A 1,102,239-nucleotide genomic window follows, 5' to 3' on the forward strand; every position below is an offset into this window, starting at 1 on the left:
TACTAGGCCACTCAGCTGTTGCCCATGGTTCACAAACTTGGACGTGACTACAGTAACCCACAAACCACTATAATAAAAAAAATTGAAATTTATTAAAATCAAAAGGAATAGATTGGATGACGTCAGTTTGCCTTGCTCCTTGGCTGACAAGGCCACTCCAGTGGCGTAAGTTCATATGACGCCAGATTTGATTCCTGGCCAGGTTGGCGATTGTAGTTGCATTTGGTTCTTTCCTCCAGCTTGAGGACTGGGCGATACGAATCTTAATTTTCATGTAACACATCATGCTCGTGATGGGCAATGCTCTCGCTCAAGACTGACCTCGCAGATCTTGAAATGAAAACCTGCAACCTGTTTTCCAGTCATTGACCGGGTCAGGGATGTAATGAATGAAGCAGATATAGGCTGTTAGTACGATGGGGTCGCCACTCCCAAAGTGATTTATTAATGACTGATAGATGCTATGAAATGAGAATGGAGAGTGTTGCTGGAATGAAAGATGACAGGGAAAACCGTAGTACCCGGAGAGAAACCTGTCCTGCCTCCGCTTTGCCCAGCACAAATCTCACATGGAGTTACCGGGATTTGAACCACGGTATCCAGCGGTGAGAGGCCGACACGCTGCCGTCTGAGCCACGGAGCCTCGCAGATCTTGTGAGAATTAAAACTACTGGGCGAGTTGGCCGTGCGGTTAGAGTCGTGCAGCTGTGAGCTTGCATCGGGAGATAGTGGGGTTCGAATCCCACTGTCAGCAGCCCTGAAGATGGTTTTCCGTGATTTCCCATTTTCACACCAGGAAAAAGCTGGGGCTGTACCTTAATTAGCCATGGCCACTTCCTTCCCATTCCTAGGCCTTTCCTATCCCATTGTTGCCATAAAACCTATCTGTGTCGGTGCGATGTAAAACAAATAACAAAAAAGAGACATCTGATGTGATGCTAGTGTTATTTTTGTCATAGTTCTTAATCTGAAATAAGGATTGCCAGTCCCGCTTGCCTTCTGGTCACTCCCTTCCTGTCCGGGTCCATGGCTAAAGGGTTAGTGTGCTGGCCTTTGGTCACAGGGGTCCCAGGTTTGATTTCCGGCAGGGTCAGGAATTTTAACCATCATTGGTTAATTTCGCTGGCACGGGGGCTGGGTGTATGTGTCGTCTTCATCTTCCTTCCATCCTCATCATGACGCTCAGGTTACCTACGGGCGTCAAATCAAAAGACCTGCACCTGGTGAGCCGAACATGTCCTCGGACACTCCTGGCACTAAAAGCCATATGCCATTTCATTTTACTCCCTTCCTCCATGGCTTTGTAAGTTAGTAAGTGTTTTGTGTTGAGTGCAAGGGTATCTAGTTGGAGGCATTACAAACTATCTCTGATAGAGCATGGCCAACTTGATGCATTGCTCTAGCTATCTCCCAGGAGCGCAGCGACGGATCGAGTCGGCCGTGGACAGAGACATTCATGCACAACATATATATTTCAAAGTATAAGATCTTCAAAGGCTTATGAAGACATTCAGAACAATTCTCTTCACTACATAGTATCTTACTTTATGTAAGTTGTACTTGACTATGGAACGGCATATGTTTATTTAACTTTACAAAGGAAAAATTAAATGTAATAGAAGGCGCAATGGCCTTAACTATGCCAATAAAGACTATCTATCTATCTATCTATCTATCTATCTATCTATCTATCTATCTATCTATTAATTCAACACAAAACATAATTCCATTATTAGATGTAGCAATAACATTCAAACATGTTTTGACTCGTTTGAGCCGTCTTCAGTGAAAATATAGGGGGGGTGGGGGGTGGGGTTAAAGTAATCTACATAATACAAGCTAAAAATTGCTGAAATTATGATGAAGGAACAAAAGAAAAAACAAAAGAGACATGATGGAAATAAAAAAATATCAATATACAATATTTCTATCGCTAGATGGAGCAATAGATAACGCTCTGAGACAAATTCAGTGAAGACACATAATTGATCCAAAAAGTGTGCTAAAACTAAGAAGAAAAGAAAATCAATGATACAGAAGGAAAAGATTCAATAAGTCTAATGGTGAGTTTGCAGACCTCTTAGTCTAAAAATTTTAGTTTGATAAACAATTAAAAAACAAGATGAAATCACTGTTGAAAATTGAGGTTGACAGTCTGTCTTTGCAGAAACACCATCACCACAAATGGCTAGAGGGGAGCAAAATAAGCTTGAGAAACCAAGTTTGAGAGTGGAAACCTTGCCAGGTAAAATGTATGTGATAAGGGATGGAAAAACGCCGATGAATTTAAAGTTTTAAAATAGCAGCATTCTCAGTTTCTTCTCAATTTAGCGGTCCTGTTCTCGAAGATTGTTTCCATTGATCGCTAAGAGTATTTGCCTTATTTTAAATGATTGGGAAGGCAGTGACAACATTGAGAAGCTGTGTTAGAGAAGAAACAGGTGAATGGTAAAATGTGTTTAATTCAGCACTGATAGCTTTGCGCTTTGTTTTTGTGCTGTTATCTATGTAATGTGCCTGATGAAAAACAATGAGGGACATAGATGTCCTTCCGACACATATTTGCATTCAAAGTAAGACATTTTGTGACCAACTATAATAACATATCAATCCCTTTGAAGTACACAGGAATCTCGTTTATCCAGATTAAGTGGGACCGGAACTGATCTGTATTATTGAAAATCCAGATAAACCGGAAAACTAAAAAACAAATACAGTACACGTTATATATTAACATAAGTTTTACAGTAATATCTTTATTCAGTTGTACAAAAAAATATAAGAATACTTTTCTTACATCTACGACTCTGTTTATGCACTAAAATAATGTGTGAGCTTTTCAAGTTTTACAATTATATAGCATTTGCGTGCAGCACGATCACAAAATGTTTTACTAACATCAGTTCTCCCAGTGTGCTTCAGTCTGGGATTCTAAATATGCCATCAGTTTATCGAGCTGCATTTTTGCATCTCCATGAGTCACTTTTTCTTCTGATGGAGTGCCGGTTGCATCTTCGAATTCATCATCACTCTCGTCATTACGTACCGAGGAACAAGAGGCAATAATTTATTCATCTGTCATTATGCCATAGAATGAATTACAGTAATTTTTCAACCAGTCATTTACGTTGTTCACATCTACATCCAAGCATTCAGGAATGCGTACAAATGTGTCAAGGAACTCGGAAAAGTCCACGGTTTCCAATTCTCAATTCCAGGCGAATGCCGGGACGGTACCTTTGATAGACCATGGCCGACTTACTTCCATTTGTTGTCCTTGGCGGAAAAGACATTCAAGAAGAATCGACCATGTAAAAGAAATAGTCTACTGTACAAGTAAAAATAAATTTTTATAATTTTTGATCTGAATAAACTGGAGATCTGGACTAATGAGGGCCGGATAAATGATGTTCTTGCGTAATATATCATTTTTTATGCAATTGTGTGACTAATCAAAGTATTTTCTGATCCATACTGGACTGAAGACAGTAAAACATAATTACACTCATAGTTACCTAGGAATTAAGTTAATTGAAATCCGTACACAAACAGGTGCCTCGTACTATGGTCTCCCTTCAAATGACACAAATCTTTTGCCTTTTACTAAAGATTTCCGTGGAGGGGGACAATATATTGATGGGTCTTAAACTAATTATTGTGATGTTTTAACCATAGTGTTAAGCCACCATACTTAAGACAAAGACAAAGTCACCGCTGTACAGGCCATGAAGGCCCTTGGAGGAGTGGAAGGTAAAGGCCTCCACCATTGTTAACCGCGGCACGTGATGGGGTAGAGTGGTTAGCTCTATGCCCGGCTGCCTTTGCCTGCAGGATTTAACCTGGTACTCATTTTTGGTGTAGGCTGAGTGAACCTCAGGACCATATGCACCTCAAGAAGTGGAAATTTCGTTTCTTAAATTTACGACTTCCTGACGGGGATTCGAACCCACGTCCTTCCGGGCGAACCGAGCATGCCTTTACCGCCTCGGCCAGGCAGCCCCTAAGCCACCATACTAATAGAAACAAAGATATGCAGACTTTTACATAGACAACGTTGCAAGTCCTTGTACTGGAAAATCTGTCCTATCTATTATAAGAGTTTCAACATCGGATAAAGTCACGCTCACAGGTTTTCATCTCAGCATCCGTCCGTTCAATGCATGTGCAATCTGCATTGCTCCAGTTACAGGTACATCTTAACTTATGAATTTTATTATGGTCCGTATTGACAATTGATCACTATCAAAGGGTAGAGAAGGGTCCACTTATTCAATACCATTAGCTTGTATAGTGTCCTATATAACTGGGACTAATTTCGACCCCACATACATTGGGTCATCTTCAACCACGATCCAGTTGGAAAACATATGCTCACATACAACCAGTAATAAAGAAAACAATCTGGTATGTCTCAATTTAAAATTCAAATTTAAAACATTGATGAAATTGGACACACATCCAAAATTGAAACCAAATGACATATCAAAACTGCTGCAGTTGGTGCTGAACTTTGTTGTCACTCATACAGTATCCAGTCATTCCTGAGTTGATCTGGTAGTTGGCATTCCCCATCTGTATGGACGAGCCACTTGATTTATAAATTATGTTTTGGTCAGTAGTAATACGGGTAATGGTTTGTTTGTAGCATAATTTGCCAACAGTTTATATTTGGCCAACATTTTGCTAATTCTTATATTTATCTTTAAATTACTGATAATACTATAGAAGTTTTGAAGTCTCCGTGGCTTAGATGGCAGCACGTCGGCCTCTTACTGCTGGATACCATGGTTCAAATCCCGGGTCATTCCATGTGAGATTTGTGCTGGACAAAGCAGAGGCAGGATAGGTTTTTCTGCGGGTACTCCAGTTTTCTCCGTCATCTTTCATTCCAGCAACACACTCCATTCTCATTTCGTAGCATCTATCAGTCATTTGGTCATTAATATATCACTTTGGGAGTGGCGACCCCATCATACTAATAGCCTACATATGGTTCATTCATTACATCCCTGACCCGGTCAAAGACTGGAAAACAGGCTGCAGGTTTTCATTATTTCATTTTTCACTATAGAAGTTTTATGGAACAGGACATACAATCTAGTGTTGAATGAGCACTGCCGAATTACTATTATTCCACCTCTATGGTGTAGTGGTTAGTGTGATTAGCTGCCACCCCCGGAGGTCCGGGTTCAATTCCCGGCTCTGCCACAAAGTTTGAGAAGTGGTACGAGGGCTGGAATGGGGTCCATTCAGCCTCAGAAGTTCAACAACTGAGTAGAGGGGGTTCGATTCCCACCTGAGTCATCTTTCCATGGTTTTCCATTTCTCCTCCAGGTAAATGCTGGGATGGTACCTAACTTGAGGCCACTTAAGGAGCGCTGCGACGTAAAGCAAATTGTAAAAACTCAGTGCAAAAAAGGGGAAGGCCCCGGACAATATCAAAATTTAACCTCATGAAAATGCAGGTTGAGGTATTTTAGAATGATTAATACTTGATGGAAAGCAAACTATTGTTTTATTAGGTGCTTTTTCAACAATAATGAATGAGTACAAAGTCCATATAAATCCACACACAATCAAAATAAAATCCATATAAAATGTAAAGGTGTGCTTTAATACTGACAAGTAAGAGATTTTAATTTTAAATACATGTGAATTTAAAGGACGGAAGCTAAAGAAATACAGTCTGCGTCTCTCAAATCTTAAGGTAAAAACATGATAGTCTAGTTTTCTTGTAGTAGAATGAAAGCAAACTGAGTTTTATAAAAAAGCAAATTTTCTGAGATTTGGCATTTATTATTATTATCATAATAAAACAGAAAATGAAAATAATGGGGACGGGGTTTCTAAACCTCCGTACGGCCGTTGGCTACGTCCCTGACCGGGGTTAGAACTTAGAACCCCATTCCATGGGATTTTTACAGAAGAAAAAAAAAAAAAAAGAGAAACTGTATTTGCTAAAACCCCTACCCCATTGGTCGATCCTGGTTACGCTACTGTGCCTTGCCTAAGGTGCAGCATGTAATTATCTGTAATGAACTCTTGATTTATTGCGAAATATTTACCTTCCTTTGAGAACTTATTTATTTCTATTTGTGTGTGTGTGTGTGTGGTATTAGTAAACTCGTTATAATTCATGTGTGCATTTTCCGGGCTTGGAGACATGAATTGTAAAAACAATACACGACACTTACGGATTTCGCCTTGCTAAAATGGGAGACAATTCGACGGTGGCGCTCCTAGTGACTTGACCTGAACAAATTGCGCTAAATTCAAATATCAATGGAAATGTATATACGGAAATGGATAAATAAATTACGTCTAGAAAGAAAGTGGTATTGAGATATTAACTTCGAAGTTGCTAAAGCAATTCTGGATAAATGAGTGAAGAATTATTTAAAAGGTTATTATTCAAAGACTGAAATTAGACATATAAACAAGGTGTGAAATTGACTGCTGTGAAATGGCTTGATCTTTCATTTATGCATTACTTTTTTAGCTTTAGCATACCTGCCTGAAATCTTACGGTTGGATTTGTCTTTTTCCTCATTTAAAAACATTGTATCATCACATTAAGACATTTGTCAATAAAAATATCGGCACATTCCTTACACATATGATGCAATGAATTAACATTTAATAGCTGGACAATTTTCCTCTTAACATGAAGCCTACTAACAGAAAGAAAATCTATAAAATCCCGGCTTTAATCTGAGAAGAGGGATAAAAGAAAGAAAAGTTTGAAAATGTTGTGGATAGTGATGCTTTGAGGAATATTTACGTACAATTAGAGTAAAAATGTAACATACCCTTGGCTGTATAGTCGAGGATTTTTAATGTCGCTGGGCTGGAAATGATCTGAACAGATCTTATAATTCTTATACAAGCGTAACGTCCCTTCTTTCTTGTACACTTTATCCAAATCGCTTCTGTGACATTTCAAAATCCACAGATCACACCTACAACACCACATCGGTATTGAATGTTAACTGCTGCACTATACAATAAAATATGCATATTATATTTTAAGCCCGTTAAAACATGGGTCGAGCAGGTCAGAAGATTATGAAGTACTACATAAATCTCTGTCACTGGAAGAATATATATGCAAACACAATATTACTTGCATGTTCTTGTCACGAGGGAACCTGAAGAACGACCGCGCATTTTTCTCTACTTCGTAATTACTGCAGCCAAACACAGCACATACCTTTCCCCTCATGTTGAGAGGAGATATCAAGGAATGACACACGCTACTATTTAATTATGTCAACTCACTGAAAACGCATAAATAACACCAAAAACTTCACACAAAATACACGTGCTCTTATGACAGAATCAGTACCGTTCAGGTCTATCCGCTAGTGAGATCCCTCGATATCTCGCTCAGTGTCGTGTATTGTATTTGTTGTAACGCCGGGCGTGAAAGCCTCAATTTTTACATAAACTCATTATACTTTAGTGATTTTCTAGGGATATTTGAGCTAGTATTTAGGGACTTTCAAATATGATAAGTTGGCGAGTGTGGTTCAACTATTTGTTTGTTTTTTGGATTGTGTTTTGTTTCCTGATGTGTGTTAGCTCCGTATGTATCTAATCAAATACAGTTGTATCTAATCTAATGCAATGAATCCTTTTGGTCGTATTTGGGATATAAGTCTTAAGAAGCTACTTTTGACTCGAACGTGTGATACTTTGCGTCACGTTACAGGTATAAGATATTCTCAAAAGACAGAGCCTTACGATCCCGCAGAGGTTAGTGTTGATGATGCCGATGTTGAATATTATGAGGACGATTTTGAGGTTGATGAAGAAGCTGTTGAAGAGAAACGGAATAAATCTCGCTTGAATGTTGAACACAGAAACATATTGTATGATTGTGTACCTTACCCTGAGCCAGTGGCCTGGTTCCATCACACTGTCAAGTACAAACAAAAGATGTATGGACTGTATGGTGAAGCAAGTGGTGTTAACCCTGGTATCATGTGGCCGACTCGTGAACAGCTGGCGGATATTCGTGAATATGAGTCTGTGGCCTATCCAGATACCCTACAAGAAATGATTAGCAAGTCTGTACAAGCAAAGCTGGAAAAGGAACAGATAATCAAAAACAGGTATTTAAGTTTATAACCTTAAATATATCAACCTTGAAAGCATTCATTATGTATTAAAACTATATTCCGCGCACCTCAACATTAGTTTACCTTTCAGGCCACTGTTGAGTATCTGCGGTTTTTTTGGTTAGAAATACACATTGCACTGCACAAGGATTATTTCATAATATTGTAACGAGTTGGCGGGGTAGTATGATCAATTAACACTAGACAGGTAGCTTCAATACTAAGATTTATTAGCTACGCACTAAACTACACAAGACTACACACAACTTTTGCTCATAACACAAACTTACACAGTTCGCGCGCTCTCTCTCTCTTCGTTTCTCACTTGTTCTCACACTACACAGTTTTACACTCACACACAAGGTCCCGCGTCGCACAGCTACACGTTCTCTCCTTCGCCGACAATCTGCACTGTAGCACACTAGTCCAATAATCACGGCAGTTCACATACTTCACTACACTGACAGTCGCTCACGACTGAACCACACCAACTTCTAACTCAGTCTAACTCTCACTCCCCCCAGGCCGGTCGTTCCTCTCTTATATACCTGCGCTGGCTCTTCTAGAATCGTCCGGATGCTGGATGGATCCAGGAACATCGCGAGATGGAACACTCCAGATTAATCGTGGAGTCATTTCCATACTCCTCTGCTACAGGACCGCGAGCGGAAGCGAGTGGGGCTTGGCTAGCCTTAAGCGCTTCTAGTGATTGGTGCAGTTGAAGCATAAGGGGTGGGTCTATATGGTGCCGGGCCGGGCCCATTGCCAGTTGACATGGCGGACACTATGACCATTACAATATGTTTGTTTTGGTAGAAATTCAGTTAGAGTTGCATTACTTTCATAGCATGATAAGGATGTAATATGTTGGAAATCTTAAGTGGAATACCTTGTAGAGGAGAGATGTATTCACTGCGACAGTTCACAACCCTCCGCCGACCCCCAGAAGTAATTTTGCCTTTATAACCTAATACAATTTATCATTCACCATAGTCCATCGCCTAACTATGTACCAGCATTTCCACTGGATGAGACAATTGGATATGACATCACTCCCAGCAATGATGTAAAATGAATGCCGTTACCAACCCGCCCACAAGAAATACACAACCGCACAATAAAACACAAGTGAATGCAATCTGTAAAGAAAAAACTCTATTTAATTCACCTTAATGTAGGGGAGGGTACAGCATGCCTGCAGCTTTAAAAAACTCTTGCACCTTCGTGTCAGCAGGAAACTTCGTCTTAAACAGGAACTCTGCCAAGTAGCCGACCAATGGCCTAACCAGTTCAGACCAATGGCTTTCTCACTAACCTACCCTAAACAATCCAGACTGATGGAGGTGTCACATGGGATACTAGAAGCCTAGGGCCGCTTCGCGGCTTCTAACCTGGGGACTTACGCCCCCAGACCCCCTTTGCTTCATCCAGACTAATGGTCTAACCAATCCAGACCAATGGCTTTGTCACTAACCTACCCTAACCAATCCAGACCAGTTGAGGTGTCACGCGGAATACTAGAGGCCTAGGGCCACTTCACCGCTTCTAACCGGGGGGCTTATTCCCCCAGATCCCCTTTCCTTGATCCAGACCAATGGTCTAACCTATCCAGACCAATGGAGGTGTCACGTGGGTACCCCCTGTGGGTGGGGGCGGTAGAATAACACCCACGGTATCCCCTGCCCGTCATAAGAGGCGACTAAAAGGGGCCCCAGGGGCTCTGAACTTTGGAGAGTGGGTTGGCAACCATGGGGCCCTTAGCTGAGTCCTGGCATTTCTTCCACTTACTTGTGCCAGGCTCCTCACTTTCATCTATCCTGTCAGACCCCTCTTGGTCAACTCTTATTCTTTTCCGACCCCGACAGTATTAGGTTTGCGAGGGCTAGGGAGTCTTTCATGTTCACGCCCTTCGTCGCCCTTGTCTTTCTTTGACTGATATTTTCATTTTTCGAAGTGTCGGATCCCTTCCATTTTTCCCTCTGATTAGTGTTAGAGGATGGTTGCCTAGTTGTACTTCCTCTTAAAACAATAATCACCACCACCACCTGTCACGCGGGATACTAGAGGTCTAGGGCTACTTCGCGGGTTCTAACCTTTGCTTGATCCAGACCAATGGCTTTGTCATGAGATTCATAAATTCAAAAGTAGTGCCGCTGCACTAGGACTAGTTCTTTATATGAACAGTTGGCAGCTCTGTCCACCGCACAATCAAGCCCTTCGTGAGACGCAAGCGAGAAAGAAACAAATAGTGCAGTCGCGCCTAGATGCGTGCGCTGGAAAATGTAAGTTGTTCTGAATTTTTGCCTTCGTTTCAGTGCTGCTATTCTTACCTGTAAATGATTCCGGAGGAGAGATATGTTCATTACACTTGCCAGAGTCCAACCCACCCGCCCCTAGAAGTGTATTTACTTTTGTAATCTAAAGTAGTGGTCCAGGCGCCATTATCCATTGCTTCTGCCAAGCATCAAGGGCATTGGCCGATTTTACCAACCACTGCAAAAGAAAAAAGACTAAAGAAGCCCGCAAAATTTGTAAGTGTCATGGCGTTGGACGGTAACCTTACATAATTCCCCCTTTAATCTCGGGGCTTAAGGCAAGAAGTAAAGGTCCTTTATATCTTTAGGCCTAATGTATTTTTGCACATCCAGACCAATCTCTGTCATGAAAACACACTCCCTACGAGAGACTCTTTTCTATTGCTGCAGCGCATACTGTCCACACGGCAAGAAAAAAGGTAATTTAGTAGTTGTAACCTAACTTTGTACATCCAGGCCAATCTCTGGTAGAATCCTAGTGTACTCACTCTAGCTTATAACATACTTCTTCACAAAGAATTATATATGAATTATACCTTAAAATCCTTGTAGAGGAGAAATGTGTTCATTACCAATGCCAGGGACCCACCCAGCCTGCCCAAAAAGGTACATTTACTTCTATAACCTAATAAAAGATTTCACGCACCATATACCATTAGTCGGCTAGCTAAGAGCACAGCCATTGGCCGATGACATCATTTCCAGAATTCCTAACTCGCTGCTTCCATTACCAACCCATGCAAAATAAAAAAAGAAATGGGCTCGGAAAAAAAAATTAAAAGGAAAAAAGCTGTAATCTGTCTTTTGGGGCCACACATCCTTTGAGAGGTTCTTAACTATTGCTGCGGCGCACACTGCCCGCACGGCAAAAAAAAAAAAAAAAAAAAAAGAGTAATTTTGTAGGTGTAACCTATCTCTGCAGATCGAGGCCAAGCTCTGTCATGAGAAACAGTGACCCTCATTGGGGGCCACACTCCCTTCGCATACTGTCCACATGGCAAGAAAAAAAATAGCATAGCCATATCAAACCAGCAACTAACAGTTGGCAGTAGTGCTGTTCTACTCACCTCTACTTACCTTGGCACTACTAGTGGAAACCTAAGTATTAAACAAAGAACAGTTACTTTGCGTGCGCCACATAGTGTTGACCCGTGTTACTAAATTTGCGGAGTGCACTATGTAGCTTTGCCTTTTTTTTGGGTGGGAGGAACACAGTGCATGAATAATTAAACACATTGTTCAGAAGTAACTCTTATTGCTAGAGCACTTATATTTCCACTTGCTGGCATCTTCTAAACACTCCCCTGTGATTTCTTTTTTTTGACGAGGGTTGAATTCCGTCTTCATCATAACCGTCAAGTTTTCCGTGGTTTCCCATTTTCACACCAGGCAAATGCTGGGGCTGTACCTTAATTAAGGCCACGGCCGCTTCCTTCCCACTCCTAGCCCTTTCCTATCCCATCGTCGCCATAAGACCTATCTGTGTCAGTGCGACGTAAAACAACTAGCAAAAAAAAATAAAAAAAAAAAATAACCGTCAAATCCTGTAACTTCTGTCTCGAGCATAGGGTATCAGTTAATAATCACCATTGAATTCTGTTGTGTGCTGTTGCCCTGATCTGCTGGAGAAAAATTTTACTTTGCGCTTCTCAACAGTAATACCAGCAGGCACCACTTGAAGCACAGGTATCTAGGCACCGTATTTGTGTCTTTTGTGTATTTCTTTTGGACGAAACCATTGGGCTGGGGAGTAAGCAAAAGGGCATAGGCTTGTAGCATTATGTAGGGCAACAGCAGTGCATTGAATGTTTATATGTTCAATAATAGGAAGAAGGTAAAATAATTAAATATGTCGGTTAATGACAAAGCCAAGGTCTGGATTGGTTAGGTCCGGCTTGTGACAAAACCATTGGTCTGGGTGATTGAGGCCCCCAGGTTTGGCCTCTAGCATTCCCTACAGCGACAACAGTGTGGAACGCCAATGCCATGCAGTGCTGTGGGAAGCATTGGGTGTGCATGCCATGCCCTATAGAACGGTGGCGAGGTGGGTGGAGACGTTCAAACGATACCGCGACAGTTCACACAGCAGCCATCGTTCAGCGTCGCTTACAACAGTGGGGATGAGAGGTTCTTCCGCACCCATCTTATTCGCCTGATCTGAGCCCATGCGACTATGATCTAATCCCCAAAGTCAAGAAGCCATTACGTGGACAACGGTTTGCTAACAAAGAGGACACCGTAACAGCATTTCGGAGAGCATGTCACATGTTAGCGATACACATTGCAGCGAATGGTATTCAGCGCCTCCCCCACTGCTGGCAACGCACAATGGAAACCTTGGGTGATTATATTTTGAAGGTCTGTAACCAGTGGAGACCTGTCCTTTGTATGTAGTCTTGTGTATCTGCTGTGTATACCATAATAAAACAATGTTTACCAATGGCCTGTGTTCTGTCACTTTCCTACGAGAATCTCCTGCAGTCAGAATTTGTCTTCAGGCACTATGCATAAGTACATGCCCTAAATTTCCAAATGCATATCTTAGATTTTCTGTGTTGTCTCCTGTTCACGAGGAAAAAAATAGTTGCCATGACTTATGACTCGACCTTCGTACTTAAAAAAAGAATGATCTCTTATTTAGGACTAGTTTCAGCCCTTTTCATTGGGCCATCTTCATCTTTATACATAAACTTAAAATACAAATTAGCACACATTCAAAAATTTACTACCTCCTTTTATTTTTCCTACTTGTTTAACGTTGCACTAACACAATAAATGTTTGGCAACGGAGGGATGGAAAGTGGATAGGTGGGAAGGTAGCAGCTGTGACCTGAAGGGACAGCTAAGTCCTTGCTAGGACAGAATTTTCCTATCAACTACTTAAGCTTAATAACATTACAGAATGAAGTTTAAATGATGCAAATCTTATCTGGAACTGCTTTTACAGGAGAGATGTGTTAATAGTTAGGGACCCACCAGCCCACCCCTAGAAGTATGTTTACTTTTAAAACCTAATGAAATGTTGCATACACCATTGTCCATTACTTCAGCAGCTATTAGCACTGTAAAATGATGTAATTCACACAAATCAACACACACAAATTCCGTTACCAACCTGTGCGGTAGTCAATAGATGCACACATATGTAAATAAAATGTTTAAAGAAAACAGTGTGGAATATATTTTCCTTTGAAATGTACCTTAATGAACCCTTGCATCTGACGGAAATGTTGACAGTGAAAATTGAAAAGATTGCTCCTTCTAATCAACACAAATATATTTAAAAGAATTATCTTTTATTCGGGACTATTTTTGGTCCCTTTTATTGAATCAGCTTTATAGATAAACTTAAAGTACAAATTAGCACACATTCAGAAACATTAAAAAAATGTAGAATAAAAGGGTACATCATATTTAATAAACACTGAATTTCAGTATGTAGACCGTTGAATTTTGTAATGGTTTATATGAATCTAGAAGTCCTTTATCAGTACTGATATGACTGTAAGAAAACCAGGCGAGTTGGCCGTGCGGTTAGGGGTGCGAAATTGTGAGCTTGCATCCGGGAGATGGTGAGTTTGAACCCCACTGTAGGTAGCCCTGAGGATGCTTTTCCTTGGTTTACCATTTTTACACCAGACAAAGGCTGGGGCTGTACCTTAATTAAGGCCACGGCCGCTTCCTTCCTACTCCTAGGCCTTTCATATTCCATCATAGCCATCAGACCTATCTGTGTTGGTGCGACGTAAAGCCAATTGTAAGAAGGAAAAAAGGTGATAAGAATGTGTATGCCATTTGCCATCAGCGCACTGGGCAGAAAGCAACAGAGTTAGGAGAGAGTGAGAGGGAAAATGGTGTGATATCACTGTTGTTATAACGACAAGTACCCATTATCATCACATTAAGATATCTGATTTTATATCTGCATATGCACAGAGATGTTTGGAAGATTTAAAAATATTTATTTGCTAATATTATATTGCAAATACACAGTAAATACAAGATATTTAACAGCTACTTATATTAACCCACGGTGTAGGGTTAGCATGCTTGCCTCTTACCCGGAGGCCCTGGATTTTATTCCTGGCAACGTCAGGTATTTTTACCTATATCTGAGAGCTGGTCAAGTCCACTCAGCCTACGCAATTACAACTTAGAGCTATCTGACGGTGAGATAGTGATCCCGGTCTAAAGAGCCAAAAATAACGACTTGAGGGGATTCATCGTGCTGACCACATGACACCTCGTAATCTGTAGGCCTTCGGGCTGAACAGCAGTCGCTTGGTAGGCCATGGCCCTTCTGAGCTGTTGTGCCATGGGGGAGCTTGGGGGAATGTTAACCGAAGCATGTTTGTGTTTGTTCATTGAGTACCCAGCCAGAAGGCTGGTTGGATCCTCAACAGATCCATCATCATTTGTCATACATTGCCTAGGCATCACTGAAGAGTCATTGCTTTCCTCCCATATAAACCATTAGTAACTGTTAATTTTAAACTGTTGTTCCTTAGTCAGATAATTATAGGACAATATGTAGTAATAAATTTGAGATGAAACAAGAAATATAATATGTTGTAAAAATCTAATCTCTAATAATGACAATTATTTACAGGGAAGAAGAAATCTTGAAGAAAATGGAAAAATTGGAACAGTGGAAACGTGAAGTAAATGACAGAATAAGGAAGAAGGAAGCAGAGGCTCGAGCAGCTAAGGTAAAAGTCTAATTTTTCCAAAACATTGTCACATTTAAATGATACTGCTGCAAGAAAATTAGAGGGACTTGATTTTCAGCAATTGTAACATTTAACTAACTATTGTTTAAGATAAAAATGTTGTTAAATCTTGTTCTGACATGTTTTACAAAGGGAGGTGGTCTGTAAAATTAACCGTCATAGCTATTCCCTCAGTGAAATAGTAAAATGTACAATGAGTGTCTCTCATCGGTTGGCCTGCAGGTGTTGTAACCAAGGTTGAAGTTTACAAAACACAACTTTTATTGCTTCACTTTATGATATTTACATAAATAACAGAAATTTATTTTGAAGCAAAAAGGAATATTGAATCTTGAGAAAAGTCTGTCTTTATACAATATGTACAGGTTTACAGTCTTTATATACACTCCTATCTTGAAAAGATAGTCTTTGTGAATTGACACGTTGATAGTCGAAAACTATCTGGCACACTAACATGAATGTCTTTGAGAGTCCTTGTTTGTTGAAGTGCCTGAATTCCTAAAAAGCAAGTTCAATTGATTGAAGAAATTCCACCTAGCGAAACTAAGGGAGCTTGCGTAAATTAGGGAATGAAAATGGCTTGTGAAAGAATGACGGTACATAGGCAGCGGAAACAGGTTAGGGAGCGGTGACCAGAGGTGAAACCTCGTACTGCCAGAAATTCAGTCCACCTGGTCGAAGCACATTTTCAAGAGGAGTAGCCTCCGTGCTCGACGTAGGGTGTATTCTGGAGCTGGACACCGGGCAAGTGGGCAAGTGAGCAGGCAGGGAGCTCCTATTTATAGTACACTCGATGGTCAGGCACGCGCACTGAGGGCTGCGCGTCGAAGCTAGCAGAATGATACACAGGCGCGCGTGCAGCTGGCTGGCGGGGCGAGAAAGGGAGCGCCGGACATACAACACCCTCCCCTCCTAAATACGCCGGTACGGCGTGAAACGGCGGCGGCGCTGGCGGCGACTGCGATGCTGGGGCGGAGCTGCTGGTGTCTCTGTTGTATTGTCCGGAGCTGGAACTGGGCGGAGTGGCGCTGTCTCGTCCTGAAAGGAACCCATTGTTATTAAATGATCTAAAGCTCGTGCAGCAATAGATTTATCTGGTTTAGCAATAGCATCAATAGCTGGACAGGGGCGGTAGCGCAGACGTATCTGATCTTGATGGCGGCAGATACGTTTCTCTGTAGTCTGTATCTCGTATAGACGATGACCCAAAGATCTGCAGATGACTCCAGGTATCCAGAGTGGGTTGGATTTGAATGTCCTGGTGTAGACCTTGTCGTTGAGGGAGAACTTCGTTGGTGAGGTCTTATGCTGGGTCGGAAGAGGCTGTAACAGAGAAAGTAAAGTTCTGTGAGGTCGTCCGTGGAGCTTCTGTGCAGGAGTGATATTATCAGCGCCGGGTAGAGTTCTGTAGTTGTTTAAGAGTTGGAGCAAGGCTTGGTCTTTAGTTAAGCCTGAAGAGACAGCTTTCTTCATACTTCTTTTAAATGTTTGAACGAAGCGTTCAGCTTCACCATTAGATTGAGGGTGAAAAGGTGGTGCTAGGATATGACGAATGCCATTATGTGTACAAAAGTTCTGAAAAGCAGTAGCTGTAAATTGAGGTCCGTTGTCTGAAATGAGTACTTGCGGTAAACCTTCTGTAGTAAAGATTTTCTGGAGAGCACGAATGGTAGCTTCTGTTGTAGTAGTCGAATGCATATCCACTACATATGGAAAGTTTGACAGTGAATCGATGACTATTAACCACATGGAATTGAGGAAAGGACCTGCGAAATCGATGTGAACTCGTTCCCATGGAGTAGTAGCAGGAGGCCATGAAGCAAGATCAGAAGACGGGGCGTTCTGATTCGTTTGACATTGCTCACAATGACGTATTAGCTTTTCGATGGCGGCATCAATACCGGGCCAGTAGCAGTGTCGACGGGCGAGTTGCTTTGTTCTGGAGATACCCCAATGGCTTTGGTGTAATAATCCGAGAACTTGTTTCTGTAGGCTAAGTGGGATAACCACTCGGAAGATGGTGCCTGCTTCTAGTAATACAACTCCGGCACGAGTCGTGAGACGATGCTGCATACGATGATAGGGTGCCAGGTGGGCAGGAAGGGTGTTCTGAAGAGGCCAACCGTTGCGGATGTAAGTACGTACAGTAGCAAGTGTACTGTCCTTATCCGTAGCTTTAGCTATGCAGGTAGCATCAATAGGAAAACTGGATACAGTATCTTCAAGTTCTATGTCCAACTGAAGACATTCAGATTCTTGAGAATCGAAGGCAGTATCAGGACCAACGGGTAAGCGGGAGAGGGCATCAGCATTACAATGCTGGGATGTGGCTCGATATACAATCTGATAGGAATAATCAGAAAGGAACATGGACCATCTTTGAAGCTTTCTGAGGGAATTCTCTGGGATCTTATTACCAGGATGGAATAAGTGTACGAGAGGCTTATGATCGGTAATGATCAGGAAATGGTTGCCATAGAGATATTCATTGAAACGGCGAATACCAAAGATGATGGCTAAAGCTTCTTTCTCTATCTGTGAGTATCGACGTTGATGGTCATTAAGTGTTTTCGAAGCGAAGGCGATGGGGCGTTCTTGTCCATAACGATCCTTCTGGGAGAGAACGGCACCGACACCGTAGTCTGAAGCGTCAGTAGCTAGCGTGATGATCTTGTCGGGCTGAAAATGAGTGAGTTGTATAGCTTGAATTAAGGCGTTGTTGATTGTTTTCCATGCCTGTTGGCATTGCGGAGTCCACTGAAATTTAACACCTTTTTTACGTAGAGCGTTTAATGGAGCTGCCACTGTAGCGAAGCGTGGAATGAACTTATTATAATAGTTCGCTTTGCCTATGAAGGACTGAAGCTGCTTGAGGTTCTGAGGTGCTGGCATGTTTACTATCGCTGAGACATTCTGTGTACTAGGACGAATTCCATTCTTATCAAGTATATGTCCTAGGTAGTGAACTTGAGGCTGAAAGAAGGTACATTTAGCGAGATTCGCTCGTAGGCCATTGTCTTTCAATTTCTGGAGAAGGAGGCGTAGATTGGTTAGATGTTCCTGATGATCCTTTCCAGTAACAATAATATCATCCAGGTAGTTAGCACAACCGGGAATGGAGGCGGTGAGTTGAGCCAAATAGCGCTGAAAAATAGCCGCTGAGGATGAAACACCGAATGGGAGCCGCTGGAGCTGGAGCAGTCCGAGAGGAGTGTTGAGTGTGAGAAATTTCTTAGATTCTTCGTCTAAAAGTAGCTGGAGATATGCTTCTTTAAGATCAACTCGAGAGAAGAATTGTCCACCAGAGAGACGACGGAATAAGTCTTCTGGACGTGGAATAGGAAAGATATCTGTGTCGAGTTGTGCGTTGACTGTAGATCGAAAATCGCCACAAAGTCGAACATTACCATCAGGTTTCTTGATCACCACAAGTGGAGTAGCCCATTGACTAGAAGTAACTGGTACAACAATTCCAGTTTGTATCCATCTTTCTAATTCTTTCGTGACCTGGTCTTGAAGTGCTAGGGGTACTGGACGAGCTTTGAAGAAGCGAGGCTTAGCTCCGGATTTCAGCTGTATGTGAGCTGTATAGTCTTTGGCTGTTCCGAGCTGAGAGTCGAAGACTTCAGGAAACTGCGCTAGGAGAGCGGTAACGTCAGAAGTAGGATGCAATGTAGATACGACGTTAATGTTGTCATGTATCTGGAAACCAAATAAGTTAAATAGATCCATGCCCATAATGTTTGATGCAGTGTAGTTGTTAACTACGAGAAGAGGAATGGCCTTCTGAATTCCTTTATAACTAGCCTGAAGCTTGATTTGACCTTTGATGTCAATTTTCTTCTTGTTAAATGTCACGAGCTGGATGTCAGCTGGAGAGCATGAAGGTGAACCTAAGTCGTGGTAGGTAGTCAGGTTAATAATAGAGACAGGTGATCCAGTATCTAATTGAAAATCGACAGATCGATCAGAGAATGAGAGAGGAATGATGATTTTGTGAGACTCCTTTGTGGGAAGAATAAGATTGATCTGATCAACTTCCATGTCTTGGCGGGGCTGTATATGCTTCCGGCGTGCTGCAGTAGTCTTAGCAGGGCGGAGCGAACTTTGACAGACAGTCTGAATGTGTCCAAGTTTATTACATCGTTCACAAGTAGCTTTGAAAAAACGACAGTCACGACGTTCATGATGCTTGAAACAACCTCGGCAGGAAGGCAGGAGTTTCGAGGTGCTTTTAGAAGTGGGCTTCCGTGTAGCATTACGAGAGGGAACCTGGCGAGAATGCTTGGTGGAGAGCGCCTTATCCGTACGGTTCACTGTAGCAGAGGACTTGCGGGCCTGAGGCGAGACTTGTGCAACTTCGTGTGGAGAAGCTATGGCTGCGGCAGTCTTGGTAGTAAGCTCATAAACCGTAGCAATACGCTGGACGTCTTCTAAAGAAGGGTTACTCTGCTTGACAGCGTCAAAACGTATTTTGTCTTCAGGAGTATGTAAAATTATCATGTCCCGAATGAGAGAATCAGCGTAGGATGAACCACAACCGTCCTTGGAGCAGATGAACTGGCAGGGTTTAGCTAGACCACGCAATTCAGTTATCCATTCAGTATGTGTCTGATGGGGTTGCTTTCTGCTCTGAAAAAATTTATAGCGAGCAGCCACTATGTGAGGAGCTTTGGCATAGTGTTCCGTGAGACGGGCTAAGAGCTGCGTGAAGGGTACCTCAGATAAGTGTTCTTCTGGACTTAATTTACGTAGTAATTCACACGTAGCATTGCCAACCGAACTAAGAAATAGTGCACGGCGGCGTTGATCATCTGTGACAGAATGGCAGATGAAATGCTGTTGCAAGCGGGCTAAATAAACTGACCATTCTTCCTTAGCCGGGTCAAAAGCAGAGAACGGAGGAATAGCTGATGGCTGTGTAGAGACAGAAATAGCTTGAATAGCCTGAATTAATGCTGCCTGTTGTTGTTGCATAAACTGTTGTTGTTGCTGCTGTAAGGCTTGGAAGACCGTAGCGAGTTGTTCCGCAGTAGCCATTGCGAGATGCGTGCAAGAAAGAGTAAGGTAAGCTGTGTGTCAGAACTGGTTGGAGTGTCGTTGTTGCTGTGTAGCACGTCACCGTAGAGTTGACAACTGGGCCCGTTGAATTGTAGTGTTGGTTTCGTGTGTACCTCGTCACTATAGAGTTGGCAACTGGGACCGAAGAATTGTAGTTTGGTGCTTTTTACCTCGTCGCTATAGAGTTGGCGACTGGGGCCGATGAATTGGAGTGTCGCCTTTTTACCTCGTCGCCATAGAGTTGTGTTGTAACCAAGGTTGAAGTTTACAAAACACAACTTTTATTGCTTCACTTTATGATATTTACATAAATAACAGAAATTTATTTTGAAGCAAAAAGGAATATTGAATCTTGAGAAAAGTCTGTCTTTATACAATATGTACAGGTTTACAGTCTTTATATACACTCCTATCTTGAAAAGATAGTCTTTGTGAATTGACACGTTGATAGTCGAAAACTATCTGGCACACTAACATGAATGTCTTTGAGAGTCCTTGTTTGTTGAAGTGCCTGAATTCCTAAAAAGCAAGTTCAATTGATTGAAGAAATTCCACCTAGCGAAACTAAGGGAGCTTGCGTAAATTAGGGAATGAAAATGGCTTGTGAAAGAATGACGGTACATAGGCAGCGGAAACAGGTTAGGGAGCGGTGACCAGAGGTGAAACCTCGTACTGCCAGAAATTCAGTCCACCTGGTCGAAGCACATTTTCAAGAGGAGTAGCCTCCGTGCTCGACGTAGGGTGTATTCTGGAGCTGGACACCGGGCAAGTGGGCAAGTGAGCAGGCAGGGAGCTCCTATTTATAGTACACTCGATGGTCAGGCACGCGCACTGAGGGCTGCGCGTCGAAGCTAGCAGAATGATACACAGGCGCGCGTGCAGCTGGCTGGCGGGGCGAGAAAGGGAGCGCCGGACATACAACAGCAGGCATGCCCAACTTATCTGTCTCCTGGTGACTCATCACTCCCCACTCTGCAGCGTAGCAACAAGGACATCACTTCGCTCACTTTATCCATGAATGACATGAGATAACAATTAAAATTAAGAAAATCAGTAATAAATTCGTAAGCTTGTACCTTATGATGCTCCCCTCCTGCATCCATACATTTCTGGCATCGTCTTAGGAAACTCCAATTCAATTTTAACATTTTTGTCACCTGCTGTGCAAAGCCCTACAAGCTTCTTGTCCAAGTCATCTTAGGGATCTTTTTGTGATTTAATTTACTTTTACCTTGTTAAGTACACTTTTTTAACACTTCGCTTCTTATTGAGTAAAGAACCAGTTCCTCTCAATTTGTTTACGAGTTTCCACAGGGTCTCTCTGTGTGGAGGGCATACATCTGAAAATGTGTTACAAATCACCTAACGACTTCCCTGCAAGACTCTGTTTTCACATAATTATCGTACATAAATACCCTTTCCTCTACTGTGTACACATGTGGAAGCATTATGAGAATTATACACGGAAGTAACACTTCACAACTGGAGAACAGTTGGAGCAACAGATCACATTCTAAGCACGAACCTGAACTGCGAAGTGCAGGCATTTCTGTGCTGTCGCTGCGCTGTGTAACGGGAAGTGATGAGTTACGAGAGGTGGGTGTGCCTGCTGGCCAGCCGATGAGATGAAGTCACTATATTATCTTCTATTGACTACTAAAGTGGGTGATCAGTGAGGTACGTTGTTTAAAACTGATATCTAGTGTCAAGAGGTGGCAAGCTTGTTTACATTCGTTCAGTCAAAATGAGCTTCTTATGGAGGTGGAAACTGTTTGTACAGTCACACTGTTCCAGGAAGGCAGTACTATTCATGCAGTGGCTGCAGGTCTTAATGTGGCTAAATCTTTTTCTGGTAGGGCCTGGAAATGATTCAGGAAAACAGAATTATCCACTAGGAGACCAGGCTAGGATAGAAAGGAGAAAATTTTGGGCGAAGAGGACCAACAAAATGATCTGAGGGCGGTAACTGATGCAAATGTCACTGACCAGACAGTTTGATACAGACTTACAGTAGATTAGCAGGCTTAAAGTCACAAAAGCCTCGTAAAGGCCTGTGATTAACATTTCAACTGAGATTTGCGCAGAAAATTGGCAGCTCTGACAGTGGCACAGTGTGCACTTCGTAGATGACTTACGCTTTCGCCTAACTCAAAGATTTAAATTTTTTTTAAAACTGGATGCTAAATCAGCATTTTGTAATATTTAAAGGACCTGACAAAGCTTTAACTTTAGTCAAAAATTGTATAGAAGTAATAAGTCATAATATGTTGCATATAATATGCTACCAATTTTAATCTTAAGTTTTAAGGACTACACCAAAAATATTTTAATAGTAATGTAAGAATATGGTCAATTTTTATATAATATTCATGTTGTATGATTATGTTAATATTGTACTTAATCCTTGTCACAAAGTTTCCTATGGCTGATGATGGCATACAAATAATGCCGAAACCGGTCCCAATTTTTTGAAAGGTAATAAATTTGTGATGTGTTAATGACGTCACATTGTATTTGTATTGAAAAGGTAGACATAATTATCCTCAATTTATAGTGTAACTCAAAATGGTTGACGTCTGTGGATGTATCATTGCCATGACGAATGGTATACAGGTGCAGCAGTCTGAGAAGTGGGCGGGTTTGGCTCTGGGTCCACCGATGGCCGAACGGACCTTGTGGTGATTAGACATGGACTTACAGCTGCCAGGTACATAGAAGAAATTGTTCTCATTGCAGTAGGGATGGGGCCCTAGTTTTATGCTGCAACAAGACGGTACAAATAACTGCCGCCAGGGTTGCCCTGCTGGAACTCCAGATTCAAACTATGGATTGGCCTACTATATAAGTCTTAACATCATGTGCTCATGCTGGGCGTTCCGTCCCGCGGGCACCCAGCGCTGTAAGTGGGCAGGCAGGCAGGCAGGCAGGCAAGCAATGAGCGTATGCTATTCAGCTTCAGTGACGTGGCTACGTCACAGGCTGTGAAGGTTGGGCGAAGTTCTCCCAGTCACTCTCAAACACTGTGGCAATACAATACGCGAGTTTGAAATGGAGGTAGAAAATAATGAAAGAAAGAGGGCAAAAATCCACGATGAAGAAAGACAAAGTAAAAATAGGACAAAGGTATTGGGTGCAACTCCCTGAAGAGGAGAACGTATCTTCCATTATCGTTCCTTATTTGAAATATATGCCAGTGACTTCATGTGAACTGAAAGATCTTTTTCTATATATATAAGAACATCCTAATAGACAGAAGGCATTCGATGACTGCAGAAAATTTGAAAAAAGTTATTAATTGCACCCCAAATGAAAATTAGAGATTGAATAATGTCTACACTTTTAACCTTTTTCAGGTTTGTTTCCTTTTCTGTGTACAAGAATGCACCAAAAAATCTTAGATATTAAGTTACATATTTTTTAAGTATTACATATTTAACCCATTCCGCTCTGGGCCTGAATATCCCTAAGAAACGTTCTGGACTGGGCATTTCTAAGGATTTGAAAAAGATTATTATCTCTGTACCTATAGGAGATATTTGCATGATTCTTTTTTCTTTGTGCTTGTTTGAGCATCTAGTTTAAAATGCTGTTTGTTTCACGTCACCTATCACTGAAGATTTTAAAACTGTTTATATATTATACCAAATTTTGCGAATGAAAAAAGTCTGACGGATTATTAAGTAAGTACAGTTTCCTGAAATACTGTTATATTTTTCCTAGATTGATCATGTGAAATGCGCATTGCAATTACAAAACAACAATAAGAATGAAAATGATATAAAATAATAACTGTTCAATAATAGTAATAAGAACAACGAAAATGGGAGCTCTTATGAAATTTTATTTATATATATTTATGTGACGATACTGGCTCGGAGGATGATGTTAGCGAAGATGATACTGAAGGCATGTAATTGTAATTTTATTCACAAATGGAAATATTGTTATCCAAATAGGAATTCCAAACAACATTTTGCATTTCATTTTGATTGGAAAGCATTTTACAGTTTATCGTATGTTCTCGGGCTTTTCACAAGTGCGCGAATACGTAAGATAATCTACATATTAGTAAAGTTTTCTGTTTTTTGGATGCGAGGGATTACAAGTACATAAAATATAAAAAATATAACTTCTATCAAGCACTTGCTTGCCGCAAAACTCCATATTTTAGTGAACATTGAGTGGCAACACCTAGTAATGCACACTCATCATTTATATCGTAAATTCTCTGACATAGATAATACTGCCATCTGTTGAAATACTATCGTAACATGTAGAAACACGATGCAGTCGGCAGAATGTGTACATGGCCCGTTCTTGATTTTTAGCGAATTGTCAAACCTTACTACAGGCTATGCTCGCAGTTAGACCGGAAAGAGTTAACTACGTATGTTCTCAATTTTAGCTACATATTTATGTCATATTTTTATTCTACATATAATCCAGGCTCTAGTCATCACCTAATTTGCTTCATTTTTAATTGTCTGAAGATGGCCACTAGGAGGCTGAAGCTAGTCCCAACACTGATGTAATATTAATGTACTGCCGGGCTGAGTGGCTCAGACGGTTGAGGCGCTAGCCTTCTGACCCCAACTTGGCAGGTTCGATCCTGGCTCAGTCCAGTGGTATTTGAAGGTGCTCAAATACGTCAGCTTCGTGTCGGTAGATTTACTGGCACGTAAAAGAACTCCTGCGGAACTAAATTCCGGAACCTCGGCGTCCCCGAAAACCATAAAAGAGTAGTTAGTGGGACGTAAAGCAAATAACATTATTATAAAAAATATTATGTACTTGATATATTGTATTGAGAATATTGTCTATTTATTTCTTATAATTGCACTTCAGTATGGAACAAAAATGAAATTTATACCTTATAATAAGGGAAAAGAGTGTCATGGACAGCAAAACTCACAAATGAAGATGTTCTTCGACGAATAGATGAAAAAAAGATCATTTTTAGCAACAATAAGAAAGAGAAGAGACCAATTAATTGGCCATCTCTATAGGCACAATGATTTCATAGTTACTGTCATGGAAGGAATGATTCAAGGTAAAAGAGGGAGAGGAAGACCTAGACTGCAGTATGCAAGACAGATCAGAGATGACGTAGGAGCAGGCTGATATGTGGAAATGAAGAGATTAGCGGATTACAGAGAAGAGTGAAGAAGACGAATTGCTGCCAACCAATCTTAGGATTGAGAATTAAGAAGAAGAATAAGTGTCAAATCAAGTCGTATAGAAAGAGATTACAAGAAAAAGGATACACAATGGAACAAACACAATGACAGGTCAAGTCTCAGAAAGGAACAGAGTGACGCCAGTGTGGAAAGATGGAGGAATTGAAAGAAAACCTATAAGGATTAGGACATTCTCCACATCTTCAAACTCTGCCATCTTCAAATAGATTGTCTCTTTCCTCATCAGTTTCAGTTCTTCTGCATCTACTTCTTCCCAGCTGCTGACAAGCTCATTTCTATTTTCCAGCTTCATCAGGAGAGCAGGCATCAAGATTCAGTGAGAGGCCATCCAGACAAATCTTCATTTTTTATGAGAAGAGAGTCAATCTGTTTGAAGATGTGCAGAATTTCCTTATGTTTTTATGTTTTCATGTCTGTCTTTGTCTCCTTTTTTTCTCTCTCTCCCTTTTCCCATTCTGACCTGATGTTTTGTTTATTCTACTATGAGGCTCTTTACATTTTCTTATCAATGAAGGGTGTGGTACGTCTGTTTTAACAAACCTTTTGTCGGGCTGAGTGGCTCAGACGGTTAAGGTGCTTGCCTTTTAACCCCTACTTAGCACGTTCGATCCTGGCTCAGTCCGGTGGTATTTGCAGGTGCTCAAATACGACAGCCTCATGCCAGTAGATTTACTGGCACGTAAAAGAACTCCTGCGGGACTAAATTCGGGCACCTCGGCGTCTCCGAAGATCGTAAAAGTAGTTAGTGTGACGTAAAGCAAATAACATTATTATTATTAACAAACCTTTTCTTCTGTTGCAGGAAAAGAAGGACAGGCTAGTGGAAGAAGTACGGCAACACTTCGGCTACAAGGTAGATCCAAGAGATGAACGATTCAAGGAGTTGTTAGAGAAGAAAGAAAAAGAGGAGAAGAAGTTGGCGAAAGAGGCTAAACGTAAAGACAAGGAAGCCAAAGCATTAGCCAAATTGATGGAACTTGGTACTAAACCTACCTCTGCAACGACTCCGCAGGAATAAGTTAGTCTTCTTTTTGTACATAGTAATGAAATCCTTTTTAAAAGTTGACTGTGCTTTTTTATTTTATCGAACTCACCTGAATTTCATCCCTGTTCCAATTCCGCTCTCTCTGTACGATATTTGTGGATAACTTAAAGCACAACCCAAACTTCTGGGTGGTGCTTGCCTCACTTGGAAGAGTTCACAAACAGTGAATTATGGGATTGGCAGAAAGTTGGAAACACATTTTGACAGTTGTTACCTATGTCGTAGTCATGGAAAAGTAATCTTGATCAGTGGGCTCTGGTGAATCAGAGAGTTTTGAACCCAATCACTCATTTAATTGACATGTGTGGTAAAATAAATAGTTTTGTATCATTATAAAGTGTATTGACAAGGCTGACTCAAGTAAAACTATTTTAAATAGTTCTGTAATAGATTTAAATATATGATTCGTATCATAATGGTACATAAAGATTTTGAGGAAAGATTCGTGCTTTTCTTTTCATATTGTCTAGATAAGTCTGTGATCTCTTGGTCTATCACAAAATTGTGATGACTGAAGTGTTTTATTAATTTCTTTTAGAAGATTTCAGACATCTGTAGAATATATTAACTTGTTTTGTAGCAACCAAGGAATGCCTCTCCACAATCATACGTCTTCTGTTCTCCCCTGGTTTTCTTTGCATACAGATCTAATCATATTTTTTTAGATCTTGAGAAGACATATAACTCAGTTACTAGGTCAGTCATCTGGAAGAGTCTAGAAATGCTAGGAGTACCTGAATACCTCATTGGCAAGGTTCAAATGCTTTACACTAAATGCAGAAGTTGATTGGTGGTGGCTATTTGGGGAGGTTTGAGACAACATGAGGTGTTCAACAGGGGAGTTCTCCTTCACCTCTCTTATTTCTGACAGTCATTGGATATTATTCTGAACGACCTTGAGGAAGAACTTTGTAGGGATCTACATGCCTTGGTATTTGCTGATGATGTGGCTATCTAAGGCGAGACAGAAGAGGAGGTACAAGCAAGTAAGTGGGTAGATAAATTACTAATACAAGATGAAAGTAAGCAAATAAAATGAAATGGCGTATGGCTTTTAGTGCCGAGAGTGTCCGAGGACATGTTCGGCTCGCCAAATGCAGGTAGCCATGGAGCTGGACAGCAAATCAAAACCTGTTGCATTGAAACTAAGTAGAGATGACATTAGCTGTCACATTACACAAGAAGACCATGATCTCCAGCTTGTTCAAGAATTCCAATACCTAAGTAGCATAATAATCAGTAAATGAAGAGCAGAACAAAATTTAAATAACAGGGTGTCCAACAGCTCCAACTTCTAAAGCCTTGTTTGTCTGCTAATGTAGGACACCAAGGTACCAAAGAGAACCATGGAGCCACTCTGGAACTATACCTCATCCCCATCCTAATCTGATATCTTCATTACTCGGATGATCACACCATGTTTTCTACAAAGCACTTCTGAGAAAACCGGGCGAGTTGGCCGTGCGTGTAGAGGCGCGCGGCTGTGAGCTTGCATCCGGGAGATAGTAGGTTCGAATCCCACTATCGGCAGCCCTGAAAATGGTTTTCCATGGTTTCCCATTTTCACACCAGGCAAATGCTGGGGCTGTACCTTAATTAAGGCCACGGCCGCTTCCTTCCAATTCCTAGGCCTTTCCTATCCCATCGTCGCCATAAGACCTATCTGTGTCGGTGCGACGTAAAGCCCCTAGCAAAAGAAAAAAAAAAAACTTCTGAGAAATTCATTTTACAGGCCTGCAGTTTATTAATGTCTTTCTTTGTTAGTGTGCATATTTCCAAGCTATAGTGCCAGTTTCCTTCCTACTTACTTAATTCCTATTTTTCCTTTTGAGTAGTTTGATTCATAGTTCTAATGAATCTCATTTCTGTTGCCTGAATTCTACTGTAGTCATTGTTTAGTAGAGTACATGCCTCTAAACCATATGTGAGAATTGGTATGTAGTAGGTGTTATACATAGTCTTAAGAACTATGAATCAGACTACTTGAAACAACAAAATCAGGAATAAAGTACTGTATTGACTTGCATATCGGCCACACATTTTATGCCAATTTTCAGGTCCAAAAATAGGGAAATGGGCCGATGACCTTCGATGTTAGGCCCCTTAAAACAACAAGCAAAAATAGGGAAATGCGAAAAATGTTCAGACAAAACTTTAAAAAGACCTGAGGACATGTCGTAGCCATTGAAACTATTATTAAATTATTATTAGAAAAGCACACGAATGTGCATTACAAAGATTATTGACCGTTTTAGTCTTTGCTATAATCGCATAGAGATTTGTTGTTGTTTTTACATCTTATGATGTTATATATGTCACAGAATGATCACACAGCGAACACTCACATTTTTCATTTGGGTCGTGATAAGACATATTTTTACATATTTTCTGGTGGTACCTGTGCACTGCTAGTTTTATTATCACATGTCTTAGCTTCTGGTTGGCGTTCGTCCAATTTCGTTCCAACATGGCATCTGTGGTATAGAACTCTAGTGGAATTTCTTCTCTCTTCTTCTGCCTCTCCGCTAGGTGTGCTTTACATTCTTTGTGGATGGCAATGGTAGTTTTATCCTCAGTTCTTCAATAAGGAAGGGTTCCCGTGCTAGTTCGTATGTTAGGCGGGAACACGTGTATTTTGAGATGCCCATTATGGTCTTTAGGAATTTTGCCTTAACTCCTTCTATGGTGGCCAGGTCTCTCTTTGTTAGTCTTTCCCATATCAAGTGGATTCCATAAGTGAGTATTGGTAGGATCTTTGTGTCAAATAGGCGCATAGCAGTTTTTAGGGATAACTGCTGTAGATTGTTGATGTCGTACATGGCTTTCATGGCTGCAACTGCTTTGTCTTTTATGTGTAGTCTGAATGTTCCAGTAGTCTGCAAGGTTATTCCCAGGTATATGAATGAATTTACTATTTCCACTTTGCCGCCTTTGTATTCTACGTTGTCGTTTGCTGCATTTCGTCTGCCTTTCCGAAAGACCATCTGTTGAGTTTTTGTCCAGTTTATTTTCAGACTGTTATTTCCTGCCCATTCAGCCAGCGCTGAGAAGGCGTGTTGGAGCTCTTCCTTCTTTGTTGACCCTAGGACCATGTCATCTGCATATATGTAGATCACTGCATCCTCGTTAGGACGTTTCTGCAGGGGGCAGCAAAAAAGCATCTGTTAAGCAAGAAAATGCACTACTGAATATACAAATAAAAACTATCCAACTGGGATATGGAAAAACTAAATACAATTTTTTCCGACTTCAGGGCATTTTACGTCTTGTATCCATGGGTACAGTGTAAACTATATCTACCATTTCTAAAGATGAGAGGAAAGTATTAACCCTTCAAGCCAGTATTAGAATTTGGCCAAGTTTTACCCTACAGCAGTAATAAATGTGAGAAAAATATCACAATTGTTCATGCTGTCACAAACATTGCTATAACTTCTAAACCACTTGTGTGATATTATTTAAAATCAGACTTTTCATATCATGCAGATGTTGTATCTACATACAAAAAGATGGCATGCAGAGTAAAAAAAAAAACAAAAAAAAAACAAAAAAAAAAAAAAACCTAATTACCTTCTTGTTGGAATAAAATTTGAATCAACAGGTGTCCATGACCACTCGGGTGAGCATTCACTTATATAACTATCATTATATACATCATATGTAATTTCCTGTCGTGCAAAATCATCATCACTAACACTTTCATTATCACTTGGATTCATCATCGTCATCATTTCCCTTCATCCAGCTGTAGCCGGGTAGGGTAAAATATGGTACCTCTCCACTTTCTTCGGTAGGGGACGCCCTAACATTTTCCGAGGCACCATATCTGCTAATCCATATAGTCTATTGTCACTATGGGCTCGCCACACCCAAAGGCATTTTATACCTTCTGCCAGGTTCAAAATTAGGCTGCCCCTAATATGGAGTCAGGCGCCTTTCGTAGCCGCTCCTCTGGAGTACAGATGCTACAGGTTTGCCCCTTCCGCCATCTCTACCGAAGTCCACCTTCTCCACCATAGATGCCGTTGAGGTCTTCACTCGTAACCCTGAGCTGGGACCCATACCAGATGTTACATGCCGGGTCAGAGTGCTCTGAGACTCACGTAGGCAGGGGCACCACTCCCTGCGTAGGGCTGCCTCCGAAGAGGATCCCTACCTGCTACCTGTTATCGCTCGGATTATTCTCATCGATACTTTCACCTAATATGCGTTTGGGAGCTGCATGAGATAAATACAGACCATGTAGATGTTGATTCCCATAGGGAATCAGAAATAATTGTTCCGAATGAGTAAATTTATAATACCAATATAAATGGTCCGTTATTGGACATTATAAATTTTCCAGCGAACTCATTCCTGGTTGCCAGCGTTTCGCCCCCGTGTGCTAGGCTGGGCTCATCAGTTGGTACCTAGCACACCTAGCAAGACGCTGGATAGTGCATACCGTGGAGGCCACTGCGTAGGCTAATTGTAGCCACCGGCAGTGCCAATGCACTATGAGAGACATTGTCTCATTATCAAAAATTGATGCCTGCTTGGCCATCAGATGATGTAGATGTGGATTCCCATAGGGAATCGGAAATAATTGTTCCGAATGAGTAAATTTATAATACCAATATAAATGGTCCGTTATTGGACATTATAAATTTTCCAACTAACTAATTCCTGGTTGCCAGCGTTTCGCCCCCGTGTGCTAGGCTGGGCTCATCAGTTGGTACCTAGCACACCTACCAAGACGCTGGATAGTGCATACCGTGGAGGCCACTGCGTAGGCTAATTGTAGCCACCGGCAGTGGTCTCATTATCAAAAATTGATGCCTGCTTGGCCATCAGATGATGTAGATTTTGATTCCCATAGGGAATCAGAAATAATTGTTCTGAATGAGTAAATTTATAATACCAATATAAATGGTCCGTTATTGGACATTATAAATTTTCCAGCTAACTCATTCCTGGTTGCCAGCGTTTCGCCCCCGTGTGCTAGGCTGGGCTCATCAGTTGGTACGTAGCACACCTATTAAGACGTAGATGTATATTGGTATTATAAATTTACTCATTCGGAACAATTATTTCTGATTCCCTATGGGAATCAACATCTACATCATCTGATGGCCAAGCAGGCATCAATTTTTGATAATGAGACAATGTCTCTCATAGTGCATTGGCACTGCTGGTGGCTACAATTAGCCTGCGCAGTGGCCTCCATGGTATGCACTATCCAGCGTCTTGGTAGGTGTGCTAGGTACCAACTGATGAGCCCAGCCTAGCACACGGGGGCAAAACGCTGGCAACCAGGAATGAGTTAGCTGGATTATTTCTGATTCCCTATGGGAATCAACATGTACATCATCTGATGGCCAAGCAGGCATCAATTTTTGATAATGAGACCACTGCCGGTGGCTACAATTAGCCTATGCAGTGGCCTCCACGGTATGCACTATCCAGCGTCTTGGTAGGTGTGCTAGGTACCAACTGATGAGCCTAGCCTAGCACACGGGGGCGAAACGCTGGCAACCAGGAATGAGTTAGCTGGAAAATTTATAATGTCCAATAACGGACCATTTATATTGGTATTATAAATACAGACCATGCGAGGACGCCGCCATGTTGTTTACAACGATCGACGTTGATGAAACAAATTCTTTTTATGCCAACACAATGCCGCCTTAGGTAGAAAATACTCCCTTGCATAGAATGATACCCTATGCTGCGAGCCATGCTAAAAGTTAACGTTGAGAACCAACGGATGGCATGCAGATGTACATCTAAAACATTTCCAGCCTAGTCCGTACAGGTATACGTCAGACTGCTCCTGTCTTATGTTTTATAGATCTGTACACTGCAAACTGGCTTGAGCGGTTAAAAGGTGGGAAAAAAACACGAGAGAACAAATATGAAAACCTCTTCCTTAGGGGGTTATGAAATAACAAGTGCACTGAAAGTTGTGAAAAACACCAAACAACAAATATGAAAACATGCACACGGGGGCCAATAAAAGTATCAGAGTATTATTACAGATCACAGTCTTTCTAAAACAAATGTTTTATTTTTTTTTTGCTAGGGGCTTTACGTCGCACCGACACAGATAGGTCTTACGGCGACGATGGGATGGGAAAGGCCTAGGAGTTGGAAGGAAGCGGCCGTAGCCTTAATTAAGGTACAGCCCCAGCATTTGCCTGGTGTGAAAATGGGAAACCACGGAAAACCATTTTCAGGGCTGCCGATAGTGGGATTCGAACCTACTATCTCCCGGATGCAAGCTCACAGCCGCGCGCCTCTACGCGCACGGCCAACTCGCCCGGTAAAACAAATGTTAGTAGAAGCCTTTTGTTTCGGAGCAGTGGGTTATTAAATGTTATTTTCTGGTCACATTCTTCGACAATGAATTGGAGGTCACACTCGACCACGTGCGACTGGCAGGAATTACTTTTGGTCACCATTTTGAATAAACTTTGACCATCTCTTATGATCGAGTTGAAACTCGAAGGTGCGAGTTCAACATTTGTGACCTCTGTGTGCTTTAAGATGTGGACGCCAATCCACTTCCTGACACATTTTAATTTTTTCTTCATTAGTGGACGACCACGATTAGCCCGCCTGGTGGCCATGATCGTTAAGGCGCTGAAGTCTAAAACGGTCTAACACCGAGGTTAGCCGGTTCGAGTCCCGTTGGTCGAAAAAAATTTTCACCATCAGAATGTTGGCCGGCAGGGTAGGGGAGGTGGTGGTATACAATTTCTAATCACTAGATTGCGTGCCAAAAGCCTGGATTAAATTCCAAACCTCTCCGCAGTGCTCATATGGAGTGAGGGCATATGACGCTGTTGATGGTGATTCGTCCGTCGGATGGAGACGTTAAGCCTTGAGCAGACCCCTTGGTGCTATTCGACAGGAGTAGGCTATGTGCTGGCACCGGGTTTCACCCTCTCCCTACTATCAAATATCACGTCATTCATTTCATCTCCCATTAACTCCTCTGATGAGGTTGACGTCAGGAAGGGCATCCGGTCATAAAAAACCGCCACGACAAATTCATCTCACCTCATACCCGACCCCGTAGGGAAACGGGACAAGGGTTGGACAAACAACAGTGGACGACCACGATTGAGATGGAAAGATACAATCCAACACAGTATTATAGAAAGAAATCTGGACTGGGATACAGTTTTGGAGGAGGAGTGGTGGAAAGACCGAAGAAAGAGGAGAGGAACCATATTTGCCCCTACCCAGCTACAGCTGGATATAGGGAAATGATGATGATTAAGGAATTTCACGGCTTTACCTGTATCCATAACTAGGCTATCACAAGACAAATATGTACCACGCTAGTCAATTTCATACGATTATGTTCCTGTAAGTAAGGTTAGGTTGAAGGAAGTATCCCACATTCCAATACTTTGTTTTTTACTGCTAGTCTATGTAATTATAAAATATCTAGTTATATTATTTAAAAAAAGTACATGTTTCTTTCGTAATGTGGAACATCTTAAGCTAAAAATCGGCACAAAAGAAATAAAAACACTTATGATGATGAGATAAAATGTTCCTTCATGTTGAGCCAAGACACCCAACAAGTCAATGTTCAAGTTTGAGATAAAATCCATGTAAGAGATCTTGTTTCTTGAAAATGCTGGTGAAATATGAACTTTAAATATCTTGAGGATGGACCTTCTTGTCAATTTATTTCTTGTAATTCCATTCAGAAGTTTATATTGTTATCTCTCTCTATATAAAATAACATGTCCTGATTGACTGATTCATCATCGCCGAACCAAAACTACTGGACATAAAGGAATGAAATTTTGGGGATACATTTATATCAGAGTGTAGGTGCTCACTAAGGGAGGATTTTTGGATATTCCATCAATAAGGGGGTGAAAATGGGGGTGAATTGTTTAAATGAGTATATCTATATCTCAAAATCTTAGAAGTTTACAGATGTAAAAATTGGTATTTGGAATCTCCTTTAAAAATAAAGAAACACATTTTTTTTCTTCAGAAAATCCCATTAAGGGGAGCAAAAAAGGGGTAAAATACCTTTCATATCGATACTTATATCTCAAAAACTGAAGACGTTACAGATATGAAAATTGGTATTCAGAATCTCTTTTAAATATAAAGAAAGACTTATTTATTGTTTTGGGAAATTCCAGTTAATGGGGGTGACTTTTTCAAAAGACCAAATCTACAGTAGGGGTATCTCAGAAACGTAACATGTTTAGACGTGGAAATTGCTATTTGGAATCTCTTTCAAAAATAAAGAAACATCCATTTTTTGTTTTTAGAAAAACCATTTAAGGGGAGTAAAAAGGACTGAAAAGGGGGGTTGGGGGGGGTATGAATTATTTTTATTAGGATACTGATACCTCAAAAACGGAAGATTTTACAGACATGAAAATTGGTATTTGGAGTCTCGTTTAAAAATAAAGATATATGTACTTTTTGTTTTTGGAAAATCCACTTACGGGGGGTGAAAGAATTGACAAATTAGTTGAATTCTTTGTATGAAAACCTACAATCTGTTTTTCAGTCAGTGACCAGGTCAGAGATGGAATGAATGAAGCCCCATCTTGCGGCGAGGATAGGAATTGTGCCGGCTGCCGAAGCCTGTCTCACTCCTCTGGGGCAATGATTAATGACTGACAGATGAAATGAAATGATAGTGGAGAGTGTTGCTGGAATGAAAGTTGACAGGGAAAACCGGAGTACCCGGAGAAAAATCTGTCCCGCCTCCGCTTTCCAGCACAAATCTCACATGGAGTGACCGGGATTTGAACCACGGAACCCAGCGGTGAGAGGCCGACGCGCTGCCGTCTGAGCCACGGAGGGTCAGTTGAATTCTTTGTATGAGGATGCTTATATATATAAAAAACCAAAGATGTTAAAGACATGAAAATTGGTATTTGGAATCTCCTTTAAAAATAAAGAAATACGTACCTTTTTGTTTTAGGAAAATCGACTTAAGGTGGTGGGGGTGAAAATAAGTAAGTAAGGAGTTGATGTTGAATTCTGTTTATGAGGATACTTATATCTCAAAAACTGAAGATGTTACAGATGTGAAAGTTGATATTTTGAATCTCCTTTAAAAAGAAACACGTACCTTATGTTTTCGGAAAGTCCATGTGGGGGGGTTGGAAAGACGTGAAGAAGAAGAAGACGAATTCTCTTGACGAGGATACTTATATCTCAAAAGCTGAAGATGTTACAGATGTGAAAATTGGTATTTGGAATCTCTTTTAAAAATAAATAACATGTATTTTTTTGTTTTCAGAAAATCCATGTAGGTGGGGGAAGGACTGATAAAGGGGTTGAATTGTTTTTATGGGGATCCCAAAAACTGAAGATGTTACAGACATGGAAATAGGTATTTGGAATCTCCTTTAAAAATAAAGAAAATGTTATTTTTTTCGCCTTGAGTAAATACTGTTTCTCACATGTACAGTTCTATGTCGCATGGTCTTCTTAGTCCCAAAAGGCAATACCACAAATGTGGTTTACAAAGAGTTTCTGGGGTAAATAAAGCTCAATTTTTAGGTGAGTTTTATACTTTATGGAGTTTTAGATAATGTCTTAGTATAGTACCGAGGAACGATCACATTTATCCAATTACGAAATCCACGTGAGTGAAGCCGCGGGTAACTGCTTGTATTGTATATGTATATATATATTGTATTGAAAAGGTGGATCCTCTTGTCAATTTATTTCTTATAATTGCACTTCAATGCGAAATAAAAATGAAATTTATAGCTTATAATTCTGAATGGATGCAAAATACAACCACAAATAGGCTCACCGTGTTATTCAGCAATCTCGCTGCTAACCGGCAAGCAAAATTGAACATTCCTGAAGCTATACGCTTGCTCCCCGAAGGTGCAACTTATCTTGTGAAGTTCAGGAATTCAAGGCCTTTTCACGTAATCATGCAACTGTGGCGATGGCAAATTACCCGGGTTGGAAATCGTGTTTCTTCCATAAGAGATGACAAATAACATTTTCATTTCTCTGAAAAATGTGATCGTACTAAGCAGTAATAGCAAAAATTTGTGACGTGATAAGTGAGGTATTTTCATAAAGATTTAATACAATTGTGCCGGCCCCGCGGTGTAGGGTTACCATGCCTGCCTCTTAACCGGAGGCCCCAGGTTTGATTCCCGGCCATGTCAGGGATTTTTACCTGGACCTTAGGGCTGGTTCGAGGTCCACTCAGCCTACGTGATTACAATTGATGAACCATCTGACGGTAAGATGGCGACCCCGGTTTAGAGTGTCAAGAATAACGGCTGGAGGATTTGTCGTGTTGACCATACGACACCTTGTAATCAGCAGGCCTTCGGGCTGAACAGCGGTCGCTTGGTACGCCAAGGCCCTTCGGGGCTGATGCGCCCTGGGTTTTTTTTAATACAATGAGAATTGGGACTTTGTATTTGCGATGTGTTAAGCAGGAAAATGTTAAAATGAAGAACGCAATAACGAGGTTTCACTGTATTTATGTAACCAATAGCGTAGGGGAGGATTATAGTTACAAAATTACAACAGATCATAATGAATTTCTATCAAAAGGGTAGAGAATACAAATTGTTTTTTTTTTTTTTTTTTGCTATTTGCTTTACGTCGCACCGACACAGATATGTCTTATGGCGACGATAGAATACCATTAGCTTGTATATTGTCCTATATAACCGGAACTAGGTTTGGCCCCATATATATTGGGTCATCTTCAGCCATGCTCCATTTGGAAGATATATGCTCACATATAACCAATAATAAATAATAATCCTTGGATTCCCGGGTTTGATTCCCAGTACTGCCAGAAATTAAAGAATGGCAGGAGGGCTGGTATGTGGTTGAAATGATACATGCAGCTCACTTCCATTGGGGATGGGCCTGACAAGAGCTGCACCTCTGTGGGATTGAGGTCACAAGTTTACATTTTACTCCTCATGCTTAAGCTATCCTGTCTAGAACACAATAATTAAAACATCTAAGTCAATAAAACCTAACATTACAACTTCTTGCTTGTAACAGTTCTTATAAGAGTACATTTATTTTTAGAAAACACTTGTAAAAGGAATCTTGACTTGATCTTGATTTGAATAGAATAAAAATCTTGTAGAGTTCTATGGATGGCTGGTTGTCAAGTATTGTAAAATTGGGGCTTAAAGAGTTGTTAATAAAACTACACCGGGCGCAAGGCGGCAGGCAGCAAGGTAGGTGATGGCACTTGAGTCAGCTGCAGGAAGGAAATAATGTAGGGGACTTAAAAGAACTACATGTACTGTATGTTCCACAGAGGACATTCGTAAGAATATACATGGTCCCTTTTATTAAGAAATGTATTACCGGTACTTGTAATAATTATATCCTCTCCAGTTTAGACCTTCTGTTCTCCCTTTCCTGGTCCAGCCATCTCTTGCTGGGTCTGCCAATTGGCCTCCTACCTGATACTTGCAATTTCATGTAAGCAAGTGGAATTCTTGTATGTGATTCGGTGGTGGTGGTGATTATTGTTTTAAGAGGAAGTACAACTAGCTAACCATTCTCATGTATCTGGTTCATTGAGCTTACTGCAGATCTTTGAATTGCGGGGATGTATCACAGAATGTTAAAGATCTCTTGGGTAAACCACATCGCTAACGAGGAAGTTCTCCATCGAGCTGGAGAATCCTGTGAACACTCACAGGAAAGCAGTCAGTTTTGGTCACATCTTCAGGAATGACAAATACAGCCTGATACAACTGATCATAAAAGGGAAACGTGGACTTGAGTGGAGCAGATCTTCCTGGACACAGATTCTTTGACAGTGGTTCGACATCCACGATACGGGAAGCACAAAATAGGAAAACTTACTCCATGATGGATGCCATCCTTCTGTGAGAGATGGCACTGGAAGAAGATTACAAGTTGCTTTACGTCACACTGACACAGACAGGTTTTATGGCGATGATGGGATAGGAAAGAGGTAGGAGTGGGGAAAAAGCGTCCATGGTCTTAATTAAGGTACAGCCCCAGCATTTTCCTGGTGTGAAAATAGGAAACCATGGTAAACCATCTTCAGGGCTGCCGACAGTGGGGTTCTAACCCCCTATCTCCCGGATGCAAGCTCACAGCTGTGCGCCCCTAACCGCATGGTCAACTCACCAGGTCACCGGAAGTGGAAGGAGATTTATGCAGGAATGTAAGGTTTGTTTTTATTCATAGGTATTGTTGTCCTACAAGGACACCTTTAACACATTGAATACTGGCATATTTATAACGTGTTAACCGCTGTATACTGAATAATTTAGCCATACTTTGAGGCTTTATAATTTCAACATTTTTTGTTGTACCCGAAACTAAAATTATCTGTCTCAGCACTGAACTCATCTTGTTGTTTGCTTTTTTACACTGAAATATGAAAGGCGGCCAATATATTTATCATGATTTTGAGCTTTTTAACATTTTTAAAAACTTATTTCAAATCATGAAAATGAAAATCTACAACCTGTTTTCCAAGCAATGACTGGGTCAGGGATGGAATGAATGAAGCCGCATATTGCGGTGCTGGCTGCCAAAGTCTGTCACACTCCTCTGGGGCAATGATTAATGACTGACAGATGAAATGATAGAGGAGAGTGTTGCTGGAATGAAAGATGACAGGGAAAACTGGAGAACCCGGAGAAAAACCTGTCCCGCCTCCACTTTTTCCAGCACTATTCTCACATGGAGTGACCAGGATTTGAACCACAGAACCCAACGGTGAGAGGCCGGCACACTGCCACCTGAGTCACGGAGGCATTATTTCAAATCATGTTTGTATCCTTTTTCATATTTACATCTAACTTTTTTACATTAATATTACTATGCTTATACTGGGGAAAATTCTGAATTTCAGTCTATCAGGTTTTCTATCGCCGAGTGATTCAAGACACAGTGACTCCATTGTTGGAAGGAGTGGGGAAACAAAGCGTGCGGAACACATCCTACTCTGGAAAACAAGAGTTCGTATTCTATCCAGCAAGGCTCAGTGCTTCCATCTAGCAGCAGTATGCGGAAATGCAACCCTGTCATTCATGTTGACCAGAAGAAAGGCGAACGTTTTTCCAGAATGTGATGATTTATTAGTTAAGAAAATCAAGTGCTGTTCAGGCACCGTATATTGCAGCAACGCTCATGTACAACGATCAAAGTGTTAAAAGCCTTATCATAAAAAATTAAGATCTAATCAATATAAGCATGTTAATTAAACCTAATTTGCACGTAACCAAATGTACTATAAACAATACTGGACACTTCGGTATTCTCCCGTACTAAACTGAGAGACATGTTAACAGTGGTGCACCTGGCGGCCCGACCTTAAACATCAAGCGGCAAGAAAGAAACTACAAAAGTTGCATGTTAAAATTGATAGAAATAATGAAACTCAACAATGATTTTGTTTTGTCCGAATCCTTGGCTGAATGGTCAGTTGGGGCCTTCGGTTCAGAAGGTCCTGGATTCGATTCCCGGTCAGATCGGGGATTTTAATCATGTCTAATTAATTCTTCTGGCTCGGGGACTAGGTACTTGTGTTTGTTCCACAAAATTTCTCTTCATATTCAGACAACACACTACATTTCCAACCAACACAGAAACATGCAATAGTGGTTACTAGAGTTCGAATTTTTAGGTGCTTATTATTTTAGCTGCCTAAAATAGACTCTCAATAGGTTCTAAAATATTTTTAAGCAGCCTCAATTTTACGTATTTTAATTGGCATTTTATCTTGCTAAATTGATAATAACTCATTGGAGGGAATATAAAACAAGTTCCACGCACCTCTTTGCTATAAATGTCACAGAATATAATTTATTCATCTGATATGAAATGAGAAAAATCCTCTAACCTCTTGTTAATTAAAGACAACTTGGAACCTGACACTTTTGGCATAATTCATAGTGTATAGTGCCCCTACACTCAGTTTTAAGGCTGTCTGGCTAGGGGCACTGGCAATCAACGTCTTGCGATGTCTCGCAAAGTGGAATGTATTCTCTATAATTTGACGAAACCCGTTTATATAGGACACTATACAAGCTAATGGTATTGAATAGGTGGATCCTTCTCTACTCTGTGATATTAATAGGAACCTGTTTATACGTAATTTGGTGTTAAAAATATTAATTTTCTTTATATCTGTTAAGTTCTTCAGCCTTCCAAAACTAATTTTGAATAAATAAATTGATAAGCTATCTGAATTATACTATGCTAGGAAAATGAAGGGGCTTGTGCTGTGGAAAGCAGAATGGGAGGCACCACTTCAACATCTTAACATCTGCCACTTACTAGAGAAGGCTGGTAATGAGTTTGTTACATCATTGCACAATCTGGTAGAAGAGAGGAAACTGCACGTTCAGAGACTTGACCTAAGAAACGCAGATAACATCCAACTCGAAGAACTTAGTGCAAGGAAGTTAGAGAAAGGCTAAGTAAAAAAGAGTATAGCAAATGGTGTGCATTAAGAATTCACGGTAAGGGAGCCATCCTCTATCAGGAATACACACCAGCTAACTGATGGATTGACACCCTAAATGACTCTCCAGATCAGAGTGGAAAAACGCGCTGAAAATGCAATACAACGCTGTTCCTGTATGGGGCCTCCCTGGACGTAGCCGGGATTGAGTCCACTGCAGTCACGGCAGTGAGCCTGAAACCCTGGCTCATCTTCCTGATTCATGTCCATGGGGGGACTTGCTTAGGAATGTTAGGCACAACAGAATAAGATCTAGAATTGCAGCAGTATTCTCCCAGAAAGGTAACAAGGTACATGAAGAGGTGCCATGTATTGCTGATGGTGGAAGCAACTGGAAAATAGATATAATCAGAATTGACCGAGAAAAAGACGTTGCATATATTCTGGACTCCACCATTAGATGTGAGGTCGACTCATGTCACCCAGCAGAGATAGATGCGGAGAAGCAAGCCATCTATGAACCAATCATCAGCAGAATCATACAACATCTCCTGTATAAGGGTTGTAGGACTTTTCATCGGAGCAAGAGGAACCATATCAAAATTCTTAGTTGAGTTCTTCAAAAGTGTTGATATTCCCAAGAATCTGTACTGTGATTTAGCCGTCTTGGCCATTGAAGGCTCCATCTAAATTGTTAGAAATCATCTCTATAGTAATGTATATGAGAAGGATTAACTCCAGAAAACTCTTCATGGTTACACATACATTCAATATCCAAATGTTATGGTATACTTTGTCAGATTTAGGCCGTCTATCATTGTGTGGAGCATTTTGTTGTATGGTTGTGAAACATGGGTCTTAGTAAAACAGGATATAAAATGCCTGGAAGTAATGGAAATGTGGATATGGAGGAGGATGCTGAAAATTAGTTGGACAGTGAAAAGGTCAAACAATAGGGTCCTTAAGGAAATATATGAAACAAGGGAATTGATCAGCACTATAGAAAAGAGAAAACCAAATTCCTTGGCCACACACTTCAACATAACACATTCCTCACAACTCTGCTGGAAGGAAAAGTTCTGGGTAAGAAGGGAAGAGGAAGGCCGAGGAGGAAGTATCTGGATTCCATGATGGACAGGCTGAATTTGAAAAAATATGTTGACCTGAAATGCTCAGCAGAGGAGAGACAAATGTGGTTGAAGTGACAAGGCCTTGCCTTTAGGTTATGAATGAAATGAAAATGAATGAATCATTGTAGGCATTGCATTGTTTGGTCAGTTTTGCTTCATGGAGTTGAAGCTTGGACCTTAAAAATGACCACCATAAAAAGGCTGGAAGCTCTAGAAATGTGGTTTTATAGACGAATGCTAAGAGACTCCTGGATAGAGCACATCTCTAACGAACAAATATTACAGAAAGCAAACTCTAAAAGGGAACTACTGATCAACTTCAAATGCAGGAAAATTGCGCACTTGGGGCATGTGTTTCGTGGTGAAAGATATGCAGTATTACACCTCATTTGAAAGGGCAAAATCGAAGGATAGTGAGGAGTAGGCAGAAAAAAGAACGTCATGTCTCAAGAACGTTCAAGACTGGACTGGAATACGAACTGTCGCACAACTCTACCTTGTTGCTGAAGATCGAAGAACACTGTTCATACTGATCACCAATGTCCAGTAGACTGGGTAAGGCATAGAGAAGAAGAATCATTGTAGGAAGTAAAAATAAATAATAACAGAATTATACCTGAAAAAAAAAAACACCCTTAATTCTTATACCTGAAAAAAAAAACTTAATTATTTTTCAGGTATAATTCTGTTACCATGTGTTTTCTTTTTTCAGATACCTTCTAAATTTATTTATTCAAAATTAGTTTCAGCAGACTGAAGAAGCTAACTGTTATAAATTAACTGAGTCAAAACTGAAAAGAAAAGGCCTCAGATATATATATAAATTGTTAAATGCAGTTTATTTGTATGTAACAAAGTTAAAATAATGTTGCCAATGTATGCAAGAAATGAAATGGCGTATGGCTTTTAGTGCCGAGAGTGTCCGAGGACATGTTCGGCTCGCCAGGTGCAAATCGTTCGATTTGACTCCTGTAGGCGACCTACACATCATGATGAGGATGAAATGATGTAGATGATGCATACACACAGCCCTTGTGCCAGCGAAATTAACCAAGGGTGGTTAAAATTTCTGATCCTGCCAGGAATCGAACCCGGGACCCCTGTGACCAAAGGCCAGCACGCTAACCATTTAGCCTTGGAGCCAGAAGGTAAGTCAGAAATGTGATGAATTAGAGCTGGCTTTAAGTTGGTGGTGGGATTTAAGCTGCAGATGTCAGAGGGATATGGTACGGTGGTATAACGTAGGTCATGGGAAGTGACCGCGTGGCTTTTAACTAAAAGAGAAAGATTGCAAACCTGCTCATAGAATACAGTTGATTTGCATGTAACAGAGTTCAAATAATGCCATATACATATGAATTTCCGCTGAAATACAGGTGAGTAAAAAATGCAACCATTAGAGTCAGCATTGTTGGCAGCAGGACTTCAGCTGTAGATATTGGAGGGGTGTGATGCGGTGGTATAGAGAAGGTCATGGTAAGTGACCACATGGCTTAAAGCTACAGTAGAGAGATTGCAGGACATAGGGCGCTTCTGTTTTAATTGTACACAGGTTATTTAAACGAGACACATTAAAGTGATGTTGACAGCTCATATTTATTATATTGAGTAAATACTGCTCATATGTCGACAGAAATTGTACATTGCTGTCAGTCAGCCGTGGAGGACAGAAAAAGGGAAAATTACATGCTGAACGTTGAAATAAAATTTATACGAAAAGTGGACAATAATACACATGAAACTAATAATGAAATAGCTGGAGATTTAGGAATTGCTAACACTGAACTTTGCACAGTCATTAGTAAAATAAACACTATTTTTTGAATACTGGGGGCAAAATCGACAATGGTTATTAAAAATGCTGCAAATCTGATCTATTGTAGGAACATCAAGGTTCTCTGGTATCGTATCTTAAGTTTCTAGGGTGCTTGGAAAGTTCTTTTCTATTTCCAAACCACCTTTATACACTTTGACTTCAAATATATCTTCATACACGTGCCTGTTTATGCTGTTTTGCTTCTGAGCTTCAATTTAAAACTCTACCCCCATTCTCCTCCCTCTTTGAATTTTAGGAATTTGCTTCAGCTTTTATGTTGAGAAGATTTTCAAAATGCCTATTCCTTCCACCTGTCCAGTGATACCCTGGGAGGTACTATGAGCTCACCTGATTTACCCAAAACATTATTATTATTATTATTATTATTATTATTTTTTTTTTTTTTCCCCTCTCTTTTTAAGATTCTTTATTACTATCCAGAAAGGTTTCCCTGCTTCTTGACCTAGGCTTTCCAGGTTATTACCAACATTTTTTCAAGACTTTGTCTTTGATTCAACCATTATTTGTTTGGTTCGGTTTCGTTTATGTATATACAACTCCCTGTCTGCATCAATCCTTGTTTGGAACCATTTCTCATACACCTTCCTTTTGCATTTACAAGATACCCTCACTTCATTGTTCTACCAAGATGTTCATTTCTTCCCCTTCTTTATAAACAGTTGTTCCTAGGCATTCTCATGCTGTTTCTGCTACAGCATTCCTGTATGCCAACCATTCTCTTTCTACAAAACCAAACCAAACCAAACCAAACCCCATGGCACTACAGCCCTTGGAGGGCCGTGGCCGAAGGGCTGCAGATTACGAGGTGTCGTGTGGTCAGCACGACGCTTCCTCTCGGCCGTTATTCTTGGCTTTCTAGACCAGGGCCGCCATCTCACCGTCAGATAGCTCCTCAATTCTAATCACGTAGGCTGAGTGGACCTCGAACCAGCCCTCAGGTCCAGGTAAAAATCCCTGACCTGGCCGGGAATCGAACCCGGGGCCTCCGGGTGAGAGGCAGGCACGCTACCCCTACACTGCGGGGCCGGCACTGCCTGACAAAAAAGTTAAGCACCCAGAAGGAGTGGTCCAATATTATCCCATTTTGGTATACATGCATACCATTGATGTTTGAGTCAATGATTAGATTTACAAGGATCTGTAATATGTAGAACGCCCACCAGAGTGCATTCGTGATGGCACTGTCCTGTTGTTGATAAGTTGTTATCAGTCAACTGCAGTGAGTCAGACAAGACGTGCAGAGAGAGGACTACGTACAATACGAAGCACCCGAGATGCCTCGCAGATGCGTTAGACAACCTATTCACCAATTTACAGCATTTGACAAGGGCCGCATTGTGGAACTGCATGAGGCTGGTTGGTCATATCGTGCAATTGCCAGGCATGTGGGCCATTCAGATGTCAAAGCGGCCCGATGCTGGACTCAGTGGGTATATGAGGGCGCCCAATCGTGTTGTGCAGGTTCGGGTCAACCAAGAAACACCACCCCAAGGGAGGACCGTCGTATGGTGCGCCAAGCATTGCGGGATACCATAACTTCAGCACCCGCCACCCGCGAACATGTACTGGAGACTCTACAACATCCTGTGAGTTCCCGCACAGTGTCTTGGTTTCTTGATTTATGAGTTTCATTTCCATATTGACAGATTACACATGTATAGATAAGAAAGGGTTTACACCTGATCAATACTGTTTATTGTAAGAATTAGCTTACAGTACCGGTTTCGATCCTGATTGGTCATCATCAGCTGAACATAAATACATATATATCAATCAATAGTTGACATTACCCTATCTAAAGGGAGATGCCGTGAGGAAACACCATATTTGAGTGTGTCCAAATTGGGCAATGTTAAGTGTGAATTGGTTATGTGTTATGATTTTGACTTTCAAGTACGTGGGTATAAAGCTATCTTCTTCAGGACTAGAAATTTGACTGTAAAATCTATCCTAAGCTTAAATCTAAGTTGTATGTACAAATATAATAAACACATTAAAATACACAGAACATATTAAAATACATTAAAGTAATGAGTATAAAACACTTCATGGATTTGAATGTGTGTGTTTTGCATATATCTTCATTCTCGTTTTAGAGTCCATGGTTGTACAAAATTTGGTGCTTGCGATTGTAGGCAATGCTGTAGGTCTCTTAAGAAGTCTTATTATTTACTTAAATGATGTCTTCACTTGTATATATGATAAAATGCTTTCGTTGTTAACAAAATCAGATTATATAGACAGAGGTAAGTATGTGCAGCTGTGAGTGGAGTCTTATTCCTTAAGTTTGGAAGCAGATGATATGGTCTTGGTCATTCGTGTATTTTTCTTGATGTTAGGCTGTTGTGTTAGCTCCTTCCTCATCTATATCTGTGTGCTGGTGTTATAGTTGTCTGTGAAAGATAAAATAAAGTATAAGTAGAAAGTTATAAGCTGATGGAAAGCCTGTAAGTGTGTGCTGATGTGAATGTGTACTTACTGTTGTTGTCGTGGCTGGGTTGCCCTCGATCTGGGAGTTTGCTGTGTACTAATTTGTGTTCGCCTTGGGTTTGTGTCCGCTGCTGCGAGGGGAGTGAACAGAGGGGTCGGGAGAGTTGCTGTTGTGGGGGGTAGGGGTAGAGCTGGCCGTGTCATTTGATGGTTCTATGGCACGTGCTAGGTTCTGTTTATTGATTATTTTGAGGTAGTCCTTTTTCAGGGCGGGGATGTCTTTATTGAAAATAATATTAGTTTTATCTGTGATTTTATTTATATTGTAATTAGGATTGGCATACTGATTTAAAGATATATAAAACTCTTCTGTTATATTGAGCAAGGGGCCCTTGGGATTTATATTTAATATTTTCATGTCATTTGCGATGTTCGTGAAACTGTGTTTATATTCTTCGATGTGTTGTTCATTATATCGGATTGTAAAGTTTCTACCGGTGCGTCCAATATAGCTCATCTCACAATTGTTACACTTGATGCGCTATACTCCTGATTGATTGTACTTGTTATTACTATTGATTGTCTTGGTATTGTGTAAGATGTTAGTGCTGTTGTGTGTGATTTAGAATGCTTTTTTAAGTTATGTTTTTTGAAAACATTAGTTATGGGATATATGTGTGCGTTGTTGAAAGTAAATAATACGTAATCCTTAGGTTTGTCTGTTTTTGTCAATCTGGTTTTGGGTTGAGATTTGATTTTGTGAATAATTGTATTGACCATTTCTTTCTTGTATCCATTATTTTTAGCTATTTCGTGATTAGTTGTATTTCCTTTTTTAGATCTTCTTTTGTTAACGGTATATTAAAGGCTCTATAAATCATACTGTAATAAGCTGCTTTCTTATTGTATTGTGATGGATGGATTTGATTTTAATCGTGTTCGAAGTACGTATAGGTTTTCAGTATATTTTATAGGATAAGTGGTTTTCATGCCTGGTTATTGTTATGTCCAAATAGTTTATGGTGCCATTGTTTTCAGTTTCTTTAGTAAATTTTATGTAGGGGTCTATTGTATTAAGTTTGTCCAATATGATGTTTTCATCAATAGATCTATTATCAATGATGATGAAGATATCGTCAACAAATCTGCACCAAAAGAATATATTATCTATTTTGCTGATTGATGTGTATTCTAAATAGTCTATGTAAATTTCGGCCGGTATGCCAAAAGCAGGAAACCCCATTGGTAGGCACTGTTGTTGGTAGATTGTATCGTGGAATTTAAAATAGTTATTATTAGTGGTGAATTCAAGTAACTTTGTAAATTCTTCAATTTCTAAAGTGCTCAGATTACTGTGGTTCCTTATATTGGATTCAATTATTTCTATAGTTTTCTTGGTGAGAATATTGGGATACATGTTTGTTATATCGAATGATGCGATGGTATGGTACTGCTCTATCTATAGTTCTTTGGTTTTGTTGCAAAAATCTATTGAATTCTGTATAGTTTTGTTTGCTAGGTATAAGCAATGCTTCTTAAGGAATTTTTGAATGAATTGTGAGAGTTTATATGTTGGGCTTGCTCTGTAATTTATGATAGGTCTCATTGGTATATTTTCTCTGTGTATTTTGGGGTAGGCTTTAGCAGTAGGTAGTTGGGGATTCATTGCTATAAGTTTTGTAGATTCTGTTTCAGTGAGCAGAAAATGTGTGTTCTTTAGTAAGGTTTTGAGATTTCTTTGTATGTTTTTGGTTGGGTCTTTACTTATGATTTGAAAAGTGTTGTCTTGGAAACATTCTTTAGTCTTATCCTTGTCGATGATAACAGTGGTGTTACCTTTGTCGGCTTTCGTTATGAGTAGATTATTCTGTTTTATCTTGTTTTTGTTTATATGTGATTTATTAACGATGTTATTGTTTAGATTATTGTTTTGAATTTTGTTAATGTATTGGGGAAGCCTATTTATGATTTTGTGTCTGACTTCTTCGCGTAAATCGTGTGGGAATTTTTGTATGGTGTTTTCAGTTTCTGTGATGGTGGTTTTAATGTTCTGGAAGGCTGACATGTTGCTCCAGTTATGTTTGGGTCCCCTGCTCAACATTCCAGTTTCTGTTTGGAAAGTGTTTGTGGAGGTAAGGGTACCAGGGTAGAGTGCTATCCAGGAACTAGGTTAAGGCAGATATTGAGGAATGTAGAAGAGAAGGAGGTGGGAAAGGAGAAGGCGGTAGTGTTTCACGTTGGTACTAAGAACGTAAGACAAGCAGGTATAAGTACCAACTTATTTGGGGATGTGTGGGACCTGGTAAATGCAGCATGGGTGAAGTTTAAGGAAGCAGAGAATGTTATCAGTGGGAGGGATACTGACTGGAAGATGACTGGGGATTTAAATGAGACTATGGAGTGGGTATGCAGGAAACTGTGAGTGAGATTTCTAGATCCTAATGGGTGGGTAGGAAATAGGGATCTGTGCTCAGGTGGCCTTCGCTTAAACTGCAGTGGTACATATAAGTTAGGAAATTTGTTTAGAAGGGTTATAGGGAGGTACATTTAGGGAAATGGGGTGGCCTAGGGAGCGGTGATAAGGGAACTGAAAATCAAGTAGGGTTGACATAAAAATGTTAGTGCTCAACTGTAGAAGTATCAGATATTGTTATAGGAGTTGAATCATGGCTGAGAAATGATATAATGGATGCAGAAATTTTCTCACAGAACTGGAGTGTGTATCGTAGAGATAGGAATGGTAGGAGAGGGAGTATTCATTCTGGTGAAAAAGGAATTTGTAAGCTACGAAAAAGTTAAAGATGACAAACATGAAATTCTAGGTGTAAGGCTCATCTCTAAAGATTATAGGCAACTTGATGTCTTTGGAGTGTACAGACTGTGAAAGGTTAGCGCAGATGCTGATTCAGAATTATTTGATAAGATAATCAGCTATGTGAGAAACGATAAGGAAAGAAACGTGATTGTAGCGGATGATCTCAATTTACCAAATGTCAATCGGTAAGGTAATGCAAATGACAGGAAGCATGACCAACAAATGACAAATAAGTTAATATGGGAAGGGTATCCTGATCCAGAAAGTGATGGAACCAACTAGAGGGAAGAATATTCTGGATGTGTTGCTGGTAAAACCAGATGAGCTCTATGGAGAAACCAAAGTAATAGATGGTATTAGTGATCACGAAGCTTTTTTTTTTGGTAGTTAAAAATAAATGTGAAAGAAAGGAAGATATTAAAATTAGGACTATATGGCTAATAAAACAGGCATGAGGGAGTTTTTTAAAAGTAACTATGATTGGTGGAGAACGATAAAATAAAAATGTAAACATACTCTGGGATGGGTTTAAAGCAATTGTTGAGGATGTGAAAATAGGTTTGTACCTACAAAAGTGGTAAGGAATGGTAAAGATCCAATATATTATAACAGAGAAGTAAAGAGACTAAGAATGAGGTGCAGGTTGGGAAGACCGAGCTCGATAGCTGCAGTCGCTTAAGTGCGGCCAGTATCCAGTATTCGGGAGATAGTAGGTTCGAATCTCACTGTCGGCAGCCCTGAAGATGGTTTTCCGTGGTTTCCCATTTTCACACCAGGCAAATGCTGGGGCTGTACCTTAATTAAGGCCACGGCTGCTTCCTTCCCATTCCTAGGCCTTTCCTATCCTATCGTCGCCATAAGACCTATCTGTGTTGGTACGACGTAAAGCAAAATAGCAGTTTGGAAAGAAATAGTGTTAAAAATGGCTGTGGAAGTAAGGAGAAAATGAAGGAACTTACTAGGAAATTGAATCTAGCAAATAAGTCAGTTATGATAGCATGATGACAAGCATAATTGGGGGTCATACAAATTTTAGTGAAAAATGGAAGAGTATGTAGGTATAGGTACTATAAGGCAGAAACAGATTCCAAGAAGGATATTCCAGGAATCATTAATGAACAAGGGGAGTGTGTATGCGAGGTTCTTCAAAAGGCAGAAGTATTCAGTCAGCAGTATGTAAATATTGTTGGTTACAAGGATAATGTCCAGATAGAGAAGGTGACTAATGCTAAAGAAGTATTAAAATTTACCTACGACAACAAAGACATTTACAGTAAGCTATAAAAATTGAAAACTAGAAAAGCAGCTGGAATTGATAAGGTTTCAGGGGATATACTAAAGACAATGGATTGGGATATAGTACCATATCTGAAGTACCAGTACTTATTTGATTATGTGCATGAAGGAGCTATACCAAATGAATGGAGAGTTGCTATAGTAGCCCCTGTGTATATAGGAAAGGGTGATAGACATAAAGCTGAAAATTACAGGCCAGTCAGTTTGACATGCATTACATGTAAGCTTTGGGAAGGCATTCTTTCCGATTATATTAGACTGGTTTGATAGAAGTTTGGGTTTAGGAAAGGTTATTCCACCAAAGCTCAACTAGTAGGATTCCAGCAAGATATAGCAGCTATCCTGAATTTAGGAGGTCAAATGGACTGTATCGCGATTGATCTATCTGAGGCATTTGATAGGGTAGATCATGGGTTGATACCACATCTGGGAAACTGGAGATGGTTTAGGATGATGATGATGATGACGATGAGATCATGGGTGACTACAGCCAAAAATGAGTGCAATTGGACTGGACAAAAGAGTGACTGAATGGGTGGCTACATATCTAGAAAATAGATCTCAGAGAAATAAAGTAGGCAAAGCTTTATCTGTCCCTGTAATAATTAAGAGAGGAATTCCTCAAGGCAGTATTATTGGACCTTTATGTTTTCTTATATGTATCAATGATATGTGTAAAGAAGTGCAATCAGAGATAAGGCTTTTTGCAGATGATGTTATTCTGTACAGAGTAATAAAAGTTTCAAGGTTGTGAGCAACTGCAAAATGACCTCGATAATGTTGTGAGATGGACAGTAGGCAATGGTATGATGATAAATGGGGTTAAAAGTCACATTGTGAGTTTCACATATAGGTAAAGTTCTCTCAGTTTTAATTACTTCGTTGATGGGGTGAAAGTTTCCTTTGGGGATCATTGTAAGTACCTAGGTCTTAATATAAGGAAAGATCTTCATTGGGGTAATTACATAAATATGATTGTAAATAAAGGGTACAGATCTCTGCACATGGTTATGAAGGTATTTAGTGGTTGTAGTAAGGATGTAAAGGAGAGGGCATATGTCTCTGGTAAGACCCCAACTTGAGTACGGTTCAAGTGTATGGGACCCTCACCAGGATTACTTGATTCAAGAACTGAAAAAGAATTCAAAGAAAAGCAGCTTTATTTGTTCTGGGTTATTTCCGACAAAAGAGTAGTGTTACAAAAATATTGCAAAGTTTGGGCAAGGAGTACTTGGGAGAAAGGAGAAGAGCTGCTCGACTAAGTGGTATGTTCCAAGCTGTCAGTGGAGAGATGGTGTGGAATGACATCAGTAGACGAACAAGTTTGAGTGGTGTCTTTAAAAGTAGGAAAGATCACAATATGAAGGTAAAGTTGGAATTCAAGAGGACAAGTTGGGGCAAATATTTGTTTATAGGAAAGGGAGTTAGGGATTGGAATAACCAAGGGAGATGTTCAATAAATTTCCAATTTCTTTGAAATCATTTAAGAAAAGGCTAGGAAAACAACAGATAGGGAATCTGCCACCTGGGCGAACTGCCCTAAATGCAGATCAGTAGTGATTTATTTATTTATTTATTTATTTATTTATTTATTGATTGATTGATTGATTGAATCTCTCCTCTAATGGGTTAGAGACCATCAGTTGACTGTAAATATAGTCTAGCCACTTGAGAACGAGGAGGGTCATGACTCAGAATGTGTCCGAAATGCCCACTCATATTCCATAGCAACTGGTATTCTGACTCTTTGGACAACTTACTTGGCCACTCAGCTGTTTTGCATGGTTCTACCTGTTTTGCATGGTTCTACAAACTACTGTAACCCACACCAAGGACCACTCAATCTTGATATGACTGATAATTTTTTTTTTTAAATTGTTAAATTTAAGTACGGTACTACTTATAAAGACTTGAATGGTATATTTAGTCATAATGGTAACCCTCTAGCATCAACCGGAATTCTGCTGAAATGTGACAAAACATATGGTTATGGGCTCACGCCATAACGATTTTAAAGCGTGCGGTTTTCTTGTGGGCACACATGATGCTAGGTTTATCAGAGACAATAGAAAACATGCCTTCATGATAGCTGACCCGAGTCAGCTAAGAGCAACACAGAAAATGGTCGCAAATCTCACATTTACATAGTCTCCGTTTCTATTCTTCTGTATAAGTAAGAATACTTTTAGGGCGCTTTGGCTGATCCCTGGCAAGCATAGAGGAAGAACCTCTCCCCTATGCCACTCCAGGTATCGTTGTTCCACGACATTTTTATATCACTTTTTACCCGCGAAGTGTCAACGAAAAACCAACGAAATTTCTCTCTGTGAAGGGAAACAGTGCTAAAAATTTACAGTGGAGAAAAAAGGAAAGTTTTCTTTACATTTACAGTAAGAGTAATTGTATTACAAGTCATAGTATGTACATGTTTTGCGTAGGAAACTTTCTTCGAGGAAAGAGAAGTTCTCCTGTAAGAGGGGAAAATAATGTTGGACGTGGTAAATATGATGTTACCACGGAGGCAGTTAGCTGTTTATATAAACAAGTCATGGTGAAATAAGGAATGATGTGACTTTTATCAAATACAGTAGAGACAATACGCGACACTCAGTGAAATATCGAGGGACAGCTATTAGAGCTCTCTCTAGCGGGTAGACCTGAGAACTACTGATTCTGCCATAAGAGCACGTGTATTTTTGTGTGAAGTTTTTGGTGTTATTTACGCGTTTTCAGTGAGTTGACATAATTAAATAGTAGCGTGTGTCATTCCTTGATATCTCCTCTCAACATGAGGGGAAAGGTATGTGCTGTGTTTGGCTACAGTAACTATGAAGTAGAGAAGAATGCACGGTCTTTCTTTCGCTACCATCGTGACAAGAAAATGTAAGTAATATTGTGTTTGCATACATATTCTTCCAGTGACAAAGAGATTTTTACAGTACTTCATAATCTTCTGACCTGCTGGACCCATATTTTAACTGGCTTAAAATATAATACGCATATTTTATTGTATAGTGCAGCAGTTAACCTTCAATACCGATGTGTTGTTGTAGGTGTGATCTGTGGGTTTTGAAATGTCACAGAAGTGATTTCGATAAGGTGTACAAGAAAGAAGGGACATTACGCTTATATAAGAATAATTATAAGATCTGTTCAGATCATTTCAGGCCAGCGACTTTAAAAATCCTCGACTATACAGCCAAGGGTATGTTACATTTTTACTCTAATTGTACGTAAATATTCCTCAAAGCATCACTATCGATAACATTTTCATACTTTTCTTTCTTTTATCTCTCTTCTCAGATTAAAGCCTGGATTTTATAGATTTTCTTTCTGTTAGTACGCTTCATGTTAAGAGGAAAATTATCCAGCTTTTAAATGTTAATTCATTGCATCATGTGTGTAAGGAATGTGCCGATATTTTTATTGACAAGTGTCTTAATGTGATGATACAATGTTTTTTAAATGAGAAAAATAGACAAATCTAACCGTAGAAGTTCAGGCAGGAATGCTAAAGCAAAAAAAAAGTAATGCATAAATGAAAGATCAACCCATTTCACAGCAGTCTATTTCATAACTTGTTTATATGTCTAATTTCAGTCTTTAAATGATAACCTTTTAAGGTAATGGGACCAGTAGATGACACTTTAAGGGAAATTTCAGACACAAATATTCATATTGAATTTCATGTAGGGTGAACTATTAAATTTATTATTGATTTGTTTACTTCAGTAATCCCTTTACATAAAAATGTAATGAAAGTAATAAATGGATTCTTTCCCAACTATAAAATCGAACAAGAAAAACAGGTATGACAAGTCACCAGTAGATGGCATCTGTCTTTAGCCATTGCGCCAGTAGTTGACACATCATGACACCAGTTGTTGACAGTTTGTTTATAAAAAGTTACTAACCCACAAACTTTTCATTATTCATATATAGAAAACTTTAAATAAAGGGAATACAAAGCAATACTGAAACAAGGTTATATCATTGAACCAGATATCTTAAAATGTGCGATATTTATTAATTTCTGATATTCGATAGTGTCCTCTGTTAGTGTACAATGTGGGGCTTGAAATCACTTCCTTTATATCTTCCTTATCATACCAACACACATCGTCAGATTTTGGCCACTTCCATGCATTAATTCCTGCCACGGCCATTACTTTGATATATGCCCGATTTGTATCTAACTTCTAAATAATTCCAGAATAATATTCACCCTCATAATCACATATCACGTAAGCTCCCTTACGTAAATTCGTTGGGGCACTTGTCAAAACACGTTCTTCTGATTCACTGTCATTTTCTGGAATTTCAGTCAACTTAAGCCCCTGCTTGGCTTTTTTCATTTCTAATTCAGCACATTTTTTTCTTTATAGTTGCCCTTTCTCCTTTCAATCTCTCTGCTTCATCTTTTGCTTTTTGCTTCCTTTCATGGAATAACTGCCAATCTTTTGATACCACAACACTTGGAATTTTTTTCTTTCTTTCTTTTTGGTGTTGTTGAAGGTAGTTCTTTAGGGTAAAATAACGCTCGTTTGAAGGGAGAAGGGACATTGCTTGTGGAACATTCTGCACCAGTAGCATTGGTATGATGATACCTATTGTCCTCAAGTGAAGGTTGCAGTGTTGGAGTGATTGAAATATTTTCAGTTGGATATAGATTCTGTGTTGATGTTGAGGGGATGGGCTGAAGATCTGATGATGATCCTTGAGTTGGTGACTGAGTTGTGGAAGGAGAAACCTCTGACAATGACAGTTCATTTTGAGGTATATGTGCTGTGTTTTCCTTTGCAACTGCCAGAATTGTAACTTGATTCATGACAGTAGGTGTGGGATCAAGCACTGGTATGTCCTTATAGATTACTAATGGGCTGTTCATCATGGGAGATGAGTGGACTTCAACAATTTCCACCAACTTCCTCCACAATAAAAATAAGTTTCTGTCCTGTTCTTTAATGACTTCTATCCAGCTGCCACAGTTTTTTTCTGCTTGAAGTATTCAATTTTACTTCCACCAATTTGTTTTTCCATTACTTCTATGGCTACTTGGTATTCATGCCACATGCTGCTGGGTTGCTGAAACACTCAGACTTCTTCCTTCCCTTCAGTGGAAGAAATCTTAGAAAAATCAATAGCGTTTGGATGCTTTGGATGCGTATGCTTAATTCCTGGTGCCTCTTCATGAATGATGTGTACCAGGATTTGCTAGGTTTACCATCAGTAAATGGATTGTCATGCTTTAATTCGTGCACTAATCGTTGCACGCTCACTAAGCGTTCGGTTTTTTGTTATTAGGAAACCAGCTTTTCCCATTTTCACTATCCAGTCATTCTTCATTTAGAACACTTGGTGGGTCCATTTTTCTTCTGAAAGGCGTTTGTTCACTCTTGCATTTTTTTGCAAATGTTCATCAATGTTACACGTGGAACACAAAATCAAGTAGCTGCAGTGGTATATGGTGTGTCCTCCTTAACTGCTTCGATGGCATTTTGCATTGACTCCAAGGAGTATTTAAAAAGTGATCCTTTCCCCCTGGCAGGCATGATAAGATAGATACAGGACTCTGAAATTAATAACAAAAGCAATGTTTAGCTCAGAGCATGACCTGCAAATTGAACATACCTTCAACAAACTGTAGCAACTGAGCTATAACATTACTTTATCAGAAATGTATATATGGAATGCACTTAAACACACATGTACCTAAATTTGATAACGTACATAGACTGCTACTTATCACTAATGTAATATTCCATCACCTTTAAGTTTTCCTTTCCTTCCTACAATATAATTTACCAATTAGAGATTTATATGAACTACTGTATTCACCAGAATTTGCTATCACATTGAAGTATACACATTCAGGCTGTCATGTCAACTACTAGACCCATGAGGTCTTGTGGACGGGTTGAGAAGATGGCATACCCTGCCAACTACTAGTCCACTAGCTATATTAGGGACCAATAGATGACACTAACAATATATTTCTTCAGTCGTAGTTATAACTTCCGAATATGCTAATATTACACTCCCCAAAGAATGTATTTGGTAAAAATGAATCAAATGACCAAGGTACAACAAAACCCTGCCCAGCAACATATCTGTATTGTTACTTCCTCGTTAACACTAACTTTAAGCAGACGCCATTTTTACATCTAATGCTCATACGGCTCTTTATAAAACCTCCTTGGAAATATGGAGAAGGTACTAATATATTTCACTTTATTTCATATGCTGCACTCTGGAATCATAGAAGGGAACTATTGATTGAAAACGATTATAACTTCCCTTACAAGCTTAAGAATTGGTTTAACATCTGCAAGTGCCATCTACTGGTCCACTGTCATCTACTGGTCCTTTTACCTTAAATAATTCTTCATTCAATTATCCAGAATTGCTTTAGCAACTTCGAAGTTAATATCTCAATAATACTTTCTTTCTAGACGTAATTTATTTATCCATTTTCGCATATGCATTTCCATTGATATTTGAATTTAGCGGGACTTTTCAGGTCAAGTCACTAGGAGCGCCACCGTCGAATTGTCTCCCATTTTTAACAAGGCTAAATCCGTAAGTGTCGCGTATTGTCTCTACTGTATTTGCTTTTATAAACAGTGTATATAATTTTTAGTACTTGGGACCGCTAATTTTGTTTTGTTACATGGTTGGGTAGTATAGTTCGGTGCGATACTTGTAAAAACTTGCGGCATTTGTTCAATTTACTTATTAAAGGGAAATTGTTGAAACAGTTTTTAAGCATTGTAGGTTAATTAGTTTCATTTTCAGTATATATTTAGTTGCGCAGCTTGAAGAAGATTTTTATAATGCCAGGTTGTGCTGTGGCTACGTGTGGACATCACAACCGAAAAACAAAGGGTATGAACATCGTCTACCACATATTTCCGAAAGACCCAACAGTTCGCAAACGGTGGATTGATGCTTGTAAACGAAGCGATAACATAAACCTTAAATATGCAACCGTGTGTAGTGCCCATTTTACGGATGAAGATTATGTGCGTGATTTGAAATCAGAACTTTTAGGGTTACAGCCAAGCAAGGTACTCAAATCTGGTGCAGTGCCTACTTTAAACTTGTCGGGAACGGCACCCACTAGTGGCAAAGCGTGGCGATTTCCTGTGGGTAAGTAGAATGGAACTCCTTTAATTAAATAATAATAATAATAATAATAATAATAATAATAATAATAATAATAATAATAATAATAATAATAATAATATAAAACTTTCGCACCTGGTTCGTGAAGAATAGGTTATAGCTCTAGCATGGCTGTGGCTCTGACGAGCTAACAGGCTTGCCAAGTTCAGCATTATACATAGCTACTGAATAACATGAAAGATGACTAAAGATAGTTTACAGCTACAAAACACTGATCTGGACAAGACCATTGGTCTGTATAGGTTAGGTTTGGCAAGTGACAGGACTGTTGGACTGGATTGGTTAGATCTGGCTCGTGATAAGACTACTGGGCTGGGGGCCCCTAGGTTTTATTTTGACTAAAGGTAAGGTTACGGGTGTATGCCATGACAATTTGAAACTGCCCAGTTTTTATCAGTACTTCCTCCTGCATTACCAAACTTTCACTACGTACATGTGGAATGACTGTCCTTTGTTTATATCTCACGGCCTTCTCGCGATGGATGTAGTTGAGCAGTGCACAAGGCTTCCAATCTCTCTACTTAGGAGCTAAGACCATGATTGGAGCTGGGAAGCCAGTTGTATGGGGACAAGCAGAGGGGGTTCTGTTATTAGGCCTCTAGCTTCCTGCGGAAACTCCATTGGTCTGTACTGGTTAGAGTACGACCTGGACAAGACCATTGGTCTGTAGGCTACTGATTAGGGTAGGACCTAGACAAGGCCATTGGATGGGGAAAAGCAAACAGGCTGGGGGCTCCCGGGTTAGAAGCTGCAAAGCGGCATTAGGCCTGTAGCTTCATGCGGAAACACCATTGATCTGTACTGGTTAGGGTAGGACCTGAACAGGCCATTGGATGTGGACAAGCAAAGGGGGTCTGGGGGCATAATGAAATGGCGTAGGGCTTTTAGTGCTTGGAGTGTCTGAGGATATGTTCGTCTTGCCATGTGCAGGTCTTTTGATTTGATGCCTGTAAGCAACCTGCACATCGTGATGAGGATGAAATTATGATGAAGACAACACATACATCCAGCCCCTGTGCCAGCGAAATTAACCAATAATGGTTAAAATTCCCAACACTGCGGGAATCGAATCTGGGACTTCTGTGACCAAAGGCCAGGACGCAAAAATTTTAGTTGTGGAGCCGGACAAAAGGGAATTGAGCCAACGACATGTGGTGTTCCCAAGTGTTCACCCATCCAATTACTGACCATGCCCAGTGTTGCTTAACTGTGGTGAACGGTTTAGATCGGATGAGAACCAGTGTAAAGCATGGTATGGTTGTTGGTAAGGGGTCATTAGCCCCCAGGTTAGAAATCGCAGAGCGGCGTTTGGCCTCTAGCTTTCTGTGGAAACACCATTGATCTGTACTGGTTAGGATAGGGCCTGGACAAGACCATTGTACTCGTATTGTGCCTGAGTTGGTAATAGCATCTAGTTATTATGATAACGGGAATGGCTCCACATGCGACTTTATGTTGGCCAATAGGAATGGAAGTTGCTACTTCAGGGAAGGAAAATGGCGTGGATTGCTCTTCTTTATGTTATAAATGTAAATATATTTCTGGGAGTGTGATGGTGGGTTCCTGGAGATTGCAAAGAACACATCTCTCTTCTGACACTCCTTCCAAGTAAGATTTCATTAACTTCTACTTCCTTACAATGTTACAAACATAAGGTAGTGCGGGAAAAAATTATACCAAATCTTATGTGGAATTCCTTTCAGAGGAGAGATGTGTTAATTGCAGTGTCCTTGAACCCACCATCCCACCCCAAAAAATACATTTACTTTTACAACCTAAGGAAGAGGAGCACTTGCCATTGACCATTGCTAAACCCCAAACTTGCATTCCTATTGGCTAACGTAAAGTTGCGTGTGACGTAATTCACGTCAATCATAATAACTAGTGTACCTATAGTGTAGAGAATAAAAACACAAGAAACAAGACATATAAAGGAAACAATGTTGAATACAGGATAGGAGTGACTTTATATCAAACTTACTGTAATGTAGAAGAGGGAACAGCAGTGCAGCAATAGTAAGGAATTCGTGCAATCTCTGTTCTAGGGGAAAGGAGCTCTTGAACAGGGAATTAGAGGCCTAACACCACTTTGCAGTGGCTCTAACCTGGGGACTTATGCTGATCTTGTCCACTCCTACCTTAACCTATCCAGACCAATGGCTTTGTCCATCCCTACCCTAACCAACCCAGACCAATTATCTTGTCCAGTCCAGTGGTGTGTTCTCTAACCTGGGGTCTTATGCCCCCAAATCCACTTTGGTTTAGTTCTTAACTAGAGAGGTTGGCAGCCTTGTTGACCACCCCGACCACGTCCTCCGCGAGAAAGCAGTCCCGCATGGAACCAAATCACTAATATTGGTGAGCACGGATGGTAGTATTGATTTCTTATTTTCAGTGGAGGTAGCAATCTTATGGAAACACATGATGTGAGTTCTATTGAAGACAATGGACATCTTGTCTTCATGACAGCTGACTCAAGCCAGGCAATAGTAACATAGAAAATGGTCTCAAATATCAGATGTACAGTCTCCGTGTTAATTCTGCTATGTAAGAAAAACTAGTCCTACGGTTGGGATGGTGGGTCCCTGGCAAGCATCAAGGAAGAATCTCTCCTCTCTGCTACTTCAGGTACTGTAAACCATCATTTTTCTATGATTCCAATATCGGAACTGGATATCAAAGTACCATCAGTGATGATGGGTAATACAACAAAGGTTTACCTTGTTATTAAGGAACATTAGTACCATGAGTCACCATTTGCAGTGCAGTCATCTCGCAAAATGACTGCTGCTTCTTTGTTTCTCATGGCTGACGTGATTGCACAGTTTACAAGGCTGCCAGCATGTCAACTTTGGAACTAGGGAGAAGATGATTGCTGTACATTGTTAGGTGTGGCAATTGACATCACCAGTGGAATGGTGTGAAGCAAATGGGTCTGGAGTTCAGTAGCAGCACATTCTATGTGGTATAGTGCTGGAAAGCTGGATTAAGTAGCGGTTTGACGCATACCTGTATGGACTAGGCTAGCGATGTTTTAGATGTACATCTGTGTGTCATCTATTGTGTAAGGGTGTGTGGTAGTTTTTCTTTAGAGCGAGAAAGTATTTGCTGTACCAATGTTTTGAACATTGAATTAAAATTGTCACTTTTGTTTTCTGTACGTTGAGCTTCTTTTAACTATCATATGTTTTCTATTATTTTTTAGCTCCCCAAGAAAGTATGGTTGAGACACACTTCATCAAATGTGAGCCAGAGTCCTGTAATCTTGTAAGTAGACGTCCATCCTCATTGTGGTAAAGGCAAGCCAATTTCCTAATTTAAAATAATGTTTTCATTTGTCTTGACCTCAGTAACAGTCTGCTTCAAATAAGGAATATTAAATCCTTGTGATAAGAAGTCATTTGTGAATGTGATACTCTTTGCCTTTCAATTTCATAGTAGTTCAAACTACTTTCTAAAACCATATTTATTAGTATTTATTATTGAACAAAACAGGCATTCAGCCCAAATACATGTTCACAATGCAATAATAATAATAATATAATAAAGTAAAAATCTATTTACTAATTGGATACCTTCAATAAAACTAATCTAGTCCTTCTCTGGCCTTACATTCTACACATATCAGTTACATATCAGACTTCGCGTTTCAACATATTCAGAATGTGTCCTTGTTTACTCAGCTACTTGCTTCGCATTCCTTGTTCACTGACCTACTCTCTCTGGATTCTAGTACACTGATCGTCAACATTTACACACTATCCTGCCATATCACGATCAATAAGGCCTCTACAGTGGCAAAATACCACATAATTCACATACACCTCTAACTCACCAACTCAATACTCTTCGATATAACTTGGTCATACTTAACCTCCAGGCTAAAATTCCGCCTTCTCACAACTCCAGAACTCCACTTACCATTAAATTTACCATACAAACTCCGTCCACTGAATATCATCAAACTATTAAACAAGCCTCCCATAAACACACATGACCATTCCAAACACATACTCCCATATCCCTCTAAGCTATACTTAATCATCTTTGAATTTACTGCTCATATCTCCATAACACATATCACCATCATTTCATCATACGAACACTCGCCACAATGCATCTCCGAACTCATAACCACCTTCCTTCTTACCAAAAGGGCTCCAACTCCACGCTCCAATTCCGCCTCCTTATACACATCTCTCACTTTACATCCTTTACACATATTCATCCTATGACTCTTCCTCTTTCATCTTTCTCTTACAGGATTTTTTTTATCACACATAGGTACCTGTTCAACTCTCCTCCATCTTCCCATTGCTTGATAATCCACCTTATAATCATCTGCTCATCCCCTTTTCCTAATATTTTCCAATGTTTGGCACTCGGTAAACTATTTCTTATCTTACTTGTTTCTTTACAGTTATCTATTAAGTGAAAATCGTCGTTCACTGCCCCACATAGTACGCATACTGTTTTATCTCTACCTTTTAACCAACCTTTATTCTTGTGTAGTCCCATCAACCACCATACCAACCCACCCCTGTTTAACGTATCAACATATCTAATAATTATCCCTATTACTTCCTCTACTTTATTAAAAACACTACGGGAACTTCTTAGCCTACTTTCTTCCAATAATTTCTGACTATGCATATCTCTAATCCTCCTCGAAAGCACCTTCAGCCCTTTGGCTTCTGTCTTCATCCACACCTCCCCTCACATATACCCCAAGTCTATCATCTCCAAGAATCCTTTAATTTTTTCTAGCCAGCATCCCTTATACATGCTCTTCAATTGTTGTTCGTACGCGGGTTGTAACACCCTCCCGCCTTCTTGTCTTTTCAAAATCATCCATTATTTAACTATTCTTTTCACACACTCAAATTCCAAATCTTCCCCACATATGAATTTAACCTCTGCATTCTCTGTGCACTGTGGGAGCCGCATCACCAACTTACCAAAATTACTAATAATTCGTCTTAATTCCACTCTTTTCTCATCCAACCCCCATACTTCTGCCCCATACATCACCCTACCAAAAACCACTGATCTTAAAACTAACCTCAAGGTTTTATAAGTGATACCCGGAAATTTAGCCAGCAAGTTTTTGACTGAGGCTAGGGCAGCCATACCCTTGCTTCTCCCTCAGTTAGATGTTTTATTTTCTATCCTTCAGGATATTCTATTTTTCCAAAATCTTAAATGGTTTAATATTATGGAGCAGTAGTGTAAATTATTTGTAGTTTTTAGTTTTATTCTTTTTTTGCAGTTTAGATTTGTGTAATGAATTAAATGTCATTTGTCTTTAATTTTGATTTAAAATATTATAATTGTTTTAACTTAAAGTTTTCTATTTGTTTCTAAATATATGATGGTTCTCTTAAAACCGTTACTTCTTATTTGGGATCTCAAACCATAAAAGTTTACGTTCCACCTCTCCACCTTCCTTCATTGGTTTTTATGGTTTGAACTTTGATTTCACTACTAAGCAGTATTCTCTATTTAAATTTATGTATTTGTATACTGTCAAGGTTACAATTTTAATAGTCGAAATTATGCCAGTTTTGTAGAACTAGGAGATAGACTGTGAACAGGTTCTTTATTCCTGGTAAAAGTGCCAGGCAAAGTAAATGGCAGTATAGTTTGGTTTTAGTGTACTGTCACCACCAGCATTTGTAGAATGGTGATTCACAGCATCTATACCCAATCATGTAAATGATCATTCACTCTTAAGTCACAAAGAAAATCACTCCCAAGTGAGCCATCTGAATGAATAAAATTGCTTTTATACAATTCCACTTGAGTGTTGGCATCTGAAGGAGCAGACATGTTTACAATTAATAGAATTAATCACATTCATAGGACACTTTTATTATTTCCCCCTTTGCTACAATCATAGGCCTTCTAAATCTTGTCTTATGCTTACCTGACATTATTAGCAAGAGTTTACAGGTTATAGCAGTGGCATAGATAAGGTGGGTATGACCCCCTCCCTCAGGCGCTTGTACCTGTACTCATTATCATAAATAGATACATTTATAATTTTAACGAAAGTAAAAATAATATAATAAAACTTCCATTTAAATTGTGTTTTATTATCTGTATTATTATTATTTAATTATAATTATAATTTTTTTGTATCCCCCCCAAAGAAAAGTCATATCTACGCCACTGTTTAGTAGTAATTACTTAACCGTCTGAGAGATGGCATAAGTTAGCTGGAAAGTACATGTGCCCTTACGGGTGATAAGGCAAGGACCATAAATTCCACTATGAGTACTAAAAGGGTTGAAAAGAAAGAGGTATTCCCTTTAAAATTCAGTTCCTGGTCATAACAGAAGAACACACTCCTACTGTCCATAGCTGACATGTTTGCCAGGCTAAGGAATGTGCCCACCAGGCACATGGTATCTGTCCGTCAGCAGCATAGAGATATCTCTCTTCCTGAAAATATAGTCTCAAAACATCCGAAGCACATGCCAGTTAACGCTAGCATTGAAGTCGAGTAAATTGAATGATCATTGTTGTAAAATATCTTACTGTGTTAGCTAACAGTAGTGTTTTTATTGAGAAACTTAACCGAACACAGATTTCATTTACTTTCATTAATTGAGATAGTGTAAACTCCTGGACTGCTGAAGTTTGGTGTCCCAGGTGGTTCCAGACATATTTGGTGATTGGGCAGGCCACACAAATGTGGCAATGTTGTGAAGACATTCCTGTGATACCCTTCCTCCGAGAAGATAAGCATTATCTGCTAGGAATGCATCTCGGACGACTGTGTCTGCAGTTTGTCTTGCACAAATCACTGTGCCGTCAATATCCATCATGTGATTGCTAGGGGTTGTTGTATGTGATGTTACTCACTATTTTACAAATTTTAATTTATTCTTCCAGCTAATCAATACATATAGTTAGGTGGAAGAATTAATTAAAAATTGTAAAAAAAGTAAGTCTTGTCTATCAAAACAGGTCCAGCAATGAAATTTATTGCATAGGCCTACATGTTGTATGTGATGGACCAGCGCACCCACAGTGGGGGTAGAGAGTTATGCCACAGCAAAGGCAAGATGAAGTCACTCACCATGATGCCTCCAGGCTGTTGTCAGTGTACAAAGGGAACCTGGATTCATAACGGAGACAGCCCGGTTTCAGTCCAGGTTTGTTGTTTACGACACCACTGTAGGCTGAGACGACAGTGGGTTGGTGTCAACAGCAGGACCAGGAATGGGTGGCATGAGACTGAATTTCCTGTAACCAAACATCTGAAAATGGTTCAAGCAGTCAAGGGGCCTTAACAATGGTGATACATATGGCCGACTGAGAAACACTGTAACAGTTGATCCATTTGTGCTGGATGAAGGATCTGATGATCCTCCCTCCTGGTGGTCAGTCGAGGGCATCCTGAGTCCAGCTGTCGTGTGCATGCCCTCACATATCCACTGGTCCCAACATGCCCTAACAGTCTGACCAGAATGGCCTAGGTGACAGGCAATTCATCGATATAATCATCCAGCCTTGTGCGGTCCAGTAATGCTCTCCCTCTCAAACTCTGATAACTGGGCAAAATCTGGAGGTATGTTGAGTGGTTGATGGGCTTTCCATAACTTGAAGTAGCATTTCACTGTGCTTGAGTAGCCTCTGCAAGCCTTTTTATAGACCTTGAGTGGCAGGAGTTTCACACAGCCTCTGATGGCAGGACTCTTCAGCTAATCACATTTGACTATCTGCTTGAAATGTAACTGCATGATAAATTTTTCATTAAAATGACTACTCCTTCATGGTGTGAAAACTTTTTTCTTTGCAAAAATGAGTGTATTAAAAAATCCATCACTGTATTCTGAAAGAATGAGGGTTGTAGATGATGTAGAAAGTAAGAATGAGTTGTCAGTATCAATATTTATATTTTCTAAATTTATTCATTTAAACTTCAAATTGTGATAAGAGAAAAATGAGAATAATTGGAATTATTAATCCTTTTTTCCATGGCATCCATGGTGTCCTTTTTCAGTTCAGAGCATTCGTGACAAATAACATGGTATCGCCTGGAAAAACAATTTCTTCAACTACTTTCTTATTATAAATGGCATTAGATTATAATCTTGCTTTGCAGTATCACATTTCTTGTATTTGCTAAGTAGTTGGCAGATGGTGAAAACATCAATAGCATCAAAGGGAAGAGACCATTGAAAATATTTCTCGTAAACCTAACCCAAATTTTGGCCATACACACTAACTTACAACACAGGAGATGTTGATATAGATGTTGATTCCCGTAGGGAACCTGAAATATTTGTCATGAATGAGTAAATTTATAATACCTATATAGTTGGTCCATTATTGGACATTATATATTTCCCAGCTAACTCATTCCTGGTTGCCAGCATTTCGCCCCAGTGTGCTAATTACTAATTACATGTAGAGAACTAATACTAAGAAAAATTCTCACGTGCATTTCATGTTCCACTTTGACTATTTCTTTACTGACCCCATCGTCAGTATCATTTGACCTTCTTCATCCTTAACCTGAATCCGCCCAGCGTGCCATATATGGCACGGCAAACTACACAGTCTTCTTGGACTCTTATTATTGAAACCGCGCGCACTGTATCCAACGCTAAACGTTACAACTTTATTCTCAAAAAATTCAATCTTGGGCGGATCCAGGTAATGCACTCTGGGGCAAAACACTGGCTACCACGAATTGAGTTAGGTGGAAAATTTATAATGTCCAATAACAGACCAACTATATTGGTACAGGAGATGTCCTCTATCTATGTTTAGTCATGCGATGTGAGAACTTTTCATGCAACCTGAGTACAGGACTGATGAGGGCTTCAATGGGATAAAGGAGCTTATTCCTAAAACATACGATAATATCGATGAAAAAAAAAAATCCATAATTTTGAAGATTCGGAACAATAAATTTTTATTCGAAGGTAGGCAACACTTTTTGGTACACCTAAAAAGAGACCAAGAATGGGACAAATATGAAAGGAGGAAAGGAACCCAGTGGGTTTAATACAGGTCATGGAATATGAATACATTTGCTAATATTATGTCAAGAATTATATCTACAAACCTAGATAGGAATGTAGGACAATACACAAGGATGTGTTAGTGTAGGCAGAGGGAACAACAGAAAGAAAAGGCCAAAAAAAAAACACAAACAAGAACAACCTTTACTTCTTCACACACAAGAGTGTCTTTAATAATTCCTTCTTTTTTCCAGGAATTAAATCAACAGTTCTCTGCTGCTGACAGTCTGACCAACATAAAGGTTGAAGAAGGTGAAACTGTTTCTGATGATGGGGTCAGTAAAGAAATAGTCAAAGTGGAACATGAAATGCAGGTGAGAATTTTTCTTAGTATTAGTTCCCTTCATGTATTGGGAACTTATAGGGAACTGGGTCCACTTTACATCAATATTGTTTTGTAATACAACATTGTTTTAATTATGCAAAGACCTAATAATGATATTGTTGAGCATTTCTGGACAAATAAAATGTTTTAATTTTATGGAATGGGATTTCAGCAGGACATATCAGATCAGTTGGATTCAGGAGGCCAGTTAGATTGCATAGCCATAGATCTTTCCAAAGCCTTTGATAGTGTGGAACATGGAATATTATTAAAGAAATTGGAGGGAATAGGATTGGACATGAGGGTTATACGTTGGATAAGAACATTTCTAAATTCAAGGGTCAGAAAGTCAAAGTAAGAAATAATATATCACAGGAAGGGAAAGTTTGAAAGGGAATTGCACAGGGTAGTATAATCGGTCTGTTACTTTTCTTAATATATGCAAATGATTTAGGGAACAATATAACATCAAAAATAAGATTGTATGCAGATGACATAATTGTTTATGGGGAAATAAATAACATTGAGGATTGTTCAGAATTACAAAGGGACCTTGAGAGTATCCAACAATGGGTTGAAGAAAATAATATGAAGGTTAATGGAGGCAAATCAACTGTTACAACATTTACAAACAGGAGCTTTAAAACTGAATTTGAAAATACTTTGGATGAGGCAGTTATTCCAAAAGATGGCAAGTGCATATACTTAGGTGTGAGATTTGAAAGTAATTTACACTGGAAGGGTCATGTTGATGGCATTGTTGGGAAAGCATACACATTGTTACATGTCATAATGAGGCTACTTAAAGGATGCAGCAAAGAATTAAAAGAAAAAAGTTTCTTAAGTATGGTTCGTCCATTATTGAAATATGCAAACAGTGTTTGGGATCCTCACCAAGAATACCTAATAAAAGAAATAGATAGTGTGCAGAGGAAAGCAGCAAGACTTATAACAAGGGATTTCAGGAGAAAAAGTAGTGTATCAGAAATGTTAGAGGAACTTGGGTGGGAAACTTTAGGTAAGAGAAGGGAGAAAACTAGACTTATAGGATTATATAGAGCCTATACAGGAGAAGAAGCATGGGGAGAAATCTGTGAGAGGCTTCAGTTGGAAAATAATTATATCAGCAGAACTGACCCCAAGTATAAAATTAGAAGGAATTTTAGCAGAAGCGATTGGGGTAAATTTTCATTCATTGGGAAGGGTGTGAAGTAGTGGAACAGTTTACCAGGGGTAGTGTTTCATCCTTTTCCAAAATCTGTACAGATATTTAAGAAGAGAATAAACAGCAACAGAGACAATAAATGAAATGTTAGAGGGCATTCGACCAGTGCACGTTATTGTAAATAAAAAATGTGTGTGAATAAATTAATTCCATCCCCTGGTCTATGGAGTTCGGACAGCCGAAGTAGGGGACTGCCTGTAGGGGTGAAGTACAGTGGGGACTTTGAGGGCCCTCGGACCGCTACGGTAGCTGTGAAGGCCCTTCAGGAACTCTGAAAAGTTGTGGCAAAAGGGGCTTTGGTTAAGACGCAGCAGGTCATTATGCTGCTTAGGTTCCAAAATGGGTAAAAAAAATAAATAAATAAATGCAGTGTAAATTTTAATCCTATACCAGTTGTATAGTATTATTTGAAGTAATTCCACATACTGTATATGTATTATAAGTAGAATTTTGTAAACAATATAAATTTATTAAGGATGAGCTGTGTGTTTAATAGAAAACATTGTTAGCGTAAATTGTATAATATTGTATTCTAGGAAAATTTTCTTCTTCTCTTGTTAATTTAAAATTTAGTGCTTGACAATAATGTATTTTAGTGTACCATTTGCCACCAAGGTAGACACCTCATTTGCAAATAAAGAGATTTTGATTTGTTTTGAAGACTTCTGTGGGATGAATACATACTTGCCAACATCTAGTAACTATGGAATATCCATGGTTACTAAAATTGTGCAACATTTCTTATGTATGTATGTATGTATGTATGTATGTATGTATGTATGTTCAATCCTCAGCTCTAAGGCTGGTTGGATCCTCCACAGCTCCGCCATCAGCTGTCATAGATGGCCTAGGCATCACTGAAGAGGCACACTCTGAAAATGAGGAGCAAGGTAGCTTCCTGTTGTTTTCCTCACCTAGCCAGAAGTTGCTATTACATATCAGTCTGCCAAGCCCACTGAAATACGTGCACCAACCATTTCTCTGAGCAATATTTCACGCCATTCAGAGCGGGGACTGGCTGCATAAGGAATGGCGTTACTAGCATCGCTCACACCTCAGTCACTTTCATATTGTCAAAGCCAAGGATAAGACAGAGACAGATCAATGAAAGTAACAAAATTGCTCTAGCCCATACCAGAAAAGGCATACATTTCTTATATAACTGTTAAAAGCAAGGAACAAAATCCCTTAGTGATGAGTCGTTTTCCTTTAAGCATATTTCTGTCCTCCTCAAAAGTTCAGTCACCACTCTTCATTGATACCTATTTTTTCCTTTGAAGTATAATCACTCTTTTGTTGTAGCATTCCTTACAACACAAGAACCCTTAACTGTGTGATTAAATAAAGAAAATTTAAAAAATGTTTTTATTTTATTTTAAGACAGAGATAAAATGAAATCCATCCATTTATTGCCCTTGTGGTTAATGCTGTGATCCTTAGCTTAATAAAACTTCTTTGCTGGACCTATTGAGAGTTAAACCTGTATATTTTTTCACCATCTCCAAAGTAGATATTTTTTAGAAAAATCGTTTTACATATATCGTACTTCTAACCTCCTTAATCAAACTTTACACAAATTCAGCTAATTAACTCTTTCATCATCACCTTTGATACAACATGATGATTGTTGTCACTGTTATTTTCTTCTGAACTATCAGTTGGCACATCATCACTCTCCATTGTCCACATTTACGGACAATTCTGAACCAAAATGTGTCACTAAAAGCTGATAGATTTCTTCAGTGTGATGACTTACATTATTCCGTGCACTCATGGCTGCTTACTAGTGCAGTACTGCTGGCCAGAGATCAGCTGGGTGGCCCTATTCTTGTAGCTTTGACTTCAATAGTATTGTCAGTACCAATATATGCCCAATAGCCATAAACATGTATACATTCTTAACTGCTGCTGTTCTAACAATACTGGTGTGAACAATAGCAGGAAAATGCCAAATCGACTGAAATTGGTTGCTGAAATGAACACTACAAGAAACTGAGTCAACAAAAGTAGACTTCCGCAGTAATGAAATAGATAATCAGTAGTAAAGATTCTAGATACCGTACAATAGCACAGGGCATTTCAAGTGAACCCCGAAGGAGGGAGATAGTGAATGAGTGGGAAAGAGAATGAGGTATATAGATGGCACATTTTATGAGACATTTTATGGTTGTGGCCATTTCTGAGTATTGATAACTCTGTGTTTGAATTTTATACAAATTACTTCCATTAAAATATAAACAATAAATATTTATTTTTCGTTGAAAATACAAGGGATGTAACACATCAATTGCATGTATGGCAAATTTGCCACTGGAGGATAGGCATCCTTCACTTCAGAAGGCTGGTATGATTGGATGGCTAAATTCCGGCAGGGACTCACTAGAGTTGGAGAATGATGATGAGATGATGATGACCTTATCTAAAACAACTTTAGATTACTTGTCCTCTTGGAATCTGGATAAATATTGCATGCTAGGGGTGGGTTTCTGTTCTCATTTTTAATTGTCTTGATCCCTTTTATCACTATTTGTTATTATTGGATGGCAATTTTCCTACACCATGTATATGAGATCTCTTTTAGCACACTCTGTCCACATGGATCTCTTTCTTACGGTATAATACAGGGCAATACATACGTAGGTCAAGTTATAAGTCATGGCAACTATTTTTTTTCTTGCGAACAGGAGACAACACAGAAAATTTAAGATATGCATTTGGAAATGTACAGTATGTACTTGTGTATGATGCCACTAGATGGTGTATGTAAACAACAGTGTGGGTCTAAGCATGCCCCCAAGTTCAGTGTGTGAGTGAGAGCATCACAAAATGGAAGTCAACAAGCAGGAGCAATGATCGTATATTAAAATAGCAGTTCTCTGTGGCAGAAATGCACGCCAATGCAATGCAGAGCTGCGGGAAGCATTAGGTGGATAACGGTTTGCTTACAAAGAGGACATTGTAACAGCATTTCACAGAGAGGTGTCACATGTTAGTGATACACATGCCCCACCACTGGCAACGCACAGTGGAAACCTTGGGTGATTATTTCGAAGGTCTGTAACCAGTGGAGACCCATCCTTTGTATGTAGTCTTGTGTATACCATAATAAAACAATGTTTACCAATGGCCTGTGTTCTGTCACTTTCCTACGAGAATCTCCTGAAGTCAGAATTTGTCTCAGGCACTGTGCATATTTACATACCCTATATTTCCAAACGCATATCTTAGATTTTCCGTGTTGTCTCCTACTCGCGAGAAAAGGATAGTTGCCATGACTTATGACTCGACCCTCGTATAAACGTTTACAATTTTAATCGCTTAGAACTTTTAAACCAATAACAGCAAACGTTTACAATCTGTTCTGCATTACAGATTATCTGTGGGAGATCCTCAAAGTCAATGATAAAAATGTGTTCAACCTGTATCTGTAAACAGGGGTACTTGTTGCACCATATTCTGTTGATGTTCTTCAAAGTGTATGCTTGTCAATGTTTCTGATTTTATTCTTAATGGCCTCATAGAGTTAAGCAAGTGACTGTACAATCTTTCCTCATGGTAGCCCCATGAAAAGAAGTCCAGAGAGATTATGGCAGGTGATCTGTGGGACCACAGATTTTTAGAGATTGGGCAATCATGGAAGAATGGGTTGCAAGTTTGATGTATGACATCTTGTGCCATCTGTTCATATGATGTCATCCAGTTGTTCCATGAATTCATTACAGGTATGCCTATAAACCTCATTGTGTATACCGTTATGTTGTAACAAATGGGGAGAACAATTCTGGTAGTTTACACCATGCACCAGAATCTAATATTTTCAGAATGCAGTGGTGTTTCGTGGCTGATCTTTAGATCTTCACTAGCCCAATATGTGGTGTTTTGCACATTGATGTGGTCCAGTAGGTGAACCATACCTCATCTGTAAACCAAGTTATAGAGAGAATGTTGGGGCTTGCATTAAGAACAACCTAAAATCATTGACAGTAACACATTCAGTTTTCTTTGTCTGGTTCTTTCAATTTCTTTGCACCTCTCTATGTGCCGTATGACTTACCTGTCTCCTGGCTCAGTTGGTGTAGTTATTTCTTTGGCAAGTTCTGAGAGCATCCTCGAACAGCATCAACACAATCTTGATTCATTCCAGGCCTGAGTTTTTTGCTCATGCTGAGTCGTGAGCCAGTTGTCCCCAGCTTTCTTAACATTGATAACATTGTTGGCCTGGTTGGAGCATTGCACACGCCTGAGCACTGAGATCATTAAACTCAATTTCAAGTTTACACTAGCTTTCACAGGGAAATATAACTCATGATAATTGTGAAAGTTCATATAGATTGCCCTGCATATTGCTTCATCATAATCTTATTAGTTTAGGTAATTATTAGTTATTTTTAAACAAAAAAGTATACATTTTAATGTTTTTGCAGGATGTGATGGAAGAAGCTTACAGTGAAGAGCAGGACATCGCTGGAGACCCATTGAATGAGTAAGTGAACAGGACAATATTAAAGGAATACCTGCATGATGAGGTGGTGTACTCCTAGGTATGGGGGTGGTAGAATACATCTACGGTATCCCCTCTTTGTCATAAGATGTGTCTGACAGGGGAGCCTAGTTTTTTGTTGATCATGGGTCCCTTAGCTGAGTCTCACTTTGCTTCCATTTAGTTGTGCAATGCTCGTCACTTTTGTCCAAAAATCTCTTGGTCAGCACTTTTTTCTGGAGATGCAGAATTTCAACACCTCTACATCAAAAAATAATTTCAAATATCTGTGCAGGAGACATACCCCACAGAGTTAAACAGTTGGGTTCAGGGAATAATCCATGATTATCCTGGAAGTCGGCATATGTCCAAGAAATATTTCCTGTTATCAATTTTTTTTTGTCCCTAACGGCTCAACTAAAGGCTCAGGAATATCCTCTTCTTCTCCTAATTGTTCATTCTCACTAGTACTAAAATTAATCTTGGCATCGCCGGGAAGTTGGCAGACAGTCAACAAGTACCGTACTGTCACCTTGAATGGAGTCTGCTTCAGGATGAATTTTATTTCTAGAGGTTCTATGAAGATACCCTCTGCATGATCAATTATATCATCTGATTCAATGATATTCAGAGCCTCCTGAAGAGTGATATAACTGTCAGGAGGAAATGATACGATATAATTCACTAATGAAATAAAAATCTGTTAAGGCATGAAAACTTTCAAATATACTAACAATTTACAGAAGAAAATAGTTTCTGTGGTACACTATATATTCAGATTGTTATTCGTGAAATGTTACAGCATAAAATAATGCAATATTCGGATTTAAAAAAATTGGAAACTTGCTTTAATTGCAAAAATCCATTAATGAAAGAAAATAATTATTTATTAACAGTCAAGCTGTGCGTGATCATTTGATGATCATGTGGTATTTTAACCTTACATATTTGCTCCAGGAATTATAAGTTTGATATAATAGTCTTATATTTGAAAGTGTACGAGAAAAGAGAGCGAGAAGAGAGGTGGAAGGACAATTACAAGAAGAGCAACATGGTTTTTCAAAATAAAGATGAACACTAGACCCCATCTACAGTATGAGGCAGTTAATTGGAATTCATTGGGAATACGGAAGAGAAATGGTTAAGACATTCCTTGATATAGGAAAGGCTGGTAATAGTGTTCCCAAAACAAAAGTATCTAAAGTAATGCAACAGAAAGGATTTTGAAAACAAATGATAGAATATGAGCAAACAGCGCACAAGAATTGTTGCAGCAACATCCAGATGTGGGGAGAACAGAGCGGTTTTGGAATGGAATCGTTCTACGACAAGGAATTGTGCTGTCACCACTGTTATTCATAATGGACAAACTTCTAAAGGAGACATAGGTAAAATGTGGGGACAGGGACCCGAAGGTAATGTTGTTTGTATATGATGAGGGGTGTGAGGAGCAAACGGAAAGGAAGTATCAGAGTTATAATGTTATTGGTCTTATGTCTCACTAATTACTTTTATGGTTTTTGGAGGAAATACAAGAGAAACTCAACATGTTGAATGAGATTTTTCTTTTTTTGCTAGTGGCTTTATGTTGCACCGACACAGGTCTTATGGCAATGATGGGATAGGAAAGGGCTAGGAGTGGGAAGGAAGCAGCCAAGGCCTTAATTAAGGTACAGCCTGGTGTAAAAATGGGAAACCACGGAAAACCATCTTCAGGGCTGCCAGCAGTGGGATTCGAACCCATCATCTCCTGGATGCAAGCCCACAGCTGTGCGCCCGCCAACCGCACGGCCAACTCGCCCAGTTTGAATGAGATTATGGAATGATAATCGGCATAGAGTAAGATAATGGTGTTGACTAGAGGCGGAAAGGAGGGAATAGAATTATAAAAATAAAGGGACAGAACCTTGAAATTGTGGTGGGCTTCTAGTCCTTGGGAGGTGAGCTGATGCAGGACGCAGGGTTGGACATGGAGATCAGTAAAAGGATTCAACAGCGAAATGCATTCTATCTTAAGTGTGAAAATCCTGGTGTGGAGGAAGGAAGTACCAATGGAATGTAAAGAGGTGATTTATAATATGTACTACTGCCCAATACTGACATATGCGGCAGAGACCTGGGCACTGAGAAAAAGTCAGTTGAATAAAATCCAGGCCACTGAAATTAAATTTTTAAGAAATATAAAATAGGTACAACAAGAAAGGACAGAGTAAGAAATGAGGACATCAGGAAGGAAATACGGAGTGTAAAAGCTTTATGATAGAATGGAGAAGGATAAACTTGAATGGTTTGGACATTTTAATAGGATGTAAGAGGGAAGAATGCCGGAGCAGATGGTGGAGATCCAGATAGGAGGAAGGGTGAAAACAATTAAGAATAGTATAATTACAAAAAACCTGAATTGGAACACAGTTAAGGAGAGACAGTAGTTGTTGGAGAGAGAAGATGGAAAGGTGCCTAAATATCCCAACCCAATGGGAACTGAATGAGGAAAATGGATGATGATGATGATGATGCTGAGTCTTACAACATCAGTAATAGTTACTGAAGAGGACTGGCTTGAAGTTTCACTGTAAAAGTTAAAAGGAAATTGCAGCCATTTATTTGAGATGCAGTTTAATTTCTCTGGCTTTCGAAATAATGTCACCTTTTGCACTTCTCTGTAATCCTAACAAATCATTTCACACAGTATAGCTTGTATTCAGAATGATTCACTTTGTCTTGATAATTGGCACAAACTGTCAGACACTACGATGATAATAAATTTTTGCATTCTTAGACAGTTTCACAACTCGATTTATCATGTGGTTATATGATCGTGCATGGCAGTAATGGGTTGATTAAGGCCATGGTTGCTTCATTTGCAATCCTAGCCCAGTCATGAACCATCATTGCCATAAGACATGTGTGATATAAAACCCACTAGCAAAACAACTAATTTTCCTCTGAATGGTATAAAATGAAGATGTTTGCCCAGTTGTACTTCCTCTTAAAATAATAATCACTACTACCACAATTTCAAGGACTGGATTAATGTCTTAATGTCTATAAACATCTCTTCATATACACCCAGCACACCACATTCCCAATTACACAGGAGGACACAATTGTGAACGCTTCTGTCCACATGGCATTGATGTTGTGAAGGGCCTTGAGGGTATTATGGTTACATAGTGCACTTCAAGCCAATCAGGACACCAGAAGGTAGAAACCGCCATTAACACAGCAGCAGGTTTTGTAAGCCCGTCTTACAGAAGTGTAGCCAGTACTCCACTCTCTCTGCGAGAGCTCTGGCATCAACTGATCAAAGCTTGGGTACTTTACTTGGCTTGGCGCTGTGTTTTATATCTCTCTTAACATTAACTCATGCAATGTAAGTTTTTACATAGTACATTCATTAAGTCGTGAGACTGACTGCATGATGGCACTGTGGTGCACTATAATGCATAGGTGGCGCTGTGGTATGGTACCATGTCAGTCTCTTGTCCCTGCAAGAGACATTTGAGTGTATGTACTGGAAGCATACGTATGGTCGTTGTTGTGACGGTGATTTGAATGCGCCTGTCGGACCTTGACATGTCACAGTTTGAGCAACGGGCAAACATCAAGTTTTGCCAGAAATTAGGCAAAACCGCTGCTGAAACATTTGAAATGATGCAGCAGGTTTACTGTGAGGACGCATTGAGTCGCAGTGTTGTGTTTAGGTGGCACCGACATTTTGTGCAAGGACGGGACAGTTTGGAAGATGATGTGTGTACTGGTCAGCCACAAACAGTTTGAATGGAACGCAAGATCCAAGGAGTTGCAACGTTGGTGCGTGCTAACCACTCCCAATCGGTAGACGATCTCGCAGCGGCAATGGGGGTCAGCCATGGTACTTGCCACAAAATTCTGATGGATGACCTCAACATGTGTCATGTTACCCAGCACAGTGTGCCACGAATCCTGTTGCAAGACCAACGTGATGATCGCATGACGATTTGTGGTGACCTCATCAATAATGCTGACGATGATCCAACTTTTCTCAACCGGATAATAACTGGAGATGAAACAAGGTGTTTCCTTTACGATCCACAACTGAAACAACAATCTGTCACCTGAAAAACGCCATCATCACCACGACAGAATAAACCCCGACAAGACAGGTCAAACGGCAAGGTGATGTTGGAACTGTTTTTTGATTGAAATGGAATCGTTCACATGGAATTCCTCCCAGATGGTGCAACGGTAAACAAAACCTGCTTCAAGGAGATCCTTGACTGTTTACGCGATGCAGTTAGCCATAAGCGACCTGGGCTTTGGTGTACAAAGAATTGGCTGTTGCTACGTGACAACGCCCCTGGCCATCACTCTGTCCTTGCCCAAGAGGAACTTGCAAGGCACCAGGTGACAGTTTTGCCACACCCTCCATACTCACCTGATCTCAGACCATGCAGTTTTTCTCTTTCCTTGCTTGAAAACACTCCTACGTGGGCGCAGATTTCAGTTGTCCAAAGAGGTCATGACGGCCTCAAGAGAAGCCATACGGGACCTTCCTGCCAACTGCTTTCAGCGGTGCTTCCAACAGCTATACTAATGTTGGCAGACGTGCATAACGGCCAACGGCGACTATTTTGAGGATGGATGTGGTTCTATGTAGGTGTACGCTGTGTAATGCGGCATCGTGTGCTACATACAGAGTCGTGTGGGTGCCTATCCTCCAGGTGTCAAATCTCAGAACTTAATGACTGTACTACGTAAAACATTGTTTAACACCTTTAAATGATCAGTGATCCATGTTGTATATAAGACAGATAGGTTACACGATTTTTGTTAGTTTACTGTTCAGCTGTTGAGCAATCCACATTGTGGTAAGATCTCTCGTCCGTAAGCTAGTATAGGCTACTGTTCTACTATACACAGCTTTGTATTACAGTATATAAGCAGAGGCCAGTAGGTGCCTAGTAGATTTAGTTTGTATTAAACAGTTGAGGCGAGCATACATCATTCTGTTTCTCTCTCTTCCTCAGGTGTGATCTGTTTCTAAAAGAGAATCTGTTAAAAGAAGATAACGCCTATCATGGAGCAAACAATTCCAACCTATGTTTCCTAGGAGTGTGGAAAACCTTTCTCCGAGAATACCACAGGAAACATCATGAACTGTCGTGCTGACAGTTCCATCAGTGTAAAATGTGCGGAAACGTATTCAACAATGTCTACAACAGATGACGTCATGAAGAAGTTTGCTGTTTATGATCGTCTGCAAAGAAGGTAAAAGCTGAACCCAGTAAACATCGCCTGCTGTCAGTGATTCCTGATAATTAATAACGTTGCTGAATATGAAACTTCTTTTGAGGGAAGATTAAAGCCCTACTTTATCTGATGTAATATGTGCAAAAACCTATATGCATACCTCTAGGAAGCAAAAGATCTAGTAGTTAAGGCCATAGTAAAAGAACTTTGCGTCCATAAGTCCGTAAATGTTAATTTCGTGGCTGAATGTCAATTCATTATCATACATGGGGGTACAATAGATTGTGCTTTCAAAACTAAAAGTGACGTCGTATTTCTTGAAACAGATCTAGAAAAATTTATTCAAGAGAAATTCAAAAAGTTAACCACTGAAATGGAAGAGTCCCAGCTTAGGGGTAGTAACTGGTCCTTGCTAGCTGTTGATGGGCTAAGAGTAAAAATGAACAAGTATACCCTGCTACGTGGGAGTACCTATATACCGCCACCAGCAAACATCGTTGCGGTAAAGGCATGTATAAATACTGAAAACCGTGGAGATAAAATGTGTTTCTTATATTCGGTATTAGCGAAATTTGTTAAAAAGTATCCGCAACGTGTTAGCAAGTACACAGGTTTGAAAGATAAATACGACTTCTCGAGTGTTGCATTTCCTACACCTCTCATGGATATTCGTAAATTTGAAATGAATAATATTTCTATACACATTTTCGGACTGGATAAAAGTAATAAAATTTATCTTCTGAAAGTCGTTGATATAGAGTTGTCAGACCATCGTGATCTTCTTCTACTAAGCAATGATTCTAGTGTAAGTCACTATGTGTTTATAAAAGATTTTGAGAAGCTTGTAAGGTGTCGGCTTACTAAACACAATGGAAAAATCTACACCTCTAAGCGCTGCTTTATGCATATCGATAACCAGTATGGACAAACCAGGGTAGAAATGCTAGAAGAGCATAGAAGATTCTTTCTCCAGCAACAAATTGCATGAGTAGAAATGCCCACAGGTAAAAACTCTGTTTTAGAATCTATGTAGACTTCGAGAGTATTCTAACTCTGGTTCAAACGTGCGCACCTGGCGATATCTGTTATACAATGCCATACCAAAGTCATACTCCTATGAGCTTTGCTGTGTACGTTAAGCCTGCTACATCTGTTGAAAACGTAGCAACTAACTTGCCTAAAGGGCCGTACGTATTTTGTGGACCTAATGCTGCTGAGAAGTTTGTGGAATATCTAACACCTATAGCTACTGAAATAAGTCAAATGTACATCAGAAACACCCCTAAAGCCTTGATAGAGGAACAAGAACAGGCGTTCCAGGCATCTCCAAACTGGTAGCTATGTTGCAGAAAATTTACCGAGGATAACTGGAAAGTGCGATAGCATTGTCATACTACTGAAGAGTGCTGTTGAAGCTCTCCCAACACTGGCAATTTTAAGTGTAGACGGGCTAGTTACATCCCGGTGTTTATACACAGTCTTAGTGGGTATGATGCTCACTTTATAGTACGGCAGCTGGGATGCACTACTGATCGACTAGAAGTTATTCCTAGCTCTGAAGAGAAGTACATCTCCTTACCAAACATGTTGGCAATATAAAGCTTAGATTTGTGGATACATATCGGTTCATGGCTAGCAGCTTGGATACACTAGTAAAAAATCTAATGTTATGTACTGTACTGGACTAGAAAATTCGGCTTTAATGCCATGAAAAGGCATCTTTCCATATAATTATCTCCACTCCTGGGAAAGTGAAGAATGTCTACCCCCTAAAGAAGCCTTCTTCAGCAAATTGAAACGACGATATCGGTGATGAAGATTATGAACATGCAAACAACGTGTGGACTCATTTCAACATTAAAACTCTGGGAGAATACAGCGATCTCTACCTGACATCTGACGTACTTCTCTTAGCTGATGTTTTCGAAATGTTTCGTGCTAGTACCATGGAAACGCATAGAGTCGATCTGGCTCACTACTTCCTTCACTGCGCCTTGACTTACGTGGGATGCTATGTTGCTTTATACTGGTATTAAACTCGAGTTCCTAAGGGGTTACGATTGGCTATTTATGGTACAGCCTGGTACATGAGGTGGGATATGTTAAGTATCACATCGCTATTGAGAGGCTAATAATAAGTATATGACGGATTTTGATCCCGAGAAACCATCCCAGTTTATTACATATGGTGATGCTAACAATCAGTATAGTTGGGCTATATGCCATCCCTTTCCTTACAGAGAATTTCATTGGGTCTCTCCAGACACTATTGATCTAGATACGCTAAATGAAGATGATCCATATGGCTACTATTTAGGAGTAGACATTGCGTATCCTAAACTACATGCGCTTCATAATGACTTACTGTTTCTTCCAGAAAGTATGAAACCGGCTGAGTCGTCTGTAAAGAAAAAAATAATAACTCATCTTGGAAAATGAGAACATTACGTGGTACATTACATGACCCTGAAACGAGGTTTGAACCACGGACTGCAACTAAAGAATGTGCGTTGAGTGTTAGGAAACTTAAAAATGAAGCTAGTAGCAAGATTATTAGAAAGGTTGTTGGAATTAGAGCTCAAATGTATGCCCTGGACATAGATGGTGAGGGATTAAACAATTTTAAGGAATCAGTTGAGGTGTTGTTAAACTGTCTATCGATGTTCAGGACTATGTAACGTGTCCCATAAGAAAGAAATAAGAAGAACGCCGATGGATATCATTACTTCCAAATTACATAATGTATTGACGGTGTGTTTAAATAAGACTGCCTTGTTCCCTGATGATGAAAAGAGAATTTAATAACGATCTCGGTAAACAAGGTAAGAATGACTTCGAGAAGGACCTCTATAAACTGTTTAGAAATGCAATGTTCAGAAAAACCATGGAAAACATTTCATAGATGGATAGACATACGTTTTGTGACAGATAGCAAGGTAGTAGAAAAACTTGTAGCAAAACCTACATTTATTGACAGAACTACAGTATCTTCGGACCCAACCTGGTGGCTATTCATATGGCAATGTGGAAATTAATCTTCAACAAACCTATCTATATTGGCATGAGCATACTAGACATCTCCAAAACGCTTATGTGTTCCCATTACTACGAAGTTCTACTTCTCTATTATAAGACTAAAAATCGAAAACTTATGTACATGGACACTGATTCTTTTATACATTTAGTACAGACTGAAGACCTCTACAAGGACAAATTAAACTTTATAGAGCATCTAGATACATCTGATTACCCACCGGAGCACATGTGTTACTAAGGTAAGAAGAAGATGTTAGGAAACTTAAAAATGAAGCTAGTAGCAAGATTATTAGAAAGGTTGTTGGAATTAGAGCTCAAATGTATGCCCTGGACATAGATGGTGAGGGATTAAACAATTTTAAGGAATCAGTTGAGGTGTTGTTAAACTGTCTATCGATGTTCAGGACTATGTAACGTGTCCCATAAGAAAGAAATAAGAAGAACGCCGATGGATATCATTACTTCCAAATTACATCATGTATTGACGGTGTGTTTAAACAAGACTGCCTTGTTCCCTGATGATGAAAAGAGAGTAATCACAGATGATGAGATACCTACTTATGCCCATAGCCACTATGCTGTCTCTACGCTATTATTATGCTGTCAAATTAAACACCTTTCAAAGGAAGTCATCTTTTTCTACAGTGCAGCATAACACCCTAAATCCTTTACCTAATACCTACCCAACTTCAAACCCTTATTTTCTGTAATATATGGTAGACCAAATAGCTATAATGTTGCAGATTCCTTCATATCTTCCTTCTCTAAGGGTGTTGACTCTGCCCTAGGGTAAGCCCTAGTGTGCCGTCTCAAGCCCGGATAAAGGAGAGGCGTCCGCAAAGCATTTAGCATTTATAATTAGAGATTTAGATTCATGGTATACCCAAGCTTTGATCGGTTGATGCTAGAACCGTCGCAGAGGGAGTAGAGTACTGGCTACACTTCTGTAAGACGGGCTTACAAAACCAGCTGCTATGTTAATGGCGGTTTCTACCTTCTTGCGTCCTGATTGGCTTGCCGTGCTCTATGTAACCATAATACCATGAGGAGGAGCTCGTTTAAGCTATTGATCTTCATCTTGCCCATTAGCCCCTGCGCCAGGGTTACCAAAACTCACCTCAGAGCTCATGGTCAATCACTGCATTAGCTCAAAGATGTTACCAGGACTCAGCTAAGAGCCTCATGGTTATCTAGCACCGCATTAGCCCCTAGGCCATTTCCTAGAGCCCCATTAGAGTCCAACAACCATCCTGCCCATTAGCTCCTAGACGAGCTCTCGGGAGTTAGTGTCATAAGAGACCATGTTAAACCGATCGACCACCCTACGCCATGCTCATTAGGCCCTCTCCCAGCTCTCGGAGGTTAGTCCCACAAGAGCCCATGTATAGCAGCCATCTTGCCCATTAGCCCCTGCACCAGCTCTCTCTTATTATCCCTACTGGTATAGGAAAGAGTGATAGAGAAAGAACAAAATATGACCAATAAAATAGGTCTCAGAGACTGAAACTGTTTTATGTAAGAAATTAAATTCCCAGAAGGAAACCATAATTGAATGTCATCGATCACAAAAGTTAAAAACGTTGAAGGTCTTTAGGCCTTTTCAGTCACGGTGCAGTAGTGTCTAGACAGTGTGCTAACCACCAGTGTCTTCAAAAGCAGTAGCAATCCAACTCGGGGTGAAATGGTAGTAATTTCATGATTAAAAAGGCTAAAAAGCTAGAATAGTTTGGAAGCTGTTTCTTTTACTTCTTCAGATAAAGAGAAAAGTTACACATTCACATTTATTGTTTGCATACATAAACTGTATTATCATAGAAGGTGAATTTTTTTCATGCCATTTTGTTCCTACAATAAACCAAAACTGCAACGGCCCAAGGACGCGCAAAAACAATCAGGGTCCAAACAACTAAATAAAAGAACAAGAAACAAATGCTACTTACCTTGGGCACAGTAAATTACATAAATAAAATTTGGAAGGGACCTATAAATTAAATAGAGGTGAAAGTCCAGGACTCAAAATGAAAATTTACACTTGACATATTACTCTCGATAGTCAGTATACCACATGATAAGACAAGACCTTAAGGCAGAAAAAAAAAATTTAATAAGTAAATAAATTAAACATACAGTAAATTATAACTGAAAGAAGTTTCAGAATCTCATAGTGTTTACCAAAAATGAAAGAAAATAATAATTGATGGATAACAGAAAACAATTCTCTAATTTCAAATACTGGCCAGTAACGATAGTTTCCTTTTGATAGTTAAATTTATGTTAATTGGATCCAATATAATAAAAAATTAGCCTACTTAATGAAAGTTGAAAATTGTTTCAACCTAGTTAACCTTCACATTAAAATGTAAATAATAATCATGGAAACAAGTTCACATTAATTATGCATCTCAAAATGCGATCTGAATTGAAGTTGAAATTAATATCAGATCAATTAAGTCTTCAAATTAAATGATTAAATATATAATCACATTAAAATATTCCCAGATGCAATCACATAATGTTTAAGAAAATATGAGTTTCCCAGCAAAACTGCAGAATAAATCACACAAGAAAAAGAATGATGCTCCCCAAGCCAAGCTACTGCTAACAACAGGCAAGGACTGCGTAACTAAAGCGTACTCAAAAAAGAAAATTTACGCAAGTAATAATGGAAAGGAAGGAAACAAGAAATGTATGTGGAGCAGACTATTGAGCGGTTAGGAAAGGAAAAATGAAGGATTAGGAGAATCAAATTTCAACTCTGTACTAACTGTGGTTAGTTCAACGTACAGTGCTCAACGATTTCCCACATAGTCAACACAGGCCTGTTCTCTTGGAGGTTGGGATGTCTTTACCTGTTGTTCGATCACATTATAAACCGAGGTGGAACTTCAAGAAAGCCAACTTGACTGAATTTGCAAAGCAAACAGACTCCAATATAAGATGGATAATTACGTTGGATTGTATGATTCAAATTTCATTGCACATAAACATTAAATTTAACAGAGGATAGAATTGTGGTTTTTAAATTTAATGTAAGGTGGTCTTGGAAACAGCATGATGTACTTATGAGGTAGAACTTAAACACCCAACACCAGAAGAAGAAGATGAAGAAAAAAGAGACGAACGATCCTATTACGAGAAAACACAAAAAACAGGCCAAACCCTCAATTAAATAATGTTACAAATAGAGTTTACAAGCATACGTAAAATTTAGGTAGAATAAAATACACCATAATAAGAATAAGAAGATACCCCAAAAGGAAATCGGGAGAAAATATTAAACACAAGCAAGAATTCGTAAATAAATTTAAAAAATAGGATAACCTTTACACTCATATGCCCATATACTGCGATTCTAAATCACTTCAGTTACCCCATTTATAATATTACTACTTTCACATAAAATGGTTTCAAAATATTTTTGACAAGCTATGAATATACCCATATTAAACAATTCTTCAGTCAGTAAAGGATATTGAAATAAAATCAAGTGCAGAAAACCGTTGTCGAAAAGTCGTTTTAGGTAGTTACATGTGAACAATATTTCTTTCTTCCCATTGCATCATTAATAACTTGAATAGACTCCATAATGGTTTTCTTTGTTGAGTCAGTTTAAGGTAATATCGTCTTTAATAAATCAACGGGCAGTAGAGTTCCAATTCCAAATATGTATTAATTTGAGATTACTTACATCAGCTGAGACAAAATTAAGGGAACATTTTTCACACCTTCACAACATTCACTTCAAGATCGGCACACAGCTGTTTGCAAATTTTAACACATATTACTTCTATCCACTCCCAAAGAAGAGAAAAGAAAAAAAAATCAGAACTACATGTAGAAATTAAGATGATACTTAAGTTTAAATTAGTTTATCTTGGAGTATCAAACTCCATTTTGCTGACTACAGGACGTGTTCCCATGGACACACACACATGCACATCCATCTTGAATCCCAGACAGACACCGAGTGCATTTGGTGAAGCACGTTCGAGGAAGAGGAAGCGTTCCGCTCATGCGTGCCAGTATTGATTTTTCAGAGAGGTCAATAGCCTTCATCTCAGCCACAACGCAACTATTACATATCACACTTTTAAATAATAAGAAACAGTAGAATTATACTGATTAAATGGGCGTACTAAACAATGAATAATTAAACAGAAATAACACCCCAATCCACAGGTTAAATTTGCTCCAAGAAATAAAGTTTCACGTATCCACATCACCCACCAACCTGGGCCCAATGTTTGTGAAGCAACACTCTGCCTGTCATAAGTCAGGACAAAGGGCGAATGATAGAGGAGTAACACCTCTTTGAAAAACCATGGTCCAGCTGACCCGGCTGGTAGTCCCATGTAAGGATCCCTTGCCAGGGTTACGGTGATGACCTCAACGGCAGTGAAGGCGAAGAAGAGGGACTTTGGAATGGTGGAACTGGTGGAAGGGGCAACCCTCCTATTCTGGGTAAATAGAACAGGAACTGCTGCCTTGCAGTAGACGTGGGAACTTCAAAGACTAAGGGAAGAAACTCCAACAGAAAATCAGCTTGGTGCCTCAGGCTTAAGATGGAAGCCCCGTCAAGGCACTTGGAAGCAGTGCAAATATTACCACGTATCACTTCTGTCCACACCCAAAGAAGAGAAGAGAAAAGAAAAAGAAAAAAAAATCAGAATTACATGTGGAAATTAAGATGATACTTTAAATTAGTTTATCCTGGAGTATCAACTCCATTTTGCTGACTACAGGATGTGTTCCCATGAACTCGCTCTTCTTAAATAATCTGATTATAGAAACTGAAGCGAAATTACAAAACAGAATGGATAACCTGATGACGACCTTTGGCATGAAGATGATAACGAAAATAGGTTTATGGAATGTGAGGACCTTGAGGGAGAAAAGCAGACTGATACAAGTGACACGGGAAATGAACTATGAGTTGGACATTCTGGGATTGAGTGAGGTGAGGAGGCCAGGTTTTGGCAAGATATAGACAACAGATGGAATTACTTTTCTGTATTCTGGTGTTGAGGGCGAAGGGCACAGGGATGGAGTGGGGCTGCTGCTCAATAGAAACGCAATGAGAAGTCTTACGGAATGGAAGCCAATTTCTAGTAGGCTACTGACTGCTAGGTTCAAGACCAAGATCAGGAATGTGACCGTTATCCAATGCTATGCACCTACAGAACAATCGGAGCTGGAAAAAAGGAAGAATTCTACCGAATGTTATAAGATGCCATATTGCAAAAAGGTAAGAAGGATATTCTCATAGTTATGGGAGACTGCAGTGCGAAGTTTGGCTCAAAAAATGAAGGATTGGAGCACGGTCTTGGCGAGATGAATGAAAATGGGGAAAGTTTTTTTTCAAGTCGCTTTACGTCACACTGACACAGATAGGTCTTATGGCGATGATGCAACAGGAAAGGACTAGGAGCGGGAAGGAAGCTTCCGTGGCCTTAAGGTACAGCCGCAGCATTTTCTTGATGTGAAAATGGTAAACCACAGAAAACCATTTTCAGGGCTGCTGACAGTGGGGTTTACAGTTTACAGAAGTTTACAGAATACTGCGCCTTGGTGATAAGTGGCACAGTGTTCCCGCATAGGCAATGTCACAAGGTCACGTGGGTGTCTGCAGATCAAGTTACGGAAAACCAAATTGATCACATTGGGGTGAGCAGGAGGTTCAGAAGTTTGGAAGATGTGAGGAACAAGAGAGGTGTGGACATTGGCAGTGACCATCATCTGGTTGTCACCAACTTCGTATAAAGATCGTGGCAGTCCACCAAAAGTTCAACACTCGACACAAGAAGTTTGATGTCGGTAAGCTAAAGAATCAGCAGACGTTGGAACAATTTCAACTGGAACTTAGCAACAGATTCTAGGTGTTGCATTCTGATAGAGAAGGATGTGGAAACTGTATGGAGTAAGGCAAAGAACATTTTTGTGGAAACAAGTGAGGAACAGCTCGGGTACAAAAACTACCTGCAGAAAGAATGGATAACTGATTAGACCTGGGACAAGATAAATTACAGGAAGGAGATAAAGGCCAAGCTAAATATATGCAAGTCTAGACAGAAGAAGGCTCAAACACAAGCTGAGTATTCAATAGCAGATGGGGAAGTAAAGAGGAACTGGATTGATGAGAGGCTGAGAAAGCAGAACAAGCTGCAAAAAGGGGGATATAAAGGAGCTTTATGGCATCAAAAAGATGCTTTTGAAGAAAGGTTTTAATAAAACTAGGCCTGTAAAGAGCAAGACAGGCGAGATCCTCACTATGTGCGAACAACAGCTGAGTAGATGGAGGGAACACTTTGCGGAGGTTTTGAATTGGTTCGATTTGATTTGATTTATTTATCATCAACAGAGTTATTAATTCTCCAATTATAGATGATATAATACATTCAAATAATAACATTATTAACAGCACTTACTACTACTACTAATTACAACTAAGCAGTATATAATATATACATATTTACAAAACACATAAGGAAGAAATGAAAACAAAAAAGTGTTTATATATTTGAAATGACCGAAGGAAGTATAACTTTCAGTTACCACATGCACAGAACAAGATACAAGGAACACACTGTCTATGAAGCGTCCATAAGATGTCTGTGAATTTTGCTAGCTGACGAGTGAAATATATCCACCATCCTGCTGATTTTGTTCAGGGATATTAGGGCCTGCATAAACCAAGAGTTCCTGTGTGATTCCGTTCTGCACCTGGGCAAGTGAATGGTGACAGCCTGTCGGGTGTTGCGGGAAGGAACATGAATTGGTAGCAACTGGAGTAAATTGGGACAGTCAAGGAAATTATCAATATATTTGTGTATGAAACGTGCATTGACATACCTGCGCCTAGTTCTAAGAGACTCGATACATATGTTTGTACAAAACAAATCATAATCTATCGATGACAGCTTGATACCCAAACACTTTTTACTGATCCATTTTGAGAATCTGATCTGTGCTCGCTCTAAGACATTAACTAAGTATTGCTGTGAGGGGATCCACACTTCAGAGGAGTATTCCAGACTAGATCGTATAAGCAAGAAATACAGGGTTTTCAATGGGACAACAGATTTAAAACTCTTGCAATTTCTTTTGAGGAAGCCTAACATTTTAAATGCCTTGTTAACGATATTTAACACATGCTCATTGAAAGATAGACAATTTTGATGGCTAAAATGTGGGACTGGAAAATGAGCAGCAAGTAGAAGATGAAGAAGAATCAGAATGTGATCCAGGCATCGGCCTTGACTCTCCAACCCAGGGGGAGATACGGACAGCATTGAAGCAGATGAAAAATGGGAAGTCACCAGGTCTGGACAGCATTCCGGCGGATGTACTGAAAGCAGACCTTGATACTATAATCAGATTGCTGCACCCACTGCTGGAGAAGATATGGATAGAGGAGAAAAATACAAACCGATTGGAAGAAGTGGCTGATAATTAAGTTACTGAAAAAAGTGGGTACAACAAAATGCAACAACTGAAGGCATGTCACCTTACTCTCCATTCCAAGCAAAGTGCTGTCGTGAGTCATCCTGAATTGCAGCTGTGTGGAATGGCAGAATACCCTTTAACTCGCATTCGTGGACTTCGAGAAAGCTTTTGATTCTGTAAATCAGAGAGTCATGTTGAAGGCCCTCGAGGAATACCAGAATTCCATCAAAGATTATCAAGATCATGAAAGAGATGTACGAGGGGTACGAGTGTCAGGTTCTTCATGAAGGGAAGCTAAAACAGAAAGGATAAACGTCAAGTCTGGAGTGAAACAGGGGTGTGTTCTTTCTCCCACTCTGTTCCTGCTGGTCCTAGATAGTGTGATGAAGAAGGTAATAGGAGGACTGAAGAAGGGTGTTCAATGGGGGATGAGAGACAGGCTTGAAGATCTTGATTTCACAGACGATGTTTGCCTTATGGCACAACAGTACAAGGACATAGAAGACAAATTGAGTAGCTTGCAGAAGGAAGCGGAACATGCAGGTCTCATGATCAACACAAACAAGACTGAAGAAATGAGGATTAATCGGATGTCATAACCAGTTTGACAGTAAAGGAAATTGAGCAAGTTATGTCCTTCCTCTTCCTTGGGAATATAGTTATAATAGATGGGGGAGCAGAAGAAGATGTTTGAAGCTGTATCTGGAAGACAAATGGTGCATTTATCCAGCTCTACCCTGTGTGGAAGAATAGAAACAACTTGAGGAAGATTAAGCTTTGCCTCTTCAACAGCAGTGTAAAGTTGATTCTTCTATACTGCCGTGGAACATGGAAAGTTACAAAATGGATCAATAACCAGCTGCAGGTGTTCTTCATTAATAGATGTCTGCATCACATAACAAATGTGAGGTGGCCGGACATAATCTCAAATGAAGATCTTTGGACCATGACCAATCAGCAGCCGATTGACATCCAGATTAAGGAGAGGAAACGGTGTTGGATTGGGCACACATTAAGGAAGCCGGATGGAGCTGTTGAGAGGGCGGCGCTGGACTGGAACCCCCAAGGCACCAGAAAGCAAGGTCGGCCCAAGAATACCTGGAAAAGGACAATTGAAAAGGGAATCACAGAGGTTGACAAGACCTGAAATGAAGGTAAGAAAATGGCCAGGAACCGTACTGTGTGGAGAAATTTCGCCAATGCCCTATGCTCCAGAGGGAACAACAGGAAATAAGTATCCATGTTACAAAACCTAATGTCCAACAGGGCAACAAGCCAAAACATAATTGATAGATCTATTCTGTACTATGAAGACAAATATGTATAGTTAGGTCAGCTAATCACACTAACACATAATAAAGGAGAGTACAAATGATCCACCTTATATCAATACAAAATATGTCACAACATTTTTATTAGGGACTGGTTTCGATGTCCTTGGACACCATCATCAGCCACAATAGGTTAAATGAACAAATATATATATATCAATACAAAATATAGACCATTAGTAATGAAATAACTTAAAATGGGAGAAATATACAATGTGCATTAGTAATGAAATAACATAAAATGGGAGAAATATACAACGTGATGGTGCTTAAAAATCATTCTTACAAAATTTACAAGTTAGAGACTTGATAGTCCAATAATAAAATAAGAGTGAAAAAATTAACAAATGGTTTTAAAAGTCTTTGCCACTGTGTAATGCCTAAAAGTTTTTAGCATGGCGTAAATAAACACAGATTGAATGTTGACATCTAAAATCTGACGTAAATCATTGTTCCTCTGTTGATAATATGTAACTTGGTAGTGGCCTGCATCATCAGTTTTCATAAGGTAAACATTACTTTATAAGGTAGTTAAGCAAATGGATCGTGCTTACAGCATTGACAGAAGTATTGTTGTGAAACCAGAAAGTTCTCAATCCAATGCAGGACCTGAAATGTAAGAAAGAAAATTTTTGAATTAAAATAAGTTGATGGAAAAGATGGCATTATGTACCTTAAAATTCTTTTAATTCCTTTCAATAGGATCAAATATGAAGTTTTTAATATTAGATAATCACACTAATACACAAAACATACAAAGAAATAAAAAGGAGAATAGTTCAAGCTTGGAAGGTCTTTTCGGCACTAAAATTTGTACTGTTGAAGAAATCATGAAGCGGGAAACTTAGAGATCAATAGAGGTTTGCCAAAGGAAAGTACTAGATATATCTCTAAGGGACAGAATTTCACACAAGAGACTCCAAGAAATTGCATCCTCAGACAACACCATACAGCAGGCAACAAGAGCCAAATAGAAGTGTGCAGGACACGTAGTAGGGCTACATCAGAACAGTTGAGCCCAGAGGTTCAACTATATGTGATACCTACGTAGGCAAGAGAAACGGGCAGACCAAGGATGAAATGGGCAGATAACTTTAGACATCTATTAGGGTCTTATTGGATGCAAAGCTGCTTGAAAAGTTTGTTCTTAGTGAAAAGTTTTGAATGAAAAGTATGAAGTGAGAAGTGTGTTAAAATAACTTCATGGTTAATGAATTAAAGATTACTGCAAGAGACATAAACAGCTTACGTGGAATAGCTCATCACATGAGACCAATTGTAAATAGCTTCCTCGTATGGCAAGCCTTTGCCCTTCATAGAATATTACAGGGACATTCATTCATTAATTCATTCATTTATTCTTCCTCTTTATTTTTAGTTAAATTACTGGGCAAGTTGGCCATGTGGTTAGGGGCGTACAGCTGTGATCTTGCATCTGGGAGATAATGGGTTCGAAGCCCACTGTTGGCAGCCCTGAAGATGGTTTTCCATGGTTTCCCATTTTCACACCAGGCAAATGGTACTGGCAAATGGCTGTACCTTAATTAAGTCCATGGCTGCTTCTTTCCCACTCCAAGGCCTTTCCTATCTCATTGTAGCCATGTTTTGGTGTTCACAACTAAGTATCAATGCTTTAGAGGAAGTGTCCTTAAAATTAACATAAGAAGATTGACAATATATATTGATACTTCGTCATTATATGAATTTTTCATCTAAACAGTATTATTTGGCTGAAGATGTTTATAATATAAAAACGTACAATTTTTAACCGATAAGTTGCCTTAAGCAATTTACGTATCGACAAGGTGGAAAATAAAAAATAGTTAGTTGTGAATCTGTGTAAGTGTGATATGGACCATGAAGCTGATTTTATGTCTTGTTTTGGTGTGACGTAAAATAAATTCTCAACAAGAACTCCAGTTAAATTCTCTTGTTTTTTCAGTTATCTTAAAATTTGATGTGTGAGAAGTTTATGGTTTATACACATTTCAGGACCTTAATTTATTCTGTCTGTCTAATTACCATATTTTCACCATCTTGTGGTCTGATGTTTAGGTTATCAGTACATAGACTGGCTTGATGCAGCCCTCAATGTCACCCTGTTATGTGTTCACCTTTTATTTGTTTGTGACTACTCTATCTTAAGTCTTTTGCTATGTCTTGATGGATGCATTCTTTTTTTTTTACATCTGTCTTCAGGTACAGTCCACACTGAAATGTAACTTCCACCAAAGTTTCAGTCTGACTTATGGCTGGGATTGAGGTATAGATGAGGTTGAATAACGGCATTTGGAGGTTAACTAGTACATCTGGAATGTTGTGAATTGTGCTACCCATAATGCTGCAGTGGTGCTTTCTGGCCCAGTGAAGAAAGCAATGGCAAAGTACCTCACTCCTCATCGTGCCTTGTAGGCCTCAGTGCAAATATAATTTTTTTTTTGAGTTTCTCTAAAATTGCATAATGTCTGGGCTGAAGATTTAAAGGGCATTATATCCTACATCTACTCTGATGTGTTTGCCAAATTTATGCGTGGGTTGATCCCTACTGTTCTTTACCCCTACACTTCTCTGGAAAGATATAAGTGAACAAGTTTTGAGTGTCTCAAGATATATCATACCAATCTCTCTCCTTTTTTTAGTCACATTTTGCCCATTTGTTCTCCTCTTATCAACTCGGTTCAGTATCGCTTCATTTACGATCCTATGTTCCATTTTTAGGCGTACTAGATGACAGAGTGAACCAAATCTCTGTTCGGCCCAACAAATAGGTGTCATGATGTGGGGTGCCATTTCTTCTTCTTATTATTTCTCCTCACTGTTGGTGATTGAATGAACCCTAATGGTGGTGCAGTGACATGTCCAGGAAATTGTGCAAATGTGAGCTTTCCTCCATAGTGCAGCTTGAGAATACCCATTTTCCAGCAGGGTGTCAGTTGCATTAGTTTGGCAGGATCTTTCTCAGGGGAACATCTAATATCTGTTTACCTCCATTCCTAACTGCACTGCCGCCTGTCGCTGTGCTGCAGATTGTCCAGTTCTCTACTAAGTGTATCCTAGAAGTGTTTGTTACCTTGCACTAAATGCTTGACTTGGTATAATGGTACAGTATTTTGATATTTTCTTTATTCTACCTTGTCCCGTGTCTGTACCCACTTATGTGTCTTGGTGGTGGCTCTTTCATTGCACAGATTTTTTTTTTTTGCTAACAAGTGTGTAAACACTGTGTGGAAAGTTTAATTATTGCTCTTTCAGTTTGCTCTTAAATATACTATTCTGGCTGTTGTATGCACTTGGAGTGGAGAGTAGTTAAGAGTCCCTCTGTTTCCAAGGTTGAATGCAGTATCTTGCTAAACTTGTGGTGTAGAGACACATGCATACCTGGCAGCTGTCCCAATTTAACCCTGGACAGGTGGCACTCGTTGGTGTAACGTGAGAGGTGGCGTGGGGTACTTTGTGACTAGCTTTAATAACAAAATTACTCATTTTTTATTAATGATATATTGATGTATTAAGCAGCCTCTGTGGCTCAGGTGACAGCGCGCCGGCCTCTCACCGCTGGTTTCCGTGGTTCAAATCCCAGTCGCTCCATGTGAGATTTGTGCTGGACAAAGCAGAGGCGGGACAGATTTATCTCCACGCACTCTAGTTTTCCCTGTCTCTTTCATTCCAGCAACACTCTCCATTATCATTTTATCTGTCGGTCATTAATCATTGCCCCGGAGGAGTGCGACAGACCTTGGCAGCTGGCACAATTCCTACCCTTGCCGCAAGATGGGGGTTTCATTCCTTTCATCCCTTACCCGGTTAATGACTGGAAAACAGGTTGAAGGTTTCCTTTCATGTATTAGATTTATTAACTCAATAGCATGATATTTTATCAAAAATAAATGTATATATCCAATAATTAGCTTCACAGCATTTAAAGTAAAATCTCGTCATTCTTAGGAATATTTTTTATTAAATACATTATCATGCATAATTCATCTGACATGCTTATATCCTGTTAATTACGTAATGCTAATCCTGCAGTATATCCCTGGGTGGTGGGAGGGTTCCTTCCAAAATAATTACGCTACTGGAAATAATTATCCTCTTCATGACAATCAATATCTTGATAAGTTATTCATTTCTGAACATAATTTCCCGACTCAATTTCCAGGTTCGTACAGTGAGAAAGGTGCTCAAATATTCTTCAGGCAATGATGCACTTCTTGCTACGAGTTAAACTCACAGTAAATGAGTGACAATGTGTGCTTTTTAGCAGGAGGTACTTTTGTCCAGTTTGTAACATCATCCTTTCCTGTTGTGGTCCAAAACTGTTGAGAAAGAGGTAAATAATTATCACTAGGGGGCGGATTTCTATGACCAGTCATATTTTTCCCCTTAACATTATATCTTATAGTCTTGCATTTTCAACACGTTTCCAAGCATGATAATCAAAATTAAACATGTTTTATTGGGCATATAAATGCATATTTAGGCTTTCTTAAGTTTCATGGCATATTTTCAACAAAATATCATTATAACGGCATATTTTGATAATTTTCATTTTAATTTCGTATTATAAAAATGAGAATAAGCTCTAGAAATTATTTTTCAGGATAGACTGGAATATACTACTGAAGAACTATTATAAAGTAGTGTATATGGAATGTTTCTAACAGCTAGGAGCTATTGTTTGCTAGCTGGGTCAATTCCTGGAAACCGGGCAATCGTTTACACGGAAGCAGAGGTAATTCTGCAGTTATTTGTCATTGTTCTTATCCCTCCCCTTCCCCTTCCCCTTCCCCTTCCCCTTCTCCTTCCCCTTCTCCTTCCCCTTCCCCTTCCCTCTTCCACCTTCAACACACTGAATGACCTTGGTCATTAGGGAGCTTCAGTCGTTCATTTGCTTTCAATATGCCTAAAACGAAAGTCTCAATTTGTGGAAAGTTGCGAAGTTTTGTTTGCAAGTTCGGTGAAAACATATTCAGTACGGATGGAGTGATATTATTCTGTAAATTGTGTGAGGTAAAAGTTACTGCCGAAAAACGCTTCTCTGTGCAACAACACTGTAATACTGTAAAACATAAGAATTGTGTAACTAGATATTCTGCACTCGAAAATAGGCAACGTCTGCTATTCGAAACCCCGACATCAAGTTCTCAGAGTTCACAATTTTCACAAGATCTCTGCAAGATGATGGTTTCTTCTAATATCCCTTTAAAGAAACTTAACAGCCGAAGCTTCAGACAGTTTCTTGAAAAATATACAAAGCATCCTGTTCCCAACGAATCTACTCTCAGGAAGGACTATCTGACCCCTTGTTATGAAGAGATGTTGGATATAATAAGGCGTGGCATGGGAGACAGTAAGATATGGGTTTCAATAAACGAGACCACAGATGTGGATGGAAGATATGTAGCAAATGTGATCGTTGGCACGCTGAAGGAAGACCGGCCTGGAGATACATTCCTCCTGACATGTGAAGTGCTAGAGAAGACAAACCATTCCACCATTGCAGTTCTCTTCGACAATTCAATGAATCTGTTGTGGCCAAACAGGGCAAAGAGAGAGCACGTTTTTCTATTTGTAACTGACGCTGCTCCGTATATGGTGAAGGCAGCCAAGGGACTTAAAATGCTATACCCGAAAATGATACATGTGACATGTCTTGCACATGCCTTGCATAGGGCAGCTGAAGAAGTTAGAAGTATCTACCCTGAAGTTGGTAAATTAATATCGAACTGTAAGAAAGTGTTTGTCAAAGCTCCGCTTCGCGTTCAGAAATTTCAAGAAGAAGCACCTTCACTACCCCTACCTCCCAAGCCAGTTATAACGTGATGGGGGACTTGGCTTGATGCTGCAGTGTACTATTGCAACAACTTAGATGTCGTGGAGAAGATCGTGAAGTCTTTTGATCCTGCAGAATCGTCCTCCATAAAAACCACTCAAGATTTATTTTCAAGCACTACATTAAAAGCGGACCTGGCTTACATAAAGTCCAATTTTAATTCTTTATCTGGAGCAATCACGCAACTGGAAGTTTCAGGTGCAGAACTAAGCGATGCACTGGATGTTCTAAAGTGCATTGAACAGGAATTAAAGCATGCGAAAGGAACAATAGCAGCTAGGGTGTGTAGAAAATTAGAAAATGTACTGGAAAAAAATAGCGGACTTGTGTACCTGCGTGGAATAAGTGACATTCTTTGTGGAAACCCTTCATCTGCAGATTTCCAGGAATTTTCTCCAAGTGATTTAACTCTATTCAAGTACGCTCCCATTACATCATGTGATGTCGAAAGAAGTTTTTCTCGCTGCAAGACTATACTCAGCGACAACAGGAGGGGATTCTCATTCAACAATCTTAAGATGCATGTGGTCATAAATTGCAACAATTCTGATAATGGAGACTAGATCAGGTATGAATGTTTCATTCAAATAACATATGTTTTGTGTATAAATTAAAACTGATTGAATATTGAACAGTGAAATTAACTGTAGTGTTTATGTCTTCCACAGAATCCGTCCTTGCCTAGGAGTATGCAGTGTAACCTTAACGAGTTCATGAAATATTCATCATTTTAGTTGATTTTGGGTTAAAGATTTTGACGAATTAAACATTTTTTAAGCTCTAAATTAATTGCAGCCTGTAGCAATCGTAATAAAAGTGCTTCTATGTAACGTAGATGCTATTCATTAAGTCATATTTTGAATTTTATAGGTCATATTTTTATGTTATAAGTGCATACATATTTCATACATTTTTAGGTCATAGAAATCCGCCCCCTAATTATCACTAATATTTCATTCTTCATTAGCACTCTGTCACCGTTAAAGTCGACTACTTCTAATAAATTCATCCTCACTCACAAAAACTTCATCATCCTCCACAGACTGTAAAAGACATAACACCCTTGTCTCACACTCTTGATAAATCATTTCATTGATATGGGATTGACTGAATTCCTAACATTGTTACAAAATAAGTCACTGGGTACTCTCAACTCTGCTGCTGGTGTAGCCTACTTCCGACAAATGGGACTGGTGGAGGGGGGGTCTAACGAGACACTATATTGCACTGCTAGATAACAATCCCTCTTTCTAAGATTAAACAGCCTTCACTGCAATGCCACTGACCTGATACAAAAGGCAAGGAATGTGGGGAGGGGTATGTGGCAACCAAGGTCTGTAAGTTTCAAAATAAGTGCAATCGAACAAAATAAATTTGCGCCAGGTCACAAAATACCCCACGCTACCACTCCTGGGTTAAGTGAAGTATTACTGATGTTTTTAATGTTGCTTTCCAACTTCAAATCAAATCAAAATCTCTTTATTTGCAAATGAGGTGTCTACCTCGGTGGCAAATGGTACACTAAAATACATTATTGTCAAGCACTAAATTTTAAATTAACAAGAGACGAAGAAAATCTTCCTAGAATACAATATTATACAATTTACGCTAATAATTTGTTCTATTAAACACATACATCATCCTTAATAAATTTATATTGTTTATAAAATTCTACTTATAATATCTTACAAACATAGTCAACTCATATACAGTATGTGAAATTACTTCTGATAATAATATACAACTGGTATAAGATTAAAATTAACATTGAATTTATTTACATATTTATATTTTACCCATTTTGGAACATAAGTAGCATAATGACCTGCTGCGTCTTAACCAGAGCCCCTTTTGCCACCACTTTTCAGAGTTCCTGAAGGGCCTTCACAGCTACCGTAGCGGTCCCAGGGCCCTCGAAGTCCCCACTGTACTTCACCCCTACAGGCAGTCCCCTACTTGGGCTGTCCAAACTCCATAGACCAGGGGATGGAATTAATTTAATCACACACATTTTTTATTTACAATATCCTGCACTGGTCGAATGCCCTGTAACATTTCATTTATTTTCTCTGTTGTTGTTTATTCTCTTCTTGAATATCTGTACAGATTTTGGAAAAGGATCAAACACTACCCCTGGTAAACTGTTCCACTACTTCACGCCCTTCCCAATGAATGAAAATTTACCCCAATCGCTTCTGCTAAAATTCCTTCTAATTTTGTACTTGTGGTCAGTTCTACCAATATAATTATTTTCCAACTGAAGCCTCTCACGGATATCTCTCCATGCTTCTTCTCCTGTATAGGCTCTATATAATCCTATAAGTCTAGTTTTCTCCCTTCTCTTACTTAAAGGTTCCCAACCAAGTTCCTTTAGCATTTCTGATACACTACTCTTTCTCCTGAAATCCCAATTTGAAGCCAATGACTGGAGAACTTAAAACATATGGCTTGACAAGTACTCTGTTAAACCAAGGAAGTTGACTATGTGCCTTGGGTCACGTATATAGCTGTTAGGTTGTGTTCGGGAGATAGTGCGTGCAAACCCCTCTATTGGCAAGACTAAAAGTGGTTTTCCACGGCTTCCCATTTTCACACCAGGCAAATGCTTGGGTGATACCTTACTTAAGACTGGTTCCTCTTCCAGTTCTAGCTCCTTCCTGTACCATCATCACTGTAAGACCTGTCTGTGTGATGATGCATTGTAAGACACATTGTAAACAAAAAGTAGAAACAATGGTTAACTATAAAAATCAAGACTTGAAGGCAACTTTAGGGTGAATATTTGCAATATTTTTCTAAAGAAGATAAAATTGACATAACTACTTCTTTGTAGCAATAGAAACATGTTGTGAAGCAGTTACAGTCAAGCGTAGAGAAATTTAATTTGGTTAAAACAGTGTCTTCTACATGTTGTGTTACATATAACTTTTTTATTTTAAATGTTTTCTGTTAATATATTTGTGTAGTCGTAGCAGGCAGAGAGGTGATACCGATGTGACGCATCCCAGGTGGCAGATAGGAGGGTCCTCATCCCTTGCCGGCAGACTTGAGCGAAATAAAATAGCTCTCGCGGACCAAACACATAACAACATCAAGAAATCCACTGGTGTCTGTTCTGGTATCCAGCGACCAGTGAACTGCGTCAGTTCTCCTAGTTGGTGCGGCAGTGAAATACGGCTTGATCTCAACAATCAAGTCTGTAATTACCGTGATCTTTATTAAAGATCACCAGAACCAACTTGAAATAATCATGATGGAACAAAAGTAAAGAAATTTGCTACCCCCGGCCCCAGTCAACACACTGGACTTTCCTGGTCATTGGATTCTGGGGGACCAGGAACATCATGAAGAGAAGAGTCGGAGCTTCTCAAAATCTCTTCGCAAACACTCTTCAAACTTGGAAAACTAAAACAACTCACAGACATGCTTGAAAAATTTCACATCAAAATTCCTGCCATTTAAGAGACACGCTTCATAGATGAAAACCATTTCAACACAGAAAATTACAGGATTTACAAAGGTAAACCTGCTGTCAGAAGAGGCACACCATTATTGTTTGGTATAGGATTTGCATTACACAAATCAGTCGTGGATAACCGTATACTTCAATTTCATGTCAGAATGTATCTCCACACTCTCCTTCAAATCAGGTAATAAAGCATACACGATTATCAATGCACATGCACCTACAATTGACCTTAACAGAAAAAAGCCACAAGAAATTGAAGACTTCTGGGAAGACATGAAAGAGGTAACCAACCACATACCAGAAGGACATGTGAAAATTTTAATGGGAGACTTCAATGTGGAAGTAGGTAAGGAGAGAAAATACAGACAAATAACAGGCCCATACTCGGCACACATTCGCATCAATAAAAACTGGGAACACCTCATTAAATATTGTCAAAATTTTAACCTCGAAATTTTGTCAACGCGATTTCAAAAGCCAAGGCCATTTCCAAGAAAAATGCATGGGCAATTTTAAATGTCAGAACGCATAAAGGATTCTTCAGGTCTGATCATTATTTACTACAAGTTAAGATTAGGCCAATCCCAGGACAGAAAAAGACAGCGCAAAACAAAAGTCAAACCTGATCCGGAATACTTAAAGATAAATAGGGATGAAATCGTTGGAGAAATTCATAGGCATTCAACAGACACTTGAACAGATCTTGTGAAGGCAGTTCAGAAGGCAATGCGCTGGGGACAACCTCCTAGAAAACGAAAACATAGATGGTGAACATACGGTAATTTGTGATCAAGCCATTGAGAGAAGAAAACAAGCATGGGAGAAGTTCAGCAGTAACAGAACATCAGAAACATGGAAGGAATTTCTCTTAGTTCAGAAACAATCATTGGAGGAAATCAGAAGAGAAAAATGAGCATATGGCAATAACAGGCTAAAAGAAATTGAGGAAGATTTCATGAGAAATAATACAAGAAATTTTTACAGGACTCTCAAAGAAAATATTAAGGGCTATCAACCTCCTAGCCTCTGCTTCAGAGGAACAGATGGATCCCTGGAAACAAACACGAAAGAAAATTGTAAAATTCTCAAACATTACTTTGATAAACTTCTTAATTGTAAGAAACCCACAGAAAAACTAACATTCCAAAGAACTACATCCATCCCCGATTCTAATCCACCCACAATAGAAGAAATAGAGGAAATCATAAAACAAATGAAACATAACAGAGCAGCAGGAGAGGATGGTATTATCACTGAGATCTGGAAGCTCCAAGACAAAAACATCACAAAAAAAATCCATAAGATTATCACAGAAATTTGGGTCACAGAGAAAGTGCCAGAGGAATGGAAATGTGCATTAATCCATCAATTACATACAAATGGTGATAAAGGCAGATCCAAATAATTAGAGTTTTTTCGCTAGTACCATTTGCGTTCAGAATTTTCTCTAAGGTGCTATTAAACAGGCTAGAACCACAAGCAGATCCACAAATAGGGGAATACCAGGCAGGCTTCAGAAAAGGGAGGTCATGCATCAAACAGATCTGGAACTTGAGAACACTTTTGAAAGTCAAACAAACAAGAAACACTGTAGTTACCTTTGGGGACTTTAAAAAAGCATACGACTCTATAGACAGACAGACAGACAGACAGACAGATGCTCTTTGACATCCTGGAAAAATATGGCATTGAACCAGATTACTTATACAACAGACGCTTACAGACACCACCTCCAAGATCAAGTTCAAGGGAGAAATTTCGGAACCCTTCTAGATACACACAGGTGTCTGACAAGGAGACGGGCTCTCACCAATCTTGTTCAACAAGGTGTTAGACAAAATGATCAAGCAGTGGGAGGAACAAGTTAAAGGAATACAGCTGGGAAGAACACGTGAAGCAAAAACCTTCATGAAATGTCTGGCATTTGCAGATGACATAGTCACACTCAGCAATAATATACAGGAGGCAAAGGAAGCACTGGAATGCTTGCATGAAATAGCTGCCAAAACAGGACTACAGATATCTTATGAGAAGACCCAATACATGGAATGACAGAACAACAATGTGAACACCATGCATACTGTATATGGATCCATAAAAAGAGTCAAAAATTTAAATATTTAGAGGAATGCATTCAAATAGGAGGATCAAACAAGGCGCCTAACATACAATGAACGGAAAAACTCCAGAAAGCATACAAACTCACATAGTCGCATTATAATAAGAAAAACATATCAAGACAGGCCAAATTTAGACACAACAACACAGGCGTATTACTGGAAGCATTTTGTATGCATCAGAAATGACCACAATTGGAGCATCAGGCATCATAGAGACAGAAAAAGTAGAATGTAAAATTCTCAGAAAAATATTTGGACCAATACACAGAGATGGCATATGGATGAAACAACCTACCAAAGAGCTGTACCAGCACACTGACAGACTCACAGACATGATCAGAAAATGCAGACTAACATTCTATGGGCACATACAGAGAATGGACAACAAGAGACTTACAAAGAAAATCTTTGATGTAGTAAGCAGTTCAAGCAAGAAAACAAATTGTTATCATGAAATAGAGGAAGACTTAAGGCAGGTGGGGATCAACAGGCAAATGATAGGAGATAGAAAAGAATTCAGATACAAAATTTATAGTAAATGAGAAGAAGACAAGAACATTGTGGACAGAAGAAAGGAAACAGGAGCACAGCCAAAGGATGAAGAGATTTTGGGAAGAGAAGAGGAAGAAGGGAAAGAAGTGAAAATTGTGTCATCATGAGGTATTTGAGTTCAAACACTGTCCATAAGGGCAAAAATGATATGAATGAATGAAATAGGATGGTTAAGTACAGGTGATGTATACATAGAACTATTCTCTGATGATTTAATGTGTGTCCTGTTTACTGCAAGAAGATCAGCAGTTTAGTGCTACTTGTAAGGATTCTTTTTTAAATAAGAGAGAATATATGTATTCATATAAACATTGTATCATTCTGTTTAAGATGTAAATGAATTCAGATTCCAAAATTTGTTCTGGGTTTTCTGTATCTCTTGATATATTTTTCTTGAATGACTCATTTTCCATGTTTGCTCACTTTGATTTATTTCGAAGCAGCAGGAAAGTAGGCTTATGTACTTTTCTTAATATATTGATGTTATTAACAAAAGTGTTATTCCTAAATTTTGTACACATACTCCTGAGTTTTGTTTTTTGAAGGTTGGCTGGTATGCATTTGTAATTATCACAAGGTTCCATGAGCCCAGCATTGCTTCTATTTGTGTAAGGCCTCTCATGTCATTTTTTCCCATGCAGTCATTGCTCCTGTCATTTTCCATCCAGGCTTCCTCTGTCAGTATACTTGCCAGACTTAAAACCTACTCTGATTTCAATATATTAATTGTGTATTTTGGGGTATTTTGCTGCATTAATATCTTTTTTCTTTCACAGGACTCATTCTTCATCTGCCATTTCAAAAATTACTTTCAAGAATAATTTTAAAACTGAAGCGAATGGGATCAACAGATCCGAGAACTGTTGTAACCATCAATTGAAAATACAAACTTTGTTGGAAAAATGTGAACCAGAATGTGATCAGAAATGGCAATATTTTGATTCACCTACCCAAAATGAAGATCGGTGTGCAATCATAAATGTAGATCTGTATTCTTGTAATCAGTGCAGCAAAGTCTTTCATAGTCAAATGCGTCTGAAAGAGCATTCTATAGTACACTCCAGAGAAAAGTCTTATTCTTGCGACATCTGTCAAAGATCATTTGCAAGCAAAATGTGTCTTACACAGCATGCGCAAGTTCATTCATGGGAGAGGCCTTATTCTTGTAATATATGTCTCAAGTCATTTAAAAGACGTGGTTACTTGAAGGTACATATATTAAGGCATGCTAGGCTGAAACGACACCTTTGTTCGATCTGTGGCAGAGCATTTACCAAGAGGCATGCACTTCAGCGACATCTAGCTATTCATAATGCTGACAGGCCGCATTTATGTTCAAAGTGTTCCAGAAGGTTTAAATTTAAAAGCTCCCTAGACAGACATCTCCTTTTACACACTGCGGGAAACTATTCGTGTTCAGAGTGCTCTAGGAAGTTTATTGACGAGCTTTCATTCAGTAGACATCTCCGTACACACAGCGGTGTACGGCCTAGCCATGTTAAAGCGAGGTATTCCCTGAGATCCTCTAAGATATGAAGGATTTTTTGGGCTATTAAAAAGGCACATTGACTTAACAAAATGATTTTATCACTAAAAGTTTAGTAGTTGCATACTTATTTTTCCACAAAATCGCCAATACAGTTTAGGCATGTGTCGTATTGTGACACCAGGTTTTCGATGCCCTCTGCTAATAAGTCTACCGCCTGTGAGGTAATGTGCGTCTGGACAGCCTCTGGAAGTTCTTTGTTTGTCTGCCACAAATGGAAGTTTATGATCAGTGAACATTCTACAGCATTCCCAGACATTTAAGGTCTTTTCTGAACACAATTGTGGCTCTACTTTGTTCATATTGGGTCCCAACAGTTTTGACTGACGATCACTAAACTCAGTGAATGACATCAACCGTAATGTTTCTCACATGTTACCATAGTGATGGGAAAGAGTTTTTAAAGTCTATCATTACTGGCGATGAAACTTGAGTCCTGTATGACACTCCAGAAACCGAGAGCAGTTTAAGCAGTAGATGCATCCTCCTCCTCCTCCAAACACTGAGCAACGGGAATTCATTAGCCACTGCTTTATTTTGGACCATAAAGGTGTCTTGTTGGTGGACTTTATGGAGCAGGAGGCTGTCCAGACAAACATAACCTCACTGGTGGCAGACTTCTCTGCAGGGGGCATTGGAAAGCTGGTGTCACCATATGACAAATCCGTGAATTGTTTTGGCAATCATGTTGAGAAGTATGAAACCACTGAATGTTTGGTTATAAAATAATTTTGTTATGTCAATGCTCATCGGATGTTGAAAGAGAAACAGCCGTTGGAAATAACATTGGATGTGGTCAAAACTTCAAACTTTGGCTATAGGCGGCATGGAGCAGAACTCGCCAACCCACTGCAAGTAAATTCCAGGAGTGACCCCTGGCCTAGCAGGGGCAATGACTAGGTTGCCAATGTCCAGCTTTGAGAACACACTATGTTATTTTTATGCACAGTGACAAATTGTTTGCAAGCAGTACAACATTGCTACCAATGGGAAAGTAAAGGATTTTTTTTACTTGTGGTACGGGATCCAAGGCGGATCCTGCATCATTCTTTAACCACTCAATCCATACTTAATCCAGGTTCTAATTAATTTTGTTTGCAATAGTTGCAAAGTTTCTTGAAGGTATTGGACAGAACTTTAGGTATAGGATAGGTCACAAGAAATAACCAAAATGCTGTGTAACATTCTGAACACAATGATTTTGTGTTATGCACCTGTATTCTATATGTTTACCACCATTTCATACATGTTCCACATGGCTTATCATCCTAGTGACCATGGCATCACACTGCTCTCTGGTTATACTGTGCAAAACTCTTGCGATTGTTTCAAGAAGTTATGTAGATATTAAGAAATTGATATGAAGCACTATTCTTATGGTATGCTGACAAAAATCATATAACAACAGTTCAAGACTTCATAATGAATGCGAAAAATTGGAATTTCTAGAAATCAGCCAATCTCGAAATAGCTGTTGGGAGTAGTTACCCATACACATGATCAGTATTGGAATTCACCCCATCTTTTGTGTTGTTTGTCCTTATGAAGATTGTACAGTGCACAAAATTGTTTCCAATCCCCCTGAAAATGTTTAATAATATGAACCCTGTACACTTCTGATGTGGAGTTCATTCTTTTTCATGTGGATCCTCAATGGAGTGTGCAACAGTGAGATGGCGAGAAGACACAGTGGCCCACACTGTTACTTTCTCTGAAATGGTCTCCATAATATTCATCCAGTTTCTGTGAACCAACAAAATGAGCATATTGCTCATTGACATGGTGACAAAGTAGGACATCTCATTCCTCAGACCAGGACCAATTTTGAAGGTATTCAGGATCTTGATGCACAATGAACATAAGATATGCATATGAACTTGTGTTCTGATGCCTGGCTTTAGTGGCATATGGAATACCTGAATTTGATATGAGTACGCCCCTATATTTCCAATCTTCTGTTGATTACTACTGCATGCTGTACCAAGTTCTCTTGATATCTGACACACACTTTGTATGTGAGGATGTAAGCGGTGCTTGTCACCTATCATCATTTTTCCCTTGTGGTTCTCTGCAGAGATGCCAACTATTACGATTCAATCGTAATAATTACGAATTACCCATCGTAAGTACGCCTTTATGAATCACACACCAAAAATTACGATTTTTTGTTGTTTTTTTAAATCTAACTATGTATGAAGTGTTCAAAAGGATACACAAGGAATGCCATTACAGTTTGACTTCTCAGAATATATTTTCGGATTTCTCAGTAATCATTTATACTCCTTGTCCCTCGTTTAAGAATATTTCGAGTTTTCACGCACTGAACGCAGTGTGTGCTTCCAGTACCAGTAAAATAGGCACCTGAGAAGTGGTATACCTTGCGGAGATGTTGTCTTTGTTTCTCACATGATCAGACTTCCATGCAAGTTTGCGCGTTCTTTTGTCTTTATTTTGGCGGCAAAGTGGTGACGAACTCCTTTTCATAGTGAATACTGTGTGCATGACTGTTGAAGAAGTATTTATTGCGGTTTTGGTTTCCAAATTAACATGTATTGCTCTTCTAGGATATATGCTATTCGTGTGTAATGAAATGCAAAAGGTTTGAAATAATGAAGTGATTTCTTGTGCAGGAAAATAGGTGTGATGATACCGTAACTAGTGACGCTGGTAATAAACCAAAGTAGTTTAAAAATTTAGCGAGGAATACTCAAATGAATGGCCCTGTTTTTCTGCGTTCCTAAAAATCTCATTCACACGTGTTTTGTAGTATGTGTATCTGCGATTTTTCAGGTGCGCCATATGATAAGAAAGAACAAGACTGAATTCCTTGCTAATATGAACTTTGAACTGTTAAGTGCTCTGTTAGTGCAGAGGATGCTCATGATATCAAAAGAAAAAGCATGTCACCAGTGTATGTTTACGAAACAGGAATACAAGCTGCTAAGGGAGCAACTACAGTACTCAGCAAAAGAAACGATCCTTCAACCTCCACTCAGATATGTACTGCAGATCACCTGTTACTTTAGCAGGTAAGAATCATACACTCTTTATATACCAATCTTTGGATATGTTAGATCTGGTTGAACTGAATGTTGTTCATTGATTCTTAAATGATATGTAAGTTAATAAGATCTTGGAAAAAAATAGTTCTATGGTCGCTACAACTCCCTCCCCCCGCCGTGTCCTAACGGCTGCATTATGAATTGCCTTTCTTGAAAGTTGACATCTCAGTCTCTGCCTTCCAGACTTCCCTTTGTTTTGAGTTTTCTGCTGAATTTGTCCTGTACATGTCCACTCATTGGCGAATTGGTGTTTTCCCTGGTAGTTGTTTTTGAAAATTTTCTCTATCACAATTTTCAAGGATCGTCTAGCATTCTTCCAACACCCTGGCAGAGAAAGGAGCATTCAGTAGATGAGTTATGCTTTACAGTACTATGGCATAGTATGACATAGTTAACGTGGTTGCTTATTAATCTGTCACAAAAGGAAATGTTTTTAATGTTTCATGAAATATGATTTTTAGTTCCCCTTTTTTTGCTATGGCAAAACCAGTGTTTCAAAGCAGGAAAAATTTATTGTTGAATAAGCACATAGGAATTGAAATGAGGAAGAAATTTGTTAAAACCTTTGTTTGAAGTGTGCTAACTTACAGTTGTGAGATGTGGACTTTGGAAAAACAAGCACAATCACTACTAGAAGCTGCAGAAATGTGGTTCTGGAGAAGACTGGCAGAGACGAGTTGGACAGAAAAGAAGACTAATATCAAAATCTTGAATGACGTTAATGAGAAACGGACCTTAATTTATGCAATAGAGCAGAGAAAAGCTCAATTTCTTGGACATGTCCTGTGACATGACACCTTTCTCCAGAATTTCTTTGATGGCAAGGTCCCAGGGAAGAAGTCAAGAGTAAGACCACGTCTCTCATACCTTAGGAACATAATCACTCAGCTGGGTTTTGCTTCCTATGTCACGATGAAAAGGACTTCTGAAGACTGTGAGATGTGGCTGCAGCAACAAGCCTTAGCCTTTAGATAATGGATGGATGAACTGTGTGTGTTAGCTTCATGTTAATTAAGTAATGAATTTCCATATTTTTTCAACATTTGTTTGAAATAACATATTTTGTACCATTAATGATTGAAAGTACTTCTTCTTCTTTTTCTTCACCATCTTATCCCGCTTCAAGCAATGTTGATGTTTCTGGCAAGTCTTTTCCACTTTATCCTATCCAACTCATCACCTTTCCCTAATTTCTTCTCCTTCAGATCTTCTGGTACATTGTCTGTCCACCTCCTTCTTGGTCTCCTCCTATTTCTAGTCCCATCCACATATCCACTCCTCTCCTCCCTAGATAGCTTTCATCTCTTCACATAATGTGTCCATACCATAGCAGTCTTCTCTCCTGTATTTTCTAAGATACTTCTGTCACTTTAACTATTCCTCTGATTTTCTCATTTTTGATGTGGTCCATTCTAGTGACACCACTCATCCATCTTAGCATCCTCATCTTGCAACATCTAATTTATTGCATTATGTCTTTGTTGTTGCCCAAGTCTCTGCACCATACAATATGACTGGCCTTACTGCTGTCTTGTAGGCTTTTCCTTCAACCCTTGTGCCTAGTCTTTTGTCACACAGGATGCCAGACATTATTTTCCAATTCATCCAGGCATACTGCACTCTGTGGTTAATCTGCGTGTTTAGGTTGCCATCCTTAGACATAAAAGATCCTAAATATTTGAAACCATCCACTGTTTTTAATCATGTACCATCCATCTCTAACAATTCATTCCCCTCACCTCCAAGGCACAGGTATCCGGTTTTCTTTCTATTAATTTTTAAGGCTCTGTCTTTCAAGGATTTTCTCAAGCCTTTCAGCCCCTCTTCCAATTCTATCCTACTGGTGCTACAAAAAACAATATCATCAACAAACATCATGCACCACAGTGCTTTACTTCATACACCATCAGGTAAGACATCCATCACAAGGTTAAATATGTATGGACTCGGTGAGGACCCCTCATGCAACCCAACTTGAACTGGTATCCATCCAGTCAACCCTATACTGCTTCTTTCATTCTAGCTCCTTCGTACATATCCTGGATAAATCTTACAAACTTTTTCAGTACTGCCCTGGTCCTAAAACATCTCGACTTCCTGATGTGGGACTCTATCATTGGCCTTCTCTAAGTCTATAAAGTCTATAAAGACCATGTGTAACCTTTTACTTTTCGCCTTGTGCCTCCCTATGATTTGTCGGAGAGCAAAAATTGCGTCAGTGGTACTTCTCCCAGGCATGAAACCAAACTGCTCATCCCCGATTACAGTTCCTTCTTGAAGTCTTTTCTCAACAATCTTCTCCCAGATTTTCATCATATGAGACATTAGTTTTATCCCCCTGTAGTTAGAACAGTCCTGGAGATCTCCATTCTCTTTGTAAATAGGTACTATTGTTGTATGTCATATTTAGCAATAAAAAGCAATAAAAGTGGTTGATGTTCTGATCTGTATGGCATTTAAAATTATTAGGTATCCTTGTGGATCCTTACAGCCAGCCTAAAGAAATTAACCAGTGAAGGTTGAAATTCCTGGCTTGTCCAGGAATCGTGTATTCTTGATAGCAAGGACCTTATACTAGAACAAGATAGGAGAGTACTATGTTAAGTGGACACTGATGGTGCTGTCATCTAGCAGATGTGGAGTGATGTCAGTTTCTGAAGGTTTTCTATGATAATTTATGGATGTTAATAACAAAATGTTTCAGTGTAAGGGGATCTGATGGCATTGCAGTTATATTTTAGCAGGTTCTGGGCCTCTCTTTCATCCAGAGGCCACAGGTTCTATTCCCAACCAGGTAAGGGATTTCTACCTGGAACTGAGGGTTAGTTTGAAATCCACTCAACCTACACAATTACAATTGAGTTATATGATCGTGTGTTAACAACCCCGGTATAAAAAAAGCCAAGAATAACAGTCAAGAGGATTTGTCACCTTGTAATCTTCAAGCCTTCAAACCAAGCAGTGGTCACTTGGCAGGCCAAGACCTATGAAGACTCTAGGATCATGGGGCTTGATTTTTTTTTTTATTCACTGTAATTTCAGATGATAATCACAAAAGAATGTGATGGGAATAAATATTCATTTCTGCAGTGGCAAAACCAATATATTATGTGCTTTTTCCTGGACTTGTGCTCTTTCATAGAATAGGGAGTAGTTCGCCGAACGGTCGGTTTAAGTGGCCTTTGATTCAGAGGTTCCATTCCAGGCTGATTTGGAATTTTAACTGGTTGATTTCTCTAGCTCAGGGGCTAGGAATTTGTGTTCATCTTAACACATATTTTTCTCTTTACATGTATCATGTAAAATAAAAGTTAAAGGTTTACACCTAATCAATACTATTTATCGTAACCTTTAAAAAGTTACGTATATTTGATGAAACTAGTTTTGGTCTTGCTAAAGACCATTATCAGTCTATTCTATTTCTTTGCTTTTGCTCTTTCGACTTTTTCAATGATCCATATTGGAAACAAATGAACATCTCAACACTTTGCCATCAACATTATTCCGTTCATAGGTACTTGTTTCAGCTGAATGAATTCAAGAAGATTCTTCAATTGTTAGTATTATAAGTATTTCACCTGGTCTTCTGTGAAGTGCATTCTTCAAATTGTAAGAAAACTGAGAACTTACACAAGACATGTGATCATGATGAGTGTTGAACATCCAAATCTTTACTTATCTTGCACTTGCTTGCTTCATGCATCTGTAATTAATGTCTTGCTTTAACTTTATTGATTTTGACTAATGATATGAAATTTATTACGTATGAATATAATATATCATATGACAAACCTCCATAGAGATGCACAGTAATGAATATAAATACAGGCTGAATGAGCAAAGAGAGGAAGTAAATAAACAAACAAACAAAAAACCCCATTATGCAACAGCCCTGATGTGCCTACCAAGTAGTCACTGCTCTGCTCGAAGGCCTGCATTTTACGAGGTGATACATGGTTTGCCTGGTGCCATTTCTTGATGGATACAGTACTTTTGTATCCATCTCCTGGCACAGGCCAGAGTAAAGTGTAGCTTCCACCGAAGTCCCAGTCTCATCCATGGCTGTGACAATATGGAAGCTGCTGGGGCATGGGTGGTGCTGAGTAATGACATTCAGAGCACGACTAATGCATCTAAGTGTTATGAAAAGTGTTGCTCATAGGGTCAGTCGTGCTGCAATAGCACTTTCTGACCCAGTGAGGAAAGCAATGGCAAACTACCTCACTCCTCGTCTTGCCTAGTACGCCTCATTTTGGTGCTGCCATTGGTTTTTGCGGTTTCGTTATAACCGCATAACCTTTGGTGGTGCTATTTGAGGATCCAACCAGCCTCTGGGCTGATGACCTGACAGACAGACATGGTTGTTGTGCCGTATTCTCTCAGCTGTTATTCTTGGCGATCTAGACTGGGGCTGCCAACTCACCACCAGATAGCTCCTCAAATGAAATCACATAGGCTGAGTGGTACTCGAACCAACCTTGGGTCCAAGCAAAAATTCTTGACCTGGCTGGGAATAGGACTTGAGACTTTTGGATGAACGGCAAGCACAGTACTCCTAGACTATGGGGCCAGCAGAAGAAACACAGAAGTACATAAAATGTAATTAAATGCAGCCCAATTTCAGTCAGTCAGGAATAAGAAAATGTGCATATGTAAAGTATGCATATCCGTTCAAGTGTCTTGGAAAATGAAAATAAGATTTAATTGATTTTTGATCCATTGAATGTCCATACATTGCACATACAAGGCTAACCGTGCTGAGGTAATTTCATATTAAACTGAAGCTTGAAAAATATTCTGATAAGAGTGACTTTAATTATAGTTACAACCTGTAGCAAACTGCAGTCTGTCTGATACTGGCAGTCCACTGCTGCTGTGGATGCTGAATGCAGTTTTCACATGTGTTTGTCAAAGCAGTCCTGTCTTGTTCTGTAGGAAGGTCTTTGTTTAAAGTTGGAATGCTATTTCCTTGCTGTGCAATGGGATGGAATGAAAACAGGTAACATTGTTTGAGTTATCAAATCCCTAATAGTGCTATAAAGTGGCGTTCAAACAGATGTTGAATCTTTTCCTGCCATGAAATTATATCAAAATGGTCCTCAGCAGCAAAATCGATCTTAGGAACGTAAAACTTTCTGATGCTAATTTTACACTCAGCTCTAGCTTTCAAAATTCTGTGGAAACCTCAATTATTGCCTCTCATCAGATATGAAACTCAAGATGATATTTTCAATATGAGCAAAATAAGCACTTCTTTGAATTATCATTATTATTATTTAGCGCATGACATTAAAAATAAAAACCCACAATCACAAATTAAATATACAGTACACTATGTAGGTTACAATTTCACCATCAAGCTCTGCAAATAGTCTATACAGAAGGACTTGGGTCAAGAAAGTCTTCTGGGCTACCCTGATAAGCACTCAGGGGGCACTGTTCCACTATATGATGAACTGTTTGCTTAGGGGCGCCGCAGCTACATTCCGGGTAGGGAAGTTTGCCCCATTTATAGAGGAAGTCAGCGCACTTTCCATGGCCTGTCCTGATACGATTGAGGGTTGTCCAGGTTTTGTGAGGTAGGTCAAATCCTTTTGGTATACTTGTTATACAGGGAAAGTTCTGATACTCAGCTGGAGCCATAGAAGTCCATTCTTGAAACCAATCCTGCTGCAGGCTGGATTTGTCAACCAGGATTTTGGCAGTCCTTATTGGTGGATGTCTGGACCGAAGTCTGTTGTTCAAGGCGTAGGGTATATCTCCATGAATTGGCAGATTGGAATTCCTCGACAGCTTCTGGTACTCGTGCAACAAGGCACGTAGGTGAGGTGGAGGAATATGGCTCAGAACTGGTAGCCAAGAAGTGAGGGTAGATTTTATGGTTCCTGAAATAATGCGCAAAGTATGATTTAGCTGTGTATCAACCAGTTTTGTGTAACAGCTATTCAGCCAGACTGGAGAGCAATATTCTGCAGTTGAGAAGACAAGGGCAAGGGCTGAAGTTCGTAAGGTTGCAGCAGAAGAACCCCAGGTGGTGCCACACAGTTTGTGGATGATATTGTTCTGTGACTGGAGTTTAGCTTTTGTCATCTTCAGATGTTCCTTGAAGGACAGTGTTCTGTCAAGGGTTACTCCGAGGTATTTTAGAAGGACAGTGTTCTGTCAAGGGTTACTCCGAGGTATTTTGGGTGTTTGTTGTGAGGAAGTCTCTCGTTCTGGAATTTGACATTAAGTTCACAGTGGGCCAGTTTGTTGTTGAAATGGAAACATGAGACTTCAGTTTTACTCAAACTTGGCCTAAGTCTCCACTTACGAAAGTACTGATCTAAAGTGGCGAGATCAGCTGTCAGCGTATCTTCGGTGTTCTCCATAGATTTGCCCTGCGTTGCAAATGCCCAGTCATCCGCATAACCAAATGCTTTAGAGGCTGTTTTCGGTAAGTCTGATATAAGTTAAACAGCAGAGGTGCTAGTACTGATCCTTGAGGAAGACTGTTATTACGGATCCTTTCCTTGTCTTGTTTCCCCAAATTACACGAAATCTCCTGTCTATAAGCATGTTTTCGATGAGCTTGGCAATTTTCTTGCAAGGTATTACTCGAAGCAGTTTGTAGATGAGTCCTTGTCTCCATACTGTATCGTATGCTGCAGTAAGGTCCATGAACACAACTGAGGTTTTTAGTTGATTTTGAAAACCAGCTTCAATATGTGTAGTCAGAGAGAGAACCTGGTCTGTGCAACTTCGATTTGGGCGAAAGCCCGCTTGTTCAATGGGTAGATTGTCAAGAACTACTGAGCCAATTCTATTGTAAAGAAGTCTCTCCAGTAATTTGTAAACCACACTGAGAAGTGCAATTGGGCGGTAGCTTTGAGGATTTTTACAAGATGTACCTGGTTTGAGAATGGCGATGATCTTTGTCTGTTTCAGAAGTCGAGGGATGGACCCTGTTTCTAAGATATTGGAGTAGAACTTGGCTAACCAGATCATTGCATATTTCCCAACATGCTCTAAAAATTCTGAGTGAATGCCATCGAAACCAGGGGCTCTTCCTGATTTCACATCTTTTAAAGCCATAGCAACTTCCTCTCGAGAGAATGGACAAAAAAATCTGCTGCCCTCAAGACTGTCTGTTTTCAAGGCTCTGATTTCCCTTCTGATTGCAGTGGTATGGTCGCGATCTTTAGGAGCATTTGAACTTGATACGATATGAGATGCAACTTTGTTGGGGTTTATAGGAATAATGTCTCGAGCTACTCGGCTCCCATCTCCTAATTTCCTTAACAAGGACCATGCCTTCCTGCTTGAATGTTTGAAGTCGAGGTTTTCAACTGTTTCTGTCCATTTCTGTCGGCGAGCAGTGTCCATGCTGTGTAATAGATGTTCAGCTGTGTTCTTGTCTTCAGTTGGTTGGAATTCTTGATACAGTTCTTCGCTAGCTTCGCTCCATCCAGGAATATATTCCTTTCAGTAACCCCTAGGTATAAACTTCTTTGCTGTGCTTATTACAGCACCTGTGAATCTCTCATAGTTGTCACTTGTTGGGGGAATCCATCCCAATACCTTATCAAGCTGTTCAGTAAAAGCAGGCCAGTTTACCTTTCGGAAGTTCCAGCATGGATGAGGAGTAGTTGAAATAATAGGGACTTTTATTCCGATCTCTATTACAACTGGCCGGTGCTGGCTATGAGGAAAGCTGGAGAGAACTTTCCACGTAACTGGTAGAGGGGTGCAGTTGTTAGCAGACACAAAACACAAGTCAGGATTAGACTCTAGACCTATGTTTCACGAAGGCTTAGCGAAAGTGTAATACTGTTCACTAGAGCCTACACTAAGCGCTGGCAGAATTTACTCACAATTTTTAAAACTTACATATCAGTTGTAGTCCGCTTCTGTGGTGTAGTAGTTACCATGATTAGCCGCCACCCACGGAGGCCCGGGTTTGAATCCCGGCTCTGTCACAGAATTTGAAAAGTGACACGAGGGCTGGAACTAGGTCCACTCAGCCTTGAGAGGTCAACTGAGTAGAGGTGGGTTCGATTCCCACCTCAGCCATCCTTGAAGTGGTTTTCCATGGTTTCCCACTTCTCCAGGAAAATGGTGGGATGGTATATAACTTAAGGATGCGGCCACTTCCTTCCCTCTTCTTTGCCTGTCTCTTCTAATCTTCCCATGCCTTCAGAAGGTCCCTGTTCAGCATAGGTGAGGCTGTCTGGGCAAGGTACAAGTCCTCCTCCCCAGTTGTATCCCGTCCCAAAGTCTCACGCTCCAGGACACTGCCCTTGAGATGGTAGAGGTGGGATCCTTTGCTGAGTCCGAGGGAAAAAATACCCTGGAGGGTAAACAGATGAAGAATGAATGAATGAATGAAAGAAAATATTTCAGTTGCAAATCCATATTTTCACAGGAAATGAATCAGAGTTCAAAATACCGATTTTTAATTTTCATTCACTCTCTGACAAGTGACCACCGGCATTCTAACTCCTTGTTCAGTAATTAAATGATTACTTACATTTTAGCAATATAAATTATTGAAAGTTCACGACTAATACAGCATTGCAACAAAACAACAGACCACTAGAGTCTAAGGTGAGTTTAAAGAAAGGGTGTAAATTTTTGCCAACATTGTTTATTTTATTTATTAATGATATCCTGGATGGACATGGGAGAAACAATTGGGCCGTGCCGGTGATTAATGGGTTGGAGAAACCGGGATTGATTTTTACTGATGATGTGACATTGACAAGAGGGATGCAAAGGAGCTTAAGTGCAGTGTCGGATTTTGCAAAGAAATGGGCCTTGAAAATTAACAGGAATCAATCGAAAGTGCTAGAAGTCCAGGTACACAAAGGAAGGAAGGAAGGAGGATGGGAAGTGGGTCGTGCAGGGAGAAGGTTTGGAACAAGTAAGTAAGATGGAATATTTAGGAATCATTATGATCAGAAAAGAAACTTGGGACGATCAAATAAGATGAGCAAGAAGCAAAGGTATGGTCGCCCTAGCCTCAGTCAAAAACTTCCTGGCTAAATTTCTGGGTATCAGTTATAAAACTTTGAGGTTAGTTTTAAGATTGGTGGCTGTAGTATGGTGGTTGGATGAGAAAAGAGTGGAATTAAGACAAATCATTAGTAATTTCGGTGAGTCAGTGATGCGGCTCCGGTAGTGCACAGCTAATGTAGGGGTGGAATTACTATGTAGGGGAGATTTGGAATTTGAGTGTGTGAAAAGAATAGTTAAATATTGGATGATTTTGAAGAGACAAGAAGGCAGGAGTACGCTACAAGCCGTGTACGAACAGCAACTAAAGAGTATGTATAATGGATGCTGGCTAGTTAAAATTAAAAGATATTTGGAGATGATAGGATTAGGGTACATGTGGGGGGAGGTCTGGACAAAAGACAGAAGCCAGACGGCTGAAGGTGCTTTCGAGGAGGATTACAGATATGCGTAGACAGAAATTATTAGAGGAAAGTAGACTAAAAGGTTTGCTTAATGTTTTTAATAAAGTAGAGGAAGTAATGGGGATAAATATTAGATACGTTGATAGGCTAAATAGGGGTGGGTTGGTTTGGTGGCTGATGGAACTACATAAAAATAAAGATTGGTTAAAAGGGAGAGACAAGACAGTTTGTATATTATGTGGGGCAGTGAACGACAATTTTAACTTTTTAGGTGGTTGTGAAAAAACAAGTAATATAAGAAATAGTTTATTGAGTGCCAAACATCAGAAACTGTTAGGAAAAGGGGATGAGCAGACTATTATAAGGTGGATTATCAAGCAGTGGGAAGACTGGGGAGAGATGAACAGGTATCTGTGCAGTAAAAAAGTCCTATGAGAGCAAGATGGAAGAGAGAGAGTCAAAGGGTGGATATGGTAGGTGTAAAGGATGTGAATGCATTGTAGTTTGTTTTGGTATGATGAAATGATTGGTGATAAGTGTAATGGAGGCACGTGCAGTGAATTGAAAGATGATGAAGTGTAGCCTTGAGGGGATATGGGGGTATGTGTTTGGAACGGTGAGTGTTTATGGGAAGTTTGTTTAATAGTTTGGTGATATTCAGTGGATGGAGTTTGTATGGTAAATTTAATGGTGAGTGGAGTACTGGTGATGGGTACATAGTTGAGTTGGTGAGTTAGTGGAGTTGGGTAAATGATGTGGTAGTTTGCAACTTTAGATGCCTTATTGTTTGTGATATGGCAGGTTGGTATGTAATTGCTGACTATCTGTGTTCTCTAATTCAGCGGGAGTAGTTCAGTGAACAAGGAATGTGACTCAAGTAGCTGAGTGCACAAGGACACATGATGAGTGTGCTGAAATGCAAAGTCTGTGGCTCTTGCAGCAACAATGGCGTGTATCTGATATATCTAGAATGTAAGGAAGGAGAAGGGCTAGATTAGTCTTATTTAAGGTAGTTAATTGGTATTTAGTTAAGGTATTCAATTAGTATGTAGATTTTTAGTTTATTATTATTATTATTATTATTATTATTATTATTATTATTATTATTATTATTATTATTATTATTATACTTTTATACTTGGACAGGTGCAGTTTTCTCACGATTTATGTACAGTAAGAGATAGTAAGGAGTAGTAGGTAAGGGAGAGCAGGACATACCTGTAAGAGGATGGGGTAGGACGGGCCTACCCCATATAAGTAAAAGAGAGATATATGCTGAACGAGGAGGAGAGAGGTTTCAGCCTCACAAGGTCGGCCGCAAATGGAATGGTGAGAAAGCTGTGCTGTCATCTGGTAAGGGTTGTTCCCACAGATAGAGCCGGTCGTGTCATCAATGGGAGGGTGGGCTTTTTCTAACCAGGGATGATGACATGGCCGGACAGCAGTAGTAGTAGGTTGGTAGTTTATTTTAAATTTTTTTGTTATTTTAAAAAAATTTATTTTAATATCCAGCAGGATCGGTGGACGTGGTATGTAGGGACTGAGGATAACTGCTGTGGTGATCCTCCGTAGGGGAAGGGCTATCTGATGGACCTCATGGCATGCCCAAGGAGTCTCATGTTTTTCCTTTTTCCTTTTCTTGTAAGTTGTTTTTATTGTGAACATGTATTTGGGCTGAACGCCTGTTATTTTCAATAATAAATACAAATACAACAAAACTACTTTCCACAATACATAAATTAATAGGCCTATAAATGTTACAATGAAATGCGATCGTCGTTCAGTCACAAAAAAAAGATAAAAGGAACAAACGAACTTACCCTCTTACAGCAAGCTTGGCAGAAGACTACCCTTCCATCCGGAGGGAAATTGGGATCCCCTGTGATCCACCGCTTCAGCCAGTAGGACTTTGACAATTTTTCTTTGCAATTACAATTTTTTTGTGTCACGCCGACACAGATAGGTCTTATGGTGACGATGGGATGGGGAAGGCCTAGGAGTGGGAAGGAAGCGACCGTGGCCTTAATTAAGGTACAGCTCCAGCATTTGCCTGGTTTAAAAATGTAAAACCATGGAAAACCACCTTCAGGGCTGCCCACAGTGGGGCTCGAACCCACTATCTGCTGGATGCAAGCTCACAGCTGCACATCCCTAAGCGCACAGCCAACTCGCCCAGTGATTTTTCTTTGGGCATTGTTACAGGTACACACTTCTTCTTGACAATAAATCACAAAACATTCTGAAGATAAAGCATACGCTTACAACAGTTCACATCGAGAAGGAGGTATAAGGGATATGGCTTGTGAAACGTAGTTCGATGTTGATTGGTTCTCGCATATATCTTAGAAGGCTGGAGGAGTGTAAGGCTTCAAGGTCAAATTGTTCCTTGTTTCTCCTGACAGAAATTTCCCAAGAACTATTTCTGGTGACTTCCGAAAATTTCCTTTTTTGTTCATGGGGTAAACAGATCTTGAGAAATGAGAATATAATTCTGTCGAGTGCATCAGTTACAATATTATGCACTGGGGAAAATTGGCTTCTTTAAAATAGATTCAAAAGGCATCAAATAGGCAATTATACTCCAAATAGGCACAAACCCCTAAAATAAGCATTTATAGGCACAATAAAACCAACAAAATCTAGCTTAAAAGACCCTAAAATGGATTTGTATCTCAAAAGCCTACATTTATGAACACAGGAATAAAATAGGCAAATTCCCATCTCTACACATTGTGATATCGAAGAGTGCAGCCTTTTAAGAAGGAACTTCAAGATCGTAAGGGTTTTCAAGAAAAGCCAAAGCTGAAAACAGGGAAGGTGTGGACTGAAGCAAGAAAGGAACAATACCAGCAATGATTGCGGGAGTACTGGGCTATGGTCAAATCTAATAGAATGACTGGGCAAATGTTAATGCCCAGGGATGGAGACAGTTGAAATGGCGTACTTCTTAGTTGGCCGAAACAACATTAATAACAACAACAACAACAACAATCACCCTCAGCAAGCATCGTTGTTTGTTTGATCGATGTGATTCCTATCGCGCAATTGCCTTGGCAGTCCCAGTACCTTCAAGATACTTGGTTAACTTCACGCAACTATTGTGATATCATTGGAATGTACTCTGTTCTACTAACTACATAACTCGCGTGATGCTATTTATGTAATTTTTTTATTCTGGTGTGACTTTCTTTATTGTTGTATGAAAACCGGCTAGAACTGGAACATCATATATGCGTATTGGCAGTAGAGGATTCTGATGATGATGCTGATTACATACAAAGTAACCACAGCTCAAGTTCAGATTTACAGGTGATCTTCAAATTAAATATTTTAGCTTTCGATTGAGATGGATGGGGAAAGAACAGATGCACACATTTCATCTTGGTGTTATCCAAACCAACCCAACCCCATGGTAAAACAGCCCTGAAGAGCCCTATCATACCAAGTGACAGCTGCTCAGTCTGAAGGCCTGCAGATAATGAGGTGTCATGTGGTCAGCATGTCCATTTTTCTCAGCTGTTATTCTTGGCTTTCTAGACTGGGCCTGCTATCTCATCTTCAGATAGCTTCTCAACTGTAGTTATGTAGGCTGAGTAGTGGACCTCGAGCCAGCCCTCAAATCCAGATAAAAATCCCTGACCTGGCTGGGAACTGAAGCTAGGGCCTTTGGATAAAAGGCAGGCACACTACCACTACACTGCAGGACCGGCTTCTTGGTGTTATGGGTAGGATATATTTTAATTTTTCATGTGTTTGCATGAAAGACTGAAGTAGGTTTTGGCAATACCCAAAATGTAAGATAGGCTAGGTTCCATATTACTTTCTTTTTAATAAATCATTTCATAATTTCATTGTTGGGACCTTATTGATATTGCAATTACACAATTAGAAATATTTTGTATATCTTTAAGCAGTTCATTAGAGTATTTTTTAACATTTACATGAACATTAGTTCCATGCTATTTCAAAAAACTTATTAATAATTGCCTTATGGAGTTATTTCCTAGTGAAAAGTGAAAGTGAACTCGTGTCCTCATCCCGAGGTGGTGCAGCTCTCTTCAGGCACACCCCTATTGGAGGTGAGCTGCATGTACCATTTCAACCACATACCAGCCCTCCTGCCATTCTTAAATTTCTGGCAGTACCGGGAATCGAACCCGGACCCCCGAGGACGGCAGCTAATAACACTAACCGTTATGCTACGGAGTGAAATTAGGACAAATGATTAGAATTAGTAATAGTTAAACCCAACATTTTTGATCTAATGACATTTTTCAGAAATGTAAAAACTTATTCAGCCTTACTCATGTAAGTCCCTCACAACACCGGTTATGTTCCACAAGTGTCATGACGCTTGATGAGGAATAATAATAATAATAATAATAATAATAATAATAATAATAATAATAATAATAATAATAATAATAATAATAATAATAATAATCATCATCATCACTTTCCTCCAAGAGAAAAAGACAAAGGGGGCATGGTTCATTGAGGTACAGAAAGACCTTACTCATGTAACTCCCTCACAACACCGGTTATGTTCCACAAGTGTCATGACGCTTGATGAGGAATAATAATAATAATAATAATAATAATAATAATAATAATAATAATAATAATAATAATAATAATAATAATAGGCTGTACAATACAGTTCTTTGTATATACTGGTATTTATTTATTCATATGGTGTTATATCCGTTCTAATTAGAACAAAATCCGAGGTTTTTTGTAATTACTGTATGCCGGTATATTTTAAAAGAAAAAGTACAAAATATCTCATTAAGTATGACCGACTTTAAAATACGCACGCTTTAAAATGAAATGCATATTGTTATATTCCGAAGGTGCAATGTAGTGGTACATTGCTTGGAAAAATTAAGAACGTGTTTCTTCGTTATGAAATGCATTTGAGACTCTTTCGTTTCTCATTACGGAAGTAGGCCCAGTTATTCGTTCATTTTTCCCAATGCAATTTACTGCAGTACCGCCCCTATCGCAGAGGGCTTGTAGTAATTGGCTCACTTGGTGCACCCACGGGACGGCTCTGGTCGGAACCTGTGCTTCCAACTCCTTACTAAAGGTAAATACAAGATTAATTTTCGTTTCTAACTAGGCGGTTTGTCAAATGATTGTCAGATTGTCTGGCAGATGCCAATTGTCTGTTGTCAATGCTGAGAGGAGTAAAAACAAAGGATTGTATTGAAGACGACATCACGGTTAGGAATGAAAGTAGATCTAAATGTTGAACTGTACTAGTTTGTAGCTTGTAGTTCTATTTCCCGGGCTTACAAATTTCGTACGGCATTGAGCAAGATTTAAGTGAGAAAAGGTATATTGTATGAAGATCATGTGCATAACTCGACCTCATTTCCCCTTTCTAAATTCTGTCGTATGTTGATGGAGAAGAAAGTACTAGACAGAATGGAGATGTGAATGTGATTCCTAGTCATTTACAAAGTGATAATTTTAAACTCTAATGATGGTTGGTACAAGGGAGTAAAGAATACAGGGATATGCCTTGGAGCTCTGAGAGTGAAGCCTAATGACAGTAATTTGCATAGGGGGCGTGGTCGTATGTAGGCGCGAGAACGCATGATGTTTTTTAACAGTCAAACTCATCACAGCTCATTGAAGTGAATACGGTGAACGCAAATTGTAATTGAGGGAATTTTCAGACATGGACACTGTAAGACACAGTAAAACGTAAAACAAGGTAACAGGTATTAAGTTGGTATTGTAGCTTTATATTGTCGTGTTGTGCGTACGGTTGCACGAATCGGAAAACCAAAAATATTCCTGGAATAGCATTTCACAGCTAAAGTGTGGTTTATAATATATAGTATATTATATTACCTCCAATGTTATTGTGCTAGTATTTCAGAGTCCCAAAAGCATCGTCCACATTTCGTAAGAATGTTGTGGGTAGCGGCGGTAGAAAAACCCATGGTATCACCTGCCTGGCGTAAAAGGCGACTAAATGGGGCCCAATGGTCTCTTAACTTGGGAGTGTGGGGTGGCGACCACAGCGGCCCTTAGCTGAGTCCTGCATTGCTTCCATTTGTGTCAGTCTCCTCACTTTCATCTATTGTATCCAACCACCCTTGGGCAACTCTTGCTCTTTTCTGACCACGGCGGTATTACGTGTGCAGGCCTAGGGGGTCCCATTTTCACGCCCTTTGTGGCCCTAGTCTTCCTTTGGCAAATACCTTCATTTTTTGAAGTGTTGGACCCCTTCCATTTTTTCCCTCTGATTAGTGTTGATAGAGGATGGCTTACTTGATGGTTGTGCTTCCTATTAAAACAATAATCACTACCACCACCACCACTCTAAAATATGTAGAGGCGCGCGGCTGTGAGCTTGCATCCGGGAGATAGTAGGTTCGAATCCCACTATCGGCAGCCCTGAAGATGGTTTTCCGTGGTTTCCCATTTTCACACCAGGCAAATGCTGGGGCTGTACCTTAATTAAGGCCACGGCCGCTTCCTTCCAACTCCTAGGCCTTTCCTATCGCATCGTCGCCATAAGACCTATCTGTGTCGGTGCGACGTAAAGCCCCTAGCAAAAAAAAAATAAATATGTAGTACGGTACCATAAAACAGTGTTGCTAAGCCCAGTTTGGTGATATATTGCACGTGCCCCTCAAGCATACAGATTGTGGTACGCTGTTATTAATAGCCTACTCTTTGTCTTTACCGATATCTGGTGAAGATTTACATCTCCTATTTTCAAGATATTCAATTTATTGCACCGATAGTCAGCTAGAGAGAGAGTGACTTTAAGCCTGCGAATCATGAGAAACTCACCTGTAGAGGTTAGTAGTAAATCATTAATAGGTCTGTTAGCCAGAGAATGTTACAGTTAATCGCCATGTTATTTTGAAAACGATCATATATAATTGTCTGATATGAAGTTTCCCTACCCCTGAGAAAATGCGTTGGATTTTATATATCCATGACATAAGAACTGCCATGTTTTGCTCTACATGGGGGGGTGGGGTGGAGGTGGTGGCCATTGGCTTCAAGCGATAGCTACAGCGAGTTGTGCAGCGGGTAGCTCTCGTTATTCTTTACTCCCTGGTTGGTACGATATTGATTCAACGGGTAGAACTTCATTAACAGGGGTGCAAAAGGGAGGTTAGGATTCCAACATGGCGCGGCTCTCATGTCTTAATTTGCTACATGAGACTGCCAATTTAGGTGTGGCTAGTGACAAGATCATTGGTCTGGTTTGGTTAGATTATTGATTAGTGACAAGACCATTGGTCTGGATTGGTCTTGTTTAAAATTGGTGAATTTCACTCCTGTACTTGGAATGGCATGCTTTAGTGGCGGGAGTGTCCGAGGACAAGTTCGGCTTGCCAGGTGCAGGTCTTTTGAATTGACACCCGTAGGCGACCTGTGTGTCATGATGAGGATGAATTGATGATGAAGACAACACATACACCCAGCCCCCTTGCCAATGAAATTAACCAATTATGGTTAAAATTCCCGACCTTGCCGGGAATCGAACCCGGGACCCCTGTGATCAAATGTCAGCACACTAACCATTTAGCCATGGAGCCGGACACTCCTGTACTTAAATTCATGTTGTGGATATATCTAGTACACTATGACACTTTAAAACTTCACGGTTCTGTTATTTTCAAAGAAAATAGCAAATTGCTCCAGCCAATAGGAATACAGAAAATGGTTACATTTACCAGACTGATGTAGTTTCCACTTTCATTTTTTATATAAGTAAGAATACTTCTAGGGATATTTCCTCTCTAACTACTTCAGGTATCACATCAATTTTGCATGATTTTCTCATCCATAAACATGCAATACTCCATGTTGTATGATGTTGGCTTGTAACAGATCTCTGATGACATATTTGGTGTTTAACTGACAAAATTCAGTATAACTTGGTCATAGACACCCAAGATGTAGTAGGCCTAGAATGAAACGGAACGTTGAAATTGACAAGCAGGCAGCCAGATGGTGTCAAATTAAAATGCTAGCATATGATAGCTGAGGCTATATAAGTTATTATATATATATATTTTTTTTGTTCGTTTGGGCCACCTGAGAACCATGGTGCTTGTGCTTTAGCTGTGTTGTTGTTGTTTTTGATGGTTGCTGCTTGTGGTGTTCTTAATGGTAGGTCCGGCTGCTAATTTCTTCTTGGTACCTTGACCTTTTCTGTTGGCCCAGTAATTCTTTATTCTCTGGCTGAACTCTATTTTGCATCGCTCGGACCATTTCCTGGTCTCATTGTGGTTAGTTTCTGTAAGGGATGCTAGAAAGGGTCTGGTTTTGATAGTTAAATGGTAGTTGCTTTTGTTAACTATGATGGCATTATTAATATTAAGTTCTGCCCCATCCTTCTCTACCGGCTGGATCCACGGCGATCCAGTGGCTTTACCCTTGCTGGCTACTTTGAAGATCTTATAGGGTAGCATGTGGGAATCCATTCTATATAGGTGTCCGTAGTAAGCAAGCCATTTTCTTCTTCTTCTTCTTCTTCTTCGTAATAATAATCTCTGAACCAACAGTTATGAGTTTTTAGTAAGGTTATTCTCACTAAAGTGGTAGCCTACTGTACAATTAGGCAAAATTTCTTATAAAGTAATCACAAAAAACTCGTCCACCTATTCAATACAATATATATGACATTCACAATATTTTGAACATAATTGGGCCTTCTTCAGATGAATAATTAAACAAAGTTAACAGCTAAAATGAACATGTTAAAAACAGACAGAATTAATAATTTATCACCAACATCTAAATATTGGTCAGCAAGTCCGAATACATTAGGATCCTAAAATGACATAATTTAACTATATGTGATAAAATGGGACATGAGCATTTTTATATCTAGTATAAAACCTCGATTATAAATCTTCAGAACATGTCAACTTATACAATTTTTATTAGAATACGGGACACATCACATAAACAGAATGTATATAAAATAATAGTCGCAGATGATGTCCATGGAGATCTAATGTCATTAGATTATAATCCTGAGTTACATCAGATTAAAAATTCTTGTATATAATCTTCTGTGAAGCCTTCCTGGTGGCCATGATAGTTAAGGTATCAAGTCTATTTGGTCTGACGCCATGGTTAGCTGATTTGAGTCCTGTTGGTTGAAAAATATTTCACCATCATAGTGTTGGCTGGCAAGGTAGGAGAGGTGGTGATATACAATTTCTAATCACTAGATTGCGTGCCAAAAGTCTGGATTCAATTCCAAACCTGTCCACAGTGTTCATATGGAATTCTGAGACATTAAGACTTGATGAGACCCCCTGGTGCTATTTGAGAGGAGTAGGCTGTTTCACTCTCTCCCTTCCTACTATTATATATCACATCACTCATTTCATTAACTCCTCTGATGAGGTTGACGTCAGAAAGGGCATCTGGTTATAAAAACTTGCTACGAAGGTTAATCTCAGTTTATACACGATCCCGTAGAGAAACAAGACATACAACCAAGAGAAGCAAAATGTCTCCACTCAAAAACATATACATGTTACCTATCTTGCTCAATACAGAATCAGGGGAATAATGGTGTGCAATTTACAATTCATTCATCTGTTTAATGATGGTGACTTAACACGTATACAGTACAAAGTTGACGGTTATCACATGTAACATGGTATTCTCAAAGAAGATATTTGTTTGCAATGAACCAAATGCATGAAAAAATTGTGGGGATTCTATGCTTAACTTATTAGCTATAGCAAGCACACCATTAAATTTTCCTATTGAATGTAGTCTTATTGTTAGTCTTTTAACAAATAGAAACATGATATAGATGTTGATTCCCATAGGGAATCTGAAATATTTGTCATTACTCATTCCAGACAAATATTTCAGGTTCCCTATGGGAATCAACACCTATATCATCTGATGGCCAAGCAGGCATCAATTTTTGGTAATGAGACAAAGTCTCTCATAGTGCATTGGCACTCAAGTAGCCTACACAGTGGCCTCCACGGTATGCACTAGCCAGGTGTCTTGGTGGGTATGCTATGTACCAACTGATGAGACCAACATAGCACACGGGGTGAAACGCTGGCAACCAGGAATGAGTTAGCTGGAAAATTTATAATGTCCAATAATGGACCATTTATATTGGTATTATAAATAGAAACATGTCAAATGGCGTTTGAGTAATCAGTCTCCAGGCTGACTGCACTACAATATCAAAGAGTGCTCTTCCACGTATGCTTAGTTTCTTGCATTGTAATTTCACTTAACCCGAGTTGCAACATTAAAAACATCAGCCATGTTCTTGGACCATATGTTGGGTATGAATTTCCTTTCTTCATGCTGGCTGGCTGGGAGAAGCTCCACCCTGCTGCCTTTGGATAGAGGGCTGTTTTGCCACAAAATAATAAAATGAAATGGTCTGGAAATCTTTTCCACATTACATCCTGGAGAGTTTTTGAAGTCCCACTGATGTAGTGTAAAGGTACATCTTCCGCAATTAGCGTCAGACCTGTTTACGGGTACCCTTCTTGGAGGCTCAGAACCAGCAAGAACATGATTTCGATAAAAGAGGCCCTGGAGCTGCATACATTTATTGCTTTCTCCATTCTGATGTTATATCGAACCCAGTATACATCAGCATCTTTGCCCTTTCCATGAGTGGATGGCGGTGTTTAAGCCCACGTCTCCAAAGATTCGTGATGTATCTGTGGAGGGGAAGTGCTAGGTTTGACATAATCCTACCAAACTCTTAGATAAGAGCATTTGAATGGCACAAGTTTGGTGAGACAATGTGCGACGAAACTGGCAGCAAGTAAGTTGACCTGATAGTGCCAAAGGTGACATGGATGGTGTTGTTGAGTTAGGTGTCTACTTTCTTGATATGACAAATGTTGGATCATGTTAAAGAGCAGTACATGCTGCTAAGTAGATGAAACAAAGAGCAAAATGTTGGAGCTTGTCTGCTGAGGCACCCCATGAACTGCCACACAGTTTAAGTAGGATATTGGTATGTTCCCAGCTTTGATACTAGATTTTCAAGAATTTCTTTTGTACAACAGTGTGCAGTCAATAGTCGTACCAAGATTCTTTGGATGAGGATTATGTTGATGTAATTTACAATTGAGATACACTCAGAGTTTTGTATTTGCCAAAATGATTATAATGACTGACCATAGGTATTTATTTATTTCTAAAACTATCATGCTGGGTCTCACTCCAGATGTTCAGCTTATCTCCATTTCTTGAGACTGGAGAATCACTTTCTACTTCCATATTAACCTCACCCACAAGAGTAGTTGATTCAAGTTCTTTTGCTGTTAGATTTCAATTTTGACAAACACCCTTGAGTTAGTCACTGTTGCTTCTTAACCTTTGAAGATTCGTTTACAGCCAAACTGAAAATAATGTGAAATACTTGATTGCTGCTTCATTGCCTTTGATGATAAAATCTTTCTCTTCATCCAGTGAGCCAAGCATGGCTGTAGGTCATCCTAGGAAACAGCTTTTTTCCAGGCAGTTTCTTTCAGTGTAGTGATCTTGTCAGTATTTCCTTTGATACCATCTAACCAATGTCATTCTGGCCTCGCAGTCCCTCTTCTGATTTCGAGCATGACATCCTTTTCAGGAAGCTACTTTTCTTCTCACTGTGTCGCTCCTGTATTCTTTTCTGAGTAGTTTTTTGGCTTGACGTGATCCAAGGTTTTCTTATTACTAATTCTGCCTCTCCATGGTATTCTCAGGAGTTGCCCTGCCAATACCAAAACTTAAAAAAAGCATCAATCCTTCTTTCTGTCAGCTCTTTTCATGGTCTAAGTTTTACAGCCATAAGAGCCTACAGGAATAACTATGGTGCTTATCAGTCTTCCTTTGTTTCTCTCACTGAATTCTTTGTCTTTGGAGATTTTTCAAGCTTATCGCAGTGTTTCTTTCAAGTACCGGTACCAGCTGCCGCTTAACCTCAGGGGTGCAGTCACCTTCATGATTCATTTTAGAACTGCCTCTATTTCTTCAGTGTCCATTCTATCGCAAATGATAAAATTCAAAGTGGTATCCACAGTAAACACCGCAGGGGAATAGTTTAGTATTCTACCAATGCCAAAGTAGTCAAGTTACATCCTCAACAAGCAATATTTCATAAAAACCAATGTTTCCAACAAACTACTACAGACAATTTTTAAGTTTCAGCAGGGTTTATCTAATACAACACTATTTTCTTTTACAGCCGAAACTCTCACATGATTATTGGTCTCCATTAATGTCTAATTTTTTGAAATTTTAACAGTTTAATGGCTGGTTCAACCAAATCTTCAGAATCTCACTGCTGGACAAGAGTATGTCCTTTTTTAAATTTGATTGAATGACTATGTTTTTTATTTCTTATTTCATTAAACACCCAATCACATCTTAGTTTCTTTTCAGGTGGTACAGAGTTTATTTCAAGATGAGCATTGGTGCCGATATGTTGCCAGTTGATGTACTGGTGAAGATTTTCTCATACTGTTCCTTTAATGATCTAGTGAAGTCATTTCAGTTTGTATGTAGTTGGTGGCAGCAAGTTTCACAGGAGAAACGCTTGTGGAAAGATGTGGTGTATGAACCTTGCGAGACATCCAGTAAGGAAGTTGTGGAGATATTGAGAATATCTCCCCAGTTACAAGCTCTTGACTTAATGGATGCCCTTGTCGACAGCAAGATCATTGAGGAACTGACTCATGGTTGTCCTCAGTTGCAACGTCTTTTAATTAATTGGGATCACATTCTTTACGCTAATACTGCTACGAAATTAACAAAGATCAAATCATTAACCCTCGGCTATGAGGAGATTCCATATGTTGACTTCAAACGTGTGGATGATATTTTTCCTAATGTGGAGCATCTACAGTTTGATGCCCTCCACTGCACGAAAAATGACCTCGCTACTTATTTGGAGAAGAAGAACAGTTTATTATGTACACTGCGTCTTCGGTGTTGTACTATGGATGGATATTGTATTCTACCAAGTTTATCAGTGTGTGAAAATCTGAAGAATTTGACATTACGTTTTTTGTGCAGTGATGTAGAAAATCTTTATGTAGAAGGTATGACTCATCTAAGGGGTATTTCTTCCCTCACGCTTCAACAGTCAGAAGTGAGTGGTGCAAATGATAGCATGACAATCTTCATGTTTTTTTCAGGTATAACCGAGTTACAATTATATCTGTGTACTGACTCCAGTGAGGATTTCTTGCGTACAGTTGCACTTCATTGCCCAGGGCTCCAAAAATTAATTGTTCGCTGTTGTTTTGATTGGCATGATGATTGTTTTAAGTATGTTCATCATTTTCAGAAACTCTCATATTTGAGCATATGTGGTAGTGATGTCTTTACTGACGAAGGTGTGTTACACCTGCAAAAGATCTCTGAACTGACATATCTTGAACTTCATGAATGTAAGCTTGTGACAGTTCAGTGCTTAAAAGTGATATGTGGTTTTGAGAAGCTGCAAATTGTGAAATTTGATCTTGGTTACTGTGGACCTCCAGCTGATCTCAAAGCTATTCATGTCAAGAATAGACATTTACAGCTGATGTTTTATCATTGTAAAGATGTAACATCTTTGGAGAATCTCAGAAACCAGCACTGCAGTGTGACTTTGTTGGGAAATTGATGGCAGAAAATCTTTAGCTTACTAGCTATTATCCTTTTCGTAATAATGTCATTGCGATTCACTAACTGGCGAGTATTACAATTGTCTTCCAAGTGCATTAGGTTTGCCAATTAGATGGCTACAGAGACCAATCCTAGAGTGGTAGTGGTGGTGATTATTGTTTTAAGAGAAAGTACAACTAGGCAACCATCCTCTATATAACCATTAATCAGAAAGAAATGTAGAAGGGACATGACACTTTGAAAAATGAAGGTATCGGTTAAAGGAAGGCAAGGGCCATGAAGGGCATGAAAATGAGAGTCCCTAGACCTTGAGTGCTCTAATACCATCAGGGTCAGAACAGAACAAGAGTTGACCAAGAGAGGTCACATAGGATAGATGAAAGTGAGGACATGGCACAACTAAGTTGAAGCAATGCCAGGACTCAGCTAAAGGCCCCTTGCTTGCCAACCAACGCTCCAATGTTTAGAGCCCCTGGGGTCCCTATTAATCACCTCTTATGACAGGCAGGGGATACTGTGGATGTTATTCTACTGCCCCCACCCATAGGGGGAACCAATCCTAGAACCGCAAACTCTGCCAAAGTTACTTCTTATTGGTTGAATCTGGTGGTCAGTTCTCCTCTGATTTTCTCATTCTTTCTACGTACACTTTTATTGGACTAGTGTGTCCATCATTGATCTTCAGAATGATTGGGGCCCACATGAACTATTCGTCACCACATCAGTAAATCAGATGTGACATTCTCCTAGTCAGTCATATTAGACTTTAGAACATCCTTGTATCACTTTTGTAGCTACATTGAAAGGCACGTTTTTGGAATGCAGGCATCAAAGTCTATCAAAATTGATGTTTGGTAATCATAGTTTCAATGAACCTGGAACTGGCCTCTTTCAGGATACTGATATTTATTTGATAGTCCTTCCATTTTACTCTTAAGTATTTTTCCAGACATTTTAAACACACATTAAAGTTATTCTCTATTAGGAGTCTGATCAATTCAAATCTTTTCCTCGGTCAACTTAGTATCCAAGAGTTACAGCTTCCCAGTATCAGTTTGGCACCTCTTTATATTAAACTTAATGTCCTTTTGTCACTCTTGCTGATCTTTCTCATTGCATTGTCAATTCTTCAATTGTGAATACATCACTTTAGGTATGCAGATGATGTGGCTGGCTCATTGAAGTTGATATATATTTGATAACACTAGCCTGCAAAAAACCTTTTTTGTGTGGTAAAAAGGAAAATAGGTGGGTTTTATGAATTTCTTAACGCAGAATTCGAGAAAAAAATTAGTTTTGGCATATCACATCTGGTTTAGTGGCAATTTTACAAAATGTTACTTTGTTCTTATGTAAAATTGTTGATACTTAGTATTGTTAAATTTGATATATTAATGTAAATTTCATCTTGCAAAATGTAATCATATTTTGCATGCATTAAATATACATAAACGCTGCTTTGTATGCAAGTAGATGTTTTGTATTATATTTTTAATGTGTATTGAAATTCGTGAAACTGAAGCATAAAGTGCCTATTTAGTTTCGGCTGTACAGTTGCTTTTAAATTAATATAAATTTACCTTGAATAAAAATTACATGATTAAACATACATAGTTTTTTTACTTATATTATGTGCAGGTTAGATTCACACCTCTGTCTTTTTCCATTTTCCGTGGAATTTCTGGGTTTTTGAAGTTCTTGGATGATCTCTAGAAGGGTTGTCTCGTGCAAGCGACCAACAGTAATCGGCCATCATATTCACATCCCAACGTCCCTGATAGCGTTATTCTGCATCTTTGAGATCCTGGTGAAACACTTCACCTTTTTCTTCACTGACATCTCCTAAATTTGGAGGGAAGTAATCCTAATGCAAAGCTAAGAAATGAAGCTTCAGGCTCATATTACAACTGAGTTCCTTAAACTTTACCAACATTTTCCTTACAATTTCTTTGTATTGAGGGTCCTTAATGTTGCCAAGGAATTTAGTCACTGAATTTGTTCCATGCCTCTTTCTCAATTTTGGTCATCGTGTCTATGAAATTTTTATCCTTTCTTCTAGTAAACATAGGCACAATCAATAGCTTCATAGTGCACCAAGAGACTACTGGTAAAACATGGAGATGGTATGATTCCATAAAGAGTTTGGCGTGAAGCTTCTGTGCCGACTTCATTAAGTTTCGAGTAAGACCTCAAGACGAGAATACACAACATGTTCAGAAGCAGAGGAGACTCACCAGAGCAGCTAGCGAAGCACTTTGATGAGGTTATCCTTCATCAGTTTGATGAATCTGTGGTCTATCAAATACGCCTTCTTTGATTTTTGCATCTGATAATGAGGGAAATTTAGGGGATAAATATTGGAAGCATAGGCTACTTTTATCTAATGCCTTGACATACTGTTTCATCAATCCTAATTTGATGTGCAAGGGTGGAAGTAGAATTTCAATGGTTAGCATTTCATGGTGGTTGTGTTTCTGTGATTCCCAGAAGAATCAAAAGACAAGAACACATGACACAAATGTTCTGGCACCCGTACCACTTGCACACTCCACAAAAATGTCTGAAACATATGAGACCTTAAAGTTGGTGCTTGAAAAAATTAAATATCACGAGCATGGGTGGCAAATTTGCAGCGATTTGAAGATCATTGGATTGTTGCTGGACAACAAAAAGGCTACACAGAATTTCCCTGTTTCCTATGCGAATGGGATAGCAGGGCACGGGATAAACATTGGGATGCACGAATTCATGCAGATACTAAAAGAGCGAATGGCGTCAAAACTAGACGTGATAGGAAAAATAACTTTCCATTCTGCATTCTGATGTCTTCTATGAAGAAAGTTTCTTTTAGTAAGATATAGGTCAGTCTTGATGGTGCTGTCTTCTTGATACTGAGGATTCGTTTCATATAATGAGTTTTAACTTTCTCTAGCATTGTGCAAGACATCAAAGTCAAGAACCAAAAAAAGATGATGATGATGATGAATGAGAATGTTTGAAAGTGTAGACATGTGTATAAGTTTCAATAGTGTGCTTCATTTAAGTTCTTTTTGTTCATTTAATTGTTTTTAGTCTTAGTTATAATTGTAGCAAGTAATTTAAATCTAGCCTACATTTTCTAACATGCCAATTATATATATTTTTAAAACAATAATGCACAATTGTAAACTCAAAATTATGCTATAAATTACCGGTAGCATTTTAATTATTGGAAACATAAAATATTTCTGAAAACCGTCGTTTTAATTTTTGACTATTCATGCCTCATTATGCTAGAGTGACAAGAGATGCTCTTTTTATGCTATTGGCTTTACATCGCACTGACATAGATATGTCTTATGGCGACAATTGAACAGGAAAGGGCTAGGACTGGGAAGGAAGCAGCCGTGGCCTTAATTATCAGGTCATTAATTTTAAATTTATCCCATATTATATGAATCCCATAAGTTGCTATTGGTGCTATAGCTGTTTTAAATAGTATCATTGCTGTTTTTGTTGAATGTTTTTGTGGTTGTTGAATGTTGTAAATTGCTTTTATTGCTGATGTTGTTCTTTCTTTGATATGATTGTTAAAAAACGCCAATGCTGTTTGAAGAGTAACTCCGAGATATTTGAATTTTGGTACTACTTGTAGAGGTTTGTTTTGAAGGGTCATTGTATCTTTCAGAGAGAGTTTATCACCTCTTCTGAAAGTCATTTGTTTAGTTCTGTCATCTCATAAAGTGCTATAACAGTAAAACAAGTTTACTGAGGAAGTGGCTGCAGGTTTGGGCCACATGGCTATCAGCTATGTAGTAGTAGGTTTGAACCCAACTGTCGGCAGCCCTGAAGATGGTTTTCCATGGTTTCCCATTTTCAAACCAGGCAAACGCTGGGGCTATACCGTAATTAAGGCCCTGACCACTCCCTTCCTACTCCTAGCTCTTTCCTATCCCATCGTCACCGTAAGACCTATCTGTGTCGGAGTGACATAAAGCAAATTGTAAAAGAAAAAGTAACACAAGTTCCATAATTGTCTCAGTCTATTCTGGAAGGTAAATACAAATTCCCTCTTACTTCCCAAGTTGATGTAACAATGACCTTTATTTTCCTTACTTCAGGGTGTCTACTGATACTGGAAATACTGGAAGTACTGGAAATATACTGGAATTTTGACAAGTGCAACACCAATGTTAGTAAATAAATAACAATGGATTAATTATATTATATGCATAATATAAGCTACTTGAAGTATAGCATATAATATAGTTAATATACTTGAAGTATTATTAACATTATAAAATATACCAGAACAAATATCATTCTTTACAATCTACCCTGGATATTTGCACTCCAGAAGTCCAGGTAATAAGAATAATTGTTTAGGTTGGCATTAAAACTTAAAGTGATTTTATTGAAAAGTAATGTAGTACAGTACAGTTACTGGAATAATAACTTATGATTTTCTCTAATAACCCGGCATCGCGATGTGACGCCCTCATCACCCAGCATCTCTCTTAGTGTTGTAGACAGTCGCTAACTTCCCCTTTCCTAATATTGTTTTCAGTTTCTCCCTTTTCCTTCATTCTTCTTTCTTGCAATACTTCAAGTATATTAACTATATTATATGCTATACTTCAAGTAGCTTATATTATGCATATAATATAATTAATCCATTGTTATTTATTTACTAACATTGGTGTTGCACTAATTTTTCAGAGACAGTGAGTAAAATAAGAGGAAATACTTCTTTCAAAAATGACTGGTCAGACAGAACAATAAATTTAGATTTGAATTGGCTTCAGAGAGTGGAAAGTGATAACTATAAAGGTTATTGCTCTTTGTGTAGGATTAGTTTTGATATTAGCAACATAGGGGCATCTTCAGTTTGATTTCATGCCAAAGGCAAAAGGCACATTGAAAGAATAAATGCTTCAAGTTCCATCAAAAAACTGTTTCACATGATACCTGCCAAGGAAGCAACTACAGACTCTGTTCCTGTGAATGCTGCTCCATCAACTACAAACTCTTTTCCAGTGTCCGGCTTCATGGCTAAATGGTTAGCGTGCTGGCCTTTGGTCACAGGGGTCTCAGGTTCGATTCCTGGCAGGGTCGGGAATTTTAACCTTAATTGGTTAATTTCGCTGGTACAGGGGCTGGGTGTACGTGTCGTCTTCATCATCATTTCATCCTCATCACGACGCGCAGGTCACCTACGGGCGTCACATTGAAAGACCTGCATCTGGTGAGCCAAACTTGTCCTCGGACACTCCCGGCACTAAAAGCCATACGCCATTTCATTTCATTTTTTTCTTTTCCAGTGAAAGCTGAACTTTGTGAAGTACTAACCAGTTGTTAATGATAAGTGTACTTGTATTGTGCCTAGAACACTCTTAACAAATTTATCATCAAGGATGAAGTTATTACTGAAGAAATATTGTGGGCTATTACTCAAGTTGTGACCCATTCTTCTGCTAGATGTTTTGGCATTTTTAGTGATCTTTTTAAAATCATGTTTCCTGGCAGAAAAATTGCAAAGAAGTTCAAGTTGTACAAGGATAAACTTGGATACTTATTTACATATGGAGTGGGTCCATACTTCCAAAAAGAATTGACAAACTTGGTTAAAGATTGTCCTTGCTTTTGTATTTCTTTTGATAAAAGTTTAAATTCTGTTGCTCATAAAGGTCAAATGGATGTGGCTGTTAGATTTTGGGATGGAAACTTGTTCAAACAAGATACCTTACATCTGCATTTTTAGGAAACTTGAAAGACACTGGTTTGAATGTGAAAAATGTGCTGCATGTATCAATGGACGGGCCAAATGTAAAACTGAAGTTTTTGAAAGATCTAAAGAAGTACTTAGGTGATTCACCTTCAGATCCGGAGCTGTTGGATTTTGGTACCTGCTCCTTGCACACTATTCATGTTGCATATAAATAGGCACACAATGACTCTGATTGGAACATTCACAGATTTTTGCACACACTATATTTCTTCTTCAAGGACTTTCCAAGTAGAAGTTCTGCTCTATCAGATGGGTCGAAAACTCAAAAGTTATTTAAGAGCTGTGGAAATGCTGCCACATATTAAGAAGTATGTTGATGTGTTTGAGGAAAAACCTTCTGCATCAGAAAACTTTGGAATTATAAAAAAGGTTTGTGAAAAATGATCTGTTCCCAGCACAGTTGGGATTCATGCGTTCTGTTTCCCTTGAATTAGAACAGTATCTCTCCAATTATTAGAGTAATGATCCTCTTTTGCCTTTTATGTTCTCTGATCTGAGTACTATACTTGAACATCTGTTGGGAAGAATTGTAAAGAACCAGGTTTTAAGGTTAACAAATACTAGTAAGAAACTTCTCTCGATTGATTTGAAGAAAACAAAACACCTCAAGCTCTTCCATGCTGTTGATATTGGATTTTCAGCCTTAGCAGCTTTAAAAGGTAAGGGAATAAAAGATGTGAAAGTTCTTCAGTTCTATGGAGATTCAAAAATTTTTTTGTTGATACTTGTACGAAGATTTTTGTCAAAAGCCCTCTTGCTTTCAAGTTTGTTAGAGGTGCCAGCTGGGTTCGAACCCCACTGTCGGCAGCCCTGAAGATTGTTTTCAGTGGTTTCCGATTTTCACACCAGGCAAATGCTGGGGCTCTACCTTAATTAAGGCCACGGCTGCTTCCTTCCCATTCGCAGGTCTTTACTATCCCATTGTCACCATAAGACCTATTTTGTGTCGGCGCGATGTAAAACAAATAGAAAAAAAAAAAGAGAAGTGAAAGAGGTGACAGCTGCTTCAAACCTGCAATTATGACCAATTTTTCTCTTAGGACCTGTAGGGTAACTGCTGCATTGGAAGTTCTTGTTGAGACAAAACAATTATCCCCTATGGAAGCAGATATTGGTAAACGAGACTACTTAGATTTCTCAGCAAAGGAAGAAGTAGTGAAGTATCTCAAGAAGTTTGATCCCAAAACCAATCGATTGGACAATTTTCTTAGCACCTCGTATTTTCAACACAATGGTTCAAAAGAACTGATCCACTTCACACAAAAATTACTTGTTTTGTTTCATGGCAACGCTACTGTAGAAAGAGGTTTTTCAGTGATCAAGGAATGCCTGGTAGAGAATCTTCATGAAAATAGCTTGATTGCACAGCATCTGATGTATGATGCAGTATCTGCAGCTGGTGGAGTACCGGGCGAGTTGGCTGTGCGCGTAGAGGCGCGGGACTGTGAGCTTGTATGCGGGAGATAGTAGGTTTGCATCTCACTATCAGCAGCCCTGAAGATGGTTTTCCTTGGTTTCCCATTTTCACACCAGGCAAATGCTGGGACTGTACCTTAATTAAGGCCACGGCCGCTTCCTTCCAACTCCTAGGCCTTTCCTATCCCATCGTTGCCATAAGACCTATCTGTGTCGGTGTGACGTAAAGCCCCTAGCTGGTGGAGTATTAGCTGTCATTGTTTTGAAAAAGATGATCCATGCAGCCAAAAGAAAGGTAGCAGCAGAAGAAATAAAACTTGTAGAATTGAAGAAACAATGTATTATGCAGAGTGCTAATGAAGAGACAGAAGAACTGGAGAAAGAGGTGAAGAGACTGATAAAAATACTGCCGTAAGTATGTAGTGTGTGTACCTTTTGAGTATAAGCTACAGTCATTGTGAATTTATAGTTAAATACATATGATGATAATTCATAAATTTGTTATAAAATGTATAAACTATATAGCGTAGCACATAACTTTTTGTACATTACATATAAGGCATAAAACTACTGTATATAGAATAACATATTTTATATTTTTTTCTGTAATATATATAAAAGTGATTGAACTATCATACAACTCTTAAAACTAAATCCTTTGTAACATCCCTCACAGAAGTTACCCACAGACCAAAAGACGAGACCAGGAAATGGTCTGAGGAACGTAAGATTGAATTTAGCCGGAAAATGAAGGACTACTGGGCCATCAGGAAAACTCGAGGTACCAACAAGAAAACAGCTGCCAAACCAGCCGCTAAGAACACCAATTGTGGCAAACAACGACGATGACTTCAAGAAACAGCTAAAACACAAGCACCGTGGTCCATAGATGGCCCTAACGAATTAAAAAAAAAAGTGATTGATTTCACATATATGTCTTTCTTGTGACGTATTATCTAGAACAAGTTTTTACTTTGAATAAACCTGGTACAGAATCTATTCAAGAACGGTTTACTTCCACAGTGTGTGTTATGTGATACTCTTTCTTTGGCTGTGCTTTTTGGATGTAAGTGTTAACGCAGTGATCCAAATAGCCAAAAGTACATTGTCACTTAGAAGTAGTGATGTTAGATAAGACTTTTCAAGTATATTTTGTGTATGTGTGTGTGTGTGTGTGCAATATAGCATTGTAAATTGAAAACGAACAGTTTTATAGCATGAAGCTATAAATACGACTTTTTTCTTTTATATAAAACTGGCAATTTGTCAACTTTTTGTCTTGTAATTGTTTTAATAGTCTTACATTTTTTTTTGTATTCATAAGGATTGTACTTTTTTCCCAAAGCAAGAGTTTTATAAATTTTCTAATTAAAGAGATTTAAAAGCAATGGGTGCAGAGGAGGGCTGTGAGGGGAGTTGGGAGCCTTGTAAAAAAATGTTAAATTGTTTATTTTATTTTAAAAATCAAGGCCAACTGAAAAGAAGAAAAGATGATCTGCAACCTGTTTTCCAGTCAGTGATCGCGTCAGGGATGGAATGAATGAATCCCCCATCTTGCGGCGAGGATAGGAATTGTGCCAGCTGCCGAAGCCTGACGCACCCCTCTAGGGCAATGATTAATGACTGACAGATGAAATGAAATGAATGCTATTGAAGTGTTGCTGGAATGAAAGATGACAGGGAAAACTGGACTGCCCGGAGGAAAACCTGTCCCGCCTTTGCTTTGTCCAGCACAAATCTCATATGGAGTGACCGGGATTTGAACAGTGGAAGCCAGTGGTGAGAGGCCGATGCACTGCCGCATGAGCCATGGAGGCCAACTGAATTTATTAAAAACAAAGTATGCATTTGTTGGCAGAAAGTTATAAACCTGAAATCATCAAGGGTGTAATGCTTCCTAAAGAAGTTTAAAAAAAAAATTCATAGCATTAGGTACTGGAAGGTTGCTGATAGTTATACTGAATATACTGGAATTTTAAAAATGGAACTCAGTAGACACCCTGTACTGCCAAGAGTTGTTCACCTTGACCATTTGAGGCACAAACTCAGGTGTGGGGTCTGAGAGTAAGACTGAGTCTAGTATTTGGAAGGTCGTTTCAGTCTTTGCTTTGGTGTTTATGTGCTAGTTTGTTACTTTATCACCGTGTTTTGGCTTATAGTATATCCAAACAATCCTAGTAAGTTTGTTGCATTTTCTCGCAGATAGATTTTTTAATGTTATTTTATTACCATGGGTGTACCCTGTTATCTGCTGTAGACCGTACAAAATGAGTGACTTGGCTGGGTGTTGTGGGTCATATACTGCAGCTGTGAGCTTAATTTTTGTAGCAGGTGGGTTTGAAATCCACGATTGCTGCACTGAAGATGGTTTTCTGCTTTTTCCCATTTTCACACCTTAATTAAGGGCCCTTTCATGTCCTACCCCTTCCTTATTCCACTGTAGCTGTAAGACCAGTCCAAGTTAGGGCAACATAAAGACAATAGGAAAGAATGAGCAGACAAAATATTGGTGCATGTTCCAGTGCAACCTACCACCATATTTTCTAAACATATGTTATTTGATGTTACAGTATATTATTAGTAGAAAATGTGTATAAGTGAATAGAATTCGGTGCTGAGAATTAATTAAATTATTTATATATTTAACGATTTATTATTTATTTAATACAGTCCGAGGGGGCTATTTTACACCAATATGCAAGAATGAAATAATACTTTCACTGTTGTCATTGTAATTGCATTTGTTTTCTCTTATAGATTATGGAAGAACCTTGTTTCATTAAATGTGAGCCAGATTGGCAGCTAGATTCAGAAGAGACCTCTAATCTCGTAAGTAAACTTTAAACATTTTGTATTTTTCATTTTTGTACAGAGAATGCTATGTCACTTCTTAAATGCTCATATGTTAACACAATCAAATCACCCTTATCACTTAATCCTAGCCCTTGGCCCATAACAGGAGCTATTGGAGCTATAGCAACAACCATAGGAATAATCAAATGATTACACCAATACGATAACTCCCTTCTGTTTTTCAGACTAACTGTAATCACCTTAACTATTGTTCAGTGATGACAAGACATTATATATGAAGGAAATCATCAAGGCCTTCACACCCTTCCAATCAGTAAGAGACTACGATGAGGAATTTATTTTCTCAGAAGTATTCTTCTTTATCTCCTTCTTCTAAGCCTTCTTCCACATCAGCCTCTTACCTAGAATTGAATTAGGTGGTTTGCAAATCAAAATTAAATCTCTCTGGGTGCTAATCCAGTCAAGTTGCCATTACTCCAATTGAGTCCATGTTGAAAAGAATGCCAGTATCTCTAATGTTATTTCTTTGTTAGTCACTTATGATTTAAGTCTTTGCACTTTGGTCCACTACTCTTCAGTTGATCTACAAGAGTATGATTTATGTATTTAATTTCTGAATAAGTACTGTACATTATCAAGAGTTGAAATATTGACTAGTACAGTAGACCTGAGCTAACAAGACTTGTTTAATGATAGTATTCTGTAGGATTAGAAGAGCCAAATAAGGGGTGGGTAATTATGAAGTATGGGGAGTGTTTGATTTCAAAGGACAGACAACGTAGTGCAGGTCAGCTGTTTCAGGACTAACTCAACATGTCAATGGCTTTGTATTTCTAATACCTGAATTTTCATTACAAAGGGAGGATGCAGGTTCCACAATGTGCTTTTCTGTATGTGCCTTTATAAGATAGGGGTAGCAAAGGCATTTAACGTAAGTTGTAAAGCAGTGTGTTGTTGCTGCTTCAAATGTCTGTGGTGTCAGACAACTACCATGAATGTAATCTCTTAGCCCTATGGAGAGCGTTTGTGACTTTTGATTGTAAATTTGAGCTACAGCTTCTTTCTCAGATCGGTATTGACTCTACTTTTCCAAATTGTGTTCAGACTAGCCTATTTTCGTAATGTATAAATGTATGAGACCTACGAGTTGGAAATCTCTGTGTGACTTTTTCGAGATGGGATTTCTCCTCTTCAATATTGTAAATTTTCTGAGCCTACAAGCTCCTTTGCTGTGAATTTTTGAGATTCTAAGCTCTTTTGGTGAAATGTTCCTTTTGTTATGGGAAAAATCAAGTCATAATGAAAAAGAAACTAACATTTTTCATTGATTTTGTTAGGCAATATTTGAACTTTGGTCTATGCTTTGTCTAGCTATTTAGCCTTCAAGCTTCTTTCCCTTTCTGGACCACAGAAAATTTTGTAACACTTTACATAGAAACTGACCACCAGTATGCCCTCTTTGATGAAAACACTTGGATGTTAAATAGGAGTTTTAATGTTTTAATTACTATGCTTTTACAAACAGTATTAACTGTAGAACTATTGACTGTCTCCATGGAAAACAGTGTAGAATTTCATCAACTGGCATCATCTCTTAGTCACATTGTCTAATTCAAACATTGTTATGTAGGCTGTCATCAAATGGCACAGATTTCAAATTATGGTTGCTGCTAAGTGATTGATCTGGCAGGCAATTATTGCAGCTATTTGTAATAGCTAGAGAAGTGGAAGTATCTTCATTACTTCTGAGGATTGAGAAACAACATAGCTGCTAACTTTGTTGCTGAATCTGAAGCTGAATGTTTGATATTCGAGTATCTGTGTGACAATATCAACTGTGATAGGGATTATTGCATTAACATTGAATGAAAATGCAATTTTTGTTGACTGTTATCAGGACCATGTTCAGAATGCAGAAAGAAAAGGAAGACTGTGTCCCAAATTTGTGAACAAAAATGTCAGAAGTTTCAGGCTTGATAAATAATTATTTTGGAAGATCTAACTCGAAATATTGAAAACTGTTGCATTTTATTTATTTATTTCGTATGGCATGAGGATTGGTTATTAACTATATTTATACATTTGAGCTCATCAATATCTGCATTGCTGCTAAAGCTGAATGTCCAGTTTTGTTAGCCAACTCACAGCTTCATCACTGGCCTCGTGGATATCCTTTATTGTCCCACTGAATCTTCGGAGTGGGCACTCTGTGACGATATGTTGAACGGTCTGAGGCACATCAGAGCAGTCGCAATAAGGATCGCTGGTAATCTTCCACTTGTGTTTCCAGAAGTTGCATCTGCCATGTTGAGTTCTGATCCGATTAAGTGATGACCAGATTTTTCTGGGTAAGTTGAAACCAGGAGGTTGCATAACTGGATCCGAAATTAGACCTAATCTGTCAGGGTTTGAAGCTGCCCACCCACAGCGCCAGGCAGTGTTAGTATGAAATTCATCTTGGACTAGCCTCTTTCCTAGTAACCAAGAAGGTTTCCTAGATTTCAGCCTGAGATCTTCACTTAGGCAGTCTTGATGTATTGGTAGAAGAGGATTGTCACAGCATTTAACCCATTCTTTCTTCAGTGCCATTTGTCTTCGGAGATGAGGAGGTGGAATATTTGAAAGAACTGGTAACCACTCCAAAGGTGTGGATTGGATGGTTCCTGTTGCATGAGTGAGTAAGACAATACATCTGAATGCAAAGAAATTAGTATTTTCTTTAATTCAGTGAATTTTATCATAATTTCATATGTTATACACTCTTTGTTACTTCTGCTATAATTATATAGAACAGTGTTTCAGTATTCTATTGGTATATAATATGAGTGTTAGGATTAAGGTATATGCACAGACAGGGTTTTATGTTTTTAAGTACACAGAGAAGAAATAACTGTAGCAATTGACAGTTAAATCTAAAAGTAAATATTGCTGAGATTTTAAAAGAGAAAGGGTACCTCATAACCCATACCCTTCCCCTCCAACTATGTTCTGAGAGCTAATTTGTGACTGGTTTATATGAAATTTCTTTTTACTCCTAATTAATATGGCTATCATATTTTTCAGGAATCCAATGAAAGTTTAATACCCAGTCAGTTGGTAGTGACAACGATGAAGGTTGAGGAAAGGGAACCATGTATCAAAGAAGAATGTGCAGATGAATACAAAGAGGTACATGGCACTCAAAAAGAATTTTAGTAAAATGGTTTTCTAATTTTTTTATCCAACTCCATTTTAGCAAAATTATCCTTTAACCCTTTGACCTACCAGTTTTTTTTGGAAAAAAATTGTGCCCTTACATACTATTTATTTTTTCAGTTATTTTAAGGAAATGCAGACGAATATAGACATGGATGTTAATTTTACTTTTTCTGAAATCCACCCTACATTTGTGGCTCAGAGAAGTCTTCTCATGTACGAAAAAACACTAAAACTGCAGGTGTCCACATGCTAAGCAGCCTCTCATTTGAGGTACTTTAATGAGGTATCCTTGCAGAGTCCCCTTGCTGTACCACTCTGCATTGCCTGGATAGATCTACTGTAATTTCTTCTGAGTTGGAGACATTTTCGATTGGTAGTAGCCAGCAAATTGACTCTGAGGCGTCAAGGGAATATTATCATTGTGAGGGGTTTGGCAAAGATGCAAGATATTTACAGACATAAGCATTAGTTTCTTTCTTCTTTTTTTTTTTTTTTACATGATCCGAGAACTGGTGGGGTTGGAAATTCATAGACCATTTACAATTCTGTTGGAATTGAATGTGACATCAGTAAGTTTATTAACTTCAAGTTCCCAAATCCAGTCATTACTGACGTTCCTAACTGTTGATGTTGCACCGTGTGTAAATCTTGAATTATCCATTGGCACTGAATTATTGGAAATAGAATCAGATTCACCTTCACCAATATCATTTGTATTTTCACTTTGCACACTTTCATTGGGAATCTCAATATCCATTCCAGGTCACTGCCATATTTGTTTACAAATAACACACAGTTGGGTGCGTTATATTTTTCTTATTTCAGGAGCAAGTTAAGCCCCATTCACAATGCAAACGTAACGTAATGTAACGTAAACTTAAAATTAACGTTAACTTAGAAGTTAGCGGCCATCTTATCTAATGGATCCATTCACAATGCGCCGACGTAAAATTAAGGGATTGCAAACTCCAAGCTCTTGCGGTTAATTTTACGTTAACTTTAAGAACCAGCCAATCAGAGCAGAGGTAAACATTGTGTGTTGTGCACGATATAATAACTTCTTTCGACGAAACACGTGTTTCTCTTTCAAAATAATCTTTGTGTATAGGCTATGTATGATAGAAGGAAAAAGAATTACAAATACGCTGTACCGAAAAATAATTGGTGGAAATTAATATCCTGTAGTAATGAAATCTGACAATAAATGGCGGGAGACAAGCTCGCAGCGCTGGCAAACGGACGAGAGACAATCCCTGTCATAAATAAAAGTGTCCCTGTATATTTCTTAACATTATGACGGACTACTAGTTTACGAAAACGATATCATCCAAACAAATAGATCCAAACATCTCATCAGGGTGTGGTAGATAGGGTCATAGATGTCGGTGAAGGAGATCTTACATTTCTTTTTATTACAAAAGGGGAAGCAAATCGTAAGAAAGGCAAACAGTTCAGGCTTCATCCGCATGTCCAAAACGAACTGATGAGGGTCATTTCTTACAGTAGATTACCAAAATCGCCCTGAGATAACCTTCTTTGATTCAAGGGATGAACCCCATTTTCTGCACCGTTGTTTAGATCGCCTTTTCAGGTACCGTAGGCCTACACAGCTCCCAGGAGCAAAGCAATAGATGTTTGAAGTAATATGAATTCCGCTACCATGTTGTTTGATTCCATCGAGGTATTGAAATATAAAACTACGAGATAGCCCAAAACCTGACTTCCGTACTAAATAACATGGCAGTGTTTTGATTGGCTGCTGTGTACTCTTTACGTTGATGTTACGTTCCTCCATTGTGAATACCACAAATTTTACGTTAATTTTACGGTTACGTTACGTCGTTAAGTTTACGGTTACGTTTGCATTGTGAATGGGGCCTTACTGTTTATGAAATAAAAAATGTTCAGGCAGTTCCTGACATCTGTTGGTTATATTTTAAAACTTACAAACAAACTTCGCTAGCTTGGTAACCGTAAATATGCATCTTTAGGTAGTCCATCCGCACGGACGGAAGTGTTCATCAAAGTATGTTTGCATCTTTCGCTCACTGGACAGAACATTCCATCAAGGTATGGCTTGGGGTTAGGTACCTAACATTCCTTTTTTAGGTAAACATTAATTTGCAATAAATATAATTTAAGAGGAGTCAAAACTTTCAAATAAAAATATATGTACATACCTAGTGCCAGTTGCTGGGATCTTTGGCCACATAGAAAGGTAAACAGCTGGTAACGAGCATGCCACTATGCTGTAGTGTCAGGATGGTACTGCCCAAATGGAAAATATAGCCTGAGAGTCTTCACAAGTGGTACACCGTATGCCTGACCACTCTCAAATATGATGCCTTCCAAATTGGGTGTAGTCATGCTGAAGTAAGTCTCTTGAAGACCCCATACAAGTGCAGACTTCTGGGATACTTACCTGCACAGACTTGCCTCCGGGAGATAAGTCGGAAGAATGTGGTTGCCCACACACGCTTTTGCACACATATTTTGCATTCATTTCGTAGCAAGGTAATGCCAGTACATTGTTGGATGATCCTTAGTTTTGATTATACCATCATATATGAAGGGCATAGAGTCCAGGATATGCAGAGATTTCATGTAGATAACTAAGAAACGTTGATGAGAATAGCTTCAAGTACATGAATTTTGTTGCTGAGATTACTTTTAGACTCTTAATTTTTCAGCTTTGATCACAAACTTTCAGTTTGATTAAATTCTTGGGTAGGCCTGTTATCAAGGCACTTTATTTATAAGGTGATCAGTCCTTTCATATAGACTTTTCAAGGATATTTTAACTAAAATTAACTGATGAAACAGTAAAAATAGTATGTGGATGTAAGCTTTATTAAGTGACAAAATAAATACTCAGTACTGCTGAAATATTGTTGCCTGCAGTCAACATTGTACTAAATATACTCAAAAATACAATGATAAACTTAAGCAGTGAGGTAGGGATGTTCAGTACATGAAGAACCAGGAGTGATGTCCATGTGAGTGGGTAGTAAATATACTGAAATAATTTAATTTTTCACTTTTTCTATATTATTATTTGTAAAGACTGCAGTCCTGAGGACAAAAAATTATCTTTATTACAGATCAAAATTAGATTTTCACTTACTACCCGATTTTTAGATTTTATACACCTGTTTATAAGTTCATAATTATTCTGATATTATTGCACAAATGCAGAAAAATTACAGAATTATGACAATCAATGTTCTGTTAACTGGGAACCTGCAGAATGCTGCAAATCAATTTGACATTCTAGGTATATCCTGGGGATCTGAGCCTGGCACAAAAGGGGAGAAGCGGTTAGTACTTAAGTAACAATTGGCTATTAATTATTATTTGACCTTGGCACTGAGAAAATATTTAATAACATAAAATAAAGAAAGAAATGAAATGGCTGGATTTCACACAGTATTTACATCTAGTATGGTAAAATAATATATGTGTTGGGTGATATTTAAATGAAACCATATTTGAAATTTATTTCCATTTTTAATTTTTCATTATATGATGGAAGGTAATTAAATGTTTTTCTCCATAGGTTGTGGAGACGGAAGTCTGTGATGATGTGTGTGATATTAAAGAAAATCCTTTAGATGAGTAAGTAACACCTATATAAATAACATAAAATCCTTTAGATGAGTAAGTAGCAACTATATAAATAACATAATTTTGTCTGTACACTTAAATTTTTTTTGCACCATACCATATAAGAACTAATATTGGTTTAATGATCTACCCAATCAATATACTTCATTTTACACTTTACAAGTGAGAATACACTTAATCTTGAAGTATTTTATGCATACTTTGGTACACGTTTCCTCTTTTATTTGAGACTTCTTCGGCTGTAGTGTCTCAAAAATTATTTTATCCAAGTAAAATACAGAAATATTACTGTCCATTGATTTAAAATTGATGAACCCCATGTCCTTTCTAGAATGATGTTAAAAAACCCACTAAAATAATTACACTCTGTTTTCCTATAATACTGTCCACCACTTTCTTAGAAAACATCTTTTTCATGTTCAAATTTGATTTCCTCTGATTAATGTTGCTTGAGATTTGATATAGCTTCAGTGTACTGAATAAGGTAGGCATTAATCTGTGACCTCGGAAGTGAGAGAATAGAACACTGTCATTTCTTAATTCGTCAACTAGAGAATACTGAAGCTTTCAATATAAAATTCAAGAGACAAGGTCTTCAGTTAATGTTCCTACGGCTGGTTACCATCCGATCCTAGCTCTAGCCTGTTCCTCACCAAACTACTGCACTTGTTATGAAATTTGTAAATTGCAACCCTACCATATATATGCAATTAATCTCCGCCCTCAATAATCCCTGCGTCCTAATTTCAGTAAGGGAAATTTTTAATTTTAAAAAAATATTTGTATAGCTTTGCTAAATATTTATATTGAAAACGCTACAATCTTCTATCTATATATACAAAGCAGAAAATTTGTCTTTCTCTTCCTTATACAATTCTATACTATTTCACTAATGAGAACTAAATTTTGTATTTGGACAGTGCTCTCCATTCTCTAGATTTAGGCTCTTTGCCACATTAGCATAGGCTAACATTTTAATTATTTTCATATGAGCCTGTGACATATCATATTGAAGTCTCTACAATATAATTTGACAAGATATGTGTGCTATTTTATAAAGCAAAGGAATTAGAATCTTTGGAGCCTTTGTAATCGCTATATTGGGCAAAGCCAGGTATCACTGCTAATAGCTCAAAGGCAATAATTATATGGAAGCCGTCATCTTTTAATGTCACGCAACAATTCGCTAAAGATAGGAGCCAGATACCTGAAATAAATTAAAACGCTGTATTAGGGTCAAATCTGTAAAACTGTTTATGCTAATATGTATTTCACTTTAAAGAAATAGACTTACAATATCATTCATCGTTGCTTTCTTCTGAAGTCATCTGCAATGAATCACTTCCATTCTCTTCCATCTCCCAGATGCAGTCATCTTCAGTTCAGTCTAGTTCATTGGAAAAGCCAGTTTTCTTGAAACATATTAATTCTAGTGATGGCCTCTTGATCTTCCCGATAGGCTTCATAGTATGAGAACCTCCGGCCATCCATTCAGAATATACTTGCTGCACATTGTCTTTGAATGGCTTGTTGACACTTACATCAAGAGGCTGCAAGGCTGACATCATGCCACCAGGAATTATTGCAGCATCAGTCTTCTGTTTGACCATTTCTTGGTGAACATCATCAACAAGATGGCTGCAGAAACTGTCCAAAACTAGGAGAGACCTGTAGTTTGAGAGATGGCCAGGCCATCTTCCCCACACAATGCACAACCAATCCTTCATGAGATCCACCACCATCCATCCTTTCTCCTGCACACGAATGTGAACACCAAAAGGAAATTTCCCTTTAGGAATTGTTTTTCGCTTGAAAATTACATAGGGAGGAAGTGTTTGCCCGTCTGCAGTAACAGCCGGCATAACTGTGCAGTGAAACTTCTCTGCCCCAGTAGTCCTTATGACTATGCTGGATGCTCCCTTTTTGATAATTGTAGTGTTTCTCGGCATATCAAAGAAAATCAGAGTTTGATCTGCATTTCCGATTTGCGATAGCAGGTAATTATACTCGTGCCTCTTCCTAATTACAAATCTATGATACTGCACAATTTTTTTCACTGTAGTCCTTGTTAAGTCACTGGCATAGAGATGTCCTCCTTCAAAGAGAAAGATTGTTCCTTTTCATGAACCGACAAACCCACCTTCTGTTTGCTTTAAAATCAGGAATTTTCATGATGTTTGCTACTTCTACAGTCTTTAACTGGAGCATCTCATGAGGAACTGAAAAGCCGTTATTTCTCAATTGATTTACTTAAGAAACAACTTCCTTTTCAATTTCTGGATGCTTCCCGGTTTTTGGTCCCCGAAATGATAAAGTTGTTTTCTTGGTACACTGTAATTCTTTCTGCTTCCACCAGTATTTCATGTGTGATGGTGCTACAGAAAATTCATGAGATGCAGCACAATTCCTTTATTTTTGGCAAATTCTATTACGGACAATTTAAATTGTGCATCATAACTATTGTTTTTCTTTCCCATCACATCATTAACAAACACTTCACACAACAATTCACACGGAAGAACATTGTTGAAAGTGATTACTATACGCATGCGAGCCACAGCTGATAACAAGGGCAAGTTATGGCTTGCAGTCACAGATGTGTTCTGGCCCTGGGTGTTGGAATGTTGAGTAATCAATCACTTCCTCCTCTCCTAGCATAGGAAACATAAACTGGAATGTCTAAACTAGTTCTCAACTAGTCCTTGATTCATAATTAGTGGAATCCATAGATAAAACAAGGTGGGAGGGGGGATATGCACACTGCCGAATTAAGTATTCCCGATTTATGGAGAGAGTCGGCACATCTGCCATGACCAGTGTGAATCCTGTTGATGGTTGTCCAGGCCTTCCATTGAAAATCAAAACTGTATGGTTTGTTTTTCAGCCATGGTAGATTGTGATATTCTGATGGCGCTCTGGATATCCATACTTGCTTCCAGGCCTGAGGCAGATTAAAGTTAGTGTCTGCTAGGTTTCTGGCTGTTCTAACGGGTGGTTGTCTAGATTTTAGCCTGTTGGTAAGAGCATCATTTATGTCACAATGGATTGGCAACTGACTGGTGTTTGTTATTTTCTTATAATCTCATAGGAGAGCATTTTCCCAGTGGGGGTGAGGTGGTGGAATATGGGATAGAACAGGTAGCCAGAAAGTGGGAGTAGATCTAATTGTCCCTGATATGATTTGTACAGTGTGATTGAGCTGAGTGTCAATTAATTTGGCGTGACTGCTGTTCATCCATATCAGTGAGCAGTATTCTGTAGCAGAGTACACAAGACCAATAGCTGAAGACCGTAGGGTAGATGCTAATGATGCCCAGGTGATTCCACACAGTTTCTGAGTAAATACATGATCTTCTATTCTTAACCTCTTGAGATGCCAACCTCCATACATTATATTGACCTCCTTTTCCTTCACATCCCACCAACGTCCATGAGTGGTATTGACCCCTGTAGATCTAACCACTTTTTTTCTAGCTTGTAAAGTTTTAAAGTTGTCGAGACAGAAATGGTGTATCTTTGAAGGTGATGGATGATCTCTGCCTTCCTTGTATGTATTAATTGGCCCAAATCAGAAAGAAAAAAGAAACAGTTTTGATAACAGCACTAAACCAAACTGAACTAAGGTAAGTGACAGTGGACGCATAACATAATGAATGGGAATGCATGGTGTACGCGACCAACTAACGGACGGCAAAATATACTAAAGTACCTGCCCTCTTTCTCATGAATCATCCCATTAACCTGGGAGTTATACTAAATAAATCTTTGAAATATTGTTCTCGGTTCGTCTGCTCAAAGTTTTCGAGGAAACAATTATCCTAGTTTTCATTGCATTGTTAAACAACCCATGCAAATACAAGAATGTCACTTTCACTCTGTATAAGATGTGGAAGGTCTCTTCTCCATTAGTAGATTATAAGATAAATATATAGCCAATGAATGTATTTACATTCTTTTGAGTCTCTACTGTAAAAGTTTGAAAATAATCTGGCTAAACTGTTGTAATAGTGAATTTTTAAAGAGATTACTTCATTTTCACAGTGCTCACCCCTGAATCGCCTCCATCCCCTGGGTAAAGTGGCACTGAAATGTTTCCCATCACTGAGGGGTTTTCGTACGAAAGTTATGATTTGCATGTTCAAAAACACATCTGAACCACCCATGGCTAGCCTTACAACTTGTAATTTTTCTCTCCATTGCTATTGTTGTTGCTTTCAACAGATACGTTCTACCTGTGACTATAACATCCAAACTGTCTCTTTTCAGTCATATATTCGCATATTCTGTTTTCAGTTTCTGGAAACTTTACTTTATGTCCATAAAATCCCCGGTCGTTAGTGTTCGTCTGTTCAAGATAAGTTTTGTTTATCCTCCAATCATGTACCATATCTCTTGTCCACGTCATGCTTTCTTTTGGCAGTGACAATCTCACTACATTGATAAACAGGAGATAATGTGAGTCCACCTTGTCAATACAATACAAAAAATGAATTAATATACATTTTATAATTGTACGTGTTTCGAGGAAACATCATTCTTTTCCTCAGTGAAATATTATTTCATGGAATGACTTGATTAAAATGACAAATTAATTAGATGTTCAACTATTATCAAAATACTACTTAAAATAAACAATTGAAATGCAGCTATTACATAATGTCTGTTTTTCTTGTCTTCAGGGAATTTAAATTAATTAAATGATCCACTCAGATAACACTGTATATACTTGTTCTTCAGTATGTTGTTGTTAACTAAAATAATGCTTCTTGTTGCCCCAGTGTTCTTCTAGGACTCTTAATATAAATCAGCTGTGGCTAACAATGTATTGCAGATAACAGGGAAGGGTTGTGGACTCTCTATTATTGGAAGAGTGTTCTAAATCTTGACAGGGAGAAAGGTTGTAGATTCATTATTAATTAATTTTCCTTTTTTTAAACATATTAGTTTGCCAGTTTAAACAATGAGTTTTCTTCTGCTGAAATTTAATTAAAATTTAAGTTGCTATTACCTTTTTGTGACAAGTAGATTAACAGTTTCTCCAAGATATTTATGTAATTCTCTTTCTGAACTGTGTATAGTCATTTCTTGTCCCTTTCTACATTCATAAAACTATGATTATTGTTATGCGTATGTTCTCTCATAGCTGAATATCTTCTGTGTTTCATTGCATTCATATGTTCTTTATATCAAACTTCTAAACTTGTCTTTATAAACAATATAGATTAATATTTAGAACACTATCAAATTGGTAACAGGAGAATGATTTGGCAGAATCTCATAGGATGTATAGGAATTGTTCAGTTACTGTTTGAGGCAAGCATAGGCGATAAGAATGGTAGGGGTTGACCAAGGCATGAATATGGCAAACAGATAAGGGTGGATGTCGGATGTAATAATTACTCAGAAATGAAAAGGTTAGGATTAAAAATAAAAAAAAAGAATTTGCTTTACATTGCACCAACATAAGTAGGTCTTATGGCCATGATGTTATAGGAAAGACCTAGGAGTGGGAAGGAAGCAGCTGTGGCCTTAATTAAGGTTCATCCCCAGCATTTGCCTGGTGTAGAAATGGGAAACCTCGGAAAACCATTTTCAGGGCTGGCGACAGTAGGGTTCGAATGAGAGCTGAATCAAACTAGTCGAGGTGCTGATAACCCAAACAATGCAGTGCATTTTTATTGTATTATTAACTGTATGCAAATGTGATTTCTGTTTCATATTAATTGTATCAGTAGACACTACCATTGTTTATCAGAATTAAATCATATTCTATGTTTTCTAAAAAAATACTAGGTGAATCAAACATAAACCAGAATTTTTCCAATTTTATTGAATTAACCAACAAATGCACAAGCACCTCAGTTTTCTACATAGTCTCCCAAATTTGACACATTTTTGCTGCCAAATTGGCAACTTTCTGATGCTGTCCTCAAAAAGAAGAAGGAGTTTGCAGCCAGTTGTGCACATGCTCCTCTACCACTGCATCGTCATGAAATTGCTTTCCTCTTGCTTTTTCTTGCAGTGGTCCATACAAGTAGTAGTCACAAGGTGACAAATCTGGACTGTAAGGAGGGTGTTCCAGAGGTGTCCAATGCATTTCTTCCAGTTTTCCCCTTGTTACAACAGATGTGTGTGGCCTTGCACTGTCGTACAGATGAAGCACATCTCAGATCAGTTGATGGCCACATTAGTTGCATTATGCATCTTTTGTCTCGACCAAAATATGGCAGTAATAGGCTGAATTCACTGTCCTTCATCATGGTGGAAATCCACAAGCAAAATGCCCACATGGTTCCAAAAAAAAAAAAAAAAAAAAAAAACAACCCAGTTGAAAGCACCTTTCCAGCAGAAAGGCGTCTTTTGGCATTAACTGGCCTGGCTCCATCTCATTCCTGCCACATCATGCTTGCTTGTTCTGACTCCGGGGTGTTATGATGAACCCAAGTTTCATCAGAAGTCACAGTGCGATGCAAAAAAATCATATCCTTCCTCCTCTTAGGAATTCAGATGCCTCCGACATAAATCTTGGCGAAATATTTTTCTTCTTTGGAGGGAGTACGAGGAACTCACAAGGCAAGCAATTTCCGAAGGTTGAGATCATCATTGATGATGGCTTGAATACTTCCAAAGTTTATTCCTATGAGCATAGTAATTTTAGAAATTTTTATGTGCCGATATTCTTCAATAAAGTCATGTACCGCAAAATGTTTGCAGTGATGCTTGTCCGCGGTCGTCTGGTGGGGCTCATTTTCCTCTTTTTCCCATGCTGCCAAAAATTGTTTGTTCCTGGTTTTTTGAAAGGGTTGCTTCCCCAAATAGTGCATGGAGCCTTCTCAAAATTTCCAAATATTTGGTGCCTTTTTCCACCAGAAACTTGATGATGATGAGCTGCACAACGGAACGGACATGTGTACCTCTTGCTCGCTCTTGGTGTCCTGAAGCGAGTGGTCACTGTGGTGTGTGACGCATGAAGGCCCCTACTCATCCCCACCAACGTTCTATTATAGCCCCACCCATTCCCGTTCACTGCCGGAGACTCTAATTTTAAATTCTGGTTTATATTTGATGCACTTGTTATAAAATATTAAATTACAGATTACAGTAATTAAAAAAATCTAAATTGCTGAATTCAAAACAAAAAATCAACACATTTGGTAATAACGTGATATATTTTGCAGCGTCGAGTCCTTGTCTACGTCAAGCAGTGCTGAATTCGCAGAGTCTTTTGGTAATGAGAAGAAGAAAGGATATGAAGAGAACTTCGTTAAAAATGAAGAGACTCCCACCTGTAGTATATGTGGGAAAAATTTCAAACAACGAAAGAATCTATCCGGTCACATGAAAGTTCACTGTGACATTAAATGTTTTACGTGTCCTTTATGTGGAAAGTCATTCAGACACCAATCTAGCCTGACTACACATCTAATTGTCCATTCTGATGAAAGGCAATTCATTTGCAGTACCTGTGGGATGTCGTTTAACTTCAAGGTTCATCTGACAAGACATCAGTTAGTTCATACTAAAGTCAGGGAATTTTTATGTTCCATATGTGGCAAGGAGTTTAGTCAGCGATCCTCTCTTAAGCGACATGCATATGTCCATGAAGGGAATGGTCCTGAAGCCTGTACTATGTGCGAGAGATCGTTTCCAGTTAGGTCTGCACTAATACGGCATATGAAAATGCACTCAAAAGAACGACCTCATTCTTGTGAAACATGCGGGAAGACGTACTCTCAGAAGTCACATCTGAAGCGACACCTGAAAAAGTCATCCACTTGTGTTTCCAGTTAACATATGTCCTTGGCCTCAATTGCTCAGCTTTTATGTCAATCAAAATAAGTACTGTATTTAACACATCTATTACCGGTATACTGTATAGTTAAGTGTGAACTCGTGGAATTATACCTCAGTGGTTTATTTAACTCCACAGCAATGGGGAGCATTAGAGTGCCGTTTCACCCGGCGGACGGAGGTGTTCAAACGTGAGCACTATGCGAATGGAGCAATCTCTTAAAAATTAAGTGTTACAACAGTTCAGCTCAGATTATTTGAAATGTTTACAGTATAGACGCAAAAGAATGTGGTATGTTTGGTGTATCTGTGTTGGGCAGATTTAGCCAGATGGTCTGCAAGAGTAAAATAACAACATAGCAGTGTAGTTTTCTGTCTTTTATTCATCGTACACAACACAGTGTGAAATGAGATATATAAATAGGAGGGACCACACAGAATTATTTCCAGAAACTATGTTACTGTAAGCCTAAATAATATCTGTAACAAGTCTACATGTAACAGCAGGAGTGTCAGAACTGTCTCTAAGCTGTTAAAAAATTATCACTCACACCTGCGCAGGAGTGCACACTTAAAGTGAACTGCTATGCTTCCTTTTGAAGCCTAACAACTATTACCTAACTCTGATATGTATTTCAAAATTTTATTTCTGCTATTTCTATACCTGTGTCCAGATTTTCTGTATCATGTCAGTTTCTTTTTGTAATTTTGAAAATAAAGTTAAAAACATCATAATTTGCAAAGTTCATCATAAAAAACATACAATTTAATAAGACAGTATACCTGAAATGATGGCTTAGGTATTGAGGGATGTAGAATGGTGTCGTCCCATTTGTGATCAGTCTCATTTACGATCAGTCCCATTTGCGATCACTCTTATCAGTGACATACAGTCAGGTTGCTGTGAGGGAATTCCCTACTGAAGAACTGGTACAGGAAGACATCCCTCAAGTAACTGGCGAAACTACATACTAGGATTCTTACGAATCGTATGTTGAAACTCATTAAACTACTTATATGTACCGTTTGAGACTGATGCGTTAATATCGAGACTGACAGAGAATAAACTGGACTTACCAGAGTTTTAAGAAGTAGGACAAAAATGGGCATATTAAAACCATTGAATTATACACTTTCCAATTTCAAAACAAAGGATTTTGCTGTAACACTTTGCTTCTGCGATAATGCTACCCTTTTTGAAGCAATTGTAGCTCATCTCAAACTTAACAGTTAACTTGCACTTTATTATACAATAGGAAACACTATTACTGCTTAAATAATGATCAAACTGTTCAAAAATTCAACTGACACGTTAAGTAAATCAGCTGCTCAAAATATAATTAGCCTGCTTTCATCTATCTGTATGTATGTCTACCCCTTAGTCTCGTTTCTTGATACTGGGTCAGGATGAGATGAGATTAATTTATACGGGATGTTACTATGGCCAGATGCCCTTCCTGGCACCAACCTCAGTTGAGGAGCTAATGAAAACGAAAACCTACAACCTGTCTTCCAGTCTTTGACTGGGTCAGGGATGTAATGAATGAACCATGTAGGCTATTATTACAATGGGGTCGCCACTCCCAAGGTGATATTAATGACTGATCAATGCTACGAAAAGATAATGTAGAGTGTTGCTGGAATGAAAGATGACAGGGAAAACCGGAGTACCCGGAGAAAAACCTGCCCCGCCTCCGCTTTGTCCAGCACAAATCTCACATGGAGTGACCGGGATTTGAACCACGGTATCAGCGGTGAGAGGCCGGCGCGCTGCCGTCTGAGCCACGGAAGCTTGAGGAGCTAATGAAGATGAAATATGTTATAGTGAATGAAATTGGGTAAGGGGTGGGAGGACTCAGATCTGGCCTATCGATAGGAATTGTACCATCATTTGCCTGGAAGTGAAAATATTAAACCACAGAAAACCATTCTGAGAACAGCCGACGGTGAGGTTCGAGCCCACGCATTTCCCGAATGCAGAGCTTGGCTCCACAGTCGTAGCGCGTTAACATGTGTGGCCATTCAGGCTACTTTCACCTGTATTAATAAAATTATAATTTTTGTCAGTACGCACGGATTAGATTTACACGATTTCAGAACTTAATGTTAAGAACCGGACGAGTTGGCCATACGGTTAGAAGCGCGCGGCTGTGACCTTGCATCCGGGAGATACTGGTTCAAATTCCACTGTCGGCAGCCCTGAAGATGGTTTTCTGTTGTTCCCCATTTTCACACCTGGCAAATGCTGGGGCTGTACTTTAATTAAGGCCATGGCCGCTTCCTTCCAACTCCTAAACCTTTCCTATCCCATCGTCGCGATAAGACCTATGTGTGTTGGTGCGACGTAAAGCCACTAGCAAAAAAAATTAATGTTAAGAAAATGTGTAGATTAAAATAAGTTAAAGAAATGATAATTCTATAATGAGAGCGCAAAATGATAAGATTGCATTAGGGAAATAGTGGGTTTGAATCCAATTATCGGTAGCCCTGAACATGGTTTTCCGTGGTTTCCTATTTTCACAACAAGAAAATGCCTTAATTAAGGCCACGGCCGCTTCCTTCCCACTCCTAACCCTTTCCTATCCCATTGTCGCCATAAGACCTATCCATCTCGGTACAACGTAAAGCCAGCGATAAAAAAGTAAAAATCCATGTCACCAAACATCTCTGTCTTTTCCGTAAATTTCTGTAAGAGTATCCAATATATAAGGCACAAGGCTTGCCTTGCTTCGTCTCAATGACCTGTATGTCATAAGTAAGCATACAGATAACAACCAAAGCTACATCAGTGATGGATGTCTATAGCTGGAATAATTACAGTATGTTAAAAAACTGTAGACCAAAATTACCTCAAAAAACCAAGAGAGATCTTGTGCGGAGTACGCCCTAATTGGCAGTCCCCGTGCTGCATGGACTTTGGAAAACCCTGATAGGCTGCTGATAATTTTACAGTGGTCGCAAAAGGGACACGAACTGGTCTTTCTTCACATTCTTGTTTTCCACTGTAATAGGAGTGATCGCAAATGGGACAACTTTTGCTATGATCTATTCAGTTTTTCTCTATTGTTCCCTGTTTTGTGTAATTTCTAGAAATAAAAATGGAAAAATTCAAAATTTAAACAAGAATTTCAGTGATGTCATATTAGGTATATTATTTACAGAAATATGCTTCAACACTGCAATATAAAATTCAAGTGTATAAAATTAACTATAAAACATTGAATTATATTAATAAAAAGTACTTACAGCCATTCAGATGTTCAACTTGTCGGTCAAAATGTTGCACCATTTTGATGCCCTACTGTGACTTTGAGGTGCACTCCTCTTTAAGCACCAGAATAATCCATTAACACTGCTTCATTCCACTTGCCCTGGTATCTTATTTCTATTGTTTTAGTACCTTGATGAAATCTTTCACCCTTTCTTTCTTTTAAGGAATGGCATGCATACAAATATGGAAATGAATCAAAGTATTTTTACAAGTGGATTTACAATATTTAGCAAGAAAAAAAAATAATTATAGGATACTTTTACTTAATTTTTAATTTCAGTTGTTTATAACACTTGAGTGATTCCGTTTATTCTAAATCACCAGCTTTAATTCAATAACAATACCGTGGTGTAATTGATGTAAGGATATATATAAAATTCAGTATTTAGACATTTTCATGAATTTCAACAAAGTTGTTTTTTAAAAAAATGGACATGATGAAACAGTACAGCATATGGGCTTTGTAACTACCCATAGGGGGGATCTGAAAAATATAAACAGTTTCTCTGTAGCAAAATGATTACATATCAGTGTAATCAGAAACGCCCTTGGTTTTGCTGTGAGATTTATATTTGTACTCTGATGGAGTACAATATTTTAGGAACAGCTTATTATGATTGAAAAGAATACATAATCATGTTATGATATGTAACTCCCATTTCTGTCAGTAAGCCGAGTGCTTTGAGCACAAATTTAGGTGCTGCATTCATGAGGTGGCCTTACCATTGGAGATATCTCTCACACATTTTTCTCATCTATTGGGGCGATGCCAATCTTCCACCGAATAGTGTCGTTTGTGATGTGGTCAGGGCGAGAAATTTCATTCGACCAATGCAACATACACACATCCATAAGGTGAAGTTACTGCTCTACATGTCTTGTAACCGGCCATTAGTCAGCTCCATAGATTGTGACTGGCAAACAACTGTACGGTATACACTGGTGGAAAATGAAATCCCAACGCCAAGTAGACTTAGAGGAGTGCAATTTAGGTTAAGCAGGTTTCTAGGTAACATTTATTTGATTTAAGTTTCCAGGTCACATGTTCAAATATGTGCAAGAAAACGTGACATGGTGGTACCTTAATAACCGCTATGGTTGCCACTTAAGGTGTAAGTCCATTGTGTCGTACTGGTGCTGTGTGTCATTTTGTGGGATGGAGCTCCATGCTGATCTCTTGGTCTGTTGAATCAGCAATGGTTAATGCTGGTATTGAATAACACTAGATTTGTTCTCCAATAATGTCCCATGCATGCTCAATGGGTGAAAGGTCTGGTGAACTCGCAGACCAAGGCAAGTGGTGGGCACTCTGGAGAGAACACTGGGTGACAACAGTGTTATAAGGACGAGCGTTATCTTGTTGGAAAATACTCCCATGAATACTGCGAATGAATGGCAGCACAACCAGTTCATTTACTAGTTTTATGTACAAATCTGCTTTCAAAGTTCTTGAGATAATGGCGAGAGTGCTCCTGCTGCCATAGGAAGTTGCTCCCAAGACCATAACTTATGGTGTAAGACCAGTTTGTTGATGCTGCAGGTAGGTTGGTTCTAAGAGTTCACCTGGCCTCTTCCTTACCAAACTACTGCCATCACTGGCACCAAGACCGAAACGGCTGTCATCTGAGAATACAACAGATATCCATTCCATCCTCCAATAACCTCTAGCTTGACACCCCTGAAGTCCCAGATGGCATATGACATAATGCTACTGGACATCTGACTCGGAGCTATCCCTCAAGTAATCGAGAATTGTTACAGTTTGCTTGTGTCATTTTCAAAAACTGATGCCTGCCTGACCATCAGATGACAAAGATGGCTCCAAGTAGCCTACACAGTGGCCTCCACGGTATGCACCAGCCATGTGTCTTGGTAGGTGTGCTATTTACCAACTGATGAGCCCAACTTAACACACCGGAGCAGAAATTCATAGAAGACTTTCAGCACAATATGGGGACAATGATTTGCCACAGTGAAGTGTTTACCAGTGGATTGAACAGTTCAAAAGGGGTCACACGAGTGTGAAGGATGAGGAAAGATCTGGGCATCCATCTACAGCCGTAACAGATGCCTATAGTGAACAAGTGCGTCATATGATCCTGAATAACAGATGAGTGGCTATTCTATGAATTTGCACTCCTGGTACACCCTCATACCACAAAAAATGGATTATGGAATGCTGTTCTTCCTTGTTGCAAACAGAGAGTGGTGCGGCCATTTTTATGTTGCAATAGTGCAAGCTGTACTGATCTGATAACGCTGAAACCTGCCACAGACATAGACAACGGTGCCATTTAGTGGCTGATGAGCACACAATGGTTTATTGCCAACCTACAGACAATTATAGCAAAATTGCAGATACTTATTGACTTTCCCTTGTAAGTGTATGTGTATTTATATGAGGCAGTGGACACTGAGGATCTGTAATTATGCACAGCAGTGTGAGAATGTGTTAATTTTGATCGTGTTGTCAGCCGGGTTTAAGTCGTACTAAGGCAATGCTTCTCATACAACTATTCTTAAGTTTTCTAAGGAAGAAAACATTAAGAGGGAAGAGAATTAGAAATAAGGCACAGGAGAAAAAAGATCAGGCTCCACCAAAAGTGGAAAAATGAGATATTATTGCCAGGAGGCAACTAGTATGCGAGTCTATCATCACATTAAATATGACCAAATAAACTATAGATAATGCGTGCCACTTTGTGCGAGATATCGCAAGACATTGATTGCCAGCGCACCTAGCGTGACTGCCTTGAAGTTGAGTGCAGTAGTACACCATACTCTATGACTATGAATTATGCCAAAACTGTCAGGTTCCATGTCATCTTTAATTAAAAAGTGGTTACAGGAGTTTTCCCATTTCACTTCAGATGGAAAAATTATATTCAGTGACGTTTGCAGCAAAGAGGTGAGTGAAACTTGTTTTATATTTCCCTCTAATGAATTATTATCAATTAAGGAGAATAAACATGGGATTTTAATTGATGTCTATTAAAATACATAAAATTGAAGCTGTCTAAAAATGTTTAAGAACCTATTTGAGAGTCTATTTTAGGCAGATAAAAAACATTTAAGCACCTAAAAGTCTCAGATCTAATAATCAATACTCCATGTTTATTTGGTGCTTGGAAGTGTAGTGTGTTGTCTCAATATGAAGAAAAACGTGTTGGAACAAACACAAACACCCAGCCCCACAACTAGAAGAATTTATTACCGTAATTAATTAGATGCCATTAAAATCCCCGATCCTGCTGGGAATCGATTGCGGGACCTTCTGAACCGAAGGCCTCAATGCTGACCATTCATCCAAGTATTTAAAAAAAACCCGAAATCATTATTGAGTTTCATTATTTCTATCAGTATTAACATTCAACGTTCGTAGTATAACAAAGCAAAAATCGTTATTTAGTTTCAGTATTTCTATCAATATTAACATGTAACTTTTGTAGTTTCAATCTTGCCTCCTGATGTTTAAGGTCGGGCTGTCAACATGTTTCTCAGTTTAGTACGGGAGAATGTGGAAATGTCCAGTATTGTCTATAGCATATTTGATATGACAAAGCATAACCGATTAGCGTCCGAGAAACACAGAGTTGAAATTTGTGTTGTGTGAATGAACGATCAGAATCTCACTGAAACCACGAAAGAGCGATCATAGTCAATAGGCAGCACTAGAGCACAGATGCTGTTTCCCGCCGAGTTCCGTGTCTTTGCTTGTTGTTTGTCCACTGTGACCATGCAGGCATACTCGTAATTTTTTCTTGTTGCTTCAAGTGTATTACAGGGTCGATGCATAATTCGTGCGGTATTCTTTTGCGTTGGCAGCAATGCTGCATGAAGGGATTACTTATTGTCATTCCGTTGTTTTAACTGAGTTTGGAGTTTGTGTGTTGTGAAACACAGGTTTTTTTGATTGTGAACATATTATTTGTGTATATTTTTCAGACAAACAGATATGGAATATCAAGTTGAGAAAAGTAAGCATTTCCGGCACATTTTACTTTTTGATTTTAACCGAGGATCCAGTGCAGCAGGAGCTGCGAGGACAATTTGTGAAGTGTACGGGAATGAAGCAATTGCTTGTATGTCAACATGAAGAAGAGGAAAGAGTGGTTCAGCCCATCAAAAAAAAAGCAACTTCCCATGCCAAGGATAGTGCTCATAGTGTGTTTGGCGGAACAAAGGTGCCGTTCTTCACCATGACCTTCTTCCGAAAAATGTAACGATTACCTCTGCTGTGTATAGTGACCTGCTAAGACAGCTTGCCGTTGCTATTGATAACAAAAGACAAAGACAACAACCAATCTTATTGCTTCATGATAACACTCATCCGCATACAGCCCAATTGACCAAAGATGTGATTGCTGAACTTGGCTGGGAACCTCTTCCTCATCCTCCGTATTACCCTGACCCCTGACCTTGCCCCCTCAGATATCCATCTTTTCCGCTCTCTTTCTAACCACATTTGGGGGCAAGTGTTTCCTGACGAAGCTTCTCTTGATCAATGGCTAACAGATTTCTTCCAGTCAAAATCAAAAGAGTTCTACAGGCGAGATATTCAACTGCTACCTGAACGTTGGCAGAAGGTCATAGAGAGCGGAAGTGAATACATGACTGAGTTGTGAGTTACAGCGTAAAATATCTAATTCATGACAGTATGCGTGACAGTGACAGTAAAATAAAATAAAAAATATATGAACCACACTAACTTATGTATCGACGCAATAAAACGAATACAAGTACGTGTCGTTATTATGAAGGTACATGTCAGATGTGAATTATCTACTAAAAAGAGACCCGTAAGTGGACGTGTGAAAGATGTAGCAAAGAAGCTGAAAACAAGAGGTAACATTTTTGGTGATGACTATGTACGAGACTGCAGTGATTTCAGAATGTGTATCTTGATCAAAGAAATGATATTGTGAAACAGTTTAATGAAAATGAGACATGGGATGAACAAAGTACTAATTTGGCTGGATTGATTACAGTTAATGGAAAATTCTAAATTCCCATAAAAGGAATTAGATATTTTTCACCAATAGAGCATGTCAAAAACATATCAGATGTAAGGCTTTTTAGGCATTTGCTCTATTAACCAGCGTTTCATCTTAGGTCTGACACTAGACTCGTCAGAGTGGGATGTGTTAGACCCTACCCACTGACGCTGGGTGTATGCAGGTGAGCTTATCAGAAGCCTTATATGAGGCACAGTCTGATAACTGCATACGGGAGATATATCCCCACAACGGAATTATTGCCCGCCTAGCAATTCTGAATGGAAAATTCTAAATTCCCATAAAGGGAATTAGATATTTTTCACCAATAGAGCATATCAAAAACATATCAGATGTAAGGCTTTTCAGGCGTTTGCTCTGACGAGTCTAGTGTCAGACCTAAGACGAAACGCTGGTTAATGGTACGTGTTATTCCAGACAGATTTTGAGGGATTGGAGCCTAGAACATGTTAGTCTATTATGATCCAGATTATAATCTGGCATGTCGTAACTGTATTACAAACCATCACTCTCATTTTTGTTCCGTATTGAAAACAGCGATCTCACTTAGTTTACAAAAGGAGTATATATATTACCCCACCTATTCAATACAATTAATACCACGTTATGTGGTTAAATAAACGTAGTATTTCTACATTTTTTGGGCATCATCAGCTTATTTAATCTTAAAACATGCATTGTTTAGAGGACATTGACATTTATAATATAAAAACTGAACTGTGATTTCTTAAGGTAATAACACTAAGGGATGGTACTTATAAAATATGATGTTGAGACATAACATATGCAACACATGTTAAAATCAGTGTAAAAAATTTAAAAAATAAAATTTTTGTCATATAAAATTCTAAAAACAGCACCTGTCTGACACTGAAGTGGATCCTCTTTTTAAGAAAATTTGAGCATATACTTGCTTGGTTCCACATGAAGTTAAATTTTCTTGTAGGGTTTAGCTTCATTTCCCACTTCTAAAGCCTTCCTTCTAAGTGATCTTCCTGTATGTGATTGTGTTTGTTTGTGTCCAGGAAAGTCTCGAAATACGGATGGAATGACGTTCGAAAGTAGGATTTTTAGTGCTGTGCTTACAGTATAATCTGAGTCCTTAAAATGCCTACTACAAACAGGGGAATGTACAGTAGGTTTCCACAGAGATCCCAGTATTTCCCTGATGACAAATTGCCAAACACCATTTACTTTTAAGTTCCTCGTCTTTTGGAAATCCATGAAATGAAATACCACACCCTTTTGAGATCTTTGATTTGCAATAAGGAACACTACAGTACACCATGTTTTTTTAAGTTTATCCGATTTTCACATTATGTAAATACAGTCATTAATTTCATTCACTCAATTATAATCACCTGCACTAGCACAAGAAAGCTCATAAAATACAAAAATACACCTTGACATGCTTGCGAATGTTTGAATGAGTACCTCACCCGAGCAAATTTATGTCTAAGAAGTGCGCACCTAGCGGCAAAACGATGCGTTTGGCAAGCCCGAGCTGAAACCATTTTCACGACCAGCGAGACCTTTCAATTCCCAGCCTTGTATAATAGCGTAAGCAACGATTCTGATACACTACTTTTTCTCCTGAAATCCCCTGTTACAAATCTTGCTGCATTCTTCTGCACGACATCTATTTCTTTTATCAGGAATTCCTGGTGAGGATCCCAAACACTGTTTGTATATTCCAATAATGGATGAACCATACTTAAAGTAACTTTTCTCTTTCAGTTCTTTGTCGCATCCTTTAAGTAGCCACATTATGGCATGTAATGATCTGTATGCTTTCTGAAAAATGTTATCAACATGACCCTTCCAGTGCAAATTACTTTCAAATCTCACCCCTTTATTATTTGCACTTGCCATCTTTTGGGATCATTACCTCATCCAAAGTATTATTATTTTCAGTTTTTAACCTCCCGTTTGTAAATGTTGTAACGGTTGAATTGCCTCATTTAACCTTCACATTATTCTCTTCAACCCATTGTTGGATATATTAAAGTTTTATTTGTAATTCTGAACAGTCCTCAATGTTATTCATTTCCCTATAAACAATTATGTCATCTGCATTCAATCTTATTTTGGATGTTATATTGTTCCCTAAATCATTTCCGTATGTTAAGAAAAGTAATGGACCGATTTATACTACCCTAAGCACTTCTCTTCCAAACTTCCTCTTCCTGTGATACACAGTTTTCTAGGTACATTGACTTTCTGAACCTCAAATTTAGAAATGTTCTTATCCAACGTATAACCCTTATGTCCACTCCTATTCCCTCCAGTTTCTTTAATAATATTCAGATGTTCCACCCTGTCAAATGCATTGGAAAGGTCTATGTCTATGCAATCCAACTTGCCTTCTGAATCCAACAGATCTGACAAGTCCAGTTTTTATCTTCACTCACCTTGCTTGTTTTCCCTGGTAGGGACCGATAAATTATTATGAACCCTTGTTGAAAATTTAATTCGTTAAAATATATGTGACCAGCTGGCTCACCTCAACACTCATAGGCATTATATGAAGAGACCTAATTGAAGAAAATGGTGAGTTTGTATTGCTTCGGTGATAATTGTCAGAAAGATCTTTCATTTCTAATTGGAACAACCACCTGCGATGACCCTTTTTTTTATGAGTTTTAACCCTTTCATTCCTGAATTTCTTCTCCTTATTGATCTTTCATTGCACCTAAAGATTATATCAACTCTTCATACATTATGGATTACATTCTGGACTTTGCATATGGTTAGTATTGCCAGAGTATGGGAAATAATTTTACCCTATTAAAGTACTTTTTCTTTTCAGGTGTCGGTGATTTGCCAATTGTCGCCCTCGACGAGTGATGATCTGCTGCCGGGTGAAAGAGATGTTTTGGTATTTGGCGACTCGATTGATCTGTACGTTATGTAACATTTGTAACTTTCCAGTGTACACATTTGCCTAACAGGAACTGTTAACTTCAGTTTTGAATAAATGTATGGGTACTTTAAAAACATAAAGTGTGTGCTTTGTTTCGTTTTTAACTTTTCCATGTTCCATTATCATTAGTGTCATGGGGAGAGGGTGAACCAGGAAAATCGGTCTGTAAAATGGGTATCCTTGGTAAGTATTTTGGTAATTATAGGTAAACTGACCAGGCGTCACAGACTACACACAACAATCCTTCTTAACAGATACAAATCTCTTCTCTCCTTCCCAAATGATTCCTTTAAAGTTTGCCAAAGTGTGTCCACATTACTCCCTTCACTTATCCAACAACTGAATTGTGATTTAAGGTAAGTCCCGAATTCATCAACTCTATTTTTTCTGTACACTTTTTAATAGGCATTGAGAAAGCAAATCAATTTAGTAGGGAATTCCTTGATTCAGTAGAAAATTGTCATAAGTTGGAAACCAAAAACAGAAGATAGAGAGAGAGAGAGACACATAAGGAAAACGGAAGCTTCTTATTGACAAATGAGGATATTTTCAGAGAAATCCACCTGCCTCAGCAAGGAAAAGCAGCAGGGACCGATTGAGGCCAATGACCTATATGTTAGGGCCCCTTTAAACAATGAACATCATCACCACCTCCCATCATTGTGGGAATTTGGAATCCTTGTCCATTTTGATTCCCGATATATGAATACAGCTTTTTCAATTTCCCTTTGTGGTCATTACCCTCCTACCCTGAGTGCAACTCTGTTATGTGTTATGGGGAGGTATTAAAGACAATGAGGTGGTACATAGTGCCTTATTTAAAATTTCTCTTTGACTATGTCATACATAATAGTATAATACCAGCGGAATGTACAATAACACCAATTTATAAAGGAAAGGGTGATAAAAGGAAACCTGAGAACTTTAGACCAGTCAGCCTGTCCATTGTAGTTTGTAAAATACTGGAGAGTTTAATAACACAGTATATTACAGAAACCGGGTCGGTTACACCACAGTACGTGATATCTGTCACATGGCCATCTGCATAGTTCAGTCAATTCCGAAGTTAGAACCATGTCATCCACATACATATAGATAGCGATGTCGTTCATGCTAACTACTTGTACTACATCCAGAACAGCTATGTTAAACAGTAGGGGACTTAGTGGGTCATCCTGCAATATACCGTTGGTTTATTCTAAAGCAGTGGATATCGATCTGTTGTCGTCGATCTGCACCATGTTGTTCACAAGAATACTCCTTGTAAGCATTGCTGTGTAGTTTTGAGGTCCAGTTAGGGATTCTACTTTATTATAAGCTTCCTGCTCAGCAGATCAAAAGCCTTGCAGTATTCAATAAATATGGCATGTAATTTGCCACATTTTAGTCTCAATGTCCTCTCCCGTTTTCCTGAATGTACCTGTCTATAACCCTTCCAAACAAGTTTCCTATTGCTTGTATGTACCACTACGGTTTAAGTGAAGGGCATCTGAGCGCAGATCCCTGTCTCTTACCCACCCATTAGGGGAGTTAGGGATTGGAATAACTTACCAAGGAAAAAGTTCAATAAATTTCCAATTTCTTTGCGATCATTTAAGAAAAGGCGAGGAAAACAACAGATAGGAAATCTGCCACCTGGGCGACTGCCCTAAATGCAGATCAGTAGTGACTGAAGACATTGAAGATAACCGTTAAATAAATGGCTATGGGATCCATTTGAAATCTTGAATACCATTCCACTGTGGACATTTTATGCAAATAGCATGCAATGAATACCAAGGAATACATTAATTTACATTGGTGTAAGAAGCAGTTTCAATTTTCGTTCTTCTCTCATTAGTACACAGTGCTGCATACTAGAATAAATTTTCAGGGAAGTACTCCAGGAAGTATATTGCTGGGATTTTAGGCCCTTACAACTGTATATCATTGTTCCCTTCACAAATTGTCAAATATTAATTCAAATGAACTGACATTGTTGGGTGCTCTTCTTCAAAATTCAATTGTTCGTGCATAATAGTGTTTGTTTTTAATTTCATTCTTTTATGCAATTGGTAAACAGTTTTTTAAGGCATAAAAATGATTAAATCTTCATTTCAATTGAACTATGAATATTATTTCATACTAATACTTCTGTTATATTTGTGGAATTTTACGAAAATGATGTGGGGCCCGTGATCGTGTCTAAGGTTTACAATGTGGCCCTCGAGCCCTTAACAATCCGGGAAGACCCTGTTCTAGCCAATGGAAGTTTTTTTAATATATTCTCAAAAGAATGTGAAAAAGAGTTCTTTCATCACCTTTTATTTGAATGACATGTATTGCCTGCTGTTCAGAACTCTTGGTTTAGGTAACAGATAATATATTGTGACTTCCAATATATTTCGTTGATATATAACCAAACTTTTCCACATCTTTGGAATATTGTTGTTGTTGTTCTTCTTTCAAATAACCCATTTGAAGTGTATGATGAAACAACTTTGGTTACTTTTAATTGTGTTCGATTTCCTTTGCTTCCAAGTTTCCTTCATCCTTCAAGAGTGTCGTTCCTTCTTTTCTTGAGTCCACTTTCTTCTAGTTGTTGGTTTCTTCCGCTCCTGAAAGGCAGCCTTTTGAACTGCTTCTCTAAAAAGTGTTCTGTTTTTGATTGTACCGTATCTGTTTTAATTCCAGCATTTTTCATGTCTTTCTTAATTTCAATGAACCATGTGGGTTTAGATTTGTAACTATTCAGAAGGTTGAAAATGCGCTTGGTTAGTCTGTTGTCATCCATTTTGTAAACGTGTCCAATAAAATTGTAGTCTTCTTTTCCTCATTATGTCAGTTAGTTTTCAATTTTCAAGTATAACTCTCTGTTTGGTCTTAACTTGTATTCTGCATTATTATTTCGTTAGCTCCCAGTATTTATCTCAAAATTCTTCTTTCAACCTTCCCTAGTTTTTCGAGATCTCCATTTCTTGTCTCAATTTTGTGTTCCAGGATAAGGATTTTTTGTTATATACATTTTTTGTCAGGGTGAAACATCCATCCCATTTTGTGCACTCTAGTTTCTGTAGCTGTTTTTTCTTGTGCGTCATTCTTATCCACTCTCCTAAGTATTTTCTTTTTTGTTATTTGCTTTACGTCGCACCGACACAGATAGGTCTTATGGCGACGATAGGATGGGAAATGCCTAGGAAGTGGAAGGATGCGGCCGTGGCCTTAATTAAGGTACAGCCCCGTCATTTGCCTGGTGTGAAAATGGGAAACCACGAAAAACCATATTCAGGGCTGCCGACAGTGGGGCTCGAACCCACGATCTCCCGATTACTGGATACTGGCCGCACTTAAGCGACTGCAGCTATCGAGCTCGGTCCTAAGTATTTAAAGCAATTTGGTTTACATATTGTGTTGTCATGAACTGTCATATTTTGCGGGGCATCACTGATGTTTGTCATACGAAATATGCAATATTTTATGTGCAATGAATTATTTTCGGTATCCATGACAGGTGTACTAACCTGTAAAAGTTTCCAATAAATATTTGTAGAAACATCACAGTGAAATAACACTATCTACAGTGGAGACTCCATTTAATTCGAACTCCAAGAGAAATCAGAAAACAATCAAATTATCTAAAATTGGAATTAACCAAGAAAATGTTAATGAAAATAGCACTGTATAAATAGATAAAATTTAATAAATTCATTGTAATTAATAATTATTGAAGTAGTAAGTATTCTGCAGTAGCTTAACAGCTGCCATGGTTTGAACAACTGTGGATGAAAGTATCCACACGAAAATATACTGTATGTACGTACAATTTAGCACAGTGGTTTTCAAAGTGTTGTGTGTGTACCACTATGAGTGTCCGGGGTTGTCTCAAGGGTTGCGCAAATTTATCGTAGCTTCTGCCTGTTTTCAGTGCTCAGTTCAGAAAAGAGTTGAATCTGCTCGTTTTCAATAAAATCTTGCTTTGATGTAGTGTTTTTGTCTACCACTATACAATGTTTCCTTTCCGAACTGTTCAATCTAAAATATGTGTTAGTTTGTACCTCCCATTGACTTTTCACGAGAGTTTCATCCTGATGTAAACAAATAAGCGGAGCACCTTTCCTATGCACGTGGATATAGACGGAGTTGATTGGAAAAGCAACCGTCTCACTCACTCGACTGTATGCGAGCTCGAAGAAAAGTACACAAGAACCTCGTTTATCCGGCCCTCATGAATGCGGATCTCCGGTTTATCCGGATCGAAAATAATAAAAAAAATTATTTGTACAGTATTTCTTTTACGGCGTCGACTCTTCTTGAATTTCTTTTCCGCCAAAGAGAGTTAAGGACAGGAATTGGAAGTAATCCGGCCACGGTCTATGAAAGGTGCCGTCGCAATGCTCTCCATTGAGAAGAAGATGGTCTCCAGCTTGGAGGGGTTCAACGCCAGGGTGATCGACAAATTCTGTAGCAAGAAGGAGCAACGTATGGGCTTCATTTATCGTCACTGAGTGAGTTTTTCTATGGAATGGAAAACCGTGGAAAATCATTCCCAGGACGGCCGCGGTGGGATTCGAACCCATGCTGTTCTCAATACAACGCACTGTTAATTCACTGATGGTGAATTCGAAAACGAAACCGACGCACCATGAGAAGAAACAGTTACTCATGGAGAGGCAACAATGCAGCTGGACAAACTGATGGCCTATTTAGAATCCTTGACGGAAACCACACCGGCAGAACTGTTGTTAGTAAAACGCAGTGGCGGCTGGTGCATAAAATCGGTTGTGTGCTGTAACCTATTTTCACTTTCCACCCCCGTCCAAAATAAAAATATTTAGAAACATATAGAAAAACTCACTCAGTGACGATAAATGAAGTTCATACGTTGCTCCTTCTTGCTACAGAATTTGTCGATCACCCTGGCATTGAACCCCTTCAAGCTGGAGACCATCTTCTCAATGGAGAGCATTGCGAGGGCACTTAATCTTTCTTGTAACATGGTGTTCCACAGGCAGGTCTTGATCCTCTTCAGTGATGAGAAACATCTCTCAGGCTCTGAAGTAGTCATGGGTGTTGGTACTAATATCTTCAGAAGCTTAGTTATTTGGCAGAATGTACCTTGCAGATTACTTGAAATTATGAACTGCAAAGTGGAATTCCCCCTTCAATATTCTTCAAATCTGGCCTACAACACAGAACTGACAGCTCTGTTCTTAGCCTTTTCTTTTCCACCATGCTACAGGCCTGGAAAGTCACACCAAGTTCTTTATCTGGAAACGTTTTAGAAAACCGTTCCAAGTTGGTGGACTCTAACTACTTTGTTGCTTCCAGGTGATCCAAGGTTTGGAAGTGATCACAGGCCTCACGTGTTATTCTATCACACACTTCCTTGGCATCAATACGCCGACATGATGGTTTTCTTCGCTTGTTTTCTGAAGCACACGTTCCTTCAGAAGTACTGGCAATGGTTTCTACCGATTCTCTTATGTTGTTTATCACTCGAATGAAGTGTGACACAGCATATTTTATTTTTACAGCATCAGCTCTTTCTTGACTGCAAATGGTTATACAAAATGTCCACATGTGGCATCAATTTATGAAACAATGATAGCCGAAAGATGAATTCCTCGTCTTATAAGCTGCGACGAAGCCCATTTGCTTCAAGGCAAGTTTTATAGGATGAGGTTTTCTCCAACATTAATAAACACTCTTTTATGGAATCACTTTGTTCGTACACCACATTTATGGTGCGCGACCTGAAATTCCATCTAGTCGCTGGTACTGTTGGAATTATTCGAACTGCCACTGCTTCTAAAGCAGACATCCATTGAAAAGGAAACAGGGAACACTGAAAGCCTGAAAGGTGAGCGAAGAACACCCTAGCCGACTGATTCTGCGAAGCAGCATGTTTCAATGTCAGATTCAGCTGGTGTGCATAGCAGTGGATATAATGTGCGTTGGGATAGCAGGCTTTTATCTTTGCTTGCACTCCACCTTTACCATCACTCATTACTGATGCCCCGTCGTATATCTGCGCAATAACTTTGTGCGGTGTACTTTTAAACATGTTGTTTATTTCACTTAAAATGCATGATGCAAGAGCGTCCGCATCCTGACCTTCTGGTTTAAAGAAGGTCCAAAAACATTCGCATGGAATTCCATATTTTTCATACCGAAATATCAACACTAACTGCGTCTGCTCTGAAATATAGGTAGTTTCATCGTCAATTACACTAACAAAATCTGCTTGCTGTATTTCTTCTGCTATCACTTCTCTGCAGGTCTCAAGCATGCAGTCCAACAGCTCATTCTGGGTGGTTTTTGAGGTCCATTTGAAAACTCTATTAGATTCAATGTGCTCCTTTACTGCACTGTCAATGCTAGAAATTAAATCTACTAGGCCCAAGAAAACACCAGGATTTCGGAACTATCACTTGCATCGTGTCCCCTTAAAGCTAATTCAAACGCACCGCAAAACTTAATGCAGTCTACAATTCTTGATAGCACATACCTGTTCGTTTCCACTTGTTGATTGTGCACGGCTTAAAATGTTGCAATATTAACCCTTCCTAAAGCACTTAAGTTTAAAGAATTATCACTGTCATTATGCTTCTTAATCAAAGCGTTTACATGTCCAAGATCTTTAACACCCACTGTTCCCCAAGAATCACTATTGCCAAAACACAAGCACGGAAAACAGAAAAGGGCATTTCTAATCTCGCATCCGCACGCGCAATCGTTTTTGTACACTTTTCTATTCAATTTTCTAGTGTATGGAGTTTTATTAGAGATGCCTTTCTGAGCAATATCTAAATCTGGGGTAGATCTACCTAACTTCGTTACCTTAATTCTTTTCTTCCAGAGTTCTGCTTGAAAATCCTCTTTTCAAGAGGCTCTCCACTGAGTTTTCCATTCTGAACTAACACTCAAATAACCTCAACATGTATACACATTCCTCATACAAAACTAATTAAGCACACAATAACACCTGCAATGACAAAACATTCATGAACTCAGAAACACTTTGTGTGAGCGCGCAAAAACAAAAGCATTGAAATAAAACCATCAATGCAGTAATGCAAAATACATGTTATGTTGCTATAGTGACACTTGTGAACTAGGCATTTTGTAATTAAAGAAAATCAAAACATCGTGTCCTTATTTTGACAACATAAAAAGTACAATTTTTATCGTTCATCAATTTACAAAAATTCCAACTTTGAATAGGCAAGTTGGGAGTATTAAAAGATCTGGCGGGAATGGCTGATGTCTTCCTCTACAGTATTTTGTTTTCCCGTTTGTTTTGAGCGATTCCCTCTTAATACCACCACTGAATCCAGAGGGTGCTCTCATTTCGGTCGAAATTAATATAAAAATGAGTGAACTACAGTAAGTGGTTCAAGTGCAATTAGAGAAGCATTGGAGGAGATTGGGAGTGATGAAAGTGAAGACGACATTGGTAATGTAGAAGATTTTCCTGATGATTCATCATTAGACAACTTTTCTTCTGGAAGTAGGGAAGAATGTGATCCTAATTTAGATACCCATGACTATAGTGATGCGTCAAGTAGTGATGTAAACAATCCAAACTTGCTAACCCTATCAGGCACATCTAGAACTAATGACCCACTACAACAGACTCTCTCCGAGTCTTTTTACTTGTGACTTTTTAATTATTAATTGTTGGTTCTATTAATATATATTATTGTGCACATTTTGTATATCTTGGAATTTAATTTCAGAAGATGTAGTGCTTGTGACCAACCAAAAAATTTGGAATATCTTTGATATTTTTTAAATATGACTAATCATCCATTATACTTTTACTGGATACTTGTAAGTAAAACATCCTCATTTTCTAATTCTTCCGGAACAATTTGATATATAATATGCCATATGTAGTAACAGATTTGTATTTATTATAAATTATTAACAATGTATCTCTACGCTGCCTAAAGAATGCTCAGCACTTAAGAGTGAAACGATCAGCATTTGGAGGGTTAAATCTCTGGCCACAACTCTTTCATGCCTGTGCAGAGACTCTGAGCAAACGGGATAAGCTGCAGATGATGATGATGATGATGATGATGATGATGATGATGATGATGATGACAGGTAATATTATTTGGCATCCAGCAAGAAGCATTTGCTATTTCTGTAATAATCGTAATATACTCATACTTCGGGGATACAAAGGTAAAAACATGGGAATAGAACCAGCTTTTGGCCGGTTCGGCCATATGCATTTGCAGAATTTCGCCCGGACGTGCTATTTGTGCTCATCAGTTGGATTGGCACGCCCTTCCAAGACTCTGCTTAGCAGTGGCTGACCAACTGCGTGGTCCCGCCGTGTTAGCAAGTAGGGATTACCAACCTTCTAAAGGAGAAGTGAATTCTCCGTTTTCAAAAGTATGTGCTCCCTATGGAGGTGCAATCTGCAACCGTGAAATCCATTTTTGAAAAAGATAAAACAATTGGATTTTGGGGGTATGCCAATCGAAAAGTTCGAATACCACTGATTTACCACATGTAACAATACACTAATTTCATTGCTCACTTAAAAATGTTAGTGATTTTTGTTTGTTTGGGTTTGTTTAGTTTTACATGATAGACAAAATCTTCAATTTAATTTAAAGCTTGAACCGCCTCATCATGAACATTTGACTGAGCTTTAACAAATCTTCTTAAACTTCATCCTATTTTGAAAGCTTCAGACGCAGTCGGTAGAGGCTCCTTTATGACGTCATGACTGCTCTCCTCTTCATCATCATTGGAGGATTGGAATTTTGTAGCACTTCCTGCAGAATCTCATCTCCCGTAAGATCTACACATTCTGCCAGTGTTGCCAACTTAGGGGAAAGGTGGGTGGATACAAGAATCAGGAGGAATTTTAGGGAGTAATTATTTTTTGAGGAATTTTGAGGAGCTATGGGGATGACATAATAATTATTTATTTATTTATTTGCTATAGCATGATAGTGTGTCGATTTTATGTTGAGGTTCAATTTTTCGCTCTTGGCCAGCCCGTCTCATATACTCCAGTTAATCATGCAACATAATAATATTTCTCTTCTAGCAGCTCTTAATGGACGAACCCTTCAGGTGCCTTAGGATTCCCTCTTCTAGTCACTTTTACGAACGCACCAGCCTCCTTACACTTTTTTATTGACTACCAGCAGGTACAACACTGAAGCTTTTAATTAATAAGAATTACGAACTAACAATACGTCAAAACACTAGAGACATGCATGTATCTCATCTTCTATTTCTGTCTCTCCTTCTCCTCGGTAACTGCAGCAGCATTTATTCCTTTTGATAGATGTTGAGAGGAATCATATTCTTCGGGTCTTGCACATAGTTCCTTGGTCCGTTGGTAGAGTAAACGTCACTGGTTGTCAACGTCATGTAGAAGGGAAATCCCTGCAATACGTGAATGTAGCAGTCTGATAATGTAACTCGGAGCAGTTTTCACTGTGACTGTACAGTTCAAGCAGTTGTAAGGGCATTTGCATGATGTTTTAACAATATAAGGCAATATCTGTGATGTATGAATAATTCTGTGGAGTGATATACCGTATTCCTTTTGTGAACACCGGGTTATTATTATTATTATACCGGGACGTACACCTCAACGCCGTGCATTCAAAACTAGCGCCTAAATGAACTCCTCTATTGGTAAAACAGTGAAACTGAAACTACACCAACTTGGAACTTTAATCAGAAGATGTCACAACTAAAATATTGAGTAATTTTATTACTGTGAAGTTTCCTAAACTGACTGAATTTCTCCTAGTTTTGTTTGCTATACATCAAGATTGTTGGACATTTCTCCACAGATGACACTACCAAAAAACTATGATCATGCACCCTGGTGCAAATTGAAAGAACTTATAATTTAAAGAAGTTTTGTATTTCTAGGCTTTTTAAGTGATTGATGTTCATTTATTTTTGGGTTGGCATTATTTCCTTTTCCTTTCCGCCAGTTTTGAATCTGGCCAATGAAAAATTTCTGTAATTAATTTTCAACCTATCACAGGCTTCTTGTTTGATTCTGAGTGTAACTTTGAAATTGACCAATTAAATTGAGAGGGTGGGCTGGTTTAGTCTTGAACGATCTTGCACCTTCCCTGAGGGTTTATAAACTGCGGCTTTTCACGTTTCTTGGCCTATTGATCGACGTCTATCTGTGTGTGTGTGTGTTGAGCAGGAGGCGGGCGGCCTCTGCAGTCGGCAACCAGAACATCTATAAGGTAATGGCCACATAACTTTATTCTTTCTTGCTACCTCCGCAGTTTAACCCGAGGGAAAGGTCCGACTCTTTAGTATGTAACAACATTTCTAAAATGTATTTTTCTTCCGGCTAATGTAAAAACTTCACAAAATCTTTAACTGTAAACCGGGGATAGGGAGTGAAGTACCCTCTCGAGCTCCCCTTCATCTTGGTTTGGGGTGGCTACGTTTTTCTCTAACTGTTTTTCCTACTGTAATGCGTTAATGTAATTTCTATCCGAGTCACCTCAGTAGTTTGGGAATAGCCCCTGTTTCATTGGCCTAGAGCCCTTTAGGTTTCTCAAGTGTTTATTATCTTGGAGTGCAGTACGCCTCCATTCGGTTTGTGTTTCGGGCCATTTACCTAACCTAATCTTTTCCGCAAAGGCCCTATAGGTTGGGTACGAGATACCCCTGTTTCAAATTGTAAGTTGGGCCATGGAAGGCCAGAGAGTGTAAGATTTTTGAGGTTGCCTCGCGGAGGCTGAAAGAAATGGAGAGCCTGTTAGCTCTTTTTTAAGTTTTGTAATTGTAAAGGGTGCCTCTAGAAGGCTAGAAATTGTATTTCGGGAGCAAGTGCTCAATGAATTAGGGGATTTCTGCCCTTGAATAAATTTGTGCTCTTTGTAAATTTGAGCTGGGAGCTCAAAAATTGTAAAGCGAGGGGCTTGAAGCCCAGGTTTTGTAAAAATCACTAAATTTTGGATTCTTGTCTTGTTTCAAGTTTGTCATTGTACCTGACGTTTCATTGTTATGAAAAATTGTTAAGTTTGAAGTTCTAAAAGAAATATAACCTTCGTTAAAGTTTTAAATCAATTCTTGATATTGTAGATAGACCCATTCATCCCGGCACCTTCTTTAACCACTTTCTGCTCCACTGGTATCCCCATAACAATTATTATTATTATTATCTGGGGGTTATTGTCTCATTTAGAAGGATTTTAGAAGTGATCTGTGGGAAATTTGGACTTAAATGTTGGCAACACTGCATACTGCAACTTCAATATCAAGAGCTGAATACACGTCATAACTGACATCATTCACTACTTCTTGCCATCACTTATCGTGCATTTCTATTTCTTGTGGAACAATTTCTGCATTGGTTTCTTCATTTTTTAAATCTGATTTATGGAAACAGTTTGCAGTTGTTTGCTCACATCCCAAGGTTGACGACTTTGAGATGGGGAAGATTTCCAGTTGCTAAGTGCAGATGCCCATGGACAAGCGGTTGGCAAGACCATACCGATCCTACACCCACTGACATTCGCAGAGATAAAGGTTAAATATGTTAACAATAGCGACTACGCTACCCGATCATAACTAAGAAGCTACAATAAAAACAGATAATTCTTGGGATTTATTTAAAGGCTTCAGTTTGTGCAACCGTTACAAAAGGAACTTGCGATAAGATCGTGACTTCGAAATATCCACATTTAAGCTTTGAAAATTCAAATTAAATAATTTTTTTGCATTGTTTCGAATAGGAATTTCATGGGGAATAAACTCTTATTTGAATTATCCAATGTCGAATTAACAAAAGTTTGCCATAATTCAATGGGTAATTAATCACTTCAATTCAGAGAATGTTAAACTTGACATATTTGTCTACATAATGAGGTACGGTACAGTAGATTGCTACAAGCCAATATTTAATTTTAACAGCAAATATCCTACATTCTACGGATTTGACCTACTATTTATTTCATACCTGTGAATAAATTCCCTTTTGTTACAGTATTCCTTTAAAGACAAACCTGAGACAATCAGAGCGAGGAATTAGGCTCAGATATCTGAACTATGACACCATAATCCATACCCCAAAGTAGCCCAGATCTGAGCAAGGACTTATAATCTGAATGATGCTGCAAGTATCACCAAGCAGTTCATAAAACAAAATTGAAATTTCATTATACATAATCTTTATTGCAAATAATTTTACACGTCTCGATAGTCTTCTGGCACCCAATCATCCGTTACACATATTATTCCCCCCACGGACATATGTCCAGGGATGCCAATTAATTCAGGATTAGATGGTATTTCTGGTACTGATGGCATTCCAGGAATGCCAGGTATTGATGGTATTCCAGGTGTGTCAGGTATTGATGGAATTCCCGGTATTGAAGGTGTTCCAGGTGTTGAGGGTATTCCAGGCCATGAAAGTAATCCGGGTGATGAGGGTATTTCAGGCCCTGAAAATGTTCCAGGTGTTGAAGGTATTTCAGATCCTGAAGGTGTTTCAGGTGTTGAAGGTATTCTCGGCCATGAAGGTGTTCCATGTTTTGAAGGTATTCCGGCCCATGAAGGTATTCCATGTGTTGAAGGTGTTGAAGGTGTCCCATGTGTTGAAGGTGTTCCAGGCCATGAGGATGTTCCAGGTGTTGAAGGTATTCCAGGCCATGAATGTCTTCCAGGTGTTGAGGGTATTCCGGGCCATGAATGTGTTCCAGGTGCTGAAGGCATTCCGGGCCATGAAGGTAATCCGGGTGATGAGGGTATTTCATGCCCTGGAAATGTTCCAGGTGTTGAGGGTATTTCAGGTCCTGAAGGTGTTCCATGTGTTGAAGGTATTCCAGGCCATGAAGATGTTCCAGGTGTTGACGGTATTTCAGGTCCTGAAGGTGTTCCAGGTGTTGAAGGTATTCCCGGCCATGAAGGTGTTCCATGTTTTGAAGGTATTCCGGCCCATGAAGGTGTTCCATGTGTTGAAGGTGTTCCAGGCCATGAAGATGTTCCAGGTGTTGACGGTATTCCGGGCCATGAATGTGTTCCAGGTGCTGAAGGCATTCCGGGCCATGAAGGTGTTCCAGGTGTTGAAGGTATTCCAGGCCATGAAGAAGGTATTCCAGGTGAAGTGGGTATCGAAGGTCTTCCAGGTCCTGAAGGTGTTCCAGGTAATCCGGGTGTTGAAGGTCTTCCTGGTCCTGAAGGTGTACCAGGCAATCTGGGTGTTGAGGGTCTTCCAGGTCCTGAAGGTGTTCCAGGCAATCCGGGTGTCAAGGGTCTTCCAGGTCCTGAAGGTGTTCCAGGCAATCTGGGTGTTGAGGGTCTTCCAGGTCCTGAAGGTGTTCCAGGTAATCTGGGTGGTGAGGGTCTCACAGGCCTTGAAGGTGTTCCAGGTAACCCAGGTGTTGAGGGTCTTCCAGGCCATGAAGGTTTTCCAGGTATGCCAGGTATTGATGGAATTGCAGAAAAGCCAGGTACTGATGGAATTGCAGGAATGCCAGGTATTGATGGAAATCCTGGTATTGAAGGTGTTCCAGGAATACCAGGTATTGATGGAATTCCTGGTATTGAAGTTGTTCCAGGAATACCAGGTATTGATGGAATTCCTGGTATTGAAGGTGTTCCAGGAATACCAGGCATTGATGGAATTGCAGGAATGCCAGGTAATGATGGAATTGCAGGAACTCCAGGTAATGATGGAATTCCTGGTATTGAAGGTGTTCCGGGTGTTCCTGGTGTTGAAGGTATTGCAGGCCATGAAGGTGCTCCAGGTATTCCAGGTGTTGAAGGTATTCCAGGTCCTGAAAGTGTTCCAGGTGTTGAGGGTCTTCCAGGTCTTGAAGGATTTCCAAATAATCCGGGTGTTGAGGGTCTTCCAGGTCCTAAAGGTGTTCCAGGTAATCCGGGTGTTGAAGGTATTCCAGGTCTTGAAGGTCTTCCAGGTAATGCGTGTGTTGAAGGTATTCCAGGTCCTGAAGGTCTTCCAGGTAATCTGGGTGTTGAAGGTATTCCAGGCCGTGAAGGTGATCCAGGTGCTGAAGGTATTCCAGGCCATGAAGGTGTTCCAGGTGAACTGGGTGTCGAAGGTCTTCCACGTCCTAAAGGTGTTTCAGGCAATCCGGGTGTTGAGGGTCTTTCTGGTCCTGAAAGTGTTCCAGGTAATCCGGGTGTTGAAGGTCTTCCAGGTCCTGAAGGTGTTCCAGGCAATCTGGGTGTTGAGGGTCTTCCTGGTCCTAAAGGTGTTCCAGGCAGTCCGGGTGTTGAGGGTCTTCCAGGACCTGAAGGTGTTCCAGGTATGCCAGGTATTGATGGAATTGCAGAAATGCCAGGTACTGATGGAATTGCAGAAATGCCAGGTATTGATGGAATTCCTGGTATTGAATTTGTTCCCGTAATACCAGGTATTGATGGAATTCCTGGTATTGAAGGTATTCCAGGAACACCAGGCATTGATGGAATTTCAGGAACGCCCGGTAATGATGGAATTGCAGGAACGCCAGGTAATGATGGAATTCCTGTTATTGAAGTTCCAGGTGATCCGGGTGTTGAAGGTATTCCAGGCCATGAAGGTGCTCCAGGTAATCCAGGTGTTGAAGGTATTCCAGGTCCTGAAGGTGATCCAGGTGTTGAAGGTATTCCAGGTCCTGAAAGTGTTCCAGGTGTTGAGGGTCTTCCAGGTCCTGAAGGTTTTCCAGGTAATCCAAGTGTTGAGGGTGTTCCAGGTCCTGGAGGTGTTCCAGGTAATTTGGGTGTTGAAGGTATTCCAGGTCTTGAAGGTCTACCAGGTAATGCGTGTGTTGAAGGTATTCCAGGTCCTGAAGGTCTTCCAGGTAATGCATGTGTTGAAGGTATTCCAGGCCATGAAGATGTTCCAGGTAATCCGGGTGTTGAAGGTATTCCAGGCATTGAAGGTGTTTCAGGTGTTTTAAGTATTCCAGGTCCTGAAAGTGTTCCAGGTATTGAGGGGCTTCCAGGTCCTGAAGGTTTTCCAGGTAATCCTGGTGTCGAAGGTAATCCAGGTCTTGAAAGTGTTCCAGGAATACCAGGTATTGATGGAATTTCTGGAACGCCAGGTATTGGTGGTATTCCAGCTATGACAGGTATTGATGGAATTCCTGATATTGAAGGTCTTCCAGGAATACCAGGTATTGATGGAATTTCAGGAACACCAGGTATTGATGGAATTGCAGGAATACCAGGTATTGATGCCATTCCAGGTATACCAGGAATGGATGGCATTCCTGGGATTGATGCTGTTCCAGGAACACCAGTTATGGATGGCACTCCTGGGATTGGTGGCATTTCAGGTATACCAGGTAGTGATGGCTTTCCTGATATTGATGGTAATCCAGGTATACCAGGTATGGATGGCATTCCTGGGACTGATTCTATTCCAGGCATGTCAGGTATGGATGGCTTTTCTGGGATTGATTCTATTCCAGGTATACCAGGTATGGATGGCATTCCTGGTATTGATTCTATTCCAGGTATACCAGGTACAGATGGCATTCCTGGGATTGATTCTATTCCAGGTATGCCAGGTATGGATGGAATTCCTGGGATTGATGGTATTCCAGGTATACCAGGTATAGGTGGCATTCCTGGGATTGATGATTTTTCAGGTACACCAGGCAGTGATGGCAAACCAGGTATACCAGGTATGGATGGCATTCCTGGGATTGATTCTATTCCAGGTATACCAGTTATGGATGGCATTCCCGGGATTGATGGAATTCCAGGTATACCAGGTATGAACGGCTTTCCTGATATTGATGGTAATCCGGGTATACCTGGTATGGATGGCATTCCTGGTATTGATGGTATTCCAGGTGATGCAATTTTTGAGGGTATTCCATGTCCTGAAGGCATTCCAAGTGATCCGGGTGCTGAGGGCATTCCAGGTCCTGATAGCATTCCAGATGTTCCTGGTGGTGAGAGCGTTTCAGCTCCTGAAGGCAATCCAGGTGGTGAGGTTATTCGAGGCCTATGTAGCATTCCAAGCTTGCTAGGCATTGATGGATTTCCCGGTATTGACGGCATTGCCGGTAATTGAGGCATTCCAGGTATGCGAGGTGTTCCAGGTGATTTGGGCTTTGAAGGTATGCTAGGAATGGAAGGCATGTCAGGAGTTGATGGTACACCTGGCATTTCCGGTATAAAGGATATGCCAGGAACTGAAGGTTTATTAGGTTTTGATGGTACGGAGGGTAACTTTGGACTTTGAGGTTTCCGTGGTAGTGTGTACGTATACGCGCGTGACCCTTTATTTGTCGGTTTATTTTTGGGTCCTGATGGTACTATAACATATCTCTCAATAAACGGCAGATATCTGTTAATGAGTGCGAAATACCCCAAGAAGATGTTGTCCAGCAAATCGTTGTTGGTCATAACACCGACACCAAATTCTTCGCATATGAGGGGCCCTCCACTGCTAACCTGGAACAGGAAACGTCATAAAGTCAGTTGATACCTGTCATTGTTTAGCTGGCGATTAACGTTAGTGACATCACGTGAGGAAATTTGGTATGACGTAGACTACACCCCTCCAAACACAAATATAACTTTTAAAAAATACTTTCAGTTCTTGGCATGTTATTTGCTGCAACATTTATAGCAAACCTATATATATAAAATAAGAGTGTCCACAGTAACAAGGAAATGCACTTTTAAATTTTCCATAGGGGTCTAATTTCTGTATGTATGTATGTATGTACGCACATCACGAGAAAACGGCTGAAGAGAATTGAATGAAAATCAGTATGCAAAGTCGGGGAGTAAGTCGCTACAATCTAGGCCAAAGATAATTTTATACACGCTGAGTGAAATGGTAGTTTAGGGGAAGGCCTAAAATTTATTTCTCAGATATTTATGTTATTAGTGGTCTAATCGAAAAATACTCTATAACTTAAGTTTTTAAATTTCCGATCATTCATGTCTTGTACATTTTTACCGTACTGGCTATGACAACGGAGATGTTCATGAATTTGGATTTTTGTTGCTAAGTCCATATCAGCGCCGAGTCACGAGAAAATGGATAAACAGATTTCTAATTAAAATCGGTAGGCCTATATGTAAAGTCGGAGAATAAGGAACTACAGTCTACGCTATAAATTATTTTAAAAGATACCCTATAGCTCATTCCATGTTAAGAAAACAGTACTGTTCTTATGGACCAACAAGGAGTGAACACACCCCCTCTTAGACACTTATAATTCCTCGTAAATTAAGGAATATTATGATGTACTTTATATTGTATTATGAAAGAAAGAAAATGGATGAGTCATGTTTTTTTCCCCGTGAGTTATCAAAATAACTTCTGACACTTTTTTTACTTAATAAATACATTCGCAGGGAGGAAGCACAGTGCCGGGAACAGCCATCACGTTGTTGCCTTGCTTTATTTTCCTTCTGAGTTGCTTTGGCACATGTAACGCGTGTAATCCTTTACGCTGTGAATCGCCGGCAGCTTATCACTGTTGTAGAGAAGTCATCTATTTATTTGTGTATGTGTTATAATATTCTTGTACTGTGCAGCAGTTGTTACTGAAGATTTTGATGCTGTGATGTGCAGCGATACATCACTGCATGACTTGAACTGTACAGAAATTCGCTACGATTTTTATCTGTGCTTGGTTTTGTTATTTAGCTTTTGTTTCTTAGGCGCATTTTATTTGTGCCTCATTTACACGTCTTTTTCACAAGCGCATTTAATTGTTACCATTATTTTCGTGGGGCGATATGACGGCACAGTAGTACCTCGCATTGCCTGGGCATATTCATTAAATGCAATTAACTGTACCCCCCACCCCGAACCTATAAATGTTATCTCTTGTCTATTTTCTCCCAGTTTGCCTTAAACTTAAGTACTGAGGTTTTGTATGTGCAGTAGTTTACCCATGTTAGTGTAAAAACATAAATAAGCCGCCTCCCCCCCACCCCGTTTACAACCCCTGTACCTTAGAATTTTTAAACTGCAGCTTAGTTTCTTCCTTCTTTAATTTTGAACTTAACTACTGAGTTTCACCAATATATATACCACGGTTTATCCGTGTTGCTGTTGAGCAGAGCCGTTCGATATGGCAACCTTGTTTTCATAAGAGCAAAACTGTTTTTATAACATGGAATGAGCAATAATATCACTGAGTCGGAAGAAAACAGAATGTGAAGGCCTACAATATAGAAAGCAAATAAAACTGATGAAAAATAACATTACATTGATCATTGTTTGTTGTGAAGTGCTTTGTGTCTTCTGCTGCCACTCCTCTCAGATAGATGGGATTGCTGCTGCGTACCGAGTTTATCAGCATGCCTGAATATTGGCGGGAAATAGCTGGAGAGTTAGATAACTTTCTCCTTTTGCATGCCAATCCTCTGGTTCATAAATTTTCTGGCTTGAATATTGGCGGGAAATAGCTGGAGAGTTAGATAACTTTTTTCTTTTGCATGCCATTCCACTGGTTCATAAATTTTCTGGCCTGAATATTGGCGGGAAATAGCTGGAGAGTTAGATAACTTTCTCCTTTTGCATGCCATTCCACTGGTTCATAAATTTTCTGGCCTGAATATTGGCGGGAAATAGCTGGAGAGTTAGATAACTTTCTTCTTTTACATAACATTCCTCTGGTTCATAAATTTCCTGATACTGCTGGTACGCAACACACTGGTTTATCATAGCATTCCAGCTATTTAATCCCTCCTCCAATGTCACTGATTAGAATGAGCAATGTGCACAGGTAATGGTATAATGGCAGAGAAGTGTTCGTGGCTGTCTGCGGCCTGGCCATTCCAGCACTGGAACTTTGGACTGTTAGATCCGCAACGTAGTACTGTTCATTGTAAGTGATAAAATATGCGGTTTTTCATTCGATTGAGTATTTTATATATAATATTGCTTTTTATCGCTACATTCCTACTCAGATCATTGTAGTGATCTATGTTGATTTCAGTTTGGGAAAACAACAAAGACAGTCTTTCTGAGAATTCTGTAGTGAAGCACAGGTACATCAGCTAGTTACATTCTATTTATGCGAGGTATATCTATTGGGTGGGCAAAAAGAGTGGCCCAGAAAATATTTATGACAGGACTGACGCGGGATTGACCCTGTTATTGAACGTCACAGAAGATGCTGAAGATCTGAAGAAATGAAAAACTGAGGATTTAAAATTCCTGACTCCACTTGACTCAGAAACCACCAGCAGAACTCAACACGCGAAGGTTTAATGCATGCACGGCAGTAAATTTGTAAGGATGCAGATGCAGGTCCTTTTTGATAACGTTTCGACACCACAATCTCTTAATTCCCGCTTGCACAGATAAACGGCGTTGAGATTTCATCAAGACTTCATTCCAGGCTTTCCTTCACTCGAGCAATATTTTTTGGTGTTCGAACTTTTTTTCCGGATAGTTACAGTTTTTATTCGCTACAGAGCCCGTTTTTCGCCATTTTGCTACTAAGTTTTGCATTGCAGACTTTGCTGGAGGATTTACAGTACCAAAACACTTGTTGTTTTAAACTCTTGCGCAAACAGTTCCGCGCAGGTTTTCCACAAATCGTGCTTCGCATAACACACGACACTGAACACGCCCTGTCTTGTCGTGAACACCATTTTGTGTTGCATTCAGCTGGTCACTAAACACGTATGCTCCACCATGGCCGACTGGATCCCTCGCTCCACTCCTTATACCGGCCTTGACAATCGCTTGTAAAGCCCAGCATAAAGCTGTAATTGGAAAGTTTCAGCATAATGCCGCTGGAGCGCTGGCCTCCTAAGTCAGTGACAGGATGCTCTATACCGCAAATTACCGCATTTCCAGTTTCATTTATATTGTTTTGCTGTTTTAAATGTTGGTGATGCGTTTGCAATGAGGTGTTTGTTGACTTGTTATTGAGAGTTGATAGTTATGCACTAATTAGTTCATTTTTTATTATGTAGTGTGATTTGATTTAAAAAAAAATGTGTTCACAAATCTGGGAATATGTGATATTCTTGTGCGACTTTTTGTACTTCGAACAGAAATTTTCTGCAAACAAGAAAATAATGTAATGAGTGGTTCAAAGTGATTTCTCGCCTTAACTTGTTCTAAATAAGAATTCTAATGTATGCGCTAATTCTTTTTTATTTGTTATTGTCTAGTATAGTGATTTGTTTTTCTTTAACTGTATTTGGAAATAGTCGAACATGTTTTGCTGTGTGTCTTTTTGTACTCCTTGTACTAGACCAGGACAAAAGTAAGGAGTGGCTCAAAGCAATTTCTCGCCATAACTTTGTCCCTAACACTAATTCTGCTTCTTCTGTTGTCTGTAGTCTTCATTTCAGGAAATCACTTCACAGTTTTTGCGTTTTTCAGAAATCACTTATTGCCTCCCACTACAACTAACTAGATGACGCAAAGCTGAGAACACTACGTTGAAATCTATGAAAATATAATCTGATGATTTGTAATATTGTTGAGATTTACTTACAAATTAATTTTCAAAAATAAGTTTTACTCTAGGAAAACTCGCATGAAGCGGAGATATGGCTGAATCAGAAATGACATTACAAGCTGAAGGATGACTGAAACATCTTTGTATTATAGCTCCCTACATCCACCCTTGAATTAGCACTTTCATCATAGTTTTTCGTTTCTACTTTCGGGTACTTATTACCCATAAATTTTCTTTCATTGAATAATCCTTTAGGTGGAGTCATATTTGCCACCTGACAGCAACACAGCATACTTTTTCCGAGATAATCTGAACTTTAATAACACACTCGTATAAATTCATAAATATTTGTTGTTCTATTTCTCACGTATAACAGTTCGTTTCTGTGAGTACAGGCTAACACTTTGAGACAAATACTTGCAATTTCTGTCCAGTTTCTAATTAACTCGAACATTCACATCATACACACTGATAGAAAACAAGCAACCAATTACCAATGCAACATACTATACTACAAATGTAAATTATTTGTGTACCACCAATTTAGTACCTACAAGAAAGATTATGAGTAAGCTAACCTCCAACAATAACAAAACAGTCACTCTCATGAAATTCAGTTACTGAATATTGAATTTTCACGACCGCATTGTAATCGAAACCGACTTATTAGGTCTTGTTACGTACATTTAGTAAGTGTTGAAGAGATGTTAAGCAGAGAACAAAAATGGCCAACCAGACATCAGTGGGATCCGAACCCACAACCTCCCGATTTCCCGTCGGTTGCTCTACCAATTGAGCTATGGTGGTCTGGGCCATCTTTCTTCTGTTGGAAAGGATCTAAGCTACAGGTCTGGTGCAACTGCCATCATACTGCGGTCGTGAAAATTCAATATTCATTGACTTGGCCCTCAGCGGGCAACTTAAGCGCACTTTACAGTGTGATGGCAGTTGTGCCAGGCCTGTAGCTTAGATCCTTTCCAACAGAGCGCCTATGGCCTAGAGCAACCGACGCGAAATCGGGAGGTTGTGGGTTCGGATCTCACTAGTGTCTGGTTGGCCATTTTTGTTCTGTACTTAACATCTCTTCAACACTTACTAAATGTACGTAACACGACCTAATAGGTTGAAAGTCGGTTTCGATTAAATTCAGTTATTGTTTCAAAAATGTAGATTTTTAAGCAGCAAATAATGCCTATATAATTATTTTCCTATTTAGTTTTCATGGAGTAACCCTATTCCATTGCCTACGATATGAAATTTGATAGGAAAATCTCAGCAGTGTTATTTAACAATACATTCCTACCTAAAATGGTAAAATGCATACATTGGACTTCAATTTTCAGATACACCGAATTCAAATAAGCAGTCTGATTACATAAAAATATATCTAATGTTATCCATGTATTTGACATAATAAGAAATTTTAACTCATCATCTGGACGAGACACTCTTATTCCCTCAGGATTTAGTCTTCAGGAAATTGGTTGATACACACAACTGTGTGGTGATTCAATATTAATTTCTCCCTAAGAATAGCCTTCTTCCATAACCTAACTCTTTGTTCATCAGAAGGAAACACAAATACTGGAGTGTACTCTCCTCGTTTATAATTTATTTTGCAGCCAGGCACACATCAACTCTTGGCATGGTGATTTCTCTCACTGATAACCTTAATTCAATTATATACACAACGTGGTTGACAATAAAACGCTGAATGGACTAACTCAATTCATTTCACACTAGGGATATAACATTACACAAATAACCTACAAAATTAAAACACGGCAGAGCGATATTCTTAACCTATAACCTCACATGAATACACGCTCACACTAAGTTTTCTTCACTAGTTGAGGATCGAATAATACTGTACCCAACTAAGCTCTGAACATTTGTCAGGCGATATGGACATTAATTTGCACACAAACTGGGACTTTGTCATCTTAGGATCAAATGGCGCTGTAATCAAAATACACAGCTGTGTTCAAACCTCCACGAAATGACAAACTAGGATTTCACAGCTCATGCGCTGTCTTCTGGCTACTGCAGAAGCTACAGAGAAGCAGTACTGACAAGTGCCATCAGACTTCCAAACCTGAGTTACATTCCTGGTGTTATTATTAGATCTCGGTACTTTGAAGTACCGTCAGCAGGCAAAGGCATAAAGGAGAAAGTCTGCCTGCCTGTCTGTTCCTTATACACATCTGTAGCGTTTCACCAGTCAGCAGAAGATTCTGTATGCAAAATATATCAGAACTAAACCGAATAAATAAATAAATAAATAAATAAATAAATAAATAAATAAATAAATAAATAAATAAATAAATAAATAAATAAATATGGCGAAGGGACGTGGCGCACCCATCGCCCAGTGGGAAACCGCTGCAATCAGCCACCCGAGTACCGGCGGGAGAACCGAAGCATGGGGTATGGAGGAAATGCCATCCCGAGTCGAACATCAGGCTCTCTCCAAGGCTTACAACCTTGGAAGTAACTTGGTCGATGTAAAACTACACCGACCCCAAACTACAAGTTTTCAACTGCAAAGCATGGAGGAAAATTCAACAGGAAATTGTACCCCAGGTGGTAACCAATCCACCGCCGCTTTGAGGGACGCAAGCAGGCCTTCGGATTCTGGGGAGCCTGCACCTACATGCAAGGAGGTATCGGAGACTCCTAGGGACAAAATCAGCCACAAACAATGAAATTTTTTTGCTACCTTCAATGCCAACTCCCTCTTGAAAGTTGGTAAACTCAAACATCTTACGGATGTCCTCTCCCATCATGAAATCCTAATTACAGCAATTCAAGAGTCAAGGTTTACTGATGAACATGCGTTTGAATCACAAGGTTATAGAATCTTCAAAGGGAAAACTGGCAAACGTGTGATGAAAACTGTTCCACACCTCGGCACAGGATTTATTGTCAGCAGGAAAATTATTGATTCAGTCACCGATTTCAGCTCTCCTAACAGCAGGGTCTCGATGCTTAGCTTTCGGAGTATGAACAACGTACACACGCTTGTGAACGTACATGCACCAATTAACCAGGCAAACAAGAAAGACCCAGAAGGAACAGACAAATTCTGGGAGGACCTGGAAGATGTTATATCAAAAATTCCTGACAAACACACAATCATTTTGCTTGGAGACTTCAATGCCCAGATTGGCAAAGAAAGGAAATTCCAAAATATCGTTGGAAACTATCCAGCCCACAGAAGAACCAACCGAAATGGGGAAAGGCTTATAGAGCTTTGTAAGGCATTCAATCTTGTTCTTAAGTCAACAGCCTTCAAACATCTACCAAGAAAACAAAAGACATGGATATCACCAAATCCTCACTTGGGAGAATTTCAAATAGATCATGTTGCCATTGCACGAAAAGCAACACAAGAGATCCAAAATGTTAAAGTCCTGAGAAGTGCTAACCTTGACTCAGACCACTATCTATCCAAGATCAAAATTAAGCTTCATCCAAGAAACACCAAAAGAGTTAAGATAAAGAAAACTAGCAAATTTGATACAGAAAAGCTGAAAACCAGCGAAAAATTCACTCAGAAACTTCAGTCTTTGGACACAGAAAATTGGGAACAACTCAAAAATGCCATTGTTGAAACGGCTGAGGAGACAGTATTGCTAAAGAAACCAAAGAAGCATCCGTGGTGGACTCAAGAATGTGATGAAGCTATAACACAAAGACAAATCGCTTGGCAAAGATGGAATTCCCTGAAGAATCCAGAAAGATATGAAGACTTTCTGGAGGCTAGAAAACATGCAGCGAAGTGATCCGCCAAGTAAAGCGCACATTTGACAAAAACCAACTGACACAGATCGAGCAGGACTTCAATAAGAATAATACTAGGGATTTCTATAGAACCTTCAAACACAACCTCACCAAGTACACCCCACCAAGTCTACACTTCCGAGATCAAAATGGAGAAGTTGCTTACAACGACAAGGATAACTGCCAAATCTTGGCTAAATATTTTGAATCTCTTCTTAACTGCGAAGAACCAGAATCAGAATTCACCTTTGAAGAATCCAGACATCCCAACCCAGACTCTTCTCCCCCCACAAAAGAGGAAATCAAACAGATAATTACATCATTAAAGAACAACAAAGCACCTGGAGAAGATGCGATAATTGCTGAACTCTGGAAGGCTGCAGGTGAAAAGGCGATCGGTAAACTAACTGAGATCATTCGCGAGATCTGGGAAACAGAGAAGATCCCAAATGATTGGACAGCAGCCCTGATTCATCCCCTACATAAGAAAGGTGACAAAACAGATGTAAACAACTATCGCGGCATCTCCCTTCTCGCAGTAACATACAAAATTCTCTCCAAAGCCCTTCAAACTCGGGCAGAAGAGCAACTTGATTCACAGTTGGGTGAATACCAAGGAGGCTTTAGAAAAGGACGATCTTGTGCAGAGCAGATCATGAACCTTAAGTCTGTCCTGTCGTACCTAAAATCCAGGAATAAGAATTTTGTAGTTACTTTTGTTGACTTCCAAAAAGCCTACGACTCCATAGACCGACACACACTCCTCCGCATTCTGAAGGAAATGGGCTTAGACAACAAAACGAGAGCTATCATTCAACAGATCTTAACCAGCACTACGTCCAGGGTGAAATTCAGGGGAGAAATTTCGAACGTCTTTGAAATCAAGACTGGTGTTAGGCAAGGGGATGGACTATCACCGCTTCTCTTCAACTGCGCTCTGGAGAAAAATCATTCGGGAATGGCGCAAGGAGATGTGCAAGGAAGAGGTTGAGAATGGCCTTAGAATAGGATATAAGAAAGATGATCTTATCATAGACTGCCTAGCTTTTGCAGATGACCTAGCGATCTTTTCTGATTCCCTAGATACTGCTGAAAAGCAAATTAACCAACTGAGAATCCAAGCAGCAAAAGCTGGCCTCCAAATCTCTTTCCAAAAAACAGAGTTTATAACCAACATCAAGCCAGCCCCCAGAGAGCTCATTGTGGAACAGGGAAAAATCAAGCAGGTGGAAAAGTTTAAGTACTTAGGCGAGTGGATAGTACCTAACAACTCTGAGAAAGAAGCAATCATGTGCAGAATCAACAAGATGGAGGTGGCATATCAGCTGTCTAGGAATGTCTACAACAAAAGATCAGTGTCCATCAACGCCAAGCTTAGGCATTATTGCTCGGTTGTACGCCCGGAAGCACTGTACGCAGCAGAATGCCTTGCAATGAACAGAAAAGGTCTGATGGAGAAGCTAGAAGCTAAAGAAAGAAAAATCCTGAGAAAGATTCTTGGACCAATCAAAGAAAATGGTGAGTACAGGAGACGACACAACAGCGATCTGTACCAACATATGGAGAGGATAACGGACACGATTCGGAAAAGGAGGATTAATTTTTATGGCCATATAGCACGCATGAGCACACAGAGACAAACCAATAGGATCTTTTCCTACTTTCTTAACAAGAAAACCAAGGGACCCTGGTTTATCGAAGTTGAAAAAGACCTTCAAGAAATAGGAATCACACTCGAAGACATCCAGAAACGTGCTCCTCTCCAGAAAAAGCTCCAGGGATACAAGAGGTTCCAAGAAAGGCCAAAGTTGAAAACAGGCAAGAAGTGGACTGATGAAAGGAAGGAGGCTCACAGAACGAGAATGCGTGAGTACTGGGGAAGAATTAAAGCTCAAGGATGCAAACGGTTGAAATAACGTGGACCACAGCAGGCCGAAACGAAGAAAGAAGAAGAAGAAATAAATAAATAAATAAAAAAATAAAAAATGAATGAATGAATAAATAAATAAATAAAGGGACTGGGGGGAGGGAATCAAAAGGACGAATTTGCCGGAGACTGCGTATTTGAAGCACACAAGTCGGTCGTCCATTCCTCAAGATCAGATTGACATCGTGAGTGGTCTCCTTTCCATAGACCATCGATGGACTGTCCGGGAATTATCTGTAGAGATTGGTCGCATTCTGACCCGCCCAAAACGCCTTGACCCATCGTGCAACCGTCCTGTACGGTAATGTATTCTCGCCCCAAGCTTCACGTAATCCTCGATAGCAGTCTGATGCATTTTTGCAACGGGCAACCTCGATTTTAATCCATGAACACTGATCACCTTTTGAAAACATGCTTTAGAGCGGTGAAATCAACACTCTTCACTTCAACGCCACACAGCAATAACACTCCCAACTGGATGTCCGTCAAATGCACACTACACATTGACCGTAGCGCCACCTGATATCCTATTTCCACATGCCCGATCTCCTGCGAGTGTCTGGACTACGATACCACTACTTTGCATTCGATGATGACTTTGAATAATAGCATAAATTTTCCGTTATTTGGAACTTGAGAAAAATATTTTATCCGCACCTTTCTAGAGTGAGTTAAGAACAATTCGAATTATGATGGGTATTGTACCTCGAATAACTTTCCAATTGGGCATATTCCTCCTATAAATTGAAACAAGTTGGGCGTACCTGGAGATGTCTTTGTTTCCACTGAATCTCTTACTGTAAATTATGTTGCCTGTTCTTCCTAGAATACGTCATTACACAGCAGAACTAAGTAGATTAATGAATAGACCCTTCTTATGTAAATACCTTTTTAATACGTTTGTCCACAACACGATCGGAGGAACACATGATGCTGGTGTTGCTGAAGACTCCCTTTAAAGGCGATTGCTGATCACATTCCCCTTGAGGCATGAAAGTGAACGCGTGGCAGAAAAGGTGATTGAACCTAGCGCCGTCTGTAGACGCCCAGTTGCATGATGTGCACAGCGATGAGCGATAGACTTCAAGGCTGTGATGGGGCGTCGGTAATATGGGTAGTACATTCACCCACTCAGATGGGAGGAACGGAGGATCAACCTAGGGACAAGCATTAGAGATAAACACTCCTTATGTATTCAGTTCTCATGTAAATAAGGAATACACTTCTTCAGTAGTAACTGTAAATATCAGTTTCTGATGTGGAAAAAATCAAGTGTTTTAAATATCAGGCTGAACCATAGGTTGAATTATGATCAGTGCTTAGGAGATGACAGATCATCAAGATGGACCAACTCAGAGTTATTTAGCTGGGCGCCCGTTGAGGCTAGCCCATTGTGGCTGGGCAGGCTTGACGTAACTACGGGCAGCTTACGTGTTAAGCGTACGTCATTGTTAAGCGACAGAGCGAACGCATTCTATGAAAACTATAGGTCATCGCTTGGCTAAAATGTCCTCTGCATAAGTGATAGAGTTCTTTTGCTTGTATATAGTTCATATAGGTAGTAAACGTCTTTCTGAGTGATCGGCGGGGCGTGCTCATGTAGGCAGTGTGTGAGGTCTGATTAGCGCGCTCTCGCTCTTACCGGTTCACTATTTCCTTTTTTTTTGCTATTTGCTTTACGTCGCACCGACACAGATAGGTCTTATGGCGACGATGGGACAGAGAAGGGCTAGGAATTGGAAGGAAGCGGCCGTGGCCGTAGTTAAGGTACAGCCCCAGCATTTGCCTGGTGTGAAAATGGGAAACCACGGAAAACCACCTTCAGGGCTGTCGACAGTGGGGTTCGAACCTACTGTCTCCCGAATACTGGATACTGGCCGCACTTAAGCGACTGCAGCTATCGAGCTCGGTCACTATTTCTTAACTCGCTTGTTGATCGTTGTGTTCAGCCACTGCGTACGGTGCTTAGACGATGTGTAAACGGAGACTGGGCAGCAAGAAAAGTGAGAGAGGGGGCAGGCCCCTCGATTGTCCGTCCCCACGTGCGCGGCCGATTTCCGCGCAGCACGTTTACAAAGTATTTGGACTATAATAATGCTATATTTTTCAGCCCCATGCAGGATGTGATGTAAGGTATGGATAGATGGTCAGACAGTGTTACCTAGCAACCGTGCAGGCTGTGATGTAAGGTATGGATGGATGGTCAGACAACGTTACCTAGAAACCGTGCAGGCTGTGATGTAAGCCATGGATGGATGGTCAGACAGTGTTACCTAGCTACCGTGCAGGCTGTGATGTAAGGCATGGATGGATGGTCAGACAACGTTACCTAGCAACCGTGCACGCTGTGATGTAAGGTATGGATGTATGGTCAGACAACGTTACCTAGCTACCGTGCACGCTGTGATGTAAGGCATGGATGGATGGTCTGACAATGTTGCCTAGCAACCGTGCAGGCTGTGATGTAAGGTATGGATGAATGGTCAGACAGTGTTACCTAGCTACAGTGCAGGCAGTTTTGTAAGGGAGGGAGGGATGGATGGATGGACGGACGGATGGATGGATGGATGGATGGATGGATGGATGGATGGATGGATGGATGGATGGATGGATGGATGGATGGATGGATGGATGTTACCTACCAACCCTGCAGGCAGTGATGTAAGGTGTGGGTGGATGGTCTGACAATATTACTTAGCAACTGAGCAGGCTGATTGCGATCTGAAATTAGCAGCCGTTGATGGATGGCCATGACTGAGGTGGTGGTGGTGATTATTTCTTTAAGAGGAAGTACAACTAGGCAACCATCCTCTATATAACACTAATCAGGGTGAATAAATGGAAGGGGTCTGACACTTCGAAAAATGAAGATATCGGCGAAAGGAAGACAAGGGCCACGAAGGGCGTGAAAATGAAAGACTCCCTAGCCCTCACAAACCTAATAGCGTCGGTGTCGGAAAAGAACAAGAGTTGACCAAGGGAGGTCGGATAGGATAGATTAAAGTGAGGAGCCTGGCACAAGTGGAAGCAATGCCAGGAATCAGCTAAGAGCCCCATGGTCGCCAACCCACGCTCCAAAGTTCAGAGCCCCTGAGGCCCCTTTTAGTCGCCTCTTACGACAGGCAGGAGATACCGTGGGTGTTATTCTACCGCCCCCAGGCCATGAGTGAGAGACATGATTATTTGATTTTCGCTAAAGGAAAAGTGGTTTCTTTCTTATTGGAATATTGGCGGATATCAAGTTTTATGGTAACAAGTATTTAACTATCTAGGATATTTAGAGGTGATTCATTAATTTATGATATTTTCAATTATAAACCTACCCGAACAGATCTTCCATTCTTCCATTATTTATTTATTTATTTATTTATTTATTGGTGACTAGCAAGATACCCGTGCTTCGCTACGGTATTATACTGACATTTATAATTGAATGCTTATCGCTTTATATATAACCTGCCGATATTGGCGATCTGACTCGTTTTCTGAGAGATTACGGCAACGTTCCTCCCATTTTAAAATCTTTTTTCCAAAATCGATTTCGTACTTCCCGGGCTAGGTCCAGGTATTCCACCCGGTTATTTGGGTCCCTAAATCTTTGCCATCTTTTCTATAAGCATTTTTAATGTGGATCAAATCCTTGAGGAGATCCGGCGTGGTGTCGTCCTGGGTGCCTTGGCGGTACTGAACCGGCGGCCGGACTGCAATCGTAGTCATTACCCGTCCAGGACCCGTTTCCAGCACGGTCCGCACATTTTGACGACGGTCCAGAACATTATTATTATTATTATTATTATTATTATTATTATTATTATTATTATTATTATTATTATTATTGATGTCCTGGACCCCACATCAAGATGCAAGACCTCTACTTGGCGGTAAATTACATCTGCTGCCATTGTCATTGATGATAGTATGACCAGCACCATTGTCGCCCGTAGGCAAGTGCGCAGGACTTCTGGAGATACGAATGACATACTTCCGTGTATTGTTGACCTTATTATAGAAGTGAACAATTCCACGGTCAATCTTATACCTGTCGTTTATTTCAAATATGTTTAAATTTTTATTTATAAGCCAGAAGAATCTACTGTAATCTAAGAAGGTTCTCCAAAGGAAAAGATGGCTCTTGAAAACGAACCCATGAAAGATTAAAAATGATCGGTTTATTAGCAGAATAAGTACATTGAAAATCCACAGCCTGTTTCCAGTCATTCAACCGGGTCAGGAATGGAATGAATAAGCCCCCAGGTAGCGGTGAGGATAGGAATTGTGCCGGCTGCCGAAGCCTGTCGCACTCCTCTGGGGCAATGATTAATGAATGACCGCCGTTAAGTTTATTCTAAACACCAATGTTCACGTCTATTACCTTCAGTTTTGAAATATAAGTATCCCCATAAAAAATTCACTTTTATCACTACCTTTCACCCCCTCCCCAAGTGAATTTTCCGAAAAAAAAAATACTTGTTTCTTTAATAGTAAAGGATCATCTAAATACCAATTATCACGACTCTAACTTCTTCAGTTTTTGATTTTTGTGTCCTCATGAAAGGAATTCAACTCCTTTTCACTCCCGCCCCCCAAGATGATTCCCCCCCTAAACGGGTTTTTCTTTGTTTTTAAAGGAGATCAAAATACCAATTTTCTCGTCTGTAACAACTTTAGTTTTTATTAGATGTATATATTCTCATACAATTAAGTCAATTAACTTTTCAATTCTTTCACTCCCCCCCCCCCCGCCTTCATTGGATTTTCCGAGAATACGTGTTTCTTTACTTTAAAGCAGATTCCAAATATCAAATTTTACGTCTGTAACATCTTCATTTTTGAGATATCAGTAGCCTAATTAAAAGAATTCAACACCATTTTCAGTCACATTTACCCCCCCCCCCCCCTCATCCACCCAAGTGGTACTTCCGAAACTAAAAATACACGTTTCTTTATTTTTAATAGAGATAAAAAATACCATTTTTCACTTCTGTAACATGTTAAGTTTTTTGATATATTCTGTAGAAATTCTCATTTTAAAATTTCACCCCTTTTTAGCTCCCCTTAAGTGGAGTTTCCAAAAACAAATCACCTATGTTTCGTTACATTTACAGGAGATTCCAAATACCCACCCCTTACGTCTGTAACATTTTACGTTTCTCAGATATTCTGTAGATATAGTCTTTCAAGAAATTCACCCCAATTTGTCACTCCTGTTTAACCGACATTAATTGGATTTTCCAAAAGAAAAAAAAAGTGTTTAATTTTAAAGATCCCATATACAAATTTTCAGTTCTGTAATATCTTCAGTTTCTGAGATATATGTATCCTCATCAAAGGCATTCAACACATTACTCACCCTTTTACACCCCTCGTATTGGGATTTACAGAAAACAAAAAAATACATGTTCCTTTATTTTTAAGGGAGATTCTAAATACCAATTTTTACATCTGTAAACTTTTAAAGTTTTAAGATGTAGACACACTCATTTTAAAAATTCACCCCCGTTTTCACCCCCATTATTTGGATTTTCCAAAACTAAAAACTACCTGCTTCTTTATTTTTTTAAGGAAGATCCCAAATACCATTTTTCAGTTCTGTAATATCTTCAGGTTCTGAAATATAAGTAGCCTCATTAAAGGCATTCAGCCCTTTTTTTCACCCTTTTCCACCCTTCCTATTGGGATTTTCCGAAAACAAAAAAAATACGTGTTCCTTTATTTGTAAAGAAGATTCTAAATGCCAATTTTTACATCTATAAACTTTAAAAGCTTGAAATATAGATACACGCATTTTAAAATTTCACCCCCTTTTCACCCCCCAAATAACTGGATTTTCCAAAAACCAAAAATACCTGTTTCTTTATTTTTAAAGTAGATCCCAAATACCAATTTTCAGGTCTGTAATATCTTCAGTTTCTGAGATATAAGTATTCTCTTTAAAGGCATTCAAACCCTTTTTCACCCCGTTACACTCCACCTATTGGGATTTTCTGAAAACAAAAAAAATACGTGTTTCTTTTTTTTAATGAAGATTCTAAATACCAATTTTTACATCTGTAAACTTTAATAGTTTTGAGATATAGATGCACTCATTTTAAAAATTCACCCCCCCCTTTCACCCTCCCATTAATTGAATTTTCCAAAAACAAAAAAATGCGTGTTTCTTTATTTTTAAAAGCGATCAAAAGTACCAATTTTCAGGTCTGTAATATCTTCAGTTTCTGAGATATAAGTACCGGTATCCTGATTAAAGGCATTCAACCACTTTTTCACCCTTTTTCACCCTTTTTCACCCCTCCTATTGGGATTTTATGAAAACAAAAAAATACGTGTTTCCTTATTTTTGAAGAAGATTCTAAATACCAATTTTCACATCTCTAAGCTTTTAAAGTTTTGAGATATAGATACACTCATTTTAAAATTTCACCTCCCTTATCATCCCCCTTAACGACGGAATATCCAAAAATCCTCTCTTAGCGAGCACCTACGTCTTAATATGAATACATCCCCAAATTTTCATTTCTTTATGTCCAGTAGTTTTGGCTCGGCGATGATGAATCAGTCAGTCAGTCAGTCAGTCAGTCAGTCAGTCAGTCATGACAAGTTAATTTATATATCTTGATAAAAGGTCCCATGAGCCTCTGGCTCGTGATAGGGACAGTACAGTACATACTTTTTTTAAGGCGACACAATAATTACATTTCATGTACAATAGCATTTTCAGTGAAGTGACAAGTACATTTTTGGATAACTAAGACATAGGTAGTTTTTTTAACATGTTAGCATCATAGTTCTTCAGGAGTATATTCAGATATTTCATGGCTGTCAAATATTAAATATGGACAATATATTAATTAAAGTAAGTTGTATAGAGGTTATATTAAGATATCTGCATAAGAGCAATATTCCTTCAGTTTTTTCCTTAAAACATGTAACCGATTTAGAGTTCTTTATAAGAGGAGGCAACACATTATATTCCCTAAACATTGATTCTATGCCTTTCACTCCATACTTTACTGAATTACAGTGAGAGGGATATATCCTTAATGATCCTCTAGTTTCATATCTATGAATTTCACTAAAATGGGAGAAGTTAACAGCAGAGTGGGTTAATTTCCTGTCTAGCTTATACATAAAGACTGGTGATGAAAATGCAGTTTGTTTATGGAATGGCAGAATATTTGACTCTGAGAAACTTCATGTAATGGTTTGAGGAAGGGGAATCCATACATGATTTTGATGGCTCTTTTTTTTTGTGTAGGATTTCCAAAGTATTAACATAATCTTTCCTACATCGTCCCCCAATGAAGCCTATGTAAGTTAGATGGGGATGGATCATTGCATAATATATACTCCAATTGTTGGCGAGAGAAATTAATGTACCTTAATCTATGCATTATTCCTATCAAGGGGGTAATTTTGCTGATTAAATAATCAATATAGCTTTTCCAGGAAAGTGTTGAGTCCAATACTATACCAATATAACTTACATAACTGAGTTGACTCTCTCTATTACCTGGTCCCTTAGGGTAAGAGTATTATCCGCTGTGATTATTAGAGTCATAATATTGAAAGGTGAATTATGACAGTTCTTAGAGGAAGGTCCATTTACTGTCTGCCTGGGTGGGGAGAAGGGAGTGGGGGGTACGGTTGCCATGCAGATAAGCCTGCTGGTTGGCTCGTGTTGGTTGGAATTGCCAAACCTATCACTTCGGAGTTATGTACAACAGCGGCCTGAACGAATGAGAAAGCGAACCGAAAGCGAAGAGAATGCAGAAATGTGGTAACACCGTGCAATGCCATGTGCAATGCTCTTTCCTCCACCCCACCTGTCAAAACGCTTCTTTTAATATTACGGGTATAGAATAGACTACACAAAGGGTTGAGTTGTAGAGTACTTACGGCGAAACAGAAAGCTACGACTGTGGGCATGCAGTGCGGGAACAGTCTGCTCTTATGATGGGACACTGGCGTGGCTACGGCCGAGTGCGGGCAGTATACAGCTACGGACGCAGGCAAAAAATAACACTTTGCAGCATGGCTTACCTTCAGTAGCGCGATGTTCAGAAACGGACTAGACTCAGTGTAATTGTCCTGAATAACGGCCTTCTCCACAAGTCTGGTCTGGGTCACTCCGTCATTTGGTAGCACCTGATAAATGTGGTAAGTTCCAGCCAGCACTGACAAGTCATTAGCCTTGACTTCGATACAGCGGGCGGCTGTGAGGATCCACGACAGGTCGATGATCGAACCGCCACACGTGTGGACACCCTTCGCTCGCACGGACACCTAATAATAATAATAATACGATGGTTACATATTGTTCCTGGCAAAAATCAGGCATTACACAACACTGTAATTAAACCAGAGGTATTATATCCATCTGAATGTTTAACATTGAACAAAAGGGACGAATAAGAGGAACTGGAAAAGAAAGAAAGGAAAAATCAAAAGAATAAATATATTTCGATGAGGAGAAAAAACGAAGACCTTTGCCGCAATATAAAAAAAATTGCAGACACAATAAAAAGACGAAGACTACAATTATTTCACGATCATCTTCACAGAATGAACAACGATAGGCTAAGTAAGAAGATTTTTGATTATATCTCCAAATTAAAACACACCACAGGTTGGCTGGAAGAGACGCGATGGGCTCTACAAAGACTGAAGATCGTGGATGACATGATCATTAACAAGGTGGTCTTCCGGCGGATATTTCGCTGTTGCAAATTCTACGTCACCTCGGAGAGTGTTACCGGTGGAATGGAAGCAGGCGATGAACCGACGTATGAAGAAGTTATGGGCTAGAAAGTAAAAATACTATACATAGTCTTAGGTTATAAACAGTCTATGATTGACAAAATTCTTTAATAACAAATAATAAGACGGAATACGTAGATGAGAATTATAACAAAAAATGCTTGTCCTGAAACAGTAAAATTCGTCATTATTTAACAATGATCAAAGCTGAAGCTCTTTATATTTCAGAAACGCTCAATTTACATCATAAAACTTGAAGTACCGCCTCTGTGGTGTAGTAGTGATTAACGTGATTGCTGCGATCCCTGGAGGTGCAGGTTCGATTCCCTTCGGCTCTGCCACTAATTTTGAAAAGTGGTACGAAGGTTGGAATCCCACCTCAGCCATCCTCGAAGTGGTTTTCCGTGGCTTCCCACATCTCTTCTAGGTAAATGCTGGGATGGTACTTAACTTAATGCCACAGCCGCTTCCTCCCCTCTTAATTGTCTGTCCCTTCCGATCTTCCCATCCCCCACAAGGTCCCTGTTCAGCATAGCTGGTCAGGCCGCTTGGGAGAAGTCCTGGTCCTTCTCTTCAGTTGTATCCCCGATCAAAAGTTTCACGCTCCAGGGTACTGCTTATGAGGCGGTAGAGGTGGGATACCTCGGTGAGTCCTGGGGCATAAACCAACCTTGGAGGGTGAACGGATTAAGGAAGAAAGAAAGAAAGAAAGAAAGAAAGAAAGAAAGAAAGAAAGAAAGAAAGAAAGAAAACTTAAAGGAACTATTGGAGGTTAAAGAAAGGAAAATAATGAGAAAAATCTTAAGGCCCAGAGTTAAAGATGGAATATATTACCCGAAACTCAACTCGGAAATATATTTTAAAATGTCTAAACTTACTGATGCAATGAGACTGTGACGAATTCAGTTTTTAAGTCGTTTCGAAACAATGAAAAACCCCAGACTTTCTTATCGAATACACACATTTCTACAAATCAAACGTACGAGGTCAAAATGGTACCAGCAAGTAGAGAAAGACCTTGCTGAATTAGGATTGCCATATCTGCAGGATAGGAATATAATCAGGAAAATCGTTCACACAATGGGATTTGAGGAAGAAACCAACACGACATACTTAGTCGGAGGAGCAGAAATTACAATAATAGATCAAAATGAAGTCCGCCTCTGTGGAGTAGTGGTTAGCGTGATTAGCTGCCACCCCCGGAGGTCCGGGTTCGATTCCCTGCTCTGCCACGAAATTTGAAAAGTGGTACAAGGGCTTGAACGGGGTCCACTCAGCCTCGGCAGGTCAACTGAGTAGAGGTGGGTTCGATTCCCACCTCAGGTATCCTGGAAGTGGTTTTCCGTGGTTTCCCACTTCTCCTCCAGGCAAATGCCGGGATGGTACCTAACTTAAGGCCACGGCCGCTTCCTTCCCTCTTCCTTGCCTGTCCCATTCAATCTTCCCATCCCTCCACAAGGCCCCTGTTCAGCATAGCAGGTGAGGCCGCCTGGGCGAGGTACAGGTCATTCTCCCCAGTTGTATACCCGACCCAAAGTCTGAAGCTCCAAGACACTGCCCTAGAGGCGGTAGAGGTGGGATTCCCTCGCAGATTCCGAGGGAAAAAAAGGCCCTGGAGGGTAAACAGAAGAAGAAGAAGAAGAAGATAAAATGAAGAACTATTGCAACAAATGTTGATTCTGCGTGGTCCTGAGTGACCCATTCGTGAAGAAGAAGGAGAAGAAAAAGAAAAGCACAACGACCAAAGTGAGAGGTATTTGGAGATAAAAAATGAGAAGCTTAAAAGGACAGAGACGTTCATTTGGGAGAATGGATCCAATCCAACGGACTGGATAAAATAGTAAACAAGGCAAAAACTAGAAAATTAGATTTGGGCTACAAGCTAACAACAGAACAGGTATAACAAATGGGTAGTATCTCACAGGGCCAAAATCCGACATGACTCAGTAATACAACCGGAAGGATTGTACGTTTCAGAGTGCCTATTATAAATAAAATAAGGAGAGCTGCAAGAACTCGAGAAGACGGAAAAGAAAATTCTGGAACCGCAGAAGACTACTGATGGGAATTAGAAGAAATGAGGAGCTCTACAAGTACACTGAAAATATCACGGATACCTGGTAATAAGAATGGATGACAAACGGCTGACGAAGAAGATTTTTAAATACATCATGGGTAGAGGCGGTAGAGGTCAAGAGGCATGTAGAAGAAGTTGGAATTCCACTAGAGATGATCCACAATAGAAGAGAGTTCAGAAGAAGAATAGACAGTCCAAAACCATTTGAGGAGAAACCACTAAGGATATGCGGTTTGTAATTTAGGAAATTGCTCATTTGCCAAACATTTGAAGTTCATGACACATGCCCTTTAGGCTTCAGACGGCGGAATACGTATGTTTAAAATACAAATGATAACTTACCATATACGGATGTTGTGTCATGTCTCGAACCACTCCCTTCAAGTGATCTGTGCCTTTGGAAGATAGCAAAAGTAGGATTAGTTCGTGAAGTACCACAACTTAATATTATACTTAAGATCTCTGCAATAATAACAATAATAATGATAACAACTTAGGAGCAAGATACACCCAAGAAGGTTACATGTTACAATCAATCAAAACAACTGTATATCGAAATTGACATTAGGAAAAGACGAATAAAATTCTTCGGCCATTTGACTTGATTACCAGGAAACCGATTGGCAAAACTGATGATAGATTATGTAACCTCACTTAAGAACTCATCATCCTGGCTTAACGAACTTCTAAAGGACCTCAAAAACGCAAATGTAAGTTCAACAGACATGGTAGACACAAAGTAAACATCAGAGTTACATAAGCGACTGCAGCTTTCGAGCTCGGCAGAACGTAAACAAGCCTTCTCGGAAAGAATGAAAACTATTGGAAAAACAAGAACCCACAGAAGAAATGATTGAGTTATATTCGCTCAACGTCTTCCAATATTACGTAGGAGAATTCGCTAATAATAATAATAATAATAATAATAATAATAATAATAATAATAATAATAATAATAATAATAATAATAATAATAATAATAATAATAATAATAATGAAAATCTAAATCTACAGCCTATTTCCAGTCATTCGACCAGGTCAGGAATGGAATGAATGAACCCCCATCTAGCGGCGAGGATAGGAAGTGGCTGCCGCACTTCTCTGGGGCAATGATTGATGAATGACAGATGAAATGAAATGATATTGGAGAGTGTTGCTGGAATGAAAGATGACGGGGAAAACCGGAGTACCCGGAGACAAACCTGATCCGCCTCCGCTTTGTCCAGCACAAATCTCACATGGAGTGATCGGGATATGAACCACGGAACCCAGCGGTGAGAGGCCGGCGTGCTGCCGCCTGAGCCATGGAGGCCACTACTACTACTACTACTACTACTACTACTACTACTACTACTACTACTACTACTACTAGGAGCCTCTGTGGCTCAGGTGGCAGCGCGCCGACCTCTCATTACTGGGGTCCATGGTTTAAATCCCGGTCACACCATTTGAGAGTTGTATTGGACAAAGTGGAGTGGAGGAGGTTTTGTCCGCGTACTCCGGTTTTCTCTGTCATCTTTCATTCCAGCAACACTCTCCAATATCATTTCATCTGTCAGTCATTAATCATTGTCCCAGAAGAGTGCGTCAGGCTTCAGCAGCCGGTACAGTTCATATTCTGGCCGCTAGATGGCGGCTACATTCATTCCATTCTTTACCCGCTCGGATGACTGGAAACAGTCTGTGGAGTTTCATATTCAATACATACATACATACATACATACATACATACATACATACATACATACATACATACATACATACATACATACATACATTATCATTATAGACTGTTATGCCTTTCAGCGTTCAGTCTGCAAGCCTCTGAGAATTTACTAAACGTCGCCACAATCCTCGATTTGCAACTAGTGTTATGGCCTCATTTAGTTCTATACCTCTTATCTTTAAATCGTTAGAAACTGAGTCTAACCATCGTCGTCTTGGTCTCCCTCTACTTCTCTTACCCTCCATAACAGAGTCCATTATTCTCCTAGGTAACCTATCCTCCTCCATTCGCCTCACATGACCCCACCACGGAAGCCGGTTTATGCGTACAGCTTCATCAATTGAGTTCATTCCTAAATTAGCCTTTATCTCCTCATTCCGAGTGCCATCCTGCCATTGTTCCCACCTGTTTGTACCAGCAATCATTCTCGCTACTTTCATGTCTGTTACTTCTAACTTATGAATAAGATATCCTGAGTCCACCCAGCTTTCGGTCCCGTAAAGCAAAGTTGGTCTGAAAACAGACCGATGTAAAGATAGTTTCGTCTGGGAGCTGACTTCCTTCTTACAGAATACTGCTGATCGCAACTGCGAGCTCACTGCGTTAGCTTTACTACACCTTGATTCAATCTCACTTACTATATTACCATCCTGGGAGAACACACAACCTAAATACTTGAAATTATCTACCTGTTCTGGCTTTATATCACCAATCTGACATTCAATTCTGTGGAATTTCTTACCTACTGACATCAATTTAGTCTTCGAGAGGCTAATTTTCATACCATACTAATTGCACCTATTTTCAAGTTCCAAGATATTAGACTGCAGGCTTTTGGCACAGTCTGCCATTAAGACCAAGTCGTCAGTATAGGCCAAACTGCTTACTACATTTCCACCTAACTTAATCTCTCCCTGCCATTTTATACCTTTCAGCAGATGATCCATGTACGAACAGCAAAGGTGAAAGATTACAGCCTTGTCTAACCCCTGTAAGTACCCTGAACCAAGAACTCATTCTACCATCAATTCTCACTGAAGCCCAATTGTCAACATAAATGCCTTTGATTGATTTTAATAATCTACCTTTAATTCCATAGTTCCCCAGTATGGCGAACATCTTTTCCCTCGGTACCCTGTCATATGCTTTCTCTAGATCTACGAAACATAAACACAACTGCCTATTCCTCTCGTAGCATTTTTCAGTTACATGGCGCATACTGAAAATCTGATCCTGACAGCCTCTCTGTGGTCTGAAACCACACTGGTTTTCATCCAACTTCCTCTCAACGACTGATCGCACCCTCCCTTCCAAGATGCCAGTGAATACTTTGCCTGGTATACTAATCAATGAGATACCTCGATAGTTGTTGCAATCCTTCCTGTTACCTTGCTTATAGATAGGTGCAATAACTGGTTTTGTCCAATCTGAAGGTACCTTACCAACACTCCATGCTAATTTTACTACTCTATGAAGCCATTTCATCCCTGCCTTCCCACTATACTTCACCATTTCAGGTCTAATTTCATCTATTCCTGCTGCCTTATGACAATGGAGTTTATTTACTATCCTTTCCACTTCCTCAAGCATAATTTCACCAACATCATTTTCCTCCTCCCCATGAGCTTGGCTGTTTGCAACACCACCAGGATGATTTCCTTTTGCCTTAAGAAGATGTTCAAAATATTCCCTCCACCTCTCCAGTGATTCCCTGGGATCTATTATGAGTTCACCTGAATTACTCAAAACACTGTTCATTTCCTTTTCCCCTCCCTTCCAGAAAGGTTTTCCTGCTGCTTGACCTAGCCTTTCCAGGTTATTACCAAAATCTTCCCATGACTTCTTTTTGGATTCAACAACTATTTGTTTCGCTCTGTTTCTTTCATCTATGTACAAATCCCTGTCTGCCTCAGCCCTTGTTTGGAGCCTTCTTTTTACGTTTACAGGCTGCTCTCACTTCATCATTCCACCAAGATGTTCGCCTTTTCCCATCTTTACACATAGTTGTTCCTAGGCATTCCCTTGCTGTTTCTACTACAGCATCCCTGTATGCCACCCATTCACTTTCTATATCCTGAACCTGCTTACTGTCTACTGTTCGAAACTTCTCACTAATCGTATCCATGTACTTCTGTCTAATTTCCTCGTCCTGGAGATTTTCTACCCTTATTCGTTTGCAGACAGATTTCACTTTCTCTACCCTAGGCCTAGAGATACTTAGTTCACTACAGATCAGATAGTGGTCTGTATCATCGAAAAATCCGCGAAAAACTCGTACATTCCCAACAGATTTCCTGAATTCAAAGTCTGTTACGATATAGTCTATTATGGATCTGGTACCCCTAGCCTCCCATGTGTAGTGGTGAATAGCCTTATGCTTGAAGAATGTATTCGTAACAGCTAAACCCATACTAGCACAGAAGTCCAGCAAACGCTTCCCATTCCCATTAGCTTCCATATCTTCCCCACATTTACCAATCACCCTTTCGTATCCTTCAGTTCTATTTCCAACTCTCGCATTGAAATCGCCCATTAGCACTATTCTATCCTTGCTGTTGACCCTGACCACGATGTCACTCAATGCTTCATAAAACTTGTCAACATCCTCATCTGGACCCTCACATGGTGAATACACGGATACAATTCTTGTCCTAATTCCTCCCACTGACAAATCTACCCACATCATTCGCTCATTTACGTGCCTAACAGAAACTATGTTGCGTGCAATGGTATTCCTGATAAAGAGCCCTACCCCAGACTCTGCCCTTCCCTTTCTAACACCCGTCAAGTACACTTTATAATCTCCTATCTCTTCCTCATTATCTCCCCTTACCCGAATATCACTTACTCGTAGCAGATCCAGATGCATCCTCTTTGCTGACTCAGCCAGTTCTACCTTCTTTCTTCCATAAGCCCCATTAATATTGATAGCTCCCCATCGAATTCCATTTCGTTCGCCAAGTTGTTTCCAAGGAGTCCCTCGCCTGTCAAATGGGAGTGGGACTCCATTACTCCCATAGGTCCGAGGCTTGCTTAAAGTGTTCTGAGCTCGGTAAATTCATGAAGCAGGATGCTGCCCTACTTGCACATAGTCCAAGTGAGGATCTCTCCTCTAACGGGTTATGGACCACCGGTGAATTGTATAGTCCTAGCCGCCTGAGCACAAGGAGGGCCACGACTCAGAATATGTCCGAGATGCCCACTCCCATTCCATAGCAACTGGTATCCCGACTCTCAGGACCACTTACTAGGCCACTTAGCCGTTGCCCATGGTTCACGAACTAGGACGTGACTACAGTAACCCACAAACATGAAACATTCATATTCAGTAATAATAATAATAATAATAATAATAATAATAATAATAATAATAATAATAATAATAATAAAGTCAGCATCTGTGGCATAGTTGTTACTGAGATTATCTGTCAACCTCGGAGGCCCGGGTTCGGTTGCCGACTCTACCATGAAATTTGAAAAGTATTACGGGGGTTGGAACTAGGTTCAATCAGCCTCTGGAGTTCATCTGCTTAGAGGGGTTTGATTCCCTCCTCAGCCATCCTCGAAGTGGTTTTCCGTGGTTTAATACTGGGATGGTACATAACTTAAGGCCAAGGTCGCTTCCTTCCCTCTTCATTGTCTATCCCTTCCAATCTTTCTATCCCCCACAAGGCCTCTGTTCAGCACAGCAGGTGAGACGGCCTGGGCGAGGTACTGGTCCTCCCCAGTTGTATCCCCGACCAAATGTCTCACGCTCAGGACACTGCCCTTGAGGTGATAGGGGTGGGAGAAAAGAACCAACACTGGATGGTAAACTGATTTAACAATAATATTTTTAATAACAACGTCAGCTTCTGTGTGTAGGAATTTTTATTTAGTGCCATTTTGGCTGCCTGTGTGTCAATTCTGACGTTCCGTTTTTCTCTACCATATGGGAGAGTGTATTTATGTTGAAAGGAAGAGCGAGTGTTAAATGTTTACAATTTATTTACACTATGTTATCAGTTTTAAAAATGTGGGAAATTCTTTTTCCGGTATATGACAAAGATAACAGGCGAGGGGTTTAATTTAATCTCATTTAGCACTGATTTTAATTTAGGTTTTTTTGTTTGGTAAATTGAAGCGAAGCGTTTTCAAAATTTTCCTTTCCTCTTGATCAAATTCTCTCTTGATCCATATTTTTGACCCTTTCAGCTTCTTTGCATCCTCCAAAATTTTTTGAGCTTTCAAACTCGATACCAAACATACTTTGATCCGTCTCCTTCCCGTATTTTTCCCTAATCTGAATACACAGTCAATGTCACTGTCATAGTATTCGACTTTCAGTTTCTCCCTGATTAAGGAAAGCACTCTATCCAACAATTCATTTGGGTTCTCTTTATCTACCTCTACCAATCCATAGATAATTATATTTCCCCTCTTCTCTGCCTTCTCTGGAATCCGTTCCTTTACTTCCACCTTTCTTCTAATTCCAGGACCTTATTCTTCATTTCAGCCTTCTCAATCTTATCCTGTATCAGGCTCTCTTTGATATCATTAAGTTCTGCTTCTAAGAAGGTCCTCAATTCCTTCGAATCTCTACTTTGTTCCATTATCATTTCCCGCGTCTTGTCTACTTTTGAGACCTCCTTAAGCTTCTCTATATCTTTCCCAAGATAGTTCAGGCCCTGGGTTTAATTCAATACCACCGATCACCGTTAGCACCATCACCACCACTGATGTTAACACCATCTGCATTATTTTATGGTTACTGATTTCGGTGTGTATTGCTTTCATTTTCATTCTGCATTGCCCCCTGGGGACGATGACCTACATGTTAGGCCCCTCTAAACAACAAGTATTGTCATCATCATGATCATCATCATCATCATCAAGCATTACCACCTGCCTATAGCACACCGATATTTCTCTATAGATACTCCCAAGCTTCACTCGCCTCTGCACTTCCTACACTTATCACTCGCTCGGCACTATTGCGTCCTTTCACCATGCTGCCTGAATTGCAACTATTCTGCTCCTTAATTGACTTAATTCCTGTTGTTCCTTGCGGAACATAGGACGTCAACAAAGCATCTCCATCTGATCCTGTCATCTTTGGATCAGCCCGGTTTCTCATTGTTGATGCTTCTGTAATAAAGTAATTTAAGGTTGTGCGAGTTATTGGCTCACAGCACCCGAGCTTGGTGGTGGGACTGCCACCTACGCCTCCAAGCCTGCTGTTTTCTGTTGGGGTAGTCTCCCCTTAGCCTTTGGAGATCCCTCTTCACCACAAGGCAGTGGTTTTCCTCTTTATTTTACCCCAAAAGGAAGGATTGCCTTCTCCGCCAATTTTGCCGTACCAAAGGTCTCCTTCTCCGCCTCAGTTGCCGTTAAGGACTTCACCAGAGCCCCGTTAGCCGTTACTTTTTAGGGTTCCTGTAAGGCCTTCACAGCTACCGTAGCGGTCCTGGGGCACACAAGGTCCCCGCTGTACTTCATCCTTACAGGCTATCTCCTACTTCGTACCGTTGCCCGTCCCCCACGACGTGGACGAGGGTTTGGACTTATGGGGGACCTGTTCTATACTATTCTATTTATTTAGGGCTGTGCCTAGGTGTCAGATTCCCTATAAATTATCTACCTACTAAGCAAGTGGCTCGTAGCTGTCCGCTTGCATCCGGGAGACAGTGGGTTCGAATCCCACTGCCGGCAGCCCTGAAGATGTTTTCCGGTGGTTTCCCATTTTCAATACCAATACCAGGGGTTGTACCTTAATAAAGGCCACGGTGGATTCCTTCCCAATCCTATCCGTTTTCTGTCCCATCGTCAGTAGAACACCTATCTGTGTCGATGCGACGTAAAGCAAATTGAAAAATATTTACCGGTATAGCAGGTGATTCTCTTACACCTAGTGATTTTGTTTTATGCAGCCCAACACACGTGTGAAAACATCGTAAGGTCGATATTTTTATACTGGCATTCTTTATAATGGTTTGCCAAATGTTTTGTGTGGAGTGTGGTGTCTTATGGTTCTGAAACGTGGACAGTCAGATAGAAAGAACAAAAATAATTAGAAAGTTTTGAAATGTGGTTACGGAGAAGAATGGCGAAAGTGAAATGGATTGATAGAATGAGAAATAAGGAGGTGCTGAGCAGGGTAGGAAAGGAGAGGAACATGATACAGAAGAGGAAAACATCTTGGATTGGTGACATATTACGTAGAAACTGTCTAGTACAGAGAATCATGGAGGGAAAAGTTGAAGGCAAAAGAGGGAGAGGAAGAAGAAAGTTTGGAATGCTGACAGATGTGAAGAGAGGAAGAAGTTACAAGCAAATGAAGGAAGATGCTCAGGACAGAGAGACGTGGAGAACATTCAGTTGATTCAGACTTACTGAAAGAAGATTCTTTATGATATTTATGTCCCGCAAGCTCACTGTGTGAAATTATTTTTTGTCAAGAAAGTTTTTTCAAAATATCATAACTCCAAGTACTACAGAATGGCGTGCCAGTGAAAGGAACAACTTTTTTTCTAAGTTCTCCCCCACATGTTACGCAATGTGAAAAATTATTATTTATCAAAAATATTTTAAAAATCGAATTACGCACCCAAGGCAGAGAATTCATCAGCAAAAGACATAACATCATTTGCAAAAAAAAAAAAAAAAAAACAAAACAAAAAAAAACAAAAAAAACCTTCCTTATCGCTGATTTCTGTTCTTTACTCATGTTATTTAGGGTAAAGGGAGGTACAGTGGAACCTCGATATTTCGAATCACCTCGGGAGTGAAATTTTATTTCGAGTTATAGTGAATACCGTTTTTGAGCATGTACAGCACATAATTGAATCATATTTACCTATGGGCTTATACTGAATACATCATTTTTAACAGTATTTAAAAATATACAAACAAACTCTATTTTACGGCATCACTTTAATTATTATAGTAACTTTATAGAAGACGGGATACAGTGTACACACAGTAGTGAAACAAGGAACATACCTCGGTTAACACCTTTGGAAAAATCTGTTAGTCTCTTCTGTTTATTACTGTCAACCTTTCTTCCCTTCAGGGGCTGCCTGGCCGAGGTGGTAGAGGCGAGCTCGGTTCGCCCGGAAGGACGTGGGTTCGAATCCCCATCAGGAAATCGTAAAATTTAAGAAAACGAGATTTCCACTTCTGGAGGTACATATGGCCCTGAGGTTCACTCAGCCTACACCAAAAATGAGTACCAGGTTAATTCCTGAGATCAAAGGCGGCCGGGCGTAGAGCTAACCACTCCACCCCATCAAGTGCCGAGGTTGCAGATTAGTGGAAGCCTTTACCTTCCACCCCTCCAAGGGCCTTCATGGCCTGTACGGAGATGACTTTGCTTTGCTTTGTTTTCCTCCCTTCACGTTGAAACTTCTCGTTAATACCACGCAGTCGACATTCCGACATTCGTAAATGAAGCTTCTCATCCGCGACTTCCAGAGTTGCTTTCGTACGTGATCGGTAATTAATCCACACCCGAGAAACAGCGAAGCTTCATCAATTTTCCGATTATTAGAAGTTTTAGTTTTTCGGTTCCCGTCATATTAGCTGCCAGCATCACCGTAAACCTTTCTTTACTTGTTAACTGTTCCTCACAAACCACAAATGCCGTACTTTGCAGTTAATGTTGCAAAAAATTCGACTTACAGAGTATTTTTTTCTTCAAGGGAGGAAATGTTTGCTTCGAGAAATTCGTGTAACCAAATTTCGAGTAATAGAGAAATAAATACACGTGAAGAATAGGACAAACGGCCCGAAAATTAAACTTACTTCGAGATAATGAAAATTCGATTAATGGAGGTTCGAGATATCGAGGTTCGACAGTAAATTCGTGATACAGTTCGTGATAAATTTTCGAGTATCATTAATTTCCTTATTGCAAACGAAACATTCCAACATCACTACTAGTTCCCTGAGTTCTCAAAAGGTGTTTCTAGCTACTTGTGTTGGTCTTCATCACTCTAGCGGACACGTCTGTCTAGTCAGGCAGTTGGCAGTATCAGGATTGAAGAAGGCTGTGATGCATCATTTCCGGTTGGTTAAGCGTGGCGATTACCGCGGAAAGTTTGTTTTGATTTCAGAGGTACACTGCGAAGTTGCGTGTTGTGACATTCAATGGTTATTTCCCGGACTTCCTTTCTCCAAGACAAAGGTACCTTTTTCTCTGGAACTACTAAAGATATCAATCTGAAACTTGATGGACAGGCAGTACAAATACTGTAACACATTTTTCTGCAAGGAAATTACGAATATGTCATTTTTTGCACTTTAAAGTTTGTGAACTTCTCAATCTGAACTGTTAATTTATTTAAAAATCGAAATATGCATGGAATTAAAAACGTCTGCAGGCACTAAATCATCAAGTTCTTAGAAATCACTGAACAAATTGCACAAAGTTCAGGACCTCAGCGTTGCTGAGAAAAAGGTACATCAATATGAGCAAAACAAACAGAAGACTGGAACAACCAACTAGCGTAATATGACCTGCGCCTCAACAAAGAGAAGACAGAACACATGACATTACATCCTTGAGAATTTGGAACCATCCACGTTGACGGTGAAGCTCTACCAGAAGTAGATAAATTTAAATATCTTGGCTCCAAAATCTCTGACAATGGCTGACTTACTGACGAGGTTAACACAAGGATACACGCAGCCTGGCTGAAGTGGCGAATGACAACGGGCGTCACCTGCGACCGTCGGATGAAGGATATACCGGACTGCTATGCGTCGTGTCGCTCTCTACGGCACTGAGTGTTGGCCGCTACAAAGGAGGTAGAACGTACGCTAAGCGTCATGAAGACGAAGATGCTTAGGTGGACAGCTGGCATCACTACCTGGATCATATTTCAAACGACGATATTAGGAAACGCTTTGGCGTTGTACCGATCCAGAAGAAAAATGCAGGAAAACCGTCTGCGCTGGCTTGTGCATGTGTTGATTGCAGAAGACAATACATTGGCAAAGTCGGAGTATACATTGGAAATCGCTGGAAAGAAGCCCAACGGACGACCAAGACAGCGATGGACCGATACAGTGCACAACGACCTGAAAGCTGTAAGACTACATCCCGACGTGGCCCGTGACCGAATGGAATGGAGATAACGAATCCACACAGCGGAGCCTGCCATTAGGCGGGAAAAACGCTAAAGAAGAAAAAGAAGAAGAAGAATATGTACACAATTCAAATTTTTAAAATTATTCAATTTTATAAATCTAAAATAATTAATGTTTATAGCTAAGAAGTATTTATTTTAAATCAGTGTGCAAATTTTGATGATCTAACTCAAATAGTGTCTGAGTTACAAAAAAATTAGAAAAACAATAAATTTTTGTGACCGTCTCTCCTTAACACGCTCTCCTGAAACATTATGTTTTGAGACACGTATTTCTACTCTATGTTCACAGATGTAACAAATTAATTCAACTCACCGTTGGTGATAGTCAGCTCATGTCTAACGGTTTCATGGGCCACATTCGCGACCATATCAGAGTCAGGACGGCGCACCATCAGTCGTCTGGAGCCTTCAGGCTTTGAGTAATTGCTTAGCCCATCCTGAGAAAGAGATAAGGCTGAGTCAATTCCTAACCTTACGGGAACTTCCAATTGCTCTGAACTGCTCACTGAGGTCTGAGGAGGTTTCTGTTTTTTGGAGGTAGCTTTTGATTTATGCACTAATTTACGCGATCCTGAGACGTTGCTTAAGCCCTTAGAAACACTCTGTGATCCTGAGGTGTTCTTTAAGCCATTTCGTGGTTTTGACGATCGTTTTAAGCCATTAGAAGCATTTTGTGATCCTGAGACGTTCTTTAAACCACTAGCAGCGATCTGTGATCCTGAAATGATCCTTACATCAGTTGGAGTATTCCGTGATCCAGAGACAGTTCTTCTTCCTCCAGGAGCTTCCTTTGACCCAGGAGCTGTGAAATACTCAGAAGCAGTTCCTTCGTCGTCAGGAGGTGCTGGTAAATTTGGGCCGTTCCATGTACGTACAGGAGCTGTTCCTGGAATGAAAGAAGTGTGTTTGTTACTAACGAGTAATTACAGTTTGTTTTGAGAGATACAGTGCGAGGTTTCGTATTGTGAAATTCAATCGTCATTTCCTAGACTTTCTTTTTCCATAACAAAGGTACCTTTTTCTCCGGAACTACTAAAATGGTCATAAAATTGAAAATCAAGATGGTTGCACATTATTATGATTATTTAATAACATAAACTTGAACCTTCTACAACAAATACTGTATTCCGTTACATAATAAAGTAATTTTAAAGTATCTTCATTTGCATAGATTTCTGTCCTAATTCTTTCTTTGGCTAGAACTTCCACATTATAACCTTATAAGAGTCTAATATTGGACTCCAGTAATAAAGTTTAGAAAGAAATAGCACTGAACAAATGAAACACCTGGGAACAGGTATACCATCGCGTTAAATTTCACTACATTAATGTAACCTTAGTGCCAATGCAATAAAAATGTTACTCCATGTTACGCATAACAGTGCCATATTTAAAACCCGTTGGTAGTTTGCAATTAAATGTTTAACTTCCAGATTGCAAAACTGCGGTCTACGTATCTGGACGTTTATCTGACAGTCTTAGTACTGACACTTAAGTGATTTTATCAATTAGAGACAGACTCAAAGTGAAGTCAAATATTATTGTGCCTACTTACTGTGTAAACCTTTTGAAGACGACTTCCTTTTTGGGATGACATTCTGGAAAACAGACGATGGGATATTATTCTTTCAGGAAAGAAGCAAATTGAAATGAATAAACAAGAGCAAAAAAAGGTTTGAATGGGATTTGAGGAGGCTCTCTGTAAAACGGAACCTAGAAATTGGAATTAAAAGGCCTACTGTGCTCATAAAACATTCGAATAAAACTCCGTGAGCAGTCGTAACGGAGGTTGTACAACGCTTTCTCCCAAAGTGACCAGTTATCTTTCTACTGGAATTCTGACGCCGAGGTTAGCCGGTCTGAGTTCTATTAGTAGAAAAATAATTGAGCATCAGAATGTTGGCCGGTGAGGCAGGGCATTTAGGGGTATACAATTTCTAATCACTATACCAGGCGGCCCTCGAGCGCCCTACTTTCTACTTACAACTGTCCCGCATGCACTTGTGATGCACGGGATGCCTAGTCACTTGTTTTCGAAGGAGCGCTACAACGTGCTGTATTGTGGATGTTGTGAAACAAATAGCAGTCATGTTACCACACACGTTCCATAACAGGGTGCATTTGTAAATACGCCAAAGGTGCAGAAAAGGAAATTTAAAAACTTATTAATTTGTACACGTATAGACATCCCACTCTACAGAAGATTTGCTTGTATGAAACAAAAAACTAATACTGTTCGGCGAAAGACAGTATGTATGTAGAAGACAGACATCTATTTGGAGTTTCGGCTGTATTCTCACCAGATTCTCCATAGATCAAAATGATGTCTGTGTATTCGTGGTTGCTGAACACACTAGCCATTGCCGATATGTAGACAGATAATGTAGTGCTGCTGTACACCAGTACATACATCAGCCTAGTACTATGCGGTCCTAAACGAGGTTTACTAATCCAACGGGTTGCATTAGAAAGAAAAGGCTAGGAAAACAACAGATAGGGAATCTGCCACCTGGGCGACTGCAGATCAGTAGTGATTGATTGATTGATTGAATAGATGTTTAGCGCTGAGGAACATGCTGCGAACAACCGTCCGGTTGTTATCTCTTCATATTCTGACGTAACTTGCCTGATAGCAGTAGTGCCCCTGTTAAATAGACATCCCATTCATCATTTATGCATGCGGGACATCTATAAGTAAGGAGTACGGCGCTCGCGAATCGCCTGGTTATTACGTGCCAGAAGTTTGGATTGAATTCCAAACCTCTCCGCGGTTTTTATATTGTTACGAGTCCAGTAATGCCCCTCTCAGCTGGACCGCGAGACAGGTGACGATCGCTGTGCGCGAACGGACGAAGAGACAGAATGTGCGGAAAAAGTGAGGGTAGTCTTTTTGTTGAGTGCCATCTTGGAGGTGAGTGAAATAAAATGTATGTACTCACGAATATAAAAATATATACAGGGTGATGAGAAAGAACGTAAATCTTGTATATGAGCGTTAAATGGTTGGTCATACTGATAAAGATTTGAAAATAAAGAGACATCCCGCGCCGTTTTCATTTTATCAGGTGCTGAAGTAAGCGAATCAAATTTTTATCTTCCAGATTACAAAACTGCGGCTTACGTATCTGGACGTTTAACTGACAGTCGTAGTATTTGTTTCTACAATTTGCTCCCGTCGCACCGACACAGATAGGTCTTATGGCGACGATGGGATAGGTAAAGACTAAGAGTGGAAAGGAAGCGACCGTGGCCTGGTGTGAAAATGGGAAAGCACGGAAACCCATCTTCAGGGCTGCCGACACGGGGGTTCACATTCAACTTCTCCCGGATGCAATCTCATAGCTGCGCATCCCTAAACGCCCGCTTGTAAGAATATTGAAGATTGTTATTTGATTAAATGTTTAGTAAGGGGCGGATGTTGTTGAAATGCCATCCTTTTTCCCTTTGCATTAGAATGTTGCTCAGTAGTACAGACATTAATTCTGCGATGTAACGAAGGATAATTAAGTATTTTTATTTTACACTTTTTGCCGATTTGGGCTGATCAGTAATTATTTAATCTCTAAAGAGAGTTTTAGGCTAAAAATATAACATTTTGATTAATTTTTTGATCGTTTTAAAATGTTTCAAAATTGATGCATGTGTTCTGTTTTGTCAGTCTAATAAAAATCCACAAGTAACAATATCAAAAATTATATATTCTTCTCACATACGTTTGAAAATAAATATCTTTCATGGCCAAGCAAACTGACCAGTAGTTATTGGCGACTAAGAAAGGTTAAGAAAAGTATTTTTACGTATTCTTTTTCCAAGATGTGTGCAGGAACACAAAACAGAACTCCGATTAATTATGAGAAAGTATTTCCTAACGTTTCTCATGCACACGGAATGAACCAGCCTTCGTACTTACCCCTTCAGCCAGTCATTCACCGCCGGCGTATATCAAGGATAAGAATATTGAAAAGAAGAAGGGTTTGGAATCAACATTGAATAAATTTGGGTTTCAAAAGTGAAGAGAGTCCTATTTTGACAGCAAATTGTATAAAACACTGAGAGGATTAAAATTGTTGAATATTTCAATATACCGGTACACATTTCTGAAGCACCTTCATATGGTTAGGGAAATAGAAGACGCATGTTCATAAGGTATGTGGTGGAGTAGCCCCCTGGTGAACTAAGGAATACACACATCAGTACAGTATTAGACAGTCTTACCACTTAATGTAATCTTTGAGTTTTTAAACATTTATGGTATCCACTTGAACGGAAGCAAATGCCACGGGTGGCCCAGATTGGTTGCGCAGTAGATGTTAGTTTTCCCTCGTCCTGTTCGTGACGTCATCGCAGGAGCACCGTGACTGTGTAGCATACAACCGCACGTGTATCTTATATCGTTCTTTATAGCTGTCTGTCATGTAAAGAAAGTATTTCCAAGTAATATCTATACGTAATTTCTTTCCGTATATTGTTGTTGGTTTATATAGTGGCCTACTGTATTTTGCGTAGTGTGTGTGTGTGTGTGTCGTAGTTCGTTTCTGTGAGATCTCTGTTAAGTTGCTGCGTTTCGTGCAGTGAGGTGCACTTATTTTCTTTCCGTTAGTTGCGTGAACAGTGTAATAGTAGCTGGAGTGAAAGTTCTGTGTTCATAGTATCATTGCGATAGAAAACCATGCCGCAATCTACAGCGACACCTGATTGTTCAGCAGACGATTTCGGTATCTCGCCGGCTACACCGCCTTCCGTGGAAGAAAATATAGCAGGTCAATGGGAAGTCCCACTGGGGTAATGCTTTCCATTCCTTATGGTACAGCCCCTGTGGGATGAATAGAGGTTATCTCGGGGAGGTCTACTCGTTCCATCGGAAGAATAGTAAACCAAATAAATCTGATTTCATTTTCACGGACATTCACGGTACTTAACGCCACTGAAAGGGCCTTGGCCTGCCCAGCGACAGTTGCTCAGCCCGAAGGCCTGCAGATTACGAGGGGTCGTGTGGTCAGCACGACGCATCCTCTCAGCCGTTATTCTGGGCTTTCGAGACCGGGGCCGCCATCTCACCGTCAGATAACTCCTAAATTCTAATCACGTAGGCTGAGTGGACCTCGAACCAGTCCTCAGGTCGAGAGAAAAATCCCTGACGTGACCGGGAGTCGAACCCGGGGCCTCCGGGCGAGAGGCAGGCACGCTACCCCTACACCACGGGGCCGGCGCTGAACTGTGACGCATACGTAATATTATACGCAAAGTGTGTCAAATAATTAGCAGTAAATTCCCTGCTGTATCACAAGAAATAGTAAAAATGTATTAGAACGGGAACATTTATACGCATACGACAAATGAACATTCGGGCAAAAACTGAAAAATCCATAGCAGCTCATCGGCGAAAGGCACGATAGTGGATTTCATCTTCAAAAGCAACCACTTCATGGCATCTGATCTCACGGGTAGAACTGTGTTCTAATTAAGTGTTTTTACTGTTCTTTCTTATTCTTTAATTTTAAAAAGTAGGAATATCTATGCATGGTTCCGGATATGAACTTACTTCTGCTTACAATATGTGTTAAGCTTTAAACTCGATACCTGCGGAAGTAAGTCAGTATATCGTATGTTAACATATGGTAGTTCCATTACGGAAGTTCTGCTGTCAAGATTTAATATTACAAACAATTCATATCTCTAAATAGTTATGTCAACAGATTTGAGAGCGCGTAACCTTCCTCAAACTAAATAGAGGAACTTGGAAATGTTAATAAATTTCAAGCGTTGGTCAGTGCACCGTCACGTTACATTTATGCCTTATTCATAGTAGAAATAATGAAAACTTACTATGCTGTACTCTTTTTCAATCTTATAAAAGCAGTAATCTTTATTTCTGGTCTGCAGTTAGTTCTGAGAGACTGTAATGTTTGCTGGTATTATGAAATTCCTTACTGATTTGCGCGCTCTGGGCTCGGCTGCTTTGTTCCTACTGTGACGTCATTTCGTTAACCAATAGCAGCTCGTCTCGCGTTGGGCCCAACCTTTAGTAGTATTTAAGAACCTTGGCAAATGCAAGTGCATTATTATACTGACGAATGTTCCGGAAGTAACTTTGGTTTGACTATCATTCTTTTCTTAATTGATAATTACAGCATGTTACAATAACATAAAACAGGCGTCCCAGTGGCTAAAATGTGAAGTGAAAGGCAATGATGGCGTGTATTTTCCTACAGCAACAGTATTTGCAAATCGCACACTTCGTACAATTTTTAAACTCATTTTAAAAATAAATTATCTATATTTATGGAATGAGAGTGCAATTCGTTACTGATAATGTCTATTCTCTTTCCTTAGAATGTTCATTTGTCACGATCGGTTACTTGTGAGCGCCGTAAAATGGATTTATACTACTGAAATAATGTATATGATATATTGCTAGGAATTCTTAGAAAATTTTATCAGGGAGACATTACTGTCACTTTGCTACATAGCTTGCGCGGTGATTCTGATCATTAGGCTTTCAAGTTGGTGGAAAAAATGACCACCAGAGAATTTATTATTATTATTATTATTATTATTATTATTGTTTATTTTCCACTAATTGTAGTTGCAATTTAGGGATGGTGAATGGAGAAAGGGCATAGCCCTATATACACAAGAGTGACTCCATTAGGAAAGGAAAGATAGCGGCATACAATTCCCAATTACTTGATTGCGTGCAAAGAGATTGGGTTTAGTTCAAAACCTCTCCGCAGTGTTCATAAGCAGTGTGGGCATATGACGCTGTTGATGGCAATTAATCCGTCGGATGGAGATGTAAAGCCCTGAGCATACCCCTTGGTGTTGTTCGACAGGGATTTCGATACCGGGTTTCATTCTATCCCTAGATCATCGTGATCACCTACTCCCAACACACAGAGCTAGACGTCCAGGTCGCCCACGGATGTCAACTAGAAAGACCTGCTTCAGGGCTCTCCGAAGGCCACACTTCTTCGTGGTCATCATCATCATCATCATCATCATCATCATCATCATCATCATCATCAGTTTGCTACATACGACAGTATTTATGACATATGTATAGGCAACACTAATATTCAATCACTTTTTGCTCAGTTTTCCAGGTTACTTGAAGTCAGCATTAAGAGGGGATCAAGCCCAGTTTTACGGCCAGATGCCCTTTCTGACGCCAAACCCTGGCCGAGAATCGAACCCGCGGCTCTCTCAACCGAAGTCTCCTTAGGTGACCATTCAGTCAAAAGTTGGACACAACCATTATTCGATGACTTCTCTAGATACATTCAAGTTCAATGTGAAGAGAACATTGTTTTGGCCACAAAATATACCAACATTGACAATATCTAAAATTTTGAATATTTCTTTGAAAACATTACTGAAGCACCTTCACATACTCAGAAAGCAAACTGATGATATGAAAGGCATATTGCTTTGGAAACCCTTAGATTTTTATCGAAGGATATGATACAGTGAGTTGCTAGATATCGCAATATTTATGACGTAAGTATAGACAACACAAATATTTGATAATTGTATTGGTGTACCTCAACAAACAGTAGACCGGTAAGCAAGACGATGGTAATCAGGTAAGTCATTCCACTGGCACTGGTAATAAACTGGCTTAAATGTTTCTTGAGAGTCTGATGGTGAATACGTTACTGTCTGCTTTACAGGCATCGCTATTTAGCCGGCTGTCTTTAATGAACATTACAGCATATTTGACACATTACGCTTGAGTTAAATGGGGACTTAAACTGCAGCCAGTGAATGATGTAAACAGATAATGCCCTCTTGTAAAGTAGGAATAACTATGCTGTGCGTGCAGAAAGGTCTTAAGGCGATTTCTAATGCCCTATCTCACACATGTTAAAATTACCAAATTGATATTCCTGTATTTATAGAAAGTTCTTACTACGAGGGACGAAATTGTATCTATATAAATAAAGTTTTAAGGAGGTCCGCTGTCTGTGATTTAATTTATTGTGCCTTAATTTGATATACGAACTATCTATCTGTGTTACGTCAACTTAAGGCCGTATCGGTGGTTTTAAGCTTTCGTGTTTGTTTGTTTGTTTGCTTGTTTGTTCCACCACCACGGAGAAACGACCAGATAGATCTCGACCAAACTTCATATTTAGAGTCTACTCATCGAGGATCAGGTTTTGATATGCATATGATTTAAGGATCACTGAACAGACTGGGGGTTTATAGGAAGGCTGAACCAGTTATTTTATATTTTCTCATGCATTATTTATTTTCCGTAAAATATGTAGACTATATATGAGACGTTCCTTTATTTTAAATCATTTTCGTTGTGAATATAATTTCGCTTTCTCTTGAAATGACGGAGAAAATTACTGTTTTCTACGGTTTCATGCTCTGCATCGAGTGACGGACACCCTCACAGACCAACAGCGAATCTACGTGTTGCCATTGCAATGTCTCATCAGTCTCCTTACCAGCAGAAAAGTAACGTAATGCCATTTTTGTCCTCATTCACGTAAACTTTTAAGTTGTTTGTTACGTAGAAGTTGAGAAAGGCATGAAGCTGCCATTCTGCGGGAAATTTGTAAAATCCTTTTGGAGGTTACCATCGTCTTCAAATAGTGCTAAGCGTGTCTCTTAATATTTGAACAGTACGGTGGAGTGTAACGTATTATTTCACACTGTAATGTGTGAGATTGAGATTGAACTTGTCAGGTAAGGTTACTATTCATTTTAAAGTTTAAATAAAGTATATGACGGACTTTTTCAGCTACTTTGTTCACTAAACTACTAAGTTTTAATTTTTAGGACACCATTTTTAATACCGTACGGGTTACTAGCATATACAGCAGATTTAAACAATTAAACACGTATGAAAGCGTAAATATGCAAAATATTGGTAATTTAGGCTAAAATGTAACTTGGGACTAGAAAGTCCCGATAGGTTTGATGGAAATATTTTCAAGGTTAGCATGCTGGCCATTGATTCAAGGGGTCCCTGGTTCAACTCGCGGCCAATCGGGGATTCTAACTTCTACTTCCTCTGGCGTTGGGGCTGGGTGCTTTGCCGACTTCATCATTAGAATTCCTCTTAGGAAGAACCCTATCCTCACAGGTGTACAGGTCGACTCAACTGTTGAAATAAAGCTAAATCATAAATTGTCATTGGCACTGATGCTCTATGTACCATCGATAGGCTGTCCAATAATCCATGGATATTAATACAGTTAGCAAATTCTAGACATGACCTCAACCACTCCTTATCACTAGTACTTGACTGGTACTTTATAATACCAGAATTCCACAATGTTATGTAATGAATAAGTTCATACAGAAGAATTAATCATTTTAGGTATACATTTAGGGGAGAAAAATATTAGCTTACCATTTGAGCAGTAGAGATGCTTTTACAAATAAATTTCTTCTGGTACTCCATCATTCACCATAATGGCTTCACCACTACTGCATAGTGCCACGCATGTCAGGCAGATAGCTGCTGTATATCGCATGTGGTTGATGCTGCCATTTCTCACAAGATTCCGAAACTATTTCTAAAGAGGATTGGGGAGTCTCGTCAGGTTTCCAGGTAACGCCCAATTTCTACAGTGAATTCTTAATGGTGGGACTTTAAAGTCCCGTCAGTATATAATGAGTTAATAAGACCTATAGCAGGAACGTTACTGCAGGAGTAGTGAGAAGTCCCTTATCAATGCTACAGCGCATATACGTGACGTTACTGATTCTGGACACGTTTACTGATTCAAGCTGTGACATGCATTCTGCTAATAGCATGAATGCGTCTAGAAGTTATATTCAAGTTTAAGTTCAAACATATCTTGACCAGCAACAAACTGTCTTTTGTTTGCTTTGTCCGATGCAAACCGATGTCCACGAATGCTTTTTGTCAGTTTCCCAAAGATGTGAACAAGGGGAGAAATCTTGCCTATATAGAGGTCGCTGAAGGGTTTTCTACCCAAATCTCTGAAGCGTATTTCTCACAAAGATGGGAATGTGAGGGCGGGCATTATCATGAAGAAAGATAAAGCTATGAATGTTTTGGATGGTTAAGTGCTTTTCATGGCCATATTTTGACCGATTTTACATCTTTGGGTGCTGTTCTTCAAAGATGTTCAACATCTATGCACTCTGTGGGAGAAATACTGAGAAGGAAAAAGTCGACTGCTTCCATAATTTGAACATTTATGCGGGGAAAATACAACAAAAAATAGCAAAGCTATCAGGGAAAGACTAAGAAATGAGGAGTTCAAAAATGGTGCTCCCTTCCTAAAAGTGGTAAAAGAATTGCTCTCTTCGCACAGCACCCTCAAGGAAATTAGTTGTTTGCAGAAAAGGTGCAGGCCTTTCAACATCAGAGAGGACTGAAAGCATCAAAATGATGGCAGAAGCTTATATGTTAGAAGCAAGGAGAACAGTAAGATTGAAACTATGGGACATGTTCACGGCTACTGTCCATTTGGCTCATTACTTAGGAATACTCGCCATCACATAATTTGCGGCCTCATTGCAAAAGCTTTTCGCGATTACGGGTGGGAAGTATATGAAGAAGTGAACTGCTTGGCTGAAAATAGAAGCACGAGAAGATTAGATACTTTCTTCTTCTTCTTCTTCTTCGTTTGGCCTCATGACTGAGGCGTCGTGACTATCATAATATTCAGCCCTCTAGCCGATGAACCATACTCCGCCATTCTTCCCTATCTAAAGCTTTCAATGTGGTTACTCTGAGAGAACACTGTAGGGGGCCGTTCACCATGTCAATCCATCGCGTTGGTATTCGTCCTCGTTGTCTGGTTCCCTGGACTTTGCCCTCAACAATCAGCTTCTGAAGACTACCATCTCGGCGCATTATATGTCCAAAGTAGCGTACAATCCGTTGAGAGACCTTACACTATAAACGAACTTTTATCTGAAGTTGGTTCAGGATTGATGTGTTCGTGCGATGAGCTGTCCAAGGAAACCTTAACATTTTCCTCCAGCACCACATTTCAAAGCTTTCTATCCGTTCACGATCACGTTTGAGGATGGTCCACGTCTCTGCGCCATACAAGAAGACTGAGAAGACTAGAGATTCAACGAGCTTCTTTTTTGTCTTAATGGTGATGTTATCTTTCCAGATCTTCCGCAGACGGATCATTGCTACCTTTGCTATTTCAATTCTGCGCTTTATTTCATCTTTGGAACCACTAGAATTGGATAGTAAGGAGTCTAGGTATACATACTGATGTACAACTTCACACCCTCCAATCTGTTTGATATGTGGACTGTTGTTGTTCTTACGATCAACAATCATGACTTTGGTTTTCTGTCGATTTAGGCGTAATCCAATTTCTAGGCTTGCTTCCTCTACTCTCTTGATCAGCTCTGTCAACTCCTCTTCAGATGATGCTATCAAGGTGGTGTCATCAGCAAATCTCAGATTGTTGATCTTGCATCCCCCAATGGAAAACCCTTTGTCCCAGCCTTCTAATGCAGTTCTCATTGCATATTCACCATAGATATTGAAAAGTAACGGTGACAGGATACATCCCTGGCGAACTCCAGCCCTTGTACGAAACTGCTGAGACTGTTTGTTTTGAATCTTCACAGTGGCTGTATTTTCCTTATACAAGGACTTGAGGAGATCAATTAAATGGAGTGGCAAACCCATGTCATCCAAAATTTTCCAATCGATAAAACAGAGGGATCGTTCTGTAATGTTGAATTCAGCAGTGTGTCTAGAATTAGGCAAATAACGGCCACAGGATGTACACTCTGAGAAGCAGGCAATCTACGTTCCAATATCCAATTATATAATGCAGAAATATCCTGTAAACTACGTCACTGTTTACGGCGCGCAAGGGATACCATACCGGGCATGACGACCGAGTTATTGAAGGGGTTTGCTCTCAAGGAAAGCTACCTAGCCACGATTGCCGAGCTGGCTGTGCATGGATCCGTGCTTCTTTTAAGGAACCATTATTTTATATTTCAATACATAAACAGTTCTACCCCCCTCAGGCAAGCAACTTAATACTGAAAACATCCTAGGGATATGAGCTACGGATTTTAAATAAAATAAAATGAACTAATAGAATATATTCTTTATTTATTCCTAAAAATGACAATCCTTTTCCTAATTATCGTTATCCGATCGATTGCATCACGGCCGACTTGATGCGTCGTTCTAGCAAGGAGCGCAGCGAGGGATCCAGTAGGCCGTGATTACATTAACAGTTTGCCTTTTTCTGCCAGCACGTAAGCTAATGTGAGTCAGTGTAGAATTGCACTTAAGCACCACTACGGGCGCTAATATGAGTCAGTGCACAGTTTCACTTAAGCACCACTACGAGCGCTAATGTGAGTCAGTGCAGAGTTTCACTTAAGCATCACTACGAGCGCTAATGTGAGTCAGTGCGGAGTTTCACTTAAGCACCCCTACGAGCGCTAATGTGGGTCAGTGCAGAGTTTCACTTAAGCACCACTACGAGCGCTAATGTGAGTCAGTGCAGAGTTTCACTTAAGCACCACTACGAGCGTTAATGTGAGTCAATGAATTGCTTCACTTAAGCACCACTACGAGCGCTAATGTGAGTCATGCATTGTTTCACTTGAGCACCACTAGAAGCGCTAATGTGAGTCAATGAATTGCTTCACTTAAGCACCACTACGAGCGCTAATGTGAGTCAGTGCACAGTTTCACTTAAGTACCACTACGAGCGCTAATGTGAGTCAGTGCAGAGTTTCACTTAAGCACCACTACGAGCGTTAATGTGAGTCAATGAATCGCTTCACTTAAGCACCACTACGAGCGCTAATGTGAGTCATGCATTGTTTCACTTGAGCATTACTAGGAGCGCTAATGTGAGTCAATGCATTGTTTCACTTAAGCACCAATACGACCGCTAATGTGAGTCAGTGCAGAGTTTCACTTAAGCCTTTTTAACTACATTTGCCGGGGACATTTTTCAAATAATCAAAAAATGCCTGAGGGTATTGAGCTAAGGAACATATTGCAGAAAGAATTTTGCAAATAGGATTTGAATCAAAAAGAAAACGAGTAAAGAAACTAGCGATTTTAGGCTGTTTTCCGGAACTGTATTTAATCCGGATGAGATTTTCGATTTAAAAAAGTTTGATAGAGCTATCCAAGACTCGCAATTTGAAACCTTTCGGGCCCTTTTGCCCTTCAAATGTCGGCACAATTGAGGAAATTGCTTATTTTTTCGTTTTTCATAGTAAGGGGGAGGCCTACTTTGTACTATGCTGCGAAATATTTTAAACATTAAAATTATACAATACTGTGTCTTATGGCAAACCCGTTGAGGGTAAATTTTCTAAATAAAGGATTATATAATAAAGCAATTGCTTAGCTGTTCTACTACTTTCAGAATCACTAGTTCGTCTCCCAGCACAGTTATTGGTAAATACGTGTTTTTAATGCAGGGGTTCTGTGACAATATATTTATTTACCGACACATTAAAGAAACTATTTGGGAGGAAAATAGAATTTCGGTATCTCTTCACAAGTCAATGGTTATTAATCACATTGCTTTATTATTATTATTATTATTATTATTATTATTATTATTATTATTATTATTATTATTATTATTATTATTATTATATAATTACATCTTCATTATAGAATGTTATGCCTTTCAGCGTACAGTCTGCAAGCCTCTGCACAATTACTAAACATCCAAGGAGTCCCTCGCCTGTGAAATGGAAGTGGAACTCCGTTACTCCCATAGGCTTAAAATGTTCTGAGGGTGCTCGGTAAAAGAATTGTGAAGCCTTTATAAGGTTAGAGACCACTGGTGAATTGTATAGTCTTAGCCGCCTGAGCACAAGGGGGGCCATATTTCAGAATATGTCCGAGATGCCCACTCCCATTCCATAGTAACTGGTATCCCAACTCTCATGACTAGAGCCCGGATTTTGATGCATTATTAGGTTAGAATGCAAACTTACTGAAGCGAGTAGCAAGTATAGTCTACCTACACAACGATTATGCTATGAGGCTTGCATAAATATTAGGGGTACGGCCCATCAGAACCCCTATAATTTGTTACTGTTGCTACATTATGGAAGAGCGGGTGGCCGACACTTCCTACTAACCAAATTAGTTTGCAATCTAACCTGTCACTGCATAAAATTCCGGGCTTTTCTCATGACCATTTACTAGACCACTCAGCTGTTGCCCATGGTTCACGAACTAGGGCGTGGCTACAGTAACCTACACCACGAACTATTCCAAAGAATTCTTCTCCTTCTTCTTTCACTTTATTGACTGTATAAGATCACAATAGTAACTCTGTTTTCCAAGTATCGCCGAAAGGACTATTCGGGGTCTTGAGGTCCTGCTAGGACTTTTCCATGTATTCCGATCTTCGTGCCCTTTCTGGTGTTGAAAATATTCGTGTTGTGAGCTTCTTTCTTGTGAGTGTGGAGCGGATTGTTTTGTTTAATTTTACCTTACATGAGGTGTTTTTTGGTGTAAAGCTAATTTTCTTCAAATCCTCCCTTATTTCTCTCATCCATCTGCATCCTGTTGTGGTATTTTTTGAGTCAGTTGTTTCAGAATTCTTGAATAATGCAATCCCATTATGTGTTCAAAGAATCCAAGTTTCGTCTTATGCATAGCATCAGGTAATTCACTGACATACGCGAGCATTTGCAATTTAGAAAGCAGTGGATGCCAAATTTTTATACACGAATTTGTTGGGTAATATGCCACCACTGACGGTATTTCTAGTATTTTGACATAAATATGTGATATTGCTGGAGGCTGTGATGTAAGGTATGGATGGATGGCCATGACCGGAGACATGTTTATGATTATTTGATTCTCTCAAAGGGTAAAGTATTTTTTTAAACGTAGACTTTCGTTCTTCGACAGCCGGTGGATGGAAAGAGAAATTTTAAGACCCTTTTAGTGTTTGGGTAGAGCGCGTATATCGCCGATAGTATTTAAATTATGATTAAGTTTAATGTCGTTGTCGACAAATAAATAAATAAATAAATAAATAAATAAATAAATAAATAAATAAATAAATAAATAAATAAATAAATAAATACAAAATGAAAATCGAAACATAGTTTTTATTGAATAGCGCTTCAAAGCAAGGCAAAATTTATGCTAAATATGTGACAATAAATTTATTTACCGACACATAAAAGAAAATATTCGTGTTGTGAGTAGTTGACTCAGTTGGAGGTTAGCTGTCGTTGTGAATACATCGTCGCCAGTTCTATAGAGTAACAGATTTAATAATGGAAAAGGAAGACTGACGTCACACGCATACTCTCTTATAAGATGGCGCTGTTTTGGACGTTGATTTTCTCAAACATCACTTTAATTTGAATGTTGTGACGTACAACTATCCCAGGACATTGGGCAATTCATTTATTGACCTTACTTTTACTCGTAATGTAACTCTCCAACTCTTAAATTATATCTCTTATTTCTCATACCGCAGGCCCATACTACACGGAGTTATTATCCACATTCCAAGTGCACCATGTTCTACTGAATAACATTTTTATCCACATAATATTTGTCTTTTATTTCTAATAAGTAAGTCTACGAAATCCTAAAACACTGAGGCCGTAACAATGGTGACAACCTACCGCCGAATGATGATGTTGATAGAGTGTCTTCCAATTCTTCTTTCGATCTGCTGGAGTCTGTCGGTCTTTGATTATTCACTCAGGTGGAGGAGTGTTTCTGTTGCATATGCTGCTTCTGGTTTTATAACCGTTTCCTAGTGTTCTAATTTTGTGCTAGGGGACCCCTGCGAGACATCTCGCATGTTCCTGGTGGAGTAGCCCCCTGGTGAACTAAGGAATATACAAATCAGTATAATATTAAACTGTCTTACTTACCACTTAATGTAATCTTTGATTTTTTTAATATTTATGGTATCCACGTGAACGGAAGCAAATTCAAGTGCATTGTTATACTGACAAATGTTCCGGAAGTAATCATTCTCTTCTTAACTGATAATTACAACATGTTATAATGACATAAAACAGGCGTCCTAGCGGCTAAAATGTGAAGCGGACAGCAATGATGGCGCGTATTTTCGTACAGCAAGAGTATTTGCAAATCGCACACTTCGTACAATTTTTTAAACTCATATTTTAAATACATTATCGATATTTATGAAATGAGAGTGCAATTCGTCACTGCAAACGTCTATTCTCTTTCTTCTGAATGCTCATTTGTTACGATCGGTTACTTGTGAGCGCCGCAAAAATGATTTATACTACTTAAATAATATATTATGATTATTATTCGTTTTGCGTTTATTGATAGGTATAGTCAAATACAGTAGAGACAATACACGACACTTAGGGATTTCGCCTTGCTAAAATGGGAAACAATTCGACGGTGGCGCTCCTAGTGATTTGACCAGAACAAATCGCGCTAAATTCAAATATCAACGGAAATGTATATACGGAAATGGATAAATAAATTACGTCTAGAAAGAAAGTGTTATTGAGATATTAACTTCGAAGTTGCTAAAGCAATTCTGGATAAATGAATGAAGAATTATTTAAAAGGTTATTATTCAAAGACTGAAATTAGACATATAAACAAGGTGTGAAATGGACTGCTGTGAAATGGCTTGATCTTTCATTTATGCATTATTTTTTTAGCTTTAGCATACCTGCCTGAAATCTTACGATTGGATTTGTCTTTTTTTCCTCATGTAAAAACAATGTATCATCACATTCGGCACATTCCTTACACATATGATGCAATGAATTAACATTTAATAGCTGGACAATTTTCCTCTTAACATGAAGCCTACTAACAGAAAGAAAATCTATAAAATCCCGGCTTTAATCTGAGAAGAGAGATAAAAGAAAGAAAAGTTTGAAAATGTTGTCGATAGTGATGCTTTGAGGAATATTTACGTACAATTAGAGTAAAAATGTAACATACCCTTGGCTGTATAGTCGAGGATTTTTAAAGTCGCTGGCCTGGAAATGATCTGAACAGATCTTATAATTCTTATACAAGCGTAACGTCCCTTCCTTCTTGTACACTTTATCCAAATCGCTTCTGTGACATTTCAAAACCCACAGATCACACCTACAACACATCGGTATTGAAGGTTAACTGCTGCACTATACAATAAAATATGCGTATTATATTTTAAGCCCGTTAAAACATGGGTCGAGCAGGTCAGAAGATTATGAAGTACTATAAAAATCTCTGTCACTGGAAGAATATATATGCAAACACAATATTACTTACATGTTCTTGTCACGAGGGAACCTGAAGAACGAGCGCGCATTTTTCTCTACTTCGTAATTACTGCAGCCAAACACAGCACATACCTTTCCCCTCATGTTGAGAGGAGATATCAAGGAATGACACACACTACTATTCAATTATGTCAACTCCCTGAAAACGCATAAATAACACCAAAAACTTCACACAAAAATACACGTGCTCTTATGACAGAATCAGTACCGTTCAGGTCTATCCGCTAGAGTGAGCTCCAATAGCTGTCCCTCGATATCTCGCTCAGTGTCGTGTATTGTCTCTACTGTATTTGGTATAGTTTATTTTGTAGATGTGCTAGGTTAATTTTTGCGCTTTAGTTACCTTGTTTGTTCTGATTTGGATCGAGGTTTTTCGTTTAGGTTGTTTGGTTATTACTTCTCCGAGGTATTTGAATTAGGTGACAATTTTTATTTTATTATCATTTATGCTTATTTCTTTCAATGGTGTTGATTTTTGGGACATAATTTCTGTGTTTTCGAAGACTAATTTTAGTTGCACTTTTGAAGTTACTTATTTAGTTATTATTTGCTAATCGACCAAATAGGGGCCACGATAAGTTTCATTACACATTCTGGGGTTTACGATTGTTGCAGTAGGTTTTCATTAGGTCGCTGTGTCAAGCACGGCTTTGACTTTGCACCAGATGCTCACTTCATATCCCGGAAATTCGCAAAAGTGACGATGCTTGTTCTGGAAAGGTCTCGTTTGTGTGCGTCATCTGATCGTAGGCCCATTTCTTCGAGGACTTTCTTGATGTTAACGTACCAGGGAATTGTTGATTTTTGGTTTTGAGTCAAAATGGTTAAAAAACCTATTTTATACATCGAGAGTCGTCCATCCATCGTAGGTGATCGTAGCAGCTAGCCCTGCGTTTGCGCATTGTGTCGGTGATCTTCCCTATCTTAGAGTAGGGCCTAGATTTCTTGTCTCGATTTTCTTATGTACATACTGTTTTTGTAGTTTAGGCCATCCTTCTCTCTTTTTTCTCTCAGTTAGCGTGCGCACATTTCACTATTATTATTGTCATCATCTTAATGTCGCGGTGTATACTTCTCAGCTCTACTATAGCTCTTGAATGCGGTACTTATAAATGATTCGTTTACACAACACTGTAAATGTTGAACAAGCCTTTGTTCGTTGATGTGTTATTTTGTAAACAATACTCCACTTTATATCCTAGACATTCACTGTAACGATCCAACATTACCTGATGTTTAACTGCTGAAATTCTACGCTTAATGGACGTGCGTGAAGAAGGAGAGAGAGATTAAAGAGTGTCGGACTCAGAAATGATCCCTGAGACACTCCAACGTTTGCTGAATTTTTATCAATTATAATTTCTCCATCTTTTAGAATTCCATTTATAAAATAATCTAAAATTCCCTAGTTGAATTGTTGTATCATTTGTTAACAAAATCCAATCTAGGAACACTATTTTGAAGATAACGAAATTATAGTTCAGAATTTCTATATTTTTCAATTTAAACTTCCATTATTTTCGAAATATCTCGAAAAATACGCTATGGTTTATACGAATGAGCAAAGGTAGCTTTATTCTTTACGTTAGGAGCTTTTTCATACCAAATTTGACTGTCTAGAAGGCTACATTTCATTTCTAGTTCAGCGTAATTCAGTTGTACAAGTATTCGTAATGATTTACTTTGGTTCCAGTTTCCAGCATTTTGAGATTTGCAACTAACTATGTATCTATATCTCACGAGCTACTCAGTCGATAGTATTCTGTAATACCGTATTATTTAATATTTATAATAACACTTGTTCCCCTCAAAAATGTTCTTTGTAAAATAAATTCACCAATTTTAAACAAACTACTGATTAATTAATAAAAAATAATGATAATGGGTGTGGCCTCCGAAGGGACCTGGTGTGGGTCTTTCAAGTTGATTCCCGTGGGCAACCTGCACGTGTCTGAGGAGGTTTCCCTATCTAGGATGAAATCTTGTGTTGAAGATCACACACACACACACACACACACACACACACACACACACACACACACACACACACACACACACACACACACACACACACACACACACACACACACACACACACACACACACACACACACAAGTGCCCGAGATGGAGGAAGCGAATCAATTAAAGTCTAAATCCCTGACGCGGCCGGGAATCGAACCCGGAACTATGAAACAAAGGTCACCATCTAATAAGTTAGCAACGGAGCCGAGTTCTAATTCAGTGAAGATATAATGTTTGCCAAATCTTCTTCTTCTTCTTCTAAAGAAGTCGTCTCCAAACGGAGGTAGACGATCCACACGGCCAGCTCCGATCTTGACGTTGCAGCCATGCCTTGTGGATTTATTGGAATATCTCTCAGGATCATTAATGCAGTGGTTTCCCGTTGCCTTCTGCATCCTAATGCCGTTGACCAGACTGGTTCCTCCGCCTTTGGGAACAATTTCTTGTCCCCAGGACAACAGAGTGCCCTTACCTATACCCGCTCATCCACTCTCAAAGAGACTGTTGGCACTTGGTATAGGGGATCTCCTTATACCGGGAGATATTCGGTCCCTTCATTCGTTAGCCGCCTGCATATAAAATATTATTCTTATATGCAGTCGTTGCCCCCCTCCCCTCTACCGCGGGGAGGTGAATGTCAGGATTTCACCGTCACTGAAATAAGGACCAAATGGCATTTCCTTGTTTCTTTGGTTCTTTAGAGAGGGTTTGCCAAATACAGATATAAACATTTCGAAGATCCTGCTGGACAAGTTCCAGATATACAAAGACCACGGAGTGGCCAAAGGTCATGGGAAGACAATGAATGTGATGTTAACAAGGAGTTGCTCCTCCGCGAGCCCTCAAAACGGCAGCAATAAGGCGAGGCATCGACTCTACAAGATGTTGGAATCGTTCTGGAGGGATCTGGACCCACGCATCTTGCACTGCCACCCACAGTTGGTCTTGTGTAGTTGGTGCGGTGTTCATGGAGCGTACTCCAGCATCGACAGCATCCCATAAATGCTCGATTGGATTAAGATCGGGGGATCTGGAGGGCCAATCCACGGTGGTAACTTCACTGGAGTGCTACTCGAACCACCTGCGTGCCACAACAGAACGGTGGCATGGCGCACTATCCTGTTGAAACATAGCATCTCCATCAGGGTACTCTGGGGCCAGAAAGGGATGCAGATGGCCTGAAAGAATGTCCACATAATGTGCACCAGTTAGCGCTCCCTGTAGCTGTACAATGGAGCCTAATTGCGACCATGAGAACGCCACCCAGACCAGAACTGAGGGACCTCCCACCTGGACACAACCTTGTTGAGGCTCAGGATCCATGGCTTCATGGGGCATACGCCACACTCTCACGCGCCCATCAGATCAATACAACTGGAACTGGGGTTCATCGGACCATACCATACACCGCCACTGTTCCATGGTCCATTGGCGATGTTCGCGGGCCCATGAACTTCGTTGAGCTCTCTGTCGAGGTGTCAGGTAAGGGACACGAGTTGGTCGTCGGTCGCTGAAGCCTATGCGGTGCAGTTGTCTCCCTACAGTTCTGGTAGAAAGGACATTCAACTGGGTGGTGATCTGAGTCACAGTAGGCCGTCGAGCGCTCAGCATGGTTCTGCAGAGGCTGCGCGATGTGCGTGCGTCGGTTTACGCGGATGGTAACATTCTCTATGCCAGGGCCTCTCAAACGCCCAAAATCTCACGTGTGCAAATCGAGGCGCAAGAGCTCCGTGCACTGTGCATCGTTACCGCTCGGTTCGCCTCGGACCAACGCTTCGTCTGTGGGCTACTCGGCTAAGCTCGACTCAACTCGGCTCAGATGTGGAGCACTACGGAGCAAGTGAGGAAGAGGGAGACAGGGGGAGCGAGCGAGACATAGGCGGGGAAAGAGGGAGACAGCGCTATTGCTCCAAATCCAGGAGTGGGGGTCTGCACTCTGGTCAACCAAGCGAAGTCGTCTTTTGCACCGTGCACAGTGCATGCACCAAGCGCATGCACCCTGAGAGGCCGTACTCTATGCGATACTGAAGATCCACCCTCGATCTCAGAGACCCGAATTCATGCGTAATCTCCGCAATGCACCGTGTGTTGATGATCATCCCACGACGTGCTGCCATCTTCACGACACTGGTGTCTGTGACAGACTGCTCAGCTACACCGCAGGTAGCCGCAACGCTCAGGGGTAATACACGGCGCATTTTCTAATGGAACACTCCTTCCTGTGGCTTTTGGCCACTCAGCATATAAGAAACACCTCAATTTGGCTTTGAAGCAGTGTACTCTGGAGCAGAAACGTCTAAGATACTTACGGGCTAAGAGGAAGAATGTTGAACTAAAATCCCAAGAATATAGTATCATCTATGCAGAAGGAGGTTTTTAGCAGTAGGAAAGGAAGCGACTTCATTCTTACTGTGTACCTCAACTGTAAGAGGACATTGTCTCATATTTGTCATTAACGGGCAAATGAAATATATATAGAATTAACCCTTAGAGTGCCAGGCTCTTTTTGTAGATTCCCGTACATAAATTAAAGCAAAAAGCAAAGTCACCTCAGTACAGGCCATGAAGGCCCTTGGAGGAGTGGAAGATAAAGGCTTCCACCATTGTTAACCTCGGCACTTGGTGGGGTAGAGTGGTTAGCTCTACGCCCGGCCGCCTTTGCCCCCAGGAATTAATCTGGTACTCATTTTTGCCCGTACATAAATTGCCAAGCTATTTTGCCTGAAAATGCAGGGTCTTTTTTTAAAATAACTTGAGACATATTTTATGTATTTGCCTGTTCTTTTTCTGTTTGTTTTGAAGCAGAAGGCTTGTTCTGCCAAAAATATGTGCCTTTGAACTTTTAGGAAACGGTAAAAAACGCTTTAAAAATGCCTAAATTTTCAAAATTTTTAAGTTGTCTTCTCATGTTTAATTATTTTGAGCATAATAAGTAAGGACTAAATACATTTTATCGTAGGCATAAGAATAGTTCAGTAGGTGACTAAAGAGACAGGGGAAAATAGCCTAACATAGTCATAAGAATAACAACAACAAATTAAATGAAACACTGCAAAAAATAGTACCATGACCTGAAATGTCAGTATTTTTAAAAATATAATATGAACTAATATCTTAAAAACTAAAATTAAACTAAATAATGCAGCTATGTTTTATAGTCGAATAACGCTTTGAAAAAGAGGCAGCAATCCAAAAAGGTGTGAGGCAAGGCTGCACAGTTTGTCCCCCGCTTTCCTTTTCAGTGTTTATATAGAACAGGTGGTTGGCAGAGAGTGAAGGCAGAGAAGATTAAAATATTGCAAAGATTGTCAAAGGTGGTCCATGGACATCCAAAACGAAGGAGAAAACAATACGTGTTATATTTACGAGGTCCGGAATGTCTTTAATTTTCTCACAATTCAGGAGATTTACCATTTTTCTTTCGATTTATCAGAACTCTTTATCTTCCCTGTGTCCGGCTCCATGGCTAAATGGTTAGCGTGCTGGCCTTTGGTCACAGGAGTCCCGGATTCGATTCCCGGCGGGGTCGGGAATTTAAAACATAATTGGTTAATTTAGCTGACACGGGGGCTGGGTGTATGTGTCGTCCTCATCATCATTTCATCCTCATCACGACGCGCAGGTCGCCTATGGGTGTCAAATCGAAAGACCTGCATCTGGTGAGCCAAACTTGCCCTCGGACACTCTCGGCACTAAAAGCCATTCGCCATTTCGTTTCATCTTCCCTGGGGGAACTATCAGTCCGGTTAGTAACTGAATCATGAATTGTTAAAAGGGCGTAAGTCAAATGAAACTAGTTCTGAGAAAACTGAGAAAAAGTGCTTGTATCCTGCGTTATTGTATTACAGAAGCAAAACACCTCTTGTAATAAGTTTGGCACCGTGCGAGTTGGCCGTGCGGTTAGAGGCGCGCGTCTGTGAGCTTGCATCCGGGCGATAGTGAGTTCGAATCGCACTGTCGGCAGCCCTGAATATGGTTTTCCGTGGTTTCCCATTTTCACACCAGGAAAATGCTGGGGCTGTACCTTAATTAAGGCCACGGCCGCTTCCTTCCCACTCCTAGGCCTTTCCTATCCCATGGTCGCCATAAGACCTATCAATGTCGGTGCGCCGTAAAGCAACTAGCAAAACGAGTTTGGCTGCTCCTTAATGAGTATACAACACCAAAAATTGAATCTAAATTAAATTGTTTTACATTATGTTATGTTTATTGTGCATTGACTTAAGTCCTTTTAGCATTACATTCGGTATTGCTTATTGCATTTAAAAAATGCCATTTTTTGAAAATTAGCCTTTATTTGGGATATTAAACATTGTATTTATTGGTAATTTGTACCATATAATGTGTTTGCATCAATAGAAACACAGCCAGTCTCTGAAAATTAAAAAAAAAAAAAATATGAAGTTGATCTAAGCCGACAAGTGTTTCCCCACCCCACAGTGTCGTTGTAGCGTGCCTGCCTCTTACCCGGAGGCCCCGGGTTCGATTCCCGGTCAGGTCAGGGATTTTTACCTGGACTTGAGGGTTGGTTGGAGGTCCGCTCAGCCTACGTGATTACAATTGAGGAGCTATCTGACGGTGAGATAGTAGCCACGGTCTAGAACACCAAAAATAACGGCCGAGAAAATTCGTGGTGCTGACCTCGTAATCTGCAGGCCTTGGGGCTGAGCAGCGGTCGCTTGGTAGGCCAAGGTCCTTCATCCCTGTAGTGCCATGGGCGGGGGAGTTACAAGTGTTTCCATTATGACATACTAATACTAAAATATCACCATAAGAGAGAAATTCAGAAACATTTACATTGGCCAGTCCTCCTTAACATCAATACAGAATGCTGTTTAGTGTTACCCTCTAAAAACTGACCATTAAAACCCTGGATAGTGTAAACAGTCTTTATCACCATCATCCTTCAAACCATCCACATTGTTCCATTTTAGAATATCTTTATAAAAATCGTCTTCTTCCTTATCCTGCGGATATGTGTGGTAGGAGCTGCTCAATGTCCTTCAACTTTTAGTGTGGATGGTAACAGAACCCTCAGGGTAGGCCAAGTTATGTGGAAGCGTAATGTCTCCTACACCTGGCTAAATTAGCTTAAATGTGTGTTTCACAAAACTCCCAATGTAGGGAGTAACAACAACACATCCAGGACTACTACCTTTTAACACTCCATGAAATAACTCACTACCCCGAATAAACTCGAGGTTGTTCAAGATTTTATGCCTTTTAACACTAAAGGATGGGTATAACTCAGAGTAACAGATTCATATATATATATAAGCGAAAACCGCCAAAATGTAGACTTACGCCCTTTTAGCAATTTACGATTCAATTTCACAGACGTGTCTAACATAATCGGAAAGAATGCTTTCTCAGAGTATTCGCGTGTGATTCGAATGTTCGATCCGTTTAGTGAATAATTCATCATCATCATCTGTTTACCCTCCAGGGTCGGATTTTCCCTCGGGCTCAGCGAGGGATCTCGCCTCTACCGCTTCAAAGGCAGTGTCCTGGAGCTTCAGACTTTTGGTCGGGGATACAACTGGGGAGAATGACCAGTACCTCGCCCAGGCGGCCTCATCTGCTATGCTGAACAGGGGCCTTGGTGGGGAATGGGAAGGTGGGAAGGGATAGACAAGGAAGAGGGAAGGAAGCGGCCGTGGCCTTAAGTTAGGTACCATCCCGGCATTTGCCTGCACGAGAAGTGGGAAACCACGCAAAACTACTTCCAGGATGGCTGAGGTGGGAATCGAACCCACCTCTACTCAGTTGACCTCCCGAGGCTGAGTGGACCCCGTTCCAGCCCTCGTACCACTTTTCAAATTTCGTAGCAGAGCCGGGAATCGAACCCGGGCCTCCGGGAGTGGCAGCTAATCACGCTAACCACTACACCACAGAGGCGGACAAGTGAATAATTCAAGAAGGGATTTCAGTAATCCAGGGAAATTTGCTGTGTTACAGAGATTTAAGTCCCCATTGCGGTCGGGAATCTAACTCGGAACCCACTACGCTGATCGTTCAGCCAGATAACTGGACAAGAATTTGTTCCTAAAAATACCAAAATTATTTTACTTCCGACTCTGTACTGTGACTGGGTGGCAGGATGAGAATATTCAGGCAAAACTTTGCGTTACTGTTATTGTCAATAAGCCAGGTTAAATGTGTCTTTTATTTGACGACGTTAAGCTTGATGAGGATTGTTACGGCCTGGTTAAACTACCAGGGCAAATCAAACTGCTGTCATCATTGGAAATTATGGGCTATTTCACACTTTATGTTGATGAGAATGGCAATTGAAAGTGACATGAGGTAAATGAAGAAGACTTACCTGACTAGTGAAGAGGTTCCAAACATCGTTGCCAGTGACCTGGAATGAGTGCTTTGCGGATAGCTCGCTCACAATCGTAGCAATCAGTTTATAGCTGGTAAGACTTTAAACAATTTAGCAGGGGTATGTTTATGGGCCCGTGGTGTAGGGGTAGCGTGCCTGCCTCTTACTCGGAGGCCCCGGGTTCGATTCCCGGCCAGAACAGGGATTTTTACCTGGATCAGAGGGCTGGTTTGAGGTCCACTCAGCCTAGGTGATTAGAATTGTGGGGCTATCTGACGGTGAGATAGCGGCCCCGGTCTCGAGAGCCAAGAATAACGACCGAGAGGAATCGTCGTGCTGACCACACGGCACCTCGAAATCTGCAGGCCTTCGGGCTGAGCACCGGTCGCTTTTTAGGCCAAGGCCCTTCAAGGGCTGTAGCGCCATGGGGTTTGTTGGGGTTTTATGTTTATGGGCCAGGGGATGCTTGGCCGAGGTGGCAAAGGTGTGCTCGGTTCGTCCGGAAGGACGTGGGTTCGAATCCCCGTCAGGAAGTCGTAACATTTAAGAAACGAGATTTCCACTTCCGGAGATGCACATGGCGCTGAGGTTAACTGACAAGGGGAGCCTATGGCACATGGGTGACTGATTCGATCCACCTTTGGTACACGTGTAACTCATGACCGTGAGTAGGTTACATCGCGCATTCATATCTACGAAATGTCACTGTAAAATTTGTCACAAATGGAACATAATAATTGGTTTTACTTAAATAAAGTGAAAAGTGTGCGGTAAATTCAGATATACCGTCGTTATTAGAGAAATATGAATACATACTTAAGGCCTGTATACAGGACTCCTTTATGTCGCTTTTCGCTGCTGGTGCCGTCTTTTTTTTAATTTCTTGAGGTCCAGAGCTAGCACCGAGAAATGGGAGTGTTATGTCTGTGGATTCTCATTATCTTTGTCCATATGACTAGAGCGGTCAGTTCAAACAGCAAAATGGAGGTCAACATCATTCACGATAAGAAAAATAGCATGATCCCTGGACCAATAAATTACTAGTCCACAGAATTCTTCTTATGTACATTGGCCGTAGCTTTTTGTCGTCTATTAAATCTTGCATATAGCGATACAATTCAGGAAATTATGCCATTGACAACTGAAGCAATGAAACGAAAGCAAAGAACTTCAGTGAACACAGACATCACACTCGAAATTGTTGAAAGTGTAAGACAAAAGACATACGTGTGTCGCTGTGAGCGTAACACCAAAGGCACTTGTAAAGTAGTAAAGTAGGTATACATAATATTCTCTAAAAATAGCTCGGTCCCCTGTGGTGTAGTGGTTAGCGTGATTAGCTGCCGCCCCCGGAGGTCCGGGTTCGATTCCCGGCTCTGCCACGAAAATTTGAAAAGTGGTACGAGGGCTGGAACGGGGTCCACTCAGCCTCGGGAGGTCAACAGAGTAGAGGTGGGTTCGATTCCCACCTCAGCCATCCTCGAAGTGGTTTTCCGTGATTTCCCACTTCTCCTCCAGGCAAATGCGGGGATGGTATCTAACTTAGGGCCACGGCCGCTTCCTTCCCTCTTCTTTGTCTATGCCTTCCAATATTCCCGTCAGCCCACAAGGCCCCCGTTCAGCATAGCAGGTGAGGCCGCCTGGCCAAGGGACTGGTCATCCTCCCCAGTTTCATCCCCCGACCCAGAGTCTGAAGCTCCAAGACACAGCCCTTGAGGCGGTAGAGGTGGGATCCCTCGCTGAGTCCGAGGGAAAGGCCGACCCTGGAGGGTAAACAGGTAAAGAAGGAGAAGAAGAAGAAGAAGAAGAAGAAGAAGAAGATGATGATGATTCGGAAATGAACATTATTGAAGACACCTTAATTTGTGAGAGATGTGAAGTATTCGATCCAGCGATCCCACGCTTATGAAGCGGAGCTTTCGCCGCTGCGCCACGATCTCGTTGCCTTCTTCGCAAACATGGCTTGCACATGAGCGCACTGGAATTTTTCATTAATTAATTTCTCGGAAACGGCTGAGAATTGCTCCTGGGGTACACGTATACCAAAGGTAGATCGAGTCGGTCACTCATATGCCACAGGCTCCCCTTGTCAGCCTACACCAAAAATGAGAACCAGGTTAATTCCTGGGTGTAAAGCCAGCCGGACGTAGAGCTAACCACTCTACCCCATCAAGTGCCGAGGTTACGGATAGTGGAAGCTTTTCCCTCCACACCTCTAAGGGCAGCCCGGTAAAATTTAATGAGGCTTATGGTTCCAATCTGTAGCTAGCTTAAGGCAGTTCCCGTCGGAAATTTTAGATGGCGCTGGAGGTCATTCACAACGTGTAGATAATTGTAGACAGGTTCTGTAGATGGCACGCAAGTAGGCATGAAATATTAATAACTAGCTGATGTACCCGCTCTTCGCTACGGAATTCTAGGTTAGGTAGAGTACACGTTGTAAGCAGGATTGTATTAAATTGCGTAGCTCTTAACGTTACCCTAGAAACGCGATGGGGAAGTTACCAAACGTCTTTTCTCATATGAAGACTGGGTTAGGGAATTTTCATTGTAATGGTAGGTCCGCTTGCTTACCATCAGTCACAATCAGGTTGGGGAGTTTTCATTATAATGGCAGACACTCACTCTCCATCTCCTTTTTTATCCTCCGAAAGACTGTCCTAGTGGTTTTCCCAACTGAAATGAACATAGATCATTACAATGGCGTCAGTAGGAATGGCGGGATTGAAAGCAATGCTTTCGTATGAAATACTCGATCAAATGAAAAACCACACATTTTCTCACTTTCAACGAACAGTACTACGCTGCCGATCTAACAGTCCAAAGTTCCAGAGTTGGAATGACCAAGCCGCAGGCAGCCGTGATCCGTGAGCACTCTTCGTCTTGTTTTTTGGCTGGCCCTGGAGAGTACCAGGGCAAGCACTATGCTCTTTTACTAATCTAGGAGTACCCGATGAGTTGGAAAATCTTATTTCACTACACTGGCGTCGGAAAAAATCTATGACTACACAACATTCATACTGCCAGGCGAAATCGAAACTTTAGCACAATGTCCGGATATTTAGATCTGATCCTTGTTGAATCTCTAACAGATGAAGTGAAATTCGCTATGACGTTGACTCAACGATAGATTTAGGATGCCGCGTGCATTGTATAACTTAACGATGAGTAGACACAGTAACGCTGACTTAACGACAGGATTAGGGCGCGGTTCTGTGCGATGTTAGTGTTTGCAGTAGTGGATACGAATGTGAAAGACCAGGTACTATTCCGGCCATGTTTCGGCATAATTCTTACTAGCCAGAAGGTGCTCCTATAATAGCGTTGCATCCGTAGTGGCATAAATGTAAGGGTTGTCCCACGTGGAAACCGAGCTAATGCAGACTGATCATCGCTGCTTAGGCGCGTGTTCTAGTTCGATGGACTTTCGTTTTCTGTTTACTTTTGTTTAAGATTTATTGTTCGAGTGTCCGGTATATTATGATAATGCCGTGTGTCGACACTAGTTGATTTATGTAGGATTTACACTACGAATGCAGTTTTGATTCATCAACTGTTAATATATTTTATTTTCAATTTCTACCGATCACTTGGAATTAGGTTTTATGGGATAAGTGTAGGTGAACAGATTTGTAATGCTAGTCGTAGTTATAGAAAATTGGAAAGAATTCCTTTCGTGTGTTTTATTGTGGACTTGTATTTTAACAAACTTAACGACGTAATTGTTTTATAACCCGAGAGGTAGTTTAGTAAGAACATTTTCAAGTGACATCGCTTTTCTTTAACTTCAGTGTTTGGCATTTCTTCTAAATGCATAATGAATTAATGTTTCCGGTATTTCGCAGTTTTGTCTCTTCTGAACGATGTAACGTAAGATCCCATCGGAACAAGTGTTGTTGGTTCCTTCTGAACATCTGTTTGGGGTAAGACATGCTTCAACATCGCGATTCCTCTGTCACGAGATGACAATGATGGAATTTTATTTTTTGATTGTGACAATTGCTGTTAACTGGCAGTGAACACCATGCCTTCTAGTAATATTTATCACCGGGCGAGTTGGCCGTGGGCGTAGAGGCGCGCGGCTGTGAGCTTGCATCCGGGAGATAGTAGGTTCGAATCCCACTATCGGCAGCCCTGAAGATGGTTTTCCGTGGTTTCCCATTTTTACACCAGGCAAATGCTGGGGCTGTACCTTAATTAAGGCCACGGCCGCTTCCTTCCAACTCCTAGGTCTTTCCTATCCCATCGTCGCCATAAGACCTATCTGTGTCGGTGCGACGTAAAGCAAAAAAAAAAAAAAGAAAAAAAAAAGAAAGAGTAATATTTATCAACCTGTCCAAAGCAACATATAGTAGATTTGGTTCGATTAAGGGTCCACTCGAGGGATGTTCCAATATCCGATAGGATAGTAGACTGGTGGATAACCTTAATTAAATGTAAATTTGGAATTCTACGTGTTGAAGGTCAGATTTTCCACGGATCGTGCGGATTAACTCTCAGTTATCGTTTGGTTCAGTGGTGCCCGATTTTCAGGTTTTATTCTCATTTTATGGTTTTTGCTGTCCACGAATTTGGTACTACGTTTTCATTCTTTGAAAGACAATAATAAATAATTTCAGTAAAATTTGTGACTGCGTTAAAATATATTGTGAAAATTGAAGTGACTTTCTTGCTAATTTAATAAATAAATTAACGTGATTTAAATTGAATAAATATTTTAGAGAGCACATTTTTGCCCCTAATTTAGGTAGTTATGTTTGCCTCGGAACCCTATAATTTCGTCTATGAAGTGACGAAAAAAACCCACCTCGTAACGACCTCAAGATCCAAGAGTGCGATATTGCTCTACTGAAGCAGCCGATGCAGACGACCAACGATGGAACGGTAAGTTCAAGGGTTCAATCTCTCCTTTAAAAGGAATTCCACGTAAGATTTTTATCATTTCAATTTCCTTATAATGTTAAGTTTGCGTAGTAGGTAGTAACATTCTAACAAGCAGCTTTTATGTGCAGGTAACTTCCTGGACGTTTGGCACTGACGAATGCTTGAGCTTGCAAGGTTTTCATTGAAGGATTGTTCTGCTTCATCAACTCATTATTGAAGCATTGGGAACAGCAACAGTATTATCAGCTTCCTGCGTCCTGTTCAAAGGTTTACCATTGAGAAACAAATCATGGAAGGAAGGTACATATTTCAAAATAAACATTACATTTTACATAAAACTTCTCTTTATTTGTTAACAAAGCAACTGTAGTGACCATTTTGAAATTCATAGATACAAAAATGAAGTATGTTTTACACAAAATACAGTATGTTTTTAAATGCTGCGTGCGACAATCCGCACACACACACTCAGGGAGATTATTTGATCACATGACTACACATCGAGAATGATGCAAAAGTAGGCCCTGTTAGAATAATTTTCTTTGATGTTCATGTTTTGTTCCCTTTTTTCAAAAAAAAAAAAGATTTCTTTGAACACAAAAAAATCACTGTTGCTGTAAAGTAAACTTAATCTATTTGCTAAGATAGTTATTTTCCATAACTTCAGCCTATAGTGAAGAAGATATGCAATGTTTGGATACAATATGATAAAGAGACTAGAATAGTAACGTCCTGTTGGTTTTTGTACTCCAACTTTTTCCAGCAATATTACCATGGAAGCCAGTTTTCTGCCTTATATTTTGTTTCTTAGTAAATCCACATTTGTATCATTTAACTCCTTATTGAAAAGTATCATAAACATAATTAAAAACAATTTATATTCATCGAATTGTAAGTTCGAATCATAAACATAAATTCCAGCAAAATATACATAACATATTTAATTAAATACTAAAATAATACTTATGCAAGTCGAAGGTAGGAATAAAAATGGAAAAATGCGAATTATTGAGGAATTTTTCAGGCCCTCAAGAAATGTAAAACATCGTACTAGAGAATGCGATACATCCTAGAAAAAATTAAAATTTTCGAAATTTTCAAAAGACCTCGAAGTAGGGGGACCGGTGGAAAAAGACGTAAGTGCGGAAGCTTTAAGCATTGTTTTACCCAGGGGCAACTTTTTCTGAAGTGATGTCCTATAGTTTTCGTGGGCTTAAAATGTTTCTGAAAGTTCAAATTTTTTTAAAAACAGTATCAAACCCAGAGAAGGTGCTGAGGGAAGTTTTACAGATATTATGGAAAATAAAATGAAATTCCCGGTGGCCTCCGGAGATGACTGGGACACGTCTTTCGATTTGACTCCCGCAGGCGACCTGCGCGACGTGATGAGGATGAAATGATGATGAAGAGGCATATACACCCAGTCCCCGTGCCAGAGGAATTAAACAATTATGGTTAAAATTCTCGACCCTGCCGGGAATCGAATCCGGGCCTTTGTGACCAAAGGCCAGCATGATAACCACTTAGCCATAGAGTCGGACATTATGGAAATAATTACATTCAAAAATGGATGTCGTAGTGTGGTGATGTATCAAGGCAGATATAAAAATGATTATAGAGAGTGATTTATTAAAGAAATACTGAATCTTCTGTCCTCCAGTGAGGATGATAATATTTAGATTCGGAATACAGTCAGGAAATGAAGTCTTAAAACAAGTAGATTATTATTATTATTATTATTATTATTATTATTATTATTATTATTATTATTATTGGGTAGTAAAATAATTAACTATGGTTTAAGTAAGGAGGACATAAAATGCAAACTAGCACAAGCTGGGAAGGCCTTCCTTAAGAAAATAAATTTGCCCACTTCGAACGTTGATATAGGTATCAGAAAAATGTTTCTGAAGACTTTCATCTGGAGAGTGGCATTGTATGGAAGCGAAATATGGATGATAACTAGTTCAGAAAAAAAGAGAATGGAAGCTTTTGAAATGTGGTGTTACAGAAGAATGCTGAAGGTGAGATGGATAGATCGAATCAGGAATGAAGGGACAGCGAATCGAATTGTGAGAGGAGATCGATTTGGCGAAATTTTCCGAGAACAAGAGATAGAATGATAGGACACATCTTAAAGCACCCAGGACTTGTTCAGCTGGTTCTTGAGGGAAGTGTAGGTGGTAGGAATGGAAGGGAATAGACCACAGTATGTATATGACAAGCAGATTAGAGTAGATGTAGGATGCCGTGGTTACGTAGAGATGAAAAGATTAGCACGGTTAGGGTGTCATGGAGAGCTGCATCAGCATTGATGATGTTTCCGTGCGTAGAGATCTCCATCTCGAGCCCCATTTTCCCTCTAACGCTGTAACAGACAAGTAGACAAAAAAAACTAAACTCGACTCAACAGAGGCCATTGATTGGGATCTCCGGTACATAAATTAAGAATCAGATTAATATGCAAAAAATATATATGTATTCGAATTTTAAGAGAAAAGTTTATGTTTATTACATTTGAAATGGTTTAAATTTACGAATATTGCGAGGCCAATTATTTCCATTTTAGATTAATACAGAACTTCAATACTCGGTAATGAAATTATATTTTCTCATTGAAGAAAAAGGGACTAAGGCAAGTTGATTTCATTTTAAAGCCAATCTTGCTTACATGGTTCTATTCCTGGTGAAAACTGAAGTAATTCACAAATAAGAGAACGTGAAATGACCTTTCCCAGGTGGTCGATACAATTTATAATACAATACGAAGAATGAAAATATATCATAACTGAAATAATGAGATTTCGTCTCATCAGGAGGACATCTTCAGGTCTATTAAATCGTATCAAAAATAAAATAATCACGGTAGAAAGAATATGCAAGTATTATGAATATTTTTGTATTTGCGAATACTGTAGTGTTGTCATTGGTAGGAGAAGTACTGTGAGTTGACTCCGTGTTACCCTACGGAGCATATTAGTCACAGAAAGTATCAGAACAGAAATTCGTTACGTTATAATATGTAACATGAGCTTTGCCGGTGGTTTAATGCCGAATTTCGTTTTTAATATGCCGTGAAATCTCACGTAAACATTTCAACCCGGAATCCACCAGAATAGGAACTCTCAGGGTGAAAAGCCACCGCGGTAATGTATATCACTTGTATATACCTACAATACAAAGTGATTTTACTTTCTTGACATGATTTGATGAACCTGAAGATCCCCGTTCGTTTGGAAGAAACATGTGTTTACACTTAATTTATTTCACGATTTTCAGATGAAACATTTACCCTGCTGTCCACCAGGATACGAAGCTGAATCGTACGGGAATAAACCTAACAGCTGAATCCCTAAGTGATCATTCTTTCTTGATATGATGAGAGGAACCTGAAGATGCCTGCTTGATTGGATGAAACGTGACATGTTATGTTTAATAACTTTTCTATTGCACATGTTTTCCCCTTGCATTTTCGTTTATATTATAAACTGTTATCCACCGTCTGGAAAACGATATCAACTCCTTAATCAGTCAGATATAACTGGATGTTTTCAAACCGAGAATTATACTCGAGTCATACTGCACTTTTCTTTACAATAATACTATGTATGCATTGACCTTATGTAGAAATAGTTAAATAACTGTAGCTTCCTTGAGGCGAAAGTTAAAGGAAAACAAACTACCATTGTACTTCTTCCTTATGAATTGATTCAAAGTAATATTCATTTACGATGCAAAACTAAACAATCTCTTTACAAATTGCATAATAATAATTAATAAGATCCATGTTTTCTTACATTTCTAGATTACAGAATAACATTACACCTAATATGGTTTGTTTGTTTCTACAAATCCTTCTTTAATTTTTTAGTAAACTACACATATTAACAGAATTACCAATATATTCTTTTTAACCCCCACCCACTTTCTCATCTGTCTAGAAATATCCTCAGCTACTACGGAATGGTATGTATGTATGGCTCTGTACGTGACTCTATGGAGAGAAAGCGGCGATAATAATTAATGTGTTGTAAAGTGATGATTGGTTGGCTTGTAAATATTATTATTTTGTGATTGATCAACAGAGTCTTAATTCTGTTTGTTGAGCGTCTGAGTCATTATTCAGAGGTGGCCTGTACATCTGATGAAAAATTAAGCTAAATCACAGACACAAATATAGTTTACATGATCGCAGAATATGTCTATAATTATAACTCGTGAAACTTATTCGTTAACTTTGTCAAAAATAACCTTCAAACTGATGGATTTAAGAAGAGTTCTTTACAAAAATTAGTTTGGCCAAACTTTGTTTGGCTTAAAGGAAAAATTTCCTTTGCAGTATCTATTGAAATCTTGTACCCGAACACAGGTGACAAAATGTCAGACAAACTTTGTTAATTTATAGACGTTTGCCGAATTTTATTTGATTAAAGAAACAAGTTTCTTTTGGAATTTGCAGAGAAATCGTATAGCCTAACACTAGAAGTCAGAAAATGTTAATCTTAGCTTTAAAGCGGTTTTTCAGGAGAAGAGTTCATATATAAATATATTTGATACATTTTGCTTTGATTGAAGGAAATGTCTTTTGTAATTTCTGGTGAAATCTTCTAGCCTATGCAGGATGCCAGGGAATGCTGTATGACGATCAAAGGAGATAACAGAGAATATTTGCAAGGCATATGTGAATTTAAAAATAATCCGTATATACTGTGAAGGTAAGTTGTAAAAACATAGTACTTTTTGGCAAGGGAATACAATAGAAATACAATAAAAACTCGCACCGCAGTACAGGTGTGGGTAACTCCTATCTTAAGGGGAAATTACTTGCGACGACAAGCACAGGAACTGGTTATGTATCTTGATGTTTACAAACACCCGCCACGCGTACAACGTAAAGCAAAACGAAAAATATCAACTTTTGTCCATCTCTACAAAAACAGGGCGTTGACACATGTAAGATATTGTAGCAAATACACATTCCGTTCATCCCTCACGCTTTTTGGTATAATTTTCCCTTCCATCCTGTATGTTAAACGTTAAAATAGTAGTCATAAATTTGAAGTGAAATGTTATCTTGTAGGAGAAGAGTTTTTTATACAAATATTTTCGACACATTTCATTTGCAGTTTCCCCTGAAATCTTGTAGCCTAACACTAGGGCTAGCAATAAATCAGTTTTAGCTTTGAAATGGCGAAATATTTCAAAAATTTAAAAAACAAAGTTTTGAAGGGAGAATTCTATTTTTCTACCGTTATTTCCTCTGAAGGCGAATGTTAGAATTCTATCACTTGAAGTGATAAGCTTCCTATATACAAGTTTCCTTGAAAACTTTCATAACTAAAGAAATATACAGTATTTCCTTTGCAATTTCCGGCGAATAAGACTACTGTAGATATCACAAAATTTCAGACATAACCTTGAGCTGCAAAATTATTCTACAGGAGAAGTATCCTCATTAAACATTTTTTGTTTAAAGGAAGATACTTGATTTGCTATTCTCAGTGAGATAGTTTACAATGACTGACTGCTCCACTGAGATTGAATTTCGTGATCTATTACTGAACTTTAAATAAATGTCCATTTCTTATTTGATGTCATTAATTCTGTGTGCTGTACCATATGTTGGAGGTCTAGTTGTGATGTATGTGGTGAATACTTTAATACTGGAGAAAAGAAGAGGAAAAGGAAGAAACATAAATATGATTAAAGAAGAGAACGACTAAAATAAAGAAGAGAAGAACAAGGAGAAGTCTACAGAAGAAATGAAGGAGAAAACATGCCAAACGAAGAGGTAAGCAAGGAAAGAATAAGAATAAGAAGAAACATATGATGAAAGGAGAAAGAGGTGAGATATTGAAGGGCAGGAATAAAAAAGGAGAATACATTTATATTTATGATATTGGCTTTACGTCCCACTTACTCATTTTTACAGTTTTCGGAGACGCCGTGGTGTCGGATTTTAGTCCCGCAAGAGTTCGTTTGCTTGCCAGTAAATCTACCGACACGAGGGTGAGGTATTTGAGCCCCTTGAAATACCATCGGTCCGAGCCAGGATCAAAACTGCGAAGTTGGGATCAGAAGGCTAGCGTCTCAACAGTCTGAGCCACTCAGCCCGAAAAATGGAGAGTACAAAGAACAAGGGACGGAGATGAAAGGAGGGAGGGTAAAAAGAAGAAAGGAAGGAAGACAAGGAAAAGAAGGAGGATAGGAATAGGAAGAGAGAGAGAGAGAGAGAGAGAGAGATAAGTATACATGATGAAGAAGATAAAAGGAAGAGGAGGGGAAATGTTGAAGAAGAAACCGACGAAAAAGTTAGATGGAGGAAAATAATGGAGAAAGGTATAAGACAAAGAACAAGGTAATGAAAAGATGAGGAGATGTAGATACAGGAGAATATGACGATGAGAGAAACAGAGAAGGGAAGAAAACTGAAATGGAAAAAAAGAAGGTGAAGAATGGAGGGGACGACGAAGAATATAATATTAATAAGTAGAAGATGGGAATAAAGTGAAGGAAAAGGGAAGGACGAACGGAGATGAAGAAGGTAAAACAAAAGAAGAAGAAAAGGAAAACGCACAATTTTGCTCTGCAGGAAACATTAGAGAAAATCCTTAATATCTCATTTGGGATGAGAATTCAACAGTCATACACATTCTAGAGGTTGTGGTAGACGTTCTGAAGGTTGCGTGATGGCAGATAATCGTAGTAAAACTAATGATGGTATATCAAGGTACCACTGGATTATTGAAAACCACAAGCCCTACTTCTTTCTGCTTTCTAAGTGTATTCCTTCAATTAAATTTTGTTCCTTTTCTGGCCAGATTAGGTCTGGAAATTCCTTCATTTTTCCACCTTTCGAGACTTTTTCTTGTCTCATACCTTCATTCTTCAATGGAACATACTTTTCATTTTCCCTTTCACAATCATTATAATGATAATTGCCTTTACGCAGAAGCTCCATTGAGCACCACCTCCAATATCTATTTCCTGTTCTCCCTGCTCCCTATGCCCACAAGATTTCAAACAGAAGGCTGTCAAGTTCTTTTCTTCCAACATATTTTTAAAAATCATGGTACTTTCCAAAACGAACTCTTCTCCTTTATTCGTGCGATCTTCAATTGAATTCTTAGCGCAGAATACTTTTTTTTTTGCATCCATCACTTGTTTGTTCCACTGTATATTTCTTGCCTGCGTGTGACTGGATTTGATACCATCAATCATTGTAATAAATGATCTCGTTAGTTAACATATTTTATCTCCAATATAAATTAAGTAAACAGACTATGCTCTGGCAGAGATGAAAACAGAGTTGTTTACAAACGACAATTTAACATTTACACTGGTGTTAGGCAGATTTTCATGCTCTAGTAAATCAGTTATTGTTGTCTTAATCCAGCCCGCACTACAATTCCGAGGGAAGAATTAAATAAACAGCAGGGGTTCTTAAAACCTTTATTCTGTAAGTAAATCTTTCTTATGGTCTTCTACCTATCACTACAATTCTGTATTGAAAGTAGCATGAACTGCAGGGGTTTGTCAAGTTCATAATCTAGTAAACCTTTCTTAAGGTCTTCTACCCATTCTACAGATTTGTATTGACAGTAGCATAAATTGCAGGGGTTTTTAAAGGCAGTAACTTCATTTTCCATGCGAATATTCTTAAGGGTTATTCTGCTCTTCACTGTAGTTCTGTAGAGAGAGGATCATAAATGGTAGAAGTTCTAAGAAGGTCACAGTGTACAGTTTATATACGTTTCTTTTAGCGGAACCGTAGTGCAGGCTAGACAACAGTTGCCGCTTATTAAATATGACCGCAATTTAATCTGCTAATGCACAACATCCTGTCTCTAAACATAACATTGGTCACTAAGGCAGTGTTGAATCTGGTTGAACTGATTGATGGAAGAAATACAAAATACTTTATTGTCATCAAAGTAGACTATAAATTAAGCTGAATGGCGAAGTAATATACATAGAGGGATTGACGTATTTAACCCTATGTACGTATTGAAGATTTTTCACAGCATGAATAGTTTTGCCGGGTGAAATTTTAAATATCACTGTGGCGGTTGCTTCATAATACGCAAATCTTTCGAAAGTGAGTGCATATACAAGTTAGAGTACATATCTTTGTTACTTTGTCATCCATTGCTTACAGAGAGATCTGCACGCCTCGTTGTAAAATAGTTTTTATACCAGTGTCCCTGTATGGAGAGTAGCACAAATTGCAGGTGTTCTTAAAGACACTTCCCTTATTTTCCCTCCGAATATATTGAACTGTTACCCTGTCCTTAATAAGAACATTAATTCTTATTTATAGTGTACTATTTTCGACAGATCTTCGACGTAACATTTCTGGGAAACACCATTGCCAAAATTTGCGGTTTATTATTTCGTCCAGTTCAATCAAGTGGACTTCACACGTTTGTAATCCCGTCTACACCAGGTGTTTACAATGTCTGAAATTAAATCTGAGAAGAGGTATTAATTTCAAACAAAAATGGATCTCTAACGGTACTATTTTCTATATTTAACGCATTGTTGTGTGCCCGAAGAGCACTTCCGTTAAAATATTCAAAAATTCTAGACAAAACTAATTTTTATGATTTTACACTGATCAACGATAGAATTGAATGGCTTCACTTTTAATTCGTTCGCCATTCTTTAAGGAATTTTACGATGTCAATAAGCATGCACTTCTCATGGTGTACGCTCATAGGGGAGGGGAGTTTACAGCAGCTTAATTTCAAGGATTAATATAATTAAAAGGAACGTGCAGAATCAATAAATGAATCAGACCTTAACTGATATGGGATGAGAAGTGAGTTCTTTGTGAATCTCCATAGCTTTTTCATTACTTGTTAGCACAACATAAATCCCGTTTCAGAACAACCAAAACTTCCATTGCATCACAGGTATTTCAAGCTCCCATTTTGGATACTGCGATCTGAATTGTGCTCTCACCTGGCTTGATAATCAGCGGAGCTGTGAGGGACGTGTTGAAGAAAGTCGTCTGTGTGAATTGCAAAGGTGTCATTCTGTTGAAGATTAACGCGAAGCCATACGTGATGCTATTTTCTCTCGTAACGACTTGGTTAGTAAGCTTGCTGGTACTGCTACTTCTGACTACAACCTGCTCCGATTGTTAGACAACCACGTTAGTGGAGAATAGTCTTGAGCTACGATCTGCTGAGGAAGCATGAGGTAAATTCTTGATTGCTGTTCCACGACGATCTTTTCCTCCACAGCGTTAATTCCATGATAGAGAAATTTCATTTACGGTGATGGTGGGAACTATTCGTTATCTGCCAAGTACCGTCTATTTTATGTAATGAATTTTCTCTTCGTAGAGTTAAAATCTGACAGAAACATAATTATTCTTTGCGTTATAACTGGAGCTCGGATTTCGATGCATTAATAGGTTAGAATGTAAACTTACTGAAGCGTGTAGCAAGTATCGTCTACCTTCACAACGTTTATGCTATGGGGTTTGCATAAACATTAGGGGTACAGCCCATCAGAACCCCTAAAATTTATGTTACTCTTACTACATTATGGAAGAGCGGGTGGCCGACACTTCCTACTAACCAAATTAGTTTGCAATCTAACCTGTTACTGCATAAAAATCCGGGCTTTAGTTATAACTATCTGGATAGCTGTGTGATGCAGCTGTATATTGAACGTTGGTATCAAGGCACAGTTTGTAAGTAGAATTATTACCACGCGGAGAAAGAAACCTTTCACAATCGGAATATCTAGTAGGGAAATCTTCTGTTTGCATCATGTGATTCTTTGTCCCAAACGACCATCACAACGCTAAGACTAGCAGCGAAAATGCGGTACACAGTACTAATAATGAAAGGTGCCCGGATATTCTAGCACAAGATGCACCCAAAGAACGTCAATGAGAGTTTTCTGTCGACCATTCCACTTGATATTAAGTCCAAAATAACTGATTAAAATGCAATAAAGAACTGAATGAATTTGCAGGGATTAAATGCGATGGAATGAAAATAATAATAGAAATAAAAGATGAACGATTGGAAGGCAGAGGCTTCAACAATCTGAAACCTAATCCTAGAAACTATAGAGTCGACTGAATGAACCACAAAGCCATATAGAATGCTGTACTTAACCAGAAGGGAAAGTATCCTTTCTGTATTTTTGACTTTCAGACGGAAAAGGAATTGCTATCCTTTCGAGTGAACATTTACACGTCAGCCTACTAGCCCCAGTAATAATAATAATAATAATAATAATAATAATAATAATAATAATAATAATAATAATAATAATAATAATAATAATACATGGAAATATCTCCTCGATATCCGGAAAAACAATCTCTGGTAACTTATTGTCGCAAAATCCCTTACGTAAATAATTTCAAATACTTACGGGAAATCATCCAAACATTCGGATTAAATCGTGAAAAAGCAGATAGAGAATTTCTAAATTATAAAAAGCCTATTGATTCACATGGAACTGAGACAACAAAAGTCAGTATCTCGGAACGCTAAATTAAAACAATATAACATGGTAATTAAGCCTGAAGCCTGATCATTGGAGGCAGATCACTAACTAAACAGTGAGAAAAACAGGAAAGGAAAATCGCTAGGAGTTTTAGTAGCATTCCGAAAAAATATTATACACTATTAGAAAATACGATTGGCATTTTATGGCCATATTCAAAGAATAGAGAATGGGAACCTAAAACGATATCCCTTCCACGGGGTCCAGCAGAAGAGCAGGTATTGTTGCCATCCTCCAGAAGACTCGAACTGCTGTTATTCTTGATTCAAACATCCGATTTGAGACTTATCCCAAGCCAAGGAAGTTGAGAATTTGCCCGGGAGAAGAAGAGCATATTTGAACCAGGGAATCCATATCTGAGTGAGAGACATAACATTCGCCCAGAAAACTGATCCGTAAAGGGTCTGCTATTTGGAAGCACACGGGAGAAATATTGGAAAATCTTGGAATCCAGCACACGACTTTGGAAAAAATTATAGTGGACATTTTAAAAGATTCAGTGACAATCTTAAATCATCGTTTATACTACTCTTAATGATGAATCATCTAGTGCTTCCTTTCTGTACAATAACATTAATATTTTCGGTTATCATCTCATAATTGTTAAAATTCAGGATCCTTGTGGTCACTCACGGTTTGTGAACTGATGTCTTTTGAAAAAAAAATGCATGTGCCTCGGCACTAAAAGTCACGAATAATTGGATAATTGAAAGTGAGAAGAGATTTTAAAGAAAACAGCATAACAGGTGGAATTGTATGGGACAAACATCATTCTGCTGAAAAACCTAAGATGGGACCAACACTGCATGGACGGAAGAAAGGGTGAAGAACCACAGGTGGAAGACGAAGAGATTCTGCGAAGAGATGACAGCAAATTCAGCTGTTAAATAAGTTGAATTGAACTCCTTAGTTGAGAACAACGGTGTGAAAAATATATAACGAAGTGATGATTTCAAAAATCATAGATATATTTTCACAATTTTAACAGTGATCCAGTTACCGTATTTCTCAAGAGGAGATCGAGACAATGCTTCTGAGGTAAAAGTCCTTCCTGAAATCATATTACACAACTTGTGTACTGTTTGACTGCAAAATGCAATCGTTATTGCAAATAAAGCTTGGTGGTTAAGGAGTATATTTATCCCTCTCCCCTCCTTTCGTCCTAGAAATAGATGTAAATAAAATCTCAAAAATGAGTGTTTCTGGCAACCTTTGTTAAGTTTTGCAACATATTTGAGTCATTTTCATCATTTCAGTCATGTTTCAGACCTAACCGTTCTTCAAGGTGCCATTTCAAACTGTTGTCCGTTGCTTTTTGTAATCATCACTTTGTTATATATTTTTCACAACGTCGTGCTCAACTAAAGAGCGCAAAAGGAAGGACAGATTTTACAAAGTAGATTAATAATCCTTTCTTACATATTATTCTTTATTTTTACTTCAAAAGGCATCCTATCAAAGCCATACCAATTATGAATTTTATAAGGGGGCAATATAGTGACATTTGATGAATTTCAAGTAAAATATCGAAATTGGGGTTAAAACACTAAAAAGGTACCCTGATGTGTACTCTATCATAAAATGCTTTTGTTTTTTAATGCCGCCATTTTTAAAGCCCATGGCGCCTCCTTTAAATGGCGCTGCGCTGGCCCCAACAAAGCAAGAAGAGGAGCTCAGGCGAATGTAAAGAGCTGAGGAAAAAGAAGAAGGTAATGAAAATGTCACTGGAGGAGAGAAGAAAAAAGTCTGAAGAGCACACTTATTCTAAAATGAGTGAAACTGCATAGATTTTTATTTTGCATTTTATGGCTTTGCAAAATCTTCATGCTTCTTTCTTAAAATGAGTCCCTTATCATGCAATTTTGGTTCGATGGAGGTGAAATTTTACACAGTAGTAGTCAGACAGTTGGTGCATAAATGGTAATGTCTACCTTGCGGAGGAAGGTAATTCAAAATTATTTTTGACCTACCAAATATTATGTGTACACATACTTTTTTTTCCACGAGTACATCTAAAAAATTTTGCATGGCATTATATTTTTCTCAAAGGAGAACTTTGACACTGATATTTATTAGGGTAACTATTCAGCAGATGTTTACAAAATTTGGTGCCAAATGAAAAAAAAAATTGTGATGCCAGGGGCATTTTAAACGATGCTGATGAAATGAGAGTAAAAATATTACTACTCAAAACGGTTTATGGACACTATTCAAAGTTGATATCATTACTATATCAGAGGAGATATACCTCAGAAAATGAATTGGTAAACATTCATTGAAATAGAGAAGTTGGAAATTTCAGTATTGTGGAATTCCACTTGTGCCTTAATCAGCGGAAATGCTCCCTTAGTGACAGAGGGAGCCATTGTAATGCCAACCATGCACAATTGTATTTTAATCATTTTAAATCATTTTTTACGTTTATATTCACTTGCATGTTCATTTTCAAAAGTCAGCATTATGACTATTAATTTAATACGAAAATAAGTGAAGTAGTAGTATTGATGTTGTGAGGCGGGGACCCGGACTAGTGAACATTTTGTGACTTCATAGCAACTAGAATGGTCATCAGAAAGGTTTGTGCGCTTGAAGAGATGAGGTTAATTGACCGAATTTTATGCTAGAATATTCAGGTGCGGTTTCAGACCTTAAAGGAGGCGATACGACCAGACTTTCCTGTACCTTGTGCGTATTTTAGTCAGTGTTGTACCACACCATAAAGGTGTTGTCAGGACAGCTTCACAGTACCTAGCTGGGAACTGATACGTGTTCAAATCACAGGCATTATCACGCTGAGATTTTCAATATTCATCTTCAAAATGGTATTATTTCAGACCACCAGGGAGTTGTTAGGATCGTATTTTAAATGTATTTTTGTAACTAGTGTGGTATTAAACATAAAATAGGTTCTTAGGGTCAAATGTTCCGTGAAATGGCGTACGTCCGAGGACAAGTTCGGCTTGCCAGGTGCAAGTCTATTGATTTGACTCCCGTAGGCGACCTGCGCGTCGTGATGAGGATGAAATGATGACGAATACGACACGTTCACCCAGTCCCCGTGCCAGCCGAATCAACCAATTATGGTTATCCTGACCCTGGCGGGAATCGAACTCGGGTCTCCTGTGACCGAAGGGCAACACACTAACAATTTAGCCATGGAGCCGGGAAAATATTCCGTATTTGTCTACAATATTATGCCGTATTAGGCTACACAGGGGTTGTCAGGACGAGATAATCAATGAGTATTCAGTAAACAGTCCTGTTTCAGACCATACTGTTGTCATTTGAATCATATTTTTAGTATCCACCTTACAACAGGTGCGGTTTCAGGCCACAAAAGCACTCTAGGGACCTTTCAGTATGCGCTTCATAAATATGAAATTATTTTCAGAATACATCAAGTAACTCGTTTGATGTCAGATCATAAAGGGATTATTGGAACAGATTTTCAGTTTACTTTCAGTAATAATAACGTCTTTGGTTTCAATCCCGTTAACTACTATTATGGTTTTTCTTTTCAGAGACACTAACATGCCTAATTGTTGTCCAGCAGGACAGACTTCATCGACTGAACTGTTCCGAATTGCAGTAAACATAGACAGGACTGCCATTTAGATCACCTACATCTGATAAAGGATCGGCACTTGAAGTAAAAGTCTTTTGCGTGATGGTAAAGGGAGGCTGGCCCAGTTAAGCACCTTCAAATATCACCGAAATGAGTTCACAAAGTCAGAGCTCCACCGGATGAACTGACCAGCCAGACAACAGGGATATTGTCAGGGAAAGAGTTTCGAAATCTTCCTAGTTTTAGAGTGCAAAGGGGTTGTCAGGACATGATTTTCAATATGCTACTAGTAACCAGTACATTATCAGAGCAAATCGGAATATTTTCAATATAAATTTATTCATCAGTGCAGTTTCAGACCCCAAATTGGCTGTCAGAACGCGCCCGATGATCAGTGAAATTTATGAGGAATAAGTTGACAAGCCATGCTTTTAAGTATCGGTTCTGAAAATTGGAAAAGTGACTGTAGTAGATTTAATACTGTGTATCGAAAGAAAAAAAAATAGGGAGTGATGGGTGATTATTGGAGAAGTTAGATTGTAACAGACAATGAAAATCATTTATGATGATAATCTGGTAGCAGTGCATGTTGAGGGTGGAATGACTTCCTGGGATAAAATCGTCTAGAGTTTCCGCAAGGGAGCAATCATTTACTGATATCCTTAGTGGAAATATCCTAAGCACTTGCTGTGATTGGCAGATAGTATCCATCTGTCCGATCCGAAGAGGTATCAGCCGTGATCTAAGGAATTAGAATTGAGGGTGGGTGGATACCGAGCGGGGAAAATATGACATCTAGTACTATGCTTTTCTAAAAATCAATTGTTGGCCAGAAGTAAAGTGGTTCAGTATTTAGTTCCTTAAGAATTAACATATTTTTCTCTCCAGGATGGGAGCCTACATCAAGTAGTTATTTCTCCACCAAATTTAACAATAATTTTCTGATATTATTTTGAATAAATGATCATATTTCCACTATGCTCTGCTAATATTTTCCTTCAATTCTTAATTCATCTAGAGGATCTGTAACTAATTAGGAATCCCCCGCTAGGGTAACACTTCACCCCTCCTTTTTTAAATGCATATTTGTTAACAATCCTCCAGTACACAAACAATAGTTACAACAAGTTGTTCAAAATAAACACAATTTGTTTTTTCATAATTAAATGGATACATTATTATTCTCATGTTTAACTTGAAAAGACATCCTATCAGTCATGATTTTCAACATCTTTTTGCCCATTGCATTATGAATTTTATTTAAGTTCTTACATGTGTTGCTACTTGTCCTGTTTTAATCAGTGGAAATTTTCTCATTCTGACGGAGTGAATGATTGCAATGACAATCATTTAACTCGAGTGACACATTCAATGCATAAATTTTTCTATTAATTTCATTTAATTAATCCAATATGATTCTCTTTGTCTGTTTAATTCACATCCTTTAAAGGCAATTTCACATATACTTTCAAGAATTTTTGATAAGTATATCAACAGACTATTATAATGAGTGACATATCCAATACCAAATTTTTCTGCCTGTATTAAAAATGCATTCAAATAGTTCTGTTTGTTTACTCGGATCACTGCATGATTTATCCTCGAGCTTGTTAGTTTATTATAGAATTTTCATAATCAAGTTATCTGAAGAGTTCTATGAAATACTTTTTTCAATTTTTGTAATAAATTCATACAAATGGTACTTTATTTCTTTTGTTAATGCATGGTTTTCAAGATATTTTGCCCATTGTGTTATTGATTAAATATGTAAAGGTTTTGAATGACAGTGTGCAATGTCCCACTTCTTCGACTCACTTAATTGTAAAAATCTTATATTAATATACATGTTAATTTGTATTTCATCAAACTATCAAATGTTCCACGTACTTTGATATTCATTTCTCGTATACCTCCTACAAAATCTGACACAATTTCTTGTTAATAAGAACCGACTAATGACAAGACATATTTTCACTGATGATTCGTTGACAGGAGGCGAAACATTAAATGAAATTCAAACATCTTTTGCCAGAGCATATTTGTTAACTAATTTTAAAAGTACTAAATTAAACAATTTTTATCCTTATTCCTTCCTTAATGTTTAATAAATAAGAAATTTGAGGTGTTTTTCTGTTATAAATCTACTGTAACTAAAATCTGTTAGGAAAAATGGTATAACGAAGTCAAAGGTAAAACTTATCATTGCCTTCGTTCCTTTTAAAGCAGTATTACACCGTCCATATATGTTTCACAAATAAAAACAAAATGCATGTCTGCGACCAAGCTTGTAACATCGTACATCAAAGTACAAGAGAAACAAGTAAGTAAAAGGTGTATCAGAGGTACACACAAGGTAACATACAATTTGGTGTTCATTCTACATACAATAAGACTGAATTTATTGTGCAAAGCATCCAGATAGAAAATACATTTGTTCTTCTCTCTTAGTCTTACATTACTTTGAAAACCTTCCCCTTAATTGATGGTCTTTCGATTCCAAAGCAGCTTTAAATTTCTTTGACTTTTTACGCTAATCTGTAAGTCAAAGTGTTGTGATCTATATCGTTTGGTACAAAAAAATAAAATTAACATAAATTGAGAGATTTCAAGGCACTCTAAAAATGTAAAATTTGGTACTCATAATTCATTCGAAAATAGAAATTTCCTAAAATATCCCGACGGGGCTGTGTTGGTGTGTCCAGAATTGGGGCTCAGAAAATTATCAGCATGAGTATTGAAGCCAAAGAATTTTTTCACCTACAGGGAAACATTTTCTTGCAAAGCGACGATCTAGAGTTAAAAGTTTTATAAATTTCTGGAGATTCTAAATATTTTTTAACATCAGTTCAAGAAGTATTTAGGGCTTAACAAAGGAAGCTGCACTGAAATGGCAGAAGATGAAGGGGACCTGCTACGAATATAGTACACAGCCAAACACCTTAATTTAGATTTACTGGAGATCGTTGCTGTCCGGATCAACAATTTATTAAACAATAATTAAAGTAAGCTTTGCACATTTAAGTCTTGTGTCTAGAAAAATAAATTGTGTATTGACACTTGAAGTAATACCAATGTCAAATATATCTATAAGAAAGAAATAATGTGTATTCATCTCTCACTGAATACTTTATTCTGCCCGTTCTAATTTGAAAATTGGTAAGGATCTGGTTCACCTGTTTTTAAAATATTAGTGCATAGCACGGTCCATTTCATTGGTTATATGCTTTTACTATTGAAATTTTTATCGACAAGTTTTAGAGATTTGTACACGCACTAAAACTCACGGGTGATGCTAATTTTCGTAAAAACGATATCACTGCATACGAGGAGAAAATACGAAAACATTTTCTCCCTCAACAGAGAATATTCTTTAGAAAAAAAGTACACTTAAATGAATAAAAGTTCTGTGATGCTTAATTTTAATCACAACCCCTATAGCAGATGGAAATATATGAAGAAAACTCTTGCGTAGCAAAACGGTTCGAAATTTTCTTATGGACAGTTAAGTGATATAAAATGTGCAAATATAAAAAAATGCCAAATATTATTTTCCTGATATCTGTAAGAATTAACCACAACTGTTTTCTCTCCACATGTAGTCTCCATTAGGCAGGTTCTAGGAGTCATTAGCTATTTCCTTTTATTTGGAACATGATACAAACATTTCTGTCAAGCTTTGGGAGTACAATCGAATCTGCCCATGGAAATAATGCACCACTTAAAGTGTTTGTCATTCTAATTTATTTCAAGACTTTGTGTTGTATCTGCTTTCATTTTTTGGTAAAATACTGCCTTCAAATGGAATGTTCATGGCTTTCTGTGTAACAGAATTTATGGCATCTATGCAACGAAAGTGAATCATTTATTGGGCAATTTCAAAAGCGTGCAGTGTAGAAAGTCACCAAAATTTCAAGTTTTAATATTCACACTTTTATCTCTTTTAGGAAAACAAAGGTGCTTTTGCAACGCATCGGACACCCTCGTTATGTAGCATACTTATCAAGGGCAGTGGAACTCTTCAGTGAATTTTGTTGGTTTTCTCACAGGGAGACCGATAAGGGAGCATTGAAGAGAAAAATACAATTCCTACCGTCAAACCAAATTAACATTTAACTTTGCAAATATAATGAGAATTAAACTGCGGTCCTTCTGTTGCCCACGTCTATATACATTTTTCAGGAACGTACTGAGTATAAAGACGTTTTTTGTATATAAAATCGTCGAATGTTGCCAATGCTGTATTTAAGGGGAGTACGTACCTCATTTTTTGCAAAAATTTGCGAATTTCATTTTAATGTATTTTAGTATTCGTTGGCATGTGTACAATAGAGCACCGTTTTTTATTTCAGTGAAATCGCGTTACAAGTGCTCATAATTTGGATATTCCATGGGCCCTCCCATTTACAAATGCCACGCCCTCTTCTGACTGTAGGCTGGGTTTTACTTTTTGATAACTTTCTAGTTCTAGGAAATAAAAGTCCATTAGCGAACCGCAGAGACTATGTTGGAGCTTCTCATCAGTCGAAATCGTATGAAGAAAAGTTGCCCACAGCAACAAATATCCAAAATAGCACAAACGGCATCAGTACCGAAACTTGCCCAAGATTAGACAGAAAAAGAGAACAAACTAACATGAAGTTTTCCAAGACATAATTATACCGTATGATGTACAGATAATATCTAGGATCTGAATACGTTTGATCCACCTTCACAATTTTTTACAGGTAATCTCTTTAATCCAACTTCAAGTTATAGCAATATTAGGCTAGATTTTTCTTCAAGGTTTTTATGTTAGCTTATTATTTCGGGTAACTGAGCTGCTTGTCGTGGTTCTTGGTGCACGTATAATAAATACAAGGAGACCTACAAACTCCATGGACTTCCAGGAGGAGTGATACTTCTGATTAAGCCCATTTATAAGGATCTTGCCCATCCCGATTTATTGAAGAAATGTTTGCATGGGAAAACAGTGTTATTTAGAGCCGTGTACCGGTACCTAAAATATTTTTGTTGGATATAAAACCTTAAAATTAGGAGTACATGATGCTGTTTTATCATTTAATATGGGAAATTCAGGCCGAATTAAAGTTGTAGAACAGCTGGGGATCCAACGAGGGTGGAATTCGCTCAGTGCGTTTCAAGCTTTTGATGTTCGTCGGACCAAAATGGAGGATAAAACGCTGTTTATAGTGAAAGCCAAGATAAGCAAGTCAATGTGAGCAATGAAAAGGAGTCTGGAGGGCAAATACAATGAGGAATATGCAGCAGGAAGGTTCTAGACTACACCTCAACTAAGATTTATTTAAGCTAAATTTTCAAGTTAATTTTCTCTACTTTTGTTTTTTCCTTATACAGGTACGCTCAGTCAAAAAACCATAAAAGGTAGAAATCTGAAATAATTATCAGTGATACTTCCACACCTTCTCTCTGTAAAGCTACCAGGTTATTTTAGATATGTTAATATATGAGACCAGAAAAAAATATTATTACTCAAATTTTTCATGACAATTTTTTAAATTTGAAAAAAATTCCCAAAAAATAACCATGCATTTAATCCTAAAACTAAAGACAGCACTGTAAAGAACAAAGTTCATACAATAACACTATAAAGTTTAAAATCTATAGGACAAAGGACCTTTTACCTGAGCGTACCTAAAAATGGAGAAATTACCATAGTCAGCATAGGCAGTACTTACTCCCCTTAATTGATTTTATTTTAGCGCTGTGTATTTAAAATAATTTGATTTTTCACTCAATTCAGTGCACTTCAAAATAAAGTAAATACGCTCATATGTAATGATGGTTCTCAAAGCGACTGCCTCCACAATTAATGTACTTGCAGCAACATTTCGGAAAGTTTCGGTAGCAACCCGAGAAAGCTCCTTCTGGAATATTCTTCAGCTTCTCCTCGATGTGTTCAGGAAAGCTGCAATGTCCTCTTGCTGGTTCTTTTCCACCATGTTCTCCTGATATGTCACCGTACGAAAAGAACGCTAACACAAGGCAGCGTAAGGATATTGCAGTTATCCAGAAATCTTCAGCGATGAAACTGAAGATGCATAAAAAATGCAGTTTTATCGGGCTGAATTCGAAACGTTGACAGCAGGGAATAATGACCATTAATCACCGTATGTTGAGTGTGTTCAATATCTGACTTCTGACAGTGACAGAACTGGTTGTAGTATGGCTTAAAATTCCTCGGGGTTTTGAATGAGTTCTGAACTCGCTGACCCTCTCAATGATAAGACCTAATTACTCGGGGAGGGTCTGAGTTGTACAAGGTATTCCCAAACATGTGGAAGTAGTTAGAGGGTGAATAGTACACGCCAAAACGACAGAAAAAGTCCCTATGAACCAACCCCCTGAAACTCCAATGGGGCTTTTAGTACCCATCTATAGCTAGCTTCACGTAGTTCCAGTCACAATTTTAGATCGCGCTGGAGTTCATTCACAAAGTGAAGATAATTATAGAGAGGTTCTACAGATAGCAGGGAAGTAGGCATAACATATTTTCATAATGAGAGTCTGTTTGATTCGATGTTAAGTATTTCAAAGTCTAATCTCAATCAGTGGGCCCTTCTGACCAAGAAGTAGTCATATAACGTCAAGTATTGTGGGGATAATGCTGCTGGATTGCACTGAATCTGACTTTACCCAATCGATGAACTTTGTTCCAACTCACTCATATCCATTTTAAGTGATAGTTCTCATGATGCTATTTGTGTTGTTTGAATTCTATGTGCCCGTGCTATTTCAAATTGTAAATGCTGTAAAAAAATTGTTCCTTGTACTTGTTTATTAGCCATTTCTCTTCGCCAGTCTTCCTAAAATCCTGTATTTCCTGTTCGAGCACACTTCAGGGGCTGGATGTTAAATGATTCTATTCATGCATTTCTATATACAACCTGTGAGAATAAAGTTCGGTGAATGAAGTCAGAACGGTCGATCCGGCAACACTGGCGACACACAACGCTTCACCTGCGTAGCAGCAGGTTTCGACCACCTGCTCCCAACGTTGTTCAGTTGAGCATCGTATGTGTGCCGTATAAAACCTGTTTGACACAGTGCGTGTTTAGTGCGTTGCTTCTGAATTGCGAACAGGAACATGAACGACCAAACGATCAATGTACAGTTTTGTTTTAAGCTTGGCAAGACACGGAAAGAAACGAATGCGATGCTGGCACGTGTTTATGAAGATCAAGCACTGTCCTTGAAGTGTGTGTACGAGTGGTTCGCCCGTTTTTGAGGAGGCCGGAAAAGTGTTTCTGACAATTCCCGTAGTGGAAGACCGGCGACCGCCGTCAGTGACGAAAACATTGAGAAGGTGAAGACATTAATCACGAACGATTGGAGATTAATCGTGCACATGATAGCGGATGAACTGCAGATTAACCGTGAATCCGTGCGACAAATCGTCACCCAGAAGTTAGGGAAGAGGGAAACGTGTTCTCGTCTTGTGCCACATCACTTGACTGACGATCAGAAGCAGGTACGTTTAGAGGCTTCACAGGATTTTGTCGAAACGGCTAATGCGGCACCAAATTTCTTGAACTGTTTTGTCACTGAGGATGAAAACTGGTGTCTCAGGTACGACCGTGAAACGAAACGGCAAAGCATGGAATGGCGTTCAGCGGGAACCCTTCGTCGGAAAAAGGTCAGAGCCTATTCCCATGACTCAAACTCGATTTGAAAGGAAAGAGATTTGACGATATTCCTGACATACAACGAAACGTGACGAGGCTTTTGAACACCATCCCAAAGGAAGCCTTCTTGCAAATTTTCCAGGACATGTATCGCCAATCTCAGCAGTGCATAGTTATGGAAGGGGACTATTTCGAAGGACAGTAAGGTCACTGTCGTGCATTGTTCATCTATGTTGATAGTACAGGACTATTCACCGAACTTTATTGTAACAGGTTGTATTCCCTAACTCAGTGTATTTAATTCTGATAATTTTCTTTTCATGTGTTACTTGGATACTAATGTTATACCCATAATTTTGCGTATGCTGTGCTTTACCTTTAAAGGAATTTATTATTTCTCATAATGTCAGCTTTGTGTTAATGTGCCAATCGTTGATTTCAAGGTAAACATATTTCATCGGTGGATGCAGAATGACTCTCGGCCCACAAGTGGCCACGGCTGGTCCGTGGTCCGACAGCTCTCCACTACGACCGGCCAACCGAACAGAGGAGAGGTGGCCACGGCCGGCAACCCCCTCACCTTCTCCGATACAAATCTCTTGGTCTGAGAGACGTCACCGTCTAGGAGGCCCGTCTCCCCCTTCAGGGGAGGAATACAAGCATTAGTAGTAGGCGTAGTAATAGTAGTGGTCTTCCTTAGTTCGAAACTGAGGTTAGTAGATATAAACAGTCTTTTGTTTCAGCTGAAAGCATTTTTGGCTTGCATAATACGGCTCATTATCAAATCTGGAGTCCAAATGGTATCCGTTGTATCTCATCGATGTTCGATTTATGAGGATTTCACATATTATTATTATTATTATTATTATTATTATTATTATTATTATTATTATTATTATTGAATTCGTCATATGTTTTCATGTAAAGCAATATGAATTTCCGTTGCATTGCTATGATTTTTATTCAATTAATGTGAGTAAATGCAATATCCTAATACCTCTGCAGATGATGTTATAGCCTGCTCCGTGGTGTAGGAGTAGTGTGCCTGCCTCTTACCTGGAGGCCTCGGGTTCGATTGCCGACCAGGCCAATTGAGGAGCACTCTGACGGTGAGATAGCGGCCCCAGTCTCGAGAGCTAAGATTAACGTCCAAGAGGATTCGTCGTGATGACCACACGTCACCTCGTAATCTGCGGGCCTTCGGGCTGTGCAGGGGTCTCTCAGTAGGCGAAGGCCCTTCAAGGGCTGTTGCGCCATGGGTTATTTTGTTTCTTTTAGACGATGTTATGGCGGTAAATACATTGTAAATGTTATGATGAAGATAACCACGTTAATATTTTCCTGCTGTACATTATGGTTTCCTTTTCTTCTTTCGCTTCATCCTCTTTGAGTTACGTTGAATCAATCATTTGTCTGTGTGTGGTTATTTTCTTAGTGCCCAGTACTTTTTCATTCTTTCTGATGTTCGTTTTCTCTCGTCTTCCGAGATGATAGATTTGGCTTTCAATGTAGATTTGTCTTGGAGCCTTATATTTTCGCCTTTACTTATTATCAAAGCCCGGATTTTTATGCAGTAATAGGTTAGAATGCAAACTAATTAGGTTAGTAGGAAGTGTCGGCCACCCGCTCTTCCATAATGTAGCAAGAGTAACATAAGCTATAGGGGTCCTGATTATCCGTACCCCTAATGTTTATGCAAACCCCGTAGCATAGCCGTCGTGTAGGTAGACTATACTTGCTACTCGCTTCAATAAGTTTGCACTCTAACCTATTAATGCATAAAAATCTTTAAACAAGTTAGTTTTTTGCGGTTACAGAAGAAGCCAAAAATTTGTTCGGTTAATATATTAGAGTTCATCCTGAGAAGATGACCGTAAAACATTTTTCATTTTTCCGCATCGTATCTGAGAGTTTCTCAATTTTCTTATAGAGTGTTTCATTGTTGATGTATATTATCTCATTATCTTGAAATTTTGGTCCTATGATCTTTCGTAAAATTTTCCTTTGTTTTTGGTCGAGTTTCTCCTTCCAGCCTTTGAAATTCATGTTTCATGTTTCTGCTGCGTATGTCGATTCTGGTTTAATCACTATTTATAATGTTTACTTTTGAACAGTCATGAAAGGGATTTCTTGTTGTATGTATCTTTTGTTAGTTGGAAAACCGGTTCAAGTTTATTTTTCCTGGATTCCATTGATTTGCATTCCACAGCATTCAACCAATTATGGTTTATTTTTTCTTCTTTTTAAGAATATATCCTCCTACTAGTCCTATTACCATAAGTGTTGATTGCCTTTTCTGTATGTCAAAACAAAATGCTGTCAAAACTTGCCAAATCTTTCCAAATCTTGTCTAACCTTCGGAAATGTTAAATCTTTGAAAAATGATTTGACAATTTTTATTGTAAAGTACTGAATTGAAAGAGGAATTTTATGATGTACGACAGGCATAATATTAATTTATTTTACAAAGCAAAAATGTTTCTGTACCCTGTAGCTAAACCAGATACAACTCGTAAAGAGTCGGCCATGAGACGTATGTTCATACGGAATTTTTGTATTGTTTTGTAGTTTTCTATCCACTTCCCGATTAATTCACACATATTTCGGAACACACATTCCTTGCAGATGAGCTATGCAGCTACAGATTACATCGACCTTCAAAGTTAGGTTCAGAATGCCAACAACACCGTTGGGCAAACGGCACACAAGTGCTACAAATCTGGGAAACTTCTCATAACATCATTACCCTGCTAGATATGTTGGATTATTTCTCTCATAATTTAGAGGAAATTTTGTTAGAGTTATTGTAATCTTTAAAGAAATCCGTTCACCAAATGCAGGGGTAGGTTTACATTTTGCAAATTAGATATTATAAGAATTACTATGCAAAAAAATATGTGTATCTTACGACAGATGACAGAGCCACCATCCAGACAATACAGTTTCCATCTTTTTCATACCTTTTTCTTTTTTAAAGACACGAAGATACATTGAATAGTAACAGTAAGGAAAAGAGCAGGTAATAGAGACAAACATTTGTTCAAAAGTTTACGATTATAAGTAAGATATTACTTGGAAAGGACAGATATAGCCACACACATTTTTGTCACACGGTACTATTATAAATATGTTTTGTATGTTTCTCGAATTTGTTAAGTTTTTATTCAATCACCACCTAAATTATTCTCTATACAAAGTCTTGATCTGTGAGGAAAACCTGAATTTCTTAAGGCTGGCCAGCACTTAACTCATTTCTCAGATGGATAACGAGGAAGCCAACCCAATTCTGGTTCGGCAAACCGCGGCATTTCGTGCTAATGAAACATCTTGTCATCAGGAGATAGATGGATTTTTTTCCATTAATGATGAGAAAATAACCTGCCTCTGAATAAGAGAGGATCTGTAGGAGACAGTTATCTTAATCAAAACTACTTGGGTGCGTCAACCTCCGTTACGACTTAACCGTGGTAAAATGTATAGCTTACCGAGGTTTAGTTGAATTCCTATTACATCAAGTCCGGTTTTGAAATTTGTGACGTTTTACCGTGGTTAAAAGTCGTGAGCGAACTGTTAAGCAGCTAACCAAGGCTTTACAGGCGGAAACACACAACTGTCACTTCACGTGAACTCTCGCTGAGCTGAGTCGGCGCAGAGGGGACGTTGATGTGTCACTGCATGTGGCGTGAAAACAGGAAACACACTGTTATCACGTTCACAGATCATAGCATAGTTCGTCCGATAGCAAAGCTACGATAGTATATCCAGTTCATCGGATTTTTTAATTGTCTGTGCTGTTTCTGTTGCTATGAGTACTGTCTGTCGCAAACGGCAATGAGTACCTGAAACTAATTTGCTGTGGGAAGAGGGTGAATATCTCAATTTAGTAAGGGAGCTAAATGGGCACCCAGAAAGATTACGGATGTACTTCAGGCTGAACAAAGATGAATTCAACTACTTATATAATCTCATCAAGAATGAAATAGTTGGCCAAAGCACGCAATTTCGAGAAGCTATTTGCACCGAACAGAAATTAGCTGCATGCTTAAATTAAGTGTATTATTATTCCGATAATAATCATAAGTGCAAGTGAGGACGGTTTTTAACAACTGAATGCCTGTTAAAATTAGTACATTTTAGTGCTCTCCTGTGATATTTAATTCCTTTCCTATTTCGTCCGATGCCTCGTGCCGAATTTGCTGGTTTCTGTAGTTAATCAAACCTATATCATACAGATTCTCATGCACCCGCGCCAATTCAATTAACATTTCTTCCATATCGCTAAAAGAAACTGCTTCTCTTCACACCTCATGTCGCCAGATATGTGCTAGAGCAGAAACATGTGCTCCGTGTGAGGAGCGCTGTTACCAGATTCTACGTCACAATGACGCCAGCCGACGTGAACAGCCGTGACATGAGTGCAGTGTGATCCCCCTACATTTTGTACAGTGTGGAAAAGGCATAGCACATCTTTCTGGACAGGTTCGATTACATAAGGCCTACGTGCGCTACATAACCTTACGAGTAATTTGTATATATTACATGCAATAAAAGTGTCATGATCCGAATTAAAATTTTAACGATAGTGAGTAGCGGCATAAACTCACATTGGCGCATCCAAAGTGCCATGACCTTATCATAAAAATGGATTTGGTATAGTCTATCTACAGTATCTTGAGGATGATGAATAGAGTTAAAGAGACTGTGGCGTCCTTGTTACAATTAATAGGTCACCAACTAGAGTTCCCAACTCATAGAAATAAACCTCTTTCGCCAAGAATTAATCTAAGTGATCAGTTCAGTTTCAAATACACTAACATTTGGCGCTCTCGTTCGACATGCCATTTCCATATCTGCTGATATTAATAATCTAAACTAACCTAAAGAAACTAAAAGAATTAATTTTATAAATAAAGTGCTGTAATAGAAGATACGATAAGAATGACTACAATTATTCTGACAAGGATGAGAATTATTATAAAACTTTGTTGTACAAACTGTAAAATAATTTAAATAATACTCGTCCTAGAAATAAAGAAAAGATGGCTAACGGTTCCATACAAAACGTAAATATCTGGGGAATTGGATAAGTTAGAGACACAAGACTGTCGAACATATCACTGCCTTCTGGATGAATTAGAGACACAAGACTGTCGAAAAAACCACTGCCTTCTAGACAAATTAGAGACATAAGACTGTCGAAAATATCACTGCCTTCTGGATAAACTAAAAACAAGTGACTGTCGAATTCATCACTGCTTTCTGAATACTACTTTAATTTACTTCCGCGGGGAATAATAGCGAGAAAAACGAGCATCAAGAAACCGCGGTTTGGAAACAAAGGATTAACAATGGTGCAACAGATTAATGACAATACCACGGTAAGAGTTTTACCACGGTTTCTTAACGCCTGATATTTACCGAGAATTGTGCATTTGGGCATAGAACTGTTTCTGCAGCGACGTGGGTACGCTAGCACTCTCAGTTAAGTTGGCAAGGACCCTGCTAAACATAGTGGCATATAGATTAATCATGATGAAGATGTACTGAATCAAATGGAATTTAAATTGAGTCGAATCTTCCACAAAATGCCGGAAATTTTGTCCTTGACGCTGAAGGAAGAGTTCGGCTCTTTTACACTTGTTTTCGAACACTTTGTTTCCGTGTAATCGGGTTTGCGCAATTGGTGATTTCTCCCTCAAGTTGATCTTATATACCGAGGCTAAACCAACCTTCATCGCTGAAAATTGTTCTGTCGACAACTTCAAGTCCTTGTCAATTGATCACCAATTAGCAGCTATGCAAAGTAAGTTTTTGTGATACTGACTACATTGTATTTCATAACAATTTATCTGACAAAATACATTCTTAACACTTCCAGTGTTTACCTCTGATCGATATATTTGTGTTTGTGACGAATTCTGTCAAAATAAATAAATAAATAAATAAATAAATAAATAAATAAATAAATAAATAAATAAATAAATAAATAAATAAATAAATAAATAAATAAATAAATAAATAAATAAATAAATAAATAAATAAATAAATAAATAAATAAATAAATAAATAAATAAATAAATAAATAAATAAATAAATAAATAAATAAATAAATAAATAAATAAATAAATAAATAAATAAATAAATAAATAAATAAATAAATAAATAAATAAATAAATAAATAAATAAATAAATAAATAAATAAATAAATAAATAAATAAATAAATAAATAAATAAATAAATAAATAAATAAATAAATAAATAAATAAATAAATAAATAAATAAATAAATAAATAAATAAATACATACATACATACATACATACATACATACATACTGTGACCGTTCGTGGGACGCCTAACTCGGAGATGATAATAAATTTTATAATTTCGCTCGACTAGTATTCAGGGGTTTACATGATCTTCCACTCAGGGCATGGCCCTTCGGAAAGGAAGCGGTCACATCCTATCAATACTTGGTCCGATAATAATCTAACATCAGATTCAAGATAATAGGTTCACTAAAACTAAGCATAAATGAATATTTGCAATGAGAAATTGGAAGTATAATAATTTTAATAAAATGAAATTAACTGGCTACAACTGAACAACTGAATATGCAACGTAAAAAAATATTAACTTTGTGCATCACAACCGCACCGTATTAAAGAATCAAGTCCATCTTGAAGAAATAATTGTCAGTCATTAAGTTAAAATCACATTATTACGCAACACTGTTTCATTTAAATAATATAAATTGATATAATGGAAAGTCAGCAATTTCAGTCTCAAATCGTTCATCTTGTTTGTTCATTTCTGACGTATTACTAGACGAACCTGTCCTCCCTGCTCTACTTCTCTTATTACTTCATTATAATTACCTAACTAACTGAGTAATAACTTGAATTTTCTAACAGCGCATGATAAACACCGAAAATCCATCAAATACATAATAATATCAGTGCTCCATGATCAATTAACTGCATGTCTCCGTCCAACCAACGGCGTCATGTGGCTGCACCTGAAAAGGTACTATCTACTGACATAAATAAGCAAACTATCAAGTGCCAGACGATCTGCGTTGCATCGGCTCCATTCCATCCTGCTGAAAATACTCCTACAGCGCTAACTTACTACATCTAGCAATACCACAAGTTGATCTACAGTACAGGTGACAATAATCTCACAATCAAATAGTCGTTCGAGTAGCTTGTCGAAGATCCTACTCGTATATTCGTAAATACATTCCGCTACCCATGTGATACCAAATTAAACTCATGTCAGCTCGCATGCCTAACCAAACTCTTCGAAAAGCATTCAAAACAACGCTACGAAACACGCTCATCTAATAAACTCAAATATACGCGGCGGAAATACCTCTCAATACTATTATCCTAACCATTGGCCATCTCAAAGAATTAAATTACTACCGCAGTTCACCACTCAATAAATCATTCCCTGCTTATACCGTCAACTATACCTTTAGATGACCCTACATATTTTACGCTTCACAATGTCCACCACATAATGAGAAATCATCATCCCCTACATAAATGAGCTAAATATCTTTGAAGAGCTTCACTATTATTCATACGACCATCACTGAGTCGATCCACTAAACATATCACAACACTCCGCGGAATATACATTACCATAAGATCACCACTTCAAATATCTCACACATCAGCACATCAAAACTTACCTGTGGCATTCAAGATCACACACGCCTTATAGCTGTTCCACTAACACAGACAACAACGCAGGAAAGATCGCCTAACCCTAGTATTCACCAACGGAAAACGATATTCTAACATACGTAGTAGAATTACATGACGTTACCAACACCGTTAGCACGTTAGAACATTCAAGTCATTTCATTTTATATCACCTGTGTGACATTTAAAAAAAATCTACTTCTACTATAAGCATCTACAAGTAAACAAGAAGGGCAAGGTTCGACTACTCATCTGACTTCTTCGTTTTTCCATGGGTATTGGTTGTCAGGTTATTTCTTCAGCCATCTCATTCATTTCGGCAGAGTGCGGATCCACCAGGATCCTACCAGTTTACTCGGACATCTCTTCTATATGAACTTCCTTATTCACAAATACAGGCAACATCTTGAGTTCAACCTGAAACTTGAACAGAATGGTTAGATCGAATTCGTACATATTTTTTAAATCCACTGTTATAGATTAATACTGGCCTGTGTAAATTTTATATCGCTCAATGCTATACTTAGTTTGTTAACGTATTTAGGCCTCAACTTCTTCAATTTTATGAGCTTTAATTCGGATATACGGGCTGAGCTCTCTATTTCTTCACGATCCTTTTTGTACTCTTCAACAATCGACATTTAAAACAAATTCCAACTTCATTATTTCAATAAAAAACGAGGCTGCTTTCCATAAGCTACATAACTACGATCCTGATTTCTTTACATCTGGTTTTGACATTGAGGAACGTTATCACAGAGATCCACAAAGGAACACACGCTACTATTGTTTGTTCTTTCCACTTGAAATACGTCACGCCACACGCCTGTTAGATAATTAAATGCATATAATTCCGGCTCAGTCCATGGCCTCCTTAATGTCTGTTATACTAGATGTGATGTCTGGCCGATTTTCTTCTCAACTGTTACTGCAAGTATTTATTGATACCCGCTTGTGACTACACGGTTTTACACGCGGTCCGATGTGTACCAAGGGGTTCCGAGCTTGATCTATCGATTCTCATCCATAAGATCTACTATCAATTCGCGAGTTGTGTCGGCTCATCTCTTACGAATATATAAATTCGCCGCACATCAACAGTTATTTTACCACCATGCCGACCACATGCATTTATCATGCTTATGACCTTCAATGACTCCCTGACATGTAATTGCACGTCATTGGAAGGTCATATTCCCCCCTTACTTGGAGAAGAAATTTTGAACATAGGGAGAAATTTCTTATCATGTGATTCTGAATAACAAAATTCCTTTTTCTTCTAATGTTACCAAATTCTAACTTCATGACCGAACAACTCGCACTTATCTTCCAGATCAGAACTTATCCATTCTTCTATTAACTCGTCACCCTTATCTTAGCGGTATACATTGCCAAACTTAACAGGTCTCTTCCTCCCCGTCCATAGGATTGTCTTCACTCAGTTCGTCGTCCGTCGTACCATCTTCAAAAACGAGATTAGTTTCCTCTTCTTCTCTGGTGATAGGAAAGTAATATTGTCGCAAATTGGCAGAATTGTATATTGACATGTTCTTTGAGTCCATACTTTGAATCCTATAGGCATTATTGCCTAAATCTTCTACGATCTTAAATGGTCCAATGTATAGGTGGGCAAACTTCGAGAAAAATCTTGCTTTGGGATCAGAAACAGCAGGCTTTTTAATTAAAACATAGGTCCCAATCTCCAATGGTTTCCGGAACTTCCTATATCTCATTTTTTTCGCTCTTTTCTCCGCTTGTTTTACCATGCGTAACTTTGCTCGTCGAACGTTATCTTCAGCTTCAGGCACTTCATCTACAGGTCTTGGGATAATATCATTCCAAGGACGCCGAGGATGATGATTTAGATGAAGTGTGCTAGGAATGTTGTCAATTGACTCATGCCAAGTATTATTCATGCATTCTGCGATCGTTGGTAAGTATGTCGCCCATGTCCAATGACGTTCCGAGCAGAAAATTCTGCAGTGCTTGGAGATTTCCCGCATAATCCTCTCTGCAGCGTTCGACTCTGGATGCCTAATCGAACTAAACCTGTGTTGAATGTTCATCCTTGCAAGCGCCTCAGCAAACTCTTTAGATGTAAATTGAGTCCCGTGATCAGTGATTACGCAACTCGGTTTTCCCATTTCCGGTATAACCTGTCTTTCTAACGCTCTGATGATGGATTTCGAGTTAGCCTTCCTGATTGGTTGTAACGATACAAACTTCGACATGAGATCTAGGGTCACCAAGATGAACCGGTTACCTCGTTTACTGACTGGTAACACACCATATAAATCCATTGCGAAAATTTCTCTGGGGTTATCTGGTATTATAGGAATTGGCTGTTGGTATAATAATATTGAGCTGTGTTTCACACGCTGACAGATGTCACATGTTCTAATTATTTTCCTAACATGTCTTCTCAATCCAACCCACGTGAACGTCTCACCAATTGTAGCTGTCAATTTATCAACTCCACCGTGAGCAATCATACGGTGTACGTACCATATTAATTTGCATCTCAGTTTATGCGGGACGACTACCCTTAATTTCTTCTTCTCCTTATCTATAAATTTATATAGCAAATTGTTATTGTAGACGTACTCAGCCGTTAGCGCATTCACTCCGTGATTATCTGGCCTATCATCGACTCTTTGACACTCTTCAATTATTGATCTTAAACATCGGTCATTCATCTGCAACTCTGATAAACGTTTCAGATCTTGGAGGCATTCCTCGTCCTCAGCTGTTATTTCTATGACATTCATTTCTCGTACACCTTCCGGAGGATTCCTGCTCAAACTATCGGCTAATACATTTGACTTTCCCGGGCAATACTCTATTTGAAGGTCAAACTGTTGTGCATATAATGCCCATCTAGAGACCCTGTCCAGCCGTACCTCCAATTCCTTCTTCAGTCGTAGTTTATCGCAAGTCTTCTGAGTCATATTTCTCCATGATTTCCTCTGCTAACTGCATTACCTTTTCGGCCGAAATGTTCATGGTTTTATGTAATTCACATACCCTTTTATTTTCAATTCTAGCAGTAACATGCGTTCGTTCCTCATTATTGTGTCTGATCCGAATCTCCTCTCTGTTCAAATCGATAACGATGTTGTTTTCTCTTATAAAGTCTGAGCCTATTATTACATTGTGTTGGATTTTATCCATTACCAAGAACGGATGTTCAAATGTGACCCTTCCAATCTCCACCGGTAGAAAGGTTTGCACCTTACAACTCGCAACTTTGTCGGGTATTATCCCTCTTATCTTTACGTTGGCCACCGGTATGACAGGAATTCGTGCTCTGCCTTGAAGTTCCGTGAAAAATACCTTTGAAATAATGCTAATGCTGGCGCCTGTATCTAATAAAGAGTATACTCTGACGCCCAATATTGCTACCCAGATGATAGGAAGTCCTCTTTTTATTTCAACTTCGCCCGACTGGCGGTCTTCTAATAACTCTTCGGGCTCGAATTCCCAAGACTCTATATTGCTGATAATCCATTCTCGTTGCCTATTCAGCTGTTCATCAAGATCTATCTTATCTTCTTCAAATTCTAAGTTGTCGTTGTTTTTTTTTTAACCCCGTTCCTCTCTTTGGGATTAGCCTCAAACGGAATTGCACCAGGATTGAGCGTTCTACTTAAAGCATCATCCCCTTGCTGTTGCTGGTATTGGAGACTTGTCGCACCTACACAGTCCGCATTCATTTCCTGGTTCCTAATTGCTTCCTCCCAACGCTTTGCCTCTTGTTGGTGTTTCAATTCTTCCAGGTATTTCCTTTTTTCCTGATCGACGTCCCCATTTCGATCTTCACTCCTCTGTCCTGGTCTTCCCTGGCTTCTGTTTCTCCGGCACGGCCATCTATCCCGATGATAGTTCCAGTGTGCCATTCTCCTAAATCGCGAGTACCTTCCATTGTTATTCTGAGGCGATGTCCATTCTCTATGTTGCTGGTTACTATCTTGGTTATCATATCTCTCTTGCTTCCACCTCTTCGCACAATGGCATTGATTATTTCCTCGACAGTCTTCTTCTCGTTCCACTGGTGTAGCGACATTCACCGATGGCTCTATGTGTTTTATTATTCGGTTTCCAACCTGCGTATTCGTACTGTCAAGTTGTCTCAGTACTGCCTCAGCAAGTACTGCAGATTGTACATTTGCTGCAGTTAACAATCGCTGAACGTCAGGCGGAAATTGTTTAATTATAGCTCGTACCATTTCTAGTTCTGTCGGCGGTGAATCTAACTCTTTTAGACGGTGGAATTGCATAGTAAAGTAATCTGAAAAGCAGCTTGGTCCACCGAGAGAGTATTTTTTTGAGTATAGCTCCAACCTAACATTCTGTTGAACATCAATTCCCCAAAACCTCTCTAAAAACGCCTGTTTAAATCCGGTATAATCCTCGAAAACATATCTGAACGCCTTATACCATATCAGTGGCGCTCCGTCCAGGTGACGTTCTACCGCTTTGAGTTGTCTTTCAGGCATTATCTTCGCCTCACGGAAATACTCTTCAATTTCTCGGATAAATCCTCGAGGAGTCATTCCAGACTTAATGTTCCCAGTGAACTTCTTCGGTCTATCCTCATTAGTGCGAATCACATTAATTATCTGGGTACCATTCCCAGTATGCATGACGCCGTTCTCGCTACTATCAGTATTGCATATTGGAATCTCAAATTGGCAATCTATTTCGGTCTTCCTTTCGTTATCCGTTGACGATGATTTCTCTAAAGTGGTCAGTACAAGCCTCTTCGTTGTTTCGCTGTCAATTTTCATGTTTTGAATGTCCTTTTGTACGTTCTCAAGCTCATCGCTCAATTTCTTTATTTGCTGACCAGCCAGTGTTCGGTTTTTATCTGACTCGTCGATGATCAACTGGAACTTGCTACTGATGTCTTCTTTCGCTGTGTTCATCTCCTCATGAACACCTCTGTTGATTTCCCCAACATCATCAGATATCTTTTTGAACTTGTCTTCCCAGCTGGTGCTCGATTCAACGATCTTTCCTTGTATAATTACTACTTCCTCCTTTAACACATTTAGATCGCGGTCAACCTGTGCTTGGATATCGTTCACGTTCACCTTCAGCTCGGCCTTAAATTCGGCGAACATTTCATTGACTTCTTTCCTGTTTTCGTTTATGACCGTTGTAACTTCATTCCTCAAATTTTTCATGTCCTCTAGTATGTCAGCCTGTATCTCGGACATCCGCGACCCCAGTGCTAGCATTTCTTCTTGCATTACCTTCGAATTCTGCTGGACTATTTCAGAAACGATCCGTTGGTTCTCCCTGATTTCTCTGTTGGTCGCCTCCTGCCTTTCCTGGTTCTCTTTTCTCATTTCCATTGCCATTGTTTCCTGTGCCTCTCTTATTTCTTTTGCCGTTGTCTCTTGCAATTCTCTTATTTCTTTCGCCGTTGTTTCTTGCGATTCTCTCATTTCTTTCAGAGCGACTTCCTGTGCTTCTTGCGCTTTCGTTACCCTTCCTGCCAGTTCTTCTAACAGTGCCTTGACTTGTGCCAACGACGCCATTATTAATGTTATGGTAACCGAACAATAAATGTCTTTATTCTCCTACCGTTCCTCAAATGTCACCTACCTAACTCTACTCGCTATCCGCTAAGTATATCAGTTGACTATTTAGGCCCTGATGGACCCGAACCCGTACCGAAATGACTGATAGCTACCGCAATAAACATGAATGAACAAACAATCTGATCTTTGATTAACCGACACAACCTTCCAATTTCTCATTTGCCTAACTGAACCTTTGCTATCATATCCCGTTGCTTCCTTTTCAGGCCCCGCTGTTGGGTAGCCAAAAACTATTAAATATACCCTATGTGACCGTTCGTGGGACGCCTAACTCGGAGATGATAATAAATTTTATAATTTCGCTCGACTAGTATTCAGGGGTTTACATGATCTTCCACTCAGGGCATGGCCCTTCGGAAAGGAAGCGGTCACATCCTATCAATACTTGGTCCGATAATAATCTAACATCAGATTCAAGATAATAGGTTCACTAAAACTAAGCATAAATGAATATTTGCAATGAGAAATTGGAAGTATAATAATTTTAATAAAATGAAATTAACTGGCTACAACTGAACAACTGAATATGCAACGTAAAAAAATATTAACTTTGTGCATCACAACCGCACCGTATTAAAGAATCAAGTCCATCTTGAAGAAATAATTGTCAGTCATTAAGTTAAAATCACATTATTACGCAACACTGTTTCATTTAAATAATATAAATTGATATAATGGAAAGTCAGCAATTTCAGTCTCAAATCGTTCATCTTGTTTGTTCATTTCTGACGTATTACTAGACGAACCTGTCCTCCCTGCTCTACTTCTCTTATTACTTCATTATAATTACCTAACTAACTGAGTAATAACTTGAATTTTCTAACAGCGCATGATAAACACCGAAAATCCATCAAATACATAATAATATCAGTGCTCCATGATCAATTAACTGCATGTCTCCGTCCAACCAACGGCGTCATGTGGCTGCACCTGAAAAGGTACTATCTACTGACATAAATAAGCAAACTATCAAGTGCCGGACGATCTGCGTTGCATCGGCTCCATTCCATCCTGCTGAAAATACTCCTACAGCGCTAACTTACTACATCTAGCAATACCACAAGTTGATCTACAGTACAGGTGACAATAATCTCACAATCAAATAGTCGTTCGAGTAGCTTGTCGAAGATCCTACTCGTATATTCGTAAATACATTCCGCTACCCATGTGATACCAAATTAAACTCATGTCAGCTCGCATGCCTAACCAAACTCTTCGAAAAGCATTCAAAACAACGCTACGAAACACGCTCATCTAATAAACTCAAATATACGCGGCGGAAATACCTCTCAATACTATTATCCTAACCATTGGCCATCTCAAAGAATTAAATTACTACCGCAGTTCACCACTCAATAAATCATTCCCTGCTTATACCGTCAACTATACCTTTAGATGACCCTACATATTTTACGCTTCACAATGTCCACCACATAATGAGAAATCATCATCCCCTACATAAATGAGCTAAATATCTTTGAAGAGCTTCACTATTATTCATACGACCATCACTGAGTCGATCCACTAAACATATCACAACACTCCGCGGAATATACATTACCATAAGATCACCACTTCAAATATCTCACACATCAGCACATCAAAACTTACCTGTGGCATTCAAGATCACACACGCCTTATAGCTGTTCCACTAACACAGACAACAACGCAGGAAAGATCGCCTAACCCTAGTATTCACCAACGGAAAACGATATTCTAACATACGTAGTAGAATTACATGACGTTACCAACACCGTTAGCACGTTAGAACATTCAAGTCATTTCATTTTATATCACCTGTGTGACATTTAAAAAAAATCTACTTCTACTATAAGCATCTACAAGTAAACAAGAAGGGCAAGGTTCGACTACTCATCTGACTTCTTCGTTTTTCCATGGGTATTGGTTGTCAGGTTATTTCTTCAGCCATCTCATTCATTTCGGCAGAGTGCGGATCCACCAGGATCCTACCAGTTTACTCGGACATCTCTTCTATATGAACTTCCTTATTCACAAATACAGGCAACATCTTGAGTTCAACCTGAAACTTGAACAGAATGGTTAGATCGAATTCGTACATATTTTTTAAATCCACTGTTATAGATTAATACTGGCCTGTGTAAATTTTATATCGCTCAATGCTATACTTAGTTTGTTAACGTATTTAGGCCTCAACTTCTTCAATTTTATGAGCTTTAATTCGGATATACGGGCTGAGCTCTCTATTTCTTCACGATCCTTTTTGTACTCTTCAACAATCGACATTTAAAACAAATTCCAACTTCATTATTTCAATAAAAAACGAGGCTGCTTTCCATAAGCTACATAACTACGATCCTGATTTCTTTACATCTGGTTTTGACATTGAGGAACGTTATCACAGAGATCCACAAAGGAACACACGCTACTATTGTTTGTTCTTTCCACTTGAAATACGTCACGCCACACGCCTGTTAGATAATTAAATGCATATAATTCCGGCTCAGTCCATGGCCTCCTTAATGTCTGTTATACTAGATGTGATGTCTGGCCGATTTTCTTCTCAACTGTTACTGCAAGTATTTATTGATACCCGCTTGTGACTACACGGTTTTACACGCGGTCCGATGTGTACCAAGGGGTTCCGAGCTTGATCTATCGATTCTCATCCATAAGATCTACTATCAATTCGCGAGTTGTGTCGGCTCATCTCTTACGAATATATAAATTCGCCGCACATCAACAGTTATTTTACCACCATGCCGACCACATGCATTTATCATGCTTATGACCTTCAATGACTCCCTGACATGTAATTGCACGTCATTGGAAGGTCATAATACATACATACATACATACATACATACATACATACATACATACATACATACATACATACATACATACATACATACATACATACATACATACATACATACATACATACATACATAAATAAATAAATAAATAAATAAATAAATAAATAAATAAATAAATAAATAAATAAATAAATAAATAAATAAATAAATAAATAAATAAATAAATAAATAATGTTGTTGGCTTTACGTCCCACTAACTACTTTTACGATTTTCGGAGGCTCTGAGGTGCTGGAATTTAGACATACAGGAGTTCCTTTACGTGCCAGTAAATCTACCGACACGATGCTGACTGAGCCCGCATCGAACTTGCCAAGTAGCTTCAGAGTGCCAGCACCTCAACCGTCTGAGCTACTCATCCCGGCAAAAGCCAAATATAAATAAATAAGTCCAAACCTTATATCATGTGTATAAGTACAGGCCGTGAAAGCATCAATGGTAACATCTTAATTGGAGTTTGGGAGGCTGGCACACAGTGAGCCACCTAGGCCTAGCATGGGGATCGGCCCGTGGTCACGATATCAATTTCTATTTACGACAATTCATCGTTAAAACTAATTCAAATGACAAGAGATTTTACAGCCTGATTAATCGACTGTTGTTATGTGTGTTCCAATTTAAAATTACTGGAAGGGTCAAAGATGTTTTACCAGAACTTTTGAAAGTACCGCAGTGGCTGCTTTGTTTCCTAACAGATCAAGACCATTTTAAGAAAGTAGAAACCTTACTGAATAGAATTCCTGAAGGAGAAAGATCCACCACTGCATACAAACTGATTCAAAAAATTATACACAATACGGTACACCTTCCAATGCTTTAGGTTTCATTTGGACCATGCAAAACAATTCTTAATAAATAACACACTTCATCTGAAGACGAAACTGGCTTGCGGCAAAGCTCATCAGTGAACTACTTCTTGAGTATTTAAGGATGTTTAATATTATAAAACACCACCTGTTAGTGTATAATCTTATTCACTGACTGTGGAGTTTAATAAAAATGATAATAAGAACGCAGACTTTAGGAAGTATGGAATAGTTACTCGAATTTTGTTTTATTTTGTGAGGTAATTTACCTGAAATTAAATGATTGAAGATCGTTTCAGAATATTGGTAAAGTGTCTTTGCACAGCAGTTTATATTCCCTTAATCTCACGAGGAGCGGCCAGAACCTGCGTGCAACGATTTCAACCTGTGAGAGGACACTCAACAGTAACTCGTGTAAAAGGGTTTAGGTCAATACGCTTTCATTTTGGAAAACAATGAGTTCAAATATCATGACGCATGTTCTGCTTGAGACCAAGTACAGGTGATAGAACACTAAAAGGCGAACACATTTCCGAAAAATGGATGAATTCTCGGTTCCAATGCAACGCATATCAATTACTTGGAGAATTACGCAGCAGTCAACCGGCGCGATAACCGACTGGTCACCGTTCTTGTCTCGAACTTCGACCACATGAATTCGAGTCTCGTCGCAGCTAAACAATTTGTACAACATTTATTATTTGAAGATAAGAATGCAAAATAAAAATATTAAGCCAACTGCAGTAAACTTTACGTTCCTTCACTCTCGGAGACAAGCACGCTGACCCCTCAGCCACCGCTCCGGTTGACTGCGGTGAAATATTTCAAGTCGTATATGGGTTGGATTGAAATCGGGGATGAATACATTTTTCGGAAATGTTTAAATAAAATGTGTTCGCCTTTTAGTGTTCTATCACATCCACCTTGGTCCGAAGTGGATCCTGCGTCATGACATTTGAACTCATTGTTTTCCAAAACGAAAGCGTACTCACCTAATCACTTCTACACGAGTTACTGTTGAGTGTCCCCCAACAGCGACATTGAATCTTGTTGAAATCTGTTGGACCCAAGGACAGGCCTCTCCTTGTCAGTTCATAACTTTTGATATGGACTGTACGTAGTCTCTCAGCTTCTGGTTTTTGGTAAAATAATGTCATATATCGGGGCTTGAAAGACCCCTCCCCATTCATATTAACAACAGTTCACAAAACATGGTTGAACATGCATCAGGCAAGGCAAGTTGTGCATTTCCGATTCTATCAGTAAATCTTTCTTTCTTAATCTGGTTACCCTCCAGTGTTGGTTTTTACCTAGCACTCAGCGGGGGATCTCACTCCTACCGCCTCAAGGGCAGCGTCCTGGAGCGTGAGACTTCCGGTCTGGGAATACAACTGGGAAGGAGGACTAACACCCCGCCCAGGAGGCCTCACCTACTATGCTGAAAAGTGGCCTTGTAGGGGGATGGGAAGATTGGAAGGGATAGAGGGAAGGAAGCGGCCGTGGCCTTAAGTTAGGTACCATCCCGGCATTTGCCTGGAGGAGAAGTGGGAAACCACGGAAAATCATTTCGAGGATGGCTGAGGAGGGAATCGAGCCCTCCTCAACTCAGTTGACCTCCGGAGGCTGAGTGGATCCCGTTCCAGCCCTCGTACCACTTTTCAAATTTCGTGGCAGAGAGGGGAATCAAACGCGGACCTCCAGGGGTGGGAGCTAATCACACTAACCACTACACCACAGAGGCGGACCCATCAGCAAATATGTATACACACAATTATTCTGTATCGAGGTGGCTGTCCGGTATAAATAGCAGGACATGGATGTAAAGTTTCGAAAATACAGTAATAAAACCAAATTTTTGTTAGTTTGTTTTTTCGTTGGGTACTCAGCCTGAAAGCCTTCAGTTGTCCTAAGTGGTTTACGTGTGGGGAGTGGGGTAGTTTCCTGTTGTTTTCCTCACCGAGCCAAACGTTCCTATTACACTGACTGACAGAGCAAATGCAACACCAAGAAGGAGTGGTCAGAACTTTATGCCAATTGCAGGGTAGACTGACGTCACTGAGGTATGCTCATGATGTGAAATGCGCCGCTGTGCTGCGCACGTAGCGAACGATAAATGGGACACGGCGTTGGCGAATGGCCCACTTCGTACCGTGATTTTTCAGCCGACAGTCATTGTAGAACGTGTTGTCGTGTGCCACAGGGCACGTGTATAGCTAAGAATGCCAGGCCGCCATCAACGGAAGCATTTCCAGCAGACAGACAACTTTACGAGGGGTATGGTGATCGGGCTGAGAAGGGCAGGTTGGTCGCTTCGTCAAATCGCAGCCGATACCCATAGGGATGTGTCCACGGTGCAGCGCCTGTGGCGAAGATGGTTGGCGCAGGGACATGTGGCACGTGCGAGGGGTCCAGGCGCAGCCCGAGTGACGTCAGCACGCGAGGATCGGCGCATCCGCCGCCAAGCGGTGGCAGCCCCGCACGCCACGTCAACCGCCATTCTTCAGCATGTGCAAGACACCCTGGCTGTTCCAATATCGACCAGAACAATTTCCCGTCGATTGGTTGAAGGAGGCCTGCACTCCCGGCGACAGCTCAGAAGACTACCATTGACTCCACAGCATAGACGTGCACGCCTGGCATGGTGCCGGGCTAGAGCGACTTGGATGAGGGAATGGCGGAACGTCGTGTTCTCCTCTCCGATGAGTCACGCTTCTGTTCTGTCAGTGATAGTCACCGCAGACGAGTGTGGCGTCGGCGTGGAGAAAGGTCAAATCTGGCAGTAACTGTGGAGCGCCCTACCGCTAGACAACGCGGCATCATAGTTTGGGGCGCTATTGCGTATGATTCCACGTCACCTCTAGTGCGTATTCTAGGCACGTTAAATGCCTACCGCTACGTGCAGCATGTGCTGCGGCCGGTGGCACTCCCGTACCTTCAGGGGCTGCCCAATGCTCTGTTTCAGCAGGATAATGCCCGCCCGCCCACACACTGCTCGCATCTCCCAACAGGCTCTACGAGGTGTACAGATGCTTCCGTGGCCAGCGTACTCTCCGGATCTCTCACCAATCGAACACGTGTGGGATCTCATTGGACGCCGTTTGCAAACTCTGCCCCAGCCTCGTACGGACGACCAACTGTGGCAAATGGTTGACAGAGAATGGAGAACCATCCCTCAGGACACCATCCGCACTCTTATTGACTCTGTACCTCGACGTGTTTCTGTGTGCATCGCCGCTCGCGGTGGTCCTACATCCTACTGAGTCGATGCCGTGCGCATTGTGTAACCTGCATATCGGTTTGAAATAAACATCAATTATTCGTCCGTGCCGTCTCTGTTTTTTCCCCAACTTTCATCCCTTTCGAACCACTCCTTCTTGGTGTTGCATTTGCTCTGTCAGTCAGTGTACATATCACTCTGCCAAGCCAACGGGAATCTCACACTATTTTTATACCATTCACAAAAGGATTGGCTGAATAAGGAATGACACTATTACCGAGTAGCGGCGACTAGGAATTAAAAGAGCGGGGGAAAAATTGTGTATATATATAGATATATATATCTATATATCTATATATATACCATAACAGTACAAGGGTTTGTGGGATATAGCGGTCATACAAAATGGTAAGTTTTTAATGCTCTCTGAGAATTAATAAGAAGAAGAGCAAGTAGTATCATCAGAGATGATAAATATTGCACAATAGAAATAAAGAAAGGAATTGGCATACCAAAAGGAGGCTTTAAGAAAAAAATCAAAATTTCTTTGTGGACCACTAAACAAATAATTGAGGAAAAGATTTGCTAAGTGTTATATTTGGAGCGTAGCGCTGTATGGCGCAGAGATTTAGACATTGCGAAAGGAAGATGAGAGAAGATTGGAGGCACTAGAGATGTCGGTTTGGAGGAGAATAGAACAAGTGAAATGGGAAGACCGGGTAAGGAATGAGGAGATATTACGAAGAGTTGGAGAAGAACGAAGTATGTTGCGAATCATTAGAAGGAGAAAAATGAACTGGATCGGACATTGTTTGAGGAGGGACTGTTTACTGAAAGAAGGAATGGTGAAAGGCAAACGAGGAAGAGGAAAGAAAAAAATATCAAATGTTGGACAATGTCAAACTAAATCAATATTGGGACATGAAAAATTTGGCGCAGGACAGGCAACAGTGAAAGAGGTTCATCCCATGACAAGACCTGCCATAAGGCAGAATACCTAGATGATGATGATGATGATGATGATAATGAGCGAATTTCGACAGAGAGATAGAGGTTTGACAGTTTACCAACTTAAGTGCGGTAGTAATAGTTTTTTGGAGACTTTGATTCAATGCTGCACAATAAAACTTTCACCAGAGGAACAATATTACACATGTATTACAATTAAATAGAAGTACGGCGTAGTTATAGAATTAGAAATAATCTAGTATTTGTGTACACACTAAGAAACAAACACACTTGAGCCAATGCCACAATGACAAATGCGCACGGCAAGCGGGAGAAACATACCATAGTGTCCATGATCTTGGCAAACAGAAAATTACCCTTGCTACCCTTCCTCACAGCACAGATAAAGTCTCCACTACTTGTTGTGGTGCTATACAAGTCGGTTAGACGCCACGAGCGACATTTTGTGCGTATTTCCGTTAATAATTTTGTTAATAATTACAGAAAATAAAGGGAAGATTTAGCTGATAAGACAACAGGGCTTGTACACAAATTCTTTTTTAAGTAATTCATGCAATTCCTAGTTTCAGCTGGCTGAAATGGAATATAAAGTTTGCTCCAAAAAGTGGGGGTAGGAGCGAGTGCCACCTCGCCCCCCTAATCGCTGCTACTGCTACTAGCATCACTCATACCTCAGTCACTTTCATATTGCCAAAGCCAAGGATGAGAGTGAGGCAGGTTAACGAAAGTAACAAATTTGTTGTAGCCCACACCAGAAAAAATAGCGCACTGTAAACACTGGTTCTCACCAGAAAAGATGTACGAAGTTTGTAACTTACTTGAAATATCCTCAATTAGTTTCCCCCAAAAAATTTCCCAGGTTTCTGATTCTCGAAGTACGGAATGCGTTTGAAACCTGTTCTGTCGATTTCTCCAATAATACTTTCCAGAATTGTAGCGTGCAAATTGTGACATTTCCTTGAAATATCTCTAGTCGCTTTCGCCAGCAACTCATTCTAGGACTGAGATGATTGAAAAACGGAATTTGGATTAGTACTGACATTTTTTCCATAATTCACGATCCATCTCATGTGGCATCAGCGGAACACTTCAGCGCAATGCTGGACTGGAAAGGAGCTCTTTAGGACTTGGTGTCAGCGGTATGACCTAGTTTCTGGCTTCTCATCAAGGTGGCGGCTGGTTGAATCCGATTCACTGCAAATGCCAATAAATTAATGAAGTTAATTCGATGTAAAAATTGGAGGACTGATGCTATGATCACGAAATTAGTAGTCTCGAAGAACAACAAGATTTATTAGTCTGTTAAGAGTGGATGTTCTTTCTGTTCCCATGCACAAGTTGTATCATCAGTACCACCCTAATTCACCCGAGGATTTGCACCTACACCTGTTCACCACAACACCACCTGGTGCAGCAGATTCATGACCTTTTAGCCATGTTGTGCAATGTTGGCACGAAAATTAATGGGTTGGCTCGTAAGTCGTGGCGTTCCTTAAGAGAAGATTTTGCGTGGAAAACAAAATGTTTTGGCAATGTGTTTTATGTTATACGATAAAGAATTACGTACTCTACAAAACATTGTGTTTAGTTTTTACGCCGATATAAGTTTTGCTCATTTCAGGTCCTTAAAATGGAATATCAAATCGACAAAAAAGAGCATTTTCGACACAAGCCTTTTGTGCTCAATCGAGGTGGCAAAGGCAGAGAACTGCTCGATAGATTTGCGAAGTTTATGGCAAAGAAGCGATGCCTCTTAGGTTGGCTCAAAATTGGTTTCAGAGATTAAAAGAGGTCAATTTTGACCTCGAGGACATGCACCGCACCGGACGCTCCGTTCAGTTCGATGAGGAGCGACTGAATCACCTTATTCACGAAGATCCACGCCACATAACGAGGGAACTGGCAGAGATAATGGAATGCTCCCACAGTACCTTCACTCGGTGGGAAAGGTTCAAAAGTTGTAGGCATGTGTTGCGCATGCTTTAAACGACAACAACAAAAATCAACGAGTCATGATCGCTTCCAGTTCGGTTGCCCGTCATCGCTCAACACATGGAAACAAAGAGCGATTCCTCTTTTGAATTGTTGCTGATAATGAAAACTGGTGCCTGTATGCCAATGTGAACCAGATGGCTTAGCCCCAGCAAACGGGTGACACCGCAATCAAAACAAGGTCTTCACTCACGCAAAACGTTGTTGTGTGTATGTTGGGACTGGGAAGGCATGATCCAATACGAATTCCTTAATCGGAACCAAACAGTGAAGGCGCAGGTTTAGGTTCAGCAATTGCAATGAGTCAACAACTCTATCCAGAAAAAATGATCTGATTGGCGACATGGCGTTCTTCTGCGAAATGACAACACCCGGCCTCACGTCGCCAATATAACACAGGAAGTCATTCAGACGCTTGGCTGGGAAGTGCTGCCACATCTTCAATATTGTCATGACTTGGTGCCGTCCGATTTCCATCTGTTCTGATCCCTCTCGAATGCAATGCAATGCTTGGCGTTTTGGTCAATAATGATGTGGAACTGAAGGCTTGGTTCGTCGATTTCTTCGAGTCAAAACCAGATGATTTCTACCGTCGAGGCAATGAAAAACTTGAACGTTGGGAAGAAGTTGTGAACAGCATTGGAGAATACATGATTGATTAATGTATATATATTGTTTATTAAAACAACGCGAAGACTTACGGGCCATACCATTACTTTTGCGTGGCTTCCAAGCCACGTAGGAATTGAGGGAAATTGAGTAAACAAACCAGTACTTTTACTTCGTAGACCTGTGAATGTACCCGCTAGGATTGTTTATTCTCAGCTACGTCGAACCATCTTGACGTACTGGGAATTGGAGTGACTGGCTATCCGAACTCCCAACAAGTTGAGAGCATTTATAGACACTACTACTGTGTGCCACTCCTCTTTCCCGCTTTCACGGAGGTAGGCTGTACCTTTGTGTACGTTGAGGATAGGTCATGGATATTCTACGCTATCTTACCTCCTGAAGAGGGAAGAAACCCCCTCAGTGTGAGGGTGTTCTGATCTTTCTGGCCTAAGATGGAGCCTCGGTCTGCAGGAGGCACTCGAACTGATACTAGCCGATGACGCGAATACTGCCAATCTGGTCGTTCGAATTATGTATGAGAGTAGTTTGATCAAGGGCATATACATTGCAAGTGTTCTGTTGCTTAGGGAACTTACGTTCCATTTTGATGCGTTTGTGACTTTTTAGGCTTAACAAAATAAGTTTCGCTTTATTTTTAAATTCATATTCAGTTCTTCGTTGAATAAATGCATTTATTTTATTATAATTGTTTCTATTTAAAATGCTCAGAGAGGGTGATTACCTAGTTGTACTTCGTCCTAGATCCAAAATCACCACCACCATGTCCGTCGTTTATTACAAATGTAGAATATACTTTGAAAATAAGTTAATTTAAATGAAACACATTTTGATGATGAAATTTGTCTTGCATCGTTTCGTTTTCAAGCCGAATTTGTTGTACGGAAGTGAAATCTGGGTGCACTTTGCATTTCTTGTTCAGAAGTTGGAATGATTCGGGAATGATTGCTTGTGCAAATTAGATGGGGACATGGCTGCATGGTACTTGTAATGGGGGAATAAAGCCCAGGTAATGAAAAGAGCTACATGGGTGAAGCTGTGCGTATCAACCGGGTTCAGTGGTGGGAATGGAGGTGAATAGATTATCTTGAAGAATAATTGAGGCTATACAGGCAATAATGGCCTAAACAATCATATATATTATTTCAGTAGTATAGATCCCTTTTGCGGCGCTCACAAGTAACCGATCGTGACAAATGAGCATTCAAAAGAAAGATAATATATATTGGCAGAGACAAATTTGTAGTCTCATTTCATAAATATCGATAATTTATTTTAAAAAGGAGTTTAAAAATTGTACGAAGTGTGCGATTTGCAAACACAATTGTTGTAGAAAAAAACTCGCCATCATTGCTGTCCACTTCACATTTTAGCTGCTGGGACGCCTGGTTTATGTCATTATAATATGCTGTTAATTATCAGTTAAGAAAGGAATTATAGTAACATCAAAAATTACTTCCTGAACATTCGTCAGTATGATAATCCACTTGCATTTGCTTCCGTTCAAGTGGATACCATATATGTTAAAAAATCAAAGATTAAATTTAATGGTAAGTAAGACTGTCTGATATTGTACTGATCTGTGTATTCCTTAGTTCACCAGGGGGCTACTCCTCCGCACACTTTATGAACATGCGATATTTCACGCGCGGGTAGTAGTTGGAAATGAAGTGCGATATCGGGGCTTTTAATATTCTCTTCATGTATCGGAATCTGGTACACAAACATGCTGTTGTGCTGCCATATCCTGTGTGTTGGTGGCAGATGGTTTTGACCTCTGTTGACAGTGAGTTTAGGCCATAAAGGGCTATTATATGGCGATATTGTGCTTCATCCAAGAATGTTGGTTAGGCCACTATTGAGCTGATAGCTCCAATTGGATGGTGTTCTGCATCACTGGATCAAGCGCCAAAATATATTTTTTAGATTATCATTCCATCTGGTGGCTAAATGTGTAAACTTATACAGTTTATTGTTGGAAATTTCGTTTTCGACATCTTTTTACGGGTAATTAATTTTGACCAAACGCCACCTCCTCTGTCAATAAATTACAATTTTGCATCGATTGACAAACGACCAATTTGTTAAGAAGGAAACCGTACATTTCAGTTTCAACTCAATTCAATGAAACTTAAAAGCATTTCAGTCTGACGAACACACAAGTAAAATATAATATTATACTATAAAACATACTTTTAAAAACAGACACATTATTAAACAAGGAATTAAATACACAGTATTAAAAACAAACAATAATATGTTTAGTTCTTGAAAGAACATCGTCAGATTCTATCAATTCACATTTAATATTGTTACGTGCCAGCCCCGTGGTAGCCCCTTCCGGTATTTCCAGGGAGGAGTTGGTGACTCACACGACATGGAATCTCACAGCCGGCTTGTGGGGTGGGGCCGGCCTTCCCGTGTATTGTTCTCGGCGGCCGGCTTACCTGTGAGTTTCTTGGAGATTCAACGGGAATGTTCTGCCTCTAGTTACCTCGCGAAAATTCTGGCTCAGATCACCCGAGCTATAAAAAGAGAGGCTAGCCGCGGACAGTGGTGGAGTCAGTGTAACGCTCAGTGAGTTGGGGTTCGGTAGCTGGGCTGAGGGCGACATAGGTTTTGGCTGTCGCTAGTGTCCCACAGAGGGCTCAACGAGCGTGTTGTTGTTGTGGTGTCGGAAAGTCCAGTGAGTGTGGTGGATACGATAGAACGGAAGACTGTACTGTGTGTCCGAGTAAATCTGTGAACTGCGGATCACCCTGAGCCAGCGAGGAAATCCGCTATCGTGAGTGCGAGGATAAATGGACCTGTGTTAATTTTCGCTGTTGTGAGTATCGTCCTGCTGTTGAATACTGTTGAGCTATTTAGTTGTCCACTGCACGTTACTATGTGTGGACTCGAATCAACGAACAACCGTCGTGTGTAGACTGGCCTGTAGCCCTGTGTTCAGATCCAGCTGTCTACACACAGCTGCTGCAGGAGGTGACTGGACTTGGGGAAGTGAAAGTAAGGATTAAGTGTCCCCAGTCCCCAGGTAGAGTAGCGGGCTGGAACTCCTGCTGCGCCGTAAGGAAGAGCAACTTGTAAATAGATAGTTATTAGTAAGTGTGGCCATTCATAACTGGTTAGAATTGTGTGTGTAAATATGCGTGTGTGCATCCTGAAATAAATTAGACTAATGAAACAGATTCTTAACAATATGAAGCCCTGGAGTGGCGACAAAGCAAGGCTTCATTATGATGTGTTCCAAATTTCAAATTCATAGACGTTTGGACAGAAGTTTACATACATTTTTCCAAATATTGAATGTGACTTGGTAGAATCTGATGACGAAACATGTCATTGTTTGTTTAATAGTGTGTACTTTATTCCTTGTTTAATAAGTGGTTTCTTTTACACTTATGTTACATGTAGTGTTTATATTGGAATTGTGTGTTCGACAGAGTGAAAAGCTTGTAAGTTACATTTAATCACCAATTCTGAGACGGTAGAGGAATGTGATCAATATAACAGACGATGTAGTATTTTACAGAATATAATCCAGACTTAAATGAGGAATACAATTTGTTAAGATATAGCGTATTCTACACTGCACTGATGTTATATTGTCAAATCGATTCACTAAATGACAATTTTGTTGGTTAGTCAAGTGATGCAAAACAAAAAACGTAAATGAACCGGAGTAAATCATCAAATGACTAAGCGCAATTATTTCAGATTACGACAATATATTTGAAATAGCACTAATGTCAATACATTAATAAGAAAATTGATGTTCTTTTATTAATTTTAGTATGTAGTACTTTACGTTTAACAGGAAAGATTCATTAATACAAAAGATGTAAATATCTCGGGATGTATTTTTGGCGCGTGGACAAATAATGCATAGCACCATCGAACTGAGGGTAAGTCAAGCAGAAGGAGAGCAATGCGACGAAGGCTAGATGGAGTTTTTAAAGATTTAAGAGGACTTGTACGTGATACTGCACCAATATTTCCTTTTACTCATGGTATCCCTGCTACTGGAATTTAGAATGCACAAAGTTGTAATTATTATGATAGTTTCACTATACATTTAGAAGTATTTTAAACCCATAAATGTTATGGTTTTCCAAAAATTACCTTTGTTATAAATTTTTAATGCGCTTTTGTAATATTCAATAAATTATGTCGCTTCATAGGAAGGTGCATGTCACCCAGAATCTACTCAAGATACAGAGGTGACATTTTGTACAGAATTCCTAGGCAGACATAAGATTAATGTAGACCATTTTTAAGACTCAAGGTGAAATATTTCCCATGTTTATTTAGGACCAACCACTGAAAATGTTCAATATTTTTTTGTTTGTAAATATAAAAATTCACACTGTGAAATTCTCATACTCTAGAAATGCAACAATGGTCTATTTTGAATACCAGATTCATTCATTCTAGTAAAGTTCCTGGTTTCTGAGATGCATGTACCAACCCATGAAGTGAGAAAATTTATTGAATGTTATAAAAACATATTCAATTAATTTAACAAAAGTATTTTTTTGGAACACAACAATTTTAATGTGTTTAAAATATTTCTAAATGCACAGTGAAATTATTGTAATAATTATAACCCTGTGTATTCTAAACTTCAGTAACAGGAGTACCATGAATAAAAAGAAATATTGGATCATTTCCTATGATATTCAAGTACAAGTACCGTTAAAAGAAAGAGGTGTGGATTCGAGCTAATTGCAAGCAGAGGATTGTGAAGCACTTAGTTAACTGACAGAGGTTTGCAGGCAGAAAGCTGTAACCGTCTCTAATCTGTTTGATGAGTTTCCCAGAAGCCAGTCTAGTCTCAACAGCAGTAATCCTATGGATCGTTAACAATTGACATTTTTATTCCACCTTGGATGGTATATCTTAAACAAAGTAATAAGCGTGTATTTGCAGTAAAGGTTCACGAGAAGCACGGCCGACGGGGGCCGACCGAGCTACCTGTTCCACTAAACATCCACCTCGTGACAGACTTCCATATAGTCCGGATCGTGCATGATGTCCTTGATCATGTCCTTGAGGATCGTGTAGCGAGGGAAGATCGGGTACACCTTCGAGTTCATGTACTCGTTCTGAAACAGAGACGTTCAAATACATCAGTCTCCAAAGTGACACATCTCCAATAAAAAGAATTTTAATGTTGAAAACATTCCTTAGCAGACAAAGTAGGGGTCCCCTTTCTAGGACAAAAATAAAATTAAGGAATTTCCTCAATTGCGCTGAAAGTTGAATGGATTATACACAATACGGTACACCTTCCAATGCTTTAGGTTTCATCTGGACCATGCAAAACAATTCTTAATAAATAACACACTTCATCTGAAGACGAAACTGGCTTGTGGCAAAGCTCATCAGTGAACTACTTCTAGAGGATTTAAGGATGTTTAATATTATTACTACCGGGCGAGTTGACCGTGCGCGTAGAGGCGCGCGGCTGTGAGCTTGCATCCGGGAGATAGTAGGTTCGAATCCCACTATCGGCAGCCCTGAAAATGGTTTTCCGTGGTTTCCTATTTTCACACCAGGCAAATGCTGGGGCTGTACCTTAATTAAGGCCACGGCCGCTTCCTTCCAACTCCTAGGCCTTTCCTATCCCATCGTCGCCATAAGACCTATCTGTGTCGGTGCGACGTAAAGCCCCTAGCAAAGAAAAAAATATTATTACTAGAGTCCGGATTATTAGGTGCTGATAGGTTAGAATGCAAACTTACTTAGGCCAGTAACAAGTGTACCCTACACTGTACAACGGTTATGCTATGAGATTTGCATAGATATTAGGGGTACAGCCTATAGAACCCCTTGAATTTATGGTACTCTTCCTACATTATGGTACAAGGGGTTGCATGACACTTCCTACAAACCAAATTACTTTACATTCTAACCTATTACCACCTATAAATCCGAGGTATAATTATTATTACACACCACCTGTTAGTGTATAATCTTATTCACTGACCGTGTAATTTAATAAAGATGATAACAGGAATGCTGACTTTAGGAAGAATGGAATAGTTACTCTAATATTGTTTTATTTTGTGAGGTAATTTACCTGAAATTTAAATGATTGAAGATTGTTTTAGAATATTGGTAGTGTGTGTTTGCACAGCTGTTTATATTCCCTTAATCTCATGAGGAGGGGGCAGACCCTGCCTGAATGATTTCAACCTGTGAGGGGACACTCCACAGTAACTCATATATAAGGGTTCAGGTCAACGCGCTTCCGTTTTCGGAGAGATTGAGGTTAAATGTCCTGACGCAAGATCTGCTTCGGACCAAGTAGAGGTGACAGAACACTAAAAGGCGAACAAATTTTACTTGTCACGTCCGCACTTCCGAAAAATTGATGAATCCGACCGCACAGGATGTTAATTTCTCTGGTGTATTCATGTTTTTACTTTCTAAATGTCTGCTGATACGTAAAAATGGGTTCGTTACCTTCAATTCTCGTATGAGGTTCCTCAAACCGGAGTACTTCTTCAACAGACGGTAGAGGTCGTTTGTCATCTGCGTATTTTCTGACTCAATCTGTAACGTCGTCATATCTGTGGAAAATCAAATAGAAAAAAATCAGTTTAAGTACAGCAAGAATACTGTAAATTTAAAAGGAGGAAGAAAAGGTAAATTTATAATTAATAATGTACCTACAGCATATTTATAATATATTTTTAACTTTTCAAATTTAAATGTTGACAGATGAAGCACGTAATGGACTTCTATACAATTTTGCAATTTTTTTTTTCTAGACTGACTGTAAAGTTTCAAAACATTAACGAAGAATGATTGATTATTATGTTCAAATAAGCAATAAATGTAAAGATCAGTTTTGAACTGGCATACTTTTATCAGAATAGCATTGTTCATCTGCTCAGAACATGGCTCACACTTCAGTTAATAATAAATTGGGCTGAGTAATTTCTGAATATTATTGTTACAAATGAAACATTGTCTGTTATATCACTCTTATTTTATTTCAAGGATGACTTGATAAGTACACACATATTTGCACAAACCTAACAAACTGTAAAAGGAAATCTTCCTGGCGGTGTCGCGAACAACCAAGTTCATGGGAGGAGGAAAACGATGTTGGTGAATTTACGCTAGAGGAAGTGGTAAGGAAGGTAAATACATTCCATTGTCGTAAAGCAGCAGGATTAGATGAAATTAGACCTGAATTGGTGAAGGGTAGTGGAAAGGCAGGGATAAAATGGCTTCATAGAGTAGTAAGATTAGCATGTAGTGTTGGTAAGGTACCTTCAGATTGGACAAAAACAGTAATTGCATCTATTTATAAGCAAGGGAACTGGAAAGAGTGCAAAAACTATTGAGGTATTTCATCGATTAGTATGCTAGACAAAGTATTCACTGACATCTTGGAAGGGAGGATGCGATTAGTGGTTGAGAGGAAGTTGGATGAAAACCAGTGTGGTTTCAGACCACTGAGGGGCTGTCATGATCAGATTTTCAGTATGCGCCAGATAATTGAAAAATGCTACGAGAGGAATAGGCAGTTGTGTTTATGTTTTGTAGATCTAGAGAAAGCATATGACAGGGTACCGAGAGAAAAGATGTTCGCCATTCTGGAGGTAGATTATTAAAATCAATCACAGGCATTTATCTTGACAGCTGGGCTGAGAACTGATGGTAGAACAGGTGGGAACAATGAAAAGAGGGTACTCGGAATGAGGAGATAAAGGCTCAGTTAGGAATGAACTCGGTGGATGAAGCTGCACGCATTGCAGAATAAGTTCTTGGTTCAGGATACTGACAGGGGTCAGACAAGGCTGTAATCTTTCACCTTTGTTGTTCGTAGTTTCCATGGATCTTCTGCTGAAACGTAGTAGGATGAAGTGTAGTAAGCAGTCTGGCCTATGTTGACGACATGGTCTTAATGGCAGATTGTGCCAAAAACCTGCAGTCTAACATCTTTGATCTTAAAAATAGGTGCAGTGGGTATGGTATGAAAATTAGCATTTCGAAGACTAAATTGATGTCAGTAGGTAAGAAATCCAAGAGAATTGAATGTCAGATTGGTGATACAAAGCTAGAACAGGTCGATAATTTCAAGTATTTAGGTTGTGTGTTCTCCCAGGATGGTAATATAGTAAGTGAGATTGAATCAAGGTGTAGTAAAGCTAATGCAGTGAGCTCGCAGTTTCGATCAGCAGTATTCTGTAAGAAGGAAGTCAGCTCCCGGACTAAACTAGCTTTACATCGGTCTGTTTTCAGACCAACTCTGCTTTACGGGAGCGAAGGCTGGGTGGACTCAGGATATCTTATTCATAAGTTATAAGTAACAGACATGGAAGTAGTGAGAATGATTGCTGGTATAAACAGATGGGAACAATGGCAGGAGGGTACTCGGATTGAGTAGATAAAGGCTTAGTTAGGGATGAACTCGGTGGATGAAGCTGTACGCATATACCAACTTCGGTGGTGGGGTCATGTGAAGCGAATGGAGGAGGACAGGTTACTTACGAGAATAACAGACTCTGTCATGGAGGGTAAGAGAAGTAAAAAGAGACCAAGATGATGATGTTAAGACTCAATTTCTAACGATTTAAGGATACGAGGTATAGAACTAAATGTGGCCATAGCACTAGCTGCAAACAGAGGATTGTGGCGACGTTTAGTAAATTCACAGAGGCTTGCAGACTGAACGCTGAATGGCATAACGGTCTATAATGATGTATGTATCTATAATAGTAATAATAATAATGATCATTCAGCATATGATTTAAAGTGTGCACCGTACTAGGAACAAAATGAGAAAAACATGTTCCGGGCAGAATTGTATATCTGGTAATCCTACTTCTTGGAAAATTTCTATTTCATTATATACTTATTTTTCAGCATTAACGCTCCACTTATTGAGCAATAATAATTACAGCTATTTCAGTATTTGCCAGATCGTTGTGATAACGCAACACGCTATTCAAATGTTTACAGTTTTTATAAACGAACTCTTTAACAGTTCTATTAACAAGATAACAACATTGAGACTCGCCTATCACCTCCAGCTTAGCGCTTCGTTGGCCCTGTAACAGCCGATCTACTTCGCTTGTTTCTTTCAGGAGGCTATGCTATTGCCTTGGCTTCCTGGATAACGGCCAAAACAATTGCTTGCCTCTACAAAACGCTTATTTATACAATCAAAGAAGCCATTTCACAGTTAGTCGAACAGTATTTAGTGCCTCACACGCTTCTGCAGGTCAGCAATATTGGAGGGGTGGGGCAAAACTGCCGACATCGCAACAACCGCTCTTCCTAAAATACAAGTCAAGTCCGCTTGAGGCCATTTACTGAACTAAGTGACCAGGCAGAATCCTCTTTGTATGGATGAAAGATAGTACTCACAAGTCATAGATTCTGTATTAGGACTTAAAGCTTTTGTAGGGAGGTTACCGAAGATACAGTCGTTCTGAAAGTTTTCCATCTGGCGCCCTAATTTGTTAGATCTGCAAATCTCATATCGTCCATGCCGTTAACACATACATTTCATTCTTAGTCCGTTCACCGTCTAAGGTTGATTTCTTCTCTGGATTCAGCGAGGGATTCAACCTTGGGCCTGAGACATTTGGTCGGGGATACAACTCGAAAGGAAGACAGTACCTCGCCCACCTGCTATACTGAACAGGGGCCTTGTGAGGGGATGGGAAGATTCGAAGGGATAGATAAAGGAGAGGGAAGGATGCAGTATGGCCTTAAGTTAGGTACCATCCCGGCATTTGCCTTGAGAAGAAGTGGAAAACCACGGAAAATCACTTCGACGTTGGCTGAGGTAGGAATTGAAACCCCTCTACTCACTTTACCTCCCGAGGCTGAGTGGACCTTGTTTCAGCCTTCGTACAACTTTTAAAATTTCGTGTCAGAGCTGGGAATAGAAGCCGGTCCTCCGGGGGGTGACAGCTAATCACCGTAACCACTACACCACAGAGGCGGAAGAAAATTAGATATTCAATAAATGAAAACATTCGTACATCTACGAAGTATGAGTACGATCTTGCTGCTTCAAGTGTAAAGTATTGGCCGGAAGAAAAGTTAATTAGTTACCGGTAATTCTTTCAATATCCGCCTTTCTGGTGGAGTAAAGAAAAAACATAGTGCAGCAGCCCCGAAGAGCTATAGCCCACCAAGTGACCGCTGCTCAGCCTGAACGCCTGAAGATTATGAGGTGTCATGTGGCCAGCACGACAAATCTTCTCGGCCGTTATTCTTGGCTCCTCAGTTGTAATCACGAAGGGTGAGTGGACCTTGAGCCAGCCCTCAGATTTTGGTAACAATTCTCTGACCTGGCCGGGAATAAAACCCGAAGCGTCCGCGTAAAAGGCAGGCATGCTAGTCCTACACCGTGGGGCCAGCCTCTGTGGTATAGCGGCTAGTGTGATTAGCTGAAATGGCATACACTCAACCTCTTGCCTATCCATTCCAACTGCGCATCCCCCACAATCCTCTGTTCAACATAGCAGGTGAAGCCGTCCGTGAGAGGTACTGCTCCTCCTGGCCAGTTGTACCCCCCGACCAAATGTCTCACGCTCCAGGACACTGACCTTGAGGCGGTAGAGGTGGGATCCCTCGCTGAGTCCGAGGGAAAAGCCAACCCTGGAGGGTAAACTGATTAAGAAAGAAAGAAAATTACAGTCGTATTTTTTATGATCTTTCAAATCCTCTTCATTGTATAATCAAATTGTTCAGTAGGCTTTGTGTTATGGTAATTCTTGAATGAAAAAAAGCATGTTGTTTGCTACCAAGCAATAAAAACAATATTCTTCCTAGCATTAAAAAGAAATAACTGGATAAATTAAACGATAGGTGACTGTCGAAATTATCAGTGCCTTTTGGATAAACTAAAGACAAGTGACTGTCTAAATTATCACTGTCGTTTGGATAAATTAAAGACAGGCGGCTGTCTAAATTATCACTGCCTTCTGGATAAATTAAAGACAGGTGACTGTCGAAATTATCACTGCTTTTGGATAAACTAAAGACAAGTGACTATCGAAAATATCACTGCCTTTTGGGTAAATTAGAAACAGCTGACTGTCGAAATTATCAGTGCCATTTGGATAAATTAAAGACAGGCGGCTGTCTAAATTATCACTGCCATTTGGATAAATTAAAGACAGGTGATTGTCGAAATTATCACTGCCGTTTGGATAAAAGACAGGTGATTGTCGAAATTGTCACTGCCATTTGGATAAATTAAAGACAGGTGATTGTCGAAATTATCACTGCCGTTTGGATAAATTAAAGACAGGTGATTGTCGAAATTATCACTGCCATTTGGATAAATTAAAGACAGGTGACTGTCGAAATTATCGCTGCCTTTTGGATAAACAAAGGAGGATGACTGTCGAAATTATCACTGCCTTTTGGATAAATTAAAGACAGGTGGCTGTCGGAATTATCACTGCTTTTGGATAAACTAAAGACAAGTGACTGTCGAAATTATCACTGCCTTTTGGATAAACTAAAGACAGGTGGCTGTCGGAATTATCACTGCTTTTGGATAAACTAAAGACAAGTGACTATCGAAAATGTCACTGCCTTTTGGGTAAATTAGAAACAAGTGACTGTCGAAATTATCACTGCCTTTTGGATAAATTAAAGACGAGTGACTGTCGAAATTATCACTGCCTTTTGGATAAATTAAAGACGAGTGACTGACTCACGTTTCAGGACGCTGTCCTCAAGGCAGTAGAGGTGGGATTCCTCGCTGAGTGCAAGGGAAAAACCAGCCCTGGACGGTAAAAAGATTTGGAAAGAAAGAAAATTACAGTCGTATTTTTATGATCTTTCAAATCCCCTAAATTGTATAATCAAATTGTTCAGTAGTCTTTGCATTATGATAAAATCTGAATGGAAAAATCATGTTGTTTGCTACCAAGCAATAAAGAACAATATTCTTCGTAAAAATAAAAAGACCGGGAGAGTTGCCCGTGCGGTTAGGGGCGCGCTGCTGTGAGCTTGAATCCGTGAGACAGTGGGTTCGAACCCCACTGTCGGCAGCCCTGAAGATGGTTTTCCGTGGTTTGCCATTTTCATACCAGGCAAATGCTGGGGATGCACCTTAATTAAGGCCACGGGCTCTTCTTTCCCACTCCTAGCCCTTTCCTATCCCATCGTCGCTATAAGACCTACCTATGTCAGTGCGACGTAAAGCAAATTGTATAAATAAATAAATAAATAAATAAATAAATAAATAAATAAATAAATAAATAAATAAATAAATAAATAAATAAATAAATAAATAAATAAATAAATAAATAAATAAATAAATAAATAAATAAATAAATAAATAAATAAATAAATAAATAAATAAATAAATAAATAAATAAATAAATAAATAAATAAAATAAATAAATAAATAAATAAATAAATAAATAAATAAATAAATAAATAATACATCTGAAGGTTTCAGAGGCACACATCAGGGTACCAGTAACAGCGATTGGAAATTAATGCGCGGGTGGGGGTGGGACGCACAAAAATTTATAGAAAACAAAATACTGTAAAATGTGATCAAAGCGGAACTAGGATAAAGCGAAAACTTGTCCACTACGGAATATTTTCTCGGTCTCGGCGAAGCTTACGGCGGTATAATGTTCTTAATTTTGTAAAATGCGGAATCTCCTCAACGCGGAAATGAAGAAATTCTTTAAAATCTACTTGCACAATGCGGAAAATACAGTGATTTCCGTTCATCGGTTGAATAAATTGGATAAATTAAACGACAGGTGACTGTCGAAATTATCACTGCCTTCTGAATATTACTTTGAATTGCTTTCTAGGGGAATAATAGCGAGAAAAATGAGCGTCAGGAAACGGTGCCTAGGTTAATGATAATACCACGATGAGAGTTTTACCATGGTTTCGTAACGCCTGATATTTAACGAAATTATTACAACCGGGCACAACACTGCATGTACGAGGCATGATCGTGGGAGGTGTAATTTTGTGCGGGTAAATTTGTGTGTGGGTATATATCACCCTGTGTTGTTAGTCCACTCGCAGTAATTCATTGTCAGACCACAACGACTTCCTTATCCTAATATATGTTACGTCTGGCCAGCGATCGACGTGCTAGTAATATGGATTGATGAGCCATAGGCAGACCGCAAACAGCTCTCGGCCGAGAACACTTCCACGAGGAACTGTTACATTTTGTAAACGAGGGACCTTTCTGTAAACCGCAACAGAACTGAGTCCACCTCACAACCATTGCTCTTAGTCCACTTTCAAGCGAGGTCGCTTCATGCTCTCTACGAGAAATATAAAAAAATTTACGAATATACAGTTCTTTGAGGAAAGAACAGACAAATGTACTGTCAACGCACACATCAGGGATCATTAGCGGCGACTGGAAATTAATTTTATTTTATAGAAAACAAAATACAGTAAAATGTGCTCAAAGCGGTACTTGAATAAAGCGAAAACTTGTCCACTACTGAATATTTTCTCGGTCTCGGCGGAGCTTACGGCGTTACATTGCTCTTGATTTTGAATAATGCGGAATATCCTCAACGCGGAAATGAAATAATTCTTTAAAATCTACTTGCACAATTCGGAAAAGCAGTGAGGTTTGGGTCTGTTAAGATGGCAGCACTGAGGTTAGCCATGTTTACTTGTTTAAACTCCGTGGCAAAACAAGTGCACGTGTTTAGGACTGTCAAAAAGCACGCGGATTTCAAATTCCGCGCCCACGTGGTTTGGACCTGACAGCTGTCAAAAAGCACGTGGATTTTAAATTGCCCGCCACCATGTGCATAAGGTGGCAGTATTGAAGTTTAGCCCCGTCAAGATGGGAGCACTGAGGTTAGCCACGTTCACATGTTTAAAATTCCGCGCCCACGTGGTTAAGGATGGCGGCTGTCATCTTCACAGATTTACATTCAAAGATAAAGGGTAGGATTCTCCACCTGTTCAATACTACTTAAAATGTGATATAATTAAATGTCACATTTTTATTGTCAATTTTTAGGTACCGGTTTCGGCATTTTTATGCCATCAGCAGCCTAGGGTTAAGCAAACAAGGACATTCAGTAAATTACATATGTATGCACACAGATAAACCTTCTCAAATACCTAACAAATTTATAATTGCGTCACAACATAAAACATTTGACTGCACAAATATCTACTATATATACCATAATAAAGTTCTAGAAAATAAGTAAAATTATCCTATATACAGAATTATAGTAGCCAACAAGTTTGTGTAAAATCTTCTTTCTTGACTATCTAAAAAGCTGATTAAAAACAGACTATTGACCTTGGAGCAATATATAAAATCTTTTTGAACGTTCTATCATGAGAGATTTTAGCATATATACATTATTAGCTAATTTTTTCAGAGTATTACTATATAGTATAAAAGGGAAGACCATTTTATTGTCCGATGTTTGTAAAAAATAGTTCTTCATAGGATTATAATCACAGAGCCATCATAAATTGGTCGGATTTTTAGAATCAAGTGAAAACTTTCATGGCATGTATCTTGCTTAAAACTTGCTGAAATAGCTTAACTTAGTAGGGTATAAAATGGTTTTTGAACCTATATTTCAGTAGTATATTAAAAAATGTGAGTGGACTGAGGCCGTAGGTTGACACGTGAGATTTCATGAAAAACTATGTTCTTAGCTGGTCAAACGTAACTCTGGATAGATCTCGATTCAAACGGACCTAAAAGAAAATGACCACTATAGAAACTCACCTCAAGCATCACGTTACCGGCGAGAAGTTAAAGAGGAACTGCCGAGCGAAACTGCCGAGCGTTGTGTCAGGCACAGATGTCAAAAAGGCACGTGTATTTTAAATTTCCCACCACCACGTGCATAAGGTGGCAGCAATGAGGTTAGGGTCTGTCAGGATAGCAGCACTGAGGTTAGCGATGCTCTGTTGTTTAAAATTCCGCGCCCACATCGTTAAAGATGGCAGCTGTCACCTTGACAGCTGTAAAAAAGAACCACGTGACCAAGCACGTGGCTTTGTTTACAAACAATAGCACATGGTCGTGACGTCACGGTCACGTGATCGGGGGGTCAATCGCCGGGGTCAATGACCTCGGGTGCTGACGCAACAGAAAAAAGTGCTGACGCTTGGGAGTTGAACTGTCAGTGCCATTCTACTCGGAAAATACAGTGAGTTTCTCCCATCGGTTGGCCGACAGGTGCGACCAGCTTATCTGCCATTCCTTTGACTCATCACTGCCCGCTTCGCGGCATAGGAACACTTCGTTCACTTTATCCGTGCATGACGTGAGATAACAATTCACATTAAGAAAATTAGTAATTAAGAGTTAAGCAAATAAGCTCGTACTTTATGACAGCACAAAGCCTCCGTGGCTCAGGCTTCAGCGCGCCAGCCTCTCACCGCTGGGTTCCGTAATTCAAATCCTGGTCATTCCATGTGAGATTTGTGCTGAACAAAGCGGAGGCGGGGCGGGTTTTCCTCCGGGTACTCCAGTTTTCCCTGCCATCTTTCATTCGAGCAACACTCTCCATTATCATTTCATCTGTGAGTCATTAATCATTACGCCAGAGGAGTGCGACAGGCTTCGGCAGCCGGCACAATACCTATCCTCGCAGCAAGATGTGGGCTTCATTCATGCCATCCCTGACCCAATCACCGACTGGAAAACGGGTTGTAGGTTTTCTTTTTCTTAAGACAGGAGATGTTGGAAATGTTCTCCTCCTGCGTTCACACACTTCTGGCATCGTCTTAGGAAACTCCGATTCTCACGTATAAGTTCGTCTTTCGTAATTGAGGCTTTTTCTCTCCGGATATGTTCTCTCACTTCGTCCAACGTGTGAGGGTTTCTTGTATACACTTTATTTTTTAAGCTCCTCCATAAATAAAAGTATGCGCAGTGGCAGAGTCTTACTGAAAATATCCATTTCGACAGTCAGTGTCGGTCCGTCAAAGCATGGTTTGAGTTATATTATCCCTGTATCTTTGTGCATTAATTGTTCCCTGGAAAAAGAGAGGTCCTATAATTCTGTATCCATTCAATGCGCACCATACTCGGATCCATTCGTCATGTAGAGGAATTTCGTATATGCCATCGTTTTTTTTTGTGTACTCCAATATCTGTTATTCTGCGTCGAAACATACTCGTGTAAATGGAACCGTACTTCGTCAAAAACAAATATTAAGCGTGGATAAATTATTTCATCAAGAATGTTTCGCAACATCCAATTTCAAAAAGCACCCCCTTACCATGATCACGTGGATGCAGTTCGTATACTACAGTTACCTTGTATGGTTTCAGTTTTTTAACATTTTCGTAGGCCGCCATGTTGAGCTCTTCGAAACCCCAGGCGTATGTGCTACACTTTCTGCCATTTCATTTACTTTTCCTCGTTAAGTACCCGTTTTTAACACTTTGCGTCTTATCGAGTAAAGAACCAGTTCCTCTGACTTTACTCTCTGTGCGGAGAGCGTACACAGGAAAGAAACTGTGTTACAAATCGCCTAACGATTTCCCTGCAAGACTCAGTTTTCACATAATTACCGTACCAACAATAATGTATAACGGGTGATTGTTTGGCCCGCCCTGTCAATATATTATTAATATTTGAATAATTTATACGTACATGTTTCGGGAGCCTTAACTCCCTTCGTCAGCGTATTTACATCAAAATCTACCTTACTCAGGTCTCAAGATACAACATCTTATCATATTACATTAAGCATTGTCCTGTATAACCTCAACTCTGGAACACTATATGTGAGGCTATTGGTATCAAAAAGAGCAATCTCCACTTTTCGTTGGAAATGAGTTATTGATACCGTGGTATTGTATTAATAGCTGTCTATAAAACTATGCTGTTCGTCTTTTTCAAAAAGAATAAAATCCCATCGTTTCAGAGCAAGAAAGTACAGCCTGACTTTCAAACAGAACAATCTCCGCCATCTCTTGGTATCAAAAGGAACAATCTTCAGAACTACCAATCAGCTCTTTCTGCTCACGCCATGTGAGTGCTGCCATATTGGTTCAATTGAGTTATAAATTGAGACTGTCTTGCTTATGCATGCCTATTTTTCGGTTTTATACTTATACTGGAGGTATTTTTGAGGTGTTTTGAAAGTATATGAACGTGCACGAACATATTATATTACCAAAACAAACTGTAGCTTTCTTCAGTGCTTTCTGTGATGGACATGCTACTGCAAAACGTGACACCTGTGTCACCCACAAAAGCGAGGAAATAGACTCACGATCATAGGAAATGGAAATCAGTTGTTGCAAAAAAAAGTGGCAATAACATTCAGTCAGTAAATATTTTTTACCAGGTAGAAATTCAATTGGGAAATGGACTTGTATACTCTTGTACAGTCAATATCCATGTGAACTGATCATAACCTCAGGGCACTTTAGTATAACAGCTATCCTTGGTTTACAGACTTTTCTTCCTTCTTTTTACTGACTATCTGAAGGATAATTTTTAAATTTTATTGTACCCTATATTGAATGTATTGGTAGTAAGATTGTTTGCAAATTTAAACTGATGTGTTTCGTGCTGGTGGTCTTCCATTTTTCAGTCTAGGTAATATTATTCATCACTTTTGTAACTCTTAAATAAATTTACAGTACATTATAGTGACAGGTATCACAATTCTGTAAGTTATTAGCAAAAAGAGCAATCTCCTTACATGTTGGTATCAAAAATATCCACGAAAATCTGACAGTATCAAATGGGTCAATCTCCGAAATACAATTTAAAATACCTAATTAACCATTAATTATACGGTAGGTTTTCTTTGATTAATCGCTCACAGCCTGTCTCTTGTGTATATAAGATAAAAATCACCCAGATAGAGTGAATAGAAATGCAATAGATAAAAAATCACTCCCACTGTAAAGTGCAGGAAGGCGGAGTTTGCTCCTTTTGATACCAATAGCCTCATGTACACTTTGCGTTTTTGTATAATAATGCATGTTCTAACCCAAGCACGTAAGACATGGAACATATTTAAAAACACTCTTGAATCGTCCACTCATTCCTCCTATCCTTTACACTCATACAACGTGTATCAACACCCTGGATGGATCCGTTAGCTGAGTGAGCCACTGATAAAATGTTACTTGTCACTGCTTGTATTGTTGCTGCCACTATAAAGCTACCATCTTATCGTCCAATTTGACATCCTTTGAAGTTAATACCCTTATAGGTTGCATTGATATGTTCATCGTTGTATACATCTTAAAAATTTTAGCCATGCTTGTGCCGTCAGGGCAGATGACGTTTGCTCGATTGTTGCAGGACCGGACTTTTTGAATCAGAGCGGAACAAACCTCCCGTTATGTTTCTGCAAATGCTCCTCTAGTACTATAAAAAAAAAAGAATAAAGAATGAAAAGCTATTGTACCTAGGTAAAATATATAGGGTAATTCCGGGAGAGTTGCCGCACTTTTTATGTCTTTTGTTATATCTCGGTATATTTACTTTAAAAATTGTTGCAAATTCATCAAGCATAATTTGAAAACATGTACATTTGATCAGGGATGAACAAAATATTGGCAATTGAAAGTAAATGGGAGAAAGGAGTGAACAAAGGAATTGTTGCATCTGCGGCGTCTCTCCCTGGATCCCGGTATAGATGCCGACTTTGCTCGGGAGAGATGCCGCGAGTAAAATAATTAATGACAAAATCAAATTTAATCCAATTTCTTCAACTTTAATATAACCGAACACTAGAACGTACTACAAGACAATTATATCCACATAATATAATCATTCAATGGAAAAAATCTATCTGATAATTTACAACATAAAAATCATATTTTAATTTCGATTTACTATAAATGTGCATGTGCAATGGATTCTTCACTGTGTTATATAAAATGGCTCTGGCCTGCACAGCGACCGCTGCTCAGCCCGAAGGCCAACTATCAGGGAGAGACGCCGCACCCTCCTGTTTTCATACCTCAAGGCTATCATGGCCCAAAATTAGCTTACTGTCAACTACAGTTATGTTTCTGACGTCTACTGTACTAAAAACGTCTGATTTAAGCATTTGAAGCCAACTTAATATACAATAAATTAACACACGCAAAAACTTTGTCAGGAGGAAACATGTACTCGCCTCATGATATCGGCTATAATTGGTGTAATATACGAGCAGATTTCGTCACACTCGCAGACAGTAGTTCTTCCTTAGAAACTGAAAAACCACACATATTGCCATCTAGCTGTAACGATGGGAACCTTTAGCTACAGTGTATGCGGCATCTGTCCCAGATTTACCTTATTCAAATACTTTATGATATAAAATATTAGGATATACGTAAAATGGTAAGGCGGAGGAAAAACTACCCGCTTGCCGGCCAGCCACTAAGAGAAAGTTAAGGCTCCCAAAACATGTTCGTATAAATTATTCAAATATTAATAATATATTGACAGGGCGGACCAAACAATCACCCGTTGTACATTATTGTTATTACGAGCCAATACGGACCAATTAAGGACCGATATGGTCAAGTTTGTCGACTTTTAATTACCGTACATAAATACCCTTTCCACTACCGTGTACACATGTGGAGGCATTATGAGAATTATACCCCGAAGTAACACTTCACAACTCGAGAACAGTTGGAGCGACAGATCAATATTTAATACACGTGCTAAACACGGACCTGAACTGCGAAGTGCGGGGGTTCCCGTGCTGTCGCTGCGCTGTGTAACGGGAAGTGATGAGTCAACGGGAGGCAGATAGCTGGGCGCGCCTGTCGGCCAGCCGATGAGAGAAACTCAGTGTATTACGATCTGATGTAGTCCTAGGTAAAATATTTGTGTATTTCTGGTGCTGGTATGATCAATGTCATTGTTTGGACGAACTGATGTACGTGTTTGGAGAGAGTGATCATACGGATGGTGGAACAATGAAATGCTTGAAAATGCACCCATAATACCAGGTTATGCATACGTTTCTGTCGGTTTTTTGTGATAAAGAAGACACGAAATTTTCAAGGGAAACTTTTTTTTTTTGTTTATTCAAAATATTGGCCATCGGCTTCAACACACATCATTCAGATAAGTTATGAGTTCGATGCCAGAAAAACTGTTTTCCTTTTGTGACAAACAATTCGTCGATGCATTCTCCAACTTCCTCGAAATTGCTGAAGTGCTGCTCTGCGAGTGGATGCCCTATTGATGCGAAGAGGTGATTGTCAGATGGCGCCAGGTCGGGGAAGTACGGCGGGTGCGGAAGGATGTCCCATCCTAGCGATTTCAAGGTGTCTAACTGTTTTTGCTGTGTGAGACGGCGCATTGTTGTGTAACAAAATCACTTTGCCATGTCTTCTGGCTCATTTAGCGTTGTGCATTAACGGTTTCGCCGGGCTTCAAGTGTTCATAATACACAATACCGCTCTAGTCCCCCCAGATACAATTTAAATCACATCACATTAAAATCACCTCGTTTAAATTGTTGAAACCATGTCTCACATATTCTAATCGATGGAGCGTGTTTTCCAAATGTTTCTTCCAGTAAACGATGACTTTCCACAGCCTTTTTTCTTTTGATTAAATAAGAAAAGCAATGCGTGCCTCAAATGTTCTTTTTCGGGCACAAACGTTGACATGATCAATGAACGGTACAACACAGACGCTAGTGTTTGGCGGACTCAACTTGCGTGTGTTGGTAGGTTAATGTCAGATCAACAAACTGATGTATGTGTCAAATAATAATAATAATAATAATAATAATAATAATAATAATAATAATAATAATAATAATAATAATAATAATAATAATAATAAAGGCCACTAAAGCATGGATTAAGGAAACGAAGAAGGATATGGAAAGGTTAAGCATCTTGGAAGACCAGCTGTTAGAAAGGAATACGTTTAGGAACACACTGAAGAATTTGGAAGGTGTTCAAGCCGCAGGAAGAACTAGGAAGACCGGAAGAGCCTGGACAGATGAACAACGGAAGCAGGCCAGCGAACTCATGAAGGAGTATTGGAAACAGAGAAAACTCCACACGAAGAGAAAGAAATGAAGTTGTAGCGTGATCCTTAGTGGTTCATTCGCTTGTAAAAGAGAAATAATAATAATAATAATAATAAAGGATGAGGAGACTGCCGTTAAATAGTTTGAGATAAAGAAAGTGCAGAAAAAAGGTGGGACTACAGATATCGTTCGAGAAAACTAAATTCTTATGTTCAAAGACAGATGTCAAGAGCCTGAGAACAAATTATGGTACAATTGACAGGGTCCCTTACTTTAAATACCTCGGAGAATTAATCGAACCGACAGGCTTCAAAAGAATCTCACAATAAACTCGTCTCCAAAAGAATGAAATAAGCATTAGGATTAGTCCAAAATATCTACAACAAATAATCCATGTCAAGACATAAAAGTTCGGCATTACAACACAGGCATAAAAGCAACAGTCTTTACGCAAGTGAACCACACTGGCACTAACAGGAAACAGGAACGCGAAGAAATTAAAAAAGAAGCGAGGAAGATCATTAGGAAAATCTTAGGAGCAAGATACACCTAAGATGGTTATAAGTTACAATCAATCGAAACATCAGAAAAGTTCTCAAACATCGAAATTGACATTAAGAAAATACGATTCAAATTCTTCGGTCATTTCACTAGATTACCAGAAAATCGATTGACAAGAAAAAAAATATATTATTATGTAACGTCGCTTAAGATCTCAACACCCTGGCTTAACGAATTTCGAAAGGACCTCAAAAACGCAAACATAAGTTTAAGAGAGATCCTGGAAAGAGGCATCTTTAGACAAAAAGAAGAGGAACCCACAGAAGAATTAATTGAGTTATATGCTTAACGTCTTCCAATATTGGGAGAATTACCGAATAATAATAATAATAATAATAATAATAATAATAATAATAATAATAATAATAATAATAATAATAATAATAATAATAATAATAAATCAGTGTACTAGAGTACTACGTACATCAATCTGGACAACCAAGCGTCAGGCGTAGGCAGTTACAGGTAAGCTATAAAGAATATTTAAAATTACTGAATACTGTTTTAAGGCAAAAATTAAAATAAAAACACGATGTTTTGTGTATTGTGGAAACTTGTCTAATACGGAAAAATGTTGGTCCCTTGCGATTCCGCTTTGATCAAGTTTTTAGTACCGGATGCCTGGGGAAATAGTGAGCGTACACAACAAAAGTGTAACATAATAGCTACACAATTATAGGTTTTCTTAGGCTCTCTGAGTGAATTTCGACAAAGAAGTAAAGGCTCACAGTTTACCAACTTAATTGTGGTAATAATAATTGTTTTCTCGAGATTTTGATTCAATACTAAACAATAAAACTACACATGCGCTCAACCACGTGCTGTTGCACTGAAAAATCTATTAGCTGCATCGAATGAGTTTTGTGCGTATTTCCGCAAAGTATTTGTTTAATATTTTTAAAGACATTAAGGGATAGATTTGAGTAATAGACAACATGGTTTATATAAATTGTTTTTTAAAATAATTTCCAGTTTTAGGTGGCTAATATGGAATAAAAATTTAATTTTTCTCCACAAAGTGCGGGGCTACTGCCACCCTCTCTCCCTAATCGCCGCTCCTGTCTGGGATCTGAAGCGAAAATTAAACAGAATACTAGGAAAATTGTCATATCTTTTTCCTAGCTTTATTCCTCAATTTCCTGGGGCTGACACTTCAAGTGAATTTAGCCTAATTTTACGGACGGATGCCCTTCCTGACGTCAATCCTATGTGGAGGTATGTACTCACTATTGCGAGTGTTTATGAAGTCTAACCGTGTTACGTGTTGTGTGCAGATGAAGAGAGGTGTATTAAGACGAGCGAAAACATCGGGTCTCCGATTCAGAGGAATTAAGCTGACGCTGTTAAAATTACCGGTTCAGCCGGGTATCGAACTCAGAGCACTTTGAACCGAACAAGAGTACACTGAATATTCAGCAAACGGGCCGGGCTCGTCGGACTCTTTTATGTATTTCCTAAATAGGAAACGCACAATGAAACTGATGCATCTTTCTAGAAATATTCATTTCTACTAGATACATAATATTCTTTCAGTACGACTTTACACATTCATTCTATTGAAATCTTTGTAAAAATAACTGACAGAGATGTCAGTTATGTTCAAAAATTCGTCAATGAATGAATGAATCAATCAATCAATCAATCAATCAATCAATCAATCAATCAATCAATCAATCAATCAATCAATCAATCAATCAATCAATCAATCAATCAATCAATCAATCAATCAATCAATCAATCAATCAATCAATCAATCAATCAATCAATCAATCAATCAATCAATCAATCAATCAATCAATCAATCAATCAATCAATCAATCAATCAATCAATCAATCAATCAATCAATCAATCAATCAATCAATCAATCAATCAATCAATCAATCAATCAATCAATCAATCAATCAATCAATCAATCAATCAATCAATCAATCAATCAATCAATCAATCAATCAATCAATCAATCAATCAATCAATCAATCAATCAATCAATAAATAAATAAATAAATCAATCAATCAATCAATCAATCAATCAATCAATCAATCAATCAATCAATCAATCAATCAATCAATCAATCAATCAATCAATCCAATCTTCTATGAAATTATTTCAATGAGCTTTAAATTAAACGAACCTTTCTCGTAATAAATTATTACTGTCCCTAGGCCAAATTCCTTTCTTCCTATAAAGGGATATTTGCCCCAAATTTGCCTCTTTAATTTCAACTTTATTTTCCTGTTGCCTAGCAAAATAATATTTTGCTGTTACCTAGCAACTAGAATATTTTCTCTCACCTATTAACCGGAATATTTTCCTGTTAACCAGCAAATGGAAGATTTTCTTTTTGCCTAACAACTAGAATAATTTCTTGTGATCTAGCATCTAGAATATTAATTTCGTTGTTAGTTGTTATTTAATCCGTTAACCCTCCAAGGTTGATTTCTTCCCAGCCCCCAGGACTCAGCGAGGAATCCCACCTCTACCTCCTCAAGGGCACTACCCTGAGGCATTTGGTCGGGGATACAACCAGGGGAGGTACCAATACCTCGCACAGACGCCCTCACCTGCTATGCTGAACAGGGACCTTGTGGGGAATGGAAAGATTAGAAGGGATAGATAAGGAAGAAGGAAGAAAGCGGCTGTAGCCTTAAGATAGGTACTATCCTGGCATTTTCCTGATGAAGAAGTAGGAAACCACTGAAAATCACTTCGAGGATGGCTGAGGTGGGAATCGAACTCTTCTATTCAGCTGGCTTCCCGAGGCTGTGTGGACCCCGTTCCAGTCCTAGTAACATTTTTCAAATTTCGTGGCAGAGCCGAGAATCGAATCCGGGCTTCCGAAGGAGACAGCTAATCCCACTAACCACTACACCACAGAGGCGATATTTTCCTTTTACCCATCAAATATATATATTACTGTCACCCCATAAATTGAATATCTTATCACTTTTTTGTTCCGAAATGAACGGATCGTGCTTTACAGATCACGTGACCATGGAGATCCAGGATAACAGTGCAAAAGTATCTTATAACATTATTAAGTTTATGGATAGAATCTTGTAAGATCCCTATTATGATGACATAATACTGTTGATCTGTCATTCTCAGACGGTGCAATTGACCCTTTGTCTCCTGGAATGAAGTCCCACGAGTACCAAGGAGAAGACCACGAAGGTAACTCCCACGCTCGCTCGCTCGGACGCTTTCATTCCCCACCCTGAAGGGATGGGGCGGGCCACCTAGAGGGTGTCGCCCTGTCCCTGGCCAGGGGATTGGACGGGGTTGTTTTGGATTGGAAGAAGAGGGGGATGGGGAACCTCCCATGCAAAATCAACTGAGTTATATCTCTCAATTAAGTGAGGAGTACATAATTATCCTGAAACTATTTTCTCAGTTTAAACTGAAGTTTGACCTTCCCTAATTTATACGACTACCGTATATTAACTATCCTACCTAATTTGTCGTAAATAGGCTGTAATTAACAAAGGTAGAAAGTCAGTAGGAATCACAGCTTGTTGCGGTGACATTAAGTATTAATAAGGTAAGCCGGGGTAATATTTTCAAGGATGTACACTCACTTTCAAGACGCTCCACGCGTTCTCGACGCTTCTCTTCCTCTTCCGCGAGTTTGGCCGATGTTTTCACGCCCTCCCCCGACTTCTGCGTCTTCTCCATGATGGCGCATGCGCGCAGGACGAACGCCGGTACCGTCTCCTGCTTCTCTTGCTTGGGGATGTCGACCAGAGTCCAGTACTGCGTTTCAAGACGAATCACCTCCTGAAATAATGGAAAACATGAAACCATTTTTGAGAAAGGATGTACCTTGCTGTGAAATTCTTAAAAGAAATATAAGTGTTAAGACAGAGTTACGAATATAAACACTCTTACGTGCAAATAAATTGTGGGAATATTTCTGAACAAATCTGGGTTCTTTTTTTTATCATGTCGGTCGGTGGATGCAGAGTGGGTCTCGGTCCACAAGTGGCCACGGCTGGTCCATGGTTTGACGGCTCTGCACTTCAACCGGCCAACCGAGCAAAGGAGGGGTCGCCACGGCTCTACCTTGGCTGTACGCCTCGGTATTCGGGAGACGGAGAAAGGCTGTTCGCCATTGTCGGCTGTCCTGAGAATGGTTTTCCGTGGTTTTCCATTCTCCTGCACTAAGGCGAATGCCGGGACAGTTCCTTGTATAGGCCACGGCCGCCAACCCCCTCACCTTCTCCGATACAAATCTCCTGGCCTGACAGACGGCATTACCGACTAAGTGGCCCGCCTCCCCTTTCAGGGACGGAATAAAAACGCTTCAGTATTAGTAGTTGTTTTGTTAGTATCGACGTTTTTTTTAAATTGGCATTATATTTACATATATTCTCATATTTATTACTTGACACAGTGCAAAGAACTTGTATATTAATGATTTATTGCAATGCTACCACCGCAAATTAATGAATATGTTTCTAGAAAATAGTAGTAGACACACTCTTCGCTGTCGCTTTGGTCTGGCTATGCGGAAGTTCCAAGAGAAAAGTGCGAGGCCTGGGGTAATTTGGACATAATAGCGTCTTAACTTTAACACAGACCTTTGGGACGCCACAAGTCAAAGTCCCGTACCGCAAGATAATGAGAAGAAAACGGAAGTGGTTCGACCAGACCCTGAGGAGATCACAAGAAAGTATCACAAGGCAGGCAGTGAACTGGAACCCACAGGGTAGTCGCAGGCAAGGCAGACCGAGGATCACATAGAAGAGAACCATAGACTGAGAGATAGTTGGAGTCAACAAGATATGGGGAAAGGTGAAATGAGTGGCAGTTGATTGGGTGGAGAAATTTCTTAGAGGCCGAATTTTCCACCTAGTAATCAAAGGAGACGCCGGCATTTTAGACAGTACCTGTTAGGTTAGAATGCAAACTAGTTTGGCTATTAGGAAATGTCATCTACGAGCTCTTCCGCAGTGCAGCGAAAGTAACATAAATTCTAGGGTTTCTGATGGGCTATACCCCTAAGATCTATGCAATAGTCATAGTTTCACTGTTGTCCGGGCTAGACTATAGTTATTACTCGCTACAGTAATTAAAAAAGGGGGAGGGGCGGCTTTCACGGTCGCAGATGTAAAAATCACAGGAATAGAACCAGCGCTTGGATGGTTAGGCCGTGTATGCTTGCAGAGTTTCGCCCAGACGTGCCATTTGGGCTCATCATTTGGATTTGTATGCCTCTCCAAGACTCTGCTTAGCAGTGGCAGACCAACTATCAACATCAAAGAAGTTTATATTTCCCACCCTGAAGAAATGGGGCGGGCCACCTAGAGGGTCACGACATGTCCCTGGACAAAGTATGCGGGCGGGTTGGGAGATGCGAGGGAGGAAGAAGGTGGGTAAAGGATATGAAGAAGGGGGAGATGGGGGGGGGGGGTTGGCCTCTTGGCTAAGGGGTTTTCAACTTTATTTTATTTCATTATCATTTATAATAGGGCTTTTCTTTTTTCTGGTCTGGAGAGTGAGCTTTATTACTTAAAATATATATTCTGATCTGGAAAGAAAAATACACGGCTTGATTTGAAAGACGTAAATAATATAGAGTAGAAAGAAATCGATAGATGATCCTCCTGGAAGGCGAAGAGTCATTGGAGATTGCCGACGATGCAGACCAACTGCGTGGTCACGCCTTGTTAGCAAATAGAGATTGCTAACCTGCTAAAGGAGAAGTGAATTCCCCATTTTTTTAAAAAAAACTTGTACTCCCCATGAAGTTAAATTCCAAAAAGGCTTTCATGGCTACAGATCTAAATAGTTGGTTCTATTCATGTGATTCTTTTGGCTTCAGTAAGTTTACATTCTATCCTATTACTGAACAAACATCTGATCTACAGAAATAAGTACCTAAGAAGGACCTTATAGTCCAATTGAAATGAAATTTAGTAGACATACTTATTCTCCAGGCATTTAGATGTTAGTAATGATTTAAATATTCAAAATTAATTCCCAATGTCCCATGATGAAGTAGCAGTGTAAAGGATTAAGACTGGCTCACCCTGCCGGTAGAAGATGCACAGTACCTTGATCATAGCCTTGAGAAGGTTGTAGCGTTGAAAGACGTTGCGGACAGATTTGCTGTCTGTGTACTTGGCCATGAGGGTGACTAGGGACTTCTTGGCAGTGTCGTAGGATTCTTCTAGACGTACTCTGACCGCCCGCAGCCGTTCATTGGTCTCGATCACTTCCTCTTTAGTCTGACCACCTGTAACATGGACAGAACTCAATGTATATCTACATAAATACAATTACAATTTCGTCCATACATTTCAAATTTTCGACTCTTACTTGCTAAAAAAATCTCGGATTAGGTATACAAAAACAGAGATTAGGTTCAATTTAATCTTCGTTCCTCTGTTTCTCTATCTGTTTGTTTGTTTGTTTGTTACGACATCATGAGAAGAGGCTTAATAGAATTCCCCGAAACTCGGTGTTTCATTTCAGGGTTAGCCATGTTGCTTACTAGGCTGGAAATTATTTGAGTAGTACACAACAGCATGGATAATGGAATATTCCTTTGAGAGGTGAGTCACGCAAGAGTTGCCGTCCTTTCCGCATGCTGCATGTCGGTAAACGACAGCTCGGTAGCCGTCACTCACCGTTCCGGTTCGCCCGTGGAAAATTCATCGGCTTCGATGTATGGATAACCAGATTGAGAAACAGATAGAAAAACAATATTCACACCCTTTACATCCTTCAAACAAAAAGAAGTTTCCTCTGAAGTCTTCTCCAGATTTCCATTTTCTTCCGTCTGTAACCGACCCTTGCCAGTTATCGCTGCCATTCTCTTGTTACTGTGTTATTGTTGTTAACTTACTGTTGATACTTAATATTGTTGTTTATCCCGATTGTTAGATTATTATACTTATTTAAATTAGTCATATTATTATTGTAAAATGGCCCTCTATCGGCTGTATCAAATAAATAAATAAATAAATAAATAAATAAATAAATAAATAAATAAATAAATAAATAAATAAATAAATAAATAAATAAATAAATAAATAAATAAATAAATAAATAAATAAATAAATAAATAAATAAATAAATAAATCCCATTACAGTAAGATTTGAAAAGGCTCTACCTCATTCTGTCGATAAGCGTTCTAGCGCGTGATGATGATATTTCGGTTCACTTTCTGTAACTCAGCCTCATAGCTATTCAGAATTAGGTTCGAATTGCATTTGAAAATGTACAGTGCTTGAAGATGCACTGCCCAACACTTCATTCGGAAGCCATGAAACGCACTAAAACGATCAATTACTGCTGAATAAGAAGCAGTCACGCTGTACGCTGTACGGAAGCTTATCGCAGATTAGCTGAGACCTTGTGACCACTTGGCATATTGTGCATATTAATGTGAACAGAGATACACTTTTATTTTTTGAAATTATTTTCCAAATCATGAAGCAATATAAAACAATATTTTAGAATGTAATATATCCATCCTTGGCTTTAATTAACACTTACACTTGTTTCAGCATACAGTCAATGAGTTTCTTACATATTTCCCTTATTTATTGGTCAAGAAGCCACACACTACAGCACAAAATGTCTTTTTTCTGGTAGTGCAGTCCATTTTCCTCATCCGTTTCTTGATAATGGCCCAAAGATTTTCTATAAGGTTAATGTCCGGTGAATTTCGAGGCCAGTCCAAACACAGGAAACCATTTTTCATCATGAAGTCTTTCTGGGGCAGCTTTGGGCAGCTTTTCTCTCTAAAATTGGGTTGTACTTGTCGCTATTCATTATTCCATCAACAGGAACCAATGCACATGTCACTGTTCATTATTCCATCAACAGGAACCAATGTACTTGTCACTGTTCATTATTCCATCAACAGGGACCAATTTACTTGTCACTGTTCATTATTCCTTCAACAGGATCCAATTTACTTGTCACTGTTCATTATTCAATCAACAGGAACCAGTGTACTTGTCACTGTTCATTATTCCATCAACAGGAACCAATGCACTTGTCACTGTTCATTATTTCATCAACAGGAACCAATGTACTTGTCACTGTGCATTATTCCATCAACAGGAACCAATGTACTTGTCACTGTGCATTACTCCATCAACAGGAACCAATGTACTTGTCACTGTTCATTACTCCAACTACAGGAACCAATGTACTTGTCACTGTTCATTATTCCATCAACAGGAACCAATGTACTTGTCACTGTTCATTATTACATCAACAGGAACCAATGTACTTGTCACTGTTCATTATTCCATCAACAGGAACCAAACATATCGGGCCCGTGAATGTTAAACAGCCCCAAAATATCTCCTTTTTGAAAACGTTACTGCCTGTCTGATGTATTTCGGCGAGACTTCCTCACTACTGCTTATCCTTACATGTGAGATGTTATAACCTTGCACTTCAAAATGCCTTTCATCACTTCTCCACTCTTTTTGTGTCCATCTATATATATAATATAAGAGTTTTGTCTGTACATTGCTCAGAATTTGAAAAAAGTGGTATTTCTGTATCAGTCATGTCCACAGTAACAAGGAAATGCATTTTTTACTTTTCCGTAATTTCTGTCTGTCTTCTGTCTGTCTGTCTGTCTGTCTGTCTGTCTGTCTGTCTGTCTGTCTGTCTGTATGTACACGCATCACGAGAAAACGGCTGAAGAGAACTTCATGAAAATCGGTATGTAAAGTCGGGGGATGAACCACTACAATCTAGGCTATAAATTATTTTATTCACGCAGAGTGAAATGGTAGTTTAGGGGAAGGCCTAAAATTCAATTCTCAAATATTTATATTATTAGTGGCCTTATCGATAAATATTACATAACTAAAGTTACATAGAATTAAATTTCCGATCATTTGTCTTATACATTTTTACCGCACCGGCTGCGATAACCGAGATATTCATGAATTTCGATTTTTGTTGCTAAGTCTACATCAACGCCGAGCCACGAGAAAATGGATGAACAGAATTTAATCAAAATCGATATATAGAGTCGAGGAAGAAGAAACTATAGCCTAAGCTATAAACAATTTTACTGACCCTGGATTAAATTACAGTTTAGGGGTAGCACCTCAAATTTAATTTTTAAATAACCTACCTCTGTTATTGGTCCTATAGAAAAGTACTACATAACAAAAGTTATAGAGAATACAACTTCCGATCATTTATGTTTTATTCAGTTTTACTGTACTGACTATGATAAGAGTACCGTAGTATTACAGAGTCGGAAGGAAACTAAATGTGAAGGCCTACAATATCGAAAGCGCGTAACATTGATCAACAATAACATTACATTGACCATTGTTTGTTGTGATGTTCTTTGTTTGTTACGCTGCCACTCAACTCCGATTGATGGGATTATTGTTGCGCACCGAGTATAACAGCCTGACTGAATATTGGCGGGAAATAGCTAGGGAGTTATGAAACTTTCTTCTTTAGCATGCCATTCCTCTGGTTCATACATTGTCTGATACTGCTGGTACGTAACACACTGGTTCATCATAGTATTCCAGCTATTCGATCCCTACTCTGACGCGGTGTTTTGAATGAGCAGTGTGCACATTTGTCAGAGGCTCATTTAGTAATAGTAGTATGACCTGGTCTAGAATTACAATTTACGCCTATTCCAAATTATAGCACCCCAATTCACTAAATAATTCAAAATTCAAACCGGAAAAGAGCCGTTTCTTAAGAAAAGCTTCTTCCTCTCCACCTTTATTAAATTCTACATTCATTTTATTCCAAATTAGCAGTGAAGAGGGGTTTTCTCTTCTGGCTTGGAGGGAAAATTTGCCTCCAAGTCAGATTCTTCCGCCGCCAGTGTAGTGAAATGAAATTTTCCCGACTCATCGGGTATTCCTAGGAAACAGATTAGTGAATGGATATAGATTTGCACTGGGACTCTCCAGTATTCGACCCCCAACCCCCCGCCGAGGAAAGACAAAGAGTTTTCAAGGATCACGGCTGTCTGAAATTTGGTCTTTCCAGCTCTGGAACTTTGGAATGTTAGTACTCTTCGTTAAAAATGAGAAAATGCGTGGTTTTTCATTTGATCGAGTATTTCATATTGCTTTAAATCGTGCCATTTCTACCGACGTCTTTGTAATGACCTATGTTCATTTCACTTGGGAAAACCACGATGACAGTCTTTCTGAGGATGTTAAAAAAGCGGAGAGTGAGTGTCTGCCATTATAATGAAAACTTCCCAACATGATTGTGACTGATGATAGGCAAGCAGGCCTACCATTACAATGAAAATTCCCTAACCCAGTCTTCAAATGAGAAAAGACGTTTGGTGACTTCTCCGTCGCGTTTCTAGGGTAACGTTAGGAGCTATGCAATATAATACAATCTTGCTCACAAGGTGTACACTACCTGACCTAGAATTCTGTATACAATGTAGAATTCCGTAGCGAAGCACGGGTACTTCAGCTAGTTTCTAATATTTTCTAGCCCATTCCTATCTCTTTCTTCATTGGACACGTTAATAGCTGTTTTCTGATAGGTCTTCGATCTTTCCTTCCAGCTTTTAAAGGCTACCAACGCACTGTTGAAGCATCAATTTTTTACTCCTGCACGCTCCAGACGTTTTTGTAAATCGAAACTATTCGTTTCAGAATTAATTTTGCTTGTTCTCATGAGATAGCCCGTTTTAGGCCACATTGCTCTTTCCTTTGATGTGAAATGGACCCAGTCTCATTTTCCATCCTAATTGTATTACAAACAGCACCCAAACTTACATTACATTCAGCTGATATTTGTCTCGGAGTCAGAGCACTAAATTTGTGGAGGATTACGATCAGTGGCGTGCAGTGATATTTTTCGGAGGGGACCAGCCGACATGGATGAATCCTCTTTTAGGAAAGAGAAAAAATGATGGACAAATACGTTTACCCCCCGGACGGTTTCACGTACTCTTGAACTCTCTCTTCAAAGTTATTTTCAACTTTCCCTCACGGTACTTGTTCTCTATCGGTCTCGAGGTCCTATTTAGCCACTTAGGGCTGCACTCTCAAGCAATCGACTCTAAAGAGAGATCCTTCAAGAGACCGCAGCGGTCTTTATGGGCCTGGCACCCATAGCGGAGTGTGGCTCCATTCAAGAAAGTCTTAAACCTCGCCGCAGGATCCCGGGATAATTGTACCCTCCCGAAAAATCACATTTCTCGCCAAGGTGAACCTGCGAGATTCGGTGCTGGGCTCTTCCCTGTTTGCTTGAAGCTACTGAGAGGACCCTTGTTAGTTTCTTTTCCTATTCAAAGTCTTAAGATCTTTCATTCATTTACGAAATTAACTGAAACAAGATGAAGTTAAGCCCATGTGCATAACAAAGTACGAAATACGATAAGGGATATCGTTTCTTCACAAGTACCTGCAGACCACTTAAGTGGCCAAAAAATGTTGCCACCCCGTCGTCCCCTTGAGCTACGAGCTTGTCACACTGAAATTCGAAAAGGATTTTGAAGACTTGTTCGCTTATGCAGTAGCACAGCGAACTTTTTTTTCTTCCTTAGTGAAACATAACGCATCTTTCCTGAATTTTGCCTTCTTTACATAACGAATTACAGTGGAACGCTGCGCTAATTTTACAACATCTGTAATTTCATTAAGCATTATTGCAACGAAAGGTACATCTTTAATTTCTTGCTTTCTTGTGTCTAGAATTAGGAGTACGTCACTGACATTTTTGATTCGATTTTGGATTCGATTCGCCGTGCCTTTAAATACTTTTGCGTTTTGTAAACGTGTGTGAAAATTCATATCGTGCTTCGATATTACAAGTAATTGCAGGACCTCGGCCACAGTTCTCCACCCCCTCCTCCCTCGTGAACTCTGAAAGGCAGCTCTTGTTTCGGTAACAGGCAAGTTACATCAACTAACAGTTTAATTATTTCCCTGTTGGAGTAAATTTCGACATTATGCTTTGAAACATCCACTTTGTGTTGTTCACTTAACTGAAAGTCTGTTCTTGATTTACTGAAAGTTTTCCATCTCGTTATTGCAGATAAATGCGATTGGGTTTTTCATGACGGATCTTTGCTTTTTAAAAGTTACTGATGGCTCAGAAAGCAGTATTATTCCACCTCTATCTGCTTCGAAAAGAACACAAGGGCACCAAACTAATTTATTTTTAGATTGGCGTGCAGTATTCCATTTTGAAGAATCATAATATTCAATGTTGAAATGACGAACATACGTCTTCATTTGGGTACGTATACCAACGCTCGGAGTGGGTCTGCCTTGTACTGTCAATCAATCAATCAATCAATCAATCAATCAATCAATCAATCAATCAATCAATCAATCAATCAATCAATCAATCAATCAATCAATCAATCAATCAATCAATCAATCAATCAATCAATCAATCAATCAATCAATCAATCAATCAATCAATCAATCAATCAATCAATCAATCAATCAATCAATCAATCAATCAATCAATCAATCAATCAATCAATCAATCAATCAATCAATCAATCAATCAATCAATCAATCAATCAATCAATCAATCAATCAATCAATCAATCAATCAATCAATCAATCAATCAATCAATCAATCAATCAATCAATCAATCAATCAATCAATCAATCAATCAATCAATCAATCAATCAATCAATCAATCAATCAATCAATCAATCAATCAATCAATCAATCAATCAATCAATCAATCAATCAATCAATCAATCAATCAATCAATCAATCAATCAATCAATCAATCAATCAATCAATCAATCAATCAATCAATCAATCAATCAATCAATCAATCAATCAATCAATCAATCAATCAATCAATCAATCAATCAATCAACCAATCAATCAATCAATCAATCAATCAATCAATCAATCAATCAATCAATCAATCAATCAATCAATCAATCAATCAATCAATCAATCAATCAATCAATCAATCAATCAATCAATCAATCAATCAATCCTGGTCTGCATTTAGGGCAGTCACCCATGTGGCAGATTATCTATATATTGCTTTCCTAGCCTTTTCTTAAATGATTTCAAATACATTTTCTTAAATGAATTCAAAGAATTTGGAAATTTATTGAACATCTCCCTTGGTAAGTTATTACAGTCCCTAACATCCCTTTCTATAAACGGACATTTGCTCCAATTTCTCCTCTTGAATTCCAGCTTTATCTTCATATTGTGATCTTATCTACCTTTAAAAACGCCACTCAAACTTATTCGCCTACTAATATTATTCCAAGCCATCTCTCCGCTGATAGATCGGAACATACCACTTAGTCGAGCATCTCGTCTTCTTTCTCCCAAGTCTTCCCAGCCCAAACTTTGCAACAGTTTTGTAACGCTACTCGTTTGTCGGAAATCACCCAGAACAAATCGAGCTGCTTTTCTTTAGAATTTTTTCCAGTTCTTGAATCAAGTAATCCTGGTGAGGGTCCCATACACTGGAAGAATACTCTAGTTGGGGTCTTACCAGAGACTTATATGCCCTCTCCTTAACATCCTTACTACAACCCCTAAACACCCTCTCAACAATGTGCAGAGATCTGTACCCTTTATTTACAATCCCATTTATGTGGTTACCTCAATGAAGATCTTTCCTTATATTTTCACATAGGTTCTTGCTTAGTCTAAAAATTCAATGCCCCGAAGGCAGTATTTAACAGATGATCCTAAATACAACATTTTTACTGTTGGCAAGCATGACTGATGTGTGTGTCCGAGTACAGCAGCCCTCACACCCAGTTTTCGATGACGTAGGAGCAAGGGACTAGATCCTGGTAAAGTTTCCCTTTCCGTGTTCATCGTACAGCGTGAAACATACAACATTGCTTGAAGTCGTTGCTGCACTGCAGTAAAACACTAACGGGAATTAGCTAATAATCCACCACAAATATTTATCACTAAAGCCCGGATTTTTATGCAGAAACAGGTTAGATTGCAAACTAATTTGGTTGGTAGGAAGTGTCGGCCACCCGCTCTTCCATAACATACGAGTAACATAAATTATAGGGGTTTTGATGGGCCGTACCCCTAATGCTTATGCAAACCCCATAGCATGATCGTTGTGAAGGTAGACTATGCATGCTACTCACTTCAGTAAGTTTGCATTCTAACCTATTAATGCATCAAAATCCGGGCTCTATTTACCACTAAAAAATTACTCTTAATGAACACGAAGCTACTAAACATTATTCCGACAGAAAGGCGGTGCATACGGAACTTGTAACAGAGAGGATCAGGAAACTAAACCTAGTCCCTTTCGCTTCAGACAAGCGGGCGGCAGAGTAGAAGAGTCCAAATCTACACGTGTGCTAAGGGGTGCGAAGAGAGCTGTCGCATGGAGGTACACAGTCGTCATATTTAACATTTCTGGTGGAAGTAATTTTATATATGAATACAACTGAGGTAATACAACACCCTACTGCTGCTAGTCCAGCGATGGCACGCCACTGGTTATGATATTATTTCTCTTCTTTGGCGTGATTTAAAGATGGTTAAAAAATAACGTAGCAGTTACTTTGTCACAGTTACATGACTGTCGCTGTTACAAATGTAACGAGGAAAAAATTAACATGTTACCGGGTAACGACAACAGAATAACGTAGTAGTGAAAACAGTAACTTGAAAGTAGGAACTGACACTATTAGCAGCTTACAAACAGAATGTGACCTTCAGAGTTCAGATAGTACGCATGTCTTCCAAGTGAGAGCACTTTCGTAGGAGATCGCTTTAAGCAAAATACACCGGTTCTATAGTGTATAATATACTCTATAGTGTATTTGTTGAAGTGGCTGCTGTCATTTTGTAAATAAAGTGTAAACTGTTACGACATATTCAACTGCTCAGGGGTAATCGTTGACTTAGACATCGCGCAGGGCTACTTTCATTATAATATTATACGTTTCACCCGAATAATTTTTCTTGTACCATAAATCAATTATTGTCGCGGCCACGAAATTAGGCGGGTCAGAGAAATTACGCTGTTGCCAAGATTATGTAGCAACTGGCGAAGAAATGTCTAACTGAACACATCATTTCGGAGCGCGAGGCAAGTTGTTCTCTCTCAAGCTCCTGATGTTACTTCATACAATGTTTCGATACAAATTATACTACAAGCTTCAGAAAAGATTGCTGATTTCAGTGGTATAACTATTTTGCATATAAACCACTTCAAATAATTATGAAAAATAAGTAAGTTTAAATCCGTAGAATCATGTATTGAAAATTTCAGTAAGCGGCCAAGTTTTTATTTCTTCAGCCAATAAAATTTTGTCTGCGGGAAAAGTTTTAAAAAATCACCTGACTTATATTTTTTATCTGAAACATATTTCTGTCAGTCTTGTAATTTTCCCGGAAAATGGCTCGGAAAGCGATCATGTAAATGTCGCAAGCTGAGGCAGTTCGGGGGCGCGCACCAGCACAGGCTGCAGGACCCCGTAAATACTTTCGGATTACATATTAATCCGTATCAGTTTTTTTTACATTATAACTTTAAATATTTGAATACTGTATATTGTACTGAGTAATATGGAAAAAGAACTACTTTAAAGAATAGGTTAACATTAATTTACAACGATGTAAGAATCGGTTTTTGGCTTCAAGGTAGTCTTAGTCACTGTCGTCACTCATCTCACTATCTGTCGAGTCGTCTTTTACACTAATGATGAATGGCTCCATTCTTTCGTCCCTTACTATTTCCTTGGCCCAATCGTCTGTTTGAACATTTTCCGCGCGATTGATGCACTTTTCCCAATCTGAAGCAGTCACAGGGTCGATGGCTTCTGACGCGAGTTTTTCTACGCCCTTTATTTTCAATGTCTTGTTCCTGTCTGCCACTTCTTTCTTGACTTGAGCCCAAATCAATTCACATTCACTATCCATCTTTAACTGCACTTACTATGCGAGCTCAACAGCTGCTTGACATGGAATGACTCGGGTAAGGTGGCCTGGAGCGGATGGGCTTCAGTTTGACAGCACTGCACGATCAGCGTTGCCAATCCGTGCCCGGGGCTAAGCGACTCTCGACCATCTGTCGCTTCGCCGTTCCCATATCTGACGATAAGGGAGTTTTCCTCACCCGCCTAATTTGGTGGCCGCGACAATAGTATGATAACTTTCCATATTGATATTAAAGATAACATATTATAGATAACATAACATTAATTCATTTTACTTAATCGGTCTCCTTGTATCGGTTTGTGTCGAGGTTTGGCAGACAGATCATCATGTTTTCTTGTCTTCTATCCTTGACCGGGGCATTGTCAAACTCACTCCTCTAGATTTTAGAAAAGACGCTATGTTGTCTTCTCATTTCATCCTTTGTCTGCCTCTCGTTAACTTTATAGCAAATAGGAATACGTGTTTTGCTGCACCGACTTTCAACAATGTAGTGATGCGTGCGCGCATGTGCAAGTGGATGAACGGGACTTCGCAACACAGACAAGCTTGAAGCCGTGAACAGGCTGTGACCAATAAAAGGTGAGTAACTTTGGACGTTATTTTTAACTGTTACTTTTCACAGTTACTTTATTGTAGCAGTGACAGATGTAGCAGTTACACAACAATAACCGTTTGGCACACCTCTAGTGTGATATCCGTTACGACTGATTAAGTATACTCACTGAATACAGTTTCAAACAGCTATAAACGCATGCCAGGTTAGTACGAACTTCCAAACACAAACATTAACTACAATTACCTATCTCAACAATGGGTATCCATACTGTTGTTAACAATTGGCGGGAAAAAGATTTTACCTCTTTATTACTTACAAAACTAAATTTACCCCCTTGTTCATATTTATATGCATAATTCTATATATGCGTCAGGCGGCTATTACATCATCCCCTCGTTCAGACTTGGCAATTGACTGAAGCTTGCACTGGACATGAAATTCTTTCAGTACGAAGATCTTAAGAAGCTGGTGAATAATTTTTACATTCTATTTATGGAATGAAACAAAAATACCCCCCAAAATTTCTCATTTCTTTACAAAGTTTGTTAAAAATCCAAAGTCAAGCAACTCAATGTTGAAAACATCCTACGGAAATGAGCTACGAAATTTAGGTAAATAAAATATAATAAATTGTGAGAATATGTTCTTTATTTATTCCTAAAAATTACAATCCTTTTCTTAACCATCGTTATCCGGTCAATTGGATTAGAAGTTTGCTTTTCTTTTTCTACCACTACGAGCGCTAATGTGAGTCAATGCAAAGTTTCACTTAAGCCCTTCGGTGTGGACATTTTCAAGTAATCAAAACGCGCCTGAGGCTATTGAACCAAGGAAGACGTTACAGGAAGAACTGTGTAAATAAGTTAATTTAGTTAGGATTTGAATATAAAGAAAAGTAAAAAAAAAGTTATTAGAGGCTGTTTTTCCAAAACTGCAATTAGGCCGGAAATGATTTTCGAGTTTTTTAAAAACTTTGATAGAGCTATCCAAGACTCACAGTTTGAAACCTTTCCGGGCCTTTTAGACCTTCAACTTTCGGCACAGTTGAGAAAATTGCTTAATTTTACGGTTTTCTTAGTATATGGACCCATACTTTGTCTGCGAAGGAATGTTTTTTTAAACATTAAAATTGTGATCCAATTTCGTGATACACAACTCAAACGGTTTAGGCACCGATTCTCGGAGAACGGAATACAGTTTGCAACCTTTACCGATTTGTTTTTTAAACTACTACGATAAGCTGAAAACCAATTTCTGGAGGCCTTCACGACACAACAAGTGCGTTTTTTTCATAGCCAATATGTTTTAGGTGAAACTGTTAAGTTTACTCACCCTTCGAGCGGGAAATGGTCTTCAGTAAAGAAGGGAGATGCTTTCAGTTTGCATATAAAGCCTCACCTTCATGGGGCAATACACAGACGGATTTAGAAGGCGTAAAGATCTGGCAACACGGAAAGGCTTCCCTCACAAACAAGGATTCATGGCGCTCCAATTCTCGTAGATTCAAGGCGTTACTGTACCCCGTATGGATATATCGTACTCCAGGGAAAATGGCCAGTTCGTGAAGAGATTGAGGACAGCCATCGAGCACTCTCACACGAAGTGGGAACTGGGTCTTCAAAGTGTGGTCTTAGTATCGGAGACAAAAGTTCCATCTGAGAATAACATTTAACAATATAAAGATTTATTTAAAGCACTTAATACATTTTTCTGTACGCGATAAAAGTAATCCTACCTTATAGACGTATTCAATATTTATTCGATAAATTTTGATATTTTTCGATAATATTCGAATATTGAAAGAAAAATAGATCAATAGATCATGACTGAAGAGGTATCATATTTTTACTTCGTACTGAACAATTCTTTATCCACTTGTACTTTAAAATACTTTATGCTCGACGACGCCGAAATACAAATATTACATGCCAGAGGCTCATTATCGTTCAAGTTTCATTATGATGCAAGTTCTCCACCAATCAGCGTTCAGATTTTCATTATGATACTAGTTCTCCACCAATCAGAATTCAGATTTTCATTATGATGCAAGTTCTCCACCAATCAGCGTTCAGATTTTCATTATGATACTGGTTCTCCACCAATCAGAAATCAGATTTTCATTATGATACTAGTTCTCCACCAATCAGAAATCAGATTTTCATTATGATGCAAGTTCTCCACCAATCAGAAATCAGATTTTCATTATGATACTAGTTCTCCACCAATCAGAAATCAGATTTTCATTATGATACTAGTTCTCCACCAATCAGAAATCAGATTTTCATTATGATACTAGTTCTCCACCAATCAGAAATCAGATTTTCATTATGATACTAGTTCTCCACCAATCAGAAATCAGATTTTCATTATGATACTAGTTCTCCACCAATCAGAAATCAGATTTTCATTATGATACTAGTTCTCCACCAATCAGAAATCAGATTTTCATTATGATACGACTGCTTGACCACATAGGTAAGGATAGCATCGCACCTGCACTCAACGCACTAGCTTCGCGCTTGTTTCCAAAATCAAACATGTCGGACACACATATTAACATCAATGCACCTTCTACTTCCAATATTCCACAACCACACGGCACATTCCCACAAATTCACTTCAGCAACAGTACAATAAGCAATTTGTATTTGAAATAAAGCTAGGTTATGATAACGGTAACCTCCTATCAAAACTTTGAAAACATACGACATTGTCAAGGTCTCTGATCCACTCGCGGAAAAAGAATAATAACCCAGCGCATGTGCTCTGCGCTCTGTTCAGTAAACTCAACTATCAAGTGACATCTCGACAGAAATTAATGAATATTTAAAAAATAGAGTTATAATTATCGTCGAGCATAAGCAGTCGCATGCCACTCGTCTATAATGGTAATTAAGACAGTCGTATGGAAATTATAAAACTCGCTTCGCTCGTTTCATAGACATACTCGTGTCTTAATTATTGCCATTATAGGCTTTTTGAATAATTTACTATTTTGATGCAACGTATTTTCATTTTTATAAAAATTAAATTAAATTAATTGATTTATATTAGATACAGTCGATGGAGGGCCATTTTACACTAACAATATAACAAAGTACCTAGGTCTTAATATAAGGAAAGATATTCATTGGGGTAATCACATAAATACGATTGTAAATGAAGGGTACAGATCTCTGCAAATGGTTATGAGGGTATTTAGGGGTTGTAGTAAGGATGTAAAGGAGAGGGCATACAAGTCTCTGGTAAGACCCCAACTAGAGTATGGATTACTTGATTCAAGAACTGGAAAAAATCCAAAGAAAAGCAGCTCGATTTGTTCTGGGTGATTTCCGACAAAAGAGTAGCGTTACAAAAATGTTGCATTGTTTAGACTAAGAAGACTTGGGGGAAAGGAGACGAGCTGCTCGACTAAGTGGTATGTTCCGAACTGTCAGTGGAGAGATAGCGTGAAATGACATCAGTAGACGACACGCTATCTGGGGGAGCGGTTGTGTGTGCTTCTCTCTCTGTCAGTTTATAGGGGAAGAATGCTTGTTGCTACCTTCGACTAAACCTTGAGGAGTCATGAAGAATACGGAGATCTCCGAAGACATAAACCAAATGTATTATTCTTGATAGATCTAACGAAGGTTGTAGATATCTTCAATATTCTGATAGTAAAGTTCACGTTATAACCTTAACCAAATGTGCATATCATTTTAGTGTGCAATGAAGTCTTACGTAGAATATTATATTTCCATTTTCAAGAAAACTGATGCTAACCAGTGAAATTTAATACGTAATATGATACGTTCAATGAACATGTTGAAGAAAATATTACTGAAGTTTCAAATCTGAATACTATTGGTACATATATGAGTGGGTTAACCAATATCCTATTTGGTTTTTACTAAAAAGGAACGCCAGAGAAAATGTATTGTTAGCTAAAACTGTTTAAAAAGAAACAAAAACATTCTTAGAGAATAGAATCAAACACCATATACTTCTATAATGTTTCATTACACAATTTGTAATGTAAAATAAATCAATTACTAGGCTGAACCCGTCGAAATTCTACGAAGTACTACGGTAAAATATATCTATATCTGGCATTTAAAAACTTTTGAGTAACAGCATTTGCTACATGTAGTTTACAGTCGCTAAATACAGATTCCAGGAATTAACTTGAAGACTGAAGTGCGTAGGACCTATCTGCAGAGAAATTTACATCCAATGTCACTGAAATGTAGTGATGTTAGAGCACCTCCTTAAACATACATTTATTGTCCGATGGCTCGCTGGCACTATTCGTACTTTCAAACTGTCAAAGGGTCGCACTCGAGACATTGCTACGGCTAAATATAGTCTGGAGTATATATACACCAACACGGTCTAAAGTCTGTCCTTGAGCTTTTTTAATCGTCATATTAAAGTCAAGATGAATAACAAAGTGGTTTCTTTAAAACGAAATGGAAGAGTAGTGTCGATGGTGTTAAATGATTTCGAGATCCAAACAATTGTCATGCATTTTTCGTACAATTATTACTGTTCCTTTTAGAAGCCCCTGTGAAGCATTTAAGTTTCTTAATAACATCACAATTGTTCCAGGTTTTAATATTTGAGGGCTTCAGGAGGCAAGCCACTTAATTCTAAGCTGTTCAGAAACTCTATGGGAAATTGGAGAGTTCATTTTCATCTTTGGTACGTTCTGGCCGTTCCGGATAGAAGATCTCTAGCTTTAGAATTGATCTGATCACAGTGCTCGTTTATATGGGCAAGAATGGCGATTTTGGAGAAATGGCACTGGACAGCAACACTTCAATTGTAAATGGCCACATATGCTTGACATGACATGGGGTTTTATTGACATCGAAATAAAGAACACAAAATTATCAACAGATGGCGATGGATAGCAACACGTCAATTGCAAATGACTACACATGCTTGACATGACATGGAGTTTTATTGACATCGAAATAAAGAACACAAAACGACCAACAGACGGCGGTGGACAGCAACACGTCAGGTACAAATGGCCACACATGCTTGACATGACATGGGGTTTTATTGATATCGAAATAAAGAACACAAAATTATCAGCAGGTGGCGATGGACAGCAACACGTCAGTTGTAAATGGCCACACATGCTTCACACGACATGGGGTTTTACTGACATCGGAATAAAGAACACAAAATGACCAACAGACGGCGATGGACAGCAACACGTCAGATACAAATGGCCACACATGCTTGACATGACAAGGGGTTTTATTGACATCGAAATAAAGAACACAAATTATCAACAGACGGCGATGGACAGCAATACGTCAGGTACAAATGGCCACACATGCTTGACATGACACGGGGTTTTATTGACATCGAAATAAAGAACACAAAATGACCACCAGACGGCGATGGACAGCAACACGCCAGGTACAAATGGCCACACATGCTTGACATGACATGTGGTTTTATTGACACTAACAACGAGTGCACAAACAGGCCAACAGGTGGCGCTGGACAGCAACATATTACTGATGCCATGTACGGTATAAAGGGAGCTGTCATGAGAGAGGGCGTCAGATGCGCCTGCAATCGCGGTATGGCATGTTTGGCCTCCCCGGTCTCCCGACCTCAATCCGTGTGATGATTGTTGTGGGGTTACATGAGGTCCCTAGCTACCGCGATCTAACTCATTAGGGGTGCTAAAAGACAACATCCGACGGCAATTTCTCACCGTACCTACGGATATGCTGTACAGTGCTGTTCACAACATTGTCCCTGGACTACAGGTGTTGTTGATGAATGACGGATGACATCGTCTTTGCTAAACCTCGATTGTTGTGCTAATTATTGCTTGTGTATCGTATGAAGCGCCATCTGTTGGTAATTTTTTGTACTTTACTTTGGTGTCAATAAAACCCCACATCATGGCGATCATGTGTGTCAATTATTACCTCTCTATCTCCAATAGCACCTTTCTTTTATCTAAATAACATGTCACAAAACTTGATCCTGTAAGGAGTAGCTGGTGGATTGAAAAAGAAAACGCCTTGCGTTTTAAATTCCTTTGTGCCCATATTTCTTTCATTCTTTTACTGTGCTTTCCTTTCTGTCTTCAGACCAGGTTGTTCCAGTCTTCTTCTTTGGTCTTTCCTCTTGGTCAACTTGCCATTTGTGAATTTTCAGTCTGAAGATTACCCTCTTTTGGACATCTGCTAGTGTAATTCCTGCCTGTTTCAAATCGATTTTGATTTCGCCAATCCATTCCATTGCGTCTGTTTTAACTTTATTCCTGTTTTCATAGAATTTGCCTTTTTTTTTTTTTTTGTAAGTCTGTCTGGATGCATTCTTTTGATGTGTTCATAGAATCTTAGCCTGCGTTTTCTAATGCCACTGTGAATATTTGTGTATTGTTTGATTTCCTGTCCACCTCTAAGTTGGTATTGTCCGTCGGTGAGTTTTAAGCCTAGAATTTTTCTTCTCATTTTGCGTTCATTTTTTCAATGCTTTCAATGTCTGATTTCCTGTTCAAAATTGGAGTCTCTGATCCATAAAGACATTCTGGTTTAAAGACTGTATTGTAATGTCTTAGTTTTGTGTGCTTGAGGATTCATTTTTTTGTTATAGATATTTTGGGTTAATCGATGTGCAATTTCCATCTTTTTGCATCTCATTTCATTGGCTTTTGTTTTGAGTCCATTTTCTTGCATTGTTTCACCAGGACACTTAAATTGTGATTCTCGTTTAATTTTGCCATATTTTGTCACCCTGAATTTTGATGGTTGTTTGTTTTGGGACATGTATTCTGTCCTTTCAAAAGACATCTGAAGGCCGACTTCTTTCGCAATCCCCTTCAGGAGTTTAATCTGATTTTGGACTGTTGAAATGTCTAGGTTTATCTATGTCGTCCGCAAATGCTAGGGCAATCTATCGCTAGTTCTCTATCTAAAGTGATTGGTTGGTGAATTTTGAGGACTCATTTCTCTTTACGCCATTCCTGCATCACTTATTATTATTATTATTATTATTACTGTACATGCTCTCTGCATGCTCCCCTACATGAGTAGTACTACATGCACTTACAATACATTTCCTTACAAATGCACAAACATAAATTACATTTGAATAACTCAATTTCTGATAATGACTGATAATCATATCAATATCAATCAATATCAGTCTTCCTTTTCCCCTAGAGCTTGAAAGTCCAGAGTACCAACAAATTTGGAAATATTCCTTTAAATACTTTTTCAATAGCATAGATTTCTGCACTGGGCAACTATAATCTTTATTAACACTATTTATCAAGAATTGCCTAATATTTTCCACTTCACTGCACAGAAAATTATATAAGGGCTGCTGTTACAGGAACACTTGGAGTTACGTATAATTTTAAGTCTGTATAAGTACGTAGCAATATTTCCATGTCCAGTCAGTATTGTAGTCATATTTGGTGTTAAGGTGATTTTGTATTTCAATCTGCCTGCAACTCTTGGAAATAATTCCTTTGTAAGTGTACCTTTTGAAGTTTGTTCCCATTTTTGCTGCCGTTCATGAATTGATTCTTCTCTGAGATTTTTTCTTAAATGTATAGATGGGTATTCTGTCGAAACAGATTTCACTTAATTTTGCAGCCTCCTTTGCAATTTTATCAGCCAGTTCATTGCCTTCCATTATTATTGTTATTATTATTATTATTATTATTATTATTATTATTATTATTATTATTATTATTATTATTATTCCAACCTATTCTCCTAGGTTACTCCTTGACTGATTGAGAACAGCCACCACTGAATAATTATAATTTGATTTATAATTGTCCTGCTACTAACGTCCAGACAGTCTCATACAAATAGTATTAACGCTTAAATAAGGTATGAATTCGAAAGTGGTACAAGTAGAACTGGTTGAGAAAATGCGCAGAGTAATATTTTCTACCTTGCTGGCAGCTAAAAAGGCAAGGAATACATCTTTATTGTATTTGCATAAAAATTCCATTCCGAGTAGCTCAAATTTAGTTCCCAATTTTATTGAATATCGCAGTTCTGTGGATACGTAAGAATCTGCTATCTTGAGTAATTGTGTTTCTTATCGTACTAGAGTATGCATCTGAAACTGAAAGGTAGGTAGACTGGAAGTTGCGTCGTTGAAGATAACTTTTACCGAGCAGATGATTCCGGTTCTCCAAAGGGACTCAGTGCGATATGAATACAAGGGAACAATTGAGAGATATAAAGAATGTAATATTCCTATGAGATGAAATGGGTATGGCTTTTAGTGTCAGGTGTGTCCGAGGACATGTTAGGCTCGTCAGGTACAGGTCTTTAGATTTGACTCCCGTACGCGACCTACGCGTCGTGATGAGGATGAAATATTGATGAAGACGACACATACACCCAGCCCCCGTGCCAGCGAAATTAACCGATAATGGTTAAAATTCGCGGCATTGTCGGGAATCAAACCTTGGACCCCTGTGACCAAAGGCCAGCACGCTAACCATTTGGCCATGAAGCCGGATGGTCTGGGCGGCGTTTTCATGGTCGCAATTAAGCCCCATTGTCCGGCTGCAACGAGCGCTGACATGTGCACGTGCACCATCTGCATCCGTTTCTGGCCCTAGATGGAGAGGCCATGTTTCAACAGGACAATGCGCCATGTCACCGCTCTGCGGTGGCACTCATGTGGATGGAGGAGCACTCCAGTGAAGTTACGACCATGGATTGGCCCTCCTGATCTCCCAATCTTAATCCATTTATGGGATGCTCTCGATGCCGGTTTACGCTCCATAAACTCCGCACCAACTACACAGGATCAATTGGGGGTGGCAGTGCAAGATGCGTGGGTCCAGATCCCTCCAGAACGATTCTAACACCATGTAGAGTCGATGCCTCACCGTATTGCTGCCGTTCTGAGGACTCGTGGAGGAGCAACTCGTTATTAACATCACATTCAGTGTCTTCCCATGACTTTTAGCCAGAGAGACTGCGTGTTTGTGTATATGTAATGGATGGAACCCGGATTTTGATGCATTAATAGGTGAAAATGCAAACTTACTGAAGCGAGTAGCAGGTATCATCTACCTTCACAACGATTAAGCTATGGGGTTTGCATAAACACGAGGGGTACGGCCCATCAGAACCCCTATAATTTATGTTACTCTTGCTTCATTATGAAAGAGCGGGTGGCCGATACTTCCTACTAACCAAATTAGTTTGCAATCGAACCTGTTTATGCATAACAATCCGGGATTTAGTAATGGGTAATCTCAGAGAATACTGGACCGATTTTGACAATTATTTCACCATTGAATGATAATGCCATTCAGGGTAACGTAGGCCACGTACCATCCCGGAATATCAAAGGGTTTCCATGAGGACCGAATTTGGGTTCTTTGGCACATTAGCATAGGTTAATAAGGCGAAATATGAAATTTATAGTACAAGATGATCTAAGTTTATACTTTTCACGTTCCGTATTTATGCCAATATAATTAAAAGCAATTGGTGAAAAATTCAGATAGAATGGATTGATGCTAAATTAGAAGTTAAGATAGAATAGATTGATGTTAAATTATATGTTTAATTACGGAAAATTACTGGAACATCCTGGGATGCAGCAGGAAAATCAGTTAAACTACAGTTTTATCTCTGTGTTATGTCGCAGGTGAATATGCCAGCCCAGTGTGGTATAATTCAACTTATGCTAAACAAGTAATTATCGCTCTTATTGAGTCATGTAGACTTATTACTGGATGCCCGAAACCTACACCGGGGTATGAACTCTACTATTTGGCTGCAATTGCTCCTTCAGTGATCAGGATTGAAGCAGCTGCATATAAAGAAAGGCGTAAGGTTACTTCCTCAAATAAACATCCATTATACGATCACCATTCTCCTCTTTCAAGGAAAAGTTTCTTGAGAGCAACAGATAATATTGGTCAACAGAAATCTTCTTGATTATCTATGAGAAAGATGAGATCTGAACACCATTGGATGACACGGTCAGAAAATCTAGCTGCCGGTTTCACTGAAGAATGGCCTGTGTGGAAAACTTTGAATAGGCTCAGAATAGGAGTCACAAGGTGAAAAAGATCATTTGCAGAAATGGGGTTACTCCAAATCATCAACCTTTTGTGACTGTGGACTTCAACAACCTTCGGAGTACTATGTCCTGCAAGATGTAACATTGATGATATGATGTGGGCAAGCTGTGAAGCCACAGTGATTACTAAATATTGGGCTAAAGTTATTTAGATTGTCATCTTTATCTGTTATCTCCCCTGTATTAATTGTATATAATTATTATTTTGTATTATATAACTGTTTAATGTGAGGCTTTTGACAAGAATAAATAAATAAATAAATAAATAAATAAATAAATAAATAAATAAATAAATAAATAAATAAATAAATAAATAAATAAATAAATAAATAAATAAATAAATAAATAAATAAATAAATAAATAAATAAATAAATAAATAAATAAATAAATAAATAAATAAATAAATAAATAAATAAATAAATAAATAAATAAATAAGTAAATAAATAAATAAATAAATAAATAAATAAATAAATAAATAAATAAATAAATAAATAATTATAACATCAATCTATTCTCTCCTCATTTATCACCAATTACTTTGAATTTGATATAAGTGTTCAACAAATTATTTATATATCCTCAAGACAGTGACTTATTTTAGTGTATATAGAATCAGAACTATTTTCAAATATTATGCTATCTATTTTTGTTATATGTATGGCCAATTAGTTTGTTTAGTGTTTTAAGATCTTATAGCTGATGATGGTCTAATATGGTATGTATGTTGAGTGCTCAGCCCGAAGGCTGGTTTCATCCTCCACAGCTTCACCAAAGAGCTCTCATAGATAGCCTAGGCTTCACTGAAGAGGCATACGAGGGAAATAACGAGTGAGGTAGTTTCCCGTTGCTTTCTTCACCGGGCCTGAAGTTGTTATTACATATCAGTCTGGCAAGCCCACTGAAATGCACGCACCAACCGACCCTATGAGTGATATTTTTACACCATCCAAAGAAGGGGCTGGCTGCATAATGGTATTACTGGCATCGCTCATACCTCGGTCACTTTCATGTTGTCCAAGCCAAGGATAAGACTGAGACAGATCAGTGAAAGTAACAAATTTATTCTAGCACATACCAAAAAACTTAGTGCACTATAAACACTACATCTCGTCGGCAATGGCGGAGCCAAATTTCAATAGACCGAAACTAGTACTGTGGTTAAAATAAATTGAAATACTAATTTTATATTGTATTGATTAGGTGGATAACCTCATTTACCTGCAATAGTTACAAGGATCGACCAAAGCTCATTTTAAACATCACGAGGCGAAGAACAAAACTCGGCAGGGACCGAAAACCGCGTTTTAAGGCCCCTAATTCTCATGACAAGTTGTTCTACGTCCCAATGACGCGGATAAGTCTTTTTTTTCTAGTTGCTTTACGTCGCACCGACACAGATAGGTCTTATGGCGACGATGGGACAGGAAAGGGCTAGGAGTGGGAAGGAAGCGGCCGTGGCCTTAATTAAGGTACAGCCCCAGCATTTGCCTGGTGTGAAAATAGGAAACCACGGAAAACCATTTTCAGGGCTGCCGACAGTGGGGTTCGAACCTACTATCTCCCGAATACTCGGATAAGTCTTATGGCGATGATGGGATAAGAAAGGCCTAGGTGTGGGAAGGAAGGGTCTGTGGCGTTAATTAAGGAGCAGCCCCAATATTCGCCTGGTGTGAAAACGGGAAACCACGGAAAACCATCTTCAGGGCTGCGGAGAGTGGGGCTCGAACTCACTATCTCCCGAATGAAAGCTCACAGCTGCGCGACCTTAATCGCATGGCCACTTGCTCGGTTAAAGCCCTAACACCAACCATTTTCGAAATATTGGCATCACACTCCCCCGCTGTAGATATTAAATTTAAATGTATCAAATTAGTTGATAGTCTACTTACTAAACGATGTATGGTTATAGCTGCTGGTACGTTCGTACCTATCGGTGTTACCTATTTCGAGAGTTTAGGTCTATCACTTCGTACATGTTTGATGCAGCTCTTCATGCCACCCTATATTAACCTTTTCATTTCTACATAACTGTTACATACGAGGGTCGAGTCATAAGTCATGGCAACAATTTTGTTTCCCGACAACAGGAGACAACACAGAAAATCTAAGATATGCATTTGGAAATATTACTTATGCATAGTGCCTGAAGACAAATTCTGACTGCAGGAGATTCTCGTAGGAAAGTGACAGAACACAGGCCATTGGTAAACATTGTTGTATTATGGTATAGACAGAAAATACACAAGACTACGTACAAAGGACATATCTCCACTATTTAAAGACCTTCGAAATAATCACCCAAGGTTTCCACTGTGCGTTGCCAGCGGTGGGGCAGGCGCTGAATACCATTCGCTGCATGTGTATCGCTAACGTAGGACACCTCTCTCCGAAATGATGTTGCGATGTCCTCTTTGTTAGCAAACCGTTGTCTACTTAATGCTTCCCGCAGCTCTGCATGGCATTGGAGTGCATTTCTGCCGCGGATAACTGCTATTTTAATATAAGATCGTTGCTTCTGCTTGTTAACTTCCATTTTGTGACGCTCTCACTTGAGGGCATGCTTAGACCCACACTGTTGTTTACATACACCATCTAGTGACATCATACGCAAGTACATACCGTACATTCCCAAATGCATATCTTGGATTTTCCGTGTTGTCTCCTGTTCGCGAGAAGAAAAAATAGTTGCCATGACGTATGACTCGACCTACGTACAACGTACTACATCTGCTCTAATCTGCTTGATATATTCATACCTTGGTCTCACCCTATCGTTCTTACGGCTTACACTTCCCTCAGGAACAAACTGCATAAGGCCTGAGTGTCTTAAGATGCGTCCTATCATTCTCTCTCTTCTTCTCGTCAAATTTCTCCAAATCTTTCTCCTCTCACAAATTCCATTCATTATCTCTTCATTCGTGATTCGATCTATCCATCTCACCTTCAGCATTCTTCTGTAACACCACATTTCAAAAGCTTCTATTCTCTTTCTTTCTGAGATAGTTATCGTCCATGTTTCACTTCCATACAATGCCACGCTCCAGACGAAAGTCTTCAAAAACATCTTTCTTTCCCTATATCAATATTCGAGGTGAGTACATTTATTTTCTCAAGAAAGGTCTTCCTTGCTTGTGCTAGTCTGCATTTTATATCCTCCTTACTTCTATGTCGCTAGCTATTTTACTACCCAACTAACAATATTCTTCTACTTTCTTTAAGACTTAATTTCTTAATCTAACATCCCCTGCATCACCTACGCTTCATTCCTTTTCTTTTGGACTGATTTGTTTTAATCTTGTATTCCTTCCCCAGGACCATGTCCATACCATTCAGTAATTCCTCACTGAGCTCGATAGCTGCAGTCGCTTAAGTGAGGCCAGTATCCAGTAATCGGGAGATAGTGGGTTCGAACCCCACTGTCGGCAGCCCTGAAGATGTTTTTCCGTGGTTTCCTATTTTAACACCAGGAAAATGCTGGGACTGTACCTTAATTAAGGCCGCGGCCGCTTCCTTCCCATTCCTAGGCCTCTCCTAACCCATCGTCGCCATAAGACCTGTCTGTGTCGGTGCGACGTAAAGCAAATAGCAAAAAAATAAAAAATAACTAAAAAATAAAATAAAATGTAATTCCATCCCGAGAAAGATTCTTGGACCAATCAAAGAAAATGAGTAGTACAGGAGACGACACAACAGCGATCTGTACCAGCATATGGAGAGGATAACGGACACGATTCGGAAAAGGAGGATTAATTTTTATGGCCATATAGCACGCATGAGCACACAGAGACAGACCAATAGTATCTTTTCCTACTTTATTAACAAGAAAACCAAGGTACCCTGGTTTATCGAAGTTGAAAAAGACCTTCAAGAAATAGGAATCACACTCGAAGACATCCAGAAACGTGCTCCTCTCCACAAAAAGCTCCAGGAATACAAGAGGTTCCTAGAAAGGCCAAAGTTGAAAACAGGCAAGAAGTGGACTGATGAAAGAAAGGAGGCTCACACAACGAGAATGCGTGAGTACTGGGGAAGAATTAAAGCTCAAGGATGCAAACGGTTGAAATAACGTGGTCCACAGCAGGCCGGAACGAAGAAAGAAGAAGAAAATGTATTTCCTCCAGATTGTTTGCAGAGTCAGAGAAAATAACAATATCATCGGAAAATCTCGGGGTTTGATTTCCTCCCCTTGGATTGTAATAGCCTTTTACGAATTTATCTTTGATTTCCTTTATAGCCTGTTCTACGTAAACACTGAAAAGCAGAGAGGACAAATTCTAGACTTGCCTCACTCCTTTCTGGATTACTGCCTCTTTTTCAAAGCCCTCGATTCTTATCACTGATTTTTGTACAGATTATAGAGAATTCTCCTTTCTCGGTATCTTATCCCTATCACCTTCAGAATCCCAATCTACGATTGCCATGTACGTCGGCTTATCTTTCTTAATTTTATCCTCTAAGATGAGACATTAAGTCAGGATTGTTTCACGTGCTCCTACATTTCTTATGAAGCCAAATGTAGAGTATTGAATTACACATAAACCTCAGGTATTGAACATTTGAACACCGTGTGGACATTACTAGCATCGCGTTGATGGTATCAGATGTAGGACAAGAAACGCAGTCCTTCTAACGACGTTCGTGTATTCGACTTTGTGAACACCCAATAGCGATGATATCTCGATATCTAACTTGCACAATCGATCCGATGCAGCAGAGTAGCGCTGCCGAGTTCCTGTGGTGTGTTCTTGTACTAATCACCTGTTGCCAGGAATAGATTCAACTGGTACAGAACTTGCGTCTGTGTTCTACAAAACAGCACAGCGCAACACCTCCCTCCCCTCCCCTCTGCCTCCCTCTCATGTAAGGGTAATAAAGTACAGAGTCTGCAGTTACGTGTAATTTGCAGCTCTCGCTTGTATCTGACCTCAATGACTAGATTTGAATTTACAAACACAACAATGCACGCACCGTACTGTCCTTACTAAAAGTTTATCACCACTTTCTTTGATTATTCATCCATAAGCTTAAAGCCATTCACTAGACAGGGTCTTCGTTAGAATATACGGGCCCCCGGTCTTAAGATTATAGAGGGACCCTTAACACTGTTTTATAAATGTGTAGAATCGAAGGTTGCCCCAGTTTATATAGGATGTGACCTTGAGCGCATGTGCCACTCCTGGAAGCAGTTGCATGTAGGGTTTTTGGTTCTGTCTGGTCAATGTTATTTAGAGAAGTGTTGTTACCTCATGGCCTGCCGAATTGCAGATATATAGCAAGCCTACATTGTTGACCTTTCCGATGCTAATTTCTCATTATCAAGGATTGTACAACAGTGTAAAATGAAAGATCTCAACACTAGTAATTCCTCTGTACGCAATGTGATAAAATTACATCCGAATGGTTTTCCGCCAGAAACAAAAACTTCGAAAAAACTGCCGCGGAATAGAGTTGGACCCTCCGGGACTCCGGGCATCATTAAGAAGGTAAAGGCTGCTGTCCTAGGGGAAAATCTACCAGCTCAAAGACACTTTGCCAGCTACACAAACACATCTGAAGGTACAGTCTACCATGTAATTAAAGAAGATCTGAACCTGGTATAGCAAGGGTCGTTAAGGAACGGGTCACTAATGTCAGAAAATTATACGGAAAGTACCTAGCAGGGGATAAATGGCAGTCGCTTGTTACGCTGGATGAAGCTTTGGTTTTCTTGGATGACACGAACAAGCCCCGGATAATTTACCATCGCTAAAAAAGCCTAAAGGGGCACTCAAACTTCGTCAAGGGAATCAAAGAATAGTTTGCTTGGGGGTTCAAGGTAGTGGCAGGATATTGTGCCCTAGGTAAATTCAGAATCCTGAGAGTGCCAAAAAATGTGAATGTAAATGCTACCTACATCCAGAAAAATGTCATGGATCCCTATTTCGACGAAGATATCCCTCGGCCGTATGGCGTGGATGCTTCAAATGTCTGGATCCGCATGGATAAAGCATCCAGTCATTCTGCCAGATCATCAGTGACCTACTATGAGAGAAAAGAAGCAGAGACGGGTATCCGTGTCATATCATTTAGTGACATCCCTGTCGAATCCCTGGAGGTCTCGCCGATAAATTTCTATTTCTTTGGTCTCCTGAAAGAGGGCTTCCTTCTAGACGTCCTGCCACCATTGAGGGTCTTTGGAAAGTGTGCAAGGAGGTATGGGACAATATTCCTCTTCTGTATTCCGCAGAGTCTTCTACTGCGAAAATTGAGATGTAGGGCAATAGCCCAAGCCCGTGGCTATCACATCGAGATCAACAGGGTCTGGAGAAAGGGAATCGCCTAGGACAAATTGTACGTCAAAATCGTCCAAGCATAAGTAGGGCAAACCTCCGTACATTTTGAGGTCAAAATTCGACAGAACTTTGAGAGATCTAAATAGGAGCAAGGCACCTGGAATTGATGACATACCCTCAGGAGAAACCAGCATGGGAAGATCATTCCATTTAGTGTGTAAGACATGGGCGTAGCTAAGAGGGGTTACTGGGGGTTAGAAACCCTACCCCCATGGAAATAAAAAAGGAAAATAAACAGAAATTGGCAATAAACAATCAATTAAGTAAACATTCAGATCCGTAATGGTAGAGCAAACAGATCTCTTGTGTCTATTTCCTAGGAAGCCTCTAAAGTTGGATTTTAGATTGTAAACTGAACATACCATTCAATGTAAAATTGCTGACTTTTATCGCATTGTTTTGTATTTTAATGTAAGATTTTGTAATGTTCTGCAATATAAATAAATACTGTTCATCAGGTGTAGATAACAAGTTGCCTTGATGAGAAAAGGAATCTCTGTATGCATCTCTATGAAACGATGCAAATAAATATTTCGTTATCAATATCTGAGTTTCATTTATTGAAACACGTATTCATGATCATTAGCTTATCGCAAAGGGAAAAGTTTCTTTCTAGACTTAGTGATAGATTGCTTTTCATGATAATATTCAGTCTTCCTAAAGAGTTCCATGCTGTTTTACCCTTCGATTTATCTCGTTTGTAAAGCCGCCACGTGAAGATTTCAGCTGGCCTTAGTATACATGCTGATCAACAGAATCTGTAAGACCTGAATTTAAATAAATAAATAAATAAATAAATAAATAAATAAATAAATAAATAAATAAATAAATAAATAAATAAATAAATAAATAAATAAATAAATAAATATTTGATTTTGAGTGACAAATTGTGAACTATTTGAGAGCTGATACTTTTGGAAATATTTCCAAAATATCTCAAAATATTTATTTGAATACTGTTCAAGCCTACCGCAAAAATAAACTAACAGGAGAAAAAATAAGTCAAAAGCAACCGTAAACGCCAAATATATCCCGAAATGAGGGAAATTACGTAAGTAAACTCGTGTCCTTGCCTGACTGTACCGGGAATCGAATTCGGACATTCAGGACTGGGTAGCTAATAGTGCTAACGTTTACGCTACGAACATAAAAAGTGTAAGAAAGCCGCAGTATTCGGGAGATAGTGAGTTCGAACCCCAGTGTCTTCAGCCCTGAAGATTGTTTTCCGTGGTTTCCCATTTTCACACCAGCCAAATGCTGGGGCTGTATCTTAATGAAGGCCACGGCCGCTTCCTTCCCACTCCTAGCCCCTTCCTGCCCCATCGTCGCCATAAGACCTAACCGTGTCGGAGCGACGAAAATCAACTTTTTAAAAATGTGATGTCACAACATTGGCGAGAGGAGAGCTCAGTCAGAAAAGTAATCATTTGGACTAGTATATTGTCTCTCCTACACGGGAAAGTATGGAATCATGGATATGCTTTTGGGCTAAGGAGAGAAGGGAGCGAGCACAAATTCTTTGGTTGTTCCTCCTTTTAGTAGCCTCTAACGACATCCAGGGGTAAAGATAATGCATCCTTTAACTCCATCCCCAGGGAGAGATATAATTTCCATAAATCGAATGAAGAATAAGCGCAACCACATAAGAAAGGCACGGCTAATGAATTGTGAGAAAATTAAAGACATGAAAGTCTCTTACTCCAAGGTCGTGGGTTTGTTTTTCGGTCATTTTAAGAATTTTAAACCTTAAATGCGCAATTTATTATTTCTTTTAAATACGATGGTTTTTCATGCGAATCGTAATATATTATTAAAGAACAAATTTAAAAAGTATTTGTCAAAATATTTATTTATTTATTTATTTATTTATTTATTTATTTATTTATTTATTTATTTATTTATTTATTTATTTATTTATTTTAATCAGTCAAAACTGGTGGATGCAAAGCTGTTCGATTACTGTAGCTAGTGTCAAACACTTCATTCTTAGGAATGTCCTAGGTCGCGTATTCTCTGAAGTAAACTACATTTTATTTGTTTTACCTTAACTCTTGAAAGTAACTTTAAAGTAACTCCAACTGATTAACAAGAAAAATGAAAAAATATTGTTCAATTTGTAATATTCTAGCGACCTCTAGCGAGTTCGTCTGCAAGGCAAAACTAAATGCACATTTGTAAAGTCATGAAGCAAATATAACAAGCAAATAAATTCTCCTTTGCACAAATGCAATGCTTTGCGTTCAAGGATTAATTTTGTACTGAGATGTAGAACGGGCTTCAGTGGTTACGAGATTTCCTTGAGCTTTTGATTACAGGAAGAAAGAGCACAGTGAGAAGATGACGCTACTGACCTAGTATACGTAGACGTACACTGGTTGAAATGGTTAGAATAGTGTTAGGAAATTGATGTAGTTAATTCCCACCCAGTCCAAAAACATATCCAAGTTAAAAATCAACCGTTCTAATCCTTTAGGCAAGCAACTTAATGTTGACAACATCCTAGGGCTATGAGCTACGAACTTAAGGTAAATAAAATATAATAAAATATGATAATATATTCTTTATTTATTCCTAAAAATTACAATTCCTTTCTTAATCGTCGTTATCCGGTCGGTTAGATACGCAGTTTGTCTTTTTCTACCACTACGATCGCTAATGTGAGTCTCCATATTGTTTCACTTAAGCACCACTACGATCGCTAATGTGAGTTTCCGCATTGTTTCACTTAAGCACCACTACGATCGCTAATGTGAGTCTCCGCACTGCTTCACTTAAGCACCACTACGATCGCTAATGTGAGTCTCCACATTGTTTCACTTACAGTTCAGTTATTATGAGTTTCGACTTGACGTTTGAGCGCTGCCTTTTGGCGGAGGGTAAGTGAATTAATCGACAGCCAATCATAGGCAGCCGATCGCTCCGAAAGAGCGCGTTAAACTCGAGTTCCGGTTAGCAGTGTTGTCGTCCTGTTGTTTACGGTAACCACGTGCTATCAGCTGTGTGTTGTATTGAGCTCAGTTCTTTTCGCGGTCTTTGTGTGTCTTTGTGCTAGGCTGTTGTTCGTTTACAGTATATTTCGTAGTGTAGAGTTTATAAAAGTATTGTTTATTTTTTTAATAGTATAGCGCGTTATATTGTATTGAATAGTGTGTAAAAAGTGATCTAGTTTATATAGTAGCTTAGTTTAATATTTCGTTCGGTAGTTATATTGTAGGTTAATTTTAGGCCCGTGTGTGAATTTGATATTCTGTCATGTCCGTATGGCCGTATAAGTGCGGAGGACTGGAGCAACGTTGTGAGACACACGAAATCAGAGATGATTAAAGCTTGGGAGAAAGAAAGTCTTACAGACGATTATGTTGAAGAGTTTATTATCTCTTTAGGGTCAGGCGAGAGTGACACCTCAACAGACGATGACAATGCCGATAGTGACTCAGAAATGAGTGGTGTGTTCCCTTTGTAGGATTATTTCCTTCATTAGGGGAAATTGAATCTAACAGCAACGCGAGCTCTTCTACATGGTGAGTCGAAATTTAATTTAATTTACTCACGTTTTATCTTTTCGAGCATTGATATATGTTTGTCTTGTAGTCTTATCCTAAATGTGTTGTGTATTGTTGTTCAACTTATGTGAATTATGTATGTTGCTACAAAGAATAATTGATTATAGACATATTCCAGTATATATATTTCCGTTCGTGTTGTGTCGTAAATCAGCTGTTTGAATTCGTAGCAGTTTGGCACCACAGTCTGACTTCCGGTTAACTGTCAAGTCGAAACTCATAAAAACGGAACTATAAGCACCACTACGATCGCTAATGTGAGTCTCCGCACTGCTTCACTCAAGCACCACTACGATCGCTAATGTGAGTTTCCACATTGTTTCACTTAAGCACCACTACGATCGCTAATGTGAGTCTCCGCACTGCTTCACTTAAGCACCACTACGATCGCTAATGTGAGTCTCCACATTGCTTCACTTAAGCACCACTACGATCGCTAATGTGAGTCTCCGCATTGTTTCACTTAAGCACCACTACGATCGCTAATGTGAGTCTCCGCACTGCTTCACTTAAGCACCACTACGATCGCTAATGTGAGTCTCCGCATTGTTTCACTTAAGCACCACTACGATCGCTAATGTGAGTTTCCGCATTGTTTCACTTAAGCACCACTACGATCGCTAATGTGAGTCTCCGCATTGTTTCACTTAAGCACCACTACGATCGCTAATGTGAGTCTCCGCATTGTTTCACTTAAGCACCACTACGATCGCTAATGTGAGTCTCCGCATTGTTTCACTTAAGCACCACTACGATCGCTAATGTGAGTCTCCGCATTGTTTCACTTAAGCACCACTACGATCGCTAATGTGAGTCTCCGCATTGTTTCACTTAAGCACCACTACGATCGCTAATGTGAGTCTCCGCATTGTTTCACTTAAGCACCACTACGATCGCTAATGTGAGTCTCCGCATTGTTTCACTTAAGCACCACTACGAGCGCTAATGTGAGTCAATGCAGAGTGTCACTCTCATATAACTACATTCTGTGGGAACATTAAAAAAATCAAAATTCTCACGAGAGTATTGAACCTAGGAACATTTTACAGAAACATGTAAGTAAATAACTTAATTTGGCCAGGATTTGAATCAAAAAGAAAACGAGTAAAGAAACAAGCGATTTTAGGCTGTTTTTCTTGAACTGCATTTAGGCCAGAAATTATTTTCGAAACATACATACTTTATCCTACACCGTTATGCCTTTCAGCGTTCAGTCACCAAGCCTGTGTGAATTTACTAAACGTCGCCAAAATCCTCTATTTGCAACTAGTGCTGTGGCCTCATTTAGTTCTATACCACTTATCTTTAAAACATTAGAAACCGAGTCCTACCATCGTGGTCTTGGTCTCCCTCTACTTCTCTTACCCTCTATGTCAGAGTCCATTATCCTCCTCTCACATGACTCCAACACCGAAGCCGGTTTACGAGTACAGCTTCATGCATCGAGTTCATTCCTAACTTAGTCTTTATCTCCTCGTTCCGAGTAGCCTCCGGCCATTGTTCCCACCTGTTTGTACCAGCAATCATTCTCGCTAGTTTCATGTCTGTTACTTCTAACTTATGAATAAGATATCCTGAGTCCACCCAGCTTTCGCTCCCGTAAAGCAAGGTTGGTCTGAAAACAGAACGATGTAAAGCTAGTTTCGTCCATGAGCTGTCTTCCTTCCTTCGTAATTTATTTTTTAAGTTTGATAGAGCTATCCAAGACTCTCAATTTGAAACCTTTCCGGGTCGTTTAGCCCTTCAACTTTCGGCATGATTGAGGAAATTGCTTAATTTTAAGTTTTTCGTAATATTGGTACTCCTACTTTGTCTGTAATGAAATGTTTTCAAAATTAGAAGGAAAATCATCTCCATACGTAAACTTTGCTCGCACACTAATTTCCAACATCTACCCATCACCCTCGACTGATGCTGTAGCAACATCTGGTTCATAATTTTCTCAATAACATCGTGAGATACCGTGTTAACACGTGGTTCATGGCCTTCTCTATCAAATCGAGAGATACTTTACTAACGCACTGGTCCATGGCCTCCTGAGTCAAGTTTTGCGATATTGTACAAACATTTATGTGCGTATTTGTTTGAATATCGTTGCGCTCAAGTCATGATTCAGTGCAACAATTTATAGCGTGATGCCGAAGTCACAATGTGAAATCGTATCACGTTCAGCTGATGTGGATAATTACTTAAAACTAAACTACTCTCAACATAATTGAGCTTCTACAGCAACGAAATAAGATTTAAGTTATTAAACATATTTTCCTTACCCACCTCACTTCATTTAATTGAAAGATATATAAAATTGAAGTGCAAAACTGAAACGAATGTTTAAAACATATTTCATTGCAACAAACAGTAACGTGTCTCAAAATCGTACTTGTTTACGGAAGAAATAAAACGTCGGTGCGGGATTTCTTGGTAATAAAATATCAAATCTTTTACTACCGCGCATCTTCACTCTGTATCTTTCTTTAATTGAAGAATCTCTCCAGAAGACATAAAAGTGAAGCCGATGGAGTAAAGAAAACTTTATAACCCAAGACAGTGGAGTGGATATCGGTTTTTTTAACTTCAATATAAAGCCGCTACAGCATCCTCTTAAACAACTGACGATCTGATTGCGTTGTATGCAAAATAGTTAATATAAGATGAACTTCAGGTGATTAAAGGATAAACTTTGGGAATTATTTGTATTTTGTAAATTAGATTTAAATTGAGGGAGCGTAATTTACTTGTGTTACACAGGGGTGTCCAATATACTTTATCTGATCAAACGTATCTTTGTACTCAGTACAGTTGTCGCTGCTCCTATAAATGCGGCTGTGGGTTCAGTGTTGTTCAGTGTTATGATATACCTGGTGAGATTAATGACTTCGTATGGGGAATGGTTACTGGTTGACACATCAGTAAGCAACCAGTCAGGGACATTTCTGCCCTTCTCAGGCTGTGCAAGTTGACTCTTGGGGACATGGTTTTGAAGTAGAAACACGAAGTCACAACCACAACAAAAACACTGCGGTTTAGTTTGATGCAAGTGTAATGGACTAGTATAACTTGGAAACACTTCTCTAAACACCTGGATAAATAGTAAAAATATGGAGCTCGATTAGTAGGTATTATTATTATTATTATTATTATTATTATTATTATTATTATTATTATTATTATTTACGTAGTTATGTACGGACTTTATTTGGTATAAATCGTGATAGTATTATTTGTGTGTTGTGTGATCTGTCTTGTGTAACAAAACATGTGAGGTTATGTCATGATACATCTGCTGTATGTATATGAATAAGTGTTTATTTAATGTAAGAACACGTAATTAACAGCATATCATTTATTGTTACCTGTAAATAAGATGTACAAATCAAATGTAATGTTCTGCAACGCAGGGTAATAGTCCAGAACAAAGCACCTTTTCACTAGAGTTGTAGAGAACATTCTGTTCATTGTAAATAGATTCTTGGAGACTCTAGGAATTACGAGAAAATATGTTGTGTCATACTTTTCTAGAAGACTCGCCAGGCAATATATATAAAGAGGCAGTATTTGGAGTTGGAGTTGATCTGTTAGTGAGACTTGAAGTGGAAGTCGTTAGCCGAGTGTGTGAACTCATGTTGTGATTTTGTTGCGGTGGTAATTAGTTGGCATGCTAATGTGGCAGTCTTCTTATTCTTTGTAGCAGTGTTTTCTTGGATATGGTGGTTTATTGATGTGTGTGTGTGTATAATGTGTACATACTTTGTAAATAAAACTGTACGCAACTGACAGCAGTTCGTGTGTGCGTACGTCAAGATCACGTGCGCTATCCGACACTGAAGAAGTTAGTCCTTGAAAATCGCACGATATCATACGACATCATCACCTGTGAATTTCATAGTCTACTCAATCATATTTTTGAGATATTTTAGTAACATCTGGTCCATGGTCTCTGCAATCAAATTGTGTGTTGCAGTATGAGATCTTCTCCAGCCTGTATCTGTGGTGCAGTTAAGCAGACTGTCGACCATATTGTCACCGAATGCAATGGAAGGGCATTTTCTGGATCCAGCCAGGACTTTGTGGTGGCTTCTGTTGAGGCCCTTTTGCTTGCATGATTGTTTTCAATGTTATAATGTGTATATCTTGTAATTTTGTATTTAATAGTTTGTGCTTACTGTTCATGTGTATTTAATCTTCGTATTGTTTTGTGTACGTTACCAAACGCTAATAATAATAATCAGGTCCATGAGCTTCACAATCAAATTATGAGTTTCAGTAGTGACGTCAGGTCCACGGTCGTCTCAATCAAATTGAGACATACTCTAATTACATCTGGTCCATGGTCTTCGCAATAAAATGGTGAGATACTGTACTAATACCTGATGCACAGCCTTCTGAAGCAAATTGTGAGAGAATATAGTGACACTCGGTCCACGGCCTTTTGAATCAAATTGTGAGATATCGTAGTAACATCTGGTCCATGCCGTTACACTAACATCTACAGCTAGCACCATGACAGTGTGCCAGGAGATAGGAGGGCTGGGGTTCAAGGTGTCTCGACAGTTCCCCACACTTAAACTTCCACACACACTGCAAAAAATACCGACACTTCCCCACAGTCCTTGGACGTGGCTACCTGATTAATGACTCAGAAATAATCTCGACTGACAATTCCACACATATCTCCCTCTCCTACAAAGGCTACAAAAAATATAAAAATTCTACTATCCACTTCCCGTACATTTATTATACATTATTTGATGCGTCTATTTAATACTCTTCAGCTATGAATGTATAGTAGTACATTAATCATGAGAAATGTCCAAGGGCTTCTTCCCATACTAGCCTTTGAAGTGTAAATGTATAGCGCATTTTGCACGCCATCACTGTATACTACTCTGGTTATTCTACTCTCTGTGGAATTACCCCGTTGGGGCAGTGACCTCTTATTGTTGGATTCCTGGATTATGCGGTCACATTCCATATTATGGATTAGCCAATGGGGTAGCAGGTAAAATTCTTTGGGAAGCAAGTACCTACGCAGTCTACTGACATTGTCGTTTTGATTATTGCCGTGTTAGCATCGTGACTACTGTGGTGTTAGAATTTGGTCGGACATCTAAGGGAAGGGAGTGCGTTTACCATGAAGGATACGAATACCAAAAGTTTAGAATGGTGAATAGTGGTGTTGTGAGGTGGGTGTGTGTTTTCAGGTGTTCGAAAAAGTGTTATTCATCAATTCATTCCAAAGATAACATTTCAACACGTGGACCAAACAGTGAGCATCAGTGTGGTGTTCATGATGTTCGAAGCGCGTCCAAAAGGCAGTGAAGAGAACGCGTGAAGAAGATGCCAGCATTAGTCAAATTTACGACGATGCCATGGGTGACCTTCATGATAAAGTTATGTGTTGTTAGCATTAGTTTTAGTAATACAACTGAGCGAATTTAGAGCACTCATTCAAACAAAACATATGCACATAAAAACTGTAATTTGAAATTAGTCATCTGTTATATTTAGTATCTACCTTCATACAAAGTTTCAGCTCAATCGTTTCAGGGTTTTTGGAGTTAAATCGTCTCAATCACAAATTTTGGACCATTAATAACAGTATAATTTTGATCACTGTATAGCATTGTTCTTATGGTAGTAAATACAACATGACCGGCAACTTCTGCAGACTTTTAAATAGTAAGTTGGTATTCAATTTCAAGATTTTAGTAGGCCTACCCAATGTAATATTTCTAAAATATTGATTTTGTTTCCCCAGATTGTCTCCGATGTTTTCCTATATTCTTCTTCAGAATACAACTCCGCACAATTTGAGCACCCGTGTAATAATGTTTGAAAAAGTCAATTTATCCCTGATTTCCTGACGTGTTCGTGAAAAAATATCATTTTTAAAATCTGGGGGTATTTTAGACCATTTCAGCAAAAAAAAAAAAAAAAAGATTTAAAATAGTTTTTTGGAAGTTATATCGAGAGAGAATTTTATTAAATATGGCTTGTTTCCAGGCTATGACTTCGTTACCGAAATGCCTAAGACAGAGTCTATGATGAGGTCACTCTATCGACACCGAAGCAATGCCCAGAGAAACGCAAAAGAGCAGGAACGGAGAGAAAATATAGTTTTTGCTAACGATACGTTGACTATGATTAACGGTTCGTCTTTCCTTTTAGCTGACGACGGAAAGCAGTTTAGTCAAATATATACCATTCTTGCCGATTTTGGGAGTAGCAATGATGAGAAAAAAATATGTACTACCGGGCGAGTTGGCCGTGCGCGTAGAGGCGCGCGGCTGTGAGCTTGCATCCGGGAGATAGTAGGTTCCAATCCCACTATCGGCAGCCCTGAAGATGGTTTTCCGTGGTTTCCCATTTTCACACCAGGAAAATGCTGAGGCTGTACCTTAATTAAGGCCACGGCGCTTCCTTCCAACTCCTAAGCCTTTCCTATCCCATCGTCGCCATAAGACCTATCTGTGTTGGTGCGACGTAAAGCCCCTAGCAAAAAAAAAATGTACTATCGTATTCGCCCTTCTATTAAACAAGAAGAAGCAAACGTATACGAAACTGTTCAGACTCCTCCTCCAGAGTGGAAACTAGAAAATATAAACGTGGATTCTGAAACTGCTGTCATTTCTTCTCTGCAAGAAGTATTTCCAACAACAAAAATACATGGCTGTCATTTTCGCATGACAAAATGCTTATAGAGAAAAGTAAAGGATCTCAGATTGTTGGTGGAGTAACGAAAGAACGAAATCAGCCTTCATATCCGTATGTGCACAGCACTTGCGTTTTTCAAGCCTGAAGGTGTGCTCTCAAGATCCAGAAAGTTCCAAACTTAACCATTTTATCGACTACCTTTTTGGAAAACTGGCTGGACAACTAAGATATTCCAATCAAGATGTGGAATTGCCACCAAGCACGGCACAGGACAACGATCGCTGGTGAGGGCTGGAAAAATCGACTCAACAATCTTGTTTGGAGACCCCGCCCCAAATGAAAAGAGTTGTCAAAGTGTTGAAGATGGAAGCTGAGAAGACAAACCGCGTATTTCTGAAAACCGAGCTCAACATGGAAGGGAAAAAATAAGAAGAAAATATGTCAAAGTAGACGGACGGACTGGGACAATCCAGAAAAATTCCAAAATGACAAAAAATGAAAAGTTTCCTGAAGGCAGTTGCCTATTCACAGAAAATGGAGTAGGTTACTAATTATTAATTTTGAGAAAATTGGACCAAACAAAAAATAAAAATTACAAGAAATAAATATACAAGGAAATGAAGAAGCCGGAAATGCTGATTTTAAACTCGCCAAAATGATAACAATACCAAAATGATTAATATTCTAATACTATTTTGCCTGTCCACAGCCTGGATAAAGTGTGATGGAATTCAGACTTTTTGCATTTATTTTATTTTGATGGAAATTACACTACATCAATGATCTTTTCGGGACCGTATTAGTAATGAAGTACCTAGACCGAGCGCCTTTCTTCACTCCAAAAGAATTACATGTTAACTTTAAAGGTCAGTGGGGCGAGCCTTGATTTTACAGGCGAGCGAATCGCTTCGCCAATTCGCCAGGGCGAACTCGCTGCGCTCATTCACATCAGTTAAATAAAATATAGCCTACATTTGATTTAAGCATTATATATATTATATTTTTAAAGTATAGTTTGGGTGCAGATATAGGTAGCCGTTTTCGAGATAAGCCGTACAACACACTCACAACTGCTTTATTAGTATAGATATATTATTATAAGTACAGTATGGACTAATAATAATATTCTATTATTAATGTTTTTTATTAGGGGCGGAGGGAGGTAGTTTGAGGGGTGGAGGGAGGAGTCGCGCTATAGACTTGGGGGGCAGGGGTTGTGTAGAATTGTCAGTCGAGAATATTTCCGAGTCATTAATCAGGTAGCCGCGTCCAAGGGCAGTGGGTAAGTGTCAGTATTTTTGGCCATATGTGGTGTCATGTCATGTAATCGGGGTTCAAGATTCAGGCATCCATTCATAAACAGCACGTTCCACCGGTGAACTAATCACCACATTCGGTGATGTAATGAGCGCCGTGGACGAGAGGAGATGCTTTATTAGGACTGAAGAATTGCGTTATACCGCGTGGGAGTCAGATGAAAATATTTGCATGTGACAGCTGCCAGGCGAAAGATACAGTGCCCACAGTGAAATTTACCGGAGGTGGTGGGGTGACAGTGTGGGGGGTGTTTTACACGGAAAGGAAACGGTCCTCTTTCATGTATTGCTAGTCCCAGCAAGAGGCACTTGCTTGTATACGGTAGAAACAGAACTATGGTCTCTGTTGTGAAGTGTAGGTGAATGCCAGTGGTGGAACTCGAGAATGTTGTAGTTTGAGCAACGGGAAAATTTCAAGTTCAGCCGAAAATGAGGGTTAAATCCGGTAGCGAAACGTTTGAGATGATCAAGTCGATATCGCTCGGATCACCATGACGGGAAACAGATACGAAAATGCGGGTCAAAAGACTATGTGATCCTTGAACTGTTAGCGCCAGTCCATGTTCATATTGACTGTAGTACGTACACAGATGTACATTGTGTTGCCTACACTGTAGGCGCCAGTCCAAGAAGTTATTAACTGCAGTACAACCGGTTATTTTTGTGTAACTGCTACAGCTGTCACTGCGACAATAAAGTAACTGTGAAAAGTAACAGTTAAAATAACGTCCAACATTACTCACCTTTTATTGGTCACGGCTTCAAGCATGTCTCCTTACAGCTGTGTTGCGAAGTCCCATTCATTCACTCGCACATGCGCGCGCGCATCACTACACTGTTCAAAGTCGGTGCAGCAAAAAACGCATTCCTATTTGCTATAAAGTTAACGAGAGGCAGACAAAGGATGAAATGAGAAGACAACATAGCGTCTTTTCTGAAATCTAGAGGAGTGAGTTTGACAATGCCCCGATCAAGGGTAGAAGACTAGAAAACATGATGATCTGTCTACCAAACCTCGAAACAAACCGATACAAGAGTATCGATTAAGTAAAATGAAGTAATGCTATGTTATCTATAATATGTATAACAACAATATGGAAAGTTAGCATACTAATTTATTTATGGTACATACAAATAAAAGGAAGTGTTTGCCTGTTTGTGTGTGTTTTTTTGCGTGTGCGCGATGCCCAGAAAAATCTACTGCACGCAGAGATCTGAAATTTTGAACAGAGGTAGGTGGAAGGGCTTCCGAATGCACATCGAAGCAGGAATTTTCACTTCCGCTTTCGTTGGTGAGTTATGAACGAAAAACCATCGGGAAACGTGTATTGGGATATAACAATACAACGTGTTGACACCAAGATTAAATGCATATAATTACTATCGCTAGGCAACGTATGTAAGATAGGTAGAGAAAATTCAGGGAGCCATTTTACGTCCATGGCGTAGGAAGCCGTTTTTCGTCTTATATGGTGTGAGGGCATATGACGCTGTTAATGGTGATTTGTCTGTCGGATGGGGACGTAAAGTCTTGAGCTAGTCGAGAGGAGTGCCGGTGCCGGGTTTCATCCTATTCATTTCATCTCATTAACTCATCTGGTTAGGTTGACGTCATGAAAGTCATCCGGTCGTAAAAACTCGCGGATGAATGTATCACCTCAGGGATATGAATCCTGCTTCCCTCTACAACGGAACACGACTCCCAGTCCAGAAACTGATGCCGAAAGTTATTGACGCCATTCATGACTGGACATGCCACGAGCCAAGTATTATTCATTAACCGGGTTCACGTAATTACTTCGGATATATCGATTCAATTTAGATTACTGCAGTTCCCCGTTTGTTTGAGTTTCGGTATGTGCATCGACAAGGCACAAGGGCAATCGTTTAAAGTTGTAAGACTCCATCTTCGAAAACGGTGCTTTTGCCATTGTCAACTATACGTGGATTGTTCAGGAGTTCGAAAGGCAAACACAATACAGTATACATCTTACCCTCAAATGGAAGGACATTAATACAGTTTTTTCCGAAGGTCTATAAGAAAACAATATTTTGTATTATATAACATGGTCTTTCACATTGTTTTAATATTATTTGTACCATCCATCAACCCGGTATCTTAAGCACTGAAAGTAACAATATAAAAATGAAAATAATGTATTTCATGCAATTTACGTCAAAACGATGGGACTGAAGGGAAGTTAGGACTGAATTTATAAAAAAAATAGTAATTATTAATAGAATTGAATGAAATTTGGTTTGTGGTCTCCTGATGGTGAAAGAAGGCCATACACCAATTTTCGGGAAAATAGCAACAGAACTTTCTGAGAAATTAACACTTACAATTTAAAATTTTTGAAAATCGATAAGCATAAAAAATGCTCCAGCTGAACAGTACTTCAAATATCACATTGAAAACTGGTGTACAGGAACTTCAAGGTATGGCAAGAATTTTAACAGAGAGAAAGTCTGGATATGTAGTCCATGAATGTGAGGAAAAGTGTGTTTTATGTGTTTATGTTTTTCTCAAATTATGCTAAAAAATACCACTTTGAAGGCTACTATCTTTTAAAGTATCAACGTTATAAAAAATTCCTTCTGTTAATGTCAAGACAATACAGGTGTTAACAACCCATGAAATTCTCATGGAATTTGAAACAAAATTGGTTCATCTGGAACATTTTAAATACCTGAAAATGTGTATATGAAAAAATACATTTTCGTAAGTAAAAGGTGGTGGCGGTGGTGATTATTGTTTTAAGAGGAAGTACAACTAGGCAACCATCCTCTATATAACACTAATCAGAGGGGAAAATGGAAGGGATCCGACACTTCGAAAAATGAAGATATCGGTCAAAGAAAGACAAGGGCCACGAAGGGCGTGAAAATGAAAGACTCCCTAGCCCTCGCAAACCTAATAGCGTCGGGGTCGGAAAAGAACAAGAGTTGACCAAGGACGGTCGGATAGGATAGATGAAAGTGAGGAGCCTGGCACAAGTAAGTGGAAGCAATGCCAGCACTAAGCTGAGGGCCCCGTGGTCGCCAACCCACGCTCCAAAGTTCAGAGCCCCTGGGGCCGTAAGTAAAAGATAGTGGATCGGGAATCAACCGGACATTTAAATGTCACGCTAGTACTGTAAAAATGGCGGAACCCGAAAAATACCACCGCCAAATGATCCGCAGGATTACTGCGTACAACAATATGCACAAATTGAAAAATCGATAATTTTTACTTTTTTCACCAAAAACTCAGTCCCAGCCTCCCTTAATATATACAATGTTTATTTTGCTTTTAAATAAATAGTTTAGAAACACCTAACGGTTGAATTAATAAAGGCGGGCAAAGCCGCGGGCACATGCTAGTAATAATATTATAATGTAGGTAGCCCTGCGTGATGTCTGAGTCCTCGATAACCCCTGAGCAGTTGAATATGTCATAACAGATTACACTTTAATTACCAGATGACAGCAGCAACTTAAACAAATACACTATTGAGTATATTATACACTATAGTGTTTTTGACTTTAAGCAATCTCCTACAAAATCGCTCTCACTTGGAAGACACTGTGGACAACGTATGTAACAGTAACAGGCGTACTGCAGTATTGTTGTATATTGTTTGATCTTTTACCAAGTTTCGCTGCAATTCTCTTTTTCCAACACAGACAGTTCCCTTGATAGAGGCCAGTTACGACTAAATATCTGGATACTTTCTATCAGATAGCGTACGTAATGCAGGATGTTAATTAGGTGATTTCTTTGGCTCGGTTCCGTGCTGAAAGAAATTACCAGGAGTATGGAAACATGTCTTTGAAGTATCCACTGGCGTACTAAACAAACTTATGAAACAAAAAAATTGTGTGTTTCATTCCCTCGTAGCAATGTGATGAAATGATTTTATTAAGCAGTAAATTGCACATTTCTTTTCATTAGAAACTTTTTAATATATTTTCCAAACATCTCTCTTTCTCCCTCTCTCTCCCGCGCAGTGTAATACTCCAAACCTCCTCCGCTTTGTGTTAAAATAATTACGAGCTTGAGGAGAATTTCAGCTTGTGAATACATTTCCGCGAGGACTTAATTCAGCGAAGCCGAACAGAAATCGGAAATTGAATATTGCGTGTATGGAGGGTGGCAGAGCTGAAAGGGGCTGGGGGAAGAAGGGATAGAACGTGTACGACAGTATATTGCCTTACATCCTTTCTGAATCAGAACTGGAAATAATAATAATAATAATAATAATAATAATAATAATAGTAATAATAATAATAATAATAATCGGCATATGGCCACAGTTACCGTGATCAGGCATTTTAATTTAGCGTCATTTAGGCTGCACCCACGTCAATTTCGGAGTTCCATTTTATTGCGGATCTTTGCTGGACAATTTATGACTGGGTTCTCCATCCTTTCACTTTGGTCTTTCCTCATGTCTTGTGTTCCTCATCTCCTTCCCTTGGCATCCCATGAAATTTTGTATCAATCTTCTGAAAGTTGTTCTATCTTGTGTTATATCTTCTGTTATTCCAATCTCTGTCACAACTTTTCTCCTCTTTTTCACCAGTTTTCATAGAGAACATTCATTTTTGTGGCATACACTCTATCTGGTTTGATTACTGTGTTAAGTACTTGATTCTAATTTTCCTTACTGTAGGTATCTTTAGTGAGTTGGTATGCTAGTTCCAGTTTTCTTGCTTTTTAACTGTTTGCATCTTTAACGAGTTAATTAATCTGAATTATTTCATCTAAATTTTTCCGTGCTCCGTGTTTTTTTAGAACTGTGGGTGAATCTCTAATATTGATCATGAATTTAGTCTTCTCAAAAGATACCTGAAGTCAAACTTCATTCGCTGTTATATGGAATTTTAACAGAAAGCGAAAGGGGCTTAGAGTATTACACTGAGAGGGAATGAGAGAGAGATAAAGAGAGAGAGAGAGGGAGACCTTCAGAAAATATAAAAATGTTCGTAATGAAAAGAAGGGAGCCAAGGAAATCACCTCATTAACGTGCTGAAATGTATAAACTACCTGATCAAAAGTAACCACCCTTCTATTCGAAACTGTCCTCTAATAAGGAAACTGTCTGGGTTCGAAAGGGTCGACTGCAATATAATTTAGAAGGAGATCAATGCTGCAAGATGCTGGAAGCTCCTGAAACTCCGTTTTTTCCCTGTCATCTTCAATTCCAGCAACACTTTGCAATATCATTTTCCTTTATCTGTCAGTCATTCATCATTGCCCCCAGAGGGTGCGACTGGCTTCGGAAACAGGCACAGTTCCCATCCTCGCCGCTGGATGGGGCTTCATATACAGGGTGAAGCGTAATTCGCGCACTCGGGCGTCGCAGCGCGACTCGTCACATGCCAGCAATAAAAAGATGTCTCTTACAAAATTTCGTCCTGCGAGTATATCCGGTAGAAAACGGACGTTGAAGAGTAGCAATGTGGCAACACTGTAAGCATATGTACGGTAACTACCGCTGTCAGCGCATTCTGGCCGTGCTGTACACTTGGTGCAGTGGGTAGAGTTTTTGGTTGGCATGCAGGAGATCGATGGTTCGATCCTGGGTTGAGGCGCATTTTTTATTTGCTAATTTCCATCTGACATTACCTACTGTAATACAGTAAGACACCGTTTCTGAGGTTACATGTATCCTACATTTACAACATTTTGTAACGCTGAAACAACAAATACCTGGTTAGACTAATAAGAAATAGACAACTGAAACAAATGACCAGTCATAGGACAGAATAACTACACAAACAATATCACTTAGTCCGCCTCTGTGGTGTAGTGGTTAGCGTGATTAGCTGCCACCCCCGGAGGCCCGGGTTCGATTCCCGGCTCTGCCACGAAATTTGAAAAGTGGTACGAGGGCTGGAACGGGGTCCACTCAGCCTCGGGATGTCAACTGAGTAGAGGTGGGTTCGATTCCCACCTCAGCCATCCTGGAAGTGGTTTTCCGTGGTTTCCCACTTCTCCTCCAGGCGAATACCGGGATGGTACCTAACTTCAGGCCACGGCCGCTTCCTTCCCTCTTCCTTGCCTATCCCTTCCAATCTTCCCATCCCTCCACAAGACCCCTGTTCAGCATAGCAGGTGAGGCCGCCTGGGCGAGGTACTGGTCATTCTCCCCAGTTGTATCCCCCGACCAAGCGTCTGAAGCTCCAGGACACTGCCCTTGAGGCGGTAGAGGTGGGATCCCTCGCTGAGTCCGAGGGAAAAACCGACCCTGGAGGGTAAACAGATGATGATGATGATGATGATGATGATGACAATATCTCTTTCGATATGCTAAAGATGATAGGACAGTACAGTAACACAACGTCTACCTTGTCATTTACATACTAAATGTATAATAATAATGTTATTTGTTTCACGTCCCACGAACTAACTTTTTTAAGGTTTTCGGAGATGCCACCATACTACATGTAATATGCTCGCGCAGATGTAGCACATTAGCACTAATATTGTCCATATTAAATTCACGCCCACGACGTGGAAAGGGCGCCTTTCAAAGTTGACCAATGAAAACGATTGTTCGTCCATTTCTAGGATCGTATTATGTAAGTGCAAATGGTTCCTAGAGGACCCGCTGCAATCGCTGTTGACGATTAAGATGCCAGATACCATACCACCTGGACTACATTTACGAAATAAAAAACATACGCCTCAACCCAGGATCGACCAGTCGACCTCCTGCAAGCTATCCCAAAACTCTATCCACTACACCAACTGTTCAGTACGACTAACGTCTGCTGACAGAGGTAGTTACCCTAGATGTGGTTACAGCGTTGCCAGATTGCTACTCTTCAAAGTCGTTTTTCTGCCGGATATATTGGCAAGACGAAATTTTGTAAGAGACATTTCTTTATTGCTGGCATGTGAGGAGTCGCGCTGCGACGCCCGAGTGCGCGAATTACGCTTCACCCTGTATATTTATTTCATACATATGCATTAGGAGGGTAAGCTGTATAGAAAGAAACAGATGCGTTTAAAGTGACAAACTAATGAGTGTCAATCTCTATTGGTTTGAGATGTGTCAGATGTGCTCCAATAACAGCCTGCGATGATGAGCGGTCTTTTCCCCGTTACAAGACAATGTTGCGTGAAAATGGAATATCTTTCCTATTTGAAAAATTTAAAATATATATAAGTTGATATTGTAATTATTTCTGATCGCTCATCAGAATGTGACATTTCATTCTATGCAGAGTCGAGAGATACTTTTGGAATGAGTAATTAAATAAATTCAAAATACAGTTGAACCTGACTTATACGTATATCAAGGGGAAGAGAAGAAACTACTTGTAACTCAGAATTACTTAGAAATCAAACTTACGCAATACATCACATATTTACCGAAAAACCAGTGAAATAGACCTACTTGTGTAAATCCTTGTAAATAATAAATACATTAAAACAGAGACTATTATTTTGAACTTGGCCCAGCCTTAAAGAAATCAGATAATTTGGCGTATTTCACTTTTCTTGCATTAAGAGTATAACCCTCCTTTAGCAAACTTAGTAATGAATTCAAAGCATTTTCACTACAACTTTTCGCATTGATGTAACGCCTACACACTTCGATTCCACTTATAACACTTCACTCAGTTCAGGTGTCAAGATTCAAGTCGTTATCTCCATATCCAATGTCACTATCGCTTGTAGCTGGTCCATCACTGCCGTGTTGTTGGCATACATCAGCAATAATCACTTCATCCGGTAGTTCTCCACATACAGCCAGACTGTCATCGAAATGCACAAAAGTATCGAATTCTACACCCACCGGTAGCGTTAGCTCATTGCCAGACAAAACTTCGTCCCCATAGTCATCATTAGAGACAGCCTCTTCTAGTAAGACACCAGCTTTGCGGAAACAGTTGCTGATTATGGAGGATGACACCTGCTTCCAGGCAGCCGAAATGAAGTCCATGGCTTATAGCAAATTAATGGAGAGATGTTCATTTCCTGCGTCACTCAGTGTTATTAAATGTTGAACCAGCATTTTTATAATGCACTTTGATATTTGCAATGATGCCCAAATCAAGTGGTTGTAGAACACTGGTACCGTTAGGAGGGAAAAATTCCATTCGGACATTCTCCAGAACGATTTGAGGTGGATGTGCTGCACAACGATCCATAAGAAGAAGGATCTTCTTCTGTTTCTTTTTCATTTTAATGTCCAGTTTTTTCAACCACTTTTCAATTGGATTCATATTCCTTAGGTTTTGTTTTCACACCCTTAAAACACCTCGGATTCTTCGATTTTCCTATCACAAGTGGAGGAAGTTTGTCAGGTCCATCTGCATTGGTGGCGAGAAGTGCTGTTACACGAATTTTACTTTTCTTCCCTCCATGGAATGAGTCGCCTCTTTCAGCTAATGTTTAATTAGGAAGGAAATTGTAGAATAGGCCGGTCTCATCACAGTTGTAGATGTTTGGAGGCTGATAATCGCTTACGATACCCGGCAGAACATTTCTTTCCAGTGTTGCACCGTGACGTCGTCTGCAGATTTTGAGTCACCACAAATTGTTCTCCCTGTGATTCCATGACGATCCTTAAATCCTTGCAACCATCCTAATGAAGCCTTGATATCAGCAATGATAGTCATTATTTTAACTAAATCCTTCGCCTTTGCCTTCAGCATGTCTCCACTAATTGGAAGAGTTGCGGCCCACTTTTGCTGGAACCATTTGAAAAGTGCTTTCTCCAAATCTACGTACATTCCTTCCTGCTGACGGCTGCGCTTTGTTGATTTCGAACCCAGTTTTAAGAACTCATCCAAAGTAGCGTAAAACGTTTCCTTTTTCTGTTCTCCATGGCTAATCAAAAGCAACTGAATGACAAAATTACTGTTCAACAGTAAACACCAGATACCGGCATTGTGGATATTTTACTTCTCCGTTGTTCCCACGAAAGAAATTCTCATATTCAAACAAATTTACTGTATTTTCTTTTGTTTCGCACCAAAACAGCCCACTTTGCTTATAATGTATCGTAATCTTTGGCGGCGTGTCAAAGAAACGACGAAGGTAGAGGAGGAGCGAAGATAACTCGCCTTTGTTAAGCCGCCAGTAAGTACGGGTCAACAATGTCATTCGGCGAATCTCAACAGCACCGAAAACCGATCGCTCTACTTCCACCTACGCCGACAAAGAGGAAACTTCGTAAACACAGTAGTTTCTTTTTAAAAAGCACATTCTCATTACAATTACGCACAACTCAGTTATATTTCACTGTCACTTAAAACGTATAACAGCGAATTACGTATAAACGGATTACGTATAAATAAGGGTTAATTAAAACGCTTTTAAATTATATTTTGCCGGGACCTAAAGGAAATTACGTACAAATACGAATTACATAGAACCGAGTTACGTATAAAGCAGGTTCAACTGTATAATAAAACTAATATTACTACTTATTTATTCTTACTGAATGTTTTAGATTTTAAAAGTATATTTTCAATATAAATTTAAACAGCGTCAAAATGTTGAAGATTTTGAAAATATGACCAAAAAGTATTTGTCATATTTATTGTCATACTTTAACTCATTTTTAGGTCAGAAACATCCGGGATCTACTGTAGTTATAACAACAACATACTGTTTTTAATAGCTGAACTCATATGAACACTTGTATAGGCAATTGATTCAAGTACTGTATCCAAACCCCATGGCACTACAGCCCTTGAAGGGCCTTGGCTTACCAAGCGACCGCTGCTCAGCCTGAAGGCCTGCAGATTACGAGGTGTCGTGTGGTCAGCACGACGAATCCTTTCGGCCGTTATTCTTGGCTTTCTACACCGAAGCCGCTCATCAATTCTAATCATGTAGGCTGAGTGGACCTCGAACCAGCCCTCAGGTCCAGATGAAAATCCCTGACCTGGTTGGGAGTCGAACCTGGAGCCTCCGGGTAAGAGGCAGGCACGCTATCTTTACACTGTATACCATGAAATAAACCCAAAAAATAATTTTCCTCTCTCCTGAAGAATTACTGATTTGTCGGTTCCATCCTTATTCTGTGGAGATCTTCAGTTACTTTTTATTATGACAAACGATAACCGGAATTTCAGTCATTATTGACTGATTCTCGTATGTACATCAATTATTTAACAGTGGCTTGTAGGTTAGAGTTTATAATGATAACAGTCATATGTACTGCAATGAATATTGAATGACGTCATTTGCACATGTCATAGTAATACAAATCTAAATTAGTCGCACATGTGATATGTCTCTCAGCGTAGTTACCAAGCATTAGGGCCATTTAAATTGTGTTCATTCAAAATTTATCTCAGCATGATTTCTGTACATTCTCTAAGCCCAAAGAAAGTAAGTTCGTACTTTTTCCCGGATTCCCAACCGCAGCAACGTTAAAATTTCTAAACCCTCATGCACTGACCAAGAATAGAAGTAACATGACATTTTAAAAGCTTTGTTCTATTTATTTATGAACTAGTTATTGTCTAGTGTACGTTCCACTCCCGTACAGTGCCACGCTCCAGACAAAGGTCTTCTGAAATATTTCTAACTATCAATATTTCTTTTCTTAAGGAAGGGTACTTAGTGGAATATAGAAATCATACTTTTAAAGCTGAGTGAAATCAGTGAATTGGTTTAAGGATTATGGCTACTAAATATACAAATTTAACCTTTAAATATTGTATTTTATGGTAATGATGATAATTATTGTATAAACGGGCCTGACAGCTAGGTCATCGGCCCCTAATGCTACGAGATGCAACGAAATGAAACGATAATTGAAATCTCAAAATATATCCACAGACTAAACTATAAAACGAATGGTGTTTAAAAAATGACCATAAATCCAAAACAATCAGTGGATTCAATTCACAACGCCTTGTTTTTAGAGATGATGCTTGTTTAAAATGGGGTCCAAAATCAAGGTCACCCGCACCTCATAATGCTGCTAATCACTGGTAAAGCAGAACCATAGTGTTCCTCTTTTTGTGGTACTAATCACAGATAATGTAGACTCGTGGTGTTCCTCGCATAGTGGGACTAATCACAGGTAATGCAGATCCATGGTATTTCACACATAACGGCACCGCTCGCTGGCAACGCAGACCCATGGTGTTCCTCAACTAGTGTGACTAATCACGGGCCACGTATACTCATGGTATTGCTCACATAATGGTACTAATCACAAGTAGGCTCATGGTTCTAATTTCATCATCCCTTGGTCGCTCCTTTTAGTCGCCTATTGCGACAGTCAGGGAGGGTATGCCGTGAGTGTATTCTTCACCTGCGTTTCACACCCACAGGGGGAATAATGTATTTGAGGAAAAATGTTGTGTTTCATTATCCATCCATCTTGATTTTAGATAAAGTCATCAAGGATTGGGAAGAATATACGTATTACACTCATAAACATCGGGACAGCTTGGAACAAAATCGAAGTGAAAGGCTTGGCTTTTGCAAGTGACCTAGCGATCATCACTAAGAACAAGGAGGAATCTACGTACGTGATCAAGATATTACACAGAATGGCACCACAGGAAAGCCTTCAGATATCATTCGACAAAACCAGGTATTATATGCAGAATTTCCAGAAAAAATGCAAGAAATATAAAATTGAAATGGAAAAGGAATATAGAACAATTTCAGAGGTACCCCTTTTTTAAATACCTTAGAGGAATAATTCTTCCTTCAGGATTAGCCACTTTCGCCAATACTGAAAGGGCCTCAAAATTTCAGAGATAATTTAGACTACAGTACACGGGTAATGTCACCTAATGCTAAATTGAAACTTAACTAAGAGTTGTCCTACCGGAAGCTCTATATGCATCGAAAACGTAATCTTAGAAGGTCATTCTAAAATTGCAGATAATGAAAAACAAGAACGTTAAATTATTCAGAAAATTTTCTACTCCACACAAAAAATGGAATTTGGTTCAAACGTCTATAGCCACACAGATAGTTTAATCAATACTATACGGAGGAGACGTAGGTTTGAAACTTTTTTTGGACATTTTAAGGATGGTTAATAATAGTCTCGAACGAAGATTATTTAATGTAATAAATTCTCAAAACAGGAGAATAAATTAGCTGGGACCTGAATGAATTGAACACCAGGGAAAACATCAAGAAAAATCACGAAGTCTTGAGGACCTCAGTATATAAACACACATTTTTGGTGAAAACTAGCAGCAGTACTGGTACAAGGTGGTCGGAAGAACGGAAGAGGCAACACAGTGAGTTCATGAAGAGATTGTTGAAAAATAGGAAGGCGAAAGTCATCAAACCAATGGACAGGTTCCAACGCTTTCTGTGAATGGGCATAACGAAACAAGAAGAAGACGAAGGAAAATGTGTCCAGTTATAAGATTTGAAACAGACTCTGAATAGGTACAAGAAAGTTGACCATGAGGATAAGAAGAAGATAGAGATGTGTGAAAATTTTTAGACTCAAAGGAGAAAATAAAAATTACATTGCCTTAGTTTTTGTTTTTGCCGTCAGTTGTCTTTCTAATTTGTTTCATGGAACCCCCTATCTTTCGGTCAAATATTCATCTTACTTACTAAACTTTGTCAAATACTGTATATTAGCAATTTTTTAAATATTACGTTGGAATTACATATTTCTGTTTCGTCTGTCGCTAATCCTATAACACAAATTTCCAAGAGTTTGAATAGTAAATAGTCTAAGCACAGCTTATTATACCAGCTTTCAAGTAAATCAAAATATCACAGAACCACTCCATGTAATCCCATTTTATCTAATTATACTCAAAAGAGAAATTAAAAATCTTCAACTCTGGAATTCAATATTCATAGATGAGTCTATTGACTATAATATCATTATTGATGTAATTGAAAGAAAATGTAAGTTGTGTTCTATAATTTGCTTTAAACTGACAAGAAGTAACACGTCAAGGAGCTCCACTGCAGCACAAAAAGATTTTTATGGTCAAGAAAGTGATACGTAATGCGACAATGAAAATTTTCAAAAATTAGTGTTGAGTCTAATAATTTTTACACTTCTGTATATGAACCGACAGTAGTATACTTCAAAGAGAAATACGCAATGGAGGAACTCTCATTGATTGATTGATTGATTGATTGATTGATTGATTGATTGATTGATGGCTAATGGAAACCGGGTTTGAGTGGGGTAAGGTGATGTATCATTGAATCATCTTAATGCCTCCTCCTCCTTCTTCTTCTTATTTTCTTCATGTGGCCTCTAAATATTAGTTCCTAATTAGCGTCGACCTCATCTTGATACCGGATTTTTATTCAGTAACAGGTTAGACTGCAAACTAATTAGGTTAGTAGGAAGTGTCGGCCACCCGCTCTTCCATAATGTAGCAAGAGTAACATAAATTATAGGGGTCCTGATGGGCCGTACCTCTAATGTTTATGCAAACCCCGTAGCATAGCCGTTGTAAAGGTAGACTATACTTGCTACTCGCTTCAATAAGTTTGCATTCTAACCTATTAATGCATAAAAATCCGGGCTCTACTTATTATTATAAGAAATTTGGAGCAGAAGCAGTAACGACGATATACGATAACACGTTTTCTAACATCAGGCTGTCTGTAGGGATAACAAAACATCCCTTTTATATTCCGTGTGTTCCAACTTATGACAGGGACTGTACCAACCAGGTCGGCCTTATCGAGATGCTGGATTAGTGAGTTAGCATATTTTTTCCCTCTCACTCCCTTGCTTGTGAAAGTGGCGCAGATAAAATGAAACGAAGATAAAATACAAAAAAGAGGGAAGGGTGTGGTGGAAGAGTCGAATTTTAACAAGGGCTTACAAGCATCTGAGGTTTCTTTGTCCAATTCCACTGAGCAAGAAAATATCTACGAGGGTGAATCATAAAGTAACTCCAACTGATTTATTGCTCGGAAACAAAAGAACGGAGATCACTCCAATTTATATAATGATAGTTTGTACTCACACCGACAGATCGTACACTGGTGCAGTTGTCTGTACAGTGACTCTATATGTACAGTGTGACCAACGAGTGCTTCATTCTGATACGCTTCACCATCTTTTAGCAAAATGTCCCGTCAGCTGATTTAAATATCTGTATTCCGCACAGAGGAAGATTACTCTTTATACAATTTCAGTCAAGTGCAGGATATCTGTTTTTACTTTACCGAAAATACGTTTTTATTAAACATGGGAAATTATTTAGTATTATTAGTTTTGAAATGTGTGTGAATTTACGTATTTCTGAGGTCTAAGTTTTGAAGAAAAAGTACGCCTGGCTGTTGTGCTTATCTATGCGGAAACAGATCCAGAAAGTGTTTTAAAATGAAATCGGGCAATCCCTTGTTTTCAGCTCTGAAATTATCACCTTATAAGACGCACCTAGCAACGAGTAGAGTTGTTCCATGCATTATAATGGTAAGAAAAATAACTAAAGCCCGGATTTTTATGCAGTAACAGGTTAGACTGCAAACTAATTAGGTTAGTAGGAAGTGTCGGCCACCCGCTCTTCCATAATGTAGCAAGGGTAACATAAATTATGGGGGTCCTGATGGTCCGTACCCCTTATGTTTATGCAAACCCCGTAGCATAGCCGTTGTGAAGGTAGACTATACTTGCTACACGCTTTAATAAGTTTGCATTCTAACCTATTAATGCATAAAAATCCGGGCTCTAATAATAACAAAACGTGTTAGTAATTTTATGGAGGCCAAGGCAGTAAGCAGATTTCTCCGTTAATATTCATCATATAGAAAACCTGTACGTAACGAAAGTTGTTTCGACTATAAATTACGACCTTTTACGCTTTTTTTCGTGTGATGGACTGGGCCCGCTTACTGAGATGACCACTAACATGAACTGTCATGTTTATTAAAACATTCTGGATGATCAAGTGTCGCCTTTCGGTCAACATCTGCATGATGAGTATTCTATTGATACCCGGATTTTTGAAGATGACATCAGCAAAGTTCATCGGGCTGGATGCGTATGTGACTGGTTTTATGAATACTTCCTCATCCTATTACATCTCGATTGGCCTGCACAATCACCTGACTTGAACCCCGCTGAAGAACTGTGTGACAGGTTGGAACAGCGGATAAAGTGCCCACATCAGCATACCCGCAAATTAATGGAATTGCGCGATCAAATCCTGACTGAGTGGCTTAACCTGGATGGGATGTAATTGAAAATCACTTCCTAATCAAATCCAGCTGATTATCAAGTCCAGAGGCGGAGTTACTCTGTATTAAATGACGCTTGTGATAATTTCTCCAGGAGTTATTAATTTTTTTATCCGGTGAGCTTATCTATTATCGGTGAACTTACTTAATAAGAGTCCATTTATTTCTGAATTAACGTGTAAAATAATCTAAAAATTGAAAATACTCTTGAGAAGGGTACTCACTGGCTGTTCCTTCGTCCTTGACATCCTGGACGATCCGCCGCACGCTCTGAGTGAATTTCCCCACCAAGTTGGTGCTGGCTAAAACAGAAAGAAAGAAACATCATCAACATAATTCAATAGGAAATGTATTAATTAATTTAATTTAATTTCGCACAATGTTCATAATTAGAGGACATATTCTTATGCATTTTCACAGAATTTTGTCAGAGACATTTCTTTGCGCTTACATGTCATTACGTGATATCTGTCACATGGGTTATCACAAAGTTTGCACACGCATAGTTCATCCGGTTAGTGGTAGATGTCTCTCGTGCAGATACCGTGGTGCAAGGTCAGTATAGGAAGATCTGGTCAAGCTACCACAATCCTTTGCGGTGACGGCCATATTGGGTCTCAAGCATCATTATGTTGCGGGCGGGCCCGATGTGATAATATCAAATATATTTGCATTTTTAAAGGAAATGGGATACTGCGCTACACCAAATTGTCAGAATTAGTCAACTGGCGGGATTATAGTGTTTCGCTTTCCAGTGATAAGAAATTTAATGCACTTAAGTCAAGAGGCATTCAGTCTTTGTCAACATGCTGAAGTAACCTTTTAGAAACGCAGTACCCGTTACTACTTTCTTAATAAAGGAAATGCTCAAGGAAATTTAGTACAACTGTCTTTAAATACTTTTTTAAGTTCAATATTTCATCTGTTCATGATATAATAGACGTACTGTACATATTTCCACGTTTCTGTAAATGAGATTACGTTAGTTTTTTGCTAGTGGCTTTACGTTGCATCGGCACAGATAGGTCTTATGGCGACCATGGGATAGGAAAGGCCTAGGAGTGGGAAGGAAAGCGACCGTGGCCTTAATTAAGGTACAGCCCCAGCATTTGCTTGGTGTGAAAATGGGAAACCACCTAAAACAATATTCAGGGCTGCCGACAGTGGGGTTCGAACCCACTATCTGCAAGCTCACAGCTGCGCGACCCTAACCGCATGGCCAACTCACCCGGTATTTCGTATTTTGACAGACGATATTGATTAGAAACGCGCTAAGATCAAGTAATATAGAAGTGAAAGAGTAGTCCTATACATGAGCACTTCTCCTGATTCTTGTTTCTCAAAAAAGTGTAATTTAGGTTCTATGAATTATCTTCCTATTCAAGTAGCTGTGAATGCATTCATGTCATTTACGAGTTGTACAGTTATATAGTATATACATGAGCAATAGATGCCCACTTAAATTCTGCATGAGAAATAGTTTTCGTTTCTTTTTTGTTCAGTATTTGGTGCCTAAATCCTCTAAATTCGAATACACGTGCCTTTGGTTACGTTCACTTACCAAGACCCAATATGGCGGCTCCATAAGTAGCATTCGTGACTTGACCTCCCTAGACAGACCTTGCCGTGGTGAAAACCATGAACAGCAAAACGCGTCATGAAGTGTCTCAATGTGTAATTGGCTTTTATCCATTCTCTGTTGACCATAGCATCTGTAGCGTAAAATTCAGGAAATATTTCTTCTCTTTTTCCTTGCAGTTCACGGAGTAGACTCTGGTATGCTTCTGTTGATGGCAGGCATAGGTCGTATCTTAAATCCTCAATGTAGAAGGATTCTCTGGCGAGAACATATACCAGACGTGAGGGTGTATACTTTGAAATACACAAGGCCTTTTTCAGGAATCTTGCTTTAAATTTTTCTATTACCTTCAGATTCTTCTTTCTTAATTGGTCCCAAATTAAAGTCAATCCATATGTCACTATTGGAGTGATTTTTAACTTGAAAATTTTTAACGCGGTATTTAATGATCCGTACATTCGGTATACTGTTCATAGTTGATAAACCGGCGATAACTCTACTAGCAAAGGTATTCAAGATTGGTATTAGTGACACCAGAGAGTTCGTACAGTCCATTGCTGGGGGGATAAAAATAGTTTAAATCCTGTAAGTAATAACAAAACAAGAACAAAATCAAATGATCATAAATATATTTTAAAAATGAGACTCAAAATGATATTCAAGTACCATTTGGAAAAGAAATGTCAACGAGGAAGGTACACCGAGCTGTAGTCGCTTACGTGCGGCCAGTATCCAGTGTTCGGCAGATAGTGGGTTCGAACCCCACTGTCAGCAGCCCTGAAGATGGTTTTCCGTGGTTTCCCATTGTCACATCAGGTACCTTAATTAAGGCCACGTCCGCTCCCTTCCCATTCCTAGGCCTTTCCTATCTCATCGTCGCCATAAGACCTATCTGTATCGGTGCGACGTAAAGCAAATATCAATAATAATAATAATAATAATGATAGTAATGTGATGTTTGGGACATCACTGAATGTTTTTAATTATTGAACTATATATTTAATTGATAAGATGTATATATTTAATCACTGATAGGTCATTTTTAAATTAATATGTATATATAGGGCTTTTATCATCCATTTCAATCATCATTTCATTTTTTTGTATCGCGGCTATAACGTATTCTGAACGAACAAATTATTGGGTAAAGTATTTCAACATCACGCATATTTATAACTTGCAGTAAATTTTCCAATAGCCGTTGTGAGGTGACCAGAGTCAGCAGGCTAATTTCAGCCCAATTCCAGGAAAAGTACGTCATCGAGATTACGAGAGACCTTACCCTCTCCACCTCATGAAGATACAGTTGATACATGATTAACACCCACTTTTCAAACTCGGCTTGGGGACGCTGTATTTCAGCGGGAAAGTTCAGCCTATGCGAATGAACGTAATGAAGCAACGTGATGGATTGACAGCTATACATCGGAGAAGGGATGAGACCTCGAATCTTACTGGACCATGTGATATGGATGATGGAAGGAGACTTGTGAACCGATAAATACCACCGATAAGGGCTGGAGAGGACATTCATTCGGACAGCCGGACTTTCTCATTTATATACTTATTCATTCTACGTCTACACATCGGAGAAGATTTTAACTTAGTTCACTTCGCATCTGAGTATATTCTACTCAAAAGTTACTCTCATTGGGACTTGTTATCTCAATGACGAGAGGTAGTCAACGGGAGACCGGTTCTGACTGGTTTAGGGGAGGAGAGCTTTTATAATGAATTTAGCTACGCTACTGTTCCGTAATACGGAAGAATACGAAGGTATTCTCTCCATGAACATAACCCATGGTGGTTTTGCACTTAAAATTAGGACTCATTACGACTTTATGTAAGGAGTACAGTAGGAAGCGCTAAGGACAGGAAATGTGGATGTAGGACTGGAATTCAACAACAGATGAGGCAGCCTGTACGAGAGATCCACCCATTTTCAGCTTCAAGACAACAGAGTCTACATTTGGTGAGCTTATGGCATAAGTTACTGCAAGTCTTCGCGCAACAGTTCATTTTCTTAGAGTTAATTTCATTCCTTTTTCTTTTGCTTCCGTAAGTTCAGATTTCGTTAATACGCCGTTACGTCACGTTTTTCATCCTAATAAATAGCTGTTTTAATTTGTATTTTACGAAATGATTATTAATGATCCTTAAATTCCAAGTTAGTGTACTTAATGATTTGTATTCCGTTCACCCCACCCCTGGGAGTTTTTTGAGTCTCATTACGTATTTTTATTATTATTATTATTATTATTATTATTATTATTATTATTATTATTAATTATCTACTTTTGTTTTCAAGCCATAAGCTTGAAGACTGGCGCCCTTGGGATACTGTTTCTGGAGAAACAATGACATATCATTTATTTATTTTAATATTAAAGTGACCCGCCACGTCATAAAGTTGTCATACATCTGTGGGCGAAGTGGATACGTCACAGTAATAATAATGGCAATGATCACTTACATCAGTGTGATAATGAATTTAAATGAAGTGAACAACAACAAAAACAACAAGCAATTCCATGGAAACAAATATTACAAGAAATCTTACTAGTTCAACATTCTAAATACAACATCATCATATACTAATTCACACGTACCTAAAGTAATTGAGATTCCTTAAATACGATAATTTTACATCGGGTTGAGCGTTGCATTAAAATATGACATTGTAACATATCATGGATTGGGTATGATGAGTATTCTACTAATACCCGGATTTTTGAAGATGACATCAGCAAAGTTCATCGGGTTGGACAAGTATGTGACTGGTTTTATGAACACTTCGTCATCCTATTACACCTCGATTGGCCTGCGCAATCACCTGACTTGAACCCCGCTGAAGAACTGTGGGACAGGTTGGAACAATGTACAGAATGGTGGAGTCTATTTTTGAAGCATCTTACATTTTTGGGAATGGGCTCTAAGACAGCCACAGGTAATGCATTTAAGTCATTAATTACCCGATTTACTATAGTGATTTTTCTGCGATGTACCTTTTACTCTATGCTTATAATCTGTCCTACTCATGTAACAGGGCTTTTCTAGTCGACTGTTGAACTCACCCCAAGCTGGCTTACTCGTGTAGACATTATAGATGGCACACAACCATGTTTGTTTCCTTCTAGCCCCCAGCGTCTCCTCACCCGAGTTTCTTTATCACACTTGTCACACTACTTCTAGAATTCAAATCGTTAAGCACAAATCATGCAGCCTTTCGCTGCACCATCTCACGTTCATTAATGAGTCCTGTTTGGTATGGATCTTATACGAGTGCTCCACATTCCATAACTGGCGTAATGAATAGAGCCCGGATTTTTATGCATTAATAGGATAGAATGCAAACTTACTAAAACGAGTAGCAACTATAGTCTACCTTCACAACGACTATGCTATGGGGTTTGCATAAATATTAGGGGTACGGCCTATCAGAATCCCTATAACTTATGTTACTCTTGCTACATTATGGAAGAGCGGGTGGCCGACACTTCCTACTAACCAAATTAGTTTGTAATGTAACCTATTACTACATAAAAATCCGGGCTTTAGTAATGAATGATAAATAGCCTTGCTCCTTCACCTGGGAACTGCTGCCCTTAACAACCTCATCACGTGTATTTGTGATAATGATGATTGTACCGGGAGGTACACCCTAACGCCCCGCATCTAAATCTAGCGCTTAAATGAACTCCCCTATTGGGAAAACCATGAAACTGGAACTACACCAAATTAGAACTTTACTCAGAAGATGTCACCACTAAAATATGATATAATTTTGTTATTGTGCACTTTCTTAACCTGTGTGAATTTCTACTTATTTTGTTTGACATTCATCAAGAAGTTTGGGCATTCTCACATAGATGACACTACCAAAAACTATGACCATACACCCTGGTGCGAAGTGAAAGAACATTTGATTTAAAGAAGTTTTGTATTCATAAGTTTTTTCTAATTGATGTTCATTTATTTTTGGGTTGGCAACATTTATCTTTTCTTTCCGCCAGTTTTGAATCCAGCCAATCCCAAATTTCTGTAATTAATTTTACACCTATCACAGGCTTCTTCTCCGATTCTGAGTGTCACTTTTGAATTCAACCAATAAAATTCTGTGGTTGTGTCTTGATCTTTCATGAATGATCTCGAACTTTCCCCGAGGGTTTATAAATTGCGGCTTTTCACGTCTCTTGGCCATTTGATCGTCATCTAACTACGTGTGTGTGTGTCAGGCAGGAGGCGGGCGGCGCCTCTTTCATCAGGCAGCAGTACAGCGACAAGGTAATGGCCACATAAAATCTTTCTTATTGTAGCTAACGCCGCAGTTTAACCCAAGGGAAAGGTCCGACTCATTAACTATGTAACCTACTTTTCTAAAAATGTAACCTTCTGCTGGCTAATGTAAAAAATTTCATAAAATCTTTAACTGTAAATCGGGGATAGAGAGTGATGTACCCTCTCGAGCTCCCCTTCATATTGGTTTGAGGTGACTATGTTTTGTAACTGGTTTTCTTCCTTTACTTATGGTCTTAATTTATTCGTATACGTGTCACCTCCATAGTTTGGGAATGGCCCCTTTGTCATCGGCCTAGTGCCCTTTAGGTTTTAAGTGTTCATATCTAGGAGTGCAAGTATTCGTCTCCATTCATTTTGTGTTCGGGCCATTTAATTAGCCATTATTCTTGTTCCATGAAGGCCCAGTAGGTTGGGTATTAAATACCCCTGTATAATCCAGAAATTGTAAGTTGATGTTGCCTTGAATAGGCTTGGAAAACTGAGAGCCTGTTAGCTCTTTTTCAAAATAAGATTACTGTATGCCTCTTGAAGGTTAGATGTTATATTTTGGGAGCAAGTGCTCCGTGAATTAGGGGTATTCTGCCCTTTGAACAAATTATGCTCGTTTGTAAATTTGAGCAGGGAGCTCAAAAATTGTAAAACTAGAGGCTTGAAGCCCACGAGTGTTAAAGTTCTGAAATCTTGGATTTTTCTATTTTGTACCTGAAATGTCATTGTTATCTCACTAAGTGAAAATCTGTTAAGTTTGTTGTTTTTCAAAAATATAACCTTCAGTTTACGTTTTAAATTAAATTCTTGACATTGTACTTAGACCCATTCGTCCCGGTACCTTCTTTTTCCTCTGAGTTCCATGATAAAACTCCGGAACAATGATAATGATGATGAGTTATCGATTGAGGGAGTGCCCGAACCTGGAGCTATTTGATCGTAGGATGTGAGTGCGAAACATAGCCGGAATAAAAATATGTGTACATTCAGTGCAAGGGGAGTAGGTTGACGAAGGGACACAGAACGATGTATTTCAACGGGAAACTTGTTCAGATCAGGGATATTACGAACTATATGGGGATGGAAGCCCTTCTGAAGGGTTCTGCTCGGTTTGCGGACAACATTCGTGGTAGTAATATCGGCTCTGACGTCACAACCGAGAGAGAGAGAGAGAGAGAGAGAGAGAGAGAGAGAGAGAGAGAGAGAGAGAACCCTGGGAGGTCAATAACCTCTGCTGTGAAGCCTCCATCGTAGTCTAGGGGTTTAAACACAGCAGGAGCTTCCCGTCCTAGTGTCGATTTGTAGCTCAGTCTTGAGTTCAGATTAACGTGACTTAACTGACAAGAGACTAAATATTATATATCGGGTGAACCAGCCACCCCTATTTCTTCGGATTTATGCACCCCGCAGTTCGCTAACGTGAAAACATTTCCCATGTCGTCTGATTATAAATGCCTGAGTAGGTACATTGGCAGGAAGTATTTACTCGTTGCTAATTCATTAAGAAGGAAGCCATACTTTCCAGTGTGGACTTAGTAAAATTTAACATAAAAACTTTCCAGTCTGACAAACACACCAAAAAATTCCAATATAAACATACCTGTAAAAATATACACACTATTATACAAAAAATGACATGCTTCGTTCTACAAGAACATTCTCAGATTCTATCAAATCAGAAACTTCTTATTTTTGGCTATTTGCTTTACGTCGCACCGACACAGATATGTCTTATGGCGACGATGGGATAGGAAAGGCCTAAGAATAGGAAAGAAGCGGCCGATTACTGGATACTGGCCGCACTTAAGCGACTGGAGCTATCGAGCTCGGTTCACAAACTTCTTGCGTATTTAAGTACAATATTGTTTGCATTCCGTAAACTTGTCAATGATAGAGAGTTAGCTGATAATGTGAACACGTATTAACACATGATGATTGTATAAGTATTCAACCATCACCGCATTAATAACATGAAATACTTCTGTACTTATCTAGACTACCGAAGCTGAGTCCGTTGACTCCAAACACTATTTCAGTCCTAATAAGTCTGTATCATTGACAAGTTTACGCAACGTATAAAATGCTGTACATATATACGCATGATTTTATTGATTTGACAGACTCTGAGGATGTTCTTGTAGAACGAAGCACGTCATTCTTTGTATAATAGTGTGTATATTTTACAGGTATTTTTTATAGTGCTATAATTTATATTAGAATTTTTGTGTGTTTGAAAGACTGGAAATTTTTTATGTTACTATTAGTTGCTCATAAACCGGAAAGTGGAGGTAATAAAAATATTGTCCACTGCACGGAAAATATGAAAGTTGAGGATGTGTGTTTCTGTGTAGAATATGAGAGAATGAGTTCATATAGACAATGCTATGCTTTCCCGTGTAGTATGAGTGTTTGTACTAGATTACAGGAGTATAGAGAATCAATTAAGTATTTTTCGCGAAGAAATGAGCTTGCACACTTAAAGCAATGTACTGTATATAATATTATGCTCTGACCGAATAAATAGTATATAGATCACGAAGCAACATTACCGTGTCTAAGGGGCTGTCACCTAGACGAAGTATAAGTTAAGGGTTACCATGGAGACACAGTCGCATATATAGATTTTTTCAAATAGTATTAAAAATTTCACAGTTCTAGCTAGCCCTTCCGGCAAGCAACTCATTGTTGAAGTCATCCTAAGGATGTGAGCAACGAATTTTAGGAAAATAAAATATAATAATAAAGTATCAGAATATATTTTTGTTTATTCCTGAAAATTGGAATCCTTTTCATAAACATCGTTATCCGGTCGATTAGATTAGCAGTTTGCCTTTTTTCTACCACTTCGAGCGCTAGTGTGAGTCAATGCAGAGTTTCACTTAAGCACCACTACGAGCGCTAATATGAATCAATGCGGAGTTTGACTTAAGCCCTTATAACTACATCCGGTGAGGACATTTTTCAAATAATCAAAAATAATGGATGGTCTTGAACCAAGGAACACTTAACAGGAAGATTTATGTAAATAATTTAATTTGGCCAGGATTTGAGTCAAAAAGAAAACGAGTGCAGAAACAAGCGATTTTTGACTGATTTGCGGAACTGCATGTAGGCCGGAAGTGATTTCTTTTTTTTTCTTTGTTTGATAGTGGTATACAAGAGTCACCAATTTGAAATCTTTCCGGGGCCTTTAGGCCTTCAACTCGCGGCACAATTGAGGAAATTGCTTAATTTTACGTTTTTCGTAGTGTGGAGACTTTGTCTGCTAAGAAATATTTTCAATATAAAAATCCAGTTTTGTTTAGTTTAGTAATGTTTTATTTGACCTGACAAGATTAAGGCGTTGAAGTCTTCTCTTCCATCTAACCAGGCACTGAAATATGCATGTATTACTTTTTTTTTTTTGCTAGTTGCTTTACGTCGCACCGACACAGATAGGTCTTATGGCGACGATGGGATAGGAAATGGCTAGGAGTGGGAAGGAAGCGGCCGTGGCCTTAATTAAGGTACAGCCCCAGCATTTGCCTGGTATGAAAATGGGAAACCACGGAAAACCATTTTCAGGGCTGCCGACAGTGGGGCTCGAACCAACTATCTCCCGAAAACTGGATACTGGCCGCACTTAAGCGACAGCAGCTATCGAGCTCGGTATATTACATTGTATCACTTTACAATAATTACATGTAATACAAATTAAATTAATAATAATATAAGAATGAAGAGTGATAATATTAAATTAAAATGACATAAACTGAGATTAAATTCAGATCAAAAATAAATTCCTAAAACTAATATCCTAAATGTAAGAAAAATTAATGACATTTGAAAAACAAATCGGGTAAGAATTTTAATGTTTTACCACGTCATCCATGACAGTGGAGTGGTTGTGAGTAGGAGAATCAAGTTTACAGATGATCCTTACTGGTGCATAAAATGTCTCCAAAATGCTTCCTAGAAAGCGCCAATGCAATTGAATGTTTTAAGAAACATACTTGCACTGAAACTGCTCTGTACTTTGAATTACTCCCTCAGATGGCTTTCTACTCTTACGCACAGCCTAGATAAATATATTCCAGTGTGACTATTGAAATGGTAGTCTGAAATAACTTTGAAGCTAAAGTTGACTGACAGCATGAGAGAAAGGGGCGTGGGTTTGCTCTATATACGCATTTAGAGCTTAACAAATGGCGTTATGGCAAACGTGATAACGGGATTTGAAAGGGGAAGAATTTGGGGATTTTTAAGTTTAAAACTGAAAATTCGATTTTCCGCCAGAAATCCCAACATTTCGGTCACGACTCCCCTCTCCGTAAAAATGTTAATTACTTTCATACCCATTTTAAGGAGAAATGAAAGAGGCTGGAGATTAGACGTTATAGAACTAGAAATCGTAAATAAAATAGAACATAGTAGGAATGACATGCAACCTCACCGCAGTCAGGTCGGTTCCCGGTAGGTCATTCAACACAACCCGTTGCCGACAGAAACCCTTGGACATGTGTTGGGATTCTGCCGGAGCACTGAACTAATGCGCAACAATCGCCACCACCGGGTAAGATCGTCGATCGCTCAAGGCTTGAGACAGCGTGGATGGGAGGTGCACGAGGAGGTTCACTGCGTCTCTATCGATGACTCTAATCGGAGGGCGGACATCGTAGCCATCAACAGAGAGGACATTAAAGCGGTGGTCTTAGATCCCACCATTCGCTTTGAAAGAGACCTTAATCAGGCACGGGATGTGGACCTAGAAAAGCAAGCTATTTATGTTCCATTCTTGCCTTACCTTTCATCTAAGTATAAAATACATATAGATCGGTGGATTGTCAAGAGGCCTGCTATTCGGAGCAAGAGGCACCCTCCCTAGTCAGACATCGAACTTCCTACAAAACTTGAAAGTTCCATTCTGCGAGTTTGAAGAAATAGTAATACAGACACTGAGGGACTCTCTGCAAATCATTCACTTCCATCTGTACCTGAGAACGTGATTGACATTTCTCCCCCACTAACCCCGGGAAAAAAGAAGATAACAGCTTCAACGATTAAATCTTCATTTCTTGATATTTTTGAACTCCATTGAAATTGAAACTGTATTCCGGATCCAAATGGTCTCCCTCATTGGAGGACGGACGATTTATTTCTTTAATAATCTCTCTCTCTCTCTCTAATGACATCGAATGGGAAGTGGAATGAGCAAATAAGACGCGTTAAAATGATAGGTTTGGCCGCTTTATCCAGCACAAGGTGTTTAGAGAGAAAGATGCCTAATACTGAATACAAGTTAGATAAACACATTTCAAATGGTCTAGTGATTTCAAGAAATATGGAGAGTTTTTTGCGGGACAGAACTTTTTTTAAAGGTACATGGCCTCACTCTTTTTAGTGTAGCAAAGTTATCCTTCGATAGGTGTTTCCAGATAATATCTAAGGCATATGCCATGATGGGGTCTGCTTGTACTTAGACTTTTGTCTCTTAGTAGCATGTAAGTCATTAGGAGCACCCTGCCATTTTTAAAAATACATTTGGAAGCTGGGAAGTTAAGAGAATAGCATTCTTCGTGATCAGAATAAGTGTATACTCTCTGGCTTGACAGGTAATAATCAAACATGGGCTGCATGCAATGACATTACTAAGGATGAAGTCCGACTCGTTGGCTGAACGGTCAGCGCACTGGCCTTAGGTTCAGAGGGTCCTGGGTTCGATTCCCGGCCGGGTCGGGGATTTTAACCTTAATTGGTTAATTCCAATGGCCCGGGGGCTGGGTGTATGTATTGTCTTCAACATCATTTCATCCTCATCACGACGCGCAGGTCGCCTACGGGAGTCAAATAGAAAGACCTGCACCTGGCGAGCCGAACCCGTTCTGGGATATCCCGGCACTAAAAGCCATACGACATTTCACTAAGGATGAAAATCACATATATCACAATATTAATGAAAGTGTTTGTCGCTTAGCAACCTGCTAAGTACAGAATGTATTTCGGGTTAGGGTAAGCCTTTGCCTGCATGATCATTAATGATTTGATTTTATTGTTATTAAAAGTTAGCTGAACTTAGAGACCTATCAATGTCTCGTGATTCAGCGCCAGGTAATATCGGAGAGAAAAAAGCAAAATGAAGCAAATAGGACCAGAAGAATGGACGGACGGATTTGCCAAAGCTGTTTTTAATAAACATTTTTAATAAAGTATATAGATTTATTGTAATGCTTTTACACGTAACTGATTGAGGTTATGCTAAATGAAAAAAACCCGCAATTTACTAGAATACAGTATGAATGTATTATTTTTTCACTGACAATTTTCAACTCGTTTTTGCTGACTTATCAAGTGTAACTCAGCCGGCTGTCAGCAGAATATTTAGAATGGTATATTTACTGATTGGCAGGAAAAGGCATGAGTTTGTCAAGTCTTCTTAATCTTTCTTTCTTTCTTTCTTTCTTTCTTCCTTAATCTGTTTACCTTCCAGGATTGGTTTTCCCTCGGACTCCGTGAGGGATCCCACCTCTACCACCTCAAGTATAGTGTCCTGGAGCGTGAGACTTGGGTCTGAAGATACAACTGAAGAAAAGGACCAGTGCCTCATCCAGGCGGCTGTGGCGGGATGGGAAGATCGAAAAGGATGGACAAGGAAGAGAGAGGGTAGCGGCCATGGCCATAACCCTTTACTGCATAGAATTGGCTTGTGGCAACATATCCCTTTTAACCTATGTATGCGAGATATACTGTGGACAGAGGTAATTTTACGACACACCTTGAACTGTACAGTCAATCAAACACATATACCAGTGGTGCTTTTTTTTTTTCAACCAGCAAAACAAGCTCTACAACCCCGTCAACATCCACGCGTACCAACCACCGTTTATTTTCGGTTGGCAATTACTACAGGCTTGAGGAGTACCTCTGACTCATCCTCAAAGACATTACCAACCTACGATCGTATAAGAATACTTGCGCCTTACAACACGTACCCGTGGTCAATAGGCGGAAATGATCGGTCTTTGAATGCTGTAAGCTTAGCGAAGTAATAGCAAAAAATCGTCTGTGTGTGTTACTGCTACTAAAATGTTTCCCCCTGAAGGGGGAGGCGGGCCCCTTAGACGGTGACACCGTCTCTCAGGCCGGGAGATTTGTTACGGTGAAGGAGATGTGCGGAGAAGGTGAGGGGCTTGGCGGCCGTGGCTTCTACTAGGAACTGTCCCGGCATTCTCCTTAGTGTAGAGAATGGAAAACCACGGAAAACCATTCTCAGGACAGCCGACGGTTGGAGCCAGTCGTGAGGTCCAATCCTGTCCCGTCTTCCGATTGTTGCAGAGGCGTAGAGCCACGGTAGAGCCGTGGCCACATCTCCTCTGCTCGGTTGGCCGGTCAAAGTACAGAGCTGTTGGACCACGGACCAGCCGTGGCCACTTGAAGGTCGAGACCCACTCTGTATCCACCGATCGCCAAAAATCCTCGTGTGTGTGTGTGTGTGTGTGTGTGTGTGTGTGTGTGTGTATTCCATTAGGGTAAACCACAACACATACGAGTGTTAAGGTATTAGCTCTGGTTGTGAATTGCTGGTAAATCTAAGACACTGGACGCAAGTTAAACGTTAAAGCCCGAGATGTTTGTCACCAAACTAAAAAGAAAAATAATTTATTTATTTATTTAATTTATTTATTTATTTATTTATTTATTTATCTATCTACTTATTTATTCACGAAGCACAAGCGCTGAGCAAATTTCACTTGCACTGTCAACAGACTATTTAACAAACGTAAACTTTCATAATAAAATATAACAAACATAATAAAATATAACAAGATCAGGTACACATCCTACTGATAACTGTCCAAATCGAAAACCATGAGAATGTCCATGTTCATAACCAAGTCGTCGTGGGTCAAGATGGCGGTATAATCCCTTCACATCAACTTACTTTAAGATACTATTTACACACCTCTCGAATACACTTTTATTTGATGCTATATCAAGCTCTTGTCTCCTATTAATATTTTTAAAGAGTGTTGGGAGGCGGATTAGGAAAGATCGTTGAAGTATTGAGTGCTGAGTGTGGGGAATATGGAGAAGGTCTTTGGTTCTGGTGGAGCGGGAAGGAGCACGGAGAGAGAAGAGTGAGACAAGATGTTCCGAGCGGTAGTGTCCATTTAAGATCTCGTGGAGGAAACTACGGTCAGCTACCTGTCGCCTGATGTGCAGCGGTGACACATTAATTGCCATTAATACCTGCTGCGTAGACAGATTTCTGAGCTTGGGGTTTTTGTTCGTTACCATTGCAGCAAAGAAGGACACTGCTCTGTCTAACTGCTTAGTATTGGAGGGGGCGGCTGTTGTCCAAATCGGAGAGCAGTAGTTTAAGAGAGTTAGGTATCATCGCGACATTTGCCTGGATAAGAAGTAGGGATGGGACAAATGGTTACTTTCCAGTATCATGTTCCTGTGCATCCGTTATACAGTACTATTAGGTTGGAGTTAGGATATAAAAGTAATATAATACAAGTTGCAGTCAACTTTTTTAAGGAACATTCCTTGTACCTGCTGTCTCTTGTAGCCCCTAACCGCACCTTAGTAAGTACTTATAAATAGCAATCCTACATCTTCATCTCTCTTTCTTCTCTTCCACTGTCCCTTTCGCTAACCCGTCACTCACATTCTTAACTATTCCTAGAAAAATGTTTGCAATGACCCATTTACATTCCGAGAACCAATACTTCCAAACCTTCATGTATAAAAAGCGCAGTAGCTCCTATGTGCATTCGTAGATGTCCAAAGATCTATAGTTAAACAGACATTAGGACCCGACTTTATAAAATAGGTTAGAATGCAAACGTATTTGAACAAGGCGCAAGTGAAATCTAGCCGCTCTACAGATATGTCGGGGAGTTGCATAAATTTGAGGGATTCTGATAATTCAGATCGATAATATTAATGCAAATCTCACCGCAGAACCGTCATGCGGGTAACATACACTTGCGCCTTGTTCAAATACATTTGCATTCTAACCTATTCGTGCCTATAATTCCCATCTCTATTGATCAACGAGTGCCATATACACCTCAGATGCCGCCGGAATGGGTCATGAGGAAATAGCCCTACTAGGCAAGACGTAAGCAGAGTTTAATCAGTACATTTTTTTGTTATTTGTTTTTTTACGTTGCACCGACACAGACTGGTCTTACGGTGACGACGGGATAGGATAGAACAGGACTAGGTCGGAAACAACCATGGCCTTAACTGAGGAACAGTCCCAGCATTTGCTTGATATGAAAATGGGAAACCACCGAAAACCATCTGGAGGACTGCCGGCAGTGGGGTTCGAATCCACCATCTCCCGAGTACAAACTAACAGCTACGTAACACAAACCGTGTAGCCAACTCGCTCTGTAAATCCAGTATAAAAGGCTCCAAAATCGTCATTTGTCATTTACAGAAGGTTGTAGGTATTTGGTAAACAACAATGTAGGTGGCTTGTCCAGCGTCTTTTTTCTCTCTCTCTGTATATCACTCCTTCTCTTCTGTACTGGTAAAAATTATGGCAGCAGCTTTCGCTGCACTGCCTCACAGGTTACAGTCGGTGACGAAATTTCAGGATGCACAGATTCACGTAACGGGACTTGGGATAGCTTTTCAGGACCTGATGTTTGAGATCCATGTATTGTACATTATCAGAACTATGTGAACCGGTAGAATTTTTAATTTTTAAAATTATTATTATTATTATTATTATTATTATTATTATTATTATTATTATTATTATTATTATTATTATTATTATTATTATTATTGCTAGCTGCTTTACGTCGCACCGACACAGATAGGTCTTATGGCGACGATGGGACAGGGAAGGGTTAGGAGTGGGAAGGAAGCGGCCGTGGCCTTAATTAAGGTACAGCCATGGCATTTGCCTGGTGTGAAAATGGGAAACTACGGAAAACCATTTTCAGGGCAGCCGATAGTGGGGTTTGAACCTACTATTTCCCGAATACTGGATACTGGCCGCACTTAAGCGACTGCAGTTATCATTATTATTATTATTATTATTATTATTATTATTATTATTATTATTATTATTATTATTATGTCCGACTCGTTGGCTGAATGGTCAGCGTACTGGCCTTCGGTTCAGAGGGTCCCGGGTTCGATTCCCGGCCGGGTCGGGGATTTTAACCTTAATTGGTTAATTCCAATGGCCCAGGGGCTGGGTGTTTGTGCTGTCCCCAACATTCCTGCAACTCACACACCACACATAACACTATCCTCCACCACAATAACACGCAGTTACCTATACATGGCAGATGCCGCCCACCCTCATCGGAGGGTCTGCCTTACAAGGGCTGCACTCGGCTAGAAATAGCCACACGAAATTAAATTAAATTATTATTATTATTATTATTATTATTATTATTATTATTATTATTATTATTGGGTACCTTATTTCAACGCGTTTCTAAGAAATCGTTTTCCAGTAATTGAGTTTTTGTCCACATAAATCGCATCGGATGTAATACACATCCACTCACTCATCGTCCAGAACACGGAGTGAAACTCGAAATACAAGGTGGGAAGATCACGTGTAACTGTTCCGAGAAACAACGTTACTGTATGTGTCACCACCAGTAAGCCTAATACAAAGCACTTCGAATAACTAAAGGATATCTGTAACCGACCAGCAAGTAACAGGATAGGAATGCCAGTACTGCCACTAAACTGTTACAAAAGTATCGCTCGAGCCTGCGCAGGAGTACACTCTTAAGGCGTGCTGCTATGCTTCCTAATAGCCATTAGCCAATCAGAAACTCCCTACTCTTCCCTTCGTTTCGCTGAGACAGTTACTTTTGTATCAGGGTCTCCAGAGGAACATATTATTTCTGGAACAGCTTACTGTTATGGATTAGGATGCAATATCATGTTAGAATATGTAACTCCCATCTCTAATAAGAAGTGGGAAACCACGGAAAACCACTTCGAAGATGGCTGTGGTGGAAATCTCCCTCTACTCAGTTGACCTCCCGATGCTGGGTGGACCCCCTTCCAGCCCTCGTACCACTTTTCAAATTTCGGGGCAGAACCGGGGATCGAACCCTGACCTCCGAGAGTGGCAATTAATCACACTAACCACTACACTACAGAGCCTGCATAATCCCACGCGGTTTGTCCATTCTAACTCTGTATTCTCTAGGAGTTCTTTAATTAATGCTATCCTCTTCAGGTATAATGTGTTAATAAATAGTAACTACTATTTCAATTATTTTCTGAATTTATGTTGCACAAAACGAGTTTCAAAAGAATGTAGAACCTCACAGTTATAAAACTTCAACATGTGCAGTTTGATTTCATTTTGGTGTCTTCTTCTAGAATCTTGATTTAATTTTTGCCAGTGACTGTGTGTGCTCTCTTGCTTTTTGCGATGTCTTACACAAGAATTTACAGCTTCACAACTCATGCAGATGCTAGAGAGAAAATAAAATGAGCGAGATAAAAGTCCGTCCGTCTTTTATCGCGGCTGCGCTGTGAAGTCGTTCAGTCGAGATGAAATCGTTCAAACGAAATGGGAAAGTAACAACAAGATTCCTCAGAATATTCAAACCAGCTTCGAATTTCTATTTGAATTAATTTCCGGGCCACGAGCGGCGGTGGAGCGAGCGAATGCGGAGGCAGAGGTTAACCTCGGCGGCTGATAACAGAGTGCGGTAGAAACAGCGAGGGGCACGCAGTTCCTCGGTATAGGCTGTTTCCTAATATGGAAGACACTGTGAACACTTCCTCCAAGAATTATTGTGCTTCGCATCCCCATATCCTTAGAAGCTTACGGCAGTGTCCATCTCCATTCTTGACCCAGTCTATGGTTCAATTCTCAGCCAGCATTCCTTCCTTCAGCCATGGCCAATTTTTTTCAATTTATATTTGAAGCTATTTCTTTTTAGTTTCGATTTAATTAATTTATAACTGTTAGATTCTTCAGTCTGTCGACTGTAATTTATGAATGAACTAATTTATAAACTACTGTACCTGAAAAACGAGTTTTTCCTTTTAAAAATAAAATGGCATGTTTCGTTCTTCTAAGGACATCATCAGGTTTTATTATAATTATTATCGTAAATCTTTATATTCTTCTTCTTCTTTTATTATTATTGCCGGCCCCGTGGTGTACGGGTAGCGTGCCTGCCTCTTACCCGGAGGCCCCAGGTTCGATTCCCCGTCAGGTCAGTGATTTTTATCTGAATCTGAGGGCTGCCTCGAGGTCCTCTCAGCCTACGTGATTACAATTGAGGAACTATCTGACGGTGAGATGGCGGCCCCGGTCTAGGAAGTCACGAATAACGATCGAGATGATTCGTCATGCTGACCACATGACACCTCATAATCTGCAGGCCTTCGGGCTGAACAGCGGTCGCTTGGTAGGCCGTGGTCTTTCGGGGCTCTTGCGCCACGGGGTTTGGTTTGGTTTTATTATTATTATTTCTTTCTTAATCTGTTTACCATCCAGGGTTGGTTTTTCCTCGGTCTCAGCGTGGGATCCTCCTCTACCGCCTCAATGGCAGTGTTCTTGGGTCGGTGGGGAGATACAGCTGCGGAGAAGGACCAGAACCTCGCCCAGGCGGACTCACCTGCTATGGTGAACAGGGCCCTCGTAGCGGGAAGGGAAGATCGGAAGGGATAGGCAAGGAAGAAGGCAGGAAGCGGTCGTGGGCTTAAGTTAGGTACCATCCCGGCGTTTGCCTGGAGGAGAAGCGGGAAACCACGGGAAAAACACTTAGTGGAAGGCTGAGGAGAGAATCAACACCCCCCCCCCCACACACACACACCTTCCACTCAGTTGACCACAGTGAGTGGACCCCGTTCCAGCTCTCGTACCACTGTTCAAATTTTGTGACAGAGCTGAGGGTGGCAAGTAAACACACTAACCAGTGCACAACACAGGCTTATTATTATTATTATTATTATTATTATTATTATTATTATTATTATTATTATTATTATTATTATTATTATTATTATTATTATTATTATTATTATTATTTATGCCCATTTACAGAACGCGTTGGAACTTGTTACCTTGATGATGGTTTTCCTTTCTTCTTCTTCTCCCAAAGTTTCTTCACGAACTCGCTATGCTGTTTCTTGCGTTCTTCCGTCCATCGTTTCCTTGTGGTTCTTTTAACCTTTTCCGTGAACGTGTGCTTTGCAGCCAGAGTTCCGAAAGCCTTGCGATCCCTGATTGTATCTTCTGTGATGTTTATTTATTTTACGTCCTGTTTTATTTCCTCTAACCAGCTGATTTTGATCTTCTTTGAATTAATGATACCAAGCAGTCCTTTTGCATTTTTAGTGTCGTCTATTCTAGAGATGTGGCCATAAAATTTCAATCGTCTCCTGCGTATGGTATCTACAGATTTTCTTTTGATCCGTATTATACGTATTGATAACTAATTTAGCGGATCAATCAATCAATCAATCAATCAATCAATCAATCAATCAATCAATCAATCAATCAATCAATCGGCAGTGATCTGCTTTTAGGGTAGTCACCCAGGTGGCAGATTCCCTACGTATTGTTTTCTTAGCCTTTTCTTACATAATCGCAAAGAATTTGGAATTTTTTTGAACATCTCCCTTTGTAAATTATTCCAATAGGGTTGGACTCCCCTTACTATAAATGAATATTTGCTCCAGTTTGTCCTCTTGAATTCAAACTTTATTTTCATATTGTGATCTTCCCTACATTTAAAAACACCACTCAAACTTATTGGTTTGCTAATGCCAGTCCACGCCATCTATCCGCTGACAGCTCGGAACATACCACTTAATCGAGCAGCTCGTCTCCTTTCTCCCAAGTCTTTCCAGTTCAAATGAGATAAGTTCCAAATTCAAGTGTGCTGTAGTTATTAGCTAGAATTCGTGGGGGGAGGGGGGTTCGTATTTACGATTAACACACTACTCGAAATGTATCTCTAAATAACACATACAGTAAGATCAGTCTCGGAGACGTGGCTTACTTAACAGGACATCACATGAAATCCATGTATGTTCAGGCTGATGATAATAATACGTTATAAGGGATAAAAATCACACTTTACATTTTTTAAACAATTGGCTCTACGTCGCACTGACACAGGTAGGTCTTATGGCAATGATTGGAAAGGAAAAGGCTAGGAGTGGGAAGGAAGCAGCCGTGGCCTTAATTAAGGTACATCCCCAGCATTTGCCTGTTGTAAACACGGGAAACCACGGGAAACCATCTTCAGGGCCACCGACAGTGGGGTTCAAACCCACTATCTCCCGGATGCAAGCTCACAGCTGCGCGCTCCTAACCGCACGGCCAACTCGCGCGGTCAGATCTTACAATAAATTAGTACACTTTAAGGGTATTAACTAGTAGAGAATAAGGTCACAATTGCAAACTTAAACTTAAGATTACAGGAAAAATACAGTGTCATTTTACAGATTATTTTCATGGTAACATTATTATACTTCCACTCCAATATAGCGCTGTAACTATCAACAGTCACCATGAACAGCTCGGCAGATTTTGAAGGAACATTCCAAACATATTGCTTTTGCATATCTGATGCACGCGTATTCAGTTTTTCTCTTCTGGGCACGTGATGCAAGTCTTCCTCTTCTCAAGTTTCTCAGTTACCATGCCTTCTGCATTAGGCAGGTCATCTTCTCGAATACTGTTCTTCAACCTAAATGGGAAGTTTGGTACGGAAACTCGTTCGACAAGATGAGGTTTCACCATTTCCATCCCAAGTTCATGAACAGAATCAAACCTCTTCACAATTTTGTTCCCTGACTAGCACAAGACCGAGCTCGATAGCTGCAGTCGCTTAAGTGCGGCCAGTATCCAGTAATCGGGAGATCGTGGGTTCGAGTCCCACTGTCGGCAGCCTTGAAGATGGTTTTCCGTGGTTTCCCATTTTCACACCTGGCAACTGCCGGGGCTGTACCATAATTAAGGCCACGGCCGCTTCCTTCCAACTCCTAGGCCTTTCCTATCCCATTGTCGCCATTAGACCTATCTGTGTCAGTGCGACGTAAAGCAAAAAAAAAAAAAAAAAAAAAAAAAAACTAGCACAAGTATAGAATATAGCTATTGACCATAGCTATATTGAGCAAAGAAAATAATAGTGGCGGCTGGTGGTATCTGGAGCTGGGTGTTGCACCAAAATTTTCAGTATCACATCTTTATAACTTACAGAAATAATAAGAAACTCTATTATCGTTAAGTAATGAACTACAATCCTACTAAAACTGAATTATCTGGCAATTACAACCCAGGAAATAAGAGGCTAATTAAACACTGCAACTACAGTTACTCTTAACTAATTTTTTACGGTTTTCAGAGATGCCGAGGTGCCGGAATTTAGTCTCGCAAGAGTTCATTTACATGCCAGTAAAGCTACCGACACAAGGCTGACGTATCTGAGCACTTTCAAATACCACCGGACTGAGCCAAGATCAAAACTGCCACGTTGGAGTCAGAAGACCAGTGCCTCAACCCGTCCTAGCCACTCAGTGGGTGGAAAATAAATTACCCAGCAAGTTGGACGCGTGGTTAGGGTCGTGTAGCTGTGAGGTTGCATTCGGGGGATAGTGGGTCCGAACACCACTGCCGTAAGCCCTGAAGATGGTTTTCCGCGGTTTCCCATTTTCACACCAGGCAAATGCTGCGGCCGCTTCCTTCACACTCCTAGCCCTTTCCTATTCCATCGTCGCCATAAGACCTATCTGTGTCGGTGCGACGTAAAGCAGCTAGCAATAATAATAATAATAATAATAATAATAATAATAATAATAATAATAATAATAATAATAATTTTAAAAAATTAAAAATTCGACCGGTTCATATAGTTCTGATATTGTACATGGAACTCAAACATCAGGTTCTGAAAAGCTATGGCAAGTCCCGTTACGTGAATCTGTGCGTCCTGAAATTTCGTCACCGACTGTAACCTGTGAGGCAGTGCAGCGAAAGCTGCTGCCATAATTTTTACCAGTACAGAAGAGAAGGAGTGATATACAGAGAGAGAGAAAAAAGACGCTGGACAAGCCACCTACATTGTTGTTTACCAAATACCTACAACCTTCTGTAAATGACAAATGACGATTTTGGAGCCTTTTATACTGGATTTACAGAGCGAGTTGGCTACACGGTCTGTGTTACGTAGCTGTTAGTTTGTACTCGGGAGATGGTGGATTCGAACCCCACTGCCGGCAGTCCTCAAGATGGTTTTCGGTGGTTTCCCCATTTTCATATCAAGCAAATGCTGGGACTGTTCCTCAGTTAAGGCCATGGTTGTTTCCGACCTAGTCCTGTTCTATCCTATCCCGTCGTCACCGTAAGACCAGTCTGTGTCGGTGCAACGTAAAAAAACAAATAACAAAAATATGTACTGATTAAACGCTGCTTACGTCTTGCCTAGTAACATGCGTCGGTGTGACGTAAGGCAAAAATTGTAAATTTAAAAAATGGAAATTAAATTATCTTTGCCAGAGGAGAGAAAGTAGGAATGGAATATTCTCTGCAGAGTGGCGCAATCTAACGGTGACATTTGGAACTGTTTCTCTGTAGGGGACTTGCTAATCTCGTGCAACTCCCTGACACCAATACTGGCGAGCGTCCTACCTGATGCTATACAGGCTTAGGCTCGTCCCTGCTGAGGTACATTGCGCCGCGCTGTCCGCTAGGGAGTTGCCGTAGTAAAGCAAACCCCCTGAGTTTGATTCGATGCCAGCAGCGTTTATTAGTCGGTTACGAAGCATTAGTGCAGGGAACCATCAAAAATGGTTGATTTTAACACGTTTAAAAATATATGTTAGCTTTATTAAACTAAAGCATTAGAGGAAAAGAGGACAAATGACGTGTAAAATTATTGGGAGTTGTGCAACACTGCAACATTACCACGCACCGCCCCTGGAATATAATACTGCCATGAGCCATCACCGGGTTCTTATATTAGATGAATAATTTGCGCATTTCATGACAAGTGTACCCACACCAGATTTAGTTGCATTGTAGTAACTGTTGATTTCGAGCATTCCATTTTCATCTTCACTTCTGCTGTGATGTACTGATGAAATAAAGATTACAGCTCTATTCTTCTTTGGAACGATAGACGAAAGTGTCAAGTCCTTGGTAAATCTATACATGGCGGAATTGACCTTTCTTGAATCTGTTGGCTAGAATTTCTTAGATATCTCTCTTTTGTTTTTTCCTCACAGTTCCCACGTATGATAGTCCCCGATTTTTTTTAACACGTTTGCCAGTTCCACAGATGAAAAGCAATTGTCTCCTGTTATATTGCGTTTGGTTTTCTGCACAACCTTTGTAGCGCTCAAGACGGACTGTGTTGGCTTTCCTACTGTATGTTCTTCACCTATAAGACCTATCCCATCAGCATCTTTCACTGTATAAATATAGGCATTATACAGGTACGAACAGTTAGCATCTGTTAAGCAAACTACATATATCCCATATTTTCCTAGTTTCTTTGGCACGTATATTTTAAATGATTATCTACCCCTAAATGGTATAAGAATCTTGTCGACGCAAACTTTTTCTCCCATAACGAACAACTCTTTTGGCACTTGCCTAAAAATTTCTGGAAGATTGTAAAAATTGGAGCCACGCGATCTGCCTTCCTCCTGATATTTCTGTCTCTAGGGTCGTTTGAGACGAAGAGCGAGTAGAAGGATCTAGAATCTCTTCACTGACATTGTACACCGAAAAATTGGACGTCCTGATGGTCCAGTAGAAAACAAAGAGTGCATCTCCTCGCGGCCTGACTTGAAAATGGAAGATAGTGCCAGTAATCCAAGAAGAGCCTTAATTTCAACAGAATTGGTGTCCTTGTAATTAGAAAGGTTTGATGGATTTGGAATTTTACTCAGAACGTGTGATAGTTCTTGGTTTTCTATAGAAAGATTTAATTTATCATATAATCATCCAGAAGTAAATTGCAGATATCTGTAGGAGCTGCTTTATTAACCAAGGCTTTAGCAGAGGCAGTAAGATCAGGCAGACCTCGAATAATATTGTGCGCATGTGTTTTTCTAGATTGAGTTTGCGGCTAGCTGTACCAGACAAATGTATTTTTACCTGGATATACATCATTGTTTGTAGCAGTGTCAGGTGAATCGGTTGCCGTTGCTATATTTCGATCTTCACGGCTGGCTTCGTCAGGGTTCAGCATTTCTTCTTCTAAACACTCGGTATCTGCATCAGACGTTATACTCTCATCCCCTGTTGGTGATGATGAAATCTGGATCTTGGTCAGAATCATCACTCTCCCAATCTTCCTCCTCATCGTTATTGACATTCAACCATTCTTCCAATCTCGCGCGAAATCAACATCAGTTGGCCTCATTGCCATTGCATTCCTTGTCTGTGGAATATAATAAATTCAGTTACCAAAGAGAAATCCACCTCAAATGAATACTACGTTATACAGCATACCGATCTGTAAGACGGATAGAGATGTGTCCTTCCTGACTGAACTGCTCCTAAAGAACTGCTCCTCGGGATGAGTAACTCTTCATGGAAGACTAGTTACGGAGCTGTAGTTCTTTAAGTCCCAACCGACCAATGAGACGTTTGCATGCGATATGAGTGGGACATGGTGGAACTAAGAGTAGGAGTAAGACTAATCAGAACAGAAGGTTGGCCAGTGATTAGTGAAATGTAAATTTACTTGTTTAGATTGATTGTATTATGTGATACCATTTGCGAGACCATAAAACTTGGCGTATATTTATGTGAGTGTCGACATCATTTTTTACATTTTCGTGTCGGGAGACCAGCTACGGAGCTGTAGCTCTTTTAGTCCCAAACGACCAATGAAAAGTTTGTATATGACTTGAGCGAGACGCGATGGGACTAGGAGTAACAGTTGGAGTACGACTAACAAGAAGGTTGGCCCAGGACTGTTCTACAGAAGTGCGTGGAGAGAACTTTCTACTGAAATGCAGTGGCGAAACTACTTGGAGTCATTTGAGGCAATGCCTACCCTAAGAAATACGATTAAACAGAAATATCGTAACAAATTTATCTGCTGTTGTTATTGTTATTGGGCCAGCTCTCGGTGGGTTAGTTACATAAGAGCTCATGTATAGCGGCCATCTTGCCCATTAGCCCCTGGGCCAGAAGCGGTCTTTTATCACTACTGGAGGGAAGACAGGTTTACCGCCCGCACTCCGCTCTCCGCAAGGTCTAGATCCCAGAGAGGCAAGCCTCCTGTGTTATTTGAGAGCGTAGTAACTCCCGGCGCGAAGGTGACAATGAAGTAGCGGTACCCTATTGTTAAGTGTGTGTTTTTCTTTGGAATTAGTGGGAAATCCGTGCATTAGGTTATTGGCTTTATTTGTAACAATTCAGACATGAACTGTTAGTTGCGTAAAATGAGACTGACATCATCCGGTTGAAAATCGCGTTGAAATTATATGTGATGTCGGCCCTTTCGGGAACTTAACGAGTCCTTTGAACTCTTTAAAACGTAAACAGTTCTCATCTTGGACTTACGAAGAGAAGTGTGAAGCCAAATACAAAAGATGTATGACTAATTTGGTTATTAAGTATTTTGACGGTAAGTAGCGAGAAAATTTCAATTTTCTTGGTATACACGATATTCGTGGTTAACAGCCTGTTCCGAAAGCAAGAACCTTTTTTGTTATACGTGTGTTTTGTTTGGTGGTGACATGGAAATATACGGCCTGGCGATTTTGAAAGCATCCGGTTTGTTGAGTTGTTAGATCCAAATCAGTTCATAGTTTACAAATAGAGCTTTCCTGCTATTAAAGTGAGCAGTCTTATGAACATTTATCCCTTTTTAATAGGGAAAGATTGGAAAATGAATTGATTAATATTTATTCCGATATAGAAAAACATTTGTCTGCTCAAACATTTTACATTACATTGTCCTCAATGACCTCGAACCAGTGTATGAGGAAGTGTCAAAATTAATTCATTTAATATTAACATTTCCTGTACCGGGCGAGTTGGCCGTGCGGTTAGGCGCGCGCGGCTGTGAGCTTCCATCTGGGATATAGTGGGTTCGAATCCCAATGTCGGCAGCCCTGAAGATGGTTTTCCGTGGTTTCCCATTTTCACACTAGGCAAATGCTGGGGCTGTACCTTAATTAAGGCCACGGCCACTTCCTTCCAACTCCTAGGCCTTTCCTATCCTATCGTCGCCATAAGACCTATATGTGTCGGTGCGACGTAAAGCCGCTAGCAAAAAACATTTCCTGTGGCCACAGCTTCCTCTGTAAGGAGTATGATCACTCTGAAGAGGTTAAAAACATTTTTGCGTAATTCAATGAACATTGAAAGACTTAGCATTCTTAGTACCATTTCTATCGAGAAAATGCTTGTGAAGGAATTGATGAGTGATCAAGTATTGAAGGGCCGTGCGATTGACCATTTTACAACCAAGAAAACTCGACTTATGGAACTTCTCAACAATGAACTTTAAGGTAAGATTTCCTGCCTACCCATTAATTAACTAATAGCTTCGCCACTGGTGAAATGTAAATTTACTTGAGCAGATTGATTGCAATACGAAACACCAGCAGGGAGCCTACATTTGGCCTAAATTTATGTAAGTATCGACATAATTTTTTTAAATTTTTGTGTTTGTGATGTAAAGTACTCAAAGCTAAAATAGGCCTAGTTCAAACTCACGTTATGCAATATTTAGAGGGTTTGAAATCATAGCCCAAATTTCATAATTAAAATATTCATAATGTGGAATCACCGAAGTTCATTGCTATGTCCTTTAAAACAATCATGATCGTTAATTTGTAAAGGTACATTCGGCTGCTGTGGTGTGAAGCGCGAACAGTTTATAACATACCCACGTACTGGTCACGGTGCATTGTCGGAGGCCCAGGCGCCAGGGACTTTTACGAGCCAAGTTGCTAAGGGAGAAGAATAGGAACTAAAAGAAATGCTCTCAAAGAACTATTCACTTCAGGGACTGAGCAGTTCTGACACCAGTCCTTTCGGTGAACTACTCCTACCTATCTCTTAAAGACGGACAGGTTTAGCACGGAACAATGACACATTTAACAAATAATCCCGATTACAATACACTAAACAGTTTTGTGATAACAAACACGCTGCAGGTTATTAGACGAATGCTCGAAGGACAATGTGAAACGTTCATCGTTGTTGCGACTATCGGAGAAATACCATAACGTAGCGGCCTGACAGACCGACCTTTCGAACTGAGGGTTAAGTTTTGGAGTTAGGCATGTCATTACGCTCACTGCATTACTTCGCCAGAGTTTGAAACAAAGTTGTCATCGAATACGTGCACTGCGTGGAGTGTTTGATCGTGTCCGACAAGCAAAAAGGGTGGCGTGCATTCAGGCGTCCTGTGACCAATTTTAGGACTTCCCGTTCACCGTCTTTATGATCGCTTTTGCTGGTTATCTTGGAGTAAACGTTTCGAGAAGCCGCATAGTAGCAAGAATAGAATAGGATACTCGAATAAATACGAACAGAACAGCAATAGACATATTTCAGCGGTATATTGATGATGATGATGCTTGTTGTTTTAAGGGGCCTAACATCGAAGATCATCGGCCCACCAGCGGTATATTATTCTCACTAATGATAATTACGTCACGGATAATAATTACTAACCTCACTGCGCGCTCATGTTCCTAGTGTTGTGACAACTCGAAGTTCGCAAGATATAGAGCCGTCTCTAGGATCCTTCCTAAAGTCATTTCTGTCTGTAGTAATGATAGTTCGAGCATACTCTTTCGAAACATATACTGTATTTTATTTTAAATCTTTCGTCATATATGTGAAATGGGCCACTCCGTTACTTAAGGTGTTTTATTTTACGAACATGTCCAGCCTCCATAACCTCTAAATGTTATGTGCCGTCTGTCTTTAAAATATAGTGGAGATCATCTACGTTATTTTCCATTATTTCTATGTGTACTTAATAGATAAGTCGGATATTTTTAACACCGTTATATTACTACAGATAGTAAATAGCACTAAAATAAACTGATCAGTCGTTGTTTATTTCTCGTAACTCGCTGCTATACAAGGCTTACACAACGGCGCTGGTCTGTATAAGCAATTCAGTGAATAACTGTAACATGTATACACAGCAGGCTGAAAATGTAGTTGTTTCCTTGTTCATTGATTTACATTTTTCAATTTATGTTTAGTGTTTTTTTATTTCTACTCTTCCTTATCTATATATTTAATTATTAATTAATTTGTTTCTTGTATTATTCATTCATGTATCTGATAGTAATATCTTTATTCACTTTTCTTGCCGTCTTTGTTTCTTTTCTTTTCTTGTATTTATCTGTTTAATATTGTATATATATATATATGTATTAATTCAATTGTACATGCATTTATTTATCCATTTAAATAGTCACTTGTTTAATTACTTGCAGGGTGTTTCGTAGTTTCGTTTTTTTTTGGATCGGTCATTGTTGCAAGGAAGTAAGTCTGCCCTTACCTTAATGATGAAATGTGGAGCAGAATGTTAACTCTTAAAGAGAACTAAATCCCTGACTTCTACTGCTTTTCATGCTATTATATACGTATTTATTGTTAACTTGCCTTGCATTCAAAGTACAAGTATGTTTAAAAATTCTATTTTTTAAACTAGAGAGTTTTTGTTAGAAAGAACTAAGTCAAAACTGTTTCTGTTTTTTTTTAATTTCAAAACCAAGAAATACTTATTTGTAGAACAGTAATACAATTTTGAGTAATGCCTACACAGGAGGGCAACTATTAAGCAAGAAAAGCAGTTTCTTTCATTACCTCGATACAGGAAAATAAACTTTGTATTTTAACACTGACGGACTCGTTTGTTGATTGATTTATTTAATAATTATATTTGTGTAAAACATTCATTTTTAAACTGTTTCATTCGTTCAATATTTTTTCTTCATTACTTGTTTCTTTCATTCTCTCCTCGTTTATTTGTTTGTTTGTTTGTTTATTTGTACATTGCTTATTTAATATTCATGTATTCATTGTTAATTTTTTCGTGTTTTCTTTACTTATTTGTGTATTTATTCGGTCCTCAATTTATTTATTTACTTGTTTATGTGTTTAATATTCATTTATTCCTTGGTACATTTTATTTCTTTGCTCATTTATTTAGTCATCGATTTGTGAATGTATTAATAAAACATTCAATGCAGCTGACCCTAATTACAATAAATTCCGTAGTTATTCATTATTTTGCATGCAGTTTGATCTTCATAAAGCCCCTCACGGTGACTAACTCCAATTGCTCAGATATCGTCACAGCAGCTAGTCGTTTGTTTGTGCATTTCATATTTGAGCTGAAATAAACTCTATCGTGTTGTGTTGGTCAACGCAGTTTATGAGTCTATTGATTCCTTTGAGGCTAACAAACACATTCTCCTGTGGCTTGCGTTTATCAGTGAGTTACGGGCCTGGCCTGAGTCTAGTTGTACAACAATAGCAGTCTGCTTTACTACCGCTACAAATGATGGCCATTTTATGCCTTTTTATCTTTTGACTATATCAGATAGAAAAATAAAAGGTGAAACGTGCGGTACCCGCGTATACATACTAATTTCGATCACAACATTGGAAACCATGATTCGTAGTCAATGGTCTATATAAGTATTTTAATAATATTTTATCAAACTAATCTTGCTGTATTGGTGTTGTGTTTTACTCTACAATTGTCATATTCATGTCTTGGTCTCCTCTACCATTGTAATATTCACGTCCGGGGCTCTTCTAACATGACGAGGTCTTATTCATACAAGGCGTGACAATAAAGTATGCCAAACCTTGAGAACATATCTCTCACACGTAGAAGAATATATATATATTATACGGACATTTCCATGTTAAAACTAATTTTGTGCAACTCTACGTAGAACATTAATCATACGAAGCACACAGGAAGTGAACGTACCAGCATACCACATGAAAATTTTTCTTACTACCCTCCGTTAGCATTGATGCATGAATCAACCTCACCGTCTTATTAAGAAACTAGATAGTACAGACGATGCAGAAAGGATATACATCATCTCTCTAAATTTTGGTTTAGATTGAATAGATGTAAAAAGAGCAGTCCATTTTTCATGTAATTTACCCATGTTAGAAACATACGGATTTTCCGCACAGATCCACTGTCGCACTCTTGCTGACAATAGAAGCTGTGTACGGTTTTTTTCTGCCTTTTTCTCGTTGGGTGGAAGCCATGCGAGGTATTTTATGGCAACGTCACACATGTCGTTCACTGGGGAGCGAATATTTATGCGGGTGAAGCCATAAGACTAGCTTGCAGCGAATTTCATCAGATGGAGAGAAATGCTGTCTTGAACTTACTACCATGCGATATATCAGCGGCATTGGAGCTGTGCAGAAAGGAGGAGGTAACTTGGGAGGTAATTTCATAGAGAGGCGCATCTGCACCTCGCGGAGGAACGAGATATCCAGAAGGCAATACACGAGGCTTGCTGTCCTAGTCTACTGTACACTGTGGTGCCCGGCAAAGATACGAAAGTTGGTAAGTATGAGTAATTAAGCAGGAAGGAACGACGGCAGAGGTACTGTACTGCGTAAACAGTGAATTCTTTTGGTGGGATACATTTCTTTTCAATCTATATATTTATACATGAATGTTTGCTTGTATGTATGCCTCGAATGGACTCAAAAACCACTGGACCGATTTCGCCGAAAATTTCAAAATCTGTTCTTATTAGCCCTGGGAGTGTTCAGGAAGTGGTTTGAACCAAATCTGATGGGTAGTTCGGCTTAGGGGATGAGAAGGGTGGGAAAAAAAAGAAAGTAGGGGAAGGTAAGTTAACCACATGACAAGTCTGATCAGCGGGTTCCCTGACCAAAAGTATGTAAAGATTACGATGTGTTTCTTAAAACTTATCTTCTTCTTCTTCTTCTTCTTCATCTATAAATGATTTCACTAGTTCACGATTATTACTAATTTCCTTAATTTTTCTTAATCCATTCATCTTCCAGGATAGGTTTTTCCTCGGACTGAGTGAGGGATCCCACCTCTACCGTCTACTTTGGGTAGGGGAATAAAACTGAGAAGGAGGACCAGTACCTCGCGCAGGTGTTCTCACCTCCTATGCTGAACATGATACAGTATTGTGGGGGATGGGAAGAGTGGAAGGGATAGGCAAGAAATCGGTCATGGCCTTAAGTTAGGTACCATCCCAGCAGTTGACTGGAGGGGAAGGGAAACCACGGAAAACCACTTCGAGGATGACTGAGGTGGGAATCGAACTCCCACTACTCACTTGTTCTTCCGAGGCTGAGTAGACCCCGCTCTAGTCCTCGTACCACTTTTCAAATTTCATGGCAGAGCCAGGAATCGAACCCGGCCCTCCAAGGATGGCAACTAATTACACTAACCGCAACACCAGAGAGGCGGAAATAAATAAATAAATAAATAAATAAATAAATAAATAAATAAATAAATAAATAAATAAATAAATAAATAAATAAATAAATAAATAAATAACATTTTAAATTACATTATCATTAAAGACTGTTATGCCTTTCATCGTTCAGTCTGCAAGCCTCTGTGAATTTACTAAACGTCGCCACATTCCTCTATTTACAACTAGTGCTGTGGCCTAATTTATTTCTATACAGTACCTCTTATCTTTAAATCGTTAGAAACTGAGCCTAACCATCGTCGTCTTGGTCTCCCTCTATTTCTCTTGCCATCCATAACAGCGCCCATTATTCTCGCCCATTATTGATTGCATTGTTGGATGCGCTTGAGAACGGTTGGCTGTTGACAGAGCTCTTGCATTATTGTAGTGATAAAGTAGTGAAAACCTATTGAAATAGCTAAATTTTGTGTATATCTGATTCATTTAGTGCTGTTTATATAGTGGTGTTTAGTGCTTGTTGGTAGAAATTGGGAGTAGTGACATTTATTTAAATTTTGTAACAAGTAATTCAGTTGGTCTTCAGTAAATTACGTTTTCTAGGTTAAGTAGGCTAGCTAGGTGTACCTTGTTTCGATTTTAGGTTTAGGAAATACTTTAGGTAATACAACTTCTCCGGTATTTCGTATAGATATTCGTTCAATCTATCGCGAAGGTAATAATTTACTACATAAAAAAAAACCACGATACGCCTGTAAACCTCCATTTAAAAAGAAGTTAAAGAGATTACACGGTAATAGTTAACAGTCGTTGTATTGTTATTGATTATTGTCGGTCCTCATATTCAAATATTGCATTGTTGGCTAAGTTGTGAACAAAGGGTGTAGTGTAGTCAAGTAAATATAAATAAAAATCAGCTGATCTTGTATTCCATTCATTGGTAACTTCTAAGTAGGTAGTTAAAGTATCCGTAATTTATATTTCGCTCCCTCGATCTTTCAGTATTTATGAGCGGTTAGCTAATAATAATAAAGTTCATATATCCCAGTAATTGCAGTTCAAGTCCCTGGAGTAGTAGTAGTAGTAGTAGTAGTAGTAGTAGTAGTAGTAGTAGTAGTAGTAGTTTTGATAGAAATATTTGAGAAATTACTGTAGACAACCTCGTATTTTTCAGTAGGCCTAATTAAGGACACTTTTATTCTCCGTCCCGTGGAGTAGGGAAAATAATAGTAATCCACCAGCTGTAATAATCACATAACCACATTTCAGTAGAATTGTAGTGAAGATAAGGTATAATATATTAGATAGTATCTTGCCAGTTATATTCGTGTTTTTCTTCGTGTACGGCAATCTTTTCGATACTTAAGCATTTAACCAAACGCAGGGTAGTGTAGTGTAGATACATTGTAGTATAGATACAGTACATTTAGATAGTGCCGTATCTTGCCTGCTATATTCGTGTGTTATTTTTCGTGTGTATCTATTAGACCGTAATACTAATAATAATTTGTCTAAGCATTTAGCTTCGTTGGTAATCTTTGAGTACAGTAGTTCTTGCAAATTTCATTTCTGTTGTGCTTAGTTTAGTGACATACGGTACGGTTCCGTAATTAGGATACGTCTGAAAGTAGTTTAACATTACTGTAGTGTACTGTACAGTAGTATACGAGTAATATCCTATTAGAATTTAGTGTGATTATTTTATTATTGTAAAATATTTGTGTAGTACTGGTGTAGTAGAGGTATCCGTAGAAACTCGTACTAAAACACTGTTGTTGTTGTAATTAGAATAGGCTTAATTGCAGTTTGGAATTGTGTAGTTCTTGTGTAGGCTATTACTTTCGATATTCAGTAATTAACAGCAGTTTTTATCCTGTCAGGGGTTGTAGGATAAACAAATAGAGCACGACTAAGTAGTATTGTAGTGTAGTCGTATATTAATTACCTTATTGTTGTGTACTATCCCAGACAATATATCCCTCCGTTCATTTATTTTTTGCAAATAAGTTATTTTGTTTTTAATTTCATTTCCCCCCCCGTAAAGAATGGCTAAGGAGCGCGAGTGTAGTTTCTGTGGGTGTGGCGAGGCATTGAGGGGTATGAGGGAGGAGTTGGAAAGTTTGAGGGAGATAATTAGGATTCTCACAGAAGACAGGAAGGAAGATAGGACTCCCTCAAACAACGGACAGGTTACAGTAGGTGTACAAGAGGGAGGGGAAGGAAAGGGAGGAGTTGTAGAAGACAGGTGGTCTAATGTTCTAAGGGGAAGGAGATTGCAGGCTAAGAGCTCTATTCAGGATCAGAATTCAGGACAGGTGTCTGTGCAAAATCGGTACGAGTCACTCCAGGTAGAACAACAGAGGGAAGATGAGGGACAGGGAACTGTTGCTGAGATGTGTGGGAGTAGGAGGAAGGGAAAAGGTAGGAAAGGAAAATGTAGAGTAGATGATAGGAAAAGACAGGTGGAACAGGGTCATGGGAAGGAGAAAAGGGAGGAGGAAGTAGCTTCTGCACTTATCAGGAAAGATAGGGCTGACCAGGAGGGGAGGGGATCAAACGAGGTGGGTAGGGTTGAGGCTCTGGTCATGGGAGATTCCATCGTTAGACACGTGGGGAAAGTGTGTGGAGGAAAGGGTACCAGGGTAGAGTGTTATCCAGGAATTAGGTTGAGGCAGATGTGGAGGAAAGTAGAAGAGAGGGAGGAGGGGAAGGAGAAGGTGGTAGTGTTTCACGTTGGTACCAACAACGTAAGGCAAGCTGATATAAGTACCAACATAGTTGGAGATGTGTGGGATCTGGTAAATGCAGCACGGGTGAAGTTTAAGAAAGCGGAGATTGTTATTAGTGGAATACTGTGTAGAAGGGATACTGACTGGAGGGTGATTGGGGATTTAAATGAGACTATGGAGTGGGTATGTGGGAAACTGGGAGTGAAATTTCTAGATCCAAATGGGTGGGTAGGAGATAGGGATCTGCGCTCAGATGGCCTTCATTTAAACCGCAGTGGTACGTATAAGTTAGGAAATTTGTTTGGAAGGGTAATAGGGAGGTACATTCAGGGAAACGGGATGGCCTAGGGAGCGGTGATAAGGGAACAGGGAACTGGAAATCAAGTAGGGATGACATAAAATTGTTAGTGTTGAACTGTAGAAGTATTGTAAGGAAAGGAATAGAATTAAGTAATTTAATAGATATATATTCACCAGATATTGCAATAGGAGTTGAATCATGGCTGAGAAATGATATAATGGATGCAGAAATTTTCTCACGGCACTGGAGTGTGTATCGTAGAGATAGGATAGGAAGGGTGGGAGGCGGAGTGTTCATTCTGGTGAAAGAAGAATTTGTAAGCTACGAAAAAGTTAAAGATGAGACACATGAAATTCTAGGTGTAAGGCTCATTTCTAAAGATAATAGGTAACTTGATATATTTGGAGTGTACAGATCGGGAAAGGGTAGCACTGACGCGGATTCAGAATTACTTGATAGGATAGTCAGCTATGTGGGAAACGACATGGAAAGAAATGTGATTGTAGCGGGAGATCTGAATTTGCCAGATGTCAATTGGGAGGGAAATGCGAACGACAGAAAGCATGACCAACAAATGGCAAATAAGTTAATATGGGAAGGACAGCTGATTCAGAAAGTGATGGAACCAACCAGAGGGAAAAATATCCTGGATGTCGTGCTGATAAAACCAGATGAGCTCTATAGGGAAACTGAAGTAATAGATGGCATTAGTGATCATGAAGCTGTTTTTGTGGTAGTTAAAAATAAATGTGATAGAAAGGAAGGTCTTAAAAGTAGGACTGTTAGGCAGTACCACATGGCTGATAAAGCAGGCATGAGGCAGTTTCTAAAAAGTAGCTATGATCGGTGGAAAACGGTAAATATAAATGTAAACAGACTCTGGGATGGGTTTAAAGAAATTGTTGAGGAATGCGAAAACAGGTTTGTACCATTAAGGGTGGTAAGGAATCGTAAAGACCCACCTTATTATAATAGAGAAATAAAGAGACTAAGAAGGAGGTGCAGACTGGAAAGAAATAGAGTTAGAAATGGCTGTGGAAGTAAGGAGAAATTGAAGGAACTTACTAGAAAATTGAATCTAGCAAAGAAGGCAGCTAAGGATAATATGATGGCAAGCATAATTGGCAGTCATACGAATTTTAGTGAAAAATGGAAGGGTATGTATAGGTATTTTAAGGCAGAAACAGGTTCCAAGAAGGACATTCCAGGAATAATTAATGAACAAGGGGAGTGTGTATGTGAGGATCTTCAAAAGGCAGAAGTATTCAGTCAGCAGTATGTAAAGAGTGTTGGTTACAAGGATAATGTCGAAATAGAGGAGGAGACTAAGGCCAAAGAAGTAATAAAATTTACATATGATAACAATGACATTTACAATAAGATACAAAAGTTAAAAACTAGAAAAGCGACTGGAATTGATCAGATTTCTGGGGATATACTAAAGACAATGGGTTGGGATATAGTACCATATCTGAAGTACTTATTTGATTATTGTTTGGTCGGAGGAGCTATACCAGATGAATGGAGAGTTGCTATAGTAGCCCCTGTGTATAAAGGAAAGGGTGATAGACATAAAGCTGAAAATTACAGGCCAGTAAGTTTGACATGCATTGTATGTAAGCTTTGGGAAGGCATTCTTTCTGATTATATTAGACATGTTTGTGAAATTAATAACTGGTTCGATAGAAGGCAATTCGGTTTTAGGAAAGGTTATTCCACTGAAGCTCAACTTGTAGGATTCCAGCAAGATATAGCAGATATCTTGGATTCAGGAGGTCAAATGGACTGTATCGCGATTGACCTGTCTAAAGCATTTGATAGGGTGGATCATGGGAGACTACTGGCAAAAATGAGTGCAATTGGACTAGACAAAAGAGTGACTGAATGGGTTGCTATATTTCTAGAAAATAGATCTCAGAGAATTTGAGTAGGTGAAGCTTTATCTGACCCTGTAATAATTAAGAGGGGAATTCCTCAAGGCAGTAATATCGGACCTTTATGTTTTCTTATATATATAAATGATATGAGTAAAGGAGTGGAATCGGAGGTAAGGCTTTTTGCGGATGATGTTATTCTCTATAGAGTGATAAATAAGTTACAAGATTGTGAGCAACTGCAACGTGACCTCGAAAATGTTGTGAGATGGACAGCAGGCAATGGTATTTTGATAAACGGGGTTAAAAGTCAGGTTGTGAGTTTTACAAGTAGGAAAAGTCCTCTCAGTTTTAATTACTGCGTTGATGGGGGGAAAGTTCCTTTTGGGGATCATTGTAAGTATCTAGGTGTTAATATAAGGAAAGATCTTCATTGGGGTAATCACATAAATGGTATTGTAAATAAAGGGTACAGATCTCTGCACATGGTTATGAGGGTGTTTAGGGGTTGTAGTAAGGATGTAAAGGAGAGGGCATATAAGTCTCTGGTAAGACCCCAACTACAGTATGGTTCCAGTGTATGGGACCCTCACCAGGATTACCTGATTCAAGAACTGGAAAAAATCCAAAGAAAAGCAGCTCGATTTGTTCTGGGCGATTTCCGACAAAAGAGTAGCGTTACAAAAATGTTGCAATGTTTGGGTTGGGAAGAATTGAGAGAAAGAAGAAGAGCTGCTCGACTAAGTGGTATGTTCCGGGCTGTCAGCGGAGAGATGGCGTAGAATGACATTAGTAGACGAATAAGTTTGAATGGCGTTTATAAAAGTAGGAAAGATCACAATATGAAGATAAAGTTGGAATTCAAGAGGACAAACTGGGGCAAATATTCATTTATAGGAAGGGGAGTTAGGGATTGGAAGAACTTACCAAGAGAGATGTTCAAAAAATTTCCAATTTCTTTGAAATCATTTAGGAAAAGGCTAGGAAAACAACAAATAGGGAATCTGCCACCTGGGCGACTGCCCTAAATGCAGATCAGTATTGATTGATTGATAGGTAACCTGTCCTCCTCCATTCGCCTCATATGACCCCACCACCGAAGCCGGTTGATGCGTACAGCTTCATCCATCGAGTTCATTCCTAAATTGGCCTTATCTCCTCATTCCGAGTACTGCAATAAATAAATAAATAAATAAATAAATAAATAAATAAATAAATAAATAAATAAATAAATAAATAAATAAATAAATAAATAAATAAATAAATAAATAAATAAATAAATAAATAAATAAATAAATAAATAAATAAATAAATAAATAAATAAATAAATAAATAAATAAATAAATAAATAAATAAATAAATAAATAAATAAATAAATAAATAAATAAATAAATAAATAAATAAATAAATAAATAAATAAATAAATAAATAAATAAATAAATAAATAAATAAATAAATAAATAAATAAATAAATAAATAAATAAATAAATAAATAAATAAATAAATAAATAAATAAATAAATAAATAAATAAATAAATAAATAAATAAATAAATAAATAAATAAATAAATAAATAAATAAATAAATAAATAAATAAATAAATAAATAAATAAATAAATAAATAAATAAATAAATAAATAAATAAATAAATAAATAAATAAATAAATAAATAAATAAATAAATAAATAAATAAATAAATAAATAAATAAATAAATAAATAAATAAATAAATAAATAAATAAATAAATAAATAAATAAATAAATAAATAAATAAATAAATAAATAAATAAATAAATAAATAAATAAATAAATAAATAAATAAATAAATAAATAAATAAATAAATAAATAAATAAATAAATAAATAAATAAATAAATAAATAAATAAATAAATAAATAAATAAATAAATAAATAAATAAATAAATAAATAAATAAATAAATAAATAAATAAATAAATAAATAAATAAATAAATAAATAAATAAATAAATAAATAAATAAATAAATAAATAAATAAATAAATAAATAAATAAATAAATAAATAAATAAATAAATAAATAAATAAATAAATAAATAAATAAATAAATAAATAAATAAATAAATAAATAAATAAATAAATAAATAAATAAATAAATAAATAAATAAATAAATAAATAAATAAATAAATAAATAAATAAATAAATAAATAAATAAATAAATAAATAAATAAATAAATAAATAAATAAATAAATAAATAAATAAATAAATAAATAAATAAATAAATAAATAAATAAATAAATAAATAAATAAATAAATAAATAAATAAATAAATAAATAAATAAATAAATAAATAAATAAATAAAGCTTTTACGTTCCATGACATACTTTTACGGGTTTCAGAGACTCAGAGGTGCCGTAATTTTTTCCCGCAGGAGTTCCAAAGCTCATAATACAATCACATTCTTATGAATATTTATGGCAGCTGAATGACCGATGACTTAGACCGGGATTTAGAGATCTGCGTACGTATAGAAATGGCTCGTGGTAGCTTTCTAAAAATGAGGAATCTACTGTGTGATAGAAGCTTCAGTTTGGAGACACGTCCCAACTTCGTCAGATGCTATGAATATTCAGTGCTTCTGTACGGAGGTGAAACATGGACTCTGAAATGTATCACCATTAAGAGAATAAATGACTTCGAGATGTGGGTTTTCCAAAGGATGTTTCAGATCTTGTGGACTGACCACGTCTCCATTCCGCCATACTCAGGCGCATGGGGAGGTAACGATTGTTGATGTGTACACGCGTGCACAGAAATGGTGTTCCGACGAAAACAATTAACACTGCCCCACTCCAGTACTGAAAAGGAGGGGAAGGGATAGAACGAGTATAATAGTGCTGAAGGCACAGTGTGTGTGTTGCTATACATCCGCCACTGTGCCCATTTCAATCACAACAGTCTTGTAGCGGGCTGTCTACCTGCACCAGTGCGTTAAGCGAGGAGCTTTGTTTATATCGGGACACCATGTCCATGCATGCGTGTGCAATCAAAATTTTAAATTTTTTTTTTTGCACTTTTCTTTACGTCACACCGACTCAGATAGGTCTTATGGCGATGATGGGTGGGAAAGAAAACCATCTTCAGGGCTGGCGAGAGTAGGGGTCGAACCCACTATTTCCCGAATGCAAGCTCATAACTACGTGATCTAAACCGCGCAGCAACTTTGCTCGGTAGACAAGAAAAGGGAACAGCATATTATCTTGGGCATATTGTGAGGAATGTTAAGTATAACCTATGATATTTATCATGCAGGGTAAAACTAATGGACATCAAGGTCCCGGATAAAGGGAATACTCTTGCCTGACGAATTTTGCGGGGTTGGACAGGACTAGATTCGACTAGACTGATGAGGACATCCGAACATCGTGAAGACTTCGCTGTGATTGTGGCGAAACTCCAGTAATGGAGAATGTAGTGCAAGAAGAATAAGAAGAAGTTATTTTACTTCTACCAACACGAGGCAGACGTTTTTGAGCACCTGTAGTTACCACGGGAGTTTCCAACTCCATGGTCAAATGGTTAGCTTCCCGGCCTTTGGTATCATCATCATCATCATCATCATCATCATCATCATCATCATCATCATCATCTAAAGGCTTTGCCTTGTCGCTGCAACCATCTCTTCTCTCTGCGATCCTTTTCATCTCTCCATAACCTTGGCATCCCATCATCTCAACTACCTATTCAATGATCTTCTTCCGTGGTTTCCTTCTGCCTTTCTTCCCCATCACCTTGCCTTCGAACAAGTTCTTTATGAAGTCATTATGCCGGAGAATGTGACCAAAAACTGACGCTTTTCTCCTTTTTATCTTTGTTATTAAATGTCTCTGGGTGTTTATTTCTCTAAGTACTGCTTGTTTTCTTCTCAATCCAGTCAGTCCTTGTCATCTTCCTCCATAGCCACATTTCCACTGCCTCTATTCGTTTCCCGTCCTCCTTCAAGAGAGTCCATCCTTCACAGCTATATAGCAGCACACTCTAAATGAATGCTTTGATTAACAATTTCTTTTGTTCAGTATCTGCGGATTTATTAATTAAGAGCTGCTTCTTCTCCTCAAAGGCTTTCTTATACAGGGAAATTCTTCTTTTTATTTCCACACTGCATCTGTTGTCATCGGTAATAACTGATCCTATGTAGCAGAACTTGTGCACCTGTTTTATTAAAATATTTCCTATTCTGAGATGTGTCTCTGGCTTCATTTTAGATTTGCTTACAACCATAACATTAGTTTTATCTACATTAATGTTAAGTTGGATATCTTTTAAGATGGTTGTTCATTTGTTGAGCATGATGCATGTTCTTCTCATTGTCAGCCAGAAGTGCAATGTCGTCGGCAAATCTAATATAGTGTACAGTTGTTCCATTTATTTTAATGCCAAGTGTTTTTGGTTTAAAAATTTTCATGGCCTCTTCAATATACAGATTAAATAGAAATGGTAATAAGGAATTAAGAATGCGAATGATTCGGTGCTATGTATTCTCCATTTTTCTCTTTGGATGTGAAAGCTGGACCCTTGACCAAAATCTAGAAGAAAGAATTGATGCTTTTGAAATGTATCTATATCGCCGCCTACTCCGAATACCATGGGTGCTGAAAATTTCAAATGACGAAGTCCTTCATCGCACGAAGAAAGAAAAAGAACTATTACTTACTGTTAAAAAAAGAAAAACTCAATATCTTGGGCACATTATGAGAGGCGAGAAGTACCAGCTATTACAAGTCATTTGAAGGTAAAATACAGGGGAAAAGGTCTGTTGGCAGGAGAAAGAATTCATGGCTGAAGGACATCCGAAGATGGCACAACTGTACTTCAGAAGATGCTTTCCATGCTGCAGCATCACGTCCAGAGCTGTCTATGTGGACCGCCAACCTCCGCTAGGAGAAGGCGCCTCAAGAAGAAGAAGATAAGGAACACCCCAGTCTTACTCCTTTCCTGATCCTCACCTTGCATACTGTTTCATTACTTTCAATGTTTATTTGGTATAAGGGGTTCTTTAATTCCGATGAGTGGAGGGATGTGTATGTGTGTGTGTGTTGTGGTGCGTGCCGTGAGATTGAATCAAGGTGTAATAAATCTAATACAGTGAGCTCGTAGTTGCGATCAACATTGTTCTGTAAGAAGGAAGTCATTATTATGATCAGCAATGGACTGAGTCAGGACTGAATCTGTCAATTTTGGGTTACTCAGCCCGACATTAATTTTCTTACTGATAAGATTGCACTTATATTACGTGATTAAATGAAAATAATTGTCCTGATATAATTATAATTATGCAGAATGTTATTGGAGGTGTACAAAACTAAATTTAATCAAAATGTTTTGCCTACATGAATCCAGACTTAGTCCTTGAATTCACTTCATAGCCTCATTCGCAACATTACTTTTTGCACGTGTGAGTTGGACAAATTTTTTGCTGAGTTCCTCATATGTATGAACAAAGCGTGACAGCACCCGGTAGCACGAGGCGGAGATGTTCAAAAACTTTATTTCACTGTGGTACACCGTAAAACATTCCTCACAGTCCGGACACCAATAAACACTTTCCTCTCTCTTGTTTGTGCAGAGAACTACACACTCCTGTGTATACTTGCTTTATTCTCCGCTGTAGGGAGTCTTTTAATGAAGTACCGACCTGAATGGCTCAGAAGGTAGAGTGTTGACATTCTAAGCTAGGGTCAGCGGCTGAACCCGGTGGTATTTGAAGGTGCTGAAACATAAAATACATTCTTTTTGACAAACTTCCGGCACCTCAGCGTGTACAGAAACATTCGAACGAGTTCGTGGGACATAATATTCTTCTTATTCTTATTTAAGTACCGTACTCGGTCCCCCAGACTTTGGCTATCGCCCTGGAGAAATTATAGATTTATTGCAGCTAATATCCATTAATCAAAAATCAATTATAGTGAAAATGAAAGGTTATTCACTACGTAAGTTCTCAAGCGAACCCTGTCTCCTATTACACCACTCCGCATATCGTTCACATTTCTAACCATACAGTTCATAGCTGCACTCTAAGGCTGGTTAATGGAAAGGCTTTGGTTTTACACGCTCGAAAGTGGAGGTCATGCACTGCGAAACGAGTTACCATATGTCGAAGATCGTAGTCGGGCATTTTTGGTCTGAAGATATCATGGCTTCATTTGCACTGAATTCGGACCATATTTCTTTCTTCTTCGCTTGTAGCTCTGTCACCAGGTATTGGTGGCGGTTGTGGATGCTTGGCTCATCTGTAGTCTTATATCCTCTATATAAAATAATTCCATGGCTAATTCATAAGTTAGTCTGGACGGGGCACAAAATCTTCTTCAGAAATGTTGGCTTTGTTTTTCAAATTACTTTTAAGTTGTTTTTGGTAAGATAGGGCCAAATGAGTTGTATCCCATAAGCAGCGATGGGACTTATTTTACCAAAGAAGATCTTTATAGCCGTAGCAGTTTGATGTCGCTCATTGCTATCAGTGTTGCTGTCGCCTTCTTTATTACATGTTTCGTGAAGGAGCTTCTGGAGGTCTGCAAGGTTACCGAAAAATAGTTGAAATCATTTACCATTTTTAGAGAGACTTGTTCATAGGACACTTGACCTGTGGTTGAAATTTGCCACCCTTTTGAGTATCATGTAAGCAGTTTTGTCCATGTTTAACTGGAATTTGTTTCTTTTTGTCCAGTCTTATAAACTGGAAGAGCCAAGGGCCATGTCATCTGCAGAGGTATGTAGAGACATTTGCCCTTCAAATCCCTCCAGTATTTCCACAACGCGACGTCTGCAGTAATCAGGCTGAATAAGAGCGGACTAATCGGGCCATCCTGTAGAATACCTGACTGTATGACTGTATTATCCTGGAAGTTGTTTGCCTATATGTTTGTAAGATAATTTCCTTCTCCTAATATTTGCCCAAGTTTGTCATTAAGAAGCAGATCGAAAGTCTTTTGTAGTCTACAAAAATGACATGGTATTTGACTCTTATATCTCAGAGCTTCTCGGATGTCTTCCAGTAAGTTATGTATCGCGCATAAAGTTGACCTGCCTTTCCTGAACCCGTATTGTTGATCGGGGATAATTTCAATAGTTAGCGATGTGAACCTGTCCGTTAGGGTTTTGGAAAAAACTTGAAGACCCATTTTCTAAAGCGATAGATCCATACGAATCGGGAGAGCCTGGGCTTCCTTTACATTTATATACTGTAGCATCGCCCTGGAGAAAAAACCCTTTCTATAACCTACCTGAAGATTTGTTCGATGGTGTTCATGCAAGTCCAGTCTTTGATGTTTTGGGGGCATGACATTGGTGGTTTACCAGATCCTCGCTTACCGTCTATCTTTCCTTTTAATACCAGGTGCGTACTTTCTATCTAAGCTGTTTTTCTGGCTTTGATGATGTTTGCCAGTTCACACTCAGTTCTAGCTCTCCTTAGCACTCCATTTTTGTTACAAAATCTGTCCAGGATATTCTGAGCATTCTCTTACGTAGCCACATTTTAAAGGCCTCTAATCTGTTCATGGAGGAAGCTTTGACAGTCCAGGTCTCTACACCATAAAGAAGTGTTGACCAGACGTGGATAGATGCCAGTAGCTGAACAATTACCACCTGGACATAACGAAAGCTGGCTCGTGTGGAAGTCCCTCAACAGGCTACGATCAGGAGTAGGAAGATCTAGAGACAATCTGAAGAAACGGTGGTTCAGCACCAACTGATACAAGATGTGAATGTAGACAAGAACAAACCACGATCCACATGCTTCATTGCGCTGTGTACCCAACTTCTTGTACAGAGGATAATCGCCTACAAGCCACTCCGAGTGCTTTGGACATGGCAAAATACTAGTCAAGATAAGAAATTCAATCTAATTGAATGTTAGATTGGAACAGGTAGATAATTTCAAATATTCAGGATGTGTGTTCTTCCAGGATGTTAATATAGTAAGTGAGATTGAATCAAGGTGCAGTAAAACCAATGCAGTGAGCTCGCAGTTGCGATCAACAGTATTCAGTAAGAAGGAAGTCAGCTCCTGGACGAAACTATCTTTACATCGGTCTGTTTTCAAACCAACTTTGCTTCACGTAAGCGAAAGTTGGGTAGACTCAGGATATCTTATTCATAAGTTAGAAGTAACAGACATGAAAGTAGCGAGAATGATTGTTGGTACAAACAGGTGGGAACAATTGCAGGAGGGTGCTCGGAATGAGGAGATAAAAGCTAAGTTAGGAATGAACTCGATGGATGAAGCTGTACGCATCAACCGGCTTCGGTGGTAGGGTCATGTGAGGCGAATGGAGGAGGATAGGTTACCTAAATAATGGACTCTGTTATGGAGGGTAAGGGAAGTAGAGGTAGGCCAAGACGAAGATGGTTAGACTCAGTTTCTAACGATTGAAAGATAAGAGGTATAGAACTGAATGAGGCGCAAATAGAGGATTGTGGCGACGTTTAGTAAATTCACAGTGGCTTGTATACTGAACGCTGAAAGGCATAACAGTCTATATGATGATGTATATATGTATGTGCAATATGTTCTCACATAATATGTTTTGTATAGTTCAAAATTACTTGTAAATTATCTGTAAATGTGTATGTTTCCGACTCGAGTACAATACAACATCTTAACAGATTTTGCCTCAGACTGAGGTTTAGATTATCATAAAAAAATAATAACCTCATCTTTTGGAAAGATGATCTGTAAATCTCTATACGGCGTCTGATCTCATTTTCAGGGTCCAGATTGTCTTATAGGGCGCTCCCGAGGTATGTGATCTGTCTTTCTCGTTCAATGTTTTGATTATTTAATGAAATTGAGACACCTTCATCTTTGATTCTGCTAAACAACATGAAATTTGTTTTGTGTGGTATTCATGTTTAGACTACGTCTTCATCCACTGAGATGAATTCTAATGAGCAGTCCTTGAAGATCTTCAGTGGTCTCGCATTTAATTAGTGTGTCATCCGAATAACTGATATTGTTTATGACGACTCCGTTTATTCACAACTAGCTCAGTATCATGCAAGGCTTCTTTGAAGATATGATCGGCATAGAGGTTGAATACGAGCGGTGAAAGTATGCAACTTTGCGTACTCGTCGTTTATACTTATCTCTGATGAAGTTCTCTAGTAACACCATTATTACTTGTGGAGAAAAGTCACACACTCAGTGTTTCTCTGTACTCCAGTCAAATTTTCTGCTAATAGGCCCTCCACTAATTCGACTCTGGATGTTACGTACCACTTGATAACTTGCCATTACCCACCGACCATTTATATGCAGAAAACCGTTCATATGCACATATCAGATCACTAAGCAAAAGATCTGAAGTTCATATTTGACATATTTTCAATATTATGTGAGATATGGAAACTCAATAATGCAGGGAGAACATGTGATATTCGTAAAACGACACTCTCCCCCCAGCAGCTGACTCCTCCATGACGTGTCAAGCACGTCACTTGACGTTCATGAGGTAAAGGTTACACCTAGTGTTGTGACTTTACTAAATATTGATCTAGATGTGTTTCTTTTTGTCATAAAGTATTTATGATGTTCGTGACAGGGCTAAATAAAAACATCCAATAACTCATTCCAATACCTGACGTCTTCTAGCAAAGAAGGCAGCTAAGGATAATATGATGGCAAGCATAATTGGCAGTCATACGAATTTTAGTGAAAAATGGAAGGGTATGTATAGGTATTTTAAGGCAGAAACAGGTTCCAAGAAGGACATTTCAGGAATAATTAATGAACAAGGGGAGTGTGTATGTGAGGATCTTCAAAAGGCAGAAGTATTCAGTCAGCAGTATGTAAAGATTGTTGGTTTCAAGGAAAATGTCGAGATAGAGGAGGAGACTAAGGCCAAAGAAGTAATAAAATTTACATATGATAACAATGACATTTACAATAAGATACAAAAGTTAAAAACTAGAAAAGCGACTGGAATTGATCAGATTTCTGGGGATATACTAAAGACAATGGGTTGGGATATAGTACCATATCTGAAGTACTTATTTGATTATTGTTTGGTCGGAGGAGCTATACCAGATGAATGGAGAGTTGCTATAGTTGCCCCTGTGTATAAAGGAAAGGGTGATAGACATAAAGCTGAAAATTACAGGCCAGTAAGTTTGACATGCATTGTATGTAAGCTTTGGGAAGGCATTCTTTCTGATTATATTAGACATGTTTGTGAAATTAATAACTGGTTCGATAGAAGGCAATTCGGTTTTAGGAAAGGTTATTCCACTGAAGCTCAACTTGTAGGATTCCAGCAAGATATAGCAGATATCTTGGATTCTGGAGGTCAAATGGACTGTATCGCGATTGACCTGTCTAAAGCATTTGATAGGGTGGATCATGGGAGACTACTGGCAAAAATGAGTGCAATTGGACTAGACAAAAGAGTGACTGAATGGGTTGCTATATTTCTAGAAAATAGATCTCAGAGAATTTGAGTAGGTGAAGCTTTATCTGACCCTGTAATAATTAAGAGGGGAATTCCTCAAGGCAGTATTATCGGACCTTTATGTTTTCTTATATATATAAATGATATGAGTAAAGGAGTGGAATCGGAGGTAAGGCTTTTTGCGGATGATGTTATTCTCTATAGAGTGATAAATAAGTTACAAGATTGTGAGCAACTGCAACGTGACCTCGATAATGTTGTGAGATGGACAGCAGGCAATGGTATGTTGATAAACGGGGTTAAAAGTCAGGTTGTGAGTTTTACAAGTAGGAAAAGTCCTCTCAGTTTTAATTACTGCGTTGATGGGATGAAAGTTCCTTTTGGGGATCATTGTAAGTATCTAGGTGTTAATATAAGGAAAGATCTTCATTGGGGTAATCACATAAATGGGATTGTAAATAAAGGGTACCGATCTCTGCACATGGTTATGAGGGTGTTTAGGGGTTGTAGTAAGGATGTAAAGGAGAGGGCATATAAGTCTCTGGTAAGACCCCAACTAGAGTACGGTTCCAGTGTATGGGACCCTCACCAGGATTACCTGATTCAAGAACTGGAAAAAATCCAAAGAAAAGCAGCTCGATTTGTTCTGGGCGATTTCCGACAAAAGAGTAGCGTTACAAAAATGTTGCAATGTTTGGGTTGGGAAGAATTGAGAGAAAGAAGAAGAGCTGCTCGACTAAGTGGTATGTTCCGGGCTGTCAGCGGAGAGATGGCGTGGAATGACATTAGTAGACGAATAAGTTTGAATGGCGTTTATAAATGTAGGAAAGATCACAATATGAAGATAAAGTTGGAATTCAAGAGGACAAACTGGGGCAAATATTCATTTATAGGAAGGGGAGTTAGGGATTGGAATAACTTACCAAGAGAGATGTTCAATAAATTTCCAATTTCTTTGAAATCATTTAGGAAAAGGCTAGGAAAACAACAAATAGGGAATCTGCCACCTGGGCGACTGCCCTAAATGCAGATCAGTATTGATTGATTGATTGATTGATTGATTGATTGATTGATTGATTGAAAAAACCGACTGGAGAAAAAATAACAAGGTGGGAGGAGGGCAATGAAACGAATGTAAGAAAGCGAGGAAATGAGGACAGAATTATAGAACTGAGAAAGGAAAAGTGAAAACAGTATGAAAAAAGAAAATAGGGATGGAATGTATTGAATTTTATTTCATGAATATATTCTAGAACATAGAAAAACTCCAATCACAGTAGAAGCTACAAAGACACTGATAAAATACTAATTAATACACAGCAAAAATATAAACTCACACACCAACAGGCTGCATTAAATGCAAGATTTACAGTATAACAACACTAAATAAATACTGTTAAGTGCCAGGCCTGCCATAGCCCCCTGTGGTATTCCCGGAAGGAATTAGTGAGTCAACTAGGAGCTCCTACCCTGCGGGTGTGGCCGGCCTTACCGTGTATTGTTCTTTTAATCTGGTTTCCCTGCGCACATTCTGGAAGGCACAACGTGAATGTTCCGTCTCTAACCACATTGAGAATATTTCGGTACTTTCCACACGAGCTATAAAAATGGAGGCTAGCTGTTAACAGTTGGTCAGAGTTGGAGTCAATGTGTTGGGGTGAGTGTTGTAATTGGGTGGCTGGGCTGGGGTGATAGGACGTTGGCTGCATATGTGTACTGTCGTCGAGCATTGTGTGTGCACCGACGTGGCACTTTCACAGCAGTAGTGCTGGTTGCTGTCTGTGCCCCACCAGAGTCAGAGTATCGTCGCGTAAGAACGGGATACTGTGTGTACTGCCTTGGAGTACTGTGTGCGTTTGTGTATTTTACTGGACTGAGGATTGTCGTAGAGTCGCCGTGTAGAACAGCTGTCGAGAGTGTAATTGGTCGTTGTTGTGAGGAGTATTGTGGTGCTGTTTAACACTGTTGCTGTTCATTCACTGTCTTTTTTTACAAGTTACTTTACATCGCACCGACACAGGTAGGTCTTATGGTGACGACAGGATAGGAGAGGGCTAGGATTGATTAATAAATGCCGGCTACAGCTGGAGCATTTGCCTGGTGTGAAAATGAGAAACCACGGAAAACCACCTTCAGGTCTGCCGACAGTGGGATTCAAACCACTATATCCTGAACGCAAGGTGATAGCTACGTGACCGAAACCACGCAGCCACTTGCTGGGTAGGTTGCTCGCGGTGTGGAATACTGGACTTTCTCTGGAGTCGAACCAAGCAACATTTATCATGTGTTGTGGGTCAGCAGTCCTGCGTTCAAACCCATGTGTGCGAAGGGACTGAGCTTGCAGGAGCAAGAGTGAAAGTAAGGCGAGTCTGTCAATAACGATTATCACCCGTCCATGTAGGCCACCCAACTGGCCGTCTACTGTGAGGAGAACAGAGACTTTTTTTTTTTGCTATTGGCTTTACGTCGCACCGACACAGGTAGGTCTCATGGCGACGATGGGACAGGAAAGGGATAGGACTGGGAAGGAAGCGGCCGTGGCCTTAATTAAGGTACAGCCTCAGCATTTGCCTGGTGTGAAAATGGGAAACCACGGAAAACCATCTTCAGGGCGACAGACAGTGGGGTTCGAAACCACTAACTCCCGAATACTTGTAATAGCCAACTATTAGTGGAGCCTGGTCATTTATGGTTGAATAGAATTGTGTGTATGTTTATGTGTCCATGTGTATTCACTGGGTCATTCTGTAATAAATTACAGTGATAAAACAAACAAGTTTTAATTCGTAACATTGTTTAATAATAAAGTGTGCACACAATTTCGTTTAACGCTGTCTAAAATAATAATAATAATAATAATAATAATAATAATAATAATAATAATAATAATAATTTCAATCAGGATTATAGTAATGAGATTCAGTGATAAAGTAATGACGTAGAAAGGAATTCTTTCAAATGTGTTGCTTTACGTCGCACCGACACAGATAGATCTTATGGTGATGATGGGCTAGGAAAGGGCTAGGAGTTGTAAGGTAGCGACCGTGGACATAACAAAGGTACAGTCCCAGCATTTTCCTGGTGTGAAAATGGGAAACCACGGAAACGAAATTTCTGGGCTGCCGAGTAGGGGGTTCGAACCCACTATCTCCCGGATGCAAGCTCACAGCTGCGCGCCCCTAAACGCACGGGTAACTCGTCCTGTTGAATACTTCCTGACATCGCAGTGATCGTGTTAATAGGGTATAATGGCATTTACTTACTGAATATTACCTTAACCAAACACGAAAATTTGTAAAATAATCAAGTTAATACCAATCTGTATTCCCTGTAATATCAAATTATTAAAGGCTTCATACGTTCTCCCTAATGTTGATTTCTTGTGATATAATATGTTGCATCATATACAATGGAATGTTTGCCGTACCCAGAGATGAAATCAGATCTTTCGACATTAAAATTTAATTGTTGCTGTTAATTTTCGCTGTTATCTATTATGTCATTTACGATTTTATATAGAAACATTTCTTTACATACTTCTTTACTGTTTTTAAAGACGCATAATAAGGTAGAAAAGGGAACAGGAAATTATAGGGAAGGGAAAGAGAGGGAACAATGAAAGTATACAAATATGAGGTGAAAGGAATGAAAGATGGGAAGAGTAAAAATGAAAAAATGAAAGAATGTAAAAAGGAATTGACAAAGGAGGAAGGTGAATGAAGTAAATAACATAACAGTAAAGTGCGAAAGGAAAAAGGAACGAAAATAGGAAGGTATGAACAAGGAAATATACAGTAACTATAAAGATAAGTAAAGAGGAAAGAAGAAAAGGGAACGAGTGGGGAAGAAAAAGAAGGATAGGACGAAAGGAAGTGAACATGGAAAACGGAGATATAAATGTAGAATAAATAGGAAGAAAAGAATAAAGGAATTGAGTGAAGAACAGTGATGAGTTTTAATGAATGAAGGAAGGAAGGGGTTAAAATGGAAGGATGAAGAAGGGAGAGAAGCAAAACAACAGAAACAAAAAACCCCAAGAAAACAGATGACTGTCAAGGAATGAAACCTGCTGGACTAAGACTTGGAGCTAAAGTCTCTATCGAGATGATAGAGCGACGTTATCGATTCTCGCAGCTCCAAATGGACACACTGTGCATTTCTCAGGATGCTCTTAATGATCTGCTCTCGGGGGACCACCAGCAGTGGGGGAAGAGTACTGCTTTAAAGTAAGATGTCTAGAAGGTCAGTGTCAAAGTAAATGGACGATGTGTGAGGAAGAGATCAGTGATAATCACGCTGAAGAAACACAAGTATCTCCCCATAGTGATAGTTAGGAATATACTACTAGGAACAGCACTGTGCTTTTCTGTAAGTTTGTGGATGTTTCTATAAAAATAAGCTCTTTCCGAATTTCGATTCATTCAAAATTTAAGAAATATGGCTGGGATGTACTCAGAGATTCACAGTACAATTCAGACCTTGCACCGTCTTTCATTTCTTCAGACTATAGAGGAATGTCTTAGGACATCAACGTTTCGGTTCAAATGAAGAAGTGAAATAACTCTCCCGCAGGTGGGTATATTCCCAGGGGAAGACGCTCTATGATATTTATTGGGTAACTCGGTTCCCATTCATTCTATACCAATGTCCTAGAAACATCAGCCTCCTCCTCTTCATGATCTGCGAGATTCATTCCACCTTCTGGTAAACTTCTTTGTTGCTCTGAACTTTCCATCCGCCTTCAGTCTGTACAGTGCACATCATTTTTCTGAGGATTCTTCTGTCTAAGACCTCTCTAGATTCTCCAACTTATAATTCATGGACAGGCATTTACTTGCATACAGAAGTTATGTTTCAGCCACAGTGTTGTAGTGTTTTATTTCGGCATTTTAGGATATGCACTTCTAATTGTAGATGTTTTTTATTGTAAATCCAAATGATCTCACCATTTTTGAGAACCTAGATTATTATTATTATTATTATTATTATTATTATTATTATTATTATTATTATTATTATTATTATTATTATTATATGCGAAAAAGACCAGAAAACTTATCACGCAAAGCTCACTTAGAAGTTGTGCATTTCCTTGTTTGCCAGACAGCCTTCAAATTTTCTCTCATCATGGTTCTTCGTTCTTCTGTCCACTTAGCTCCTGTCGTCTTCTTGTGGTTTCTCTCTGACTCTACTTCCCACTTGTTGATTTTCGTTCTGTAGCAGGTTCGGTCAGCGATGTCGGCCACTTTGATTCCTGATATTTCCAGGTCTTGGCGGATTTCCGTTGTCCACCTATTTGTTTTGATGTTTTCTGTTTCATCAAGTAAGATTCTTGTCAGTCTGTTTATTGGAAGGCGTTTGATGTGTCCGTAAAATTTCAGGCGTCTTTTTCTGATGTCGGCCGCAAGGTTTGAGAGCTCCTCGGTTTTTGTACGAGATTGCAGTCTATATCCTTCGTCAGTCAGTTTTGGGCCGATAATTTTTCTGATGATTTTACGTTCCTCTTTCAGGATGTGTTCGAGTACTGTTTCTCTGTGGAGATCAAGTGTTTCAAGTTTGATCACAGTGTTGTAATGTCGAATTTTGGTGAAGATTGAAAGGCATTTTTTGTTGTAAATGTTATTATTACTATTATTGTTATTATTGTAAATGTAAAGCGTAAATCATATTCTCTCAACCCTAGAGTGACAACGTGGGGCTCTCACAAATATCCACACGTTTACTAATTGTAATGCTGAATACATTTCCTAGAAAAAAGTAAAATTAAGCAATTTCTTCAATTGTGCCGAAATTTGAAAGGATAAAGGACCAGATAACGTTTTAAATTGTAAGTCTTGGATAGTTCTACCAAACTAAAAATAATAAATTTCGAAAAATCACTTCCGGCCTAAATGCAGTTCCTAGTCAAATTAACTTATTTACAAAATTATTTCTGTAATGTGTTCCTTGGTTCAATAATCTCACATGTTTTGCGATTTTTTAAAAATGTCCACACCGAAGGTAGTTATAAGGGCTTAAGTAAAACCTTGCATTGACTCACATTAGCGCTCGTAGTGGTATAAAAAAGGCAAAATGCTAATGGACCGGATAACAATGATTAAGACAAGCATTGTGATTTTTAGCAACCAATAAAGAATATATTCTCATACATTATTATATTTCATTTGCCGAAAATTCGTGGGATGTTTTCAATATTCAATTGATTGCCTGAAGAGCTAGAACTGTGGATGCATTTTAGGTCCGAGAATATTATTATAGCTGTAAAGCGTAAATCATGTTCTCTTAACGTATCTTCAGTTTGACTCATATCCATCGGTTGAGAACAGTGTTGCCAACCCATAAATCTTCTCTCCGCTAAATTTTAGTTGAAAAATCCGCTAAATTTCGAACTGAAGCAAAATAGTATATGCCAGCTGTTTTAATAAAAGAGATTAATTCAACAATCACCAGTTGCGGAACAGGAGTTCATCATCTTCTCCTCCGCGCACTAAATGTTCTGAAGCAGATGTGCTGGGTTGAGGTCCTGTGGTTTCATAGGAAGCCACATGGTACTATTATTTTTCAAAGACCATACGGACATTTTCAAATCTATTTCGAAAACATTTTCACTTTCATTACTGTTTTCATTGTTTTTGGTAAGTAAGTGCGGAAGGAAATGGTGTCTGACAATTTCGCATTTATATTGCACTGCCAATAGAAGCACTGTGAAGCTCAGCCAACTCGTCTTTTAAAGTTTAATTACTTAACTACTCGTTACGAAATATCTGACTAGTTTTTAACCTTTCCTTTCGACGTACCAAAAAGAAGCCGATGTCAAAAGAAACACATTATCGAACACGACACTAGCCGGCTCATCAAGAGTACAGAAACGATTGTAACAAATACTGTACTGACTGAGGCTGTGGACCAGAGATGGTCTAGAAAACGAGTGGTAGTATGCAGCATAAGTTCAACAGAACAGGAATAAGTAGAGTATTATGCCGTACTAAGTTCTATATTTTTCCTCTCCTGGTGATGTAAGTTGATATTGTTACCGCTAAAAATCGCCAAAAGAAGTTCGAAAATCCGTCAAAAAATCCGCTGTCCGCTAAATGGAAAATTTATCCGCTGTTCCATTTAAAAATCCGCCAAATTTGGTGGAAAATCCATCCGCTGAGTTGGCAACACTGGTTGAGAAGCTGTCTTACTACTGATGTGGCAGCGGGACTAAAATTCGATTTCTGTGCATGAAGAACTATGGGGGCAGGCTCGAGTTAAAATGAGGGAGAAAACTATTTCTTGCCATTTATGACAACTCTGATTTGAATCACAGTATCACTTTGGAAAATCTCACCACTGTGTAGCAATTCTCTTTATCATACTAACAGCCAAAAAAATCATGTGAAATATTTATAGCGATCTATCTGCATTATCAAACGCGCAGCCTGACATAAATCTTGGTGTGGTATACATGTAAGTATTTGTGACGTAATTTTCTTTGACGTGAAGTGATGTACCAGTCGTAGACGACGTGATTTATCGGTTCATTAATGTCCAGAGTGTGGAACATTCGACAACTCGGTGACACATGGCACTGTCAACATTGGTACTAGCAGGACGCCCACTGCGGGTAATTTAATGGCCGCGCCTCTGACATAAGGTAGTGGCACAATCGATAGGAAGAGATTAGTGATGGGATGCGTTCTGTCTGTGCTCTACGGATTACAAAATCAGAGACTCTGCATTCATAGTTTAGACGATAACAGGTATATTTTTATTCAATAGTGGGATAAGTGACTCATTTTGCAGAGCGCTAGATTTATGAGCCCAAGGTGTTAGCTCCGATTCTAGCTCACTGTGATGGTATATCTGCAGAGCAGGTATGTTAATGTCATCATGTGTACAGGGATAATTCGACTGCCAACTTCACTGATAAATTTAGTTCGAAGGGCCTCAAAGCAAAATAAAAATAAGGTTTTCCATATTTATTTTATAACACCTTGGAAAAGGATTATATTGGAGATGTATGAGAAATGAATAACTGGTTCGACACAAGGCAGTTCGGGTTTAGGAAAGATTATTCCACTGAATATCAACTTGTAGGATTGAATTCAGGAGGTCAAATGGACTGTTTCGCGATTGACCTGTCTAAGGCATTTGATAGTGTAGATCATGGGAAACTACTAGCGAAAATGGGTGCAACTGGACTCGACAAAAGAGTGACTGAATGGGTGGCTATATTTCTCGAAAATAGAACTCAGAAAATTAAAGAAGGTGAACCTGTAATCATTAAAAGAGGAATTCCTCAAGGCGGTATTATTGGACCTTTATGTTTTGCTTTTTACGGATGATTTTATAATGTAAAGAGTAATAAATAAGTTACAAGATTGTGAGCAACAGTGAAATGACCTTGATAATGTTGTGAGATGGACAGAAGGCAATTTTATGACGATAACTGGGCTTAAATGTCAAATTGTGAGTTTCACAAATAGGAAAAATCTCTCAGTTTTAATTATTGCGTTGTTGGGATGAAAGTTCCTGATGGGGATCATTGTAAGTACCTAGGTGTTAATATAAGGAAATATCTTCATTGGGGTAATCACATAAATGGGATTTTAAATAAATATTACAGATCTCTGCACATGGTTATAAGGGTATTTAGGGGTTGTAATAAGGATGTAAAGGACAGGGCATATAAGTCTCTGGTAAGACCCCAACTTGAGTGTGGTTCGAGTGTATGGGACCCTCGCCAGGATTACTTGATTCGAGAAGTGAAACAAATCCAAGGGGAAACAGCTCTGTTTGTTCTGGGTGATTTCCGACAAAAGAGTAGCATTACAAAAATTTTGCAAAGTTTGTTCTGGAAAGACTTGGAAGAAAGAAAACTATCTACTCGACTAAGTGGTATCTTCGAGCTGTCATTGGAGAGATGGCGTGGACTAAGTGGTATGTTCGAGCTGTCATTGGAGAGATGGCGTGGACTATGTGGTATTTTCGAGCTGTCATTGGAGAGATGGTGCGGAATGACGTTAGTAGACGAATAAGTCACAATATGAAGATAAATTTGGCATTGAAGAGAACAAGTTGGGGCAAATATTCGTTTATAAGACAAGGAGTTAGGGATTGGAATAACTTACCAAGGGAGATGTTCAATAAATTTCCCAATTCTTTTCAATAATTTAACGAAAATCTAGGTTAACAACAGATAGGGAATCTGCTACTTGGGTGACTGCCCTAAATGCAGATCAGTGGTGATTGGTTGGTGATTGGAATATTGGATATAAAATGTATTATCTGGACAAAAAATATGAACTTCTCACAATATGAAATAAAGACATTACATAAATTTATTTATTTAACATTATATTATATATTTATCATTCTTACAATTTCACTATGTACCTACTGCATAACAAAGTACATATTTTGTATATATATGAATAGTCTGGAGGACAGAGCAAACACCTACGGTTTACTTGAGATTTGACACCGTTTTTTAGAAACTAGAGTTGCAATGTCACCCACTTTTTTGTGATGATATCACTTTGATAAATATCGTACTCTCACTCTTGATCTGTGAGCAGTTTTATTTGAATTCAGAAGTGAAAATAAGTGTTCACAGACATAGATCCAAATATTTCTAGCTTTCTCGCTGCGAACTAGCGCATTTCAGATTACAGTCTTGGAAAATAAGAATACAACTTTGGTATCCCACATTCATTTAGTTTGTTTCTTAACACTGTCACGTTGTATGCCAATGAGTTCCATTCGGACGTTGCTATCTGCTTTCTGAACGTAAGAGGAGAATGGATCACTAAACAAAGGGGAATTCACCTTCGGACGACTTGAAATCTTTACATTTTATTCATTTTAAGTATATTATTATTTATTAAATTCAAAAGTGGCGCTGGAGACACATTTTACAAGTTTGGGGGCCGCATTCGGCCCGCGGGCGGTGTGTTTGACATGCCTGCTATAAAGAAAGTAGGCCAACCTCATGTCGACAAATTTAATTACACGTAAAGGAATTCCAGATGGAAAAAATCTGGTATCTCAGCATCTCCGGAAGCCGTAAAAGTATTAATATTATCTACGCACACCTTAGTTGGGTTAGATTTCACCGTGGAACAAGTATGGTCTAGGTTGCACATCGCTTTTGTTTAATGAGTTGTATAACTATAAGGGGTACGATTCCTTTCAAAAAGCACGCAGAATAGATACAACTTTCTCCACATAAAGTTCCTATAAAATAAAGTTCTGTTAGAACCAGATAGATAAGAATGAACCTCATTTTATTATTATACAGAAATTCGCCCTTCTAAAATCACATTAGAGTTGGAGGGCATAGATCCTTTTCGAGAACTCATAAACGACGAGGTAAACGTATCACGTGCTCATAATGAGACTCATAGAAGGTAAAATGCCACAAAGTAACACAAAGTAGTACTCAACTCTGGAGTATATCCAGCATACAATCAAATATTATTTATAACATTTATAGGATACATGCGAGCTGTGTAACACATGTGGATATGGCCTTGTTTTACGGCCAGATTCTCTTCCTGACGCCAACCTTATTTGGAGGGATATAATCACTATTGCGTGTTTCTCTGTTGGTTGGTGGTGTAGTGTAATGTCTGAATATGAAGAGGACAATGTTGGGACGAAGAAAAACGCCCAGTTCCCGAACCAGAAGAATTACTCAGACGTGATTAAAATCCCTGACTCGGCCGGGAATCAAACCCGGGGCCCTCTGAACCGAAGGTCTCAACCCTGAACCTTCAGCCAAAGAATCAGACTTTTATATCTCAGGTACTATACCGTTTGTACTTGTAAAATACTGAACATCAGCACAGTCAGTAGTCGTAGTTTCTTAATTGGATACTTATCAGTTTAAAGGTGAAATCTGACAAATTTATAAACAGTAAAAAGCCACCGTCAAAGATGGCCGTGCGGTTAGGGTCGCGCACCTGTGAGCTTGCATTCGGGAGATAATGGGTTCAAACAACATTAGCCTTTCTACTAGGCGATAGAGGTTGTTACTTTGCATTAATATTTAAATAGATATGTTGTTCGTTACAGACGTCGTATCATCTTACCTTAAGTAAACATTAACACGCTGAGTGCCACAGGAGAAGCAGGTAACTGTTTGGAATTACTGCCAGGCCACGACTTGCAAAGATGTCCGCTTGTACAGATTAAAAGTAGAGTGTCGGCCCACAGAGCAAAATTTAAAAAAAAGAAAAGATTGGCGCCCAACGTGTTAATATAATTATATGATTGAACGAGAATTCCTCATTTGTCGCAATAGGTACGGCTGGAGTGTTGGCTATACTCCAGAAGAATATTTTGCAAATTTTGGAGCCTAACAGATCACGTCCTATAACAATCCGAAACTCAGCGCTACATGGGTGTTGAGTTCAATATACAAACTAAGCATTTCCAAAATTTCACGGTGATCCCGTTTTTGCATGTAATACATTATTCTCCTGTGAAGTACATATTTTCAACCAGTCTTGAGTAAATTATAGTTAAATATATATATATATATAGAGAGAGTCATTCTTTTTTACATTCACAAAGACACAGTGACGTACCCTTTAGAAGAGGTTGTCTTCAACCCACTGGAATCTTGTTCGTCTTCGTAAGTTGAAAATTGATGATTATATGTAAAGAACAACATCGAAAACACACTACACATTTAGACGTAAAGCGGAACAGCACAGCCAAAACGGGAGGGGCACAGACATCCAGCCAGGTAACAGGCAGAGAAGCAGCAGAATAAAACACGTGCAGACCTCTGTTATCATTTACATCTGAGTGGTCAGAACGTGCGGAGCTGAATGTTTTTACTGATAATACGAACTGGATATTTTTCTGCCGGAAGAAAAATAACTCTCTTGTAAATGGTAATGGTAAGAATAACACTGGATTAGTGAGATAAATATAGAGAAGGGAAGTGCTTTAAATGTTACACCATGTCCACGTAATGGGAGCCTTTCATAACATAGCAAGTACGAGTTGATATTATAGACATTCAGTTGGCATTGAAAATCTGGATGCCTTTTTATACACCGTAACAATCCTTTGAACAGTAGGAGTGAAAACACTTAGTGAATGTTTTCAGAAATTGAGGGTTTTGGTAGTAATACAGTCATGAGAGAACATTTGGACTAATTAGTTATGAAGGTAAGTGACTCAATCACTGAGGGTAAGAGAAGTAATAGAGAACTTAGAAGAAGATGGAATGAGGCGTAGAGGCAAGAGAGACTACTGTATCATCTGAAAATACATCTTTCTGTGATCACAGTCTAGAAGGGATTACAGACTGAATGCTAGGAGTTACTGAAGGCCGTCAGGTATTTAATGTATTCACCTTATGGAAAGGGGTACTTTGCATGCATAATGGGTTCTGTCCACTCAGGCAACTGAAATAGATATATTTCTTGCTTTAAAAACATTCATTGGCGTGAATCAAAGCACACCGCTAATTTAATTTTGTCCTCGAAGACGTAACGATTTAAGAGCTGACGGGAGAATTCGCTTGCTTATAATCTAAGTTTTATTTGATACAATTTTTTTCTCATAGACTGGAATTGTTAACTTTATTTACTTCACACATACGGCTAAAATTTCCACCATCATCTTACTCTGAATACAAACACACTTGGTGCAATTATCCACCGCCACCAAACAATCAAATAGCTCGTTCCTTATTTTTTCCTTTCTCCTGAGAAAAATTTACAATTTTACAGCTAATAATAATAAACTGTACATATAAATGCGGTAAATATGGCATTTAAAATATAAATCTCATTTAAATTCCTTTTACTGATCCCTTAAGTAAAAGTCGAATTATAGCTATTAATATAAAATCAATATACATTACAAATTATTATATCGTTATGTTGTGACAGAGATATAATTAAAGTGGGTTCTCGATACTTTTGACAACTTTGATAATAATTAAAATAATTCAAAATAATTGCCACATTTCAGAAGAGAACACGATATGTTTTCAAATAACGTTTATTTCCTTTTATAACATATTTTTTCCGTTATTAAATAATTCAACAACACTTTAAAAACCGGTTTAGAGTAATCTTTACTTCTGATAAACCAAAACAATGAAAGTTAATATTTAAAACTCTCTTCATCTTTATTTACGATATTTCACATGAACTAAACATTATAAAACAATTAATTCGTACCAATCCTTTGCCCAACTATATAATATTTAGTTCTCTTGCAATTAGTTTCAGTGATTCATGAAAAAAGAATTTATCGTATTTTTGAAATGTACAAAAAATCTCTCTTTCCAAGTCAAGGCACACGTTTATATGCTTGAAAAGCTACAAATATTTATTTCTGAGGATAAAATCATTCAAATTGACTCAAATGCATATTTGTTTAGCTACAGTTTTATAGGGCAGAGCATTTCCTTCAATATTCGTGAATACTGGATATGCATTATTAATCAAACAAGAGCAGTTTCTAGTTTAATATGACCATTGAATTAATGACTGATCTCCAGCGGAGAGATTAAAAACTCCCACATCCAATGCCCGAGTTTTAAATGGCGCCAACATTTATGGGAAGTTAATAGCGATGTAATTCAGTTGTGACCTAGCTATTACAAAATATTTACAGTTTTTATTGCCTAAGTAACCTTCCTACGAACACTAAAAGAAAACCTAGTTAGAGGCATCACTATTATATAAAATTTCAGCTCATAACTCGTGACGTCTTCACTAAACCACATCACAACACCGGAATTTTGTTTTCTCTACTCTTTACCTGGTTGGAGTGATTTTGGGGATCCTCGATGCTGAGGACTTGAATGCAGGGAGCTGGACGCACCCCCTAGAACAGAAGGAATGCTTAAGAAACACAGGTCCACATATCAACACAAAACACCAAAGCATGCTGGATGTAACCACTGAAATATGCAGGCCACAACACAACAAACAACAGTATAGAAATTTGTATAAATCCTCCTGACATGTATAATTCCATCACAGCGCATATTATTCTCTGATCAACCAACATATGACAAGGAATAATGACGGGTGTTTGGGCATCATTAATGTGGATTCAGAATTCTTATACAAACATTTGAGACTCTCTCCCATGTACAATACATATTAACACCATCCTGCATCTATGAGTAGTTCAACCAGAAACTCCGTAATTCTAGTTAGTTTTTGTTTTGTTTCCTTCATCGTTGAAGTTTTCTTGTACAAACGTACAAAAATAGAAAATTGTGTTATTGTTATTAAATATCTTCGAATCAAAAAAATTGTCGAACATTTCGGTTTTTTTGCATGCATTCGACTAGATGAGTTTCTTCTTCTTTACAATTGACTTTACGTCGCACCGACACAGATAAAGTAGGTCTCATGGCGACGATGGGACAGGAAAGGTTTAGGAGTGGGGAGGAAGCGGCCGTGGCCGTAAGTAAGGAACAAAAGCAAACAAACCCCATGACGCTACAGCCCTTGAAGGGCCTTGGCCTACCAAGCGACCGCCGCTCAGCCCGAAGGCCTGCAGATTGCGAGGTGTCGTGTGGTCAGCACGACGATTCCTCTCAGCCGTTATTCTTGGCTTTCAAGACCGGGGACGCTATCCCACCGTCAGATAGCTCCTCAATTCTAATCAAGTAGGCTGAGTGGACCTCGAACCAGCCCTCAGGTCCAGGTAAAAATCCCTGTTCTGGCCAGGAATCGAACCCGGGGCTTCCGGGTAAGAGGCAGGCATGCTACCCCTACATCACGGGGTCGGCAATGGGAATTGAGCAAACGGCACGTGGTGTTCCCAAGCGGTCACCCATCCAAGTACTGACCACGCCCAATGTTGCTTAACTTCGGTGATCGGACGAGAACCGGTGTATTCAACATGGTATGGCCGTTGGCAATTAAGGAACAACCTCAGCATTTTCCTGGTGTGAAAATTGGAAACCACGGAAAAACGTCTTCAGGACTGTCGATAGTGTGGTCCGAACCCACTATCTCCTGAATACTGGCCGCACTTAAGCGACTGCAGTTATCGAGCTCGGTGGATGAGTTACGATCAGTAGCTAGCGAGACAGGAGTTCTTGTTTAGAGAGTACGAGTCCATTTTTTGAATATTACATTATATTTTTGTTTGTAAAATATGGACGGAAGTAGCTTGGAAAAACTTTCTTTAAATTTTTCTTTTTGCTTTAATTCTTAATCATTTTACCTCCCCCCTCTCCCCCCGGGTTGGTTTTTCCGTCGGATTCTGCAAGGGATTCTACCTCTATCGCCTCAAAGGCAGTGTCCTGGAGCGTGAGACTTTGGGTCGGGATACACCTAGGGAAGAGGACCAGTACTCATCCAGGCGGCCCTAACTCGTACGCTGACAAGGGCCTTATCGGCGGATGGGAAGTTTGGAAGGGATAGACAAGGAAGAGGGAAGGAAGCGACCGTGGCCTTAACTTAGGTACTATCGCTGCATTTGCCTGGAGAAGTGGGAAACCACGGAAAGCCACTTCGAGGATGGCTAAGGTGGGAATCGACCTCACCTCCCTACTCACTTGACCTCCAGAGGCTGAGTGGATCCCGTTCCAGCCCTGGTACCACTTTTCAAATTACGTGGCAGACCCGGGAATCCAACGCAGGCCTCCAGGGGTGGCAGCTAATGGCACTAACCACTAAACCATAGAGCCGGACTACAAATAAATCTTTTAATAAATATTTTCCCCATTTCCCATCAAGTCTTGACGGTTTTCACCTAATAATAATAATAATGATAATAAGTTACCTTAAAGCGTATTATTTCACTTTTTTGAGATATATCGACGAATGTGGATTGCAACCTCGATGTTTGATTAAGAAGTACCATATCTATTATTGGGACATGAAATTGGAAAATTCATGTTACTACTATGGCCGTGGAGATCTGTTCATTAATACAATGTACGGTTTCTCTTCTTAAACGCATTTAAATTGGCTCTCCAGACAGAATGAGCGGCGGTACAGGCTAAATATTTACCTACTCTGTGGTGAGGTGCGCGCCGCACCTGACACTTCCTGTGGGAGCTGTGAGTGCGCTCTCGGGATCACATTCTACAATAAACACCTGAATGAGGAAGAGAAATTCTCTCACATCGAAGGATCTGGTTACTGTTACATTAGATGAACATGAAAGGGTGACGTTGTGTTTACTAAACTTCACATTATTGCCCCGTTCATTCTTATAGCAGCTTGAAACATAGCGGACATCAGATACATGCGCTTATATCTAATTGCAGACCATCTTCCGATAAAACTCTGGCCTGTTCGTCAAACGCGATAGTATTTCTAAGAGAAGGTATCCATATACAATGACACACCTAATCATGCAATAGCTCAGATTATTAGGCAATAATAATAATAATAATAATAATAATAATAATAATAATAATAATAATAATAATAATAATAATAATAATAATAATAAACAGAAGTCATACAAGGGGACGGACTATCTCCCTTACTATTTAAGTTAGTTTTGGAAAACGTGATTAGGAAATGGCAAAATTAAACTAAAGGTATGCATATTGGTAGAAGTATCCGAAACAAAATAACCTTAATTGTCTAGCATTTGCTGATGACATCCTATCTAACAACAGACAGCAGCAATCCAGTCTGTAAAAAAGTCCATGAAATCTAAACTAAAACAGTATATGGAAGGGACTAGAACAGTTTTCAACAGTCAACTATTAATCACCAAACATGTAAATATTGCTCAAGTAGACAAATTTAAGTATCTGGGAGAAATTAATTATTGGACCAGCAGGGTTAAATCAGCAAGCTAACAAAGAATTGCAAAACTTTAAGGAACATAAAAAAATACTTCTAATACATAAATTAAAAGAAGTATATAATAAAGACAAAATTACGACATTGTAACACAATAGTTAAAATAGAAGGACTTTGTGCATTTGAAACTATTATAATTGGCAGCAGATCTCGAATAAAGATGATCGAAAAACAAGAAAGAAAAATCCTCAGGAAAATCTTAGGACCATAGTGAGAAAATGGAATTTGGATGAAAAATAAATCACATGAAATCTATCAATTTTCAAAAAAAAAGTTCACAGATACAATCAGGAACGGCGATTACAATTTTATCGTCACTTATGTAGAATGGATTATAACAGCCTCACAAATAATTATTTTAACTCAGCCTTACCAATTAAAAATTAGAATAATTGGGTAAATTAATGAAGAAACCATTCAAGACAGATTAAAATCCAGAGCCTCAATTCACAAATACAAATTTTCTGTAAAGCCCACCCGATTAAATACAGAATGGACTGAACAACGTATAAAGGAACACAGCGAGAGGATAAAAAACAAAAAGAAGTGTTAATAAGTTCAAACGCGCTCCTTAGTTAGGCATAACGTAATAATGATAATAATAATAATAATAATAATAATAATAATAATAAGGAGAATATGAATAATAATGATGTTGTTCGTCGCCATAAGACCTATCTGTGTTGGTGCGACGTAAAGCCCCTAGTAAAAAAATGATGTTGTGGAATGCAAAGCAATAGAATCCAGGAAAAATAAACTTGACCTGGCCCTCCAACTAACAAAGGATACTTACAAAAAGAAATCCCTGTCACTGGGGTCCAGAAATGAATATGGAGGAATTCAAATTTAAGACATTACAACTGGGTTGAAAAAACTGAATCACTATACTGCACCTGACAGTGGCATGATGCAAGTACTTTTGGTCAAGACTAGTCATCCATGTCACAGATGTAACGCTATTTTGAGAAGAGAAAATTTTACATCAATAACTATCAACATCATGCCAAGAGATAAATTAACCCCTTAAATTTTATTCTAAAATCTTTCTGTAGTTACGATTTGTTGCGCAACCTTTCCTTTGTCGAGCAGCAAGTTCGGGGGAGATTGAAGCTTGTGGCGTCATAGGTGGGACCGAGTCGGTAATCCACCGGAAGGAAACTCAGGAGAAGTTACCCTCACCTCATGCTGTAACCGAGTGGGAGAGGTAAACTTTTTTGAATCGGATTATGGGAGCCATCTTCAATAAAGAAGCATGATCAAATTAATTATCTACGCCGAAAAATTAATAAAATTCATATCCCAGCATTGCTTTTTGAAAAGCTGGTTATAATTGGAGCATTTATCTAGAGTGCGTGGTGTTTTTCTGTTAATAAGTTACTGATCAAGAAGGAACACTTGGTTATACAACCATGGAAAAATGTGGCGGTCATCTGGCTTATCTCTTCACACCTCATTGACAAGGGGATTCACCCGAGAAGGGGAGAAATCGAGGAGAGATATCTATTAATTACGAGAGATCCCACGATCGGATTTCGCCCGGACATGTCTCATTTACATCAGGTGAATACTGGTCCCCTAATTATCGCACCTCTGTTAGGCCCTGAACAGGCCGTATGAGAGTTTTGAGAGGGGGTAGCCTCTTAGTTGTTAAAAGACTGCATAAGCGTCAGCCCAAACACTTGGATCTTTCTTTTCACGAGGGGTGGACGTATGCCAGTGAAATTATGTGCGGAGATGAGGTTTAAGAAGTCACGATATTGAAAGTAAGGACTCACGATGTGAGATATTGTAATTGCACATGAAGAGATTTATGCTGCGGTAATGTGATGTGTATTTTAAATGGACGATTTTATTCTTCCTTTAATGAGTGGTTTCAGGTTGCCAGCCCGCCCGTTGCGAGGGGAGGCTGGCATAGAACCGTAATTTTTGGTAAGTCTTCTGTGCTGTACTTTTTGTTTTGTTTGTGAGGATTTCGACCCAATGAAAGTCTTTTACCTGACTGAAATTTTGTTCGTGCAAGCATGTTGATTGATTTATTGGTACAGCTGATTTAGATCTACTCCGGTAATAAGCGACTCAGTGATCTACATTTAATATTTATTTTATTATTGTTTCTTGCACTTAAATGGAGAATAGAGTTTTCAGATTCCCCGACGACATTGTGGTCACGAGATCGGTCCTGGGCACGTGTACAGCTATTCCATAGTGTTGGGATAAATGATGAGCATCTCACATGATTTGTGTATATAAAAGTGTGTTTCTCTTGTGTTATTTTTGTGTTCCATGTATTGATTGTTTTTGTGTTTAACGTCGACAATGGTTCTGACCCATTGGTGCGGCGAAATTGTGTGTTTAGGTGAAGGTTAGATCCGAACCCAAGACGTTAGATCCTTGTACAGATTGTATAACATTATGTTGAGTTATTCCATTGGGAAACCAACTTGTAGTAGAGTAGATGTCACTCAGACTTGTTTGCATTGAGAGTGTAATTTATTTGCCCAGTAATATGGAAATAGCTTCAGTGATTTATGTTAAATGTTTTCGTACACGTTAAGTCATGACATATTTGTATTGCGATGGGTTAGTACTCGGTCTTATCTCCCAAAAATCCAATGTTATAATCCACAACGATATAGAGCCAATCCCTGTATTGCACCCATCAGATGAGTCTGATTGGCTAAATTTTAATAATTGTATTTGATAATTAATAGTAATAGCCGGCGGGTTAAAACATAGGACAACAGTAGAAATTTCTGGTAGCCAGTGCGTGTGAACGAAGCCTTGATACGAACCCACGCTTCTTTCTCTGCTAAAAATAAATTGAGGTCTCTGGAATACCTGTTATTGCATCATCTTTCGAAACTGCGTAATAGGAGTGGAAAAGTACTGGCAGGTGTGACTGAGATGGAGAATCGTGGTCCTAGCTACCCGAATCCCCTTATTTTGAAATGGACCCGTCCATATAGATGAACATCGGAGTATGCGCTCCAATCAGATTACTGCATTTAAATAATTTCAAAATTAGCGCGACCAAATGGTATGTGGCTTACAATTAATCCCTGTCAGTAATTAAGGAAGATTATATCAAGAGGAGATGTCAATAATTATTGTAATAATTCTGGACCAACTTACTGGTTTGTGGGAAATGTATTGGAATATTGTGTACCCAGGTGTTTGATATCAACAGCAGTGGGAACCCCTTGCCAGCGCGGAGAGTGGTTCACCAGCGCGGCAGAAGATATAGTCCAACTAACGCCTACTATATTGTCAGAGTAATTACGAACAATTCAAGAGTCACGGTGCACCATGGCAGTAACAAGAATTTATGCAATCTGTGTGTACAAGGCATTTCATGTTTTTAGTAACTTTGTTTTGGAGCTACCCAGCACTACTTTAATTGGGATTTTTGGTGGCAAGAATTAGTGTTCCTACGCCGATTAGTGCGCCAACATCCCCGAGCAGTAGCTTCTCACTAGTCAGTCATCATCCAGAGTCTAGTGGCGGTCAGACGTGTCTTAAATTTGCTCCGTACTCAAGTACAACTATGTTGAATTATATGTATTTATTAGTAATTTGGAGATGGAAATAAGTTTTTATAAACAGAAGTGGAGTTGGTTAAGTGTTTGAAACCACACAAGTGAGTGGAGTAACAGATTAATAGATTTTACAAGTGTCCAATCTATACAGGGTATAAATGGAACTTTGAATTATGCAGTAGTTGCATCTTATGTGACACATATTCAATAGGTAGCCCGCAGATCAACGCAGACAGTTTAATATGTATTGGTAAGCCATAGGAGTGGAAAATATTTGCCTGCTACAGCTGAGCTGTTAGTTGTGTTTGAAACGTTGAGCGGAGAAAATACTTTTACTCTCTATAAGATATTTAGGTGAAGTGAGGGTAGACGCTTTCCCCAGCAGCTTGGTCTACACAAAGGGAGCGGCTGAGCCCACGAAAGACTTCGCTACATTAGAAGCAGCTGTGTGTTAGAGCATAGTACGTGAAATCAGGCCTAAGTTACAAGATATCTGAGTACTGCGTGTGTTGTACATATATTATAGTGTTTAATATTCAGTGTTAAAACAAGTTGTCATATTTAATATTATGAGCAGGAAATAAACGTGTGTAAAGTGTCAAGCAAGAGTGGAAATTAGTAATATAAGCCAATGCAGGATACAGCAAGAATGATCAATGATATTAACATGTTTGTCATGAATCTGTAAGACAACATGGCTGCCTCAAGTCCTGGTGATCCCGAAATGCCATCAATGTGAGTACAAAACCTCATGTTTAAATTAGAATCTAAAGCTTTCCTTTGATAATGGTATCTTGATGTAAATGGGTATGCGAGTGACGATGGTATAATTATAAAACCCGAGTACACAGCCAGAAAATTAGGATAATTCTATTCATGAGTAGTGTAAATATTATTATTATTATTATTATTAGTCGTGTGTGTACTAATTTGATCTGTCAGTATCGAACAAATTATATTTTTTTGAGGCAATTATAATGAGCAGTTTGCGTATATCTGCACTATTATTATGATTATTAGTAGCATTGTCAGTATTTCATTTAGGCAGAATTTTATTTGTTTGACGCAAGTATTGACACCGTGGTGGATGAGTGATGTAGTCAATTAACGGGAAAATATATATATTCAATAGTTACTGTCGAAAATTCTGGTTGGGCGACAGTAACACTGATATATCTATATATATTGCTTTGTTGCTATGGCAAGTACCATAATTAGACAGTTGGGTGAACAATGCTAAATAAAAGGATTTTTGGCTCAGGTAAAATCGAAGTGTTGTCAAACAGTAAGAACGATATTGAGTGACGGTAATTTGTTTGAGATGTTTGAAGGTCCGTAGTTAAGAGTATATGGTAATACATGATGTTATTTACCTGAAGAAAAGTATGTAGAACAAAGAGTATGGTGAACATATTCTCAAAAGGGGACTGGAAATGTAGGTATTCAGCGTGATAGCTGAGAGGTGATAGAATTATGCAGAATAAAAATGATAATGACGTCGTAAAATGAATAATGTAAGAAAGAATATAGGCCAGTCAAGATGGTGTACGAGTTAGAAGGACCAAATGATACGTATAATGGTTTAGCCGTGACACAATATCGTTTTATTCAGAGAAAAGTTATAGTACGCATTTGAGTGACATTTTGAAGTTAGGTTGGTAACATGGATCACCCAACTGAGCTAGTGTGAATGCTTGCCAGTAGGAACTACTTTTGTTGGTTTTAACAGATTATTATTATTATTATTATTATTATTATTATTATTATTATTATTATTATTATTATTATTATTATTATTATTAAATATATTTATTTTTTTGCCTCTTATTAGCCATTTTAGGTACATTCTTTTATTGTCTGTACATTATCCGTGTATTTTAGTGTGAGGGGACCACAGTAATATTTGCACTGGGTCATGGTTATGTTTCAGCGAATTATAATATATTGGGACGCTGAAATAAGCCAAAAATGTGGTATGAGCATATGATAAGGTTCATCTATGTATATATTAGTGAAAATTTAGGCATTAGGTTAGGATTTCTGGCTGCGTTACCTCGCTTGGTGTACATATTAGAATAAGTTATAGTATGTTTTATTTTAAGTAGGAGAGTTTGTCTCCTCCAGACTAATTTACGGTATCTAAGTGAGGGTCACTCGTATATATATGAAAAGCAAAGCTTTAGATTCTTATACAACAACAACCAAAGTCCATTATGTGAGTTAAAAAGTTACTGAATTCTCAGGTTAAAAATTATTGTTTATTGCACCTGGAAGGAGGATATTGAAATTATGGGAACTCAGTAACAGTTTTGATCAGAGAAATGTTATTATTATTAATAACGGTAAAATCTATTATGAGAGTTTTGTGGTTACGCCTTTACACAGTGAATCAGGTATTTCATCAAATTATAATTTATCCTGGCAAAAATGGTTTTATAGATAAAGAAAACTCAATAAGTACTGTTAAGAAAGATTCTATTCCAATGGTGTTATTTATGGTAAATGAATGTTCTAAGGTAACAGACACAAACACGTTATAGTTTATCAGGATGGTGGATCAATATTACCGTAATTACAGGTCAGGTTAAAATATTATTATTATTATTTATATTATTATTGTTATTATTAATATTGGATCTTATTATTTAACATTTTACCAGTGCAATTCACAGGCTATTAGGGAGTCCTGGCGAATATAATATTAATCACTTGTGTCAGTCAATTGTGGATTTATTAATTAATTAAATATTAACATTTTATATTTTTAATCCAATTTATCTACGATTTGGTTATCAACAATATTGGATTTTGGTAGGCGAATATTAATTCTGAAGGATTTATTAATGATATCCAATATAGAAATAATATTCATTAAGTGATATTATTATTATTATTTCAATTATTAGTATTATTATTATTATTATTGCAATATTATTATTATCATCTCAATGCAGTGCAAATTCATTGATATCACTATATTAGAAGATTTGAGTCACAAGATAATGGTTTCCAGTAGTCAGTTAGGCAACTAATTATGTAATTAATAAATTTGATTGCAATTAAATTAGTAAAAATTAATTAATTTTTTATTAATACGGTAACTTCTTGTATGTTTGTTTGTAAACTTATTTTACATATTTGAGGGGGTTATTAATGATATTTTGGATTTTGATTTACGCAAAATTGTCGTATTATTTCAATTATTCTTCTTCTTCTTCTTCTTCTTCTTGCGTTCCGGCCTTCTAAGGACCACGTTACAATTTCAATTGTTCCTCCTTAGTTGTTCTTTCCTTTTTTTCCAGTATTCTTTCATTGTTTCACTGTGTTTCTTTTTCCTGTCTTCAGTCCACTTTGTGCCTGTTTTCTTTTCCTTCCTCCCTTGGAATCCTTCCATTTGTAAGACTTTCTTCCTAAAAATCTTTCTTTCCAATAATTCTTCTTCTCGTATGTTGTTCCTTTCCAGGTCTTTCTTGACTTCTTGAATCCAGGTGGTAGTTGATTTCTTTTCCCAAAGGTACTTGAAGATTCGTTTAGTTAGTCTATTGTCATCCATTCTGTAAATATGTCCAAGAAATAGCAATCTCCTTTTTCTTATGGTTTCTGATATGTTTTCTACGTTCTGGTAAATTTCATTGTTACTTCTTAATTTCCAAAACTCTGCAATTCTTGGAGGACCTAATATTTTCCTTATAATTCTTCTTTCTAATATTTCTAATTTATCAAGCTTGTAGTTCAGTGCTAGACATTCGCTGGCATAAAGGCATTCTGGTTTCACTACTGTGTTGTAGTGCTTTATTTTAAGTTTCCTTGATAAGCACTTTTTGTTGTAAGTATTCTTAGTTATACCGTATGCTCTTTCCATCTTTTGTATCCTCTCCTCTATAGCAGATTTTTCTAAACCATTTTCTTGAATTGTCTCACCCAAATATTTGAATTTCTTTACCTTTTCTATTCGACCAATATCCGTTGCTAAAAACTTTGGGGCACTTTTTATATTTGTCAAAAATTTTGTTTTCTCGGCAGAGATTCTCAAGCCTGTCATGTTGGCTGTCTTTTCAAGGAGATTGACTTGCATTGCTGCATCTGTAAGGCTTTCTGAAAGTATGGCAAAGTCATCTGCAAATGCTAGGCAATTTATTGCAACACCTTTGTTCTTCTTCCCAAGCATGAGTGGCAATATTTTAGATTCTTTCAGTTTTTCATTCCAAATTCTTACAATTTTCTCCATGACACAATTGAAAAGGAGTGGAGATAGACCATCGCCCTGCCTGACACCTGTATTTATTTTGAAAGGTCGAGATACTTCACCCATAAATTTTACTTTCGAGATAGTGTCTGTAAGTGTTTCACGAATTAGGTTTGCCAATTTAGTTTTAACTCCAAATTCACGGATTACTTTATCTAGGGTTTCCCTATCGACAGAGTCAAAGGCTTTTTTAAAGTCAATAAATGTTACAACTATGTCTTTGGAGTTTATTAATCTGTGTCGAATTATAGATTTCAGGTTGAAAATCTGTTCGGAGCAAGATCTTCCTTCTCTAAATCCACCTTGATATTCACCCAATTGACTGTCCAGTGTCGATTTTACTCTATTTAGTAGTATTGTTGAGAATATCTTGTAAGCAACTGGCAAGAGAGATATACCTCTGTAGTTGTTGACATCCTGCTTGTTACCCTTCTTGTGCAATGGGTGTATTAGAGCCACTTTCCAATCCTCTGGGATCTTTTCTGTTTCCCAAATTTCTTCAAAGATTATTTGTAGATCTTCTATAACTTTTGGTTCAGCCCATTTTAAAAGTTCAGCTGTTATGGAGTCTTCCCCACTAGCTTTGTTATTTTTAAGATTTTTTATTGCTTCCTTTATTTCTTCCGCTGTTGGAGGTGAATCAGCTTCTAGATTTTCCTGAATTTCTGAAAATTCTAATTTATGATTTGGCTCAGGGCAGTTCAGCAGGTGTTCGAAGTGTTTTGCCAGAATCTCACAATTCTCGGCATTGTTAAGGCCAATATTACCATTTGCATCTCTGAAGCAAATGCTCCGGGATTGATAAACTTTCAGGTTATTCTTAAAGGTCTGATAGAAATTTCGGGAGTTATTTCTTACAAAATTATTCTCAATTTCTAATAGCTGCGATTTTTCAAAAGATCTTTTAACCTGCCTTATTATTCTTGTTGTTTCCTTTCTTTGTTGTTTAAATAGCTCATAGTGTTCATTCTTTCCGGAACATTTCCATTTTTTCCACTTTTTCACTCTTTCCATAAGTGCTTCCTCACATACGTTATTCCACCATACTTTCTTTTTAGTTTTAACTGATCCAAATACTTTCTTCGCTGCACTATTAATCTGTTTAGATAATTCTGGCCATTTGCCATGCTGAGTTATTTTAATTTCTTCCTGAAAGTTTTCTATAGTTGCTTGTGTAATGTTGAGCCTATCTATGTTGTATTTCATTAATTTTCTCGGCCTTCTTTGATTCCTGCCAGGTAGAAGCTTTAGCTTAATTTTAGAGAGGTAATGATCGGAGTCAAACTCCCCACTTCTTATTACTTTAACATTCATAATTTCCTTAATACTTTCTTGAGAAATAGCTACATGGTCCAACTGAAACTCACCTAACATCGGATTTGGGGACACCCATGTTTTAGCCTTTCTTGGAAGTTTCTTAAAGATGGTCGACATTAATTTTAGGTGAAAGGATTTACAGAGATTAATTAGTCTCATGCCATTTTTGTTTGTTCTTTTGTGTGCCGGATATGCCCCTACTGTTTTGCTGAAAACTTTTTCTTTGCCTACCTGTGCATTAAAATCACCGAGTAGAATAATAACATTTGATTTTGGAATTTTTGACATTTCATCATCTAGAAGACTCCAGAATTCTTCAGTTTTACTTGGGTTCTTGCTATTATCTTCATTTATTGGTGCATGACAGTTAACAAATGTATAATTTTTGTTCTTGCATTTAAGTGTGAGAAGAGATAACCTTTCTGAACTAGATTTAAATTCCATAACATTATCAACTATTGCTTTATGGACATAAAAGGCGGTACCTAGTAGTGGCATTCCTTTCATAATTTTGACTGCTGGTTTACCTTTAAAGATTCTATAATTTTTGGTTTCTGTTACATTATCATCCATAAACCGTGTCTCTTGAGCTGCTAAGATCTGGATTTCATGTCTATCTAAGAAAATTTCCAGTTCTTTCTGTTTGCCGGTTTTTAGCAAGGAATTTACATTAAGAGTGCCTGCAAAGAATTTCCTCTTAAATTTAAGTCTGAAAGGATTCCAAGGATGCTCCGACTCACCCTTATTGCAGATGTTGGGACTCCCCAGAACCCTAGGTCCCGATGCATTGCATAACGCAATGGTGGATTTCTCTTCCGAGCTACCACCTGGGGTAGTGCTTTCATTCAGCGGACTTTCCATTCTGCAATTGAAATTGTACATTGTACAAGGTAGGAAATTAATTCCAAGATAAGATCGGATTGTTAGTCCGAAATGATTTTTTATTCGTGCTTTACTCCACTAGGTTCTTCCGCTCTCTCCGCCGTTGGGACATTAAATTCCTCATCCGCCTTCGAGACCGTTGACCAGGTTTCACCTGTAACCCTAGGCAGGGGCCCTTACAGGGTGCTACCATCCGGAGCCAGATGGACCCAGGTTTTTTTACGAGGTTGTTACTCCTCCCCCTCCTCCTTCCCCATCACTTGCAAGATGGGGCCCCGGGCTTGGGACCGGCAATGGCGGAGTTTCAATTATTATTATTATTATTGTTATTGTTATTGTATTATATTTTCAGGTTGTTTTTCCAATCTTTATATACGCATTTAGGATGTACTGTGGTAACATTTCCGAAGTCTTTTAAATAGTTCACAATGCAATTCAGTGATATCAAAATAATTTTATTAATTAATTAATATCAACATTTTATTTATTTTAATATCTTAGAAATATCTATTATGATTATTTTGACTGATGGCAAGTAGTATTTCGATGAATAACTTGGGTTGGCCACATATAAATTTATTCACATCAATATTATTATTATTATTATTACTATTATTATTATTACTAAATATTCTTATTATTATTATTGTTATTCAATTGATCCACCTGGTATATAAACAATATTATCCTAGTAAATGTGTACATTTACACAGGCATCATGTAATTGGATGAACAAATATGGGAAATATCATTTGATATAAAATTTTAATGATAAATTATAAATATTTTTCTTTATGGATTAACGAGGTGGTCATGTGTGTTATTATGAGAATTCTAGTTGTACAGTCTCATAAGGTAATAATGTAACATTAACAAAATCTTATTTTACATTTTATAAAATTTATCTACACTTTTCTTTCTTTTGATTTTATCAATAAAATTTTATATATATATTTTAATTAAAATCAGTCTGTGTCACAAGTCATTGTAGTGAATAGTTTACCAAACGCACTATCCCTATGCATCCTGATTCGACGACGGGGACTGATCGCGCCTGAGAAGAGGATCTCACCCACCTTCGGTAAGTAATTTTTTTTTTTTTAGGGCAGCCGAGGCAACAATGAAATCCAGTCAACACCGAAGGAGCTCTGCAAGGGTGCAGTATATCACTTGTATATATGTTTCATTCCCCATAATCATCAGGTTTTAATAAACTCATTCGATTTCATTTAAACTTAATAAGAATGTGTTCCAATTCTACTGTAGTTTAGTTATGCCACCCGTCTTTTCCTACCCTGCATGCCGCTAGGTGATTTTATGTTCGACGCCCATTTGATTTTTAACCCGTTAGCGACCTTGTAGAGGTATTGCCGGAGCCCTTAGGGTAGGGGACAGGTGCAATACGCCTCATAAACCTTGATCATTCGATTCAGATCACTTATTGAAGAGGAAATCTGGTTAAAACGGAAATCTCAGCAGCTTTATCAGCATTCCGAAAAGATCACCGACACGATCAGGAAAAGCCGATTAAAGCTCTATGGCCACATTCTGAGAATGAATGACAGGCTCACCAAAATGATTCTCAACCTTGCTCTCTCAATGAAAGTCAAGAATAACTGGTTTTGTGAAATAGAAAATTAACCTAAAGAAACTGGCATTCCACAGGAAATTGTTCAAGATCGACTCCAATTAAAAAAAAAGTCAACAACCATCATTTTGCTGAGAAAATGAATACCAGCACAAATAAATCACGGACTGAAACAACGGAGGAAACTTTTCAGTGCGTAGTTGATTTAGGGAGGAGAAAAAATCGCCATCAGCTAAATGACACAGTTGGGCATAACGCTGTAAAAATAATAACAGTAATAGTAGGCCGTGCTGTTAGGAGCGCGCAGCTGTGAGGTTTAATTCGGGAGATAGTGGGTTAGAACCGACTACCTCCCGAATACTGGATACTGGCCTCACTTAAGCGAATAAATAAATAAATAAATAAATAAATAAATAAATAAATAAATAAATAAATAAATAAATAAAAACCCCAAATGTGTCGCCAGAGATCATTTACTTGCCGATATCGTACGACATGAAGTGTCGAATGGACTTTTGCAGCACTTGAAAGATCCTACTACCTCTGCCAGGTTTGAACCTGGTATCCGGAGGCCGACTCTTTACCACTGATCCACAGAGGCAGCTAGGCAGTGATATATTAGAATGCAAACATATTTACGGAGAAACAAGTATACTCTAGTCTGCACAGCGGTTAAGCTACGAGTTGTGCATACACATTAGGGGTACGGCCCATAATAACCCCTAGATTTTATGTTACTCCCACTACATTGTAGAAGAGCGGGCTAGTCTACATTTCCTAATAACCACTTTAGTTTGCATTCTAACATATATTACTGCCTATAGATGTGGAGTCCAATTACTCTGATAATAAATTCTGGTTTGTAACTGTTATTTTGATCCTTCCTTTTTTAATATTTCGAAGTGATACTCTACAAATATTTACAATATTGGGAAAGTTGGATGTTTTTCATTTCTTCTCAGAAGCGATTCTGGAAGCTGTTTTGACAAGTACTAAAACTCGATGTTAAATAAGTATGATAGATTAGATAGTGATAATGGTCCACAGGATGTGTCCGAAGTTACGGAACTCTAATGATATGAATGGTGTACAAGCATATAAAAGTACGTATGTTGAGTATTCAGCCCGAGGGTTACTTTGATCCTCAATAACTCCACCATCAGCTGTCATAGATGACCTAGGCATCACTGGAGATCTGTACTAGCGAAATGAAGAGTGAGATAGTTTCCTGTTGCTTTCCTCAAAGAGCCAGAAGTTGCTATTACATATCAGTCTGCCAAATTCACTGAAGTGTTCACACCAACCAACACAAGCGAAGATACAGAAAACTGACAAGAGAGACGTTATGTGCAAGTGTTTGGAAGAGCTAGTAAAGAAATATGTAATAATAATCCTTTGGAAAATCTTTGATCCAATATGCATAGAAGGATTGTGCATGGATGGACCAGACTTCTGAGAAAATATCAGACACTATTAAAAAGAGACGACTGAAATTTTATGGCCATATTCAAAGAATGGACAGTGAATGATTTATTAAAAGAGATCTCCTCACTAAAAGGAAAGAATAATTGGATAATCGAAATTGAAAGAGACCTTCAAGAAATCAGCATACCAGGTGATATTATATGGGACAGGCCTAGCTTTAAAACGTCGGTGAACCAACATCATTTTGCTGAAAAACCCAAGATGAGAACCAATACTGCGTGTACAGAAGAACGGAGGAAACACCACAGCGAAAGGATGAAATATTGGGAAGAGAAGGAAGCTAATTCATCTGATAAATAAATTTGAGCTTGTTAGTTGGGATCAACATTGTAAATAATAATAATAATAATAATAATAATAATAATAATAATAATAATAATAATAATAATAATGATAGAGGATATGGGATCAGCTACCTGTCGGACTTCTTGGTCAGCGAACTGATATTTGGTTCAGAGACTCCTAGTTCGACTCCCAGCCTATCTGTTTCAATAAACATCTCTTCATTTATATACAACACTACCAACCACTACAGAAAGACACGATAGTGATTACATCCCTCCGTATAGAGTTGGTATTAGGAAGGGCATCGATGGTGAAACTGGGCCAAATCTATACAAATGCTGGCAGAAAAACGGGAAGAGGAAGAGAAATGAGTAAGCAATCAAGTACTGTTTTAAAGTATTTTAATTTGACGCCATTAAGACAGCATCCGTGTCAGATTTACGCTCAGTTTTACTGTATCAATTGGCAGAGTAAACATGACCTCCTTTGGGCGATCTATGGTTGAGGTTTGATACATTTTGTCTGGTAAACACCAAGGCTGAATTGATTTTTTTCCGCCCTTCAAAAATCCGACTACCATTGAAGGCCTTGAAGTATGACACATCCGATCCAGAGGCCAACCCTCTACCCTTATCCACAGCGGGAAATATGAATACACGAGTATTAATTCATTTGTTAATACCTCCCCTTGGAGTTAATAAACTGTACTTATCCTACGTTTAGACCTGTTTAGGCAGTCCACTATCATAAAAAGGTCCTTCTAATTACGTCACTCACTCTGTGATAACTTACTATCCTTGAACTTCGTCTTCATTGTGGAATCTTTCTACAGTAATCTACTACGAGTTGCGTAAACTGCCATCGTAACTCAATATGACATACACGTTCGTTCCCGAAGTAAGGGAGTGAAACTGGGAGTTCTTTCACCTGTACCTCCCTTTACTAACGAATCACAAGCCATTTGAAAGAAATACGGTATTTATAAAAGTACTCAATATAAAAGGATCGAGCAGAGTGTCCGAGCGTGTTAATGCGCTACGGCTATCGAGCCGAGCTCTGCATTCGGGTGATGAGTGGGTTCGAACCCCATCGTTGGCTTTTTTGTGAGAATGGCTTCCTGTGGTTTCCCTTCTTCACCACAGGAAAACGCCAGGACAGTTCCCGTTCATTGAACACAGCCAGAGTCCTTCCACCTCCTTACCCAAGTTCATTTCATTAGCTCCTCAACTGAGGCTGGCGTCAGGAGGGGCATCTGGCCGTAAAACGCGTCATAAAATATCATCTCAACTTATTTCCAACGCCCTATCAGAAAACGGGACTAAAGGGTAGATATAAACTCAATATGACACGAATATATTCTTTTAAATCTTCCATTTGTCCACCTCCGTGGTGTAGTGGTTAGTGTGATTAGCTGCCACCCCCGGAGGCCCGGGTTCGATTCCCGGGTCTGCCACGAAATTTGAAAGATGGTACGAGGGCTGGAACGGGGTCCACTCAGCCTCAGGAGGACAACTGAATAGAGAGGGGTTCGATTCCCACCTCAGCCATCCTGAAAGTGGTTTACCGTGGTTTCCCACTTCTCCTCCAGGCAAATGCCGGGATGGTATCTAACTTAAGGCCACGGCCGTTTCCTTCCCTCTTCCTTGTCTATCCCTTCCAATCTTCCCATCCCCTCCGCAAGGCCCCTGTTCATCATAGCAGGTGAGGCCTCCTGGGCGAGGTACTGGCCATCCTCGACCCAGAGTCTGAAGCTCCAGGACACTGCCCTTGAGGCAGTAGAGGTGGGATCCCTCGCTGAGTCCGAGGGAAAAATCGACCATGGAGCGTTAACCGATAAAGAAGGAGAAGTAATCTTCCATTTGGAAAGGTTAACAATAGCCACAAATATTTGATAATTTAGCTTAGATTCTTATACTGATGACTCTTAGGAATGAAATAAACCAAGCAACCGATACGTAAACACCTGAGTACCACCTGGTTTGGCGACAGTGGTCTTGGAACTGGTGTTAAATATCCTTAATTACCCACTTTCATTCAACATCTTCATTACTTCCCCCAACTGACGCTGGCATCAGGAAAGACATCCGCCTATAAAAATGTCATAAGATATAATTTCACCTCATCTCCGATCACGTATCGGAAAGCCGGGACATACACTCAACATAAAAGGAATATTTTGTTCTTAAACCTTTGATTTCAAAAGTATAAATGTAGCCACAAATGTTTAGTAGTTTAGCTCATAATGGAATCTTAAGAAGACTGAAGAATCTTAGGAGTAAAACACACAAACACCTACGCACCTTGTGGTTAGGCAATAGTGCTCTTGGAGTGGATGTATTGTATATCATTGAGGGTCAGTAGAGCGGGACCATACAGCCCGTTTAACGGTTGTGTTTGAAGGTTCGTATAAGCGTCAGGGGTTGTCATTAACTGCGGCGTAATATGAATTCACGTCGGTTTCTCCAGCAAGATGTTGATTGTGTTTCATGGATAAGAACAACGGAACTACATACCAGTGCATCCTTTTACTAGCAAGTCGTGAGATATACGTAAGGAATGATGGATTTTGAAACACTGTTCAATATAAAAGGTAACATTCCTGGTTAAGCCTCCGATTTGAAATTCGTGATGTATGACCAATACTTTGAGACATTTCAGCTCGTTCCATATCCTTAAGATGATTGAATAAATGAAGATCATGTGGAAAGAAAAGGGCCAAGCTGGTGCCGCTGTCAAAATATCGACTGACTGGAGCTGTGAGGGAGCGAGCAAGCCAGTATCGATTGTCGAGAGCTAGCCCGGGCCCGCCAGCTTAGCCGGGGGACAGACACAGTGCGCTCGGCCGTACTGATCCCATAACCTACCATGCTTTAACAGCATGGTTATCAGCCTCAAACAGAGAACATTTTAAAGTTATCAAGACAGATTTTTAAGCATTTTCCCTTTTCCTTCTTGGAGCAGTTTTCTTTAAGCTGTTATGACAACATCGATGGTTCAATGGGTGATTGGTCAGAGTTTTGATCTTCGGGACTTAGAACCCAGAGATCTGTTCCCATCTTAAGGGTCTGGAACGAGCTAAAATATTTATTTACGGCTTTGAAAGTACACAGGTACTAGACCGAATACAGTACCTTCTTAACACACCAATACTTATAATACATATGTAAGTAAAATATTTGTTTTACAAGTTGCTTTCCGTCGCACCGACACAGATAGGTCTTATGGCGATGATGGGACAGGAAAGGGCTAGGAGTGGGAAGGAAGCAGCCATGGCCTTGATTAAGGTACAACCTTAGCATTTTCCTGGTGTGAAAATGGGAAACCATGGAAAACCATCTTCAGGGCTGCCGAAAGTGGAGTTCGAACCCACTATCTCCCGAATACCGGATAATGGACGCACTTAAGCGACTGCAGCTATCGATCTCGGTGTAAGTGAAAGAACATAGACATAGAGAGAAAATAAGCATCTTCTATGAAAAATGTATGGCAAATATAAAAAATGGTCCACCTGAACTTACCATTAGTGTGAGGAAAATTTCAAGAGTAAAGGAATTTAAGTCGTTAGGTGAATCGGTCACTGAAAATAGCAATGAAAATAAATCAGTAGCGAAATTACTTTTCAACACACAACGAACGATTATAACAAAATTGCTTGTCGTGGAACAGTAAAATTCGTCAGTACTAAAAGTGATCGATTGTGAAGCTCTTTGTGATTCAGAAACGCTCAGTTAGCATCATAAATTCTTAAAGGAACAATCAGAGATTAAGGAAAGGAAAATAATGAAAAAAATGCTTAGGGCCCAGAAATAAAAATTGAATGTATTACCCCGAACCCGGCTCGAAAATATATTTAAAAACTTCTAAACTTACTGATGCAGTGAGAATGCGACGAATTAAATTATTAAGTCATTAGGAAGCAATGAATAACAACAGACTTACTTATCAAATACACACATTTTTTGCAATCAAACGTATGAGATCAAAATGGTGTAGGCAAGTAGAGAAAGACCTTACTCAATTAAGATCACCTAATATGCAGGATAGAAATGTAGTCAGGAAAATTGTTCCCACAAGGCGATTTGAGGAAGACAAGAAGGAACAGAAATAACAACAATAGATGAAAATGAAGAATTATTGGGCACGAAAGAAAGCTCAAGAAATGTTGATTCCGCGTGGTCCTAAGTGGCCCTTTCGCGTAGAAGAAGAAGAAGAAGAAGTCGTAAACGATTGGCTCAGGGACTGGATCGATAATTTCTACAATGACCTTTACTCTACCAGTTGTAATGATGTCAACCGTCGCATTGCTGCCTGGATCAAGGATGCAATCCACCTCTTCTTCATATACTTCGAAATCCTTGAGATGAAGGGCAGAAGGTATGACTTTTCTGACATCATTTGCGTAATATTATGATACTTGAATCTGGAGTTAAGAAGTATTGTCCACAAAAGATATGAAGTACACTCAATAACATTTAAACTATGATTTATGTGTTGATGAAGAGATTAAAATGGGGAATAGACTTGACATTATTGTCTCTCAGAGGTGGGGTTAAGGCAAACTATTTGAATGCTAATAACCTGAGGAAATACTACCTGCTAATTTCCTTTTTACTAGATTTTATAAAGTGTGGATGAAAAATACCGTCCAATAATAACCAGTCGTGATAAATGCCATGAAGTTGGTTATAAAACGAGGTAAAAAACAACTTTCTTACCGGCATTTTCCATTCTGATTCAATGGGGGTGGGGATCTATGTATGTTTGGTCCTCAGCCCTAAGGCTGGTTGGATCCTCAACATCTCCGCCATCAGCTGTCATAGATGGCCTAGGCATCGCTGCAGAGGTGTACTAGGGAAATGAGGAGTGAATTAGTTTTCTGTTGCTTTCCTCACAGTGCCAGAAGTTGCTATTACATATCATTCTACCGAGCCCACTAAAATGCATGCATCAACCGACCCTATGAGCAATATTTTCACACCATTCATAGCAAGGATTGGCTGCACAAGGAATGGCATTACTAGGATCGCTCATACCTCAGTCACTTTCATACTGTGGATGGGGGAACGTAATGCGGCTTTAGGTGAGGTTTGTGGTCCAAATGATTCGAAAGGAGTCCCATCTATTATTATTATTATTATTATTATTATTATTATTATTATTATTGGCCTTTTTTCGGTTAGTCGGGGTCAGCACACTCTATGCTTTAGCCTAGTTTTACGGCGGGATGCCTTTCCTGACGTCAACCCTATGTGGAGGGATGTGTTTCTGTATTTTTGTTGTAACGTGTTCTACATAAATGGAAACGTGTATTAAGATGAACACAAAAACCCAGTCCCCAAGCTCGAAGAATGATCCAGGCAAATATTAAATCCCCGACCCTGCCAGGAATCGAACCGAAGGCCACTATGCTGACTAGCAGAGGAGAAGAACTTCGAAATAAATCCCTCGACGTACTAAATCAGAGTTATATAGACATGAAAAGCAAGCTGGGATTACTAGAAAGACCGTGAAGCCTCTTACCTCATAAATTAATGTTACCTTACTTTCCCCTCTCAGCAACTGTGAAGGAAAATTGTGTATTAAAGGGTTTCAATTACGAAAACCAAGTTGAGGTACGTGTCTACCCTAGTGCACTGTCAATACATGGTGCTACAAAAGAGGCTTGCAGTAGTATCTCAAAAGTGTACTAGACAGGGACTTGGAAAATTATAGCATTCTAACTGATTTACCCCTAGGGTGTAACGCTAGATATTCGAGATCAAATGGCCTGAAAAATCCAGTTTTTGTTTAATTGCGGGTTTTTTTCCTGTCTTTACTTCAACTGTCCTGATTTCCTTTATCACGGCAATTGATCATTGGACGGATTTTCCTTACACCCTTTACACTTTGGGAAGAAAGGTGATGATGATGATGAGGATGCTTGTTCTTTAGAGGGGCCTATCATCTAGGTCATCAGTCCCTAATAGTATGAGGTGGAAAGAAATGTAATGATAATTAATTTTTTTAATCTGTCCACTGACTAGAATTTAAAACAAATGATGATGAAAAACGATGATAAATTTAAAATAATGAGTGGATCTAATTCGTAATGCCTTATTTTCTTATAAAATGATAGGAAACAGATTAAGGTAGAATAAGGCATTACTTTGAAGTGCCAACATATATATATACATCATTCAAGTTAAAAACCACATTAAAATACACATAAACAAACTAAAACAGAGTCAATAGAATAAAACGTACGCAAAATAAAATTAAAATTAAAATCTGATAGAAAACTCAGTTTTATTCACGATAAAACAGGCCACTCTCCCTCACAAAACGGGTGACGAGGTCTGCTGACTGCTTGTCATCCCATACGAGAGGGAGATGATACTCGGAAGTTTGAGATATCGGCACAAATCCGACAGGTCCGCGCACTCCGCAAGGATGTATACTACGCCGCAAGTACACACAGTGGGGGGGGGGGACTTCTCCCTTCAGTAAATAGGAGTGCGTTGCTATACCGCGACCAATCCGAAGACGATAAAAATCCCGAAGGGAAGTCTTCCAAACCTTTGTAGATTTTTTAATTGTTCTCATCGTATTTGAAAAACGGGTGGCCTGCCACTCCTTTTCCCAATGGGGTATTACTAGATGACTCAGCTGCGAACGAATATCACTGACCGGAACACTGTAAGGCAACAGGGTAATGTGACCACTTCCTCGGCAGCATTATCAGCTAACTTGTTTCCAGCTTCACCCACGTGGTTTAGGAACCACAAAAACGTAATTCTGGTGTTAACTCTCCATGACCTGGCCAGCAGGTCCTGGATTGGCTGCACCAGAGGATGCCGACCGGGCATGTGATTCAAATGTTTAACCAACGTCTTCTGAAAACAAGATGCCAAAGGAAACATTAGTGTTCCTCATAGAAAATTTTCTAAAGATTCCCTTGAACAATTGGGAAGATGTGGCTCACGACCCCACTGGTAGGAAGAATGTCATATATAGTGGAGCTGAGACATTGGGAAGTTTCCTCTGGAAAGCTGAAGAAGGAAGCTTTGGCAAAATGTTCAAACAAAGGGATTTCTTCCAGTCGGGCAATCTGCCCGAACTGTGGAAAAATATACTGTTCAGGGATTGGTCTTTCCGGTCATCTGAGGAGACACCCTTATAAGCAGGTTGCATAGGTAGACCATCATATTCGTTTAGAGTGATTACGATGACATTATGTTGTTTGAGTCATCAGTCTATGGACTGGTTTGATGCAACTATCCATGCCACCCTATCCTGTGCTAACCTTTTCATTTCTACCTAACTGATACATCCTACATCTGTTCTAATCTGCTTGTCATATTCATGCCTTAGTCTACCCCTACCGTTCTTACCGCCCACATTGCCCTAAGAAAACAACTACACAAGTCCTGGGTGTCTTAAGATGTGTCCTATCATTCTAACTCTTCTTCTGGTCAAATTTACCCGGGTCGATCTCCTCTCATCAATTCGATTCAGTATCTCTTCAGTCGTGATTCGATCTATTCATCTCACAGTCATCCTTTTTCTGTAACACCACATTTCAAAAACTTCTTTTCTCTTTCTTTCTGAGCTAGTTATTGCCCATGTTTCACATCCATACAATGTGACGCTCCAAAAGAAAGTCCTCAAAAAACATCTTTCTAAATCCTACATCAATGTTCGAAGTGAGGATATTTGTTGTCTTAAGAAAGCTCTTCCTTGCTTGTGCTAGTCTGCATTTATTGTCTTCCTTACTTCTTTCGTCGCTAGTTATTTTAGTTCCCAAGTAAAAATATTCATCTACTTCCTAATCGCCTGATTTCGTACGTCTGCGCTTCATTGCTTTTGTTTTGGACTAATTTACTTTCATCTTGTACTCCTTAGTCAAGACTCTGTCCATACCATTCACCAATTTCTCCAGTTCTTCTGCAGTCTCGGATAAAATAACAATATCATCAGCAAATCTCAGCGTTTTGAATTCCTCTCCTTGGATTGTGATTCCCTTCCCAAATTTCTCTTTGATTTTCTTTACTGCTTGTTCGATATAAACAGTGAAAAAGATGGGTAATAAACTCCAAATTTTCCACATTCCTTTTTGGATTGCTGCTTCTTTTTCAAAGCCCTCGATTCTTATCACTGCAGACTGATTTTTATACAGATTGTGGACAATTCTTCGTTCTCGGTATCTGATCCCGATCGTCTTCAGAACCTCAAATAGCTTGTTCCAATAACAGGCTGAATTGTGTTTCCCATTTACGATCATTTCCTGTCTCAACGTCTTTTTAAATCACTCCGGATTTGGACACACATTCATAGAAATATTATGAGCAACATAAAGCGTCCCCTGTACCCGTCACTCGTATCTCCTCTTACACACAAGAGAACAATAATTCACGAAAGCCATCAAGTTAAGTTAAAGACCGACCTGCCTCCAGAACAATGTACTGTCATTCCCAACTCAAGCCATTCTCTTCACCGGTCCAATCTTCTTTTTCCACTGCACTTGATTTGAAATTACTCCGCAGTCTTTCAGCTCAAGTCTACGTCGCTGTTCTTCTGTTACAGAAAAGAATGATATAACCTCACACTTTAACCTAAAGCTCGTCGCAACATTTATACGCAGAGTCTGTACCTTAGTTTAGTTAATAATAATAATAATAATAATAATAATAATAATAATAATAATAATAATAATAAAGAGAAGAAGAAGACTTACATACGGTTTGAGGCGTTCATTTTAAAGATTGCATTCGGGAGATAGTGCGTTGGAATCCCACCTTGAAGGTGGTTTTCTATTTCTACCCTTCCTGACCGAGCTCATTATTCTCTTCAGTAATATATCCTCCTCCCTTCCCCTCACATCACTCCACCACCGATGCAAGTTTATGCGTACAGCTCCATCAATCTTGTTCATTCCAAATTTAGCTTTTATCTCCGCATTCTGAGTATCCTCCTGCCATTTTTCTACCTGTTTGTACCGGCAATCATTCTCACTATTTTCATGTCTGTTACTTCTAACCAGTTTTCATTCCAGAAAAGCAAAGCTGATTCTGAAAACCGGCCGGCGTGAAGATGTTTCGTCCAGAAGATGAGATCTTTCTTACAAAATACTGTATTCGTATACACGTAACTAGAGAGCTGCCTTAGCGTCCCACAACTTGTAACTTATGACACAATGTGCACACGATTTGTCTTAAAGTTACCAGTAAGTGCTGATAAGTAAAATTATGTACCTGAGTCCAAAACATTCCAAGATAATTTTTAGTTGGAAAGAACAGGACAACTTTGATGATCGTGATAATTATTATATCTCCTTAAATGTATTTCATTTAAGAAGTAGACTTTACTTACCAAGATGAAGTGAAAATAGTAAAAAATTTGTAGAAAAATATCATTATCATATTTTTTACATAATTTCTCAGAATTTGTTCTGAATCTTCCACATATTTTCTTGCAATTTTATTAAATTTTATTTATTTTTACTTAGAAGTGAGTCGAGTCGGTGTAATAAAATACGATTGTGTATATTTCTCTGTTTGGAACATTTCTCCGTTCCCTTAATGTACCATTTATGGTTAATAATAATAATACACAGGAAGCCGTTGCATCCATTGAAAATCTTCATGAAATTGCATTCAGAACTGGACTGCAGATCTCGTACCAGGAAACTCACTATATGAAAGGATCTCTTCGGAACCAAGATGGATAACCAATGAAAATCCAACATGGCAAAATATCCCAAGTGTATAAATTCATATACCTGGGAGAAGTTATCCAACCTTCAGGACTGAATCGTGAAACAAAAAAGAACATGATCTCTAAACTACAAAGAGCATACAGACTCACTTGGAACAGATAAAATAAAAATCCATATCCCGAAATGCCAAATTAAAGCATTACAACACTATAATCAAGTCTGAAATACTATATGCATCTGAAACACTGATTATTGGGGAAGATCATTGATTAAATATGTAGAAAAGCAAGAAAATCTTAAGGAAAATTTTTGGACCAGTCTGTACAGGGGTAATCTGAATGATAAGCGAATCTCACGACCTGTACCAACACTCAGAGAAAATCTCAGACATATTGAGCAAAAGACGTTCGAAATTTTATGGGCATATTCTCAGAATGAGTAATCAGAGATTGACCAAAATAATTCTGAATCTTGCCTACCAATGAAAGTAAAAAAACAATTAATTGCTCGAAGTTGGAAGAGATGTACAGAACATCACAGATGGCACTGTGTTAGACAGATCTAAGTTCAGAAAATTAGTCGACAATCACCGCTTTATACACATCATCCAAGCACTACCACCAAAAAAACCCTTGGTCAGGAGATAAGAAGAAAAATCACAGTGCGAAGATAAAGAGATTTTGGGAAAAGGAAAAGGCATCGTCATCAGTAGAGCCCGGAATTTTGTGCATTAATAGGTTAGAATGCAAACTTACTGAAGCAAGAAGCAAGTATAGTCTACCTTCACAACCATTATGCTATGGGGTTTACATAAAAATTAGGGGTACGGCCCATCAGAACCCCTCTAATTTATGTTACTCTTTCTACATTATGGAAGAGTGGGTGGCCGACATTTCCTACTAACCAAATTAGTTTGCAATCTAACCTATTACCGCATGAAAATCCGGGCTTTAGTCATCAGCTAAATAAGTTCAATCGTGCTCCCTAGCGGACATAACGAAAAAAGAATAATGTGTTCTAAAACTAATTTATGTTTTTTCATTTATTTGTCACTGAAGTACGAACATCACTATTTTCATCTCAGGGTAAATATTCTGTAATGTGGGAATGGGCCATCAGAATGTAAAGACAATCGAGAAAAGAATACCTCTTAGGCTGAGTGACGTAATACTGTATCTTTGTATTCGTGATCTCTCAAAGCGCGACCGCCTTAGCTTCTTCAGCGTCTATCTCATGAGAGCTCTGTCTGCACATCTAATGGATGAACTGGGACGGCAATAATTATCCACGCAAACAAATGCGTCCAGTCTGCCTCCGACCGCTGATGGCAGAATAGCTATTCAGAACAAGTCACGTAGGTCTTCTATTTCAAATAACTTCTGACCTGATCAAGATAGCGATTACTATAGCCTTCCTCAATCTCGAGAAGTTACGACCCTGTACTACATCGGCTCAATTGATATGCCCTACATTCCATAGGAGTTATAAAACTGTTCATCAACTGGATGTGAATGCTTTAAAATAATATCACCATCCATGTGAGATACTCAGTTGACGCCTCCAGTGAATTCCCTATTAGAAGTAGGGGTCCCCCAAGTTTCAGCACTAGCACCACTCCTATTCATTTTTGTTACGGATACCTTCACACGCGATTTACATCGGGACGCTCCATGAAAATTTCTGTACGCCGATGACATAATGTTTGCGGCAAAGTTCAGGGAAGAACCGAAACGACAGTTTCAGGCATGGACCGATTGGCTTTCACAGTTCTGACACAACATAGCAAACAGAGCATATAGAAACAAGCGCATCCACTGGTACCATCCAAATCAACAACGGGACTTGACGAAGACCAGTCTCTTCCGTTGCTTGCGTTCCTGCCTGCAGAGCAACGGCGATATTGATGGCACATGTGAGCAAGAGTATATACGATCTGGATGACCTGGAGGGATGTAACAGGAATTCTGTATGACCGAATGATGGTAATCCATCTGAACTGAAGAGATAGAGAACTGTCATTCATTTTGTGGCGTTGCATAGATTAGTGAGTTGGCCTGAAACCAAAACTACCGAACACTATCTTCACATCATGGAAATGCGAATGGTTCTTTGCCCAGTGGGAGTCTCCAGTTTAGATCATATTCATGAGAGCACACTCAGACAACAGTTTGGCATTGCTTCCGTCCATGAAAAAGTAGGCAAGCCTTGACAGCAACAACTGAAACGGTCCCCAGCAATTCCTGCCACTTTAAGATCGAAATGGCAAGCACCCTCTTGTCAGACCTAACCAAAGATGTGAGGGATCTATTAATACAGACTTAAAAAATCTGCGGTATACATCTAACAGCGTGAAGTGGTGATCCAAGATCCAACGAGCAGACTCTTCACTTGCGGTGCAACAATAAGGAGATGATGATTACGATGGTTACATAAAATAAATTTCATCGTTAAGTCCGTATTGTCGTACGTATAGTTTAAGGTTAAGTTTCAATATTCCACCTTTACAATACCATAAGTTTATTGTTTATTTATTTAAACAACATTATTAAATAATACGGGACATGTTTCGTCTAACTTGTAGACATCATCAGCCGTAAGATATTCATTATCAGCTTTTACCGACGCACCTGATTGCTGCATATCAACGGCACACTCAAGAATTTTAAGAACAAGCTTTACTATATCGTTCTCATGTGTGTGAATTTAAGTTTTTTTTACTCAACAGGATTTGAATGTTTGTACTTGGAACAATCTGAAACATCCTCGCTATTTTGATTGACGTTGTTCGACAACCGATTTCTTTTATTGTGTTTGTTCTGTCCTTGTCCTTTTTAAAGCTTTTTCTTGAATATCTTACGGCTGATTATGTTTACAAGTTAGACGAAACATATCCCGTATTATTTAATAATGTTGTTTAAATAAATAAACAATAAACTTATGGTATTGTAAAGGTGGAATATTGAAACTTAACCTTAAAGCATGGCGATTGTGGTTAGAAATATGGAGTGCAAGAAATGACGAGAAAACTCAGTTCAACGCAGTAACATGCTCGCTCTCGTGATAGATCATTAAATTATATTAGTAAAAAAATCCTAACAACATTGTGTCTATTGAAATAACGTCCTTTTAGTTCGAATTTATAGCCGATACTGAAAGAAGACAGCACAGAAATTGGCACTATGTTTATGCAAAGCTCATAGCATAACCGTTCTGTGGTGTAGACTATACTTGTTATCCGCTTTCAGTAAGCTTGCATACTAACAATTTACTACATTAAGGTCCGGAATGTAATAATGAGATATCGATCACTGCCGTCCCACGCGTTAACCAGAAATGATCTATATATTAAAAATCCGGCCGTTCTAGTGGACAAAGCTTCGTTGATTTTTATTATCTCGGTAATTATCTGCCGTTGCATCATCAGATATTTCTAAGTCTCTAAGTATAGCCAACTTTGAGAAATCCTAAAATCAAGTCACTAAATGACTCTACTTAGCGTGTTGCACACAGTTAAGGAGCAATATCTTTACGTAAAGAGATCGGTGAAGCAAAACGAATAAATTGACAGGCAATTTCAACCAAAGTTGCCACACTTATGATTAGGAATCGGATATTTATGACATGTCATATTTTATTTCTTTATATTATTCCCATGGAAAATACAAGTTAAGCATGATTTTATGTACGGTGACTAAAGTTTTCACGGGTCGTATAAAGTCATATTTTGGCTCTCTTAATTTTTTATCATTTTCCGGCATTTTTCGTATTATGGTCATTTTTCCCCGAGAATTTTCGTGTTTTGTCATATTTTTATCTTTTATTCAATTTTAGCATATCTGCTTACAGTCGTCTCAAAGACGGATTTTTCACTTATCCTAATTGTTGTCTGTAATTTCTTGCATTATCTTTCTTAAAATATATATTTAAGTGAATTAGAAGGTTAAGCTGTATAGAAAGAGACAGATGCGTATAAGGCTCAATTGAACTCAAATTATTTGACGTATTGCTAATATGGCCCAATAATATCCTGTGATTTTGAGCGGTTTCTAACAGTTATAAGTCAATGTTGCGTGAAGATAGAAGATCGTTCTTATTTGAAAACTTTAAAATATATGTAATTTGTTATTGTAATTGTTCCGAGGTATCTGTGGAACGGCAGAGGTGAAAGAAGGTGCGGGGGTGAACAGGTCCCAAAATACGAAATGAAAGTTAAAATAAAATTTAACAAGGTTATATTTTCTTTTAAAGATTATGAAATAACAAATAGAACAGGTACTCAGTAGCCGAAACACAATTCGAAAATGTACAATTACAATGATTACAGGATTTGGGCTCCGAGAGCCAGACACCTAATTCTTGAGCTATAAGCCCAACCTTACGATGTACAGAATTCAACAAAGGGGCAGAAGACCCCAATCATGCCCAGGAGCACTTGCTCCCAATTACACAGTAAAGCCTCCTCGAGGCGCGCAGAAAACACAATTTTAGAAAGAGCAACCCGCTCTTAAGTTCCAGCCTATCAAAGGCCACACCAAACTCCACTTTCAAGTTGTCCTCCCAGGACATGAAAACAGGGGTAAAATACCCAACCTACTGAGGCCTATTAAGTAAAGAAACAGGTTAATTACCTGGCCTCTAAAATACCAACTTGAGAGGAGGCGAAGCTGCACTCCTAATACATTTTGTTTAAAACCTACTTGGCACTAGGCCGTTAATGCAAGGGCTAATCCCATACTAAAGAGGTGACTTATATGCGAAGACAATTTACATTACGCTAGAATGGAAGAAACGGTTGAGAAAATAAGTTCACCTCAAAGCAATATGAGTGAGAGCGCGAGAGGGTTAAGCACTCTCTATCCCAATTTATAGTTTAAACAGATAGAATTGATACCGAGTGTCTTTACATTTTAAGGGAAAGTTACATGGTAAAAGGCTTCGGACCTGCCCCGAGAGTTAAACTGCTGAGCTAGCAAGAAAAGAAGTTATTAAACGGCCATTACCTTGTGGATGAACTGCTGCCCGAAGGAAGAGGCGCTTCCCGCCCCCTGCTACGTACTTTACACACTGAAAGATGTTACTGAAGTGGCGCGGAGACCCGAAAATCAGCAGTTTATATACTCTCGAGGAAAGTTCGAGGCGTTTCAGGAATGAGAACACCCTCCCACAAGAATTTTATTGGCTAGGGTTAAGCAACATATCCAAGTTGAAGAAGATACACCTGATTGATCATAAATTAATTAAAGAAATTCGGGATTGGCTAAATTCAAACCTGGCGGAAGGAAGGGGTTAATATTGCCAACATAAACAATAACTGAAAGAAATTTAACAAAGAACAAACTTATGAACACAAAATTTTTTCAAAAACATAGTTCTTTCACTTCGCACTAGGGTGCATAATTGTATTTCTTCAGTAGTGCCATCTGGAAGAGAATGTCCACACTTCTTACTACAGGCAAAACAAAAATACATCGAAAACGACCCAGTTCAGAAACTTCAAAATTTACAAGTAGTGACATCTTCTGAGAAACTAGAAAATTAACACAGTAGATAAAGTTCAGACTTCCTCCAGTAGAGGAGTTTCAACTGGCGCAAAGTTTGAATTAGCGGCATGGAGGTGTACCACCCGGTACAGTAATTATTTCTGATCGCCCATCAAAATGTGACATTTATTTCATTCTGTGCAGAGCTGAGAGTTACTTCTGGAATGAGTAATTAAATATATTCTAAATATAATAATAAAATTAATATTATTATTGAATGTTATAGATTTTAAACTATATTTTCAATATAATGCTAATTTAAACAGCGGCATGATTTTGAAGGTTTCGAAAATGTGACCAAAAAATATTTAAGTCATATTTATTGTCGTATTTTAATACATTTTTAGGTCATAAACATCCGGGCCCCACTTATGATTTACTATCAGGAGGAAAGTACTGTGGAGGTAAGACACCCCTAGCACCCCGACGGTTGGCGTTTGGGAGGGAGTGACATGAAAAAATCATCATCATCATCATCATCATCATCATCATCAAAAGCGACCAAAGTAGTGTCAAATCCATACTTTTCGGGATCGTTGAGATGAGTTGTGACACTCTGGATGCCGTTAAAATCCAAGTTCAGCTTCCATTACGTAAATTACTGTTGAATTCACAGTTTTCAGGTTCTCTATGCTAATTGGTGACAGTTCGTTATTCTTATTCTTATTATTTGTTTGAAAGGATCATCTAGAGGGTCTCCCTTATAAACCCAGACCGAGCGCACGGTGTTTTTACTCTCCGCTACAACAGCTGCCTCAGCCCAGCTTATGTCGCGCGCGGCCGCCCTGCCTCAAGCGTGTATACAATCTTATATGAGATCCTACCTTATAAAAGATGCTGGAAGTGTCATCCGTCATAAACACCATTAGGATGTTCTGCACACCAATAGCGAGGGTTATGACTGTTCACACGACCATTAAGATGAAACCAGGCCTCATTTGAAAAGAACACAAGCTGTGGGTCGAATAAACGATCATTCAGTGATGCAAGATATCACTCGCAATATCTCACTCTTGTGGCTGATCCAGCAGGTTTTAAACAATGGGCCTGTGTAAACCTGTACGATTTGATGTGTAACAGCTTTGTAGCTCTCTGTACAGAAGAAACTGAAACTCATACTTGGTGTGCTAATGTTGAGGGTGATTTGTTCGGCGACCGTCGAAAATTCGCACCATTGTCATCTAGCGTTTCCTCTGTTAAAACTGTTTTTGAGCGCGCTTGATTTTATTGAACACTGAGCCAGTAGTTTATGCTCATGAAGGCGACACTTTGAAAGGAAATTGCTGAACAAATGCATCGCGTACCTGTCGAGCCGATTCATACTTAAAATAACTTGTGCGTACGAAAATGCGGTGTTGCAATGAAAACAGTCTCACCATGTTAACAGCTATTGATGATAGGTTGAATACGTGCGCGCCTCTCGTACAGCTGCTTATGTCTCGGAGAGTAAAATCGCTGCTGAACCGTCTGGGTTTATAAGCGAGACCCTGTAATTCCCAGACAATTTGGGCTGGAACGAGGACGAACTTCCACGTGAAACAAAATACACTCAACTCTCGATTAACCGGGATAATGTAGGGTACCTTAATTAAGACCACGGCCGCTTCCTTCCAACTACTACGCCTTTCCTGTCCGATCGTTGCCATAAGACCTATCTGTGTCGGTGCGACGTAAAGCCACTAAATATATATATATACGGTATCTCTACACAGCTGCTGTATAACGTGAAAAGTAAAATTGCGGTTAACCCGCAAAAGTTTCGAAATAGAACAGGCGTACTGAAAGTACAGTTAAAATAATAATAAATGATACTACTGTATTGTTTTTTATTAACTCACCCAATAAGTAGCATAATTAATAAATGGAAAAATAAACATCACTTTTCGTTGACACTTTTTTTTTGCTATTTGATTTACGTCGCACCGACACAGATAGGTCTTATGGCGACGATGGGTTAGGAAAGGCCTAGGAATGGGAAGGAAGCGGCCGTGGCCTTAATTAAGGTACAGCCGCAGCATTTGCCTGGTGTAAAAATGGGAAACTACGGAAAACTATCTCCAGGGCTGCGGACAGTGGGATTCGAACCCACTATCTTACGGATCCAAGCTCACAGCTGCGCGCTCCTAACCGCATGGCCAACTCGCTAGATTTCGTTGAAACTAATAAGGCAAAGAAAGATATTCAGACTACCTTACTGTTTAAATAATCATAGTTTTCTGCTTTTGTAACGAGAAACACATTTTTCTTCATTTTCCTTCTCAAGTCTCAAAACAAGTTATTTGGTGATGGGAGCATCATCCCGACAATATTATCCCGACCCTTTGTAATTCTGTATTACTGTAACTCCTAGTACTCGTGAATTTATAGTGATTTTCATATCGCGGTTAAGCCGCAACGCGGTTGATCCGATTACCGTAAATCGAGAGTAGAATGTAATCTAAAACTGAAGCTTTAAGTTAAAAACGCAATGAGAACAATAAAACAATAAAATAGTTCGTAATATATCAATCAATATCACATTTGCTGTCTATTTACAAGTCTCTCTTCTTTCGACATAGCAGGCGGTCCGGCCAGATGGAATTACCTGGGAACTGCTATAATCTTTACTTTCATTACCCCAAGTCCGATCACGTCATACAGCAGCTGTGTAGTCATATATATATTTGTTAGTGGCTTTACGTCACACCGACACAGATAGGTCTTATGGCGACGATGGGATAGGAAAGGACTAGCAGTGGGAAGGAAGTGGCCGTGGCGTTAATTATGGTACAGTCCCAGAATTCGCCTGGTGTGAAAATGGGAAACCACGAAAAACCATCTTCAAGGCTGCGGGCAGTGGAATTCGAACCCACTATCTCCCGGATGCAAGCTCACAGCTGCTCGCTCCTAACCGCACGGCCAACTCGCCCTGTTTAAACATATGCAAAAATTCACTTGACACATACGTAACATGTACTAGTAATCCTAAAAATAAAGATTCGAAGAAGTAACCGGTCAACGGATGCACCAATGTCATATCAGAACACGTCTCTGACCTATCTGTAAGGAATGCTGGGGGACAGCACGGGTCCTCTAGTTTAATTTCAAAATTTCCACATTTTTGTATGGTTCTGAAACTATAAACGTGTTCTAGGTCAAAAGAGGAGATCTCGGAAGAGGAGAATGACACACAAAGGTGAAGTTATAGGAACTTTGGAGAAGGATATACGACCACTGCAACCAGGAGGTCGAGAGAGAGGAAGACATTACAGAGGCTCTCTGTTTGTTATTAGCATAACGGCGTAGCGCTGAAGACGTTGGCTACTGGCGTGGCCCTTAGCATGGGAATGTGCTCATTACGCTCTCTCTGGTAAGTAACTCGTAATAGATGATGCTTTATTAAGGACAGGACTAAAGCCATGAAAGATTACCAAGAGGAAAATCGATGGGAAGATGCTGCTTGCTTCCCTGAAGTTGTCGAAATTTTAGATATAAAAGATATTTCAAGGCTTTAACAACCAAGTCAGGGCTTTCTGAGATCACCTCAGAGCAACAAAACTTGCATTTAATATTATTTATTACTATTATTATTTTAATATAATGTTACAAATTATTACTCTAATTTCTTTCGGGATGGCCCAATAAATATATACACAATTCTAACCAACAATGAATGGCCACGCTCACTAATTTATGTCTATTTACAACTCTCTCTTATTTCGGCACAGTAGGTGGTCCGGTCGGTTCAAATGACGATAATTAGAATTAGACTCGGCATTGATTTTTGAACATTTTCATTTTTCATTTCTTCTTCTTCTTCTTAATCTGTTTACCCACCAGGGTCGGTTTTTCCCTCGGACTCAGCAAGGAATCCCACCTCTACCGCCTCAAGGGCAGTGTCCTGGAGTTTCAGACTTTGGGTCGTGGGATGAAATTGGGGAGAATGACCAGTACCTCGCCCAGGCGGCCTCACCTGCTATGCTGAACAGGGGCCTTGTGGAGGGATGGGAAGATTGGATAGGATAGGCAAGGAAGAGGGAAAGAAGCGGCCGTGGCCTTAAGTGAGGTACCATCCCGGCATTTGCCTGGAGGAGAAGTGGGAAATCACGGAAAACCACTTCCAGGATGGCTGAGGTTGGAATCGAACCCACTCAGTTTACCTCCCGATGCTGAGTGGACCCCGTTCCAGCCCTCATACCACTTTTCAAATTTTGTGGCAGAGCCAGGAATCGAACCCGGACCTCCAGGGGTGGCAGCTAATCACGCTAACCCCTACACCACAGAGGCGGACCATTTCCATTTTCACATTACCTATTACTTGCCTGTCCACAAAAACCATGTTATGATGCAGTAGAGCTCTTTTTCATGTTACTTGATGTCTGTTTACAGTAAATTATAAATAAACAAGTGGTATCTTCTTTCCATAACATCAGTTAATAGACTCTTCTATCAATATTAAATTTCAATGTTGAGAATTTTTAAGCTCTCGTTTGAGTGTAATTAGATAAAATGGAATTACATGCAGGGGCTGCCTGGCCGAGGCGGTAAAGGCGTGCTCGGTTCGCCCGGAAGGACGTGGGTTCGAATCCCCGTCAGGAAGTTGTAAAATTTAAGAAACGAGATTTCCACTTCCGGAGGTGCATATGGCCCTGAGGTTCACTCAGCCTACACAAAAATGAGTTCCAAGTAAATTCCTGGGGGCAAAGGCGGCCGGGCGTAGAGCTAACCACTCTACCCCATCTCGTGCCGCGGTTAACAATGGTGGGAGCCTTTACTTTCCACTCCTCCAAGGGCCTTCATGGAGGTGACTTTGTCTTTTGATAATTTGCTTTACTTGAGCGCTGGTATAATTCGCTGTGATTTGTACTATTTATTATCCAAAATGTTGGAGAATGATGATGTAGGATTAGCTACAGATAAAACATATGCATAATATCAACGTAATAAGGTGTATTTTAAAAATACGAACAATAGAGTATTTCACAAAGTTTAGTAAGTCGGATGGATACTGGTCTGAATGATAGGGAGTTCCATGGAATAAATTAGAAACACAAGTGGTGGCAAAAACTAATAATTAGGCAATTTAACTTTTGGTCTTCTCCTTTGAGTCTAATAATTTTCACACCTCTGTATCTGGGAACGGCTATAATCCTTACTTTCACTTCTCCAAGAACGGTCACCTCATACAGCAGCTGTGTGTAGACCTCTGGATTTGAACACAGGTTTACTAGCTACACAACATACGACGAATATTCCTTGGTTCGACTACAGAGGCAGTCCAGTAACTTACACAGTCACATGCAGTGAACAGCAATAGCAAAAGGGACGATACTCACAACAGCGAATATTAACACCGGTCCAATTCACCTCTCACTCACGATAGCGGGTTCTCTCGCTGGCTCACGGCGATCCTCAATCTATAGAAATACACAAACACACACTACTCTCAGGTAGTACACAGTCTTCCGTTCCGCACGCTGACTCCAGCCCAGCTCCTCACTGGATACTCCGCCACGACAACCACAGCTCCTCGTTCAGACCTCGGTGGGACACTAGTGACAACAACACCTCTGTCGCCCTCAGCCCGGCCAACGAACACCAATACACTTTTACGTAGTACAGTCATTAAGTTCTGAGACTTGACGCCTGGAGCATAGGCACCCACACGACTCTGTATGTTTCACACGATGCCTCATTACACGGCGTACACCTACACAGAAACGCACCCACTCTCAAAGTAGTCGCCGCTGGCCGTTATGCACGTTTGCCAACGTTGGTGTAGCTGCTGGAAGCACCGCTGAAAGGAAACACCATGTTTCGTCTCCAGCTATTATCCGGTTGAGAAACGTCGGATCATCGTCAGCACTACTGATGAGGTCACCACAAATCGTCACGCGATCATCACGCTGGTCTTGCGACAGGAGTCATGGCACACTGTGCTGGATAACACGAGACATGTTGAGGTCATCCGTCAGAATTTTGTGGCAAGTACCATGGCTGACCCTTGTTGCTGCTGCGAGATCGTCCACCGATTGGGAGTGGCTAACACGCACCAACGTTGCAATTTCCTAGATCTTGCTTTCCGTTCTAATTGCTTGTGGCCGACCAGTACGCACATCATCTTCCAAACTGTACCGTCCTTGCACAAAACGTCGATACCACCTAAACACAACACTGCGACTCATTGCGTCCCACCGTAAACCTGCTGCATCATTTCAAACGTTTCGGCAGCGGTTTTGCTTAATTTCTGGCAGAACTTGATGTTTGCCCATTAGTAAAACTGTGTCATGTCAAGGTCCGACGGGCGCATTCAAATCACCGTCACAACAACGACCGTACGTCTGCTTCCAGTGCATGCACTCAACTATCTCTTGCAGGGATGAGAGACTGACATGGTACCATACCACGGCGCCACCTATGCGCTATAGTGCACCACAGCGCCATCATACAGTCCGTCTCGGAACTTAATGACTGTACTACGTATAACTCGGGTAATGTGAACCAGAATATTCGCAATGTGGCCAGAGAAGGAATATTCTCGTTGAAACCTCGAAGAAACTCACAGGTAGGCCAACTGACGAGAACAATACGCGGAAATGCCGGCCATGCCCTCCAGGCCCGCCGGGAGTTCCCCGGTGTGCTGACCCACTAGTCCCTTCCAAGAAGTACCAAAAAGGCCATCACAGGACTGACACGTAACAATATTCTCGATTTTAAAATTTGGCAGTGTTACTATGTTAATGAAGTGCTCCAGTAGTACGTCCCCTCTCCTTGCTAGTCCACCAAAGAGTGCGAGGTGGTGTAATGCTCTGTCACTGGTGTGAGACCAGCTGGCTAGTTTGTTGGTAACTTTCCGTTACGTCATATTCCGGTGATGTCACCGGCTACTTTGATTTATACTTCCAGTTTATTATGATCGTATTTTATTTGCTTTGGATATCATATAGGAGTTTCTAATGAGCGTTTAAAGGGCTAACTATTTTACCGGTAATTTTCTGGTGCATTTATCAGGGCCGTCAACGTCACTCATGGAAGTGTGTTTCTAGTTTTGCTATTAATGTCGTAATTGTAGTTCATTCTTCGTCTTTTTATTCTTCATCATCATCATCAACATCTCCTTCTTCTTCTTCTTCTTCTTCTTCTTCTTCTACTTCATCATCGTTAGGGTCACTGAGGACTGTGAAGTTTCCAACTGTTTGTCTTCTTGCGGGCCCACCAAGTTTTCATCCTTTCGGACTATGCTTTCTTCCATGCATCAGAATGGACATGCTTCAGTCGAGTTGGGACTTCTTCTTGATGAACTTAAGTTTGTATTTGAGTGGTGCTCGGAGTTGACTGTCTGTTTCTGTAATTCCATGCCTAAAAATATCCTTATCGATCCCTACCAACCAAGGAACAATCACTTTGAGACTTTTGAAGTAGGATAACAAACGTGTACAAATTCTTTCAGCTGGCACCCTGAAGAGGTGAGCGTAAAAATGTATCCTTCTTTCTCGGATTGCGCTTGATATCTTTTCGCTGTTGATGTATATTTCTAAGATGCTCCGAAGTGTGTAAACGCCATCTTTGAGATTGGGACCAAGATGTTTTCATAGAATCCTCCTTTCCTTAATTGCCATATTTTCAAGCAGGCTGTGTGTTCGAACTGTTAAATATTCTGCTGTACATAATGCGTCAGGTCTTATTATAGTTTGATAATGACTATTTATTTTGCATTTCGAGTAATATACTTTTTGTTATATATTATTTCAGTGAGTAGGAAGGTTGTTTCAAACTTGTTGACACGTGTCAAGACGGCGAACTTCTCAGAATTGTTAGATCAACCCATCCACCACGGTATTTGAAATTTTCCATTATCAAGATTCTACCGTAGGTAGTCAGAAGATGTGATGGAGCATGTATCATGTTATAAATTAAGTGGATTTTGGTGTACGAGATCTTGAGGGCAATATTAAGTGCGGATTCATGCAGGTAATTGATGATGATGATGATGATGATTATATATTTGCGAATAAACCCATTAAGATTACTAAACGTTCGTAGAGGCGTGCATTTGCCTTCCGTTGTACCCATATTCCTTTCATCCTTTTACTGTTGGCTTCCTTGCTGTCTTTAGACCAGGTTCTTCTGTGATCTTCTCTATCGGTCAACTTGCAATTTGTAAATTTTGGATCTGAAGATTACCCTGTTTCGGACATCTGCTGGTGTAATTTCTGCCTGTTTGAAATAGGTTTTGATTTCGCTAATCCATTTCATTGTGTCTATTTTAGCTTTACTCCAGTTTTGATAGAACTAGAATATTTGTTTGCATTCTTTTAATATGTCCATAGAATCTTAACCTGCGTTTTATAATGTCACTGTGAATATTTGCGTATTGTTTGATTTCCTGTCTGCCTGTAAGTTGGTATTGTCCATCGGTGAGTTTTGGGCATAGATTTTTTCTTATGATTTTGCGTTCCTTTTTCTCAGTGTTTTTAGTGTCTTCTTTCCTGTTTCATAAAGACATTCTGGTTTAATGACTATTGTAATGTATTAGTTTTGTGAGCTTGGAGATATATTTTTTGCTATAGATATTTTGGGTTAGTCTATATGCAGTTTCGATCTATTGACCCCGAATATCATTGACTTTCGTTTCGAGCCCATTTTTCTGAATGGTTTTACCAAAATACCTTAATTGCGATACTCATTTAATTTTGCCATATTTTGTCTCCATGAATTTTTGCGCTTGTTTGTAGCAAGTCGTGTATTCTACCTTTTCAAAAGATATCTGAAAACCGACTTTTTCCTCAATTTATTTCAGGAGTTCAATGTGATGTTGGGCTGTTGGAATGTCTAGGGTTAGTATTTCTAGGTCGTCCACAAATGCTAGGAAATCTATCGACAGGTTTCCTCTGCCTAAAATTATTGTTTGGTGAATTTTGAGGACCAATTTCTGTTTGTGCTATTCTTGTATCATTTTTTCAAGGACGCACTTGGAGAGTAAAGGTGAGAGTATACCTCCTTGTCTTACTGCCGTTTTGATTTCAAAGGGATCTGAGGTTTCCCCTGTGAGTTTAACCTTGGATTTCGTGTCATCATTTTTATTATTGTTATTATTACAGGTATGTTTTCGACATACTGAAAACCTAACAATAACAGTGTCGGTTTTGACATGCACGGCTTCCTTCTTAACATTTTACAAGTATCGAATTTAATCGTAAATCTCGCGTGGTCCTTTAGAAAGTGCAATCCAGGCTGTGGCGGTTTCACAGAAGAAAAGTTCTTATGCTAAGAATTTGAAATAGATGGAAAGAGAGAGAGATTGGGGAGGTAGTGTGGGAGGGACGCGGAGGATTACCTCTTGTGACGTCGCTTGAGAGGATGCTCCATACATTCAATAACGCTATCAGCTGTGGACACTGTAATAGGAAGTGAGGCTTATTGCGGATTAGATGGAAGATAAATGGACGGCAGTGAATTAAATGTTGTGCAGTTGGTAATCCCGAGCTGAGACCAGAGGCAAGTTGCAGGGAGATGTTTAATGACTATCTTCTTCTTCTTCCTCCTCCTTTATTTTAAATAACATCACATGCAATTCTGTTTTTGTGTATGACGTCCAGTTATCCATACCAATCTTTGGTGGCCTCCCCATTGATCCTCTGGTTCATGGCGTGCTGTTCTCTGTTAGCGTCCTGTCCTCTGTCCTATAGATGTGGTCATTGTATCTTCACATACTAGACTTCACCTCATGAATCTTTTAACTTCAATTAGGCGTAAGCATGTTCATCAGAAAGTCCAGGCTTCCTGAAACAATAGTTTCATATCTTAGAACTCAATGACTCATACTACTCTTCCTACACCAGGCGAGTTGGCCGTGCGGTTAGGGCCGAGCATCTCTGAGCTTGAATCCGGGAGATAATGGGTTCGTACCCCACTGTCAGCGGACCTCAAGATGGTTTTCCGTGTTTTCCCATTTTCACGCCAGGAAAATGTTGGGCTGCACCTTAATTAAGGCCACGGCCGCTTCCTTCCCACTCCTAGCCCTTTCTTATCCATGTTAAAAACATCCTAAGAGCAGGCTGTGAGAAACGATCCCAATAAAATGGTTTGCTAAAGTTGTTTTGTGAAAACATATCACGATGCTCAGTGTTTCGTGGAAGTACGAACTACTTACGGTCTTCTAATCAATGAAAGTTTTATTTCATTTAGCTCTGAGATCTATTTCAGCAACTCTATTTACGATGTTATAAGTAAAGCCCGGATTTTAATGCAGTAACAGGTTAGACTGCAAACTAATTAGGTTAGTAGGAAGTGTCAGCCACCCGCTTTTCCATAATGTAGCTAGAGTAACATAAATTATAGGGGGCCTGATGGGCCGTACCCCTAATGTTTATGCAAACCCCATAGCATAGTCATTGTGAAGGTAGACTATACTTGCTACTCGCTTCAGTAAGTTTGCATTCTAACGTATGAATGTACAAAAATCCGGGCTCTAGTTATAAGACAACAATACAACCAGCTTCAAGCAAAAAATTGCGCGTTTTATTGTAACATGATAGTGGTTCAGCACTTCTAGCAAGATTATCCCAACACGAGATCCAGGAATTAGAAAGAATAGAATTGTCACATCATCCAGTACACAGACCAGAGTCATTACTTATGATTGTGCTTTTTATTTCAGTTCATGACATCACTTTCAGGAGAATCTGAATGGAAAAACATGTGCTGAACATTTTGCCTCCAAATGTCCAGTCTTGCGTTTCTGGCAAAGCTATGGTTGAAAGCTGTCGAAAATCACTACCTCAATTGTTTTTTCCCCTTCTTTCCTTGCGGCCACCGTGGGACCACGGACAGCTTTGTCATAGTTTGGGTTTTCTTCTTCTTTTTATCCTCCCGAAATCTTCTCATCCTCTCTTTCCTTCTCTCCCGCCGTTCTGTTACTATTTTTAATTACCGCTTCTCTTGTCTCTCCCACTGCTGCTTCTCTATCCCATTCCTGTACCTTTCTCTGGCATTGGCCTCTGGCATATTGGTTGGTGTACATTTATTGCTCCAGTTCTCTGTAGCATCCACCTTGTTCCCTATCTTAGCCAAGACAACCCACTTTGTACCCGTCTTTCCCCTCATCCTTCCCGCTATCCACACCTCCATCCTGCAGCAAATCCCTCTCTTTTCAGTATTATTTCTTCTGGGATCGTCCTCATATTTCGGTACAGTTCATCCTTTGATCTTCGTTCCCATCGTTTACCTCCTCCTCTAGGTCCCAGTATCTTTCTCGGAAAGCCGGCCCCACGGTACGTGCTTGCCTCTTACCCGCAGGCCCCGGGTTTGATTCTTGGCCAGGTCAAGGACTTTTACCTGCATCTGAGGGATGGTTCGAAGTCCACTCAGCCTACGTGATTACAATTGAGGAGCTATATGACGGTGAGATGGCGGGCCCGGTCTAGCAAGCCAAGAATAACAGCCGAAAATATTCGTTGTGCTGACCACACTACACCTCATAATCTGCAGGTCTTTCGGGGCTGTTGCACCATGGGGGTTTGGTTTGGTTTGGTTACTGTGGTAAACTGTGGTTTCTTCTCGCAGAACACCCCGCTTTCCTCACTTTCTTTGCTAACAATGTTATTGGATTTACGTCCCACTAACAACTTTTACAGTTTTCGAAGACGCCGAGGTGCCGGAATTTAGTCCAGCGGGAGTTCATTTACTTGCCAGTAAATCTACCGAGACGAGGCTGACGTATTTGAGCACCTTCAAATACCAGCGGACTGAGTCAGAATCGAACCTGCCAAGTTGGGGTCAGAACGCCAGCGCCTCAACCGTCTGAGCCACTCAGACCGGCACTTCCTTTACTACGTTATGAATTATATTTCTGGGTGGAACGTGAACATCTGGGAATTTCTTTTGCGGACAGTCAACATTTTGCTTCTTTACGGAAATAATCTCATACGGTTTCCATAGAGAATGACTTAGGATGTGTTGTAATTTCATAAGAAATTCAGAAGATGTTGCATTCACAATTTGCTATCCGTCGCACCAGACACAGATAAATTTTATGGTGACGATGGGTTAGGAATAGGCTAGGATTAACAAGGAAATAACAGTGGCCTTAACTAAGGTACAACCCCAGCATTTGCCTGGTGTGCAAAAATACCAGAAGACTGTAATCGTTTCTGGTTATAACTTCTTTTGGTGCCGTCTTCTCAGAAAAGGTTAGCGACAATAATGCAGTTAATTTTCCTGTGTTTAATATCCCAGAATTGAGTTGCCGTATGGTGCACGTCGAAATACTGCCAGAGGTTTTCTGCCCAGAATAACCTTGTCCTTCAAATCTCACGTTTCCCTTCTAATATCAGTTGTATCAGGCTGTATTTATACTATGTGACCAAAATAGGCTGTACTCCTGAGCACTGCAATTATCCGAGTCTCGATGTACCGAGTTTCCCTGTTATCCGAGGTCGATAAAAATAAATAAATAAATAAATAAATAAATAAATAAATAAATAAATAAATAAATAAATAAATAAATAAATAAATAAATAAATAAATAAATAAATAAATTAATTAATTAATTAATTCTGCGGTACATACACATTTCAAAGGCCTATGGCCCCAGCTTATCGGCCAGGCCTTCAATGTCCATCCTCTGACACCAGAAAGCAGCACCGGTGACGCTTAACACTGAACGATACACCGATTATCCGAGTCTCGATTATCCGAACCTCGATTAACCGAGGTTCCGTTTTATCCGTATCCGATAAAGATAAATAAATAAATAAATAAATAAATAAATAAATAAATAAATAAATAAATAAATAAATAAATGGCGATCGTTTTTCCGTCAGTGCCGAAGAATGCATTTGTTTCACGGCCCGAGTTTAAGCATTTTCTTCTATTGGGTATCAGACTGAAATAGCAGCGCGATTATTATTATTATTATTATTATTATTATTATTATTATTATTATTATTATTATTATTATTATTATTATTATTATTATTATTATTATTATTATTGATTTCCAATCAGGGGCCACCTAGCCGAGGCGGTAGATGCGTGCTCGGTTCACCCGCAAGGACCTGGGTTCGATTCCATGTCAGGAAGTCAAAACGTTTAAGAAACGAGATTTCCACCTCCAGACGTGCATATGTCACTGAGGTTCATTGAGCCTACACCAAAATGAGTACTAGGTTAATTCCTGGGGGTAAAGGCGGCCAGGCGTAGAGCTAACCATTCTACCATATTTAGTGCCGAGGTTATGGATAGTGGTAGCCTTTATCTTCCACTCCTCCAAGAACCTTCATGGCCTCTGTGGCGATGACCTTGCTTTGCTTTGATTTCCAATTACATTTGAAGTAAATAGTATTATATTAGTTTTATATTAGTATTATATTAGTAGTATAAAAAATAGATACAATTATTATGTAAAATTATTGAAGGCACACAGTTTAAGTAATGGTCGCACTGTGCCAGGCACTTTGAGTTCAGTTAAAGCACTATTTCTGAAGGTATACTCTATAGGTGTATACATGCACTGTATTTATACTTATTTCGTGGCCAATTTTCCTTTTATATTAATATTTGCCTGTAAGTTTTCAGATTATTAGTTTATGTCATCTCATTGCAATAAGTAACGTTATTCTACTCATGATGTTTTCATGAAAACTGTTTAAATTTATTTTGTGTTTCATTTAATTATTTTATTTTATTTAAATGTAGATAAACAGGATGTAGGGAAAACTGCAAACAAATTGTCATTACTAGCGTCTATTTGTGTTTAAGATTTTTTATGTGCTGTTCACACTGATTGCCACAACACATCTCTTATCAAACATATGTATGTCAAGCCTTAATTTCCATTATTTTCCTTTTATATGTCAGTTGCTGTAACTGGTGTCTGTTGAATACTAGAGTTATTTCTTTTGTAGACACTAATTCTTAATTTACTTGAGGTTTCTGTATTTCTACTTTTAATTTTATTTCTTTTCAGATATTAAGTATTTTACGTCTTAAGTCCACTTCGGAATTGAAAATTTTTCAATGTACTGTACATTCCGATGGCTGCTTTACTTCTCAGTAATGTTGTACATTTTATTTTGTTATTCTTAACAATGAATGTTTGGTGGCTAAGCCACCTGTAATTGGAGAAATATCTCTGTTGATGGTATGAAATAAATAAATGAAAAATGTATTATAATGTTAAACGTGCAAATTTACTTTGTACTGCATTACGTCTCGCGAGTATTTTTCTTAATTCTACTTGGAAGCAACAGATACCGGGAAGGGATGAAGGGAGAAGAATTCTTTGTCTTGGGGGTGTTCTCCCCACCACCAACCCTCCAGGCCCCTTCAAATAAGCACAAACTGTTGTCTTTTCTTCAAGATAAACGCTGCCTAGAAAGCTTTTCCTTGCTGTTTCATCTGGCGGAATGTTTTCTCTACTCTGGATAGCGTATCTCTCTTTCTCTCTCTAAAATATCGCCCAAAATGTCATCTATCGTGGAAGCGACGTAATTAAAAGCTAGAAAGAAATATTCTTCTTAATTATTTCTCCAACACAGTCTCTCTAACCCTCTGTTATTTCTTTTCTCTTTCTATTTCGTGTCTAATGAAATATTATTAAGGAATTTAAGAAAATGTGCGTGCTTAAACAGCATTCCCATAGAACACTAAAGAAATACGAAGATGCTCACCTTTTCCCGTGAAAAATGTTAGGTCCGACTGGTGAAAGATTGGTTCATTGAATGATTAAGAGGTTGACTGTCACATCATTTTTGTTTTCCGACCCTCTGCGGTCACCTTTGTTTATGGAATGTAAATTAATAATTTTTCATTATATAACATTACGGACACAATTTAGAGCTAGATGAAAAAAATTGGAGAGTGCCACATATGCTGTACACAGTCTCAGAATGTAACATTTATTATAAAGATATTTCTGTATTTTTTAATAATTTGAATAGTTTTGCTGATAAAGTTTCGTATAACAAAGGTAATGTGGACTCTCATTCACTGCTGTACAAAACTTAAGGACGAGATAGATAAAGCAACGTAACATATCAACCAGGAAATCGATGCTGTTGTTGTTTGAGTCATCAGTCCATAGACTGGTTTGATGCAGCCCTCCATGCCACCCTATCCTGTGCTAACCTTTTCATTTCTACGTAACTATTGCATCCTACATCTGCTCTAATCTGTTTGTCATATTCATACCTTGGTCTACCCCTACCGTTCTTGCCACCTACACTTCCTTCTAAAACCAACTGAACAAGTCCTGGGTGTCTTAAGATGTGTCCTATCATTCTATCTCTTCTTCTCGTCAAATTTAGCCAAATCGATCTCCTCTCACCAATTCGATTCAGTATCTCTTCATTCGTGATTCGATCTATCCATCTCACCTTCAGCATTCTTCTATAACACCACATTTCAAAAGCTTCTATTCTCTTTCTTTCTGAGCTAGTTATCGTCCATGTTTCACTTCCATACAATGCCACGCTCCACACAAAAGTCTTCAAAAACATCTTTCTAATTCCGATATCAATGTTTGAAGTGAGCAAATTTCTTTTCTTAAGAAAGCTCTTCCTTGCTTGTGCTAGCCTGCATTTTATGTCCTCCTTACTTCTGCCATCGTTGGTTATTTTACTGCCCAAGTAACAATATTCATCTACTTCCTTTAAGACTTCGTTTCCTAATCTAATATTTCCTATATCAGCTGCCTTTGTTCGACTGCACTCCATTACTTTTGTTTTGGACTTATTTATTTTCATCTTGTACTCCTTACCTAAGACTTCATCCATACCATTCAGCAACTTCTCGAGATCTTCTGCAGTCTCAGATAAAATAACAATATCATCGGCAAATCTCAAGGTTTTGATTTCCTCTCCTTGGACTGTGATTCCATTTCCAAATTTCTCTTTGATTTCCTTTACTGCCTGTTCTATGTAAACATTGAAAAGGAGAGGGGACAAACTGCAGCCTTGCCTCACTCCTTTCTGGATTGCTGCTTCTTTTTCAAAGCCCTCGATTCTTATCACTGCAGACTGATTTTTATACAGGTTGTAGATAATTCTTCGTTCTCGGTATCTGATCCCTATCATCTTCAGAATCATAAATAGCCTGGTCCAATCAACATTATCGAATGCCTTTTCTAGATCTACGAATGCCATGTACGTGGGCTTGTCCTTCTTGATTCGATCCTCTAAGATCAGACGTAAAGTCAGGATTGCTTCACGTGTTCCTACATTTCTTCTGAAGCCAAATTGATCTTCCCCCAACTCAGCTTCAACTTGTTTTTCCATTCTTCTGTAAATAATACGTGTTAAAATTTTGCAGGCATGAGATACTAAACTAATAGTGCGGTAGTTTTCACACCTGTCAGCACCGGCTTTCTTGGGAATAGGTATAACAACATTCTGCCGAAAATCGGATGGGACTTCTCCTGTCTCATACATCTTGCACACTAAATGAAATAACCTTACCATGCTGGTTTCTCCTAAGGCAGTCAGTAATTCAGAGGGAATATCATCAATTCCAGGTGCCTTGTTCCTATTTAGGTCACTCACAGCTCTGTCAAACTCTGACCTCAAAATTGGGTCTCCCATTTCATCAGCATCAACAGCCTCTTCATGTTCCAGAACGAAATTATCTACATCGTTACCTTGATACAACTGTTGTATATGCTCCTGCCATCTTTCTGCTTTGTCTTCTTTCCCTAGAAGTGGCTTTCCATCTGAGCTCTTAATATTCATGCACCTAGATTTCCTTTCTCCAAAGGTTTCCTTGATTTTCCTGTATGCAGCATCTACCTTTCCCAGGACCATACAGCCTTCGACATCCTTGCACTTCTCCTTCAGCCATTCTTCCTTAGCTACCTTGCACTTTCTATCCACTTGATTCTTTAATCGCCTGTATTCTTTTCTGCCCTCTTCATTTCTAGCATTCTTGTATTTTCGTCGTTCATCAATCAGGTCTAGTATCTCCTGAGTTATCCACTGATTCTTAGTTGATCTTTTCTTCCTTCCTAACATTTCTTCAGCAGCCCTACTGACTTCATTTTTCATGACTCTCCACTCTTCCTCTACTGTGTTTCTTTCGGCCTTTTCATTTAGTCCTTGTGCAACATGTTCCTTGAAACGATCCATCACACTCTTTTCTTTCAACTTGTCTAGATCCCATCTTTTTGCATTCTTTCCTTTCTTCAATTTCTTCAACTTCAGATGGCATTTCATGACCAACAAGTTGTGGTCAGAGTCCACGTCTGCTCCTGGGAAAGTTTTGCAATCCAACACCTGGTTTCTGAATCTCTGCCTAATCATAATGAAGTCTATTTGATACCTTCCAGTGTCTCCAGGTCTCGTCCACGTATACAGCCGTCGTTTGTGGTGTTTGAACCAAGTATTGGCGAGGACTAAATTATGGTCAGTGCAGAATTCAACCAGCCGACTTCCTCTTTCGTTCCTTTGTCCCAATCCAAATTCTCCTACTGTGCTACCTTCTCTTCCTTGGCCTACCACTGCGTTCCAGTCTCCCATCACAATTAGATTCTCGTCACCTTTGACATATTGTATTAAATCTTCTATCTCCTCATATATTCTTTCAATTTCTTCATCATCCGCTGAACTAGTAGGCATATAGACCTGCACTATTGTGGTGGGCATTGGTTTGGTGTCTATCTTGGCGACAATAATTCTTTCACTATGCTGGTCGTAGTAGCTTATCCGCTGCCCTATTTTCTTATTCATTATTAAACCAACTCCTGCATTACCCCTGTTTGATTTTGTGTTGATAATTCGGTAGTCGCCTGACCAAAAATCCTGTTCTTCCTGCCAACGTACTTCACTTATACCAACTACATCTAACTTTAGCCTATCCATCTCCCTTTTCAGATTCTCTAACCTACCACAACGATTCAAACTCCTAACATTCCACGCTCCGACTCGCAGAATGTCAGTATCCATCTTCCTGATGATCGCCCCCTCTCGTGTAGTCCCCACCCGGAGATCCGAATGGGGGACTAGTTTACCGATGCTATGCTATGCTGCGCTGCCTTAATTCCAACGTTAAGAAATAAAACAAATATCCAGGAAAGCTAAGTTGACCATTTATAAGACTGTCATTAGACCCGTGGTTACATATGGAGCTGAGACCTGGGTATTAAATAAAACAGAAGAATATAGGTTAATGACATGGGAAAGAAAGGTATTGAGGAAGATTTTTGGGCGAGTTAAAACTGCACTGGGATGGTGTATTAGATCTAATCAGGAGCTTAGAGACCTGTACCAAGAGCAGGATATAGTATCTTTCATGAAGACTGCTAGAGTGCGTTGGCTAGGACATGTCCATCGAATGGAGACTACAAGAGAACCTAAGAAAGTGCTGGAGGGGCATCCAGGTGGAAGACGATGTAGAGGTAGACCAAGAAAGCGATGGATAGAAGAGGTGGAGGCTGATCTACGTACCATGGGAGTCCGGAGATGGAGGACCAAGGCAATCGACAGAGAGCTTTGGAAGAAGATTGTTGCGGAGACCAAGGTTCTGCAAGGACCGTAGCGTCAAGGAGTAAGTAAGTAAGTAAGTAACATATCAACTACTCGGTGGAAATGAATGACGGTGCGGTAACATTTCGCCAGGGGTCTTCCACACGTGCATAGAAACCTGACGTGAGGTCAGCGCGACTATAGCGCCAAATGCGTCTGGCCCACAAAACTAGGCAGTTGAAAGAACGGGACAAGACAGTGTGAGTCAATCAGCGAGCTGTTGCGGTGTATTGTGGTGGTGTTATTCATTACAAAATGGCTCGGAGACAACATCTGGATACACGAGAAAGAATTGTCAAGAAACTGGAAGAAGGTCGAACTGTGACGAGTGTAGTCCAGGAGTTTGGTATTGCTCACAGCATTGCTTCACGTGCATGGAGAGCATTCCGAACGACAGACGCTGCTGCCCGAAGGAGAGGAGGGGTCGAGCATGGTCAACTACAGCAGCACATGGCCGCTACTTTGCGCAACAGGCAAGAAGAGACTAACCTCAAACAGCGGGTGCAGTTGCAAGGCACCCAAGCTCACGCTTCACAGTGGTACGGCGACTTCATGGGGATGGTCTCTTTGCCCGACGACCATTACGTTGTGTTCTGTTGACACCCGCACATCGGCGACACCGTTTGGGTTGGTACCAAAAGCATCAGGTGTGGACCGACGACGAGTGGGATCGCGTGCCCATCTCACATGAGAGCAGATTCAGTCTGAGTAGTGAATCTAAACGTACGCTCATCTGGCGAGAGGTGGGAACACGTAATGCACCCAGAAACATTATCGAACATGATCATTTTGGTGGTCCAAGTGTTTTTGTGTGGGGAGGGATAATGTTGCATGGGCGTACCGACCTCCAAATCTTTGAACGGGGTACACTCACCGGTCAACGTTATTGTGACAGTATACTCCTTCCCCTTGTGCGTCTCTTCACGGGTGCATTTGGCCCTGACTTCAATGACGATGACAATGACAATGCACGAGCGCATCGAGCAGCGCAAGTGGAGGAGCTCATGGAACGAGAGGATATTCTGCGAATGGACTGGATCACCCGTTTCCCCGACTTAAATCCCATCGAGCACGTGTAGAACATGTTGGGCAGACGTATTGAAGCTCGTCGAGGTTAGAATGCAAACTAACTTAAGCCAGTAACAAGTGTACCCTACACTGTACAACGGTTATGCTATGAGATTTGCATAGATAGTAGGGGCACAGCCTAGAGAACTCGTTGAATTTATGCTACTCTTCCTACATTATGGTACAACGGGTTGCATGACACTTCCTACAAACCAAATTACTTTGCATTCTAACCTATTACCACCTACAAATCCGAGGTATATTGATAACTACCTGGATTCTGTTAGGAAGTGTATCGACAAGATTGTGCTGGTATGTCGCATCCAGGATAAGCCACTCTTTGAGGATTTGATCCCGCAATTTCACCGAGGTATAGTCATCATGTACCAATGACCATCCAGCAGTTGTCAACTGCGCTGGTGGAGGAATGGAACGCCATACCACAAGAATTCCTTACCAATCTCGTGGCCAACAAGGAAACGTCGCAGAGCAAGCATCGCTGTCCGTGTTGATCACACACCCCGTTTAAGAACCATGTCCCTTCTTCTGTGATGTCCAGAGGACCACTGTGAGTCGCAGCGACTTACGTGTAATTTATTGTCTGTGTATAAAAGTGTCATTTCTGCTCGTCTCATTGCATATTCCTTTCAGTTGCCTACTGTACCATACTGTAGCACTTATTTCTATGTATAGTTCAAGTTTCATCGAGCTATGTTACTAGGCAGTGACACAACATGCGAAAGTTACTTTCGTCCTTAAGTTTTGCACAGCAGTGTAGTTGTTTCCTTAAATTTAGTAAAGGGAAAGAAGGAAAAGGCAGTTTTATGAAATATTATCCAAGGTTATAAAAAATAGTCTTCAAAAATAAAATAGAATAAAAATAAAATAAAACCACTTGAAATTCTACAAGAACAAGCAGAAAATTTTGGACTACAAATCTAGTTTGAAAGAAAATAATTTATGACTGACAACAAAATCGCATCAAATGAACTTCTAATTGGCAATAACAAGATATTTATAGTAAACGAATTTAAGTATTTAGGTGAATGGATTATAGCAAACTGTAAGGAAAAGAAATCTATTGAATCAAGACTCCAGAAAATGGAGATTGCTTTTCGGTTAACAACAAGTATATACAAAAAAAATAGCCTCTCCTGCAACTGCAAAATCCAACATTATACAACTGTAAACAAACCTGAAGCACTCTATGCTTCAGAGACACTCAGTCTCCAACATAAAACACTAAATCACCAAATAAAAGTGAAGGAACGTAAAATAATGAGAAATATCCTTGGTTCAAGAACCGAGGATGGTGTACATTATCAAAATCTTAACACAGAAATATATATAAAAATCCAGGAATCACAGACACAATGCAAATGCGTAGAATTCAAGTCATAGGGCACTTAGAAAGAATGGACCCGAACAGATTAACACACAAAATACATACATTCGTAAAGTACAAGGCTATTAGACCGAATTGGTACAAGCTTACAGAAAGAGACCTGAAGGCATTAGGATCACCAAACCTACTTGACCGGAATGAAATCAGGAAAATCACTCTCACACGGGGTTTTGAGGAAGAAGAGAAGACTACACAACATACATGGTCAGAGCAACGAAAACAGATCCAATCGTTGCGCATGAAGGAATACTGTGCCAACAAGGAAGGCTAGAAAGTGTTGATTTTGCGTGCCCTAAGCGACCCATTCGCGAAGAAGAAGACGAAGAATAAGAAAATAATGAAATGGAAAGATAATTATACATACATTTTGCTTACTCGAAAGCTGTTAGGGAATTTTCCTTCCATGCTGTTCGGAAAAATAACAGTCAAAGCAAATGTAAATTCCACACTCAATGGATTTTGTGTTAGTCTTTTTGCGACATTCTGGGCATGCATCCTTACTCCTGTGGCAGAATTAGCTTTGTAACAACTTGTGCACTTACGCCGTTTCTGCTGTTTACCCAACTAGTGTACAGTCTACAGTGTACATTCTTTGCAGTAAGTCTTCTTACAAGGTTTTCTATCAATTGTGTTATTTTGTTAATACTGATGCTTTCAAGGCTCGTAGTTGTGCGCTTGGGCTTATGCCATGTCAAGAAAACAAAGTGAAACTCTTTACATTTCGCAGAGAACTTTGCTCTGCGTCTTCAGAAGGAAATCTCGACTATTCGCGAGGAAGACTTCTCCAATAATGAGGGTTTAAATTTAGACGTTAGTAATAGAAGTGTAAGTGGTAAGTTCATTCGTCACCAGATGCCTCACCGTACGCGGTACAGCGCTAGCATTCGAAGAGGAATCTGACGGCACCATCAGAATCGGTCTGGCAGGGGCTATAACACATGAAGGTATGACACTAACACAAGCCTGGAATGTAACCTCTGGTGATGAAGAACGTACGAATTTGGAAAACGCCGAATCGAAAAAACAATAGCGAAATGACAGGGGAGAGAACTACCTACGTAAATCCTTAATGGCTGGCAGTCAGGTATTACTTAATTGATAGCCGGTGTTCCTGTTGAAATCGTTAGGATTTCTATGTATTTCCACAGCTTCCCTTATAATCCTGGACCAGTAGTGTCAGGGGTGGGTAAGAGCTCAAGCATCTCGGAACATGATATCATGACCCGACGATAGGACGTGCTCAGATATTGTTGACTTGTTAGGCTGGTTGAGACGGATATTTCTTCAGTGTTCTTTGATGCAACTCCCAAAGGACTGGCATGTTTGGTCAATGTATACCTTGCCGCAAGTACAAGGAATTCTGTACACCCCAGGGTGTAATAGCGGGGACAATTTGTCCTTGCTTTTACCTAAACTGTAACAGTTTTGGTGACGGTGCCAAACACGGTTTTTATATTGTGTTTCCGTAGGATCTTGGCATTTCGATCTGTGGTGTTGTGGATGTAAGGCAGGTAGGGAGTTCCCTTCACTTCTTCTTCCTGTGAGCTGTTATTTTCATTGAATTACCAAATAATACAAAAAACTGAAGAAATATTCCATTTCCAAGCAAAGATATTGTATAATTACATATTTTTCCACGTTAGTCAGTTATTTAAGTTTGTAAAGTAACATGTGTAACATGTGTAAAAATACAGAGATAATAAATATAATAATTTCCAAATAATAAGTATTAGATATCAAATCAAATCAAATCAAATCAAATCAAATCAAATCAAATCAAATCAAATCAAATCAAATCAAATCAAATCAAATCAAATCAAATCAAATCAAATCAAATCAAATCAAATCAAATCAAATCAAATCAAATCAAATCAAATCAAATCAAATCAAATCAAATCAAATCAAATCAAATCAAATCAAACCAAACCAAACCAAATCATATCATATCAAATCAAATCAAATCAAATCAAATCAAATCAAATCAAATCAAATCAAATCAAATCAAATCAAAATCAAAATCAAATCAAATCAAATACTTTACTTGCAAATGAGGTGTCTTCCTCGGTGGCGAATTGTACACAAAGGTACAATGTTCTCAAGAACTATATTTTAAATTAAAAAGAAAAGAACACATTTTCCTAAAAATACGGTGTTATACAACTTACATTAACAATTTTTCAATTACACGCACCACTCATCCTTAACGTATTATTTAAAAAGTTCTACTCATAATATCTTCTGTACTTACACAAAAAATCAACTCATATACGTACAGTATGTGGAATCACTTCAAAAAATACTATACAAAAATTAAATTTACATTGCTTTTTTTAACCCATTTTGATACCTAACATGCACTGGTACTCATGGCAGTCAATTTGATTTAATGTATTGACTGAATTACCTCCATCATCATCATCATCATCATCATCATCAATATCAGTTTCAGAATTTCTGATGCCAGTCATCCTTTTAAAAGAACATTAGGTTTAAAACATTCAAATTCCTTCAAAAAATATGGTTTTTCACTAAAAACATGGTGTTAGATTAGGCCTATGTCATAAGTTTCGTTCGAATACTGTGCCTCGAGCAGAATTTCCAGCGCTATTGTATTTGCAACTATATGGGATATAGTGGATTCGAACCCCACTGTCGGCAGCCCTGAAGATAGTCTTCCGTGGTTTCCTATTTTCACTCCAGGCCACGGCCGGTTCCTTCCCTCTCCCAGCCCTCTCCTGTCCCATCGCCGCCATAAGACCTATCAGTGTCGGTGCGACGTAAAGCAACTTGTAAAAAATCACAGCAATAAGATAGGTCAAACTTCTAGGACACATTCCTTACATATCGAAGATGAAAATTTGTTATATGAACATGGGTCCACAAACGCTTTATTTCCAAGTTAGAATTCATTTTATACAACTCTACATTAATGATGAGAAACACACAGGGACAGAACGTACCAGCATAAAACATGAAATGTTCAAAACGCCCTCGGTTAACATTGATACACGCAACAACCCGCCATAGCATTCAATCCTGGGTGCGATGATGCATGCCTGGTGTATTGCGTATGGTTTCGTGACCTTCCACAATACGGGCACGAAGAATGTCTGCATCTTGTACCAGGATTTGGTATAAAAATCCACAAATAAAAGTTTAGTAGGTTTAGGTTTGGAGAGCGTGTAGGCCAACGAATTGCTCCACCTTTACTTAACCAGACGTAACCAAGAAACCACACGCCATAATCTCATTCATTCACAGAATTCAAGTGGGTGTTTGTGAACAGGATAAGGCTCGTCCTCACACATCGCTGCAGTCACCCAGTGTGCTGCACAGAGTGTCGACCAGTTGCCTTGGCCTGCGAGATCACCAGACCTTTCGCTCATTGAGCATGTATGGGACATTATGGAACGACAAATCGAGTGTCATCCAATACCAGCATTAGTAGTTGCTGATTTGACTGACCAAGTACATGAGGCGTAGAAATCCATTCCACAAAATGACATAGAAATATAATATATTTAGACATGATATAGGCTTTTGGGTTTATACCTTGTCAAGACAATAAGGTGAAATTCTTTACGTTTCGCAGAAGAAAATCTCGACTACCCACAAGAAAGGCTTCTAGAACAATGAGGTTTGAATGTAGACGTTACCCATTACAAGTGAAAATGGTACGTTCATTCGTCACCAGATGGCTCCCCGGACGCGGTAAAGCGCTAGTGTTCGAAGTGGAAGCTGACGGAACCATCAGAAACAGTCTGAGAGGGTTACATAACAGAACAGGCGTGCGCCCATATGGGCTTCCGTTAATTGGTCCCTTTGGCTGTAACTAACTGCCAGTGTAATTTAAACGTATCAATTAATGTACAAAATATAATACAAAGAATACATAAACGAGAGTAAGATACATTTTCCCACTGAGGATAAAAAGTAAACATCTAGGAGATTCCAATATTACTTTTATCATTTCAGAAACACACCGGGCGAGTTGGCCGTGCGCGTAGAGGCGCGCGGCTGTGTGCTTGCATCCGGGAGATAGTAGGTTCGAATCCCACTATCGGCAGCCCTGAAGATGGTTTTCCGTGGTTTCCCATTTTCACACCAGGCAAATGCTGGGGCTGTACCTTAATTAAGGCCACGGCCGCTTCCTTCCAACTCCTAAGCCTTTCCCATCCCATCGTCGCCATAAGACCTATCTGTGTCGGTGCGACGTAAAGCCCCCCTAGCATTTCAGAAACATAGACTGTTCTAACAAGGAAAAGAAGACATAAGAGAAACCTAATATAGATTTTAATGCTGAGGATGAATTAAGGATAAAACTAAACATCTAAAATGTATCTAGTAGATTATTATATTTTGTACTATTTCATTTATTTGGTGAAAATTCACTTACATGGCTTAATAAGTGGAAAGGTATAGTTGGAGACAAATCATGACGACCTCGCCTCACACTACTACTTTGCAGCGACAGCTCGGTATCTATTAGCGACTTAAAGGGATTTACTACCTCTACTGCAGCCAGAGTTGCCAAATCGGCTACTGCACTCTACACGAAGAAAGGGTAAATATTACAGAGAGTGAGGAAGAAAGTGGTTTGGCAACCTCTCCAAAACAAACAAGGAACATTTAGAACTCGTTAACTCAGTAGGGTGCTGGGTGTGATTGACTGCTGGCTTCCAGCTCGCTTCTAGGAACTGAGGCCGTCATGTTTTGTCCCCAACTATAGCGGTATTAAAGATATTTTTTCTGAGTTTTGAAACTACGTTGGTGTATTTCATATAGTTTAAGTTCATTGTATAACTGGGAGGAAGCGACAATGAACGACATACTGCACTTTACCGTACGATGCTGTGGAACCTGAAGGGTGTTAGCTGTAAACGTATTGTCCCGATCATGCACTTGACTCATCTGAACAATGGACCTGGTCAAATATGAGGGAGCATCAGATTTTAAAATTCTCTGTAGTAAGAAAGCAGCTGAGTATGATCGTCTATCCCTGACTTTCAATCACTCTGTGGCCTTCTAGTAAGATATAAAGTCTTTACGAACATTGAAGATGACACGTACACAGGTATTCTGAACTCGCTGGAGCTTGATGTCATATTCCTCTGTGATATTGCTCTAAATTACAGCGCCGTAATATAAAATAGGAAATACAAATAGAATAGAAATATATTTAGACATGATATAGGCTTTTGGGCTTATGCCGTGTCAAGAAAATAAGGTGAAATTCTTCACGTTTTGCAGAGAACTTTGCATCATCAAAAGAAAATCTCCGACTACCCATGAGAAAGACTTATAAAACAATGAGGTTTGAATTTAGACGTTACCCAATACAAGTGAAAATGGTACATTCATTCGTCACCAGATGGCTTCCCGAACATGGTACAGCGCTAGCATTCGAAGTGGAAACTGACGAACCATCAAAATCAGTCTGTGAGGCGTGCGCTCATATGGGCTTCCCTTAATTCTAAGTAGGACCAGAGGTCCTTTTGGCTGTAACTAACTGCCATTGTAACTTAAATTTATCAATTAATATACAAAATCTAATAAAAAGAATACATAAACGAGACTAAGATACATTTTCCTACTGAGGATAAAAACTAAACATCTAGAAGATTCCAATATTTCTTTTATCATTTCAGAAACATAGACTATACTAACAGATATACCAGATACTTTCTTGACCAAATGCTTGTCAAGGAAATTCCAGGAGAGAGTATTTTCCATAAGAATACCTGAATTCTTAAGACATTTCATATACTTGACTACAGTACCGTTTACAATTACTGGAGGAATGTCCCTGTTGAAAAGATTTGATAAATTTCTTCGATATCCTAGAAAAATAGCTAAGGATTTGTTTTAATTTAATAGTAAATGATGACTTAGTGTGTTCATGACGTGGTAAAGCATAATTATACATATTAGTTCCGATCAACAGGTGAAGGAAACGGTGCATACGTGGTTTGCTGCACAACCAAACATGTTTTTTGCAGAGGCTATCAGAAAGCTTGTGAAACGGTGGACCATTTGCATTGGGAAGCGGGGTGCCTGCATTGAAAAGTATCAAAGAAAAGTATGTACTCTTTTTGTAATAAATTATAAAAATTGATTGCAGTATTTATTGACTTGTCACAAGTATTCATTGCCCCATGTTTCAGTTTATAACCTAAAAACTTGCGTTTCCAGTCCAGGATTAAGAATGTGAAAACAGAGTATCGATAGGTTAATCTAAACTAGTGATGTTTTAGGTGAGTATTCTTATAAACTCACCCTGTGTATATATAAGGTTTACTACTATAGTGTTAAAAGACGTGGCGGAAGACATTTTGATGAATGTGTGTGAAGTAATGAGCATTCCTGGGTGTAACCTGAAATGAATGAACGGACATTTACCACCTCGTTTGGAAATGTGGTAATGGTGTTCGGTTACATCACATAAACACGGCGCCATTCCACATACGGGTAACATTCTCACTCATATTTCTCTGCTCCTGTTTGGGAGGGCTTTTAACTGTTATAACTAGAGCCCGCATTTTGATACATTAATAGGTTAGAATGCAAACTTACTGAAGCGAGTAGCAGGTATCATCTACCATGACTACGATTATGCTATGGGGTTCGCATAAACATTAGGGGTACGGTCCATAAGGACCCCTATAAATCATGTTACCCTTGCTACATTATGGAAGAGCGGGTGGCCGATACTTCCTACTAACAAAATTAGTTTGCAATCTAACCTGTTACTGCATGAAAATCCGGGCTTTATTTATAACTTCTGCGGGAATCATCCAGGGTTGCTATTATAAATATCAATGTTTTAGTCTGTGTTATCGATTTCTTCTGCTGTCAGTTTCAAATCATCCTTTCTTCTTGTTTTCTCTTCCGTTCATTCCTGTGTTCCTTCATCATTTCACTATGCTTTATTTTTCTCTCCTCATACCATTGGTTTACTTTTTCATTCTTTCCACTCTTGAAGCTTTCTTTTTCTAAATCTCACCGGTTCATTGAGTTTTAGAGCTAAATAATCAGAGATCCGATGCCACCCGGTACTGACTTCTCTTACTTACACCACGCTCTTTTCTCCTGTCTGTCTAAACTTCTGCAGTAAACTCGTGATCTCAACCCTAGGTGTTGCAGCTCTTTCCACGGACACGTGTTGAAACATTTACCAGAATTTTTTAATTTCTAGCAGTACCGGTAATCGAACTCGGGCCACCGAGGAAGGCAGCTAACAATGCTGACTCTTATATTGCGAAGGCGGACTCCACAGTGAATGAATAGGGTTTGTTGTTAGTAAACATCTCTTATCCTTACATCAAGTAGTCAATATTCTCAGACAAGAACAAAATCTGTATTCTTGCGTCTTAGGACTCACATTCCCATTTACAACACTCCTCAAACCTTGATGAATCTATCAGTAAATGAATCAACAATTCAATAAGTGAACTTCATAATCCACTTAACTTCCAGGGTTGTCCTCCCCCACCCCCCACCCCCCGACTTGGCGAGAGATCCCACCTCTACCGCATCCAGGTCAGTGTCTTGGAGCGTGAGACTTGGGGTTGGGGATACAGCTGGGGAAAAGGACCATTACCTCGCCCAGGTAGCCTCATCTGCTATGCTGAACAGGATCCTTAGGCGGGGGTGGTGGTGGTGATTATTGTCTTAAGAGGAAGTACGACCATGTAACCATCCTCTATTAAAACTAATCAGAGAGAAAAATGGAAGGGATCCAACACTTCGAAAAATGAAGGTATCGCGCAAAGAAAGACAAGGTCAACGAAGGGCGTGAAAATGAAAGACTCCCTAGGCCTCGAGTGCTCTAATACCGTCGGGGTCGGAAAAGAACAAGAATTGACCAAGGGAGGTCGGATATGGTAGATGAAAATGAGGAACCTGGCACAAGTAAGTGGAAGCAATGCCAAGCAGTCGTCAACCCACGTTCCTAAGTAGTTAACAGCCCTGGGCTCTGTTTAGTCGCCTCTTACGACAGGCAAGGGATACCGTGGGTGTTATTCTGCCGCCTCCACCCACAGAGGGACTTGAGAGGGATGGAACATTGGAAGGGATAAATAAGAAAGAGGGAATGGACCGGTCCTCGACTTAAGTTAGTCATCATCGCGGCATTTGCCTAGAGGAGAATTGGGAACCACGGAAAATTAATTCCAGAATGGCTGAAGTGGAAATCGAACTAAAATTTATTTAGTTGACCTCCCGAGGCTGAGTGGACCTCGTACCAATTTTCAAATGTCGTGGCAGAGCCGGAAATCGAACGCGGACCACCGGGGGTGGCAGCTAATCACACTAACCACTACAATGAAGAGGACGACCAGTCAGTGAAATACCTGGACAAACAGGGGACGAATAATTCAACCAATACGGCATTTGATGAAAGAGATATGAATGCATGATGGGAAAATCTGTGAACAAGTCAATCAATTAACACAAAATTAAACAATAGACGAATAAATCATTCTGCCAATCTGTCAATCGATCAGTGAACGAAAAAATCTATCAAGATTTTACATATACTGAATATATCAACCATCAAGAAATTAATGAAGCACTCCAATGAATAAATCAAACAATGAATTGGTCTTTCAGTCAATGAAGAAATGATTCATTTAGGCCTGATAGGTGAACGGAAAATGAAATCAGAGAATGGAACATTCAAACAATTAATCAACAGGTCAATTATTCAATGAGTCATAAATCCTTGAGTCAACCAAGTAATCAATGAGACCTTCAATCAATCATCGAACAAATCATCGATCAATAAATAAATCCCTCAAACGATTAACGAAGGAAACATTCATTCAACAATGAAAGAAAAATTAGAGTGAATAATTGAAACATTTGGTCGATCAATCAATCAATCAATCAATCAATCAATCAATCAATCAATCAATCAATCAATCAATCTGCCACTTAAGCTACTTGTCCTCGGAGCTTGTAACTGCATCAGGGGATGTGAGAGCACATTGCACAGTCCATATATGTATTCCATCAGCGGTTGAACTACACGAATTTTTCTTGATAATTTTCAAAGCAGAATGAATTGAGTAAACGCCTCTGATATAACCATTCGTATTTTGAAGGACATGGAATTCCAAAACTTTATAATAAATTAAATATATAATATGGATATATTTTCTATGAATGAAATCAACTTTGAATTGGCATGAGATATATTCTTATAAACCATATACTTCTTAGTTTTCGTTTCGGCCGACTGCGGACCACATTAATTCGTATTCAGCTTCATCTGTTTCTGGGCTTTAATCCTCTTCCACTTCCCCTTCATCCTTTTACTCTCCTCCTTCCTTCCCGCTTGGGTATGGGATCTAACTTTTCCTTGAAACCTTTTCATGGCCTTGATCCTCCATCTGTAAGCATCCCTGTTGCTGATTTCCGTTCCTTGTATTCCCATTTCTTCCAGGTCCTTCTTCACCTCCTGGTATCAGCGCGATGTAGTTTTCACGATCTCAAAAAATCGTATTATATGACTGGTCAGTCTTTCGGGGTTCATTTTGTAGATATGTCCGAAGAACATGCCTCTCCTCTTCCGGATTGTGTCTGAGATCTTTTCTATCTTGAGATATAATTCTTGGTTTCCTTTCTTTCTGTATGATCCATCCTCTGTTCTTCGGGGTCCCAGTATCTTCCTCAGAATCTTTCTCTCCACTGGTTCCAACTTCTTGACCAATTCTGTTCTTATCAGGTGAAAAATTTCTGCTGCATATAAAGCCTCCGGGTGGATGACTGTTCCGGTAGTGTCTGATTTTCGCATTCATCGAGATATTCTTCTTGTGGCAAGTGTTCATAGTTTATATGTCAAGTTCATCTTGGTGAATCTCCATAAGAGTGCCTCTCTTTCTAACAGCTTATTGTCTATCCACTCCCCCAGATATTTGAATTTCTCCACTTTCTGAATCCTTTCTCTCTCAACTGTCTTCCATCTGGGTGCTGTTTTGATGTTTGTCATGTATTGTGTCTTCTCGAAGAAGATCCGTAGGCCTGCCTTACTCACTTCTTCCTAGAGTTGGGCAATTTGATTCTCTGTCTCCCCTATTGATTCTGAACAGAACCACAATGTCATCCGCAAAGACTAAACAGTCAACTCCAATTTCTTTTTTCTTGCATCCCATTTGTATACCGCCTATTCCTTGCATTTTGCGGCGCCATTCTCTAATCATTTTCTCAAGAACACAGTTGAATATACTGTTGAAGTTTATCTTCGCATTGTCTAGATGTCTGATGTCATTCTTCTAGTTATTCTTTTTTACCTTATCTCTACATTCTACAGTTAAATTTTACCTCTTCTATTTGAATGCACAGGTTTCAATATTCCAGAAAATTAAGCATTGTATTTCTCTTCTCAGAATATTATTGTGCATGTCTATTTTGTACTCTACTTCCTAAGACTAATCTAATAATTTAACTTCATGGATAATTTTATTACTTTGTACCACGCACCGCAGTAGAGTAGTAATAATTTATTGTAATAGCTGTATAGTTTGTATTATAACACCAGACGTCTAATATTTGATATCCTCAAAATGTTATTGTTCATTATATTATTTATTCTGTTTTCTTTTCGATTTTGGAAATCTAAGGACCACGGAAAGTAACTCTGTCCTTTATTTTCTTAACTTGTAATAGTTCATTCTTTCGCTTTTCTGTTTCCCCTTCTCTTGTGCCCATATGTAATACTTTTTTTAAACATATTCTATTCTAAAATTACACGACAAAATATTACAATTATACAATATAAAAGTAACAACCATCATTCATGTATCTTATCACGAAAGGACATTCTTCGGTTTGTTAATGTCTGTAATGTGCTGTGCAATGCACTTTATTACACTAACAGGGAGTTCTTTCGCAAGTTTCACTACTCCCCACCTTTCATTACGCATTAAGGTTTAAAAAGTTTGCAGTTTGCAGATATGTGTTCCTGTAAATAATGAGCGCTAATGTTAGTGAATTGCTCCAACTGTGAGTTATAGATAAAGCCCGGATTTTTATGCAGTAACAGGTTAGATTGCTTTGGTTAGTAGTAAGTGTCGGCCACCCGCTCTTTCATAATGTAGCAAGGGTAACATAAATTATAGGGGTTCTGATGGGCCATGCCCCTAATGTCTATGCAATCTCCATACTATAATCGTTGTGAAGGTAGACTATACTTGCTGTTCGCTTCAGTAACCTTGCATTCTAACCTATTAATGCATGAAAGTCCGGACTCTAGTTATAGAATAGCACCGAGTTTCTGAGTCACTGCTGCATTACCACACAATGTTATTCCATGTTCTAGAGTGTCCAGATGACCACATGATTGGCAGACATCATCCATACCCCGGTCGTGCCTTTTCAGCTTTTCGCTGTAGGCACTAGGACTCGCAAATTGAGGGAAAATCCTTTTCCTTCTCGAGTGTCCGAAGACAAGGAACAATATAATATATGTTCATTCAGGGCCATTGGAGGCCCAGAAAATAGTGAGATTTATTTGTCCTTTTTGCCTTTTTCGGTATTTTATGGCTTATTGGTTCTCTTTTAGTCTTTTTTAGGTTTTGAACGGTTGCTTTTTGCAAGTTTTTTTTTTGCTAGGGGCTTTACGTCGCGCCGACACAGACAGGTCTTATGGCGACGATGGGATAGGAAAGGCCTAGGAGTTGGAAGGAAGCGGCCGTGGCCTTAATTAAGGTACAGCCCCAGCATTTGCCTGGTGTGAAAATGGGAAACCACGGAAAACCATTTTCAGGGCTGCCGATAGTGGGATTCGAACCTACTATCTCCCGGATGCAAGCTCACAGCTGCGCGCCTCTACGTGCACGGCCAACTCGCCCGGTTTTTTGCAAGTTCAGCTTGTTTCGTCTAAATTTGTACTGCCCATTCTCATTAGGTCATCCATTAGCACTTAAACATATTTTCCGTACTAAATGTATATATTTGAAAAAATTCTCAAAAGAAAGAAAATAAAATGAAATAAAAAATATCTGAAAAGAGAGAAAATGAAAAGAAAAATATCTGAAAAGGAAGAAAATGAAAAGAAAAGTTGAAAAATATCTGAAAAGAGAAAATGAAATGAAAATTGAAAAATATCTGAAAAGAGAGAAAATGAAAAGAAAAATATCTGAAAAGAGAGAAAATGAAAAGAAAATTTGAAAAATATCTGAAAAGAGAGAAAAAGAAATGAAAAATTTTGAAAAATATCTGAAAAGTGAGAAAATGAAATGGAATGAAAAAATTGAAAAATATCTAGAAAGAGAGAAAATGAAATGAAAAATTTTGAAAAATATCTGAAAAGAGAGAAAATGAAAGGAAAAATATCTGAAAAGGGAGAAAATGAAAAGAAAAGTTGAAAAATATCTGAAAGGAGAGAAAAGAAATGAAAAGAAAAGTTGAAAAATATCCGAAAAGAGAGAAAAAGAAATGAAAAAGTTTGAAAAATATCTGAAAAGAGAGAAAATGAAAAGAAAAATATCTGAAAAGGAAGAAAATGAAAAGAAAAGTTGAAAAATATCTGAAAAGAGAAAATGAAATGAAAAATTGAAAAATATCTGAAAAGAGAGAAAATGAAAAGAAAAATATCTGAAAAGAGAGAAAATGAAAAGAAAATTTGAAAAATATCTGAAAAGAGAGAAAAAGAAATGAAAAATTTTGAAAAATATCTGAAAAGTGAGAAAATGAAATGAAATGAAAATATTGAAAAATATCCGAAAAGAGAGAAAATGAAATGAAAAAGTTTGAAAAAATATGAAAAGAGAGAAAATGAAATGAATTTTTTTAAAAATATCTGAAAAGAAAAAATGAAATGAAAATATTTTGAAAAATATCTGAAAAGAGAGAAAATAAAATGAAAAATGTATGAAAAATATCTGAAAAGAGAGAAAATGAAATGAAAAAATTGTTTTTAATTATCTGAAAAGAGGGAAAATAAAATGAAAGAAATTTGAAGAATATCTGAAAAGAGAGAAAATTAAATGAAATTTTTTTAAAAACATCTGAAAGGAGAGAAAATGAAATGAAGGAGAATTTTGAGAAATATATGAAAATAGAGAAAATGAAATGAAAAATTGAAATATATCCGAAAAGAGAGAAAATGAAATGAAATTTTTTTGAAAAATACGTAAAAAGAGAGAAAATGAAACGAAAAAATTTGAAAATATCTGAAAAGAGAGAAAATGAAACGAATTTTTTAAAATATTGGAAAAGAGAGAAAATGAAATGAAAAACTGAAAAATGTCTGAAAAGAGAGTAAATGAAATGAAAAAATTAACCTAAAACCAGGGGTATCAAATTATGTGCAATGTAAGTGAATACTGAAGGAAGAACATTTTGATGCGAATGTTTTTGAAGAGGATGATCTCACTTGCTTCAAGTGTGAACCCTTAACATCCGTTGATGTTCAAGACCTGTACGTTGCCCAAAATAGACTTAAAGAAAACCTCAAATAGCCATAAAAAGGACCTAAAAATGGCAACGTAAAACTAAAAAATGTGATCCAAATTCATTCATAACTTTAGTTTTAATTACACATATAATGTTTAAAAAGGCGAAATTCTGATGGTATGCTACATACAGTGCTAAGACATATGAGTGAAGTCTCTATGTATTGCAATGAGCTGTCTTAAAAATGACGATTCTTTACACCTGGAGATAACTATTGTGTTATACCGCAAAGCCAACTGAGGAAAGGTTTCCGAACTTCACATTTCTGTAACCCTAGTGAGGTTAAATCAAATATGATTCCAGTTATACTAATTTAAATTTCTTTCTCCAGGATGTCCATTGAGGGTTCGCTGAATTCATTCTAGATGGGAAAAATATTTCATTCTAAATTATGCCAGTACTTTCTTTAACAAAAACGGAATTCATTTTTTTAATGATGTTAATCTAAAAATATGTACTGTCTGAAGGAAGAAGTACTTCACTCATATGTCTTAGCACTGTATGTAGCATACCATCAGAATTTCGCCTTTTTAAACATTATATGTGTAATTAAAACTAAAGTTATGAATGAATTTGGATCACATTTTTTAGTTTTACGTTGCCATTTTTAGGTCCTTTTTATGGCTATTTGAGGTTTTCTTTAAGTCTATTTTGGGCAACGTACAGGTCTTGAACTTCAGAACCCTAATTATTACCTTTTCTCTTCTCCTTCTCCTGGAAACATTTGAAATGATTCGCTTTATTTATTGTACTTAGTTTGTGTTTTTATAATTTAATTACGTAGATTAGTATGTAACGCAATATTTTAACTTTTAGTAGTGAAATTCTTATTTGTATACAAGCAGTTCCCCGTGGGCTCCAACGGCATTGTACATTGTTGTTCATTAATTTTCCCATGGATGCACTTGCAAACTTTCGAGGTAACCAACATTTACTACCTCATTGTAAAACCTGATCATCATCAGCAGTCGGTTTTACTCATTGCTGAGCGCCGTGACCTCATTTATTCACTTCATTAGTAGCTGCATTCTTAATGAGATTTTTCCATCCTGAGCGGTCTTCAGCTCTTCTTAAGATATTGTGAAGAGATAGACCGGTGATCTTCTTTGCTTGGTCTAACCATCTACTTGTTGTTCTGCGTCTTGATCTGGTGCCTTCAATTTTGCCTTGCAGAATGGTCTTTTCTAAACTGTCTCCTTCTCTCCTCAGAATGTTTTGTGATGCTCAGTTCTTCTATAATGGAGGCATTTGTACTCTTTCTGTCCATGGTATACGGAAAGAGAGAAAATGGAATGAAAAAGTTTGAAAAAATATGAAAAGAGAGAGAAAATGAAATGAAATTTATTTGAAAAATATCTGAAAAGAGAGAAAATGAAATGAAAAAATATCTGAAAAGAAAGAAAATAAAATGAAAGAGAATTTTGAGAAATATCTGAATATAGAGAAAATGGTATGAAAAAGTTTCGAAAAATATTTGAAGAGAGAAAATTAAATGAAAAATTGAAAAATATCTGAAAAGAGAGAAAATGAAATGAAAATTATTTGAAAAATACCTGAAAAGAGAGAAAATGAAATTAAAACATTTTGAAAATATCTGAAAAGAGAGAAAATGAAACGAAAAAATTTGAACATATCTGAAAAGAGAAAAAATGAAATGAATCTCAAAGGCATCTACTCGGTTCTTGGCACTAGCCTCCACATTCCAGGTCTCACAACTGTACAGGAAAACAAAACAGAGAACACCAGTGATTCCACCAATCGTATTTTCACTGTTATGGACAATGCCAGGTTCTGCCAGTTTAACCATTGCGGCACGACCGAGGACATTCCATCGTTTTATTTCTTTATCACAATGTCCCGTGTTACTGTTTATGGAGCCCAGATATACACAATCATTCACCAACTCCAGATCTTTCAGGCATCCTGTCATTTGGATGGGGATTTGACTTTGTCGGTTGAAAACCATTAGTTTGGTCTTTTTCACGTTAATTTCTAAACCTGATAGCGGTTAGTAAAGTAAAATTACGAGTCTCATCTCTTAAAATAAAATTGGCAATAAGCTCATAACTCGCGCTGTGTGTGTGTGCGCAAACCACTCACTCTTTGTTCCCAAGAGATAAGACTTCCTCATAAAATATGGCAGCTTTTAATTTCCTGACCATACTTCCGAGCTTTCAAGCCGCGGGGTGCAATAAACTGTGTGGGACGGAAATGAGATACAAACATCTGTCTCCACTCTAATGTCGTCAAACAGGGCTGTGTAATTAGGAAAATAAATAAATAACACCATATATGCATTTTCATTATGTAATTCAACATTCCGTCTGCAATCTCCTGGGAATAAAGTTAGCTTCTACACAGTCATCTATTTCCAACTAACGCTAGGGTAAAAGGAGGTAAGTTAGTGAAAAATCTTTGAATAACTATCATGCGCCCGCTAGAAAGATGAAGAGCAATGTTAGTAGCTAGAGACATCCGTTGAGAACTAAGTGAACTACATAGGCAAATCAATATGTATCTGAAATTTTGCTCTTATAGTCTTTAGGTTGGTTCTATGGCGTTGTGTGCTCACCAGCGGCTAGATGGCACCGCTGTCTACGTCTGTGGTAGGTTTCAGCGTTATCAGATCAGTACACCTTCCGCTGCTGTGACGTAAAGATTGCACAAAGGAAGAAAAGCGCTCCGTAACCCTTTTCTTTTGTGGTCTGAAGGTGTACCAGAAGTGGAATTTCATGGGAGATTTTCAGCACAGTATAGGGACAATATTTTGCCACAGCAAAGTGTTTACCAGTGGAGTCAACAGTTCAAGAAGCGTCTCACGAACATGAATGATGAGGAAAGATCCGTGCGTCCATCTGCAGCCGTAACTGATGCCAACATTGAACAAGTGCGTGATACGATCCTGAATAACAGACGAGTGACTGTTCTATGAATATCTGCTCGTCGTACACCCTAAGACCACAAGAACGCTCTTCTTCCTTGGTGCAAACAGAGTGTGGCGCGGCCACCTTTACGTCGCAACAGCGCATGCTGTACTGATCTGATAACGCTGAAACCTACAACAGACGTAGACAAAGATGCCATTCAGCGACAGGTGAGCACACAGCGCCATAGATCCAACCTAAGGACAATTGGAGCAAAATTATACGAGGGCAGATCAGAAAATAAGTTGCACTTGCAAGTTATGGCCATTTATTACACTACCTATACAACAGCAACACAACTATAACGAGACACACTGTAATGTCACTTTTCCACATAGTTTCCAAGAGACTCAAAACATTTCTTCGAACGCACAACCAACTTGTCGATGCCGGATGCATAGAAATTTCCTCCAGCGTTCTGCAACCACTCGGAGACAGCGGCCTTCACCTCCTCATCGGTCTGGAAACGTCGACCACCGAGCTCCGTTTTGAGCTTACCGAACAGATGAAAGTCACATGGCGCTAGGTCGGGACTGTAGGGTGGATGTTGCCAGACCTCCCACTTGAAACGCTGAAGCAGTTCTCTCGTTTGGCGGGCCTTGTGAGGTGTTGCGTTATCGTGCAACAAAATCACACCGGCGCTCAATTTCCCCCGGCGCTTCTCTTTAATCGCTTTACGCAACCGGTGCAACGTTTGACAGTACGACGCCGCGTTGATCGTCGTTCCTTTCGGCATGAATTCCACGTGCAGCAAACCCTCCATGTCAAAGAACACTGTCGCCATAACCTTACCGGCTGAAGGTTGAACCTTGGCCTTCTTTCGTTGTGGTGATGAGGGGTACACACATTCCATTGATGTTCTCTTCGTTTCGTGGGTGAAGTGGTGGACCCACGTTTCGTCGCCTGTGACGATTCGCCGCAGAAACCCGTTGCCGTCTGCGGTATAGCGTTGCAAAAATGCCAGGGAGTATTGGAAACGTTGTCCCTTGTGCTCATTGGTGAGAAGACGTGGGACCCATCTTTGACAGAGCTTACGATATCCAAGGTCCTCCTGAACAATGGTGAACACACTGCCATACGACATGTTCAGCTGCGTCGCGATTTCTCTCAGTTTAATGCGCCGGTTCTGTCTAATGATCGCATTCACACTGTTGACCTTTGTACGGGTCCTGGACGTTGCGGGCCTGCCTTCGCGATGGTTGTCCGTGATATCCATGCGTCCGGTTTCGAATTGCTGACACCACTTTGCGATACCTTGCCGGTAAATGGCCCGCTCCCCATACACAGCACTAATTTCGCGATTAATGCCCATGCAATTCTTCCTTTTGGCACATAGGAATCAGATTGTTGCACGCACCTCATATTTGCAGTGAACGTCCAGTTGACGCGCCATTGCATTTGGCCGCTATTCACACAATACTAGATGAGACACCACAACGACCTGCCTAACAGAGTGTGGGCAGTGTCTGTCCCTTTCTTCGCTGTGCCCACGTTAGCGACACACAGCGCGCTGCTGCGGCGCGTTAGTGCAACTAACCTTTTGATCCACCTACGTAGATACTAATTGACTTGCCCTCGTAGTAGTAATGATGAAATGCTAAGTCTCCAATAGGGAAGTTCATGGTACTTATTCAGAGATTTATCACGAACTTACCTGCATCACGAATATACCTCCCTTTACCCTATCGGCTCGTTTAGTTCCAAAGCTCTTAAATTCATTACGGACTGAGTCTAACCGTAGTCACGGAGCGTGTTTGCCATGCGACTAGGGTCGCGCAGCTGTGACCTTGCTTTCGGAACATATTGGGATGGAATTCTACCGTCGGCAGCCCTGAAGATTGTTTTCCATGCTTTCTCATTTTCACACGAGGCAAATATTGGGGCTGCCCCTTCATTAAGGTCACGGCCGCTACCTTCCCACTCCCTAGCTCTTTCCCATCCTTCCGTCACCGGAAATCTTCCATGCGTCAGTGCGACGCTAAAAATCCAGAAAAACAAAACAAATTCATGGTGCCCTTGCTCTCCCACTACTTCTCTTACCCTGAAGCAAGTGTGTAATGGGCTAGAATAACTTGGAAACAATTCTCTAAAGCCATGAATAAATAGTGTAAACATTATTATTATTATTATTTATTATTATTATTATCTATATAGATAAGTACGACAAATTGTCAGTAAAGTGCGGACTTTATTCGGTATAAATTGTGGTCATATCATGCATTATTTGTGTGTTGTATGAACTGTCTTGTGTAACAGAACATGTGAGGTTATGTCACGATACTTCTGGTGTATGTTTATTAATACGAATAAATTTTTTTTTTTGCTAGTTGCCTTACGTCGCACCGACACAGATATGTCTTATGGCGACGATGGGACAGGAAGGGGTTAGGAGTGGGAAGGAAGCGGCCGTGGACTTAATTACGGTTCAGCCCCAGCATTTGCCTGGTGTGAAAATGGGAAACCACGGAAAATCATTTTCAGGGCTGCCGACAGTGGGATTCGGACCTACTATCTCCCGAATACTGGATACTGGCCGCACTTAAGCGACTGCAGCTATCGATCTCGGTTACGAATTTATTTGATGTAAGAACACGTACTTTGTAGTAGTATATAATTTATTATTACCTGTAAATACGATGTGTAAATCCGACGTAATGTTGTGCAACACAGGGAAATAGTCTAGAACACGGCTTCTCAAATGCCGAAAATCTCACGCGTGCAAATCGAGGCGCAAAGACTCCGTGCACAGTGCATCGGTCCGACTCGGCTCAACTCGGCTTGACTCGGATGGTGTAGTGTGCTGAGAGCGACGAAGCATACGGTGATAGACGGCTTGTTTATCAGTGAAATAGATAAGCGCAAGACAACAACATAATAATCGAGCAACCTGTTTCGAAGAAAGCAAGGACTTCCGAAAGTCCATTTCAATCGAACTGGGAACTTTCGTATTTTTTGTCAGTCGTGACGATAAAGGCAAATGCTTAATCGGCGGGACAATAATTATATGATAAGTTAATCAGAAAGATCTATTTTCCAATACAAAAACTGTGCTCAAATTCTACGAGAATTTGTTGAAGGAAGATTTTCCTAAGCTGCATCGAGAAGCAGCTATTTCTATGTTTGGTTCCACATGCATATGTGAAAGGTATTTTATCCTGTTTTGACTTGTATGGAAACTAGATTACGTGCGAGTAGGACTATTTCTGATTGTGTCAGCCGGTCCCTTATTCCAGGCATAACTGGTATCATTGCAAAGATAAAGGAAAAGAAGAGCTAGAGAAGATAAATTGTCAGCTGAAACCAAATTGAAAGAGTGTTTTAACACCGGTAACATTGTCCCAAACAACAGTGTCAGCGCTCACCGCACATAAACATTTCGCAGTGAGGGGAGAATCAGCGGGGAATGTGGAGAAGGCGAAGGCGGGCCGAACGGGTGAGACAGGTGTAGGGGAAGTGGAGTGGGAGTTTGCACTCTGGTCAACCTAGTGAAGTCGTCTCCTCCATCTTGCGCCGTGGAGTGGACGGGCGCATGCACCCTGAGAGGCACCGGTCTAGAAAAATGCCCCTTTGTAACTCGAGTTTTACAGAATGTACGCAGGTTATTGGAGATTCGAGAAGATACGAGAAAGTATGTTGTGTCATACTTTTCTAGAAGCCTGGTCAGGCAAGGTATATAAAAGGGCAGAGTTGAGTTGTTAGCGAGAATCGTTAGTCGAATTAAGTATGTGAACTCTTGTTGTGGTAATTCCGTCGAAGTGGTTATGTGGTATCGGTACATGTGATCTTGTCAAGTGTTCCGTAGTTGGCTGACATGCTAATGTGGCTGTCTAGTTCAAGCTGGTGGTTCATTAATGTGTGTGTGTGTGTGTATAACGTGTATGTAATTTGTAAGACAATGTGCACAACTGACAGCATTTCGTGTGTGCGTCCTTGTGAAGACCATAACCCTTCATGGCCAAGTCCATTATTCTCCAAGATAACCTATCCTCCTCCATTCCCCTCACATGATCCCAGCATCTAAATCGATCCATACACAAATCTTTACCTATTGTGTTAACTCCTAATTAATCCTCGGTGGATCCGTGCAAGAATGTCCCCCTCATGATCCTTAAATTAACGGGCTCCATCCTGGTTGAAGTAGCTAATTTTTTTATTGTTTGGGGGCATGTGGTGCGTTTAGTGGCTCCCGAAAAATTAAATTAACTCAGCCATTGTAATCATCCAGTAGAACGCCGCTTTCGTTGCAAGATGGCAGCACAATTGGAATGTGGAAATTAATAGACAAGCCGCCTAGAAGACACCACTTCCAGTGGTCTACATTTTGACAGCTAAGGCCCTACGGTTTTTAAATAATAATGTTATAGGTCTCCCTTATAAACCCAGACCGTCCAGCGAGACGTGTTACTATATGAGCATAGAAAGCTATTCTCCTTTTCCTAGCACAATCAGAGAGCCTCTCTATATGTTTGCAGAGCTCGGAATGGTGCTGTCAACGGAGTTCTTCATCTTCCTTTACCGGACCTAAAATCTTCCTGAGAATTCTCCTCTCTCTCTCACTTCCAGTTTCTCCATCAGACCCCTTCGGTTCAATGAAAGACGCTCCATGGCATACAGAGCTTCTCGTCGTATAACTGACGTGTAATGTTCCAATTTCACGTTGCGTGACAGACATTTTTTGTTATAAGCGTTTCTTTGTCAGTCGACAGGCCAGTTCCAACTTGTTGACTCTCATGCAAAATGTTGCACTTTCTGATAAGTCGTGTTCAATCCATTTGCCGTCTGACTCGTTGGCTGAATGGTCAGTGTACTGGCCTTCGGTTCAGAGGGTCACGGATTCGATTCCCGGCCGGGTCGGGGATTTTAACCTTCATTCGTTAATTGCAATGGCTCAGGGGCTGGGTGTTTGTGCTATCCCCAACATCCCTGCAACTCACACACCACACATAACACTATCCTCCACTACAATAACACGCATTTACCTACACATGACAGATGCCGCCTACGCTCATCGGAAGGTCTGCCTTACAAGGGCTGTACTCGGCTAGAAATAGCCACACGAAAAATCCATTCGCCGGGATACTCGAAATTCTGTCATCTCTTCGCTAGCAGATTATTATTATTGTTGTTATTATTTTGTGGGTCAATTGAGTGAGCAGTTGACATGGTTAGAGAAGGTGAACGAACAGGATGTAAGTTATGTAGCTAAAGGAGCCCTCTAACCTTCAGCTACGCAACGTATGAAGAAGTGGAAGGCCTAAGAGCAACTGGGCCAAACATATTAAGCGACAACAACAACAACAACAACTTTATGACTCCACTGATGGTGAAGCACAAGTAGCTGCTAACTACAAAGTACAACTGCTTTCCGCTAACTCCGGAGGATCTGCAGCAGCAACAGCTCCACAACCAGAACGTTATCAATAAATATATCTGATAGCTATAAAAGTCTGTTCACAACACCTAGAAGGTATGCGCAGCCACTTAACGGCGTGGACGGACAAGTTGCCGACTTAACTCCTAGCCATTCCAGTGCAAGGGCACCTGTGTTACCGCTGCTGTAGAGCGGGTTGTGACCTCGCCAGGTAGAATATTCTCCACCAAATACTTAGATGGTAAAGCGAGGAAGGTGAATTGCGAGAATTCAGGTTTTCACAGTATAACTGGCTTTGTTTAGTTCCTTCCCCACGGCCAAATATTTTGTCCAATGCTTTGATAAAGATCTTTGCCCAAAATTTTCTCAAACATTATTTAGATTTGTACAAGGCCACACGTTTGTTCAAAACTGATAGTTTACCATCTACTGTACAGGATGATTTCTTCCACCACGTAAAAACTCTAGGGACTGGTCGCGGAAAGGATACGGAACAAAAATGGTCTACTAAACGTATGCCCGAAAATGCATGGTGTCCATGCTAGCGACCATGTATTCAATCACACTTTGTTAGGGAGACTGCAGGCCAATACGCGCTGTACCATGCCGCCACAGTTACAGTATGCATAGTTTCCTCCTAGAGGATGGTACTGTTCCTCATACGTCATGCCTTAGTGCCCTCTCCTGCCATAGTCATCTGTACCGTTGTGTCAGAGTCACTTCTCGTGCTGACTCAACGGGTAGTGGATGTGCTACAGCGTTATACACAATGGTTCCGTATTCGACTCTGGAGCTTGCCGACATGGTGTTTACTTATGGCAAGGCAAATGGCAACGGGCGGTGGGCTGCACGGTTGTATTGGGAGACCTATCCCCGCCGACAACAAGCACAGCATTCAATGTTTGCAACAGTGTTTCGCTATTTGTCTGAGAGAGGCCGTTTAAGGAAGCAGAAAATCATGAAGGACTTACCCGCCCTGGTCGGACACCAGACGTGGAGGAAAATGTGATTAACACTGTGGAAGGCAACCGCCGTGTCAGCACCAGGTAGTTGGCCCGCCAGTACAGAGTACGCCAGGCGACCGTGAGGAACATTCTCCACGGCAAATGTTACTGCCGTTATCATTTACAGCGTATGAAGGGCTTACTACCGACAGACTTTCCACATCGGGAGCGCTTTTGTCACTGGTTTATTCACCAGGCAACCACGATTCCGGGATTTGTGGCATCCATCCTATTCACAGGTGAGGCCACCTTTACGTGGAGTTGTATCTTCAACTTTCATAACAGTCATCTGTGAGATTGTATGCAGAACCCCTATGGTTTGGTGCAAGCGAATCATCACCAGCGGTTCAACCTGAATGTGTGAGCCGGGATAATTGGCGACCGTGTTTTGGGACAAGTCTTCCTTCTACGTCACCTAACAGGCCGGAACTATCGGCATTTCTCGCGGGTGACTTTGCCTCCCCTGCTGGAAGACGTACCATTGATGATTCGCAGGGTTATGTGGCTGTTACATGATGGTGATCGAGCACACTGCGCCATGAACGTCCGGACGCATCTCAATCGTGTCTTGCCTGGTCGATGGATTGGACGAGGTCGTCCAATTGCATGGCCTGCTCGTTCACCGGATCTCAATCCGTGCGATTTCTGGTTATGGGGCTATCTCAAAAGTATCGTGTATGCAGAGCCCATTCCAGATGAGGAGACACTGGAGCAGCGTATTCATGGAGCCTTTGACATTGTTCGGAGGCAGCCTGCCGATGTGAACGTGTGAGAGAGAAGATGCTACGGCTCGTACACACATGCGTGGAGGCACAGGGAAACCATTTTCAACACATACTGTAACTGTGGCTGCATGGCACCACGCGTATTAGACCGCAGTCTAACATACAAACCATGCATTTCCGGACATACGTTCATTAGATCTTTTCTGTTCCGTATACTTTCCTCAATCAATCCCTAGAGTTTGTACACGGTGGAAAAAAACACCCAGTATATTCTTATTCGCAATTATCACTCTCTCTCTCTCTCACACACACACACACACACACACATTTAGCTTGTATTTAACATCAATATGTTTCATGATTATGTTGATCCCTTGCTCCGTTCAGGGCTAGAAACAGGGTTATCATCGGTTAAGGGAGTGGGATACCAACTCACGGTAAAGACTGTGGTATCTTAAATGTCTGACATCTGTAAATGCTGCCAAGAACTAAGGAATTAACTCAATTGAGGAGTAGTATTCATTTTTCCTCAATGAAATGACAATTTTCTGCAGAATCAAGGTATGTAAACCCACATGACAACACGAAGAACTTAAATTTTTTGGCACTACAACGCATTTCCCCTTATCAAGACCTGTCTCTCAAACATACAAACTCAATCTCACTATCATCTACCATTCAATTGAGGAAGAGCCAATCATTCATTCTTTAGATTCCAGCTACACTTACACGTGGAACCTGAACAGGTATCAGCCGTCCAACACAACCAATGAACCTGAAAAGAACACTATTGCGATTATGATACTGGCCACGAAATCTTAACTTTTACATCCCTCTTCACCCCTCTCGAGAACAACAACCAAGTCAACAATCAAGGGCAGCAGTAGTAAGGAAAATTAATGTTTATTACATTGGATGGGCGTTCCTCTGCCATTATGGCCGTACTCCAAGAACAAGGAGAGAAGAGGACAGAAGTATATGTATAAAAAGGAAAAAGACAGGAAGGGTTGGGGGTGTCGCAACAAGTGTGCCTGCTGGATGGAGGTGGCGCTCTGCCAGAGGAGCAGATGGGGTAGTTGGAAGAACTATAAATAATGTATGTACCCGAGTGAACATTATTAGTATTAGGACAAGGCTCATAACAGGAGCACCATCATAGCTCTCAGTTAGAACCTTTATTTTATGCTAATAAGGAGTAATGCAGGAAGTTTCTTTTATACAACCGCTTATCCATGGAGACAAAGAGGAAACAACACAAACACAAGAATTAATACATTTATTTTCTCTCTTACCATTAAAGGAAAATGATAGCAAAGAAGGCGTGTTTGCATACAGCACTCACGTTGCCAACATTATAGCCACAGTACACGAGTGATTAAGAACTTCTGTCGATATCTTTGGCGATGGTGAATAGTAAAATTCAGAGTGGAGAGTTTTAAGAAGATAGATGAGTTTGAGTGAGTTGCGATTACGATTAAGTTGTTTTTATATAAAAGTGATTGAAACGTGAATAATAATAATTTATTGTGGATAATTCTAGTCTGGTGCAGGCCTTGTTTGTTATGATAGTGGAGAAAATTGTGTTTTGTGTGGTGTGTGAGTTGTAGCGATGTTGGAGACAGTGGAAATGGGAGGTCCTGAAACATCCTCCCCATTCACCGGACATGAGTCCCTGTGACTTGGATCGTATTCCTTTAATGGCAAGAGAAAAAGTAAATACTCAGGGAAGAGTTTCCATACCCCGAAAATGCCAGAGTTCAAGCTAAATAAATCATGATCTACGTCCAACAATGTGACAGCTGATCCAGCACACGACATTCGCATACCATGTCACATGCCTTTGGATACAGTCCAGGTAATATTTCGTCTCAGAACTAATTATTCTTCCGGATCATAACGTCATCTCTTTACAGAAGTCAGATTTGATGTTTGCGAAGGCACCAGAAACAGCTAAGCAGAGTTCTTGGCCTCTGAATACACGGATTGGAGTGAGTAAAAATTCTATACTGATAACTCAGTCGAGTTAATCAGAAATGATAGCGTTTACCTCTAAATAGGCCTACAATAAAGAACTCTCCATAACAACAATTGCTGTCCATTAAGACAGCATCAATGTTAATGATTTTAATTTGAGTAGTTTACGCGTAGTTATTATGAATCTACAGTATATTTTTTTAGAAGAGGCAGAAAATGACAGAAGCTCTGTCAAATTAAAATTCTAAATAACTAATTTTACACAATAATATCAATTTCCATATTGTTAAACATCTCAGGGTTATGTAATTTGGTACAGACGTCCTGTTTATTACTACAAGTGTCCGACGCTATGGCTAAATGGTTAGCATACTGGCCTTTCGTCCAGAGATCCCGGGTTCGATTCCCGACCTGCACCAGGCCTATTCGAAGGCCACATCCCATTATTATTCTTCTTCTTTCGAATGGGCCACCAGAGGACCACGTGCCAATTTCAATTCCTTCTTCTTTGTTCTATCCTTTTCTTCCAGTACGCTTTCATCTGTTCACTATGTTTCTTCTTCTTCTTCTTATTATTATTATTATTACAATGTAATTCTTGTATATGAAAATTCCTTTATTTTATTAATATTTATAAATTATTTTCCAATATATACATACAGGGTGTCTAAAAATTAAAAACTGCATGCCGCTAAATTTTTTTAAAGTTAAAAATGGTATCACTGTAGAGGAAAAATATTAGGCTTCTTGAAAATAAAGAAACATTGGTGGACTTATACTTCACTGCAGGTATATTTTAATTTTAGATAGTCAGTTAGGGTACAAAATTCAAATTTTTGTTTCACCTACTTCATGTTTGTCCATTTCTTACATTTTTAAAACGTATTTATTGGTTATTAACCACAATACGCAAATTTTCGGGATCAGACGGCGACAACAAAGAATTACCTACAATCTGTATAAAAATCAGTCTGCAATGTTATGAATCTAGGGCTCTGAAAAAATAAGCAGCAATCCAGAAAGGTGTGAGGCAAGGCTGCAGTTTGTCTCACCTCCTTTTCAATGTTCGTACAGAACAGGCAATAATGGAAAGCAACGGGGAATTTGAAAAGCGAAACAATCAAAATCCTGAGATTTGTCGATGATATTGTTACTTTATCTGAGACTGCAGCAGATTTGGGGAAATTGCTGAGCAACATGGACAGAGTCTTGGGGAAGGAGTATGAGAAGAAAATAAATAAGTCCAAAACAAAAGTAATGGAATGCAGTCGAGGGAAGTCAGGTGATAGAGGAAATATTAGATTAGCGAATGAAGTTTTAAAGGAGGTAGATGAATATTGTTTCTTGGGTAGTAAAATAACTAACGATGGCAGAAATACGGAGGACATAACATGCAGACTAGCAAGTGTAAGGAAGGTCTTTCTTAAGAAAAGAAATTTGCTCACTTCGAACACTGATGTAGGAATTAAAAAATATGTTTTTGAAGACTTTCGTCTTTAGCGTCGCATTTTATGGAATAGAATCTTTTAAAATGTGGTATTACAGAAGAATGTTGAAGGTGAGATGGATAGATCGAATCACGAATGAAGGGATACTGAATCGAATTGGTGAGAAGAGATTGATTTGTCCAAATTTGAAGAGAAGAAGAGGCAGAATGTTAGGACACACGCTAAGACACCCAGCACTTGTTCACTTCGTTTCTGATGGAAGTGTAGGAGGTAACAATGCTAGGGGTAGACCAAAGTATGAATATGACAAGGAGATTAGAGCAGATGTAGAATGCAGTAATTAGGTAGAAATGAAAAGGTTGGCATAGGATAGAATGACATGGAGAGCTACATCAAACCAGTCTATGGACTGATGACTCGAACAACATCATGTAAGTATTCATATCATAGTTTATAATATGCTGAGTTTCTCCGTAAATTGAATGGTCAAAAGCACACATTTGTTTAAATTATTTTCAACATTAAGCAATCAATGGATTGATCTATCTGATAAACTTAACTTCTGTGTCAAATTCCATAATCATCTACTGTAAGTAAATAAGAGAATTATGGAGAACTATGCGAAATAATTGATTTTAAATGTTTAAAAAAGTTAAGTAAACATCCTCGCATCATAAATGATTATTCTGAGGGAATTAGGTAAACCACGACATAAGACTGAACGCTTGTTTTATTGAGCAAACGCCTGAAGTATGTAAATCCGTGAAAATGATTTCCCAAATTGGAGATGATGTTAAAAACTGTGTTTGTACAGGGTGGTCAGAAAAAACGTAAATCGGGTGTATGAACGTTCGAGGAATGGTCATACCAGTACATGACTGGAAAAAATAATTCGATAACTTGTGTCGTTGTCATTTTATCGGCTCCTGAAGTTAGTCGATCATATTGTTACGAATAAAACTCCATCTGCTTCATTGCTCTAATGTATTTCAGTATAACCTAATAAATGAACACACATATATGTATATATATATATACACCACCCCCCTCCCCCCCCCCCACACACAATTCTAACCAGTTATGAATCGCCACACTTATTAATACCTGTCTATTTACTAATTTCTGTTCCTTATGGTGCAGCAGAAGGTCCGGCCCGTTGCTATACCTGCGGACACTTATCCCTTACTTTCACTTTCCTCAAGTCCAGCCACCTCATACAGCAGTTGTGTATAGTCAGCTGGATCTAAACACAGGGCCACTGGCTACAAAACACACGATGACTGCTCGTTGGTTTGACTCCACTGACAGTCCAGTAATTCACAGAGTCATATGCAGTGAACAACCAAACAGCTCAGCAGTATTGAACAGCAGGACGATACTCACAACAGCGAACATTACTTTCACACTCGTGATAGTGGCTTTTCTCGCCGAGGCTCAGTTCACAGACATACACGAACACACAGTACAGTCTTCCGTTGTGTCGTCTCCATCTACTCATTGATGTCTCCAACACCACAACAACAGCTCCTCGTGCAAACCTCGGTGGGACACTAGTGACAGCCGACACCTCTGTCACCCTCAGCCCAGCCACCGAACCCCAACTCCACCTCGGAGCCGAACTGTCACTGACTGTCCGCGGCTAGTCTCCCTTTTTATAGCTCGCGTAATTTGACCCAGAATTTTCGTGATGTCACTCGAGGCCTAACATTCCCGTGGAATCTCCAAGAAACTCACAGGTAAGCCGGCCGACGAGAACAATACACGGGAAGGCCAGACCCAACCCACAAGCCGGCTGAGAGATCCCAGGTCGTCTGAGTCACCAGCCCCTTCCTGGAAGTATCGAAAGGGTGACTTCAAATCGGCTTTGCGAGGGGGTTTTGCTAAATCTGCACATAGTGTAAGACCGGCCTGCGAGCGCCAATCAAAGAAATAAACTTTTCCACGCGAGGGATTTGAACATGGACCTCCGAGCCGACAGGGTCGCGCCATAACGTTGATATCGGCTGAAACCTCCGGTGTGTTCGTCTTTAATACTGATTTCTCGGCATCCGGTCCTGGTGCTTTCTTGTTTTTTGAGGCTTTTGATTTCTCGCTGATCTAAGGGATAAGTCGCATTAATTATATTCCTTCGGAGAGGGAGGGCCACCTCATTTAGAAACCATATAAAGGAGAGGTCTATGGCAGAAATAAGAAGTATATATGATATCAGTGAACACACTAGATTGTCTATATCCACAGCCATGACTCTGTTCTCCGCCAAGGTGCTTCCAGGACTAACCTATGGGCTAGAACTAATCTGGGAGAATCTAACTGCAACCGACTTAAATACCATGTTAAGGGTAGATTCCTTAGAAGGATCCTGGGAATCTCCAAGATGTGGCGTTCAAGACTGGCATACGAGCTGCATTTCTAGTAGAAGATTTGAAAATCAGACTGCCACTCCCATACACATAGCAGGAACAGGAATTGCTCCTAACCAGGCGAAAGGAAAGGGCAGAGATTGACCCAGATTTCCACTCAATAGATGCCATGTTGGACTGAAGTTGGATTTGACTAAGCAGCGTCCTAAGAAGCACCTTGAACAGACTAGCGGTACATGGATTTCACCACCAACTATGTGCGAGCCTAAGTTTTCACGACCCGTCTCCACAGTGTGTGTTCATACTGTGCAATAAACAATGTGAACAGTACCATTTCTACAAATGTTCAATGAGAACAAAATCATTACTGGAACATTGTAAATCATAACTCTTTCCACTCGGTTGCAATTTATTCTTATTATTTACTTCATCTTGTAAAGTATGACCTGTTTAGTTGTTATTTTATATATTTGGAATTGCGCACAAATGTCTTTACTGCAATCTATCTAAGTCTCTCGCTACGAACAGTTATATGATACTTGTCACAGTATTTTCCACATAATAAACACACTCAAGATTTAGCTCATGACATTTCTTATCAGTACACAATTTTATGATGAAAGCCATGAATTGCAAATGTTGTCAAAACAGATCTTAATGGTTTGTTTTCGTTCGTCCATCTCGTGTCAGTCATTGCGTCAGTAGCGTAGAAGTCTTAAGGTATTTCCGCACGTTTTTGTTTTCTTCTCTGGATCACTTTAGTTGCTAGATTAGTAGCAGGTAGTGATAGATTCAGCGGTAGATCTTCTATGTAGAGGTGTTCTCTTGAGATTTTGTGAACTGGACGAGAAGATTTTTCTTTGCTAGTGGCGTTACGTCGCACCTACACAGATAGGTCTTATGGTGACGATTATAGGATAAGCTGCTTTTCTCGAGATTCGCAACACTCTATTCAGGTATGCTGTTTTTTTTACCAGTGTAATTAAATCAGTTAAAGTTAGTTTTTTCCAGATCAATTCTAAACCATATGTTAGTATTGGGGAGATTTTTGCGTCGGATAGCGTTACGGCTGGTTTTAAAGACAATCTAGTAATGTTCTTAATAGTGTATATCCCTCTGATAGCAGCTGTAGCTCTCTCCTTTATGTGGACCGCAATTAATTAAGTGAAACCTTTAGGCTAATGCCAAGATACTTCTGTGAATTTACAGTCTCAATCCCTTTTCTTTCCTCGGGTCACATTCTCTTCTGCTGAGGCTTTTCCCCCTTTCTGGAAGATCATGTGCAATGTTTTAGTGAAATTTATGGTGACATCATTTTCATCAGTCATTTATTTTTCTAGTTGCTTTACGTCGCACCGACACAGACAGGTATTATGGAGACGATGGGACAGGGAAGGGCTAGGAGTGGGAAGGAAGCGGCCGTGGCATTAATTAAGGTACAGCCCCAGCATTTGTCTGGTGTGAAAATGGGAAACCACGGAAAAGCATTTTCAGGGCTGCGGAAAGTGGGGTTCGAACCCACTATCTCCCGAATACTGGATACTGGCCGCACTTAAGCGACTGCAGCTATCGAGCTCGGTTTTCCATCAGTCAAGAGATATAAAACATTTAATGCTTCCCGTAGCTCATAGTTGTTTGATGAGCCCACAACTATTATATCATCTGCATACATATCTTGTTGCCTCTAAAATCTTTGTGATTTTGATGTACAAAGGACATGAAGGGGTTGATGAAGCAACGTAGTGAATATAAAGTATCTTGTTGGACAGTAGTGCCAGTTCAAATGATGATTCCAAATGGCATGACCATGGCAAAAAGATACACACTCGCAGTGTAGTGAATCATTGTAAAGAACAGAATATTACTATTGCAAGGGGAAAAAGCGTTCACAGTCTTGTTTCTACCTTTCATGCTGGACACTAGGAGTATCTAAGGTCTTCACATACCTGCAACAAAAGAAAAATCAAACATTTTAGTCATTCAGATAATAAAACATGGTGAAATGAAATTTGATATTTTTATAGAAATAACATTCAGGAAACTCAATCATCAAAAGTTACCAGTGTTTCGCCCAGAGTGCGGCATTGGCTCATCAGTTGGATACCGCACTTTTTCCAAGACATTATAAACAAGCTCAACCTCAGAATGAGATTATCATCAGTATGTAAACAAAGAGTTCTACACTTGTTTGGAGACACTCTGTGACGTGGAAATGGCAGCATAGAAAAACTGATCATTCCTGGAAATCTTCCCGGCAAGAGAGATCGTGGACGAGTTCACACTCGATGGTCGAACATTATCAAGAGTATAACTGAGTGCAGCACGTCTGGCCGAGGACCACAAGAGATGGAGACAACTGACCAATAGCCTTCTCGGAGATCACGATCCTCACAATTGAGGGAACGATAAGAAATAGAGTGTGCTGATATGATTCAAGGCAATCTAGAAACAGCTTTACGCTTCCACATTGTTAGAATTTTAAACAATTATGGTTGTGAATATTTAGCTTTTCCGACGACATTGTCATTTTGAAATAGACTTTCAGAGATGGGCTGAGTGGCTGAGTGATACTGTATTGTTGCTCAAATACATGGCCTTCTAAACAGAGATTTATGCTACTATATTGCTGCCCAAATGCATGGCCTTCTAAAAACAGATTTATGCTACTATATTGCTGCTCAAACGCATGGCCTTCTAAACTGATATTTATGCTACTATATTGCTGCCCAAAGGCATGGTCTTATAAATACTGATTGCTTATACTATATTGCTACCCACATGCGTGGCCTTCTAAACTCAGATGTAGGCTACTATATCGCTGCCCAAATGCATGGCTTTGTAAATACAGATTTCTGATACTATTTTGCTGCTCAAAATCCATGGCCTTCTAAACTTTGATTTATATTACTATACAGCTGCCCAAATGCATGGCCTTATAAATACAGATTTTTTATAATGTACTGCAACTCAAATACATTGCCTTCTAAACTGAGATTTATGCTACTATCATCATCAGCGGTCCGTTTACTCATTGCTGAGCGTCGTGACCTAATTTCTTCACTTCATTAGTAACTGCACCCTTAACGAGATTTTTCCATCCTGAGTGGTCTTCAGCTCTTCTTAAGATATTGTGAAGAGGTAGACCGGTGATCTTATTTGCTAGGTCTAACCATCTACTTGTTGTTTTGCCTCTTGTCTGTGCCTTCAATTTTGCCTTGCAGAATGGTCTTTTCTAAATTGTCTCCTCTCCTCAAAATGTGTCCCAGGAACTGGAGGTAACTTTCACGAACGCGGAAAGATAAACGTATTGTGATGCTCAGTTTTTCTATAATGGAGGCCTTTGTTCATCTTTCTTATCATGGTTTATGGAACATTCTCCGCTAACACCATATCTCAAAGGCATATATTCGGTTCTTGTCACTAGCCTTCACAGTCCAGATCTCACAACCGTATAGGAAAACATAAAACACCTGTAATTCCACAAATCGTATTTTAACTGTTTTGGACAATACCCGGTCCTGCCAGATCTTTGTAAGTTTAACCATTACGACACGACCTAGGACAATGCGTCGTTTTATTTCTTTATTACAACTTTTCGTGTTACTGATTATGGAACCCAGATATACACAATCGTTCACCAACTCCAGATCTTTCAGGTATCCTGACATTTGGATTAGGATTTGACTTTGTCAGTTGTTAATCATTAGTTTGGTCTTTTTCATGTTAATATCTAGACCAAAATCCGAACTAATGATTTTCACTTTAGGGAGCAATTCATCAAGATATTGTCCACTTCCTGCAATGGGTGTAGTATCATCATCGAAGCGTAAATTGTTGATTTTCCTACCACCGATTGAAATTCCACTATCCTAGCCATCCAGTGATCTTCTCATTACATACTCTGCGTAGATGTTGTAGAGTTGGGGTGACAATATGCAACCTTGCCTGACTTTATTTTTCACATTGAAAATTGCTGAGCATTGACCATCCACCCTTACGGTTGCATTATGACTATTATATAGACCTTTCAATAATGGTGTTAAGTGTTTTGGGACTCCACAATCATTGAGCACTTCCCACAACTTATCCCACTTGACACAGTCGAATGCCTTTTTATAATCAAGGAAACAAATATAGGCAGGGACATAGAATTCGCGGCAGTTTTCAGTTATCTGCCTCATGTTTGTTATTGATTCTCGTGTACCTTTACCTGCCAAAAAAACTGCTTGTTCAATAGAAATCTGAGACTGCAAGAAAGGTTTTAGCCGTTGATTCATTATATACAGCAGGACTTTGCTAGCGTGTGATATTAATTCTATGGTGCTGTAATTAGAACAGTCCCTAACTGACCCTCTCTCGTGAAGGGGGATGAGCACAGATGTAGTCCAATCTTTAGGCCATTCTCCAGTGTTTCACACTTTATTACATATTGAATGTAAGGTATGGAGGCCTGCTTCTCCCATTACTTTCAGCATTTCTCCAGTAATACCATCCATGTCTGGGGCTTTGTTGTTTTTCAAATGTTTGATGGCGTACTCAATTTCACTAAATAGGATAGCAGGCTGTATGTACCATTCTATGCAATTGTTGTCTTATCTTATGCTATTACCTTTGCAGTATAAGGTTTTGCAGTGTTGTTTATACCTGGATATTGCTTCTTTCTTATCACCAGTTACATTTCCCTGTGCGTCTTCAATCACCCATGTACGTGGTTTGAACACTCGGGCGATGCTGTTCATCTTCTTGTAAAGGGCACGTGTTTCATTTAGCTTGTGATTGTGGTCTGTTTCATCACATATATTGGTAAGATACTGTGTCTTGTGAATTCTGCAATTACGCTGTATTTTGCGGCAAAGTTCTTTATATTTTTCCTCGCTTTCCGCAGTTTGTATACCACGTTTCTTTAATGTGCTCCTTCCTTCAATCAATAGAAGTGTAGATTTTAAAATCCAGGGATGTTTTGCTTGAGGAATCTTAGGTCTTGTAAATATAGATTTCTGATCCTGTATTTCTGCTCAAATACATGGCCTTCTAAATTTGATTTATGCTACTATATTGCTGCTCAAGTACATTGCCTTCTAAACTGAGATTTATGCTACTATATAGCAGCCCAAATGCACGGCCTTGTAAATACAGATTTCTGATAATGTACTGCTGCTCAAATACATGACCTCCTAAACTGATATTTATGCTATTATATTGCTGCCCAAATGCACGGCCTTGTAAATACAGATTTCTGATAATGTACTGCTGCTCAAATACATGGCTTTCTAAACTGATATTTATGCTATTATATTGCTGTCCAAATGCACGGCCTTGTAAATACAGATTTCTGATAATGTACTGCTGCTCAAATACATGGCCTCCTAAACTGATATTTATGCTATTATATTGCTGCCCAAATGCATGGCCTTTTAAGTACAGATTTCTGATAATGTATTGCTACTCAAATACATGGCCTTCTAAATTTGATTTATGCTACTATTTTGCTGCCCAAATTCATTGCCTTGTAAATATAGATTTCTGATACTGTATTGCTGCTCAAATACATGGCCTTCTAAATTTGATTTATGCTACTATATTGCTGCTCAAGTACATTGCCTTCTAAACTGAGATTTATGCTACTATATAGCAGCCCAAATGCACGGCCTTGTAAATACAGATTTCTGATAATGTACTGCTGCTCAAATACATGACCTCCTAAACTGATATTTATGTTATTATATTGCCGCCCAAATGCACGGCCTTGTAAATACATATTTCTGATAATGTATTGCTACTCAAATACATGGCCTTCTAAATTTGATTTATGCTACTATATTGCTGCCCAAATGCATGGCCTTTTAAGTACAGATTTCTAATAATGTATTGCTACTCAAATACATGGCCTTCTAAATTTGATTTATGCTACTATTTTGCTGCCCAAATGCATTGCCTTGTAAATATAGATTTCTGATACTGTATTGCTGCTCAAATACATGGCCTTCTAATTTTAGATTTATACTGCTATAGTTCTGCCCAGGTGCATTGCCTTGTAAATACAGATTCCTGCTCCTATTCTGATGCCCATCTCCAAAGCCTATTAAACATACACTTATGCTTCTGAATTGTTTCCATATCAGTGTCAACATAAGGAATAGACACACAGAGAGGCTGCTGCTATGAAATTCCTTTATAGTATTGCTACGATATACTTAATGGCAAATGAATGAGGAAGCAAGTCCAACAAAAAAACCCTGCCGACTCAATCTTTTTGCGATTACACGTGCTGCAATCCGGCATTGCCTCAAGCGGCTGGGAAATATCCAATGACGCATACATTACATCATAATTAAAGTGCAAGAAGTTGTCTTTGTTGACACCAGCAAATAACATCGACCTCATGAACTCTAGAATGACGACAGTATTTATCCACAGTAACTTACTTGAAGAGAGATCCTCCGTAAGTAGTGTCAATTACATTTTAGGAAATGAAGAACAGATGCAGTAGTTTTATGATGACACATTTATAGTGAGTCTCCCGTATTAATCGAGTAATGAGGAATATCTGCTATTTTAGACTAGGAATATCACCTGTTACAAGAAGTACACGGCTACAACGAACATCGCTGATTTATTTAGCGTATGGATTTTTGGATACATTCTGAGAAACATAATTACATTCATCACTATATTATATACAAACATCTAGTTCTTGGATGCATCTGATGGAATTCGAGATTACCATTAGGAGTTCCTCATACTCTCCTCCGTAAGCTCTAGTTCTTCAGTCTTCCCTAATATGTTGAATGGTCTGCCGTGGTGCTCACTTCCCACCTGAAGAGTGAGTCTCCACATCTTCGATGCCCTATTCTCAATCGATTGTGTGTTGTCCATACCTTGCGAGGTAGATCAAACCCAGGGGCCGTCTCAGAGATGCAAGATAACTGCTGACATGTTTCTGGAGCATTTTGAAGCCATTCTCTTCTCCCGAAATCAAGTATGTTGGATTTGTTGGGATTATTTCCATGTGTAAGAGAGGGATGTCTTGAACGAAGTCTGTTGATTCTGAGGTCAGGAATATCAGAATGCAGTGGCAGTCCAGGTTTAGCTAAGATCTTATTGTATTCCTTACTCAATGTCTTTTTTTCTTCGAAACTTTGGGGGTGGTATATGACTTAGGACGGGCAACCAGATGTTCAAACTCGGAAGGCAGGCAGTCACATTTTGAAACTCGACTTGACCACTAGCTTTGTTCAGTGGATATTTAAAGAGATGATTACCACACAGAGTGACCAACTGTTGAAGGAAGGAACGAGGGACAAGGCAGTCATGAAAGGGGGATATTCCACAATTTTGGGGGACAGCTACCATTTTAGCTGTAAATTTAAAACGACTAAAGTTTTATAACGTTTTTGAAAGGATTAAGTTGCCAATTTCCCCTCTTTCTTGACCAAGAGTAAGGTAGGGGGCCCATATTTCATCCCCTTAGCAGATTTGGACTCGTAGAAATTCAGGAATGTTATGAAGGCTAGAAATTGATACATGTATTACTGAATATATTCTCCAATTACGGGAAAGTTACAATGAAACTCTTATAACTTAAGGTAGTCAATACTTGACATAAACACTAAAAAAACTAAACTACCAAAAATGCGTTCGTAATTTCGTCCCCCACCACATTTATGAAAAGTACAATTAATTTTAATATATTTTCTTCTGTTCTAACCTTACAAAACACTTTCCCTATAATGGATTACTTGAAGCCCATTTATGAAAATGTATTCTTGGTATTCTTTTTAACACCGTCTTTGAGCGTAGCTCGTAAAATGTTAAACTTTTTACGGGCACGTTTGTGACTCATTATCTTGTCCCTCACTACCTTTGCTTGCGTTTTCGCGTCTGGAAATAAAAATATGTGTAAATAACAAATAAAATGAAGGAGGACAAAATTACAAACATTCCCTGATTTATTATAAAGGCCGGTACAGTAACTCATGCCAACCATGCCAATTACACGCCAGGAACTACACCACACGACTGGAATTCAGTCCAGTATTTCATACACATATCAGCGCTCACTCTAGGAATAACAGGCTCTTAATATGAATGCTACACTAACTCAGCTCAATAAGAAAAATGAATCCTCTTTGTACAGGGAAACTGAACATGGTGCACAAAACCAACTCTCACAACAAGACAACGCAATGAGGCTACGCGTTTGCGCGTGGCTAAACATTAGGTACCAACCGCGCAAAATGGAAATTCCTAGGGGGACGAAATTAGGCATGGCGACGGAATTTGGTTCCCCTACCTTACTCTAAATGAAGTAATAACATAGAAAAATATATATTTAAATAATATTTATTGTACAATTTCTTTTCCAGTATCTGAGTTGAGGAACTTTCATCCATGAGAAATACTGAACGTCTTGTTCCAAAGTTTACAAAACATCTTGTGGACGTTACTTCAATCAGGAGATAAGTATGACGTGTTGTTTCCCACTTTGAATTATAGCTCATATTCGTTTATTCTTGCCTTTTGCCTCCTCGGGTTTAAATGATGACCTGCTTCTTTTGTGACAAAGTAGAAGTGCAGAAGTACAGGGTGGACCATTTTAATCTATCGGAGCAAATATCTCGAAAGCTACACATCGAACTACCTCACTCCTCATTTACCTAGTATGCCTCTTCAATGACGTCTATGCTATCTATGACAGCTGTTGGCGGAACTGTGGAGGATCAAACCAGCCTTCGGGCTGAATACTCAACATACACACATCGGTCAGGCGTTTGTCATCCATTCTTACTAGATGTCCGTAGAATTTCAGCCTTCTTTTCCGCATTGTGTCCATGATTTTTCAGTGTACTTGTAGAGCTCCGCATTTCTTCTTTTCTAAGTCCCATCAGTAGTCTTCTGTGGTCCTAGAATTCTCCTCAGAACATTCCTTTCCTTCTTTTCAAGTTCTTGCAGTTCCCACCCCCCCCCCCCCTTTTTATTTATCGTGTGGATTTTAGTGCCGACAGCAAACGTGAACATGTTCGGCTCATCTGACGCAACTGTTTCTAATTGACGTCTGCGGCGACCTGCGCGTCTGCGAATGAGAAGATGATTATAATGAGGTAGGGAGAGGGTGAAATCCTGTTATTCCCCCTATGGGTGGGGGCGGTAGAATAACACCCACGGTATCCTCTGCTTGTCGTAAGAGGCGACTGAAAGTGGCCTCAGGAGCTCTGAACTATGGAGCGTGGGTTGGCGACCACGGGGCCCTTAGCTGACTCCTGGCATTGCTGCCACTTACTTGTGCTAGGCTCCTCACTTTCATCTATCCTTATCGACCTCCCTTCGTCAACTCTTGTTCTTTTCCGACCCCGACGGTATTACGTATGGAGGCCTAGGGAGTCTTTCATTTTCACGCCCTTCGTGGCCTTTGTCTTCCTTTGGCCGATACCTTCATTTTTCGAAGTGTCGGACCCCTTCAATTTTTTCTCTCCGATTAGTGTTAGATAGAGGATGGTTGCCTAGTTGTACTCCTCTTAAAACAATAATCACCACCACCTGAAACCCTGTTTCGGAACTTGGTCTACTGTTCGGTGGATGCAGAGTCGGTTTCGGCCCTTGGGTTTCGTCCCTTAAGAGGCCACGGCTTGTCCATGGTTCAACAGCTCTGTACTCTGACCGGCCAACCGAGCAGAGGAAAGTTGGCCACGGCTCTACCGTGGCTCTAGGCCTCTGCATTCGGGAGACGGGCCTGGGGCACAGTGCCGGACTTCACGCCTGGTCCCACCCACCTGCTGTCCTGAGAATGGTTTTGCGTGGTTTTCCATTCTCCTGCACTAAGGCGAATGCCGGGACAGTTCGTAGTATAGGCCACGGCCGCTCACCCCCTCACCGTCTCCGCACATCTCCTTCGCCGTAACAAATCTCCCGGGCTGAGAGCCGGCGTTACGTTCTAAGAGGCCCGCCTCCCCCTTCAGGGGAGGAATGAAAACGTTTAGTAGTAGTAGTAGTAGTAGTAGTAGTAGTAGTAGTAGTAGTAGTTGGTCTACGCCTGTCCAGTAGGACTTAACCTGGCCCTCCGACGGACGAATCACTATCAACAGCAACATATGCTTTCATTCCATATGAACACTTCGGATAAGTTTTGAATAAGTGAACTCAGCCTTTTGGCACGCAATCTCATGTATTATATACCACCGAGCGAGATGGTCATGCGGGATAGATTCATGCAGCTGTGAGTTTGCATTCGGGAGATAGTGAGTTCGTATCTCAACGTCGCCAGCTTTGAAGATGGCTGTCCGTTGTTTCCCATTTTCACACCGAAAATCTTCGATGTGTTACTACTATGTTAAACAAGTGGCAAACAAAAAAGTTGAATACCATCACCTCTCCTACTCTGCCGGTCAACATTCTCATGGCGAAAATGCCTTCCATCAACCCGTCAACCTCAATGTCAAACCAGAAAAACTTGATACCTTAATGAACATGGCCACCAGTGGGATCATGTGAGATTTATTTTTAAAATGTAGGTACTAATAATAATAATAATATTATTTGCTTTACGTCCCACTAACTACTTTTACGGTCTTCGGAGACTCCGAGGTGCCGGAATTTAGTCCCGTAGGTGTTCTCTTACGTGTCTGTAAATCTACTAACAGGAGGTTGGCGTATTTGAGCACCTTAAAATACCACCGGACTGAGTCAGGATCGAACCTGCCAAGTTGGGGTCGCAAGGCAAGCGCCTCAACCGTCTGAGCCACTCAGCCCATCCTAAATTAAATTTACGTACAAAACTCGGTTAACTTATAACCAGACTTCGGATTTTTAGGTGGTAATAGGTTAGAATGCAAACTGATTTGGTTAACAGGAAGTGTCACACTAACCGCTCTTCCATACTGTAGTAAGAGTAACATAAATTCTAGGAGTTCTGTAGGCCATACTGCTAATGTCTATGCAAACCTCATAGCATAAATGTTGTACACGGTAGGGTACACTTCTTATTGGCTTAAATAAGTTTGCAGTCTAACCTATCAGTACCTAAAAAATCCGGGCTCTACTCATAACATATAAGCTACTGATATCGTTCAAGTAATTTCATGCCAAGATTCACACTAGGTAGTATAATTTATTTCCATATCAGTCTCATTGTTTAGAGCTTTTGTTTTACTGTTGCATTAAATGACTTTTCAGAAAGGTTATATTACACTGGAGTTGTTTGAAGGGTTGATCATTTGATTATGTGAGTACGTCTCAGTCCATCACTGAAACAACCAGCTCTGAAGGATTCTCTTCCGTATAGACAGATACGCCCCTGCTTTCTATGCAACTTGTCATACAGAGATGTAGCATGGGTTTTCTACTTTCTTTAGAGCATTTACCCACTGTCTAATATTTACCATAGGTCATAATGCTACTTATTATTCTTCCAGGGCTTGACACTTTTGCCAAATGCTACAGCAGTTACTGGGAGAATATCACGCTTTTCAAAAAAAAAAAGTAATAATAATAATAATAATAATAATAACTGCATACCATGCATCACAACTACCTGTGTAGGTACACAAAAGATGGCGTAACGTGTGTGAATGTATTCTTTTTATCGCCTGAGTTATGAGCTCGAAAAAGATAAAATCTTTACCACGGTGTTACTGGGGGCATTGTTTACAACTTCACCAACACAGAGTACAGCCTGCGATAAAAAGCTGTTCACAATGAACGGACAAAGGAAACTCCTTGTAAAAATAGATGATTGGTCGATGAAATATCTCGTATTATGAATGAAAACCTACAACCTATTTCTCATTCAGAGACCGAGTCAGGAATGGAATGAATGAAGCCCCATCAGGCGGCGAGGATAGGAATTGTGCCGGCTGCCGAAGCCTGTCGCGCTCCTCTGAGGCAATGATTAATGACTGACAGACGAAATGAAATGATATTGGAGAGTGCTGCTGGAATGAAAGGTGACAGCGAAAACCGGAGCACCCGGAGAAACACCTGCACCTCCTCCGCTTTGTCCAGCACAAATCTCACGTGGAGTGACTGGGATTTGAACCACGGAACCCAGCGGTGAAAGGCCAACGCGCTGCCGCCTGAGCCACGGACGCACATCAAATATCTAGTATTTATCTCTCAAAAATAGAGAATAAACACGCCAGTGCTTCCATACCTAATACCACTTGGTTCTAATAATAATAATAATAATAATAATAATAATAATAATAATACAATTGTAATGGCGTGTGGCTTCTGAAGAGGTCTGCTGCATAGGCGACTTGCGCGTTTGTGGGGATCGTGCCCTACACACCTAGCGCTCGAACCATTGGCAATAATTACAGCCCGGATTTTTATGCAGTAAAAGGTTAGATTGCAATGTAATTTGGTTAGTAGGAAGTTTCAGCCACCCGCTTTTCCATAATGTAGCGAGAGTAACATAAATTTTAGGGGACATGATAGGCCGTACCCCTAATATTTATGCAAACCCCATAGCTTAATCGTTGTGAAGGTAGACTATACTTGCCACTCACATCAGTAAGTTTGCATTCTAACCTATTAATGCATCAAAATCCGGGCTCTACCAATAATCAATGAAGGTTAAAAACCCCAGCCCAGCCAGGAATCGCAGTTCAGGTCCGTGCTTAGAACTTGTTTTTGAAATGTTGATCTGTCGCTCCAACTATTCTCGAGTTGTGAAGTGTTACTTCGGGGTATAATTCTCATAATGCCTCCACATGTGTACACGGTAGAGGGAAGGGTATTTATGTACGATAATTATGTGAAAACAGAGTCTTGCTGGGAAGTCCTTAGGCGATTTGTAATACAATTTCCAGGTGTACGGCCTTCACACAGAGAGACCGTGCGGAAACTCGTCAACAAATTGAGAGGAACTGGTTTTTTAATCGATAAGAAGCGAAGTATTAAAAAACGTGTACTTAACGAGGAAAAAGTAAATGAAATTGCAGAAAGATTAGAACATACAATAGAAAATGCCTAAGACAACTTGGACAAGAAGCCGGGATTTCGAAGACACCATGGTGGACTACGAAAATGTTAGAAATTGAAATAGTACGGACTTTTGGCCGTCACGATCACCAGATTTTAATGCTTGTAACTTTTATTTACGTGGAGCTTAAAAAATTAAGTGTATGCAAGAAACCCTCACGCGCTGGACGAACTGAAAGAACATATCGGAAGAGAAATAACCTCAATTGCGGAAGAGAAACTTAAAGGTGTGAAACGGAGTTTCCTAAGCCGATGCCAGAAATGTGTGGATGCAGGAGAAGAACATTTCCATCTCCTGTCATAAGGTAGGAGCTTACTTTCTTAATTCTTAATTATTATCTTGTGCCGTGCAGGTTAAAGTGAGCGAAGTGCTATTCATGTTGCTATGCCGCGGAGCGGGCAGTGATGAGTCGACGGGAGGCAGATAATCTGGGCGCGCCTGCCGGCCAACCGATGAGAGAAACGCACTGTATATCGGTGAAGTGACTTTGATTTGCGCTAGAGGAGAATTATATTATACATTTGAGTCTTCCAGTACACTGCAAACTAGCGTAGATGTATGTATGTTGGTAACCCACATCCCATAAACCAAGCATGGAGGACTTGGTGACAGCGGGCAAAAGTGGTGTAAGTGCGGGCTGCAGTACAGGGATTACAGAAAGTAGTTGGAAGTGTTCAATTGAAAACCTATTAAGGCTCCTTTCTTTTTGTTACCATTTCATGGTCCGACTCGTTGGCTGAATGGTCAGCATACTGGCCTTCGCTTCAGAGGGTTCCGGGTTCGATTCCCGACTGGGTCGGGGATTTTCACCTTCAGTGGTTAATTCCAATGGCCTGGGGGCTGGGGATTTGTGCTATCCCCAACATCCCTGCACCTCACACACGCCACACATAACACTATCCTCCACCACAATAACACGCAGTTACCTACAGATGCCGCCCACCCTCATCGGAGGGTCTGCCTTACAAGGGCTGCGCTCGGCTAGAAATAGCCACACAGAATTAATTATTAAACCATTTCATGAGAAATAAGGTATTGTTGCAAATGATCCACCAAAGCTTGAAAACAAAATCAAAGACATTTACTGAGCATTTCAACAAGCACATTTATGACTCTATGCCCTGGCCGTGTGGCTGTGAACAATTAAATAGAATGTATTGTTGTCCCTGCCTTTTATTTTCCGAAAGAAAGGAACGTATGGAACACGCATGGGTACGACGATTTGAATAACATTTATAAAGCAGATAAAAGAAAAACCTAAAAAAAAGTTTCAGTTATCTGAAAAAATACGCGAATTGAGTTTTTTTAAAGAAAGCAGCATAAAAAGGCTATGGAAAATCGCAATGAAACTATTAAACAGAAAAGAAAAATGATGTGTCTTTTAAAAATTACTGTTTACTTGCTAGGCTCTCAGGGACTTGCTTTTAGGGGCCAAAAAGAAAGAAGTGTATCTTTGAATTGAGTTATCTTATGTTCAAATTTTGAACATCTTGGCACGTTACGACACTTGGACACAAGTTGTTTTTCGTGGTACTTCTTTTTTGCTATTTGCTTTACGTCGTACCGACACATATAGGTCTTATGACGACGATGGGATAGGAAAGGCCTAGGATTGGGAAGGAAGTGGCCGCGGCCTTCATTAAGGTACAACCCCAGCACTTTCCTGGTGTGAAAATGGAAAACCACGGAAAACCATCTTCAGGGCTGGCGACATTGGGGTTCGAACCCACTATCTCCCGAATGCAAGCTTACAGCCGCGCGCCCCTTACCGCACGGCCAACTCGCTCGGTTTTCGTGGTACTTACCCCAACGTTCAGAGTTATTTAATATTCATTCTCTCTCTCTTTCTCCCTCGGAGGTGTTGACTATCACAGACGCGTTTAGTTTCCTTAATTCTTACCTTACTTATAAATGAAAAACCGGAGAGTTTATCTAGTTTACAAGAAGTAAAGTAAGCAATATTCTTCTTAGAGTAATTGAGTCTAATGACTGGTTTGCCTCTGTGATGAGTCTTCTCCAACTGGGTCGATACTGTGCAGTACGTTATGCGTCTGCATAGCGCCTGAGTTTACTTCAATGTTTTCATACTCATAACTAAAGCCCGGATTTATATGCAGTAACAGGTTAGGTTGCAAACTAGTTTGGTTAGTGGGCAGTGTCGGCCACCCGCTCTTCCATAATGTAGAAAGAGGAACATAAATTATAGGGGTTCTGATGGGCCGCACTCCTAATATTATGCAAACCCCATAGCATAGTCGTTGTGGAGGTAGACTATACTTGCTACTCGCTTCAGTAAGTTGGCATTCTAACCTATTAATGCATAAAAATCCGGGCTCTACTCATAACCGTTGACTAAGGTAAGTGTTATTCTGCCCGAAGGCAGATCCGAACCTCCGCAGAGGTGTTCCTGAGTCAGAGTTTACGTGCAGTAGGGTGGCCAGTTCCTTTCCACTCCTCCATTCCCTTACCCGCCCACCAACAGCGCGTGGCAAACCATCCAACTCCTTACCACGCCCAATGTTGCTTAACTTCGGAGATCTTACGGGATCCGGTAACTGTTAAAAAGCTAAAAAAGAACTGCTACTGTGTTAGTTTTAACGATAATAGAAAATGAATTCAATAACATATTTTAGTTGACAGCTTCTTCTAAGTGGCAAGGTGAGAGAGTTGCTGTCTGGTGACTAGACTGCTGCTAGCTGCTACCTATTCCCTCCTCTTCCCCCCCCCCCCATCCCACTGTTTTCCCCACCACCTGTTCATCCCAGCGCTCGGCGCGCAATACATGATCGCGTTGTCGGAGAGCCCGCGTCTGCGAAGCCCTCTTTGGCTAGGCCTGGTTTAAACCTTTATACTTTTCTCTTTGTGCATGTCCGCATTATACAGCAATTAACTGTGGAGGAGGAGTGTTGCAATTTACAGAAGAACATGCATACCAGTTTACTAGAACTCATAATCACTGCCCCAAGGCTACAGAATACCTTGAACTGAAAGCAGTGAACTTCAATTACGTAACCAAGACATACCTCAGTGAATTACTTCTTCCTGGCTCATGCCTGCCTCAAGATATGACAATCCTTAACTGTTAATTGACTAGCCCGGTCTACTTCCATCGTTTGTAACTGAGATCAAATGATAGATTTAGAAACACGATGAGAATATTACGGAAAATATATTCAGTCGATTGAGTACAATTTTAAGATAAAATACAGTAGGCTAGTCGGTTTGGATCACACAGCTGTCAGATTGCAATCGAGAGATTGTGGGTCTTAATCCCTGTATCATCCCGGTCGTATTGGGATTTTCATCCACGTCTGGTTAAATTCTCTGACTTTGGCACTGTGTTTTCGTGTTTATCTCTATATACATTTCTCTATGTACAAAAACTATAAAAACACCGGTTCCATGGCCAGCCGATGGCCAGCGCGCTGGCCTTTTGTCCAAAAGGCCCCGGATTCGATTCCCGGCCAAGTCGAGGATTTAAACTCTCATTTGTTAATTCCTCTCGCTCGGGGGCTTGATGGTATGCTATTTTCATCAATAGAATTTATCTTACGTAGGGACCCATTCTCGTCTTTCTTATTTTATTTTTTATTTTTAGAATTTGCTTTAGGTCGCACCGACACAGATAGGTCTTACGGTGACAATGGGATAGGAAAGGGAGTATGAAGGAATCGGCCGTGGCCTTAATTAAGGTACAGGCCCAGCATTTGCCTGGTGTAAAGTAGGAAACCACCGGAAACCATCTTCAGGGCTGCCGACAGTGAGGTTCGAACCCACTATCTCCCAGATGCAAGCTCACAGCTGCGCGCCCTTAACCGCATGGCCAACTCGCCCTGTTGGGACGCATTCTCAATGAGCAGCAGGTCTCCTATAGGGCGTCAAATCAAAATAATAATATTAATAATAGTAACAATAAAATAATTTCATTGGCTTTACGTCCGACTAACTACTTTTAGCGCTTTTCGAGACGGCGAGGTGCCGGAATTTAGTCCCGCAGGAGTTCTTTTACGTGCCAGTAAATCCACCGACACGAGGCTGACGTATTTGAGCATCATTAAATCTTACCGGACTGAGCCAGGATCGAAGTTACCAAGTTGGGTTCAGAAGGCCAGCGCCTCAATCGTCTGAGCCACTCTGCCTGGTACTCGAACGAGAGTAGAGTGGGGATTCGAACCCACAATCTCCCCAATGAAAGCTCACAGCTACGAGCTCGTAATATTGCTGCGCCACTGTATACTAATCAAATAAAATGATGACAGTAAACACTTGGAATCGAGTAAGATACAAAGCGTCTCTTCATCTGTGAAACCGAATGTGACTCTACAGCCCAATACGGGAGGCACATGATTTGCCGCAGTGGTGACAAGCATTCTCAGGAGGGACAGCCAGAATTCTTCCATTTTCTCCTCAGCTGTTCTTTTTATTTTCTATGTTCTCTTGGCACTTGCTGTTTATCGGCGTTTTCATTCGAAATGCAGGATGAACGTTCAGTGATAATATCAACACTGTAGAGCAGGGCCTCTCAGGGTGCATGCGCGTGGTGCATGCACTGTGCACGGTGCAAAAGACGACTTGGCTTGGTTGACCAGAGTGCAGACCCCCCCACTCCTCGATTTGGAGCAATAGCGCTTACTCTCTCTTTCCTCACGCCTGTCTCGCTCGCTCCGCCTGTCTCCCTCTGTCCCACTTGCGCCGTAGCGCTCCAAATCCGGGCTGACTTGAGCCGAGTATAGACGAGTTGAGCCGAGCTTAGCCGAGTAGCCGAGAGACGAAGCGTTGATCTGAGCTATGCCGAGCGGCAGCGATGCACAGTCCACGGAGCTCTTGCGCCTCTATCTGCACGCGTGAGATTTTGGGCGTTTGAGAGGCCCTGCTGTAGAGGGTGATCAAAATAAGAAAAGACCCGGAAAATATTTATAAGAATGCGCGGAATTGACCCTTGTTAGTGAACAGGAGAACTGATCATCATGGGAAATGTTGGAAACCGTGATTTCTGTGCACCAATCTGTTGCTGTCATATGTCTGCGCGTGCGCATCTCCCGAGTACGTCGCTGTGTCATTACGTGTGAGTGAGTGAGAGGGATAGATGTACTTAGTGACCAGTTGAGTCCAACACACAATGGTGTTCACGATAAAACAGCGCGTGTTCACTGTCGAGTGTTATGCGAAGCACGATTCGTGGAAGAACTGTGCGGAACTCATTGCGCAACAGTTTAAGAATGCAAGTGTTTTGGCAAACCTTCCAGCAAAGTCTGCAATGCAAAACTTAGTGACAAAATGGCGTGAAACCTGCTCTGTAGCGAATAAAAACTGTAACTATCCGAAAAGAGTTCGAACACCAGAAAACATTGCTCAACTGAAGGAACGCCTGGAACGAAGTCCGACGAAATCTCAACTCCGTTTGCCTGTGCAAGTGGCAATTAAGAGATCGATGTGTGAAAAAATTATCAAAAAGGACCTGCATCTGTATCCTTACAAATGTACTGTTGTGCGTCCAGACGAACCTTGAGCTCTGCAGGTGGTTTCTGAGTGAAGTGGAGTCAGGACTTTTGGATCCTCAGTTTTCATTTCTTCAGATGAGGTCATTTCCAGAATCTTCTGTGATGTTCATCAACAAGCGTCAAATCCCGCGTCCGTCCTATTGTAAATATTTTCTACGGAGTTTTATTTCGCCCACCCTGTAGGAACGTAAGCTATGGATGATACTGATCTAGTATACGAGAGTTCACCGGGCGAGTTGGCCGTGCGCGTAGAGGCGCGCGGCTGTGAGCTTGCATCCGGGATATCGGGAGCTCTGAAGATGGTTTTCGCGGTTTCACATTTTCACACCAGGCAAATGCTGGGGCTGTACCTTAATTAAGGCCACGGCCGATTCCTTCCTACTCACTTTCCTATCGCATTGTCGCCGTAAGACCTATCTGTGTCGGTGCGACGTAAAGCAAATTCTAAAAATAAAAAATGAAATAAGAAAGACGAGAATGGGTCCCTACGTAAGATAAATTCTATTGATGAAAATAGCATACCATCAAGCCCCCGAGCGAGAGGAATTAACAAATTAGAGTTTAAATCCTCGACTCGGTCGGGAATCGAACTCGGGGCCTTTTGGACAAAAGGCCAGCACGCCGGCCATGGAACCGGTGTTTTTATAGTTTTTGTACATGGAGAAATGTATATAGAGATAAACACGAAAACACAATGCCACAGTCAGAGAATTTAACCAGACGTGGATGAAAATCCCAATACGACCGGGATGATACGGGGATTAAGACCCACAATCTCTCGATTGCAATCTGACAGCTGTGTGATCCAAACCGACTAGCCTATTTGATCTTAAAATTGTACTCAATCGACTGAATATATTTTCCGTAACATTCTCATCGTGTTTCTAAACCTATCATTTGATCTCAGTAACGAACGATGGAATTAGACAGGGCTAGTCAATTAACAGTTAAGGATTGTCATATCTTGAGGCAGGCACGAGCCTAGGCCTTTCCTATCCCATCGTCGCCCTAAGACCTATCTGTGTCAGTGCGACGTAAAGCCCCTAGAAAAAAAGAAGTATACGAGAGCTTTTTTTTCAACCTCCGAATGTCTATAAAAAGACACAGTGACATAACAATTTGGTTTTATCACTAAAAGTTAAGTAGTTTCATACTTATTTTTCCAGATAATCACCAAAATGATTTAGGCATTTGTTGTATCGTAACACCAGATTTCCGATGCTCTCTGCAAAGAAGTCTGTCGCCAGTGAGGTAATGTTCGTCTGGACAGCCTCCTGAAGTTCTTCGTTTGTCCAACACAAACGGAGGTTTACGATCAGTAAACGTTCTACAGCAATCTCAGACATTTCAAAGTCTCTGTACACAATTGTGACTCAACTCTTATGATACTGGAAACTTTGTTCACGTTAGGTCCCAACAATATTGACTGACGATCACGAAAGTCAGCGAATGACGTCGGCCGTAATGTTTCTCAAGCGTTACCATAGTGAGGGGAAAGAGTTTTTAAAGTCTATCGTTACTGGCGATGAAACTTGGGTCCTGTGTGACACTCCAGAAACCAAAGAACAGTCTAAGTAGTGGATGCATCTTATCCGTGACTGGCAGAGAGGATTTTTCGTTATTTTTTATTGATTCATTGATTTAATTAATTAATTACTTCATTCATTCATTCATTCATTCATTCATTCATTCATTCATTCATTCATTCATTCAAGTCAGTCATGAAACTCTCTCCCATGTTGGTGGTTATCCGTGACTAGGAGAGAGGAGTTTTCTTAGATTTTTTATTAATTAATGATTGATTGAATTGACTAACTAATTAATTAATTCAATCATTCATTCAAGTCGGTCATGAAACTCTCTACCAAGTTGGTGGTTATCCATGACCGAGAGAGAGGATTTTTTTCTTAGTTATTTTATTGATTGATTGAATTGAATAACTAATTAGTTAATTAATTAATTTAAGTCATTCACGAAACTATCGCCCAAGTTGGTGGTTATCCGTGACTGGGAGAAAGGATTTTTCTTAGTTGTTTCGTTAAGTGATTGATTAATTGAATGAAGTAACTACCGGTAATTAATTAATTCATTCATTCAAGTCATACAAATTGATGTTGTAATTGTAGGGTTCCGTCAAAGTAGTGGATGCATTCTTCGTCTCCAAACAAGCCAAAAGAAGTTTAAACTGACACTAAGGAACAGGAAAACAATGGCTGCCATTTTGGGACAAATAAACGTGTCTTTTTGGTGGACTTCATGGAGCAGGGGGCTGTCCAGACGCATATCACCTCACTGGCCGCAGACTTCTTTGCAGAGGGCATCGCAAAGCTGGTGTCACGATACAACAAATGCCTAAATCGTTTTGGCGATTATGTGAAAAAATAAGTATCAAACTACTGAACTTTTTAGTGATTGCTGATTGATTTACGTCGCACCGACACAGATAGGTCTTATGGCGAAGATGGGATAGGGAAGGCTTAGGAGCTGGAAGGAAGCGGCCGCGGCCCTTATTAAGGTACAGCCCCAGTATTTGCCTGGTGTGAAATTGGGAAACCACGGAAAACCATCTTCAGGGTTGCCGACAGTGGGATTCAAACCCACTCTCTCCCGGATGCAAGCTCACAGCCGCGTGCCCCTGACCGCAAGACCAAGTCGCCCGGTGAACTGTTAGTGATAAAGCTAATTTGTTATGTCAATGTGTCTTTTTGTTACAGCCCATCGGGGGTTGAAACAAACGCAGTCTTAGCACTTATTGATGACGAACGCTGATTGCCATAGTGAGAAACTGATGACGCTCTTTCCACATAGACCCTAAGCCCGAAAACATCCATGTTAAAATAAGGTAACTTCAGTTCGCAAAGGAAAACTGTATTTTACAGACTGATATAAGAACACGGGTACGCTTTAAGAATCATCAGTCATCGTTCTTCTCCAAGCACTTGTTCCAACGGTAAATCAAATCATCGATGCCAGTCTGAAGAAAGGGGAATCACAGGGTGCCAGGTCGGGTGAATAGGGAGGATCGTCCAGCACCATCCAGACCTTTGCTTATCTTTCACATCCATTTCTGCCATTATCGAAATTAGTATATTACTTACAAAAACATGTTTCTTTGTCATAACATTTCCGCTCATTAGATGGAACAACCGGGTCACATTGCGCACTTTTACGTTTGATCGCATTTTGCGCTGTCATTTTTCATCTAATATTGAGAGGGCGTAATGCGACATGCCGGCAACACGGTGTAGGGGTAGCCCCGGGTCCAATTCCTGGTCATGACAGGGATTTTTACCTGAATCTGAGGGTTGATCAAGGTCCACTCGGCCTATTGAGGAGCTAGCCGACGGTGAGATAGCGGCCCCGGTTTTGAAAGCCAAGAATAACGCCCGGGAGGATTCGTCATGCCGACCACACGACACATCGTAATCTGCAGGCCTTCGGATTGAACAGCGATCACTTGTCAACTTGCGATTCGATACTTCTCACTTCAATATGACAGAAGTAGGCAGAACCTCTCCTGTGTTTTGTTCCACCACATTGTATCTGACACGGGAATTCCTTCTGCACTCTGGCGTCACTGATCAGCCTCGCAATTGTATGTACCAAGAAGCTGGATTTTCCAGGAGGAAGAGTTTTACAAAAATAATATGTAGATATTTCTTAAGATTCAGCATTGAAGACAAAATGTTTGAAAACCCCACCTCACAAAGCTATGTGGCAAACGGAATCAGAACGCCCATAGCCGTTTACCTGTGATGTGTTATAATTACTACTGAGTTCTCTTGGCCTCTCACACCTTGGTTCTCCACCAGGACTACCTGATACGCTAACTGGAAGAGATTCACAAAGGGAAGCGGCACGATTTGTTCTGGATGAATGTTGCAAACTTAAGGCTGGAAAGACTTGGAAGTAAGGAGACTAAATGCCACTTAAAAACAGCGTCTTGGCAATTTTGATGGAGGAGAGTATTAACAACAACTTCGATAGCATTGTAATTGGTACACTAGTAGTCTGAGGCGTTAAGCCACGTTTTCCGACGTATAAGAATGGGTTGAGGAGGCAATGGCACAGAAGGAACCATCATATATATTATTTCAGTAGTATAAATCATTTTTGCGGCGCTCACAAGTAATCGATCGTAACAAATGAGCATTCAAAAGAAAGTGAATAGACATAAGCAGAGACGAATTGCACTCTCCTTCCATAAATATCCATAATTTCTTTTAAAAAATGAGTTTAAAAAATTGTACGAAGTGTGCGATTTGCAAATACTGTTGCTGTAGGAAAATACGCGCCATTATTGCTGTCCACTTCACATTTTGGCTGCTGGGATGTCTGTTTTATGTCATTATAATATGCTGTAATTATCAGTTAAGAAAAGAATGATCGTAAAACTAAAAATTACTCCCGGAACATTCGTCAGTATAATAATGCACTTGTATTTGCTTCCGTTCAAGTGGATACCATAAATGTTTTTTAAAAAAATCAGAGATTACATTAAATGGTAAGTAAGACTGTCTATCAATGTGCTGATTTGTGTATTCCTTCCTTCACCAGGGGGCTACACCACCATATACTTTATGAACATGCGAGATTTCTAGCACGGGTCCCCTAGTTTTCTTGAATTTGAAGATTTGATGAAGATTTTTTCACTACTGAAATTGACTTATTCACATCAGGATATTTTCCACGAATTTGATCCTTTCATCTGTCGCTTTTTACACATCTGTCGATTTCTATACGAGGGGGTACACAAAAAATTGAATTATTTTTTAAAAGCTGTATATTTTCAAATTTTTCACAAAACAACCTTATCCCCTTCAAAATACTCTCCATTACAACGAATACAATTTTCCCACCGGTACTTCCACTGTTCGAAACATTTCTTGTAGTCATCCTTAGAAATGCTGACACCTCCTCCCTCGTTTTTTTCTCTTGATTTCCTCATTGTTGTGATATCGGTGTCCTTTCATGTCCCTGTTCATACGGGGAAATAAGAAAAAGTCGCATGGAGGCAGGTCAAGCGTGGGACAGGGGAACCATGCTATGTTTAGCAAAAAAAACTGTCTAACAAGGATGGTTGTGCGTACAGGTGCGTTGTCGTAGTGGATGAACCATTCTCCTGTTTGCCACAAATCGGGTCTCTTTTGACAGTTTCAACAGCATTTTTACAGAGTAGAAAACAAAATTTCATAGCTGCTTGTTGTTTACTTAAATTTTGTAACGAAACAAGAATAAAACAGCGCTAGCAAAGACAATCACTGAAGACGAACAGAAAACAACTCAGGCGGCACTGAATTGGATATCAGTTGCGCTATACACTCTTAGCGACAGAAATGCCTATAACACAAGCTTCGCTCACGGCAATGTAATTCAGGTTTATGTTTGGGTACCCCCTCGTTCAGCTTACCCTCCTAATTCACATAAATATATATATTTCTAAGAAATATAATTCTAAGAAATTACAGACAACAATTATGAGAAGTGAAAAATCCGTCTTTGAGACGACTGCAAGCAGGTATACGATAATTGAATATAAGAGATATAAATATGACAAAAATACGAAAATTCACGGGTAAATATGACCATGACATGAAAAATTAGCGGAAAATGACAAAAATATTAAAAAGCCAAAAAATATCTTTATATGGCCCGTAAAAGTTGCGTCATTGTAGTCACTGTGGATAAAATCATGCTTAACTTGCATTTTCTATGGAAATAATATTTTTAAAATATGACATGCCATAAACATCCGAGCCCTAGGTATAATGCTTCGTGTTTCGTGAACGCCTGGAGCCCATCCATGGACTCCTAAGATGTCTTTGTATATATTATTATATATAGGGGAAAGTCGGGAGGTATCGGACAGTTTAACTTTTCTGCTATAATTTGTTTATGGAATAGGAAAAAATTCATGTAATGCATTTTATAAGCATCTATATTCTTGTATCAACATACTCACTAGAATATATTTAATCACAATTAAAAACACGGACAATATTAACAAATTAAGGAGGTCATTACACTTCCGTAGGTTTGAAAAATGGAGGGTGGTATCGGACGGTCAATCTCTTTTAACAAAAATTTATTTTTTTCACATTTAAAATAAAACAAATTAACGTTTAGCCATTCTGCAAATATCACACTCATTAGCGTTGAAGATTCTTGATGGACTAAACACATATTTAGTCACAAGATCATTTAATTTATCAAAAATATGTCCACTTGCTCCTTGTTGAAGCCTACTGCTCGCTGCAAGCCTTAGACTCAGCCGTCCTCAAACGGAGGTCTTAATGCCTCTTCATAAAATCATAAAAAGGGTCTTTCCTGCCATCATTTTAGTTTTATTAAACCTATGTTCAGCTCTCAATTCCTCAGCAAAATGATACACAAATTTTCTGTTTTGATGAGTGGCATGAGCTGACTGTCGGGGCCTTGATATGCATGTACAGGTCATTCTCTTCATCTGAGAATGTTCTCTGAAAAGTCTCACTGTTCGCCGAACACGCTTTTATTGGAATCTCTTTACCAACTTCAAGAGCTTTAATTCTATCATCTAACGTGCTTTTGTGGAACAGAGGAACATTGACTGGCCTCTCTAATACTCATTCTATTGTCCCTGACACTATTCACAGCTAATATTATATTGCTTTCTTCCCATTATCCTCGTATCTTCCCCATGCTTACCTGAAACAAAGGATAGTACTATCGGTAACCCGGACGGAACTGCAACCTGTGTGTCCGATACCGCACGCCAGTTTCATGTCCGATACCGCCCGAATGACTCCCTTAAGAAACAACTGGAACTGAACGAGAACGTTCGAAAACAAACTGATTCTAAACCCACGATATTATAGAGTAAGAAATACTGCTTCTGCTAATGCACTTAAAGTTCAATGCAACTTATCCTTGTTGCTGCTACTTCTTGGTAAAAATAAATCCGTGCCGGCCGAAAATCACACAAAGGACAAAAATACACCACCACTCATAAACGATCCTGCCTTTCGACTGAATAGGATGTACCCACCCTTCAAACATGCAGGCGGACCTGAGAGTAGCTAAACAGGTTCTGCCACAAGCTGCTAACAAAGACATCTGTGAATTGTCCGATACCAGCCGCCGTCCGATACCTCCCGACCTTCCCCTATAGGCATTGTTTATGGCACATAATCGTGTTCTTTTCCTCCTACTCTCCAATTATTATGATCATCGAATATCCAGTTACAAACCCTGTTTACAAGCAGTATATTAAGGCTTAGATAGTGAGACTAAGTTAATACACATGACAATTGCATTTAAAATGGAGATGACTTATAAATGAGGAGGAGAAATGTAACAAACACTTTATAACAGCATCTTCTCTGAAATACAATAGTGAGAAGTGTTTGGTATTCTATATTACACACCGGGCGAGTTGGCCGTGCGTGTAGAGGCGCGCGGCTGTGAGCTTGCATCCGGGAGATAGTAGGTTCGAATCCCACTATCGGCAGCCTTGAAAATGGTTTTCCGTGGTTTCCCATTTTCACACCAGGCAAATGCTGGGGCTGTACCTTAATTAAGGCCATGGCCGCTTCCTTCCAAATCCTAGGCCTTTCCTATCCCATCGTCGCCATAAGACCTATCTGTGTCGGCGCGACGTAAAGCCCCTAGCAAAAAAAAAATCTATATTACACATGTTTAAATGCATTAATAATTCATACCTACTCCTGTTAAAAATTGTACACTCAAATAAAAGATTAGGAACAGTTTATTACATTTCACAGGTACAGCTGCAGGGCTTCTGAATATTGATTCTAAACCTCTGGAAGTACGATCCAAACTTTCCATGTCCTGTCAGAAACTGAGTTATAATACACTGACTGACAGAGCAAATGCAACACCAAGAAGGAGTGGTCAGAACTTTATGAAAATTGCAGGGTAGACTGACGTCACTGAGGTATGCTCATGGTGTGAAATGCGCCGCTGTGCTGCGCACGTAGCGAACGATAAATGGGACACGGCGTTGGCGAATGGCCCACTTCGTAGCGTGATTTCTCAGCCGACAGTCATTGTAGAACGTGTTGTCGTGTGCCACAGGACACGTGTATAGCTAAGAATGCCAGGCCGCCGTAAACGGAGGCATTTCCAGCAGACAGACGACTTTACGAGGGGTATGGTGATCGGGCTGAGAAGGGCAGGTTGGTCGCTTCGTCAAATCGCAGCCGATACCCATAGGGATGTGTCCACGGTGTAGCGCCTGTGGCGAAGATGGTTGGCGCAGGGACATGTGGCACGTGTGAGGGGTCCAGGCGCAGCCCGAGTGACGTCAGCACGCGAGGATCGGCGCATCCGCCGCCAAGCGGTGGCAGCCCCGCACGCCACGTCAACCGCCATTCTTCAGCATGTGCAAGACACCCTGGCTGTTCCAATATCGACCAGAACAATTTCCTGTCGATTGGTTGAAGGAGGCCTGCACTCCCGGCGTCCGCTCAGAAGACTACCATTGACTCCACAGCATAGACGTGCACGCCTGGCATGGTGCCGGGCTAGAGCGACTTGGATGAGGGAATGGCGGAACGTCGTGTTCTCCGATGAGTCACGCTTCTGTTCTGTCAGTGATAGTCACCGCAGACGAGTGTGGCGTCGGCGTGGAGAAAGGTCAAATCCGGCAGTAACTGTGGAGCGCCCTACCGCTAGACAACGCGGCATCATGGTTTGGGGCGCTATTGCGTATGATTCCACGTCACCTGTAGTGCGTATTCAAGGCACGTTAAATGCCCACCGCTACGTGCAGCATGTGCTGCGGCCGGTGGCACTCCCGTACCTTCAAGGGCTGCCCAATGCTCTGTTTCAGCAGGATAATGCCCGCCCACACACTGCTCGCATCTCCCAACAGGCTCTACGAGGTGTACAGATGCTTCCGTGGCCAGCGTACTCTCCGGATCTCTCACCAATCGAACACGTGTGGGATCTCATTGGACGCCGTTTGCAAACTCTGCCCCAGCCTCGTACGGACGACCAACTGTGACAAATGGTTGACAGAGAATGGAGAACCATCCCTCAGGACACCATCCGCACTCTTATTGATTCTGTACCTCGACGTGTTTCTGCGTGCATCGCCGCTCGCGGTGGTCCTACATCCTACTGAGTCGATGCCGTGCGCATTGTGTAACCTGCATATCGGTTTGAAATAAACATCAATTATTCGTCCGTGCCGTCTCTGTTTTTCCCCCAACTTTCATCCCTTTCGAACCACTCCTTGTTGGTGTTGCATTTGCTCTGTCAGTCAGTGTATGTTCATGTTGCAATAACCTACTTTGTAGTCTGTCTTCAATATTTGGAAAGAACAAGTCCCTTGTTAGCTGGCCGTTTGTGCTGATGATCCATTGGTTGTTCCACATATCTTGTGTATACCCTCTCAGTTTCTTTTTTACAAGAGACACAGAGCACTTTTCATATGTCAGCAAAGCGTCAGAACAAGTAGCAGCTGTTTTGGTAAGTTCATCAGCTCACTCATTTCCTTCTACTGCGTCATGACCTCGGACCCATTTCTTGCAGATATGTTTACTGTAATCTACTATGCGTGATCTTATATTAACACTTACCGGATGAAAGTTATATTTTTCTTGGATTGCTTTCAAAGTGGTGGTGGTGATTATTGTTTTAAGAGGAAGTACAACTAGGCAACCATCCTCTATCTAACACTAATCAGAGAGGAAAAATGGAAGGAATACGACACTTCGAAAAATGAAGATATCGGCCAAAGAAAGACGAAGGGTCACAAAGGACATGAAAATGAAAGACTCCCTAACCCTCGATATATAATAGCGTCGGGGTCGGAAAAGAACAAGATTTGACCAAGTAAGGGCGAATAGGATAGATAAAAGTGAGGAGCCTGGCATAAGTAAGTGGAAGCAATGCCAGGACTCAGCTAAGTGCCCCGTAGTCGGCAACCCAAAGTTCAGAACCCCTGGAGTCAATTTTAGTCGCCTCTTACGACTGGCAGGGGATACCGTGGGTGATATTCTACCGCCCGCCGCACAGGGGGAGCATAATTAAGGTACAACCCCAGCATTTGGCTGCTATGAAAATGGGAAACCACGAAGAGACAAATTGCAGCCCTTCCATACTTCTTTACTGATTGCTGGTTCTTTTTCATAACCTTCGACTTTTATTATTGCAGGTTGATGTTTCTACAGACAGTACATTTTCCTTCTTTCTGGGTATTTGATCCCCATCACCTTCAGAATCTCAAATAATAATAATTCAGGGTTTGCGTCGCGGATTAAAGGAGTGAACTTCAATTGCCTTGCTTTTGCAGATGATCTGGCTATCTTTGCGAATTGTGTCGAATCAGCAAGTAGAAGAATCAGTATTCTTTGTGAAACTACTATGAAGACAGGCTTGCAGATCTCTTTTGAAAAAACAAAATTTACGGCAAATATCAAATCAGCTCCAAAAAATCATGAACACAACAGGAGGGAAGGTAGAAAGAGTCAAGACTTCAAATATCTTGGAGAGATGATCCAGTCTAATGGCTTAGAACAGGAGGCAATCAAGGCAGAATCAGAAACATGGAATTAGCGTCCCAGTTGACGAAAGATGTGTACAACAAGAAATCATTAAGTCTGAGAACAAAACTAAGGCACTATAACAAACCAGGACTATGTGCTGCTGAGATCTTGGATTTAACAAGCCAGAGGATTGCTGTAACAACTAAAGGAGAAGGAAACAAAGATCCTAGGGAAGATTCTGGGATCTATATATGTTTGTGGATAACGAAGATTAAAACCTAACAAAGAGACTGAGGGAATTATCGATTCGATGAAGAAGAGACGAATACAATTGTATGGACATCTCCTACGTATGAATCAAGCAAGGCTGCCCGGAAAACACGTTACACATTTCGAAGGGATAAAGATTGCTCCCAGTGGTTTATGGAGATAGATCCTGATATGGAGAGAATGGGTATTAGTCATGAAGACATCCAGAACAGGAAACACTTTCGACAATTTGTTTGACTTCAGAGGCTTCCAAGAAGAAAGAGAAAAGAAATCTTCAAAAGTAATTTTTTCAGAAGAAAGTAGGAAGCAGATAAGCCAAGGAATGAAGCTATATTGGCAGAAATCCAAAGCCAAGGGAGGGAAAAGATGATCCATGATACCGTAGCTGTTACTCCGTGGTTCATAGTGGCCAAAATCGAACACAATAATAATAATAATAATAATAATAATAATAATAATAATAATAATAATAATAATAATAATAATTAGAAGCCTTCTCGCTTGAAAGGCAAAGCAGCAGAGATTTCCGTTATCTGCAGGGGAGGTAAGATAGCAGTTAAATTTGGAGGGTAAAAGTATTGAGGTGACAGTCGACAGATTTAGCAGGAGTTACGGAAGACAGCAACTTGAATATGCCCAGGTGCGTCAACCTCGGTTAAGAATTAACCGGGTAAAACGGATAGTTTACCTTGATTAAGATGAATTCTGTTGTATCAAGCCCGGTTTTGAAATTTGTGACGTTTTACCGCGGTTAAAAGTTAACTGGTCTTGAGCGAGCGGTTAAGCATTTAACCAAGGCTTTAAGACCTACGTGCGCTACATAACCTCGCGAGTAAGTTGTATATTACGTGCATCAAAAGTATCGTGATCCGATTTAAAAGTTTACTAGTCGTGAGAGAGCCATATAACCCCACAATACGTGCATCCAAAGCGCCGTGATGTTATCCTTAAAATGGATTTGGCACCACGTATCGTATATCTACAATATCTTGAGGATGATGAACAGAGAGAAAGAGACTGTGGTGTACTTGTTACTGTTAATAGGTGACCAATTCGAGATCCCAACTCATAGAAAAAAATCCTCTTTCACCAAAAAGTAGCCAAATCACTTTCAGATGCACTAAAATTTGGTATTCGCGTTCGCCCTGCCTTTTCCATATCGGCTCATACTGATAACCTAACCTAAAACTAATCTAACGAAACAAAATTAATTCATCTTATAAATAAATGACTGTAATAGAAGATATGGTAAAATGACTACAAATGACGCTGACAAGGAGAAAATGATTATGAAATATTTCTTCTTATAAACCAACCAAAAATTTAAACCCCACCAAGCGACCGCTGCTCATCCCGAAGGCCTGCAGATTACGAGGTGTCGTGTGGTCAGCACGACGAATCCTCTCGGCCGTTATTCTTGGATTTCTAGACCGGGGCCACCATCTCACCATCAGTTAGCTCCTCAATTCTAATCACGTAGGCTGAGTGGACCTCGAACCAGCCCTCAGGTCCAGGTGAAAATCCCTGACCTGGCCGGTAATCGAACCCGGGGTCTCCGGGTAAGAGGCAGACACTCTACCCCTACACCACGGGGCCGGCATTTCCTTTTATACACATGTAAATAATTTAAATAATATTCGTCCTAGAAATAAAAAAAAAGACAGCTGTCGATTCCAGACAAAACGTAAACAGCTCGGAACTGGTTAAATTAGAGGCACATGACTGTCTAAAATAAAATGTGACTGTCGGGAATATCACTGCCTCCTGAATAATACTTTGAATTACTTCCGAAGGGAATAATAGCGAGGAAAACGAGCGCAAGAGGTTAATGACAATACCACCGAGCTCGATAGCTACAGTCGCTAAAGTGCGGCCAGTATCCAGTATTCGGGAGATAGTAGGTTCGAACCCCACTGTCGGCAGTCCTGAAAATAGTTTTCCGTGGTTTCCCATTTTCACACCAGGCGAATGATGGGGCTGTACCTTAATTAAGGCCACGGCCGCTTCCTTCCCACTCCTAGCCCTTTCCTGTCCCATCGTCGCCGTAAGACCTATCTGTGTCGGTGCGACGTAAAAAAACTAGCAAAAAAAAAAAAAAAGACAATACCATGATAAGAGTTATACCACGGCTTCGTAACGTCTGATATTTACTGAGAATGGTTCACCCGGGCAGTAGCGGTGATTGGGAATTAGAAGTAGGGGGGCAAAAAATGTAAAGACAAAGAAGTACCCGAGTTTGTTGGATATAGCGGGGTGTGTGTGTGTGTATATATATATCCGTTATACATTAAAACTGGAAAAGAAAGCTACTAAATGGAATTTCGACAGAGAGGTAAAGATTCTCAGCCTAACAACTTAAGGCCCCATTCACAATGCAAACGTAACCGTAAACTTAACGACGTAACGTAACCGTAAAATTAACGTAAAATTTGTGGTGTTCACAATGGAGGAACGTAACATTAACGTAAAGAGTACACAGCAGCCAATCAAAACACTGCCATGTTATTTAGTACGGAAGTCAGGTTTTGGGCTATCTCGCAGTTTTATATTTCAATACCTAACTTAGATGGAATCAAACAACGTGGCAGCGGAATTCATATTACTTCAAACATCTATTGCTTTGCTCCTGGAAGCTGTGTAGGCCTACGGTACCTGAAAAAGGCAATGCAAACAACGGTGCAGAAAATGGGTTCATCCCTTGAATCAAAGAAGGTTATCTCAGGGCGATTTCGGTAATCTACTGTAAGAAATGACCCTCATCAGTTCGTTTTGGACATGCGGATGAAACCTGAACTGTTTGCCTTTCTTACGATTTGCTTCCCCTTTTCTAATAAAAAGAAATGTAAGGTCTCCTTTACCGACATCTATGACCCTATCTACCACACCCCGATGAGATGTTTGGATCTATTTGTTTGGATGATATCGTTTTCGTAAAATAGTAGTCCGTCATAATGTTAAGAAATATACAGGGACACTGTTTTATTTATTACAGGGATTCTCTCTCGTCCGTTTGCCAGCGCTGCGAGCTTGTCTCCCGCCATTTATTGTCAGATTTCATTACTACAGGATATTAATTTCCACCAATTATTTTTAGGTACAGCGTATTTGTAATTCTTTTACCTTCTATCATACATAGCCTATACACAAAGATTATTTTGAAAGAGAATTACAAGTGTTTCGTCGAAAGAAGTCATTATATCGTGCACAACACACAGTGTTTACCTCTGCTCTGTCCGACTCGTTGGCTGAACGGTCAGCGTACTGGCCTTCGGTTCAGAGGGTCCCGGGTTCGATTCCCGGCCGGGTCGGGGATTTTAACCTTAATTGGTTAATTCCAATGGCACGGGGGCTGGGTGTATGTGCTGTCTTCATCATCATTTCATCCTCATCACGACGCGCAGGTCACCTACGGGTGTCGAATAGAAAGACCTGCACCTGGCGAGCCGAACTTGTCTTCGGACACTCCCGGCACTAAAAGCCATACGCCATTTCATTTTTACCTCTGCTCTGATTGGCTGGTTCTTAAAGTTAACGTAAAATTAACCGCAAGAGCTTGGAGTTTGCAATCCCTTAATTTTACGGACTCGCAGTTAAGTTTACGTCGGCGCATTGTGAATGGATCCATTAGATAAGATGGCCGCTAACTTCTAAGTTAACGTTAATTTTAAGTTTACGTTACGTTACGTTTGCATTGTGAATGGGGCTTAACTGTGTTGATAATATTTATTCTAGATTTTGATTCAATAGTATACAATAAGACTTTCACGAGAGGAACAATATTACACATGTATTACAATTAAATAGACGTACGGCGTAATTATAGAATTAAAAAATGATTTAGTATTTGACTAAAAACAAAAACAAAAAAAACACAAAAAACTAACAGACACTAAAGAGACTGCCAGACTAACGAATGCGCGCGTACCCTTCCTCACAGCACATAAAAAGTCTCCACTGGCGCTATACAAATCGGTTAACAGCGTGAACGATTTTGTTGCCTATTTCCGCTAATAATTTAGTTATTAATTAATTAAAGCAAATAATTAGCTGATAAAACAACAGAGCTTGTACAAATTGCTTGTTTTAACAATTCCTATAATTCCTTGTTTCATCCAGCTAAAATGGAATTCAAATGCAAAGTTTTCTGCACAAAGTTTTTTTTTGCTAGTGGTTTTACGTCGCACCGACACAGATAGGTCTTACGGCGACGATGGGACAGGGAAGGGCTAGGAGTGGGAAGGAAGCGGCCGTGGCCTTAATTAAGGTGCCTGGTGTGAAAATGGGAAACCACGGAAAACCATTTTCAGGGCTGCCGACAGTGGGGTTCGAACCTACTATCTCCCGAATACTGGATACTGGCTGCACTTAAGCGACTGCAGCTATCGAGCTCGGTCTCCACAAAGTAGTGGGGCGACTGCCCCCCCCCCCCCCGCACCCCCCCCTATTCGCCACTACTGCACCCGGGAATTGTTATTCAATTATTAGTCAACTCGGATTTATGGCAATATCGAACTCGAAATGGCGAGACTTTTTTTTTTGCTAGGGGCTTTACGTCGCGCCGACACAGATAGGTCTTATGGCGCCGATGGGATAGGAAAGGCCTAGGAGTTGGAAGGAAGCGGCCGTGGCCTTAATTAAGGTACAGCCTGGTGTGAAAATGGGAATCCACGAAAAACCATTTTCAGGGCTGCCGATAGTGGGATTCGAACCTACTATCTCCCGGATGCAAGCTCACAGCCGCGGGCCTCTACGCGCACGGCCAACTTGCCCGGTAATGGCGAGACTATTAACTGTACTATGAAGCCTCACTTGACAGGTAAAGCAATAGAAAAATTGATTCCATTGGAAGTTTTTCCCTGGGTCTGTACCAGTGGCGTTTACTGAGGGCTACCAAGGCTATCGGTGAAGCCGAAACCACAACCGAGAACGATGGAAATCTAAAGCACATTATAATGTAAGGATCTGACACATTGTTCCATTTACAAAACTTGAAAGCAAAGAGAAAAAACGTCGCACGTATTTCTGAGAGCAAGGCATCGGAGACTGATCCTGCAGTCCAACCGCTGCGTCGCTCTCCCTTCGACTCACCACGCGCCGCATGCTGCTGATCGGGGGGGCTCCATGGCTAAATGGTTAGCGTGCTGGCCTTTGGACGGGTTCGATCCCCGGCAGCTTCGGAAACTTTAACCATAATTGATTGATTTCGCTGGAACGGGGGCTGGGTGTATGTGTCGTCTTCATTATCATTTCATCCTCACCACGACGCGTAGGTCGTCTACGGGTGTCAAATCAGAAAGACCTGCATCTGGCGAGCCGAACTTGTCCTCGGACACTCCCGGCACTAAAAGCCATGCGCCATTTCATTTCATCGGGGGGGGATAGGTGTGCTAGGCTTCGCTCCGTCAGATCGCCACTGCTACGAAGGCGTACGAAGAGGTTAATTCTGAGAACTGAACCGGGGCCATCGGACCAAAGGCAAGCATTCTATCCATTTCGCCACAAAGCCGGGTTTTAATTTGCTGAACTTCAGGCTACCATCTCCTTTGATCAGGTGTTGACTATTGGCAGTAGCAGAGGCCAGGACAGCAGCTTGTGAAGCAGCCTTGACAACACTGCAGGCTTCTCCATTGACTATCGGCTGTAGTTCAAAACGCTTGAGCCTTGACGTTCACCATCGAAAAGGGATAAGTGGTAGCCACGTCTTGATCCTAGCATACGCCTCTGGTCTGTACTGGTTTTGTAGTTGATGCCAGTCGGAGTTTCCCGTTATCTGTAGGGGAGGTAAGGTACAAGTGAAAGTTGGAGGGTAAAAGTATTGAGGCGACAGTCGACAGATTTAGCAGGAGTTACGGAAGGCAGCGACGGAGCAAGGTCAACTCTAATGCTCTGCCGTGCCAGAGGAAGGAAGAAGGGAGGGAGGGGGGGACCTGGAGAAGAAGGGACAACCAACATAACAAACAGCAGTGCATACTTGAGTGTTCAAGACAACACCACGACACTCCTCAGGTAAGATTTGCAAACAAAGTATTTTGTTCTTTGAACCTTTCCTCCCCAGGATATACCTGCCGTGTTGATATTATTGTAATGACAGCCTGTACAATGAGTACCAGCTCGCTACGAACACAGATTACATACTACATGCCTCCTATGGGGCTTATCGAACGCTTTAAAAATGCTTCCGTAATGTCAAACCACACAACCTAATATTGCAGAAGTTTTATAGCTCCTGCTTTCATTTTTATTTAGCCTTCGTTGCTCGCTGGAATGAAAGTATCCTAATCGCGGAATGCTTCGAGCCAGAGGAAATAATGAGATGAGATTAAATTCCTTAGACCAGCCATGAATGGAACCCAGGGCCCTTTGAATTGAAGCCCACTAAGCTGACTATTATTCAGCCAAAGAACTGCGCTGTATTATAATACCGATCTCGATAGCTGCAGTCGCTTAAGTGCGGCCAGTATCCAGTATTCGGGGGGTAGTGGGTTCGAACCTCACTGTCGGCAGTTCTGAAGATGGTTTTCCATGGTTTCCCATTTTCACACCAGGAAAATGCTGGGGCTGTACCTTAATTAAGGCCATGGCCGCTTCCTTCCCACTCCTAGCCATTTCCTGTCCCATCGTCGCCATAAGACCTATCTGTGTCAGTGCGACGTAAAGCCAATAGCAAAAAAAATAATAATAATAATGTTATTATTATTATTATATTTGCGAATTGACCATTTAGGATGAGGCTGCAATTCATTTTTTCTTTGAAGTTTACTCTTCCTCCAGTACTACTGTACTTCCTATGGGCGCTTTGCTGTTTCCTCTGTTCATCCGTCCAGGCTCTTGCCGCCTTTGCAGTTCTTTCAACTTGAAAACCTTCCAAATTTTTAATCATGGTCCGAAATGTCTTCCTGCCTAACATTTAAACTTCCTGGAAGTTGGACTTCAAGATCTTTACGAACTTTCTTAATCCATGCCATCGTTGTCTTCTAGTTCCACAGGTAATCGAATATTTTTTTTGGTTAGTCTGGTTTTGTCCGTTCTGTACAAATGTCCGAAAAATGTTAACCTCTTCTTTTTCATGGTCCCTGAAATTTTCTTCACATTTTTGCAGACTTCATTCTTGTTCCGAAGTTTCCCGCCAGTTTCTTTCTGGATTGGGCCCAAGATTTTTCGTATTCTTCTACTTTCTAGGATCTCCAGCTTTTCCAACTTGTCATTCATCAAGAGGCATTCGCTGGCATACAGACATTCTGTTTTTACTACAGTGTTGTAATGGCTTATTTTGGCATTCCATGTGATGCATTTTTTTGTAGATGTTTTTAGTTAGTCTATAAGTTCGCTCCATTCTTGAAAATGAAAATCCACAGCCTGTTTCCAGCCATTCGACCGGGTCAGGAATAGAATGAATGAAGCCCCCATCTAGCGGCGAGGACAGGAATTGTGCCGGCTGCCGAAGCCTGTCGCACTCCTCTGGGGCAATGATTAATGACCGGCAGATGAAAAGAAATGATAGTGGAGAGTGTTGCTGGAATGAAATACGACAGGGAAAACCGGAGTACCCGGAGAAAAACCTGTCCCACCTCCGCTTTGTCCAGCACAAATCTCACATGGGGTGACCGGGATTTGAACCACGGAATCCAGTGCTAAGAGGTCGGCGAATTGCCGCCTGAGCCACGGAGGCTCTCTTCTTCTTCTTCTTCTTCTTATATTCGTTTACGACCATCTGACCACGTTAAGCAACATCCACTCATTACTGGAAACATTCTTTGCAGCCCAAATTCTTTGCGTTCTTTCTCTGGCAACCTGTTTTCGTTCCTCTGTCCATCCCCTATTCAGTTTCTGTTCGTCATGGATGCCTCTGAAGCTGTAGATCACTGATCTATACATTGTTCGATTTAGAATGTCTTCCTGATTTAATCCAGACTGCTCAAAGATCAATCATTTCTTACAGCCCTGAACCATTTGTCGGAAACTTTACTTCTACAGTTAAGTGTTTTAAAAATCTGTTTTGTCAGCCAGCCTCTTCTCATCCATTATTATTATTATTATTATTATTATTATTATTATTATTATTATTATTATTATTATTATCATTATTTCATTGGTTTTACGGCCCACTAACTACTCTTTGACAGTTTTCGGAATCGCTGAGGTGCCGGAATTTTGTCCCGCAGGAGTTCTTTTACGTGCCAGTAAATCTACTGACAAGAGGTTCACGTATTTGAGCACATTTAAATACCACCCGACTGAGCTAGGATCAAACCTGCCAAGTTGGCGTCAGAAGGCTAACGCCTCAATCTTCTGAGCCTGGAGGCCATGATCGTTAAGACATCATTCTATTTGGTCAAACATGGTTAGCCCGTTAGAGTCCTGTTGGTCGTAAAAAAAATTCACCACCAGAATGTTGCCCGCCAGAGTAGGAGAGGTGGTGAATATTTCTAATGACTACTGTAGTTTGTCTGCTAGAAGCCTGGGTTTATTTCCAAACCTCTCCGCAGTGTTCATATGGAGTATAATAATTATAATTTCGCGTGGCTATTTCTAGCCGGGTGCAGCCCTTGTAAGGCAGACCCTCCGATGAGGGTGGGTGGCATCTGCCATGTGTAGGTAACTGCGTGTTATTGTGGTGGAGGGTAGTGTTATGTGTGGTGTGTGAGTTGCAGGAATGTTGGGGACAGCACAAACACCCAGCCCCCGAGCCATTGGAATTAACCAATGAAGGTTAATATCTCCGATCCGGCCGGGAATCGAACCTGGGACCCTCTGAACCGAAGGCCAGTACGCTGACCATTCAGCCGAGTCGGACTTCATATGGAGTGAGGACATACGACGCTGTTGATGGTGATTCGTCCGTCGGATGGTGACGTTAAGCCTTCAGCAGACATCTTGGTGCTATTCGACAGAAGGTTATGTACCGGTACAGCGTTTCACCCTCTGACGTCAGAAAGGGCATCCGGCCGTAAAAATTCACTGCGAAAATTATTATTATTATTATTATTATTATTATTATTATTATTATTATTATTATTATTACTTCGTTATGCCCATTCAAATAGTGCGTTTGAATTTGTTCGTTGGCCTCATGTTTTCCACCTTTTTATCCTCCTAAAATCTCTTCATCAATGCACTGTGTTGCAGCTCGCGTTGCGTGGATCACTTCCTACCAGTTTTCTTGTTTTTAGGTTTTTCCACGAATTTGTGCTCGGCTACTGCTGTGCTACACGATCTTCTATGATGTCGTCCATGATATTAATTTCTTCTAGTCAGTTTATTTTGACCTCCTTTGAGTTGATTACTTTAAATAATCTTTTGCTGAGTCTGTAGGTCTCCATTCTATAGATATGGCGCCATAGAATTTCAGACATCTTTTGCGTACATCAGTGAACCTGTCAGTTAATGAATAGAGGTCCGCTGTTCTGCTCTTAATATCCACATTTCATTTTCTCTCGTGGGACCATAACTTTTCCGGAAAATTTTCCTTTTTTTTTTTTCAATTTCTGTAATTTTAGAGTGACCTCCAAGGGAGACTGTTTCTGAGGCGAATAAAGCTTCCGGCAAATCAGCTTTCTTGTAATGTCGTAATTTTGTATTACGCGATATGACTCTTTTGTTGTAGTAATTCCACGTTAGTCTGTACGCCTTATGGAGTTTAGTGGCTCTTTCTATGCTTACCCTACAGTCTAGTCCCGATGGTAGTATGATTTCTCCAAGTATTTGAAGGAGGACACCTGTGAAATTATGCCGTTTTCCATCTCTAGCGGAGTTTTTGCTATGCTGCTGTAGATTTTCCATGAACTGAGTTTATTCCTACGATATCTGGAGCCCTACCTTTGATACTATATTCTGCATTATTATTATTAGTAATTATTATTATTATTATTATTATAGGCTACAATTTTCTTTACGTCGTATCGACACCTATATGCCTGATGGTGACTATAGGATAGGAAAGGGCGAGGAGAGTGAAGGTAGTGGCCGTGGCGTTAATTAAGGTACGGCCCCAGCATTTGCCTTGTGTGAAAATAGGAAACCACGGAAAACCATTCTTCAGGACTGACGACAGTTAGGTTCGAACCCACTATCTCCCAAATGCAAGCTCACAGCTACGCTATCCTAACTCGCTCGGTAACAGCTGTTTAACTCGACAGTTTCATTTTATCGCACTAAGTGTACTCGTTTTTATTTTGTCTTACAGGAAAACACACTAAAGGATAATATGCAGTGATGAATTCGACCACAGATCGCAGGGCCATGCGAAAATATTTATAGTAGGGATGATCTAGCAAGGAGAAGAAGATCAGCACAAACTGAGGCAATGCACTACAATAACATAGAATGTATCTCCTATTCATATATTAATATGCATGACGAATTAAAGTTAGTTAGTTAAATGAGCTGTATGAAGCTGTCTGATAAAACACAGAAATACGTCTGACCATAAGTATCTCGGCAGATTAACGCTAGCTATGAGTTTAAAATGTTTGGACACAATCACTCCTTGGCCTTGCCTGTACACACACACGTGCCTACTTCGAATACCAGGCCTTTATTCTATAGCCCTTGAGCTGATGTTGCTATGGTTACGGCCGATCATTTCTTCTTCCTACAGAGGGAGTAAGGTCCCTTAGCAGATTTGGACTTGTAGAAATTCAGGAATATTATGAACAAGGTTAGAAATTAGTATATGTATTACTGAAAGTGGTAATTTACAATGAAATTGTTATAACGTAAGGTACAGTAGGGCCCACGAGAGTTGAAGTCTGACGTTTAGCGCCACCGGCGAGAAAAAGTTGACTAACGCTGCTCGAAAATGGCCTGTTGCTATGGCAACGATAACAGAGTTGCAACATTTTAGGACGCTATAATAACGTGGATTGGCTTGCTCTCAGTCACTTTTGTCGTTCATATTCTGACTGATTTCTTTTCTCGATGAAGTATCGTCTTCCTATTGTGTTTATTCTACCGTAGTTTATTCCTGAATTGTACAGGTACCGTTAACAATCCGAGTTAAATAATAAAAAACTATCAATGTGGGTAGTGTTGTTCTATTCTGTGATTAACATGTGCATTTGTTGAGGTTATTGTCAGAAACTGATGATTTTGTTAGTGATTATGAAATCTTTTATATATATCGATAATGTCGTGTTCTGTCTTAAATGCTGGAATTATTAACACTAGCTTAGGAACCGGTCAAGGGTAAATGAATTGTATTAGGCCTAGGCCTACATGTTTTATTAAACACTCAGCCTGTCTGAAAGGGTGGTAGGCTGCAAATGGAGGTAACTATGACAACGCAGCGTACTTCGTAGTTACAGCTTTCGCCGCTCACCTGTCAGACTTCAACTCTCGTGGGCCCTACTATAGTCAATATTTGACATAAAAATAAACACTGCAAAAACTAAACTACTAAAAAAAGTGTTCGTAATTTCGTCCCCCAACAAATTTATGAAAAGTACAATTACCTTTAATATATTTTTCCTCTCTAACCTTACCAACAAACACTTTGCCTATAATTAATTACTTGAAGGCCATTTATGAAAAAATGTTTTCTTGGTATTCTTTTTAACACAGTCTTTCAGCGTTGCTCGTGCGATGTTAAACGCATTACTTTCACGTTTTTAACGCATTATCGTGTCTCTCACTGCCCTACAGCCTTTTTGCATAACCTCCTTATCCCACTGCTTGCATTTTCCCATGTGAAAATAATAACAAACTTCATAAATAACAAATAAAATGAAGGGGGACGAAATTAAGAACATTCTCCGATATATTGTAAAGGCGGCTACAGTAATTCATGCCAACCGCCTCACTGTAGCGACTACTGTTCATGCCAGGAACTACACAATACGACTGAAATGTGGTCCAGTATGTCATACACATACCAGTGCTCATTCTAGGAATAACAGGCTCTGCACTAACTCAGCTCAGCATGAAAAATGAATCCTCCTTGTACACGGAAACTGAAGGTGGTGCACACAATCAACTCTCACAAGAAGACAACGGGATGAGGCTACCCGTTTGCGCGCGGCTAAACGTTAGGTGCCAACCGTGCAACCTGGAATCCCTAGGGGGACGAAATTAGGTGCGGGAATGGAATTTGGCCCCCTTACCTTACACATGACCATAAGTATCTCGACAGATTAACGCTCATTAGAAATCGGTTTTGGGCTATTTACATTGATTTTGCTGAGTTGGATCCAGAAACAATGAGCATCTCTGCAGATTAACGCTAGCTATGAGTTTAAAATGTTTAGACACAATCACTCCTTGGCCTTCCTTGCCTGCACGTGACTTTTTCGAACACCAGGCCTGAATTCTAGAACCTTTGAGCTGATGTTGCCATGGTTACGGCCGTTCATTTCTTCTTCCGATTCCTACAGCGGAGGTACTGTGGTGCCAATATTTCGAAAACGGTTAGTTTTCGGGTGCTAAAAACGCGGTTTTTGGCTTCACGTAGGGACATGCCAAGTTTTGTTCTTCGCGTCTTGAGGCTTAAAATGAACTTTATCTCGTTCTCGAACGACATATTCGGAATTTCGCCTATATTAACCTATGCTAACGTGCCAAAAGGCCTGACTGTAGGGAACTGAGAGGGATGTTCAAATTTCTTGTAGACAAGGTTACGCGCAGGTTACGAACATTGTTCTGAAGGACTGCAAATCCATTTGTGGCTTGGAGGCGTGAAAAACCTTTACCCTCGCAAAACGAAGCCAGAATCCGAAATATGGTGAACCAATGGGGAGGGGGGTCAAACATTTCCACTAGACATAAACACAAGTGAAGGAATTATTTTTCATTTAGACTTGCTATTATACTATATGATGCATTCTAAAGTACATTAACGAGAGAGTTAATGTATTCATCAATCAACGATGAATGACTCCCGCATATGGAAACTACGGAAAACTACAGACAGATACATGAAATGCATGTCTAATAACTCTCCACTGTTGATAAAACAACAATTTTCACATTTCCCAACTTTGCTACAAACAAAACCGGATGTCGTACCTACACATATTGAGTCAAGCCGATACCTGAAATAGCTGAATACCATCACAAAAATGTGGGTTACTCTTTCGACCAAGGGTGGGGGGAGGGGTATTTTATGCCCATTACGATTCTGAGAGGAATATTTGTTTTTCCATGGCACATCAAGGCGTGTTTCTATCGTAATAACAAAATACACTCATTTAAACGCACAAAACAGAGACTGCAGATCTCTAGTTAAAAATTTCATGAAAATGCCAAGAATATTAGAAAAAGATGGATATTTTTAACTCCCCCTTGATCTATCTAGTGTTAAGGGACATAACGGATAGGAAGAATATTGTGGCATACGAAGTTTTGTCTCTTCACCGACAATATATAGACTAAGTGTATGCCATTTCGTGTAAGCACACATAATGATAGGACGTTTTAACAGGTGCATGCATAAGATTTTTCTGGTTTTTGTGGTAAAGAAACCACGTAATTTTCAAGGGAAATTCATTTTTGTTTATTCAAAATATTGGCCATCAGCTTCTACACACTTCGCCCATATTTCAGGTAAGTTATGAATACTGCGCCAGGAAAACTGTTTGTGTTTTGCGGCAAACAATTTATAGAGCCATTTTGCAATTTCCTCGAAATTGCTGAAGTGCTGCTCTGTGAGCGCGTGTCCAATTGATGCGAAGAGGTGATGGTCAGATGGTGCCAGGTCGGGAGAGTACGGCGGGTGCGGAAGGATGTCCCATGCAAGCGACTTCAAAGTGTCTTTCACTGGTTTTGCTGTGTGAGACGGTGCATTGTCGTGTAACAAAATCACTTTGCCATGTCTTCTGGCCCACTTCGGTCGTCTTTCGATCAATGTGTGATTTAAATCAATCGTTTGTTGGCGATAGCGTAGTTCATTAACCTTCCAAATCCCATATCCGAGTTAACTCGGATGTCAGCGTGTCTCCCGAATTTCAAGCAATGCACTCTCCTCAATTTGCGAGTTCAGTTTGACGCTGTAGTTTTGTTGTTCATTACATGCTCTGTTCAGATGACGGACCGTATTTTGGCCTTGTGTTTTTCTTTCACGGCTGTCTTCTGAGATGGGTGCTCAGAAGTGCGAAGGAAGCATGAAGGAAGATTGTATTTTATAAATTTTAGAGAATTACAGTATGTTGAGTCTGACTTTTATGAGTATAGTGAAGATAAATTGCACTGTGAAGTCCTGGTAAAAGAGCCAAGAGAAAACTATTGCTAATGTTGTCGTTACATGTATGTTCAGTAAGTACAAGGTATTTTTAGTCCGTTCCAACCATCAAGAAAAATCCGGTATGGGACTGAAATGAAATGGTGTATGTTTTTTAGTGCCGGGAGTGTCCGAGGACATGTTCGGCTCGCCAGGTGCAGGTCTTTCGATTTGACTCCCGTAGGCGGCCTGCGCGTCGTGATGAGGATGAAATGATGATGAAGACGACACATACACCCAGCGCCAGTGTCAGCGAAATTAACCAATTATGGCTGAAATTTCCGACCCTGCCGGGAATCGAACCCGGGACCCTTCTGACCAAAGGACAGGACGCTAACAATTTAGCTCTGGAACCGGACATAAGACTGGAAAGAACTTGGGAGTGAAAAGGTTAACGCTTTCGCCGGGCTTCAAGAAGAGTCTTTGCACTTTTGAGGTCTACCAGAACGCGCATTGAAATAACCACGTTTAAATTTTCGAAACCAGGTCTTACATATTCTAATCGATACAGAGTGTTCACTGTATGTTCCTACCAGCAAACGATGACTTTCCACAACCTTTTTCTTTTGATTAAATAAGAAAAGCAATTCGTGCCGTAAATGTTCTTTTTCAGGCACAAACGTCGACATGATTATTGAACGATACAGCAGAGACGCTAGTGTTTGGCGGACTCAACTTGTGTGTGTTGGTAGGTTAAACTGACGTACGTGCCAAATTCATACGCTGCGTGCTGTTCGATGGCGCCATCTCTTAGTGAAACCGGAAAATACTTATGCATACACCTTGTAGACAGCGTTGACTCGAACAGTAACAACATTATTTTATCCTTTACTGAGATTGCTAACATATTTTTAATTCTGTTAAACATGTGTTGAACCTCATTCATTTTGTCACGCTTCCCAAAGTTTCTCCCCCCTAGTATCTTGTCCGAGCAATGAGAAAGTTTGTTTTTTATGGACATTGTTACCCCGACAGAAATTGTAAACTTTAATTAAAGTTTCTTGTTGTTGAGCCACACCCAGAAGTGAGCATCACGCGCTAAGGGAGGAGAACAACAACGCCAACTAATCTACAGTGACCACATTTTCCCTGGCAGTGAAATAATTTATGTGCCTCTTCATAATGAGAAACTGATTGCAAAGAGAATTTGTAACTTAATTTATATGGAGATGGTAGACGGAAAATTGAAGGATTGAATACGCCATTTCTCTGTGTATTCTGAGAAAGAAAAATTTGATTTCCTTTAGTACTTAAACCTCGCACTAAAGATAGTATTACATTATTTTTTTAATGTTGCTATCAATTACGTAATACATGGTTGCCAGCCATTAAGGATTTACGTAGGTTGTTGCCTTCCCTGTCCCTTCACTATTATTATTTCGTCTCGGTATTTTCCAAATGCGTACGTTCCTCATCGCCAGATGTTTCATTCCAGGCTAGTGTCAATGTCATACACCTGTCAGTGTCATATGTTACGTACACATGTTATGTGACCCTCTTAGACTGATTCTGATGGTTCGGTCAGCTTCCGCTTCGAACGCTAGCGCTGTGCCACGTCCGGGGGCCATCTGGTGACGCATGAACGTACCATTTCCACTTCTATTATAACGTCTAAATTTCAAAGTGTCATTGTTTAAGAAGCATTTCTTGCCGGGCTGAGTGGCTCAGACGGTTAAGGCGCTGGCCTTCTAACCTCAACATGGCAGGTTCGATCCTGGCTCAGTCCGGTGGTATTTGAAGGTGCTCAAATACGACAGCCTCGTGTCGGTAGGCACCTCGGCGTCTCCGAAGACCTTAAAAAGTAGTGAGTGGGACGTAAAACAATTATTATTATTATTATTATTATTAAGAAGCATTTCTCCTTGACAAACGAGATTTTCTTCTGACGACGCAGAGTACAGTTCTCAGCGAAACGTAAAGAATTTCTCCTTATTTTCTTGACACGGCATAAACTTAAAAGCCTATACAGTATCATGTCTATTATTTTTTTATTAAATAATTCGGGCAATTGAAGGGTGCGGCCGAACAACGGGACAGGCGCCAATTTGAGCCAAGTAGAAATTTCAGTGGAACTTCGAGATTGAGGTCTCTTATAACGTGAATCGAAGTCTTATAAAAGGGAAATCCACTAGAAAGCGAGGCAGGCTTGATTTAGTTCACCGAGCCGTATTTTTTGTCTCGTGGAACAACAGGGCACGTGAAAATATAAGCACTGTCGTTTTATGCAGTCCCCGCTAACCAGTCTGGGCTTTCCTTTCTCCCGAGTGTAACATGTTTGTTTGTGCTTTCTCAATCTTTATTCAACTCATTCCTGTTCGGTGCGTAGGATTGTCGGATACCGCGAAACTATCGCAAAGTGATGAAAGACGACTAAAAATTAAACACGTACAAGGCCTGTCAGTCCTTCAGAATGGGCTTCTAATAACAGGAAACGATTGGTGATGGTGGTGGTGATTATTGTTTTAAGAGGAAGTACAACTAGGCAACCATCCTCTACATAAAACTAATCAGAGGGAAAATATGGAAGGGGTCCGACACTTCGAAAAATGAAGATATCGGCCAAAAGAAGACAAGGGCCACGAAGGGTGTGAAAATGAAAGACTCCCTAGCCCTCGCAAACCTAATAGCGTCGGGGTCGGAAAAGAACAAGAGTTGACCAAGAGAGGTCGGATAGGATAGATGAAAGTGAGGAGCCTGGCACAAGTAAGTGGAAGCAATGCCAGGACTCAGCTGAGGGCCCCGTGGTCGCCAACCCACGCTCCAAAGTTCAGAGCCCTTGGGGCCCCTTTTAGTCGCCTCTTACGACAGGCAGGGGATACCGTGGGTGTTATCGCCCCCACCCACAGGGGGAAGGACACGATTGCGGGATTCTCGGCAGTCGTACGTTTCGATGAGACGTGTCGAAGTTTCTGATAAAATTGCGCCGACTGTGGTACGGTATGTTCTTACCAGCAAAAGATGTCCGACTCGTTGGCTGAACGGTCAGCGTACTAGCCTTCGGTTCAGAGGGTCCCGGCACGGGGGCTGGGTGTATGTGTTGTCTTCATCATCATTTCCTCCTCATTACGACGCGCAGGTCGCCTAAGGGAGTCAAATAGAAAGACCTGCACCTGGCGAGCCGAACCCGCCCTGGGATATCCCGGCACTAAAAGCCATACGACATTTCATTTTACCAGCAAAAGATGACTTTCCACAGCCTTTTTCTTTTGATTAAATAAGAAAAGAAACGCGTGCCCCAAACGTTCTTTTTCAGGCACAAACGTCGACATGATCAGTGAATTATACAACTTAGACGCTAGTGTTTGGCGGAATCAACGTGTGGGTGTTCGTAGGTTAATGTCAGACGAACAAACTCTTAGTGAAACCGGAAAAGCCGGGCTGAGTGGCTCAGACGGTTAAGGCGCTGGCCTTCTAACCCCAACTTCGCAGGTTCGATCCTGGCTCAGTCCGGTGGTATTTGAAGCCTCGTGTCGGTAGATTTACTGGCACGTAAAAGAACTCCTGCGGGACTAAATTCCGGCACCTCGGCGTCTCCGAAGACCGTAAAAGTACTTAGTGGGACGTAAAGCAAATATTATTATTATTATTATTATTATTATTATTATTATTATTATTATTATTATTGAAACCGGAAAAGACTTACGCATACACCTGGTAGACAGCGTTGACTCGAACAGTAAGAACATTATTTTATCCTTTACTGAGGTATAACATATATTACTAACATTTTTTTATTCTGTTAAACATGTGCTGAACCTCATTCATTATGTCACGCTTCCCAAAGTTTCTCCTCCCGAGTATCTTGTCAGAGCAATGAGGAAGTTTGTCTTTTATGGACATTGTTACTGCGACAGAAATGTGTAAACTTTAATTAAAGCTGTATGGTACACACAAACCATGGTACCAAGAAGTTAGATGGGCCAGAAGCCAAGTAACTACCATCATTCGGATGAGGTTCAACCATATTTCATTCCCCGCTTACCTCAACAGGATGGATGTCCTCCAATCAGCACAATGTCCGTGTAGCGCAAAAAACACGGGAGATGTGAACCATATTATCTTCGAGTGCAGTAGAACTGTATCCTTTCGCAAAGAAATGTTCGCTACCCTTATACACCTTCGGGTTCCCTTACCCACATATATTCAGCTATTACTGGCAGCTGGAGACTTACGTGTGCACAGTGCGATTGCAACATACTTCACAAAAACTGGCGTTAATAACTAAAGAACAAGTGTCTTTATTTCAAGTGTGTTTTGCTTCCTTTTTTGCTCTGTTCTAGGTCATTTCTGTTATTTTATATGTCTTCTAACTTGTTGTCCCTTTTTCTTTCTATTTTCTATAACAATTTTTATTATTGTATATTATTGATGGCCAAATGTCCTATGGACGAAGGTCATAATAAAGAAAAAGGAAATATTTACACTCGAGTTCCTGACCCTCTCTAGATGCAGAGACGTTGGGATGAAAAAAGTTACGAGGAGGAGGAGGAGAAGGAAGGATAGTGGGCGTAGTCTTGATTAAGGTGCACTTCTTGATACAAAAAAGTAAAGGAAGCTGATTTTTTCATGAACGAATCAACGGTTTTTATTATTTCACATTCTTCCTTTATTTTCTTTTATTTTCTCTCCTTTCCTTCCTTCCTTATTTTTTATACCTATAGCTTTATTTTCTGTTTTTCTCCCTTTGTTTACTTTTTCGTTACTTCTCTCGTATTTTCTGTTTTCTAATCAACTTAAATTCTTTCTTCAACTCGATATTTATTTCTGTCTCGCTTACCTTTTCTTCCCTCTCTTTCAATCTACCTTCTTTAACTGCCTGTATCTTTCTTTAACACCGATCAGATTAACTCGGTTATGGCTGCTAGCTCTGTATTCGAAAGAGGGGAGGGTTCGGTCATTCTAGAATGTTCCGTGGTTTCTCATTATAGATCCTGGCAAATGCTGGGATGGTACTTTTCGCAAAGCCGCGACCGCTCCATGTGAAAAATATCAGATGGCTCTTGACCTATAACATGCTCACTTTGTCACTGACAGTGCCCATGGAGTACTTCAAAAGCGTGCCATTTCTGAAGCCGACTCTCTTGTCAGGTCTCCAGTGTTGTACAGCTGCACGCTGTTCGCTCTGAGAGGCCAAACAGTCAAGAAGGAAGAGTTGACAGCGCTGTGTCTCGAGTTGGGGAAATCCTGACACTCCACGGATAAGGAATGTAAACACAGCCGGCCAGCTAGGCTGCAAAAGCGTGCTGGTCGTTAAATAGGAAATTGCAAGACCTATTCCGGTATAAGCAACTACACAACTCGCGAGCCAAACATGTCCTCCGACATTCCAGACACTAAATGTCATCTGCTAAATAAATATTTCTTTCTTTCTTTCTTCTCAAATTTTATCTTTCTCACCTCCTTCCTCGTTTTTTTCCTTAGTTGGTTTTCGTTCCTACTTCCTTGCCTTTATTTCTTTCTCTTCCTGCTCAATTGTTCCTCACCTTTTCCTTCTCTCTATCTGTTATCCTTTGTTAATTTATTTCTCTTTCCCTCCATATTTCTTTCTGTCGTTTTGCTTTGCTCTCATTCTCCGCTCTCTCCTGTATCACATCCCATTGATTATTTTCTTAGGTGCCGAGATGTCGGAATTTTTGTTCCGAAAGCGTTTTTGTACTTGCCAGTAAATCTAGCGGCATGAAAATTATTTCAAATAATGGACAAATCACGTTCGGAACACCAGTGTTCAGATCGATTCAGTTCTGTCACTGTAGAAACCCAATTTTTTTTTCAAAACAAGAATTTGTTATACATCTCGGAAAGGTGACATTTATGTGACCAAACACTTTTGGAACGTTTCCTCCACCTATATCCCGTGAGATCTCCGTAGTTAAGCAACATTGGGCGTGGTCAAGATTTGGATGGGTTGCCACGCGCTGTTGGTGGGAGTGTAAGGGAATGGAGGAGCAGGAAGGAACTGGCCCCCCTACCGTACGTAAACTCCAGCTCAGGCACACCTCTGCGGAGGTTCGGACATACCTTAGGGCAGAATACACCCTTACCTTACTGCTCCACCTATAACTTATTTAAACAATAGGTTATAATACAATTCCTCTCTTTCGTAAACAAAGAGTGTCGCTAGGCGCTGTCATGTCGTAGTGATGGAATATCCCTCAGTAATCGTGAATGTACGTTGTACATACTTCTCGAAATGGATATTATACATAGTTGGTCGGTTGAATGGTTTGTGCTCTGAAGCTCCATGTTTAGGAACGATTTCATTATGTATCGATTACTCTTGCATGCAGGTAGAATTGTGCTGTTATTGTAAAAGTATTATAATTTCTTATTACTTTTTTGTTTATATATAAATTCCAGTGATAGTAAGAGAACAAAATAACAGGCTCGATTACAGGTACTTGAGGAGCACTCTTCCCAATCACGATTACAAATTACTTTTACAAGAAGTAATCAGTAAAATGAGAATTACTTTACAGAATGTTGGTCTTAAGGAAATCACTGATTGTTTTCGTTTGGAGCTGGAAAAATACAAAAGTTTGCAAGGAAATTAAATATATTACTTCACTTTGTGTGTGATTTTTTTTTAGCATGGAGGCATTAAGTAGCTATCAGCTCTAGGTGACATTAAAAAATATGATGCCTTGCCATTTTCGAAATTATATTTTTCCAATCCTTTTTATTTATTTATTTATTTATTTATTTATTTATTTATTTATTTATTTATTATTTGTCTTTAGCAGTGGCGATGTTAGGGCTCATGGCCCTCTTTTATACTTAACCACGTAAATTACAGGATAATACACATATAGAAGAAATATATTCTATTATAAAGTCAAAGATAACTAAATAACAAATTTCGGAAATATATAATTAATTTTTTTTTTGCTAGTTGCTTTACGTCGCACCGACTCAGATAGGTCTTATGGCGACGATGGGACAGGAATATAATGGGGACAGGAGTGGGAAGGAATCGGTCGTGGCCTTAATTAAGGTACAGCCCCAGCATTTGCCTGGTGTGAAAATGGGAAACCACGGAAAACCATTTTCAGGGCTGCCGATAGTGGGGTTCGAACCTACTATCTCCCGAATACTGGACACTGGCCGCAATTAAGCGACTGCAGCTATCGAGCTCGGTATATATATATATATATATATATATATATATATATATATATATATATAATTAAGGAGGAAAGCAAAGTTAAAAAAAAAAAAATCCACTGTTCTAGTCCTTCAGTCAAGCAACTCAATGTTGAAAACATTCTAGGGGTATGAGCTACGAATTTTAAGAAAATAAAAAAAAATGTATGAGAATATATTCTTTATTTATTGTTAAAAGTTACAATCATTTTCTTAATCATCGTTATCCGGCCGATTGGATTAGCAATTGGCCATTTTTTTACCACTACGAGCGCTAATGTGAGTTAATGCATAGTTTCACTTAAGCCCTTATAACTACATTCGGTGATGATATTTTCCAAGAACAATTTAAAAAAGTGCCTGAGGGTATTGAACCAAGGAACACATTACACAAAGAATTATTTAAATAAGTTAATTTGGCAACGATTTGAATAAAAAAGGAAATGAGTGAAGAAGCAAGTGATTATACGCTGTTTTAGGCCGAAAGTGATTTTCGAAATTGTTTTCTTAGTTTGCAAGAGCTGTCCAACACCATGGGGGGCTGTTACTTTTTCATTATGGTTTTTCCTGTTTCTTTTTTACTTTCATGTCCCGAATTTCGTTTAAAGTTGAAATCTCTTCTTAGCAGACCCATACTATGAAAAATGTAAAATTAAGCAATTTCCTCAATTGTGCCGAAAGTTGAAGGGCTAAAGGGCCCGTAAGCATTTCACATTGCGAGTCTTGAACAGCTCTTTCAAACTAAGAAAAGTGTGAAACCGCGGAAAACCACTTCCAGGATGGCCGAGGTGCGAATCGAACCCACCTCTACTCAATTGACCTCCCGAGGCTGAGTGGACCCCGTTCTAGCCCTCGTACCCGGACCCGCGGGGGTGGCAGCTAATCACACTAACCACTACACCACAGAGGCGGACCCTTCTCACATCTGATAGGATATACTGTATGTCGCCTGATTTCATTGAGTTAGTCCAAATACTGCAGAGGTTATGAATTTTGAATACTTGGAAGGCCACTAAAAAAAAAAAAAAAAAGAGAGAACCGAGCTCGATAGCTGCACTCGCTTAAGTGAGACCAGTATCCAGTATTCGGGAGATAGTAGGTTCGAACCCCACTGTCGGCAGCCCTGAAAATGGCCACGGCCGCTTCCTTCCCACTCCTAGCCCTTCTCTCTCCCATCGTCGCCATAAGACCTATCTGTGTCGGTGCGACGTAAAGCAACTAGCAAAAAAAAAAAAAAATAATAAAAAAAAAAATAAAATAAAAAAAAAATGTTGGTAATATAGTGTATACTGTAATTGGTTGTATCACCACCAAGATTTTTTGTAGACTTAGAAATAGGTGGGGGCCATATTATTGTAAATATAAATATTCCGAAAATACGCCGCACCGTTTTTTGTGTTTATTTTTCGAAGCAGCGCCAAGATGGTTGATTTTTCTTTGTCTTCGTCATGAATGGGCCAAGGTCTCGATAGTTTCATTTGCACTCTGCAGATGGCATCCAAGAACACATTTCTGATACTGATAGCTCACATTGAAACCTTATGACAAGAACAAGGCAAATTTACTGGTTAGAAAAAAAAAGTTAACGCACAGAAATCGGTGCCGCATTTTTTCGGAATTTTTATATTTATACTAAATTGACCCGACCTGTTTGTAAGTCTACAAAAGAATTAGAGTATATAGTACATAATATTTCTGATGTGACCTGGCAGCAGTTAAAAATGGATAACTTCTACAATACTTGGCTTAACTTTATGAAATCAGGCGAAGCATGTAATAGTAGATGCAAGAGCTCAGAAAAAAAAAAAAAAAAAAAAAAAACAGATCTCTAGTAGAACAATTTTAGGTTCTAGATGACATTTCATGATTTTCAGTACTTTTGACTGGTACTGTATCTACGTAAGTGTATGAAACTTCCGTCGTCTGTCGGGTTTCAGCCAGGAAAGAGCTCTGTAGCTAGGGGTTCTGTGAGCATCATAACTCAAGTTACAAAACGATGCCCTAACAGGGACACTTGAAGAAATCGTCATCATCATCATCATCATCTGTTTACCCTCCAGGGTTGGTTTTTCCCTCGGACTTAGCGAGGGATCCCACCTCTACCGCCTCAAGGGCAGTGTCCTGGAGCTTCAGACTCTTGGTCGGGGGATACAACTGGGGAGTATGACCAGTACCTCGCCCAGGCGGCCTCACCTGCTATGCTGAACAGGGGCCTTGTAGAGGGATGGGAAGATTGGAAGGGATAGGCAAGGAAGAGGGAAGGAAGCGGCCGTGGCCTTAAGTTAGGTACCATCCCGACATTCGCCTGGAGCAGAAGTGGGAAACCACGGAAAACCACTTCCAGGATGGCTGAGGTGGGAATCGAACCCACCTCTACTCAGTTGACCTCCCGAGCCTGAGTGGACCCCGTTCCAGCCCTCGTACCACTTTTCAAATTTCGTGGCAGAGCCGGGAATGGAACCCGGGCCTCCGGGGATGGCAGCTAATCACGCTAACCACTACACCACAGAGGCGGACTACTTGAAGAAATACATGTGTTTAATTTTAAGAACATCTTTGGAATGTGTTTGTAAGTACTAGGGAGCTAAGGAAGTAGTACGTCATGTAGAACTGGAGAAGCTACTGGTTCTGTTAGAAGTGCAAAATTTATCTTCATTATAATTTTTTTTTTTTGCCTCCGAGCGATTTTTATGACTTATTAGAATCTGACGATCACAATTTTATACCAAGAAGTAAATTACAAGTAAAAATTACTTAGAATGTAATCGTTACAAGTAATTCTATTACAGAGCTCAATAGCTGGAGTCGCTTTATTGCGGCCAGTATCCGGTATTCCGGAAATAATGAGTTCGAACCCCACTGTCGGCAGCCCTAAAGATGGTTTTCCATGGTCTCCCATTTTCAGTGCGACGTAAAGACAATTGAAAAATTAAAAATCCTATTACTTTTACTCACTTACTTCCCAACTGTGATAAATTCTCGTACGAGGAGCATTTTTTGGTTGTCGAGGGAAAAGCGAGATCACGAAACTCTCTGAAGTACATGTTTAAAATATAAGCGTACATACAACTTTTCCGTGTGGGGAGAAGGTAATATGGATGGTGATGATGATGACGATAATAATAATAATAATGATTGTACCGGGCGGTACACCTCCACGCCGCTAATTTAAAATGTGCGCCAGTTGAAACACCTCTGCTGGAGGAAGTCTGAACTTTATCGACGGTATTAATTTTCAAGTTTCTCAGAAGATGTCACTACTTGGAAAGTTTGGAGTTTTTGAACTGTGCCACTTTTGATGTATTTTTGTTTTACCGTTAGTAAGAAGTGTGAACTTTCTCTTCTAGAGGACACTACTGAAGAACTACAATAGTGCACCCTAGTGCGAAGAAAAAGAACTGTTCTTTTGGAGATGATTTAATTTCAAAAGTTTGTTTTTTGTTAAATTTCCTTCTGTCATTGTTTAAGTTGGCAATATTAACCCTTTCTTTCCCCTTGTTTTAAATCCAGCCAATCCCGAATCTCTTTAATTAATTTTCCACCAATAATATGTTTCTTCTTCGTATTGTGTAGGGGTTTTCTCGGTGAACCAATAAAATGATTGTGGGCGGGTGTTTTCCTTCCTGAAACGCCACGAACTTTCCGCGAGAGTATATAAACTGCTGATTTTAGGGTCTCTGTGCCACTTCAGTACCATCTTTCAGTGTGTAAAGTACATAGCAGGGGGCGGGGAGCGCCTCTTTCTTTGGGGAGCAGTTCTACACCAAGGTAATGGCCTTTTAATATCTTCTTTTCTTGCTAGCTCAGCAGTTTAACTCTCGGGGCGGGTCCGAAGCGTTCCTACCATGTAACCTTTTCCTAAAATGTAACGTCTCTTAACTCTATTCTCTTTAAAGTCACGTATTGGGATAGAGAGTGCTTAACCCTCTCGAGCTCCCACTCATATTATTTATTTTGAGGTGAACTTATTTTTCACAACCGATTCTTCCTTAATATAATGTAAATTGTTTTTTTCTGAAGTCACCTCTGTAGTATGGGATTAGCCCTTGCATTAACGGCCTAGTGCCAAGTAGGTTTTAAATAAAGTGTATTAGGAGTGCGGAGAGCTTCCTTTCAAGTTGGTATTTTAGAGGCCATATAATTAACCTTTTCTCACTTAATAGGCCTCAGTAGATTGGGTATTTTACCCCTGTGTTTATGTCCGTTGAGGACAGCTTGAAAGTGGAGTTTGGTGTGGCCTGGGAGAGGCCTAAATTTGAGAGCGGGTCGCTCTTTAGTGTAAATTGTTGTTGTACGCCTCGAGGAGGCTTTACTGTGTATTTGAAGCAAGTGCTCCGGGGCTTGATTGTGGTCTTCTGCCCCTCTGTTAAATCTTGTTTTGAGGTAAAGTTGGGCTAGTTGCCCAAGAATTGCGAGGTCGGGGCTCGAAGCCCGAATCCTGTAAATACTGTAATTGTACTTTTGTTGCCTTACTACTCTGTACCTGCCATTCGTGTTATTTCTGAATTTTGGAAAGAAAATATAACCTTGTTAAATTTTACATTAACTTTAATTTCGTAGTTTGAGACCTATTCACACCCGCACCTTCTTTCACCTCTACCTACCACGGAAATCTCCGTAACAATGATAATAATATTTTGTTTGTTTGTTTGTTTGTTTGTTTGTTTGTTTGTTTGTTTGTTTGTTTGTTTGTTTGTTTGTTTGTCAACCCTTGTCCCGTTTCTCTACGAGGTCGGTTATGAGGTGAGGTGAGATGAATCTGTCGTGGTGGGTTTTTATGACCGCATGCTCTTCCTGACGTCAACCTCATCAGAAGAGTTAATGAGATGAAATGAGTGACGTGATATATGATAGTAGGAAGGGAGAAGGTGAAAACCGGTGCCGGCACATAGCCTACTCCTGTCGACTAGCACCAACATGTCTGTTCAAGGATTAACGTCTCCATCCGACGGACGAATCACCATCAACAGCGTCATACTCCCTCACTCCATATGAGCACTGCGGAGAATTTTGGAATTTAATCCGGACTTTTGGCATGCAATCTAGTGATTAGAAATTTCATACCACTATCTCGCCTACCCTGCCAGTCAGCATTCTGATGGTGAAAACCAACGGGATTCGAACCGGTTAACCTCGGTGTCAGAGCGTTCAGACTTCAACGCCTTAACGATCATGGCCACCAGGCACGCTATAATAATAATAATAATAATAATAATAATAATAATAATAATAATAATAATAATAATAATAATAATAATAATAATGCACGTTTTAAATGATCTGGGGCCCATTTAAACACAATTTAGTGGGGTGGGGGTAGGGAATGAAAATCCACAGCCTGTTTCCAATTTCAAGTGGATTAGGAATGAAGCCCCATCTAACGGCGAGGATAGAGATTGTGCCGGCTGTCGAAGCCTGTCGAACTCCTCTGGGGCAATGATTAATGAATCACAGATGAAATGAAATGATAGTGTAAAATGTTGCTGGAATGACAGATGACAGGGAAAACCGGAGTACCCGGAGAAAAACCTGTACCGCCCCCGCTTTGTCCAACATACATCTCATATGGAGTAAAAAAATGAAATGGCGTATGGCTTTTAGTGCCAGGAGTGTCCGAGGACATGTTCGGCTCACCAGGTGCAGGTCTTTTGATTTGACACCCGTAGGCGACCTGCGCATCGTGATGAGGATGAAATGATGATGAAGACGACACATACACCCAGCCCCCGTGCCAGAGAATTTAGCCAATGATGGTTAAAATTCCCGACCCTCTCGGGAATCGAACCCGGGGCCCCTGTGACCAAAGCCCAGCACGCTAACCATTTAGCCATGGAGCCGGACTCATATGGAGTGACCGAAATTTGAACCACGGAACCTTCTGGTGAGAGACCGGCGCACTGCGACCTGAGCCAGTGTGGTTCTTACAGGTGTGTGTGGGGGGGGGGGAGGATATGAATATTAATAATCATTTTATTTAAAGATACAGCGCACAGATTGTGCTTAGAGTTGAAAACAAACTAGAATATTACTGTCATCACTCACTTTTACAAAAGAGCACAATAGAAGTTCTTCGATTTGTATAAGTGAGTACATGGTATCAGCTGCATTGCACAGCGCATAATTTACATACGCAGGATTTCTCTGGGTCATGGAAGTACTCGGGTGTTACACAGCTTATGGTGGTACCACCATCGAGTTAACAAAGTGTCGCAGGTTTTTATTAGTGTTAGTCCATGTCCTATTCATCATGGCCTCCGTTGTGCAAAAGTCAATCCAGATTTTGTCTCTTTTCTTCACTCTGTCCTGTATTACTTTCTCCCAGGCGTCGGTGAATGGTAGCCCTCACCTCATCCGGAGGACCTCAATGAAGGAGGTCTCCTTGGCAAGTTCATAAGCTAGTCGAGATTTTGTGTATTTCGATAAAACAATACGGATAATATAACACATTTTAAGCAGATGTTTTTGACAATTGATTATGTTTAAGTATCTATTTATAATGCGTACAAGCGTCTCATGGGCGGGCGGGATATATGCACCTTATCCCCCACCTTACCTACAGCACTGGTAAGATCTGAAATTAAGGTGTCAGATAGAAATATATGAAAATTTGTAATTGTTTGATCACTCTCTGTTCAAAAAAAGGAATATAAATGAAATTACCCAAAATCCATGCGAGTTAAACAAGCTCTAATTTGCCATTGGCGTGCGTCAGATTCAATCCATCACACTCACTGCGGACTGTTGACGGAACGAACAGCATTAACACATGTTCGACTGCATTGTACCAATGATTAATTATTGTACCCTACGCCTGCCGCCTCATAAATTTAATGCAAGCATTAATTGGAGACGGATAGACTAAATAATCTCTCATCTCATTCGTACACAAATAGTGTCCAGTATCAAATGAACTGCAACATTGACTCTGACTGCAAAGTGCAGAAAAAAATATATGGAATAGGTTTTACAAGGTGGCCATGACCAATACAAATAACTAGGTGCTTACTACCCTTCAACCATCTGGTGGCGATCAGAGTAACTTCTGCTTCCACTGTTTACCAAGTCGCGCTGTCAAAAAATAAGTCCAAGATGTTCGTGGTATTTTGTATTTTCTCATAGCTAGTGCTCGGAAGTTGAAGATCTACACATTCCCTTAAAAAGACCTACAAAAAAGACCTGAAATACCCAAAAAATGAGATCCAAATTCATTCATAATTGTAGTTTTAATTACATATTTTACGAAGGAATATAATGTTTAAAAATTTAAAATTCTGGTGGTATGCAACAGTGAAAAAATATACGAGTGAAATACTTCTTATTTCAGAGGTTATATTTTTAAATTAATATAAAGAAAAATGAATTCCTTGCTTGTTTAAAAAATGTACTTGCAGAATTTAGGATGAAATATTTTTCCACCTAGAATGAATTCAGCGAAACCGCAATGGACATCCTGGAGAAATAAATTGAAATTAGTATAACTGGAATCATATTTGGCTTAATCATACTAGGGTTACAGAAACTGGAATTCTCAGTTGGCTTTGCTGTAAATCACAATATTCATCTCCAGGTTCTTAGGTGTAAAGGATCGTCAGTTTTCAGGCAGCACGTTGAGAACCATCGAGAAATTTCTCTCCTCGCCATCAACGGATGTTAAGTGTTCATACTTGAAGCAAGTGAGATCTTCTTCAAAAACACACTCATCACAATGTTCGCCTTTGTATATTTGAATTATCTTGCACATAATTTGATAGTTCTCATTTTTTCAAGCATTAGTTTCAGTTTTTCATTTCATTTCCTCACATCTGCATGTCTTGGATTCGTGGTCATACGGGATCTGATGGAAATGAACGAGCAGATTCTTTAGCAAAATTAGCCGCCACATCAAATATCGGAATTACATATGATGAACCTCCAGTGTGCTATGTTAAGCGACAAATCAAGAAATACATCAATGGAAAAATCGCTGGACTTCTAGCTTGAAAGGATCTGTTACAAGAGAACTATTCTTCCCCGAAGTTAAAGATCGACTTCAGAGTAAAGTATTAGTGCCTAACTATGTCCTAATGCAATTTATATCGGGACATGAAAGATTTAAATCTCACCTTGAGCGATTTAAAATCCAAATTACAGATGGATGCAAAAAAAGGCAATTAAGACCTACAAAGAAGGACTAAAAAGGACAAATAAAACCCACCATTTTCTGACCTAAAATGACTCAATGACGTCTTCGAAGTGTCGAGAAAAAAATACATTTTCTCAACTTGCGAGCCCTAGTCATAACATAAATAAGTTGAAATTACAATTAGCATATGTACCCGTTCTTCTCACGGTAAGTTGCCTGTATTCAAACGTTAATACGCCATGTTAAACTGATGTATTTTCTAAGAAAGCTCGTGGCAGTAACGTGATGTACGATAAAACTGAACAAAGCCGAGACCGAATGAGGACGATCACAGAATTTATTGAACAGATCAGTGGTTATTGATTGATTGATTGATTGATTGATTGATTGATTGATTGCTTTATGGATTGATTGCTTTATGGATTGATTGTTTGATTGAGTCATCGATCCTAGAATGAAGTACAAGAAATTGCTGGCGGTAGTAAATCTTACTGCCTCTTGAATATTCATGGTTAATTTTCTGGAATACCTATTTGTTTTTTTTTATATATTTTAACAGTTCACATGCTACGTAGAAATTGTCTTCAATAGAGTGTGATGGAAGGAAAAATAGATGGAAAAAGAGGAAGAAGAGGAAAAAGAAGGTTTGGAATGTTAACAGGTGTCAAACAAGGTAGAAGCTATGGACAGAGAAAACAAGATACTCAGGACAGAGAATAATGGAAGATGTCCAGTTGATACTTGTCTTAAGACAGATTCATAGAAGAAGAAGAGGAAGAAGAAGAAGAAGGCCATATAGTCGCTTTACAATAATTGATCTATTAAGTACAATTTGTCTTTCTGCTAGAATATCGGCAATACAGTATACGGTTTCGAACAGAGCCTCCGTGGCTCAGGCGGCAGCGCGCCGGCCTCTCACCACTGGGTTCCGCAGTTCAAATCTCGGTCACTCCATGTGAGATTTGTGCTGGACAAAGCGGAGGCAGGACAGGTTTTTCTCCGGTTTTCCCTGTCATATTTCATTCCAGCAACACTCTCCAATATCATTTCATTTCATCTGTCATTCATTAATCATTGCCCCAGAGGAGTGTGACAGGCTTCGGCAGCCGGCACAATTCCCATCCTCGCCGCTAGATGGGGGCTTCATTCATTCCATTCCTGACCCGGTCGAATGACTGGAAACAGGCTGTGGATTTTCATTTTCAAGGTTCCGAACAACTTGTATGCCACTGATTAAGATTTTGTAACTCCCTCCTGATGCCAATATTTCGTAGCTAAGAACAGATTGAACCAGAGCATATTTCCTACGCCTTGTGTTTCCCTAGACATGTTATTGTTCTTGTAAATGACGAGGTCTGTGGGGAGAATATACATGCAGAACATCCCCATCTACATGCGTGATATTAAATTGCAAATGTGGTGGTAGCAGTTGATGTGGGCGCAAAGAATAACAAAACAAACAAACAAACAAACAAAAAAAAAAAAAAAAACAGACAGTAATGAAATCCTCTGTACGCACGCACGAGAGAAGAAAATGTGTAATATTTTTTTTTATTTTTTTTTTTTACATTCTCCTTTCTGCAAATGAAGAGCAGAATTATCTTGTGCATCTCTCTTAGGAGGATGATACTTCTTGAAATTGAGGACGGGACGGTTCATTATACAGCGCAGGGTTCATAAACACAATTCTTTTCTACATTCTCGTCTGCTGTGTACGAGTAAACTTTGCATTTGAAGGAATACTTTGTGAGCAAGTCACACATGAATTTTACTGGAATCTACATACAAGCAAGGAAAGTTTCTGTTTTAAACCTAGAAATAATAATTGTCGTCCGCCTCTGTGGTGTAGTGGTTAGCGTGATTAGCTGCCACCCCCGGAGGCCCGGGTTCGATTCCCGGCTCTGCCACGAAATTTGAGAAGTGGTACGGCTGGAACGGGGTCCACTCAGCCTCGGGAGGTCAACTGAGTAGAGGTGGGTTCGATTCCCACCTCAGCCATCCTGGAAGTGGTTTTCCGTGGTTTCCCACTTCTCCTCCAGGCGAATGCCGTGATGGTACCTAACTTAAGGCCACGGCCGCTTCCTTCCCTGTCCCATCCAATCTTCCCATCCCTCCACAAGGCCCCTGTTCAGCATAGCAGGTGAGGCCGCCTGGGCGAGGTACTGGTCATACTCCCCAGTTGTATCCCCCGACCAAGAGTCTGAAGCTCCAGGACACTGCCCTTGAGGCGGTAGAGGTGGGATCCCTCGCTTAGTCCGAGGGAAAAACCGAACCTGGAGGGTAAACAGATGATGATGATGATGAATATTTGTCACATGTGGGTCCAACGGGAGGTACCCTGCCGAACCCTCTGAGTAAAATCTCACCCCCTGTGGGAGGGGGACGCAGACAAATAATACACCCACGGTAACCCCTGCCTGTCGTAAGAGGCGACTAAACGGGACCCCAGGGGCTCTCAACCTGGGAGCGTGGTTTGGCGACTACGGGGCCCTTAGCTAAGTCCTGTCATATCTCCACTTACTTGTGCCAGGCTCCTCACTTTCATATATCCTTTCCGACCTCCCTTGGTCAACTCTTATTCTTTTCCGACCCCGATGTTTAGAGCATTCGAGGCCTTGGGAGTCTTTCATTTTCACGCCCTTCGTAGCCCTTGCCTTTCTTCGTCCGTTACTTCATTTTTCTAAGTGACGGATCCCTTGTTTTAATCTTTTCTCTCACCCGCGGAATCCCTGGTCTGTCATGAAAGGCGACTAAAAGGGGCGACCAAGGGGGTGATTGAATTAGAAGCATGAAACTACTTGTGTTTAGTACCATCAGGCGGGGAACACCATGGGTCGCCTTTACTTGCGAGTAGTACCACTATGTTAGGTGCACAACAGGTTTGTGTTTAGTAGCAGCGGAGAGTGGTTCACTATCTGTTTGCAGTACCTGTGACCAGTACCACTATATGCCGAACACCACGGGCTTACGTTGCTTGCATTTAGTACCATTATGTGAGAAACACCACGGGACTGGGCGTTGTCTGTGATTAGTATCTCCCGATTACTGGATACTGATTTTTAACTTTCAGTGTTGTGAGTTGGACCCCCTGATTATTTTAAATTCACATTCATCCATTGATTCTTCATCTTCACGTTTTGAATTCTGAATGATGGACTTTCAAACTGTCATTATATTTGATTGATGATGATGATGATTGATTGCTTGTTGTTTAAAGGGGCCTAACATCTAGGTCATCGGCTCCTAATGGTACAAAATGAGACGAAATGAAATGACAAATTAAAAACCCAAAATCCTCCACTGACCACAATTCAAAACGTGAGGACGAAGAATGAATGAATGGATGGATATGAATTTAAAACGATCAGTGGAACCGACCCACAATGACTCACATGCACAGAAGCTGGCGTAAAACAATAGTATTACTGACCAAGGGACAGCTTCTATAGCACGATGCTGAATCGATGATGCTTGTAGTCGAAAGGAGTCTCCAAAATCGAAGTCATCGGCCCCTCAAAATGGTACTTATCGCTAGAAAAGTAGGACCATGGTATTTGTCATGTTGCGGTACTAATCAAGAGTAGCATAGACTCGCGGTATTCCATACATTATGGTACTACTCACAGGTAATAAAATTCGCACATGTATTACAGACCTACATTGCGGCGCCATTTACAGGCAGCGCAAACCTATGGTGTTCATCACCTAAGTGTACTAACCACAGGGACTCGCACTATCCCGTGGTGTTCCGCATATAGTGGGTACTAATCATAGGCAAGCCAGAACCACGGGTTCCTTCGGCCCATGGTGTCGCTAATATAGTGCTACTAATCACAAACCTATTTGGTACCTAACATAGTGGTACTACGCGCAAGGAAAAGCGATCCACGGTGTTTCCCGCGTGGTGGTACTAATCACAAGGATTTTCATGGTTCTAATATAATCACCCCCCTGATCGCCTCTTTTAGTCGCCTCTTACGACAGCCAGGGGATACCGTGGGTGTATTCTTCATCTGCATCCCCCACCCACAGGGGGTTGTGTGTTTGGTCCGCGAGAGGTATTTTATTTCCCTCAAGTCCGTCGACAAGCCGGTTAGGACCACCCCATCCGCCACCTGGGACACGCCACGTGGGAGTATCACCTCTCCCCCTGCTACGCCAGAGTAGCAGGTTCGTGGTCATTACATTTTTCTAATTTTGTACCATTATGGGCCGATGACCTATATGTTAGGCCCTTTTAAAAACAAGCAACATCATCTTCATCATCATGATCGAGTAAAATCTCTAAGGGCTCTTTAGTCAAACAAAAGTGATACTATCCATAACATAGAGAAATGTTGCTAATAGAGCTGAAGTACTACAATATTTACTGATAATGGAGACTAACTACGCATCCACACACACACATTGTTAAAGATTATATAAACGCTAACTTATTTCCCCATTTACTGTCATTAAGTGGACATTCAAACTGTAATGGAGTATCATATTTGTAATAGTACATTAACACAGAGGCTCCATATATATAGCCATTTATTTACTTTATATAAAGACAAATACTGCGGCATCCACATTTAAAATTGTTGTGTTAGCACATAATATCATTGAACTTAACATAAAAGTTTTGCCTCTGTTTGTTCTCCATATTCCAGAAATATATTATCAGGAGATGGGAATTATAGGCACGAATAGGTTAGAATGCAAATGTATTTGAACAAGGCGCAAGTGTATGTTACCCGCATGACGGTTCTGCGGTGAGATTTGCATAAATATTATCGATCTGAATTATCAGAACCCCTAAAATTTATGCAACTCCCCGACATATCTGTAGAGCGGCTAGATTTCACTTGCGCCTTGTTCAAATACGTTTGCATTCTAACCTATTCGTGCCTATAATTCCCATCTCTAATTATCACAGACCAGACACTGCAGATAGGGCCACATACCGCCCCCTCAACAACGGTTACCCCGATCGCTTCTAACAAGGGGAGGCTATGGTGCATGGGTGACCGAATCGATCCATCTTTGGTACATGTGTAGGGCATGACCACGAGTACAGCATAACAGGTGCGAGTAGTAAGGCACAATTCTCAGCCGTTTCCTAGAAATTAATCAATTAATTTGTAATAGATGTGAAATATTTGAAAAAAATCGTCTATCGGTGGGATTCGATCCAGCGATCCCGTGCTGACGAAGCGGAGCTCTTCCCGCTGTGCCAAGAGCTCGTTGTTTTCTTCGCAAACATAAGCGCACTGCAATTTTTCATTAATTTATTTCTATAAATCGGCTGAGAATTGCGCCTTACTAGTTGCACATATCATACTCCCGGTCGTGCACTATATGTCTACCAAAGATGGATAGAATCGGTCACCCATGCGACTCTCCTTGTAAGGGTTATTCTCAGTATCATCACGAGAGCTCAGATAATTTAACTGTGCGGTTAGCGTCACGTAATTGTGAGCTTACATTCGGGAGATGGTTGGTTCGAATTCCGTCGTCGACAACCCTGAAGATGGTTTTCCGTAATTCCCCCTTTTCACACCAGGCAAATGTTGGGGCTGAACTTTAACCCTAAAACTGGCAACTGGCAAAAATTCGACATTTTGATCCCTCCTATAGTGGCACTGTTGAATCTATATAATAAAATCCTAACGACCGTGTGTCTGTACAATTACTAATTTGGCAAAATTTTCATTCAGTTATCCATTTTAGGTATAATAATGACCATATGCATAATTTTTAGCTTTGGTGTCTGTCTGATTTCTTATGACTCGAAAACTACTCGATATATTTCTACCAAACTTCATATTTAGAATCCACCTGTCCTTTGGTAGGTTTTACGGCCAATATTGTTTGTAAATCCCTGTCCGACTCATTGGATAAATCGTCAAAGTTCAGGCCTTCGGTGCAGAGGGTCTCGGGCTCGATTCCTGGCCGGGTCTGGGATTTTAATTCTTCTGGCCCTGGGACTGGGTGTTTGTGTTAGTCCCAACACTTTTCTCTTCATATTCACACAACACACTACCAACCACCACAGAAACACGCAATAGTGATTACATTCCACCATATAGCGTTGGCGTCAGGAAGGGTATCCGGCCGTAAAACAGGGCCAAAACCACACGTGCGAATCAGTTCGCACCCGCGACCCCACACATGTGGGAAAAAGCGGTAGAAAAAGAAGATTGTTTCTAAATCCCTGAATTGACTGGGGGTTTATACAAAACTGATACCGTGATTTTGCACTCCCACAAAACATACACAACCAAACTTAATGGAAATAAATTCCTAAAACATTTTTCTCATATGCATCATTTCGATACGAGGTTTAATAAGGGGCATATCATTAACGGACTGTTTCTCAGTCTAAGTACGAGCGAACTTTTTAAAAGTTTTTTTTTCGATTGCCAACGGCCGTAGCCGTGTTGAAACACCGGATCCCGTGAGATCTCCGAAGTTAAGCAACATTGGGCATGGTTAAGATTTGGATGGGTTGCCACGCGCTGTTGGGTGGGGGGTCAGGGAATGGAGGAGCGGAAAGGAACTGGCCACCCTACCGTACGTAAACTCCGGCTCAGGCATACCTCTGCGGAGGTTCGGACCTGCCTTCGGGCAGAATACACCCTTACTTACTTTTTCGATTTGTCTGTTCGTCCCTTTGTTGAGTTTTTATAACTGGGAAACTACTGTATATACAGTATTTCTACCAAACTGAATGCCTGTCTTTAGGTAGGTATTAGGATCAATATTATTTCTAAATACCGGATTGGTTTGCGGGTCTATAGGAAGTCGATACACTAATTTTACCGTCCCACAAAATATACCTGACCAACCTTAATGGAAAAATGCCAGCCTTAAAGGAAATCAAATTTCAAAAGGTGTTTTTTTTTTTTTCATGCGCACCTTTTCGGCAGGAGGATAGGCCCTAACTAGGGAGTTATTTTTAATTGACTGTTGTACATCCGTCATGTCATTTCAAATTTGGTGAAATGATTTAATTAAAAAGCCATTTTACTTCTTCTGATAGAACAGATAATAAGGGAGGTTATCGTCAATGATTGATTTCAGGAGTCTTCAGCCACAAATGAACAACAATACGTAGCTGAGAAATAGGGAGAATTATTTTCTGTCAAATTTATTGTACAATAATTTAATTTTATAAAATTTCTGTTGCTCACGGTCAAATTCAAGTTTTATAAAACATTTGATAAAACTTTTCATAAAATAGGACATGTTCTATTCCGTAAAATTAATTTTACGAAACGAACCAATCAGCGCAGCTGACATCACGATGATGATGGCGCTACGTCGTGAGAATATTTGGAAGCTCAATATTGTAAACAAACACTTCTTTCTAAAATGGCAGGATCTAGGTGGACTAAGGAAGCTGGTAGGGTTTTACTGGACGAATACCAGAAATATCCTTGTTTGTACGAAGTTAAAACTCCACTTTACCGCAACAGAAATGCAAGAAGAGAGGCAAAAAACTCAATCGCCGAATTCCTGTATGAATACTGGTCTTCTAACCTCAACTAATTTTCGACCAAGGACAGCAATCCTCTAGCTTCTTCTCTTCTTTTGATCCAATCCCGAGTCCAGCATTTCCTGGCATTTCTTTTCTTCCTTTTAACCACTGTACAACATATAATTGCAGCCAAAGCAGCAAGTTTTGCTTCGTTTGTTGGAGCCATACTCTCAAACACACTGTATGTTGAACAGCTGATTCTTGGTTTAAAAGTTTATCGGTAGATGGCAGCACATGCACTTCTTTGTTCAGAAGCGAGTTCATAGATGGCATCCTGATGCTTCCACGGATTTTATAAAGTATTTTTACCGTGAGCAACACAACTTGTTTTCACTAAACTTTTTTTTTTTTTTTTTTTTTTGCTAGCTGCTTTACGTCGCACCGACACAGATAGGTCTTACTGCGACGATGGCAGAAGAAAGGGCTAGGAGTGGGAAGGAAGCGGCCGTGGCCTTAATTAAGGTACAGCCCCAGCATTTGCCTGGTGTGAAAATGGGAAACCACGGAAAACCATCTTCAGGGCTGCCGATAGTGGGGTTCGAACCTACTATCTCCCGAATACTGAATAGTGGCCGCACTTAAACGACTGCAGCTATCGAGCTCGGTCACTAAACTTTTATAAAATTATTTGTACAACAAATTTTACGAAACATTTTACCGTGAGCAATAGGCATTACGCTCAACTTCGGACCAGGAACTGTATCATTCAACAAACTCCGTGATCTACACCATTCTGCCTCTACTGCGTTAATCTTTATCGTACTTCACGTTGCTACCACGTGCTTTCGTAGAAAAATATATCAGTTTAACATGCCATATTAAATATTTGAATACAGGCATGTAACTTCGCATAAATTCATGAAGGAATCATGAAATCGATTACCAATTTCCTGTGCGAAGAACGGGTACATATAATTATGGTAGTGTTCGATATGTTTGTATTACTTCCCGTAATTTCCTCATTTCTTCAACAGATGTCATGACAGTCTTCTTCTTGTCGTTCTCGAAGTACACAGCAGCCGTGAGTTCAGTTTCATTCATATTTACAACCTCTTTGGGCGCAACTTCACAGAAATAAATGAGTGCAGTTTTCCGACGATCTGTTTGGGCGCCATTTCTGTAGTGTTTGTAAACAAACCTTCACGGGCTTTAATTTGCTATTCACCGGGCGAGTTGGCCGTGAGCGTAGAGGCGCGCGGCTGTGAGCTTGCATCCGGGAGATAGTAGGTTCGAATCCCACTATCGGCAGCCCTGAAAATGGTTTTCCGTGGTTTCCCATTTTCACACCAGGCAAATGCTGGGGCTGTACCTTAATTAAGGCCACGGCCGCTTCCTTCCAACTCTTAGGCCTTTCCTATCCCATCGTCGCCATAAGACCTATCTGTGTCGGTGCGACGTAAAGCCCCTAGCAAAAAAAAAATTGCTATTCTATTTAATTTTATTTCGTAGTTTTCAGTTCGGTGCGAGTTATCTACTTCTGTATATATATTGTTATAAATTGATTATATACATTTTTAGTACAGTGTGTGTCTAAATATGGCATCTTCACTTCATTACGGAGGTAATGGTCATGGTGGTGGTGATTATTGTTTTAAGAGGAAGTACAACTAGGCAACCATCCTCTATACAACACTAATCAGTCGGAAAAATGGAAGGGATCCGACACTTCGAAAAATGAAGATATCGGCCAAAGCAAGACAAGGGCCACGAAGGGCGTGAAAATGAAAGACTCCCTAGCCCTCGCAAACCTAATAGCGTCGGGGTCGGAAAAGAACAAGAGTTGACTAAGAGAGGTCGGATAGGATAGATGAAAGTGAGGAGCCTGGCACAAGTAAGTGGAAGCAATGCCAGGACTCAGCTGAGGGCCCCGTGGTCGCCAACCCACGCTCCAAAGTTCAGAGCCCCTGAGGCCCCTTTCAGTCGCCTCTTACGACAGGCAGGGGATACCGTGGGTGTTATTCTACTGCCCCCACCCACAGGGGGGCGGAGGTAATGGTACAAGTCTGCCCATAATAATAATAATAATCGTATGGCCTCAGCTACTGTGTGCAGACATTTCAATTTGACGCCGTCTGGCTGTCTGCTCGTCAATTTCGACGTTCCGTTTTACTCTAGGCCCCCACTAGGTGGCAGGCCGAGTAAACCGGAACTCTCTTGGGCGTCTATGGCTGAGATTTAATGAATTTTGTCGGGTAAACACCAAATGTGTCACCAGAGATCTTTTACATGCCGACATCGTACGACATGGAGTGTAGAATGGACTTTTTTCCGCCCTTCAAAAATCCGACCACCTCTGCCGGGTTTGAACCCGCTATCTTGGGATCCGGAGGCCGACACTCTACCGCTGATCTACAGAAGTCTGCCCATGCAAAACATATTGATGTGGCACTCAATGAAAGCTGTAGAATAATTACTGGTATCCTGAAGCCAACTCCTCTCGAGAAAATCAATTACCTTGCCGGTATTGCTCCTTGTGATGTCAGGAGAGAGGTCGCTGCTAATAGTGAAAGGTTTAAAACAAATTTAATGCCTCCACATCCACTCTTTGGATACCAACCTGCCCAACGAAGACTGAAGTCCAGGAAAGCTTTTTTAATATCATCAGAACACCCGGAAGGATCATCAGACAAAGTCAGGATTACCTAATGGAAACAAAAGATCCCTGGCCTTCTGAAATGGATGGAACCACGGGAAATGTTGCCTTCTGGTCACACCGAGGACTGGTTGACATGGAGGTCCTTGAACAGACTTAGATCTGGAGTGGGTAGAACCAGAGCGAATCTACAAAAATGGAACTTCCCCATCGATACGGCCTTTTGTAACTGTGATGAACTTCAGACAACCGAACACCTGCTATGCTGCCCCCTGTGTCCATCAAACTGCACAATGGAAGATTTGGTGCTGGCCAATCCAAATGCCCTCGAAGTGGCTAAATTTTTTGAGCTAAATCGGTGTGACATCTCTTGGTGCTGGCCAATCCAAATGCCCTCGAAGTGGCTAAATTTTGACCTAAACCGGTGTGACATCTCTATGACATATATTATTGTAGACCTTTTACTTGTATATATTTGTGCCTATAGTTTGTTTCTTTTAAATGTAGTATTATTCTATTGTACTTCTGATTCGAATAAAGAAAGTTTACGGAAAATTAGTAATGGAGTAGTGTGAAATAAGTTGGACGATGAAAGTGACGCATCTGACTTTGAAGTTATTCAGAATAAACCGACAGATTCAGAGTTATATTTGGAATGATTATGAGCTATTTCTTGGTATCAATATCGGAAAGTGAAAGTGATGACGAAACTTCCATAAAGCAACCTATCGTAACAATGTGGTCTAAGGTCACACCTCCAAATGATTGCATGCAAATACATTTTCCCTAATATTTTCAAGAATGAAATGTTTGCTAGTGCATTAGAAATACACTACTGACAATCTGTATACAGATGCTCGGAAAAGTATTCGTACACGTCACATTATGCGAGAACGGGACGTACATGTGCGTAGATTTAAGGCCAAATATAAAAAGGTAATATAAATAAAACACGAATTGCATAGATTGGAATGTTAGTTATTTATTACCATCAGTAATTGCTTACAATATGAAGGTACGTCTGCAATAAAAAAAAGACAACCGCATTCCCTCTAAATAATTACACACGGAAAATGTATTCGTACATCATATCTAGTCCGAGACATTTGTTCACTTTTCAATACTTTGTCTTGTTCCCCTTTGCCCGCAGTTGTCGTGGAATGGAAGCAACTAAGTTCACGGTAACCAATGATGCAATGTTGTTCCATTCTTCCCGTATGGCAGTTTGGAGATCATTCCTGTTGGAGATTACCCTGGATTGTAATTTTCTGTCCAATACTTGCTCTATCGGATTGATGTCGGGGGACTGAGGTGGTGTAGGAAGATGCTTTGGCACATTGTAAAGTATCCACATCTTTATATTACGGGCGGTGTGTTTTGGATCATTGTCGTGCATGAACATAAAATTATGATCCAAACCAAGTTTCCTAGCACTGGGTATAAGATGTGTTTTGGGAATATTTATGTAGCATTTTTGACCCATGGTTCCATCTATAAAACACAAAGTTCCAACACCGGCAGCATTCATGACCCCCCCACCAGACAAGAACGGAGCCCCCTCCATGTTTGTAGGAGTGACATTTCTGTGTTCGGTTTTCGCCACGTTAATCTTCTCCCAACGGAACCAAATACGTTATATTTACTTTTATCGGTGAAAATCGCACGCTTTCAAAATTCGTCCGTCTTATCCACATGATTGAAAGTGAATTCTAGGCGTTTCTTGCGGTTCCCTTTACTAACCAAAAAAAATTTCTCCTAGACACTTTTCAAGGTGTTTCACACAGTATCCGTACATACCTTAACTCCCCGCTTATCCAACTCGGTAGCAATCTGAGGGGCACTAGTTTTCGGATCCTTTTTCACAGTTCGAACAATAAACGCCCTGTTCCTCTGAGACAGTACTTGGAGACGACCGCGCCTGGGCCTGTTCCGTACACTTTTAGTCACACAACACCTGTCAATGATGGATTGAACTGTCGATTGATTATTCGTGAAATGTCAGGCAAGGAATTTGTTTCATTGTGAAGCTTGATAATTATTTTCCTTTCCTCTTGTGTTGTTTCGTGCCCTTTTCGCCTCATTGTGCTTGTTTGGAGATTGCGTCAACTGCAGGCGTACACAGCGACTGTACGAGGAGTCTCGTATGTTCTCCCCATTATTGTCTTTTGTTCCCCTATTTGGTCCTCATCTGCTATCACAAACATATCTCAACTAAATAGTATTTTTAACTTTTTCACTTTCATTGTTAAGACTCGCAATCCTGTTTTTAAGAACAAAACTAAATCTGTCATTATGAACTATCTGGGTATACTTGACCTGAGAAGCCGTTTACAATTATCTGATCTATGTTACCTTCACAAAATAATCAATGGCTACACCAAATGTAATACTCTTCCGGCGTACTTCCCTATACACGTTCCTCCCCGCCCTACACGCAACCGGCGCACTCATCAATCAATCAATCAATCAATCAATCAATCAATCAATCAATCAATCAATCAATCAATCAATCAATCAATCAATCAATCAATCAATCAATCAATCAATCAATCAATCAATCAATCAATCAATCAATCAATCAATCAATCAATCAATCAATCAATCAATCAATCAATCAATCAATCAATCAATCAATCAATCAGTTAATACTGATCTGCATTTAGGGCAGTCGCCCAGGTGGCAGATTCCCTATCTGTTGCTTTCCTAGCCTTTTCCGAAATGATTTCAAAGAAATTGGAAATTTATTGAACATCTCCCTTGGTAAGTTATTCCAATCCCTAACTCCCCTTCCTATAAATGAATATTTGCCCCAGTTTGTCCTCTTGAATTCCAACTTTATCTTCATATTGTGATCTTTCCTATTTTTATAGACGCCATTCAAACTTATTCGTCTACTAATGTCATTCCACGCCATCTCTCCACTGACAGCTCGGAACATACCACTTAGTCGAGCAGCTCTTCTTCTTTCTCTCAATTCTTCCCAACCCAAACATTGCATCATTTTTGTAACACTACTCTTTTGTCGGAAATCACCCAGAACAAATCGAGCTGCTTTTCTTTGGATTTTTTCCAGTTCTTGTCCAGTTCATGTGTCCCATCCGCGCCTAAATTTACAACAACGCTCTATCTTCCACCGTCTCCCTACTCTTGGTAACTCACTACCCGATATTGACATATTCACACCTTTCGCATCCTTCAAACAAAAAATTAGAAGATTCCTCTAAGTCCTCCCCAGGTTTTCACTTTCTTCCGTCCCTCCAACCCTCGACCTTTCTTCTTTCTAATTTCAGTAACCGACACTTGCCAGTTACCGTTGTCATTGTTGTTACATTGTTACTGTTCAAATTGTTAATATATTGTTGTTACTTAATAGTGTTGTTTATACCTTTATACGTATTTAAAATTATTATTATTATTATTAGTGTAAAGTGGCCCTCCATAGTCTGTATCTAATAAATAAATAAATACACAAATATATAAATAAAAAGTATTCGCTTGCCACTGCTTGTACACGGGCATGAAAAGAGTCCTGCATGTGACTACAAGGAACTGCCTCTCGGTGTACGAATATTTTTTCGAGTATTTGTATCTCAGTTTGTTTGTGACATGTTCCAGTTTTGTGTACATATGATCGACAGTTTTTATTATTAATATTTTGAATTTAGGAAATACACTTCTTGAACGGACTGTATAATTTTCTAGTCAAATCATTTATGTAATTTCGTGTCAACATGACAATACCGAGATTATTAGCTTTACGTAGATGTATCTGTGGCTTGGTTCTAAAAGGGCCAATGTCAAAAAACCTGTTTTTGAGCTATGAGCATTTGAAGTTTTGCTTATAGTTTTCCATTTTTTTCAGCAACTAACTTTAAATAACTTTATACTTTCTTTGTGGAAGTCACCTTATTAAACGCTAATTTTTTCTATCGTATTCTTTAAAAATTGCCAGGTCTCTAATCTTTATTGGTAATCTAACATTATTGGCAAGGGCTTATTTAATAAAACGTTAACTGTTCGTTTAGTACTTAAGAGAGACATTGGCCCTTTTAACATGTTGCAAGCCAGGATAAAACGCGTTTGTATCAGTTAAGATCTCAATTTCGATAAAAAATGACATTGGCCCTTTTAGGACCAAGCCACAGATATTTAAAACTTCCTAAATTCACTTCATATCTTGCAGATATTATGTATTTTATTTTGACAAGTAAAAGCTGTCAAATATGACTGCCACCATTGCTAGTTGTAGGGTTAAATTATCGTAAGCCTTTCCCATACTTGTGTCGCTGAAATCCTTTGATGTATTCGCGGCGTTAAACTGCTAGAAAAGAAAGGACATAAAATAACTAGGTCTGACACAAGTACAAAGCGGACAGGTTGTCAAATCCTGAAGAAAGACCATGGTTTTCAGGAAAAACAGCTAAAGAAGAAAAGAACCCTCTGGTCACAGGAAAGAAAGGAGTTGAACCGGGAGAAGATGTGACATTATTTTGCAAAGATGAAATCCCAATGGTTGAACAAGTGCCGTACCAAGGAGAAAGAACAGCCCAATGATTCTTCTTGCATAAATGTACAAGAGACTGACAAGGTAGAGTAACGTCAACAGTAATGCAGTTCTAGGAAACCAGCGACCGTAACATGACCGACTCTTCCTGTAATTGCTACTTTCAAGTTCACAAGAAGGAAGAGATCATTTCGTCCTTGAACACTTGTTACTACGGTCTGGTTGTGCCTTGATTGCGAACAGTCCATATTGCATATTGACGTGAGATACATAAAACAGATACAATAAAAAAACCCAGTCTCATATGTAATTTTTGTTCTAGTAATATTAACATTAACTGGTACATTGGGATATTTTAGATAACCTAACCATATTTAAAAATTTTTTAAATTGAAAATGTTTAATAACTTAGTTTGGGGTAATCTTACCATTTAGAAGATTATCTTTTTTATTGTATAACATAACTAGAGGGGTAGTTTTACCAAGAAGATCTTCGCTTTGGTTAAAAGCTACAAGACTGGAAGCTAGTGGCTTAATGAAGTACAGAAGGACTTGGATTCGGCTGGGAAATTCAGACATTGATATAGAAGATCGTTCCAAATTTTGTGCTATGGTACAGTCTTGGACCCCACCACCTAGAGTCCCTAGAAGTCGGAAGCCCCTTTCACAGGAGAGAAAGGAGAAATTATCAGCAGGGCTCAAGAGATATTGGGAACGTAAAAGAGCATCGAGGAAGAACCAGTCATTAGCTCTCCTTAGTGGGCTTAAATCAATAATAATAATAATAATAATAATAATAATAATAATAATAATAATAATAATAATAATAGAGGGGTAGTTGCTTATGGTGGATTAGTGAGAGTTGTATTATTAATAGGTTATTATTATTATTATTATTATTATTATTATTATTATTATTATTATTATTATTATTATTATTATTATTTTCTTTTTTGCTAGTGGCTTTACGTTGCTCCGACACAGATAGGTGTTATGGCGACGAACGACCACGAAAAGTATGGATTCAACACTAATAGAGGTCGATTTCGATAATTTTTACATGCCTCCCCCTCCGCACTCCATCCCTCGGGGTGCTAAGTTTGTCCTACTTCCACTCTATGTCTCTCCAGATAGTATTAAGTCATATATGTTACAGAGTTTGGTTGAAATTTGCAGGTTTGCGTGTAGCCACCGTAATGATTCATCCTTTAAAACTTCGCTGATATCTTTGCGTAAAGATATTGCTCCTTAACTGTGTGCAACCCGCTAAGAACATAATGTATTGCGGGCTAGCGAAAGCCTTCGCCTGCAAGTATTGGAGTGAACAATTTCATGATTTGATTTTCTGATTACTGAAAGGTGACTGAACTTAGAAACCAACAATGCTTGATGATTCACGGGCAGGTAATTCCGGAGAGAATGAAACAAAGTTGAAGCTAATCGGTCCAGCAGAACGCACGGACTGGACACATCTGTTTTTAGTAATTTTTCAATATATGTACCAGAGGACCCGTAATGCTCCGCAGTATTCGTTATAAATAGGTCAGAAAACTCGTCTTGATAGGGCTGCCGTAGTCATATTGTTTTGTCTGCTCTTTTCAATAGTGAAAATGAAAACCTGCAACCTGTTTTCCAGTCATTGACCGGGTCAGGGATGTAATGAATGAATCATATATAGGCTATTATTACGATGGGGTCGCCACTCCCAAAGTGATCGATATTAATGACTGATAGATGGTACGAAATGAGAATAGAAAGTGTTGCTGGAATGAAAGATGACAGGGAAAACCGGAGTACCCGGAGTAAAACCTGTCCCGCCTCCGCTTTGTCCAGCACAAATCTCACATGGAATGACCAGGATTTGAGCCACGGTATCCAGCGGTGAGAGGCCGACGCGCTGCCGTATGAGCCACGGAGGCTCTCCTTTTCAATAGTATGAACATTTAATAGCGATATACAACCTGTGTCTGAAAAGTTCGGTGACTGATCTCATGAAATAAAGACAACGTAAGTTACACACAAAGCTCCTTTACTGGCCTTCAAAGTAATCTCCGTTAGCTACAACACAATTTTAGATCGACCTTAAAGCTCCTGGAAGCTGGCAACAAACGCTTCTTTTGGAATCTCCCGGAGAACTCTTGTCTTGAGTTGTTGGAACAATGGTCGTTACACTATCCTTGCCTACACCCACTTCATCTGCTATGATTCGTAAGGACAGTCGTCGTCGATCATTCGCAAGCATCTGTCGCACTCCTTCGATGTTGTCTGGAGATGTGCTTGTGGTTGGTCGAACCGAACGCGCCTCGTCCTCAACACCTTCCTTTCCGTCTCAAAAGCGTTTAAACGAGTCAAAAACGCACCTTTTACTCACTGCTTGAGCGTGGTAAGCTTGCACTAACATTGCGTGTGTTTCCGTTGCCGTTTTGCTTAGGAGAAAGCAAAACTTCATGTTAACGCGTTGCTCCGTTTTGCACTCCATTGTGCAATGACACGAGTCCTCACATTGACTCCATGCCATGTGTTGCAGCGTTCAACACCGATAGGAGGCACTTGGTGCCATATCTCGCAATGCGTTCGCACGAGCGCATCGTCCCAACTAACTAGGTGTACAAACTAGGCTCACCGAACTTTTCAGACACAGGTTGTATTATAATTGAGTCATTCCTAATGTAGTTTGTAACACTTATTTCCATACAATTTTTACTGTGCTTCGACCGTTCTGACGTATCAGGATTTTAACATTTACAAACTATCTTGCCCGAGATTCTACAACATACCATTTGCCATGAATGAATATTGGTTCGGGTAGGAAGTCATCCCCATTTTCAAGAGGTTTTCCCTGCACTTTATTACTGGTAATACATTAGTTACACAAAAGGATAATAGACTTAATACCTTCCCGTCTGTGCATACGTCGATGTTTTCTATTACGAGCATATATGTTATTAAGAAGAGTTCTGCCTGCCACCTATTGAGTACACTGACTGACAGAGCAAATGCAACACCAAGAAGGAGTGGTTCGAAAGGGATGAAAGTTGGGGAAAAAACAGAGACGGCACGGACGAATAATTGATGTTTATTTCAAACCGATATGCAGGTTACACAATGCGCACGGCATCGACTCAGTAGGATGTAGGACCACCGCGAGCGGCGATGCACGCAGAAACACGTCGAGGTACAGAGTCAATAAGAGTGCGGATAGTGTCCTGAGGGATGGTTCTCCATTCTCTGTCAACCATTTGCCACAGTTGGTCGTCCGTACGAGGCTGGGGCAGAGTTTGCAAACGGCGTCCAATGAGATCCCACACGTGTTCGATTGGTGAGAGATCCGGAGAGTACGCTGGCCACGGAAGCATCTGTGCACCTCGTAGAGCCTGTTGGGAGATGCGAGCAGTGTGTGGGCGGGCATTATCCTGCTGAAACAGAGCATTGGGCAGCCCCTGAAGGTACGGGAGCGCCACCGGCCGCAGCACATGCTGCACGTAGCGGTGGGCATTTAACGTGCCTTGAATACGCACTAGAGGTGACGTGGAATCATACGTAATAGCGCCCCAAACCATGATGCCGCGTTGTCTAGCGGTAGGGCGCTCCACAGTTACTGCCGGATTTGACCTTTCTCCACGCCGACGCCACACTCGTCTGCGGTGACTATCACTGACAGAACAGAAGCGTGACTCATCGGAGAACACGACGTTCCGCCATTCCCTCATCCAAGTCGCTCTAGCCCGACACCATGCCAGGCGTGCACGTCTATGCTGTGGAGTCAATGGTAGTCTTCTGAGCGGACGCCGGGAGTGCAGGCCTCCTTCAACCAATCGACGGGAAATTGTTCTGGTCGATATTGGAACAGCCAGGGTGTCTTGCACATGCTGAAGAATGGCGGTTGACGTGGCGTGCGGGGCTGCCACCGCTTGGCGGCGGATGCGCCGATCCTCGCGTGCTGACGTCATTCGGGCTGCGCCTGGACCCCTCGCACGTGCCACATGTCCCTGCGCCAACCATCTTCGCCACAGGCGCTGCACCGTGGACACATCCCTATAGGTATCGGCTGCGATTTGACGAAGCGACCAACCTGCCCTTCTCAGCCCGATCACCATACCCCTCGTAAAGTCATCTGTTTGCTGGAAATGCCTCCGTTGACGGCGGCCTGGCATTCTTAGCTATACACGTGTCCTGTGGCACACGACAACACGTTCTACAATGACTGTCGGCTGAGAAATCACGGTACGAAGTGGGCCATTCGCCAACGCCGTGTCCCATTTATCGTTCGCTACGTGCGCAGCACAGCGGCGCATTTCACATCATGAGCATACCTCAGTGACGTCAGTCTACCCTGCAATTGGCATAAAGTTCTGACCACTCCTTCTTGGTGTTGCATTTGCTCTGTCAGTCAGTGTATATTTAAAAGCTGGGGAAGGTCAGAGAATCAAAGAGTATATAGCACAGAGAAAGTATATACTCTCTGACTTGACAGGTAGTAATGAAACATGGGTTGCATGCAATGACATTACTAAAGATGAAAATCACAGATATCAGAATATTGATGAAGGCGTTAGTCGCTTAGCAACCCGCTAAGTACAGAATGTAATGCGGGTTAGGGTAAGCCTTCGCCTGCAATTATTGGAGTGATCATTTAATGATTATTCAAAGTTGGCTGAATTTAGAGACCTATCAATGCCTCAAGATTCACCGACAGGTAATTGCAGAGAGAATAAAACAAAAAATAAGGAAATCGGTCCAGTAGAGCGGACGGACGGACGGATTTGCCAAAACTGTTTTAGTAAACTCTTTTAATATATAGATTATTATTATTATTATTATTATTATTATTATTATTATTATTATTATTATTATTAACTGTAGCACATATATTTTTACTATATTGTGAAAGATTTCTTGCTAAAAGGAAATAAAGTTCCCACGTTATCTAGTATATAAATGACAGAGAGTCCCTCAGGAATTATACGTCAAGTTTATTGCCCTGTATCCTTGACCGACAGACTCATTTTCTTATTTCTTAAGCCGTGACAGCTAATAGCGACCGTAACATGTGATTTATGGTCAGGGATTTCCAGCGCATTTCAATGTCACGTGCCGTCTGCACAGCTATGCAACTGAAGGAAATTGATGTTTTTGTAATAACAGAGTTCTGTCATGCTCACTGTGTCCCTATGTACATTCAAGGTCAAACATTACATTTCAATATTTCCGTATCGAATACATACATACATACATACTGTTCCCTCAAGGGATATGGGTACAATACATTCATTACAAAGTTTTCATTCCCACCCTAGGGGGATGAGGCGGACCGCCTAGAGGTCTAGTAAACATGCCCTTAGTAGACATAATCTACAGGAACGGGAATCTCATTTTTAAGATCAGGCACTCCTTTTGCTACAGCACCTATTCGTCACTTAAGACTATACAATAAAACGCAAATATGGTCGCCCTGTTCCTTTCTTTGAATCACTGTTACCAACTTGACTAGTTACATATTGAAATCACGAGACATAACCATCAATAAACTAACTTCAATGTAAGCATCAGTAATGGAGGTTCCCATGATCAATCATGATATTCATAAGTAAGTCGGTTTTCAAGCTCAGAGAGGATTTAAGGAAATAACAACTCTCTCTTACCCTCACTTATTTTAATGTTATATATTTCTGCCTTTATTTAGATATACGCATTACTATAACTGTATTCTTCGGCGTCTGCCTGGTGTAAATAATTCAGCTCCCTCCTTGAAATTTGCTGTTACTTGTTGGACTGAAGAGAATCCACGTTGTAATAATACACACAAGCAAATATAAGACATGCACGTATGCGGTAAGTCATTAACAGTACACAAAGGCTAAGTCTGCAAACCATACCAATGTCTTAACAAGACAAGGTTAGGTTAGGTTGGTAACGAATTTTCCTTCCATTTCAAATGAACTGACCTTGATAGAGGAGGTAACGTTGCTTTCCTTTTCGGAGGAGTTCTCGTAGATTCTCCTTGCTTCTTATACATTATAATTGAATTCTATACACACGCAATGGACGAATTAAGAGCACATTAATAAAATGCTGCGTTTGTCTTTACACACTAACGACGTTATTAAATGCATTATTCGAACATATCAGAATTCTACTTACCTGGTATTACTCACAAGGGGGCATTCCCTATTCATCACCACCGATTTCGCTCAAATTTATAGCACACGCAGGGCTTGGCTAGAAATGAAAGTACCCAAAGTGGGAACTCCAGATGGCCAAGCGTATAGAAAATAAAAATTAAAATGTTGACGCGGCTCTCGCATCGCAAGCCACTTACGTTAGTGCGCACGCCGGGCAGTAGTTGGTGTAGCGGTAAGAGCTTGGACTAGTAATTCGATGGCCGTGGGTTCGGTTCCCCGCGTCGAGAATATTTTTCTCAATTTTCATATTATTAATTTATTTTAATTTATTTTATTTATTTATATGCAAAAGGCATACAGGACGTCATTTTTTCTAATGAGCGCACAATTGTAGAAAATTTGGTATTGCGAACTTTCCCGACGTGTTCAAACAGAAATTCTTCTTCTTTCTCCTTTATTCGCTACCTCCCATCCTTGGGGAATGTGCCATAAACGTGAATAGTCGTTTCGTTGTAAGATTCGTTTTCACCTGACAAGTGAAGGTTGCTCCTGGCGGCTGTGCACAAACAATAGATTCTTGGCGGAGGAAGAAAAAAAGTCTGACAATGAAATCCCAATTTTTTACCTTTTCTATGCCTTTTGCGTTTATCATCATCATCATCATCATCTGTTTACTCTCCAGGTTCGGCTTTTCCCTCGGACTCAGCGAGGGATCCCACCTCTACCGCCTCAAGGGCAGTGTCCTGGAGCTTCAGACTCTTGGTCGGGGGATACCACTGGGGAGAATGACCAGTACCTCGCCCAGGCGGCCTCACCTGCTATGCTGAACAGGGGCCTTGTGGAGGGATGGGAAGATTGGAAGGGATAGACAAGGAAGAGGGAAGGAAGCGGCCGTGGCCTCAAGTTAGGTACCATCCCGGCATTCGCCTGGAGGAGAAGTGGGAAACCACGGAAAACCACTTCCAGGATGGCTGAGGTGGGAATCGAACCCACCTCTACTCAGTTGACCTCCCGAGGCTGAGTGGACCCCGTGCCAGCCCTCGTACCACTTTTCAAATTTCGTGGCAGAGCCGGGAATCGAACCCGGGCCTCCGGGGGTGGCAGCTAATCACGCTAACCACTACACCACAGAGGCGGACCTTTTGCGTTTAAATAAATAAAATTAATTATTCACCTCTTTGCTTAATTGGAACATGAATAATATAAAAGTTGACAGAAAAAAACCGGTCTCCACACAGCGAGTCGAACCCACGACCATCGAATTACCTGTTCGAGCTCTTACCACTACGCCAACTACTGCTCGGCGTGCGCACTAACGTAAGTGGCATACACGGTGCGAGAGCCGCGTCAACATCTATATTTTTATTTTCTATACGACTGGCCATCTGGAGTTCCCAGTTCAGGTACTTTCATTTCTAGCCAAGCCCTGCATGTTCTATAAATTTGTGCGACATCGGTGGTGATGAGTAGGAAATGCCCCCTTGTCAAACAGATTTAGAATCCTACAGAAAAATAAAATGTGCTTAACTTATACCCGCAAATGTAACACTAGCGAGTTTCACAATATGGCAGTGGCAATACGTGACATCTCGCAAGTCACGAAAAAAAAAAAAAAAAACAACAAAAAACAAAAACAAAAAACAAAAACAAAACAGAAACAAAACATGACTATATAGTTTCAACGTGCAAGATTTTTTTTTTTTTTTGCTAGGGGCTTTACGTCGCACCGACACAGATAGGTCTTATGGCGACGACGGGATAGGAAAGGCCTAGGAGTTGGAAGGAAGCGGCCGTGGCCTTAATTAAGGTACAGTCCCAGCATTTGCCTGGTGTGAAAATGGAAAACCACGGAAAACCATCTTCAGGGCTGCCGATAGTGGGATTCGAACCTACTATCTCCCGGATGCAAGCTAACAGCCGCGCGCCTCTACGCGCACGGCCAACTCACGTGCAAGATTAACAGCAACTGCAAGACGTTGTATGGGCAAGTAGAGTACCTAATCTGTATGGTTAGCGGCATTGAAACGAACTCAACAATTAGCAAATAACTATAAATCACCAATAATTAACAGGAGATAAGGAGTAAGGTTAGTGTACGGCCGGATGGTCTTCCTGACTACAGCCCTGATGCACTTTGTTTACTATTGTGTGATTCCGTCGTAGTTGCTAACGCTGTGTTTTGTGTATTTATGAAGACGAGTGAATTGGGACAAAGGGCTACTCCCCGAGTTAGAGAAATTAACCAATGCGGCGGAACCGACCAGGAATCGAGCCCGAGATGTTCTGAATCAAAGACTTCGACGCTGAACATTCAGCTAAGAAGTCCGCCGTGAAATTAATATTCATACAATTCCATATTTGTGTACTCCACAGCATTTATTGTTGTGTAATAGAAAGAAGCGACATGCAGAGAAATGAGGCGGCCCTCACGACTGTATGACAGAATACTTAATCTCCTGAGTATTCACTGTTATTTTACAGCTTAATTTATTCCCGTTACCAGGAAAATGCTGGGGATGTACCTTAATTAAGGCCACGGCCGCTTCCTTCCAACTCCTAGGCCTTCCCTATCCCATCGTCGCCATAAGACCTATCCGTGTCGGTGCGACGTAAAGCAAAAAAAGATGTAGAAATTAAATCACGAGACCTAAACAAGTGAAGAAAACTTCCTGCAATGTCCCTACATACGGTAGCTGCCGTTAGAAGTCATGCTGTAAAAGAAGGGCGTTATATAAATATCGTATGGCTTTACAAGTACGCAAAAAAATATCAAATGGAAATGTCCAAATTTGACAACCAGTCCAAAGCACTCGGAGTCACTTGATGTAGAAGCCTCAGATCACCATTAAATGCTCGAAGTGGGCACTCCTTAACGATGTGTTCCATTGTCTGCTCCTCCGCTCCACAGTCGCAGTCAGCAGACGAACGGAAACCCCATTTCTTCAACATGTGGCCACACCTCCCTTGACCCGTCCTAATTCGGTTCAGCTTCGACCAGGTTTGACGCGGCAGTTGGAATCCTTCAACCTTCTTTGTTGGATCTTGAACCAAGTGAGCGTTGTTGGGTGGATGTTCATGCCAACGCTGTCGCCACTCAGAGGTCATGTCGAAAGAGCTGATACTTTTAAAATCAGTCCAGGGTGGTTTGCGTGATTTCAGACGAGTTGTTGGTGGGTGTTGTAGGGCATCGTACAAGGGAGAGTTCTTATGAGAAGAGATCTTCTTGAGCAAGTTTACCTTAGCTGCTTTCCTCCTTAGATCTGGCGGGGCAATATTAGCTAAGACAGGTAGCCACTGAATGGGAGTAGATCTGACAGTACCAGTGATCACTCTCATGGCTTCATTAAGCTGGAAATCAATCTTTGTTGTGTGAATGCTGTTTTGCCATACAGGAGCACAGTATTCACCAGCAGAATACACAAGAGCGAGTGCAGCAGTGCGTAGGGTATTGGCGTCCGCACCCCAGCTACTTTCGGCAATCTTGCGGAGTAGATTCACTCTGGAGCCAAGTTTCTTAGATAACGTGATGCACTGTTGTTTGAATGTCAAGGACCGATCCAGAGTGATTCCTAGATATTTGGGATTGTAGTTATGCGGTACTTCAGTTCCGTCGAAAGTCACATGTAGCTTCCTATGGGCTTCCTTATTATTTAGATGGAATGCAGTTAGAGTACAAATAATGGTCGATGTGATGTAGCAGGCTGTAACGTGAAATGTTGATGTATGGCCATGACTGAGGGACATATTATCAGAGAGGAGCATTAGGGTACACATGGTCGATGTGGCCTTGCAGGCTGTGATGTGAAGTATTGATGAATGGCTATGACTGAGACACATATAGAAGGCTCTTTTATCAAAGGCGCCTCATCTCATCACACTCTAGAGAACTGGTTATTTCAGTGGTGGTGGTTTCACAGGTCCTGAGTCAGTTCCCATTTCGATACACTGATTCTACACTTGTAGACTCCAGTACCATACAGAATTTTTCTCGAACATGAATCGTTAGATGCGAATAAAGGAATCGTCATCAGTTTGAGTTTCATTCATTGAAAGATTTATATCATTTAATTTTGCTAAAGGGGAATTTCCCAACATATTTCCATGGATTCCTTTATCTTTCACGCAGTTATATTCAAAATCTGTGAATTTTGTGCAAAATTCAACTAATTTCATATTCCATCCCTCACCTTCGGTGAAACCTAGACTATCTACGACACTTCGTGGCGAAGGTAATGAATACAGTAAGATCATACTTAGCAAACACTGATTTCCCGTACCGGTACTGGGAAAGCAGCATTCATCCTGAAGAGCCTGGCTGTATTACGTCTCTGAGATCATCTGAAGGTCATTACCTTATTTATGTCCAAGATGTTTTTGTTGTTAATGTAGACCTCGAGGCTTGACATTACTGTGGGCAGAAATTAATGGATATAACATGTTCTCTCTGAAAGGTTAAGTGTTACTAGTCTGGACGTTAAACGCCTAATAATAGGTCTACAGAACGATGTCCAGGTAGTTGTAGATTCATCCCCTGGCCTAACTACATGTACGTACAGACCACCTCATGTGTCTATGGTGTATCTGATAAGCTGTATAATAATAATAATACATTGTCCTGTCAAAGACAATGGGGAGTACAGAAGACGGCGTAACGACGAACTATACAACCACGTATAGGTCATTCCATGTTAAGAAAACAGTATTGTTCATATGGACCTTCAAGGAGTGAACCAACCCCCCTTTTAAACACCTATAATATCTCGTGATTAAGGAATATTATAATGTACTTTATAATGTATTATGGAAGAAAGAAAAAAGGATGAGGCATTTTTTCCCCGTGCGTTATTAAAATAACTACTGGAGCTTTTCGATTTCATAAATACATTGGCAGGGAGGAAGCAGGAACAACTGTCGCTTTGTTGTCTTCCTTCATTTTCCTTCGTGTCGCTGTGGTACATGTAACGCGTAAACCATTAGTCTATGAACCTTGATATCTTATTTCTGTTGTAGAGAAGTCATGTATTTACGTGTTTTGTATGTTTTCAGTGTTTGCGTTTGCTGGCAAGACCTAGTGTTCATAATGCACTGTGTCTTCTGGCATGGGCTACAGCAGTTTTGTTACTTTCATTGATCTGTCTCTGTCTTATCCTTGAATATGACAATATAAAAGTGACTGAGGTATGAGCGATGCTAGTAATGCCATTCCTTCTGCAGCCTGTCCCTGCTATGAAAGGTGTGAAAATATTGCTCATAGGGTTGGTTGGTGCCTGCATTTCAGTGGGCTTGGCAGACTGATATGTAATAGCAACTGGGTGAGAAAAGCAACGGGAAACTACCTCACTCCTCATTTCCCTTGTACGCCTTTTCAGTGATGCCTTGGCCATCTACGAGAGCTGATGGCAGAGCTGTTGAGGATCCAACCAGCCTTAGGGCCGAAGACTGAAGATACACTTGTCTTATGTTAACTGAGTGTAATGTGGTTAATCAGCCTACGTGTGCCATTTCTATCTTTAACGTTAATACATTGACTTATTTATTTAATGGATGAGGCTGAGAAAGAAAAGTAAATTGTGCTTAATTTGCAGCTTATTCCCCACTTCCCCTTTCATCTTGAACTTAAATACTGAGTTTCACCAGTGTAGGTGCTACCGTTTTCCCGTTATACTGTTGAGCAGAACCATTTCACATGGCAACCTTTTCGCCATAAGAGCAATACTGTTTTCTTAACATGGAATGAACTACAGAGAAGATTACCGATACCGTTCGGAAAGGAAGAGTGATATTTTATGGGCATGTGACATGAATGCATGAAACAAGACTGACCAAACACATCATTACCTTCTTTCAGCAGAAGAAAACCAAAGGAGCTTGGCTCACTGAGGTGGATAGAGACCTTCAAGATGTGGGAATCACACGTAATGACATCCAGGAACGTGTCTGACTTAAGAAGAAACTTCAAGCGTTCCAGGGTTTCAGAGACAGGAAAAAAATAAAGAACCGGAAAAGCATGACACCGAGAACACATGCGGAAGTATTAGGCAGACATCAAAGCCAGAAGTAGCCAGCTGAAATGACATGGACCGAAGTTGGCCGATACGACATGAATGAATGAATGAATCAATGAATGAATAATAATACACTGAAACCTTCGAACCGAACCCTTGTCAACCGGAAATCGGCTTAATCGGACAGTGTAATTGAAATTTTACAAAGTTACAAAAAATTGTATTATGTAATGGAATAGTGTTTAGAGTGTTAAATTAAAAAGATATGCTGTAGGCATGTAGCATGTACAACACGCTCATATTTCGACGATTTCTTGTCATAATAGAAAGTGATCATGCTAGTTTTACTCCGGCGCGCGCGGTGTTTTCCTATGGGCGAGCCCCCCACTTGGTTGCCATATCCGGGAAGTAGATAGTGCGGTATGCCATCACATGTTTTGTACACCTCACCCCAGCGTTTGTGTTATGTGCGCGCATCCCTGCTAGTTGACTTTATACATGTGTGTGATGTCGCAGTCAAATTTCAGCTGCAACTGCTTTTTTGCTGTCCTTGTCTAATTCTGTAATTGACTCGTATGTTTTAAACAGCTGTTGTTGTTTGAGTCATCAGTCCATGGACTGGTATGATGAAGCCCTCCATGCCATCCTACCCTGTGCTAATCTTTTCATTCCCACATAACTACTTCACCCTGCATCTGCTCTAATCTGCTTGTCATATTCAAAACTTGGTCTACCTCTGCCGTTCTTACCACTTACACTTCCCTAACAATCTGACTGAACAACCTGGGTGTCTTAAGATGTACACTATTATTCTCTCTCTTCTTCTCGTCAAATTTAGCCAAATCGATCTCCTCTCATCAATTCTTTTCAGTATCTCTTCTTATGTGATTTGATGAATCCATCTCACCTTCACCATTCTTCTGTAACACCATATTTCACCGAGCTCGATAGCTGCAGTCGCTTAAGTGCGGCCAGTATCCAGTATTCGGGAGATAGTAGGTTCGAACCCCACTGTCGGCAGCCCTGAAGATGGTTTTCCGTGGTTTCCCATTTTCACACCAGGAAAATGCTGGGGCTGTACCTTAATTAAGGCCACGGCCGCTTCCTTCTCAGTCCTAGGCCTTTCTTATTCCATTGTCCCCCTGTGGGTGGGAGCAGTAGAATAACACCCACGCTATCCCATGCCTCTCGTAAAAGGTGACTAAGAGGAACCCCAGGGGCTCTGAACTTTCGAGCGTGGGTAGGCGGCCACGGGGCCCTTAGCCGAGTCCTGGAATTGCTTCCACTTACTTGTGCCAGGCTCCTCACTTTCATCTATCCTATCCGACCTCCCTTGGTCAACTCTTGTTTTTTTCCGACCCCGACGCTATTAGGTTTGCGAGGGCTAGGGAATCTTTCATTTTTACGCCCATCGTGACCCTTGTCTTTCTTTGTCCGATAACTTCATTTTTCGAAGTGTCGGTTCCCTTCCATTTTTCCCTCTGATTAGTGTTATATAGAGGATGGTTGCCTAGTTGTACTTCCTCTTAAAACAATAATCACCACCACCACCTATCCCATTGTCGCCATAAGACCTATACATGTTGGTGCGACGTAAAGCAAGAAAAAAACAAACACCACATTTCAAAAGCTTCTATTCTCTTCCTTTCTGAACTAGTTATCGTCTATGTTTCACTTCCATACAATGCCACGCTCGAGACGAAAGTCTTCTAAAATATATTTCTAGTTCCTGTATCAATATTCGAAGTGAGGAAATTTCTATTTTTAAGAATGACCTTCCTTGCTTGCCCTAGTCTGTATTTTATGTCCTCCTTACTTCTGCCATCCTTAGTTATTTTTCGATCCAAGTAACAACATTCAGCTATTTCCTTAAGACTTCATTTCCTAATCTAATATTACCTGTTTTCTGTGGTTTCCCATTTTCACACCAGGAAAATGCCGGAGCTGTACCTTAATTAAGGCCACGACCGCTTCCTTCCAATTCCTAGGCCTATCCTATCCTATAACACCTATCTGTGTCGGTGCGACGTAAAGCAAATAGCAAAATATATATTACCTGCATCACCTGACATCGTTCGACTGCACTCCATTACTTTTGTTTTGGACTTACTTATTTTCATCTTGTACTCCAACCCCAAGACTGTGTCCAGGTCATTCAGCAATTTCTGCAGATCCTCTGTAGACTCAGATAAAATAAAAATGTTTTGTTTGTCCAACCCTTGTCCCGTTTCTCTACCGGGTCGGGTATGAGGTGAGGTGAGATGAATCTGTCTGATGAGGTTGACGTCAGTAAGAGCATCCGGACATAAAAACCCGCCACGACAGAGTAAATGTAGAATGTAGTAGCTACTTAGAAATGAAACGATTAGCACAGGATAGGGTGGCATGGAGAGCTGCATCAAAGTATATGGATTGATAACCCAAACAACATCAACAACAACAGGATGCGGAATGAGACCTTGTCAAATCATATCAATTCCGTCTTTGCTCTATCTGCTCTTAAGAGTCAAGGAGTTCCGCCGTCTTGCTCTACATTTTCTTTGTTTGAGTTTCCTTTATAGTAGTGATAGGATAATCGAACACTTTATAATTCGAATAACCTCCATCTGGTTATTTAGATAATAAAATAATCTAATGAGTTTCAAATATCTTTCAGTAGTATCGCATAGAATATTCGGATGCGCCATGAATCAGTTTTTCAGTTTAAGTGTGTCGGATGGATAATCGATTGAAATAAGCGAATAGATGAACTCTTACACTGAAAGTAAATGAGTGAATTAACTGTCTTAATAACATCACTTTTAATTCGATGATTTCGAAAGCATCCACTATTCAATTACCTCATTCATTCGAATGCAGTTCTGAATGAACAATCGAAAAAATAATCGAATGGAAAAATTCACTATTCGATTGCTTCACTGATTCGAATGAGTATTCGAAAAACAATCTAATAAAATGAAATAATGGAATAATCGACTTTGAAATCGATTGCCCCATAACTACTTTATAGTATATAGCCTAGTTTTTAAGTTAAGTATGTAATTCTCCCCTAACATCATTGAAATATATCAACCCGTTTTTAATTTAAAAGTTACCTAGAGTTTTGTACCATCGCACTCAATGTTAAATGTGTACGAAGTAACTTTATTTACCAGTTCAGTTGGTAGAACCTCACCGGTCGATTCACTTCCTCGCTGCACTTTACAGTTGGTTACCTAACAGTCCAAGCTTCCGCCAGTCTTTACATTCAATATTCGCGGTGTATCCTGCTTCACGTACAGGAAGTACTGTGCTTCCGAATGGATGGTTCTAAGTATCTTTATCGGTTTAGTTTCTCCAGTACTTTGGAATTCCACAAGATATGTCTATTGAACAGATTGCGATCTTCACTTGTGCAAACTTCAACGATGTGTGATCTCTAATTAAATTGAAAATATTCATACATTAATGTAGAGGAAATCAGGAGAAAGTGACCGCTTCTCAAAGGAATAATGATATAAAAATGAACTGCAAGTTCATGGCAGTTCTCATTATCCCTGGTTGAAGCCAAGAAACCCGTTGCCGTCGTTGCAACGAGAATAAAAGGTTGTGTCCCATTTGCGATCAGTCTCATTACTGTGGAAAAGAAGAATGTGAAGAAAGACCAGTTCGTGTCCCATTTGCGACGACTGTAGCAGCCTATCAGGGTTTTCCAACGTCCCTGCAGCAGCGAGACTGCTAATTAGGGCGTAGTCCGCACAACCTCTCTCTTGAAGGTTTCTTGAGATAATATTACTCTACAGTATAGTTTTTAACATACTGTAATTATTCCAGCTGTAGGCATCCATCGTTGATGTGGCTTTTGTTGTTGTTATCTGCGTGCTTACTTACGATATGCAGGTCATTGAGACGAATAAAGGCAAGCCTTGTGCTTTATATAATGGATACTCTTACAGAAATTTACAGAGAAGTCAGGGATTTTTGGTGACATGGGTTTTTCATCGCTGGCTTTACATTGCACCGACAGAGATAGGTTTTATGGTGACAGTGGGATAGGAAAGGGCTAGGAGTGGGAAGGAAGCGGTCGTGGCCTTAATTAACGCACAGCCCCAGAATTTTTTTGCTTGTTGTGAAAATAGGAAACCACGGAAAACCATCTAATCCGAGCGTACAGACAAAAATTATAATTTTACTTATATAGGTGAAAGTAGGCTGAGTGGCCGCTATGGAGTCAAGCTCTGCATTCGGGAAACCTGGACGTTCGAACGCCACCTTCGGCTGTTCTCAGACTAGATTTCTGTGGTTTAATGTTTTCACTTCCAGGTAAATGCCGGTACAATTCCTATTCATAGGTCAGAGCTGAGTCCTATCTCCTCTTACCCAATTTCATTCACCATAACACATTTCATCTTCATTAGCTCCTCAACTGAGGTTGGTGCTAGGAAGGGCATCCGGCCGTAGAAATTAATCTCATCTCATTCCGACCCGGTATCAAGAAACGAGACTAAGGGGTAGATACACATAAAGATAGATGAAAATAGGCTAATTGTATTTTGAGCAGCTGTTTACTTAACGTGTCAGTATGTTGTTTGAACAGTTTGAGCATTATTTAAGCACTAGCCTCTGTGGTATAGTGGTTAGCGTGATTAGCTGTCACCCCCGGAGGTCCGGGTTCGATTCCCGGCTCTGGCACGAAAATTTGAAAAGTGGTACGAGGGCTGGAACGGGGTCCACTCAGCCTCGGGAGGTCAACTGAGTAGAGGTGGGTTCGATTCCCACCTCAGCCATCCTGGAAGTGGTTTTCCGTGGTTTCCCACTTCTCCTGCAGGCGAATGCCGGGATGGTACCTAACTTAAGGCCACGGTCGCTTCCTTCCCTCTTCCATGTCTATCCCTTCCAATCTTCCCATCCCTCCACAAGGCCCCTGTTCAGCACAGCAGGTGAGGCCGCCTGGGCGAGGTACTGGTCATTCTCCCCAGTTGTATCCCCGGCCAAGAGTCTGAAGCTCCAGGACACTGCCCTTGAGGCGGTAGAGGTGGGATCCCTCGCTGAGTCCGAGGGAAAAGCCGAACCTGGAGGGTAAACAGATGATGATGATGATTTAAGCACTAATTTAATACTGTCCCCTATTGTATAAGACAGTGTAGGTTAACTGTTAAGTTTGAGATGAGCTACAATCGCTTCAAGAAGGGTAGCACTATCGAAGAAGCAAAGTGTTGCAGCAAAAACCTTTGTTTTGAAACTGGAAAGTGTAAAATTCAACGGTTTGAATACGCCCACCTTTTGTTGTACTTCTTAAAAACTCACTGTCATTTGAGCCCTGTTTATTCTCTGTCAGTCCCGATATTAACGCATCAGTCTCAAAAGGTAAATATAAATAATTTAATGAGTGTCAACATACGATTCGTAAGAATCCTAGTATGTAGTTTCGCCAGTTACTTGAGGGATGTCTTCCTGTACCAGTCCTTCAGTAGGGAATTCCCTCACAGCAACCTGACTGTTTGTATGTCACTGATAAGAGTATGAAATAACGTATGGCTTTTAGTGCCGGGAGTGTCCGAGGACAAGTTCGGCTCGCCAGGTGCAGGTCTTTTTTGATTTGACACCCGTAGGCGACCTGCGCGTCGTGATGAGGATGAAATGATGATGAAGACGACACATACACCCAGCCCCCTTGCCAGCGAAATTAACCAATTAAGGTAACAATTCCCGACCCTGCCGGGAATCGAACCCGGGACCCCTGTGGCCAAAGGCCAGCACGCTAACCACTTAGCCATGGAGCCGGACACTGATAAGAGTGATCGCAAATGAGACTGATCGCAAATGGGAAGACACCTTCCCCACAATCATGATAATGAAAAATGAAGAAATGAACATAACGATGGCAAGGATGGTAACAACTTCATGTAAAAATAAATACTAACTTAATTACTAAGGATGTAAAGGTGAGGGTGTGTAAGTCTCCGGTAATAATAATTTAATTTCGTGTGGCTATTTCTAGCCGAGTGCAGCCCTTGTAAGGCAGACCCTCCGATGAGGGTGGGCGGCATCTGCCATTTGTAGGTCACTGCGTGTTATTGTGGTGGAGGATAGTATTATGTGTGGTGTGTGAGTTGCAGGGATGTTGGGGACAGCACGAACACCCAGCCCCCGGGCCATTGGAATTAACCATTTAAGGTTAAAATCCCCGACCCGGCCGGGAATCGAACCCGGGACCCTCTGAACGGAAGGCCAGTACGCTGACTATTCAGCCAACGAGTCGGACTAGTCTCTGGTAAGACCCACAGTTACCGAGCTCGATAGCTGCAGTCGCTTCAGTGTGGCCAGTATCCAGTATTCGGGAGGCAGTAGGTTCGAACCCCACTGTCGGCAGCCCTGAAAATGTTTTTCCGTGGTTTCCCATTTTCACACCAAGCAAATGTTGGGGCTGTACCTTAATTAAGGCCACGGCTACTCCCTTCCCACTCCTAGGCCTTTTCCGTCCCATCGTCGCCATAAGACCTATCTGTGTCGGTGCGACGTAAAGCAACTAGCAAAAAAAAAAAAAAGACCCACATTTAAAGACCCCTCACCAGGATTACTTGATACGAGAACTGGGAAAGATTGATAGGAAAGCAGCATGATTTGTTCTGGGTGATTTCTGACAAAAGAGTAGCGTTACGAAAATTTTGTAAACTTTGGGCTGGGAAGACTTGTGAGAAAGGAAACGAGCTGCCATACCATGTTGAATACACCGGTTCTCGTCCGATCAACGCAGTTAAGCAACATTGGGCGTGGTCAGTACTTGGATGGGTGACCGCTTGGGAACACCACGTGCCGTTGGCTCAATTCCTTTTTGGTAGCAAAGGATCTTATAGGTCGACGCTAAATAGGAACTAATATTTTGATGGCGGGGGTCGATGTTAGTAGACGAATTTGCTTGAGCGGAGTTTATAAAAATGGGAAAGATCACAATATGAAGATAAAGTTGGAATTCAAGAGGACAAATTGGAACCAATATTTATTTACTAGAGGACCCGTGCGAGAAATCTCACATATTCATAAAGTATGTGGTATAGTAGCCTCTTGTGAACGAAAGAATACACATATCAGTACAATATTACCCAGGCTTACTTGCCACTTAACGTAATCTTTGATTCTTTTAACATTTATGGTATCCACTTGAACGGAAGCAAATGTAAGTGCATTATTATACTGACGAATGTTCTGGAAGTAACTTTTTGGTTTTACTATCATTCTTTTCTTAACTGATAATTACAACATATTATAATGACATAAAACAGGTGACCAAGAGGCCAAAATGTGAAGTAGACAGCAATGATGGCGGGTATTTTCCTCCAGCAACATTATTTGCAAATCGCACACTTCGTACAATTTTTTAAACTCATTTTAAAATAAATTATTGATATTTATGAAATGAGAGTGAAATTGATCACTGCTAATGTCTATTCTCTTTTCTTAGAATGTTCATTTGTCACGATCGATTACTTGTGAGCGCCGCCAAAGGGATTTATGATACTACTGAGTATAGGAGTAAGGGAAGGGAATAATGTATAAAGGGAAATGTTCAATAAATTTCCAGTTCTTTGAAAATAGGTTAGGTAAACAACTGATAGGGAATCTGCCACTGGGTGACAGCCCTTAATGCAGATCATTAGTTGATTGATTTTATTCATATTTTAATGATACGCATACCACAGACAACAAATCCCCAATTACAGTATACTTTACAAACCAGAAACACAGCAGTACTTATACTAATTAACTCTGTTAATGATGATAATGATGAGATATTGGGGGTAATGAGACATGAAGAAAAGAACATAATGATGGCAAGGAAGGGAACAACTTCATGTAATAATCATCACAACTAACTTAATTACTAGTCACTTGATCATATTTTAAACTAGTGTTCGAGCCTAAATCGTGAGCCTGAGATGATGAAGAAAATCAATCACTATAGTCAATCAATCAGTCATTACTGATCTGCATTTAGGGCAGTCGCCCAGGTGTCAGATTACCTATCTGTTGTTTTCCTAGCCTTTTCTTAAATGATTGTAAAGAAATTGGAAATTTATTGAACGTCTCCCTTGGTAAGTTATTCCAATCCCTAACTCCCCTTTCCATAAACAAATATTTGCCCCAATTTGTCCTCTTGAATTCCAACTTTATTTTCATATTGTGATCTTTCCTACTTTTAAAGACACCACCCAAACTTATTCATCTACTGATGTCCTCCCACGCCATCTCTCCACTGATAGCTCGGAACATATCACTTAGTCGAGCAGCTCGTCTCCTTTCTCCCAAGTCTTCCCAGCCGAAACTTTGTAACATTTTTGTAACGCTACGCTTTTGTCGGAAATCGTCCAGAACAAATCGAGCTGCTTTCCTTTGGATCTTCTCGAGTTCCTGAATCAAGTAATCCTGATGAGGGTCCCATACACTGGAACCATATTCTAGTTGGGATCACACCAGAGACAAATATGCTCTCTCCTTTATATCCTTACTACAACCCCTAAATACCCTCATAACCATGTGCAGAGATCTGTACCCTTTATTTACAATCATATTTATGTGATTACCCCAATTAAGATCTTTTCTTATATTAACACCTAGGTATTTACAATGATCCTCAAAGGGAACTTCCACCCCATCAACGCAGTAATTAAAACTGAGAGGACTTTTCCTATTTGTGAAATTCACAACCTGACTTTTATCCCCGTTTATCATCATACCATTGTCTACTGTCCATCTCACAACATTATCGAGATCATTTTGCAGTTGCTCACAATCTTGAAACTTATTTATTACTCTGTACAGAATAACATCATCTGCGAAAAGCCTTATCTCTGATTCCACTTCTTTACACATAACATTGATATATATAAGAAAACATAAAGGTCCAATAATACTACCTTGAGGAATTCCCCTCTTAATTATTACAGGGACAGATAAAGCTTCACCTACTCTAATTCTCTGAGTTCTGTTTTCTAGAAACGGAGCCACCCATTCAATCACTCTTTTGTCAAGTCCAATTGCACTCATTTTTGCCAGTAGTCTCCCATGATCTACCCTATCAAATGCCTTAGACAAGTCAATCGCGATGCAGTCCAATTGACCTCGTGAATCCAGGATATGTTGCTGGAATCCTACAAGTAGTTTGCTTGTTGCAGCAGAAATCTAGCTCCATATTGTTCACGGCCATTCTGTTGTACTTATTGCATGTTTCGTGAAGTGGTGAGCTATTGTGACTGGCTGTTTTCACATTTTCACAGTAGAACGCAAAAGGAATTTCACTGGGGGCTGGGTAGAATTCCACATAATTCCAAACACAAAGATTCTTATTTATATCACAAATCAATCAAATGAACCTCCCTACAACTGCAGGTTAACAGAGACAAAGAGTTCCAAAAAATTTATCGAGGCCGTAATGCATTCCAGAAGGGGCACCTGCCCACATTGCCGATGCCCATGCTCTGTCGTATAATATTCCGTGCTGTGTTTCTGTCTCTAAATGTTACTGTAATACAACTGTGCATATTGCCTAGTTTGAGTGAGTAAATGCCGTTATTTATTTATTTATTTATTTATTTATTTATTTATTTATTTATTTATTTATTTATTTATTTATTTATTTATTTATTTATTTATGTATTTATTTATTTATTTAATTTCATCCATTTACCCTCCAGGGTTAGTTTTTCCTCGGACACAGCGAGGGATCCCACCTCTACTGCCTCAAGGGCAGTGTTCTGGAGCGTGAGACATTTAGTCGGGGATGCCACTCGGGAGGAAGATCGGTGCCTCGCCTAGACAGCCTCACGTGCGATGTGGACCTTGTGGGGGATGGGAAGATTGGAAGAAATAGGCAAGGAAAAGGGAAGGAAGCGGCCGTGGCCTTAAGTTAGGTACCATTCCGGCATTTGCCTGGAGTAGAAGTGGGAAACCATGAAAAACCACTTCGAGGATGGCTGAAGTGGGAATTGAACCCCCCTCTACCCATTTGACATCCGGAGGCTGAGTGGACTCCGTTCCAGTCCTCGTACCACTTTTCAAATTTCGTGGCAGAACTGGGAATCAAACCTGGGCTTTCGGGGGTGCCTTTTCCCATGAATGTTGTCCCCGTTCGAAAATTGACTGCCAGTTAAGTGTAGCATGTTTGAACAGAAGCGATTTCAAACCATACCCTCCTTAGATTCTTCTGGAGGCTCACGTATATTCTAATATTCTTGAAGGAGTTGTTAAAATCTTGCAAATATCACTAGCTGCAAGCATGTCTACAACATGAGGAAGTGCTTGTACAATAAATGCGTCCATACCCCTTGAAGAGAAGGAACACCGCAAAATGTCAACCTTCAATCCTGGACGTATTAGAACTATAAAGGATAATAACTACAGCCAGGAGATCAGTCCAGGCGACTGGCCGTGCAGTTGGGGGCGCGCGGCTGTGAGCTTGCATCCGGGGGATAGTGGGTTCGAATCCCACTGTCGGCAGCCCTGAAGATGGTTTACCGTGGTTTCCCATTTCCACACCAGGCAAATGCTGGGGCTGTACCTTAATTAAGGCCACGGCCGCTTCCTTCCCACTCCCAGCCCTTTCCTGCCCATCGTCGTCATAAGAGCTATCTGTGTCGATGCGACGTAAAGCCAGTAGCAAAAAAAAAAAAAAAAAAAAAAAAAAAGAGAGAGAATGTAGGTTAAAGAATGGATTTCCCAAAGTGAACAATTTTAATTCTCGACGTATTAAGTACATAATCAGAGCTAAAATGAATAAGAACTACATCCAAGATCTCAGAACTCTAACGTAAATAGTCATCGAAAATTATTCCAAGGTTCTTTACGGATTCCTTCAATGTTATCGGTGTTTCATTGATCTTGATAATAGGTGTATTGATGCTTTCTAATTTGGCATGCGCTTTGTTAGATCCTATTATGATAGCTTGAGATTTTAATGGGTTTACCTTCAGGCAGTTGCTACTGGTCCATTCGTTAATGTTTGACAGGTCTTCGTTTAATTTCCTGGTTTCTTCTTGAGTGTCATTCGGCTTAGTATGAATATACAATTGAATATCGTAGAAGAAAAAAAGCACAAGTTGTGACAATACCCCACCCTGAGCTACATTTATCTCAGTGTTTCGCCATCTAGACATATCATATAATGTTACACACTGTTGACATCCGTTCAGAGAGAAACGTACCCAACATAATACACTAACGGAAAATTTAATAATTTCTGGTATGGCTAATAATATGTCTGTCTACTTAGTCGAATGCCTTTATAAGATCGAGAAGAATCAGAAGAGTCATCTGTCCATTCATCATCATCATCATCATCATCATCATTTATCATTAATATTTCCCCCTCATCCAGCTCCTGTCGGGCCGAGGTATTTATGGCACTTATCCACCTTCCTTTTCCTTCCACCATTCCTCTTCCACGATCTTGTCCTAGTCTAAATTTCGTCTTCTCGTACCGCTCTTCGCAGATTCAATTCACCTTGTTCTATGTATTACTGTTGGTCTCTTGCCCTCGTACTTCGATTCCAGCATCTGTCTTGGAATTCTATTCTCCTGCATCCTCTTTACATGTCCAAATCACCTCAGTTCATTCTTTTCAATTCTCTCATTTAGCTTTCCTATCCCAACTTCCTTCCTAACATCTTCATTTCTCACTCTGTCTTTCCTTGTCTTTCCTACCATGCTCGGGGGAGCCTGTTAACCCCTAGAGGGCACGTCTCCATGTGGCGGATAGGGGGACCCTACAATTCAGTAGGGCTGGTTGAAATACCCAATAAAACCCGCGGACCAACAGGCAGCCCAGTTGCTGGGGGCTTTAAAATACTGGGCGCCTAAAATAGGCTTTTAAAAGAGAAAATAGGCACTTAAAATATGTTTTTAAAATGTGTGGATAGGCAGGAAATAGACTTTAAAATATTACAATATACACTTAAAGTGTAACGTTATACTCTTTTACTTTAACAAACGTGGTATCCCTATTCTTAACCGAAATACCTGCAAAATTAGGACAGAATAAAGAAGACATATATCAAAAACAATATAAAAAAGTCATGTGTCAAAAAACTTATGGATTATATGATATATCATTATCAGTACTGATCTAAAACCTTAATACTAAAATCACTGTACACAATTACAGCACTGTAGGCATCCAATAACGGCGTAAACGCGAATGGAGTATGTGTTTAGTATTTGTGAGGAACATTCCTACAGTACTTTCATTCGTAGTTTGCTTTACAGTACATAACAATAATCTTCTCCAAATTTTCCACAGTAAGGCGGTATCTTTTGTCTGTTAAAATCATTTTGAAATCAGAAAAAGAGCGCTCCACACTCACAGATGTTACAGGGGCATAGGGAAATTTACCTACATTTTTCAATTCAATTTCACTTTGTAAGTCTACCTTTTCCCCATCCATTACCTGATGTACCCGTTTCAGCACTGAATAACCTGGGTTCTTCTGCAGTACAATAGACCACTTGTCTCTTATTTTATCCCCTACCTTGCCCCTAGCACTTTGTCTGTTATTTTCAGCTTCCTCATTTAGAGAAAATTTCTGTTTGAGACTGTTTCCCTTTTCCTCCATTTTTGTAATGATGACTGGAAGAAATGAAAAATTTGTCTGAATATACGCAATGTCTCTCTGAACACTGGAACAATCATTTAACAGCTCTTCGACAGACGACACACATGCAGAGTTGTCCGTTAAAGGCAATTTGCCTATCACAGTCATGTTTTCCTCAAGATGTTCTGCATAATACAGGGCAGCTTCCATCCAGGAACCCCAACGGGTGATGATTGGCTGCGGTGGAAGGGGAATAGAGGGGAGTTTCTCTCGAAAGATGGCTATTCTTGATGGAGCCTTACAGAACACTTTCTTCATTGTTGAAATAAGAGTATTTACTGCAGGAAACTCGGCCCTAACTGTTTCTGCGAGTCTATGTAAGGCATGGGACATGCAAGTAACATGAATTAAAGAAGGATAGAAAGTTTTCAGGAGAGGTGCAGTGGCAATCATGTAGGAAGCAGCATCGGAGACAAGGAGAAGGACTTTAGAATCATCAACACTCCCAGGATACAATAATTGCAACCCCTTGTTGATGAAGTATGCAATGCTTTGACTATTGACTTTCTCAAGCTGTTTAGAGCAAAGGAGGTGAGCGGTAGATGCCTGATTGGGTTCCAGTTTTCCTACTATAAGGTTAGCAATGTACGTGCCCACAGAGTCGGTGGTTTCGTCCACACATAACGATATGCAAGACTCCTGAATATCCTCCCTGATTGACAAAATGACCCCATTGTAACAAATATCTAAGTAGCTTTCTTTAATGTAGATGCTGATGGGATGTGCTGCTTGGTGTATTTCTGTAAAAAATCTCAGAAAACAGGATTATGCACAGCATTCCAGAGGATATTTGCTGCAAATAGGGCTCTACACATATCAGCATAGAAACCATTATGGGTTGTAGAAGATATAGTTTGTGTGAGCAGAGTGTCTAATGTTACTTTTCATGGCTGCTTTCGCTTTGTGACTGGCAGTATCTGCATGCTGCTGAAGGTGGCATTTTTTCTCATGTGAAATCTAAAACACGATAAAGTGATGCCAATCAGAAACTAAGATGATGAATGGAAAAGGTGAGCATTTGAATAAAATGTGTAATTTTGAACTATTTAAATTAAGCCATTATTACTCTAAAGTTCATTAAGAACAAGAACACTACAGTCCCCGAAGGGCCTTGGCTTTCAATAACGGTTGCTGCCCAGCTCATGGCTTGCAGATATTGGGTGGCGTGTGGTCAGCACGATACATCCCTCAGCCGTATTGCCTTGCCTCCGTGACCCCTGCTCACTGTAGCTTCTCAGTTGTCCTCACGATGCTGGGTCAACACCGTTCCAGACCTCATAGATTTCTAAATTACTGCTGATACTAGAAATCGAACCCAGGTCGCCTGGACTAGGTCTCTACAATTAATTAGAGGAGCCAATATCACAACCTTAGTTTTAGATTAATATGAAATTTAAGATATATGCACATACTTGTTTATTGCAGTATTGGCAGAAAATAATGTTGCCATCAAAAGTCATCCCTGGAAATTGTACAAGCCATTGTTGTATAAGAGCACTCTTAGATGATTTCGTTTTAGGCAAGATGAACTATATTCACTTAAACAGATTTTCTTTCACTGGCGACTTGATACAGTATGTCCCTTCTTACTACCTGCTCCTTGTTCTTCCTAGATAATCCTCCCCCTCACCCCGTCACTCGACACAGTACGCCCTTTACTACCTGCTCGTTGTTGTTCTGAGCTAATCCTCCCCCTCAACCCGTCACTCGACACAGTACGCCCTTTACTACCTGCTCCTTGTTCTTCCTAGATAATCCTCCCCCTCACCCCGTCACTCGACACAGTACGTCCTTTACTACCTGCTCGTTGTTCTTCTGAGCTAATCCTCCACTCTTCACTCAGCATTCCTTTGGTGACAGCTGTCTGGGAAGAACGACATTTCTGCGAAAAACCCACCCTCTGCTGTTCTGCTCATTCCAGGGATGTCCATTGGGTGATTGTAAAAATTACAGAAGTTGAATTTTATTTTAAATATAGAAAATAGGCATTTTAGGCACTAAAATAGTAAAATAGGCTCTAAAGGTCCTAATAGGCATTTTAGGGCACTATAAAACTCTTTTAATGTAAGGGATTTATCATGAAACGTCAATATTTAACAAAAATCATGTTATGTCGTAAGGAACGAAATAGGCATTTGCCTTAAAATCCCAGGTCTAGTTATTACTTTAGCTGTTCGATAAAATAGTGAATTTTCTGTAATCTTGAATTCTATTTGGTCTGTATCACTTTCTTTAAACCAGTTGGGTTTCGTTTTGAGGATACGAAAGAAGTCAAAAATATGTTTGCTTAATCTATTAGAGTTCACTCTGAGATGACCGTAACATTGTATCCTTCTTTTTCTCATAGTATCTGAGAGTTTTTAAATTTCCATATAGAGTGTTTCATTCTTTATGTGTAATATCTAAAGTCCCGATTTTTATGCAGTAACAGGTTAGATTGCAAACTAATTTGGTTAGTAGGAAGTGTCGGCCACCCGCTCTTCCATAATGTAGCAAGAGTAACATAAATTATAGGGGTTCTGATGGGCCGTACCCCTAATGTTCATGCAAACCACGTAGCATAATCGTTGTGAAGGTAGACTATACTTGCTACTTGTTTCAGTAAGTTTGCATTCTAACCTATTAATGCATACAAATCCGGGCTCTAGAATATCATATTATCCGGAAATTGGTCCTATGACCTACCTTAAAATTTTCCTGTATTTTAGCTCGAGTTTCTCCATCTGGCCTTTGAAATTCAAGTTTCGTGTTTCTCCTGCGTATAGTTCTTCTTCTTTAATCACTGTTTTATAAGGTTTAATTTTGTACCCCCATGAAAGGGATTTCTTGTTGTATCTATCTTTAGTTCGTTGGAAGGCCAGTTCAAGATTATTTTTCCTGAATTGTATTGCTCTGTATTCCACAGCATTCCAACTAATCAATTCGGCGAGATATTTGAATTCTTTCGCTATTTCAACCTTTTCTTCCTAGACTTTTAGGTATTTATGTGAGTGTTTCTTGTTTGTCATAATTTTTTACTTTTTCGAAGGTTATTGTTAGCTATTTTTAAGTATTTGAATAGCTCTTCGTCTACTTCTGGACATGACTCACTAACCGCTTCACCCTGATCAAATCGATATATTCGACTATCACCATCAAGCCGCAAAGAATTTGCAATTACACCGTATTTCTTTCCCTCTCTGTCTTTTTTCTTCTTTTCCTTCCAATTTATCGATCATTAATTCCCCTCACTCCGAGGACAGCGCTCATAAAAGTTAGGTCTGCAATAACCGATCACAAAGCGAGACAATTTGACAAATGGAAATGGAATTGCCAATTAAAACTGGCTTTATGAGAGTTTCTATAATTTCTCTCGCATATCTGTTAATATAAATCTATGGCAGCCGTTAACGACGGCTCCATAAAGAAACGATGTATGTGCCTTTGCGCGTGTCTATCTCTTTCTGTCAGGGTATTTTATTACCACTCATCTTTTATTTTATTTTTTAAATGTTCGTCTTCTTTTTTGACATTTTTTTTACAAAGGGTTCGATAAATTATTGTTTCTAAAAAAACAGTTGCTTTTCGGACTGATAGCAGTCGTCATAGCAACGATTTATCGAAGTCTTAAACAAAATACGTCAAATCCTGTCCGGTTTCATGGTTAAAAGGTTAGCATGTTGGTATTTGGTTCAAGAGGTTCCGGGTTCGATTCCTAGTCGGATCGAAGATTGTCATTGGTTAATTCCACTCGCTCCGGGCTGAGTGTTGTTAGAGCTCCATCGTCACAGACGCGCAAGTTGCCTGTAGGGCGTCAGCTTTGAAAGATCCCAGTACGCCAGGCCTCTACGGAGGTCACACGCCCTTATTCTTATTCTTCTTCTTATTATGTCATGATATAAAAACAAAATATGAGAAAACCTTGTTTTATTACATTGTTCCTTGGCTGAGTGGTCGGTGTAATGATTTTCCGTTCAGAGGTTCCCAGGTTCTATTCCTGGACGGGTCGAGGATTTTAATTTTATCTGGTTAATTCCTCTAGCTCGGGGATTAGGTGTTTGTGTTCGTTTTTACAATTTGTTTTAGGTCACACCGACACTGATAGGTCTTATGATGATGATGGAATGGGAAAGGCCTTGGAGTGAGAAGGAAGTGGCCGTGGCCTTAATTAAGGTACAGCCCCAGGATTTGCCCGGTGTGAAGATGGGAAACCACGGACTGTAAACCATCACCAAAACACACGATATTAGATATATTTCACATAGGGATTATATCAGGAAGGGTAACTGGCCGTAAAACTGGACCGTGGACTGGTTTTATGCAGCTATCAATGCCACCCTGTTCTGAGCTATCCTTTTCGTTTGTACGTAACAACTGCATCCTACATCTCCTCTAATTTGCTTGTCATATTCACACCTGGATCTACCCCTACCGTTCTTCCCGTCTACACTTGCCTAAAAACCAACTGAAGAAGTTCTGGATGTCTTAAAACGTGTCCTATATTTCTACGTACCTGAAAGTACCTTATTAATTATTATCTATTTTCATTCTTGTACATAGATACAGTATGACTCCCACTTAATTAATTTAATTAATTAATTGTGTTGTTGTTTGAGTCATCAGTCCATAGACTAGTTTGATGCAGCTCTCCATGCATACAGAGAAATCTTAATGTCCTCAGGAGTTAGTTACGGCTGCAGTTTCCCGTTGCTTTCAGCCGTGTAGCAGTATCAACACAGCTAAGCCATGTTGAGTATTATTACAAGGCCATATCTGTCAATCATCTAGACTGCCGCCCTTGCAACTTTCAAAAGGCTGCTACCCCCCTTTCGATGAACCATTCCTTAGCCTGGTCTCTCAACAGATACCCATCCGATATGGTTGCACCTGCGGCTCGGCTATCTGCTTCATTGGGACACGCAAGCCTCCCCACCGCGGCAAGGTCACATGGTTCGGATTATTATTATTATTATTATTATTATTATTATTATTATTATTATTATTATTATTATTATTGAATAGTCCCTTTATTTATGTTTTCGTTTGCGGAGGATCCAGCATGCTTCCATCTGCTCACTGAAGATCCTCTTCCTTTCTTCCGTCCACTTGATACCTGCTCTGTTTGGAACTTCACTCTCTGGAGTAACTTCCCACTTGTCAATTTTCTTTCCGTATATATTTCGATTCAATATTTTTTCAGGTTGAGTTTGTGCGTCCTTCATGTCTGCTTTTGTTTGTTGTGTCCAAGGGAAATTCTTCAGTTTATCAACTCTTTCCAGAATTTGGTGGGTTAGTCTGGTTTCCGAAAGCATCTTAACATGTCCATAAAATTTTAGCCTTCTGCCACAGTATTAGATAATTTTTCTGTGTATTTCCGGTATTGGAGGTGGTACCCTTCTTCCGTGTGTCTTGGGAATGGAGGAGGATAGATTACCCAGGAGAATTAAGGACTTTGTTATGGAGGGTAAGAGAAGCAGAGGGAGACCAAGACGACGATGGTTAGACTGAGTTTCTAACGATTTAAAGATAAGAGGTATAGAACTAAATGAGGCCACAGCACTAGTTGCAAATAGAGGATTGTGGCGACGTTTAGTAAATACACAGAGGCTCGAAAACTGAGCGCTGAAAGGCATAACAGTCTATAATGATAACGTATTTATTTATTTATTTATTTATTTATTTATTTATTTATTTATTTATTTATTTATTTATTTATTTATTTATTTATTTATTTATTTATTTATTTATTTTTATTTCGCAAGGGGAACCTTGTATCCTTTGGATGCACGTGATACGTTTGCAGAGTACTACACCCACAATATCTATTGATCAAAGACGTGACCACGTGATCCCTCTCTGAACACCGCCTGCAAACGGCTGAGGAAACAAAGATCTCCCTCTTTCTCTTTTGTTATATTTTATCCTGGAGACGAGAATGCATCAGAGAACTTTGCAAGGTCTCTTGTCTCTCTCCACAGAGAGAAAGCCTCGAGCTGACATCTTTTTCATATTTTGACAGCTGGGATATGGATACAACAGAGCGATAGGCAACTTCAAAGAGATCTTATTTGTATTCTTGAAATACAGTGAGAACATGCATTATGCTCTTTGAAGAAACACATTTGAATTTACCTTGCGCTCATGTGTTGCCCCAGCCATAAACCAGCTGCAGAGCGTCTAGGGTCAAGAGAAGAATACTGTGAAAACTAGCAACTATTAGTGACCGATGGGAACCGATTTAAAACCTCACAAAGGCAATTCATTTTTACCTCTATTTAAAGTTAAATGAAACAGAAAGAGAAATGTCCGCGCGAACGAAATAGTCCGACAGAATGCGGACAAGTCAGGGTGTACCAGCATGAAAGCAGTCGCAACCAAGAACATACCAAATTCCTTCAATATCTTCTTTCTTGAACTCGTGTTTTCTTCGTTTTAATTACAATGTCCAGCAGGGTTACGTCGCGCATTCCTATCTAAGAAATGGCACTGTAAAATTTGTTACAAATGGAACCTAATAATTTCCTTTACACAGTTGAAGTCTAAAATCTGTGGTAAATTAAGAAATATTTCATTTTTGGAGAATATTATGTATACCTACTTTACAAGTACTTCTGGTGCTACGCTCACAGCAACACACGTATGTCTTTTGTTTGTCTTACACTTTCAACAATTTCGTGTGTGATGTCTGTGTTCACTGAAGTTCTTTGCTTTCGTTTCATTGCTTCAGTTGTCAATGACATCATTTCCTGAATTGTATCGCTATATGCAAGATTTAACAGGCGACAAAAAGCTAAGGCCAATGTACATAAGAAGAATTCTGTGGACTAGTGATTTATTGGTCCAGGGATCATGCTATTTTCGTTCGAAAAAAAAATATTGGTCCAGGGACCATGCTTTTTTTTCTTTCAACAAAAATCATTTTTGTGGTACTTACGATATTTCTCTGTAATGTGCAGCATCAAGTTGTTGAATGCGTCCTTAGTTGTTTTTCCGTAGAGTTCCAGCCACATCACTATAACATGGTCTTTTGCGTCATTCAAGAACGAAATAACATCGTGAATGCTGTTGACCTCCATGTTGCTGTTTGAACTGGCCGCTCTAGTCATAGGGACAAAGATAATGAGAACCCACAGACATAGCACTCACATTCCTCGGTGCTAGCCCTGGACCTCAAGAAATTAACAAAAGACGGCACCAGCAGCGGAATACGACATAAAGGAGTCCTGTCTACAGGCCTTAAGTATGTATTCATATTTCTCTAATAACGACGGTATTACTTCATTTACCGCAGATTTTTCACTTCATTTAAGTAAAAGCAATTATTATGTTCCATTTGTGACAAATTTTACAGTGACATTTCGTAGATAGGAATGCGCGACGTAACCGTCCAGCAGTTCCTCCAACGAATTAATTATTCTGTAAGCTTTGACTGAAGCAAAAAAAGAAAAAGAAAATTGTGGATAATTAATTAAAAATCCACATTCTAGCCCTTGAGACAAGCAAATCAATGTCGAAAACATCGTAGGGATAGGAGCTACGAATTTTAGATAAATAAAATACAATACAGCAGGGCCCCTCAGGGTGCATGCACTGTGCACGGTGCAAAAGACGACTTGGCTTGGTTGACCAGAGTGCAGACCCCCCACTCCTCGATTTGTAGCAATAGCGCTTACTCTCTCTTTCTTCACGCCTGTCTCGCTCGCTCCGCCTGTCTCCCTCTGCCCCACTTGCACCGTAGCGCTCCAAATCCGGGCTGAGTTGAGCCGAGTATAGCCGAGTAGAGCCGAGCTTAGCCGAGTAGCCCAGAGACGAAGCGTTGATCCGAGCCATGCCGAGCGGCACCGTTGCACAGTGCACGGAGCTCTTGCGCCTTGATCTGCACGCGTGAGATTTTGGGCGTTTGAGAGGCCCTGCAATACAGTATGAGAATATATTCTCTGTTTGTTCCTAAAAATTACAATCATTTTCTCAATCATCCTTATCCGGTCGATTAGATTAGCTGTTTGCCTTTTTTTTCTACCACTACGAGAGCTAATGTGGGTTAATGCAGAGTGTCACTTAAGCCCTTATAACTAGATTCGGTGTGGACATTAAAAATTTTTTTTAAAAAGGCCCGAGGGTATTGAACCAAGGAACACGTTACAGAAATAATTATGTGAATATGTTAACTTGGCTAGGATTTGGATCAAAACGAAAACGAGTGAAGAAATAAGCGATTTTAGGCTCTTCTTCCGGAACTGCATTTAGGCCGGAAGTGATTTTAGATTTTTTTTTTTTTCAGTTTGATAGAGCTATCCATAGACTCACAATTTTAAACCTTACCGGACACTCTAGCTCTTCAACTTTCGGCACAACTGCGGAAATTGCTTAATTTGTCTGCCAAGAAATGTTTTCACATGTTTTAGCTTTACAGCGCCATTTAATTAATTAATTAATTAATTAATTAATTTTATTATTAGGTTCGTTACGACCCCTGAGGATCACGAGTGACTTGTTCGGTACGTCTTCTTTCTTCCCACAATACCTCTTCATTCTCTCACTCCTCCTCTTTCTCTCGGCTTCCGTGATCTGAATCTGGATCCTGGTGTCTGCCCATCTGTGACCTTCCGCGAGCTTTTTGTATTTGGACCTATCCTGTACTGTCATCAGTGAATATTTTTCTTTTATGCCAATGAGTCTTCCAATCTTCTCTGACTTCCTTCATCCACTTATTTCCAGTTAAGCAAGTTGCATTCCATATCTCCTTCGTCAGCCTGCTGTCATCCATCCTCATGAGATGTCCAACAAATTCTAACCTTTTTCTTTTCACACTCGAGATTGGTTCTATACTCGCATATAGTCCCTGCCTTGATCTGTGTACCCAGATTTCACCTTGCTTTTTGGTGCCCCATATATGTCTCAGGATTCTTCTTTCCTCCTTCTCCAATTGTATGCAATTTATTTATTTATTTATTTATTTATTTATTTATTTATTTATTTATTTATTTATTTATTTATTTATTTATTTATTTATTCGCTGGGGCCATCGAGGACGACGTTGAGTCTTGTTACATTTGGCAGTACCGGGCGAGTTGGCCGTGCGGTTAGGAGCGCCCAGCTTGTGAGCCCGCATCCGGGAGATCGTGGGTTCGAACCCCACTGTCGGCAGCCCTGAAGATGGCTTTCCGTGGTTTCCCATCAGGCAAATGCTGGGGCTGTACCTTAATTAAGGCCACGGCCGCTTCCTTCCCATTCCTAGGCCTTTCCTGTTCCATCGTCGCCATAAGACCTACCTGCGTCGGTGCGACGTAAAGCAAAAAAAAAAAAAAGAACATTTTGCAGTGAACGTTGCTTTCTTTTGAGCCCAGAATTTCCTCATTCTTTCTCTGTGCGCCTGCTTGCGTTCCTCTGTCCAAGAGACATAATGTCTTCTTTTCGGTTTTTTGTCTCGGTTTAGCCCGTTCGTCACTATCTTGTGTCGGAAAAGACCTCTGTCAGAGGCGTCTTGTAGTTTGATCTGTAGCACTACTCCTTTTACAGTTTTCTGAGACGTTGAGGTGCCGAAATGTAGTCCTCCAGGAGTTCTTTAACGTGTCAGTAAATCTACCGACACGAGTCTGACGTATCTGAGCACCTTCAAGTACCATCGGACTGAGCCAGGACTGAACCTGACAAGTTAGGGTCAGAAGGCCAGCGCCTCAATCGTCTGAGCCACTCAGCCCAGGGGGCAAAGTAAGAGCCACTAAATTTATTCAAAGTTCTGAAATGATCGTACGGGTATATTTGAGGCACATCAAATCAATTGATTTCAGATTAACTATTTTTAATATCAACCGAATATTATTATTAATTTAGAATAACTTCCCAAAGTCATACCTTGCCACGAGAAAAAAGAAAGTATTTCAAAAATATGCCTTTCCTTACTCCTTTCCTTTTTTCTCATTTAAGAAGGTACCTTAAGGTCATGTCCATAAATATAATTCCTGAAAGTAGATATTGAGCCTTTTAAGGGCATTAAGGCGATCTGACATAAGGACTGTTTATTGAAACCCAAGTACAGGATTTAAGGAACATCGAACACTATATATTCAGAACATATTCAACAAATTTTATAAATAAATAAATAAATAAATAAATAAATAAATAAATAAATAAATAAATAAATAAATAAATAAATAAATAAATAAATAAATAAATAAATAAATAAATAAATAAATAAATAAATAAATAAATAAATAAATAAATAAATAAATAAATAAATAAATAAATAAATAAATAAATAAATACATACATACATACATACATACATACATACATACATACATACATACATACATACATACATACATACATACATACATACATACATACATACATACATAAATAAATAAATAAATAAATAAATAAATAAATGGTCCGCCTCTGTAGTGTAACGGCTAGCGTGATTAACTGTTACCCCCGGAGTCTCGTGTTCGATTCCGGGCTCTGCCACGAAATTTATAAAAAAAGTGGTACGAGGGCTGGAACGGAGTCCAGTGAGCCGCGGGAGGTCAACTGAGTAGACGTGGGTTCTATTCCCAACTCAGGCATCCTCCAAGTGGTTCTCCGTGGTTTCCCACTTCTCCTCCAGGTTAATGACGGGATGGTACCTAACTTAAGGCCACGGCCACTTCCTTCCCTCTTCCTTGTCTATCCCTTCCAATCTTCCCATTCCCCAACAAGGCCACTGTTCAGCATAGTAGGTGAGGCCGCGTGGGCGAGGTATTAGTCCTCCTTCCCAGTTGTATCCCAGCCCAAACTCTCACGCTCCAGAACACTGCCCTTGAGACGGTAGAAGTGGGATACCTCGCTGAGTCCTAGGGAAAGCCAACGCTGGAGGGTAAACGGATAAAGAAAGAAAGAAAGAAAGAAAGAAAGAAAGAGTGTAAGAAAGAAAGGATAAATAATACGACTGGGGTACAACAACAAAAAAGGAATGCGGGTAGAATGTGATATTGTCGGTATCATTCGAGAAGGCGGTTCTCCAAACCACACAGTTAGATAGACAAGCGGCTAAAGCATGTCTACAGATCACTATCGAAATGACACACTATACGTCAAACATCAAGACAGCTCCCAGATGGATGACAATAGAAGGGGGGAAAATTCAGAAGGTGGCGAGATTTAAATAGCCAGGAGAATGGATAGAAACTGTGCTGACGGAAAAAGAAGCAATGGGAGCTCAAATAAAAATGAATTTTGCATACAAACTTATTACGAACGTCTATAATAAGACGAATATTTCGATTAATGCAAAATTGAGACATTACCAGGTAGTGATCCACCCTGAAGCCTTAAGCCTATTGCTCACGGTAAAATGTTTCGTAAAATTTGTTGTACAATTAATTTTATAAAAATTTGGTGAAAACAAGTTGTGTTGCTCACGGTAAAATTATTTTATTAAGTCCGTTGAAGCATCAGGATGGCCATCTATGAACTCACTCCTGAACTAGGATGTGCATGTCCTGCCATCTATCGATAAACTTTTAAACCAAGAATCAGCTGTTCAACTTGAGAGTATTGCTCCAACAAACAAAGCAAAACTTGCTGCTTTAGCTGCAGTTATATGTTGTACAGTGGTAAAAAGGAAGAAAAGAAATGCCAGGAAATGCTGGACTCGGGTTGGATCAAAAGAAGAGAAGAAGGTAGAGGATTGCTGCCCTTGGTCGAAAATTAGTTGAGGTTAGAAGACCAGTATTCATACAGGAATTCGGCGATTGATTTTTTGCCTCTCTTCTTGCATTTCTGTTGTGGTAAAGTGGCGTTTTAACTTCGTACGAACAAGGATATTTCTGGTATTCGTCCAGTAAAACACTAGCAGGTTCCTTAGTCCACCAGGATCCTGCCATTTTAGAAAGAAGTGTTTGTTTACAATCGAGCTTCACAATCTTCTCACGACGTAGCGCCAGTATCATCGTGATGTCAGCTTCGCTGATTGGTACGTTTCATAAAATTAATTTTACGGAATAGAAGATGTCCTATTTTACGAAAAGTTTTATAAAACTTTAATTTGACCGTGAGCAACAGGCATTATACGCAACAGAAACTCTTAACCTAGTACGAACAGGAGTACTTAAGAGATTAGAAATGGTGGAATGAAAGATTGGAACAGCGAAGAACTGAGGACAGCCAACTGTAAAAGACGAGCGAACCGAAAACTGTATACCAAAAGAGAGAAACTCTCGGACATCATATGGAAGTGAAAGAACGTGTTCTTCAACACGTCCTGAGAATGGACCAGGGGCAGTTAACACTTCAAATAATACAGTTTGTTGTGAACAACGCTGGATCCGAAAGGTACAAAGAAATCTAGAAAAAATGGGAATACAGGAACCAGAGATATACAACAGCTTGATTTTTAAATCAAAATAAGAATTAATTAAGGCCACGGGCGGTTCCTTCCTACTCCTATCCCTCTCCTATCCCATTGTCGCTATAAAACCTACCTGTGTCGGTGCGACGTAAAGCCAATTGTATAATATATACATAAATAAATATTTCAGGCTTGCACAGATTTTCAGGACAGGACTAGCCCAGAACAAAATCATCGTGACCAGAAGGGCGAAGAATGTCGCTAAGTTCGAGAATGAAAGAAAATTGGACAAAGGGAAAGACCAGAAGAAACGAAACTGATACGAGTTAACGTGGCCCTCAGATGGCCAAAACGAAGAAAATAATAATAATAATAATAATAATAATAATAATAATAATAATAAGAAGAAGAAGAAGAAGAAGAAGAAATAAACCAAACCCCATGGCGCAAGAACCCCGAAAGCGACCGCTGTTCGGCTCGAAGGCCTGCAGATTACGAGGCTGAGTTTACCTCGAATCAGCCCGCAGATCCAGGAAAATCCTTGACCTGGTCGGGGATCGAATCCGGAGCCTCCGGGACCAGAAGGCATGCATATTCAAAATCTGCTACTTTGCCATGAATCGAACCCGCGTACTTTGGATTATGAGGGAAACACTTCTCCAGTAGGGCCTACTAGCTGATGTGAGAAAGGCAAGCCTGGCCATTAATGCTAAGCTAAAGGGCTGAAGACATCGCACGCTGACCTTTATAGTCACCTCAAAATCTAGATTATACAATCTTCTCCCGCATACGCCACATCGTATCTGTATCATAACCTATTAACCACAAACATACTCTTCCTGCTGCGTCAAGATGTGGTTTGGGGTTTTTATCACTTCCCGTGCTATGCACTTCATTAAGGAATACCGTACCATTCATGGCAAAATCTCTACAGACTGCTTGGGGAAGACACATACCGGAAGTCGGAGAGGCTGGAGATAAGAATCGCTCGTAAATGCACATAACAAAGGGCCGGATATTTCATAGATATTCTCTGTAAGGATTACCAGCGTTGTAAGGGAGAATCCAGATCACGTGTAACGGCTCGTGGAAAGGGGAGGAGGGAATTGGAAATTCCGTGTTTACATCAGGCAACAGGAAATGTATACATGTACTTGTTAAAACTGTCCACTTGTCGGCACAAATTTAAGGCTATTACACGACTTTCCCATTATATTACCTGCCTCTTGAAAGTGGCTTGTCGGTTGTCCCTGGTGTTGGCCATCAATCTATCAATCCATGAGTATTGCTCATATGACAACATGGTTGCCATATCGAACGCTTCTGCTTAACAGCATCACGGGAAAACAGCATCACATAAATTTGTGAAATTCAGTATTTAAGTTCAAGACAAAAAGCGAAATAAATTAAGCTACAAATGATTTTTATGAACTAAAGAGGACAGGGGTTTACAGGGGCTATTTTTGGTTTGTACAGAGTCAGAGGTAAACTACGGCACATAAGAAAGCTTAGCATAGAAGTGTAAGGCAAATTGGGGGAGAAAATAGGCAAGTAATTTTTATGGGTTAGAGGGGTGAGGGATGCATTTAATTGCATATAATAAATTTCTGCAGGCAATAAAGACTGGAAAACTGACGTAACAAATAAATACTGTAGTGTTGTTGTTTGAGTCATCAGTCTATAGACTGGTTTCATGCAGCTCTCCATGCCACCCTATCGGGTGCTAACCTTTTCATTTCTACGTAACTGCTGCATCCTACATCTGCTTGTCATATTCATACCTTGGTCTACCCCTACCGTTCTTACTGCCTAGACTTCCTTCAAAAATCAACTGCACAAGTCCCGGGTGTCTTAAAATGTGTCCTATCATCTATCTCTTCTTCTCGTCAAATTTAACCAAATCGATCTCCTCTCACCAATTCGATTCAGTATCTCTTCATTCGAGCCCGCCTCCGTGGTGTAGTAGTTAGTGTGATTAGCTGCCACCCCCGGAGGCCCTGGTTCGATTCCCGGCTCTGCCACGAAATTTGAAAAGTGGCACAAGGGCTGGAACGGGGTCTACTTAGCATCGGGAGCTCAACTGAGTAGAGGTGGGTTCGATTCCCACCTCAGCCATCCTGGAGGTGGTTTTCCGAGGTTTCCCACTTCTCCTCCAGGCAAATGCCGGGATGGTACCTAACTTAAGGCCACGGCCGCTTCCTTCCCTCTTCCTTGTCTATCCCTTCCAATTCCCCCTGAAAGGTCCCTGTTCAACATAGCAGGTGAGGCCGCCTGGGCGAAGTACTGGTCACCCTCCCCAGCTGTATCCCCCGACCCTGAATCTGAAGCTCCAGGACACTGCACTTGAGGTGGTAGAGGTGGGATTCCTCGCTGAATCCGAGGGAGAAACCGACCCTGGAGGGTAAACAGATTAAGAAGAAGAAGAAGAGCTCTTCATTCGTGATTCGATCTGCCCATCCCATCTTCAGCAATAAATACTGTAAATGATTCTACTGTAAAAAGGATCACAGTATTATTGTTAAAGGAATAAATCACACACGTAGCCTTATCGCATAACTCTCACTCAACACAAGACAATTACGCATTGATATAAAGCATAAACACACACAAGCAACAGATAAATACTGTAGATGACTTCTCTACAGAAGTGAGCTGCCGGCGGTTCACATAGTGAGGGACTACACGAGACTTCTACCAGAGCAAAACAGAAGAAGGAAAATGAAGGAAGACAACGAAGCGATGGCTGTTCGCGCCATTGTGCATCCTCCCTATGAAAAATAAAATGTTTTGTAGTTATTTTAATAACTAACGGGTAAAAATGCCTCATCCTTTTTATTTACCTTTCATAATACATTACAAATTTCTCCGGTACTCCGGTTTTCCCTGTCATCTTTCATTCCAGCAACACTCTCCATTCTCATTTCATAGCATCTATCAGTCATTCATAAATCACTTTGGGAGTGGCGACCCCATCGTACTAATAGTCTATATCTGCTTCATTCATTCCATCTCTGACCCGGTCAATGACTGGAAAACAGGTTGTAGGTTTTCATTTTCAATACATTACAAAATAGCCTACAATATCTTCTTCTTCTTCTTCTTCTTCTTCTTCTTAATCAGTTTATCTTCCAGGGTTGGTTTCTCCCTCGGACTCAGCCAGGGATCCCACCTCTACCGCCCCAAGGGCAGTGTCAGTGTCCTGGAGCTTAAGACTCTGGGTCGGGGGATACAACTGGTGAGGATGACCAGTATCTCGCCCAGGCGGCCTCACCTGCTATGCTGAACAGGGGCCTTGCGGGGAGAAGCGAAGATTGGAAGATTGGAAGGGATAGACAAGTAAGAGGGAAGGAAGCGGTCGTGGCCTTAAGTTAGGTACCATCTCGGCATTTGCCTGGAGGAGAAGTGGGAAACCACGGAAAACCACTTCCAGGATGGCTGACGTGGGAATCGAACCCACCTCTACTCAGTTGACCTCCCGAGGCTGAGTGGACCCCGTTCAAGCCCTCGTACCACTTTTCAAATTTCGTGGCATATCCGGGAATCGAACCCGGTCCTCCAGGGATGGCAGCTAATCACACTAACCACTACACCACAGAGGCGGACACAAAGTACAGTATACTATCCTTTAATCACGAAAAATTATGGGTGTCTCAGAGAGGGTGTGTTCACTCCTGGTAGGTCCACGAGAGTAATACTGTTTTCGTAACGTGGAACGAGATTTAGCCTGGGGTATTCCTCCTTCTGCACGGCGGAATAGCCTCTAAGGCTCGCATTAACAAACGTCAGATACTTTTGTTGCTGTTATCTTAGATTTCCAAAACTCGGGTAATGCCATTATCTCGGATAACGCTCACTTCTATATTCACCACGTAATTCATTATCTCGGTTGACCTAGACTAAGTTTTACGTTTCAATCTGAATTTGTATCGTAAATTTGTCATACTGACGCACGGAAAACAAAAGACTACGTGCTGCAGAATGTATACATGTTTTGATTCCATTCGGGGTTTGCAAATAATTTGCATAAATTATGCCCGCTATTGAGTAGAAACGAAGTCCGACTCGTTGGCTGAATGGTCAGCGTACTGGCCTTCGGTTCAGAGGGTCCCAGGTTCGATTCCCGGCCGGGTCGGTGATTTTAACCTTCATTGGTTAATTCCAGTGGCCCGGGGGCTGGGTGTTTGTGCTGTCCCCAACATCCCTGCAACTCACACACCACACATAACACTATCCTCCACCACAATAACACGCAGTTACCTACACATGGCAGATGCCGCCCACCCTCATCGGAGGGTCTGCCTTACAAGGGCTGCACTCGGCTAGAAATAGCCACACGAAATTATTATTATTATAGTAGAAACGAAGAAAGGGGCCTAATATGACTTTCCAGGAGAGTGAACTTGGTTGCAGAAAGCATTAACAACATCTATATAAATAAAGTTGTAGGGGGTCCACTGTCTGTAATTTTTTTTTTTTTTGCCAAATTTTCAGATATTTATCCGTTTTAAGTTTTTCGGCCGGGTGCTCTTCGTAACGCTAACCCTCTTTGGAGGGATGTAATCACTCTTGCGTGCTTCTGTGGTAGTTGGTAGTGTAGTGTGCTGTCTGAATATGAAGAGGAAAGTGTTGGGGCAAACAGCAACCACCCAGGCGCGCGAACCAGAGGAATTGATCATAAGCAATTAAAATCCCCGACCCGACGGGAATCTAACCCGGGTCCTTCTGAACCGAAGGGCAGTACGCTGACCATTCAGACAAGGAGTCGGACTGTGTGTGAATTATTTCTCTAATCTCTCTAACTGTGATGTTACATTATTGCTTTGGGACCTGCACGATGCTCTGTTGATAAAGAATTATGTTCCTTAAGTATGTCCCTTTTATTCGGTAGACTCCAACAATCTCAACTCGCATTTAACATTTAAAAAATTACCCAATGTCTAGGATTAAAAAATGATAGACTAATTATGAGAAAGATGGTTATGAATTGAAAATAATCAGTGGGTCTAATTCGCAATGCCTTCTTTTCCTATACAATGATTTAAAATCGATTAAAATGTCATAAAATTGAATAAGGCACTGCTTTGGAAGTAAATCTATGTATTTTATAGATTAAATGCTCAAAATCTGTGTTGTGTGGTGGTTAGCGTGATTAGTTGCCACCCCCGGAGGCCACGAAATTTGGAATGTGGTACGAGGGCTGGAACGGGATCCACTCAGCCTCGGGAAGTCAACTGAGCAGAAGGGGGGGGGGGGTTCGATTCCCACCTCATGCATCCTCGAGATGGTTTTCCGCGGTTTACCACTTCTCCTCCAGGCAATTGCCGGGGTGGTACCTGGCTTCAGACCACGGCCACTTCGTCACCTTCCCATCCCCCACAAGGCACCTGTTTAGCATAGCCGGTGAGACCGCCTAGGAGAAGTACTGGTTCTCCTTCCCAGTTGTATCCCCAGACTCAAGGTCTCACGCTTCCCGACACTGCCCATGAGGCGGTAGAGGTGGGATCTCTCACTGAATCCGAGGGAAAACCAACCCCGGAGGGTAAACGGATTAAGAAAGAAAGAAATGCTCAAAACATGTTAAAACATACAAAAAGATAGTTAAAAGTGTAGTTAACAATAAACCTTAGAAAACAAATACAAATAAGCATGTCACTTTTAAATACGATAAAACAGGCCACTAGACCTCATAAAACGGATGACGAGATCTGGTGACTGTTCACAGGATGAGGGAGTGCGTTGCAATATCATAGCCGATCCGAAGACTACATACTAGACTACATACTATCACTGCTTCTCTCCGAGAAAACTCGTTCTTTTAATCGTTCTCAGCTTATTTGAAAGAAGAAGTAGCCGTTCAGGAAAACTTGTAGTATTATGATCAGACGAGTACATTTTCGAGTTTTTAAAATTAATAATGTTATTCGAAGCTTCTCGTAACGAAATTACACAAGAGAAATTAAGTTGTAAAATTTTACCTTAGTGTTAGAGAAAGTTATTGGAAAGTTCTCTGGTCCAGCAGAATACAGTATCACTCACCTGAAATCAAAAAGAAACACATTCATTTTGAGAAATATGGCGAGTTATGAATTAATTTAATGCATCACAATATATTGAAATTAACTAAAAAATAAACCGGACAATGCACATATAATACGTTTTAAAGAAAAGGTGACAATGATATTAGCAGTTTAATGTATCTTGTTTTATAATAATATTAATGAACGCGTGATCAAGATTCATAGCGTTTTTCAATTCAAGTGCCAATATTAATACATTTACCTGCACATAGCCTACATTAGGGTTTTATCCCCTATAGATTTATTTAACGTTTCATTTTCACTGGGAACAATAGACTACATTTTGTTCCTAACATATAGAATCAACGTGTATCCGACTTATTGGCTGAATAGTCTGCGTCGAGGCCTTCGGTTCAGAGGGTCCAGGGTCCGATTCCCGGCCGGGTCGGGGATTTTAATCGTCTCTGACTAATTCTTCTGGCCCGGGGACTGGGTGTTTGTGTTTGACAACACACTACAGTACAATCACCACAGCAACACGTAATCGTGACTACATATCTCCATATTGGGTTAGCGTCAGGAAGGGCATCCGGTCGTAAAACAGGGCCCAATCCACATGTTCGACACAGATTGCACCCACGACCCCACAGGTGTGGGAAAAGTGGTAGAAAAAGAAGAAGATATGGAATCAACGTGTCTTATGTACCTACTGTAAGTTAGGCTACTTTAATATTGACACTTTATGATCCATTTCGTTCCCCTTATGGTGTTTTGGGGAATTTTCGATTTTTGTAGTTTTCTTGGGAGTAACAGCCAGTCTGGCACCAAGATTTACATTTCTAGGATTCCTGGAAATACCTCATTAATTCCAGTCTATGAATTAAGGTTCATATTTATACAGACAGTTATTCTTCGATTTCAAACACGTATCTTTATCTCTCTTCAAAGTTTCCCTAAGAGTCTGATGTTGAAAGATAATATTTCGACTCTCCTGGAAATGTTAAAGTTCACGAAAACTATAGGTCATCATCATCTTCTTCTTCTTCTTCTTCTTCTTCTTCTTCTTCTGCTTTTCCCACATGTACCCCTCTTTCACTCTTACACAGCTTCAAGGGAGTCGTATGTCAGCGACGATGTTCAGCACAACTGGTCTGATCTGTATCGACAGATTAACACCTACTAGGCCACTATCCATCTCCGTAATAATTGTCGATGTCCTCCTCGATCATTTACAAGTGTATAAAAGTTATTTTTCAGGAACAAGCAGGTCAGGCTTGAACGTTATACAATACCTTCTTAGTATTTTAAAATTTACGGTATAATGTTTTGAGTTATGTGGACATGAGTGTCATCAAGTTTTGACGTTGAAAACATTTCTAAGCAAACAAAGTCCCATTCTACGAAAAACGTAAAATTAAGTAATTTCCACTATTGTGACGAAAGTTGAAGGGGAAGGTCTAAAACAATGAGTCTTGGATAGCTCTATAAAAATAAAAAGATACATTTCGAAAATAACTTCCGGCCTAAATGCAATTCCGGAAAAACAGCATAAAATCGCTTCTTTCTTTAAATTCAAATACGAACGAAATTAACTTATTTACAAGATTCTTTGTGTAATGTGTTCCTTAGTTCAATACCCTCAGGCATTTTTTGATTTTTTGAAAAATTTCTACACTGAATGTAGTTATAAGGGCTTAAGTGACACTCTGCATTGACTCACATTAGCGTTCGTAGTGGTGCTTGAGTGAAACAATGCGTTGACTTACATTAGCTCTCGTAGTGGTGCTTGAGTGAAACAATGCGTTGACTTACATTAGCTCTCGTAGTGGTGCTTGAGTGAAACAATGCGTTGACTCGCATTAGCTGTCGTAGTGGTGCTTGAGTGAAACAATGCGTTGACTTACATTAGCTCTCGTAGTGGTGCTTGAGTGAAACAATGCGTTGACTCGCATTAGCTGTCGTAGTGGTGCTTGAGTGAAACAATGCGTTGACTCACATTAGCTGTCGTAGTGGTGCTTGAGTGAAACAATGCGTTGACTCGCATTAGCTGTCGTAGTGGTGCTTGAGTGAAACAATGCGTTGACTCGCATTAGCTCTCGTAGTCGTGCTTGAGTGAAACAATGCGTTGACTCACATTAGCTCTCGTAGTGGTGCTTATAAGTGAAACAATGCGTTGACTCGCATTAGCTCTCGTAGTGGTGCTTGAGTGAAACAATGCGTTGACTCGCATTAGCTCTCGTAGTGGTGCTTGAGTGAAACAATGCGTTGACTCGCATTAGCTCTCGTAGTGGTGCTTGAGTGAAACAATGCGTTGACTCACATTAGCGTTCGTGGTGGTACAAGAGGGGAATGAAGGGAGGAACCACACGTCTCCTTCAAGGAAACAGACGTAATGTGTATGTCAACTCATTGAGGGTCAAATTCTCCAGTTTCTTTGTAATTCTTGTGTGCGAAGTGTGGCTGAAATGTTAGCGGTCTCAACTGTGCCTTCATTATCAAATGGTATCGCGCTCAACCACTGTAAGAAAGAATGACCCTTATTTTCGTCAATATAGGCCCTGTTAAATACTACTACTACTACTACTACTACTACTACTACTACTAATTGTTATCCTCAAAAACCAAATTAAAAATAACCTGGCATTAAATAATTATCATTATCAGAGACTGTCCGGCTGCATGGCCAAACGGTTAGCGTGCTGGCCTTTGGTTCAGAGGTTCCCGGGTTCGATTTCCGGCCGGGTCGGGGATTTTAACCTTCATTGGTTAATTCCAATGGCTCGGGGGCTGGGTGTGTGTGTGTGCCGTCTTCAGCGTTAGAATTCATCACAGGTAGGGCCCCATTTTCATAGACGCGCAGGTCGCCTATACGGCGTCAACTCGAAAGACGTGCACCCGGCCCTTTCGGAGGCCACATGCCATTATTATTATTATTATCAGAGACGCAAGGGCGTTTGTAAAGCCGTTCCTATGAATTTATTGTCACCACACATAACACTATCCTCCACCACAACAACATGCTGTTACCTACACATGGCAGATGCCGCCCACCCTCATCGGAGTGTCTGCCTTGCAAGGGGCTGCACTCGGCTAGAAATAGCCACACGAAATTATTATTATTATTATTATTATTATTATTATTATTATTATTATTATTATTATTATTATTATTATTATTATTATTGTCACCACTGATCAAACAATTAAATGCCATATATTGGGGTGGAATTACATCATCGCAATTAAATAACAGTTAATTATTTGTTTTCCTTGATTAGGAAAAGCTAGTATAGCCAGAATGTTTAATCATAGAAACATCTTATTAAGTTCCCAAAAAATGGAGTTGGGAGTGGCCTCTGAGTGCGCAGTGTCGCAAGCCACACCTCCTGGAAGACGAACACATGTAACGTTGTCTTGGTTACTTCTCCTTCATCCTCAGGGTTGGCCAAAATCTTCGCCCAAACGTTACGTGTTTCTTTTTCCACCCGGAATTCTTGTGATCGCGATTGTACAACGTTCAGGTAGAGTGCGTACTGGGGTGACCATTGCCGTCATTTTTAGCCTTTCTCTCCATTGTGAGGATGACATCCCATTGCATTTCACCACACACAGTTGGCAGATGGTACTTCGGCGAATAATGGAACTCCTCTCCCTTTGTGCGGGTAGTTACTCCAAACATGAATAAATATTATAAGGGGGGAAGTGTCACAATATTCTGAGTTATGAAACTATGTTTGCAATTGCTTCGATTTGGAATGCGAAGGATGATTCTTAGAGCTTTTTTTGTACAATAACAAGTCGTTCAAAATATTCATTTGCCACACAATCCCAGTCAATTATCCTATAGCTCAAGTGAGGTTATATTACTCCATAGTACACTTTTAGTAATACATCTGTATCTAAAATTTTACATAGCTTACGTAATAAAAACATTCCAAATGTTAACTTTTCGCCGACATAGTTAACATAAATTTTCAAAGACGTTCGACTATCTACATAAATACTAAGAATTAAGTAAAATCTGTTGTTTGAAGGTACGTGCCATTGAGCTGAATACTTATGCCATCAATGGAATCCCTTTTAAAATCAAAGTTCACCACATTAGTTTTGTTAGGGTTCACCGCAAGGAAATTGGAAGTGAAAAATCTGTTGATATGTTGATATGTTGATATTGATTTCCTGTCTTTTCCCCATGTAATAACAGATGTGTCATCTGCATAAGATACAATGGTGAAATTTACAAGTTCCGGCATTTGATTAACATATAGGAAACAGAGAAGGTCCCAAGACAGAACCTTGCGGAATACAACTAATTGTGATTTCAAAGGGAGGTGTAACTTTTTTTTACCTCGTTATATATTTCATAATTTACTTCAACGCACTGCTTACGTTGTTTTAATGATGATGTGAGACAATGGTGTTTCCTTCTAAAAGTATACGCCGGTTAACTGTTAACATTCCACAACAGCTGGTTAAAGTGGCATTCTGTGTTGTAGGCTTGGTTAAAACCCAGCTGCCAGAGATTCGAATGAATATTACGTCTTAGCCGCAGGCTTGTCTGTCTGTCCGTCCTGATGATTTGTCTGCATTTTAAGTGAGGAAATCCCAGACTGACAGGCACAACTGCTATATAGTAGTGCGTGCCAGAAGTATGTAATCTGTGCGGTTGACTTAGGGCATGTTTTCCTATGTTGTTTGCTATGAGTTAAACTATCACTTGAACTTTGCAGTCGGTTAACGAATTGAACTAAGTAATCCACATGCTTGGACGAATAATGAAAGAAATGCACTAACACAGGGAAAGGAAGGTAACAGATTAATTCATTACAGTTCCTTTTAACTGAAATGTGGACGAGAGATTAATACATGTAGGCCTACACTGACCCCAGCTGAGTATTCCGCTAACTAATCCCATGGCACTACAGCCCTGAAGGGCCTTGGCCTACCAAGCGACCGCTGCTCAGCCCGAAGGCCTGCATATTACGAGGTGACGTGTCGGCCGTTATTCTTGGCTTTCTAGACCAGCGGCGCTATCTCACCGTCAGATAGCTTCTCAGTTCTAATTACGTAGGCTGACTGGACCTCGAAAAATCCCTGTCCTGGCCGGGAATCGATCCCGGGGCCTCCGGGTAAGAGGCACGCAAGCTACCTCGACATCGCGGGGCCGGCTTGAGTATTCCGCTAGCCGCTGTTTTCTCTCTTGCTCAAATTACTTTATTTATCCGCATTCCAACCCTCCTCAACTCTCTATCTTCTGACAGGAACTTGGACGTTTTTTCTTCGTATGCCTTCTTTAACTGAAATTATTATCTGTTTTAATTTGTTTATTATATTATCCCTACCGTTCTTACCGCCTACACTTCTCTCAGAAACCAGGTGGGCAAGCGGTCTTAATATTTGTTCTATCATTCTATCTCTTTTTGTGGTCAAATGTACCCAAATCGATTTCCACTCACCAATTCGGTTCAGTATCTCTTCATTCGTGATTCGATCTTCCCATCTCACTTTCAGCATTCTTCTGTAACACCACATTTCAATAACTTCCATTCTCGCCCGGGTAAGTGGCTCAGTTCGCTGGAGTTTGAAGGTGCTCAAATACGTCAGCCTCATGTCGGTAGATTTACTGGCACGTAAAAGAACTCCTGTGGGATAAAATTCCGGCACCTCGGCGTCTCCAAAAAAACGTAAAATTAGTTAGTGGGACGTAAAGCAAATAATATTAATTACCGAGCTCGATAGCTGCAGTCGCTTAAGTGCGGCCAGTGTCCAGTATTCGGGAGATAGTAGGTTCGAATCCCACTGTCGGCAGCCCTGAAGATGGTTTTCCGTGGTTTCCCATTTTCACACCAGGCAAATGCTGGGGCTGTACCTTAATTAAGGCCACGGCCGCTTCCTTCCCAGTCCTAGCCCTTCCCCGTCCCATCGTCGCCAAAAGACATATCTGTGTCGGTGCGACGTAAAGCCAATAGCAAATAATAATAATAATAATAATAATAATAATAATAATAATAATAATAATAATAATAATAATAATAATAATAATAATAATAATAATAATAATATTAATTACTTCTATTCTCCCTTTCTGAGCTAGTTATCGTACATATTTCACTTCCATTCAATGCTACACATTACACGAATGTCTTCAAAAACATCTTTCCAAATTCTGTGTAAATATTCGAAGTGAGCAAATTTATTTTCTTATGAAAGCTCTCCCTTGTTTGTGCTACTCTGTATTTTATATTCTTCTTACTTGAGCCATTGTTATTTATTTTCTACCAAAGCAATAATATTCATCTACTTCTTTTAAGACTTCATTTCCTAATCTAATATGTCCGGCATCACCTGATTTCGTTCGACTGCACTCCATTACTTTTGTTTGGACTTACTCCTTTTACTCCTTCTCCAAGAATCTGTCCATACCATTCGGCAATATCTCCAGATCTCAGGGTTTTAATTTCCTCTCCTTGGATTGCGATTCCCTTTTCCAAATTCCTCTTTGATATCCTTTACCGGCTGTTTTGTATAAACATTGAAAACATTGAAAAGAAGAGGGGTCTGCTTCTTTTTCAAAGCCCTGGATTCTTATCAAAGTCGTTTTTACTTAGCATGGGTTGGGTTGTTCTTTGCCTTCTTCAGTGCATAAAATATCTTCATACAGCAGTAAAACTTCAAACGCACGTCTTCTAGAAGCTGCCATTTTGACATTTTAACAGCTGTTAAGAGGTTTAACTGAGAGGTGGCGACATGTTAATGTAACACAAGTATTAGCAATTTAGTAGGGGAGCGCGGCTGTGAGCTTGCATCCGGGAGATAGTGGGTTCGAATCCCACTGTCGGCAGCCCTGAAGATGGTTTTCCGTGGTTTCCCATTTTCACACCAAGCAAATGCTGGGGCTGTACCTTAATTATGGCCACAACCGCTTGCTTCCAACTCCTAGGCCTTTCCTATCGCATCGTCGCCGTAAGACCTATCCGTGTCGATGCGACGTAAAGCCACTAGCAAAATAATAATAATAATGATAATAATAATAATAATAATAATAATAATAATAATAATAATAATAATAATTCTTGATGAGACAGTGATTTTGTTAAATTGTGTGTTAAGTCTACTTAAGAGCAGCGTTAACACTTAACATTCGTTGCTGAGGTTTCTGATAGTGGAATACTTTATCTTCAACTCCTCCAAGAGCCTTCTTGGCCTGTATGGAGAAGGCTTTTATTCTCCACATATTATGGTAATAGCAAATCCATTTAATTTAAATAAAATTTCGTGTGGCTATTTCTAGACGGGTGCAGCCCTTGTAAGGCAGACCCTCCGATGAGGGTGGTCGGCATCTGCGGTGTATAGGTAACTGCGTGTTATTGTGGTGGAGGATAGTGTTATGTATGGTGTGTGAGTTGCAGGGATGTTGGGGACAGCACAAATACCCAGTTTTCGAGCCACTGGAATTAACCAGTGAAGGTTAAAATCCCTGACCCGGCCGGGAATCAAACCCGGGACCCTGTGAACCAAAGGCCAGCACGCTAACCACTTAGCCATGAAGCCGGATAGCAAATTCACGAGTTTCTACATATCCGCTGTAGTGTCGGTCTATAATGTGACTTTGAGAAGTGTGATGCTTAGGCGGGAAGTCCAGAGTTTGGCACAGGAAGTTTACTCAGCGAACACTTGGCTGGATGGGGTGAGGTGTACCGCCCATCCTTCTTTACCTCACTTCCTCAATTCTTCAGCGCTCAGGGCCGGTTTTATCAACGTGGGTTAAACCTTAACCCCGAGTTATACAGTTTTTAACTCAAAATTTGACTATTCATTCTGTTTCATCAAGGAGGGTTAATTTTAACTCTAGGTTAAGGTCGGAGTTAAGTTAACCCCTCCTTTTACCTGGGTTAAACTGTTAACTGGAGGTTAAAATCAAAATGATCGCTGTAAATAATGCGTCTGATACAGAGTTGCTTTATTTAGATTTGTTAAATGGTATTCCTAACAGAAATAGGCCTATAATAAGAAGAAACGACTTTCAAAATCTATCTGAGGAACAATTTCTGTGGAGGTATAGACCGTCAAAAAACCATCGTCAGTAAAGTCGCCACCGGGCGAGTTGGCCGTGCGCGTAGAGGCGCGCGGCTGTGAGCTTGCATCCGGGAGATAGTAGGTTCAGATCCCACTATCGGCAGCCCTGAAGATGGTTTTCCGTGGTTTCCCATTTTCACACCAGGAAAATGCTGGGGCTGTACCTTAATTAAGGCCACGGCCGCTTCCTTCCAACTCCTAGGCCTTTCCTGTCCCATCGTCGCCATAAGACCTATCTGTGTCGGTGCGACGTAAAGCCCCTAGCAAAAAAAAACAAGTAAAGTCGCCGATGAAATTCGCGAGAGGTTAGCATACACAACTGACCGAAACAGTCCTCTCTCTCCTATACTAAAGGTTTTATACCACAGGGTAGTTTTATATAATGGTCGGAGACAACAAGGGATATTTTTCTGTAAATTGTCAAGTAGTCAGCGATTCTAACCTCAAAATTCGTTATATAGCTGCAAGATGGCCTGTAACGTGGCAATGCTATTCAATTCCGCTGTTAGTTTTTCCTAAGTGTCCTCCTTTTCTTTTAATTTTACACCGCTAGTCTTCTTGAAGTGGTGGCTAATTTGATAAGTCATGTTTTTTTTTTTTTCTAAAGCAGAAATATTCGTGCCCTATTACTCTTCTGAACTTCTTCCATTTTTCGGTCACTGCAATCAGTTCTATCTCGATCTACCACGGAACTGAGGTAGAAAACGAAATACCGCGCAAGAAATAAACAAAAGAACCACGCAAGAAATGTGTCTCCTTGATCGGTCGATCAGCTGCTTCCGACGAGGGTTAACACGATGTTACTTAACCCTAAATCGAAATAACTTGGTTAAAGGATGAGTTAAAATATTACCCCTAAGTTAACAAACCTAGGGTTAGAGTATATTTAGCCCACGTTGATGAAACCGGGCCTCACGGTATAATCTCGCACAGCAGAATAGCCCGTGGTAATATTTTGGAAAGGGCGTGAAAAAGAAAAGAAAAAAAAAAAAAGCTTTCGAGGTCTCTCAAACTTAACATGGTATTAATCGAAGAAGATCACTTTTTTAAAAAATCTGGTTTACGTCGTGCCGATACAGATAGGTCTTATGGCGGCGATAGGGCAGGAAAGGGGTGGTGCCTGGTGTGAAAATGGGAAACCACGGAAAACAATCTTCAGGGCTGTAGACAGTGGAGTTCGAACCGACTATCTTCCGAATGCAAAACACAATTTCTTGAACCTAGTATTTAAGTTCATAGATAGTGAAGTCGAGCACGAGGCTATACATTATTTGATTGGAATACAGTGGCGTAGTGATATTACGCGGGCCGAAGCAGGAAATATAATATTTCATAGTTAATATTTGCTGTGTCGATAAACGATACATACCGACTTTCATATACCGTACCTAGTTTGAGATTAAAAGGATGTTTGAGTCAATTTCATTTTCCTGTCCATGGTTCAGGCGGTAGCTTGCCGACCTCTCACCGCTGGATTCAGTGATTCGAATCCCGGTCACTCCACGTGAGATTTGTGCAGGGCAAAGTGGAGGTGGGACAGGTTTTTCTCCGGGTACTTCGGTTTTCCCCGTCATCTTTCATTCCAGCAACACTCTCCAATATCATTTCATTTCATTGGTCAATCGTTAATCATTGTCCCAGAGGAGTGCGACAGGCTTCGGCAGGCGGCACAGTTTCTATGCTCGCTGCTAGAGTGGGGCTTCATTCATTCCATTCCTGACCTGGTCGAATGACTGGAAAAGGGCTGTTGATTTTCACGAGGCTGATTCCAGGTCCACTCAGTTTAAGTGAAAACAATTGAGGAACTGTGTTACCTCGCAATATGCGAGCCTTAGGGCTGGACCCCAGTTCATCAATTATTATTATTATTATTATTATTATTATTATTATTATTATTATTATTATTATTATTATTATTATTATTATTATTATTGCTATTTGCTTTACGTCGCACCGACACAGATAAGTATTATGGCGGCGATGGGACAGGAAAGGGCTAGGAGCGGAAAGGAAGCAGCCGTGGCCTTAATTAAGCTACAGCCCCAGCATTTGCCTGGTGTGCAAATGGGAAACCACGGAAAATCATCTTCAGGGCTGCCGACAGTGGGGTTAAACCCACTATCTCCCGGATGCGAGCTCACAGCTGCGCGCCCCTAACCGCACGGCCAACTCGCCCGGTATTTGTATTTCCAAATTGTGCTCGTCCTTACCAGTCTTTGATTTGTTTGCTTCTTACATGGAGCCACATCTTCTCCTTTCTATCTTTACATTAGTATATGTATGAGCATTATTATTATTATTAATAATAATAATAATAATAATAATAATAATGAAATTGCGTATAGATTTTTGTGCCGGGAGTGTCTGATGACATGTTCGGCTCGCCAGGTTCAGGTCTTTTGATTAGACTCCCGTAGGCGACCTGCGCGTCATGATGAGGATGAAGTGATTATGAAGACGACACATGCACTTAGCCCCTGTGCCAGCGAAATTAACCAATGATGGTTATAATTCCCGATCCTGCCGGGAATTGTACCCGGGGCCCCCGTGACCAAAAGCCTGCACGCTAACCATTTAGCCATGGATCCGGATATAATAATAATAATAATAATAATAATAATAATAATAATAATAATAATAATAATAATAATAATAATAATAATAATAATAATAATAATAATAATAATAATAATAATAATAATAATATCGAAATACGGGAAATGGGAATGCTTCATTTATATTATTATTATTATTATTATTATTATTATTATTATTATTATTATACCCGAATGGGAAGATTGGAAGAATCAAGAAGTTTAAGTACTTGGGTGAAGTAATCTAATAGAATGGGCTAGCACAAAAAGCGACCAATATCCCCATCCAGAAATGAGAGCGAGCCTTCCAATTGACTAAAAACATCTATAATAAGAAGATGCTGAGTTTCGGAGTCAAATTAAGATATTACAGCACTGTTGTTAGACCAGAAGGCTTCGGAGACCCTGTGCTTGAATCAAAAAGGACAAGTCAGTCAACTACTTAAAAGAGACCGCAGGCTACTACGGTAGATCTCGGGTAACGGATGGGTTGACGGGCAGGTTCGACTGAAATCCAGTACAGAAATATACAGAAAGATGGAACCGATTGGAACAATTAGGAAGAGCAAGCTAACAGGTTGAAACGCGGTCTTTAGTTGGTCATAACGATGGAAAAAAGAAAGGAAGGAGAAAGAAGAAGAACAGAGAGTATCGTCCTCTGATAACACGACTTTGTAAACACCGTTACATCTATTTAAAATTGCACAAGAATCATAAATTCATTCTGAATATAATAAACAAAACACTTAGCCAAGAGACCACATCCCTCTTCCATCTCCCAAATATTTTCACATCCTTTTACCCACCTCCCTCTTCTATCATATACCCTTAACCCCACCCCCGAATATCCTGGCCAGAGAGAGGGCATAACATTCTAGGTGGCCCGCGCCACCCCTTCAGGGTGGGAAATGAAAACTTCTATGATGATGATAACGACGACCGCTTGATAGATCAAGGGCCATCAGGGTTTGGATACAAAAAATGATATTAGAATTTATATCGAAGTCACTTTACCATGAATTCAGCAAGAATGGTAACAGTGCCTTGAACTTTTATCCGCATTCAGGAGACTTTCCGGTTGGCAGCTGTCCACATCTTGACAGGCAGAGTGTTTCATGCCGTGTTGAGGATGAAAGTGTCGGTACGGGAAATGGGAATGCTCCGAGCAAGGAAGTTGGCAAGTCAGACTTCCCACTGACAGCTATAATGGGCGTGTCTTAGAGAGGTCTTGTTTGACCTTCGTATATAAAGTCGAGCGCATGGCCAATGCAAGAGCAGTTCTCTACGGACGGTGCACGACGGAACTCGTTTTAAGGTAAGTTATGTAGCGATTGTGTAACAAGTTACGTGGGAACAGTGACAATACAGTGTGATAAATAGCGGAGTGCGTACAAGTGAAACAGTGATAGAATTCTAAATAATTAAGTAGATAAAACAGTCGGGATCCAGCTTTCCATGGCACACCAGATTGTGCTAATTTCTTATTTCTAGAAATCGTTCAGAAACGCAGTGCCTTAGAGCGTGTGTTATATTCATGTCTTGACCTCCTCTACCACTGTCATATTCATATCGTTGCCTCCTTTACCACTGTCATATTCGAATCTTGGTCGCCAGTACCGCTGTAATATTCATGCATTGATTTCCACTATCAAAGTCATGTTCATATATTGGTCTCCTCTATCATTATCATATTCGTACCTTGGTATCCTCTACTATTGTTGTATTCATATCTTGGTCTCCTCTACTATTGTTATATTCATACCTTGGTCTCCTCTACTATTGTTATATTCATACCTTGGTCTCCTCTACTATTGTTATATTCATATCTTGGTCTCCTCTACTATTGTTATATTCATATCTTGGTCTCCTCTACTATTGTTATATTCATACGTTGGTCTCCTCTACTATTGTTTTATCCATATCTTGGTCTCCTCTGCCGTTGTTATATTCATGTGTTAAGTGTCCTCTACCATTATCATATTCATACTCACCGAGCTCGATAGCTGCAGTCGCTTAAGTGCGGCCAGTATCCAGTAATCGGGAGACAGTGGGTTCGAACCACACTGTCGGCAGCCCTGAAGATGGTTTTCTATGGTTTCCCATTTTCACACCGTGCAAATGCTGAGGCTGTACCTTAATTAAGGCCACGGCCGCTTCCTTCCCATTCCTAGGCCTTTCCCATTCCATCGTCGCCATAAGACATATCTGTGTCGGTGCGACGTATAGCAAATAAAAAAAATATATATCATATCTTGGTCTCCTCTGCCATTATCATATTCATATCTTGGTCTCCTCTACCATTGTCATATTCATATCTTGCTCTCCTCTACCATTATCATATTCATATCTTGGTCTCCTATACCATTATCATATTCATATCTTGGTCTCCTCTACCATTATCATATTCATATCTTGGTCTCCTCTACCATTATCATATTCATATCTTGGTCTCCTCTACCATTGTTATATTCATATCTTGGTCTCCTCTACCATTATCATATTCATATCTTGGTCTCCCATACCATTGTCATATTCATATCTTGGTCTCCTATACCATTGTCATATTCATATCTTGGTCTCCTATACCATTATCATATTCATATCTTGGTCTCCTATACCATTATCATATTCATATCTTGGTCTCCTCTACCATTGTTATATTCATATCTTGGTCTCCTCTACCATTATCATATTCATATCTTGGTCTCCTATACCATTATCATATTCATATCTTGGTCTCCTCTACCATTATCATATTCATATCTTGGTCTCTTCTACCATTATCATATTCATATCTTGGTCTCCTATACCATTGTCATATTCATATCTTGGTCTCCTATACCATTGTTATATTCATATCTTGGTCTCCTCTACCATTATCATATTCATATCTTGGTCTCCTATACCATTGTTATATTCATATCTTGGTCTCCTCTACCATTGTTATATTCATATCTTGGTCTCCTCTACCATTATCATATTCATATCTTGGTCTCTTCTACCACTGTCATATTCATATCTTGGTCTCCCTGTCATATTCATATCTTGGTCTCCTCTACCATTGTTATATTCATATCTTGGTCTCCTCTACCATTGTCATATTCATACCTTGGTCTCCTCTACCACTGTCATATTCATATCTTGGTCTCCTCTACCATTATCATATTCATATCTTGGTCTCCTCTACCATTGTTATATTCATATCTTGGTCTCCTCTACCATTGTCATATTCATATCTTGGTCTCCTCTACCATTGTTATGTTCATATCTTGGTCTCCTCTACCATTATCATATTCATATCTTGGTCTCTTCTACCATTATCATAGTCATGTCTCGGTCTCTTTTAACATTCAATAAACTCGCACTGCTATCCACTTTGAGCAACATTTTAGAAACACAGGTAGCAGGACAGGGAGATGAGCCGAAGATGGTCACTTTAAAGGAAAGTAGTTGAATTCAGACGAAGAGGAGATATCACGTTACAAGTTGGACGTCGCCTTTTTAGTGTGCGTGTGTTTTCAAAGAAAGTTCTTGAGGACCAGAGCCTGACATGCCGTCTCCTCTCAGGTATACTGCAGGTTGTAGATATGTTTGTGTAGTTCCTAAACATGGCGTATTCCGTTTCCTCTTTCTGTTAAATCACCAGCTTGCAGAACTTTTAGCACTTTGTTGACAAGCGCTATGTGTTCTGACAGCCCACGAAGAGAGGCAGTGTAGTCGCCCACACTATCAGTAATTTAACATACGAAGAAGTTTGTTCACAACCTTGTTGTACAGGCATCGCTTTGTGGAATATATCTTTTGTAATCTGAAGTACAAACTAGTACTTCCTTGTTTCTTTTTGGCTGGTTGCCTCGTACGTAACACCAGTTCCTTTAACAAATCTGTAAGAAATGTAGGCTATTCAGAGAACCGGACTACGTAACGACTTTTACGTCCTTGATGGATCATGCATGCGTCCAGGTAAAAATTGCCGGTAACTAGGAATACTACCACGGCGTTAATACAGTGCGGGCGGGAAGAGATGACGACACTACTAGTGAGTTGAAGGATGAATGGGTGGAGGAGAAGAAGAGAAAAAAGGTGTAGGGAGGCAAATGAAATGATTACGAGGGGAAGAATACTGAGAAGGTGAATATCAAAAAATGGTAGATAAATGAAATGTCGTATGGCTTTTAGTGCCGGGATATCCCAGGTGGGGTTCGGCTCGCCAGGTGCAGGTCTTCCTGTTTGACTCCCGTAGGCGACCTGCGCGTCGTGATGAGGATGAAATGATGATGAAGACAACACACACACCCAGCCCCCGTGCCATTTGAATTAACCAATTAAGGTTAAAATCCCCGACCCGGCCGGGAATCGAACCCGGGACCTTCTGAACCGGAGGCCAGTACGCTGACCGTTCTGCCAACAAGTCGGACAATGGTAGATAAAAACTGGGAATTGGATGAGGGGAAAATATGAAAACAAAGTACATACAGGAATTTGAAGAAGGAAAGAAGAATAAAAAGGGGGCGTTTGGGGAGAAGGAAAAGAAATTAAGTACGAAGACGAGAGAAATAATAATAATAATAATAATAATAATAATAATAGTAATAATAATAATAATAATAATAATAATAATAGTAATAATAATAATAATAATAATAATAATAATAATAATAAATTATTATTATTATTATAACGTCCGCCTCTGTGGTGTATTGATTAGCGTGATTAGCTGCCATCTCCGGGGCCCCTGGTTCGATTCCCGGCTCTGCCCCGAAATTTGAAAAGTGGTACGAGGGTTGGAATGGGGTCCACTCAGCCTCGGTAGATTAGCTGAGTAGAGGAGGGTTCGATTCCCACCTCAGCCATCCTCGAAGTGGTTTTCCGTGGTTTCCAACTTCTCCTCCAGGCAAATGACGGTATGGTAGCTAACTAAATGACACGCCTCTTCCTTGTCTATCCATTCCAATTTTCCCATCCCTCTTCTCCACAAGGCCCTGTTCAACAGGTGAGGCCACCTGGGCGAGATTTCGGTCTTTCTCTCCAGTTGTATCCCCACCATCTAATGTCTCACGCTCCATGACACTGCCCTTGAGGCGGTAGAGGTGAGATTACTCGCTAAATCGGAGGGAAAAACGAACCCTGAAAGTTAAACGGATTAAGAAATAATAATAATAATAATAATAATAATAATAATAATAATAATAATAATAATAATAATAATAATAATAAATCAGTTTACCGACCAGGGTTGTTTGTTTCCCTATACTCAGCGAGGGAGCCCACCTCTACCACCTCAAGGGCAGTGTCATGGAGCGTGAGATATTTGGTTGGGGATACAACAGGAGAAGGAGGACCAGTACTTCGCCCAGGCGGCTTCACCTGCTATACTGAATAGGGGCCTTGTGGAAGTGGGTATGGGAAGATTGGAAGGGATAGACAATGAAGAGTGAAGGAAGTGGGCGTGGCATTAAGTTAGGTACCATCCCGGCATTTGTCTGGAGAAGAAGTGAGAAACCACGGAAAACCACTTCGAGGATGGCTGAGGTGTGAATCGAACCTCTTCTATTAAGTTGACCTCCAGACACTGAGTGGACCCCGTTCCAGCCCTCGTACTACTTTTCAAACTTCGTGCAGAGCCGGGAATCGAACCCGGGCCTCCAGGGGTGGTAGCTAATCACACTAACCACTTCACCACAGAGGCGGACTATAATATTAATTACCTAGTTTTATTTATTTCTTTGTTTCTCGTAAGAACAATCCTTGACATCGAAATAATACTTGTTTGATTTATATCAGTTGTTTAAAAAATAAGACAATTACTAGCTATCTGTTTCAAAAGCGTGGTCATAAACAAACCCATTTTATTAAATTAGATATTTAAAAACATTTCCAAATCACCTAAATACTGGCGCCATTTCAGTTCTCAGAGGAAAGTATTTAATTATTTGGTTAAAAAGTATGTTTTTCGTTTCTTCAAAAAATTAGATGTTTTTGCTCAAACTATGTGGGAGAACGGTGCTCTCCCTCAACTAACCCTCTGGTTGATAGTCACTTATTCACAGCCTGCACTTGTATTCGCTATAATTCCGCTGACTTGTATTAGTGCATGTATTTACGAACAAAACGCGAGCAGAATCATTTAAACCGGTCGACGCGTTTACTCACTGCGATGCAATGCTCCGAATTGTGCTGAGAACTTGCATCGCGGTAAATTTATCAGTGTTAAAGCCCGGATATTTATGCAGTAACAGGTTAGATTGCAAATTAATTTGGTTAGTAGGAAGTGTCGGCCACCCGCTCTTCCGTAATGTAGCAAGAGTAACATAAATTATAGGGGTTCTGATGGGCCATACCCCTAATGTTTATGCAAACCTCATAACATAATCGTTGTGAAGGTAGACTATATACTTGTTACTCGCTTCAGTAAGTTTACATTCTACCGGGGTCTATAATTATCACTGTAACATTTAGTGGAGGAACTGGATTATCTATCGATATCACAATATCGGATGTATCAGTTACAGTTCACCAGGGACAGCCTGTAATAAACAGGCTACCTTTTAATAGCTGGAGCCCGGAAGATAGGAAAAATGCCTTTTTTATCTGGATAGATATATTGGAGTTTCACATAGAGATAAACATGTTTCCGCCGTGCTGAGTGGCTCAGTCGGTTGAGTCGCTGGCCTTCTGACGTCAACGTGGCAGGTTCGATCCTGACTCAGTCCGGTGGTATTTGAAGGTGCTCAAATACTTCAGCCTCGCGTCTGTAGATTACTGAAACGTAAATGAACTCCTGCGGGACTAAATTCCGGCACCTCGGCGTCTCCGAAAACCGTAAAAGTAGTTGGTGGGACGTAAAGCAAATAATATTATTTTACCTTCCGTAGCCTACTTGATAATTTAATGCCCTTTGCTGCTTTTAAAAGTTGTTTTGGATATTTTCTGCTGTTATTTATGTGGCAAAAATCAATGAAAAGGAACGATATATAATTCCAATGTCATCATCATTAGTCGTTCTGCTCATTACTGACTGTCGTGACCTCATAACTCTATCATTTCCGCGTTGCAACCTTGATGAGATGTCTCCATCCCGAGCGGTTTTCACATTTCTTTAATATGATCTGAAGTGTTAGACCAATGATCTTCTTCGCCTGATCAATCCATCTACTTGCTGTTCTTCCTCGTGGTCTTCTGCCTTCGATTTTGCCTTGCAAAATGATCTTTTGGAAGTTCTCACCATCTCGTCTGAAAATGTGGCCAAGGAACTGGAGGTAACACTCACTCACGCGGGAAGATAGGCGTTTCTTGATGCAGAGTTCGTCCAGAATGGAAATATTAGTTCTTCTTTCTGTCCAGAGTAAACGTAACATTCTCCGCCAACACCACATCTCAAAGGCATCAATGCGCTTTTTGTCTTTAGCATTCACGGTCCAGGTCTCACAGCCGCACAAGACGGAGAATACTAGTGATTCTACCAAGCGCATCTTCGTAGCTTTTGATATTGCCCGGTTCTGCCAGATCTTAGTAAGTTTAACCATTGCAGCACGACCTACGACAATACGTCTTTTTACCTCTTTATCACAGCTTCCCGTGTCATTGATGACTGACCCCAAGTGAACAAATTCCTTTACTATATTCAGGTCCCTTAGGCATCCTGTAAGTCGGGTTTGACCTTGCCGATCAACTACCATTAGTTTGGTCTTTTTCGTGTTTATCTCTAGACCATACTGAAGACTAGTGTTCTTCACCCTTGTAAGCAGGTCAGAAAGTTCCTCTTCACTTCCAGCGATGAGGGAAACGTCATCTCCAAAGCGCAGGTTGTTAATTTTTCTGCCACCAATCGAGATTCCACCATTCCAGAGCTCGTTTGATGACACACAGTGCTTAGATGTTGTAGAGTTGAGGTGATAATATCCAACCTTGCCTTACTCCGTTTGTCACTTTGAAAATGCCTGAGAGATCACCATCCACCTTTATGGTTGCTGCGTGGTTTTTATACAGGCCTTTCAATAACAATATTAAGTGCAGTGGAACCCAAAATTCCTTTAGCACCTGCCACAACTTGTCCCACATAACAAAATCAAAAGCCTTTTTGTAGTCCAGGAAGCAAATAAAGGCAGGGACACAAAACTCGCGACATTTCTCAATTATCTGTATTATTAATAAAGAGAAATATTTTAACTTAATAGATTAAAAAAATTAAACAAACGATATTTTCATATTACACAAATCTCTACTGAGAACTCCACAAGCCAAATGGTCGAGAGGGTTGCTAGGTCCCGTCCTTGCTACGTAAAATTAAGTGCTGGTGGTGATTTAAGAGGGAGAACAACTTGGTAACCATCCTCTACTGATACTAATCGGAAGGAAAATGGAAGAAGTCCAATGCTTCGAAAAATGAAGATATCGGCTAAGAAAGGGAGGGTTGGAAAAGAACAAGAGTTGACCAAGCGAGGTCAGACAGGAAAGGCAAGAATGAGGAAACAGACACAAGCAAGTGAAAGCAACGCCGGACTCAGCTATGCGAGCCGTGGTCGCCAACCCAGGCTCTAGTCCCCTCTCACGACAGACAGGGGATACCGTTGACGTTATTCTATCATCCCCATCTACAGGAGGACGTTACATTAAATGATAAAATATGATGCAGGCGTGTATTACGTAACTTACATTAAAGCATCTTTCTTATTTTAATGCCCATTTTTGTGTTTATAAATGCATTTTTAAATGACTTTACTGCCCATTTCCTAAATATTAAGTGCTTATTTGCCTGTATATTTTAGTAAAAATAACTGCTTGAGTTTCCGCGCTCTATTTATAACCATACATCCAGGCCTGCGAAGGAAGACATAGCCACTAAGCTGTTTAGCGATTAGCCGATAAGAAATTGATGAACTTGCAGCGTACGAAGTGAGTCACTTTGTACTCTACATAAAATGCAACTAAAAGTTATTCAAGGTTGTTTCTCATTCATGAATCGCACAGCTTCACGGTGATGTAATTAAGATTACCGTGTTGGTCATGCGGAATTCCTATTATCGATTGCCGCTTTACGACGCAATGAACTAATGACAGTGGCATGTGCTGGGATCAAGACGTAGGCTACCACTAGACTTACGTTACCCCTCTTCGATGGTTGATTTAGTGAACGTCAAGCCTTAAGTGTTTTGAGTTGTAGCCAGAAGCCAACGGCGTATCCTGCTGTTGCCAAGGCTGCTTCACAAGCTACTGCTCTGGCCTCTGCTACTGTCAATACTCAACACCTGATCAGCGGAGATAGTAGCCGAAGTCTTTTATCAAACTAAAGTTCAGCTTTGTGGCTAAATGGATAGAATGCTTCGCTTTGGTCCGATGACCCCAGTTCAATTCTCAGAATCAACCCCATCGTAATGTTAATTCCCCTGGTTTGGGGACTGGGAGTTTATGACGTACTCGCCATTCATTTTATCCTCATTAGGTCACCGCCAAACTTACACAGATGCCATACACTTTTATTATTATTATTATTATTATTATTATTATTATTATTATTATTATTATTATTATTATTATTATTATTATTATTATTATTGAAAATGAAAGCCTACACCCTGTTGTCCAGTCATTGACCGGGTAAGGGATGTAATGAATGAAGCCCCCATCTTGCGCCGAGGATAGGAATTGTGCCGGATGCCGAGGCCTGTCGCACTCCTCTGAGGCAGTGATTAATGACTGACAGTTAAAATGAAATTATATTGGAGGGTGTTGCTGGAATGACAGATGACAGGGAAAACAGGAGTACCCGGAGAAAAACCTCTCCCGCCTTCGCTTTGTCAAGCACAAATCTCACATGGAGTAACCGGGATTTGAACCACGGAACCCAGCGGTGAGAGGCCGACGCGCTGCTGCCGGAGCCACGGAGGCTTTATTATTATTATTATTATTATTATTATTATTATTATTATTATTATTATTATTATTATTATTATTATTATTATTATTATTATTATTATTATTATTATTTGCGTATGGACTCTGTTGGATCACGCATTATATTTAGGATTCGCCTTTCTAACAGACCATATTGCTTCCATTCTTTCACTGTGTGCCTGTTTTCTTTCCTCTGATCACTTAGTCCCCGATCTTTTAGAGACTTCATTCTCTATCTTTACTACCCATCTATTTATCTTCTGACGGGAAATGTTTCTGTTCAGTATTTCTGATGTTTCTATCCGGGTCTTTTCCAGATCATTTTTAACATCTTGTATCCATGATACGTTCTTCAGTTTTTCAGTATATGTCAAAATCTTGTGGGTTAGCCTTGAAGACGATAGTCTGTGAACGTGTCCATAGAATTTTAGTCTTCGTTTCGTGATGTCTGTGGCAAGGTTGTACAGTCTTTCCGTAACTTTGCGTGATTTGAGTCTATACCTGTCTTCTTTTTTCTCTGGGCCCAGAATTTCCCTCAAGATATTATTATTAAATAAAAATTTTGAAATTTTACTGCGGTTGTACCCATGGCTCACTGGCTTATTAGCTTCCTCAGGAGATCAGTGATGGTGTCCGACCCATGATCATGGGTTCGATTGCAACCAACAAAAGAGAACACTAAACCTAAAAGATTGCATTTCATTTTAGCAGATCTATCTATAAGAAAAAAACTAGATTACTCCTATAACAGCAGCCCTGCAGTGTCTTCCAACAAGGATGTAGAAGTAAACGGGAGTGAAATACCAGCACTCTGTTATCCACTGTATATAATTAAGTCAGAAGTGTGAGTTGAGGAAGTATATACGGTGAGTAACGCTTAGTTGTTACTTAGCAGTGGCGATCTGACGGAGCGAAGCCTAGCACACCTATTCTCACCCCCCACCCCCACCCACTCCCGGTCCCCACACGTATCGGACATACAGCAAGCCGCGCTAGGTGGGTCGAGGGAGGGGAGAGAAACGCAGAGCTTGGGCTGCAAGATCAATTTTCGATGCCTTACTCTCAGAAATACGTGCGACGTTTTTTCTCACTGCTTTCAAGTTTTGTAAATGGAACAATGTGTCAGATGTTTACATTATAATGTGCTTTAAATTTCCATCGTTCTCATTTAAGGCTTGAGCTTCACCGATAGCCTTGGTAGCCCTCAGTATACGCCACTGAGTAATGAATACAGTGCCAAGTACCTCGCTGTAGTTGTGCTTCATCTTATCTGACTCTGTCTGTTAGGTCATCAGCCCAGAAGCTGGTTGGATCCTCAAATAGCACCACCAAAGGTTATGCGGTTATAAGGAAAGCGCAAAAACCAATGGCAGCACCAAAATGAGGCGTACTAGGCAAGACGAGGAGTGAGTTAGTTTGCCACTGCTTTCGTCACTGGGTCAGAAAGTGCTATTGCAGCACGACTGACCCTATGAGCAACACCTTTCATAACACTCAGATGCACTAGTCGTGCTCTGAATGTCATTACTCAGCACCACCCATACCCCAGCAGCTTCCATATTGTCACAGCTATGGATGAGACTGGGACTTCGGTGGAAGCTACACTTTACTCTGGCCTGTGCTAAGAGATGGATACAAAAGTACTGTATCCATGACTACATAAGGAAAAGACGTTTCTACTCCTACAAAATGTGAATCATTAAAAAAAATATGCTACTAGATTCCACTGAATAGTTTAACATATTTTCCTGTCTGACTAGTTTGAGAGTTCGACACGCAACTGGTTGCTTGACGTCACGATTCTTGAAGACAACCGAAGGACGGTAGCAGTAATAATCCATGTCGTGCCAGTTTGTTCCTCACAAGACGGTTGGTAAATTAATAAAAACAAGTAATCCGGATGCAAGAAATCTGACTTCTCAAGGGGGAAAAATAACTTACAGTCTTATTTATTCCACAAGCAGAGTATTTTATACTAGTTTGCAAATCATAGAACCAAGGATAGGCGAAATTCCACTCACTGTGCTGGTCCTATTAAGAAGCAGCATTGTTGTATCAGTAATGATTAAGTCTTTTGCCACATTTGTCCTCGTCGTTTCTTCTTTGGAGATGGGCAGAGTCTGTCTTTGTCAGCTCTTTTTTTCTCTTCCAACTTTGAAGGAAATCTGACATTTTTACTCCTTTCGAAGCCATTTCCTTCTATTTTTTTTCGATAGCTTCAAACTCCAAAGTGTCGAACCACTTCTATCTTTTCCACTCATTAGAGTTTACTGGTTGTCCCTTAATCACCACCACAACTAATACAACAAGCATCATCACCTCGCCTAGGTAGATTTTCCGCCGTGTAAAAATTCCTACGGGACACACAGATGTCTGAAATTTTGACATAGGACAATCGCTTAAAGTTGTAGGACTCCATCTTCGAAAACGGTGCTTTTGCCATTGTCAACTGTACGTGGATTGTTCAAGAGTTCGAAAGGCAAACACAATACAGTATACATCTTACCTCCAAATGGAAGGAGATTAATATAGTTTATTCCGAAGCTCTAAGGAAACAATATATTTTGTATTATAACATGGTCTTTTACATGGTTTTAATATTATCTGTATCATCCATCAACCCGGTACCTTAAGCATTGAAAGTAACATTATAATAAAAATAAAATAATGTATTTCATGCAATTTACGTCAAAAAGATGTGAGTTAATAAATATAATGCTTTAATTTGCTTTTTAAATAAAGAGTTTAGAAACATCTAACGGTTGAATTACTAAACGCGGGCAAAGCCGCGGACACATGCTAGTTTAGTATAACTAGAGGGCCAGCGCTGCTCCGCAACATTCGTTATAATTACCCTAGGTCAGGGATGGCGAACTTTTCCCAGCTAGTGTGCCATTTTAAGTGTGGTTTATTTTTCTAAACCTGTTTACTGTGCCGCTTGTTATTTTCCTTTAAGGACTGGCTAACCCCACCCCCACACCCACTTTCTTTCCTTATTCCCAATTATGCTCCATAACATGTTATTTATTTATTTATTTATTTATTTATTTATTATATGTTGTAAATACATTTGATTGCATGTTCCTTGGTCGTATTTTGCAAATTGATCAAACCTACATTATTAAATAAGTAAGTTTTGAGAATAATAAACTCCGACTTTAAGTGAAATATCGTTTCACATTTAGCGTGAAACTTGTGGCTGAATCTAAGTAGTCATGTCATTTATGTTAGGTTCATAACATGTTGTCTTCAGCAACACACAACAAGCACTTAGGTCTGAAGAATCCGGTCACTACCATCGTTGTTTCTGTTTTTCTTTCTTCGGCACTGAAAACATGTTTGTGAGGTCCGTATACAATAAACAGTTAAACACAAAGAATAGTTACCCACTACTAGCTACTTCACACAAGTCAAACTTCACTCACTGACTGACGGCCAGATTTTCTGTATTTTTTTTTACTCGTAAAACACTATGGTTAAACGATGCACGAGATATGTATAGGCCTAGTCTGTAGTAAAAGATGTATATAAAAACTTCATGTGGTGTGCCACGCGTGGCATAGGTTCACCATCCCTGTCCTAGGTCATATAACTCGTCTTGAAATGCCTATTGTAGTCACATTGTTTTGCCTCCCTTTTCAGTGGTTTTATGAACATTTAATAAGAAGCGCGTTGTGGTATGCCGCAGTTCATCCATTCTGACGTCAACATGCCATCTGTTTAGTAAAAAATCTATCCATATATTCGTTTCTTTTATCCTGCAATTCTTGGTGTAAAGCTTGGTATTGTGTCGAAGGAGGCAATGGTATTTTTAATTGCAGTTCTTCCATACACGAGGGTGAGTCAAAACTGAATTGACACAAAAATAATCAAAGTAACTTTCTGACATTTATTTCACTTTTCCACGTATCCACCTTGTACATTCAGGCACTTATCCTATCTCTTTACAAGTCCTTGAAAGCCAGCAGCAAAGAAGTACTTTGGTTGCTGTCGCAGCCAACGTGTAAAGTCATAGATTACGGCATCATCTATATCAAATTAACGGCCACCCAAATGATTTCTAGGGACCTAAACAAATGCAAATCTCTGGGGGCTAAGTCAGGACGGTACGGTGGATGTTCCAAGCGCTCCCCATCTCTGATGCTTTTCCTTCCATGGTTAAACTTCTGGATCCAATTGAACACAGCTTTCCGTGAGAAACAGTTCTGTGGCTTGGTTCTAAAAGGGCCAATGTCATTTTTTTTTAAATCGAAAGTGAGATATTAACCGATACAAATGCGTTTTATCCTGGCTTGCAACATGTTACAAGGGTCAGTGCCTCTGTTAAGTACTAAACGAACAGTTAACGTTTCATTAAGTAAGCCCTTGCTAATAATGTTAGATTACCAATAAAGATTAGAGACCTGGCAATTTTTAAAGAATACGATAGAAAAAATTAGCGTTTAGTAAGGTAACTTCCACAAAGATTTAAAATTAGTTGATGAAAAAAATAATTGGAAAACTATAAGCAAAATTTCAAATGCTCATAGCTCAAAAACAGGTTTTTTGACATTGGCCCTTTTAGAACCAAGCCACAGAGTTTTCACCATAGACGGGATGCATTTCGCGATGCACTTCTTCTGTGGACAGTCCTTTGGCCCACAAAAAAACGCACAACTGCACACTGTTCTTCTCGTGTACAGACATGCAACACATTTGCCATCGTGCACTAGCAGCCTCTGACTGACTGAGTGCCCGCGAGATGTCGTACGACAAGCATACATATGCTGCCATCTTATGGCAAAACTCGCGCGCGTAATTTCAAATGGTGTAAGGCACACACATGTTTGCGACTTAATTTATTGACTCACCCTCGTAGAACGGTTGTCTTGTGAGCTCACAGGTTAGTCTCAAAGGAGAGTTTTTGCCAGGTAGAGAACATCTTCGATAGGTGTTCCCAGATAATGTCTAAGACGTATGTCATGATGGGGTCGGTTTGAACGTAGATTTTTTTCTCTCAGCAGCATGTAAGCTATTAGGAACGTTCTGTCATCTGTTGAGTATATTCAGAATCTTGGGAAAGTCAGACAATCAAAGAGTATCTGGCAGACAATATTATTCTTCCATGATCAGAGGAAGTGTATACTCTCTGGCTTTACAGGTAGTAATCAAACATGGCTGCATACAATGACATAACTTAGGATGCAAATAGTATATCAGAATATTAGTGAAAGTGTTAGTCGCTTAGCAACCTGCTAAGTACGGAATGTATTGCGGGTTGGGGTAAACCTTCGCCTGCAGTTATTGGAGTGATCATTTAATGATTCGATTTTATGATTTCTTAAAGTTGGCTGAACTTAGAGAACTATCAATGTCTCGTGATTCACCGGCAGGTAATTCCGGAGAGAATACAACAAAAATCGGATGGACGGATTTTCCACAACTGTTTTTAGTAAACCCTTTTAATATATAGATGATCTATGAATTGTGTGTGTATAATAAAATTTCACTCTACAAATACTTAAGGGAATTGGTACAGTAAACAACCTTCAGAATTTGGACATTTTAAATAATTTTTATATCAGCCTCTATTGTATGTACAACAACGAAACTTTCTAAATGAAGCATACTACATGTTTACTATGCAAGCACATATATCATGATTGATTTTGGCATTATCAAATTCGCTAATTAATTATTTATTCAGAATGCCGGCTATTTGTGTGTCTGTACACACCGTTTCGCTCATAGCTGGGCCATTTATCAATATATTAGTGTTTACTTTTTTTATTGTACTGATTGAAGTTACAGCTACAAAATTGACCACTTCCAGAACTATATTTGCAGAATTAGTATTTTTAATTTTGTGTTACTTAAATATTGCATGTTTGGTCATTTTTTGTATGGGGATATTTTTTCCAAACAATTATCAACCCTAGGCACATGAGCTTAGTCAGTTTTGTAGACTCTATCACTAAGATCATGAGAGAAAAGTGGAATTGTAATACACCGTATAATTTAGGAGTTACAAGGGAAATGGTTTTGAAAAATATAGTTTTTGAGAAAATGAGCTGCAAAGTTATATGACCCCTGTAAAGACACAGCAGTCTTCCAGTGGTTGCTAAAATGCTCCTGAGGCATAGGATGTCCCTTCTAAACTAATTTTCTGGGATTCATTTTCCAGTCTTCTTCTGCTTTGTCTGGCTTCTTTTGTGGCTTCTCGTACCATTTTTGAGCAGACTTTATAAGCAACACATCCCCTTGTGGCATTGTACGTTCGCAAAAGACACCAGGATTCATGCCCATTTTTTGCAGCATAGTCGACCTACTATTCATCCATCATTAATATCATAATTGTATCATTTGTGGCAATCTTCACAATTGTCTTTTCACAGAATCCAGTTTTTGGGTACACTTTCCAAAATCCTTAACTAGTGCATATATTTAAATAATTCTTTCACCAAAATGAACTAGAAGAGTGCAGTTAAACATAGAAAAATACTTTGAAAATCAAATTTTTGAAGGTTTTTTTACTGTACCGATCCCCTTAAATTGTCGTATTATTAACGTGAACCCCTTGGTTTATGGTCGCAGACCCCTGGTAGGGGGGTAGGGTACAGAAATTGAACAGAAATTGTACAGAAACTGTGGTAAATAAATAACACTAAATCTAACGCTAATAGTTTGCATTCTTGGTTTGTTACAGCCATGACGAATATGTTTTGTTTGATCCTGCCTTCGGTGTTCCTCGTGGACTCTGCCTTGAGCTGGGGTGCTGATGGTGGCGCCCTGATTTCAGACGCTCATTCCGAGCAGTACAGCAAACCAAACTACTGGAGGAACTCTGGGAGGAGCCGTGTGGTTTACTACTCACAACCCGTGGAGCAACAACAACAACAACAACAACAACAACAGCGTCATTACCAGCAATGGAAACCGAGCTACTTCAACAACCGTGTGCACGATTTGGACGACGACCGTATAGTGTTCGTCAACGATGCTACGGACTCATTCAAGAGCAACGTCTTTCCAGCCACTGCGTTTGCCAAATCGACAGCATCTTCCAGTAGCAGTGTCCATGGAATTGTTCCAGTTTTCTCCTCTGCCAAATCTAAAAAGGAACAGAAAATCGAGTGGACAACTGTTGCTCCTGTATCTTCTACACCAGCAATACACTCTGGTACTAAGGATGAGTCGGTGAATGTAATCCCTACCGGACCATCCAAGTGCGTCTGGGCCATCATATCGTGTTGTACTCCACGTTCTAATGTAATTCGGCACGAGTGTTTTGAGTTATTAGGGTGTCAAGGTGCGTTCTGGGACGTTAATCCGTGCGACGGACGAATCACGCAATCTGCTGTGAAACTTGCCTTGAACTTTTATTCCACGCGATAAACATACAACTCTTTCTTCCTTAGAAATGTACCTGCCCTTATTTTACATCGTGGATGCGTCGCAGTCGATGTATTCCCGCATAATGTCCCACATCTACAGGGAGATATTTGAGAAGGAACAGATAAACATAACATGTTCTCACATTTTCTCAAATGCTCAGTAATTATTTTTCTGTGGGTAGAAGCGTGTTTTGTCTTTTTCCAAGTTATGTCAATCCACTTTGTATTTAGTGCTTCCCGAAGCAACTGGAATGTTTATCCCTCGACATCAGCAACGCACAATCATAGAAAATCGTCCCCAAAACCAACAATACTTGTATCTAAAACAAATTTTATAAATGTTCCACTGTTACTTTTTACAACCTCTGCTCATATTGATAGAAAAACCTTAGATTTAAACTAGGCCTATTCATTCACATCCAAAGACTATTTAAAGTAAATTATTCTCTAACTGTTATAGTTCACTAATAATGATCAAATATTTTTGTTGTGTGAAATAGATACGTTTTGTCACGGTGTGTGTTTCCCGAAACAGGTCGATGAACAATAGATCCTAGGATAATAATGACTGGGGCTGGATTTTTAGGCAGAGATGAGTTTCAGTGGGGTAAAAACTTAAAATAGTGAATACCGAAGTCATCTAACCCATTATGAGATGAGAAAATACAGGTACTGTATTACAGCCCTTATGATACCAGATGGGCGAAATAAAACTGGCCCGAAAAATATGTATACGACTGACGCGGAATTGAAGTTTGTTAATGAACAGGAGAACTGTCCAGTACATGAAATTCTGGAAACATTGATTTCTTTGTTCATCCATCAGAACAGTTTTTGTTGAGTTCATTTTCCTATGCGGGCGTGTAAAGGAAAATGAACCTTACTGTTTCGTACTGTAGGATCATATGTTTGCATTTCACATTTACCCACTCCTAGAGTATTAAAGCTTAATTTTCTTTTACACGCGCGCATAGGAAAATGACCTCAACGAAAATTGTTCTGATGGGATGCATATCAATATGTGGTTGGAAGGCATGAACAGTCTTAAGGGAAATAATGGATACGGGTTGAGCACAACAGTGACGATATTATATCTACAGTTCTTTGACGAATACATTTCGTGATGATGCCGTCCAGTTTTATGGATGTTTCTTAATTGGTGGTCAGTTCTAACCTTTGAGCCAAACATAATCAGATTTATTTAATATATATCATCTGTGCATTCGAGGTAAGAGGCACTGTGCCCCACAAATATCGAACTTAACAGAAGAGCAAAAATCCATTTTTTAAAATTTGTATTTCACTAGCATACATTTTTAATGAAAGTATTTGTAAATTTATTTTACACAGTTATACAAAAATGTTTTTTTTCTTTTTAACGTCAGGTTCTAAAATTTTCAATATTTTCCTTGTCTTGGAAATACACTGGGCTTCGTGCCTTTTAACTGTGTTATTAAAAGTACAAATCAAAAATAGTAGAGCACTGTGTCCTTATTCGGCAAACTAAATTCATGATGAAATAAAAATTACGGAAGTAGCTGTTCCTTGAAACCCAATTTATGATAATGTTGTTGAACTGAAATACGAATTTCAAGTAACAACTACTGCTACCTTACTTTTTATTTTACCATGAATTAGAAGAGACTTCTCGAATGAAAATCTACAGATTTGCAAAGAAAAATGTGTAAAAATCACAAGTTTTGTTCATGGAAATGTGTAAAAATAATTTCGTAGAAAAATATACGACCGGAGTTTCGTAAACAAAGTGAACAGATTAATGTTTTTGTTAAATCATTAATTTTTAGATAAGTAACGTATTTATTATTAAATGTGGACAATTGCACACGATTTTTTTAAATTTCAAGATATGAACTAATGAGGAGTACAATTTTGTTTACTCACTTGTGAACAATATATAGAACCAGAGGTTTTGTTTCTCGAGAAACGGAGAGAGTGAAGAAAATGAACAGATTTAACAAACATCATTTTATATGTTTAAATTTGTGCAGCAAAAGGACAAGCAGGGTTTTGTGCATCGAAGTCTTTCAATTACGGTAAAATACTGCAGGAGGAATGGACAAGAAATATAATTTATACATACTCTTAAAATTATAAATCAGCCTTCCATACTTGTACGTACTCATAGCAAGTCTAACGCAATTACAAGTTTTGGAAATGCCATTGTGTGAAAAATTTTATTGACTAACTATTTGTCAGTATGTGCTCAGAAGTAAAATTCGCTTACAGAATATAAAAAGAGAAACAAATATGTTCTTGTTATTAATAAGTTACCCCATTTCCATCTGAATACTCTATTAACTATGTCATAGACTCTTCCATAGTTTCTATTGGCTCGAGCATGAGATTTTGTTTAAAAGCCCCGCCCGAAATTTTTGCAGGTTTGTATATACAGTAGCTATGACAATGGTACTCTGTAATAAAAATTTCTGCCGTTAGATGGTACTTAACATCAGTTTTCGTCGTATCATTCACGTATCAAGGATGCAGTTCAGAGAAGCGAAAGGATTTCATACCATCTATGGTTGTAAAAATAGAGATGGCTCGAAAAAGGTGAAGAAAATACATAATAGTCGAAATAGTTCATACTGAAGAAGATACAATCGATTATGATAGTCAAATAGATGAAATGGATGAAGGTATGTATCGTAAATATTTCCAGTAAGCCTGAATCGTAACGTTATAAAAATAATTTTCATACTTTAGGCCTAGGTACTTAAGTGAAAATGTTGACGAGGGGTACAATTTCCCACACCAAGAAACAATATTATTATTTATGAATCTCTCATCAGGCAGCAAATATTATTTAATATGTAGCTTACATTTCTTTTATATTCTGTATATGAAATTAATTGGTTAACACATTTTCATGCTTCAGTTTACACAGTGATAAAGAACCTAGCAATTCTTGTACACTATTCAGAGTATTTGAATGCAGTAAGTGAAATATAAAGATACAAGGTTACATATTTAAAATACAATCAGCAGGATAGAACAGCAATTTTTGAAATAGCACTAAAATATTGCCTGGTTTTTGAAGCGAAGAACAAAATATAGGCTTGGTCCGGAGTGTGCTAAGAAAAATTTGAAGTATTGCAATTATATGACACGTAAGGTACGAAGTTTGAACAAAATAGATTCAATGCATATTTCGTTGTTAGCAAAATGAAACTGATATTACAACAATGAATTTAAATATAAATCAATGTTAGTTAAATGGGTTGTATAGAAAATGGTGTTGGGCTAGCTTTCCAGGATAAATAATTTGCATTTCGACTTCATTTGAAATTACTGTACGAAGTACCTTTAGATTACTTCAGGAATGTGGCTATTATGTTCATATGTAAAACAGAAGGCGATATTTTGGGGCCAGAAGCTGATAACGCTCAATTCAGAACGAGTTCGACCACTGTTTGTACTGTTGTTTACTTCCATGTTTGTTTGCACGGAGAATTTGTTTGCCTGTCACAAACAAAATGAATGAATGGACAAATAATAGAGGAGTTCAAATTATTTTAGTAAATATGAAATGAAATAATGCACTTTTAATTTTCATATTTTAATATAGCTACAATTTCCGAATATAATTACTGTATATTTCAAAGATGTGTGTTTGTATGTGTGTAATACTCTGAAGTTTGAGGAAATCGGAAATTTTTAGTCTATCACTAGGATGTGGAAGAATATAAAAAGAAACAAGCGACAATGCTGCTTCAGCAGCGTCTATAAGTCTGCTTGATACTTTACAGTAATAATAATATATGCCCTCGGCTAACCTGTGCAGATATTTTTGAATTAAAACTACTTAGAATGTCTGGATGTTAATTTTATCGTTCCATTTTTCTATACAAGACAGAAAAACAATTACCTCTCTATACCGAGAAAGAAGAATTATCTACAATATGGAAAGAAAATTAGCTCTCTATAACAAGAAAGAAGAATTGTCTACAAGATAGAAAGAACATTAGCTATCTATAACGAGAAGGAATAATTATCTGTGTTACCAGGGTTTCGTGGATCACAGAGAGAGGTGAAAGAAGGTGTGGGCTTGAGTGGGTCTAACTACGATATCAAAATTAATTTAAAACTTTAAATAAAGGTTATATTCCTTTTCAAATTTCAAACTTAACAAGCTTCTTCACTAGGTGAAGAAAAAAAAGGTCAGGTACAATAACAATTTTGATACAAGAATTAGAAAAGCCCAGAATAGTGAATTTAACAGTTTTAGGCTTCAAGCTACAAATTAACAAGTTTACAATGACGCCGATGTAGCGTTTAATTAGACACAAATTTCCAGAGCACTTTGCTCCAACCGTTACAAATTTACGGCCTTCCAAAGGCACCACTAGTATCACACAAAAACCATAAAGAGTTTACAAGCTCTCCGAATTCAACAAAGGAGACTGGCTCCCGATTTCTTACAGCCTACTCAAGGCTACATTACACAAAACCTTACAATCTCTGGTCCCTCTCGGCTCAACCTACAATTTACAATACCTTTACACAGAGGTATCTAATACCCATACTACTGGGACTTCGTGAAAAGGAAGAACATGTTAATATTACTGGCCCAAACTCGAAATGGATGGAGGCGTACACTTGCACTCCTTGAAAATCAAGTATAAAACCCTAATTGGGCTCGCGGCTCGATGATACGGAAGCTAATCCCAAGCTACTGAGGTGACTAGAATGAAAGGTTAATTTAATGCATTACCTACAGGAAAAGAAACAGTTACAAAATCGTTGTCACCTCAAGATAAATTGAAGGGGAACTCGAGAGGGTAACGCACTCTCTATAAATTTTACATTAGCAGGAAGAAAGTTTACATTTTAGAAAACAAATAGTTACATAGTTGAAGATTAGGACCTTCCCCTCGGGTAAGTTTGCGGAGCTAGCTTCAGAGATAGAAAATTGGGGGCACCCCGCCTCCTGTCTTAACACACACACTCTAAGAAATTCGGCGATCTATCAGACAAGGTGGCTTGAAAAATCAGCAGCTTATATACCCGAGGGGATGTTTCGAGAAGGTTCTGGATTAAATCCGGACACATCCTCTCATTTTTATTGGCCGAATAAAAATCTGCAATGAGTCTGTGATAGGCTGAAAAATAAATACAAACATTTCTGATTGGCCAGATTCAAAAGTTGGTGGGATGAGAAGGAAGTGTTGCAAACTTTGAAATAACAATCTTTTTTTTTTTTTTTGCTATTTGCTTTACGTCGCACTGACACAGATAGGTCTTATGGCGACGATGGGATAGGAAAGGCCTAGGAGTTGGAAGGAAGCTGCCGTGGCCTTAATTATGGTACAGCCCCGGCATTTGCCTGGTGTGAAAATGGGAAACCACGGAAAACCATCTTCAAGGCTGCCGACAGTGGGACTCGAACCCACTATCTCCCGATTACTGGATACTGGCCGCACTTAAGCGACTGCAGCTATCGAGCTCGATGAAATAACAAAATAAATGAACGTTGATTTAGTTATGAAAACCTAGAAACACAAAACTTCTTTAAATCACAAATTCTTCCCCTTGCACCAGAATGCATGACCTCAGTTTTTTTTTTTTAAGGACATTTATGGAGAAAGGTTCGGACTACTTGCTGTACACCAAAACAAAAGAAATAAATCCAGTCAGTTTAGGGAACTTTAAAATAACACATTACTCTGTTATTTATGAGTGACATATTCTGATTAATATCCCAACTTCATGCAGTAGCTGTTTCACGTTTTGTCTGATAGATAGGATTCCTTAAGGCGCTTCTTTTAAATGTGCGGGGTTGAGGTGTACCTCCCGGTACAATTTGCAAGACAGAAAGAAAATTAGCCCTCTATAACGAGAAAGAAGAATTATCTAAAAGATTTAAAAAAAAATTAGCTCTGTATAACGAGATTTAAGAATTATGTACAAGGGAGAAAGAAAATTAGCTCTCTATAATGAGAAAGAAGAATTATCTGCAAGACAGACAGAAACTTAGCTCTCTATAACGAGATTGAAGAATTATCTACAAGATGGAAAATTAGCTCACTATAAAGAATAAAATATCTACAAGATAGAAAGAAAATTAGCTCTCTATAACGAGATTGAAGAATTATCTACAAGATGGAAAATTAGCTCTCTATAACGAGATTGAAGAATTATCTACAATCTGTACAAAAGTCAGTCTGAGTGAAAAGAATCGAGGGCTTCAATCAAGGAACGAGTGAGGCAAGGTTTCAGTTTATCCCCTCTACTTTTCAATTTTTATATAGAACAGGAGGTAAAGGTCATCAAAGAGGAATTTGGAAAGGGAATCAGAATCCAAGGAGAGGAAATCAGAACTCTGAGATTTGCCGATGATATTGGTATTTTACCTAAATCTGTAGAAGATATGATGAAATTGCTGAATGGTATGAACAGAGTCTTGGAGAAGAAGTACAGGATGGAAATTAATAAATCCGAAGCAAAAATAATGGAATGCAGACGAACAAAGTCAAATGATGCAGGAAATATTAGAATAGCAAATAGACGAATATTATTAAGTAGTGAAATACCTAACGATAGCAGAAGTAAGGAGGACATAAAATACATACTAGGATAGGCAAGGAAGTCCTTTCTTAAGAAAACAAATTTGCTCACTTCGAACATTGGTAATTAGAGCGTGGCATTGTATGGAAGTGAAATATGGATGATGATAATCTCAGAAAGAAAGAGAATAGAAGCTTTTGAAATGTGGTGTTACAGAAAAATGCTGAAGGTGAGATGGGTAGATCGAATCACGAATATGTACGCACTGAATCAAATTGGTGAAAGGAGATTGATTTGGCTGAATTTTACCAGTACCGGGTGAGTTGGCCGTGCGCTTAGGGGCGCGCAGCTGTGAGCTTGCATCCGTGAGATAGTGGGTTCGAACCCCACTGTCGGCAGCCCTGAAGATGGTTTTCCGTGGTTTCCCCATTTTCACACCAGGCAAATACTGGGGATGTACCTTCATTAAGGCCACGGCCGCTTCCTTCCCATTCCCAGGACTTTCCTACCCCATCGTCGCCATAAGACCTATCTGTGTCGGTGCGACGTAAAGCAAATAGCAAAAAAAAAAAAAGATTGTTATTTCAAAGTTTGCAACACTTCCTTCTCATCCCACCAACTTTTGAATCTGGCCAATTAGTAATGTTTGTATTTATTTTTCAGCCTATCACAGACTCCTTGCAGATTTTTATTCGGCCAATAAAAATGAGAGGGTGTGTCCGGATTTAATCCAGAACCTTCTCGAAACATCCCCTCGGGTATATAAGCTGCTGATTTTTCAAGAAGAGAGAGAATCTTAGGGCACATCTTAAGACACCCAGATCTTGTTCAGTTGGATTTTGATGGAAGTGTAGGCGGTAAGAGTAATAGGGGTAGACTAAGGTATGAATATCACAAACAGATTAGAGCGGGTATAGGATGTAGTTATGTAGAAAGGTTAACACAGGATATGGGAAGCTGCATCAAACCAGTCTATGGCCTGATGACCTTTTTAATAAGTTTTCGAGGATGCTGGTACAGGAAAGGGCTAGGAAAATAGCGGCCGTGACATTATTTAAGGTAGACTCCTGACCTTTACCTGGTGCGAAAATGAGAAGCCTCGGAAAGTGTTGTAAGCATTTCCGGTCGTAGGGTTTCATTCCATCAACTCCCGAATGCAAGGTAACTCACTGAATTACAAGGAGCTTTTGAATGCAAATGGAAATGAAGAGCAGGCAAATTGGCTTATCACCAAAAGGGATAAGCTGGCAACAGTGATGGGTAGGAAGTGGATCTGTATGCAATAATACACACATCAAAGAAGTTTTGCACCACTCTGGTGTTTGCCAGACAGTAAGCCGTGCTATTACTTCGGTACAGGAAGATGAAAGCACACATATTACACGGCAAAGAAATACATTATTTTGAAACAAGAACATACAAAACCCTACTGTCTGCGCTTTTACCAAAAGGATTTCCTATGGCAGCCAATCCAACTCTACAAATCGAGTCTCACCTCCTCAGGTACTGATGCAGGCCCACACCCTTTGAGCCATATTGTCCACCGAGTCGTCTAGACTTCCTTGGTTCAGCTGGTCCCATTCTTCGTCAAACACCAAACTTATAACCGAGCTAGTGGCCGTGCAGTTAGGGGCGCGCTGCTGTGAGCTTGCATTCGGGAGGTAACGGGTTCGAAACCCACTGTCGGCAGCTCTGAAGATGGTTTTCCGTAGTTTCCCATTTTCACACCAGGCAAATGCTGGGGCCGTACCTTAATTAAGGCCACGGCCGCTTCCTTCCCACTCCTAGTCCTTTCTTATCCCATCGTCACCATAAGATCTACATAAAACAAATTATGTGGTCAAACGTATATCGTATACAACCTGTGACAATAAAGTTCGGTGAATGAAGTTAGAACGGTCGATCCGCCAACACTGGCGACACGCAAAGCTACACCTGCGTAGCAGCAGGTTTTGAGCATCTGCTCCCAACGTTGTTCAGTTGAGCATCGTGTTTGTGCCGTGTAAGACCTGTTTGACACTGTGCGTGTTTAGTGCGTTGGTTCTGAACTGCGAACAGGAACATGAACGACCAAGATATCAACGTACAGTTTTGTTTTAATAATAATAATTAATGTTATTTGTTTTACGTCCCACTAACTACTTTTAAGGTCTTCGGAGACGCCGAGGTGCCGGAATTTAGTCCCGCAGGAGTTCTTTTACGTGCCAGTAAATCTACCGACACGGGGCTGTCGTATTTGAGCACCTTCAAATACCACCGGACTGAGCCAGGATCGAACCTGCCAAGTTGGGGTTAGAAGGCCAGCGCCTTAACCGTCTGAGCCACTCAGCCCAGCCAGTTTTGTTTTAAGCTTGGCAAGACACGGAAAGAAACGCATGCGATGCTGGTACGTGTTTATGAAGATCAAGCACTGTCCTTGAAGTGTGTGTCGCGAGTGGTTCGCCCCTTTTCGAGGAGGCCGGGAAAGTGTTTCTGACAACCCCCGTAGCGGAAGACTGGCGACCGCCGTCAGTAACGAAAACATTGACAACGATCAGCGATTAACTGTGCGCACGATAGCGGATGAACTGTAGATTAACCGTGAATCCATGCGACAAATCGTTACCCAGAAGTTAGGGAAGAGGAAAACACGTTCTCGTCTTGTGCCATAATACTTGACTGACGACCAGAAGCAGGCACGTTTGGAGGCTTCACAGGTTTTTGTCGAAACGGGGGATGTGACACCACATTTTTTGAACTCTATTGTCACTGAGGATGAAACCAGGTGTCTCAGGTACGACCCCGAAACGAAACGTGACGAGGCTTTTGAACACCTTCCCAAAGGAAGTCTTCTTGCTAAGTTTCTGGGACATGCATCGCCGATCTCAGCAGTGAATAGTTATGGGAGGGGACTATTTCGAAAGACAGTAAGGTCACTGTCGTGCATTTTTAATCTATGTTGATAGTACAGGACTATTCAGCGAGCTTTATTGTCACATGTTGTGTATGGAAAGAGATTTATTAAAGTTATCACCTTAAAGGACCACCACTGATCATAATGATCGGTGCATACTGTAAGAGTAAAATATCTCAAAACTTTGCCGTTTGTAACCCAGGAGAAAGCGAGAATAATACATCATGCCATCTGTGCCTTATTTCCTTCTGAAAGATGCTTCCTTTCGTTCTTACTTCATTGTTTATGGAAGTATATATAATAATCGAGCTAGGTACAAAACCATAATCTCTTGTTCCATAAAAATCAGCATTTAACACACCACGGCTATGTAAACGTTTTCAATTAGATGACGAATTATTACGAATTATACCAGATACAGAGTCTGAAGGTGAAGAAGATACTGTCTCTGATGAAATAACTGACCTAGCTGATGGTTATTATGCCCCCTATACACCCCAAACTAAAGGAACTAACTAAGTCAGACGAGGGTGAAAATGTTGAGAGAGATATAGTTCAAGCAGGACAGCAGTATATACATGAGTCCATAACAAACTCGAGTCAAGTCCCACAGGAAGTACTTGCTACTGGGCGTTTAGTCAATCACTCAAGCTTCAGATACAAAAAGTATGCTTTTATTATTACTTACATGTGAAATTCATGGTGGAGGATGCTTAAAATTTCTTAACTTGATATACTGGTGGTGGCGGTGATTATTGTTTGAAGAGAGGCGACCATCCGTTTTTCCGGTTTTCTATGATGTTTGATGTTTTTCTTCCCTTTCTGTTCTTCCAGTATTTCTTCATTCTAACTGATCGTCATTGTCGTTCTTCTTCTGAAAATAATCTTTTACTTGTTTCTCTTTTATCACATTTTGGTAGGAATCTAATTTTACTATTCTTCAATGTATTTACTTTGATTTATTCTATAAATCCTCCAGTGTTATGTCTAATTCGTTCATGTCTTCTTTTATTTCTTTTATACAGACAGGTTATTGTTTTCAAAGCTTCTCCAATACTCTGCGTATTAACCTGTCTTGAGGTGTTCTCAACAGATGACGAAAGAATGATATTCTCTTCTTTCTTATGCAATTCGTTATAGGTTCTATTTCCTAATATACTGCTGTATTTGGGATGATATATTACTCCTTCATTTTGGTACTCCATATTAATGCATGTTCTTACTATTCTTCTTTCTATTTTTAAAGGTTCGTCTATGTTATTCTTTTGCCTCAGTTTAAATAATGTTTCACTTCCATAAGGGGCTGCCTAGCCGAGTTGGTAAAGGTATTCTTAGTTTACCCGGAAGGACGTGGGTTCGATTCCCCTTCAAGAAGTCGAAAAATTTAAGAAACGAGATTTTCACTTCCGGAGGTGCGTATGGTCCTGAGGTTCACTCAGCCTACGCCAAAAAGGAGTAACAGGTTAATTCCCTGGGGCAAAGGTGGCCGGGAGTAGCACTAGTCAATCTACCCCACCAAGTGCCGAGGTTACAGATAGTGGAAGCCTCCAAGGGCCTTCATGGCCTGTACGGAGATGACTTTACTTTGCTTCACTTCCATAAGTTATTTCAGGTTGGACTACAGTCTTATAATGTTTCAATTTTGTATTTATTGACAAACATTTCTTGTTGTATGTATTTCTGGTTACATTTTGAGCTCTAGATAATTTATTCGTTCTCTCTGTCCAATATTTTTTTCATTTAAATTGTATGTTATACCTTATTCGTTATTAACATTAATGAGTGGAAAAAATGGAAGGGATCTGAGACCTCGAAAAATGAAGGTATCGGCCAAAGAAAGACAAGGTATGAAGATTAATGACTCCCTAGGCCTTGTAAGCCTAATACCGTCGGAGTCGGAAAAGAACAAGAGTTGACCAAAGTAGGCCGGAAAGGATAGATGAAAGTGGGGAGCCTGTCACAAGTAAGTGGAAGCAATGCCAGGACTCAGTTAAGGGCTCCGCGGTCACCAACCTGCACTCCAATGTTAAGAGCCCATGGGGCCCCGTTTAGTCGCCTGTTACAACAGATAGAGGATGCCATGGGTGTTATTCTACCTCCCCCACCCACAGGAGTGGCCTCTTCAGACATCATACTATAATTCATTAGACTTTCAAACGTAAAAACTGAATGAAACTACCACTGGTCAGAATGACCCGTATGGTCCTTCTAGACTGATATGTAATGCCGGTCCTTTTTGTGTTAACTTGCATAGCAGAGTGTATAAATTAACATAATAAAAAAGTAAACTCTCCATTATCTCAGACACTAAGTGAAATCAAAGAGGAATTTGGAAAGGGAATCACAATCCAAGGAGAGGAAATCAAAACCTTGAGATTTGCCGATTTGTTACTTTAACTGAGATTGCAGAAGATCTCGGTAAGTTGCTGAATGGTGTGGACGAAGTCTTAGGTAAGGAGTACGTGATGAAGATAAATAAATCCAAAACAAAAGTAATGGAGTGCAGTCGAACGAAGGCAGGTGATAAAGGTAATATTAGATTAGGAAATGAAGTTTTAAAGGAAGTAGATGAATATTGTTACTTGGGTAGTAAAATAAAATGCAGACTAGCACAAACAAGGAAGAGCTTTCTTAAGAAAATAAATTTGCTCACTTCAAACATTGATATAGAAATTAGAAAGATGTTTCTGAAGACTTTCATCTGGAGCGTGACATTGTAGTGAAACGTGGACGATAACTAGCGCAGAAAGAAATAGAATAGAAGCTTTTGAAATGTGGTATTACAGAAGAATGCTGAAGGTGAGATGGATTAATCGAATCACGAAAGAAGAGATACTGAATCGAATTGGTGAGAGGAGATCGATTTGGCTAAATTTGACGAGAAGAAGAGATAGAATGATAGGACACATCTTAAGACACCCAGAACTTGTTCAGTTGGGTTTTGAAGGAAGTGTAAGCGGTAAGAATGGTAGGGGTAGACCAAGGTATGAATATGACAAGCAGATGTAAAATGCAATAGTTACGTAGAAATTAAAAGATTAGCACAGTAAAGGGTGGCATGGAGAGTTTGTCAGTTTATCGACTGATGATTCTTACTTAGTACGTCACAGTTACATGTTACAATGAATGTACAGTGTACGTACTCGTGGGGTAAGACTAAGTAAGAGTGTTTTCTTGTACATTAAAAACAACTGCACTTCTACCAAAGTATCTAATAACTTGACAAAGATAAAGACACCTCCGTACAGGCCATGAAGGCCCTTGGAGGAGTGGAAGGTAAAGGTTTCCACCATTGTTAACCGCGGCACGTGATGGGGTAGAGTGGTTAGCTCTACGCCCGGCCGCCTTTGCTCCAAGGAATTAACCTGGTTCTCCTTTTTGGTGTAGGCTGAGTGAACCTCAGGGCCATATGAACCTCCGGAAGTGGAGATCTCCTTTCTTAAATTTTCGATTTCCTGACGGGGATTCGAACCCACGTCCTTCCGGGCGAACCGAGTACGCCTTTACCGCCTCGGCCCTGCAGCCCCTATCTAATAACTTGGTAACCACAAGTTATAAATTATCTCGGAAACTGCTCGTTTGCGGATCTATCTTTATTAAGATGGTTTTGCTTCTAGTACCGTGTACTTATAGCTGTTTCAGTTTGTGCTACTAATTATAAAACACCCTGTACATACTGACATCAGACGCAAGTTTGGAGTAAGAAATTCTCGTGACACGTCTGACATATGGTAGAGTGCGGAGAAATGATTTCAATGATAAAAGGAGAAAGACGAGCTGAGTAAACGAAATTCGATTATCATAAACAAACGGGACCAAACTGTTTGAATATCAATGCGCTAAGCTCATTTGCTGGCTAGAAGTGAACAGGCTTTTCTGTTCTAAGATCAGATTACTTAGCAGGGCATTGGTTGAGGAGATACCGAGAGTAAACGTTGTTAAATAAAGGTACTAGGGGAGAAAAAAAGGGCAGAACTGCGGGCGGTATTTCTTTGATGATGGAAAACAACATTTTACGTATGAAACTACGTAAATAGAAGAAAATGAGAAAGTTATTTACGCAACAGGCAAGTAAATTGATGTTTTACGTTATAAGTGAGATGTTTACGGCTCGGACGGAATTTCGAAACAACTAAGACAAACTGGTCACTTTAGAGGCTATTGGATACAATATTTTATTCCATAATATGGCTAAGCTTTGCCACTACAGGCAAAGAGTTCTGTCTTGAACACTCCCGTCTGAACTCTGTATAAGATGTACGTCATTCCGGTAGGCAAGGTTTTAAAATAGGTGTCTCGGCTACGTGAACGAATCATATCCATAAAATTTCATTATAATTATTGTCCTAAATAGTAGATAGTAATTGCTTTTAAACAAATTAAGAGTTGGAAAAGAAAAAAATATGATTATTACTAGAGGAATTTATTTCATACATTCTTTGCTACATTACGACTATGAATTCTACAATGTCACAGCGCTTCAGTATGTCATTTGTTCATGTAACACTTTTGTGTGTGCAGTCTTTGCTCACTTAACTTCTTAACTTAACTTCCTTGAACATCTTTGCTTTGCTTGATATGTAATTGTTGGTCCCGGGATCATGCTATTTTTCTTTGAGCAAAAATATTTTTTTGTGTTACTTGCGGTATACTTTTCACCTCCATTTTTCTGTTTGAACTGCCCGCGCTAGTCATGATGGACAAAGATAATGGGAAGTCACGAACACAGTACTTCCATTCATGGGTGCTATCCCAGTACCCCAAGAAGGAAACAAAAGAGAGTCGTGTCTAAAGCGAAATAGTCACCGCAGTTATGTATCTATATTTCTCTAGTAATAATGGTATTTATTCATTTACCACTAATTTTACTCTTGATTTGCGTGAAAGCAATTATTATTCTCCATTTAGGACAAAAATTACAATGAAAATCCATTGATACGATTCGTTTACATAACCAAGTCTCTCTTCGCCGTCCCTCTCCCCTCATTCTAACAATTTTTCCTTACAAGATATTAGAAAGAAATTCGCTGTCTCTGAAGATGTGTCTTACAGTCTGATCTCACAGATAATTTTTCTCACCCATTCCCTTGAGAATCTGCATTGCGTCTCCTTTTGTTCCAGCTTGTTCCTGTCCGACTCGTTGGCTGAACGGTCAGCGTACTGGCCTACGGTTCAGAGGGTCCCGGGTTCGATTCCCGGCCGGGTCGGTGATTTTAACCTTAATTGGTTCATTCCAATGGCACGGGGGCTGAGTGTATGTGTTGTCTTCATCATCATTTCATGCTCATCACGACGCGCAGGTCGCCTACTGGAGTTAAATAGAAGGACCTGCACCTGGCGAGCCGAACCCTTCCTGGGATATCCCGGCACTAAAAGCCATTCGACAGTTCATTTCAGCTTGTTCCTCAATATACCGGGCGAGTTGGTCGTGCAGGTAGAGGCGCGTGGCTGTGAGCTTGCATCCGGGAGATAGTGGGTTCGAATTCCACCGTCGGCAGCCCTGAAGATGGTTTTCCGTGGTTTTCCATTTTCACACCAGGCAAATGCGGGGGCTGTATCTTAATTAAAGACACGGCCGCTTCCTTCCAGTTCCTAGCCCTTTCCTATCCCATCGTCGCCATAAGACCTAGCTTTGTCGGTGCGACGTAAAGCCACTAGCAAAAAAAAGTTCCTCGCTATCCAAAACTTTTATGTTTCCGACATTTACCTTTCACGTTTCTCCAGTGTTAAACTTCAATATCCATAAGTACACTCTACAAATACAGAAAACAATTATTAAGAGAGCTATTAGGAAGTGCTTCAGTAGCTCCATTATTTTATTTTTTATATATACGAGGGGTGCCCAAAAAGGAATTTTTTATAAAGCTGTATATTTTAATTTTTTTTTTAAAAAAACCTTCTCCCCTTCAAAAACTCTCCATTACAACTAATACATTTGTCCCATCGGTGCTTCCACTGTTCGATTTTTTTTGTAGTCATCTTTAGCCCCTCAGCGTCGCAGCCATTTAAAGAGTTTCCTACCCCGCGGCCGGAGGAGTATAAGAGTAGTCCGATATTCACGATATTTGGAATTCCTTATGAAAGAACTATGTATATGCAGATAATTACATAATTGTTTCACATTTCCTTAGTAATTTAGTTTCGTCTGATAGAGTTCGAAGCACTCTTCGAGACAGAGACCCAAGTCACACTCCTGACAGCCGTACACCGAGGTCTCGTTTTCGCCGTGTTTTGAACACACGATACAGTGTCTCTGAGGTTTAGATTTCTCACTCTTGGGTGCTAATTTCCTGATAAAATGTCTTTCCTGCAAACTTGGAACTGTATTATCTGATGGGCGCCAGCCTTGAATATTTCGTTCCCCGCCCGAGCGAGCGTATTTTGTAAACAAACCTTCCATCAGCTGAACCCGATAAGATATCTGTTCAATGTTTGTCCCTGATACTTGTCTGAATATTACTAAAGAATTTAGGAATCCGAATTCACTGTTGTAAACTCCCGTTTGACCTGTGTAATTATCTATAGAACACGAAATTTCCAAGTACTGGTTCCTCCTCGTCGTCACTCTCATCATTTACCGCTGCATCCGCCACAGCCACATCATCTATTTCATTATCACTGCTACACATACTGCCACTACTACTTCCGACTAAACTTTCATCTGAATTAAACAGCATTTCAAGTACGTAACTGTCAGTCAAACCACGGCTGAGCGCGGCGCGTCACACGGCCTGATGAAGCGGCAGCGGGACCGAAACTGAATGAGGGGAATAACAAACCAACACGATACATATGTCAGATGAAAGGTCGATAAATCGTCTTTGAAACGAGATATATACCATGAACTACTGGTTCTCGTATCGTATGACAGAAAGCAGCTTTAACTGACGCCTACACAAAGCGCTTAACGTAAAATCAGAGCAAAGGACATCACGCGAAAAGACAAACTTCTCAGATCATCATTTCTTTATTTTATCATCATCATCATCATCATCATCATCATCATCATCATCATCATCATCTGTTTACCCTCCAGGTTCGGTTTTTCCCTCGGACTTAGCGAGGGATCCCACCTCTACCGCCTCAAGGGCAGGGTCCTGGAGCTTCAGACTCTTGGTCGGGAGATACAACTGGGGAGTATGACCAGTACCTCGCCCAGGCGGCCTCACCTGCTATGCTGAACAGGGGCCTTGTGGAGGGATGAGAAGATTGGAAGGGATAGGCAAGGAAGAGGGAAGGAAGCGGCCGTGGCCTTAAGTTGGGTACCATCGCGGCATTCGCCTGGAGGAGAAGTGGGAAACCACGGAAAACCACTTCCAGGATGGCTGATGTGGAAATCGAACCCAACTCTACTCAGTTGACCTTCCGAGGCTGAGTGGACCCCGTTCCAGCCCTCGTACCACTTTTCAAATTTCGTGGCAGAGCCGGGAATCGAACCCGGGCCTCCGGGGGTGGCAGCTAATCATGCTAACCACTACACCACAGAGGCGGACTTTTTATTCTATTCCGTGGGAAATAATGAAGCAAACATACTTTAAAAAAAAAGCACAGATTAGTGCTCAGACTTACGTGACAAATATTTATCGTTGCAAAAACAACTACATTTTAACGATTATCAATTCTTATTTACAACACTGTTAAACCCAAAAATGTCTTCTTGAAAACAAAACAATTTGCGTATCCATAATTCCAAAACTCTTCGCACTATAGCCATAAATGCTAAAGGTTGGTGAAAAAATAATTAAAATAAATGTAGTTGATAAAGAATAGCAACAAGGGAAACTATGTATGGGTCTATACCACGTATACAGGTCGGCGCTGAGGGGTTAGAAATGGCTGACAGCTCCTCCCTCGTTTTCTTCTTGACCTCTTCAGTATTGTCAAATCGGTGTCCTTTCATGCCCTTTTCTTGCCTGGAAATAAGAAATGTCGCACGGAGCCAGGCCAGGCGTGTAAGGTGCGTGGGTCAGCGGAACCATGCTCTTTTTAGCGTAAAACTGTCTAACAGAAATGAATGTGTGTGCAAGTGCATTGTCGTTGTGGAAGAAGCAGTCTCATGTGTGCCATAAATCGCGTCTACAGCAGAATTTTTACCGAATAGAAAGCAAAATTTCACAACTGCACGTTGTTCACTTAAACTTTCCATCATAGAAAAACGAAGCAAGAACAAAACAGCGCTAGCAAAAACAATCACTGTACATGAACAGAACAAGGCAGGTGGACAACACAGGCGGTACTGAACTGGCAATGAGTTGCGCTATACACGTCCAGCGGCAGAAATGAGTACTACACAACGGCAATTGTTTTGGGCACCCCTTCGTATGTATTTAACAATTTGCTTTACGTCGCACCGGCACAGATACAGTAGGTCTTATGGCGACGATGGGAAAGGAAAGGGCTAGGAGTGGGAAAGAAGCGACCGTGGCGTTAAGTAACATACATCCCCAGCATATCTGGTGTGAAAATAGGAAACCACGGAAAACCATGTTCAACGCTGCCAAAGGTAGGATTCAACCCCACCATTTTCCACATGCGAGATCCCAGCTAAACTATCTCTGTGACTACTTTAATGTTGTTAGCAATGAGCCATGTTCTTTTTTTCTGGTGGCGGTTTCTTATACAGAGAAACTCTTCAACTAGTAGGTTAGAGATACTTAATTAGACAACTGTAATATATGAGCGCTTGAGGAGGGAGATTAATAAACTCGGAATAATATGAGAAGAAGTTAGAAATGTGCTGGGAGAAATATGAGCTTCCACGGGTACAAAGAAATTAATGAGTGTGATCAATAATTCTTTAAAGAATGCGTCTTGAGACGGTAGTCTTGAACGTGAGGATGAGAAAGAGAGTAAGCGGTTTACATGGAGGATAGGTTTATCGCCTTAGTAGTTATCGCTCCCTGTATTTATATAACCCTCCTAACGCAGTTTTCACTTGCGGCAGCAGTCCTGGCAGGCGGTTTAAAGATGACTGAAATCGTCATTCTGTTAGGTTGAATATCAGTTTTGGGAAAATAATAAAATTCTGCCGAGGCTAGGTCAGGTGAGTGTGGTGGATGGAAAGCAAAGTTGTTTTCGAAGTCATCGAAAATTCACGAAAAGACCAAGCGTGAGATGGCGCAATGTCATGTTGGAAGCCCCAGAAGTTGTTTCCCCATACGTCTAGATTTTTCTCCACATATTTTTTCTAAAACTGTAATACACGGTGTGAAAGAAGACCGTGAAAAGCACTTCCTTCCGTCTCAGCGGATCGCCGTAAATTGTCTTTAACAATAGGTACACCTCCGCAAATACTTTTCCCAGTTTGAAGCTGAAGTGAATGTTGATACGCGGCCTCCCAATATTCAGACATCTCGACAATCGCAAAATATGCTCCACAAGTTTGCAAACTAATAGCCACTGAGTGGTAACAAAGGCAGGTATTTATGGCGATTAATTTTATCACTTGTGTCTTTCATATTGACGTTATCTGAGTTTGTTGGAGACATTTTGAATTAAACATGTCCAATGGTCGTCTGAAATTTTGAGTCACGAAATAAGCGACGCGATACTACCTAACACCGTGCAGACTGTGATGTGAAGTATGGATGGATGGCCATGACTGAGAGACATGTTATTAAAGAGGGACGTTACAGTACAGATGGTCGATGTGATCTTGCGAGCTGTATTGAGGGATCGCTACGACAGAGACATATGTTGTAGAAAACTCTTTTATCAAAGACGCCTTAACTTATCACACTCTATAGAACTAGTTATTTCATTCATGGTAGTTTCATAGACACTGAGTCAGTTTCCCACTTTCGATGCACTGAATAGTACTCTTACCGACTCCAAATTCCACACAGATGTCTGTGAAAACGGATTCGTTGGATGCAAATACATGAATAGTTATCAATTTGAGTTTCATTCTTCTTCTTATTTTCTTCATGGGGCCTCTAAATATTAGTTCCTAACTAGCGTCGACCTCTAAGATCTTTTACTACCTTGTTTTTCCTTCATTCCCACCTAGATATACCTGCTCCCTTCACAAAGCTGCAGGTTGTTCTTATTGGGTCTTCTTGGATTTTCTCTCTCTCTTCACCTGGTAGTCCTAGAGTGGAGAGTCTGATTCTACCCAGCGCCTCACATTCGAAAAGTATGTGTTCAGATGATTCCTCTGCTTCATTGCATTACCTACATATCGTCGTTGCCGGGGCAAAACCTCCTATGTGATAATATTTATGGAGATATACTGACCCGCAGCACATACATTATGAAGAGCGAGAATGCCTTGACAATATTCATACAATATTGTACCTTAAACAACAGAACCTCATCGGCCAAGGTTCTAAACTAAAATATTTCACATAGGAGGTTTTGTCCCGGCAGCGACGATATGTTGTCTCTTATTACTCCAATTCTATGTAAGTGTCTTTTTTTTTTCAGTTGGCAGTGTCCTGTCAACAGTGCTACTACCCATTATATATTTTCTCTGCTGAGTTTCAACAGTTCTTTAGTATGCTTCTTGTTTGGTCCTTTTATCAGTTCCTTTGCGAGCCTGCATTCTGGAATATTTTTCCAGTTCTGCATTTGTTTCTTTTGTACCCATTTTTCTATGTAGTGTCGGGCTTGTTGAGTTTCATTTACTGAAAGACATATTTACCTTTATTTCATTAGAGACCATTTTTATCACTTGTGTTTGATGTCACCGCAGGTTGTTCAGACTGCTTTCTAATGTTGGAGAAGAATTATGGAAATTGTGGAAAATTTATTATTTTTCGAACTGAAGGATTAATTCAATAGTATAATTCCCACTACTTTACCTCCATAATTAATATTAAAGATTCATTGTATTGTGTTGAAGGTGTTGTATGATCATACGTGTCACGTTGCTTAAATAATACCGAAGTTCACAGGAAACTATTCTATCACTCGTGTAGAGGCGTTCCTTCAGGTATCGTTTTTAGCGGAAACTGGATGATTGTGCGTGGCGTCTTCACAAGCACATCTGATAGTATAAAAGAAGAAAGAATTTAGCCAGACTGAGCAGCTGCGGCTATCGAATCCCAACTTCACAGTCAGGTGTGTTTGTGACGTCAGCCTCGTGTCAGTAGAAATGCTGGCACATAAAAGAAACCTTTCAGGAGAAAATTCCGCGTCTCTGGAACCCATAAATATGAAGACAGTGGGACGTAAAACCAATAACATTATAAGAAAAGCATTAAGAATTGATTCATCCATCTTGGTGATAGCGACACACACCCCTACCCGTATTCCACCCTTGTTTGGTGACAGTTGGCCATAAAAATCTGGGCTGTGGAAAATACACAGTCACATTCTACGCGAGGAGTGACAGTTCAGTCCGTAACAAGCTGTCCAGCTGTTAACTTCACTGTGGAATGCCGAGTTGGCTGTCAGTCTTCCTGTCAGCAATCTGGTGTGTCCCACTGTTCTTCTTCTTCCCTGCTAGTCTACCTCACTGTGCGTGGATTTTGGTGCCGCGATATTCCGTTCGTGGTCTACATAAACACTGGCTAACAAAAAAAATTTAAGCACCCAGAATGAGTGGTCGAATATTATCACATTTCGGTATACAAGCATATCATTGATGTATGAGTAAATGATTCGATTTGCAAGGATGTGTAATTTATAGAACGCCCACCAGAGTTCATTCGTGATGGCACCGTCAAGATGTTACCAGTCCACTGATGTGAGTTACATAGTTAAGCAAGACCTGCAGACAGGACTACATACAGTATAAAGAACCCGCGATACCTCCTAGACGCGTTAGACAGCCTATCCACCAACTGACAGAGGCCGCATTGTGGGATTGCATGGGGCTGATTGGTTGTATCGTGCAAATGCCAGGCATGTGGGTCATTCGGATGTCACAGTGGCCCGATGTTGGACTCAATGGGTACATGAGGGCACGACGCGCAGATTCGAGTCGACCAACATCACTCTGAGGGAGGACCGTCGTATGGTGCGCCAAGCATTGCGAGATCCCATAACTTCGGCATCCACCATCCGCGAACATGTACTGGAGACTCTACAACATACTTTCAGCACCACCCACAGTGTCTCGACGACTCGCATTCGCCGGATTGTGGTCCTACCACCCCATGCGTCGGTTGGCATTGACACCAGAACACCAACGCCTGCCAGGCAGGCATGGACAGAGGACGATTGGCGTCGCATCATGTTCAGTGTTGAGCCCCTCTTCTCCATAATCTCCGATGACTTATTTAATTTATTTTCCGGGTTGAACTGTGTTGTACTTGTACGCATATTACGTACAGTTTGCCGACGTTTCGAATACATTGCAGTATTCATTGTCAAGGCGACTGAAATACCCCTACTCGATCCGAGGTAATCAGTCTCCCAGACAGAGTTACACTACTAGAGTGGCCTTGATCTTGGCCTTTTATATCCTAGCCTATCTGGCTGGCGTAAGCCCTGGCTGTCTCGCGAGGCTTCTGGAAAGTTTATGTCACAGCCAGGTAGTGGGGGCTTGCCCGCGCTGTTATGTAATGGGGTTGCGGCCCGTGTGTTTATGTTGTGGTCTGTATGTCTTAAACTATGAATGATGGGCATCCAAGAATTACTGATTTTGTATCCTTCTTCTAAATTTATGTTATTCGGATGTTTCTTGATTTCGATAGCCTCGCGGATTTTTCTTTCCAGATTCCAAGGGATAGCTGCTAGGATCTTGGTCTTGTCAAATGATATTCCGTGCCTAGTTTCGTAGGAATGCTTGGCTACTGCTGAAATATCTGTGTTTTGGTTCTTGGTGTGACGGATATGTTCTTTTAGGCGGGTGAAGATCAGACGTTTTGTCTCACCTACATAACAAGCTCCGCAGCTACATTCAATGTGATACACTCCAGGGGCCTGTAATTCTATTGTGTCTTTTACTGGTGGTAGATAACGGGCTAGCTTACGGTGAGGTTTATAGATAGTTTTTATGTTGTATTTGTCCAGTATCTTGCCGATCCTGTCTGTAGTGTTTTTAATGTATGGCAGTATCGCTGTTTTCTGGCGGGTCAGTTCTTCTTTCCCGTTGTTTTCTCCTGCGGCGGTCTTTTCTTTCTTCTCTTCTGATTTTTTAAGGACTCGTAGGATGTTATTGAGCGAGTAGCCATTTTTCCTAAGGGTTTCCGTGAGGTGTTCTTTTTCTTCTTCGAGGTGCTCTGCGTCAGATATCGCTATGGCCCTGTTTACTAGTGATGTTAGGACAGCCTGCTTTTGTGATGGGTGATGATGAGACGAGGCGTGTAGGTACCTGTCTGTGTGAGTGGGTTTCCTGTATACTGCGCGACTCAGCGTCCCATTGGGGTTACGTATTACTAGCACATCCAGGAACGGTAGTTTTCCGTCTACTTCTATTTCCATAGTGAACTGAATATTTACGTGTATGGAGTTGAGATGGTCGAGAAATAGCTGTAGGTTATTGCTCCCGTGAGGCCAGATTACAAAAGTGTCGTCTACAAAACGGAGAAAACATTTCGGTTTCAGGGCAGATGTAGCTAAGGCTTTCTGTTCGAAGTGTTCCATATACATGTTTGCTATTATTGGAGAGAGTGGCGACCCCATCGCGGCCCCTTCAGTCTGTTCGTAGAACTCCCCGTTGAAATAGAAGTAAGTGGCGCTAAGGCATTCTTTAGCTAGTGCTGACAGGTCTTCTGGAAGTTTCTGATCTAATAGCGGAAATACTTCTGTTAGCGGCACCTTGGTGAAAAGTGACGTGACGTCAAAGCTTACTAATAGGTCCGTACTTTCAATTGATTGGTCCTTAAGGAGCTGGATGAAATGTCGGGAGTCCTTCACGTAGGTTTCAGTGTTTCCTGTATGTGGCTGAAGTAGTCCAGCTAGGTAGCGGGCGATCTCGTGCGTGGGAGAGCCTATAGCGCTCACGATAGGTCGCAGAGGTATGCCTTCTTTGTGGATTTTAGGCAGGCCATACAATTTTGGAGGTATCGGGTCCGAGGATATCAGTTTCTTCTGTATTTCGGCTGGGATACTGGAATTTTTTACTAGTGTGTGGAGTTTGTTCTTAATGCGGTTGGTAGGGTTCCTAATTTTTCTGTATGTAGAATCGGTGAGTAATTGTTCTATTTTCCGAGTGTAGTCTGTGCGTGTCATTATCACCGTAGCGTTGCCTTTATCTGCGGGTAGGATAATTGTTTCCGTATCTTGACGTAGTGTTTTTAGGGCATGAATTTCTTCTTTAGTCAAATTGGATGGCGGCGGCTTTGCGGATCTCAGTAGACATGATACATCCTGTCTGATCTCCTCTGCAGATTCGGTAGGAAGGTGCCGGATTGCAATTTCTACTTTGCTAATTATTTCTTCTACCGGTATACTATTCGGAGCTACTGCGTAGTTGAGTCCTTTTCTCAAGACCGAGGTAGTGGGTTCACTGAGTGGCTTATCTGTGAGGTTTACTATTACATTCTTCTTCAGTGGAGCAGGTGGTTTCGGTTTCTGTTTTTGTAAGAGGCGGTTGAATTTCTTGTTTTGCTTGGCAGTGGCTAGTTCCAGTGTACGCTGGGATTGTGTGTTGCTAATGCTGTCTAACGTGGTCCAATCATTGAGCGACAGAGTGCTGGCAAGTTGCAGGTGGAGATGAAATAATTTATTGTTGAGGTAGTCCAGAGTCTGTCTTGTGTCACTGATCCGTTCTCTGAGGAGTTTTATGCTGGTTTCGTGAAGAATACGGTCAGTCCGTCGGTTCTTGGTGTGATATTTCAGTCTCACACATGCTGGTATAATGCTGTTGTCCCTGCAGCGTTTCAGAAAGGCGAGTCGAGCCAGGTAGTTACTCATTTTCTTCCGAAGGTTGTCGAACTGCCTAGTAGCTTTGAGAATATCCTCCCCGTAAAGGTTTCGTATCTTAGAAGTGAAGCTTCCACGGTGTGAAAAATTATTTAATTTATTTTCCGGGTTGAACCGTGTTGTACTTGTACGCATATTACGTACAGTTTGCCGACGTTTCGAATACATTGCAGTATTCATTGTCAAGGCGACTGAAATACCCCTACTCGATCCGAGGTAATCAGTCTCCCAGACAGAGTTACACTACTAGAGTGGCCTTGATCTTGGCCTTTTATATCCTAGCCTATCTGGCTGGCGTAAGCCCTGGCTGTCTCGCGATGCTTCTGGAAAGTTTATGTCACAGCCAGGTAGTGGGGGCTTGCCCGCGCTGTTATGTAATGGGGTTGCGGCCCGTGTGTTTATGTTGTGGTCTGTATGTCTTAAACTATGAATGATGGGCATCCAAGAATTACTGATTTTGTATCCTTCTTCTAAATTTATGTTATTCGGATGTTTCTTGATTTCGATAGCCTCGTGGATTTTTCTTTCCAGATTCCAAGGGATAGCTGCTAGGATCTTGGTCTTGTCAAATGATATTCCGTGCCTAGTTTCGTAGGAATGCTTGGCTACTGCTGAAATATCTGTGTTTTGGTTCTTGGTGTGACGGATATGTTCTTTTAGGCGGGTGGAGATCAGACGTTTTGTCTCACCTACATAACAAGCTCCGCAGCTACATTCAATGTGATACACTCCAGGGGCCTGTAATTCTATTGTGTCTTTTACTGGTGGTAGATAACGGGCTAGCTTACGGTGAGGTTTATAGATAGTTTTTATGTTGTATTTGTCCAGTATCTTGCCGATCCTGTCTGTAGTGTTTTTAATGTATGGCAGTATCGCTGTTTTCTGGCGGGTCAGTTCTTCTTTCCCGTTGTTTTCTCCTGCGGCGGTCTTTTCTTTCTTCTCTTCTGATTTTTTAAGGACTCGTAGGATGTTATTGAGCGAGTAGCCATTTTTCCTAAGGGTTTCCGTGAGGTGTTCTTTTTCTTCTTCGAGGTGCTCTGCGTCAGATATCGCTATGGCCCTGTTTACTAGTGATGTTAGGACAGCCTGCTTTTGTGATGGGTGATGATGAGACGAGGCGTGTAGGTACCTGTCTGTGTGAGTGGGTTTCCTGTATACTGCGCGACTCAGCGTCCCATTGGGGTTACGTATTACTAGCACATCCAGGAACGGTAGTTTTCCGTCTACTTCTATTTCCATAGTGAACTGAATATTTACGTGTATGGAGTTGAGATGGTCGAGAAATAGCTGTAGGTTATTGCTCCCGTGAGGCCAGATTACAAAAGTGTCGTCTACAAAACGGAGAAAACATTTCGGTTTCAGGGCAGATGTAGCTAAGGCTTTCTGTTCGAAGTGTTCCATATACATGTTTGCTATTATTGGAGAGAGTGGCGACCCCATCGCGGCCCCTTCAGTCTGTTCGTAGAACTCCCCGTTGAAATAGAAGTAAGTGGCGCTAAGGCATTCTTTAGCTAGTGTTGACAGGTCTTCTGGAAGTTTCTGATCTAATAGCGGAAATACTTCTGTTAGCGGCACCTTGGTGAAAAGTGACGTGACGTCAAAGCTTACTAATAGGTCCGTACTTTCAATTGATTGGTCCTTAAGGAGCTGGATGAAATGTCGGGAGTCCTTCACGTAGGTTTCAGTGTTTCCTGTATGTGGCTGAAGTAGTCCAGCTAGGTAGCGGGCGATCTCGTGCGTGGGAGAGCCTATAGCGCTCACGATAGGTCGCAGAGGTATGCCTTCTTTGTGGATTTTAGGCAGGCCATACAATTTTGGAGGTATCGGGTCCGAGGATATCAGTTTCTTCTGTATTTCGGCTGGGATACTGGAATTTTTTACTAGTGTGTGGAGTTTGTTCTTAATGCGGTTGGTAGGGTTCCTAATTTTTCTGTATGTAGAATCGGTGAGTAATTGTTCTATTTTCCGAGTGTAGTCTGTGCGTGTCATTATCACCGTAGCGTTGCCTTTATCTGCGGGTAGGATAATTGTTTCCGTATCTTGACGTAGTGTTTTTAGGGCATGAATTTCTTCTTTAGTCAAATTGGATGGCGGCGGCTTTGCGGATCTCAGTAGACATGATACATCCTGTCTGATCTCCTCTGCAGATTCGGTAGGAAGGTGCCGGATTGCAATTTCTACTTTGCTAATTATTTCTTCTACCGGTATACTATTCGGAGCTACTGCGTAGTTGAGTCCTTTTCTCAAGACCGAGGTAGTGTGTTCACTGAGTGGAGAGGTATTTCGAGTATTTCGAGGGGTATTTCAGTCGCCTTGACAATGAATACTGCAATGTATTCGAAACGTCGGCAAACTGTACGTAATATGCGTACAAGTACAACACGGTTCAACCCGGAAAATAAATTAAATAATTTTTCACACCGTGGAAGCTTCACTTCTAAGATACGAAACCTTTACGGGGAGGATATTCTCAAAGCTACTAGGCAGTTCGACAACCTTCGGAAGAAAATGAGTAACTACCTGGCTCGACTCGCCTTTCTGAAACGCTGCAGGGACAACAGCATTATACCAGCATGTGTGAGACTGAAATATCACACCAAGAACCGACGGACTGACCGTATTCTTCACGAAACCAGCATAAAACTCCTCAGAGAACGGATCAGTGACACAAGACAGACTCTGGACTACCTCAACAATAAATTATTTCATCTCCACCTGCAACTTGCCAGCACTCTGTCGCTCAATGATTGGACCACGTTAGACAGCATTAGCAACACACAATCCCAGCGTACACTGGAACTAGCCACTGCCAAGCAAAACAAGAAATTCAACCGCCTCTTACAAAAACAGAAACCGAAACCACCTGCTCCACTGAAGAAGAATGTAATAGTAAACCTCACAGATAAGCCACTCAGTGAACCCACTACCTCGGTCTTGAGAAAAGGACTCAACTACGCAGTAGCTCCGAATAGTATACCGGTAGAAGAAATAATTAGCAAAGTAGAAATTGCAATCCGGCACCTTCCTACCGAATCTGCAGAGGAGATCAGACAGGATGTATCATGTCTACTGAGATCCGCAAAGCCGCCGCCATCCAATTTGACTAAAGAAGAAATTCATGCCCTAAAAACACTACGTCAAGATACGGAAACAATTATCCTACCCGCAGATAAAGGCAACGCTACGGTGATAATGACACGCACAGACTACACTCGGAAAATAGAACAATTACTCACCGATTCTACATACAGAAAAATTAGGAACCCTACCAACCGCATTAAGAACAAACTCCACACACTAGTAAAAAATTCCAGTATCCCAGCCGAAATACAGAAGAAACTGATATCCTCGGACCCGATACCTCCAAAATTGTATGGCCTGCCTAAAATCCACAAAGAAGGCATACCTCTGCGACCTATCGTGAGCGCTATAGGCTCTCCCACGCACGAGATCGCCCGCTACCTAGCTGGACTACTTCAGCCACATACAGGAAACACTGAAACCTACGTGAAGGACTCCCGACATTTCATCCAGCTCCTTAAGGACCAATCAATTGAAAGTACGGACCTATTAGTAAGCTTTGACGTCACGTCACTTTTCACCAAGGTGCCGCTAACAGAAGTATTTCCGCTATTAGATCAGAAACTTCCAGAAGACCTGTCAGCACTAGCTAAAGAATGCCTTAGCGCCACTTACTTCTATTTCAACGGGGAGTTCTACGAACAGACTGAAGGGGCCGCGATGGGGTCGCCACTCTCTCCAATAATAGCAAACATGTATATGGAACACTTCGAACAGAAAGCCTTAGCTACATCTGCCCTGAAACCGAAATGTTTTCTCCGTTTTGTAGACGACACTTTTGTAATCTGGCCTCACGGGAGCAATAACCTACAGCTATTTCTCGACCATCTCAACTCCATACACGTAAATATTCAGTTCACTATGGAAATAGAAGTAGACGGAAAACTACCGTTCCTGGATGTGCTAGTAATACGTAACCCCAATGGGACGCTGAGTCGCGCAGTATACAGGAAACCCACTCACACAGACAGGTACCTACACGCCTCGTCTCATCATCACCCATCACAAAAGCAGGCTGTCCTAACATCACTAGTAAACAGGGCCATAGCGATATCTGACGCAGAGCACCTCGAAGAAGAAAAAGAACACCTCACGGAAACCCTTAGGAAAAATGGCTACTCGCTCAATAACATCCTACGAGTCCTTAAAAAATCAGAAGAGAAGAAAGAAAAGACCGCCGCAGGAGAAAACAACGGGAAAGAAGAACTGACCCGCCAGACAACAGCGATACTGCCATACATTAAAAACACTACAGACAGGATCGGCAAGATACTGGACAAATACAACATAAAAACTATCTATAAACCTCACCGTAAGCTAGCCCGTTATCTACCACCAGTAAAAGACACAATAGAATTACAGGCCCCTGGAGTGTATCACATTGAATGTAGCTGCGGAGCTTGTTATGTAGGTGAGACAAAACGTCTGATCTCCACCCGCCTAAAAGAACATATCCGTCACACCAAGAACCAAAACACAGATATTTCAGCAGTAGCCAAGCATTCCTACGAAACTAGGCACGGAATATCATTTGACAAGACCAAGATCCTAGCAGCTATCCCTTGGAATCTGGAAAGAAAAATCCACGAGGCTATCGAAATCAAGAAACATCCGAATAACATAAATTTAGAAGAAGGATACAAAATCAGTAATTCTTGGATGCCCATCATTCATAGTTTAAGACATACAGACCACAACATAAACACACGGGCCGCAACCCCATTACATAACAGCGCGGGCAAGCCCCCACTACCTGGCTGTGACATAAACTTTCCAGAAGCCTCGCGAGACAGCCAGGGCTTACGCCAGCCAGATAGGCTAGGATATAAAAGGCCAAGATCAAGGCCACTCTAGTAGTGTAACTCTGCCTGGGAGACTGATTACCTCGGATCGAGTAGGGGTATTTCAGTCGCCTTGACAATGAATACTGCAATGTATTCGAAACGTCGGCAAACTGTACGTAATATGCGTACAAGTACAACACGGTTCAACCCGGAAAATAAATTAAATAATTTTTCACACCGTGGAAGCTTCACTTCTAAGATCTCCGATGACCATCGTGTGCGGGTTTTGCAGAATCGAGGGCGGATTGTGGAAAGATACATAGGCGTAATCCCCGGCATCATGGTGTGGGGAGGCATTTTGCGTTCGCATGTCCTACCCATTATAGCGCAGGACCCTGGGACAGTGTTCCAACAAGATAATGCACGTCCACTTATAGCACGTGTGTCTGTGGACTGCCCAGAGCATACTGAGGTCCTCCCATAAGCGGAAATATCCCCGGACCTCTCCATCATGGAACACGTGTGGGATGACATTGGAAGTGGACTTCGTCCTAGTATCAACCTAAGGGATCTGGAGGGACAACTGCAACAACTGCGGACGAACTTGCCTCAAGAGAGAGTCCATAGGCTGTTTGACACCATTCCGTAACCGCATAAAGACATGCATTGTGACCAAGAGAGGGGGGAGGGGAGTTTCGGGGTTGCAACACCCTACTGACCTGGCGTCAACATTCCACTTGTAACTGTCAACGGCCTTGTCTCTTTCATCCCATATTGTAATCAGTTCAGTAAAGGCATGTGGTCTTTCAGTATATTATGTAGTTTCATTTCTTTTCAATCACGCCTTCTGGGTGCTTAACGGTTTTTTTTTTGTGGGCCAGTGTATATGCCGTTGATTTCACAGTCAAAATCGAGATCCAGAAAGGTGCACCGCAGGACTGTATACTATCACCCGTGGTCTTCAATATCTATGGCGAGTACATAAAGAGAGCTGCACTTGAGAAATGGCATGGCGGATTTCCCGTTGATGGTGAGAAAAATATCCAACCTCCGTTACGCAGACGATAATGCATTCATTGCGAGTGGTGAGAAGGAAATGACAGAGCTAATTATTCGTGTCCAAAATACCAGTGCTCAATTGGGACTAAAAATTAAGATAAACAAGACAAAAATAATGGTTGTTGATAGAGCAGAGAAATTAGCCAGGACAGACATCTTCAAGGAATTGGACAACGTGTCAAAAATTCTAAACCTTGGTTCAGTTCAGGTAGCTGTGCTCCTGAGATGAACAGAAGAACAGCTGTGGCCAAAAATGTAAAGACGAATGTTTCCCATTTATGGAAGGATCGCTCTATGCCGTTAACACTGACAATGAGAGTACAGTAGTATCCAGTCTGGTATTTGCATTTTCCCTCTATGGAGCCGAAACGTGGACTCTTCATGCTACAGACCTGAAGAAAATGGATTTTTGAAATGTGGTGTTGGCAAAGAATGTTACGCATTTTTAGAATCAGAGTATCACCAATATGTACAATTCTTTGGACTCAATATGCAACGTGGAAATGACAGCATAGAAAAAACTGATCATTCTTGGAAAAATGTTCCCGGCAAAGAGTGATCATGGACGAGTTCAGACTCGATGGTCGAACATTATGAAGAGTATAACTGGGATGATCCTCTTTGGTGCAGCACGGCTGGCCCAGGACCGCAAGAGATGGAGACAACTGATCAATAGCCTTCTCGAAGATCACGGTCCTCAGAATTATATTGTAGCCAATGGAGAACACTTTGAAGGAGACTAAAGGTGTTTTGTTTGTAATTTATGTTTTCGATGTTTTATAATATCATTCATCGTGCGCACCTTGTAGCCTATAACTTACCAAATTCAACTGAACAAGAAACTTTATCGAGTAGCAAATTTAACAAACTGTCAATGCTGAATCTGAAAACGAGAAGGTCATTTCATGCATCTCCGCCATACAAATAGGTGGATATCTTGAGCGTAATCGGTGCACATGTAAATAGTTAACGTCCCCATGAAGAGGAAGAGTTAATATAATTTTTTTTTGTAATCGTTCTCAAGGTCTTGTTCAGTTGTGTGTCTGTTTATCTTACTTGAGGACTATTTATTGACATCGGTTCACAAACTCAGCGACGGAATAAACTAGGTCCAATGCTGAGCAGCGAAAGTAGTTGCACTGGCACTCCAAGTGGTACCTCCTAATTTCAGCACGATGTTGTTTCCTACTACTACTAAAACGTTTTCATTCCTCCCCTGAAGGGGGGAGGCGGGCCTCTTAAACGGTGACGCTGTCTCTCAGTCTGGGAGATTTGTTGCGGTGAAGGAGATGCTCGGAGAAGGTGAGAGGGATGGCGGCCGTGGTCTATAATAGGAACTGTTCCGGCATTCGCCTTAGTGCAGGAGAATGGAAAACCATTCTCGGGACAGCCGAAGGTTGGGGACAGCCATGAGCTCCAGCCCTGTCCCGTCTCCCGAATGCAGAGGCGTAGAGCCATGGTAGAGCCGTGGCCACCCCTCCCTGCTCGGTTCGCCGGTCAGAGTGCAGAGCTGTTGGACCATGGACCAGCCGTGGCCACTCATGACCCGAAACCCACTCTGCATCTACCGACCTTGCTTCCCGTCTTCATTCTGGCAGCATTCACTCGTAAATGTTATTTGAATTACAGTGTTCTCTCGAGGGTTATGCCCAAATATTTGGGATATTTGTTGCAGTGGAAGAGAGTGCTACCAAAGCAAAATGCAAATTCCTTTCCGCCATTTTATTGTTAAGGTGGAAACCAGTAACTTTGGTCTTAGTTGTGCTTGCTTGAAATCTCCATTTCTAGAAGTAGCCTCCCAGGGCATCACCTCATCTGTTCTCTGAAAGCATGGATCTCTATCAGTAGTTTTCCATTCGTTACATCCATATCTATTCCATACATGCCGATGAAAATATACGACAGAGTATACCCCATTTTAACACGGTTATGTTTTGGGACTGGGGGTCTATCTGCATCATCAATTCAGCGCAGACAATTTTAATATCAACGTGAAATTTGCTATAAAACGACAAGATAATGGTCATTTGTGATCGTCTTCATATTTCGTATTTGGTACTCCATTTTGCGATGCATTGCGATTTGATTTATATTCATATAGTTAATCAAAACACCTTGATTCATCAACCGCTCCTTTTTTCCCAGGTTGATTAAGTAGGAAGAAAATTCTATTACTGTACAGGTTTCAATTTAAAATTCTGGTTTGCCTTGTCATATTTTATTAATTTTGCGTAATTTGAATGAATTTTGTGTTTCCAAAGATAATCCTATTCCAGTTTGAGTGGTAATCGATCGGGCGAGTTTATGATTTTATTATCTTCCAACCGCAGCACGAAAGGATGTTTATTTTCCATCCGCACAGCTCTGATCGACAATTCTGTTCTGATGCCTACTTCTACAGCTGTGCAAATATGGAAATGTGAATACGGAGAATAATATACAAGAAGCTTATAATTTTAATACTTTTTTTTAGCATGCACTGAAATATAAACCTTTATTGCCATGAGGCAACACATTTTCTACTCTACAGTCAATCAAACACATATGCCAATGATGCCTTACATAATAGATGACAAGACAGATTCTGGAGGCTCTGAAAATTAACTATATTTCTAACAGGGTCTCTATCTTGAGTCTAGTTACCATGGAGGGACAGTTGAAACTAAAATCTTTGTTACTGCTCTGAAGACGATCCTAGTTGCAGGTTCGAAAAGCACCAGCTTATAATAAGTATTACACGACCTCAAAACGATATATTGAAGGAAATCAAAGAGAAATTTGGAAATTGAATCATAGTCCAAGGAGAGGAAATTAAAACCTTGAGATTTGCCGATGATATTGTTATTTTATCTGAGACTGCAGAAGATCTCGAAAAGTTGCCGAATGGTATGGATGAAGTCTTGGGTAAGGAGTACAAGATGTAAATAAAAAGTCCAAAACAAAAGTAATGGAGTGCAGTCGAACGAAGGCAGGTGATGTAGGAAATATTAGATTAGGAAATGGAGTCTTAAAGGAAGTAGTTGAATATTGTTACTTGGGTAGTAAAATAACTAACGATGGCAGAAGTAAGGAGGACATAAAATGCAGACTAGCACAAGCAAGGAAGAGCTTTCTTAAGAAAAGAAAATTGCTCACTTCAAACATTGATATCGGAATTAGAAAGATGTTTTTGAAGACTTTTGAGTGGAGCATGGCATTGTATGGAAGTGAAACATGGACGATAACTACCCGAGAAAGAAAGAGAATAGAAGCTTTTGAAATGTGCTGTTACAGAAGAATGCTGAAGGTGAGATGGATAGATCGAATCACGAATGAAGAGATACTGAATCGAATTGGTGAGAGGAGATCGATTTGACTAAATTTGACGAGAAGAAGAGATAGATGATAGGACACATCTTAAGACACCCAGGACTTGTTCACTTGGTTTTTTAAGCAAGTGTAGGTGGTAAGAACGGTAGGGGTAGACCAAGGTATGAATATGACAAGCAGATTAGAGCAGATGTAGGATGCAATAGTTACGTAGAAATGAAAAGGTTAGCACAGGATAGGGTGGCACGGAGGGCTGCATCAAACCAGTCTATGGACTGATGACTCAAACAACAACAACAACAATGTAATTTTGAAAATATTTTTATTTTCTGCTTCGTTCAAACAAAGGCTGCCAAACAGCTCTACAACCAAAGGTTCTCCTTCCACCCTGTCAACATTCACGCCTACCAACCACCGTTTATTCCAGTGTGTCCTCTCCATCACATAGATACAGGATTCAGGAGTACCTCTGGCTCAACCTTAAAGACATTACCGACCTACGGTCGTGCAAGTATATTTACAATACAAAGGGCACTAGAAAAGGGCTGGGCACCCCTGTTATGGTGAGGATGAAAAGAGGGGTGAAAACCGGTCTAGAAGACAGCAAGGCGGGACCTGCACACCAGTTGATACCAAGCAGTGGGATTGAAAGCACATTAAGATGTCAGTGTGGTCTTAAGGTGAATATCGCGCAATTATCCGCTACAATTTTGCTCGTGGATTAAGTGTTAACCAGCGCCTGGAGGAAATGACTCCCGTGCTGGAGAATGACTGTCACACATCGGATAACGATTTTCCGATGGTACAAAGAGTTCCAGAGGGGAAATTTTGGGATTGAAGACGATCCTCGTTCTGGGCGACCGTCTGAATCAGTGACTGAGGAAAACAATGAAGCTGTGAGGAAAATGTTGCAACAAGAGAGGCGGTTAACATACCGGCAAGTAGAGGAGACCCTCCACATCCTTGCACCAGCTATTCATTCAATTCTACACGACCATCCCCATGTTAGAAAGGTTTGTTCCCTCTGGGTGCCCCATTCACTTTCAGAGGAACAAAGAGCACATCGAGTGAAATGGTGCCGAAAAATTCTAAAACAGTTTGAAAATAGGACTTGCGTAACGTCAATAACATCGTTACAGGTGAGGAAACTTGACTTTATTATTACGATGTCCCAACGAAATGCCAGAACACGGTGTGGCTGTTTGAAGTTGAGGGTACTCCTGTGACTGTGCGACAGTCACAGCTTAAAAAGCGGACATATGGATAGATTTTTACAAAACAGACGGCATGATGGTGTCAGAATGAATGTATTCCTACTATGAACTGCGGTTATCACAACTCCCTTGTTATTAAATGTTCAAAAACCTATTTAAAAAGGCAGGCAAAACAATATGACTAAAACAGGTATATCAAGAGTTATCTGACCTATTTATAACGAATGCTGCGGAGTTGCACCGGTCCTCTAGTTGGTATTCTTCTTCTTATTCTTCTTCTTCTTGTCGTTTGGGCCTACTGAGGACCACGGGGCTCGTTTCGACTCCTTGTATGGAAATTCTGTTTTTTCTTTGCCCAGAAAGCTTTCATCTTCTGGCTGAGTGCTTGTATATCATGGTAGGATCTGTTTGTACGTAGACTTTTTTCTCTTAGCAGTATGTAAGTTATTAGGAACGTTCTGCAATCTGTTGAATATATCTGAAAGCTGGAAAAGTTTAGAGAATTAAGAGAGTATCTAGCAGAGAATATTATTCTTCCGTGATCAGTAGAAGTGTATACTCTCTGGCTTGACAGGTAGTAATCAAACATGGCTGCATGCAATGATATTACTTAGCATGAAACTCCCATATATTATTATTAATTTTTTTTCTCTAGTGACTGCACAATGTTTTGCCTTGGACAATCCTGCGCTAGACAGACAGAGACATCCACAAGCGAAAGCCGGACAAGGTCAGAACGTAACACTGCGATGAAACGACGCGGCCGAACGGTCAGACAAGACATTTGAAGTAGGAAGGATTCCCACAGGACTTGGTAACCATGGCAACCGAGGTTAACGTGCTTAGCAAGCAAGGCCCTCTCAATGGCAGCAAACGTTTTCATCAGTTCGCTACACATTGCCCCCTGCAAGCGAGTTTTAAAACTTTACTGGCGACAGATCAGAAAGAATTCCATCCTTCCCCATATTAGAGCTAGGCCAATTCTATTACATACAGACATCTTCCAAGGTGTTTACTGTAAAATGCATTTCATTATTAGGGTTGAGTAATGCTTTAATGTGTAAAACATCGAAATTAGTAAATACAGTACCCGTAAACACTAATTACAATAACAATGCTACATATTAAATATTTCCTCAAATATTTGCGGTCCCTAAGAATATAATAATAATACAATAATACAATAATGATACAAATGTTAGATAAACTCAACATGAAACTAGAATAATATGGAATGAGAATTAATAAGAAGAAGACCAAAAGTATGATAATTGGAGGAAAAGGTAGAAGTTGTCATATTAGTATAGGAGGAGAAGAAATAGAGCAAGTCAGTAACTTCAAGTATTTGGGAAATATGATTAGAGATGATATGTATTGCACAACAGAAATTAAGAAAAGAAGAATTGCCATAGCAAAAGAAGGCTTTAAGAAAAAATCAAAATTACTTTGTGGACCACTAAACAAAGATTTGAGGAAAAGACTTGCTAAGTGTTACATTTGGAGCATAGCGCTGTATGGCGCAGAGACTTGCACATTGAGAAAGAAAGATGAGAGAAGATTGGAGGCACTAGAGATGTGGGTATGGAGGAGAATAGAACGAGTGAAATGGGAAGACCGTGTAAGGAATGAGGAGGTATTACGAAGAGTTGGAGAAGAACGAAGTATGTTACAAACCATTAGAAGGAGAAAAATGAACTGGATCGGACATTGTTTGAGGAGGGACTGTTTACTGAAAGAAGGAATGGTGAAAGGCAAACGAGTAAGAGGAAGGAAAAAATATCAAATGTTGGACAATATCCAAGGAAATAAATATTCGGACATGAAAAACTTGGCGCAGGACAGGCAACAGTGGAAGAGGTTCATCCCATGTCAAGACCTGCCATAAGGCAGAACACCTAGATAATAATAATAATAATAATAATAATAATAATAATAATAATAATAATAATAATAATAGTTGGTATTTGCTTTATGTCCTTTTAACTACTTTTACAGTTTTCGGAGACGGCGATGTACCGGAGTTTAGTCCCGCACGAGTTATTTTACGTGCCAGTAAATCTACCGACTCGAGGCAAGCGTATTTGAGCACCTTCAAATGCCACCAGACTGAACCAAGATCAAACCTGCCAAGCTGGGTTCAGAAAGCCAGCGCCTTAACAGTCTGAGCCACCCAGCCCGGCCCTTAAGAATTTTAAATTCATTATATAATATCAAGTACACGATTACTGTAATAATTTTACAACTGTAGCTAATAATAATAAGCTAATAATGGACAAACAGATAAGCGGAGAAGACGTGAGAGCGGTTTATTTGAATTTCCTCCCAAAACCCACTTATGACTGTTTTTGGTTATCTGCCGTTTTTGAGAGAACCGCTGGGCCCACAAGTACCAGTCTGGTCTCAAATGAAAGCTAATTAAATTTACTAAAACTTCATTTCATTTAATAGTTGAACGTGGGATACGTATTTTAGAAGATATTTCACAAAATAAGTGACCATTTCGAAAAAAAATACTTTTTGGAAAAAAATTGCCTACTTTCGAAGAACTGTACAGCTCTCGCCCTGGTATCAAATTGTAGAAAATTTATTTAGTCTACTTCAAAATTGTTTACAGTTCACTATGTCTTCTGGTATGGGCTATATCAAATTTGTTACCTTCATTGACCTATTTCAGTCTCATCCTTGGTTTTGACAATATGAAAGTGACTGCGGTATGAGTTATTTTAGTAATACCATTGCTTATGCAGCCAGTCCCTGTTATGAATGGTGTGAAAATATCACTCATAGGGTCGGTTGGTGCATGCATTTCAGTGGGCTTGGCAGACTGATATGTAATAGCAACGGCTGGCTCGGTGAGGAAAGCAACGGGAAACTACCTCACTCCTCATTTCCCTAGTACGCCTCTTCAGTGACGCCTAAGCTATTTATGACAACTGTTGGCGGAGCTGCAGAGGATCAAACCAGCCTTCGGGCTGAATACCCAACATACATACTTCAAAATTATGTAGAGTGACTATACCGGTCAGACCCTTCCTTCACTGAGACATTCAGCAAAACCTGAAAAAAGTCCGAAAATGTCATTGTTTTTTGGGTACACCGCCACTCGCACAGCACTTTGGAAATTGCAAATCTGGTTTTTTAATATTGGCTTGTGTCCTGACAACATATACAAAATTCAAAACGACCGGACCTTTTACAAGCACGACCCCCTTTTCAAGTTTAACTTGACTGGACTATGATCGTAGCTGCATTAGCTTTACTGCCCCTTGATTCAATCTCACTTACTATACTACCATCCTGGACGAACACACATCCTGAATACTTTAAATTATCTATCTGTTCCAGCTTTGTATCACCAATCTGACATTCAGTTCTCTTAGATTTCTTACCTACTAACATCAATTTATTCTTGGAAAGGCTGATTTTCATACCATACTCATTGCGCCTTTTTTTCAAGTGCCATAATATTAGACTTCAGGCTTTTGGCACAATCTGCCATTAAGAACTAGTCGTCAGCATAGGCCAGACTGATTACTACATTTCCACTTAACTGAATCCCTCCCTGCCAATTTATACCTTTGAATAGATGATCCATAAAAACTACGAACAATAAAGGTGAAAGATTACAGCCTTGTCTAATCCTTGTAAGGACCATTTCCTTGTTAAATAAGAACCAATGCCACAAATCTTCGGAAACGTAGACTATGCATTTATTTTCAATATACCGATATTTTAACAAAGCCTGTGATGCTACCTACAGCTGAGGCTTGCTCCGACTTCTATCTAGCAGCTATAGTCACAGGACACAATATTGGCTGGATGCTTCAGGGAATGGTCTTCTGGAAGTGACGCTCTGGTATTGACAGACTGAATTACTCCTCGGAGGCAGACAGCCGTAGCGGATTTTACTTAAGAGGGGGGTCCAAGTCTTTCGCCGTAATGAGTGACCAAGATTGGCAGCGTCAATATATGAGGCCTGACTTGCGCTTGATGGACGAAATAAAAGGCTACCCCATTCTTATATAGAAGTAGTGGAATCTGTTTCCTTTTTTCAAGCAAGAGTATTTCATCCTTTAGTCCTATGACAGCCTTATCTGTCCAGGGGTGGCCATCGTATTGTGCTCAAGGGCTACAACACATAACAAAATTGAGAGGAAAATAACGTTCGGTTATAAAACCACAAAAATATTTATAATATTTTTAATTTTTTATATTCCTTTGCTAGCGAGATGTAGTGTCTACAGTGCACTATGTCTTCTGGTATGGGCTAGAATAAATTTATTACTTTCACTGATCTGTCTCAGTCTCATCCTTGGCTTTGATAATATGAAAGTGACCGAGGTATGAGCGATGCTAGTATTACCATTCCTTATGCAGCCAGTCCCTGTTATGAATGGTGTGAAAATATTGCTCATAGTGTCTGTTGGTGCATGCATTTCAGTGGGCTTGGCAGACTGATGTGTAATAGTGGCTCGGTGAGAAAAGCAACGGGAAACTACCTCACTCCTCATTTCCCTAGTATGCCTCTTCAATGACGCCAAGGCTATTTATGACAGCTGTTGGTGGAGTTGTGGACGATCAAACCAGCCTTCGGGCTGAATACCCAACATACACATAGCTTTTGCGTCTCACCAACTAATGTTGACGACTTTCGGAGACGCCGAGTTGCCGGAATTTTGTCCCGCACGAGTTCTTTTACGAGCCCGCAAATCTAACGACACGAGGCTGACGTATTTGAGCACCTTTAAATACCAGTGGACTGGATCGAACCTGCCAAATTAGGATCAGAAGGCCAGTTCCTGAACTGTCCGAGCTACTCAGCCCGGCAAAAATTATTTACTGTATTTTCATTTAAATAGATATGTTTTGCATTCGTTCTACATTGTTAGAGTATTCCAGTTTTCCGCCTTATTGCGTGTCATCTTCCACCTTCCATTGCATTGTGATATGTGCTGAAATGGCGTATGGCTATTAGTGTCGAGAGTGTCCGAGAACAAGTTTGGCTCGTCAGATGCAGGTATTTTGATTTGATACCCGTACGCGACCCGCGCGTCATAATGAGGATGAAATGATGATGATGACGGCACATAAATCCAGCCCCGATGCCAGCGAAATTAACCAATGATAGTTAATATTCCCCACATCTGCCGGGAATCAAACCCGGGACCCCGGCGATCAAAGGCCGGCACGCTAATCAATTAGCAATAGAGCCGTGCTAAGCACGGAAAACTGTCGAAAAAAGAAATGCGCACGTGCCGCTGACCCATTTCCCTTCCCTGCGTACAACGAACATCCGATAGACTTTTCCCTTCTGCGCTCACTAAACAGCATCCTAATTGTAGCAAAGTGATGTATTTGGCAAATAAAATATTATTTCCTAAACGTTATTTCCTTTTTCGTTTTGGTCTAGTATGGACCATTTTCTTTGTTTCTTCTTCATTCTTTCATTCTGCAATCTCCTCCTTTCTTCTATACATGGCGCTTGGGTACGATATCCAACTCTTGGTGGTCTTCGCCTTATAAGCATATCTGTTACTGATTTCCGTTCCTTGTATTCCCATTTCTTCCAAGTCCTTCTTCATCTCTGTTTCTGATTTCCGTTCCTTGTATTCCCATTTCTTCCAAGTCCTTCTTCATCTCTGTTTCTGATTTCCGTTCCTTGTATTCCCATTTATTCCAAGACCTTCTTCATCTCTGTTGCTGATTTCTGTTCCTTGTATTCCCATTCCTTCCAAGTCCTTCTTCATCTCTGTTGCTGATTAACGTTCCTTGTATTCCCATTTTTTCCAAGTCCTTCTTCATCTCTGTTGCTGATTTCCGTTCCTTGTATTCCCATTTCCTCCAAGTCCTTCTTCATCTCTGTTGCTGATATCCGTTTCTTAAATTCGCATTTATTCCAAGTCCTTCTTCATCTCTGTTACTGATTTCCGTTCCTTGTATTCCCATTTCTTCCAGGTCCTTCTTCATCTCTGTTTCTGATTTCCGTTCCTTGTATTCCCATTTATTCCAAGACCTTCTTCATCTCTGTTGCTGATTTCTGTTCCTTGTATTCCCATTTCCTCCAAGTCCTTCTTCATCTCTGTTGCTGATATCCGTTTCCTAAATTCGCATTTTTTCCAAGTCCTTCTTCATCTCTGTTGCTGATTTCCGTTCCCTAAATTAGCATTTATTCCAAGACCTTCTTCATCCCTGTTGCTGATTTGCATTCCCATTTCTTCCAAGTACTTCTTCATCTCTGTTACTGATTAACGTTCCTTGTATTCCCATTCCTTCCAAGTCCTTCTTCATCTCTGTTACTGATTTCCGTTCCTTGTATTCCCATTTCTTCCAAGTCCTACTTCATCTCTGTTTCTGATTTCCGTTCCTTGCATTCCCATTTCTTCCAAGTCCTTCTTCATCTCTGTTACTGATTATCGTTCCTTGTATTCCCATTTTTTCCAAGACCTTCTTCATCTCTGTTGCTGATTTCCGTTCCTTGTATTCCCATTCCTTCCAAGTCCTTCTTCATCTCTGTTGCTGATTTCCGTTCCTTGTATTCCCATTTCCTCCAAGTCCTTCTTCGTCTCTGTTGCTGATTTCCGTTCCCTAAATTCGCATTTATTCCAAGACCTTCTTCATCCCTGTTGCTGATTTGCATTCCCATTTCTTCCAAGTCCTTCTTCATCTCTGTTGCTGACTTCCGTTCCTTGTATTCCCATTCCTTCCAAGTCCTTCTTCATCTCTGTTTCTGATTTCCGTTCCTTGTATTCCCATTTCTTCCAAGTCCTTCTTCATCTCTGTTACTGATTAACGTTCCTTGTATTCCCATTTTTTCCAAGACCTTCTTCATCTCTGTTGCTGATTTCCGTTCCTTGTATTCCCATTTCCTCCAAGTCCTTCTTCATCTCTGTTGCTGATTTGCATTCCCATTTCTTCCAAGTCCTTCTTCATCTCTGTTACTGATTAACGTTCCTTGTATTCCCATTCCTTCCAAGTCCTTCTTCATCTCTGTTGCTGATTTCCGTTCCTTGTATTCCCATTTCCTCCAAGTCCTTCTTCATCTCTGTTGCTGATTTCCGTTCCTTGTATTCCCATTCCTTCCAAGTCCTTCTTCATCTCTGTTTCTGATTTCCGTTCCTTGTATTCCCATTTCTTCCAAGTCCTTCTTCATCTCTGTTGCTGATTTCCGTTCCTTGTATTCCCATTTCTTCCAAGTCCTTCTTCATCTCTGTTACTGATTAACGTTCCTTGTATTCCCATTCCTTCCAAGTCCTTCTTCATCTCTGTTGCTGATTTCCGTTCCTTGTATTCCCATTTCCTCCAAGTCCTTCTTCATCTCTGTTACTGATTAACGTTCCTTGTATTCCCATTCCTTCCAAGTCCTTCTTCATCTCTGTTTCTGATTTCCGTTCCTTGTATTCCCATTTCTTCCAAGTCCTTCTTCATCTCTGTTACTGATTAACGTTCCTTGTATTCCCATTTCCTCCAAGTCCTTCTTCGTCTCTGTTGCTGATTTCCGTTCCCTAAATTCGCATTTATTCCAAGACCTTCTTCATCTCTGTTACTGATTAACGTTCCTTGTATTCCCATTTTTCCAAGCCCTTCTTCATCTCTGTTGCTGATTTCCGTTCCCTAAATTCGCATTTATTCCAAGACCTTCTTCATCTCTGTTACTGATTAACGTTCCTTGTATTCCCATTTTTTCCAAGCCCTTCTTCATCTCTGTTACTGATTAACGTTCCTTGTATTCCCATTTCCTCCAAGTCCTTCTTCGTCTCTGTTGCTGATTTCCGTTCCCTAAATTCGCATTTATTCCAAGACCTTCTTCATCTCTGTTACTGATTAACGTTCCTTGTATTCCCATTTTTTCCACGTCCTTCTTCATCTCTGTTGCTGATTTCTGTTCCTTGTATTCCCATTCCTTCCAAGTCCTTCTTCATCTCTGTTACTGATTTCCGTTCCTTGTATTCCCATTCCTTCCAAGTCCTTCTTCATCTCTGTTGCTGATTTCCGTTCCTTGTATTTCCATTTGTTCCAAGCACTTCTTCAACTCCTGATGCCAGTGCATTCTGATCTCATAAAGCGTTATTATCTGATTTGGTCAGTCTTCCCGGATTCATTCCGTAGATCTGTCCGAAGATCCATCTTTCCATCTTTCTGTATGATTCACCCTTAGTTCATTGGGGTCCCAGTATCTTCCTCAGAATCTTCCTCCCCACCAATTCAAACTTCTTGACCAATCCTGATTTTATCAGGTTCAAACATTCAGCTGCATTTAAGTCTTCGAGCGGATCACTGTCTCGTAGTACCAGAGTTTTGCGTTGATCGAGATCATCTTCTTGTAAGTATTCATAGGTAGTTTATATGCCAAGTTGATCTTCTTGATTCTCGATAGGTGCCTCTTATTCTTACAGCTATCCACTTTCCCAGATATTTGAATTCCTCTACTTTCTGAATCCTTTTTCTCTGCCCGACAATCATCTGGGTGCTGTTTCGATGTAAATTTTATTTCATTACGAAATATTTATTTGTCCTTTACGATTTTCATCGCTGTCAATTAATGCATTTACAAATACACATTGCCATTTCTTAATATATCCAATGTGATCATTAGCGAAACCACTTAGTGGTCGTGACACACGCACGCGTATTTTCTTCAAATCTATTTTTGTGGTTGTTCGGTGTTGCGTAGTTTGCGTGTTGTATTACTGTATTTTGTGTTTTCTTTGCTAGGGGCTTTACGTCGCACCGACACACATAGGTCTTATGGCGACGATGGGATAGGGCAGGCCTAGGAGTTGGAAGGAAGCAGCCGTGGCCTTAATTAAGGTACAGCCCCAGCATTTGCCTGGTGTGAAAATGGGAAACCACGGAAAACCATCTTCAGGGCTACCGACAATGGGATTCGAACCCACTATCTCCCGGATGCAAGCTCACAGCCGCGTGCCTCTAACCGCACGGCCAATTCGCCCGGTGTATTATTATTATTATTATTATTATTATTATTATTATTATTATTATTATTATTATTATTATTTCCGCCTCTGTGGTGAACAGGTTAGTGTGATTAGCTGCCACCCACGGAGGCCCGGGTTCGATTCTCGGCTCTGCCACGAAATTTGAAAAGTGGTACTAGGGCTGGAACGGGGTCCACTCAGCCTCGCAAGGTCAACTGAGTAGAGGGGGTTCGATTCCCACCTCAGCCACCCTCGAGGTGTTTTCCGTTGTTTCCACTTCTCCTCCAGGCGAATGCCGGGATAGTACCTAACTTAAGGCCACGGTCGCTTCCTTCCCTCTTTCTTGTCTATCCCTTCCAATCTTCCCATCCCCAACAAGGCCCTTGTTCAGCATAGCAGGTGAGGCCGTCTGGGCCAGGTACTGATCGTTCTCCTCAGTTGTATCCCCGACCCAAAGTCTCACTCTCGAGAACACTGCCCTTGAGGCGGTAGAGGTGGGATCCCTCGCTCAGTCCGAGGGAAAAACCAACCCTGGATTATTATTATTATTATTATTATTATTATTATTATTATTATTATTATTATTATTATCATCATTATTATTATTGTCATCTAGAAGGGAGTGAGGCAAGGCCTTAGTTTTGCCCTCTGCTTTTCAACAGGCGGTAAAGAAAATCAAAGAATTTGGAAAGGGAATCACAATCCAAGGAATCTGCCTCCTGAGAGATAGCTCAATGATGGTTGAATTGTTGATTGATTGAAGAAGAACTGGACTGGAAATATCAAAGCCTGTACTGCATGTTAAGAACCGTTTATGTATTCGGCAGGAGGTTAAGTTTGAAATGATGGGAAACTGTTCGTTCTTAAATCCGGTTGAATTCGTATCGTCCAATGACTTGTTTTCATTCAGTGTTGTGCGTGGTCGTGGGATGTTCAGACTGAGTGGTCTCGTAGTCGTGATCTCAAACAGGACGTAGAGGTCACGGTGAGCTGCTTGCTATAGGATGCGTTCGACCTCTGACACCTGTTGTGAAACACTGTGTAGCAGTCCTACCTTACTACAGCGTCACTTTCTCAATTTTTACACTAGTTCGTTCCTGCTTTTTTGCCCCTTACTTGCCTCTTCATTTTCTGCCTTCCCTTTTTTTGTCACCTTCTCCCTTCTTTCTTTGTCTCTCCCTGTCCTTACTTTCTTTATTTTTATTTTTCTTCCTCCATTCTTCCAGTCTTTCCTTTGTTCTTTGGTCTCTATCTTTCCTTCATTACTTCAGCTCAGAGACTGGTTTTTTTGTGCTAATACATATCCCTTCATTTACATTAAACACTTCAAGGAAACATGAAGGTTGGTGGTTGGATACATCACTCTACGTGGGGTTTCCATGGGAGGGCCTTAAAACTAAATAAATATTCCATACAAGCGTCACAAATCACAAGTACGACGCTTGTAGGAAGTGTGAAAAACCAGTCGAAAAATAGGATTATTCTCACCTTGAGAAGAATAATTGCTATGGAACTTTTCTTCTTTCAAAAGCTTAAGCCTCATCTTTGCAGCCATACACAAGAACCCCGTTTATCCGGCCCTCATTAATCCGGATCTCCGGTTTACCCGGATCGAAAATAATAAAAACAATATTTTTACTTGTACAGTATTTACGGGGTCGATTCTTCTTGAATGTTTTTTTCCGCCAAGGATAGTTATGGGCAAGAATTGGAAGTAAGTCGGCCGAGGTCTATCAAAGGTACCGTCCTGACATTCGCCTGGAATTGAGAATGGGAAACCGTGGGCTCTTCTGAGTTCCTTGACACATGTGCACACATCCCCGGATGCTCGGAAGTAGATGTGAACGACGTAAATGTTTGGTTGAAAAATTACCGTAATTTAGGCTACGGCTTAATGACGGAGGAATCAATTATTGCCTCTTGTTCCTCGGCAGGTATTGAAGAGAGTGATGCCGAATTATTCGAAAATGAAACAGGCGTCCCATCAGAAGAAACTATGACTCATGGAGAGGCAACAGTGCAGCTGGACAAACTGATGGCCTATTTAGAATCCCAGACTGAAACCACACCGGCAGAACCGATGTTGGTAAAACGTCTTCGTGATCGTGCTGCGCGAAAACAGAAAAAGCTCACACATTATTTTAGTGCATAAAACAGAGTCGTAAATGTAAAAAAAGTGTTCTTATATTTATTTTTGTACAATTGAAAAAATGTATTACTGTACATCGTATGTTAATATATTATATATATACCGGGCGAGTTGGCCGTGCGCGTAGAGGCGCGCGGCTGTGAGCTTGCAACCGGGAGATTGTAGGTTCGAATCCCACTATCGGCAGCCCTGAAGATGGTTTTCCGTGGTTTCGCATTTTCACACCAGGCAAATGCTGGGGCTGTACCTTAATTAAGGCCACGGCCGCTTCCTTTCAACTCCTAGGCCTTTCCTATCCCATCGTCGCCATAAGACCTATCTGTGTCGGTGCGACGTAAAGCCCCTAGCAAAAAAAATATTATATAAAATGAACTGTATTTGTTTTTTTAGTTTTCCCGGATTATCCGGATTTTCGATGATCAGGATCAGTTCTGGTTCCACTTAATCCGGATAAACGAAGTTCTTGTGTACTTTCCTTTCTTCAGCAGACCATCTCCAAGAAGGAAGAACACCCCTTCTCACTGACCATATTTTTTAGATAAGATGTTCATGGTCGTCCACCTGTTTTCTTCCCCGAGATCTTGGATTCGAAAATCATCATCATCATCATCATCATCTGTTTACCCTACAGGTTCGGTTTTTCCCTCGGACTTAGCGAGGGATCCCACCTCTACCGCCTCAAGGGCAGTGTCCTGGAGTTTCAGACTCTTGGTCGGGGGATACAACTGGGGAGTATGACCAGTACCTCGCCCAGGCGGCCTCACCTGCTATGCTGAACAGGGGCCTTGTGGAAGGGATGGGAAGATTTGAAGGGATAGGCAAGGAAGAGGGAAGGAAGCGGCCGTGGCTTTAAGTTAGGTACCATCCCGGCATTCGCCTGGAGGAGAAGTGGGAAACCACGGAAAACCACTTCCAGGATGGCTGAGGTGGGAATCGAACCCACCTCTACTCAGTTGACCTCCCGAGGCTGAGTGGACCCCGTTCCAGCCCTCGTACCTCTTTTCAAATTTCGTGCCAGAGCCGGGAATCGAACCCGGGCCTCCGGGGGTGGCAGCTAATCACACTAACCACTACACCACAGAGGCGGACGGATTCGAAAATATTTGTTTAAATTATCGCATGCCTAAATAAGTGTCCAGTGAGCTTTGCTTTGCGTTTTCCAGTGTGTTTAAGTAGCTGCCTTTCCTTTCTTGTTTCTTGCTTAGAATTGTTAAAAAGTTGTTTATCAGGTGAGTCACGATGACTGTGTGAAGAAGGGTACCATTGCTGTATGCATGTGTGTTGTTTTATAATTTGTTTCCTTATTTCAAAGACCTCCACTTGTTGGCAATGAACTGACAAACGAGCCGAGGCCAAGAATGTTTCTTTCCCGAGTCGAGCCGGACTGCCTTCGTCCGTCATCGCCTTCAGTACCTTCAACAGTAAAAACATATGTCTTCTTCTGTCTACCATACATTTCTTCTGCATTACATTCCCCTTTCTACCATAAGTTATTCATCCTACCCTTTTATCCTTCTCCCTGTTTCGTCACCTGAATTTCCTCTTTTCTTCAGGTGGCCTGAGTAGCTAAGGCGGAAGAGCTGAACCCAAGTGGGCAGGTTCGATCCTGGCTGCGTCCAATGGTATGTGAATATGCTCAAATACCTCAGCCTCGTGTCGCTCATATTTTTAATTCTACTTGTTGGGGGCGTCGATCCATGTGGATCTTTTGTCCCTAAAATGGAATTGAGCCAGCAGCACGTGGTGTTCCCAAGCGGTCACCCATCCAAGTGCTGACCACGACCAATGTTGCTTAACTGCGATGATCGGACGAGAGCCGGTGTATTCAACATGGTCGTTGGTGTCGCTAAATATACTGACATGCAGAGGAACTCCCACGGACGAAATTCTAACACTTAGGCGTCTCTGGAAACCGCAAATGTAGGTAGTGAAACATGGCTGGTAATTTACTGGTAAGACCACAATTACAGTCTGATTCCAAAGTACTCGACCCACACCACGATTGCTTGATTTCCGAACTGGAAAACATACAAAGGAAAGCAGTGCGATTTGTTCCGGATGATTCCCGACAAAAGAGTAGCGTTAAACTTTGGGAAGACTTTGGAGTAGGGAGACGAGCTGCTCAACTAAGTGGTATGTACCGATGTGTCAGTGGAGAGATGGCGTACAATGAAAATAGTAGAGGAACAAGCTTAAATGGACTATTTAAAAAGAAAAGATCAAAATAGGTAATACCAGGATAAAGATGGGATCCGCCACAACAAATCGGGACAGATATTCTTTTCTAGAAGAGGATTTAGAAATTGGAATAATTTCTGACTTCTATAAAATCATTTAAGAAAGGACTAGATAAACAATTGATAGGAAAACTACCAAACCGGACGACATTCCTAGATGCAGATCACTTGTGATTGTTTGACTAATGATTGAGATGGGGCAGAGGAATGAGGCTAGCCAATTTTTGACATAAATAAATCTTACAGCTGACTGTCATCTGAAAATTTGCATTATGGAAGTGTAACCCTAGCAACCGTACAGGCTGTGATGTAAGGTATGGATGGCCAGACAATGTTACCTAGCAACCGTACAGGCTGTGATGTAAGGTATGGATGGCCAGACAATGTTACCTAGTAACCGTACAGGCTGTGATGTAAGGTATGGATGGCCAGACAATGTTACCTAGCAACCGTACTGACTGTGATGTAAGGTATGGATGGCCAGACAATGCTACCTAGTAACCGTACAGACTGTGATGTAAGGTATGGATGGCCAGACAATGTTACCTAGCAACCATACAGGCTGTGATGTAAGGTATGGATGACCGGACAATGTTACTAGCAACCGTACAGGCTGTGATGTAAGGTATGGATGGCCAGACAATGCTACCTAGTAACCGTACAGGCTGTGATGTAAGGTATGGATGGCCAGACAATGTTACCTAGCAACCATACAGGCTGTGATGTAAGGTATGGATGACCGGACAATGTTACTAGCAACCGTACAGGCTGTGATGTAAGGTATGGATGGCCAGACAATGTTACCTAGCAACCGTACAGGCCGTGATGTAAGGTATGGATGGCCAGACAATGCTACCTAGCAACCGTACTGACTGTGATAAATAATTTAATTTCGTGTGGCTATTTCTATCCGAGTGCAGCCCTTGTAAGGCAGACCCTCCGATGAGGGTGGGCGGCATCTGCCATACGTAGGTAACTGCGTGTTATTGTGGTGGAGGATAGTTTTATGTGTGGTGTGTGAGTTGCAGGGATGTTGGGGACAGCACAAACACCCAGCCCCCGGGCCACTGGAATTAACCAATGAAGGTTAAAATCCCTGACCCGGCCGGGAATCGAACCCGGGACCCTCTGAACCGAAGTCCAGTACGCTGACCATTCAGACAACGAGTCGGACACTGACTGTGATGTAAGGTATGGATGGCCAGACAATGTTACCTAACAACAGTACTGACTGTGATGTAAGGTATGGATAGATGGTGAGACAGTGTTACCTAGCAAACGTACTGGCTGTCATGTAAGGTATGGATAGCCAGACAATGTTACCTAGCAACCGTACAGGCTGTGATGTAGGGTGTGGATGGCCAGACAATGTTACTAGCAACCGTAAAGGCTGTGATGTAAGATATGGATGGCCAGACAATGTTACCTAGCAACCATACAGGCTGTGATGTAAGGTATAGATGGCCGTGGCCTTATTTAAGGTACAGCCCCAGCATTTGCCCGATGTGAAATGGGAAAGCACAGAACACCATCTTCAAGGAAGCCTGCAGTAAGGTTAGAACCCACTATCTCCCGAATTCAAGCTGATAACTACGTGATCCAAACCGCGCAGCGTCTTTCTCGGCGAAGGCAATTTTTTCCTCCCCGGAGAGCAGAAATGACTGAGAAAATAATGTGCAAGTCCTATTTTGAGCGTGTAGCTGGTCACAGGCTAATACAGGTGTTTTCTGCTTCCTTTTGTTGCCGATTACAGGTTTCCATGTATCGAGCAATTTGTATCGCTAAACGGCTCGCCGAAGATCGTTATCTCTTGTCCTATAAAAGGCTACGTGAGGTAGTTCAGCAACAAGGAGCACACACAATGCTGGGAGGCTTACATGCAAACGAGAAATGTCAAACATCTACTCGATATAAAATACATTGTAAACTCATATCCTAGTTCCGATCCACTAGATCTTCTCCAAACGAATATAATAATTAAAGCCCGGATTTTTATGCAGTAACAGGTTAGATTGCATTGGTTAGTAGAAAGTGTCAGCTACCTGCTCTTTCATAATTTAGCAAGGTAACAAAAATTATAGGGGTTCTGATGGGCCATACCCCTAATGTCTATGCAATCCCCATAGCATAATCGTTGTGAAGGTAGACTATACTTGCTGTTCGCTTCAGTAACTTTGCATTCTAACCTATTAATGCATGAAAGTCCGGACTCTAATAATAATAATACTAATGGACCAGGGGAGGTTAACATTGCAAATAATACAGTTTCTTGTGAAGAAACGAGCCAAATTTCGCTGGATTCAAGAGGTACAAAGGGATCTAGAAGGAATGGAAATACATTAACCAGAGATATACTACAGAGTGATTTTTAAATAAAAAATCCACAGTTCTAGCCTTTCAGGCAAGAGACTCAATGTTGAAAACATCTTAGCGATATAAGCTACGAATTTTAGGTAAATGTAATAAAGTATGAGAATATGAATTTATTCCTGAAAATTACAATCTTTCTCTTAATCATCGTTATGCGGTCTATTAGATTGAGCAGTTAGGATAAGCTGCGAAAGATGATAATGATGAATAATGAATGGATGAAAACCATAACGGTATAAGTAGCATTTTGGTCATTCAGAGAAAAAGGCATTTAAATACTCATATAAATCATGCTATTTGTAGTTATACCACCCATCGCTAGAGCGCAGAATATTACCGCTATCACTTGTATCTCTTTGCTAGTGAAAGGATACATCCTCCCGGAGTTATATCCTGCACTTAACTGATTATTTTTTTAAATGTCACTTATACCGTTATAGTTTTCATCCATTCATATTATGTGATATCCAGCAACAATCGTTTGTTATTTCTGGTATAATCGCAATATACTCGCAATTTCCAGGGCATGAAGGTAAAACAACTAGATTTTGGGGGTTCGCCAACCAAACCGTTTGAATATTTCTGCCCTAGAGCAACGAGCTGATGATCCATGTTCTAGTTTGCCTGGAATTGCCTCATTAATTCAAATATATTTTCATTTTTATATCCACCTCTATACACCTATGTTGATAAAGTGCTGGGTTGTTATTATGAAAGAGATCCTATTAAATTAAGTAATTTGCTTCAGCCTTACCTCTTGGTGCGTCATTATGGGATTATCTCTTTAAGCATGCGCGCCAGGTATATTGTTCTTTCTTCTTCTTGTTCGTCTCTTTCAGGTACTCCAACACTTCACCTCTAATTGAATTAAGTCCCATCATATTCACGTAATGCGGCGAGTAAAATAGCTGACAACGTCTAGTGTACAATACCATACACTTTAAAAGCTCTCTCTCTCACGGACGTATTAAAACAGTGTTACTCAAATTACTTGCATCCTGTACCCCATTTTGACCTCAATGAAATTAATAACTCTCATCCCCTTCCTCTCTTATGTATATTCCTATTAACATATATATATATAAGGTAGTGGAAAAGATACTGAAATAGATACTAAATATTCTGATGAAGGGCTCTGGGGCGAAGGCGTCCTGATGTCCAGACATCCACCAGTGACAAAATAACTCAGTGATGTTTCTAATATAAACTGAATCAAGTCGTAGCTGAACAGGATAGTGAAATGGAAATGTCGTATGGCTTTTAGTGCCGGGAGTGTCTGAGGACAAGTTCGGCTAGCCAGATGCAGGTCCCTTTTTAATTGACGTCCGTAAACGACCTCCGCGTCCTGATGACGATAAAATGATGATGAAGACGACACGTACACTCAGCCCCTGTGCCAGTGGAATTAACCAATTATGGTTAAAATTACCGATCCTGCTGGGAATCGAACCCGAGATCTCTGTGACTAAAGTCCAGCGCGCTAACCATTAGCCATGGAACCGGGCAGGATAAGCATGCATAGTTGTTTTAAGGAAGAGGAGGAATGACTTTTAAATGTAGATTAGGACTGGACATGTTCTTAAGAACTACAATGAGTAAGCTATGATATTAGAAACGCTCTCAGCGGCCGAAATTACGTTCAGGACGCGCTGCGGGCATAGCCCGTAGTAAGGTTTGACAATTCGCTAAAAACCGAGAACGAGCTATGCACTCATTCTGGTGGTTACATCGTTTTTATTTATGTATTAGTTACGAGAGTATTTAAACAGATGGCAGTATTATATGTGTAAGTCAGAGAATTTACGATATATTTGAACAGCATGCATCAGTAGATGTTGTCACTCAGTGAGTTCTAAGACATGGCTTCTCGCGGCAAACATGTGCTTGACGAAAGTGATATTTTCGATATTTTATGATATATTATAAGTTTATGCGCAAATGAACATATTATTGACATACGAATTCGAAACAACTTCTTGCATTTCATTATGATTGGAGTTCGTTTTACGGCCTAGTTCATGTTCCCGCGTATTTCATATTTGCGTGAATACGTAAGATTGTTCGTAAAGTTGTCTGTTTAAAAAAAGAAAACTGTATTTTCTCTTTCTCAGAAGTCTTTTGTGGTAAATGGAACAATAATTTTACATTTGAGTAACTTTTAACAAAATTTATCAATTAAAATAAAATTTCGTAAGAACACCCATTTTCATTATTGTAATTATTACAGTTATTATTAAAGAATTATTATTTTTATATCGTACTTATTATTGTTGTTGTTTTGTAATTGCAAAGCACACTTTATATTAGTGAAATAGGGTAAATATTACTGTATTTCAGAAAAATGTACTTGCTTCGTTATCCGTCAGACCTTTCCTCCATTCGCAAAACATGGTATAATATATAAACAATTTTAAAATCTCAAGTGATAGTTGACATAATACAAAGAGCGCTTTTGAAAATTAAATGCTCAAACAAGCACAAAGAAAAAAGAATCATGTCAATATCTCCTACAAGTACAGAGATATAATATTTTAAAGATCCTTAAAAATGCCCAATCCAGAACGTTTGTTAGGGATATTAAGGCCCAGACTGGAATGGATTAAAATGTGCGACGCGATGTTACCTAGCAAGCGTGGAGGATGTGATGTGAAGTATGGATGGATGGCCATGACATAAAGATCCACGGCTTGTGCAGCTCTCAAAGTAATGTTGCTAGGTGACATCACGTCACACATTTCATTACATACATTTTCGGATAATCCCCAACTGTAAGCCACGTTTATTTCAAGAATATTTCGTTAATAGTATGCACCAGGAGTATGCATAAGTTTTTACCGGTTTTTGTGGTAAAGAAAACACGTAATTTTCAAGTGAAATGCATTTTTTTGTTTATTCAAAATATTCGCCATCGGCGTCTACACACTTCGCCCATCTTTCAGGTAAGTTATGAATACCATGCCAGAAAATCTGCTTGTCTTTTGTGGCAAACCATTCGTTGAGCCATTTTCCAACTTCCTCGAAATTACTGAAATGCTGCTTTGCGAGTGCGAGCCCCATTGATGCGAAGAGGTGATGGTCAGATGGTGCCAGGTCGGGGCAGTATGGCGGATGCGGATGGATATCCCATCCAAGTGATTTCAAGGTGTCTTTCACTGGTTTTGCTGTGTAAGACGGTGCATTGTCGTGCAACAAAATCACTTTGCCACGTCGTCTGACCAATTCCGGTCGTCTTTCGACCAACGCATGATTTAAATTAATCATTTGTTGGCGATAGTGTTGTGCATTAACGGTTTCGCCGGGCTTCAAGAGTCTTCACACTTTTGTAGTCTACCGGAGCGTGCACTGTCTTTCACATTAAAATCACCACGTTTAAACCGTGTCTCGCATGTTCTAATCGATAGAGCGTGTTCACCATATGTTTCTACCAGCAAACGATGAATTTCCACAGCCTGCTCATTTTGATTAAATAAGAAAGGCGATGCGTGCCGCAAATGTTCTTTATCAGGCACAAACGTCGACATGATTACTGAACGATACATCACAGACGCTAGTGTTTGGCGGACTCAACTTGTGTGTGTTGGTAGGTTAATGTCAGACGAAATACTAGGTAAACATGCATGAATCATCAAGTTATGACCTGAAAACATCTCCTCCTACCGCCTCTCCATCATTATTTCCCTCTTCCTTTCACAGATCTTCCTTCTTTTTCTTCATCACTTTCTTCTTCTTAGTAATCCTTCTATTCCCCTCTCAATTGAAGGCGATATTTCGGTGTACTGTAGAAACGTATGTATTTTCCAAACTTTCTCTTAAGTAGTAGTTATAGTACTCATTATTCATATATTTTTAATTTACTCTACGTACGATTTGTATTATATAGATGATATGATTTTTGTAAGTGTGATTACTTTCGTTAATACTATTACTGTTATTATTGTTAATATTATCTTATTATTGTCATCAGTAGTTATTGTTAAGTGTTCTAGGTTAAGACTGGTTAAGTGTAAGGAAGGGAGTACATCCCTAACTTTGCCAGGATAAATAAAACGTATTATTATTATTATTATCTCTTAATGAAACTGGAAAAGACTCATACATACACCTGGTAACAATACACAGCTGATTGATCTAAGCTAAAAGTAAATTTTATTCACTCAGGATGAAAGAACTCTTTCAAACACCAGCATTAATACCCGTCCTATCCATAAATCTTACACAACTAAAGTAGTAGACCATTTTCGATCTTATGCTCTGTTCAAATTGATTTTACGACGGGTAATAACGGAAGATATTTAGATGATTGTGTTTATTTAGATAATTGTGCTTTTTAATTATTTCTGCTGGCTTATATCAATAGATCAGCTTCACAGCCTCTCCTTTAATAATAAGGTAGCGACAGAGCGGTGTTACGGCACGCTACACGGCTCACTTAACGATGTACTTATCATAGCGGAAGCGATCAGTCACACAATACTGTGTAATGTATGCATGGACACGAGGCTTCTCCTACAGACACGGGCTCTCCACTTTCCTTGATAACACCGGCAGAATTGCAGCTAGAAGTTCCTTAAGGTGGTTTAGACACATAAACGAACTTACAATGATTATGATTATCAACAAGACTATTACTGTATTTGGCACCACCATACGCATCACTCTTTCCTTATCAAAATTCAAGATTAAATTAATTAACGTATATCCCATTGATTACTCATTTAGACTCATATAACGCTACATCAAATAATATTTGTTAAGAATTTGCTGCTGAAAATAACCGAGCAAAGAATCCCCATATGGGCACTGCTATTCATGCGTACTACAATACTGAAGAAGATCATGATATGAATATGACAGTGGTACAGGAGACCAAGACATGAATTTTTATTTATTTATTTATTTATTTATTTATTTATTTATTTATTTATTTATTTATTTATTTATTTATTTATTTATTTATTAGTGCCGTTTTCAGTGCTGAAGTTAGGGTTCGAGGTCCTCTCTTACACTTAACCACATACTAATTAAAATCTTAAAAGAATTCTAAGATACTTAAAACAGTTAAAACTACACAAATTTCGAGAATTAAAAATGAATGTTTTTCCCAGTGGCTTTACATCTCACCGAGACAGATAGATCTTGTGGCGAAGATAGGATAGGAAAGTCCTTGGTGTTTGAAGGAATCGGCCGTGGAATAATTAAGGTATAGCCCCAGCATTTGCCTGGTGTGAAAATGGGAAACCAAGGAAAATCATGTTCAGGGCTGCCGGCAGTGAGATTCGAACCCACTATCTCCCAGACGCAAGCTCACAGCCACCCACCCCTAACCGCACGACCAACTGGTACGGTAAAATGAATTTAAATAAATTGCTAACTAAATGAATTTTAAAAACAATTAATATTAAACACTCTTAAAAATGACCAATCCTCAGGCACACACTCATTCAATCAGCTGTCCTCAGCAGGTAGTCTCGGCAGGTGACCTTAAATGTTTACAATGTGCTAGTTTCTCTGACCTGAGTTGGCAAGGAATTCCATAATCTGGTGACGATCACCACAAATGATCTATTCATTTTGCTTGTGCTGTGCACTAGAATAGAAAGAAAGGTTTCCGAACGTGTATTTAATTTGTAAAATAATGATGAAAAGGTGAACTTAGAAGTGGCTGATTTTCAGCTACCACTCTAAACACCATCGTTAAAATGTGTAGCCGCCGACGTTTATCAGGCTTCAGCCAAGAGAGAGCCTGATAGTATGAGGTGATACGAACATCATACCTGATATTGTAAATAAATCGCAGGTAGGAAATGAAATGGCGTATGGCTTTTAGTGCCGGGAGTGTCCGAGGACATGTTCGGCTCGCCAGGTGCAGGTCTTTTGATCTGACTCCCGTAAGCGACCTGCGCGTCACGATGAGGATGAAATGATGATGAAGACAACACATACATCCAGCCCTGTGCTAGAGAAATTAACCAATTAAGGTTAAAATTCCCGACCCTGCCGAGAATCGAACCCTGGACCCCTGTGACCAAAGGCCAGCACGTTAACCATTTAGCAATGGAGCCGGACATCGCAGGCAGGAATTCAGTGCTCTTTGAAGTTTAAGTGTTTCTTCTCTTGTCATGTCAACTAAAACAATGTCACAATAATCAAGAATAGGGAGAATCAGTGTCTGTATTAGTTTGGTCTTCGGCTCATACGAAAATATATCTCTCTGCCGTTGAAGAGCGTGAAGCACTCAAAAAATCTTTTTATGGGTTTATTTCGTGTGATCAGACCAATCAAGTGTTTAATTCATAATTACGCCGAGATTTCTAACCGTTTTATTGCAGGAACGATGTTAGCATTCAGTAGGATAGGTGGTATTGCTGCATTGTTTAAGCAGCTCAGTAATTTTCGTGATCCTGTTATGAATGCCTGACTTTTAGAAGCGTTTAGTATAAGATAATTATATACTGAGTCGTCGGAGGTCACTGTTAATATCTATTTCTGTTCCATCTAAGTCTGAAATCTTGCAGTGTCGATATATTTGAAGATCGTCAGCATAGAGGCGGTGTGTGTTCTTTCCTATCACAGATGGAACGTCATTAATATAAATACAGAAAAGTAAGGGCCCAAGAATACTACCCTGTGGGGCACCACCTTCATTTTCCATTTAGAGGCCTTGTCGTTTACTGTTACCCGCTGTTGGCGGTTACTCGAATATGAGCTAAAATCTTCAGCGCAGCTGGGTTGAAATATAGCAATTCCATTTTATTTATCATAGTCTGAAATTATTATGTCTTCAGTAGCCTTCAAAAGTGCGTTCGTGATTCTGTGACCCTTCTTAAATCCAGATTGCATAGGGTCCAAAAGATAAATTTTATTAGGTATTCCAGAACTTGCTCACATATTAAACGCTGAAAGGTTTCAGAAAGCGCACGGAGTTTGGACACAGGAGGTTAATTGTGGGTCTGAAGTCTTAGGTATCGGTATCATATCGGCTGTTTTCCAGACAGTAGGGACAGTTCCGTTTAGTAAACAGTAATTCAGTATGTGCGTTAGTATAGGCAGGGCAGCACCCATAATCTTATGTGTAAAATTAATAGGAATATCACCTACACTGTAGCCTTTGATTTAATCGAGTACAGGAACTTTTTTAACCTGATTTTCTGTGACACTGTGAAATGTGAATGTATAATTGGCTGGAGCGCGGAGAGGTGAGTCGGTGCAGTTAATTGGGGTAGGTTGAATATTTATTCTACTAAAGTAATCGTTCAGTTCGTCAAGTGAAATGTCAGGATTTGTCTGTCTCTGTTGATGTTTTCCTATTGCCAGGGCTCTAAGTTGGCGATTATAATTTAAGTTGTTAGCTAAATTCCAGAAATATCTACACCTTTATTTCTGATAAACTGCTTTGTGCGATTTCTTAAGATGCGGTAAGGTTCGAAGCCTGTGTCAGCTAGGTTTTGTTTATAATATCGAAATAACGAGTCGCGATGGGCCATCATTTTCTTCGTGTCACCATATAACCATGGAAAAGAAGAGCGAGAAGCCTTTAATAGGAGCATGTCTGTCATAGAAGTCCTTTTCCATCGTATTAAACAAGTTATGGACTTATTCACAACAAATTAATAAGCGTTCCTCCAACATTTCATAATAGAAACCTCCGGTTACAGATTTCTTATTCTGACAAACTGTTATTCAAAACATTATTAATTTACATGACAAATTACAAGATATTATAAATAATTATATCTATTTACTGCTTCTTAGAAATGACAGGTGTTGACACGTCATTACTCTCCCTGAGGCAGCCTTATTCCAGGTATAATTACTGTCGTCAAGGAAATACACATTTAGCAATCAACAACTTGCATCCTATTAATAACCGCGGGATTCAATGACGAGTTTCATCTGTCATCTTTCATGATGGACTGCTAAATACTTTTAAGAGGAATACATTCGTTTTTCATAATTGATTGTGTATCCTAAATGCACACGCTTAGCTGTAATGGAATGGCAGAGGGGAGTTCCTTAAAAAGCAAGCGGACTGTTTTTGATGAATCGTCAAATGTTTTCTGTCATTTCAATTCCAGAACAGAGTGAAAATTTGGGCTCCGTATTTCTTCGTCAAGAGTAAAAATTTTTACCAGAAATTCAAGACAGACTAATTTGCGTTCAAATCTGGACTTATTTATCTTCAAATAAGCATTCATCTTACTACAGCAAAGACTGAAGAACCGATGAACATTTTAAATGTCGAGTTTTATTATAAATGTTGAAGGTCTATTCTCATTAGTGTCTTCATGTATTACTCTCTTATATACAGTATATGTCTTTTTTCTTTGTACACTCGACCTGAAGATGACCTCAAGTAATGTCGAAACATGTATTTTTATATAATATTTTAGATAGACCATTTATTGAGTGGTAACAACATTGTATTGAACAGGCGGACAATATACCTATACACTCGTTTTAAAATATTCTTTTTATATACGAGGGACGTTCAACATATAATACAAAACATTTTATTTCTCGGCCAATTTCCGTTTAAAAAAATTGGAATATTGTTTGGGACATCTTAGAATACTGCCGCTTCGTCTAGTGAAGTTTTATCAATTTCCGATAGATGGCAGCGCTATAACTAGGCTTCAAAATGGCGTCTGTAATGAAGGTGTGCACCAAACAGGGAGTAGTTATTGAGTTTCTTTAGGCGGAAAAGATGGCATAGGTACTTGCAGAATGTCTGCGGAGACCTAGCAGAGGACAAAAGTACGGCGAGTCTTCTCTACGACAACACAAGACCTGGCACACAAGTCTGCGCACCCAACAGGAGCTCACAAAACTTCAGTGGACTGTTCTACCTCATCCACCTTTACCACCCGGATCTCGTGCCTTCTGACTTCCATCTGTTTGGCCCAATGAAGGATCACTCCGCGGGTAGCACCACGTTAATGATGGGGAAGTTATCGATGCAGCACGACGTTGGCATCGATATCGACAAGTCGAGTGGTACCATGCAGGCATACAGGCCCTCATATTAAGTGGCGTAAGGCCCAGTGGCGATTCCTGACTTCTGGTTTATGGGATGTAACCGAAAAAAAAATTGGAAATATCAACGCAAACGGACCGTCATTCCAAACACATTCTTCAAGGGAAATCAACAAACAAGGCCAACAGGGACAGTTTATTTAAAATCTCACATCCACCAATCCAATGGTCTGTTTCATTAATCTTTCTGTTGAAATGACGAACATACGACTTGAATTGTGTAGTTACATTCAGAGTTGGACGCGGTTGTCCTTAATTTATAATTCTGCTTTTCTCCTTAAAAGAAAGCATACTAAATGTTTCTCTTAATAATAATCGTTCGATTACACAATGGTTAGAATCATTGAATTCGGATTGCGCGGTATAAACGCGTGACCCTGGCGCTCCTGCTGAACTACTCTCTGACCGATGTGATGTCATATAAAAATCGCATCATTCCCGCATTTTCTTTGTTTGATATTCACACTATAAGAACACGAATCATTTATATTATTACAACACAAATTTGTCATATATCATCATTTATAGCACAAGAAAAGAACCGCTTACAAGCAAGAAATCCAGTATGTAACGAAATAACAAATAAACCCCGGCCACGCGCGATGATTTACAGGATTCCAGCTTGCACGGCGCTCTTAACGGATGTGGCTGTCCGTTCCGCATTCCAACCTCACGGAAGAGATCAACAACCAACAAGGGTTCAGTTCTCGTGCTACCATCTCTGCAGTAGTTCGGCAATAATTAGTAACAGTCACTAACCAGCCACGCTCGTTACTTCCATCTCTGAGTATCGATAACTGTGCGTTTGAATGTTGTATAAATAACTTCCTTGAGAATATGAGCAGTGAATATTTATTTTTCGTTGAAAATACAAGGAATGTGACACATCAATCGCATGTATGGGAAATTCGTCAATGGTAAGGTCGTAGCTTTGAACGGAGATTATGTTGAAATATAAGGTATTGGATCAAAAGGATTACTTTGTACAGTTTGCATATTTGCTGGGAGATCTTTAGAAGATAGGTCCAGCAGCCAATGTTGTTGCTTCCTTAGCACCACCCAGAGGTCACATGTAGGGCTTTTTAAGGTTTAACCTGCGGACGTGAAGCAACAGTGTAATAAGATCAACTCCTACCCACTGGCTTCCTGTCTTGAGTAACATCATGCCTCCTTCATTCCGTAGAACACAAGCACTGTTGAGAGTATACTCCAAGATAAATGGGAACCCTGACTTGCCCATCCACTCCAATATTCCTGACCTTCAGAGGAACCGGTTGAAATCTAGACATCCGCCAGTTAAGTTCGCTCAGAAGCTCACAGAAGACAATTTCAACCCCTATGCCCAATGGAAGGAAGATTGGATCTCAGAAACAGGTGAACATCTCTGGCCTTTCTTCCCACCTAATTCGAGGTCTGATCTCCCAAGAAGAACTTGGACCATCCTTAATAGGATTCTATGTGGTCATGGTGTCTGTGCTGCGTCCCTGTATACATGGGGAAAGGTACAATCCCCCGAGTGTGACTGTGGTGCTCCTTTTCAAACAATCGAACACATTGTAAAGGAGTGTAGCAGAAGAGCCTGCCCTGGAGATCTGTTTAATTTTATAGAAGCCAATACAGAGGCTCTAGAATGGATACCATTTTTGGACATTAAAATATAATGTACTTGCTTTCTTGTTTCTGTATATATGCCATACGATAAATAAATAATAATAGGAGCAAAAAGATTGAGGAATAACATGGTGTATTTGAATCCTCCATAAAACCAACCTGGTTTTAGAAAAAAAAGTGTTGCATTATATATTATATATTGAACTCCCTTCGTATATAAACCAGTCCATATTCATGAAGAAGTATGTACGTCTCCCTTGTAATGTAACGCTGAGCTGGCCACTGTCCTGTGCTCGAACGCGGACAGCTAACGAGAGTGGACAGTACAATATGAGATCCCTGTCACACACAGAGCTCGCTGTATATCTCGTGTTTCATTGTAAGAACCTGGACTTGACACATTACACGTCTCCCACACTTAACTCAAATTATTAGTTTAAATATTGAATTCTGCCTGGAGACCGACAACAGATGCAATGGACGTTCAGAGACGTACTTAACCAGGGAGCAGAATGGAAAAACAACCTCACTTTGGAAAACGGTAAATATGTTACAAACTTTTGTACTTTCATTTATACATATATAGATTTCCGATATAGACCCTTAGGTCTTTCAGCGTCCAGTCTGCAAGCCTCTGTGAATTATCTTTCTTTCTTAATCTGCTTACCCTCCAGGGTTGGTTTTTTCCCCCTCGGACTCAGCTAGGGATCCCACCTATACCGCCTCACGGGCAGTGTCTTGGAGCGTGAGACATTGGGTCGGAGATACAACTGGGGAGAAAGACCAGTACCTCGCCCAGGTGGCCTCACCTGCTATGCTGAACAGGGGCCTTGGTGGGGGTTGGGAAGATTCGAAGGGATAAGTAAGTAATTAAGAGGGAAAGAAGCGTCCGTGGCCTTAAGTTAGGTACCATCCCAGCATTTGCCTGGAGGAGAAGTGGGAGAAGTGGGAAAACACGGAAAACCACTTCGAGGATGGCTGAGGTGGGAATCGAACTCACCTCTACTCAGTTGACCTCCCGAGGCTGAGTAGACCCAGTTCCAGCCATCGTACCACTTTTCAAAATTCGTGGCAGAGCCGGGAATCGAACCCGGGCAGCCGGGGGTGACAGCTAATCACACTAACCACTACACCACAGAGGCGGACCTCTGTGAATTTAGTAGGGGTAAATGCAGCATAATCCTCTATTTGTAACTAGTTCTGTGGCCTTCTTTAGTTCTATACCACTTATCTTTAAATTTTAAGAAACCAAGTCTAACCATCGTCGTCTTGTTCTCCCTCTACTTCTCTTATCCTCCATGGCCGAATCCATTATTCTCCTAGGTAACCTATCTTCCTCCATTTCCCTCACCTGACCCCACTACCCAAGCCGGTTTATGCGTACAGCTTAATCCGTCGAGTTCATTCCTAACTTAACTGTACCCTTCTGCCACTGTTCCCATCTGCTTGTACCAGGATTCATTCTCGCTACTTTCATGTCCGTTTCTTCTAACTTATGCTATTTTGCTTTAGTTCGCACCGACACCGATAGGTCTTATGGCGACGATGGGACGGGAAAGGCCTAGGAATGGGAAGGAAGCGGCCGTGGCCTTAATTAAGGAACAGCCACAGCATTGCCTGGTGTGAAAATGGGAAACCACGGAAAACCATCTTCAGGGCTGCCGACAGTGGAATTCGAACCCACTACCTCCGGGATGCGAGCTCACAGCTGCGCGCTCCTAACCGCACGGCCAACTCGCGCGGTTTCTAACTTATGAACAAGATATCTTAAGTCCACCCAGCTTTCACTCCCATAAAGCAAAATTGGTCTGAAAACAGACCGATTTAAAAATAGTTTGAGAGCTGACTTCCTTCTTACAGAATACTGTTGATCGCAACTGTGAGCTCACTGCATTAGCTTTACTGCACCATGATTCTGTCTCTGCTGTTATCCTACAGACTCTTGAAATTCTATGCTCACATATGTAGAATGTACAATAATAGATTTACTAAAAAACCTACCGTATTAAATATAATCAGTTCAAAGAAGGACAAGTAACTGGTTGGAAGAAGTTAAGCAGGAAATAAACGTTGCAGAGAACACAATAAAAAATCGTAACGTCTTTGGAAAATTCTGGTAGCAAATCACACATTTGTGGAAAAAACTAAGAAAACCAATGGGAAACAGTGGACAGAAGAACGAAAAAGCACCACAACAAATTCATGAAGAGATTTTGGAAGGAGGAGAAGAAGAATGGGAAGCCGTCAGACCAAGCCAACAAGTTCGAACGTGCTCTTTAACTGGGCATAACGAAGAAAGAAAGAAAGAAAGAAAGAAAGAAAGAAAGAAAGAAAGAAAGCAATAACAAGTGATAAAGTATCAGCCTCCAGATCCCAAGATTCTGGGTTAAAACCCGGCTGAAGTAGTCGGATATTTGAAGAGCGGAAAAAAAGTCCATTCGACACTCCTTGTCGGACGATGTTGGGATGTAAAAGATCTCTTGTGGCACATTTGGTGACTTACCCAACAAAATTATTTAATACTCGGTTGGAGATCGTACAGCAGAGATCCGGTTTACTCCATCACCTGGTAGAATAAAGTACAACTTGTAAATCGACGCGCAAGCAGTCTAAACACACTGTCACACTAAAATGCACTTTATTATTATTATTATTATTATTATTATTATTATTATTATTATTATTATTATTATTATTATTATTATTTGATTCGTGATGAGTACAATATATTTGTGTTGCTGCCTCTCTGCCCGGTATTCCGGATTTCCGGTGGATGTTGGTGTCTTCATCCGTGCAAGGAACGATCTTCCAGGTATTTATGGTGCCGCAGAGCTACTCCGTGTTGCTCTCCCACTAGTAACGATGTCTTTGTGGTTTCCGACCCCTGTTCCGCTTTCACGTGATTACCCCTCTGGTAACAAAGACACCTCAAGTTCCTCTTTAAGAAAATGAGAACGAATCATTACTGATAAGAGAGTACACATGGCTCAATTACGATAATTAACCGAGATTAAAGGCGCGCTTAGCTCTGAGAGTCTCGTAATTCATTGAAGTCTCTGGACACTTAACTAATGAATCTTGGTGGAGTAGACTATATACTTCGTGGCGCATTCAACGACAAAAAGATAATTTCTGAGGAAATATGAAATTCAATTCTATGTCAGCTCACAGAATTGTTAATGATAGTCTAATGTTTGTTGTTTAAAGGGGCATAACATCTAGGTCATCGGCCCCTAATGGTACGAAATGAGACGAAATGTGATGACAAATTAAAAGTCCAAAATCCTCCACTGACCAGAATTCGAAACATAAGGGCGAAGAATGAATGGATGGGTATGAACATAAAACAATCAGTGGATCCGGCCCGCAGTGCCTCACATTAACAGAAACTGTCGTAAAACAATAGTACTACTGACCAAGGGACTGTACAATACTGAATCGATGATGCTTGTATTTTTTTTTTTTTTTTTGCTAGTTGCTTTACGTCGCACGACACACAGATAGGTCTTATGGCGACGATGGAATAGGAAAGGGCTAGGAGTGGGAAGGAAGCGGCCGTGGCCTTAATTAAGGTACAGTCCCAGCATTTGCCTGGTGTGAAAATGGGAAACCACGGAAAACCATTTTCAGGGCTGCCGACAGTGGGGTTCGAACCTACTATCTCCCGAATACTGGATACTGGCCGCACTTAAGCGACTGCAGCTATCGAGCTCGGAGCTTGTAGTCTAAAGGAGTCCAAAATTCAAGTCATCCGCCCCTCATAATGGCACTAATCACTGTTAATGTAGACCCCTGGTGTTCTTCACAAAGTGGAACTAGACCCGTGGTGTTCCTTATATAGTGATATCATTCACACGTAATGTAGACCAATGGTGTTCCTCATTTAGTGGTACCAATCACAGGCAATAAGTAGGGTGTAGGAGTAGCGTGCCTGCCTTTTACCCGGAGCTCGCGGCTTCGATTCCCGGCTAGGTCAGCGATTTTTACCTGTATCTGAGGGCTGGTTCGAGATCCACTCAGCCTACTTAATTGTCATTGAGGAGCAGTGGCGGTTCGTGCTTGAAGGGCTTTTCAAAAATATTTAACGTTATTTCATTCTGCAATTGATTACATAAAGAGATGGAGAAATGTAGCGAAGTCGAACTTATAGTGGTGTGCTCTTCAGTTATACAATGTTATCTTTATTATTTCGGCTGTACACATTTTGCTTCTCTATTTTCAAGAAAATGGCAACGGCTTTCAGACCGTGGCTGCTGTCCAGCACGCTCGATGTTTTCTGTTTAGTCGTGAGGCGTTCGGACTGTGGCAGCACAGCCCTGAGCTGGTCCCGCACTTTGCGGGGTGCGGGAGGAGCCTGGAAGAACGATATGGGCTTGTCAGGGGAAGGAACAGTGCAGGCGGGTGTAAGTGCTGAATGGCGGAGCCCTCAGCACATCGCCAACCACTTTACAATGTACCTAGACTTTTCCCCCCCACGTCTTATATTAATCGTTGTTAGACATTAATTCCAAAAACATTTTACAAAACAATGAATTAAATTATAGTGACTATTTAAACAATTCAGTTCTATAAAGAAGCTAAAATAAAGATTAAAAATTTAACTTAACGTGACGGCACTATTTGTAGTGTGATCAAATTACTAAATACGTTGTCATGCTTTGAAATTTTACCAAGGGGAGAGAAATTCGGGAGTGCACTGTTTATTTGTTTTCATGAATGTTGTTATTATCACTTGTGATTGTGATCAGTGAAACAGTGCAGTTCTATAATAGTCGGGATTGCATTAGCTGTTAGCCTATTAATGTGTATGCATAAATGCCATTGTAATGTAGTTAATTCATTAATAAATGTTCTAATGCAAGCAGATTTCTATTCAGATAGTGCCATCAGATTATTATTATTATTATTATTATTATTATTATGATTATTATTATTATTATTATTATTATTATTATTAATCTAAAAGTATCGTGGACCGGGTGAGTTGGTCAGCTTGAATCCGGGAGATAGTGGGTTCGAATCCCACTGTCGGCAGCCTTGAAGATGGTTTTCCGTGGTTTCCCATTTTCACACCAGGAAAATGCTGGGGCTGTACCTGAATTAAGGCCACGGCCGCTTCCTTGCGACTCCTAGGCCTTTCCTACCCATCGTCGCCATAAGACCTATCTGTGTCGGCGCGACGTAAAGCAACTAGCAAAAAAAAAGTATCATTGTGCTGGTCAGTGAAAACTCGACCGACTGGGGAGGGGAATGAGATGGTGTCCCCGGTCTAGGAAGGCAAGAATAAACGCCGGGAGGATTCGTCGTGCTGACCACAGGACACCGCATAATCTGCAGGCCTTCCGACTGAGCGGCGGTCGCTTGGTACGCCATCGCCCTTCGGGGCTGTTATGCCATGGGATTAATCACACGTAACGTAGACACAGTGTTCCTCACATAGTGGTACTACTCACAGGTAATCTCATGGCTCCAAATCCATCATCCCTCGGTCGCCTCTTTAGTCGACTCTTACAACAGGCATGGGTACCATGGGCGTATCTTCGTCTGTGTCCCCTATCAAGAGGGGTTTCAGAGAAGTCTTTCTCCATCGTCACTTTTTCGACACCAGCTGAATGAAGGGTGACTGTTACTAGGAGTAACTCTGCACCTCACTACGGGTATAAATCGCAATGGAAATTAATAGAAAACGGACAAGATGTTTTGAAAGACATAGAACATGACATACTGTCAGAAATGAAGTAGAACGGATTAGATATAATAGCAATATTTACAACTGAACTTCGTTATAACGACATCCGTTTTAGCGACAACTCGTCTATAACTTCATGTTTTTTGTAGTACGGAGATATTCCACATAAGAAATGTGTTTTTCAGCCTCGCATATAACGTCATTTTCAACCTCAGTTTGGAACAAAATTTTCTAAGAACCAATTTATTTTAAGAAATATTTCATTTAAATCTGGCAACCTGGCCAATTTTTTCCTGTCACCTTTTTTCATATTCCTCGGTAATGCAGGCAAATTTCCACCCCATTGTTTTCGCCCGACTTCTTGTGGTATTAACGGTACCCGTGAGCGGTCAGTTTCCCCTAAGTGCACGCATTTTAAAGCAGTATAAGTACTAAAAGAAAAGTTTTAACGTTGGAAGAAAAAGTTAAAGTGATTCAGCAAATTGAGAATGGATAAAATTATTGCTGGATTTTAAGATAATGGTTGAAAAATTAAGCGGGAAGGAAAACGTAAACGGAGCGACGTGGATGAAACCTAATTAAGTTTATGCTACTGTACTTTTTTTTCATTTTCACCTCACTAAACTGATATTACGAATCTCGGTTAATACGAAACTCGTTTATAACGACACCATTTATCAGGTCCCTTGAATGTCGTTATAACCGAGTTAATACAGAGTTGTCGGAAACAACGTGGATCGGGTATATGGGCGTTAGAGGGTTGGTCATACTGATAAATATATTTTTAAATAATTCGATATCTCGCCCCTTTGTCATTTTATCAGATTTTGAAATTAACCAATCAGATCACTCCGCGCGCGAATTCAAATGGGCTTTATGAGACATTGTTGTTAAATCTGCTCGTGATTTAAGAAGGGCCTGAGTGCGATACCGAGAAAAATAATCCACAGCCTGTTTCCAGTCATTCGACCGGGTCAGGAATGGAATGAATGAAGCCCCCATCTAGCGGCGAGGATAGGAATTGTGCTGGCTGCCAAAGCCTGTCACACCCCTCAGGGTAAATGATTAATGAATTGCAGGTGAAATGAAATGATAATGGTGAGTGTTGCTGGAATGAAAGATGACAGGGAAAACCGGAGTACCCGTAGGAAAAGCTGTCCCGCATATGCTTTGTCCAGCACAAATCTCACATGGAGAGACCGTGATTTGAACCACGGAACCCAGCGGTGAGAGAGCGGTACGCTGCAGCCTGAGCCACCGAGAAATAGCATCAAATACAGCCAGTGTCACCGTAGAGCACTTCCTATGGTGCGATACTCTCAGCTCGGAGATCCGTATTCAAATATCTCCCCTGGAGAATTTCTTTTCTTCGATTGGTGCTCTCAAAGCGCTCTTAAGCCACCTCCAGATTTAGCAACACCGCCTCTCAAGGTCCATTTGAATACGCCCGCGATGCGATCTGATTGGCTAACTTCAGCAGGTGATAAAATAACAACGGCATGAGACATCAAATTATTTATCAGTATGGCCAACTCTCTATCAGTCATATAGCCGATTCACGTATTTTCCGACCAACCTATAAAATGTGACACTGACAAGTGTGAAAACTAACTCACGCTTGCAAAATTTAAACACGTACTATTTACAGAAGAATGGAAAGACGAGGTTGAAGCAGAGCTGGGGAGAGGAATAGTTTGTCTCAAGTCGAAATCCTGATCTTAAGTCCTCTGATCTTGGAGCCATTCGCAGATCTAGAAAATGCATTCGATAATGTTGACTGGACCAAGCTGAAATTCTGAAGCAGTGATAAGAATCATGGGCTATAAGAAACAAGCAGCAATCCAGAAAGGAGTGAGGCAAGGCTTCACTTTGTCCCTATCCTTTGAAATGTTTATTTAAAACAGGTGGTAAAGGAAATCAAAGAGGAATTTGGAAAGGGAATGACAATCCCAAGAGAGGGAATGACAATTCTGAGATTTTATCTCAGTCAGCAGAAGATCTGGAGAAGAACTTTCTGAATGGCATAGACACAGTCTTGGAGAAGATCTAAATGCAAAAGCAAAGTCATGTACGTGCAGGCCATGAAGGCCCCTGGAGGGGTGGAAGGTAAGGGTTTCCACTATTCGTAACCTTGGCGCTTAGTGGGGTAGAGTGGTTAGCTCTACGCCCGGCCGCCTTTGCCTCCAGAAATTAACCTGGTACTCATTTTTGGTGTAGGCTGAGTGAACCTCAGGGCCATGCGCATCTCCAGAAGTGGAAATCTCTTTTCTTAAATTTTACGAATTCAGGTGGAGCAGGAAATATTAGAATAGGAAATGAAGTATATGAATATTTTTACTTCGGTAGTAGAATAACTGTCCGCCTCTGTGGTGTAGGGGTAAGTGTGATTAGCTGCCACCCGCGGAGGCCCGGGTTCGATTCCCGGCTCTTCCACGAAATTTGAAAAGCGGTACGAGGGCTGAAACGGCGTCCACTCAGCCTCGGGAGGTCAACTGAGTAGAGGTGGGTTCGATTCCCACCTCAACCATCCTGGAAGTGGTTTCCCTGATTTTCCACTTGTCCTCCAGGCAAATGCCGGGATGGTACCTAACTTAAGGCCACGACCGCTTCCTTCCCTCTTCCTTGTCTATCCTTTCCAATCAGCCCATCCTCCACCAAGGCCCCTGTTCAGCATAGCAGGTGAGGCCGCCTGGGCGAGGTACTGGTCATACTCCCTAGTTGTATCCCCCGACCAAGAGTCTGAAGCTCCAGGACACTGCCCTTGAGGCGGTAAAGGTGGGATCCCTCGCTGAGTCCGAAGGAAAAGCCATCCCTGGAGAGTAAAGAGACAAAGAAGAAAAAGAAGAAGGAGAAGAAGAAGAATTAACGATGGTAAACTAAGCTGTACACGTTTACCCTGATTGATGGGTCACCAATGTCCAAATTTGGGTGGTTGAGTGTACATATCACAACCCACCAGCACCTTTTTTTTTTTTAAACCACTTCCAGTCAGACTAGCTGTTGTCCATGTTGCTCACAGCGGTACTCTGGATATTACATACCTGGAGGCTATAGTAATATTACTCGACTATGTACATTCAGGAGGCCATGATCAGCACGATTCTGCAGGCACTCATTACTAACGTAGAACATATCGCACGATCAAGCAGGCCATGACCTGACCGTGCGTAGGGTAGTCCAGGACTTTACTCAGGAGGCCATGGTCAGCAAAGTAGGATATCGTACGAATCAGGAGACCTTGATACTACAACAGCATAAAACATGATTCTAAATGGAAAGGGCATTATGAAATTTAGCCTATCCGTTCATGTCGACTGTCCATCTGAATCGTCTACGGTCTCGAAATCCAGCAATAAGAACTGTAAAAGAATTGGAGAATATCAACTTCAGAATAACTAGTTAGCTCTGCCATGCATTGGTCTCTGTCACCAGGATTTGAGTTACCTCGGTAAACCTGGTCTACTCTCAACAGAATACAATCTGAGCAGATTTCCACTGCAAATGGAAATGAATTTCTACACCTACCTGCGATTGTGGAGCCTCTAAGCAACAATCCAGTAGATAATCACCGGGTACCCGAAAGGAAAGTACAGTGGTGACATTGATTTTGTTCATGCGTTACCAGAAACAATTAGGTATATAAACAATAAATATATAGTTTGCATCGTTTTTTAAATCATTTAACATGTTTGTATGTATTGAACCTGTAAAGGCATACGCTATATAAATAAATGAATGCCAACAGTATTCCTTGATGATGACGGATGCTTCCAACAGGACAATATACATGCTTCACTGCCAGGATTGTGAAGGACTGATTCGAGGAACACGTCAGTGAATTATTTTTAATACCGTGGCCCCAACTTGCTTCGATATGAACCCTATTGAATATTGATGGTTCAACCTGAAGAAGCGGACTGGTGCTACATCATCCCCGCCCAGCAGTGTATGCCACCTGCTGGACCTGCTGTTGCGCTTGTGTTGCCGGAGACCCCAGGATACCTTGCGCCACCTCGTTGAATCGACGCCTCGCCGACTGTCCAGGGTTCTGCAGACAAACTGTGGTCCTATATTGTATTAGGCGAGTGGCCTAAAGATAGTTACTCACCGGTGTATTTGGGAAAATGAAGGTTAAGTAAACATGAAAGTTTAAACATTGAAATACCGAGCTCGATAGCTGCAGTCGCTGAAGTGCGGCTAGTATCCAGTATTCGGGAGATAGTGGGTTCGAACCCCACTGTCGGCATCCCTGAAAATGGTTTTCCGTGGTTTTCCATTTTCATACCAGGCAAATGTTGGGGCTGTACCTTAATTAAGGCCACGGCCGCTTCCTTCCCACTCCTAGCCCTTTCCTGTCCCATCGTCGCCATAAGACCTATCTGTGTCGGTGCGACGTAAAGCAACTAGCAAAAAAACCAACATTGAAATAATTTTTACAGAGCTCAATGTATGCAGAAACATAGTTTCGGCTCATTATGACATCATCAAGGGGAGTAGGCCTACTCAAATAGCCGTGCTGAGCGGATAAGAATTTGGACTCCGACATGGTAGCAAGTCGTGAGAGGTGTCACTTGATTTACTTCAGTGAGTTGTATAAGACTGCAGCACAAACAAATCAAACAAAGAACATTTGAAAACACTGTAGAGCGAAGAATTAGCGAAGAATAGCGAAAATTTCCTTCATTCGTAAAATTTCGTGGCGTATGGAGAGTAAGTGCCTTCATAATAATCGAAAACACGTTGTAAAGAATAGAGCAGCTTACCAGAATTCCAAAGGCACCAAAATCACCAGTGTCGAGCGTCGAAAATTTAAGGTGGCCGAGCGCCGTGAAGCAAGTTCCGCGTTGCTTGTGCCGCAGCCAAGCATATCTACTTCCCGTGTGATGGAAAATGATTTGGAACTAATGGTCTTGAAGATGTATGAATTTGGTTACAATTAAAAAATAATATATCAACAAAAAATGACTCAACCCCCTGCTGACCACATCATTTATTTTGACAATACTAGAATACCTCCCGTGGGGTACGAATTTTTCTTCAAAATTTGCAGCTGTGAAGAAATGCGTATGTTTCAGCATATTAAATATTTAACTGTCACTACTGTATGGTACTTCAAATAGACTTTCTAGTGTTACTTTCACGTCGAGTTCAACTTTAATACTATCTCTGGTTAGAGGGTGGTTGTCGACGGGAAGACGCAAACCTTACCGTGCTCCTCGCTCATGGGGATATCAGTGCATAAAGCATGACGTCATCTGCTTGCGCATGCGCATAGTCTTCAGGAACGTAGCACAAAATTCAGTGTGCTCCGTGCATTGTCAGTCAAAACGAAGAGCTGTCAATGTAACAAAGCTTCTAATAAGTCGAATGCCATCGATCGATTGATCAAAACAGGTCGAAACAAAGGAAACGATTTTAAATTATCCATGAATACGTGAATATGCATTGAGAACTGGCTGTTCAAGCGTCAGTGTACTCTTGAGAGCGCACCGCCACTGATCAAGAGGGCGTTCACACTTTCAAGCGGGTACAGAACAAAGTGCCTTTCAGTAAAATGTGTGACGCTATGTTACCTAGCAACCGTGCAGGCTGTGATAAGAAGTAGTGGTGGATGACCATGACAGAGAGATCCATGGCCTGTGCAGCTCTCAAGGTACTGTTGCTAAGTAACGTCACGTCACACATTTTGTTACATGATGCTATTTCGTTACACAAATTTTCTAATGACTTCCAGCCCTAAGACATAGGCCTATTTAATGTCAAAATGACCAACTGGAAACTCGACCTGTAGCATCCGTAGTTTGTGACCAATGCTCTGTCTATTGAGCAATGCCATTTCTGCTCTGCTGATTGAGATCTGAGCTACAGATAGAAGTTTACTGTAAATATCAGTCACAGATTATTCATGTGGTTCTTTAATATTTTTGCCCTTTTTCATGTCAATGTACAAGAATTTGATAACCGACCAAGTGGCTACGCGGTTCATATCGCTGTCACTTTGCACTCGGGAGATAGTGGGTTCGGACACCCACCGCCGGCAGCCCTGAAGATGCTTTTTCGTAGTTTCCCATTTCCACACCAAGAAAATGCTAGGGAAGAACGTTAATCAAGACCACGATAACTTTCTTCCCACTCCTAACACCTCCCTATCCCATCGTCGTTATAGGACCTATCTATGTCGTGCTTCGTAAAGCAAGATGAAAAAATGAAACATCCAATTTTTTATCTGAAGGGGGAAAACGAATAACTAATTTAATTATGCAAGGATAAAAAGAAACCATAAGAGAGATTCGTCCGCCTCTGTGGTGTAGTGGTTAGTGTGATTAGCTGCCACTCCCGGAGGCCTGGGTTCATCCCCGGCTCTGCCACGAACTTTGAAAAAGTGCTACGAGGGTTGGAACGGGATTAACTCAGCCTCGGAAGGTCAACTGAGTAGAGGGGGGTCCGATTCCTTCCTCAGCCATCCTCGAAGTGGTTTTCCGCGGTTTCCTCCAGGCAAATGCCGGGATGGTACCTAACTTAAAGCCACGGCCGCTTCCTTCCCTCTTCCTTGTCTATCCCTGCAAATCTTCCCATCCCCTCATATAGCAGATGAGGACGCCTGGGAGGTACTGGTCCTCCTCCCCGGTTGTATCCCCGACTCAGAGTCCGAAGCTCCAGGACACTGCCCTTGAGGCGGTAGAGGTAGGATCCCTCGCTAAGTCCGAGGGAAAAACCAACCCTGGACGGTAAGCAGATTAAGAAAGAAAGAAAGAAAGAAAGAAAGAAAGAAAGAAAGAAAGAAAGAAAGAAAGAAAGAAAGAAAGAGAGATTCCCTACTGACAGCAGCAGGATTAATAGTAACAGTAATTTCATTTATTTGACGTCCAACACTGCAATAATAATAATAATAATAATAATAATAATAATAATAATAATAATAATAATAATAATAATAATAATAATAATAATAATAATAATAATAGGAGCCTCCGTGGCTCAGGTGGCAGCGCACTGGCCTCTCACTGCTTGGTTCCGTGCTACAAATCCCGGTCACTCCATGTGAGATTTGTGCTGGACAAAGCGGAGGTGGGACAGGTTTTCTCCGGGTACTCTGGTTTTCCCTGTCATCTTTCATTCCAGCAACACTCTCCGTTATCATTTCATTCCATCTGCCATTCATTAATCATTGCCCCAGAGGAGTGCGACAGGCTTCGGCAGCTGGCACAATATTCGTCTTCGCCGCTAGAGGGGGCTTCACTCATTCCATTTCTGATCCGGTCGCATGACTAGAAACAGGCTATGCATTTTCATTTCAATAATAATAATAATAATAATAATAATAATAATAATAATAATAATAATAATAATAATAATAATAATAATAGTAATAAATTGTTTACCGAGATCGATAGCTGCAGTCGCTTAATTGCGGCCAGTGTCCAGTATTCGGGAGATAGTGGGTTCACTGTCTGCAGCCCTGAAGATGGTTTTCCGTGGTTTCCCATTTTCACACCAGACAAATGCTGGAGCTGTACCTTAATTAAGGCCACGACCGCTTCCTTCCCACTCCTAGCCCTTTCCTGTCCATCGTCGTCGTAAGGCCTATCTGTGTCGGTGCGACGTAAAGCAACTTACAAAAAAAAAAAATTGAAAACACGAAAGACAAAGACTTAGGAAAAATTTGGCGCAGTATGCATAGAAGGATTGTAGATGAAAAGGAGGTCTCCTGAATTACACCAGCATACTGAGAAAATATCAGACACTACTAGAAGAAGACGAGTGAAATTTTATGGTCATATTCAAAGAATGGACAGTGAAAGACATACTAAAAATGTATTTAATTATGCCTCCTCAATACAAGTCAAGATCGAAGTTGAAAAAGAGCTTCAAGAAATCAACGTAACGGGTGAAGTTAAACGGACACGCCTAGCTTTACGACGTTGGTGAACAAACAACATTTTGCTGAAAAGCCCAAGACGAGGACCACAACTGCATGGAGGGAAGAACGGAAGGAAAAACACAGCGAGAGGTTAAAGAAATTCCGGGAGGAGAAGAAGGCAAATTAATCTGCCAAATAAGTTCAATCGCGCTGCTTAGTTGGGTACAACGTTATGAATAATAATAATAATAATAATAATAATAATAATAATAATAATAATAATAATAATAATAATAATAATAATATGTGAAAGTAATTGATAATTAAGAGTCCCTTTTTAGAGTAACAGCTGCAAAGCTTTGGACCGCTTGCAATAGAGCTTAAGCCGGGACATGCAGATCTAATACTGTCTATTCATTGGTCACACCGAATCTATAGAGAACAGGGTACGTGTGTTCGATTTCACACCAAAGTGGTTTCAATCAGTTAGTTAATAAGGTACATTACAGTGACCACACTCCCTTGAGCCATCTCCACTGAGGCACAATTAAATCCTAATTGGCTACCAGACGTATTGAGGATGAGCTTCCACAGACGTGTTTCAAGCTTCCTCAATCCCAAAGAGATACCCTGAACATTATTTCTGTAATTTTAATTCTTTGTTTACTATCCCAGCTCTGTTACATTTTCTGTTCCTCCCGCTAGAGGATCTAGGAACGCACTGCTCCGTTTCAGAAGTTTTTAAGGGGAGTCGTGTCTGAAATTTGGAACTCCTACAATTTACCAGTTAACACAACCATTTGTTTTTTACAATTGGCTAAAGTCGCACCGACACAGATAAGTCTAATGGCGACTATGGTATAGGAAAGGGCTAGGAGTTGGAAGGAAGTGCCCGTGGCCTTAAATAAGGTACAGCCCCAGCATTTGCCTGGTGTGAAAATGGGAAACCACGGAAAACCATCTTCAGGGCTGCCGACAGTGGGGTTCGAACCCACTATCTCCCGAATACTGGATACTGGCCGCACTTAAGCGACTGCAGCTATCGAGGTCGGTACAGATAGGTCTTATGGTGACTATGGGATAGGAAAAGGCTAGGAGTGGAAAGGAAGTGACCATGGAATTAATTAAGGTACAGCCCCAGCATTTGCCTGGTGTAAAAATGGGAAACCACGGAAACCCATCTTCAGGACTACCGACAGTGGGATTCGAACCCACTATCTCCCGGATGTAAGCTCACAGCTGCGCGGCCCTAACCGCACGGCCAACTCGCCCGGTACAACCAAATTTAAAATAAAAGCCTGTATTAATAAGATACTGTATAACATCACACAAAATTTTAAGTTCATAAATTCACTTTTTGCAAAGTTAATAACAAATAATGTTCATTTAAAAAAATGTTTAATGGAAAATGCAACACAGTTTTCATTATTCATACAACAGGCAAAAATCTACTTTGGCACTATTTTAGGAATAGAAATATCAAAATGCAGAACTTTTAATTCCTGTACATATTCAAACTTTACCAGAAAGTCACAAGCAGCTTGTTATACATGGCAATTAGCTGATCTTTATATATAAATATCTAACCAAAAACGAATTAACTAAACTAACCCCCCCCCCCCACCGGGCGAGTTGGCCATGCGGTTAGAGGCGCGCGGCTGTAAGCTTGCGTCCGGGGGATAGTGGGTTTGAATCTCACTGTCGGCAGCCCTGAATGTGGTTTTCCGTGGTTTCCCATTTTCACACCAGGCAAATGCTGGGGCTGTACCTTAATTAAGGCCACGGCCGCTTCCTTCCAACTCCTAGTCTTTTTCCCCTCCCATTGTCGCCATAAGACCTATCTGTGTCGGTGCGACTTAAAGCCAATAACAAAAAAAACTATCCCCATGGCACTACAGCCCTGAAGGGCCTTGGCCTACGAAGCAACCCACGGATCCTCTCCGCCGTTATTCTTAGCTTTCTAGACCGATATATTAAAAGAGTTCACTAAAAACTGTTTTGACAAATCCGCCCGTCTGTTCTACCGGACCGATTTACTTCATTTTTGTTTCGTTGTCTCCAAAATTTCCTGCCAGTAAATCATGAGACATTGATAGGTCTCTAAGTTCAGCCAACTTTGAGTAATCATAAAATCAATTCATTATGTGATCACTCCAATAATTGCAGGCGAGGGCTTACCCTAACCCGCAATACATTCTGTACTTAGCAAGTTGCTAAGCGACTAACAATTTCATTAATATTCTGATATGCGTGATTTTCATGCCTTAGTAATGGCATTGCGTGCAGCCATGTTTGATTGCTACCTGTCAAGCCAGGGTATACACCTCCTCTGATCATGGAAGAATATCATTCTGTGCTATATACTCTTTGATTCTCTAACCTTCGCCAGCTTCTGAATTGACTCAACAGATGGCAGAACGTTCCTAATAACTTACATGCTGGTAATAGAAAACATCGACGTAAACACAGGTATCAAGCGAGTAGCGTTCTGTATGACCATTACCAGTAATAAAGGCAATAAAGCGCAGGGACAACCTCTTAAGAAAGTGGGTGCCCACTTACCCAATATTGTACTACCTCGGGCAAGATCGTTTGAAAATAAGATTCAGATACGCCCGAATGGTTGAAGCACCGTGAATGCTGTATGGAAAGAAATGTTATAAACTACACAACGAATGCATCTGTTATTATGCACCCGTATTAAATGTTAATAAAATTATTGAGAAGTCCAGCGTGGGTCCTCTGGTAATATTTTAAACTAGAAAAATGCAATTTAAAGTGTTAATAAATATACTTGCTTCAAAACTGCTCTGGACTGTAAGTTACTCCCTCAGACTTCTGTCTCCTCTTGTGCACAGCGTAGGCCTAGTACAAGGTAAATATATTCCAGTGGCATTATTCAAATGGCAGTCCGAAAGTACTTTGAATCCAATATTGTCTCCAAGAGTGAAAGAAAGGGGTGTATGCCTGCTTTATATACGCGTTTAGAGCTTTATAAATCATGGCGTTAGGGTGAAACTGATAAATGGAAATTGATGAAGAAGAATTGGGGGATTCTTAAGGTTAAAATTAAAAATTCCATTTTTGGTCGAAATTCACATTTAGTCAAGAAATAATAGAATAATGTGATCTGTTTTTACGCACGTGCATTAATACGACAGTCAAGGACATCTAAATTTATGCTTTTTGAGCTATATCCTACATATTCATGTGCTGCGTTATCGTAAGAGAACATGAAAAATATGGTGTGAAAGTAAAACAGCTGAGCTACACTGATAAATCGAAAGTGCGGGTTATTAATTTAAACATGCTTTCATGTTTCCCGCCAGGTAGCCATGATCGTTGAGGTGTCAAGTCTTTGTAGCCTGATACAGTGTTCTGTTTATTTTTTTATTTTTTACATCTGACTTTCGGCCTTATTCGGCCATGTTTGTATGCCTTTCGTACATCTCAATGAAGCATTTTTATATAATATACCAGGTGTCCTTGAAAAAGCTTCCAGTATTCACGGAGCAGGCAGCACGCAACAAACGAAGGAGAAAAGATTCTGTAAACCAGAGTCTCTCAGGGTGAATACACCGGTGCATTGCACGACGCAAGGTGCAAAAACGACTTCGCTATCTTGACCACAGAGTGCAGATCTCCACTCCTCGATTTTGAGTAATAGCAATCTCACTCTCTCTCTCTCTCTCTCTCTCTCCCCCCCCTATACCTGTCTCGCTCGCTCCACAATCCGAGCCGAGCTTAGCCGAGTTGCGCCGAGATAAAACGCTGGTCCGAACAGAGCCGAGTCGGACCGATGCACGGTGCACAGAACCTCTGCTCCCCGGTTTGCACGCGTGAGATTTTGGGCGTTTGAGAGGCCCTGCTGTAAACATTGGTCGCAAACCCAACATCTTCCAAGTTATGGTCATGAGAGGCCGAAACTCTAATGGAGAACTAAGTCTACTAAATTCTTGAAAAACGGGATTGTAAACAAAAGACAAAGACCTCTGCATATTATTCTGAAGGTTTTTAGGGGTTGTAGTAAGGATGTAAAAGAAGAGACCATGTACGTCTCTGTTAATACCCCAATTGAAGTATGGTTCCAGTGTATGGGAGCCTCATCAAAATTACTTGATTCTAGAACTGGAAAAAATCCAAAGAAAAGCAGCTCGATTTGTTCCGAGTGATTTCCAACAAAAGAGTACCGTCACGAAAACGTTGCGAAGTTTAGGAGAAAGGAGGCGAGCTGCTCGACTAGGTGGTATGTTTGGAGCTGTCAGTGGAGAGATGGCGTGGAATGATTTTTGAAAACAAGGAAGATCACGATATGGAAATAGAGTTGGAATTCAAGAGGACAAATAGGGGCAAATATTCGCTTATAGGAAGATTGATTGATTAATTGATTGATTGATTAATTGATTGATTGATTGATTGATTGGATTTCAATGTAATTTCCTACACCCAGGTTTAAGCAATGTTGATCAGAATTTCGTTCCCGAATTACTGTGAATGTAGTCGAACAACAAACAGAGAAAGAAAAACAGAAAGAAAGAAATAAAGGAAGAAAGAAATAAAGACATCGTATTATTATTATTATTATTATTATTATTATTATTATTATTATTGTTGTTATTTATTTTTTTGCTAGTTGTTTTATGTCGCACCGACACAGATAGGTCTTACGGCGACGATGGGACAGGAAAGGGCTAGGAGTGGGAAGGAAGCGACCATGGCCTTAATTAACGTACAGCCCCAGCATTTGCCTGGTGTGAAAATGGGAAACCACGGAAAACCATTTTCAGGGCTGCCGACAGTGGGGTTCGAACCTACTATCTCCCGAATACTGGATACTGGCCGCACTTAAGCGACTGCAGCTATCGAGCTCGGTACTTTATTATTATTATTATTATTATTATTATTATTATTATTATTATTATTATTATTATTATTATGCCGGGCTGAGAGGCTCAGACGGTTGAGGTTCGATCCTGGCTCAGTCCGGTGGTATTTGAAGGTGCTCAAATACGTCAACCACATGTCGGTAGATTTACTGACACGTAAAAGAACTCCTGCGGGACTAAATTCAGGCACTTCGGCGTCTCCGAAACGCGTAAAAGTAGTTAGTGGGACGTAAAGCAAATAACATTATTTATTTATTTATTTATTTATTTATTTATTTATTTATTTATTTATTTATTTATTTATTTATTTATTTATTTATTTATTTATTTATTTACTTGAATAGAACTTTTATAGAGCGCATTAAATCAATAATTCAATTCTTGCTATGTTCCTTCTTCAGCCCCCCCTCCTTCCAACATCTGTTTCATAGATAACTTCTTAGAATTCGTATTATTTTTATCATTGTTGTTTTTTATGTTTATTTGTTTGTTTGTTTGTTTGTTTGTTTGTTTCTTTGTTATTACACATAAAGAGCGCGTTTGAACTTGTTAGCTGGTCTGAAGGCTTCTTCTTTTTTTCCTCCCAAAATCTCTTCATAAATTCGGTGTTGTCTTCCTAGCTTTTTCCACGAATTTGTGATTTGCAACCAGAATTTCAAAGAGCTTACGATTTTTGTGATGTCTGTAGTGTTTAGTTTTTCCAACGATTATTATTATTCCTTCATATGGTCCAAATAAGGACCACGATATTCAACTATTGTTTTTGGGGTGGGTTTTGATATTTGCCCAGTAATTACGCATCCTCTGGCTGTGTTGTTCCTTCCTCTCCTTTCTCCAGAGGGTTCCTGTCTTCCTTCTTGGTGGTCGGTCATGGAACCGCTATTGTTTAAGCATCCCCCTGAGAGTTGTCCGATCTTCTAGGTCTTTTTCTGTTCCTCCCACTTCTTGCACATCTTTGTTTACTTCCATCAACCATGGTGAGTTGGTCCTCCTCTTTAGCCAGTAAACGAGAAGCTGGTTGGTCAATCTGGCATGATGCATCTTGTAGACGTGTCCATAAACTGCTAGGCGTCTCTTCCTGGCCATGTCCGTGATTTTTTTCACAGTATTTGTAAAGCTCTTGACTGGTTCTAATATCTTCCTCAATATTTTTCTCTCCTGGATTTCGAGCTTATCGATGAGTCCCTTCCCGTTGAATATTAGAGGTACTGCAGCATATAAGGCTTCATGATGGATGAATGTCTGGCAGTGCTTCGTTTTACTATTTCGAGAGGCACTTTTTACTGTAGGTGTTCTTGCTCAGTTGGTATGCCATTTCTAGCTTATTAACTCGAGATGGAAGTGCTACTCCTTCGGATAGATTGGGTTCCAGCCCTTCTCGTAGGTATTTAAAACCTGTTGGTTGCCTTGATCGTTCCTTGCTCCAGATGCAGTGTACGAGGAGATTCACTGATTTTTGTGATGTATTGTGTGAAATATGTAGCCCTAACTTTCCTGCTTGTTGTCTGAGAACATTGAGTTGTTTCACTATTGTTTCTATTGAATTAGATAGGAGTGACAGGTCCTCAGCTAATGCCAAATTATCAAATTTTCAGTCTATTGCGCTAGTAACCTCCGTGGCTCAGGGGGGCAGCACGCCTGCCTCTCACCACTGGGTTCCGTGGTTCACATCCCGGTCACTCCATATGAGATTTGTGCTGGAAAAAGCGGAGGCAGGACAGGTATTTCTCCGGGTACTCCGGTTTTCCCTGTCATCTTTTATTCCAAAAACACTCTCCAATATCATTTCATTTCATCTGTCATTCATTACTCATTGCCCGAGAGGAGCGCGACAGGCTTCGGCAGCCGGCACAATTTCTACACTCGCCGCTAGATGAAGGTTTGATTCATTCCATTCCGGACCCAGTCGAATGAATGGAAACAGGCATTTCAGTCTACTGCGCTTGTATCCCAGAGCGATTCTACATGGTATTCCCTGTCTAGTTAACTCCTTACGTCACACTCTTATTATTATTATTATTATTATTATTATTATTATTATTATTAAATTATAATGCTGAACTGAAATCGGCGGCGAATATGGGGAAGCCGACAGGCCGGCCTTGGTTCAACCGCCCACGAACGATCAGGTTTTATACCGAAAACGTTGTACCTCACGAGATTTCCTTTTCTTTATGATTCCTTCTATACCGACTGGATGAAAAAAGCTCCTCAGGATTTCCATTTCTTCCGTTTCCGTATATTTAATTAGCGATTACACAATTATTATAATCGTGGGATACCAAAAGAAAATAATAAAGCTATCATCCCTGATCTCAGTAAGTGCGCTGAACTGATGGACTTAATGAGATGTAGATTCGCTTGAAAGTGTGAACGTCCTCTTGATTGGCCCAAAGTTTGAAGTCGTGTCTCTCTCTGCAGCGAGCGGATCTGTAGAGATGATCTATATCGTCTTCTCTAATTAAAGCACTTGATTAATGGAAGAAACAAAACAGTAACGTGAGGCGAACCACTGCATCTAGTCTCTGCTTTCCTTGAGGAGATACCATACACCTGCAGGCTTTCTTGACAGCGATATTCCAGTAACATGAAGAGACTAGCTCTGTATCGCACTGTTTACAATCAGAAACTATCTCACCCCCTCTGGTATTATCTTCGATATCCCAGAGGTTTAGAAAAATAATTCTAGGCGTTATAAGAACCGATTATACAGAATGTCCTAAGAGGAATTGTCAATATTCAGGGATATGACAGGAATGATCATTTGAAGCAAAAATTTCATAAAGACATATGTCCTATTCCGACTGGCTTCCGGGATAAACCATATTTAACGTCCATTTGTTTTTGGGGCGGGTGGCGCACACACATCACCCAACCTCTTTGATGCTTTGAAATGGGCACTAGTTTTCCACGTGCAGTGTTCGCTATACAGGGTCTTTCTTATAAACACAGGCCGTCCAGCGGCGTTTCTATTCCCCGAGTAGAAGCAGCTGTACGGGAGGCACGCGCATAGTTCCTGACCTTGCAAGCAGCCCGCACGTGTTCGACCTGGCAAGCATCAGTCGCCAGTCTGAATCTTAGCTGTTAATATGGTGAGACAGTTATCATTGCAACACCGTAGTTTCGTATGTAAGAGTTAATTTAAGTACCAGTCGGGTCCACGGGTACCAGATGCATTTGTTCAGCAATTTTCTGATGAAGTGCCACCTTCATGAGCACAATTCACGTAATCTGTATATAATAATAGTTTGGTCTGTACATTGCTCAGATTTTTTTTTTTTTTTGCTTGTGGCTTTACGTCGCACCGACACAGATATCTTATGACGATAGTGAACAGGATACACTTACACACGAAATACACCAAACTGAATATAAAGAAGGTGTCCAGCGACGAATAACGCTGCAGGTACCGGCCGCAATAACTGCAGATGGTTCGTTGCCAAGGACAATTTCAAGTTGCTAAGGGATTATTCATGTATTAATGTGGGTACAAAAGCCCACTTGCACTTTCCTGGCCCTAAGGGAATTGCGCGTACTGTGGAAACTGAACTTGAATGTTTAGAACTTTATATAGACAGCAATATAATACAAATGATAACCACACCGACAAATATTTATATAGATGAATTATGAGACAAGTTTGAACGTGATCGTGATGGAAAATTTACAGATACTACAGAAATACGTGCTATGATAGAGTGCTAAACCTCCCTAAAATGCTCACAGAAACTCTAAGACAGTTTTCTAACCTGATATTGTTTTTATTTATTTATCTTGAAAATATCTTCTAATGTAGGTATTTGAGTATATATATAAATAAATTTAAAAGCTGTAGTTCTTTTATTTCGGTTTCCATTGTATACTTCCCTTAGTGTGGGTGGTTTCTATTTCCTCTTCTAAACAAAAGAAAAACCTACATATGGTCTTCAAATTTGGTTTAGAATATTAATATAACTACTATTTATGATATTATTACCAAAAAACCTAAAAATAGCGCGTACGAGCTATTCAGATTGAATTTCAGTTTGGGCTACCTACGTAGCCCGCGCGAGCAACGCTGCGTCTATTCCTAGCGCGAGAGTCCGAGGGTTATAATTAAGGCACAGCCCCAGGATTCGTCTGGTGTGAAAATGGGAAACCACGGAAAATTATCTTCAGGGCTGCCGACAGTGGAGTTCGAACCCACTATCTCCCGGATGCGAATTCACAACTGCGCGCCCCTAAACGCACGACGAACTCGCCGGTAATGATGATGATGATAATGATGATGATGATGATGATGATGATGATGATGATGAGGATAATGTTTGTTGTTGAAAGGGGTCTAACAGCTAGGTCATTGGCTCCTAATTGTACGAGGTGCAACCAAATGAAAATTAAAACTTCCAAATGTATCCACTGACTAGAATACAAAACGAATTATAATGAAAAAAATGATCGTGAAACAAAAACAATTAGTGGATCCAATTCACAGTGCCTTAATTACTGGGATGATACTTATTTTATAAAGGGGTCCAAAATCTAGGTTAGCGGGCCTTTATTATGGTACTAATCATAGGTAATGCAGATCCATGGTATATCACACATAATGGAACTATTCACAGGTGACACAGACCCACGGTTTTGCTCACATAGTGGTACTAATCATAGACAAGGTAGACCCACGGTGTATCACACATTATGGTACCACCCACAGGCAATACAGACCCATGGTGTCCCGCTCATAAGGGTACTACTCTCAAGCAACGCAGACCCATTCTAAAATCGGTGGAACCGACACATAACAGCGCAGCGCTCGGCACCCACTCTCGCTAGACGCTAGTCTATGCAATCGAGTGCTCGCTCCCCCCGCCACGGTGGAATGCACACGATTGTACTAATCACAAGTACTATCATGGTTTTAATTTCATCACCCCTTGATCGCTCCTGGTCCTTTTAGTCGCCTCTTACCGTGGGATACCGTGGGTGTATTCTCCGTCTGCGCTCCCACCCACAGAGGGTTTAAAGAAAAGGACTACGAAGAGCGTGAACATGAAAGACTACCTAGGCTTCGAATACTTTAATACCGCCGGGGTTGGAAAAGAACAAGTTGACCAAGGAAGGTTGGACAGGATAGATGAAAGTAAGGAGCCTGGATTAGGTAAGTGGAAGAAATGCCAGGACTCAGCTAAGGGCCCAGCGGTAGCCAACCAACGCTTCCAAGTTGAGAGCCCTAAGGGCCCATTTTAGTCACCTTTTACGACAAGTTTATTTATTTATTATTATTATTATTTTTTTTGCTAGTTGCTTTACGTCGCACCGACACAGATGGGTCTTATGGCGACGATGGGACAAGAAGGGCTAGGAGTGGGAAGGAAGCGGCCGTGGCCTTGATTAAGGTACAGCCCCGGCATTTGCCTGGTGTGAAAATGGGAAACTACGGAAAACCATTTTCAGGACTGCCGACAGTGGGGTTCGAACCTACTATCTCCCGAATACTGGATACTGGACGCACTTAAGCGACTGCAGCCATCGAGCTCGGTTTTTCGACAAGTGGGGGTTACCGTGCGTGTATTCTCCGTCTGCGTACCCCACCCACAGTGGTTTTTCGAAAAGAAAAGTCATTAAAAATATCTTCCGGTACACCAGAGAAAAGATACCTGACGAATTTTAGGTGAGCCATGCCGTATAGTGCTATATCTGCTAGAGAACGTTCCCATAGTTGCCGCCAATCCCACAGAAAATTATATGAGAGGAAATGAGGCTAGAGCAGGGCCTCTCAGGGTGCATGCACTGTGCACGGTGCAAAAGACGACTTCGCTTGGTTGACAAGAGTGCAGACCCCCACACCTCGATTTGGAGCAATAGCGCTGTCTCCCTCTTTCCCCACGCCTGCCTCGCTCGCCCCCCCCCCCCCCTGTCTCCCTCTTCCTCACTTGCTCCGCAGCGTTCCAAATCCGAGCCGAGTTGAGCAGAGTTGAGCTGTGCTTCGTCGAGTAGCCCAGAGACAAAGCATTGGTCCGAGCCGAGCCGAGCCGAGCGGGGCCGATGCACAGTGCACGAAGCTCTTGCGCCTCGATTTGGACGCGTGAGATTTTGGGCGTTTGAGAGGCCCTGAACTAGAGTATTTCAATAACTAGAAATAGGCAACAAAAACCTACTACCATTTCCCTCAAGTATCTTGCAATAATGATTATCCTTCAGCAGCATTTGCTTCACACGCCACAAGTTCTATTGGAAAATTCCACATATGGCATCAGGAATTCTCTACAGTTGCGCTGGCAGAGCCCTAGCTCAATAGTAGGGAATCGGATTCGAAGTCCGAAGGTTGTAATTTAATTCTCCCACCAGAATCTGTTCTGTATCTAACCAGCAGCGGCGACTGGGAAGTAGAAGTGGGGGCAAAAATATGTACCGTACCCGGTTCGAGTGCGCTAATAGTAGCTTTTTGAGATTTTGATTCTATACTGCGCCCTTTTTAAATACTTAGGCTATCGGATGTAATACTGCCAGGTGTATCCATAAGTCTTTCCCGGTTTCTCTAAGAGATGGCGCCAGCGAACAGTACGCAGCGTATGAATTTGACACATACGTCAGTTTGTTCGTCTAACATTAACCTACCAACACACACAAGTTGAGTCAGCCAAACACTAGCGTCTGTGTTGAATCGTTTAGTGATCATATCGACGTTTGTGCCTTGAGAAGAACATTTGTGACACGCATTGCTTTTCTGATTTAATAAGAAGGAAAAAGGCTGTGGAAAGTCATTGTTTGCTGGTAGAAACATATAGTGAACACGTTCCATCGATTAGAACATATGAGACATGGTTTCGACAGCTTAAACGTGGTTATTTCAATGTGAAAGACAGTGCGTGCTCTTGTAGACCACAAAGGTGCGAAGATGAGCAATTGCAGGTGAAGCCGTTAATGCACAATGTTATCGCCAACAAATGATTAATTTAAATCACGCATTGATCGAAAGATGACCGGAATGGGCCAGAAGACATGGCAAAGTGATTTTGTTACACGACAATACGCCTTCACACACAGCAAAACCAGTGAAAGACACCTTGAAATCACTTGGATGGTTCATCCATCCGCATCCGCCGTACTACCCCGACCTGGCACCATCTGACCATCACCTCTTCGCATCAATGGGGCACGCGCTCGCAGAACACCATTCAGCAATTTCGATGAAGTTCGAAAATGGCTCCACGAATGGTTTGCCGCAAAAGACAAGCAGTTTTTTTTGGCATGGTATTCATAACTTACCTGAAAGATGGGCGAAGTGTGTACCTTTCCTTGAATATTACGTGTTTTCTTTACCACATAAACCGGCAAAATTTTAAGCAAACACCTGATATACAATCAAATTTTCACCAATGGAACAATATTACATATTTATTACAATTAACAAGAAGTACGGTGTGATTTTAGGCTAGCAATATAAAATCATTTAGTATTTGACTACACAGTAAAAAAATTAAAGGTCAATAAAGATACTGCCAGACTGATGAATACGCGCGGCAAGTTGGTGAACCATACCTCAGTGTCCATGACTTTGGCAAAAATATACCCCTGCTATCCTTCCTCACAGCACATGCAAAGTTTCCACTATACAAATCGGTTAGCCGGGACGAACGATATTTTATGCGCATTTCCGCAAATAATATTCTTAATAATTAAATAAAATTAAAGGAAATAATTAGCCGAGAAGACAACATGGCTTTTTTTCATTCCTATATTTCTTAGTTTTAGTCGGCTAAAATTGAATAACAATGTATGTTTTCTCAACAAAGTAGGTGGGGGGTGACTGCCTCCCCTCTCCTCTTAATCGCCACTAGTTTACCTTAATCTCTTTGTCGTTTACTATATGTGTTGGAAGTCCTGTTAAAGCAGCTATAATGTGACCGTGAAAGCTAAGCATTCAGGGATTTAGTTTTCAGCTTTCGGAGCAGCCTGTAGTGAGAACCAAGCTATGACGTCAGCCAGAACAGAGCTAATCGAGTTTGAGGTCGCCTGCAGGAACAAGGCGCGCAAGAGATTGGCAATATCGCAGACCGGGCGAGGGGCCGCATTTGAATTCAAATCGTAGCTAAAACACAGCAACTCCGCTGATAGAGTGATTGAGCCAGTGACGTTATTGCTCTACAATTAGACAAACCTCCGAACAAACAATTATGTGCTTATAAAGGACGACGTGGTGGGTAGAATGTTGAGCCTCCAAACTTTGGACACCCACTCCGCCACTTGTCGATGTAGCAAAAGTGACTGAGGCTTGAGAGCAAACCGATATAACATTAGCCTGCGTAAGGTAACTGACGTTTGCTGCCGAGATGTAGTGTTTACAGTGCACTATGTCTTCTGGTATGGGCTACATCAAATTTGTTACTTTCATTGATGTATGAGTGATACTAGTAATATCATTCCTTATGCAGCCAGTCCCTGTTATCAATGGTGTGAAAATATCGTTCATAGGGTCGGTTGGTGCATGCATTTCTGTGGGCTTGGAAGACTGATATGTAATAGCAACGACTGGCTCGCTGAGGAAAGCAACGGGAAACTACCTCACTCCTCATTTCCCTAGTACGCTTCTTCAGTGACGCCTAGGCTATTTATGACAGCTGTTGGCTGAGTTGCAGAGGATCAATCCAGCCTTCGGGTTGAATACCCAACATACATACAAGGTAACTGACAATAAGTGGGTTTCCCGTTCGAGGAAGAAGAAACGATATATGTACATATCTCACGGTTGATGGAAAATCGTGGAATCATGGGTAAGTTTTAATATTGAAAACATGACTTAGCAGACAAAGTATCTTGCAATAATGATTATCCTTCATTATCCCGCACTACATAAAACGTAAAATTAAGCAATTTCCTCAATTGTGCCGAAATGTGATGGGTTAAAGCACACAACATTCCCACGCCATGTCACAAGATAGCCTAACCTATCATGAACTACGTCCAACAATATGGCAGCTGACCCAGCACACAACATTCCAACGCCATGTCTCAAGATAGCCCAACCTATCATGAACTACGTCCAACAATATGGCAGCTGACCCAGCACACAACATTCCAACGCCATGTCACGAGATAGCCCAACCTATCATGAACTACGTCCAACAATATGGCAGCTGACCCAGCACACAACATTCCAACGCCATGTCACAAGATAGCCCCACCTATCATGAACTACGTCCAACAATATGGCAGCTGACCCAGCACACAACATTCCAACGCCATGTCTCAAGATAGCCCAACCTATCATGAACTACGTCCAACAATATGGCAGCTGACCCAGCACACAACATTCCAACGCCATGTCACAAGATAGCCCAACCTATCATGAACTACGTCCAACAATATGGCAGCTGACCCAGCACACAACATTCCCACGCCTTGTCACGAGATAGCCCCACCTATCAAGATTTAGGTCCAACACTGATCCAGCACACAACATTCCAACGCCATGTCTCAAGATAGCCCAACCTATCATGAACTACGTCCAACAATATGGCAAATGATCCAGCACACAACATTCCCAAGCCATGTCCCAAGATGGCCCAACCTATCGTGAACTACGTCCAACAATATGGCAAATGATCCAGCACACAACATTCCCAAGCCATGTCACAAGATAGCCCAAACTATCATGAACTACGTCCAACAATATGGCAGCTGACCCAGCACACAACATTCCCAAGCCATGTCACAAGATAGCCCAACCTATCATGAACTACGTCCAACAATATGGCAGCTGACCCAGCACACAACATTCCAACGCCATGTCTCAAGATAGCAGCACCTATCAAGATCTACGTCCAACAATATGGCAAATGATCCAGCACACAACATTCCAAAGCCATGTCACAAGATAGCCCAACCTATCATGAACTACGTCCAACAATATGGCAGCTGGCCCAGCACACAACATTCCAACGCCATGTCACAAGATAGCCCGACCTATCATGAACTACGTCCAACAATATGGCAGCTGACCCAGCACACAACATTCCAACGCCATGTCACGAGATAGCCCAACCTATCATGAACTACGTCCAACACTGATCCAGCACACAACATTCCCACGCCATATCACAAGATAGCCCAACCTATCATGAACTACGTCCAACAATATGGCAGCTGACCCAGCACACAACATTCCAACGCCATGTCACAAGATAGCCCAACCTATCATGAACTACGTCCAACAATATGGCAGCTGACCCAGCACACAACATTCCAACGCCATGTCACAAGATAGCCCAACCTATCATGAACTACGTCCAACAATATGGCAGCTGACCCAGCACACAACATTCCCAAGCCATGTCACAAGATAGCCCAACCTATCATGAAGTACGTCCAACAATATGGCAAATGATCCAGCACACAACATTCCCAAGCCATGTCACAAGATAGCCCAACCTATCATGAACTACGTCCAACAATATGGCAAATGATCCAGCACACAACATTCCCAAGCCATGTCACAAGATAGCCCAAACTATCATGAACTACGTCCAACAATATGGCAGCTGACCCAGCACACAACATTCCCAAGCCATGTCACAAGATAGCCCAACCTATCATGAACTACGTCCAACAATATGGCAGCTGATCCAGCACACAACATTCCCAAGCCATGTCACAAGATAGCCCAACCTATCATGAACTACGTCCAACAATATGGCAGCTGATCCAGCACACAACATTCCCAAGCCATGTCACAAGATAGCCCAAACTATCATGAACTACGTCCAACAATATGGCAGCTGACCCAGCACACAACATTCCCAAGCCATGTCACAAGATAGCCCAACCTATCATGAACTACGTCCAACAATATGGCAGCTGACCCAGCACACAACATTCCAACGCCATGTCTCAAGATAGCCGCACCTATCAAGATCTACGTCTAACAATATGGCAAATGATCCAGCACACAACATTCCAACGCCATGTCTCAAGATAGCCGCACCTATCAAGATCTACGTCTAACAATATGGCAGCTGATCCAGCACACAACATTCCCAAGCCATGTCACAAGATAGCCCAAACTATCATGAACTACGTCCAACAATATGGCAGCTGACCCAGCACACAACATTCCCAAGCCATGTCACAAGATAGCCCAACCTATCATGAACTACGTCCAACAATATGGCAGCTGACCCAGCACACAACATTCCAACGCCAGGTCACGAGATAGCCCAACCTATCATGAACTACGTCCAACACTGATCCAGCACACAACATTCCCACGCCATGTCACAAGATAGCCCAACCTATCATGAACTACGTCCAACAATATGGCAGCTGACCCAGCACACAACATTCCAACGCCATGTCACAAGATAGCCCAAGGTTTCAAATCGTGCGTCTTGGATAGCCCTATCAAACTTTAAAAATTCGAAAAACACTTCCGGCCTAAATGCAGTTCCGGAAAAGAGCCTAAAATCACTTGTTTCTTTACTCATTTTCTTTTGTATTCAAATCCTAGCCATATTAACTTAATTGCATAATTCTTTCTCTGATGTGTTCCTTGGTTTAATATCCTCAGGTATTTTTTATTTTTGAAAATGTCCACACTGAGTTATAGTAGTAGTATATATGTAGTTATAAGGGCTTAACTGAAACTCTGCATTGACTCACATTAGCGTTCGTAGTGGTAAACTGCTAATCTGATCTGATCAACCGGATGACGATGATTAAGAAAAGGGTTGTACATTTTGGAATAAATAAAGAATATATTATCATACGTTATTATATATTCAAACCACATGGCACTACAGCACTTGAAGGGCCTTGGTCTACCAAGCGACCGCTGCTCAGCTCGAAGGCCCGCAGATTACGAGGTGTTATGTGGTCAGCACGACGAATCCTCTCGGCCGTTATTCCTGGCTTTCTAGACCGGGGCCGCTATCTCACCGTCAGTTACCTCCTCAATTCTAAACACGTAGGCCGAGTGAACCTCGAACCAGCCCTCAGGTCCAGATAAAAATCCCTGACCTGGCCGAGAATCGAACCCGGAGCCTCCGCGTAAGAGGCAGGCACGCTACCCCTACACCACGGGGCCGGCTTATTATATATTATTCATCGAAAATTCGTAGCTCATATCCGTAGAATGTTTTCAACACTGAGTTGTTTGCACGAAGGCCTAGAACTGGAAGACGAGGAAGTGAGTATAGATTCCTTGGTTGTTCCCTTGTTTTTTTTTTTTTTTTTTTTGCTTGTTGTTTTGCGTCGCACCGACACAGATAGGTCTTACGGCGACGATGGAACAGGAAAGGGCTAGGAGTGGGAAGGAAGCGGCCGTGGCCTTAATTAAGGTACAGCCCCAGCATTTGCCTGGTGTGAAAATGGGAACCACGGAAAACCATTTTCAGGGCTGCTGACAGTGGGGTTCGAACCTACAATCTCCCGAATACTGGATACTGGCCGCACTTAAGCGACTGCAGCTATCGAGCTCGGTGTTCCCCTCTTAGTGGCCTCTTACGACATGCAGGTGTTCAGATACTGCATAGTTTTACTCCACCGACAGTGGAGGTAAAATGTTCCGATAAGTCGAAAGAAATATGGAACTTCATTATATATGTCCAACAATATGGCAGCTGATCCAGCACACAACATTCCTACGCCATGTCACAAGATAGGCGCACCTATCAAGATCTACGTCCAACAATATGGCAGCTGATCCAGCACACAACATTCCTACACCATGTCACAAGATAGCCGCACCTATCAAGATCTACGTCCAACAATATGGCAGCTGACCCAGCACACAACATTCCCAAGCCATGTCACCAGATAGCCCAACCTATCATGAACTACGTCCAACAATATGGCAGCTGACCCAGCACACAACATTCCCACGCCATGTCACAAGATAGCCCCACCTATCAGGATCTACGTCCAACACTGATCCAGCACACAACATTCCCACGCCATGTCACAAGATAGCCCAACCGATCAGGATCTACGTCCAACACTGACCCAGCACACAACATTCCCACGCCATGTCACAAGATAGCCCAACATATCATGAACTACGTCCAACAATATGGCAGCTGACCCAGCACACATCATTCCCACGCCATGTCACAAGATAGCCCAACCTATCATGAACTACGTCCAACAATATGGCAGCTGACCCAGCACACAACATTCCTACACCATGTCACAAGATACCCCAGCTATCATGAACTACGTCCAACAATATGGCAGCTGACCCAGCACACAACATTCCCACGCCATGTCACAAGATAGCCCCACCTATCAGGATCTACGTCCAACACTGATCCAGCACACAACATTCCCACGCCATGTCACAAGATAGCCCAACCTATCAGGATCTACGTCCAACACTGACCCAGCACACAACATTCCCACGCCATGTCACAAGATAGCCCAACATATCATGAACTACGTCCAACAATATGGCAGCTGACCCAGCACACATCATTCCCACGCCATGTCACAAGATAGCCCAACCTATCATGAACTACGTCCAACAATATGGCAGCTGACCCAGCACACAACATTCCTACACCATGTCACAAGATACCCCAGCTATCATGAACTACGTCTAACAATATGGCAGCTGACCCAGCACACAACATTCCCACGCCATGTCACAAGATAGCCCAACCTATCATGAACTACGTCCAACAATATGGCAGCTGATCCAACACACAACATTCCCACGCCATGTCACAAGATAGCCCAACCTATCATGAACTACGTCCAACAATATGGCAGCTGACCCAGCACACAACATTCCCACGCCATGTCACAAGATAGCCCCACCTATCAAGATTTAGGTCCAACACTGATCCAGCACACAACATCCTCACGCCATGTCACAATATAGCCCAACCTATCATGAACTACGTCCAACAATATGGCAGCTGACCCAGCACACATCATTCCCACGCCATGTCACAAGATAGCCCAACCTATCATGAACTACGTCCAACAATATGGCAGCTGATCCAGCACACAACATTCCCATGCCATGTCACAAGATTGCTTCACCTATCACGATCTACGTCCAATAATATGTCAGATGATCCAGCACACAACATTCCCATGCCATGTCTCAAGATAGCTTCACCTACCACGATCTACGTCCAATAATATGTCAGATGACCCAGCACACAACATTCCCACGCCATGTCACAAGATAGCCCAACATATCATGAACTACGTCCAACAATATGGCAGCTGACCCAGCACACATCATTCCCACGCCATGTCACAAGATAGCCCAACCTATCATGAACTACGTCCAACAATATGGCAGCTGACCCAGCACACAACATTCCTACACCATGTCACAAGATACCCCAGCTATCATGAACTACGTCTAACAATATGGCAGCTGACCCAGCATACAACATTCCACGCCATGTCACAAGATAGCCCAACCTATCATGAACTACGTCCAACAATATGGCAGCTGATCCAACACACAACATTCCCACGCCATGTCACAAGATAGCCCAACCTATCATGAACTACGTCCAACAATATGGCAGCTGACCCAGCACACAACATTCCCACGCCATGTCACAAGATAGCCCCACCTATCAAGATTTAGGTCCAACACTGATCCAGCACACAACATCCTCACGCCATGTCACAATATAGCCCTACCTATCATGAACTACGTCCAACAATATGGCAGCTGACCCAGCACACAAATGATCTAACACACAATTTCATGGCCATAAATATTTGCAAGATACGCATTATGAGAAAGCCGGCGCTGCGTTCTAGTAGTAGCATGACTGCCTATTACCCGGAGGTCCCGGGTTCTGTTCCTGGCCAGGTCAGGTTTTTTACCTGTATTTTAGCGCTAATTCGAGGTCCACTCAGCCTATGTGAATACAATTGAGGAGTCATCTGACAGTGAGATGGTGGCTCCGGTAAAGAAACACAAGAATAATGGCCGACAGGATTCGTCGAGCTCACCACACAACACCTCGTAATCTGGTTGTTCCCTCGAACTCAGCGAGGGTTCCCATCTCTACCACCTCAAGGAAAGTGTCCTGGAGCGTCAGACATCGGGTCAGGTGATACAACTCAGGCCACGACTCAGAATATGTCCGAGATGCCCACTCCCATTCCATAGCAACTGGTATCCCGACTCTCAGGACCACTTACTAGGCCACTCAGCCGTTGCCCATGGTTCACGAACTAGGACGTGACTACAGTAACCCACAAACATGAACCATCCACCTATTCAATACAAATAAATGTTATAATATTTACATACAGCATATTTTTAAATAAATATAAGTAAATAAACATTATAACATTAATTTGTATTGAAAAGGTAGACCCCTTAAGTTACCTATCTTACGTTCTCAGTTCAATACGGACAAAAAATGAAATTCTGAGATTTAAATGGAATTGCTTGTTGTACTTTTGTCGTTGTTGGTGTTGTTGGGTAATTACGTTTTAATTTTATTATCACATGTAATGTTAAAGTAGTAGCAAGCTCAACCTATAATATTGTATGCCCTAGTGTTAAGCACTGGAAATATTTAAGTTGTGTGTGAATTTGTATGCCCTGATGCTGGATTTTGCATATTAAACTAGTAGTATGTTTGTGAAATTTTCTTTCCATAGAATTGCTTGTTGTACTCCTGTTGTTGTTGTTGGGTAATTATGTTTTAAGTTTACTTTATTATCACAAGAATGTAAGTGATCTTTGCGACCGAGATATTTCCCAATTGCGATGTTTTTTGTTAATAATAATCATATTACCGGGCGAGTTGGCCGTGCGCGTAGAGGCGCGCGGCTGTGAGCTTGCATCCGGGAGATAGTAGGTTCGAATCCCACTATCGGCAGCCCTGAAGATGGTTTTCCGTGGTTTCCCATTTTCACACCAGGCAAATGCTGGGGCTGTACCTTAATTAAGGCCACGGCCGCTTCCTTCCAACTCCTAGGCCTTTCCTATCCCATCGTCGCCATAAGACCTATCTGTGTCGGTGCGACGTAAAGCCCCTAGCAAAAAAAAATAAAAAATAATAATCATATTGTTTGATCAGCTGGATTTGAATCGTTAGGGAATTTGACTATGGGTATCAAATGTTAAGGTGCAGTTTTGTTTTGTTTCCTGGTGATTTCTTGAATATAGGAAGAGAAACAAGGTTATATCACAGTAAGTTCTTAGTGAGTCCGCCTATGTGGTGTAGTGGTTAGTGTGCTTAGCTGCCACCCCCGGAGGCCCGAGTTCGATTCCAGGCTCTGCCACGAAATTTGAAAAGTGGTACGAGGGTTGGAACGGGGTCCATTCAGCCTCGGGAAGTCAACTGAGTAGACGCGGGTTCGATTCCCACCTCAGCCATCCTGGAAGTGGTTTTCCGTGGTTTCCCCACTTCTCCTCCAGGCAAATGCTGGGATGGTACCTAACTTAAGGCCACGGCCGCTTCCTTCCCTCTTCCTTGTCTATCTCTTCCAATCTTCCCATCCTCCGGCAAGGCCCCTGTTCAGCATATTAGGTGAGGCCGCCTGGGCGAGGTACTGGTAATTCTCCCCAGTTGTATCCCCGACCCAGTGTCTGAAACTCCAGGACACTGCCCTTGCGGCGGTAGACGTGGGATCCCTCACTGAGTCCGAGGGAAAACCGACCCTGGAGGGTAAACAGATTGAGAAGAAGAAGAAGATGAAGGTTTTTTTTTGCTAGTTGCTTTACGTCGCACCGACACAGATGGGTCTTGTGGTGACGATGGGACAGGAAAGGGCTAGGTGTGGTAAGGAAGCGGCCGTGGCCTTAATTCAGGTACAGCCCCAGCATTTGCCTGGTGTGAAAATGGGGAAACCACGGAAAACCATTTTCAGGGCTGCCGACAGTGGGGTTCGAACCTACTATCTCCCGAATACTGGATACTGGCCGCACTTAAGCGACTGCAGCTATCGAGCTCGGTAGAAGAAGTTCTTAGTGAGAGTATGGCTGAATAAACGAAGAATTACATCTAATCGTTGTTGATACGAACAACAATCCATCATTCAGAATTATTTCAAGTAACGGGGAATTGTTTGCATAAATCACTGAAAAGTAATACATAGAAATACAATTTTCCTCTAGAAGACAGCTGCTTTCACCATTATGTATGTAAGCTCATCCACAGTCTAGCTCGAGCGGTCGAGGAGAGAGGTTGCGTAGTGAAGTACGTGCTGTAAACATGGTCGGCACTGAACAGTACCGGGCCGCTATTGGGAAATGGCAGGCAAGGCAGAAGAAGGAGACCAGGAATGGATTGGTGATAAGTACGGACGGATTAAAAATGAGTGAAGCGGTGCTGGTAGTGACAGTGATAGCGGTGCTACTGGTTATTGAGGGGGTAGAAGTAAACCCAGGCCCAAATACCAGTGGAAAATATAGTACGGAGGATTTGGCCGCACTCAGGGTGGTTGTAAGTGAAGTTATGCAGGAAAAGTGTCAATGGGATAAGGTGCAGGAAATAAAGGACATGATGGAGGAGCAGAGAAAGGAGATAGGGAACATGAAGAAATGGCTTGAAACGAAGACAGAGGAATCGAGCAGGAGAGTGGACAATAATGAGAAAGAAATCGAGTTATTGAGAGGGGAAGTGAAACATCTGAAAGAGGAGGTGATGAAGATGAAGAAAGAAGCGGAGGGGTACAGGCAGGAGAGATTTGAGAAAGCCATATTTATATATGGAGTTGAGGAAGGGGCGAGGGAGAGCAAGATTGAACTGATATTTAAGGTGGTGGAAGTTATACGTGATTCAATGAAGATAAACTTTAGTCAGATAGACATAGACGATGTAGAGAGAATTGGTAAGACTAAAGGTCGGAGGCCAATTAGGGTAAAAATTTTATCTACCCTAATGGCAGAAATTGTGGTAGGTAACAGTAAGAATTTACAGGGACAGAAAATAAGGGTGAAAAGAGACATGGGAAGGGAAGGAAGTGAAAATATGAAGATCTTGAATAGGCACCTATGGAGAGCGAGGAACCAGGGGCTAAAGGCCCGAATAAGAGGTCTGAGGTTGGAGGTGACAAACGGGCGATGGGTTAGAGTACATTCAGTGACGAAGCTAAAGGAGATGGACGAAAACGAGAGGGTTGAGGGTGGTGAGAGGACAAAGCAAGATGGGAAGAAGAAAGAAGAAAAGAAGAGGAGGAGGGACGTGGCAGGAGAGGAGAGCATCTCAGAAGAGAATGGGCAGTGCAGCCGAGAGACAGAAGATCAAGATAGTGAAGTGGACGGTGAGAGTGAGCAGCAAGAAACTGGGAGAGTAGAGTGTAGTGTTGCAGTGAGCAAGAAAGGACAAGGGAAGGTGGATTCAGAAGTCCAAAATAGTGAGGGGGTGAGTGGGGGTGAGCAGCAAGAAGCGGTGAGAGCAGGGTGCAGTGGGGTAGTGAACAAGAAAGGTCAAGAGGAGACAGATCGACAGGAAGGTAAAAAAATTATGAGTAAAGTCAGCAGTAAGAGCTTAAAAGACATATGGGGAAAAGTACGTAAAGGGATGGAGGATACAGAGGACGAGAGGTCGATAACTACTAGAAGTAAGAATAGAGGGGGAGACCTAGAAGGGAGGGAGGGAAAGTTATAACTATATTGGAAAATAGGATGTGTGAATATTGAGGGACTAAGGAACAAATTAGGAAACAAAAAGTTCGGGAAGTAATTGAAAGTTTTGATGTTGTGGCACTCTTGGAGACGTGGTTGGAAACAGGGAGGGAGATTTCATGAAAGGGGTTTGAGATAAAATATAAATATAGAAGAAAAGAGAGGAATAAGGGACGAGCACCAGGAGGGATGATAGTTCTAATTAGGGAAGAAATTAGTGAAAGAGTAGAGGATATAGAGACCGATATGATGGAAACCATATGGCTGAGATTGAATTTGGGAGGGGGTGAGGGAAGGAGGAAGAAAATAAATCTAGCTTTTATTTACTGCCACCCTAGTAATTCAGCATATGCAAATAAATATTTTTTTGAAGAGTTATTGGTGGATATTGGTAGGATAAGGGGAATGTATCCAGGTGGGAGGATATGTTGTTATTTGGGGATTGGAACGCGAGAATAGGGGAACAGAGCCCAGTTTATAGTAGGGAGGATGGAATGTGTTTGTTGGAAAGTAGAAGGAGCGAGGACAAAATTACAAATAGTTATGGAGAGAAGCTCCTAGAGATGTGTGCGGTGGGAAATTTGTATATTCTGAATGGGTGGATAGAGGGTGACAGGACGGGGAAATTGACATATGTTACTGAGAAGGGTGGTAGTGTGATAGATATGGTTTTAAGTTCGGAAGGGATGATTGATGAAGTTGTAAGAATGGAAATAAGAGACTGGATTGAATCACACCATTTCCCGGTGAGGGTTATGCTGAAAAGGGAGGAAGAGAAGTGTACAATGAAGGAAGATGAGACAAATGATAAACGAGGGAGTGGTTATAATAAGTATAAATGGACAGAAAAGGTGGGCCGGGATTGGAATAGGGTAGTAAAAGAGGAGTTACATCTTCTAAAATATGGGTGGGAAGGGGCGTTAGAAGAGAATAATACTGATAAAGCCTTGGAATTGTTGCTACATCCAATAAAGATGATAGCGCAGAAGGCGAAAGCTAGAAAGGGAAATAAGAAAGAGGGAGAAGAATGGTTTAATAGGGAGTGTGAAGGAATGCGGAGGAAGGTGATAGACGCGTTAGGAGAATATAGAAGGAAAGGTGGGAGCCAAGAAAGGGAGTTTTTCTGTAGATTGAGGAAGGAGTATGAAAAGAAAATTTGTGAGACAAAAAGACGTGGTTAGAGGAACAAATGGAAGCCATAAATAATGACTGCAAGACAAATAATTTTGAGAGAGTTTGAGATAAGATTAATAAAATTATTAAGGGTGGAAGGAATATAGAGAGAACGAGTATTGAGGAAGTGCAATGGGTCAGGCACTTTGATGAATTACTAGGGAAAAAGGGGGATGAAAGATGGAGAGGTTCGGGAGAAGAAGTAATTTAGAGGAATAGGAGAGTGGCAATTTATGACCTGGATAGAGAAATCACAAGAGAGGAAATCCTGAGAGTGATAAGCAGAGCCAGAGCGAAGTCGGCCGGGGGGTGTAATGGTATATATAACAAGTTTTGGAAGGAAATCAGTAAAAATGAGATAATGATAGAGGGCATGGTTAAATTATTCAATAGGATATTTGAGGGAGGTAATTACCCTAAGGAATGGGAAACAGGAATTATATGCCCTATATACAAGGGGAAGGGTAGTAGGAACAATGTGAACAGTAATAGAGGTATATCTCTGTTGGATTCTTTGAGTAAAACATATACTGGTGTGTTAGCGAACAGAATAAGCGAGTGGGCGGAAGAAAATGAAATTTTGACTGATTACCAAGGGGGATTTAGGAAAAAGAAAAGAACAGTGGATAATATAATGATAGTAAAGACTATTTTAGAAAAGTATAAGAATATGGCTAGAAGTACGGTTTATGTAGCAGCAATAGATTTTGAGAAAGCTTTTGACAAGGTGAATAGAGAGGCCCTATTAGAGAAATTAGGCAGGCTAGGGATTTCGGAGAAGATGTTGAGTGCAGTGGAAGGAATATATAGGGTTGTCAGGTTTTGTGTAAAATTGGGAGAAGGGAGACTGAGTGGACCATTAGAGTCCAAGGTGGGTTTAAAACAAGGATGCAAGTTATCGCCAATACTGTTTATTTTATTTATCAACGATATTTTAGAGGGGTTTGGGGCAGAAAATTGGGCTGTACCAGTAATTAATGGTTTTGAAGTACCAGGACTGATATTTGCGGATGATGTGTTATTGATGACGCTAACCTCAGGGGTGATGAATAGGGCCTTAAAGTCAGTGACGCTATTTGCGAGGAAATGGGGATTGAGAATTAATGGAAATAATTAATTATTAGTAGTACAGGTGGACAAAAGAAGAAAGATAGAAGGTAATTAGGTAATTCAGGGAGAAAGATTGGAACAGGTAAGGAAGTTGGAATATCTAGGAGTTATTTTTAATGATAAAGGAACTTGGAGTGACCAGATCAAAAGGGTGAAATATAGAGGATTGGCAGCCTTAGCCTCAGTCAGAAATTTGCTAGTCAAGTACCCGGGGATCAGTTATAAAACACTGAGACTTGTGTTCTGGTCGGTAATCGTTGGGAGGGTATTATACGGCTCAGAAGTTTGGGGACTGGATGAGAAAAGAGAGGAACTAAGAAGGATTGTTAGTAGTTTTGCTAAGTTAGTAATGGGCTTACCGAGGTGTACAGCAAATGTAGGGGCGGAATTAATGTGTGGGGAGGATTTGGAATCAGAGGGTGTGAAAAGAATAGTTAGATACTGGATGAATTTAAAAAGACAGGAAGGTGGGAGAGTATTACAGGCAGCGTATGCACAGCAATTTAAGAGCATGTATAAGGGTGGATGGTTAGAAAAAATAAAGGGATATTTGGAGAGGATAGGATTAGGACACCTGTGGGGGGAGGTTTGGTCGAAGACAGAAGTGAGAGGGATGAATATACTGGAAAGGAGAATTAGAGATATCCATAGGCAGAAATTATTGGGGGAAAGCAGACTAAGAAATTCGCTGACGGTTTTGACGAAAATAGAGGAGATAGCAGGGTTGAATATTAGATACGTCGATAGGTCAAAACGGTATGGGATGATGTGGTGGCTTTTAGGTTTGCAAAGGAATACAGGGTGGCTGCAGGAGAGGGATAAGACAAGATGTGTACTTTGCGGAGATGTGAATGATGATTTTCACTTGCTAAGAGACTGTGAGGTAACGAGGGGGTTAAGACATGGATTATTGAGTGCCGAGCATCGGGAAATATTGGGGAGAGGGGATGAGAACGCAATCCTGAGATGGATTATTAAACAATGGGAAAAAGGGGGGTGAATTGAACAGGTATTTATGTGTGACAAAAAAGGCATGCGAGAGTAAAATGAAGGAGAGTGAGTTAGAGGGCAGGCAGGGGAATAGGAGGGTGGAATAGTTATGTATATAAGGGAAGGGGATAGTATGATAACATTCTAATGGATTAGGGAATATAGGGATAGAGTACTTAGTTATGTGGAGTTGGGTAATGATACAGGATTGCATGGTCTGTTTGTTTTAAAGTTAGCTGGAATGCAAGTGCTGAAATGCTGAGTGTTGTTGTTTGATTTATTGATTAGGTGTAGGTCAGGAACAATAATGTGACTTAAGTACAGAGCACAATAAGGACACTGGATGAATATGTTTGAACATTGAGTGAGGGACTGCTACAGCTAATGACTGCTAGATATTATTCTTATTATTATTATCCTTATTATTATTATTATTCTTTATTATTTATTTTACTTTGCATGTGAACATGTACAGGGGCGAAGTCGCCTGTTATGTTCAATAAATGTATGTATGTATGTATGTATGTATGTATGTATGTATGTATGTATGTATATGTATGTAAGCTCATCGGAAAAAATATATTCAGTCATCGTAGTGCGCACGCACAGATGGATAATTAAGGCTGGTGCAGCGAACGATTCCCTTTACGTGAGCACAAGGCAGTACCGATCAGTGAGATATTGATGTTTCAAGCGGACAGTGTGCGTCTACATGAGTAGATGTAAGGACGTGACAGAGTGGCAAAAAGGGCCAATCGTGTTTAGTCGTGCCCATGTTCATACGGTACATGAAGTTGCTGGATTTGTTGGTGTTTCGCAGCGGACTGTTCAAGGTGTGTACAAGCAGAAGAAAACTACACGTGGCCACGAATCACGAAGTCAGAATTGTGGTCGGAAAAAGTTCCTGACTGAGAGAGACCGGAGACGAGTTTCACCGCTTGTGCATCAAAATCGCTTCCAAACCCGACAGGAATTGCTGCAGTCAGTGAATGAATGTCAATCCCAACCTGTTAGCGAGAGAACACGACGGGAACTGTATGCAATAAACGTTTGGAATCTACCATCTCGCAAGAGACCATTGCTCATACAGGTACATAAAGCTAAGCTAGAAATCATAGAACGTGGACAGTAGCTGACTGGCGGAACATAATGTGGCCTGACGAAAATCGCTTATGCTTGTATTCCAATGACACACGCCGTCAAGTGCACCGAAGGCCAAATGAAGCATTTCATCCTGGATGTATGCAAGGTCAGGTTCAAGCCGGAGGTGTGTCTGTGATGTTTTGGGGGTACTTTTCGTTCTCGGCCCACTCAATGAGGTGACCACTAACATGAAATAGCATGTTTATTTAAACATTCTGGATGATGAGTATGCTATTGATACCCCGATAACTCAAGATGTTAACAGAAAAGTTAATCGTACTGGACGCATATGTGATTGGTTTTACGAGCACTACCACACCCAATTACATCTCGATTGGCCTGACAAAATCACCTGACTCGAACACCATTGAAAATCTGTGGGACATGTTGTAACGCCGACGTCAGCATTCCCGCAAGTTGGTGGAATTGCGCGATCAAATCCTCAAAGAGTGGCTTAACCTGGATGCGACATAGTAGCACAATCTTGTCGATACACTTCATAACAGAACCCACGCAGTTATCAATATACCTCGGATTTGTAGGTGGTAATAGGTTAGAATGCAAAGTAATTTGGTTTGTAGGAAGTGTGATGCAACCCGTTATACCATGATGTAGGAAGAGTAGCATAAATTCAAGGAGTTCTATAGGCTGTACCCCTAATATCTATGCAAATCTCATAGCATAACCGTTGTACAGTGTAGGGTATACTTGTTACTGGCTTAAGTAAGTATGCATTCTAACCTATCAGCACCTAATAATCCGGACTATAGTTATCAAGTCCAGAGGTTGAGTTACACGGTATTAAATTGTACTTGTAATGATTTCTACAGGGACGACTATTTTTTTGTCCGGTGAGCTTATATTTCTGTTTTTATATTCATCACTACCTATGGAAAATTCTAAATTCCCATGGAGGGAATTAGATATTTTTAACCAATAGAGCTTGTCAAAAATGTCAAAAACATATCAGATGTAAGGCTTTTCAGGTGTTTGCTCTATTAACCAGCGTTTCGTCTTAAGTCTGACACTAGACTCATCAGGGTGGGATGTGTCAGACCCTACCCACTGACGCTGGGTTGTATGCAAGTGAACTTACCAGAAGCCCCATATAAGAGGCACAGTCCGATAACTGCATACAGGAGATAAATCTCCCCAATGAAATTATTGCCCGCCTAGCAATTCCGAATGGAAAATTATAAATTCCCATGGAGGGAATTAGAATTTTTTTACCAATAGAGCATGTCAAAAATGTCAAAAACCTACAGTAGCCACCTCTCCTGGGGCACTTTCTTCGAATGTTTAATTTTAGGATTTGTATTAACTGTCCGAAGTGATTTTCCTTGTAGATTTCTTTATTGTAACGTTCACCGATAGTTTACGAATGCTTTTGTTCTGTAAATTTAGAATTCCTTTTGGCAGCCCCACTTGTGAGGGAAGTAGCTGATTCTTTCAAGCAAATAATAAAAGTAAGTTATGGGTAAAGTCCGGATTATTAGGTGCTGATAGGTTAGGATGCAAACTTACTTAAGCCAGTAAAAAGTGTACCCTACACTGTACAACGGTTATGCTATGAGATTTGCATAGATATTAGGGGTACAGACTATATAACTCCCTGAATTTATGCTACTCTTCCTACATTATGGTACAACGGGTTGCGTGACACTTCCTACAAACCAAATTACTTTGCATTCTAACCTATTACCACCTACAAACCCGAGGTATAGTAATAACTGTATGTATTTACGCCTCGCGATATAGATGTTATGTACACGATTCCAGCTGACATTGGGACTGTTACCAATCAGGCTAGTGACCCAGAAAACTGTACCACATTTCTTACCGTACTATCATGATACAGAGTAAGTCGCGGTCGCCTAGAGACGTCGATGAAGGTCGATCCAATCTTGGTGCGGTTCTGTAATTACATAAAGTTACTCATAATAAAAGCTGCCTATCGGATTTCATTCAAACCACTTCTTGAACACTCTCAGGAGTAACAAGAACAAATTTTGAAATTTTCAGCGAAATCGGCTAAGTAGTTTTTGAGTCCATTCGAGACACACAAACAAAGAAACATTCATTTTTATATATGCCGGGTGAGTACGCTGCGCCTGACCATTTCTGTTGTTAGGCGTCCCAACGAATGTCAGTGGTGTGGTGGTCGAATTTCCTTTGCTATTTTTCAAGCCACAGTCGTCTTTAAAGTACTTAATGCGTCATCACAGCAAGAATTTTGTAAAAATTATGTATGCGAAACGTATTTACACAGTGCATCAAACTGACATACGGTTATGTAAATTGTACGCGCCAATTACAAGCTTACCGAGCCCGACAGCTGCAGTCGCTTAAGTGCGGCCAGCATCCAGTAATCGGGAGATAGTGGGTTCGAGCCCCACTGTCGGCAGCCCTGAAGATGGTTTTCCGTGGTTTCCTATTTTCACACCGGGAAAATGCCGGGGCTGTACCTTAATTAAGGCCACAGACGCTTCCTTCCACTTCCTAGGCCTTTCCTATCCCATCGTCGCTAAAGACCTATCTGTGTCGGTGCGACGTAAAACAAATAGTAAAAATGTTTTATAAGCTTTCGATTGGATATGAAATTAACACTAATAGCGATGGCATACTGATAGAAGACGTGAGTTTGTGGAGCGGGGAGTAGTTTTACACCAAGTATGCTTTCTGATAAGTTCGTGGCAACAACCACCGTGGTGTCATGGACTAAACACAGACGTGCTGACGCATGTGCAGCAGCTAAGTCGGATCGAATCCCACAATCGCTAAATATTTGTATTCACAATTTAAGCTTTGAGGATCAAATACAAGGCCATTCATGCCACTTTCGACTAGTGTTCAATGTGAACTAGCCTCACACTTGACGTAGTCAAGCAGTGATGGTCATTTCCTCGCTGTTTAAATAAATAAATAAATAAATAAATAAATAAATAAATAAATAAATAAATAAATAAAAATAAATAAATAAATAAGTAAATAAATAAATAAATAAATAAATAACCCACTACGTGAGGGTTTTCGGATGCAGTGGCTTTGACTGTGATTCTCGAAGTACAAAATACGAATACATTCATCAAGCTTAAGTAGTATTCGAACCCTCCTACCATCCTCATTTGTATTGCCAGCACCTCACTTAACCTATGACACCACGGTGTCTCCAGCCAGAAGTTTATCGGAGAACTTACCATATGGACAACTACTTCCCCTTCACAAATTCACACACGTTTTCTATCAGTATGCCATCAATTTTAGCGTTCATTTCATACCCTAGTGAGAGCTTATAATTTACATAATTATATGGCAGTTTGATGCAGTGTGTAAATACTGTCGAACACCTGCTTTCTCGAAGGTGATGGTACAGTAAGCGGTTAAAGACGATTGTTGCTTGGTATACGGCAAAGGAGAATCGACTTTCGTTGGGATGCCTAACAGCACAAGAAGTTAGGCGCAGCGGACGCACTCACTATAGAAGATCATAATCGAATATTCAGTCCACAGACAGGTCTGATATCATAAAATGACGCCAAGCTGTTCAGCTGCTTGTAGACCTTTTCACTGCTACGTCGTTTCCCGTTCCGGTATCTTCCTGGACTTGCAGAGATATGTATAATTTGGCCTTCCTCGATGTCGCTTTCTGTTAATGAACCCTTCAGGAATAATTGTCATCAGCTGAAAATAGCGTAAAGTGTGGCTCTACCAGGAAATAAGTCTTTTGAGAATCAGATCTTTATATTATGAATCAGAAATTAATTACGTCTGCGCTATTGAAATCCATAGCCTTGGAATTTATTCCACAAGAAGCTGAATATTCAATTAGGATGCTCTCTAGAAAGAAGTTTAGAATTAGAAAGTAATGAAGTAATTCAGGGCAAGCAGCACATACGCAGCATGTATGGAAATCCTTCCCTGCATGTTAATTCTGTTAGAGTTCCTTTTATCAGAGAGAGCGCAAGAAAATAAGACTAACGAAGCGGTAGGAGATATCGTGGAGAAGATTACAAGGAATTGGCTTACTCGTCTAATTTGAAGGTTCAGGGAATATTGTCGTGACGCTCCAGCGTTCTGGAATTGCCTCGAAGTGTGTGTTTTCTCCTCGGCAGGAAATTCGAGAGCAGTGTTCGATACATTTAAGGCACTAAAACGGTGATACTTAAGTTAATATTTTGTAGAATCTTCTGATTGTAATGCTGTGAAGTATTTTAAATCAAATATAAGATATTATTTTATGTACAGAACTCCCCGTAGTTCAATGGACAAAGCATAACGACGCAATTAACTTTATTATTTGTTTTCACAGTCACTTTGTTGATTACGTCTTAGGATCTTGCCCATTCAGTGAATGCCTGCGGAACACAAGAAACCATCACCATCCAGTCTTCCTTGACAGATACGCTACGTGGAAGAGGTCCATGCCTTCGCAGATATCGCTGGAACAAGGCGAATCGACATGATCGCCCGCAAACCCGGCAGCAAAAGAGGTTTCATTCTCGACCCGACAGTCACATTTGAAACACATGTGGGGCCGATGACCTCGATGTTAGGTCCCTTTAAAGAACAAGCATCATCATCATCATCATCATCATCATCATCATCATCTGAAACACATGCACGTTGACGTCAATGAAGAAAAAGAGGATATATTTACCAACCATTCCATATTACCTCAGTAAGCCCAACCTTGAGGACATGGAGATCGTAGGGATCATGCTGGGTGCAAGAGGCACCATTCCTAAACTACTGATCACTTACTTACGACGCTTTGGTGTGCCGAATGAGACCATCTTGAGCTGGGGCATACAAACATTGAAAGCCTTGATATCGACCTTGAGGAATCACCTCTCCGCTTAATTAAATCAATTAATGTAATTTATCTCCTGCTTCTTTGTGACTACAATAAGTGTTGTCATCTCTACATTATCAATATAATGATTGTTTTTATTCTGTATCGTAATTACGTTAGGTACTAAATTTATATTTTATGATATTCTTTGTCGGTTTGGCGACATCAGTCATTTGCTGAAGAATAAATACTATTTATTATTATATGATGTTCTGGCATGGCTATTACACCAGTCCCAAAAATCAGAAATATCCTATCAAAATCTAGTGAAACAGAGAAAAGAATCTACACATGTCTTAAGAATAATAAAAATACAGCATCATAAGGACACACTGCAATTAATTGAAGAAGAATTTAATAAAACCCAATCAAGGGACACTACAAAAACTTCAGGAAACAGCTCCAAAAATATGAACCCCCGACCTTACTGTTGAAGGATGAAAATTTTAAGCTGACTCATAACAATAAAGACAATACAGAAATTCTGGCTAAATATTTCAACAAGCTTCTAAATTGTGAGGAGCCTACAGAACTTCTTCATTTGGACACTAAAACCCCAATAAAAACCCCAACAGAGAACATCAATTCCCCCCCCCCCCCAGACACAATAAAGGAAGTCTACCAAGCACTGAATAAATTAAAAAAACTACAAAGCGCCAGGAGAAGATCAGACCTTTGCGGAAATCTAGAAATACGCAGGAAGATCAGCAAAAGTTGCCTTCCATCAACAACTTTTCTCTATCTGGATTAACAAAGAACTGCCAGAACACTAGACAACACCCCTCATTTACCCACTGCATAAAAAGGAAACAAAACCGACCCTAATAACTACAGGGAATCTCACTCCTAGACATAACATACAAAATATTTTCAATAATCATCCTTAATAGGGTAAGTTTACAACTTGAGAAAGAACTAGGAGAATATCAAGGGGGTTTCAGACCCTGTTGGAGCTGTCCTGATCAAATCATGAGTCTTAATTTGGTAATGGACTATAACAGGAGAAGAAATAGAGATAGGGAAAATGAAGTGAAATGGCGTATGGCTCTTAGCGCCGGGAATGTCCGAGTACAAGTTCGTCTTGCCAGGTGCAGGTCTTTTGAATTAACTCCCGTAAGCAACCTGCGCGTCGTAATGAGGATGAAATGATGATGAAGACGACACATTATACCCTACAGGGCACATTAATACTGCAGGATGATACCTACCTGCTCTTCTGTTCTTGCATACGGGCACCAGCTCAGCTGCGGTCGGCAGAAATGGTCGATAATTTGGGTTCTTATGACGAGAGGATCATGGGGAACTCATATACTGCATTAAACTACGAATGAGGAACACTTTCGCTGTGATCAGAATTTTGAACATGAGTTTGTATTCACAACACAAGTTAATTACAAGGATTGCACCTGTAGTGCCAAAATAAGTGCGCCAAAGGCTCACATCTACAAATTAAAGGAAAACAAAGAAAATACAATATGGATGATGACGTTACGCTGCGGTTTGTCGATCTGTGAACCAAGAGAAAACCGGATGTGTTCCCCACATGGAAACTGCACCCCTATGTCTGCGACATAAAATGATACAATGGTAGAATTAAGGATACCCGCAGAGATTACCGCTATTATGAAGTTTCCTCCCATACCGGGATATTTATATACACAAAAATTAGCAGCACAATAAGTAATAAAAATAATCTCAGATAACCTACTCTAGCGCCCTCAATCTCCTATTTACACGGACGCGAACCCACGTCCACCAGGCATAACTTTGTGTCAACAGATGGACTCTTACAATAATTATATCGTGCGAGATAACTTAAGGGTAAATATGCGACCATAAGAAATGCAGAAACAACAACAAAATAAAGGAAAGGAGATAAACGTTCGAATGAATGAGGTAACCGTGTCCCCAGAAAACATCTCTGTTTCAAAGGAAAGATGACCTTCCCGCGGGCTACACTAAGATGGCTGTGCTACCCCCAGAGTGCGGGCCGAGCATTGAGCTGCTTCGTCTAGCCATGAGGGACTCGCCCTAAGCAAAAAATTTGTAAACACACCGACAGGCTGTGACCCAGTATCACGGTACTCGAGCTCCCAGAGCTAACTTCACACAGGGGCTTTTATTTATCTACGCTTGACAAAGCAAAATAGCCAGAAAAATAAGTGAGGAAATACATCTTACACTATGTATCCGATTTCACTGACAAACAAGCACGGGCCCCAATTATAACATCAAAATTCTACGATCGTACTACACCCTGATAAAACAAATATCGTCAAATTTACGACGAGGTCACAGTCACCTAAGGTCTGTGGTTCAAGCCCTGTCTGGCAGAGTCGCACAGAGTCCAATAATACTAATGTCTCCACCAGCGTTACAGATCACGTTCATCTAAGTAGCATAAATAGAGCCATGCCTATAATCGAAATACGATTAGCATGCACCCCTAACATCACGCAGATATGTCTGCCCTTCCCTTGTAATATAATGGGAATTACACATAGTGATCCTAATCCTACAAGTAAAATATATTTAACGACCGACCCAAATGAAAATATCCGGTCTATTGTACTCAAACAAATATGTATCACTAGGCACACTACCTCTCGCCGCGATAACAAATATTACCTCATTGTCTGCTTTACACAAAGATACAAAAAAAACAAATCTAACTACTCTTACCCTTAAATATATCAAAACAATCTTAATGCGCAACCCGATGGGCCACAATCAAATCCTATATTAACATTTACACGTTTAATTCTACTATCTCTGCGTGACACCTTAACTCTACCATATGTCTAGTAATTCATGGTCCACTTATCTCATTTGATCTCCTCCTCTCTCCCTCCGGGTAGGCTAGCATGATTTAGCCCATCATGGTAGAAGTCTCAGCCAGGGGCGTTTCTTGTAGTCCGGTCTTCCTGCCCCGCTGGTTCATGGTGCTGTCTTCTTCTTGAGGGATGCCTCAATCAAAGTAGCGTCTTCGAAGCCATGTTCTGAAGTTCTTGCAGCTTACTCCCCTCGGAATATCTCGCCTTCTTACTACAATGAAATATTCACTTTAAACACTACGCCACATTCTGGACACTTATTTAGGTTGAACTAGCACACAGCGCTAACACTTTGCAGTACACACTCCTCGTCCTCCATTCTCATATAACTGCATACTCGCTAACTTGTGTACTGTGCCATAAACTATTTTCTGCTCTATAGACTATCCACTCGGTTATTGTGTTTTTATGCCCGCTTAACTTGGATTCAACAGTCTATCAGAGGATAAATATAGACCTCCTTAGCCTATTGTCCACACTTCCTCGGCACCTCGGGAGCTTCGCCCCTACCGCTATTTATCCGAGTCTACAAGTACGGCTTTCTATTGTAACTGATACCATTAAGCACACGCGATCTCATTGATAGGTATCTGAACATCGCGCCACTTACAAATCCACCACCTGTAACTCCGTAAGTCTCCTATCCACTGGATCAAAGTTATCGCACTATAATAATTACACACTGTCTTTGTTCTGAACAAAAGGTTTCTGGCGCAATCTAGGCAGACGTGCGACGCGTGCCGGTAGCAATATGATAGTCAACTGGATGATCTCCCCCCATGTCACTCAGCTTTTATATGAGACAACACACCAAAGGACGCCCGGGAAAGTCCCGAGAAACAACTTGAGTCTGGAATGTGGCCACTACAGAGCTTCCCACGGTGGTTCTGCTTGGTACATATTTCTTGATCTAATCATATGTTAATAAACCTAGAGGTATCTATAGTTTAGTAAAATTCTGGCCATCATTTCCACCTTTTTATTTTCCTGAAACGCCTTCAATTACGGGAATTACGACACAATTTCCGTAATGTGGTGGGCCTGTCTGCTCCCGGTAAAATCTCTGTTAAGATGGCAGGTCTCTCCCCCAGACAAAATCCCATCTCTCTTTCTCTCTTCCTCACATATTCTTTCTTCGTCACACATGACCACGCCTCGCCTCGGGAAATCACCTTCTCGCTTCCCGCGCTCTGTATAGCATCACGCCCTCACAAGCGGCGTCCAACAGCAAAATTTTTACTGCGTTAAATATCCATACTCGCAGTCAGACATAATGGTACAACATTCACCCATTCCCCATGCCAGTGAAATTAACCAATTATGGTTAAATTCTCGAACCTGCCGAGAATCGAACCCGGGACCCCTATGACCAAAGGCCAGCACGCTAACCATTTAGCTATGGAGCTGGAAAGAGATATGGTGATAACATTTGTATATTTTAAGAAAGCTTACGATTGCATCCATAGAGAATCTCTGTTTAAAATTTTAAGACACCTTGGACTACACCACAAATTAACAAACATGATAACATTGACTCTCACTAACACCAAATCAAAAGTGAAGTTTAGGGGTGAAACATCAGAGTCATTTGAAATTAAAACTGGACTACGGCAGGGAGATGGGCTCTCACCACTATTATTTAATTGTGCTCTAGAAATGGTAATGAGGGAGTGGTTTAGGAAATGTCCCCCAAAAATAACGACTGGCCGAAAAATCAAAACGAATTGCCTGGGTTTAGCCGACGATTTAGCATTACTAGCAGTGGACATAAAAGAAGCGAAAGCCCATATATCAGAACTTCAAAACATTGCAAATAAAATTGACCCCAAAAAACATTTGTAAAAAACAGAAATTATGCCCCAAAAACCAACACAACTAAAATAAGTTACCACAAATGATAATAAAATAAAAATAGTAACTCAATTTAAATATCTTGGAGAAGTGATAAAACATAACCTAAATGAAAAAATCTCAATCCAAACAAGACAAAATAGATTAGCTAAGGCTCAAAATAAACATGGAATATCTACAAAAAGAAATGTCCATTAATAAATACAAAAATAAAACACTACAACACAGTTATAGAACCGGAAGCTACATATGGAGCAGAAACACTTTTTCACCTGAATGAACAATTAAAGACTGACAGACTTCAGAAAACTGAGAGGAGGATTTGAAGAACCTGCATCTACAAAAAATACCAGAAAGATGGACAGTGGCGGATAATACCTAACAAAGAGCTAGAACCCATTACAGATACAATGCGTAAGAGTAAACTGGGATTCTTTGGACATATCATGAGGATGCAGGATTCGAGACTTCTGAAACAACTAGTACAACACAATCTCATCTCAAAAATACCACAACAGGATGTAAATGGATCAGAGAAGTAAGAGAGGATCTGAAGTACAGCAGAAGACACCAAAAGTAAGATAATATTGAATACAAAACTCAAGAGTACAAACCTCTGCTTTACTCTTACACGAAACAAACCAACAACACGTATATTTTCAACTGAGGAAAGGGCACGAAGATCGGAGCGTCTGAAGAAGTACTGGGAGGACCGCAAAGCCCGAACAATCCCTTCAAAGGGACCTAAACGATGGACTGACTAAAGTGATCCTATGTGGTCATAAAAGAAGAAGAAGAATGTTATTAGATTGCAAGAGTTATAACATGTAGCAATGAGTTCTGAGCAGTGAAATAGAACCTCGTAAGGCTAATTAATGGAAGACTTTGCAGTACTGGAACGTCTAAACTAAACTGCTTCCAAAACTGAGAAGCATCGTTTCAAAACTTATTAAGCTCACAGATCATAATTTTAGAGGAAGTAAAAGAACGTTTTAGGACATGTCAAAATAGGACATGTCAAAATTCTAAACGGCAAGATCTAGGTATTGAGGTTATGTTCCGGAATCAGTCATGTTGTTGTTTGAGTCATCAGTCTGTAGACTCGTTTGATGCAGATTTTCATGCCACCCGATCCTGTGCTAATCTTATCATTTATACATAACTGCTGCATCTTACATCTGCTCTAATCTGTTTGCCATATACATACCTTGGTCTACCCCTACCGTTCTTAACGCCTAGACTTCCTTCAAAAACCAACTGAACAAGTCCTGGGTATGCTACAATGTGTCCTATTATTCTATCTCTTCTTCTCTTCAAATTTAGCCAAATCGATCCCCTGTCACTACTTCGATTCAGTATCTCTTCATTCGTGATTCGATCTATCCACCTCACCTTCAGCATTCTTCTGTAACAGCACATTTCGAAAGCTTGTATTATCTTTCTTTCTGAGCTAGTTATCACCTATGTTTCACTTCCATGTTTCACGCTCCAAACGAAAGTCTTCAAAAACGTCTTTATAATTCCTATATCAATATTCGAAGCCAGTAAGTTTCTTTTCTTAAGGAAGGCCTTCTTTGCTTGTGCTAGTCTGCATTTTATTTCCTCCTTACTTCTGCCATCGTTAGTTATTTTACTACCCAAGTAAAAATATAAAATCTACTTCCTTTAAGACTTCATTTCCTAATTTAATATTTCCTGCATCACCTAACTTTGTTCGATTGCACTCTATTACTTTTCTTTTGGACTTATTTTTCATTTTTTACGCCTTACCCGAGACTCTGTCCATACCATTCAGCAGTTTCTCCAGATCTTCTGAAGTCTCAGATAAAATAACGACATCATCAGCAAATCTCAGGGTTTTAATTTCATCTCCTTGGATTGTGATTCCCTTCCTAAATTCCTCTTTGATTTCCTTAATTGCCTGTTCTACATTAACATTGAAAAGTGGGGAGGACAAACTGCAACCTTGCCTCACTCATTTCTGGATTGCTACTTCTTTTTCAAAGCCCTCGATTCTTATCACTGCATTTCCCAATACAAGGAGCGGATTTTCTAATTATAAAATTGCACTTAATACGTTTTGAATCAATTCAGTGAACAAAATATTTTTGATACAACTATTTGTTTACATAATACCATTTGAAATATTCATTTGATTCAATAGCTAGTGGCTTTACGTCGCACCGACACAGATAGGTCATACGGCGACGATGGGATAGAAAAGGCCTAGGAGTTGGAAGGGAGCGGCCGTGGCCTTAATTAAGGTACAGCCCCAGTATTTGCCTGGTGTGAAAATGGGAAACCACGGAAAACCATCTTCAGGGCTGCCGACAGTGGGGTTCGAACCCACTATCTCCCGAATGCTAGCTCACAGCTGCGCATCCCCAACCGCAAGGGCAAATCACTCGGTGAGCAAAAATGGTATGCAACACAACATTTTTATGTAAATTTTAACTTTTAGTTTTATTAAACTTTTGTATTTTAAGCCTCATTGGCTCAGGCGGCAGCGCGCTGGCCTCTCACCACTGGGTTTCACAGTTCAAATCCCGGTCACCCCATGAAGGATTCTGATGGACATAGCAGAGCTAGGACATTTTTTCTCCGGGTACTCCGGTTTTCCCTGTCATGTTTCATTCTAGCTACACTCTCCAATATCATTTCATTTCATCTATCAGTCAAGAGGAGTGCGACAGGATTCGGCAGCCGGCACAGTTCCTATCCTGCGCGCTAGATGGGGCTCCATTCATTCCATTCCTGACCTGGTCAAAATGAATGGAAACAGGCGGAGGATATTCATTTTTTTCTTAGGTTTAACGTCGTTCTAATACATCAAAAGTTTTCGGCGACTGAAGGATTGGAATGGGCTAGGATTTGGAAGGTGTGTGAAAATAGAAAACTACGGAAAAGAATCTTCAGATTTGCCGACGGTAGGATTCGAATCCAACATCTCCCAAATGCTAGTTCATAGCTATACGATCCTAGACGATCGGTCAACTCACTCGGTGTTCCATGTTTTTATTCTATAATAATGAAATATGTAGTCGCTCAAAGAGAATGAACCCATGGTATTGTGTAAGTTCCTCGCATGTATACGCTTCTCAGAAAAAAAAGAACCTATAGATATAAAGTTTGTTATGGGTATCCACGGTGCTTGTATCTACACGAGAGAAGAATTATATTTTTTATAATAAAATAAAATTCATTCTAATAAAATATTAAATTCGACGGACATACAATTCTATACCCTTATTCTCTTTTTGAGTAACTGTATATAGAACACAAGCATCCTCAAGACCCTAGTATAAAATAAAATAAAGTTTTGAGTGAAATTCAATAAGGAATATCAAAAGGAACACTCTGGAGATAAAGTGTACATATTCTGGTCATGTTTCTGAAATCATATTGTTCTGGAAATTTTAGGGTACAGTAAAAATTCAGGAAAGAAAACCACATCTAACTATGTATTGCTTTTTCCTAAATTTCATTTTTCCTTATTGATTTTTAATTTTCTCCTGTAATATTATGTCTAACTTTATAAAACACAATATGATTTTTCTACTGTAATATTCTGTCTACCTTTACAAAATATGACTTCATTTCTCTGCTGTAATATTCTGTCTAACTTTACAAAACTTAATTTCTTTTTTCTGCTGTAACATTCTGTCTAACTTTACAAAATATTACTTCATTTTTCTGCTATAATATTCTGTCTAATTTCACAAAACTTAATGTTATTTGTCTACTGTAATATTCTGTTTAACTTTTTAAAACAATATTATATTTCATCTGTAATATTCTGTCTAACTTTAAAAGCTTTAATTTAATTTTTCTAATGTAATATGATGTCTAACTTTGCGAAAGTTAATTTCATTCTTGTACTGTAATATTCTGTATAACTTTACAAAAACGAATATTTTTCTCCTGTGATATTCTGCCTACTACAGTATTAAAGTAAAATTCTACTGTAATATTATGCCTAATTTAAGAAAGTTATTTCTATCCTGCAATATACTGCCTAAATTTATAAAAGGTACTTTCATATTTCTGGTGCAATTTTCTGTCTAAATTTATTGAAAAAATATTTTTTGTTATTGTAACATTCTGTCGAACTTCACAACAGTTCTGTTGCTTTTCGGTGCGCGAAGACCTGTGACTAAATTTTGTGTTAATTTCTTCCTTCGTTTTGGTATTCCTGTTTCGTTTTTAAAATATATTTGTTTAGATGTTTCACGTAATTCATTGTAAATGGTAAATCAGCATCTATACGGTATATGTAAAGAAAAAATTCCCGATCGCGGATATCTGTACAACAGAGGAAATTCAAAATTAGAAAGTATGTAAACTTATTTCATCCTAAGATAAAGAGTGAGAAAATTGCCATAACTTTGATGCTGTTTCCGTAGGATACCCCTTATTCTAGAGCAGATATCCCTTGTGGATTTACTCTCTCTCTCTCTCTCTCCGTTTATAAAGTTAAACTTTATATGCTATAGGAATTGTAATAATTTTAGAAAACCTGTGTGTCGTATTATTGATCACATGAATTTTCCTCACTGTAGGAATCGTTAAATCTTAAATTTGTGATACACAAAATTTCGATATTTTAAATACCGTATATCTCCGAATATAAATTATGTACAGAAAATCAATACACATCGTTAATTGAATAGTTATTATCTACTAAATTCCAAATTTCCAAGAAAATTTCAATGAAACGAAAAGTAAGATTTAATATTTTCAAAATAACTCATTTGTTTATGAACTTCAAATATATATATATATATATATATATATATATATATATATATATATATCCGATAGGTACCGGAAATTCCCTTTTTCATTATTTGTAAAAGATTCCCTTCAAAGTTCATGAATATCCATACATTAGGTAGAAAGATATATTTATTTTCAAACCTTCAGGTTAATCATACATTGTTCATATTTTAAACTGCTCTCTGTTTTATATCGATTAAGTAAGGAGGATTGCTGTGCTTGGAGGATTACTTAAACCGCTGTGGCAAGTGGTCCATAGAGCAGCATGGACGTATTAAATCCTTCTAACGGGACCACAATGTAACACAAACCACTGAGTCCTTTGTCGGTTCGCCTTTATACTCTCTCCGTCTACCTCTTCGTTAGTTCCACAAGGAGAACAATATAATATCCGTGAACAGCCAACAATTAACACCGGACTACAACTGTGACTCTCAACCGATAAATAAGAACTGGAAGGGACAAGTTAATGAAACATCCAAATTTCTACTCCTTCAGGCAAGCAACTCAAATATTGAAAACATCTTAGGGATATGAGCTATGAATTTTAGGTAAATAACATATAATAATGTATGAGAATATATTCTTTATTTATTCCTTAACATTACAATCATTTCCTTAATCATCGTTATCTGGTCGAATAGATTAGCAGTTTGCCTTTTTCTACCACTACGAGCGCTAATGTGAGTCAATGCATTTTTCACTTGAGCACCACTACGAGCGCTTATGTGAATCAATGCAGAGTTTCACTTAAGGCCCTACAGCTACATTCAGTGTGGATAATTTTAAAAAAAATAAAAAATGCCTGAGACTATTGAACCAAAGAATACATCACGGAAATAATTATGTAAATAAGTTAATTTGGCTTGGATTTAAATAAAAAAGAAAGCAAGTAAAGAAAAAAAAGCCATTTTAGACTGTTTCTCCGAAACTGCGTTTAGGTCGGAAGTGATTTTCGATTTTTTTTAGTTTGATAGAGCTATCCAAGAAACCTTTCCGGGCCCTTTACCCTTCAACTTTCGGCACAATTGAGGAAATTGCTTAATTTTCGTAGTTTGGCGACCATCCTTTTTGTATGCTAAAGTCGGTTAACGAAAAGGAACTCAATGGATTTCCATCAATATTAACGGGATTAATTGAACAAGGAAAGTAGAACTGTCTGAGTCAACAAAGAGGATGCTTCCGGTTGTATTAGGCGTTAACGATGTCCGGGTAAGTGAGATAAGGAGAAGAGAGATTACAGTATAAGATGATCTTAACAGGTGTGAACTATGAAGGAAAGAGTGTGGCGCAAACGACTGTTCACGAGGAAAGGCATGGCACGCAACATAGGCTCTATTAGGCACATGAACGAATATCTAAGGGAGGAGACGAGAATGAAGTAGACAAGTTTCATGCAAAGATGTACAAATTGTACTTCAGGCTTGCCTGCCCCAAGCTGCTCTGCAACAAGCAAAGCAGCTTGGCTTGAGCGTCAGCGAAGCAAGAGTGCACGCGTACGGAGCGCGCTAGTCATAGCTATACCTCGGATTTGTACGTGGTAATAGGTTAGAATGCAAAATAATTTGGTTTGAAGGAAGTGTCTTGCAACCCGCTGTACCATAATGTAGGAAGATTAGCATAAATTCAGGGAGCTCTGTAGGCTGTACCCCTAATATCTATGCAAATCTCATAGCATACCTGTTGTACAGTGTAGGGTATACTTGTTACTGGCTTAAGTAAGTTTGCATTCTAACCTATCAGCACCTAATAATCCGGGTTCTAGTCATAGCAAACCAAAATCTGGGTTTCGCTAAGCCTGACAGGTTGCCTGGGACCCGTTCGGACTGCCGGACTTGACAAGAGTGGACGTGCAGTTTGCTATCGATGTGACGTGAATGTGTCGTTATATGTATTGCGTCGAGTGCAGCTCTGTTGTAGTTAGAGGTGCAACCAGCAGGAAAATGAACAACTCAACCGTAAAGGAAATCGAAGAAAAATTAAAAAGCGGTGAATTTATTCTAGCAACAAAACAGGGCTCAAGTATAGCATGGGAAAAATTTTCATGTGTTTATGAACGGGTATCAAATAAGCCAGTAGGTTACTCGCAATGCAATTTTTGCAAAAAGCTACTCAGCACCCATTCAGGGACCTCAAGTATGTTGCGATATGTCTGAAAATTTGACCCAAATGTTCCACAGTCTAAAAATATTTTGAAAGAGGACAAGGACTTGGTGACTGACAAGTGCGTGGAAATGTGCGCCAAGGACTTGAGACCGTTTACAACTATTGAGGGTGGAGGATTTTGAAATTTCGGGCAAACGCTGATAGAAATGGGCAAAAAGTATGGCTCAGTGGATATTGAAAATATTATACCCCCTCGAGTCACAGTTGCTAGGAAGGTACAAACTTTCGCAGACAAAGTGCGTAGTAAAACGCTTCCCGATATAGTGCATGCTATTCAATCTGGTATCTGTGCGAGTACCACTGACCTGTGGACAGACAATTACAAGGGTGTGCACTGTATGTATGTCACAATGCACTATATAAATGCAGATTAGTCTCTCAATATGTATTAATATGTTCGGCCTTGCCTGACTGTCCAAAAACTGCTGAAAATATTCGCAGTGAATTGGAAAATCGTTTGAAAGGACATGGCGTTTCTCATGAAGATATTAGCAAAATTACATTTGTAACAGACCAGGGAAGCAATATTGTTAAGCCCCTCAGCATACACAAACGTCTTCCATGCACGGCTCATATTATTAATGCGGTCTTGAAGCATGTTCTGAGCGAACACTTTTTGAAAGAAAGTGTTCCTAATGTGTTAGCTGTTATCCATTCAGTGAAATCTCTGGTTTCATACTTTAAGAGAAGAGGCCTATGTGTGAGGTTACAATCATCTTTGAAACCGTATCGTCCACTTGGTGGAACAGTTATTTTGACATGCTGCAATCAGTTCACTCCCAGATAGATGCCGTGAGAACTATTTTAGAGGATGCCTCTGATAAAATGCTCGGTTATGAGCAGGACATTACTGACATTTCTTAAGCCATTTAAGGAAGCCACAATTGATCTTGAGGGTGATGCGGAGCCGTCTTTACATCTGGTCCTTCCGTGGTTTTATGCCTTAAAAGCCCATTGTACTCCACAGGATGACGGTGAACAGGTAATATTTCCTTTCTTTTAAATTTTAATACGAGTCTCCTGATATATCAATGTAAAAATGTTTTCATATTAAATTAATTTTCAGTCCTTGAAGCTTTTGTAACAAACCGGTGGTGTCTTCCTGGAGTAGAAAATGGAAGTCACTATGTTACACAAAATTGCAACATTTTTGGTGCATAAATATCGCACATTAAAGAAACTAAATGCAGTAGAACAAATATCTGTTTTTGAGGAAGCTCGACAAATGTGTGCTGAAGGTAAGATTCTATGGTTATTTCTTCATTATTATTATTGTTATTATTATTATTATTATTATTATTATTATTATTAGTATTATTATTATTATTATTATTATTATTATTATTATTATTATTATACCTATGCAAATTAGACACTTTAAATATTCTAACATTAGCCTAAAATATAAATAACTTGGGCATATATATTTTCAGAGCAGCTACCCAATCAAAATAGACAAGAAGTCCCATCTTCTTCAAATGAAGAAAATTCAGTGCAACGTAAGAAAGCGAAATTTGACGATTGGGCAGAGAATTCGCCAATGATACATGATGAGGTCAGTAGATACTTGCAAGAAGGGTTTATTAGTGACGAAAGTATACTGCAGTGGTGGAAAAGTAATTCGCACAGGCTGCCCCGACTTGCTTGTGTAGCGAAAAGGGAGCTTAACATACCCGCTACGAGTGCCTCCAGCGAGAGGGTCTTCAGCTGCTCCGGAAATTTAATCAGCGAAAAATGTTCCCGTCTTGATGCGCAAAGACTTAATGACCTCATAGTAATACACACAAATGATAATGTGTCCATGTATTAAATAGTAGTATGCAGTATGCACAGTATGAGGCGACCACAAACTAAGAGAGCAAGTGGTAAAATTACACTTCTAAACTGATTAGTTTTATAATTATTTCTTTTGGTTTTGTGGGGAATGGGGTTTCTAAATTATTAAATGTATTTCAAAAAGTTACCTATAAAATTAATATTTTGAAGATATTTACGGCCTACATTATGTATATCATTGCTTCTAATTTTCTCGAATTATAAATAATGCATTATATTTATGGTCATATTTCCATCAACTGTCCTTGTGTTTATCTAAATATTCAAATATTCTGTTCAGAGAGCCTACGTTTTATTAAGTAACTATTTTTGACAGAAATAAATATTATTTGTTAATTAGTTACATAAGACGTCTGAATTAGGAAATAAACTCTGTAATGATTAACATAATACTAAATAACCATATACAGTAATATTTGTGTTGACGAATCCTATATAAATTCTGTCATGTAACAACCCCTGTCCTGTCTGCATTTACGCGAGTCTCACATCAGCACAATGAACGAGCAAATAGGACAGCTCTTGAACTCTTCGTACGTCTCAGAACTCCCCTTACTCCTTAATTTTTTTGTCGGCCGGGTGGCTCAGCATCTCTACTCCAGCTACTTCGCCGACTTCAAAAATGCAAATTGGCTGACGCCTTGTTGGACGTTAGCCACCCCTATACCTACTCTTTTCTCCTCACCATGCCGACCACTACCACTCCTACCACAACAACAACCACCACGACCTGCGCACTTAGCATTCCCTACCTTCCTGTCACTACGGTTACGTACTCCCATTCTTCCCCTATTCTGACTACGACCCTTCCTCTGCCGCCATACCCTGATCCGCCCAGTTACCTGTATATCCCTCCCCGCTACTTCAACCGTTCGACCATCGCTGAAGAAACCTCTGCTACGACACCAGTCACACAGCCTTCACCTCCAGCAGACACCGTGTGCCATTCAACATCACCACCGCCAGATCGCACCACTATGCCTAGTTGTGTTCCCCGCGGCGTGGATCCTGACATCTCAGATCGAGAGGATATCCAAGAACTTATTCTCGAAGGCATTCCTGTCCGTCGTGCCCTCCGAATTTGGAACAACTCCGGACCAACCTATCTCGTCCGTCTCCACCTGCCTACGGAAGAAGCAGTCCAACGTCTTCTTACCAGCGGCGCACGTATCTACGGTCGTCAACATCAAGTGGAACCTTCACGCTCCCCTCCTCGAACTTCCAACAGCCCACGTCTTCGACCCCGGCCAGCCCCCTCATATCGAACTCCCCCACACGATCGTCCACCAACTCAATTCTCCTTCTCACCACTCTTAACAGCCGACCTTCTCAGACTTCTCACCACCTCCTTGTACAATATCTCCGCAACCTTACACCTACTAACCTTTCATGGCAGCCCTAGAACTCTTCTCTGAATTTTCACCCGTTACACACATCCCTGGTATTTAAATAACATCCGTGCACACCTCCTCAAGCATTAATTCCACTTACCCTCCTCCTTACAATATTGGTCCTTCCCCAACTCTTTCAACATCTCCGGCCCGGGAGACAGCGACACTGTCTAGGGGCCCGCCTCGCCCGAAGGGGCGGGGAATGAAACACGTTGCAGCAGCAGCGAGCAAACATAGATTAACGCAGCAGGAAGAAGAAAGCAAGCAAACAAGCTAACCTGTGGCCTGCCCAAGTTGGGCTGAGCTTGACCCGGCCAGGAGTGCACCAGCTTGCCTGTACTGTTGTTTACGTGCGGCTAGCTTGCTTGGCTGCTCTCTAGGCAAGCATGGGCAAGTTAAATGCGGAGTTTGTACACCTATAGTTTCATGAAACACTGAGTGTTATCGATGTCATGATCAACAGCAAGAATAGTGTAGAGTAAATGAGCGATTTCAATGCGGGCATTGGAAACAGAACGGAAATATGGGAAGGTAATGAGGAAATGTGGGGAAAGTATTGAAGCTAAGAGATATTAATATTCATAATCATCACCTAGGTAATCTGCCTTATGGAAGGTCTTAGTCATGGAATGAACCTCTTCCACTGCTGCCTGTCCTGCGCCAAGTTTTTCATGTCCGAATATTTATTTCCTTTGATATTGTCCAACATTTGATATTTTTTCCTTCCTCTTCCTCGTTTGCCTTTCACCATTCCTTCTTTCAGTAAACAGTCCCTCCTCAAACAATATCCGATCCAGTTCACTTTTCTCCTTCTAATGATTTGCAACATACTTCGTTCTTCTCCAGTTCTTCGTAATACCTCCTCATTTCTTACCCGGTCTTCCTATTTCACTTGTTCTATTCTATTCTATTTCCTCCAATTATCTCTCATCTTTCTTTCGCAATGTCCGAGTCTCTGCGCCATACGACGCTATGCTCCAAAAATAACACTAGCAAGTCTTTTCCTCAAATCTTTGTTTAGTGATCCACAAGGTAATTTTGATTTTTTCGTAAGACCTTTCTTTCGCTATGGCAATTCTTTTCCTAATTCCTGTCGTGATGATAATAATAATAATAATAATAATAATAATAATAATAATAAAAGAACTGTATTAACAAAGGCAAAATTACGACATTAAAATACAGTAGTTAAAACAGAAGCAATTTACGCTTCTGAAATTATTATAAATGGTGGCAGATCTCGAATAAAGATGATCAAAAAACAGGAAAGAAAATTCCTCAGGAAAATCTTAGGATCGAAATGCAAAAATGGAATTAGGATTAAAATGAAATCATATTAAATCTATCAAGTTACAGAAAAAAATTACAGATACAATGAGGAAATAGCTATTACAAATTTATAGTCACTTATTGGATAATAACAGGCTCACAAAATATTGAACTTAGCCTTATCAATGAAAAATCCCAATCATTGGCTAAAAGAAATCAGTGAAGACCTCAATGACATTGGTATTAATGATGAAACTATTTAATATAGAATACAATTCAGAACCTTAATTCACAAATACAATTTTTCCGTAAAGCCCACCCGACTAAATACAGGATGGACTGGGATTGAACAACGTAAAAAGGAGCACAGCGAGAGGATGAAGAGTTATTGGGAAGAGAAAAATAAAAATAAAAAAGTGCGACATAACGAATCAATAATAATAATAATAATAATAATAATAATAATAATAATAATAATAATAATAATAATAATAATAATAATAATGAGTGTTTGGTTCCGAACGTAACTGAATATCTAACCTGTGACATTCACGCATTCTCTTTGAATTTTCCAAACAGCCACTAGCTACCAGCAGACATAATGAACAGGACGATAAATCAAGCATCGAGCGCAATGGATTGAACGACCATTTCACACTCACTTCATTTAAGCGCCGGCTGTTCCCTTCAGGGTGGCTGATGCAGATGAATGTGAATAGCACTCATGAGTAAAAATAGTGTACCAAACAGCATCGCGTCTAGATTAGTCTGCCTTATCCAGTAGAATAGTAACTTAAAATATGTTCCATTCCTAAAGTCATAGCTGGTTAGGTGACGTTAGTTTTGTTTAAGTTAGACTGATTTCATTTTGATTGAGTGGTGCTTTACTTTTTTTACAATTTGCTTTACGTCGCACCGACACAGATATGCCGTATGGTGACGATGGGATAGGAAAGGCCTAGGAGTGGGAAGGAAGTGGCTGTGGCCTTAATTAATGTACAGCCCCAGCCGGTGTGAAAATGGTAAACCACGGAAAACCATCTTCAGGGCTGCCGACAGTGGAGTTTGAACCCACTATCCCCCGGATGAAGCTCACAGACGCGCGCCCCTAACCTCACTGCCAACCATTATTTTTTCTGGAATTATTAAGGGCAGATGGCTTTCTCTTAGATCTAACAGGATGAATATGAGACTACATAATATTTACAAAAAAATTAACAATATATATATTTCTCTGGACCCTTCGTGGCTCAGGAGGCAGCACCGCGGCCTCTCACCGCTGGATTCAGTGGTTCAAATCCCGGTCACTCCATATGAGATTTGTACTGGACAAAGCGGAGACGGGACAGGTTTTTCTCCGGGTACTCCGGATTTCCCTGTCATCATTCATTCCAGCAACACTCTGCAATATCATTTCATTCTATCTGTCATTCATTAATCATTGCCCCAGAGGAGTGCGACAGGCTACGATAGCCTGCACTGTTCCTATCCTCGCCGCTAGATGGGGGCTTCATTCATTCCATTCCTGACCCGGTCAAATGACTGGAAAAAGGCTGTAGATTTTCAGTCATATATTTCTTTCTGCTTCACGGAAAGGCAAAAAATCATGGATATAATTTTGGACTTAGAAGAAAAGAGTGTGAGTATAGGTTCTTTGGTTTTTCTCCTCTTAGTAGCCTCTTACAACATGCAGGGGTTGCAATTCTGCATCCTTTGTCTCCACCCACAGCGGAGATAAAGCGTTCCGGTGTATCGAAAGAAATACGACGTCCAACAACATGGCAGCTGATCCAGCACACAACATTCCCATGTCATGCCACAAGATAGTCTCACCTATCACGGTCTACGTTCAACAATATGGCAGCTGATCCAGCACAAAACATTCCCATGCCATGTCACAAGATAGCTCCACCTATCAAGTTCTACGTCCAACAATATGTCAGATGATCCAGCACACGACATTCCCATGCCATGTCTCAAGATAGCTTCACCTATCACGATCTACGACCAATAATATGTCAGATGATCCAGCACTCAACATTCCCATGCCATGTCAGAAGATTGCTCCACCTATCATGAACTACGTCCAACAATATGTCAGATGATCCAGCACACAACATTCCCATGCCATGTCAGAAGTATGCTCCACCTATCATGAACTACGTCCAACAACATGTCAGCTGATCCAGCACACAACATTCCCATGCCATGTCTCAAGATGGCTTCACCTACCACGATCTACGTCCAATAATATGTCAGATGACCCAGCACACAACATTCCCATGCCATGTCAGAAGATAGCCTCCCCTATCACGATCTACGTCCAACAATATGTCAGCTGATCCAGCGCAACATTCCCATGCCATATCACAAGATAGCTTCACCTATCACGATCTACGTCCAATAACATGTCAGCTGATCCAGCGCAACATTCCCATGCCATATCACAAGATAGGTCCACCTATCATGAACTACGTCCAACAAAGTGGTCGCTTAATTTGCACGCAATTGTATGGCCATATTATGAGAAAAATTCCGCTACCTTTGGTGATGAACAGTGTGGAAGATTACGGCCACACTTCTGGTTTTTCGCGTTGGATTTCTGCGTGTTTTTCACGTACCTGGACGACACGGCGCGTTGCCACAATTGTGAGTTTGCACGGCGTGATACTTTTAGTTTGTTTATATTGTAAAGTAGCAAAGCATCGCCTTTGCTCTGCATATGGAAGGAATTCCATTAAATAATAACTCCGTTGTTGCGTTTTGTACGTTGGTTGTTCGTCGTCGTCGTCGTCGTCAAAGAAAATATTGGATCAATCCCATAATCACTGACAGGTCATCAAGTGGACAATTTGTGCTCTTACACACAATAAACTAAAAGACAACCAAGATAAATTTTGTGAATATTACCGAATGTCCGTGACCTCATATGAAATGTTTTTCTGTTTGTTGAATAATGCTACCAGCAAAAAGAACACAACGTCACTCCCAACACAACGCTCGTTACTGATAACCCTGCCTTTGAATTCTTGGTCCTTTGCATAGTAACGGCACGGGTACTTTTGAACTTCCATTCTGTAAAGTGGAAGTAAAAAACGAACGCAATTTCAAACAAGAGTAAAATACCGCAGTGTGTTCTTCCGGCAAGTGTGGCCAGGCAAGGAACGGGAAAACACGCAAACAAAATGGACCTCGGCCACAGCCCAGTGTATGGGATCCTCACCAGGATTACTTGAATCAAGAACTGGAAAAAAGTCTAAAGGAAAGCAGCTCGATTTGTTCTGGGTGATTTCCGACAAAAGAGTAGCTTACATAAATGTTGCAAAGTTTGGGCTGGGAAGACTTGGCAGAAAGAAGACGAGCTGCTCGACTAAGTTGTATATTCCGAGCTGTCAGTGGAGAGATGGCGTGAAATTACATTAGTACACGAATAAGTTTGAGTGGAGTCTTTAAAAGTAAGAAAGATCACAATACGAAGATAAAGTTGGAATACAAGGGGACAAATCGGGGCAAATATTCGTTTGCGGGAAGGGGAGTTATGGATTGGAATAACTTACCAAGGGAGATGTTCAATACATTTCCACTTTCTCTGAAATCATTCAATAAAATGCTAGAAAACAATAGTTAGGGAATCTTCCACCTGGAAGACGGCTCTAAATACACATCAGTAGTGATTGATTGATTGATAGATTGATAGATTGATTAGAAAACCACAAAAAAAACAACCGCAGTAACAAAATGTCGCGTACTAGGCAAGATGTGGATTGAGGTAGTTTGCCGTTGCATACCTCAAAAATAACAATATCATTGGCAAATCTCAGAATTTTGATTTCCTGTCCTTTGATTGTGGTTCCTCTTCCAAATTCATCTTTGATTTCCTTCATCATATGTTCTACATCAACATTAACAAGAAGAGGAGACAAACGGCAACCTTGCTTTACTCCTTTCTAGACTGCTCCTGCTTTTATTTTATAGACGTTGATTCTTGTCACTGCTGACTAGTGACGTGACTATCGAATTGATTGTTTCCGTCTGCATTCGATTTTTCATTCGAATCGCAAGTTACAATTGTTTCCACTAGTCAACGCTGAAATCGGCTTCCTCTTTCCTTATAGAGTGAAGTCAGAGTCATTTATTTTAAATGAATAGATATCTGACTCAGAGTTGTATAATGGTAAATGCAATTTTATTATTGTGCACTTTATCAATAGATAATCATTAGAGCCCGGATTTTGATGCATTAATAGTTAGAATGCAAACTTACTGAAGCGAGTAGCAAGTATAGCCTACCTTCACAACGATTAAGCTATGGGGTTTGCATAAACATTAGGGGTACGGCCCATCATGACCCCCAAAATTTATGTTACTCTTGCTACATTATGGAAGAGCGGGTGGCTGAAACTTCCTACTAAAACCAAATTAGTTAGCAATCTAACCTGTTACTGCAAAAAATCCGGGCTGTAATAATCATGTTATGGTTTTATAAATACTTTCCATATACTAACAATGAACCTGTAATGATTGAACATTAATCCTAAATGAATGGAATTATTTAAAAATTAATATATATGCACTATTACTTGGTCCTAGGGAAATATGTTGTCTTCATTTAGTTTAGTTTGCTGTATACATATTACTTTAATATGTGGTGCATCACAATAAGGTGTAAACCTAATCTTCGTCTTAAATTACCTAATATTTGTTATTTTGCTTGTTGTTTTAAGGGGCCTAACATCGAAGGTCATCGGCCCATTTGTTATTTTATGAACAGACGATCTCACATTCATTAACTTATGGTTAGGAACACAAAAATGCATTTTATTTCAAATGAATCTGAATGACCACAATTACTTTAATCGGGACATTTTATCTTATTTTATACACCAACGTACGGTATTTCAGTTTCCAATCACTTCACTCGAACAGTGTATAACGTTTGTTACTAGTCTCATTGTTTCCGCTTATATCACTACCAACAAAAGAAACACGTTATAAAGATCGGTAGTATAATATACAACAATCCACATTTCGGTAGTTACTAGCAAATGACATTACTATTACTACCGCAGTTAGAGATAGCAAACGAATATCGATATATCGTAAATATCGATATTTTGAGATGGAAATATTGATATATCGACATCAATATTTTGAGGTTGGATACATTGTTGATGTCGATATTTTGTGCCCAATATATCGATATTCCTGTCTAATTTAATACTTTTGGCTACGATTTGATTCTTTTTCAGACACTTTCAATATTTGCATGCTACAGATACGAAATTTGAATTTTAATTTCTCAATTCACTTCGGTGATAATATCACAACTCGTTCATCGTGCACACCTTGTAGGCATAGCTTTACACGTTAGCAAGGCAATACTTGAGCATTATAGCGACCTCTGTCACGGCAGTGAGACTGTTTACAAAGGCCGGTAACACCATCAGGGAAAAGAGAAACCGATTAAATGGAAAACTGTTATCCAAGCTGCTTTCTCTAAATAGCTTATCAAAGAGGTAAGGAAAATTGACCTATGATTATCATCATGTAAGTTATTACCGGTAACTCGTTACTAGACACCTTGCATATATATTTTTATATGTATCATAACATCTTTCGGCTGTAAATATTTTTAAAATGTGTCATTGTAATGAATGAGTCATGCTACTTGGTCATTGGTTTAAGCCTGTTTTCTGTTCTGTGTCAAGACTTATTAAACATAATGAATCCTTTAATCATTGTGTTAAATGTAAAACTAGACTTACAATAATGGATAATAGCGCTAATATTTTTAAAACGGATATATCGGCGATATATCGATATTTTGAAGACCGATATTTCAATGATATCGTTATTTTAATACCGATGTATCGAAAAACCAATATATTGATATTTTGAAAAGTTTTGCCATCACTAATATTGTAGTTGGTCTTGGACTCTTGGGTTATCATTAGCTATATATCGATATCGTTTGAATATACCGATATATTACGTGCAATAAATATCGATTATCGAAAAAAGTTTTCAACATATCGCAATGTCAATATATCGGTATTTTAAAAAATTTCGCCATCCCTACTAATTTTTAACATATTTCAAACCGAATGAAAACTATCGAATGTTTTCATTCGATAATCACGCTTCTCAATCGGTAGTCTACCGATAGTTTAAAACATTCGATATTCCCATCACTACTGCAGACTGGTTTTTATTACAGATTGTAGATAATCCTTCTTTCTCTGTATCTGATTCCAAAAAAATTCATTTCTACGTAAGATAATTTCTGGAGATTATAGGGAATGTTAGGAGGTTGGTACGGCAGGATCGAGAGGATCGAGTATTTCTGTCATGTACTGAGTACTAAGTACTAAGAGAAAATTTTTAAGCAGCGAGGTTACGAAGTATGTAGCAGGAGTGTTGCTTCTACGTTGCCAGCACCATACAGAAAAATATAAATTATATATATTTCTTATTATATAATTTGTATTTTCTATCAATTATCTAAGTCCAATAGATTGCCGCAATACAATGTCAGAAAAGATATGACTGCCATCTAGTGCCAAAGAACTAAACTTATGCATAGTACGTACAGAAAACGGCTTTAATGTTTCAGATTTACGCCAGAAACTCTCGACAGACTCGCCCAATGTTACTGACCTTCAGTAAGATTGTGTCACGCTTGGTGTCGTGCTTTATTTGCCGGTTAGAAACAAAGGCAAACTGTTTTCTTCTTCCTTCCGCTAAACTTCCCAAGCATGGCTTCTAAATTGACTGGTAAAATATTCTCCTATGATTGTGACTGTGTTATACAGAACCTTTTAAACCTTTCCTTAGAATCACATATATCTAATGAGAAAAGTAATATTATTTCGAATTTTGAAATACCACAACTAAAAGACTTGGGAGGTATCGAGAGACATTGTAATGTATCGTGGTATACAGGATCACTGTGGCTATCTGATACCGAAAAATTATCAATATGATGGCATCAAGAATATGGATAGTTTCTGTGTTCTACGCGCACGTTATGAAACATCTAAAAATCATATTGCATCCATTGTTTCTCCAGTCCATTTTCACATAACAAGAATAGACTTCTCATCAACTGAAGCATTAAAAAATTAACAAAAAATCCACAGCAACTCAATGCTGAAAACATCCTAGGAATATAAGCTACGAATTTTTGGTTAATAAAACATAATAAAGTAATGGAGTAAATTTTTTATTTATTCCTGAAAATTACAATCCTTTTCTTAATCATTGTTATCCGGTCGATTAAATCACTGCCGACTGGATCCCTCGTTGCGCTCCCTAGCTAGAGCGAAGCATCAAGACGGCCGTGATTAAATTAATAGTTTGCGTTTTTCTACCACTACGAGCACTAATATAAGTTAGTGCATTGTTTTACCTAAGCACCACTACGAACGCTAATGTGAATCAATGACGAGTTTCACTTAATCACCACTACAAACGCTAATGTGAGTCAATGCATTGTTTCACTTAAGCACCACTACGAGCGCTAATGTTAGTCAATGCCTTATTTCACTTAAACACCACTACGAGCGCTAATGTTAGACAATGCATTGTTTCACTTAAGCGCCATTACGAGCACTAGTATTAGTCAATGCATTGTTTCACTTAAGCACCACTACGAGCGCTAATGTGAGTCAATGACGAGTTTCCCTTAAGCCTTTATAACTACTTATCCAAGGAACACATTGCAGAAATAATAATGTAAATAAGGTTGGCTAGGATTTGCATAAAAAAATAAAATCGAGTAAGGAAACAAGCGATTTTAGGCTGTTTTCCCGGAAGTGCATTTAGGTCGGAAGTGATTCTCGAAATTTGTTTTTTAGTTTGAGTTATCCAAGGCTCACGATTTGAAACCTTTCCTTGGCCTATAGCCCTTCAATTTTGGGCACAATTGAGGAAAAGTGGTTAATTTTACATTTTTGTACTAAGGGGACCCCTACTTTGTCTGCGAAGAAATGTTTTCGACATTAAAATATAATGAAGATGTGAAAAGAAACAGATGGACGAATTAATGTAAAAGTAGGTGCAAAACAACTTGTGTCCGATCTTTGAAATACAGTACTTTAATGTAATTTTTTCATATTTCTTATAATTAGAGATGGGAATTATAGGCACGAATAGGTTTGAATGCAAATGTATTTGAACCAGGCGCAAGTGTATGTTACCCGCATGACGGTTCTGCGGTGAGATTTGCATAAATATTATCGATCTGAATTATCAGAACCCCTAACATTTATGCAACTCCCCGACATATCTGTAGAGCGGCTAGATTTCACTTGCGCCTTGTTCACATACATTAACATTCTAACCTATTCGTGCCTATAATTCCCATCTCTACTTATAATTCTATACATTGAATGTTGTATTTTCTCGCCAAAGGTTTGTAGAACGCTCGAATGAAATTCGTCCTCTCTTCGACTATATTAGTTTCGAATTGTCCGGCTCCATTGCTAAATGGTTAGCATGCTGGCCTTTGGTCATAGGGGTCCCGGGTTCGATTCCCGGCAGGGTCGGGAAATTTAACCATCATTGGTTAATTTCGCTGGCACGAGGGCTGGGTGTATGTGTCGTCTTCATCATCATTTCATCCTCATCACGACGCGCAGGTCGCCTACGGGAGTCAAATGAAAGACCTGCACCTGGTGAGCCGAACATGTCCTCGGACACTCCCGGCACTAAAAGCCATTTCATATTTTTAGTTTCGAATCGACAACACACAGGGAGTTCTTATTCTAGGTCATTCCAGGGCCTCCAGAGTCAAGGAGAAAGAATTGTTCTTGAGGCGATAGTGATTGCTAAACTCTCGAATAATTTTAACAAAGGCGACGGCTGTATATTGAGTAGATCATGGTTTCCCTCCTTTGTTAACTCAACATCTTTTTGCTTGACCCTGGAGGCTCTGAAATGAACAGCTTCTCTCTGTCTGGAGTCTGGTAACTATGGAGTGACAGTTGCCAATACGTTATTTGTAATTGCTTTGAAGACGATCCTGGTCCCAGGATCGAAAAGGGTCAGCAGATTATTAAGATTACGCGACCTAATATCCCCAAATTATTATTATATCATTTTTCGTGAGAGTCTACGTATTAAAATATCAACACAGTTTCCCTCTGTCAACAAGCTAATATTCTCTATGAAGAAAATGTTTCTAAAAGTGTTTCTTAGGACAGTAGCTCACAAGGAGTAATACACAATGCAACAGCAAAGAGTCGGAAACGAGTTAGTTGGGCTTCCAATTAGAACTCCTCTTCATCTGTGACTGTACAGCCCAATACAGGAGGCACACAATTTGCCGCAGAGATGGCAGACAGTCCCAGGTGGAGCAACCACTGTTCTCCTATTCAGTTCTTTTTCTTTTCTGCGTTGCCTTTTCTCCTTCGCTATTCGTCTACGGTTTTCTTCAAACAGTAGTGTGCCACGATGAATGAAACCTTCCCAGGATGAACGTTTGAGGGTTAATGTCTCCGAAATCTCAACATCACTATGAGGTTAATCTTCATGTTAGCCTAAATTACATTCTTAAATCGCTTCTTCTGGCCTCCAAAACAACGTTTACCATCTGTTATTTCAGAGTAGAACACTTGCTTGGGAACGTGATGCACTTACCAAATGTTGCTCTTTCTCCTGAGCCAGTCCTTATTCGATACTGAAGTTGGATTGAAGCCGCACTCCTTTAATGTCAGCATTTCAGTCAGAGTAAAAGAAGTAATAGCAGGCATGGTATAGGATTTTGGACTTATGCCGTGTCAAGAAAATAAGGTGAAATTCTTTACGTTTCGTAGAGAACTGTGCTCTGAGCCATCAGAAGAAAATCTCGACTGTCAACGAAAAAGCCTTTGAAATCTATACGTTATAACAGAAGTGGAAATGGTACGTTCATTCGTCACCAGATGGCTCCCCGAACGCGGTACAGAATTTCACCTCATTTCCTTGACACGCCATTAGCCCAAAAGCCTATATATATCATATCTATAAGTACGAGCAGTGAAAGCATCAATGGCAACAAGTAATATAAGGGTTCGTAGCCTGTGATGTTACTGCCATCCAACGGACCAAAGAAGCTTTCAACAATTAAAATGCTCAAAGGGATCTGGAAGCCATCAACATACACCTCAGAATCATACCACAATCTATTAAGAATCTAGGAACGAGTGGCTTGCGGCTCAGTTGAAGATTTTAGATATAGAACAACGTCAACTCGAGTATGTTCCTGGAAACTGTGGAACGTTCTGGAAAGAAATCTGAGCTACAAGATTATGACAACCAGAATCAAGTACCTGGAAGGTGTTGACAGTGCGTATTTGTCGGGGTATTTAGCTCCCAAATTTGGTTCTGAACGAAAGAATACATCTCTGTCTCGGCTGTACAGTGAGTGGCCAACAGTCACGGGAAGTGGTGTCCCATTAGAAAATGTGCTGTTTATCACCCCTCAGCGTTGTGGCTAGCTGCGGCGTAGCTGACCTATCTGCCACAGCTACCAGTGTCGTCAAGATGGCAAGACGTCTCGAGTTAACCGACTTTGAACATGAGATGATCATCGGCGTACGGCAGAGATTACATGCGAATTCTGGTTTCCGAGGTCAACAGTGTCGCAGAGAGAATGTTACACCCGCGTAAACCGCCGCACGGGAAGACCACAGGTGTTTAACGAACGGACAACACGTCGCCTCCACACAAACACACTGGGCGCTCGACGGGTTACTGTGAGTCAGATCACCGCCAAGTTGAATGTTGGGAGTCAGGAACCCATTTCTACCAGGACTGCAAGTAGGCAACTGCACCACATAGGCTGCACCAATCGAAGACCAACTTGTGTCCCTTTGCTGACACCTCGACACAGAGCTCAGCAACGTGCATCTGCCCGCGAATGTCGGCAATGGACCATGGAACAGTGGCTGCGTGTGGCATGTCCCGATGAATCCCAGTTCCAGTTTTATCGAGCTGGAAGGGCGCGTCAGAGTGTGGCGTATGCCCCATGAAGCTATGGATCCTGCGTGTCAACAAGGTTCTGGTCTGGGCGGCGTTCTCATGGTCGCAGTAAGGCCCCATTGTCCGGCTGCAGGGAGCTCAGACAGGTGCAAGTTATGTGGACATTCTTTCAGACTATCGGCATCCCTTTCTGGCCTTAGAGTATCCCGATGGAGATGCCATGTTTCGACAGAACAATGCGCCATGTCACTGGTCTGTGGTGGAACGCAAGTAGTTGCAGGAGCACTCCAGTGAAGTTACGACCATGAACTGGCCCTCAATATTCCCCGATCTTAATCCAATCAATCATTTATGGAATGCTTTTGATTCTGGTGTACACTCCATGAACCCCGCTCCAACTACACAAGACCGATTGTGGGTAGCAATACAAGATGCGTGTGTCTAGATCCCTCCAGGACGATTCCATCACCTTGTACAGTCGATCCCTCGCCGTATTTCTGCCGTTTTGAGGTCTTGCGGAGGAACACTGGGTTCCGTGGTTCAAATGACGGTCACTCCATGTGAGATTTGTGCTGGACAAAGCGGCGGCGGCGGGACAGATTTTCTTCGGGCACTCCGGTTCGCCCTGTCATCCTTGATTCCATCAACACTCCCCAGTATCATTTCATTTCATCTGTCATTGATGAATGCTCCAGAGAAGGGGAAAAGGCTTCGGTGGCTACCCCAGTTCCTATCCTCGCCGCTAGATGGGAGCTTCATTCATTCCGTTCTTAACCCGGTCGAATGACTTGAAACAGACTGAGGATTTTCATTTTACATGCATTAGGTACTTCCTGCTAACATGTTATTGCTACCTTTTCTGCCTGTAATATTTGATCCTGATTTGTATATGTGTGCGGGGGAATTATTTAAATATAATAAAATGTTTCGTGTCAGAATGACCTAAAAGGTGTAAAATTATATACATTAATAAGTGCATATTTTAATCATATTTATCACACACTAGCATTTTGGAAGTCTTCATAGCATAGGATGTCTACACATCAGGAATAGATATGGGACTATGGTGAAAATGCTGGTTGAAATTCTAACCTACCAATCGTAGTAATTGGCGGATCACAGTCTTGAGGCCAACAAAACACGTATTCTGGCCTTTATGCAGTAAATACAAGTCTCTGTGTTGTGCTCCGTTATTAAAGGGGAGGGCAGGATCCGATAAGATCTCACCTCTTAAATTTTTGGTTGTCTGAGAAGCGATTTCGTAAAATACCATTTAAGAGCATACTCCATGCAATACACTTTCAGCACCCAATAGTTCGTAATCACAGCTACTTTTTATATATAAAAAGAGCTGTTGATTGGAAGAGGAAACTGGAGCGGAATTCCCTTGATAATTGCTTACAAATGAGCGGAGTGAAATGGGACTCTAGCCACTGCGAAATCGATTGGTCTGTTTGGCCATGGGGACTGTTCCACTCATCCTGTGCTCAAACAGACGGAGTAAGGCTTATAGTGCTACCAGATACTAGTGATGGAGCATCAGTTATGATGTGTAAAACATATGCTCTCAACGGGAGAACTGTTCAGTTTAATAGGCCGGAAAGAAGAATTCCACGTAATATCTACGGAGACAGGGTGAGGCTTAAACTTCGAACAGATACTAGTGATGGAGCATCAGTTATGATGTGTATAATACCTGCTCTCCACGGGAGAATTGTTCAGTTTACTAGGCCGGAAAGAAGAATTCCACATAATATCTACGGAGACAGGGTGAGGCTTAAACTTCGACCAGGTACTAGAGATGGAACATCAGTTATGATGTGTATGATACCTGCTCTCCACGAGAGAACTGCTCAGTTTACTAGGCCGGAAATAAAAATTCCACATAACATTTCCACAGACAAAGTGAGGCCTGAACTTCTACCAGGTACTAGTGGTGGCTTATCAGTTACAATGATCCGGCATCTGTCAATTAAAAGACAATTAAACAGTTTACTATGTTACAAAGAAAGGTTTAAATGTAACTTAAAAGCTTTTCTATTTCTCAAACACACGAGTTCAAATCTCTATTATATAAAACCAGAAGGCTAACTACTCACTCACTCAACTCACTGACATTAATGTTATCCCACTTCCGCATGAACCGGAAACTTAAAATTTGGCAAAGAGGTAGCTACAGTATTAGCTTGTAACCTACGGAAGAATTCCAGAAAGTTCAAAATTTTAATTTTGAACCGATCTAAACAAAATGGCAGATCCAATGTTCCAGGTGAGCTAGAAGATTGAAAATATGAAAAATTACAGCTCTTGGCCTTTAACCACCGGAAACATTCTCAAAAGTTACATTGTTTAACGTGTTAAACCCGCAAATTCTCGAAATATTGAGGCAATTTTAACGACGGTGCAGACCTTTGTTTTGAGGTATTTTGCGGCTAAATGGTAATTAGTATCAAAAAACGGATAGCACTCTCGGTGCCTAACACGAGGGGATATACAACTTTGGTCCTATGATTTTTTGTCGTATCTCGATCCATTCCAATTTAGATGCTGCTTCATGTATCAATTTTCTGTCAATTTTGTTTATTTTCCATAAAATATTTTACTGCTTGACACACTTACAAGACTCGCAGAATCACGAAATTCAGGAGGCTCCTTGCCACGTCCACTATCTATACGTAAACCGTACTTTATTGTTCAACCTGCCATCTATGTATGGGAAATCGAAAGAAGTATGAGGAAACACTACTCAAATTACAGCCTTATCTACGTTGCTAAAGCAATCATAGGTGTAGCCAATGGAGATACGACGAAACGTCAAAATATCAAAATTGCAGATCATTTAATTGTCGATACGCCTCCCAAATTTCAATACTGTGGTTGTCTGCCAGGTCTGTGATATAATTTCCCAACTTGTAAAAAACGTACGAAATTTGCTCCATATCGAATGGATAACATCTATCTATGCTACAAATCGCCAATGTACGAGAAAATGTCAGAAGACCAAACATGTAGGCCGCCAAAAGCGCCATCTGGGGGAGTAAACCGTTTGTCGATACGATGTACCGTTTCTCCACAGTAATTTTTAAACGGCCACTTCCAATGAAGAGCAACTAGGGTTTTGCGGGAGAAGCCCCCACCGAGCAAACGAGAGTATAATACATAACACCATATCATACCAGCAAAAATGTATATGTTTCGTTCTACAGGAACATCCTCAGATACTATCAAAACACTTTAAATCACGCGTGTGTATATATATATGTAAGAATTATTTGCAGTTATTTTGTATCAGAGTAAAATTTATCTGATGAAATTTTCATTCCTGGAGGTAATACTTAACAAAAGATGTGAGGGAGACACAGGTTGATCCTGCAGAAACGAACATAAATATTGAACTTGGCGTACAGCCTCTGAGACCCATGTCATACATCAAAGGGTTAACAGATGTACGTAGCGCGATCTATTGGGCTAGGAACACTGTGATCTCCACTGGACAGCGCACCAATACCAGATTATTTAATCATCTCTTGACCTCCTTTGTCCTGACATCTGTGTCCCAGATGGCCATCCAGAATGTCACTGACTGTGTCTCACATATGGGACTCCTTTCTGCTTTATTTCATTAAATGCTTCACGAAATCAAATTGAATTTTATCAAGTCTCTGGGTGACACTTCTTGCAACTTCGCTCAGGGCAGACAAGCAATTGAATTCCAATAGAGCCAGACTTGTTCTAACAGGTCTCAGAGCAACAGGAAGGGCTTGTCACGGAGTAAGAAATATTTTCTGTAGAAATCTACAGTTATCACAGTAGATTATTAAAGTGTAAATGACGGGTGATACGAGTATGTAAACGACGTTGCTATGCCATTATGTGAGCTAAAACTCCTATCGATTATCTGCTACTGTATATCGTTCCTGGCTAGATCAAGGTGTTTAAATACGAGAAATCCGTGTCATACCTGTCCATCATGTTAAACTGAATCCAACAAAGGCTACTGTTTGTCATGTCCAATGTAAGAAAACAATTCTTTTAACTTGACAGAAGGAATGTTTTAAATATAAGAAATAAAGCACGCTGTGGAGAAAAATACAATGGACTCTAGGAAATAATGTTCTTGGGAATTTCTTTAATTGAAAACTGAAAATTCGCAAGTGGCTATCGATTTTTCTAATACAGTAAAATTTGGTGGCCAATTCTGAGATCTTTTCATTATACCAGGTGGTCCGCGAGCGCCGTACTCTCTACTTACAATTGTCCCGCATTCACTAGTGATGCATGGGATGCCTAATCACCTGTTTTCGAAGGAGCGCTAATACCTGCTGTATTGTGGATGGTGAGAAACAAATAGCAGTCATTTTACTACACACGTTCTCTAACAGAGTGCATTTGTAAATATGCCAAAGGTGCAGAAAATAACATTAATTAACTTATTAAAATACACACGTGTAGATATTCCACTCTATAAAAGAGTTGTTTGTATGAAAGAAAAATAATTTTTTTTGGCGAAATACGTGTCTAGAGGGCAGACATCTAATTTAGTGCTGCTGTATCATACACCAGCCTAGTACTATGCGGTCGTAAACGAGATTTACTAATCCAAGGTGTTGCATTAGACGGGTAGCACTGAGGAACATGCTGCGAGTGACCGTCCGGTTGTTATCTCTTCATATTCTGACGTAACCTGCATGCTGGCAGTAGTGTCCCTGTGGAAATCAGTTCGTAGATATCCCAGTTATCACTTGTGCATGCGGGACATTTATAAGTAGGAAGTACGGCGCTCGCAAGCCGCCTGGTATATTTTCAAAATTTACATGATTTTTGGAATTTTGTTAATCCTTAGCTCCATAAAATAAAACGCATGTAAATCGCATTCTCCTCTACGCACAGACCAAGCCATACTTGCTCCTAATACCGGTACATCGGATTACGTCACTGCGCAATGATTTTTAAGTTGGTGGTTGGTTGGTTGGTTGGTTGGTTGGTTGGTTGGTTGGTTGGTTGGTTGGTTGGTTGGTCGGTCGGTCGGTTGGTTCTGGTTCTTTCTTTCTTTCTTTCTTTCTTTCTTTCTTTCTTTCTTTCTTTCTTTCTTTCTTTCTTAATCCGTTTACTTTCCATGGTGGTTTTCCCTCGGATTCAGCGAGAGATCCCACATCTACCGCCTCAAGGGAAGGGAGACTCTTGGTCGGGGGTTACAACTCGGAAGAAGAACTAGTACCTCGCCAAAGCTGCCTCACTTGCTATGCTGAACAGGGACCTTGTGGGGGACGGGATGATCGGAACGAACAGCCAAGGAAGACGGAAGGAAGCGGCCGTGGTCTTACGTTAGGCACCTTCTCGGCATTTGCCTGGAGGAGAAGTGGGGAAACCTCGGGAAACCACTTCCAGGATGGCTGACGTGGGAATCGAACCTCTCTCTACTCATTTGATCTCCTGAAGCTGAGTGTACTCCGTTCCAGTCCCCGTACCACTTTTCAAATTTCGCTGCAGGACCGGGAATCAAGCCCGCGCAGCCGGGGGTGGCCGCTGATCACACTAACCACTACACCAGAGAGGCGGACTACCATGATGTTACGTTAGAAATACGTTAAGTTTCGTCACTTGGCATGGACATCATGGTGCTCGGTTCCGGTGCCAACTGACAAGAGAATGAGCGCTTTTTACTAGCTTGAGCCATTACCGATTAAGGATACTTTTCTGAAAATTATCCGGTAAAGTTGTACGAATTCATATTTTCACACAAAACGTATCCAGATTACTTGAATGTGGAATCAAAGAAGAAAGGTCCCAACTTGATATCTTTAACGGTGAATGAGTTTGAGGTTTTTCTACTTTTCTGGTGGGTTTTCAGATGTTTTCTTTGCATCCACTCAGCCAGAGCTTTCGAATCCAACTGAAGAGCCCACTACTGCACTGGGGCGAAACGCTGGTAATGTCACGATTGAAAAGACCAAAACAGCTTGAATACTTCCCACATCTTTAACATTTGCAATTAAATTATGGTTTTCTTCTAGGAAATATTTTTTTACGAGGGTCGAGTCATAAGTCATGGCAACTATTTTTTTTCTCGCGAAGATGAGACAACACGGAAATTTAAGATATGCATTTGGAAATATAGGGCATGTACTTATGCACAGTGCCTGAAGACACATTCTGACTTCAGGAGATTATCGTAGGAAAGTGACAGAACACAGGCCATTGGTAAACATTGTTGTATTATGGTATAGACAGCAAATACACAAGACTACGTACAAAGGACAGGTCTCCACTGGTTACAGACCGTCGAAATAATCACTCAAGGTTTCCACTGTGCGTTGCCAGCGGTGGGGCAGGCGCTGAATACCATTCGCTGCATGTGTATCGCTAACGTGTGACATCTCTCTCCGAAATGCTGTTACAATATCCTTTTGTTAGCAAATCGTTGTCCACGTAATGGCTTCTTGACTTTGGGGATTAGATCATAGTCACGCACCTAATGCTTCCCGCAGCTCTGCATGGCATTGTCGTGCATTTCTGCCGCGGAGAACTGCTATTATACGATCGTTGCTCCTGCTTGTTGACTTCCATTTTGTGACGCTCTCACTCACACACTGAAATTGGGGGCATGCTTAGACCCACTCTGTTGTTTACATACACCATCTAGTGGCATCATACGCAAGTACATACCGTAGGCTTCCAAATGCATATCTTATATTTTCCGTGTTGTCTCCTGTTCGCGAGAAAAAAATAGTTGCCATGACTTGACCTTCGTATATAAAAGGCACTTATGCAAGTGGAGGCATATAGTTCCCCTGGTGCACCGTCACTCCATTCTCCTACATAGAAGATTTTTCCTGTCGTGTATCAACGACGCACTAGCAGCGAGGATTTTGGAAAGGTGTAGCAATCTAACTGATGAGTCCACTGGCAAACTAGAGCGAAACGATAGTAATTTCACGATTGTAAAGGTCTAAAGAGCTTGAATGTTTTGACATAAAAATTGTAAAAATTGATTCGGTAGAATACTAAAAATAATCGTTAACACACGAAACCATAACCTTCAATATCTATATCAATAAAAAATCGATTGTTGTTTTAAACGTTGAGGTTAAATATCTGGCTCAATTCCTCGTAATCAGTGCTTCGAACCTGCCCGTAAGAATGCCTCCCGTCATGGAAATAATGTAGTACATTTCCATATTAAGGAGTTATTAACGTTCAAAGGTTCTTTCAGTACCAGATGTTTTGGAAGCTTGTGTGTAGATTCAGTCGTAGAGGTAAAAATGGAACTATTTTTACGAGGTCTCAGAATCTTAGTAGCTTCTTCTTTCACCGCTCAAAACTTTGAATTCACTACAGTAAATAATGAGCATAGAAAAACATATTAGTGACAATTTTCACGCAATAACTACGACATTCATATTACAAATAGGTAAGGTATTACAAACCATCAGTGCGTTGGGCCAATCCCCTCTTGTCCCCCTTTCCCATCTTGCGTTTCTTATCCGTCGCGATGTAAACCACTGTCTTCTAGTTCACTCTTTCGACATCACTGACACACCTGTAAAGACAGAAGAGAAACACCTTCACTATTATTTTACAAGTTAATATGATATTTATTGAGCATACAACAAACACTGAGAAATGTGTCTTTGTTACATAAAACCAAACCAAACCTCATGGCACTACAGCCCTTGAAGGGCTTTGGCCTACCAAGCGACCGCTGCTCAGCCCGAAGGCCTGCAGATTACGAGGTGTCATGTGGTCAGCACGACGAATCCTCTCGGCCGTTATTCTTGGCTTTCTAGACCGGGGTCGCTATCTCACCGTCAGATAGCTCCTCAATTCTAGTCACGTAGGCTGAGTGGACCTCGAACCAGCCCTCATGTCCAGGTAAAAATCCCTGACCTGGCCGGGAATCGAACCCGGGTCCTCCGGGTAAGAGGCAGACACGCTACTTCTACACCACGGGGGCCGGCTCTTTGTTACAGTACATATTAAACGTATTATACAGGTGTCCCAGGAGGAATGGTAAATATTCAGGGATATGTCAGAAACGTTCAATTGAAGCAAAAATTCTGTATGGACATATGCCCTAATCTGAATGATTTCTGAGATGGAACATATTTAATGTAATTTTTTTTTGGGCTAGTGGCATGCACGTACGTGATTTACCCACCCAACCTGTCTGGCGTTTCATTCTAGACCAACCTACCCCGTTGCTTTCAACCTCTTTTGTTTGGGATTTGTTTCTTTCATTAAACTAGCCCGTTGAACGCGCAGTTGCCCATGATGTGTTGTGAGTGAAGTAGTGCGAGGGATTGAGACTGTATCAAAGAAGTATCGGTTATATGTGCTTGTACACGCCACACATCTACACTAATGAATACAGCCCGGATGTTCACCTAGTAACAGGTTAGATTGCAAACTAATTTAGTTAGTAGGAAGTTTCAGCCACCCGCTCTTCCATAATGTAGCAAGAGTAACATAAATATTAGGGGGTCATGATGGGCCGTACCCCTAATGCTTATGCAAACCCCATAGCTTAATCGTTGTGAAGGTAGACTATACTTGCTACTCGCTTCAGTAAGTTTGCATTCTAACCTATTAATGCATCAACATTCAGGCTCTGCGTAATGAAGAATATACAGATATGATGTATGTTTACGATGGTAGTGCTCCTGCTACTGTCGAGGAGTGCCTTCGGTGTTTTTCGACATATCGAATTCCTGATCGTAGAGTGTTTACCATAGTTTTCAGCACATTGCGTGAAACACGTATTCTTCCAAGTTCCCATTTTTCCCCTGAACGTGTAGTTCAACAACCTGTCCAGGAACAGCGTAGTCGTACTACGGGGACACGGTGACCTTCTGCACGTATCGATGTCCCTCGAACACATGTATGACGAACATTACATGCGGAAAACTTGTTCCCATTTCAAAACGTGCAGTGAGTAAGTAAGATACATGCTTGCGCGCCACTAGCCCAAACACAAATCAACATTAAATGTGTTCTATCTGTGAAAGCATTCGGAATAGGGCATATGTCCTTTACGGCCCTTTACGGCTTTACAGTCGCCTCAAACGAATGAACGGAAACAGGTTGACCAAAAGCTATTCACTCGGTACAAAAAGAAAATTATGATCTCAGATTTACCAGTATCCTGCTACATCTTCACATTCTTATCAGCATAAATTCAGTAGTTTTTCTAACGTACAATTTATAGCCTCCCATTTAAAATAATCAAATGAACAGTTTCATAAACATAATGGAAAATTCCTCCTAACATGAGAAATGGTGCTTCATACGATACAGAAGCAATAATTAGCATAACAATCCAGGTTTAGCAAAGACGATGTTCTTTATAACATACGCTCAATATATCGGGCGTCATTCATCAACAATAGCTGTAGTCGAGGGACAATGTTGTGAAAAGCACTGTACAGCTTATCCGTAGGCATGGTGAGAAATTGCCGGCGGATGTTGTCTTTCGGCATCTTTAATGAGGTCGGTTGATCGCTGTAGACTTGAGACTTCAGGTAGCCCCACAACCAATAATCACACGGATTGAGGTCGGGGGAACGGGGAGGCCAAGCATGACATGCCACGATTGCAGGTGCACCTGACGCCCTCTCTCACGACAGCTATTTTTATAACGTACACGGGTCTCATGTGGCATCATTGAAGTGCTGCTCTCCAGCACCATCTGTTGGCCTGTTTGTGCACACTCGGTGTTCGAGTCAATAAAACCCAATATCATATCAAGCATGTGTGGTCATTTGTACATGACGTGTTGCTGTCTTTCACCATCAGTTGGTCATTTGTGTACTTTGTTTTAGTGTCAATCAAACCTCATGTCATGCCAATCATGTGTCATTTATTACCTCGCTACCTCCAATATTCCGTGAAGTATTGCCTCGTCAAATCAAATCCACCGACGTGAACTCAGAAGACCAGCATAATTTTAAATAAAGTGCATTCTGCTTCACTTGAAGTTTAGCATCCAATTATAAGACGGCTGATAGTGACAAAACTTACTTACTTTACAAAATTGTTCACATTTCCATATTACTTTGTGTAGTGATAGATATCCCCTAGATATTAAATAAGAATAATTGTCCGAAACCTTTACTGAGAGTAATGTGGAGGCTTTCGGTTTAGAGGGTCTTGGGTTCAGTTCCCGACAAGATAGGGTATTTCGCCCCGAGCTCGGAGAGTGGCTGTATTTGTTCGGTTTAATACACTTACTTTTCTTATTCTTCTGGATTTAAACCTCAACTGATATCGCGGATGTAACTGTATCACACTTGTCGATTTGACACTGTTTTACGGCTGGATGTCTTTCCTGATGTGGAGTGATGTAATCACTATTGCGTGTTTCTGTGGTGGTTGGTAGTGTGACGTGTTGTCTGGAGATGAAGATGAGAGTGTTTAGAAAAAACAAACACCCAGTCCCCGAGACAGAAGAATTAATCAGAAGAGATTAAAATCCCTGACCCACCCGGAAATAGGACCCGGAACCCTCTGAACAGAAGGCTTCAGCCAAGGAGACGGACGTTGGTATTAATACACATCTAGTCATATTCATTTTCGTCCTATTCCACGCAGAAACACGTAATAGCGAATGCATCTCTCCATACGGGGTTGGTGTGCGGAAGGACATCCGTTGGTAAGACTGTGCGAAATCCACACACAAAAGCGAATCCCAAAGCTGATCAAAAGGGCAGTGAGAACAAGAAAAGGAAGCCGTGTTATTTATCTTATTTATTAAATATTCGTCCGCCTCTGTGGTGCAGTGGTTAGTGTGATTAGCTGCCACCCCCGGAGGCCCGGGTTCGATTCCCAGCTCTGCCACGAAATTTAAAAAGTGGTACGAGGGCTGGAACGGGGTCCACTCAGCCTCGGGAGGTCAACTGAGTAGAGGGGATTGGATTCCCTCCTCAGCCAACCTCGAAGTGGTTTTCCGTGGTTTTTCCACTTCTCCAGGCAAATGCGTGGATGGTACCTAACTTAAGGTCACGGCCGCTTCCTTCTCTCTTCCTTGTCTATCCCTTCCAAACTTCCCATCCCCACCCCCACCACAAGGCCCCTGTTCAGCATAGCAGGTGAGGCCGGCTTGGCGAGTTACTGGTCATCCTCCCAGTTGTATCCCCGACCCAAAGTCTGAAGCTCCACGGCACTGCCCCTGAGGCGGTAGAGGTGGGATCCCTCGCTGAGTCTGAGGGAAAAACCAACCCCGGAGAGTAAACAGAAGGAGAAGAGGAAGAAATATTATCGCAGAGAGCTAATTTCATTCTGAGTTGGTTGATAAGATCCGGAAGGACGTGGGTTCGATTCCCGGCCAGGAAGTCGCTAAATTTAATGAACAAGATTTCCACTTCCGAAGCTGCACATGGCCCTGAGGTTCACCCAGCCTACACCAAAAATGAGTAGGCTACCAGTTTAATTCTTGGAGACAAAGGCGGCTAATCACTCCACTCCATCAAGTGCCGAGGTTACGGATAGTGGTTTCTTGTTTCCTTCATTTTGCTTTACGTCGCGTCGCACCGGCACAGATAGGTCTTATTGCTACGATGGAATAGGAGCGGGAAGGAAGCGGCCGTGGCCTTAATTAAGGTACAGCCCCAGTATTTGCCTGGTGTGAAAATGGGAAACCACGTTAAACCATCTTCAGGGCTGCCGACAGTGGGTTTCGAAACCACCATCTCCCGAATGCAAGTTCACAGCTCTGCGCCCCTAACCGCACGGCCAACTCGCCCGGTAAAATTAGCCGAAGCCTTTACTTTTTACTACTCCTCTTCATGGCCTGCGTGGAGATGGCTTTGCTCTGCGATGTTTAGTTGACTAGAGCTGCTATACTGCGTCAGAACAGAGACTGGAGTACAGAAAGAAGAGACTATACGGTAGGTCCACAATGGGAGTGTCACCCGTATTTTATTTGGATGGAAACAGCAACAAGAAAAAAAAACGCGAGAGAACTGTTTACGGACTAGCACTCTACAAGCTCTGGGCTGTATTACACAAAAGTGTGAAGGCGCCAGCTGGGGTACAAGCGCTTTATTAACAAAATCATTACTGGGAATTCGCCTGCTCACACGACGGAGATTTTAAATTTTCTTTCTTTTTTTTTATTCTGCAAGTCCATTTGTGCTTCTGCTGATGTTACTTTGTAATATGTATATTTTTTCATAAGAACACGTACTACAGTCAAACTTTTATAACTCGATTTTATATATCTCGAAGGGATTTTCGTTTGCCGACGGAGTCTTATACGTTTTACGTGTTATATATCTATACTATTATAAACGAAACGAAACGAAACTTAACGAAATGAAACGAAACGAAACGAAACCAAACCAAACCAAACCAAACGAAACGAAACCAAACGAAACGAAACGAAACCAAACGAAACGAAACGAAACCAAACCAAACCAAATCAAACCAAACCAAACTCCATGGCACTACAGCCCTTGAAGGGCCTTGGCCTACCAAGCGAACGCTGTTCAGCCCGAAGGCCTGCAGATTACGAGGTGTCGTGTGGTCAGCACGACGAATCCTCCCGGCCGTTATTCTTGGCTTTCTGGAGCGTATACTATTAAAATAACGAGAATTTTTTGTATGTTTGTAATGGATAAACTCAAAAACCACTGAACAGATTTTAAATATTCATTCACCTATATAAAGCTACATTACCATTGAGTAACATGGGCTGCATTTTAAAACAATTAGAGACCCCTACGAAAACTGAAATAATTCCTCTCTCTCTCTCTGTATATATATATATATGCTATTTTATGTATGTATGTGTGTGTACGTGTGTATGTAGTATATTACATCTCCTCCTAAACCACTCGAGTGATTTTAATGAAATTTGGTACAGTTATGACTTAGTATTAGGAGACAAACTGCGTTGGGGTAAGACACTCCAAGCACTCTTAGGCGTGGGGCGAGGGTGTGAGATATAAAAATAATCGAAAATAGTGTCGAATCCATAGTTTTCGAAGTCGCAAGTGACAATCCGAATTTTTTAAAGTCTGAAAAGTATGAATTCGACACTATTTTCAATTATTTTTATATCTCACTGCCCCCTCGCCCCCACCCCAAAGGGAGATGAACTTGGACTTCAAAAAAGTCCGGATTGTCACTATTCATCTCACCGACCCCAAAAAGTATGGATTCGACACTATTTTCGAATATTTTTATATCTCACTTCTTCCTCCCACCCTCCTCTCCGGATTGTCAATATTCAACTCAGCGACCCCGAAAACTGTGGATTCGTCACTCCCCCCCCTCGCCCCTCCCAACTCCCCTCGCCTACCCATCCCCAAAGGAGGCTGAACTTTAAAATATCCGGAATGTCACTAATCATTTCAGCGAACCCGAAGAGTATGGATTCGACACTCTTTTCGATTATTTTTATATCTCATACCCCCCCCCTCGCCCTCCATCCCAAAGCGGGGATGAACTTGGACTTTAAAAAATCCGGAGTGTCACTATTTATCTCAGCGACCCTGAAAAGTATGGATTCGACACTATTTTCTATTATTTTTATATCGCATCCGTTCGTCACCCGCCCCGAAGAGTGATTGGGATGTCTCACCCCCACGCAGTTTTCTCCTGATACTACTGTATGTCGTAAATAGAGTCCGGATTATTAGGTACTGATAGGTTAGAATGCAAACTTACTTAAGCCGGTAACAAGTATACCCTACACTGTACAACGGTTGTGCTATGTGATTTGCATAGATATTAGGGGTATAGCCTATAGAACTCCTTGAATTTATTATATTCTTCCTACATTATGGTACAACGGGTTGCATGACACTTCCTACAAACCAAATTACTTTGCATTCTAACCTATTACCACCTAAAAATCCGAGGTATAGTCATAAATGTACCAAGTTTGATTGAAATCATTCCGGTGGTTTAGGATGAGATAATATACATACATACAAACAATGGCATTTATATATAATAGACAGACAGACAGACAGACAGACAGACAGACAGACAGACAGACAGACAGACAGACAGACAGACATTTTCAGTTTTCGTAGGGATCTCTAATTGTATTAAAATACAGCCCATGTTACTGACTAGTAATGCAGCTATCTATATGTGAAATAATTTTTAAAATCGGTTCAGTAGTTTTGAGTTCATCCATTCCAAACAAATATGCAAAAACACAAATATTTTCTCTTTATAATATTAGTATTGATTGGTGGAGCCGAAGTAGTATGCAAGTTATTCTATACCTCGAGTATTCGATATCTCGAAGTGTTTTCAGCCTCCTCAATCATTTCGAGATATCGAAGTTCGACTGCATATGTGACCATAAGGTTTCTAAATTTTACAAGAATGCTAGTAGACGTAATGTTGCAACATGGAAAACATTAATAAATTATTCGTATGCATATTTAAAAACCTGCTTGGACTCATACACTACGGAAGGAAAATTCAAGAAATTCATAGGGGATTATCACGCAAAGTGTCCAGCTCTATGGCTAAATGGTTAGCGTGCTGGCCTTTGGTCACAAGGATCCCGAGTTCGATTCCCGGCAAGGTCGGGAATTTCAACCTCAATTGGTTAATTTCGCTGGCATGGGGGCTGGGTGTATGTGTCGTCTTTATCATAATTTCATGCTCATCACGACGCACATGACGCCTATACGCGTCAAATCAAAAGATCTGCATCTCGCGAGCCGAACTTTTCCTCGCACACTCCCGGCACTAGAAGCCATACACCATTTCATTTCATTTCATTTCATTTCATCACACAAATTTGGCTTGATTGACGATTTTGAAATATAAAGATGGTGGTCCAGAATGCTTAACGAGTATTTGATAATGCCTATTATGAAATTTTAGAGTGTATTTCAGAGAATACCTAATTCTTTCAAAATGCTCCATGCGTATTTTGTAGTACCTCCCCTGCTACCAATTATCAATCCTTTAACTGATCAGCGTTCAAGCCCGATGTTGTAATGGTCGTTAAATTATGGTGGCGTGGTTCATAATTACCAGGTGGACCGCCAGCACCGTAATTTCTAACTATAAGTGTCCCGAATGCAATAATGATGAATGGAATGCCTACCAACTGATCCTCACAGGGACACTACTGCCAACAGGCAGTTTAGGTCAGAATATGAAGAGAGATAACAACCGAATGGTCGCTCGCAGTATGTTCCTCAGCGCTACCCGTCTAATACGTTTTCTTGCATTAGTAAGCCTCGTTTCCGATCGCATAGTACTAGGATGGTATATGGTATACCAGCCAGAAATTGGTGAACGATTACAACAACGAATTCGTGAGGCCTGTGCTGCAGTGACACCTGAAATGTTGAGACGTGTCCATGAAGACACTGCCAGACGTGTTCAGCACTGCTTGCACCATCAGGGACATGTTTTCAAACATATCGATTATGAGTAGTTACAGAAGGAAACGTTCTGGTAAATTGAAGTGTGACAGTTTAATTGTCTGAACTTGAAAGCTATAATAAAACGTATTATTTTTCGATTCATACAAACAACTCTTTCGTAGAGTGAAATATGGGCACGTGTATAAATTAACAAGTTATTAAATTTCCTTTTCTGCATCTTTGGCGTTTTTACAAATGCAACCTTTGTTAGCAAAATGACTGTTGTATGTTTCATAACATCCGAAATACATCACGTTGTCACTCCTTCGATAAAAGTGATTAGGCATCCCGTACATCACTAGTGCATACAGGACATTTGTGAGTAGAAATTATGGCGCTCGCAGGCCACCTGGTATATCTCGTATCAACCTCAATCGCTTCTCCAGTTTCTATTTCAAAACGTATAGTGGGATCCAAAACTAAAGCAGTGTGATCTTTTGGATGAATGGCAATCATGTCTTCTATCCGACCCCATTGAAAATCCACAGTGAACTTCTGCGTAAACTTTCTACTTCATTGCTCTTAAATGCTGAAGCCAGAGCTGATAACCCTGTGATGGCGATTATTCCCTTGCAGTGCTCCCTCGGGGCTGTCCTAAAGTTTCAGTTAGGAAGACGAAAGTCCAGTACGTAGATTCATCCAAAAGTTGGCTTTGGTTAAGTTAATGTATATTGAGACGCCCCTTCCTCTTAAGGAGTGGAAAGCCCGTGTATGAAAGGCTTAAGACTCTCCTTCATCGCCTGGCAGTCCAGTTGTTGTTATCAGCTTCGTTAATATTTAAAATGACAAAGACAGATTTCTTCTCACTCAATAAGTCTCTAACAGAGTGAAGGTGAGCATCATTGAAGCGAAGCATACGGTTGTAAGGAAGCCTCCCATTTAGCTTCCATAATTCCCAGTCCGTAAAAACTTCTTGAAGCATATATCATTCCATCTCGACAGTCGTGAGGAACGCCAAAGATTTATTTCCCAGATCCTCTCAGTAACTTACCCACACCATGTAGAAAGCTATTGAGGGAAATGGGATAACCTTAACCCTTAGCTACTACCATGGATAATTTGACACTAACACAACCTCGGACCTAAACTGACCCGAGACATTTCACTGTCGAAATCACAAAATAACAGCAGAATTATTACAGACTTACCACTATACGACCATTTGAAAATAGATGCTAATATTTATTAAATGTTGTAGAAGATTTACTACGTTTCCTTGAAGAAAATCGGTGAGAAAATACGTGCAGGCTCGTATTATAAGGAGCAGTCAAATGAAAAGATGGCAACACTGTTGTTATGTATCGATACTGCCATTGCTGAAATAGGAGAGCTGCATAGTAACAACTCACAGGTGCACGTAGTTGTTGGGTTATGTCTTTATTGGGACGAGGAGTTCTCTATTATGTTCGTCCAGCTGTAGAAATGCAGACAAGCAAACAAGAGCACTGAAGTGTGGTTCGTTTTCTGGTGGCTGAGGGTGCTGGTGAAACTCATCGACGCATGTCTGCTGTGTATGGCGAACACTGCATGTGCATGGCTTAGGAGATTCCGAAAAGGGCGCACGATGTCATTACTCCTGATGTGATAGCGCCTACAGATGGCTTTGTTCGGGAAAACCGACGAATCACGAGGGAAGAAAGGCATTCGTGGACGACGGTTTCATTCAGACGAGGAAATGCAAGGGTGGGTGTGGTTGTATCCGTCAGCGACCGAAGTTACCTCTTTCTACAAAACTGGAATTGATCGGCTCGTCTCCCGGCAGGATAAATGCATTAAAGCTTTTGGTAATTAGTTTTAAATAAAACCATTCCACGATCACGGTGTTCGGTTTTCATTCGACTGTCGCGTACATTATGGTTTGTGGTAATGTGATTTTGGAGAAGAATTACAAAAACAAGTTGGACAGATAAAAAAGAAATGACCTTGTTTTAAAGAACGTAAAAGAGGATCGATGTTTATTAAATACGATAAAGAAGAGGAAAACAAAGTTCCTCGGACACGTTCTGAGACATGACAATCTTCCTCAAACCATCACACTAAAAGTACTGGGAAAGAGACACAGGGGACGACTAAGGATGTCATACATCAAGAACTCTGTCGGTGAACTGGCACGGGGTTCATGAAGAGGCTGTCATAATATTGTCAGATGTGGCTAAAGCGACAGTAGATGATGATGATGATGATAATATATTATGGACTTGTATAACATTCTGAAAGTACCCTAATATTAATCCGTAAGATCACTCGTGAAAAAATGTGCTTACTCTATCATTCAGACGTAAAAAAATATAATTTACACCACACGTCAACAATACATATGGTCTTTAAATAAAACTAAAGACATTGAATTCAGTGAAATCCAAACTCTTGCCTCAGTAATGTTAACATAGAACGAGATGTACAAATTTTTATGTTAATTAATCTGCAAACTCCATGTCAGCATGTAGATTGCTAGCTGTTTTACGTCGCACCGACACAGATAGGCGACGATGTGACAGGAAAGGGCTAGGAGTGGGAAGGAAGCGGCCGTGGCTTTAATTAAGGTACAGCCCAAGCATTTGCCTGGTGTGAAAATGGGAAACCATGAAAAACCATTTTCAGGGCTGCCGACAGTGGGGTTCGAACCTACTATCTCCCGAATACTGGATACTGACCGCACTTAAGCGACTGCAGCTATCGAGCTCGGTCAGCATGTAGAAGATTTATAACAAGGCCTCTCAGGGTGCATGCACTGTGCACGGTGCAAAAGACGACTTTGCTTGGTTGACCAGAGTGCAGACCCCCACTCCTCGATTTGGAGCAATAACGCTGTCTCTCTCCTTTTTTCCCACGCCTGTCTCGCTCGCTCCCCACTGTCTCCTTCTTCCTCACTTGCTCCGTAGCGCTCCAAATCCGAGTCGAGTTGACCCGAGTTGAGCTGAGCTTAGCCGAGTGGGACCGATGCACTGTGCACAGGAACTCTGCGCCTCAGTTTGCACGCATGAGATTTTTGGCGTTTGAGAGGCCCTGATCTATGGTAACACATTCGCTGTTTAAAATACAAAATTGGTTAAAACTCAGCCCTACCTAGGATGACCGCATGCAAATAGACAAAGGAGAGGACACAATTATGTAAAGAGGAGGACAATGCCGGTAAAAAGAGGACAAAAACATCCTTCATTGAGAATATGAATTTAGACATTTATTGTAATCTTCACATACGTTAACAAAATTTGTCCATGTACATATTATAGAGTGAATTATGACAAAATTTAAACAATGAAACTTATCTAAACGCTTTCATGGTACTTTTCTCAAGATTCAGTTGACTTCAGGAGTTTTGGTGTGTCCAACATATACTTATAAAAAGATACACATGTAAATTATTTTAGATTATATTGAACCGATGATGCTGATGATGATACATGCTGTTTAGAAGGGCCTAATATCAGGATCATCGGCCCCTAATGATACGAAATGAGACCAAATGTTATGACAATTTAAAAGTGCAAAATCATCCACTGACCAGAATTAAAAACGTGATGAAATGAAATGTCGTATGGCTTTTTGTGCCGGGATATCCCAGGACGGGTTCGGCTCGCCAGGTGCAGGTCTTTCTATTTGACACCCGTAGGTGACCTGCGCGTCGTGATGGGGATGAAATGGTGATGATGACAATACATACACCCAGCCCCCGTGACATTGGAATTAACCAATTAAGGTTAAAATCCCCGACCCGGCCGGGAATCGAACCCGGGACCCTCTGAACCGAAGGCCAGTACGCTGACCGTTCAGACAACGAGTCGGGAAAAAACGTGATGATGAAGAATGAATGGATGAATATGAATTTAAGACAATCAGTAATTCCGACCCGCAAAGCCCCACATTCCCAGAAGCTATCTTGAAACAGCAGTATTACTGACTAATGGACTGCTTCTAAAACACATTCCTGAATCGATGATGCTGGAGGTCTAAGAGGGTCCATAATCCGAGGTCAACGGCCCCTTATAATGCTACTTTATCGAACCATGACATTTGCCATGTTGCGGTACTAATCAAAAGTAGCGTAGGCTCACATTGTTCCACACATTATGGTGCTACTGACAAGTAATGTACGTCGCACAGGTAACGCAGACCTATGGTGTTCCTCACGTAAAGGTACTAATCACAGGCAACGTAAGCCCGAGGTGTTCCGCATATAGTGGTACTAACCATGGGTACTTGAAACCCACATTGAACCCACTCTCTGCTGCTACTAATCACAAACCTATTGTTATTTTTTTTGTTCGGGGCTTTACGTCGCACCGACACAGATAGGTCTTATGGCGACGATGGGATAGGAAAGGCCTAGGAGTTGGAAGGAAGCGGCCGTGGCCTTAATTAAGGTACAGCCCCAGCATTTGCCTGGTGTGAAAATGGGAAACCACGGAAAACCATCTTCAGGGCTACCGATAGTGGGATTCGAACCTACTATCTCCCGGATGCAAGCTCACAGCCGCGCGCCTCTACGCACACGGCCAACTCGCCCGGTAAACCTGTTGTGTATAATAATGCTATTTGTTTTACGTCCCACTAACTACTCTTTTAAGGTTTTCGGAGACGCCGAGGTGCCGAAATTTAGTCCCGCAGGAGTTCTTTTACGTGCCAGCAAATCTACCGACACGAGGCTGACGTATTTGAGCACCTTCAAATACCACCGGACTGAGTCAGGATCGAACCTGCCAAGTTGGGGTCAGAAGGCCAGCGCCTTAACCGTCTGAGCCACTCAGCCCGGCAAACCTGTTGTGTACCCAGCATAGTGGTACTACTGACAAGTAAGGGCGACCCATGATGTTCCCTACGTGATGGTACTAATCACAAGTAGTTTCATAGCTCTAATACAATCATCCCTTGGTCGCCCCTTTTAGTCGCCTCTTACGACATGCAGGTGATACTTTGGGTGCATTCTTCTTCTGTGTCCCCGACCCACAGAGGGTATATTGAACCATTAAGAGGATTTTCACAGATTCTACCTTGAGACGGTTCCCATTATCAGTCAATTGTGCTGAGATCAATTAAAATACTGTTTCTACATTTGCGTTGTGCCCTGGTATAGAAGAAAAATTCTGCACGTTTTAATAACTCTGAGCTACAATCAACTGACTTATGTGAATTGAAATACTTTGCCCATTAAGGTAGCTTGTTAAGGTCAGGAATTGTTTGAAATTACGGAACTTATTCAAAATATTTCACGTCATCAATTTGAAAATATTTGGCCTTCGCTTGCAACATTAATACATTTTTCAACATCACAGTAATCAATATCACTTTTTCAACGCCATCCATTTAAAACAGGCTTCCTTCAAACCCCGGTTATTTCCTGTCGGTTGTCATGTGAAATGAAAAAAAATATTTCATTACTCCCCTGAAGGGTGAGGCGGGCCTCTTAGACGATGACGCCGTCTCTCAGGCCAGGAGATTTGTTACGATGAAGGAGATGCACGGAGCCGGTGAGGGGGTTGGCGGCCGTGCCTATACTAGGAATTGTCCCGGCATTCGCCTTAGTGCAAGAGAATGGAAAACCACGGAAAACCATTCGCAGGACAACCGCGGTTGAAGAGAGCCGTGAGGTCCAGCCCTGTACCGTCTCCCGAAAGTAGAGGCGTAGAGCCATGCTGAAACCGTGGCCACCCCTCCTCTGCTCGGTTGGCCGGTCAGAGTGCAGAGCTGTTGGACCACGGACCAGCCGTGGCCACTTATGAGCCGAGACCCACTCTGCATCTACCGACGGTTGTCACGTTGTCAGCTGACGGGGTATTGCTGAGAGAGAAACATGCAGTGTACGAGGTGTAAATGGTATCTTTTATCATAATACAGACCATGAATAGGATAATCGTTCGTACTGTATATCTTAAAAATATTCTATATATCGATACGATATCGACCGTAATAATTCAATAAAAAGGAAGGATTCGGGAGATAGTAGGTTCGAACCCCACTGTCGGCAGCCCTGAAAATGGTTTTCCGTGGTTTCCCATTTTCACACCACGCAAATTCTGGGGCTGTACCTTGATTAAGGCCACGACCGCTTCCGTCTCACTCTTAGCCCTTCCCTGTCCCATCGTCGCCAAAAGACCTATCTGTGTCGGTGCGACGTAAAACAACTAGCAAAAAAAAGGAAAGGATATTTCGGGTTTTTTAATAATCCACCCGGACCCCAGACAGTGCTCTCAAGAGGAGGCGGGGGGTGGCATGTCCGGATGAAAGAACATGTCTTGTCACCCTAGAGATATGCGGCTCACTCCGCCATCAGTAGAGAAAAACGGAACTTCGAAATTGACGCGCAGGCAGTAAGGAAATTGATAACGGTAATTCTAGATAGATCAATGTTAGCAGTATATGCAAAAATACAACTGGTAGACCAACAGTCCCTAATATCACCTGTTCTAGACTACTAAGACCCTGTATCTATGGCCATATATCAAGAGAGTAATAATAATAATGGCGTATGGCCTCCGGAGAGGCCTGGTGCAGGTCTTTTTCTAGTAGACGGCCTATTAGGCGATCTGCATGTCTGTGAAGATGAGGGACCTACCTAGGATGATTTCTAATGTTGAATACGCCACACACACCCAGCCCCCAAGCCATTGGAATGAACCAATTAAGATTAAAATCCCCGACCCGGCCGGGAATTGAACCCGGGAGCCTCTGAACCGAAGGCCAGTACACTGAACATTCAGCCAACGAGTCGGACAAGAGAGTAATAAGATGCTATAACGGAGTTTAAACACATGTATCAGATTTACATTTAAGCTGCGATATTATTATCATATTGCACCTTATTAGTGTACGTGGAGTTAACATGGCACTGTGTGCACGGACGTCGTATTCTACATGTAGTTCTAGGTTGAGGTGTACCGAATTACAGTACCTTTCTTCAAACTTTAATTACATTTGCTCGTTTCACAACCGCGACACACGATCTCTCTCTTCTCTGAGTACATCTCTCAGTCACTCCAGGGCTTTACAACCTCTCCTTCATAGTCGCTACCGGTAGACTGTGGAATACCCTCCGTGCTAACATTAGACATTTGCGTTCTCGTAGGAGATTTAAAGAAATATTACAGAAATTAATTGCTGAATACTTCCATCTGACTTGTGTGAATGAGCATATTTTCCTTAAAACTAGACATTTATTTACTAATTATGTTTTATAATCCAATCAGTTCTTGTATTATTTTTCTAGATACGTTATACCCAACTAAGGAGCGTGTTTGAACTTATTAACACTTTCTTTTATTCTTCTCTTCCCAATATCTCTCCATCCTCTCACTGTGCTCTTGGTCAGTACATCCTGTATTTAGTCGGGTAGGCTTTACACAACATTTCTGTTAGCGAATTTATGTTCTGAATTTTATTCCATCTTGAATGGTTTCTCCATTAATGCGAATTTCATTTAGGTCTTCACTGATTTCTTGTGATTTTTCAATGATAAGGTTAAGTTTAAAATTTTCTTTGCGAGACTCTTATTAACCATTATATATAAATGACCACAAAATTGTAATCACCGTTTCCTGATTGTATCTGTGATTTTTTTCTTTAACTTGATAGATTTCATGTGATTTATTTTTCATCCAAATTCCATTTTCGCATTTTGGTCCCAAGATTTACCTGAGAATTTTTCTTTCTTCTTTTCCTATCATCTTTATTTGAGATCTGCCACCAATTATAACAATTTTCGATGCTTAAAGTGGTTCTGTTTTAACTAATGTTTTAAAATGTCGTAATATAGCCTTTTTTGTTATAGTTCTTTTATTGTATGTGTTCCAAATAATTTTGCATGCTTTTTGAAGTTTTGCAATTCTTTCTTCGTTAGCTTGCTGATTTAACCCTGTTTTTATTTTATTGCTATCATCATTTGAAGTATATTGTCATATTGTAAATTATTTCAGTTATTACTGAAGCCCGGATTTTTATGCAGTAACAGGTTAGATTGCAAACTAATTTGGTTAGTAGGAAGTGTCGGCCATCCGCTCTTCCATAACGTAGCAAGAGTAACATAAATTATAGGGGTTCTGATGGGCCGTACCCCTAATGTTTATGCAAACCCCACAGCATAACTGATGTGAAGGTAGACTATACTCGCTACTCGCTTCAGTAAGTTTGCGTTCTAACGTATTAATGCATAAAAATCCGGGCTCTAATTATTACTAATACATATTTACTGTTAGTACTACTTTATTATTCAATTTCTTCATGGCTTTGTATAGTTTTTGATCTTGTGATAAAGTGTAAGAGAAGCTCTTGAGCCCTAACTTCGCCACAAAGGATACCTCACTCATTCATTAAGTTAGAGGGAAAAATTCTTCGCAATATACCCAGGCCCAAACTACAAAACCAGGATCTACATAAATCCAGACAATACATCTACTGTAAGTTAGAGAAGGTCACGGATACAATGGACAAACACAAAGCTTGATTCTACGGCCACCCAGAACGGATGGGCGATTCTCGATGGACAAAACGTATTTTTAAGAATTTTGACTGGGGCCGATGACTTGCGATGTCAGGCCCCTTAAAACAACAAGCATCATCATCAGAATTTTGACTCAAAACCAAAAACATTTCCATGGTACGTTAACGTCAAGAAAGATCTCGAAGAAATGGACCTACGACCATAAGACATGCACACACAAGATCTTTTCAAAACAAGTATCATGACTTTTGGGACTTCCCGGGATATGAAGTGGACAACTGGGGCAAAGTGGTCGGATGGACGCCATGCTCGACTCAATGAGCTAACGAAAATCTACTGGATCAAATGAAAATTGAACAAACTTCAGAATTAATGTACCTAGATGGTCGATTAGGAAATAAATAAATAAATAAATAAATAAATAAATAAATAAATAAATAAATAAATAAATAAATAAATAAATAAATAAATAAATAAATAAATAAATAAATAAATAAATAAATAAATAAATAAATAAATAAATAAATAAATAAATAAATAAATAAATAAATAAATAAATAAATAAATAAATAAATAAATAAATAAATAAATAAATAAATAAATAAATAAATAAATAAATAAATAAATAAATAAATAAATAAATAAATAAATAAATAAATAAATAAATAAATAAATAAATAAATAAATAAATAAATAAATAAATAAATAAATAAAATAAATAAATAAATAAATAAATAAATAAATAAATAAATAAATAAATAAATAAATAAATAAATAAATAAATAATAAATAAATAAATAAATAAATAAATAAATAAATAAATAAATAAATCATTGTTTAACTGTTTTCTGTTTGTATTATTTACTTAGACAAACGTTAGGGTGTTGAAGTTATGTTCCAAGATAGCTTTTGTATGTAACGGGAGCCAACAGAATGGAATCTGGCTGTCAACGTCAGTTGGGAACAAAAATCATACTCATTCTCTTGTACTAACTGTCCGACCCCTTGACTGAATGTTCAGCATCCAAGCCTTCTTTTAAAGAAGTACCAGGTTCTGTTCCCGGTCGGATCAATGATTTCAACCGCATTCATTGGCTTGGCAAATCCGTGTTCGTGTTTATCATATACACACAACATATTCCACTACCAATCACCACAGAAGCAAGCAATAGTGAATACCAGGAAGGGCATCCGGTCGTAAAACAGTGCTAAGTAGAAATATGCAACTGTAGTCCGTACTCGCATCTCCATTAAGGTGTGAGGAAAAGAACAGTGGCAGAAGAAGAAGAAGAAGAAGAAGAAGAAGAAGGTGGATATTATATTTTGTTTAACCACATAATAACTCATTCATTCCTAATAAAATGCTATAGATCGAAAAAAATTGTTAAACGAGAAATTCACAGACTATGTGAGAACATATCACTGTAGGCTCCTTACATTTTATTTCGTGTTTGTGAAGCGTATTTTTTTATTTGTGTACAGTAAATGAAAGGTTTGAAATTCCAAAAGGTTCTAGCGAGGAACGGGTTTCAAATAGGCAAAGAGGTCGAGAATGTGAAGGAAGGGGTGAGTTTAGCAACCTCTCTGACTTCTCTGTGTGATGGCCATGCCTATCCCTCAGGCGAAGACCTCTATCTCATAAACCGACGCAATAGTAATCACGATGTATGTCAATGCTGGCTTCCTCCCCTACTCGAGCCGATAGTGGACCGTCCTGGCATGACGTCAACTCTATGGATACCAATCACAATTAACTCCAGTACGGGTTAATTTCACGCCAGGGCAGGTCACTTCGATATATCTGGTCGGCTGTATTTCATGATCAGCGCACACGACATAGGAATACACACTGCCCTGTCTTCACAGCAATGCAAATGAGCTGCTGTTTCTGATGGATGTCTAGTGTGCAGTATTAAAGGCGGTTTTAGTCTATGTCTTCTCCCTTTTATAGAACTTATTGCAAATATTTTGAATTGCACGGATATTATTGTTTTTTTTTACAATTGGTTTTAAGTCGCACCGAACAAGATACGTCTCATGGCGACGACGGAATAGGAAAGGTCTAGGAGTGGGAAGGAAGTGGCTATGGTCTTAATTAAGATACATCCCCAGCATTTGCCTGGTGTGAAAATGGGAAACCACGGCAAAACATCTTCAGGGCTGCCGACAGTGGTGTTCGATCCCAATATCTCCCGGATGCAAGCTCGAAGCTGCTCCACCCTCACCCGGAGGAGGGCACTGTTTAGGAACACAACATTCAAAGTGCGAATTTATTCATTTTTCAATCCTAGAAAGTCGTTTGTGTTGTAGATGTGGTCACTGCATCCGCTCCTCCCCCCCTCCTTTGATTTTTGGCCTGGGTGTTCAAGCCCGTGGTATAAAGGTAACATGTCTATTTCTCATCTAGAGGCTCGAGTTCCATTCTCGGATCGTCCAATGATTTCTATTTATTTATTTTTTTTGCTAGGGGCTTTACGTCGCACCGACACAGATAGGTCTTATGGCGACGATGGGATAGAAAAGACCTAGGAGTTGGAAGGAAGCAGCCGTGGTCTTAATTAAGGTACAGCCCCAGCATTTGCCTGGTGTGAAAATGGGAAACCATTTTCAGGGCTGCCGATAGTGGGATTCGAACCTACTATCTCCCGGATGCAAGCTCACAGCATTGCAGTTTACTCACGCTCATTACAGCACGTGAGAATCTGTCTGATATGAGATGCTGTGTAACCGGCCATGCCAAGAAAACCGTACGACTGAGAATTTTATCACATTGAAGTTCTTCTTCTTATTCCTCTCTAATGCTGTATCCGTTTGTTGGTGACTGACCGAAGTAACGATTAGTTGTTTGACCGAACCACTGTCCCAGGTTCTCCAGCCAAGACGTGTGGTGTCTCTCAGGACCTCTCCTGATTTCGATCTTCCCTTGCATAATTACTTACAGGACGGTGCAAGTTACCGGTTGCCTCATTATATGACCAAAGTAGGAGACCTCCTTCATATTAACAGCCCTACACAGTCCTTTATCTTCATACATCCTGGTCAATACCACCTCACTGCATTTTCTGTCCACCCAGCATGCGACGGCAGACCCACATTTCAAATGCTTTTAATCGACTCATGGTGTTTTTCTTCATAGTCCACGAATCTACTCCATACACCACGACGGAGAACACATAGCACCGTGCTATACTAACTCGAAGCTGTACTGGTATAGATGACTTCATGAAGGCTTGTAAATGCTGCCCTGGCCTTCTCAATACGGCACTTTGGTCCCAGTCCTGGTTGATGACGCTGCCTAGGTGCATGATTTTCACGGCCCTTTGTATCGGAGCTCTGTTGACCCACAACCTGGTATCTAAGACAGGGATCTTGTTCATAATCATGTACTTGGTCTCTATTTAAGTTAAAGTTTAGACCAAGGTTTTCGCATGTCTCCACCACTTTCGACAAAATCTACTGCAGAATCTCCTCCCCCTTGGCCATAAGGATAGTGTCGTCAACATATCTGATGTTGTTAATAGTCACTCCATTCACTCTGATACCACAAACTGTAGATTCACAATTAAGTATTTATTTATTTTCCACCTAGTCGATACAATGATTGCTTAAGGCAATTTTTAATGGTCAAAAGTGGTACATGTTTCGTATATTATCAACATCTTCAGCCACATAACACTGTTTAGATGATAAATATATAAAATTGACAAAGTAATGCTTTTTGAATTTTAAGGACACTTCCTCTAAAGCATTACTTTGTCAATTTTATATATTTATCAGCTAAACACTGTTATGTGGCTGAAGATGTTGATAATATACGAAACATGTACCACTTTTGACCATTAAAAATTGCCTTAAGCAATCATTGTATCGACTAGGTGGAAAATAAATAAATACTTAATTGTGAATCTATTGAAGTGCGATACGGACCATGAAGCTGATTTTATGTAACCACAAACTGTATCATGCAGAGCCTCCATGAAGCAGGTCTCTGTGTACAAGGTTGAACAGATCGGGGGACAACTAACACCTCGTTTAATTAGGACTTAATTCGTGAGTAGATATCCCACTACAACACGGAAATTCGGTTTCCAATATAGGTTTTTATTTTTGCGACTACCTTTGTCAACTATACCAACCACTTCAGTATGGTCATCAACTTCTCTTGGCGAACTCCACCGAACACGTACACAAAATCAATGAACACCGGGCAACTGACATCTATGCATCTTTGAACAAGGACCTGAATGCCAAAAGGGGCACCTCGAGTTCCGAGGCCTTTGCGGAATACGAACTGCGTAGCACAAATGTGCCCTTCACTTTTCACGTAGATACGCTATTGAGTTAACCGTAAGAAGATTTTCAGCTCATTGATCCTCAGGCTGATTATACGATGGTCTTTGCATTCTCTTGCGTTAGGTCTCTTTGGCAAGCTCAGGAACATTGGAAGCCAAATGTTGCTCACATTCATCCACCTGCACTGAGAAGACTGGATGCTTTGTTATGTGAATATAAGAAAATATTGGATCACCCGGACCTTCCAATGCATGACAATATTCCAAGTGCAATATGTGGCAGATTAAAATCCAGACATCCAGTAATAAAATCTGCTGCTGAACGTTTCAATACGTGCTTCGATATAAATGATCATTGGAAAGAAAAATGGATACAACATGCACCACCAGACCTTATAACTGTTGTAAATACCCAAATTAAACCAGCTTGTTTTGATCTGCCTCGACGTACGGGGAAAGCTGTCAACATGATTCGTACAAACCATGGAGTATGTAATGACTTCCTCTACAAATGGAACAAAATTTCCTATCCTTCTTGTGTTTGTGGAGCGACTCCCCAGACTATCCAACACATTGTGCAGCAGTGCAGTATTACGTCATACTCGGGAGATCTGAAGGTCTTTCTAACGCTGACTCCATATGCTGTTAACTGGATAGACAAATTAACTCTCACTATATAAGTGCATACATTGTCATTGTATACTTCTTTTTTTGCTATTTTGCTTTACGTCGCACCGACACAGATATGTCTTATGGCGACGATGGGGCAGGAAAGGCCTAGGAGTTGGAAGGGATCGGCTGTGGCCTTAATTAAGGTACAGGCACAGCATTTGCCTGGTGTGAAAATGGGAAACCACGGGAAACCATAGTCAGGACTGCCGACAGTGGGGTATGAACCCACTATCTCCCGAGTACTGGATACTTGCCGCACTTAAGCGACTGCAGCTATCGAGCTCGGTTAGCACATTCTGATAACCCACTCCTCACGATCGGAAATACGTTCCACGGTATACACTTTCTCTTCTGTTGTGAGAACCATAAATGCAGAAATAAACACAAAATGAATTCACAATATGTCAAAGTATTATTATGTATAATAAAAACTTAATAGCTAGAGAAATATGAACAACAAATGTACTATTATTTCAGTGTCGTTTACTTTGGCACACACTAATAATTAAACAAGCTATGATGGAGAGAGAATACGTTTTACAGTTGATTGCATATACAGTAAGTGATGACATTTCACTTTACGAGTGAGTGAAGAACTAATGGAATAGCAGGTTACACACTAATTTACATTCTCTGTCCTGTTTTCCAGAAAGGCCTGTACAGTCAATTCCATAACTCGGAAATCATGGGTTAGTGCATTGCATCTGTGAAAATCCTAAAATCTACAGTTTTCATCCTATCACCTTAGAATTTTGATCATTTAATATCAGTATCAGTATGATACAACATACAAAGTCTCAAGTTTCTATCAACAACAGGTTTTGAGATATTCATAAATTTATCAATATTTTTAACAATTTTCAATGTATTTTTAAAATGCTCCTCGTGCCAAACGGCTCAACAGATCTGGCTTAAAATTTAATCTTGGTTTTAAAATACAAATATAAAAGAAGTGATATGTGGGTTTTGACAAATTTTAATTACACTGAAAGGAACAAATTATTTCACATAGGCTTAACTTTTAAAATATATTTTATGATGATCCTGATGAGAAAAAATTAGATTGCCACTGAACTATTGCATGTATTTTAAAATTTGCACATCAGTTTGTTATTATGTTGTATCTGAAACTATCCTAAAAGTTTCAAGTAGATTGATTGAAAACTGTGGCATGAGGAGAATTTTGAATCTTGAAAAGTGCCGGAAAATAAATTTTGAGCAAAACGAGATTGAAATTTTAGAGATGAACAATAGTCCAATACTTGAATCTAGTTGACTTAAAACTCCCCAGCACCATATGTTGGACCCTCTGCCGCCTTCGTCCTGGACTCACTAGCAGTTTTGAGAGTTTTAGTTTCCTTCGGGCTGTTTAGAACCCTTGTCGCCCAGACACTCCACTGTGGTCCCTCATTACTAGAGATGGGTATTATAGGCACGAATAGGTTAGAATGCAAACGTATTTGAACAAGGCGCAAGTGAAATCTAGCCGCTCTACAGATATGTCGGGGAGTTGCATAAATTGTAGGGGTTCTGATAATTCAGATCGATAATATTTACGCAAATCTCACCGCAGAACCGTCATGCGGGTAACATACACTTGCGCATTGTTCAAATACATTCGCATTCTAACCTATTCGTGCCTATAATTCCCATCTCTACTCATTACACTAATTTTCTGTCCTGAGCTGCTAACTTTAACACCCCTAACACTAGCTTTTCGTTTCTCACTTGCTTCACAACCCATGTTGAATTCAGCAATTGCTGATGTTACAGCAATCTTCAGTTCTTTATTTGACATAAAAACCTCCTTCGGACACTTAGCCCAAATTACACTATGAATTCCCCGGGCTCAATATTTGGTGTGGGGATTTTAACTTCTCCTACTTGATCTTGTAAACTAGTACTTACATTCTTATTCCTGTTAAAAATGGCATTTTTCACTTTATCCAACACTTTACTAGGACGTTTCTTCCGGCGACGACAAGTCTCAGTTCTTCTTCCCATTGTGTACCCTGATAATTACACAAACTCACAAATCCCAACCTCAAAAACTAAGCTGCTTGGACTAAGTAGATCCTGTTATTGTTTATGGATCATTTATAAAACTCACTTATTACAAATATAACATTTAAGAAATTACAGAAAATCTAAGTAGGCCTAAAACACGAATGATAAACTCAAAACGTGAGATCACAACTCTTTGTTTACATTCAACACACGGACAAGCTCCATCACTGAAATAAGCGCCAATTCCACTCAATATATCGATAGTCCGTTAGAATGGCCAACATAAAGACCCACAGGAACAAAATTTCTTACATTCAACCCGCGCGCTCAATTCAAAATCTTTAAAAAACAAAACGAAAGCTATTCATGAGAATGGCGTCGATGGGCGGCAACGCCCACTTGCGCCGGGTCATTTAAATGGCCGCTAAGGGCTTTAAATGGCTGATATTTAAATAAAACAAAGCTCAAAAAGAAAGTACAAGGTATAAACATTATAGGAACGCAAAAACTAAAAATGGATCTTTTTCACAATTTTCACCAGATTTCACCGATACATTGCCTTTGTAGAAAACAACTACTAGTAGACAAAGTACGGGTTCCCATACTACGAAAACGTTAAATTAAGCAATTTCCTCAACTGTGTCGAACGTTGAAGGGCTAAAGGGTCCGGAAAGGTTTCAAATTTTGAGCCTTGGGTAGCCCTATAAAGCTAAAAAACCATATTTCGAAAATCACTTCCGGCCTAAATGCAGTTTCGGAAAACAGCCTAAAATAGCTTGTTTCTTCGTTTGCTGTTTTTTTCAAATACAAGCCAAATTAACATATTTACATAATTCTTTCTGCAATGTTTCCCCTGGTTCAATAACATCAGGCGTTTTTTTTTTTTTGAAAAACATCCACACCGAAAGCAGTTATAAGTATACCTCGGGTTTGTAGGTGGCAATAGGTTAGAATACAAAGTAATTTGGTTTGTAGGAAGTGTCACGCAACCCGTTGTACCATAATGTAGGAAGAGTAGCATAAATTCAGGGAGTTCTATAGGCTGTACCCCTAATATCTATGCAAATCTCATAGCATAACCGTTGTACAGTGTAGGGTATACTTGTTACTGGTTTAAGTTGCATTCTAACCTATCAGCACCTAAAATTCCGGTCTCTAATTATAAGAGTTTAAGTGAAACTCTGCATTGACTCACATTAGAGCTCGTAGTGATGCTTAAGTGAAAGAATACATTGACCATCTAATCTAATCGACGGGATAACGATGATTAAGAAAAGGATTGTAAATTTTAGGAATAAATTAAGAATACATTAACATACTTTATTATATTTACCTAAACTTCGTAGCTCATATCTCTAGGATGTTTTCAACGTTGAGTTGCTCGGCTGAAGGGCTATAACTGTGGATTTTTTTATGGTTTTAGATGCTGCTAAGTCTATAATGAAGGTTTTAAATTCACTAATACCGGGGAAAAAACAGCTAAGACTTTTTTCCGTTTCCAATTTTTTGTGTGCATTATCCTACAAACCGACTAAGGTCAGTGCTCTCTATCTTTTGACACTAACAATATAAGTCATTTCATCATAATATTGAAAACAATAGAAAATTCTACTTCCACATTATTAAAGAATACAAAACAGTCTGAATCCTGTCTGTTTTCGGGAGGATAATTCGAGAAATTCGCTTTGTTCTACAAGCAAGGAAGGAATAGATATAAACACAAAATCCGACTTTGTTTTACAACTTTATTTATGTGGCATAGGGATAGATCTTATGACGACTATGGTATAGGAAAAGGCTTGCAGTGGGAAAAAAGCGACCGTGGCCTTAATTAAGGCACATCCCCAGGATTTGTCAGGTGAATATTCTTGAAAAATATAATAAATTTCGAAGCAATAATTAAGTATTTGAGCCTCTGTGAAGCTTTGGTGTCATCATCCAAAATGTTTCAGGACGAAAACAAAGGACAGAAGGAAGGAACGAAATAGGAAAATAATTAAAAACTAAGGTGGAAGGAAAAACAAGATTGGCAGGAAGAAAAGGAAAATGGGAAGGAAGAGAAGAAGACAGAAGAAAAGGTATAGAAAAGGAATGGAAGAAGAAAAGGAATAATAAAAGAATAAGAGGCGAATAATACGAGATGAAGAAATAAAACAAGGGGAAGTAGAATGGTAATAAAAAAGGGGCCGAAGGAAAACTGAAATAGGAAGGGAAAATGTAGGCAAGGGATATTACAGTGAAAGTAAGAAAGGGAGAAAAGAGAAATGAAGGAAGGACAGGAAGGAATAAAAAGATGAATGAAAAAGGAAATGGACGAAGAAATGAATAGGAGGATGGAACGAATGAGGAAAAAAGAGAGAAAGGATACAAAGGTTAAAGAAACGAAACAGGAGGAGGAAGGATGAATAAAAAACGAAAGTAATAAGAGAGAAGAAAAGACTTACATTTCGGAAAGAAGGGAAAGAGAAAACGGAGCAGCAACAAAACTTATTTGATAATCTCAGCACTCGCTAGTCAAACTCAGTAATTACGTTACACGAAGGTGAAAACACGAAAATACGTCGGTGGAAAAGTCACAAGAAGAGGGAGAAGAGGGCATGGCGTGACTTAAAAAATATATATGGCGAGAAATTTGAGTTGAATATTAAATATGCTACTCGAGGGGCGGGATATGTGTGAGATGAACTGAAGTTTGTAACACTGCGTCGACAGCTACCTAACTTATGTTAGCTAACGAGGACGGCACTGCTGAATTCTAATGCGACGTTCCGCGACGCTGCCGCTAAATTCCCTTCCTATGAACGAGGTAACAGGAGTTTGGTAATAATATTTATAACAAGATATTGTATTTTAGTTTGGCTTCAGAACGTAGGACAATAAAGTCATTAATGTCGAGTATTCGGTGAATAACGTGCTCGATAGAAGGTGTGCAATGAAGTATAAATGTGAGTATGAAACTGAACATAGAGATGAATTATTTTATTTAGCTTAAGAGTACACGTTGAGCGGTGCACAAGTTGAGGAAGGAAAAAAACCCAAGGTGAAAACGTTGTGAATAATTTGCAGAGCACAATAAAAATAAAAGAGTGAAATAAAAATGCAAAAATGGAGAGGGGTATGTATAATACAAAAAAGAGAAAGTAAAATACAAAAAGAGAAATGAAGCAGAATATAAAACAGGATGTCCCATGAGAAATCGACAATATTCTGGGATATGACAGGGATGAGCATTCGAAACACAAAGTTCCATAAGGACATACGCTCCGTTTCGAGATAGAACACAATTAATGTATATTTGTTTTTGGGCACGTATGTGTGATACTCACTCAACCTCTTCGACATATTTTTTAATCAGAAAGCTGGCAGGCTGCGGACGGAATCATATCTGTAGCCAGTCACACATGTCGTCGACCGATGGAAACCGTTTCCATGAATGTCTTTCTCTAGCTCTCCAAAGATGTGGAAATCGCATGGGGAGAGATCAGGAGACTATGGAGGCTTCGAAGCGTTTCCTATCCAAATGTATAAAGTGCATTCCTCACATAGTTGGCAGTGTGCGGGCGGGCATTACCATGAAGAAGGAAATGCATTCGATAACATGTCCATGTGTTTTGACTTCATAGCATGCCTTACTTTCTACAACTCGTCTTCATAGCTCTGTGCATTGATTGCAGTCCCATGCTCGATCTGAGAAAAACATTCGCGGATATCTATTGAATCCGACAACGACGCAGACACAAACGTAAATCGGATAACATGATACAAAATCTTTTTTGCACGATAACACGTATGTTAATTTTTTGACATATATATACATTATGCCCAGGGGTCATCCGAACATCTGTGAATCACAACGCGACAAAATGTGTGACGGAAGTGTAACCATAGCAACCGCGAAGGCTATGTCTTATAGCTGATTGCAACCTGAAATTAGCAGCCCTTGAATGGCCATGACCGAGAAACATATTTGTGATCATCTGATTTTCGCAAAGGGAAAAGTAGTTTGTTTATTTTTCATTGCAAAAATTAAACTTGAGACGTTTCAAACCATGATTTTTGAAGCGCTGTGTTCGTCTTCAGTTGACCCCTCGAAAAATATTGTGCCTTAAATTTGATTAAAAGGTATACCCGAACAGTAATATTCAGTCAAAACAAAGACATAATGTTGCACTAATAAAGACAACATAACCTCAACAATGACAGGCGTATCCACCTCGAGAAATGGCACTTGTAATATTCACCAAATACGCTACTGGCCGTAACGATGTTATTTACTATTGCTTGCTATTGCTACCACGGCGCTTATGATGTTTAATGTTGGGCTTAACTGGTCACTTACGATGGTACTAGTTTTGCAAGTACAATCGCAAGAATGAACTGTGTTGGCACTGAAGTTACTTTACGACGACTTTCCCTCCAATAGCGTAAACTCTATATCTACTAATGAGTCATTTTCGCGCTTGTGATGTGTTACCTGTTAGGGGACGACGAACATTGTAACACTACGAAGGACGTTTCAAATAAATATATAAGTTCATTAAATGTAAAGCGAGATATGACACGCAAGTGCCTATAGATGTAAAGTGATATATTTTGCATTTCTGAGACCAGCACGGTCCTATGAGCTGTCATATTAGACAACCAAAAAGAAAGATTTTGAGGAGCTAAGCAGTTATATGTAAGGCTTTTCAGGCGTTTGCTATATAAACTAGCATTTTGTCTTAGGTCTGACCCTAGACTCATCAGAGTGGGATATGTCAGGACCTACTCACTGACCCTGGGGTATGCAGGCGAATTTATCAGAAGCCCATTTGTGACGGACTCAAGGGGATACCGCACGCTATCTAGTTGCAGTTATTATAACGTCTATGTATGTGTTTATGTAGAGTCTGAGTCTGGGGGATTGTTAATAAAAGGAGACTAGCTTGTAATAAACACGGTGTTGTTACTCCACAATTTTGATGCCGAAACCCGGGACTATACTACACCCTCTCGCATAATTTGCAGCAAAAACAGACTAGCACCAGTGAAGAGGGGACACTTCCAAGATTAGAGTTGATCGCCGCACTTATAGGCACACGCCTCCTACGCTATTTTTGTGAGGAAAAAGGTTTCGACCTCAACAGGCTCACTCTGTGGAGCGACTCTACAGTGACGTTGGGGTGGATAAAAAAGACCCAAACAAATGGAAGAACTTCGTTGCCAATCGTGTAACAGAGATAATTAGCCACACAACTCCCAGCCAGTGGCGACACTGTCCTGGAAACCATGACTCCAGTACGATCACTATTGTGCTCACCAGGGAGTCCCCTGGAAATACATCTCGCCACGGGCGGCTTGGTGGGCAGGATTCAGGGAGAGATGGAAAGATCCGAACAATCATCCTACGCCAGCCAGACGGCTCCAGAATCAGTCGACCAGTGCAGCTGGTCGTTCCTCTGGAAATCCACCAGGGTGGGGAGGAGATGTGACGGACTCAAGGGGATACCGCACGCTATCTAGTTGCAGTTATTATAACGTCTATGTATGTGTTTATGTACAGTCTGCGTCTGGGGGATTGTTAATAAAAGGAGACTAGCTTGTAATTAACACGGTGTTGTTACTCCACACCATTAGTAGAGGCACAAAATTATAACTGCATACAGGAGATAAATCCCCACCATGGAATTATTACCCACCTAGAAACTGAAAAAAAAATCAGGTCCCTCATCGGAAACTTAGATTTTTTGTTATGAGATGTGCAAAATCACTAGGGGTATGATCTATTGGAACACCTACTATTTATGTTACTCTCGCTACATTGCTGAAGAACCGTTGTACGCTCTAGAGTGGACTTGAGTAGGTTTGCATTCTAACCTAAAATTACGCGACGTGTTTTATAAATACAGCTTTATCTATTGATTTTACACCAAACTCAGCCTTGATCTCTTCATTCCGAGTACCCTCCTGTCATTTTTCCACCTGCTTATAGATGCGATCATTCTCGCTTTCATGTCATTTACTTTCAACTTATGAAAAAATACGCAGTAGGCTGTCGCTAGACTTATTCAATTTGTTATTCTATACAACTGACCACGATGTATTCACAACGACAGCTAAACTCCAACCGAGTGCGCGAATCAACACAACGCTATCTTATAACGAAGTATGAGTGCGACGTCACATATTTTAGCACAAATTTTGCATTAATTTGAAGCGCTATTTCACGAAAACAAAGTTTAAGATTTTCTTTTCTTAATGCAACAGATAGCCTCGTGTTTTTTTCCGTCAATTGAGACGTTAAACATAATCGTAAGTTAAGTATTCTCGGCGATATACGCGTCCCACCCAAACACTAAAAGCGTCTTAAATTGTTTTTCCATGTACCCGTTGTCGAGGAATGTAAGTCTGCGTTAAAAGATATCCTGATATCACCCGGCTTTCACTCCCGTATAGCAAAATAGGTCTGAAAAGAGACGTGTATAGAGTTGGTTTCAGCCGAGAGCTGACTACCATATTTACGCGAATAATAGCTGCAATTTAAAAAAAAATAGAGGCAGGAAATTGGGGTGCGGGTTTTATTTGAGTCAATGTTGGCATTTTTTGAAAATCAGCCTTCCTAAAGTTAAGGTACGGGGATTATTCGCGTAAATACGGCCTATTTACGCGAATAATACCCGCATATCTTTTTAAGAAAATTGAGGCACGAAATTGGAGTGCGAGTTTTGAGTCAATGTTGGCATTTTTTTCAAAATCAGTCTTCCTAAAGTTAGGGTGCGGGGATTATTCGCATAAATACGGTACTTTCTTATAACTTAGAATAGAGTTGATCGCAACTGCGATCTCACTTCAATAGCTTTGCTGCATTTTGGCTTTGGCTCAATTTCTCATAGTATACACATTCTAAATACATGAAATAATCCACCTGTCCTAGTTTCCTTTCCGCTATCTCGCATTAAATCATTTTAGGCTTCTTTTCTACTATCACTTTCGTCTTGCTACCAACGAAGGTTAAAATCCCAAACCTGGGCATGGAGCAAAGGTCATCATGCTAACAAACAACAGAGAATATTACTAACAATTTTAATTGCATCATTAATTTAATAGGAGTGTTTCTACCCGTTAATAAGGAGCGGACTGCCTGTCGGTATTAATGTGTTCCAAGTACAAGGCACGAGATATCCATTCAGTGACCCACACTACTTCACAGCGAGTGACATATCTGTAAAGTGTGGAATCCGACAGGGCTGGCCCCAAATGACCCATTGGGTTCTAACAGACGACATCTGGGGCAGAGGCCACATCCCTGGGGTGCTAAACAGTACAGGGTGTTCCATAAGTTTGCTTATGCTTATTTGAAGTAGGCCACGAAAGCGTCACATATAGATGTGCCTGTCACGGCTTGCTTCTAAGAGATCAACGTATTAGTTTCTAACTCGGTTGGGTCAGTGAGACATTGACTAGGTTGATTCTCTCACAAATATTTTTAATTATCTCCGTGATTTTAGGCAATAAATAGGTTACTTAAGTAAATACATAAATAAATGTGATTAACTGGATTAAGGCCACTTAATTATTTCTAAAACAAAGCCGAGCTTTCCACCAAATTACAATGGTCTTCATCAGGGCTTGGAAGGTATGCTTCTGACAGTGGGCATAAACATTCCTCAAAGAACGTGGAAGTCACGGCCATACTATCCACGCCCTCCCAACTAACTGGGTTCCGATATCATCGCGCTGTGCTGTGGTGATTGGCAGTGAAGTTACTGATTCACTGCCCTCTGTCAACAGATCTCCATGTAGGATGCTAAAAGGTTAGTTTTTTCCACCTATTCAATACATATAAATTTTATAAATTAGGAATTTATTATTGATTCCACTTGAGACATGTTTCGCCCTTCATTGAGGGCATCATCAGTCAAAATATCACCTCAAGGTAAAAAATCAGGTAACTGGTTAGTAGTTGACAGTACAAATTAATACATATTATTAATACAATTACAAAAATTAAGTATGGGAAATAGTTGTACAAAAGTGATGGTTGAACATATAGGTTTATAGATGAAAAGTCAGCACCAATGCCTAAAATTAACATAGTAGAGTTCGGCAGTGGTGCTCTGGAGAAACAGTTGACGCAATCATAGGGAAATAAAAAGTTAAAAAATATTTACATTAAAACAATTAAGGGAGAAAAGGTGTAGTGTTCGGCGTCAATGTTTGTAACCAAAAATTAATGTCAAAGGTTGGTAACTATACAGTATTTACATTGTTCAATTGAACAGTTGAGATAAAGTTTTAAAAATATTTTTACATTATAACATTCAGCGTAAATGTTTGTAATAGAAACTAATGTCAATAGTTGGTAACTATATAGTAATTACATTATCTAATTGAATAGTTGAGAATTTACAAATATATACATAATTACAAAAGAGCAGCTGGTGTGCAAGGATAAAAAAATTTTTTTAGTACCAAGTGCGTCCTGATGTTTTAGAGGTTGGAAGAAGGAATTAGTGTTGACATTTCAGAAATATGTAGAGCAGTTTAATTTAGTTAAAATCACCGGGGGTAGGGAAATATTTCATAGCCAAATGAGGTTTTATAGGCATCAAGCTGGAAGTTTTTCAGTTGCAGTGCCGAGATCGGTACGGAGACTGGTCAGTGTGGATGGAGATTCACGGGTATTCCGTGCGTTTGAACGGCAACAATGGTGACAGTTATTAGTGGGTAAATGCTAGTTATATGGGTAATTGCTAATTATGAAAATGTTGCGGGTTGAAACTTTCGCTTATTCTTTTAGTTGACTTCTGTAGCATCGAATGTGATGTGAAGACATCGGTGTGAAATGCCGGTGAGATAAATTGATATTGTTCCGTGGAATAAAGTATGGCGGACTTCGGGATGAAGTTATTGTTCTTTTCTGGTCTGGTGAGAAAGAATAGAGTTGCTTGTGTTGTGAACTGCTGTGGAGAGATTAGAATGTATACGGCAACTGCAGAGTCAGAGCGTTAAAGCTGGGGTGAGGCATCTTCTCATTCTGACTGCGAAGAGGAGCCGTAGTGGAACGCCATATTTGTGCCGATGTGCGCAATGATTTTTATCACTTGCAAGATCTCCATGTATTTAATAATTTGAAGCCGTCTTCCCTGTTAACGTTATTTAGGTGCAGATCTATCCCTACGGCTTCCCTCATAAATTGAAAATAGAAGTCTCTTATAGGCCTGATGAGCCTCGCCTGGTCAAAGAGGATTTGATGATCTGTACTGTAGAAGTGTTATGTTATGGAAGACGTGTTAACAAGCCTTTTTGTAACGCCAATATATGAGCAACCACAATCACACTGAACTTCATAAATCTCCGGTGTTTCAAAAGGTGGGTTTTGTTGACTGGTCGAAAGAGGGATTCGAGCTTCCGGTCTGTGGTGAAAACTGGAATTACATTGTACTTCCTAAGAAGTTCTGTCAGTTATACCTGCCACGTAAAGGAGGAATTCCTCTTTTCCTTTTTTCTGTAGTCCTGGTTTGTACTATCCCTGGCACCTTGATCTTCACTGCCTGTGCTCGCATTCACCCCAGTAAATAACGTATAAAGGAGAGCTTTCAAATTACTTACATTTTTGTTAGCACCTTTTTGAAAATACATCAGGAGACGTAAGTCCGTTCGCACTGTAATTCGTACAGCGAGAATATTCAGCCTGTGAAGGCTACAACCCGCTCTACACAGCGAAACCATGGGTGTCCTTACACTGAAATGGCTGGCAACTTGTCTGTCCACTCTGTTAAGTGGCTATGCATACGTTCCAGGCGTTTTAAATGCAATACGAACGTCATTTTTTCTTCACCAGATATACACTCATGTTCATGAAAACCAGAACATCTTGAAATACCAGAGATAGGAAGTTCGCATTCACAGGACATGTGCATTAGTATGTTCTGAAGAAATTATTAGCACTTGAACCATGTCGGCCCTCAGGTTCAAGGTCCACATCGATATCTCGGCGCACCACCACCAAATGTTAAAATGTGCCTACGGCTCTCGTTGTCGCTATAAACCGAGGTAATGGAGTAGTGTGTCTTGAGCAGAGGAGTAGGATGCCTTGCAGACGTATACGAGAACCGTGCAGTCAAATGAGTGAGTTTGAAAGAGAGCGCATTAAAGGCATGAGAGAACGTGATGCATCCATCCGGAAAATTGCTGCTCGTGTGAGACGAAGTGTGTCCGCAGTGCAACGGGTGTGTACAGAATGGTTCACAGAAGGCCGCAGAACACGACGAGATGGGTCTGGTCGCACCACCCAGACTACCTCAGGAGAAGATCGACACCTCATCCGAATAGCATTGCAGGGCATATCTGCGTCCTCCTCGGCTCTGGTGTAACAGTGGAACAGCGTAATACATCGTACAATATCAGAAGTGACAGTCCGTAGCGGTTTAATACGGTCTGGGTTACGAGCGCGTCGTCCACTTCTCCACTTACCTTTGACTAATGTGCATAAACATGCAGAACTGACATGGTGTATGGAATGACGTCACTACGGACACGAATGGCAGAAGATAGTGTTTTCGGACGAATCCAGGTTCTGTTTGTTTGAAAATGATGGCCACATTTTGGTTCGCCGCAGGCAGGGGGAGAAGCATAACATTGACTGCATTCGCACAGGACATACAGCGCCAACTCAAGGTCTTAAGGAGTGGCGTGCTAATGGGTACAACCACAAATCACAGTTGGTGCGGGTCCAGGGCATTGTGACCAGTTTGATCTGCGTGAATGATATCCTACGACCCATTGCCATATCCTTTCTGCACGACACCCCAGACGCCATATTTCAGCAGTACAATGCGCGACCACATGTTACCCGCCCCTCTCCACCATTTGGAGTTGTTACCCACAGCATTCCCCTCATCCTCTACATGGCAACCCGTTTTCATACTGGACGAGACTAGGGCAGGTTAACACTGCAAATGATACAGTTTCTTGTGAACAAGAGAACCATAGTACGCTGGATCGACAAAGAGATCTAGAAAAAATGGGAATACAGGAACCAGAGAAAAGGATCAAAGTGATTTTTAATCAAAAATTTAGGCTTGCACAGGTTTTCAGGCCCAGAACAATATCATCATGGCCAGAAGAGCGAAGAAGTTTGCAAACTATGATAATAAAAGAATACTGGATAAGGAGAGAGACCATAAGAAACTATCCTGATACAAATTTACGTGGTTCTCAGGTTACAAAACGAAAAGAAGAAGAAATAATCATTTACACCTTAGGTGTCCAGAAATATTAGGTCTTTACTTCCATGATTTAGTAAAAATTACAACAAGTCTATGAATAAACTATCTTCAAGAAAAGGAAATTGTATTCAACACCTTCCTCCCCTTCCCATTCGTTCGCCAGCTGTGAGAATTGTGCCGGCGGCGAGCTGAAATAGTGTGTGACGTAAGCAAGGAGGCAGTGACGCCGGCAAACTGGGGAGGCTGGCAATTAATTAGTGAACTTCTCTTGTTTTTTAGTTCTCATTATGTTCGTCTCCAATGCAATCGCATTGCTGAACTCTCGAACTTGCAGTATTATTCCAGGCACGTATCGCGTATGTACAGTCACCTTCAAACATGATCGAACACCGGTATCTAAAAATGCCAGGTCAAGTTTTCACTTATCTCTCTCGTATTCCAAATTTTTTGGTGGTGGTGATTAATGTTTTAAAAAGAACCACAACTTAGCAACCATCCGTCTTGACACTAATAAGACATTTTTGAAAAGATATAGATATAGATGTCTCCACTGCACGGAAAAGGATTGAATCATGGGTATGTTTTAACGCTGGAAACATTTCTTAGCACACAAATTAGGGGTCCCCATACTACGAAAAACGTAAAATTACGCAATTTACTCAATTGTGTCGAAAGATAAAGGACTAAAGGGCCCAGAAAGGTTTCAAATTGTCAGTCTCCGATAACTCTATCAAACTAAAAAAAGTAAATTTCGAAAAATCACTTCCGGTCTAAATGCAGTGCTGGAAAAACACCCTAAAATCACTTGTTTCTTTACTCGTTTTCCTTTTAATCAAATCCTAGTCAAATTAACTTATATACATAATTTTTTATGTAATGTGTTCCTTGATTCAATACTCTCAGGCGTTCTTCGATTTTTGAAAAGGTCTTAGATGAAACTGCTCATCTAATCGACTGGATAACGATGATTAAGAAAGGGATTGTAATTTTTGGGAATAAATAAATAATATATTCTCATTTTTATTATATTTTATTTACCTAAAATTTGTAGCTCATGTCCCTAGGATGTTTGTAACAATGCGTTGCCTGACCGAGGTGCAATAACTGTGGATTTTTGGGCTTAGAAGACCAGGGAGCGATTAATTTTTGTAGTTCCTCCTCTTAGTAGCCTCTTACGACATGCAGAGTATACAGATAATTCGGCCTTTCATTCCACCCATAGAGGAGAGAAAGAGATCGGGTAAATCGAAAGAAATATGTAGCATCATCATCTATGTCTAAAAAAGTGCTCGCTGATTTAGCACACAATTTTATGACCATAAATATTCGCAAGATGCCATTTAAGAGATAAATTTGCTCCCTTCGATGACATTACCGTGTATAAGGGGCTTTGCTGTGACATAGACGAAACGCCATTCAAAAACAGCGGATTCTCGTTTAAAACATGGCGCAATTTGTACCTACTGTATATAGAAGGCGGTGTTCTCTCACACGGTAATAACGTGAGGAGGAAGAACATGACGAACTCTGGTTGCCTGGTTACCTACAGTATATAGAAGGCAGTGTAATAACGTGAGAAAGAACATGACGAACTCTTGTTGCCTGGTTACCTACTGTATATAGAAGGCAGTGTAATAACGTGAGGATAACATGACGAACTCTGGTTACCTACTGTATATAGAAGGCAGTGTAATAACGTGAGGATAACATGACGAACTCTGGTTACCTACTGTATATAGAAGGCAGTGTAATAATGTGAGGAAGAACATGACGAACTCTGGTTGCCTGGTTACCTACTGTATACAGAAGGCAGTGTTCTCTTACACGCTAATAACGTGAGGAGGAAGAACATGACGAACTCTGGTTGCCTGATTACCTACTGTATATAGAAGGCAGTGTTCTCTTACACGCTAATAACGTGAGGAGGAAGAACATGACGAACTCTGGTTGCCTGATTACCTACTGTATATAGAAGGCAGTGTTCTCTCACACGGTAATAACGTGAGGAGGAACATGACGAACTCTGGTTGCTTGGCTATCTACTGTATACAGAAGGCAGTGTTCTCTCACACGGTAATAACGTGAGAAAGAACATGACGAACTCTGGTTGCCTGGTTACCTACTGTATATAGAAGGCACTGTTCTCCCACAAGGTAATAACGTGAGGAAAAAGATGACGAACAATCATTGCCTGGTTATAAAAGTGTCGGTTTTCTGTCCACGCTAAGTTGGTAACGCTATTTTCAGACTGACTCCCCAGTCCGAAACCACAACCGTAGTAAAATGGATTGGACTGTGTCTTATAATTTCATCGGCTTGTGTTCAGTAGTTATCGATGTAACTCCTAGGCAATTGCCTCTAGAGATCCATGCTTTGAGAGAACAAATGAGGTGCTGACAAATGATGTCTCTGCCCTGGGTGGATACTTGCGGAAATGTAGAACTGAACCATGCTAGAACTAAGATAGAAGTTGCCTGTTTCTACCTTAAAAATAAAATGGCGAAAGGAAACCTGCAGTTTATTTTGGTGACACCCTCAATTGATGCAAACAAATATCCCTAGTATTTGGATATAACCCTAGACAGAAAACTCCAATTGAAATAAAATCTACGAATGAATGTTGCCAAAATGATGACAGGAAACAACAACCTGCGAAAGTTGAGAGGTACCCCTTGGAGTGCCAGTGAAGCTACTCTCAGCTTCTCAACATTAGACTTATTTTAGTCCGTCACTGAGTTTACATACACATATGATAAATTATGGGCTTCCCCAGGGTTCTGTATTGGCTCCCTCACTATTCAATCTGTACATGAATGAGCTCCCGATAATCAAAGTGGTGGAGGTGATTATTGTTTTAAGAGGAAGTACAAGTAGGCAACCGTCCTCTATATAACACTAATCAGAGAGAAAAGAATGGAAGGGATTCGACACTTCGAAAAATGAAGGTATTAGCCAAAGAAAGACGTTGGCCACGAAGGGCATGAAAATGAAAGACACCCTAAGATTTGCAAAACCTAATACCGTCGGGGTCGAAAAAGAACACGAGGTGACCAAGAGAGATCGGATAGGATAGATGAAAATGAAGAGCCTGGTGCAAGTAAGTGGAAGTAATTCAAGGACTCAGCTAATGGCCCCAGGTCCGCCAACCCCCGCTCCAAAGTTTAAAGGCCCTTGAGACCCATTTAGTTGCCTCTTACGATATGAAGGAGATACCGTGGGTGTTGTTCTACGCCCCCACCCACAAGGGGACGGGTAAGCAAATCCAGGAAATCTATGAATAACGTTATTATCGTTTCATCAGTTCAAATATTCGTCGTATCTGTGAACCGATGTGGATAAACAGTCCTCATGTAAGATTAATAGGCACACAACTGAGCAACACTATGAGCATGGTTACTTGAACAATTACAGTATGTCAAGTGTATGTTAACTCCTGCGCAGTAGCTGCTTATCCTTATCAACGTCATTCGTAGCGATGTAATTATGATGAGAGAATATATCAAGATCAAGATCCACAAACAATTACCTATTCGTGGTGACGTTAATTATTTAAATGTGAAACTATTATACTCAAGATATCCACCTGTTTGTATGACGGAGAAGCATTAAATTACCTCTTTTTGTTTGCAGGTTCAGCATTGACAGATTTTTATGTTACGAAGTGATATGTTGACGCTGTTTTACAGCTACGATGGAACGAATACAGGATTTTTGATCTTTTTGTAGTCTACTGACTAACTGAGATCAAATATGAACACTATTGGAGTTTTGAGAACGTTTAGTTTTTGTGATAAAGTACAAATGATTTTGATCTTTGCAACTGATTGAAGGAATGCTACACTCTTTAAAGACTGTATTTTATATGATCTGCCCACGAGAGACCACGAAATATGATTTCAAGATGGTTTGCTCTTTTCCTCATTACAATTTTAGTATCAGACATATTTGAACAAGACTACGAGCATACAAGTATGTCAATTCCTGTGCAATTGCTCCCTATCCTTAGCCACATAATTTGTAGCGATGCAACAACTGCGTATTCATGGTGACGTTCACTACACATTGAATAGTGTGGGGGCCAATAGAGAACCCTGGGAGAATACACATTTTATCTTATGTACTCTACTCTTGGAGCCTTCTGAAAAAAAATATGGAACTACCCATTACTCATCATGTCACAGTGTCAGGTAGTTTCCCACTTCTAAATATCTCAAGTTCACAACTAAAGTTCTATATAATTGTTGGAAAACCAGACACAGTAAAATACGTAAAGGGCACTCAAATATAATATGAGCGATTGCCTGTTCTTCTTATTATTATTCTTCGGAATCACATTGTGCTGAAGTCCTCCATTTCCACCTGAACAGGGTAGCTCGACATCTACCTTGGCCTATCCTAAGCCTGTTTGACGTCTTCCACTGTCGTACGGAAAGGGAAATCCGTCAGGAGGTTCGCAGGGATTCTTAATGATTTGATGATGGGGTAACGAGGATTTCTGCTGTCATTGTTCTTTCCAGGCGTCTGATACACTGAAACAGCTGTCCAGTAGATTAATCACAGTACACCAAAAAGGGTGTCTGTGCTTCAGTCGTTTATCCGGGAAAGATGCAATGTCAGAATGGGCAGGGAGGTAATAGATGATGATAATGACGATGATGATGATGCTTGTTGTTTAAGGAGGCCTAAAAGCTAGATCATAAGTCCGTAATGGTACGAGGTACAACGAAAGTAAACGATAGTTAAAACTTCAAAGGGCATTCACTGACTAAAATCTAAAAAAACTGAAGATGAAAAATGATCATGAATCCAAAACAATCACAATGTCTTATTTTCTGAGATGATGCTTTTTGCCCAAAGGGGTCCAAATTTCGGGTCACCGGCGCCTCAAAATCGTACTAATCACTGATAAAGCAGAACCATGGTGTTCCTCCTACAGTGGTACTAATCGCAGGTAACGTAGACTCATGGTGTTCCTCGCATGGTGGTACTAATTACAGGTAATGTAGACCCTTAGTATGTCACACATAACGGCACCACTCAAAGGTAACACAGGCCCATGGTTTTCCTCACGGACGCCTGTTAGGTCTGTGGTGTTCCTCACATAGTGGAACTAATCACAGACGTCTGCTAGATCGTGGTGTTCCTCACATAGTGGGACAAATCACGGACGCCTGCTAGGTCTTTGGTGTTCCTCACATAGTGGGAAAAATCACGGACGCCTGCTAGATCGTGGTGTTCCTCACATAGTGGGAAAAATCACGGACGCCTGATAGGTCTGTGGTGTTCCTCACATAGTGGGACAAATCATGGACGCCTGGTAGGTCTGTGGTGTTCCTCACATAGTGGGACTAATCACGGACGCCTGCTAGATCGTGGCGTTCCTCACATAGTGGGACAAATCACGGACGCCTGCTAGGTCTGTGGTGTTCCTCACATAGTGGGACAAATCACGGATGCCTGCTACATCCGTGGTGTACCTCACATAGTGGAACTAATCACAGACTACGTTTACTCATGGGGTTGCTCACATTGTAGCACTAATTGTAGGCAACGAATACCCACGGTGTATTACACATTAAGGTATCACCCACAGGTAACACAGACCCATGGTGTCCCTCATATAACGATACTACTCTCAGGCGACGCACACCCATGGTGTTCCTCATATAGTAGTACTAATCACGGGCAACGCTCAAACCCGGGGTGTTCCTCACATGGTGGTACTAATCACAGGCAACGTAGACCCATGGTGTTCCTCGCATAGAGGTACTACTCATACATAACGCAGACCCATTCTGAACACTGTGGAAGCAACCCATTCGAGCGCAGTGCTCGGCACTTTCTCGCGCTAGACACTAGTCCGTGCAGCCGAGCACATCCTCCTCTGCCTCGGTGGGATGCACACGATGGTACTAAACACAGAAAACGCTCAGATTCTTGTAGGTCAGAGACCTGTCCAGGGTGACTAAGGTATTTTGAGTTACAACAGTACAAGATTTTCACTTCTCAATAATATCGTGGTTTCTACCCAGCACTTCTATTCCGCAAGTGGAATGTAAACACGACAGTTTTCTAAGGGTTTGATATAATGCTGTTCTGATGGAATTGCCTAGATTCGTTAAGCCTAATGAAAGCATCGACTTACACTCATCGAAGCCTTGGTGTTTGGAGACTAGTGCGTTGCCATCTGCATAGATGGATTTCCTGTATTTGATTACCGGGAGGTCGTACGTGTACTGATTGAACAGTGAGGGTCCTAATACAGAACCCTGAGGAAGTCAATATTATATCTTATGTAATGTATGGAGCCTTCTGAAGATATCTGGAAGTAGCTACTACTCATCATGTTACTGAGCAATGCGTTGAGCTTCAGGCAATAATAATAATAAGAAGAAGAAGAAGAAGAAGAAGAAGAAGAAGAAGAAGAACTACTGAATAATTCGTAATGTTGCTGTTGTTTACATACCCTATGATACCACCGTTATTTAGACCAGGTTACGATGAAGCCATAATACTGAATTTTTCACATAAAAATTTCATTTACCTACAATACGCTTCGACAGGGCTAATTTACACTAAACCCAACATATAGTAAGCTTCAAATGACTAATACTAAATGTTTTTCCCTCCCCTGAAGGGGCGGGCCTCCTAGACGGTGACGCCTTCTCTCAGGCCAGAGACGTTGAGAGGGTTGGCTGCTGTGGCGTATACTAGGAACTGTTCCGGCATTCACCTTAGTGCAGGAGAATGGAAAACCACGGAAAAACATTCTCACAACAGCCGACGGAGGGGACCAGTGCCTATACGTCTCCCGACGACAGAGGCGTAGAGCCACCGTAGAACCGTGGCCACTTGTGGGGCGATACCCACTCTGCATTCGGCGACCAGCTGCAAGGGTTACTTCTACAATGGTGATTTACTGCCTTCATTCAAAGTATAAACCAATAAGAAAAGCACCAAAATTCACTACTAAATCAGGACTTAAACTCGCTAACCTCGTGTTCACTAATGTAAACAAATTTTATTTTCGCAATAAACAAACGTAAATAATTTTGCAAACTCTATGAATAAATCAAAGTCGACATTTTGCGATTTTATTTTAGTACGCTTGTGCCTAGTAATGGGAAAATCGAATACTTTCAACAATCGACTAAGTTCCATCCAATTATTCAAATAATCGAATAAATAATCGAATAGGTTTCAAATATTTCATTTGTAGTGACGGCATAATTAAATACTTTTAATAACCAAATAAAATAACTGAATGTGTTTCAAATTACAGTCAGTTGTATCGCATAATATTCGGATACGTCATGAATACATTTTTCGGTTTAAGTGTGTCGGATGGAAAATCGGTTGAAATAAGCGCTTAGATGAACTCTTACGAAAATCAGAAATAATTTTTTTCACATGAATCTCCAAATGTTGAAATTAAATGAGGGAATTAACTGACTTTAATATTCGTAAAATAAAGTTTTATTTAGCGATTGGAGTCTTTCTGAAGACATTTAGCGACATAATTTCAAGGCAACTTCGCCATATTTTAGAGAAAGTTCTAATTTATTTTATTTTATGACTTGATGACTTTGGTGCGACAAGTAGTCACAAAATATATTAATCAGAACATTTTAAGTAATATTATCTGAGTGCATGACTCATTCATACGTTTGGAGTTCGTATTACTTTCGGAAGGCTTATCAGAGACCCACACACATCCTGTTAGGAAATTGAGATAAGTAATTTTAATTTCCGTCTGATTAGATTAATGAGTTGATTAATACATAGGATTACTTTTAATTTGTTTATTTAGAAAGCGTTCCCTATTAAATTGCTCCAATATTCGAATGGAATTTCAATTGAATGAGAAAAGTGTTCGGATAACTGAAAAATTAATGGAATGGAAAAAATAATAATCGGATTGTCGAATAAAATTAAATAAGCGATTATTACGTATTCGATTATCCCTTCCCTACTTGTGCCATCTAACGAGGGAATGTGGAACTTCTTGTAGATTTCAGTAGGTGCCGATATATCGTTACCCTGATAGCCTTCACACCGGACATGTGTAGCAGAGTAAGAGGGTCTTGGGGCCGCGCGGTAAAAATATGTCAGTTATAATTTTTATCGGAATAACACTGTTACCTAAACTTAATGTACAGACTTTGATGTCCAATCTAATGAAGGGGTCCTGAACATCTTACAAAATTTTCTTTAAGTATTTGACACGTCTCTTTTAATCTCCTTGCTCGACTCCGTCAAAGATTTCGTCGGTGGGTGCAGAGTGGGTTGTTATCCCATATGCTCTGTACTCTGACCGGCCAACCGAGCAGAGGAGATGTGGTCACGGCTCTACCGTGGCTCTACGTCTCTGCATTCGGGAGACGGATCTGGGGCACAGTGCCGGACTTCACGCCTCCCACCCGTCGGCTGTCCTGAGAATGGTTTTCCGTGGTTTTCCATTCTCCTGCACTAAGGCGAATGCCGGGACAGTTCGTAGTATAGGCCACGGCCGCCCACCCCCGCACCTTCTCCGCATATCTCCTTCACCGTAACAAATCTCCCGGCCTGAGAGACGGTGTCACCGTCTAGGAGGCCCGCCTCCCCCTTCAGGGGAGGAATGAAAACGTTAAGTAGTAGTAGTCAAAGATTTTTTTTGGAACATTTATGAGTGCTGAAGTTAGGCTGGCCACGACGTTAGCCATTTGTGCACCATTTAAGTGATCAAAGCCGCCATCAACAACGACATTAGCAGTGACCTCATTGGAATGCGGTGGAGACGGCTCGCCATATAAAAGCTTTCAGCAGATCAAAGCCCTCGATATGATGCACGTGTCGTTAGTAACTGGATGGGCAGACTGCTAAATGGCCATTCATTCGATCAATAATGGCACCCACCACACACATCATTTCAATAGTAATCGATTAGTAGCTTTGGTCTATGTACAGCAATTTTTAGAGATAAGTGAAAATAACCTAATGGAGCGTAGGAATAAATGTCCGCAGTACATAATATATATATATATATATATTGAAATTACCGAATGGTTTGCCCGAAGGAGTAGCTTGAAGTAGAGTGCGATGTTTGTAAAGTAGGTAGTAGGTTCGTTTGCCCCTCGGCTTAAACCACCCGCTGTACCATGCATCATATTCCTGTATACCTTTACACCAGGGATGGTAAATCTTTTCCGAATTAAGGCTGGCGCCACTGTGTAGGGGTAGCGTGCCTGCATCTTATCCAGAAAATAACACACACGGTATCCCGTGCCAGTCGTAAGAGGAGACTAAAAGGGGCCCCAGGGGCTCTGGACTTTTGATCGTGGGTTGGCGACCACGAGGCCCTCACCTGAGTCCTCACATTGCTCCCACTTACTTCTACCAGACTCCTCACTTTCATCTATCCTATCCGACCTCTCTTAATCAACTCTTGTTCTTTTCCGACCCCGACGATATTAGAGCACTCGAGGCATAGGGAGTCTTTCATTTTCACGCCCTTCGTGGCCTTGTACTTCTTTGGCCGATACCTTCATTTATCGAAGTGACGGATCCCTTCCAGTTTTCTCTCTGATTAGTATTATGTATAGAGGATGGTTGCCCAGTTGCACTTCCTCTTAAAACAATATTCACCACCACCACCATCACCACCACCACCCAGGGTTCGATTCCCGGCCAAATCAGGGATATTTATCTAGTTCTGTGGGCTGGTTCGAGGTCAACTCAGCCTACGTGATTACAATAATTGAGGAGCTATCTGACGGTAAGATGGTAGTCTAGAGAGCGAAGAATAACGGCCGTGAAGATTCGTCGTGCTGACCACATGATATCTCGCAATGTGCAGGCGTTCGGACTGAGCAACGGTAGACGAAGGCCCTTCGGGTCTGTTGCGCTATAGGATGTTATTACTTTCCTCTGTCTAGTGTGCTATCGGTTATTTTACTTAAGATCATCATGAAACCCCCCTCATTTGACCTAATTTAGGTGTTTGCATCACACATAAATTCATTTAACTGAATGTTTCATGATTTTATTTTGCAAACATCGCTGAAAATTACATTAGAGGAGGTTGAAGCAGAGAGCGATGTTTGTGGGGTAGGTAGTAGCTTCGTTTGCCCCTCGGTTTATACCACCCGCTGTACCATTTAAGAATGAGATATATTTTTTGCTTTAAAGTAATAAAATTTGTAAAAAATATGGCCATACAATTAATTGTGATATACTTTTTATTAAAGCGTAAGATTAAAATACGCTATGTTTCTAGATTGTAGACTTATTTATTATATATTAAAGACATTAAAATATATTGTGCGGAGTGCTACTGAAGTCATGTTCACGTGTAACATAGTGGCACGCGTGGCATAGGCCCTTCATTCCAGATTTACACTGTAGGCTGGAGTATTAGGATATGTTACTGTTGTTGTATGATGCAGCTCTTCATGACACCCTATTCTGTGCTAATCTTTTCATTTCTACGTAACTACTTTATCCTACATCTCGTCTAATCGGCTTGCCATATTCATACCTTGGTCTACCACTTCCATTTTTTTCCGTTCACACTTCCCTACGGTGGTGGTGATGATTACTGTTTTAAGAGGAAGTACAACTAGGCAACTATCCTCTATATAACACTAATCAGAGAGAAAAAATGGAAGGGGTCCGATACTTCGAAAAATGAAGAACAAGAGTTGACCAAGGGTGGTCGGATAGGATAGATCAAAGTTAGGAGCCTGGCACAAGTAAGTGGAAGTATTGCCAGGAGTCAGCTGAGGGCCCCGTGGTCGCCAATCCACGCTCCAAACTTCAGATCCCCTGGGGCCCCTTTTAGTCGCCTCTTACGATAGGCAGGGGATACCGTGGGTGTTATTCTACGGCCCCCACCCACAGGGGGACATTCCATGTCGTACGATGTTGGCATGTAAAAGATCTCTGGTAACACATCTGGTGTTTACCCGACAAAAATCATTAAATCTCAGCCATAGACGCCCAAGAGAGTTTCGGTTTACTCGGTCTGCCATCTAGTGGGCCTAGAGTAAAACGGAACGTCGAAATTGACGAGCAGACAGCCAGATGGCGTCAAATTGAAATGTCTGCACACGGTAGCTGAGACCATACGATTATTATTATATGTTATAATTATTATCTACTAGCTGTTACCTGCGGCTTCGCTAGCGAAACTTTCGTAATTTGATAAAATTAATCATTCCTCGGTACTGCACTAAGACATTATCTAAAACTCCCTAAAGTATAAACACTCACCGAAAAATTGAATTTCATTTACCCCAGGACCTCTCTGTAAACCACGTTTGTGGTACCGAATTTCGGGACTAAGATGACTACGCTACTGGCAGAGCTAACTCTGGAACATGCGACACGGAACTCTACATGTGAGAAATACTCTATCAAATCAAAAAAAAAAGGAAAAAGTGTATTTATTTTCCAAATACTTATTTCCACTGAACCCCCTCTTCACTTATTTTCACCCCCGTTAAGTGGCTTTTTCGAAAACAAAAATACACATGCTTCTTTACTTTTTAAAGGAGATACAAAATACCAATATTCATTTCTGAAACATATTAGTTTTTTTATATATAATTAACCCAATTATAATGTTCAACCACAATTTCAGTTATTTTCACCCCTTAAGTGAATTTTCCGGAAACCAAAAATTACGTACCGGTATTTCATTATTTTTAAAGGAGATTCCAAATACCAATGTTTACGTCTGTAACACATTAAGTTTTTGAGATATACTGCTTTAAAAAATTAACCCCTTTTTCACTTCTTTTCACCCCCCTTCCCCATTATGTTGATTTTCCGAAAACAGAACAATACGTGTTTCTTAATTTTGAAAGGAGATTCCATGTACCAATTTTCACGAGTGTAACATCTTACGTTTTTGAGATATATGCATCTTCATAAAAAGGATTCAACATTATGACTTTTTTATACGCCTCTTAAGTGAATATTCCCAAAACAAATACCAGTTTATTTTTAAAGAGGATTCCATTTACTAATTTTCACGTCTTTAAATTTTCAGTTTTTGAGATATAAACATACTCGTTTTAAAAATTCAGCCCCCTTTTCACCACTACCCCCCCCCCCCGCTATAGCGACGGAATATCCAAAAATTCCTTCCTTAGCGAGCACCAGCACTGTTATACGAATGTATCCCCAAACCTTCATTTCTTTACATCCAGTAGTTTTGGTTCGGCTATGATCAGTCAGTCAGTCAGTCAGTCAGTCAGTCAGTCAGTCAGTCAGTCAGTCAGTCAGTCAGTCAGTCAGTTAGGTCAGTCAGTCAGTTAGGTGTGTTAGTCAGTCAGTCAGTTAGGTCAGTCAGTCAGTCAGTCAGTCAGTCAGTCAGTCAGTCAGTCAGTCAGTCAGTCAGTCAGTCAGTCAGTTAGGTCAGTCAGTTAGGTCAGTCAGTCAGTCAGTCAGTTAGGTCAGTCAGTCAGTCAGTCAGTCAGTCAGTCAGTCAGTCAGTCAGTCAGTCAGTCAGTCAGTCAGTCAGTCAGTCAGTCAGTCAGTCAGTCAGTCAGTCAGTCAGTCAGTCAGTTATGTCAGTCAGTCAGTCAGTTAGGTCAGTCAGTCAGTCAGTCAGTCAGTCAGTCAGTCAGTCAGTCAGTCAGTCAGTCTTTTCTTACAATTTGCTTTACGACGCACTACCAGAAAAGTTTTAACGTGAAGATGAGGTAGGAAACGGCTAGGAGTGGGAAGGAGCCGGCAATAGTCTTAACTAAGGTAAAACGCCAGAATTTGCCAGATGTAAAACCGTGTGTTTCGAACCCACTAGCTCCCCAATGCAAGCTGTGCGACTCTAATCGTGCGGACATCTCGCTCAGTAATCATCGATTACTAGACTCGAGAACGGGAAAAATCCAAAGAAATGCAGCTCGATTTATTCTGGCTGATCTCCAACAAATTAGTACCGTTACAGTTGGGCCGGGAAAACTTGAGAGAAAGAAGACGAGCTGCTCGACTAAGTGGTATGTTCCGAGCTGTCCGTGCAGAGGTGACGAGGAATGACACTAGTAGACGAGTAAGTTTGAGGGTTTTCTTTTGCTGGCGAGACATAGTGTTTACAGTGCACTAGGTCTTCTGGTTTGGGCTAGAACAATTTTGTTTCTTTCATTGATCTGTGTCAGTCTTATCCTTGGTTTTGACAATATGAAAGAGACTGAGGTGTGAGCGATGCAAGTAATGCCATTTCTTATGCAGCCAGTTCCTGTTATGAATGGTGTGCAAATGTCTTTCATAGGGTCGGCTGGTGCCTGCATTTCAGTGGGCTTTCAGACTGATATGTAATAGCAACTTCTAGCTTGGAGAGGAAAGCAACGGGAAACTACTTCACTCATCATTTCGCTAGTACGTCTCTTTAGTGATGCCTAGACCATTTATGACAGCTAATGGCGGGGCTCTTGAGGATCCAACCAGCCTTTAGGCTGAGGACTGAACATAAATTTGAGTGGTGTTTTTAGAAGTAGGAAAGATCACAATATGAAGATAAAGCTGGAAATGAAGGAGGATAAATTGGGGCATATATTCATTTATAGGAAGAGGAGTCAGGGATTGGGATAATTTACCAAAGGAGATGTTCAATAAATTACCAAATACTTTGCAATTATGAGGGCAAATCAAAAAGTATCTGCAATATTGCTCTAATTGTCTTTAGGTTGGCTCTATGGCGTTGTGTGCTTGTCAGCCGCTAGATGGCACTGTTGCGACGTAAAGATGGCCGCGCCACTCTCTGTTTGCAGCAAGGACGAACAGCGTTCCGTAATCCTTTTTTTCTTTTTTTGGTGTGAGAGTGCACCAGGAGCGGAAATTCATGGAAGGACTTTCAGCACAATACGGGGACAATGTTTCGCTACAGTGGATGATTCCATTCCATGCACTGACGTTTGCTCTCTGGTTCGAAGTGGTGAACCCATGTTTCATCTCCAGTGATGGTCCGTCTCAGAAACGTTAGCATGATGGTCCAGTAGGTGCTGACAGACTCTCACACGATTCTGCTCTTCATTGACTTGTTTTGAAATCCATCTCGAACAGACTTTGTGAAAGTTAAGCCTGTTATGCATGATTTCATACGCAGAACCTTGGCTACTGTGCATATGTTTTGCCACGTCATCAACAGTCACTCATCTGATATTCAGGATCGTATCACGCACTTGCTCAATATTGACATCAGTTACGGCTGCAGATGGACACCCGGGTCTTTCCTCATGCTTCACGCTGGTGCAAACACTTTTGAATCCACTGGTAAACACTTCGTTGGGACAAAACATTGCCCCCGTATTGTGCTGAAAGTTTTCTATGAATTTCTGTTCCTGGTACACCCTCAGACCATAAAAAAGAAATGGATTGCGGAAAACTGTTCTTCCTTGGTGCAAACAAAGTGGCGTGGCCACCTTTACGCAGCAACAGCTGAAACTGTACTGATCTGATAACGCTGAAAACTACAACGGTGCCACCTAGCGGCTGGCAAGCACAAACGCCATAGAGCCAACCTAAAGACAATTAGAGCAAAATTGCATATACTTATTGACTTGCCTACGTATTTAAGAAAAGACTAGGTAAACAACTGATAGGGAATCTGCCACCTCGGTGACTGCCCTAAATGCAGATCAGTGGTGACTGATTGTATCATTCTATTCTTAACTATTTTCATGAAGAGACTCACATGAGTTTTTAGGGGGGAAAATTCAGCTACTGCAAAAAAATTAGCGCAGATATCTAGGCGCGATTGCACACTCATTTGTTTGTCTCTCGCTGACTTCTCGCGACGGTTGTGATCGTGCGGTGGACAGGGCTGCCAACTGTTGATCTTAAGAACTAGTCGTACATTGTTAGGCGCAGCGGCGCTACTTCGGACTTTATGAAATAGCGGAATGTTTTGGACTGCGGCAGAGGAAAATTATTGGACTACGATGAAGCAAAGTGGGTCTCGAGGCGTAAGCCCCCAGGTCAGGGCCGCGAAGTGGCTGTTAGTCCTCTAGCATCATACGATTATAGGAGCTATACCTGTAATAACTAAAGATAAATTCTGACAGCTAGGGTTGGAGGGAGGAGCATTGCACATGCCATTTCACGATGTTGCCACATTCTAGCATTCCTTTCTTTTACCGCTCGCTTTTGGCTCACTTGTTCTCTCCTTCATTCAGACCACTGTGATCTGTTGTAGACTACCCGGCCAGACAGTGACTGACTTGTTCTCATGTTCCGTTATCTGAACTGCTTGCGACAAGATCTAACTCCGAAGTGAGAGGTTTTGGCAACTCCAAGCAAGACGAGCTGGCCAGAAGATTTACTTCCATGGCAACCGCAGTCGCCCCACTCTCGTTTCCAAGGCAAGCGTACTCCCCCACTCCCTTCCGGCAGGCAGTAAACGAACCTGCCTCTAAGAACTGTCAGAACTCAACTTTAGATATTAGAGGTATAGTGACAAAGCCATGGTCTGGATTGGTTAGCTCCGGCTACTGACAAAACCATTGGAGTACGATAAAGCATTTAGTACGGCGACAGCAGAGTATTCTATGTTGGACAGATTGCATTTAGTTGTGTTTCTATTATGCGCGCGTTGGTAACGGAATTCATTTTACTTGATTGCTGCGACTGACGTCATATCCGACTGCGTCTTAGCCAATGGAAATACTAGATAGATAGATAAAGAATGGGTGGATCCTGCCTTCGCAGGGCCCCACACGTAGGTCTGTGAAGACCCTTTGTGTCCATTGGAAATACTAAGCGATGAACAATGGCGCGGGATACATTGTATTAGGTTATAAAAGTAAATGTACGTCTGCGGGATGGTGTGCGGGTTCCTGGCTGTCGCAGTGAACACACCTCTCATTTACAAGGTATTTTTCATTAGATTTGTAACATTTCAAATGTCCGGTCCCGCGGTGTAGGGGGCAATGCGCCAGCCTGTCACCCGGCGGCCCCGGGTTCGATTCCTGGCCGGGTCAGGGATTTTTAACTGTAAATTATTAATATCCCTGGACTGGGTGTTTGTGTCGTTCTTAGCGTTCCTTTCCTCACATTCAACACTTTAAACTTCCGCAGTTACACTTACACGCAGGTTCCTCTCATATGGTGAAAATAGTGACAAAAGATCTGCAGAGGTCGACGCCACGAACAAATATCATTAAAAAAAAAAAAAAAGCATTTCAAATCCTTTATGATGCCATGAAACCTATGTTGCACATACTGAATTTCGCCCGAGCACGTTTGAACGACCTATAATACCAAAAGCTCTGTAATAGTAAACCAGTAGGGATCACTATTCTGCATTTTTAATAATCATTCCTTAGCCAACTTATCACATAACGTCACATTCACACAAATAATTATGGTTCACATTCACTAACTGTAGGCATTCCTTTCTTACATGTATGGTCATTTAAGGTGTACATGAACTTCCGCAGACCGCGTCTCGGCCGAGGTGGTGAGTGTTCCTTGTCCTTGGATACTTTAGGCACGTAGTTGTCCAGACTCTTCATGAGCGTCTCTGGGAATCGTGGCGAGTAGAAATTGATCATTTCTTCTGGAAAGCAGGCCTTGATAAGATTGACATATTCCTTGACCACCGCGTCCATGTGAGTGTCGATGAGTTGTATCTTCCTCAAGCCGTTCGCCATGAGGAAGGACCGCCTCGAGTGTTTGTTCCTCCTCAAGAATTCGCTATGCTGTTTGAGGCAGTACACGATCATCTCGTTGGGCGCTATGGTGAGGTAATGCCTTAAAACACCTTCATTGTCACACATTTGAACCAGAGTTCTCAAAGCATCGTGCACGACTTCCTTGAATTCGTTAGACGAAGCATTGTCGTTGTAGAGATCCACCATTCGGGGGAATACGTCCAGGTTCGCGATTTGGTTGGCCAGATATGTGGAGTGTTTACCTATCTGTCCCAGAGCCCAGGCTGTTGTCCTCAAAACGAGCTCGCATCTCTCGCAGTGCAAAGTAACAGCCAGGATGAAGTGTCCATTGCACTTGATGATTCTCTTGGCTTCGTCTTCTGACAGGCTTGCTATGTTCCCCAAAGCGCTGATGGCTGGCCTGAAGGCACAGGGAGACGAACTCTGGATCGTCCACAGTAACGCCTGTATCGCACCTTTCCTCACTACCATCTCGGTGAGTTCCCTAGAGTGGGCACTTATCTCCCTTAATATTGTCATGGAGCACTTCTTGACAAGCGGATCCCTGTGTTTCAGAGACTGGACAATATCGAAGACGAATTTTGGCCCAGACAACACCTTGACGTACTGAACCGAATGCAGGCATAAATTGGACACCGTCGATAGAGATAATCCTCGCAGCTTCGCATCTCCGTGCGTGATATACTTAGCCACTCTTGTGTAACAGCCGGAGTTCAGGATGTATTCCGCAACATCCGCAGGGTATTTACTTAGAGTCGCGATCACTAGGGCGCAAAATACTTTGACGCTCACGTAAGTCTCACGGAGGTTGCGAGCAATATACTTCAACACGCCGGATTCAACAACTTTCAAGGCCAAAGTGCTGTCGTGCTGGACAATATTATTAAGAGCCCATGCCGCGGATATCTTCACGTTCGGATTTAAATCTTTGAGACACGCAGTTATGGCGCGCAGGCCTCCGCCCTTCAGAACACCCACCGCAGTTTTCATAGAATGCTGACTGATGGCGTGCAGTGCGCTCATGCTACAGCTCTTGGAGACACTTGACTTCCTTCCGCGCAAGTTCCTCACGATGCTGGGTACGATGCCTAGTTTCACTATCTTCTCGGACATTCGCTCGTCGCTCTTGGCCAGCTTGGTGACGATGCCGAGAGCTCTGTGGTGAATCCCAGGCATGGGATCGTACAGTAGAGATCGTAGCAATTCCAGGGCGCCACATCTTTCAAGGACCTTCAGTTCATCCGTTGAGTTGACAAGGTACCAAAGGCTGAGCACGAACTCTGCGCGCTGTTTCGAAAACTGCTCAAATTTGTCGATTACATACCACTCGTTCATCGTTTACTTAAGTCATCATAAATTTAGTTCTAAATCCTGAAGGGCACTTACGGTGATTTGAACCTGACCATCTTGAGCCCTAAAAAGAAAGGCATGAGCTTCTTCTCACATTATGGTGTCAACGTCCTCGTTCGACGCATCTTTTCACACGTTATAAATTTACTGAAGAAACCTAGTGTAAGGAATGAAGAATTTAAGACGTTTCCATAACAACTGCTTGGACGATAACAATCGCCATTCTTGGGCTGCAACAATGCGTAAGAATGGCGCGATATGAGAATATGGGCAAATAATGCTACAGGTTAGGGATGTGCCACTCGATCGCCAGTGCTGACGTCACGAACTGGTGCGTGGAACTCGGTCGTGCAAGATCAAGCAGGACAGAATTTCCTCGCGACGGTGGCTTGCATGCGCTCTGAGCAGAAGTGTGTGTTATGCCTCAAGCCATACTTCAGTCTTCACATTCCGGCACTACATTGTAGCAGAGTAATTAGTAGAAATGGGAATTATAGGCACGAATAGGTAGAATGCAAACGTATTTGAACAAGGCGCAAGTGAAATCTAGCCGCTCTACAGATATGTCAGGGAGTTGCATAAATTTTAGGGGTTCTGATAATTCAGATCGATAATATTTATGCAAATCTCACCGCAGAAACCGTCATGCTGGGAACATACACTTGCGCCTTGTTCAAATACATTTGCATTCTAACCTATTCGTGCCCATAATTCCCATCTCTAGTAATTAGCGACCATTCTACAGAAGTACAGACGTACCATAAGTCGTAGTGGACGCATCAGTTTATTACACCCATATATGCCCAGAATTACTTTTTGTCATCAAACTGAACTGACTGCTTGACAAGAAGATGTGGTCTGCGTAGTGATATGTAGAGACATGATTTTTTCGCATTAATTTTTTGAACAACTTCGCGAAAAGGATACTAATTTTCGCGTTATTTCGCGAAGTAGATATTGCCGTATCGCTTTAATTTCGCTTTAATGAAATTCTAAAATTAATCATTAAAGGTTTCATTACAATCACTGATCGCTGATTGTGGAGGTTTAATTGATAGACTATACATATCTGGTACATACTTCTGAAGCCATTTCCGGACTGCAGGGTCGTCTACCTTCTCCAGCGGGACGTTGGCTTTGAGTAGCATCGCTGTTGTTTCGAGTTGTTTTTCGCTCTTCGCTTTCTTTCGCATGTCTAATGAGAGTTCTATTGTTGCCTGCCGTTTCACTGTTGGAGTGCTAAATTTACGTTCTGAATGTTCCTTATTTTTAAAAAACCATGTTTTGAGACAGTATCTTTTTTCTCCAACTCGATACGAACATTACAAAATCTACACATTAAAATATTGCTTTCCGAAACGTATAAACCTTCACTCGCAAACTGCTTAGCTCTGCTGTGCACCGTAACACTTGTCGAGCGACCCATCTTCGCTACTGTCTGTGATCACTTTCTTAACTTCACCTGACCACGAAGCCGAAATACACCAGTCAATTGTGCTGCTTGTAGACGTCATTAGGCATTCCAGGACTGCACAATGCCGTGCGGAGACAGGCTGGGGTGGGATTACCAGCCACCACAAGAACAACATTCCAAATGTCAAGTTCGTTATTCACTACAGATTTCGCTGCAATATCGCGCTTATCGCGAAATAATTAAATTTCGCTTTAAAATGGCCTTATCGCTATAATTAGCTTTAATTCGCGAACATATCCATATTTTCTTAACCAGAAACATATGATTCGTAAAGATCGCAAAATCGCTTTAAAATATTTTTGTCGCGTTTATCGTTAACGCGAAAAATCATGCCTCTAGTGATACGTAACATCTGTGTGGTTTTCCTGTCGTTACTTGGACGATACTTCCATTTCTGATTCTATTGTATCATTTTAATAACATATTCCTTTCAGTTTTATTACAGTACTATGATAATATTTACTATTTCTCCTACACGAAGACGTGTTTATACACGATGAACCAAATTCTTTGTCTTCCTTCCATAGGACGAAGTTTGGGAATATGCGGCAAACGACTGTGTAAGTGACTTTGTCCAGAGTCTTGTTCTCTATAGTACTCCTTTTCCTTTGCACTGGTAAAAATTATGATAAAGTTGTTGCATTGCCTCCCAAGTTGCAGTCGATGACGAAGTCTCAGGAGGGACAGATACACGTGATGACACGATAACTTTTCAGGACCTGATACTTGAGTACCACGTACATTAATGAAAGCTGCATTAACCAGTTGAATTTTAAAATTATTATTATTATTATTATTATTATTATTATTATTATTATTATTATTATTATTATTATTATTATTATTATTATTATTATTATTATTATTATTACCGTGTTTGGTGGATCAGCAGAGGTGAAAGAAGGTGCCGGGGTGAATGGGTCCAACTACCAAATCAAAGTTAATTTAAAACTGTAACAAAGGTTATATTTTTTCCTCCTCTTTAAAAAATTTGACTATCAACCAATAACAATATAAATGGTACCACTAGCAATCAACAGGTCTAGTAAAGACAAGATTGGAGGTATAAACAGAACTTGGGCTTCAAGCCCTCACTTTACACTTCCTGAGCTACACGCTCAACCATATAACCTTACTTAAGGGCAGAAATCCCCTAATACCTGGAGCACTTGCTCCTGATTTCAAATATCAAGCCTCCCAGAGGCACAGTTACCACACTAGAAAAGAGCTGAGCCGCTCTCAGTTTTCAAGCCTATTCAAAGCAATATCAGAAACTTGTAATTACTGACCATCAAGGTACAACTTACAAAAATGAAACAGGGGTATCTCGTACTCAGCCTACAGGGCCTTCGAGTAGAAGAAATAACAGATAAATAAATGGCCCGAAAACAAATGAAAGGAGGCGAATACTTGCACTCCTCTATGCAGCTTCTTAAAACCTAAAAGGTGCTAGGCCGATGAAACAGGAGTTATTCCCAAACTATGGAGGTGACTCGTATAAGAATTATTTAAGACATAAGGAAGAGAAGAAAATCAGTTACCAAAACGTAGTCACCTCAAACCAAAATGAAGGGGAGGTCGAGAGGGTAAATCACTCTCTATCTCCGAATTACAGTTACAGATTTAATTAAGCTTTTATATAAGCCGGCAGAAAATTTACATGTTTAGAAAGATAGGTTACATGGTAAAAGTTTCGGACCTTTCCCGCGGGTTAAACTGCTGAGCTAGCAAGAAATAAAGATGTTAAACGGCCATTAACTTGCTGAAGACCTGCTGCCTGATGAATGAGGCACCACCCGCCTCCTGCTTCACATCCACACACTAAGATAGATGTTGATCAAATGGCCAAGAGACGTGAAAATCCACAGTTTATAAACCAATGGGGAAGGTTCGATACCTTTCATGAATAACTTAGCCACACTCTCTCAATTTTATTGGATAGCTTACAGTTACACACCAAATCGAAGAAGAATCCTGTGATTGGTAGGAAATTAATTACAGAAATTCTGGATTGGCTAAATTCAAAACTGGCGGAAGGGAAAGATAAATATTGCCAACCCACCAATGAATGAACGAAATTTAGTAAAGAACAAACTTAGGCATACAAAATTTCTTCAAAAAGTTCCTTTACTTCGCACCAGGGTGCATGATCATAGTTTTTTAACAGAGACATCTATGAGAGAATGTCCACACTTCTTGAAGAACGGAAAACAAAACACTTTCAAATGCACACAGTTCAGGAAACTTCACCATAAAATAAAACTTACGGTAGTGACATCTTCTGAGGAAAAGTTTAAGTAAGTCAAGTTCCAAGTTCGATGTTTCTCCTGTAGAGGAGGTTTTATTGGCGCAAGATTTAAAAGTGCGGCGTAGAGGTGTACCGCCCGGTACAATTTATTATTATTATTATTATTATTATTATTATTATTATTATTATTATTATTATTATTATTATTATTATTATTATGTACCTTCTTATAACGCGTTTCTAAGAAATCGTTTTTCTGCTATTGAGTTTTTGTCCACATAAATCATATCGGGTCTTTAGCTCTCTGTCCACAATACGGCATAAAACACGAGATGCAAAGTGGAAAGACCATACGTAATAGTTTGGAGGAACTAACTACGTTTCTGTATGTATCACCACCTGTTAGCCTAATACAAAGCACTTCGAATAACTGAAGAATATCTGTAACCGGACAGCAAGTAACAGGGTAGGAATATATTTTTGTTACAAGTTGTTTTCCGTCGCACCGACACTGATAGGTCTTATGGCGACGATGGGATAGGAAAGGACTAGGAGTGGGAAGGAAGCGACCGTGGCCTTAATTAAGGTACAGCCCCAGGATGTGCTTGGCATGAAAATTGCAAACCACGGAAAACCATCTTCAGGGCTGCCGACAGTGGGGTTCAACCCTATTATCTCCCGAATACTGGATACTGACCGCACTTAAACGACTGCACTTATCGAGCTCGGTGGTAGGAATATCGGTACTGCCTCTAAACTGTTACAAAATATTCGCTCGCGCCTGCGCAGGAGTGCGCGCTTACAGCGATATGCTATGCTTCCTAATATCCGATAGCCAAACAGAATCTCCTACCTTCACCTTGGTTTCGCTCAGACAGTTTCTATTGAATTAGGGTCTTCGGTGGAACACAATACTTCTGGAAGAGGTTACACTGATGGAATACAATACAGTATCGTGTTACGATATGTAACTCCCATCTCTAGTTTAAAGCAACAAATTAACCTTCAAAACTTTACGTTATCGCACTCATAGAATTGAATACGTTTTACAAGTTGTAGTCTCTTCGGTGTGTGATTTGTTTACGTGTCTATATGATGAAGAATTTAATAACTTTGATTTCAGTCACTACTGATCTGCATTTAGGGCAGTCGCCCAGGTGGCAGATTCCCTATCTGTTGTTTTCCTAGCCTTTTCTTAAATGATTGCGAAGAAATTGTAAATTTATTGAACATCCTCCTTGGTAAGTTATTCCAATCCCTAACTCCCCTTCCTATAAACGAATATTTGCCCCAATTTGTCCTCTTGAATTCGAACTTTATCTTCATATTGTGATATTTCCTACTTTTAGAGACACCGCCCAAAATTATTCTTCTACTGATGTCCTCCCATGCCATCTCTCCACTGACAGCTCGGAACATACCACTTAGTCAAGCAGCTCGTCTCCTTTCTCCCAAGTCTTCCCAGCGCAAACTTTGCAACATTTTTGTAACGCTACTCTTTTGTCGGAAATCGAGCGGCTTTTCTTTGGATTTTTTCCAGTTTCTGAACCAAGTAATCCTGGTGAGGGTCCCATACACTGGAATCATACTCTAGTTAGAGTCTCACCAGAGACAAATATGCTCTCTCCCTTACATCCTTACTACAACCCCTAAATACCCTCATAACTATGTGCAGAGATCTGTACCCTTTATTCACAATCATATCATGTGATTACTCCAATGAAGATGTTTTCTTTGTGAGATGATGGAACAAGCACCTGTGGGGAGCTTTAAATGCTAATGACTGGATAATAGAGATTTTGTTTAAAGTTCCTTTCAGCCGTATTCGTCCATACAGCGACAAAGCTCGAAATACGAATATGACAAGGCCTCCCTGAACTGTAATTGTGTGCCGATGTAAAAGTAAAACAGCATGAGTATACACATCGCATCATCCGCAGTACCATATGATGGATGGAATTGGATGTCCGGTAGCTCCAAGCTGTCTAAACTATATTGCCGACCATGCTGTTTAGTCGTGAAGCTGATTTTTTGTGGTCAAAGGAAGGGTTTTCAAATATGAACTATTTCCGCATAGCAGTTCAAAAATATGACAAATCGAGGGCTCACATTTGCGGTAGCATGAACTTTGCAAACTTTTGTAATACAAGAATATATTTACAGCAAGATAATCAACATGCTCGGGACACTGACCAACATAATGTTCTTGTAAAAAATAATCGTGAAATGTTACTATATATTCGATTTCTCGAGATAACAATTTTTTCCTGAGATCGTATTCCGACCAGTTGAAGGATTTTAATTTTGCACTGAGGAGTTGAACGCGGTTCACTTGTTTCCTCAATCTTTTAGTTACAGGAAGAAAGCGCACAGTGAGAAGATGACCCTACTGATCTAGTGCACATAGACAATACTGGTAGCAGAACATGGTTCACTTGATACGGAATTTTCTCAAGCTTTTAGTTACAGGAAGAAAGCGCACAGTGAGAAGATGACGCTACTGACCCAGTGTACATAGACAATACTGGTAGCAGAACGTGGTTCACTTGACACCAGATTTTCTCAAGCTTTTAGTTACAGGAAGAAAGCGCACAGTGGGAAGATGACGTATACGTATACGAAAAGAGACTAAAGCAAGTGATTCCTGAAGTACTAAAATCGTCAGCATTAATTGTGAAAATACCAGCGATCTCAGCATCTGTAGCAAGAACGTTTTTTGCCCTAAAGAGGATAAATTCATAGTGCCATTCAACGCAGACACAAGAACGTTCATGTGGTTTCGCATTAATGTCAGTTTCTTCAGAAATTTCGCAAGTAGACCGAATTCAACTTCATTGACATCACCTAGGAATTTTCATCGCATAAAAATAGATAAGATTTTAAAAAATTCTATTTTAATGTTTTGTGTATTACTATGCTTAGTGGTAGCCCATATTTTCAGAGCAGTATACACCACTGATATTCCCCCTATGGAATCCTATCACACACTCCCCTCCGAGAAATATACAGCACCTTGTCAAAACAGATGGCTTGAAAAACCCAGCCTGTACTGAAAGGTTTTCTGTGTGATATCACTCATAGCTACACCATATGTCTTCATTTAAACAGTCACATAGCGCTACTAAATTGTTTTTAACAGGGAAATGAATGGGCTACGTGAAACCTGTCTTCAATAAATGAAAATAAAAGCCAATAAATTGTACACGCATCAGTGCTACAGCGGCATTCTCTAATAATATATTGGATGTAGTATGTCATGGCAACATCCGATCAGTACACAAGCCTGGCGCTGTGCTCACAGAGAAGAGTGTATACTTCACACATAGGACGACGGAAATATTTGAAACAGTTCAGGTGCCAGTGGAATATTTTGGATTTTTTTAACAAGGATGTGATTTCTCTCTTGCCACCTTCCCGCTTCTCGAACCAGGGGTGAATATTAATATTTTCTATTCAGCTTACAGTCCAGATTTTGCTTCCCCGTTGGACTCAAGAAAGCGATTCCACCTCTACTGCCTCCTGCAGCGTAAGACCCTTGATCAGAAATACAACTGTGGAGAAGGGCCAGTACATCTCTCAGCCGGGCTCACCTGCTATGCTGAACAGGAATCTTGGGGGGAGATTGGAAGATCGGAAGGGATAGGCAAGGAAGAGGAAAGGAAGCGGCCGCGGCCTTATGTTAGGTACCATCCCGTATTTCCCTGGAGAAGAAGTGGAAAACCACGGAAAACTGCTTGGAGGATGGCTGATGGCTCTACTCAGTTTACCTCCCGAGGCTGAGTGGACCCCGTTCCAGTCTTCGTACCACTTTTCACACTTCGTGGCAAAGCCGGGAATCGAACCCGGTCCTCCGGAGTCGGGGGGGGCAGCTAATCACACTAACCACTGTACCACTGAGACCGGGATAGTTTATTATTATTATTATTATTATTATTATTATTATTATTATTATTATTATTATTATTATTATTATTATTATTATTAGATCGGTATTATCCCAAGGCCCTGAGATCGTATTCCGACCAGTTGAAGGATTTTAATTCTGCACTGAGGAGTTGAACGCGGTTCACTTGATACGAGATTTTCTCAATCTTTTAGTTACAGGAAGAAAGCGCACAGTGAGAAGATGACGCTACTGATCTAGTGCACATAGACAATACTGGTAGCAGAACATGGTTCACTTGATACGGAATTTTCTCAATCTTTTAGTTACAGGAAGAAAGCGCACAGTGAGAAGATGACGCTACTGACCTAGTGTACATAGACAATACTGGTAGCAGAACGTGGTTCACTTGATACCAGATTTTCTCAAGCTTTTGGTTACAGGAAGAAAGCGCACGGTGAGAAGATGACGCTACTGAATTAGTGTGAAGAGTCGAACAAGGTTGCTATGGTTACAACGGCGTCGGGATATGATGCAGGTCTTTTGATTTGACGCCCGTATGCGACCTGCGCGTCGAGATGAGGATGAAAAGATGATAAAGACGACATATAACCCAGCCCCATGTCAGCGAAGTTAACGAATTATGGCTAAAATTCCCGACCCTTCAGGGATTCGAACCCGAGACTCCTGTGACCAAAGGCCAGCACGCTAAACAATTAGCCATGGAACCGGCCTGTGTCGGTAAATTCATTACGCTAATTCCATTCATACGAATACATTAATTAGTACCAAGAAGACAGAAATTATATATGCAACCACCAACATCTTGCAGTCGACGTAAGAATGAATGATTTACTACTCAGACAAGTAAATGCCTGTACCGACTTCTTCATCATCCGTTTCTAAAGGCAATGTCTTGTCTATGCAACCATTATTTCCTGTCCTCAGCTTCTCGTTTCATTTCATAATAAGAACCGTAATGGAGACTCTCTGCCGAGTCTTGAAGGACATTTTTTCGTCCTCGCCCTTTCGTCCCCGTGATTCTCCCTTCCAGCAGATTGGTAAAAATGGTATTGTGTCACAAGATGTGGCCGGTGAATATATCTCTTCTTCTTTGTATCATTAACATCAGTTCTCTCTTCCCTCTCTTCTCTCTTCTTGCTGAAAGCTTTTGTTTGTTCTGTTTTCAATCCTTTTAATCCATGGCATTCGTCTCCAGACCCACATCTCAAACGCTTCCAATCGTTTGCAGTCCTGATCTCTGATTGTCCAAGATTCACAGCCATACAATGGATCACTCCATACAAAAGAAATTACGAATTTCTTCCTAGTTCCAAAATCTAAATTTTCACTACTTAAAGGATTTATCTTATTACTAAACCCATTTAGAGCCTCTGTCGCTCCGACGGCGGTGCACCGGCCTCTCACCACTGGGTCCGTGGTTCAAATCATAGTCACTCCATGTGAGATTTGTGCTGGACAAAACGGAGGTGGGAGAGGTTTTTCTCCGCGTACTCCGGATTACCCTGTCATCTTTCATTCCAGCAACACTCTCCAATATCATTTCATTTCATTAATAACTCATTAATCATTGCCCCTGATGTCTGACACAGGCTTCGGCAGCCGGCACAATTTCCATCTTCGTCCATTCCTGACCCGGTCAAATGACTGGAAACAGGCTGTGGATTTTCACTAAACCGACTTAGGAAGTAAAATCAATTCAGATGGAAAAATTCAGCCGTCATAAAGAGCAGTTCTTGTTGTCCCACCATTGACTGCACTGTCAAGAAAGGAAGACGTGCCGCCCTTCGAAGACTGGACGTAGCGGCAAAACAAAAGACCACAAAGGGCGTGAATATGGAAGGCTCCGTAGCCCTCGCTATTCTAACACTACCGGGATCGAAGGACAAGAAGAGTTGGGCAAGGGGGACCGGATAGCGCAGAAGAAAGTAAGGAGCTAGACTAAACGAAGGGACCTATGGTGCTATTCTCCCATGTTGTGAACCCCACGGGATATAGTCGTACTGTGTGTCATTCACAGCAGTAATCGTGATAAATCGGGTCGGACTGGAATGTGAGCAGTGTATCTTACAGTTAGCGACAGATTACAGTGGTTTATGCATTAGATAATAAAGAACCAATATGGAGATCGAAGACCAATGACCCTCGTCTGCTTCAAGTCTGCTGAGGTCAGAGGGCACAAGATGAAAATTCTCTAGGTTCTGTGGACCGTAATATCTTCGAGGTCAGAGGAGTTCAAGTAGACTGAAAGGATGCCAGGAAGAGCCTGTCATAAGTAAAAGGAAACAATGCAGGATTCAACTCAGACCCTTGGGGAACTCCTAGATTCTGTACGAGTTTCAGCGTTGGGTGACGTTGCTTTTAAAATATTCTTCCTACGTATTGTGTAACAGAGGCTCCATCATCGAGATGTTAGAAGAGAACACTCAGAAAGAATAATTTTCGTTACCCCGTCAGGTACACAAAAATTTATAATTTTTTCCATGAGATTTGCTGAGATCACAACGTACTGTATAAGAGTATCAAAGTTATGTCTGGTAAAGGCATTATGAGCTTTAGAGAAAGCCTAAACCATTTAATGCTAGGTTAAGTACAATAGAAGTATTTACCTTCGACTAATCCACGAGGAAATAACAAGCAGACATAGAACAAACAGCCTTATACCACTTAGTTCCTGGGTTACGGGCAATTTTTTTTTTAGCAGTTCCTTAGTGCGAGACAGAAGTAGTTTCATTCTTATATTCGGAGGCCATACGGTACTGGAAATCATGAGCAACATTGTTTCTTTAACAACAGTTCTTTAATATAGGCTAACCATGCGCAACATCTCAATCTTCAGAATTTCCGCAACATGTGCAGATACTCTGACGCCCTTAGCTTTTATCGCGTGAGCACAGCAAGTAGTTACACAATGGCCTACATTGATATTTTGTTCCTTCAAAGTGCTGTGATTGAATTCCTTGTTCTGAAATTCACCACACACTTCAGTGTGCTTATGGAGGGAAATGTGTGTACGGGTGCTAGCAGATTTTGGAGATGGATGAAACATATTAAAGATAAAAACACGAGCATCCAGGATCAGACTCGAACCGAGCTCAACATGAGACGAGTTGATGACATTATTAAAACAGACGTGTCACTGTGAGTGAAATTGCTGCAAAACTTGCAATAGGACTTGCAGGAAATGATTCATGAGTTAGATTATCGAAAAGTGTGTTCCCGCTGGGTCCCACATCTTCTCACGACAGATCACAAAGTTTAGAGGCAAATCATCACTCAAAAACCTCTTCAGAAATATCGAAATGAAGGAGATGATTTTTTGATGCGTACTGTTACGGGAGATGAGAGCTGGTTCCACCATCACAAATCAGAAAAGAAACGACAAACCATGGAATGGCACCCTTTGTATTCGCTGACGTGGGCGTCTTCTGGAATGCAGAGGATGTAATTATGGCTGAATTTCTTAAACCTGAGCAAACCAAAAATGATGCCCCTTACGTTGAAACGCTTCACAAGCGTCGTCGTGCATTACATGATAATGCCCGCCCCCACAGGGCTCGTTTCATCATACTCCATACATTCCCGAATTGGCACCCTACGACTACCTTCTGTTTGGTTTTGTGAAGGATTAGACGAGAGGCAAGCACTATGAGCCGCGGGAGGTGAAGAGAACAGTGCGTGAGTGCCCTCGGCGTGGTGGAACGGATTTATAATTAGAGCCCGGAATGTTATGCATTAATAGGTTAGAATGCAAACTTACTGAAGCGAGAAGCAAGTATAGTCTACCTTCACAACCATTATGCTATGGGGTTTGCATAAACATTAGGGGTACGGCCCATCAGAACCCCCTATAATTTATGTTACTCTTTCTACATTATAGAGGAGTGGGTGGCCGACATTTCCTACTAACCAAATTAGTTTGCAATCTAACCTATTACCGCATGAAAATCCGGGCTTTATTTATAATGTCAATATATTTTCAAACTTTCAGAACAGTGGTCCGAAGGAATGGAGACTATATTGAAATTTAAACAAAAGTATATGGTTTGAAATGATCTTTCCAATGTATCAAAATTAATGAACTTCTCTTTAAATGTTGCTCGTGACTTTCAGTATGGCCGTGGTATTTGAACGAATTCCCACTCCGTGTTCTTATTTCAGTCAAACAATGCAAAATATTTCTAATACTGTAACTTCATTGAAGGGAGAGATGTCCAATCGATTTTTCTGTCCGGGTAATATACTGTTAAGAATAAAATATTGCCTATTTTATCGGGCTAATTTAATTCTGGATAGCCTATGCCGGCTGAGACGTAACCATATCAACCTGAATACTGAGTTAATAGGAAGGAAAATGGCATAGAACATTCCATATATCATAAGATACTAGAAATGGAGTGCACAAAAGAAAGGAACTCTAAGTAATAGCCTCTTAGGGGAGACCATATAAAGATGTGATTCTACTACTTGACATATATTGAGTACTGCATAGAATTTTATCTTTTTTTTCCTTGGAAAGAAACGAAATACTCTCTACTGCTGCTAAGATTGGAATAATTCCTGATGTACGAATTAGCAATGTTTCTGATTAATAAGGGGTTAATGTACTGTTACATTTTCTTAACTTGTTAACGAATACATTGCAGTTGGAAAATATCCCAGTAGCAATATCTTCGGATCGTAGTATAGAGAAGAAATTAACAAAGGAACTGAGTGGCTCTGAGGGTGCAGAAGCTGGCCTTCTGACACCAACTTAGCATGTTCGATTCTGGTTCAGTCCGGTGGTATTTGAAAGTACTCAAATAAGTCAGCCTCGTATCGGCAGTTTTAATGGCACGTAAAAGAACTCCTACGGGACTAAATTCCGACACCTCGGCGTCTCCGAAAACCGTAAAAGTAGTTAGTGGTTCGTAAAGCCAATATTATTATTATTATTATTATTATTATTATGATTATTATTATTATTTAATATTATTCATTTTATAGCTCAAAATTTAATTCATCTTTGTTTCAGTACAACAATCTCGTGCGGCCTACGGGAAGGCCTGGTGCACAGCAGCGGAGATTGGGAATTAGGTGTATATCAATTAAATGTATATAAACAAAAGTTACCCGGATTTGAGGGATATAGTGGGCGGGGGAGGGGATATTCATAAAAAAATAGGTACAAAATGTTAAGTGTGAGCGAATTTCATCAAAGACGTAAAGGTTTTACCAACTTAAATGCGGTAATAGTACAGCGCTAATCTTTATGCAGTAACTCATTAAATGTTACTTCTGACATTCACAAGGTTAACAAATAAATTATATTATTTGCTTTACGTTCCAGCAAATACTTTTACGGTTTTAGGAGAAGGAATGTGCTGGAATTTTGTCCCACAGGAGTTTGTTTTTACTTGCCGACACGAGGCTGACGTATTTGAGCACCTTCAAATATTTTTTTTTTCTAGGGGCTTTACGTCGCACCGACACAGATAGGTCTTATGGCAACGATGGGATAGGAAAGGCCTAGGAGTTGGAAGGAAGCGGCCGTGGCCTTAATTAAGGTACAGCCCCAGCATTTGCCTGGTGTGAAAATGGGAAACCACGGAAAACCATCTTCAGGGCTGCCGATAGTGGGATTCGAACCTACTATCTCCCGGATCCTTCAAATATACGTGGTGAGAGACAGTATTTGATCATTACAACTTCTTTCAGGTCTAAATCCTGCAACATCTCTAAAATGTAGCTGCTGAAGTTAAAACTAGATATAATATTCTTCGGAAACTTGCTGGTACATCATGGGGAGCCAATACTCATGTTCTAAGATCAACAGTATTAGCCTTATCATATTCTGTTGCTGAATACTGCTGCCCCTCTTGGATCAATAGTATTCACACTAAGAAGACTGATGTACAACTCAATCAGACAGTGCGCATAATCATATTGTAATAGACCGGGCGAGTTGGCCGTGCGCGTAGAGGCGCGCGGCTGTGAGCTTGCATCCGGGAGATAGTAGGTTCGAATCCCACTATCGGCAGCCCTGAAGATGATTTTCCGTCGTTTCTCATTTTCACACCAGGCAAATGCTGGGGCTGTACCTTAATTAAGGCCACGGCCGCTTCCTTCCAACTCCTAGGCCTTTCCTATCCCATCGTCGCCATAACACCTATCTGTGTCCGTGCGACGTAAAACCCCTTGCAAAAAACATTGTAATAGGTGTTGAATCATGGCTGAGAAATGATATAATGGATGCAGAAATTTTCTCACGGAACTGAAGTATGTATCGTAGAGATAGAATAGGAATGGTGGGAGGGGGAATATTCATTCTGGTGAAAGAACAATTTGTAAGCTACGAAAAAGTTAAAGATGAGACACATGAAATTCTAGGTGTAAGGCTCATTTCTAAAGATAACAGGCAACTTGATATATTTGGAGTGTACAGACCGGGAAAGGCTAGCATTGACACGGATTCAGAATTATTTAATAAGATAATCAGCTATGTAAGAAACGACAAGAAAAGAAATGTGATTGTAGCGGGAAGGAAATGCGAACGACAGGAAGCATGACCAACAAATGGCAAATAAGTTAATACGGGAAGGACAGCTGATTCAGAAAGTGATGGAACCAACCAGAGGGAAAAATATCCTGGATGTGGTGTTGATAAAACCAGATGAGCTCTATAGACAAACTGAAGTAATAGATGGTATTAGTGATCTTGAAGCTGTTTTTGTTGTAGTTAAAAATAAATGTGATAGAAAGGAAGGTCTTAAAAGTAGGACTATTAGGCAGTACTATATGGCTGATAAAGCAGGCATGAGGCAGTTTCCAAAAAGTAACTATGATCGGTGGAAAACGGTAAATAAAAATGTAAACAGACTCTGGGATGGGTTTGAAGAAATTGTTGAGGAATGTGAAAACAGGTTTGTACCTTTAAGGGAGGTAAGGAATGGTAAAGATCCACTGTATTATAATAGAGAAATAAAGAGACTAAGAAGGCGGTGCAGAGTGGAACGAAATAGAGTTAGAAATGGCTGTGTACGTAAGGAGAAATTGAAGGAACTTACTAGAAAATTGAATCTAGCAAAGAAGGCAGCTAAGGATAACTGATGGCAAGCATAATTGGCAGTCATACAAATTTTAGTGAAAAATGGAAGGGTATGTATAGGTATTTTAAGGCAGAAACAGGTTCCAAGAAGGACATTCCAGGAATAATTAATGAACAAGGGGAGTGTGTATGTGAGGATCTTCAAAAGGGAGAAGTATTCAGTCAGCAGTAGGCCTATGCAAAGATTGTTGGTTACAAGGATAATGTCCAGATAGAGGAGGAGACTAAGGCTAAAGAAGTATTAAAATTTACATATGATAACAATGACATTTACAATAAGATACAAAAGTTGAAAACTAGAAAAGCGGCTGGAATTGATAAGATTTCTGGAGATATACTAAAGACAGTGGGTTGGGATATAGTACCATATCTGAAATACTTATTTGATTATTGTTTGGTCGGAGGAGCTATACCAGATGAATGGAGAGTTGATATAGCAGCCCCTGTGTATAAAGGAAAGGGTGATAGACACAAAGCTGAAAATTACAGGCCAGTAAGTTTGACATGCATTGTATGTAAGCTTTGGGAAGGCATTCATTCTGATTATATTAGACATGTTTGTGAAATTAATAACTGGTTCGATAGAAGGCAGTTCGGTTTTAGGAAAGGTTATTCCACTGAAGCTCAACTTGTAGGATTCCAGCAAGATATAGCAGATATCTTGGATTCAGGAGGTCTAATGGACTGCATCACGATTGACCTGTCTAAAGCATTTGATAGGGTAGATCATGGGAGACTACTGGCAAAAATGAGTGCAATTTGACTAGACAAAAGAGTGACTGAATGGGTTGCTATATTTCTAGAAAATAGATCTCAGAGAATTAGAGTAGGTGAAGCTTTATCTGACCCTGTAGTAATTAAGAGGGGAGTTCCTCAAGGCAGTATTATCAGACCTTTATGTTTTCTTATATATATAAATGATATGAGTAAAGGAGTGGAATCAGAGGTAGGGCTTTTTGCGGATGATGTTATTCTCTATAGAGTAATAAATAAGTTACAAGATTATGAGCAACTGCAACGTGACCTCGAAAATGTTGTGTGATGGACAGCAGGCAATGGTATGTTGATAAACCGGGTTAAAAGTCAGGTTGTGAGTTTCACAAATAGGAAAAGTCCTCTCGGTTTTAATTACTGCATTGATGGGGTGAAAGTTCCTTTTGGGGATCATTGTAAGTATCTAGGTGTTAATAAAAGGAAAGATCTTTTTTTTTTTTTTTTGCTAGCGGCTTTACGTCGCACCGACACAGATAGGTCTTATGGCGACGATGGGATAGGAAAGGCCTAGGAGTTGGAAGGAAGCGGCCGTGGCCTTAATTAAGGTACAGCCCCAGCATTTGCATGGTGTGAAAATGGGAAACCACGGAAAACCATCTTCAGGGCTGCCGATAGTGGGATTCGAACCTACTATCTCCCGGATGCAAGCTCACAGCCGCGCGCCTCTACGCGCACGGCCATCTCGCCCGGTGGAAAGATCTTCATTGGGGTAATCACATAAATGGGATTGTAAATAAAGGGTACAGATCTCTGCACATGGTTATGAGGGTGTTTAGGGGTTGTGGTAAGGATGTACAGGAGAGGGCATATAAGTCTCTGGTAAGACCCCAACTAGAGTATGGTTCCAGTGTATGGGACCCTCACCGGGATTACCTGATTCAAGAACTGGAAAAAATCCAAAGAAAAGCAGCTCGATTTATTCTGGGTGATTTCCGACAAAAGAGTAGATTTACAAAAATGTTGCAAAGTTTGGGCTGGGAAGAACTGAGAGAAAGAAGGAGAGCTGCTCGACTAAGTGGTATGTTCCGAGCAGTCAGCGGAGAGATGGCGTGGAATGACATTAGTAGACGAATAAGTTTGAGTGGCGTTTATAAAAGTAGGAACGATCACAATATGAAGATAAAGTTTCAATTCAAGAGTACAAACTGGGGCAAATATTCATTTATAGGAAGGGGAGTTTGGGATTGGGATAACTCACCAAGGGAGATGTTCAATAAATTTCCAATTTCTTTGAAATCATTTAGGAAAAGGCTAGGAAAACAACAGATAGGGAATCTGCCACCTGGGCGACTGCCCTAAATGCAGATCAGTCGTGATTGTATTGTATTGCAGTTTTTTGAGATTTTGATTCAATACTGTACAATAAAACATTCACCAAAGGAACAATATTACACATTTATTACAATTCAATAGAACTCCGGCGTGATTAAACAATTAAAAATCGTTTGGAATTTGACTAAAAACTAACAAACACTAAAGGGACCAGTACAATTCACGAACTTCATCGTGTAGATCCGTATTGATTCAGTTAAAACTAAGAAATAATGTTAGATTTTGGTCCACCCAATCAATACACATCACTATTTAATTAAAATATATAATACGTGAATATGTTTTAATTAATTTAATTTATTAATAATTAATTATTAATATTAACAATTAATTAATAATTATTAATAATGAATTAATTTAATACTTCACTTGTAAAGTGATGTGTATTGATTGGGTGGACCAAAACCAAACATTGTTTGTATTTTTTTACTAAAGGGACTGCTAGACTGACTAATCTGTGCGGCAAGCGGGTGAATCATACCTCAGTGTCCATGACTTTGGAAATAATATACCCCTGCTACCCTTCCTCACAACATATGCTACACGCTGCCGCGCGAATCTCCACTACATGCTGTGGCGCTGTACGATGCGTATTTCCGCTAAGTTTTTGTGAATATTAAAGAACTGAAAGAAAAGGATTAGGCGATAAGACGACATGGCTTGTACATACTTTTTTATGTTGAAAAATTATGTTACCAGACAAACTAGGGGTCCCCATACAACGAAAAACGTAAAATTAAGCAATTTCCTCAATCATGCCGAAAGTTGAAGGGCTAAAGGGCCCGAAAAGATTTCAAATTGTGAGTCTTGGATAGCTCTATCAAACTAAAAAAAATTAATTTCGAAAATCACTTCCGGCCTAAGTGCAGTTCCGGGTTAACAGCCTAAAATTTCTTGTTTCTTTACTCATTTTCACCGGGCGAGTTGGCCGTGCGCGTAGAGGCGCGCGGCTGTGAGCTTGCATCTGGGAGATAGTAGGTTCGAATCTCACTATCGGCAGCCCTGAAGATGGTTTTCCGTCGTTTCTCATTTTCACACCAGGCAAATGCTGGGGCTGTACCTTAATTAAGGCCATGGTCGCTTCCTACCAACTCCTAGGCCTTTCCTATCCTATCGTCGCCATAAGACCTATCTGTGTCAGTGCGACGTAAAGCCCCTAGCAAAGAAAATTACTCATTTTCTTTTTTTATTGAAATCCTTGGTTCAGTACTCTCAGGTGTTTGTTTTCTATTTATGAAAATGACTACACCAAACGTGGTTATAAGGACTTAAGTGAAACAATGCATTGAGTCACATTAGCCCTCGTAGTGGCAGAAAAAGGCAAACTGCTAATGTAATTGACCGGATAATGATGATTAAGGATTTTAGGAATAAATAAAGAATATATTCTGACATTACTTTATTATATTTTAATTCGTAGCTCATATCCCTAGGATGTTTTCAACATTGAGTTGCTTGCCTGAAGGACTAGAACTGTGGATTGTTTTAATAATTACTAGTTTCTATTACTACCAAAGGGAAGAATGTAGACACTGTACGCTAAAATAAAATGCAATTCCTTCGAAACATTTTTGGACCAGGCGAGAAACCATCTCCTAAGAAACGACAGAATCATCATCCCAGAAAGTGTTTTTTCCACAAAGTTGGGGGAGGGTTCGTCTGTCCACTGTTGGTGCAGGTCTTTCGAGTTGATGCCATGTAGAAGACCGGCGCGTCTGTGAAAATGGGGCCCTTCCTAAGATGAATTCTAATGATGAAGACAGCAGAAATACCCAGCCCCAAGCCAAAATAATTAACCAATGAAAGGTAAAATCCCCAATCGAACTCGGGATCCCTTGTTCCAAAGGCCAGCCCATTTAGCCTTCGAGTCGGACTTTCTTTTCGTTGTTCTGCACCTTCAAAATTAACACCCACTACTCACTTGTCTTCATCTTCTCTGAATCTGTCTTGAGACAGGTATCAACTGGACAGCCTCCATGATTCTCTGTCCTGAGCATCTTGCTTCAGTTGTTCATAGCTTCTGCCTTGTTTCACATCTGTTAACATTCCAAAACCTTCTTCTTCCTCTTCCTTTTCTTGCACCAATTTTTTTTACATCACCCTCTTTTGAAGACAATTTCTACGTAGTGAGTGACCAACTAGGATATTTTCCTCTTCCTCATAGTTCTCATCAGGTGTCTCTTCTCTGTTACTTTCCTTAGCACTTCATTATATCTCACTTTATCTGCCCACTTCACATTTTTTCCATTCTTCTACGCAACCATATTTCAAAACTTTCCAAATAGTTTGTTTCTTTCTTCATGTCCATGTTTCAGCTCCATACGACACTACACTCCACACAAAACACTTTGCGAACCTCTTTCTTAAATCAATATCGATTGCCTTAGATGTCAAAAGCCCTCTCGCCTTTCCGAAGGCTTCTTTTACCATAGATATTCTGCTTCTTATTTCTTCTGTACAGCTTCCATTCCATGTCAACAAAATTCCCAAGTATCTGAATGACTTTGCTTGTTCCAATTTCTTTCCCGCTAGTGTTATATTAACAGCAATCTCCTACTTTCCTATTCTCATCACCTTAGTCTTCCCAATGTTTATCTTCATTCCAAACTCTTTGCCCACTCTCTCAATATTTTCCAACATGACTTGTAGATCGTTTTCTTATTCCGCTAATAACGCCACATCACCTGCGTATTTTATTGTATTTATTAGCTCTCTTCCCACTACAACGCCTCTTGCTTCTTCCACGGCCTTCTCTATCAATTCTTCGTCATATATATTGAACATAGCCGGTGACATACAACATACCTGACTCACTCGTCTTCCGATATCCACTTCTTCTGTTTCATATTCATCTACTCTAATCATCACCTTCTGATTCTTATACAACTCTTTAATCAGCCTTCTGTCTTTCCAGTCTACACCAATATTTTTCAAAATCCTCACTTGTCTAGCCATATATGTAAAAATCACGCCTTAAAGGTCGTCATATCGCAGAATCGAACCAGTTGGCTTGCGCTGTTCACTGTGAAGGTACACCACGGTCTATTTCCACGACTTGTTGATGTCTCCTGTGAGGTCCGTGCCTAGAGCGGGAGGCGCAATCAATAGCGAGGAACACGAACCTCCAGTGAGCCTCAGACCTCCTTCGTGCTCTGAGATTAGTTTGGTTGGATAATATTATGGTTTATAGAAAATTGAAATGCTACTGATGAAACACCTCTTCACTGCAAGCACGCATGAAAATACAATAAAGCAGGCTTCTCGTGACAGTCTTCAGAACTGTAAATATTCTCTTGAAGTGTCAAAATTCCTGATAACGAAGCACATATTTGTTCGAGTAACATCGTACTTCAATAACCTACCTTCTGACCGACCACTTGAACTTCTCTCCAATTCAGAATCAGGTTATAAGTTTAAAAAATTCCCACACGATTATTCTACATTGGATACTTCTTTCTTTTGCAACACATTCTTCAAAATTACTAAAAGAAAAGAAAACGATTATACTTGCTTTGTACTGCAAAGACGCACAAATGAAATGCTGTCAGTTACGTACAGTTTTATTTACAAAATATTTACACATTAATAACTGCCCTCTTTAGAAAAGAAAAAGAAAAAGAAAAAGACTGCAACACTTGCATGTCAACCAACTACAAACCCAACAAAGTTCACATACTTGACTTCACACACTCGGCTAACGACTTCCACTACAAGTCTCGTTAAACAACTCAACTCGCAAGACTGTTTCTTTATATACATTGCCTGGCCAGGCTTCTAGAAGAATATAACACAACAAGTTTTCTCGTAATTTCGAGAGTCTCCAATAGCCTATTTACAATGAAAGGAATTTTCTACAGAATTTCGGTGGCAAGATGCGTTGTTCTGGACAATTACTTCGTTTTGCACAACATTACGCTGGATTTATACATCATATTTACAGGTAATAATAAATTATATACTATTAATTACGTGTTCTTACATTAAATAAACTCATATTAATATACATACAGCAGAAGTTTCATGACATAACCTCACAAATAATAAAATCACGATTTATACCAAATAAAGTTCGTACATAACTACGCAAATAATAATAATAATAATAATAATAATAATAATAATAATAATAATAATAATAATAATAATCGAGCTCGATATTTTCATTATTTACCCATGGGTTAGAGAATATTGTTTCCAAGCTATAGTGGTCCATTGCACTTGCATCATACTTAGTAAGTGTAAGTGTGTGCTAAAGGTAAATGTGTTTATATTATGGAATCACATAAACATATAATACGGTTTAAAAGCTGAAGAACAATTGATTGAAAGCCTGACTATGTACAATGTTGTGAAAATCATTTAGTATAGTAGAGGCGTTAGTATGGAAATACATGTTATTCAAAAGGTTGAAGGTTTTCTTGGTGTAGAGAAACTCATAGTTGCAGAAACTCTTTGTAAATCGTGAAGTTTCATTTTATTTACACTTCTGAGCGTGGAAAAAAGTCAAATTCTTCACAGTATGGATTGAAAATATAAAAAACCCATTCGAACATTTTCTCCAGCGGAAAATGTGTATATTTATGGGTATGCTTCTTTTAGACATAGACGACGATAGCGCGAGTACAGATGGTTTTTCAGTGGTACAGATTTTATATACGCTGACTCGACCTACAAGGGTGATAAAGAATTGCGATAAACCGAAAAGAAAATGAATGAATCCACATTCTAGACCTCGCAAAGATATTATTATTGTTATTATTATTATCTATATATTAAAATAGTTCACTAAAATCAGCTTCAGCAAATCAGTTCTACTGGACCGATTTGCTTCTTTCTTTTTTATTCTCTCTGGAACTACCTGCCGGTGAATCATGAGACATTGATAGATCTCTGTGATTAATCATAAAATTCAATCATTAAACGATCACTCCTATAATTGCAGGCAAACGCTTGCCCTAACTCGTAATACATTCTATACTTAGCAGGTTGCTAAGCGACTAACACTTTCATTAATATTCTGATAGGCAGCCATGTTTGATTACTACCTGTCAAGCTGGAGTGTATACACTTCCTCTGATTACGGAAGAATACTGTTCCCTGCTAGATACACTTTGATTCACTAACCTTTCCCAGCAACAGATGGCAGAACGTTCCTAATAACTTACATGCTGATAAGAGAAAAAAGTCTAGGTGCAAACAGACCCCATCATGAAATACGCCTTAGATATTATCTGGGAAAAGCTATCGAAGGATAACCTAGCTAAACTAGAAAGAGTGAAGGCCATGTATCTTAAAAACGTTCCCTGCTGGCAAAAAATGCTCCTTCGAGACTAACCCATGAGCTCACAATACAACCGTCCTATTTAGAACTGCATTCTACGATACAATACCAAGCTTTACATCAAGAACTGCAGGATAAAAAGCGAATATACGGATAGGTTTTTACTAGACAGACGGCATGATGACGTCATAATCGACGAATTCTGACTACGAACTACGGAATATTATAACGCGATTCTTATTAAATGTTCATAATACTACTGAAAAGGGCAGGCAAAATAATATGACTACGGCAGACATTTCAAGACGAGTTATCAGAGCTATTTATAACGAATGTTGCAGAGCAGCACGGGGCCACTAGTTATTATTATTATTATTATTATTATTATTATTATTATTATTATTATTATTATTATTATTATTATTATTATTATTATTATTATTATACGGTAAATAAGGATCGTGTTCTTTGGACACATCCTAAGAATGAATCAGGCGAGGTTAACACTGCACAGTTTTTTTGTCTACTAGAGACCCAAAGTACGCTGGATCCAAGAGGTAAAAATGATTCTAGAAGAAATGGAAATACAAGAACCAGAAATATACAAAGTGATTTTTAAATAAAAAAGTTCAGGCTTGCACAGTTTTTTTTTTCAGGAGAGAACTAGGCCCAGAAGAAAATCATGATGGACAAAAGAGCGAAGAAGGTTGCAAAATGGGAGAATGAAAGAATATTGAACAGGGAGAAATGAAGTTGGAAAGAATGAACGTGATTCTCAGATGGCCAAAACGAAAAGAATAATATTTATTATTTCTATTATTCGAATAACCCTTTTGAGGGCACGATACATAAACTTTGGTTACTTTTCTTTGCATTTAACATTGTTCGTTTCCAAACTATCTTCATTTTCTGAGAATGTTGTTCCTTTTCCTCTTGAGTCCTTTTTCTTCCAGCTGTTAATTTCTTTCTCTCCTGAAATCCTGGCTTTCGTGTTACTTCTCTGAAACATGTTCTGTTTTCTATCGTATCTATTTTAAATCCAGGGTTTTTCATATCCTTTTCAATTTCAATGAACCACGTTGGCTTGGATTTGTAACAGTGCAATAGGTTGAAGATTTGTTTAGTCTATTGTTATTCATTCTATAAATGTGTACAAAAACTAGTCTTCTTTTCCTCATTGCAGTTGTCAGTTTTTCAACTTTTAAATATAGCTCTCTCTTTGATCGCAGTCTAAATCCGGCATTGTTGTTTCTTATAGGTCCCAGTATTTTTCTCAAAATTCCTCTTTCAACTTTTTTTAATTATTCAAGATCCCCAATTCTTGTAAGTTTAAGAGTTTCTGCTGCATAAAAAATTTCTGGTCGGGCCACTGTTTGATAATGTCTTGATTTCAAGTTCCAGGATAGAGATTTCTTTCTGTAAATATATTTTGCCATATGAAACATCCATTCCATTTTGTTTACTCTTATATCTACCATTTCTTTTGTGTTGTTTGTTATCCATTCTCCCAGATATTTAAAGCAATCTATTAGATATGTTATTGATAATTGTAATATTTTGAGGGGCATTAATGATGTTTGTCATGAACTTTGAGTGTGCAAGTTGTTTTACGTCGACACAGATAGGTGAAAATGGGAAACCACGGAAAACTATATTCAGGGCCGCCGACAGTGGAGTTCGAACTATAACAATGATTAAGAAAAGGATTGCAATTATTCGTTCATATCCCTACGATGATTTCGACATTGAGTTGCTTGCCCGAAGGGTGAGAACTGTGTATTTTTCTCCGTCTTTCAAAAATCCGAATTTTAATCCACTGTGTTGAAGTCGGTAGGCCTCTGATAAGAGTTTTCAAATATTTTCTCTGGTTTATGTGGCATTTCTAGGTTTAATATATCTTCACTACTGAGTTCCTGACGTATATGGGGTTGTGGCTGGTGAACAATAATTTTTACATCTCAAAAGGCTGTCAACCTGCACTTGCCTTTCCGACTATTTATAAAATTAAAAAAAGGACAAAAATTTGAATGGAAAACATGACAGGCAGTGATGTGAATGGTTCGGTCAAGCGAGCGTGCTAAGAGACAGTAAAGCCATTATCGAACTCGCTAATGGACTCACGAACAGCCATCGTCACGTGACTGCCAGTCAGTACACCATATGGTGTTGATGGCGACGGCAGCGTGACAATTACTGCACGTCCTAGTGTGTGGGCAACAGAAAGTGAAGTTGAACTTGGCTAATTTGAACCTGAATGATCCAGAACAAAAATCAAAATTAACCATGATTTCAGATTAACACGTTGAAGAGTGGGCAGGTGAAGTTAGATCTTACACTGTAAACTGAGAATTTTAGTGCGTTTTCATATGTTTTTACAAAAATAACTGATAAGCTTAATTAGAGTCACAGTACGACTCATTGGCTGAATGGTCGGCGTTGATGCCTTTGGGTCAGAGGGTCCTGGGTTCGATTCCCGGCCAGATCGGGGATTTTAATCACTTCTGATTAATTCTTCTGGCCCGGGACTTGGTGTTTGTATCTGTCCCAACACTTTCCTCTTCATATTCAGACAACACACTACACATAAATTACCACACGAACACGCAATAGTAATTATATCCCTCCATACAGGTTTGGCGCCAGGAAGGGCATCCGGCCGTAAAACATGGTCAAATCCACATGTATGACACAGTTCGCACCCGCGACCCCCCATATGTGGGAAAAGCGGAGGAGGAAGAAGAAGAATAAGAACCTTAATTACAGTCACAAACCTATTTTCGATTCAGCAACGTTTGCGCTACGCATGCATATCTTGTTTTTCAAAACTGGAGCAAAACCACTAACGTTTATAAATGAATTTTTAAAAAATCTTTTTTTCTACTTTCGATCTTTTAAATTTTCACAATGCATATTAAAACATGAAAAGTTAGGTATTCACACACACACCATGATGCATTTATTAAATACAACATCCATTGAGAAATGAAAAAGATCCTTTAATTGTGGAAATTGGTTCTAGTCTTCGGCCGCGCGAAACAATGTGACTATGAAACTGCCTCGGTAGTACCAACTTAGTATCATAATAGAATTAGGTTCCAAAATGTGCTGCTGCTTGTTTAATTTAATGAATTGCAAGCACTGCGGAATGTGTTCCAGCACTCTGCTAACGTTCGTAGTACGTTTAAGCAGATATATAATCACTAGAACTCAACGTCGTACGTCATACGTCGCTCGTCCTCCATGGCATATTACCATCGACGTACGGCGTACGTCGCTCGTCCTCCACGGAATATTACAATCATGGACATGTTGTTTGGGCTTTGTAGACGAGAGAGCGAATTCACATCCACAATTCTATTCAGAGTTACGCAACACATACCGTGTAGCCAAGTCGCTCGGAAAATGTTAATTGTTTTTTTTAAAAATTCCGGGAAATGATCAATTTCTAAAATGAATTTTAGGGAATGATAATTCTGAAAGATGAATTCTAGGGAGATCCTTTTTTGCTATTGGCTTTACGTCGGACCGACACAGATAGGTCTTATAGCGACGATGGGACAGGAAAGGGCTAGGACTGGAAAGGAAGCGGCCGTGGCCTTAATTAAGGTACAGCCTCAAAATTTGCTGGTGTGAAAATGGGAAACCACGGAAAACCATCTTCAGGGCTGCCGACGGTGGGATTCGAATCCCCTATATCCAGAATACTGGATACTGGCCGCACTTAAGGACTGCAGCTATCGAGCTCGGTCTAGGGAGATTATCTTGGTAGATGAGTTACAGTGAATGATCATTCTGAAAGATGAATTCTAGGGAGATCATCCTGGTAGATGATTTACAGCGAATGTTCATCCTGGTAATTGAATTCTAGGGGGATCATCCTGGTGGGTGAGCCACACACACGGAATGTACATTCTGAAAGACGATGTCTAGCAGATGAGGTACAGGGTAGGCTCATTCTGATAGTTGAATTTTATGCCGATCAACCTGATAGATGAGTTAGAGAATGCTCATTATGACAGTTGAATTCTAGGCAGCTCAACCTGGTAGATGAGTTAGAGAATGTTCATTCTGAAAGTTGAATTCTAGGCAGCTCAACCTGGTAGATGAGTTAGAGAATGCTCATTCTGACAGTTGAATTCTAGGCAGCTTAACCTGGTAGATGAGTTAGATAATGCTCATTCTGACAGTAGAATTTTATGCAGAGCATTCTCGTATATGAATTCCAAGAAAAAATAATTGAAGACTTCCCTGGAATAAGGATGTAACCAAGAAATTTTTCGAAAGTTAGATTTCAGTAGAAATAGGGTGTATCATCACGCCTCCATGAACTTCAAACTTGTTTCGGGCCAGCAGAACTTTGACCTCCGTGGTGTAAGGATGGAACATCAGTCAAGTTGGTGAACAGTGCTTGCGTCTGTTCATCATCCGGTGTAATAGATCATTTAAATAAAGGCTACAGACGAAATCTCATCAATATTTTGAAATATTTTTCTTGACATTTATATTGTTATTTTTATTATTACATTAATGTTATTTGCTATACTTTGTGTTCCAAGTGCATGTACAGGACTTCTCTTCTTTAATTTACAAATGAACCGCTTGATGTTGAAAGAGGACTGGTGCATGTTTTACGAAATGTTCGGTTTTGATGCGATACTACAGGTGATAGGTAGGGCCACCATTTAGTGCTGAAAGGAGACCTCTGCGGTCCACACCAAGGCTGCGCCATGATTGTGAAATCTCCATGTGATGTTAAATGGAGACATTGTTGTAAATCGGTATTGTTTTGGCATTACTTCATTGGATTGATCTGCTGTGATTGGAATTGCTTTCCATGTTTCAATGATTCTGGCATTGATATTGTACTTCATTTTCATGCATACTACTATACAGTTCGCAATTATTGCTTCAGTGTTTGGTACCGAGAATTGGATTTCAAAAGTAATAACAGTACGTTTTTTGATTATTTGTGAACTTTAAGTGGAATTTGGCGTTCAAAGTTCCAAAGTTCACACCCATTGATGTTTCAAGGGGACTTCTGCAATAATAATAAAAAAGTATTTTTTCATAATCAATTAATTTTATTTTGTGTTTTCTGCACTGAAGTGTGAATTAGAAATGTAAAACAGATCGACATTTTCCATCACCTAGACAATTGTTTTCCTTTTCCTGCAAAATTGAGAATTTTTTAGAAGTCCCCTTTCACATCAAGCGATTCAAATGAAAGATATACTTGTATATTATTTCTCATTGTATCACTTCGAGTTCATACATTGCTTGTAAAATCTTAAGTTATAACAGTAACATATTGTTTATAATACATGAACTCACTTGTACACTCGAAATCATTAGCATCTCGTGGCCAGAAATATTCATTTCAGGCGAGAAATCAGTACAGTCCTCAGAACCACCAAGTACCTGCTTACACACTCTCTCTCACTGGTCACATTCATCAGACGCGTTAACACATGCACATATCTGAAGAGTGAGGGGAGGTGGAGAAAAAGGAAGTACGAGGATATCTAGCATGAACGAAACACACGCGGAGCTGAAGGTACTTGCTCCCGCGCCTGCCCACACGTCCCACTGGCTCGACAATGAAGGGAGGAACCACACGCCCCCTTCAAGGCAACAGACGTAATATGTCAACTCACTGAGGGTCAAATTCTCCCGTTTCTTTAATTCTTGTGTGCGAGGTCGGGCTAAAATGTTAGCCGACTCGACTATATAAAATGGCATCGAGCTCAACTACTGTAAGAAGGAATGACCCTAATTTTCGTCAATATAGGTTCTGTTAAATACTACTACTACTGCTACTACTACTACTACCAATAATAATAATAATAATAATAATAATAATAATAATAATAATAATAATAATAATAATAATAATAATAATAATTGTTATACTCAAAAACCAAAGTAAAAATAACCTGGCATTAAATAATTATAATTGTAAGGGATGCAAGGGCGTTTGGAAAACCATTCTTATGCAGTTATTGTCAGTGCTGATCAAACAATTAAATGCCATATATTGGGGTGGGATTACATCGTGCACACATCATCGCAAATAAATTAAAGTTAATTAATTGTTTTCCTTAATTAGAAAAAGCTAGTACAGCCAGAATGTTTAACCACAGAAACATCTTAATCAGTTCCAGAAAAAATCGAGTTGGGAGTGACCTTCGACTGGGCAGCGTCCAACGCCATACCTCCTGGAAGACGAACACATGTGACGTTGCCTTGGTTATTTCTCTTCCATCCTCAGGGTTGGCCAAAATCGTCTCCCAAACGTTACTTGCTTCCTTTTCTACCCGTAATTCTTGTGATCGCGATTGTACGCTTCCATATTCAATTGGTTCAAGAAGTGTATACCACGAAATAAACCCCGAAAATATATTCCCTCTCTCTTGAAAAATTACTGATTTGTTTCTTACATTCTTATTCCGGGAGGTCTTCAATTCTTGAAGGCAAATTCCTGGATAGTATTGTCCTTCCGGAATAATTATAAATTCAAGGGAATAATAATAATAATTTCGTGTGGCAATTTCTAGCCGAGTGCAGCCCTTGTAAGGAGACCCTCCGATGAGGGTGAGCGGCATCTGCCATGTGTAGGTAACTGCGTGTTATTGTGGTGGAGGATAGTGCTACATGTGGTGTGTGAGTAGCAGGGATGTTGGGGACAGCACAAACACCCAGCCCCCGGGCCATTGGAATTAACCAATGAAGGTTAAAATCCCCGACCCGGCCGGGAATCGAACCCGGGACCCTCTGAACCGAAGGCCAGTACGCTGACCATTCAGCCAACGAGTCGGACAAGGGAATAATAATACTGCTATTTACATGGCAGGTGTAGAACTGAACATTATTTTCTTGGAAGAGATCATCTTTTTAACTCAGTGGAGAAGAGGAAATGTTTTTTAAAACTAAAGAGCCATGTTTATAGGCCAAGAGAGAAATACGCCAGTACACAAGGTATGTGTTACGATAAGCCCCCAGCGATGGTCGCTGAAGATTACCGGCTCCTTTACTCGGTTCGATCCCCTGCCGCTCTTCAAGTCGCGTTATCTTGTAACCCAGAGCAGCCATAAGAAGCTACTTATATGCGCATACGTTAGAAGGCTCTAGGTCTGCTTTAAGCCAGCACCTTTAATGTGTTATGTATAATGCAGTACGTCTCAGAAATCGTTGAAAAATGGATCTCATGTGCGTCTCATGAGGTGTATTTTGATAACATCGTCAGTTACAGCTTTTACGAGAACCAATAAAAGTTCACACGTAAGACATGTCTTCAAGGTTCTTTGACGCTAGAACATTAATTTTCAAAATGTTATCTTTCTTTTTCGGTATATTTTCTAGTCCTGTATCTATGGAGACTGTAGTATTGGAGAAAATTTCCATCCATGACTACTCAGTCCTGGGATATTTGACACTGTTCAACTACGCCAACCTGTGTTTGTAGATTTACTGGCATTTAAATATTCCCAAGGAAGATGATTCAGGCGCCTCGCTGTCTACGTAAACCATAAAATTAGTAATTGGAATTTTAAACCAAAACTATTAATATTATTGTCTTTCTTTCTTTCTTTCTTTCTTTCTTTCTTTCTTTCCGTCTTTCTTTCTTTCGTTCGTTCGTTCCTTCTTTCTGCATTTATTTATTTATTTGTTTATGGCCCATATAACGACCATGCAAAAGAATTTAGTGAGCTGATTTCGTTTTCCTCAGCTAGTAATGGAGTATTCTTTGGTTGGTAGGGTCCCTCTTTTCATCAGACCGGTTCTCCGTGCCTGTGAAACCTTTGAAGCTCATGCCCCAAACAAATTCCATTTCATTATTTTATAACAGCCTTCCTAGTCTATTTGGAAACATTTCTTTTTTTCACTTCTCTGATCAATTATATCAAAGATTTGGTTAATTAATTATTGGAATCCATTCCCTTCAGTTGTCGGTTGGATATTGCTCTTATTTTTCTGACGTTATCTGTAATTTTCTCTGAGGGAACGAAAATATCTTCTCGACTTCCCAGCATATATCGTCCTTTAAGTTTCCTGGTACCAAGATATATTTAGTATAAGTGACTGTTGATACTGTGTTCATAGACATGGAACCTCCAGTTCTACTAGATTATTAACATCGTGTTCTTAGCCACAGGACCTTCAGTTCAAGGTGACAATTAACATCGTGATCTTAGCCAGAAAATCTTTAGTTCAAGGTAACTATTAACATCATTACCATAGGGTCAAGTCTTGTAAAACAGCCATATTTCGTTCTTTCAAATCTACCGCCTTCCTATCTGGTGGGAAACCCACCAGGGTGTGTTAGGAGCATTGCCGTACTTATTCGGCTTCCGTTGAGTTGTCTGCTATTGTGATATGTCTGTTTTGTGTTTTTCTACGAGAGAATATATAACATCTACATTCTAAAAGTAAGTCTGACGAAGCCATTTTTATTTTTCGTGTGCGTGAAATATAATTCACTGTAGCAGTTTGAGTTTTAAATTATAAAAGTTGAACATTGCCTGTTAAAGCATGGCCTTCAGTGAAGAGAAGCGTAGTTCGTTACGGTAGATTAGCGCTGCCATCTGTGAGATAGGTCGTGAATTATTTGGAAGTGTATGGTCTTGTAACACGGCCGGCAACCTGGCAACTGCAGCAACTATGCCCTACGCCTTCTGTACCAAGGAAGAAAAATACAGGCAGAAGTCAAAAAGCCACAATTTTGACATATAAGAGAACGAAGAGCAAAGAAAATGGCGAAAATGAATCCGAAAGCGAAAAATGGATCCGCACGAAACACTGATGATAGCAGGTGCGGATATTATGATGGACTCTTCAGCGAAGACCACGATGGGTAAATCTGGGTGTGTTGTGTGAAGGGCACTATGTGGTGTCATGAGAAATGTGCAAATGCACATGGTTTAAAAGTTTTTGTGTGTGAAAAGTGTTCATAAACAAAATTTTCCATAGGCAGCCATCTTAAAAGACTGTCTTCTAATACGGCCATTTTGCAATGATCCTAAATAAGTTCAAGTAAATTCATATATAATACAGTTATTTTGAATTCCTGCATACTAAACATTTAGTAGTTATGTACCTTTCATTTCCACTTAAATTTTTCTTTGTACTCCTTTTCACCTTCCAATAAAATATACGATTTGAGAATCTGACCCTATCTACTGCACGTTGACTTAAAGGTAACTATTAACATCTTGATCAGAGCCACAGGACCTTCAGTTCAAGGTGACAATTGACATCAAGTTCATATTGAGATAAATTCCACTTGTATGTAATTACTGACATTGCGATCATAGGGAACGTGATTAGTGCAGTGACGTAACTGATTGCTTTCCATCCAAATGGCTGAGGTTCGAATCCCAACAAATTCTTGGTAGGAAATTTAACCTGAAATATTGCGTGGTGTCAGGAAACGCATCAAAATGAGGCAGGGTGATTCAACAAACCGAAAAACAAAACTTGAAGTATGTTGATCCCGTGATAGTACCCAGAGATCTGTAGTTGTACGTGGAATTCTAACCATGCAGACGTGATTTCTGATTTAAAAATTTCACATGCCTTGGCCGGGAATCGAACCGTGGCCACCTGGTGGGAAGCTAGTGATATTACCACTCGTCTCTCACGCAACTGTTATTCACTTATACATTATGTATATTTCAACATGAGTGCCCTTGATTTATTCAAATAGAGTAAATAAGATCAGATTAATTAGATAATTAAATAAGTTCATTCATTTTCTTTCCTTCCTCTTTCTTCTTCTTAACGAATATAAAAGTCGGAGAAAATTTAATTAGGAATAGTATTATGAGTTTAAATTAAAAATCGCGCAGCATTTACATGCAGGCCTTTTCTGCAGAGAGAAGGGAGTTGTTGATCTCTTAATCAATAACTTGGACGAGGAGAGAGAGAGAGTTAAGTAGTGTAAATACATATAAGCCCGGAGGCTCAATACACTGTCTTCAAGGGAATTAGATTACGCGTGACGACGAAAACTCGGCCTGCTTTGATTGGGGAGTAAAATCAAATTTTACGGGGTGCGCTATCTACACCCCCCCCCCCCCTCGTACGTCTCCTTTAATTCCACGCGATCGTGACAAATGGAAGGAAGGTTCTTCGCCCAGGAAGTAGCTGTTGCTCAAGTTTTAAGACAGCGCCCGACTTTCTCCAGCAAGAGTGAACTGGAATACTACTTCTTCGAAAAGTCCTATAGAATACGCATTATTTGGTAACCTCTGGTTGTGAATTAATAATTAAAAAGCATACTTTTGTGTTCAGTAAGAGGTGACGAATCTGATGAGAGAAGTAGAGTACGGAAACCAGCAACCAAGAAAGAAGAATATTCTTATATATGAAGTAGAAGAAACTGCGAAAGAAGATAAATTCACACTGGTTTATAAGGTGGTGGAGATGATACAAAATAGAATGAATATAATCTTTAGTGAGGCGGATATTGATGAGGTTCAGAGAGTTGGAAGAGTGGAACGGAGAGGTTGTAGGCCAATTAAGCTGTGTTAGGATATTGCCGCACAGGAGAATTGCTCAGGAACACCCGTCATCTCAGAGTGAGAGCAACCATAGTCTCTGCACTGGGAGACTTGAAGTGGAGAGTTTATGAAGACGTACACTGCATCTCTGCCACGGGGTCCAACAGAAGAGCAGATATTCTTGCCATCGACTAGCAGACTCGAACTGTGATCCAACCATAGAAAGTGGCTTATCCCAGACCAAAGAAGTTGACCAGGAAAGGAAGAGCACATATGAACCATGCGTTCCATATCTGAGTCAGAAGAACAACATTCGCCCTGAAAACTGGTCCATGTTGGGTCTGCTATTTGGAAGCAGAGGCAGTGACCGAAGCTTACGTAGGAAATCTTGAAAAAACTTGGAATCTAGCACACGAATTTGGAAAAAATTATAGTGGAGATTTTAAAAGATTCACTAACAATCTTAAATCATCGCTTATACTACTCCTAAATGATAGATCATCTAGTATTTCCTTTCTGTAAAATAACTTCAATATTTTCGGTTATCATCACCTAAGTTGCATAAATTCAAGATCTTTGTGGTCATTCACGGTTTGTAAACTGATGTCTTTCAAAAATGTGTATGTTTTTTTTCGGTCATCAGTCCATAGACTGGTTTGATGAAGCTCTCCATGCCACCCTATCCTGTGCTAACATGTTCATTTCTACGTAACTGCTGCATCCTACACCTGCTCTAGTCTGCTTGTCACATTCATAACTTGGTATATCCCTACCGTTCTTACGAACTACACCTCCCTAAAAAGCAACTGAACAAGTCCTGGGTGTCTTAAAGATGTGTCCGATCACTCTATTTATTCTTCTAGTCAAATTTCGCCAAATCGATCTCCTCTCACCAAATCGATTCAGTATCCCTTCATTCTTGATTCGATCTATCCATCTGATCTCCAGCATTCTTCTGTAACACCAAATTTCAAAAGCTTCTATTCTCTTTCTTTCTGAACTAGTTGTCGTCCACGTTTCACTTCCATACAATGCCACGCTCCAGACGAAAGTCTTCAAAAACATCCTAATAAGACCTATATCAATGTTCGAAGTGAGCAAATTTCTTTTCTTAAGAAAGGCCTGCCTTGCTTGTGCTAGTCTGCAGTTTATGTAATCCTTACTTCTACCATCACTAGTTATTTTACTAAGTAACAATATTCATCTACTTCCTTTAAGACTTCATTTCCTAATCTAATATTTTCTGCATCGCCTGACTTCGTTCGACTGCACGCCATTATTTTGGTTTGGACTTATATATATTCATATTTTACTCCTTAGCCAATACTCTGTCCATACCATTCATCAATTCCTCCAGATCTTCTGCAGTCTCAGATAAAATAGCAATATCATCAGCAAATCTCAGGGTTTTCATTTCCTCTCCCTGGATTGTAATTCCCTTCCCAAATTCTTCTTTGATTTCCTTTACTGCCTGTTCTATGTAAACATTGAAAAGGAGGGAGGACAAACGGCAACCTTGCCTCACTCCTTTATGGAAAGCTGCTTCTTTTCCAAAGCCCTCGATTCTTAACACTGAGGACTGATTTTCATGCCTATTGTAGAGAATTCTTCGTTCTCTGTATCTCATCCCGATCACCTACAGAACCTCAAAAAGCTCTAAGATAATACATAATATATTATTATTATTATTATTATTATTATTATTATTATTATTATTATTATTATTATTATTATTATTATTATTATTATTATTACACCCCAACGCCGCGCATTTAAATCTAGCGCCTAAAAGAACTCCTCTACTGGTGAAACAGTGAAATTGAAACTTTACCTACTTAGAACTTTACTCAGAAGATGTCACCACTAAAATCTGATGTAAGTTTGTTATTGTAAAGTTTCCTGAACTGTGTGAATTTCTACTTGTTTTGTTTGCCATTCATCAAGAAGTTTAGATATTCTTCCACAGATGTCACTACTAAAAACTATGATCATGCACCCTGGTGCGAAGTGAAAGAACTTTTGATTTAAAGAAGTTTTGTATTCATAAGTATTTTTTTTCTAATTGATGTTCATTTATTTTTGGGTTGGCAATATTTATCTTTTCTTTCCGCCAGTTTTAAATCCAACCAATCAATAGTTTCTGTAATTAATTTTCCACCAATCACAATCTTCTTCTTATTATTATTATTAGATTTTGAGTGTAACTTTTAAATTAACCAATCAAAATGAGAGGGTGTGGATAGTTTAATCTTGAATGGTCTCGAACTTCCACGAGGGTTTATAAACTGCGGATTTCCACGTCTCTTGGCCAATTGATCGTCATGTTACTAAGTGTGTGCGTCAAGCAGGACGCGGGAGGCCTCTTCGTCAGCTGCTAGAACTTCGACAAAGTAATGGCCACATAACATCTTTCTTTATTGCTAGTTCCTCAGTTTAACCCGAGGGAAAGGTCCGAAACATTAACTATGTAACCTTCTTTTCTAAAAATGTAACTTTCTGCCGGCTTATGTAATTACTTCATAAAATCTTTAACAGTAAATCGGGGATAGAGAGTGAAGTACCCTCACGAGCTCCCCTTCATCTTGGTTCGAGGTGCCACGTTTTTGTAACCTTTCGTTTCTGCAATGTGTTAAAGTTATTCCCATGCGTGCTACCTCAGTAGTTTGGTAATAGCCCTTGTTTTGTCGGCCAAGCGCCCTATACGTTCTTAAACTTTTTTTTGGAGCTCAGTCTTCGACTCCATTCAAATTGTACTCGGGCGGTTTATTTAACCTGTTCTTTTTTACTAAGGCCCTGTAGGTTGGGTACTAGATACCTCTCTGCGTAATGAGATTTCTATTTGTAAACAGTGCCTTGTAAGGCCAGAGATGATTACATTTTCATGCAATGTTGCTATGAGTAGGCTTGGAAAATTGAGAGCCTGTTAGCTCTTTTTCAAAGTAAGATTTCTGAATGCCTCTGGAAGGCTAAATGTTGTAATTTTGGGAGCAAGTGCTCCATGAATTAGTGAGATTTCTGCACTTGAGTAAATTTGTGATCTATGTAAATTTGAGCTTGTAGCTCAGGTGATGTAAAGCTAAGGGCTTAAAGCCCAAGGTGTTAAGGTTCTGAGTCTTGGATTTTTTACCAATCTTCTTTAACGTTTGTACCCGTAAACATTGTTAAATTTTGAATTCTGGAAAATAGAACCTTCAGTTTAGTTTAAAGTTCTATTCTTGACATTGTAGTTAGACCCATTCATCCCGGTACCTTCTTTCACCTTTGCGATCCACACATACCCCGGAACAATTATTATTAATATTATTATTATTATTATTATTATTATTATTATTATTATTATTATTATTAGCCAGCCCTGATATACAGCGTGCCTGTTTGTTGTTGCAAAGCCCTGGGTTTATTTTCTGGTTAGTTGAAGGATTTTAATTATTGATTGAGAATCTCAACGGGGTTCACTTGGCACGAGATTTTCTTAAGCTCTCCGTTACAGGAAGAAAGCGCATAGTGACCTGGTGTTCATAGAAAACACTGGTAGCAGAACGTGGTTCACTGGATACAAGCTCTTAGTTACAGGTTGAAAGCGCACAGTGATCAGATGACGCTACTGGTTGCCATGTTACAATGGTGTCGGGAAATTTCAGATAGAACTCCAGCTCAGAAAGCATATCCAAGTTATAAATTAAAATAATGGGATCGATATTGGCCTTGACTGCACGATGAAACCGGACGATCATTCGGGAGAAGGTGGGTTCGAACAGAACCGTGGGAAGCTTTGACTGTAGGTTAGCGTGGTATCCCATTTCTACACCTGAAAATGCTGAAGCTGTACTTGGTTCACAACCATGGTCACTTCCTTCCTCGGAAAAGCACCAACACTAACTCTCCAGGTCCTGCCCCAGGTGTCGCCACTGTTGCTGTGCCTGCATTAGAAACATGTGAACGATGAGGAAATTATGAACATTTTCTTTCAGTTTCTGTGAGTTCAACACTTCCTAAAATCTGCCAATGTCAAACAGGTAATGTGTCATTGTTCTTTCAATAATACCTTCTCAACGAAACATTTTCGGAGGTGTGTTTATAGGACATTTCTCCCTGGCTTTGGTGTCAAGAACGTACCCTTACGGTAGGTCCAAGTACTTTTTATACACTCTGTACAAACCACCTTATTTTTTAAACTCTGAAACTATATTTTACAATGGCTTATGTTAACGATGACTACGACAAAGAACAAGCATGCGCTATACGGCTGTTGATATTGCTCTTCATGGTCGCTTTTCATTCAGTAGGTCCTCAGAGAATAACATACTCTATTTGATTGGGGACGTAAGTCCGTTTGCATCGTAATTTTATCCATACCGTAAGAATATTCAGCCTGGAGAGTTCGCAAACAGCTCTACAGCACGGTAATACAGGCGTCTTTCCACTAGAACGGCTAGGGGTAGAGGAGGCAACTTGTCCGTCCATCCTGTTATGTGGCTATACATACCTTCCAGGCGTTCTAAATGCTACGAACGGACGTTTGTCCTCACCAGATAAATAATTAAACAAATAAATAAATATAAACAAGTAAATTAATAAAAACTACAGGACTTGTGCTGCTCCACAGCATTCTTTATAGATAGGTCAGATAACACGTCTCAATATGCCTGTCGTAGTCATATAGTTTTGCCTGCCCTTTTCAGTAGTTTTAATAAGAAGTGTGTCGTGGTATGCCGCAGTTCGTAGTCAGCATTCGTCCATTCTGACGACATCATGCTGTCTGTTTGGTAAACATCCATATGTTAGTATTTTTTTTATCCTGAAGTTCTTAATGTAAAGCTTGGTATTCCGTCGTTGAAGGTAAAGGTATTTTTAATAATAAAAACATTATTTTGCTTCACGTCCCACTAACTACTTGTACGGTTTTCGGAAACGACAAGGTGCCGGAATTTAGTCCCGCAGTTACGTGCCAGTAAATCTACCGAAATGAGGCTGACGTATTTGAGTACCTTCAAATAACACCAGGCTGGTCCAGGATCGAACCTGCCAAGTTGGGGTCAGAAGGCCAGTGCCTCAACCGTCTGAGCCACTCAGCCCAGGTACAAAAGTATATTAATCGCAGTTCTTCTGTATAGAACGGCTGTAAGCTCATAGGTTAGTGTTAAAGGAGAGTTTTATCCCAGGCTGAGAACTTTGTTAAGATGCAAGGCCTTCACTCTTTCTATTATAGCTAGGTTATCTTTTGATAGGTATTCCCAGGTAATGTCTAAGGCGTATGTCACGATGGGGTCTGTTTGTACGTAGACTTTTTTCTGTTAGCAGTATGTAGTTATTAGGAACGGCCTACCATTTGTTGCTGGGAAAAGGCAGATAATCAAAAAGTATCTAGCAGGGAAAAGTATTCTTCCGTAATTATAGGAAGTGTACACTCTCTAGCTTGACAGTTGGTAATCAAACATGGCGGCAAGCAATGACATTACTTAGGATGCAAATCACATGTATCAGAATATTAATGAAAGTGTTAATCACTTACCAGTCTTAAAGTACAGAATGTATTGCGGGTTAGGACAAGCCTTCGCCTATAACAATTGGAGTGATCATAAATAATGATTTTATTTGATGATTACTCAAAGTTGGTTGGATTTAGACACCTATTAATGTCTCATGATTCGCCGGCAGTTATTTCTGGAGAGAATACAATAAAAACGAGGCAAATCGGTCCCTTAGAACAGATGGACGGATTTGTGAAAGCTGTTTTTAGGACACTCTTTTAATATATAGATAAATGCTGTGTAGATATTGAGGGTTGACATGAGTTAACCACATACGGTTTCCATCTTGTCTCTCCTTACGAGAAATACAGTGCACTTGTTGATGAGCTGTATCGGAGTTGAGAGAAGTTTTACAAGTACAATTAATTGTGCGAGAGCTAAACCTCCAGAATTACAGTTGGAAGAGTTTTCTTGTCTGCGCCCTAAGACACGGACGTAAGTCACGGAACTTCTTGTTGGCCAAAGAAGTTGCCATTCTGTAACGCAACAAGCTCCGAACAAAAAGAAAGTAAAGTACTTGCCTGTTGCAGTGGTATAATATGACAGGCTCATTTCTTATCTTCGCTGGCAGACTTCGTTGTATCAGGGAAATGTCGACTGTCACAGTAAGGTAGTCGGTTAATCACTGGCCATCTTTTTCTTCTCCTTGTCATGAATGGCGCTCAAAGGGGGCACCAGGGACTATCAACTTGGGAGCGTGAGTTGGTGATCATAGTTCTCTCAGCAGGGTCTCATATTGCTTCTACTTGGTTGTGCCAGTCTCCTCAATTTCGTCTGTTCTATCCGACCTCCCTTGGTCAACTCTTGCTATTTTCCTACCCCGATGGTATTAGTTTTTCAAGGTCTAGGAAGTCTTCCATTTTTACGCCAACGTGGCATTTCGCTTTCTTTTAGCGATAACTCCATTATTCCAAGTGTCAAACGTCTTCCATTTTCCTTCCCATTAATGTTTAAGAGAGTATGGTTGCCCTTTTTCACTACCTCATAAAACAGTAGTCAGCACCATCAACTCTTCTTCTTCTTCTTCTTCTTCTTCTTCTTCTTCTTCTTCTTCATTCGTTATGCCCAACTAAGGAGCGCATTTGAACTTGTTAGCATTTTTTTGTTCTTCTTCTCTTGCCAATCTCTCTTCATCCTCTCGCTGTGTTCCTTTTCACGTTGTTCGGCCCATCCTCTATTTACTTGGGTGGGTTTTACAGAAAATTTTTGTTTGTGAATTAAGGTTCTGAATTTTATTCTATCTTGAATGGTTTCTTCATTGATACCAATTTTATTGAGGTCTACATTGATTTCTTTTAGCCAATTATTGTGATTTTCATTGATAAGGCTAAGTTTAACATTTTCTTTGTGAGCCTGTTATTATCCATCCTTCTTCTTCTTCTTCTTCTTCCTATTCTGATTATTATTATTATTATTATTATTATTATTATTATACATACATACATACATACATACATACATTATCATTATAGACTGTTATGCCTTTCAGCGTTCAGTCTGCAAGCCTCTGTGAATTTACTAAACGTCGCCACAATCCTCGATTTGCAACTAGTGTTGTGGCCTCATTTAGTTCTATACCTCTTATCTTTAAATCGTTAGAAACCGAGTCTAACCATCGTCGTCTTGGTCTACCTCTATTATTATTATTATTATTATTATTATTATTATTATTATTATTATTATTATTATTATTATTATTATTATTATTAAGAAGCAACATGTGCTCGAATAACAAAATTTTGTGAAGAGTAAATGATTTTAAATACCTCGGCTACAAACTGTCTTTCTTTGAAGAATTGGACATACCCGAGAAAATCTCCATATTCAACAGATGTTTGGGAATCATTAGTTCAAAAACACACCCGTACAAAAATCCACAAAACCTTGACAAGATCTATACTTTGCTATGGAAGTGAAGCGTGGATCCTGAGGAAATGCGATGAGAGAAAGATAACTACAGCTGAAATGAAATAAATGGGGTGAACAGCAGGAGTCACTAAGCGGGAACACAAAAGAACTACAGAAGAGCTGAATGATCTTAAAAGCACTCCTGTATTGGAATACATCTATGAATACCAGAGGAATTGGCTAGGACACCTAAACAGGATGGACAGAAGCAGGATCCCCAAAGCAGTCATAAACTACTGTTCCAGTGGGAAGAGATCTCTGGGACAACCCAGGAAGAGATGACGTGAAAATGTAAATATTTTGTATAGACCTTAACAGTTCTTCTGTAGGACTAATACATGAAAGGATTATTATTATTATTATTATTATTATTATTATTATTATTATTATTATTATTATTATTATCATTATCATTATTATTACTGGCTTATTGTTTTTACGTCCCACTAACTACTTATGACGGTTTGCTGAAACGCCGAGGTGCCGGAATTTTATACCGCAAGAGTTCTTTTACGTGCCAGTAAATCTACCGACACGAGGTTGACGTATTTGAGCACCTTCAAATACCACCAGACTGAACCGGCATTGAACCTGCCAGATTGGGTTCAGAAGACTAGCACTTTAACCGTATTAGCCACTCACCCCGGTATTATTATTATTATTATTATTATTATTATTATTATTATTATTATTATTATTATTATTATTATTATTATTATTATTTACAAGCTAATTGACCACACAAGTTCACGCTAAAACGGGTTCGATTCCCGGCCAGGTCAGGGGTATGATTTTACCTGGTTATGAGGTCTAGTTCGAGGTCCACTCAACCTACGGTACAATTGTGGAGCTATCTGATAGTGAGATAGTGGTCCCTGTCTACAAGGTCAAGAATAACGGCCGAGACGATTCATCGTGATGAATACACGACCTCGTAATCTGCAGGCCTCGGGCTGAGCAGCCATGGTCCTTCGGGGCTGTTTCTTCATGGCGTGTGGTTTGGTTTTGGAGTTTCCTTTGTGTCCATTATTCCATGATCCCTTCGTTGGCCCTCTTCCCTTGTTCTTCTTTCCAGGCCCTTCCGATTTTCTTAATTCTTCCTTCAAAAACACACCCCTTCGGCTTGAAACCCTACCAAAGTTTTCACTGTTTTCCTGTTTATTTCAGTCCAACATTTGGGAATTCGAGATTTTTAATCTTTCCGCATTTCCTTAATCCATGCTCTAGTGGGCTTCTTTCTCCAAAATTAATCAGATATCTGTTTGTTAAATCTATTCCCGTTCATTCTGTAGAAATGTCCAAGGATCCCTTGTCTCATTCTCTTCATGGTCTCTGGGGTTTTTTCCACTTTCTTACAAATTTTCCTTCAGTCTGAGCATACACTCGAAATTGTTCTGAGGATTCTTCTTTCGAAGACCTCTAGCTTCTCCAAATTTATGGACAGTCATTCACTGGCATACAGACAGTGGCAGAACTTAGGGAAAAGATATAGGATTATCGTCCAAGAAACCGTGTCTACTAGACGAAAACGTAACACTAATCCAAGTAGTGAGATAGTGGATAGGGATTACTTAGGATTTCGATATACAGTCGGAAACAGAGGTCTACATACACTTCAAAATTTAATGTAATTGTGATCAAGACAGAACATTTTACTTATCTGTACTTACAGAATAAAATTATAGACCTGTAGATAGGTTACAGCATTATTAACTAAGTGTAGAACCAAAGGCAGTAAGTTATACTGTTCATAATTATATAATTATATAAAATAATATATAAAATTATATAAAACAAATGTTCAGGAACAAAATGGAATATACACTTCCAGTTTTTCACTCTCATATTAGGTCCAGTACATCTTTTTCCACCTTTTGCAGCTAACACAGATACCAAACGCAGGGGCATCAATTCCATTGGGTTTTTGGTAACTTTTAGTTAAATTCAATTCCATTCTGTTCTTAGGGCAAGTTTCAAATCATCCTTTTTCTTGATCAAATATATTGTAATCGACCTATGGATTTCTTTCCAAATGAAACTGTTTGGGAATATTTTAAAGCAGTAATTCTTTTCACTATTGCAATGGTATGTTTAGGGTCGTTGTCTTGTTGAATGACCCTGACATTCTTTAGTGCCAGTTTTCAACAGAGGTTTTCCTCTTAATATATCCAGATATCTCCATGTATCAATTTTATTTTCAATAAATACTAAATTATCTACCCCAACACCAGATATGCAACCCCAAACAAGAATTTTTCCAGCTCGATATTTCAATAATGGAACAAGGTGTTGTTTTTTTTGGAGGCTTTCATTTTTCTCCATAGTTTCTGCGTTCTAAACAGTGGAGCAAGAAAGTACTCATCCCCTGCATGGCCATTCACCTCCAGCCCAGAGACTGAAGTCAAGAAAACGTTTCCTACGAACGTCTGAGGAACTGACTGGATCGCCTGATACTGCAAGAGTACGGCTTTGTAAAGCCAAGGTCCTGTCATTCCAGGGCAGATGACAGTTCCAGAACGTTTGCCACCTGAAAGTCCTTGAACAGACTGAGGAAAGTAGTGGGCAGATCCAAAGTCACCCTAGCAAGATGGGGCAAATGTGACTGTGGCGAAGAACAAACAAAGGCACATATTTTTCACAAAGCAAGAAATCGCTATTCCTTTTGCGAAATTGTACAAATTTGGCTCAAATCGCGAAACTGTTTTCCTTTAACTAAAATCGGGAAACAATTGACGAAATTATGTTGAATCACCTTTTGATGCAAGAAGCACAATGAAAGGTGATTTGCAAACTGATCAAGTCTCTCATTTAATATAGCAAATTATCATCCTACGATAATTTCAACGTCAGAATATTATGAACCATACGCAGTGTTATGGATCTAATTGATAGTTCATGTTGATGTGCTTGCCATTCTTCTTTCCCTGAAATAAAAAAGAGCATTTTGTAGAAGCTGCAATGAAGGCTTTATGGACCCCATTCAGCAATGTTAATAAGGCAGAGGTCATTTTCAACGAATTGTAATGTAATATCTGACAAGGAGGACAGCTCTGACTCATGTGTAAAATATGTACGTAGCCTGGGCCCTGCTTCTTAAAGTGGTAAGATTTTTTTTCCAAAGATTCATACTTTGTTTATGTCTTCTTCTTCTTAATCTGTTTACCCTCCAGGGTTGTTTTTTCCCCACGGACTCAGCAAGGGATCCCACCTCTATCTCCTCAAGGGCAGTGTCCTGGAGCGTCATAATTTGGGTCGGGGATACAACTGGGGAGGAGGACTAGTACCTCGCCCAGGCGACCTCACCTGGTATGCTGAACAGGAGCCTTATGAGGGGGTGGGAAGATTGGAAAGGATAGACAAGGAGGAGGGAAGGAAGCGGCCGTGGCCTTAATTCAGGTACCATCCAGGCATTTGCCTGGAGGAGAAGTGGGGAAACCACGGAAAACCACTCCAGAATTGCTGAAGCTGTTGATCTCCCAAGGCTGAATGGACCCCGTTCCAGTCTTCGTATCACTTTTCAAATTTCGTGGCAGAGCCGGGAATCAAACCAGGGCCTGGGGGTGGGAGTGGGGGGGAAGCTAATCACACTAACCACCACACCACATAGGCGGACACTTTGATGTATGTAGGGCCTAATATGCGTTTTCATCAGAAGCCTAACTCTTCTGTGTAAAAATAAAATGTGGTTTTTTTTATTGCAAGTATGCTATCAACTATGTTTGGTTTAGCTTTTATTGTTGAAAAATCGAAATAACATTTAGCGAAATTATTCACGAATTAAAATAAAAACAGCGAAAAATATACCGAAATATAGTTTTTTAATGACGAAACTAGGCAAATATGTTCACCACAATCAGGTGCCTCTAAATATGCAGCATATGCTCCAGTGTTCATTGCGCCCAGCTTCCTGCACTGAAGATGATCTTTGTCATGCATCACGGAATGCACTTGATGTTGCGAGGTTCTGGTGGAGATGGTGTGAAGTGCTTTGATTTTTATCTGTGTTATCGTTTGTTACATAGTTTAGTATGCATAACTGAACTGTGTAAATTATATTTCTTGCAGAGAATTACAAAAATCAGCAATCCTGCCCACTTGCCATATAGTAAGGAAGTTTATTGGCATGAACCATCCACCATATACAGAGGACTAATGAAAATCGTCCACTAATAACTTTGACCATTGATGTATAGTAAATATCTCATAAATATCTGTCAAATTTATTTGTCAACAATGTAAGTGTATACCGATATACGATACAATGAGGACTATATCAGGAACCATCCAATCCACACCTTTGGATTGGTTACCAGTTCTTTCAAATATTCCACCTCGTCATCTCCGAAGACAAATGGCACTGAAGAAAGAATGGGTTAAATGCTGTGACAATCCCCTTCTACCAATACATCAAGACTGCCTACGTGAAGATCTCAGGCTGAAATCTAGGAACCCTTCTTGGTTACTAGGAAAGAGGCTAGCCCAAGATGAATTTCATAGTAACACTGCCTGGCGCGATGGGTGGGCAGCTTCAAACCCTGACAGATTAGGTCTAATTTCGGATCCAGTTATGCAACCTCCTGGTTTCAACTTACCCAGAAAAATCTGGTCATCACTTAATCGGATCAGAACTCAACATGGCAGATGCAACTACTGGAAACACAAGTGGAAGATTACCAGCGATCCTTATTGCGACTGCTCTGACGTGCCTCAGACCGTTCAACATATCGTCACAGAGTGCCCACTCCGAAGATTCAGTGGGACAATAAAGGATATCCACGAGGCCAGTGATGAAGCTGTGAGTTGGCTAACAAAACTGGACATTCAGCTTTAGCAGCAATGCAGATATTGATGAGCTCTAATGTATAAATATAGTTTGTTGATTACGTACTTGTTCTGTGTGTATAGATGAAACTGTTTTTCGTGTAATTGTACATATTTGTTAATAACCAAATTGTAACAATGTATCCTCATGCCATACGAAATATATATATATATACCGATATGTATGAAGCATATGTGCGTATGTACTAAATAGTACTTCTTCCATATACATTGCACGAAGATCATAAAGCCAATTATAAAATTGTGAATTTTATATAATAAAATATGATGATAATAATAATAATGCTGAAATAAAGGACAGAAATATTCATTGTTTGGGAAGACGTCACAAGCGCAGGTCAGCACGATCAACATGCAGCAATAGTTGTGGAAAAATTTAAGCAATAAGTGGGCTCATGTAGACTATATTTTTCCTACTACATGGCGTGGCTTTAAATCACGTACCATTGGCCATATAAAACTACAACACTCTGTGTTTGGAAATGTCTAATACTCTCTTGAGGCAAGGACAGTTTTCATAATTCTTCCCACACCTTCCCTTGTCTTCTTGAAGGAAGAAGACTGCTTGCACGGCTGGAGTTTGCTGTTCCGTTCGAGATAAGTTTTATCGCACAAGACGTGAACATCGTCGTTCCAGTATAAGCGCTCGTATCAGCACAAAAACAGCTCCGCTTGTGAGGGCGATAAAGGAGCCGACATAATGCTAAGTAAACACCGTATTATGTGAAGGACTGACCTGAAGCAAGACGCCTCCAGGGGAAAATATTGTCTGAGGGAGGAAAAAAACGTAAGAGGAGAAATATGGGTCAATGTGGATCGTATTATGGAACGAAACGGAACACAGTATCATTAAACCCGAGTGCAAGAAATGAAAGGTGAATATTACAAAGTGAAATAATCAAACCGCCCCCCTGCGTAATTGAAATAATTCTGTATTTTCCTTTATTTTATGCTAGCTTTTGTACCCGGCTTGGTTTCGTTACTTTTTTAATGTTTAATTTTAGGATTTTTGCCATCTGTTTGACGCGAATTTTTGTAGATATCTTTATTGCGATGTTGACTGGTGTTTTATGAACTCTGTTACAAATGAATTCTTATGGGTTTAATTTTAAGTTCTAGTTTGAGATTATTTAGTTTCACGTTAATCTTTTTTCCTTGTGGCAGCATGAACTGTCTGGGAAATAGCTGATCCCTTCTAATAAGTAACAAAAGTAATGCCTATTGCTCACGGTAAAATGTTACGTAAAATTTGTTGTACAATTAATTTTATAAAAAAAAATTTGGTGAAAACAAGTTGTGTTGCTCACGGTACAATTATTTTATAAATTCCGTGGAAGCATCAGAATGGCCATCTATGAACCAACTTCTGAACTAAGATGTGTATATGCTGCCATCTATCGATAAACTTTTAAACCAAGAATCAGCTGTTTATCATACAGTGTGTTTGAGAATATGGCTCCAACAAACAAAGCGAAACTTGCTGCTTTAGCTGCAATTATATGTTGTACAGTGGTAAAAAGGAAGAGAAGAAATGCAGGATTGGATCAAAAGAAGAGGAGGATTGCTGTCCTTGGTCGAAAATTAGTTGAGCTTAGAAGACTAGCATTCATATAGGAATTCGGCGATTTTTTTTCTGTGTCTCGTCTTGCATTTCTGTTGTGGTAAAGTGACGTTTTAAATTCGTACAAATAAGGATATTTCTGGTATTCGTCCAGTAAAACACTAACAGCTTCGTTAGTCTACGCGGATCCTGCCATTTTAGAAAGAAGTGTTTGATTAAAATAGAGCTTCACGATCTTCTCACGACGTAACACCAGCATCACCGTGATGTCAGCTTCGCTGATTGGTTCGTTTCGTAAAATTAATTTTACGGAATAGAACACGTCCTATTTTATGAAAAGTTTTATCAAATGTTTCATAAAACTTGAATTTGAGCAACAGAAATTTTATAAAATAAAATTATTGTACAATCAATTTGACAGAAAATTATACCCTGAGCAACAGGCGTAAGTTATAACTGTATGTATGTACTTACGCTGACTTGCGCGATTCCGACTTGTCACTGAGACTGTCACTAATCAGCCTAGCGACCACGAAAATGGTGGATTCATCACTAATTTGGGTCATTTTGGACATTCTCTTTTAAGGTTGAAAATTATTGTTAGCAAAGTAGGGGCCCCATACTACGAAAAACGTAAGCAGTTTCCTCAATTGTGCCGAAAGCTGAAGGGCTAAAGGGCCCGGAAATATTTAAAATTGTGAGTCTTCTATAACTCTAAACAAAAAATCAATTTCGAAAATCACTTCCGGCCTAAATGCAGTTCCGGAAAACAGCCTAAAATAGCTTGTTTCTTTATTCGTTTTCTTTTTGATTCAAATCCTAACGGGCATTTTTTTCATTTTTGAAAAATATAAACACCGAATGTTCTGTAGTTATAAGGGCTTAACTGAAACTCTCCATTGACTCGCATCTAGTGGTGCTTAACTGAAACAATGCACTGACTCACATTAGCGCTCGTCGTGGTGCTTAAGTGAAACAATGCATTGACTCACATTAGCGCTCGTAGTGGTGCTTAAGTGAAACAATGCATTGACTCACATTAGCGCTCGTAGTGGTGCTTAAGTGAAACAATGCATTGACTCACATTAGTGCTCGTAGTGGTGCTTAAGTGAAACAATGCATTGACTCACATTAGTGCTCGTAGTGGTGCTTAAGTGAAACAATGCATTGACTCACATCAGTGCTCGTAGTGGTGCTTAAGTGAAACAATGCATTGACTCACATTAGCGCTCGTAGTGGTGCTTAAGTGAAACAATGCATTGACTCATATTAATGCTCGTAGTGGTGCTTAAGTGAAACAATGCATTGACTCACATTAATGCTCGTAGTGGTGCTTAAGTGAAACAATGCATTGACTCACATTAGCGCCCGTAGTGGTGCTTAAGTGAAACAATGCATTGACTCACATTAGGGCTCGTAGTGGTGCTTAAATGAAACAATGCACTGACTCACATTAGTGCTCGTAGTGGTGCTTAAGTGAAACAATGCATTGAGTCACATTAGCGCTCGTAGTGGTGCTTAAGTGAAACAATGCATTGACTCGCATCAGCGCTCGTAGTGGTGCTTAAGTGAAACAGTGCATTGACTCACATCAGCGCTCGTAGTGGTGCTTAAGTGAAACAGTTCATTGACTCGCATCAGCGCTCGTAGTGGTGCGTAAGTGAAACAATGCATTGACTCACATTAGCGCTCGTAGTAGTGCTTAAGTAAAACAATGCATTGACTCACATTAGCGCTCGTTGTGGTGCTTAAGTGAAACAATGCACTGACTCACATTAGCGCTCGTAGTGGTAGAAAAAGGCAAACTGCTAATGTAACCGACCGGATAACGATGAATAAGAGAGGAATTGTCATTTTTTGGAATAAATAAAGAATATATTCCCATACTTCATTTCAATTACTTAAAATTCGTAGCTCATATCCCTAGGATGTTTTCAACACAGATTTGTTTGCCTGAAAGCTGAACTTGGACTTAAACATTATCTCAGCCACTCCGAAAACTATGGATTCGACACTGATATCGGCCGTTTTCTATAATTTTTACATGTCAAACCCTCCCCACAGATTTTTTCTTAGATAATGAATCGTATACGAACCGAGTTATGCTGCAACCTACATGCATGCATCCATAATCTAGGATATTTTGGACATTCGTTTCCAACTCCCCTCAGCCTCTATGCCGATAAGGGCTGAACTTTGACCTTAATTTCATCCGGAGTGCCATTATTCATCTCAGAAACCTAGAAAACTATGGATTCGAAACTATTTTCGGTTATTTTATGTGTGACTCTCTCCTTACTCTAATCCCTATGGGTGCTGTGGGTGTCTCACTCCCACAGTGTTTTCTGCAGGTAGTAAGTCAAATGTATACCAAATTTGGTTGAAATTGCTCCAGTAGTTTAGGATGAGATGTGGCTCATACACAAACGCACATTCATGCATACTGTACATCCATTTTACATATAATTATCAGCTGTAGTACACGGCTCTGCTTGGGTACATTGTTTGAAGGTTTAAGTTTAGGATTTGTGTTAACTGTTGGAAATGAATTTTTATACTGTAGATTAATTGATTGATTCATTGATTGATTGAAAAATCCTTGAACACTTTCTTTAGAACTGTATTACGTATATCTGTATGTAGAAAAATATACGGAACGCTACACTGTCTCAGTAAATTCAAATTCACTTTCCCCTTGAAACTAAAGAGAATTCTTTTTTAATCACTCGCATTACCTCTTTTTGATTATTGCTATATGGTTTACAACAACCTAGGAGTAGAATAGGGAAGGAAATTGCAGTGTGTTCAGAATTATTGTGTAAGATTTATCTGTGGACTTCCTTACGCTGACCATGTAACACCGTCGTACACACGGCTAGGTTGGCTTCGCCTGCAAGAACGAAACACACTTCATACTCTTTGCTTTTTGCATAATATTCTTAAAACTTCTCAAACAGTCTATCTCCGTGATCGCCGATCCCGCAGCACCATGTGTTTAACCCTTCCTTTATACAGAACAACAATCTACACGAAATCATTCACCGTTAGCGCAGCCTGATAATGGAATCTCTTACCAGTGGATGTCAGAAGCTTTTAAACATGCTTGTGTCGAAATACCAGGTAAACATGCATGAATCATCAAGTTTTGACACGAAAACATCTCCTCCTATCTCCTCTTCATCATAATTTCTCTCTTTCTTTCACAGTTCTTCTTCTTCTTCTTCTTCTGATTACTATTCCTTCTCTTCACCTCTCATTTGAAGGCGATATCTCGGTGTATTGTAGAAATTTTACGAAATTTTCTCTTAAGTAGTATTCATAGTACTCATTATTCATACGGCATATTTTTAATGTACTCTACGTACGATGTGTATTATATAGATGATATGATTTGTTTTTTTACATGTGATTACTTTTGTTGATACTATTACTGTTTCTATTGTTAATATTGTTTTCATCTTATAGTCATCAGTAGTTATTATTAACTACGTTATATGTTAAGACTGGTGTAAGAAAGGGAGTACATCCCTAACTTTGCCAGAATATATAAAACCTACTCTTATTATTAATTCGTCCCACTGTTTCAATACAACTTTTGTAATAACATAATAAATACCTTCCTTCACGAATGGTGGAGAGGGAATGTAATCTTTCTCGCAGTTCATTACATTTCAGATCATATTTAATGAGTGAGATTCCCGATAAATTCTTTCTTACCGCCCAAGGCGTTGATGCTAAACTTTTAATTAAAACACGTATCACAGCGAACCGTATATTCAGATGAATGATGCAAGAGATAGAGAAGAAATTACGAGTAAGGTTAGAAATTACAAGATAACAAAGTTGTAAATATACAAGGGAAATAATATATTATTTCTGAGGTGTTCGCCACCTATTCTATTGGCGGATGCGAGAACGCTAATAGAACTAACATTTTTCTTGCTTGATTTTACGTCGACCGACCTCGATAGTTTCAGTCCCTTAAGTGTGGCCAGTATCCAGTATTCGGGAGATAGTGCGTTCGAACCCCACTGTCGACAGCCCTGAAGATGGTTTCCGTGGTTTCCCATTTTCACACCAGGCAAATACTGGGGCTGTACCTTAATTAAGGCCACGGCCGCTTCCTTCCCATTCCTAGGCCTTTCCTATCTCATCGTCGCCATACGACCTTTTTGTGTCGGTGCGACGTAAAGCAAATAGCAAAAAGAAAAAGAAAAGGAAATTTACCCACCGACTAATTTTTTTAAAGATAACGATGATAAAAAATTATTGTGTATTTAAAATTATCCGTGAATCTAATTCGCAAGGCCTTATTTTCCTATACAACGATTTACAAATACAATAGAATGAGATAAAATTGAATAAGGAATTTACTTAGAAGTAAAATAATGTGTGTTATTCAAGCTTAAAGAATATTAAAAATTACACAAAGATAGATAAAACATTAGTCAATATAATAAGTGTGTACAATCAAATAAACATTCAAAGCAAATGAAATATAACAACTTCACTTTCAAACAAGATAAAACGGGGTACTATCCCTCATAAAACGGATGACGAGGTCTGCTGACTGCTCGTCATCTCGTTGAATGAGGGAGATGGTACTCGGAAGTTTTAGACTACTGCGCAGATCGGCCAGGTCCATGCACTACGTAAGGATGTGTACTATGCTCAGATGACCGCCTCAAGTACACACGGGGTGGTCTTCCCCTTCAGTAAGTAGGAGTGCGTTGCTATACCATGGCTGATACGAAAACGACATAATACCACTCCTTCTCTCCGAAGGATCCGAAGGAATTCTTCCATACCTTCGTTGATTCTTTGATCGCTCTCGGCTTGTTGGAAAGAAGGGTGGTCTGACACTCTTCTTCCCAGTGGGTCATTAATAGATGTCTCACTCAGATGAACCTTGTAAGGCAACGGGGGCAATGTGACTGCTTCCTTGGAAATCTGTGTACAGTGTCGTGTCTCACTTTCTAGGTGTGCGAGTTTCTTAAAATGGCACCGAGAAATCAACACTTATTGCGGAGAGGTACGTTATGGTCCTTATCCATGCTCGATTTTTGTACACATGCATAGCGAAAACATGTCGACAGAATGGGTTAACATTTGGAGTGGATACTTGGAAAGTTATTGTGGCTCCTGGTGAAACATTCTCCCGAGAAAAGCACCAGGGAAAGGGCTCCGTAGTGCTTCGGCGTATTCGGCGATTGGTATCTCAAGAAAACTCGCCTATCTAACGTGGTACGGTTGAACGTAAGGTTGATAAGAAGGCAAGTGCAAGATACTTCCAGTAATCTATTATTATACATGTCTATAGAACATACATCCGCAATTGAATGGATCGAAGTCAAACCATAGTCTTAAGTCATACCGCCAGAACATCTCTGAGATTTTATCAAGAAATGGAAAAGGAATTCTTATAATTCCGTTTACAAAACATTTCTGTTAAGTCCAATGGAATTCGGCGCATTTCAGTTGTTGAAAAGACGTCTCCAACATTACTCTCCGGGCATCCTGGGTGGTCTTTGGAAAGCTTGCAGGGAGAAATGAAAGAGAGTTCCCAGGCCAGTGCTCCGCTGGTGTTTGTTCCAATGGAAACTTCGATGTCGGGCGATAGTTCACAGTGCCGGGGGTCCAATGCAATACGACTGATTGTGGCGGCAAGGCATTTCGTATGGTGGGCATCCTTAAAAATCAGTCGGATATAAACAGAACGACCTTCTATAGTGCGCCGAGCATTTGCCTGGTGTGAAACTGGGAAATCACGGAAAACCATCTTCATGGCTGCCGCCAGTGGGATTCGAACCCACTATCTCCCGAATTCAAACTGATAGTTACGTGATCCAGGCCACTTGCTCAGTCATTGTTTAGTTGATTTCAACATCAATCATCCTGATGTGAGGACTGTTTAACCACACGGGGGCGCAGTATTCAACTGCAGATAGCTCGAGATGGTTTGGTCACGAAACGCATGCTCCCAAGTTGAGAGCTTCTATGGGTTACTCCCTTTCTGTCAGCTATTACGAAACACTGGGGTATGCCGTAATTGTACTCACCACCCCCGACCCCAAGCTGCTGGGGGAAATTTCAAGAATATAATGGTATTTCGGTTACAGACAACTCGAAGAAAGTTTTGCGCCAGATTTATTCTGGGTACTCCTGAAATATGTCCGCTGAGACAGTAGTCAAACAGAGGTACCCAAACACAGAACATGCAATCTTAGGATAGTACAGAAGAGTGCATTATAACTGAAACCCTAAAAAACAGCATACACAGAACACAGTTTGCGACCTGTTCAGCGAGTAAACATGCCTGGACGAGTGCTTACAGCAACTTGATCGTATGCACATTGGTGCCAGTAAGGCCGCCCCATGAGAAAAATCACTCTCCATGTTTGGTATACATCACAGTGACCCGTGACACAAAATGTTCAAAAGTGTTCTCACAGTGGTCGCCCATTGTAAACAACATGATTTGATGACCACTGCTTAGAAAATCTTGGCTGGAATGAACAGAATTCTTCACAATAGGGCTGCGTAATGACTTTCAGGTGATAACTAGGAGCTCCGTATCTTACGCAGACAATCCGAAATCATCTTCATAGGGCCCACCTACACTTCACAGTTCCTTAGCGAGCGCCACCGCGTACATATCGGGACTGAATGTATATTCTAGACATTGTTGAGGGCACCATGCAAGTGTACGATATCGCGACTGAATCCTGTAACCATTGTTGAGGGCACTATGACAAGTGTACGATACTGGGACTGAGTTTACCTTCTAGCCATTGTTGAGGACACTATGACAATTGTACGATATTTTGACTGAATCTATCATATAGTCATTTGTTCAGGGCACTATGATAAATGTAAGATATCGGGACTGAATGTATTCTCTAACCATTGTTAACGGCACTATGACAAGTGTACAATAATGGTACTGAATCTACATTCTATCCGTTGTTGAGGATAGTGCGACAAGTGTACGATATCGGGACTGAATCTATCTTCTAGCAATTGTTGAGGGTACTACGACAAGTGTACGATATCGGGACTGAATGTATCCTCTAGCCATTGTTAACGGCACTATGTCAAGTGTACAATAATGGGACTGCATCTACTTTCTAGCCATTGTTGAGGGTAGTGCGACAAGTGTACAATATCGGGACTGAATGTATCCTCTGGCCATTGTTAACGGCACTATGACAAGTGTACAATAATGGGACTGAATCTCCTTTCTAGCCATTGTTGAGGGTAGCGCGACAAGTGTACGATATCGGGACTGAATGTATCCTCTAGCCATTGTTAACGGCACTATGACGAGTGTACAATAATGGGACTGAATCTACTTTCTAGCCATTGTTGAGGGTAGTGCGACAAGTGTACGATATCGGGACTGAATCTATCTGCTAGCAATTGTCGAGGGTACTATGATAAGTGTACGATATCGGGAATGAATACATCTTCTAGCCATTGTTGAGGGCACTATGTCAAGTGTGCGACATTGGGACTGAATGTTCTATCCATTGTCGATGGCACTACGACAAGTGCACGATATCGAGACTGAATCTTTTAGCCATTGCTGAGAGCACTGCGACAAGTGTCGGGACTGAATATTTTCTAACAGTTGTTCGGCAATACAGACTATATATCGGAGACAGGTTCGCTCTACAAGACGACAATGAGCAACCGTACAGCTCCGTTCATATTAATTTCTTCCTCAGGGACACGGAAGGAAATTGGATAGAATGTTCTGCAGTATCTGCTGGTTTGGATCCGATCGAACATGGCTGGGACCAGTTGAAACCGGCGGTGTGAAGAGGTAAGAACCTACCTCTCACCCTGAACGACCTCCGGAAGGCTAATGTTGCACAGTGGACAGGGTAGAGTAGTTAATCTCAACCACAGACAGACAACATGGCACGAATGACCAAAGCATACCTCAGCGCACTGGATGGGGTAAAACCATATGGCGCAGATTGTGGTGTTCAGATTTCTTAGACGGATGCACTAGTAAATAATGTGTCGTGTTTTTCGTTCGTGTGTGTGTATTTATATGAATAATCACAAGATAATGTAATGTAATTCTTTCTCATCATGTTTTTAGTAACATCAATCATGTAGTTTTTAATATTTTCACTGAAGACGGTTAAAAGATGAGCCGAAACATGTTTGATTAGAATTATTCCATCTAAAGATGTATATATATGTATTGAATAGGACGAAATAAATCCTTTCCTTTGTAAAGCATTTTTATTGTGTTCTGGAGTGACGTTGGTTCTGACCCACATTTATGTTATGTGTCAGAGTCATGGGTTTATTTTTCGCCCGTGGCATTTTTGACGATAATGTTTATTTATTTAGGGCGATGTATGTTATTTCGTAGTGTAATGGGTTAGATCTGGGATATGATTCACTCAGACTTGCTTGTAATTTGTGTGATGGTGCCCCAGTGTAAGTGGGGATAGTTTGAGATTGTTTATTATTCTGTATATGTGAGATCATGATAAAGGTATTAAAAACGGTTGTAATTTGTCTCATCCTCAACATATGTAACCAATTCTCATCATGTTAGCTGCGAAATTAGTAATTATTAAAACTTTCTGTTTGGTCGTAAGCAACCTAGAACTCTGAAATCCGGGTCGTTAAATAAATCTTTCTTGAGGTGTGCGTAATCGATGGAATTCGTTTTCAAACTGCAGGTTTACAAATAGAGATCAGTAATGGTGCTTACCGAGAAAAGGGAAATGGTCAGCACACGACCGTGGATGTAGGAAACTCTAGAAACGTACCTGTAACAAAAAGAAATATATGTCAGCAAGGAAATACTGGATGATATAGGAATGAGAAGACAGGAGGATGTGTTAGAAGGTGACACAAAATGTGACATATATGAAAACGAGAAACTCGGGCAGAGTGGAATAAAAAGTTAATATCAGCAGAATGACATAGCGGAAGTAAAATAAAACAAGAAAATAAGAAACGAAATGTTGGGAAAGTGAAAATGAAGCGGATTATTTGTCTGTTGATTGGCTATACAAGAATACATTTTTCGGAAAAGCGAGGAAAAACCACTGCATTACATTCTCTAAATGAAGAGATCCACCTACTAAACGATTGAGTAGACACATGAAAAAACAAAGAGAAGATAAGAATGATGAAAATCAATAGAATTGAAAATGACCTTGAACTTAACATGAGTGGTATGTTAACACGTTTGCTCTTGTGGTTGAGCATTATCCAAACTCCGTTAGGCGACCATAGTGGATTAGTGTACCGAGGCTGAAGAAACCTCGTTCCACATGGTTTTCTTACAGTTTTCAACGTTTGTGACAGAAAACACCTGAACCTTGAATCATTGTATCTGATTCTTAATAATAATAATAATATTAATAATAATAATAATAATAATAATAATAATAATAATATTAATAATAATAATAATAATAATAATTGTTACGGGGTTACCCGTGGAATGCAGAGGTGAAAGAAGGTGAGGGCTGGAATGGGTCTAACTACAAAGCCGAGAATGATTAAAATTTCATTAAAGGTTATATATTTAAAAACAGCCAAACTTAACACTTTTGATATAGAATTTCCAACTTTAACCAATAACAACAAGTAATAAGGTACCAGTAACAAAATTTAAGTTTAGGAACGACAAGATTAGGTGGTATAATAGAACTTAGGCTTCAAGCCTTCGCTTTACTTTTTCTGAGCTCTCACCTCCCAAACACATATTTACCAAAGGGCAGAAAACCCCTAATAACATGGAGCACTTGCTCCCACCTTCGAATATCAAGCCTCTCTGAGGCACTTTTACCACAAATAAAAGAGCTAACCCGCTCTCAATTTTTCAAGCTTATAAAGGTAATACCAGACTTTTACACATGATTGCCATCAAGGCACAATTTACAATGAAACAGGGGTATCTTGTACCCAACCTATTGGGCCATCGTTAAAAAAGAATAGGTTAATTAATTGACCCTAAATACAAAACTGAATGGAGGCGTAAATTTGCACTCCTACACGAAACTTCTTAAAACCTAAGAGGCACTAGACCGATGAAGCAGGGGCTATTCCCAAACTATGGAGGTGACTCGTATACAGAAAAAATACATTACGGAAGAGTAGAAGAACGGTTACGAAAACGTAGTCACCTCGAATTCAAAATGAAGGGGAGCACAAGAGGGTAAAGCACTCTCTATCCCAGATTTTCAGTTAAAGTATATGAAGATTTACAAAATTACATGTTTAAGAGATAGGTTACATAATAAAAAGGTTTCGGACCTTCCCCGAGGGTTAAACTGCTGATCTAGCAAGAAAATAAGAAGTTAAACGGACATTACCTTTGTGAAGAGCTGCTGCCCGAAGGAAGAGGCGCTACCCGCCCCCTGCTACACTTCCATACACTAGGCTAGATGTTCTTCGAGTGGCCCAGAGACAGGAAAATCAGCAGTTTTTATACTCTCGGGGAAGATTCGAGACCTTTCAAGAATAATTAAGACACACACACAGTCGATTATTGGGTAGCATACAGCTACACATCCGAATCGAAGAAGAAAGACACGATTGGTCAAAAATTAATTAGAGAAATTCTGGATTGGCTAAGTTCAAAACCGGCGGAAAGAAAAGATTTATATTGCCAACCCACAAATGAAAGAACGAAATTTAGTAAAGAACAAACTTATGAATACAAAATATCTTCAAATAAGGTTCTTCCACTTCGCACCAGGGTGCATGGTCATAGTTTTTGTAGAGACATCTATCAGAGAATGTTCACACTTCTTGATCAATAGAAAACAAAACAAGTTGAACTCCACACAGTACTGACAACTTCGCAATCATAAAATTGACGGTAGTGACATCTTCTGAGCAAACTTATGAGTTGATACAGTTGTTAAAGTTCAGAGTTTCTTCTGTAGAGGAGTACTTTAAGGCGGAAAATTTAAATGTGCGGCGTAGAGGTGTACCAATCGGTACAACAATAATAATAATAATAATAATAATAATAATAATAATAATAATAATAATAATAATAATAATAATAATAATAATAAATAACAGCCAGGAAATATATAGAGGCAACCTCTAAGGCTCAATACCTTAATTGTATCCCTGAGACAGACGTCGATCGATCTCCCCACTATCTTCAAATTGTTAGCATGATGGAAATGTCAGTCGACATTACGTCTTCTTCTTCTTCTTCTTCTTCTTCTTCTTCTTAATCTGTTTACCCTCCAGGGTCGGTTTTTTCCTCAGACTCAGCGAGGGATCCCATCTCTACCGCCTTAAGGGCAATGTCCTGGAGCTTCAGACTCTGGGTCGGGGATACAACTGGGGAGAATGACCAGTACTTCGCCCAGGTGGCCTCACCTGCTACGCTGAACGGGGGCCTTAGTGGGCGATGGGAAGATTGGAAGGAATAGACAACGAAGAGCGAAGGAAGCGGCCGTAGCCTTAAGTTAGGTACCATCCCGGCATTTGCCTGGAGGATAAGTGGGAAACCACGGAAAACCACTTCCAGGATGGCTGAGGTGGGAATCGAACCCACCTCTACTGAGTTGACCTCCCGAGGCTGAGTGAACCCCGTTCCAGTCCTCGTACCACTTTTCAAATTTCGTGGCAGAGCCGGGAATCGAACCCAGGCCTCGGGGGATGGCAACTAATCATACTAACCACTACACCACAGAGGCGGACAGTTGACAAAACAATTATTATTATTATTATTATTATTATTATTATTATTATTATTATTATTATTATTATTATTATTATTTGTACTGTTCAATTCTGTAGTATTTCAATCATATTATGAAACAGTGATGAAGTATGAGAAACGACGTAGAGCCATAATTTCGCCACCAATGAAAGGAATATTTATACAAACCAGAAGAGAAAACACGAAGGAATTATCAGTAGGGCCCGGATTTTTAGGTTTTAAACTATTTTATTCCTTGCTAGCTAACTGCAGTATTTTAACTTACTTATCCATTTCATTACCATTGGAGTAAATTACTCGAATCTTATAAAACCTAAAAATAAGTAAATAAGACGTTAAAACCTAAAAATTCTAAATGGGCTATTCAAGACAGTATTACGTTATTTTGAAATAGAAGTACCAAATATTAATGAAATTGAATGATTTAAAAAAAATAAACATTATGCACGACTTTTTGAAATGACTTCATGGTTTGGAACTGGATAAGTATAACTAGTGAGAGCGAAACAACGTGATACGATACTATTCCACTAGGGTACAGCACAAAACAAGAGACAACCCCCTGGCGTTCACTGACCTGTATCTAGCAGGTACAAGCCCGCCTAACTTGACAGCTTCAGTGCATCTCTCTTTGTGTACAGTCGACTACCGCCAGCTACGGCTGTTCAGCTCTATACACACTATTATGCGATAAACTAAAATTAATTTTCCCTATAAATCAAGTTATTATTGAAGGCAGTTTAAGAAGCTTACGTATCTCAGAAGTAGCGATGCCTAAAGGCAAGTCATCATTTGCTTCACGTCGCACCGACGCAGATATGTCTTATGGCGTCGATGGGATAGGAAAGGCCTAGGAATGGGAAGGAAGCGGCCGTGGCCTTAATTAAGGTACAGCCCCAGCATTTGCCTGGCGTGAAAATGGGAAACCACGGAAAACTATCTTCAGGGCTGCCGACAGTGGGGTTCGAACCCACTATCTCCCGATTACTGGATACTGGCCGCACTTACGCGACTGCAAAAAAAGTTTGAATGAATTGTATAACTTTAGTAATGATTGAAATGATCATTAAAACTATTTCAGGAGGATAAAAAACTATTTTGAGCTATTAAAAAGTAAAACATGGTTTTTAAGAACCTAAAAATCCGGGCCCTAATTATCAGTCAAGGAATAGAGAAGCAGGAATCATGTGATGAGTATGGAAGAAGGGGAGCAGAAAGCCCTAATATTGCTTAGGAGGAAGAAATTATTATTTCATGACTTACAGGTTCCCGAACTCCTCAAACATTAACCTGATTAGCTATTGTCGTTAATTGAGGAGTGATCCATCTCTTCTGCTAAAACACATCTCTGTTAGATGGCACTGCAAATTATAATCCATCAACGATGGACATACAATTGCAATTTCGGAAAATTCGATATGTATATATAGGAAGACAATCATATAATATATTCCCATGAGGTAGCTAAATAATAATAGAAATGATGACTCTGTATACCTGGTGTTACGGACTTTTTATATATTAAACAATAAAGCCGTCTGCACGAGGCAATTTGTCAAGCTACTCCTCGCCGGACGAGCTGATAAATATGACTCCATTGAATTACCTGACGTCCATATAAACGGAAAGAGGGTTTTAATTTCCGGAGTGTTGGAACGCTATCCGTTTGTCAACTGTTTTCCATTCCGCTTCTCTCCGTTCATCCTCTACCCACTTGGACCTCGTAGTCTCTTTTGTCACTCATCGTGCGCAGTTGCTTTTAAATTCAGTTTCAGCAGTCCACAGAATAAGATTCTTATTGGCGTGACATAGGGATTAAAGCTTTGAGTTTTAATTACTGTCTGGTACCTTTCGAAAAACGATTCTCTATTGATATATTATGTAATTGCCAACACTGAGCAACGTTCCCTGGTCATAGTTAAATACTGTGATCGCCGGAAATGTTCTGTGCAATAATTCTCTGCTATTAGGAAATTATTTCTCATTAACAGTCAACAGGAGCAAATCTCACAATGAAAGGTCATATAGCAGAGCAAGTTTAGTTTAGTAATGTTTAATTTTCCCTGACAAGATTAAGGCCTTCAGGTCTTCTCTTCCATCTAACCAGGCAGTGAAATATACATTGCATTACTTTACATTAATTAGATTAAATACAATTAAATTAATAATGATACAAAAACGATGAGCGGTGAGATAAATTTAAGATGAAATAAATTAGATCTTATAAAAGGAAAAATTCTTAAAACTAATATCCTACATGTGAAAAGGACATAGTACATAAAATTTAATAACATGTGGTTGTCCTTCAAATACTTGGGCACCATGCTGAACGACCAATGCGATTGTAAACGAGAAATAAAATATAAAATTGAGCAGGCCAGGGAGCAATTCATTACCATGAACAAATTCTTTGCAAGGTCAGATCTCAAACTGCAGCTGCGAATCCGCACGATCCCTACTCTCATATATGGATGTGAAAGCTGGATCCTGGATCCAAGCACTGAAAAGCATATCGATGCCTTTGAAATGTATCTGTATCGCCGTCTCTTGGATACTGAACATTTCAATTTCATCGGAGACAGTGGATTCGAGCCTCGTTGTCGGTGACCCTGAATATGTTTTTCCGTAGTTTCCCATTTTCACATCAGGCAAATGCTGAGGCTGTACTTTCATTAAGGCCACGGCCACTTACTTCCCATTCCTAGGCCTTTCCACTCTTATCTGTGTCGGTGCGACGTAAACCAAATACGAAGGGCGTACTATATTGTTTTATACTTTATTTTTTTCTACGCAAATGAAGTATATTACACATCAGTTGTTGCGCCCACCTTCTCAACATAATCTCCTTGTAACTGTATGCACTTTTGCCATCGATGTGTCAGGCTCTCCAGACCTTCCTGAAACCATTTTTTCGGAGTGCTGCCTTGACAGCTGTGTGCAGTTTTGCAAACTCCCCAAAACGGCGACCATGCAGAGGTGTCTTCATGTTCGCGAACAGGTGATAATCACTTGGTGCCAAATCGGGAGAGTATGGCAGCACCCTATGCTTTCAGTGCATCGATTGTTGTTTCGTTTTTGGCTCACGTTAATGGAGCCATGTCCCATCGACAGTCAAAAGCCTAGCCATGAAGTCGGCCGAATCTTGATCGTGGCGTTGCAAAAGGTCTCTGCATACGTTCACACGCTTCTGATTTTCGTCTGCAGACAAGAGTTTAGGTATCCACGTGAATGACACCTTCTCCAACTGTAAGTGGCCGTGCACGATCCGCTGCAGGGTGTTTCGGGTAATTCCTGTGGCTGCCGCCATTTCCGCAAATGTGATGCATTTGTTTCCTGATCGACCCGGCCAATGTTGGTTGGTGTTGACACTGTCACCTTCCTTCCAGAACTGGTTCCCTTGTCCACAGATGTGTGCCCTGTTTTCCAACCCTCCACCCAGTTGTAAACTGTTTTCCGTGACGGCGCATGTTCTCCACAGACTGCCACCAAGCGCCGATGAATTTCTGCAGTGGACACGCCTTTTTTTCCATAAGAACCAAGTCGTATTGCGCTGTCCCTGATGGTTGCTTTCCATGTCGTCTGCTCCTGCGCTGGCAGTGTTGTTATGAAATGACTATGAGGAGTGCATTCGTTGGCCCCTGTGCGTGTGCTGCTGCCAAACGGTAGAACAAGACACTAGTTACACGTCACCACCTTCAAAAGTGAAATATAAATGATACCCGGACGTACAAAAAATAAAGTGTAAAACAATATAACACGCCCCTCGTAAATAACATTCATCGGATGAAAAAGCAAAAAAGAAGTGTTACGTATCACAAAACAAAGAAAACACAATACTTAGGGCATGATATTAGGGGTGATCGGTATCAATTATTACAGCTAATTACTGAAGAAAAGATACAAGGGAAACGGTCCGTTGGCAGACGGAGAAATTCATGGCTAAAGGACATTCAAATAAGGTACGGATGAGTACCACAAGAAGCTTTTCATGTTGCATTGTCAAGATCAGAGATGGATACGTGGATTGCCAATCTCCGTATGGAGACGGCGTCTTAACGAGAAGAAGAAGTAGAACTGTTAAAAGCCATATCAGATCCTTCGTCAACGTGTAATGTCAAATAATGGCCAACTTTCATAAAAAATGTGTATCTCCAACAATATTAAAACGTTAACGATACTCTAACAAGATGTGGTGTTGTAGTTTTATGATGGAAATGTTTATGGGCTGAAAATTGAAGGGTCAAGGAAGAGAGGAAGACCAAAATTGAGATGGAAAGACAAGGTAGAAGGGGATCTAAAAGAAACAGGTTGGAAGAGGGAAGAAGCATTGGATAGACCTTTATGGAAGGGAAGAGTCCATCAAAGCAACGCTGACCGTAACATGATGTGGGAAAAGGCTGAGATAAAGAAGAATGGAGAAGAAGGTGTATGTATGGGCTGGGGTCTATCTGGAATTTCTCGACACCATTGTAACCAGGGCAACCAGTGTTTATGTACACTAGGTCAGTACCGCCATCTTCTCACTGTGCAATTCCTTCCTACAACTAACAGCTTGAGAAAATCTCATATCAAGTGAACCACGTTCTGCTACCAGTGTATGTACGCTATGTATGCTATGTACACTAGGTCAGTAGCGCCATCTTCTCACTGTGCATTTCCTTCCTGCAACTAATAGCTTGAGAAAATCTTGTATCAAGTGAACCCCGTTTCAATCCTCAGTCCAGAATTAAAAATTCTTCAACTGGCCGGAGAACGTACCCAGGGCCTTGAAATAACAGACAGGCACACAACATTTTCAACACAGCGCTCGCTAATAACAATAGTAATAATAATTGAGGCGTGTGTTAAGCACTCCTGGATTTCATATTCTCCGCCAAGGCTACTGTTTCTCTCTACGCTTCATTTTAATGAACTACTGTCGAATATCGATATCTCGAACCTCCATTACTCGAATTTTTCAGTATCTCGAAGTAATTTAAATTTCCCTGTCTTTTGTCCTATTCTTCACGTGTATTTATTTCTCTATTACTCAAAATTCTGTTACACGAATTTCTCGATATCTCGAAGCAAACATTTCCACCCTTGAAGCAAGAAATGCTCTGTAACTCCAATTATGTGCAACATTACGTGTGTAATACAGCATTTACTGTTTGTGAGGAACAGTTAACAAGTAAAGAAAGGTTCAAAGTGATGCTGGGAGCTAACATGACAGGAACCGAAAAACTATAACTTCTAATGATCGAAAAATCGGCGTAGTCTTGCTGTTTCTCGGGTGTGAATTAATGACCGGTCACGTACGAAAGCAACCCCCGAAGTCGCGCTTGACAAGCTCCATTTACGAATCTCGGCTGCGTGGTATTGAAGAGAAGCTTCAACGTGAAGGAAGAAAAGGTTAACAGTAACAAACAGAAAGGACTAACGGATTTTTTCCAAAATTGTTAACCAAGGAATGTTTCTTGTTTCATTACTGTATGTACTGTACACTCTCTTCTAGAAAGTTACTATTATAAGTGTTATAAGTAAAGCGATGTCGTAAAATAGAGTTTGTTTGTATATTTTTAAATAGCCTACTGTTAAAAATAATGTATTCAGTATAAGCCCGTATGATTCAAATATGCGCTATATATGCTCAAAAGCGGTATTTTCTATATCTCGAAATTTCGATATCTCGAATTAAATTCAGCTCCCGAGGTGAATCGAGATATCGAGGTTCCACTGTATCTCTAAGGTTACTTCGGACTTTGCCCATCCGAGGGCGCTCAAGCTGAATGGTTCGGAAGATTGCAAACAGAGATTCTGACTGCTGGAAAGAGTTTGGACTTATGGAAACAGAAGGCACCTCTGTGAATATTAGTACTTGGAGAAATGTGTTGTTTTGTAATGATTTTTTTATTTTTTATTTTTTATTTTGATTTTTATGTTGCCTGTACTGTGTGTAAATGGACATCATTTTTCTGCCCCTCTCCTGACATCCTGTTAACCACTAAGTATCTTCCCTCTTTTCTCGCTCTCTCTGGAAAGTTCCACTAAGAGAACCGAAAAGACAGAAAAATCTAACTTCCGATGTTTAGTTACTTATCTCCGAAACTAAAAGAGGCATTTCCTTGAATGTTCGTTTGATAAAATCCGAATAAATTCTACGTTTAATATTTTGTGTCAGAATAAAAATTATAAAAATAATCTTTTTAAGAAATAGTGTCAAAATTCCCTCAAATGATGTACTTTTCTCTGAGAAAAACTCAAACCAGACCCAAGAAACTTTCCACGCGTAATATCTAAATATTTTTTGAGATGGTGAAGTAAAATAGGAGTTGAGATTATTCATTATAATTTCTGTAAAATATTCAGTGCTCTTCAAGCTGGCCTCCATGAACTAAACAAGATATCTGATTTCATTTACTTCCACAAGCATGTCTATATAGTGTCTAAGAGATTACAAAGTTTCGAGTACATTGATGTGATAGTTTCTGGGGAAAAGGTACATACAGTTTCAAAAAATATGACACGAAAAATCCAAAAAGAATCTCTGGTAGCTGGCATCTAATGATATTCAGCATGCAGAGTTTTGTTTAACGATAATTGTATTGCCTTAGATATAACTTCAGCACATTAATTGATACACCAAATTCTTCAGGAAAAATTGGAGAAGTTTTAAAGCTTAAAACCAGAAAATGACATTTTTGAGCCTATCACACTTCCCTGTTCCCTTAAGCGTTCGGGCTTTCTCGGGAAGGAGACTACACTCTATTGGAGGAGCTGCAGTGTTACTTGTGTTGGTGCGACGGACGAGTGCGGACCCATGAGGTGGGGCAAAGGCTGAACTGGAGATGGATTCAGACGATAGGAAAAATACCAACCATGTAATGAAGTGTTAGAGAAGATTTCTACGTTCTCTTTTAGTATGTAACACTCTAATATTTCATTCTCTTCCTAAATTAAGCCTGTATAATCTCCGCTGCGACTTTTTCAACATGTAAGACTCCTTTTTCGCTTTCCTTACTTCACCCTGATGGGTTTATAAAATCTAGGGAAGCAGGAGTGAAAGTACCCTCGTTAAGTTCCTCACAACTTTGTTTGGGTGACTGAATTTTGTGAACCATTTACATTTTGTGAATCCTTTGAGATCTTATATTTCTTAAATTAGTCACCTTGTAGATGGATTTGCGACTGCTTCGTGGGGCATTTAGCTTAGTTAGGGATGATATGTAATTTTCTGGAGTGCTGGCCTTATCCTCCTTTCATTTTGTTCCTTTCCCATTTTGGGATAACATAGTATGGGTCTTGAGCTCTGGCTTCTCTGGATCTTTCGATCCACCGTATCTAGTGTTTTCATGTTCGAATATGTTTGTCTTGAATAGGGCTTGTTACCCCTTTTAGTAATACATAATCCAAGGTCCAATGGACAATTGTGCAAATGTTTGACCCTCATTATGGGGCAAGGAGCTATGGCTTTTTTCTTTTTCTAATATACTCTCGTGTTCATAAAAAACAGAACACCTTGAAAAACTAGAGATAGGAAGTTCATATTCACAAGACATATTCATTAGTATGTTCTGTAGAAACGATTAGAATTTCAGTCACCTAGGTCCAGCATGTGTTCTGTTGCCTAGTAGGCACTGAGGCCTCCATGGGCACTGATAAATAATTTGTTCCATGCGTGATGGCATCGACCCGTATAAAGCCCGAATGGCGTCCTCGGGTATAACCATCCATGCTGAATTCACCTGGTTCCATAGTTCATCTTTGGTAGTTGGCATTGGGTCACAGCGCCGCAGCCTTCGATTCACCGTATCCCACACATTTTCGAGTGGCGACAAGTCCGGTGATCGGGCGGGCCAGGACAACAGTGTGACATCCTGTGACAACAAGAAGGCACGTGTTCGTGCAGCAACATATGCTCGCGCATTGTCCTGCTGAAATATGGAGTCTGGGGTGTCGAGCAGAAAGGGTATGGCTACGGGTTGCAGGATGTCATTCACGTAGGTCAAACTGGTCACAGTGCCTTGGACACGCATGAACTGTGATTTGTGGTTGTACCCAATAGCACCCCACACAGTAAGGCCTTGAGTTGGCGCTGTATGTCTTCTGCGAATGCAGTTAATGTGATGCCTCTCTCCCTGTCTGCGGTGAACCAAAATGCGGCCATCATTTTCAAACAAACAGAACCTGGATTCGTCCGAAAACATTATCTGCTGCCATTCATGTCCCCAATGACGTCGTTCCATGTCTGATGTCTAGCATGTTTATGCACATGATTACTCAAAGATAGGGGGAGATTGGACGACGCGCCGGTAACCCAGACCGTAATAAACGGCGATGGACTGTCACTCCTGATAGTGTACGATGTGTTACATTGTTGCGCCAGAGCTGAGGACGACGCAGATCTGTCCTGCAATGGCATTCGGATACAGTGTCGATCTTCTCGGGGGGTGGTCTGGGTGGTGCGATCAGACCCATCTCATCGTGTTCTACGGCCTTCTGTGGACCATTCTGTACACACCCGTTGCACTGCCGACACACGTCGTCCCTCATGATCAGCAACTTCCCGGATGGATGCATCACGTTTTCTCATGCCAATAATGCGCCCTCTTTCAAACTCACTCATTTGACGGTACGGTTCTCGCATACGTCTGCTCAAGTCACACTGGTCCATTATCTCCGGTTTATAGCGACAACGAGAGCAAGCCGCAGGCACATTTTACCAGTCGCTGATGGTGCGCCGAGATAATATCGATGTGGGACTTGAACCTGAGGGCCAACCAGGATGCGAAATTGCGGGTGGAAGGGAGGGTTCCACCCCCCCCTCCCCAACGATGATTTTATCCCAAAGGTTCCCCCCCCCAACTAAAATTTCCCAGGGGCGATTCTTTCATTATAAAATGAGGGAAATATAACATATATTTCTGAAATCAATGTTTTTTGCTGTGCATATCTTCATAACAACATCAACAATAACAAACATAAGATAGAAATAATAGAATGACTGCCAGACCTTGAGCAATAAAACAACGTAGCGGTGGCAACTCCACACATGCAGCCTATTGTGCATGTTTCACTGTGGCAAGGCCATCTGAAACCTGGGAATAATTTTCCATTGAGCATCATTCTGGTTATAACAATGGAGTTCAAACAAAATCATTTCAAATTTACATTCTGAGGGGGGGAGTGTAATTTACTTAGAAGGGAATTATATACTCCCTCCCCGGCCGGGTAGTTTGAAATAAACACTAGTAGTTAAGCCCTATGGTCCTTCTCCCCCCTCACCATTTTATTTCCGATTTCGCACCCTGGGGCCAACATGGTTCAAATGCTAATCATTTCTTCAGAACATACTAATGCACATGTCCTGTGAATTTGAACTTCCTATCTCTAGTCTTTCAAGGTGTTCTGCTTTTTATGAACATGAGGGTAAATAATTTAATTTAATACTGATCACCAATAACGGCTCCCGTGTTCCTTGGCAATATCACCAACGTCAAATGGTTTTATAACGAGAAGTGCTTGAAATTTATTTATTATTTGGGAGCATACAGGAGGTACTATGCAGTATTACGGGCGTTAATCGTTTATTAAAGGAGCATTTTCTATTAGTCTATCATTAATCCCACCTCCAACATCTCCAATGGGTATTCACCAAAATTACAATCTTTACGAAATATCTAACGAGATAAATCATAATTATTTTTCTTTAGGTCAACATAGGCTCCGCGTGTTTTAGCAGTATTATCAGTTTTGACAGTCTTCTAATAGAGTAAAATAAAATTTCTTATTTATTGTAAGATCGCACCAACACGACTTTATGTGGGAAATACGGCTTCATATATCCAGCCACTCATCTCACACGCGGTGGGTCCTACGTTCGATTCACGATGATATAAAGAAGGATTGTCAATGTGAAGACTTGAAGGGCATGCAGCATTAAACTATCTTAAACTAGGTGTTCCAGCTGCATCCATCTTACATAAACGAGGAATAGTGGTGGTGAAGAAAAAACTAAAAAATAACCGTTGGCCTTATGGTTTAATATTCTATTTATACATATATACCTGCTTTACGTCACATCGACATGGCAACGTTAGGATAAGGACTGTGCTAGGATTACGGTGGAAGTATAATAATAATAATAATAATAATAATAATAATAATAATAATAATAATAATAATAATGGCGTATCGCCTCCGGAGAGGCCTGGTGGGGGTCGTTATCTCGTAGACGGCCTGTTACGCGACCTGCATGTCTGTGAAGATGAGGGCCCTACCTAGGATGATTTCTAATGCTGAATACGCCACACACACCCAGCCCCGAGCTATTGAAATTAACCAATTAAGGTTAAAATCCCCGACCCGGCCGGGAATCGAACCCAGGACGCTCTGGACCAAGGTCCAGCACGCTAACCATTTAGCCATGGAGCCGGACGATGGAGGTAGTGACCGTGGCCTTAATTATGGTACAGAATCAGCCTTTACCTGGTGTGAGACTGGGAAACCACGGAAAACCATCTTTAGGTTTGCCGAACCCACTACCTGCCAAATGCAAGCTCATCACCTGTGGGTGGGGGACGCAAAAGAAGAATACACCCACGGTTCCCCTGCATGTCGTAAGAGGCGTCTAGAAGAGGCGACCAAGGGATGATCGAATTAGAACCATGAGACTACTTGTAATTTGTACCATTACGCGGGGAACATCATGGGGCGCCCTTACTTGCGAGTAGTACCACTATGTTAGGTACACAATGGGTTTATGATTAATAGCAACAGAGTGTGAATCAGGGTGTGATTTACAGTACCCGTATTTAATACCACTATATGCGCAACACCACGGCTTACGTTGCCTGTAATTAACTTAGTACCATTATGTGAGAAACACGGGTCTCGTTGCCTATGTTTAGTACCCACTATGTGAGGAACACCACGAAATAGTACGAGTCCCTGCGGTTAGTACAGCTATGTGATGAACACCATAGGTTTGAGTTGCCTGTATGTGGCGCCGCAATATCAGAAACACCATCGGTCTGCGTTACATGCACGTATTACATTACTTCTGAGTAGTACCATAATGTGTGGAATACCGCGAGTCTATGCTACTTTTGATTACTACCGCAACATGACAGATACCATAGTTCTACTTTACTATAAGTACCAGTATTAGGGGCCAACGACCTGGATTTTGGACCCCTGTTGATCACATGCATCATCGATTCAGGATTGTGCTTTAGAAACAGTCTCTCGGTCAGTAATACTATTGCTTTACTATAGTTTCTGGGAATGTGAGTCATTGCGGGTCGGATCCACTGATTGTTTTAACTTCATGTTCACCCATTCATTCTTCGTCATCACGTATTGAATTCTGGTCAGTGGATGATTTTGGACTTTTTTAAATTGTCATTACATTTCGTCTCATTTCGTACCATTACGGGCCAATGACATAGATGTTAGGCCCCTTGAAACAACAAACATCATCATCATCACCGAATGCAAGATACGCGACACTAACCGCACAGCCATCTCGCTCGGTAACTGTCTTCTGATGAAGAACATTTTACATTACCTGCTAGAGTTCACCTCATGAATTTTCAGCCAAGTTACCAACGTTAATCATCTTCCCGAGACAAATTAACTTGTCTGAGGGGAACTTTATAGATCTCCAGCAGTGTTACTAACACATCAACTCTCTTCCTTGACATAATTTTATTTTGGTATTTACTGTCTGAGTTGATCTCATGAACCTCCGGCAATATTAACTGTCTTCTTGTTAAGGATATTTTGCATTCATTATCTGCTCAAGTTTTCTTCAAGAATGTCGAGCTGTGTTAGTAAAACTGTTTTTCTCTTTCGCGTCATAGATCTCCTGCTATTTCACCAGTGTTCACAAGCCCGCCTGGTAGACCTGGTCCTTAAGGCGTGAAGTTTATGTGGTCTAGCACTGTGGTTAGCCGGTTCGAGTCCTTTAGGTGTAGAAAATTTTCGCCATCAGAATGTTGGCCGGTAAGGTAGGGGAGGGGGAGGTATACAATTACTAATAACTAGACTGTGAGCCAAAAGCCTGGATTAAATTGCCAAGCTCACCACAGTGTCCACATAACGCTGTCCATCGTGATTCGTTCGTCAGATGGGGACGTTAAGCTTTGAGCAGAACCCTTGGTGTTATTGAACGGCAGCAGACTACGTCCCGACCCCGGAATTCATCATCATCATCATCTGACACCAAGACGCGCAGGTCCCCCACGGGTGTACAATATAAAGGTCTGCACCGCGCGAGGCGAACATGTCCTTTAGCCATATGCTTAAAAAATCATCTTCTTCTTCTTTATCAGTTTAACCTCCAAGGTCGGTTTTCCCTCGGACACAGCGAGGGATGCCACCTCTACCGCCTCAAGGCCAGTGTCGTGGAAATTCAGACTCTGGGTCGGGGGATACAACTGGGGAGGATTACCAGTATCTCGCGCAGTCGGCCTCACCTGCTATGCTGAAGAGGGGCCTTGCGGGGGGATGGGAATATTGGAAGGGACAGACAAGGAAGAGAGAAGGAAGCGGCCATGGCCTTAAGTTAGCTACCATCCCGGCATTTGCCTGGAGAAGAAGTGGGGAAACCACGGAAAAACACTTCCGGGATGGCTGAGGAGGGAATCGAACCCACCTCTACTCAGTTAACCTCCAGAGGCTGAGTGGAACCTTTCCAGCCCTCGCACCACCTTTCAAATTTCGTGGCAGAACCGGGAATCAAACCCGGGCCTCCGGGGGTGGCAGTCAGGAAACGGGGCTAAGAGGCAGACATATGTTATTATTATTATTATTATTATTATTATTATTATTATTATTATTATTATTATTACGTATCAATTTCAATTCATCCTTCCTTGTTGTTACCTCTCCGTTCTTTCCACTATTCCTTCATCATTCCACTATGCTTTATTCCTCTTTCCTCAGACCCCTTTGGACTTGGTTCCCTTTTCATTCTTCAGTTCTTAAAAATTCTTTTTAAATCTCTCTTTCTATACATTATTATTTCTTCTTCTTATTTTACTAGTCCGCCTCTGTGGTGTAGTGGTTAGCGTGATTAGCTGCCACCCCCGGAGGTCCGGGTTCGATTCCCGGCTCTGCCACGAAATTTGAAAAGTGGTACGAGGGCTGAAACGGGGTCCACTCAGCCTCGGGAGGTCAACTGAGTAGAGGTGGGTTCGATTCCCACCTCAGCCATCCTCGAAGTGGTTTCCCGTGGTTTCCCACTTTTCCAGGTGAATGCCGGGATGGTACCTAACTTAAGACCACGGCCGCTTCCCTTCCCTCTTCCTTGCCTATCCCATCCGATCTTCCCATCCCTCCACAAGGCCCCTGTTCATCATAGCAGGTTAGGCCGCCTGGGCGAGGTACTGGTCATTCTCCCCAGTTGTATCCCAGGACCAAGAGTGTGAAGATCCAGGACACTGCCCTTGAGGCAGTAGAGGTGGGATCCCTCGCTGAGTCCGAGGGAAAAACCGAACCTGGAGGGTAAACAGATGATGATGATTATTATTATTTTACTAGCGCTTTTCCCACACCTGTGGGGTCGCGGGTGCGAAATGTGTCGCACATGTGGATTTGGCCCTGTTTTACTGCGGGATGCCCTTCCTAACGTCAACCCTATATGGAGGGATGTAATCACTATTGCGTGTTTCTATGGTGGTTAGCAGTGTAGTGTGATGTGTGAATATGAAGAGGAGAGTGTTGGGACGGACACAAACACCCAGTCCCCGAGTAATAAGAATTAATCAGAAGCGATTAAAATCTCCGAATCGAACCCGATACCCTCTGAATCGAAGGCCAGCGCGCTGACCACTCAACCAACGAGTCGGACGTCTCTTTCTACACATTCCTCTTCTCTTATTTTTTTCTTTCTAAATCTTTCTTGACCTATTATTATTAGTATTTTTGCTGGCAGGACCTAGTGTTTACAGTGCACTAAGTCTTCTGGTATGGGCTAGAGCAATTTTGTTACTTTCATTGATCTGTCTCAGCTTTATCCTTGGCTTTGACAATATGAAAGTGACTGAGGAATGAGCGATGCTAGTAATGCCAATCCTTATGCAGCTAGTCCCTGCTATGAATGGTGTGAAAATGTTGCTCATAGGGTCGGTTGGTGCATGCATTTCAGTGGGCTTGGCAGACTGATATGTAGTAGCAACTTCCGGCTCGGTGAGGAAAGCAACGGGAAACTACCTCACTTCTCATTTCCTTAGTACGACTCTTCGGTGATGCCTAGGTCATCTTTGACTGCTGATGGCAGAGTTGTTGAGGATCTAACCAGCCTTAGGTCTGAGGACTGTACATTATTATTATTATTATTATTATTATTATTATTATTATTATTATTATTATTATTATTATTATTATTACTGAATTATTATTTGCGTATGGAACCTGTTTGACTCTTCAGTCCACTTGGTTCCTAGTCTCCTTGGAACTTCATTCTCTGGATCTACTACCCGCCTGTTTACTTTGCTTGCGGAACAGATTTCTGTCTAATATTTGTGATGCATCTATCTGGGCTTTCTCCAGGTCCGTTTTGACTTCTTGGATCCGCAGTAGACTCTTCAATTTTCTGTTGTGTGTCATGATCTTGTGTCTAAGCCTTGATCGTGTCCATAAAATGTCATTCTTCATTTTCTAATATCTGCTGCCAGGTTGGACAGTTTCTTCGTTGTTTTATGGGATTTCAGTCTGTATCCGTCTTCAGTTTTTTCTGGACCAAGAATTTTCCTTATGACTTTTCGTTCTTCCATCAGCAAACTTAAGCTTTGGCAGTCGCAACCCGTGTCAAATTGGAGAGCGATAGAGGAATAACACCTCTGGGAAATGGGCGAGGATTCAGCTCGCCCGACAAAAAGTACCGTGCCCAGAGTTACATGTCAAACTAGTCAATGGATCAACCATCGGAAAAAGTTGAGCTCCCCAACGGTGGGGTAGACGGGAAAATCAAAAACACTGCTGTATTGGAGGTTAGGATATGAACTCTGATGTAGATCCTATGTCTTCGCAAGTAATGGGGATTCAGTGAGGGGTAACAATCCATTACTTGATTGTGTGTCAAAAGTCTGGATTTAATATTGCAAACCTATCCCCAGTGTTCATATTGAGTGAGGGTATTTGACCTGCGGGATAGATAAGTTAAGCCTTCATCAGACACCTTTCTGCTATTCAAGAGTAGTCTATGTGCCGGCACCAGGTTTCGTCCTCTCACTACCTCATCATCATCATAGTTAAGCAACAAGGTTACCTAAGATTGTCAACAAGAAAGGCCTGCATTAGGCCGCTCCAGAATCCACACCACATCAGTCAGTCAACAAATATTCACTGTCTTTCCATTATATCATCCCCTCGTTTCCCCTCACCCAGCTCTTGCCGTGTCGGGGCATTTATGGGACTTCTCCACCTTCCTCTCTCCTTCCACCATTTCTTCTTCTCGCACTCTTCTTCACTGAACCGATCCGCAGTATTCTTGGTCTCCCTCTCGCTTATTTTCCTTCGAACTTCCATCTTCATCATCTGTCTCTTTAATTCTTATCTCATCCATCCTCTTTATTTTATTCCCAGTTCTTACTTTTTGTAGGCTTTCTATTCCGACTTTCTAATATCGTCCATTATCTCTCTTCCTTTCCTTGTCTTTCGTATCTTACTTCTTAGGTATTTTATTTTGTTGGCTTGAATTCTATTCTTCTCCCTACCTGACATTGTCCAGGTCTCAGCTACACAGGTCAGTATAATATAATTTATTGTGCACAGGGTCTATCCGTGACGATTCTACAAACTTTCAGGGATGATGGAGGACGGCAAATGGATCAATTTGAGATAAGGAACCGTAGCTCGGAAACGCTCGAGTCAAAACTTATTAATAATCCAAATTGTTTCGTGGCCCACTCGCTCACCTGATCTTACCCCACTTGATTTCTTATTGTGGGGCCATGTGAAAAGCCTTTTGTATGAAACACCTGTCGAGACTGAAGAGGATCTCTTGCCAAGAATTCTTGCTGCGTGATACGCTGTTCAAACGATACCTGGGATATTCGAACGCGCACGACAGAACTTTGTGCGACGATGCCATGTTTCCTTATCTGAAATTCATCCATTTGCCGCCCTTCATCATCACTGAAAGTTTGTAACATCAAAACGGATACACAAAGGATATTGCGTTATTAAATGTCCGAGTTGTCCTTATTGATCTCCAGCACTAAATGTTTTCAAATAGCAAACAGTTTTCCATTAGCTGTCTGAGAGGCCTGCACTCCGAGCGGCCAACCGAGCAGCTCTACAGCGGATCTACGCCTCTGTATTCGGGAGACGAAGAGGGGTTGTCCTGAGAATGGTTTTCCGTGGCCCTCCATTCTCCTGCTATAAGGCGAATGCCGGGATAGTTCCTATTATAGGACACGGCCACCAACACTCTCACCTTCTCCGATAGAAATTTCCTGGGCTGAGAGACGGCTTCACCGTTTAGGAGGCCCGCCTTCCCCCTTTAGGGGAATAATGAAAATATTAAGTAGCAGTACTGAGATGCCCTGTAGGTATGCAGCAGTGTTAACAGCGTTGACTGTCATCAAACGAGATGAAACATTCTGAAGTCAAAAAAGCAACACATTAATATTAAACAATCCTGCCAACGCGTGATTACAAACTCAAACGTCTTACTTAATAACCCATTGGCAAATTCCTAGCTTCTACTCTGCCCAAACCTTAGTAAATCACTTTGAAGCGTTCACCTATTCCTTTCAAACTCCTGGAATTCAGTACAACCACTCACCCTGTACTGACACATACACACACCTAATTATTTTTCATTTTTTTAAATTCCAATACACGCATTTCAAATCTCTCTCCAGCGAGTTTCATTTAACACACAAAAATTGCCCTGTCAATTAACATTGCTAATTAATACTCAGAGCTGTCGTCCCAATTAAAAACACATTTCCGCATCACAAGCTCCCAAATTAGTCGTTCATAATGACAGTCCAATCCCGTTCCCCTCCTCCTGCAAATACATAATCCGTATCCGCGTCAGAGATAAACGTTTAGGCTTCCTTCCAAATGGGACAGATATTTGTTTATTTATCGTATCAGAAACAAAATATAATTCATTAAAATAGTAGATACAGGTATGTCGCCTCTGTGGTGTAGTGGTTAGCGTGATTAGCTGCCACCGGGTTCGATTCCCGGCTCTGCCACGAAATTTGAAAAGTGGTACGAGGACTGGAACGGGGTCCACTCAGCCTCGGGAGGTCAACTGAGTAGAGGTGGGTTCGATTCCCACCTCAGCCATCCTGGAAGTGGTTTTCCGTGGTTTCCCACTTCTCCTCCAGGCAAATGCCGGGGTGGTACCTCACTTAAGGCCACGGCCGCTTCCTTCCCTCTTCCTTGCCTGTCCCATTCAATCCCCCCATCCCCCGTAAGGCCCCTGTTCAGCATAGCAGGTGAGGCCGCCTGGGCGAGGTACTGATCATTCTCCCCAGTTGTATCCCCCGACCCAAAGTCTGAAGCTCCAGGACACTGCCCTTGAGGCGGTAGAGGTGGGATCCCTCGCTGAGTCCGAGTGAAAAGCCAACCCTGGAGGGTAAACAGATTAAGAAGAAGAAGAAGTATAAGAAGAAGAAGATACAAGTATGGTGAGGGGAGAGGCAACAACATGCTGGAGAATCGTCCAAGGTAAGGTAAGGGTTATTCTGCCCGAAGGCAGGTCCGAACCTCCGCAGAGGTGTTCCTGAGCCGGAGTTTACGTGCGGCAGAGTGGCCAGTTCCTTTCCGCTCCTCCATTCCCTTACCCCCCGCCAACAGCGCGTGGCAACCCATCCAACTCCTGACCACACCCAGTGTTGCTTAACTTCGGAGATCTCACGGGATCCGGTGTTTCAACACGGCTACGGCCGTTGGCAATCGTCCAAAGGGTCAAGAATATTCAAAGACAGTTTTTGGAGTCCGAGGGTAGGAGCGAGGCGACCCTCTCAGTATTTCATATGATAAACCAGGATACGAATATTATAAGTATAGGAAATGTAAATACAGAGGGACCTCTATATCTCGAATGATCTGGGAAGCTTAATTTTATTTCGAGTTATCGAAATTTTGAGATATACAGAATACCGTTTCTTAGCATGTGTAGCACATTATTGAATCATGTATTATATTTACGGCTTATACTGAATATATTATTTGTAAAACTATTTAAAAAATACAAACTCTATTTTACGGCATCACTTTAATTATAAAGGGACTGCCTGGCCGAGGCGGTAAAGGCGTAGTCGGTTCGCCCCGGAAGGACGTGGGTTCAATCCTCGTCAGGAAGTCGTAAAATTTAAGAAACGAGATTTCCACTTCCGGAGGTGCACATGGCCCTGAGGTTCACTCAGCCTACACCAAAAATGAGTACCAGGTTAATTCCTGGGGGCAAAGGTGGCCAGGCGTAGTGCTAACCAGTCTACCCCATCAAGTGCCGAGGTTGACAGTGGTGGAAGCCTTTACCCTCCACTCCTCCAAGGGCCTTCATGGCCTGTACGGAGGTGACTTTGCTTTGATTTTGCTTTTACTTTAATTATAACCCTCAATATAGTAAATATAGTATATAGTATATGGTATATAGTAAATATAATGTATAGTATATAGTAAGTAAATGTAGTATATAGTATATAGTAAATAGTAAATATAGTAAATAGTATATAGTAAATGTAGTAAAGATAGTAAATTTGTATGCCGTACATACAGTAGTGAAACAAGAAATGTACCTCCGTTAACACATTTGGAAAAAATCCTTAGTATTTGTTGCTGTTAACGTTTTCCTCCCTTCATGTCAAAACTTCTCGTCAATACCACGCAGCCGAGATTCGTAAATGTAGCTTGTCATCCGCGACTTCGGGGTTGCTTTCGTACGTGACCGGTAATTCATTTACACCCGAGAAACAGCGAGGCTTCGCCGATTTCGTCATATTAGCACCCAGCTTCAATGTAAACTTTTGCTTACTTGTTAACTGTTCCCCACAAACCACAAATGCCTTATTGCACAGTTAATGTGGCACAAAATTCGAGTTTCAGAGCATTTTTTGCTTCAAGGAAAGAAATGTTTGTTTCGACAAATCGAGTAATTCGTGTAACCGATTTTCGAGTAATAGAGAAATAAATACACCTAAAGAACAGGAAATATGGCCGGAAAATTTAAGTTACTTCAAGATACTGAAAATTCGAGTAATGGAGGTTCGAGATATCGAGGTTCGACTGTAGAAGAGAAAGAAGAGGTCTGATACGGTGGTTGATGGTAATTTACAAAAACAAGGACTGAACAAGGGAAAAGGACAATGTAATATGTGTGTGTTGTGGAGAAATGAGAGAATAATTTCATCTCCTTAAAGTATGTAAAGAAACGATAGTGTTTAAAAGAAATGTTTTGGTAATAGTGAACTATTTCCCTAAGTCAGAAAGAGAACGATCATAAAATTATAAGATGGATGAAGACTGAATGGAATAACTCTAGTAATATAAGCAAGTACCTAGCTGTAGTTAGAAATATGTGTATACGAAAGTTACAGGAAAGGGTTAGTTATAGTAATGTAAGGAAGGAGGTTGACTGTAGTGGTAGGTGATAAAAGCTATGTGTAAAATTATTCGGGCACTGAGAGAGACAAGGCTGTACCCACAGTTAGCGTTAACCCGCACCTGGGGGAATAAGCTAGGAAATAAAGCAGTTATATGAGTTGGGAAAACAGCTGAGACATGGGCGTGAAGTTACAGGGTGAACACCTCGGCTGCTGGCAATCCGTGATGGGGAAGGATAGGAGGCTCACCCCCTGGTTGGTGGTTATCCATGACCGGGGAACGGAGTTGTCATATGCGTCCATGCAGGCTCATGCACAAAATAATATTTTAGGTAGACATATTCCAGATATCACAGGGTCTATTAATTGGAGGAAACTGTGCAGACTTCTAGAAATAAACATTCAAATATTTAATATTCAAACAAGGTCTGATCAAAAATTTCCCGGACAATCTCCGTTGACGGAAAAGTATACTACGTACCTGTGTAATAAACAGCCACATAGTCTGACCATTTCTGTCACTATTTGAGTGAAGCCAGGAAGTCATTTTGCGTCTGCGAATTCAGAACCTTAAGATATTAACACTGGATCTCGACAATGGTGTGAAAATGGTGCCTTTTGAGCTGCATTTTCATCTTCCGGAAAGGAGGAAGTCGGCAGCAGATGATGGGCTCTTCCATTGCAACGAATGCCACCTTATCTTGCGGTCGTACGCGTAGCTTCCAAACTCCTCATAGGTGACGATCCTGGACGTGAAGGACTGATCATCCGTGGCACGATCACTGAGATATTGGCCCACTGTATCGCGATGTTTCATCTGCTCAAGGGTCATGAGTTGGGGTACAATTTAGGACGTGATATGTCGCATGTTCCATCCCGACAAAGGATTGTCTGCACTGAACCATAAGACACATCAACAATATTTTCAATGTCATTGATCATCCTCCAACAATCGTCACGCACAAGTTCTCGAATTCGTTTCAGATTTTCAGGAGTGATGCTCGTGGAAGTTCTCCCAGACAATTTCTCGTCTTCAAGGGACGTTGTTCCTCCTGCGAAGTGCCTGTGCCATTCGAAACATTACGTATGATCCACTGCTACTTGAAATGGTTTGGACGCATCCAACACAGACAGCCCTATGTATCGAAGAACCATCTGCAAGAAGAGGAAGATCTAAAGACAGGTGGAGCCCGTGAAAGGCTTCTGAGAAATAAAAAAACTCAGGATTCGGTAAAACAAAGAACTCAGTATTCCCTTCGTAACCAACGACCCAAAAGGGAATATCTAGGACTACACTCCTTGGTACGTAAGCTTATACACTAAGGGTACAACCTAACTATTTCTCCCCTGTTAATACTGAAGGTAGCCATTTTTAGTTATTTTCTGACTGTTGGGTTCGATTCCGTGTCGCTAACTAAATAGTTTAGGGACCCTAATCACCGATACGATGTCTTACAGTTACTCTTAATCTTGCACGTTGGCACTATACAGTCATAGTTTCTTTCGGTATTTGCGAGAATTATGTACTGACACTGCCGTATTGTAAAAATCACTACAGTTAGATTTGCGGGTATATCGTGGGATTGTAAATCTGTTCGGGTAATACCAGGTAAGTAGAATTATGTTCTTGTTCGAAATTGTATACCACCACTTCTCGAATCTTGTCGCCAAATATTCTGATGGTGAAACTTTTTCCATCCAATGGGATTCGAACCGGATAACCACAGTGTCAGGCCGTATATACTCAACGCCTTAAAAGCCATGGCAACCAGACGGGAGAAGGCAAATTAATTTAAATACAGGGTGTTTGAAAAAAGAACTCCCTAGGTTTAATGTGTCCTAGAATCTGTACAAAGTGACATACATTATTCTAGTTTGTGGTGTGGGATTTATCAGCTCTCCAAGTTTCGCTCCCCTGCAGTTGGCAGGTCTTCATGACCTTGAGATGGCGCCAATGCTGTTTGTTTCCTCTGTTCTGCACTGTACTGCACTGCGCGCACGCCTGGACTGAACTGAGGGAACAGAGGAAACAAACTGCAACGGCATCGTCTCAAGGTCAAGCAGACCTTCCACCTGCAGAAGAGCCAAACTTGGAGAGCTGATAAATCATACACCACCAACTAGAATAGGGTATATCACTTTGTACAGATTCTAGGACACATTAAAGCTAGGGAGTCCTTTTTCAAACACCCCGTATAATGCTAATAATTCATCACCGACAATATTCAGTTCCGGAAAATTTAACTGTCATACCTGATTCTTCAGATTTTTTTTACAAGGTGCTCTACGTCGCACCGACACAGATAAGTCTTACGGCGACGATGTGATAGGAAAGGCCTAGGAGTTGGAAGGAAGCGGCCGTGGCCTTCATTCAGGTACAGTCCCAGTATTTCTCTGGTATGAAAATGGGAAACAACAGAAAACTATCTTCAGGTCCGCCAACAGTGGGGATCGAACCCACTATCTCCAGGATGCAAGCTCACAGCTGCACGCCCTTAATCGCGCCGGAAAATCGCCCTCACAGAAAATAAAATCGTACGTCCTTCTATATCAGGTAACCACAAGAAGAGACTAAATGGAAGTAGAATGAGCACTGCTTTAAAGAACGGAAGAGTAAATTCCCTGGAACTGGGTGCAAGTTTCCATAGCGCTTTCAGAAGGCAAGTGCAGCAGAAAGATCAGAGAATATCAGACAGTTTAATTTGCTGAGAGATTGGAACGAACAGTTTTTATATTTAAGTGGTTTTATTTCAGTAACTCCTGTCAAGCGTAGGAAATCAAGAAACGAAGAGGTGCAATTACAATTTGAACTGCCGAATAAAAGTTAATTGGGCTGTTTGCATAAACTTACCCTCAAGACTCGTTCCATTAATATCAAAGTGTAATATCAAGGTGTAATCAAGTAAGCTGCACATTTCTCAGGAGAAATAGTATCGAGACCATTACATTCTTAATTAGTTTTGCGGATAGGAGACAGAGAAACTCCACAAACTAGAATCCTAAATAATTGGGTATAGAAACAGTATTCGAATATCAGAATGAGTCGTCTCCCACTTCTAGCCCATTCCTATCCCACCGTCGCCGTAAGATCTATCTGTGTCTGTGGGCCGTAAAGCTAATACAAGAAAAATGTTTCCATTTTCTTCATACTGCTTCGTTATTCTGTCAAGCCGTACGTTATAGCAGACGTAATTCTTATTTTCCTTTGAACTTTCAACGCTCAGTTCGTACTTTGGTCTCCTCCCCTTTTCTTTTCTGTTTTTTTTTTTCTCGGGCTTGGTCTTCCTAAGAGCCTATTCAAACGGTTGTTACAGCCCTCGACAGAATTCAATATCCTAAGACGCCGTTGATGACAGCTCCATACACTACATGATCAAAAGTATACGAATACCCACATGTAACGCGGAAATGAACCCTGGGAGTCATGAGAGGTGGACCTGCCAGTGTAACTCCTGGCAAGAGAGATTATGTTACCCTTTGGGTGGCCCGCCCCTCCCCTTCCGGGAGTGAAATGAAAACTTTTGTAGATAGATAGTGCCAGTGTAAAATGAGGCGGGCAGTATTGTGCTGTCAGTAGAGAAGCAGTAACAGTAGAATGGATCCATCGGAAGAGCTCAGTGGAGACTGGTCATTGGATGTCACCTGAGTAACAAATTCATCAGGGACATTCCAACACTTCTAAAGATTCCCTGTGTGGGTGTGGGACGCAGACGAAGAATACACGCACGGTATACCCTGCATGTCGTAAGAGTCGACTAAAAGGGGCGGCCAAGGGATAATTGACTTAGAACCATGAAACGACTGGTGATTAGTACCATCACGCGGGGAACACCATAGGTTTTCTTTGCAATCATTTAAGAAAAGGCTAGGAAAACAACAGAGAGGGAATCTGCCACCTGGGCGACTGCCCTAAATGCAGATCAGGATTGATTGATTGATTGATTGATTGATTGATTGATTGATTGATTGATTGATTGATTGATTGATTGATTGATTGATTGATTGATTGATTGATTGATTGATTGATTGATTGATTGATTGATTGATTGATTGATTGATTGATTGATTGATTGATTGATTGATTGATTGATTGATTGATTGATTGATTGATTGATTGATTGATTGATTGATTGATTGATTCATTCATTCATTCATTCATTCATTCATTCATTCATTCATTCATTCATTCGATTGATTGATTGATTGATTGATTGATTGATTGATTGACTTGCGAGTAGTACCACTATGTTAGGTATACAATAGGTTTGTGATTAGTACCTTTATGTGAGAAACACCATGGCTTTGCGGTGCCCATGAGTGGCACCATTTTGTGAGAAACACCATAGGTCTGCGTTACCTGTGCGACGTACAATACTTGTGAGTAGTACCATAATATGTGGAATACCGCGAGTCTACGCTGCTTTTGATTAGTATCGGAACATGACAAATACCATGGTTCTACGTTACTAGAGATAACGATCATTATGAGGGGCCGTTGATCTGGATTTTGGACCACTTTAGACAACAAGCATCATCGATTCAGGATTGTGCTTTGGAAGCAGAGCTTGGTCAGTTATACTATTGTTTGTTGATGCGATTATGAAGAGGAAAGGCTAAAGAACAACCGCGACTAAAGCAAGACCAGGAAGACATTATTATTATTATTATTATTGTTTGTTTGTCCAACCCTTGTCCCGTTTCCCTACGGGGTCGGGTATGAGGTGAGATGAATTTGTCGTGGCGGTTTTTATGACCGGATGCCCTTCCTGACGTCAACCTCATCAGAGGAGTTAATGAGAGATGAAATGAATGACGTGATATATGATAGTAGGGAGAGGGTGAAACCCGGTGCCGGCACATAGCCTACTCCTGTCGAATAGCACCAAGGGGTCTGCTCAAGGCTTAACGTCCCCATCCGACGGACGAATCACCATCAACAGTGTCATATGCCCTCACTCCATATGAGCACTGCGGAGAGGTTTGGAATTTAATCCAGGCTTTTGGCACGCAATCTAGTGATTAGAAATTGTATACCACCACCTCCCCTACCCTGCCGGCCAACATTCTGATGGTGAAAATTTTTTCGACCAACGGGACTCGAACCGGCTAACCTCGGTGTTAGACCGTTTTTAGACTTCAGCGCCTTAACGATCATGGCCACCAGGCGGGCTATTATTATTATTATTATTATTATTATTATTATTATTATTATTATTATTATTATTATTTGCTAGTTGCTTTACGTCGCACCGACACAGATAGGTCTTATGGCGACGATGGGGCAAGGAAGGGCTAGGAGTGGGAAGAAAGCGGCCGTGGTCTTCATTAAGGAACAGCCCCAGCATTTGCCTGGTGTGAAAATGGGAAACCACGGAAAACCATTTTCAGGGCTGCCGATAGTGGGGTTCGAACCTACTATCTCCCGAATACTGGATACTGGCCGCACTTAAGCGACTGCAGCTATCGAGCTCGGTAGACCTTATTTAATGACGGAGAGGAACCGTCGAGCATTGCAGAGGGTGGTAGTAAAAAATCGCAAGAAATCAGTGGAAGAAATCATTCGTCAGTTCCAAGGGGCTACCAGCAGTTCTGCCAGTACAATGACCATACATCCGGGGTGAAAAAGAATGAGGTACAGTGGTCAAGCTGCTGCTCATTAGCCAAACAATTCTGTAGTCAACGCTAAGCCATGATTGAGGTGGTGTAAAGAGTCCGAATTAGTCGTCTCTTCTTTTATTTGTGAATCCTTAGATGCTACCGAGCCATAAACATGTTCCATATAAGTTAGGGACGAGAGACACCTCGTCAGGTGGCTCCAAAAATTCAGAGAGCTCATGATCAAGCATCACTGATGGTTTGATGACGTTTCGAACATTGATAGTGTTATTGGTTTAGCGTCGCGATAACCACTTTTACAGTTTTCTGAGAACCGGAATGCGGGAGTTATTTCACGTGGCGGTAAATCTACCGGCACGCGGATGACTTATCTGAGCACCTTCAAATGCCACTAGAACCGAACCTGCCAACTTGGGCTCAGAAAGGCAGCGCAATAACTGACGTTTCGAACACTCACTTTTGCAGCAAAGATGTCGAACCATCTGTTGATGTGTTTGTATGGCTGATGCTGACTTCCGGCCCAACACTCCTGCATCCTTGCTTGTCGTGATGTTCCTGCAAGTGTCCCAGTGATGCATCTTGAGATGTCATCTGGGATTAGACTTTTGTACATCCAATCACAGACGAAAACGATGTATAAGACAAACATTTTTAGTACGTTAAAAAATTACAATTTTATGTGTATATTGTATGTCATTTTTGTCCTGTTCCTTGGCTGGTAGGTCAACGTACTGTCTCCAGTCTTCTGCCCTGCGTGGCCTATACCAGTGTTGCCAACTTATATTTTCAAGATCCGCTAAATACTACTAAAAATCCGCTAAAATTCCGCCAAGAAATCCGATCTCAAATAATAATAATAATAATAATAATAATAATAATAATAATAATAATAATAATAATAATAATAATAATAATAATAATAATAATAATTGTACCGGGCGGTACACCTCCACGCCGCTAATTTAAAATGTGCGCCAATTGAAACTCCTCTGCTGGAGGAAGTCTGAACTTTATTGACGGTATTAATTTTCAAATTTCTCAGAAGATGTCACTACGTGGAAAATTTGGAGTTTTTGAACTGTGTCATTTTCGACGTATTTTTGTTTTGCTTGTAGAAAGAAGTGTGAACTTTCTCTTCCAGAGGACACTACTGAAGATCAACAATAGTGCACCCTAGTGCGGAGTGAAAGAACTGGGTTTTTTTGGAGAAATTTTTATTTCAAAAGTTTGTTTCTTGTTAAATTTATTTTTGTTATTGTTTAAGTTGGCTGTATACCCCTCTCTTTCCCCTTGTTTTGTATTTAGCCAATCCCGAATTTCTTTTATTAATTTCTGACCAATCGGATGTATCTTCCCCCAACTTGAATATGTTGCTGTATCCTACCCAATAAAGTTTTTGTGGGAGGGTGTTCTCATTCCCCTAACGCCTCGAACTTTCCGCGAGAGGATATAAACTGCTGATTTTAGGGTCTCCGGGCCACTTCTGTTCCATCTTTCAGTGTATAAAGTACATAGCAGGGGGCGGGAAGCGCCTCTTTCTTCGGCGACAGTCAACAACCAGGTAATGGCCGACTAATTACTTGTTTTCTTGCTTGCTCAGCAGTTTAACTCTCGGGGCGGGTCCGAAGTTTTTCCATTATGTAACCTTCCTTAAAATGTAAAGAATCTTGTATCTATTCTATCTTTTAAACTGCATATTAAGATAGAGAGTGCTTAACCCTCTCGAGCTCCCACTCATATTGTTTTGAGGTGAACTTATATTTTTCTCAACCTATTCTTCTTCGACTTAATGTAAATTGTTTCCTTCTTAAGTCACCTCTTTAGTATGGGATTAGCCCTTGTATTAGCGGCCTAGTGCCAAGTAGGTTTTAAACAAAGCGTATTAGGAGCGCAAGTTCGCCTCCTCTCAAATTGTTATTTTAGAGGTCAAGTAATTAATCTTTTCTCACTTAATAGACCTCAGTAGGTTGGGTATTTTACCCCTGTGTCTATGTCCAGAGAGGACAACTTGAAGATGGAGTTTGGTGTGGCCTTTGAGAGGCTTAAAGTTGAGAGCGAGTGACTCTTTCTTGTAAATTATGTGTTGTATGCCTCGAGGAGGCTTTTCTGTGTAATTTGGAGCAAGTGCTCTGGAACATGAACGGGGTTTTCGGCCCCTCTGGTAAAATTTATTTTGGAGTAAAGTCGGGCTAATTGCTCAAGAATTGTGAATTTGGGGCTCGAAGCCCAAATCCTGTAAATCCGGTAATTGGAACTGTTGTTGCATTGCTACTCTGTACCTGCCGTAATTGTTATTTCTTAATTTTGAAAAGAAAATATAACCTTGTTAAATTTTAAATTAATTTTACTTTCGTAGCTTGAGACCTGTTCACCACCCCGCACCTTCTTTCACCTCTACCTACCACCAAAACACGGTAACAATAATAATAATAATAATAATAATAATAATAATAATAATAATAATAATAATAATAATAATCTGAGTAAAATTCTCGGGCCCTCGAAAAACAGAAGATGAATATAGACTGAGATCACGCAAAGTGACAGAAGATCCTTCCAAGATTGCAGCAGACATCCGAAAAAGACGTCTGAAATTTTATGAACATGTCCGCAGACTGCCGGCAAGTAGACTGACACACAAGATTCTCACCTACATAGAACATCTAAAAAATTTTTCATGGTACTAGAATTGAAGAAGGATCTGGAAAAAGCCCATATGAAGTCAAATGACACCGCGGACAGAAACCTCTATAGGAAAAGAATTAATGGATGGAAAGTGCAACCAGAGAACGAAGTGAAAAAGAAGACGAGCAAAGTGGACAGAAGAACGAAAAAGGATCCACGGAGAAAGGATGAGAACTGTTTGGCAACTCAGAAAACAGAATCGTTAGAGCTTTGCGTGATCCATTGGGTCCATACGCAAATAATAATAATAAAAATAATAATAATAATAATAATAATAATAATAATAATAATAATAATAATAATAATAATAATAATAATAATAATAATAATAATAATACATGTCTGTACTCACCTGATCTGTGAGTTTCACTAGTATTAACCTCTTGCCTGCGAGCCGGCGAGCTAAAACTTGTAGGCGTTTTAGTGCCGGGTGCAAACTAGGTGAATCTCCAACCTCAAGGTCCACACACAGAACAGGCGAGTTCATTAAACGGTCTTCCTTCATAGCATAAATATAAATGCTACTCTCTTACAGTTTCATTATCTGTCGTCATTCGTCAACTAAGAGATAAGTACCTTTCACCGAGCTCGATAGCTGCAGTCGCTTAAGTGCGGCCAGTATCCAGTATTCGGGAGATAGTAGGTTCGAACCCCACTGTCGGCAGCCCTGAAAATGGTTTTCCGTGGTTTCCCATTTTCACACCAGGCAAATGCTGGGGCTGTACTTTAATTAATGCCACGGACGCTTCCTTCCCATTCCAAGCCCTTTCCTATCGCATCGTCGCCATAAGACCTATCTGTGTCGGCGCGACGTAAAACAACTAGCAACAAAAAAAAAGTACCTTTCCCTACGCATTACTAATTTATGATACCATGATCTCATAGCATCAAATCCAAATAACATGTTTTCCTCAGGCGACTGCTAGCTCCTGACAAGAAATACGGAATAGCTCAGAGACAGACTGGAGTACACATTTTTTAAAAATGTAATATAGACAAGCACTAAATTCCGCTATAATAAATCTAGAATTCCGCCAAAAAATCCGCTGTCCGCTAAATGATATATTTTTCCGCCGACAGTCTTCTAATTCTGCCAAATCTAGCGGAAAATCCACTAAGTTGGCAACACTGGCCTATACTAGGAACTGTCCCGGTATTCGCCTTAGTACAGGAGAATGGAAAACCACGGAAAAATATTCCCAGGAGAACCGACGGTGGAGACCAGCCCCTCTCCGTCTCCAAAATACAGGGGTGTAGAGTTAGAGTACCGGCGGGAAAACCGAAGCGTGAGGTTTGGAGGAAATGCCAGCCTGAGCTGAACATCAAGCTCTTATTTCATCTTCTGGGGCTAACAACCTCAGTCGTATAATTGGACAGTCCCGAGCTGTCCCAACAAACATTCCTTTTAGCTCATGGAATGGATCGCACTGTAGAATTGAGATTACCCCAGGGGGACAATCCCCCGTCAACCAAAGTTGACGCAAGCAGGCATTCGGATTCTGGGGGACCTGCCAGAATGTGCGAATGGGAAGAGTCGGAGCTCCCAAGAACCTCCAAAAGGATCAAAACGAAAAAGGTTTTCAGGATGGGGACCATAAATGTACAGACAATGACAAAGACTGGTAAACTTAAACAGGTAATAGATGAGATGAGAGAAAGAAACATTGGAATACTAGCCATGCAAGAAACAAGATATAGTGATGAAGACACAGTGGAGTCAGAAGGCTTCATAGTGCTGAAAGGAAAACCAGGAATCAGAGTGGGAAAAGGAAGACACACACCTACATGCTTTGGTACAGGATTCATAATAGACAAGAGGTATGAGGATGGCATAATTGAAATGAAGAGTAGGTCTGAAAGGATTTCCACGTTATCAATTCGAGCAGGGAACAAAAAGTATACCATAGTAAATGGACATGTGCCTACCAATGACAAGAACAGAAAAGACAAGAAAGCTGTAGACAGTTTCTGGGAAGAACTGGATGATACACTGAAAAGCATACCACACAGACAAGTAAAGATACTTGTAGGTGATTATAATGCACAGGTAGGGAGGGAGAAGCAACATAAGGGGATAGTAGGCGAGTACCCAGCACACAAGAGGACGAACAAAAACGGAGAAAGGTTAATTGAACTATGTCGAGAACACAGAATGAGACTTATGACAACTCACTTCAGGGCCAAATCGAATAAGAAAAAGACATGGGCAAGCCCATGCACCCACATTGGGGAATTCCAGATTGACCATGTGGCAATCAATCGGACAAACACTAAAGAGATTATGAACACAAAGGTCAGAAAGAACACAAGAATAGAATCAGATCACTATCTTACAGAAATCAAGTGCCTTTGGATTCCGCACAGAGGTAGACTGCCACAGACAAGTAGACCAACTGGAAAAATAAATATAGACAGAGACAAATTACGGCACAATCGATCCAAATACGAGGAAGGAATAGAAACTGCCAATGGATGGGATGACATGAAGCTGAATATGAGGAAACAGGCTGAAATATGGGGAAAGGAAGAAAAGAAAAAGAAACACTGGTGGTGGAATACGGACTGTGAGGAAGCGGTTGAGAATCGCAGGAAAGCCTGGAGAGACTGGAGCATTAAGAAGAACCTGGAAAAATGGGAAGTTTTCCTACGAGTAAGGAAGGAAACAGCCAGAACCATAAGATGGACCAAAAGACAGAGGATGAAGCAGGAATTGGATGAAATTGAAAACAACTTCAGGAAAAACAATAGTAGAGACTTTTTTGGGAAATTCAAAAAGAGCCTGAGTGGATATAAAGGCAGAGAACTCTTTATAAGAGATAAGAATGGGGATCTGGCAGTTAGTGCGAATGAGAACTGTAGGATACTTGCAGAATACTTTCATGACCTGTTAAACTGTGAACCACCTGAAGAAGAGCTGGAGCTGGGGACAAACACAGAAGAGAGAGAGTCATGTCCTCCAACTAGAGATGAGGTCGCGCAGGCCATAAGCGATCTAAAGAATAACAAAGCAACCGGAGAAGATGGAATATCAGCTGAGATGATTAAGTGGGGAGGTGACAAGACAGTAGACAACATGACCAACATCATCGGCCAGATTTGGAGAACAAAGAAGTTACCAGAAGGATGGAAGAATGCGATCATAATACCAATACATAAGAAGGGAGACAAGAGGGATGCAAACAACTATAGAGGAATTTCGCTACTAGAGATTGGCTATAAGGTGTTGTCGAAAGTCCTGCTCAATAGACTGGAAGAACAGTTAGAAAGTACAATTGGAGACTACCAAGCAGGATTTAGGAAGGGAAGAGGATGCATAGAACAGATATTTATACTGAAACAACTGATAGAACATAGGGCCTTAAAGAACAAAAAAACGGTGGTAACCTTTGTAGATTTCACTAAGGCATATGACTCCATCGACAGACAAACTCTTGGAAGAATCCTGAAGAACAGAGGATTAGATGGCACTACACATGAACTCATAATGGAAATTCTATCAGACACAAAGGCAAGGGTGAGATTCAGAGGAGTACTCTCTGAAGAATTTGATATCAACACTGGTGTAAAACAAGGAGATGGATTATCACCAATGTTGTTCAACATAGCTCTGGATGAAGTCATCAGACAGTGGAGAACAATGAATGAGACAATGGGAATACCAAAGACGCATGTTGGGGACAAAAAGGACAATAGGGCCCAAGTAGATTGTCTAGCCTTTGCGGACGACATAGTTATAGTAAGTGAGACAGAAGAAGATGCAAAGACACAACTCAACAACTTAAGCAATATAGCCGGAAGGGTAGGACTGAGGATCGCCTACAACAAGACAAAGACATTGAATACCACTGAGGATTGGACAACACCGGAAGGCACCGTGCAGAAGGTGGACAAATTCAAGTACCTAGGAGAATTTATAACAGGAAGGAATAGGAGCAATGAAGGAATAACAGAGAGGATAAAAAAGATGCGATCAGCCTTCTGTATGACCAGAGATATATACAATAAAAAGAATATATCTACGGACGCAAAGATCAGACATTACAAGGCAACGGTGAGAAATGCTGTATTATATGCTGCTGAGACTATAGCACTAGGAAGAAATGGTGCGGAACAACTAGAGAAAGAAGAGAGAAAAATATTGAGGAAAATACTAGGCCCTAAGAGAGGAGGTGAGAGATGGATGAGGAGACCCAGGGAAGAACTATACCGGAACATGAGGACAATCTCAGAAGAAATCAGACTGAAAAGAGCACGGTTTGCGGGACATGTAATCAGGATGAATATGGATAGAATGACGAAAAGAGTATGGGAAACAACAGCGAGGACACGAGGAAAGACAGGAACCAAGTGGGTAGTTGAACTCCGGAAAGATTGGTCAGAATTGGGGATCAAGGTGGAAGAAAAGGAAAATTGGAAAAGGAAGTACATACCGACTAATATGCCAGAGATCAACGATAGGGATGGATACAGGAAAAGGATTGAGAGTCACCAGTGGAGTAGACAAGAGAAGAGGATACTGAATATCTCGGAAGAAGAGCGGGAGAGAAGAAGAGAAAGGATGAAGAGGTTCTGGGAGGAGAAGAAGAAAATGCAATCCATGAAGGAGCTGTCCGTGGTCCTACAGAGGCCGTAACGCAAGAAGAAGAAGAAGAAGAAGTTACAGTAGAGCCGTGGCCACTTATGGGCCGAGATCTTCTTAAAGCTCATTTTTTTTTTTCTTCACTTCCTCTTTCGCAACTGCCGTTGGCAGCACACAAATGCACTGCTGTTTGTAGTAAGTGAAACACTCAGAAGCAATGGTCTGGAACACGCCAAAATCAGAGGACATATAGAACAGTGGAACTATAATAAGTGATTTAAATTGCAGAGAGATAGCGTGCACGTAGGCCCAGCAGTGCCCTTCTGTGTGTGACCGGCCAGGGCAGTGCTACGCAACGCTCAGTCAGTGCGGAGCCGTCATGCGAAGTGGAAACGTGTACCTAAGTGCCAGTATGCCTCGCCCACATCACAGGAGGGAATATCAACATGGGAGTGCGTTCGAACGGGGCACAATGATAAGGCTTCGGGAGATGGGTCTGTCGTTCCGTGACACTGAGGCTCGTACAGAGTACGCTGCTTCAACAGTGAGGCGTATGTGGGACCAGTGGAGAGAAGAGGGCCGTACACAGCGCCGACCGGGTACTGGACGACACAATGTAACCACAGCGCGAGATGACCGCCATCTTATCCGCTTGGCCGTAACGGACAGAACAGCTTCGTTCACGGTGTTGGCTCGACGTTGGAGCACTGCAATAGGTGTGGGGATGTCTGCATCGACCGTTCGACGCCGTCTTCTGAGGGCCGGAGTTGTTGCACGCATACAATTGCGCCGGCTTCCATTGATCAGCAACCACCAACGCCGTGGACTGCAGTGGGCACGTGAACACCGACACTGGCGTGCTGAGTAACAAAATGTAGTGTTTTCGGACGAGTCCCGCTTCAACTTGTCCTACAGTGATGGCCGCATACGCGTTAGACGCCGCCGTGTTTGACGCCATCGGACAGACTGTATTGTTGAGCGGCACAGCGGACAAACGCCAAGTGTGACCGCTACAACAGGGAGGTTTTAAAGCCCGAGGAACTGCCCCTCCTTCAGGCCGTTCCAGACGCCATATTACAGCAGGACAATGCCCGGCCTCATATGATGAGTAATGTGCAAGCCTTCTTCGAAGAACGACGGATACCACTGCTTCCATGGCCTACCCGTTCGCCGGATATGTCACCCTTTGAACATGTCTGGGATATGGTCGGTCGGCAATTTGTTCGTTCAGGTTCTCCTGCTGCCACTGTTGATGATTTATGGACGCGCCTACAAATCGCGTGGCAGAGTGTTACTCAGCAGCTTATTCAGGCGTTCTTTGATTCCATGCCAAAATGTCTAGCGGCTCTGATTGCAGCGCATTGTGGCGCTACGCCGTACTGAATTTCCACGGTCACCGTGCATGTACAGTTCTGTAATTGTAATTATTTGTGTCTTGTCATGTCCTTGATATGTGGAATAAATTGCATTGTGATCACAGCTCTCAGTCTTGGTGTTTCACTTTCTACAAACAGCAGTGTATTTGACTGTAATAATTATTGTACCGGGCGGTACACCTCCACACCGTTTATTTAAAAGTTGCGCCAGTTAAAACTCCTCTTCTGGAGGAACTCTGAACTTTATCTACGGTCTTAATTTCCAAATTTCTCAGAAGATGTCACTACCCGGAAATGTTTGAGTTTGTGAACTGTGTCATTTTCGACGTACTTTTGTCTTGCTTGTATTAAGAAGTGTGAACTTTCTCTTCTAGAGGACACTACTGAAGATCAACAATAGTGCGACCTAGTGCGGAGTCAAAGAACTATTTTGTTGGAGAAATTTTTATTTCAAGAGTTTGTTCTTGGTTAAATTTCTTTCTGTCATTGTTTAAGTTGGCTGTATACCCCTCTTTTTCCCCTTATTTTGAATCTAGCTAATCCCGAATTTCTTTAATTAATTTTCCACCAATAATGTGTTTCTTCTTCCTCTACGTAGGGGTTTCTTTTCCCTAGCCAATAAAAATTTTGTGAGAGGGTGTTTTCTTTCCCCTAACGCCTAGAAACTTCCGCGAGAGTATTTAAACTGCTGATTTTGGGGTCTCCGGGCCACTTCTGTTCCATCTTTCAGTGTATTAAGTACATAGCAGGAGGCGGGAAGCGCCTCTTTCTTCTTCAGCCGTTCAACACCAGGTAATGGCCTATTAATAACTTCTTTTCTTGCTAGGTCGGCAGTTTAACACTCGCGGCGGGTTCGAAGCATTTCCATCATGTAACCTTTTCCTAAAATGTAATTACTCTTTTCATCTTTTTCTTGTAAAGCTACATATTGGGATAGAGAGTGCTAACCCTCTCGAGCTCCCACTCACATTTGTTTTGAGGTGAACTTATTTTCTCAAACTATTCTTCGTTTATGTAATGTAAAGTGTTCTTCTCTAAGTCACCTCTGTAGTATGGGATTAGCCCTTGCGTTAGCGGCCCAGAGCCAGATTAGGTTTTAAAAACAAAGTGTATTAGGAGTGCAAGTTCGCCTCCTCTCAAATTGTTATTTTAGAGGTCATGTAATCAACCTTCTTTTCATGTAATAGACCTCCGTAGGTTGGGTATTTTACCCCTGTGAATACGTCCTTAGAGGACAGCTTGAAGGTAGAGTTTGGTGTGGCCTTGTGATAGGCTTACAATTTTGAGAGCGGATCGCTCTTTGAAATTTGTTTCTGTATGCCTCGTGCAGGCTTTATGTGTAATGCTTGGAGCCAGGGGCTCCTAGGGATGAATGGGGTTTTCTGCCCCTCTGTTAAAACTTGTGTTTGTGGTAAAACTGAGCTGATCGCTGAAGTCAGGGCGTGAAGCCCAAAACCTGTAAATACTGTAACTCCCCTTGTTTTGCTACATTGTACCTGCCATGTCTGTTATTGCTTTGTTTTTGAAAAGAAAATATAACCTTGTTAAATTTTAAATTAATTTTACATGCACTATAATTTCGTAGCTTGAAACCCATTCACACCCGCACCTTCTTTTACGCATAACTACCGCTAAAACACGGTAACAAGTGGTAGCAGAGCGTGGTTGAATGGGTCTCAATTTAGCCCCTCTTGACGGCTAAACATTGCTTTGATTCGAACTCTAACAATTGTCTCAGTTGCTGGAATTTTTTGAGTTTTTCAAAATTGTTCTGTCATCATGCCCGGCCCTCGCGATGTTCTCCTCCTTAACTATTTGCGCAAAGAGGAGTTGATATACGAGTTAACTATCAGAAATGTTCAATCTGGAGGCACGGTTGCAATAGACACCAACAAGCTTAGAGAGTCCCTTGATTTGCCCATTTCCATCCCCAATTTGGGAGAGAAAGAAATTGATGATTCTCTTTCCACGATCGTCGAGAATATTACTGGGCTAGCATCTGTAGTCAGCTTTTTTGATGAAAACGATCCGTCTCCTAATCAAATTAAGCGTGTGCAAGGCAGGCTGTATCACTTTGCAAATAGAGTTAATGATCTGTTGTCTCTAAAGGTGAATGACGTTCAGAGGAAGGAAGCTAATACGCTCCTTGAAACTATTTCTGAATTGTCTAGTAAAGTCACTCAATTGTTAACTGGGGAAATTCCTCCCAAATCTGATCAACCCACCATAGTGAATGTAGGTAACGAGGAAGAGCCTCCTCAGGGAGAAGTCAATAGGATAACCGTTGCTGCTCAGACTATCTCTGCCCCAGTAGACCACGAGTCTGAACGCCGTGACCCATTGAACAATGTACGTGCTGAATTAACTTCCTTGCCATTGAAACCTTTACCTACTATGTCGCCCGGGTTTAGCAGCTTGCCTCATCCATTGGCAATGTTGCTAAGAGGTATCTCTAAGTTTTCTGTCAACACCACCAGTGAAGTTATTTCTTTCTTAAGGTTTTTAGTTGAATTTCAGGATCATGCTCTTGTTTCTTCTCTTTCGCCATGTCAAATTTTGCAAATTATCTATCCGTATGCTATTGGTATTCTCTCTGATAAAATCGTAAGAGCCATTGCCGAGCAATCATCTATTGAGGATTTCCATGCCCATTTGCTAGCTAACTTCATCCCGGCTAGGGCCAGGTCCTCCCTGATTCAGAAGTACTATTACCGTGTACAGCGCTTGGATGAAAACTTGGCCGATTTCATTCAAGATATCAAATTCTACACTAGGGTGTTTGCTCTGCACTTTCCTGAAGATCAGATTGTGCAGGCTATTGTAGAAGGTATTTCGCCATCCTACAGGTCATATTTGTGTTTCGCGGCGTGTCCGCAAACCTTCTCTGAACTTGAAGCATTGGCCGTCTCAGCGGAAGGAGTTAGATACGCCGATTCTTTGCGTGTCGCGAAAGAACCCCCGCCTTCCTTTAGTAACACTCGGCCTCCACCTCGCCGACCAGTCAATCCCCGTAAATGTTATGCTTGCGGGTCGCCTGACCATCTGCGCAACAAGTGTCCACTGATCAAGCCAAGTGGGACTAGGAATGGAGCTGGTTCATCACAAGGCTGCTTTAAATGTGGGGCTTTCTCACATATCGCCAAGAATTGCCCAAACTCAAATAGCACCCCCTCCTGCTCTGGTGCAAATTCCACCTATGCCAATAATAAAAAGTGACTAGTGGCGTCGGCTGAGCCGACTAATCCATCTTCCCGAGACTTAGCCCCTAGTAAACAGGTTGTAAATGCAGAGAACGACCAGCCTTCAAATTCATCTTTTGAATGCCCTAAAGAGTGTCTTAGGATTGCGGCGGATACCCCCGCACCTGTTCCTTTTCTTAAGATTGAGTTAAATAACGAGCCTATAACAGCTCTCTTAGATTCAGGCAGTGTTTGTTCCATTATTTCGGCGGATTGGTATTCTAAATTGAAGTCTGTTTGTAAACTCCCTGACTATGACTCATCTCCTGTTAAATATGTTTCGGCTAATACATCTCCATTAGAAATTCTAGGTTCCTTACTGGTCAAAATTCGTATTTTTAAATTTACATGGAAAATTAAATTGTTTGTGGCCAAGCAATTGTCTTGCCCCATTATATTGGGAGCTGACTTTATTTCTCACACTGGTCTTGTGCTCGATCTCCAGTCTAGGTCGTGCACATTCAAATTTGCTTCTAGTTGTAAAATTCCACTATTAAAGTGTAATTCTGTGTCATGTTCATCTATTTCGCCTACCCAGGATGAGATGTTGTTAGACCTTAGACATCTACCTGAGGAGCAGGCTGATAGTATTCGCAAACTGTGTCAGTCGTTTCCCGAGGTGTTCTCTGATACTCTTGGTGTTACTGACCTTATTGAATACAAAATTGAGGTCACGGATTCGATTCCTGTTCGCTTTCCACCGTATAGGCTATCTCCACCTAAAATGAAGGCTCTGAAAGAAATCATCGATCAGATGTTGAAGGATGGTATTATTAGGCCCTCTAAGTCAGCGTATTCTTCGCCTATTTTTCTAGTACCGAAACCCCAAGGAGGCTTCAGGCCTGTCATTGATTACAGGGCTCTCAATCGGAAGGTGGTGTTGCAATCTGTGCCCCTTCCCGACCTTCATTCTTGTTTTTCATGGTTTCGTAAGGCCAAGTTCTTCACCATCTTGGACTTAAATCAGGCCTATAATCAAATTCCCCTTGCCGAAGAGTCTAAACACCTTACAGCGTTTGCCACGGACTGGAATTTATATGAATACAACCGCGTGCCTTTCGGGCTCCCTACGGGAGCAGCTGTACTCACTAGGCTGCTAGATAGGGTCTTCTCCGACATCAAATTCGAGTACTTATATCACTACTTAGATGATGTCGTCGTATTTTCAGAGACTTTTGAAGAACATCTAGATCATCTGCGAGAAGTTCTCGATCGCCTTCGTAAGGCTGGGTTAACTGTTAAGTTGTCCAAGGTTGCCTTTGCTAAGCCCTCTATGTCATTCCTAGGGCATATTGTGTCACCCGATGGAGTAGCAGTCGATCATTCTAGAACACAGGCCATCCGTGATTTTAAACCTCCCAAGGACATCAAAGGTATCGCCAGGTTCATTGGTATGGTGAATTTCTTCAGAAAGTTCATTCCTAACTTTGCTAATAGAGCGGCGCCCTTAAACCTTCTTCGTAGGAAAGGCATCAAATTCGAGTGGGGACCTTCTCAACAAGCCGCTTTTGAAGACCTTAAATTAGCACTTTGTAATGCCCTTGTACTTGCTATGCCTGATTTCTCGAAGAAATTCATAGTCCAAACCGACGCGTCGTCGTCAGCTGTAGCTGCAGTCCTTCTTCAAGAGACTGAACTAGGGAGGCGCCCCATCGCCTATGCGTCTAGGACATTATCGGCTCAAGAAGCCAAGTATTCCATCTATGAGCTCGAAGGGTTGGCAGTCTTATTTGCCTTAGAAAAGTTCCGTCTCTATCTGGAACATGTCAAATTCGACCTGGAGACAGATAATCAAGCCTTAAGCTGGGTCTTAGGTAGGCCGCGTCGTACTGGTCGTATAGCCCGTTGGGCCATCCGTATTTCTGCCTTCCAATTCGATGTACGACATATCAGAGGTACTGAAAATGTTGTTGCTGATGGACTCAGCCGTATGTTTTCTAACGACGTCGAGAACCATGAACAGGTCGACAGTCCATCACCTTCCGAGTCCATACTATCTGAGGTTAATGCCATCCTAACAGATGCTCCCATGCTCTTTAGGGATATCGAGAAATACCAACGTGAAGATCCGACGCTGGCTCCGATAATGGAAACCCTTTCTTCTGGGGAACATGCTGTCCCTTATGTTCTGAGGAATGGTGTTCTATGTTGCCCTTCGAGGCATGATAAGTTGATGAAAGTTGTTGTTCCAGCGGTTCTTGTACCTATGATCTTCAAATACTATCATGAGACCCCATTGGGGGGGCACCTGGGTATCTTTAAAACTCGTGAAAAGATTCGTGAAATGTTCATCTGGAAAGGTATGGACGGTGAAATCCGTGAACTTGTAAAAGCTTGTAAATCTTGTTTGATCAGTAAACCCACCATGTCCACTAAAGTAGGCCTTTTGTCTTCTCATCAAGCGTCGCGCCCCATGGAACGCCTGTATATTGATTATGTGGGACCCTTCCCCCAGTCAAAGGGCAATGCCAACAAGTTCATCTTTGTGTGTGTAGATGGTTTTACAAGATTTTCTTGGTTATTTCCGACTAAGCTGGCTACCGCTCAGTCCACCATTTCTTGTCTTAATACTATCTTTGCTTCTTTTGGTCCTTGTCAATACATAGTTTCTGATAATGCTAAGGCTTTTACATCTAATTTATTTCGTAAATTCTGTTTTGACTTATCCATCTCTCATGTAACTACTTCTGCTTATTACCCTCAACCATCTCTGGCTGAACGGGTTAACCGTAATCTCAGGTCCGCACTCATTGCCTATCATCATGAAGATCCTTCCAGGTGGGACACGTCCCTGCATTGGATAGCTTTTGCTTTGAATTCAGCGGTTCATGAATCTCACAAGTTCACTCCTGCTTCTTTAATGTTCAAGTTTGTTCCCAACTCGCCGCTCTCTAACCTCTGGTCTCTGAATGACATTCTACCCGAGATAATAGATCCGGATAATATTAAAGATCTTTGGAAGAAGGCTAAAGCCAATCTTAAAGTGTCTCATGAAAAGGTTAGGGAAAGGTATGATCGTGGACGGAGACCCACCCCTTTGAAGGTAGGCGACCAGGTTATGGTCAAGAATTTTGTTCCCGCGGGCAAGCTTGCCCCCAGATTCCATGGGCCATGCATCATTCTCGATTTTCTCACACCGGTTACATTGTTACTAAGCAATCCAGCCACCGAGAGGATATTTAGGGTTCACCTGTCCCAGGTGAAACCGGTGTAAATTTAGTTTCAACTTGCTTCGTATAATTTGAAAGGATATGAAGGTTATATTTTTTTTGAGTTTCACTTTTAAGGCATTCTGCCCCTTCTGTAATATTTTGGTTTTAGATGTAAGCCTTGTGTAAAACCTGCCCCGACCCGTTAAACTGCCATCCTGTTCTTGCCACGGCCATTACCACGCTCCCGTCTCCTGCTCCACCTTACACTGTGGCTTCATAATAGTAAATGCCATGGATATCCACATGCCGCTGGCCCCTCAACCTCTCCACAAGCCTGTACCCTCAAAGAAGATGATAGTCCAACACAATTCTGCCGCCTAGCTTTAATGTTTCAGCGCCCCCGCAGCCGCGCAGCGCCGTGCAGCGACTGGGGAGGGGGATGGGCCCCCTCCTCTCCAGCGAGGACGACATGTGCACGGCGAGCCGGAGCTCCCCTCCCGGCCAAGGCTGATGTGCGGCGCACGACCTGCTACTTGCCCGCAGCCTGTATATGTTCACCGCGGGCGCGGCGTGCTTCAACACCTCTGCTCCCCTCATAGTGCGGGCGAGCGGTATCTCAGGGTACTTGAGGGGTCCGAGCGGCCTCCTTTGGACGCAAGCAGCAACGGCCGGTCTGGCCATCCCACTTCATCACCATCTACTACATGAACAGCTACTATAAGAGATGACTATAATTGGGAATTCAACAGCAATATTTGGTGGACATTGCAAAATTTTTCCTTCACTTTTAAGTATTAAAAGCTTATCTTCAGAAATTCAACTTCTATAAACATAAAGACTTTACTTCACCTGCAACAACAAAATTTTGGAACCGAATTAAGAAATTTCTCAAATACTTCTGCAAGTTATCTTAATATCAACATCAAAACTTGGACAAAAGTTTATGTTCTTCTGTGTTACCCCTTGGAGGAACTTTTGGGGGGGGAGGTCTGTACCGGGCGGTACACCTCCACACCGTTTATTTAAAAGTTGCGCCAGTTAAAACTCCTCTTCTGGAGGAACTCTGAACTTTATCTACGGTCTTAATTTCCAAATTTCTCAGAAGATGTCACTACCCGGAAATGTTTGAGTTTGTGAACTGTGTCATTTTCGACGTACTTTTGTCTTGCTTGTATTAAGAAGTGTGAACTTTCTCTTCTAGAGGACACTACTGAAGATCAACAATAGTGCGACCTAGTGCGGAGTCAAAGAACTATTTTGTTGGAGAAATTTTTATTTCAAGAGTTTGTTCTTGGTTAAATTTCTTTCTGTCATTGTTTAAGTTGGCTGTATACCCCTCTTTTTCCCCTTATTTTGGATCTAGCCAATCCCGAATTTCTTTAATTAATTTTCCACCAATAATGTGTTTCTTCTTCCTCTACGTAGGGGTTTCTTTTCCCTAGCCAATAAAAATTTTGTGAGAGGGTGTTTTCTTTCCCCTAACGCCTAGAAACTTCCGCGAGAGTATTTAAACTGCTGATTTTGGGGTCTCCGGGCCACTTCTGTTCCATCTTTCAGTGTATTAAGTACATAGCAGGAGGCGGGAAGCGCCTCTTTCTTCTTCAGCCGTTCAACACCAGGTAATGGCCTATTAATAACTTCTTTTCTTGCTAGGTCGGCAGTTTAACACTCGCGGCGGGTTCGAAGCATTTCCATCATGTAACCTTTTCCTAAAATGTAATTACTCTTTTCATCTTTTTCTTGTAAAGCTACATATTGGGATAGAGAGTGCTAACCCTCTCGAGCTCCCACTCACATTTGTTTTGAGGTGAACTTATTTTCTCAAACTATTCTTCGTTTATGTAATGTAAAGTGTTCTTCTCTAAGTCACCTCTGTAGTATGGGATTAGCCCTTGCGTTAGCGGCCCAGAGCCAGATTAGGTTTTAAAAACAAAGTGTATTAGGAGTGCAAGTTCGCCTCCTCTCAAATTGTTATTTTAGAGGTCATGTAATCAACCTTCTTTTCATGTAATAGACCTCCGTAGGTTGGGTATTTTACCCCTGTGAATACGTCCTTAGAGGACAGCTTGAAGGTAGAGTTTGGTGTGGCCTTGTGATAGGCTTACAATTTTGAGAGCGGATCGCTCTTTGAAATTTGTTTCTGTATGCCTCGTGCAGGCTTTATGTGTAATGCTTGGAGCCAGGGGCTCCTAGGGATGAATGGGGTTTTCTGCCCCTCTGTTAAAACTTGTGTTTGTGGTAAAACTGAGCTGATCGCTGAAGTCAGGGCGTGAAGCCCAAAACCTGTAAATACTGTAACTCCCCTTGTTTTGCTACATTGTACCTGCCATGTCTGTTATTGCTTTGTTTTTGAAAAGAAAATATAACCTTGTTAAATTTTAAATTAATTTTACATGCACTATAATTTCGTAGCTTGAAACCCATTCACACCCGCACCTTCTTTTACGCATAACTACCGCTAAAACACGGTAACAATTATAATTACGTGTGGCTATTTCTAGCGGGGTGCAGCCCTTGTAAGGCAGGCCCTCCGATGAGGGTAGGCGGTACCTGTCATGTGTTATTGTGGTGGAAGATAGTATTATATGTGCTATGTGAGTTGCACGGATGTTGGGGACAGCACAAAAACCTAGCCCCCGAGCCATTGGAATCAACTAATGAAGGTTAGAATCCCCGACTCGACCGGAAATCGAACCCGGGACCCTCTGAACCGAAGGCCAGTACACTGACTATTCCGCCAACGAGTAGGACAATATTTGCCTACCTTTCACAAATTGATAGAGAGTTGTTTTCAACACCTCGGTTCTTTCTTCCCAGTGTTATTGGTGATATATTGTGTTCTTTTTTTTCATTCCATATTTTTGTTACCTTCTTCTTCTGCTTCTTAATCTGCTTACTTTCCAGGGGTGGTTTTTCCCTCGGACTCAGTGAGGGTTCCCTTCTCTATCGCCGCAAGGGCAGTGTCCTGGAGCGTGAGACTTTTGGTCAGGGATACAACTGTGGAGAAAGACCAGTACGTCGCCCAGGTGGCCTCACCTGCTATGCTGAACAGGGGCCTTGCGGAGAGATGTGAAGATTGGAAGAGGGAAGTAAGCGGCCGTGGCCTTAAGTGAGGTACCATCCCGGCATTGGCCTGGAGGAGAAGTGGGAAAGCACGGGAAAACCACTTCGAGCTTCGAGGATGGTTGAGATGGGAATCGAACCCTGGCCTCTGGGGGTGGCAGATAATCACGCTAACCACTAAACCACATTATTATTATTATTATTATTATTATTATTATTATTATTATTATTATTATTATTATTATTATTATTATTATTATTATTATTATTATTATTATTATTATTATTATTATTATTATTATATAATTCGCTGGGGCCATCAAGGACCACGTGAAGTTTTGTTGCATTTGACACTGAACTTGGCCTTCTTTAGAGCCCAACTTTCTCTCATTTGTGAGTGGGCCTGCTTACGCTCCTTGTCCAAGGGGCACCGTGTCTTCTCTTCGGTTGCTCGTCTCGGTTTAGCCCGTTCGTCAATATTTTCTTGCGGAAGAGATCTCTGTTAAGGGCGTCTTCAGCTGAGATATGTAGCATTTGCAGGTCTTCTTTGGTATTTCTAAACCAGGGAATTGTGGTTTTGTGGTTTGAATCAAAAAGTGAAAGATTTCTTTAGTTAACTTTCTTCCGTCCATTCTTTTCAGATGACCGTAAAATCGTGCCCGTCTTTTTCTGATTGTGTCGGTAAATATTATTATTATTATTATTATTATTATTATTATTATTATTATTATTATTATTATTATTAGAAGAGTCTCCGTGGCTCAGACGGCAGCGCGTCGGCCTCTCACCGCTGGATACCGTGGTTCAAATCTCGGTCACTCCAAGTGAGACTTGTGCTGGACAAAGTGGAGGCGGGACAGGTTTTTCTCCGGGTACTCCGGTTTTCCCTGTCATCTTTCATTCCAGCAACACTCCCCATTCTCATGTCATGGCATCTATCAGTCATTAATAAATCACTTTGGGAGTGGCGACCCCATCGTACTAATAGCCTATATATGCTTCATTCATTACATTCCTGACCCGGTCAATGACTGGAAAACAGGTTGTAGGTTTTCATTATTATTATTATTATTATTATTATTATTATTATTATTATTATTATTATTATTATTATTATTATTACCGAGTTTTGGTGGTAGTTATGCGTGAAAGAAGGTGCGGGGTGGTGAATAGGTCTCAAGCTACGAAAGTAAAATTAATTTAAAATTTAACAAGGTTATATTTTCTTTTCAAAATAAAGAAATAACAAGCATGGCAGGTACAAAGTAGCAAGTCAAAAGGGTAGTTACAATATTTACAGGGTTTGGGCTTCGCGCCCCGACTTCACATTGTTTGGGCAATCAGCCCAACCTTACTTCAAAATAAGTATTAACAGAGGGGCAGAAAACCCCATTCATGCTCAAGAGCACTTGCTCCAAATTACACTGAAAAGCCTCCACGAGGCATACAACACTCAGTTTTCGAAAAAGAGCCCCTCGCTCTCAACTTTAAGCCCTTCAAAGGCCACACCAAACTCCACCTTCAAGTTGTCCTCACTGGACATAGACACAGGGGTAAAATACCCAACCTACTGAGGTATATTAAATGAAAGGGGGTAATTACATGACCTCTAAAATAACAATTTGAGAGGAGGCGAACTGCACTCCTAATACACTTGTTTCAAAACCTAATTTGGCTCTAGGCCACGGATGCAAGGGCTAATCCCATACTACGGAGGTGACTTTAGGAAAGAAACAATTTGTTTTACGTTAACGAAGAATAGGTTGAGAAAAAATAAGTTCACCTCAAAACAATATGATTGGGAGCTCGAGAGGGTTAAGCACTCTCTATCCCGATATACAGTTTAAAAGATGGAATGGATACAAGTTCCTTTACATTTTAAGGAAGGTTACATAATGGAAAAGCTTCGGACCCGCCCCGAGAGTTAAACTGCTGAGCAAGCAAGAAAAGAAGTAATTAATCGGCCATTACCTGGTTGTTGACCGCTGCCGGAGAAAGAGGCGCTTCCCGCCCCCTGCTATGTACTTTACACACAGAAAGATGGAACAGAAGTGGCCCGGAGACCCTAAAATCAGCAGTTTATATCCTCTCGCGGAAGGTTCGAGGCGTTAGGGGAATGAGAACACTCTCCCACAAACTCTTTATTGGGTAAGATACAGCAACATATTCAAGTTGGGGGAAGATACATCGGATTGGTCGGAAATTAATAAAGGAAATTAGGGATAGGCTAAATACAAAACAAGGGGGGAGAGAGGGGTATACAGCCAACTTAAACAATAACAGAAAGAAATTTAACAAGAAACAAACTTTTGAAATAAAAATTTCTCCAAAAGACAGTTCTTTCACTCCGCACTAGGGTGCACTATTGTTGATCTTCAGTAGTGTCCTCTAGAAGAGAAAGTTCACACTTCTTACTACAAGCAAAACAAAAATACGTCGAAAATGACACAGTTCAAAAACTCTAAAATTTCCAGGTAGTGACATCTTCTGAGAAACTTGAAAATTAATACCGTCAATAAAGTTCAGACTTCCTCCAGCAGAGGAGTTTCAACTGGCGCACATTTTAAATTAGCGGCGTGGAGGTGTACCGCCGGTACAATTATTATTATTATTATTATTATTATTATTATTATTATTATTATTATTATTATTATTATTTGCTCACCTCAGTGAAGAGCATGCCCCGAAGGATGTTTTTTGGAAGACTTTTAACCTTACGTATATGGAGCGCAGGATCACCGCAGGTGCTGTTCTGATGCACACCTCAACTCTCCAAAAGGATACAAGACAAAGACATTCCAGAGACACATACACAGTACGGTACACACTCACCACTAAGTCGACAAGCGGGGATTCCCAGCTCTCATCGAGGAACAATGGAGCCAAAGAGAAAACGACATTCACTCTACACAGAGAATGTTATACTAAAGGATGTGAGAGTTTACCTGAAGCGTGTTACCGAGGCGGTAGTTTGAATTAAGGAGGAAGGGAGATGCACATTTACGGATAAAAAACTGCATTTTCAATTTTTCTTTCTTTAAGCCTTTAAACACTGAGCAGCTGAAGTTTGATCTTGCACCGTAGACTGAATATTTCAGGGTATTTTTACACTTTTATGCAAGAACTAGGAAATGCACTCGCGCTTCGCTACGGTACTCTACATTGTATACGGATTTCTACGTAAATTGCTGTAAACGCAGTAAGATTATATCAATCAATCAATCAATCAATCAATCAATCAATCAATCAATCAATCAATCAATCAATCAATCAATCAATCAATCAATCAATCAATCAATCAATCAATCAATCAATCAATCAATCAATCAATCAATCAATCAATCAATCAATCAATCAATCATCTGCATTTCGGGCTGTCGGCGAAGGGGCAGATTCCCTACTAGTTGTTTACCTAGCGTTTTAAAAATATTTTTAATGAATATATCAAAAATTACTCTTGATAATTTATTCCAACTTCAAAACAACCGTTGAAAATTGGTTGACATTCAATAGCTTCTACTCAGTATCTGAATTTGATTAAAAAATAACACTCTTTCAAGGGGGGGGGGTAAAAAAAGCCAACGCCATCCTAACACGTTGGTAAATTAGTAGTTATTTATCACTCTTTTGGACGAATGGTGTTCTGTTTATTTTAACTCTTGTATATATAGTTGTATTTATTTACTATGCTTAATGAGATACTTGTAATATTTAGTAACTATGCACCTATAACTCTCTCCATTGCAACTGCCATTTGCCTAACGACAATAAAATTATTCTATTCTATTCCCCTTTCCCCTTGTTCTATAAATGAATATTTGCTCCAATCTGCCCTGTTGAATTCCAACTTCATCTTCATATTATGATCTTTCCTACCTTTCAAAGCTCCACTAAAGCGTATTCTTCTACTTATGTCATTCCACGCCAACTCACCACTGATAGCTACAAACATACCACGTAGTCGAGTATCTCGTCTCCTTACTCCCAAGTGTTCCCAGCCCAAAGTTTGTAAAATTTTAGGAACACTATTCCTTTGTCGGAAATCACCCAGAACAACCTTTGCTGCTTTCCTTTGAATTTCTTCCAGTCCTCGTATCAAGTAGTCTTGGTGAGGGTTCCATACTCTAACTGCGGTCTTACCAGAGACTTACACGCCCTCTCCTTTACATCCTTACTACAACTCCTAAATACTCTCATACCATGTGAATAGATCTGTAACCATTCTTAACTACCTCATTAATATGATTATCCCTTTAGGACCATTCCTTATATTAATACCTAGGTACTTACCTTCTTAGGGGCTGCCTGGCCGAGGTGGACAAGGCGTGGACGGACGGGGGTTCGATTCCCTGTCGGAAAGTCGTAAATTTAAGAAACAAGATTTCCACTTCCAGATGTGCATATGGCCCTGAGTTTCACTCAGCCTTCAACAAAAATGAGTACCAGGTTAATTCCTGGGGACAAAGAAGGCCGGGCGTAGAGCTAATCACTCTACCCCATCAAGTGGCGAGGTTGCGGATAGTGAAAGCCTTTACCTTCCACCCCTCCAAGAGCCTTCATGGCCTGTACGGAGATGACTTCGCTCTTTTACTTACCGCATCAACACAATAATTAAAACTGAAAGGACTTTTCCTAGCGTTGTGCGAGAAACACCAGAGGGAGGACTTCCACACGTTGTTTCAACTGTAAGGTGCGCATTGGGGAGTTTTGATGATAATGATAGGCCGCCTTTCCTACTGCCATTCACAATCAAGTTGGGGTACTTTCATTATAACAGTAGTTACAAGAGAACTGGAGTGACTTCATTGTAATGAGAGGCACACATTCGTGTATTTCCAGTCACAGTCGAGCTGGAGAGTACTCGTTGCAATGGTAGGTCATCTTTCTTACTGCCAGACATATGCACATCAAAACCTGCTCCTGGAAGAATATACTCTAAACATTATGTTTGAGTGAGATCTATCTAGCCGTTTCTCTGTGATGGTGGAACAGACAAACAAACAGACACGAAAGCTAAAAACCACTGATGCGGTCTTCAGTTGACCTAAGACGGATAAATATCTGACAGCGGACCTCTACAGCTTCATTTATATCGATAACTGATCTGCTTACCTACAATCGTGAAAACTTTTTTCGCTTCAGCAACGTTTTGGCATTGAATGCATACTTTTTTTTCTCAAAATTTGATCAAAATTACTAACTTTAAAAATAAAATAAAAAATACCTTCTTCTACTTTCCGTTTTTTAATTCTCACTATGTATATTGAAATTATGAAAAATTAGGTAGTTATTATACACCACGAGGTATTTAGGAAACAGAACGTACACAGTACTCATTGAGAAATTTAAAAAAATCGTAATATTAATTGAAATTATCTGCGAAAATTGGCTCCGGTATGAAATAATTCAAAGCACTTAGGAAAACGCAATCCTGTGTTACATTGCTCACAACTGTAACGTGTGGGTTTCATCGGAAACCGTGCAGGCGTTGTTACGGATTCTTACCCACGCCGGGGGGGATGTTCGACTTTCACAAGAATAAAGGCAGGGATTTCCTTTTCGGAAATGGGCTGTAAAATCATCCGGTGTCCCTCAAGGGTCTGTTCTAGGACCCTTACTGTTCGTAATTCGTAATTCCTAGTTCGTAATTAATTCTCACAATGCATATTGGAATTATGAAAAATTAGGCAGTTATTATACACCACGATATATTTAGGAAACAGAACGTACATAGTACTCATTGAGAAATTTAAAAATATCGTAACATTAATTGAAAAAAGGTCCCGGGTCGCAATTGGACTTAACGAATGTGATTCGGGCCCCGTCATATACAATGTAAAACCTATGCATTACTTAACATAAATGTACTTACAGCTAGCAGAAGTAATGAAATATATTATCATAAAGGTATTATTCGTTATTGTAAGATAATGTTTAATAGGTTTTATTTGACTGCCTAAGCTTCTGAACTGCCAATGATGAACCACTTAAAAATTCGTACTGAACTTTAGTTGGTTTCATTTTTAAATAACTACAGAACTACACTCTGTCACCGTTACCGAAGTCTCTGTTCAAATAATTTATTTCAATACAACAAAGAAAAGTATAGAAACAAAATTAAATTATCAAAAACTGTTGAAATAAAATTTGAAAAATATCAAAACCGTACAAATGATGAACCTAGTATTAACTTCGTACTAAGAGAGCCTGTTCGAAACTGAGTTGACTGAATCTTACTACAACTCAGGTGCTGGTACTGTATCAAGAAAGTATCATTCTTTCTTAATCTGCTTACCCTCCAGGGTTGGTTTTTCCTCGGACTGAGCGAGGAATCCCACCTCTACCGCACCAAGGGCAATCTCATGGAGCGTGAGACTTTGGGACGGAGATACAACTAGGGAGGAGTAATAGTACCTCGCCCAGGCGGCCTCACCTGCTTTGCTGAACAGGGGCCTTGTGGGGCGGTATGGGAGGATTGGAAGGGACAGGCAAGGAAGAGGAGAAGTGGGAAACCTCGCAAAACCACTTCCAGGATGGCTGAGGTGGGAATCGAGCCCACCTCTACTCTTTTGACCCCACGAGGCGGCAATCGAACCCGGGTCTCTGGGGGTGGCAGCTGATTGCGTTAACCACTACTCCACAGAGGCGAACTATTTTAAATACACATAGTAAATAAGACGAGATTGTGAAATTATATATATTTTTATAACACATCACAAGAAATTTAATAGTTTGTGTCTTTATCACGTATAATACTCCGTTTCTATGAAAGTTTCACAAAACATTAGATTTTAGCATCAATGTCAAATTAATGAATATGAACCAATTATGGAACTTAATTCGGGATTTCAGACATTGCGAACCATCAAAATTTTAATAAGATGGGTGTGCCTACATCACGTGGCACAGTTTTCTAATGTATCGTAATCTAGCTGAACCTTTCAAGCGAAGCGTGGCTCCATATATATAATTAACAATCGTATGGCCTCAGCTACCGTGTGTAGACATTTCTATTTGACGCCATCTGGATGTCTGCTCGTCAATTTCGGCGTTCTGTTTTACTCTAGGCCCACTAGATGGCCGACCGAGTAAACCGAAACTCTCTTGAGCGTCTGTGGCTGAGATTTAATTAATTTTGTCGGATAAACACCAAATGTGTCACCAGAGATCTTTTACATGCCGACATCGTACGACATGGAGTGTCGAATGGAATTTTTTCCGCCCTTCAAAAATCCGACTACCTCTGCCGGGTTTGAACCCGCTATCTTGGTATCCGGAGACCGGCACTCTACCACTGATCCACGGAGGCAGCTTATATATTCCTTCTTATTTATTTCCATTGTAGCTGTTACCCACGGATGCGCTCACTGGATTTCGTAATTTGATATAAAATATTCGTTCCGCGGTAAATCCCTAAAGTACAAAAACTCACCGAAAAATTGAGCTTCATTTAACTCAGAACCACTCTGTAAACCACGTTGGTCGTATTGCCTTTTGAGGCTCAAGTGACCATGCCACATAGATCTGGACCTGTGACAATCAGTTGTCCCTCACGTCGAAAACAAAAACATATGTGTTCTTTTATTTTTAAATTAGATTCAAAAACATATTTCTACGTCTGTAACAATTTTTTTCTTTTTGAGATATAAGTATCCACATAAATTAATTCAAACCTCTTATCAGTCCTTACGCCACCCCTCACATAAATGGATTTTCCGAAAACAAAAAATGCGCTTTTCTTTGTTTTCAACGGTGATTTCATTTTTCACTTCCTGTCACCTCCCCCTAAGTGGATTTTCCAAAAAAGTAATCGTGTTTCATTATTTTTAAGGAAGATTCAGTGTACCAAATTTCACGTATGCAACCTCTTCGGTTTTTTAGATACAAGTAACCGTATAAAAAGGATGCAAACTCTTTTTCACTTATTTTTAGCGCCCTTAATTGTTTTTTTTCGAAAACAAAAAATACGGGTTTCTTTATTCTTAAAGGAGATTTCAAATACCAACGTTCACATCTTTAAAGTGTTAGGTTTGTTAGATATAGTTACACTCAATGTAAAAATTCACCCCTTTTTCATCCACTTAGCGAAAGAATATCTATTTATCCTCCCTTAGTGAACACCTACACTTTAATATAAGTGTATCCGCAAAATTTCATTTCTCTATGTCCAATAGTATTGGCTCGGCGGTGATGAATCAGTCAGTCAGGACATGTTTTTTTATACATATACAGATTTCAATTTTTTTCAGTTTTTCCCTGAAAGCCGCTCACATACCCCACTAAAGTCTCAGGCGTACCCCTAGGGGTACGGGCAATATTAGTTTGAGAGGCACTGGGCTAGGGTATAATCGTTTTTTATTTATTTGCGAGGTGTATATGGGGTCCTTTAAAGACGTCTGCATTGCAAGCCCTAACGTTACGCCACTGGGTCGCACTATAGTAGTCCGCTACTGATCTCTGGAGAGAGTTGTCTCCGTGAAAATACAGCTTCCGGTGAAAGTTTCGCCACAAAGTCACGCAATTCGATCACGGCTTACAAGCCCAGAAAATGTCTTCTATATTAAAAAATCCTGCAGTTTTCACTACAACTTTTTTACGTTCTATAATACCTGACAGAATTGAATTTGAATGCGAAGTAGAGATTTCAAGCTTAATCTTTGCCCTGAGTTAAAATATTCTGTCGAGGTTAGCAGCAGAAGAAGCTCTACTTGAAAGCGAGTCTCTTTCTCCAGCTTTGTGGAGTGGAGCCAGTCAACCCTCTCCTGGGACCAGAGGCACAATGGAAAGAGACTCAAATTGACTTGTGTCGAGATTCAGAAGGAATAATGCAGCAACTTGGTTTATGTAAGATCTGCGTTGTAGGTGGTTCAATAAGTAACGAAAACAAAATCACTTACATGTGTACTCTTCACCATTTGTCAAAAAAGCGATCTTTTACTTTCACAAGACTGTTGATTTCGTGGTCAACCGAGCTCGATGGCTGCAATCACTTAAGTGCGGCCAGTATCCAGTATTCGGTAGATAGTGGGTTTGAAACCCACTGTCGGCCACCCTGAAGATAGTTTTACGTAGTTTCCCATTTTCACACCAGGCAAATGCTGGGGTTGTACCGCTTCCTTCCCGCCCCTAGCCTGTTCCTGTCCCATCGTCGCCTTAAGACATATCTGCGTCGGTGCGACGTAAAGCAAATTGTAAAAATAAAATCGTGGTCGCACCCAAAGGACATCCTGCTTTTCGTTGAATGAGAAGCACTAGAATATCACACTTCTTCTTCCAATCATCGGGGTTCGGGTTTTCTAGTCACTCTCCAGTCTTTGACCCTATCCTTGGATATATAGTGTTGTTTCACCTCTTTTGAAACATGAGCTTTCCATCTCAATTTCGGTCCTCCCATTTATGTATTTATTTATTTATTTACAGTATTTAGCGTATGGCTTTACGGGTACAATACATACATACATACTAACTGATATAGGAAAACAAGACAAACTACAGTCGAAACCGTTTATGGCGACATCGATTTTTAACGACGTATTAGATATAACGGTGAAATCTAACTGTTCCGTCTGAATCCTATATAAACACTGTATTTAAAAATCCACAGTTCTAGACCTTCAGAAAAAAACTCAATGTTAAAAACATCCTAGGGACATGAGCTACGAATTTTAGGTGAATAAAATATAATAAAGAATGAAAAAATATTATTTATGTATCCCTAAAACTTAGCATCGTTTCCTTAATCATCGTTATCCCGTCGATTAGATTACCAGTTTGCCTTTTTCTACCACTGCGAGCGCTAATGTGAGTCGATGCATTGTTTTAACTTAAGCAGCACTACGAGCGCTAATGTGAGTCAATGCAGAGTTTCACTCAAGCCCCTGTAACTAGATTCGTTGTGAACATTTTTCAAAAAATCAGAACCCACCTCAGGATATTGAACCAAGGAACACATTACCTAGCCTAAATAATTATGTAAATAGGTTAATTTGACTAGGATTTGAATAAATAAGAAAACAAGAAAACAAATAAGAGATTTTAGGCTGTTTTCCAGGAACTGCATTTAGGAGGTGGGAAGTGATTTCCCAATTTTTTTTTTAGTTTGATAGAGCTATCCAAGACTCAAAGTTTGAAACCTTTCCGGGCCGTTTTTCTGCACAATTGAGTAAAATGGTTAATTTTCGTAATAAGGGGACTCCTACTTTTTCTGCTAAGAAATGTTTAATATATAAGTAATAATAATAATAACAACGTAAACGTTTCCACCTTTTCAATACTAAAATATATTCACAAAATTATAAATTACACGGTACTAGTTTCGACCCATCTAGGGGTCATCATCAGCCGTATTGGAGCAAAGATCACTTTTGGCGAAATCCTAAGAAAATGTTATTTTAAAGAATAACAAGTGAAATGAGATGTTATTATGGTAATAGTTAATAATACAAGGAATATACATACTAAGAGGTTTTTAACAAAGAATAAAGTATAAATGGGGTGTTGTAAAAATTATAATCATGGAAATCAGTAAGTTCTTGTATTGAAATGACATATATAAAATTATATATGGCTTAGGAAGAGGGCTTAAGGTGGGGCTGAAGGGTGCGGGATAAAGTGTAATTGTCTTGGAAAAGTACCTTTGATTAAATTTAGGATTGAGTTTAAGTTGGCTGCATTATTGTTTCTGAGGAAAGTGATAAATAGATCGAAGAGTATGTTGGGTTTCTCTGAGATTTCATTGAGATTGTGACTGGCATTAAAGTATTGGTACTTTTCCAAGACAATTACACTCTCTCCCGCACCCTTCAGCCCCACCTTAAGCCCTCTTCCTAAGCCATATATAATTTTATATATGTCATTTCAATACAAGAACTTACTGATTTCCATGATTATAATTTTTACAACACCCCATTTATACTTTATTCTTTGTTAAAAACCTCTTAGTATGTATATTCCTTGTATTATTAACTATTACCATAATAACATCTCATTTCACTTGTTATTCTTTAAAATAACATTTTCTTAGGATTTCGCCAAAAGTGATCTTTGCTCCAATACGGCTGATGATGACCCCTAGATGGGTCGAAACTAGTACCGTGTAATTTATAATTTTGTGTATATATTTTAGTATTGAAAAGGTGGAAACGTTTACGTTGTTATTATTATTACTTATATATTATTCTCAGTTCAATACGGACCAAAAACATGAAATTCATAACCATTAAGAAATGTTTTTCAAAATATCGTATAGAACGGCGAATTTCTATCACATTTTGATTTTATTTGTTACCTGTTTGGAGATTGGTGTCAGCAATGTGAAGCTTATTTTTCAAACTCTTGTTCTCAGTAGTTTGTACATTTCAAACTACTCTGTCTGTTAAATAGTCAATGCAAGCATTGCTGAGAAGAAGTCTCGAAAGAAAGGGAAAGGGTTTAATACTCATGAAAATTCGCGAATAATATAGCGATTACAAAATGGGGAAACAAATGTCAGCTCAACGATTTCTGCGATTCGGAACGGCATAGAGAACATATCATTTATTAGCCAAGACCGTGTGCGACTTTACTGATCAGTTTACAGCGTTTCTCGTTCTTTCCTCACTTATTATGTTATATTTTGCTGACATATTATTGCTGTATGTACTGTCCTCTCAGTCATACTCCACAAACACTGTAGTGGACGTACAGTATAAGATTTCAAATATATATATTTTTTAAAGTTTTAATCTTATTATGTTAATTAACCATTTAAGTCTGCAGCCTAAATAATGTTATGAAGAGATAGAGTACTGTATGACGCAAGAGCCTCAACGAACCTTTGCCTACCAAGCGACCGCTGCTCAGTTCTACAGATTACGAGGTGTCGTGTAGTCAGCACGACAAATCCTCTCGGCCGATAATCATGGTTTTCTGGACCGGGGCCGCTATCATACCGTCAGATATCTCGTCAATTGTAATCTCATAGGCCGAGTGAACCTCAAATCAGCCATGAAACCCCTGTACAATTGCCTGACCCAGCCGGGAAACGAACGCGCGGGCTGCTGGCATACTTATATGAAAGTCGCTATGAAAAATAAAAATCCTCAGCATGTTTACAGTAATTCGACCGCGTCAGGAATGGAATTAATGAAGTCCCCATCTAGCGGCGAGGATAGGAACTGTGCCGGCTACCGAATCCTGGCCCATTCCACTGGGTCAATGATTAATGACTGACAGATGAAATGAAATGATATTGGAGGGTATTGCTGGAATAAAAGATGACAGGGAAAACCGGAGTACCCGGAGAAAAACCTGCCTCGCTTTGTCCAGTCCAAATCTCACATGGAGTGAGCGGGATTTGAACCACAGAACCCAGCGGTGAGAGGCCGGCGCGCTGCCGACTGAACCACGGAGGCTGTAGAAACGCAGCTATGTAAGTTAATGTTGTGGATCAATTAAAAGTGTAATCAATTAACTATTTAGTTTTAATCGATTAATCTGAAATTTTATACATTAGAAAATGAAATTTGACTTTTCTGTGATGATGATGATGATGATGATGATGATGACAAAGATCTATCCTCGTCCCGAAATAGCGCAACTCTTTCCAGGCACACCCCCAATGGAGGTGAGCTGCATGTACAATTTTAACCACATATCAGCCCTCCTGTCATTCTTAAAATTCTGGCAGTACCGGGAATCGAACCCGGGTCACTGAGGACGGAAACTAATAGTGCTAACCGTTACGTTACAGAGGAGGACAATAATAATGATAATAATTATAATACAAAATGTATTCCCGATTACCTACATTTTTGTGGTTTTCGGAGACGCTAAGTTGCCAAAAATATGTCTCAGAGTATTTTCCCTTCCTAGTAAATCTTCCGACACGAGACTGCCGTATTTGAGAAATTTCAAAGCACTGATCCGGGATCGAACTTGGTAACTTGAGCTCCAAAACCATCTGAGACACTTACACCTACTTCTACATCTAAGGCACATCGAACATGATTCGGTGACTTTTTAATGAATAATTAAGGAATATTGTATTGTATTGTATTGTTTATTATAATTTGTTTTCTTATTCTCTATTATATTTAATGCTTTCTGCCACCAAATTCAATAACAATCCACTCTCTTGGAAAATCATATAATGCTCCTTTCTTCCTTTCTGCTCAATAACGGACATATTTTATGACAAATTATTTGCAAACCCCGAATGGAATCAAAAACTTGTCTACATTTCGATAGTGGCGACAGCACGTGGTCATTTGTTTTCCGTGCATCAGTAGGAAAAATATAAGATGGCGGTGGTGGTGATTGTTGTTTTAAGAGGAAGTAAACTGGGCAAACATCCTCTGTGTAAAACTACTCAGAGAGAGAAAATCGAAGGGATCCGACACGAAAAATGAAGGTATCGACCAAAGAAAGATAAGGGCCACGAACGGCGTGAAAATTATGATGATGATGATGATGATGATGATGATGATGGTGATGATGATGGTGATGATGATGGTGATGATGATGATGATGATGATGATGATGATGATGATGATAATTGTTGTTTAAAGGGGCCTAACATCCAGGTCATCGTGCGGCTCCATGGCTAAATACCATGCTGGCCTTTGGTCATGGGGGCCTCCGGTTCGATTCACGGCAGGGTCGGGAATTTTAACCATAATTGGTTAATTCCGCTGGCACGGGGGCTGGGTGTATGTGTCGTCTTCATAATCATTTCATCTTCATCACGACGCGCAGGTCGCCTACGGGAGTCAAATCAAAAGACCTGTATCTGGCGAGTCGAACATGTCCTCGGACACTCCCGGCAATAAAAGCCATACGCCATTTCATTTTATCTAGGTCATCGGCATCTAATGGTAGAAAGTCCAAAATCCTCCACTGACCATAATTCAAAACTTGAGGACGAAGGATGAATGGATGGATATGAATTTAAAACAATCAGTGGATCCGACAGGCAATGTCTCGCATTCACAGAAACTGACGTGAAATAATAGTATTACTGACCAAGGGACTGCGTCTATAGCATAATACTGAATCCAATTCACCGGACCCTCATAATGGTACGTATCGCTATGAAAGTAGAACCATGGTATTTGTCATGTTGCGGTACTAACAAAAAATAGCGTAGACTCGCGGTATTCCACACATTATGGTACTACTCATAGGTAATGAAATTCGCTCATGGAATACACACTTATGGTGTTTCGCACATTGCGGCGCCATTTACAGGCAACGCAAACCTATGGTGTTCATCACATAAGTGTACTAACCACAGGGACTCTCACTATCCCGTGGTGTTCCTCATATAGCGGGTACTAATCATAGGCAAGCCTAAAACATGGTGTCCCTCATATAGTGCTACTAATCACAGGTACTGCAATAGCCGGCACCGTACTTTGTTGTTACTAATCAAAAAAATATTTGGTACCTAATATAGTGGTACTACGCGCAAGTAAAAGCGACCCATGGTGTTCAGCCCGTGGTGGTACTAATCACAAGTAGTTTCATGGTTCTAATTCGATCATCCCTTGGTCGTCTCTCTTAGTCGCCTCTTACGACAGGCAGGGGATACCGTGGGTGTATTCTTCGTCTGCGTCCCCCACCCACAGGGGGTTGTGTGTTCGGTCCGCGAGAGGTATTTTATTTCCCTCAAGTCCGCCGGCAAGCCGGTTAGGCTCCCCTATCCGCCACCTGGGACGCGCCACGTGGGGGTATCACCTCTCCCCCTGCTACGCGTGAAAATGAAAGACGCCCTAGGCCTCGAGTGCTCTAATACCGTCGGGGTCGGAAAAACAGAAGAGTTGACCAAGGGAGGTCGGATAGGATAGATGAAAATGAGGAGCCTTGCACAAGTGGAAGCAATTCCAAGACTCAACTAAGGGCCCCGTGGTCGCCAAGCGACGCTCCAGAGTTTAGAGCCTCTAGAGCCTCTTTCAGTTGCCTCATACAACAGGCAGGCGGTACCGTGTGTGTTATTGAATTTGGTAAACCGAGAAAATAAATTTTGTGGTGAATACAGAAGTGAACGTTACCCGAGATAATGGCATTATCCGAGGGGTTGTAATCTGAGATAATAGCAAAAGAAACTGCTGTTGGTGAACACGATCCTAAGTGGAAAACTATCAGAGTTAGTTGGAGCCCCGTGGTTGTCAACTCGACTCTGTGTTTTATCTCTTTCGAGACGCAGCTAACACCATAGACGTATTCTATCGCCCTCGCTCAAAGAGGAAACAAATTCATCTCGAAATCAGGAAATAGACGAGAGGATGTATGAACACCCCACTCGATGGTAGATGTCAGACAATATGTCACTGGATGTAGTCGTATTGCTGCCTCTGATTGCTTCCCATCTCTCCGGCTGTCAGGCCCAATGTAATCTCGAACTAGTGACGCAGCTAATGAAATGCCAATCAAGTAAACTGCCTGCTTGTTCGAGGACTGCCTATGATTTGATCTCCGTGTTACCGGCACTGCAGTTCGTTATTATTGGAAAGCGAAATAGAGTTGTCTATCGGTAGCAAAGTATGGGCGATATCTCGTCATTCTGGACCTCCATCCCACGCAGGAATTTCATCACGTACTTCTGCAAACCACCCCAGAGAACATTCTCAGGCCCCTTATCCCTAAATTTGACCTTATTACTAAGTAAAAATTAAGAAAATCACACCACGTTACAAAAAAAACCTATTCAACACAATCAAATCAAATTTTTAATTCAAGAAAATATGTTATAACTAGAGCAGACGTTTCCAAATGGCTATCTATATTTTGCGGGCTCCGAGTGCTTTTGTTTTCTTTGAAATAGTCGGGCAATGGTTAATGACTGGCACATTGTTGAATGAATGAAAGATCACAGGGAAAACCGGAGTACCCGGAAAAAAAAGCTTTATCACCCCCGCTTTGTCCAGCACAAATCCCACATGAAGCGACAGGGATTTAAACCACGGAACCCAGCGGAGATAGGCCGACGCGCTGCCGCCTGAGCCACGTAAGCTCTTCTATATGTTATACTATTTGCTAAAATAACAACATACATATCTATATATTTTCATTACAGACCTTTACGGCTTTTAGTGTTCATTCTGCTAGTCTCTGTCAGTTAACCCTCAACCTCCACGATCTTCTATTTGTAACTAGCTCTATGACCTCATACAGTTCCACACCTCTTTCTATCTTCCTTTCTTTCTTTCTATATATATCAGCCAATTTTATTCTACCTAATGTAATTTAAATTTCAATAATCGAGATATTGAAAATGTCTACAATCCTAAAATAAAGGACTAAAGGGCTAAAGGGCTAAAGGACCACGAAATGTTTCAATTTGTGAGTCTTGGATAGTTCTATCAAACGGAAAAAAAGGAATTTCGAAAATCACTTCAGGCGTAAGTACAGCTCCCGAAAAACGCCCTAAGTCACTTGTTTCTTTACTTGTTTTCTTTCTAATTCAAATCCTAGCCAAATTAACTTATTTACATCATTCTTTCTATAATGTGTTCCTTGGCTCATTACCCTCAGGCATCTTTTGATTTTTGGAAAATGTCCACACCGAATGTAGTTATAAGGGTTTAAGTGAAACTCTGCATTGACTCACATTAGCGCTCATAGTGGTGCTTAAGTGAAACAATGCATTGACTCACATTAGTGCTCGTAGTGGTGTTTAAGTGAAACAATGCATTGACTCACATTAGCGCTCGTAGTGGTAGAAAATGGCAAACTAATCTACCGGACAACGATAGTTAAGAAAAGGATTGTAAAGTACATATCTTTTCATAATTTATTTTATTTTCTTTATCTAAAATTCGTAGCTCAAATCCTTAGGATATTTTCAACACTGGGTCACTTACCTGAAGGGTTAGAACTATGGATTTGTTTTACAATTTAGTGCAGTTGAATAGGTCCAGAAGGTAATCGACCTCTTGCCATGTCCTGGAGTGATGGTTGCCACAGAAAGGATGATCATAGCGAGCAAGTGGAATTACTTACCTCGGATTAGATCATAACAATAAAAATGAAATCTGTATCTCAAAAATGTTTCATGCACACTGTGAGCGCTGCGGAACGTTGACCTTGAAGTGGCCGATCAGCGGCCTGTTCCTGTCAGTGCAGTGCACTTCGATTGCCGTTTGGATGGAGGTCTCTGCCGAGCTACAAATAGGCCACATATTGAACTGCACTAAATTGTAAAAAAAAAAAAAAACTTGACAATATTACCTTCCAGATCACGTATAACACATTATCTTTAATTCTTTCTTTCTTAATCCATTTACCCTCTACTGTTGTTTTCTTCCCTCCGACTCGGTGAGGGATCACACCTCTACCGCCTCAAGGGCAGTGTCCTGGAGCGTAAGACTTTGGATCGGGGAGGGGAGATACAACAGCTAGCTAATTATGATATACGAGGGATTTTTTTCAACATCCGATAGGCTATAAAACATAGACACATTGACATAACAAAATGATTTTATCACTAAACGTTTTGTAGTTTCATACTTATTCTTCCACATAATCACCAAAACGAATTTGGCATTTGTCGTATTGTGACACCAGGTTTTCGGTTTCCTCTGGAAAGAAGTATGCAGCCAGTGAGGTAATGTGCGTCTCGACAGCCTCCTGAAGTTCTTCATTTGTACGCCACAAATGGAGCTTTACGATCAGCAAAAATTCTACATCAATCCCAGATGTTTCATGATCTTATCTGTACACAATTGTGACTCACCACTTAGAATACTGCAAACTGTGTTCACGTTGGGTCCCGACAATGCTGACTGAAGATCACAAAATTCACCGAATGACTTCAGCCGTAATGTATCTCACGCGTTACCATACTGAGGGGGGAAGAGTTTTTGAAGTCTGCCGTTACTGGCGATGGAACTTGAGTCCTTTCTGACACTCCAGACACCAAAGCACAGTCTAAGCAGTGAATGCATCCTTCTTCTCCAAACAAGCCGAAAACGTTTCAACTGACACTGAGCAACAGGAAAATAATGGCTACCGTTTTTGGGGACCATAAAAGTTTCTTGTTGGTGGACTTTATGGAGCAAGAGGATGTCCAGACGAACACTACCTCACTGGCGGCAGACGTCTTTGCAGAGGGCATTGGAAAGTTGCTGTCATGGTACAACAAATCTAAACTTTTAGTGATCAAATCATTTTGTTACGTCAATGTCTTTTGTTATAACCCATCGGAGGTTGAGAAAAACAGCCTTCGTAGAAGTGTACTTGTGAAACAACCGTTTGACTCACAACAATGAATCCTACTATCTCGGGATCAATTTAGACAAAACTCTGTCTTTCAATGAACATCTGAAGAAAAATGTAGAAAATCTGAAACTTAGAAATAAAATACTCCAGAAGTTGTGAGGCACTACATGGGACTTCTCGGCTGACACTCTGTACACAACCACCCTCAGTCTGGTCTTATCAACAGCTGAGTATTGCTCTATAGTACAGCAGCTGTACGTAACATGTTGATACTCTATGAGAATTGTGACTGGCACAGTCAAATCATCGCCTACATTCTGGCTTCCGGTACTGAGTCACATTCCACTCAGAGGTAAACATGCCTTAGTTTGGGAGTATAACAAGACTTGCTACTAGTACACCAGCACATCACCGCTACCGAAGCCAGAAGTTTACATTCGCGGAACCCACCCATCAGGACAGCGAGATACCTAACGAGTAATAATTTCAACCTCTTATAAACCTGAAAGAAAGAATTGGTGGAAAATGTTCCAGGACATTGCCAAGGCATTATAAACACAACAACAAAACCAAGTGGTTTCCATCTGCCCCGGAAAACATGGCCAACCCTAAACAGGATTACGATAAATCACGGCAAATGTGCTGATTTTCTCCTCACGGTAGGGACAAGTTCCCTCACCAGACAACAACTGCGATACTCTCAGGCAGACTATCCTGCATTCACCACATTTCTTCCTGTGGTTGGGATTGGTTGAATAACACCCACGGTATCCACTGCCTGTCGTAAGAGGCGACCAAGAGGGGCCCCAGGGGGTCTCAACATGCTTCCAGTTACTTTTGCCAGACTTCTCAGTTTCATCCATCCTATCCGATCTCTCTCGTCAACTCTTGTTCTTGTCCTACCCCGACGGGATTAGAGCACTCGATGTCTAAGGAGTCTTTCATTTTCACGTCCTTCGTGGCCCTATCTTCCTTCGGCCATTACCTTCACTTTTCGAAGTGACGGATGCCTTCCACTTTTTCTCTCTGATCAGTGTTATGTAGGGAATGGATGCCCAATTGCACTTCCTCTTAAAACAATCATCACAACCACCACCACCATCCATCACACTCATATAAAGACAATTTCAGTGACTTTATGGAAGCACGCCCAACTGTGATAGACTTAATTAAGAACTTAAAAGTCAAATTGTAAATAAAGAAATATATTCTATTTAATTTTATAATTATTTTAATATGTACTGCCAAACGTTAAATAAATAAATAAATAAATAAATAAATAAATAAATAAATAAATAAATAAATAAATAAATAAATAAATAAATTCAAACCCTCTTTCCTCAGTTGCCCTCCCGAGGTTAAGTGGACCCCGTTCCAGCCCTCGTATCACTTTTTCAAATTTCTGACAGAGCCGGTGTTCGAATCCGGGCCTCCGGGGGTGGCAGCTAATCACACTAATCACTACACCACAGGGGCGGATACATGGTTGCTTACTGGAGGAAATAAATGGATTCGCTTCGACTACTTAGATTCCTTTGGAGGCGGATACATTTCATTAAAATATTTACGTCCAAAACACCGGAGTTCTTATATAGATACCTTGCATTAGTGGTACCACCCCATTCTCTATGAGGATTTAAAAGGAAGAAAAAATATTAAGCCTTTCATAAAGATTCCTATTTCTCTACCACTATATTGCACACACATCTTAATAATTATAAAAAACCAGGATGCGATGTTTTTCCTCAAAGGAGTTCAACTCATTAGTTATAATTAGTCGCCCACACATACAGTACTTCTAAGGAACAATTCTAGCCCATGTTTATTATGCGAATGTCTCCCTCCAGGAGATTCGCTTGCGAGATCTCCAGATTTCTAATTAGTCAGCTCTGAACAATGGCGCAGTTCGATACAAGATACCTCCTAAGGGGAGAAGTTTCACTACCCTGTGAAATGTGCCCGGACTTTAGAAAATGAAGCTTCTGTACACACACACACACACACACACACACACACACACACACACACACACACACACACACACACACACACACACAAATCTTCTGGAGAAACAAAACAGGCGCCACCAAATTTCAATTAGTGACCTAATTAACTCGTTAATGATGGAAGATCTATTTTTGTATCTGGATTTCATTAGCCTTAGCACATTTAGAAGTATTAGATTCAGATGCGGCTTCATAATACGATCTGCAGAACCACAAGAATAAAAAATATGACATACCAGATGTATACATAAGTCTTTTCCGGTTTCTCTAAGAGATGGCGCCAGCGAACAGTACGCAGCGTATGAATTTGACATATACAGGTATACCTCGTTATACGCGATAGTTAGGTTCTGCGGAATTGCCACGCATACCGAATTCGGGTAAATCGAGAGTCATTTTATAAGTAAAATATAGGGTTTACTCATATATTAAGTTTAAAACAGCAGAGATTCTTAGTATTTTTACAAAAAAATACCATTATCATGTTTCTGAAACGCATTTTAATGCAAATTTCATAGACTTAAAAAGTTTACTCTGAAACACGCAATAATAAACTAATCTCTGATTACACTAGTCAACAGCCATTTTGCATCTGGAATGTGATACATCAACTAGTATGTATTTTGGTGTGTAGAATCCGAATATACCTTTCAAAATGTTCTAGCACGTACCATTTTTGAGTTTCTACAGGTTTTTTTTTTTGTATTCAGTATTTCCCTTTTTGCTGTTCTGTTTTGATGTCTAATTGTTTCTTATTGATTTGCAGAGGAGATCTAGAAGATCTACAAATCATTAGTAAATGATTGGTGTGGTAATCCAGTGGTGTGAAAGAGATCCTCAGTGAGTGTTTCCTGTAAAATATAGTGCAAACTTTTTGTGTTTAAAACTTACACTAAGAAAAATGGCAACTAGTAAATCTCGTTGCTGTCTAAATCACCCCGACAACTTTTGTTATGTGTGTGGGAAATTCACTCCAAAAGCCCAAAGAAAACCAATCACTGATTTGGTTAAGAAGGCATATAAATTGTATTTTGATTGTTCTGTTGGTGATCAAGATAAAAATTTTGCACCTCATATTGCCTGCATAACCTGTACTCCAACCTTAACCGAGTGGTTGAAAGGAAAACGCCGAGCCATGCCATTCGCTGTTCCGATGGTGTGGTGTGAGCCTAAAGACCATTATTCAGACTGTTACTTCTGTCTTACAAATATTTCGGGACATTCAAGCAAAATTAGACATAAAATAAAGTATCCAAATGTATCTTCAGTGCATTTGCCTGTGCCCCATGATGAGGGGTTGCCTGTTCCTGTCTGTAACTTGAAAGCCACGGAACCAGACACCATGTCAAGTGAATCAGAAAGTACTGAACATATAGAAGAGTACTGCCCTAAATATCATGACACTTCAGCTCAGCTCTTTAATCAAGAGGAATTGAACGATTTGGTTCGCGATCTAAAACTTTCGAAACAGCAAGCTGAACTCTTGGGGTCGAGACTGCAGCAACGGAACCTTCTAGCTCCAGGGACAAAAATTTCCTGTTTCAGATCAAGAGGTGCTTCCTTCGCTCAATATTTCGATATGCAGAATTCAATGTGTGTATGTAGAGATGTCAATGGTCTGATGATGCAGCTAGGTGTACAACATAATCCACAGGAGTGGCGACTATTTATTGACTCCAGTAAAACCAGCTTGAAAGCAGTACTACTGCATAATGGCAATGCATTTCCATCGGTACCTTTGGCTTATGCAGTAGACATGAAAGAAACTTATGAAGCCATGGCTTTGCTGCTAGAGGCAATCAAATATAAGGATCATGAATGGCAGCTTTGCTGTGATTTAAAAGTTGTTGCACTTCTTACAGGTTTACAGGCTGGATTCACGAAATACTGCTGCTTTTTGTGCCTTTGGGACAGCCGTGACACCAAGAACCACTATACAGTCAAGGAGTGGCCTATAAGGAAGTCATATGTTCCTGGAAACGTAAATGTGAACAATACCCCATTGGTTGAGCCCTATAAAATCATTTTGCCTCCCCTTCATATCAAGTTGGGCCTTATTAAGAACTTTGTAAAAGCTCTGGATAAAGAAGGTGAGGCCTTCAAATACTTAAAAGAAAAGTTTCCCAAATTAAGTGAGGCAAAGCTGAAAGAGGGTATATTTGTTGGACCACAAATAAGAAAATTGCTGCTTGGTCTTCTTTTAAAGCAATTGTGAAGGGCTTTTTGGGTAACAGGAAAGACAAAAACTATGTTATCATTGTGAATGATCTGTTGGACAACTATAAGAACATGGGGTGTAGAATGTCGCTTAAAATTCACTTTTTACATTTTCACCTTGATTTCTTCCCGGAAAATTTGGGAGCCGTAAGCGATGAGCATGGTGAACGCTTTCACCAAGACATTCTTACCATGGAACACCGTTACCAAGGCCATTGGAACCCTTCGATGATGGGTGACTACTGCTGGGGTCTTGTTAGGGAGAGTGATGAAACGGCAAACAAAAGAAGAGCTCCGTCGTCGCATTTTTCAAAAACCAAAGACGATTAAAGGTGAAAATATCTTCTGAACTAATTTGGACCTTTTATTGGCATCATGCCCATATATACATACAAAACAGTATTGATTTCAAACGTTCTGAATGTGTATTTTTGTTTGACTTAATTGTGTCAATTTTCGCTATTGCCGTTTTTTATTCTGCTGTATATCTAGGAAATGTGACGTCATAGAGAAACACTGATTTTACCAGTGTATTCAGCACCCCAAAATTAGATAAATCCACCCATTTACAAACCAGATGCAAAAAAAAAAGTTTAAATTTGTTAACTAGTGTTATCAGCACTTGACTTTAGCTTGAATAACAGCTCCAGAGAGAAGCATGTGTTGTTGTTTGTAATCCTCAATCCAATTCATTTTTTCCATCGCTTTAGTTAGTAGAAGATTGAGTACTTTTTCGAATAGATTCCGCATTGTCACGAATACTTCCACGTACTGTTAACAGATGGCAGCACTGGGATTAAAACCAAAAACGCGTATATACGAAATCGCGTATAACGGAGTTTACCTGTACGTCAGTTTGTTCGTCTGACATTAACCTACGAACACCCACAAGTTGAGTGCGTCAAACACTAGCATCTGTGTTGTATCGTTCAGTGATTATATCGACGTTTGTGCCTGAAGAAGACAATTTGCGTAGTTTTTCTTATTTAATCAAAAGAAAGAGACAGTGGAAAGTCATCGTTTGCTGGTAGAAACATATGGTGAACACGCTCCGTCAATTTGAACATGCAGGACATGGTTCCGACAATTTAAACGTGTCCTGTGTATTATGAACACTTGAAGCCCGGCGAAACCGTTAATGCACAACGCTATCGCTAACAAATGATTAATTTAAATCACGCATTGATCGAAAGACGACTGGAATGCGCCAGAAGACGTGGCAAAGTAATTTTGTTACACGACAATGCGCCGTCTCACACAGCAAAACCAGTGAAAGACACCTTGAATTCGCGTGGATGGGGCATCCTTGCGCACCCGCCGTACTGCCCCGACCTGGCGCCAACTCACTCTCATCTCTTCACATCAATGCAGAGCAGCACTTCAGCCATTTCGACGAAGTTGGAAAATGGCTCAACGAATGATTTTCTGCAAAAAGGGAAGCAGTTTTTCTGACATGGTATTTATAACTTACCTGAAAGATGGGCGAAGTGTGTAGAAGCCGATGGCCAATATTTTGTATAAACAAAAAATGAATTTCCCTTGAAAATTACGTGTTTTCTTTACCACAAAACCCGGTAAAAACCTATGCATACTCATGGTTCATAGATGAGCGATCCCGTCCTTCATATTGTGTGTCGTTATCGAACCAAAGAACGATACCCATTCTGATACTGGTGATCTGACAACCTTGCCCGGATCTGTGGACCACAGCACATTGGGTTGAAAGCATGGGAGAACACTTGTACACAGAGTTCTGTATGATCTGCAAGGCTGGCCTATTCGTGTGTACTGGAGAAGCTGTGTCGCTCAGACGTCCCAATTCTTGGAATTGACACTTCCTCCTCACGCGCGGCTGTAAATTACATGGCCTCCTCTCTTGGATTATCTTCCTCTTTGGGACGACCTTGTCTTGCTGGATGGGAAAGGGAAGACCTGCTTGACGATTTGTTTTTAAATGTCACTGCTCCGGGTTTGTACATTGCTATTAGATAACACAGTGGCCGAGAATTATTTTAATGGTTTTAAGGGAATCGGGTAGTGTCATAGGCTCAAAAATATTTTGAAGCTTAATTAAAATCTGCAATCTTTCCTGAAGTATTTGGTATATCAATTATGGTATTGAAGTTACATTTGAAGCAATAAAAGTAGTTTAAAACATAACTCTGCACGCTGAATATCATTAGATACCAGCTCCCAGTTAACACTCTTTTTGGATTTTTGAAACTTTGTGTTCCTTTTTCTCAGACACACTCACAGCAAAGTATTGCAAAACTTGGTTTTTGGACACTGTAGAGAACTCCTTTTGGAAGTAAATTTAATCAGGTATCTTGATTAGTTCATGGAGACCAGCTTGAAGAGCACTGAAAATTTTATAGAAAATTTCAGTGTTCAACTAGGATATTAAAAAATCTCAACTCTTTTAAACAATAGGACAATAATTATACTTCAGCAGCTCAAAAAAGTTTCAAATATTATGCATGCACAGATTCTTGGATCTGGTTTGAGTATTTTCCCAGAAAAAGGTACTTCAATTGAGGGAATTTTTAATAACTTTGAAATATTTAAAAAGTTATTTATTTTAACATATTCGACCAACAGAGACATTATCCATTTAGAGGTGTGTTTTATGAAACATAGTGCACCTGATAAAGAACAGAATTTGTAAAAAAAAACAAGAAAATAGTATTCGAAATATGAAAAATGAGAGAAAGAGAAAGAACATGAGAATACAATCAATTCAGTAAATTTAGCATAAATATTATTATACATACATACATACATACATACATACATACATACATACATTATCATTATAGACTGTTACGCCTTTCAGCGTTCAGTCTGCATGCCTCTGTGAATTTACTAAACGTCGCCACAATCCTCGATTTGCAACTATTGTTGTGGCCTCATTTAGTTCTATACCTCTTATCTTTAATTCGTTAGAAACCGAGTCTAACCATCGTCGACTTGGTCTACCTCTACTTCTCTTACCCTCCATAGCAGAGTCCATTATTCTCCTAGGTAGCCTATCCTACTCCATTCGCCTCACATTACCCCACCGCCGAAGCCGGTTTATGCGTACAGCTTCATCCATTGAGTTCATTCCTAAATTAGCTTTTATCTCCTCATTCCGAGTACCCTCCTGCCATTGTTCCCACCTGTTTGTACCAGCAATCATTCTTGCTACTTTCATGTCTGGTACTTCTAACTTATGAATAAGATATCCTGAGTCCACCCAGCTTTCGCTCCCGTAAAGCAAAGTTGGCCTGTAAACAGACCGATGTAAATATAGTTTCGTCTGGGAGCTGACTTCCTTCTTACAGAATACTGTTGATCGCAGCTGCGAGCTCACTGCATTAGCTTTACGACACCTTGATTCAATCTCATTAACTATTATACAGAAATATAATTTGTCTAATATAATATTTTAATAAACAACTTTTATTGGCCTACCCCATTTTTATTTTGCACTAACTACTGTATGTTACAATATTATTTACTATTTAATTATAATTATATTTATTTAATATTATTATTTTTATAATGTTCTTTCTGACACAAAATATTAAACATATAAGCTTCATATTCTAGCCAAATAATGACGAATGTATTCTAAATATATCAAATAACATTCAAAGAAATATCTCGTTTAGTGTTTGAGATATGTAACTAAACATCGGTAGTTACATTTTTCTATCGTTTCAAAATTTCCGGTTCCCGTAACTGACCTTCTTTCGACAAATGTTTTAAACACTCTTCGTAATACACCTGGCAAGATAAAACAAGCTGTAAAAGTAATTACGTCAATATCTGAATAATCATTCTACATGTAATCAAGATGATTCTCCGTAATTGTACATATGAAGTTAAATTTTCGAAGTTAGGTAGATATGCACATGAAAATAGGAACGTTTATTTATTCATTCATGAAGGGCTCCACCGATGAAAGATCACTTTAAGGGGATGTATACATTGGAAATATGTATTCAATTCAAAAGAATTTGAACATATTCAAGGTGTGATATCTGTTAGTTTCATTGGAATTTAAAATTGAATCTACTACCATAATACAAATAATAATATAAACAAAAACTAAAATAAAATAAAGACACTAAATTATATCTCAATATTAAAAACAACGTTTACATGTTTTAACTCAGTAATTTACAGATATATATTTTTCCATAATTTTTTTTAGACCAGGTAGGATTGAAACAATAATTTCCTTAAATTAAATTTAAATTTGTTAATTGTTGAAATATATTTTATATCATGATGTAGCTCTTGTATATTATAAACAAATAATAATTATTCAGACGTTTTGTTCTATAAGTTACTCTACTTGATTGGCAAGTAGAAATATTCCTATTTTTTCGTATCCTATGTTGATAGTTATACATTTTATTGTTAATATTTTTGAGAACATTAACAGCGGCATTGAACTTGATCTCTAATTTCAAATTCCTAGTCTGATAATAAATAACTGTAGTTGGTGTTAAATATTGTGCTACTATGGCCCTACTCTGTAGACCTCACAGTGGTTTAAAATCCGTTTTATACCTCTGATCCCAGATCATAATCATGTAAGTTATGTGATAATGTATAAAGAATAATACAAGGAACTGTGTCCAGAAACTTATAGAAATCTTTTAGGACACCTGGACACACCCATAATTGGAGCAATCCTATCACATAAACTAGAAATATGTCGTTTCTAATGGGTAAGTTATTATCTACCGTCAACCCAAAGAAATTCACTGTGTTTACTTACTGAATAATAATGTTTCCAATTAGTATCCGGTTAGAAATCGACAGGGTCTCTCTGGGTTTGTGAAATATCATACATAGCGTCCTTTTCGTGTTTAGTGATAATTTATTTAACATCAGCCAGCTATTTAGAAGTTAGAATGTTACAAACATCACATGATGATTTCGCCCTTCATTGAGAAAGCCAGCTCCGAATGTTGTATACAGATCTTGAAATTTCTGTAAATATGAGTATGTCGAGACTAGATGAAAATTATTTTGGATAAGAGGAAGGAAGTCTTTTTTTTTTTTTTGTACTTCTAAACTTTTTATGTACATTAGATTGTTCATATCGTCGAAGTCACCCGAAGTCTCACACATCGCGCTGAAAATGCAATAAAACGTGGTTCCAGGACGGGCCCTCCCTGGACGTAGCCGAGATTGAGTCCACTGCAGACACTGCAGTGAGCCTAAAACCCTAGCTTATGTTCTTGGTTCATGTACACGGGGGAGGGGGACTTGCTTAGGAATGTTAGGCACAACACAATAAGGTCTAGAATTGCAGGAGCATTCTGCCAGAAAGGTTAAGAGGTACATGAAGAGATGTCATATGTTGCTGACGGTAGAAGCAGCCGGAGAATAGATATAAATGCAATTGACCGAGAAAAAGACTTTGAATAAATTCTGGACCTCACCGTTAGATGTGAGGTCGACTGAAGACAGCCAGTAGAGGCAGACTCGGATACGCGAGCCATCTACGAACCAAGCATCAGCTACTTCACAGAATTACACATCATCTCCTGTATAAGGTTTGCATCGGAGCAAGAGGAACCATATCAAAGTTCTTAGTTGAGTTCTTCAAAAGTGTGGGTATTCCCAAGAATCTGTACTGTGATTTAGCCGTCTTGGCCATTAAAGGCTCCACCTATATTGCTAGAAATCACCTCTATAGTAGTGCATACGAGAAAGATTAATTCCAGAAAACTCTTTATGATTACACATACATTCAATATTCAAATCTTATGGTATACGTCGTCAGATTTAGGCAGCCTATCATTGTATGAAGTACAAGTAAATTAAAACATACTTGTATATTTTTCAGTAAATTTTCGGTAACTTCCAAGCTGATAGAACATAGAGAGAGAGAAAGAGAGAGGGGTGGGGCATAGCAGGCATTTACGCGGAGCTAGAGGAAGAATGCACACGAACTCAGTTGACACTTCCCGTCTTCAATACTAATTTAGATTCGTCTATTACACTTACTGCAATGGAGTTGGCATCGTGGAACAGAATCACCAACACATCAGATGCTACTGATTAGATCCATTCATTACGTGTAAGTCATTGGGAGTCCGACTCGTTGGCTGAACGGTCAGCGTACTGGCCTTCGGTTCAGAGGGTCCCGAGTTCGATTCCCGGCCGGGTCGGGGATTTTAATCTTCATTGGATAATTCCAGTGGCCCGGGGGCTGGGTGTTTGTGCTGTCCCCAACATCCCTGCACCTCACACACACACATAACACTGTCCTCCACCACAATAACACGCAGTTCCCTACACATGGCAGGTGCCGCCCACCCTCATCGGAGGGTTTGCCTTACATGGGCTGCACTCGGCTAGAAATAGCCACACGAAATTATTATTATTATTATTATTATTATTATTATTAATCATTGGGAGTTCTACTAATAACAGGAGGATATCATGGCACTGCTAATATCATGGATACTACCATAGGTCTTTTCCGTTTTCACTAAGAGATGGCGCCAGCGAACATTACGCAGTGTATGAATTTGACACATACGTCAGTTTGTTCGTCCGACATTAACCTACCAACACTAGCGTCTGTGTTGTATCGTTCAGTGATCATGTTAACGTGTGTGCTTGAGAGTAGCATTTGCGGCATGCATTGATTTTCTTATTTAGAGTAGATACCGACATTGACTTATTGAACATAACAGGTTTTCGCCATCTACAATGTTCAAAATGTACAAAATATACAAAATTCATGTGGAACTGGCTATCAGCTCACATGTGGGCTGTTGCATAATGGAGTGGTGAGGAATTAACAGTGACAGAGTGACACACCTGGGGATCTCGGATGTGAGCAATAATAATAATAATAATAATAATAATAATAATAATAATAATAATAATAATAATAATAATAGACCGACTGGTTCAGATTATAGAACACTGACATGCTTTTCTCAAAAGGGACTTTGGCCGTCGGATATATCTGGGGATGTCTGAAAGTGCTAAAATGTGTCAGCCTTGTGTCGACAGATTAATTAATTCATTGACGAACTCTTATAGTCCTCAATTTTCACACCTCGGCGTCTTCGAAAATCATAAAAAAATTATATAAAATAAAATCCACAGTTCTAGACCATCAGGCAAGCAACTCATCGTTGGAAACATCCTATGGATTTGAACTTCGAATTTTAGGTAAACAACATATAATAAAGAATGATAATATATGCTTCATTTATTCCTCAAAATTACAATCAATTCCTTAATCATCGTTATCACGCCGATTAGAATATCAGTTTGCCTTTTGCCTTTTCCTACCACTACGAGCACTAATGTAAGTCAATCAGTGGCGTATCCTGGAATCTCCACCGAGGCATGCAACTAGTAACCATGCAGTAACACAATGTATTAAGTAAATTTCAATTCTACTCACCCTAATTACATGTAGGTGAACTCGAGCCAAACAGTTTTGCTGTAAGTTTCTGGATTGAACGTGCGTACACAATTCTTGTTTTCTGTTTTTAAATTTGCGAGGGAAGGTAGAGGTCTCCCGGCTTTAACTACAGTCGAACCTGCCCTAACGGACACCCTTATTCAGCGGACACCTCCCTATACGGACAATTTTCCTCGGAACCGATTTTATTTTACATAAGACAAGTGTTAAATTGGCCTCATTTTAGCGCACACCTCTAACTCCGGACAGCGGACATCGTAATTTGTCCCGTCCACTTGACTTAAGCGGACACTTCACACGTTGCTGAACAATTTATTACGCCGAACCACATATCATCCTTTCTTTTAAAAGCATTCTTCAGACATAAGGAAATACCTTTTGAACGTTTGTACTATTTCGTGAGCAAGGGGAGAGGAGGAACATCGGAATGCAGTTCTACCTAGTGGTGTACAGACCTATTCCGAGAATTCTAATTGCCCAGAAATGCTGCCAGAGACTGTTGACTCACAAGTTACCTGGGGATTTTCTTCCCTTCTTGCATCATTCTATTCATAACTCGGATTGTCACTGATAAGGTCGAGCTCAGGTAGTCAACTTGATAAGGAAAAGACAGTACAGGCGCTTATTAGTGAGACAGAAATACCGTAGCATTTCAGTTGTCTGTTAAACATGAGTAACAATGGATTACTTCACGAAGCTGTAATGTTTGTAAATGGTGTAAAATCACTTACAAGAACTCTCTATAACGTACTAACACAGAAATGACTTAGAATAATAAAAATAAAGATATTTATGCTTATATTTAAGGTGGATGTTCTTTGCCGTTAAAATGTCCGATTTTTACAAACTTGTTTTAGCGGACACCTCTCGTAACGGACAGTTTTCCTCGGAACCGACGGTGTCCGCAGAAGGGAGGTTCGACTGTATTTGAATCTTTTCATCAAACGAACGGCCAGTAAATGGCTTTTCAAACTGATTTACAATTATATCCGTTTTAGACTCATCCATCGTTAATACCACATATGCGCAAACTATAATAAAACACCGAAAACAACGAATAGCACAGGAAGAGCACACACAGAATAAACTCACTAAGCAGCGAAACACACAATGAATGAACTCACTAGTCAGCCACAACTCAAGCACTGGAGGTAAGTCACCCCAGTGACACTGGTCAGTTTCGTCACGTTGAGTTCTCGCTGGGGGGTAATCTGTGGGTCCCGTTCGCTGTAAACTTGGACATGCCGACTTTCTCCAAGTTGCTAACAGATGGCAGAGGGTGACAAAGTCTGACCAAGTTTCAATTGCAGTGACATCATTCGGAGCGTTTCAGAACTATGTCTGTCAATGTTAAGATTGAATGCCTTACATCCTTAACTCTTTCATTTGCTATCTCTTTCTTTCTAGACTGGAATAGATGGCGAGACTACACCAGCACCACACGTAGTCAAGCAACGGAACTAGTACAGCTGTGCGGAACTTTTGAACTTCTGAGAGATGAAATCGTTAATATTTGACTTGAAACAATCCTACTTCAGACAGTTCTTTGTTATCATAACGCATGCAATGAATGCCTCGCATTCAAGGAGAGTACGCCCCTGGAGTCAATGCAGAATTTCACGTGAGCCCTGATAACTACATTCGCTGTGGACACTTTCTTTAAAAATCAAAAATTGCCTGTGGGTATTGAACCAAGGAAAACAAAGGTTTTCAACATTCATTTATTATTATTATTATTATTATTATTATTATTATTATTATTATTATTATTATTATTATTATTATTATTATTATTATTATTATTATTATTATTCTCCCAGGATGGTAATATAATAAGTGAGATTGAATCAAGGTGTAGTAAAGCTAATGCAGTGAGCTCGCAGTTGCGATCAACAGTATTCTGTAAGAAGGAAGTCCGTTCCCAGGCGAAACTATCTTTACATCGGTCTGTTTTCAGACCAATTTTGCTTTACAGGAGCGAAAGCTGGGTGGACTCAGGGTATCTTATTTATAAGTTAGAAGTAACAGATATGACAGTAGCAAGAATGATTGCTGGTACAAATAGGTGGGTACAATGGCAGGAGGGTACTCGGAATGAGGAGATAAAGGCTAATTTAGGAGTGAACTCGATGGATGAAGCTGTACGCATAAACCGGCTTCGGTGGTGGGGTCATGTGAGGCGAATGGAGGAGGATAGGATACTTAGGATAATAATGGACTCTGCTATGGAGGGTAAGATAAGTAGAGGTAGATCAAGACGACGATGGTTAGACTCGGTTTCTAACGATTTAAAGATAAGAGGTATAGAACTAAGTGAAGCCACAACACTAGTTGCAAATCGAGGATTGTGGCGACGTTTAGTAAATTCACAGAAGTTTGCAGACTGAACGCTGAAAGGCATAACAGTATATAATGATAATGTATGTATGTATAATATTATTATTATTATTATTATTATTATTATTATTATTATTATTATTATTATTATTATTATTATTATATGAATGATGTAGGTATTAACGTAGTCCGTCTTGATAAAATGGTCTAGAATTTTGGAACCGTCCCTTCGCATATGTGTACCTAAGTGTCCTCTCATATAGATTAATGTCATCGCGTCAGTTGGTTCTATTATTCCAGGCGCTGGGACCCATAAATTCAGATGTCTAGCGCAGTCCGCATCCATTCTGACATTCACAGATGTTACCTCTCAATGAACTAAACAAACATTGCTCCATTGTCGAACAGTATGCCAGGTACAACCGTGGGAGTTACTTTTACAACATGCCTACAGTCTGGTTTAAGTGTTGACAACTAGCAGAAAATACACGCATAATATCAATGATCTACAGTGTGTAAGGATTGGGGGCGGTCAAATTTTCAAGCCACATTATTCTGCTGCGCAAGTAATACTACGTATCTGACAATACGTTTGGCGTCGCGAAGGGCATCCGGCCTAAAAGGGCCAAATATACATATGTGTGAAATAGTTTACACCCGTGATCCAGCAGGTGTGGGAAAAGCGGTGAAAGATGATGGTGACTATTATTATGATTATTTATTTATTTATTTATTTATTTATTTATTTATTTTTATTTTTTTCGTTTTGGCCAACTGTGGACCGCGTTAATTCGATTTCAGCTGCTTCTGGGATTTAATCTTTCACTCTGCAACCTTCTTCTCTCTTTCGTCCATGATGTTTGGGTCCGCAAACTAAAGGGGCCCATTCACAGTCGAGCCGGTTGGCGAGCCCGTCCATGTATAAAATCCACACCCCGAACCCGACTGGCTCGACGGTGACCATACACTGGCGAACCCGTTGGCGGACCAGTCCGCCAGTCTGTATTGCAAATAGTACGTGCATTGCCTAGTTTTTGTTATAGAGAAAGTGGGTTCGAATCCCACTGTCGGCAGCTCTGAAGATAGTTTTCCCTTGGTTTTCCATTTTCACACGAGGCAAATGCTGGGACTGTACCTTAATTAAGGCCACGGCCGCTTCCTTCCAACTCCTGGGCCTTTCCTATCCCATCGTCGCCATAAGACCTCTCTGTGTCGGTGCGACGTAAAACCACTAGCAAAAAAAAGTTTTTGTTATGGCCCAACGAAAACATTCCAAAGTGGCTGTAGCTGTTGCAGAATTTGTGCAATGATGAAGTAAAGAAGAAGAAACGTGTGTGAATGAAGGAATGGTTGAGAGATAAACTAGGATTTTCACACGTCAGCCTATTAAGAACTCTGTGCGTACAAGAACCTGCAGATTATAAGAACTTTCTGCGTATGGATAGCGACAGTTTTTGCGAAAAATTGTTGGAGTTGATTCGGCCAAACATAGAGAAACAGGAGACACACATGAGAGATACCATCTGTGCTGAAGAGAGGTTAATTGTAACATTGTGATTTTTTTTTTTTTTTTTTGCTAGTTGCTTTACGTCGCACCGACACAGATAGGTCTTATGGGGACGGTGGGACAGGGAAGGGCTGGGAGTGGGAAGGAAGCGGCCGTGGCCTTAATTAAGGTACAGCCCCAGCATTTGCCTGGTGTGAAAATGGGAAACCACGGAAAACCATCTTCAGGGCTGCCGACAGTGGGGTTCGAACCTACTATCTCCCGAATACTGGATACTGGCCGCACTTAAGCGACTGCAGCTATCGAGCTCGGTCATTGCGATTTCTAGCGACAGGGAAATGTTATGAAGACCTGAAATTTAGCAGTGTAATATCTCCTCAGCTATTTGGAAAAATCATTCCTGAGACGTGTTGGGCAATCTTCGATACGTTGCAGTCGGAATATTTGTACGTAAGTGGGCCTACACAATTTTGATTGTTATGTATTATAAAATAGTTTTTATAAAACAAACGTAATATTCTTCTGAAAGTGATTAGTTTGGGAAATGTTACTTCACTACTACTTATGACATACAGAAAATTCAACTACTGTAGTAATGTATGATACATAGCCTACTTACAGTATTAACAAGTTAAGTGCAGAGGCGCGAGAGTCATATATGTCATAGCACAATGGTCTATAGGCTAATAATATTCGTACGAGAGTATCGGGAGACCATGTATTCTTCTTCTTCTATTACTATTATTACTATTATTATTGTTGTTGTTATTGTTATTGTTATTGTTATTGTTATTAGCGTTCGAATGTCGCACTAACACATGGAAGGCATTGCGTGACGCAAGGATGGGAAAGCTCCAGGACTCGCCCGGTACATTTCAATAAATTCTTCCCGGAACTGCTTATTCTCCTCAAAGGTCATTGTTAGTTGAGGTAGGCCTAATTAGAGACCAAATTAAGCTACAGACGAAACCACAGTGAGCCGGTCAGGTAGTGGCCATACACACACTGACGGGTTGGCGAACCGGTCGGGTTCGCTGGTTTAGCAGTCGAACCGCCAACACGGACCCAACCTCGAGCCCAACCCTCAACAACCTCCCATACACCTTCGAGCCGGTCAGTGCGACTAAGGTCACGAACGGGCTCGCCAACCCGCTCGACTGTGAATGGGCCCCTTAACTTTTTCTTGGAAACACTTTGTTTTCGACTTGCAAGTTTCCCTTTTGCTTATTTCTGATCCTCGTATTCCCATTTCTGTCAGGTCCTTCTTCACTTGCTGATACCAGCGTACCACAGTTTTTTCTGGTCTCAAAAAACCTTACTATCTGGTTGGTCAGTCTTCCCGAGTCCATTCTGTAGATGTGTCCAAAGAACATGGCCTCTCCTTTTCCGGATGGTGTCTGAGATCTTTTCTAACTTGCGGTACAGTTCTTGGTTTGCTTTCTTTCTGTATGATCCATTCTCTGTTAATTTGGGCTCCCAGTATCTTCCTCAGAATTTTTCGCTCCATCTTGACCAATCCTACCTTTATCAGGTTCAAACATTCAGCTGCATATAAGGCTTCTGGACGGATCACTGTCTGGTAATGTCCGAGTTTTGCATTGATTGAGATCTTCTTCTTGTTACAGGTGTCCATAATTAGCTTGTATGCCAAGTTCATTTTGTTGATTCTCTATATCACTGACTCTTTCTCTGAGAGATCGTTATCTATCCACTCTCCCAGATATTTAAATTTCTCTACTTTCCGAATCCTCCCTCCCTCCACTGTCATCCCTACGCTACAGTATTCTATCTTGTACACGGATATCGAAGTAAATTACTGTACATGCAGTGAATAATATTTGTTTAATTTGTATGTCCCTTAGCGTTATCCAGAAACAGCAGGGGGAGGTTCCCATGCGTTGTTTCCTATGTACAGTGCAAGTTGCGGAATTGTGATGATAACGACAGGCTCTCTTGCCTACTGCCATTCACAATCGAGTAGGGAAGTTTTCATTATAATGGCAGGTCCCATTACTTACTGCGCGGTCAGAATCGATTTGAGGAGTTTTCGTTACAATGGCAGGCTTGTTTCCTACCTCCAGACAGATTACAGTTGAGGAGTTTTTATTATAATGGCAGGCACCTTCCTTACTACCAGTCAAAATTGAGTTGTGCTGTTATCGTTATAATGACAGACCCTTTTTCCTACTGCCAGCCAGCTTACTGCCAGTCACACAGATTGGTGAGTTTCCATTAAAATAGCGAGCCACTATGCCTAATGCCAGTCATATTCTAGATGGATACATTTGTTTATAATGACGGGCACCCTTGCCACACGATCGTGTATGAGAATTTTAAAAATGCTGTATGTTTCCTTGCCTTCTGCAAGTCAAATCGAGAAAGGATTATTCATTACAATGGTAGGCCCTCCTTACTACCGCCATTTGCACAGAACTTGAAGGACCCCATTCCTACTGCCAGTCAAAGTCGATGTGGGGAGTAGTGATTATAATAGCAAACACACCTTTCCTAGATCGCTACAAATCGACATCAGTGAATATATATATAGTTCGACAAACGAAAGTATATGCATGTTTCAATATTGCGCACCTTCATTTACAGATTAACTGCCGCTAAACGGTACGTCATATCGACAAACGGATTGTACCATAAGACGCCGCATTTAGCGGTCTAATTGGCTTGTCCTACGAGATTTTCTAGTATCTAATCTGTTCATGGGCCAGATTGAGTGAGAATTGTTAAATAACGTGAAATTTGGTAAGATTGTCTCACAGTACATTACTTTTCGGATAATTAGGTGACAGCTACGAACACGGCATTTGGCTCACATATAACTACTGGGTGGGCCAATGTTCGTGTAGAATTTGATGATTCTATCTTTCTCATAAGTGGTGAAAAGTATGAATTATGCGTGTAACAAGTGCAAAATTTACTTACAAACGAGAAATAGAGACAAATCTAACGTATAAGGGGTAGAGATGCGACAACATGTCATAGGACCAAAGTATTGATCACTCCAAATTGAACGGAGATTGTGCCATCCGTTTTGTGATAGGACTTGCCGTTTAGCGCCGAAATACCTCGAAACGAAGGTCTGCACACACATTAAAATTGCCTCCAGATTTTGATATTCTTCGGGGATAAAACTTTAAATGGAGAATATGGAGGATGAGGAAATCTTGGAAATTTTGCCAAATTTCAATTTTCTAGCTCGTCTGGCAGATTGTGCCGCAATCTTGATTTTGGAGGAGGGCCAGTAAAAATGAGGACTTTCAGAAAACTAAAGCTAAAAATATGCAGATGTGTCATTATTACCCCTTAAACGGATAGCTGTACGAATATTTTGCCAAAATAGTCAATGTACAGACATACGGTTGTTACGATTTTATTTATATAGATAAATAAGGAATCTGCTCCATGTACAACTTAATTTGAACTATGTCCGCTGGACTTAGCCTGCAAAACCGACCGTTCATGACATATCCCTTATTAATCCTCCTGTCGAAAAAATGCACAGGAGGAAAAAGTTTTAGAAATGGATCTCCATCAACGTTGGTCGATTTCGAATCAGAATGGTCTTGTATATACTTGGGGAGAGTAAAATCATTATTTAGGTTCCCTATAAACCCCAAGTCCATTCCGGGAATTTAAATGGTATGGACCTTAAAACCTACCTTTGAATAGGTGGATGCTAAATATAAAGTTTGGTTGAAATATCTTCAGTAGTTTTCAAGTTAGGAGAAATACGCTTCACCTGCACCCACTTTGGAGTTTAGTCCACTTTGACTTGTGATAAAAAGCCGTCCGTTAATGATATCACCCTTATTAATCCTCCTATCGAAATGATGCACATGAGAAAAAAGTTTAAGAAATTTATTTCCATTAAGGGTGGTAGATTTCCATTAATTTTGGATGTGCATATTTTGTGGGAGTGCTAAATCATGATTTCTGTTTCGAATAAGCCCCCAGAAAATTTAGGTATTCATAAATAATATTGGCCCTAAAACCTACCCCAGGGCAGGTGGATTCTATATATCAAGTTTGGTAGAAATGTATGCAGTAGTTTTCAAGATATAAGAACTCAAACAAACAGACAAACATACCGAGAAATAGGCACCAAAGCAAAGAAATGCAGATGGTCATTATTACACCTGGAACAGAAATTTCACCAAAATAGTCAGTGTACAGGCACTTGGTCGTTACGATTTTATTTATATAGATTATTAGTGTGACAGCTACAAACATAGAATTTTGCGCAATTATGGATAAGGGTTGGACCAATGTTCGTGTAGAATAAGGTGATCCTATCTTTCATATAAGTGTTTCGAACTGAAGCATACGTGTACAAAGAGCAAAATGTAGATATAACCGAGAAATAGAGACAAATCTAACATATACGACCAAAGTTGTAGATCACTACAAATTGAACTGAGATTATGCCATCCGTTTTGTCATACGACACCGTTTAGCCGCGAAATACCTCAAAAGGATGGTCTGCACCGACATTAACATTGCATCAATATTCCGATAGTTTTCGGGAGTAAAAAATGAAATATTTAAATATCTTGGAATATTTCCGTCGGTTAAAGGCTAAGACATATAATTTTGCTAAATTTCAATTTTTTCGTTCGTCTGGCAGATTTGAGCCTCAATCTTGCATTGGGGGAGGAGCGAGGGGTTAAAAATGAGGACTTTCAGGAAACTAAACATGACATATATGCAAATGGTCATTATTACACCTAAAACGGATAACTGTACGAAAATTTCGCCTAAATAGACAATGTACAGACACACGGTCGTTAAGATTTTATTTGTATAGATGACAGATATACATGGGGACGTTTGTAAGTGCAGACCTTCAGTTCAAGATTTACTTCTCCTAAACGGTACATCATGTCAACAAACGGTTTGCACCATCAGACGCATCGTTTATCACTTTACAGGTTTGGCCTTGAAACTTTTTCTCGTATCTCCCAATTTCCGGGTTCGATTAAGTTACGATATTTGAATGGGGTGAAATTTGGGTACATTTTAAACACGTTTTTTATTATTTTTCACATAATTATGTGGAAGCTAGAATCAAGAAATTTGATTAGCGTACAGCCTTTTGTTGTGTCAATCTGCGTGCCAAATTCGATAACCCTTTCTTTCCTATAAGTATGATAAACTACAGTATGTAATATACGTATAAAAAAGCACAACATTTACGAACAATCGAGAAATACAGCCAAATCTAACGTTTCCAACCATGTTTACATATCTTTGCCCACATGTCCTTAAATCTCTTAATGTGAGAGTTTCTTCTGTCCTTTGACTAGGGAAAGCGTTTTGCTGCTTGGACCTTATCTTCAGGTATATGACTTTTTGCTTCATTATCCCACTCAAATCGTCAGCTACTCCTTGGTGCCATCTAGGTTATCCTTTGAGATTCCGAACTTGTGTTAGGATCTGTTTCGTCAGCCTGCTGTCAGGCAAATGACCGAAGAAAATCTGCCTCTTTTTCCTGTTGACGTTCGTTACTTTGCCCACCTATATTAAGTATTATTTATCTAAAGAGACATGTTTCACCTCTTTTAAAGACTTCTTGAGTGCATAATTATTTTGATCAAAAACTCTCACATTAGCATAGCTCATTAAAAACACTGTGCATTCTAAATAAAAAATCAAATCAAATTTGATTGAATTTCAGGTTATATTTGGTCCAAGAAACTAAAGGGGGAAAAGACATGTTAAGGAACTTCAATTTTCCGTTTTATTTAAATTCATTTAATTGTTTTATTTATATAACAACTTCAAATAACAATAGCTATTCCCCTCTAGTTTAATCTGAAATTCATGTTATTAATGGTTTTATTTAGAATGTACAATGTTCCTTTTTCATACATAACTGAGCGATGCTAATGTATAAGTTGTCGATCAAAGGGATTATGCACGGAAAAAGCCTTTAAAGGAGTAGCAGGAAGCCTGATGAAATACATAATTAGTATTTAACGATTTTTGGCTTTAAGAATATCATCTCTTACCTAAGATTAATTCGTCACTGTTTGCGCAAAAAGTCATATATCGCAATGCTCTACTTCTCCAATATTTTCCCCAAGACTGGTCACGCCTCCCAGCTACATATTTATATGCAGGCAATCAGAACAATTTTCGTTGTGTTCATTTTCGTATGCTAACGTGTAAAGGAAAATAAACCTTAAGTACACTATACTGTAGGGGTGCGTAAGTAAGTCATGCCAACATACACTGACTTAACAAATGTCATGGGATAGTCACCTAATAGGGTGTGGGGCCTCCTCTGGCCCTGCGAACTGCAATGAGACGCCGACGAAGTTAGTCGACAAGTCCCAGGTAGTCCTGTGGATGCAGCTGATACCAAATCGTTTGCAGAGCGGCCGCCAGTGCTGGTCTGTTCATGGGTGCAAGATCAATGGCACGAAGCCTACGTTCCAGATAACCTCGATAGGGTTCATATCGGGGCTCTTGGGTGGCCATGACAGTCGTTGGACCTCCGCTGCATGTTCCTGGAACCATTCCCGGGCGACGTGGGAGCGATGTGGCGGCGCGTTATCATCTTGAAACGCCGCAGAACCGTCTGGGCTGGAAGGCCAAAAATGAGTGGAGATGGTCTCCGAGCCGCTCAACATACCGCGTACCAGAACAACTAGGGGGCCCATTCCATACTAGAAAAATGCATCTCAGACCATAACAGAAACACCAGCGCCCTGGAACACACCTTCGAGGCAGGCGGGATCCATCGCTCCAAGTGGTCTGCGCCATACACGGTGCCTCCCATCGGCATGGCGCAGTTGAAATCGTGATTCGTCCGACCATATCACGTTACGCCATTGTTCCAGTGTCCATCCCTGGTGACTGGCGACAAATGCGCGTCGTTGTGCCCGATGACGTTGGGTTAACAGTGGCACCCGTGTGCGGCGCCGGCTCCCATACCCCATGGAACCCATGTTCCTACGAATTGTCCACTGGGAGACGTGTCTAGCACGGCCTGTGTTGAATTGACCCGTGATTTGTTGCACGCTTGCCCGTCTGTCACTACTGACAATCCGTCTCAGATGTCGCCGGTCACGGTCATCGAGGGTGGCTGGACGGTCGGTCGTTCGTCTGTTGTGGACGGTGACACCCGAATTCAACCATTCACGATACACCCTGGACACGGCTGATCGTGTGAAGCCGAATTCCCGCACCACTTCCGAAGTCGCACTTCCCATCCGTCGGGCACCGACCACCATACCCCGTTCGAACGGTGTCAGCTCACGACGACGTTCCACGTTACACCTGTCAGATGCACAACCACTGCTCACGAGGTCTCAACTGTCGCTGGCACAAGAGGCGTGTAGTGCGCAGACATCACACCTGCGCATCAGTGCTCCGCTATCCCATGACATTTGCTCATTCAGGGTACTTTCCTAGAGTTCGGTACGTTAGGGGTCATTTTCCTTTATACATAAGCATAGCAAAATAATGACAACGAACACTGTCCTGATGGATTGGATATCCATCTGTGCCTGGCAATCGTGACCAGTCTTAAGGAAAATAATGGATATGAAGAGCATTTTGAGATATGATCTTTTGCCCGAACAGCGACGAATTAATCAATACGGCTGAGCATATTCCATTCTTCCTCCAGTTTAGTACATTTTTAGAACTGCGGCCGTGAGGAAGGGCATCCCGCCGTAAAATCCCTGGTAATGAAAAATAGGCAAGAACAAGAAGAAGGAGAAGAATATTAATTTTATGTGGCCAATAAACTTCTTCTGTAACCATTAAATGTCCGATGACATCCTGAAACTGCTATAAACGTTGAAGGCTGACTTTATACATTTCTCCTTCCTTGAATAAGACCTCTGTCTAAGAGTGCATCCCTCCTCACGCGGAGACATTGATGCAGCTCTGTTGGTGGTTAAAGCTTACAACCTGTCATCTCCGCCATTTGTCACTCCACGCCGGCCAGGGCGCTCTGACAAATTCCCTGCAAAGTACGGGTGACAATGATAGCCGGACACTCCACAGATCACAGTTTGTCATTCACGGTTTTATCGCCATCAGTAATCCTACAACCAAATTGAACATGACGCTGAGCGGTAACATAGGGTGGCTAAGATTTCGAATTTGCAACAGTGATCATTGCACCACCGCCTTATCAAAATATTATGGACTAGCTGATGTACCCGTGCTTCGCTACGGAATTCTACATTGTATACAGAATACTAGGTGAAGCATAGCTCTTAGTGTTACCCCAGAAAGACAGCCAACATGGCGGCAATATTAACGCATTAAAGCGGGTTGTAATATGTATCTACGTAGGTACAAATTCAACAGAAATATTATGAATGACTAGCAGAAGTACGCGTTATTCGTACGGGTTATCAGACACTGGCTTTAGTTACTGATACTATCGGTGCGAGTGACTTCATTAGATATTTATATCACTAGTGTATTCAACCAACGGCCGTAGCAGTGTTAAAGCACCGGATCTCGTGAGATCTCCGAAGTTAAGCGACAATGGGCGTGGTCAGGAGTTGGATGGGTTGACACACGCTGTTGGTGGGGGGTAAGGGAATGGAGGAGCGGAAAGGAACTGGCCACCCTACCGCACGTAAACTCCGGCTCAGGAACACCTCTGCGGAGGTTTGGACCTGCCTCCGGGCAGACTAACCCTTACCTACCTAGTGTATTCACTTAAGTACGTAGAAATTATTTGCCATGTTTGAAATCATAGTGTAAGTATACTGCCGCTAGATAGAATAACAAATATAAATATCATTGAATGTACTTGTTTGACCTGACATTTCGTAACTAATTACAAATGTGTACCAATTTTGGGTGGCAAATCTCGCTGCTGTAGAATCCTTGTGCTGACGTTACCATGGTTACAGCTGGTCGTTTCTCTATCGGATTCCTAGAGCAGGGGTAGGCTGGGGCCAATATCTCCATAACGGTTGGTTTTCGGGCCTTGAAACACGGTTTTCTGGCCCGCAGGGTTTACCTAGTGTTGTTCTTTGGGTTAAGGGTCTTAAAATGAGCTTTGCCTCGTCCCTGTACGACAAATTCGATATTTCGCCTATTATTTTTATATCTGCCCCCATCGCCCTCCACACACTCTAATTGTTTTCAAAATTTAAAAGTAGCCAAGTTACTCCTTATTCCATCAGCTATCTGGCAGTAAAAGTCTCGTCAAATTCGGCCCAACCGTTTCGGCGATAAGCCGTAACAAACAGACAGGAAAAAATTTTATAATTTGGCTTTTAGTTATACGTACCGTATATACTCCAATAAAAACTTAATAAAATGCTATCATTTTTACATTACAAACATACACTTCAATTTTATTTATTTGTATTGGTTAATATTAATGTTTGGAGTATTGCTGTTGAGTATTTACCCGAAGTCTGGTTGGATCCTCAACAGCTATACCATTAACTGTCACAGACGGCCCAGACATCACTGAAGAGGCGTACTTGGGAAATGAGAAGTAGGATAGTTCAAGTTTGATTCCTCACTGAGCCAGAAGTTGCTATTACATATCAGTCTGCCAAGCCCACTGACATGCATGCACCAACCGACCTTATGAGAAGCGTTTTCACACCATTCATAGCAGGGACTGGCTGCATAAGAAATGTCATTACTAGCATCGCTCATAAGTAAGTAAGTAAGTAATGTTTTATTTTACCTGGCACTAAGACAGGTCAATGACAGTAACAAACTTAATCTAGCAGATACCAGAAGATATAGTGCACTGTAAACACTAGGTCCTGCAAGCAAAGACATTGTTGGAATGTATATGGGATAATTGGCCTGCGTATATATATAATACGAAACGCTTCCCTAAAGAATAGTATGATTCCAATGGATATCTTTGGAATTGTAGACATGATAATGGACGTTTGTGCTTATGCCGTGTCAAGAAAGTAAGGCGAAATTCTTTGCGTTTCGCAAGAACTTTGCTCTGCGTCATCAGAAGAAAATCTCGACTGTCCACGTGAAAGGCTTCTAAGACAATGAGGTTTGAATTTAGACGTTATAATAGAAGTGGAAATGGTACGTTCATTCGTCACCAGATGGCTCACCGGACGCGGTAGAGCGCTAGCGTTCGACGCGGAAGCTGACGGAACCATCAGAAACAGGGTCACATAACATGTGTACGATACATATGATACTGACAGGTGTATGACATTGACACAAGCCCGGAATGAAACATCTGGCGATGAAGAACGTACGAATTTGGAAAACACCGAACCGAAATAACAATAGTGAAGGAACGGGAAAGAGAACTACCTGCGCAAATCCTTAATGACTGGCAACCAGGTATTACTTAACTGAAAGCCAGTGTCCCTGTTGAAACTGTTAGGATTTCTACGTATTTCCACAGCTTCCCATATTATCCTGGACTTGTAGTGTCTAGTTTGGGTAAGAGCTCGAGCATCTTGAAACATGACATCATGACCCGACGTTAGAGCATCCTCAGCTATTGCTGATTTGTTTGGCTGGTTGAGATGAATATTACGTTCATGTTCCTTCTTGATCCGGTTACCAAAGGACCCGCATGTTTGGCCAATGTATAGCTTACCGCAAGTACAGGGAACTTCATATACCCCAGGATGTAGAAGTGGGGATGATTTGTCCTTGGTTTTACCCACAACCGTGTTTGGCACCGTCCATTAATGATATCTCCCTTATTAACCCTCGTATCGAAATGATGCACATGAGGAAAATGGCTTAGAAATTGATTTCCATTAACGCTGGTAGATTTCCATTAAGTTTGGTTGTGTATATTTTGTGGGGGTGCAAAATCACGGTTTCTGTTATATAAGCCCCCAGTCAGTTCAGGGAGTTAGAAACAATATTGGCCCTAAAACCTACCCCAGGACAGGTGGATTCTAAATATGAACTTTGGTAGAAATATATCCAGTAGTTTTCAAGTTATAAGAGCTGAGACAAGCAAACAGACACCAAAGTTAAAGAAATATGCAGACGGGCATTATTACACCTGAAACGGATAAGTGAATATAAATCTCGCCAAAATAGTCAATGAACAGACACACGGTCGTTACGATTTTATTTATATAGTTTATGGTCATTTTAAACATAAACTTATTTTCCCTATTAACGTCTCCTGGCTGGAGATTTCAAAACGAACTGTGTGGTCTATTTTATATCCCACACTCTCTGATTCCCTGTAGGATATGATGTCAATTCTCCTACTGCTACCATTTTGACAAGTTCGCATACCTCTTCGACGACCTTACAACTATTCTTTCTGAGGGAACTTGCTATAAAGAACCGAATTTTGTTATGCCTGGCGTTCTGCAGCACTTCTCCATGAGGGAAGATCGCAAAACGTGAGGAAGTGTTTGCATCCCTCTTCGGCAATACCGACAGAGGTTTCCGTTCTGGGACCTGCCAGGAATAGATCGAACAGCGCACACGTTCTTCTTCTTCTTGTTCTGTGAATCTGTCTTGAGACACGTATCAACTGGACAGTCTCCATGATTCTCTGTCCCGAGCATATTGCTACAGTTGTTCATAGCTTCTCCCTTGTTTGACATCTGTGAACATTCCAAACCTTCTTCTTCTTCTTCCTTTTCTTCCATCTATTTTACCCTCCATTACCCTCTGTTGAAGAGTAGTATGTGACCCAACCAGGATATTTTTCTCTTGCTTATCGTTTTCAACAGGAGTCTCTTCTCTCCTACGTTTCTTAGCACTTCACCATTTCTCACTTTATCTGTCCACTTCACTTTTTCCATTCTTCTCCACAACCATATTTCAAACGTTTCCTAATACTTTGTTTCCTTCGTTATTAATTTCCACCTTTCAGCTCCATACGACACTACACTCCGCACAAAACACTTTGCGAACATATTGCTTAAATCAATAGGGACTGCCTCAGATGTCAAAAGCCCTCTCACCTTTCCGAAGGCTTCTTTTCCCATAGATATTCTGCTTCTTATTTCTTCTGTACAGCTTCCATTCTATGTCAACAAACTTCCCAAGTATCTGAATGACTTTACTTGTTCCATTTTCTTTCCCGCTAGTGTTATATTAACAGCAATCTCCTCCTTTCCTATTCTCATCACATTAGTCTTCGCAATGTCTTCTGCACACGTTAGCAGAATATATTTCAGAATAGGTACCACCACTGTCGGATATAAGGTGACAGTTAAAATGTATGGAGAGATTGCTCGTAGTTCAATAATAATAATAATAATAATAATAATAATAATAATAATAATAATAATAATAATAATAATAATAATAATAATAATAATAATAATAACGTGCAATGTCTGGCATTTGCTGATGACTAGAGACGGAAATTTGCCTATTTGCCTACTTTATTCCTGTGCTCCGAAACGTAGGCTTTTGAGATATAAATCCGTTTTAGGGTCATTTGAGCTAGATTTCGTTGGTTTTATTGTGCCTATAAATGCCTATTTCAGAGATTTGTGCCTATTTGGCGTATAACTGCCTATATGATGCCTTTTGAATCTATTTTAAAGAAGCCGATTTTCTTCCAGTATTGTAACATGTGCTCGACAGTTCTCAAGATTTGTTTACCCCACGAACGAAAATGGGAATTCTTGGAAGTCGCCAGAAATAGTTCTTGGGAAATTTCCCTCAGGAGAAACAGGAACAATTTGACCTCGAAGCCTTCAACCCCTCCATCCTTCTAAGACATATGCAAGAACCAATCAACGTCGAACCCTTATACTCCCTTCTCGATGTGAACTGTTGTACGCGTACGCTTTATCTTCAGAACGTGTTGTGATTTATTGTGAAGAAGTGTGTCTGTGGCAATGCCCAAAGAAAAATCACCGGGCGAGTTGGCTGTGCGCTTAGGGACGCGCAGCTGTGAGCTTGCATCTGGGAGATAGTGGGCTCGAACCCCACTGTCGGCAGCCCTGGGGATGGTTTTCCGTGGTTTCCCATTTTTACACCAGGGAAATGCTGTGGCTGTACCTTAATTAAGGCCACGGTCGCTTCCTTCCCAGTCCTAGGTCTTTCCCACCCCATCGTCCCCAAAAGACCTATCTGTGTCGGCGTAACGTAAGAAAATTGTAATTGCAAAGAAAAATCGTCGAAGTCCTACTGGCTGAAGCGGTGGATCACAAGGGATCTCAATTTCACTTCGGATGGAAAGGTAGTCTTCTGCCAAGCTCGCTGTAAGGAGGTAAATTACGTATTGTGGAAAATTGTTTTGTTGCAATGCTGTATTAGTAGTGACCGTTCAATAATTTATATTGCTAAAATGTAAATATTCATTTAATTACTGAGCGAGGAGTTAGAACGCCGGTGGTCTCTTGTCACAGAGTGGTTGAAAATTTAAAATCGGTATTTTGAACTCTGATTCAATTCCCGTGAAAATAGAGATTTACAACTTAAATATTTTTTCTTTCTTTCTTCTTTCTTTCTTTCTTTCTTTCTTTCTTTCTTTCTTTCTTTCTTTCTTTCTTTCTTAATCTGTTCACCCTCCAGGGTAGGTTTTCCCTCGGACTCAGCGAAGGATCCCACCTCTACCGTATCAAGGGCATTGTCCTGGAGCGTGAGATTTTGGGTCGGGGGATACAACTGGAGAGGAGGGCTAGTACCTTGCCCAGACAGCCTCACCTTCTATGCTGAACAGGGGCCTTGTGAAGGCATGGGAAGATTGGAAGGGACAGGCAAAGAAAAGGGAAGGAAGTGGTCGCGTTTTTATAGTTAGGTACCATCCCGGCATTTTCCTGGAGGAGAAGCGGGAAACTACAGAAAACTACTTCGAGAATGGCTGAGGTGGAAATCGAGCGCACCTCTACTCATTTGACCTTGTGGACCCCGTTCCAGCCCTCGCGTCACTTTTCAAATTTCGTGGCAGAGTCGGGAATCGAACCCGGGCCTCCGTGGGTGGCGGCTATCACGCTAATTACTACACCATCTAAGCGGACTACAACTGAAATATAATTTTTTTTAAATGTGAGTAACTTTAACCAGCGCTATGTGTAGGCTCTAGTGAACTCTATTACGCTTCCGCTAAGCCTTCGCGAAACATACGTTGAAGATCGAAGTTGGTGTAGAGACTAGACATACAGGATGGCACGGCTTGGACGATGCCATAGCGTGTTTAACAAGGCTACAAAGACTATCTTTACAAGACCAGGCCAGAGCGAAAAGACCGTTGGTCTGGATTGGTGAGGTCCGGTTAGGAACTGTTGTGCTGGGGGGGGGGGGGGGGGCAAGAAAAGACTGTCTGGGGTGAGTAAGCTCTAGCATCCCCATCTAGAGTCTTGCTAAATTGTGAAAAAGTAAGTTTATGGGCGCATGCCACGACAATTTTAAATCACGCGGTTTTCTAATTTTCAACGGGGGAGGCAACCTTGTGGTCACACATCACGCAGGATCAATTGCAGGCAAGAGAAAATAGTCTTCATGACAGCTGACCGGCTGACCAAAGCCGGCGAATAGCCGCCACATAAAAAATGTTCATAAATCTGAGATTTATAGTGCCTCCGTTTTAATTATTCTATGTAAGTAAGAATATTTCTAGGGGCAGCTTGGTGAGTCTCTGGCAAGCATATAGGAAAGATCTCTCCTCTCCGCTACTCAGGTATCTTTTCACGCCACTTTAATTATTTTTTCACCGGGCGAGTTGGCCGTGCGCGTAGAGGCGCGCGGCTATGAGCTTGCATCCGGGAGATAGTAGGTTCGAATCCCACTATCGGCAGTCCTGAAGATGGTTTTCCGTGGTTTCCCATTTTCACACCAGGCAAATGCTGGGGCTGTACCTTAATTAAGGCCACGGCCGCTTCCTTCCAACTCCTAGGCCTTTCCTATCCCATCGTCGCCATAAGACATATCTGTGTCGGTGCGACGTAAAGCCCCTAGCAAAAAAAAATATATATTTTTTCATCCGGTGAACTCGACAGGAAACTGCCAGATTATAACTGAACATTTTTGAGGACATGTTTCCATGTAAATTACGAATTCTCTTGTTACTACTGTCAAGTTTTATACTTCTAGAGCCGGGCTGAGTGGCTCGGACGGTTGAGGCGCTGGCCTTCTGACCCCAACTTGGCAGGTTCGATCCTGGCTCAGTCCGGTGGAATTTGGAGGTGCTCAAATACGTCAGCCCCGTGTCGGTAGATTTACTGGCACGTAAAAGAACTCCTGCGTGACAAAATTCCGGCCCCTCGGCGTCTCCGAAAACCGAAAAAGTAGTTAGAGGGACGTAAAACCAATAACATTATTATTATACTTCTAGAAACATCACCTCCAATAGTATTTCTCTTTTTTATGAAACAAATGCATGTTTATACTGTCCGACTCGTTGGATGGATGGTCAGCGTACTGGCCTTTGATTCACAGGGTCCCGGGTTCGATTCCCGGCTGGGTTGGGGATTTTAACCTTAATTGGTTAATTCCAATGGCTCTGTGGCTGGGTGTGTGTATCGTTTTCAGCATTAGGTATCATCCTAGGTAGGGCCCTCATTTTCATAGACAAGCAGGTCGCCTGATAGGCCGTCTACGAGAAAAAGATCCGCACCAGACCTCTCCGGAGGCCATACGCCATCATTATGTTTGTACTAAGCATTATTGCCAATTAGCCCAGCTGTAGAAATATAAGAAAATTGTAATTAAAGTCAATTTTTGTTAATTTTCAGATAAAATGTGTAAAGATACCATATAGATCAACATAGAAATACTGCAATGCATTTGACACGAGTACAGAAAGCGTTGTCATCGCAGCTTTTCTACCAGTCCGCTGTAAACAGCGACCAACAACAATTTTCTATAGACCTGTGCACTGCAATGGTGGGAGCTAATATCACCCTGCATAAACTGGAGCATCTTCAAATTTCAACAAGCTACCGGGAGCAATTGCCGAGTTGGAGACGAGTGGCTTTTCCCCGGTGGAGTCATTTAGGGTTGAGGAAGAAGCCGGGAGAAGTTTTGACCGAACCTCTGGAAAGGTAGCCGCTGTCAGCAAAAAGTTCCATAAGAATCATGCAGCAGAATGCATTATGGAAAGTGACGGTAAAAGTAGCCAGGGTGCTACGAGGTGAGGTAGATGAAGCGATTGAACTAAAACCAGATGAAATGGCTTCATTGAAGTTTTGTCCTATCACTTCCTGTGATGTTGAGAGATTTCTCTCAGTATAAAACCTTCTGCCCGACAGAAGAACAAGATTGTTGCTGGAAAACATTGAAACGTTGCTTGTTGTAAATTCCTTTTATAGTAATTGAGCGTGTTATTAAATCGTAAGTATTTTTTCATGCCTATTTTGTTGCTTATTTTACACGTTAGTGCCTATTTACATGCCTATTTTGGCTAACTTAAGAGCCTATATGCCTGCCTATTTTAACTGTTTTTAGTGCCTATAATTCTCGTCTCTACTGATGAAATAGCAATCCTTTCCAATAATAGGCATGAAGCAATTCATTCCATTGAAAAACTGCATGAAATTGCCATCAAAACGGGACTTCAAATTTCATATGAGAAAACTCAGTACATGGAAGGAGCCTCACGATACTTAGATGGACAACCTATGATAACTAAATTCGGCAAAATTGTTCAAGTGAACCAATTTAAATATTTGGGAGAAATTATTCAGCCCTCTGGTTTAAACCGCGAAGCAAATAAAGAAACAATTTCCAAATTACAGAAAGCATACAGGATCACTTGGAACAGGTATAATAAAAAATCAATATCTCGGAATGCAAAACTTAGACACTATAATACAGTGATCAAACCTGAAGCGTCATATGCCTCAGAAACCTTAATCATTAGGGGCGGATCTTTAACCAAAGACATTGAGAAACAAGAAAGGAAAATTTTACGAATTTTTTTGGCCCAGTTTGTATAGATGGAATATGGAGAAAAAAAATCATCTCAGGAGATATATTGTCATTCTGAAAAAAATTCTCACACTTTTCGGAAAAGACGATTGAAATTTTATGGACACATTATCAGAATGAACACTAACAGGCTAACTAAAAGAATTTTCAACCTGGCCCTTTCGTCTAAAACCAAGAACAGCTGGCTTCGTGAAATTGAAACAGATCTCCAGGAAATCAACTTCTCAGAAGATATTGTACAGGACAGATGTAAATTCAGAACCAAAATCGACAATCACCACTTTGAAGACAAACCCAACACCAGAGCTATTATAACTTGGACAGAAGAACGAAGGAAGAAGCTCAGCGAGAGGATGAAGAGATTTTGGGAGGAAAAGAAGGCCAACACATCCGCTAAGTAAGTTCAACCGTGCTCCTGAGTAGGGCATAACGATGTAAATAATAATAATAATAAGAATAATAATAATAATAATAATAATAATAATAATAATAATAATAATAATAATAATAATAATAATCAAGCTATGCAGTCCTTGTGTTCTATCAAGCAACTGTCTCGTTTCAGGATCTTTCTCTGGCATTGAGTTTTGAGTGTTGTATTGTAGAACAACATCGCTGAACTAATAACGATGACTTGCCACAGCACTGTTCCAGCTTATGTGTATTTTGATCTCCCTCACACAGTATTCTGAGATGGCGAGCGGAGATTAGTCCGGGGGAAGGATTACGCGGTCAGGGAAACGAGAAGGACTGCCTGGAGCGGCGACATTCATATGGAAGTGGAAAGTTTAATATTCACTGTACCCCTTAACCTTTCACATTATTATGCATTACTTGTACAGAGAGAACCAAGTCCGGATATAATATACAAAATTTGTTAGTGAAAAGAGTGCTATAAACTTTATTACTATACGTCCAGACATAGTGAAATGGAAGTTCTTTATATTGAATTTTAAAGAGAGACTTACAGGTAGTCCGAACTTAGAATAGTCTGAAAAATCAACACGATGTGTACAATGGGCTAAAAAAAGATTACCAAGCTCTATAGCTGCAGTCGATTAAGTATACAGAATTCATTCAGTCACCACTGATCTGCATTCAGAGCAGTCGGCCAGGTGGCAGATTACCTATCTGTTGTTTATCTAGTTTTTCTTAAACAATTGCAAAGAATTTGGAAATTTATTGAACATCTCCTTTGGTAAATTGTCCCAATCCCTAACTCCTCTTCCCATAAACGAATATTTGATCCAATTTGTCCTCTCCAGTTCCAACTTTATCTTCATATTGCGATATTTCCTACTTTTAACACCACCACTCAAATTTATTCGTCTACTAATGTCAAGCCACGCCATCTCTCCGCTGACAGCTTGGAACATTCCACTTAGTGGACCACCTCGTCTCCTTTCTCCCAAGTCTTCCCAGCACAAACTTTGTAATATTTTCTTAACGCTACTCTTTTGTCGGAAAAGAACGACTTCGAGGAATGTTTCAAAGTATACCGCAATAATATACAGAGTGAAACTGTAAGGAAATATTTCTCACACATAGAAGAAAATTATGTTTCATGGGCACGATTTATTTGTATGTCTAAACTCATTTTGTACAACTCAACCTAGTACTTTCATAGCAAGCAAGCAAGTCGATCATGGGAGTAAACGAGGTTTTTTTAACAAATGGTATAATCAAATACGGGGACTATAATTTATGACCTCCTAGCGGAGTACCGAGCCATAGGAGCGCAGAGAAGCGGTGATAGCGAATGCAGTGCCCTCAATGGCGAGCGGATGCTATCGTCTCTAAGAAGCGCACGATTGCGTCTATAGAAAATGAACGAAACTGAACTCACCACTGAATGACTCCGGTTGTATCGTAAATGTAATAATTTTGTTACATTGTGAGCTGACGAATGTGAAATGCTGACGAATGTGAAATACCAGTTTCCTGAGCTACTCTCCGAAACGACTTATGCGGACTGACTTGCACTCTTGCCTGTATATCTTCTGACCTTTCTTGTGTGAGAGACTGTTCTTCTTCGCTGTATTTTCTTATTAGTTACTGAACCAGTCACGCCACTTGTGAACGACTTGTTGCACGTAACGTTTTGATGCTACTGTAGAACCGGGAAACTGTCTACGGAATTTTCGAAGGCATCTTTTAACAGGTTTCTTCATCTTGTGCAAATAACACTCGGCCAAAAATATTCTCTATGCTGTAATGTAGTTAATAACCTCACAACATGCCTTAAAAGTCCAATAGTTACTAGCGAACTGCTGCGTCTATTGCCAAGACTTCTTATCAGGTCAAGCTTAACACAAAACATCTGGCGCTCGCTTGGAGATTCCCGCGGCCTGTGAGCAGAAGTGCGAAGTCTTAAATTCTACTGCCTGTATAAATGTTCCAAACTTCTTGAAAGGTTTAAAAAAATTGCCAATTTTAACATAGACAAGATGGAAAATCGAACTTGCCTTAAATCCCTTGTTAAATTTCTTCCTACTCCCTGCGAAAGCCAGCCATCTAAAGCCACTTCCCCTAAGAGGTTAATAGTAACTTAGATGTGAAGCTTCCTCGCTCAGTTGAGGTATCCGGGTTGAACCTAGCTGTTGTTTGCTGCACTTCCTGTATAGTTTGCCAGTGTTTGGAATACATTGCAGTATTCTTTATCAATCCAACTGAAATACACCTACTCGATCTGAGGTAATCGGTCTTCCATACAGCTGATGAGTTGATCAGCTGATTAGCTTGGATCGATTAGGGGAATTTCAGTCGCCTTGACAAATAATACTGCAATGTATTCGAAGCGTAGGCAAACTACATAAAGCAACAACACGGTTCAATCCGGAAGAAGACTAAGTAAGGTTAATCCTGTTTTAACGCCAGAAAACTGTTAAGGAGCTGCATTGGATCTTCCCAGCTGCATCTGAAACTATTCAACACGCTGTACAAAGCATCGGTCGCCTACAGTGATACAATACAGCAATCAGCGAGTCAGACACAATGCTGTATTATGGTGTGAACTTGCCAAGTAACCTGATTCTCCACTATTGTAGTGAGTCATCTTCTCGATCCATTACACCGAGAAAAGGGATAAGACAACGTGTACACTCGATACCACATTTAAATAAGATTTACCCGGGCAACTTTCGCAACATCACCACTGCGTACGGACCTCATTCCTGTAGGATATATATTTTGAACATAACATCATAAAAATATATTCAAGAGGGACAAAGTAACCTCCTAAGATTTGAAGACTTGAAGACGTTTAAATTAGGCACTTCTAAACTTCCTGCTTGGAACAGACCCCGTTAAGTTTAAAATTAGAATTTTATTCCAGATATCATTATTATTGTTGTTATTAGTAACGCTCGGATGTTTAAGGATTTCATAGGTTAGCGAATAACAAGTACACACTAGCCCGGGTAACAGCTCTGCTATGAGATTTGCATAGACTTTAGGGGTCCAGTCCACTCGAACCCTCTAGAAGTTATGTTATTCTCACTTCATTACGGAAGAGAGCGTTAGACGACACATTTTCTACTAGACAATTTTCCAACCTGTTATTTCATAGACATCCGGATTATTATTATTATTATTATTATTATTATTATTATTATTATTATTATTATTATTATTATTATTATTATTATTATTATTATTTCTTCTTCTTGTGTTCCGGCCTTCTAAGGACCACGTTACAATTTCAATTGTTCTTCCTTAGTTGTTCTTTCCTTTTCTTCCAGTATTCTTTCATTGTTTCACTGTGTTTCTTTTTCCTGTCTTCAGTCTACTTTGTGCCTGTTTTCCTTTCCTTCCTCCCTTGGAATCCTTCCATTTGTAAGACTTTCTTCCTAAAAATCTTTCTTTTCAATAATTCTTCTTCTCGTATGTTGTTCCTTTCCAGGTCTTCCTTGACTTCTTGAATCCAGGTGGTAGTTGATTTCTTTTCCCAAAGGTACTTGAAGATTCGTTTAGTTAGTCTATTGTCATCCATTCTGTAAATGTGTCCAAGAAATAGCAATCTACTTTTTCTTATTGTTTCTGATATGTTTTCTACGTTCTGGTAAATTTCATTGTTACTTCTTAATTTCCAAAACTCTGCAATTCTTAGAGGACCTAATATTTTCCTTATAATTCTTCTTTCTAATATTTCTAATTTATCAAGCTTGTAGTTCAGTGCTAGACATTCTCTGGCATAAAGGCATTCTGGTTTCACTACTGTGTTGTAGTGCTTTATTTTAAGTTTTCTTGATAAACACTTTTTGTTATAAGTATTCTTAGTTATACCGTATGCTCTTTCCATCTTTTGTATCCTCTCCTCTATAGCAGATTTTTCTAAACCATTTTCTTGAATTGTCTCGCCCAAATATTTGAATTTCTTTACCTTTTCTATTTGACCAATATCCGTTACTAAAAACTTTGGGGTACTCTTTATATTCGTCAAAAATTTTGTTTTCTCGGCAGAGATTCTCAAGCCTGTCATGTTGGCTGTCTTTTCAAGGAAATTGACTTGCATTGCTGCATCTGTAAGGCTTTCTGAAAGTATGGCAAAGTCATCTGCAAATGCTAGGCAATTTATTGCAACACCTTTGTCCTTATTCCCCAGCATGAGTGGCAATATTTTAGATTCTCTCAGTTTTTATTCCAAATTCCTACAATTTTCTCCATGACACAATTGAAAAGGAGTGGAGATAGACCATCGCCCTGCCTGACACCTGTATTTATTTTGAAAGGTCGAGATACTTCACCCATAAATTTTACTTTCGAGATAGTGTCTGTAAGTGTTTCACGAATTAGGTTTGCCAATTTAGTTTTAACTCCAAATTCACGGATTACTTTATCTAGGGTTTCCCTATCAACAGAGTCAAAAGCTTTTTTAAAGTCAATAAATGTTACAACTATGTCTTTGGAGTTTATTAATCTGTGTCGAATTATAGATTTCAGGTTGAAAATCTGTTCGGAGCAAGATCTTCCTTCTCTAAATCCACCTTGATATTCACCCAATTGACTGTCCAGTGTCGATTTTACTCTATTTAGTAGTATTGTTGAGAATGTCTTGTAAGCAACTGGCAAGAGAGATATACCTCTGTAGTTGTTGACATCTTGCTTGTTACCCTTCTTGTGTAATGGGTGTATTAGAGCCACTTTCCAATCCTCTGGGATCTTTTCTGTTTCCCAAATTTCTTCAAAGATTTGCAGATCTTCTATAATTTTTGATTCAGCCCATTTTAAAAGTTCAGCTGTTATGGAGTCTTCCCCACTAGCTTTGTTATTTTTAAGATATTTTATAGCTTCCTTTATTTCTTCTGCTGTTGGAGGTGAATCAGCTTCTAGATTTTCCTGAATTTCTGAAAATTCTAATTTATGATTTGGCTCAGGGCAGTTCGGCAGGTCTTCGAAGTGTTTTGCCAGAATCTCACAATTCTCGGCATTGTTAAGGCCAATATTACCATTTGCATCTCTGAAGCAAATACTCCGGGATTGATAACCTTTCAGGTTATTCTTAAAGGTCTGATAGAAATTTCGGGAGTTATTTCTTACAAAATAATAATAATAATAATAATAATAATAATAATAATAATAATAATAATAATAATAATAATAATAATAATAATAATAATAATAATAATAATCGCCTCTCTGGATTAACGGCCAGCGTAGTCGCCTTTATTTCAGAGTACACAGACTTCAAATCCCGCCCGGATCCAAGATTTTCATCCACGTTTTACCAATTCCTCTACTTAATTAGTTGGTGTCTGCGAGCTTCTTACTGCACATCATCACCTGCATGCAATACTTATTACGCTCTAACCATTTCAGAAACACGTAATTGTGAATTAGAATATTCCACATAGGTTTGGCCTTAGGAAGGGCATCTGGTCGTAAAACTGAGCTTGAGACACATGAAATGCCGATTCGAGTTAACTGTTATAAGTCCAGGACATAGCTGCTGATTTTAAACTTACTTTTCATTATTTAATTTGCGGAAAGTGTAACTAAATTATATAATATTATTATTATTATTATTATTATTATTATTATTATTATTATTATTATTATTATTATTATTATTATTATTAGGGCCCGGATGTTTATGACATGTCATATTTTATATCTTAATATTATTTCCTTGGAAAATACAAATTAAGCATGATTTTATCTTCAGTGACTAAAATTATGCAATTTTCGTGGGACATATAAAGTCATCTCTCTTGACTCTTTTAATGTTTTTTGTCATATTCCGGTAATTTTTCATATTTCCCCATTCCATGTCTCCATACCTGCTTTCAGTTGTCTCAAAGACGGATTTTTCACATCTCCTAATTGTTTTCTGTAGTTTCTTGCAAATATCTTTCTTAGAAATATATACATACAAATATATATGAGGGTAAGTTGTATAGAAAGAGACAGATGCGTATAAATCGGCATTGTACTGAGCTTCAGTTGAACTCTAATGATCTGACCTATTTCAAATATGATCCTGCAAAGTTAAGCTGTCCTTTTTCCATTACAAGTCAGTGTTGCGTGAAAATAGAAGGTCGTTCAGTTTTGAAAACTTTCAAATATATGTACTTTGCTATTACAATTCTTTCTGATCGTCCATCAAAATAAGACACTTATTTCACTCTGTGCAGAGTCGAGAATTGCCTCTGGATTGAGTAATTAAATTAAAAATGTGATAATAAAATTATAATTAGTAGTTCGTTCGTTCGTAATCTGTTTACCCTCCAGGGTCGGTTTTTCCCTTGGATTCAGCGAGGGTTCCCGCCTCTACCGCCTCAAGGGCAGTGTCCTGGAGCTTCAGACTCTGGGTCGGAGGATACAATTAGGGAGGATGACCAGTACCTCGCCCAGGCGGCCTCACCTGCTATGCTGAACAGGGGCCTTGCGGGGGGATGCGAAGTTTGGAAGGGATAGACAAGGAAGAGGGAAGGAAGTGGCCGTGGCTTTAAGTTAGGCACCATCCCAGCATTTGCCTGGAGGAGAAGTGGGGGAAACCACGGAAAACCACTTCCAGGATGGCTGAGGAGGGAATCGAACCCCGCTCTACTCAGGTGACCTCCCGAGGCTGAGTGGAGCCCTCGTAACACTTTACAAATTTCGTGGCAGAGCCGGGAATCGAACCCGGGCCTCTGGGGGTGGCAGCTAATCACACTAACCACTACACCACAGAGGCGGACAATCTTATTACTTATTCATTATTATTACTGAATGTTCTAGATTTTAAAAGTATATTTTAAATATAATGTTAATTTAAACAGCGGCAAGACTTTGAATATTTCGAAAATGTGACCAAATAACTTCTGTCATATTTATTATCATATTTTGTCCGGCCCCGCGTTGTAGGGGGCAACGCGTCCGCCTGTCACCCGACGGCCCCGGGTTCAATTCCCGGCCGGGAATTTAATTGTAAATGGTTGATATCCCTGGTCTGGGGACTGGGTGTTTGTGTCGTCCTTAACCTTCCCTTCCTCACATTCAACACTTTACACTTCCATCATTTACAAAATGCACGCAGGTTCCTCACATATGGTCCAAGTAGGGGCAAAATATCTTCATAGGTCGACGCCCCGAACAAATAGCATTTTCAAAAAAACTTCATATTTTAATATATTTTAGATCATAAATGCTTCCATATTTTTAAAATTTTAGGTCATAAAGATCCTTCAGATAATTCAGAATTGACAGAATAATAGAATTAAGATTTATTTAATTAGTTTTGTCTTATGGGAGACCTGCACCGCTTTCCACTAAGCTACTTCTAAGTAATAAGGTAAGTGAAGGGACCAAACAAAATACGTACAATTCCATATAAAGATCTATAGGGTCTTCTCGTCTTTCATATTCATTTAAGCCTTTTGACTCAAAAGTTAAATTCTATTTATTACACAGAGACAGTTAATGTTTCGTCAAACCATTCATTCCAGCCTTCAATTAAAAGACTAATGATTATGCTACCTTTGCACGGTCAAAATACCGCGGCCCTTTAATTCCGGGGGATTAAAAATACTATCATAAATAAAAACTTTAACATGGTGAAACTTGGATCACTCCTCGGTCTTTCTTTGATAATCCAAATTGCCACAGGTCTTTTTTTAGCTATAATATATATATATATATATATATATATATATATATATACATACATTCGTTTAGCCCCTTAAGGAGCACGTGGAACCATTAAATACAAGTGGTATTCTTCATCTTCTTGTTCTTCTTATCTTCCCAAAACTTCCTCATCCTTTCACTGTGGGCCTGCCATCTTTCTTGTGTCCATGAGTTTTTGAGTTTCAAGCTTTTCTCAGATGGATTCTTTGGTGCAAATTTATGGCTGTTGATCTTTTGTCGGTATGTATTCCTTGTGGTTGTCATTGGATCAACGTCGACTTCTGCGAGGTCCTTTTGTGCATCCACTAGCCAGCGAACTTTGGTTTGTCGATTTCCATTGATAATAAGAAATATTTTCTTAGTCAGTCGTGAGTCATCCATTCGTCCATAAAATTTCATACGCCGTCTGCGTGCGACTAAAGTGAATCACTCAGTTAAAGCATAGAGTTCTTCCGAGCTTTTTCGCATCCATTTACCCTCTTGAAACTTGGGCCCTAATTATTATTATTTTTATTATTAATCAACATTATTATCATCATTATTATTAACTTGTTTGTCGTTATGTCTAACTAGGGAGCGCATAATTTCTTATTTTCTTCCCAATACCTCGTCATCAGTTTGTGAGTTCCATTTTGCGCCCTTATACCCATTCTGTACTTTTTTATTTAGGTTCCTTAGCAAATGAGTGAATTTTTAAATTTATATCTCGTATTAGGTTTCTACAAACGTTTAAAAGTTCACAAGGAATATGATGAAATAGGTAGAAACTGTGCGGATATACAAAATATTATCCGCATCCCCACTTCCTTCATTCGAACGTGCATTTGCATCCGCGAACGGTCATTCGCGGATATTGTAAATAACTAACTATATTGCTCCGAAGACATCATGCCTGGCACCAGCACCTCTACGGTTATACTGTGACACAAATATTCTGGACTTGCTTTGCATATTCCCGGTACTTCATTCCAAAACTACCTTCTTCCACCCTTGTTCTTCATATACTGGTCGCCATCTTAGTCAGTCACCTGACTCTACCACTCCCCTGACGTCAATTCTATTTCTTGTAATTTCCAGAACGAATTCACATTCATATAAATACGTGCCACCGGATAAGGCGGCAGGTTGAACGAGAGCCTGTTACCTGCTGGAGGTGCGAGCTGGTTCTCTGCTCCATCTACTGCAACTATTTTCCAGGTGAGACATAGAGAGTAAGTAATGTGTATACCTCGGATTTGTATGTGGTAATAGGTTAGAATGCAAAGTAATTTGGCTTGTAGGAAGTGTTATGGAACCGGTTGTACCAAAACGTAGGAAGAGTAGCATAAATTCAAGGAGTTCTATAGGTTGTACCCCTAATATCTATGCAGATCTCATAGCATAACCGTTCTACTGTGTAGAGTATAATTGTTACAAGCTTAAGTAAGTTTACATTCTAACCTGTCAGCACCTAATAATCCGGACTCTAGTAATGTGACATATCTTCTCATATTATTCTATCCGTTGTTGCTGACGAAGTTTGGGGAGTCATCGACTTACATTCACACCGTATCAACGGGCTACAGACTTTTTGAACTACTGTAGGGTTCACAATTTGATTCAGAGCATTCGAACTATTCTAACTTTTAATGCAAATCCTTGTGTGTTTTGAACTAATTGCTTCGTGCATCTAACAATAAAATTTTCTGGTCCTGTCTCTCGGTTTCCTTCGCTTCCTCCACTGCCCAGCCTATCCTATATCTTGTAAAAATTGTTTGTATCATTCAGAGTATATAGATACCTAAGCTACTCTGTATAATAATTTAACAACCTTAGATTCTACTTCATTATTTGTCCAGCAATTTTTAGTGAATTTGATTGTTTATCATGTTAATAGGCTTATTTTCTTACCTAAATTTATACAGCACTTCCAAATATATTCCCCTGACACATTAGTGTTTGTAAACATTTCCGGCAGAGACGTATGTACATGTATGGACCTAACTGAACTGTTTTACTAAAGTTGTTTTCATCACACTTGGACTAACATTTCTGTGTAACTTATCTCTAACTCGCATTGGAAATTATTCCTGGAATTGTTAGTTGTTATCCCCCGCTGGTCGGATATGTACACAGTAAATTTATTGAAGTGAAAGTAACTGTTATTATTGAAACTATCACTTCCTTTAACTACATTAATCGTTGTCACTCTCTACATTCCCGTAAACTTCTCGCCTTATTATTTTCCACTGCGTATGCTTGCTATAATAACTGTTTTATTATTATTATTATTGCTCTCTTAACCTGTTCTCAATTATCGAACTCGGACTTGCCCAACGACCCGTAACACGGTGAAAGGTTTATGAGACATTTCCTCTCGCTACAACTACCAATGCAGTTGCTTCCTTCCACTAATTGCGGGTACGAACCAGTTAGGCTTGGCTCAGATTTACGACTTTATGGTCTCAAAGCTCTTTATATATCACCATTCTCTCATATGCATGCCAAGGGGCACCTAACCACAAACAAACATAAAGAATGTACCTGAGTACAAATCGAAGTTCATTATTTAGAAATTATCAGCAAAATTATCCGGTCTGCCATACAGTTTACATCCGCCAAGAGACCAACTTCGCGGACATACGCGGGTACATCGTGATTATTAGAACCCGGTTGTTCAGGAAGTAGTAGGTTAGAATGCCAACTATTTCGTCCAGTAGGAAGTGTCCGTAATGTAACAAGAGTAAGATAACATTTTGGGCATCTAATAAGCGAGCCGCTTATGTTTATGCAAACCTCATAGCAGAACTTCTGCCCGGGATAGCATATACTTCTTACTAACTTCAGTAAATTCGCTGATGATGATGGTGATGCTTGTTGTTTTAAGGGGCCTAACATCAAAGGTCATCGGCCCCTATTGGTACGAAATGAAATAACAAAAATTGCAAAGGCATCCACTGACCAAAATAAAAATAAAATATGGCATGAAGAATGAATGGATGGACAGGAACTCAACAAAACACAAAACCAGTGGATCGGACTCAATACAGATCGAAAATAACATTATTACCGACCAAGGAACCACTTATAAAGCATAATGATGCTTGGTGTCTAAAGGGGGTGCAAAATCCACGTCTAAGGCCCCACAGAATGGTACATGTCACGAGTAAAATAGAACCATGGTATGTGTCATGTTGGGGTATTAATCAGAAGTAGCGAAGACTCACGGTGTTCCACAAAAGATGGTACTACTCACAAGTATTGCAATACGTACAAGTAACGCAGACCTATGGTGTGTCTCACACAATGGCCCAACTCAGAGTCAACGCAAACCGAGAAGGTTCCCCACCTAGGTGTACTAAACACGGGCGCCGGTATTCCCATGGTGTTCCTCACATAGTGGGTACTAATCACAGGCAACGCAGACCCACGTTGCTGCTCATATAGTGGTACAACTCACAGGCTACGCCCAGACCCGCGGTGTTGCACACAGGGGTACGAAGCACGGGTACTGGAATCCACCAGGCCAGGCTTTTACTGCTACTAATCACAAACCTATTTCTTACCGAATTTAGTGGTACTACTCGCAAGTACAGGCAAACTATGGTGTTCCCCGCGTGATGGTACGATTCAAAATTAGTTTCATGGTTCTAATTCAGTCAGCCCTTGGTCGTCCCTTTTAGTCGCCTCTTACGACAGGCAGGGGATACCGCGGGTGTATTCTACATGTGCGTCCCCCACCCGCAGGGGGTAGTGTGTTTAGTCCGCGAGAGGTATTTTATTTCCCTCAAGTCCGCCGGCAAGCCGGTTAGGACCACCCTATCCGCCACGTGGGACGCGCCACGTGGGAGTATTCGTGGCAGTAAATTCGCAAATTTATCCCACATCAGTTCATTTGTGTTCCAATGAACCTACCAAAACGAGGCTGTGTATTTGAATATAATTAAAAACCACCACACTGAGCTGGGATCGAACCCATCAGCTTTGGCTAAAAATTTGAATGGGGCTGTACCGGTGTTAAGGCCCCATATTTTGATGTAGTATTCGTACAGCGTGTTAGATATTGTCGATATAATATATTTAATCGTGACGAAAGCAACGGGAAACTGGCACACTCTTCATTTCCATAGAATGTTGAGGACCAAAGCAGCCTTTGGGCTGAACACAAAACACACATCCTTATTTACGATGGTCGGAGCGTAAGTCGTGGCAAACATGTTTCTTTCTCGTTGTCGCAATTTGCCTTAAACGCACTGGCACAGATTTAGTCTTATGGCGACGATGGGATAGGAAAGGGCCTCATTATATTACCGTAATTAAGGTACAGCTCCAGCATTTGCTGGGTGTATAAATGGGAAACCAAGGATAACCATTTTCGGGGCCGTCGACAGTGGAGTTCGAACGCACTATCTCCCGACTGCAATCTCACAGCCCCGCGACACTAACCGCACGGTCACCTGCTCGGATGTTTGATTCTCATATTTTCACGATACAACGTTCATACGTGCTGCCAACCATGACACTCATAGTAGCTGGACACAGTACGAGATGGCGGTGAGTTGAACAGGTACTGCAGTAGTGAGTCAGGCTCCGTGCAGAAGTGGAAGATGGCGTGGGAAATTCTGGAAGTATAGGAACAGCTACCATATTTACCAGATCTGTCACCGTGCGATTTTAATCTCATTCCTGAAGTGAAAGAACCAATGCGTTAGAGAAAGTTTCGGACCCTGCCAAGGCTGTGAAACATGAGATTGCAAACTTCGCACGTGGTGAAGCGACTGGTATCCGACAACTCCCGCACCGTTGGCAACGTGTTGTGGACAATCTAAATTACTAACATGAGGGTTTACTTTAAAGGTACTCTGTGAAGGATAAACATTATATAGCACAGGTATTTCATGGCTGATAAACATACTCGGAATTATTAACACACTCCACAGCACGGGCCTATGCCCTAGTTGTTGGGCCCCTTTAAGCAACGAGCAAAAGCATCATCATCAGCAGCAGCAGCAGCAGCAGCATCGTGATCTTCATTCCACAGCACCTTACGTTCCCCAATCCCATGTTTTGTGTATATTTCCATTTATCTGGTAGATCCCTAATTCCTACGGAAAAAATGATAGAGTTTATTTGACCTCTTGAATCTGATATATCTGTTCCTGGAATCCTGCAAGGCAAGTGTCACAGGAAAATCCTATCTTAAACCCGAACTGCCTTCTAGCACACCAGTTAATAATATCGCAAACGATTTTTTTAGTGGCTTTTACGTCGAACCGACATAGACAGATCTTAGGGCGACTATGGGATAGGAAAGGGCTTGGAGTGTGAAGGAAGTGGCCGTGGTCTTAATTAATGTACAGCCCCAGAATTTCCTTGGTGTGAAAATGGGAAACCACGGAAAACCATCTTCAGGGCTGCCGACAGTGGTATTCGAACCCACGCAAAATTGTTACCAGAAGGAATTATTTCTTGTAGCGTAAGTACAATGCATGTAAAGTTGATAGGCCTGTAGTCATGCGGTTTATATTTATCATCCCTCCCTTTGTACACTGGGGCTACTGTAGCAAATCTCCATTCATTTTCTAGAAATTAGTTTTATTTGAAACGTTTCCTGATTTTCAAATATTCACGGACCCAATTAAGGTTCAGAAACTATTCAACTGTTTCACGTCACATGGTCAGTGCTCTACCACCTCAGCCACTCAGTTCAGCATTTAGATACAGTTTAACTGAATACAAAACTAATAATATTCCTACTTTATATTTCATTCATTTTCTTTTCTTCATCAGTTGTATCCCTCGTTTTAAATCTAATTTTAAATTCGGCTAACGAAATTCCAAAGCAAGCACAACGGAAGTTCAGGTTCATCAGACTAAACCAAAATTCAATTAACAAACGCAACAAAACCGGCACAATGACGTGAATTGCCTTACAGCACACATGCATACACAATAGAGGAGCACGGAATAATGTAAAGTCCGGTGGAGTCCAGCGAATTTGCAGCCGACACAGCACAACAGTGGGATAAAAATGATTTTATAAAGAACAGAGAATAATGATCAAGGGTCTGCATGTAAATTTATGTCAATTGTAATGATACCAAATAGGTAAATAATTCGTATGGCCTAATAGGTTTGATTTCAGTGCGCTAGAGTAAGTTCCTGTACATATGCAGCCCACACAACACTTTTTTACAAACATTTGCATATACCGCAGGGGCTAAACACGTATTTTCTCAGCTCCATCCACAACTGAATATTATTAACATCTACCAATTAAAATCAAATTACTAGATTATATTGGACAAAATTTTATAAAAATGAGTGCATAAACCATTTCATTTAAACAATATCCAACAATCAATCAATCAATCAATAATCAATCAATCAGTGGAAAAATCTCGACCTACGGATCTCAAGTTCGTGGGTTCAAACTGACAGAGATAACCGCATTTCGAAAGGTGTAGAAAAGGCCATTCACTCATTTACGTCATGTAAATATTCTCTGTTGAACATTATGTATTTAACCGACAAAAGTAATAAACATGTTTTAAAAATTAAAAATATTGAAAAATAGGTTACACTCTGCCATCTAACAGTAAAACAGAAAGTCAAAGTTGACACTCCAACAGTTTAATATGAAGTCCAGCCAACAAAGCTTAGTGGTAGGATTAAAATTATTTTATGACGTATAGAGAATAACGATTAAGGGCTTGCAAATTAATTGGTACCGATGGTAAGGATGAGAAGAAGAGAAATTATTCTTTGGCCCTGAATAGTTTGCTGTCAGTTTGCTTGAATGAATTTCTGCGGGCCGGCAGTCCTTTCAGCGATCGTGTAACGACATTTGCATACACTGAAGGGGTCTTCAAACCCCACCGACGTATTAGGCTCACAACGGGTGACAAGCGCGCACTCTTATCGTTGTGCTGGCTGTATTACCTAGCTTAGAACATTTCCAACAGAAAGAAGTATGACCTAGACCACCATAGCTTAGTGGATAACAGCATCCGATGCGAAAATGAAAGGACAATTTTTTGTATCCCTCTGGTGTTCGGTTGTGCACTTTACGTATTTCCGATATGTCATGAACGCTATCTAATTCGTTGAAAGTTTATTTCCAAAACAAGCTGTTTGTTTACTCAGGGGCAGGTAAAAAGTATAGATTAGTAACTGCAAATTAACTGTGCACTCCCAAAATCATCTCTATGCAACTAGTTCTTTTGTGGTTCGTTTAATTCCACATGCATGGTTTTAATTCATCGAAACCTCACTTTAAATATCGGCGCATTGATCTCCCTCTGCTTCTCTTACCATCCTTTGTCAAGTACAATTTTCTCGTAGGTAACATATCCTCCTCCTTTCTACTCATATTAATCCATCAACCAATGCGCACATCTTCAACCATCAAGTTCACACTTAATTTAGTAGTAATCTCCTCAATTCGATTACCTTGCCCTTTGTTCCAGCAATCATTCCGGCTACTTTCGTGTCTATTACTGTACTTCTAACTCATGAATAAGATATCCTAAGTCTTAAATAAATAGTGATTAAAATAAAATAATGGAATTAAATGGATGCATGCATTTACAAATTTATATTACACTCATCGCGGCTGATGTTACATCAAGTTTGAAAAATAGATCCCTGTTATGTTACAATATTTTGAGTGAAGTTATTTTACTTAAACAAGTTATATAGAACAGGCAGTAAAGGAAATAAATTTGGAAAGGGAATCACAATCCAAGGAGAGAAAATCAAGACCCTGAAATTTGCCGATGATATTGTTATTTTACCTGAGACTGCAGAATATCTGGAGAAATTGCTTAATTGTATGGTTGGAGTATTGGATAAGAAGTACAAGATGAAGATAAATAAGTCCAAAACAAACGTAACGGAGTGCAGTTGAATGAAGTCAAGAGATGCAGGAAATATTACATTAGGAAATGAAGTCTTAAAGGTAGTAGATGAATCTTGTTACTTGAGTAGTAAAGCAAGGAGGACATAAAATGCAGATTAGCACAAGAAAGGAAGAGTTTTCTTAAGAAAAGAAATCTACTCACTTCGAACATTTATTTAGGAATTAGAAATATAGTTTTGAAGACTTTCATCTCGAACGTGGTATTGTATGGAAGTGAAAAATGAACAATAACTAGCTCAGAAAGAAAGAGAATAGAAGCCTTTGAAATGTGGTGTTACAGAATAATTCTGAAGGTGTGATGGATAAATCAAATCACGAATTAAGAGATACTGAATCGAATTGGTGAGAGGAGATCGATTTGGCTAAATTTGACCAGAAGAAGAGATAGAATGATAGGACACATCATAAGACACCCAGAATTTGTTCAGTTTTTTGTGAGGAAAGTGTAGGCAGTAAGAATTGTAGGGCCTGGCCAAGGTGTATAAGCAGATTACAGCAAATTTATGATGCAGTAGTTATGTATAAATGAAAATATTAGGAGAGGGTACGCTGGCATGGAGAGCGGCATCAAACCAGTCTATGGACTGATCACTCCAACAACAACTTTAAAAAATGGGGGGGGGGAGGTAACACAAAATGTCTCTGATGGAATGTCAATAATGATAGCACATCAACAAAATCCAGGATCTCTCAGTTTGGGAAGGTTTCTTTACGACCACGAGGTTTTAGCTGAGTTTGGCATACTTCCAAATAGTTATGCCTATCTTCACGCTTTCATCCTTCTCATCATTGGTCTACTCTCATTCTTTCATTCATTATTTATTTACCATAAACCTTTACAGTATCTATGGAAGGCCAGGGGAAAAGGACAAGCCCCTACACGTAGTGACCCCTGACCTTTGAAATAATTACCTAAATCCTAAACTAAAACAGTGATATACACTATTTACAGGTAAAGTAACAAAGTATAGCCTAACGTATACAAATTTCTCATTTATACAACCTTTCACTCCCTCGTTCATTCTTCCACATATTTACAAGCATTTTCTCACCGTGTGTGCTTTCTAACATAACATTTAACTATATTTATATTTCTACATTTAATGTTGGCGGGTAGATCGTTACAAAACCGCGCTGAACGAGCAAAGAAACCTAGTTTGTAGGACTCAGTTCGCGCAAAGGGGGGTATAAGACACAGCCCTTTGCCTCTGTGGACAGAGCTGTAGGATAAGGAGAGTCGAGGGAGTGGTGAAAGGTGAATGGCCCCTGTGAGGGACTTGTGTAAGAAGGTGACGCCGCTTTGTTTACACAAGGAGGCGATTGACGGGAGGGAAGGCAGGCAGCTGTTCCTGTTACTTAGTCGTTCAGCGCGACGTTGTATTCCTTCTAGTTTGAGAAGGTTAGCTGCAGTGGTAGGGTGCCAGGCAAGTAGACCATACGTTAGTATAGGTCTCACTAGTGTCAGGTAAGCCGTCCGTATAACATTCGACTTGCACCCACGGAGGTTTGCGAGATCGAGGGAGGCTTTCATTGTAACGTCCCTCGAGGGCTTTCCTATTCTACTGCTGATAATTTAATTCTTAAAAGAATTGGAACATTTCAATTTCTCCTCTTATTTTAGCGTGTAGCTTTACAGGTACAATACATACGTACATGATTTTGGAAAACCAACAACGGGCCTATCGCAGAAACGATGACTATCTTTAAGCCTTAGACAACGTCTACCTAAACAACGTCTAAGTTACGCACGACCTTCCATTGCATAAACAATGTTCAGCCGGTGTTTAGCTAGAAGTCCCTTAAAGTTTCAGTATTGGTTCCAAACTGGAAAAAGAAGTATTTTCCAGGTAATTCTTTGCTCGTCGCAAGCAATGAAATTCGTCGGTGCGTGCGTCAAAGGCTAGCCAGCTGTCATCTTCCTACACTTTTCTCAAGTATGGCTCAGCATGAAGACGACTTGCCCACAGATAATAATATCGCTTTCGGTGAAAATAAAATCTCATAATATTATCAACACTAAAACGACACGCCACCGTACGAGGAAGTGTAGTGTTATTACGGTGAGTGTAATCCAAATAGCTTCTGCGAAGGGAAGGTGAAACTGTAGTACTGTGTAACTGAATGAATTTGATGGAGATTATAGGTCCAAAACTCACTATCGGCATCCCTGAAGATTGTTTTTCGTAGTTTCTCTATCAGGCAAATACTGAGGCTGAGTCCGGCTCCATGGCTAAATGGTTAGCGTGCTGGTCTTTGGTCACAGGGGTCCCAGGTTCGATTCCCGGCAGGGTGGAGAATTTTAACGATAATTGGTTAATTTCGCTGGCACGGGACCTGGGTATATTTGTCGTCTTTATCATCATTTCATCCTCATCACGACGCGCAGGTCGTCTAGGGGCATCAAATAAAAATACCTGCACCTGGCGAGCCGAACTTGTCCTCGAACATTCCCGGCACGAAAAGCCATACGCCATTTCATTTACTGAGGCTGTTATGGCCACAGCTCTTCCTTCCGAGTCCTTCCTTTTCCTATCTCATAGTTGTTGAAAACGTACCTGAATTAGGGCGACGATTATGCGCAAAAACCCACAAACACACAACCTACCTGGTAGTGTCACTATTATGTGTGCTTACTTGGCGATAAATATAACTGAATCCCTACTGGTTGATGTATGTGACATCCCTCTGACGATCGGGACAAGTTATTCTGATATGGATGTTGGTGAAATGATCTATAATTCCAGGAAAATTATCCCCAATATGATAAAATATATCAGTTTCCAAGAATTGTAGTCAAGTTAACAGTTACCGGACTGTCCCTTGTGTAATTTTTTTCATGGTATACAACCTCTGATTGTGATTTACTCCTAAAATTTGAGGTTTACATTGTTCTCTGCAGTATTTAAACCTGGCCGTTTGAACATCGGTTTTAGACAGAGTCTAAGTGACAAATAATGTCTTTTCAATTCGGTAGCCATACTTAGACTTCTCCAATTGGAGGTGTCTCTCTTGGAATGTGGACATTTCCAAGAAGTAAGTGGTGAGCAAAGTTCCTCTAGTCCGCAGAGCACACGCGCAAATGCTTCAAACATGTAGAAAATAACTCAAAAGCTATAAAATAGCCTAATACATTCCAAAAATACGTAATAATGACGTATAATTATAGAAAATGATATAAAAATACAAAATGGCAAAAAATTACAAGTATCCACAGTTGTAGCCCTTCAGGCAAGCAACTCAACGTCGAAAATATCCTAGGGATACGAGATACGAATTTTAGGCAAATAAAATATAATAAAGTATGATAATATGTTACTTATTTATTCCATAAAATTACAATCTTTCCTAAATCATCGTTATCCGGTCGATTAGATTAGCAGTTTGCCTTTTACTACCACTACGAGCTCTAATGTGAGCCAATGCATTGTTATTCTTAAGCACCACTACGAGCGCTAATGTGAGCCAATGGATTGTTATTCTTAAGCACCACTACGAGCTCTAATGTGAGCCAATGCATTGTTATCCTTAAGCACCACTACGAGCGCTAATGTGAGCCAATGGATTGTTATCCTTAAGCACCACTACGAGCGCTAATGTGAGCCAATGGATTGTTATCCTTAAGCACCACTACGAGCTCTAATGTGAGCCAATGCATTGTTATCCTTAAGCACCACTACGAGCGCTAATGTGAGCCAATGGATTGTTATTCTTAAGCACCACTACGAGCGCTAATGTGAGCCAATGGATTGTTTCACTTAAGCACCACTACGAGCGCTAATGTGAGTCAATGCATTGTTTCACTTAAGCACCACTACGAGCGCTAACTGTGAGTCAATGCATTGTTATACTTAAGCATCACTACGAACTCTAATGTGTGTCAATGCATTGTTATACTTAAGCACCACTACGAGCGCTAATGTGAGTCAATGCATTGTTTCACTTAAGCACCACTACGAGCGCTAACTCTGTCAATGCATTGTTATACTTAAGCATCACTACGAGCTCTAATGTGTGTCAATGCATTGTTATACTTAAGCACCACTACGAGCGCTAATATGAGTCAATGCATTGTTATTTTTAAGCACCACTACGAGCTCTAATGTGAGTCAATGCATTGCTATACTTAAGCACCACTACGAGCGCTAATGTGAGTCAGTGCATTGTTTCACTTAAGCACCACTACGAGCGCTAATGTGAGTCAATGCATTGTTATACTTAAGCATCACTACGAGCTCTAATGTGAGTCAATGCATTGTTATACTTAAGCACCACTACGAGCGCTAATGTGAGTCAATGCATTGTTATACCTAAGCATCACTACGAGCGCTAATGTGAGTCAGTGCATTGTTTCACTTAAGCACCACTACGAGCGCTAATGTGAGTCAATGCATTGTTATACTTAAGCATCACTACGAGCTCTAATGTGAGTCAATGCATTGTTATACTTAAGCAACACTACGAGCTCCAATGTGAGGCAATGCATTGTTATAGTTGACCACCACTACGAGCACTAATATGAGTCAATGCAGAGTTTCACTTAAACCCTGCGGTGTGGACATTTTTCAGAAAATCATAAACCACCTGAGGGTAATGAACCAACAATTACAGAAATAATTGTGTAAATAAGTTAATTTTTCCAGGATTTAATAACAAATAAAACGAGTAAAGAAACAAGCTATCGTAGGCTGCATTTTCGGAACTACATTTAGGACGAAAGTGGTTTTCGATATATTATATACATATATATATTGGTATGGTAGAGCTATCCAAGTCTCACAATTTGAAACCTTTCCCGGACCTTTATCAATTCAACTTTGACACAATTGAGGAAGCGAGCATTGCATTTACGTTTTCCGTAGCATTGGGACCACTACTTTGTCTTGCCAAGAAATGTTTTCAACCTAATTAATTAGCATTTCTACAACGTGGGAACTATGATCGGTATTTCTCTACAAGTTAGCAATGTCTGTTCTGAACCAATTAAAAGATGACATGTCATCAATATCCTAGTCCTGATGATTACATTATTTACACTCAGCTATATGAAGGCTGGTCATTGTGGCGTTTATGACATGGTGCCTGTAAGAGGACAGTATCTTTCAACACGATACACTTCAATCCGTTCAGAAGACAACGAACAATGGGTGCCTAATTTTAACATAGAAGTTATTTTCATTCTCACATTTCCAACGCTAGACTTTTCAACGACTTTGCATGTAGTTCAAGAACAAATTAGAGTCTAGAACTAGTTCACAACTTGATCACGAGTCTACAATTACACAGTGGAGAATACCCTTCCCAAATGTCAGTAATTGGTCGACGCTTTAGAGGCTGGTTGAAATCAAACAGTAAATTGGGCTGCGTAATCCGCCGACCTCCTTCTTCTAAAGGTCTATCACCATGGTAACAAAGGCGAAGCTGTGCGATTTGAATTCTAGAGGAAGGAGCTGGCGAAGGAGACGTGAAGCAGAGGGTAGGCGTGGCCAATGAAATTAGCATCCTGCGCCGTTTATACACACACACACATACACCGAGAGACAGAGTTTACAGTTCCTCAACTTTTAATAGCCATAAGTTTACTGCGAACTTTTCTCTCTCGAGTATCTCCAGATTTGCGACACTCAGTTCGATGTTAATCAACCGATGGCTTCAATTATCCCTTCACCACTACAATTATCGAGATATTTTCTCTCACTTATACGACAAGATGAAGTTCCCGTTCAGCTTATTTCAAATACTAACGAGCTTTGTATGTTATATCGTATATCAATGATGGGCAAAGTGCAGAATAAAAGTAATTAAGCTGAATTAGAGTTACATGAGAAATATTTTACTAAATAAATACTAATCAGAAGACCTCGTATTAAAAGTCAGTAAATTGTTAGAATGCAAACTATTTTAGCAAATAGGAAGGTTGTCTAGCCTGATCGCCTGCAATGTAGTGAAAGTTCTGATGGGCCGTACCCCTAATGTTTATGCAAACCTCATAACACATTCGTTGTGCAGTACAGACTATACTTGTTACTCGCTCCTGTGTTTGCAATCAAACGTATTACTGCCTAAAGATCCCGCCTCTAACAGTTACATTTTCAACAAGTAATCAGTCAGATTAAAATTAAATCATCCAATGAGAGTCTTTAGGAAATCACTGACTTATTTTTTCACTTGGAACCGGAAGAGTTGGCCGTGTGAGCTTGCATCCGGGAGATAGTGGGTTCGAATCCCAATGTCGGCAGCCCTGAAGATGGTTTTCCGTGGTTTCCCATTTTCACACGAGGCATTTTCACACCTTAATTAAGACCACGGCCGCTTCCTTCCCACTCCTACAGTAGACCTTTCCTATCCGATCGTCGCCATAAGACCTATCTGTGTCGATGCGACGTAAAGCCACTAGCAAAATTAAAACTTGGGGCTGGAAAGATATTAAAGTTAGCAAGGGAGAAACCCACAGTTCTAGCCTTTCAGGCAAGCAACTCAATGCTGAAAACATCCTAGGGATTTGAGCAGTGAATTTTAGGTAAATAAAATATAATAAATCGTGAGAATATGTTCTTTGTTTTTTCCTAACAATTACAATCCTTTACATATTAATCGTTATCCGGTCGATTAGATTAACAGTTTGCCTTTTCCTACCACTACGAGCGCTAATGTGAGTCAATGCAGAGTTTCATTTAAGTCCTTATAACTACATTCGGTGTGGACATTTTTCAGAAATCATACGCCTGAGGGCATTGAACCAAGGAACAAATTACAGAAAGAATTGTGTAAATAAGTTAATTTGACTGGTATTTGAATAAAAAGGCAAACGAGTAACGAAACAAGTGATTTTAGGTAGCTTTCCGGAACTGCATTTAGGCCAGAAGTGATTTCCGAAATTTGTTTCTCAGTTCGATAGAGCTATCCGAACCCTTTAGCTCATAAACGTTTGGCAGAATTGAGGAAATTGCCTAATTTTACATTTTTCGTAGTATGGACACCCCTACTGTGTCTGCCAAGAAAGGTTTTCCATAATGTAGCAACAGTGACATAAATTATAGGTGTTCTGATGGACCGTACCCCTAATGTTTATGCAAGCCTCATAGCATAATCGTTGTGAAGGTAGACTATACTTGCATTCTAACCTATTAATGCATCAAAATCCGGGCTCTAATAATTAATTTGCATCAATGGATGCGGCGTTTGTGAAGGGTATACCTACTAACGACCGATCGGTCATTTTGACCGCTATATTAATTATCATAATACAGTTTATTAAAACACATATCTCTCGTTGAGATATAATCATCTGCTCATAATTATCCTATCAACAGCGGTAATATTCAAAAACTCAAAAATAGAACTCGGATATATTACGAATTGTACGAGCATTATTTCCGCTGCGTCTCCGGTAGTGTTGCCTTTCATCAGCTTGCACAGTATGTCTCATAAACCATCAATTGCTGAGTCTATTTCATGACATTCCAAAGATATGTCTGATATAGAATATGGAAAATGCATATCAATATTACAACCAATCAAGCGATAACTCGGAAGGCAGTGATTCAGATCACGCTGAAAACCGGATTGTTCAGCCTGAAGGTAGGTTTGATATTATTATAACCATCAGCATAACAGCCTCGCTGAAATTCCTTGATTTAAACCGTATTCGAATTATAATGATGCCTCGCATAAGCTGAGTACTGACAAGTTTTCAATTATTCTATTACAGCCGTACACACAGTAACCCGTAAAGCATGGTGTCATAGGGGATGCGACAACCAAGGTAAAAGCCTCCCATGGCCATATAATGCGTCATTGGGTACTGATGGCATCACGGAGTGGACTGTAGTAGACTTTGGGAAGACTACACCTGGTAGGTTTGCTCGCCATATGCCCCCGAAAGAAAACAATATTGAAATTCATAAAGCAATGTATAAAAACGGAGGCAAAACTATAATAATGAGGAACTGTGGTAATCGACACCGAATATATCATAATTTGCTCACCATCACATATATTTGTATGTATATATTTCTAAGAAAGATAATTGTAAGAAATTACAGATAACAATTAGGAGATGTGAAAAATCCTTGTTTGAGACGACTGAAATCAGATATGCAAAAATGGAGTCTTCTTCTTGAGGTGCCTTCTGCTAGCGGAGGTTAGCGGTCCACATAGTCAGCTCCGGACATGATGTTGCAGCATGGAAAGCATCTTTTGAAGTGCAGTTATGCCATCTTCTGATGTCCTTCAGCCATGAATTCCTCCTCCTGCCAACAGACCCTTTCCCCTGTATCTTACCTTCAGTTATGAGTTGTAATAGGTGGTACTTCTCACCTCTCATAATGTGCCCTAGATATTGGGTTTTCCTTCTTTTTACAGTAAGTAATAGTTCGTTTTTGTTTCTTCATGCGATGAAGGACTTCGTCATTTGAAATTTTCAGCACTCAAGGTATTCCGAGTAGGCGGCGATATAGATACATTTCAAAAGCATCAATTCTTTTTTCTAGATTTTGGTCAAGGGTCCAGCTTTCACATTCAAAGAGAAAAATGGAGAACACATAGCACCGAAACATTCGCATTCTCAATTGCAGACTTAGATCCGATTTTGTAAATAGCTGTCTCATGCTTAAAAAATTGTCTGCTGTCCTGTTCTATTCTGGATTTTATCTCTCTCTTGGAATCACATTCTTCATCTAGCACAGTACCCAAGTATTTGAAGGAGGATACTTTTTCAATCTTACTGCCTTTTATGGATGGGTTGCTTGTACTTTTCTTTCAGAAAAGACTACAACTTTGGTCTTGGAAGCGTTGGCAAACAGGCCAAACCCTTCTCTGCGCTGGACTAATTTGTCAATAATGCGTTGGAGCGCAGGTAATTCATTTGCTATGACAACAGTATCATGTGCGTACCCGATATTGTTAATTCCCTGTCCATTTATAACTATCCGGCTGTTTTCTTCCAGCAACACTTCCCTAAATATTGCTTCAAAATAAATGTTGAACAAGAGAGGTGATAGCACACATCCCTGACGAACACCTTTTCTGATTGTAGTCGCTTCTGATGTTCTTTGGTCGATTTTGACATTCGCGGTTTGATTCCAGTACAGTGCGCTGATAATGCGTAAATCGCATTGGTCAATGCCAGTCGATCTTAATATCTCTACCATCTTTTCATGTTTCACATAGTCGATGGCTTTCTTGTAGTCAATGAAACAAGTATATACATCGACATTCATGACCCTGCACCTCTGTACTAGAACATTTAAGTAGAAGAGTGCTTCACGTGTGCCGACCCCATTTCGGAAGCCAAACTGTGTCTGATCCATATGAGATTCACATTTCTTGTAAATCCGGGTGTGTATGTATTTGCAAAAATATTTTGAGTACTCCTGAGTATTACCAACCTCTAATTTATTCGAATATACTTGAGCATTCTTAACATCCCCTTTATTCGAACATACTTGTGTATTCTCATCTTCTCCTTCACTGAACATACCTGCGTATTTTAACCTCTTATTTATTAGAATATATCTGAGAATTATTCACCTCTTCTATATTTGAACATATCTTACTAATTTTAACTTATCCTTTATTGGAACAGACCTGAGTATTATTAACCTATTCCTTAATGTAACATACCTAAGCATTCTTAACCTTTACTTGTTTTTTTTTCTTGCTATTTGCTTTACGTCGCACCGACACAGGTAGGTCTTATGGCGACGATGGGATAGGTAAGGCTTAAGAATGGGAAGGAAGCAGCCATGGCCTTAATTAAGGTTCAGCCCCAGCATTTGCCTGGTGTGAAAATGGGAACCCACGGAAAACCATCTTCAGGGCTGCCGACAGTGGGGTTCGAACCCACTATCTCCCGATTACTGGATACTGGCCGCACTTAAGCGACTGCAGCTATCGAGCTCGGTAAAGCCTCTACCTTTTGGAACATACTTGAATTATTCTTAATCTATCCTGTATTTAAACACAACTGCGTATTCTTAACCTCTCATGTATTCAAACGTACCTGAATATTCTTAACCTCCCATCTATTCAAACATACCTGAGTATTCATAATCTAATTTATTCAAACATTCCTGACGATTCTTAAGCTCTCATTTATTCAAATATATTTGAGTATGCTTCACCTCATTTTTATTTGACAGTACCTGAGTATTCTTAACCTTCATTCGAAAATACACAGTTTTTCTTCAGATGCCTGCCGTATTAAGTAAAGCTATCCCCTGAAGAAATGCGTAAGTTCTAGTGCTACTCTAAGAGAACTCATGGAACATACATTTTGACATCTTTCCTGAAAACGTCATGAATGCTTTTTTTATAACTATGAAAAAATGTTACTGAAAATGTTTATTGATAATATGTTGTTATCCGATATTATTTGCTCCTAGAGGAAATTTTTCTTATCCCAAGGGACTAAACTCGTATGTTACTCTTTTATTAATATTCTGTACCTCTTTATAGTGTGTTTGGAATTATTACTACTAGTACTAGTTTGTACTAATTTTATTTGAACAGTATACGGATAGTAGTATTTGACCTAAAATTGTGTGAAATACTCCGTGTATGCATAAATAGATAAATTAAGCATGCATTAAAAATAGCATTGTGTTTCACAGCCTGACACAATATTTAACAACGGTAACTATGACCATTGTAAAGTATAGGAATTCACTATACGGCCGTTGATAACTTGTGTCCATGAGTCGCTTTTGACAAAACAGAACCTCTCAAAAACGTGTTTACGTTAACCGCCATGTTTTCGTTATTTTTCCAAACGGCAAGAACACCAACGTATCTTAGAAAATGTTGGTGTCGTATGAGAGAGAATTGTAAGGATATAAAGGATAAACGTTAGAAATTCAGCCTGAGAGTTCCGCTGTACCATATCAGTGTGCAGAACTACGTTTAGTGTGAAGAAGCGTCTGCCGAGCCATACACCACGTCATTCCCACAGAGCTAATGACTGAAAGCCGATTGCAGTGGAACACTAACAATTAGAGAGAGGTTTAGTAAAACCGCGACACAGGAAATGAATTAGGCTTGGTTGGTAATGGTCGCAGCAGGTGGGTTACCTCAGGGGGAGTGAATGGGACATCCAATAATGTACCGAACCGAAGTGTCAGCTCACTTACATCAACAGAGCAGGAACTCATTGGTAAATCATAATGCGTGGAATATCCTTTACAACATCACACTGATATCGTCGACAGTCTCATTCGCACTCGAAGAATGTGAAATATTTGAGTTCAGAATTCATGTCCCTCATGTTAATATCCCAGACAGATATTTTATAAGTTCCTTGGCTTTTAAGTTTTGGACTAACAGGTATATAGAATATGAAGCAAGTCGAATTTCATAACGAATTGCTTGTTTATTAATTGGTTAAAGTTTTGGCATACTTTTTAAGTTGCTTTCATTTTTGTTTGATGTGTTACTCGGTCGGTCGGTCGGTCGGTCGGTCGGTCGGTCGGTCGGTCGGTCGGTCGGTCGGTCGGTCGGTCGGTCGGTCGGTCGGTCGGTCGGTCGGTCGGTCGGTCGGTCGGTCGGTCGGTCGGTCGGTCGGTCGGTCGGTCGGTCGGTCGGTCGGTCGGTCGGTCGGTCGGTCGGTCGGTCGGTCGGTCGGTCGGTCGGTCGGTCGGTCGGTCGGTCGGTCGGTCGGTCGGTCGGTCGGTCGGTCGGTCGGTCGGTCGGTCGGTCGGTCGGTCGGTCGGTCGGTCGGTCGGTCGGTCGGTCGGTCGGTCGGTCGGTCGGTCGGTCGGTCGGTCGGTCGGTTGGTTGGTTGGTTGGTTGACCGTGTTTGTGTTCGCTTGACTGACAAGGTACCTTTCAGCAACTCTTCTGATTTATGATAAATCCAATCTCTTACGCACCTTTTAGGATTCCCGTTTTGATATCGAAGGGTTCTGAATTTTCACTTAGAAACTTAATCTATTATTTGGTGTCTGTAAAGGTATATACAGTTATGTTTCTAGTCTTCTCGTCTAGCCCAAACTGTTATAAAAAGTTTATCAATGCCTTCCTGTCGATCGAATCATAGGTCTTACGGAAGCCTACCAAAATTATTATTATTATTATTATTATTATTATTATTATTATTATTATTATTTACAAGCGAATGGACCACTAAGGATCACGCTACAACTTCATTTCTTTCTCTTCGTGTGGAGTTTTCTCTGTGTCCAATACTCCTTCATGCGTTCGCTGGCCTGCTTCCGTTGTTCATCTGTCCAGGCTCTTCCGGTCTTCCTAGTTCTTCCTGCGGCTTGAACACCTTCCAAATTCTTCAGTGTGTTCCTAAACGCATTCCTTTCTAACAGCTGGTCTTCCAAGATGCTTAACCTTTCCATATCCTTCTTCGTTTCCTTAATCCATGCTGTAGTGGTCTTTTTTCTCCAGAAGTAATCAAATATCTGTTTGGTAAGTCTGTTTGCGTTCATTCTGTATAGATGTCCAAGAAACGCCAGCCTCCTTTTCTTCATGGTCTCTGAGATTCTTTCCACCTTCTGGTAAACTTCGTTGTTACTCCGAAGTTTCCATCCGCTTTCAGTTTGGACAGCTCCCATAATTTTTCTGAGGATTCTTCTTTCTAGGACTTCTAGCTTCTCCAGCTTGTAGTTCATGGACAGGCATTCACTGGCATACAGGCATTCTGTTTTGACCACGGTGTTGTAATGTTTTAATTTGGAATTCCAAGATAAGCACTTCTTATTGTAGATGTTTTGTGTCAAGCCATAAGCTCTCTCCATTTTTGAGATCCGATCTTCCACTGCAGCTTTTTTTAGTCCATTCTCCTGTATCGTCTCACCAAGGTACTTGAACTTCTTGACCCTTTCTATCCGTCCTATCTCTGTTTCCAAGAATTTTGGTCCATCTTTGATGTTCGTCATGAATTTGGTCTTTTCTGCTGACATCCTCAGTCCTGTTTGGCTGGCGATTCTTTCCAAGAGGTTGATCTGGATGGTTGCGACCTCTGGACTTTCTGATAGTATAGCAAAGTCGTCAGCGAAAGCCAAGCAGTTGACTTTAATCCCACCTGATTTTCTCCCTAGACAGATCGGGATTATCCCTTGATGTTCAAGTTCTGAGTTGCATATTCTCACTATCTTTTCTAGGACACAGTTGAATAGGAGTGGGGATAGTCCATCCCCTTGCCTCACGCCTGTCTTGATTTCAAATGATTGTGAGAGATGCCCGAAGAATTTTACCTTGGAGGTTGTGCCTGTTAGGGTCTCTTTGATTATATTTGCCAGTTTGGTTTTGACTCCAAATTCCCTAATGATCTTATCCAAAGTCTCTCTGTCCACCGAATCGAAGGCTTTTTTGAAGTCTACAAACGACACCACAATTTTCTTACCATTCAACATTCTGTGGCGGAGTATTGACTTCAGGTTGAAAATTTGTTCGATACAGGAGCGTCCTTTCCTAAACCCTGCTTGGTATTCCCCTAGTTGTTGGTCCAGATTACCTTCTATTCTATTAAGAAGCAGTTTTGAGAGAATTTTATAGGCGATCGGGAGGAGGGACACGCCTCTATAGTTGTTGACATCCTGCTTGTCCCCTTTCTTATGCAGCGGATGGATAAGTGCTGTTTTCCATTCTTCTGGGATTGTCTCCTTCTCCCAGATTTCCTTGATGATTGGGTGAAGATCATCTAAGATTTCCGGTTCTGTCCATTTCAACATTTCTGCCGTTATTGAGTCCTCTCCACTTGCCCTGTTGTTTTTGAGGTTTTCAAGAGCTTCCTTGACTTCATCCTTTGTTGGTGGTTCGTCATCTTCTGAGTTCTCTGGTATGTCTGGAAATTCTAGTTTAGAGGTTGGGGAAGGACAATTCAAGAGAGTGTGGAAGTATCTGGCTAATATCTCACAGTTTTCTTGGTTGTTCAGTCCGATTTTACCCTGTTCGTTTCTGAAGCTCAAACTTGGCGCTTGGTATCCTTAGAGTTTTCTCTTGAAAGTCTGATAAAAGTCTCTGGAATTGTTCTTGACAAAGTCGGTCTGGATCTCTTCCAGTTGAGCTCTTTCAAATGATCGTTTAGTCCTTCTAAATATCCTGGGTGTTTCTTTCCTCTGTTGCCTGAATTGTTCCATTTGTTCGTTTCCTCTGGAGAATTTCCATTTTCTCCACTTCTCGGACCACTCCCTGAGAGCTTCCTCGCACTCTTCATTCCACCATATTTCTCTTTTCCTCCTAACCTGTCCGAGTGTTTTCTTTGCGGCTTCATTGATTCCTGTGCATAGTTCTTGCCAGTTCCCCTTTCTGCTGGGCCGGATTTCGTTCCTGAAGTTTCTAATGATGTCCTCAGTGATGTTCATTTTGTTTGTGTTGTATCTGATTATTTTAGGTGGGTCTCTCTTTTGTCCTATTGGGAGAAAACGGATTTTAACTTTGGAGAGATAGTGGTCTGAATCGAATTCACCGTTCCAAATCACTTTGACGTTCATCACCTCCTTTGAGTTTTTCCTTGTTATCGCTACGTGATCCAATTGGAATTCCCCTAGCTCGGGATTCGGAGATACCCATGTCTTTGATTTTCTCGGGAGTTTCTTGAAGTGTGTTGACATAAGTTTCAACTGAAAAGCTTTGCAGAGTCCAATGAGCCTTTCCCCATTCTTGTTTGTCCTCTTATGTGCTGGATATTCCCCTACGATGTCTCTGTACTTTCGTTCCTTCCCAATCTGTGCGTTGAAGTCTCCCGGCAGGATTTTTACGTTGCTCTTGGGTATCCGGGTGATTTCAGTTTCCAGAAGATCCCAGAAGTCATCAACTTTCTGTGGGTTCTTCTTGTTGTCTTCGTTGATCGGGGCGTGACAGTTGATGAGAGTGTACCTCTTATTCTTGCATTTAATAGTTAGTAGAGACAATCTTTCAGATTTTGATGTGAAGTCTGTGACATTGTTTACTATCTTCTTGTTTACGTAGAAGCAGGTTCCGAGCAGAGGCATGTTGGTGGTTGTTCTAATCGCCGGCTTTCCTTTGAATATTCTGTATTGGTTGATGTCTATGATGTTTTCTTCCAGGAATCTTGTCTCTTGTACAGCTAGGATCTCGATTTCATTTTTTCCAGAAGCTTTTCTAGTTCTTTTTGTTTTTTGACTCTGGTAAGTGAGTTGACGTTTATTGTTCCAATGAAATAGTTCTTCTTGAATTTGAGTTTGGAGGGTGATTCAAGACGCTCCGACTCGTCTTTCTCGCAGATGTTGGGACTCCCCAGAACCCTAGGTCCCGTTGCATTGCATAGTACCATGGTGGATTTCTCTGCCGAGCTGCCACCTGGGGTAGTGCTTTCTTTCAGCGACATTTCCATCTTGCGAATGAAGTTGTGATTTGTGAAGGAAGGAATTAGCTTCCAAAGTAAGATCGGATTGTTAGTCCGAAATGATTATTTTTTCGTGGTTTACTCCACTAGGTTCTTCCGCTCTCATTGCCGTTGGGAGTTAAGATTCCTCTTACGCCTTCGAGACCGTTGACCGAGCACCTTGCAGCCGCCCCTAACATGGGAGACAGACGCTGCTGATAAATAGTGTACTCATACAATTCCCTGAGTACTGGGCTGCCTCTTCCGCAATCTCCACCGTTCCGAAGTTCAACTTCTCCGCTGTAGATTCCGTTGAGGTCTTCACTCGTAACCCTGAGCTGGGAACCTTACCAGATGATACACACCGGGTCAGTGTGCTCTGGGACTCGCATAGGCAGGGGCGCTACTCCCTGGGTAGGGCTGCCTCCGAAGAGGGTCCCTACCTGCTACCTATATTATTATTATTATTATTATTATTATTATTATTATTATTATTATTATTATTATTATTATTATTATTATTATTATTAGAGGTATAGTGAGACTTGGGGTGAAATAGTAAAAACAACAAGAGTTCAGCATAATTACAAACCAACATCCTCTCCGCAAAATGTAATCCCTCATATTGAAAGAACCTGTTATGTTATCACAGAGCAGGCACACACAAAATGATATCGCTGATGGCATGTAAAGCTTGTCAGATTATTCCGACGCAGCAAAACAGTTCACGTCCTATCAACTGTTCATTCTGCATTAATTATAAGAGAATCGCCTGCGGTGGTCAAGCTCTACCAGATTAATCCCGGCACGCCGCGCCTGCTAGGTGTGAACGGTGCAAGTATATACATGGTGCTCCAATATTGTTGTTTAATAATTTGTGAGGCACAGGATAGGGGGGAACTATTGCTCCTCCTCTCTCCTTGGGCGAGCTGTTCTTACTAAATTAGAAATGCAATGGCGTGACAGTTAATCTAAGGCGTTTACAATTGATTATAATTCGCACTTTCAACAGAACTGCATTGTTTCTGTGTGACATTATAAGATGTTCTTTATGACATGGTCATTAGTTGAGGTGGATTACTTTTTCAGTATTGCGTAGTGTCGTTATATTGTCACTCGTCAATAGATACCGTCTAGAAGAAACATTCAAAAGTTTGACAATAACATAGAATACGTCCTAACTGCAACCATTTGGGGTCAAATCAACTCCCCGCCTGCATCTTGCACAGGTCCAATTTGACATAAGCAAGTATGGGAATGAAATACTCTCATTAATAAAATGTTGAATTTTCACATTAAAATATTAACCTCATATTTCTTATCCATTATCAAAATTATCAGCAATATTTTGTGAAAGTGTGGTTCTTCCAGAGGCACTTCTTTGGCTGCAGACCTCGGTTCCCGGACATATCTCGAAATAAAATGCTCATTTCTACCTCTCTTGACACCACGGGCTTACGTTGCCTGTAATATAGTATCCACTATGTGAGGAGCACCACGGGATAGTACGAGTCCCTGTCATTAGTACACCTAGGTGAGGATCACCATACGTCTGGGTTACAAGCGCGTATTACATTACCTGTGAGTAGTACCATAATGCGTGGGATACCGCGAGTCTACGCTACTTATGATTAGTACCGCAACATGACAGATACCATAGTGCAACTTTACTAGCGATAAGTAGCATTATCGGGGGCCGATGACCTGGATTTAGGAATCCCTTTACACAAAAACCATCATCGATTTAGTATTATGTTTTAGAAGCAGTCCCTTGGTCAGTAACACTATTGTTTTACAATAGTTTCCGAGAACGTGGGGCATTGTGGGTCAGATCCACTGATTGTTTTAAATTCATATTCACCCGTTCATTCATCGTCATCACATTTTGTATTCTGGTCAGTGGATGATTTTGAACATTTAAATTGTCATTTCATTTCGTCTCATTTGGTACTATTAGGCGCCGATGAACTAGATGTGAGGCTCCTTTAAACAACAAGCGTCATCATCATTGGCACTGTTTTCCACCTCAATTTCAACCTCCTGACTCGAAAAATTGTTCTCAGATTCGGGAGCACTAATTTCACTTTCGGAATCAGTCAGCAAATCATTGTGAATACCGCCACTGCCTAGCAACCATCCGCAACATCATTAGTTCTGCCCTTGGTCTGGTTTATCCCAGTGCAGAGTATTGTTCTCCTGTATGGTGATATGTTGATACACAGCTGAACAGCAGCATGGGTCTTCCGCTGTTTACGGGAATAATGACACCTGATCTACGCAGATCGGACGCCCTCTTAAGGGAGTAACGCAAAATCTTCAGGGAAAAGAACAACTTCCGGTACAAAAAGACATCCTTTCACTCAAGCTTCAAAGGTTGAAGTCACGCCATCCACCTTTGCGTGATGTTGCTGACATGGCTGTGAAAGTTCGGAAAGATCGCTGGGAATCGTCAACAGACTTGTCCCTTCACAACATGTTTTCTGGTGCGCAAACTGCTAATGGATTACATCTACCGCGCAGGCAGTGGTTCACTCTTAACAGAGTTCGGATGGGCCATGGAAGACTCAAGGACTCACTCTAAAAAGTGGAAATGCATAACCGGAATGCGACTGTGGTGCCCCACAGCAAAACATCGCTCACATCGTCGGCAGCTGCGAGCTACGTGTTAGGCTCAATTCTTGAATTCATCAGAGGCTGTGTTATAGTGGATGGAAGGGCTGGACATTCTAATATGAATTTTTTCCCTTGCTATTGTCTTGTTATTGTAATATATTCAAATTTATATATGTAGACTTTATGCCATACACTAAATAAATAATAAATAATAATAATTAGTTCAGAGGAGAATTATCCGAAGTATTCAGAATCAGAACAGGACTAAGACAAGGTGATGTACTATCACCAATTTTATTTAATTGTACTCTGGAATAATTTATGAGAGAATGGTATAAAGAGAATAACAAAAGTATAGAAATTGGATACACTAAAGATGAAATGATCCTAAATTGCTTAGGATTTATAAATTATCTGGCAATACTACATTAATGAAGCTCGGAATCAAATCACAAGTCTTTGAACTATTGCTGAAAAAATAGCATTAACAATTTCGTTTGAAAAAACTAAAATAATAACAATAGATCCCCTTTTAATAACCAGTGCTCTGATATGTGGGAATGAAGTAGAAATTTAGAACAATTTAAATATCCTGGAGAAAGTATAACATACAATTTAAATGAAAAATGTTTGGACAGAGAGAACGAATAAATTATCCAGAGCCCAAAAAAGTAACGAGAAATACATACGACAAGAAATGTTTGTCAACAAATACAAAATTGAAACATTATAAAATGGTAGTCCAACCTGAAATAACTTATGGAAGCGAAACATTATTTAAACTAAAGCAAAATATTATCATAGACAAAATATTAAAAATAGAAAGAAGAAGAATAACAACATGCATTAATACGAAGTATCAAAAAGAAGGAGAAAAGCGTTATCATCCTAAATGCAGTCTTATATCAGGAAATAGAACCTATAGCGTATTTCATAAGAATAGATTGTAATTCTTTGGTCATCTGTTGAGAACACCTCAAGACAGGTTAATACGCAGAATTTTGGAGAAGCTCTGGAAACAACCACCTTTCTGGATAAAGGAAATAAAAGAAAAGATGAAAGAATATAACATAACACTGGAAGATTAAAAGAATAAATCAAACAAAGTAAATAAATTGAAGAATAGTAAAATTAGACTGCTACCAAAAATTGATAAAAGAGAAACAATTAAAAGGTTATTTTCAGAAGATGAACGAAAACGAAGAGCAGATATAATGAAGAAATGGTGGAAGAACAGAAAGGAAAAACCATAAAACATCATAGAAGACTACAATGGTCCAATGCGGCCGCAAAGGAGCAATAACAATAATAATAAAAATAATTAGTTCCCATGTCGTGACTCGTGGACGCTGTATTGGTAACAAATATAAACACAAAAGTGACGAACTCTGTACAAAGAATAAACAACTCATTCAAAACAAAGAAACTAGACGGGAGCTCGGAACAAAGAAATGGCCACTGCTTAAATCTCAGCGCAATTTTTGCTCGAACGTCCGAAATATATAACCTTAAAGTTGTATCAGGCTAGATCCGACATAGGACCAGAACGTAAAATTAACGGTGTCGGACTGAGTCCGACATTGGACCCCAAAGAATGTATTCCACTCGAGTCGAAAATATACAAATGTACAGTTAACGTACACGTCAGTTTGAAGTACACAAATAATAACTTGTGAAATCATATTACACATGCCCCGTATTTTTCCATGTCCAATGCACTCGTAGTGGCTTGTAGGAGATCATTTTCTGCGCACGGTATTGGGTGCATAGGGCACTGAAGCATGTGGATTGTGTTTTTTTCTTGTACATATTCACATCTTGTATCAGTTGTGCTGAACCCACATTTCTTCAAGTTATACCTGAATCTTCCCACTCCTGATTGTAGCCTGTTCAGGAAATTCCACATCAGCTTGCTTTCATTATGTCCAGTCGGTAAATTCTCAGATGCTGGCATCCATGCGTGGAGGTGAGGGGTCCTCTTTTTCCACAGCTCCGGCCTTGCCTTGTCTGGTGAGACCGTAATCACCTCAGATGTTCTCAGGAAGCTCTTCCGGGATATCAGCCGTTGCTGAAGAGGACTATGTCCATGCAGTGGGTGGCACTGTTCTGTTCCACTTAAGGTCACTCCCTGTTAGTAGCTACAGTACGTACACACGGTGGCGATATTCCAGCCAAGTAATAGAGCTTATCTATCGGAGAAGGCTTTAAGAGGAATCGGAAAGCATTTTCTTAAATTACTTTCTCCAAATATCGTCTCATAAAAATTATTTCGACCCTGCTGAATGAAATGGTGTATAATTTATTATGATACGCTAGACGTAAATATCTTTAAAAACATATTTTAGAATATTAATGCACAAGTGAGAAATTTTAGAACCTCGGGAATGCTTCTCTTTGAAGTTACCTATTTCTGTAACAGTTTGACCTAGAAGGCTGAGGTTTTCATTAATTAATGTGTGAAGAAGTTTCCGGCACTGTCATAACAAACGCTCAGATAAGTCTGACTACGGAGTAGGCTGTTTTTAGGTGCTGACATGGGTAAATGTGTGAGCGAACACTGCATTTTAATTTGAACTCAGATTCTGAATATTGGCTTTTTCTCACATGTCTGACCCATTATCCCATGAAGTATACAAGCTAAGGAGATCATTTTTAGAGTGTTACTTGATACCTTAATTCATCTACTGAACTAGAAAATAATATTTCCCTCGATTGGTTTCTAATTTAGAGCAATGTTGATGAATTGTTTTGCCAAAATATGAAAAATTAAAAAAACAATAAATGCACAGCTGTTCACTCAATTCACTTCACTGTAGTTCAGTGTCTAGAGGAAGGTTGTAATTATCAGTGGTAAGAATTTCGAAACCTAAACTTTAATAGTTCTTGCAATACTGGGACATCTTTCTCGTCAAGTTAACATTGTCAAGATAGGGCTTTCTCACTCCGCTTAAGCAACCTGTAATCAAGCTGCAGGTTTCATGGAGAGCCGTATCTACCTATCTGACATGAGATGAACGGCACCAGACTGGGGAAGCATATTCAGCAGCAGGAAGAGCACAGTCTCACTGACGAGGTTTGGATTGTTTGAGGATGAGTGTCAATGAAAACATTGCTTCGAAGTGTCGTGTGTGGGTTTAGAAAAATCCACTTTGAATCGGTTCCGAGGAACTGGGTCTTATTTTCCCTCGCTAAGGGAAGCAATCTGTGGTCGGAATCGCAAGACTACATCAAGAGAATATAACTTATTAATCAGGAAGAGTAAAATAAAGAATGCTTCCAATATCGTGGGTAGACAAGATTTCGAAAAGCAAAATCCTGCTACGAGCTAATGCAACGCGTGAACGTTTAGGAAGAGCGAAATGTTGGAAAATCTCGGTCACTTATTGAGAGGGGGAAAATATCAGTTGCTATAAATCATACTCCAATGTCGAGTGGATGCTCCTCGTCAACTTGGAAGGAGGAGAATATCGTGGATGGACAACATCAAGGACTGGACAGAAGTTCGATCAGCTGAATGGATTTTTACAACAGTTCCAAACAGATACGACCTTGCCAAATTGGAGCTAACAACAGGAAGACCTGATACGTTGCCCAGAAGAAGTAAATAAATTCCGTAGTTTCTGCTGTCGACTTAAACCAAGATTTATGTCGAAGTGGGCGAAATGTTAACATCACAACAATTCAGTACGAGTCCCAGGAGGCTAGAAGAAAAACGTGTATTTTGGAAGAGAGGCAGCTTTTCACGGAGGTAACGAACAAAACGTGATTAATGTAGGATGAAACGGAAATAGACTGGCCTGTGAAAGAGTGGAATGACGTTGAATTTTCTGACGAACGCAGTTCACAAATTGATGGTCAGTAGGCCTACGCTACAATTATACAAAAAACAATCAGACAAAACGGGCGGCCCATATTCAACAAGCAACTGAACATGCATTTATCACTGTTTCGTTTCGCTGCTATTTTACTCATCTATCACGGCTACTTTATTGGTTTCACTGCTATTTTACTCATTTATCACTGCTACTTTATTGGTTTCACTGCTATTTTACTCATTTATCACTGCTACTTTATTGGTTTCACTGCTATTTTACTTATTTGTCACTGGTACGTTATTGGTTTCACTGCTATTTTACTCATTTATCACTGCTACTTTATTGGTTTCACTGCTATTTTACTCATCTATCACGGCTACTTTATTGGTTTCACTGCTATTTTACTCATCTATCACGGCTACTTTATTGGTTTCACTGCTATTTTACTCATTTATCACTGCTACTTTATTGGTTTCACTGCTATTTTGCTCATCTATAACGGCTACTTTATTGGTTTCACTGCTATTTTACTCATTTATCACTGCTACTTTATTGGTTTCACTGCTACTTTACTCATCTATCACGGCTACTTTATTGGTTTCACTGCTATTTTACTCATTTATCACTGCTACTTTATTGGTTTCACTGCTATTTTACTCATTTATCACTGCTACTTTATTGGTTTTACTGCTATTTTACTTATTTGTCACTGGTACGTTATTGGTTTCACTGCTATTTTATTTATTTGTCACTGGTACTTCTTTGTTTTCACTGCTATTTTATTTTATTGTCACAATTACACTACTGATTTTTCACCGTACGTCAAGAGTTCCTTACAGTTACAAATATGGTACATTATTATTGTAACAGTTACAAAATGTGTACATTATTTTATTGATCACTGTTAAAAGAATTTGTACTTTATTGCCCGCCTAACTTGCCAGCTTCAGTGCATTGTGTACGGTCGACTACCGCAAGCTACGGCGCTGTTCACTGTTTAGCTCTATACACATTATTATGCGACAGACTAAAATTAATTTTCCCTACAAATCAATTTACTATTGAAGGCAGTTTCAGAAGCTTACGCATCTCTGAAGTAGCGATGCCTAAAGGCAAGTCATCTCGAAGTTGGTTGATTCGCCAGTGGATTGGTAACGATCCAGACTTTACTACAGATGGCAAAATTATATTTTGTCAAGTCTGCCAAAAGCAGGTAAGGAATTATTTAGCATACCTAAAATTTAAAAAATCTCCATTACTGTAATGAAAAGGTTTTTTTTTTCTTTACGTCGCACCGACAAGGGGATAGGAAAGGCCTAGGAACTGGAAGGAAGCGGCCGTGGCCTTAATTAAGGTACAGCCCCGGAATTTGCCTGGTGTGAAAATAGGAAACCATGGAAAACCATCTTCAGAGCTGCTGACAGTGGGGTTCGAACCCACTACCCCCGATTACTGGATACTGGCCGCATTTAAGTGACTGCAGCTATCGATCTCGGATATATCCGTTTATGTGAAGTGCTGGTTTCAGCAAACGTGCCGTGGAATGCGCTGACCATAGCTTGTACCGTCCGAGATGCTCTTTGCATTCTTTGGCCAAGAGAAAAACAGGATGGCAAGCTTTTACTTCTTTTGAGTGATAGTGCAGCACATATGATCAAAGCTGGTGAAGTATTGACGAGTTTCTACCCTAACATGCTGCATGTAACTTGCATAGCCCATGGCTTACACAATTGGCTGAAGAGGTTAGAAATAATTTTCCATGAGTAAACAGTATTGTTTCTTCTGTGATAAAGGTGTTTCTTAAAGCTCCTAGCTGCATTCTCACATTCAAGGAAATGTTGCCTCAAAGTCCTCTTCCTCCCAAACCCATCATCATTCGTTGGGGGACATGGCTCAATGCAGCCCTATACTGTGCCAATCACTTTGAAGACATTAACAATGTTATAAATTCTTTTGTCCGCCTCTGTGGTGTAGTGGTTAGCGTGATTAGCTGCCACCCCGGGTTCGATTCCCGGCTCTGTCACGAAATTTGAAAAGTGGTACGAGGGCTGGAACGGGGTCCACTCATCCTCGGGAGGTCAACTGAGTAGAGGTGGGTTCGATTCCCACCTCAGCCATCCTGGAAGTGGTTTTCCGTGGTTTCCCACTTCTCCTCCAGGCGAATGCCGGGATGGTACCTAACTTGAGGCCACGGCCGCTTCCTTCCCTTTTCCTTCTCTATCCCTTCCAATCTTCCCACCGGGCGAGTTGGCCGTGCGCGTAGAGGCGCGCGGCTGTGAGCTTGCATCCGGGAGATAGTAGGTTCGAATCCCACTATCGGCAGCCCTGAAGATGGTTTTCCGTGGTTTCCCATTTTCACACCAGGCAAATGCTGGGGCTGTACCTTAATTAAGGCCACGGCCGCTTCCTTCCAACTCCTAGGCCTTTCCTATCCCATCGTCGCCATAAGACCTACCTGTGTCGGTGCGACGTAAAGCCCCTAGCAAAAAAAAAAAAAAAATAGTGTCTCCAATCTTCCCACCCCTCCACAAGGCCCCTGTTCAGCATAGCAGATGAGGCCGCCTGGGCGAGGTACTGGTCATTCTCCCAAGTTTTATCCGCCGACCAAGTGTGTGAAGCTCCAGGACACTGCCCTTGAGGCGGTAGAGGTGGGATCCCTCGCTGAGTCCGAGGGAAAAACCGAACCTGGAGGGTAAACAGATGATGATGATGATGATGATGATGATGATAAATTATTTTGATGTCGATGATGCACTCTGCAGAGTAAAGGCTAAAACAGCTCTCACGAACAAAAACGGTGTTTCACTTGCCTTCATTAGGGCACACTTTCCTGATCTTCCTGCAGCGTGTTGAGTCAGCATCGTTGCCATTAAAAGATTCAATAGAAGTTGTGGACTCCATTTCGAAGAAGGAAATACCAAGACCAATGGGTGAAGCCTATTCACTCAAGCTCACCAAAATTCTACAATGGAACCCTGGAATTTCAACAAAGAACACTGTGTCTGCAATACTTCAGGGAGAAGAAATTACTGACGAGGTACCATGAGGACCGAGAGCTATTGCTTCAATGAAGCTTGCTCCAATGACTTGTTGTGTGGAGCATACATTTTCTTGCTATAAGAATTTTTTGAGATATAACAGAAAAGGTTTTACTCTGAAAAATCTGGAAATGTATTTAGTTGTACAATGTAACAGCAAGTGAAAACTGTGTTCTGAAAATGTTACTTGATGCATTGGAAGTGACAAAAATTTAAGCTACATGAACCATTTATTGTATTTGCGCATAAATATTCTTTGTTATTTTTAATTTCAGTTGGTATGATGTGCTTTAAATGCTTTCATTAAGCCATTCTGTCCCATATTTAGAAATGAGTGGTTTAGTTTTGTACTAGAGAGGCGTGAAGGTTACAATAAAGTACAAAAAAGTTTGAATGAATAGTATAACTTTAGTAATGATTGAAATGATCATTAAAAACTATTTTAGGAGGATAAAAATCTAAAAATTACTATTTCGAGCTATTAAAAAGCTAAAACGTGGTTTTTAAGGACCTAAAAATCCGGGCCCTACTCATTACTCACCATGCAGATTTTGTATGAAAGGCAACACCTGATCATTCATAATGTTTAAATAAACATTGTTGTTCGTGTTAGTTGTCACCTCGGTGAGCAGGGCTAATCCATGATACTAAAAGCACCCCCAAAACATCACACACCCACATCCGGCTTGAACCTGACCTGACGATATCGTCATTGCCGGGACGAAACCTCCTATGTGTTAATAAGATATACTGACCCGCAGCACATACGTTATGAAGAGCGAGAATGCCTTGACAACTGTCACATAATATTGCACCTTAGATGACAGAACCTTACCGGCCAAAGTTCTAAGCTAAAATATTTCACATAGGAGGTTTTGTCCCGGCGACGACGATATGCTTCATTGGGCCTCGGTGCACTTGACAACAGGTGCCTTTGGAATACGGGCAAAAACGTGATTCTTCAAACCACATTACGTTCCGCCAGTCACATAATGTTCACGAGGGATGAATTCTAGTGCATTGATGATGCCTGTGTGAGAAGTGTCCTCTTGCAAGCTGACCCATTCCAAATGTTCATTGCATGCAGTTCCCGTCGCAATGTTCTCTCACGTACAGGTTGGAGTGGACCTTCATTCACTGACTGCAGAAATTCCTGTCGGGTTTGGAAGCGATTTTGATCTACAACGCGTCTCCGGTCCCTCTCAGTCAGGATCTTTCTCTGACCACAATTCTGACGTCGTGCTTCGTGGCCACGTGTAGTACACCACTGCTTGTCGACGCGTTGAACAGTCCGCTAACAAATACAGCAACTTCATGCATCGTACAGCCATAAGTACGGCCAAAAACGATTGTCTCCTTTTTTCCACATTGCCACATCCTTACAGCTATCTATATTGTCGTACACTGTCCGGTTGAAACATCAGTGTCTCACTGATCGCTACTAACTTATGCTCACGGTTATGCGGTTGAGCACGACACTCGTTCGCTGCTTTAACGATCCATCAGTGCTTGCGCGCTACGTTGACTAATATTTTGTCCCGTGAACTTATATCACAAGGCTGTTTAATGGACAAAATACATCGATTCGCTTCGACTACTTAGATCCGTTAATGTTCATATATTTCTTCGAATGAAACATTCGATTGCATATCATAGTTTGAAACCCATCACATCTCCCATGGCTTACCGTCTTGTATAAAGGAATATGTTATCCACTCAAGAATGTCCTTTATTAAGGGCTAGGCTAACTGATGAAAACTGACGTTGACGGCATTCCAGACAGGACTGAAACTCCCCGTCTCAAATACACTGACTGACAGAGCAAATGCAACACCAAGAAGGAGTGGTCAGAACTTTATGCCAAATGCAGGGTAGACTGACGTCACTGAGGTATGCTCATGATGTGAAATGCGCCGCTGTGCTGCGCACGTAGCGAACGATAAATGGGACACGGCGTTGGCGAATGGCCCACTTCGTACCGTGATTTCTCAGCCGACAGTCATTGTAGAACGTGTTGTCGTGTGCCACAGGACACGTGTATAGCTCAGAATGCCAGGCCGCCGTCAACGGAGGCATTTCCAGCAGACAGACGACTTTACGAGGGGTATGGTGATCGGGCTGAGAAGGGCAGGTTGGTCACTTCGTCAAATCGCAGCCGATACCCATAGGGATGTGTCCACGGTGCAGCGCCTGTGGCGAAGATGGTTGGCGCAGGGACATGTGGCACGTGCGAGGGGTCCAGGCGCAGCCCGAGTGACGTCAGCACGCGAGGATCGGCACATCCGCCGCCAAGCGGTGGCAGCCCCGCACGCCACGTCAACCGCCATTCTTCAGCATGTGCAAGACACCCTGGTTGTTCCAATATCGACCAGAACAATTTCCCGTCGATTGGTTGAAGGAGGCCTGCACTCCCGGCGTCCGCTCAGAAGACTACCATTGACTCCACAGCATAGACGTGCACGCCTGGCATGGTGCCGGGCTAGAGCGACTTGGATGAGGGAATGGCGGAACGTCGTGTTCTCCGATGAGTCACGCTTCTGTTCTGTCAGTGATAGTCACCGCAGACGAGTGTGGCGTCGGCGTGGAGAAAGGTCAAATCCGGCAGTAACTGTGGAGCGCCCTACCTCTAGACAACGCGGCATCATGGTTTGGGGCGCTATTGCGTATGATTCCACGTCACCTCTAGTGCGTATTCAAGGCACGTTAAATGCCCACCGCTACGTGCAGCATGTGCTGCGGCCGGTGGCACTCCCGTACCTTCAGGGGCTGCCCAATGCTCTGTTTCAGCAGGATAATGCCCGCCCACACACTGCTCGCATCTCCCAACAGGCTCTACGAGGTGTACAGATGCTTCCGTGGCCAGCGTACTCTCCAGATCTTTCACCAATCGAACACGTGTGGGATCTCATTGGACGCAGTTTACAAACTCTGCCCCAGCCTCGTACGGACGACCAACTGTGGCAAATGGTTGACAGAGAATGGAGAACCATCCCTCAGGACACCATCCGCACTCTTATTGACTCTGTACCTCGACGTGTTTCTGCGTGCATCGCCGCTCGCGGTGGTCCTACATCCTACTGAGTCGATGCCGTGCGCATTGTGTAACCTGCATATCGGTTTGAAATAAACATCAATTATTCGTCCGTGCCGTCTCTGTTTTTTCCCCAACTTTCATCCCTTTCGAACCACTCCTTCTTGGTGTTGCATTTGCTCTGTCAGTCAGTGTACAAGACATGGGTTTGTTTCACTTGTAGCCGTTCACCAAGGAACTTCACTGGAACACACTCCTCTCAAACCACCAGTGATCCATCAATGGCTACACGAAGTGGGAGGGTCACAGACAATGATCGGTTATCCCGCGTCAGCTGCCCTCTCGTATATCAGAGGACTTAAATTTCTCACTGTAGCACAAGAGGAAATATTTGTAGAGATGAGGAAATACCGTCCAAAAGACAACTCACGTATCTTTGCACTGCCTTGATTTGAAATTAAGATTTCAGTAATAAACTCTAAACTATAGGTGATTTTAAGGGGAATCTTGATTGAAATTTTGAACTTTCACACAATTTACCACTTATCAAAACCAAGATATAGCCCCAAACAAAATTTGGACTTGATTAGTTAACTGGTTGCTTTTTATATATTGTATGGAAAATGCTCCTCGCGGCAGTATTCACTTCCTTGGGGGCTATAATTTGATAGACTTGTCAGAAAAACTCACATATTTAAGAACAACTCCGGGGTTTGTAGTCAAGTATAAACTATTGGAGATATACTTTTAATGCTGAAAACATTTTAACAGATGAATGTATGGGTCATCATACCTCAAAAAACGTAAAATTAAGCAATTTCTGAATTGTGCCGGAAGTTGAAGGGATAAAGTACCGGGAAAGCTTTCGAATTGTGAGTCATGGATAGCTCTATTAAACTAGAAAAAGCAAATTTCGATAAATACTTCCGCCCTAAAAGCAGTTTCGAAAAACCGCCTAAAATCGCTTATTTCTTCAGTCGCATCTTTTGTATTCAAATCCTAGCCAAATTAATTTATTTACATCATCCTTTCCCTAATATGTTCCTTGGTTTAATATCTTCAAGTAATTTTTTAATGCTTGAAAAATGTCTACACCGAATGTAGTTATAAAGGCTTAAGTGAAACTCTGCATTGAGTCATATTAGCGCTCGTAGTGGTCCTTGAGTGAAGCAATGCATTGACTCACATTAGCGCTCGTAGTGGTCCTTGAGTGGAACTCTGCATTGACTCACATTAGCGCTCGTAGTGGTGATTAAGTGAAACTCTGCATTGACTCAAATTAGTGCTCGTAGTGGTCCTTGAGTGAAACAATGCACTGACTCACATTAGCGTTCGTAGTGGTTCTTGAGTGAAACAATGCATTGACTCACATTAGCGCTCGTAGTGGTCCTTGAGTGAAACAATGCATTGACTCACATTAGCGTTCGTAGTGGTTCTTGAGTGAAACAATGCATTGACTCACATTAGCACTCGTAGTGGTCCTTGAGTGAAACTCTGCATTGACTCACATTAGCGTTCGTAGTGGTCCTTGAGTGAAACAATGCATTGACTCACATTAGCGTTCGTAGTGGTCCTTGAGTGAAACAATGCAATAACTCACATTAGCGCTCGTAGCGCTAGAAAAAGGCAAACTACTAATCTAATCGACCGGATAACGACGATTAAGAAAAGAATTGTAATTTTTACGAATAAATAAATAATATATTCTCATATTTTATTTACCTAAAATTCGTAGCTCATGTATCCCTAGAATGTTTTCTACACTGAGTTGCTTGCCTGAAGGACTAGAACTGTGGATATTTTTAAAAGTTTTCATTATGCATTCAATAGGCAAAAGTCTAGTTTTTTGCTATTTCAAGTATAAAAATATGAAGGTAATATTTAACTGAAAATAAAATGCGGAACTAATTTTAATTCCTGTACATATTCAAACAGTGTCTGAAAATATCAGGTGAATACGTTAGAACTATGACAAAGAGCCGAAAAAGGTCTAAGGTATGTAAAAGCAATTGAAAGTTTTAAGAAGTATGCTTCCTTTAAAACTGCCCTGGTCTGTAAATTACTCTCTCGTATGTCTTTCTCCTTTTACACACAGCGTAGGCCTGCAGCAAGGTAAATATATTCCAACGGTAGTCCGAAAGAAATTTGGTGATTTCGTCTGACAGGGTGAGAGAAAGGCGGTGCGGGCTTGCTCTATACACGCCGATCCCACAGAATTTTCATTCGGCATTTAGAGTTTTAAAAATTGGCGTTAGGGAAAAATTGATAACGGAATTTGAAAGTGGAAACATTGGGGAATTTTTAAAGATTAAAATTAAAATTTAAAATATCTTTTTCTTCACAAAAATCGGCAGGATTCTGAGGCTCATTTTAGGACCTAGGACATCACACAATCCCTAGAGTCGCAGTCTAGACCGAATGAATTCTAACAGGAGTACCTGATATTCGAACAGGAGACTCCTCGGTGGGGAGTAATTTACTGGACTTCCACCTCCATCCTAAAACCCAAATTGAAAATTAAATAAAATCCTGAGAAAAAGCATTGGCATCATTAAAGAGGGAGGTGAATACAAAATCACGCATAACAACGAGTTTTTCTAACGTCAGCCATGAGAAAGAAGAGGCATCTTCTGCGGTCAGAATGGACAACAAGAGACTGACATCAAGGAATTCCAACATCCTTTCTAGAGAGAAGGAAGCACAAATGCTAACTGGATGAAACTTCTTCGAAAAACCTACAAATTTTAGAAACTGATCCTAAGGATATATTCTGCAGGGATACATTTAGAATGCTGATCACAACATCCGACACTCCCCAGTCACTGATAGCTGCGTTATGGAGTGGGAGTAAAGTAGGATCAGGAAGGGCAAGCAACCCACAGTACAAAGATGAAGGAATACTGGGCTAAGAAGAGTTAGGAACCACGTGGCCCAAGGGGCCTCGACGAAAGAAGAAGAATTAAATGAAATAAATAAAATAAATAAAATAAAATAAAATAAATAATAGTATATTATGCAACAAGTCTATAATGGCAATAGTTAAGACACGAGTGTGTTTACTTCCATACGAGTGTGTTAATTACCATTATAGGCGAGTTGCATACGACTGTTTATACTCGACGATAATTATAACTCTATTCTCTTAATATTCATAAGCTTATGTCGAGATGTCGCTTGACAGCTGAGTTTACTAAACAGAGCGCATGCGCTGGGTTATTGCTTTTCCGTGAGTGGATCAGAGACCTTGACAATGTCATATGTTTTCAAAGCTTTAACAGAAGGTTATCATAACCTAGCTTTATTTCAAATACAAATTCTTTATTGTACAGTTGGTGAAGTGAATTTGCGGGAATGTGCCGCGTGGTTGTGGAATATTGGAAGTAGGAAGTGCATTAATGTTAATATGTGTGTCTGACATGTTTGATTTTGGAAACAAGTGCGAAGCTAGTGCGTTCAACGCAGGTGCGATGCTATCCTTACCTAATTGGTCAAACAGTTGTATCACATAATGAAAATCTGAACTCTCATTGGTGGAGTACCTGTATCATAATAAAAATCTGAACTCTGATTGGCGGAGAACCTGTATCATAATGAAACTTGAACTACAATGAGCCTCATTAAGATTCAGTTTTCTGGCATATAATATTTATATTTCGGCATCGTCGAGCATAATTAAATAAATAAATAAATAAATAAATAAATAAATAAATAAATAAATAAATAAATAAATAAATAAATAAATAAATAAATAAATAAATAAATAAATAAATAAGGTGTTTTGAATTTCAAATGTGTTACGCACCAAGAAATTAAATGCTTCCATGAATACCGCAATGTGGACTAATAATCTTAAAAAATATTGATCTTAACTGCTAAAAATAATAGTTGTCAGATTAATGTTATCATTTCTCTGACCTTCACCTCCGTAGTGTAATGGTCAACATTATTACTTTCCGTTCTCGGTAGCGGGGTTCAATTCCCGGTACTGCCAGAGATGTAAGAATGGCAGGAGGACTGGTATCTGGTCTAAATACCACCTCCATTGGAGGGCTCAGAATGCTGCACCCCCTCGGCATGAGGGCACGAAATTCTCCGGCTCCTTAGATGAATGGTTAGCGTAGTCACCTTCGGTTCAGAATGTCCCGGGTTCGATTCCCGGGTGGGTCGGGGATTTTGACCCTAAAAATCGTTAATACCTCTAGCTCGGGGATTAGGTGTTTGAACTGTCCTCAATATACCTACAACTCACACACAACACTTCTTCTTCTTCTTCTTCTTCTTCTTTTCTAGCCTATTTCAATCCACTGCTGGATATAGGCCTCTTCCATGTGCTTCCATCGTCTTCGGTCTTGAGCCACTTGGAACCAGCGTGTTCCAGCCAACAGCTTTATGTCGTCGAGCCATCTCTTCAGGGGTCTTCCAATGCCTCTCTTGTGTCCGCATGGTCTCCAGTGAACAATCCTAGAGGTCCACCTGTTGTAGTCTTGTCGAGCTACGTGTCCTACCCATTGCCATTTTAGTTTTGCTACTCTCTCTAGGATGTCTGTTACATTAGTTCTTCTCCTGATGTCCTCTGAACGGATCTTATCCCTAAGGCTGATCCCTAGCATCTGTCGCTCCATGGCTCGTTGTGTTCGCTGAAGCTTGCGAGCACTTTCCTTCGTCAGAGTCATCGTTTCCAGACCGTAAGTTGTAACTGGCAGCACGCACGTATTATAAACCTTGGTCTTCAGGTTAATTGGAACATCCTTGTTGGTGAGGATGAATCTTAGTTTTCGGAATGCAGTCCAACTCATACCTATTCTGCGAGGAATTTCTACACGTTGGTTGTCTTTTCCAAGTTTTATCTTGTGTCCAAGATAGATGTACTCATCGACAGCTTCTATATATTGGTTTCCCATTTTAAGTGGTCGACTCTCTGGGCTTAGTATTTTCGTTTTATTAATGTTCATTTCCAAACCAATCTTAGCAGAAGCAGTTTTTAATTCTTGGATCATGCTTTCTAGCTCATCTAGATTTTCACTTATGAGCACAATATCATCGGCAAAACGCAGGTGGTTCAAATATAACCCGTTGATTTTTATTCCTTTATTATCCCAATGAAGGGTTTTGAATACATCTTCCAAGGCAAGGGTAAACAGCTTTGGAGAGATTGTGTCACCTTGTCGAACTCCTTTGCCAACTGGGATTTTATTGGTGATGAGGTCTTCGTCCACTCTGACTACCATTGTTGCTTGATCATACATGTTTTCCAGGAGCTTTATATATCTTGAGCTTATCATGGCATTTTGAAGTGCCTTCATGATTGCCCAAATCTCCACTGAGTCAAAAGCTTTTTTATAATCAATGAAGGCCAGATGAATCTTGATGTTGTACTCAGTGGTTTTCTCCAGAAGAAGACGAATAGTCTGGATGTGTTTAACAGTTGAGAAACTTTTACGAAATCCCGCTTGCTCGGCAGGTTGATAAAAATCCAGTTCTCTTGTGAGGCGGTTGGTTGCAATTTTAGTCAGGAGCTTATAAAGGTGTGATAACAAACTCACAGGACGATAGTTCTCTAAATTTTCCTTATCACCTTTCTTGAAGAGAAGTATCACTTCAGCATTTTTCCAATTTTCTGTTATTCTTCCAGAGTTAATACACTTGTTCATGAGTATTCTCACGGCTTCTAGCAGATCTCTTCCACCTAATTTCAGCATTTCATTCGTTATTTTACTCTCCCCAGGGGATTTTTTTATTCCTTAGTTGTTTAAGTGCATTCTCAATCTCAGCAGTGGTTACTTCCGGTGTTACTTCATGTGTATAATTCTGGGCTAGTTGTTCATCACTGGGTGGTTTATTAAGGATTGATGTATACAGCTTGTAGTAGAAATCTCTAATAACTTCAGTAATCTTTTGCCTATCTGTGACTATTTCTCCATTTTGGTTCTTAAGTTTTGTAATTTTTGGTCTTCCTGTAGACATGCTGTTCTTTAAAATATTCATGTTTTTATTTTCTTCAATTGTCTGTATGATCATGTTATTATTAAATTTCCTTAGATCTTTTCTTATTTCCTTGCGAATGGTCTTGTTAAGATTTTTGTATTCTGCTGTATCCCTGTCCATTGTCTTCCTGTCCTTAATGAGCTGCATGGTATTGAGTGAAAGTCGGCTCTTCTTATTAGTTTTCTTCAATGGGATCTCCTTTGCTGCATTTCGAATACTGACTGTAATTTTCTCATTAAGTTCGTTCACGTCCAAGTATTTCAAATCTTCTGTTGGGTTAAGTTTTTTGGTAAGAGCTTGTTGAAATGATGATTGATGTGTTTCTAAGTCCTCTACTCTTGGAAAAGTGTACCCCCTTGTCATTTTGGACCGTTCAAGTTTGAGGTCAAATGTAAAGGTTGCTCGAACTAGCCTATGGTCGCTTCCTGTGTCAAATCTATTGAGAACAGTAACATCTGTACAATATTTCTTCTTGTTGGTCAGGATAAAATCTATCTCATTCTTGGTTTGTCCATCGGGGCTCTTCCATGTCCATTTTCGTTGGATGGGCTTTTTAAAGAAAGTATTCATGCAATAGAGATTTTCGGCTGTGAGATATTCTAGCAATCTTTCTCCTCTTTCGTTTCGATCGCCTAGTCCATATGTACCAATGTTCTCTGGGTCTCCGATTTCCTTTTGACCCACTTTTGCATTGAAGTCTCCAATGATGATACAGAGTTGTGTCTTTTCTGAATTTTTCGCTTTGGTGATATCTTCATACAGCTGTTCCACTGCCTCTTCGTCAGAAGTACTGGTTGGAGCATAGACATGTATGACTTGTATGGAGAATTTACTATTCAATTTGAGGACGATATATATCACTCTGAAAGAGACACAAATCATCTTGTGTATGAATTCTTTGATATTTTTATTGACAAGAATAGCAACCCCATGTGTAGAAGCATCCCCGTTATTACGTAAGATGACATGACCTGATGGAAGGGTCTCAGCTTTTTCTCCTTGAAGGCGAGTCTCACAAATACCCAGAATATCCCATTTTATGTCATGCAGTTCTTGTTCTAGCCTTTCCAGGTCTTCAGCTAGTCTCCTAGTTCTTATGTTGTATGTGGCTATTCTTACTTTTTTAGTCGTTCTTTTCGAATTTTTGCCTCCCCCAGAATCCTTGAGGCAGACTGACGTATTGTCAGTGTGAGATTCTGAGTCTTTCACTCTACTCACCTGGGGTAGTTTCGTTTGAAAATTCGAAGTCATAGGAGTTTATGGAAGGTGTTCGGCAATAAAACACCACGCTTGCCAGACGTGTTCGTGAGTTGTGATTCAGCCACCCCTAGCATGAGGAACAGACGCTGTCAGGGTACCGCCACTAACATGTGGAGCCGTCGTTCCCATTGTGTGTTGTACTCGTATTAATCCCCAAGTACAGGGCTGTCTCTTTCAACATCTCGGCGGTACCGAAGGTCACCCTCTCCGCCGTTGATGTCGTTGAGGTCTTCACTCGTAACCCTGAGCTGGGACCCTTACCAGATACTACACACCGGGTCAGCGTGCTCTGGGACTCACATAGGCAGGGGCGCCACTCCCTGGGTAGAGCTGCCTCCAAGGAGGGTCTCTACCTGCTATCAAACCCGTTGCCTTATCCTGTATGAATACAGCCGCTCCTAACATGGAGATCAGACGCTGGGTGTAGCCGCCCACTCTGGATCAGACGCTACACGTCGTATCAAAATTTGCCCTTCTTAAGATGGCTGACAAAATGGGCAGGCTCTGTGTCCTAGGCAAGCGCGTGAAAAGAGAGTAGAGTGCACATCTTCTTTGTGGTCTCCATGGTAGTGATGGCAGACGAGACAAGATGGGTGCCAGTTAGGGCAAAATGTTTAAAAGAGATATAGCGAGTTTCCATCTAAGTAGTGATATCTGTGGAACTATTGTAGCAGTGAACAAGATGGCAGATATTTAGGGCACAAAACTGAGAATAAATATGACCCTAAAACACTATTAAATGAACGTGGACTCCCTAGATAACACTAGCATAAACTCAGCACCTAAAATAAAATCACAAATACCCTCTGGAAACCACAAACGAAGTGCAGTTCTTCTTAACAGATGGATATAAGACGCACTACACACTACCCTCCACTAAAATAACATGCAGTTTCCAATACACAGCAGATAACACCCACACTTATCGGAGGGTCTGCCTGACAAGGACAGCTCCAGGTTATCAATAGCCACGCGAAATTATTATTATTATTATTATTATTATTATTATTATTATTACTATTATTATTATTATTATTATTATTATTATTATTATTATTATTATTCGTCTTGTTTCGTATAGGCCAGCTAAGGACCACGACATTCAACTATTGCATTTTGGAATGGGCTTTGATGTTTGCCCAGTAGTTGCGCATCCTCAGGCTGTGTTGCTCCTTCCTCTCCTTTGTCCAAAGGGCGCCAGTCTTCTTGGTTGGTAATCTGTCCTGGAACTTCTTATGTTTAAGCATCTTCCTGAGTGCTGTACGATCCTTTAAGATTCCTTCTGTTATTCCCATTTCCTGTAGATCTTTATTCACTTCCATCAACCATGGTGACTTGGTCTTCCTATTTTGCCAGTAGCTGAGAATCCGGTTGGTCAGCCTGGTAGGATGCATCCTGTAGACGTGCCCATAGAATGCTAGGCGTCTCTTCCTTGCTACACTCGTTATTCTTTCACAGTATTATTATTATTATTATTATTATTATTATTATTATTATTATTATTATTATTATTATTGAATGCTATGGACTTAGTCTTGGAAAAGGAGTGCAAGATGAAATAAATAAGTCTAAAATAAGAGTAATAATGGAGTGCAGTCCAACGAAGTCAGGTGATGCAGGAAATGATCGATTAGGAGAAATAAAGTTTTAAGCAACCCGTCGGAAGGACATTTGATTGCTTTCAAGTCTTGCAAAAAGTAAAATGCAAGACCGTAACGGGTCACATGGCCCAATACTTGGAAGGAAGATGATGATGATGATGATGGGAAGTAGATGAATATCGTAGAATAGCTAAGGATGGCAGAAGTAAGGAGGACATAAAATGAAGACTAACAAGAAGCAAGGAAGGACTTTATTAAGAAAATAAATTTGCTCACTTCGAACATTGATATAGGAATTAGAAAGATGGTTTTGAAGACTTTGATCTGGAGCGTAGCATTGTATGGAAGTGAAACATGGACGACAACTCGCTCAGAAAGGAAGAGAATAAAACCTTTTGAAATGTGGTGTTACAGAAGAATGCTGAAGGTGAGATTGATAGATCAAATCATAAATGAAGAGATACTGAAACGAATCGATGAGAGGAGATCGATTTGGCAAAATTTGACCAAAGAATAGATAAAATGATAGATACATCTTAAGACACCCAGGACTTGATCAGTTGGTTTTTCAGGGAAGTGTAAGCGGTAAGAACAGTAGGATTAGACCAAGATGTGCATATGTCAAATAGATTTGAGCAGATTTAGAATGTCGTAGTTATGTAAAAATGGAAAGTTTAGAACATGATAGGGTGGCATGGATAGCTGCATCATAACAGTGTATGGAACTCATGACCAACAAACTATTATTATTATTATTATTATTATTATTATTATTATTATTATTATTATTATTATTATTATTATTATTATTATTATTATTATTATTATTATTATTATTATTATTATTATTATTATTATCGTATCACCTTATTGAGGAACACATTATTTCAGCTGTCTTCTCTGGGCTTTGATCTTTGCCCAGTGTTCCTTTATTCTTTGCCGGTGTTGTCTTTTCTTTCCTCCATCCACGTCTTCCCCGTCTTCAACTTTGGCCTTTCTTGAAAACGCTGATAACTTTTAGTTCCCTCCTGAGTGGGTTGCGTTCTTGTATATCTTCATAAGTGATCCTCATCTCCTATAGGTCGCTTTCTACCTCCCTGAGCCAATTTGGTTTGGTCTTCTTATCTTTAAAATATGCAAAAATCTGGTTCGATAATCGTGTGGGTCATAAAATGCGATTCTCCTTCTCCGCATGATATCAGAGATCTTCTGGAGATGAGTGTTCAGCTAATTTTTTTTTTTTTTTGCTAGGGGCTTTAAGTTGCACCGACACAGATAGGGCTTATGGCGACGATGGGATAGGAAAGGCCTAGGAGTTGGAAGGAAGCGGCCGTGGCCTTAATTAACGTACAGCCCCAGCATTTTCCTGGTGTGAAAATGGGAAACCACGGAAAACCATTTTCACGGCTGCTGACAGTAGGATTCGAACCTACTATCTCCCGGATGCAAGCTCACAGCCGCGCGCCTCTACACGCACGGCCAACTCGCCCGGTCAGCTCATGTTTATGCCGACGTCTATATTCATATTCGTCTTTAACTGGGCCAAAAAGTTTCCTTAAGATCTTCCTTTTTTTTAATTTCAGGCCTTTCTTCTTCATAGCAAGACATTCCGCTGCATACAAAGCCTCTGGTTTTATGACAGTGCAGTAATGTCTGAGTTTTGCGTTCAAGGATATGGACTTTGTTGTAAACGTCCTTGGTCAGCTGATAAGCCATTTTCATTTTAGAGATGTTTGGTTCTATCCACTCGCCAAGATTTTTGAACGTATTTGTCCGTTTGATTGCCCCCTGGTTTACTTTTAGCTCTCTTGGTGCTGCCTTCATGTTAGTTATGAATTGCATTTCCTCCAAAGAGATCTGGAGGCCTGCATTTTCCGCCTGTGTCTTGAGGTGATTAATTGACTTTGTAGCCATGTCTAAAGAATCAGAAAATTGCTAGATAATCTGAAAAAGCTAGGCAGTCATTAAAAAGATTAAAGTTCTTGAAACCCAATCTCACACCATTTTGGAACCCATCGTTGCTAATATCTTTACGCCACTCGCGGATGATTGTTTTCAAAGACGCAATTGAAGACCCGTGGCGAGAGCCCATCTGCCTGCCTAACTCCTGTCTTTATCTTGAAAGCGTCTCCTCTGAACTTAACTCTGGAGTTTGTGTCAGCTAGTGTCCGTTCGATGATTGTTATTTGTTATCCAAGCCAAATTCCATTAGGACTCGTATAACAGTGGTTCTATCAATCGAGTCATAGGCCTTCTTGAAGTCGATGAAGGTCACCACAAATTTCTTGTTCATTAATTTCAGATGTGAAAGGATAGATTTCAGATTATTGTTATTATTATTATTATTATTATTATTATTATTATTATTATTATTATTATTATTATTATTATTATGTGCGTATGGACCCAATGGATCACGCAAAGCTCTAACGATTCTGTTTTCTGAGTTGCCAAACAGCTCTCATCCTTTCTCCGTGGATCCTTTTTCGTTCTTCTGTCCACTTTGCTCCAGTCTTCTTTTTCACTTCGTTCTCTGGTTGCACTTTCCATCCATTAATATTTTTCCTGTAGAGGTTTCTGTCCGCGGCGTCAGTTGAGTCCATATGGGCTTTTCCCAGATCCTTCTTCACCTCCAGTATCCATGGAATATTTTTTAGATGTTCTATGTAGGTGAGAATCTTGTGTGTCAGTCTACTTGTCGGCAGTCTGCGAACGTGCCCATAAAATTTCAGACGTCTTTTGCGGATGTCTGCTGCAATGTTGGAAAGCTCTTCTGTCACTTTGCGTGACCTCAGTCTATATCCATCTTCTGTTTTTTGGGGGCCGAGAATCTTCCTCAGGATTCTTCTTTCTTCTTTCAAAATGTTTTCTAGATCACCTTTCACATTTACTGTAAGGGTCTGGCTGGCATATAAGACTTCGGGCTTGATTACTGTATTATAGTGTCTGATCTTTGCATGGCGGGACCAGCACTTTTTATTGTATATATATTATGAACCCTACCGTAGACTTTCCGAAATTTTTGTCGGCGAATTTTCTGAGCAGCCTTCTCGCCTCCCGTTGGTTTAAGTATTTCTCCCAAGTACTTGAAGTATGGTACTCGGTTGATTTGCCCATATGTCGTGTTCTAATATTAGATTATTATTATTGTTATTATTATTATTATTATTATTATTATTATTATTATTATTATTCTTTAGAATGGGCCACCAGAGGACCACGTGCCAATTTCAGTTCCTTCTTCTTTGTTCTTTCCTTTTCTTCCAGTACGCTTTCATCTGTTCACTATGTTTCTTCTTTCTGTCTTCAGACCACTTTGAACCAGTCTTTTTTACTTTCCTACCTTGGAATCCTTCTATTTTCAATACTTTTTCCCGAAAGCCTTCTCTATTATTTATTTCTTCTGTTGTTATATTTTTTCTAAAACCTTTCTTACTTCATTGACCCAGCTTGTCGTTGATTTCTTACCCCACAAATATCTGAAAATCTTACTGGTTAATCTACTATCTTGCATTCGATATAAATGTCCAAAAAACATAAGTCTCCTTTTCCTCATTACATCTGATATATTTTCTATTTTTTTATATATTTCAGCATTACTTCGTAATTTCCAACCTTCTGCTGTGTTTTGTGGGCCTAATATTTTCCTCATGATTCGCCTTTCTAGTATTTCTAGTTTATCTAAATTATAGTTTAATGCCAGACATTCGCTTTCATATAGGCATTCTGGCTTCACTACTGTGTTGTAATGCCTTATTTTTGCATTTTTGGATAGTCATCTTTTATTGTAGATATTATTATTATTATTATTATTATTATTATTATTATTATTATTATTATTATTATTATTATTATTACTGACTACTTAATATTTAAAGCACTGTCTTCACTTTTCCTACCGCTGTCATATTCATGTCTAGGCCTCCTCTTCCGCTGTAGTATTCGTACCTTGGATTCCCACCGACGTTATCGTCTCCATTCTTGCTATCGTTGTCATGTTCATTCTAATACTTACGTTCACACACTTCCGTCTGAAATAAACTGAGCCAGAAATTTGCCCTACCAGTCTATTTCTTCGTGTGATTACATTTTGCAACACGAATAAATTTCATTCAGTATCTCTTCACGTGTAGCACTATCCTTCCAGCGACATTCGTTTCAAATACTACATATTCGTTACATGAAAAAATAGAATAATTCTTTACAATTCTGCTCCAGAAGAAAAGAGATAGTGTAAACACTTCCTTGTGGTAATCAGTGATACTCAGGGGCGGCCGTACCTTATGTGCTGAAGTGCTGCAGCACATTGGCTATTTGAAAAATAAATTACTTTAATATCTACAATCAAATACAGTGCATTGAAAAAGGCGCCAGCCAAAGAATAACAAATCGTTCAACTCTCCTCACAACCACGTTAATCGTGCGCTCCACGCCGGATGCTGGCTGTGGAGATCACAGCTCAGCGACAATTTCTAAGCCTTTTGCCACCAAGCAGGAACTCCGCCTTTTGCGCATGCGTGCCTAACTTCTTCGTTAGGCTGTGAAAAGAACAGCCAAGACATCACTTCACAGCGAGTCTTCGTTCGACCACATAGAGGCAGCACTGATCACACCAGCATTTCGACCGAAATGAGAACGTAGGAGGTGACTCAGCGGGAGTATTTAAGAGTGGATCGCTCAAAGCAAACGGGAAACTAAATACTGTAGAGAAAGCCATCAGCTGCAGGTCTTTTAATACTCCCAACTTGCCTATTCCATAGCCACATTTGTAAATGAACTACAGTATGAAAAATGTACATTTTATGTTATCAAAATAAGGACATGATATTTTATTGTGATGTCCTTTAATTACAAAATGTCTAGTTTATACATTTCACTAAGTAAACTCGTGTCCTCATCCCGAGGTTGTGCATCTCTTTTCAGGCACACCCCCAATGGAGGTGAGCTGCATGTACCATTTCAACCACATACCGGCCCTCCTGCCATTCTTAAATTTCTGGCAGTACCGGGAATCGAACCCGGGCCCCCGAGGACGGCTGCTAATAACACTAACCGTTGCACTACAGAGGCGGACACAAATTTCACTATAACAACATAACATGTAATTTTGCATTACGATGTTGCTGATTTTATTTCAATGATTTTTATAAAGTTGCGAAGTTCTGTTTCTGCGCGCTCACACGAAGTGTTTCTGTGTTAGTGAATGTTTTGTGATTGAAGGTGTTATTGTGTGTTTAATTAGTTTTGTATGAGGATTGTGTAGCCTATATGTGTTGGGGTTGTTTGTGTGTTTTTTAAGTATGAAATCTCAGTGGACAGCCTCTTGAAAACCGCATATGTTTCTAATTTTTTTTAATTTTTGGACGGGGGATTGGTTACAGCACACAACTTATTTTCTGCACCAACCGCCACTGGTGATACTATCTGTGAATGGTGGCCGTAACTGTTTTTATTTCTCCCAGTATTCCTGAATTATACTTCTATGGGATAATGAATTGCTTCTTTGCCTGTCTAAGCAAATCGCACAGTTTTTCATTATTTATTCCGTTATCCTTGACCAATTTTCCACCATGGATTTAGTCGGAAAAATAATCATAGGATCACTATAAGGAAAATATTTTCGAATCGCTCCCTCGCAGAATATTACTCTGTTTACCGTTATCATAACCTCCATTTATTCTGATGAGTTCCACGTTCCAATTGCCTGTAAACATATTATATTTTGAAATTGAGTTATTGTTGTAGGGGGAGGAAATTCAATTGAAATCGTGACCCTTACGTTTCACGTCCACCAAACATAAACACAAAACACTGGCAACACGAAGTGTAAATGTGATGTCCATAAAGCTGAGAGCCATCTACTGTATATTTAATGTAATGATGCTTGATGGCTCCCCAGTTGGCACGACACCAAAACAAATGAATGTGTCCCGACAGTGAATATGTGAGGGAGCGGAATCGGTTCAGCGATAATAATTTAGGTAACGTCAAACTGGGTCATTTAAAATATAATATCGAGTGTATAAAACAAGGTCAGCCAACCATAAAACAGGATGTATCACCATTTATACTTCTAGTTTAGAACACAGGGAGCTTCTAAAAATAGTCGTGACCTCTAGGTTTAAAGCAGTAACAGAGTCCCACAAGGCTGTAATATTTGCCCTTCACTGTTCATATCTTTCTTTCTTTCCTTCTTTCTTTCTTTCTGTGTATAGGTATATTTGGAGAGGTGAAGCCGCCAGATATTAGAAATGAACTCATGATTTACTGGGTAGGTAATATGGTGTGTGTTTTTGAGCTACGCTTTGCATAACAAGAAAAAGTAAACTGAAACTTCATTCGACCTTTATAATTTATTCCTAACACAAAATATTAAAAATCATGTATAAGTAAAAAATTAGAAATTTTCAGACAAAAGTTTTCGTATATATAGACTATCAAAATATTTCCTGGGTTTCTCTAATATATGCCTGCGGACGAGTTTCATCGCTAGGCAAAAATTTGAGTATATCTTGAACTGAACGAGTAATTCACCACACGAAGGAAGTTTGCAAAAGTGTGATGCAAGCTACTCCCTCCTTCACGTATATTTAAATAAATAAATAAATAAATAAATAAATAAATAAATAAATAAATAAATAAATAAATAAATAAATAAATAAATAAATAAATAAATAAATAAATAAATAACTGTATTTATTGGCGTAGTTAAGGCCATTAGACTTTCTCTTCCACTAAACCAATTATTGTACATTAGAATCAAAATTAATTCTACCGTAATTTATACTAAATAAAGCGCAGGTAAACACAAACAAAATATTTTATAACAGAAATAAAATTCCACTAATATGAGACGTACTTACAATAATAATTAAATATAATAACAATAGTTAGATAATTCAAGATATTAGGGAGATTGTTTTACGGCTTTAAGCCATCTCTCCTGTTTTCTCCGGGCTTGGGACCGGCAACAGCAAGCACTGAGCTACTCAATTCACCTAGCAGGTACTGAATCACTATACGCCCCGGAAACCTTGATCATTGGAGGCAGATCACTTATTAAAGACACAGAGAAATAGGAGAGGAAAGTATTGAGGAAAATATTTGATCGAGTCTACTCAGAGGGAATCTGAATGAAACGACGCCATCAGGAAAAGGTGATTTAAGTTCTATGGCCACATTCTCAGAATGAACGATGACAAGCTCACCAAAGGGATTCTCAACCTCGCTCTCTCAATAAAAGTCAAGAACGACTGGCTTAGTGAAACAGGAAATTGGCATCCCACGGTAAATTGTTCATGATCGACTCCAATTCGAAACAGAGCAGTGAGCAACCATGATTCTTTTGAGAAAATGAATACCAGGACCAATAAATGTTCAGTGCCCAGATGGAGAATTTTGCAAGAAGAAAAAAATCAACATCAGCTAATTAAGTTCTATCGTGCTCCTCAGAAAGACCAGAAGTGTTCAGTTCACCGTTATTCTGCTGTACCTCAACGCTCTTTTAAAAAACACTGTGGTTAGTGTTCCTCTGACATCTTCCGGTAAACTGTTGCATTCTCGTGCGTTAAACACAGAAAAGGAGTTGTTATATCCGGCATTTAGATGATGAGTAATGATGAGCAACTTTGATGTTTGAGCCCTTGTATCTCTGTTGTGAACATACGGGAAGTAATGGAAACGCGAAGAAAGGTAAGATGAGGTAGTTAGAACTCGGTGGAGGAGAGACAAAGTATGATGGTTACAACAAACATGTTGTCAGTTCTAGGAAAGATGGTTACACACGGTGATATTTTCTTAAATTGTATACATATCTCACACGTGCAATTTGAGCGCATTGCTACCTTAGGGACAATAATTGAGGCCTCACATCGTTGAAACCAACCCAGGAATGAAAGGGTGAACAATATGGCATGTGCGATTGAGGTTCACTGTGTATAAAGAGAAAACTAAAGAATCGAAGTGTGAATCAAAAATTTTAAAATACGCACACAAAATTATAATTTTTTAAATAGCTACCAGCACGACTCTTGGATTTCCAGTATACGAATGAGTTTCATAGGGAGGCGAAACATGAGTCTATCCTGAATTCAAAAAGCTATTTATTTATTTATTTATTTATTTATTTATTTATTTATTTATTTATTTATTTATTTATTTATTTATTTATTTATTTATTTATTTATTTATTTATTCATTCATTCATTCATTCATTCATTCATTCATTCAGGATCAGCAACAGCATAAAGCCGAAAGATCCGAGATATGAACAATAATTATTAATCTAAAATGAAATATATACAAATATTTACAAAGGATACAAATGTACACGATAAAACCTGCACAATCCTATAGATAACATATTTACATAAATACGATATAAACAAAGGAAAATGCACTCAAATACAATAGAAGAAACAGGAAAGAACAAGAAGAAGGAAAATTAATTTATATGAGAAATACGACAGAAGGAAGGATACGACGAAGATGTCTAGGTTCTTGTTGATAGAAAAGGTGTTAAACATTGCTGGAATACGTACAGAAAAAGGACCTTTGGTTGAGAGAAAACCGGGAGTAAGGAATATGGATTAGGGTCTTCATTCTGATACTACTGGAAAGGACGTGAACAGGGAATAAGGAAACTAATTCTGGAGACCTAATTAAACCATTAGCTGCTTTAGATCGGCTACATTCCTCCGAGGAGAAAGCGTTTTGAGTTTTAGTTTTCCAAGCACTTGGTTAGTGCTCAAGTTGCGACAGACAGGGAACCTGGCTGTGACGATAGCACAGAAGGAATATTGTACACGGTCAAGGTGGCTGAGATTCGAAGAAGCAGACTGGAGAGGAGTCATAGAATTATCTGAGGGAATTTGCATTTGTGAAGTCAGAAAACCTGTAGAGTAAAGACGAAAATACCTTACAAAGGAATGAAGCACGATGCTTCCTCTTATTCGTAAATTTAAATGACTGAATCCGTCAGTGATTGGAATCGAACCTGAGATTGAAAGGGTATACAATATGGTATGTTTGTCTGAGATCCACTTTGCATCCTCCGCTCGCAGTAGCCTGCACAATGTTAGAGCCAGCTGTGTCGGCATCTTCTGGACGTGCTTCGTGTACGCAATATGTGCAACCTCTGGCCATGATTACAAATTGTCCATTCACAGTTTGTTCACGGACCAGCAACTTCATGAGAACAGTTGACCCCTTTATTTCTTTTGTTAAAAAAGTAAAGATGAGCTAAATATGGACGAAATAAAGTCTACCGTCACTCCTCCTTTTTTCTCGCGTAACGAAGTAACATAGGAGGAGAAAATTACAAAAAGAGAAATTCTTGTCAGTTTGTCTCACTAGTTGGAGTTTCGTGGCCTCTTTCTCTCTGGACACACATCGAAAGGCACCTTGCAGGCATGGCAAGTAATTACAGTTCTAACCTTTATACAAGGACTGATCACAAAAGGGAAACTGGCCATTGAATTTCCGGATGTTAAAAATTATTATTTTAATATTATTATTATTAATAATATATTCACGGCCCGTGTAACTATTCATGATGCGGGCTGAGTGGCTCAACGGTTATGGTAAGAATTTGCATAAGCATTAGGGGTACAGCCCTTCAGAACCCCTTGAAGTTATGTTACCCTTGCAACATTATGGAAGAACGCTCCAGACGACGCCTCCTAATGAAAAAAAATAGTTTGCAGTCTAACCTATTTCTGCCTAACATTTGGAATTTATTTATTCACGGCGGCCGCGCGTTTTCGACTCGCCACCACCGGCAGGACGTCCCACGAACCATGCCAGTTAGACACCGACGAGCGATGAACCGACATCGTGGGACACAAATCCAACTACGAGCTTTTTAACCGCAACAGCTTTAATATACGCTATTGGAGCTGGAATTACCGCGGCTGCTGGCACCAGACATGCCCTCCAATGGATACTCGTTAAAGGATTTAAAGTGTACTCATTCCGATTACGGGGCCTCGGATGAGTCTCGTATCGTTATTTTTCGTCACTACCTCCCCGTGCCGGGAGTGGGTAATTTGCGCGCTTGCTGCCTTCCTTGGATGTGGTAGCCGTTTCTCAGGCTCCCTCTCCGGAATCGAACCCTGATTCCCCGTTACCCGTTACAACCATGGTAGGCGCAGAACCTACCATCGACAGTTGATAAGGCAGACATTTGAAAGATGCGTCGCCGGTACGAGGACCGTGCGATCAGCCCAAAGTTATTCAGAGTCACCAAGGCAAACGGACCGGACGAGCCGACCGATTGATTTTGATCCTTTACGAAGTGATCTTCACAAATTTCAATATGTTTTCTTCCAGGGTCCAAGCATGTAGTTTCCTAAAGCAGAGATGCACACAAAATCAGCTCCCATTGTACGTTCTGAGCGTCTGGGAGGTGCAGAGCTGTCTTTGCAATGTGGCTGACTGACCATTGCTAAGGCCACTGCACAAAATCTGTGAAATTTTTACCATCACTCCTGTTCTGTTATATGTTATTTTACCGGGCGAGTTGGTCGTGCGGATAGGGGCGCGCGGCTGTGAGCTTGCATCCGGGAGATAGTGGGTTCGAATCTCACTGTCGGCAGCCCTGAAGATGGTTTTCCGTGGTTTCCCATTTTTACACCAGGCAAATGCTGGGGCTGGACCTTAATTAAGGCCACGGCCGCTTCCTTCCAACTCCTAGCCCTTCCCTATTCCATCCTCGCCATAAGACCTATCTGTGTCGGTGCGACGTAAAGCCACTAGCAAAGAAAAAAGATGTCACTTATGATCTGACAGGAGCTTCTAATATCAAATCATATTCCACTTTCATCGGTTTGTTGATCCGTGGTAGCTTTAATTCTGTGATACTTTCTGTGATTGAATATCGCGGCAATAGACATCCCTCGTGTACGTTATCTGAACTCTCAAGATATGACGTGAAGTTAGCCAAAGCGAATACCAGCCCGTCGGTCGAGGGTAATTTCTATGGCCTACTATGTCATTTCTGAACTGTGTGAGAATATAGCTGTGTTTCTGTCTTGTATGCCTGTAAGTTGTCAATGTGACTTGAGACCGACAAGGTCATCTCCATTCGAGACGACAACTTTTAGTTACAAATGTTACACGTTTTATTCGTAGTATTGACGGTCTCACTACACTCCTCAGCATAATGTTTTATTTAACAGCCAGCAAGATCTATTAGACGAGAGGACTTTGCACCTCAATGTGTTTTTAACTCACTTATCATGATCACTGTTACTTCACATCATTACGTTTTTTAATTTGTTTGTATATTATGTAATAATTGTTTTACTACTGAAGATGGCCTTGAGATTAGGCTGAAACATGTATAGACTTTGCTTCATCTAACAGATGACTTGAATTGTATTGATAGGAGGATTTTATAAATATTTTCTTTTGTAAAGATGATGATAATGATAATGATGATGATGATGATGATGCTTGTTGTTTAAAAGGGCCTAACATCTAAGGTCATCGACCTCTGCTAAAGAATTAAAGTGATGCCGGAAGCGTCCTAAGTCTGTCCCGCAGGAGTCCTCTAACGTGTTTACGCCATCGACAACGAATTGTCCCATTTAAACAGCCTTATATACACTACCGATTACAGTGTGGATGGAACCCACTGCTTTCTGAGAATATGAAGAAAACCACTAAATCACACCGAATGCCAGATACATTCTCTGAATCTCGGTACGGCCACAGTGGATCAAAATTCCTTAGAAAGACATACTGCACGCTCGTCACTCTTGTGTGGGGGGTTGCGGGATACACAGGATGATAATTATGACGGCACACTTCATCACGGTATTGAAACCAACCAGACCTGTCCTACTAGAGAGACAACATTCGAACCTCTCTCGCTCGGGTGTTATCTTTCTCCTGTGTTATCGATCAGGGTGGGGCCGCGCTTGCCGGAGATTATCCCGCTCCGAGTTGTCACTCGAGGTACCGGAGAGGGCTCAACAACAAACTGAAGACCGCCAAGTTACTCCCATTCTCTTCCTAAATGCAATATATAATTATACCTAATTTTTCTCAATTAAGGAAAGTGCGATTTCGTCGGAATAAAACTACTTTATGCCTTCTTGCGCGAAATAGATTTTGTCCCGTTGATTTCATTATTTTCTGAAAAACATGGAAATGTGTATTATTACATAAAATTTTTAAAAAAATAGTTCGTAACTGGTCTAGTGCGGGTGAGATCGGCACAGTGCGCCAATTCGCCACTCTTCCTGCCAAACACTCCCAACTTCTAGTAGCTACCTATCCCCTCCATTGATGGCTGATCACTGAGCCACACGCTTGTTTGTCTCTAGCATGAGCTAATCATTTTGCCCCCCCCCCCCCCTGCAAAACCAAGTACGTATCTCATTCCGTTCATACCATGATTTTGTTTCATGACTTTTGCTATGAATTTTTGAGTTTCTGTGACTATAATCTGTTTACACTGTAGGATTCATTTCAACTGTCAGGGCTGTGAGGCAAAGTATTCCACTAGAGGACGACGATATACTAGACCTTCTAGAAGCTAAACAATTGAATAAAAATATTGGTATTGAAAGTGATATGTCCGATTTGGAAGATAAGGAAGAGGAAACGGTGCAACAACTACCCGTCGAAAATGAACAGGAAGACAATGGAGTCGACTAAAATTTGCAAAAACCGACGAATTGAAACTGCACTATGTGATAGAGCATAATCTCTGACCAAAATGGAGCATTGTTGTGTGGGAGAGGGCTATTTTCAATTTTTTGTTGCTGTTTTTGTTGTTGTTTTTGTTGTTTGGGTCAACAGTCCATATATTGTTTTGAATAAGCTCTCCATGTCACCCTATCCTGTGCTGGCTTCTACATTTCCAGGTGGCTACCATATCTACTGTAATTTGCTTGTCATATTCATACATTGGTCTACCCGAACCGTTCTTACCACCTGAACTTCCTTGAGAAACTAACTGAACAAGTCTTGGGTGTCTTAAGTTGTACCTTATCATTCCTTCTCACCTTATGGTTACATTTCATCAAGTGGTTCTCCTCTCCTCTCTCGTGATTCGATCAACCCATCTCACATTCAGCATTATTCTGTAACACTACATTTCAAACGATTCTATTCTCTTCCCTTCTGAGCGAGTCATCGTCTATGTTTCACTTCCATACAATGCCACGCTCCAGTCTTCAGAAACATCTCTTAATTCCTATATCAGTGTTCGAAGGGAGCAAATTTCTTTTCTTAAGAAAGGCCTACCTTGATTGTACTAGTCTGCATTTTATGTCCTTACTTCAGCCATCGTTAGTTATTTTACTACCCAAGGAACAATATTATTCTACTTCCTCTAAGACCATTGTCTTACCTGACTTCGTTCGACTGCAAACCTTTGTTTTCGATTTATTTATTTATTTATTTATTTATTTATTTATTTATCTATTTATTTATTTATTTATTTATTTATTTATTTATTTATTTATTTATTTATTTTCATCTTGTACTTCTTTTCCAAGATTATGTCTGTATCACTCAGCAATTTCTCCACACCTCAGGCAGACTCATATACAAAAATAATATCATCGGTAAATTCAGGATTTTGATTTCCTCTCCTTGGATTGTGATTCCCTTTCCAAATTCCTTTTTGATTGCCTTTATCTCATGTTCTATACAGACATTGAAAAGGAGTGGGTACAAACTTCAGCCTTGCCTCACTTCTTTCTGGATTGCTGTTTCATTTACTTGGTTTCATGGTTTACATATTCCTGAAAAGCAACACATGCTATAACACAAGCTCAGATGTGCTGAGAGAGAGATAAAATAACATGCATTCAATCAGTTTTTAGAGCGACTGTACATTATTCTGGGCGATGGAAGTGGTTGAAAATGGGGAAGGAAAAACAATGCTCCTAAGAATAAAATATACCTGAATCATTTTGTATAGACAGTGGTGAATAATTGCATACCAGCAGTAATTTATTCCCAACTCGACAACTGCCTGTTGCTAAGGTAAATCGATCCTACATGTTGGCTTTAAGGGGAGCCATGACTTACATTTTGCGATGAAATGTCGTATGGCTTTTAGTGCCGGGATATCCCAGGACAGGTTCGGCTCGCCAGGTGCAGGTCATTCTATTTTACTCCCGTAGGCGTCGTTATGAGGATGAAATGATGATGAAGACAGTACATACACCCAGCCCCCGTGCCAGTGGAATTAACCAATTAAGGTTAAAATCCCCGGCCCGGCCCGGCCGGGAATCGAACCCGGGACTCTCTGAGCCAAATGCCAGTACGCTGACCGTTCATCCAACGTGTCGGACAAATTTTGCGATTATTTTTACCAAAAAGTCGAATTTTCAATTTTAACCTCAAACATTCTCCAGTTCTTCCTCTTTTAAATCCCGCTGTCGGTTTTTCCCTATCGCCATTTTAAATATCTAATTGTCCGATTTAAAGCGTAACGTAATATAGAGCAACATACGCTAATTTCTCTCACGATGTCACACAACATTGGCTTTAAAGAGTTTTCAGACTAGCATTTGAATAATTTCTCTGGAATACGTATACCTTGTAATAGAGCCACACTGTGTATATGAGGGGAAAGAGACCGGGCGAGTTGGCTGTGTGGTTAGAGGTGCGCGGCTGTGAGCTTACATCTGGGAGATAGTGGGTTCAAATCCCACTGTCAGCAGCCCTGAAGATGGTTTTCCGTGGTTTCCGATTTTCACACAGGCAAATGCTGGAGCTGTACCTTAATTAAGGCCACGGCATCTTCCTTCCAACTCCTAGGCCTTTAATATATTATCGTCGCTCTAAGACCTGTTTGTGTCGGTGCGACGTAAAGCAACCCACAAAAAAAAAAAGAAGGGAAAGAAGTCTGCCCTGCAGAGCAGCGTTAATGCAGATATGTTTAATAAAACATTCAATTGCGTTTTTCAAGCTTAATTTTATTGTTTATTATATTGATGGATGAAATCATAAAACGTGTAAAACAGATTATCAGTAGTGATGAAGTGAATGCTTTGGTATTTGCAGATGATGTGGAGATTTGGGGAAAGGGAGAAAAGGAAGTACAAAGGAGACTGGGCATATGAAATGAAAATCTGAAGGAATTTGGTATGGTAATTAGTAAAAAACTGTAGTCATGCACTGTGGATAAGAGAAAAAGAGAAGCCAAGTGAACATAGACGGAGAACAGTTACAGAATGTAGAACAGTTTACATATCTGGGTAGCATTATTAATGGAAGTAATGAAATCAACCCTGAAATTAATAACAGACTAAGTAAAGGCACAAAATTTTATCAAGTCAGAGAGCTTTTATGGGATGACGAAGTACCCAAGAGAATGTAATCAACATTATATAAACAGAATTTCATACCAGTAGTAATATACGGACTAGAAACGCTGGTAACTAATAAGAGACAAGATAATAGGATCCAAGCAGTGGAAAGTAAATTTTTAAGAACATCGGTTAAAAGGACAAGAAGAGATAGAATCCAAAATATTGAAATAAGAGCCAAATATAGAACCGTCAGTACAGAACATACAGAAAGCAAGACTAAGATGGTTCGGACATGTAAAAAAGAACGGGAAAGGAACGGGTAGAAAGAAGGGAATTGGAAAGAGTAGTTAAGGGGAAGTGACCAGTTGGAAGACCGAAAAGAAGGTGGATGGATCAGATCTGGAAGGACATTAGAGAAGCTGGATTGGATGTGGCGGAAGTAATGGAGCAGGAAAAGTGGAAGGACAGAAAGGAGTGGAGGAAGGTTGTTAACCACACTCGGGCGACAGGAGTGGGACATTCACGATGATGATAATAATGTTGTTAATTACATTATTTTCATAATGTCTTTAAGCTATAAGAGTTAAAACACGTAGAAATTAACTCAAATTAAACCTTGTAAATCTAACAAAGACACAGTTTGTAGTTCTGGAACCTATAAATTAAACTGCTTCCAAAAATTCACAATGAATCGAGGAACAGTTCCTCCTGTCATTAATCTTAGCACTTTAATGTCCTTCCATCCAAATGTATCTTTATAATAAATTATGGTCGGTTCATAGATAAGCTTCTATTCCCCATCAACGTCTTCTGGCTGGTCTTTAGATATTTCAAAACGAACTTTGGGATGTATTCTATCCCCCCACACCCTCAGATTCCTTGTAGGCTATGATGTCAATTCTCCTAATACTACGTTATCGACAAGTCCGGATACCTCTTCGGGGACCCTATGATTTTTCTTTCTGAGGGTATTTGCTATAAAAGACCGAATCTTGTTATGCCTGGCGTTCCGCAGCATCTGTCCATGAGGAAGTGTTTGTATGAAAAATTGAAAAAATTATATCGCCAGTAATTTATACATGACTGGAGTTGTTGTTATGATTATTTTTGATGACTGCTACGTTATAGCTTAAAATAATGAAAACTGCCTCAAGGAGCATTTTCCAGGCAACTATTTATTTGTTAACAACTTTGCAACAAATTAACCATCATCTCCAAATTTTGTGTGGTACTATACCTTATACTTTTGTATTAAATTTGATTGTGATAAGCTGTAAATTTTGGAAGTCTTAAGGAGGACCAAAGATCCCAACAATAACATTCTCCGTTAATTTTTCCATCCATTCCTTCCAATGACAATTCAGTTCACTGGACAATAAATCACTTCAAGTATTAAAATTTCACTCTGCGTTCTCATCTCTTTCCGATTTAACGTCAAATAAACAAAAGATTTGCAACTCCGATCATCTTGTAACATCACACTGGTGTTTCTCCGAGCCCGCTCGAGATAAGGCGAAGGTGTGTGTGTTTATCAACGAAGCGCGAGTCACGCAACATGCCCTTGACATCACAGCGAGTGGCGCATCACTTTCAGTGTAATGGCTGAACATATGAAACAAATCTCCAAAAGTATTAGTCATATTTGCAAAATTAGCACATCTCTGAACTTGTCCCTCGATTCTTAGTTGTTCTAGTGGTGAAATTAGCATAGTCATATTTTTAAAAACAAACTTGCTACCGGTTTCTCGGTAATTAGACACGTTATAGAGATGAACTGGATAGCGTTTCCCGTGTTTTATGGGCCCGCTTCTCTTCAACATCGCAACATCTGACATCACACAAATATGTGTACCTACAATATCACTATATATGTACAATGTGAAGCAATCCTGACTCTACGTCTGATCTTAGATGATCGAATTAAGAAGGACAAGCCCACATACATGGCGTTCGTAGATCTTTAAAAGGCATTTGATAATGTTGATTGGACCAAGGTATTTGAGATTATGAAGGTGATTTGGGTCAGATACCGAGAATGAAGAATTAATCTACAATCTGTATAAAAATCAGTCTGCAGTGATAAGAATCGAGGGCTTTGAAAAAAAAAAAGCATCAATCCAGAAAGGAGTGAGGCAAGGCTGCAGTTTGCCCCCCTCCATTTCAATGTTTATATAGAACAGGCTTTAAAGGAAATCAAAGGGGAGTTTGGGATGGGAATCACAATCCAAGGAGAGGAAATCAAAACCCTCAGATTTGGTTATGATATTGCTATTCTATCTGGGACTGCAGAAGATCTGGATAAGCTGCTGAATGGTATGGACAAAGTCTTGGGTAAAGGGTACAAGATGAAAATAAACGAGTACAAAACAAAATTAATGGAATGTAGTTGTACGAAGTCAGGTGATGCAGGTAATGTTAGATTAGGAAATGATGTCTTAAAGAAGGTAGACGAATATTGTTACATGGGTAGTAAAACAACGATGAAAGAAGTAAGAAGGACATAAAATACAGACTAGAACAAGGAAGGAAGGCCTTACTTAAGAAAAGAAATTTGCTCACTTCGAACACTGATATAGGGATTAGAGAGATGCTTTCGAAGACCTTCGTCTGGAGCGTGGCATTGTATGGAAGTGAAACATAGACGATAACTAGCTCGGAAAGAAAGAGAATAGAAGCTTTTGAAATGTGGTGTTACAGAAGAATGCTGAAGGTGAGATGGATGAATAGATTCACGAATGAAGAGATACTGAATCGAGTTGGTGAGAGAAGACCGATTTGGCTAAATTTGACGAGAATAAGGCATAGAATGAGAGGACACATTTTAAGACACCCAGGACTTATGCAGTTGTCTTTTAAGACAAGTATGGGTGGTAAGAACGGTCGAGGTAGATCAAGGTATGGATATGACAAACAGATTAGAGCAGATGTAGGATGTAGGATGTAGCTGTTACGTAGAAATTAAAAGCTTATCACAGGATAGGGTGGCATGGATAGCTGCATGAAACCAGTCTATGGACTGATGACTCAAACACAGAAACACAAATGTATGTTGAAAATATGGCCCTCGGCTCAACAAGCAAAATGACAAAAAAGATCACTTTTTACTAACTGGGCAGACCGAAATAAAATGTAAGTAAATCAGAATAAAATAGTCCAAATGGTGTTCAGAATTGGTGGGAGAAGATCGAAGGAAGATATTCATTTCGATAAAATAGAAGCCATTGAAAACTGTGAACTCCTTCGGGTACCTGGGGGTAACCTTGCAGCAAACAGGAAAGTCTTTTAGAATATGTATTATGAAGAGAGCCTTGGCAGAGACCAAGGGAATGTTCGACATCGAGGACGTCAACATCTTAACACCCCCTTCTACCTTAAAACGCTTCGAAGCTAAAACCATTCCGACCGAGTTCGATACTTGCAGCCGCTTAAGTGCGGCCAGTATCCAGTATTCGGGAGATAGTGGGTTCGAATCCCACTGTCGGCAGCCCTGAAGAGAGTTTTCCGTGGTTTCCCATCTTCACACCAGGCAAATGCTGGTCCTGTAACTTAATTAAGGCCACGGCCGCTTCCTTCTCACTCCCAGCCCTTTCCTGTCCCATCGTCGCCATAAAACCTATCTGTGTCGGTATGACGTAAAGCCAATAGCAAAAAAAAAACCATTCCGACCCTATGTTACGGTATAGAAATCATTTGGACTTCAAGAATCTGGAAAATACAAAGGCCCGTTTCTTAAATTTAGCTCTAGGACTGTCCAAATAAATAGTATACGATCTCGTGAAAGCAACTTTCCTGATGGAGGACCTACGAATAAGGTTCTCGCTGCCCTTCAAGACTAACCGGGCAAAAGTTGTACAAGAAAGGCAAGAGAAGATGAAAACTACATGGCGGAGTTTTACACCACAAATGCAATGCTAGATCGGTCATGGACAGGACCCAAACAAGACCATTGTCATTTGATAAAGGGATCAGCGGTGAATGCTTACCACCACAAAATATGTGAAAACAAATCATTCCATGAACCTCAGCAGGACTGCGATTGGGATCTGTGCAACCTGCCGTGTTACAGAGATCATATCAACTGTAAAATAAAGAGCAAACTCAATCAGCTCCTATCGTAATGCGTGATATTCTTCTTTAAACACATTTGTGCACAATTCTTACATTATTATTAATATAATTTAATAATTGGAAACAGAATATATATATCCTTAACGGATCACTTAGCTGAGCTTAGCTGAATAAGCTGTATACTCGTATATAGAGATTATTTCGAGGGGCGTATTGGTTGGTCCCTGGCAAACATAAAAGAATGATCTATTCTCTACGCTGTTTCAGGTATAGTTTCACATCATTTTTAAACGATATTTCCCCCGTGAAACGTCAACGGATTTACCATTGTTTGAAGTTCCTGATATCCTTACATAGGACTGGTCACTGGAGTCGTGAGCTAAATAGTCAATGATGTTACTTACAAACTATTTTCTCCGTTCTTGGCCAATCTTTTAGCATTTCTTACCTTCCTGCCACCAGCACTATTAAGTGTTTGTGTGATGGTTGATAGTGTTTCTCCTTGTGTTTCTTGAAACAAACAACCCACCCAGTTCAGAGTAATTAATCATGGTGGCTAAAATCCCATACCCAGCCGCAAATCAAACCCAGGGCTCTTGAGATGAATGTCCCCTACTCTGACCACCCAACAACAGAGCTCAATCGTGTTATAAAGTCTTTGCAGAGTAATTAACAGAAATTTTAGAATTATATTACTGATCCGTTTCTGTACTCATCTCCCGGACGCTCCGTTTCCCTCTGAGAAGAAAGTCGTGAACATGCAAACTGCCGTAGGGTGTCACTGCGCGGTGTATACGATCAAAGAGAGAGGAGAGTGATGATAACTTGCGATCGCGCAGTACAAAGTGAATGCGTTGCCTCTGGCTAAAAGCACGACTCGGTAAAAGCCTTTCAACCGAACGTTTCTACAGTACATCAACATTTATTTCTGGCAAATACGAGGGTAGGTCAGAAACAGACGCTTCCCTAATGTTTTATAGATAAACATATAAAGAAACCTGCTCTATTTTAATGTAGTCCCTTTTTAGACATATCGTATTTGCCAGCGTATTAGACACACCCACATTTTTCTACACCTTTTTGAAGGAAATAGCCGCAGCTAGTGATGGGATAATCGAATAGAAAATAATCGATTATCGATTATTTGATTTTATTCGATTATTCTATTTTTCCATCCGATTATTTTTCGATTATTCATTCGGAACTGCATTCGAATGAATGATCCATTGAATAGCGAATGTTTTCGAAATAATCTAATTAAAAGTGATATTATTAAGACAGTTAATTCACTCATTTAGTTTCACCACTTGGAGATACGTTTGGAAAAAAGGCGTATTTCTATTTTCCATGAGAGTTCATATATATTCGCTTATATCAATCGATTATCCATTCGGTACACTTAAACCGAAAAATTTGTTCATGAAGCATCCGTATATTTTTTGCGATACAACTGAATGACATTTGAAACTCATTCGATTGTTTTATTCCATTATTTAGTCGATTATTTAGATAATCGGATGAAGGTTATTCGAATATTAAAACTATTCGATTGTGCCAACACTACAACTGAAAGATATTTGAAACTAATTCGATTGTTATATTCGATATTTTATACGAATATTTAAATAATCGCATGGAGGTTTTCCTATTATTAAAAGTATTCGATTATCCCGTCACTAGCCCCAGCGATCAATCCAGTAATTAAAATCAAGAACTTCAACCAATCAACACAATTTTTATCGCTTTCGTGTCACAACTAGACTCCGGAATTTTAGGCGGAAGTATGTTACAATGCAAACTAATTGGTTATTAAGAAATGTCGTCCGGCCCATTCTTGCGTATTGCAGCAAGGGTAACATAATTTCCAACTGGCGAGCCAAAATGGCATGTCTGGGCGAAACTCTGCAAATGCACACGGCCGAACTATTCAAAAATTGGTTCTATTCCCGTGATTTCAAGATCTGCAACCGTGAAAGCCATTTTTGAATAAATTCCAGGGGTTATGATGGGGCCATACTCCTAAGTCTTAGGCAACACTCATAGCACAACAGTTGTGCAGGGTAGATTGTATTTGTTACTCGCTTCAGAAATTTAGCATTCTTACTGGGTTCTGATTGAAGAACCCCTAATGTTTATGCAAAATTCATAGCATAATCGTTGAGCAGCTCTTGTTACTCCCTTCAGTAAATTTTCATTCTAACCTATTACCGCACAAAAATCCTGGCTCTAAGTATCCCTCTCATTTAACGCACCTTATGCACTTGTTCTTTTATTTTAATGAAAAATTCATCAGACTAGCGCCCTGAATCATTTTCAATAATACATTTGAAACATGCCAATACCGGTATACGTTTATATGTTCATTTGGTTTTCGCGAAGGGAAAAGTGATGATTCGGGGCGTTGGGTAAGTCCGAGTTCGAGGACTGAGAACAGGTTAAGAAAGCAATAATAATAATAATAATAATAATAATAATAATAATAATAATAATAATAATAATAATAATAATAATAAACAGTTATAGTGGAACCTCGATATCTCGAATCACCTCGAGTTATTTCGAGTTATCTAAATTTCGAGATACAGAGAATACCGTTTGTGAGCATGTATAGCACATTATTGATCCATACTGTACGCATCTACGGTCTTACGCTAAAAACATTATTTTAACAGTATTTATAACACGTTGGGTGCCACGTGCCGCCATACGGCGTCACGGTGGTCTACAAATTTGAGATGGCGTGACGCCATATGGCGGCACACCGTTCTTGAAATCAGAGTTGGCGTGACGCCATATGGCGGCACAGTTGAGTTTCAGGCGATGCGCCGTAGATAATCAGCTGTGACATCTATGCGCGTAAAATTGGTACTACGTGAAGGGCGAACTTCAGGGTCTATTCCAGCTATGTATTTTTACTGTATGCCACCATGTGGCGCCACAGTATTCTTCCGAAGCCACTGACTGGCCAGTGGTCTTTGTCACAGGTGAAAGCGCGCCAGGCTTTGTTTATTCCTCGTTTACGTACGTATTATCACTCAGTTTATATAGTTGTGCAAAAATATAAAAAAATGGAAGATATTGGTAATAATCTTATGAGGGAACACATACATGTGTTACACTCGGATTCGGTTGAAATTTGGTAGGAATATTCGTGGGAGGCAGTAGAATGCCAAGGTGAAAACTGCATGTACCCAGCGCAAGTTTAAACGCCAAAATTGAGCAAATAAATAGTCATAAAATTAGAAGTACCACGGGAGTATCGGGGTGTGGCGGAGAAGTAGGGAGGAGCGAAGCATCGGACGTGAACCAACCGGGCTGCGTCGAGCTGCGCCAGCAGCCAGGTAGCGTACAGTTAGCGCGTTTCCCTTAACTTCCCGATCAGATGTGCAAAACGTAAATATGAAAACAGCACATGAAACAAGTGTACAAAGGACGATGTTTGAACAACGATGCCAATAAGGTTTGAAAAATTACAACGAGTAACAAGAACTCGGGCATGCCGAGACGCATATTTTCATTGTTTAGAGTTATCAGAAAACTATTCACAACAATATGTAATGCAATATAAGTACTTGTTTTGCATTTTACTAGGTTTTCATAAATATTGCGTTAATTTGAATTAGGAAATAAATATCCCGTATTGGAAATTCGTATTGAACATTCCATGTCAAAAAATTCTGTGACACCATATGGCGTCACTATATATTTTATCTTTCCTAAAAATTGATGTGACACCATATGGCGTCACGCATGACCATGGTATGGTGAGATAAAATTTACTTAGTACATCATATAAATACATCCCAAGATTATATAAACAGTCTACAACGCGTATAATTGCTTTGGCACCAGCGGAATGCAATTCAAAAACATGCCTGGCACCAGTGGAATAGTGTGCTACAATCGGCTCGGCACTCAACGTGATAAATATACAAGCAAACTCTATTTCACGGCATTACTTTAATTATAACCCTTAGTATAGTAACATTTTAGAAGGCGGGATACAGTACATGCAAGAAACATACTTCCGTTAATACCTTTGGAAAATATCCGTTAGTCTCTTCTCTTTGTTACTATTAACCTTCCTTCCCTTCACGTTGAAACTTCTCGTCAATACCACGCAGCCGAGATTCGTAACTGGAGCTTTTCATCCGCGACTTCAGTCGTTGCTTTCGTACGTGACCGGTAATTAATTCACACCCGAGAAACAGCGATGCTTCGCCGATTTTACGATCACTAGAAATTTTAGTTTTTTGCTTACCGTTATATTAGCTCTTATCATTACAGTAACCCTTTCTTTACATGTTAACTGCTCCTCACAAACCACAAATGCCGTATTGCATACTTACTGTTGCGCAAGTACTTTCTGCTTCAAGGGAGGAGGCTGTATTATAGCCAGCATACGCAGTGAAAAATAATGAGGCCTAAATGTAGTTAAAGGTAGTGATAGTTCCATTAATAACAGTTACATTTACTTCACTAAATACACTGTGTACATTTCCGACCAGAGGAGGATAACAAATAACAATTGCAGGAATAATTTCCAATGCGAGTTACATAAAAATGTTAGCCCAAGATGCTTAGGTGATTACATTATTTAAAAAAAGGATGATGAAAGCAACTTTAGTAAAAGCAGTTGAGCTAGGCCCATACATGTACACACATCTGTGCCGGAAAATTTTATAAACACCTAATGTACTTGTGGAATATATGCTGACAAAGAAGTGCTATATAAATTTAGGTAGGAGTATAAGCCCATTTAACATCATCAAAAATCAAATTCACTAAAAAATGCTAGAAAAATAATTAAGTAGAAGCTAAGGTTGCTAAATTTTAATACATGTATATACTGTGAATGACATCAAGATATATGATAGGCTGGGGAATGGAGGAAGTGAAGGAGACACGACCAGAATATTTTGTTGTTGGATGCACGAAGAAACGTGTCCAAAACACACGAAGATTTGCATAATACATTAAAGGTTAAAACAGCTCGAATGCACTGAATGATAATATGAGCCCAGAGTAGTTCAAACAGCCTGTAGCCAGTTGATACACAATGAAAAATAGTTGCCTGTAAGTCGATGACTCCCCCAACTCCGTCAGCAACAACGAATAGAATAATAAGAGAAGATATGTCACATTATTTACTCTCTATGTCTCACTTAGAAAATAGTTGCAGTAGATAAAGCCCAGCTCCGTCCAAGGTAATGTGCTCGCACGTCCAGCAGCGAACGCACTCTCGTTCAACCTGCCGAGTTAGGCCGGTGGCGCATATTTATATGAATGTGAATTCGTTCTGGAAATTACGAGAAATAGAACTTACGTCAGGGGAGCGGGAGATGGTGGCCAGCATGTGAAGAACACGAGAGGAAGAAAGTAGTTCTAGAATGAAGTACTGGGGATATGCAAAGCAAGTCCGTAATATTTGTATCACATTTAGATAGTCTCACTTTTCTTTCACAGCTGTCTTATCAGCTGGGTGCGCATCAAGAAAGCATGAAGAAATATTATACTTTAGAAATTTTAGAATGCGAATACCGTGGACAGCCAGGCGAACAAATGATTCTATCATCCGGAAAATTGTAACACAAGAAAGTCAGTGCCAAATTGTGTACCAGAGAATCCTGCAATTCTTTGGTAACATTGTGAGAAGAGAGGATGACGAGATGGAAAAATTAATTGCCCAAGGAAACGTTTCTGGCACAAGGTCACGAGAACGGGTCGCAAAAAGATGGGTTGATCAAGTAAGAGAGATCATGGACTTACCATGGAGAGTTACTGTCTAGAAAACGAAAGTTCTTACAAAATGGCATCAGCTTACAAAAGAAACAACAAAATTCTTGTGTTATGATACTCAGTCATGACAGAAACGACTGGAGAGAGAGAGAGAGAGAGAGAGAGAGATATTTGCCGTAGTTATTTCCTAAACTATGAAACTACCTGAGTGAATGATGATTGATTGTGTAAGTAAATCGCTATAGTTTAATCGCTCGCAGTAGTTTAATTAATTAAGATGTATTTGTAATATAAGATTATTATAGTAGATAAGTTTAATTTTTGTGTGTTCGTTATATACCCATAATCTTATTTTTATATTATGGTTAAGTATAAGAGAGGGCCGGGAGCCATAACTGCCCCATTAATAAAGACATTTAATGCCTGTCCATGAACTACAAGCTGGAGAATCTAGCGGTCCTAGAAAGAAGGATCCTCAGAAAAATTAAGGCAGCTGTCCAAACTGGAAACTTCGGAGCATCAAAGAAGTTGTAAAGAATCTCAGAGACCAGGAAGAAGAGGAGACTGGCGTTTCTCGGACATCAGTTCAGAATCAACGCAAACAGACTTACCAAACAGATATTCGATTACTTCTGGAGAAAAAAGCAACACTATAGCATGGTTTAAGGAAACGAAGAAGGATATGGAAAAGTTAAGCATCTCGGAAGTCCAGCTGTTAGAAAGGAATACGTTTAGGAATACACTGAAGAATCTGGAAGGGGGTTGAAGCCGCAGGAAAGACTAAGAAGACCGGGAGAGCCTGGACAGATGAACAACGGAAGCAGGCCAGCGAACGCATGAAGGAGTATTGGACATAGAGAAAACTCCGCACTAAGAGATGAAATTGTAGCGTAGTATTTAGTGGTCCATTCGCTTGTAATAATAATAATAATAATAATAATAATAATAATAATAATAATAATAATAATAATAATAATAATAATAATAATAATAATAATAATAATAATAATAATTGGACAGAATTTGAAAAAGTGGACTTCAAGAAATCTGGAAAAGAGAAAGAAAAGTGTTAAGGAAAATTCTGTGCCTAAATGTAAAACTGGGGAGAGGAGACTCAAATCTAACAAATATTATGTATCAAAGACCTAAAGGAGTGGTTGAACTAATGAGGAAGAGAAGGTTACGGTTCTATGAACACTTGTTGAGGGTGGACAATAACAGACTGACGAAGAGAATCTTTGAATTCTTCTGGAAGAGGAAGGCAGAACTGACAAGGTTTTGGGAAGTGAGGTTGGACTTGACGAAGATGGGGGTTTCGGAAGATTATATCAAGGACAGAAATCAATTTAGACAACTCGTCAAAAAGTTCCATGGTTCCCAGGAGACTGGATAAACGTTAGGGAGGAAGGGGAGGTCATATTTGGAGGAGCAGAAAAGGAAGTTCGAGAAAGGAAGAAAAAATGCCGGCAGAGAGTGAAAACAGAGAAGGCTACGAATACTGCAAAGATCGTCAAACGTGGTCCATAGACGACCGAAACAACAATTTTAATTATTAATAATAATAATAATAATAATCTTTCTTTGTTTCTTTATGTATCCATTTACCATCCAGAGTTGGTGTTTCTCTCGTACTCAGCGAGGGATCCCACCTCTACCGCCTCAAGAGAAGTGTCCTGGAGCGTGAGACTTTGGGTCGGTTGGTGCAACTGGGGAGAATGGGCAGTATCTCGCCCAGGCGGCCACACCTGCTATGTTGATCAGGGGCCTTGTGGGGAAGGGTAAGATTGGAAGGAATAGATAAGGGAGAAGGAAAGAAGCGGCCGTGGCCTTAAGTTAGGTACCATCCCGGCATTTGCCTGGAGGAGAAGTGGGAAACCACGGAAAACCATCACGACGACGGATGAGGTGAGAATCGAACTGCTTTCTACTCAGTTGACCTCCCGAGGCTGAGTGGACCCCATTTCAGCCCTCGTACCACTAATAATAACAATAATAATAATTTTCGAATTCTAGAGACTGAATCGTGAAAAATGTTCGTTTATACGAAGAGAAATTAGGCATTAGAATAATTCTGCAATGCAAATATTCCATAAATATCAAATTTCTTTTAAATAATTTAAGAAAGACTAAAATATTGATATGAGGTGATTTAATGTTTAGATTTTTGAAATTCGTAAGAAACATACCTTCTATAATTTACCACCGTTCTCATTTATTTAAAGTTTATAAGAAGTTGACTTACTGAAATTCTAGCAAGCCGACAGTGATAGTTAAAGTTCCTGAGCAAGCCATATTATCGTTAGAGTCGTGGTTATAACTGACCTCAATTTTATTCATTCCTTTAATCACACAATATTAGACGGGGAACTGGAATTATATACGATAGCGCGGACAGCCTTGAGGTAAATAAGTCCTTTTACAGGTGTGGAGGATTGTTCCTTGATACTAACGTACTCGTTGTTTAATTGTACTCGGATATTAAAGTGGTCTTATGTTTGCCCCTTGTGGAACTCCACTGTGTTGATGAGAACGCTTCCATTGTGGAACATATTCAGCTCGCCGCCCGCGGTGCGATGTTCAGGCGTTGCCAGGGGCGACGGGACGAGGCTAGGAAGGTACGGCAGTAATAACTGCTGAAGAGTATCGAACCGTATCGCGGGCTATGTGTCTGTGTGTGTGTGCAGGCGAGCTAAACCGTAGCGCTGATAGTACTCCCTAATGCTGACAAGGCTACAAACATGTTGTACACATCCGGTACACCGCTAGTATTATTAGTTATTTGTAACTAATCATGTCTGTGTGTTTTTCAAAGGGAGGTCCAGATCATTGCACGCTATGAAATAAAGTAATTTAGTACATTTAATATGAAATTCACTATCTTATGTAACCTTCTCCATGTGACTACCACTATCACTATCAGCCAAATCAATGATTAAATGATGTGGTCTCTTTAATTCATAGGCCTGTAACACAGTCTTCTCCAAATGGTGTGGTGTTGTGCGGTTCTCTGCCAGGTGATATAAGCAATCATCCTGATATCTCTGTCCCATCTGTCTGATGGTCTTCCTCTAGGCCTCCGATGTTCATTCGGACTCCATTCCAGCACTAGGTTTTCGTCCATATTTCATCATTAGATCGTGCAACATGGCCGGTCGACTGCCAATTTAAAGAACATTCCCCCTACAAGATGGCCTTAACCTTAGTGATCGATCGGATGTTAATTGCTGTTTTCCTCTCCTTCCATGTATAGCCCAGCATTGCCCTTTCCATGGCTCTCTGAGCTGTCCTAAGTTTTCATTCCGTAAACTTGTTTAGTGCCCAGGAATAATCTATTGATGAAAAACAGATTGATTCAAATTTAACGGCATTTTAGATCTGAAAACTGATGAATTCCTTCGAAAAGCTTGCCATCCAAGCTTGATGCGCAGATAGTTTTCTGGTTTGATATATCCCTTCGTATTTAAATTTGGCCATAGAAGGTATACTCACTGACCTCATCTAATGGCGTGTCCTTAATTTTCGCTCTTCCAGCCTGGACCTATTTATTGGACATGAGTTCCATTTTGGAAAGGTTCATGCTTAAACGAACCCACTCACCTTCCAATACAAGATCTGTTACGAAGGTTTGTAGCTCATGGAATTTATTTGCCAGTAAAGCAATATCATCCGCTAGTCTCAAGTTGTTAAGTCATCTGCCAGTAATTCTCATACCCTTTTCTTCCCAGCACAGCTTTGATATAGCCATCCCTAGGACAGATGAGAACAGTGTTGAAGAGAAGAGATCGCCTTGTTTGACATCCCTCTTAATGTGAATTTTTTGAGTTGATTCGCCGATATTAACATAGGATAAAGAAGTCTTGTACATGTAGGTGTGAAATGACATTTGTCTGTCTGCCTTGTGATAAGAAAATATGTCGAAATCCCTGCGCTAAATTTAATGAATTTTGCAAACTCATTCGCCCAGAGAAAGCTGCCACATGACCAGCTAAGTTTTATTTCAAAATATTGACCTGGAAATATAATATTATTGAGAAATTATTTGCAAGAAATTCGTGCAAAATGACCTGCAAATGATGTTCAATTTAGAGCAGGCAATGGTATGATGATCATCGGGTGAAAAGTCAGGTTGAAAACTTCGCAAAGAGGAAAAGCCCTCTCAGTTTTAATTACTGCGTTGACGGGGTGGAAGTATCATGGGGATGATTGTAAGTACCTTTCTTCCTCACAATTTGCTTCACGTCGCACCGAGGCAGATAGGTCTTATGGCGACGATGGGATAGGAAAGGGCTAGGAGCATGAAGTAAGCGGCCGTAATCATTAATGTATTTAGGAGATGTAGTAAGGATGTAAAGGAGAATATAAGTCTCTAGTAAGGTCCCAACTACAGTATGGTTCAAGTGTATGGAACCCTCACTAGGATTACTTGATTCAATAAATAATAAAAATCCACAGGAAAGCAGCACGTTTTGTTCTGGGTAATTTCCGACAAAAGAGTAGCGTTACGAAAATGTAGCAAAGTTTAGGCTGGATGATGAGCTGTTTGACTAAGCAGTATGACATTAGTACAGGAAAAAGTTCGATTTGTGATTTTTACAAGTATATTTCATTGTTTGACACACTTATACGAAAGATAGGATCATCAAATTCTACACGAATATTGGCCCACCCAGTAGCCGTATTTGTGCCAAATTGTATGTTTTAAGCTGTCACATATCTGAAAAGTAATTTTATATGTGAAAATCTTACACCATTTTCACCCTATTCAACTTTTCTAAAACAATCCTACCTTTAAATAGATGAGATACTTGAACATATCATAGGACCACCCAGTTAGATCGCTAAATGTGGCCAGAAAGTGCGTCTTATCGTACAATCCGTTTTTCGATTTGATGTACCGTTTAGCAGCAGTTATTCTGTAAATGAAGGTAAACATCCATATACTTCGGTATGACGACTATATTCTTTTATTGACGTCTATTTGTAGCGATTTAGAAAATGGTTTGTCTGCCATTGTTATTAAATACTTTGCAAATCGATAGTGACTGTCAGAAGGAGGGCGTCTACTTTTGTAATCAGTCCTCCCCACATCGACTTTGACAGGCAGTAAGAATGGGGTCGTCCTCCATCTCCTGTGCACTATTTTAATGCATAATTCCCTTCTCGATTCGACTAGCAGAAGACAGGGGAGCGTGCAATTTTTTCAAAACTCTTTTATCCGATTCTGTTTTTCAGTAGGCAAGGGTGTCTTCCATTATAAACAAATTTACCCATCTAAAATGTGACTGACGTTAGGCATAGTGGCATGCTATTATAATGGAAACTCACCAACTCGGTGTGACTGGAAGTAAGTTGACCGGCAGTAGAAAATGCTTCTGCCATTATAATGATAAGAACGCAACTCACTTTTGACTGGCAGTAGGGAAGGTCCTTGCAAATATAATAAAAGATCCTCAAGTGTAATCCATCTGAAAGTAGGAAATGGGATCCGCCATTGTAATGAAACCTCCCCAAATCGATTTTGGCCGCGCACTAGGCAATGGGGCCTACCATGAAATGAAAATTACCAACTTCTTTGTGAATTGCAGTACACAAGTTGACTTGCCGTTATCATCGCAATTCCGCAAATCACACTTGCATTGGAAACAACGTCTGTGGATTTCACAATGCTGTTTCTCGTATAATGCCAAGACACATCCAATTTAAAAATCTTATTCACTTCATGTGCAGTAATTTACTTCGATATCCGTATACAATGTACAGTACCGTAGCGAAGCACGGGTACATTTGCTAGTTCATTAATATTCTGATAAGTGTGATTTTCATCCTTATTAATGTCATTGCAAGCAGCCAGTTCGATTACTACCTGACAAGCCAGAGAGAATACACTTCCTCTCGAATACTATTCCCTGGTAGATACGTTTTGATTCTCTAATCTTCCCCAGCTTAAAAAATATATTCAACAGATGGAAGAGCTTTTCCAATAACTTACATGCTGCTAAGAGAAAAAAGTCTACGTACAAACAGACCCCAACATGACATATACGATAGACGTTATCTGGGAATACCTACCGAAGGATAACCTAGCTGCATTAGAAAAGATAACAGTCATGTATCTTAAAAAAACTTCTCTGCCTGGCAAAAACGCTCCTTCGAGACTAACCTAGGAGCTCACAAGGCAACCGTTATATATAAAAGAACTCCGATTAAAAATACCATTGCCTTCTACGATAATATACCAAGCTTTATATCAAGAACTGCAGGTTAGAAATTAAAATATATGGATAGAATTTCACCAAACAGACGGTATGATGGCGTGAGAATGGATGAATTCCGACTACCAACTGCGGCATTCGATAACGCGCTTCATATTAAATGTTCATAAAACAATTGAAAAGGGCAGGAAAAACATACGACTACGACACGCAAATTAAGACGAGTTATCTGACCTGTTCATAACTAATACTGTGGAGCAGTACCTGTCCTCTAGTCTATATATTAGAATAGTTTTCTAGAAACAGTTTGGCAAATCCTTCCGTCCGTTATACTCGACAGATTTGCTTATTTTCTGTTTTATTGTCTCTGGAACTACCTGCCGGTGAACCTTGAGACATTGATAGGTCTCTACGTTCAGCCAACTTTGAGTGATCATGAAATCAGATCATTAAATAATCACTCTAATAATTGCAGGCGAAGACTTAATCAAATAAGCAATACTACATGTACTTAGCAGGTTGATAAGAGACTAACACTTTCATAAATATTCTGATATGTGCGATTTTCATCCTTAGTAAAGCCATTGCATGCAGCCATGTTTGATTACCATCTGTCAAACCTCTGATGATGAAAGAATATTATTCTCTGCTACATACTCTTTGATTCTCCGACCTTCCGCAGCTTCTGAATAGACTCAACAGATGGCAGGAAGTTCCTAATTTGTTACACACTGCACAGAGAAAACAGTCGATACGTTACAGACGGGAAGATATTAAGTCGACTAGTCTTCTGTATGACAATTCATAAAGCGCAGAAATAAACGCTTGAAAAAGAGGGTGTCTACTTACCCGAACCAGTATTCAGGAACAGCCAACTCTATATTGCACATCTCGGACAAGATCGTTTGAAAATGTTAAGATTCAGAGACGGCCGAATTGTGTATAGAAAGACGTGTTATAAACAATATTACCGGCCTTAAGTGTTCCTAAAACTATTGTGAAAGGTAAGAAAACCAAAATGACTGAGACAGGAATATCAATACTAGTTATCTGAAAACAACGTTCATGCAAATTGCGAAATTTAGTAACCAGGTTTGCAGTTCATGAGTTTCATTTTAAGGTGTACTTTGCGATCTGTATTCAAGTGCTGAGTATTGTGCACCTGTTTGGATGAACAGTCATCATACAAGGCTTGTTGACACCCAGCTTAATATCACAATGCGCATCATATCCGGCGCAATCACATCTACTCCAGTTCATTGGCTTCCACTGTTAACTGGTATAATGCCACCTGATCTACGCCGATCTAATGCCCTTATGAAGGAATTCCACAAGATCTCAAGAAATCCTAGTCTACCCGTGAATAGTGACCTGCCACTTCTGAATCTTAATAGACTGAAATCACGCCATCCAACTCTGCGTGATGCTGCTAACATGGATGCTAAGGATTTTAAATCTCTTGATGAGTGGAAAAGTAGATGGGAAGCAGCAACGGATGTGCGCCTTCATACCTTCTTCTCAGGTCCCGAACTTCCAAGTGGATCCCACCTACCGCGTAAGACCTGGACTGCTTTGAATAGAATCAGAACAGGACATGGCTGGTGCAGAGCCGCTCTCCATAAGTGGAAAAAGCTACCTAATCCAGACTGTGACTGCGAATCTCCGCACCAGACTGTTCATCATATCGTCAGGGAATGTAAGATTCGAGCGTATCACGGTGATGAAGATCACTTCCTGCTGGCATCTCCAGAAGCTGTACGTTGGATTGAAAAACTTGATATTCAATTGTGAAGCACAAATGAATGTGTTTCTCAGCTGTAAATATATATATATATATATATATTACTGATATTGTCTGTATAAGCCATACGCTAAATATTAATAATAATAATAATTTTAAGATGTGTAAAAGTCAAGAATTACCGACATCAGGTTTTCCAGTGCTCCTGCATTCCTTGTAGAAACCACTGTTAAAACACATAGGTAGATGCAAACATTGCTAGTATTTTCGCTTGAACTGGCGCATTTCACAGTACAGTCTTGTCAAATAAGAATGAGACTCAGGGACCTCAACTCCATTGTACTTGTTTCTCAACACAGTGTCACATTGGACATCAATAAGTTTCATTTGAATGTTGTTATCTGCCTTTTGAACATCAATGGAGGATGGATCACTAAACGTAGAGAAATAACTTTCAGAAGATTTGAATCCTTTATATTTTACATATATTAAAGGTATAATTATTTAATACATTCAATCGTATAGCCGCACGGCACTTCGTAATATGCCGCCATTCGGGCTGAACAGGAGTCACTTCTTAAGCCAAAGCTCTTTCTGACATGGATAGAGAAGACGTTCCCTACTGTCTGTAGCGTCACTCGTAAATACTTAAATGTGAAATGGTCCAAATATTTCCCGACCAACTGAACATTTTCTATTGAACAAGTCTTAGTGAAGCATATTCTCATCACCGTATGGAGAGACAGCAAGAGAGATGAATATATAGAGAGAGATATCTACAGATCAATGGACAGTATTGGTGCGATTGTCAATCTAATTTGTCTTCATATACACGAGCACTGATCCATGAATTCTAATTACTGCCGCCTTTTGGAATCGCTCACTTCATTTCTGCATTATGTCGAGTGCGAATGGATACGTGAAACTGGTAGAAGTGGATTATCACGGTTATGAGTAAGTGATAAACCGTGGAATAACACTAACCAGAAACCCTTCGTATTTCAGGCACAATATTGTGGATCGCTCGTAGTTCAAGATAGTATTCGGAGACGCCTATGTGCCGGAAGTTTGTTTCACAGAAGTTCTTTTACGTGCCAATAAATCTACCAACAAGAGGCTGACGTATCTGAGCACCTTCAAATACCAGAGGACTGAGCCAGGATAGAACCTGCCAAGTTGGAGTCAGAAGGCCAGCACTCTATCGCCTCATCCCGAAATAAATAAATAAATAAATAAATAAATAAATAAATAAATAAATAAATGTCCACCTCAGTGGTGTGGTTGTGATTAACTGCCGCCCACGGAGACCCAGGTTCGATTCCCGGCTATGCCACGAAATTTGAAAAGTGGTATGAGGTCTGGAACGGTGTCCACTCGGCTTCGGGAGGTCAACCGAGTAGAGGGGGGTTCGATTCCATCCTCAGACATCCCGGAAGTGGTTTTTCCGTGGTCTCACATTTCTCCTCCAGGCAAATGCCATTATGATACCTAACTAAAGGCCACGGCCGCTTCCTTCCCTCTTCCTTGTACATCCCTTCGAATCTTCCCGACCTTCCACAGGGCCGCTGTTCAGCATAGCAGGTGAGACCATCTGGACAAAGTACTGTTCCTCCTCCCCACTTGTATCCCCGACCCAAAGTGTCACGCTCCAGGTAACCCTCCAAGAGAGGTGGTAATATTGACAGTGCCATTTGATCCCATGCCAGAAGAATAATGTAGTCTTCTCTATGCGTTGTCAGACACAGAAGACACAGCATACGACAATAATAATAATAATAATAATAATAATAATAATAATAATAATAATAATAATAATAATAATAATAATAATAATAATTATAATAATAATACAGCTTCAGAGTGCCTGATTTTAAATAAAGAAGGGGAGATACAAGAACTCGAAAAGAAGGAAAGGCCTTTTTTTTGCTAGTGGCTTTACATCGCACTGACACAGATTGTCTTATGGCGACGATGGGACAGGAAAGGGCTAGGACTGGAAAGAAAGCGGCCGTGGTCTTAATTAAGGTACATCCCCAGCATTTGCCTGGTGTGAAAATGGGAAACCACGGAAAACCATCTTCAGGGAAACTAAGGATGAAATTGTGCGTACACCTAGTAAGAATAGATGACAAACGGCTAACCAAAAATCTTCAAGTACATCATGGGAATGAAGGTCACCTCCAAGTCGGTTAAGAGGTCAAGAAGTATACGAAAGGAGAAGGCATTACATTGCAGATGATACACGATAGAAGAGAGTTCAGAAGAAGAGTCCACAGTTTAAAATCATTTGAAGATAAACCACTAAAACGGAGGCTCGAATGGATCATTTCCGAAGAGGAGAGAAAGGTGAAAAGTGAAGGAATGAAGAGGTTTTCGGAAGAGAAGAGAAGAAAGGCCAAGAAGGCTTAAGATCTATGTGGACCATAGCTGCCCAAATTAAAATAATAATAATAATAATAATAATAATAATAATATTAATGAGAAGAAGAATAGGCCTTGTATCCCTCCAGCTAACTCGAATAGAACAGAATAGATTAGAATAGTCCCATCCCCTAGTTGCGGATCGCCTGAAAATGGGGAGAGATATTTTATTGCAATCTATCTGTTTGATACATGCATTACATCGTCTTTGTTACAACTATTTATTGCTACATGAAATATTATATTTAAACCTAATAGTAATTATATATATTCCACAAGTTATGACACCTTTTTCGACATTACAGTAACGTAACAAAATGTATGACAGAACTGACGTCACGTTAGTCGTTGCCTTGGGTCTTAGACGCCAAAGATGCTGCAGCTGAGGATGTGTATAAATAGTGTGTGTTGAAATATAAAGTGTACCGTCAGTGACGTCATGTTAGTTGTTTCTGTAGACCTTGGTCACCGAAGATGCTACAGGTATGGATTTGTATAAATAGGGTGTGTTGAAATGGGAGGTGTACCGTCAGTGAAGTATATATGTTTGTAGTGGAACGGGGCTTATTTCATCTAGGTGGAATTTCCTCAATGTTCTTCAAAACATCAATAAATCTGTTACGAAATCAATTAGTCAAATAATACCTCAATATGATACCTCAATACAATTTCCAGCAGCCTACCTTGATGACAATATTTTCACCAGAAGATAGTCCGACTCGTTGGCTGAACGGTCAGCGTACTGGCCTTCGGCTCAGAGGGTCCCGGGTTCGATTCCCGGCCGGGTCGGGGATTTTAACCTTAATTGGTTAATTCCAATGGCACGGGGGGTGGGTGTATGTGTTGTCTTCATCATCATTTCATCCTCATCACGACGCGCAGGTCGGCTACGGGCGTCAAATAGAAAGACCTGCACCTGGCGAGCCGAACCCGTCCTGGGATATCCCGGCACTAAAAGCCATACGACATTTCATTACCACAAGATATTTTTAAAAATATGAACTGCTTTTGGTTATTTTTATGAATGATTTGACAAAGTCATATTGACTCCTAGATTTATGGGTAAGTCAATGTTTTAGATTGTTATGAGGAATATTATACATTTTCTACTATAATTGTATCAAGGTTGAAAAAGTCTCATAAGCGAGATGAAACATGTCCCTTTTTAAACACAAAAAAGGAATAAAATAATATAGTAATGTAAAGATGGAATTACCCAAACATTAAGAACTCCTGCTTTGTTGAGGTTGACAATACCGACTAACTATGAAATTCATTTCTTCTGTAAAGGAAGCGAGTAAGGCAGAACAATAAGGAATAATACAAAAGAATGAATGAATAATAAGTCAGAGGAGAACTACCAGGCTAACCTTTAAAAAAGTTGTCTCTAAACTACTGCTTATTATATTTAATTGTCTTGGAATGGTGTCGTTCCAAACGTGAGGCAATCACCCTAAGTCCTATTCATGTGGAATGTGTGGAGCAGATTAAGACTTGGATGGCTGGCTCGCGAGACCATTCTGGCTAACATTCAAGACTAATTCAATGAGAGAAAGAAACGTTTATGTGGAGACCGAATAGCAGACGTTTATTTAGAAATAAAGACGAGCTAGTTAAATACACAGAAAGTGCTGAAGTGAGTGCATTCTCTCCCAGTTTCATTTCCTTCTTTCGCATTTCAGCTCCATTGCAATTGTAGAGCTCCAGAAACGAAGAAGAGAAGGGTGATGGTTTGATTGTAATACTCCGTTTATTCTGCTTGTTAACAGGGACTTTGGAAATCTTGATCAAACTAGTATGTGTTTGAAAACCTATGTTGATGGATTGTCGGTTCTGTAACTAACTGGAAGTAGGATTCATAACGAAGAAACCATGACAGACACGATATTTTTATCGATAATCTTACTGGACGTGTACAAAAATCCACAGTTCTTGCCCTTCAGGCAAGCACATCAATGCTGAAAACATCCTAGGGATAAGAGGTATGAATTTTACGTAAATAAAATGTAATAAATTATCAGAATATATTCTTTCTTTATTCCAAAAAGTTACAATCCTTTGCTTAATCATCGTTATCCGGACGATTAGATTAGAAGTCTGTCTTTTTCTACCACTACGAGCGCTAATGTGAGCCAATGCATTGTTTCACTTAATATACTTTAACTTGCCTTGTGGGTGGAGGCAGTACAATAACACCCACGATATCTCCTGCCTGTCATAAGAAGCGACTAAAAGGGGCTCCAGGGACTCTTTTTTTTTGCTAGTTGCTTTACGTCGCACCGACACAAATAGGTCTTATGGCGACGATGGAACAGGGAAAGGCTGGGAGTGGGAAGGAAGCGGCCGTGGCCTTAATTAAGGTACAGCCCCAGCATTTTCCTGGTGTGAAAATGGGAGACCACGAAAACCATCTTCAGGGCTGCCGATAGTGGGGTTCGAACCTACTATCTCCCGAATACTGGATATTAGCCGCACTTAAGCGACTGCAGCTATCGAGATCGGTAGAGGGACTCTTAGTAGGGAGAGTAGTTTGGAGACAACGGGGTCATTAGCTGAGCCCTGGCATTGCTTGTACCAGGCTCCTCACTTTCACCTGTCCTACCCGACGTCAGTTGATCAACTGTTGTTCATTTCAGACCCCGACGGCATTAGGTCACGAGACCTAGGGAGCCTTTCATTTTCATGCCCGTAGTCAACTTTATCTTTCTTTGGCTGATACCTTCATTTTTCTAATTGTCGGATCCCCTCTACTCCCCCCTACCCTCTGATTAGTGTTATCTGAGGATGATTGCCTAGTTGTACGTGGACTTAAAACAATATTCACCACCTCCACCGCTATGACAATAATGGTGCAGCACCACATTCTCTATGCGGTCCGTCCTTAATGTTATAACTGGTGGCTGCAATAATATCCTACTTTGAAAGGGGTATGTGAAGTAGCTCCTTTGGGAAGCGCTTTCGCATTACTGGCCATCCGCATGGTCGTTTGCAAGACTACTTTTTATTTATTTATTCTCTTTCGTCCGCGCGTCAAAATTTCTTTTTTATTTCATTATATTCTCCATTTTCTACCTTGAAAGCCTTGCAGGCGGCCATGGACCGGGGGCGACAGTGGCTCTTGAGCGGCAGTGGTCTAACGCCGGGGATGTCTTGGTACGACCGCGACAGAGTAACCAGTGCCGAAAGGAGATATGGGATTGCCTGGTGGGTTTAGGAAGGTTTCTCATAACTTCTCCTTTACGGAGGGGTGGAAGTAGCTGGCAGAAGACTAGCCTTTGCACCTCAAGTTATTCTGTACTCTTGTACTAGGCTATGTTCCTGCGTTAGTACTCGCTTGTCGGTCATTTGTCCAAACAGGTAGGTCACCACGGGCTGTGAGGCGGGGCGGAGCCTCACGGCACCCCCCCCCCACCCAAAAATGACACGTACTTACACAACTAACTAGCAAAACCTTGTCGAGCTGGGCTGAGCGATGACCATCCGACCAGGCCTCAAGTGATCTTCGTCATGACGTGGCTTCAGAAACTGGAAGCAGATTTCTGTCTTGCCATCATCGATGTCTTGATGTAGAGGAACAAGAGCTTGTATGAGAATAGTGAGTATGTTGAATAGCAATGTGTACTACTATGTATTCTTTTATGTGCCTGCAAAATAAAGTTTCTCCGTGCAAGATCTTCTTTCCTTTTTTTTAAATGTACATTGTACTTATAAGAGATGGTGCCCGTCATCATTGAAGGGTGTGCCTTACAAAGGCTGACCACTCTTAGTAATAAGCCATACAAAATACACCCAGGGGTGTACAAAATTCCCTGTACTTGCGGCAAGGTATACATTGGCCAAACATTCCGGTTCCATTGGTACTCGTCTCAAGGAACACCAACGTCTCAACTTCCAGACAAATCAGCAATAGCTGAGCACGCCCTATCTATGTCGCGTTCCAAGATGTTCGACTACTACTAACATCTCCCTGTGTGGGGGGGGGGTAAAATAACACCCACGGTATCCTCTGCCTGTCGTAAGAGGCGACTAAAAGAGGCACCAAGAGCTCTGAACCTTGGAGCATGGGTTGGCGACCATCTGGCATTGCTTCCACTTACTTGTGCCCGGCTCCTCACTGTTATCTGTCCTACCTGACCTTCCTTGGTCAACTGTTGTTCTTTTCCGACCCCGACGGTATTACGTATCGAGGCCTAGGGAGTCTTATTTTCACGCCCTTCGTGGCCCTTATCTTCCTTTGGCCGATACCTTCATTCTTCGAAGTGTCGGAACCTTCCATTTTTCTTATTTGCCCAGTTGTACTTCTTCTTAAAACAATAATCACCACCACCACCACCACCACTACTACTAATAACATGTTTTCATTCCTTCCCCGAAGAAGGAGGTGAGCCTCTTAGACGGTTACACCGTCTCTCAGACCAGGAGATGCTTGGAGAAAGTGAGGGGTTAGGCGTTCGTTGCCTATACTAGGAACTGCCTCGGCATGCACCTTAGTTCAGGAGAATGGACAACCACGGAAAACAATTTCCAAGACAGCCGAATGTTGGGACCAGAACCTCTCCGTCTCCCGAATACAGGAGCGTAGAGCCACGGTAGAGCCGTGGGCAACCCTCCTATGCTCGGTTGGCCGGTCAGAGTGCAGAGCTGTTGGACCACGGACCAGCTGTGACCACGTGTGGGCCCAGACTCACCCTGCATACGCCGACCCGATGTTCGAGCTCTCACCACACTAAACACTACAGGTATGGGATCATACGGGAAGCTGTTGAAATACGTATTACAACAGGGACACTCTGTGTCACTTAATGCGTGGTTGCCAGCCATTTAGGATTTATATAGGTGCCCTTTCACTATTATTATTCCTTTCCGATTTTTTTTCCAAATTCGTATTCTCCTCATCACGAGATGGTTCACACTGCGCACAGGGAGCCATCTAGTGGCGAACGAGAGTACCACTTACTATAGAGAACGGTAAAGCATTCTTAAGTTCAAGTGATTCAAACCTTCATTCATTCTTAGAGAAATCTTGCTCGTGAACAGACGAGATTACCTTTTCAAGACGCAGAGCCAAGCTCTCTGTGGGAAAAAAGGCCAAAAGCTCATTATCGTATCTACATACAAACATTTTTTTTTTTTTGCTATTTGCTTTACGTCGCACCGACAGACATGTCTTACGCCAACGATGGGATCGGAAAGGGCTAGGACTGGAAAGGAAGCGGCCGTGGCCTTAATTAAGGTACAGCCCCAGCATTTGCCTGGTGTGAAAATGGGAAACCACGGAAAACCATCTTCTAGGCTGCCGACAGTGGGGTTCGAACCTACTATCTCCCGAATACTGGACACTGGCCGCATTTAAGCGACTGCAGCTATCGAGCTCGGTAAGAAGGAAAGGAAGATTCTGAGGAAAATTCTGGGACCGCAGAAGACTACTGATGGGACTAGGGAGAAAAGGGGAAATGAGGAGCTCTAGAAGTACATTGAAAAGATCACGAATGCAATGCGGAAACTAAGGTTGAAATTCTGCGTACACCTAGTAAGAATAGATGACAAACGGCTGACCAAAAATCTTCAAGTACATCATGGGAATAAAGGTCACCTCCAAGTTGGTTAAGAGGTCAAGAAGAATGCGGAGGGAGAAGGCATTGCATTGTAGATGATACACAAAACCATCTTCATGGCTGCCGACAGTGGGGTTCGAACCTACTATCTCCCGAATACTGGATACTGGCCGCACTTAAGCGACTGCAGCTATCGAGCTCGGTACATACAAACTATTACTATCTATGTAATAATAGTAATAATAATAATAATTTCGTGAGGCTATTTCTAGCCGAGTGCAACCCTCTTAAGGCAGACCCTCCGATGAGGGTGGGTGGCATCTGCCATGTGTAGAGAACTGCGTGTTATTGTGGTGGAGGATAGTGTTATGTGTGGTGTGTGAGTTGCAGGAATGTTGGGGACAGCACAAATACCCAGCCCCCGAGCCCTTGGAATTAACCAATGAAGGTTAAAATCCCCGACCCTGCCGGGAATCAAACCCGGCACCCTCTGAACCGAAGGCCAGTACACTGACCATTCAGCCAACGAGTCGGACTCTATGTAATGTCATCATCAATCATCACTAGTATACTTTATTTCAAGGAAAGTGTGTGTTTGGTGGTTACACTAATTCGTGTATTTCATGTACATCACACTTTAATTGGTCTGTTTGATTTGTAAATGGTCTGAAGGAATGCAATTTATCAAGTTTCTATTAATTCAAGGAAAAGTATAACTGGGCAACCATCATAAGCAAAATATGAAAAGTTCTAACAATGCTTAGAATGAATGTATTGGACATAGAAATACAAGCACCATAAGGGGCTTGAAAATGAAAGACTCCCAAGGCCTCGGTAACCTAATACCGTCGGGACAGAAAAGGAACAATAATTGACGAAGAGAGGTCGGATAAGAAACATGAAAGCGTGTAGCCTGATGCAGATAACTGGAAGCAATATCAGGCTCAAAAGTGCTACAAAAATGAAAGCCTCTAGAAACCCTTTTAGTCGCCTTTTACGACAGGCCAGAGATACTGTGAGTGTATTCTACCCAGCCCACCCACAGGGGGAAAGGAACATTGTTATTGCTATTATTATTATTATTCCTGTCTTATTACTAAATTTATTAGGCAGCCCGTACCATAGTTAAGTTTAGTTTTACGGCTGAATATTCTTTCTGACGCCAACGCTGTGTGGTGAGACGTCATCAATATTACGTGTTTCTGTGGTGGATGGTAGTGTGATGTGTTTCGTGTATATGAAGTATGTGAAGATAATAATAATAATAATAATAATAATAATAATAATAATAATAATAATAATAATAATAATAATAATAATACCAGACGTACCCGGCTCTTTAAACTGCGCGCCTTGTCTACGGCCATCTATGCCAACGGAATTGAACTTGTAAACTCCCAAATAATTTCGTTTTCTACAGTTAGATGGCTCTAATATAGATTTGCTAGCTCACTCTCACGCACTAAAAATGAATCTAGAACTTAAGAAATTTCATTTTTGTTATTAGTAAACCTGTTTCTGAAGACTGTTTTTTTATGTACCTAAGTTGTGAACACTTGAGCTGATTCCTCCTCCACTGTAATCTATCAGATGCTTGTAAATATGTTCTCTAGCCAATCAACACCGGGGATGTGTACAGGAATCCAGCCTATCAGCAAAATGTGGTTCAATTTAATCGGGAAGTTTCCCCTTACGGAACTACATAAGCAGGGCACCTTAGGGACGTCCTATCTGATTTGCTGCAATGTCTGGGAGTGTGACTTGACGGAGGTCTAGGAGGCAGGGGCGCGGCCTGCTTGAAGAATATCCAGCGATACAAGGTAATGGCAGACTTTTCTTAAACATGTGATAGCGCCTGCGGGTACTTTGAGGGGAAAGTTTTAGGCGTTTTCTTTTAATGTGATTTTGTAAACTAGTGGTTTAAATGTACGATTTTCGCCAAAGTCTGAGGACTCTGTTTCTATTCCCTACCGGGAAATATGTAAGTAAGGGAAAGAGGAGTGGCGACCCTCTGCCGTCTCCCATTCAACCTTGTAATTGGGCGACTGAAGTTTTCAAACTCTAAATTTTGTAAATCTCACCTTGGCTTTAAAGGCTCCTCGTTTAGTCACCCTCTTGTAGTATGGGATTAACTTCTGTACCTTTGAGCCGTAATCCCACTTAGAGTTTTAGTAATTTCTATAAGGAGTGTTAGATTTTCGCCTCCTTGCCTTTTGTTAATGGCCGGTTATGTGCAACATTTTCTCTTTTACTCTTAAGGCCAAGTAGTATGGGTAAATATGCCCTTGTTTATCCTGTATTATCCATAAAGCAATTGTTCTTCGTTGCAGTTCAAAACGCTTAAAAGTCTTGTCATTCACTAAACCCAACCATCGCAAAAGGGTAACCTAAGTCTAGTGGTAGCCCACATCTTGGACTCAGCATACGCCACTGTTTACTACCCAAGTAACAATATTCATCTTCTTCCTTTAAGACTTAATTTCCTAATTTAATATTTCCTGCATCACCTGACTTCGTTCGAATGCACTCCATTAGTTTTGTTTCGGACTTATTTATTTTAATCTTGTACACCCATATCATTCAGTAATTTCTCCAGATCTCCTGCACACTCAGATAAAGTAACAATAACATAATTAATTAAATAAAAAATTACTTCATTCAATTTAATTAATTATTTAAATTACTATCGCTCCTTTACTAAGCAGAAGTGGGATATTTAAACATTTCATTTGAAATTGCTGTGCCTGCAGCAGGGAACAGTGCGTTTTCTGTTAAATACGTTATCTAGTTACTGCCATCTACGCCAGGCTACCACTGACAACACGACACCACCAAGCACGCCTACTGTGGTGTCGTGAAAGAATCCACTAGAGAGGGGAACGGCGCTCTGTTGTTTTCTGTGACGAGGGTAGGTTCCGTCTGTACGCAAGTGATGGACGTACACTGTACGGCGTAGACCTGGTGAGGGGAGGAAGAACATGTAACATCCTCAAAGACTGTGTTTAGTGGCACCAGGATATAAAATGTGCATACTGAGGGGTTGTTGTGTTAGTGATTCATCTGTCACGGACATCGCCGATCAGATGGCGCTCAGGAGGCCTGTCCGAGCACACTCCCTTTTGACTCTGCAGGCAGCAGGAGGTTAGGTGTGAACAACGTTTGCAACATTCATTCCAGGGTACAACCAAGTCCCGCCTATGAGTACGTATTCCTATTGAACAATTTCAGCCATTTGAACGGTGTCGCAATGTGGGCCTGCGGGAAGCTGTATGAACGTATCGACGGATTGTTGAACATGATGGGCACAATGTATCGGTGGTATGTCGCTGCACTCAGCAGTGGTCTGTGGAACATTCCCACACCCGTAGACCAGGCCCCGGACGTCCACATAGTACAGACGCATCTTAAGATTGACGCACTGTGCGAGCAGTGGTGGCCGACCGAACATAATCCACGAAAGAATTTCGGTCACATACTGTACCTGCTGTGTCACCAAGCACTATTGGAAACCGTCTGCTTGCAGCAGGATTACGATCAGGTGTGCCTCTGGCCAGCCTTCCACTGACACCACGACACCGCCAAGCACGGCTACTCTGAAGTCGTGAAAGAGTCGACTTGAGAGGGGGGATGGCGCTCTTTTGTCTTTATTGACTAGAGTAAGTTCTGACTGTATGCAAGTGTTGGACGTACACATGCATTCGCTCACTACACCCAGGTCCCACCCCAGGCTTCATGGTGTGGAGGGGCCATCAGTTACAACTCGCGGTCACAGATGGTGTTTCTCCAGGGCAACGTGACCAGTTTCACAGGTTGTCGTCCCAGTGCTCCTGCCATTTCTTCGACAGGAAGGTAATGTGCTTTGTCAGCAGGACAGTGCACGTCCACATACAACTGCCGCGACGCAACGTAATCTACCTTCTGTACAACAACTGCCCTGGCCAGCAAGATCACCGGATCTCTCGCCGATTGAAAACGTATGGGACATTATGGAGCGGAAACTTCAGAGCCTACAAGAACCGTTGCCGAATGGCATCAAAAAGTGCAAGATGGTTCAGACAATCTATCTTAGGATGCCTATTGGCACCTTTATGGTCGTTTGAATGCGCGAATACATGCCTGCACTGTCATCATAAGGGGGTAGACATTGTATTGATGCGATTATCTGGGCACCCTGTACTGTGACATGTGTGTTCATTTGGTCTGAATTCGTAATCGTATACTCCTCTCACATCCCTTGTGAATAATATGACCATATCCATGAGGATGTCGCGTGTTTTTCTCCGGAAGTATATAGTACGTATGAATTTGCAACGTGAATTTCCGGACACCCTACATGAGTATGCTATCGTAATATAGAGACCTATGTCCTTTATTAACTTTATTAGCTTAGTTCAATTTCATGGTCTCTTGAGCAAACACAAACAGTATAGAGCTCCAACTTCGATATTCACAACCTCCTGAACGAAGAAATCTATAGTCTGTGTCAAATTGGAAGCTGTTTTCGTTACGGTCGTTTCTATGAAGTAAAGCTACATGGAGAGCCAAAAGCAAGTAAACGCACTGTGCATAGGACGTCGGGGGAACAGATTGCCCGCAATTCACTCCCAGGCTCACCGGTAAGTTATTTAAGAGTTGATCGTGAATGAAGATGAAAACTAATATAGATCTTACCTTTAATCAAAGCACCTGTTCAATGTGAGTCCATCATTATTAATACAATTATTAATTAATCAGCGTAAAATAATTACGAAACACTTGTTGTAACTCCACCTCTGAAATTTCACTATCGGTCGTCTGATATTATTCACCAGGGCTTCGAGAGTACCTGTTTATCGTCATTCCCTCAATGACTTGCTTATGCATCGTTTGGAAAGCATGAAAATGAAAATCCAGAGCCTGTTTCCTTTTTCAAGTGGGTCAGGAATGGAATGAATTAAGGCCCAATTTAGCGGCGAGGATACGAATTGTGACGGCTGCCGAAGCCTGTCGCACTCCTCTGAGGCAATGACTAATTGCAGTCAGATGAAATGACATGATATTGGAGAGTGTTGCTGGAATGAAAAATGCCTGAGAAAACCAAATTACATAGAGAAAAATCTGCCCCGCCTCCGTTTTCAGCAAAAATCTCACATGGAGTGACCGAGGTTTGAACCACGGAACCCAGCGGTGAGATACTGGCGGGCTACCGCCTATGCTAAAGAGGCTTTTGATAATACTGATAGCTACAAAAAATAACGTTTAGCCAGAAGTGTAGCAATGTAACGCTAATAACGTGCACTCAACAATAACTCCACTAGTAAAAGAAAACTTCATTCTGTACTCTCACCGCTAACCATGTTCGCTACGCTACCTGACCGCGCACTCCATCCCCACCACTCAGAAACAAAGCAAACATTTCCCCAGTTCACCTGCGGATCAGTAACAGCTAAGGTAACGGTAAATTTTCGCTGTCTCTGTCTGTATTTTGGCCTTCAGCAAGTGATATATAATACAGGGAAATTTTCTGCGGAGTAGCAACCCACAATTGCACTCAGGGAGGCAGTCTGACCTTAACAGGAAGCGGGATTCACGT

General features: G+C 40.1%; 5 protein-coding genes, 2 non-coding genes and 2 pseudogenes across 10 annotated transcripts; 6 read left to right on the forward strand and 3 right to left on the reverse strand.

Annotated features, from left to right (window-relative positions):
• The first annotated feature begins 3,559 nt into the window (after positions 1-3,559).
• On the forward strand, positions 3,560-3,678 carry LOC136882502 (U5 spliceosomal RNA). The gene has a single exon (XR_010861204.2). It is a non-coding gene; the product is annotated as a U5 spliceosomal RNA (small nuclear RNA).
• A 3,896-nt stretch (positions 3,679-7,574) lies between these two features.
• Positions 7,575-26,490, forward strand: CRIF (growth arrest and DNA damage-inducible proteins-interacting protein CRIF). The gene is made up of 3 exons (XM_067154198.2): positions 7,575-8,114; positions 15,045-15,144; positions 26,227-26,490. The coding sequence occupies exons 1-3, from the start codon at positions 7,627-7,629 to the stop codon at positions 26,440-26,442; spliced, it is 804 nt and encodes a 267-aa protein (XP_067010299.1). The 5' UTR covers positions 7,575-7,626; the 3' UTR covers positions 26,443-26,490.
• Positions 26,491-57,154: 30,664 nt separating this feature from the next.
• LOC136882352 (THAP domain-containing protein 1) lies at positions 57,155-105,405 on the forward strand. Of its 2 annotated transcripts, XR_010861149.2 has the most exons (6): positions 57,155-57,551; positions 60,793-60,854; positions 66,820-66,939; positions 72,600-72,658; positions 77,665-77,905; positions 102,448-105,405. XR_010861149.2 is itself a non-coding variant. In XM_067154956.2 (5 exons), exons 1-5 carry the CDS (start codon positions 57,236-57,238, stop codon positions 77,804-77,806), a joined length of 699 nt encoding a protein of 232 aa, XP_067011057.2. In that variant the 5' UTR covers positions 57,155-57,235; the 3' UTR covers positions 77,807-78,017. The 2 variants fall into 2 exon arrangements, 1 of the variants encoding a protein (XP_067011057.2); XM_067154956.2 differs by lacking the exon at positions 102,448-105,405 and having other exon boundaries at positions 77,665-78,017.
• A 15,497-nt stretch (positions 105,406-120,902) lies between these two features.
• LOC136881933 (gastrula zinc finger protein XlCGF42.1) lies at positions 120,903-155,195 on the forward strand. 2 transcript variants are annotated; one of them, XM_067154389.2, is made up of 5 exons: positions 120,903-121,015; positions 139,259-139,330; positions 142,379-142,483; positions 146,070-146,128; positions 153,316-155,195. In XM_067154389.2, exons 2-5 carry the CDS (start codon positions 139,262-139,264, stop codon positions 153,926-153,928), a joined length of 846 nt encoding a protein of 281 aa, XP_067010490.2. In that variant the 5' UTR covers positions 120,903-121,015; positions 139,259-139,261; the 3' UTR covers positions 153,929-155,195. The 2 variants fall into 2 exon arrangements, with proteins under 2 accessions (XP_067010490.2, XP_067010491.2); XM_067154390.2 differs by lacking the exon at positions 120,903-121,015 and having other exon boundaries at positions 139,239-139,330.
• Positions 155,196-293,938: 138,743 nt separating this feature from the next.
• Positions 293,939-798,552, reverse strand: LOC136882144 (uncharacterized). The gene is made up of 6 exons (XM_067154689.2): positions 798,436-798,552; positions 370,293-370,370; positions 316,561-316,742; positions 314,083-314,281; positions 295,425-295,531; positions 293,939-294,061 (listed from the first exon to the last, which is right to left on the reverse strand). The coding sequence occupies exons 1-6, from the start codon at positions 798,476-798,478 to the stop codon at positions 293,939-293,941; spliced, it is 732 nt and encodes a 243-aa protein (XP_067010790.1). The 5' UTR covers positions 798,479-798,552.
• Positions 431,429-431,547, reverse strand: LOC136882471 (5S ribosomal RNA). The gene has a single exon (XR_010861186.1). It is a non-coding gene; the product is annotated as a 5S ribosomal RNA (ribosomal RNA).
• Positions 547,444-658,876, forward strand: hdly (hadley). Of its 2 annotated transcripts, none has more exons than XM_067154500.2 (2): positions 547,444-547,511; positions 655,922-658,876. In XM_067154500.2, the coding sequence occupies exon 2, from the start codon at positions 655,924-655,926 to the stop codon at positions 656,608-656,610; it is 687 nt and encodes a 228-aa protein (XP_067010601.2). In that variant the 5' UTR covers positions 547,444-547,511; positions 655,922-655,923; the 3' UTR covers positions 656,611-658,876. The 2 variants fall into 2 exon arrangements, with proteins under 2 accessions (XP_067010601.2, XP_068085618.1); XM_068229517.1 differs by lacking the exon at positions 547,444-547,511 and adding an exon at positions 640,625-640,657.
• Positions 604,408-604,526, forward strand: LOC136882473 (5S ribosomal RNA; annotated as a pseudogene).
• On the reverse strand, positions 704,102-704,218 carry LOC136882484 (5S ribosomal RNA; annotated as a pseudogene).
• Positions 798,553-1,102,239: the final 303,687 nt, after the last annotated feature.

This window comes from Anabrus simplex, chromosome 10 (genome assembly GCF_040414725.1).
Source record: "Anabrus simplex isolate iqAnaSimp1 chromosome 10, ASM4041472v1, whole genome shotgun sequence".
NCBI lineage: Eukaryota > Metazoa > Arthropoda > Insecta > Orthoptera > Tettigoniidae > Anabrus > Anabrus simplex.

Excerpts from the sequence above, each read along its gene's own strand:
- CRIF (XM_067154198.2), top strand. The coding sequence starts at position 7,627 with ATGAATCCTTTTGGTCGTATTTGGGATATAAGTCTTAAGAAGCTACTT. Across the intron at positions 8,115-15,044 it reads GAACAGATAATCAAAAACAG|GGAAGAAGAAATCTTGAAGA; the intron begins GTATTTAAGTTT and ends AATTATTTACAG. Across the intron at positions 15,145-26,226 it reads CAGAGGCTCGAGCAGCTAAG|GAAAAGAAGGACAGGCTAGT; the intron begins GTAAAAGTCTAA and ends CTTCTGTTGCAG.
- LOC136882352 (XM_067154956.2), top strand. The coding sequence starts at position 57,236 with ATGCCAGGTTGTGCTGTGGCTACGTGTGGACATCACAACCGAAAAACA. Across the intron at positions 57,552-60,792 it reads AGCGTGGCGATTTCCTGTGG|CTCCCCAAGAAAGTATGGTT; the intron begins GTAAGTAGAATG and ends ATTATTTTTTAG. Across the intron at positions 72,659-77,664 it reads GCTGGAGACCCATTGAATGA|GTGTGATCTGTTTCTAAAAG; the intron begins GTAAGTGAACAG and ends TCTCTTCCTCAG.
- LOC136881933 (XM_067154389.2), top strand. The coding sequence starts at position 139,262 with ATGGAAGAACCTTGTTTCATTAAATGTGAGCCAGATTGGCAGCTAGAT. Across the intron at positions 142,484-146,069 it reads GTGCAGATGAATACAAAGAG|GTTGTGGAGACGGAAGTCTG; the intron begins GTACATGGCACT and ends TTTTCTCCATAG. Across the intron at positions 146,129-153,315 it reads AAAGAAAATCCTTTAGATGA|CGTCGAGTCCTTGTCTACGT; the intron begins GTAAGTAACACC and ends TATATTTTGCAG.
- hdly (XM_067154500.2), top strand. The coding sequence starts at position 655,924 with ATGACGAATATGTTTTGTTTGATCCTGCCTTCGGTGTTCCTCGTGGAC.
- LOC136882144 (XM_067154689.2), bottom strand. The coding sequence starts at position 798,478 with ATGGGAAAGGGGGACAAGAGGGGATTGGCCCAACGCACTGATG. Across the intron at positions 316,743-370,292 it reads CAAGGACGAAGGAACAGCCA|GTGGTCAGACTAAAGAGGAA; the intron begins GTGAGTACCCTT and ends TCCATGTTACAG. Across the intron at positions 294,062-295,424 it reads ACCTCATACGAGAATTGAAG|AACGAGTACATGAACTCGAA; the intron begins GTAACGAACCCA and ends TCTCTGTTTCAG.